The sequence below is a fragment of the Schistocerca serialis genome, chromosome 2, assembly GCF_023864345.2.
Source record: "Schistocerca serialis cubense isolate TAMUIC-IGC-003099 chromosome 2, iqSchSeri2.2, whole genome shotgun sequence".
Classification (NCBI taxonomy): domain Eukaryota; kingdom Metazoa; phylum Arthropoda; class Insecta; order Orthoptera; family Acrididae; genus Schistocerca; species Schistocerca serialis.
Genome location: NC_064639.1, coordinates 388,498,587 through 389,640,290, shown reverse-complemented (window position 1 = coordinate 389,640,290; position 1,141,704 = coordinate 388,498,587). Strand labels below are relative to the sequence as shown.

At 40.4% G+C, this 1,141,704-nt stretch overlaps 4 protein-coding genes, 2 long non-coding RNA genes and 2 pseudogenes across 9 annotated transcripts; 4 read left to right on the top strand and 4 right to left on the bottom strand.

Annotated features, from left to right (window-relative positions):
• The first annotated feature begins 105,212 nt into the window (after positions 1 to 105,212).
• LOC126457216 (transcription initiation factor TFIID subunit 5) lies at positions 105,213 to 185,371 on the top strand. Its single transcript, XM_050093336.1, has 12 exons — positions 105,213 to 105,369; positions 123,478 to 123,666; positions 124,750 to 124,952; positions 141,173 to 141,369; positions 150,868 to 151,066; positions 154,218 to 154,337; positions 158,791 to 158,936; positions 167,562 to 167,699; positions 184,045 to 184,238; positions 184,510 to 184,623; positions 184,719 to 184,896; positions 185,050 to 185,371. The coding sequence occupies exons 1-12, from the start codon at positions 105,307 to 105,309 to the stop codon at positions 185,256 to 185,258; spliced, it is 1,950 nt and encodes a 649-aa protein (XP_049949293.1). The 5' UTR covers positions 105,213 to 105,306; the 3' UTR covers positions 185,259 to 185,371.
• Positions 185,372 to 291,026: 105,655 nt separating this feature from the next.
• Positions 291,027 to 885,873, top strand: LOC126457215 (ATP-binding cassette sub-family A member 7-like). 4 transcript variants are annotated; one of them, XR_007585450.1, is made up of 49 exons: positions 291,027 to 291,177; positions 315,473 to 315,545; positions 321,879 to 321,972; positions 329,419 to 329,557; positions 332,049 to 332,194; positions 356,600 to 356,730; positions 359,112 to 359,309; positions 362,422 to 362,549; positions 378,562 to 378,729; positions 378,811 to 378,969; positions 403,418 to 403,595; positions 432,035 to 432,156; positions 432,240 to 432,312; positions 446,222 to 446,379; positions 479,263 to 479,484; positions 479,594 to 479,816; positions 479,922 to 480,143; positions 496,473 to 496,677; positions 496,785 to 496,907; positions 526,270 to 526,441; positions 549,017 to 549,148; positions 552,675 to 552,866; positions 571,620 to 571,705; positions 601,652 to 601,866; positions 609,447 to 609,483; positions 610,953 to 611,143; positions 611,227 to 611,299; positions 617,098 to 617,199; positions 626,154 to 626,308; positions 626,696 to 626,919; positions 628,924 to 629,068; positions 649,064 to 649,152; positions 666,598 to 666,766; positions 706,892 to 707,067; positions 735,189 to 735,366; positions 754,671 to 754,780; positions 761,189 to 761,333; positions 786,669 to 786,792; positions 802,632 to 802,771; positions 803,027 to 803,074; positions 808,041 to 808,157; positions 825,965 to 826,075; positions 837,333 to 837,530; positions 838,715 to 838,849; positions 841,631 to 841,827; positions 846,607 to 846,844; positions 850,162 to 850,214; positions 854,907 to 855,041; positions 885,417 to 885,873. XR_007585450.1 is itself a non-coding variant. In XM_050093334.1 (48 exons), the coding sequence occupies exons 2-47, from the start codon at positions 315,480 to 315,482 to the stop codon at positions 850,195 to 850,197; spliced, it is 6,678 nt and encodes a 2,225-aa protein (XP_049949291.1). In that variant the 5' UTR covers positions 291,027 to 291,177; positions 315,473 to 315,479; the 3' UTR covers positions 850,198 to 850,214; positions 885,417 to 885,873. The 4 variants fall into 4 exon arrangements, 3 of the variants coding, with proteins under 3 accessions (XP_049949291.1, XP_049949290.1, XP_049949292.1); XM_050093334.1 differs by lacking the exon at positions 854,907 to 855,041 and having other exon boundaries at positions 617,098 to 617,187; XM_050093333.1 differs by lacking the exon at positions 854,907 to 855,041.
• LOC126458783 (5S ribosomal RNA) lies at positions 341,162 to 341,279 on the bottom strand (annotated as a pseudogene).
• A 22,369-nt stretch (positions 885,874 to 908,242) lies between the features above and the next one.
• LOC126456013 (uncharacterized) lies at positions 908,243 to 913,479 on the top strand. The gene is made up of 3 exons (XM_050091768.1): positions 908,243 to 908,345; positions 910,949 to 911,039; positions 913,223 to 913,479. Exons 1-3 carry the CDS (start codon positions 908,247 to 908,249, stop codon positions 913,477 to 913,479), a joined length of 447 nt encoding a protein of 148 aa, XP_049947725.1. The 5' UTR covers positions 908,243 to 908,246.
• A 3,152-nt stretch (positions 913,480 to 916,631) lies between these two features.
• Positions 916,632 to 917,754, top strand: LOC126455562 (uncharacterized). Its single transcript, XR_007585336.1, has 3 exons — positions 916,632 to 917,155; positions 917,261 to 917,386; positions 917,483 to 917,754. It is a non-coding gene; the product is annotated as an uncharacterized LOC126455562 (long non-coding RNA).
• Positions 917,755 to 929,424: 11,670 nt separating this feature from the next.
• On the bottom strand, positions 929,425 to 930,087 carry LOC126455561 (uncharacterized). The gene is made up of 3 exons (XR_007585335.1): positions 930,030 to 930,087; positions 929,765 to 929,875; positions 929,425 to 929,605 (listed from the first exon to the last, which is right to left on the bottom strand). It is a non-coding gene; the product is annotated as an uncharacterized LOC126455561 (long non-coding RNA).
• A 37,771-nt stretch (positions 930,088 to 967,858) lies between these two features.
• Positions 967,859 to 1,098,449, bottom strand: LOC126455560 (U7 snRNA-associated Sm-like protein LSm11). Its single transcript, XM_050091315.1, has 6 exons — positions 1,097,987 to 1,098,449; positions 1,031,693 to 1,031,750; positions 1,021,877 to 1,021,995; positions 980,477 to 980,615; positions 968,113 to 968,279; positions 967,859 to 968,030 (listed from the first exon to the last, which is right to left on the bottom strand). Exons 1-5 carry the CDS (start codon positions 1,098,158 to 1,098,160, stop codon positions 968,128 to 968,130), a joined length of 642 nt encoding a protein of 213 aa, XP_049947272.1. The 5' UTR covers positions 1,098,161 to 1,098,449; the 3' UTR covers positions 967,859 to 968,030; positions 968,113 to 968,127.
• Positions 1,053,229 to 1,053,346, bottom strand: LOC126458906 (5S ribosomal RNA; annotated as a pseudogene).
• Positions 1,098,450 to 1,141,704: the final 43,255 nt, after the last annotated feature.

The window sequence follows — 1,141,704 nt, the reverse complement described above, 5'->3', positions numbered from 1 at the left end:
GGCAACTAGAAACAGTTTTAATATGGTTATGGACACTTAATGCGAGAGTAATTCGTTGAGATTTTAGAGTTGATTTTCTCTCAGATAGTACTGACAGAGGGCATCTAGTATTGTTGATGTCCAGCTTTGGATTGTGATCTAGAGTAAAATTCCCTATGATGACTGAAGGACATAGTGCAAAGCTATTGGAAAATTGTTTTCAATTCCAACAACCTGCAATGGTTTAGCTGTAAAATCAATAGTCGGTGGTCTAACTCATCATGAGTGTCAACTTTAAGAATTAAATATACTAAGGGTACAAATTGTAGAAGAAAAGTTTTTATTTCAGAATCATAAACAATGATTTGATCACAGTGCTTAAAGAGAAATTGTGAGATGAATCCTAGGGAGAAATTCGAAAGCAGATAGCGCTGGAAAATAATTTAACTCCTTCTTAAACTTCTTCATGAAACACTTTGAGCCTTGTTGTTTCCTAACAAATAAAGATGATACTGAACTGAAGAGAGAATGAGGGTAGGATTGTTGTTGTTATTGTGGTCTTCAGTCCTGAAACTGGTTTGATGCAGCTCTCCATGCTACTCTATCCTGTGCAAGCTTCTTCATCTCCCAGTACATACCGCAACCTACATCTTTCCAAATTTGCCTAGTGTATTCATCTCTTGGTCTCCCTCTACGATTTTTACCCTACACGCTGCCCTCCAATACTAAATTGGTGATCCCTTGATGCCTCAGAACATGTCCTAACAACCAATCGCTTCTTCTAGTCAAGTTGTGCCACAAACTCCTCTTCTCCCCAAATCTGTTCAATACCTCCTCATTAGTTATGTGATCTACCCATCTAATCTTCAGGCATTCTTCTGTAGCACCACATTTCGAAAGCTTCTAGTCTCTTCTTGTCCAAACTATTTATCATCCGTGTTTCACTTCCGAAACGCTTTCCTTGCCATTGGCAGTCTTCATTTTATATTGTCTCTACTTCGACCATCATCAGTTATTTTGCTCCCCAAATAGCAAAACTCCTTTACTACTTTAAGTGTCTCATTTCCTAATCTAATTCCCTCAGCATCACCTGACTTCATTCGACTACATTGCATCATCCTCGTTTTGCTTTTGTTGATGTTCATCTTATACCCTCCATTCAAGACACTGTCCATTCCGTTCAACTTTTCTTCCAAGTCCTTTGCTGTCTCTGACAGAATTACAATGTCATCGGCGAACCGCAAAGTTTTTATTTCTTCTCCATGGATTTTAATTCCTACTCCAAATTTTTCTTTTGTTTCCTTTACTGCTTGCTCAATATACAGATTGAATAACATCGGGGAGAGGCTACAAACCTGTCTCACTCCCTTCCCAATCACTGCGTCCCTTTCGTGCCCCTTGACTCTTATAACTGCCATCTGGTTTCTGTACATTTTGTAAATAGCCTTTCATTCCCTGTATTTTACTTCTGCCACCTTTATAATTTGAAAGAGAGTATTCCAATCAACATTGTCAAAAGCTTTCTCTAAGTCTACAAATGCTATAAATGTAGGTTTGCCTTTCCTTAATCTTTCTTCTAAGATAAGTCGTAGGGTCAGTATTGCTTCACATGTTCCAATATTTCTACGGAATCCAAACTGATCTTCCCCGAGGTCAGCTTCTACCAGTTTTTCCATTCGTGTGTAAAGAATTCAAGTTAGTATTTTGCAGCCGTGACTTATTAAACTGGTAGTTCGGTAAATTTCACATCTGCCAGCACCTGTTTTCTTTGGGATTGGAATTATTATATTCTTCTTGAAGACTGAGGGTATTTTGCCTGTCTCATACATTTTGCTCACCTGATGGTTTTGTCAGGACTGGCTCTCCAAAGGCTGTCAGTAGTTCTAATAGAATGTTGTCTACTCCCGGGGCCTTGTTTTGACTTAGGTTTTTCAGTGCTCTGTCAAACTCTTCACGCAGTGTCATATCTCCCATTTCATCTTCATCTACATCCTCTGCCATTTCCATAATATAGCCCTGAAGTACATCACCCTTGTATAGACAGTCTATATACTCCTTCCACCTTTCTGCTTTCCCTTCTTTGCTTAGAACTGGGTTTCCATCTGAGCTCTTGATATCCATGCAAGTGGTTCTCTTTTCTCCAAAGGTCTCTTTAATTTTCCTGTAGGCAGTATCTATCTTACCCCTAGTGAGATAAGCCTCTACATCCTTACATTTGTCCTCTAGCCATGCCTGCTAAGCCATTTTGCACTTCCTGTCAATCTCATTTTTGAGACGTTTGTATTCCTTTTTGCCTGCTTCATTTACTGCATTTTTATATTTTCTTCTTCCATCAATTAAATTCAGTATTTCTTCTGTCACCCAAGGATTTCTACTAGCCCTCGTCTTTTTACCTACTTGATCCTCTGCTGCCTTCACTACTTCATCCCATAAAGCTACCCATTTTTCTTCTACTGCATTCCTTTCCCCCATTCTTGTCAATTGTTCCCTTATGCTCTCCCCGAAACTCAGTACAACCTCTGGTTTAGTCAGTTTATCCAGGTCCCATCTCCTTAAATAAAGGGTAGGATAACTCTTGAGATTAGAGTATCCTGTGCTAGGAAGAGTGAGATCTACCTAACTCAGTGAACAAACTGTAGTCGCAGATTTGAAACTCCATTACCATCATTATTGTAAAATTCTACAGCCTGTCATTAAAAAAGAAAAACTCATGCAATAATGCCAAAAAATTAAACATTCCAAGAATAACACAAAAACTACCTGAAATTTTATTAAATGAAAAACAAACAGAAACAATGGTGCAAATTAAATTGATCAACCCGCTCCTCTCCCCCCCAGCCCCTCACCAGAAAATATTTCTGGCAGAAATGATGGCACTTTTACATCGTTGGAGAACAAATTCAATGATAATTTCCTTACAGTAGCGGTAAACACTGTGTCAGGTAATAAATAAACAAATAAAGATGCTGTTGTGTCCCAGGTTACGAACTACCACATGTGGAAAGTCGGATTTAATTACAACTTAGAAGATTTATTGTAAAAACAAGGTGAAACGTAATTCAGCATAATCACTCGTGTCCAGATCAATAGCCACAGTTCATCTCCCGTACACACTATCACAGCAACAGTGTTGCAACAAAGGGGAGACCTGCCCCATACTTCAGGAGACCCACCAGATGAGTCACCTTCCGGGCCATGACGATGCGACTTAATCGTGTGGGGCTGGATCCTGATTGGCTCAGTTGACTCCAGTGGTATGACTGCTGCATCTCTTGTGGCGCCCCCACTCTGAGCACTTTGAAGTATGCCGTGTTGCTGCCACTGGAGTGTTGGCACACGTTGCTTGAGAAGGCAGTGGCCGCGTCTTATATGTGCTGTGTGAATCGACGGCACAATAGATGCATTAGCTTAACTTGTGCAGGAGTATGCACCAACAACAGATATTAGTTTTAAAAATACATACAGGAATGTAAATGTGCCAGGTCACTAAAAAGTAGTAATTCTGCTGATTACCAAGGTGTTTCTAGCAGAACATTAAAATCTTGTGCTGGATTGATAGGATTACCAGTAAACTATCTTTGTGATCAATCAATGATTTGGGCATATTTTCTGACAGACTTAAATATGCTACAGTAATACTCATCTACACAACAGGAGATATGCATACTGCCTCCAATTGCAAACCTATACTATTCTTCTCAATCTTTCCAAATGTGTTTGAAAAGAAACCTATGATGGAATAGTGACTCGTTTAACTGAGTAGATCTTAATAATTGCCTCTGAGTTTTTCAAAGGATACTCCACAGAGAAAGCTGTAGAAGGTCTCAAAAATAAAGACAGAGACAAACAAGAAAAAATATATAGTTGTTATATTTTTGTCCTTGCCAAAGTCTCTGCTTATGTAGATCAAAATTCTACTTGGCAAATCATAGTGTTATGACCTTAATGGACTCACTCACTTGTGTGGTGTCTTACTTCATAACAAAGAGTATCGAGTCTCAACAGACTTCCACAAGCATGAAATTAATCTCGGAGTGAGGGAACATAATATATGGAGTGCCACTGTTGCTGCTCCTGGTTCTGACCTACATAAATGATTTATCAGTGGCTATAGAGGAATGTTCAGAAACTGTAATGCTTGTTGTTCACACAAGCATACTAATTAAGAATCCAAAATCAACCTTAGTCTTCAACTCTCCAATTTACAGTGTTGTCTGCTCCATATATTCTTCTTGTATACCAATTACTTCTACTTCTGGACCATGTCACTGTGCAATGGTCCCTCCACCTCCTTCTCCAGCTCCCTTTGGAATTGTTGTGCTAAGGCAAATTATGCAAAAATTTCATTGTAATGTAGGGTCTCATACTTTACTGATGAATCAGTTGTTCCTGTTCATGAGGTTACACAAAAGGCAAATTTTCACAGCTCCCTCGACAACACAATAACAACACAAGAGGAGTGTGCAACAATTTTTAATTTTTCTTACTGCTTAGCTTATTTACATGCCAGCATGTGTTCAGCTATGGCTGACTTCTTGGGCTGGAGCAGCTTGGTATGGAACATGTGTTCACCTAGTTTCTGTTCTGCCAATTCTTCTTACTGTCCAACTGGCATATTTCTTTCTGCAGTCACACTGAATGCAATACACTCCTGGTTTTGGGACCAAGAGATTGTTTTTGAATGTGACTACTAGTGCTCATGTTTTAACCAGGTATTCTTCTCCAATATGTGTCTCATTATTCTTCCTATAGGACTGGTGTATAGTAGGAAAGCCATAAAGTGTGATTCTTCCTGTGATGATTGATCTGTTTGCTGCCAGTATCTGGAATTCATCTGATTGCTGAGGCGAGTGTGATGCTTATTATTGAATTCTTGCAGAGGTAAGCTTACAAGGTAGTTTAGGTGGTGCTGTTTACAATTTCATAGTTGCAGAAGTGTATTTACAGCTAGAGCTGTACTCACTTATAGTTTTGCAGGAGATAATTCATATAACAATAAGGAAATGATCGCATAACACATTCCAAGGAAGTGAAGTTCTAGTTTTTCCAGAAACATCAGTATATTTATGCAATTAAATTTTATATCACTTCACTCTTATCAAAATTAATGCAGAAATTCAAAGAAAATTAAACTAATAAAGCAAATGTGGGATGTAATTCTTGGAACATGTATGTGAGACAACAAAAGAAATTGCATACAGGTATACACAACTACATAGCCGCGATGGTTCACTTGAATGTCAGTATAAACATTTCACTTCAACACTTTTCCTAAATGTTTATATTGCTAATAAATTCAGTAATTAAAGCATTTCAGTACCTATTTTAAATATTCAAACCAAACACAGTACTGGTTTGGGGGCGGCCTGCCACGAATTCCTCTCCTGTGCCAATCTCTTCATTTCAGAGTAGCACTTGCACCCTGCATCCTCAATTATTTGTCAGATGTATTCCAACCTCTGTCTTTCTCTACAGTGTTTACCATCTACAGCTGCCACAAGTACCAGACAGGTTACTCCCTGATGTCTTAAGAGATGTACTATTGCCCTGTCCCTTCTTCTTTTCACTGTCTTCCATACACTCCTTTCCTCACTGATTCTGTGGAGAGCCTCCTCATTCCTTGCCTCATCAGTCCACCTTATTTTCGACATTCTTCTGTAGCACCATATCTCAAATACTTTGATTCCCTTTTGTTCCAGTTTTCCCAAAGTCTATGTTTCACTAACATACAATGCCGTAGTCCATTTGTACATTCTCAGAAATTTCTTCCTCAAATTGAGGCCTATGTTAGATACTAGTAGGCTTCTCCTGGCCAGGTATGCCCTCTTTGCCAGTGTTAGTTTGCTTTTTATCTCCATCTTGCTTCATTCATCATGGGTTATTTTGGTGTGTAAGTAGCAGAATTCCTTGACTTTTTTATTTTCACTACATATTCTGTACTCACTAGACTGTGTATTCCATTCAACACATCCTGTAATTCTTTTTCACTTTCAGTGTGGATAGCAGTGTCATCAGTGAATCTTATTATTAATATGCCTTCACCTTGAATTTTAATCCTGTTCTTGAACCTGTCTTTTTCTTCTGTCTTTGCTTGTTCCATGTACAGCCCAAACACCTGGATGAAAGACTACCTCTCTGTCTTACACCCTTTCCAATCTTGGTCTTCTGGTCTTATTGTTGCCTCTTGGTTCTTGCACATATTGTATGTTACCCATCTTACTCTACAGTTTACTTCTATTTTTCTCAGAATTTTGAACATCTCGCACCATTTAACATTGTTGAATGCTTTTTCCTGGTTGACAAATCCTGTCAACGTCTCTTCAGTTTTCTGCAATCTTGCTTCAGTTATCAACTGCAATGTCAGAACTGCCTCTCTGGTGCTTCCTTAACTATATCATTGTTGTTATTATTGTTGTTGTTGCGGTCTTCAGTTCAAAGACTGGTTTGATGCAACTCTCCATACTAATGTGTCCTGTGCAAATCTCTTCATCTTCAAATAACTGCTGCAACCTATGTCCATTTGCAGGACGTCTACCCAAACTTGTAAAAAAATTCCCTGAGAATTCCAGATGTGGTGGGGAAAATGGTGTCAAGAAGCTCCTCATAAATTAATGGTATTATTGGTGGGCAGGTTTGATGGGGGGGGGGGGGGGGGGGAGTGGCAGATTAACACAATAATGACTTTTCTTTCCTCTCAGCCAAGCTATACACCAGGCACAAGCAGTAGTTTAACCACAGTTTTTAAACATCGATAATTTATATGGTATAATATTCATTTAATTAACACACTTTGAGACATTAAGCATTTTAAAATCTGTGATTTATAAAACTCAGTAAAATTGAATATAATGCTAGATTAAAAATGCAGAATCTCCTGAGATTTTATGAAATTTCTGGAGATTTCCCTGATTTTTCCTGCTTACTGCATTCATTTCCTGGTTTCCCTATACAATTTTTACTGCTCCCCTCCCCCCTGACAAACACACACACACACACACACACACACACACACAATTTTCCTCCAGTGCTAAACTGGTGATCCCTTGACGCCTCAGAATGCTTCCTGTCAACTGATCCCTTCTTTTAGTTGAACTGTCCCACAATTTTCTTTTCTCCTCAGTACTATTCAGTATCTTCTCATTAGCTGCATGACCTACATATCTAATCTTCAACATTCTTCTGTAACATGACATTTCAAAATGTTCTGTTCTCTTCTTATCTGAATCAATTATCATCCATGTTTCACTTCCATACAAAGCTACACTTAAATCTATATTTGATGTTAACAAATTTTGTTCTTCAGAAACGTTTTACCAGTCTACATTTTCCTGCATGCAACGGATAGGTCCCTGCAGTTGCACTATTCATCTGTGTCCTCGGTGGCTCAGATGGATATAGCGTCTGCCATGTAAGCAGGAGATCCCGGGTTCGAGTCCCGGTCGGGGCACACATTTTCAGCTGTCCACATCGAGGTATATCAACAACACCTGTCGGCAGCTGAGGTTGTCAGTTAGTCATCATTTATTCCAGGGAAAAGCTGCACGGTCATCAACAGTAACTGTTCTTTCGAGAACAAGTTACTGTCTTCGTATATACAGTTAAAGGCTACCCAGCCATTGACCTTCGTCTGTGCGAATGCGCACAGGTTGCCCAAACTCTTACGGGAATTGCCAAAGCATGCGCGAATAATGAGTGGGTGGGCAAATGTCTGTAAGGTACAATACATATGTAGAATTGTGGACAGTTGGGAATGTGAGTCTCACAGGAAGCATGCAAGGGATAGGTCTTTGCAGTCGCGCTATTCATCTGTGTACTCGGTGGCTCAGATGGATAGAGCGTCTGCCATGTAAGCAGGAGATCCCGGGTTCGAGTCCCGGTCGGGGCACACATTTTCAGCTGTCCACATAGAGGTATACCAACAACACCTGTCGGCAGATGAGGTTGTCAGTTAGTCATCGTTTATTCCAGGGAAAAGCGGTCATCAACAGTAACTGTTCTTTCGAGAACAAGTTACTGTCTTTGTATATACAGTGGTCTATAGGTCATGGAAATACCTGTGAGGCTGTGCGCCATCTGTTCACAGGACTGTATACTACTCTTCTGTGCACTCTCACTAGTCACTAAATTTAGCACAAACAAAATTGGTGTCAAAGCGGTGGCTGATAGGAGTGACCGTAAAGGCATTTCACATGTGGCATCTTTCCCTTAAACCACTGCACTGGTTTTCAACTTAGTTTGGGCGGGTAGTACCAATACAGACCATAACAAATTCGAGTGACTATGGAAATAGTCTGTGGCAGTTACTGTAATCGCTCATAGTTCTTGTTCTCTGAGTGTTAATGGGTTACTGCTACAGGTAACCTGAAAGTTCGTACCTGCATTCCGGACTCCAGTTAAAGCTTGTAGAAGCTGGTGATACTCCCAGAGAGGGTAGTTATTGAAGTGCACATGTATTTTCATACTGCTACGGAACTAACCGACAGCCAGAAATCATACAGTGTAGGAATTTTGTAACAATATACTGTCTTAATTTTGGTCGATATACAAAACTCATGTCAGCAGTAATACAAGATGTTGCCCATCTCAGACTTTCTCAAAAAAATGATCTCAATAATTTTTGGCATTACCTTGAGGAAAAACACTCATTGTGTGTTACCTCGTACATAGTACGGAAACCTATGAAGTATTGTAAAGAGTATGCAACATATTAATAATTTTTAGAGGTTTTACACTTACTGAAATATCTGCGTATTGTGGGTGATGTGAAATGGAAAATAGTTGACTGTCTCATCAAAATACACCATATCTGCAATGCTTAGTGGTCATTATCTTGGAAACATTTTCTACAAAGTATTAAGCACATCAGTTTTATAAAGGAAAATTGTACAATGGAATATTTACACTTTATGCACATTTATGGCAAATTAAGTATTTCATGGAGGCATATTTGGAATGAATACAGGTGTTTACAACATTAATCTAGTCAGATATTTGTCAGTGCTATTTAAATAAAAGCATAGATTTATTTACATTAGGGCCTACTAGTACTTGTGCACACTATATGAACATTTAGAATAATATATACTTTTTTGGTTTCAAAGAGCTCAAGTTAGTTACTTTTCTTATGTAACACTGAAAAACTCATTACCATGTTGAGGTTTTGTTATATACAAAACTTAGCCCTTAACTTGGAGTGGTCATCTGTCTCATTCATGAAGTAGCCTGTAATATATTTAGACAATTAACTGTCATGATACTAAACTGTAAAAAGAAAAAGCAACCGATAACCTATATGTTATTCGCGCCAACTACGTTGACACTCGGTGCGATTGGTGATGGGAGCAACCGTAAAGCCATTTCCCTTTAACGGTTGCTCCCAGCAGCCACGGCAACGAGTGTCAACTTAGTTTGCATGAATAGTACATATAATATGAAACACCAATAATCGTTCAAACATCAACTGAAATGCACTGGACTGTTAATATGCTAAGGTTATCGCTCGACTCATGCAACATTCCTGCCACTTCGTGCTACTCGCAATTTTTGACGAACTGAACTGATAGACTCCACCTAGTTATTTAACTGTAACTCCTTCGGGAGAATTCGGTAGTGAGGAATAACTGACAGTTACTTATAACCGTTAAAAATAACTGTAACTTTGATAACTGGTACTCCAAAACAATCGTTTGGCCCATCTCTATGTAAAGGGCCCATGTAACGCCACTCATGGGAGCCTCTATCATCATTGGCGGACTGCGGTATGGAGCAAAAAATCTTTGGTATGAAAATACATTAGATTGAGTACACTTTCGCACTGCTTAGCTGGGTGGTTATGTGCTTGCCTCCCATGCAGCGGGCCTGGGGATTTTCTCCGCTCGTGGACTGGGTGTTATGTTGTCCTCAACGTATTTCATCCTCATCACCGGTACGCAAGTCACCCAATGTGGCGTAGACTGAAAAATTGTTCAAATGGCTCTGAGCACTATGGGACTTAACATCTGTGGTCATCAGTCCCCTAGAACTTAGAACTACTTAAACCTAACTAACCTAAGGACATCACACACATCCATGCCCGAGGCAGGATTCGAACCTGCGACCGTAGCAGTCACGAGGTTCCGGACTGAGCGCCTAGAACCGCTAGACCACCGCAGCCGGCGCGTAGACTGAAATAAGACTTGCACTCGGTGGCCGAACTTCCCCGGATGGGGCCTCCCGGCCAACAATGCCATATGTTCATTTCATTTCACTACTTTTTGTGGGAACTGACGTATTCTGGCGTAGTGGCGCTGTGAAGACGGCAAGAAACGAGGCTACCGATTGGTGGATTGCTATAGTGCCGAGCTGATGTTTGGGATGTGTTAGTGAGAAGAGGACCGCACATCTGAGCACCAACATTCATATTCTTCCTTGTCGCAAATATTTCCCACCTTGCGCAGCCGCAAACACACTCCTGTAAAGAGTTCTCGTTACAACTTCTCCTCTCACCAAAACATCCATAAACATCAACTCAGCGCTATAGCGACCGACAAATCGATAGCCTTGTTTCTGGTAGTATTCACAGCGCCAGTACGTCACGATTACGTCAGTTCCTGCAAAAAGTAGCGAGAAATGTTCTCGACCCAATGTATTTTAGGTCACAGAAATAAGCACACATTAGAACACGTCGTGATGTCGCTATGTGCGACATTTGTATCGGTATCTTGCAGCCATCATCAGTGTACTAGAGAAGTGGCAGATGTTATGAAGTGTGATCATTCCATCATCATGCAACATTCGCATGCAACGGGGAAGATTAAAAAATCGGGTGTATGGTTATCACATGCTCTAAGCCAAAATAACAAAAACCAGTGGGTCGCCATATGTGCATCTCTGCTTCCTCATCAGTTAGCTCATGAACAACATTGACTATCCCTATCTGTATCGCTACTTGTGACGAGAAATCGTGGCTTTATGCTAACACAAGGAAAAGAAAGGAATGGTTGAGCCCAAAATAAGCAGCAACTTCCCGTACGAAGATTAGATTAGATTAGATTAGATTAATACTAGTTCCATGGATCATGAATACTGCACTGCACTGAGCCACAAAAAATAATGTTATGTATCTAGTGGAACATCAATGATATGGTGTACTATGAAAGGCTTCCCCTAAAGGTAACCATCACTGCTACATTCATTATCAACAACTGAGACGTCTTGTAGACGCAATTAAAGAACAACGACCAGGAAGACTGCTTGAAGTGATGCTACTCAACAATAACCATCGCCTGCATCCTGGTAGACTCACAAAAAAACGGTATATACGATTTGTGTTGAGAAGTCATTCCTCACTCAGCTTATTCAGTTTATTTTGTGCCCTCAGATTTTCACCTTTCCTGCTCTCTGTCGAACAACCTTCAAGGAACTTACTTTCAGGATGAAAATGCGCTCCAAACAGGTTTCGAGAAAATGCGTTCCAAACAAGGTTCGACGTGTTCTTTGCCTCAAAACCATGTTGTTTCTAAAGTCGCGGATTCGGAAAGTTACTCCAGCGTGGGCAGACTGTTGTAAATAGTGAAGGAGACTATATTATTGATAACTAAAGTTTCTGTTAAATGCATCCATTGTGTTTATTAAACTTATGGAGAAACGCTATGAAGTTATGCGTCAACCTGATTTTAATCCATCATTGACATGCTGAGCTGTCATCTATTAGTCCTCTCACTCTTCTCAACAGAACAGGTGAGGATCTGCCTTATTTTCCAGTCCTTGAACTATTGATTCCCTCACCTGATCGATTGCTTTGATTCATATGAACTTTTACGAATCTTGCACATAAATAAATCCCTCAACCTTCTTTAAGGAATCGATTCAAGAAAGCAGATTTTTAACAAGAAGCCCGCTAGTGTCCACAATCAAAATTGCTCAAATTGTATCATATCTAGCAACAGGACTAAATGTTTCAATAATATTTTGTTGGCTAAATCATTGAACTACTAATATGGTTTTATAGCGATCAATTTTACCATCAGCTTTACTCTTAATTGTACTGTATAAACCCAACTGCAGTCATCTTACTGTCTGGCAGCAGATGTTGCAAAGTCTGTGAAACATTTTCCTCCAATGTACCCATTTCTTCCTTCATTGCTTTTTTACTCATCTGCATGGCCTATGGACATAACAGCCTCTGTATAATTCTTGGTGTCCTTCGTTTCAGCAAGCATTATTTCAATATGATTTCATTTCATTCTAATGCTGGACGTACCCTAACACAGTGACATGTGGGAACACATAATACAACCAGGAAAATTGTCAAACATGATTATTGCGGTAGTTCAGGTGTTATGACATGGGGAGGCATAATGTTGCATGGATGTACTGATCGCCAAATGAAACTTCCTAGCAAATTAAAACTGTGTGCCAACACTAGATTCAAACACATGACCTTCGCATATTGCGAGCAAGTGCTCTACTGACTGAGCTACCCAAGCACGACTCATGACCCATCCTGACAGCTTTACTTCTTCCAGTACTTCATCTCCTCATCTGTGAGGCTACGTCGTGAGTTGTGCTTCAGTAACTCAGTTGGTAGAACACTTGCCCACAAAAAGGCTCATAAGGAGGCAAAAAAATAGTCGTTTTTCGGGTCAACAGAAGCGTCCGATCATACCCGTCGGCTTTGACCCGTGACGTAAGCGTGTTGTGGTGTGTGACGTCATTACGGCGCGGAGTTTGATTTGCGATTGTGGCGTGTTTGTAGATGTCTTGTTTTTGTTTGTCGTGCTCTCTGGTGGTGTGTTCATGGTTTTCGTTTGTTTCGTTTGTTTCGTGTGGTGGGGTCAGTTTTCTGTTGCTCAGGTGTTGGATTTGAAGCGGAATTTCTATTAGTGAGTTAATGGTTAATTTAATGCTCATTGCTGTACGTCGGGTGAGTTTGTTATTGAGTGTATTTGGTTGTGGTTTTTTGTTCAGGAATGGATATGAAAGACCGCCTTAACAGTGTTCGGTTGAGGGCGATGATGGGGGAGACAGCTTTAGAGCTGATTAAATTTCTTCAGCTATTTGGCTTAATTGCCGAGGTCGTGAAGTGCGGTGTGTGCGGTGAACCTATGAAATTGGTTAAAGTTCCGGACTGTCGGACCAGGGACGGATACATGTGGTGTTGCCGGAAAGATGGCGTATGGCGTTCTGTAAGGCGTGGTACCTGGTTCGAGAAGTCTAGATTGGCCATGCGTGAGATTGTGCTTATTACGTATTATTTTTGTTATAGTTGCGGGCAGAGTTTTTGCGCGTTTGAGACTGGTGTGAGTGAGAGGACTGTTTTAGACTGGTATTCCTTTTGTCGTGAGGTGTGTTCCGAATTTATTAAGTACAGGGGTAAGTTGGGTGGGCATGGGGTGCTTGTGGAGGTGGATGAGTCGCAGTTTGGTAAAAGGAAGTATGGGAGGGGGAAGTCTGTGGCTGGTCTTTGGGTGTGGGGGGCTGTTGTTCAGGGGGGTGGGGGTACTGAATGTGTTTTTAGGGTTGTGGAGGGGAGGTCGAAGCCTGAATTAGTGGGGTTAATTGAGGAGTATGTAGAGCCGGGGTCCACAGTAGTTTCAGATGCGTTTTCTTCATATAGGGGGTTGGGTGAGAGGGGATTTAATCATTTAGTAGTGAACCACAGTCTAGAGTTTAAGAATTATGATACTGGGGCTTGCACTAACACAATTGAGGGGATGTGGGGAGCGGTTAAGTCAGTTCTTGGGAGGGGGAAGAGGCGCTCTTCCAACCTTCAGTCTCATTTAGATGAGTACTGTTGGCGGAAGAGTGTCTCAGAGGGCTATTGCATTCTTCGGGTTTTTTTAAGGGCTGTGGGTAAAATGTATAGACCGAAAGTGGTTAGTTAGGGTGGGCTGGGTAGGTGGGTGGGTGGTTTATTTTGTTGTATAGTGTTTGTGTGTTGTATTTTGGAGTTGTGGGGGAGGGGGTTGACGTTTGGGTGGGTTGGGTTTTTATTTTAGTTCAGTATTTTTTCGTTGGTGTGTGTGTGTGTGTGTGTTTTTGTATGTGTGTGTGTGTGTGTGTGTGTGTGTGTGTGCGTGCGTGCGTGTGTGCATTTGTGTGTGATTGTGGTGGCCAATCTAGTTTGTGGAGCTGGAACTTTTTTGAGGTAAGTTCCGTTTTTTTTTTTTTGGTTATTTATGTATGTTTTGTGTATTGGGTATAGGTTGGAAACATCCGATCTCACGCGTCGGCTTTGACCCGTGACGTAAGGGACCTACACATTGATCTGTAGCGTAGCCCTGAATACGAGGTTAGGTTGGGAGTTTTTTTTGGAATGCGGCCGCGGCAGCGGCCGACTATGATTCGAAAATATTGATTTGACACTAATGAACATGTATACGTAATATGAAGCAATTTGATGAACATATTGATCTGTAGCGTAGCCCACTTGAGGTTAGGTTGGGAGTTTTTTTTTTGGAATGCGGCCGCGGCAGCGGCCGCCTATGATTCGAAAATATTGATTTGACACTAATGAACATGTATACGTAATATGAAGCAATTTGATGAACATATTGATCTGTAGCGTAGCCCACTTGAGGTTAGGTTGGGAGTTTTTTTTTGGAATGCGGCCGCGGCAGCGGCCGCCTATGATTCGAAAATATTGATTTGACACTAATGAAGCCTGTGGGGGGATGGGGGGGCACTGCAGACTCCCCCCACCGCATAACGACACATGATGATCAAATTTTGAAAAAAAATGAAAAATTTTTTCCGTACCTGCTAAACTGCATAAGTGCCGATGTATGTAGGTGTAAGGGAAGCTTTCGTTTCTTAGTTTTCTATTGGGGGATGTGATCGGTAGGTTCTGTTGAGCTATATAGGTTAAGGGAAGTGTCCGATTATGGATAGGAATGTGTTTTTTGGTATTTGGTCAGTTTTGTGATGTTGATTTATTTCGTTGTTTTGCGTGGTTTTGAATGGCGGTCGGTGGCTACATTTCTGTATATTTAGTTTCTCCGCACCCAAAAACCCCTAATTTCCCACGCTTGTCCCGTTACAGTCATTAGGCTTTTTGTGAAACTTGTGTATTTCAGTGTTTACAATACATATGCGATGTTTTTATATCCGCCATATTGGAATTGTTTATAGTCGTTTCCGCGGTATTTGTGACGTCATGGGTCAAAGCCGACGGGTAAGATCGGACGCTTCTGTATTTCCCGTTTTTCCCTCGCACTTTTTACGAGTGGAGCAGCGAAGGAAATGACTAGTAATGGTACAGGGTGCTCTTCGCCACGCACCGTATGGTAGCTGGCGGTGCGTCTTCATAGATGTACACACAGACGAAAAAGCAAAACTCCCAAGTTCTGCTCTCGGTCTGGCACACAGTTTTAACCTGCCAGGAAGTTTTATATCAGTGCACACTGTAATGCAGAGTGAAAATCTCATATCGACCACCAAATCTTTGAAAGTGGAACACTCACCTATCAGCATTATTGTGATACAGTACTCCTTCGTCACATGTGTCATTTCAGGGGTGTACTTGCCCCTGACTTTATTTTTATGGATGACAATGTACGACCGCATCAGATAGCGCAACTGGAGGAGCTCTTGGAACAATAGGATATTCGGCAAGTGGGCTGGCCTGCTCGTTCTTCTGATTTAAATCCGGTTGAGCACATGTGGTATGTTTTTGGGAGATGTATTGCAGCACTTCCACATGTACCAACGTCGACTCGGCAGTTGTCAAACACACTGATGGTGGAATGGAACGCCCTACAACAAGAACTTCTTAGCATCCTTAGTAGCCAGCATAGGAGTACGTTGCAGAACATGCATTGCCATCCATGGTGATCACAAATCCTATTAAGAAACATGTCCTGGCTTTTGCAATGTCCAGGGAACCACAATAAATCGTTGTGACTTCAGTGTAGTTATTGGCTTTGAATAAAAATGTATTTTCTGTTTGTCTCATCACGTATTCCTTTAGTTATCTTTTGTGCTACACTGCAGCAATTCTTTCTATTTATGGTCCAAGTTTCGTCGAGCTCCGCCACTTGGCAGTGACACATCATATGAAGATTATTTTCATCCTTCAAGTTTTGCACACCAGTGTATCTAGCTATTATATTTGCAAGGTGTGGCTATAAAATAACGCGACTGGTTGTCACAGAATAAGTACACATGCACCAAAGATGAACGACCAATAACTGTGAAGTGCGAAGCCTTCCCAGTAGAATGCGGTCTCTCTGGCGTCTATAGACAAGTCTTTGTGGCTGGGGCCTTCGTTTATGTAAGTTTTTATTTTGTTTTGCTGGAAAAATGTGAATGTAATAATAAAGCAACGAACTGTCGTGTAGTTTCACATGAGACATGCAAAAACTGCGCCGGCCGAAGTGGCCGTGCGGTTAAAGGCGCTGCAGTCTCGAACCGCAGGACCGCTACGGTCGCAGGTTCGAATCCTGCCTCGGGCATGGATGTTTGTGATGTCCTTAGGTTAGTTAGGTTTAACTAGTTCTAAGTTCTAGGGGACTAATGACCTCAGCAGTTGAGTCCCATAGTGCTCAGAGCCATTTTTTTTTGCAAAAACTGCTATTGAAACCTATAGTTTACTGAATGAAGTGTATGGTGAAGGTTGTTTATCATGTACGCGGTTTTTTGACTGGTTGAAGCGTTTCCAAGTTGTCAGAGAAGACGTTGATGATGACACACGCCCGGGACGCCCTTCAAGGTCAGATAAGAATGAAAATATCGAGAAAGTAGGTGATTTGATTCGATCTGACAACTGGTTGAGATTGCTGAAACAGAAGGAATACGCGAGACAATTTTTACATAACAAGTTTACTGTGAGAAAAGTGTGTGCAAAACTGCTGGCAAAAGTTCTCACGATCGAACAAAAAAGAAGTTAGTGAAATTTTTTTACTGATACCTTGAATACAGTTGAAAATTATCCTAATTTCTTCGATAGCATGTGATAAATTTTGGCTTTTCACTTATGATCCAGAAACTAAGCGCCAATTCATGCTTTAGAAGGGCCCAATTTCACCAAGGACGAAAAAATCTCTAATGACTAAGTCAAGATTCAAAGCGATGGTGATTTGTTTTTTCCAGTGTTCATGCAATTGTGTATCTTCGCTGGGTTCCTGAAGGTCAAATTATTAATCAGCTTTACTACATTGAGATCCTTACTCAACTTCATTGTAACTTACCTACAACTAATACGTAACGTGTTCGTCTGTGAAAATGGACTGTATAACCAACCTGCACCATCAGTAATCGGAATCTAACCTGCATAAGACTGTGTGCGCGTTGTATGAGTGTCAGTTTCAAAAGATCGTTACATGAAAAACTTAAAACATTTGGGTAAGCTATTTGATTGCATATTTCAATATGAAAAAATATAGGAACAAATGAACATGTAACAATGAATACCTAAGTTATCTGACTGCGTATTGTGACACAGAATCTGGCTTGTGCGACGGAATTTACTAGATTAGAGTACATGAAATGTTGTGATGTGTCAGTGTCTCCGTTTTGGCCCCGAGTTTTGCACTCACCTCTTTAGATTACTGCCTTTTTCCAGGTGTTTCACAGCAGCAGCGTCTAAAGCTTATTGTTACTAAGAATGAATTTAATAAAAAGGAGTTTGCTTGGGTCCTGTTAACTACTAAATAACTTGTAAGTAGGGATTTCATATGTTAAGTCTATTTAAAAACTTCAGAAATTATCATGACCAATAATAGTTTGACAAGTATTAATAATGGCGAAATGCCTGACAATGACTTAAGTATCAATAATAGATGAGTGCCAGATTAACAAATTATTTCAGTTTCAAAGTTACATTAACATTTAATAACCACAGCATATTTATTTGGAGGATAAGGAGGGTTCTTTAACTGACAAGCAGGTGTGTGTGTCTAGTGAGTGAATTGTTATGAAACAATGTATGTATAGTGTGTGCAGTGACTGATAGTGAGATATAAGTGAACAATGTGGCATTACATTATTTAATGAGTTATTTGTAAAAAAAAGTATTGTATACCAGGAGTAAATCTAATGATTGTCTCTAACAAGAAGTCTGTAAATATATGTGTATACGAATTAGCGTATTTTAAATTGATCTAAATTTGTAAATACTTTGACAAGTCCAATATTCTTGTAAAAAGAGATCTACAGATGCATAAAGCTACTACTACTACTACTACTACTACTAACTTCACTTAACGAAGGTTTATTCAGCACTTGCACGTACAAGAGCACAGAGCGAACTGCCTCTGGCCAGAACACATACAGTATATATACAGCTACAGAATATTCCAGTAAAATGGTTCTTGACATTTGTGGATACTTCTAGAATGTACTCGAACTGAATGTAGGAATTGAAATTATACAGTCCAGGTGAGTTTTGAGCTCTCAACCCGCCATGCAACAGTTTGGTATCATAACCACTACACCACAGTGCTACTCAGCATCATCAGTGTCATTGCTCCCTCCTTCAGAGAACAGCGTCTCAGTGTTACGTCGTCCTAGTTCAGGAACGAGTCATCAGTCCTGCAAACTCCGACTCCTAATGGCTGAATCTCGCCCTGACGGTGTTCTTTTTTGAACTTCTTTTGCCGCTACGCTCTTCGTCACCTTTCCGCTTGTTGCCTGTCGCTGAAACTTCGAATTTACCCTGGGTTGCAGGATCCCTATAGGGCTTCATTCGAAGGACGTGGACCGTATCTCTGATCTTTCATCGTCTTGTGTCGGGGTCGAAATCTTTACCTTCATAAGTAACATCAGACAACTGTCTTACAACCTTATAAGGTCCAAAGTAGCGCCTGAGGGGCTTCTCAGAGAGACCAATCTTCTGAATAGGAGTGAAGATCCAGACGAGGTCACCAAGCTGGTAGACAATAGGGTGGTGGCTTGCGTCATACCTTCGGCGATCGTTTTTTTGAGCCTGCAGCGTGCGCATTCGAGCTAACTGCCGAGTTTCCTCAGCTCTGGTTAACACCTGGCTGATGAAGTCGTCGTCCACGTCATCAGGAAGTAACGGAAACACAATGTCCATCGTCGTTGTCGCCTCACGCCCATGCACCAGGAAAAATGGCGTAAATCCTATGGTGTCTTGTCTGGCGGTGTTGTAGGCAAACGTCACGAAAGGTAGCACCTCATCCCAGTTGCTTTGCTCAACACTGACGAATATTGATAGCATGTCGGCCAAGGCGTTCAGTAAGCCCGTTAGTTTGTGGATGGTAGGCAGTCGTCATGTGAGGGACAAGAAAGGAGCCTCCACGAAGAGTATGTGAATGCAATACACATACTCGGGCATCCCCTGGGCGGTTGTATACCGGCTGATCCTTTCACTCCAGAAGCCACATGACAATCCTACAGAAAAGGACCTTATCAGGCCCAGCACTGACGATTATCTCTGTAAATATTGAAGGCCTGTCTGCATGCAAAGAATTTCTACTACAAGACCTCTGTCAGAAAGAGAAATGTGACGTCCTGTGTCTACAAGAAACTCACAGAGATAGCACACTCAAAAGACCCAAGATAAACGGCATGCGACTAGTAGCTGAAAGGCTACACCGACAGTATGGCAGCGCAATCTTTACCAGGCCAAACATACAGATCCTTTCAAGCAGTATAAACGACATCAATGATACTGAAGTGCTAACCATTGAACTTAGTGACTGCACTGTTACATCAGTGTACAAACCACCAACTGTGGACTTTTCCAGCTCCAACGTAAACAATTTTAATAAAGACAGAATTAATTTTGCAATCGGTGATTTCAACAGCCACAGTACGCAGTGGGGCTACCAAGAAGGCGACGACAATGGCACGGCTGTGATCTGCTGGGCTGAGCTAAACAACCTAAAACTGATACATGACAATAAACTGCCTGCTTCCTACAACAGTGGTAGATGAGGGACAGGTTATAACCCGGACCTCATCTTCGTTAGCCATCAAGTAATGTCCCAATGCTCAAAAGGAGTTTGCTCACCAATACCAAACACCCAGCACCGTCCAATAATGTGCCAGATCACATCTGTTGTTAAACCCCATAGTGTACCTTTTCGCCGTAGGTACAATTTTAAGAAAGCAGAATGGTCAACCTTTCAAAACCTCATGGAAGATTCTGTAAACAACCTACCACCTGAACCAAGATTCTATGACAATTTCGTGAAGGCTGTGCAGTGGTGTTCCAAGCAATCGATCCCTAGAGGATGCAGAAGCAATTATGTTGAAGGCCTTATGCCAGAATTAGAGGATCAGTTGCAGCAATACCTGACACTGTTTGATGCAAACCCTCTATCCGCAGAAACTATCACTGCGGGCGAGCAGCTAACCGAGTCACTAGCTAAAACCAGGAGAGAGAAATGGCTGAGGACAATAGAGGAATTGGACATGAAAAGGAGCAGTCAGAAAGCCTGGACACTCCTTAAACGCCTCAACAATGACCCGACTTTCTCTCCAGGACATGCTCCTGTCACAGCCGACCAAATAGCCCACCAGCTTCTCAAGAATGGGAAACCCGACACCAAAATCAGGAAGTCGGAGACCAAAATAGACAGGATTGAACACCAAGAAAATTCAACTCTGGCCACCCCTCCCACAATGGCAGATCTGGACAAAGCCATAGCGAAATGCAAGCTAAGGAAGGCCCCGGGCCTGGATGGGATTTTTGTTGAACAGATTAAACACTTTGGTCCCAATGTTAAACAATGGCTACTGAAACTGTTTAACAATTGCATGGAAACAGGTCAGATTCCCACAATCTGGAGGAAGGCTAAAGTTATTGCCATTTTAAAACCAGGCAAAAATGCTGATGACCCCAGAAATTTCCGACCCGTATCACTTCTCTGCCATATCTTTAAAATCTTTGAAAGAATACTCCAGGATCGCCTCTCCAGTGCCATAGAACCCTACCTAATCCCCCAACAAGCAGGTTTCCGCCCAGGGAAAAGCACTACATCTCAGGTAATTAACCTCACGCAGCTGATTGAAGATTGCTATGAGAACCGGAAAATAACCGGTGTCGCCTTTATAGACTTGACAGCCGCATATGACACCGTCAACTTACGTCTGCTAATGAAGAAGCTGTATGCCATTACCAGGGACTTTAAATTCACATCCACAGTTAGAAGTCTGTTAGAGAACCGTAGGTTCTCTGTGGATTTCCAAGGGATGCATAGCAGGTGGCGGGCCCAGAAAAATGGTCTCCCTCAGGGCAGCGTACTGGCACCCTCACTTTTTAACATATACACCAACGATCAACCACTGCCAGCTGGTACTGAAAACTATATCTACGCCGATGACCGTGCTATGGCCGTACAGGGTGACTCCTTTGAGGATGTTGAGACGAAGCTCACGGATGCGCTAGACATGCTCTGTCAACTCAAGCCGAACCCTAGCAAAACACAAGTTTGTGCCTTCCATCTCCATAACAAGCAGGCATCCCGTAAGCTGCGTGTCTTCTGGAAGGACACACTCCTCGAACACTGCGTTAACCCCAAATACCTAGGAGTAACCCTAGACAGGGCTCTGACGTATAAACAGCACTGTATTAACACCAAAATGAAGGTGAGCGGCAGAAATAATATTCTTCGGAAAATAACGAACTCCTCCTGTGGCGCAAAGCCAGAGGTAGTGAGGACCACAGCACTAGCAGTTTGCTTCCCAGCAGGCGAATATGCAAGCAGTGTCTGGTACAACTCTACCCACGCTAAACAGATCGACATTGCTCTGAACGAGACCTGCAGGCTCGTCACTGGATGTCTGAAACCGACGCCAACAGACAAGCTCTACCATCTTGCTGGGATTGCACCTCCTGCAGTGCGAAGAGAAGCGGCAGCCTATAGTGAAAGAGCGAGGGCTGAGATGGAAGAGAGCCATCCCCTCCACAAAACTCAGCCAGCCACCAAACGCTTGAAATCTAGATGCAGTTTTCTCAGAGCAACCGAAGATTTTAGCGACCAACCTGGATCTAGGGTGGAGAGATGGAAGTGGTCGGGAGAAGGGCACTGGATGGAACCAACGGAAGAATTGGCACCAGGTTACAATGAGGATTGGGTGGTCTGGAGATCACTAAACAGGCTACACACCAACACTGCACGGTCAAGAGATAACCTTCTGAAGTGGGGATATTCTACTACATCTAATCTCTGCGACTGTGGAGAGGTGCAGACGACCCAGCACATGTATAACTGCCCTGAATGTCCTTCACACTGCACTTTAGAGGATCTGATGTTGGCAACCCCAAATGCTGTCGACGCAGCCCGCTTATGGGCCAAATGCCTATAACATTTTGTTTCTGTGCACACATATTTGTATATATATTTTATATATTTTTTCATATGCCTGTAATTAATTTTTTCTGTGTGCTATTCATTTTTTTTGTATTCCTGTATCCATGGTGCTTCTGACACGAATAAAAAAAGTCGTCATGTGATGAGTAATGTTGAACCGACAGTTTATCTCTGTCACAATATTCGACTGAAAAACTTTACCTCGATTCGTAATTAACGACCTTGGGGCACCGTGTTTTAATACAATGTCTTCCACGATGAATTTGGCTACCTCGGAAGCTTCAGCTGTTTTCACAGTTTTTGTAATGGCATAGTGTGTCAGATAATCAGTGCAAACAATAATCCATTTATTGCCACTAGCAGACGTTGGAAATCGTAAGAGGAGGTCAATCCCAATACACTAGAAAGGCGTTTTGGCTGGTGGAATTGGTATGAGTCGACCAGGTGGTTTCTGAGGAACTGCCTTTCTCCTCAGGCACTCTCGACAGTGCGACACATAGTGACGGACACTCCTAAACAAACCTGGCCAGAAAAATCTCATGATGATTCTAACGTATGTCTTAATAAATCTTAAATGTCTGGCCTCAGGTGTGTCATGGAATTTCTGTAGAACATCTAAGCGCATGTGTTTAGGAACCACTGGTAGCCACCTCTTTCCAAACAGATCAAAGTTTTTCTTGCAAAGTAATCCATTAACTACCTTAAATTGTCCTTTCACATCTTCTGACCGATTTAAGGCAAGCATGATTTGAGATATCTTGGCGTCGTTCTTCTGCTCAGCTCCTGGAGTGCAGCGAGACAGTCACTATCTTCATCAAAGTCTTGATGGTCTTGCACAGGGTTTCTTGAGAGACAGTCGGCATCTTGGTGTTTTCTTCCACTTTTGTACACTATGGTAATGTCATACTCTTGAAGACGTAGTGACCACCTGGCGAGTCGTCCTGATGGATCCTTAAGACGTGTCAACCAACAAAGTAAATGATGGTCTGTAACAACTGTGAATGGCCTTCCATAGAGATACTGTCGAAACTTGCACATGGCCCAGATCACAGAAAGACATTCCCTTTCTGTAGTTGAGTAGCTTCTCTTGGCTTTTGTAAGTGTCCTAGAAAAATGGTTCAAATGTCTCTGAGCACTACGGGACTTAACATCTGAGGTTATCAGTCCCCTAGAACTTAGAACTACTTTAACCTAACTAACCTAAGGACATCACACACATCCATGCCCGAGGCAGGATTCGAACTTGCGACCGTAGCGGTCGCACGGTTCCAGACTGAAACGCCTAGAACCGCTCGGCCACTCCGGCCGGCCTAAGTGGCCTAGAAGCATAGGCTAAAACCTTCTCTTTTCCATCCGAAATTGGCACCAGAACAGCATTGGCCCTGTACCCTCTGGCATCTGTGTGTAGTTCTGTAGGTGCTCTCTGATCATACAGACCAAGTACAGGGTCAGTCGCCAGAGCTTTTCGCAGCACATCAAAAAAATCTTGTTGAGCACCACCCCAGATAAATTTAGCATCAGCTTTTAACAGCTCTTGGAGTGGCCTGACTTTGAAACAAAAGTCTTTGATAAAATAGCAGTAATAAGAACATAATCCGAGGAAGCTTCACACATCTCGAATACTTTTAGGAGTAGGAAATTACGTTATAGATCTCACCTTTTCTGGTTCTGGCCGCACACCTTCGTTTGACATAAGGTGTCCAAGTAGTTTGATTTCTTTTGCTCCAAAGAGACACTTTCTTGGATTAAGTTTCAGTCCGCCTTGTTGGAGACACTTAAGAACGGCCCTCAGCCTTTTTATATGTTCATCAAATGTCTCTGAGAACACTATAATGTCATCTAAATAAAAAAGACACAACGTCCACCTCATGTGCCTTAGAAGATTATCCATCATCCCTTCAAAAGTTGCTGGTGCATTACACAAACCAAACGGCATTACCTTAAACTCATACAGGCCTTCAGGGGTGATGAATGCAGTTTTCTCACGATCAGCATCTACTTTGATTTGCCAGTATCCTGAGTACATGTCCATGGTTGAGAAAAACTAAGCCCTCTTCAGACAATCTAGTGTATCGTGAATTTGTGAAAGAGGGTAAACGTCCTTTTCAGTTATCTTATTAAGCTTCCTGTAATCAACACAAAAGCGTCAACTGCCATCCTTCTTCCTGATGAGGACCACTGGTGACGACGATGGGCTCTGCGAAGGCTGAATGATGTCATTCTTCATCATTTTCTCTACCTCGTCGAGAATTGTTCGACATTCCGTTGCTGACACATGGTATGCTCTCTGGCTTATTGGTTGATGGTCTCCAGTTCTAATCCGGTGCTTCACTATCGATTTGTCTAATTTGCTCTTTACCTGTGGATCGAAGCATTCAGAGAACTGTTGAAGAATGGCAAGTAGCTTCTTCTGTTGTCCCTTAGTGAGATCTGGTGATAGTCGAGCTAGAAGATCTTGTCTCGTAATGGTAGCGCAAATTTCGCCCACAGACTCGGCATGGGAGGTTTCTATGACTCTCAGCTGTTCTTCAATTAACAGCTCAGCATTTGCTATGCACATCCGTCTTGGAAGGATCTGCAGTTCTCAGCGACAGTTAACTATCCACAATTCACCGAATCCATTCTTAAACGAGACGACAGAGGCTGGGATGACCAAGTTATTCTTCAGTGGTATGCTTCTCTTACATTTCACTACAAGATCCATGGGTTGATGCATACCATGACACATGACAGTTACCTTTCTAGCGCTGACTGCAGGAACGATCACTTCATCCAGCACACATAGTCTCCACCCACTTGGATGTGCATCTTCCTGTCCACAGTACCTCATCTAGTCTAGCATTATCTTCGAGCGACCACAATCTATAACTGCCTGAGAAGGTTTCAAAAAGTCCCATCTGAGAATGATCTCATGACTACACACTCGTAAGACTATGAATTCTAAGGGCTGTGTATGGCCACTTATACCCATACGAATGGTACATCTTCCTGTGGGTTTTACATATTTCCCATTTGCCACCTTCAGCAGAGATGTTTTGCTGTCGACGAATACGGTTTTCTGCAACTGGCGATGGTACTTCTCCGAAATGACTGAATATGATGCTCCACAGTCCACAAGAGCTTGGGCTGGTCGGCCAACCATGAGTATATCGACGTAGTTTCCTATCATTTTTATAATGATCGATGGCGGGGGAGTTTTCTCTTTGGCGGCCTCACCTCCAAGGAAGGTCCACCCTGTAGTTTTCCAGGTTTCGACGGCTAGGTAATCGTCTGGAGCTTCTAAACGGCGATGGAGACCTCGATCGACCTTTTGGGGAGCGTCCTCTCCAGCAGCTAGCTTGCGGCGATGGTGACCTACGTCGTCCTGCACCCACATCTTCTTGTTCATATTCGTCATCCCGGAGTTAGCGTCAGCTAAGATCGGTCTGCTGTCTTCTGGCGAGGGCGTCATCAAATTCCGCCACCTTTCTCGATAATAGCGCACCACATGTCCCGGTCGTCCACAGTGGACACGTACTGCTTGGTTATCCTGGGTCCTCCAGACGTCAGTCTTCGTTGGTGACCAGACAGGTTCCTCATGTGGCATTGCAGGAATGTAGCTCCGCCTGGGTCTCGACTTTTTTACCATTTTAAAGGGAAATGAAGGAGGAGAGATTGGGTTCATTGTCTTTTCCACTTCCTCCCTTATGACCTCTTGAAGCGTCTCGGTTTTTTCTCACCGTGCAATCTGAGTGCCTTCTGAACGTCCTCTCTCACTATCTGACGAAGAACACTTGTGAAATCAGTTTCTTTCTCCATCACAGACATCGATACGACGTTTGGAAGCTGTTCAAACTTTTTGTGTAATTCTTTTTTAGTGCATTGTCTCGATATACTGGCACCATTTTATGAATTCGTCTGCTGTCGGAACTTCCTTCAGGAGTAGGGCTTGATACATGTCCTCAGCAACACCCTTACTGAGATGTGCAACCTCATCTTCCTCCTTCATTCTCGGATCCACTATTTTACACAGCTCCAAGACATCTTGAAGGTAGGATGCTGTAGTTTCTCCTGGACGCTGTGCCCTGCAGTTTAATTTATCTTCAGCCTTGCACTTCTGTCGTTGTGTGTCGCCGAAATACTTGTGCAGTTCCACCTGGAATACTTCCCAGCTTGTGAATTGCTCCTCATTGTTCTCATACCATTGCTTGGCAGTGCCCTCTAAGTAGAAAAATACATTAGCCAAACACACAGTTTCATTCCATTCGTTAAATTTGGGTATACGCTCATATTCATTCAGCCACTTGTTTGGATCTTGCCCATCGTCACCAGAGAACCCGGAAGGATGTCTCATGTGGTGGCACATAGTTGCTGTCATTGTAACGTCCTCGTCTTCTTCTGTCTCTGATAGCTTGCGATCTGTTGAATATGGCTCAAACTCGGATTCCTCGCCACTTAAACGGCGGCTGTGTAGTGGCCTGGGGCCCTATTCTATATCGTTCATATCGATTGGTGTAGTTGGTTCGTTTTGGTAGTGACGTCATTTTGGGTTCTTTATCGAAATATCCTATTCAGTAAGCTTCTGAGACCTGTTACCGAACGGTCCTCCCACCGATTTTACGACAATTGTACCGAGAGGTTTTGGATTTCGGTGTGGCCCTGTCGATCGGTGAGCTGTGGTTTATGTACACCTATAATTTGTTATTTTAAACATATTTAGCGGTTTTAGCTTTGGGTTTGGTGATTGTGTTACAAAGAATCACCAGAGGACGCATCCAGTTGGAAAGTGAGTTCATAATAGACTATTCCCCCCCCCCCCCCCCCCATGAACCATAGACCTTGCCGTTGGTGGGGAGGCTTGCGTGCCTCAGCGATACAGATAGCCGTACCGTAGGTACAACCACAACGGAGGGGTATCTGTTGAGAGGCCAGACAAACGTGTGGTTCCTGAAGAGGGGCAGCAGCCTTTTCAGTAGTTGCAAGGGCAACAGTCTGGATGATTGACTGATCTGGCCTTGTAACAATAACCAAAACGGCCTTGCTGTGCTGGTACTGCGAACGGCTGAAAGCAAGGGGAAACTACGGCCGTAATTTTTCCCGAGGGCATGCAGCTTTACTGTAAGATTAAATGATGATGGCGTCCTCTTGGGTAAAATATTCCGGAGGTAAAATAGTCCCCCATTCGGATCTCCGGGCGGGGACTACTCAAGAGGATGTCGTTATCAGGAGAAAGAAAACTGGCGTTCTACGGATCGGAGAGTGGAATGTCAGATCCCTTAATCGGGCAGGTAGGTTAGAAAATTTAAAAAGGGAAATGGATAGGTTAAAGCTAGATATAGTGGGAATTAGTGAAGTTCGGTGGCAGGAGGAACAAGACTTCTGGTCAGGTGACTACAGGGTTATAAACACAAAGTCAAATAGGGGTAATGCAGGAGTAGGTTTAATAATGAATAGGAAAATAGGAACGCGGGTAAGCTACTACAAACAGCTTAGTGAACGCATTATTGTGGCCAAGATAGATACGAAGCCCACACCTACTACAGTAGTACAAGTTTATATGCCAACTAGCTCTGCAGATGACGAAGAAATTGAAGAAATGTATGATGAAATAAAAGAAATTATTCAGATAGTGAAGGGAGACGAAAATTTAATAGTCTTGGGTGACTGGAATTCGAGTGTAGGAAAAGGGAGAGAAGGAAACGTAGTAGGTGAATATGGATTGAGGCTAAGAAATGAAAGAGGAAGCCACCTGGTAGAATTTTGCACAGAGCACAACTTAATCATAGCTAACACTTGGTTTAAGAATCATGATAGAAGGTTGTATACATGGAAGAACCCTGGAGATACTAAAAGGTATCAGATAGATTATATAATGGTAAGACAGAGATTTAGGAACCAGGTTTTAAATTGTAAGACATTTCCAGGGGCAGATGTGGACTCTGACCACAATCTATTGGTTATGACCTGTAGATTAAAACTGAAGAAACTGCAAAAAGATGGGAATTTAAGGAGATGGGATCTGGATAAACTGACTAAACCAGAGGTTGTACAGAGTTTCAGGGAGAGCGTAAGGGAACAATTGACAGGAATGGGGGAAAGAAATACAGTAGAAGAAGAATGGGTAGCTTTGAGGGATGAAGTAGTGAAGGCAGCAGAGGATAAAGTAGGTAAAAAGACGAGGGCTAGTAGAAATCCTTGGGTAACAGAAGAAATATTGAATTTAATTGATGAAAGGAGAAAATATAAAAATGCAATAAATGAAGCAGGCAAAAAGGAATACAAACGTCTCAAAAATGAAATCGACAGGAAGTGCAAAATGGCTAAGCAGGGATGGCTAGAAGACAAATGTAAGGATGTAGAGGCCTATCTCACTAGGGGTAAGATAGATACTGCCTACAGGAAAATTAAAGAGACCTTTGGAGATAAGAGAACCACTTGTATGAGCATCAAGAGCTCAGATAGAAACCCAGCTCTAAGCAAAGAAGGGAAAGCAGAAAGGTGGAAGGAGTATTTAGAGGGTCTATACAAGGGCGATGTACTTGAGGACAATATTATGGAAATGGAAGAGGATCTAGATGAAGATGAAATGGGAGATACGATACTGCGTGAAGAGTTTGACAGAGCACTGAAAGACCTGAGTCGGAACAAGGCCCCCGGAGTAGACAACATTCCATTGGAACTACTGACGGCCTTGGGAGAGCCAGTCCTGACAAAACTCTACCATCTGGTGAGCAAGATGTATGAAACAGGCGAAATACCCTCAGACTTCAAGAAGAATATAATAATTCCAATCCCAAAGAAAGCAGGTGTTGACAGATGTGAGAATTGCCGAACAATCAGTTTAATAAGCCACAGCTGCAAAATACAAACACGAATTCTTTACAGACGAATGGAAAAACTAGTAGAAGCCGACCTCGGGGAAGATCAGTTTGGATTCCGTAGAAATTCTGGAACACGTGAGGCAATACTGACCTTATGACTTATCTTAGAAGAAAGATTAAGGAAAGGCAAACCTACGTTTCTAGCATTTGTAGACTTAGAGAAAGCTTTTGACAATGTTGACTGGAATACTCTCTTTCAAATTCTAAAGGTGGCAGGGGTAAAATACAGGGAGCGAAAGGCTATTTACAATTTGTACAGAAACCAGATGGCAGTTATAAGAGCCAAGGGACATGAAAGGGAAGCAGTGGTTGGGAAGGGAGTAAGACAGGGTTGTAGCCTCTCCCCGATGTTATTCAATCTGTATATTGAGCAAGCAGTAAAGGAAACAAAAGAAAAATTCGGAGTAGGTATTAAAATCCATGGAGAAGAAATAAAAACTTTGAGGTTTGCCGATGACATTGTAATTCTGTCAGAGACAGCAAAGGACTTGGAAGAGCAGTTGAATGGAATGGATGGTGTCTTGAAGGGAGGACATAAGATGAACATCAACAAAAGCAAAACGAGGATAATGGAATGTAGTCGAATTAAGTCGGGTGATGTTGAGGGTATTAGATTAGGAAATGAGACACTTAAAGTAGTAAAGGAGTTTTGCTATTTGGGGAGCAAAATAACTGATCATGGTCGAAGTAGAGAGGATATAAAATGTAGACTGGCAATGGCAAGGAAAGCGTTTCTGAAGAAGAGAAATTTGTTAACATCGAGTATAGATTTAAGTGTCAGGAAGTCATTTCTGAAAGTATATGTATGGAGTGTAGCCATGTATGGAAGTGAAACATGGACGGTAAATAGTTTGGACAAGAAGAGAATAGAAGCTTTCGAAATGTGGTGCTACAGAAGAATGCTGAAGATTAGATGGGTAGATCACATAACTAATGAGGAGGTACTGAATAGGATTGGGGAGAAGAGGAGTTTGTGGCACAACTTGACCAGAAGAAGGGATCGGTTGGTAGGACATGTTCTGAGGCATCAAGGGATCACCAATTTAGTATTGGAGGGCAGCATGGAGGGTAAAAATCGTAAGAGGAGACCAAGAGATGAATACACTAAGCAGATTCAGAAGGATGTAGGTTGCAGTAGGTACTGGGAGATGAAGAAGCTTGCACAGGATAGAGTAGCATGGAGAGCTGCATCAAACCAGTCTCAGGACTGAAGACCACAACAACAACAATAGACTATTTTCCTTTGTTGGAAATATGGTTTGGTTAGGTTAGGTTAGGTTGTTACGGTGAATGATTACATCCAAAAAGAAAACGTTTTCAGTCAATTCGGTGAAAAACTATTACCTATATCTGACTTACGCAGCATCGTGTGGCAACGAAGTCAGCCTGCGTTCCCCCGCAATAGTACAATAATTCAGCCATTCTTGGCTGTTGTTTAGCATAGTGAAGTGGTTAACGTGCGGCATTGCTACACATAAGAACACGGATTCGTGCATGGATGGATGCAAAATTTTTTTTCTGTCTTCATATATGCAACATGTTCTGAGACATTGTTATTCGTGTAAGTTAAGATTTTTCTGCAATATTACTTATATGTAAGAGCGCACAACCTCAGTAATGATTTCGTTATTTCTGTGTGTTTAAAATGCGAAATATGAAATTGTTGGAGATGAAATTTCTGTGAGTGAAACAACTTTATATTTTTTCTTGTCGGAAATAATTCACCATTTTTTCCGAATATGTAGCGATTTACGAGTATGCGGTTAGACAGGAATCTAAGAGCACATCTTAAATTACTGGGAATATAACTAGCAGCAGTCATCTTCATGATCTTGCTTGTCACAAGTCTTTATCTGCGATCGAATCCTCAACAACAGTAAACAGAGATGAAAGATCTCCGCTGTAATATTTTTAGAGTGTAGCACCATATACGAAACATTTTCATTCATGAGATGCATGTTATAAACTTCGATGAACTGCAGGAGCTCTCAAAAACGCGTTTTTTCAGTTTTGTTTTTAAGACCGAAATCGTTGACGTATCATATAGGGAAATGGGCTACTTAATCATTTGGATCTCTAGGAGCGAGTTACAATTCTGTTTGTCTTCTTATTCTTTGAAACTCTCAATCAATTTTTCGGGTGTTTTTATAGATGTATCAGTGCAATGTGGTACTACACACTATTCCTAACTCATTTTCCGAAACGTAAAATCTAAAACACGATGTCGGTGTGAATGAGAATAAGATGACATAATGCGGAATTTACGACAATCTGCGGAATACAATCAAAAACACTATCGTTATTATGCATGCATGGAAACATGCAGTCAGGGAAACTGTAAAAAATTCTATGCATTTCAGCTGAGAATCATTTTCGTCCGACATTTCCGTTGGTATTTTAGCAACACTTCGTACTGCGAAAACTCAAGTTCGACACTGCGAAGAATAGCGCGCCTGTGTCGTCTGCTAGCCGCTTTGTGTTCGTGGCGCTGTGCGCGCTGCAGTGCGTATGTGCGGATCTGCGGCCGCTTGCTTTTGATTGGCTTGCGCGACGCGAACCGACAACAGCGCTTCGGTTCTCTAGACCCGAGCGATATCGCTACCGAAATGCATACTGAATAAAGATGGGACTCTAATTCGAGTACTAGACCGTTCGGTGCTCTTGAGTACCGAAACGATCGCCACAATGGCGGTAAGATACAGAATAGGCACCCTGGGTGTACAGTATGATGTTACATCAATTTCTGTAAATTGAAAATGATTTCTGATAAAGACACCAGCCCCTTTATTTCGCCTCTGCTTTCCACACATTATGTCTGCAGTTACGTATCCATAAGAAACAAAAATATCTATTTGATTTTCTGTTGACCAACGCTCACACACACACACGTATATCATCAAACTCTCAACATCATAGAACTGTTCTAATTTTAGCAGATTATTTATAATACAGCAAATATTAATTTGTAAAAATGTAAGCACTTGATCTGTCTTTTTGGTTTTTCTGTAAGCCATTTTTCTTTGAACCAAAGTTTATATTCTCTCTGTTACCTGGAGGTGGCGAGCTTACCAGATTGATGATACCCACGCCTGACAGGTTGTGCTGGTGCCGATGTTGTCCCACCAAAACTCTTGATTTCTCACAGGCGGTTGCATTCTGGGAGTTGGTCGGCTGCTGCTGGGTTCACTGATGTGTGATGTGGTGCCTGCTGCTGTTTGTTGCTAGTTTTCTTTTCTTTCTTTTACAGCTTTGTTGTCATGTTTCTTGTTAGTGGTCTTCTTTAGATCTGGTTCTGCTGCTTCTTTATTTTCCCTTGACATGTGTCTTGGACTTTCGATGGAGCACCTGAACAAATACTTTACTTCAGTTACTGTTCTAATTGTTGATGTGTTTATTGACAATCAGTCTGTTTTCCTGACTCTGTTGGTGCTGACAGTGTACCTGAACTGAAGTAGTTCGTTTTTTAGCTGAAGTCTTCCTTTGCATTGTTCTGCTGAATGTAAGCATTCCGTGGGTTATTGTCCTATATGGCGATGTAAATGGTAACAATGATTGTGCCTTTCAGATTCTCTTGGTGTAGACGCTGTACCTATAGCAGATGTTGTAGGTTCGCTGTCGTGAGCTTTCCAACCAAGTTATTCTGGTACAGTAGATCTGTGCAGTTTTCCTTTCGCTGCCACACATTCCAACATTATCTTAACTATCAGTTCTTTGCCTTTCCCATTCGGGTGAAGCCCATGTGCTACGTACAATCTCTCTCTTCGGGGACGGCAACGTAGCTCACACTATAATTCTCTTTTACTATGCTCTATAGCTTCTTGTTTGTATGTCTAATTTCTTCGTTTAGATACACCAGTCCTCCAAATCATACCTCCGTGATATTTACATAATAAGAACTTTTATTTTCAGACACGTCAAAATATTTTTTAATGTTTGTAGGACAATGTTGGCCTCATCTTTTCCGACGTCGTCTGCACCAGCACAATTAACAGCATAATCTTCCTTTGTTAGTTTATGCAGATCGTTACAGTTCTGCAGCACTGTTATCGCAGGGGCCACCTGACAGTACCTTCCCTTGGATTTTGTGCTTATCTACTTTATGTTAACAGTATAATTTCTGCCATGACTGTCCGATGAAATACATTCTTTAGGTTTGCACAACACGAGCTGTCTACTTGTGTTTCTGGCTTCTTGTACGAGTGTGAGTGTGCTATTGTATTGTATTGTATGGAACTGGGGAGCTAGAAACGACAGACAGGGTTCGTCCCTGCCGTAGCCCTTAGTGTTTCACAACCCCACAACAGGCTAACAGGCTACAGCAGTCCATACACCGCCGCCCAACACCGAGCCCAGGAACCCAGGGTTATTCTGCGCTTCGGCCCCAGTAGCGGACCCCCCCCCCCCCCTCCCCTGCCCGCCAACACCCCCTCCGGGAACGGCTCACACCATACTAATGTAACCCTAATGTTTGCGTGGTAGAGTAATTATGGTGTACGCGTATGTGAAGAAAGTGTTTGCACAGCAATCGCCGAAATAGTGTAACTGAGGCGGAATAGGGGGAACTAGCCCGCATTCGCCGAGGCAGATGGAAAACGCCTTAAAAATCACCCACAGGCTGGCCAGCACACCGAACCTCGACACTAATCCGCTGGGCGGATTTTTGACAAGGACCGTCAAGCCTTCTCACCCGGAAAGCAGTACGTTAGACCGCACGGCTAACCAAGCGGGCATGAGTGTGCTACTCACCACCCGGTTTTGTCTGTCAGACGTATTGAACCCGTCTGTAGTAATCACCGTTATTAGTTGTGTGGTATTGTTTATACACGTGGAAGCATTATCTTTCCTTCCAGAGGCGACGAAACTGCTGTTTACAATGTGGGTCTCTTGGTCCGCTCGTTGCCTAGACATTTCGCGTCTTTCAAATTCGTTAGTTAATGCGCTTATTACTGTTTCCGTATTATTTAGCTCAATTCGTGCAATTCTGCTCACGGCACAAGGCTTTACAGGGTGTACTTAACGTCTTCAATCGGTGCATTGCAGTTGTACACTTCCAGAAAAAAAATGGTTCAAATGGCTCTGAGCACTATGGGACTCAACTGCTGAGGTCATTAGTCCCCTAGAACTTAGAACTAGTTAAACCTAACTAACCTAAGGACATCACAACATCCATGCCCGAGGCAGGATTCGAACCTGCGACCGTAGCTGTCTTGCGGTTCCAGACTGCAGCGCCTTTAACCGCACGGCCACTTCGGCCGGCCGTACACTTCCAGATTTCATCGCTGGATGTTATATCTACGTACGTGTAGTGAAATTTCCTTCTACGTTATATGCAAATACACCTTCCCCGCCATTTTGTTGCGACAGCATAGGGTATTAATCATTATTTCACTCCCTCTGTACTCACTGTCGGTCTTGTCAACTGACATACTGGCGGAAGAGCGGTTGCTGACCACATGCCCCTACTTATCCGCATCCTGTGAGGCATATGGGCTGAGGATGACACGGCGGCCTGTCGGTGCCGTTGGGTCTTCATGACCTGTTCGGGAGGAATTTAGTTTAGTTTTTGTACTCACTGTGTAGCACTGTACTATTACAAGCGGCCTGTGGCATAATTAACATAGGCATTTTGTTTTTCTCGTTCTTCTTTCTTCCGCTCCTTCAGTACTGTTAGTGTGCGCAGCACATTTAACACCACAATAAACATCAAATTTTCATGCGCAACACATCTATGTCTCACAGTTTATGAATATTTGAAGAGCAGACATCGTCGCGCTTTACACAACCGGTATTAAATTGGCCAACAGTCTCTCACTTGGGTGCGCCTACAATTAAGACCCAGAAATAGATGCAGTATGTTTGTGCAGAACCTACACGCACCAGCAACAAGTACTAGTTTAAAAACTGCCATACCTAATGGGTTTACAAATTACATCGGGTCCCTTAACGGTAGTAAATTCGTTTAACTGAAAGGAACTTGTTAAGGTCTTCTCGATTTGATTTTCGAAACGAATTCTAATCAGGTGGATAGATCAGATAAGAAATAAAGATGTGAAACGTCCCCTTCGAAAAATTATACAGGACTGTGCTTATCCTGACACACAATATTTTGTTAGCGCAACGCAATCTGACTTTCAATAATCCCTACAAAAGAATGGGCCCTGACTAACATTAAACTATACCTTTCGCAAATCACTTACCTCACAAAAGTCTTCGTTACTCGAACTACTGCAATACAGCGAGCGCCACTACTGCCAGCTAAATAAAAGATTCAAACTACGGAAGGCACTAACTACTGATAGGGATAGTTAGCAAATGAAAGATATTAATAGAGAACAAACAATGTATTTACCTTAATAGTCATAATATATATAGCGGTTCATGACAAATTACAAAACTCCGCCATCTCTCTCCCCACATCCACCACTGCTGGCGGCTCACCTCCAACTGCGCAACGCTACGCGCTGTTAACAGCCCAGCTGTCCAACACTACAATGGCGAGTATTACAACAATGCAAAGCAGCCACAGACTGCACACAGCACAGCCAGTGATTTTCATACAGAGGTGGCGTAACCAATAAAAAAACCTAAACAGCCTACTTACAGATGTACTGAATCATACTGTAGAAAAAAAGTTATGGCATAATCTGGCTAAGAAGGTATGTTCAGGGAGAAATTTTTACAAAGGCACAGACGATGTTTAGGAAGGATAGATTGCATGCAACCGGTGGTGGCGTGTTTGTCGCTGTTAGTAGTAGTTTATGCTGTAGTGAAGTAGAAGTGGATAGTTCCTGTGAATTATTATGGGTGGAGGTTACACTCAACAACCAAGCTAGGTTAATAATTGGCTCTTTTTACCGACCTCCCAACTCAGCAGCATTAGTTGCAGAACAACTGACGGTGAGAGGAAATCTGGAATACATTTCACATAAATTTTCTCAGCCTGTTATAGTCTTAGGTGGAGATTTCAATTTACCAGATATAGACTGGGACACTCAGGTGTTTAGAACGGGTGGTAGGGACAGAGCATCGAGTGACATTTTACTGAGTGCACTAACCGAAAATTATCTCGAGCAATTAAACAGAGAACCGACTCGTGGAGATAACATCTTGGACCTACTGATAACAAACAGAGCCGAACTTTTCGACTCCGTAAGCGCAGAACAGGGAATCAGTGATCACAAGGCCGTTGCAGCATCCCTGAATATGGAAGTAAATAGGAATATAAAAAAAGGGAGGAACGTTTATCTGTTTAGCAAGAGTAATAGAAGGCAGATTTCAGACTACCTAACAGATCAAAACGAATATTTCTGTTCCGACACTGACAATGTTATATAAAAAAAAGGGAGGAACGTTTATCTGTTTAGCAAGAGTAATAGAAGGCAGATTTCAGACTACCTAACAGATCAAAACGAATATTTCTGTTCCGACACTGACAATGTTGAGTGTTCATGGAAAAAGTTCAAGACAATCGTGAAATGCGTTTTAGACAGGTACGTGCCGAGTAAAACTGTGAGGTACGGGAAAAACCCACAGTGGTTCAACAACAAAGATAGGAAACTACTGCGAAAGCAAAGAGAGCTTCACTCCAAGTTTAAACGCAGCCAAAACCTCTCAGACAAACAGAAGCTAAACGACGTCAAAATTAACGTAAGGAGGGCTATGCGTGAAGCGTTCAGTGAATTCGAAAGTACCGACTTGACAGAAAATCCTAGGAAGTTCTGGTCTTACGCTAAATCAGTAAGTGGCTCGAAGCAGCATATCCAGACACTCTGGAATGATGATGGCATTGAAACAGAGGATGACACGCGTAAAGCTGAAATACTAAACACCTTTTCCCAAAGCTGTTTCACGGAGGAAGACCGCAATGCAGTTCCTTCTCTAAATCCTCGCACAAACGAAAAAATGGCTGACATCGAAATAGTGTCCAAGGAATAGAAAAGCAACTGAAATCACTCAACAGAGGAAAGTCCACTGGACCTGACGGGATACCAACTCGATTCTACACAGAGTACGCGAAAGACCTTATCCCCCTTCTAACAGCCGTGTACCGCAAGTCTCTAGAGGAACGGAAGTTTCCAAATGATTGGAAAATAGCACAGGTAGCCCCAGTCTTCAAGAAGGGTCGTCGAGCAGATGCGCAAAACTATAAACCTATATCTCTGACATCGATCTGTTGTAGAATTTTAGAACATGTTTTTTGCTCGCGTATCATGTCATTTCTGGAAACCCAGAATCTACTCTGTAGGAATCAACATGGATTCCGGAAACAGCGATCGTGTGAGACCCAACTCGCTTTATTTGTTCATGAGACCCAGAAAATATTAAATACAGGCCCTCAGGTAGATGCCATTTTCCTTGACTTCCGGAAGGCGTTCGATACAGTTCCGCACTGTCGCCTGATAAACAAAGTAAGAGCCTACGGAATATCAGACGAGCTGTGTGGCTGGATTGAAGAGTTTTTATCAAACAGAACACAGCATGTTGTTCTCAATGGAGAGACGTCTACAGACGTTAAAGTAACCTCTGGCGTACCACAGGGGAGTGTTATGGGACCATTGTTTTTCACAATATATATAAATGACCTAGTAGATAGTGTCGGAAGTTCCTTGCGGCTTTTCGCAGATGATGCTGTAGTATACAGAGAAGTTGCAGCATTAGAAAATTGCAGCGAAATGCAGGAAGATCTGCAGCGGATAGGCACTTGGTGCAGGGAGTGACAACTGACCCTTAACATAGACAAATGTAATGTATTGCGAATACATAGAAAGAAGGATCCTTTATTGTATGATTATATGATAGCGGAACAAACACTGGTAGCAGTTACTTCTGTAAAATATCTGGGAGTATTCGTGCGGAACGATTTGAAGTGGAATGATCATATAAAATTGTTGGTAAGGCGGGTGCCAGGTTGAGATTCATTGGGAGAGCCCTTAGAAAATGTCGTCCATCGGCTTACAAAGCGCTCGTTCGACCTATACTTGAGTATTTCTCATCAGTGTGGGATCCGTGCCAGGTCGAGTTGACAGAGGAGATACATAAGATCCAAAGAAGAAGGGCGCGTTTCGTCACAGGGTTATTTGGTAAGCGTGATAGCATTACGGAGATGTTTAGCAAACTCAAGTGGCAGACTCTGCAAGAGAGGCGCTCTGCCTCGCGGTGTAGCTTGCTGTCCAGGTTTCGAGAGGGTGCGTTTCTGGATGAGGTATCGAATATATTGCTTCCCCCTACTTATACTTCCCGAGGAGATCACGAATGTAAAATTAGAGAGATTCGACCGCGCACGGAGGCTTTCCGGAAGTCGTTCTTCCCGCGAACCACACGCGGCTGGAACAGGAAAGGGAGGTAATGACAGTGGCACGTAAAGTGCCCTCCGCCACACACCGTTGGGTGGCTTGCAGAGTATAAATGTAGATGTAGATGTAGATCCTGAAGCACAGATGGAAGTGTAAGAGAGACCAAGGCTTGTCTATACAGTAAATGGATTTAAATGAATGTAGTTTGCAGTAGTTATACAGAGACGAAGCGGTCTACTCGGGATAGAATAGAGCAAGGAGCTACATTAAATCAGTCTTCGAAATGAAGGTCCAAAAAGACACAACATCAAAGAATTTGTTCATGACCGTTTCTGGCAAAACTATCACATACCATAATTAAAGTCCAGTAAATTAATGTTGAGCCAACGCAAATTAACCTCAGGCTAGCAACGAAAGTACAAGTATGATTAAAGTTAATGTCAGAGATTGCCACTTCAAGTTACAATATTTCCATACTAAATTCTTCTTCTGGAAATTTGCTTAACTGGGATTATTATTGATCACAGATTGGTCAAAGGCCACCAGAGCAGGGGGAAATAGCCATGTCCGGTCCTTAGGTGGGCCGCTGTCCTTTTCAAAGGACGAACACTGCCAAAGGGACGAGAAGCACAGCAGTATACTGAGGGAAACTTATTTCCATCCGAGACTCTCCACAGGACGGTTCAGCTGAGAGAGGGACTTCGATTCTGGGCTCCGAGGCAGACCAGATGACTTAGACTTGTCAACCACCACGCCCGCCACTCTTGTAAAATCTTTCTTTTTTCTGGTTTGGAATTATATGTGTTTGAATGCGTACATAGACCCGTCAGAAGAAAAGAAGATCTAGATCTTCACCTATCACGGAATCAAATGTAGATGAAATGCTGATTGCCGAATTGACTGTTAGCGTATCCGCATCTTCCGTGGCTTCCTTGACGACGAAGTTCGCTGCTTTAAAATTTGCCTTCACCATTCCAATGAGACCTTTCTTGTTTGCTTCTTTGCCCATGAATTTATCTTGTAACACAGTTGGGATCATTGTCTCGTCCAACACTACGTATACTGAATCATTTTCATGATTGTAGAGATCGCTTCGCATATTTGGGACTACGGTCTGCTGCATCTTCCGAATATCCATCAATAGGATGATGGCATTGGATGTATAGATATTATAAATCGATGAACACGTTTCATCGCGATGCCAAATGACTTGTTGCAATAAGTATTATCAGTCGATGACATACATAGCACTACAAAATTTGTATCTTCAGAATGTCGTTCAAATGCCTTATACGTAGTTTATTTAACACCCTTGTGAATGTCTTTGTTAATCAAAACAGATAACGGAAATGGAACAAGTTCGTACGTAAGGATCTTTTTAAATTCCTCTTCAGATAACTTTGCAATTCACATCTTTTGAAAAATTGTTAATGGATTAGTTTGGATAATATCTTCTTCTATCTGGATGCCTGCATTTACAACGCCAAATGCGTTTACTCTGTCATTCCGAAAATTTTACGGTGTAGAAACCGGAATGATACTTTTTTAAATTCCAGCATTACCAACTTCTTGAGACATGATGATTTCACTGCTTATTGAGATGAGTTCCCTTACTTCTAGAAAAGGAGAATGTTGGCACAACCAATCCATTAGCTTTTTTCCTTCGTCGTTATCACGATTAATCCGCGAGCTTCTCATTTCGACATGTTGCTCGCTAGTCGAAAAAGCTACGTTGCAAAATTTTTCAGCTTCGCCGCAAACATTGTGCAGGAATACCAGTCCTGAAGTCCACTTCGAGAACATGCTCTCATTGACTCCTCCTCCATGTATAAGGCCGCCAAGTTACTTCATCGTCCTTATCGATGATTGCTGATTCGTCATATCTGACCACGTACCACACCAAATTTTGTCGGAACGTCTAATTGTAAAATATCCTTCAGAAGCAAAATATTCGTATTCTTCAGCTATTACTCTTCCCTTCAAATCAAACATATCTTGCAGATACACTGACAGAAAAAAGTCGCAACACCGAGAAGGAGTTGCGCGACGTAAACGAAAGTTCGTAGGCGTGTTTCTATATCCGAAAGATGATGTCTTCCAGTTTCGCGCCAGTCGCATAAGAGTGGAGTTAGAAGCGCCACTACGAGGATACAAAGTAAGTTTTGCCTTATATACATGCTGTAAGGCTCAGTCTAGTTAGTTTCGATTGAGATTGGACGGGATGAGTTGATATTACACTACTGGCCATTAAAATTGCTACACCTCTGACCGTAATAACGGCCTTGATACGCCTGGGCATTGAGTCAAACAGAGCTTGGATGGTGTGTACAGGTACAACTGCCCATGCAGCTTCAACGCGATGCCACACTTCATCAAGAGTAGTGACTGGCGTATTGTGACGAGCCAGTTGCTCGGCCACCATTGACCAGACGTTTTCAATTGGTGAGAGATCTGGAGAATGTGCTGGCCAGGGCAGCAGTGGAACATTTTCTGTATCCAGAAAGGCCCGTACAGGACCTGCAACATGCGGTCGTGCATTATCCTGCTGAAATATAGTGTTTCGCAGGAATCGAAGGAAGGGTAGAGCCACGAGTCGTAACACATCTGAAATGTAACGTCCACTGTTCAAAGTGCGGTCAAAGCGAACAATAGGTGACAGAGACGTGTAACCAATGGCACCCCGTACCATCACGCCGGGTGTACGACAGTATGGCGATGACGAATACACGCTTCCATTGTGCACGATCCGTTACAGCCATGTGGATAAGATGCATGTCATCTCGACTGCTAGTGATGCGACGCCGTTGGGATCCAGCACGGCGTTCCGTATTACCCTCCTGAACCCACCTATTCCATGTTCTGCTAACAGTCATTGGATCCCGACCAACGCGAGCAGCAATGTCGCGATACGATAAGCCGCAATGGCGATAGGCTACAATCCGACCTTTATCAAAGCCGGAAACGTGATGGTACCCATTTCTCCTCCTTACACGAGGCATCAGAACAACGTTTCACCAGACAAAGCCGTTCAACTGCTGTTTGTGTATGAGAAATCGGTTGGAAACTTTCCTCTCGTCAATATGTTGTAGGCGTCGCCACCGGCGCCAACCTTGTATGAATGCTCTGAAAAGCTAATCATTTGCATATCACAGCATCTTCTTCCTGTCGGTTAAATTCCGCGTCTGTAGCACGTCATCGTGGTGTAGCAATTTTAATGGCCAGTAGTGTAGTTAATAATGCCTTTAAGGCTACAAAGACGCCATTATCAACACCTCACTGAATTTGAACGAGGTCGAGTAATAGGACTACGAGATGCTGGGTGTTCCTTCTGTGATATTTCAGAAAGGCTTGGCAGGAATGTAGTCACTGTACACGATTGCTGGCAGCGGTGGTCACGAGAATGAACAGTCGCAAGATCGGCCACATGGCACTACCGAAAGGGAAGACCACCGTGTTCGGCATGGGGCTATGGCTCATCGTACTGCATCTGCAGCAGCAATCTGAGCAGCGGTTGGCACGACAGTGACACAACGAACTGTTACAGATTTGTTACTTCAAGGACAGCTCCGAGCCAGACGCCCTGTAGCGTGCATTCCACTGACCCCAAACCACTGCCACTGCGACTTCAGTGGTGTCACACAAGAGCTAATTCGAGGGCAGGGTGGAGATCTATTGAGTTTTCTGATGAAAGGCGATTCTGCTGCGGTGCCAGTGATGGCCGAATGTTCGTTAGAAGGAGGCCATTTGAGGGCCTGCAACCAACCTGTCTGCGTGCTAGACACACTGAACCTACACCTGGAGTTATAATTTGAGGTGCAATTCCGTATGACAGCACGAGCACTCTCGTGGTTATCCCACGCACCTGATTGCAAATTTGTTCGGCAGTCTGGTAATTCGACCTGTTGTGCTGTCATTCAAGAACAGCGTTACAGAGGCGTTTTCCAACAGGATAACGCTCACCCACATATCGCTGTTGTAAGCAAAGATGCTCTACAGTGTGTCGGCATGTTGCCTTGGTCTGCTTGACCAACAGTTGTGTCTCCAGTAGAGCACATATGGGACATCTGTGGACGACAACTGTACCTTCATTCACAACCAGCATTAACCGTCCCTGTATTGACCGACAGGTGCAAAAGGCATGGAACTCCGTCCCACAAGCTGACATCCGGTTCCTTTACATCATAACGAATCCACGTTTGCTTTCTGGCGGTTACACCAGTAATTAATGTATCAGCATTTCACATCTGCAATGGCTTATCTCGCGCTTCCACTAACCTTTGGTCTTGCAATGTTAATCACTTAAATATGTTGCCTATAAAAATGTATTCCGGAAATTTCATTACTCTACAGCAGGGCCGGCCAAACGCTGCACAGTGTGCAGACGTGCGGAAGTGCTGTACAGCCGGCCAGGGTGGCCAAGCGGTTAAAGGCGCTACAGTCTGGAACCGCGTGACCGCTACGGTCGCAGGTTCGAATCCTGCCTCGGGCATGGATGTGTGTGATGTCCTTAGGTTAGTTAGGTTTAAGTAGTTCTAAGTTCTAGGGGACTGATGACCTTAGAAGTTAAGTCCCATAGTGCTCAGAGCCAAGTGCTGCACATGTGCGCACGTGTGCGACAGCGAGCGACAGCGACATCTGTTATTAGACATGTGTCCTAAATGAACGGCGGCGGCTCCCCTGCCTTGTTTATGTGGTACAAGCAAGAGCGCAACATAACCAGTCTCGTTTACCCCTGGTAACTGTAACCTTAACAGAGAAGTACTGAGAAATGGCAGGTACTGTGAAAAAGCAAAGGACGGGAGATCTACGTTCTCAGTCGTTTAAAAATGACTGGGAACTGCAATTCTTTTTTGTAGCCGTTGGTGAAAACACACAGTGTTTGCTGTGCCGCCGAATAATAGGCGTCCAGCGTACGTTTTCAATTGAAAAGACATTACAATACATATCACACAGACGAGTGTAGTGTACTCAACAGTGAAGAACGGCAGGCAAAATTAAATGTCCTTCAGAAAATGGATGAGACACATCAACTCGATTTTACTGTACGTCAAAGTAACTGATACTTCTTGAATTCTTAGTTTCTTGTGTTACATTTATAGCTGTTTTACTGTACGCTGTACAATGTACGTTTTCAATTTTCCAGAATGACAACCACACTAAATCTTCACTGCGAGCAAGTTTTAAAATCGCATTACGAATTGCACAATCTGGGAAACCCTTTTCCGAAGGGGAGTTTGTCAAAGGATGTCTGATTGATGCTGCAGAACTTGTGTGTCCCACGAACGTTATCAGGTTTCAAGAAATCAGTCTATCCAAACAAACAGTGACAAGACGTATCCGTGCTATGGCCGGCGATCTGCACAGGCAGCTAATAAATAAGGCTAAACACTTTGTTGCTTTCTCTGTTGCGATCGATGAAGCAACAGATCTTACAGATACAGCCCAGGTTGTGATATACATACGAGGTGTCGATAACGCACTTTGTGTAACAGAGGAGCGACATCTGTGCGTAGAAACATGCACTACATGAACGCTGACGGTTGCGGCGTGCACGCTGTGACCCGGAAGTTGCACATGTGCAAGAGCACCGCACGCGTGTAGAATTTCTGGCCGGCCCTGCTCTACAGTAATTATTTTTCCATCAGTGTGTAACTGACAAGACTTTGCCTATAAGATGCGGCCATTCGCATGAAAATAAGGTAGCATTTTCTGGAGGGTGTCAAGATGTAAATTCCAATCGGCCATTCTTTCTGCCCCAACGAATTGTTTTACAAGCGTCACCTTCCGGAAATATTGCACCCATAATTTCGTTGTACAACTACGCTGTTCAGATTTGACCGGTTGATCCTCAAGTATCTCAACAAGTTCAGTGTAGCATACTTCCTGATCTGCCACGGATACCATTGACCTGTCGAAATTGTGCACTGAGATCGGGAGTAAAAGCTATTGGCTGCATAATAAATTTAGCACTTGAAAGGCGAGTCGACATATTCGCCCTTACTGCACACGTATACACGTGTCTTGCTATAATTTTTTCAATTGAATTCAGCGCTAAAAAGTACTAAAGATCTCTTTCAATCTGCTTTCAGCCATCATGTATCCGACAAATCCCATGAATGATATCAATAAATGGAATCCATGTAGTCTTACAACAACATTACTTAATTTGGAGTGCTAAACGATTTCGCTTGTTTGAAGTACAGGGGCTGATCAAAAGCGAGAAAACAAGTTGCAGACATAATTACTCACATTTTTAGATGTAGTTAACAGAACAGTGAAAATTGTGTCGCGACAATGCGATGGAGCACTAATGGAGGACAAGCATCCTCTATATGGTTTATGGTTCATATGGCTCTGAGCACTATGCGACTCAACTTCTGAGGTCATTAGTCGCCTAGAAATTAGAACTGATTAAACCTAACCAACCTAGGGACATCACATACATCCATGCCCGAGGCAGGATTCGAACCTGCGACCGTAGCGGTCGCCTGGCTCCAGACTGTAGCGCCTAGAATCGCACGGCCACTTCGGCCGGCTATGGTTTATGAAAGGGAAGTTCCACTGTTGCTTGTTCCATAAATCCACTCCATCTGTGTATGTTTAGCAGGCTAACCCATTTTTCATGTATCCGCAATAGAGCGGAGTGAATGGCATAACCGCTTCCGAAACAGCACAAATGCTGTCAAGGTTACGAATCTGTATCGTTTTCACACCCGTAACATTCCTTTTCTCAAATACATTTCATGCATTGGTGCCAAATTTTTTTTGCTCTCCAATCAATAGCATTTCTTGGTGTTATACAATGGATACTGCCCATGCCAACTTATGTCTGGGTATTGAAATCAGCGTTCTCGAAAACAAATTCCGAAAATACTTCATCTTTGATACACAACAGGGAGCGCATTATAGCCGCAACTTCAAAAAACACCGCTTCGGTTTACGAGGAGCAAAATCCGAGAGATGATAATGTTTCTATTAAACGCCGAAATCCATACTTTTGAAACAAATATGATACTATCACGACCAGCATTGGTGACTCGATAAACTTCAACCCTGCTGCGGGAATTATGTAGTTTGGGAGGGCAATTCTTGCACTCGTCTTTTTGCATTTCTCAAGACACTAACATTTGTTCTTCCATTTTACATCATCCAGGAAAACACGTAGAGTGTTGAATCAATTTCTTGAGAAAAACTGTGTGATGGAAGGTAATGTTTTGTCTCTTAGACCTTGAAGTGAATGTCCTCAACAACGATTGCTGCAGCTGCCCTTACAGTACGCCGACGTTCTTCTGTCTTGCGAGTTCTTGGTTGTGCATGACTTCCACCAACAGCTGAAGCAAGGCAAGTATGTGTTTGCAGCTACAAAGCACTGAAATGTATCGTTAACATTGTACACTGAAATATCAATGACTTGCAGATATTCCTAACCGAAAAGTGGACTAGCATCTTTCACCCGCTTAAGATCATGCGATTTATGTTCCATATCTGCTGAATACCACATTAAATAAACCCTAAAATGGAACACTGACCTTATTATTGCATATCCTAGTTTTGGGGCGAAAGAAAAGTGCATTTGATACATTGAATGACTGTTTTTCCAATTTTATGTAGTGACACACAGGAGGTTACAAAATATTACATTTATTATTACTTTTATCTCATTTTTCATGTTGGGAAGAAAGTGTTTAAAACTCCAAATCTAATTCATCCATTTCTCACTCTGCCTACTGATCGTCAGGTCCCAATACACCATTAGGGGGTCAGCAAGTTCTTGTAAAACTGATGCTTTGCAGGAGTAACAAATAGCAGCAGAGACTGAATATCAGTTTTCTTTGAAGCCTTGGTGTGTGACTGATCTGCTTTCTTGGGTGAAGATAGAATGGTTTCCAGTATTGGGGCCAGTATCCGACAGGATTTTTCTCCTGTACCACTGCAGTTTTCCGACACTGAGGCACTTTTATTTATTTTGTATGTTATCTTTACTGCTTCTCAGATCTGGGGATTTTTGGCTTTCTTAATCTTGCCCATCATGGCTGACTTAAATTCGAACAGGATGCCATCTCATGTCCCATCAACCGTTATGAATGGGGATTTCTGCTCGATTCGATCGTCTCCAAATACTCTTGTTCAGATCCATCACCTCCATCCTTCTCAACCTCTGAGAATAGTTCCCAAAGTTCTTGTCGCACTGGGAACATGAGTGCCCCTGCACAGGGAACAGATGCACTTTCTTCACATTCAGAATTCTACATAGCATACTCAGCAAATGGAATAGTGTGTAATTCCTGTTTTGTCCCAAGCAGGCCTCTGACAACAGAATGATTTTCTCATACTTCTTCTCATGAAAGTTCAGTTTTATCACATGATGCAACAAGGAGAACACAGTGTTGGCACTTTTTTTGGAACTCAGCACATTAAATGGGACATGTAGGACACCGGAGTATTTGCATGGTTAATCCATTCGACCGTTTTATATTATAGTTAAAATACAGCCACTGATTAACGTGAATGACGCCATGGTGATACATCAAAATAATTGTCATTATGAGGGTGCAATAATATGACTATGAAGCACTGCAGAACTGCAGGTAGCGACTAAAATTCAGCAAAGTGGGTGAAAGGGAAGGAAAAAATGTAAGGATGGTGCATTGTGGGGCGTTGTTATTAGGGTTGGAAAGAATGTTATATCTTCGGGTGGATTTCATTATTCTGGAGTGGGAGTTGGTTGAAATTCTGGTTGGAGAATATGATAAGGCATCAATGTGCATGGAAGGTGGAACAGATGTTGTGGCACAGTAGGGTACTTGGATTAGTTATTAGTGACTGGGAAATTGGGTGCTGGGACTGAGTTTTGCGATTAATGTACCGGATTTGAAGATGCTCTAGGAAGAGAAGAAGATATGGGAAGTGGATTAGTTGGGACAAGATGCGAGTTGGGGAGGGTAAGAAGATAAAAGGAGAGGCGAAGTGTATGCTTTACCAGGATTTCAATGGACTTATAGAATTTAGGGGAGACAGAGATCCTTCAACATGGCACAGGTGAGGGTGTGGTAGATGAAGTATTTATAGGTGATTAATTTTAATTTTAATAATGAACAGCCTCAGTTGCACCGTTTACTATGCACAAACGATAGATACTGTCATTCTGAAGAAGGTTGTGTTATCCCGACTGAAACCTAGGTAAATTTCTAAGTAAACGGTGCAACTGAGGCTGTTCATTATTAAAATTAAAATTAATATTTATACAGTTGCTGACAGGGCCGCGAAATGTTGAAGATATTTATAGGTGAGATTAATGGTAGGAGGATCTGCGAAGTATGGCCTGTTAGTAGCTTCAGTGGGTTTAGTCGGTTTCAGGCTTTTTGTTGGATAACGAGATGTGAATTCCATGTTTCTGTCAAGAGTTAGTCCTAAATACTTTACTGTTTTAGTCAGCTGGATGGGTTGGTTGTAGATGGAGAGATGGAAATCTGGATGATGGAAACACTGAGTGATGCGACCAAAGATGGTGGCTTGGCATTTCTGTCAATTTATTTGAAGTTTCGACGCATTCCATCACTCAACCAGGAGATTCAAGTGGCTTGGGAGGGAGGCATAGGAAAGTTGAAGGGTGTGGTGAGTGGCTAGGTAGGGTCGTCAGCATATTCAAGATGTATGTTGGGGATGGTGGTTTAGGAATATCTGCAGTGGACAGGATGTAAAGGGGGGGGGGGGGGGGGGTGAAAGGAGAAAGCCTCTTGAGGTACACCTGCAACAGGGTGAAAGATGCAGGAGCAGGTGTGGTTGATTGTGACACATGTAGGACAGTGATGAAGGAAGGATGCTATAACGTGGACATTGTCAAATGGGAGTGCATAGGTTTGGAGCTTGAAGAGCAGTCCAGAATGCTATACCCATGCCTTTTGGATATTAGGGGAGACAACTATGGCGGACTTCCTTTTATTTAATTGGTGGGAGATTAGGTGGAAAGGTAAAGAAGTTGGTCACTGATGGTTTAGTTGGAACAAAAACAACACTGAGTGTTGGGAGTGGGTAGGTGGGGTTTCAAGGTGCTGAAAACTGTCAAGAGGCTGATAGATCGATAGGATGAAGTCTGCGAGTGGTTTATCAGGGTACAGAAAGAGGAGGACTTTGGATGTTTTCCACTGTTCTGGCTAATAGCCTTCGTAAAGGATGGCAAGGTTTTTGTAACAGGCTCTTGAACATTCCTTGAGATGGTACTAGGTAAGTGTTTCATGACAGGGTGCAGCGTTTCGCTTTTTAGCAAATGTTCATATAATGCCATCAGCTGTTATTGGCATGATAAGGCTGCTAGTCCACAACGCTAACTTTATCCCAAAAACTGGCGCAGAGACGCATACACAAAGGCAGTCGCTGTATGAGCGACCTCTGTCGAATTTCACGCCATCTTCGAATGTTGCCTTATCTATGGCGCTCTGGCGCATACGAATCGCGATACCAAACGCTCGCTCTCTACCGTAATAGAGCTTCACGGAGTTAAAATTCAGTCATCAAATTAATAACATATTAATTGTCATTAGAGGTGTCATAATTATAAAAAGTTTTCTTTCCTTTCCTTATCTAATTGGGAGATGTCATCACGATCAATAAGATCTTCCGCCAAATGTATTTCCACCGATTCCTTTATAATTAAATCCGAAAAAAATCTCGTAGAGTCCAGGATTTTATTGGCAGAATAACCCACAGAATGTCCTGTGTAAATACCATGCTTCGCTATGGTTGACTTCCTGGGCAGCAAATGGTGAGTTTGGTGATAATGTTCAATTGACCTTTCATGTACCGTGCGTGTTGTTTGACTAATGTGGGCTTTGCTACATGGCATGGTATTCTGTAGATTCTGACCCCACCCGCAGTCACTGATCGTCCTTTACCGAACTGAGAAGAGCCCAAGTCTTTGTACCTGTAGCTGGCTGGAAGATTACTTTGACATAATGTTTCCTTATGACTTTGCCTAATTTCGATGAAATATTGCGGACATATGGGAGATGGAGCAATATTCAATGAGGGTGTGAAACTCGACAGAGGTTGCTCATGTAGCAACTTACCATCTTACCTTTGCGCTGGGGTCTGCGCGCCAATTTTTGATATAAATTCAGCGCTGTGAACTAGAACTCTTCATTGTAAAACACTCACATAAAGACGACTGAATGGTTGTCAGCCGAAATATCGTGGCAAGCAGTACACGTCTTCCGGCTACAATCCCGAAACTTCATGAAATACTCTTTACGCCAGGGAAATTTCATGAATCACATCAGATACCTCTTCAGGATACAGATGACATCACACAACAAGAGGCTGGACAAGTTATGTAGTGAGCGAACGAGACTGGTAAGTTCCTAGTATTTTTTACTGAATTGTTGGGACAGTGGCCTCATTCCAGAGTTTGCCAGAGTGACATATTTTATCAAGACCGCCACTGCGAAGTTCGTCACACAAAAGACATACCTAGCGCTAGTGAAGTAGAGGATTCGTCTTACTCTCCGTGAACTGGATGCCATTTAAAAACAGCTGTTTTATCTGCACATGGAAATTGCTTCCAATTTCCCATTCCTCTCCTAGGAATGGTTCGACGACATAATCTGGGCCAAGTCAAATCAGTTCCATAAGGAACCAGTCAGCAACGTTACCCAAGAAGACGCTTTTCGACGTTCCGTGCTTAATTTTACGGATAAGATTTTGGGAAACATAACGCTGTCGGTGCTTGGGAAAGACTGGAACTTTGCTCCTATACCTAGAACCTTGCCTTTAACTGATTTTATTAGTGTTGTTGAAGAAGCTGTTAGACCTCTTCCCAGTGACAATGCAGAAGAAATAAAGCGCGAAACACGTCGCTCACTTGTGAGAGCTCCACCTTAAAAGAATAATGCCTTCCCACTACGCAAGTTACGAGGAGATCGTCACACGATGATCCTTCCAACGGATAAGAGAAATGCCACTGCGCTGTTGCCATGCGAGGTCTATGATCAGAAAATTTATAGCTTGCTGAGTGAACCAAAGTACTTGAAGGTTGATGAAGACCTCACAGAGAGAGCAGAAGCAAAAATCAGCGTAATCGAATTCTTCTTCTCTTCCGCGGGATGTTGCGAAAAGATAAAGACCTCACAGCTGTGTTCCACCAAGATTATACGGCCTTCCAAAGATCCACAAAGAAGACCTTGCATTACGTCCTATTGCGAGTAACATCGGCGCTCCGACGTATAACTTAGCTAGACATCTCGCTTCCTTGCTGAGACCTTTTGTGTGGAAATGGTAACATCATATTCGCAACTCTCGTGAATTTGTTGATAGACTGAAGCCACTTCGAACATATTAGTAAGCTTCGATATCGTTTCATTCGTAACTAGCTTCTCTCTCATGGATTCATTGTCACTCATCAGCCGTAAGATCTAAGCTAATATAACACTGCTATTTCATCATGCCCTTTCCTCACTCCACGTTTTATTCAACAATGAATATTTAAAGGTACTGACAGTGTTACCATGGGTAGTCCTCTCTCCCCTACGGTAGCAAACTTTTTTATGGAAGACTTTAACGAGAGGGTACTTGATTCGGCCGAACTTAGACCAAATGTCTATTGGCGTTATATATATGTGTGGCCCCATGGTGAAGAAGAACTGTCACGCTTTTTGCAGCATTTGACTTCAGTCAACGAGAGTATCTAACTTACGATTGGAGTGGAGAAGTACGACTGTCTGCCGTTTCTGTACTTCTTGGTGAGTCGGAAAGTGGATGGACACGTGGGGCATTCCATCTACTCTAAGCCCACTCATGCATACACCAGGACGTCCGAACGTTGGTGTACCAAGTGCATGTTGCGTCTGACAGAGGCAGCCTTTCAAATAAGCTGGAATAGGTATAGTCTGTGTTCAAAGATAATGGATATTCTCCATATCATTTCAACACGGCATTAGGGAGCAAGAAACGTGACCACACACATGAGCAAGAGGAGAAGGAGCGTATCAAATCCAGGGCGTGCCCCCGATATGTCGGCAATATTTCGTCAAAAGTAGGCAAAATGCCAAGGAAATATTATGTCAAAGCAATATTCTGGCTACCTACAAAGACATGTGCTCTTCTCCGTTCGTTAAAGGACAATCTGAGAATCCAGCGGGCTGGAATCTTCAGAATAACGCGCCAGTGTTACAAAATCTATATTGTCAGACAACACGCAGAGTAAGATAAAAGTGCGTCGAACATAATCGCCACACTCGCCTTACGTAGCCCGGTAAGTCAGCCGAGCATAGAATTTCCACAGAACATTCTATGGATTATTCTGTCACAGAAATCGTGGTCTCGACGAGATCCTTCTGGGATTCAATTATTAGGGAATCGATAGAAACACACTTGGTGGAAGATTTTATTAATCCTGATGGCGACTTTCAACTGGATAAGGTGTCAGACGCGGTGATATCTTTAATATCAGAAATTTTTTAAGACTAGTGAATGTATAACGACAGAAATTTTACTAATTTGACATCTAAATTTTATGTCCGCAAACCCGCGTTTCGACACAGAGAGTGCATGTAGTATCACCACAAAGCATTCGTCAACGCGCCCTAGGTGGAGCAATATTCGAAGAGGGTGCAAAACTCGACAAATGTCGCTCATTTAGCGGCTGCCTTTGAGCAAGCGTTTCCGCGTCAATTTTTGGTATAAAGTTAGCGTTGTTAACTAGCAATCTCCAGTGAAGAACATTTATCTGAAGATGGCTGTATGGTTGTCAGCCGAAATATCGCGGCAAGAAATTATATACATATAACTTCAGTCCCCAATCAATGATTCGTTGGTAATAACAATAAATAAGGTTCAAGATCAAAGTCAGGGAGAAAGAAGAGGTGAACAGGAGGAGGAAAGGAAATGGCTATAGAGAGAGTAAGGAGGAGATGGACAGACAGGGGCAGGAGGATGAAGTGGAGAGAGATGGGGGGAGGAGACGGACAGAGAGAGGGAAGAGCAGGTGATGGACAGAGGAGAGAGGAGAGAGGAGATGGACAAGAAAAGAGGGTGAAACAGGAGGTGGACAGAGAGAAGGAGAGAAGAAGATAAGGATGTGTATCTAAATTACACACAAATTTAGCGATTGTGAAGCATTGTCAGGCTTGCTAGTTTATATATAAGAGCGTGCTCTCTCAGGAACGAGTTTCTTCGATTTTTTGACTTAATCCCTAGAGACCTAAAAGTAAACTTCTAAAAAAAGAATTGGAAAGATTGTAATATTTCACTTCTTAGCATCACTAAAAGCCAACAATTTGTAAAAAAGTATTCATCATTCCCTTCATGACCTACAGGTCATTTATCATATGTGACACAGCAGGTCTCTATCCAACAAAAGTAACTGTAGCCCGCATGTCAAATACGATACATCAGGTCTCTATGAAGCTAAAATAGCCAAATGTATAAAATGCTTATTTATTGCTATTTATGGATTTAAAGGAATTTTGGGTTAGGAAACAATAATTGTCAGATGTCAGATCTTGTATACACTATTTGTTTATTCTTTCAAGACTTTTTATGAAACTAAAAAGTACAGTATTTAAAAATATCAAAGATAGAATCATTTCAGAGGCTAATTTTGCAAAACAATGTTCATTACATATTCTTGTATAATAACATACATGCTTAAGCATATATAAAAATTACTGAACTTAGATCCGCCCCGGTAGCTGAGTGGTCAGCGTGACAGACTGTCAATCCTAAGGGCCCGGGTTCGATTCCCGGCTGCGTCGGAAATTTTCTCCGCTCAGGGACTGGGTGTTGTGTTGTCCTAATCATCATCATTTCATCCCCATCGACGCGCAGGTCGCCGAAGTGGCGTCAAATCGCCAGGCGAACGGTCTACCCGATGCGAGGCCCTAGCCACACGACATTTCCATTTACTGAACTTAGGATTTATGTTTCCATACTGTAAGCTGTTTCACATTCTGTGGAAACTTTTGAAGCAGTTCTTTTTGTAGTGAAACCTATGAACAAATTATAAGTTTGGCGTTTTACGAATGTATGACTGGAGCAACCTTGCGGTCTGCATCTAGATCTACACTTTTGTCTCCCAGTGTATATTTCTAGCAAATTCAATGCATTTCTGGATGTTTCGCCTGCTGGTTGGATGTCTTGTATTGGTCTACGCTTCTTTGCTTCATATCTTTCCTTTTCGTATTCTTCTGGGTCTTCTTCCTCTGCAGGTTCGCTGACATTGACATGTTTTCTGTTTTTGATTAATAATACATCATTTTTTCTGAAATGTCATGTTTAAATAAGTACAGGGCGAGTATTTACTTTTTCGCGTGCTTATTTTCGATAGCAGTCTGTTCATATTCAATGTAAGATGCAGCAATCGCAAAGTAAAAAAAAAAAGAAAGAAAAGAAAATGGTGATGTACTCCTACTGTCCATTTATTTGTCCTATTTCTCATTAAATATTTGTTAATAATTCTCGCAACAAGGTCAACACTTCCCATGTGCAAGTTATACATTTTAATTGCAACTGGACTTGGGACTTTTATGTGTTTCCCTTGCTGCTTTGACCATCTCCTACACTTTTCTACTGGATTTATTCCAAACTGCATAGGAGTTAAATGAACAGGGCGGTTATCAAACAACTTCACTATTTTCTCATCGCCACTACCTACTTGGTGTACACTGCCTCTGCCTTCATGTTTTAGTTTATTGTCTTTCTTTAGCTCCAAATGCTTAGGGATTCTTTAAGCCATAATCATCCCACACCCCATATGAGTCTACAGGATGACGAAGCATTAAAAATGATAATGAGGTCAAATAATGATCAAAGAAAATCGTATCAGCAAGTAAATTGTCTGACAACTTCAACACAATCTTGCCACTAAAAGCTATATTTTCTGGAAGGCAATTTTTTTCAGCTACCACTTTTCTTCCACCGCCGTCATACAAAATAAAATCTAACAGTAATCCGCAAAAACTTGAGGTTACAAAATTTTTGAGGCCAACGTGTTGTGGCTCTCCTGCTACATACTGTTTCATTTGCACTTTACAATGAAACGGGATCATTTGCTCGTCTATTGAAACTAATTGTGGCCAGTGACTCAGCAAACAAGCTTTATGAATCATGTGCATGTTCATACACTGAAGCACCAAAGAATCTGGTATAGGCATGCGTACTCAAATACAGAGATATGTAAACAGGCAGAATACGGCGCTGCGGTCGGCAACGCCTATATAAGACAACGAGATCGGTTACTGCTGCTACAGTGGCCAGTTATCAAGATTTAAGTGAGTTTGAACGTGATGTTACAGTCGGCGCACAGGCGATAGGACACAGCATCTCCGAGGTAGCAATGAGGTGGGGTTTTCGCGTACGACCATTTCATTACTGGTGTGACGTTTGCTGTGTTATTCAGTGGTTTGGTGTTTAACTAATTTGTAAATGGAAATGATAATCTTATTTTATTACATTGAGTAGTTACTAAATAATTTTTCTCCCGGCTAAGGATTTGATCAAGTTGCTAAAGAACTCCAAGTTAACGTTGTGTTAAAGTGGTGTCTGTAAGTTGTGTAAGTGTCACTAAATCACAGTTCATACAACAGATTCCTTACAACTATTGATTAAGATGGAAGCAGTTATCTTCAGCAAAATGATCATTAAAACCACCGAATATCAGCCGCGCACAACACTGACGTATGTTACCTGAAACAATATTCTTCGCAACTCGTGCGTAATTAATTTCGGCTCCATACATCAGCTAGAAAAGTTTCTTATAAGGATCGTGCTATGAGCACTGTTTTTAAAGAATCAATCTGATTCGAATCATTTTCATTACAATGAGTTCGGGACCACCGGTGCACATTTATTTTTACACATTTGTATTACCTTCGGCATTTATTCTGCAGAGTTGCGTAATTTAAATTTGAATTTGTCGCTGAGATAATTGTTAAGATGGCGGCAGACAATTGATACAGACTTTCTGTTGTTAGAGCAAATATGTTAATATTTAAAATGCTTATTAAACGCTATAAAATCTACTTTCGTATTGTGCACTATTTAGACTTCATCAAGCAAACATTTGATTTGTTTATAAGGAAAACACAGACAAAAACGCGATACAAATCGCTATCATCAATGGCTGCGCACCTTGCAGCGGAAAGAAATAATTAACACAGATAATGCTTACTGAGAGAGGAACTAAAGTTACAAATAATTATACACTCATATTTATAATAATAATGAACTCTATTTTCAAGTAATAATTAACAAATAATTACAATTTCTTAACAGACCTCAGCTCAATATGCGTCCGCAACCTACAAAAGCCAACCAACAAAAGGTAAAAAAAAAGGAAGACAAACGCAGATCATAAAAGAAATTTACAATTATCATTGTCTTTGTATGATACACATCGATATGTCCAATTACATCATAGAATATTATATAAATAATTAATATTTATCATCGTTTTCATTCGTTTTCACTGATTTTTCATACGTCGAATAGATAATGTTTATAACTGTTAGAGGCATAATTTTCTCTCGTCGCACTGTAGCTAAAATTTATCTCGTTGATGTTACAATGCCCCTTGGGCTGAGAAAAAAAATTAGTTTGTCTATTGTATTTTTTTTTTATCAGTCCACGTAATCCACGTAGATTTGCTACTCTCAAGATGCAAATGTTTGGTTTCAGTGTTGTTTTAGACATGATAAAGTTATAGTTGAATCGAGTACTTTAAATGACTTCAGTGACTATTATCTCGGAAACTGCTGCGGATACTTCCCGGGTTAACTTATCCCCCCCCCCCCCCCCATTTCGGTTCACTGGACTCGGAAAACCGGGAATAAACCGTCCAAGGGTCTTCAAGAAAATACAGACACCTACTTTTAACAGTCAGGCTTGACATGATTGTAATAAAATATGCTGGAAAATGCAAATTTATAGCCGGCCGAAGTGACCGTGCGGTTAAAGGCGCTGCAGTCTGGAACCGCAAGACCGCTATGGTCGCAGGTTCGAATCCTGCCTCGAGCATGGATGTTTGTGATGTCCTTAGGTTAGTTAGGTTTAACTAGTTCTAAGTTCTAGGGGACTAATGACCTCAGCAGTTGAGTCCCATAGTGCTCAGAGCCATTTGAACCATTTTTGCAAATTTATGACTCTGTTTAAGCATCTGAGATAATGAATGTTTTTTCATGGTGGTATATCATAACAATTTCCAAAGTCACTCATTTATCGAATGTCATAAGAATTTGCTGCTGACGTCGTAAGACCGCCCTCGTGTCGAGCCGTTGGACCGCAGACAGGTAGTGGCTGCTGCTGGATCGCTCCCGGCCGAGTCGGTGGGGCGTCGGCTGCCGTCGGCTGCATCGTGGTTTGGATCTGCTGCTGGCTAGAAGTCGCGCTGCACCAGGTCTTGTTTCTCCTTTCCCACGTCCCTCAGTTTAAGACGGGTACATGAAATGTCAAAATATAAGCATCAGTGACAAGATAATTACTATTCTCATCCTGTGGAAAAGTTTATTAGTGTCCATTTCACTTGCATTCACACGGATGGAATTAGACTGTTTTTTGGAGTATGTTCTGTATTTTATTTTGACACTGTTTAACACAATGTAGTGATTCACATGTAAGTTTATCACAACATGCACATTTTGAACACTGCACCGTTAATCATACAAGTGTCCGTAGTGTGCTTCGTTTACTTAAGCGGAATGTAAATATTTTCGCGACGCGCTGCGTAGCCAACGTTCCATTATTGTTTTGCCGCGCGGCTGGCTGTACAGTTTGCCACACTAAATTTGGCACGCGGAGACGCTTCATATCAAACTACTAAAGGTCATCAGTTCAAATTAATTATTAATACAGTCAACAGCACTCAACGTTCATAGCGTTGCTGCTAACTTTGACACTCCAAGAGTGTTCATAAGGTTACGTGATCACAGTTTTATCACTGTTCATCAATATTCACAATGTAAATCACAGTTCTTCACACGTCCACTAGTTCCTGCGAAACACGTTTCACTGTTCTGATTGCTGTCAGTAGTTTTCCACAGTACTTAACAGACAATCTATATGCAAATGACACTTTTCAAGTAATGAGGTCTGGTACTCTTGCACATAAGTTCGTATTACCATGACTGAATAACAAAATTTAAAATTTTACACTGTCACATGAACATGAGACATTATAAAACTTTCAGAATCTGCTACATTATCTTGACCATGAGATCATTACCGAACTGTCCAGATAACAGTACATTTCCATTTTTATTACAGTTATATATATTTATATATTTCTATTTTTTTACTGGGATTGTTATTTACCATGTTTTTGGGACAGATGTCCATGTTCCGTTTATCTAACCGGAATGTTGCTCATAAGAGCATTTTCAATGACTTTGTAATGAAACCGTGTACGTAGATCAGTACACATTCAGATTTCGCTTCACTATTGGTGAAAGCAGTTTATTTTATTGTTTATTTATTTATTTTTTTTCTCAGTCACACAGCTCACACACCACCAACACTTGCTACGTGTGTGGGACTACATGACTTAATCTTATGAAAGTATTTTTGTTACATCCATTCTTACACACGAACAAATATATTATTTAAGCATTTTAATCGTTTCTATGCTACGTATAGAAAGGCAAAATTCCTCACATTTAGTGCAATAACGCTCAAGTGTTTATCAAGTTATTGATCCCTTTTAGAGTAAAAATACATTTACTATGGGGATTCTCTACTCCTTGTTCAAATAATTCAAGAACATTACAGTGTTATACTTGGCATAAAAGCTTATAAACTAATACATACATAATATTATCAAATTATTACTGCTAATTATTTTGCCATAAACATTATATTTACAGTTATGAGGTAGTGCACTTGCACTCCTGATTGGTCCTTTGTATATTCCGACATTAAATTGGTTTTCCTATTGCAAATATTTTTTAAAGTCTTTATGACAATACAGTCCTTTCCTATTTCCTGTATTGACATCCTCTAGTATATAGCACCCCTCATGTGGGATATTAGCTATTTTATATGGTCCTTGATACAGTAATTGCCATTTTTTATTTTTTTTCTTGATTATCGATGCCTTGGGATGCGTCCTCAACAATACTAACTCATCGATACAATATTGTTGTGTCTTAGTAAGTTTTTTATCAAACTTCGCCTTACGGAGCTCTGCTTGGCGATTTATATTCTGTAGAGCTGTATCTAGTTTCTTCTGATAAGTTAATTGTTCCTCTTCAATCTTTGGTGTTGGATTAATCCATTCGCCCACTTCGTTTTTCTGTTCATTGATTAGTTCACTGGGCATGAAACCAGTTGTCATATGTGGTAAATTATTATACGTTTCCATGAAACTATTTAGGTATTCCACCCACTTAGTGTGCCTGTTGTGGGCGTACGTTCGGATGAACCGGTTGAATTCCCTTAAAGTTCTTTCAACCGGGTTAATGCTCGGTGAAAACCTTGAAATTAGAACATATTTGATGTTATATTCATCCATAAGGTTCTTCCACCTGTCTCCAGTAAAATACGTGGCATTATCTGTTATGACAATCGATGGGCGCCCAACAGATTTGAGGTAATCGTTTGTTAATCTTTTTGCAATACTACTGGCAGTCGATGCCCTAAGTGGGTACGTTTTCACGTATTTTGAAAATAAATCGTACACTGCAAGCACGTATGTCACTCCTCCTCTGGCAGTTGGTAGGGGTCCTGCAATGTCGATGGCTGCAATCTGCCGTGGACATTTTGCAATAATAGGGTGTAGTTCAATATCTCTGCAAATATTGCTCGGTTTGACCTTTTGGCATATTTTACAGGTTCGGATAAGTTCTTGAACTCTTCTCTTTAAATTTGGGTAATAACAATACTGGCTTATCTTCATAGTACACTTAATAATGCCGAAGTGCCCCCATGCCCGATGTGTTAACCAAATTAAATCATCCAGCAGGTCTGGTGGAATGCACACTCGCCATCTACTATTAGGAGTGTCAGATTTGTAAAATAAAATGTCATTGTTCAACTGGTAATATTGGTGGAAAGCACTATCATCTTGCTGACACAATGCGTCCCTGATGTTCTTCCATATCGGATCCTTTTCTTCGTCCCTGAGTTCCTGTTGCTGTTTTTCTATAAGATTTTCCTGTCTACGTTTTTCCTTTTCCTGCTGACGTTGTCTTTCATGCTCCTGCTCTTTAAGCTCGCGTTGTTTTTCACGTTCCTGCTCTTTAAGCTCGCGTTGTTTTTCACGCTCCTGTTCTTTGATAGTAAACTTTTCAACTAATGCTGTTAGCATATCCTGTATGGACATAGCTTGAGTATTGCTAACTTCTGCCCCTTGCCCAGAAGAAATATTGTCATTAATTCCTAACTGGTTGAATGCAGGAGTGTCAGTTTGTTTTGGCAACTCCTCGGTTTTACTATCACTCGGGACACCAGTTTCTAAATTATCATTCATAATTAAATTTTCTAATAATTCGACAGAAATATGGGTAGATTGTTCTACCTGAGACCCTGATGTCATCTCTGCATCAGTATGGTCATTCGGTTTATTTTTCTTTTGTTTAACCTTTCTATCACCAATATAGCACAACAAATACATAAATCACTGACAAGCACCAATTGACACAAAATGATCTTATAACTAACACATATACACAAATAACACTCAAAAATATTACTCCTGCAGCCACAATATTCAGTTATTCCTACTTACGGCTGCAGGTACTGATTTTAATTTAAAATTGCACACGCAGCGAATGTTGTTAGTGTGCTGCTATGTAATTACAGAACATTAACATCTGTTCCTACCTGTATTGATTGAGAGTGGTGGAGTGCACTGCTTATATGAAGTTACTGTCGCACCGGCGCACACACAGATTCGTACAGCAGTTCGGGAGGAAGATGTCAATGCTCATGAAACAAGTAAATAAACAATGATTAATAGTTGGTTTTGGTACTCTGTACCTGTAATAGATCACAATTTCAATTATTAAAATGAATAAATATGCATTGGTGGCCCCACGTTGGGCGCCAGTGTGGCGTTTGCTGTGTTATTCAGTGGTTTGGTGTTTAACTAATTTGTAAATGGAAATGATAATCTTATTTTATTACATTGAGTAATTACTAAATAATTTTTCTCCCGCCTAAAGATTTGATCAAGTTGCTAAAGAACTCCAAGTTAACGTTGTGTTAAAGTGGTGTCTGTAAGTTGTGTAAGTGTCACTAAATCACAGTTCATACAACAGATTCCTTACAACTATTGATTAAGATGGAAGCAGTTATCTTCAGCAAAATGATCATTAAAACCACCGAATATCAGCCACACGCAACACTGACGTATGTTACCTTGAAACGTCCCCTTTTTGATCATTTATACATGACTGTCCTTAACCCGACACACAATATTTTTTAGCGCAACGCAATCAGACTTTCAATATTCCCTACAAAAGAATGCCCCTGACTAACATTAAACTATACCTTTCACAAATCACTTACCTCACAAAAATCTTCGCTGCTCAAGCTACTGCAATACAGCGAGTGCCACTACTGCCAGCTAAATAAAAGATTCAAACTATGGAAGGCACTAACTACTGATAGGGATAGTTAGCAAATGAAAGATATTAATAGAGAACAAACAATGTATTTACCTTGATATCATCATATATAAATATAGCAGTTAATGACGAATTTCAAAACTCCGCCATCTCTCTCCCCACATCCACCACTGCTGGCGGCTCACCTCCAACTGCGCAACGCTACGCGCTGTTCACAGCCAGCTGCCTAACACTACAATGGCGAGTATTACAACAATGCAAAGCAGCCACAGACTACACACAGCACAGCCAGTGATTTTTATACAAAGGTGGCGTTACCAATAAAAAAACCTAAACAGCCTATTTACATAGAGAAAACAGAAACAGCCTTATTTACATAGAGAAAACATAAACAGCCTACTTACATAGCCCCCATGCTCCCCACAAAAAATTTTACAAATTTTTTTTTTGGGCAGTGGCCAATAACGATTTTATAAAATTTTTCGTAATTACAGTAAGAAAGATATCAAATGCACACACTTATTAATACAATGTTGGTCAAAAGCTAAAATTTTCTCACAGTCCATAAAGACAGTCCTGATCATTCATCACAGTAACATTGCAGTGTTTTCTCAAAGTCTGAGCAGTAAAAGAAAATGCACACAGAAGTAGTGGATTTCCATGCAATCTTGAAGAAGTAGTGTTGTCCTTCCAACGGAAAGACAGTGCTGACTCTTGACATGCAGACAGGTAACGGGCCACAACAGAGCAAACCCACAGCATAGTCATTCGAAGTTTTGAAGAATATTGGTAGGTAGGTCAGCACAGAGCAGACCCACTGTAGTCCTGGTAGACAGTATGGTATTGGTGGGCCACCAGAGTTGCAGACCCACTGCAGTCCTTGTAGAAATAAGGGTATTGGTGGGTCATGATAGATGCAGACCCACTGTAGTCCTTGTAGAGATAATGGTACTGGTGGCTCATCAAAGATGCAGACCCACTGTAGTCCTTGTAGAGATAATGGTATTGGTGGGCCACCAGAGGTGCAGACCCACTGTAGTCCTTGTAGAGATGACCAGCAGCCATCTGTTGCGATTGTGCAGGTGCACATTTACCATCGAAGAGTCTTGCAGATAATATAGCAAGTCCATAAACCACCACTTGTGCACTCACAAAGTTTTTTGGAATTGTCCTTAGAACGAGCAATGCTGTTATCCAGTCCCTTGCTGAATTATCAACACACGTGCAAACACTAACAGTCCCTACTTCTCACATATTGTCCATATACTATGACCAACAGAAACGTGTGCAGTGAAATGTAACTAACAAGTTAATAATATCATGAACTGGTGACAATTACAATTTTATAACATAAGAATACAATAACAAAGGTACAAAACACATCATTAAAAACATAATAATACAGATAACGTTTGTAGTAATAGGGGCTTTACAAAAGAATAGAAATAAACATATACATCAGTGTTACAGGAATTATGACATAAGTAAATACATAAAAGATCAGAATAACTTTTGAAACATCAACTTTACACATGAGCATTAAAACAAAACAGAATTAATAATGTCTAACATCTTTACAAAGTAAATAACATATTATTAACGCAAATTATATTTGAGGATAACAGTATTCCTCATCATAGTTCATGTAGCTGAGTATGAGAAAAATTCTACAACAAAAGTCTGATGAGGTAAACATATAAAGACAGGAAGAACATATATACACAAGGGTACCCAAACACATAGTGGATAACACAAAAGGAAAGGACAGGGTTTGTTTCATTGCAGTATTTTGCAAACAAAACTTTCTTTGCTTCTTGGAGATCTCCCTTCATTCATCATTATTCCCAAAAGTCCTATCTAAGCCTGCCTTCTGTATTTCGTTCACATCCTCTGTCAAAAATAGTTTTTCTCTCTGCTTTCTGTATTCTGTTCACATCCTCTGTCAATAATAGTTTTTCTCCACTGTACAGTATCCTTTTTATTTTGCCAGACCATTTTCTGATAGCTTCTCAATGCATTTCTTATAAATTTATAATAGTTAGTTTCTTATATAGTCTCCTCTTAAGCTAACTTAAATCTACTGAGCTCAGATACTAAACTAAGGGACGAGGCAATGCAGCAGCACATAACAAATTAACACAAACAGCAATGCAAAAAAAAATGGAAAATTGCAAAGCCAGCTACAGTAAATATAAATTACCAAGCAATGCAACATTACAACTAATATGAGCCAATGTACAGTAACAAGAAAAATAAGTCAGTAGTAAAACTAGCTTAACAGAGTAACACAATTTAAAATTCAGTAGCACTATGCCTGGCAAACAGCAGCAGCAAATATAAAAAATATAAAACTTATATCTATACATGACAAAGCTCAAGCAGAAAAGATATTACAGTAAAAACAACAATGCAGATAAGGGAAATGTATAATCACATCTTAATGTCTATGTAATTAAAGTGGTGCACCACAACAACTGATTGTAAAAGGAAATATTACCATGTACTTGAAAAGAAAATTATGTGTTACTGTTACTATTTCTTTCTTATTGTTCTTTCCTTTCCAAGTGCTCCTTTTTTAAAGAATGTGGATCATAAAATAATTATTTAATAGATCTGTTGACAGAAAGTGTTCACATTAGCAAATGCATTTTATTTTATAAAAGCAATGCTGCAACACAGCTGGAAACCAGATATCAAGTGAAATAAGCAACTACGAAAAGCAAAGCATAAAAATATCATTCAATAGTCATGTGGCATTTCGTAAGTCAGTAGCTCTCAACTCTCATAGAAAGACACTTGTCATAATCAGGTGTGCAGATGTATGAATATTTCCCATCAATTCATAAGCATTGCAGTAATTAGCACAAAGTACAAGTAATCATATGTTTTCAGGTAATGAGCGTGTAATATTTGCGATGCATTCTACAAAGGAATGTCAATAGCAAGGTTAACGGAAGTAATGAGGGTGTCGCATTTGCAATATTTTCTCTAAAGGAATGTCAATGGCGAGGATAAAGGCCTGCCTTTTTTCCCTTTTTTTTTTTCTACCTGTGCTTCCGGAAAGGCACACCCTAATGGCTTGTTCTCCAGGTGTTTGACACAGCTGCGTGCCCACAACGCATTACGTGCAGGTGGTCACTTAACTTTCTTATGGAAATATTTACGACACCAGTTTCCGCTACTGTGACAGTCTCACATAAAAATATTTTACAGGTCAAGAATTAGCGTTGCAAATCTGTAGAAAGAAAATCCTAAAAATATAAGTCTCCAAATAAAATATTCGTCAGCATTGTGATACAGTCACGCATTTACGCACATTTCATAACTCTTAAAGTACGATTCTTGGTTTCCAACAACCTTTTCCACAAATCAGAGTCCCTAAACACTACTCATTATTCCTTACCTCATTATACATATACGTATCCATCGACACTCGTCAATATTTCGTCATTATAAATATGAAGCATAATCAAATAACTCATATAGCCTCAGCCTATTAATCATAAACATACCTCAGCAGCATAATACACATCGTCGTCGTAAAAATAACATCATAACACCTCAGTCAAATCTCAAAATCGTCGTAGCTTCCTCCAATAATTAAAAAAATTCTCTGCTCATGTCAAAAGTGTCATCTGCCTCAAACGTACTTTAAAAATCATGAATCCATACCAAATACATCATTCAAAGCTCTCATAGTATCACAATGGTTCCGAAAAAATATGAGCATTTCACAAAGTACAGACAAAATACAATTTCATAAGTGTGAAGTTACCCAACTGTGTATTGCGTAAACATGTGACACTGATTTAGTAAAAAAATGTTTATCTCTCAGTTAAATGATCAGATAGCTGTGTAATTTGTGTGTTAGAGAAATATGGTACCGATGTGTAAAGTTGTATAAGCAAATACCATATTAGCTAGGGTTCCTTGTGGTTGCCACACACATGGTACACAAAGTAAGCGTGTACCCCCCTGAGGATTAATGTAATTATACCCTCAGGTGTTACAGATTACAGCAATGAAATGAAATGTATCACTGAAAACCTTTGTATCATTGTACTTCAAATATCTTTAAAAATAAATGTTTTAAGTACAAAATTAATCACTCAAATGCGTGTCCTGTAGCGCTAAATGTGCGTCTTGCTGTAAGATAATTCTGTGGAAGTGTCGTACTTATCGTCCTCCAAAAGCTAAGTTCTGCAGAAGTCAATGTAATTACCTCATGATAAACAAAAGTGAAATGCTTTATGTATAAATGTCTTAGTTATTACGCTTATTGCCGTGATGAAGAAAGTACTGTACTGTAACGTATTGTTGTGCTAAGGAAAAGGCAGTCTCATTGTAGCTATACTACAAAAGTTACTACTAAAACATGTTTTACTTTGCAGAATAAAACAGAAAAACTGTGCAGAAATAAAACAGAAACACTACAAAAGCAACATTGTAAATTGTCACTCATTAGAAGCGTCGTGATAAAACTGTGTAGTTGTCACTTAAACTAACCACTGTGTCGTCTGGTATCTCACAGAAAGTACATTAAACCCAGAATGTATTTTCAAGTAAACCAAAATGTTGCATTAAAATCTCATTAGCAGTACCAGTATGTGTCCTAAGTATGTAAGCCTGATAATCGTTACGTAATCGTGCAACTAACAAGCAAGAATGTACAAATACAACACTGTGTCGTCTGTTCACTACAACAATGCATTCGTAATTTCTGTTTAAAAATGTTCCCTAGGTTCTTGACTGGATATTTAACTTCAAACATTGTTGCATGTTAACAGATTCTAAGTCTGACAAGCATACTAGTAATGTAAAGTGAAAAGTTATATGACAAAGACAAAGTTAAAAAGCAGATTATCTTTCAATAAACGGTTTTACATGTGAAACCTGGTGTAAACCTTTACTCTTCATAGTACTCAGAGTTTGAACTTGAATGCAATTGTCATGCGGTATACGTCGGCAAAGAATACTGGAATTTTTCTCAAGGTTAGCGTCTATGTTATTTTTCTCTGAGCCAGCCGGCGCACGTGGGTGCCTGCGGCGCGAGTCATTGTCTGTCTCTTTGTTGGCGCGCGTTGTTATTGGGATTAGGAGACCTAACTTATACAAATTCGCCTTGCCGAGAGGGCCCAGCTCTGTTAGAATCCCGCCAGTTCTGATGAAATTCACGTCTGTCGTTTTGTCGGTAGTTTACATAATTTCTTGTTTGTCGGTCATGTGGTGGAGAATTTCTCCCTGAATCGTAACTGCGCGCTGGTCCGTTGCGTCTAAAGTTATTCTGTCTCCCTTGATAGTATTTGTTTTGGTTCCCATATTGTCTGTTTCTCTGATTGTCTCTGTGATAGTCATTACTACGGAAATGCGATCTTTCTCTGTAACTATTATTACTCTGCCAACGGTTGTCGTACGGGTGGTGTCTATTTTGGTCACGATTTGCGTTGTAAGAATAGACCAGTCGTGTCCGGTTATTGTTTCTGTCGTCACGGAATTGTGACGGATGTGACCTGTAATTGTTGTGTTCCTGGTTTCGCGTTCCGCGATTGTCAGTGTCACTTTCCAGTTCTTGTAACAGTCCCTGAAAAGCTTCAATGTCGTCTTTGCAACGTCCTGCCAAAATAATATGTCGTAAATGTTCAGGTAATTTGATTAAGCAAATGCGGATGAGTTCTGAGGGGCTGTATGGGTTTGTCAGGTACTGATTCTTGTGCAACATGTCTTCAAAATATTTCACAAGACTGGAGAATTCAGATTGTTCGAAATGTTTCATCATTATGATGTCATGTTTTACGCGGTCTTGTGTGGCTTGAGACCAATATGCTGAGAGGAAGGCATGGTAAAATTCTCCTTCACTGTGGCAATCGTGAATGACCGATCGCATTCTTACAGCTGGTTCATTCTCTAAGTAGCCACACATAAATTCTAATCTGTGCTCTAATGACCAGTTGGGAGGAAAACAATGAGAGAATTGATGGAGCCATGCTTGTGGATGAATGTCGTTGCCAGAATTCTTAAATGTTTTGAATTTACGTGTAGTAATGAACAGCTTATAGTCAAAGTCATCATGTCGGCGAGTCGCATATCGGTCATTGTTCCGTCGTTTCGGCGGTTCCATTTCAAAATTCGGTGCACCTTGCCAATTTCTGTCATAACTTCCGAAGTGTCCTGTGTTATTATTTTGTGGTTGTTCCGTATTTCTAAGTCCCTCTTCCCGTATTGGAGCGCGAGTGGCCTCTGAAATACGTAATTCTTGTATTACCTGAGTCAGCTGATCTTGTACTTCCCGGATTTCTCTTTGGTGTTGCGTATTAATTTGATTCTGATTTTGTTTGAATTTCCTAATTTGTTCGCACTCTTCTGTGTCATTAAAGACTACCGGTTTTGTGTCGTTCAGATTATCATCTACATTCGTAGATAAGTTAGTGACCTGATCCGAAAGTTCGGCTACTTTCTCCGATAGTGTACTTATTTCCTCCATGTGTCTTTCTGAACCAATTTTCAGGGTATCTACTGTGTCCTTTAAGTTTTCCTGAGTTCTTGCAAGTTGCGTAACCGAATCGGTAGATGCAACTGAGTCAATTTTAGCTTGCAAGGTCTCATGATTTTCATGAACAATAGTTTGCAGTTCTTTTATGGCTGCTTCGTGATTCTGTAATGCATTTTCATGCCGCGAAAAAATAGGTTGAAAATGCTCACAAATTTGTGTTTTTACGTCATTACAGACTTTTTGACATTTCGATTCAATGTTATGTAACTCAGTAGTTAAATCTTCACGTGTTTGTTCAAGTGTGGTGTCTAACTTTTGAAGATTTTGTTCCATTGTGTCTAACTTTTTAAGATTTTGTTCCATTGTGTCTAACTTTTTAAGATTTTGTTCCACTGTGTCTAACTTTTTAAGATTTTGTTCCACTGTGTCTAACTTTTTAAGATTTTCTCTCACTTGTCTCTGATTTTGTTCCATTTGTTGCATTAATTGCAATAATAATGTATTAGTGTCTGGAATCTGTTTCTCTACGCTTTTCGGCAGTGCATTTGCACCGGCAACATTCACATTTTGACAAGCAGAAAATGTGTCTTGACTTATTTGAGAAAACGGTGATGACCCAAAACCTGAATCTACAGTATTTGCGAAATTGTGTCCTGTCATTTCGGATCCCTGAGGCGAGCTGTTGCCGACCGATCGATCGATAATGCTTCCCTGTTCACTACCTGTTTCAATGTCTACACCATTGTTTGCAGCCCGCTCCATTTCCCTATGCACAATTACCAAATTACTACTTTGAACATCAGTTAATTCATTACTCGGTGGCGCTAACACACTGCTTTCATTTTCACTGTCATTTCTCAGTTTACTTTGGAGCCTAGTATTACGTTTTTCACACGCCATTATTGTCACAGTATTTCACACGACAACACAGAAAAACACAATTTGAAGATCAAAAATAAGAGAACACATTAACATAGCACTGAAAATAATATCTAGTTAATTGCAGCTGCGAAATACTTGGTGCAAATCTACATGCGTGCCACAACTGTTTTACTGTACAACAATGAAAGACTGCAACTACAAAGGAGATTTTCTCTACAATTACGCGCTAGCAATAAACAAAATCTACACTAATTACACGAACTACAACAAAAAATCAGAAGATTCCAGTGAGGTATCCTCGGCTAAGGGTCGACATATGAAACATCCCCTTTTTGATCATTTATACATGACTGTCCTTAACCTGACACACAAATTTTTTAGCGCAACGCAATCTGACTTTCAAAATCCCCTACAAAAGAATGCCCCTGACTAACATTAAACTATACCTTTCACAAATCACTTACCTCACAAAAATCTTCGCTGCTCAAGCTACTGCAATACAGCGAGTGCCACTACTGCCAGCTAAATAAAAGATTCAAACTATGGAAGGCACTAACTACTGATAGGGATAGTTAGCAAATGAAAGATATTAATAGAGAACAAACAATGTATTTACCTTGATATCATCATATATAAATATAGCAGTTCATGACGAATTTCAAAACTCCGCCATCTCTCTCCCCACATCCACCACTGCTGGCGGCTCACCTCCAACTGCGCAATGCTACGCGCTGTTCACAGCCAGCTGCCTAACACTACAATGGCGAGTATTACAACAATGCAAAGCAGCCACAGACTACACACAGCACAGCCAGTGATTTTTATACAAAGGTGGCATACCAATAAAAAAACCTAAACAGCCTATTTACATAGAGAAAACATAAACAGCCTTATTTACATAGAGAAAACATAAACAGCCTACTTACAACCTGAAACAATATTCTTCGCAACTCGTGCGTAATTAATTTCGGCTCCATACATCAGCTAGAAAAGTTTCTTATAAGGATCGTACTATGAGCACTGTTTTTAAAGAATCAATCTGATTCGAATCATTTTCATTACAATGAGTTTGGGACCACCGGTGCACATTTATTTTTATACTTTTGTATTACCTTCGGCATTTATTCTGCAGAGTTGCGTAATTTAAATTTGAATTTGCCGCTGAGATAATTGTTAAGATGGCGGCAGACAATTGATACAGACTTTCTATTGTTAGAGCAAATAAGTAAATATTTAAAATGCTTATTAAACGCTATAAAATCTACTTTCGTATTGTACACTATTTAGACCTCATCAAGCAAACATTTGATTTGTTTCTAAGGAAAACACAGACAAAAGCGCGATACAAATCGCTATCATCAATGGCTGCGCACCTTGCAGCGGAAAGAAATAATTAACACAGATAATGCTTACTGAGAGAGGAATTCAAGTTACAAATAATTATACACTCATAATTATAATAATAATGAACTCTATTATTAAGTAATAATTAACAAATAATTACAATTTCCTAACAGACCTCAGTTCGATATGCTTCCGCAACCTACAAAAGCCAACTAACGAAAGGTAACAAAGAAGGGAAGACAAACGCAGATCATAAAAGGAATTTACAATTATGATTGTCTTTGTATGATACACATCGATATGTCCAATTACATCATAGAATATTATATAAATAATTAATATTTATCATCGTTTTCATTTGTTTTCACTGGTTTTTCATACGTCGAATAGATAATGTTTATAACTGTTAGAGGCATAATTTTCTCTCGTCACACTGTAGCTAAAATTTATCTCGTGGATGTTACATTGTGCAGTGAATATCAGGAATCTGCTAAAACGTCTAATCTGCGATATCGCTGCGTCCGGCAAAAGATCCTTCAAGAATGGTGTAAGTAGGCTGTTTAGGTTTTTATGTAAGTAACGCCACGTAGTGCTCCGTATGAAAAACACCGACTGTGCTGTGTGCAGTCTGTGGCTGGTCGGCATTGTTGGAATATTTGCTATTGTAGTGTTGGGCAGTTGGCTGTGAACAGCGCGTAGCGTTGCACAGTTGGATGTGAGCCGCCAGCATTGGTGGATGTGGGGAGACAGATGGCAGAGTTTTGAGAGTGGACGATCTGGACATGTGTCGTCAGAAAAACGAAATTTGTAAGACCGAATGTCATGAACTGATGTGTATGTATATATATATATATATATATATATATATATATATATATATATATATACACACTCCTGGAAATGGAAAAAAGAACACATTGACACCGGTGTGTCAGACCCACCATACTTGCTCCGGACACTGCGAGAGGGCTGTACAAGCAATGATCACACGCACGGCACAGCGGACACACCAGGAACCGCGGTGTTGGCCGTCGAATGGCGCTAGCTGCGCAGCATTTGTGCACCGCCGCCGTCAGTGTCAGCCAGTTTGCCGTGGCATATGGAGCTCCATCGCAGTCTTTAACACTGGTAGCATGCCGCGACAGCGTGGACGCGAACCGTATGTGCAGTTCACGGACTTTGAGCGAGGGCGTATAGTGGGCATGCGGGAGGCCGGGTGGACGTACCGCCGAATTGCTCAACACGTGGGGCGTGAGGTCTCCACAGTACATCGATGTTGTCGCCAGTGGTCGGCGGAAGGTGCACGTGCCCGTCGACCTGGGACCGTACCGCAGCGACACACGGATGCACGCCAAGACCGTAGGATCCTACGCAGTGCCGTAGGGGACCGCACCGCCACTTCCCAGCAAATTAGGGACACTGTTGCTCCTGGGGTATCGGCGAGGACCATTCGCAACCGTCTCCATGAAGCTGGGCTACGGTCCCGCACACCGTTAGGCCGTCTTCCGCTCACGCCCCAACATCGTGCAGCCCGCCTCCAGTGGTGTCGCGACAGGCGTGAATGGAGGGACGAATGGAGACGTGTCGTCTTCAGCGATGAGAGTCGCTTCTGCCTTGGTGCCAATGATGGTCGTATGCGTGTTTGGCGCTGTGCAGGTGAGCGCCACAATCAGGACTGCATACGACCGAGGCACACAGGGCCAACACCCGGCATCATGGTGTGGGGAGCGATCTCCTACACTGGCCGTACACCACTGGTGATCGTCGAGGGGACACTGAATAGTGCACGGTACATCCAAACCGTCATCGAACTCATCGTTCTACCATTCCTAGACCGGCAAGGGAACTTGCTGTTCCAACAGGACAATGCACGTCCGCATGTATTCCGTGCCACCCAACGTGCTCTAGAAGGTGTAAGTCAACTACCCTGGCCAGCAAGATCTCCGGATCTGTCCCCCATTGAGCATGTTTGGGACTGGATGAAGCGTCGTCTCACGCAGTCTGCACGTCCAGCACGAACGCTGGTCCAACTGAGGCGCCAGGTGGATATGGCATGGCAAGCCGTTCCACAGGACTACATCCAGCATCTCTACGATCGTCTCCATGGGAGAATAGCAGCCTGCATTGCTGCGAAAGGTGGATATACATTGTACTAGTGCCGACATTGTGCATGCTCTGTTGCCTGTGTCTATGTGCCTGTGGTTCTGTCAGTGTGATCATGTGATGTATCTGACGCCAGGAATGTGTCAATAAAGTTTCCCCTTCCTGGGACAATGAATTCACGGTGTTCTTATTTCAATTTCCAGGAGTGTATGTATATTTATATATATATATATATATATATAATGACTTTTGAAGGCTTTTAAGGTAAATACATTGTTTGTTCACCATAAAAAATCTTTCATTTGCTAACTATGCCTATCAGTAGTTAGTGCCTTCAGTAGTTAGAATCTTTTATTTAGCTGGCAGTATTGGCGCACGCTGTATTGCAGTAGTTTGAGTAATGAAGATTTTTGTAAGGTGAGTGAGTCATGAAAGGTATAGGTTATTGTTAGTCAGGACCATTCTTTTGTAGGGATTATTGAAAGTCAGATTGCGCTGCGCTAAAAACAATATTGTGTGCCAGTTTACTGTTGATCAGAATAAGTAAAGAGAGAAATGTCTGAGTATGTTCAGTTTTGCTCAGCTGTTAGAAAATCAAACAACGTAAGAGGTTTACCAGAACTGTCATTGTAAATTTTTCTAAGGGGAAGTTTCAACAGGACCAACAACGACTGAAGAGAATCGTTCAATGTGAGAGAAATGCAGCCCTACCTCAAAGTGTTGCAGATTTCAATGCTGGGCCATAAACAAGTGTCAGCGTGCTAACCATTCAACGAAACATCATGGATATGGGCTTTCGAATCCGAAGACCCACTAGTGTGCCATTGATGACTGCACGACACAAAGCTTTACGACTCGCCTAGGCTTGTCGACATCAACATTGGACTGTTGATGACTGGAAACATGTCGTCTGGCCGGACGAGTCTCGTTTCAAATTGTATTGAGCGGATGGATGTGTGCGGATATGGAGACAACCTCATGAATCCGTGGACCCTGCACGTCAGCAGGAGACTGTTCAAGCTGGTGGAGGCTCTGTAGACCTAATGATGTGAGGCATGTGCAGTTTGAGTGATACGGGACTCCTGATACTCTAGATACGACTCTGACAGGTGACATGTACGTAAGCATCCTGACTGGTCACCTGCATCCATTCATGTCTATTGTGCATTCTGACGGACTTGGGCAATTTCAGGAGGACAATGCGACACCCCATACGCCCAGAATTGCTACATAATGGCTCCAGGAACACTCTTCTGAGTTGAAACACTTCCGCTGGCCACCAGACTCCCCAGACATAAACATTATCGAGCATATCTGGGATGCCTTACAATGTGCTGTTCAAAGAGATCTCCAACCTCTCGTACTCTTACGGGTTTATAGACAGTCCTGCAGGATTCATGGTGTCAGTGCTCTCCATCACTCCTTCAGACATTAGTTGAGTCTTTGCCACTTCGTGTTGCGGAACTTCTACGTGCTCACGGGGGCCATTCACGCTATTAGGCAGCTGTACCAGTTCCTTTGGCTCTTCAGTGTATTTTCGTGGCGCTGTGGCCGTTCCGTAAAATTTCGGGCGCACAGCAGCATGAATTTCACTTCTTGTGATATTTCGGCTATAATCCGTTCAGCCATCTTCAGAACGTGCCGAATAAATGATTCTCCAGCACTTGCTTCGGCTCTTACAACCTAATAACGGCGGTTGCAGAGCACTGTATTAACACTGGGCACTCTGTTGTGTACGATAATGTCGAAATTTTAGCCCCGGCTTCATCCTTCTGAGACTCGCTGGTGAAAGAATCAATTGAAATTCGGAAGGCGCCGAATTTAGTTTAGTTCCTGTAATAAACTCACAAAGACACCGCAAGGGTGCAGCTCGCCGTGATACATCAATATCACTGTGTGGATCGACCGTGCAGAAATAGATCTGATTTCAAGCATATGATGTACCTCTTTGCCGCCAATCAACGGTTCTGGCGCCTTGTGTATCTGTGGCCGCATGCGTAGTGGCGCGGTCCGCGAGTGTAAAAGTATTTAGCAAGTGCTGGAGTGGTAGTCACCTGGCTCACTCTGGCTATGGGTGGACGGTATACAACCGAAATATCAGAAGAAAAAGTGAAATTTAAGTGGCTGCACGTGCGAAATTTTATGGAATTATTATTTCACTGCGGAAGATGCACGTCAAATACCTCTGCAGGGTGTGGATGGTTTTAAGTGTTCGATGATTGGATAAGTTAGCTCACTTGAGAGCGAGGTTACTGAGCGCTTTAAGTTTTTTATTAAGGTGCCAGACCGTGGCATAGTTCCTAAGTACATTTTATAAAACTGCCTGCCATGAATTAGATTTTAAAGAAAGTTGGTGCTGAAATTGTTAAGGAGAGGACCCACTTTACCCAACGAAAGTTGAACCTGGTTTCTGAACAACTTTATTGCCTCCATCTGAAGATATCTGTGGAAATACCCTACAATTCTTGGAACTGGATGGATGCTGTAACGCCGGTCAAGTCAGACTGGGCTTGTGAGATGACCACATCAAGACAGACAGAAAGGTTTAGCTGGCTTGAGAAGTCTTTGCTGCAAGAGACTGTTATTCGATGCTCCATCATTAATATGATGGATAAAGATTTGCATGATGGTTCTATGTAAAGGACTGAATTTTGCACTCACGCCAAAGGTTTTATCGATACCTGCGTTCATCAGTGCCGCTTAAGAAGCTGTTCGACCTCTTTCCATGTATTCAACAGAAGAAATTAGACACGAAATTGGTCGAACAATTATGAAGGCTCACTCATCATGATAAAATGGTCAGTCTACTGAATGATGGCACATACTGGGAGATCAATGAAGACCCTACCAACTAGGTGGTAAGGACGACTGGTTCGTTTCTGAGTGCCACAACCTTTCCACCAGAAGTTGTGCGATAGTTGAAACCGAGTGGTACAGTTCCCCTGAGGATTTGTGGACTTCCAAAGATCCATAAGAAAGATGTTCCTGCGTGTCCAATAGTGAGCAGAGATGGCTCACCAACCTGGGACTGTGCCAAACACATAACGTCGTTAGTAAGGCCTCTTGTGGGGAAATCCGCTCATGACATACATAGCTCTGTGGACTTCACCAGACAGCTAAAATAACTCAAACCGAACTTTTCTGACATATTAGTCAGTTTCACTGTAGTGCCGTTGTTCATAAAGTTTCCTCTTTCATAATTATTGTCTCTCGTTGGCAAACCATTTGATAAAGAGACTTCATCTTTGTTTGAAACGTGTCTTGACCTCGACATATTTTGTATTCAATAACGAATTTTATGAAAAGACTGACGGTTTCGCCATGGATAGTCTCTTGTCGCCGTTGGTGGGCAACTTCTTTGTGGAGGACTTCGAGGAAAAGGCGCTGGAATCTGCTAGCTGAAGCCCATAGCATTTTAGAGGTATGTTGATGACGCGTTTGTAGTGTGTTCGCAGGGGGAAGATAAGTTAAAAGAATTTTTAAATTACCTGAAGTCCATTCATTTCACAATGGAAATCGAAAAAGATATAGGACTTCCATTTTTGGAGGTTTTGGTATGACGCAAAAATAATGGCACCTTGGAGGATGCAGTATATTGGAAACTGGCCCCTACATATTTATATTTACGTGCAAATAGCTGCCACCATCCTTCGCAGACGATGCATACTCTCAGAACTCTGGTACAGAGCGGAAACATCATTGTGGATGAGAGCAGTTTGGAGGATGAGCTTCTACACTTGAGAAGATTTTTTGAAGCCAGCAGGTATTCTCCACAGTAGATACGTAAGACAATACAAATGAAACCAACAGGTGGCATTAGGAATGCAGAAGACGAAAAGGAAGTTTTAAATCCATGGCTTTTCTTCCACACACGGGATGCCTGTCGTAAAAAATAGGACAGATCCTCAGCAAACACAAAGTGAAAGTGATTTTTCACCCTTCGCCAAGAGCAAAAGTACTCATGGGTTATGTTAAAGGTGATTTGGTGCCTCACAAGCCTGGGGTTTGCAAGGTCCCCTGGGAGGGTGGCCATTCATACATCGGAAAGATGTCACATACAGTCCATGAGAGATACACAGAGCAGCACAGGTACACCCAGATCTTATAACCCAATAAATTAGCAGTGGCAGGGCACCATACTGAAATTTGGCACACTATGATGTACGATAACATCGAAGTTTTAGCCTTGGCTTCATCTTTCTGGGACTCAGTGGTGAAAGAAGCAATTGAAATTCGATTGGCAACTAATTTAATTAATGGAGATACCGGCTTCAGCTTGGACAAATCATGGAATCCGGCACTATCTGCAATAAATTCACAAAGACGTCCCAACAGTGCAGTTCTCACGGATACATCGATATCACCATGTGGATCGACCATGCAGCCATAGATCTAATTTCATTCATGCATGAATATTGTACGTCTTTACCGCTGTTCAATGTGTCTGGCGCCTTGTGTATATGTGGCCATATGCCCAGCAGTGCAGTCCACAGGTTTAAAGGGCAGAGCAAATGCTAGAGCTTCAGTCGCCTGGCTCACTCTGAAGATGGCTGGACGATATGCAGCCGAAATAACACAAGAAGAAGTAAAATTTAAGCGGCTGCACGCCCGAAATTTTATGGGACATTTTTTAATTACGTTCAAAATGAGCTTAGCTTTCCAATATCTGTTAGAAAACTTCTCTTCCTCTTTTATATTATTCTCATTGACAACTTTTAAATTTGTTCTAAGGGCAAAGAACCCAGCTCAACTAATTTCGTCAGCTACTAAAGGATACCTACTTCGCTGTTTGCAGCACATCTTACGTTTTGGAAAGTGATACTGCAATGTTAGCAGCCCAATATTTTCTGATTTCTTCATAATCTCTGTCGAACGATTTGCCAGTTGATGAAACATATCTCAGTCAAGTTATTGAAAAATTCTTCTTTTATTTCGCGACTGAAGTACTCAAATGACTTCTTCACTTCAGATTGTGTAAAACCAGACCCAGAAGAATTAACGGAGGGCGAAAATTAAAAAAAAAAGTTAACTGTAATCAGTACGTGTTCACAAAACAAATATTAGCGCTCAGATATTTTCAGAAGGCTGAAATTTCTCAATCCTTTTGTGGTGCCAACGAAGTGGAGGATCTTTGGTTGTCTTTGTTATAGCAAATTATTCGAGGTTGGGTGCACCACTTTCGAGTCTGAATTAATGTACTGAGTACTTTCTATTGATGTTTCATTAACAGCTGTCTCAGAATCATCGTCATCTACTTCAGTATCCGAAATATTTGGGTAGATGGGGTCCAGTATTATCTCCAGATTTTCTGAATCTGTCAGTCCTGAAAACTATGTATACTTAAATACAAACATTGTCAAATTCTTAAATATTTGATCTGTACCCTACACAACGTTTCATTTTCTCGTTTACAGCAAATAAGAAGTAGCAAACGAAGTACAATTGTTTTACATCATTCACACAAAAAAATGGTTCAAATGGCTCTGAGCACTATGGGACTTAACATCTATGGTCATCAGTCCCCTAGAACTTAGAACTACTTAAACTTAACTAACCTAAGGACATCACAAAACACCCAGTCATCACGAGGCAGAGAAAATCGCTGACCCCGCCGGGAATCGAACCCGGGCGCGGGAAGCGAGAATGCTACCGCACGACCACGAGCTGCGGACTCATTCACACATATGTATACATAAATGGCATAATAATGTGCAAAAAGTTGTTATAGCACCAACATGTCACAACACCATCAGACCACACCACCATCCTGTCAGGGTGTATTCACACTTCCCGTCACATCATGGCACACGTTGTCAGTTCAAGTCACGTGATCCCAACTCGGCCACAACTGGTTTTTTCTGCAGGAACTGTGATCTTTGTAAGATGGTTTTCAACTGATCGTGTGTGCAAACTGCACATACACAACGCATATGTGGATGCTGGAATCCACATGAGCATGAAAATAATATTTATTCTATTCAAATGGTTTGCAGCTTGTTAGGATACCTTTTGTATTAGAGAAGGAAGACAGAAGCACAAAAAAAGAAAAAGAAAAAAAAAGAGTGTTTGTCTGAGAATCGTCATTATGTGGTACAGAAACGGAATTGCACACACTATACAAGTAGCTCAAGGAAGAGGAATATGCAGTTTATGTTATAGGAAGTCGAAGCATCAGTTTTTTTTCATTTGTGACATCAAATTGCACCCAAAATTTCTAAAAGGAACACATTGTTACAAGCTGTCATCACATTGCATGAAAAACTGGTTTGTTGAAGGTTAAGCTTACCTGCTAGTCCAGTGCAAATTTTTGTCCAATAGTCATATCTCCCTCAGGTTTCCCTTCAGGATTTATAGGTTCTATTTACATCTTGTATTTGAGCTTTAATAGTTCAAGTGCCTTATTTGTACTGTGGTTAGATAGTGATACAACACAAATATTGACCACTGATGCTTGCAAAACTGTTTCATACATAATGCAGAGCGCTATTTAACAATAAATAAACCTGCCAGAAACATATATTTAAACAAACAAACTGCAATATCTGAAGGTTTCAGTCCATTTCTTTATGAAGCACTACAAATTCCTGACAACATAGACATAAATTTCACCTACTAATCAATATGATCTTACAAAGAGTATTTTATTCACTTCAAGTTGCAATCTTACTGCAGTCCATTTCATGAGAAAATATTAAATAGGGTAATGGTGTGTATAAAAATCCACTTAATAAATGCAGAAGAGGGCAAGTAATTTAGTATCCTCATACACAATTCAAACTTCTGCCTCACTGCTTCAGTTAATGTTTTGCCATTTATCATAAATTTTAACAAAAGAAAGAACGGAACAGAACTATTTACAACAAACAACTGATAGCAACCACAAAAACCTTACATACTGATGTATACAGAGTCCGCCAGAAAAATGTATACACTCTTTGTCAGGCTTTATCGAGATATCTGAAGAAGAGAAATTTGTTAACATCAAGTATAGATTTAAGTGTCAGGAATTCGTTTCTGAAAGTATTTGTATGGAATGTAGCCATGTATGGAAGTGAAACATGGACGATAAAGAAGAGAATAGAAGCTTTCGAAATGTGGTGCTACAGAAGAATGCTGAAGATTAGATGGGTAAATCACATAAATAATGAGGAGGTGTTGAATAGAATTGGAGAGAAGAGAAATTTGTGGCACAACTTGACTAAAGGAAGGGATCGGTTGGTAGTGCATATTATGAGACATAAAGGCATCACCAATTTAGTATTCGGGGGCAGTGTGGAGGGTAAAAATCGTAGAGGGAGACCAAGGGTTGAATACACTAAACAGATTCAGAAGGATGTAGGTTGCAGTAGGTACTGGGAGATGAAGAAGCTTGCACAGGGTAGAGTAGCATGGAGAGCTGCATCAAATCAGTCTCTGGACTGAAGACCACAACAACATCGAGATATCGATATTGTCGTTCGATTTGAGTTATGAGGTTCATGTAGTATGGTCATTGTCTCAATAGATGTTAGTACTTTAATCTCGATATGTAGAAAACAAGATGGCTGGAGCATGCTTGACATTCGAGCAACGAAAATGTATTGTGAAGCGGCTTTTCAAGTTTGATAATGTCGTTAAGTGCAACGTCACTGGAGGTGGGAGCTTGAAATAGAACCACCAACCTGCTTAGCAATTAAAAACATCAATGACAAGTTTGAATTGCGTGGAACGGTTTGTGATATTCGCAAAGGAAGATCAGGAAGACAGAGAACAGTTACAAGTCCTGCTTCTTCAGCTCTCGTGTTGGAAACGTTTGTTAATTATCCACAGAAGTCTGCTAAGCAATGTGCATGTGAAGTGGTGGTTAGCAGTACGTGTACAAAGAATTCTGAAAGCCACAAAGTGGAAAGTTTACATTCCACAATTACTGCACACAATTAATGACGACGATCCTGATCGCTGAATGCAATTTTGCGAATGGTATCTGCAAATACTAAACTGATGACGGACAATTTGTGACGAAGTTAGTGTGGAGTGACAAGGCACAATTTAAACTTAATGGAACCTTGAATCGGCATAACAGTGTGTACTGGGCACCAAAAAATCCGCATATTTATGTGGATAATGTGGTCTATCAACCAGGGGTTCATGTGTGGTGTGGACTGTCATCTAAGGCCTTAGTAGTACTCTTTTCTTTGATGCTATTGTCACTGATGAAGTGTACCTGGAAATATTACGCACATCAATTTTTCCAGGTATACATGTGCTTTATGGAGCTGATGAAGAGGTCTTCTACCAACAGGATGGGGCGCCACCACACTACCACCAAGGGGTACAAGATTTCCTGGATGACAATTTTCCAGGGCATTGAATTGGATAGCCGGCCGAAGTGGCCGTGCGGTTAAAGGCGCTGCAGTCTGGAACCGCAAGACCGCTACGGTCGCAGGTTCGAATCCTGCCTCGGGCATGGATGTTTGTCATGTCCTTAGGTTAGTTAGGTTTAACTAGTTCTAAGTTCTAGGGGACTAATGACCTCAGCAGTTGAGTCTATAAAGGCACATTTGCATGCCGAGCGTGAGTTTCCTCGGAAACGCGAGATATTAATTAAATAAATAATCAGTGACAAATAAATAAAGCCTATGGCACACAACTGCAGCGCTGTGTCGCTGATAAAACAAAAGCACAATTACGTTACTCGTATGTTTGATTAAGAACAGAGAGCTCTGGTTGAAGTGGTGCGAGAAGCACATATTTTAGTTTATTGTCTGGCACACCGCCATATTTCATGTTATAGAAAATTACTGCGAGTTGCAACCATACTAGGCACTCGATTCTGAAAAGAATTTATATTTATAAAAGTAAGTAGGATTATGAACTGTAGGCTTATTCATTGAATATATCTGATTTAACTAACTGTGTAATTTTTTGTTTAGTAGACAATCACCTCTGTACGACGTTTTGGCATGGCTGGCAAATTATTGTAATATTGAGATTTAGATTATGAGTCCGCACCTACCGCAGCAGTCTTTGGAAACGATTTAATTACGAAGTCCGATTATTTCAGTTTTATTTCACGGTCAACTACGAGTAACATTGCCTTTACGAAAAAGCCATTGTCAAGCGTCTGATACCGAATAATTAAAACCTGACGACTCATAGGAGAGACAATCATACAGATAAAATAATTAATATTTTATTTTAATTTAATTTATTTTATTAATTTTATATTGGCGACTGCGTGTCGGACTTGTTATTTTGTCATTTGTTACATTGTTCTCTTTGTTTCATGTGAAAAATCAACTTTCTGGACCTGGACTTGACTATATGAGAAATAACAAAAATCAAAAGATATTTGCCAATTATAAAATTTTGCGGAAAGACGCAAAGAAGCTTCCAGCAAAATAAGGTAAGACGCAGCATCTTTGCATTAGCAGGCTTGACCAGACGTATAATTCAGTGTATTAGCTTTTCAGTAAAATTCTGTAGTGTTTCTTTTCCGCATAACAGTTTCAGTGATAAATTTCATTCTCAGTACTTTTCCCTAAACAATAACGTATGCAACAATACCAATACACGAGTGTACAATATGGCCGACTTCTGTACGATATCATGTAACATGGCCAGCAGCCATTACCAATAATCTCAAATTCAGTTTATATTTTTAAATTAACAGACAGCCATTGTTGCTACGACCGATTCATGCTCAACTGCATTTTATTTTAAAATCAGTGTCAAATATTTTCTTGAAACATATATCACGTGTGGCATGGTAATAACTAGAAAACAATACGCAAAAATGGAACAGCAAAGACGTACTATTCAGACGCAATCCGACTCGGACGAGAGACAAATGTTAGAAAATGACTTTACGACAGCAACCGGTAGTGACGATTCATCAAACATTGACGCAAGTGTTGACGAAAATTTTGACAATAGGCCCTCCACCACAAAAATTTCAAAGTCTCAATCAGAGCCCATGTTAATGCATGACGTCACGTCTAATGACGCGGCGGGGGCAGAGACCTTGCAAACGGTAAACATTGCCGACATGTTACAAATGCTAATGAAACAAAACGCCGAAAACATGGCAACCTTACAGACGCAAAATGAACAGTTAAAGACACAAAATGACGAAATCAAATCTGATCTCATAGCACTCAAGATAGGTAATGATACTTTATGTAAGCGTGTGGAACTTATAGACGCCACACTGACCAAACAGATGACTGAACTCAGTACTAAATTTTCCCAGCTTAATACGAAACAAGAAAAGACTACAACTGACGTAGCGCTTTTACAGACACAAGTAAAAAACCTTAATGTCACGTGTGAAGTTCTTACTGAACAAATTCAAACATATCCTTCAGTACATGACAACCTTGAAAAACGAATTACTGACGTACAGAATAAATTTGACAATGTTGAACAACACCTGACTGACATCTTACAATCTGATGCCACAGCTCATTTTCAAAATATTAATAAAGAATTTCATGATTGGGTAGTCAACAAAGACAAACATTTTGATAGATGCTTACGTGAAAATTTACCAACAATTGTGCACGACTCCGTAGCGCAATACATTACTAATAACAAACAGCTGATCAGTGACGCAGTACAATCCGTCACTGCACCCATGAGACAATTCACCGATCGACCACAGTCTGAATGTAACAAAAATATCAGTCAAAATGTACAGTTCAGAAACCAATATACATTCGAGTATGATACACACATTCCGCACACGACAAATACACAAGAACAAGACACACCACGACTACAACACATACCACGATGTGGAAACACAAACACAAGCTATTATCATGGTAAACCACAGCAACATTATCGTAATTACTCGCCAGCTGAACATACCAGTAATTACGGTGGAATAAATTCATATCACAATGCGAAGGAAGATGAAAGCTTAATGAAACACAGGCAATTTCAGATTTTTATCCCTGGAAAACGAACCATTCATCCGGTGATTTTTCCCAAATCTTTTAGTAACGCATTTCCACGCACTTGGAGTGACCGGAAAAAGATTTCATATATTGTCGGTTACATCCAAGGCGATGCAGCTGTCTGGGCATACAGTCAAGCTGACGTATGTACCACGTACAGTGAGTTTGAGCGTGCTTTTCTGAACAAATTCTGGTCGCAATCCGTTCAGGAGCGACTCAGAAGACAAATTTTAGAACCTGAAACTTTTAACAGTAAAAATGGTAACTTACGCAGATATTTTGAAAAATACTTGAACATGGGACACTTTTTAGACGAACCAGTCGCAACGCGAGATATACTCCGTGCGTTGAAGGCCAAATTGCCTTTCAACATTAAAGAAAAACTCCTACATATCCCGGATGACGATTCAGATTATTTTTTAACAGCTTTAGATTCGGTTGACATGTTACTTGAAGATCAGCGCTTCGCGCGGCAAAACAGCAGCCACAATGTTTACACTAGTGGTATGCAAAACATGCAGGCTTGCCAACACAATTCTGGCGCGCCCACAGTTGGATACGCGGTACAACAAAAACAGCAAACTCACATGCCGTCTCAGTACGGAAATCAAAATCAACACGCGTATTCCAATACAAACAATAGTTACAACAGTAATAACATTTCATGCGGCAATCCATACAAAAGGCACCGCGGTAATAACTACAACGGTAACAACGGATACAAAGGTAATAACAAAAACACAAACAGAAATAGAAATAATAATAACTACGAGCCAAGACAGCATCAAGGTTGGATTCGTAACGATCAGTACTTTCATTCAAACTCTGCTTTACCACAGCAGCCACCACGTCAAAATTGGAGCATACCTTACGACCGACAGGTAAGTTATAATGCGCAACAGCAACAACAACCGCAAAAGTTTGGAGATCATAATAGGCAATATCCGAATGTGAATATAATAGAAATGACACCTGATGCACAACCTCAATCTGTGTCAGTACCTAGTACAAATGCTAATCCAACAAACTAGAAACAGTCACTACTTTGCCCCAGGTCGTGGCTGAAGAATCCTTGGGGGGCGGCTTCAATGTTAATCAGTTATTTGACACCACACTTGAACAACAGAATAATGATATGCCGAGTAATTCTAAACAAAAACTACCTGTTTTATTTATAAGATACAACCACAATAACAATATATCAGATGAACTTTTACAAGACAGTACACAATGTCGTTTAAACACAAATGAAATTGTTTTAGCATCCACTACTGGTGTAGTAGGTGGGATTCCAACTACTATTATCCTAGATACAGGTGCAGCTGTGAGCGTTTTATCTTTTAATTTTTATAAAAAGATGTGTGAATTCGAACCTGTGCCTGAGTTTCCTGCCCAAAACTGTAAAATAACTACTGCACTAGGTAATAAGTCATGTAGGGTTACGAAGCAAGTTTTTGTAAACGTTAAAATAGGTAATGGAACCGTACAATGGCCATTCCTGGTTGTACAAAACCTTGTGACTAATTGCATATTAGGAATAGATATTATGAGCGAGAAGGACTGCATTATAGACTTCTCCAAAGGTAAATGTATTTTAAATGATAAAGGCAGCGTAATTATTATTGATTTGGACAGGAGAACTCTAAAGCATGACAAACACTGTACTGGGTACAAGGTTCAGTTAGTACTTGACAAAGACATTCAAGACATGCAAACACACTCATCTGACGCAGAGCTAATGGACTTGAAAACATTGCTTGATCATAAGATAAGTGAAGCTACAGCTCTCAGTGTACATGAACGTATAAAACTACAGGAAGTGTTATCCAAATATTTACAAGTTTTTACCAAACGATTAGGTGTTATCAACACGTATGTGTACAAGATTGAAGTTAAGCCTCACAAGATCTTCTACCATTAGACATATAACGTACCGTTATCTCAACGACCTACTATGTGGCAAGAACTAAAACAAATGACAACATAGATAATAAGTAGTATAGAAATTTTCATTTCAGCGGTTCCAGTGACGCAGTTGAAGACAGAAGAACTTTTCTTTCAGCGCGCGCCTCCACCTGAAAGACAGAATATTAAAGTAAAATTTATGATTACGTAGCAGTGGATGACATATTAATTTTTCACGGAACATTTGTTACTGAAGGTACCACTGACTTGGTATGACACCTGACGAACCGACAGACGTCATCTGTGAAGCGATCTTTTACTTTGAGAAATAGATTAGACGCACATCTCTCAACACGAAAAGCATCTATCAGTAGTCAAGGCCACACAGACACTCTACACACACGCACAAAACGCGAGGAATCGAACATTTTCTCTCTCTTACTATTTTGAATATTTATTGAGTAGTGAAAACGCCTGGTCTTGCCTACTGATGTAATGAATGTTGTGTCTAACCTATCTTAATTTCAGATGACATCACAAAAAAAAAAAAAACATCGATAATATCCCAGCAAAACCGCTAAAGAGGATGTAAATATCTGCAATTCATGTAATCAAATGTGACACAATGTAATAACCTATAGCGATGTAATAAAGATGTAAACATGTTTATGTGCAACTGTATTATGTTTATGCTAAGAAAATATGTGACGTGTGTATGTATAATTACTTATTTTCTTTTTAACTGATGTATCATGTAAAAATTTGAACAAAACGAGTGCCAAAAAGACATTGCATAGTGAACCTCTGTTCACGGACATTAACGAACATTACTAACTCTGCAACTACGCAGAAACCTATGTGAAGGAAACGGTTAATGCCATTCATTATGCATCGTACCTATGTAAACGCGATGAACGATTTCCTCGATTAATAACTACGAACATTTAGGTGAGCTATATTCAGCAAAAAACTGAAAATGTGAAGTCCATAATTCGTGCATCGTCTAGTGACATTACTACAGTACCTAACTTCAAGATGTTAACTGGATTAAATGGACACAAAGTGCCTGACCAGAAAACAACACGACGGGTGGAAGAATTTTGGTTGGAACTTCAGGGAATGAAATGTTCTCGAAATGTGACGGACACTCTTACCTGGACTGTCCAAGGATCGACGCCAGCTATGTGCCGTCCGAGGTTCTGCAACCAAGCTTCCACGGAATGTAAAAAACGAACTGCACATGGACCAATTACTCGACGGGTCACGTCTGATCTGTAATAAGCAATGCTTTTACTTACAACGAACTGCATCACAACGACTATAATGGAAATGGGAAATGGACATGCTTATGTATTAATCACGTTGTTATACAACGATGTTACTGTGATCAAAAAACTTTACCACGACGATACTAACCTGTAAAAAAAAAAAAAAATTATTGTGCAGCAGATGAATATGAACTGTAATAACGACACGATGTGTATAGGTCAACGCACCTGAAAAATACGGACATTTTTCTTTGAAGTATTTCAAAACAATACTATGTAACTAAGAACATTCAACAATCTAAGTTGTATTGTGTTATAACGAATATTGTAAATTTAAAACTAAGTTACCTGTCATAGAATGTAGTCTTCATATGTAATCTTGGTTGAATATTTTCTTTGTGCAACGACTGAGAAACGCGCGCACACGAACAATATGAACTGCAATACTGTGCCGCGTGATATAACTGTACGACATAACGGCAGTCACACAGACGCTTCTGCGCATGCGCGCACTCTATCTGCCAACATAAGAACTTTTACGGCGCACCCGCGTCATTCAAAGTTTGTATATAATGTGTATAATGTATGTCATGTAAATAGTTGTAGATAACTTAGATTTTCTTGTGCCTTTAGGTGAATTGCTCGCCTGCAGGTGTGTCCTTTCGCCTCGAAATTCAGGGGGCAATATAAAGGCACATTTGCATGCCGAGCGTGAGTTTCCTCGGAAACGCGAGATATTAATTAAATAAATAATCAGTGACAAATAAATAAAGCCTATGGCACACAACTGCAGCGCTGTGTCGCTGATAAAACAAAAGCACAATTACGTTACTCGTATGTTTGATTAAGAACAGAGAGCTCTGGTTGAAGTGGTGCGAGAAGCACGTATTTTAGTTTATTGTCTGGCACACCGCCATATTTCATGTTATAGAAAATTACTGCGAGTTGCAACCATACTAGGCACTCGATTCTGAAAAGAATTTATATTTATAAAAGTAAGTAGGATTATGAACTGTAGGCTTATTCATTGAATATATCTGATTTAACTAACTGTGTAATTTTTTGTTTAGTAGACAATCACCTCTGTACGACGTTTTGGCATGGCTGGCAAATTATTGTAATATTGAGATTTAGATTATGAGTCCGCACCTACCGCAGCAGTCTTTGGAAACGATTTAATTACGAAGTCCGATTATTTCAGTTTTATTTCACGGTCAACTACGAGTAACATTGCCTTTACGAAAAAGCCATTGTCAAGCGTCTGATACCGAATAATTAAAACCTGACGACTCATAGGAGAGACAATCATACAGATAAAATAATTAATATTTTATTTAATTTAATTTATTTTATTAATTTTGTAAGTCCCATAGTGCTCAGAGCCATTTGAACCATTGAATTGGACGAAGAGGGCCCATTGAGTTCCCTCCACGCTCGCCAGATCTAACACCTATGGAGTTTTTCTTGTGGGAAACTGTGAAGGATAAATTCTATCGACATAAGTCACGCATGCTGGAGGAACAGTGCCAGGAGATTACAGTGACATGTGCAGTGATCTCCACTGTAACATTTACTGACGTAGCTACGGCGACTGCTCATCATTTTGTTATGTGTATAGCCACCAATGGTGAACATTTTGAACATTTAAAGTAACCATGTGCTAAACTGAAGGTTTCACAATATGTGTGATCAATTATTAAATGTCAAATAAACACATAAGTAATTTTTTTCGTAACTTAAAGTGTGTATACATATTTCTGCCAGACTCTGTACATTAAGTTTGCCTTCTCTGGCTATATGCAAAAAGATTCAAACACAGATATTGAATAGTATTTATAATACAAACTATATACAACTTTAAAAATTATTTGACATACACAGGGAAAGAAATCAATGTATCATTACAACAAATTGTGTCCATAATGTTTCACATATTATTATTCTGTTTTCGTAATGTCTGCCACAGTACTCACAGAACACGAAAGATAAAAATGTCTAAGCTAGACAGCATACAGACTCATCTGAAACGAAGCAATTCTCCTGGATCTCACTATCCTGAAAAGCAATAGAATATTCTTGTTTCGGGCTGAGGTGTCCATAAAGATAAGTCCCAGAATGCCTCACACTGTCGACTAGTCCACTACTGATGTCACTCAGAGTTCCAGTAACAGTCGATAGAGTGCAGCTGGAGGCAGTTGCTCACAAATGCACCACGCCATGATTGAACCAAAACGCCAATTGCGACCTCCAGGAGGCTTTACAGGTCTAAGGAGTAAGCAAATACACCTAGACCATAAGCATGTAACCCAAACCAGTTTGCCTCATGGGTCCAGGCATAGCGGCCGTTTATATGTTCTTAGTACCAACAAAGGTCAGTATCTTCTCGTTGACAAGGGCTCCAAAATAAGCACAATCACGAGAACAGCTACCAAGCCTCCAACTTCAGGATCTCTTCTGCAACTCCGGGTGGCAAATAATACATCTATTGATATGTATGTTACCACCTTCCACCTTTGCTCCAAAGGAAATTTAACACAGGGAATATTTCACAAGAGAGATACTAGTGATACCATTCTGGTTTTATCGGCAAACCACCAGTTTCTACTAAGTCAGTGTTGACAGATTCCGCCATATCACTGATTAAAGAACTTCAAGACTCATACAGTTCGTTAACTAAACAGATGACTGTGTTGGGGCAGTTGTATACAGACATGAAAACGGAATATCGAAGATTAGTGGACAATAATTTGCTGTTACACAAAACTTTGGATGAAAAATGCATCGAACTAGCTGAAGCCAAGCATCAGCTGTCTCTGTTAAGGATTAATGCAATTTCTGTGACCAAGCATAATCCATCTCCCAATCTTCATCTCCACGCTATCTTACAAAGAATGGAGAAATTAAAGATTATGATAAATAACTTCAGTGGATCCTCAGAAGAAGATAAAGAATATAAATATCTAAACGAGAAACTCATTGAAACATTATTACAGTCGGATGCTGTGAACTCTGGAGATAATGAGGACATAAAGCAGTTACACAAAGAAGTAAACTAATGTAAAGAAGTAAACAAATCTATCAACTGGTTTGAATCATTGGTGAGTACACCTGCTCTCTTGAACCATGCACTTCACACACTAGGCACAGAACATACACAATGAATCTTCTCACACATCTAGTGTTCCTTGCATTTTGTCCAGCATTTCTACAATCTCAACATAATGCGGCATTAGGGCTGGAACCATTCATAGAATAAATGGTTCTGAAGAATCTCCAGTTTCCCAGAAAGTACAATATCTAACTCCACCGAAGTTACATATCGTTAAAGTAACCATCAAAGAACTATTAAATAAGGGTATCATGTGACCATCAGATGGCCCAAAAGCCTTCCCCACCTACTAAGTGCATACGAAAGGTGGCACATATAAGATATGTGAGGACTGTAGGTTACTGAGTGCCAGAATGGTACCAGATATCCAATTTTTAATATGCAGGGCTTTCCTCACTCACTGGTTGGAAATTCGGTGTTCGTGGTTATTGACTATGAAGTAGCGTACCTCTAGGTTCCAGTGGCCATGGAAGACATTTCCAATATCACAGTCTTTACTCCTTTCAAATTATTTGAACTATTAGACATGTCATTTGGGTTAAAAAAAGTTAACCAAACTCAGTAGCATTTTACCTATAGCGTTCTCAGTCACCTGCTGTTCCATTTCCTTCTTCACCCAGTCAACATGAAGAATACTTGCAACTGGTCTTGTGTGCGCTGAATAAATTTGCAATATTGGGAAACAAGGACAAATACCAGAGAAATCCAACTCTGCACTTACTGTCTTGTCAGATAAAATGTAACTTGCTCTCGAAAAGTCACTAGAGGCTTGCATGAAATGGATCATAAACAATCAGTCAGCATATGGTTCTTTGATAGTAGTGACTCACTTCACGACTTTTCAGTAGGAATGATTCTCAGAATTTTGCTCCATAATGTCGGCCATGGGAATTGTTGAAAGACTTGATGTATAAAAAGGAAAGATTATTTTTGAACCCTTTGTATCATCTGGAATTCAACAACAGATACATCAACCCAGGTGAATTTATATATTCGGCCATCAGGTAGTGCAGTTTCTTTGTCACACTTAAGAATGATACAACTGGACACAGGATTGTTTATTTTGTCAGACACAAAACTGAAGCGTTTGATCGATTTCTTGAATTCAGTGCTCCCATGTTGAACAAGTTTGGTCAAAGATTCAAATAATGTGTGGAGAATGTTACTGAGTAGCCTTTATTAATTGAGAGATACAACAATTTCTGAGAAACATGAACTTCAGCTGGAAACGACTGCTCCATACACACCAGAGTATAATGACCAATAGAGCTGAACAATCGAACAATTGTTGAAAGTGCATGCATAATTTTGAAGTAATGACTCTTCCCAAGTTTTCATGGGAAAAAGCAGTTAACACTGCTGCATACAAAGTACATAGGATTCCAATGAAACATAATTTGAAGCAAACTACATGTATGTTGTGGAACGGATGAAAACGCTATGTTGAACATCTTTGTGTCTTTAGATCCATTGCTTTTCCTCATGTGACAAAGCAACTTTGGAGAAATCACAATACCAAAATCCGGAAAGTTACATTCGTTGAATACTACAGATAATTGACAAATCATCGACTTTCTTACCCAATGAATCAGAAAGCTTTTGTATCCCAAGATATCATGTTCAGTGAGATCAGCAGCACAATATCATCTGCAAAACAAGTAGCTGACAACATATACCTGAAGATCAAGAATGACAAAGAATGGGAATTCTTAGATCATGACAAGCAAGCTTATGTCAGGTCAGTTAAAAAACAGAAAGAGGTTCCACAAAATGATAGAAGTGTAGTACAACAGCAAACAGAAGAACAACACAGTCAAGTTCAATCAAAATAGCTATAAGATCATTCCACTACTCGTAAAACAGCAAGATACGAAACTTATTCTATCCAGCATAATGCTTCCAATAGTTTTGAGGAAGCAGTTGCTGGTCTGAGCCCGAAATACTAGAGAAAGGCGTTTCCAGGAAACTAGAATCTCATGAGGACAATAAAACTTGGAAGATTGTTCCCAAAACCAACAGCCAGAAAATTATTGACATGAATCAAGTCTTCAAGGACTTGTCTGACAAAGATGGTAAGATCACTCGGCGCAAAGCACCTTATGCAAGAGCGTTATCTTGTTGAAAGTAGACAGTATGCGAACCTTGGCTGTAGCATTCCTGACAACTGTCCCAAACGAATGTCTAGAGGTGATACAGTTTGACATTCACAATGGATTTCTACATGAAAATATTGAAGAAGAAATGTTTATTGAAATACTTGAGTGGCTGGAGACTTACACAAAGAACTCTGTGGTTTGCACATTTGAGAAATTGCTTTATGAGCTCAAGCAGGATTCTTGAATCAGAAACAAGAAGTTTCTAGATTTTCTTTTGCAGTTTAATTTTCAGGCAAATGGCGTTGATTCATGTTTATTTTTTGGCACAGTCATCAGTGAAATTATTATATTAACATTATTTGTAGACGATGAACTTAATGCATAACAATTGAGGAAAGTGATTCATAAAGCTGTCATGTGACTAGAAGAATTTTTTTCTGTTACAGCTGCTAATAGTCACTGTTTTGTGGGACTGGAAATCAGTTGATATTGTGTGGAAAAGAAAATCTTACTATATCAATGCACATATACAACATAAATATGTGAAAAGTTTGAAATGATAATATAAATGGTTTGAGTGTCCAGCTGATCTTCATGTAAATTTATTGGCCATTGGAAAAGAATGTGTAGTGTGAAGTGGTCAGCTCACTTATGTTTTCATCTTTTACTTCCCTACCATGTACTTCACTTGCAGTGAACAGTCTGAGCAGGCTTTTGAGCGATCATAATAATGCACTTTGGCATTAGGTAAAGAGAATTTTCTGGCAAACATGATGATATGGAGTGTACCATTAGTGTATGTGAAATACAACTAGTATGTTTTCCTGATGCTGGTTATGCAAGTGATCTTGTATTGTGAAAATCAAAAATGGAATTTGTATTTCTTTTGGCAGTCAGCCCAGTAAGCTGGTCTTCCCAAAAACAAAAGATCAGAGCAACCTACCCACCACAATTACTGTGAAAGATGTAATCAGGCTGAGAAAATTAATTGAGGCTCTAAGAATCAAGTCATGTTAATAACTGACTGTCAAAGCATTATCCAGTTACCAAAAAGTCCTGATTAACACAACCATACAAAACATGTTGATGTTTAGTACCATTTTCAGCGCCAAAAGGTTTTGAATAAAGAGATAAAATCTGAATATGTTTGTACCAAAGAATAATTCTCTGATATGTTTACTAGAGCGGTAAGCAAACCAAACAAAAACTTAAAGAAAAAATGGAATCACTAAGACAGCAGGAGAGTGAAAATGTTTTGTGTACTTGGATTTAGATTCAGATTGCTGCAAGGTAAAGTTCCTAATTTTTAGAAATGTGCATTCATTTGCTGTTTGCATTTTATCATTATCTGTTTTCTTAGTCTTACTCAACCATTAGGAATGAAGCTGGTAGTCAATAAACCAGTCACATAGTAGAGACAGAACAATATTTCTCTCTGTAAATCTTCAAATGCCTTACCAAAAAAACTGTTTTCTGGCGTAATAATCTCCAAACGAAAATCTTTCTTATGAAACTGGAAACGGCACTAAAAAAAACAGTGAGAGCAAGAACACTCTTTGTATGTGGTGACTTCAATAAAGGTTTTAGTATACCTAAAATATCATATGAAAAACTGAATTAGAAAAATTGTTTTAATGTACAAAATAGAGAGCGCTAATCCACTCCTTTACTTGTGAAACTCATCTTTCCAGTTTTACTATAGATAAGATATTAATTAGTGCTTATAAGCAAAATCACATATCAATAGTACTAAAATTAGGGCTAGTAGATCATTATGCACAAATTATAGATTTTGATACTCTGAATAACTCACTGTATGACGCAAAGTTACTATCTACTCTTCAAGGTAGAACCTACAGCAAACATAGAATACTAGTGTTCAGAAGCTACTTGGAGGAAAACTCTAGGTAGAGAGTCAATGGGGACAGTGATATAGCAGAAAAATTTCAGATTTCTATAGATGAAGGGAAAACTAACATTGCTTTTACCTTTTTTAGAAAGGAAGTGTTCAAGCATCCGTAACGGGTTGATCATTGTAGGTACATTAAAACTTTGTGCCTGAAAGTATCAACCACAAAATGTTGCAAGGAAAAGGAGTACCACATCTGACTCTGGCAGGTACTTTAAACCCTGCATTTCCATCCTGACGAAAGTAATAAGGCATGTTAAAAGACTAAAGACTGATATGTATATTAGACCTCCTTCTAATATACGAAAATCAATAAGGAAAGTGTTAGAAAGACAATCATAACAATATAACTGTGAAGAAGAAATCTGGTGCTGTTAACAGTCCCATACAAAAGCTGACACTTTTAAACATTGTCCCACAATTATTATGGAAGATCTGTTACAGGAAAGCTCTTCCCATGAGCATCAAATCCATATAGAACAAAACATAAAGCCATCATATAAAACAATGTTTTTACACCCAGCAAATGAGAATGGGTTGCAGGGATCTGATGTCTAAACCTCTGTCTCATTTGACCAATTTCTCTCTTTCTTATAAACTTTCCAGAAATGATACAGCTTTATTTCAGGTCTTTTCAAAAGCATTTGACACAATGAGTCATGAAAAATTGCTTTTAAGTTTAAAAAAAATAGGTGTTGGGGAAGAGCAAATAACTACATTGAATCATACCATATATTGCTGCAAGGAAACAGTTTGTCAAAATCGAGCCAGAGAGAAATGGCTCAGTTGTTAAATGTAACTGAGGCTTATTAGGGGTAAAAAAATGGTGTCCCAGAAGTATCTGCTGTGTATCTAACCTGTTCCTGTTCTGTGAAAATGGCTTAAAAGATAACATGCAAAAGAAGTTTCAGTATACAGATGAGACTCGGATATTTGCTAAAACTATCTCTGGTGGAACACATCCAAAAGCCCACAGAAAGCACCTCAAATTATTTTTCTGCTGACTTTTTATTAATAACACAGAGAAAACACTTGCTATGCAAAATCACACAGTCCATAAAATAACTCCATTTTCTGCTCACATTGAAGTATGAGATCAAACTATCGTAAAGAGAGACTGCATACAGTTTCGGGGATCTTTGGATACAGCAGTATCTTCAACGGAATACATGTTTAAATAGAACAAATTAAATTCAGTTTGTTACTTGATGGGAATATTAAAAGGTTGTACAAGAAGCAAAACACTCACACATTCAAATTCGCATATTTCACATTTGTACACAGTATGGTGTGTTGCTTTGCAACATTAGTGGTGTCAGCCTAAACTCTTTCAGACTAGAAAACAGAATGAGGAATTTCTAACTGGAAGAAAATCTTGCAGAACAGTTTTTTCAGTATGTTTCCTCTTCTTTATATGTACATTTTGAAATATGTGCACAAATCATGGCAGTGATTTGCAATGTATGTACAATCAGTATAACTTGTGTCAATTCTAACTGTAGCCATTAGTAATAATTTTCCCACATCATTATTAACAGGCATAGGATCTTAATCAGTTTGCCTCATAGGGCTTGTCTTCCTGCTCAGCTGACTAGTTGGATGCTGCTATTGCAGTTTTGAATATTTGGTTCCAAAATAACATATGTAATGCAAATATGAGATCAACTCACCCTCTATTATAATTGACCAGTGACAAATAGAACACACTTCTGGATTATCGTCCACTCTACAAGATTGCAAGATTGAGAGAGCAATTTTACTATACTAATTTATTTCTCTTCTATGGATGAAAAGTGAAAACTGCTCAGCACCTGTCATATAATTTGCTCAACGGAGTACATAATCGACTGCAAAATTTATTAAATGAAAAAAATTACTTTGTGCGCAATTCGGCCCCACACCGTAGATTTATCGTGAAAACATTGTCATAAAATCGTTAGAAATGTTTAGTATTAATATGTTATTTAACTATCGATCTTTAACACAGAGATTACACAGAGTGTCTAATAATTGCAGAACAGTCTGGACATTCACTGGTCACTGTATGCCTGATGGGCCACCTACACCATATTATGCCCCATCTCATGACAATTTTGAGAAGAACATAGATTGGGGTGTGTGAATCCCCAGCACAATACCGAAGGGTTAAGTATATTGCAAATTATGTTTTTACCTAAATATTTCGATATATTCCAGACACAAATAATTTATAGCACCTTGTAATAATACATTTTGTGGACCATAATTATAGTACAGTCCTGTCAGTTATGTGAGAGCTCCCCTCTGTTCAAATTTAACTGGGGTCACATGTGTTAGAGGTCAGACAACTGAAATGTGGCAATGTCACAATAAAGCTTGCGCATGGCTGTTGCTGTGTGGCAGTGAACTGAAATGTTTGTTTGTGCTCTTTTGCATCGTTTTGTTTAACCTGATTTTACTGCTAAAATTATGGCATACAGCCGCTGGTACAATCAAAGTTAAGACACAAAAAAGTACATAATTCTGTAATGCTCATAGTGTTTCTACACGTACATTTGCAGCTGTATTATCTAAATGACTTTCACCAACAGAAACAGAAGCAGAAGAAGAATTTAGCATCTGATTCCTCTCACAAGTGATTATGTATTAATACTATGAATATTTCCACGCATTTGCCTCAATTCGTAGACTTAGTTTTGTGATACCCAAGTAGTATAACAGAACAATCTACTGAAATTCTCAGTTGCTATTTATTCATGATTGTAGTTTGACTTAAAGTAGGAACAGTGTATGTATTATTCTTTTGCAGGTGCAACAAAAATGCTGTGTTTCTGGTTGCAAGAGTAATCACAAATCCAGCAAAGAAGAAGGGGAGGGTTTGTATGTCAGTTGGGTTGTTTGGGGGTAGAGACCAAACAATGAGGTCATTAGTCTCACTGGATTAGGGAAGGACGGGGAAGGCAGTCAGCTGTGCCCTTTCAATGGAACCATCCTGGCATCCGATTTAGAGAAATCATGGAAAACCTAAACCAAGATGACCGGATGTGAGACTGAACCAATGTCCTCCCGAATGCGAGTGCAGTGTGCTAGCCACTGCGCCACATCGCTCAGTGTTGTTGTACAACAGTGTTTAGATTTCTGCTGAAGATGAAAACAGAAAACGCTGGATACAAAACATCCCAAAAAGTGACTGGAATCCACCCAACATGAGGAACACGATGTGTCAAGAGTGGAAATTTACAAAAGTACTTATGGGAATTGCCAAGAGATCCCTGGTCAGACTTCACTACTCTCACGAGAAATCATGCAAAATTACTTCCTGCTATTTGAGAAAGGTACAGATTCTAACCAGTCGTGATCCAGAAATCAGAACGAAATGCGCATATGAAGAAGAAACGAAGAACAACTAGGCTTGGTCAAAGAAGGACGATTATACCATATGTTCAATGTTTGTGCACTGAGTACCTACCAAGAAAGAATAAACAGTGTAGGTAAGTGGAATGTAGGTAAGTTGAAGAGAATAATTTTTTTATGTTGTTAACTTTTCTGAAGATATACCTCAAGTCAAAGTGAGTAATTCAAGTCAATAATAAACTCATTTCAAATGTAATGTTACCAAAAGAATGTTTACTTCGTTATTAATCTGTTACTGCAAATGTGTATTCATATTTCTGTAGTGAAAAACAGCAGATGTATGCTAGTGCAACATGCATTTTTGAGCTAGAATACAAAATTTACTCTATTGAGACTAAAATGCCACCAACAGTTGGCATATATTTACTGTGAGCTGTTTGAACCTTCTTATTGTCATGCAGCACATATAAAACACAGTGAAATATGTTTTTGGTGCACTAAATTCCAAACTGTTGACCTATGGTACACAACCTATTTAAGGAAAAATGACATCTAATCCAGTTGATAAATCGACTTCATTGTGGAAGTACTTCAGCTTACGTAACAGATGCAAAATATAATTACCTTACAATATTCCAGAGCCCAAACTGCGGATTAATTGCATTATGTTGTTGTTGTTGTTGTTGTTGCGGTCTTCAGTCCAGAGACTGGTTTGATGCAGCCCTCCATGCTACTCTATCCTGTGCAAGCGTCTGTATCTCTGAATAACTACTGCAGTCTACATCCTTCTGAATCTGCTTAATTTAATCATCTCTCGGTCTCACTCTACGACTTTTATCCTCCACACTTCCCTCCAATACTAAATTGGTGATCCCTTGATGCCTCAGAATGCATCCTACCACCCGATCCATTCTTCTAGTCAAGATGTTCCACAAATTCCTCTTCTCCTCAATTCTATTCAGTACCTCCTCATTAGTTACGTGATCTACCCATCTAATCTTTAGCCTTCTTCTGTAACACCATATTTCGAAAGCTTCTATTCTCTCCTTGTCTACACTGTTTATGTCCACGTTTCACATCCATACATGGCTACAGTCCATACAAATACTTTCAGAAAAGACTTCATGACGGTTAAATATATAATCGATGTTAACAAATTTCTCTTCTTCAAAAACGCTTTCCTTGCCATCACCAGTCTACATTTAATATCCTTTCTACTTGGACCATCATCAGTTATTTTCCTCCCCAAATAGCAAAACTCATTTACTATTTTAAGTGTCTCATTTCTTAATCTATTTCCCTCAGCAACACCTAATTTAGTTCGACTAGATTCCATTTTCCTCGTTTTGCTTTTGTTGATATTCACCTTATATCCTCCTTTTAAGACACTGTCCTTTCCATTCAACTGACCTTCCAGGTCCTTTCCTGTCTCTGACAGAATTACAATATCATCTGAGAACCTCAAAGTTTTTATTTCTTCTCCCTGGATTTTAATTCCTACTCCGAATTTTTCTTTTGTTTCCTTTACTGCTTGCTCAATATACAAATTGAATAACATGAGGAATAGGCTACAACCCTGTCTCACTCCCATCTCAATCATTGCTTCTCTTTTATGGCCCTTGACTCTTATAACTGCCATCAGGTTTCTGCACAAATTGTAAATAGCCTTTTGCTCCCTGGAATTTATACCTGCCACCTTTAGAATTTGAAAGAGAATATTCCTCTCAACATTGTCAAAAGCTGTTCGAAAGTCTACAAATGCTAAAAATGTAGGTTTACCTTTCCTTTACCTGTGTTCTACGATAAGTCGTAGGGTCATTATTGCCTCGCTTGTTCCAACATTTCTACAGAATCAAATCTGATCTTCCTCAAGGTTGGCGTCATTCAGTTTTTCCATTTGTTTGTAAAGAATTCGTATTAGTATTTCGCAACCATGAATTATTAAACTGATAGTTCGGTAATTTTCACACCTATCAACACCTTTGGGATTGGCATTATTATATTCTTCTTGAAGTCTGAAGATATTTCATCTGCCTCATTGATCTAGCTCACCAGATGGAAGAGTTTCGTCATGGCTGGCTCTCCCAAGGCTATCAGAAGTTCTAAAGGAATGTCGTCTACTCCCACGGCCCTGTTTCGACTTAGGACTCTCAGTTCTCTGTCAGACCTTTCACTCTCCCATTTCATCTTCATCTATGTCCTCTATATACTCCTTCCACCTTTCTGTTTTCCCTTCTTTACTTAGGACTGGTTTTCCATCTGAGTTCTTGCTGTTCATACAGGTGGTTCTCTTTTCTCCAAAGACCTCTGTAATTTTCCTGTAGGAGTATCTATCTTATCTCTCTTGATATATGCTTTTGCATCCTTATATTTGTCCTCTAGCCATTCCTGCTTAGCCACTTTTCACTTCATGTCGATCTCATTTCTAAGACGTTTGTACTGCTGCCTTCACTATTTCATTCCTCAAAGCTATCAAATCTCCTTCTGCTGTATTTCTTTCCCGTGTTCTTGCCAATCGTTCCCTAATGCTCTCTCTAAAACTCTCTACAGCCTATGGTCCTTTCAGTTTATCCAGGACCCATCTCCTTAAATTCCTACCTTTTGCAGTTTCTTCAGTTTTAATGAACAGTTCATAACCAATAAATTGTGGCGCAAGTCCACATCTGCCCATGGAAATGTCTTACAGTTTAAAACCTGGTTCCTAAATCTCTGTCTTACCATTATATAATCTGTCTGAAACTTCCAGTGTCTCCAGGCCTCTTCCATGACACAACCTCCTTTCATGATTCTTAAACCAAGTGTTAGCTATGATTAAGTTATGCTGTGTGCAAAATTCTACCAGGCAGCTTCCTCTTGCATTCCTTACCCCCAGTCCGTATTCACCTACTACATTTCTTTCTCTTCCTTTTCCTACAATCGAATTCCACTCCTAAATGGCTATTAAATTTTCGTCTCCCTTAACTATCTGAATAACTTATTTTATCACATTATACACTTCAATCTCTTCGTCATCTGAGGAGCTAGTTGGCATATAAACTTGTACTACTGTAGTACTGCAGTATCTTATACAATCCGAAATTGTGTGTTATGGACTAAAATTAATGGTTTTATAAAGTGACCACAAAACTGTAACCATCATCTTTATGTAGGCCTACTGTGTTGTTGCAAAGCAAAAGGAGGCCTTTTTTTTTTACTCTTGCCCTGAACCTTTCATGTTGAAATTAATAAGTGTTAGAGGTGACCACTATGAAATAATCTATAAAACTTGGATACCTTTCAGTTTAAAAATAATTCATAGTTCATGCTTCACCACATGGAAATCTCCAGTTCACCCTCTCTCAGAAAGATATTTCAATTATTTTAAATAGATATGTATGATCTGAGATGGAAAAAAAACATTCAACATGCTGATGAACAATACAAAAACGTTTATTAAAGTAATTATTAAGTTACACTCATCTATAGAGTTGTGAAAGATATTATGTTGTAGTTCTGAGTAATTTTTATGCTTGTATAATGCCATTTATATAGGAATGAACGTGATTATATATTTCAAGTAACAGTATATTAAAGTAATTGAATACTGTGTGGTTGATGAACTTGTAACTACAAATCTCTGATGAAAAACTGCTTGATCTGCTGTTATGAAGTAGTGGTGAGTTACCAAAAAGTTTCACATAAAATTTTGCGATCATTGCTATGAAATGAGAATAAAATAGGTAATCGCAGCAGAAAGTCGGCGTATTACTGCGAGATATTACTTTTTACTTTGGAAATTAATTTCTTTAACTCATAGCTACAGCCAATTGGGGTAACTTTGTACCACTTTCTACCATTTTTTGAAAATACTGGAAACAAAGTAAATTACACATCACAACAGATATTGTAAATTTTACTTCTGTAGTTAGTGCTTGGAAAAGTGAAAATATATACTAACTATTGGAGTAAAATTCCAGTTTTAATACTGTTACAACGTTACACTGTCGTTCAGGATAACATTAGACCAATCTTTAAAAAAAAAGGATTTTTTCTACATATAATGCCCCTGGTAAATTTAGATCATGCCAGAAGGAAATGAGATGCTAATAAGATGCAAAAACAAACAGTGTTAATTCAGTACTGCAGATTTAATTTGAAATATCAGGGTATTTGTATTGGCCTGGAATTGTTCAACTTAAATCGTTTTCGTCAAATGTTTTCTTCACAGGCAACGCAATTAGCGGATTATCACAAGCCTAAGAGTTTGTAGGAAGTTGGAAAGACATCTGAAATTCTAACTAGAAATCACCGAGGTAATAAAAGTATTACATTTAGTACAAAATAATGCAGGTAGGTGGAGTAGCAGACATTTGAAACAAAAGTCATAAGTGATAAAAAGATACCCTGACAGGTACAAAGTTACCCTGATTGATTGAAAAAAAAAGAAATTGATTACGAATTTAGGGTAACTGTCATTCCGTCTGTACTCGATAAAATCTGATGTGTAATCTCGGTCAAGCGACTAGTGAGCTGGTCCACTAATGTCACAAGATACATCATTGTCAGCTTGACGACTCTGGACTCAATTCCATGGTTTAACCCATAGCATAAGGATATTAGTAATATGTTGCCATTAGAATATTACTCAAGCTCAGTCAGTAAGGAAAGTAATACTATTTTAGATTAGAAGTATGTACCAATAACAACTGCACTGATAATGCCTTACAAAGTAATTGTAAAACAAGGCACCTAGCACATAATACTCAGGAATACAAGCAGAAATTAGGGAATTTTCTATTGAGAAGGATATTTTAAGTGTTTTTCATCTCAATGTATAGTGTCTGAGATACAAAATACATGAGCTAGAGAATTTTCTGGAAGATTTTCCATGTGATATTCTATGTATTAATGAGCACTGGGTTTGAATTAAAAGCAGGTTTTTACAGACAGAGATTTGGTCATGGAGGTGTCTCAATTTTTCTGAGAAGTAATAATCATCTAGACCACCAGTTATTGAATCTAGGAACTTTCTGCTTAGAACAGTCATTTGAAGTAGCAGCTGACCTTTTCTCAGGAATTAAGTTGATTCTGATCTCACTCTATCGAACTCCAGACGCAGACATAAATATATTTATAACCCACTGGGAACAACTGACACAGCATCTATAGAAATACAAGAATTTCAATACAATTTATTTAGGGGACATTTATATTGATGTCTTAACCCAGTCAAATGCTAAGACCAAATTACGTAATATTTTAAGATCATACAACTTCTATCTGATTAATGACCAACCAACAAGAAAGAAGTTTTGCCTGGATAATATTCTCACCAACATGGATAGAAATTCATTTTCATATGGAGTTGAAGATCCACCCATCTCTGACCACAGTGGGATCTGGATTAAATTTCCAATGACAAGAACCGAGCATTATAAAATGGAACAGAAAACGTTCATAATGTTAGGGGAAAGGAACATAGAAAAACTGAGATTCATTTTAAGGGAGAGGGACTGGGAGAATTAAGTTTTAAACTGTAAGAATGTAAATGAGGCCTTTACAAACTTTTTTGTCAACAATTAGCTTTAATATTAATAAATACTGACCAATTATAACAAAGGTACTAAATAACCAAAATTACTTGAAAAGGAAACAGAGTTGCAAATGGTTCACTCCAGAGCTTGCAGCCCTTAGGAAGTTTACAATCATCCTTCATAAAAAAGCCAAACAGGGAAACCAGGCAGATAAAGATAGTATGGTAGATTCTTTTACGGATTTGTCTATTATTTGTTTGTCTGTTGTCGATGTATTATGCTTGCAGTAAAAGGTCGTAACAACGTGATAAAATTGTCTCTGATAGTGCTGTTAAGAGAATTACTGTTTGTTGTGCTTATGAAGAGTCTTGGGAGAGATGGCTGGATATTTTTAGCAACTATTCATACATGAGATTGCACGTTCGAGTGCTGTTGTCCACGTCTCTTTCCGTACACGTCGCATTCAATCTGAAACAATTCTGCTATTTTAATACTTCCAAAAATACTAATAAAGGTCGTGACGCTCACCTTTGTTCTCATGAAATAATAACGGTTTATTGTGTCTCTTGTACAAATCTCCACTTAACATCAAAAGAAGCGAACAGGAAACTCTAGTTACCCTTAGTTACGAGTTAACCACAGAGAGAGTAATATTCCGATTCAACGATATAACTATCATAGAGTCTCTCAGATAACGTCTTTGCCACTTAGCTTTCTCACAGGCGATTCAGTACATTACATATTTATTACACTACAATGGGTATACCAGGGCAAAACAAGTCTATAGAAGCGAAATAAAAGCAGCCAAGAGAAGAGCCAATTAAAATTTTATCAATAATTCTAAAAATACGTGTTAAACTGCCTGGGAGGTTATAAATAAAGAATTAGGAAGAAAAGTAAGAAAGGAATCAGTGCCTATTGCACCTAACATACTTAATGAGTTCTTTGTAAATAGTGTTAAAAATATTACTCCCACTGACAATCTAGAGTTAATATATATACATAGAGTGAGTAACTATACTGCAGATAGAACTAGGGGATTAAACTTTAGTTGGAAACAAGTCACCCCTAGGGAACTGTCTAAAATAATTGCAAAATTGAGTAACTCCAAAACCAAGGATTATTACAGTTTCTCTAATGCGATATTGAAACAAATCTCAGACACAATATTGCTAACGTTCACTTATCTCATAAATTGCATCCTTGAGGAGGGAATCTTTCCAGACTGTCTAAAAATGACTATCACAGTTCCAATCCATAAGAAAGGGGTAGAGAGTGTCCAAATAACTACAAATCAGTTTCGATTTCCTTACTTTATCAAAACTCATTGAATATTGCATGAAAACACAACTATTGAAGTACTTTGAAACGAACAATTTATTTAACAACGCTCAGTTTGGATTTAGGACAGGTGAATCAACCATTAAAGACATAGACAATATCATCAACGAGATTGTTACCAATTTCGAGATACATTTCATTATTTGTATTACACTCTTAGACCTCAGTAAGGCTTTAGACACTATTTCCTATGAGATCCTATTTTCTAAGTTAAAACTGTATCGAATAAAGGACTCACAGTTATCGCTAATAGAATCGTACCTTGATAACAGACAGCAAATGGCCATAATTGAGAACCAACTGTCAGACATACTCAAAATTGGAACCAGAGTTATTCAAGGATCAGTAATTAGCCCATTTCTCTTTCTAGTGTATATCAATTACCTCGCACACAACTTGCCAGACAAATGAATTCTATATGCTGACGACATCGCCTTAATAACATCAGACAGAAATCTGGAAACTTTACAGGACAAAAATACAGACATGGTAGAAAACTCCACCACATGGTTGCAAAGCAATAAATTAGTCTTAAATCGCAATAAAACAGAGACAATATATTTTCATTTGAGTAAGTTGAAACCAGAAGGAACGGAAAACACATCTGTCAAACTGCTAGGAATTTATTTAGACCTGAATTTGAACTGGGGCGAACATATGCGACAGCTATGCAATACACTGTCCAGAGTAATTTTTTTATTGCGCAAACTTAGGACTTGTGTCAGAAAGAGCCAAATGTTAGAGGCATACTATGCCTTTTTCCACTCGCACCTGGGCTATGGCATAATACTTTGGGGGAACTCTTAAGGAGCTCAGGAAGTTTTTAAGTGGCAGAAAAGGGCACCTAGGGGTATAAAGGGCTTACCCAACACTGACATACCAGTATTCAGGGAGCTGAAAATAATGACTCTCTCTGCAGTATTCATATACCACTGTCTGATAGACATCAAAGAAAACCAGAATAATTTCACAGTAAGTGGGTAGGTACATTCACACAACACAAGAAATAAACATTACATTGACATGCCCCAGGTAAGGCTAAAGAAAACCCAAAACTGCCATAACTACACAGGGATTAAGCTATTCAACAAACAGCCTGTAACACTGAGGGAAATGCCAGTACAGGAACTAGCGAAGAAACTAACAAATAGGCTGATTCTGAATACAACCTACAATATTCTGGAATTCGAAGAAAACTTGAAACGCCTCCAGAATGAGTGATGATTATAGCATGTAGTGAAAATATAGGCGGTATCATATTCTGTGACAAATTTGATCCAAGAAGATGTACAACTGTAAATACTTTTCTTTTCTGTATATTTTTTAAAAACTAATTGGTTCCCTTTAAAACAACCTGTATGTATGTATTGTATTGTGTTTTGGTACCTTTCCTTATATTTTTTGACTAACGACAATAAAATTTGATTTGATTTGATTTGAAATCTTCTCAATAACTGGGTCAGACTTTTTCGGAATAATGTGGATGAGATGCATCTTTTTTGAAACTAAGGTTTAGACAGCAACCTCTGAGTATTTTTTTGTGGTAGCTCTACTTCAATGCGCGTGACAAACCGGGGTTATGATCCTTTCTAAATAAATGTAATCACTCTTAACTTTTTTATGTTGTCTTGTTTAACATTTAACGATAATGTGCTGCAGCTTTAGTGAATATAATTTTTTTATAATAGCCTTTATATCTCGATAATTACTATAACCTTTCATTTTCTACCATGTAGAGAGATAGCGAGGTTCCGAGGAACGTATTATATGATTGTCTTCACAAGTCTAAATTTTCACGTTGGTGATAGGAATAATGGAAATGTTTAATTGGTGAGGAATGGACGTCTAATGTCTGCAATCTTCCTATTTCCTAATTGGTAACGCTGAAATCTTGATAATACCAATAAAACGCTTGTGAAATTATGATATAAACCTCATTACAACTGGCGTAAAGAGGTTAGCATGCCATTTCTGACGGCAGTAACTTGCAGACACCTTGCTCCATCGTGAGGACGCTCTTTTAGTTTTAAGAGCTTTGGAATGTGTACAATACTGTTGTTTGTGTGTATACAATTATGAATGTCAGTGTTGACGTATCTACAGAATTTTAATCGTAAGCCAAACAGCTACAGATGGCTTCCGACAAACAGACACTCTTGGCTGTGTTGCAGCTACTACGTCGATATAACTTAAAGGTAACGTGATATTTTTCCTAATAAGTCAGAAGTATTGCTACATCGTACAGTAAAAAAAGCCGAGATTTATACGATGCTGCTGTTGACCCATGGATAACTATGATGTAAACGAGAACCAGTGTAACCTCAAGACAGTATGAAGTAAACTGGTGCATGTCTTGACATCTTCAACTTTTGTAGTCCTGTCTTCCTCAGTTGCGTGTAATATTACGGTATATTGATAATTTTTACTTATGGACAGTCGGCAACAGAAACCAAAATATTGCATTAAAACAAGCGTTCAGTGCATAGTGCTGTGGAATGCGGAAAAAACAGCAAATTGGCGTTCATAGGGAGAAGAACAACACCAAAAATGCAACAGGAGCGTAATATGTAAGAAACTCTCTACGCAACCTGCCACTGATGATGCCTTCCAGAAAATAAAGGCGAAACGCGTATGGCACTAAAATTATGTTTTATTCAGTTGCTGTCAGACGGTCCATAAGTAAAAATTATCAATATACCGTAATGGTGCATGTATTCTTAAGCATTTGATGTTGGACATATGTAGCAACCAACCCCTGCTTGTGGCTTATATATTGAAGATACCTTCGGTGGATGCCAGATATCCCCTTTACAAACTAGTATCTTTATAATTCTCCTTTTTTTTCCTGCTGTAAAAGTACGCCTCATTTTTCCAGCAAGCAATGGTTATAGCATTTACACTCTAAATCTGTGGAGGAGATGTACTGTGGAAGACTGAGTGGTTGGAAATAAAAGGAATGATTGGTTCCAGCAAACAAATGGTTTGGAAGAGGGCAGTGCATTGTCACTTCTCCTCTTCATTGCGGTCTTGGAAGAGAGAATGACTAAAGTGACAGAAAAAACTGAAGAAGACAAGGTGATAGCAATGGTGTTTACAGATGACCATGATCCAAGGAAACAGGGAAGTGGAGATTCAGAAATAGCTGGATGCTTGGGAAGAAACTGTGTAACAGTATGGAATGAAATTTCAGCTCAACAAATGAAGAATCCTGAGGGAAAACCTGATAAGTCACAGTTCTAATTTTTTTCAGGGGACGAAATCTGAAGTTTCAAGGCTCGCAGAATTTTCATTTTTCAAGTTATATTCTTTGAGTTGTTAACACATATTCCAGAGCAATGGTACTGCTGAAATTATACATATCTGATGAAGGTTTACGACTATACGATGCATTTTTATCGTGAATAAAGCCTGTACAGAGGAAAAATTTGACAATCCCATAACATATTGCAGGCAGCTATACACTTATTTAAATTCTCATTATAACTAATTATCTAATGTACTCTTGTAATAATACGCTATTAAACATTCTGTCCTTTTACAGTAGGTGGGAGTAACGGCGAAGACGATCAAAATACACTCGTACTTCACTATGGCAAAATCTTTTCAAGTCCTGCAAGTCTCTATCTTTCTCAGCACAGATGTTTTAAGATAACCTGTGAAGTAATCAGAAACCTAAATTCAAATAGTTATATGGCTAATATAAAAAAAGCTTACTTTAAGAATTAAAAAACTTCAACATATATCGTTGTAAAGTTACCGTATCGAGTAGAAGGGAGGTTGAATTGGCCTTCTTGCAAGTCAGTAACTCGCCATTTCTGTCCTGGAAGAAGTAACGAAGCTTGCTTGTAAGCTCCATTGTAGCTGCTTCTAAACCAAACCAGTGCTGCATTATGTCATATGACTTCCGATTCTCCTATTGACCAGGTTTGGAAAGGTAGTTTCTTCTGGTATATTGTGTTATCGAGATGCGCTGTCAATTTGTTGATCTTTATAGCTGCTCCTCAACATCAGTGACTACAAATGGCGAAGGGTAATGTGTGAAATCTAGAAAACCTGACACCAGTCCATCAGCATATGACATTCTTGAGCTTGACCGATCAAACCAATATTTTTATCACATTCTAGGCACGAATGACTGCTAATGGGGAATGTCATCTTTAGAAAGTCCGATTGTTTTTCTGTGTAGACTAGATGTTGAAGGAATCTCAACACAGTTGCATTCTTGTTTTGCCCTCTACAGGATTCACAAAAGATCTCCAGATGTCTGACTTGTGGATCTAGAAAGTAGTTTACAAAATGAAGAATGAACAGTGAAACTTTGTCTGCTCCTTTTTGGCCTGTGGTCTCTAGATACACGTAAAAATAACTCTCGCCTTCTGCCAAAACATGAACATTGAAAATAAATACCGACAGCTGACATTTGGAATAAACTTCATTTGTCTTTATATTTCGACAAGGGAAATTTTTGCTATAGTCCATCATTATTGCAATGTTTGATGGATTTTTTTTTTACTCTTCTCCTTTGCCTTTTTCTTTCTGTCATACAACACTTTTTGCTTTCTAATATGCAATTTGTGAGTTGGTTTATTGAATCAAAGTTCAGAATGAACTCTTACTTTATGTTCTGCAAATGATGTTAAAGTCAGTGCCTTCTCCAAATTCTTTCCTCTTGGCTTGATACTTGTTGCAGGAACCACAAGTATTAGATCAAAGTGTTATTGAAATATGAACAGAACAATTTTTTTAAATATTCAAAGACTCTATAATTGCTGTTGCAACCTTTAAATGATATAATTTACCCTCTTATTATTTCATGTGTTCATCTATTAAAGCTTGTGCGTGGGTTTTATGTTTGACTCTGCCATCTCGCAGAGATTGGTCTCCAGATTTAAGTTCCATGAGTAAATGATCTACCTTGCTCTTCTTTATTCCATGTAATGATGTGTGAAAGCAAGCATTTATGTAATGACATAAATGCTTGCTAGCACACAAGTATTTCTTGGACAGTTCCAGTAAACGTAATATGAACACAGAATTTATAAGATGCTTCACGGAACTGTGCCTCCTACTATTCTCTTCTAGGATGCCTGTGCTGTACAGGGACCACTGTGATTAAACTACTTAAACAGAGGTTTATTTCATCATGATTTTCAGATTGGTTCTTATTATTAATAAACAATTGTTTTTACACTTATGTGATTCTCTTTTTTCATGTGACCACAGTCTTAAATGTTCTGCTCCTTTTAGGCCCATGGTCTCTGGATACGCATACAAATAACTATCGCCTTAAGCCAAAACAGGAACATTGAAAATAAATACAGACAGCTGACATTTATAATAAACTTCATTTGTCTTTATATTCAGACAAGGGAAATTTTTGCAACTAAACTTCTTCCTTTTCTTAGTCAGCTTCACCAATGACATTCTATATTTTTTCCTTCATGAATAGATGAGTTACTGTCTTCTTTATTTTACATTGATACAACATAATCCCAGGTCAAACTTTCGTCACAATCTCCACAAAACTAACTACAATGGTCAAATTATACACAACAATGACTGTGAGAAAAATGATAATATTAGCGGAAACAGGACCTACACAGGCTTGGAATCTGTTTTGTGTGGACTTGTAAGGTTTTTACCACTGCACATGTTTACAAGATATTGAAATATCCCTCTACTTGCCAGATTTTTGACCAGTTGTGCAACATCATCTAAAACTACACTGGCTGAAATATTAAATTATGAAAAAAAAAAAGACAGAAAATTTGGAATTTTGGACGTATCAGGTTTTTGCTCTGGACGCTTCAAATGTAAGATCCTGTTTACAGCTAGCAGAATAAAGATTGGAGGTGAATAGTTGAAGAATGTGGAGAATGTCAAGCACTTGGGAAGTGTAATAGTGGCAAATAGAAGAAATGAGAGAGAGACTAGTTAACATTGCAGCCAGGCAGAAGCATTCCTGCGAAGTGTAGGGAGTCTGGTTTGGAACAAAGACATCCTACAAAAAAGTAATATGTATATGTTGTACATCACAATACTGACTTGTGTACCTGAAATGTGGGTAAGAAGAGGATGGGGGTAACAAGGAGAAACAGAATAAAGAATGAAAGGGTAAGGGAAATAGTGAAAGTAGAACCCCTGCAGAACATGATAAAAGCATCAAGGCTGAGATGGTATGAGCATTTAAAGGGAATAGAAAACAAGAGAATTCCAAGAAGATACATGAAATGGAGATGCGAAGGAAAGGACCAAGAGGAAGACCAATGGATAGATGGTTGAAAGATGCGGAGGAGTATGTTGAAAAATGAGGCGAGAACTGGACCAGAATGAATACCGAAAGATGGTGGGAAAACAGGACTAGATGGTAAGTCTTATGTTCCCAACAGATCCAGCCTGAGGCTGGAAACTGTTCAAGGTGGTGATGACACACTATATCTAGCTATTCAAATGTCTAGTCAGTCTTCATGTGTAGATTTGATTTATTTATTGTTGGCATCTATCACAAGGTTGTGAAATGCATGTTGTGTCGATCTACAAATGAAATGTCAATAGGTGTGCCAAACCTTTGGTGACATCAGTAATGACCTAAATAGTTAGAACCACATTTCTAACCAAAATCGCCAATTTTCACAACCAGAGAAAAATAATTTGAACTACTGAAGATAGTTAGCTGTTTTCAATTACATTAGCTATTTCGGTTGAATGCAACAATGATTTATACATTCTGCATTATCTTCTTTTATAAATAGGGCTTTGCCAGATCAACATCTACATCCTTACTCAGCAAGTCACCACACAGGGTGTACCTGTCTCATAAACTAGGTCATATCATAGAAAATTTGTAGTAGTATTACTAATTTTATTCATCTGTGGATGACTTTCAGAAGGCTATTGGACATGTCATGATATCACAGTTTCAGAACAAAATCAACTTAATTCATATATACAGGTTTTTACACATACAGTTCTAGCTTGACAAAAGTGAGTCTGGTGCTGTGATTGTATATAGGAACCATCTTGCCATTTGACTGAAGTAATTTAGGGAACTACAGGAAACCTAAATCAGGGTGGTCAGATGTAGATTAGGACCTGTGGCTGCCCAAATACATGGCCAGTCTGTTTAAAACAGAACAATCTTATTCAGTTTTCCCCTAGTGTACAATACTGTCTTGTTTATACATTCTTGAAACGAAGTTACTTAATGATGTAAAAAATTACTGTTAAAACGATTCATCCATTTCTCAAGAACATTGTGAAAGTATATTCCTCCCACCACGAGCCATAGACCTTGCTGAGGTGGTGTGGCCTGTGTACCTCAATGCAGACACCCATATCATATGTTCAACCACAATGGAGGGGTGTCTGTGTAGTGTTCAAAAAAAATGTGTGGTTCCTGAAGAAGCACAGAAATTGCAGGGGCAACAGTCTGGCTTTGTAACATCAGCCAACATGGCCTTACTGTGCTGTTACTGTGAATGGCTAAAAGCTAGGGAAACTACAGCCATTATTTTTTCTGGGGGCATGCATCTCTACTGTATTGTTAAATGATGATGGTATCCTCTAGGGTAAAATATTCTGGAGGTAAAATAGTCCCCCTTTCAGATCTCTGGTCGGGGCTACTCAAGAGGACACCGCTATCAGGAAAAGCAAAACTAGCATTGTATTGGGTGAAGTGTGGAATGTTAGATCCTCAGATTGGGCAGGTACATTAGAAAGTTTAAAAAGAGAAATGGGTACATTGAAGTTAGATATAGTGGGTGTTGTGGCTGTGTCCTCTTGAAATGATTTGTGTCTCCTGACTGGATGAGGAGAGAGTGGTATGATAGGTGGGTGGCCGGGTTCTTCTCACTACAACACAAAATGCATATGTGGTTAAAATACACTTTATTACAAATACAAATTGAGTACTTAACCTCAATGGTATCCAATCTGAGGTTCTGTGGTTAACAGCAATCAAATAATGTGTACTAATTCTTGAATCTTGACTGTTTGTATATCACAACTTTATACAATGACTAACGTTCCCTCACAGGTAGCTAAGGTGCTAGGTGATGACAAACACTGTGGAAGAATAGAGCACAGTGCAATGTATAGAGGTGCAATGCGAACTGAGTCCTGATGCGATGTACAAAGGTACTGAAATTGAGGCTGCTCGGTCGGCAGCCTATATGCACGCTGACATTGGGGCGTTAGCAGCACATAGCTTGGGGCATGTCTTGGCCTTCTCTTGTCATAGGCACATTTAGTTTAGTGCCTGCTATACAGTGTGTCCTAGTGCCGACTGGTGTGCTGGTGAAGGCTTACACCAGCATAGTGGGAATTAGTGAAGTTCGGCGGCAGGAGGAACAGGACTTCTGGTCAGGTGGGTACAGGGTTATAAATGCAAAATCAAATAAGGGTAATCCATGAGTAGGTCTAATAATGAATAAGAAAACAGAAATGTGAGTAAACTCCTATGAACAGCATAGTGAACACATTATTGCTGCCAAGATAAACATGAAGCAAACAGCCACCACAGTAGTACAATATTATATGCCAAATTGCACCACATATGATGAGGAGATTGAAAGAGTGAAAGAGGCATGATAAGACAAAGAAGAAAGAAAGAAAAAGAAATTGTGATGGGAGACTGGAATTCAATAGTAGGAAAAGGAAAATAGTAGAAGAATATGGACTGGGGGAAGGGAATGAAAGAGGGAGCCGCCTGATAGAATTTTGCACAGAGCATAATTTAATCATCACTAACACTTTATTTATAAATCACGGGTGTAAACATGGAAGTGACTAGGAGACACCAAAAGGTTTCATAATCAGATTTTAAAGTGTAAGACATTTCCAGGAGCAAATGTGGACTATGGCCACAACTGATTGGTGAGGAACTATAGATTAAAACAGAAAAAATGTAATAGGGTGGAAATTTAAGTAGATGGGACCTGGATAAGTTGAAAGAATGAGAGGTTGTGGAGAATTTCAGTGGGAGCATTAGGCAACAATTGACAGGAACAGGAGAAAGGAATACAGTAGAAGATGAGTTGGTAGCTTTGAGAGATGAAATAGTGAAGTGAAATGAAACTATATGGTTTCAGACACCTTTTCAAGCCTCAGACATGTATGATGTATATATGCAAACTGAAGTGATGAATGAAAATTTTTACCCAGTTCGGGATTCAAACTTGCTTCTCCTGGTCACCAGGCAGATTGACTAAGCACGACACCACCTTGGTGCAGTGGCTTTGCACAACTGCACAGACTATCGGCACACCTCTCTCCTCAAACCAAATTCACATTCACACCTCAGCCCACTTGGTATTCCCCCTAAATTTGAGCAGCGTTGCAGAAGCTGTCTCATTCATCGCTTCAGTCTGCATACAGGTATATATGTAATAGATGTTTGAGATTTAAAAATGTCTCTGGAATCATATATTTCATTTGAGTAAATTGCCTATGCCTGGGTTTCAGGCATAATCCCCTGTTTTGTTTGATGCTGAGGTGCTATCCCGAGACAGTTGGAGAACCTCTGCATTGCTTTTTGAATTTTAGAGAATACCATGTGGGTAGAGGTATGAATGGGAATTTGGATTGATGAAGGAGCCATGCTAGGGTAGTCCATGCAAAGCCACTGTGCAAGGGTGGCATAATGGTAAGTGGATCTGTCTAGTGAGCAGGAGACCTGGGTTTGAATCTCAACTTTGGTTCAAATTTTCATTCATCCCTTCAGTCTCCATATACATACATCATTATATCTAAAAGATATTTAATATTTATGTCATGAGTTGTTTGTGGTGATGTTCTTTCAGATTAATCTACTATGGTGAAGATATGCTAAATGGGAGTTCCTCAGTCAAAGACTGTTCCATATAGAACACATTGTGCTATTCTTACACTAAAAATTATGGTGGGCCAACTGACTGGGATTGGGGGGGGGGGGGGGGGAGAGGGGAAGGGATTGAGGCTGTTCCACAATCAACCAGTAGACTTAACTGCAAAAGGTCTGAGATGCTATACTATGCAACGGACCATGCACAATCCAAAACAGAACAGTATGAAGATGCTATTTGAAATAGAACAGTGAGATGAAACATCGGAAGATAGGTCTAGATCTACATCTATACTCTGCAAACCACTGTGAGGTGCATGGCAGAGGGTACATCCCAGTGTACCAGTTATTAGGGTATCTTCATATTCCACCCATGTATGGAGCATGGAAAGAGTGATTGTTTGAATGCCTTTGTGTGTGCAGTAATTATTCTAATCTTATCCTCATGATCCCATGCAAGCAATGAGTAGGGGATTGTAGTATATTCCTAGAGTCATCATTTAAAGTCAGTTCTTGAAACTTTGTTAAAGACTTTCTCAGGATAGTTTGTCTGTCTTCAAGAGTCTTCCAATTCAGTTCTTTCAGTATCTCTGTGATACTCTCACATGGACCAAACAAACTTGTGACCATTTGTGCTGCCCTTCTCTGTATATGTTCAATATTTCCTGTGAGACCTATTTGGTATGGGTCCCACACACTCTAGCAATTGTCTAAAACTGGTTGCATGAGAGATTTGTAAGTAGTCTCCTTTATGGACTGATTGCACTTCCCTAATATTCTACCAATAACTTGCCCACAACTGAGCCTATGTGATCATTCCATTTCATATCACTACAAAGTGTTACACCCAGATACATTTCAACAGTGACTCATTGATGTCATAGTCCTAGGATACTATATTTTCTTTTTCATGTTGTGAAGACAAAATTATACATTTCTGAACATTTAAAGCAAGTTGCCAATCTGTGCACCACTTTGAGATCTTATCAAGATGTGACTGAATATTTACGCAACTTCTTCATTATAGACAACTGCACCATCCACAAGTAGCCAGATTTTATTATTAATATTGTCTGCAAGGTCATTAATATACAACATGAACAGCAAGGCTCCCAATACACTTCCCTGTGGCTCACCTGAAGTTATTTCTACACCTGACAATGACTCTCCGTCCAAAACAACATGCTGTGCCCTGCCTACCAAAATGTCTTCAGTCCAGTCACATATTTCCCTTGATACCCCGTATGATTGTCCTTATGACAATAATGGTAGGTGTGGTACTGAGTCAAATGCTTTTCAGAAATAAAGAAATACTGCACCTCCCTGACTGCCTTGATCGAAAGCTTTCGGTATGTGATGTGAGAAAAGTGTGAGTTGGGTTTCACATGATCGATGTTTTTGGAATACATGCTATCTGGCATTGAGGAGGTCGACTGTTCAACATAACTCGGTATGTGTGAGCTCAGACTGTGTTCTAAGATTCTACAACTAACTGATGTCAAGGATATTGGATGATAGTTTTATTTATCGCTTTACTATTCTTCTTGGAGTCAAGTGTGACCTGTGCTTTTTTCCAAGAACTGTGTATGTTTTTTTGTTTAACTGATCTATGATACATTTTGGTTAGAAGGGAGCTAACTCAGTCACAAATTCAGTATAGGAACTGACAGAGATTCCAGACACAATTTCAAAGATTTCATCTATTTCTCAACACCACAGACACTAATACTTATTTCATTCACCTTTTCAGTGATACAAGGATTAAATGGGGGCTATTCTCCTGGGTTTTCCTTTATAAAGAAACATGTGAAAACAGAGTTAAATACTTCAGCTTTCGCTTTGCTAGCCTCAATTTCATTTCCTGTCTCATTCACTAGGTACTGGACACTAACTTTGGTGCCATTAACAGCGTGTACATATGGCCAGAATTTCTTTGTAAAATATCATTTGACAATATTCTGCTATGGTAGTCATTGAAGGCATCATGCATTGCTCTCTTGGTAGCCAAATGTGTTTCATTCTGCATCTCTCTGTGTATAGCCCTATGCTTTGTTTTTCACCGATTATCCAATAATATCTGTTTCTTTAGAAGTTTTTTTATAGTGACTATACAATGGAAGTTCGCTCCCATTATGATCTGTTCTACTGGGTATGTATCCATCCAGTGCATGGTCAACTATTCTGTTAAACTTGAGCCAGAGTCCTTCTACATGTTTCTGCCCTGCACTGAAAATTGTTGCCAATTGATCCAATATATTTCCATCATGAGTGGGGTTACTATCTATCTATTCTAGGTAGTTTTCAGAGAATTAGTAATGTTTTACAGGATGTCTTATCACATCCTCCACTAACAAAACTGTAATTTCCCCAGTTAATTTTTGGATGATTAAAGTCTCCACCAATGGTTACAGTATAATTGGAGGACTTACGTACAAGTGAACTGAGGTTTTCTCTAAAGTTTTTGGTTACATTGGGAGATGAGTCTGGTGGGTGATAGAAGGATCCAGTTATCAGTTTATACCCAGCCCTCATACTGAGTCTTGACCAGACAATCTCACATGCAGATTCAATTTCTATCTCAGTGGATTTGAGTTTCTTGTCTACAGTTACAGATACACCACATCCATTTCCCATTTGCCTATCTTTTCGATAGACACTTAAATTTTCCCAGAAAATCTTACTGCTATCAACTTCAGGTTTCAACCAGCTTCCTGTGCCTAGTATTATGTGAGCTTCACAGCTTTTCATGAGTGCTTCCTACTCTGGCACTTTATTGCGAATGCTTTAGCAGTTTACCATTAGGATTTTAATACTCTCACCTGTAGTAGGCATTTCTTTCGATCTTACACTGATACTTCTGGGTTTCCTACAGCTGTCATTATCTGGATTGGGTGGAGAGTCATGTAGTGTAAGAAACCCTTGTGTGCACCAGACACACAGTCAGGTATCTCAATAGCAGCCTCTGAGGTGTGGTGCACACCTAACCCATTTAAGGGGACCCTAAAGTTCTTGACCCCTATATTTGTCCAGGAAGATGCAGCCTTGCTTCTCACAGAGCCTTTTAAGTCTTGTGTTCAGTCTCTCCACTCAACTCAGGACCAAAGAGTCACAATCATCAATTCTGAAATTAAAAATAAATAAATAAAAATGCATGTTCCAGGTTATGTCAGACTAAACACTTTGTGTTCTTCAGATCTCTACTATATTGCAGCATACAGCTGCTGCACCGCCACAAGAAAGCACTAATAAATTGGATGGCAGGTATTTATGCCTTCCACACCTTTCATATGATGCCAAACACATTTTCAACGACCCCTGTGGGTCCGGAGATTAGAATAGGCCCGAGGTATTCCTGCCTGTTTTAAGAGGCGACTAAAAGGAGTCTCACACATTTTGGCCTATATGTGATGGTCCCTTGTAGGGTTTGACTTCCATTCTTCCAAATTTTTCCAAAGAGCGAGCCAAGTAGGGCAGGGCACCTTACATGGTGCATTTTACCATCATGCACTCAGATCTTTAGCCCTCTTTATTGTCATGGATTTGCAGTTCCGGTCATTCTCCAGCTGTTGGTTGAGGACACCTTCCCGGTTTCCTTTTCCTTCATCCACTGTGCGATGTCTTTTTCTGCATCAATGATGATCATGTAGCCCCCTGACTGCACAGGGATCACTCTGCTGATGCTTGTACCGGTAACTACCCACATATGCCAAGGAGTAAATGCCCATCTCCCTGAGGCATCGGGACTCCTGGCAATGGCCATCCTGCCAGATGGCCTTCACTGAGGCTGGGCGGCGACTGTCGGGAAGGCCCCTGGTCGGATTGGGGTGCATCAGGGCGGATGACATACCATGAAGCATAGTACATAATCTCATACTTGTGGTCCAACACCAGCAGTCTCTAAATGCTAAACGTTAATGTGAAGAAGTATGACCCCAAATCATTCCCGTTCAAAGCCACACCATGGGAGGAATACCAGGCTAAGGATGTCAGCAGACCTTATTCGCCCCAATACTTCGTATGTACAAAAGCTGATGGGGAATCTTTCATGTCAATGAAGCCTCAATTTTTTGTGGAGCATTTAGAGGACAAGTTTGGGAAGATGGAGGGATTGTCCAATACCCACTCTAAGTCAGTCTTGATAAAATAATCATCCTCTACCCAGTCACGGGCATTACTCGCATGTGACAAACTGGGGGATGTTCCTGTTTTCATCACATCCCATAAGAGTTTAAATGTGGTCCAGGGTATTATATACCAGAGGGACCTTCTTTTACAGTCTGATTGGGAGCTGCATGCCAACAGAGGGATGGGGCATTCACTTTGTCCAGCACGTCCTTTCAGGGTCTGAGGCATAATCAGGTTGCCACTGGTGCTCTCATCTTGGCCTTTGAGAGTGACACATTACCCAAAAAGGTCAAGGTGATGGTATACCACTATGATATGAAACCATATATCCCACACCCGATGTGGTGCTTTAAGTGCTGGAAGCTCGGGCATATGTCTTCCGGCTATACTTTCAACATTACCTGTCGAGATTGTGGACGTCCTTCACATCCCAATACTCCATGTGCCCCATTTCCTATCTGTGTCAGCTGCAGAGAGCACCATTCCCTTTGCTTGTCGGACTGCAGGATTTTACAGAAAGAAAGGAAAATCATGGAATATAAGACCCTGGACAGAATGACCTACACTGAGGCTAAGAGGAAATTTCAGAGGCTACATCCTGTGCATATGACATCCACTTAAGCCGCCGCTACGACAACAGTTTAGCACCTTCATTTCCGCCGTGTACCGCTGGCTCTCAGAGCCGTCAGACTCCACTTGCCCCCTTGATGGTTGGTTGGTTGGGGGGGGGGGGGGGGAGGGCGGGGACTTCTATCCCTGTTGCTCCTGCATCACCTCCTTTGGGAGCAACGCCAACCCCACACCCAACCCCCCTGCCACGCCCGAACCATCAGGGACGTCAGGAATTGCTGCAGTTTTTTCCACCACCTGGCTGAGCTAAAGCAACTGTTAAGCTTTACACCTGCTTTCTGCATTGCCTCCAGGAAACCTGGTTCTCGGCAATGCAGACCCCTGCCCTCCATGACTGTAGGGAGGCTTCCCAGCCTCACGATAACGACATCCTCCAGTGGAATTGCTGCAGTTTTTTCCATCACCTAGCTGAGCTAAAGCAACTGTTAAGCTTTACACATGCTTTCTGCATTGCCTCCAGAAAACCTGGTTATCGGAAATGCGGATCCCTGTCCTCCATGGCTATAGGGAAGAACCACAATGAATATAATAGAGTGTCGGGTGGAGTTTGTGTCTATGTCCTGAACTCTATATGTAGTGAACCTGTGCCCCTTCAAACTCCTTATGAAGCAGTGGCTGTCAGGATAAGGACAACGCAGGAAATAACTGTCTGCAATGTATATCTTCCTCCAGATGGTGCAGTATCCCTGAATGTATTGGCTGTACTGATTCATGAACTTGCTTTGGGAGATTTTAATGCCCGTAACTCCTTATGGGGTGACGCCTTGCTTATTGGCCAAGGTAGAGATGTCGAAAATTTACTGTCTCAGCTCAACCTCTGCCTCCTAAATACTGGGGCTGCCACACAGCTCTACAGCGACATAAGTGTCACCCTTCTCTGGAGCACCTAATAGCTTCCAAACACCTCCATGCCTGTGTTCACCAGCTTATAAAAAAACAGAAACAGTAGAGTTGGGAGAGATATGTTGCGACCATTGGGTGCCACACATCACCTTTCCAAGTCTGGGCGAAGATCAGACGTGTTTTTGGGTACCAGACCTCAAAGGTGTCCCTAGCGTTATCTATTGATGCAAATGAAGTTGCCGAGCACTATGCTCGAGCCTCTGTGTCGGAGAATTACCCCCCTGCATTTTGCACACTCCAACGGCGGATGGAAGGGAAAGTCCCCTCGTTCACTACATGCTGCAGTGAATCCTATAACGCCCCATTTACAGAGTGGGAGCTCCTCAGCGCCCTCGCACATTGCCCTGACATAGATTCTGGGCCAGATCGGATTCACGGCCAGATGATTAAACATCTCTCGGCCGACTACAAACGACATTTCCTTGTCGTCTTCAACTGGATCTGGTGTGTTGGCATCTTTCCATTGCAATGGTGGGAGAGCACCATCATTCCTGTGCTCAAACCCGGTAAAAACTTGCTTCATGTGGATAGCTATCGGTCCTTCGGCCTCACCAACATTCTTTCTAAGCTGCCAGAACATATGGTGAGTCAGCCATTGTGTTGGGTCCCAGAGTCATGTGGCTTACTGGCTCCATGCCAGGGTGGTTTCCACCAGGGTCACTCTGCCACTTATAATCTTGTGTCCCTTGAGCCTGCCATCCGTCAGCCTTTTCCAGGCACCAACACCTGGTTGCTGTCTTTTTTTATTTCCGGAAAGCATATGATACAACGTGGCGACATCATATCCTTGCCACTTTATATGAGTGGGGTCTCCATGGACAACTCCTGATTTTTATCCAAAACTTCCTAACACTCTGTACTTTCTGTGTCCAAGTTGGTCCTCCCCTAGTTCCCCCCATATCCAGGATAATGGAGTCCCACAGGGCTCTGTATTGGGTGTGTCTCTATTTTTAGTGGCCATTGACGGTCTAGCAGCAGCTGTAGAGCCATCGGTCTCACCGTCCCTGTATGCGGACAACTTCTGCATTTCATACTACTCCTCTAGTACTGGTGTTGCTGAGCAGCGCCTACGGGGAGCCATACACAAGGCACAGTCATGGGCTCTAGCCCACAGTTTCCAGTATTCAGCTGCGAATTAATGTGTTTGCACTTCTGCCGGCTTCGTACCATTCATCCGGAACCAGAAGTTTACTTTAATGATGATCCACTCACAGTAGTGGATATATATCGATTCTTAGGACTGGTTTTTGACACTCGATTGACTTAGCATCTTCATCAGCTTGAACGGAAGTGCTGGCACCACTTCAGTGCCCTCTGCTGCCTGAGCAAAACCTTCTGGGGTGCAGATTGCTCCACACTGCTGCAGCTCTACAGAGCCCTTGTTCAATCCTGCCTTGACTATGGGAATGTGGTCTATGGTTCGGCGGCACCCTCAGCATTGCATTTACGCACCACTGTGGAGTTCGACTAGCAATAGGAGCTTGACTAGCGACAGGAGTTTTTAGGATGAGTCTGGTGACCAGTGTACTGGTGGAGACTGGAGTCCCTCCATTGCAGATCAGACTTGCACAACTGCTCGCCAGCTACATTGCACATATTTGTAGCTCTCTTGAGCATCCTAATTACCATCTCCTTTTCCCAACCACAGCGGTTCATCTCCTGCATCAGCGGCCCAGGCCCATGCTAGGGCTTATGACTGCGGTTCGCATCCGATCCCTTCTGTCTGAACTGGAGTCCTTCCCCTTACCACCTATACTCGAGGTCCATTCACATACACCTCCATGGTGTAAACATAGTCTGAAGCTTCGTCTGGACCTTTCACATGGCCTTAAGGACTCACTTAACCTTGTGGCTCTCTGCTGTCACTTCCTTTCGATTCTTGATGTGTACCGGGGCCATGAAGTGGTTTACACCAACGGTTCGATGGCTGATGGTCATATTGGCTACGCCTATGTTCACAGAGGGCATATTGAACAGCACTCCTTGCCAGATGGCTGCAGTGTTTTCACTGCATAACTGGTGGCCATTTCTCATGTTCTTGAGCACATCCGCACATGCGAGTCGTTTCTTCACCGTAGTGACTCCTTGAGCAGTCTGCAAGCTATCTACCAGTGCTACCCTCGCCATCCTTTGGTAACGACCATCCAGGAGTCCATCTATGTCCTGGAACTGTCCAGTCATTCAGTGGTGTTTGTCTGGACCCCAGGACACGTCGGTATCCCAGGCAATGAACTTGCTGGCAGGCTGACCATACAGGCTACACGGAAACTGCTTATGGAGATCAGCATTCCTGTAACTGACCTGCATTCCTTATTACGCCAGAAAGTTTTTCGGCTTTGGGAGACAGGATGGCATAATAGTATGCACAAAGAATGAGATTTTCACTCTGCAGCGGAGTGTGCGCTGATATGAAACTTCCTGGCAGATTAAAACTGTGTGCACGACCGAGACTCGAACTCGGGACCTTTGCCTTTCACGGGCAAGTGCTCTACCAACTGAGCTACCGAAGCACGACTCACGCCCAGTACTCACAGCTTTACTTCTGCCAGTACCTCGTCTCCTACCTTCGCAGGAGAGCTTCTGTAAAGTTTGGAAGGTAGGAGACGAGGTACTGGCAGAAGTAAAGCTGTGAGTACTGGGCGTGAGTTGTGCTTCGGTAGCTCAGTGGTAGCGCACTTGCCCGCGAAAGGCAAAGGTCCCAAGTTCGAGTCTCGGTCGGGCACACAGTTTTAATCTGCCAGGGAGTTTCAGTATGCACAAAAACTGCATTTCATTAAGGAGACTACAAATGCGTGGAAGTCTTCCATGCGGCCCTCTTGCAGGACTCTGTGGTTATGTACAGTCTCTGCATTGGACACATTTGGGCGATCCACAGCTATCTTCTGCGCAGTGAAGATGCACCTCAGTGTTGGTGCGGCACCCGGTTGACAGTGGCACATATTCTGTTCGGCTGTCCTACTTTGGCTGCCCTGAGACATCATCTTTGGTTACCGGACTTGTTAACATTAATTTTAGCAGACAATGCCTCATCGGCTGATTTGGTTTTACGTTTTATACATGAGGGTGGGTATTATCTTTTGATCCAAGTTATAGCGCATGTCCTTTGTCCCTCTGTGTCCTCCACCCTAGTGCTTTTAGGCTGGAGGTTTTGATGTGTTGCAGAGTGGCTGGCTTATCATTTTTATTCTCGTGGTATGCCAGCCATGGTAATCTGCTCTAATGCTTGAATCTCTTCCTTCCTGTTTCGTGGTTTTATTGTCCTATTTTGTTCCTTGTAGTCTTTGTTGCCCTTTTGTCGTTCTTGTGTTTTTTCCTTCCTCTCGGTATTGTGCAGTACTACTCATTGTTTTATTCTTTCCCTTGTGGAATTGTTTTAATAGGAACAAGCGACTGATGACCAAGCAGTTTGGTCCCTTTCCCCCCTTTTAAACAAACCAACCAACCAACAATTTCAACCTATGTCAGTAGCATCCTCATTTAGCATTAGTTTCTGAATGCTCGCATCTTGCAGTTTTGTGATACATTACTTCTTCTGTTGTCTTGTTGAAGCAAATTAGCAAGCTGTCATCATATTCATCTCTGTTGATGATGGTCTTGACATCCACTTTCAAAGTGCAATTTCAGACAATCTTAATAGTTATAAAGAGGAGGTTTCAAATATTTGTATTATAGTGTGTGCTTTGTTCATTACAGTCATATGTTTTGTCACCTTCTTTCAAATTACAACTGTTGCCTCTTTTCAGCTTTTGTCCTCTTTTTACCTATCGTAACAGTACAATATTTTGACAAGTTGGGGTGATGCACATTGAATTTTATATTTCCTTAACTAGCATCTCCATTTTTAGTAAACATTACTTTCAGAAAAAGAATTATATGGCAGTAAGCAGGGTTCCTAGCCAAAACTGACAGTCCCTTTATTGCACAAAACATTTTAACAACTAACCTCATTATTTTTTCATATACAGTGAGAACTGGTCTTATATATGGGCTTGTTGCCTGTACTCTGTCACTCCTCAGAATTACATCTAAGAATATTTATTACTATCAGAGAAATTGGAATACTTTGACTTGTTGCTTCGGTTTTTTCTTGAAAGTAGAATTATTGCTTTGTTGGGATTAACCTGTTAGGACCAGTTTTCCAGAAGGCTACATAATAATTAAACACGTTACACAAGATACTAAGAATATTTCTCCAAGCTTGATCATAAAATCCACACATATGGACCTAAGCTTAATTTAGTAGATGTTGTCACAGATTGCCAGTAACATTCACGGAGCTATGTGAATGCTTAGAAGTATTACTTGCAAACCTTAGGTTGTTTAACAGTGTGTTTTGTAAGTACTTGGAAGATTAAAAATTGAATGAATACATTTGCGGTTTATTTTCTGTGACACTCATGTATTTTGTTATGCTGACTATACCTGCTTAATGTAATTGGATAGATAAAAAAGTGTACTCATCAAGCGGTGGCAGGAGAACGTACATATAAAATAAATATTTTTAATCCTTCTCACCCTGTCCAGTAAGTCTCCTTGGCCATTGGTTCTGGGTGACTTTCCCAAACTTGACTCCTGTTCGTAAACCTCTCCGGTTTTTTTTTTTCCTTTCACCCCTCTTCCTTCCCCTTCTACCCTTCCGTTGGAAGAAAGAACCACTGGCCCAACAGCTTGCATAAGTAAAAGCCTGTATTTTATTTTACTTATAAGTATGTTGTTCTGCTGCCACGTGGTGAGTAGATTTTTTAATCTGTCCATTTGTATTCTGTTGTCAAGAATTGATTATTTTCATTGTTATAACTGCGGTACCGTGTCACTGGTATTACAGAGTACAGAAGAACTCTTAAAGAAGGAAGCAAATCTCACTGATGTTGAAACACCAGGTGAGACCCCTCAGACAGATTCTGAGGTCAGCAGTGTTCTGTCAGCATACAAAAGTGAGGGAGATCCAGATGTGTATGAAGATGCTTATGTGGACTTAAAGAAATTTGTGGAGGGTGCACTAGATATTTACAAAGTAAGTCATTTAACTAATAGTTACTAATTACATATATTAGGCCTATAGGTAATTAATCAGGTAAGCCAAATTGTAGATTTAATGAAATTGTTTGCGAAGTTATGAATTTAAGTTCTGCATTCTGCAGGCAATTTATACCTCAGATGCTGCAGCTTAAGTAATTGTAAACTATTATCTTTCTTCTCCCATACTAATTTTGTTGATAAAATGCACTGCTCATGTAAATTTAGTGTTGATGTACAATCAAACATCTCAAGAGGACTGACAAATTTGAAGAAATCTTATACATAGTAACAACACCCAGCTGCAATTGTGAGGATACTATAGACATTTCATTTGTTATCTAGCCTGTGGTATGAAAGAAACTTAACAACAGGATGTATTGCGTTCTCCCTGATATATGGAAGTGGCATTGTTGTCAATTTAAGTAGCACAAAACATCACAATACCTTCATTTGTGCTCTGCATTTGACCACATGGTATCAGGTGCAGGTAACGAAGTATATTAGTATCATTTCATTCCTCTCCCTACTCCATTATCAGAATACATGTGAGAAGAAATGTGATTCACACACCTCTGTATAAGCACAAATTTTTGTGATATTTCCATCATGATTGTTAGGGGAATGTACTTAAGAGGAAATAATATTTTTTTTACATCAAATGCTGTTGGAATTTAAAACTAAGTCTTTCGGTGCTATACAGTGACGTCTATCACTGGAGATTGTCGAGCCTATCTGTGAAGCTCTTGTACTGATAAAAAATATGCAGTACAAACTGCTAATCTGAGTTCATAACAGCTCCACACTGTTGTCACAGAAAACTTGTTTTCCTTGTTTCCAGCTTCAGAAAAATTTCTAAGGTGACCATTCTTTTTCAAGTCTGATTTAGAGTGATGCCGATGATTTATTTTCCACTCTGAAAGTGTTATTGTAGTCTGATTTTTTTGTTGCTGAAGTTTGATGAAGGGTATCTAAGTCCAAAATGCCTTTGTATTTATGTAAACCTTTCTAAACAAGATGTCTGTTTTTTAATCATTGATTATACTTGACATACATTGTAATAAGCTGTTGAAACTTTCAGCACGAGTTGGGCATGATACTTTACCCAGTGTTTGTACACATGTACCTAGAACTTGTTTATAATGGTCATGAGCAGCAAGCAATAAAATTAATGGAGAAATTTGGTCCAGATCAAGAAGAATACTATCAAGATGACCTGAAAAGACTTTCACATGTTACAAAGAAAGACCATATGAAAGGGAATGAACTCACTGACACATTTAAGTAAGTAAACATTATTTCTATATAACTGTAGAGAAACCTATTTGTGTGTTAGTTTTATAAGAATTGCATTGGGTATCTGCACATGTAATCTAGTTGTGTTTTATGTAACATAGTAAAGTCACATTAGTTCTAGCCCAGCAACTTGTACATCCATTTAATCTGAGGTGGCCGGTGAGTCACTACTATGTTAAACAAAATCAAAGCAGTATCATAGATAAAATTGAAAATATGTACGGGGTGGGTGTGATCAGCGGCCATCATTCACACACCTACATTGTTTAGCCACTATTGTTGTTTCACCCACCGCCAGTAGCCAGTGCCTGCTTAGGCTCAGTGTATTGTGTACATGTAGCCATGAAGAAAAGCCAAGAAGAAAAAATTGAACAGTGGCGAGACTATATAAAAAGTAGCAGCAGAGTTGGGCACTGGCCAAGTATCTTTAGGCAACCGGTGATGAAACAGAAACTGGAACAGTGATATTCTATCAAAGCTTCATGTTCTTTTTCTAAAAAGCATGGAAATTCACTTATTGTAAAACCATGAAAACATCATATTACAAAGAGACTAGTGAAGACCTCTACTTGTAGTTTGCACAATAGTGAGCTAAACAAAATCCAATAAGTAGTCTGATGATTCAGGAGAAGACACTTGTATTTCAAAAAGAATTAGAAGAAGGAGAAGAAAGTTTTTCTGCTAGTTTTGACTGGCTAGATAATTGGAGGGGAAGATATTTGGGGCGGGGGGGGGGGGGGGGGCGGCTTGAAATCTGTGGTAAAAAGTTATCCGCTGACAACAGAGCTGCCAAAGTGACCCCCCAAAAAATAAACATTATGATAAATCATGAAAATCTGTCACAGGATCACATTTATAAGTATGATGAGACAGGACTCAATTACAGAGTGCTTCTAGTAATATGAAATACTTAATACATTAACTGATTAAATAACTTTATTTACTGTAATGATACATTGAACATCAAGTTGTGAATCTGTTTGTAAATAAAAGGACTTTAAAATTGTCACCGTCTGTGTAAATTGAGCTCTACTTGGATCCAGTTACCTTGAATTACTAAGATTTTACTGTATATTGTTTTCAGGTTTAATGAACACCTAAGTGAACAATTCCTGCATTTAAATTGGATGTCTTTTCAAGCCTTAGCCGTGATGTGTAACTGATTTTGATAGTTTCACCATTGCTAGTTGTGTCAAGTAATTTGTTCCTTCAGTATACAGGGTGCCATTTAAAAAAGTCATACCGCTGTTCATATCTTTGTAAAAAACAAAGCTACAATGAAGGCAATCTTGCTGATTGATGTCCATCTGATGGCTAAAGAGCATTTGCTTGAAACATTTTGTAATTTGCATCTGGACAAACAGTTATTTAGGTTGGTCAAGATAAATGGGACGCCCTGTAGACCGGCTTTCTCATCATTAGTGCATTGTGACATTTTTGGTACATCATGAATCAAGCCTTTGACCCAGCACACATTGTCACCTGAGATTAGCAATATTTGCAGCTGTGACCTTTATTTATCTCGTACATCTGTTTTGCCTTTATCAAATTCCTGGCTCCAGAACCACACCTGTTTTCATGACATTACACTCAGACTGTAAACTTTAGTTAGTTGGTGATGAATTGCAGCTGGTGATATTTTCTTTAAATTCAAAAATCTTATTACACATTACTCATTGTTTGCAGTACATATACTGAGGGCATTTGGAAGCTCCAATTGTCTCTTATGTTTAGAAATGAAATTAATTTGCATGAGATATTTATGTACATCTACAGGAGCTCTTGTTATCTTACCTATTGAACCACCCTCATATTATTACTTACACAGCTGAAGTAGAAGACATCAAAATAACAGAGAAGCCAGTACTTTGAAGTTGCTTGTTCAGTTTTACTGAGTAGCTGCTGTTTACATGTATATGCTTGTTTAATATGTACAAGGTTCCACTCAGTTTGACAAGGAATAATAATTATCTTGCTGCTTTACAAGTGGAGTCTTGTTTGTATGGAATGTGTTTATACTTGTCATACAGTTTTACAAGAGTCCACCCAGGTAACCATGTGCATTAAAGCACCACCTCAAGGATGGGAATGTGCGCTGGCCCCAGATCGAATCTGTCCAACGGATTAATGGCTAGGGTCAGTCTAGATGTTGTTTTTAGGTGGCTTACTACATCCCACCTCATGAATACTGGGCTGCAAAGTCCCACCTTAGTTACACTATTTGCAAATATTTAGAAAACTTTCACTAACTTTCACATGAATAACACTACACACAGACATTTACAACAATTTTCAGTTTATGAACCCAGATTAATTTGTAGGAGTGGCTAGTAAGTCAGCAGTTTTTTCCCCCCTTCAGAAATTTGCAATTCCTTGCCTTTCGCCTGCTAACATCTAGTAAACACTTTTATACCAGAAAACAGAACCCACCCTCAACCCTAAAAAAGGAGGAAGAGTCTACAAGAAAATTATTTTTATGCTTTGTAATGCCACATGTAAACTGCTGCTGGTTTTAAACTGATCTATTTGTGTTCTGCAATTCCAGAAGATGCGACAGGACACATGCTCACTTTTCCGTCGCGCTGTTGCATGGTGTAGGTGTTCCAGTGATTATTGTCTTACATTTAGTTGATTCTTATTCCAGGATGACATTTTAGTTGTACTGGAGATACCAGTGATAGACAACCACCTTTCCTGGCCTCATAAACATGCTTATATACACTGTGTGATCAAAAGTATCCAGAACCCCCCAAAAACATGCTTTTCATATTAGGCCAGGTACTCCATATCGATGACCTCAGTAGTCATTAGAAATCATGAGATAACAGAATGGAGCACTTCGTGGAACTCACGGACTTTGAACCTGGTTAGGTGATTGGTTGTCACTTGTGTCATACATCTGTACGCGAGATTTCCACACTCCTAAACATCCCTAGGTCCACTGTTTCCAATATGATAGTGAAGTGGAGTGGAAACATGAAGGGACACATACAGCACAAAAGTGTACAGGCTGACCTCGTCTGTTGACTGCCAGAGACCACCGACAGAAATTTCAAACTGTATCAGGATCCAGGATGCCATAAATCGCTCCAGTGACTGAGGAAACTGCAGTGCCATCCAAAGATGGCTAGTGATATTTGCAATTGGTAATTTCATATTGAAATTTTGTGATTATACCAGAAAATAAATTATCTTCAGCTTGCTGTTAATTACTTCAATGAACTCTATAGTCATAGATGTCTGAGTTCATCCTAAAAATCTAGTTTGTGTGTGGTTTTTCCTAAACATTATCCAGCATTGGCTGATTTACTTGAGTCTTCCATGATCTTGGAGTTACAGACATTGAATTTCTCTTCAGTTTGTTTGGGAAATGCATGAAGCCACTCTGACATTAAGTTGTGTAACCCTTGGTTATTCTTAGCAATAGCTGACTTGATAGGACGCTTGAGACACTGGGCATGTCACACATTTGATACTGTATGTCCTGAATATGGAAAAGGTTTCTGGGCAAAATCTTCTTGTGTAAGGAATGTAAGGCCCAAAATTAAAATATTTTATGTTCTGCTTACTTTCCCTCCTGTTCTGCTGGTCAAAGTAATATTGAGTTTAGTGTTAACTTTCGATTTGTGTGGGAACGCTCCTTCAGATGTTACATTTTCGATGACAGACTTTTTTTTTTGACAGATGGAGTAGTGTCTGTACTGACTAGTGACAGTTGCTGCAAATAATCTCACTTTCTTCACACTGACTCGCAAATTGATGCCTTTGGCCAAAAAATAAATATCTGCACTTGATAGGGACATGTCCATCTTCTACAATGTTTCATGGTTAATGTTACATGTGGAAGCTTAGACTAAATGCAGCCCAAATTACTCAATACCAGTATTCTTGTAATGGGAAAAAATTAATTACCATCTCGAAATGTATCTGCCTTGCTTGATTTTCAGAATTGTACTACTATTACATTATGCATATCTGCACCAGTATACGACCAGTTTTGTAACAGCTCAAATAATCATTCCAGCAGATAACATAAATGGCTGGCTGCTTGTTGATATCATAATTTTCCTGTCACTATATGCTGTAAACTGAAGACAGTACAGAAATTACACCATTAAATAAAGAGCAGTTTCATCTGTCCTCGAGAAATTGTTAAATTTTCATGGTGGTTCACTGTTAATTGAGCTTTGTTGCATATTATATACATATTTAATGCAACAAGATTTCATTCACTTGTTTTGCATGATGTGTCCTTCTGATGAAAAAAAGTTAAAAAAATGCTGCTAATTATCACTTAGGCTCCCCACAATAGTTGATAGCGACTGGACTACTGTCAGTCCCTCTTTCCTGAAGAAGCAACCGTTTGTTGCGAAGGCTTGAATTTTGTGTGTGTGTTTGTGTTTGTTTGTGTGTCTATCAGCCTGCCAGCGCTTTTGTTTGGTAGGTCTCAAAAAACAAAGATGATGTGACTTACCAAACGAGAGTGCTGGCAGCTCGATAGACACACAAACAAACACAAACATACACACAAAATTCTAGCTTTCGCAACCAACGGTTGCTTCATCAGGAAAGAGGGAAGGAGAGGGAAATACGAAAGGATGTGGGTTTTAAGGGAGAGGGTAAGGAGTCATTCCAAACCCGGGAGCGGAAAGACTTTCCTTAAGGGGAAAAAAGGACGGGTATACACTCGCACACACACATATCCATCCGCACATACACAGACACAAGCAGACATTTGTAAAGGCAAAGAGTTTGGGCAGAGATGTCAGTCGAGGCGGAAGTACAGAGGCAAAGATGTTGTTGAAAGACAGGTGAGGTATGAGCGGCAGCAAATTGAAATTAGCGGAGATTGAGGCCTGGCGGATAACGAGAAGAGAGGATATACTGAAGGGCAAGTTCCCATCTCTGGAGTTCTGACAGGTTGGTGTTAGTGGGAAGTATCCAGATAACCCGGACGGTGTAACACTGTGCCAAGATGTGCTGGCCGTGCACCAAGGCATGTTTAGCCACAGGGTGATCCTCATTACCAACAAACACTGTCTGCCTGTGTCCATTCATGCGAATGGACAGTTTGTTGCTGGTCATTCCCACGTAGAAAGCGTCACAGTGTAGGCAGGTCAGTTGGTAAATCACGTGGGTGCTTTCACACATGGCTCTGCCTTTGATCGTGTACACCTTCCGGGTTACAGGACTGGAGTAGGTGGTGGTGGGAGGGTGCATGGGACAGGTTTTACATCGGGGGCGGTTACAAGGGTAGGTGCCAGAGGGTAGGGAAGGTGGTTTGGGGATTTCATAGGGATGAACTAAGAGGTTACGAAGGTTAGGTGGACGGCGGAAAGACACTCTTGGTGGAGTGGGGAGGATTTCATGAAGGATGGATCTCATTTCAGGGCAGTATTTGAGGAAGTTGTATCGCTGCTGGAGAGCCACATTCAGAGTCTGATCCAGTCCCAGAAAGTATCCTGTCACAAGTGGGGCACTTTTGGGGTTCTTCTGTGGGAGGTTCTGGGTTTGAGGAGATGAGGAAGTGGCTCTGATTATTTGCTTCTGTACCAGGTCGGGAGGGTAGTTGCGGGATGCGAAAGCTGTTTTCAGGTTGTTGGTGTAATGGTTCAGGGATTCCGGACTGGAGCAGATTCGTTTGCCACGAAGACCTAGGCTGTAGGGAAGGGACTTCAACGTCAAGGAAAGTGGCATGGGATTTGGAGTAGGACCAGGTGAATCTGATGGAACGAAAGGAGTTGAGGTTGGAGAGGAAATTCTGGAGTTCTTCTTCACTGTGAGTCCAGATCATGAAGATGTCATCAAAAAACTGTACCAAACTTTGGGTTGGCAGGCCTGGGTAACCAAGAAGGCTTCCTCTAAGCGACCCATGAATAGGTTGGCATACGAGGGGGCCATCCTGGTACCCATGGGTGTTCCCTTTAATTGTTGGTATGTCTGGCCTTCGAAAGTGAAGAAGTTGTGGGTCAGGGTGAAGCTGGCTAAGGTAATGAGGAAAGAGGTTTTAGGTAGGGTGGCAGGTGATCGGCGTGAAAGGAAGTGCTCCATCGCAGCGAGGCCCTGGACATGCGGAATATTTGTGTATAAGGAAGTGGCATCAATGGTTACAAGGATGGTTTCCGGGGGTAACAGACTGGGTAAGGATTCCAGGCGTTCGAGAAAGTGGTTGGTGTCTTTGATGAAGGATGGGAGACTACATGTAATGGGTTGAAGGTGTTGATCTACATAGGCAGAGATACATTCTGTGGGAGCTTGGCTACCAACTACAATGGGATGGCCGGGATGATTGGGTGTGTGAATTTTAGGAAGGAGGTAGGGGTGCGGGGTGTTGGTGGGGTCAGGAGGTTGATAGAGTCAGGTGAAAGGTTTTGTAGGGGGCCTAAGGTTCTGAGGATTCCTTGAAGCTCTGCCTGGACATCAGGAATGGGATTACCTAGGCAAACTTTGTATGTAGTGTTGTCTGAAAGCTGACGCAGTCCCTCGGCCACATACTCCCGACGATCAAGTACCATGGTTGTGGAACCCTTGTCCGATGGAAGAATGACGATGGATCGGTCAGCCATCAGATCATGGATAGCCTGGGCTTCAGCAGTGGTGATGTTGGGAGTAGGATTAAGGTTTTTTAAGAAGGATTGAGAGGCAAGGCTGGAAGTCAGAAATTCCTGGAAGGTTTGGAGAGGGTGATTTTGATGAAGAGAAGGTGGGTCCCGCTGTGACGGAGGACGGAACTGTTCCAGGCAGGGTTCAATTTTGGATAGTGTCTTGGGGAGTAGGATTAGGATCATTTTTCTTCGTGGCAAAGTGATATTTCCAGCAGAGAGTACGGGCGTAGGACAGTAAATCTTTGACAAGGGCTGTTTGGTTGAATCTGGGAGTGGGGCTGAAGGTGAGGCCTTTGGATAGGACAGAGGTTTCAGATTGGGAGAGAGGTTTGGAGGAAAGGTTAACTACTGAATTAGGGTGTTGTGGTTCCAGATTGTATTGATTGGAATTTTGAGGTTTTGGGGGGAGTGGAGCTGGAAGTGGGAGATTGAGTAGATGGGAGAGACTGGGTCTGTGTGCAATGAGAGGAGGTTGAGGTTTGCTGGAAAGGTTGTGAAGGGTGAGTGAGTTGCCTTTCCGGAGGTGGGAAACCAGGAGATTGGATTGTTTTTTGAGGTGGAGGGTGGCATGCTGTTCTAATTTGCGGTTGGCCTGTAGGAGGATGCTCTGAACAGCCGGTGTGGATGTGGGAGAGGAAAGATTGAGGACTTTTATTAAGGATAGGAGTTGATGGGTGTGTTCATTGGCTGAGTTGATGTGTAGGTGAAGATTAGGTGGGTGAGGGCAATGGATTGTGCAGTTTGAAACTGGTATAGGGACTGATGGAAAGAAGGGTTACTGCCAGAGATGGGAACTTTAAGTGTGAGGCTTTTGGGGGTAATGCCAAATGTCAGACAAGCCTGAGAAAATAAAATATGGGAGTGTAATCTGGCTAGGGCGAAGGCATGTTAGCGGAGGGAATGTAAATAAAACTTAATGGGGTCGTTGTGGGGATGTTGTGAGGGTGACATGGTATTAGAAGGTGGAAAGTGTAACATGAGGCTGAAATTGAAATGAAAATAAAAATATATGGGGAGAGATAAAGGTGAAGTAGAAAGCAACTGAGGATCTGGTGTGAAAAAAGGCAAAAAAGTGTTGGTTATAGCTGGGCTATGTTGATCCTGTGGTGAACTTGTGTTGGTAGACAACGATGTGCACAAAAGTTAGGTGGTTGTGTTGCCGCCAAAACATGTTAAAGGGTGGAGCAATTCGGGAAAATTTTGAAAAAACTGCATTTAAATGTATTAAAAGGAGTGGTTTTGTGGTGGCAGATTGTGAAACTGAGGCTAACAATTGTCTGACGAAGAAATAATGACGTTAAAACCTGTGGGAAGCGGCTAAAAAAGATCAGTGATGTGGGAAAAACGGAAATGGAAAAAAAGCGAAAGTTATTAGAACTAGCCTAAATGGCTGTTTAATAGCTGAAAGGAACTGTTTGTGAACTGGAAACGGTGGATTTTATAGCAGTGGTAGTGTTGAAACCTGAAAAAAATTTTTTGGTTATGGTTTGGAAGTGGGTTACGTATTATAGAGTATATATAGGCGGGATAAAATTGTATGGTAGATTCGCTAAAGAGAAGGTGAGTACAAAGTGAAACTACTTGCAAAAACAGAAAGAGAAAATAAGATGACAGGAAAGATTTCGAAATGCAACAGTGACAATAACAAACGTAATTGTTGGGTTCAAATTGAAGATATGAATATAGTAGAGGGAAACATTCCACGTGGGAAAAATATATCTAAAAACAAAGATGATGTGACTTACCAAACGAAAGTGCTAGCAGGTCGATAGACACACAAACAAACACAAACATACACACAAAATTCTAGCTTTCGCAACCAACGGTTGCTTCATCAGGAAAGAGGGAAGGAGAGGGAAATACGAAAGGATGTGGGTTTTAAGGGAGAGGGTAAGGAGTCATTCCAAACCCGGGAGCGGAAAGACTTTCCTTAAGGGGAAAAAAGGACGGGTATACACTCGCACACACACATATCCATCCGCACATACACAGACACAAGCAGACATTTGTAAAGGCAAAGAGTTTGGGCAGAGATGTCAGTCGAGGCGGAAGTACAGAGGCAAAGATGTTGTTGAAAGACAGGTGAGGTATGAGCGGCAGCAAATTGAAATTAGCGGAGATTGAGGCCTGGCGGATAACGAGAAGAGAGGATATACTGAAGGGCAAGTTCCCATCTCTGGAGTTCTGACAGGTTGGTGTTAGTGGGAAGTATCCAGATAACCCGGACGGTGTAACACTGTGCCAAGATGTGCTGGCCGTGCACCAAGGCATGTTTAGCCACAGGGTGATCCTCATTACCAACAAACACTGTCTGCCTGTGTCCATTCATGCGAATGGACAGTTTGTTGCTGGTCATTCCCACGTAGAAAGCGTCACAGTGTAGGCAGGTCAGTTGGTAAATCACGTGGGTGCTTTCACACATGGCTCTGCCTTTGATCGTGTACACCTTCCGGGTTACAGGACTGGAGTAGGTGGTGGTGGGAGGGTGCATGGGACAGGTTTTACATCGGGGGCGGTTACAAGGGTAGGTGCCAGAGGGTAGGGAAGGTGGTTTGGGGATTTCATAGGGATGAACTAAGAGGTTACGAAGGTTAGGTGGACGGCGGAAAGACACTCTTGGTGGAGTGGGGAGGATTTCATGAAGGATGGATCTCATTTCAGGGCAGTATTTGAGGAAGTTGTATCGCTGCTGGAGAGCCACATTCAGAGTCTGATCCAGTCCCAGAAAGTATCCTGTCACAAGTGGGGCACTTTTGGGGTTCTTCTGTGGGAGGTTCTGGGTTTGAGGAGATGAGGAAGTGGCTCTGATTATTTGCTTCTGTACCAGGTCGGGAGGGTAGTTGCGGGATGCGAAAGCTGTTTTCAGGTTGTTGGTGTAATGGTTCAGGGATTCCGGACTGGAGCAGATTCGTTTGCCACGAAGACCTAGGCTGTAGGGAAGGGACTTCAACGTCAAGGAAAGTGGCATGGGATTTGGAGTAGGACCAGGTGAATCTGATGGAACGAAAGGAGTTGAGGTTGGAGAGGAAATTCTGGAGTTCTTCTTCACTGTGAGTCCAGATCATGAAGATGTCATCAAAAAACTGTACCAAACTTTGGGTTGGCAGGCCTGGGTAACCAAGAAGGCTTCCTCTAAGCGACCCATGAATAGGTTGGCATACGAGGGGGCCATCCTGGTACCCATGGGTGTTCCCTTTAATTGTTGGTATGTCTGGCCTTCGAAAGTGAAGAAGTTGTGGGTCAGGGTGAAGCTGGCTAAGGTAATGAGGAAAGAGGTTTTAGGTAGGGTGGCAGGTGATCGGCGTGAAAGGAAGTGCTCCATCGCAGCGAGGCCCTGGACATGCGGAATATTTGTGTATAAGGAAGTGGCATCAATGGTTACAAGGATGGTTTCCGGGGGTAACAGACTGGGTAAGGATTCCAGGCGTTCGAGAAAGTGGTTGGTGTCTTTGATGAAGGATGGGAGACTACATGTAATGGGTTGAAGGTGTTGATCTACATAGGCAGAGATACATTCTGTGGGAGCTTGGCTACCAACTACAATGGGATGGCCGGGATGATTGGGTGTGTGAATTTTAGGAAGGAGGTAGGGGTGCGGGGTGTTGGTGGGGTCAGGAGGTTGATAGAGTCAGGTGAAAGGTTTTGTAGGGGGCCTAAGGTTCTGAGGATTCCTTGAAGCTCTGCCTGGACATCAGGAATGGGATTACCTAGGCAAACTTTGTATGTAGTGTTGTCTGAAAGCTGACGCAGTCCCTCGGCCACATACTCCCGACGATCAAGTACCATGGTTGTGGAACCCTTGTCCGATGGAAGAATGACGATGGATCGGTCAGCCATCAGATCATGGATAGCCTGGGCTTCAGCAGTGGTGATGTTGGGAGTAGGATTAAGGTTTTTTAAGAAGGATTGAGAGGCAAGGCTGGAAGTCAGAAATTCCTGGAAGGTTTGGAGAGGGTGATTTTGATGAAGAGAAGGTGGGTCCCGCTGTGACGGAGGACGGAACTGTTCCAGGCAGGGTTCAATTTTGGATAGTGTCTTGGGGAGTAGGATTAGGATCATTTTTCTTCGTGGCAAAGTGATATTTCCAGCAGAGAGTACGGGCGTAGGACAGTAAATCTTTGACAAGGGCTGTTTGGTTGAATCTGGGAGTGGGGCTGAAGGTGAGGCCTTTGGATAGGACAGAGGTTTCAGATTGGGAGAGAGGTTTGGAGGAAAGGTTAACTACTGAATTAGGGTGTTGTGGTTCCAGATTGTATTGATTGGAATTTTGAGGTTTTGGGGGGAGTGGAGCTGGAAGTGGGAGATTGAGTAGATGGGAGAGACTGGGTCTGTGTGCAATGAGAGGAGGTTGAGGTTTGCTGGAAAGGTTGTGAAGGGTGAGTGAGTTGCCTTTCCGGAGGTGGGAAACCAGGAGATTGGATTGTTTTTTGAGGTGGAGGGTGGCATGCTGTTCTAATTTGCGGTTGGCCTGTAGGAGGATGCTCTGAACAGCCGGTGTGGATGTGGGAGAGGAAAGATTGAGGACTTTTATTAAGGATAGGAGTTGATGGGTGTGTTCATTGGCTGAGTTGATGTGTAGGTGAAGATTAGGTGGGTGAGGGCAATGGATTGTGCAGTTTGAAACTGGTATAGGGACTGATGGAAAGAAGGGTTACTGCCAGAGATGGGAACTTTAAGTGTGAGGCTTTTGGGGGTAATGCCAAATGTCAGACAAGCCTGAGAAAATAAAATATGGGAGTGTAATCTGGCTAGGGCGAAGGCATGTTAGCGGAGGGAATGTAAATAAAACTTAATGGGGTCGTTGTGGGGATGTTGTGAGGGTGACATGGTATTAGAAGGTGGAAAGTGTAACATGAGGCTGAAATTGAAATGAAAATAAAAATATATGGGGAGAGATAAAGGTGAAGTAGAAAGCAACTGAGGATCTGGTGTGAAAAAAGGCAAAAAAGTGTTGGTTATAGCTGGGCTATGTTGATCCTGTGGTGAACTTGTGTTGGTAGACAACGATGTGCACAAAAGTTAGGTGGTTGTGTTGCCGCCAAAACATGTTAAAGGGTGGAGCAATTCGGGAAAATTTTGAAAAAACTGCATTTAAATGTATTAAAAGGAGTGGTTTTGTGGTGGCAGATTGTGAAACTGAGGCTAACAATTGTCTGACGAAGAAATAATGACGTTAAAACCTGTGGGAAGCGGCTAAAAAAGATCAGTGATGTGGGAAAAACGGAAATGGAAAAAAAGCGAAAGTTATTAGAACTAGCCTAAATGGCTGTTTAATAGCTGAAAGGAACTGTTTGTGAACTGGAAACGGTGGATTTTATAGCAGTGGTAGTGTTGAAACCTGAAAAAAATTTTTTGGTTATGGTTTGGAAGTGGGTTACGTATTATAGAGTATATATAGGCGGGATAAAATTGTATGGTAGATTCGCTAAAGAGAAGGTGAGTACAAAGTGAAACTACTTGCAAAAACAGAAAGAGAAAATAAGATGACAGGAAAGATTTCGAAATGCAACAGTGACAATAACAAACGTAATTGTTGGGTTCAAATTGAAGATATGAATATAGTAGAGGGAAACATTCCACGTGGGAAAAATATATCTAAAAACAAAGATGATGTGACTTACCAAACGAAAGTGCTAGCAGGTCGATAGACACACAAACAAACACAAACATACACACAAAATTCTAGCTTTCGCAACCAATGGTTGCTTCATCAGGAAAGAGGGAAGGAGAGGGAAAGACGAAAGGATGTGGGTTTTAAGGGAGAGGGTAAGGAGTCATTCCAATCCCGGGAGCGGAAAGACTTACCTTAAGGGGAAAAAAGGACAAGTATACACTCGCACACACACACACACACACACATATCCATCCGCACATACACAGACACAAGCAGACATTTCTAAAGGCAAAGAGTTTGGGCTGAGATGTCAGTCGAGGCGGAAGTACAGAGGCAAAGATGTTGTTGAAAGACAGGTGAGGTATGAGCGGCGGCAAATTGAAATTAGCGGAGATTGAGGCCTGGCGGATAACAAGAAGAGAGGATATACTGAAGGGCAAGTTCCCACCTCCGGAGTTCTGACAGGTTGGTGTTCGTGGGAAGTATCCAGATAACCCGGACGGTGTAACACTGTGCCAAGATATGCTGGCCGTGCACCGAGGCATGTTTAGCCACAGGGTGATCCTCATTACCAACAAACACTGTCTGCCTGTGTCCATTCATGCGAATGGACAGTTTGTTGCTGGTCATTCCCACATAGAAAGCGTCACAGTGTAGGCAGGTCAGTTGGTAAATCACGTGGATGCTTTCACACGTGGCTCTGCCTTTGATCGTGTACACCTTCCGGGTTACAGGACTGGAGTAGGTGGTGGTGGGAGGGTGCATGGGACAGGTTTTACACCGGGGGTGGTTACAAGGGTAGGGGCCAGAGGGTAGGGAAGGTGGATTGGGGATTTCATAGGGATGAACTAAGAGGTTACGAAGGTTAGGTGGACGGCGGGAAGACTCTCTTGGTGGAGTGGGGAGGATTTCATGAAGGATGGTTCTCATTTCAGGGCAGGATTTGAGGAAGTCGTATCCCTGCTGGAGAAGCCACATTCAGAGTCTGATCCAGTCCCGGAAAGTATCCTGTCACAAGTGGGGCACTTTTGGGGTTCTTCTGTGGGAGGTACTGGGTTTGAGGAGATGAGGAAGTGGCTCTGATTATTTGCTTCTGTACCAGGTCGAGAGGGCAGTTGTGGGATGTTAAAGCTGTTTTCAGGTTGTTGGTGTAATGGTTCAGGGATTCCGGACTGGAGCAGATTCGTTTGCCACGAAGACCTAGGCTGTAGGGAAGGGACCGTTTGACGTGGAATGGGTGGCAGCTGTCATAATGGAGGTACTGTTGCTTGTTGGTGGGTTTGATGTAGACGGACGTGCCCGCATCTCGTGGTCGTGCGGTAGCATTCTCACTTCCCACGCCCGGGTTCCCGGGTTCGATTCCCGGCGGGGTCAGGGATTTTCTCTGCCTCGTGATGGCTGGGTGTTGTGTGATGTCCTTAGGTTATTTAGGTTTAAGTAGTTCTAAGTTCTAGGGGACTGATGACCATAGATGTTAAGTCCCATAGTGCTCAGAGCCGTAGACGGACGTGTGGAGCTGGCCATTGGACAGGTGGAGGTCAACATCAAGGAAAGTGTCATGGGATTTGGAGTAGGACAAGGTGAATCTGATGGAACCAAAGGAGTTGAGGTTGGAGAGGAAATTCTGGAGTTCTTCTTCACTGTGAGTCCAGATCATGAAGATGTCATCAATAAATCTGTACCAAACTTTGGGTTGGCAGGCCTGGGTAACCAAGAAGGCTTCCTCTAAGTGACCCATGAATCGGTTGGCGTACGAAGGGGCCATCTTGCTACCCATGGCCGTTCCCTTTAATTGTTGGTATGTCTGGCCTTCGAAAGTGAAGAAGTTGTGGGTCAGGATGAAGCTGGCTAAGGTAATGAGGAAAGAGGTTTTAGGTAGGGTGGCAGGTGATCGTCGTGAAAGGAAGTGCTCCATCGCAGCGAGGCCCTGGACGTGCGAAATATTTGTGTATAAGGAACTGGCATCAATGGTTACAAGGATGGTTTCCGGGGGTAACAGACTGGGTAAGGATTCCAGGCGTTCGAGAAATTGGTTGGTGTCTTTGATCGAGGATGGGAGACTGCATGTAATGGGTTGAAGGTGTTGATCTACGTAGGCAGAGATACGTTCTGTGGGAGCTTGGTAACGAGCTACAATGGGACGGCCAGGATGATCGGGTTTGTGAATTTTAGGAAGAAGGTAGAAGGTAGGGGTGCAGGGTGTTGGTGGGGTCAGGAGGTTGATGGAGTCCCTCAACTCCTTTGGTTCCATCAGATTCACCTGGTCCTACTCCAAATCCCATGCCACTTTCCTTGACGTTGACCTCCACCTGTCCAATGGCCAGCTCCACACGTCCGTCCACATCAAACCCACCAACAAGCAACAGTACCTCCATTATGACAGCTGCCACCCATTTCACATCAAACGGTCCCTTCCCTACAGCCTAGGTCTTCGTGTCAAATGAATCTGCTCTAGTCCGGAATCCCTGAACCATTACACCAACAACCTGAAAACAGCTTTCGCATCCCGCAACTACCCTCCCGACCTGGTGCAGAAGCAAATAACCAGAGCCACTTCCTCATCTCCTCAAACCCAGAACCTCCCACAGAAGAACCCCAAAAGTGCACCATTTGTGACAGGATACTTTCCGGGAATGGATCAGACTCTGAATGTGGCTCTCCAGCAGGGATACGACTTCCTCAAATCCTGCTCTGAAATGAGATCCATCCTTCATGAAATCCTCCCCACTCCACCAAGAGAGTCTTCCCGCCGTCCACCTAACCTTCGTAACCTCTTAGTTCATCCCTATGAAATCCCCAATCCACCTTCCCTACCCTCTGGCTCCTACCCTTGTAACCACCCCCGGTGTAAAACCTGTCCCATGCACCCTCCCACCACCACCTACTCCAGTCCTGTAACCCGGAAGGTGTACACGATCAAAGGCAGAGCCACGTGTGAAAGCATCCACGTGATTTACCAACTGACCTGCCTACACTGTGACGCTTTCTATGTGGGAATGACCAGCAACAAACTGTCCATTCGCATGAATGGACACAGGCAGACAGTGTTTGTTGGTAATGAGGATCACCCTGTGGCTAAACATGCCTTGGTGCACGGCCAGCACATCTTGGCACAATGTTGCACTGTCCGGGTTATCTGGATACTTCCCACTAACACCAACCTGTCAGAACTCCGGAGATGGGAACTTGCCCTTCAGTATATCCTCTCTTCTCGTTATCCGCCAGGCCTCAATCTCCGCTAATTTCAATTTGCCGCCGCTCATACCTCACCTGTCTTTCAACAACATCTTTGCCTCTGTACTTTCGCCTCGACCGACATCTCTGCCCAAACTCTTTGCCTTTACAAATGTCTGCTTGTGTCTGTGTATGTGCGAATGGATATGTGTGTGTGTGCGAGTGTATACCTGGGATTGGAATGACTCCTTACCCTCTCCCTTAAAACGCACATCTTTTCGTCTTTCCCTCTCCTTCCCTCTTTCCTGATGAAGCAACCGTTTCCTTCCCTCTTTCCTGATGAAGCAACCGTTTGTTGCGAAAGTCTGAATTTTGTGTGTATGTTTGTGTTTGTTTGTGTGTCTATCGACATGCCAGCGCTTTTGTTTGGTAAGTCTCTTCATCTTTGTTTTTAGATATATTTTTCCCACGTGGAATGATATAAAAAAAATTGAAACAGATGGTTCCGATTTATATATATAAAAAAAAAAAAAAAAAAAAAAAAAAAAAAAAAAAAAAAAAAAGAGAGAGAGAGAGAGAGAGAGAGAGAGAGAGAGAGAGAGAAGAAAAAAACAAGAAGTGAAAAGTGAAAGGATGTGAGTGAAATAGTGGCAGTGATGGAAGCATGCACAATGTGTTTTATTTTTTAGGTGTTGTTCTCTAGTGTGTATTTCAGTCAGTCTGGCTAATAACATATTATAGTCCCTTTTTTCATTATTTCATAAAGAATTATAACCTTGAAAGTTGAGTCTAACAGAACTATTACCGGTTCACAGGTCAAGTGAATTTATTATCAGGATGTCACGTGATACCCTTTCAATCTTGAAAAGACACCTTCAAGAAAAGAAACACAGTGTTGTCCTCAACATCATACAAGAACATTTGTATTTTGATATGTACGAAGGTGTAGCTCGCAATAAGCAACAAATTGAAGCCACATCCGGAGCAGTAGTAGGGGAAGCAACACGGCAAGGTATTTCATTTTAGCTATAAAAACATTTATTTAGGTAACATTGATTACACCATAAAATATTTCTAGTTGAATAGTTCTGAGAGTTATTGCCGAATTATCTTCCATACAAAATTCATGTGATAGCTACATATGATTTTTCAGTTGGCTTCATTAATTTTAATTTAAAACTTGAGTAAAAAACTACCTTAGTCAGCATACATCTCTTTTGTTGAGGTACTCTCTGATATGTTTGTTTGATCATGGCCTATTTGTTATGTATGTAATTTAATGAAAAATTTTCTTAAACCAGTGGAAGGTATTTTATAACATTTAGGCAAGAGTAAGACCCAGTTTCTGCAAATTTTAAAAAACCTATTAGTGTAATATGTTATATACTGTTTTTTGGCAACATGCCTTGTAACCAAGATATGTTTATTTAATGACATCACCTTCACAAACATCACATAGCTGTACCAGTATTTTATGTATTGCATAAGAGAGGAAAAATTATCTTGCAACTACCAAATATGTTTAGTTAGCTTCCTCTGTTGTGGGGTTATTCTCTTAATGTACTTTTGGCAAAGTTCTGTGTTTAGAGATGTGGATTCATAAGTACTGTAGTATTATTAATTTCTTGTCCAGCATATGGAGCATGTTGATGCAGATTCCACTACTGTAGTATTGATTTTGAATAAAATACCAGCACCAGTTATGCTTTTGTTTTTGCTTTGTAAACCATGACCAGTTTTGGTCTCCAAGGTATGTGCAGGTGTTCTGTGTTCCCTCAGAATGCCCGACATATACCACTGGATAATGGCCTTGAAGGGCCAGAACTGATCTGTTTTTTACAATAAACAGTGGAATGGGTGCTGGAGTTTAGTTCTAAAGGAGCAGACCACTCGAAAGTGCCCAGATGGAGGCTGCGGGAGAAGGGTGGAGATTATATAAAGTCGACATCCATCAGAGAGCAATCAGACACCAAGAACACCTGAAGATGGCAAGAAGTCAGCTTGCCAAAATATCGCGCCTTTTGGACGACGCTACCCGGCTGAATACCCGAGATATTTTCAAGATTTCTGTACGCCAGGAAATCCTCAGATCACACTTCAAGTACCTCTATGGGGAGGAGATGCACAGCAAAATCAAGAAGCTGGACAAGCTTCGGAACAGGAAGGAGCGCCTTTTGGCCTCCCTTGTCTTACTACTGAGATGCTGAGAGGACCGAATCATACCATCTTTTGCAAAGGTCACTCATCATATCAGAATCGCAGCCACCAACTGGATCACTGGAAGAGCTACCTGGCCCTGATCAAGGAGAGGATCTGGTACACTTGATGTAGACTCGACGAGACCTCTGGAGAACTCTTCTCACGCCACTTGCAGCTTGCCTCGACACTCTCCCCTGACTCATGGGCGTGGGTAGTTGCAGTTAGTTGGTCTCAAGCCAACAGTGCTTGGGAATCGGCCACCTGCAGCCAAACTGCAAAATACGAACGTCTTGCAGCCAAACCACCGCAAGAAGAACCACAAAGTACTGTCATCAACTGTACAGGGAAATTAATTGACGTTGCTATCCTATCCATACTTAAAAAGGGACTGAATTTCGCACCAACACCGACAACATTACCAACAGAACAATTCATCAGCGCGGTGGAACAGGCCGATCTTGCACTTCCACATGATGCTGCAGAGGAAATACGATGGGAAACATGCCATGTAGTCACCAGGGTGGCTCCTCTGGAGCCAAACATCTTCAAGGAAGAGAGGAAAGCACTGAAGCGGCTCCAAGAAGATGCCTAGACTGTCGTCCTCCTGCCAGATAAAGGGAATTACCCTGTACTGTATACAAGCAAAAAAACGTATGAACTATTAGAAGACAACACCTACCGTAGAGTCAAAGATGATCCTACCAACAGAGTAAAAAGGAAGACTTCTGAGCTTCTCCAGCACACTTTCGAAGATAAGAAGATGATGATGAAACTTCGTCTATAAGCAGCTGCACCTCCTAGACTACACGGACTACCTACAGTCCATAAGGATGGATTGCCTCTCCACCCAATTGTAAGCATCATTGGAGCAGCAACATATGAATTAGCAAAACATCTGATGTTGATACTCAGTCCCTTTGTGGGCAAATGTCAGCACCACATCAGAAACTCCGCGCATTTCGTCCAACAGCTCCAGAACTTCCGATTGAGCCAAGAAGACCTTATGGTTATCTTTGATGTGGTATCCCTCTTTACTAGGGTACCTCTAAGAGACTCCCTAAGCCTCAAAGAAGAAAAAATCAGACCAACAGTAATGAAAGTTTTCGAATTCGTACTTACGTCAACATACTTTCTGTTTGATGGGAACTGCTGCAAACATACAGATAGAGTAGCGATGGGCTGTCCGCTATCACCAGTAGTGGCCAATAGTTTTATGGAGGCTTTTGAAGAAGAAGCTCTCGAGTCAGCAGCCTACAAGCCCTCTTGCTTTTTTTGATATGTAGACGATACATTCGTAATCTGACCTCATGGATGACAACGCTTCCAAGACTTTCTGCAGCATCTGAACCCACTGCACCAGAATATCAAGTTCACGATGGAGGTAGAAGAAAACAATCAGCTTCCATTTCTGGATGTGCTCGTCAAGCGAAGACCAGATGGCACACTAGGACACAGCGTCTATTGTAAGCTGACACTTACAGATTTGTACCTACATGCCTCCAGCTGTCATGCTCCTTCACAGCGAGAGGGTGTTCTAAGCACACTGGTGCACAGACCACATGAAATCTCGGACTGTGACAGCCTAGCAGCTGAATTGCACCACTTACAGGCCGTGTTCCTCATGAACGGTTACAACAACTGGCAGATAAAACGCGCCTTAATACCGAAGAAGACGAGACCGCAGCCTTCCGAGGATGAAGACCAACCGGTTGCGACATTGATCACACCATTTGTCGGGAACACATCGGCAAAGATCGGCAGAATACTCAGAAAATATAATGTCAAGTGTGCGTTTCGCCCTCCATCCAAAACAAGAACATTATTAGGATCAGTCAAGGACAACTTAGGACTCCGGAAACTGGGAGTTTACAGCATCCCTTGCCAGTGTGGGAAAATGTATATAGGCCAGACCATCTGGACAGTACAGGAGAGATGTAGTGAACATAAACACCACACAGACAACACACAGCCGACCAAGTCCACTGTGGCAGAGCACTGCATCTCTCATGGACATGACATGAACTACGATGGCACAAAGGTGTTACAGCAATCGAACACCTTCTGGGATTGTCTCCTCAAAGAGGCAGTGGAGATCCAGCTGCGTGACGAACTAATAAGTAAAGACAGCGGTTTCCAGTTAAGCAAAGCCTGGGGTCCAGCTTTGAGTATGATTAAAACACAACGAAAGTCTACATGGAAATCCGCTCCTGTCAAGACACCCTAAGAAGATGAAGCATTGTCACCATAACAGCAGAGTTTCGCAAGGAGCCGTAGCCACGGAAGGACTGTGGCCCATGATCTGTCGTGGGGCGATGCGCTTCCCCCACCACCCAGTGCCACCCTTCTCCCACCACTGGCCGCAGACCACTCGGAAGTGCCCAGACAGAAGCTGCAGGAGAAGGGTGGAGATTATATAAAGTCGGCATCCATCACAGAGCAATCAGACACCAAGAATGCCTGAAGATGGCAAAAAGTCAGGTTGCCGAAATATCGCGCCTTTTGGACGATGCTACCTGGCTGAATACCTGAGAAATTTTCAAGATTTCTGTATGCTAGGAAAACCTCAGATCACAAAAAAAAGGTGACACACCACAAAGGTCTTAACCAAATGGGGCAAAAATCGGTAGCTGTGATGTATATATAGAGATAAACAAATGATTACTCTTACAGAAATATTGGATGATTTATTCAAGAGAAAGAGCTTCACAAATTGAGCAAGGCAATAACATGTTGGTCCATGTCGGGCACTTATGCAAGCAGTTTCTTGGCTTAGCATTGATTGATAGAGTTGTTGGCTATCTGCTGAGGGATATCATGCCAAATTCTGCCCAGTTGGTGCATTAGTTCATCAAAATCCTGAGCTGGTTAGAAGGTACTGCCCATAATGCTCAAAAAAGTCTTAATTGGGTAGATATCTGGCAACCTTTCTGGTCAAGGTAGGTTTGGCAAGCATGAAGGCAAGCAGTGGAAACTCTCACTGTGTATGGGCAGGCTTATCTTTCTGAAATGTAAGGCCAAGATGGCTTGACACATAGGGCAACAAAATGGAGCGTAGAATATTGTTGACATACCATTCTGCTATGAACGTCAGACCATCACTCCTTGTTATCTTGCCGTATGGCAGACAACAGTCAGGTTGGTACCCCGCCATTGTCTAGGGTGTCTCCAGACATGTCTGTGCTGGTCTTCAGGGCTCAATTCAAAGCAGAACTCATCAGTGAAGACAGTTCTACTCCAGCCAATGATTTCTAGGCTGACGGCATAGACAACCTTGTAGGTGGGCAACTAAAACTGTGAGTATTCATCTTGGGTATTAATAATCACTTCAGTTGATTTGGAGAAGCAAGCCCTATGATACAATTTGTTTTGGATCCATCAACTGTATTGGAATTTGGCAGTTTTTAACCCATGACATACTGTCTTTTAGCAGTATTTTGTATTTGACAGACAACTAATGTTGGGAAAAAGATTCCGAGCTTTTTTGCTCTAATGTTCTAATCATACGTCACCTGAAGATGTGGCTTTAACGCCATGAAACTGGTAGTGGTACAGTAATAAAGGTCCAAACTACAATGGAAGTGATTATTAATACCCAAGATGATGACATAGAATTTAATCCACGTTGTGACATAATCTAATGCTGAGAAAGTATGTGCAACCTTGTTGTCTAGTCTGGCAGTTAAGTATAGATGAAAATGTACTCTCCAACATTAGAATTTGAACAAGCTAAGCGTAGTTATAATACCTTTGCAGAAGAGTGTGAGAATCTCTTTAATTTTCGTGTGTTTTCTGTCAGAGAAATGGAGCACTTCTGTTTTCCTTTTCATTAAATTCCTTTTATTACATAATTGCAAATATCCACAAAGTGGTTTCCATATAATTTATCCTATCTCTAAAATCTGACCAGTAAGCTAACGTAGGGTATTATTTTATTACCCTCCTAATTATTATTGAACTTGGTTTTCTCTTCACTCATAGGTTTATTTTACATTTCATTTTAGAAATTACTCTTCCATAATTATAACCTTCAGTCATGTCAGCACAGTATGATATACACAAGCGCACAAATGGTCTGCCCACTGCAAGATTTTCTACTGGATTACGGTAATGAAGATGTTTCTTCCACAGCCATCAGGGGTGCCATGGTAACATGTAGTCTCAAGTATCACATGGTGCCTCCAGGGATGTTTTTCATTCTTTTAACTCACAAACCAACATGAAAACTGCTACTTGCCTGGTACCTCAACAGCTTCTTGAGATTTTATCTTTCAGTCACAGTATTCTGATTCATCAAAAATACATATGACATTAGCCTTAATTACTGTTGTTATAAGAACAATAGTTTGTGACACTTTTGTATCCTCTGCTTTATAAATAGATGTAATAACAGCATATAGTTGGGTTGTTTTGGGGAAGGAGACCAGGCAGCGAGGTCATCGGTCTCATCGGATTAGGGAAGGACGGGGAAGGAAGTTGGCCATGCCCTTTCAAAGGAACCATCCCAGCATTTGCCTGGAGCGATTTAGGGAAATCACGGAAAACCTAAATCAGGATGGCCGGACGCGGGATTGAACCGACGTCCTCCCAAAATGCGAGTCCAGTGTGCTAACCACTGCGCCACCTCGAACAGCATATAGCATCATGTCTGAAAACTCAATGTAACAAAGAGACATGTTTCAGGTGTGAGCCAATGTATTTGCTTATTTCATTACACCATAATTTCAATAGCTTTACAAAAATATCTCCTATGATAGTAGAGGTTGTATTTTCTATTGAGGATCTTATTTTTTGTTTTTTATTGGCAGTAACGGTTGCAAAAAAAGATTCGGTTAGTTCATGGAAATTATGTTTATGTTTCTCTGCAGCTTGACTTTAGTCACCAGTGCAGTTTATTTCACTATTACAAATAAAATATGGTAGTTAAGAAGTCAACTGTGTTTTGCTAATCAACTCTGTCTATGTTTCATATTGCAATGCTGCAACTGTTCTACTTCACAGGAAAGAAAACTGACAACATGTAAAACAGCTATAGATATGTCTGACTGCTCACCATAGTGTGCTGTATATTCACCTAAATTTTTACCTACTGCAAAGAAAAACCAAGAATCAAGAAAGGGAGCAAGCTGACTATAGAAGTGGGTGCAATACATGGAACACTTACAAGTCTTGAAAGAAATTACTGCATTGAGCAATGTGTATAAATTACTGTGTTGTCTATGATTGTACATTTTAAGAAAGTTTCGACTCAGTTTCAACAAAGTCTGTACTAACAGCCTGTGAGAAATATGGCGTTGATTCAACTTATCATAGTATACTGAAGAACACGAACACTGATGACCCAACACATTATGACCACTGCCCACCACAAGACTGACTGTCTGCCAGTGGCGTTTTGCAGATGTGATGCATTAAGGGAAGTATAGAATCAGAGCAGAGGTGAATGGGGAGAGGTTCTAGCAACGAAAAGGGCTGCAAATGGGGAACTGGGGCAGGTCTGATGAAAGAGTACAGTAGTGATGCAGAGACAGGTGTTTTGGAGCACATCATTCAGCGCACATTGTTGAACATGAGGCTTCACAGTAGACAACCCCTACCTATTCACATGTTGATCTAACAGTATTGTCTATTACAATTGTTATGACCACAGGATAATTGAATGGACCCTGCAGCAAAGGAAATGGGTCACCTGGTCAGACAAATCATGTTTCTTGTTGCACCTGGTTGATGATTGTGTTGGGATACGCCATCATCCAGGCAAACGACTGCCCCGAACATGCACTGTGACATGAACACATGTCAATGGTATCATTATGCTTTGGGGGACATTCCCTTGCACTTCCATGGGGACTGCAGTGATAATCAAAGGCACCATGGCATCTGTGAACTATGTAAATTTTCTTGCAAACTGTTGCAACACTTCATGCTTGATCTTTTCTCCAATAGTGATGGCATCTTCCAGCACCATAACTGTCTATGTCACAAGGCCAGACTCATGCTAAAGTGGTTTGAGGAACACGATAGTGAATTCATGTTGATGTCTTGACCACCAAATTTACCTGCCTGGAACACAATGAAACATCTGGGAAGCTATTGTGTGCCCACAAACTGGCAGCCCATAATTTGTGGAAATTGTGTAATGTGTGCACGGATATCTAGTGCCACTTACCTCCACAAACCTACCAAGGACTTGTCGAATCCTTGTCACTGAGAATTGCTATGTACAGGGTTCTAAAGGTGGACCAAAGCACTATCAAACAAGTGGTCGTAATGTTTTCATTCATCAACGAATGTTACAGCTTCCACTAGACGTACAGAGCAAGAGCAATGTAACACTATGGTACAGTCTGTGAACTCACAGTGTGGAGAAAATCTCTGTCCAGTATTTGGTTTTCTGTAGTTCTCATAAATTCCTCAAAGCAAGTACTGAGATTTTTTGCTTTTAAAAGAAGACCAATTACTTTCTCCACTCTCCCCAATTTTACTTCTTAAACTTGTGTTCGATCTTCTCTAATGATGTCTGCCCCGACAGCTGAGTGTCAGCATGACGGATTGCCGTCCTGCAGGCCCAGGTTCGATTCCCGACTGGGTCAGGGATTTTCTCCGGTCAGGGACTGGGTGTTGTGTTGTCTTCATCATCATTTCATACCCATCTGGCTCGCAGGTCGCCCAATGTGGCGTTGACTGTAATAAGACCTGCACCAAGGTGGCCGGACCTGCCCCGTAAAGGGCCTCCCGGCCAATGATGCCAAATGCTCATTTCCATTTTTTTTCTCTGATGATCCACCAACAGAACATTAAATCCTATTTTTCATATTCCTTCCACTGCACATTGTCAGAATAGTTGGAAATTCAGAATTGAAAGAGAAATCAACAAGTAAATTCCATATCAAATATAATCCTAATCACCAAAATTATTTGCAGTAGTCCTAGAGGAAGTTTTCAAACCCTTAAATTGGAAAAATAAACAATGAATATGAGCTGTTGGTACATATGTGAACTACTTTCTTTTTACTGACAATTTTCTAGTTTTCATCTCTAGTGCAGATAAACTTTAACAAGTAAAGGAATGGTGTAATGGAGCAAGTTTGAAATTAGAATGCAAAATCGTTTGTAATAATCCAAAATTAATGTATAAGCAAAATTACAAAAAGTAGGTAGCAAAAGTTAAATATATTGTCACAAAACCAGCAGATGAGTTTTTGTATTTAGAGCAACAATTGGACAGACAACAAAAGTAAAAACTGAAGAGCAAAAATTGGTTGGAGTATTTTTATAAGCTAGACATAGTTTTCAAAACTAAACTGTCCATGTGCCTGAAAATGAAAAATTACAATCAGTATGCATTACCAGTTTTGACATATGAGAATGGGACAGGGACTTAATGCAAAAAGCATTCGAAGACAAAGGGTTGATCAGTGGGCGTTAGAGACACGCATGTTTGCAATTACAAGGAGAGAAAAATGGACTGGGGAATGAACTGAAGTGGAAGAGAGAATGATGACTGTATTGAAAATGAAATAGAGGTGGATTGGATCGGCAGCCAATGAATGAATGAATGAATGTTAGGTGGACCAAGAAAATCATAGGTTAGATTTTAAGGGATAAGAAAAGTTAGAGAATGGGAGTTGGTGAAAGGTAGCCGGATGACATTAAAGAAACTTGCAGAACAATTATAAATGTCAGTAGCTAAGACCATAAAATACTGAAAAGTATAGATGAGGCTCTTATCTATCTTTAAGAGCAGACACATTAAAATGCCTTATGTCCTGTCAGTTTTGGAATTGGTGGAATTGTTTGAGTGGTGGAGGTTGATTAAAGAATGGCTTGCTCTTGGATGTTCTGCTGAATAGTTGTTTCCATTTTATGCACATCAGTTCACACTGCATGGTGGAGATTGATTTGCAGTAGACACAGTTTTCTTGTTGTTTCTGGCTTAAGCCAAATGTTTTAAGAAAGATACTTTCTTTCGTTAATTTTACATGTGGTGTAAAAAATTATGTTGTATTCAATAGGCATTTTGAAGACTCGTTTTAAAAATTAATTTGTATGTAGGGGTCTTTTCATTGTGCCTGCCTGCAATTCAATTTGCCACCTTCATGGTGATTGGCAACCTATCATTTTTGTTATATGTTGAAATTTGTTTAATAGTATTTAAGATTTTTTTAGTTAGACTTCTGCATATTTATAACATTTATAATTATATGAAGCTGGTCTTTCTGGAATGAAATCAGATTTATATCCAAAGGTGTTTAGTACTTTATGGTGACATTGATGTTGAATATGACAAGTAAATGGTCCTTTAAAATTTCAGATAACAAAGCTAAGGTTTACTATGGATTGCTGAAAGAACCAGACATTCAATATCTACCAGTTGAAGAAGAAGAAGAAGCTGATGCAGATAATGCTGATAAACCAAAGAAGAAGAAACCAAAGAAAGATCCTTTGTTTTCCAAAAAAGCAAAATCAGACCCAAATGCTCCGCCACCTGATAGGATGCCTCTTCCAGACCTGTAAGTACGTTTCTTTGTTAGTGAGCTTATATGCACTTATTGCAGTCATTTATATCTCATTATATATTTTTATGACTTGGAAGATGATTTGATCAGAGTGGATAATGTCCTGAAAAGAGGTTTCATGATATCCAAAATCAAAACACAGAACTAAATATTGTCAGATTAAATCAGCTGATGCTGAAGACTTCATGTTAGGAAACGAGACACTAAAAGAAGAAGACAAATTTTACTGCTGATAATATAAAGTGTAGACTGGAAGGAAGCAGATGAAAAACAAGACCAGATTAATTTGCTTGGTGTTAATGAAACTAAATATTGTGTGATGATTGTCAAGTAAGAAATCCTATGTTTGTCCTTTATATGTAATCTTGAAATGAACTTTGGAAATTGAACGTCAATGAAATTATACATCTCAATCTCATTAGTTTCTCTTCACTCTCAGTGGTGATTTACATCTTTACAGTAAATAAAATATTGAGATATTTGTTCTAGATTAGGCTTAATAAAACCAATTCTTACTAAAAAGGCATTCAATAAATGATACCAAGATTCAGTCACAACTTTGCCATGTTATATATGATATGTTGGTCTTTCTGTCTCATCCTGTCCAATAAGTCTCCCCCAACCTGGGATTTTGGGCGATTTTTCCATAACTCTCCCTATTTCCTGAACCTTGCCAATCCTTTTCCTTCATCCCTCTCTCTTCCTCTTGTACCCTTCTGCCAAAAGAAGAACCACTGGCTCCAAAAGCTTGCACATTTCGATATCCTTTATATGTGTTTTCTCTTGCTGCCACTAGGTAAGTTGATTTTTTTATCTATACATATTATACAATATGATAAATTACATTTGCATTTTTAAACCTCAGTCATCAGGTCTTATCATTTAATGTTTTGGGTTCCTGAGAGAGATTGTTTGCGTTAACCTTCTGTAACAGTATAAACATATTCAACAGCAGTGTTACCATGAAGTACTAAACATTTATGTTTATAAATCTGATTTCATGTCAGAAAGACAATGTTTAGTATAGGTGTCTTACTAGACACTGTATAAATCATAACAAATATATTCAGTCGCTAAGGTTTATAATTCTGTTTGAACAGAGGTATAAACCTTAGTGGCTGAAATCAAAAAATATTAATGGCATTTAGAATTAAAGCATTACAGATATCCTGTGATTTTTTTCCCACCTAGTACTTCAGTTTTTTCAGCCATGTTGAGTAGTATCTGCTAATTCAATTATTTTATACTTGCACCTTCTGACAGGTAAACTCTGAATATTGGATGAAGCCTTTTTCAACTTGAGTGTCTCTCATGGCACTAAAGAACAGAAAGAACTAAGTGTTAAAAATTATGTAGGTGTTCTAGAGAAAGTAAAATGGAGATTTTATATATTTATTTAACGAGATATATGCAAATGAATTGCAGCAGTGTTGCTGACGAGACAAGAAGAAAAGGCAGATAAAAATACCATCTGTACCTAAATTGTAACAATAGAAAACTGTTGGTAGAATGTAATATATTTGAATAAAAGCTCATAAAATTAGTAATTAATTTGGAGAGATCCACTTCAGTTGTACTAATATTTATCCAACCCGTGACTAGTTTTGAGATTTTAAAATCACATCTTCAAGTGTATGAAATTATAGTATTTGGTAATACATAACATGTGGTCAGGCAAGTCAGTGCAAGGGTTCCAATCATTGCAAGATGGCAGAAACTGTCCACTGCTGGGCAGCCATATGGTAGAAACGCCAGACATTACTGTAGCAGCTGGTGTTCCTACCGTGCGACTGCCCAGCGGCAGAGTGTGTCCACCAACATGAAATGATTGGAACTATTGCACTGACTGGCCTGACCTCATGTTGTGTATTACCAAGTACTATAATTTCCTACACCTAAAGATTTGTGTATCAAACAAAATTTATGCCTGGATTGAGGATGTTATCTTGGATGGCAAGTCATCAACAGAAGTAGGAGTAACTTAAGGTATGCCCCAGGAGAGTGTGATGGGATCCTTGGCAACAGCAGTGTTAATAACTTCAGACTTGCAGATAATGCAGTTGTCTATAGCGAGATACTATCTGAAAACAGCTGCACAAATATTCAGGCAGATCTTGAAGAGATTACAAATTGATTCAGTGATTGGCAGCTTTTGTTAAATGTTCATAAATGTAAAATTATGCACTTTGCAAAAAACAATAGTCTGAACAACAACATCAATGCCTCACAATTGGAATCAGTCCAACAAGTACCCGGCATTAACAATTTGTATGGATCTGAAATGGAATGATTACATAGGCTCATTTGTAGGTAAGGTATGTTGCAGACTTCGGTTCATTGGTAGTACTAGGCAAAAGCAATCAGTCTATGAAGAAGATCCATGTGACGCATCCTGAAATACTGCTCAGATGTATGGCACACATAACAAATAGAACTAACAGGTAATACTGAATGTATACAGAGCAGGGCAGGGCGAATGGCCGCAGGATTGTTTGGCTCATGGGAGAGTATCACAAAAATGTTGAAAAACCTCAATTGGCAGATTCTTGAAGATAGGCACCAATTATCCTGTGAAACCCTACTTACAAAGAACTCCAGAATATAAACAAAATATAGTCTTATCAGCTCTTGGACAGCCTTTAGCTAACTTTGCAGCTTTGGCCTTTTATATATGATTCCTGTCTCAATTTTCTATTTACAACAAAACTGTGGAATTTATGTGCAGAAGCTATGGACTTCATACTGGGCTTTGTACATAGCTTTCAACCAAACTACTGAGCAAGGTGGCGCAGTGGTTAGCAAACTAGACTTGCATTTGGGAGGACAAATGGTTCAAACATGCATCCAGCCATCCATATTTAGGTTTCTGTGATTTCCCTGAATCACTCCAGGCAAATACCAGGATGGTCCCTATGAAAGGGCATAGTCAATTTCCTTCCCCGTTCTTGATACCATCCGAGCTTGTGCGCCGTCTCTAATGACCTCATTGTCGATGGGACGTTAAACTCAATCTTCATTCCTTCCTTCTTTCCTTCAATCAAACTACAATTTTCAGGGTTACTTTGTGCTGGACTTTTTCTATTTGTTAAATGAATAAAAATGTGTATATACCATCGTCCTTATGAATTTTTTGTATTATTTCCAGGAAGGATGCAGACAAAGTAGAGAAGGCTAAGGCTATGAGAGAGGCTTCAAAACGGGTAACTTTAGGTCCAGACTCACTTCCATCCATATGTTTCTACACATTACTAAACTCTCATAGTATGTAAGTATCATAATCAAAAGTAAATAGCTGTTCTGCTACCTGTACGTATTGTTTTAAGTTGCTTATTTTCATATTAAGACGTTACTGCAAATAATGCCATTCAGATGGAGGTACGTTACACCCTTCTGTTGTGATATTCAATGTTTAGGAACCAGAACTGTTTCTTTAAGAACTAGACTGAAGAGAATAAAGACCCTAGAAATTTCACAACTTTGACATTGGGAACTCCTCCTATATAATTACTTACAAAAAACAGACCATGTACTATGCACTTAATGTATCTTTTTTTTTACCTCCATCATATCTGGTTGCAAATCACCTGCCCTCGTCAGCTTTTATATTATTTTTATGTTAACCCCCCCCCCCCCCCCCCCGTGCAAATAAATTGTGACAGTGTTTTCACTGATTGAATAACAACTTCGTTTATTAGTGATACTAACAATAGCAGATAACTTTATTATTTTTTGAATCTGAAATGCTTTATTTTTGGCTGTCAGTACTGTAGTTTTTAGTGAGAAATTCGACAATATTTAAGCCTATAAAATCTAACGAAGAACTGTGAAAAGGACTTTTCTAAAGTTGGAACTAGCAATGCTGGTGACACATTAAGTAGTAGTCCATTCATGGCAAAATCTTGCAGCAGATATCAGTGTCACATAATTGACATTTGAAATTTGGAAAAGGAGCCATCCCAAATGTGTGCAATAATCTACAAAGTGCTTGTCTTTCATGCTACAAAATAAAATGATTTAACTTCACAGAAAAGAACGCTACTGATTCACATGATTGTATAGTCTTCAGTGCATAAAACTTACTTCCAGATATTATATGTGGACACAATATTGCCTCTGACGTTCAACACACCTGAGTCAGCATTAACAATCAGAAGTCCAGTAATTAATATTTCTTAGATTCACGTCTCTCAGGATGTCCAGCAAACCTTGCAATCTTGAAAAATTGAAAAGAGCTGGAAATTTTCAAAATTAGGAAAAACCTTTAATTGTATTAAAAAAAACTCAATTTTTTAAAATTTTGTCAGTGTATCCAGTCCATATTATTATTATCCAATCCACATTATTATCAGTTTAAACCATATGCGATGTTTCAAATAGCACTTGAATATTCAAAGGAAAATCTACATGTTGTACACGTACTACCTGTTTGTGATCCAATGTGTACACAAAGATTTATGACTGTTGTATGCCTGTTGAGCTGTCACATGAGGCAGAGATCCAAGGCAGCTTACTGGTACTAGCACGAGGGCTGGGGAGAGTGGGGAATTCATTACTTCCAAGTTGGACACAAAGCTGCTATGATGGAAATAACACACAGAACTTTATAGAGCTGTTTGTGCACAATTTAGTACAATATCTGAAACTAAATTAACCCTGTTGTAACACTTATTTTAACAACTGTTAGATCATTGCTGTGGCAGCAGTCGAAAACAAGATGTCATAGTTATGAAGATTACCAACTTGTACTGATATATATTGAACATACCTATGGGACAGAACGACTGCTCAGTGGTAACAGACTGACATATTATTATGGCTGAAGAAGATAGCCTTTGGTTTACCTTCAGGTTATCCACCATCTTGTGTTGATAAATTGATAGCTTGTGAATCCTTGCATGGTCACCTCACTGAGCAGATGGGTAATAACCTTCAAAGCAGTGGAATGAATGCTTAGGCAGCCGGCAACCACAAGGTGACAAAAGATGCAGGGAAGCAGTGCTATGGTGGAAGTGACACACAGGAATAAAAAGCTTTCATGGAGGCACATATATAGAGATGTTCACAGTAAATGTGATGCTTATTTGTACTAATGGAAATAAATCAAGGCTGTTGTAAGAAAACTGTTCAGGTAGGAGCAGACGAATGACATTTTAAACATTTATGATTGTGTCTAATTTTACAATGTTAATTCAGTTATCAGTTTTAAGTAATTATTCACATCATCAATATGCTCACCTATTTCCATCTTCATTCGTTTGCAGCACTGCATGGCATTTATAATAATATTTTTCACTTCTCCCTTTGTTAATGGAGTTATAGATATGGATGGACCAAGAGTAGCTTCTTCATTCATCATTTTTCCACTCATGCGTCCACACAGATCAGCTTCAAACAAGTGACTGTTTACTGCATAATGACTACTTAATACAATGCCACACACTGTTTGAATTAAACCAAAAAAATGCCTTATTGCTCAAAGATATATAATGTATATATAGACAGATTTGCTACTAGAGTTGATTATTTCAACATCAACAAAAGTCTTTTCACTGATTCCACAATGCACATTCTTTGTACAAAGACAGTATGAAAAATAAGTAGAAGGATGGTGAAAGAGGAAAGGAGAAATGATTACTGAACAAACAAAAGCAAGCTGAAGTCAAAGAATTAGAAACGAAAAGAGTAAGTGTGTTGAACGAAACCTCAGAGATTTTGGCAGATATAGAAAATTTCAAGGAATGATTTATTCATCTCTATTGTGACAAATTTCTAGAGTTTGTTCATTTCAATCAGCAAGTAATAATGTAAGTCCACTGAAGAGCCAAAGAAACTGGTACACCTGCCTAATATTGTGTAGGGTCCCTGTGAGCACACAGAAGTACCGCAACACGATGTAGCATGGACTCGACTAATGTCTGAAGTAGTGCTGGAGGGAACTGACAACATGAGTCCTGCGGGGCTGTCCATAAATCCATAAGAGTAAGAGGGGTGGAGATCTCTTCTGAACAGTGTGTTGCAGAGCATTCCAGATATGCTCAACAGTGTTCATGTGTGGGGAGTTTGGTGGCCAGTGGAAGTGATTAAACTCAGAAGTGTGTTCCTGGAGCCACTCCGTAGCAATTGTGGATGTGTGGGGTGGCAAATTGTCCTGCTGGAATTGCCCAAGTCCATCAGAACTCAAAATGGATATGAATGAATGCAGATGATCAGATAGATCTAGACATGTCAGGGGTCCCCTAACACTGCAACTCCACATGCCCCACACCATTACAGAGCCTCCACCAGCTTGAACAGTCCACTGTTGACATGCAGGGTCCATGGATTCATGAGGTTGTCTCCATACCCTTACATATCCATCCGCTCGATACAATTTGAAATGAGACTCGTATGACAAGGCAACGTGTTTCCAGTCATCAACAATCCAAAGGCGGTGTGGACGGGCCCAGGCAAGGTGTAAAGCTTTGTGTTGTGCAGTCATCGAGGGTACATGAATGGGCCTTCAGCTCTGAAAGCCCATATTGGTGATGTTTCATTGAATGGTTTGCATGCTGATGTTTGTTTATGGCTCAGCATTTAAATCTGCAGGAATTTGTGGAGGGGCTGCATTTCTGACATGTTGAACAATTGTGTTCGTCATCGTTGGTCCTGTTCTTGCAGGATCTTTTTCTGGCTGCAGCGATGCCGGAGATTTGATGTTTTACGGGATTCTTGATAGTCATGGTACACTCGTGAAATGGTTGTACGGGAAAATCCCCATTTCATCACTACCTTGGAGATGCCGTGTTCCATCTCTCATGCACTGACTATAACACCACATTCAGACTCACTTAAATCTTGATAACTTGCCGTTGTAGCAGCAGTAATCAATCTAACAACTGCGCCAGACACTTGTGGTCTCATATAGATGTTGCCGACCGCAGCACCGTATTCTGCCTGTTTTTATATCTCTGTATTTGAATATGCATGCTTATATCAGTTTCTTTGGCACTTCAGTGTATGTGGGTAAAAACAGAATTTGTAATTTGTTATTTGATATTTTCCAGTATCTGTAAATCAAAATATAGTATTTAACATTTTATAAAAATTTAATTCATATCTCTGATTTACATTACTAAAGAAACATTTTGTAATTAGTTATAGATATTCTTATAATTACCAATACATACTTTTGAAAGAAAGGGTGTATTAGTGTCAAATTTAATAAAAAAAAAGGTGACATGGAAAAAATTGCCTTGAAAAAATTGGAAAATTATAATAATAATGAAGATTTTATTGTCTTTAGGCCATTACAGTAATTGACAACATCAAATGAAGTTACAATTTATAATACAGTGTGATAAGGTATTGACTACTGAAATATTTTAGCTTATATTACAATAAATGGACAGTGGGTCATCTTTGGATTACTGCATTTTACAGTTGAAGAATTCATTGATAACATAGAACGGGTGGGCAATAAACCATTCATGCAGTCTCGAATTTGAAAAAAATGACTGATTGCTGGACACCCCATCTCTGTAATTTATGAATAATGATTTGTTGGTGAAGTTATATTTGATGGAAGAGCCATTCGTCTTACAGCAGCGTAATTTCTCGCTTACCACACTGAAGCAGTTTTGAAATAAGTGTTATGTTTGAAACCCACTTTCATTTGAGTTTTGAAAACTTTAGTTTTTTATTTATATATTTGTTTATTTATGTTGTTGTTGTTGGTGCAGGGTCACAAGTGCAGAAATTGCAGAAGACTCAAGTCTCTTGGCAGTTGGATTTGCTGACTCTGTGATAAAAATCTGGACCCTTGTACCTCAAAAACTGAGGGCAATGAAATCAGCAGAGCAACTACAGGACATTGATAGAGAAGCAGGTTTGAAGCAACTATAAGATATTGAAATTCTTGACATACATTTGTTTTTTGAATTAATGGAATTTAATAAGACTTTTGCTTATTTGTGCGCCAAATGAAATTATCAACTTATCCAGAAATCAGAAACGTACCACCAGTAGTTCATACTAAGATAACTTCAAAAATATCGCATTGATAATTATCCCCCTCCCCTCCCCCCAGTTATGGTTTGTAATTACTATTCATTACTTTTACCCCTTCTTTCCACTGCTATCTTCATTTCTTCAAGCCTGTTCTTTTAATTAAATATCCATGTTAATTACTGAACCAAATGGCACCAGTGATTAAGGCAGTGTACTCACATTTAAAGGGAACAGGGTTCAAATCCCCACGTTGACATCCAAATTTAGGTTTTCCATAATTTCACTAAATCACTTACGGCAAAAGCTGGGATAGTTCCTCTGAAAAATCTAAAATGATTTCATTCGTGTCCTATGCTATCTTACATTCCATCTATGATGGTCTCACCATTGGTGGTATGTTAGACCCTAACCAGCCTTCCTTTTTTATCATGTTTATTTACCTTTCCTTTTTCATATTTTATGGGGTTTCACTTCTTATGTTAGTATCATCTCATTTTATGCCCACCTGTATGACATTACCACCAGAGCATTCAGTTATCAGTAGTTCTTAGCTTTCATAATGTGCACAGACCTTTGCCAAAGGTGTGTGTGGTGTTGAGTCAGGAAATGACTTTGACTGTTCAGTTGAACCACGATGCCACACTGTAGTTTGGAAAATTGACTTATTACAATGGAATCGTATGGTGGTGTATTAAGAAGCTGGCAAATAAGAAGCTGCTTCAGAACTTATGAAATGTTGTAGGACATAGGGAGATGGGTGTTTATTCAGCTGTCCATCAATATTAAGTGTGAAATCTGTTACCATAAAATCAGGTTTGTATCTCATTGTAGTTTGCAGTCGTAAATGACAGTGTAGCCTGAGACCAAATAGTTCCAAATGCTCAGTGTTCAAACTTCAAATCATCTTAGGATTTTTTCCCTACAGTTAACATGACTTTCACACATGGCACAGCGTGTGTGTGTGGGTTTGGGGAGAGGTATAGATTCTCTGAGTTTGCTGCTACAATGATATTCCATAGATTACATTTTTCAGCCGACAGATTATTAATGAAATTTTGGTATAAGTTTTGATATCAAAGGTAGGCTTTGTTCATATCTTCGCAAAACTGAAGAGATATGATTATACATATTTAGACTTCGTATCTCTGGCTAAAATTGCTTTTATCTTTGTAAAATCAGTTTTCTGTTCTTTTTGGTCTGTATAAAATAGCTTTTTTAGAGATAGTCAGTCATACTTTTATGATCCTTTCTCCAGTATAATTTTAAAGTTCAGCGACACTTTCCACTATTTAACAACATATATATACATAGTAAAAATAAACCTTGAGATTAAATTTTATTGGATCCTCACAGTAAATCACACACAGTATATTACAAGCAGTGGATCCCCTATGGCTTAGGGAATCCAGGTTGGAATATCAACAATGATGAAGGATGAATTGCTACTCACTGTAAAGAAACCTAATCTCAACATTGAAATCTGCCTCTCCCATTTCATACCACCATCCAATTATGATCCCCCTCCTACCTAACCACACACTGGACACCTTCCAGGAATTCCTTACCTCCACTGCGAGCTCCCCATCCTTCCCCAAGTCCTCTCCTGAGACACCAATCTTTCAGCAGATGAAAGGACAGCTGCACACGGCCTCAGATCCTCACTTAATCATCCTACCTGCAGAGAAGGTTCCACCACTGTTGTTATCAATCGTAGTAACTACCTGGCGAGAAGCCACTCCCAATTTGCGGACTCCCCCACCTATAAACTTTGCCAGAGTTATTCTATTCCAGAAGACAAACATAACTTCCAGTTCCTGCTTAAAGGAACACTTCTGGTGGTCAAAATTCTAGTTTGTGTGCACTCACAGCCATCTGCCAGTATATATTGTCCGCACTCTGCACTAGAGTGATTGAAAAACAAAACCTGTCACAAACTTGGGCAAAGTAGAAATTCTTCTCCGGATAGAGTTGTTATCAGTTCCACTTCTACACTAAGTGTCATGCTGCTTCACTCTGTAGCAGTGTCAAGTATGGGTCTCATGGTTATGAATGCCCCTAAAAGATTGAAATTAATGTTCTCCTGATTTTGTAATCACCAGATTGAGTGGGAAAAGAAAAATAATGTTGAGGAACACCTTAAATAAGAGATGTATTCAGTTCACAGGCAGGAAAATGCTGCTGCTTCTCAACAGAACAATCATGTGTTGAAAGCATAAATAGAGTAAAAAGAATAAAACAAAGACCATTTCAGAAGAAAACGCTTGAAATTTTTGCAAAAGCAAATATTCCTGTCAAAAAGTTTCTCAACCAGCACTTTCTTAGCAGTCAGTTTCAAAACACTGAGACGTTGTCTTCACAGATGTAGCGTGACAGGTGCCTAATCACTTAAAAAAAAAAAATAAAAAAAAATAAAAAAAAAAAAAACTGTGAATTTCAAAGACGGCAAGTCCTTTGGATCCGCCTTTTTTCCATTTTAGTTGTTCAGTCGAGCAGACACAGTTAGGGTACTTTCATTAGGTTGGGAAAGGTCAGTGAAACTATTAACAATGGTTGACAGTGGTTGCAATACTGAAATCAATGGTATCCAGGTGCACAAAGTTATCAGAGGTAGTGGAACTGAGCACATGTTTTGTTGGACAGCCATGACTGTGGCAGGGGATTTTTATTGGCGTCAGTTTGGAGAACACGGCTGGGTGAGAGAGCAGTTAGCAATGAGCAAAGGGAGACACTGTTTGGTGCGTTCTCACAGCAGAAGCCTAAGCCATAGGGGATCCACCAGCCGCAGGAAGCCGTGAGCCCGGAGCGGGCCATGGCGTATTGTCCCAGAAGCCAAAGGTAGAACTTTTTACGACTGCTTTAAGTTAGTTGCAACGGACCGAGGCACTGACAGTTGTTCTCAGATGAGGAGATGTGCATTCTGCCCTTTCTGCTGGGGTCCTCACAGTGTTTCCTGGGAACTGTCCTGTAAGATCGGTATCTGTTTAGACCTATGAAAAGATTCCACAGAAGCGGCCAAAATGGGATGGCACTGCAGGGTGCCCAGAGCTGTGTTGCTGAGAGAGTTGTCACCTTTTTTTTCAAGGCCACATAGGAACACAAGCCATTCTGTGTCCCACATATGCAAAATAACTGTGTGTTGATTGGGTTGCCCACTGTAACGTTAGAAAATGTAACAGTGGACATCTGTTCGACATCCTGAGATGTGTTAAGATTGGAGGCACAGTTTTTTCGCTTCCTATGAAGGGAGGCTGAATGGTGATATGCGATTGGTGCAGGAGAGCAATACCATTTTCAATTTATGGTTTTTAGCTTTTTGGCACATACTCTATGTGGAGTGTTTCGCGGTCTTACATGAAGTGTGAGGAAGGGAGAATTTTGTCTGCTTCATGGATAAGTGAAGGATTCAGTCATGTGCCTTGGAGGAAGGAAGTTGATTTGAGCTTGGGCAGTGAAGTTTGGGCATGAAGTGGACCTGAATGAGTGGTGGAGATGGAGGTCCACTGTTCAACCCAATGCAGAGGCACACTGACCACAACATTCAGGATTTCTTCATGTGCTTGGTGAGCACATCACACCACCAACACTAGGAACCTGTAGAGTGAATTTCTCCACATGCTCACAGCAGGGGCAGTCGCTGTCCAATTTAAGTGCATTGTGGTAGTTTGTTCCAGTGAACAGTTCACAATCACTGTCAGTTGCATTACCTATAGTCAAATCATGTTAATCATTGTAAAGTCATAATTAGAGTCAAATTTCTACCCTCTCTTGGATTTTATGAACATGAGCATAAATGGAATTGATATCATTATGTTGAGCTATGTTCCATATCATTCATGTTTTGTAGAAATAAATACGTTGTGATATTGAATTCTAGTAGGTGTTCAGGTAGACAATGTTCCTTGATCATCTTTATTGATGTTATTTATCTGTGTGGGGAGCATAGGAGTGGTCTTGGAATAAAAAAAAAGACATTATGTGATCTTCAATTTCACTACACAGGGCCAAATATCTTCTCTTTCATGTTTAATTTCCATTGCATATAAATCCTAGAGTAGTGTAACTAAAGGGTGGGTCTGTGCCATAGAGATATTCAGAAGCTGTAGCTCATCAGAGGTACGCACATAACTGCCCATCAGACAGGACATTTTGTAAATTTCAATAAAAATAGATGTGTATTTTGCCAAAAGTAGATGGAAAATTTTGCCACAAATAGATGTTACATTTTCCAGTCCCTGTTTATCAGAAGTGGGCACTATAAAAAATTGTAGACGGGTACATTGAAAGTAACTGACAGGGAGATGTAGAAGAGCCTAATGGGGTGTTTTCTGACAAGCTGTCTGTGTAATAAATATATACACATGAGAAAGAATCGGAGCCATGTGGACTGGATTGACCATATCAGATGAATGGGAGTGGTGCGTAAGTGGTAACCAATGAGAGAAAGCCCATCAACTCAGATTTTGTGTGACATGTTGAGCGACTGTTGGGGATTAGAAACGTAGAGTTGTCATTCCCGGAGAACAGTGGTAGCAATGACAAATTATTTACCTAACACATTTTTATCATTATTATGTTTTATTAATTTTGTTTATTCTTCTTGTTTAATACTAAAAAATTATTAATATAACTGGACTGTTGTGCCACACTAAGTTCATAATACCACCAGAAAGGAGGGAAAATGTGGAAGTAGCTGTGGATGACTTTTGATGCAACAACAAAAATTGAAAAATGTTTATGGTGCCTGTATTACATTTTCAAGAAATTAAAAGACCAGAATAGGACAGGCTGTCATTATTCAAAAGTGAATAAAAATAGATTGTTTTATTTCTTGTTAGCATTTGCATCAGTTTCTACAAATATGTCTGCCCTTTATAGCAGGATAAACAGACACTGTGTCTGCACTTTATCAGTACTGTGGACAAGTACCAAAGCAATCTGAGTACTTATCGGTACCCTCCTAAAACAAACTAATTGCCTTTGATATGGAATACTTAAAACCTGTTACAGTACTACAGTGGAACTCAGGAAAACCACCCCTGCCTGCAACTTGTGCCTTAGCTTACATGCCACCTTCTCCTGCATAAAGGGCTTAGAGGATCCTCAGGGAATCACAGTTTTATCTAAAAAAACTTACTTCATATTTAGTAAACAAAATAGTGTAGCATTGGACCTTAATTGCAATTGGCCTCAGAGGGTGAGTATTGGTCAAGAAAGTGTTTTACACTATTGTGGGTCATGAGGTGTGTCGGTGACAATTGTTCTGTCCTCTACAAAGTTTTGCATCCATTCCATGCACAAAACATTGAGAAAGCAAGAAACATATAGTCACATATAATTGGCAGATTTGTTGATGTATGTTGGGCTGATATTTTGATTAAGTTGCACTAGTAGAATAATGTTTTGTATTGTTGTATGCTTGTATTATTATGCTGCTTGGAAGCATCCACTTAATTTCTACCCTTATTTCTGAAACTGAGTACAGAAAAATTAAACTAGAAAAGATCTCTTCATGAAATAAAAATTAAATTATTCTAAGCCATCCTCACTATCTTCAAAACCACTGAAACCCAATTTGAAGACTTTCAAATCTCCCATTCATTAATTACTTCATTTCAAACAGTGGAAAATCCAGGATGGAATAATGACAATATTATGAAAAAGAGAGGTTGCTACTCAACATATAGCAGAGATGCCGAGTCCCAGGTAGGCACAACAAAAAGACTGTCAAACAAGTAAGCTCTGGAGCAAAAAGGCAACCATTGGAATTAGACAACCCACACACACACACACACACACACACACACACACACACACACACACACACAGTGCGTGCACGCACACAGCACACATACCATCAGATGCAACTCACACACACATGACCACAGTTTCCGGTTTGCTGAGGCCAGACTGCGAGCATCAGCAACGAAGGGAGAAGCAATCTGGGTGGTGGGAGTAAGGAGGAGGCTGGGACAGGGAGGGGGAGGGATAGCAGGGTAGGGGTGGAGGATAGTTAAGTGCTGCTTGTGGGAGCATACATGGATGAGGTGGAGAGAGGGTAGGGCAACTAGGTGTGGTCAGGAAGTTAGACAAAGGGTTGATTGGAGGGGGGGGGGGGGGGGCGGAAAAAGAGAGAATTAAAAAGACTGTGGGTGCGTTGGTGGAATAGAGGGCTGTGTCGTGCTGAAACTGGAACAGGGAAAAGATTAGGTGCGTGAAGGACGATGACTAACAAAGGTTGAGGCCAGGAGGGTTATGGGAAAATAGGATATAACACAGGGAGAGTTCCCACCAGCGAAATTTAGAAAAGCTGGTGTTGGTAGGAAGGATAGAGATGGCACAGGCTGTGAAGCAGTCATTAAAATTAAGAACGTTGTATTGGGCAGTGTGCTCAGCAACTTGGTGGTCCAGCTGTTTCTTGGCCATTCATGCAGACAGCTTGTTGTTTATCATGTCCACATACAACACCGCACAGAGGTTGCAGCTTAGCGTCTAGATCACATGACTGGTTTTACAGGTAGCCCTGTGTCTGATGGGATAGGTGACGCTTGTGACCGGAATGGAGTAGGTGGTGGTGGGAGGATGTATGGGACATGTCTTGCACCTAGGTCTACTACAGACATATGAGCCGTGATGCAAGGGAGTGGCAGCAGGAGTTGTGTGGGGATGGACGAGGATATTGTGGAAGTTTGATGGGTGGTGGAATACCATGCTGGAGGGGTGAAAAGGATAACATCAAGGAAGGTAACTTGTTGGGTTTAGGAGGACCAGATGAAGCAAATGGGCAAAAAGGTGTTTATGTTTTGGAGGACTGTGGATAAGCTGTCTTCACACTCAATCCAGATCACAAAGACGTTAACAGTGAATCTGACCAAGGTAAGGGGTTTGGGATTCTGGGTGGTTAGGAAGGATTCCTCTAGATAACCTATGAATAATTTGGCACGGTCTCACCAGCCAGAGACTGTGGTCATGTGTGTGCATATGTTGTGTAATTCCTATGAAGGACTTTTTGGCTAAAAGTTTACTTGTTTGACAGTCTTTTTGTTGTGCCTACCTGCAACTCAGTGTCTCTGCTATATGGTGAGTAGCAATCTATCCTTTTCATAATAAAGACTTCATTTCTATTGTCTTTTTATGGAAAAAATTTGTTACACAGTAACAAAATTTTCATGTTTTCCTGCTTGACAAATACTCATTCTCTGAGACCAATTGCAATCAAGGTCTAATTAGGTCTAAACTCTTATATGCTACAGTATTTTTTTATGGGATAAGTCTTTTAGAGAAAACTCTGGTTCTATGGGTATCCTCAAAATCCTTTTCTCGGAAGCTACTGATTAGGTGTAGGCACAGTGTCTGGTAATCCTGCAATATAACTTGCTGTAGCACGATTCAACAAGAGTCTAGCTTCAGTATTATAATACTGTTACATTAAATCACCTAGAATGGGAATTCACTGACATTCACTTTCTTTTGGACTGTAAGCAGCAGCAAATGATTGTCCCATAGCTGTTGAAAAGTTTAAACATTTGTTCAATCAGCATCTTACTGAACACTGCTTGCATCAGCATGATTCCTTCTTGTGTGATATTTGTTGCTTCCTCCATTTTTCATCCATCTGTTCTTCAGATAAAATCAAACAGTGGAAACTCCAGGTTGGACTATCAATGATATTAGGAAAAGGATAGATTGCTACTCACCAGAAATTCGACACGAGTTGCAGACAGGCACAACAAAAAGATTATTACACATTTAGCTTTCAGCCAAAGCTTTCTTTAGAAAAGATAACACACACACACACACACACACACACACACACACACACCCAAAGCTTTCTTCAGAAAAGATAACACATGCGCGCGCGCGCACACACACACACACACACACACACACACACACACACACACAGAAGGAAGCAAGCACACCTCAAGCACCATCTCTGGCAGGGCGGACTGGTCAGAGCTGCTGGAGATGGCGTCATGATGTGTGCATGAGGTGTGCTTGCTTGTGTGTGTGTGTGTGTGTGTGTGTGTGTGTGTGTGTGTGTGCGCGTGTGCGTGTGTGTGTGTGTGTATGTATGTGTTTTCTTTTCTGAAGAAAGCTTTGGCTGAAATGTAAATGTGTAACTGTCTTTTTGTTGTGCCTGTCTGCAGCTCTACGTGTCATGTTTATGGTGAGTAGACTCTATCCTTTTCTTAATATTGCTGTACTTAAGGTAATTGATTTGTTATAGCCTTCCCCAGAGGCAATGGGTGTTGTGAACCAATAATGAATATGAGCCATGTATAGTTTGCAATTGTAAGTTTTTCAGTAGTTATCTCATGACAGTGTCATTCAGATGGAATAATACTCTTTTCAGTTATTAATTACTAGTTTTTGATTAATTATTTTTTGAACCTTTAATTAAAAACACAATTTTCTTTGGATCTGAGGAAAAAATGTGCATTTTTAATGTCATTTACTCCAGATTATATCTGAAAATTTTGTTTGTTGTGTTTTATATTTCCAGAGGATGTGTGGGTCCGAATGATGGATGACAGGTCAGCTGAAACATCTCGAGTTTTCCATGGTCACACAGGTCCTGTGTACAGGGTGGCATTTAGTCCAGATAGGAGTCTTCTGCTGTCTTGCTCTGAAGATACAACAGGTATGAATATATTTATCACATCTAATTAGTCTAATTAGTGTAACATGTAGAATTTTAGGCAGTTGTATTGTTTCTCACTCATAAAATCCAAAATGAATGCTACTTCTTTAGTTGTCATAACAAGATCAGTTATTGCAAATTTGCCATGTCCTTGCACAGAACCCTTCTTGAATATTATTCATTTACTACCTGAAGAATAGGTAAAGTTCATTAGCAACAGTAATAAACACATCTCCAACCATAGTTCATTCATTAAGCGGATCAAAGTACAGATCCAAAATGTTTGTTATCATTTGATAACAACAAACTCAAAATAAAACACTGAACTGTTCTGTAATTGGCTGGTGATGGCCTTGACAGCAATGAGCCAGCAATACTTTTCACTGCTAGGCAGTCTGGTGCTAGGGTGTACCCACTGTGCACTCCCTTGTGATGGTTTCAGTAGTGACAACTTACATGTTATCTCTTACCACCACTCCGACATCCATGAGATATACAAGATAACTCGCAACTAAATTTGACGGGTATGGCCAAATATTACCAGGCTTGTTCTATGTGAACTCGTGACTCTTCTGCAGTACAGCTGTAGCCATTAGAGGGTACAGTGGTGCAGCAGGAGCAGTGCATTAGGTGCTAAATAACATGTGAGGGCAGATGTGCGTGTTGTGAAGGTATCACCAAATACCAACAAGGGCACTTGAGGCATAGAGCAGGGTGCAGTTTCTGCAGCTGTCTTTTCCTGAATGGCATTATCACAGCTAGTTTCAGAGAGTGGGGCAAGTTTCTACTGTTGGTGGCTTTAACAAACATTTGAGCTTTGCAATATTTGTGCAAATTGAAAGTTACATACAATTATACATGGCACTGCCCAGGGTAGGATAACCACATTGAGCTGAGAAGGAATTGTAAGCCCAGTTCCATAGAATGTCAAGAACTGGTCATTTAACCCCTTAACTGCTCTGGACGTGTTAACGCGTGTGCCTTTGTACCTGTCCCTGTGTGCTCTGAACGTGTTTACGCGCACCACCAGTCCTTCTACCCGGTACTCTGAACGTGTCTATGTGTAGACAAGTTCAGAGTACCAGGTAAAAGGACTGGTGGCGCACTTAAACACGTTCAGAGCACACAGGGACAGGTACAAAGGCGCGTGCATTAACACGTTCAGAGCAGTTAAAGTGTTAAGGGCTGCAAGGCTAAATAATGGTTGTGCATGCATGCCTGGGAAATAAATGCGATTTCTTATTTGTCAAGCAATCAAAATCAATGGATAGTAGAAGAGATATGCCCTTTTTAGCTTAAGATCATAAACATTACATCCTTGGAAATGCAGTAGCAGCCTGTACTACTGAACTTCCCAGTCATCTTTGGAGGCATCAGAATGTGGCAGAGGATGTGGCAAAGTAGGTGCTGCTAGCTGAGACTGCTCTACCAATGGTTGAAGATGCCACAGCAGACATGGGGTCTGCTTCTGGTAGTGGTTGTCTTACTTCTCTTGAACCTCATGGTGTACTGTAAGTCAGTGGATTGCTGCTGTAATTCCGGCAGTTTCTGCACTGTATGATCCATACTGACTGCTCTCCCAAATGTAGTGAAACTTGCCATGGATCACCTCACTGTCAGTGTAAAGTTCTAGGTAATTTTATTCTGTCAGTCACAAAATTCAAAACCATTTACTTCAAATTTGTCATGAGCTTTAAGAGAGGCCTTCTGGCATATAATCCACTAAGTGCCTGAAGAATAGCTACAGCCCATCAGGAGCAGTGAGACTTACAGCTCTAATTGTAGTCCATTCATTAACCAAATGAACAGTCCAGATGAAAAACTGGTTGAGAACAGCAAGCTCAAAGGAGAACATTGCACTGCTGTGTGCATGTGTGTGGCAGGAGGTGGCTCTTCTTTGTGCCACTGGCATTGCTGTCACTGCTGTTCAATGTGGAGGAGGTGTGGATTCACCAGACACTTTTTTATGTCAGTGTCCATATTGCTGACTCTCATGTTAAACTCTGTCCTCTAAATCAAAGTCTAGTAGAGAAATACAACTTGTAACCTCCCCACCGCAATTTTTTATAAGAAGAAAATATAGCAATACTTAATAGAAATGGGAGCCAAGTGTAACCTCCCACAAAAATTTTAAAAGAAAATAACGATACTAATTAGAAATGCTGATGGACATGGCTCTATGCGTAACCTGCCCACAATCAAATGTACTGACAATGGCAACAAATGTGAAATTCGCAATCTGACTCAATTATAAATCCTTCAAAAAATTAAAGTCCATTCAGTGACAAGAAAATTCAATTAAACCGAAATATCGGTTTTTGGCCCTGTGTAAAAACAATCAGAATTAAAGTCTTACCTCAGAATAAATGGATGTCACATATCTGCTCTTGTTGTTGCGCACCACTTGGAGGAACTACATTGCAAATAATAATATTCTCCTTTTTTTTTTTTTGTAATTCTAGTGAAATTTTTCTTCAAAAAGAAGTGGAATGAAATGGGAAGTGCAACGAGATCTTTAGTTCAAAAAAATTAAACTTTTGAGAAAATGCTTTTGAAATAAAAATTATTATTGGGAGACTTGTTGGAGAATAATTACAATAAATAAAATTTTTCATTATCTAATGATTATATTAATTAACAGTATACCTTATTCCTCATCTTGACCATTGTTGCCGACCGCCTACATCACACAACCGCACTGGGCTGCTACTACTGACCGACCGCTCTGCATGACGACTACAGACTGAGTACTGCTCTCAACTAGACAGAGCTACAGACTCGCAACGACTGACTGACTGCTACTCTGCATAGCGACAACTAACTCGCAAAGACTACTACTGACTGAGAACCGCTCGCAACACTCGCGCGGTCAAGCGCATACTCTCTGGTCACAGATGCTACAATGCCTCGCCATCGCTGCTGCGTTACATACGTGTTTCATAACCCTCCACTCGGGGGGCAAAAATTTGGCAGCGATGGTGAGTCATTTGGACTTGCCAAGCGCGGCAAAATTTTTCTTTAATTAACAAAATCCTACAACTTACAGAATATTTAAATGTTGTGCACACGCACTAAGTACAAAATATATCAGACAAGGACAAAATGTGAATACTAAACATAGTAGCAAATCAGAAAAAAGTATATACAAACTTTTTGACAGATAAAGTGCACAGGCACTGAAAAAATTCTTTAGCATATGCAGAACAAATAAACAGACTGGCAAGAATAATTAGATGTAGTACATAAAGTAAATGTTGTGCACACGCACTAAGTACAAAATATATCAGACAAAGACAAAATGTGAGTACAAAACATAGTAGCAAATCAGAAAAGTATATACAAACTTTTTGACAGATAAAGTGCACAGGCACTGAAAAAATTCTTTAGCATATGCAGAACAAATAAACAGACTGGCAAGAATAATTAGATGTAGTACATAAAGTAAATGTTGTGCACACGCACTAAGTACAAAATATATCAGACAAAGACAAAATGTGAGTACAAAACATAGTAGCAAATCAGAAAAGTATATACAAACTTTTTGACAGATAAAGTGCACAGGCACTGAAAAAATTCTTTAGCATATGCAGAACAAATAAACAGACTGGCAAGAATAATTAGATGTAGTACATAAAGTAAATGTTGTGCACACGCACTAAGTACAAAATATATCAGACAAAGACAAAATGTGAGTACAAAACATAGTAGCAAATCAGAAAAGTATATACAAACTTTTTGACAGATAAAGTGCACAGGCACTGAAAAAATTCTTTAGCATATGCAGAACAAATAAACAGACTGGCAAAAAATATTATGTTGACAAGTGTACATGCACTGAAAAATGTCTTTAGCATTTTCACAACAAATAAACATAATGGCAAAAAAAAAATTCATGTCCAAAGTGCACATGCACTGAAAAATGTCTTTAGTATTTTCACAACAAATAAACATAATGGCAAACATCATGTCGACCAGTGACATAAGTGTACTCACACTGGAGTTTAGCGAATCGAAAAATGTATAACCTATGAACATAAATGATGTTACCAAAAAAAAATTTTTTCTTTATGTGACAAGAATCAGGATAGGAAAGGGAAGGATTGCATCATGGTTGTAGCACTTTAGATTGCACACAGCTGCTCTGAAAGTCCATATCTTTCCACAGTAGTACAACACCAAGTGACACAACTTGAAGTTCTTTTCCCATCAGAATTTATCAGTGTAGCCAAGACACTGAACTGTCGTAGTAATGTTCCATGTTTTCATTTTGGCAGTACATTAGGTACACCAAACAGTGGGACCATAATAATGTCTTCATCGCTCATGGTGGTGGACAGCATGTCGTGTCAACACCACACTCTTACAAGGCACACCAACGTAGAATTAGTGCAAAACCAAATATAGTGCTCCATGATCACTGGGATAAACAGGACAAATGGACATTGCAGTAATTCAGGGTAGTCAGCTTATGAGGTGAAGGACATCAAGTCACATAATATTGACAATTACAGTCTTCATTGATAGTTCGTGGCATTCATAGCCCAGTTATTGAACATTTCTGTACCAAGTATGTAGTATTACAGAAAAATGTTCATTAATTGTTTTACATAGAATCAGTAGCCTTCTTTTCCTGGTTACAAAATATTATGAAATAATCGCATTCTTTTCAGTTACAGAGTATAATCAAGAATAATTAACCTTCTCCTAATTACAGTTAATTAATCATTTGTCTTTAATTAATCATTTGTCTAATTACAGTTAATTAATCATTTGTATAATTACAGTTAATTAATCATTTGTCGTTAATTAATCATTTGTCTAATTACAGGTAATTAATCATTTGTCGTTAATTAATCATTTGTCTAATTACAGTTAATTAATTAATCATTTGTCATTTCAATATACTAAGAATTATTAGCCTTAATTAATTACAAAGCATTATTAAACAGTACCATAGTTAATTAATTATGTGTCATTCCAATCTATTAAGAATCATTAGTCTTTTCCTAATTACAAAGCATTATGAAACAGTCACATTCATTTCCAACAACAAAGTATCAACATTGGAAACAAGAGCTAATCAATGGCATAATTAATAACAATTCGTGGAGTGACATTAATTATTGGCACTCAGTGGCCAGCAAGTATTGAATAAAATCATCATTCAGTATTATTCAGATTATTACGAAGTCATTATTAAAAATCAGTTAATTACAGTCAAATCATTAGTAATCACAGGCATTACAATAAACAGTGGCAGTTATTAGCTAGTGACAAAGCATTATTTTGAATATAGTCTCATTAAGAGGTCATTACTCGAGTGACATGCTATTCAGAGTTGATCAGTATTATTCAGAATTATCATAAACTAGTGACATTATGTGGGACTGGTAATACATTTTTTTTGGTAGCAATGCATTGCGTTGGGATCGATAATTAATTGCTGAGGCATAATACTTTTTGCTTTTGACCTATTGCTGCAAATGAGGATAGGTAACGTCATTCGTCATGAGTCAGCTGTAGCAAGATTATGTAACAAGGCAGTACATGTGATCACATTTATAAATGATAAACACAAATGGGTAAAAAAATATAAAAATGCAAGTACTAGAACAGGTATAATAAGTAACAGGTTTAGTAAGTGTCATGAAAAACTTCTCCTGGAAAAAATACAAAAACGGATTATTGACTTGAAAGAAGAAACGCACACTATGCTGAAAAGTAGTGAACTTCGAATTAACAAGTAGTGAAATGTGTATAAAATGTGTTCCATAGCTGTCCTTTCCAAAACTTTCCGTCATCCTACTATGCAATGTAACACCTGCTGTCAAAGCAAACTGCAACAAATACTTAAATAACTACGTAGCATAAATACATAACTTCAACATTATCCTCATCTGTAAAGAAAAAAACTTCATTATCCATATCATCATAACTTCACCATTATCATCACCTGTAAAGAAAAACTTCATTATTCATAATACCATATCCTTCATCATTATTCATCAGTATTCATTATCATCTGCAAAAAATCACTTCATTACTCATTTCATAACTATTCCTTATCTCTAGCATATTTCATCACTAAAACTAAGATGTGTAGTTCAGTCTGACAGCCTGCATCAATCACCTTGTATTCTGAAAGAAAAAATTAGTTAAGACTGCTATTCTGTGAGGAGTATAGTATATTCTTGTTAATGTTTGTTAATCCTGATCCCTTTACTCTTCCTCATAAAGTTATTGCATCTCCTTTCGTTTATTCCGTAGGTGAAATTCCCATTTATGTTAAATTTATTTCTTAGAATCATCATTCCTTTCTGAAATTGATGAACAAAGATTAATGTCTTGCATTTAAATCCTATACCCACTAAATAATGACTGGTTTATGGTGACACAATTAACCATACAGCATAACATGACAGAAAACGTAATATGTCCAAGACATTGACAGTGTTCGGATGCGAAAAAATGTACACAGAATAATACAATGCAGTAGCAAAAAAAAATGTGAAACAGTCACGATGTTGAGATGTCATAAGGCAAAAAAAAAATGTCAAAGTCGACTGGTGTGTGTTATATCTTAACTATTTCATAGTGCATACAAACAAAACTGGAGTACAGTCATATACACAAAAATGGAAAATGTGCACGGTCTGATGTGTAACGACAAGAAAAGCGACCTGCTAACCTTACCTTGCCGGGCACTTGCCAAGAAAAAAAATACGATAATCATCAATAAGTAGTCACATAAATATAATTGCAGAAATAGTCGTAAATGTGTAAATTCATCTGGAAAAATATGCACGGTCTGATGTGTAACGACAAGAAAAGCGACCTGCTAACCTTACCTTGCCGGGCACTTGCCAAGAAAAAAAATACGATAATCATCAATAATTAGTCAGGTGAATTAATTGCATCAGTAAATGGCATCATAGTGTGTTGAATCATACAGTGGTTTCACTCAATAAACGGTTTAATGTTTGAGATATGGTGATTGCCTTTCGATTTTCTGGTCCTCAAAGTTTCGACGTGTACAACATTGGGGTGAGGGATACTGCGAATCCGATACGGACCTGCGTATAGAAGTTCAAATTTACTGCACTTACCTTTTAATTTGCTGGATAAATAGTGTGTACGTACTAATATCTTCTGTCCAACGTGAAAGTCGCGGCGTGTACAAACCTGTTTTTGCTGTCTTCTCCGGCGCTCTGCGGCACGTTTGATGTTGTTCAGCGCAATGTCAATTATTTCGTGGTGTCGTAGGCGACGATTTTTGGGGAATTCTATTAATTCTTTAATTTTGTTCGGTGGTTCAACGTTTTTCAGTATAACAGTCGGAGATAGCATAGTGGATTCATTTGGAATGGAATTAATTACATCTTGGAATGAGAGTATGTGTGTATCCCAATCAATATGTCTTTTGTGGCAGTATATTCTGCACAGCTTACCAATTTCCTTCATTAATCTTTCACAAGGGTTCGAAGAAGCGTGGTACTTGGATATATAGATCGGAGAAATGTTTCTAGCTCGTAACATGCGTGTCCATACACTACTACGAAATTGAGATCCATTATCAGAAATTACTTTCATTACATGCCCTACATGAAATAGAAAATGTTTTACAAATGCTTTCGAAACAGTTTTAGCAGTAGCTTTGCGTAACGGAGTGAAAGTAACAAATTTTGAAGTGAGCTCAACAGCGACAAAAATGTAGCAAAAACCTCTGTTAGTTCTCGGAATCGGACCAAAAATATCTACTGCGGCCAAGTGTCTTAATTTCACAGGTATAATGGGATATAAAGGAGGAATATGTGAAGTGGTGTCTGATTTAGCTTTCTGGCAAATTTTACAAGACGCTAAAACTCGTCGTATACGTTTTTCCATGTTGGTAAAATAACAGTTCTGTCTCAGTATAAGAAAACATTTTCGTGCTCCGTAATGTGCGTAACTTAAATGAGTGTACCAAATTAGTTTGTTAACCAGTTCGTCAGGAATGCATAATAACCAATTGTTGCTGTCAGGATGAGAGCGGCGAAACAGAATGTCATTGCGTACAGTGTAGTGGTTTCTAATCGTAACATTATTCTTATCTAGCCAAAGGTGTTTAATTTCTTTCCAGACATTGTCTTTGTTTTGTTCTTGTGCTATGTCCTGTAATGACGATGAAATAAAGTTTTCAAATGCAACTTGCTGAATGTACATGACACTGAAATTTGTTTTGCAGAAGTTGGATGCTACGTCTTGCTGATTGTTGCCGAGAGAACGCGATAGTGCGTCTGCTATAACATTTTGCGTGCCGGGAATGTGAACTATTGTAAAATTAAATTCCTGTAAATACAGTTTCCATCTGCTTAATCTGTCGTGAGTAAATTTAGCTGAAAGTAAAAATTGTATCGCTCTGTGGTCTGTGTAGACGGTGGTATGTCTGCCGTAAAGAAAATGCCTAAATCTCGTAAAAGCCCATACAACACATAATGTTTCAAGTTCTGTAACGGAGTAATTTCGTTCAGCGGGTGACAAAATGCGGCTTGCAAATGCGATGTTTTTAATTACTATACAGCCATCTTCTTCTATTTCCTGGAAAATATGTACGCCTAAAGCGGTGTTGGAACTGTCGGTGGCAATGGAAAAATTTCTAGTAAGATCTGGGTGCGATAAAAGTGGAGCATTCAACAGAGCATGTTTCAGGTTCATGAATTCAGAGTGTGCTTGCTTATCCCAAGACCAAATACTGTTTTTACCTGTTAATTGACATAATCTGGGTGTGTCTAAAGCAGAGTGATGAATAAATTTACGAAAAAAATTAATTAAGCCCAAAAAACTGCGTAATTGCTTCTTCGTCGTAGGAACACTAATGTCACGTAGAGCCTGAAGTTTTTCTGGATCAGGCGCAATGCCTTCTGCTGAAATTACGTGTCCAAGAAATTTTATGGAAGTTTTGCCAAAATGCGATTTACTGAGGTTAACTGTAAGTCCTTGTGCATGAAAAGTTTGCAGCAGTTGTTCAAGAATCAGATTGTGTTCATACCAGTTAGCTTCTGCGATAAGAATGTCGTCTACATACGTCGTAATTCTGTCTTTAAGTTCTGTCGGAAGTATAGTGCTCAAACCGCGAATAAAAGCTGCAGAAGAAATAGTTAAGCCGAACGGTAGTTTGCAAAATTGATAACAGTCGCCGAAACAGAGAAAAGCTGTATATTTTCTACAATTCGGATGAAGTTGAATTTGCCAAAATCCCGATTTCAAATCTAATGTGGAATAAATAGCTGTACCGTGAAATTTCTGTAAAAGTTCCTCTAATGTCTGTGGTCGATCTGTTTCATTAATAATAATGTCATTAATGTGACGTGAATCAAGTACAAGGCGAAGTGAGCCATCTTTTTTCTTAACAATATGTAGCGGGTTTATGTACGGACTAACTGCTGGTTCTATAATTCCTTGGTCGAGCATATCCTGCAATTCTTTTTTAACCTGTTCTCTGTGAATGTATGGAATAGGATAATGCTTTGCTTTAAATGTGTCATGCGGTTTGACTTGAAATTCATACATAAAGCCGGACATAGTACCAGGAATGTTGTCAAAAACTGGAGCTTGCTGTAAAAGAATTTTGTGTAATTGCGTTCGTTCGTCGTCTGTAATTGCACTACTCTCTTTAACTTTATCGGAAATCATTTGTATTACGTCGTAGTCCATTTCGTCTGGAGTATTATAGTTGTGTACGTACGTATCCGTTAACAATGTGGGATTACAGTCTATGTCACGTGTTGCGGAAATGACCTCTGTGCGGTTAATTGTTTGTTCTTCCGCAGATAATGAGTGCTGAAATTCTAAAGCAAGTTGTACATTTTCATCCTTTAACATTAAATAAGAATTCTGAAAATCAATGACTGCTTCGTGTTGTACCAGAAAATTCGTGCCTAAAATAACGTCTGTTGTCAATAAAGGAACAATCCAAAAATTAGAGTGAAACGTGTGACCTGCGATACAAAATGATAAATGTGTCTGTAATTTAACGTCTACTCCTTTACTCGATACTGCTCCTTTCACTTTTGTTTTGCCTAAAGGTAATGTCGGATAAGTATTCTCTTTGTTGCACTCATTAAAAGTCTCCTCATTTATTACTGATATAGGTGATCCGGAATCAATTACTGCTGAGAATTTCGATGAACCAATTTTAATTTCGATAACAGGATGTGACATGGTTTTCTGAATAACTGGTCTTTCCTGTAAAAGAGTGTCTCTGATGTCGTCAAAAGTAATTACATTTTCGTGAACAACATTTTGCGTGTCTAAGGTAGTGCTTGTATTATTGCAAGATGCGTCCTGTACATTATCTAGTCAGATTCTATCTGACGTGTTATTATTATTAGGAGGATTCTGTGGCATTTCGACTATTTGAACTGTCCTATTACTTCTTCCAGGCGTGTTACGCTCTGGATGGTACCTACTGTCGGGTTCATTCATGAGAATATGTTCTTGCGTATGATTTTGCTGTTGGTATGACCGACTGTTGTTAGACGTTCGCTGAAAATTGTCTTCATTATTTTTACGTCTGTCGTAATAGTCATTCCTATACGGTGCATTACGATAGGAATTGTAATACTGTCTTCTTTGTACGTAGTTGTTTCCTTGCTGACGTACGTTACTATTTGTTGGACCAGGGACTATGCGTCCACGCGGCGAAACATTAAAGCCTGGTTGACCTTGTGTATTCCATTGTTGGTTAGGTATCCTAATCGGCTGGTTTTGATGTTGTTGTTGTGAAACACCTCTATTGTTACTAAAGTGTCGTTCCTGTTGCTGAAAATTTTGACGGTATTGATAATTAGAATTTTGCCTGTTATTAAATTTCTGGTAGTTATCGTTCCTAAAGCGTCTGTTATCTTTCCGATTGAAATTACGTCCCTGATCATGATTGTAGTACTGTTGTTGACCTTGGTTGTTACACGAAAAGTTTTTGTTTACAAAAGAATAATCGGATTGCTGTACCTCCAAGAGCTGTAAAAGATCTCTGAATGCTGAAATGTTTTCTTTTTGCTGCCCCGTTAGAAGTGACACTCGTAATGACCGTGGTAATTTAGAGATGCATAGTTGTATAAGTGCGGATTCACTGTACGGTTCACTTAGGTACTGGTTTTGTTGTACCATGTGCTCAAAAAATTGCATTACACTGGGAAAATTTGAGTTTTCATAGTTTGGCAAACTAATTAGTTGATCTTTAATTCCGCGCTGTGTCGTCTTCGACCAGTACGCTGACAGAAAAGCATTCTGAAATTCCTCTACCGAGTAACACTGTCTCGCGATCGGTCTCATACGAGTTGCCGGTTCGCCTTCCAAAAAACTGCAAATAAATTCAAGTTTATGTGTTACAGGCCAAGTCGGTGGAAGAGCAAAGCTAAACTGTTGAATCCAATCCAGTGGGTGAATCTGCGTTCTATCGTTTTTAAATATTTTGAACTTTCTTACTGACAGAAAATGTTTATAGTCGAAATTATCATCTCTGTGTAATGAAACAGGTTCAGGATCGTAAGAGAATCTATTGAACTGCGGTTGATCGGAATCTAAGTCCCGTACTCTCTGTAGATTACCCAAATTATACGCGCTGCGTGAGTCTGACACATGTTCATAAAGTGGCGTCTGTTGTCGTATGTTATTAACTGACATGTTTTTCATTTCTGTTACTTCTTGTTGTAAATTTGATAACTTCCGACGTAACGTGTTGTTAGATGAATCGATTTCATTAATTGTCAGCTGTAAATTTTGAAATTCAGGTGTTTGGATAAAAGAAACCGGTGCAGTATCGTCTGATTTATTGTCATTAGTATTTTCGATAACATCAATACGACTGGCCAATTCATCACATTTTTCAGTCAGTACTTTAACCTGATCATCGGTTTTAGAATCAGACGCATTAATCTGTTTTTGCAACTTGCGCGTAGTTTCGCTCAGTTTTTTAACATCAGCTTTGATGACATCGCAATCCTGTGTTAGATCTAGTTGTTCGAATCTATCTGTCACTGTTTGAATATTTACTGTGTGTGTATCCGTTTTTGCTTTAAGATCAGAAATTTCATCCCGTAATTCCGCGTTCAATTGTTCTATGGTATTAATTTTGTCGGACACTGTAGTAATATTATTGTCTACATACGTCTTCGCTTTCGCGAATATTTTACGTTTGTCCTCTTGTCTCTGTGCAGTGATTGTTTCCATGACTTGTCGTTTTACTTTGTTTTGATCTTGAATAAATCTGCGGAAACGCGTATCACTGTTCTGTATGTGCTGACTAAAGCGCTCGTTAATCTGAGTGTTCTGCTGTTCGAATCTCACGTCTATCTTTGCGTCCATAGTGCGCGAAAGTTCTATCGTCATTGCTCTAAACTCGTCCCGTAATTGTGCAGCTTTTTCAGAGCATTGTTTAGCGACTCCGCTAATTTCGTCTCTGAGTGTTTCTGTTGCGGCTATTTGCATTTCTCTTAATTCTTGCGCAACAGACTTAATTTCTTCGCTATTTTTTTGAGAACAAGCCTCAATTTCCACGCGCAACTGTTCCTTAGTGTCATGGCACTGCGCGGCAACGGCTGTAATTTGTTCACTAAGTTGTTTGAAATTTTCGTCATTATTGTCAAGTTTTTCATTTAAGTGTTTGTTATCTTCCCTAAGTTGTTTGACCTGTTCATTGAGTTGTTGTTTGAGATTTTCGTTATCTTGTTTGTTCTGTTCCCTAAGTTGTTTGAAATTCTCTTTAAATTGTTTGTTATCTACACTATTTTCATTAAGTTGTTTACTCATTTGTCGCAACAAAGCCATAATTGGATTCGACTCAAGGTCAGCATTTCTATTCTCTGTACTGTTCAATAGTGGATCTGGAATTGTTTCACTTTCTGTAACCATTTGGTCATTCTGAAATTTACAAAAAGGTTTGTCAGTCAAATGTATACTATCAGTCATTGTTTCGGAATTAAATACATCTGTCCTACTTTGTGTGATCTGTTCATTTTCATTAGACAGATTTGACTGTACATTACTTGAATTTTCCAAATCGGGTGTGTTAAGCTCTACAGCGCTCATTACCATAGAGCATTCTGCGTCATCAATTGTCGTCAAGTTAACAGACGAGACAATTGAGTTCGTTTGTTCATCATTAAGGTGAAAGTCATCATTAGTGGTTGGAATGCACTGATTGTTAGTGAACGCAGGATTGTCATCATTACGTTGCGTATCACAATTACTATCGGTCACGTTGTTTAAGTCGGTAATTTCATTCACAATACTTCGCGATACACTATTCACAGTCTTTCGCGGCATTTTTACAATAGTCAAAATTTTTCACAAAACAAATAAGCACAATGCAAAAGCAACACACAAATACAACAAAGCAGCAAATTGCCGTTGACCTGTAGAAAGAAAGTCACAATATTATTAAAAGCGTTGCGCCAGATCCTAATTATCTAAGCAAATAAGAGCAGATATCTGACTGTCGCTCAAAAGACTCTCAACGAAATACGATCCTGGACTGGGTGTCGCCAAGTGTAACCTCCCCACCGCAATTCTTTTTTTAAAGAAAATATAGCAATACTTAATAGAAATGGGAGCCAAGTGTAACCTCCCACAAAAATTTTAAAAGAAAATAACGATACTAATTAGAAATGCTGATGGACATGGCTCTATGCGTAACCTGCCCACAATCAAATGTACTGACAATGGCAACAAACGTGAAATTCGCAATCTGACTCAATTATAAATCCTTCAAAAAATCAAAGTCCATTCAGTGACAAGAAAATTCAATTAAACCGAAATATCGGTTTTTGGCCCTGTGTAAAAACAATCAGAATTAAAGTCTTACCTCAGAATAAATGGATGTCACATATCTGCTCTTGTTGTTGCGCACCACTTGGAGGAACTACATTGCAAATAATAATATTCTCCTTTTTTTTTTTTGTAATTCTAGTGAAATTTTTCTTCAAAAAGAAGTGGAATGAAATGGGAAGTGCAACGAGATCTTTAGTTCAAAAAAATTAAACTTTTGAGAAAATGCTTTTGAAATAAAAATTATTATTGGGAGACTTGTTGGAGAATAATTACAATAAATAAAATTTTTCATTATCTAATGATTATATTAATTAACAGTATACCTTATTCCTCATCTTGACCATTGTTGCCGACCGCCTACATCACACAACCGCACTGGGCTGCTACTACTGACCGACCGCTCTGCATGACGACTACAGACTGAGTACTGCTCTCAACTAGACAGAGCTACAGACTCGCAACGACTGACTGACTGCTACTCTGCATAGCGACAACTAACTCGCAAAGACTACTACTGACTGAGAACCGCTCGCAACACTCGCGCGGTCAAGCGCATACTCTCTGGTCACAGATGCTACAATGCCTCGCCATCGCTGCTGCGTTACATACGTGTTTCAAACTTTTTTGTGAAATCTAATTAACCATATTGTACTTTGGTGTTCCAGTTTTGATACGGTATATGCACTGCTTAGCATTGTCTTTCTTCACAAAATATAATTTAGATTATGAGATATGGAACATTCGGTATTCCTTTAATGGACAGAGGATTAAAAATGGAAGAAAATAATTGAAACTGATCTGTATAATTACTAGATGAAGTTACTGCTTCCAAATTACACACAAAGGGGGAAAGAAAGAATCAGCTTAACCTTTTTTATTTAATCTAGGGGACAATTTTCCAACCATTGGAAAGTAGTTACTGTGATCCCATTTAGTAACCAAGGGAAGAACTGAAAAAGCAGCAGTAGTTATAATAGGGATATCCTGAGGAAATAAAATGTATGAGTCAGTGATAAAGAGCTTGACTACATGGCTCTGTTCCTGCTTTCAGAGTGGTTTCAGAAGAGAACATCCAACCATTGACAACCTGACCTGCTGAGGGTGGTTGTACAACATTAATTCCTGTACAGACAAGAGCTGTTAGATATATTTTCCAAGCTTAACAACATTCACAATCTGTTTGGAAACAATTCATCATTGGACAACTGGATTAATTGGGCTTCTCATATAGAAGTGCTTCCCCTTCTAACATTATGTTAAATATTGAGTCAGTGATGCCTAATTGGACCACTTCGATCATGGAAATGCTATCTGTCACAGTAGCAATTTTTGTGTCTAACCTTTATGCAATTGCAGTGTTGTAAAACTGTGACAGATGAAAAGTTAATCATCCTAACATCCCCAAGAACAAAGGTACTCTGCTTTCAAAAATAAAGTATTCAGATGGCATTGATCATGTTTTTTGATAACAGGCATGATGAAGTATACCAAGAATTAAAGCAGCAAATGGAGCTCTTGCTAGCCTGAATCCAACCAGTTTGATCAGATTTTTTCAATTGTCCTGATTTTTCTTTGCAGCATAACAAAGTCTTCAGACTATTTTCATCTTCAGACTATTTTCTGAACATGTTCTGAAGGGTGACTCAACTTGATTCAACAGATACAGAGTGCTGTGGCTGACAGATTTGAGATAACTATGAAAGACTTTTTTGAGAGCATGAAGAGAATAAAACTCTCACTGAAAATGTATCATTTCAAGTGAAATCCAATTCAAAAAAAAAACTGAAACTCATACAAATTTGGTTTGGAATTGTTGTCTTACAAAGAAATATCTCCAACTTCACTTCATATTTTAAGGAAGAAAAAGGCACTTGCACAATATCAGCCCCAGCTATCAGTCCTTTGCAAAAATTTGGGCCAAAATTCTGATAATAACCAGTTATGGCCTTGTGAACCAATTTCCCACCCATAGAATTCAGAAATATGATATGGAGGGAGACTTCTAGATTGTACTGATTGTGAAGCAACAGTCCATCTATTTTTTTGGGATCAGCTTGCTTAAACAAGCACTCCAATAAATGTACACAGCAGATAGAATGGTGTGGTACATAGACATTACAAATGTTTGGGAAGACTGTGCCACTACGATAGGTACCCAAAACACTTCGGAATCTAAAGAAATGAGTTATCAGATACAGTTGTCTAGGGGGCTTTCAGAGACTAGAAAGCTGGACAGTGTCCATTGTGGACATTACTCACACATTTGTAACTGAGCTGCTACAAAGTATTTCACTAATCCATTTTTGCTGGCACAATAAGACTTTATAATGAATAGTGATTCCACATTTTGACTTAACACCCAACACTCTCAACTGTGTCTTTTGATGGTATTTCTTCTGCCCAGCAGGGATGCCAAACCTCTTACTTTCCTCTGAGCGGTGAATGTTGTGTGGATATCTACAGTGATTTTGTGTACTTTGAGGATAAGCAGTGAAGATATTTTGTGAAAGTTGCTATACATGGATTTGCTTTTCAGTCAGGCTGTGGAGTCTGCAGACATGGACATGTTTGGTGTGCTACAAAGGACACTGTTTTCCTGTGTGGGATGTACGATTTGCCCCTCACGGTTACTACTTTGCCACAGCAGGACATGATAAAACAGCTCGACTTTGGGCCACAGATCAACATCAGCCTTTAAGAATATTCGCTGGTCATTTTTCAGATGTTGACGTAAGTGAATTTTTGTATTTTTCATGAAATTTGCATTATGAGATAAATTTTTTTAAACTGATAAAGAGAAAAACTAAAAAAAGAAAAAAGAAAATCGGGAGTGTGACACACAGGCCAGTTTGTTAATAAAGAAACTCGACAAATTGTTTGGAAATTCTGGTAGCATGGTATTTCTTATTGTTCTTCTGGCCACCTGCTATAGTTCATGCTGTTGTCCAGATTTTTGTGTCATAACTGTTTAAACTAATAAGTACTGGTTTTGATGTTTCAGTGTGTTCAGTTTCATCCAAACTCAAACTATGTGGCAACTGGATCAAGTGATCGCACAGTTCGTCTTTGGGATTGTGTTACTGGCAGTCATGTTCGTTTGATGACAGGCCATAAGGTACACTTCATTTAACTTTTTTGATGTCCTGTGATGTTGAAGTATTTTTGTGTATATAGTAGACTAATAATAAAATAATTTTATATGCTTGACAGGCGCCCATCTATTCCCTTTCTTTTTCTGTGGAAGGGCGATTCTTAGCATCTGCTGGGTCTGATTACAGAGTATTAATATGGGATTTGGCCCATGGACACCTTCTTGCTGAGCTCAGCAGCCATACTGCACCTATACATAGCCTCGCATTTAGCCGCGATGGACACATTTTAACATCTGGTATGTTCATAAAAAAATGCTTGTGTTCTAACATTTTTTCCTCTTTTGTTCTACCGTGTGGAAAATCACAAGATTTGCAACCCTTTTAGAGTGTATTGAGTTTCACCATACGTAAGACTTAATATTAATTCTGTGTTTCCTTTCTTGTTCCAGGTTCTTTAGATTGTTCAATTAAACTGTGGGATTTTACAAGACTTGTTGAAGAAATGACACTAGAAGATGTAAATGTGTCACATAACCCTGACATAAAGAAGAGCGAAAGTTATTTATTGCGTTCCTATGGAACAAAGAACTCTGGAGTGCTTGGTTTACATTTCACAAGAAGAAATCTACTGCTAGCTGTTGGAATCTATGACTCTTGACATGTCGTAAATGTTGCAAAAAAGTGTAATATTTGGTATTAATATTTGTTATTGAAAAGTGTTGGTATGAATGCAAGCAGATGGAAGAATATACCACTAACTGTAAGACTATATTTATGCAATCTTAAAATCTAACGTCACTAAACATGTCTTTTTAGGTGATCACAGATTAGATACAAATTTTGAAAGGCTTGCTAGTTTTTGAAACTTGGATGCATTTGCTTGGGAAAAATATCATTTAAAGACTCTGTAGCAAAAAGGACCTTTGACATTAAGTTATAGTGGGATGCAAAGTAAAATAGTAAGATTTGCAAATCTAAAAAGTTAAAACTAAACATTTTGGAAATACATTCACAGCATTTAAGGCATGCACTTGGAAGTGACAGAAAACAAAAAGCAAATCAAAAACTCAGGTAAGGGACACTAGGACTCATGTGGAGACATACAGATAGTAGTTTTCCCCTTGCTAGTTTTACAAGTGGAACAGGAAAGGAAATAACTAGTAGTCGTACAAGGTACCCTCCACCATGCACCACACAGTGGCTTGTGGAAAATGTATGCAGATGTAGATATAACCTCAATCAAGTACCTCTGATCCAGATTAATATATTCCTCACAAACTGTGTGCTGAAATCAAATTGGATATCACTTAATCATTGTAAAATTACACAATTCCAAAACAGTCACTTGAAGCAGTCACATTCATGAAATATCTAAGAGGGCACCTATGGGAAAGTTTAAAGTTAAACAACTATATAAAACTAATGGCAGGCAACACACCTGCTAGATAGATTCATTTGAAAAATCCTCAGACAATGTAATCCATTGACAGAGGAGGTAGCTTGCAGAACCCTTGTTTGACCGATGACTGAATACTCCCCGTCAATCTGGGATCCATACCAGATAGGATTGATAAAGAGAATAGAGAAAGTCCATGGAAGAGCAGCACATTTCGTTACAGGTTCATTTTGTAAGTGCAAAAGTGTCTTGAAGGTGCTCTCCAACTCCAATGGCACATGTTGCAGGAGAGGTGTTCTGCATCAGATGTGGTTTATTGTTAAAATTGCAAGCACATATGTTCGTAGGAGAGCCAACCAATATATTAAACTATGTGATGAAATTGAGAAATTGAATTGGATATCACTTAATTGTTATATGGTTATACTTATATCGTGAGAAAAGATTGTGAATGTAAAATTATAGAGATTCAAGGTAAAAAACTGTTCTTCCAGGGAACAAGAAAAGGTGGAAAATGACAGTGTATACAAACGAGTATAAGTGTACATACAAAGGGTACTAGAAAAGTTTTGCAATACTGCTTTATTAGTTTAATTGTTTCAAAGTAATTTCTGCCACGTTGAATACACCTCTTCATCCTCCAAAACCAATCCCTAAACCAGTTCTTCCAACTGTCTGAGGGAGTAAGGCACACTCGTTCCAAGCCCTCAGGAGGTCTTCATCCCTTGAAAACTGCACTCCTTTCAGCCTCTCTTTCACATGCAAGAACAGTGCAAAGTCACAAGGAGCAAGGTCTGGACTGTAAGGAGGGTACTCAAGAAGTTTCAGTCCTGTGTCCTTCACATATTCAATGCTTACTGTGGCCTGGTGAACAGGAGCATTGTCATGATGGAGGAAGCATGTGTCCATTCTTGACTTTGGTTGCATGTTCTTCAAAGATTGGGTGACTTGAGCAGGCACTGCTCAGGGTACCGCTTAGCTGTGACTGTCTTCTGTGTGTCCAAAACAACATGCTCCACAATTCCACTTGATTTGAATAAAAAAACGAGCTATCATTTTCTTCTTTACTGATCGGGATTTTCTGACAGCTACAGGTATATCATTGTCTTCAAGGACCCCAATGTTGTTTTGAGTCATAGTCGGCATGTCATAATAGGACAGCCCAGACTCATCACCCGTCACAATGTTATTCACATACTGAACACCAAGTTACACGTCATGTCATCCACTCTTCCGTCAGTCTATGCGGCACCCAGAGGCAATGAAGTTTCTTTACTTGCAAACGATCATGCAGAGTTGAATGAATTGTTGGTGGTTGAGCCCTAAGGTATCCTCTACCTGCTAATAGGTCACTCACCTGCCTCGTCTAGCATTTTCCTTACAGCAACAATGTTTTTTCTCCCTAACTGATGATCGTGGCTATCTGTTCTCTCAGTGTCCTCCAGAATGAAATTTCCTCTTTGGAATTCTCTGTACCACCTGACTATAGTTGTATGATGTGGACACACATATCGAAGTGCAAGAGTCATTTCTTTGAAGCATGGGTCTGTGTTTAAACCACACATGAAGCTGTACCATAAAACTGCCTGAATCTCACAGTGCCACAGCAAGCACTTCAAACTGACCCTACTAGTGAATGACTGCACCCACAGGTTTGGCACAGCAGCTACAATGCAAGTATGAAGTATTCTCAGAACAAAGCAACACTCAGTCTTGTGTGACTTATTGTTGTGTCATATTGCAAAACTTTCCTAGTACCCTTTGTGTAGATGCAAAAACACATCCATACTCCTATTTACTAATTACAGACAATCATAGATTGAATTAAAGTCATTTTATTTCTCATACATGTGTATAAACTAACCATCTCTATACTCAAGGTCGTTAATGCCTTCTGTGGTTGCTCTCAATTTGAAGGTAAGCTGGTTCAAATCCTGGTGTTAGATGGAATTTTCACTGCCAGTATTTGGTCAGCAAGGGCAGGAGAGTTGTTGAGGTAAAGTTGGAATAAATTCTGAACCTCTCTGCTCTGTTTCATGAAGCGAGATTATGGAGACAATGTTGATGGTGATCCATCTGATGGGACGTTAAGTTTGGCGGCTCCCTTAGTGCTTTTTCAGATGAGTAGGTTATATGCGAGCACCAGGCTTCACCTTCTCCCTTCCATTCACTCATAACAACACAAGCATGACACTATACTGTAGAAGCACTCATTATAGTCATCCACATAACGCAGATACACACTAGACATTTCATCACTGGTCAGAGGAAGACCACAGCAAACCACCTCCATTTGGACCATGCCATGAGTGGCAGTGAAGATTTCTTGCATCTGTTCCTCCTAAGCTCATTCCCTGAGTTGTTGTTGTTGTGGTCTTCAGTCCTGAGACTGGTTTGATGCAGCTCTCCATGCTACCCCATCCTGTGCAAGTTTCTTCATCTCCCAGTACCTACTGCAACCTACATCCTTCTGAATCTGCTTAGTGTATTCATCTCTTGGTCTCCCTCTACGATTTTTACCCTCCATGCTGCCCTCCAATGCTAAATTTGTGATCCCTTGATGCCTCAGAACATGTCCTACCAACCGGTCCCTTCTTCTCGTCAAGTTGTGCCACAAACTCCTCTTCTCCCCAATTCTATTCAATACCTCCTCATTAGTTACGTGATCTACCCATCTAATCTTCAGCATTCTTCTGTAGCAATTCCCTGAGTATTGGACAATAAATTATTATTATTTATAAATTAGTATTCCATAGCTGAATGGTAATGTGTGTGCCATGTGAAAGACTGGGCTGAATATCCGGTCCTACCACGCAGTTTTCCTTGGTGGAAGAACTGTACAGGCCTCATGAGTCTAATTGAGACAATAACTGAATGAGAAGGAGAAGCTCCAAGGTCTAGAAAGCTGACACCATGTGGATGAGGACGACATGGCCGCCAGTTGGCACTGCATGGTCCTCTGGACCCAATTGTAAAGCTACCTTTTTAAAAAAAACTAGTAGCCACTGAGTAAGCTGCTGTGCAACAGGGGAAAGTTTTATGGGTGGCCATATTGGCTGGAGATAAGAGTGGAACACAGTTCTCCATCTCACTGCAGGACAATATTTTGGCTTTTCTTGCATGTGAATGTATGCAAGAAAAGGGATTAATATTTATTATGTAGAAAAACACTTCTGATTGGATACTCTCATCATTCTTATTTTACCCATTATTAAATTTATCTATGTATAGCACTACAACAAATCATCAGCATGTGCCATTAGGGAAACCTGTATTTATGTATGGGATGTTACGTGGGGAAGCAGGCTTTCTCAGTGAACTTCAATGATGAAGTCTTTTCAGGTTATCTGGTGAGTCAAGCTGTTATTATGTGGCAAAATTTTGACGAGTTTCCCATTCATTATCTTCAGTCAGAGTGTTAGGTTCAATCTCACTCTCATCTAATACTTTCCCCTCTCTGGGGAAATGTGTGGGGGAGTTTGTAGTCTTGTGGCTTTTACTCCACTGTGTACTTGCGTGTGTGTTTATTTCTGTGATTTTTTGGGTGTCTGCGTGATGTGATGAATGTTCTGTGTGTGTCTGGTACACGCCTGGGGTTGGCGAGGTGATTGATATTATGGAGGAGGGAGGAGGATCAGGAATTGGATATAGGGATTTTCTCTTCGACTTAGTCATCGAAGATCGTCATTGGGCATTTGTGCTTGTCACGGGACATGTCATACCAACCTAGGGAGTGGATGAGGACGTTTCCTGATCTGCAAGGGCTTTCATAGAAGGCCCTTGCCAGATCTTGGAAACGATCTTTTAGGAGTGGGATTTCAGCTGCGGCGTGTAGGTCATCAGTAGGGAATCCAAGGGGTAGACGCAGTGCCCTCCTGAGGGCGCGGTTCTCCAGCCTCTGGAGTTTGTCCAGGTCCTGCTTCGCCGTGTATCCTCAGACAGGGAATGCATACTCTTATTACTGGCTGTATCAGGGACTGATATACATTCACACCCACAGAGCAGGGAAGGGAGCTGGTTGTGTTGAGGCCTGGGTATAAGATGGACATTGTGGCACAGACATTTCTGTGGACCTCGTCTATGTGGGGTTTCCACATAAGACGAGAGTCCAAGGTTACGCCAAGGTACTTGGCAGTTTTGCGCCAGGGGAGTTGGGTTCTATTTATGTGAAGGTGGAGGGGGTGGGGGGGGGGGGGGGACATTGAACAGGTCCACGCCTTCTGAGCCTCCTGGTGATCAGCATAGCCTGTGTCTTTTCAGAGTTGATGGTAATGCGCCAGCGATGAGCCCAAGTTTCTGTGTCATCTAAAACCCTTTGTAGCCTACAGATGACCAGGTCCTTGTTCGCATTTCATGTGTAGAAGTCTGTGTCATCTGCACACTGCGATGTGTGCACCAGGGGGGCCGTTTGTGTGTCCGCAGTGTACAGACTGTACAAAACACTGCGGACACACCAATGGCCTCCCTGGTATTAGGTTCATGATCCGTTCATATCTTTACAGCCGCTGATCATAGGTTCCTCTGCTTCGTCCGCAACAGCTGGGCCAATTGTATGCCTCCAGAAGGTGTGTCGTGCGTGGTGGTGGGGGCAAGTTGCTTACAAATGTGAGAAGGAACTCCTGGCATGTTGGGGGGCTCTAGCATCACGTGCTGGTTGTGCCTGTCTCTTCCATCTGCCGCTTTCACATCAGAGCACTCTTTACATATTCCTGCTAGCACTACATCCCATGCGAACTTCAGTTGGAAACTTCTATCCTGGTTGACAGGATCATCATGGACCCATATCTGCACTGCCTCTTTGTTAATCGAGTCCCAAAACCCATTTGTCCAACAACACCACTATCTCCTCAAAATGAAATGTATGACTTTCATTGAGGCTGTGCTCCTGCAGATTTGTCAGTTTCGCCGAGGCAAATGCTTCTCACAAGTTCTGTGTGGTGCTGCAAAATACACTGATGCTGTAGGCTCCAGGTGCCCATAGTCATTGTTTGTCTTTCATTGAGCTAAGCATATTTTTTATTTTTGCCATTGAGCGAAAAATATTTTTAATGTTTTGTCCAATACCCTGGCAATTTGAGCTGTGAGCAACCCAGGATATGGTAGGAACTCTAGACACTTTATGATTTCTTCTGGATCTTCTTCTTTCTTCTTCTTCTTGTGCAGCTGGATAGTGCATCTTATCTGTGTCTCTGAGTAGTCCTTTGTGCCAAATGTTTCCCTCAGATACTGCAACTCAGTAGATAGCCTCTTCTTGTCACATCTTATGCTGTGTGCACTCAAGTGGTGAGCACAGACTTGCATTGTGCTGGATGGTGGCAGCTATTGGCATTAAGTACAGGTTAGTGTGTGTCTTTTTTCTATAAACAGAATGTCCCAGTGTGCTATCAATTTTCTTCTTTATCAGGATATCAAGGAAAGGCAGGCATCTGTTCCCATCTACCTCTGTGGTGAGCTTTATAGTGTTTTATATACAGTTAAGGCTTGTATGCCATTATCAAGTACGATGCCAGAAGTTCTTATACCATTAACATATATCTGTAAAGACCTGAACAGATTGACATGTTAATGGTCTAAGAACTTTTAGCATTTTACTCGACAATGGTGTAAAAGCTGAAATAGTACAGAAGATAGAAAGTAATACATAGTCAAATGGTGGTTTATTCTTTCAATAAAAAAGAGTGTACATAAACATTATTCTTAATCGTGTATTCTGGTTGTGTAAATCACAGGTCCTCTGAAAGTGAATTGTACTACTAGTTGCTAATACACTGAAAGAAAAAACACCAAGAAGGAGTTTTGCGATGTAAATGAAAGTTGGTAGGTGGGTTTCTACATCTGAAAGATGATGTTTATTCAGATTTTGCACCAATAAGAGTGTTGCTAGTAATGCCACTGTGAGGATGCAAATCAGGTTTGGTTTAAATACTCACTGTAATGGTCGTGAGTGTTAGTTATCTTTGAGATGGGACATGGTGAGTGTATGCTGGTCGAGTATGCTTTTAAGGTGACAAAGACGCCATTATCAGCAGCTTACTGAACTTGAATGAGGCTATACATCAGGGTTGTGAGAAGCTGGATGTTCCTTCTGCTATATCGCAGAAAGACTTGGCAAGAATGTAACCACTGTACATGACTGATGGTGGCAGTGGTCACAAGAATGTACGGTTGCAAGAAGACCAAGCTCCGGACAGCAACATGACACTACCAAAAGGGAAGACCATCGTGTTCAGCAAACGGCTCTGGCACAACGTACTGCACCTGCAGCAGTAATTTTAGCAGCAGTTGGCACCACAGTGACACAATTAACTGTTACAAATTGATACTTCAAGGACAGCTTCAAGCCATAGCACGCATTCCACTTGGCCCAAACCACCATCATTTGTGACTTCAGTAATATTAAGCAAGAGCTCATTGGGGGGGGGGGGGGGGGGGGGCAGGGAAGATGGAGGTCTGTTGAGTTTTCTGTTGAAAGCTGGTTTTTCTTCAGTGCCAGTAATGGCCTTGTGTTGGTTAGAGGGAGGCCAGTTGGGGGCCTGCAGCCAACCTGTCTGCATGCTTGATTCACTGGGCCTACACATGGAGTTACGAACTGGAGTGCAAGGTCGTATAACAGTTGGAGCTCTCTTGTGGTTATCCAATGCACCCTGACTGCAAATCTGTATGTCAGTCTGGCGATTTGACCTGTTGTGCAGCCATTCATGAGCAGCATTCCAGGAAGTGATTTTCTACCAGGATAATGCTCGCCCAAGTATATAGCTCTTGTAACCCACCATGCTCTACAGAGTGTCGACATGGTGTCCTGGGCTGCTCGATCACCAGATCTGTCTCCAGTTGAGCATGTATGGAACATCATTGGATAATAACTCCATCATCATCCACAAACTGCATTCATTAACCACTCCTGTATTGGCCGACCAAGTGTAACAGGCACAGAAGTCCATTCCGCAAACTAACACAATGCATGCATGTTTGTGTGCTTGCATTCAATATTCTGGCAGTTACACCAGTTATTAATGTACCAGGATTTCACATTTGAAATGGCTTATCTCACACTTACATTAACCTGTGACTTGCAATGTTAATAACTTACACGTCACCTAATACGTAAAATTTCATTACTCTATATTAATTATTTTTTGGTGTTGCAATTTTTTCCGTGAGTGTATAATTAAGGAGTAAATGGAAAGAGAAGTGAGTGTAAGAACTGAAATATCTCTGTGTAGATATGCAGTTATCTACATTAGATAACATTTTCACCGTGTCATCTTTTGGACGTGCAAGTCATTGTTATCTGTCTGAAATTGCATAGTATTAGTTTACTCATGTAGGGTCTTTTTATTTTTTTTTTTAGTGGCCTCTCTTCTGTAGTCACAGTTTTATTATTAGTTTTACAGTTCATTCTTGTAAGATTATAACCAAATTGTTTACCATAAACCAGTTTTAACATTTCCAGGTTTCATGTGAATGAATTTGGATCCTTGATTAAAATGCTTTCGTCACCAACAAACGTTACAGCTTTAGAGGAGTCTCGTAAATCTTTGGCACATCATTTCTGTAGATTAAGAAAAGGAATTGACTGAGCCCAGCAGAGCCCCCATTTTGGCTTGAATTTATTGCTGTGGTGCACTCTGTGAATTTTCCCCTCCGTTTCCGACTATGGAAATAAGACTCTCAAGTAGAGTCAACCGTATGATTTGTTGAGACATGTCTTCTCATGTCAGCACCAGATTTTAACACTGCCCAAAAATCTATCACAGAGTGAAAAGTACTTATTTTCAGCAATCTAATGACTGTTGCAATCTAGTGTGCAAAAGTTAAGCTTACAGGCAAAACAGGAACATGATGCAGAGGAGATGAACCGTCACTGTAAATGATCACAAATATTTACCCACTAACTGAGATGACTGTACTGCCTATACATAACACAAGCATTCTCTCTATGTAGTGGTGCTTCCACCTATGCTGCCACCACAGCTTCAGAGTTCATATGTGGTGCCGCTGGCGAGAGACCAAAAGGAGAGCACCTGCTACACTTGCTCATTTGGTGCCAGTGCCACCCCCAGCTTTGCGAATCCAGCCCTACACTGCCAGCGTAGCCACATTCTCCCTCACATCGTTTTTGCTTTATCAAGGTTCAGCTTGCCGATTATGACTGTTTCTTGATTTTGTTACAAAAAACTTAGCCTTTTACCTGGAATGGCCTGAACTGTTCTTCCTCTGTTTAATGTTCACGGGGACGTATAACTCTGCACTACAGTTGTATTTTACTTTGTAATAAGAACTGTACACAATACAGTTTTTGCCAATGAGGTTGTTTTCGTATTCACTTATGTTTCACAAGAGCGATGGCTGCAACATTGGTTCAGTTGTTACAACTATGAAAGCCATGCAGCCATTGCCAATGGTGGTGCGAAACTTGAAATCCTCAAAGGCAGAACAAAAATTGAAAACTATCACCAACTTATACACGACAAAAAATGTTGAGGCCATCGCTAGAAACTGACGTGAAACTGGATCTCCTTACCAATGGTGCGACACAACATAAAAACTTGGAGTGGTGGCCCTGGAGGAAATGAGACACTGAAAGCCATCACCCAGAAACTGAGCAAATGGAGATCCTCATGTAAGATCTTAGAATGGGACGTTTTAGGCTGGCACCAAGAAGAGGAAAAAATCCTAACAAATTTTTATCATCATCTCGAATTGTTATAGCCCAATGTTCAATTTGACATGGGAAAATTGATGCCGAGGTAGACTGTTAATAAACAGTTTATTGCTGAAAACTAGAAAGCTTCTCTTCTCCTTCTTCAGAGCTTAATTGCACAGACAAAAAATAGTTCTCAATCAAGTCTGGTCTTGAAGTGGGTGAGAGCTGGTAGGTCACTGTACTGTCAGCCATGGAAAACAGAATCACAATTATTGAAGTCATAGTTAATGTCTCACAAGGTGCACTAATTGTCTTTGATTACATGGACACTATGGCACACCATAAATGTCCTGGAAGCTCACAGGGTAGAGGCCATGTCTCAGTGTAGCATGACAAAGACTGCTGTCAGCTCCACATAGCAATGGAGGTGAAGGTCCAAGCTTGGGACATTGGCTGGCATTGGAGAGCCAGCCACTGGGTGTTCCAGGAGAGACTCTGATAGATGGCCTGTAGCAGTGGTCAGCATAAAGCCCAGTGATCTCATCCATGGAGAGCTTGATGTGGACTGCTATTGCTGAATAAAGTGTACACAAGAAAAGTGGGGGACTTGGGCATCAAATGATTAATTGCTTGTGTGGTAAAATGCTCTCAAACTGGCCCTGGTCTTGTAGGTGCATAGGCACAGACACAGCATTGACTGTTACAATGATCAACTGTTTTCTGTTCAAGGCCAATTTATGATCAACATTAAGTATCAGCATGTTTTGCAGATGGTCATGTTTTTGGCCATCAACAGTGTTATGTCCAAAAACTGTTTGGTCTTGATTCAGTCATGGTTTCTGGGTTTTTAATTCAGGGTGCCGTGCATCTCATTTCTGATGCCATCCTCATTTCAGACATTGGACAACCTCTGCCACATGTTTGGGTCTCTTTTTTTAGCTGGGATTGAGTACTGCAAACGACTACAAGGCCCATATCACCCGTACTTTGACAAAAGTTCACAAAGTTGTTGTTATTGACCTATTATATTGCCATGGAAGGACTAGGTAGGTTGCAAGGCTTGGGCATCATTGGACCCATTCCTTGCAGCCAGTGGACTATGCCGCAGGTTGTTATCTGAAAGTCTCTGGGGGCACCTGATTTATGTGGGGATTTTGAGGCCACCATTAATACTGGATTGGTTGTAAATTGCTATCCTATTTTCTGCCCTAAGATAAGCTCACAAAATCCTTGGGAGATGAGCATTTTCCTAACAATGACTTGGTGGAGGCTTACCTGCAGCTTCGGCTGGATTCTGACTCTCAGCAGGTTATGATCATCTTCACATTGTACTGTTATACATGCCTGCTGTTCACCATCACAATTGCTCCTGCCATTTCCCCATGATTTTTATAACAGTTCCTTGTTATGCAAATTATCTTGATGATATTATCGCCATGGCAGAAACATCTTGCTAACCCTTAGATTCTGTTCACTAAATTGCATGAAGTGGGCACATCAAAGTTTTTCCAGACAGATATCAAACACGGGCCACCTTCTTTTAAAGGGCAACATCAAAGCTACAAAGTACCATGCAGCAGCAATTGATAACCTGCCTATACTGTGGAACCTGAAAGAACTCCAATCATTTCTGGGTGAAGTCAATTATTGTTCCGAATTTCACACTAATGAATCAGAATGGGAGACTAATCAAGAATCTTTTGCAAATGGAGAGATCATCATGACACTTTCTCTATGTCCTATGGATTACACACTGTGTGTGTCTAATGCAGTAGTTTCCACTGTCTTCTGAATTTTCATGCTGTTGATCGTTGCTGATTCTTACACCTTTTGGGAGCAATTTTCCATCCCAGACACAAAAAGTTGGCCCAAACCTCTGTCTGCTCCTTCATCTTATTTATTTACATGTCAAGTTCCATAGGACCAAATTGACGAGAAAATCTCCAAGGTCATGGAATGTGCCAGTACATGAAATTACAACATAAAAGTAGTAACAGATAAAAATAAAATGTTTGTGAACCCAAAAAAGTCAAGCCATGGGTTTAAGTAAATCCAATTGAATACTTGTGGTAGCTTATTAAAAACGGATGCAACAATATACTGCACACCTTTATGCACAAGAGTTAAGGAAGTCTGATCCAAATGCAGGTTGGATTTCTGCCAAGTATTAACTGAGTGAAAGATGCTTATTCTTGGGAATAAGCAGATATTGTTAACAACAAATGACATTAAAGAATATATGTATTGTGTGGCCAATGCCAAAATACCCAGACTAGTGGACAGTTGTAGCCAGCAGGTTCGCAAACTTATACCACTTATTGCCCAAACCGCCTGTTTCTGAGCTAAAAATATCCTTATAGAATGGATAGAGTTAGCCCAAAATATAATACCATACAACTTTAGTGAAAGAAAAATAAGCAAAGGAGACAAATTTTCGTGTCAAACGATCACTTACTTCAGATACCATTCCCCAATAGTAAAAATGGCAGCATTAAGTCTTTGAACAAGATCCTGAATGTGTCCTTTCAACGACAGTTTACTATCTACCTGAACACCTAGAAATTTGAACTGTTCAGTTTCACTGATCATATGTCCATTCTGTGAAATTAAAGTATCAGGTTTTCTTGAATTGTGTGTTAGAAACTGTAAAAACGGAGTCTTACTGTGATTTAGCATTAGTTTATTTTCTACAAGCTATGAACTTATGTCGTGAACTTCTGTATTTGAAATCAAGCCAATGTTGCAGACAACTTCCTTTACTACAAAGCTAGTGTCATCAGCAAACAGAAATATTTTAGCGTTACCCATAATACTAGAGGGGATATCATTTATATAAATAAGGAACAGGAGTGGCCCCAACACTGATCCCTGGGGCACCTCCCGTTTGACCATACCCCACTCAGACCCCATATCATAGCCATTATCAACACTGTGAATAATGATATTTTGCTGTCTGTTGTTAAAGAAAGATGTGAACCAATTGTGAGCTACTCCTTGTATTCCACAATGGTCCAATTTCTGGAGCAATATTTTGTGATCAACACAATCAAACGCCTTAGTTAACTCAAAAAATATGTCTAGCATTCGAAATCTTTTGTTTAATCCACCCAGTACCTCACAGAGAAAAGAGAATATAGCATTTTCAGTTGTTAATTGACTTCTAAAGCCGAACTGTACATTTGTCAGCATATTATGTGATATAAAATGATCAATTATCCTTTTCAATAACTTTAGCAAACATTGATGGCACATAAATAGGTCTAAAATAAACTACATTAACCCTGTCTCCCTTTTTATAAAGCGACTTTACTACTGAGTACTTTAATCATTCAGGAAACTGACTACTCCTAAAGGAAAAATTACGAATGTGGCTAATTACAGGGCTAACATGTGCTGCACAGTACTTTAATACAAATACTAACAAAGAGATAGAGGGGCTGGCCAGTACTTACCTCAGCTCAGTACAGCCGATAGATATACATAAAACAGAACCGAAAATTTACGTTCCTAGCTTTCGGAACAAATGTTCCTTCATCGGGGAGGAGAGAGGGGAAAGAAAGGGAAGAAGGGAAAGGAGATTCAGTTACTCACAACCCAGGTTATGAAGCAACAGGGAAAGGAAAATAGGGAGGGTAGCAAGGATGGAGGCATGGTTGTCAGAGGGAAACCAAAGATATTCTACTGTAAGTACTGTGCCAGCTTCAAACCAAAGAGGATGCATACAGAAGTAAAGAGGTATATAGTATAAAGATAAACACAACTATGTAGGATGAAATGATGCGTGAATGGCTAAAGAGGAAAGGGAAAGAGGAGAAGACTGAAGAGTAAATGGGATTGAGGTTGTTTAACGTAGGTTCAGTCCAGGGGGATGGCGGGATGAAAGGATGTGTTGGAGTGCAAGTTCCCATCTGCGCAGTTCAGAGGGACTGGTGTTGGGTGGGAGAAGCCAAATGGCACATACGGTGTAGCAGGTTCTTAGGTCCCTAGAATTATGCTGGAGGGCATGCTCCGCTACTGGGTATTGGGCATCTCCTAGGCGGACAGTTCGTCTGTGTCCGTTCATGTGCTCAGCCAGTTTAGTTGTTGTCATGCCGATGTAAAAGGCTGTGCTGTGCAGTGCAGGCATGTCAGTTGATAAATGACATGTGTAGTTTCACACGTCGCCCTGCCTTGAATTGTGTATGTTTTACCAGTAGCGGGGCTGGAGTAGGTGGTTGTGGGGGGATGCATGGGGCAGGTTTTGCAGTGGGGTCGGTTACAGGGGTAGGAACCGCTGGGTGGAGAAGGTAGTCTGGGAATATTGTAGGGTTTAACAAGGATGTTACGGAGGTTAGGGGGGCGACGAAAGGCAACTCTGGGTGGTGTGGGGAGAATTTTGTCAAGGGATGATCTCATTTCAGGGGTTGACTTGAGAAAGTCATATCCCTGGCGGAGTAATTTGTTGATGTTTTCGAGGCCAGGATAATATTGGGTGACAAGGGGGATGCTTCTGTGTGGTCACCCTTGAGCACTACCTCTCCCAACGCCCACCCGAAGATCTTCCAAAAACCTCGTTCTTTATCACACTTCATCCTCACCCATAATTACTTCACTTTTGAAGGCCAGACCTACAAACAAATCAGGGGAACGGCCATGGGAACCAGGATGGCTCCGTCCTATGCCAACCTCTTTATGGGCCGCATGGAGGAGGCTTTCCTGAAGATCCAACAGCTGCTTCCCCTGGCCTGGTATAGGTTTATAGATGACATCTTCGTGGTCTGGCCTCATGGTGAAGAAACACTCCTTAATTTCCTCCATAACCTCAACTCCTTTTCGAATCTGAATTTCACCTGGTCCTTCTCCAAAACCCAAGCCACCTTCCTGGATGTTGACCTTCATCTTGTTGAAGCTCACATCCACACCTCTGTCCATATCAAACCCACAAACAAACAACAGTACCTTCACTTTGATAGCTGCCATCCTTTCCACATCAAACGCTCCCTTCCCTACAGCCTAGGTATTCGTGGCAAACGTATCTGCTCCAGTGACGAATCCCTCAACAATTACACCAATAACCTGACCAATGCTTTCCTCTCCCGCAACTATCCCGCAGACATTGTCCACAGATTTCCCGAGCAATACATTCCTCCCCATCCAACAACAATGTTCCTACCACGAGACCACACAGAAGCATCCCCCTTGTCACCCAATATTATCCTGGCCTCAAAAACATCAACAAATTACTCCGCCAGGGATATGACTTTCTCAAGTCAACCCCTGAAATGAGATCATCCCTTGACAAAATTCTCCCCACACCACCCAGAGTTGCCTTTCGTCGCCCCCCTAACCTCCGTAACATCCTTGTTAAACCCTACAATATTCCCAGACTACCTTCTCCACCCAGCGGTTCCTACCCCTGTAACCGACCCCACTGCAAAACCTGCCCCATGCATCCCCCCACAACCACCTACTCCAGCCCCGCTACTGGTAAAACATACACAATTCAAGGCAGGGCGACGTGTGAAACTACACATGTCATTTATTAACTGACATGCCTGCACTGCACAGCCTTTTACATCGGCATGACAACAACTAAACTGGCTGAGCACATGAACGGACACAGACGAACTGTCCGCCTAGGAGATGCCCAATGCCCAGTAGCGGAGCATGCCCTCCAGCATAATTCTAGGGACCTAGGAACCTGCTACACCGTATGTGCCATTTGGCTTCTCCCACCCAACACCAGTCCCTCTGAACTGCGCAGATGGGAACTTGCACTCCAACACATCCTTTCATCCCGCCATCCCCCTGGACTGAACCTACGTTAAACAACCTCAATCCCATTTACTCTTCAGTCTTCTCCTCTTTCCCTTTCCTCTTTAGCCATTCACGCATCTTTTCATCCTACATAGTTGTGTTTATCTTTATACTATATACCTCTTTACTTCTGTATGCATCCTCTTTGGTTTGAAGCTGGCACAGTACTTACAGTAGAATATCTTTGGCTTCCCTCTGACAACCATGCCTCCATCCTTGCTACCCTCTCTATTTTCCTTTCCCTGTTGCTTCATAACCTGGGTTGTGAGTAACTGAATCTCCTTTCCCTTCTTCCCTTTCTTTCCCCTCTTTCCTCCCCAATGAAGGAACATTTGTTCCGAAAGCTAGGAACGTAAATTTTCGGTTCTGTTTTATGTGTTTTATGTGTATCTATCGGCTGTACTGAGCTGAGGTAAGTACTGGCCAGCCCCTCTATCTCTTTGTTAGTATTTGTTTCACATCTCATATGAGATTTTCCATTAATCATGTAGATCACCTATATGGTCCACATCCTTCATTTTTTTGTCCCTTTTGTTAGCTATCACCTACGTCTGTCATCTTAACACTTTCTCTTCTTCAGTGTTTTATATTTACATAAATAAATATTTTCGTCACCAACTGTGCTAGTTTCATCTTCCTCCTATTATCTTGTTCCGTTTATAGTCCTGTTCTCTTTTTTATTTATTGATTTTTATTTATTCAACATTCCATAGTTTTAACGTTCGTTATCCGCTGTTTTCCAGCCAACAATCACGGCCAACAATCTCTTCCACACCTACTGGTATCATCCATTTCCGTCGATTTCTTGTTGCTGCCAATATTTTTGTGCCATTGGCTATCTTTCTCTGCCACAAGAAAATTTTATGGACATTTCTGCGCCACCCGCGATCTTTTTTGCGGCACGCGCGATCTCTTTTGCGGCACGCGCGATCTCTTTTGCGGCACGCGCGATCTTTTTTTCGCCACTCGCTATCTCTGTTTTTAAGCAACGTGTTTTCTTTTCCCCCGATCTGGACATACTTGCTTGGTCTGGTCAACTTTTTCCGTATTTTTCTTATTTAGTGGTCTTCCTTTGGTATTGAACGTTACCAACACAATTTCTTTCCTTCTCGTCCTTCCCTCCGCGTTTTATTCCTTCTTATGATTACTATTTCAACTTTAGTTATTTAATTTCCCTACCCACCAGTTACCCACTATGTACCCTAATCCTATACCACATTATTTACATTCATTCCGGAAACATACATTCACCGTAGCCAAACTGCAATCCCACATACTTTTCCTCCGGCCCTGCTTAACCTTTGGAATTACCCCTAAAGGGCTTACCTTAAAAGTTCCCATCTCCGGGTGCAATTCCTCCTTCCACCAGTCTCTCCTGGACTTCCAGAACCTTCAATCCTTAGCCCTTACCCAACTTGTCCTGAATCTCTACACTACTTCATGTAACCACCACTCCCAACAGCTCCTATCTCTCTTCAAAGTCCTCCACCTCTCAAACCCTTGCTTGGAGAACACACTCAGGAACATCATCCTAGAAGTCAGCTGCAAACTTGAGTTCCATTCCACACACCACCTGAAAAAACTATCCACAGTGCTAGTGCAACACCTAAGAAGTGGGGTCCCTCTCCCTATCCCTCACAAACACCAACCACAACAGAACCTTCAACAAACCCCCCTCATAGCCAACAAACCTAGCCTAGCCACCCTACACAATCTCCCCATCCCAGCACGTACCCCACACAGACCAAATCTCAACTATAACCACAGTCAAATGCCACATATCACCAGTCCCAATTCAGTCCTAAACCTCTCATCCAGATCCCTCTCTCCTCCAGAGACATCTGTTCTATCAAAAGGCTTAACCTTTAGCCCCACGCCTAAATTCAACCACACTGCCCTGGTTAAAGATCTCCTCTCATTCACCCGGAACCTCAACTGGAAATATCACTTCACTACCCAAACACAGCCCCCAAATACTAGACCCAGTGTTGAACCCTGTATAGAACAGTTCCGACTGCCTTCTCAAAGGGATCCTCCTCCCCTCCCCCAAAACCATCCCTTGCAGACATTTCAGGAATTCCTCACATCCAGTGTTGCCTCCCAGTCCTTCTTGAAGAACATCCCGACAACCCCCAACATCACCCCAGCTGAATCCCATGCCATTAAGGAGCTGAAAATAGACCGCTCTATTGTCATCCTCCCGGCGGATAAAGGCTCCACAACTGTCGTACTTGACCATGTGGAATATGTGGCAGAAGGACTGCGTCAACTCTCCGACACCTCAACCTACAAAGCTGTTACCCAGGATCCCATTCCCTCCAGCCAGACTGAGCTGCAAAAAATCCTAAAAATCCAAGGTCCCTCACAAGGCCTCACAATGGCTTCCATAGACTTACTCACTCCACCTGAGCCACGTACCCCTACCTTCTACCTATTACCCAAAATCCACAAAGAGAACCATCCTGGCCGTCCCATTGTAGCAGGCTTCAAAGCCCCAACCGAACGTATCTCAGCTCTGGTAGACCAGCACCTCCAATCTATCACCCGCAGACTCCCATCCTACATCAAAGACACAAACCACTTCCTAGAACGCCTCAAATCCATTCCCACTCCTCTCCCACCTGAAACCTTTCTTGTCACCATAGATGCTACATCCCTTTACACAAACATCCCACATACCCATGGTCTCTCTGCCCTTGAGCACTACCTCTCCCAACGCCCACCCGAAGATCTTCCAAAAACCTCGTTCCTTATCACACTTACCAACTTCATCCTCACCCATAATTACTTCACTTTTGAAGGCCAGACCTACAAACAAATCAGGGGAACGGCCATGGTAACCAGGATGGCTCCGTCCTATGCCAACCTCTTTATTGGCCGCATGGAGGAGGCTTTCCTGAAGACCCAACAGCTGCTTCCCCTGGCCTGGTATAGGTTTATAGATGACATCTTTGTGGTCTGGACTCATGGTGAAGAAACACTCCTTAATTTCCTCCATAACCTCAACTCCTTTTCGAATCTGAATTTCACCTGATCCTTCTCCAAAACCCAAGCCACCTTCCTGGATGTTGACCTTCATCTTGTTGAAGCTCACATCCACACCTCTGTCCATATCACACCCACAAACAAACAACAGTACCTTCACTTTGATAGCTGCCATCCTTTCCACATCAAACGCTCCCTTCCCTACAGCCTAGGTATTCGTGGCAAACGTATCTGCTCCAGTGACGAATCCCTCAACAATTACACCAATAACCTGACCAATGCTTTCCTCTCCCGCAACTATCCCGCAGACCTTGTCCACAAACAGATTTCCCGAGCAATACATTCCTCCCCATCCAACAACAATGTTCCTACCACCAGACCACACAGAAGCATCCCCCTTGTCACCCAATATTATCCTGGCCTCAAAAACATCAACAAATTACTCCGCCAGGGATATGACTTTCTCAAGTCAACCCCTGAAATGAGATCATCCCTTGACAAAATTCTCCCCACACCACCCAGAGTTGCCTTTCGTCGCCCCCCTAACCTCCGTAACATCCTTGTTAAACCCTACAATATTCCCAGACTACCTTCTCCACCCAGCGGTTCCTACCCCTGTAACCGACCCCGCTGCAAAACCTGCCCCATACATCCCCCCACAACCACCTACTCCAGCCCCGCTACTGGTAAAACATACACAATTCAAGGCAGGGCCACGTGTGAAACTACACACGTCATTTATCAACTGACATGCCTGCACTGCACAGCCTTTTACATCGGCATGACAACAACTAAACTGGCTGAGCGCATGAACGGACACAGACGAACTGTCCGCCTGTACCTCATTCAGATCTCAGGTGGGGACTACTCTAGAGGAAGTTGTCATCAGGTGTAGGAAAACTGGCATTCTATGGATTGTAACATGCAATGTTGGATACCTTAATGGATAGGTAGGTAAGAGAATTTAAAAAGGCAAATGTGTAAGTTGAAGTTAGATATAGTGGGAAACAGTGAATTGTGATGGCAGGAAGAACAGGACTTCTGGTCAGTTCAGTGTAGGTTATCAACATAAAGTTAAAGTGAGGTAAAGCAAGAGTAGGTCTAATAATCAATAATAATAAAAAAGAGGGAATGCAGGTTGCTATTATGAACAGCATAGTGAATGTGTTACAGTAGCCAAGAAACACAAAAAGCCAACACTGACCACAGTAGTAGAAGTTTATGTGCCTGCTATCTTTACAGATGATTAAATTGAAACAATATATCACGAGATAAAAGAAATAATTCAATTAATTAAGAGAGGCAATTTATAATTTTGATGGGGTACTGGAATTCGATAATCAGGAAAGGTGGAGAAGGAAAAGTAGTTGGAGAACATAGACTGCAGGAGAGAATTAAAAGGGAAACTGCTTGGTAGAATTTTGAACCAAGCACAGTTTAGTCATTGATAACACTTGCTTTAAAAATCATGAAATAAGATTGTATAAGTGGAAGAGTTCTGGAGACATAGGAACATTGCTTAGAGATTACATAATTTTTAGGTTATGAACTGCAGAGTAAACCTGAAGAAATTACTGGAAGACAGAAAATTAGGGAGATGGAACCAGCATAAATTAGAAGAACCAGTTATTGTTGAGAGTTTCAAAGGGAAGATTATGCACTGATTCAGTGAAACTGGAGTAAGGAACAAAATAGAAGAGGAGTGGGTAAACTTTAGAGGTGAAATACTGAAGGCAGGAGAGTATCAAATAGGCAGAAAGATAATATCCAGTATATATTCTTTCATAATACACAAGATTTTTGAATCTCATTTGAAGTGTTCTGGGCTTGGAAAGAAAACATAAGAATAAAGTTCTGTGTTCATTTATCAATGCAATTGTTTTCCATACCTTAACAGAAATGATCTCCTATGATCAATACTGAAGCTCAACACGAAGTGCAAAAGTGTCAGTAACTTGGAAGGAAATCTTGGACTAAATAGAAAGTTCACAGAAAACTTGATTACACAATCATTCTATTATTGGAACATCCAAAGATACTACCTATGATGTGATACAGTCCTCCCACATAACCAAATACTCAGAAATCTCTGTGTTTACACTCCAACTGGGAGACATAGGTCTGAACAGACTGTTATTTAAGGTTCTGACAAGACATGTATAGTTTCAAAGGCCTTTCAGTCTTGCCAGAAGAGTCTGAGAGTAAGAATAATACAACAGTTTCCATAAGTACATCACCAAACTTTGCACTGCCCACTGGAGGTGAAGGCAATATGTGCTGGGTATGCAGCAGAAGACATCAGCTGAATGGCTGTGACAGAACTGCCTAGATCAAGACTGGCATGGTCCTATATATCTGCATGGTGGTGGCATACTTGCCTTCATTCGGCTGTATGTGACACAGTGGAGGCAAAAAAAGATCCACAGCAGGAGTGACCCCTGTTGTGGTTGTGCACACCACATGTTCTCATGTGGATGCAGGACCAATGAGTGGACCCAGAGGACCGTGTAAAATATCTATGGGCCATGGCAGCTTGTGTGCTCTTCCACTTGTAGCAGGCAGCGACCATGTTAGCTATTGTGGCATCTGTGCCCCCCCAGTAGACATGTTGCTGTGCCAGCCACTTAGCTAGGACCACTCCCCAGTGACCATTGTGGATAAGCTCAAAGACTCAGTCATAGAGGGCATGCAGGACATCTGTGCACATCTGGCCATTGTCCTTCTGGATGAGGGGGATGTCTTGCGTTGTAAAAAGTTCCTGTCAACCCACCCTAAACAACTGGAGGTTAGGATGTGGCAGCATCTTGCAGTTCGAAGGCCAACCTCAGTGGATGTATTGTAGGATGTTACGGAGGACAGGATTACTGGCTGTGGATGCCGTACAAAGTTCATGTCATGGGGAGACCAGGCAACTACACCTTCTGCCTCTGTATCAAAGCGGAAGCAAACCTCTGGGTCAGTATTGAAGGCCAGATCTTGTCCTGTGGGCTGCATGGAAAGAAGGTTGGCATTAGCATGATGTGCCGTGGTATCATGGTGCAGAACTGGATCTCATATGTGTAGCTAGAGACGAAGTGAGCTCAGTGTTGCATGCATTTCGCTGTCTTGGTGAGAATGGGGATGGTCGTCTTGAGCAGGGGAAGCAGCGGCTTGTGGTCAGTCAGAAGGGTGAGCTGACAGCCTTAGGCATAGCCATGAAACTTTGTAATCCCATGGATGGTAGTCCGGGCCTCCTTCTCGACCTGACTGTAGTTACACTCCATGGCACTCTTAGAAACAAAAGCGAGTAGTCATTCCAAGCCATCCACAATATGGAAGCGAACCACCCCACACTGTAATCCAATGCATCAGCTGCCAAGACCAGAGCCATGGAAGGGTCATAGGCAATCAGATAGGTATGCTGCAGGAGTGTGTACCATATGGATCGAAATGCTTTGTCACATTGTGGTGACCAAGTCCATGGTAAGTTCTTGTGAAGCAGATGGCGCAAAGGTTCATCCTGCACTGTGATGTGTGGAATGAATCGCTGGTAATAATTGAGTTGTCCAAGTACCAGTTTCAATTGAGATCTGTCTTTGAGCACTGTCATCTTTTGAATAGCCTTGACATACTGAGGGGTGGGGTGAATTCTGGAAGCACTAACCACTTGTCCCAAGCATTTTGCTTGTCGATCAAAGAGGTCACACTTGTCCTTGTTGCACCATGAATAAACCCAATAAAAATGGAAAAGAGAGCATTCAAGTTGCATCCAAGTTTCTAAGTAACTTACCAGAAACCAGGTTTCATCTAAGTAATTAGCCATTCCAGGGAAATTATGGATTAACTGCTCAAGATATTTCTGAAAAATGATAAGCGCACTAGCGATGCAAACATCAGCTGGTTGTATTGAAATAAGCCGAAAGGAGTATTGATCAAGAGCTCTCGCAGCAAGCCTCTACACATGACAGTGGATGCATCTGAGTATAGAATGGGGGCAGTCTTATCCCATGTCATCAATGGGATTGAACATCCTGTTACCTTTGTACCCAAGATGTTATATGTGGCCCAAGCTTGAAAAAGAAGCTCTGGCCATTATTTTTCATCTCTAAAACTTCCATGATTACGTCTGTGGCTGCCACTTTGCCTTCTTCACTGAACACAAGCCCCCTACTTCCTCCATTCAGTGAATCAGTTGCTATTACAATTTGGACGATGTGCTGACTTCAATGTTGGGCCTTGTTTTTGTCCAACTATAGCTATGATGTTCATTTCCAGTCCACCGCTCAGCGTGCAAATGCGGATCTTCTCTCTTGCTTGTCTCTCAGATAGGATCCATCCTTCAACATTGGTCCTGAGGTCTGCTTCCACTTGGACACCACTGTCAAAGAAGTGGTGGCCAACCTGCCTCTCAATACCAAGCTCGTCATACACCACATGTTGGGAGACAAAGTACTCATTGATATTCTTCACCTGGTACATCACACTGCACTTCAGGACTGTTAGCGCCTTCAACATCCCAAGGTCCTGGCGCACTATCACTACCACCACACTCAACAGGATCCTCGTGATCCAAGAGGAAGACAGTCACACAAAGGTCATCATCCTGGCTGCTCTCTAGCAGCGCACTTTGTCCTTACTCCACATTACGCACTGCAGGGGTGGTTCTCACAGAGCACTTGGCCTACCAGAGCAAACCAGCTGCTCCACCGTTGCGCTTCTTCCCATAGCCAGATACAGCCGTGCCTTGGTCCCAGTTACATCTGGACTTTGTAGGAACTTTCCTGGGCTACTCTTGGCTGATGCTCATCAATGCAGACAGCAGTTTTCCGTATGTTTCCCGCATGTTCAACACATTCGCCAACACATCCTTAATTTACCACATATTCTCACTATTGAAGGGCTCCCAGAGACGATAGTTACTGACAGTGGCCCCCGATTAGCATTTGCTGAGTTTAACACCTTCTGTGAATCCGACAGCATCAAACTCATCCACTAGGTCCCCATCCACCCGGCATGTAATGGGCTGGCTGAACATTATGTCCATTCTTTCAAAACTTAATTCTCCAACTCATTCGCCATCGCTCCTTGGAGGAAGCTATCACTTTGTTTCTCACATTGTACTGCTCCAACCCTCAGGAAAGATTGACCTTAGGAGAAAAATTGCATTGCCACTCACATACGTCGCAACTTTTCATTCTTCATACTACTCCTGCCCCATCCTTATCTTCTCGTTTGAAACATCGTGGGTTTTCTGTCCTCAGTCCTGTTTTGGCCCTTGTTTTTTCCAAAAGCCGTCAACATTGGCTTCCAGACATCGTTTCGCAACTTCTGAGCCGCTCTAAGGCGGAAATACAACCGCCTGCGATAAATATGTGAACCACTTGTGGCCTCGCTGTGGTCCACTCACTGAGTCCTCCAATTTACCTCTGTATTTTGTTGGAGATGTGTGACATTTTCAGCTTCCCATCCTGGACGACGTGGCTGCCAGTTTCTCACCAGACCAGAGCACTACCAGATGTGTTGCTATAGGATACTCCGGCATTTCCACCTCCAACACCCATGGTATTTGACATTTCCTCCCCAGCCTTCTCTGCAGTGTGTGCCTGCAAATGGTGCATAGGTTTCCAATCTCTCACATTCAATAGGGTAGGGGGAAGGTGCGCACATTCGTGGGCCTACACCTACTTTGCCTGCAACCTGCATAAAATCCAAGTTACGGGAGCAGCCAGCTTTCTTATGGCTGACATTTGCTGGCTGTCACACTACACGCAGCCACCAGATGGTGACTGAAGTGCCAGCAGAGGCTACTGGCCACACGGACCTCTTTTCTAAGCTGGCCTCGTGACAGGGAGCAAGACCGATGGTATCCTGGCACCGAGGGCCGTACTTAGGCTGGCGCTTAGTCCCTGGGCAGGCAGTTCACTCCTAGTGGGATCCCTGGGCCAGGCACTTAATGATTACGCATTTCTTGAATCAAGTGCTCACTCCAGAGCCGTCACTACGCTGTCACCGCCTTCCAAACCAGCCTTCTCAACCAGGATCCCGCAAAATGGCCATCCAGAGAGAGACACGACCCAGATGAAGTGACCGACCAGTGGGCATGTATTATTTCTGTGTTTGCCCAGAATACTGCAAAGCGGCCCTTCAGAAGAAGACAATGTCAGACAACAGAGACCAACCAGCGGATTCGTAATATTTCAGTGGTTTTTATTTTTTTAAATTCGGTTTTCACAGACTTATAGTATTTTCTCATTGTGAACTCTGACTCAAACTAATCCCTCCCGAACTTTGTTTCCATTTCGTTTTCTCTAATACCAGGCCTTCTGCCTGAAGTAAGGCTTTATGTTCAAACCAAAGGAGTTTATTTTGTCCACGACCATTTCAAGATTTGTTTCCCAGAACAAAATTGTGTTCTCTTAATTAAAAATCTTGGTGTTCATTGTATATCTGGGCCTTTACTTCCTGACTGCCTTCACCGAATACTTTACCCTGAGCCCTTGGTTTTCCTAGTCTGGTACTTCAGTAATGAGATGCATTAGCCCTTATGATCGTACAACATGATCCAAGGACGAATAAATCACATTATTGTTATACACCACCTGTTTGTGCACAACGTGCACCAGTAACTTAAAATATATTTTTAAACTTAAATGTTGTTGGCATGTATGACAGTGCTTTTTTTTTTGTTTCACAGTTGTCAGTCTGTCTGCTATCTGCAGGGAAAAGGAATTATTTATTTGTTTTCACATACGGTAAGCGCGAAAATGATATTAGTATAGTACTTCAAGCTCAGTGGTTTGCGTTATTCATTGTCATTTGACGCTTTTCAGCACTGCAGACTATCAAACATTTCGAAAGCCTGTCTTGAAAATATTGTGACGGGCGATAAATACTCTTTAGAAGCAACCAGTCTTCCAGTGGCAGCCGGTGGTATGTGAAATTGGGTGTTGGTCTGAAGTTTCAATGTTGGATTTTTATATGCGAAGCTTACAAGGCAGAAAATTCTTTATCTCCTGGGTTGGCTTCCTGTCATTCGTGATCCGTGAGGTAATGTCACAGAGATACTAAAGGAACTGAACAGGAAGATTCTTTAAGATAGACATAAACTATCCCGAGAAAGTCTAATAACGAAGTTTCAAGAACCGGCTTTAAATGATGACTCTGGGAATATATTACAATCCCCTATTTATCGCTCACTCGTTTGCAGAGTATAGATGTAGACGTAGATGTTACGATGTTCATGGTGTATGAAGGTCGCAATATTCATTTTGTTAAATTCAGTTTACGATCCTGCGAAAAGTTAGAGACACGTACACTATGTATCCGGACACCTGGCTGAAACTGACTTACAAGTTCATGGCACACTCCATTGGTTAAGCTGGAATTCAGTATGGTGTTGGCCCACCCTTAGCCTTGATGACAGCTTCCATTCTCGCAGGCATATGTTCATTCAGGTGCTAGAAGGATTATTGGGGAATGGTTAGACCGCAATAGACCGGTGATGCTGCATTCTAACATATCACCACGCAGGACTTTCGTCACAGAGTGCTGCACTGAAGAGAGGTATCGGTGTCGGTCGGTGAGGCCTAGCAAGAAGTCGGCATACCTAAACATCCTAAAGGTGCTCTATAGGATTCAGGTCCATTACAGGGATGATACTGTCGTGTAACCAATCCGCCACAGGCTGCGCATTATGAACAGGTGCTCGATCGTGTTGAAAGATACAATCGCCATTCTCGAATTGCTCTTCAACCGTGGGAAGCAAGAAGGTGCTTAAAACATCAATGTAGGCCTGTGCTGTGATAGTGCCAAGCAAAACAACAAGGGGTGCAGGGCCCCCTCCACGAAAAACAAGACCACACCACAACACCACCACCTCCGAATTTTAACGTTGGCACTACACACGCTGGCAGATGACATTCACCGGGCATTCGTCATACCCACACCTTGCCATCGTATCGCCACATTATGTGCCGTGATTTGTCACTCTACTCAACTTTTTTCCACTGTTCAATCATTCAGTGTTTACGATCCTTACACTAATCGAGGCGTCGTTTGGCATTTATCGACATGTGTGTGGCTTATCAGCAGCCGCTCGACCATGAAATCCAAGTTTTCTCACCTCCCGCTTAACGGTCGAAGTACTTGCAGTGGATCCTGATGCAGTCTGAAATTCCTGTGTGATGGTCTGGATAGATGTCTGCCTATTACACATTACGACCCATTACAACCGTCGGCAGTCTCTGTCAGTCAACAGACAAGGTCGGCCTGTACGCTTTTGTGCTGTATGTGTCCCTTCACGGTTCCACTTCACTATCACATCGGAAACAGCGGACCTAGGGATGTTTAGGAGTGTGGAAATCTCGTGTGCAGACGCATGACACAAGTGACACCCAATCACCTGAACACTTTCGAAGTCCGTGAGTTTCGCGGAGTTTCGCGAAGTGCCCCATTCTGCTCTCTCACGATGTGTAATCACTACTGAGGTCGCTATATGGAGTACCTGGCAGTAGGTGGCAGCACGGTTTACCCAATATGAAGAACGTATGTTTTTGGGGGTGTCCGGATACTTTTGATCACATAGTGCATGTCAGAAACACATCTATGGCAAAGGGCATGCTACGATTTATCGATTATCTAGAAAAACTGTTATCATTACGTAATTTGCTACATTTCTAGTAAAAGTGAAATGCGTTTTGAATTGTTTTGTGTGTTCCTTTGAAAATAGTTGCTTCATTCAGATGAACTTTTAGTGCTACATCCAATTCAGCGCGAAAATTGATCAGTCCTCTGGAAACACTACTGTTTGATGACGATTCAGTTTCTTTATGACCCCTTAAGACCAATTCAAAGGAACCACAGAAACGGATACAATTCACTGAAATATTTAACATATACGTACTACGCCGAATTGTTTCATTGTACCCCACGATTTTCCTTCTATATGCATCACTCAATTGTTCAACTGCATGCAAAGTTCCTAAAAAAGTGTTAGTCTTCAACAGTTTTGTATGTGCACAGTGGAAGATTCATCCTTCTTCACTTTGGCACTAAGGCAGTTTATGTCTGTAACTCCCACTTTCTGCCTCGAACGTTCCCCGTAAAAGAACAGGCATGGGAAGCAGAATAAAGCGTTTTTAACTTCACAGCCACATAACCAATCACAGTTTTTGCAAGTATTAATTTTAAACTGTCGGTTTCCAGCAGTAATATTTCGCACACTATTCTAGCAACGGTAGTCCTAGTCGCTTTACAAGCTTCGCCTCCTTAGACAGGTGGGAAAAGTCTACACTTTATAAATTATTTACATTATTCATTTTCAGTCGCACTCCACAAACAAGAAACTACGTGACGCACTGGTTCCCAGCGTCCAGAACGTATCATATACAGCAACGTATGTAAAACTGCGATTGCAAAAACCGAAACACTCAGCTATCTTGAAACACCACATCTATACACAAGGTTCATAGAAATATATTCATAAACGCTATAAATATTACTGCTGCAGAGGGGGGGTCCGACAGCCGATCAGTTCCAGTCATTCCACCAGGAAGGAGGTACACGGCTCGTATTGTCTGTAGTTCAACATTGCCAAGTCGGTCAATACCGCGTTTCAATCGCGTCCGCATTGTTACTTTGTGCCAGGAAGGGCTCTCAACAAGGGAAGTGTCCAGGCGTCTCGGAGTGAACCAAAGCGACGTTGTTCGGACATGGAGGAGATACAGAGAGACAGGAACTGTCTATGACATGTCTCGCTCCGGTCGCACAAAGGCTAATACTGCAGTGGATGACCGCTACCTACGGATTATGGCTAAGAGTAACCCTGACAGCAAAGCGACCATGTTGAATAACACTTTTCGTGCAGCCACAGGACATCGTGTTACGACTCAAACTGTGCGCAATAGGCTGCATGATGCGCAGCTTCACTCCCGACGTCCATGGCGAGGTCCATCTTTGCAACCACCACGCCATGCAGTGCGGTACAGGCTGTGGTCGGAGACGTGTTTGGAGGCAACCCGGTCAGGCTGAACGCCTTAGAGTCGAGTGCAGCAAGATGGAGGTTCCCTGCTGTTTTGGGGTGGCATTGTGTCGGGCCGATGTACGCCGCTGGTGGTCATGGAAGGCGCCGTAGCGGCTGTACGATACGTGAATGCCATCCTCCGACCGACAGAGCAACCATATCGGAGCATATTGGCGAGGCATTCGTCTTCATGGTCTTCATGGACGACAATTCGCGCCCCCATCGTGCACATCTTGTGAATGATTTCCTTCAGGATAACGACATCGCTCTACTAGAATGGCCAGGATGTTCTCCAGACATGAACCCTATCTAACATGCCTGGGATAGATTGAAAAGGGCTGTATATGGATGACGTGACCCACCAACTACTGTGAGGGATCTACGCTCAATCGCCGTTGAGGAGTGGGACAATCTGGATCAACATTGCCTTGATGAAGACAGGCATGCATCAGTGCAAGAGGACGTGCTACTGGATATTAGAGGTACCGGTGTATCCAGCAATCAGGACCATCACCTCTGAAGGTCTCGCTGTATGGTGGTACAACATGCAATGTTTGGTTTTCATAAGCAATAAAAAGAGCGGAAATGATCTTTATGTTGATCTCTATTCTAATTTTCTGTACAGGAGTCTGGAACTCTCGGAACCGAGGTGATGCAAAACTTTTTTTGATATGTGCATATTAAACGCTACCTTACTGCAATCAGATTCTTAATACAAAATCATTTCATTAAATTTGTACAAACTAATAAAGTTGACACAACGATTGAAATGAGGCATTCAGGTACAAAAAATTAAATAAAAAAAGAGTTATATTGGAAGCTACAGTTCGCGTAGTTAAAAATGAAAAGTTTTAAGCTCAATATTTTTTCAATAATGAATATGTCAATGTTTTTTCTAAGTACCAAAAACAGAAAACGTATAAAAAGACTCTTAATTTGGCTTTTTTAGGTACTTGATACTGTGATATGACAAGGTACCAATCATGCTCGATGAGGGGGTCCTCGAGAAAGTTTTGTTGGGAACCCCTGCTATACACAGTCTTCCTCATCGTTGTTCCTGGATTGCGTCTGCAATTGCATAAGTTTTTAGCGTTTCTCTATAAGTTTGACATACACAACATATACACATACAGAGACTTTAGTCATCAATAATACATTCTCCTTTACTATTTACAACAGTATGTACGCTGGGTCGGCCGCGGTGGCCGAGCGGTTCTAGGCGCTTCAGTCCGGAACCGCGCTACTGCTACGGTCGCAGGTTCGAATCCTGCCCCGGGCATGGGTGTGTGATGTCCTTAGGTTAGTTAGGTTTAAGTAGTTCTAAGTTCTACGGGACTGATGACCCCAGATGTTAAGACCCATAGTGCTCAGAGCCATTTAAGCCATGTACGCTGGGGTAATTTTTCGGTACCGCGACTGTAGACAACGTGTGGTTTTGAGGCGAAGAAATCGTCGAGCCATGTTTGGAACGCATTTTCATCTGGAAAGGAAGTTCGTTGAATTGATAGTAAATGTCAGCAACGAATGTTACATCTGGGCGAAGTAAATCGCACTACACCACACTGTCGCTGTTCCACCTGATGCCATTAGTTACTGCGGATGCGCCCAGCTCTTTTGTAAGGCCAGTTGCTGCTTTGTTTGGACTCAACCATTTCTTTCTTTTCTTTATGTCAGTACAAAGACACTATTCTGCGTTACAAGTTTCGAAACAGGATAGGAATGGCCGGTGTTGTTCACGAGCCAATTCATAACGAGCAAGCAGAGATGCATATATGGCCACCCGCTGATATTTGTGATTTTGGATTGGAGCATGCTGCCCTGTACACCTGATTTTTTAACCTTCCCCATTGCATGCCCACAATGGTTCATAACATTTTCCAGTTCTCAAGTACACTGACCGTGATCATTGTGGATTAATGCGTATAAACGATCTTCTTCAAACTCCGAAGGTCCTCCTGAATGTGGAGAGACACTAACGTCAAAACGTTTCTCCTCAAGACGAGAAAACCATTTTCTTGCCACGCTCTGTCCAATGACATTATTCCCATACACGGCGCAAATGCTTCTGGCTGTCTCCGCTGTTGTCATCCCTCTATTGAACTCAAACAGGAGAATACGTGGAAAATATTAAGATTTCTCCACTTGGCACTCCATTTCCTAGAGTCCACAGCTCCACTCACTTTGTGACAATATCTAAACCCAAAAAGCAACAGTGAACTACAAATAAAAAATGACTGTCGGTAAATAAACCATAGCAACCGGAATACCAACATGCAAAACAGAAACCCTACGAATTTATGCATCAACCTAATATTGTAAGAAAGCTATACAGTGCACAAGGAATGAACGTCTGTACTACTAGACTTACAAATACGGTATATATTAATTTATTTCTTATTGATAATCAACAGAACCCAAATTCTAATTAATGGAGTTATTGCAGTTAGCTCAGACAACATTAGGAAATATCCCAGTAAGTGCTGCGGCGTTGTTAACATACTGTAAGGTATGGTCAGCACTCACGTTTAGAAATGAGCTAAACTTGTTACAACTCGTTCTAGAGTTGTGAATGAAATTGCAATGAAATCCAGACCTTTAGCGGCTTACAGGCGTTGATAAATATCAACGAGGACAGTCATTTGTATGCCCCGACCGCGACTCGAACCCCGGATCTCCCGCTTACATGGCAGACGCTCTATCTGTCTGAGCCACCGAGGACACAGAGGATAGTGCGACTGCAGGGACATAACTCTGGCAAGCTCCCCGTAAGACCCACACTCCCAGCATACTGTCCACTCACTATATTTGTAGTGCCCCTGCCCACTACACTCATTACTCGCAGCAGTCCATCTACCGATTCCCGTAAGAGTTCGGGCAATGTGAGTGCATTTGCTCTGAAGAAGATCATTGGCCGGTAAGCCTGGACATCATGGGTAATGGTCTTTCCACTGGATGGTATGTAGAATACCATTCCTGCCTAACCTAAGAGACCTTTATGCGCGGGGGATCTGCCCCCTCACAGTTCTTGCGCCAAACGCATTCTGAGTAAACGTGCCCGCGTCACATGGTGATGACGAAGCAGTTTCATTCAAATCCTCAAGACGCCTTGTAATACGACGTACCAGCTCCTCTCAAGTTTGTTGACTCGATGACGTCACCATCGTCCAAGGCCACACCATGACTTGCAGAGACCTTGGGGCTTTCGTCTCCTGCTACAGACAAGATTTGCCGCTAGCTACAGAACAAGGACGCTGCTTTCCGTCGTACATTGCCAGGCCTACTGCTCACCCGGTACACAATATTCTACCGTTATATCTTGTCCAATGAGCATCGTAATTCTTAAACAGACTCCTACTTACCCATCAACTCAAACTGGGGCCAGAAACAACTCCATTCTTCTCGAAGGCAGTGTTGTAAATATCTTTAGTCCACCGATGACTGATACTAGACGTGCATCAGTCGCTGTATTATAAAAGTAAAGTGTTACAACCTAGCTGCTTCTTTTCAATAGAAATTACACCTGCCGGAACTTACTTTCTAAATGGTATTCATCCCCAAAAGGATCTTCACCATATCTGTACCACAGATTACACGACTACTCAGCAATTCAAATTTAAGTGACTGGCGGAGAGCTCTTCGAACCACCTTCAGACTAATTCCACTTTCTAATAGCACATAGGAAAAATGAACACTTAAATATTTCAGTGTGAGCTCTGATTTCTCCTATTTTATTACGATGATCATTTCTCCCTGTGTAGGTTGGTGACGATAAACTATTTTTGCATTCAGAGGAGAAACTTGGTGATTGTAATTTCATGAAAAGATCTCACCGAAACGAAACACGCCTTTGTTTTCATGATTGCACCCAGATGCTCCTATCATATCCGTGACACTCTCTCTCCTGTTGCGCAATAATGCAAAACGAACAGCCTTTGGACTTTTCCGATGCTCTCAGTCAATCCTGTCAGGTAAGGATCCCTTACCGTACAGCAAAACTCTAGATGAGGACAAAGAAGCGTCGTTGTAGGCAGTCTCTTTAGTAGACCGTTGCCTCTATTAAGTGTTCATCTAATAAAAGCAGTCTTCCCCACAACATTATCTACGTGGTCACTCCAATTTAAGTTGTTCGTAATAGTAAGTCTCAGGTATTTAGTTGACTTGACAGACTAGACTTGTGTGGTTTATGCTGTAATCGAAAGTTAACGGATTTCCTTCAGTACTCATGTGGATGACCTCACACTGTTCCTTATTCAGAGACGCTTGCCACTTTCGCACCATATAGACATTATGTCTAAGTCATTTTGCAATTGGTCTTCTGTTGACTTTACTAGACAGTAAATGACAGCGTCATCTGCAACCAAGAGGGCTGCTCAGATTGTCTCCTAAATCGTTTATATAGATTAGGAACAGCAGAGGGGCTATAACACTTTCTTCGGACAGATAGTACTTCTGCTTTACTCCATGATTTTCCATCCATTAATGCGTACTGTGACCTTACCGACAGGAAATCACGAATCCAGTCGCACGACGGAAACGATATTCCATAGTTGTCGAGAGTAAGAGAGTTTTGAGAAAGACGTCTAACTTCGTTGCTCTGTGGAAGATATTGCCTTACGGCTACATTACGGGGCAAAATAATGCAAATGGGTCCAAATATAAAGCGCTTTCCTCTTCTGAACAGTATATGATATGAATGATTTATAATCAACTTGAATTCAAATTGATTCTTCCAATTTAATGTGCACAGTTTTTCGAAAGAATATATTTTTGATATCGATAGGTATTGTGCTAACATTACCGGTAATTAAAATTCGAAATTGTAAATCTTCTAGCTAAAGAGTCGAATTTACAGTACATCAATACAAGTGTGCATCCTCTACAATGCTGATGATGAAACTTATAAGAAACGCATTTTAGGTGGAAAAAGTCATCACCTAGTGCGACAAAGAACAAAAATCAGCAGACTTTGTCGTTTCTGTGTTGGGCTGGGATGGAATTTTTACTTTGTTTATGGATCCAATCGCAATTAGTTTTCGAACAGTACTAAGTATCTGCTTTGAAATCAGCACATCCTTGTTATATCTCGAGCACTATTGACATCGTTGTCCGTGACCGATCTTGGCAGCAAAACAATAAGGACGATTCATGCGTCCCCAACGTCACGGCTAAATGTTGGCATAAGTTCTTTATAAAATTGGCATTCCTGAGTCATTCATGTTTTCATCTGCTACAGTTCCCCATCTATAACGACATCACATTTAACGAAAAGTAAGGCAAAAAATAAAACAATGTAATTAGCCTGATCCTGTTGAATGCTTGTGCATTATTGTTGAACTGAAATGAATGGATGATAAGGATGAAATTTATGAAAATGCAATGAGATCGAATGATATCAGCGAACATAGATCAGAAATGCTGAATCCGCGATGTACTGAACATATTGTGACTAATGAAACTTTTTTGCCATCTTCTGACTCTGATCAGCCTTTTCTGTCTTTCACGAGCAGTCACTACCTGAGAACAACTGCAGGAATAGCTCAGAGTTTCATCGTCACTGACGCTTTACCATTAACATCTGAACACTATAACCAGAGTCTCTAGGAAGGATCTGGTGAATTTCCGTGGCTGACTAATAGGCCTTGTTATGCAGTTATTCGCGAAAAGCAGGAGCTGTAGGGCAACGTCTTACAAGTAGCTTGATGGAATTTCGATTACGCATAGTTGTAGAAGCATTCAAGCGTGTGCATGCTTGAGCGTTCAGCAATAACACGCAAGTACGAAACAGGATCAGGCTAATTACATTGTTTTCTTTATGTCTTACTTTCCGTTGAATGTGAGGTCGTTATAGATGGGGAACTGTAGTAGTTGAAAACAGAAGTGACTCAGAAATGAAGTTTTATAAAGAATTGATGCCAACATTTACCCGTAATGTTGAAAGGTATGAATCGTCCTTGTTTTGTAACCAAGATTGGTCACGGACAAGGATGTCAATAGTGCTCTGGATATAACAAAAATGTGCCGATTTCAAAGCAGATGCTTAGTATTATTCGGAAACTAACTGCGATTCGATCCATATCCAAAGTAACAATCCCATCTCAGTCCAACATAGAGACGACCAAACCTATTTGATTTTTGTTCTTTTTCGCACTAGGTGACGACTTTTTCCATGTAAAATACGTTTCTTACGAGTTTCATCATCAGCAGTACATCAATACAAGTGTGCTTTCTATAGGATTGATGTACTGCAAATTCAGCTCTTTAAATAGAAGGTTTACAACTTCCAATTTTAATTGCCGGTAAGTTAGCACAATACCTATCGGTATCAAAAATATAGTCTTTCGAAAAACTGCACATTAAATTCGAAGATTCAATTTGAATTCAAATTTATTATAAATCACTCATATCATATACTGTTCAGAAGAGGAAAGCGCTTTATATTTGGACCCATTTGCATGCTTTTGTCACCGCGCGGGATTAGCCGAGCGGTCTGGAGCGCTGCAGTCATGGACTGTGCGGCTGGTCCCGGCGGAGGTTCGAGTCCTCCCTCGGGCATGGATGTCTATGCTTGTCCTTAGGATAATTGAGGTTAAGTAGTGTGTAAGCTTAGGGACTGATGATTTCACACACATGTTTTTGTCCCGCAATGTAGCCGTAAGGCAATATCTTCCACAGAGCAACGAAGTTAGACGTCTTTCTCAAAACTCTCTTTTTAGTTTCTCTCGACAACTATGAAATATCGCTTCCGTTGTGCGACTGGATTCGTGATTTCTTGTCGTTAAGGTCACAGTACGCATTAATGGACGGAAAATCATGGAGTAAAGCAGAAGTACTATCTGTCCGAAGAAAGTGGTATAGCCCCTCTGCTGTTCCTAATCTATATAAACGATTTAGGAGACAATCTGAGCAGCCCTCTTGGTTGCAGATGATGCTGTCATTTACCAAGATTAGGGAGACTTTTTCAAGCATTCGTCAGTGATTTGATTTTTAACTGGGCGAGTTAAATTACATTCTGTACAAAGGCTGTAATGTAATATAGGTCAAGCCCAAGGATACATTATTGCATGGAGAAAATACTTGTACTGGTATACTTGAGCCATCTGAAGGTGTGAGGAATTTGTGCATGCTTGCACAAGCATGCATGCATTGAACAGTTCACTGTTTGCAGCATATTGTTAATAAATAGACTTTAGGACAGTCCTGTTAGGACTGACCACTTGTACGTTAAACGTTAAAATTCTCCAAATTTAATAAGGGTCTCATCAGTGCTAAGCTCAGAATATTAATATTCTACATAATAGAGAACTTTCTCTTAGTTTAACAGCTTTTGGCGAAGGGGCTGATGCTTTTCAAGACTTGTTTTCGTTATGCTTTGGACTACATCCATAAAACACTGATTAGAGGAAGTCTGATTCCGCTGGGGCTGTCTGCTATCTGAATATAGTGTTTTATTTATCTCTATTGGTCACGATCGAATTCAGAGTCCAAGTAAACAAAACAATGCACAGACGCCAGGGTGACGAGTCATGGGATAGCGATATGCACATATTCCATGGCGATAGTATTGCTTACACAAAGTGTAAAGGGGCAGCCGGCCATTGTGGCCGTGCGGTTCTAGGCGCTTCAGTCTGGAACGGCGTGACCGCTGTCATTTGTACTCAGATGATTCAAGTGAAAAGGTTTTCGACGTGTCTTTGAACGCGGAATGGTAGTTGGAGCTAGACGAATGGGACCTTCCGTTTCGAATGTCTTAGGGAAGTCAGTATTCCGAGGTCCGCGTGTCAAGATTGTGGTGAGAATATCAATTTTCAGGTATTACCTCTCATCACGGACAACACACGGGCTTCACTTAACGACCAAGAATTGCGTAGAGTTGTTAGCGTTAATAGACATATAAATAAGAACAAATGTGATTGTTACTGACAATACCAGATTGGCAGGAACCGCGAATTGGTATAACAGTTTTATTGTGTCCTATTAGTCCACAGTGACCGGGAAAGTAACGCAAGAACCACGAAACTACAAGTTATACAAGAATCCATCAACAAGAAAGTAACCTTCACCCTAGACGGTTCATATCAATAAGTATTGGGTTCTTGCGTAAGTTCGTAGCGTTTTTCCGTAAGTTTAACAGATACAACGGATACACATAACAGAGGCTTTAGTCGTGAATAATACAGGGTGTCCGAAAAGTCTCTCCCTGATTACGTAAACTGATAACTCAGGCTAGAAGTAAGATACAAATATGAAACTTGTGTCGAACTGTTTACAGCTATCAACGTTTTTCTTCTGTTTTAGGTTCGCAGTACGTAAGTAGTGGATGAGGTGCAGTGCCCAAGGAGCCATGTTAACCAATCAGGAGTACGCACAGTGTGTCCTGTGGTACCATGAGACACGATCACCAACCACAGTGTAGAGACACTTCCAGACAACATTTGGAAGGAATCCACCTGATGTCAAGAGCATTAAAGCTTGGTATGAGAAGTTCAAGAACACAGGATCGGTTGCTGACCTTCCGAGGTCTGGTCGACCAAGAACCTCAGCAGACAGGGTGGAAGCTGTAAGGCAGTCTTCTCTGCGAAGTCCGAAGAAATTGGTGCGCAGAGCCTCACGTGAATTACAGATACCAAAAAGCTCCCTCCATGACATTTTACACAAACGTTTATTGTTTCGTGCATACAAAGTGCAAATCGTTCAGGTCTTGTTGCCCAATGACAGTACACGTCGATATGACTTTGCGGTCGAAGTGCTATCACGTATTGAGGACGATTATGGTTATCTCAGACGAATTGCCTTTTCCGACGAAGCGACCTTTTTTGACAGTGGAATAGTGAATAGCCATAATGTGCGCATTTGGGGTTCACAACCCCCTGGCGAGGTCATGGAGTGCACCAGAGGCAGTCCAAAGGTGAATGTTTGGTGCGCGCTATTGCACGATCGAATTATCGGGCCATTCTTCTTCGCTGAGGCTACCATCACATCTGCAGTGTATCTGGACATGTTGCAACTGTATGCTGTTCCTCAGCTGCTTCAGTATCACCCCGATGTCTTGTTTCAGCAAGATGGTACACCGCCTCATTGGGGTTTGGACGTCGGTGCCTATCTCGATATGACCTTTCCTGGGCGATGGATTGGCCGTGATGGGCCAACGGTTTGGCCTCCAAGCTCTCCTGACATAACCCAATTAGACTTCTGTTTATGGGGTTATGTCAAGGACGAGGTCTACCGAACACGTGTACCAGATCTTGAAACCCTGCGGCAACGGGTAACCACAGTCGTTGAATCGATCCCTCCAGTGATGTGGGCTAATGTGTGGACGGAAACTGAATATCGCCTAGATGTGCTACGTGCTACCAAGGGTGCTCATGTGGATGTTTACTGATGTGTGAAAAAAACTTCGATAGTTTGTAAACAATTAGACACCAGTTTCATATTTGTATCTTACTTCTAGCCTGAGTTATCAATTTATGTAATCAGGGAAATACTTTTCGGACACCCTGTATATTCTTCTTCACCATTTTCAACAGTCTTCCATCGCTGGGGTAACGTTTCGAGTCCGCGATTGTAGACAACACGTGGTTTTGAGGCGAAGAAATCGTCGAGCCATTTTTGAAAGCATTTTCATCCGGGAAGGAAGTTCGTTGAAGGCTGTTCGATGAAGAGCGGAAAAGGCGAAAATCTGAGGGCGTAAGATCCGGTGAATAAAGTGGATTCGGGATGAATTCCCAACCCATCTCCTGTTTGCGTAGAACAGCGGCGTTTGCGTAGAGTTGTTAGCGTTAATAGACAAGAAATACTGCATGAAATTACCGCAGAAATCAGTGTGGGACGTACGACGAATGTATCCGATAGGACATTGCGGGGGACTTAGGTGTTAATGGGCTATGGCTGCAGACGATCGACGCGAGTGCCTGTAGTAACAACACATCGCCTGCAGCGCCTCTCCTGGTCTCGTGGCCATATTGGTTGGACCCTAGACAACTGGAAAAACGTGGCCTGGTCACACAAGTCCCAGTTTCAGTTGGTAAGAACTGATGATAGGTTCCGAGTGTGGCGCAGACACCACGAAGTCATGGACCCAAGTTTTCAACAAGGCACTGTGTCAGCTGGTGGTGGCTCCGTAATGGTGTAGGCTGTGTTTGCATGGGATGAATAGAGTCCTGTGGTTCAACTGAACAGATCATTGACTGGAAATGGTTATGTTCAGCTACTTGGAGACCATTGGCAGCCATTCAAGGAGTCACGTTCCCAAACAATGATGAAATTATTACGGATGACAGTGCGCCATGTCACCGGGACAGAGTTGTTTGCTATTGGTTTGAAGAACATTCTGGACAACGCGAGCGCATTATTTGGCCACCCAGATCGCCCAACATGAATCCTATCGAACATCTATGGGACATAATCGAGAGGTCATTTCGTGCACAAAATCTTGCACCGGTATCACTTTCGCAATGATGGCTGGCTATAGAGGCAGCATGGCTCAATATTTCTGCAGGGGCCTTCCGACGACTTGTTGAGTCCACGCCACGTCGAGTTGCTGCACTACATTGGACAGAAAGGAAGTTCGACACGATATTAGGAGGTATCCTATGAGTTTTGTCACCTCAGTGTATGAAAACATGAACAGGGAGAATATACACATACAAAGTGCTAACCAACATGGATATACAATAATTGCTATGTATATACACTGATGACCATAAAATTTGCAACAACAGGAATGTGGCAAGCAACAAACGTCAATTTGGCAAAAGTCTACTGTATCTTTGGATATAATAATGACTAGCATTTCACTGCAGCGATACAAAGTAGGTAGTAGTAATGCCATCCACATTATTTACGTAAGGACAGATTACGCAATGGGTTTTTCGTCCAGAAATCACAACTGAATGTTGGCTTTTTATGAGAAGTTCGTGGTGTTCCTCATGGAAGAAGCAGGAACGTCTACCAGCATGTGTTGGAGTTCGACAGCAGCAGAGTCGCAGCTAATCGAGACTGTGGTTTATCCATCCGCGATATGGCTCAAATGGCTCTGGGCACATTGCGACTTAACTTCTGAGGTCATCAGTCGCCTAGAACATAGAACTAATTAAACCTAAATAACCTAAGGACATCACACACATCCATGCCCAAGGCAGGATTCGAACCTGTGTCCGTAGCGGTCGCTCGGCTCCAGACTGTAGCGCGTAGAAACGCACGGCCCATCCGCGATATATCTGCATACAGTGGTTGGAATTCCACGACTGTCGTGCGAATGTGAAGGTGAAACCACTGGCTCAGGGCGGCCAAACTGAACGCCATGCAGGATGTAAACAGCCCCACTCGCATAGCGCTCGAGAGGATAGCCACGCCATATAGTTTGCAGCAAGAGAAGTGTCCACACGGACTGTGCGACAAGGTCTGTAGCACCAATGACTGTCAACACAGTGGCAATTGCAGTTGCTTCCCTGGTGGGATCAGAGACACGACGACAGTGATGCGTCCAGCGAACAACAACTGACACAGGAGTGACATCACGAAGTCTTTGTAGACGACTCTCAGTTCGGCATACAGCATCGTCATGAACACATTCGTGTTTGGAAGCTTCGAAAACGAACGTCATCGGGTTAAATTCTTCATAGTCATAAAAATCCAACACTTACCCTTATGGTTTGGGGTGCCATTGGGTACACAACACGATCACTTCAGGTTCACGTAGTCGGTTATTTTGGACAGCTATTGTTATACTTCTGACGTGTTAACCTTCAGTGTTTCCATGACATTATCTTTCAGCAAGGTAACAGAATACTTCTTGCTGCCCTTGCTGTCCTGACCTACCTCGATAGAGAGGAAGTTCGACTGTTTTCCTGGCCAGCACTTCCTCCAGATACCTCACCCTCTGAGAGCATCAGACCATGGGCTGCCGAGACCGGCACACCACCACTCGCCCAGTGGCTACGACTCAGGAACTCTGGTCTAGTGCTGAAGGATTCGAACCTGCGACCGCAGCGATCGAGCGGTTCCAGACTGTAGCGCCTAGAACCGCTCGGCCACTCCGGCCGGCCTCTAAAAATGGTTCAAATGGCTCTAAGCACTATGGGACTTAACATCTGAGGTCATCAGTCCCCTAGACTTAGAACTACCTAATCCTAACCTAAGCACATCACACACACCCATGCCCGAGGCAGGATTCGAACCTGCGACCGTAGCAGCAGCGCGGTTCCGAACTGAAGACGCTCCCTTTCTAAACGACCGTGATGTCGACAGGACGCAAAACTCTAATCTTTCTTCTTCTATTCTCTTCTTGTCTGAACTGCTTACCACCCACGTTTCACTTCTGTACAAGGTTTCACTCCAGGAAAATATCTTCAGAAAAGATTTTCTAGCACTTTGGTTCATATTAAATGGTATTAGATTACTATTTTTCAAAAATGCTTTTCTTGCTGTTACGAGTCTGCATTCTATATCCTCTCTGCTTCGGACATCAGTTATTTTGTTGCCCAAATAATCAAACTTATCCACCATTTTAGAGTCTCATTGCCTAATCTGAATCTGTCAGCGTCGCCCGATTTAATTCGATTACATTCTACTACCTTTATCTTACGTTTGTTGATACTCATCTTATAACTTCCTTCCAAGATACTAGCCAAGATACTGCTCTTGCAAGTCCTTTGCCCTCTCCGACAAAGTACAATGCCAAGTTTTCATTTATTCTCTGTAAATTAAAATTCCCTTTCCAGATCTATCTTTGTCTTCCTTCAATGCTTGCTCAGCGTACTGATTGAATTATAGAGGACAGGCTACTGTCATGTCTCATTCCCTTCTTAATCACTGCTTCCTTTTCATGTTCTACTGCTGTATGGTCTCTGCACAAGTCGCTTCCCGTACTTTTTCCCTGCTACCTTCAGTTTCAAAGAGTGTGTTAGAGTGCATTGAAATTATTACATTTGGCGTGTTTCAAATATTTTGCACATCATGTGGAATAATTTTGTCATAGCTGATTCTCCCACGTAAAAGAATAATTCTGGGGGATTGTTGTCTACTCCAGGGGTATTTTTTCCACTGACGTCATTCAGCGCTTTGTCAAATTCTTCTTACAGTGTCATATCAACCACCTGATTTTCATTAATTCTTCTTGCCTTCTTATAAAATTGCTTTCTCATTCAATTCCCTTATATGAACCTATATATTTCTTACATCCTCCACGCTCCCTTCTTCGTATATTAATGGCCTGCATCTAAGCTCTGTAAATTCGCACAGCTCCTTCTCTTTTCTTCAAACGTCTCTTTTAATTTTTCTATCGACGAAACCTATATTTCCCCTAATTATGCATGCTTTACAGTCTTGCGTTTATCCTCTAGCCATATTTTCGTACATATTTCGCATTTCTGTCAATCTCACTTTTTAGAAGTATGTATTCCCTTTCACCTGCTTCATTTGATGCGTTTATGCAGTATTTTCTCCTTTCGTCAGTTAAAGTCAATATGTGTTGTGTTATCCAAAGATTTTGTACTAGGTCTTGTCTTGATCCTCTGCTGCTTTAACTATCTTGATCCTCTGCTGCTTTAACTATCTCATATCTCAAAACTACCTATTCGTCTTCTGTTGTATTCATCGTTACGTAACTCTGCTTTTGACGCTCTCAACAATCTCTTGTTCTTATCCACCTTTCCCATCTTTCTACATTTTCACCTCTACTGTGCAGTTCATAAATAGTAAATTATGGTCACGGTCCAATCTGTCTCTGGAAATGTTTTGCAGTTTAAAATCTAGTTTCATAATCCCTGTGTTACCACTATAGAGGGTAGTCAGAAACACACTGAAAAGCTTGTAAGGGTGTTGCAAGGTAAGTTGTGCTGAGAAATAATCGTTACAGAAAAAATTCTATAAGTTGCACCGTCTCCGAGTTAATTATGCATTGAGGTGAATCAACGGGCCATTGCGTGAGCAAGTTCTAGCGGCTCGATACAGACAATATCACCAAACGCGTTTGGTTTCCTAAAGCCGAACAAGAGAGCGATACAAACATTGGACCTGGAACGGTAGTAAGAACTGAGCCCGAGCCAAACGCTGAGCAGACTCGTGCGCTATCAACAGCCTTGGCTGCAATGAAAGACACAGAAGTGTGTTGTATGGGAAACGAGGATCTGTCGAATTGCTCTGTATATTGCTGTTTTAACTTTGACTTGTCGATGCAACGTTCATCTCGTCACTCTCATACTTCTCACTATTTTAGAAAGACTACTTGTTTGTACAGCTGGTACAGGAGACATGCAATAACATTTGCTTATCGAAACCGGTAATAAAGGTTATTTACAAGCTATCTTCGCTAAGACATTTACTTTCTCTCTATTAATCATCACAGATCGCCCCCCCCCCTCCCACCACTCTAGATTAGTAAACTTATACATTTGTAGAATACCTTTTTATTGAAAGACAGCATCCCAACAGCTCTTATTTAACTTGAGAAGTCGTACCTATAATGCATTTTTTTTGAGATTTAAGTCTGGTGGAAGATATGACCGCTTAACTTTATTTCTATAATAATGAGAAGATCTGCATTTATTCTTAAGTATATCTTTTTTCATGGACAGTGTTATCTCCATCCCTTTCCTGCAGCTTGCAAGCTACATTTCCTCGATTCTCCTGAGGTACTATACTTAAGTACAATACGTCTGAGTCTGCCTTCGGACGTTCCTGGAAAATAGAAATGAAATAAATATAAAATGTTTATACAGTTCTTTTCATTTTAGAAACTTTTTGTTTAGGCTATAAATAAACTCATACTTACCTATCACTTTTCTGAATGTTAAGACACATACAGGAATCTGTCGGCCTTCTTCTTCTCTTATACTGAGTTTGACACATATCTTTGTTTACTTTTATCGTCTTCTTTCCCTCTGCTTCTCTTAGGCAAATTCACTCTCATATATTATAACGAGGAGCGTTGAATGAGTAATGCTACACATTTTTTTCCTGAAGTCAGGTTGGTTTTATTCAGGATTCCAGTACACTACACTACTGGCCATTAAAATTGCTACACCAAGAAGAAATGCAGATGATAAACGGGTATTCATTGGACAAATATATTATACTAGAACTGACATGTAATTACATTTTCACGCAATTTTGATGCATAGATTCTGAGAAATCAGTACCCAGAACAACCACCTCTGGCCGTAATAACGGCCTTGATACGCGTGGGCATTGAGTCAAACAGAGCTTGGATGGCGTGTACAGGTACAGCTGCCCATGCAGCTTCAACACGATACCACAGTTCATCAAGAGTAGTGACTGGCGTATTGTGACGAGCCAGTTGCTCGGCCACCATTCACCAGACGTTTTCAATTGGTGAGAGATCTGGAGAATGTGCTGGCCAGGGCAGCAGTCGAACATTTTCTGTGTCCAGAAAGGCCCGTACAGGACCTGCAACATGCGGCCGTGCATTATCCTGCTGAAATGTAGGGTTTCCCAGGGATCGAATGAATGGTAGAGCCACGGGTCGTAACACATCTGAAATGTAACATCCACTGTTCAAAGTGCCGTCTATGTGAACAAGATGTGACCGAGACGTGTTACCAATGGCGCCCCATACCATCACGCCGGGTGATACGCCAGTATGGCGATAACGAATACACGCTTCCAATGTGCGTTCACCGCGATGTCGCCAAACACGGATGCCACCATCATGATGCTGTAAACAGATCCTGGATTCATCCGAAAAAATGACGTTTTGCCATTCGTGCACCCAAGTTCGTCGTTGAGTACACCATCGCAGGCGCTCCTGTCTGTGATGCAGCGTCAAGGGTAACCGCAGCCATGGTCTCCGAGCTGATAGTCCATGCTGCTGCAAACGTCGTCGAACTCTTTGTGCAGATGGTTGTTGTCTCGCAAACGTGCCCATCTGTTGACTCAGGGAACGAGACGTAGCTGCACGATCCGTTGCAGCCATGCGGATAAGATGCCAGTCATCTCGACTGCTAGTGATACGAGTCTGTTGGGATCCAGCACGGCGTTTCGTATTACCCTCCTCAACCCACCGATTCCATATTCTGCTAACAGTCATTGGATCTCGACCAACGCGAGCAGCAACGTCGCGATACAATAAACCACAATCGCGATAGACGACAATCCGACCTTTATCAAAGTCGGAAATGTAATGGTACGCATTTCTCCTACTTACACGAGGCATCACAACAACGTTTCACCAGGCAACGCCGTTCAACTGCTGTTTGTGTATGAAAAATCGGTTGGAAACTTTCCTCATGTCAGCACGTTGTAGGTGTCGCCACCGGCGCCAACATTGTGTGAATGCTCTGAAAAGCTAATCATTTGCATATCACAGCATCTACTTCCTGTCGGTTAAATTTCGCATCTGTAGCACGTCATCTTCGTGGTATAGCAATTTTAATGGCCAGTAGTGTATATTAACTCCACTTTTTTGACTACAAAACCATATTTTTCAACATAATCCCTGTTCAATGTTACAGCCTTACGCCACCTTACTGGGAAGGCCTGCATGCCCGCATTAGTACCACTCTACTGGTTGACGTCAGAGCCGACGTCTTGCTGCATCAGTAACCTCCCCAACGCCCACGCACTGCTTCCCGCGCGGCGCATCCTTCATTGGGCCACACAGACGGAAGTCGGAAAGTGTGAGATCCGGAATGAGGGAGAACAGACCAATGAAATTTTGTGAGCTCCTCTCGGGTGCGCAGACGTGTGTGAGTCTTGTCTTGTCACGGAGAAGGAGATATTCATTTTCATTTCTGTGGGGACGAACACGCTAAAGTCGTTTCTTTAGCTTCCTGAGATAGCACAGTACCATTCAGAGTTGATCATTGCCCGACGAGGGAGGGCATCAAACAGAATAACCCCTTCAGGGTTCCAGAAGACCGTCGCCGTGGCTTTACCTGCTGAGGGTGCGGCTTTGAACTTTTTTTCTTTGGAGAAGAGGTGGTGTGGCGCTGCAATGGCGCTTATCCTTTCTCGTCTATTTTGTAGTGTTGTATTAGATATCTGCTCTATCGTTAATGTTTACTACATAATTTGAAAAGAAACTCTAAAGAACAAGTACCTAATTAGCTTAGTGTGCTATTTACAATGCAAATCTTTCTAATAAAGTTAAGAAAACGGTCGCCTTGCTAATATTTATTTACACACTATACTTTTGTCTGCAAAATACAAAAAAGCCCAGAAAACTCATGTTGTTTGATTCCTGAACAATGACAATAAGGAGATTTAATTTAGCAAAGCACGCAATCACTAACCAAATAATAACTGGACAACTACAGTGCGTCTTGACCGTGACCCATCTAACAGAGGCTATCAATATCCGAAGACCCTACACACTGTACGATGACTGTTGTAATTTCATTCATTTCATACCAGTATCACTTCCTACCTGCTCATTAATTTCTTCTTCAGAGATCTACTTTACTGGGGCAATGTACCAACCACAGCTTACATAGAACAATTACTCACCGTAAGTGTTTCCACCTAGAAACCTGAAACCTCGTCTTTCCAGGTGTTGTTTTTTGTAAAAACGTTCTGCAGTCTCTGAATCTACATTTAGATAGAATCTGGTGTCTGAATCGAGCTCCTTGATAGAAACAGTAGTTTGTTGCACAAAACACAAATAAACTCAAGAGTCTTTCAAGAGCAGTCTTATCTGTACTGAACAAATCATGTCTTACTAATTTCAGCTGTGGGATCAGAAAATTAACCTTGCTTTACTGCGGAGTCTGGTTACTTTATTTCATAGTGACTAGATATTAGCTACCTTGCTGACAGTTTGCTACTGCTGTTATGAATGGTACAGGAAAACTACACAAATCTACATTTAAGTAGTGCTGTTTCTATAATGTACTGTGTAATGATGCTAATGTGAACAACTTTAAGGCTATTTGGATGCGTACATTGACTGTTTGAAATTCTGATACTAAATATTGAGCTGGCATAAATGTAAATTATTTCAGTAATGTTCGGAACAAACTAAAGCTTCTAACTAATGTAATGAACTAAAATCATGCTATGCAAATATTTAATGAAGTAGGTAATAGTTATTCGTTTATTATTGTGACAGTTAATTTCAAATATAATGAAGTATATTATCTGGCAAGTCTAGAAGCTGCTATTCGCCTGCCATTCAGTAATACCAGTTAACTATGAGGCCAGAAATTAATCTAGTTTTACTCACTAAATGTCTCTGTAAAGAATCTATGCAACCAACAGTGCATTTTTATCACCTGGTACACTCTAGTCAACACTAATAGCTGTTTTTCCTGTATCCAAAATTTAGGCTTCATTGCTTAAATATTTCAGGAGATAATGACGTTAATTTTGCCAAGAAACCTTTACACACTTGAAACTGATCCTAATTAAGGTGGCTGCTAAATAACAAAAAAATGTAATCATTTACTTTATATTTTACGAAGAACAATTATGGTCATAATGAAATCCACCTTTACAGATAAAAAAAAAAAAAACTTAAAAGATTCCCTTGCCTGCTCTACACTTCACAGCAGTGCTTACTTAACAATGAAGATTAAACATAGGGCTGCTGGATGTGAAAACTACAGATGTTTTCCTCATATTCCTCTTACTGCACCAGCTTTACCAGTTATATTCCTCTTGAAGTACCCTTATGCAAAGCACCCTTATGCAAGTTCATTTGCAGCTGGTAATTATTATTTACAGAGTAATGAGCTTTTACCATTTCCTTGCTCTCTCGTCGTGTAGTCTTCCGTGCATATAAAACGACGCTACGGCGTAATTACTCTTTACACAACTTCATGCTCTGAATTTCACTTCACCAGCAAAACAGGTACTTTTATCACTTCTCAGGTGTATGCTGGGTCTTTCCATTCAGATTTTTGCTCTTTCAGACTGGTCTTACTACACAGTTCTACTTTAAACTATGAACATACAGAGAAATGATGTTACCCCAACCACGCCATAATAGCAACATTATTCGCCCATCTTTCTACCACAGTAATGCGCGCTTCCCATTTTTGGCGCGCTCCATGTCATTGCTACGCTCATACCAACTGTACAACAATACGTCTGCAACAATGACCACACAAAATTACAATTGTTATAACTTCATAAAATTACATAAAACATTGTTGAAGAAACTTCTTGTAATATTAAGCTAACAAAATCTTTAAAAAACTGTGTTGGCATATAATGCAGAAAATTTTCATATTACTGTTAGAGCTTACAGCGCCACTCCATGGGCTGCCGTTTTGTTTCCGGTTCGAAGTGATGAAACCATGTTTCATCGCCTTTTAGGATGTTCAACAAAAAATTAGCGCTATCAGCTTCGTAACGCGCAAGCAATTCCATAGAGATGGTCCTTCGTTGCTCTGTATGATCTCCTGTCAGGAGCCGAGGGACCCAGCGGGCAGATACGTTCGGTACCCCAACTGGTGGACGACTGTATCAGCACTACCAACAGAGATTTCCAGGTGAGCAGCAGGGTGTTTGACTGTGACCCGCCAGTCACCTCGAATGAGAGTAGCCGCACGTTCCAAAGCTGCAGGAGTCACAGGTGTGACAGACGTCTCACTCAACGACTCAGCGTGCTTTTGTTCATTGGCACGTCTTCGTAGGCATTCTGCAAGTGCCAATGAATATCTGCGATACTCGATTTTCCGCCAAAAGAAAGTCAATGACATCTCTCTGCTTATAATGCACCTCTGTTACAGACGCCATTTTGAAGGCTACTTATAGTGCTGCCACCGATAGGGGTGAAGGGGAAATATTCCACGATGTCCCACAAGAAATTCCGCATTTTTTCAACAGAAATTGGCCGAGGAGAAACAAGCTTTGAATGTACGCTCCTCGTAAATTGTCTTATTCATGTACAGGCTGTCTCTAAAATGAAAAAGATAGTTGAAACACAGACATCCTGCTTTATATGTTATTTCCTTTATTTTTTCAATGTGGCTACAATCTGTACTCAGGCTTTCATGAGACGGTGCAGTAGTCGTGCACTTCTTAAGGTTTTGACGTTGATGGCTCCTACTTTGTTTCACATTTTTCACCTCCTAGTCTGTTACAGAATATTCCGAATATTCTAACGTCTCAATAATGCTGTTCCAATAAGACCGTTATACAACAGTCCTATAGTGAAACAGTAGTTGAACATGAAATAGAATTGCGCGGGGCAATATGCATGTTGTCTAACAGTCGATTGCCCGATGATAAACACATGCGAGTGAAAGGGCTATTATTAAATTTAATTTTTAAATTTTATGTTCTAAGTTTCAACCAATTAGTGTAAAAGAAGCCTTAGTTGATATATGTGTACTATCGAAAGACAGAGATGTTGAGTTCTGTGAAAATTTGCTACATGCAGGAGCCTTTTACAACGGTAAATATTCAATTTTGTCTTATTTTTTGTTAGCCATTCTGTTAAAAGCGCATTTTGGAAAAAATTGCGTTTGTTGAGTTTTTCTTGTTAAAACAGTCTTCTGTTGTATCAGGCGGGCCGCTTGAATTTGCACGCACAGTGGCCTGAGAGTTCTACTAGGCGGCTTCTACTTCATTCCTGATGATGATGTGTCGGGTTGGGCGCACGACAGCAACGTCTGTAGCGTCTTTCATTCCGCTCCCCTAGTTCATATTCAAATGCTGTTTTTCCTTCTCTGTCTTTTCCTACTATCGAATTCTAGGCTCCCATCACGATTAAATTTTCGTCTCCCTTAACTATCTGAATAATTTCTTTTGTCTCATCGTACATCTTTCATTCTCTTCATCGTCTGTAGAGGTAGTTCCTATACTGTATAAGCTTGTACTATTGCGATGGGTGTTGGCTTCATGTTTATCTTGGATCCAATAATGCGTTCGCTACGCTGTTCGTAATAGTTTACGTGCATTCCAATTTTCTTATTCACTGTTAGATCTAAGGCCTTCTCGTGGGTCGCCTCTATTTGATTTAGTGTTTACAGTCCTGTATTCACATGAACAGAAGTCCTGTTCTTCCTCCCACCATACTTCATTAATTCTCATTATATCTAACTTAAACCTCTCCATTTTCCTTTACAAAGTCTCTGACTTACCTACCCTGTTAACGGATCTAACACTCCGCGTTCCAATCCATAGAATGCGAGGTTCTTTTTCTCACGATTACAACTTTCTCCTGAGTAATACCCGCCCAGAGGTCCGCGTCGGAGACTATTTTGACTCCGGGTCATTTATACCCCCAGATGGACTACAAATTTCATAATGTGTGCTCACAAAAAGTAACATTTCGTTATTTGCTCTCCTGTCTGGTTTTCCGCGTTTAATGGCTAGCAATATATGTCTTTCAGCAACGTGCGCGGACAGTCGTTGTGGTAAAAGCGCTATTCCTGGGACGGGGAAGTGCACTGGCACCGGATGGTATTCGTCCGGCGGATGCCGATATGCAATCCAGCCTGGATGTGTGTATTTTTTTCGGTTTCCCACACTTTCACATGAATAATACTACTCACAGTTAGTTGGGGTGCACATATTCCGTCCTGGGGTGGAACGGGGTGGCGACAGGAAAGGGATCGGGCCACCTCGTAAATTATCCATGTCAAATGCGTTAATACTCATATTGACAATGAGCTGAAGCGGAAAAAATGCACAAGAAAAAGAAGAGTGTCTTTGTTCTAGTACATTCCGTCATATGTGCCCGTTGTTATGTTTACTAGAACAGTTTGCCGTGGTGTTAAACAGAAGTATATCCATATCACCACTGGGTAATAATCGCAGTCATGCTAGCTGACAAGGACTAAACCAATAGTATAACGTCGTTGGAAAACTTTTCTGGACGAGATTTACCTGTAAACCCTGCTGTCGAAAATTGTATGATTGTATTCAGCCTGAGTAATTACACTTGTGTCAGGGCCAGTTGGAGAACATTTTTCCTCACAAGCGACTTATCATTTACCCCACTACCCCTCAAATATTAGTTGCCTTTCCTTGGACTCTTTGTAAAACCTTATCAATATATCTAAAAGTAGTGAGTGAGGAAATGGATTGCACCTTTTCTTATAAAATGTAAGGGGGCGTTCTGAAGTTCCCATTTGTGGGCGTTGGTGCAGCGAAAGTAGCGCAATTCTGATTCGGGTTGTAAGCACCGACACGCAGACAAAAGATTAGAGTGCCGTCCGTGTCTTTCCGACATGCTTGCGGTAAATGCAGAAACGTGAACTATGGCGGAGTTATTACCAAATGCGTCCAAACAGGACACCCTGCTGCTACTCTTTTCGTGGATGCTAAAGGACAAATACCGGAAGACACCCATCGGAGAATGAAGAATGTGTCTGGGGCAGCACATCTGTCGAAAACCACGGTTGTGGGTGGTGCTGGTTCATGAAAACGCACGTTACCACATCACAAATGTCGTAACGCAGAAGTTACGCCAACTTCAGTGGGCGACATTCGAGCACCTACTCTATAGTCCTGATCTCTCGCCATGTGATTATCACACCCTCGGTCCCTCAAAAGGGGTCTTGAAGGATCGACGATCCCTGTCCGATGATAATGTGCAGCACGTAGATGCGGACTTCTTCTCGCAGCACAGGGTTTTATCAGTGTTTTATCAAATGGGTATCTTCAGGCTCGTGCGTCGGTGGGTTGATAGCCCGAATGTACTCAGAGCGACTTTGTATGATGGGCATATCGATTCTGGACAATACAGCCTTCAAACGGAAACTTTTTGATCGCTCCTTATACACTGACTAGCCAAAACATGACCTTAACATCGGTTTGTTGCAGGATTCTCGAACATATTCTCAGTTCGAATATAATGAATTTCCTTGAGACAGAGCTGGCCGGAGTGGCCGAGCGGTTCTAAGCGCTACAGTCTGGAGCCGCGCGACCGCTACGATCGCAGATTCGAATCCTGCCTCGGGCATGGATGTGTGTGATGTTCTTAGGTTAGTTAGGTTTAAGTAGTTCTAAGTTCTAGGGGGCTGATGACCTCAGACGTCCCAAGTGCTCAGAGCCATTTGAACCTTGAGACAGGGAAGTTACTGTCCATGCATCAGCACGGCTTTAGAAAGCATCGCTCCTGCGAAACGCAACTCACCCTTTTTTTCACATGATATCTTGCGAACCATGGATGAAGGGTATCAGACGGATGCCATATTCCTTGACTTCCGGAAAGCGTTTGACTCGGTGCCCCACTGCAGACTCCTAACTAAGGTACGAGCATATGGGATTGGTTCCCAAGTATGTGAGTGGCCCGAAGACTTCTTAAGTAGTAGAACCCAGTACGTTGTCCTCGATTGCAAGTGTTCATCGGAGGTGAGGGTATCATCTGGAGTGCCCCAGAGAAGTGTGGTAGGTCTGCTGTTGTTTTTTATCTACATAAAAGATCTTTTGGATAGGGTGGATAGCAATGTGCGGCTGTTTGCTGATGATGCTGTGGTGTGCGGGAAGGTGTCGTCTTTGAGTGACTGTAGGAGGATACAAGATGACTTGGACAGGATTTGTGATTGGTGTAAAGAATGGCAGCTAACTCTAAATATAGATAAATGTAAATTAATGCAGATGAATAGGAAAAAGAATCCTCTAATGTTTGAGTACTCCTTTAGTAGTGTAGTGCTTGACACAGTCACGTCGATTAGATATTTGTGCGTAACATTTCAGAGCGATATGAAGTGGGACAAGCATGTAATGGCAGTTGTGGGGAAGGCGGATAGTCGCCTTCGGTTCATCGGTAGAATTTTGGGAAGATGTGGTTCATCCGTAAAGGAGACCGCTTATAAAACACTAATACGACCTATTCTTGAGTACTGCTCGAGCGTTTGGGATCCCTATCAGGTCGGATTGAGGGAGGACATAGAAGCAATTCAGAGGCGGTCTGCTAGATTTGTTACTGGTAGGTTCGATCATCACGCGAGTGTTACGGAAATGCTTCAGGAACTCGGGTGGGAGTCTCTACAGGAAAGGAGGCGTTCTTTTCGTGAATCGCTACTGAGGAAATTTAGAGAACCAGCATTTGAGGCTGACTGCAGTACAATTTTACTGCCGCTAACTTACATTTCGCGGAAAGACCACAAAGATAAGATAAGAGAGATTGGGGGTCGTACAGAGGCATATAGATAGTCATTTTTCCCTCGTTCTGTTTGGGAGTGGAACAGGGAGAGAAGATGCTAGGTATCCTCCGCCATGCATCGTATGGTGGATTGCGGAGTATGTATGTAGGTGTAGATGTAGACCACCGCCATATGGAATGCTCCATGGTGCCGTTGCGGACACGTGGATCGGTAAGGAAAGAATAGCCTATGAAGCTTGGTTCATACCGAAGCGAGTGGAAGCAAACACAATCGAACGAGCATTCCCAAACAGTTCACCAGTGTTGCATCTGTAAACACGCATTTACCCAGGAGAGAATGCGAGAGAATACAAGAGAACGACCACAGCCTATGATGATTGCGTCATCGTTTTTCGGCGTTAATAACAGGCGTACAGTTTACAAGATTACGTATATAGTTCAAGACTCGATGCAAAACTTTGATATTCAGATAAGATTATTTTGCATGGCGAGCGTTCTGTTTTGTGATGGAGTAAACAAAATGGGCTAGGAAAAGTGGAATTTAGGTGTCTGCATTTGTATATCGGTGGAGGTAGTGCACTGAAAACTGAATTGCAGCTTTCCATCACATTATTCCAAAATTTTGCACACACGTTACTGACGCGTTTTGCTGTCTTCTCATTACAATTGAGGAGCAGATTTAAGACTGCGCGCAAGTCGCCCAATGTGGCGTCGACTGAAATAAGACGCACTCGGCGGTCGAGCTTCCCCGGATGGGGCCTCCCAGCCAACAATGCCATACGCTCATTTCCATTTCCATTTCAATGACTTTATTGAAGTACTATAAGGATACAATGTCAATAAAATATTATTAATAAGATGTAAAATATAGTACTATGACATCTCATATAGGCTTGACAAAATCTACTATTGAGTTTCTTAGAAGAGAGATAGCGCGATCTCAGGCCAGTTCAATCACTTTTGTTTATCATCGAAAATCTGTAACGTAACAGTGATACACCAGACATGTAATTACAGCTACCCATGAAGTTATGCAACGAGAATGATTAGCTCATTCATATATTTTTAATTTTAATCAGTGTAATAAATACATATTTTTTCATTTTTGTTTTTATGCGGCATTTGCAATGTGGATCTCTGGATCCCGGAAGTACCTATGATATCTATAGGGCGTTTCAAAATTCATATTGCACTCGTCGAGAGGTTGTGGAGGCGACTTAGATCAAGTTGTACAAGGAACGCACGTCCGGTAACGTCATCCAACGACGCTACAGATCGTCAAAGTTATAGTCGCCGGCGTCTGTAAATTTATGTACATACATCGTGATTGCGTGATGAAGCTACAGACTTTCTAGGGTGATGGAAAAGGACAAATATATAAATTTGAGGTAAGGTCCTGGTACGAGAAACGAACAAGTCGGAAGTTATAAGTGAAAACCGTTCTGGTAGCTCTAACATATACTGGTAACGTTGTTGCTAAGACAGTAGGGCGGGCAACTTTCGGGGGTGGCAGTATGGACCAAAATAAGACAAAAATATCCAATAAACATGTGCTCTAAAATGCATATCTGAGGAGCTATGAGTGCTTGTCCATGTTCGCTACACTCCTTTATTGAATAAATGCTCATAGCTCCTAAGGTATGCATTTTAGAGCCTTTGTGCACTGGGCTGGCCGGCCGAAGTGGCCGTGCGGTTCTAGGCGCTGCAGCCTGGAACCGCGAGACCGCTACGATCGCAGGTTCGAATCCTGCCTCGGGCATGGATGTGTGTGATGTCCGTAGGTTAGTTAGATTTAACTAGTTCTAAGTTCTAGGGGACTAATGACCTTAGAAGTTGCGTCCCATAGTACTCAGAGCTATTTTTGTTCACTGGGCGTTTTTCCTTGTTTTGGTCCATACCTTTGAAAGTTGCCTACCCTACAATCTTAACAACAAAAGTACCAGTACATGTAATCCACTTTCAAAGGTATCAGAACGGTTTCCACTTATAACTCTCGACTCTTTCATTTCCAGTACAGGGACCCTTACCTAAACTGTTGGTTGAAAGTTGTCTAGCCTTGGTTGAAAGTTGCCTACCCTACAGCCTTAACAACAAAGTACCAGTACATGTAATCCACTTTCAAAGGTATCAGAACGGTTTCCGCTTATATCTTTCGACTCTTTCATTTCCAGTACAGTGACCCTTACCCAAACTGATACGTTTATCTCTTCCCATCACCCTAGAAAGTCTGTAACGTCATCACGGAATCACCCTGTATGTACATACGTTGACAGGCGTCGACGCCTATAACTTTTACTCTCTTTAGCGTCGCTGGATGACGTTTTCGGACATGGATTCCTATTAAAACTTGATCCACTAAGTCCCCTCTACAGCATCTGGAAGTGTGTAACATGAATCGTGAAACATCATGTATATTCTTCTATCAGCAACACTAAATTCTCGTCACACCATTCCATCGCTAATGGAGCTCATGTCAAGGTCAGAAGTAGACATTGCAGACTGAAGATTTTTGTATTGCTAGCTCTGAACCGGAGAGAACGCGACCTTCCTTTGACTGTCCGCAAGCGAGTAGTTGGAAGGGCGAACATAGCATGAGCTAATGCAGTTCACTCGCGCTCGGCTTCCGGTTGGACATGAGAGAATACTTGTTCATCGATGCTAATTCGTCTGCGTCGCTCTGGTGTAAACCAGGCCTAAGCAGAGCAGAAGCGAACGGGTGACCATTCTAGCGCTGCTGCGAGCCGCAAATGGGGAAATCTGTTGATATAAGCGACTGTGATAAAGGGCAGTCCTGAGAACTAGCATCTCGGGAACGGCGAAGCTGGTCAGCTGTTATAATGATAATAACATGAACATCCATGGAAAATGGTTGAACGACGGTGAAAATTCGAGTAGGCGACAGAGTAATGGTCCTCCACTGCTCATCACAGAACGTGGTCAGAAGCTAGACCACTGTATAAAAGAGAATAGGTGGCGATTTGTGGCAGATATGACGACAGAGCACAATGCTGGTGCAGGAACATATGTTTGAAGCACACAGTTCAGCACGCGCTGTTGAATATGGGTCTTCGCAGCACACAATCCCTATATACTCACATGTCCAACCAACGACTGTGCCACGTCGAACGGAATGGTCAGTTCCACCACCGCCATCACCAGAGACTCTTTTCGAGTTGATTGGCACGTAGGGACAGCGGTTATCGCTAAAACAATCGTTTTTTTTCTATACCAGTTTCTCAATGCCAATTTTTTTTCAGTGTCAGGTTCTTCAATGCCAGTTCAATGCTGTCAATGCTCAAAATAATCGGTTTCTCGAATAACTTATTTTCTGTCTTTTATTCATATTATTTCCTGTAATAAACGTAGAAATCGAACACAGACTGAGAAATTTTGACTCCTTCAGTTTCAAGATACATACAATCAAAATATTAAAGTATCCAAATTAAAGAAGACTTAATCCGTCCACTGTTCGGTGCTTTTCTCGAAAAGTGAGAAGTGGTTGAATACTACAAAAAATCACCAACAGTCTCCCCATTAATTACAATTTTTTGAAACTTTGCTCAAAAATAATGTTGTAATCGAGGATAGTACAGTATTAGGGGATTCCAAATTGTCAGCGCTAACAGGAAAACTGGGATTGAAGAATTGTTTTTCACGTCGATTTGTCCGTTTCAAAAGCTACAAGCGGGTAAAGACATATTATGTAAACACAGACAACAGATCACCTACTTTCTATTTTTATTGCAAACTATTAAGTTTCAAGTTTTCTCCTTATATGATTTCGCAAGTTAGTTGCGACTCCTCCCATTCTTAATCTTTCGAAGCAAATGGGTCACTGTTGTTTTGTTGGTACCCCACTTCGTAAAATACTTCCGGACTGGGGATGGTCCCATTCTGTAATACAACTAACACTCGACGCCAACAGGGGGAAACTACCATATAGAAAAGGTTGAGCAAGTCCTACTCACTGCATGTACACAAGTACTATCCAACAAGCAACGCCACAAAGTAACAGATACAGTATTGTCTCAGCAATTCTGTTTGTTGGTCGTTTCTGTTGGCATTGTTATTAAAATTCAATTGTTATTAAAATTAAAATATCACTGATGGCTTTTCCCATTTTCTATAACAACACAATATTTCAAAGCAATGGAAAATTTACGAATAAAACTACTCCTTTTTTTAAAAAACATATTTATTTCAAAACCAAAAATTATAGCACTGCTGCCATCGGTAATTGATACTTCGGTCAGTATAAATTTGAAAACTGAATAAATCACTGAATAATGTAGATAGAGAGGTACAAATTGACACATGCTTGGAATGACGTGGGGTTTTATTAGAACCAAAAAATACAAAAGTTCAAAAAATGTCAAAAAAATACAAAAGTTCAAAAAATATCCGACAGATGACGCTTCATCTGATCAGAATAGCAATAATTAGCATAACAAAGTAAGACAAAGCAAATATGATGTTCTTTACAGGAAATGCTCAATATGTCCACCATCATTCCTCAACAATAGCTGTAGTCGAGGAATAATGTTGTGAACAGCACTGTAAAGCATGTCCGGAGTTACGGTGAGGCATTGGCGTTGGAAGTTGTCTTTCAGCATCCCTAGAGATGTCGGTCGATCACGATACACTTGCGTGCCAATAATCGCACGGACTGAGGTCTGGGGACCTGGGAGGCCAAGCATGACGAAAGTGGCGGCTGAGCACACGATCATCACCAAACGACGCGTGTAAGAGATCTTTCACGCGCTTAACAATATGAGGTGGTTCTAATAAAATCCCATGTCATTCCAAACATGTGTGTCAATTTTTACCTCTCTAACTGCATTATTCCGTGGTTTATGAAGTTTTCAAATTTATACTGACTTTTTGATCACCGGGTATATCACTGTGAATGTAACATGACACCCTTACCACCCTCACGTCGGGGTGTATTCACCTTGGAGATGTAAAAAAAAAAAAAAGGTATGGCGCTATAGATCTACACTATTCGTTTTGAAGCCAGAGTGGGCGGGGCCTTTCGACATTTTAAATGTCCCACAACATTAGCAGACTACTGTTTACGATTGCTTCTTGTTAATCATTTCTGTCGTGAGCACGCAATACTAAAAATTGTAGTGCTTACGAGAATAAAATAGTGCCAGGAAGGTAATTTCGAACGTTTTTCTGTCTTTGAAAGCGCAATTGCTCTAGTAATACGGCACATTTTGTCACCTTAATGTAACTTGTTTTTCGTTGATATATTTCGAATAACCAGGAAGAGAACGACGTGCTGTGAAAATGATACTTTTGTAACTCATTTCATTCCGTTTCTATTGTACTTGTATCGACAAATGGAGCTAAGTTCCAAAACCAATGCTAGTTTGCTTACTGCTGCTGCTTCTTGTTCGTCACATTTTCAGCTTTCAACAAGCACGCACTACATTTTTAATGTTGACGATTGGAAAAAACTTACCTACGCCTTAGTTGTTAACCCATCGTGTGAAATGAGGGAAGAAACAAGGCATGCCATAGTATCTTCTGTATATCAACAAAGTGAACGATTATTAAAATGTCGACGAAACGGAACTGTATAGGGGTTGATACGAAGTGTAAGGTCAAGTGACGGAAATAAAATCACTACAATAAATGTAAACAGCGCAAGCATGATTCGTGTATACAAAAGAAAATATTGCTTGAACAGCTCCACTTGCAAATGAAATGTAAATCTTTTAAACTTTAGATTACGTTCGGGTCGATTATTACACCTGCAAACGAAGCAAGCTTGCATTTTTGATGAACCAACTACTTCTCCACACAATCAATGCACCAGATGCTATTTCGGATACGACTACGAAAGTCAGTAGGTATCTCCAATGGTCGAAACTGGGCACGGACACGTCAGAGTGACGTCATGGAGAAGTACCATCGCGGTGAACCATGGAAGTACAAATGCGGTGAACGTAGTGTTTTGGACTGTATAAGATGGCGGATGTCGCCTTCAAGTTTGTGACATAATGACAACTCCCTTCTTTTTTGCCTCCATGGCATTCACACCGTCAGTCACAGTCTAAACATACAGACACGACAGTCTCTGGTGTGAAAGTTGTTACCGTTTGACGGGTAGAACGACACTATTGTTCGCATCATGTAAGAAGGTGGCCCAAGCTTCAGCCGTTCTGTGAATCCCCCTCCACTAGCCCCTGGTGGCCAATAATATCCTTCTCTTTCCGAGTGTCTATCAGAGAGTTACAGCAAGAGAGCGTGTACCTCGCTCCTACAAGCTGTACTGTTGCCGCACTTCGCGACAAACGAATTATTCAACAGGTTTTTTTATTTATTTCCTTTTTTTTCTTGCAGCAGTATAGCCACGAATGTGTATCTTCTAAATGTTTAAGTGAGATTAAAAAAAACACAGGTGACGGCAATAAACGTGAAGAGCTTCACAAGCAAGCGAGGCGATTTATTTACCACATTTATAACTTTTTCAAAGGTGAATTTAAAAGAAGGTCTCCTACTGTTGACATTGGAAAACACACGAAGGGACTCCAGAACCATGTGGTGTCGGCAAGAGAACTGTAAAGAGAATTGTAAAGGAAAGTGTCAAAGCTGTAGGAACCATAGAAACAGTTGCTTTCGTGTCACGTGGAAAGCATCGAATTCGCAAGAAACCTGTAACACAAATGGATAGTTTTAACACCGATGTTTTAAAGTGCTCCATGTGAATGATGAATGCCCGGCATAACAAAAACGTGTTACAGTTATGCAGGCTTCAATGGTAAGCACTTTGTCAAGGTAGAGAATTTTAAAATAGGTTGGTTCCAGATACATTAAGAAGAGAGTTTTTAGTTCAAAGAAGTGACCTAGGTGCAGCATGAACTATATCCCATATGAAGATTCATGATGCAGAAGAAGGAGGTAGTTCAACAGTGAGTTACCTTGATGAAGTATGATTCAATTAGAATGATTCCAAGAAGATCTGCTGGAAAATGAGTGATGGTACTGGCAGTTTTAAAGTTCTCATAGGGACAGATTCTTGGATAATTATTCTGCATGCTGACTCTTCTGGTTTTATTTCTGAGAATAACCTTGTATTTACGTGCAAGAAAAACAGCAGTGATTAACATTCGGCAATGAATGCTGTCAGTTTCGTGACGAGGCTCACAATTCTTGTCATACCTTGCTTCGAAGTCGGCCGTTGCCAGTTATAAATCAACTGTTACAGGGAAAACACCAAGTATAGACACCAGAAAAGAGGATATTTTTCACCGGCTTAAAAATAAAAATATTAAGAACCGTATAAACCAGACTCATGCCGATCTCCTGCAGCTCGTTAATTTATACTGTACAAGTCACGTGAAAGAATGTACAAACTTGACTTCCTTGCTTGTGAATGGGATCACACAGTTTTGTGTTTACCCACTTGTCACTGTCATTGTAGCCCCATGGAATTAATTTGGGCAAATGGTTTAAGGACATGTGGGAGAAAAAAAAACCATTCAAGATAACACACAGTGAATAGCTTGTGCATGAAGCAATAGACAATGAGGCAACAGACAACATCCTACCTGTAGCGTAGGCACGGACTGTGTGGCTTGCTGAAAAGCTTCAGAAAGAAGAATTTGACAGGGAAGTGATGATGGATATAAGCCTTGAACTTGTCATCGTAAATTTAAAATCCGATTGTTGGGTAACAGACTCAAATAGAAGTGACGATGGTATTACGATGTACACAATGGAACAAAGTAATAATATTTCTTAGTTTTAAAGACTCGTGATTTTTAAAAAAATGTGTTTGGCAACATATCAGTTGCATACATAATAAAAAGAATTTCCTAGTCTTTTTGATTAGGACTTTGTATCCTCTTAATTGTGCAGACCATAATGTTCAACATATTGCTCCTGCCATGTTGTAGACCTTTGTCATTTTCAAGGCATGAACTGGATAAGGCACTAAAATAACAGTAACTGTTGCGAGATATTGGTGGTTTATGACGTTATCGATCAGATTCCCTGGAGTTATTAGCAGATGACAGTTAATTGTTTGCTTGTTCAATGTATGATAAATGCGGCCTCTCACTGTAATATCATACTTGTTAGTTTACACTCATAATGCCTGTTAACAACGAAAAACATAACTAACTGACCATTTTTACGATAGTATTTCACATTACTCTTTTCTACCAATAATTCTTTTTTTACGCGCAGTGATTACACTTAACTATCGACACACACATACGATTACACTTAACTATGTAGCGACACACATACACACACACACACACACACACACACACACACACGCACACCTTACACATTTTAAAAAATTCTATTGAGGAGAAGCAGTTGCCAAGCAAATTACCGATTTCGGCTTGTGCTTGAAGTTAATTTTGTTGTGTAGTAAATTTTTACTTATAATGCAGTTCAAATCGCAATAAATGGTTATTATTGCAAGCAGTTTCAATGTTAATTCTGAGAAAAATTGTAGTTCACATCTTCACGAAGCTGTACCAGCTGTTCTCGCCTCCTGACGTCACACAGAGTAAATCTGTGGAGCAGTGGAAGTGAATTAATGATGTAAATTAATATTTCTCTCATGACGATTGATCGAAATTGGTTTTAATGTTTATTATTCCTCTCATAGATTTGAACATATAATACAATGTACCGTCAACGTGGACATTGTTTGCCCGCTCTCTGCTGCCACGCATGCGCAGTTCTCATCCCCCCCCCCCCCCCCGCCCCGCTTCCTTTCCACTACGCCTCTATTCGAAGAAGCGCCATCCTAGGTGACGCAGGCTTTAGCGCTCCAAGCGGTGAGAAAGCAGACTGTCACATGTATCGTAAGGATAATGTTTTTGTTAATAATTTTCTATTTAATTAGCGAAATAGTTGTTGCATTTTTGCGTTCCATCCCTTAGGAAATTTCTAAGATGAATTATCGTGAAATACATTTAAAAACAGCAGATTAACTTTTATTCAATGACGTAACCTACAACTGTTTCACGAAGAATTACTTTCAAATATGTCGATATTTGCGGCTTATTCCGCTGAAAACGAAAGAATATAAACACATATTTCATGCATACAAGCATATATTTCTGTTAATGTCTGTTGTCATTATCATACCTTGACACTTAGACATTTTTTATGGGTTCTAATGAGTCACCCAGTCTTACACTTAACTCGACTTTCTAATACATGGATACTTCGTGTAAATGTAATTTCTTTTGCTTCAAAAGCGAATCTGCTGTAGGTTTTTGCTGTTTGCGGCTCGGATTAAGCAACAACCGTGGAATTCGTTTGTTCTGTGCTGGGAAACAGATTTATTGCTTTTGACGATTTTATTATGACGTCTGTAATTTTTCCTTAAGTTACAGTTATGATGGTTTCTTTGGTACATCAAATAATGTAGGTCTTACATTCCACATAGGTTTCCTACATAGCACTCACTGATTTGGCAGAAAGCATAGCAAATAAAACTCTTCTTTGTTGGGCAGACTTAGGACATCTTCCTGCCAAAGGTCGCGTCATCTGGTAATTACTAGCAATCTTAAGTTATTAAAGGAAAACGACATTTTTCAGCAAATGTCTTTACGTTACAAAAGAATCGTAAATAAAGTGTCCTGCTATGTAACGCGTCTTACCTCCCACAGTACTCAGGAAACTAAATGATGGCAAATGTGGTATCATTTCTTTTAGTTACTGTAGACTTTTAGGCACCACAAGCAATCCCTATTGTAAAAACTGTGTTACAAATGAATATAAACGTCAATATTCGCACTCATCCGATATCGCATTCGGAAGTGCCGCTTGCTGGCTGCTTGGGGCGCTGCTATCGGTGGATGGCGGGGGGGGGGGGGGGGGGGAGGGGGGGGGGGGAGGGGGGGTAAAAAAAAAAAAAAAAAAAAAAAAAAAAAAACAAGACGGAGTGTCTCGACCGTTATGTTAGACTGTGCTATCCATCACGTCTAGTCAATTCTCTAAACTCGCATGGCTCTCCTAAACGGCTTTTTCGCGTGAATTGCTGTCTTTGCAAGATGATTCTGAACTGTTTTTAAGCCCAAAGTGCACATACACAATGTGGTAGCACACGTACGTGGATGCTAGAGTCTACGTTCGTACAAAAACGAAATTTATTTCACTCAAACAGTTTGTAGCTTGCACGGATAGCTATATAGTGTATTAAACATGGAAGACACAAGTACAAAACAGCGCAAAAAAGAGAGGGGGTCCAAAAAATGTCATTACGTGGTACAAAAAGGGGAATTTGACATGCTTTACAAAAAAAAAAACAAGACGGAGTGTCTCGACCGTTATGTTAGACTGTGCTATCCATCACGTCTAGTCAATTCTCTAAACTCGCATGGCTCTCCTAAACGGCTTTTTCGCGTGAATTGCTGTCTTTGCAAGATGATTCTGAACTGTTTTTAAGCCCAAAGTGCACATACACAATGTGGTAGCACACATACGTGGATGCTAGAGTCTACGTTCGTACAAAAACGAAATTTATTTCACTCAAACAGTTTGTAGCTTGCACGGATAGCTATATAGTGTATTAAACATGGAAGACACAAGTACAAAACAGCGCAAAAAAGAGAGGGGGTCCAAAAAATGTCATTGCGTGGTACAAAAAGGGGAATTTGACATGCTTTACAAGGAGCTCTAGGAAAAGGAATTCGCATTTTACAAATATTTTAGAAAGCTGGACCACCAGTGTGTTACGAGCTTCCATCACAGCCAGTGAAAAACTGATTTGTTTAAGGTTAAGTTTAGTTGCCAACCCAGTGCAAATTTTTGGGCAATAGTCATATATCACTCAATATCGTTCCCTTCAAACTTTATATGTTTTCTTTACCTTTGTGTTTGGGTTTTAATAATTCAAGCGCCTTATTTGAACTGGGGTTAGCTAGTGAAATCACTTAAACATTGACCACTGATGCCTGCAAAACTGTTTCATACACAATCCAGAAAGCCACTTAGCAATAAATAAGCCTGCCCCGGACACATGTTTAAACAAAAACTCTTGCACAGCTCTTGATGTATAGTTAACAAAAAAAAAATTTTGTCGTTGTTGCAGTGTCTGACAACATACAAATAAATTCCACTTACTAATCGCCCATGAGTGTACACAGAGTACTTTTCTCGCTTCAAGTTTCAGCGATACTGCAATCCATTTCATTGTAAAATATTAAATACGGTACTAGTATGTGTAAAATCCACTTTAGTAGAGGGTAAGTAATTTATTATGCTGACGCCGTACAGTTCAGGCTGCTGGCTCACGGTTTCAATTAATATTTCTTCATTAATTATCAAATTATAAATTCAAATGAAACAAATAACGAAACAAAACGATTTACAATAGCTAATGAATAACAAAGATTTCCAGTAACAACTGATATCAACCACAAAAAGCACAATGAAACGAAGTACAGAGATCAGTGCATGGCTGTGTATTAGGAGGAAGTGAGCTATGGAGTCATGAGATCAACTACAGAGGATGACGTCAGCCGTCAAAACTTCCTTCTCGAGAAACCCTGACGGTGCCATGATATGAGATGACGTGACGGCCAGTGTAGATGCCGCCATTTGAAATGCATTGCAGAATGTTTTGATGGGATTGTGACGTGACGTGACGTGACAGCATGAGTGAAATGGTCTTTATTGATGTGAATAAACATGTGGCTCACTCTTGTTGCATTAAGATTTTGTTGATATTACTTTAATGTGAAGGAGCTGTTATATACGTTATTGTATAAAATACTGTACAGATATGAGCTGAGTAGCTTGGTAGTGTTATGGTAGTGGGTATTTTAGTTGTCTGGTAACTGTAGTAATAGTGGGTCAAGAAGTAGTAGATGTTACATTTACCGATCCTAGATAAGGCTAAATATTCTTTGACATCATAAGTTTTACAGTTATTATCTCTGTTTGTGGCCAATTGCTATGAATTTTAAATTGTTACGTTGTTACCTGGTTGTCCATTACAGAGCAATATTGAATTTATTCTGTATCTGATTTTTTTCTGTTATTGTTGTAATTATAATTGTGCTATTTGTTATTTTGGCCCTACTTAAATTTGTGTCAGACTATAAAAATATATATTTAGTTTTTAATTGTAAGTGGTTTACTATTTGGTTATTTGAAGTTTGGATGCTCAATAAAATTATTTTAAATTGAGCCGCACATCTGCACAATCTCTAGGCCGAACCCCACTCTGCCTAAACCCACACCACAGATTGGTAGCAGTCCATGGTTTTGATCCACAAATCTGTGGGTTATGAGCCCAGCGTGGTTCCTGGGTCCCCATACCTAACTTTTTCTACCAATCCTCGAATGCAACTGTTGTAAAATCTTATGCTTGGAGCACCCATACTCACTGGGTATCAAGCAATAGATTTGGGACCTGGATCACACAATACTGCAAAGTGTTAGAATTATGGTTGCAATTCTAAAGGAATTGGATTCATATCCCAGACGAGCTCCCAATTGCGATGGTACCTAACGGTTACTGCAAAGTAGTTGCTCCTCTAAAAGGCAGTGCATACGTACAAACCAGTTGCACCTTTACCTCCAGTTACTTGTACCTTAGGTCCTGGGGCTATGCATAGCTCTCTTTAATAAGAATAGCTCGGTGTAGTCATAGGGTCGAACTGTGCGTGTCTGCTTTCATGTCTCGTGGATAATTCGCTGGAAACAATATCCTGTTTCCGTGGTATTGCAGACAAATAGTCTAGGCATTAGTTAGAATTGTGAATTAACAAAATACACAGATACACAAAAGAAAAAATAGATGGGTAATGTAATAAAAAGGACTCTATTCTAACGTCAGTAATTGATGTAGCTGACAGAGAATTATTTTGAATAATATTTATTCGAGAAAGAACATCTCAAAAAATGGGAAGTGGTCTTACGATATTCAATTGCATTACAGATAGAAACTATCCTCGTCAAATGCAGAAACATATGTTGAGAGCGTTACGAGAATGGTAGCAAAATCCTCAAACTAAATAGCCATGAAAGGTATGTGAAAACGAAGTCCATTTTGTGATCACAATACATGAAATATTTTATCAACTCGAAACAGTTCAGATTTCAACATGATGATGCACAAATTGTCACATGTGACACAAAGAACAGTAACTCAGCCGGCCGAACTGGCCGAGCGGTTAAAGGCGCTGCAGTCTGGAGCCGCAAGACCGCTACGGTCGCAGGTTCGAATCCTGCCTCGGGCATCGATGTTTGTGATGTCCTTAGGTTAGTTAGGTTTAACTAGTTCTAAGTTCTAGGGGACTAATGGCCTCCGAAGTTGAGTCCCATAGTGCTCAAAGCCATTTGAACCACTTGAACCAACAGTAACTCATACTCTGTCTATCCTCAGTTCCTTAGTACAAGCGGACAACGTAAGATACCTACTCTGGAGTACATTCAGATCTGTCAAAATATAAAGTCCTCTCGAAAGTTAGAGTGTTGTAGCGGCCTTACACCACCCAGAATCAATCACCCGTGTGTCTGACAATCATACACGTTACCATAAGCAGGGCTTCCTTCTTCCAGCACTAGACACAAAATGTCCAGAATCGCTCCTTAGAGCTCATCAATCGAAAAGTCCCAGTCTCCACTCGACTCCCGTAGTGTTCCCATACTGTCTGCTTTTCTAGTGGCTGAAAACCAACTCCACCAAAAATACATCGTTATTACATGCTACAGACATGATTTGACTCATCTTGACCACTTTCCAGCACTAAACTAATATATTCCAACTATATTTAAATAAAAGAGATGTTATAACACTCAGCCACTTTCAGACCATGTAAAATAATTACAAATTAAAGATTGTACATAAATAAACAAGTCAGTATGCTTGTGTGAGTGCACCCACAATAAATGACAACAGATCGTCTTTATATAATGTATCAACAGTTATTCATTCTTTCTTGACGGAAGTGTCTTTTGGTTCTCTTTTCAATGGTGGTGTCCACTAACACATGTGATTGACCACTTTTAAATTAGCACAGTTCTTAATGGCACTTGCAATGAACATTTAGATGAAGTTACTGGCAAAATTCTATCTATCTATCTATCACTTGCGCCTTGTCCCGCAGTGATGCAGGGCCGGCCATGGTTAACCGGATTTGGCATGTTAATGTTAGGGGGTAGCCAGATGCCCTTCTTGCCGCCACCCCATACCCCCCAGGACGGAATTAGTGTACCCCAGCTGTCTGCGTCTTGTGGAAATCGTGAAATAGCGTGAATGTATTTCAAACGTCTGCAAGTCGTGTAACTGAGGCGGGACCAGCTCGGTATTCACCTAGTAGGATGTGGAAAACCGCCTAAAAACCACATCCAGGCTGGCCGGCACACCGGCCGTCGTCGTTAATCCGCCGGGCGGATTCGACCCGGGGCCGGTGCGCCCAACCGAGTCCAGGAAGCAGTGCGTTAGCGCTCTCGGCTACACTGGTGGGTAAAGTTACTGGCAAAATAGAAAATGTTTATCAAGTACGAACACAAGTATGGCAAAATATGACGTACTGGTTCTGTGTTCATTTGCTGCGTAATTGCGGAGTATGTAATATTCTGGCAAATACTTGCATAATAAAAAGTATATAAAAGATGTTATAAGTTTATAAATAAAATAGATACTTATGAGTGGTTTTCTGAGGTGAAAGCTATCACGCAATGATATCATCTGAGATATTGTTTGTTGAAATCGTATGAAATGTTTAAAAGTTATTAATTCAGTGGTTCATTGTGAAAATGCTTATTCACTGACAAATATTAACTTCCGTATTTTTAAAGAGATTGAAATTATTGTTGTGTCGTTGGATGCGCCTTATTTTTATGAGAACGGGAATGTATTCAAATTTGCATTAATATCTGCACTAATAACTGCCCCCTCCCCCCCCCCCCAAGCGACCATCTGTCGCCACAATCCCCCGTGCTGGTGTTAATCCACATTTCGTCCTCTGCTGATGCACCTGACTCACCTGGAGCAGCTGCAATGGTCTGCCCCCAGTCCTGGGCCTGCTAGCGCTGAGTCATACCTCAAATGCACCTTACCTCATAGCAATTTTGGATGACTGACTAGCTCACCTAAACATGTGTAACATTCCACTGTCATGTTCTGTTTCAATGCCGTTATGGCCATAGAGTATCTTGACAGATTGTTTCGATCCATTTACTAATTTAACATAAGACCAAAACTTCTTAGGAATTTCTGTCAAGAAGGTAGACTGGATTTTACTTTGGAATTATTTGAACGTTCCAATCTTGGCTCTCGTTGCACTAATTTTGGTTTGTTTCAGTTTTTGTTTGTGAGGATTTTGTTACATTTAAATTTGCAATGACACTCATTGGTTTCATAGTAGCTTTCTAACACAGCTGTCAAATCACGGAGTGTGTTTGCCATCCTTTATAATACATATCAAAGGCGTATTTTACAATCCTCTTGAACTTTCTCCACTGATGCTCAACTTTTTTGATCTTGGAGATGAGTTTTTCATGTTGCCACTCAAGTAATCTGAAATCTGTTTTCTTTCCTTTTTTTGTTTTTGTTCTCGCTAAGCAGAAATATCTTTCTACCTTTCTTTACATTCTTGTTTACAGTTGCATTCAGTGATGCTGCAATGGCCTTATGATCACTGATTCCCTGTTCTACGTTTAGCTGAAAAGTTCGGGCCTCATGGTGATTTATGAGGACTTTATTCACCTGAACTGGAAAAACCCAATAGATTGTAATTTCATCATCTATTATAGGAACACTGTTTTTCTTCTGGGACCTTAACTGGAGTGAGACTGTACTCTGCAAAATTTTATTGTTTCATAATCTCTTGGATAATAAAATAAAGCATTTTGTTGCTCCCTATACTTTGTTATAGCTTGTACTGCTTAATAATGTCTATATATAATTCCAATTAAAATCAACTGACTTTTCATTTAATCTTTGTGTGTAGAGATTAATGATTTTGAGAAAAGTAAAATAGTTAGGAAAAGTACTGTAATATGGTTCATAAAATTGCTATGCAGTACTAATTATGTCATAGGTCACAATCCATGGCCAGCTACAGCTATTTTGGTGATCTAGAGGCTTCCCCCCCCCCCCCCCCCCATGCCCTCCATCTCACACAATGTCTCTTCGTCTTGTATTCAGGCACCTAGGCACCTAAAAAGAAAATTTAAAAAGAAATACTATGCTGTTTCAGCGGATAATATAACAATTACAGTATACTAGAAGTTGGTTTGTTGTTGTTGTTGTTGTCTTCAGTGCTGAGACTGGTTTGATGCAGCTCTCCATGCTACCCTATCCTGTGCAAGCTTCTTCATCTCCCAGTACTTACTGCAGCCTACATCCTTCTGAATCTGCTTAGTGTATTCATCTCTTGGTCTCCCTCTACGATTTTTACCCTCCAACGCTAAATTTGTGATCCCTTGATGCCTCAGAACATGTCCTACCAACCGATCCCTTCTTCTAGTCAAGGTGTGCCACAAACTTCTCTTCTCCCCAATTCTGTTCAATACCTCCTCATTTGTTATGTGATCTACCCATTTAATCTTCTGTAGCACCACATTTCGAAAGCTTCTATTCTCTTCTTGTCCAAACTATTTATCGTCCACGTTTCACTTCCATACATGGCTACACTCCATACAAATACTTTCAGAAACGGCTTGCAGACCACGTACTCTCCTTCGTGGTGACCATTTTTCCCGACGGCAGTGACATTTTTCAACAAGATAATGCGCTATGTCACAAGGCCAGGAATGCGATGGAGTGGTTCAAGGAATACAGTGGCGAGTTCCAGTTGATATGCTGCCCCCCAACTCGCCAGACCTGAACCCGATTTAACACATATGGGATGTGACTTACCGTGGCATCGTAGCTCACTTACCCCTCTCCGGAATTTCTGGGAATTAGGTAACTTATGTGTGCAGATGTGGTGCCATCTCCCTCCAGTGACCTACGAAGACCTCATTGCTTCCTTACTACAACATGCCGCCAGTTATCCGTGCCAAAGGTGGACATACTGGCTGTTAGATAGGTGGTCATAATGTTCTGGCTTATCAGTGTATTCTTATGTAGTGAGCCAAATGTCACATCACCAACCTGCGATAAGCACTCTATTTTGCAACACTTATGCTACTCATGCAAGCTCTAGTTGTGGAAACAAGCTCCCATTACGATTACCTAGCTCTATAAGCAACTGTTTGAGAAAATATTGTAATGTCTGAGTATTAGTAATAAATCAAAATCAAATTAAAGTAAACATAAAGAGATGTCACCATTGAAATTGGTATGAGTGACCATGAGACAGTAGTAACAACAATGATTGCCAGTGTACAATGGCAGTTAAAACGAATAGAAAAATTACATGTTCAGTAAACTACATAAAGCAGCGGTTTCTCAAGGAGAAACTTGAAGCATCGAGTTATGGACGGGAGCATATGGATTAATTGTGGCTCAAATTTGGAAGAATTGTTGGCCTTGTAGAATAGCTCATGATGATAAGGCTCCTCCACAGTATACGGTCTCTGTAAAGAAACTTCTAAAGAAACAGCGACTACTACATAATAAATGTAAGACGAATTATAGGCCTATCGATAGATGCTGGATGAAACGGGTTCGTTCGGCTGTAAAAAAGGCAACGTGTGTAGCCTTCATTACTACCTTGTCGAAAAATCTCCCACAAAACCCAAATAAATTCGAGTCATATTTAAAGACTGTAAATGGCAACAAATTTAATGTCCAGATATTCGTGGATGACACAAGAATCGAATTTGAGGGTATCAAAACAAAAGGGGAAATGCTGAACTCCGTTTTAAAATGTTATTTTGTAAATAAAAATCTAGAATTACTGCCCTAGTTTATTTCTCACATCGCCACAAAGATGTGATGCACACATTAATTAGAGTTAGCGGCGTTGAGAACCAGGTGAAATCGATAAGATTAAATAAATTATAACCCCCTCCCCCCCCCCCCCCCCCCAGTGAAACCCCTGTCAAATTATATAATAAATTGCAGCTGAGTTAGCCCCCTGTAAATATAATACACAGTAGATCCATCGAACAAACAGTTGTACCCAGTAATTGGAAAAAAGGCAGGATCACAACCGTCTGTAAAGTAGAAGAGTAGCAGAAGTGCATCGTCCAATAGCAGTTATATGCATGTTGCGTATTTTGAGCTCAAAAGTATTAACGTATGTCGAAAAGAATGATGTCCTCCGTGCCAGCCAGCCTGAATTCCGAACATATCGGTCGAGGGAACACGAACTTGGGCTTTTCTCGCACGACATCCTGAACGCTATTGAACAGAGCTATCAGGTGGTTACAGTATTACTTGACTTCCAAGAAACATACGACATAGTACCAAACCAATGCTAATTAACGAAAGTACAGCCATATGGGGAATCAAAGACATTTGTGACAAGAATGAGGGTTTTATTGATAGGGAGGACACAGCATGTTATCTAGGATAGTTATCGACGGAAATAAGAGTAATTTTCTGGCGTGTCCGAGAAAGGAGTATTGCGATCATTGCTTTTCTTGTTGTATGATAATGTTTTGACATGTGTAGGTTTCTGTTCTTTCGGACATACTGGTGGACAGGGGGCGCTATGTAAGTAGTGTGCAACAAGATGGGAGTTTGGGTCGGATGGAAAGCGTGCTAGGATAGCCGAAGCAGGCGTTATCTGCCCTTGGTAGGGCAACAGAGCAGACACGTGCGTGTTTTCCGTGTGCGGAGCCAAGCTCGCCTTGTTTACATCCTGACGGCCGTTGCTTAAGTGCCGGCTACCGTCTACGATACATGGCGAACCGTTACTGTAAATCTACACTCTGATTTACTTTCTGCAACGATTATGCCCGACTCAAACCACTCGAGGTGCAGCGTTTTCTGTGAGAGAAAGTGAAGATACCGGCGATCGATATTGTTGTTGTGGTCTTCAGTCCTGAGACTGGTTTGATGCAGCTCTCCATGCTTCTCTATCCTGTGCAAGCTTCTTCATCTCCCAGTACCTACTGCAACCTACATCCTTCTGAATCTGTTTCGTGTATTCATCACTTGGTCTCCCTCTACGATTCTTACCCTCCACGCTGCCCTCCAATACTAAATTGGTGATCCCTTGATACCTCAGAATATGCCCCACCAACCAATCCCTTCTCCTAGTCAAGTTGTGCCACAAATTTCTCTTCTCTCCAGTTCTATTCAACCCCTCCTCATTAGTTATGTGATCTACCCACCTAATTTTCAGCATTCTTCTGTAGCACCATATTTCGAAAGCTTCTATTATCTTCTTGTCTAAACTATTTACCGTCCACGTTTCACATCCATACATGGCTACACTCCATACAAATACTTTCAGAAACGACTTCCTGACACTTAAATCTATACTCGATGTTAACAAATTTCTCTTCTTCAGAAACGCTTTCCTTGCCATTGCCAGTCTACATTTTATATCCTCTCTACTTCGACCATCATCAGTTATATTGCTCCCCAAATAGCAAAACACCTTTACTACGTTAAGAGTCTCATTTCCTAATCCAATTCCCGCAGCATCACCCGATTTAATTCGACTACATTCCATTATCCTCGTTTTGCTTTTGTTGATGTTCATATTATATCCTCCTTTCAAGACACTATCCATTCTGTTCAACTGCTCTTCCAAGTCCTTTGCTGTCTCTGGCAAAATTACAATGTCATCGGCGAACCTCAAAGTTTTTATTTCTTCTCCATGGATTTTAATACCTACTCCGAATTTTTATTTCGTTTCCTTCACTGCTTGCTCAATATACAGATTGAATAGCATTGGGGATAGGCTACAACCCTGTCTCACTCCCTTCCCAATCACTGCTTCCCTTTTATGCCCCTCGACTCTTATAACTGCCATCTGGTTTCTGTAGAAATTGTAAATAGCCTTTCGCTCCCTGTAATTTACCCCTGCCACCTTTAGAATTTGAAAGAGAGTATTCCAGTCAACATTTTCAAAAGCTTTCTCTAAGTCTACAAATGCTAGAAACGTAGGTTTGCCTTTCCTTAATCTTTCTTCTAAGATAAGTCGTAGGGGCATTATTGCCTCACGTGTTCCAACATTTCTACGGAATCCAAACTGATCTTCCCCGAGGTCGACTTCTACCAGTTTTTCCATTCGTCTGCAAAGAATTCGTCTTAGTATTTTGCAGCCGTGGCTTATTAAACTGATATTTCGGTAATTTTCACATCTGTCAACATCTGCTTTCTTTCGGATTAAAATTATTATATTCTTCTTGAAGTCTGATCGATATTATCGGAATACATTTGTCGATCGTCAGCAGCATGGTCTGTGTTACGCAACCTGCATGAGACCAAACAGGGGCTCCGCTTCTGTCATCCCGATGGGAATGTGCGGACGGTAACCGTCGACCACGCGGGCTTAAGTATGTGCACGATACGCGTTTTCGAATTGCCATTCGAACTTCCTGCAGAGGAAGTCGTCGCGGCACTCCGGCCATACGGCACAGTACATGGCCTTACTGCGGAGACGTGGACACAGTTTCGGACACATCCTGTCCTATAAGGCGTCCGACAGGTCACCATTGATCTCCACAGCCATGTCCCGTCCTATTTACAGGTCGGCGGATACCGTGCAATAATTATATATGACGGCCAGCCTCGGACCTGTTCCGAGTGCGGCAAAGAAGGTCACCTTAGATCCGAATGCCTACAACGGCGTTTTACGCAACTTCTAGCTGCCGAAGGACCACCCACGTCGCAACCTACGGTACTACCAGTGACCAATGCCGCTGCTCTTGCTTCTCCTACCGCTTCGCAACGCCACCCGAACGCCACAAACGAATCCGACCGTACCACGACGGACAGCGCCTCGGATGGCCCGCCGCCTCAGCCGGCCATCGACCCCGCTCCGACAGTGCCGACGCTAACGGCCGCAGACCGAACCCTCGGCAAAACGATGGAGATCGACTCACTCATCGTCCCTACGGCGGCCTTCCTGCCAGAGCGACGCGACCCCCTTCCGTCCTCGAACACGGAGGGTCGCATAAGGAAACAATGTTCTCCGAAACGTCGCAAGGTAAGGCGCCGCACCGTTTCCGTCCAAGGAGAGACGTTGCAGGTCGAGGACGACGCCGCCTTCGACCCGCACGACGCCCCCGAATCCGCTACTGCCAACGAAGACGTTATGAGCGTGGAGACATCCACTGGTGTCCCTGCGCCTGTCTCCCCAACACCCCATGCGGACGCTGAACTATTTAATGGACATAGCCCAGCCGAAACTACACAACGACCCACTACATCATCTTCTGAAGACAAAATGGACGATACAACGGTGCCCGCGTTCACGGCGTGGCACGGGGAGGAAGTCGAGGATCAGTGCCCATTATGGGACCCTGCGCCGTCGGGGCCGATCCATTAATCATACTCTTCCCAAAACGCCCTGGGGGCGAGAGGCATAACGTTGCACTGCAACACGACGCCAGAGTGGACCAGACTCCAGCAGTCAGCCACCAGGTCTACCGGATAGCAACCATCAGCTCTGACAACATCCATTCCACTCACTCCGTGAGTGATCCTAGGGGCCGTGGAGTGGCCATCTACGTCCGCCACGAGATTTCTGTCACCGACGTCGCCTTACTTCCATCAGCACAAGGCATGGCACTCACTGCCATGGGGACATGCTTCATTAATATCGACGCTCCTTCAGGCACCGACCAACGACATGAATGGGCCCAGTCTTATTCACAGGAAATGGCCCCCCTGTTTTTAGGGCGATACGACCACTGCCGACTAGGAGGCGATTTTAACTGCGTTCTGGACCCCAAAGATCAGGATGTACACTATACTACATGCCAGGAACCAAGTATAGTGGTGCGTGACCTCCTGCTTCACAATACCTGGTAAGTCGAATATAGCGACCATTCTGGCCATTCCTTTACTACCAGTCATTCCGCAAGCCATCTAGGCAGGATATATGCCTCTTAGATCTGCGGTATGGGGCGCCGAACGCTGGCCACTGGCCTTTTCCGACCTCTGCGCTTACATCTGCATGGTCCTCCTTCCACTCCAATCTGTATGGCGCAGCCGTGAGCCATGGAAACTAAACACTTCTCATCTGCATGACCTGACTTGTCGCCAGCAAGTCACTGAGACATAGGCAGCCTTCTCCCGCTACCGCTCGACATTGACATGGTGGATGGACTGCATCAAACCAGCGATCCTGAGGACACTGATGAGATACAGGAAGGACTTGGCCGATTGGCATCGCCACACTGTCGACTTCTACTATGTGGTTTTCCGAGATCTGGACACTCAGCCGACAGCCCCAGACAACTAGCTGGAATGGAACAGAACTAAAGCGAGGATAATTGTGCTGGTACGCCAAAAATTAGAAGGAGTGGTGATACGAACGCGGCGTCACGATCATGCGGGTTTGGAAATACCATCCAACCACCATATAGTGTCCGACGAACGACGGCGACAAGGGTGTCGTCAACAGCCCAGCATTGACAGCTTATCGACGAGTTTTACCGAGCCTTCCGTGACCTCATAGCACTGCGATGGACGATTGCGTATCAAGAACTGATGACTTCTGGCCAAGCAATACCACCCGCCTTTGTTGAGGGCATCATCATCCCGGTCCACAAACCAACCCATGGTTCAACGGTCATGAATAACAGACCGTTCACCCTACTCAATATCGATGACAAGTTTTTCGCTCGCTTACTGGCAATATTGGTTCAAATGGCTCTGAGCACTATGGAACTTAACAGCGGAGGTCATCAGTCCCCTAGAACTTAGAACTACTTAAACCTAACTAACCTAAGGATATCACACATTCGAAACTGCGACTGTAGCAGTCGCGCAGTTGTGGACTGAAGCGCCTAGCACCGCTCGGCCACCGCGGCCGGCCACCGGCAATGTGTCTCCAAACAATACTCCCTCATATCCTCTCCCCAGAGCAAACGACGTCAGGGGGACAGGTTGACATACAGGCTGCCACAGGGAAATGCCGCGACTTTATTGCAAAGGCGGTGGCCTGCTGACTCTGTGCAGCAGTCGTCGCTATAGCTTTCGATAGCGCCTTCGATAAAGGTCACCACTGTATCCTGTTTTCGATGGCAGCCTGAATGGGCATCCACCCTCCCTCACTGACGTCCTCTGGCGTCTTTACAACAGTGACAGTTCATGAGTCAAGGGACATTTAGCAGGGCCGAGCCATCTGCCGTTCCATACGGCAAGGGTGCTCCCTCTTTACCCTTCTGTATGCCATTGCCCTAGAGCCCTCATTGGGGACCTGACAACCAAGCTCTCTTTCCTCAGCCTTCGCCAACACACTTTTCGCTGTCAGACATATGCTGATGACCTCCTCATCCTCTGAGATTTGAGCAGTCCTTGAATTGATCACACAATATGAGGCTGCCGCTGGAAGTACCATGAATGTCGCCAAGTCTTTTGCAATCACATTGGATGAGGCCTCCAGGAAGGTTAAGTGGCTTCCCTGCCCCTTGTGTGGGCGTTTCGGTACCTGACCATTACCTTTACCACCGCGGTCTCACATGCAGTGGCAACGAATTTTCGTCGCCTGTTACACGTCATCCGTAATGATGCCCGCCAGAAGCTCCTGTGCCACTAGGACACACTTCAACGCATTGGGTCTCTTAATCGTTATGTGTCTTCAAAATTGGTCCACATCGCACAATTTATCCTTCTGTCTGGCATGAGGTCGAATGAATTCGGCGCGGGTGCAAGCTTCGCAGTTCCTCAGTCGCTTTATGGCCCGTTTTGGTGTGGGCCAGTCCATATGAGCGCACCGTAAGGCACGGAGTATCGCACCAGAGTGTATCGCTTCTGGTTGGGTGTGCCGCACCAGGCCTCACAAGGTTAAGTGATGCGCCACACATAGCCTCTCCTTCCTAAGTGGCTCTTTCTGCCTCCCTGTGGTGCCAGTCATCAAGCTCGGCATTTCTCGGGCCTGCCCAGATGTTGCTTTTCGTCAAAAGGGAGAGCTGTGACCCTAACCCGATGTGAAAGCGAAGGGTGCATGGCACAGGGGGAGCTGTGTCAAGTGACTGAAGGTCAGTCCCTTGGGGGGGAGGGTTGAGTGGGGCTGCTAGGCTGTAGGGGGTGTTGCTCACTCTGTGTGCGACCCCTCTGCACTGGGCTGCTGCTGCTCCTCTCCCTCTCTTTTTCGCAGGGCACAGACCAGGAGGTGCTCTGCATGCCGGCGACCTTGTTTGTCAGTGTGGGATCCCGGCGCACGTCGGCAGGGGTGCTTCGCCACGCCCATGGGTAACCGGGGTGTGTTCTGCCGCCGGCCGAAGTGGCCGTGCGGTTAAAGGCGCTGCAGTCTGGAACCGCAAGACCGCTACGGTCGCAGGTTCGAATCCTGCCTCGGGCATGGATGTTTGTGGTGTCCTTAGGTTAGGTTTAACTAGTTCTAAGTTCTAGGGGACTAATGACCTCAGCAGTTGAATCCCATAGTGCTCAGAGCCATTTGAACCATTTTTGTGTTCTGCCAAACCCAGGAGGTGGTGACATCGCCTGGGCCAGGTTAGCTGGGTCCAGACTGCCGAACGACTGGGTGACCACTTGAGTAGGAATGGGTCCTTGGCGGAGAGGTGGAAGCTTGGGCTAGTAGGGGGTGAAGGGCAAGAGGTGCATCCGCCTCTCTGGAGTGCGGGTTGCACTTGCCAAGGAGCTTCGGGTGAAATCGTCAATGACGGGGCCACTGGGGGGGACCAATGTGCTGGCGATGGCGCGTTGAACCTGGCAGCTCAGGAGTGCCCTCCTTGGCCTTGGGGCGAGGTCGGTGGGCGAGCTGCGTTTTGTCCCCCCCCCCCCCCTCCCACATCTGTGGTGTCTGCTCCCTCTCCATTGGCCGAAATGGGACAGGCAGAGGATGAAACTGTCACACAGAGACACGCGAGAATTACACTGCTCTTGGAGCAAAATATTAAAAATACTAAAATCAGTCAAGCGGCTTTGTCTGTTATTAAAAACGAGTTGGCTGCTTGGGCTATAGCCAATGCAAAACTTGAAGGCCGCTTCGTAGAACTGGAGAAAGAGAACGACAGATTAAGGAGCCAACCTACTAAGACCTGCCTAGGTGTGGCTGTGCAAGCGCCAACCAAGCCACAAATGACAAAAGATACGATCGAAAGAGTTACCAAGCGGTCATACACGGCGGTCTTTCTTAGGACCCTGCCTGGCCAAGATACTAGTGTCCGAAAAATTCAAGAATTGTTGACAACTACAATTGATCCTGTCAAAGATAAAATTAAAATTAAAAGGGTTAAACCAAGCAGAAACTCGGTGATTGCAGAAATTGCCACCGAGGAGGATAAAGAAAAATTATTAAACAATCAAAAGTTGAATTAGGTGGTCAAGTGTGAACCACCTAGGAAAAGGAACCCCTTAGTCATTCTGTATGACGTACCAACAGTAATGACGAACTATATGAGACAATAAGTGCACAGAACTTCGATGACATAAGTGATGAGGAATTCAAAAATTCTTTCAAGCTGAGATTTAGAACAGGGCCTCGGGACCGTGTTGTTGTTCATCACGTTGCTGAGGTCACTGCACAAATGTGGAAAAGAATCAGGACAATGGGCAGACTATATGTAGGTTCCCATGCGGTAAATATGATGGATTATATCGTGGTACCTCATTGCCACTACTGTGGTGACCTGGACCACATTCTGAGGCACTGCACTAGGAGGTTGGCATGCTCCAAGTGTGATGAGAGTGGTCACACTCGAAAAGATTGCAGAGCAGCAGGAGTTTGCATCCCATGCAAAAGTCGTGGAAAGAAATCCTGTGGAGCCAATGGACGGAATTGCCCCACCTACCGAATGCTTGAACAAAGATTGATCTCAAGGACTGATTATGGCTGAGCAGGGCACAGTGAACAGGATGCCAAAGCGAAAATCCCTGAGCAAAAGGAGGAGGGATGCCATGAGGGTAAACAAATTTAAAGAATTACTAAGGCCACTTTCGGGCCTTCAAAGTTGAAATTGTGGATAAAGGAATTCAAACAGAGTTCCCCACGATAGACATAGGTATTCAAACAGATCACCACCTGAAGATCACAGCTTCCTCCTCCAAAAACCGGGGAATGAGGCCGATTAAAGACCAGCAGCGGCAAGAGCACCCTGTGGTGGTGGCCCCGCCAGTGGAAATCTCCAAAGACGAACACAGCAAAGTAGAGCGACAGCCACTACAAGAATGCATAGTCACCAGCTCCAGTGCACACTCAACCACACAAGACACCCCTGTAATCAGGTTACCGCCTGCCGACCCGGTTAGGGTGTACCCCAACACTGAATATACTATGCAATTGGCAAGGCTGGAGCAGTCGACTATCCTGACCACTGCCTTATGACATGTGGTCTGGGTGGGACAAGAGAACGGCAGGAAGGTCACCTTTTCGGTAATGGAGGCTGTAGACAGGATACAGCTAAAGTCAGTGAATCTCCCTACCGACTTTGGAGCCATGCGGGATTTACTTAAGAAAGGTTTTGAAAGACGTGGCGAGAAATTTTACCTCAATGACATCTACACTCAGTCAATTCTGGAAAATGGTCATATCGCCTTCGATTGGAGCAAGACCTGGCCTGACGATGGAATATATACTTACTTTCCATAATGACTGAAATAAGCATTGGCCAAGTGAACGCATACAACAGGAAACTGGTGATGCAGGAGCTACAAAGTGAGGTGGAGGGTAGGAGGCTTGATGTGTTCTGCCTACAGGAGCCATACTCTCAAGCTGGGAAACTATCTTTCACAGCCGCTACATGGCAGGTTGTCAGCAGTGGGAATGCCCCCAAAGCGGCAATGGTAGTTACACACAAAGCCCTATGGGTAATGACACTTTCGGAGCACTCCAACAGTCACTGCAACGTCTTGGAGATACAATCTTCTGCAGGGGTTATAACTCTCGTTAACATGTATTTCCAATATGGAAACAACATTGAACAACACTTAGATCACTTGACAAGAGTAGCCACGGCGTTGCAGGGGCGAAAAATGGTCATAACAGCTGATATAAATGCAAAATCCCCCCTACGGTACAGTGGCACAAGAGATGAAAATGGTGGAAAAGTGGAAGAGACGATCATGGCTCTACAACTTGTGGTGACTAACAAGCCTGGCAATCCTCCCACCCATGTGGCCGGAGGAGTTAAGGTACCAACATCGATGAGGCCTTAGTCACGCCGAATGCCGCAAACATGTTGCAAAACTGGAAAGTTGAAGACAATGAGCCGGCTGGTGTGGCCGTGTGGTTCTAGGCGCTTCAGTCTGGAACCGCTGACCGCTACGGTCACAGGTTCGAATCCTGCCTCAGGCATGGATGTGTGTGATGTCCTTAGGTTAGTTAGGTTTAAGTAGTTCTAGGTTCTAGGGGACTGATGACCTCAGATGTTAAGTCCCATAGTGCTCAGAGCCATTTGAACCATTTTTGAAGACAATGCCATCACAAGTGATGACAATCTCATTACTTTCACTTTAGGAGACAGAGAGTGCCACTGGGCCGTGGGGTGGGTGGTGCAAATGAACTAAAAAAGAGCAGATTGGGAGCGCCTAGCGAGAGAGTGCGACATTCCTCCATTGCCAGAAGGTGACGAACATCAGGACCTCGACATAGACAAGAGGGCTGGGGAACTGGTGAGTGCAGTAACCAGAGCGGTGAAGGCATCCATACCAACTAGGAGAAGGGCCATGGCGGCCTCTTCGTCACCATGGTCAGCTGAACTACAGGAATAGCGTCAGTCAGTCAGAAGGCTGAGGAGGCACTATCAGCGCTGTGTCGTCTGGTGTGAAAAGCAAAGATGGTTGTTGCTATACCGGGAGGCGAAAGAAAAGTTTCTAAACGACCTTCGGGCAGTCAGGATACAAAGTTGGGAAAGTTTTGTGCTGAATCAATTAGCTTTGGACCCATGGGGAGTACCCTGTAAGCTAGTTAGGGAAAAGATCCGCTCCCCAATGATGATATCAACGATCATACATGGGGGCAGGATGACGGAATCCTGGCAGGAGACTGCCGAGGTCCTCCTCCGGTCCTTGCTGCCTGATGACGATATGGATGGAGACACTGAAGATCAGCACCAGTTACGAAACGAAGATCTCGACAGGCACGTAAATGATGGGGCCGTCTACCCCATTTCTGAAGTGGATGTGGCTGCCCACATCAAATCTCTAAAGAGAGGGAAAGCCCCGGGCCAGACGGCATTGTGGTGGAGGTGGTGCAGTTCTTAGCCCCCCAGCTGGTAGCTCCACTTACCCACCTAGTGAGAAATCGTACTGTTAGAATTGAGGGCTCACCAGTCCTTAGGCGACGTGAGACACGCTACTTGAGAATTATCATCGATGAAAGGTCGAACTTCGGAAGGCACACTGAATCCGTGACCCAAAGAGCACTCCAAAAGAACAGACACCATATCCATATGAGTATATTATAGTTCTGGCAACACCAGCCATGACCTTCTTCTTCTTCTGTGCGGATGCACACATATTCCCCGAACTCTTATGGGACTTAGTAAGAATGTCGTCCACGAGTAATAAGTGTATTGGGGAAGGTGATAATGTGGGTCTCGCGGGAGGCGTGCAGAAGATAGTCCCCGCAGTTGCGCTATCCTCTGTGCCCTCGGTGACTCAGATCGATAGAGCGTCTTACATGTAAGCAGGAGATCCCGGTTCGAGTCCAGGTCGGGGCACACATTTTCACCTGTCCCCATTGATATATATCAACGCCCGTTAGCAGCTGAAGGTATTAATATAATTCTAACATGTTGGTAAGTTCTGTGGGGGCTTACAGGACATCTCCAGGGGGGGGGGGGGCTATTAGTGATAATGGGGCTCTGTCCTCTGGACATCAAAATCAGAGAACAAGCCACATAGTATTGAGCTAAGAAAGGTGATGAGATGAAAATAGAAGACATTTTGGGAGTTCGGGTTAGGGACAAGGGAGAGATATGAAAAAGAGGCGAAGAACTATGGCAGAAATCATGGGAAACAGACGAATCTGGCAGAAGAACTTCCAGCTCATACCAAATGTAAAGGAAAGGTTAAGTATGGGGTATTTTGAGCCGACACGGGGTTTGATCCATTTTCTCACTGGTCATGGGCCCTATCCGACATATTTATGCCGGTTTGGGAAGAGGGCTACTCCCGCGTGTGACTGTGGCACATAGGTAGGTACTCCCGTCCGTGTGGTTTACGAATGCTCCCTTTTCGATGATGTAGCAGCTTCATTACAACAACAACTACCACACAACGACACATACGACTTGCTGAGACACGAGAAGACATTCCAAACCTTGAATAACCTGGCTAACGAGGTATCACGAAAAGTTCTTACAGCATACTTGAGGGACATTCGTGATCAATAGCAAACTACCGAACGTGTCCTAGTACCCTAATCCTGTACCGCCTGTGCGCGGACAGGTCGACTTGTAAGTTGGAATCCGCCACGTGCAGGGCTAGGGGGAGTGGGCTACATTAACTTCACAACAATGAAATGCACCGAACTTGACGTAGGGGTCATTAGTAGTTAGTATGATTTAAAAATAGAAACCGGAATAGGAACCTGCAGAGATTAGTAATTTTGGCCTGCCTAGTGTCAGGGGCACGCTCATCGGGATTAGCTCGATGAGCAAGGCATTGCAGTAGGTTTATATCCACACTGACGCACCTGTGACGCTGCAGGCAGTTGAAATTAGCTATAAGTAGGTATTAGTGTGTATAGCTTAACACAGAACTTAAGTCTGCCCATTAGCCTGTACTGTCTGTAGTTCACAAGTAAAAATGTAATTAGCTGCAAATAACAACATTGTAACACTTAGGACCCACTAATCATTAAGGTGGTGGGTTACATTTGTATAATTATAATGTATTGTGAATAAAGAATTTTTAAAAAAAGTTATCCCTCTGCCAGAGGCGATAGGGCACAACCTTCAGGCAGCCTTTTGCTGTTATCTCACAGCTGGTTCCATGTTTAATGTCCCTTATGAGACTCATACCCTGCCCCCACGGGATGATGGCCTCGGGCTTGACAATGTCTGTATGCGAGCTGCGGCCTTGTATATGAGCACCATGAGAAGACAGTGGACTGGACGGGGCACATCACTAACACTCAGTTTACTAAAGCTCCCCCTTCCAGCTTTCGCCACTGGTGTCCGTCGGCCACATCGTGCCTCATTTGTCTCACATTTCGACCTTTTTCGTCGACTACAGTGACACACATACCAGTCTTCCAGATACATGCTCGCCCAGGACTAAGGATTTTTACAGCCTACTATTGCGCTGTGTTCCCCGGAATGTGATGGAGACCAAACATCCCTCCATCCAGTGGCCCACAGTGTGGACTACCATCCACCAGCCCTTCCTCCCTACAGATGTCCGGGCACTGTGATAACACATAGTGTACAGGAAATTTGTCACGAAACAGCAACTGCACAACGTTAGTTTGTCGGATCCCCCTCTTTGTCTCCTTTTCCAGAAACTCGACACTGATGGCCACCGTCTGACACGCGTGTCTTCGCAAGATGGCTGGCGCTTCGTCAGCAAATCATTGCCTGCTATCTCTGGGCGCCACCAGACTCCCGCGAATATTTCTATACCCGGAGGACACAGATTTTCCCGCCGCCAAATATCATGCCATTACGTGTGTCAAGGGGTGGGCGGTCGCTTACCTCTGTCTTGAGGGACGTAAATCCCGCCTCGACTTCTGGACCTACTTACGAACAGCCTTTGCAGCTTTCGAAAACATACCACGTTACCGAACACTATTTGCTAATTATCTTCGGGGGGTCTTTGTTAGACCTTTACTAAGTTGGGAGGATGCCTGGAGCTGGGCACCTACCACTGCCCCCCCCCCCCCCCCCACCCGCCGGTGTTGTCTGAGTTTAAGCCGCCCATGATCGGTTCTGCCTCCGGCCTCCGCAGATGGGAGGGAGGGTCCACATAATTGCATAACAATAATGAATATTACGGAAACAAAATGTAAATAAATAAATAACAACAAAGCCTTCCAATTCCGTTGATTCCTACGTCTCCCACTTTCCTGTGCTCCACATGTTCGCTGGTAGTGAGGGGGGCACTGTGGCCAGGCCTCGGTTTTCGACCCCTGCCCACTTTGCCCCTTGAGCCCCCACCAGTCCACAATCCCCTTAAATAAAAAAAAGCGGTTAAGGGGATCAAAAATAGCCGTTAAGGCTATCGCTCGCAAAGTGGGAAATGTGGGTTCGGGTCCCAGTCCAGCACTGAATTCATTACAGTGCCCAGTTGCGATCGATATCAGAATTTAATTCATTTCATCATGTTTAATAATGACCTGACACACAATAGTAATAGCAGGCTTAGATTTTTTGGAGACAATGAAGTTATTTACAATTTTAAATTATCTGAAAAAGTTGCACAAACATTCATTCGGATTTCGATAAGATTTCAAAATGATGTAAAGACTAGGAATTTGATTTGAATGTCCAGCAATGTAAAACTGCTCCTTTCACGAAACAGTGTCAGTGAGTCACAGCTGGAATCAGTTAACTCTCGCAAGTGCAGCACCCTCCCTATTACACGGGTTAATGTGGACCCGAGACTGCACGGATACCAGAAAACACAGATAATCCAAAATACACACGTTTTTACCGGAATCTGCCATTTACTGTATGTACAAAAGTCATATTCAAAAGCCCACTGCATCATTTGAGGTGAGAAGTGACAACTAAAGTTGCGAGCCGCAGAACGCTGCTTGAAATGTCTTCCTATACAGGGTGTTACGAAAAGGTACGGCCAAACTTTCAGGAAACATTCCTCACACACAAATAAAGAAAAGATGTTATGTGGACATGTGTCCGGAAACGCTTAATTTCCATGTTAGAGCTCATTTTAGTTTCGTCAGTATGTACTGTACTTCCTCGATTCACCGCCAGTTGGCCCCATTGAAGGAAGGTAATGTTGACTTCGGTGCTTGTGTTGACATGCGACTCATTGCTCTACAGTACCAGCATCAAGCGCATCAGTACGTAGCATCAACAGGTTAGTGTTCGTCACGAACGTGGTTTTGCAGTCAGTGCAATGTTTACAAATGCGGAGTTGGCAGATGCCCATTTGATGTATGGATTAGCACGGGGCAATAGCCGTGGCGCGGTACGTTTGTATCGAGACAGATTTCCAGAACGAAGGTGTCCCGACAGGAAGACGTTCGAAGCAATTGATCGGCGTCTTAGGGAGCACGGAACATTTCAGCCTATGACTCGCGACTGGGGAAGACCTAGAACGACGAGGACACCTGCAATGGACGAGGCAATTCTTCGTGCAGTTGACGATAACCCTAATGTCAGCGTCAGAGAAGTTGCTGATGTACAAGGTAACGTTGACCACGTCACTGCATGGAGAGTGCTACGGGAGAACCAGTTGTTTCCGTCCCATGTACAGCGTGTGCAGGCACTATCAGCAGCTGATTGGCCTCCACGGGTACACTTCTGCGAATGGTTCATCCAACAATGTCTCAATCCTCATTTCAGTGCAAATGTTCTCTTTACGGATGAGGTTTCGTTCCAACGTGATCAAATTGTAAATTTTCACAATCAAAATGTGTGGGCTGACGAGAATCCGTACGAAATTGTGCAATCACGTCATCAACACAGATTTTCTGTCAACGTTTGGGCAGGCATTGTTGGTGATGTCTTGATTGGGCCCCATGTTCTTCCACCTACACTCAATGGAGCACGTTATCATGATTTCATACGGGATACTCTACCTGTGCTGCTAGAACATGTGCCTTTACAGGTACGACACAACATGTGGTTCATGCACGATGGAGCTCCTGCACATTTCAGTCGAAGTGTTCGTACGCTTCTCAGCAACAGATTAGGTGACCGATGGATTGGTAGAGGCGGACCAATTCCATGGCCTCCGCGCTCTCCTGACCTCAACCCTCTGACTTTCATTTATGGGGGCATTTGAAAGCTCTTGTCTGCGCAACCTCGGTACGAAATGTAGAGACTCTTCGTGCTCGTATTGTGGACTGCTGCGATACAATACGCCATTATCCAGGGCTGCATCAGCGCATCAGGGATTCCATGCGACGGAGGGTGGATGCATGTATCCTCGCTAACGGAGGACATTTTGAACAATTCCTGTAACATAGTGTTTGGAATCACGCTGGTACGTTCTGTTGCTGCGTGTTTCCATTCCATGATTAATGTGATTTGAAGAGAAGTAATAAAATGAGCTCTAACATGGAAAGTAAGCGTTTCCGGACACATGTCCACATAACATATTTTCTTTCTTTGTGTGTGAGTAATGTTTCCTGAAAGTTTGGCCGTACCTTTTTGTAACACCCTATATACGGGGCTGTGTGCCTCAGACCGTAAAAAATGAATATGTCGTTCGTTATAATTCGACAACTGAAGTTAGTAGCGCTATCTCCTGACACCTTTTTGTTTAGTTCTATGACAATTTTGTGCTCTTGAAACAGAGAAATATTTAAGCTTTTAAGAAAAGTTGGTTTCTCACGCTACTCAAGATTTATCACGCCATATCTCCTAAACTCCTCCCCATGAACCATGGACCTTGCCGTTGGTGGGGAGGCTTGCGTGCCTCAGCGATACAGATAGCCGCACCGTAGGTGCAACCACAACGGAGGGGTATCTGTTGAGAGGCCAGACAAACGTGTGGTTCCTGAAGAGGGGCAGCAGCCTTTTCAGTAGTTGCAAGGGCAACAGTCTGGATGATTGACTGATCTGGCCTTGTAACAATAACCAAAACGGCCTTGCTGTGCTGGTACTGCGAACGGCTGAAAGCAAGGGGAAACTACAGCCGTACTTTTTCCCGAGGGCATGCAGCTTTACTGTATGATTACATGATGATGGCGTCCTCTTGGGTAAAATATTCCGGAGGTAAAATAGTCCCCCATTCGGATCTCCGGGAGGGGACTACTCAAGAGGATGTCGTTATCAGGAGAAAGAAAACTGGCGTTCTACGGATCGGAGCGTGGAATGTCAGATCCCTTAATCGGGCAGGCAGGTTAGAAAATTTAAAAAGGGAAATGGATAAGTTGAAGTTAGATATAGTGGGAATTAGTGAAGTTCGGTGGCAGGAGGAACAAGACTTCTGGTCAGGTGACTACAGGGTTATAAACACAAAATCAAATAGGGGTAATGCAGGAGTAGGTTTAATAATGAATAGGAAAATAGGAATGCGGGTAAGCTACTACAAACAGCATAGTGAATGCATTATTGTGGCCAAGATAGATACGAAGCCCACACCTACTACAGTAGTTCAAGTTTATATGCCAACTAGCTCTGCAGATGACGAAGAAATTGAAGAAATGTATGATGAAATAAAAGAAATTATTCAGATTGTGAAGGGAGACGAAAATTTAATAGTCATGGGTGACTGGAATTCGAGTGTAGGAAAAGGGAGAGAAGGAAACATAGTAGGTGAATATGGATTGGGGGACAGAAATGAAAGAGGAAGCCGCCTGGTAGAATTTTGCACAGAGCACAACATAATCATAACTAACACTTGGTTTAAGAATCATGAAAGAAGATTGTATACATGGAAGAACCCTGGAGATACTAAAAGGTATCAGATAGATTATATAATGGTAAGACAGAGATTTAGGAACCAGGTTTTAAATTGTAAGACATTTCCAGGGGCAGATGTGGACTCTGACCACAATCTATTGGTTATGACCTGTAGATTAAAACTGAAGAAACTGCAAAAAGGTGGAAATTTAAGGAGATGGGACCTGGATAAACTAAAAGAACCAGAGGTTGTACAGAGATTCAGGGAGAGCATAAGGGAGCAATTGACAGGAATGGGGGAAATAAATACAGTAGAAGAAGAATGGGTAGCTTTGAGGGATGAAGTAGTGAAGGCAGCAGAGGATCAAGTAGGTAAAAAGACGAGGGATAGTAGAAATCCTTGGGTAACAGAAGAAATATTGAATTTAGTTGATGAAAGGAGAAAATATAAAAATGCAGTAAGTGAAACAGGCAAAAAGGAATACAAACGTCTCAAAAATGAGATCGACAGGAAGTGCAAAATGGCTAAGCAGGGATGGCTAGAGGACAAATGTAAGGATGTAGAGGCCTATCTCACTAGGGGTAAGATAGATACCGCCTACAGGAAAATTAGAGAGACCTTTGGAGATAAGAGAACGACTTGTATGAATATCAAGTGCTCAGATGGAAACCCAGTTCTAAGCAAAGAAGGGAAAGCAGAAAGGTGGAAGGAGTATATAGAGGGTCTATACAAGGGCGATGTACTTGAGGACAATATTATGGAAATGGAAGAGGATGTAGATGAAGATGAAATGGGAGATACGATACTGCGTGAAGAGTTTGACAGAGCACTGAAAGACCTGAGTCGAAACAAGGCCCCCGGAGTAGACAATATTCCATTGGAACTACTGACGGCCGTGGGAGAGCCAGTCCTGACAAAACTCTACCATCTGGTGAGCAAGATGTATGAAACAGGCGAAATACCCTCAGACTTCAAGAAGAATATAATAATTCCAGTCCCAAAGAAAGCAGGTGTTGACAGATGTGAAAATTACCGAACTATCAGCTTAATAAGTCACAGCTGCAAAATACTAACACGAATTCTTTACAGACGAATGGAAAAACTAGTAGAAGCCAACCTCGGGGAAGATCAGTTTGGATTCCGTAGAAATACTGGAACACGTGAGGCAATACTGACCTTACGACTTATCTTAGAAGAAAGATTAAGGAAAGGCAAACCTACGTTTCTAGCATTTGTAGACTTAGAGAAAGCTTTTGACAATGTTGACTGGAATACTCTCTTTCAAATTCTAAAGGTGGCAGGGGTAAAATACAGGGAGCGAAAGGCTATTTACAATTTGTACAGAAACCAGATGGCAGTTGTAAGAGTCGAGGGACATGAAAGGGAAGCAGTGGTTGGGAAGGGAGTAAGACAGGGTTGTAGCCTGTCCCCGATGTTGTTCAATCTGTATATTGAGCAAGCAGTAAAGGAAACAAAAGAAAAATTCGGAGTAGGTATTAAAATTCATGGAGAAGAAATAAAAACTTTGAGGTTCGCCGATGACATTGTAATTCTGTCAGAGACAGCAAAGGACTTGGAACAGCAGTTGAATGGAATGGACAGTGTCTTGAAAGGAGGATATAAGATGAACATCAACAAAAGCAAAACAAGGATAATGGAATGTAGTCGAATTAAGTCGGGTGATGCTGAGGGAATTAGATTAGGAAATGAGGCACTTAAAGTAGTAAAGGAGTTTTGCTATTTGGGGAGCAAAATAACTGATGATGGTAGAAGTAGAGAGGATATAAAATGTAGGCTGGCAATGGCAAGGAAAGCGTTTCTGAAGAAGAGAAATTTGTTAACATCCAGTATTGATTTAAGTGTCAGGAAGTCATTTCTGAAAGTATTCGTATGGAGTGTAGCCATGTATGGAAGTGAAACATGGACGATAAATAGTTTGGACAAGAAGAGAATAGAAGCTTTCGAAATGTGGTGCTACAGAAGAATGCTGAAGATTAGATGGGTAGATCACATAACTAATGAGGAAGTATTGAATAGGGTTGGGGAGAAGAGGAGTTTGTGGCACAACTTGACCAGAAGAAGGGATCGGTTGGTAGGACATGTTCTGAGGCATCAAGGGATCACCAATTTAGTATTGGAGGGCAGCGTGGAGGGTAAAAATCGTAGGAGGAGACCAAGAGATGAATACACTAAGCAGATTCAGAAGGATGTAGGTTGCAGTAGGTACTGGGAGATGAAAAAGCTTGCACAGGATAGAGTAGCATGGAGAGCTGCATCAAACCAGTCTCAGGACTGAAGACCACAACAACAACAACATCTCCTAAACTATGTGACGTACAACTTAACTTTATCGTTTTAAATTAATCAACTGTAGGTTCTTGGTGAAACATTGTAAATTAACTAAACAAACACTGTTAACTTAATTTTATAGTTGGCCTCAGTAGTATATGCCCATAACGTGTGCCAGTTTCCTGGCCAGTAGCCAGTAACAGTGAAATAATACCCTACTGGCCATTAAAACAGCTACACTACGAAGGTGACGTGCTACAGATGCGAAATTTAACCGACAGGAAGAAGATGCTGTGATATACAAATGATTAGCTTTACAGAGCATTCACACAAGGTTGGCGCCGGTGGCGACACCTACAAGGTGCTGACATGAGGAAAGTTTCCAACCGATTTCTTTCAATATGGAACGAACAGAATCCAAGTGAGCAATAACAGTCACGTTCTTGATTCATTTCCTTTGTTTCTAAATGAATATATGCATATGCAATCATGAAAATAAAAGGCAACATAAATGGAATAGCCGGCTGGAGTGGCCGAGGCGACGGTCGCAGGTTCGAATCCTGCCTCGGGCATAGATGTGCGTGATGTCCTTAAGGTTTAAGTAGTTCTAAGTTCTAGGGGACTGATGACCTCAGAAGTTAAGTCCCATAGTGCTCAGAGCCATTTGAACCATAAATGGAATAAATATTATTTTCTTCATATAACACATGGAATTGTTTATTATTTTCTTATGAGGTACTTTTATACAACTCTGCTACAGGTAAAAGACCGCTACGGTCGCAGGTTCGAATCCTGCCTCGGGCATGGATGTTTGTGATGTCCTTAGGTTAGTTAGGTTTAACTAGTTCTAAGTTCTAGGGGACTAATGACCTCAGCAGTTGAGTCCCATAGTGCTCAGAGCCATTTGAGCCATTTGCTACAGGTAAAACAGCTGCACTGTAGTCACAAATACTGAAAAACAAAACAGTTTTAAAATAAGTCATACTGCCAGCAAAGGTAGGTAATGCGTTTTCACCGACACAGTCATTCTAGTACTTCATCAATGAAAGTTTTACTTGCTTCAGAAGTCGTGACATAAGATGAACCTTCTTGAGATCGTCCTGTTTTGTTGATTTGATCGATAGTCACCTTTCCTCATAGGCTTTCCTCAAGTGGTTCGTAAGAGGACCATTTCTTGGTCCAGGCTGAGACAAATGGTCTGTATGATGTGTCATATATTGACAACTTAATGACTTGTGCGTTATTCTCTTAAGGCTGTTGGGAGCCATCAAGTGTACTCCAAGACAGGAAATCAGAAACAAAATGCAGAGTGTAGGCACAAGTGGTAGCGATTTGTTTACCGGAGCTAAAGAGTAACACTAGAGCCCTGCAAATTGTAGACAGTCTAGGCAGCTGTTCCAGGGGAGAAGTTTCACTTCAGGGAATAAACTGGTAACTCCATCCACCGCCTGGACGCTGTTGTAAGGCGTCACTGTAGAAGATGGCCAAGAAAAGGAACGTCTTAGCAGAAGCAGCAGTCTTGATACTTGCTCCTGAGAACTGCAAAGTCACTGGGTTTACACAAGTTGGAGTGCTTCTTCAGCAGTCCCCATCCAAAGACGGACGGAGGGTGCGGTCAAATGACGTAAACCATGGTTGTTGCTGACCATAATAGGACTGGCAGTGATGTTTAGCTTTCAGCTGTTGATACCAAACTTGGAGTTTGTTAATGTAAAGCATCCCTATCCACCGGCAGTAGAGGAGGAATCTAAATGTGGTTGACCAGCGGCGCCCTGGAGATGCAGAGCGACTCGGCAGAATGGCCGGAGCTTGTTAAGTGACGGTGGATTGGTGGGTCGACTATAGGAAGGGAGAAATGGTGCGCATTATATTGAAGCAGTGACGATTGCACGAGAAACAAACAGACAAGTTACCTTGGTAAAACTTTTGTCAGACATCCATTAAGTAATCATAACTTCAATATCAATAATCGTTCGAATCCCTCTTATGGAAGTGAAATGGTTGAACAGATAATAAAGAGGTAAAAACTGTGATTTCCATCAAATCTGCATGGAGGCCCAATACTTTATTGAGTAACTACCTTTCCTGCATATCTTGTATAAGAAGTACCCATTACCCTCGATCGCTCGAACGCTGTCAACGCTATCGCAGTGAGCTAAAGACGTCATATTATGTAAGGTCAGTATCAAAACATGTGGAAATAAGGTCAACGCTGTTGGCAAAAGTCCACCAAGTATGTCATCATAACTTCATAAAAATATTTATCATGATGTCATTAGGATGTAATTCATCATTACGTCATCATGACGTCATTATGACGTCATAGATAGGTTGTGACTGTGACGTCATAATTACATCATTGTGACGTCATCATTACGTCATTGTGACATCATTACGTCATTGTGACGTCAGAGATAGGCTGTGACGTCGCTGGTGCTTGAAGCCCCATTGCCCCACTACGATAGCGTTCTTCTCTGAGCTGACCTGTTTTACTGCCATAACTTCGTTGTCCACGATGAAAATACGTTTATGAGCACAGCAAGAAAACGATTAATAACTTGTACAGCACAACAACCACATAGGATATATCGTCAAAGACAACACTCAATATCCACGTAAACGAAAGTAAGAAGCGTGCCAACCTTGACATCCGAAACATACACTGAAGCACTAAAGAAACTGGCACACTCGCCTAATATCGTGTAGGACTCAATCACGCAGAAGTGCTGCATCATGACGTGGCATGGATTCGACCAATGTCTGAAGTACTACCATGAATCCTGCAGCGCTGTCCATAAATCTGTAAGAGCACGAGGGGGTGGAGATCTCTTCTGAACAGCACGTTGTAAGGCAGCCCAGATTTGCTCAAAAACGTTCATGTCTGGGGAGTTCGGTGGCCAGCGGAAGTGTTTAAACTCAGAAGAGTGTTCGTGGAGCCACTCGGTAGCAATTCTGGATGTGTGGGGCGTCGCATTGTTCTCCTGGAATTGCCCATGTCCGTCGGAATGCACAATGGAAATGAATGAATGGAGGTGATCAGACAGGATGCTTACGCACGTATCACCTGTCAGTCATATCTAGACGTATCAGGTGTCCCATATCACTCCAACTGCAGACGCCCCAGGCCGTTACAGGGTCTCCACCAGTTTGAACAGTCCCCTGTTGACATGCAGGGTCCATGGATTCATGATCTTGCCTCCTTACTTGTACACGTCCATCCGCTCGATACGAACTGAAACGAGACTCGTCCGACCAGGCAACATGTTTGGTCACCAACAGTCCAATGTCAGTGTTGACAGGCTTTGTGTCATGCAGTCATCAAGGGTACACAAGTGGGTCTTCCGCTCCGAAAGCCCATATCGAAGATGTTTCTTTGAATGGTTCGCACGCTGACACTTGTTGATGACCCAGCATTGAAATATGCAGCAATTTGCGGAAGAGTTGCACTTCCGTCACGTTGAAAGATTCTCTTCCGTCGTCGTCGGTCCCGTTCTTGCAGGATCTTTTTCCGGCAGCAGCGATATCGGAGATTTGATGTTTTACCGGATACCTGATATTCACGGTACGCTCGTGAAATGGTCGCACGGAAAAATCCCCACTTCATCGCTGCCTCAGAAATCCTGTGTCCCATCGCTCGTGCGCCGACTATAAATCACGTTCAGATACACTTAAATCTTAATAACCTGCCATTGTAGCAGCCGTAACCGATCTAACAATTGCGCCAGATACTTGTCTTATATAGGTGTTGCCACCGAGCGAGGTGGCGCAGTGGTTAGCACACTGGACTCGCATTCGGGAGGACGACGGTTCAATCCCGTCTCCAGCCATCCTGATTTAGGTTTTCCGTGATTTCCTTAAATCGTTTCAGGCAAATGCCGGGATGGTTCCTTTGAAAGGGCACGGCCGATTTCCTTCCCCATCCTTCCCTAACCCGAGCTTGCGCTCCGTCTCTAATGACCTCGTTGTCGACGGGACGTTAAAACAACACTAACCTAACCTAACCTAGGTGTTGCCGACCGCAGCGCCGTATTCTGCCTATTTACATATCTCTGTATTTGAATACGCATGCCTATACCAGTTCCTTTGGCGCTTAAATGTAGCAGCGCTCTCTGCATGGGTTGGTTGGCGCTGACAGACATTCTGTGTTGAAACAAACCCATTAACTGCAGGACTACGTCCTTATAACACGGAATAACTAACCTGTGGTAATGGCACAAGTGCTGCCAGCTCATGGGTTCTTTCAACACCAAAACACGCACCTATGTCTTAGAACGCAAAATCACGCTAAAACGAATTCGTCAAAAATGTGGACTTAGTGAGTTAGGTACGTGTTTGAAATTAGGCTCAAATTTTCTTTGAACCTTTCAGCAATTGTATCATGAGTTGGGAGCTTGGTAAAGCGTTAGTTACTTCTAACAGCAACAAATACGCCACCGCCATTTATATTTAGCCTACCCTTTCTGAACACCGTTAGGACTTCCGCAAATATTTGGGCTGAACTTATCTTCGGCTTTAGCCAGCTTTCGGTGCCTATAACGATTTAGACATCAGTGTTTTCTATTAGCGCTTCAAGCCCTGGTACTTTACCAACACACTTGCAGCAATTTATGTTATACTGATGGTTCCTAGATCTACATTCTTCCTGTGTTCGACTTACACCCTTTGATACTGAAGCCCTTTTTGTGTTTCCCCGAGACCCTCTAACCTAAAAAAACTGCCCAGTGCAGGCCACACAGCCTCTGCTAGGCGTGTACCCACCTCCTGCGTGTAATGGGCGCCTGAGCTATTTAGCGAAAGCCGAAAGCCCACCACCCTCTGGCGTAAGTCGAGGTATCTGCAGTCAGAACCGTCTGAGCCTCTGATTCACACCCTCACTGCAATCGGTCCAGTCCATTATGCTGCAAATGGTGAGTTCTGCTTTCGTCTCGCAAGTTTGAAGTACTTATGCATTGTACTATAATGTTGTTTCGTAGCAAATAAATAGTACCCATAGCTTATGCGACTTGAGTATTCTCATTCCTCTCTTCTGTCATTCCCATTCGTTTTAAAGGATTGTGACGATAGATCCGCCGGCCGCGGTGGCCGAGCGGTTCTAGGCGCTGCAGCATGGAACCGCGCGACTGCTACGGTCGCAGGTTCGAATCCTGCCTCGGGCATGGATGTGTGTGATGTCCTTAGGTTAGTTAGGTTTAAGTAGTTCTAAGTTCTAGGAGACTCATGACCTCAGATGTTAAGTCCCATAGTGCTCAGAGCCATTTGAACCATTTGAACGATAGATCCCTAGCTGCTTCTTTTTGTGCAAACAACCACTGGAAATGTGAAGTTTCTTCATACCACGAACAAATAGCGAAGGGTAAACAGACCTGTCACAACGATTCTGTCCAACTCCAGAGAGTTGTACCGAACGCCAAATGCAACATCGAAATACTAAATGAAATGTCACGCTGTTCTGGGTACTCCCGAGAAGGACCGAGCAAGGCCGGGTGACAGGCGGGGCCCGGCCACAGACAAAAGATATGTTGCTCTGTGGCCCGGCCCACGCGTGCTGCACACATGAAGTTTGGCGCACCGTGACCGGCCCTGACGTAAGAAGAAATGTGTTTTACGTAAGAAGAAATGTGTTTTATTATGTCCAGTGTAATACATTTGTAAATATATCTGCACTAACCACAGTTATAATGAGTCAGATGCTGTCGTCTTTTGTGGTCAGTACTGTGAACGACGATTAAAATTGGGCCCGTTGAATTAATCAGTGAATCTGCTCCTCTGCTACCAAGAGTATCATTTTGTCCTTGGGCAGTTCATTAATTTCTGATATGTCTGAGTTATGAGGCAGTGGGACCTGGCATTCCTCCACATCGTCGAGCAACTATTTTGTTATTGAAATGTTCACGATGTAATATCATTCGTGTGACTGCTTTGTGCTTCCTGAGTACTCTTCCCAATAACAGTCTTCATCCTTTTCCATAACTTCCATGTACTTTCGGTTTTTAGATCGACCACTGCGCTGCATGTTTTGCCTTCGCTGCCTCCGCTACTACGCTCACGGCGCACTGAACCGCGTCTGTAACGGCAAAATGTTCTCGCCGCGCCGGAATTCGCGTCGCACCAGTGAACCATACAATATTGCTCTCATCTAGGGGAAGCTGTAGCACCTACCGACTTCCAAAAAACTGTAAAAATATATTCAAAGCTCTCAGAAACTTTTTCTCGCTTTCACCACTCCCTCCCCCCTCCATAAAAAGTGTAAAGGGAAAAAGTTTGTCACTTCTCCTACTTTTCGGAAGTTGGTTTCCTAAAAACTCAGCGTCGTACGTACCATTTTAATTTACACTACTGGCCATTAAAATTGCTACACCAAGAAGAAATGCAGATGATAAACGGGTATTCATTGGACAAATATATTATACTAGAACTGACATGTGATTACATTTTCACGCAATTTGGGTGCATAGATCCTGAGAAATCAGTATCCAGAACAACCACCTCTGGCCGTAATAACGGCCTTGATACGCCTGGGCATTGAGTCAAACAGAGCTTGGATGGCGTGTACAGGTACAGCTGCCCATGCGGCTTCAACACGATACCACAGTTCATCAAGAGTAGTGACAGGCGTATTGTGACGAGCCAGTTGCTCGGCCACCATTGACCAGACGTTTTCAATTGGTGAGAGATCTGGAGAATGTGCTGGCCAGGGCAGAAGTCGAACATTTTCTGTATCCAGAAAGGCCCGTATAGGACTTGCATCATGCGGTCGTGCATTATCCTGCTGAAATGTAGGATTTCGCAGGAATCGAATGAAGGGTAGAGCCACGGGTCGTAACACATCTGAAATGTAACGTCCACTGTTCAAACATGGTTCTGAGCACTATCGGACTTAACTTCTGAGGTCATCAGTCCCCTAGAACTTCGAACTAATTAAATCTAATTAACCTAAAGACATCACACACATCTATGCCCGAGGCAGGAATCGAACCTGCGACCGTAGCGCACTGTTCAAAGTGCCGTCAATGCGAACAAGAGGTGACCGAGACGTGTAACCAATGGCACCCTATACCACCACGCTAGCTGATACGCCAGTATGGCGATGACGAATGCACGCTTCCAATGTGCGTTCACCGCGATGTCGCCAAACACGGATGCCACCATCATGATCCTGTAAACAGAACGTGGATTCATCCCAAAAAATGACGTTTTGCCATTCGTACACCCAGGTTCGTCGTTGAGTACACCATCACAGGCGCTCCTGTCTGTGATGCAGCGTCAAGGGTAACCGCAGCCATGGTCTCCGAGCTGATAGTCCATACTGCTGCAAACGTCGTCGAACTGTTCGTGCAGATGGTTGTTGTCTTGCAAACGTCCCCATCTGTTGGCTCAGGGATCGAGACGTGGCTGCACGATCCGTTGCAGCCATGCGTATAAGATGCCTGTCATCTCGACTGCTAGAGATACGAGGCCGTTGGGATCCAGCACGGCGTTCCGTATTACCCTACTGAACCCACCGATTCCATATTCTGCTAACAGTCATTGGATCTCGACCAACACGAGCAGCAAAGTCGCGATACGATAAACCGCAATCGCTATAGGCTACAATCCGACCTTTATCAAAGTCGGAAACGTGATGGTACGCATTTCTCATCCTTACACTAGGCATCACAACAACGTTTCACCAGGCAACGCCGGTCAACTGCCTGTTTGTGTATGAGAAATCGGTTGGAAACTTTCCTCATGTCAGCACGTTGTAGGTGTCGTCACTGGCGCCAACCTTGTGTGAATGCTCTGAAAAGCTAATCATTTGCATATCACAGCATCTACTTCCTGTCGGTTAAATTTCGCATTTGTAGCATGTCATCTTCGGGGTGTAGAAATTTTAATGGCCGGTAGTATACAAGCCCAGGATGGTTTGCCATGAAGGAGAACAAAACGGGGCGTAGAACATCGTCGATGTACCGCTGTGCTGTAAGCGTGCCGTGGGTGACAACTAAAGGTGTCCTGCTATTGAAAAGAAATAACACCCCAGATCATGACTCCTGGTTGGACATATGGTAGGCGACAGTTAGGTTGGTACCCCACAGACGTCCAGAGCGTCTCCAGATAAGTTTTCGCTGGTCATTGGGGCTCAGTTCGAAGCGGGACCCATCTCTGAAGACAGTTCTACTCCAGTCAATGAGACCCCTTAGGAAGAAGCATAATAACTTTATCAATTAATGCCAAACGAATAACTGCTTGCATAAGGACCAGACCAGAGATGGACCAATGCATTATTATTATTGTTTGTGAAGCCTTTTCTCTTGAATAAATCATCTAATTTTTCTGTAATTGTAATCATTTCTTTGTATGTAGTTGCACATTAGATCTACAATTTTCCGTCCCAGTCGGATAAGTCCTTCGTTTTGTGTCTTTTCTTTTTTTGCTTAGAGTGTACTTTGCGATGTCTGACAGTGGGACTAAGAAAAAAAATGGTTCAAATGGCTCTGAGCGCTATGGGACTTAACATCTGAGGTAATCAGTCCCCCAAGAACTTAGAACTACTTAAACCTAACTAACCTAAGAACATCACAAACATCCATGCCCGAGGCAGGATTCGAACCTGCAACCATACTCGTCGCGCGGTTCCAGACTGAAGCGCCCAGAACCGCTCGGCCACACCGGGCGGCTGGGACTGAGACCCGCACCATCTATTGCGGTATTGTATGTGTCATATTTACACTAATGTATTCTAAATGAAAGTATTCTTTCCAATTGTACTGGAACACGTTCCATTTTTAATTCTTTTAAATCAACGAGAAGTACGCAAGGATGATCCACAAGGGTATTCAGGCTTCATTTCTAACTTTTTTAAATCAATGAATTATGGAACGATAAGCCGCAAGCCAGATAATCCGTATGCTGGATGATATACACCCAGATTGTGCGGAGCTTGATGTACCAGAATTTAAGATTTTGCGAGAATCCCCCCATGAACCATGGACCTTGCAGTTGGTGGGGAGGCTTGCGTGCCTCAGTGATACAGATAGCCGTACCGTAGGTGCAACCGCAACGGAGGGGTATCTGTTGAGAGGCCAGACAAACCTGTGGTTCCTGAAGAGGGGCAGCAGCCTTTTCAGTAGTTGCAGGGGCAACAGTCTGATGATTGACTGATCTGGCCTTGTAACACTAACCAAAACGGTCTTGCTGTGCTGGTACTGCGAACGGCTGAAAGCAAGGGGAAACTACAGCCGTAATTTTTCCCGAGGGCATGCAGCTTTACTGTATGGACAAATGATGATGGCGTCCTCTTGGGTAAAATATTCCGGAGGTAAAATAGTCCCCCATTCGGATCTCCGGGCGGGGACTACTCAGGAGGACGTCGTTATCAGGAGAAAGAAAACTGACGTTCTACGGATCGGAGCGTGGAATGTCAGATCCCTTAATCAGGTAGGTAGGTCAGAAAATTTAAAAAGGGAAATGGATAGGTTAAAGTTAGATATAGTGCTAATTAGTGAAGTTTGGTGGAAGGAGGAACAAGACTTCCGGTCAGGTGAATACATGGTTATAAATACAAAATCAAATAGGGGTAATGCAGGAGTAGGTTTAATAATGAATAAAAAATAGGAGTGCAGGTAAGCTACTACAAACAGTATAGTGAACGTATTATTGTGGCCAAGATAGACACGAAGCCCACGCCTACTACAGTAGTACAAGTTTATATGCCCACTAGCTCTGCAGATGATGAAGAAATTGATGAAATGTATGATGAGATAAAAGAAATTACTCAGGTACTGAAGGGAGACGAAAATTTAATAGTCATGGGTGATTGGAATTCAACAGTAGGAAAAGGAAGAGAAGGAAACGTAGTAGGTGAATATGGATTGGGGCTAAGAAATGAAAGAGGAAGCCGCCTGGTAATATCTTGCACAGAGCATAACTTAATCATAGCTAACACTTGGTTCAAGAATCGTGAAAGATGGTTGTATACATGGAAGAACCCTGGAGATACTAGAAGGTTTCAGATAGATTATATAATGGTAAGACAGAGATTTAGGAAACGGGTTTTAAATTGTAAGACATTTCCAGGGGCACATGTGGACTCTGACCACAATCTGTTGTTTATGAACTGTAGATTAAAACTGAAGAAACTGCAAAAAGGTGGGAATTTAAGGAGATGGGACCTGGATAAACTGAAAGAACCAGTGGTTGTACAGAGTTTTATGGAGAGTATAAGGGAAAAATTGATAGGAATGATAGGATAGAATGGGTAGCTCTGAGGGATGAAGTAGTGAAGGCAGCAGAGGATCAAGTAGTTAAAAAGACGAGGGCTAGTAGAAATCCTTGGGTAACAGAAGAAATATTGAATTTAATTGATGAAAGGAGAACATATAAAAATGCAGTAAATTAAGCAGGCAAAAAGGACTACAAACGTCTCAGAATGAGATCGACAGGAAGTGCAAAATGGCTAAGCAGGGATGTCTAGAGGACAAATGTAAGGATGTAGAGGCCTATCTCACTAGGGGTAAGATAGATACTGCCTACAGGAAAATTAAAGAGACCTTTGGAGAAAAGAGAACCACTTGTATGAATATCAAGAGCTCAGATGGAAACCCAGTTCTAAGCAAAGAAGGGAAAGCAGAAAGGTGGAAGGAGTATATAGAGGGTCTCTACAAGGGCGATGTACTTGAGGACAATATTATGAAAATGGGAGAGAATGTAGATGAAGATGAAATGGGAGATACGATACTGCGTGAAGAGTTTGACAGAGCACTGAAAGACCTGAGTCGAAACAAGGTCCCAGGAGTAGACAACATTCCATTAGAACTACTGACGGCCTTGGGAGATCCAATCCTGACAAAACTCTACCAGCTGGTGAGCAAGATGCATGAGACAGGTGAAATACCCTAGGACTTCAAGAAGAATATAATAATTCCAGTCCCAAAGAAAGCAGGTGTTGACAGATGAGAAAATTACTAACACGAAATCTTTACAGACGAATGGAAAAACTGGTAGAAGCGGACCTCGGGGGAGATCAGTTTGGATTCCGTAGAAATATTGGAACACGTGAGGCAATACTGACCTTACGACTTATCTTAGAAGAAAGATTGAGGAAAGGCAAACCCACGTTTTTAGCATTTGTAGACTTAGAGAAAGCTTTTGACAATGTTGACTAGAATACTCGACCGAGCGAGGTGGCGCAGTGGTTAGACACTGGACTCGCATTCGGTAGGACGACGGTTCAATCCCGCGTCCGGCCATCCTGATTTAGGTTTTCTGTGATTTCCCTAAATCGCTCCAGGCAAATGCCAGGATGGTTCCTTTCAAAGGCCACGGCCGACATCCTTCCCGTCCTTGCCTAATCCGATGAGACCTATGACCTCGCTGTCTGGTCTCCTTCCCCAAAAAACAACAACAACTCGAATACTCTCTTTCAAATTCTAAAGCTGGCAGGGGTAACATACAGGGAGCGAAAGGCTATTTACAATTTGTACAGGAATCAGATGGCAGTTATAAGAGTCGAGGGGCATGAAAGGGAAGCAGTGGTTGGGAAAGGAGTGAGACAGGGTTGTAGCCTCTCCCCGATGTTATTCAATCTGTATATTGAGCAAGCAGTAAAGGAAACAAAAGAAAAAATCAGAGTAGGCATTAAAATCCATGGAGAAGAAATAAAAACTTTGAGGTTCGCCGATGACATTGTAATTTTGTCGCCGGCCGTAGTGGCCGTGCGGTTAAAGGCGCTGCAGTCTGGAACCGCAAGACCACTACGGTCGCAGGTTCGAATCCTGCCTCGGGCATGGATGTTTGTGATGTCCTTAGGTTAGTTCGGTTTAACTAGTTCTAAGTTCTAGGGGACTAATGACCTCAGCAGTTGAGTCCCATAGTGCTCAGAGCCATTTTTTTTGTAATTTTGTCAGAGACAGCAAAGGACTTGGAAGAGCAGTTGAACGGAATGGACAGTGTCTTGAAAGGAGGATATAAGATGAACATCAACAAAAGCAAAACAAGGATAATGGAATGTAGTCGAATTAAGTCGGGTGATGCTGAAGGAATTAGATTAGGAAATGAGACGCTTAAAGTAGTAAATGTGTTTTGCTATTTGGGGAGCAAAATAACTGATGATGGTCGAAGTGGAGAACATATAAAATGTAGACTGGCAATGGCAAGGAAAGCGTTTCTGAAGAAGAGAAATTTGTTAACATCGAGTATAGATTTAAGTGTCAGGAAGTTATTTCTGAAAGTATTTGTATGGAGTGTAGCCATGTATGGAAGTGAAACATGGACGATAGTTCAGACAAGAAGAGAGTTGAAGCTTTCGAAATGTGGTGCTACAGAAGAATGCTGAAGATTAGATGGGTAGATCACATAACTAATGAGGAGGTATTGAATAGAACTGGGGAGAAGAGGAGTTTGTGGCACAACTTGACTAGAAGAAGGGACCGGTTGGTAGGACACGTTCTGAGGCATCAAGGGATCACAAATTTAGCATTGGAGGGCAGTGTGGAGGGTAAGAATCGTAGAGGGAGACCAAGAGATGAATACACTAAGCAGATTCAGAAGGATGTAGGTTGCAGTAGGTACTGGGAGATGAAGAAGCTTGCACAGGATAGAGTAGCATGGAGAGCTGCATCAAACCAGTCTCAGGACTGAAGCCTACAACAACAACAACATCATGCAAAGTGATCGTAATAATAGACCCGATGGTAGGTTGATAGACTACAGTTTGTTGATAGAAGATTGGGAAAACGCAATCTACAACATGACGTTCAAGATGTCATGGAGTGGTATGGGGTGGAGGATTGGGTGTGGGTGGGGGTGGAGGGAGGGAGAAGGGGCAAGTGTCTCCTATTTCACCCTCTTTCCCTGGTGATGTGGAGTACTCAGTCTTTATTCACTACTGAATTCTCACACACTTCTAGGAATGAGTAGATAACCATCAGTTCTCTGGGATATAAAAAGTTTTCTGCGTCACCTACAAAATTTAGGTCTTGTGGCGTGACAGATATCGAACCTGATAGTGTCATTTACAAAAAAAAAAAAAAAAAAAAAAAAAAAAAAAAATAAATAAAAAAAAGGCAGTTTTAAAGTCTCCCTTCACCCCATGCAACCAGCATAAATTTCTGAAGAACCCCATACGATTACCCTCGTAATTTTTCATTATTTTCAAATTACTTACAAATGCATTCAGTTTTATCTTTTTTTAAAAAAAGTGAACTCACACTGAAATAATTTCATCGTGTTACGAATTTCTTATTTATCGCCTACAGCTCGATTTAACTTCAGAATCAATCACACACTCATTTCTTTGGTGTCAATGAACTGTCATCCACTATCCCCTCAATCTCAAAAGTATTTCTGTTTGATCTGCAAGTAACTGAAAAGTGCACTGAGAGAAATCACGAAAGAAGTATTAAATGATTAAACTTCCTTTCTATTCAGAGCTGATATTTACCATCGAAATCACTATGAGGTGTGATCTGTGCGGTCACAAATATATTACTGCATTAGTTGTGGCATGAATACAAACTGCCTCCAGACGTCATCTCGAGAAATTTCTTGTCGTGTCTGTAACATATGCTGTGTCAGCCCATGAAGTATGCTGCCGGGAGGCTGTTGTGAAAGCAGACCTGTGTGTCTCCCCATCACATCGCAGACATGCTCTGTGGGTGACAAATCAGGAAACCAGTAGACCAGTCAAGGACCAGTCCATATATCAAGACGTGCATCTTGCATTTTCCTACTGGAATATGCCATTTGGTGCCATAGTCATGGAGGGTACAGCAATGTGATTTACCATTCTTTTCACATACTTAAGAAATTTGCAACTAAATAAACCAGATAAAATAATAGTTTATCTTTCTCCACAAATATTCACACATATCACTTCCTAATAAAAAGCCACATGTCAGATGAACAATGATTTGACTGAGAAAAATAAAGTGCGGCGATGGGGAGGGGCAGAGGGACTGTCAGAATTATATCACTTTTTCACCCTCTATTATGACGTTATTCTAAGTGCTGGGTGGAAACATCTTATTATTTATTGCTTAGTAGCGAGCCATAAGTACAGAGCGCGCAGAATAACGTGACTGGTAGATGTGCAATCGGCATTTGTGTGCTGTCATTTGCCAAAATCTCATTTCGATATCTCAAACCATTTATGAAATGTGATGAATGTTGCAGGTAATTCACTCTCACTTTACCAGTGGTGTGTGTGATCGCAAATGAGTGTGCTATGTCCCACATCAGACCATTTTTCTCGAGATTGATGACAGATAAAGACCTACACCCATGTCTAAAGAAAAATTTAACGTGTTAGCGAAATTATATAATCAGCAACATTTTATGCAATACGCACCAAACGCAAATTCATAGGATACCTATTTTTCATTGCAAACATTTTCGAGTTTCGCGCAGTGCCTTACCTCCATACAAATATCACAATAACTAACGACATTAACGAAATGATGGACACATCATCATGAAGCTGACATATAAAGTTATAAGTAATGCAAAAATGATTTTTTTACCTAGTAGTTTCTGTAAAATAGTTTGAGAAAGACTGCAGGGCGTGCGCCTCGATGTTGTCATCCCCAACCGGCCGAAAGGGGGAAACACTGTCGGCCTCCCCTTACGAATAAACGAACGAATTCGCCCAGCGCTTTGGACGAAAATTGGTCGCTGTGCATCGACCACCGTATCCTACCTGGACTCTAGTACTGTACCAGATAGTGTTACAGCATTATTGATCGGCCTGTTGAGCCTTTATGTTACTACCAGGAGACAAAATCACAGATAATGCAAACTAAAGGAAAAGGAACCTATTGAATTTTCTGTATTCTGGACTTCCGCTCAAAATAAAATATACTACAAACGTTGCGTAAACACTGTGTACAAGACAAATTAGAAACCAATAAAACGTGTATGTTAATAGTAAGTTGGTCAATTGGTGGAGGGGTTTGTAGTGGGTTGGGCGAATAAATAATCAGTTAATGTTGAATATTCTGGTAATAGATTATGGATATATCAATGTTTCTTTTAAGTCAGTTAATTTTACATAATCTATTATACTTACGATTAATCGTTTTAATGTTTCATTTTTTTGTTTTGTTTTAAAGCCGGTTGAGTGTTAACAGGCTGTCTACAGCTTGGCTACGGAAACGTGTCCTACAGTCCTGTAGTACCCTTGGTGTCAGCACAAGTCGGAACATTTCGTGTCGACGGTGTTCTGTTTCCGATTGGTGCCAACATCAGCGATCTAACGGTAGTGGCTCTGCACAGATCGCCGAGCAGTGCAGCGCAGAACTGCGCAGTGTTCGAAGATGTTCCAGTGTGCCAGCGTGTGTCATTAGAAATGGAAAACGAGAAACGCCGTTCAAATAGACTGCTGCACGAACAAACCATTTCCTTGGATGTACCGACACTGCGCAGAGCTTGTTCGTCGTTGGGCAGAGCGACGCGGTTTGACATCCACACAGACCGCGCCGACCTCTTACTTTGGTTTTGAGCGGCGCCCCGCAACTGCTGTGGGCGTGGCTTCAAGTTGCGTGGGTTTCAGAACGTTGAGAACGATTTCAGTTCCTCGTTTCAAGGGGCTCCATTTTCAGGATCCCTTGGCAGCAGTAACTACTGCCGGCGGCACATGAAATGTCAGTTTTCAGAAGTAGCAGACACAGAAAGTAGCCGAAGTCGAAAAATCACAAGTACAGTTACCATCTACTGCAGAAGAACATTTGTGGAGCATTCGTGAAACGTAAGTTTCGGAACAGCCAGGGCCGGCTCCAGGAATTTTGTCGCCTCTTGTGAAAATTTTAAGTGCTCTCCCTTCCATGCATTTTCTGACATAGTCAACCATTTTCCCAGTGTCGTTCATCTATGACGTCTTATTTTAACATAATACACTTACTCGTATGTCTTTTTGACGTGAATACGTCTTTAAGACCAGAGCCAGGAAAGAGTAACTCTTTACAGTGGAGTTATAATTCTAAAATTAATTACGTCACCCAAAATTAAGTCACTCATAGAATATACAACTAAAATCTGTTCATGTTTTTCATTCCCTGAGCACCATGAGCACCGCGGATGGAGTAACAAGAGAATGTTAAAAAAAATAATAAAAAAAAATCCACACCTCCCTGTCTGCTGAGCAACGGAATGCCGCTTCTATACTTACCGCTTCTATAACAACTGTTCGCACACCCTCTGACAACTTATTGTATGACAGCTGAAAAATGTTACCATGTTTAACTACTAACAATACACATTTTTACAACACTTAACACTCAGTTTTTTACTAATATGTTACATCTACGCAGTTTATTCTGTGTTTTCACACTCTCGCATCTTTTAATATCGTTTCAGTGAGAAAATTCGTCTTTACATAGTGATCAGCGGTCGTTGTATGTCTAAGAGAAACCTGTTACCAGACGTATCACACTTTACAACAATTGAAATCAAAACTATCACACATCGAATTTCCCTGAATACAGTACTGCTTCGGTAGTAGGCTGTCTTCATTACATTGCCACTTGTCATGATCGCAACTGGTGTAAAGTCGACTGTACAAATACCCTTAAGGCCTTAACTTTATAAGATAGTTGTTGAGAAAATAATTTAATACTAAACATTTTTATTTATACTATTTTCTATTGAAATTTCTAGTAAAATTTTCATCAGGCTTTTCAGAATGAAAGCAACTTTTTGTTTACGATTGCGTTGTAGTCCTTGTTTCAGATAGTGAAATGTATATGTTACCTATCCTGTAACTGTGTAATACTATTGGCACGTGCGACGAGTGGTGGGGCAGTGTCGAACTCAAATTCCTGTCAGAAACATGCGGATGTTTGAAATAAAATTGTAGATGACACCATACAAGGAAACGTCATTAATGTTCCTATAAAAAATGAAAAATTCTACTTGTCGGACCCTACCCAGCTGAATAAGGCTCTGTACGAGGCACATTCTGTGAGTTAATAGGCTATATTCAATAATCAATAGGGCTCGATGTGTTTTGCTGCAGCTGTCCCTTTCACGAATAGCTACGTAACAAAATATTGACACGGTGTAAGCTTGTGGCTTTTTAAAAGTATTATTATGTATGATTTGTTTCAAGTGTATTACTGTCATTTGGTGGTGCTCTCACTAGGTTGAATGATGCTAATTACTTGCGTGCCCGTCATATGATTTTCCGTGCCGGAATGAACTGTTTCTTTCCTAAATAGTAGTAGGAGTAGAAGCCTGTGACATGTTGTAATCAAAGGAATATTGTGTAGAGAATGACAATTTGCTTTTTGTTCTTGGATGCCCGGTTAGTATTACAGACGTATCAAATTCCGTTGTTAAGTAATGTCACCCTTTTAGATAGCGTGCATCAACTGAGGAAACTGCACATTCTGAAATAACACCAACGGGGAGGTTATGGCTATCGCAGATCATCATATACAAATAAACGGCGAGTTTCAGTATCTCAGTGGTAGTTCAGCATGCACATAGAATTGACATTAGGCCTATATCTTATATTAACGATTTCAGATTGTCTTTTAGAGTTATTTATTTGTACCATTCCTCACTAGATGTTCTCCCCGTATTCGTCAACCTTAATAAGTATTAATAACTCATATTTTGCAGTGAGGTCAAAAGGGAAAAATCACTTATATGACCACTGTGACTTCTTAACTTTGTCTTGTAGTAGCCCATGTGCCGTTATGGCATGATCTAAGTTTTAGAATAGGTTAGCATTCTTGAAATAATGTGTACTAAACAAACCTTCAGTTGAAAATCTCATTCATAATATACTGATCACTCCTGTTATTTGGTGTGGGGTATATAGTCTCTTATAAATTGTGAAAAGTGATTCAGTGCTTCAACAAATGTTTTAGATTACTTAATAAATTTATCTTCTGTATGGATGTGAATTATTTTCGTTATAGTTCTTTCCAAAGATATAAACAATAACTGACACTTGAGCAATACAAACTGTTTTAGCTTTTAAGTTATTGCTGTATTGATTGATAGTAGTTGAAGAACTGACTCTTCCTTGTTGATGGTTACTTGATTGTGACATTTTACTTTGCTCTTGTTGTGGACTTGGTTTTCTTTGTCATGGAGATCATAAACTAGTATTTACTAATATTATTAAACACAAATGTGACATTTCATCATTGCAATTACTATTTTCGCTATTTTTCACATATAAGCAGTTGAGGAAATAGTGTTTCCTTCTAGATCACTACTACTGATTTCATTTATTGCTGTACGGGTTATATATGTGGATTTTCAGAGGATTTAAATTTCTTTGGGTTAGTTCTGTTTGAGATATGTCAAGATTTGTTGTCCTACCATTGTGTACTGACAGTGTTCAACATGAGACTTGTGTAGTGTGTGGAAGAATTAGGAACTTAACAGTATTTTGTTGGTAGGGATGTAGCAGATAATATTGCCCATACAGAAATTATGTAAAGATTACTATATACTCTGCAAGAGGAAAATTCAGAGTATAATAATATTCAGCAATTGCTGAAAAGTTCCCTATGTACTGCAATTGTTTATTCACCTTGCAAAGAATTTTGCGAAAATCCTTAGGGATGTGCAGTAATAAAGTTTAAATACTGTAGCCATTGTGTGTGTCTCAGCACAGTGAGAAAAAGTAATGTAGACCTATAGAAAGTTTAGTATGCTTCATTTGATTCTTCTATAATGTACATCAATTTTATAAGAGCTATTTAGTCACTTCCCATGGCATTTTTTGTTATAGATGATGCAGGCCTACAATATAAGCACCAAAATACTTGAAGAGTTCTCTCTAATGTCCTTCTGTACTTCTGAATTTGTCTTGCAGTATGTTAGGAAAAGAATGACATATATGGAATTTATTTATCCAACATTAGACCATTCAGAACAAAAATATCAAACATGTCCAACACATTACATAAATATTATATACATGTATTTAAAGTGTGAACAAAGTGGGATGGAGTTAGGTGAGAATAGCTCAATAAATCAGAAATACACCTTGGACTATGCTGGGGATCAGTCTGTTACCACAAACTGTGTTTTGTATTTGCTTTCATTGGCTTCACCAACTCCCTGCCAAATTTTCACCTTCTAATCTAACAAAGACCTTCGGCTAGGTTACGTACAAGTTTATTACTAGAAATTATCACATACTAGCAATAAATCGTGTATTAGTGTGTTCATTAGTTGACTGTCGAGGGGCAGCAGCCTTTTCAGTAGTTGCAAGGGCAACAGTCTGGACGATTGACTGATCTGGTCTTGTAACAATAACCAAAACGGCCTTGCTGTGCTGGTACTGCGAACGGCTGAAAGCAAGGGGAAACTACAGCCGTAATTTTGCCCGAGGGCATGCGCCTTTACTGTATGATTAAATGATAATGGCGTCCTCTTGGGTAAAATATTCCGGAGGTAAAATAGTCCCCCACTCGGATCTCCGGGCGGGGACTACTCAGGAGGATGTCATTATCAGGAGAAAGAAAACTAGCGTTCTACGGATCGGAGCGTGGAATGTCAGATTCCTTAATCGGGCAGGTAGGTTAGAAAATTTAAAAAGGGAAATGGATAGGTTAAAGTTAGATATAGTGGGAATTAGTGAAGTTCGGTGGCAGGAGGAACAAGACTTCTGGTCAGGTGACTACAGGGTTATAAACACAAAATCAAATAGGGGTAATGCAGGAGTAGGTTTAATAATGAATAGGAAAATAGGAATGCGGGTAAGCTACTACAAACAGCATAGTGAACGCATTATTGTGGCCAAGATAGACACGAAGCCCACACCTACTACAGTAGTACAAGTTTATATGCCAACTAGCTCTGCAGATGATGAAGAAATTGAAGAAATGTATGATGAAATAAAAGAAATTATTCAGATTGTGAAGGGAGACGAAAATTTAATAGTCATGGGTGACTGGAATTCGAGTGTAGGAAAAGGGAGAGAAGGAAACGTACTAGGTGAATATGGATTGGGGCTAAGAAATGAAAGAGGAAGCCGCCTGGTAGAATTTTGCACAGAGCACAACATAATCATAGCTAACACTTGGTTTAAGAATCGTGAAAGAAGGTTGTATACATGGAAGAACCCTGGAGATACTAAAAGGTATCAGATAGATTATATAATGGTAAGACAGAGATTTAGGAACCAGGTTTTAAATTGTAAGACATTTCCAGGGGCAGATGTGGACTCTGACCACAATCTATTGGTTATGACAAGTAGATTAAAACTGAAGAAACTGCAAAAAGGTGGGAATTTGAGGAGATGGGACCTGGATAAACTGAAAGAACCAGAGTTTCAGGGAGAGCATAAGGGAACAATTGACAGGAATGGGGGAAAGAAATACAGTAGAAGAAGAATGGGCAGCTTTGAGGGATGAAGTAGCGAAGGCAGCAGAGGATCAAGTAGGTAAAAAGACGAAGGCTAGTAGGAATCCTTGGGTAACAGAAGAAATATTGAATTTAATTGATGAAAGGAGAAAATATAAAAATGGAGTAAATGAAGCAGGCAAAAAGGAATACAACCGTCTCAAAAATGAGATCGACAGGAAGTGCAAAATGGCTAAGCAGGGATGGCTAGAGGATAAATGTAAGGATGTAGAGGCCTATCTCACTAGGGGTAAGATAGATACTGCCTACAGGAAAATTAAAGAGACCTTTGGAGATAAGAGAAAGACTTGTATGAATATCAAGAGCTCAGATGGCAACCCAGTTCTAAGCAAAGAAGGGAAAGCAGAAAGGTGGAAGGAGTATATAGAGGGTCTATACAAGGGCGATGTACTTGAGGACAATATTATGGAAATGGAAGAGGATGTAGATGAAGATGAAATGGGAGATATGATATTGCGTGAAGAGTTTGACAGAGCACTGAAAGGCCTGAGTCGAAACAAGACCCCCGGAGTAGACAACATTCCATTGAAACTACTGACGGCCTTGGGAGAGCCAGTCCTGACAAAACTCTACCATCTGGTGAGCAAGATGTATGAAACAGGCGAAATACCCTCAGACTTCAAGAAGAATATAATAATACCAATCCCAAAGAAAGCAGGTGTTGACTGATGTGAAAATTACCGAACTATCAGTTTAATAAGTCACAGCTGCAAAATACTAACACGAATTCTTTACAGACGAATGGAAAAACTAGTAGAAGCCAACCTCGGGGAAGGTCAGTTTGGATTCCGTAGAAACACTGGAACACGTGAGGCAATACTGAGCTTACGACTTATCTTAGAAGAAAGATTAAGGAAAGGCAAACCTACGTTTCTAGCATTTGTAGACTTAGAGAAAGCTTTTGACAATGTTGACAGGAATACTCTCTTTCAAATTCTAAAGGTGGCAGGGGTAAAATACAGGGAGTGAAAGGCTATTTACAATTTGTACAGAAACCAGATGGCAGTTATAAGAGTCGAGGGACATGAAAGGGAAGCAGTGGTTGGGAAGGGAGTAAGACAGGGTTGTAGCCTCTCCCCGATGTTATTCAATCTGTATATTGAGCAAGCAGTAAAGGAAACAAAAGAAAAATTCGGAGTAGGTATTAAAATCCATGGAGAAGAAATAAAAACTTTGAGGTTCGCCGATGACATTGTAATCCTTTCAGAGACAGCAAAGGACTTGGAAGAGCAGTTGAACGGAATGGATGGTGTCTTGAAGGGAGAACATCAACATGAACATCAACAAAAGCAAAACAAGGGTAATGGAATGTAGTCTAATTAAGTTGGGTGATGCTGAGGGAATTAGATTAGGAAATGAGACACTTAAAGTAGTAAAGGAGTTTTGCTGTTTGGGGAGCAAAATAACTGATGATGGTCGAAGTAGAGAGGATATAAAATGTAGACTGGCAATGGCAAGGAAAGCGTTTCTGAAGAAGAGAAATTTGCCAAGATCGAGTATAGATGTAAGTGTCAGGAAGTCATTTCTGAAAGTATTTGTATGGAGTGTAGCCATGTATGGAAGTGAAACGTGGACGATAAATAGTTTGGACAAGAAGAAAATAGAAGCTTTCGAAATGTGGTGCTACAGAAGAATGCTGAAGATTAGATGGGTAGATCACATAACTAATGAGGAGGTATTGAATAGGATTGGGGAGAAGAGAAGTTTGTGGCACAACTTGACCAGAAGAAGGGATCGGTTGGTAGGACATGTTCTGAGGCATCAAGGGGTCACCAATTTAGTATTGGGGGGCAGTGTGGAGGGTAAAAATCATAGAGGGAGACCAAGAGATGAATACACTAAGCAGAATCAGAAGGATGTAGGTTGCAGTAGGTACTGGGAGATGAAAAAGCTTGCTCAGGATAGAGTAGCATGGAGAGCTGCATCAAACCAGTCTCAGGACTGAAGACCACAACAACAACAACAACAACAATAGTTGACTGTCAAGTTTTTTGAGTTACTGAGATTTATGTAGTTGTAATTTTTACATTTATTTAGCAAATGAACCATTAATTTGCACTGGTAACATTTTGTCGAGTAATTGGCTTGGCTGTAGATTTGCGTAATTGTCGTCAATGAATAAATCTATTTTTCATTATTAGGCCATCTCTCATATTTTTGAGGGTGTTACACGATTTGCCGTAAAGACATCTACTTAAGGAAAGTAATACTGATTTCAAACAAAATGTTAATGCGATTTAAAAAAAGAGAGAGTGAGTGAGTTAGTATGAGTGCATTGTTCTACCTACCTTATTGAATCCATATTTGATATTGTGTTAGCCTGAGGTAAATTTGGGGCAGAAAAATCGGAAGTAATTAATAGGCAACCTCAGGAATATGAATTTTTGTCAACTAACTTTTCTTTTCATATAGTTGTATGTATTTTGAATCAAACTATTTTTCTATCATGTTTACAGGAACATTGGTTTAGAAAAGTCTCTAATAATGATGTATATTATTTTGTTTCATCAACTTCTAATTTAATTTCCTGTTGTGCCTGTGCATCAACAATAGCTTAAATTTTCTGCAGATTTACCAGCTGACATTGTTCTTTAAGCAAGAAATAAAATTTCGACACCATTAGAGTGGCAGAGAACGGAATTGTGCCGGCTGGAGTGGCCGAGCGGTTCTAAGCGCTTCAGTCTGGAGCCGAGCGACCACTGCAGTTGCAGGTTTGTATCCTGCCTCGGGCATGAATGTGTGTGATGTCCTTAGGTTAGGTAGGTTTAAGTAGTTCTAAGTGCTAGGGGACTGATGACCTCAGATGTTAAGTCCCCTAGTGCTCAGAGCCAGAACGGAATTGCAACAACATAAAAAAGTTTTCATGTGCTTTGGGGTAGTTTTCAGACAGCATACAAAATAAATTTTATTTATTTCAAGGAGAAAGTGTCAACTGTAAAAAAAAGAAAGGTATTCAGACACAGAGGATCAACTATTATGAGTGAATACAAATGTGATTGGAAGTCCCAACGTATCAGAAATGTTACCAGGAAATATGATCAAAGGACAGACTTATTTCCTTATCTGTAAGTGTAAGGAGATGGAACAGTTGGAAGGAAGCCAGTTATTCGAGATGAAGAAGTGGATATAACAACAGTCACTGAATTGTGTGGCCAAATGGGGTTTTGTACTAACAAAAGATGTGAAAGACACTATAAAAATTCGACGGCCTGCATTTACCAGTAATGAGATTGGGTGTAAAACTTTAAGAAACACTGTAATGTAACATTGAAGAAACGAGAGCTCTCGTAGCAAACTAGAAGACGTGTTCTAAATGATCCATTCATAACTTACAGCTCTTATGGTTTAGTTGAAGATGAAATGGAGGGACGTTGTATAAAAGATGATCCCAGATGTATTTATAATTTGATTAAACCATTTTCTGCCTAGACCCATGTAAAACAAGTGAACGACCTAATGGAAATTGAAATGATGTTTTTAGAGTGGTTAGGAGAGAGTAGATATATGTAGCTGGTCATTAACAGAACAAGTGGAAATTATTACAGAATCTTTCTTGTTGTTTGAGCCAATAAAGATGAAGTTGATTGACCTGTTTAATATTGAAATTAGTGGTGATGTAAAACAACTCTACAGTTATGTCAAAAAGTTTCAGAGGGTGCTCTTCAAAGTTTAGGAACACGAAATTGTGTTGTTTCTGAAATATTATTTGTGTTTTAAACATCCATATTGTTTAACACTTATTATTTCATGGTTGTCTAATAAATACCACATTACATGAGCTAATTTCTATGTGGGTCTCTTTTCCAGTGACAGTTTGACTTTAGACACAGAATTGTTGTCATTTAAAACGGGTTGTAGCATATGCCCAAGGACTATATGACTTTCCTGCAACATGGGTAAAGGTATCATATCTGATTCCACAATATGTAGTATGGAGAAACTAAGCATGTCATATGATTACACTTTGTTTTTGCAAGTAACAGCTGAGTATGGTGGTTCTGTCATTTAAGGCAATGGACTCTGCACTCAGGAGGAGTGGGGTTCAAGTTGCCATCATATTTAGGTTTCCCCCAAGTAATTTAGGACATTGCTAAGATGCTTCCTTTATAAAAGGGCACAGCCTATTTTCTCCTCCATCCTTCTTCAATATTAGCTTATGCTCCGTCTCTAATGAGTTCTTTCTCAATAGGACAATAAACTCTAATATTGCTCCCTCCCTCCCTCCCTCCCTCCCTCTCCCTCCTCCCCATCCATCCCTCCCGCTCTGCCTCCCTCCAAACTACAGGTATGTTCAAAATTTGGCATCAACACATGTTGGAAACCCAGACTCTGCATTAATGAACATAAGTAGAACACATAAAGGTTAACCAACATATATTCCTGGTATGAATGAAGAAGCAATTACTGTATTGCAGGAATATTTGCCTGTAGGTGAAATTGACCCATGCAGTGAGGTAACAGTGGAATTGGATGTTAAATTATCATTCAAAATAGCAAAAAAAAAAAAAAAAAAAAAAAAAAAAAAAAAAAAAAAAATTTCTGGATTGTGATTTGTGCAAATATGTTTTTCTGTAAAAGTAGTCAGCAGGAATGAAGGCCCTTCAATTACCTATTTTGGCAATGGCCGTACTATGGTAAGCACTTGTGCTGTCACTGCAGATAGTAATAGTGTTTCAACTTTTGATAGATGGCGAAGTTGACAAGAAAAAACTAATGACAAAAAAAGATAAAATCAGTCCTCAATGTGCAACATTTATGCTCGGATCCTGCAGTGACTGAAGTGATAATAGCTCCTTTTCTCAACAGTGTAACAGAACAAACCTTTAACCCAACATTGGCTACTTTTCTGTAGTAACTGTCTAATCTCAAAACAAATGCGAAACATCTGGAGGACAACCAAAGTAATTGCAATAGTTAGTGCAAAATGACCCACCTTTTTTTAAAAAAATAATTTTCTCTTCTCTTCTTTGTGCTGCTTGAATAAGATATTTGAAAGAATACTGCTGAACTACTTGAATCCAATAGTTGATCTCAAGGTCCTCTCACATCAGGCAGGTTTCAGAAAGAGTAGAAACTCCATGGCACATTTTACCAAGCTGCTCCCCCATACTGAAGATAACTTTGACAGGCATTTGGTAATGCAGCCAGTATTTTTCAACTTGCAACACATGATGGAGTGCAGCATAACATCATGCATCAGAAACTGTGTTACGTAATCTTGGACTTCAAATTTGCAAGTTTAAAAGGCTCTCTCCTTCAGAATTGAATATTTTTTGTGAATTTACGAGGCAGAAGTAGAATCTTCATAACAATGCTCTGCTGTGAGTAAATATATTGTTACCTACCTTACTCAACATTTATCGTAGTGACAAACTCCAGCTCCCACTGACAAAAGTTCTATATGTCAGATGAGCATAAACTATCTGTGCAGCTGAAGAATTTTGAAAAATTAGAGGAACTTCTTACAAAACAAATTTTGATTTTTTTATTAATGCTATAAGAAAAATACATAGAAACCTAGTCTATACAGAATGCTAATACACACCTTTTGCCTATAATATAAAAAAAAGGTAACAGATATTGTAATTTAAACTACATACTAACACTATGTGTTCATGAAACAGAAAGTAGGTACTCGAAACAGTATTATAAGAAACTTGCAGGCAACACACATGGTTCACACAAAGTAAAATTACATACATCAGCACTTTCCTGTTCACTTGCTTCATCTGTTTGAGATTCTCATTCGCAGGTTTCAGGCTGTTACAATCTGCTGCTTTGTCAAAGAGACGTATGTTAGTGAATTTTCCTACTTGCAGGTTGTATCACTGCTAGAATGATTCTCTAGTCACCTATGGGCCACTCATATACTTTTCTTACTGTGTTGGGCACCTGAAGCCCCAACAGATGGCATTTAGTTTCGTGGTGGGCAATGGTCATAATGTTCTGCCTCGTCAGTATATATGAACATGAAAACATGCGTTACGAGGAGAAAACATAATTTATACAGAACAAGTGCTGTCATGGTCGGGGACGACACTTGAACCCTATGCCCGTTCACAATGGTAACGACACTACTAGCCACACGGAAAATGATTTAAATCCAAATAGAGGTGTTTTGCAGGATATGCTTCCTGCAACCACTCTAGAAGGAAAACAAAGACAGAGGATGAGATGGGCAATTGAAGTTAACCGACACCTCATGTTCTGTTATTACCAAGCAACAAACTTAGGAACCAACACAACTGGATACAGATCACAAGTATACACAAAATTTGTTACCAGATACCCAGAATTAAAATTTTTAACAGAACGATGACTAGCTGATCAGATTCGTGTAATAATAAAAAATAACAGGATACCCCAGTCAGAATTAGAAAACATCAAACAACAAGTACAACAAATACTGGAACAAAATAATGTGCAATCAGAAGAAGAAGAAAATACAGTAATGGACTCAAACACCCCAGAGCAAACAAACAACGAACACCACACATCAATTAAACAATCAGAGGAAAATGAAATCTTAAGGCAGCCACCAGAACAAGCACAAATAGAACACGAAGTGACACACATGTTAGATATAGAAGAAAAAATTTCAGCTGACATATATAGAATACAAAGACACAAATACAGACATTAGACCATTCTTGCATAGACCACCAAATAACCCACAAGTCGAAACAACAATAACAACTATCAACACAATCATACACAAGAAAATAAATGAAAATACAACTATGGAAGAGTTACAACTACTGGTTTATATAGGAGCACTCACTACACTAAATATACACACTAGGCAGAGATCAGAACAAACCAACACACAGAAGAAACCCACAAAACCAGCATGGCAACACAGGCCACAGATCAGAATAGAAAAACTGAGAAAAGACATCAGACAGCTAACACAATTTATAAGAAATTAAATATCAGACAAAAAACGAAAAAGGTTAGGTAAAATCTCACAACAAGAAATGATAGAGCAATTAGATGAAAAGAAGCAGAAATTACAAGCAATGGCCAAATGACTTAGAAGATACAAAAAAAAGTGAAAATAGAAGGAAACAATACCAAACATTCAACACAAACCAAAAGAAATTTTAGCAGACAATAGATAACACACACATTAAAATAGACAACCCACCAAACATAACAGACATGGAACACTTCTGAAGCAACATATGGTCAAATCCGGTACAGCATAACAGGCATGCACGGAGGATACAAGCAGAAACAGACACATACAAGATAATACCACAAATGCCTGAAGTGATGATTTTGCAACATGAAGTTACCGGAGCAATTAATTCTACGCACAATTGGAAAGCCCCTGGAAAAGATAAAATAGCAAACTTCTGGCTAAAGTAGTTCACCTGAACACTATCACATCTAACTAAATTATTTAACAGTTACATTGCAGACCCATACACATTCCCTGATACACTCACACATGGAATAACTTATCTGAAACCTAAAGATCAAGCAGACACAGCAAACCCAGCAAAATATTGCCCGATAACGTGCCTACCACCAATATACTAAATATTAACTTCAGTCATTACACAGAAATTAATGACACATACAACACAGAACAAAATTATAAATGAAGAACAAAAAGGCTGTTGCAAAGGAGCACGAGGATGTAAAGAGCAACTGATAATAGATGCAGAGGTGACATATCAAGCTAAAGCTAAACAAAGGTCGTACACTACGCATACATTGATTACCGAAAAGCTTTTGATAGTGTACCCCACTCATGGTTACTACATATATTGGAAATATACAAAGTAGATCCTAAATTGATACAGTTCCTAAACATAGTAATGAAAAATTGGAAAACCACACTTAATATCCAGACAAATTCAAATAATATCACATCACAGCCAATACAGATTAAGCGTGGAATATACGAAGGAGACTCATTAAGTCCTTTCTGGTTTTGCCTTGCTCTGAACCCACTATCCAACTTGCTAAATAATACAAATTATGGATACAATATTACTGGCACATACCAACACAAAATCACACATTTGCTATACGTGGATGATCTAAAACTATTGGTAGCAACAACTCAACCAATTACTAAAGATAACAGAAGTATTCAGCAATGATATAAATATGGCTTTTGGAATGGACAAATGTAAAAAAAATAGCATAGTCAAGGGAAAACACACTAAACAAGATTACATATTGGATAACCACAGCAACTGCATAGAAGCGATGGAAAAAACAGATGCCTATAAATATCTAGGATACAGACAAAAAATAGGAATAGATAATACAAATATTAAAGAAGAACTAAAAGAAAAATATAGACAAAGACTAACAAAAATATTGAAAACAGAATTGACAGCAAGAAACAGGACAAGAGCTATAAATACCTATGCTATACCAATATTGACCTACTCATTCGGAGTAGTGAAATGGAGTAACACAGAAGTAGAAGCACTCGATACACTTACACGATCACAATGCCACAAATATAGAATACATCACATACATTCAGCAACAGAAAGATTCACATTAAGCAGAAAGGAAGGAGGAAGGGGATTTATCGACATAAAAAACCTACGTTATGGACAGGTAGACAATTTAAGAAAATTCTTTATAGAACGAGCAGAAACTAGCAAAATACACAAAGCAATCATTCATATAAATACGTTGGCTACACCATTGCAATTTCATAACCACTTCTACAACCCTTTAGATCACATAATATCAACAGATACGAAGAAAGAAAAATGGAAAAAGAAAACACTACATGGCAAGCACCCGTATCATCTAACACAGCCACATATCGATCAAAACGCATCCAACACATGGCTAAGAAAAGGCAATATATACAGTGAGATGGAAGGATTCATGATTGCAATACAGCATCAAACAATAAACACCAGATATTACAGCAAGCATATTATTAAAGATCCCAATACCACAACAGATAAATGCAGACTTTGCAAACAACAAATAGAAACAGTAGATCACATCACAAGCGGATGTACAATACTAGCAAATACAGAATACCCCAGAAGACATGACAACGTAGCAAAAATAATACATCAACAACATGCCATACAACATAAACTAATAAAACAACACGTTCCCACATACAAGTATGCACCACAAAATGTACTGGAGAATGATTAATACAAATTATACTGGAACAGAACCATTATAACAGATAAAGCACCACCACATAAAAAACCTGACATCATACTCACCAATAAAAAGAAGAAATTAACACAACTAATTGAAATATCCATACCCAATACAACAAATATACAGAAGAAAACAGGAGAAAAAATTGAAAAATACATCCAACTGGCTGAGGAAGTCAAGGACATGTGGCATCAGGATAAAGTTGACATCATACCAATTATACTATCAACTACAGGAGTCATACCACACAATATCCACCAGTACATAAACGCAATACAGCTACATCCAAACGTATATATACAACTACCGAAATCTGTAATTATTGATACATGTTCAATTACCCGAAAGTTCCTAAATGCAATGTAACATATACGGTACAGTTAAAAGGAAGTCGCACTTGATCAAGGTCCGCGTCACTTTCCATTTTTAACCAGACGTAACGTCTGAGACAGGAAAGAAAAATAATAATAAAGATTATATGTAGGTGTACATACTACTTGTAAAACCTACATGAATAATGAGTTACATATATTTGATCTAAATGATTAATGGAAAATCTCATATAAGATGTGAAACAAATACTAACAAACAGATAGAGGGGCTGGCCAGTACTTACCTCAGCTCAGTACAGCCGATAGATACACATAAAACAGAACTGAAAATTTACATTCCTAGCTTTCGGAACTTTGTTCCTTCATCAGGGAGGAGAGAGGGGAAAAAAGGGAAGAAGGGAAAGTGGATTCAGTTACTCACAACCCAGGTTATGAAGCAACAGGGAAAGGTAAACAGGGAGGGTAGCAAGGATGGAGGCATGGTTGTCAGAGGGAAGCCAAAGATATCCTACTGTAAGTACTGTGCCAGCTTCAAACCAAAGAGGATGCATACAGAAGTAAAGTATAAAGATAAACACAACTATGTAGGATGAAAAGATGCGTGAATGGCTAAAGAGGAAAGGGAAAGAGGAGAAGACTGAAGAGTGAATGGGAGTGAGGTTGTTTAACGTAGGTTCAGTCCAGGGGGATGGCGGGATGAAAGGATGTGTTGGAGTGCAAGTTCCCATCTCCGCAGTTCAGAGGGACTGGTGTTGGGTGGGAGAAGCCAAATGGCACATACGGTGTAGCAGGTTCCTAGGTCCCTAGAATTATGCTGGAGGGCATGCTCCGCTACTGGGTATTGGGCATCTCCTAGGCGGACAGTTCGTCTGTGTCCGTTCATTCGCTCAGCCAGTTTGGTTGTTGTCATGCCGATGTAAAAGGCTGTGCAGTGCAGGCATGTCAGTTGATAAATGACATGTGTAGTTTCACATGTAGCCCTGCCTTGAATTGTGTATGTTTTACCAGTAGCGGGGCTGGAGTAGGTGGTTGTGGGCGGATGCATGGGGCAGGTTTTGCAGCGGGGTCGGTTACAGGGGTAGGAACCGCTGGGTAGAGAAGGTAGTCTGGGAATATTGTAGGGTTTAACAAGGATGTTACGGAGGTTAGGGGGGCGACGAAAGGCAACTCTGGGTGGTGTGGGGAGAATTTTGTCAAGGGATGATCTCATTTCAGGGGTTGACTTGAGAAAGTCATATCCCTGGCGGAGTAATTTGTTGATGTTTGATGTTTTCGAGGCCAGGATAATATTGGGTGACAAGGGGGATGCTTCTGTGTGGTCTGGGGGTAGGAACATTGTTGTTGGACGGGGAGGAATGTATTGCTCGGGAAATCTGTTTGTGGACAAGGTCTGCAGGATAGTTGCGGGAGAGGAAAGCACTGGTCAGGTTATTGGTGTAGTTGTTGAGGGATTCGTCACTGGAGCAGATACGTTTGCCACGAATACCTAGGCTGTAGGGAAGGGAGCGTTTGATGTGGAAAGGATGGCAGCTATCAAAGTGAAGGTACTGTTGTTTGTTTGTGGGTTTGATATGGACAGAGGTGTGGATGTGAGCTTCAACAAGATGAAGGTCAACATCCAGGAAGGTGGCTTGGGTTTTGGAGAAGGACCAGGTGAAATTCAGATTCGAATTCAGATTTCCTCCATAACCAAAAATATACTCTGTGAATATATAAGTGATTAGGATTTCTGTGAGCCAACAGATTCAATTAAATTGTAAAAAAACATTTATCAAATACAACATTATACACAAATATCAATAAACTTAGGATTATAATAATATGTATGCTGTTATCTGGAGATCCTTCAGGCAGGGATATAGTATTCATGTTCAAGAATGTATGAGTAATCACTAAAGAAGCCATTAGTTTAATTCCTCTTACTGATTACTTCATACTCACTGTTTATGTTACATACACACAACCTAATTTTTTGTTCATGCTATTGTACAGGTAACTTTCATGTCTTAACAATGGCATGTCTACTAAACACCATCATATCTGTGCTGTTGTTTCATTCTCCATATTGACATACTTATTGCTCATTGATCAGTGCCAATTAGAGCTGGCCAGTGGAACCACTTGGCCTGTGAACAACAGAAAGTTTTTCAGTAGTCCATTCCCCCTGGTTAACTCCAGTAAGATTGTTGTAGGCAACAAGCAATTAGAGCAGGGAGTCATTTGACCAAAGCAAAGCTGTCTGTCAGGTGCCGAGTTATGGAATAGTGTCTTCTAAATGATTAAATAAAAGTAAAAAAACAAATCATGCATATTTGATGACATAGAATAACACTATATGCAGAGGTACATGGACAACATTTTCTCTGAGAACACTATTACATTTGTAATCATACAATATAATATGCACTGTGGCATGTATTCCATGTTGAACAGAGTCACTTAATTCTAAGGGTGGAAGAGGCATGCCCAGTAAAACACTGTAGGGTTGAAACCAACCTTGAAGATGACACCTTTACTTTTTGTTGTGGACACTAAACATCAGTTATGCAACAGAAGTTTTAAAAATAAGTAAAGCAAAAATAAATTATGTTTGTTTGTGGGAGTTGTTATACACGAGTCCCTCCTGCGGGCCCTGTGGGTTGTAATAGATCCGAGGTATTCCTGCTTGTTGTAAGAGGCAACTAAAAGGAGTCTCTCACATTTCAGCCTTTACGTGATGGTCCCCTATAAAGTTTGACCTGCGTTTTTCAAAATTTTCCTCTTGATGGGGACTCCTTTGTCTCAGTGAAGCCACAGTTCTTTGTAGAGTATTTAGAGGACAAGTTTGAGGAGTGGAGGGATTGTCCAAAATGCGGTCAGGGTCAGTTTTGATAAAAATGGCATCCTCTGCCCAGTCATGGGCATTATTCGCTTGTGATAATCTGGGGAATATTTCCGTTTCCACCTCGCCTCATACGAGCTTAAATATGGTCCGGGGATTATATTCCACAGGGACCTACTTTTTCAGTCTGACAACGAGCTGTGCACCAACTTAGGGCGACGAGGAGTTCATTTCATCTGATGTGTCCATCAGTGTCTGAGGCATAATCAGGTAGCCACCGGTGTCTTCATCTTGGCCTTCAAGGGTGTCACATTACTCGAGAAGGTCAAGGTGATGGTCTGCAGCTGTGATGTTAACCCATACAGCCTTCCCCCAATGTGGTGCTTTAAGTGCTGGGAGTTCAGCCACATGTCTTCCCGATGCACTTCCAGCATCACATGTTGAGATCGTGGACGTCCATCCCATCCCAATACTCCATGTGCCTCGCCTCCCATCTATGTCAACTGCATAGAGCATCATTCCCCTTGCTCACCAAACTGCAGGATTTTACAGCAAGAAATGAGAAGCATGGAATACAAGACGGTGGACCGACTGACCTACACTGGGGCCAACAGGAAATTTGAGCACCTACATCCTGTGGCTATGACCTTATCTTATGCCGCCACTATAAGAACAGTTGTAGCCTCATCGGTTCCACAAGTTCCAGTCGGCTCTCGGAGCCGTGAGACTACACCTGCCCCCTTGATGGTGGGGGGGGCTCCCTTTTGGTCCCGCACGACCTACCTTGGGAGCACTGCCCCCCCCCCCCCCCCCTCTCCACCAATTGGGAACACCAGTCCCCACTTTTCAGCCAGAGAAGCATAAGTATTCTTTGGCTCATCTCGCTAGGGAGTCCCTTGGGTTACTCCCTTGCTAGGCTTCTGCTAATGGGAAAGATGACGCCCACCAGTGGCTGAAGTGCCCAAAAGCAGCTGGTTGTAGGGCTTCAAAACCCTCAGTCCCGGAGACTGAATCAGTGAAGCCCTTCCCTCCCAGCCAAAGAAACCCAAGGATTAGCGAGAATAGTCCAAAACGAAGACCCCTAAGACCAAGGAAATTGTGGTGGCACCCACACCACCGCTACCTACAAGCTTGCGTGTGGGGATAAGGTGGAGATTCTAGCAGCCTCTGAGGATCTAGATCTCACCAGACCCTCAGACCCAATGGATATAGACTGCTCAGGCAATAAGTTGGTGGCAGCATGTGACCCTGAGGTGTAAACTGCCTCATTGAATGTTCCATGCTTTCTCAGTCTCTCGATGACGTCATCCTCCAGTGGAATTGTGGCAGTTTTTTCCACTGCCTGGCTGAGCTACAGCAACTGTTAAGCTTTACGCTTACTTTCTGCATTGCCCTCCAGGAAACCTGTTTCCCGTCAATGCGGACTCCTGCTCTTTGCAGCTACAGGGGATATTACAAGAACTGTAGCGAATGTAATAGTGTTAGGTGGAGTTTGCGTTTGTCTTGAACTCGGTATGTAGTGAACCTGTGGCCCTTCAAACTCCTCTTGAAGGTGTGGCTGTCAGGATACAGATGATGCTGGGAACAACTTTCTGCAATGTAATCTCCCTCCAGATGGTGTGGTACCCCTGAACATATTGACTGCATTGATTGGCAACTCCCTAAACCTTTCCTACTTTTGGGAGATTTTGTTGCCCATAACCCCTTGGGGGGTGGCACCGTGCTTACTGGCCAATGCAGAGATGTTGAAACTTCGCTGTCTCAGTTTGACCTATGCTTCTTAAATACTGGGGCAGCCACACATTTCAGTGTGGCTAATGGTAGTTATTGGCCATTGATTTATCAATTTGCAGCCCAGGACTCCTCTCATCTATCCACTGGAGAGCACATAATGACCTGTGTGGTAGTGACCACTTCTCCATCTTCCTGTCTCTGCCCCAGTGTCAGGCCCACAGATGCCCATCCATATGGGGTTTAAACAAGGCAGACTGGGAAACTTTCACCTCTTTGGTCACCGTTGAGTCTCCCCCACACTAACATTGATGTGATGGTTGAGCAGGTGACTACAACAATTGTTACTGCTGCAGAAAACGTGATCCCTTGCCCTTTAGGATGGTCCCAGCGAAAAGCGGTCCCTTGGTGGTTGCCAGAATTCGCTGAGGCAATTAAAGAGCATTGGTGAGCTCTACAGTGGCATAAGCGGCACCCTTCCTTGGAGCACCTCATAGCTTTTAAGCGGCTCCATGCCTGCATTCACCAGCTTTTCAAAAGGGGGAAGCAGGAGTGTTGGGAGAGAGACGTGTTGACCATTGGGTGCCATATGTCACCTTGCCAAGTCTGGACCAATATCAGATGTCTTTTTCGGTTCCAGACCCCAACAGGTATCCCTGGCATCAACATCAATGCTGTGTTGTCTACCAAAGCAAACTTGATTGCCGAGCACTTTGCTGAGTACTATGCTCGAGCCTCTGCGTCGGAGAACTACCACCCCCCACCCCCACCCCCAGCCTTTCACACCCTCAAACGGTGGATGGAAAGGGAAGTCCTCTTGTTCACTACACGTCACAGTGAACCATATAATGCCCCATTTACAGAGTGGTAGCTCCTCAGCGCTCTTGCACGTTGCCCCGACACAGCTCCCAGGCCAGATCGGATCCAGTCAGATGATTAAACATCTCTCATCTGACTAAAAGTGACATCTCATCATGATCTTCAACCAGATCTGGTGTGATGGTGCCTTGACATCGCAACAACAGGAGAGCACCATCATTCCTGTGCTTAAACCCGTTAAAAACCGGCTTGATGTGGATAGCTATTGGCCCATTAGCCTCACCAACGTTTTTTGTAAGCTGCAGGAATGTATGGTGTGTTGGCGGGTGGGTTGGGTCCTGGAGTCATGTGGCCTACTGGCTCCATATCAAGGTGGCTTCCGCCAGGGTCACTCTACCGCTGATAATCTAGTTTCCCTCGAGTCTGTGATTTTTTTTATTTTTATTTTTTATTTTTACGAAGAGCCTATAACACAACCTGGTGACATAATATCCTTGCCACATTGTACGAGTGGGGTCTCTGAGGCCTGCTCCTGATTTTTATCCACAATTTCCTGACACTTCGTACTTTCCGTGTCCAGGTTGGTGTCTCTCATAGTTTTCCCCCACATCTGGGAGAATGGGGTCCTGCAGGGCTCCATATTGAATGTGTCTCTATTTTTAGTGGCCATTAAGGGTTTAGCAGCAGCAGCTGTAGGGCCGTCCATATCTCTTTCTGTATGCAAACGACTTCAGCAATTCATACTGCTCCACCAGTGCTGGTGTTGTTGAGCTGCGCCTACAGGGAGTTATCAGTCATGGGCTCTAGCCCACGGTTTCCAGTTTTTGGCCGCAAAGTCATGTGTTAAGCACTTCTATCGGCATCATACCGTTCATCCGGAACCAGAACTTTACCTTAATGATGATCCCCCCACTGTAGCGGAGACGTATCGATTCTTAGGACTGGTTTTCGATGCCCTATTGATTTGCCTTCCTCAGCTTCGTCAGCTTAAGCAGAAGTGCTGGGGGCCCTCAATGCCATCTGCTGCCTGAGCAACACCAATTGGGGTGCAAATTGTTGTACGCTGCTGCAGCTCTACAGAGTCTTTATTCAATCCCACCTTGACTATGGGAGTGTGGTTTATGGTTTGGCGGCACCCTCAGCGTTGCGTTTACTCGACCCAGTACACCACTGTGGCGTTTGCCTAGCAATAGGAACTTTTAGGAAGAGTCCGGTGACCAGCGTCCTGTTGGAGGCCGGAGTCAACTCCATTGTGGCTCCGATGTGCACAACTACTTGCCAGTTATGTTGCACACATTTGTAGTTCTCCTGAGCATCCGATTTACTGTCTCCTTTTCCCACCTGCTTCAGTTCATCACCCGCATCGGCAGCCCAATTCAGGGCTCATGATTGTGGTTTGCATGTGATCCCTTCTCTCCAAACTGGTGTCCTTCCCTTTACCACTTCTACTTGAGGTCCATTCATGTACACCTTCATGGTGTACACCTCTGCCAAAGCTTCGTTTGGGCATTTTGCATGGCGCTAAGGACTCCGTTTACCCTGCCGCTCTCCACTGTCACTTCCTCGCGGTTCTTGATGTGTTCTGGGGCTCTGAAGTAGTTTACGCCGATGGCTGATGGTAATGTCGGCTTTGTCTACTCCCACAGAGACCATATTGAACTGCATTCCTTGCGCGCTGGCTGCAATGTATTCACTGCAGAGCTAGTGGCCATATCTCGTGCACTTCAGTACATCTGTTCCTGTTCTGGTGAGTCATTTCTTCTCTGTTCTGACTGCCTGAGGAGCTTACAAGCTATCGACCAGTGCTACTCTTGCGATCCTTTGGTAGCTAAAATCCAAGAGTCCATCTCTGCCGTGGAATGTTCCATTTGTTCAGTGGTGTTTGTGTGGACCCCAGGACACATCAGAATCCCTGGCAATGAACTTTTTGACAGGCTGGACAAACAGGCTACGCGGAAACTGCTCCTGAAGATGGGCGCCTCTGAAACTGACCTGCGTTTTATCTTATGCCGCAAGGTTTTTCGGCTTTGGGAGACGGAGTGGCGGAACAGTATGCACAACAAACTGCATGTCATTAAGGAGACTGTGAATGTGTGGAACTCTTCTCTGTGGGATTCTTGCAGGGAATCAGTTTTCCTTTGTCGTCTCCGCATTGGCCATACGTGGTTACCTCCTCCGTTGCAAGGACCAGCCTCAGTGTTGCTGTCCATTGTAGTGCGCGTTGTCCTTCTGTATTTCTTCTGGTTCTTCCTTTCACCTGTTATTGTGCTGTACGTCTTCTCTGTTTTCTTCTTTCCCTTGGGTAATTGTTCTACTGGGAACAAGGGACTGATGACCTCGCAGTTTCGTCCCTTTTCTCCCCTTTTAAACCAACCAACCAATACAAGAGTCATTAAAAATTAAATCACAATATTCATATTACTTTAAATTCAGTTGGTGACTTCATATCTTTTAATACCATTCTGACAAAATCTATTTGTATCTTATTAAACATAAGATCAGTTTTTGCTTAATTCACTATTATGAACTTAAACATTTTATTCCCCTGCATTCAAAATACAGCAACAGATTCTTAACAATTTTATTCTTCTCTACATTTCTAATTTCTCTGAAGTACACACAAATATAGTAATATCTTCAGAGTTTTGTATCTGAATGTATCAAAAATTTTTGACGAAAACAGAAAGCAGTCAGCTCGAGCCATCTATTTGAATTTCGAGTGCTTTCTGTCCAAGCAAGCAAGCAAGCAAGTCTGTGACCAGCACTAATGCAAAGTATTGGAATCCATCATCTAGTAGTCACTCTTACTGATATTGTTTACTGGAGTAACTTGTGTATCTTGTTCTCACATCAGCATACAGTAGATGATGAAGGACTTAACATAGGTCTACCAATTTTTTCTGTGTGTTGCACATTTTTCAAAGTGCAACTTTTTTCATCACAGTTGGGTACCTTAAAGGGGAAATTGTGTCAAATGTTAGAAGGAATGAAAGGGAGAGCTAAGAGAAAATGACAGGGGCACTAACAAGATGTTATTACTAAGAGGCCCAGAAAGATGGGGAATGTTTACTGGTGCTTGGAGTGACACTGGTAGAAAAACCAATGAGAAGGAAAGTAAAAGTACATGGAAAAAGATTAAGAAATGGAAGAAAAGAGAAATGAAAAGTGACTGAAGTCAAGGCAACAGTTAACAGTATTACAGAGACAGAGTTGGAGAAGAAAGTGAATAGAGACTAAGGGGCTGGGAACTGTATAGACCAAAATTATAGCAATGTCTGCCCCATTTGGAGACAGAAAGAGGAAAGAAAGGTAAACTCATTGAAAGCTGGAAAGGTGTGACAATAAATATATTTCTCTCATATAAGCTGAGAGGAAGAGATATGTAAAAAAAGGAGTAGGAAGATTTCTTTTAACAGTTCATAACTAACTGAAGGAGACAAGGTATTTTGTCAAAGGTGTATAGTAATGCATAATTGACAACAATGATCAAAACAAATTAAAATACATTTTGTGAAGGCTGTGAAGCAAGTCATATTTCAGAAGTGCCAAGAGCTGCTGATGAAAGAAATCTTTATTAACTACTAGTTTTGATCCTCTCATCACCTTCAGGCATCTTAGGATTATTTACTGCAGCCTGCATAGCAGTGTTATTGCTGTGGCATCAAATAAAATAATTATATAAAATGTAATAGTCATCCAACTAGTTGCACACAATAAAAAAATAGTGAGTGAGTGAGTTGTGTGTGACTGGTTGGCTGACTATTACATTTTATATAATGGCATCACGGTTTCTAAGCTCACAGCCACAAAATGTTTAAAATATCAAATAAAATAAAAACCATCTAACATTACTGCCATTAGTAGTAAAATATAGTACAGTACAGACTCAGTAGTGAAACATGATACACAAACAATTGTAAAATGCATTGCTATAGTTAATCTTTGTACACTATCATCAGATTCCATCCTTTTGTGTGGAGTGCACTTTGCATACTGAGACAGAGTGGCCAACGTGCAGAGGGCATTCCATGCAGAAGGGTAGAATTTGGTTATAAGATAGTGCTATATTGGGCTGTTTTGTTCCCTTTGTGGTCTACTGTTATCATCTAGTCATCTTAGCAAACTAATTTTACATTTATGCTGTGCTGGAAGTTCTGTGTGTGCGATCCCAAGATTTGTTCACTTGAATAAATGCTTGCACATATGTACACTCGTGCTCATAAATTAAGGATAATGCTGATACACGATGAAACGACGCTCTGTTGGGCAGTTTATGGGTTTAAATCACCTCAGGGTATGACCGTGCGGTGCATTTGACTTGCGGTCGTCGCACGGTGGCACTGGCAGCAGTCCACATATGCAGAGGTGTGTTGGTGCATGTCAGAGTACGGTGCAGCGAGTAAGTGTGCAGAGGTTTTCAGACATACTAACGGTGACTGTGTGTTGAAAATGGTTCAAAGAACACATGTTGATGACATCATAAGGGGTAGAATACTAGGGCGACTGGAGGTTGGTCAAACACAGCAGGTCATATCATAGGCTGTCCGTGTGCCATAAAGTGTGATCTTAAGATTATGGCAATGATTCCAGCAGACAGTAAATGTGTCCAGGCAATACAGTACAAGACGTCCACAGTGTACACAACCACAAGAAGACCAATATATCACCATCAGTGCCCGCAGACAGCCACGGAGTACTGCAGGTAGCCTTTCTTGGGACCTTACCACAGCCACTGGAACAGTTGTCTCCAGACACACAGTCTACAGATGACTGAACAGACATGGTTTATTTGCCCAGAGACCTGCAAGGTGCAGTCCACTGACCCCTGGTCACAGGAGAGCCTGTAAAGCATGGTGTCAAGAACACAGTACATGGTCATTGCAACAGTGGTCCCAGGTTATGTTTACGGACGAGTCCAGGTATAGTGTGAACAGTGATTCTCGCCAGGTTTTCATCTGGTGTGAACCAGGAACCAGATACCAACCCCTTAATGTCCTTGAAAGGGACCTGTAAGGAGGTCGTGGTTTGATGGTGTGGGGTGGGATTATGATTGATGCATGTACAGCCCTGGATGTCTTTGACAGAGGAACTGTAACAGGTCACGTGTCTCGGGACGTCATTTTGCACCAGTATGTTCGCATTTTCAGGGGTGCAGTGGGTCCCACCTTCCTCCTGATGGATGATAACGCCCCACCGAGCTGCCATCGTAGAGGAGTACCTTGAAACAGAAGATATCAGGCGTATGGAGTGGCCTGCCTGTTCTCCAGACCTGAACCCCATTGAGCACGACTGGGATGCACTTATTGTTGCACGTCTTCAAACCCCTATGACACTTCAGGAGCTCCAACAGACGCTGGTGCAAGAATGGGAGGCTATACCCCAACAGCTGTTCGACCACCAGATCCAGAGTATACCAACCCATTGTGTGGCCTGTGTACGTGTGCATGGTGATCATATCCCATATTGATGTCGGGGTACATGCACAAGAAACTGGTGTTTTGTAGCACATGTATTTTGGGACGGTTTTCTCAACTTATCACCAATACCATGGATTTGCAGATCTGTGTCATGTGTGTTCCCTAAGTGCCCATGCTATTAGTGCCAGTTTTGTGTAGTGCCACCTTGTGTGGTGCCACATTCTGCAGTTATCCTTCATTTATGAGCATGAGTGTAGTTTTATAATGTTTACTGTTGTAACTTACCTAATCGTAGTGTTATATGATTTGTGTTGCATATATTTTCAAATCTACCTCGTTTTGCATCCAAATCTACATTTATCGAACACCTTAAATCTTGATTAGCTACTGAATAATTCTCCTTCCTGTATCTCTTATTTACTCCCAGTGGTTTTAATTTAAACTATTGGTAGTTTTGTGTCAATATAGTTGATTTGCACAACCATTTTATTTGTCTTGTGGCTTCAAACATTATTTTTCATTGTAACTTTATGTACAGTTTCTTATTTTTCATGAACTTAAGTGACTGTTCCTTTCTGTTATAGATGCAGAATGGCATTTTTCAGACAGTTGCAATTATTAATATGGAAAAATTTGATGTTACGAAAGAGGCAAAAGGTAAGTTAAGGAAAAAGAGACATTATGAAAACATTTTATGGAACAAAATTGAAGTGAAAGATAAAACTATTTACAGCAAGCACTATATGAAAATGAAAGTGCATCTGCTGTGGCTCTTACAGTACACATAATAGGCAAAGTAATATACTGTATGTATGGTTCTCGGGCGAGACGTCGGATGTCATAGTGAGAACTCCACAATATTTCGTCAGCGCAACTGGCCGACATCTTCAGGTGCGACGAACACACTGCTAAGGCAGGACCAGGGCTCCCTATTTATGCCAGTTTTAGGCAGGAAGTGCGCATGCATGGAGGCGCCAAATTCGATGGCCAGTAGCGATGATATCAACTAATAGCTGGAAGGACAGTAACGCCACCTACAGGATGAAGGACCAAATACTTCGGCGCACGCGCGGAGGCTGCCGCCACTGCTCTGCGCTGCCATCGGCCGCCCCAGCGACCTCTGTCGGAAGCCGCAAGGGCGGAGGCTGCCGCTGTTACTCTGTGCTGCCATCGGCTGCCCCAGCGACCTCTGTCGGAAGCCGCAAGCAAAACTGCGCGTCCACGTAGGCGCCTTGATTATCCTCCCGTTGTCAACAGAATATTTATGTTGCTGGCGAATCGTTGTCCGTCTTATGGCCAATAGTATTCCTCTCTGCTCGAAGCGACTTCGATATGGCCAGTGCAGGATCCCATGCTGAACTAAGCTGAAAGCCCGTGTCTCTGTTTACAAGATTCGTCGAGCTACGTATTTCCACTGCTTCCTTAATAACACTGTCCCAGTACGAACTCGTATGGAGAAAAGTAGATGGCACATTAGGTCACGCAGTGTACCGTAAACCAACGCACACGGACTTATACTTACAGGCCACCAGCTGTCACCATCCTTTGCAACGAAGTGGCGTACTGAGGACGTTGGTCCACAGAGCACGAGCCATATCAGACTCAGACAGCTTATCCAATGAGCTACTCCATCTGCGTACCATTTTCCAACAAAATGGATACTCCAAACGGGAGATTCACCGTGCTTTACAACCAAAGCGGGTTACCCAACGTGAGGAAGTGGAAGAAGGCGAAGAACAAAGGGGAATGGTCATCTTGCCTTACATCGGCGGTGTCTCTTCAAAAATAGGAAGACTATTGAAGAGGCATAAATTTAAATGTGTTTTTCGTCCGCCGGCAAAACTCGGAGCTCTCTTGGGCTCATCTAAGGACATCCTTGGCCTAAGAAGACCCGGTGTTTACGAGATTCCTTGTAGCTGTGGCATGTCGTACATTGGACAAACTTGCTGCACTGTAGAAGAGGGATGCACTGAACACCGATGCTACACTCGTCTGGAGCAACCAGAAAAGTCTGCAGTGGCCGAGCATTGTCTCAGTACAGGACATTCTATGAATTATCAACATACAAAAATTCTCGCATCGACGAGTTAACAGAGACACGGGCTTTCAGCTTAGTTCAGCATGGGATCCTGCACTGGCCATATTGAAGTCGCTTCGAGCAGAGAGGAATGCTATTGGCCATAAGACGGACGACGATTCGCCAGCAACATAAATATTCTGTTGACAACGGGAGGATAATCAAGGCGCCTACGTGGACGCGCAGTTTTGCTTGCGGCTTCAGACAGAGGTCGCTGGGGCGGCCGATGGCAGCACAGAGTAACAGCGGCAGCCTCCCCCCTTGCGGCTTCCGACAGAGGTTGCTGGGGCGGCCGATGGCAGCGCAGAGCAGCGGCGGCAGCCTCCGTGCGTGCGCCGAAGTATTTGGTCCTTCATCCTGTAGGTGGCGTTACTGTCCTTCCAGCTATCAGTTGATATCGTCGCTATTGGCCATCGAATTTGGCGCCTCCACGCATGCGCACTTCCTGCCTAAAACTGGCATAAATAGGGGGCCCTGGTCCTGCCTTAGCAGTGTGTTCGTCGCACCTGAAGATGTCGGCCAGTTGCGCTGACGAAATATTGTGGAGTTTTCACTATGACATCCGACGTCTCGCCCGAGAACCATACATACAACATGTCCGTCGGGAAAGCCTCAAGCAACACAAAGTAATATACTGGTTGCACTCTATAGCTCAGTGAAATTTGCCTTTATTACAGTCTTGTAAATGTCAGATACTTAGGTGTTCTTTTATTGTGTAACAGAATTAAATAATTAAAAGTTAATATTTGGAGTTATCATGGAGACTTTAAAAAATGATAAACCATAACAAATTCTTCCACTTCTTATCTAATATGAAAGAGGATAAGAATTGGCAGTCAGTTTATTTGGTGGCTTGTGGAATTAACTTCTTTATATCTACAACTGCATTTGTATTCTCAAGACCCCTCCATTTTCATTCGTGAATAGTGTAAAAAAACAGATACTGTTAATAGGCCTCTGTAGAATATTGAGTTGATTCAAAGCACGAAAAAAAAGCTTCCAAAATAAGTTTTATTGCCCAGATTGCAGTTGATACATATCCTGATTGCTAGTTTTGCCAAACTTCAGATTTGTAAGTGTTACAAATATGTTAGAGTTTATAATTATCACACATAATTAAAAAAACAAAAAAAAACAAATAATTCAGGCTTACGTACCACTGAGTGTGTGAATTATAAAGCCAGTACATGTGATACATTGCCATATGGCCATTAAAAACATGGAGGTGAACTGTGAAATAAAAAAAAAAAAAAAATTATGTAAAAGAAAGTGTTCAAAACATTTTATGATGACTCCAACATTATAGACTAAAATAAGGTTTATGTCGTAGAAAAGGTCCTTATTCAATTTTACAGTTGTTGTCATTTGGTGAGGGACATGTATGTACACACATCAAAAAAAGTTTTGCACACCTCAGTTCCAAGAGTTTCGGAACCTGTACAGAAAATTGGAGTAGAGATCAACATAAACACAATTTCCGTAGTTTTTATTGCTCATGAAAACCACACATTGCATGTTGTACCACCATAGAGTGAGACCTTCGGAGGTGGTGGTCCAGATTGCTGTACACATTGGTACCTCTAATACCCAGTAGCACGTCCTCTTGCATTGATGCATGCCTATATTCATTGTGACATACTATCCACAAGTTCATCAAGGCACTGGTGGTCCAGATTGTCCCTCTCCTCAATGGCAATTCGGTAGATCCCTCAGAGTGGTTGGTGGGTCACGTCATCCATTCTATTCCAGGCAAGTTTGATAGGGTTCATGTCTGGTCTGGAGAACATGCTGGCCACTCTAGTCGAGTGATGTCGTCATCCTGAAGGATGTCATTCACAAGATGTGCACGATAGGGGCATGAATTGTCGTCTACGAAGACGAATGCCTTGCCAATATGCTGCTGATATGGTTGCACTATTGGTCGGAAGATGGCATTCATGTATTGTACAGCCGTTACGGTGCCTTCCATGACCACCACCAATGTACATTGGCCCTACATAATGCCACCCCAAAACAGCAGGGAACCTCCACCTTGCTGCACTCACTGGACAGTATGTCTAAGGCGTTCAGCCTGACCGGGTTGCCTTCAAACACGTCTCTGACGATTGTCTGGTTGAAGACATATGCGACATTCATTGGTGAGGAAACCGTGATGCCAATTGTGAGCTGTCCATTCGGCATGTTGTTGGGCCCATCTGTATCATACTGCATGGTGTTGTAGTTGCAATGATGGACCTCGCCAAGGATGTCGGGAGTGAAGTTGTTTGCATCATGCAGCCTATTGTGCACAGTTTGAATTGTAACATGAAGTCCTGTGGCTGTACAAAAAGCATTATTCAACATGGCGGTGTTGCTGTCAGGTTTCCTTTGAGCCATAATCTGCAGGTAGTGGTCATCCACTGCAGTAGTAGCCCTTGGGCAGCCTGAGCGAGTCATGTCATCGACGGTTCCTGCCTGTCTGTATCTCCTCCATGTCTGAACGACATTGCTTTGGTTCACTCAGAGACACCTGAACACTTCCCTTGTTGAGAGCCCTTCCTGTCACAAAGAACAATGCGGACGTGATCGAACTGCGGTATTGGCCTTCTAGGCATGGTTGAACTACAGAAAACACGAGCCGTGTACCTCCTTCCCGGTGGAATGACTGGGACTGATTAGCTGTTGGACTCCCTCCATCTAATAGGTGCTGCTCATGCATGGTTGTTTACATCTTTGGGCGGGTTTACTGACATCCTTGAAAAGTCAAAGGGACTGTGTCTGTGATGCAAGAACCACAGTCAACATCAGTCTTCAGGAGTTCTGGGAACTGGGGTGATGCAAAACATTTTTTGATGTGTGTATATGAGATAGTAATAAGTTGTTTGATTCTCCTTGGGATGTCGGTTCATGGAGTTTTAACTGATTTGTAGCACCCCTTTTGTAGCTTCTGACACTGCATTAAAACATTGTTTACAGCGTGTTTAATATATCCACATTCATTATGATTTTTAGCCACTGGCTTCATCAGATCTGTCATTAAGAGTGAAGTAACAAAATTGAAAAATGTTATTCTGGCTGTTGCAAAAATACTTTGACAGACTTTTGGGACAGGTTCCTTACACCAATAAGAAAAAAAGTATAGTAAGCATGGGCTCTGAAATGCATAGTTTGAAAGCTATGAGCACGTGTTCAATAGAAGGGATGAGTTTCACAGAAGTGAAGATGAACAAGTGCTCATATCTCTTACGTATTTTAGAGCACAGGTCTACTAGACTTTTTTTGCTTTTTTTGGTGTAAAGAACATGTCCCCAAAGTTTGTAAAAGTGTTTTTGAAACACCCTGTATATACAATGTAAAATTCATGCATAGAACATTTTAAGCAAAGTTCAGTGTCTCTTGCGGTAAAAAATGTGCCTAAATTGGCTGCGACCAGCTGACTTGCTTACAAGTTTACAGAAATAAGTGCTACCTAGGAGGTGGCAATATTAATGGAGAAAGTGTTACTTTAGTTTAGCAGGTCAAACTCAATACACAAAATGGAAAAGGGAACAGAATCAGAAAAAATGGACTAACTTGGTCGGTTCTGACTGACACTGCTCACTCAGCGAAGTCTATGGAGTTTGACGTATCTTTAAGGGAATCAACAAATCCATCATTCAAACCCACTGCTGTCATTGTCTCATCTATTTTACAGAAGCCACGAAGCAAAGAACAGCTTCTCTGTTAAAGTGGCTCCCATTCCTAGTGGATCATTAGTATGTTCAGGACTCATGTGAACAAGTCAAGTCCTGTAATACAGGAAAGACTGCCATCAATTTGCATGTAAGAGACTATTTTAAAGAGACTAACAGAACGTGTGACAGTGGAAATAGGGCTAAACTTGGCTTTGCCATAATTAAAAATCATGGATTTAACAATTAATCCCTCTTGTCAGCCGCTTACAGGCAGTTGCTTCTGTAATGCAGTTGTGGTAAAGTGGCAATATGTAGCCATTACCTGTCCACTAATGATGCTGTAGACAATGAGGCTCTCCACAATATTATCACACAAGCATGCCATCCACTTGTCATGTGCTACAGGTTTCCTCTACCAACTGCCCCCATGATTAAGTTGTCAAGAGGCTCCTGGTATTAGGAAAACTGTGCTTTGAGAACACATTGCTGAGAGAACACAGCAGAACTGCTATCAATTTATCCATATGATCTCCAAACCTCCCGTACAGTGTTCAGCAGCAAGTGGTCAATTATCTGACTTCCAGTTGTCACTTCCTAATTTAGATACAAGTAGACTGATTGCTGCCTCAAAGAAAGTCATGGGGATGGATGCAGGTTGAGCAGTACAGCCAGTTGGCAGTGTTTGAAAGTAGACAGTGTTAAGGAACAGATGAATTGCATGCCATGGGGATGGGTGCAGGTTGAGCAGCACAGCCAATTGGCAGTATTTGAAAGTAGACAGTGTTAAGGAACAGATGAATTGCATAACTAGTGTGATCCACCACACCTCTGAAGCATATACACCAAAGTCATTAGAACTGCCATGAAGATGTCTCTTCCTTTGGTGGAGTGATGAATGGTACCTTGTAATCTAGTACAGATGAATTGCTCTGTGGAGGCTACATGATATGCCTTGTGCTCACTGTTGATCACTGCAAATCCTGTCCTACTTCCTATCTCAGCTTTTGTGATGCCATCACACATTTCAAATCATATTTGCTGTTGTAATTCGTATGTACTTACTGATGTTTCTAAGTTCGGACATCAAAAGTTCATTACTTGTAGAATGTGTAGCTCCATAAGACTGGTGTATTTTGAGATAACCAATGATTAAGTTAGTTAGTGAAACAATTCCTTTGTCTTTCAGCACCTTTTTCCCAAAGACACCATTTTAAATTTTTGTTACTTTTGCCACCTGTGTCATCTACCTGTTCTTTTTAGATTCGTTGCACTGTTGAACTGTTATGGCCGTTAGTGCTTTTCCTGATTCTTATGTGGGTTCGCACAAGAGAATTGAAGAAGTATATACCAGAATGTAAGTATTTTCCAGGTAATAAATATGCAGTATAAAAAAAAGAGTCCTATTGGGTGGCATGTTCAGCCACTGGGTGGTCCAGCTGTCTCTCGTCTTTTTCCGCATGGGTGTGACAACTAACAAGCTGTCTGTCTGCACGAATGGCCACTGCCAAACTGTGGCCAAATGGCCACTGCCAAACTGTGGCCAAGAGACTGCCAGACCATCCAGTTGCTGAGTGTACTGACCAACTCGATATGCATCACTTTAATTATTGCCTCACAGCCTGTGCAATGTGGATTTTTCCCACCAACAAAACCTTTTCTGAATTTTGCAGATGGGAGCTCTCCCTGTAACATGTCTTTTGTTCCTGTAACCCTCCTGACGTCAACCTTAGCTAGTCCCTGTCCTCCACCTGCCTATCCCTTCCCTGCTGTCACTCAACGCTACACATGCCTTCTACCCAACCAATGTACATAATGGTACTTTCCCCTTCACTATTTCTCCTCTCTCTCCTTTCCCATCCCCCATCCACCACTCCCACCTCAACCTCCCGATATGCACCTAGCAGCAGCCCTACCTTGTCTCCTAGATGTTCCCATACCTGGCACTATCAATTTCCCTTATGCCTATGCTGCTATCATCTCCCCAGCTGCCATACTCCTCTTTTGTACCCCCACTACCCGCCCCAGTTAGAGTACTGCTCACCTCAGACACATTCACAGTTGGGCCTTAGCTCTGAGAAATGACAATGACCATGTGTGTGTGGTGTGTACTTATGTGAATGTGTGTGTGTTTTTCTCTAGGTCTGAATGACTTATTCCGAAAACTAAATTTGGCTAGTATTATTTTTCACTGTGCCTGTCTGCAACTCGGCACAACATGTATGTGCTGAGTAGCAGCGTATTTTTTTTTTCACATTGCTGTTATTTTGTCCTGGATTTTCCATTGTTTAAACAAACATAACAGCTGCATGTTTATTTACAATGCACAGTTAAGCATGAAGGACATAGGAACTGTCTTGACTAGAAGTAACTCTTTGTAACAAGTTTATACTATTTGTAAATGACTTGTTTCTCTCTAGTTGTGATTGGTTCCTTTTCCGCAAAATGAAGGAAAGCCAGTGGCACAATAATCCTGATATGTTTTTGCGGTTACAACATAGGTTGTTTGAATACTTCTTTGTTCTTTTCTGGATTCGTTATTGAAGGTTTGTTGTAAACCAGCAAAAAAGTCTAAGAGACAAGATGGTTGGCATTTCAGAACAATTGTAGAATAAAACGGTATTTTACAGTGTCACTTTTTGAAACTATTTTTTTCCCATGAAATAGACTCTGAGTATCTTAAAATGCAAATGGATTAATACTCTGCAATGCAGTTGACAACTATATTATTGCTAAACAGTGTTTTAAGTTTCAAACAATGAACCGGACTAATCTCTTTCATTACAATCCTTTTTTAGTTTTTAGTACACTACGTTTCTAGCATTTGTAGACTTAGAGAAAGCTTTTGACAACATTAACTGGAATACTCTCTTTCAAATTCTGAAGGTGGCAGGGGTAAAATACAGGGAGCGAAAGGCTATTTACAATTTGTACAGAAACCAGATAGCAGTTATAAGAGTCGAGGGGCATGAAAGGGAAGCAGTGGTTGGGAAAGGAGTGAGACAGGGTTGTAGCCTCTCCCCGATGTTATTCAATCTGTATATTGAGCAAGCAGTAAAGGAAACAAAAGAAAAATTCGGAGTAGGTATTAAAATTCATGGAGAAGAAGTAAAAACTTTGAGGTTTGCCGATGACCTTGTAATTCTGTCAGAGACAGCAAAGGACTTGGAAGAGCAGTTGAACGGAATGGACAGTGTCTTGAAAGGAGGATATAAGATGAACATCAACAAAAGCAAAACGAGGATAATGGAATGTAGTCAAATTAAATCGGGTGATGCAGAGGGGATTAGATTAGGAAATGAGACACTTAAAGTAGTAAAGGAGTTTTGCTATTTGGGGGAGTAAAATAACTGATGATGGTCGAAGTAGAGAGGATATAAAATGTAGACTGGCAATGGCAAGGAAATCGTTTCTGAAGAAGAGAAATTTGTTAACATTGAGTATAGATTTAAGTGTCAGGAAGTCGTTTCTGAAAGTATTTGTATGGAGTGTAGCCATGTATGGAAGTGAAACATGGACGATAACCAGTTTGGACAAGAAGAGAATAGAAGCTTTCGAAATGTGGTGCTATAGAAGAATGCTGAAGATAAGTTGGGTAGATCACGTAACTAATGATGAGGTATTGAATAGGATTGGGGAGAAGAGAAGTTTGTGGCACAACTTGACTAGTAGAAGGGATCGGTTGGTAGGACATGTTTTGAGGCATCAAGGGATCACAAATTTAGCATTGGAGGGCAGTGTGGAGGGTAAAAATCATAGAGGGAGACCAAGAGATCAATACACTAAGCAGATTCAGAAGGATGTAGGATGCAGTAGGTACTGGGAGATGAAGAAGCGTGCACAGGATAGAGTAGCATGGAGAGCTGCATCAAACCAGTCTCAGGACTGAAGACCACAACAACAACAACAACAACAACATTGCACATGTGTTTAAAGCAGCAAATTTTTACAGCTTTTGGTGAAATTCAATATATGCAGTAAACTTACTTGTGCACGTATCATTGTAATTCAAGGTGAAAATCAAAAAAATGTAAAATCCAGGATGGACTGTAATAATATTCTGAGAAGGAAAGTTGCCACTCACCGTATAGCGGAGATGCTGAGTCGCAGATAGGCACAACAAAAAGATTCTCACACTTCAAGCTTTTGGCCAATAGCCTTTGTCAACAATACACACACATTTGTGCACGTGTGCGCACACCCACCCACGGAAATGCAACTAACACACACTACTGCAGTCTCGGGCAATTGTGTAGTTTCAGTTGCCTGAGACTGTGGTCGTGTGTGTGAATTGCGCGCGCACGTCTGTGTGTGTGTGTGTGTGTGTGTGTGTGTGTGTGTGTGTGTGTGTGTGTGTGTGTGTTGTTGTTGTTGTTGTTGTTGTTGTTACTCAGCATCACCGCTATATGGTGAGTGGCAACTTTCCTTCTCAGAATATTGTGTAAATCAAGGTACTAATAGGATAAACAGAAGACTAAGAAAAAACAATAAATCATTCGGAAGTTAAATGTCACAAAAATAAATGGATTTATTAGTTTAGTGTCTGTTCCAGTTCACTTACACATAGAAATCTAAGAAGTCTCCAAATGAATTCTTCCATCACATTCTTTGATTGTTGCCTTTGCTGTCAGCAGTTTATTTCCATGATGATATGGCAGGATTTTTCACTACATCCTTTCAGCAAGATTGTCAGTTACGTAATCTAGTAAATGCCTTAGAGAGACCTGATATCTTTTTTATCATATTACTTGCTATTTGTTTGACCAGGCTGTGTTGTTGTTGGGCATTAAGGCTCACAAAAGAGCTCTCAATTGGTAAGACTTCTCAGTGCAGACTGTTCTTTCTCTGTCAGTTATTCTTTTAGCTCATTACTTTGTCAGTGATTTTTCTATTAATTTGTGGCCGTTTTTCTATATTGTTTCTGAAAACATAAAAAAATATTAAATAATGGTGAGACAGAATTGCTTATTACTTACCTTCAAGAAATTAAGTGTATAATACTGCTCAGACAACTCGTGGGACCACAGCCCCCTGATGTCTGAGACAGCCACAGATATTTCGGCAAGTGAGCAGCATGTCATTTTCAAGACACAAATGTAATGAGAGAGCTTTTTGCAAGCAACATTAATGATGCATTGGTAAGTGGGGCTACAGTAACCAAGAACTATGTACAGTGTATGCAGGAAGATAACACACAGCAGTTAGTACCAACACACAACAAATGACAAATGTCAGAAGTTATTGATAGTGAATATTAATAACCAATGGATAAACAAGTAGCATTAACTTCATCCCTCTGTTTGACCAGAGAGAGAGAGAGAGAGAGAGAGAGAGAGAGAGAGAGAGAGAGAGAGATACTTGTTTGAACATTTTATACGCTGGGAAAAATGCGCACAAGTTTAGTACCACCAATTGATGCGTATAAAAGTGATAGACTTCCTAGTTTTTGGCTTTAATGGTTCCTTCCTTGGGGAGGAGGGATTGGCAGCTTATGGAATGTTCAAATGAAGGGCAGTTCACTGAGACACAGGGATGAAAGGTATCCACATATAGTGAGGCCTCGGATACGGAAATATCAAGAGAAGGTGTCGGAGATAGTGGGTCAGAGGTAGTACATTATAAGCACTGAGCCAGCTTCAGTACACAGGTTATAAGAACAGAGAGATTAGGGAGAAGATAAATGATTTGTGTGCTTAAGAGTTGGGGTAATACAAAAAGGAAAAAGTCATAATAATGTATACATAGTGGAAGTACAATGAAGAAAGAGAATTTGTAATGAAAGGAGGGGGGATATTTGTTTACTTGAGGTACCAGTAAGGTGGAATTTGAAACAAAATTGTCCTGATTGCCATAATTGTGAAGATCTTTTAGAAGATAATGATTCTTTTCATGATGGAACAGTATTATAGTACTGTGAAAACAGTGTGCTCTGTGGGACAAGTGCCTTTTGACAAAAGGAAATTGTGAAAAATAGTTTAGCAAAAGCCTTTGTTATATGCAAGCATGGACATATTTGGCTGTTGTCCGTTTCAGGAAAATCCCATCTGGATGTGTGGGTGCGTCACTTTGCAATTGTAACCTAATGTTAGTTGATGTTAGAACATGTTATGGTCATACCAAGGATTGTTTTAAAGACTCTTCAGTTCATTTTCAAAATGAATATTTCAGTCAGTAGAGAAGTGTGTGTTATATGGAAACAACTTAATGGATTAAACCTCATGGCCCCAATTTAATACTTCAGTGTGCCTGTACTCTCTCTCTCTCTCTCTCTCTCTCTCTCTCTCTCTCTCTCTCCCTTAAATTCCACAGAGGCTCTCTTATAGTCTTTTCTGTAAGTTATGCATCGATAGCTTTCTCTGGGGTGAATAATGCCTTAAAATAAGAAGGTTCAAATTCCAGTCTGATACATAACCCCTTTCAAGGAAGTTACATTAGAAAAGTAATGAAACTTAATTTTTCAGTGTAGTATTGTTCCACTTCTGGGGACATTGCCATCTTATAGCACTGGCCATGTGGGCAAGGTGTTTTTGTGTTCATATGAAGTTGAGAGCTACAGAAGCATTCGCATACTCACTGGTAAGGTCTCCTACGCTGGACAGGTACCAGTAAATGAACGATATGATGTCCCACCACTGTCATGTCCTATCCTGTGTGCTTTTAACTCTTCACACCATACCACTGTATGACAGTGGCCCAAGCAAATATCATTGCATGCAGACTGACTGAATGACTATCGTTAATAGGATAACCCTTGCTGGCATATGTTTAGCATGTGAACTGGTTGTATGGATTTCCATCCTCGACATTGTATTATTGTGAAATAGGGAAGGGTGTGTCATGGTTATGATATAAGAGCTTGGATGCCAGTCATTGAAACAAAGGTGTTTCTCATTGTGGCGAGATATTGTCACAAACTTTGTCTCCACCACTGTCCTCAGAGTGCGAAAATATTTTGTTGACATCCATCTATGAGGGAAAAATGGTCATTGTAATAAAATTAAAGAAATAGAGATCGTGCACAGAAAGATTTAAGTGTTCATTTTTAGTGTGTGCTGAGAATGGATGGTAGAGAAAAAGTGTGAAAGTAGCTCAATGTGCAGTACTTAAGTATGAATTGCAGAGTAGTAAGATAGATGTAGAAGCAATCAGAAATGGACTGAAACTGCTATGAACTTTGTACTGCCAAGGTTTAGCACTGGACCTATGTCTATCAAACTCTTCAGGCCTTCCAGGTTAGTGCACCATGGACAGCCTTTTCGGAGGCCCTTTTGCCAGATGCAACTTATATAGGGTTATCAGTATCTTGATCTGCATTCAAGCATAATGTGCAGACTCGGGGAAACTCGGGCAGCATGTTTGTGGCACAGAGCCTGTCCATTTACTTCTGTGCCTGCATCTTGCTATATGAAGTAGCAATATTGCGACTCGTAACAACCTGAGTGCTTCTGACATGCTCCATATAGGGACCATGAACTGCAGGATGTTTAGGACTCAAGGTGGACTGCTGGAACTGGAAGCAGAACCAGATAATATCAAGTGGGATATCACTGTGTTATAAAAGGTTTGGGTAGGAGGAGGGCAGGGAACTGACGTGGGAACGACAATATATTCCCCCCTTCCTGAAATCAATCTGACTAGTTTGATGCAGCCCACCAAGGCATCCTTGACTGTGCCAACCTCTTTATCTCAGAGCAGCACTTACACTAAATGTACACAATTATTAGTTGGATGTACTAGCATCCCATATAGTGGACTAATGACGTTCTTTGCTGGATTCCTGCAATAAGAAAAGTCCTAGAGTAGTTGTTCCCAACCTGGGAAGGTTAAAATGAAATTTTCTGAGGGGTAAAAACTAAACAGATTTGATCCTGTTTCTGCCACGAAACTAAATCATTTTTCAAAAATCGTTACTATTTTCACAATTTTGTAATACTCTAATGTTATTTATATAAATGATCAATAATTAATTTTTCTCAGTTAGTAGCAATAATATGCAAGTGGTACAGTGGGGAGGAGTAATGCAGGGGAAGTATGTTTTGTACCAAGCGTCTACTCTTGCTTAGCTTTCTCATCTGAGGAGGAGTTGGGGCAGATTGAATGAAAGAATGAATGAATGAATGATGAATCATTCATACACACACACACACACACAATATCATTCATCTTCCATATCTTTAATCATTTTAAAAATAAGTGTTCCAAAAAAAGTCCTTTAAATTTTAATTAGGTGCTAATGTTGCTGGTAACATGGGGATGCGGAGAGGGGGGGATGGAGGGAGGGGGGGGGGGATACTAGCTAATGTCGGATTTCACTCAGGGATAATGGTCTAAGAAAGGTTGGGAACCACTGACATAGACAATGGCCAGTTTATTGACAACATAAAGTAACAACCACAGCCAACTTAGACACAAAAAGTTGAAGATCTCTAGACTGAAATTCAATGTTTTTAATGTACTATTTATGACCCCCTCTCTCTCTCTCTCTCTCTCTCTGTCTGTCTGTCTGTCTGTCTGTCTGTGTGTGTGTGTGTGTGTGTGTGTGTGTGTGAGTTCTTGTTTGTTGTTGTAGCCCAGTATGTTGTTTTTTTCTTCTAATTGGAGGTTGGTAAGGTGTGTCACAGAGAGTGATATAAATTCAAGATTATTGTTTTAAATACAATTTCTAGCAATAAATTTAACTGGAAGTGCTACATAGACAAGCAGTTGGAGCTTGCAGTTGTATACTGTTTAACACTGTGTGTAGTTTGTTTGTTTTTGGACACTATCTGTAGGAAAGTTGATACCAAACTTTGGATTGTTCCAGGTCATTACCAGGAGAAACCTATGCCATCTGCTGGCTATTACCACTTCCTTTATGGTTTTATATGTGCATTTAATAACACTTGCCATGGATCATTGGGAGACTCATATGGCAGCTTTCAAAGCACAACAAATAAAACAGGGTAAAAAGATAAATATAATGTAGATAAGAAATCAAAATATGAAGGATTAAAGTAAAACTGAAAATTAGGAAATTCTAGTGGATATTCCAAAACATTAGATTTCCTTTTTTGAGAGCTGATGGTGAAAAGTAACATGAGGAAAAGAACCTCTGGTGAAAGTACTATAGTTTTGCAGAAAATTGCGAGTTCTGCAGGAAAAACTGTTTGTTGATATATTGACCATTGTTGATACTAGAGTAAGTGACATGTTTAGTTATTTTCATTACTAGTATTAAAAATGTTAAGATAACAGTCCTTTCACATGGTCAGACAACCAAGAGAGCTAAGTAGTATTTCCATAGGAAAATAGAAACAGGAAAATTTAATTTGTAAATAATTTTAAGAAACATAGGAAAATTCAATTGATAAAACTAGTAAATATGAGACAGAAATGCTGGCCATTACTTACATTCAGGAGATGGAATGTTTAGTATTGGTAACACACACACATGTGAAAGTAAAAGCAGTGACATTACCTCAGCTTTTGGAATTATTACTTCCTTCCTGTAGGAGGAGAGAGGTATGGAGTGGGGAAGGTTAAAATAAGGAAAGGCTGTTTACTTGGACTCCAGGATGAGAGGAGTCATCTGTAGTGAAGATAAAAGTAGACAGAGTGCTTCTTTTAACTTCCTTTGTCCATATCTCTCTCCTCTCCCCAAGGAAAGAAGTAGTAGTTCCAAAAAGTTCGCAAAAGGAAGTCATTGAGAAATGAGCCACATTCTTTCAAAATACAAGCTGTCAACCCCAGACATGATGAGCCGAACATAATGGCCATTGTGAGCTCTGCAGTGATCCTCTAATTGTAGTTCTGCCTACAGACAAGGCTAATGCAGTTGTCATTATGAAAAGAGCTGATTGTGACAATAAGATCTGGTTGATGCTGATGGAGGAGATGTATCAAAAACTATCAAGGGATCCAACATCCAGAATAATGAGGAAGATGTTGGAGCTTCTCAATTGGTCTTCACTGGAAATGAATGTTGCTAGAAAGTTCCTGCCTGCCTACATTGCATGGCCTTCCAATGATTCACAAGAAGAGCACATGTCTATGTCCTATCGTAACCACCATTGGATCGTCAACTTACAGGCTCGCAAAACATCTGGCCAGCCTCCTTATTCCACATATTAGTCATTGTGTGCACAACATCAACAATATAACAGGATTTATAAGTTGAATTAAATGCTTGCCTAGAGGAGGGAGACGTGATGGTCAGCTGTGATGTGGTGTCATTATTCACACATGTTCCCATAAAAGATTCTATAGATCTGCTTTGATGACGCTGTTGTGGATTTATTTAAGCACACCCTATTTCATCATATTTTTTGTATGATGGAGACTATTTTAGCAGATGGATGGCACCACAATGGAAAACCCATTAGCTCGAGTGATAGCTAACCTCCTTATGGAGTATTTTGAGGGCATTGTACTTGACATGGGGACTGCCAAGCCCAGTTGCTTTTATCATTACGTCGATGACATTTTTGTTGCCCACATAGATGTGGAAAGCTAGGAGAATTCTTGGACCACACCAGCAGCACCCATGACAACATGAAGTTTGTCATGGAGGTAGAGACAGGTGGTGCCTTGCCTTCTCTTGATGTCCTCATCTGCTGTAAAGATACTGGGTGTTTCACCCACTAAACCAGTATTTGCATGCTACCAGCTATCATCACCCTTCACAGAGAAGTTCAGTTTTGAGCATCTTGGTGCATCAAGTGAAAGCCATTTCAGATGCTGAATATTTTCTGAAGGAACTGAGCCACTTACAATAAACATTCAAGGAAAATGGCTACTACAAGCCACCTTGCTGAAGAAACATGAATAGAAGGCCCCTGAGGATGACTTTTCTGTATTCTGCCATAATCAGAATCAAAGCTCTCTTGAGTATAAATAATTTTCCATATATTGTTGAATCTTTCAGTGCGTATCACATAGTTACAAGGGGGCCAGCCCATGACTTATCTTCCTCAGCTATTCTCCACAACCCCTTCAGATTCACCCTCCCAACCAACTTTCCAGAAATTACAAAGCCTACAAAGATGTTACATTTCGATAGTACAAAGAGTTTCAGGTGTCGATGCAAGTCAGACTGCGATAACCTATGTCAGAAATATTTGAAATAAAAACAAGTTTTGCAAACAATGAATCATTTTGTAATAATAAATATTATTCCTGTAATGGATTTTTAATAATTTGAGTAATGCCAAAAATAAATTTATTGTCATAATTGGCAGAAGTAACAAATATGAGTACACAGGATTCTTAATGTGTTCAGTGATAAAGTGAAAAATAAACTTGGAATCGTACTCTTTGTTTAATACTGTCCTATTGTGCTACATTGCAATACCTTAATGTGAAATGTCTGATGTTTAAATTTGATTATTTTATTTTATCTAATACATATTCTGTGGTGCATTACTCAAACTATTTCAGTTGTGCTCTTGATTCCAGATTTTCTACAGTATTGGATGATGTACAGAATGTCTTCAGAAATGAAACTATAACACATAAACTCCAGTCACTGAAAGGGATTGCTGATGATGTAGAAGACTTAAGTAAATTTTTTAGAAACCTCTCTCATGGGCAGAAATTGCAGGGTTGGTATTGCATGTAGATTGTGTTTGGCGTTTGGTAAAGCCTCATGTCTTACCTACAGGACTTTTTCTGTAGTTTCTTTAATTCACCTTGTATGTCCCACTATCTCTCTACTAATTTTCAGCCTTGTTAACTGTGTTCTGTTCAACTGTCAAAATTTTCTTGTGGTTGATGCAGTAGTTGAAACAGAGATGTTCTCTGAAACATAGGGTATGGAATCACTAGCTCCAAAGCATTTAAGTTTTTAAGAGAGGAGACAGTTATTACAATACTAATGTGAAGAATTTGAATCAAGCTGTGGGAGAACAGAAGGAAGAACAGGAAGTAAAAAAACAAAGGGATACAATTGGTGTAGAAATGCGTGCTTCTGAGAATTTAAATATTTTTCAAAGTGCAGTAGTACTGAGGAGGAGGTAGAAAACATAGTTGTATAGACTTTCTGGTGATACAGCTGAAAAGTAGATTGACAATGGTAGTATGGAGGCTAGTCAGGCATCAGCATTCACGCCTGAAGCATCAGGAATCTGGCAGGTAGCATATTTAGCTTCATTGTTTGTGTTCTTAGTTTAATTTTTAAATTCTTTGCATTCTTTTTTGAGTTTGCAAAGTTTAATTCTTAAGTTCATTGCTTATTTTTGCCTTTGCGAGGTATAGTAATGTGTTGTAGTAATGGTCACGTGTACATTTGCACAGTTGTTAGTTGTTTATCGAAGGCCAGTAACAGTTGACCACTGCTCAGTCAGCTGCCAGCCTCTGTTGGTGAAGCACCAGGGGCCGTGCGAGTCACATATTTAGTCATTTATGTTAGCGTTCATAGTTAAATTCTCAAGTTCCAAGTAGTAGGAGGATGGAATGGACAGGGTGTGTGTGTGTGTAGCTGGTCACAGTTCATGAACAGATACTGCCATCTGTGCAGGCTGCTGCCTCGTGCTATGGTGGCAGTGGAGAAACTGGTGCATCACATGGGACACCTAGGGTGAGTGACAGCTTCTTATGCTGTCACATCACTTGAGGCAGTGTGTCAGTGTGGAGGCTGCCATACCACAGGCCCATTGACGCAGTGGGTTGACAGGTGGTTATTCCTTCAGCACGGTCTCAGCAGGCACAGAAGGGGAGGGGTTCAATATTTATTGGGAGATCCAGTGTGAGGCACGTTATTGGCACCCTTTGGGAAATAACACCCAGGGCCGGAAAGAATTACAGTGTATACTCAGTGTGTCTGTGAGGGGGCCTCAGCTGATATCTGGAGAAGGTCTTGCCTGTGGCTATCGAGGGTGAAGGATGCGTTGGTCTAAAAGTTATTCTCATGTCTGCACCACTGATGCTTTTCACATGGGTTCTGAGGACATCCTCAGTTTCTGTGGGTGGCTAGTAGAACTGGTGAAGACTGCTGGCCTGCACAGTGCGCAAGCAGAGCTTGCAATTGGTTCTTTGGTTAGGAACCAATTGGAAGGACTCAACCAGGTGCTATGTTGATTCTTTGATGGTCGTGCAGATTTATAGACCTGCATTATAGGGCACAGAGCTATAGGATTCCTCTTGACTAGTCAGGAGTGCCCTACACAAAGGAAGCAGCTACTCAGGCAGTTGAGTACTTGTGGAATGCTCATGGGCCTTTTTGGGCTAGGCGGTAGTTCGAAGTCCTTTGATGAATGCTCGCCAGTCGATATACAGGGAGCAAAATTAGATCGCATACAAAGTGGACATACTTTACTGTCAAGATTTTAACAGTAAATTGTAGAAGTGTTCATACAAAGTTCTCGAATGTACTGGCCTCCAGGAAATTTCTCCAACTGAAATTATTCTGGGGGCCAAGAGCTAGCTGAAACCTGAAGTAGAAAGCTCAGAGATATTTAACATTTCATGGAACATTTTTTTGAGAGGCAGGTTAGATGCCATAGGAGGGGTACGTTCATTGCAGTTGACAAATATATTGTCTCTAGTGAGGTCAAATTTGAGTGTATAACAGGTCTAGATGAAATCAAACAATGGAAACTCCAGATTGGAATATCAACAATGTAGGAAAAGATAAATTGCTACTTATCGTAAAGATGACATGTTGAGTTGCAGACACACACAATTAAGACACTTACACACAAACTTTCAGCCGTAGCGTAAACACATACCATTCATTCATACAAGCAAGCACACCTTATCCATACATGACCACCAACCAACTCCAGCAGCTTGGACTATTACCAAGATCAAGCAGTATTCATTGGAGGTGATTTCAACCTATTGTGTATTAACTGGAATGACTGTGGCTTCACTACAGGCAGTATGGACAGACAGTGTTGTGAAGTACTTCTGAACAGATTTTCCAAAATCTGCCTTTAACAACTAGTTAGACAACCCAAGCACAATGAAAATATTTTAAACCTTATAGCTACAAAGGAGCTAGGCATTAGTGACAATGTCTGTATGGAAACGGGGATTATGATCATGATATCATAGAAACTATCATTACTGAAGTTAATAAATCTATCTAGGACAGTACTGTTCATGCTAGAAAAAGCAGTTGTTAGAATCTCTGTTAGATAATGAATGGTCATCATTTAGCTCCAGTATGAAGAACGTAGAAGGATTATATGCAAAGTTTACAATGACTGTAAATTGTGCTTTAGCGATGTATGCACCAAATAAGTGGATTAAGGATGGAAAGGATTCTCTGTGATTTAATAATGAAATTTGGAAAGTGCTGAGGAAACAGAATTGTTGCTCTCTCACTTCAAAAAAGCGTGTGCATATATTGGCAGGCAAAAGATAATAGAAATACGTAGGTCTGTAAGAAGAGCAATGTGCAAAGCATGCAACTACTTCCACGATTATATCTTAGTGAAAGATCTTGCTGAGAACCCAAGACAATTCTAGTTGTACATAAAATCACTAAGCAGATTTAAGGCTTCTATCCAGCCACTTGTTGACTAGTCGAGGGTGGCAGTAGAAGACAGCAGAAGGAAAGCTGAAGTTGTAAATTTCATGTTTAAGAAATCATTCACACAAGAGGATTGTACAAACATACCATCGCTTGACTGTTGTACAGACTCACGCATGGAAGATCTAGAAATTGACATTCTTGGGGTAAAGAAACAACTGAAAGAGTTGACAACAAATAAATCACCACATCCGAATGGAATGCCAATTTCTTTTTAAGGAAAGTACACTGTGGCAGTGTCTGCTTAATTAGCCTGCGTTTATCACGAATGTCTCGCCCAGTGAAAAGTTCCAAATGAAGGGGAAAAAGTATGTAAGAACTGACCTGCATAATTACTGATCAACATCCTTAACATCAGGTTGGTTTATAATTTTTGGAAACATTGAGTTTGAATATAATAAAATTTCCTTGTGAGGGAAAAGCTTCTGTCCACAAATCGGTACGGATTTAGCAAGCACCACTCGTGCAAAACTTGGCTTGCTCTTTTCTCATGATAGCCTACAAACCATGGATGGATGGCAACAGGTAGATTCCATGTTTCTAGACTTCTGGAAAGCATTTGACACGGCGCCCCACTGCAGATTGTTGACAAGGTCCGAGCGTACCATTTAGGTTTAAAGATGTGCGAGTGTCTCGAAGACTCCTCAAGTAATAGAACCAGGTACATGGTACTCAACTGCGTGTTCATCGACACAAGGATATTGTCAGGAGTGCCCCAGGAAGTGGGATAGGACTGCTTTGATTCTTCATACACATAGATGACCTGATGTACAGGGTCAGCAGCAGTTTATGGATGTTTGCTGAGGCGCTTTGGTGTGTGGGAAGGTCTCATCATCAAGTGACTGTACGAATTTACAAAATGACTTAGGCAAAATTTCTAGTTGGTGTGATGAATGGCAGCTTGCTCTAAATGTAGAAAAATGGAAGTTATGCGGATGAGTAGGAAAAACAGCTCTGTAGTGTTCAAATACAGCAATAATAGCGTGCTGCTTGACACAGTGACTTCGATTAAATATCTAGATATGACATTGCAAAGCGATCTGAAATGGAAAGAATACAGCAGTTTGGTAGTAGGGAACTTCGTTTTAATTGGAGTGTTATGGGAAAGTGTAGCTCATCCATAAAGAAGACAGCTTGTGGGAAACTGGTGTGACCCATTCTTGAGTACTGTTCGAATGTTTGGGATTCCCACCAGGTTGAATTAAAGGAAGACATTGAAGCAGTTGAGAGGCGGGCTGTTAGGTTTATTACCGGTAGGTTTGGTTAGCCTGCAAGTATCAAAGAGATGCTTCGTGAACTCGAATGGGACTCCCTGGAGGGAGCTCTTTACGCTAGGCACTGTTGCACAAATTTAGAGAAGCTGCATTTTGAGGCAGTTTCAGAATGATTCTGCTGCCACAAATGTGTATTTTAAGATAGTATTTTAAGATAATATGTGAGAGATTAGGACTTGTACAGGGACTTTTAGAAGTTGTCTCTTCCTCACTCTGTCTGTGAGTGGAATAGGAGAGGAAATGATTAGTAGTGGTACCTTTACCCTCCACCATGCACTGTGTGATGGTTTGTGGGGTATACATACTCCGCAGAACAGTGCACTGTAGATGTAGAATAAGAGACTCTTGGCTGGGGAACAACAATTTGAAGGCGATAAGTTCCTACAGACATTAAGATTGTGTATTACTCACTGTACAGTCCAATTTACACATAGAGATGTACATTATAGCTTCTTGTGGAATAGTGCTTTTGTTGGCTTTACACATCATTGTAACTACTCTGTTCAATGGGGAACAGTGTAAGACTTTGATCCCTGTCTAACTGGAACACAAAATGTTGATAATTTAATAACTTCATTATCTTGGAAAAAATTGCCTTTTTGTGTAAGATTACAAATTCAGATAATTTTGCTACTGCAGTAACTATTAATTGCAATGTGCTTGCAGTGTGTTTCATTATTTATTGCATATTCTGTGTACCATCAGGTCAATGTTCTTTCTTATCTATTCTCACATTATTGAAGCATTAACTCTAAGTAAAAATATGGCATTTCTCCTTTTTAACTTTCAGTAATCTTCAGTTAATGTTTTCTGTCTAGATATTTTCAAAATATTTCAAATCACATCTTTTTTAATCTTAAACAACAAAGTCAGCTTCCTTTCAGTTTCCCGGGTGTCAATGTATTAATATTAATATTGTAGCTTTGAAGATAATAATAATAATAATAAAGGAAACAAATTCTGTTTATGAATCTGCAGTCTTATTGCATATCAGTTAGTGATTTACACAGAAAACATTTGGTGGACTGCATTATAATTGCAAATTTGTGCAAAGTATTTTTTTCTGTATTTCCAGTACTCTTTGTATAATAAAGTTGTATCATAATCAATAGTAACAACTGATATAAATGGACATACACAAGAAACAAAAACATTCCTGTAAACTAGTGTCTACAAACTAGCCATTTGTGATATGACTACGAATGTGTAGTTATGATCCACCACCGACTTCTGTATTAAATATCCTTCTAGTCAGCACAAATGTATTTGTAATGTATACTTTGCAATTAAATCTCCATCTAATTGGACTCAAATTTCACCCATGAACTACCTTAACGAGAAATACAATACTGCTTCAGCATGTTAAAATTTACTGTGCATTCATACCTGTTAAAGGAGATGTTCCGCTTGTCATCCTTGCACTTGGATGCAGTACTGCACTGATATCTACAATCAGCTTTGATTTTTTTCCCCTCCCCAAACTTTAAAAAATCATCTTGTAAATTTTGACAAGGCTATACAGTTTGCTGCTCCAGTTCTTCAATCATGTCAACAGTAGTGCTGTACACTTCACTTTTAAGGTGACTCAGAACTGAAAAATCACGAGGATTTGATGTTGGGTGAACTTGGGAGGCAAAGGTACAGACCCAGCTCATCACATCAATCTTGGATGATGTTGGTATGTTGGTGCTCTGTCACACTAGCAACAAAACATGCTGGTACCTCATCATGCAGCTACCACATTCCTGTAACATGGACCATAGGTGAACTTGAAACCAATTAGATAAGACTGAATTGTAAAGTTCACATTCCAAATACATTTGTACTGACTAGAATCTGAAGTCAGTGGCAGCTCGGAACCACCCATTCACAAATGACTCGTTTATGTACCTATGTGTAATGGAATAATTTTACTTCTGTTATTGTACAATTTCAACTGTGTCAGTTTTTGCTATTAATTGTGACACATCATTTATTTTCTTGTCTAAGTTCATCTGTAACGTCATGCAGAACACTAGTGGGACTCATTCTTTTAACCACTGTTTGAATGTTTGGGATCCCCACAATGTCAGATTAACAGATCATGATTTATATATTTTGCACAAAAATCAGCATTTTACATTAACCAATACAGTATGTGATTACTTAAGGAGACTGTTCAGTGCTAAATGTCATAACATTTCTTTTGTCTAAAAATTGTTTGAAAAGAAAACATGTTTATAAGTTTCCAACTGTGCATGTAAAAGTTCATCGGAATATCTTCTAGCATGTGCTGCTCATTGCTAAACACATTTTGTTGAGTGGAACAGGAAATGCCATGATGTGTAAGCAAACAGTGAGTAAAAGTAAAATCCGTTGCATTAATTACATGAAACATAACACAGAATACAACTTGAAATTAAAGATTTGTTCATATGAGGTATTAATTATATTATCTTTACTTCATTTATTGTTACTCAGTTTGGTGGATCATAACGATCAGTGAAAAGTCTTGTACCATGAAAATTGTGTTTTATAGTTTTATGTGGGGAATTCCTCTCCAGCAAGTGCTTGCTTCCTGCCATCCATTAGTTGCAACTAAGTTCCTGCTTGGTTTCCAGTATTACCTTACTTCCTTGTCATATTCTTGCCATTATTTATCCCATATTCTGACACATTTTTAATCATTGTCTTCTTTCTTTATTTGTTCACAATCTTCTTTCATTTAAATATTCCACTTTTTTCCCCCTTCCAACTCTCATGTTTAATCTTCCAGACCAGTTCTTTTTCATTATTTTTGTCCTTCCTGTTATATTTCCACTAGTTGTTTCTTAGTATCACTTCTCTGGGCTTTTTAATTTGGTAAGAGTTTTTGCATAGCTTTGCCATAACTCAGTAACTGCACCCTATTTAATCTGTTATCATGTAATTCAATAATCCATTCCTGTATTGTGAGCTTAAACTGTATTTATCCTAAGTGAATACAAGGGAATGCTCATACACTGGCAGTGCCTTTGTTCCTTATCAGTTATTAAAAGAGCAGCCTTTTTACAGTATTGAGAATTCTTCCCTTGTGATAAAACAGTGTCTATATTACTTTCAACTTAGTGCAGTGACTACAACAGCAACTTCGCTGTTTAACTACACTATTTTGTAGTATTGGTTATATAATTGTAAAGTGATCTAGTTCTTAACTTGAATATGTTTTACAGTGTCCTCTTTATTGTCATAGTTTAAATTACAGTATTGCATTCATTTTACTGTGGTTTTAGTATTGTAATCTTGACAAAGTTTGTCCATCAATGGCTGGTTGGTAGCAAGTAATGAAGAAGTCTGATATACACTTTGTTAGAGGGCAGATAGAATGATCAAAGGATAACAATTTGTACTCATTCAGCTATTACTTAAAACCCCTCTAAAATAACAATGATAAATCACCCATGGAATTAGAGCTGCCATGAAACATAAACAATGAGGATGATCAGGTTTTTGGTATGTTTTTAATTTTACAATACTCAGCATAAAAAATATGTATTCATAGTTGTTTAATTTCAAGGAAATTTATTATGCCATTACTTTTTTAATAAAAAGAGATACCTGGCTTTTGTGCTTATTCACTCCATCCTGCCTGCTGGATGCATGTATTGATTTAACCTATTTTGTCATGTGCCCATTGGACCTTTGTGTGCTTTAGTAATTTCTGACAATTGTATTTCTTTTTCTTTGGAATTTGTGCTGCTGATCTTTTGGCTCCCACAAGCAATATCAACAATATTATTCACACAACTCATGTCTGCAACAAGAGTAGTTCACACACAAAACACCAGTTGAGTGTTCTTTGCACTGCTAGTAGCAGAGTAGACAGAACGCGAACTTGCGTTGTTAGTTTGCTAGAAGACCAACAGTGAGTGGGCACCAGGGAATGTGAACTTTAAGCTGGGAGACTTATTGTTATCGGATGCTCGTTCACTCCAGTGGGAACCTCGCTTTACACCCTAGTATCCCAATGTTTTATTTTTGTTAATAAAAATGTTAGTATGAGCAAATTGTAATGAACTTGGACATTGACAGAGCTCACATACTTTTCCATACTAGATTCGCATTTTTTACATATTGGTCGCACTGGTCACTTTCTTACAGTAACATAGGTTGTTTCGCGACTGTATCACATGTTTGTTCATTGGGACTATTAATTTCTTCTGAATTATGTCAGTACATCTACCATTTTATAGGACTGAGCAAAATCTTAGAGGAATGCAAACTGAAAAGGTAAAAATAAGGGTGGCTGCCATCCACAGAAAAGTTACCCTGTATCAGAAAATATTCTGCCAGCAATTACAACTGCAACACTGGAAATGCTAGAAAATAAGTTTTTCCTGTTGTGCTTATGCAGTATAGTAGGAAGAATATGATTAAATTCAAAGTTGATGTAAGGTATATAGGGTGCAAAATTTAGTATGCCGATTGTAATGTAATGTACCCAATGTTGATTCTCATTTTGTAAAGCTATTTGTCCTCTTGAGCTGTAATTGTAGCTCAGTGTTATTAAAAAAAAAAAAAAAAAAAAAAAAAACTCCTCCCAAACAGGCCACGAAGGCCCAACAGTACTGACCGGCCGCTGTGTCATCCTCAGCTCATAGGTGTCACTGGATGTGGATACGGAGGGGCACATGGTCAGCACACTGCTCTCCCGGCTGTATGTCAGTATCCGAGACCAGACCTGCTACTTTTCAATCAAGTAGCTCCTCAGTTTGCCTCACATGGGCTGAGTGCACCCCGCTTGCCAACAGCACTTGGCAGACCGGATGGTCACCCATCCAAGTGCTAGCTCAGTCCGACAGCGCTTAACTTCGGTGATCTGACGGGAACAGGTGTTACCACTGTGGCAAGGCCATTGGCCAGCATTGTTTAGCTTGCCTTTATTCTTGACCATGGATACTAAATGCTTGGACTTAATCTTCTGTAGATGCTGGAATTCAAGAATTTAGCACAATATGGAATTGTGTAAATAAACAAAATGCTTCAGATCTATGTGCCATATATTCAAGAACAATACAATTAACTTTTCATAATGAAGTTCTTCCTACAGGAACATTACCATAACTTTATAACTCAGAATCTCAAAACAAACATCAGAGCAACAGTTTGGAATATCACAGTAGTGAAAACAGTTTACATGCTTCATTTGTATTTTTCCAGTCAATCTCAGTGTTGTGTTTGTGGCTCTTGATCCAGGGCCTGTGTGCTGTTCCTTTTGCGAAGTTACTGCAATTGCCATTCCACTTTGAAGACACCCTTCTTCCTTGACAAGACTTGCCACATGCAAAATACAAAGCAAAACTGCAAAATAGTTGCGCTGTTCTACATATTAAATCATTATAGCATTTCATTGTTCATGGATGTAATTCGTTGAAAAGGTAGTTGTAGGGTTAAACCTCACTCTTTTGGAGCAATAGGAACACTGCAAGTTCTGTCACATTTAGCAGCAACAATGGACATAGTCTAATATAGTTTGGGTGACAGATGGTGTGGTGTCACCGCCAGACACCACACTTGCTAGGTGGTAGCTTAAATCGGCCGCGGTCCGTTTAGTACATGTCGGGCCCACGTGTCGCCACTGTGTGATCGCAGACCGAGCGCCACCACAAGGCAGGTCTCGAGATACGGAATAGCACTCGCCCAAGTTGTACGGACGACATTGCTAGCGACTACAAGGACGAAGCATCGCTCATTAGCCGAGCAGATAGTTAGCATGCATTGCTCATTAGCCGAGCCGACAGTTAGAATAGCCTTCAGCTAAGTCCATGGCTACGACCTAGCAAGGCGCCATTTGTAACATTGCATGTACCTCAAGATAGAGTCTCACTTGTATCACCAAGAACGTTGTAAACCAATGAAGATATAAAAGTTAAGTGTTCTAGTAGCTACATACTTTTCTTTATAACATTAATAAGTATCCTGTTTCAGACCTCTATCTAGCTATTGAGATTACGCGTGCCTTTCGGCTACTTCAGTGTGGCGTAGCTGTCTTGTTACGCCACAACAGATGGAATACTCCTTTCTGTGCTGCTGCAGCTGTATGCCAGGATTCATCACTCATAGTGGATGACTAGTGGTGGCATACTTGTCTCTCAGTAAACCATGGCAGGATGCTTCAGTGGCTGAGAGTTATGGGAAACATGGTGGCCCAGGCAAAAGTGGATTACTCTCTGCGCTGAAGTAGGTCAGAAGAGCATGGTGTAAGACGCCATGTGGTCTTGCTTAACTTCTTGAAAGGTAATATTTTGCAGACCTCAAAGGTAGGCACAGCCATTGGCCTTAACGTGACAGAAATGTGATGACTACTGCCCAAATTACTGGCTGCATGAAGCAGAAGGGGTTCTGCTGTGTACATAGTGGCACTGTATACCATCATACGTTTATGCTGACAACCAATTCCGTATGGCAACTTTCATTCTCATAAGAGCATCCACACTGAAGCTGTGTCCAACATAATGCTAAAACCAGAACTGGGAGAATATGTCCATTGTTGTCATTGGATGTACCACTCTCTCTTCTAGGGAAGCTGCAACGATAGTCAGTGTGTTGATAATCTGTGATGCTCCTGAAGTTGTCATGCCTAGCTGTGGGGGTATTTATCTGTCTACAAATAAAGCCCAGTTCGACATTTTGCTTGACCAAGTGAGCAATTATCTGTCCTCTCTGGCACAAATGATGGGGAGCATTTGATATCCTATGTGGCATTGAGTATTTGAGTATGACTCCTGAACCTATTGATTCCATATTCACGTGACAGTCGTGGGATTCCAAACAGTGTGAGCAGCAATATTGTGGAACAGTAAACCAGTTTTCTTAGGTCTCAGTCCTGCCACTGTTGAATTCAGATGTGTGCTGGTAGACATTTCTCCTTCTCACATAAATCATTCTGACGTGAAAATGCTTATTGTTGCCATATCCAAGCCTGTAGTACAGTTCATGCCAATTTATCATTCGTGGTCTTATTATTTTAATGGACTGCAGTGTATTTGTCTTGAGAGTTGCCTTTGCTTTTACAAATTCTCAGAAATCTCTTCTGGTAAAGAGAGCATTTTGACTAAATGCAAACCAGCACAACTGGGGCCAAGGTAGATGGTTTAGGTTGGCAAGTGACTAACATGTAAAGGTACTTCGGATCTTTCTGAATACCCATTGAAGCATGGGGAAATATCATATTTAAAGAACACCAAGAATTGAATGAATTATGCTGAATATGTGAAGGTTGGAATTTACCAAGTGGACGTACTGCTGTTACTTAAGGCACATACATGTTGTTAAGTTTTGTGTCCTCTGTCCATTTTTAGCCAGGACACCCCTGACTCTTAAACTCTTATTTTTTCCCCTCTCCCATTGCTCCCATAAAAATAATTTTAAGAGATTCATGTCATTATTAGAAAATTGTTTAACATATTAAAAACATTTAAATATCAAACCATGGAAAGTCCAGATTGGAATATCAACAATTATGAAAAGGATAGAGTGCTACTCACTGTAAAGATGACACATTGAGTTGCAGACAGGTACAATAAAAAGATTACTTGATTTTCTAAACTTTCGAATAACACCTATTGCTTTCAAGTATCCATGTCATTTCAAAATTGACATTTTGTGTGATAAGAGTTCAATCTACAGTCAGATGATGGTTTCTACTGATGGCAGTGGAAGTTTTGTTTTAGATTAGCCTACTTTATCCAGTCCAGATAATGATAGCTATAGTAAACCATACACTATCATCATCCAAATAAATGGACCCCACAGATAGGACTTTCTAAGATCTTAGTGAACAACTCAGAAAGCTCTCAAAAGAAAATGCCAGTGGCAGAGTGTGAAGCATTCCTAAGAAGTAGTGGCACTCTCATAGTGCTAGAAATTGACAGTAATGAGATTTTTGGGGTAAGTGTAAACGTTATTGAAAGGATAGTCTAATTGAAATAACTGGTGTTTTGTCTCAGTAGATAAGAAACTGAAATTTACTGACAGAAATTGAAGCTCTTTGTGGGATTGACTAAGGCTCTTACTGACCACTGGATTGCTCTCAGATGCAACCAACTTTAGAGAAAACCTCATCTCATTAGAATATGTGTTTCCCCAATCACACGCCATTGTCTGGAAGAGAGATTAATCATCCAATAGCCAATTCAGATACATGTGGTATTGCAAGTGATGGACCTGTTGAGATATCTGTAAAATAATACTAAATGCTTTTTCCGAAAACTAATTAGAACAGATAGTTTGGATGTTCACTCATAATGGAATGTGGTATGTCTATATTGAAGATGGTATCAGTGACAGTAAGGCAACTGTAGCAACAGTGATTTCCAAAGCACAAAGGACAGGTGAAACAACTAGAAAAATAGGCAATAGGGAATTTCTTGTAGAATGCAAATACTTTAGGATTAAAGGAGACCAGTCACTGAAAAGCAGAAGCATTGATATGTTTGTAGACACACACAAAATAAGGAAAAACTTGTTTTTTTAGACGTTATCCTGTGATGAGCTACTGCATAGTGTGAGTGTTTGTGTGTGTGTGTGTGTGTGTGTGTGTGTGTGTGGGGGGGGGGGGGGGGGGGTGTTTTTTTATGTATTTTACCCTTAGCTTGACCAAGGATAACTTGGAAAGCTATCAAGTTTTCCATCTTTTGTGTTAGCCTATTGACAACTCAATGCTTCTGCCTTATGGTGAGTGGTCTTCTTTAATCCTAAAGGATTTAAAGAAGCAGTAATGTCGTATATCAAGAAGGAACATAAAACATTTAGCTTGAGGCAGAAGCATACAATGCAGTGATAGTGTGCTCTACACAGCACTGCGGCTGCGCAGGGCCTCTGCAGTGGCTCAACCAAAATAATATTAACCTAAAGAACAAAAGACATCAGACATTGTCATACACCAAGAAAAACGACACTTATAGGTATATCATTGTTGGTTTTATAAAAGTTATTTTTTCTCTGAGTGCACAATAGCTGAAAATGAGGTGACTTGACACATAATGAATCTACAATAAGGCCACGTCAAAAACTACAAACAGAAGAATTTAGCTTGTACAAGTAGGTGTATCGCAATTCGATGCTCATCACTTCACAGACATGCAGTGGCCTTGATAATGTGCTCTCGCTCTTGCTACACAGTGTCATCTACACATGCTGCAACACCACACCACAACACACAGCACAGAATACAGTCTTACATGTATTTATGTTTGCAATGTGTAGCCCAGTTTATCACAGGAAATCTACACACCACTCTCGGACTGCAGTATATTCAGTTTGTGTTTGTTATTGACTACAGTTGTAAAATTCAGTACCTTCTGGCAATATTATTCTATGTGTGTGATATTGAAAATTAAACTGTTTGTTTTAAAAGATAGAGTGGAGCGTTGGTTAAAGGTTTTGCAGCAAAATCTTGCAGCAAATGTTCAGAGGTTGTTTGTCCGGAAGATGGAGCATAAACATCAGATTTCTGATGGAGACAGAGATACAAGAAGTGATTTAATGACTTCAGGCTCCACAGTTTCAACGAGTAAGGTATCTAATGACCCACTCAAAGTGAAAAAAAGGAAGTATGACAAATCTTAAATCAGTATTGGGTTTGTTGAGTCCATTGGAACAATTGTATCAGTATTTGTACAGATGGGGCCAAGATGATGCTGCCAAATCTAAAATTGATTTTTGAGGAAGCAGTAAAAATATTTCAGTTATGTTAAATCCTGCCCTCTACAGGTCTGATCATTTTCAATATTGTGTGAAGTTTAACGGAGCAGACAAAACACTACTGCTCCACATTGACATTAGATGGTTGGCTTGGGATGAGACACTAACAAGATTGTTGGTACTAAGAGCTCGATTGCAAGCTTTTACGACTGATATTTCTTTTAAATTAAAAAACCTTATGAGTGACATGACTTAATTGTTTAGATCAACATTTTGGCAGATATATTTGGAAAGTGAATGAATTAAAACTATCTGTAGAAGATAAGGAGAATAGTTTTCAGTACTGATAATAAAATAACCACTTCAAAAAATTAGATTTTTGTATTGTTTGTGTTGGCATGAGAGCTTTTTAACACAATGTGATTGTTGGTGAGACAGCAGAATCACCAAATTAAATATTTGAGTATTGGTACAGTGCCTTTTTAGATATATTTTACCGAAGAGCGGAATACAGAACTGAAAATGAGTCCATGGTTTGAGAATCCTTTTGTACTGAATTTGCAGAAGCCAGAAAATATCAAACAAAACCTATGAGGCCACTTTAGAAATGGCATCTGATTCAACCATGGGATCATTGTTCAAAACAATGTTACTAGATGATTTTTGGTGCAGAGTTTGTGATGAATATCCACAATTTGCCACACAGACTCTAATTGTCCGTCTCCCACTCCAACAACATACTTTTGTCGTATGGGGCTCTCAGCAAATGCAGCTACAACATCAAAATACCGCAGTAGAGTGGATGCTGAACCTGACGTGTCTTCAACTCTCATCTACCAAGCCTGACATTAAATAGTTGGTCGGAATTAAAATACAACTTCTTACTTCCCATTAAATGGAAAGTTTTATCAGTTTCCAGTGGAATCAGCAACATTATTTTGTGGTTGTACACTAATGGGGAAAAAATTGCAACACTAAGAAGGAAATTGGTAGGCATGTTTCTGTCTGAAAGATGATGTATATTTAAATTTCGCACCAGTCAGATAAAAGTGGCACTAGTAGCGCCACTATGAGAATTCAAATCAGTTTCGCTTTAAATTCATGCTGTAATGGCAGTGAGTCTTAGTTACCCTTAAGATTGGTCACGGTGAGTTGATGTTAGTTATGAATGCCTTTAAGGCAGTAAAGACGCCATTATGAGCACCTCAGTGAGTTTGAAAGAGATGGTTTATAGGTTTACAAGAATTTGGATATTCTTTTTGTGATATTGTAGAAAGACTTAACAGGAATATAGCCACTGTACATAATTGCTGGCAGTGGTGATCATAAGATTGTACTGTCGCAAGATGATCGGGCTTCTGATGGCCATGGAGCATTATTGAGATGTAATACCATCGTGTTTCGTTTATGGTCCAGGTGCATTGTATTGCATCTGCAGCGGCAATTTGAACTGTAGTTGCCACCTCAGTGACACAGTGAACTGTTACAAATCAATTACTTCAAGAACAGGTCTGAGCTAGGAACCCTATAGTGTGTGTTCCAGTGACCCAAACCAGTACCATTTGCGACTTCAGTGGTGTCAAGTGAGAGCTTATTGCAGGGTAGGATGGAGGTCTGTTTCATTTTCTGATGAAAGCTGGTTCTGCCTTGGTTCCAGTGAGGTCTGTGTGTTGGTTTGGAGGAGACCACTTTTGGGCTGCAACCAACATATCTGAGTGCTAGACACACTAGACCTATACCTGGAGTTATGTTCCAGAGTGCGGTTTTGCGTGACAGCAGAAGCACACTCATGGTTAATCCCATATGCCCTGACTGTAAATTTGTAAGACAGTCTGGTGATTCAACCTCTTGTGCTGCCACTCATGAACAGCATCCCAGAGGGTGTTCGCCATCAGGGTAACACTTAATTCACATGTTGTATCCCGACATGCTCTACTGAGTGTTGACATGTTGCCTTGGCCTGCTCAATCCCCAGATCTATCTCCTATAGATCATATATGGGGCATATCAGATGACAACTCCAGCTTAATCTACAACCAGCAATAACTGTCCCTGTATTGACCGACTAAGCGCAGTGGATATGGATCTCCATTCCACAAACTGGTATGCGGCACATATGCAACACAATGCAGGCATATTTACATTTACATGCTTGCATTCAACATTCTGGTGGTTACACCAGTTATTAATATACCAGAATTTCACATTTCTGAAGACTTCTCACACTTGTATAACCTAAAATCTTGCAATATTAATCACTTAAATATGTTACCTAGACAAATGTATTCATTACTCTACATTAATTATTTTTTGTTGGTGCAATTTTTCCTCCCTCAATGTATTACTGTGTGTTGTTTTGTATATTGTTGTTGAAGTCTGTAATGTATAATGTACCTACTTTTGTATGATTTTGATTAAATGATTACAATTAAAGAGTGAACATAAAACTAGGTTTCGCTTACTTTAGGGCTCCATAAAAGTTTAGTATTTCAAAAGAGTTCTCTCGCAAAAAAAGTTTGAGAACTGCTGGTATAGAGGAACTGTGACTCAACTTAAATAGAATAATTCACTGAAAAGTGGATAGATATGTACATAATATAACATATTCTGATGGGGTGGACTCCCTGTGGTACACAGTCCCTATAAAGAAGCTGCTAAAGAAACCGAATATTGCACAACAGGTATAAAATGGAACACATGGCTGTAGCTAGAGACAAGTTAAACAGAGACTACCTCTGTCTGTGAAAAGCTTTCGGCGACTTCTGTAACAGAATCTTATCCAAAGAAGTTTGATAAAATCCAAAGAAATTCTGTACATATGTAAAGAGTGTCAGTGACACAAAAGTTAATGCCCAGACACTCATGAATGACACAAGAATCAAACCTTACGATATCAAAGCCGAAGCCGACATTCTAAATACTCTTTAATACAGGAAAATCCAGAGTACTGGCCCTGTTTAGTTCTTGTTCCACTATAGGGATATTAGTGTTGCTGGAATTAAGAAATGGGTGAAATTGCCGAAACTGAACAAAACTGAGTAAGCCCATATTTGACTTATACTGTAACTCCCTGTGTACGGGGGAATGTGTGTAATAGCTGAAAGAAAGCACATGCCATTCTCATTTGCAAGAGTGGTAGCATATGTGACCCACAGAATATTGTCCAATATCTTTGACATCCATCTGTTGTAGAACCTTAGAACGTATACTGAGTTCAAGGTATCTTGAACTGAATGATCTCCATGCCAATCAACAAGGATTCCAGAAAGTTTGGCCAACTCACACTTTCCTCGTATGGCATCCTAACATAGGATATAATTAATTAGAGAGAGAGAGAGAGAGAGAGAGAGAGAGAGAGAGAATAATTTGGTGCATGTGACATTAAAAAGTTGTTGATGAAAATTGTAGTTGAAGGGGTTGTAGAAGGAAAGAATTGCAGATGCATTCTTAAATATGTGTATATCAGCCACATCATCACTGGTGGAGGATGCAGCTGTTTCACTAAAAAGAAGAAGACAGTTGGTAAGTGATGAGAATGTAGAACTGCATCAAACTAACATTATGGAATGTAACAGAATGAGCAGCAGCAGTATGCAATAAATCTAGCCCACATATTGCACAATGCTTCCTCATTGTTAATTCTTGATGTAAAATGTATCGTATACTATCTTGTAATCTGCCTATATCATCAGCTATTCGACACAATATTAGACACCAATAGTCCAATACCATTTGTGCACATAGGCTATTTCTTAATTATTGAAAGTGTAAGAGCAGACTCCTTACTAACCATGACTTTATCCAAACCAAGAATAGGTATAGAAAAATGAGATCTAAAAGCACTTGCATAACATTTTTAGGTTTCAAACAAGAATATGATTCAATTGACAGGAAAATGGTATTCAGTGCCTTAAAAGAGTTTGGAGCTGACATCAAATCAGTGGCAATCATAAAAGACACACTAACAGATACAAAATGCAAAATTAAATTTTTAGGCAAAACCTCCAAGGCTTTTGGGATCAAAACTGGTGTAAGGCAGGGAGATGGACTGTCCTCATTGTTGTTCAATTGTGTGCTGGAAAAGTTAATCAGGGAATGGAGGAAAAGAAGAGAAGAAGAAGAAGGAATTGGAAAATCACAGTTGGGAGAAAAGGGGATAATCTGAGTTTTGATTGCCTGGCTTTAACAGGTGGTGATGCCATCTTTGCTGAATTTGTAGTAAATGCAACAATGCAGATAAATCTCGTGCAAGAGACAACTCCAGAAGCAGGCCTACATATATCTTTTTAAAAAACAGAGTACCAGATATGTTAAGGAGGCACTGAAATATATGGAAACTGATTATCGTAGAAAGAAAAGACTACAAAATTTAAATATCTAGGTGAAATAATATAACCAAATGATTTATACAAAAAAAGCTAACCTAGCAAGGGCAAGGAGAATGGAGGTGGCTTCTCATCTAACAAAAAACCTGAATAATGAGAAATCTGTTTCCATAACTGCAAATCTTCAGCACTACAATACTGTCATTACAACTGAATGCCTTTATGCATCAGAATGCCTTTCATTACATACAGCCAAACAATCAGGTGAAATAGAAAAGAAGGAAAGAAAAATAAACAGGAAAATGGGACCAAAATATGAGAACTGGAAATGGAAATTAAGAAGTAATAAAGAAGTGTGTGAAAAAATAGAGTGAACATCAGACACCATGAGGACGAGAAGAGTTCTATGGACACCAAAAAAGGATAGATGAAAACAGGATACAAAAAGAATTTTTAACTTCTTTGACAGAAATCCCAAAACCTCAGTGGTGTGGGTAAAAGAAGTTAAAGCAGACCAAGGGAAATGGAAATAGTGGAGGAAGAAATAGGAGAAAGAGAGAGGTTCAGAGCAAAAGTAAAAGATGTAGCTGTATACAAGGTGGTTATATTTTTAGAATATTTTTACAAAATATTGGAAGACGTGAAGATGATTTGTGTGTGGTGCTAAGACTGCCAGCTGACTGTGAAATAAATAATTACAATGTAATGTGTATAAATAGATGAAAGATGTAACTTGTATGAATCTGTGATTGATGATTGGCCTCTGGAGTCAGCCAAATATGTAATCGTATCTGATGGGGGTAATCTAAGATGCCGTAGTCACACAAATTTGGTTTTGGGAAAGATGAATCATGGACCTTGCCATTGGTAGGGAGGCATGTGTGCCTCAGCGATACAGATAGCTGTACCATGGGTGCAACCACAAAGGAGGGGTATCTATTGATAGGCCAAACAAACGTGGTTCCTGAAGAGGAGCAGCATCCTTTTCAGTAGTTGGAGGGGCAACAGCCTGGATGATTGACTGATCTGGTCTTATAACATCAACCAAAATGGCCTTGCTATGCTGATACTGCAAACAGCTGAAAGTAAGGTAAAAGTACAGTGCAGTCTACAGTATGGTTACAGTGTGTTCTGGAGATAAAATAGTCTCCCATTTGTATCTCCAGAGTGAATCTCCTCAGGAGGACGTTGTCATAAGGAGAAATAAAACTGGCATTCTACGGATTGGAGTAAGGAATGTTAGATCATTTAATGGAGCTGGTACATTAGAAAAATTAGGAAATTAATAGATTCAAGTTAGATATAGTGGGAATTAGTGAAGTTTGGTGGTAGGAAGGACATAACTTCTGCTCATGTGAATACAGGGTTATAAATACGAAATCAAATAGGGTTAAGTTTAGTAATGAATAAGAAAATAGGACTGCGGGTAAGCTACTATGAACGGCATAGTGGACACACATTGTAGCCAAGACAGAAAGCACCACAGTAGTAAAATTTTATATGCCAAGTAGCTCCACAGATGATGAAGAGATTGAAAAAATGTATGATGAGATAAATGAAATTATTCAGATAGTAAAGGGAGACAAAAATGTGATAGTCATGGGGGACAGGAATTCAACAATAGACAGTGGGAAAAGAACGAGAAGGAAAACTACTAGGTGAATATGGACTAGGAGAAAGGAATGAAAGAGGAAGACACGTGACAGAATTTTGTGCAGAGCATAGTGTAATCACTGCAAGCACTTGGTTTAAGAATCATGAGAGAGGGTTGTATATGTGGGAGAGACCTGGAGACACTGGAAAGTTTCAGACTGATTATATAGTGATAAGACAGAGATTTTGGAACCAGATTTTAAATTGTAAGGCATTTCCAGGTGCATTTGTGGACACTGATCACAATGTACTGGTTATGAAGTATAGATTAAAACTGAAGAAATTACAGAAAGGTAGGAAATTAAGCAGATGGGACTTGGACAAGTTGAAAGAACCAGAGTTTGTTTAGAGGTTCAGAGGAAGCATTAGGCCATAAATGACAAGAAGAGGGGAATGGAATACAGTAGAAGACTAACGGTTAGCTTTGAGAAATGTAGTAGTAATTGAAACAAAGGATGAAATAGGTAAAAAGACAAGGCCTAATAGAAATCTTCGGATAACACAAGAGTTATTGAATTTAACTGATGAAAGGAGGAAATATAAAAATGCAGTAAATGAACCAGGTGAAAGGGAATACAAACATCTAAAAAATGAGTTACAGGGAGTGCAAAATAGCTAAGCCGGAACAGCTAGAGAACAAATGTAACGATATAGAAGCATATATCACTAGGGGAAAGGTAGATATCACCCACAGGAAAATTAAGGAGGCTTTTGAAGAAAAAAGAAGCAGCTGTGTGAATATCAAGAGCTCAGATGGAAAACTAGTCCTAAGCAAAGAAGGGAAAGCTGAAAGGCTGAAAGTATTAAGGAGTATATAGAGGATCTTATAAGGAAGATGTACTTGAAGCAAATGTTATAGAAATGGAAGATGATGTAGATGAAGATGAGATTGTAGATATGGTACAGCAAGAATAATTTGTCAGAGCAGTAAAAGACCTAGGTCAAAACAAGGCCCTGCGAGTAGATGACTTTCCGTCACAACTACTAACTGCCTTAGGAGAGCTAGTCATGACAAAACTCTCTGGTGTGTAAGATGTACGAGACAACCAAAATACCCTCGGACTTCAAGAAGAATGTGATAATTCCAAACGAAGCAGGCACAGACTGTTAATTTAATAAGCCATGGTTTCAAAATGCTAATGGTAATTCTTTACAGAATAATGGAAGATTGGTAGAAGCCACCATCGAGGAAGATCAGTTTGGATTCCAGAGAAATGCAGGAACATGTGAGGCAATACCAACCCTGCAACTTCTCTTGGAGGTTAGGTTAAGGAAAGCCAAACCTGTGTGTACATCATTTGTTGACTTACAGAAAGGTTTTGACAATGCTGACTGAAATACTGTCTTTGAAATTCTAAAGGTAGCAGTGGTAAAATACAAGGAGAAAAAAGCTATTTACAATTTGTACAGAAACCAGACGGGAGTTATAAGATCAAGGGGCTGAAAGGAAAGCAGTGGTTGAGAAGGGAGTGAGACAGGGTTCCACCCTATCCCCGATGTTATTCAATCTGTATATTGAGCAAGCACTGAAGGAAACCAAAGAAAAATTTGGACTAGGAATTAAAATCCAGGGATAAGAAATAAATACTTCATTGTTTGCTGATGACATTGTAATTCTGTGAGAGACGGCAAAGGACTTGGAAGAGCACTTGAATGGAATGGACTGTGTCGTGAGAGAAGGATGTAAGAGACACATAAACAAAAGCAAAACAAGGATAATGTAATGTAGCTGAACTAAATCAGGTGATGCTAAGCGAATAAGATGAGTAAATTAGACACTTAAAGTAGTTGATGAATTTTGTTGTTTGGGCAGCAAATTAGCTGATAGTGGCCAAAGTAAATAGGATATAAAATATAGACTGACAACGGCAAGAAAAGCGTTCCTGAGGAAGAGGCATTTGCTAACAGCAATTATAGATTTAAGTGTTAGGAAGTCTTTTTCTGAAAGTGTTTGTATGGAGTGTAGCCATGTATGGAAGTGAAACACGGACAATAAGCAGTTTAGACAAGAAGATAATAGAGGCTTTTGAAATGTGGTGCTGCAGAAGAATGCTAAAGATACTTCTGTAGATCATATAACTATGAGGTAGTGCTGAATATAACTGATGAGAAAAGAAATTTCTGATACAAACTGACCAGAAGAAGGGATCGGTTGATAGGACACATTCCGAGACATCGAGAAGGGCAGTGTGAAAATTCATAGAGGGTGATCAAAAGATGAATATAGTAAGCATATTCAGAGAGATGAGGGTTGCAGTAGTTATTTGGAGATGAAGAGGCTTGCACAGGAAGAGTAGCATGGAGAGCTGCATCAAATTAGTAGTCAGATTGAAAATAACAACAGCATATAGAATTCCACCATTTGCTGATAGGTGGCGACAGTGGTAAGTAGCAGTTGAAAGAAACAGATGTCAGGCAGTTAGCTGGGACCTCGGCCAACATAACCTCATTCAAACATTAGTTGATTTGTGTCTACATCATAAAGTTGTTCTTGATTGAAAATGTCAGTTTACGAGCCTAATTCTCGTCATTTGCGGGAGGTGTTACTGTTTTCTTTCAGTATGAAGAAAAAAGCAGCCGAGTCTCATTGAATGCTCTCAAGTATGTATGGTAAGGACGCTATTAGTGAAAGAATTTGTTGTGAGTGGTTTTAACACTTCAAAAACAGTGATTTTAACGTCGTAGACTGGCATAATGGTGGAAGAATGTTTTCAAAGATGCAGAATTGGAGACATTGCTGAGTGAAGACTCACGTCAAACTCAAGAAAAATTAGCATGATTAGTGGGGGTGACACAGCAAGCCGTTTCAAAATGTCTCAAGGCTATGGGCATGATTCAGAAAGAGGGAACTTGGGTCTCGTGTGAGCTGAAACCCAGAGATGTTGAACGTAGTTCGTGTGTTTGTGAACAGATGCTTCAGAGGCAAAAATGGAAGGGATTTCTGCATTGCATTGTAACCGGGAACGAAAAATGGGTTCATTATGATAACCCTAAATGCAAAAAATCATGGAATTTCCCGGCCATGCTTTTGTGTCACCGGCCAAACCGAATATTCATGGCTCCAAGATCGTGCTCTACATTTGGTGGGACCAGCTCAGTGTCATGTACTATGAGGTGTTAAAACCAAGTGAAACAATCATAGGTGCTCGTTATTGAATGCAATTAATGTGTCTGAGCAGAGCATTAAAAGACAAATGGCCGCAATACAGCAAGAGGCACGATAAAGTGATTTTACAGCACAAATACAGCAAGAGGCACAATAAAGTGATTTTACAGCACGACAACGCTCGACCCCATGTTGCCAACGCTCGACCCCATGTTGCCAACGCTCGACCCCATGTTGCCAATGCTCGACCCCACATTGCAAAGGAAGTCAAAATGTACTTGGAAACATTAAAATGAGAAGTCCTACCCCACCCACCGTATTCTCCAGACATTGCTCCCTCTGACTGTCACCCGTTTAGATCAATGGCGCATGGCCTGGCTGACCAATACTTCCGATCTCATGAAGAAGTCACAAATTGGATCAATTTGTGGATCGCTTCAAAAGATGAACAATTTTTTTGATGCGGGATTCGTACACTGCCCAAAAGATGGGAGAAAGTAGTGGCCAGCGATAGAAAATACTTTGAATGATACATGTGTAACCAGTTTGTTTCATTAAAGCCTCAAATGTTGTGGAAAAATGGTGGAAGCAAAATTGTACACCTTTTAGATTGATGGGAAGGACCGTTAAGGTATTGTATTTCTCCTATGAAGGATTTACTTACAAAGACCTCATTCAATTGGTTCTTGGGGAATTGTTGGCTGATCAGTGACCCTTACCAAGTTTGACTGATAAGAGAGACAGAAAAGAGTCAAAGAAGAACTATGCAATTTGCCATGAGTTGTTTAGCCACTGGTAGAGAATCACAGAAATTCTCAACCAACTGCCATATGATATGTAAAAAAAAAGGTGTTATGCATCACACTCAGTCTTACTTTCAAAGTTTTGAGAGGTGAGATTCCAGTGCGAATAAATAAGCAATTACTGCCTCCAATATAAGTCTCTTGTGATGACCATGGCAATATAATTAGATAAATTTAGGTTTACATTCCCTTCTGCCATAATTGAACAATGGAGTGTGGAGTACAAATGTAGATGTAGCTAACACATTTAAAATATGTTAATACTTGTTGTAATGTGTGAAACACACTCATATTGAATACTAATAATTTGGAATGAATCAGGATGACAATGTAGTTTTAATATGCACTTCTCTGGTTCAAATTCAAAATTGTCTTCTCCTCTAAATCTTTGGCATCATTTTATGGTACTGATACTGGAGTAGTTTGTTGATTATTACAAGGATTTTAGAGAACACTGAGTGTTACTTGGATGTGTCTTTTCACAGTAATAACTTTGATAAACTCTTGTAATGTTTGTGATTGTGCACATGCATATTATGCAACATAGTCATGTTTAGCCATCGTTTTGAAACTGTTTGCTGCATTCACTTTTTAATCTCTAGTGCTTCATTTTCTTTTTGTATTTTGAAAATGATAATTATTTTATAGGTTTCATCAGCATTAGCAACTTAACTCAAGACGAAAAGAAATTCAGACTGTTGCTCAGAAATGCAGGAATTAGCAGTGATAATATAAATAAATTTGTGAGCTCCAAGATAGCATTGGATCGCATCTCTTTGGTACGTTGTCAATATTAAATGTTTCATATAATTTTTCTGTGATCAGAAGTTACACTCCGAAGCTGCTTCAGTTACTAGAAATCTGTGTGTGTGTGCGTGTGCGTGTGCGTGTGCGTATGCATGCACGCATGTACGCATACCATTCTGGATTTATTGATGTGTTATAGATGTAGATAGATGTAGCTACATTAAGAATTTTTTGGATGTATACAGCCATTTAGTTTGCAACAGCAATAACATAATAGTGGATAATACTAAGCTTCACACTTGACTGTATAGATTTTGAGTGACTGTATAAAGGTAACAGTAAGTGTTCTGTCAGATTCTTAATACTGAGCTCGGCAAATTGTTCTTGTGGTTGGAGCATTATCATGGGCACTTGGACGTGACTGATACATAGCTTCTCACCCATCACAGTACATACACAATAGTCCTCTTCCATTAAAACTACTAAAAGAATTTGATGGTAGCAGAATAGCACTCATGCTATCACTATAAATTAGTTTACAATGTAGATTTTTATTTTATTTTCTTTCTATTTAATTAATTTTAAAAGGGCGAGTAATTGTTATTTTGCAACTCTGTTGTTCACAAAAGACAATGTTAAAAATGATGTCCAACATAATAATTTGAAATACATTATTGCAGCAACGCGATAAATAGATGTGGCAGTGGAAATACAAGAACCCTTGTAAATAAAAAAAATTAAGCAATTTGTCAATATGCCCTTATTTTTTGTAATCTTCACCATTATTTGAAGAATGCTATTATCATTCTACCATTTTAGTTTAGCAAGTGGAGTATTAATTCCACAGAATCCAAACATTGTCATACAAAATTACAAGGTAATTGTTCTTATTTAACTGAGGAAGGTGTAGCCCCATTCATAAAGAATGGGATTAAAATTATGTCCAGCTACCCTGTGGGATATTTTATGTGTTTCCTTAAATCACTTAAGACAAACGCAGGGATGGTTCCTTTAAAAATTCCATGGTTTATTTAGTTCCTCTCCTCGTACAACTTAATCATTTGCTCCATCTCTACTGGCCGTAGGATGTTAAACATTCATTTTTCTTCCATTTCTTGTTTAATTCTGCCGAGACATCCTCTGAAAGGTCATATGTGACTTTACAAAAGCCCTATTGTGAGACCATTAACAAGTTTGGCATAGAAAAATTGGCCATTGTTCTGTTGTTAGCCTCTGTTCTATTGTGAGCCTCTGTCTCAAAAATTTTGTCCTCAAATGAATACAAAGGTCAGTGGTTGTGCTGTGGTTGATACACCAGCTCTCATCAGAACACCGAAGTTAAGCACTGTCAGATATGATCAGCATTTGAGTGGATGACCATCCAGGTTGCCATGCACTATTGACCTACTGGGATACACTCAGCCACTTGATGCCAATAGAGAGGCTGTTTGACAGAGTTGCAGTGGATCCAGCTCAAGAAAACTGACAATGGCTGGGAGAATGGTGTGCTGACCTCACACCCCTTCCATGTCCACATTTGATAATGCTATTAGGCTGAGAATGACATGGCGGTCAGTCAATACCATTGGGCCTTCCAAGGCATGTCAGATGAAGTTTAGTTTATTTTTTTAGAATGGTTACAAAGAATGTCGTATTACACAAGCACAATTTTTGATACTTTGCAAGCAATTACAACTAGAAGAGTTATTAGTTTTACTCACCTTATTTTTTTATCTCCTCCTCTGGGCACTAGTTTTGAAATTCTATATAGGAGGTGTACACAGGGTCCATCGGAGCACCCACCCACCCACCCACACACACACACACACACACACACACACACACACACACACACACACACACAGCTGGGCACCTACATTGTCTCAGTACACAATACTTGGATTGCAGTTCAGCAGATGGGATAGGATGTGTGCACATGCACATGCCCATGGGGATGCACATGCACGTTTTCTGTAGCTCATTACAGGATTTGTCTGAGTGCTATCAAGTTTTCATTCTTTTTTTTGCGTGCACATTGATGACTATATTTCTACTATTCAGTGAGCAGTCTCTTCTACACCTAAATTATTTATTATTTAATTTAGTTTGATCAGATCACAAACTGAAGTAAAGTAGCATTTTCAGAAAAAAGGGGGAGGATATTTGAATAAATTTGTTTTAAGTAAGATCAGTCAGTGCCTTATTTTACTTTATGTTTTAGTTGATCTGATCATCGTATTTACTCTTACGCACCATGTGTTTTTCATCTGGAGATTAATGATTGTTTCCCGTATATGTAATATCCATCTTGGTAGTCGTATTATTATTATGAAACTTATTTATTAAGTGACCTTCTAAATGATGTATTTTTGTGTTAGCTACAAATTTAGAATATTCTAAATTTTTTTTTCAGCAACATTTTCGCATGCTGACGAGTGATCCTGAGATATTTCTATGCAATGAGACAGTATTATCTGAAATATTGATACCAGCAAGACCTGAAGACCTTCACATCATGTCTGAAGCATTCTGTGATAGCTACAACAGAAATATGACAAATCTTGCGTCTGCTATACAGGAGCTGCAGAGTACTCCAGAAGCAGTTAAGCAGGTACATTTGCTGTGGGGAGAGGCAGAGGGAGGAGGGGTAGGGGTTGGGAAGAAGAGATGGGTGGGAGGGGAAGAGAGAGAGAGAGAGAGAGAGAGAGAGAGAGAGAGAGAGAGAGAGAGCGAGCGCTAGGGTAAAGGAAGGGAAGGGGAGGGAGAGGGGGATACAGATGCATACAGTTGTATACGTGTTGTCTATTGTGCAATGAGACAGCCAACTAGAATCCTTTTAATCAATTCTGTCTTCACTTTCTGATGGCGTTTCATACACCAGTGACTTGCTATAACTCCAAGAGAAAAAAATACACCACTGATATATTTTAACAGATAGCTGTATACTGCTTGCATGGTAGTGCTACCAACATCAGTGTGCAATCTCAAGTAGTTTACACACACAACATTCACACGCATAGCTCATTCTAGACCTCATTCCACCTGAAATATTCATTTCAAGCAATTTGTTCTTTATCTTGAAATACACGGTTTAGGATTCTCTACCATATGTATAATTTTTACCTTAAAGATTTGCTTTCATCCAAATTTTGATGTGGTGTAATCAGTTTCATTCATTTTATTTGCAGACAAATGGGCACATCTAGGCTTTTGTAGAAATTAGTAATCTATTTTAACTGGTGATGAAATAGATAGAGATGTGATACAAGTTTAGAAGCTCTGTCCAGTGTTTAAACAACTTTTAGCACCAAATTTTTAATTCTTTTTCCTTAGTGGTGACTGATTCTCTCCCCCTTCCTCACCTTTCTCTCTTTCTTTCTTTGTTTCTTCTCCCAACACATTATTTTTCATTTTGTTTGCTTGGAAAGGTTGATAGGGACTGAAGAATTGTCTCAATGATAGTATGTATAGATTTTTTAATAGAATTGTTTTCTGCAAAGACTGTATGCAAAGGCACAGTGGCAAAGGTGCAGGTGAATCTAAATTAAACTGATTGTGTTTTTTGGATCTGTGATGTGATTATAGTGTTAAAATGTCAAATGAGTCAGATTGTTACAATAAAATCATACATAATCAACTATATGGATTAAAGCGATTTTGGTAGATAAGCATTCACATGAATAGTGAAATTCAAGTTTGCAGATTTTATGTGGTAAAACTTAAAATCCATTTAAATTAAGAAGTATCATATACTGTCAAAAATAGCTCTCGAGGGTACAAAAACTTATTTGAAGATAAAGTTTTGGATGTATTTCAAATATGGTAAGGTCACCAATAACTAATCTTGTGTGATCTGATATTACATCATATAACTTTATGCTTGAATGATATACCTGTTTATACACTGAAGCGCCAAAGAAACTGGTATAGGCATGCGTACTCAAATACAGAGAGATGTAAACAGGCAGAATATGGTGCTGTGTTTGACACCTTTATAAGACAACATGTCTGATGCAGTCGTTAGATCAGTTACTGTTGCTGCAGTGGCACGTTATCAATATTTAAGTGAGTTTGAACATGGTGTTATAGTCAGCACATAAGTGATGGGACACAGCATCTCTGAGGTAGTGCTGAAGTGGGGATTTTCATGTACGACCATTTCATAAGTGTACCGTGAATATCAGGAATCCAGTAAAACAACAAAAGATTCAGCAAGAATGGGACTAACAACAACTGAAGAGAATTGTTCCGCATGACAGAAGCGCAACCATTCCACAAATACCTGCAAATTTCGGTGACGCGCCATCAACAAGTGTCAGCATGCGAACCACTCAATGAAACATCATTGATATGGACTTTTGGTACTTAAGGCCCTTTTGTGTACCCTTGATGGCTGCATGACACAAAACTTTATGCCTTGCCTGGGGTCATCATCACCAACATTGGACTGTTGATGACTGGAAACATGTTGCCTGGTTGAAGAAGTCTCGTTTCAAATTGTATTGAGCGAATGGATGTGTACAGGCATGGACCCATGGACCCTGTATGTTAGCAGGGGAGTGTTCAAGATGGTGGACGCTCTGTAATGGTGTGGGGTGCGTGCAGTTGGAATGATATGGGACCCCTAATGTGTTTCGATAAGACTCTGGCAGATGACACACAAGAAAGCATCCTGTCTGATCTCTACACTCATACATGTCCATTGTGCATTCCGACAGACTTAGATGATTCCAGCAGGACAGTGTGACATCCCACACTTACAGAATTGCTACAGTGTGGCTCCAGGAACACACTTCTGAGTTTAAACACTTCCGCTGACCACCAAACTTCCCAGACATGAACATTATTTAGCATATCCAGGATGCCTTGCAACACGCTGTTCAGAAGAGATCTTCACCCCCTCGTACTCTTATGGATTTATGGACAGCCCTGCAGGATTCATGGTGTCAGTTCCCTCCAGCACTACTTGAGACATTATTCGAGTCCATGCCACATCCTGTTGTGGCACTTCAGTGTGCTCAAGGGGACCTGATCGATATTAGGCAGGTGTACCAGTTTCTTTGGCTCTTCAGTGTGTACCGTCTTCAGTTTATTTTTTATTTTTTATTTATATGTAAATCATGATAATCTCTGTGCTCTTTGAAATTGTGTGTGTGTGTGTGTGTGTGTGTGTGTGTGTGTGTTCGTAATGACCCATTAGAAAAATGTCATAGTAGCGCTCAGTGAGGATCCTCTGTTGTTTGAATAAGTTCCTCATGAGGAAAGGTGAGATTTCTGACAGGGATACAACTAAAACTGCATGCTTAGGCTATTTCCATTCACCCTTGTTACATGCCTTTATATTCTTGAGAAACTTATCATGAGAAAATAATGGAAAATTTGGGAAATTGTTGTCACAAGAAAATAAAGTTTTTATCATCAGGAGACAGTCAACATGATCTCGAATAAAGTCATTCTAGAGGCTCTTGCAGGAACTCATTCAAACAACAGTTTCCAATAGTGCTTTTTGTACTCTTCTTCATTTCGTTCGATTGTGTAACCTCATTTATCTTATTATATTATGAGCATTTATTGCCAGTATTGTTGAATGCTTATTCGGACTCCCGCTATTAAATAATGTTTCACGCACTTGATCATTTTAAAGAGCAGCCATCTCTTGCAGTATATGAATATAAATATAAATATGTCTAATCATTTGTCTAATGTGTGGTATCTACTTTTAGGCCATTAATGTCATTGAAGAAAATTTAGGAAGGAATCTCAGTTGGGGTGATTGGCAACAGTTCAACAGTCTAATACAAAATATTTCAAGAGATTTATCAGAATTAGATTCATTTCAACAATCTTCTAAGTAAGTTTTGCTTTAGTTTGTCGAATTTGATTGAGTGTTAGAGAAATTCGTAACTACCATTTTTTTGTTCATTCATGTAGAATCTAAAGAAGTTTTGTTTTAGAAAAGGTAATTGAAGGGAGGAGACTGTTTTTCTTTTCAGGCCATGTAAGTACTGCCTAGAAATATCTGTGTATCAATATATGTGTTCTAATAGTTACAACAATTGAACTTCTTGTTAAATCTTTCTGTCCACACCCCCCACACAAGTTGTTTGATAGCGCAGTCACTTTTAAGAAGTATGGTATTGCTGTGACTCAGTGCAAGAGCAAATCATTTGTCATCTGTATATGACAGGCAAGATTTTTGTACAATTTTCCATCCAGATGTTAGGTGTCCATTGCATCCAAAGAATCATGAGTTTGGTGCTTCATCAGTCTAAAGCTGGATCAAATTCAAACTGGAATTTACCTTTAAGCAGATACGGGTGGGAATATGCACAGCTGTTGTTTTATTGAATGTTATTTTGTGATCTGTAAGAGCAAACAGAAGCAGCCATAGCTTATCATTGTTTGCTGAGCAGGACTGAAAATATTCTGTATTTTTAAGATGGTACTAAATACAGTTTGCAGAAGAAATACTTTTAGAGACAAAAGTGTATGAATGACAACAAATATATTCAGCAGAACAGGAAAAAGTGGAAAACAAATTGTGCCAGTGATGATTATGGATAGGTATCTGAATAAATCATGGTTGTGAGAACCTCAGCTACAACAAAATGTATGTGTAATGGGTCTCTGTCTCCTTACCATGGAAGTGTAATATATTTATTACTAGACTTTTACTCTCACTGAAGGAGAGATTTGGTGACACATGGCTGAAAATGTGAACTTAATGATGACAAAGAAAATGTGAAATTGTGCCAGTCTTTACTGAAATATATTTGTATTCAATAAAACATTGAATGTTATGTATTTCAGTTTTAGAGATATTTTGTTGATTGACTTATTACAATTTTTTAACTGGAGGGGGGTTGGGAGGGGGGGGGGGGGGGGGGAGGGAGAGTGCTGCTCGTAACTGCCACCCTTCAGTAGAGGTGAACGCTATGTATCCAGTGATTTATATCAGAGGCCAATCCCAAAATTTAATAAACACATGACTTTTTGATCATTGTTCTGGTTTCTTGTCCAGTCTATTATGTTTAAAGATACATTAACGGCAACAGTGATGAGAAATCCAAAGTGGAATGTAATATTATATGAGAATTGGTCACTATTCACCAAACAGAAGAGGTACTGAGCAGAGTGCAAGCACATAGCAAAGATAAAAATTTGTCTTCCTTTGGATCTAATAAACACACACATATCAAAGCGAGCACTTGCAGTGAGTGGAGGGGAAAATGGTAGGAGTGGCAAGGAGGAGGAATGGGACAGGAGGTGGTTAGGGTTATTGTGCTGGTGTGTAACAAGTAGGTGAGTCTAGGGGCTTGTTAGAGGACTACTTGGGGAAATATGTGAAAGAAAGCGGAACTCAGGGATGAGCTGGAAGGCTAACAGCAAGAGAAAGCAATAAGAGAGTGATTCATTATTTTACTAGTGGAGCATATTCTTTATTCCCACAAAACTCCTGACCTTAATCTTTACTAGTACTTTTCTGCAACTGCTTGTTTGAAACCAATTAAGTCACTGTTCTTGCACAACAGTAATTGGGTCTGCAGATCTTGCAGGCAACAGGCTTTCGAGTCAGGGTAATTGTCTTTGCATTTGACATTGTACACTCAGAGGAAGCAAGTGTGTCTTAGGAACTAATGACCAGTTTTTATTACAATATAATCTAATTGGATAGGAAAAAAATCTGCTCACCAGGCAGTGACAGGGAAACACACATATAAAAAAGATTTTACATAACGTGCAAGCTTTCAGAGCCAGTGGCTCCTTTCTCTGGTAGAAGACTTGAGGGGGAAGGAAGATGGGCGAAGGAAAATGACTGAAGAGGTTTAGAAAAATGGCTGGTGTACAGAAAATTCATCCAGAACTGTGGATCAGGGGAGACTACCGGATGGGATGGGAAGGAAGGATTAATTGTTGGGGACTGCACCGGAAGAGATTTGAAAACCTGAGAGCTTAAAGGTAGAAGACAGGGTAATTGCAAGACAGAAATTACTGCTAAAACAATGTGCACAAGTTAATAAGAGTGAAAATCTAAGTGCATTGTATGTAATAGAGGTGGGAGGGGGGCAGCAAAAAATAGACATGTCAGAAAATGGGAGACGTGAAAAATTAAAACACAGTAAAGAAAGTGTAAATGGACATTCAATGGAGTATGACAAAACTTCGATTTTGGCCATAGCAACAACTTTTTGGGACTCCATTATCAAAGAATCCATTGAAATACTCATCGTGGGAAATCTAATTAACCGTGACAGTGGTTACCAATTGAATAATGCGTGGAATCCCGTCGTCTCCAAAATTTGCTCGAGACGAAGAAGCCAGAAGACTTAGATAGCTGTGGCCAGCGACAATACCAATGACAGTTGAGTCTTGCAGTTCCACCAGCGAGGGTGCTGTCACTGGGCGGAGTGGTCCTTATCTCTCCGCGACTGCAACGCATGCTTGGCAGTACCATCAGCGCACTATGTAAGACAGAGTGAAGAACGTCTTCGACAGTCCTCGTTCGGCTCACCTGAAGATGGCTGGCAGTTTTCCAGCTGAAATATCATCCAATGAAGTATACGAAGACCAGCTGCAAGCCCGAAATCATTTTGAACAGGATAGCAACTGTCAAAACAAAAATACTGTAGTTTGTTAGCAGGTTTAGTGTGGACAGCTGGCCTTTGGAGAGGATGGGATCAACATCAAGGAAAGTGCCATGGGATTTGGAATAGAAACAAGTGAAATTTAATTGGGAGAAGGTATTTAGAGATTCCAGGAATTTTAACAGGTCAGCCTCACCACAAGCCCATATGGCAAAGATGTCATCAATTTATCTAAACCAAACCAGGGGCAGAAGTCTTATGGATCCCAGGAAAACCCCTTCCAAGTAACCTATAAAAGGCTGCCACAGGAAGGAGCCATCCTGGTTCCCGTGGCTGTATCCCTCATCTCTTTGTATATCTGTCCCTCAAAGGTCAAGTAGTTGTTGGTAAGTATAAAACTGATTACAGTGAGCAGGACGGATGCCATAGATTTGGAGTCAGATGGGCACTTACTGAGGAAATGTTCAGCAGCAGACAGACCATATATGTAGGGGATGTTGGTATGGAGGGAGGTGGCATCAATGGTGACAAGTTTTTTGCGCAGTAACCCATTCAGCTCCCCTGAAGATGGCTGGCAGTTGTCCAGCCAAAATATTGTGCAATGAAGTTTACAATGACTGGCTGCAAGCCCAAAATCTTTCTAAACAGTTGATTTGCTGGTAAAATTTCAAATTTTACTTGAAGTTGCCATCCTTTCCATGTCAAACATTCCCTCCCATACAGCCTTGGCATTTTAGGCAAACGTATTTGTTCAGATGCAGACTCTTTACAGTAGTACATCACCATTCTCATCTCGGCATTCACTGGATGTAATCAACCCCACAGCCTAATTCAAAAGCAGGTTTCCTGGGCCACAGCACCCAATCCTGGTACTGCTGATTCCTCCGAAAAACAACATTGGAGCTCACTACTTGTCACTCGGTATTATCCTGATGTTGAATGTATTGATCAGCCACTTCAACAAGGCCATGTCTCTTTAAAAGAGTGCCCTGAAATGTGGTCCACTGTGTCTGAGGATTTGCCAACCACACCTAGACTAGCTTTTCGTCACCCTCCCAATCTCTGCAATATCCTTTTTAGGCCCTATGCTCCTCCTGCACCAATCTGTATCCTATTGCACCTACCCCTGTGATCGTCCCTGCTGCAAGACTTGCCCTATGCACCCTCCTACCACCACTTATATCAGCCCTATAACTGACAAAACATGTACTCTGAAAGAGAGAGCCATCTGTGAAACGACACATCATATATCAGCTACCGAGCGAGGTGGCGCAGTGGTTAGCACACTGGACTCGCATTCGGGAGGACGACGGTTCAGTCCCGTCTCCAGCCATCCTGATTTAGGTTTTCCGTGATTTCCCTAAATCGTTTCAGGCAAATGCCAGGATGGTTCCTTTGAGAGGGCACGGCCGATTTCCTTCCCCATCCTTCCCTAACCCCGAGCTTGCGCTCCGTCTCTAATGACCTCGTTGTCGACGGGACGTTAAAAAACACTAACCTAACCTAACCTATATCAGCTCTTACATAAACACGGTTAGACCTTTTGCATTAGCATGACTACTACCAAGTTATCAGTCAGGATGAATGGGCATAGGCAGAGGGTGTATACTTGGCAACAAACAATATATTATTGCAGAGCATGCTCTAAACATGGCAGTTGTGATCTTTGTGCCTGTTTGACCGCATGTGCCAGCTGGATTCTTCCTCCAGACACCAGTTTCTCAGAACTTCACAAATGGGAATTAGTGCTACATGTCCTTGGTTCCTACCACCCACCGAGTGAGGTGGCGCAGTGGTTAGCACACTGGACTCGTATTTGGGAGGATGATGGTTCAATCCCACATCCAGCCATTCTGATTTAGGTTTTCCGTGATTCCCCTAAATTGTTTCAGGCAAATGCTGGGATGGTTCCATTGACAGGGCATGGCCAACTTCCTTCTCCATCCTTCCCTAATCCAATGAGACCGATGACCTCGTTGTTTGCTCTCTTCCCCCAAGTCAATCCAACACTGCCACCTACCTGGCTGTAATTTACATTAATTTCTTCCATCTCAGCTTTTCTTTACAGTAACTACTCCTTTCTCCACTGCATTTTAGTTTTCTACATCTTTCATTTTCTGACCTGTCTATTTTTTGCCTTCCCCGCCCACCTCTATTTCATATAATGCACTTAGCTTTTCACTCTTATTAACTCATGCTCATTGCTGTAGCAGGAATCTCTGTCTTGCATAGAATCCTGTCTGCTACTTTTAAGCTCTCAGATTTTCAAATCTTGTTCAGTGCAGTCCCCAACATTCAGCCTTTCCTTCTCATCCCACCCAGTAAGTTTTTGCTGCCACAGATTTCTAGGTGACTTTTCCAAACTCTACCCCTTTTACTAAACCTCTCCAGTCCTTTTCCATCACCCCTCTTTCTTCCCCTTCAACTCTTCTGCCAGATGAAGGACACACTGGCTCCGAAAGCTTGTAAAAGTTAAATCCTTTTGTGTTTCAATTGCATTATTAGGAGCAAGTGACTGTCTCTGTTAGAATGTGATACAGGGTAGGCAGCTGATTGCAGCCTATTTTTTTATTTTTAAATTTGAAATTTCAAGGAAGTGTAATGCTTTTACCATTTATAATTACACTCTTCTTAATTAGGCCTTATGCTTTTTTAAATTCTGTGTTTATCTGATGTGCATATTGTGGTTATTAACAGAAATGAGGGATTATATTTATGTTAATTTGTCTGTTGTGCATGACATGTTGTACAGCTGTATTAGTTTTGTATGTCTTCATATGTTTATAAAATCTGTAAATACAAATGCATTATTATATGGCTAATAAACACTACCCATCAATTTTACAAACTTAAGAAGTCTTAAGTAATGCTTCAAAATTAAATGATATTTGTGGTGAGAATATTTACTGTGATTTAGGTGGTATAAATCATCAGTTTGGATTCCGTAGAAATGTTGGAACACATGAGGCAATACTGACCCTACGGCTTATCTTAGAAGCTAGATCAAGAAAAGGCAAACCTATGTTTCTAGCATTTGTAGACTTAGAGAAAGCTTTTGGCAATGTTGACTGGAATACTCTCTTTCAAATTCTGAAGGTGGCTGGGGTAAAATACAGGGAGCGAAAGGCTATTTACAATTTGTACAGAAACAAGATGGCAGTTATAAGAGTCGAGGGACATGAAAGGGAAGCAGTGGTTGGGAAGGGAGTAAGACAGGGTTGTAGCCTCTCCCCGATGTTATTCAATCTGTATATTGAGCAAGCAGTAATGGAAACAAAAGAAAAATTTGGAGTATATATTAGAATCCATGGAGATGAAATAAAAAGTTTAAGATTCGCCGATGACATTGTAATTCTGTCAGAGACAGCAAAGGACTTGAAAGACCAGTTGAACAGCATACACAGTGTCTTGAAAGGAGGATATAAGATGAACATCAACAAAAGCAAAACGAGGATAATGGAATGTAGTCGAATTAACTCGGGTGATGCTGAGGGAATTAGATTAGGAAATGATACACTTAAAGTAGTGAAGGAGTTTAGCTATTTGGGGAGCAAAATAACTGATGATGGTCGAAGTAGAGACGATATAAAATGTAGACTGGCAATGGCAAGGAAAGAGTTTCTGAAGAAGAGAAATTTGTTAACATCGAGTATAGAGTTAAGTGTCAGGAAGTCTTTTCTGAAAGTATTTGTATGGAGTGTAGCCATGTATGGAAGTGAAACATGGACGATACATAGTTTGGACAAGAAGAGAATAGAAGCTTTTGAAATGCGGTGCTACAGAAGAATGCTGAAGATTAGCTGGGTAGATCACATAACTAATGAGGAGGTATTGAATAGAATTGGGGAGAAGAGGAGTTTGTGGCACAACTTGATTAGAATAAGGGATCGGTTGGTAGGACATATTCTGAGGCATCAAGGGATCACCAATTTAGTATTGGAGGGCAGCATGGAGGGTAAAAATTGTAGAAGGAGACCAAGAGATGAGTACACTAAGCAGATTCAGAAGGATGTAAGCTGCAGTACGTACTGGGAGATGAAGAAGCTTGCACAGGATAGAGTAGCATGGATAGCTGCATCAAACCAGTCTCAGGACTGAAGACCACAACAACAACAAAAAATCATATTCAAGACAGTACTTCCAAAATTGTTGAAATACGGAGATTTTGGTTAGTCTAGCTTCATTTTCATTTTAACAAAACACACACACACACACACACACACACACACACACACACACACGTCTGTGCACCTACATTGTGCTGACTGAAACAGTGCCCATTGGAGCATAGGCATGGGTGTCAAAATGTTTTCAGCGTGCTTAAATGATTTCTCAGATGGTCAACTGCACTCTCAGATCTTTCACTAACTGTGCTGTTGTGTGTGGTAAAGTGTAGAAGATTATAAGGAAATGTAGAATGATGTAGACAGTATTCCATGTGATGTTCAGATTGATAGCAGTCTTTAAATGTGGGTAAAGGGAAATTCTGCTTCTACAGAGGAGAGGTAAACATATAGTACGTTACTGGTAAACTCCTGGAGCCTGTCTCATTGTTTAAACACCAAAGGGTAACATTAGAAGTAGATGTGGAGTGGAACAAACATATGGAATCAGTAGTTGGGAATGTCTTTGTAAAACTTAGATTGATTGGGAGTTTGTACAATGCATTTGTTAAAGAGAACTTGTATGAGGTCCTAACACCATCTAATCTAAACTATTCAACAGCATGTGGGGTCATTAAGTAGAGCTCATAACAGATAGCAAAGGAATGGGTGATACATACTAGGCAATATCCTTAGAAGGGAGTCAGCAATGTTCTTGCCATATTTAAGGACTATTATTCAAGCTAGACTGTGTACCAGTTCTACTGCATCCATTTTCATTTTATGTAGGGATCATGAGAACAAAATAACCGAGATCAGGGTAGGTACTCAGTCTTAAGGTCAGTCGTAGCTCCCTCGTTACCATGTGAATAGAGATATTCACAATCCACTGTACAGTCACTTTTAGAATATATAGATAAATTTCCAACAATAGTTTTATTTAAAACAAACAATGGAAAAATCCAGGATGGAATGTAACAATATTATGAGAAGGAAAACTGCTGCTCACCATATAGCATTGGTAGTACTGTTTATGTCATTAACACAGCAAAATCTATCCAGATAACTCCTGGCATAAATTTGCTACAATGAAATACATGAAGTTTGCTTTATATGAGGTTCACAAATTAAAACTGATAAAAATTTGGTCTGAAGATCTTGTTTGAGTCCCAACATTTGCTTCTCAGTTTACATGTTACTGCATGTTTAAGTTTGAGCCAGTAGCCTGCAAGACAGACATTTGTAAACACTCCAGTCTAAAGTCTGAAATCTTACTCAAGCAGAATGTTCCACTTTTTGTCCTGTACTTGAGATTCTGTAATGTAACATATCACTTTGATGAAGTGATATGGTGCACAAACATTTACTGAACCGATGAATGATGAATGCCACTGTAAATAGTTTATTTAGGTGATGAATTACTGTAACCTGCTTTTTGGATGTATATTTTAATTGTGTGAATGCAGGAATGGATGGACGCAGACTATCTGCAAGCCGGGACAATGATAGACATCTTATGTTCAAGGATCTTGTGGTTGGGCAGTTTATGCCATGTCTTTGTGTCATCGCTTGGAGATATGAAGTGAGCCGTGGAGGAAGAGTGGATGTGACAATGCCAGTGATGTCATGGAGACGAGAGAAAATAGAACTGAATAGTCAGTTTGAGTTTGTTAACTAAGACAGTCTGTTTCTTGAACATGGTCTGCATCAGTGTGTTTGTGATTTACTGGAAAATGAATTAACTTTGTTATATGTGTTCATTATAAGTGAGAGTATTATGTATGGCACATTGTCTTTGAGAATCATTGTATTTATTTTGAGAATTGGATTTTGCTCTTAACTTCCAGCATTAACTGCAGCACTTTGCATGAAGTCTAATCAGATGATATTGATGAGTGTGAGGAAATAATAAGGCAGAAAAAAGGACGACTGATTGCTTCACTCTATAATTTATAAAATCATATCACAGTTACTTAGTGCACCCATGTTCCAAATGGAAGGTAACCTGATTCTGAAACATCTTGGCCCATTGTATTTCACAGGGAAGTGTTCTACCATCTGGGCTACCCAAGCATGAGCCATGTCCCTTCCTTTCTGCTTTACTTCCGTTATTACCTCATCTCTTATGTTCCAAACTTCACAGAAGTTCTCATGTGAATCTTGTGGGACTAGCAAAGGATCCAGGTTTGAGTCCTGTTGAGTCACTTAGTTTTGATCTGCCAGGAAATTTTATACCAGCGCACACTACACTAAAGAGTGAAAAATTTATTCTGGGTACACCTCCCAGGCTGTGGCAATAACCTTTCTGCCAGGAGTGCTAGTCCTGCTATTTTTGCTGATGAACTTCTGTGAAGTTTGGAAAGCTGGAGATGAGGTACTATTGGAAGTACAGTTGTGAGCCAGGTCTTGAGATGCAGTTTAGTGACATGTTTCACACATGAATATGGATATGTGTAGCCAGAATATGCACTACACCTCTGGCATGTTACTAATGTAAAGACTTACTGTAGGCCTGATCCCATTTGTTTTGCATTGGACTGCACCACATGCTGCAATAAGCCCACCACACAGTGTTTTTAAAGCTTTGACAATGAACATTTACCTGCTGGGATATTTTTATGTGGGGTACTTGATGTACCTGTCATTACCAATTATCAAGCAATCCAAAGATGCCCAAATACAGGTGGTATGTGTTATTAGAAAGTAATAAAAATTTTAACACTGCAACCAAGACTGCTTGTTTCTTCTCATCACACATACTGATTGCTATACCAACCATGAAATGAAATGTAAAAAGTCTTCCAGGAAGTTTTATATCAGCACACATTCCACTGCAGAGTGAAAAATTCATTCTGGTAAAAAACATTATTCATATGAAAAAAAATATCTCTCTCTAGAAATATCCACAATCTCCATTACAGAACAAAATACTCACTGCTCATATGTTATCGTACAGCAGTTCAAACAGAATCCAGGATTATTTGAGCAGTCTCTTCACTCAGGCACATCAGTATACTTGCTCTGTCCGGTGCACTTTTTACATCTCTTCCTAATGATTTGCTGTTTCCCTTCAGCTGGTTCCTGCTTTTGCACAATTTGTGTTTCATTATGTCTGCTTCTCGCATCTCTTCAAATTTCCCTTTATAATTTTTATTCTATAATCATACAGTGTCATTTTACTTCTCAAGTATTTGTTATAAAGATAATGCAGATTGAAAAGTGTCATGTGAGTTAAATGGAAGAATAGCTTTTTAGGCTAGTGGATGGTCTCCTATTCACATACATAATTTGACAGCAGCTGCTCTTGCTTATCAGTCCCAGACATATATACATTGTATTTGACAATTGGCAGTGGTTTTGAGACAGTTTGCTGGTGTGAATTCATAATTTGTACCAACGTGTTCTAAAATTCTGCGGAAAGGTAATTAACATTTTGTTTGCCCTTCTGTTTTCTGAATATCACGCTGTGTAAGTAGCAAGAAATTGTATTTCCTTTACTCAGTTTTGCGGCTGCTACTTCTTTAGGAGTGTTCCTTCTATTTAGCCTTGGTGTCCCAGTCCAGTACATTTTCAGATTCAATAAGATTTTAGCTAACAAAAAGCTATTGTATTAATTGCCCATGTTTGCCCTGCATGAATTCATCCACTGAAGTGTTATTATTCAGTGGATGAATTCATGCGGAACAAACTGGAAATTTAAGCTGGGTACAATGTGTTATCCTTATAGTGTCATTATTCGTTATAGTGCCATTATTTATTAATGTAAAAATCATTGTAATTGTTTTATAAATTTTGACATGTCTCTTGTATGCAAACCAAATGGATTGCAAATGTACATCATGAGATGAATAAAACACAATTCACACAATGAAATTCACAATATGATGGCCAGTATGAAGCTTCCTCCAGCAAGTGTGAAACTGCCTTCTCACCATGAGATTTTCCACCCATATCATCAGGTGTCCCCATGTACACAACACACTTAGTTATAAAAGCATCTAGGTAATTAAGCATGTACTTTTGTGTGCCATATTTATGCCTTTTATTTGATATATATTGTCCAAAGGATGATCTCCCCGTCTCCAAAGAATCCTTGATACATTTAAAGATAGGGTGATACACTTGACACATTCTATTGTTAAAGTAATTTAGTATGGGTCATATTTCGTATTATCAATAATCTGGTTTTGGGTGTCCTGATTGCGGATTTTTAGCAAAATGTAATAAACATAAGATGATCATATATATGTCTCTCCTCATGCTCATTACTATTCCTCTCTTTTGGAACATTGGATCTTTCTTCCAGTAATCTTGTAATTGGGTGGTGTTCTGTGTTACCCATATGTAATGAAATTCTTAGAAGACAAATATTTTGTCTACACCAAAATGTTTCCAGCTACAAATCCTAGACACATCCTTTGTATTATTGCTTAGAAATACAGTCACAGCTCTGCCATTTATTTCATCAGCTATACACTGGAATCTGTCTTCTGTAAGTAGTAACTTAAATAAATCATTGGTGTTTTGCTAGTGGAATAAATTATTAAACATTCTCATTTTTGTCATGAGATTCATCATGCCATTTATCATCTGATTTATTAATGTCTGTCGATGTGGGTTCTCCACCATTAATGACTTCATCACCATCATTGTCTATATCTTTTGATTCCACACATGAAACATCTTTGAAAGCTCTGCTTCCATGCTATCGTTATTATGACACATTTCTGTATTCTTGAGGTTCCAGTTACAGTCCTCAGATCTTCAAACTTGAAATCACATCCTTATAATATGTTCATTTACTATCAGCAGTGCATTTTTTGTTCTTCCTACCTTTTTTAGCATTTGGAAGCCCCATTGTTTTTGTATAAACTGCCATTTGGACAGTCTACCTCACAGACAACTAAACACCTGAAAAAAGAAATGGTAGGCACAAATTTGTTCCCAGAGACTTTGTTGCTTGTACAAACGCATGGTCACAGCTGCAAAATGAAAGTGAACACTACGCCTGTGGATGTGCATGCTTATAAGCGGCTACATCAGTGGTGCGTTGGTTGCAGAAATGCTTATAAGTGTTAACAGCACTGGGCTAATGGCTTGTGTTGACACTAATAAACATCAGCTGCAGCAAATATGTTAATGTCAGTTGTTTCTATGATTAGGGTGCTGCCAATGTGTAAAAATTCTGAGACTTAATAATAAATCTGTCATTGTTACTGATGACTACATTCTGCATGTACCTGTAAAATCAATATAGTGCACTCTGGCATAAAACTGTATGGTGTAAATAGGGTTAAAAGGTTACAATTTTCATATTGCATTTTACAGTAGACTAAGAAAAAAATATCAAAGCATTGTTAATGAAGTTATGTTACTCTTATTATGAAGAATGACTGTACAGTACTCCCTGACAAATTCCAGACAAGCCATTGATGCCTGTCCAAGAGAAATACATTGCAAATAGAAACTGGACTGGACAGTGTTACCTGTAGATCTGATGGAAGAAAAACTAAAGAAAGAAAAATGCTGGCTAAAGCAGAGACTGCTATCTATTGTGGATGTACAAAGACAAATCTTGTGCGTATATGATCTCACCAGAATAGATGATGGCTGAATCAAATGCCTGTGGAAAGTATAGGATTGGACTTGTTGAATAAGAAAAATCTAATATTTTACTAGTTTTTAAACTGATGCAGGTAGCAGTGATGATCTGATATACTGTTATTCTGTTTACCTTAAGATTCTGAAGCAGTGGAAAGAGTATTTTTAGTTAAAAGGGTATGGTGTTTGTCCACAGGTTGTTAAATTCCACTACTGCTGAACTAACTGAGCTGAAATTGTAAATGAATTTAGCTAACATGCTTGGTTGAAACATAACCCTATGTTTTTAATATTAAATTTTCAATTTTTTAAGGGTTTATAGGTGAAACATCTCATATCATGTAATATTTTGTAACATATTCCAGTTCATATGTATTTTTTGTTTCTGTTGGCATTTTATTGCAAATTAAAAAAAAAAAATGGAGGTTAATGTTTTCAAGATTTCTAAAAGTAAGGAAGTGTTATGGCTTACACAGTTGATCATGTGGAACTCAATTTATTCTCAGATAATTTACTATAAGTCATGTATAGTTTTGTGATATTTTTTATAGTTAATGGGTATTTGGGGCGATGGAGAGGACTGAAGGAAGGACACACTTTCATCTGAATGCTGCATTTACTCTTCAGTACTGTCATACCATTTTCCATTCACTTAGCTGACATATTAATCTCTTTTCTATTTGTCAGCATGAAAAAAAGAAAAAAAAGGAAATGATTTTCTTTCTACAGTAATCAGGAGTGCCGTGTGTTTGTTGCTAATTTAAAATGCTTGCTGTGGCTGATACTTCTAAGTGTTAACTTGAGCCATTAGCCCAGTCGGTTAACTAATGCTTATAAGCATTTCTGTAACTAACAAGGGGGAAACAGGAGGAACATCCCCTAAAGATGCTGTATCCATAAAACCTCGAAAAAGAAGTAAAATTGATCAATATTTATGGGGTGTTGTGACTGGAAAATGAAAGGATAGAAATTTCCACAGAATTCTGTAATAAGAGTGTGGCCCGTAATTGTGGAACCATTATTCTGAAACAAAAACGGGTGAATAAACAGAAGTTTAAGCCCAAATAGTATGAGGTGGGATTGAAGGGAAGATATGTTATCAACATGGTGGCCATTTTGGAAGCTGCCACTTGGACAGAACTCGTAATTTTCAAATGGAAAAGGGGTCATGTGCTGTATCAAACAAAGAGTTAAATGAAGAAAAACAAAGGTGTCTTTAATTTGAGTATAGCTTTATTCATTTCTGAGTTAATATCCCATTTTGTATGGACTTCAACCTACTTTGTGCTGGAACACAAACACAAGCACCAACAACCGATTTCCTGATGTGGACAGGATTTCTGCACTTCACCTCATAAACAATTGCCTTCACTTGTCCCCATAGATATAGATCTAATGGACTTTAATGCAGAGAACTTGGCAGCTGCTCTGCCAGACACCTGTGACCTTTTTATCTCTGGCAAAACTGGATATTCGGTTACTTCTGGACAGCTAGGTTGTAGGGATGTGGAACACCATTGTGCTGAAAGAAATTTGGAAATTTCCTGTCTTCAGTCAACAGCAGTGGCAACACACCTTTGTCTAACAACTGGAGATATGGCACTGTTAGTGTATATTAATGAAGAAGAGCCCAGCAATATCAGAGCCATGCATCCCACACTAAACAATCGCTTTTGATGTGCCAACTACCTTCAGTGGATCCATCCGGTGAGGACTAACACCTGAGCAGTATCAGTGATTCTGTTTGTTTGCCTCTTCACCCACTGAGAGACTGGCTTCATCTGTAAACGGTACATCAAAGAGTAAACAGTGATTTTTGTCCGGCTTTTATGTCATCCATTCTACAAATGGAACCCAACGATTTGGATCATCCATGTGAAATGACGTAACGTTTGCGTTTTGTGTGGCCAAACTTCCTGGTATTGATTTACGGCTGAACCCAGTTTATTGTAAGATTGGTGAATGTTGCACTCTGGATTTTTTACTGAATAATGCCAGAAGAATGGTTGGTGTGGCATCATCCATATCTGTTTTTGATTGTACAGCTGTTGATTTGTCTGTGACATAGACAATTTCACAGAATTTCATAAAGTTTCACCATTACACTGTGAGTAATTGGTGGTCTGCCTGGGTGGCATTGGTTGATATTAGGATGATCTCAGTGCATTGGACTTGGGTTAATGCCACCAGCTTTCATATCACCTGTAAGGAAAAAACGTGTCATAACTTGTGAATGAATAAAGCTCTGCTCAAAAGAAAGACACCTTTGTGTTTCTTGTGTAAATCTTTATCTGTTGGACATGTCTAACTTTCCTCTTTCCATTTGAAAATTACGAGTTGGATCCCAGATGGTGACTTTCAGAATGGTTGCTGTGTTGGCAACACTGCCTCACAGGTCCCCCCCCCCCCCCCCTCGTATTTCATAATGCTTAGGTATAACTATAAACGTGTAAACATAGTCTTCCGCAGCCGTCATCACAGTCAATACAATTCTTAAAATTCTTAGCAACAGACCCTGAGCAAGGGATCTTGCAATAGTTGCTGAAACTGCGGAATATTATAGTTGACAATGCGGACACAAATCCAGAGTAATTTTATTGACTTAGCTATAAATGTCTGTTCATGGATCTGTTTTGCTGCGGAAGTGTGGTTCCACAAATGTGAGCCACCCTGTACAATGGTACAAGTGTTGAATTCATGCTAGCATATTATCTCAAAACGATGCCAGTTGTTAAATATAATGGAAATATGGCTGAGACTTATAGGTGGATGCCGTCATATTACTTATGTGCACAGAATAGTGTCTGCTGACTTAAAAAGATTATTATTTATATGACTGACACCTACAACAAATACTTGGGCAGTAAAATAGCATTGGTTGAATGTAGAATAACCATGTCCTCCACTGTAAATTCCAAGAGACATGAGAAGACACCTTGTATGAAGACACACATTGTGCAAAAGCAGGAACCAACAAAAGGCAAATAACAAGCCAACGGGTTGCAAAAAATGCGCAGAATGGAGCGGGTGTTCTAACACAACATATGAGAACAGGGACAATCCAAACAATCTGTGTCTCTGTTTGAATTGCTGTATGACTACATTTGATCAGTGAACATTTTGTTTTTTAATGGATGTTCTTAATATTTCCAGAGACATCCATTTAAAGAAATGAATTTTGTTGTTGTTTCAGTTGTATTTTGTTTGCATTGACAATAAATCAGAGGTGTTATTGAGATTGTTTGAAATAATGCATAGGACATTTATAAGTGTCTGGTGGTATGCAGGTTTCATCTCATGATTTTAGTGCAAACTGATGCTAGCATGTGATTTGCGTCTAGAACCCCCCCTCCCCTCCTGCCCTTACCTGTAATATGCAGACATAATATTAGCTCTCAGTATGACTTAAATACAGAACATGAATTTTGGAATTTTGCTTCAGTATGATTTCAGCTCGAAGCACATGCATCACTACAAGTTTTTCCCTTGTGGGCTAGTGGCTCATACTCATACCCACAGGGTATGTGGTAGTCTTGGTATTTTTCCAAATAATTACAATCCTGTCTTTTCTCAGAGATCTCAAGAAGGCTATGCAGGAATACAGAGAAATTTCTGCAATTCTTGAGCAGCACAATGTATCTAATGAATATGCGGCTTTCCTGATGATTCAGCACTTTTTCTGTGGCAGAAGTACTGAAGCTCTGTTGGGAATGTTAAAATTTCACGAGGACACATCAGACAGGTAACTCATTTGAAATGTTTCCTTGTGTAACTATTTTGTGAAATATTCAGGAAGTTACTATATTCTATGTTGTTTTTCCAGGATTGATGAACTCCAGCAAAAATTCAGTGGGCTGCAGTATTCATATGAAACTTCAGTAAATGATACTGACATTAGCCCCAAATGTAATGAAATGTTCCAGAAGATGAGCAGTAACCCTGCGATTCATCTTGTATGGCGTCAATTGAAGCCATTCTTTCTGTAAGTATGCTCAAAAACTGTTGATAGTCATTGTAACAAGAGGTTTGTTTTGTTTTTGGTTTCAAACACACAGTAACTTGTCACACTTAGACAGTTTTGTAAAAGTCCATAACTTTTTGTAGTATTTACTGTTTGTAATATAATAAATCAATAAAGAGTTGAACCGGTCTCTCTATGACACTTCAGAACTCATTTTCCTGTTTAAGAATGATGTAGTGGTCCAGGTTGCTGACCATTACACAGTCACTCAAGGACAGCAGGATGACCAGCTGGGCATTAGGTTGCCAAGTATGAGTAATCTCATGGAATGGGTAAAACCAGAGCCAGAGAATGATCTCAGAAGATAAACAACTGTTGTTGGTAGCTCATTCTATACAGAAAAGTCGGCCAATGCATATAGTCAAGAACTGCTGAGGTGGCAGAATCTGATGTTTGCTTTGCTGAGTAGGCCGTGTCAGCACAGAGAATTAGCCAGGAGTGAGTGCTATTGGCAGACAGATAGGGAGTAAGTCTGGCACAGCATGGCCAGGGCAAACCCACGAGCTCCATGGATGGAGCGCTAGGTGCTGGTATGCACTGAATGGCTTCTTTGGGGCAGACACAGTTCAATGCCTGAAAGTATCAGGCTATCTGGTGCTAGGAAGCCCCTGACTGTATCTAGGGGGCAGTGCGGTCAGAGGAGAAAACCAGCTAGTGTTGAGACTACATTTGTGTTGAAATCAGGGCTGAAGTTGAAGCGCAGCACTACACCGGTGGTGGTCACATTAGAAGCCCAGTCTGACATCAGTATGGGACTGGTATAATGTTGAGTGACATGAGACAAGTCCTCAGTTCCAGCACTCTTTGGCTTTGCTGGAGGCCCAGATGTACTCATCTTTGCTGCATAGTTCTGACAAAAAGCCCCTTGTTGCACATACACCTGAAAAGTGCTGTGCCAGACATTGTTTGTGAAGCAACCTGGTCCAGCATAAGGCAGCTTGAAGAGTGTAATACTCTGAAATAACAGTACTACAGTGCTTGCCACTGGATTTTAGTAACTGGCTGCTACTTGTAGCCCACTAAAGCCAGTGCCGCGACAGTTCTTCCCCCCTTGGGGAGAATTCAGTCCTCCGTATTATAGTCTGCTGCTGAGCCTGTGATCTTACTAAATTATTTGATTCTGTACCATTTACATTTCCACGTTCCCACACCTATTGTGTATGGTTTATCCTTTATACTCATTATACACAGTCACTACTCGTGGCATAGTTTCTTTTGGTGCATCGCTTCATTTCACATATGGTGGGTGAGCCTTTGTGTAGGCAGCTAATGGACTGAGAGATCAGGGGAGCAGTTCTGCACTGATAATGGACATAGATCATAGATGATACAAGTGGCAACCAAGATTAAGAAAGTTCCTGAGGACAAGATTCCTGTTAGTGTGACCTGATGCTGGTACTTGTTATGCCACTGTTGAATATGGTGAATCTGTTACCCTGCACTAATGTGCCAATTCTGTGCAGCTGTTAACTTGCTGAGAGAATTTAATGTGGTTGTGTCAAAGGTATAATTCAGGTAGAACAGCTTTTTGCTGGAAAGACTCTGAAAGGACTGCCAGGCAGATACTGTAGAGGATATGTTAGATTCAAGGCTGTAGCCCCTGTTATAGCTGCAGGAAGCAGAAAAGTTGGTCACAAAATGTCTCATTGGGTTCCATACAGCAGTAATCCACTGTCCTGTATTTCTGCCCACTCTGCCTTCCGTGGGTGTCCTTGCCCATAGCAACTAGTAATAGCTACAACTGCATCACTCACAGTATGTCCAGTGCGTTCCTACTTCCTGGAGATATGCTCCTGTAAAAACAGCTCCATTTCACATGTGCACGTGGTAGTTTGAACCACTGTGGTTGGGCATATTGAAGCCTGCTCTCTCTGACACCAGCACAGCTCTTCCACTTGATGTTGATGATGAGTCAGTTCTTTCTTTCTTTCTTTCACTCTTATCCTAGAAAGGACATGTGCAAAAATTGCAGCACACCAAAACTGTTCACCTACCACATCCTCTCCAAAATACACTAACCAGCTGTGAGCTACGTTTTCTTCCAATGCTCCATCTAAACCTCCAACCTGAAATACTCATAGCTATACTTCACTTACTCTATATTCATACAACAAAATAAACTAACACAATCTTTTGCTATCTGAAGCCCATTGCAAAATAAAACAAACCCCCAGATTATTACACTAACAAGACATCAGTATCAATTCAAATAAACAACCTGCATGATATCTCCCAATTAACTGTGAACATACCACAAGAATGAAATTCATTCACACATTATAACCTAGAAATTAAGATTGTTCTTTCCACCTGTCGACATCTCCTGAACATCAGTCAGTAACCGTACAGTGGTATAGACACCCCAATGCTTTACATCTTGTTACGTTCTCCTGCAGAATACATATAAATAAAAACAAAATACCTTATCATTTATACATCATTGTTGTTGTTGTGGTCTTCAGTCCTGAGACTGGTTTGATGCAGCTCTCCATGCTACTCTATCCTGTGCAAGCTTTTTCATCTCCCAGTACCTACTGCAACCTACATCCTTCTGAATCTGCTTAGTGTATTCATCTCTTGGTCTCCCTCTACGATTTTTACCCTCCACGCTGCCCTCCAATACTAAATTGGTGATCCCTTGATGCCTCAGAACATGTCCTACCAACCGATCCCTTCTTCTGGTCAAGTTGTGCCACAAACATCTCTTCTCCCCGATCCTATTCAATACTTCCTCATTAGTTATGTGATCTACCCATCTAATCTTCAGCATTCTTCTGTAGCACCACATTTCAAAAGCTTCTATTCTCTTCTTGTCCAAACTATTTATCGTCCATGTTTCACTTCCATACATGGCTACACTCCATACGAATACTTTCAGAAACGACTTCCTGACACTTAAATCAATACTGGATGTTAACAAATTTCTCTTCTTCAGAAACGCTTTCCTTGCCATTGCCAGCCTACATTTTATATCCTCTCTACTTCGACCATCATCAGTTATTTTGCTCCCCAAATAGCAAAACTCCTTTACTACTTTAAGTGCCTCATTTCCTAATCTAATTCCCTCAGCATCACCCGACTTAATTAGACTACATTCCATTATCCTTGTTTTGCTTTTGTTGATGTTCATCTTATATCCTCCTTTCAAGACACTGTCCATTCCATTCAACTGCTCTTCCAAGTCCTTTGCTGTCTCTGACAGAATTACAATGTCATCGGCGAACCTCAAAGTTTTTATTTCTTCTCCATGAATTTTAATACCTACTCCGAATTTTTCTTTTGTTTCCTTTACTGCTTGCTCAATATACAGATTGAACAACATCGGGGAGAGGCTACAACCCTGTCTTACTCCCTTCCCAACCACTGCTTCCCTTTCATGTCCCTCGACTCTTATAACTGCCATCTGGTTTCTGTACAAATTGTAAATAGCCTTTCGCTCCCTGTATTTTACCCCTGCCACCTTCAGAATTTGAAAGAGAGTATTCCAGTCAACACTGTCAAAAGCTTTCTCTAAGTCTACAAATGCTAGAAACGTAGGTTTGCCTTTCCTTAATCTTTCTTCTAAGATAAGTCGTAAGGTCAGTATTGCCTCACGTGTTCCAGTGTTTCTACGGAATCCAAACTGATCTTCCCCGAGGTTGGCTTCTACTAGTTTTTCCATTCGTCTGTAAAGAATTCGTGTTAGTATTTTGCAGCTGTGACTTATTAAGCTGATAGTTCGGTAATTTTCACATCTGTCAACACCTGCTTTCTTTGGGATTGGAATTATTATATTCTTCTTGAAGTCTGAGGGTATTTCGCCTGTTTCATACATCTTGCTCACCAGATGGTAGAGTTTTGTCAGGACTGGCTCTCCCACGGCTGTCAGTAGTTCCAATGGAATATTGTCTACTCCGGGGGCCTTGTTTCGACTCAGGTCTTTCAGTGCTCTGTCAAACTCTTCACGCAGTATCATATCTCCCATTGCATCTTCATCTACATCCTCTTCCATTTCCATAATATTGTCCTCAAGTACATCGCCCTTGTATAGACCCTCTATATACTCCTTCCACCTTTCTGCTTTCCCTTCTTTGCTTAGAACTGGGCTTCCATCTGAGCTCTTGATATTCATACAAGTTGTTCTCTTATCTCCAAAGGTCTCTTTAATTTTCCTGTAGGCGGTATCTATCTTACCCCTAGTGAGATAGGCCTCTACATCCTTACATTTGTCCTCTAGCCATCCCTGCTTAGCCATTTTGCACTTCCTGTCGATCTCATTTTTGAGACGTTTGTATTCCTTTTTGCCTGTTTCACTTACTGCATTTTTATATTTTCTCCTTTCATCAATTAAATTCAATATTTCTTCTGTTACCCAAGGATTTCTACTAGCCCTCGTCTTTTTACCTACTTGATCCTCTGCTGCCTTCACTACTTCATCCCTCAAAGCTACCCATTCTCCTTCTACTGTATTTATTTCCCCCATTCCTGTCAATTGCTCCCTTATGCTCTCCCTGAATCTCTGTACAACCTCTGGTTCTTTTAGTTTATCCAGGTCCCATCTCCTTAAATTCCCACCTTTTTGCAGTTTCTTCAGTTTTAATCTACAGGTCATAACCAATAGATTGTGGTCAGAGTCCACATCTGCCCCTGGAAATGTCTTACAATTTAAAACCTGGTTCCTAAATCTCTGTCTTACCATTATATAATCTATCTGATACCTTTTAGTATCTCCAGGGTTCTTCCACGTATACAACCTTCTTTCATGATTCTTAAACCAAGTGTTAGTTATGATGAGGTTATGCTCTGTGCAAAATTCGACCAGGCGTCTTCCTCTTTCATTTCTGTCCCCCAATCCATATTCACCTACTATGTTTCCTTCTCTCCCTTTTCCTACACTCGAATTCCAGTCACCCATGACTATTAAATTTTCGTCTCCCTTCACAATCTGAATAATTTCTTTTATTTCATCATACATTTCTTCAATTTCTTCGTCATCTGCAGAGCTAGTTGGCATATAAACTTGTACTACTGTAGTAGGCGTGGGCTTCGTATCTATCTTGGCCACAATAATGCGTTCACTATGCTGTTTGTAGTAGCTTACCCGCATTCCTATTTTCCTATTCATTATTAAACCTACTCCTGCATTACCCCTATTTGATTTTGTGTTTATAACCCTGTAGTCACCTGACCAGAAGTCTTGTTCCTCCTGCCACCGAACTTCACTAATTCCCACTATATCTAATTTCAATCTATCCATTTCCCTTTTTAAATTTTCTAACCTACCTGCCCGATTAAGGGATCTGACATTCCACGCTCCGATCCGTAGAACGCCAGTTTTCTTTCTCCTGATAACGACATCCTCTTGAGTAGTCCCCGCCCGGAGATCCGAATGGGGGACTATTTTACCTCCGGAATATTTTACCCAAGAGGACGCCATCATCATGTAATCATACAGTAAAGCTGCATGCCCTCGGGAAAAATTACGGCTGTAGTTTCCCCTTGCTTTCAGCCGTTCGCAGTACCAGCACAGCAAGGCCGTTTTGGTTATTGTTACAAGGCCAGATCAGTCAATCATCCAGACTGTTGCCCTTGCAACTACTGAAAAGGCTGCTGCCCCTCTTCAGGAACCACACGTTTGTCTGGCCTCTCAACAGATACCCCTCCGTTGTGGTTGCACCTACGGTACGGCTATCTGTATCGCTGAGGCACGCAAGCCTCCCCACCAACGGCAAGGTCCATGGTTCATGGGGGGGTTATACATCATTCACTTCACATATTCTCATTACTGTGGTATGTCACATGAGATATACAGAAATTCACCTAATAAACCCCCTCAATAAATTTTAAAACAGTATCCCTTCCTCTTTATGTCACGCTAACCTTAGATCTTAATGTGTATGGCAAAATATGTTCAGAGTTTGTGGGAGTGGCTTGATCAACCTGCTGTGCCATGTTATACTTCTTACTCTTCCCCCCTTTCTTGGGACCAGTGCCGGTAACAGTGACAAAGCTTCTGGTTTGCCCTGAGCGTGTCTCCGATATTATGGTGACTGTTGACATACTGACTCAACATCTTTCCTGTTGTCCAGTGCACCCATTCTGTTTTGTTATTTGCTTGAATGTCTAAACATCTGTTCGTAACTTGCAAATTTGCAGTAAAAAACACAATTGTTTTATTAGTTCTGATATGAGTTTAGTATCTTCGTCCTTAGTTAATAACTCTGGGATTCTGAATTTTAGCAACCAACTGTTGACCCATACTTGTCATACCATATCTTATGGAGTATAAGATGCTACAGACTATTAGACACACCATAATTTTTAAGCAGTTTTTAAAAAAATAACATTTTTACCATTTTTATTGTTAGATTGCAAAGCCAGACTGAAAAAAAAATCTTAGTTTATAAAACTGAACTCACCAGTTAAATGTCTGAAAATCATAATTTGCACTTTCTTCTTCTTCTTCTTCTTGTTCCTCCTCCTCTTCATTGGCATCATTGTCCTCTTCATATATAAGGTGGCCTTCACTGCCATTGAGTGTTACTCATGCCACACTTCATGAAAGATTTAACAATAATATCTTCTCTTACTCTAGGCTGTGACTGTTTCATCCACTGATATACTTGTTTGATTGCAGATTAACCATTTGTTACATTCCTCTCCCATACACACTTTAAATGGTTTATTTACTGAGACATAAATAGGTTGCAGTTGTGAAATAAGCTCTGCCGGAATAACAGCAAGGCTCTGTATTTCCCTGTCTCAGTTTCTCTTTCACAGAATTTTTCAGATGAATACTAAACTGATCTAGCACAAGAAGAGAACTCCTTTTCAGTAAAGCACCTTTCCTTCTCTCCCATACTCTGTTAATCCATAATTTCAGCCTTGTCCATCCAGCCCTTGTCATGTGTGTGAACATCAACGCCTGGCAGTATTTCAGAAGGTTTTGGCATTGTTTTGTGCTTGAAAATGATCATTGGATTACGTTTAGGACCATCAGCACAACATGAAAGGGCAACTTTGTAGTGCATTTTTTCATGTCAACTTGTTTTCATATTTACAATTTTGGCACCTTTCATGGCAACATTTCTTTTACTCGACGTATTAAATATCAGAGGAGTTTCAGCTGTATTCGCTATTTGGCTTAATGACACATTGATTTTCTTTCAGTGTGTATTTTCTCTTCATACTCTTACGGCATTTCTTGAGATAGTTTGGTTTTTGTTTGCATGCTATGTCCATGATGCTTCCTAAACCTGTAACACTGGCCAACTCCACCCTTAAAATCTGTTAAGTTCCACTGTAGTGCTAGCTTATGAGCATGTATTTTAATCTTTTTTATATTAATTCCAGTGCAATTTTGATGGTGTTCTTGAACCCATTTCAAAACATCATCTTCTGGTTTTGGCCATTTTGCATTCAGTCCTCTTTTTGCACATTTAGTCTTCCTCATTTTTTGCATTTCTTCTTTAGTAGCCAGCCAGTCATGATGGTTTCTTCTATTGGTGGAGGGCTGAAATGCCGCTCAGCTGCTGTGTTTCCAAGTTCTTCTGCATATGCTGTGACTTTCAATTTATAGTCCACATCATATGAATACCTTTTATTTTTTTCCATTACAAAAGTAGCTACTAACAAAAATATTATACTATTACCGATAACACAAATCATTTCCAATTCAAGTTCACTGGCACCGTAGCCTGCAATGACACATCATAGGCTAGACAGTGTTCTGGGTTTGTGATGACAGGGAGGGAGGGAGACAGTGTAAGCAAGCTTGCGAATCCCCGCAACTAATGTTCGTCACATTGGTGCACTGCTGCTGACAATTGAATCCTGTGTTACCAAGTAGAGATAGGTTTCCCGCAGCATTGACTACATGGCCATTTTTAAGACAGGTGAGAGTATAAAACACACCTGAATTTTGGAGGCAATTTTTCGAAGAAAGAGGTGCGTCTTATAGTATGTAAAATATGGTACTGTGTCAGCTTGTTGACTTGGAGCAGCTACCATCTCCACATAACATGAAAAATAATGTATTATTATTAACACACAATGATTTCCCTCTGGCGTTTGCCCAGAAGGACCCAAGATGTCCAAACGGATCATCTCAAATGGTTTGCTGGGTTCTGGTAATGTGTGTGATGGAATTCATTGGTGACTTTACTCACCAAATTATGTGCATGGTAAACTGTTTTTTATGTGCCATCCTACGCCCTGTCTCCATGTTTGATACCAACATTGCTATATATCGTTCTGTGGTTCTATGGCCCCCATGGCTAGCTAACATATAATCAAGTACCTCTCTGATTACTTCCTCCTGCAGCATGGCTGGTACAACAACACAAGGTCCAAGTTTGGTTTGGCTCCATAACAGTCCATTGTACATAATGAATCATGTTTCCATTGCAAATAGCTGAGCCTGGGTTTTCTGCCATTCCACAGTTGTGTGGCCCACTCTTTGTAATATACAAATCTTTAGACTGAAGCCATCTGCCTGAAGATCAAATTCATTGAGAGTAAGCAATCAGTGCATTAATCTACCTGATGGGTCTTTTAACCCTAAAGCCACTTCAAGGCCATATGATGTACTATGACTTTTAATTTCCTTACATACAAGTAATACCATAATGCACTCAGCATTTACTTCTTGGTTGTAGAGTAGTTTTTTCCACTTTACTCAGCTGTCATGGTGCATAGGCAACCAGATGTTCTGAGCTGTTCACAACTTGGCCCAGTACGTACTTGAGAGCATTATCACGTGTGTTGTGGGAGAGCACAAATTCCTTCTCATAATTCGGGAAAACCAGTACCAGTCCAGTTTTTACCAATTCCTTCAGTCGACCAAACACTATTTCACAATTTTTTGACCTTTGCAATTTAACCCCTTCTTAACACATGAGTTAGCAACTGTGCAACTTCTGCAAATTTTGGTTCAAATATACGCTAGTGATTTGCTAACCCTAGAAAAGATTGCAGTTCCTTTTCCATCCATGACATTGGAAAATCCTGTGTGGCTTTTATTATCCTGAGGTCCATTCAGACTCCCTCGCAATTAATTACGTGCCCCAAGTACTGCACATCCTCTGTCACAAAGTGACATTTCTCTACACATTAAGTGCACTGGATACAATTGCTCAAACACGTCTTTTCGCCTTAAGACATTCTCCTTCATTATTTTGTGAGGAAGATATGTGATCTAAATACACCATACATTGTGTAGGTTTCAGTCCTCACAGAACTCAGTCTAAGAAATGCTGAAATGTGGCTGGAATGTTCTTTAATACAAATTGTGTACGCCGATGTTAACAATTTTCGAAACTATATTATGGAACGGGGGTAAGGAATGAAAGAGGAAGCCGCCTGGTAGAATTTTGCTCAGAGCATAACTTAATCATAGCTAACACTTGGTTCAAGAATCATAAAAGAAGGTTGTATACATGGAATAAGCCTGGAGATGCTGACAGGTTTCAGGAAGATTATATAATGGTGAGACAGAGATTTAGGAACCAGGGTTTAAATTGTAAGACATTTCCAGGGGCTGATGTGGACTCTGACCACAATCTATTGGTTATGAACTGTAGATTAAAACTAAAGAAACTGCAAAAAGATGGGAATTTAAGGAGATAGTACCTGGATAAACTGAAAGAACGAGAGAGTTTCAGGGAACGATTGACAAGAATGGGGGAAAGAAATACAGTAGAAGGAGAATGGTTAGCTTTGAGAGATGAAATAGTGAAGGCAGCAGAGGATCAAGTAGGTAAAAAGACGAGGGCTAATAGAAATCCTTGGGTAACAGAAGAGATACTGAATTTAATTGATGAAAGGAGAAAATACAAAAATGCATTAAATGAAGCAGGCAAAAGGAATACAAACGTCTCAAAAATGAGATCGACAGGAAGTGAAAAATGGCTAAGAGGACAAATGGAAGGAAGTAGAGGCATATATCACTAGGGATAAGATAGATACTGCCTACAGGAAAATTAGAGAGACCTTTGGAGAAAAGAGAACCACTTGCATGAATATCAAGAGCTCGGATGGAAATCCAGTTCTAAGCAAAGATGGGAAAGCAGAAAGGTGGAAGGAGTATATAGAGGTTCTATACAAGGGCGATGTTCTTGAGGACAATATTATGGAAATGGAAGAGGATGTAGACGAAGATGAAATGGGAGATATGATATTGCTTAAAGAGTTTGACAGAGCACTGAAAGACCTAAGTTGAAACAAGGCCCCGGGAGTAGACAACATTACATTAGAACTACTGATAGCCTTGGGAGAGCCAGTCCTGACAAAACTCTACCATCTGGTGAGCAAGATGTATGAGACAGGCAAAATACCCTCAGACTTCAAGAAGAATATAATAATTCCAATCCCAAAGAAAGCAGGGGTTGACAGATGTGAAAATTACTGTAGTATCAGTTTAATAAGTCACAGCTGCAAAATACTAACGTGAATTCTTTACAGACGAATGGAAAAACTAGTAGAAGCCGACCTTGGGGAAGATCAGTTTGGATTCGTAGAAATGTAGGAACACGTGAGACAATACTGACCCTACGACTTGTCTTAGAAAATAGATTAAGGAAAGGCAAAGCTATGTTTCTACCACTTGTAGACATAGAGAAAGCTTTTGTCAATGTTGACTGGAATACTCTCTTTCAAATTCTGAAGGTGGCAGGGGTAAAATACAAGGAGCGAAAGGCCATTTACAATTTGTACAGAAACCAGATGGCAGTTATAAGAGTTGAGGGACATGAAAGGGAGCAGTGGTTGGGAAGGGAGTGAGACAGGGTTGTAGCCTATCCCCAATATTATTCGATCTGTATATTGAGCATGCAGTAAAGGAAACAAAAGAAAAATTTGGAGTAGGCATTAAAATCCATGGAGAAGAAATTAAACCTTTTTGAGGTTCACCGATGACATTGTAATTCTGTCAGAGACAGCAGAGGACCTGGATGAACAGTTGAATGGAATGGACAGTGTCTTGAAAGGAGGAGATAAGATGAACATCAACAAAAGCAAAACGAGGATAATGGAATGTAGTCGAATTAAATGGGGTGATGCTGAGGGTATTGGATTACGAAATGAGACACTTAAAGTAGTAAAGGAGTTTTGCTATTTGGGGAGCAAAATAACTAATGATGGTCGAAGTAGAGAGGATGTAAAATGTAGACTGGCAATGGCAAGGAAAGCGTTTCTGAAGAAGAGAAATTTGTTAATATCGAGTATAGATTTAAGTGTCAGGAAATCTTTTCTGAAAGTATTTGTATGGAGTGTAGCCATGTATGGAAGTGAAACGTGGATGATAAGTAGTTTGGACAAGAAGAGAATAGAAGCTTTTGAAATGTGGTGCTACAGAAGGATGCTGAGGATTAGATGGGTAGATCACATTACTAATGAGGAGGAGGTACTGAATAGAATTGGGGAGAGGAGAAATTGGTGGGACAACTTGACTAGAAGAAGGGATCGGTTGGTAAGACATATTCTGAGGCATCAAGGAATCACCAATTTAGTATTGGAGAGCAGTGCGGAGGGTAAAAATTGTAGAGGGGACCAAGAGATGAATACACTAAACAGATTCAGAAGGATGTAGGTTGCAGTAGGTACTGTGAGATGAAGAAGCTTGCACAGGATAGAGTAACATACAGAGCTGCTTCAAACCAGTCTCTGGACTGAAGACCACAACAACAACATTACTGCCATTTGACTGTGTAGAGTATATTTACTTCACAATCTAGATTTTGGCCTTAGGCCATTTTCAAGTGCTACAGCATCAAAAAACTTCTGACCTGAGTGAGACACATGAATGTTTTTTGACAATGTGGCACTTGAAAATAGTCTAAGGCTGAAATCTAGATTGTGAAATAAATATACTGTATGCAGTCAAATGGTGGTTATATCAATTCAAAAATTCTACGTTAGTTTGCCCCCACAAAAGAGAAAACAAAATCATTGTATATTGATAATGCTCTGATGAAACTGCAAATGCTGTTTTTGGGCGATCCCCTGGCACTACTTGTAGCTAATGATAGCCACTCTGCAGGGCCGTGGTAGAAAAATATTTGCACTGCCTCACATTGTCCAAAGTTTCCGTTACATTTGGTATCAGATAAGCATCTGGAATCATAAGCATATTAGGACACCTGTAATCCCAGCAAAAACAATAAGCTATGGTTCAATCCATACTCTCCTTTGGGCTGATCCTGTCTGGTGCCTCCCTAGGGGTTTGTCCTTTCCTCAATAATACAATCTCCTAACAGCTCATGAATAAATTTGTCCATCAGTGGTTGGATGTGATGAGGCTTGTGGTATGGTCTACAATACACAGTTGGCTTGTTCCCAGTTGGGTTTGTGTGTTGTGTTGTTGGGGTGTTTGACAGTGGTCCATGAGAATCAAACAAATCTTCAAACTCTGATAACATGCTCCATTGCTAACTTTTCTGATCCTTTCAAGTGCTTCCCTTGTACCGTAAAGCAGCTTGCTTAAATGTAGGGTCCAAATTTGCTGTATCCAAATAATCTTCCTCTGAAATATCCAAATTCGCTACTGCCAACCCTTTAGACAACTCTGTGTCCATGGTCCCAAAGGTACCTGTTGCAACAGGCATAAGCTGATCACAATCTAATTTCCGTACTTGAACCACACTGCTGTGTACGAAACATCGCGCTTTATCTAACTCCCAATTTTCCACACACAACACATTTGCCATCAAATTAGTTCTCACCTCCCCTAGTTGTTTTCCTACACCTTCTTGTACATTATCATGGTAATTGATCCTTAGTTGCTGCGCATGGAGTTTAAATGGTTCCCCTTACACTAGGGATGAACCTTTTGGCTATATGAAGCAAAATTTTCATACAGGCCCAAGAATTCTTTACCACTGAACCTAGCGAGTGTATTGTACATGACCTACATCGTGGTGGACCTACATAGTGGTGGACCTACCCTCTTTTCACCATGAGATCCAAAACTGTCACAGACACCTGCAAACCCATGTACGATAAAAAGTTGTTTTCTTCCATCCACTAAGCTATCTAACCAAAATTCCACCACTGCGCATGTTTTAGTTGTTCTTATATTTAGTGGGGATTTGCCAGTTACCTCATTGGGAATGAAGAAAGCTCGATGGGTATGCTGCCATCAGGGTTGGAGGGTAGTGAGAAAATAAAATATTCATTGTGAAAAAATTACTGGACTAGTCCCCCAGGTTCAGGGTTGGGCACTGGGCTAACAGTGCATCCCATAAAAAAGAATTTTTTGAAATGCCAAGAACATGCCTCGGATGAAACAGGAAACAAAAAATATCAAAAATGGCATACAAACAGGACTTAAGGTTTGGAACATGGAACATTAGAAGTTTGGCAACACCTGGGATTCTCAATAATCTGTGTGAAGGACTTGACAAATATGAAATGGATCCAGTAGCACTGCAAGAAATGAGAAACCTAGGAATAGGAAAATCAGAATGATGCAAACACATTCTATATTACAGTGGATTGGATGATGTAAATTTCCAGAAGGGTGTAGGTTTTGTGGTGAGTACAAGAATAGCAAAGGCAGTAACTGATTTTCAACCAATTGATGACAGAACAGCTTTTAGACTAAGAGGTAGATTCACGAATATAACGATAATTACACTACATGCCCCAAATGAGGTAATGGAGGACGAAAAGACAGACAGTTTCTGTGATATACTTGAAGAGTTAAGTAAGACAGCAGGATGTGATATGAATCTCATTGTTAGAGATGCCAATGCTAATGTCGGAAGGGAGACTACTTGGAAGTAAATAGCAGGTATAGAAAGCTTCCACATTGAAAGTAATGATAATGGCGTGAGACTACATAGTTGTGCAAGTGCAGCCAACCTAAAAATTTATGGGTGCCTACTTTCCAAGGACGGACATTCACAAGACAGTTGAAGCAAGGGCACCTGTACCTGGGGCCAAGAGTGGGCCACTCCTCCCCCCCCCCCCCACCTCCCCTCCCCTCCTCTCACTCCTCCCTAGCTCTCAGGAGCATGAAAAGATGTAGAATATAGTCAGGTGCTTTTCTTTCAAGAAAATGACTTAAAAATTGGTATCATGTAGGTTCTTAACAGGGTCGGAACTGGAACTTTTTTATGACTACTTGAAAGTCACCATTCGTCTTCCAAGTATTAAATATACTATGTATGTCCAGGTCATGCCTCCCCCCCCTCCCCCCTTCCTCTCCCCCCCTCCCCCCCCCCCCCCCCCCCCAAATTATTGTACGGGTGATGGGTGCCCTTGAACTTTGGTATTGCGTGATAGCAAAACAAAAAAAAACAAATATACCATTTCTTGGTAGACCAAAGGCATGAAGCAGTCTAATTGATGTGAAAAATGTAGGAGGAGCCGAGGCAGACTGTCACCAAGGTATGACAACAAATAGTTATAAAAAAGCCAAGGGGATGAAAGAGCATAAAAGAATGGAATTTTTATGTAGACATACTGAAAGATAGTGACAAGGCACAGGAATTTGTCATTAAGCTTCAAAATAGATTTTAACTTCTAACAGTAGAAGACAACTGCAGCATTGAAGGCCAGTGAGAAATGATAAAAACAGATGTGGGAGAGGTAACAGTAGAAGTGTTCAGAAATAGGAAAGAAGAAAGAAAAATCCATGGTTCTCCGAGGAAAAACACATACAGGAAGATTCCAACGAAGGCAAAGAAGCATATGAAAACATTAATAGAGAATCAAAAATTTTCTCAGAGGGAAAAGAGAAACATGTGGAAAAACTAATTAAGAGAATAGAAAAGAATAAAGGTATAGGGAATGTGAGAGATTTTTAAGGGTTAATTATGTTCATCAGAAAAGGGTGCATACCACTACTAATGTATGGCATTAAAGATAAATTCTGGACAAATGCAAGTAGGACTCATGCTCTGAGGGTTCCATATAAACTTAATTATGTATATAGATGAGAATAATAATAATAATGATAATTTTGTGTGGTTCAATGGCCTGGCACAAGCCTTTCTATTGCATATCACTTCAGCAACTTTCATATATGTATCCTACCCCAATTATCCAACTGAGGAAAGGAGACCTATAGTTTAACACAGAATCTGAACCATGTATTGTTTCTGGTGCCTCCTCACATCATAGGGAGGTGAAGGCAAGGTTAAAACATGACTAGCAAACCTGTGACCAAGATACAATCCTATGACCTCTCAGTTTGAAGGCATGCCCTTTACCACTAGACTATCAGGCCAAACATGTATGTAGATAGTTCAGCTATAGGTTATGACAAGTGAGTTTGCAAGTATCAAGATATATGACGTATATGGCCATATCTTTTGATTGCATTGACTTAGAAGCTTGCAGTTTTTACACTGCCAAGTCAAATTTAATGATTCTAAGTTAATGGGAGGTACTCTACAGGTTTTGGTGAGTGAGTTTGTGAGTATCAAAAAGTGTGACATACATGGCTGTATCTTTTGACTGCATTGACTTACAAGCTTGAAGTTTTCACTTGGCCAAGGGACTGTAGGCCTACTTGTACCTGTTATTGAGAAAAAGGGGTCTCAACAGTTGGACAACAAAGTGGTCCTATAAAGGTTTTGTTTTTACCGATTGAGAAACAAAACCCAAAAAGTGGCAATACAGCATTGAAAAGAACAAAAGATATGGAAATTTGGAAAGAATATTTTAAGGAGCTTTTAGATGTTACAGAAATGGAAGAACAACCATAAATGGAAGAACAGTATAAATGTCAAAACATAGAGCCCTTAGTTGCACTGCCGACAATGAAATATACAGTAGACACAATCAGAGTACTATAAAACAACAAAACTCCAGGGAGAGATGTAACACCTGCTGATCTACTTAAAAATGGAGGAGATACATTTGCAAAACAAAAAAATAAACTTTTTACCAACATTTGAAATGAAGAAACGGTGTCAGCTGAGTGTAAAGATGTGATTGTAGTATCAGTCCATAAAAAGGGTATGTAAGCAAGAATGCAGAAACTGTAGAGACATCTCATTAATTAGCCTAGAAAGTGTTCTCCGACATTCTCCAAAAAAGTTTGGAACCACATTTAAAATAAGTAATAGATGATAAATAACTGGATTTCTGAAGATTTGATCTGATAATTGTATTGAAGTCATATCAAAATACTGGGAATACAACAGAATAGTGCAAGTATTGTTTGCAATTTTCAGAAATCCTATGACAGTATAAGCAGAGAAAAGTTGTGGAAGAGAATGTAGAAGTTTGAAATACCAAAGAAGATTACAAATCTGGTAAAGGTTACACTGGAAGACTCAAAAGGGGTTATGAAAGTGGATGGAGAATATTCCACAGCTTTTGACATATAAACAGGTGTCAGACAAGGAGAAGGAATATCACAACTCATGTTCACCAAAGTAACACAGAAAGCACTGGATGCAGTGAGTGAAGCAGATGACCTGAAAATACTGGCAGGAAAGCTATTGGAAAAAACAAAGGAAGTGGGATTAGAGATAAATGACGCCAAAACAAAATTTGTGAGGGTACAAATTAAAACACAAGAAGACAGGAAACCATGCAGATTGATAACCACATGTTTGAAGAACAGATAACTCTGGGGGCTATAGTAAACACCAAAAATGATGTTGTTGTTGTTGTTGTTGTGGTCTTCAGTCCTGAGACTGGTTTGATGCAGCTCTCCATGCTACTCTATCCTGTGCAAGCTTCTTCATCTCCCAGTACCTACTGCAACCTACATCCTTCTGAATCTGCTTAGTGTATTCATCTCTTGGTCTCCCTCTACGATTTTTACACTCCATGCTGCCCTCCAATACTAAATTGGTGATCCCTTGATGCCTCAGAACATGTCCTACCAACCGATCCCTTCTTCTGGTCAAGCTGTGCCACAAACTTCTCTTCTCCCCAATCCTATTCAATACTTCCTCATTAGTTATGTGATCTACCCATCTAATATTCAGCATTCTTCTGTAGCACCACATTTCAAAAGCTTCTATTCTCTTCTTGTCCAAACTATTTATCGTCCATGTTTCACTTCCATACATGGCTACAGTCCATACAAATACTTTCAGAAATGACTTTCTGACACTTAAATCTATACTCGATGTTAACAAATTTCTCTTCTTCAGAAACGCTTTCCTTGCCATTGCCAGTCTACATTTTATATCGTCTCTACTTCGACCATCATCAGTTATTTTGCTCCCCAAATAGCAAAACTCCTTTACTACTTTAAGTGTCTCATTTGCTAATCTAATTCCCTCAGCATCACCCGACTTAATTCGACTACATTCCATTATCCTCGTTTTGCTTTTGTTGATGTTCATCTTATATCCTCCTTTCAAGACACTGTGTATGCTGTTCAACTGCTCTTTCAAGTCCTTTGCTGTCTCTGACAGAATTACAATGTCATCGGCGAACCTTAAACTTTTTATTTCATCTCCATGGATTCTAATATATACTCCAAATTTTTCTTTTGTTTCCATTACTGCTTGCTCAATATACAGATTGAATAACATCGGGGAGAGGCTACAACCCTGTCTTACTCCCTTCCCAACCACTACTTCCCTTTCATGTCCCTCGACTCTTATAACTGCCATCTTGTTTCTGTACAAATTGTAAATAGCCTTTCGCTCCCTGTATTTTACCCCTGCCACCTTTAGAATTTGAAAGAGAGTATTCCAGTCAACATTGTCAATAGCATTCTCTAAGTCTACAAATGCTAGAAACGTAGGTTTGCCTTTCCTTAATCTTTCTTCTAAGATAAGTCGTAAGGTCAGTATTGCCTCACATGTTCCAGTATTTCTATGGAAATGATAAGAAACAAGAAATAGAAATGAGGATCAGTGCATTATCTAGAGCTTCACATTCACTCAGCGCATTTCTATCACCCAAAATTTTTTCAAGAGGAACCAAAATATGGATTTATAAAACTAAAATCAGACCACTATTACTATATGGGGCAGAAAAATGGAAAATAGATAAGTATACAGAGAGGAAGACAAATGGTTTTGAAAATTAAATGCTGTGAAGATGTAGGGAGCAAATAATGGGCCGGCCACATCTGTAGTGCAGCAGAGGGATCAAGATTGAATGAGGTGTCAGAGAAGAAACCCAAAGGCTGCAGACCTCCAGACAGACTGCAAATAAGATGGAGAGACCAGGCAGCCAAGAATCTTCAGATAATTGGAGCAAAGGAAGATGATTCCAAGAACAGAATGCTGTGGAGGAGACAACTTGCTGAGGCCGAAAACCAACTGTGTGTTTATGGGGCGAGGAAAGTGAGAGTAAGGAAGTGAGTACAACTACTGGGAGTTGTGCTCAGTGGTCATGAAGCCCCAATTGCCATTTAATGGTGGGTTACTATTCCCATTCCATGTGTCTCTGTCACGCCTCTTATTAACTTTCTGTCTGTAGTCTCATTCCTGATGCCCTACTTGTCCACATTTCTTATGTGTTGGCCGATGACATCCCTACCTTATATGGCCTGTCTGCCCACAAGGACAACATTGGACTTATGCTGAAAAAATTCCCCTTCTATCTTGACTCAGGTGACTGCGTGTACTTCTTCCAATGCTTTTGCAGTCCCTCCGGCTTCTGTCAAGTCTTTGGGAATTTCGCCCATACTTGATACTGTGTGAGGCATCCTCCCAAAAATGTGTCAAATGATCTCTGTTCTGCCTCTTGCAGAATGACCCTTTAGTGACATTGCTCTCTGTTAACTCCCAAGTCTTGACATTTAATTTCTAAATCCTGTCTACAAAGTTCTGAATACACTCCCCCTGTTTCTGTGACACATTGTTTCATTTATCCCTATAATGATTACAGATGTTCTTCTTTCTGTGTTGTAACTATCCTGCTCTTAGACTCTTGGACACAGGTGCATTCTGTAACTCCTCATTCTACAACATGTATGGCTTAGCATCTCCCACCAGACATAATTGAGACATGTGCAATAAATCTTCCTCTGATCAACATCCCTGCTTAGCAGAAGTTAATAAGATATTCATAAACGCCAACTCATAATCTGCTGTGTTACCAGAAAAAAGGAGAAACTAAGCTAGCAGTATTAACGTTTATGACGGATGTCATTGTAATGAATAAGGATTGTTCTCTTGTGTCTTTCTTCAATGCCTCTAACTGGTTGCGTAGTTCTGTATTGTCTGCCTGCATCTGTACCATTTGATTTAGTTAGGTGTAGAATGGTCAGTGCAGGTGACCTCTACTCACATTTCAGATATTTCAAAGCCTGTGCCTACAATACAAGGAAAATATTCAACAGGAAAGGAACCAAAACCAAACCACAAGGGTGAAAAAATGGTGCAGTGCACTCACAATGTTGAAGTGTCGTCATAGACTGATGCCCCCATGATATCACTCACAGTTTCTGCCAGCACTTCTGATAGCAAAGTGTAGCAGTCCAGGTTGCTGACCTCTACATAGTCACCTGAGGACAGCGGAAAGACCACATCGCTGTCAGGATGCGAGTTTGGGTGACCTCAGGGAATGCGTAATGTCGGGTATGTGGCGATGGAGCAGCCAGAGAATGCTCTCTGATGATGCAGAGCTTTTATTGGTGGCTCATTATATACAGCAAAGTCAGCCATTGCTCATGTTGAGGAACCACTAAGATGGAATGCGATGTTGGCAATGCTGGAACCAGTCAGCTGTGTCAGCCTTGCTGAGTATGCAGTGACAGTACAGCCTACCATGGAGAATCAGTCAGCAGCAAGCACTGTCGGCAGGCTGACAAGAGGCAGCCCATACTTGAAATGGCCCGGGACAAACCCAAGACCTCCAGAGCTGATGGGGTGGTAGGTGTGGGTATGCGCTGAATGGCTCCACGAAAGTGGACTTGGTTCAACGCATAAAAGCATTAGATTAGCTGGCACTAGCAGTGCTGTGACATGTGTAATAGCCAGTGTGGTCAGAGGTGGCAGCTGGCTGGTGCTAGACTACATCGATACTGAACTGAAGTCTAAGTTAGGCCAGAAGTTCATGCACAGTACAGCACTGGGGGTAGTCAGATCCGAAACCAAGTCTGACATCCGGACAGGACATGCCTAATGGTGGGTGATGGGGAGACAAGTCCCCAGTGCAGGTGATCTACGGCTGGGCTGGGGTTCCAGATATACTTATCTGGGCAGTGTTGTGACAAAAATGCCCACTTGTTGTCTCACACACCTGAAAAGTGTTGTCCCAAGCATTGTACATGGAGCAAGTCAATTTGTCATAAAGCAGCTTGCAGATGTAGGACACAGATGTAGCAGTATTACAGTCTTGCCACTGGATTTTCGTAACTGGCAATCTATTTCTAGCTTTTCAAACCAGTCTTACAACAGTGACAAATGTGGAACTGTTCTTGGTATAAAATGTTTGTTTATGTTTCACGCTTTCAGTGTACAATACCTCATAACCAAAAGCTAGGTCACAACATAAACAAAAAAGTACTAGCAGAACATAAACAATTTCATATTTTTATTTTGAGTGTGATGTTATTCTGTGAACAAATGATTCTTTCTGTAGATTAGGCCAGAAAAATAGGGTTGCCATTTTTTCTGATATTTGTCTGTAAACCATCATTGTTGTGTTTACTGCTAATCAATAAACACAGTGGGTTTCCTCTTATTGGACTAGTAATATTTTAAAACGGTAAATATTTCCAGGAGGTGTGGAATCTGCTTATAATATAATGCTTACAAAATATGGACAAACTATAAAGAAATCACGAAAAAAGGATTGGAAATTAAGAAGGTGAGATACGAATAACTTGAAACAACCACAGATTGTTTAAAATTTCAAAGCAAGCATTTGGCAGTTACTTATTGTTGTGAGAAAAGGAATAGTAAGGATAAAAATAAGGCCTAGCTGAAATCCTTCGATAACACAAGTTAAATTTAATTTACAACAGAAGGAAATATAAAAATGCTGGCAGTGAAACAGTTAAAAGGAAATGCAGATTCCTAAAAGAGAGAGAGAAAGAGAGAGAGAGAGAAGGAAAGTGGAATATTGCAAAGTAGGAATGGCTGGAAGAGAAATGTGATGGCACTTATAGGAAAAGTGAAGAAATTGTTGGAGAGAAAAGAGGAGCTCCTGTATGAACATCAAGAGCATCAACAAGCCAGTACATAAAAAAGAAGATAAGGCTGAACCATGGAAGGAATAAATACAGGGGCAATGTAATGGAAAGAAACATAAAGGCTATTTTATGGAAATGAAAGAATTGGATAAAATGGAGATGGGCAATGTGGTACTGTGGGACATATTTGACAGTGCACTGAAACACCTAATTCAAAACAAGGGACTTGGAGTAGACTACATTCCTTAAGAATTATTAAGATCCATGAGAGAAGCAATTATGAAAAAAACTGAAACTTGGTATGCAGGATATATAAGGCACATGAAACATCACCAGAGTTCCAGAAGAGTGTAATAATCTCAGTACCAAAGAAGACAGATGCAGAAATGTGTGAGTCTTACTGAATCGTCAATTTAATAAGTCAGTTTTATAACGTGAACTCTTTTGTTGGTCTGTGTTTGCATAAAACAATGTCAAGCTGGACCCACAATTTCATATTATTAATAAGTTGTTGTTGAAAAGTACTAACATGAATTAGCTACAGGACAGTGTAATTACAGGTAGAAGCTGACCTTGGGGAACATCAATTTGGATTCTGGAGAAATGTCTAAATGGATCATGCAATACTGACTCCACATTTTATCTCAGATGATAGAATGAACAATGGCAAACCCTTATACACTGAGGTGACAAAACTCATGGGATAGTGATATACACATTTACAGAGGGCAGCAGTGTTGCGCACACAGGGTATGAAAGGACAGTGCATTGGTGGAGCTGTCATTTGTACTCAGGTGATTCATGTGAAAAGTTTCCGATATGATTATGGTTGCATGAAGGGAATTAACAGACTCTGAAAGTGTAATGGTGGCTGCAGCTAGACATATGGGACTTCCATTTTGGAAATCATCAGGGAATTCAATATTCCAAGACCCACAGTGCCAAGAGTCTACTGAGAATACCAAATTTCAGGCATTACCTCAGTGCTGACAGACAATCAACAGTGCATGAAATAACCATAGAAATCAATGTGGAACATATGATGAATGTATCCGTTAGGACAGTGTGGTGAAGTGTGGCATTAATGGGCTATGGCAACAGACAGTTAATGCGAGTGCCTTTGCTAACAGCATGATGTCGCCTGCAGCGCCACTCCTAGACACATGACCATATCGGTTGGATCCTAAATGACTAGAAAACTGTGGCCTCGTCATATGCGTCCCAGTTTCAGTTTGTAAGAGCTGAAGGTAGGGTTCTAGTGTGGCACAGACCCCACGAAGCCACGGACAAAAGTTGTCTACAAGGCACTGTGTAAGCTGATGGTAGCTCCATAATAGTGTGGGCTAACACACTATTGTTTGGCTACTAGGAGACCATTCATGGACTTCACGGTCCCAAAGAAAGATGAAATCTGTATAGCTGACATTGCACCACATCACCGAGATGCAGTTATTCATGATTGGTTTGTAAAATGTTCGGGACAATTTCAGCGAATGATGTGGCCACCCAGATCACTCGACATGAATCCCATTGAACATTTATGGGACATAATCGAGAAGTCTGTTCATGCCAAACTCCTGCACCAGCAACACTTTCACAATTATGGACACCTATGGAGGCAGCATGGCTCAATATTTCTGCAGGGGACTTACAACAAATTGTTGAGTCCAGGCACTACACTGACCAAAAGGAGGTCTGACACGATATTAAGAGGTATCCCATGACTGTTGCCACTTAAGTGTACATAGCATTTATAGATCATGAAAAGTGTTTAGACAGTATTGACTGCAATACACTTTTTGGAATTCTGATGTTATCAGGAATAAAACAGAGGGAGTGAAAGGTTATTTATGACTTGTATGGAAACCAGACTGCAGTTATGTGAGTTGGAGAGCATAGCAATTGCTGAGACGAGAATGAGTCTGGGTATAGCCTATCTCCCAAGTGATTCAGTCTGTATAGAAAGGAAACAGTGGAGAAATTTGAAAAAGAAATTGAAGTTCAGAGAGAAGAAACAAGAGCTTAGAAGGTTTGCTAATGATGCAGTAATTCTGCCAGTGATGGCATGGCAAAGGACTGGGAATGCAATGAATAATGTTGTGAAAAGAAGTTATAAGATTAACACCAATCAAAGCAAAACAATGGCAATGGAGTGCAGTCAAAATAATTCAGGTAATGTAGGGGGAAGTAGGTTAAGAAATGAGATGATAAAAGTAGTGAACAGATTCTGCTATTTGCTCAACAAAATAACAGATAATGACAGACATAAAAAGGATATAAAATACAGACTAGCAACATTAAGGGAAACGTTTTTGAACAAGAGGAATATATTAACGTCAAATATAAATTTAAATGTTAGGAAATCTTTTCAGGGAGTATTTTTTATGGATTGTAGCTTTATATGGAAGTGGAATATGGATGATAAACAGCACAGACAGGAGGAGAATAGAAATTTTTGAAATATTATGTTACAGAATAATGCTGAAGAGTAAATGGGTAAGTTGGGTAACAAATAAAGAGGTTAGAAAAGAGCTTTATGGTAACACCTGTCTATTTTAAAAAGTTGAGGTAGCAGCAATAACAACAAATACAAAACTGTGGCATTCAAAATAATTTTTTTTCTTTTTGTAAAGAAATCACCTTTCAGTATTAATTTATGTATGCGCAATTGTAACATTTAAAGGTACTGCAAATACATAATGACAGCTGCTTTATTACAGTTTTTCCCCAAATTAAAGGGATTTGACAGGTAATATTTGCTACTGATGAGGAATGCTATATATATAATGTTACAGGTTCTTTGGTTCCTCCTCTTTCTATTTAAGATTTTGTTATTTGTGTCAGCTAAGACTTTATTGTTTGTGGATTAGATATGCAAGTTTCATTCTGTCTTTGCTGTAATTTTTTTTTGGTAAAATTATTGCACAACTGGTAAAGTTATTTTCTACTTCCATGACCTCACCTCTCATTTTTATGACTCCGTGTGTGTATTTGTATTTCTCCTCTCCATTTTATTTGTTCTATATTTCTTGACAAAAGTGAAACGTAGTCAAACACAAGCTAGTCATCCTCTGATATACTGTATGGCATAGGCATGGTTAATCTCCAGAGTAGTTCTATAAATCAGTGGTACCCGTTTCTTATTTTTCTTTTGTGTTCTCCTTTTTTTCACATCTAATCATGTTAGCAGCTAAAATCATATACCTTATCCAAACTTGTTAGTTTTGTACAGGTGGTTAGCCCAGCTGTCGTACCTAGAGTGAGTAGAGGTTATTAGTTCAACTCATGAAATAATAAGATTTTTGTATTTGTGATTGCTGTGTAGGTTACTAATGTGTTGGTGATATTACATGATCAACTTTATTTCAGAGGGAAAATCCTGTTCACTCCACGTACTCCTGCTGTAGAGAGGGTGATACAAAAATTGAATGAATCTTTTGAGGTTGTAGTTCAATTTAGGGAGCTGTTGCACTTTTGGAACAATGTCTCCTTTCCTATTATTAAGAAAAATTATCATAATATTACCTCTAATATGCAGTTCATTAAGGTGAGTGGTTTTTCACACTTTCGTTAACATAGTATGAAATGATAACTGTTGACAAGCTGAAATACTTCTTCAATATTACATACAGTTATTAATGTGATTTTGTCCACTTCTCACCTCTGTAGTCTCTCAACAATACAGTAGGACACTGAATCCTTAATTTACAAGATCATGATTCAGATTATTGTCCACAGTTTCTGGGATTTTCCAATAATCCCCGAAGTAAATTCGGAGACTGCTGGGATTATTCCCTCAGAAGGGTTCTCCATCCTTCTCTAACTAACCAACCAAGCTAGCCCTCCATCTCTAATGATAGACTGCTAATCTCTAAGCTTCCTTCCTTTTCTTAACAACATCATAAAGTGTGCATGTTTTAGGCAGATATGAACTACTGAATCCATATAATGTAAGGAATCTTTGGATGCACATAATTGTCAGACTTTATTGGATTAGATTCATTATTCATCCAAAAAACTTTGAGGTTCCCATGATAATGAGAGCTATCTCATACTGGTTGGAGGTCATAAATCAGCTACAGTAAAACTGACTCAATCCATATCAAAGCAAATGCTCGCAGTTATGATCCACAGAGCATGCAAATAAGAAAGTGGCAGCCAAGCATGGAAATGGTTGACCACCACAACAGAGTGACAACACTGTCGTCCAAGAACCTCTGAAAAGTGCTCATAAAGTGGAGACTTTGTGTGGGAGTTTTGAATCTATGGTAATTGATCCTGAGGGATCATCCTGGCAGTCTCTGAATTTGCTTAGGGGATCAAAGGAAAATAATTTTGTGATCTCAAAATCTGTAGTGAGGATATCCTGCTTCTTGTGGAATTTGCTAATGATTTATTGCCACTTTGCTACTAAGAAATTAACTTTGCAGTAATAAATACTGTGATTTGAGGTGGGAAGTATTTTGTGATACAATTTTCGCTTTTGCCTCATTAAAAATTTCCTGTGTGAAACTATGAGTCAAGATATGCTAAACCTTTAAGGTCATAATTATGCAGGTGGTAAAGGATCCACAACTTTGTATTTTGAGATAAGAAACTAATGACTGGAAAGGATTTTTGTTGTTGTTGTTGTTGTTGTTGACATAAATAACTTACATCATAAAAATTACAGCTTCATTTGCAGTACCTATTCAGAGTGACGACTGCCGGTCTCAATGCATGAATTACAATGTTGTGTACAATTTTGCTGTGCTCTCTCAGGTATTCCTGTTGCATGTTGTACCATAAGACAAGCAGTTAGGTTACGCCTAACCACACCACTTCTTCGATTTGTTCTGTGGTCTCATTACTATGTAGCCCTACAGGGAAAAAATCTATAGTAGTGGGATCTGGTGATTGTCCAGGCCATAGGATAAGATCTTGTCTCCTTGTCCAACAATGAAGATAATCTGTGTTTATGGGCAAGTACACTGTATGTTGGACAACATGTTACTGTAATGGCGGGCAGACTCATTGTCAAAGTTCTGGTTTACAGTGTCTGACCACCGCAAGAAAGCATCACCACATAGTGCACCAACTGTATTGTCACACATTTACATCTGTAGCTGCCATCCAAGAACAAGTAATAGACTCCCTCCAACATTGTATGTTATCCCACACCATCAGTCGGAGACCAGCAGCAGCCGAACTACGGAATTACTACCTCATGCGTAGGCTGCTGTTAACGCCACAACAAAAATAGCCTAATTTGGAGTGGTACTGTGACCAGGAAGCATGGAGTGCTGATGAATGCCATTGCTTTGTGTTTGGAGATTAATCATGGCTCTGCACTAACCCTGAAGACCAGTGTTGGTAGGTATAGTGGCGACCTAGAGAGAAGCTCCATTCTTCCAGTGTTTTGGAAAGGCACAGCAATGTTACTCCCAATGTCATGGCAGGAGAGCGATAGGGTCATGGTTGGTAGAGGATTCTGACGGCTTAACAGTACCTCGTGGATATGCTGTGGTTTTACATTTTACCTTTAATGTGACGGTATCATGGTGCCATTTTTCAACAGTACAACACTCGTTCACCCATGGTACATGTCTGTAAGAACTGTCTTCGTGATGTCGAGGCACTCCCTTTGCAGCAAGATTCCCAGATCTGTCCACAATAGAATATGTATGGGACCATCTTTTACATCAACTCCGTCCCAGTGCCAGTGCCAGGAAATCAAGGATCAATCAACAACAGTTATGGGCCACCTTGCCTCAGGAGAGTATACAATGCCCTTATGAGACCCTTCCCAACCAAATAGTGCACGCATCCCGGCCAGAGGCGATGTAATGTTATATTGGTAAGTGGGCTCACATTGCCAAGTTCTGTGATAACCGAAGTACGATCACATACCTTCTCAAACCATGAAGTTTCATTTCATTACTTCCTAACCTTCTGGGTACTTCATTTATTTTTTTTTTTTTGTCAGGCAGTGTGTATTGAAGTGGTATGGCACACTTTTGTGTTGAAACCACATCCTCTTGTAAAAAGTAGGGGACAGTCTCCAAAATATTTGGAAGCACTTCTCAAGGGAACACCATGTAACATGCAGCAATCAATGGAGGTGGCAGTAAATGAAGTCATGTTAGCTGATCTTGCATAATTGGAGCCCCTAAATTGACAGACAGTTACTGATGATAGTGTGAGACAAATAGGCCATTATGATTTTCATCACTGCAGATGTGGCTATTGCAGCAGTTGGAGAGACCATAACAGCTGAAAGCTGCCTTAGACATGGACAACAAAAACTGTAGGAAGTTAGGCACTAAAGAACAGTGGCGGATAATCCAGTCACATTCAGCATTATCTGGTGCCATTGGCTGCATGTTGTATTTATGATATGGGTGTAATTGCTGCTCCACCAATACTCTTCATACTATATTCTTCGAATGGAACACTGCACAGGGAACATGATGACTACTTGATTATGTATCTTTTTCCACAGGATCCAACATCATCTCTAATTCTTTCACACAAATGATTGTCAAGAACTGTGGGTTGTGGGTTGAATGACTCAGTTCTTGTATGTGTCTATACATGGTGATAAATTTCTTCAAATAAGAATCATGCCTCTTGTAAAACTTTGATCTGTACATTTCAATTATGTAGACACTAAATTATTCTGCATCAGATATTAAATGCATGTTGATGAGTTCCTTATGTCAGTAATATTACATCTTTGTTAACCAGTCATCAACTATAAACAGTAGCAAACTCCACCATTCATTCCTACTGCAAAAAAAGGGCCATTAGGGTCATAATTGGATGCAAACCTAGAGACTCATAAACTTACAGAAATTTCTCCTCTACTATGTATCTAGTTTATGGTAAGGCATTCCTCCTTTACCGTCTATCTACATTATGGAAGCCTTATATTCTTCAAAGTAAATGCCATAGATAAGAACAGTAGATTGGAGAGGGGGGGGGGGGGGGGGGGGGAGAGGCACAACAACACACTGTGATATTCATGATAACTTTATGAGACGGAACAAAAACTTACATATGACCCAAATCAACACATCCCTCCACAGAAACTGTACTATGCACTTGGGAGTTAAACTTTATAACAAACTTCCCAGAAACACAGAAGCAAATACTGAGGTCTAAACCTCTAGAAGATTTTTAAACCTATATTTGCAGCATCAGTGCTTTTGCTTCATCAAAGAATGTTTAACATATGAAGTATACTATATAAATGTTTAAATTTATGAAGTTTGTTATTTACAATTTTAAACATGTATCCATGGACATCAACTTCGCCTGTATGCATATAAACTGACTTGTCCAATATTGTATGCATAAGCTGCTTTTGTAGACAACAGGACCAATAAAAAGACAACACAATACACACCACACACAAATATGTCTTGTTTTATTCATGGTAGTGACACTACATCATTGTGTTATGTGGTTATATGTTATGAAACATAAATCATCTTACAAACACATTTCTCACACATACATTCCTCATTTAAAACCCCCACACGATCTGAAATATTCATTTTACATCATTGTTTCCTTATCTTAAAATACTTTGTTTAGAATCTTCTATCATCTGTATAATTGTGACTCTGAAGATTTGGGACATGCTGCATTATCAGTGAATATGTTGTATTCCATGGGGCAATTTTAAGGGCAAGCCTTTTTGACTCTTACTTTACAAAATTAAGTTTGTTTCAAGGGTAAGCCTTTTTGACTATTACTTTACAAAATTAAGTTTGTTCTTGTGTCAACATCAGTATTAGCTATAACATTGACATGGTGGGTGATGAGTGCAAGTCAGTTGATATTAGTTCTCCCCGTTTTCGTATTGGTGTCAAAGGTATTGACTAGCATTTTATTTTGTACTACTATTCAGTGGAACAGCTCATTTTTCATATTACTAAATAGTTAAAACAGTGCATGACATGGGACTCTATTTGCAAGTTACCTATCTAATAGCTTCCAAGGACAACAAAATGTAATTTTCAAACAATGGAAAATCCAGGATGGAATGTAACAATACCAGAGAAGAAAAGTTGCCACTCACCATACAGCAGTGATGGTGAGTCGCGATAGGCACAATAAAAAGATTCACACAACCATAGCTTTCGGCCATTAAGGCCTTTACCGAGCGAGGTGGCGCAGTGGTTAGACACTGGACTCGCATTTGGGAGGACGACGGTTCAATCCCGCGTCCGGCCATCCTGATTTAGGTTTTCCGTGATTTCCCTAAATCGCATCAGGCAAATGCCGGGATGGTTCCTTTGAAAGGTCACGGCCGACTCCCTTCCCCGTCCTTCCCTAATCCGATGAGACCGATGACCTCGCTGTCTGGTCTCCTTCCCCAAAGAACCCAACCCATTAAGGCCTTTGGCAGCAGTGGCCTCCCCATGAACCATGGACCTTGCCGTTGGTGGGGAGAGTTGCGTGCCTCAGTGATACAGATGGCCGTACCGTAGGTGCAACCACAACGGAGGGGTATCTGTTGAGAGGCCATACAAACATGTGGTTCCTGAAGAGGGGCAGCAGCCTTTTCAGTAGTTGCAGGGGCAACAGTCTGGATGATTGACTGATCTGGCCTTGTAACATTAACCAAAACGGCCTTGCTGTGCTGGTACTGCGAACGGCTGAAAGCAAGGGGAAACTACAGCCATAGTTTTTCCCAAGGACATGCAGCTTTACTGTATGATTAAATGATGATGGCGTCCTCTTGGGTAAAATATTCCGGAGGTAAAATAGTCCCCCATTCGGATCTCCGGGAGGGGACTACTCAAGAGGACGTCGTTATCAGGAGAAAGAAAACTGGCGTTCTACGGATCGGAGCGTGGAATGTCAGATCCCTTAATCGGGCAGGTAGGTTAGAAAATTTAAAAAGGGAAATGGATAGGTTAAAGTTAGATATAGTGGGAATTAGTGAAGTTCGGTGGCAGGAGGAACAAGACTTTTGGTCAGGTGATTACAGGGTTATAAATACAAAATCAAATAGAGGTAATGCAGGAGTAGGTTTAATAATGAATAAAAAATTAGGACTGCGGGTTACCTACTACAAACAGCATAGTGAATGCATTATTGTGGCCAAGATAGACACAAAGCCCATGCCTACTACAGTAGTACAAGTTTATATGCCAACTAGCTCTGCAGATGATGAAGAAATTGATGAAATGTATGACGAGATAAAAGAAATTATTCAGGTAGTGAAGGGGGGCGAAAATTTAATAGTCATGAGTGACTGGAATTCGTCAGTAGGAAAAGGGAGAGAAGGAAACATAGTAGGTGAATATGGATTGGGGGGAAGAAATGAAAGAGGAAGCCGCCTTGTAGAATTTTGCACAGAGCATAACTTAATCATAGCTAACACTTGGTTCAAGAATCATAAAAGAAGGTTGTATACCTGGAAGAATCCTGGAGATACTAAAAGATGTCAGATAGATTATATAATGGTAAGACAGATTTAGGAACCAGGTTTTAAATTGTAAGACATTTCCAGGGGCAGATATGGATTCTGACCACAATCTCTTGGTTATGAACTGCAGATTGAAACTGAAGAAACTGCAAAAAGGTGGGAATTTATGGAGATGGGACCTGGATAAACTGAAAGAACGAGAGGTTGTAGAGAGTTTCAGGGAGAGCATAAGGGAACAATTGACAGGAATGGGGGAAAGAAATACAGTAGAAGAAGAATGGGTAGCTCTGAGGGATGAAGTAGTGAAAGCAGCAGACGATCAAGTAGGTAAAAAGACGAGGGCTAATAGAAATCCTTGTGTAACAGAAGAAATATTGAATTTAATTGATGAAAGGAGAAAATACAAAAATGCAGTAAATGAAGCAGGCAAAAAGGAATACAAACGTCTGAAAAATGAGATCGACAGGAAGTGCAAAATGGCTAAGCAGGGATGACTAGAGGACAAATGTAAGGATGTAGAGGCTTGTCTCACTAGGGGTAAGATAGATACTGCCTACAAGAAAATTAAAGAGACCTTTGGAGAGAAGAGAACCACTTGTATGAATATCAAGAGCTCAGATGGCAACCCAGTTCTAAGCAAAGAAGGGAAGGCAGAAAGGTGGAAGGAGTATATAGAGGGTTTATACAAGGGCGATGTATTTGAGGACAATATTATGGAAATGGAAGAGGATTTAGATGAAGATGAAATGGGTGATACGATACTGCATGAAGAGTTTGACAGAGCACTGAAAGACCTGAGTCGAAACAAGGCCCCGGGAGTAGACAACATTCCATTAGAACTACTGACGGCCTTGGGAGAGCCAGTCCTGACAAAACTCTACCATCTGGTGAGCAAGATGTATGAGACAGGTGAAATACCCTCAGACTTCAAGAAGAATATAATAATTCCAATCCCAAAGAAAGCAGGTGTTGACAGATGTGAAAATTACCGAACTATCAGTTTAATGTCACAGCTGCAAAATACTAGCGTGAATTCTTTACAGACGAATGGAAAAAATGGTAGAAGCGGACCTCGGGGAAGATCAGTTTGGATTCTGTAGAAATGTTGGAACACTTGAGGCAATACTAACCTTACGACTTATCTTAGAAGAATGATTAAGAAAAGACAAACCTACGTTTCTAGCATTTGTAGACTTAGAGAATGCTTTTGACAATGTTGACTGGTATACTCTCTTTCACATTCTGAAGGTGGCTGGGGTAAAATACAGGGAGTGAAAGGCTATTTACAATTTGTACAGAAACCAGATGGCAGTTATAAGAGTCGAGGGGCATGAAAGGGAAGCAGTGGTTGGGAAAGGAGTGAGACAGGGTTGTAGCCTCTCCCCGATGTTATTCAATCTGTATATTGAGCAAGCAGTAAAGGAAACAAAAGAAAAATTCGGAGTAGGTATTAAAATTCATGGAGAAGAAGTAGAAACTTTGAGGTTTGCCGATGACATTGTAATTCTGTCAGAGACAGCAAAGGACTTGGAAGATCAGTTGAACGGAATGGACAGTGTCTTGAAAGGAGGATATAAGATGAACATCAACAAAAGCAAAATGAGGATAATGGAATGTAGTCAAATTAAGTCGGGTGATGCTGAGGGAATCAGATTAGGAAATGAGACACTTAAAGTAGTAAAGGAGTTTTGCTATTTAGGGAGTAAAATAACTGATGATGGTCGAAGTAGAGAGGATATAAAATGTAGACTGGCAATGGCAAGGAAAGCGTTTCTGAAGAAGAGAAATTTGTTAACATCGAGTATAGATTTAAGTGTCAGGAAGTCGTTTCTGAAAGTTTTTGTATGGAGTGTAGCCATGTATGGAAGTGAAACATGGACGATAACTAGTATGGACAAGAAGAGAATAGAAGCTTTCGAAATGTGGTGCTACAGAAGAATGCTGAAGATAAGTTGGGTAGATCATGTAACTAATGAGGAGGTATTGAATAGGATTGGGGAGAATAGAAGTTTGTGGCACAACTTGACTAGAAGAAGGGATCGGTTGGTGGGACATGTTTTGAGGCATCAAGGGATCACAAATTTAGCATTGGAGGGCAGCGTGGAGGGTAAAAATCGTAGAGGGAGACCAAGAGATGAATACACCAAGCAGATTCAGAAGGATGTAGGTTGCAGTAGGTACTGGTAGATGAAGAAGCTTGCACAGGATAGAGTAGCATGGAGAGCTGCATCAAACCAATCTCAGGACTGAAGACCACAACAAAGACACACACACATACACACACATTCACACAAACACAACTTGCACACACATCTGCAGTCTCAGAGAGCTGAAACTACACTGCAAGCAGCAGCACCAGTGCATGATGGGAGTGGCAACAGGGTGGGGGTAAGGAGGAGGCTGGGGTGGGGAAGGGGAGGGATAGTATAGTGGGAGTGGTGGACAGTGAAGTGTTGCAGTTTAGATGGAGGGCAGGAGAGAAGGTGCGGAGGGGGGAAGGGTTAAGTAATGGAAAGGAGAGAAATAAAAATAATTTAAAAGACTGGGTGTGGTGGTGAAATGACTGCTGTGTAATGCTGGAATGGGAACAAGGGAGGGGGGGGGGGGCGAGCTGGATGGGTGAGGACAGGAGGGTTACGGGAACGTAGGATGTATTGCAGGGAAAGCTCCCACCTGCGCAATTCAGAAAGGATACATATGGCACAAGCTGTGAAGCAGTCATTGAGATGAGGGGTATCATATTTGGTAGCGTGTTCAGCAACAGGGTAGTCCACTTGTTTTTTTGGCCACAGTTTGTTGGTGGCCATACGTGCGGACAGACAGCTTGTTGGTTGTCATGCCTACATAGAATGCAGCACAGTGGTTGCAGCTTAGCTTGTAAATCACATGACTGGTTTCACAGGTAGCCCTGCCTTTGATGGGATAGGTGATGTTAGTGACCGGACTGGAGTAGGTGGTGGTAGAAGCATGTGTGGGACAGGTCTTGCATCTAGGTCTATTACAGGGGTATGAGCCATGAGCTAAGGGATTGGGATCAGGGTTGTGTAAGGATGGACGAGTATATTGTGTAGGTTCGGTGTATGGCGGAATACCACTGTAGGAGGGGTGGGAAGGATAGTGGGTAGGACATTCCTCATTTCAGGGCGCGACGAGAGGTAATTGAAACCCTGGCAGAAAATGTAATTCAGTTGCTCCAGTCCCAGATGGTACTGAGTTACAAGGGGAATGCTCCTCTGTGGCAGGACTGTGGGACTTTGGTAGGTGGTGGGAGACTGGAAAAATAAGGTGCGAGAATTTGTTTTTGTACAAGGATGGGAGGAGAATTACGGTCAGTGAAGGCTTCAGTGAGACCCTCAGTATATTTAGAGAAGGGCTGCTCGCCACTGCAGATGCGACGACCACGGGTGGCTAGGCTGTATGGAAGGGACTTCTTGGTATGGAATGGGTGACAGCTGTCGAAGTGGAGGTATTGCTGGTGGTTAGTAGGTTTGATATGGATGGAGGTACTGATATAGCCATCTCTGAGGTGGAGGTCAACATCTAGGAAGGAGGCTTGTTGGGTTGAGTAGGACCAGGTGAAGCAAGTAGGGGAGAAGTTGTTGAGGTTCTGGATGAATGTGAATAAGGTGTCCTCACCTTCAATCCAGATAGCAAAGATGTCATCAATGAATGTGAACCACGTGAGGGGTTTAGGATTCTGGGTTTTTAGGAAGGATTCCTCTAGATGGCCCATGAATAGGTTAGCATAGGATGGTGCCTTGTGGGTGCCCATAGCCGTACCACGGATTGGTTTGTAGGTAATCCCTTCGAAGGAGAGGTAATTGTGGGTGGGGATATAGTTGGTCATGGAGACTAGGAAAGAGGATGTTGGTTTGGAATCCATAGGGCCTCTGGAAGGGTAGTGTTCGATAGCAGTAAGGCCGAGGGCATTTTGAATATTAGTGTACTGGGAGGTGGCATTAATAGTGATGAGCAGAGCACCGTGTGGTAAAGGGAAAGGAACTGTGGTGAGTTGGCCGAGGAAATGGTTGGTATCTTTTATGTAGACCCCTTTGAGATGTTGAATACTAACACTAGCAGTAGTACCGCTGCTAGCAATTAACGTAATAGGTTGAAGGTGTTGGTCTACGAGAGCAGAGATTCTCTCAGTGGGGGGGTATATATATATAAGTGCTGGCAGGTCGACAGACACACAAACAAACACAAACATACACACAAAATTCAAGCTTTCACAACAAACTGTTGCCTCATCAGGAAAGAGGGAAGGAGAGGGAAAGACGAAAGGATGTGGGTTTTAAGGGAGATGGTAAGGAGTCATTCCAATCCCGGGAGCGGAAAGACTTACCTTAGGGGGAAAAAAGGACGGGTATACACTTGCGCGCACACACACACACATATCCATCCACACATATACAGACACAAGCAGACATATTGAAATATGAAATTGGACAAGGGAGAATTCAACTGGAAGGAAAACATTAATTTAGCAGGAGAAAATTTATGCGCTTCGTGGTGAGCAGTATTAAAAGCAAAAGATAACCAGTTGAGAGAGAAATCCCACCGTTATTGTGACCCAGAATGGTACGCGATGAGTGCGGACTTTAAATTCCTATTGATTCTTGCAGTGAAGGACGATTGTGTATTATAAAGTGCAGTGGTAATATGAGAAATCCCCTGGTCAAAACAGAATTGTTTAAACTCTTTAGAAACAAAAGTGGGGGCGTTATCGCTCACTAGCATCTTTCGCGGGCCAAAGCTAGCAAAAACCCCTTTGAGATGTTGAATACTAACACTAACAGTAGTACCGCTGCTAGCAATTAACCACACAAACCTGGTGAAGGCGTCCACCATGACGAACACGAAGCGATTGCCTCTCTGGGTATGCAGTAAGGGACCCAAATAGTCAATATAGATTTTGTCTAAGGGTCGAGATTCTCGTGTAGATTTCAAGAATCCTTTCTTGGGCCCAGTATCCAGCTTCACCATCTTACAAGACTCTCACCCTGTAACAAGCCTTCTTACATCGCAGACCAATCCCTTCCAAGTTAACCTTTTGCTCACCTTGAGCCGGGTTTTATGAAAACCTAAATGTCCCCCGCACAAGGACTGGTGAAAATATTTGAAAATTCCAGGCACTAAACTCCGGGGTACGCATAATTTAGGGACCTTATCGCGGTTAGTGTGAAGGCAGAGAAACCCCTGTTCCAAGGAGTAACCCGGAACAGTTTCCCGGGCTCTAAGTCTATCTATCACGGTTCGCAATTCGGGGTCCTGTTGTTCCTCCTCCTCAACGTTACTGAATAGAGATGGAATATCAGTTAACACCGCGATATTACAAGTGGCTAGCTCCAAATGATCGTCCCCTTCCTCGACTTGAAACATGCGACTCAAAATGTCCGCCACTTGATTCTGTCTCCCTTTAATATGACAAACATCGAACTGGAATGCCGAGATTGTCACGGCCTAATGCGCTATTCTTCCTGTCTTGCATGGCCGAGCAAGCACCCAACTCAGGGCCTGATTGTCAGTTCCTAAACGAAACCGACAATATTCTGAGTAGAATTTATATTTTTCCAAGGTGAATATGACCGCCAAAGCCTCTAATTCCTACACTGAGTACTTAGTCTCAGCTGGTGACAAAGCTCGTGATGCGTAAGCAAGAGGACGCCTTTCGCCGTCCTGCTCCTGCAGCAAAACAGTCACCACCCCTACGTTCGACGCGTCAGTTTGAACAATGAATGTACGATTGAAATCAGGGATCCCTAATACTGGAAAGGTGCTTATTGCAACTTTCAAGGCGACCAAGGCTGCCTGTTGAGAGTTGCCCCACACAATCCTTTCGCCTTTCCTGCGCAATTGGTTAATAGGTGCGGCCAGTTGATCAAAATTCAGTACGAACTTCCTAAAAATATTCACCATTTCAATGACACGCGCGACAGCCCTTTTATCTTTAGGAATCGGAATGGCATGAATAGCATGAGTCCTGCTATGATAAGTAGTTACTCCCTTGCACGACACAATATGTCCGAAAAAGGATATTTCGTTCCGGGCGACAGTTACCTTGGACGATTTAACAGTTAGACCTGCCTCTTTCAATCGTCCAAAAACCTGATGTAGATGTTCAAGATGTTCATCGAAGTTCGCGCTATATATATGACAACATCGTCCAAATAATTGAACACAAACTTGAATTTAAAGTTGCCTAACACCGAGTCTAACAGGCGTGATAAGACCAACACACCTGTTGCTAGTCCGAAGGGCACTCTATTAAACTCAGAAAGATTGTAATCGGTACTAAATGCCATTATCGGCTTTGATTTGTCAGCCAGCGGTACATGATAGTACGTTTGGTTCAAGTCCAGGACAGTGAAAACTTTGGCTCCCGTGAACCAAGCAAAACAACTGTGCAAATCCGGGAGAGGAATAGACTCCAGGACAACCTTCTGCTTTAAAGCACGATTGTCAGCCATGGGTCTAAACCCTTCCCCATGGGGCTTGTGCACAAGAAATATAGGTGCTGCGTAAGGTGATAGAGAAGGGCGAATGACACCATCCTCCAGTAGCTGGTTAATGATTTTATGGAGTTCCTGCATTTTGGGTGGAGATTAACGATACAGAGTTTGCCGCACCGGTATCTGATCAGTAAGCTGAATGCGATATTCGATCTTATTAGTGACCCCAAGCCGGTTGGTCAACACCTCCGGAAATTCATCCAACACCTCTAATAATAACCTAGCCTGTTCTTGAGTAAGATGGTCAACATTAACCTTGGCCGGCTGTGGCTCGACTGTACACACACCAGCCCCCAACCCATGAGCACAGAAATGAAAACTAAGCTCTGGTCTAAACTTGAAGTAAAAACTTTTGTTCACATAGTCTATTACACACTGAGTTAAATGCAAGAATTCACACCCCAAAATAAACCTCACAGATAAATTTTTAACCACCAAACAGACAAGTGGCCAAGAGAACCTTTGAATGCCAAGCTTAAAAGGTGCCTTGCCGACCAATTCAAGGGTTTGCCCACCAGCCGAATAACACACATGATTAACAGTGCTTAATTTTGGCAACTTAGCCAAGCCTTTGTAACGTTCGTACTAATCATGATCAATCAATGAAATATTACTGCCACAATCTAACAAGGTGCAAATAGGTTCACCTCCTAGGCTAGCGCAAGCATATGGAAGCCGCCCGCCTTTCACCGCACATACTCTACGACATCCAGGAGGGAATTTCCTGACCAAGGCAGCACACTCCCATTTCTGCTGGCGTCAGCTGTTCGTATGTCAGCGCTTCGGTACGGCACATTGCTTAACAAAATGACCAGACTTCCCACAACGGTAACACAAGGCCTTGCCCGCAGAAGTTACTTGCGTGTCATTACCGACGGACACATCATCGTTCAATCTTAAGTCTCCCCTCTTACCATCAGCGTAACACACACTTTCAATAACAACCTGCAATTTATCTAAATCAGAAAACAATGTTGGTGTTTTTGCAAACATGATTCTAGATCTATCCGCAGGCTTCAAACCCTCCAAAATGTGCGCCACTGCCTTCTCTTCAGATATTTCTACACACAATGCAAGTATACTAAGCCGTACCTCTCTGACGTAATTGGCAAACGTTTCGTGTTCAGCCTGCACACGGTACACATGTTGATCCACTAAATCCTTCACCTTACGACTGCCCAAACATGTAGCCAGTAACAACTTCCTAAAATCCCACAGTGAATAACCGCCTTCCAGAGCTTCCACAGTTATTCTACCCAGACGCCCTACCGCCAGCAGATAAATCAACTGCAAAATTACCTCACAATCAACCTGTAATACATTAGCTTGCTCATGGAGTTTTACTAACAGCCACAATAGATATACCAAATTTCCGGTACTGTCTACTAACAAACTAATTACACCTTTAAGGATAGCCATAAGGGGATTTGGTAATTTGCTAAAAGGACTACTAAATTGTTGATCCTGTCTTTCTTCATTAGTATTACGTCCCCCATCTTGCTCATCGTCACGCCAACTCAAACATAACATTTGTTGCTGTAACCCCACAACCTCGTCTTGCAACCTTTGTATATTGGACAAGACTTTAGTGTCGTGACAAACATTTCTAATATCACAGACTCTGTTTGCCAAATGATACAACGCCGCCTGCATACGACAGATTTGACTACGAGATGTGTAGGCAACTTCACAGGCTGATACATCGTCCTGAAGCTCACTACGTAACTGAGTACAAAATGCAACAGCTTGACTCACCTCACCCACGATCTCACTAGTAATAATTACCGGTGCAGTCAAGGCGGCACTTAGGCACTGGCAAAGTTCCGCCACAGTCCCTTCTATCTCTTGTCCTCTTATAGCCAGCTCATACTGCAGACATGGTTTCCTGAGACTTGCCACACCAATGACCTTTCTAACTGCTGGAGCGGCCATACTGAAACAAGATACACCGCCAACAGTACCCACACTAAGGATTTTAAATACAACAGCAAAATAACTGTATGACTATATTAGTACCAGTGCAAGCCGTACCCTCTCCCCCCGTGAGAAAAAAAAAACGAAACCACGCTCTGCTACCAGAGATACGTCGTGGTATGGGAAAACTTAACCAAAGCGTAAGGTAATCAGAGCTCAAAGGCCGCAGGGAGTGAAAGCGTAGATCCAGATGAGGTTACAGTTTCAAAGAATTTAATTTTATTAAATGTTAAAAAAACACTTGTTCACTGGTACATATATATACATATATATATCACAAAACGCAATAAAATTTTTTAAACTCCAGGCCTGAAGGGCTGCTGAACATTCACAACTGTAATGTCAGAATGACAACCTTAAGATTCGAGCATAAGAGATAATCACGGTCTGAAGGACCCAACACTTTTGATTAGTTATTGACCAATACAATAAGTTACTGAAAAGAATGACTTTAATCATTTGGCCAGAAGGGCCAATCGAATATAACCACAAATGCTGTTTTGATAATGCTACAAGGATGCAAAACCAACAGTTAATTTACTTCGTCCAAAGGAACAATGAAGACCAAAAGGCAAATTCATATGTCAAAGTTTTTTTTTAAAACAAGCTTACATGATAGAATTAATAACTGAAAAGTGGCAGTGACGTCGCCACTCGCCCTGAAGGGTCTGATTATCAGTAGTAATAAATATTTGAGAATGGTTAAAGTTAGTGAGTTAACACTTAAAACCAGCCCATGCTCCTCACCACTAGGAAAAATTTACAATCAGCTTTGCTAGGACTGCCTGCTTTAACAGTGTGGCACAGACCAGCAGAACAACTAGAAGCTTCACCAACGTGGCAAATCGTCCACAAAAGGCATAACAGCAACTCTCTATAACACATAAAATAAAAATTACTAAACATTGAAACACATGGTTCAAAATATAATGCCTGTCTAGGCAGGAACTGTTAATGACGCCCTCTGGCCTTCGTAAATCTTTGACTTAGTATATGTGACGGCCATTACTAAATAATAATAATAATAATAATAATAATAATAATAATACTCAACAAATTGCAAAATACAAGATCGTTATTGCACTTGGGTCAGAATAAAATTTCAACCACAGATAATATTTTAGGTTCAGTTATTAAGGCACAGAGAGTTAACACTCTCTTCTAGTGATAGTTACACTTGACAATGTAACAGCAGATCATTGAATCGGGATTTCGGGCATGCCTGAGCCTACTAAAATTGAGAAACACCATAGCACACACCCTTAGAGCATAAAACACCCGACGACACGGGCAGAAATTGAGTGACACACATCAAGTCAAGAAATTCTCACTGTTAGTCCAGAAGGCAGACAAGCATTCAGCGACAGGTTGCAACCAGCACCAACTCGAGTTATGTCAATCGCCCCAGTTCCGCCATAGCAACGCGGACACGCCGCATCAACAGTTGCCACGCCGAGCTTCCTTATCACACAGCCCGTCCAGAACTACTGCCGCCGTCCCAAGTACACACACTCGTAGCAATCACGTGCATTCACAGGAAGTTATACCACCTTTTCTGCAACATTGCGCTGCCACACAACCGGAAACTAAACTCCGCTTCTCACTCCGGCAGCAGCACGCAATACTCTCGTCGTCAGCGGGTCTCTCCCCAGAACACAGCACCCTCTGAAATTTAAAAGCAAACGGACCAATCGCTGCAGAGCAAAGCCCAGGCTCCGGAAGACGACATACCACACCTATGCAAAGATGAAGATGATACAGTTCAGATTCCTCTAGATGGCCCATGAATTGGTAAGCATAGGATGGTTCCATGCGGGTTCCCGTTGCCATACTGTACAAATATAATAGCCACAAACAAAAATTCTAAAACAACAAACCACGTAAAAATTCTTTAACCCTGTAACATAAAAGTTACAGGTCCTAAATTGCATTTGGGGGTAAGGGGTGGTAAATAAGTGTACTAGCTCCCAGAGTATGAAAAATGAAAATTTAACACTTACTGAACTATGGGTAAATAATCATCTCATGAAATAAGGAGCCAAATGCATAAAATTATACCCAGGAAGGAATGGACCAAGTGCACGTATAATGTAAAAATACAGAACAATGCCAAAAATGTTGGCAATTTGTACCTAAAACAAGAATGACATTAGGTTGTATACAAGATTATTAGCAATAGCCTTAAAAGAGACACAGGCAAAAGCCTCCCTTGTGAAGGTTTACAGTAATGTGGTAACATGCCACAAGCCAGTAATGGTAATAAAGAACAACTCTCATATGCTAAGATCAAATGTGACTTTTTAAAAGTGCAGGCTCTGTCAATACCATAAAATATCATCTGGAGAAGAAAAACAACACTGTTAAAATATGCAAACCATGGCTTTATACAACAGGAGGAAGCAAATTGTCTGCATGCCAAAAGAGCCAAGACACAAACATTAATTGACTTACCATATGGAGATATACTTCGATTATAGATTTAAGTGTCAGGAAGTTATTTCTGAAAGTATTTGTATGGAGAGTAGCCATGTGTGGAAGTGAAATATGGACGATAAATAGTTTGGACAAGAAGAGAATAGAAGCTTTTGAAATGTGATGCTACAGAAGAATGCTGAAGATTAGATGGGTAGATCACATAACTAATGAGGAAATATTGAATAGGATTGGGGAAAAGAGAAGTTTGTGGCACATTTTGACTAGAAAAAGAGATCGGTTGGTAGGACATGTTCTGAGGCATCAAGGGATCACCAATTTAGTATTGGAGGGCTGCGTGGAGGGTAAAAATCATAGAGGGAGACCAAGAGATGAATACACTAAGCAGATTCAGAAGGATGTAGGTTGCGCTAGGTACTGGGGGATGAAGAGGCTTGTACAGGATAGAGTAGCATGGAGAGCTGTATCAAACCAGTCTCAGGACTGAAGACCACAACAACAAACAACAATGGAGACAACTCAAAAAATGGGGCCTGTTTACATCTGCCATATAAGCGCAACCTTACGTGCTAGTACTGGTCTGACTAGATGAAAACTAAGGTCTGTGGTGTTGAAGTACCGGGAAGCTCGCCAGGTCGCGACGCTACAATTTCTAACAATGGAAGACCCTGTGTAAATAGTCGGGAAGAGTGCCCAATGTCTGAAGTAGTTTAAATTCATAATCCATTTGAGGATGCATATCATAGCATCATAAAATGTATGATTTTTTGACAATAGCTGTTCATTTGAAATCCTCGGATATTTGAAGTGAACATGTTTTGATTTACGCACTTTATTTTCTATGTGCAGGATCATAAGGTTTTTCATACTAAGGGTCTGATGGCCTGAAACTTTTAGATGTTCAGTGAAGAAGGAAATTTTTTTAATTTGCCCTTTTTTCATTAGCAAGTTTCACTGAATCTAACAGTAAATTACCTCCCCGTCTGTCTGAATATTCAGTCAGACATTCTGGGCACCTAATTTTATAAACCCCTGATTTCAAAAATATATGATTATTGTGTTACTCATGGGGGGGAGCAAACTGAATCAAGCTACCCTAAGAAAGCAATCTGGAAGTTATTCTGTTTAAATAACTTTGATAAAGTATAAGAAAAAGGGCCTAAAAATGGAATCGCTATTTGTGTAACTTCACATAACTTAGATGTGGAGAGAGTAGGAGTGGCCCGGTTTTGCAAGGCATTTTTGCATGTGGAATGTAACCGGTGCACCAATGATGGGCTGTATGCATTTTTCTGTGCTACATAACAAAGATTGTTCAATTCTTGCCTAATAGCATTGTCAGAAAGGGGGAGCTCACAAATTCTTACAACAGCAGCTTGTAGCACCTCGGATGATTGGAGGTAATTCTTACAACAGCAGCTTGTAGCACCTCGGATGATTGAAGGTGGAATGTATAGCAGACACACACACTAGTGGAAGGTTTCCTAAAGATATTGAAGGAAATCTTATTTTCCATGAGTTGCAAAGTTTAAGATCTCCACGGAGTTCTGGACTTCATGCATAAAAGTCAGTTTTGGATATAGGCTGTTAAACTCTTGAGTGAGGAGGTTTATATCACCTTCATTACCCTTGAGGATAATTACAATACCATCAACATATCTCTTTTATATAGGATAATCTGCTTGCTAATAGGGGACCTCCATTTGAAAATCTCAGATTTTATGTGATTCACAGAAATATCAGCCAGGAAGCTGGAATGGCAACTCCCCATTGCCAAATTGTGTTGTTAAATGAAAAGTAATTGTGGTTGATGAGCACGTCTAAGATAGTAATAATCTCATTAATTTCTTCCTTTAGGAGCGATCCGTCCTCAGACAAGAATCTTCGAATAGTACATATAGTTTCCCTTAGGGGGCATTTGTGTACAGGTTTTTAATATCAAGGGAAATGAGATGGCAACCTTCTTGAAAATCTCTATCATGCAAATAAACAACCAACTCCTTACGATTCCATGTCATGTAATCTACTTGAAAAGTTACATTATCCCTTAAAATCTGAAGTAGTAGTCTAGATACATAATAAGTGGGGCTGCTGATACCATTGACAGTTAATCTTGCTAAGTTAGCTTCTTTATGAGTTTTTATCTGTACTTGTAACATAGGGGTCTAGGGTTCATTACTTTCAAACCATACAACTGCTGTGGAGGAATAATATGCAGACAACTATCAAGGTGATTTCTTAAAAGCTTGTCCAATGCAACAGTGAGATCTGAGTCAATTCGATGAATCCCATTTTCAGCCAAAAAATTTTCAACCTTGCATACATAATCATGTTTGTAAATCACAATGCCTGTATTGGTCTTGTCAGACTTTACTACAGTCACCTCTTCTTCATCTAATTTTTGTTTTGTTGTCTTCAGGATTCGTCATGAAAGAAATGCTTGGTGGCTGCTCTCTGAATAATTTTAGTGGCTTGAACTGTCTTTTTCGATCACAGCACTGTCTAAGGCCATTTTTACGTGTGTGACAATGGAAGTAATTACCCTGTTATTTAACTGTAGTGTTAATTGGCATTTTAGGCCTTTATTCAAGAGTGCTATTTGCTGTTAGCTGAATGAAATATTAATGAGATTAATTATTGGGTCAGCGAATGGAAAGCTGTGCTTCTCTGCACTACATGACTTATTGTTAATGTGCTTGAGCTTAACTAACTTCCTATTTTGGTCGTCACTAATGAGTTGAGCTTCCTCCCATACACATAAAATAGCAAGAAATATTATATTGTCAAAACAATGCACATCAAATGTATTAACAGCCTTAAAGTAAGCACTGTATGTTAGGGCATTAAGCCTATCTTTAACAATATGCTACCTCCTAATTTCATTCAAAATTATAACCTTGGCACATTTGAACATACCAGGAGATACTTTATCAAAATGCTTAATTTTGAGGTACCTGTGCACATATACAAGAATAACCTTATCATTTAAACAATTCTTATTGAAGGTAATATTCAAGCAAGCCTTCACTATTTTGTAATTTAGTTTGTAATATTCCAAATCCCCCTTTTTTTTGCCTGACTAGGCAATTTGTAACGAAAGTCCTTCCACTCCATTCACAAAATCTGTGGCACTGATACAGAAACAGTGGTAATGTGATAGAGAGAATTCAGTTGTGGTTGCAATAAAGATGGATTTATTAGTTCTTCATTTGTGACGTGTTTCACCTGTGCTGAAAGACATCTTCAGACAATCTAGAAAAATTAGAAAATCCAGTACAAATATGATGGTCATATACAAAAATTATAAAACACCAAACCACGTAAATTCATAAACTCATTTGAAGATGCACATCATAGCATCAAAAAACATCTGATTTTTCAACAATAACTGTTCATTTAAAATCTTTGAAGATTTGAAGGGAATATGTTTTGAAATTCCAAATTCCTCAAGCAAATTTAATTTTTGCCCTTTATTTTCTATGTGCAGGATTGTAAGATTTTTGAAACTAGGGGACTGATGGCCTAAAACTTTCAGATGTTCAGTGAAGAACGAATATTTTTTAATTTGCCCTTATCTCATAAGGAAGTGTTCACTGAGTCTAACAGTAAATGACCTCTCGGCTGTCCGATGTGTTTCGAAACATAGTTGCTCAAAATTTCTGAGGCTTTTAAAGGAACAGTCCCTGTTGAAAAATCAGGCATTTCTCTATGCTATGTTGCACATCTTCAAATGAGTTTATGAATTTATGTTAGTTCAGACACTGGGTGTTCTTGCTAATTATTTACACAGAGCCTTCCATTATTAGAAGCCATAGTGTCACCACCTGGTGAGCTTCTGACTATTACGACACCATAGACCTTAGTTTTCATCTAGTCAGACCAGTACTAGTATTTAAGGTTGTGCATACATGACAGTTATTGACAGAACCTGCATTTTTAAAAAGTCACATTTGATCTTACCGTATGAGAGTTCTTCTTTATTACCATTATTGGCTTGTGATGTGTTACCACAGTACTGTAAACCTTCACAAGGGAAGCTTTTACCTGTTTCTCTTTTATGGTTATTGCTAATAATCTTGATTTGACCTTATGTCATTCTTGTTTTAAGTAGAAATTGCCACCATTTTTTTCATTGTTCCATATTTTTGCATTATGCATGCACTTGGTCCATTCTTTCCTGGGTGTACTTTTATATGTTTGACTCCTCATTTCATGAGATGATTGTTTACCCATAGTTTAGTAAGTGTTAAATTTTTGTATTTCATGATCTGGGAGCTAGTACACTCTTTAGTTACCCCCACTCCACCCAAATGTAATTTAGGACCTGTAACTTTTATGATGTAGGATTAAAGGATGTTTTCATGATTTAGAATTTTTGTGTAAGGGCATTATATTTGTACTGGGTTTTATAATTTTTGTACATTGTCTGAAGACGCCTTTATCAGAGGCAAACACATCGCAAATCAACTAATAAAGCTGAAAGAAGTGACAATGTTTCATTTAAACATATGAATCATGCACATAAATGACTCTGTATACTGTATTTGAAGTAGCATGAGGTCTGTTCAGATGCCAATCTCTGTCATGCTTATGAGAGGCTGTTCTTGACTTAACTTGTCTCTAAAGAATCTGTAATCATCACTGGTCAATAGAAAAAATATAAAATAAAGTCTTTTACTGAGCTTCTTTTGCATGGACTTAGTATGTGGTTGTGAGAATCACCTGTCTCCAAGAACTTGCATCAGTTTTCCCTTTCTTCTGTCCATCTGACTCATTTACTTCCATGCACTTCAGTGAAAATAAAGACTGTTCATTTTTATTTATTCAGTCAAAAAGTAAGCGAGAACTACAACCTAATGTTAATGGTTGAGATAATTTCACGCTTTTTGAATCCAGTGTTCAATAGTCAAAACAGCAAAGTCAAATCACAGAGTTTGCTCAGATTAGTGTAAACCAAGGTGTTCAGTGTCCTGCCATGCTGCACATTCATAAAATTCGTTGTCACACCCCACTTCTTCAAATTAATTTTACACATTGTCACTCCTCTTCTGAATCCATTGAGTGTCTTGGCAAGTCCCACAAGGGAGATGGTAACTTCTCTTTTGCTGCCCATAGTCCTCTGAGGGTTTGTTCTCCATAGCTCAGTGTGGTGGTCTGCTGCTGAAGTAGAAATTTGTACCGTTGTATTAGGAAGCTTTTCTTGTATTTCAGTCATGATGGATGAGTGTGAGTTCCAAACAGTGGGTGCCTTGAAACTGTTTCTTGCTTCTTTTGTTCAATTTCTGCTGCTGTCTTTCTTATTACATCTGGAGGTGCTACTCCAATGAATGGAAAGACCTTTTTGACTGGATTTTGTCTTAGGCACCCTGTGACTATGTGGCCAGTCTCATGAAGAGTCTCTGCAACGTGATTAGCATATGCAAAATTCCTCCAGACTGAAGTGGCATTTGTTAGTTGTGGATGAGATTGTTTTAGTGCATGCCTTCTGTTAGGTGTCTGTACAGTGTTGTTTGTAAGTTAAGAAATGATCCAACTTTAACCCCTAGTACTTGTTGTGAACAAAGCGATTTAAATTTTATCCTTTGCGGGTGATGTTCACCTTTCTTCTTGCCTTATTATTGCATAAGTGAAATGCGCAAAAACTTAGTTTTATCTGGGTTGGGTTTCAAGTACTTATTATCATAGCAGACAGCAGGTTCTTCGAAGGCAATTGTTAGGTTTGATTCTACTTCTTCAAGTGTTGCTTCTTGAACAATGCCAGATGTGTCATCTGTGTAAATAATGGACTGGTTTTGAGAGTTGAGTGGCTGATCATGGATCCTTTTGTCAGAATATGGTGTTCTCAGTACACCCAAACTTGACTTCGAGGTTTATGCCTTTATGGACACCTGTAAAGCAGTCATTCTCACTACACACTTGATCCTGAGAAGAAAAATGAAGTAAGATTTCCACCAAGTTTTGAAACATGCAAGTTGTTTGATTCATTTTCATGCACATGGATAATAAGCTAACATCGTCTTATACTATGTGTCACTATCAACCCTATAAATGTTCACTTTGTTGATGTTTATTTTATTATGTTGTCTATTAACATTATTTTCAAGTTAATGGACTACATATCTATCTTTAGATATATCTAGTCTGTATTCTTTACAAGGTGAATAAGGAATCCATTGCATTATACAAATTGCTTATACAAAGAGCTGCATTACAAAGCTTGTACATAGTGTTGTTCCACTCAACTTTCTCAGAGGTTTTTTTGTTGGGAGCAAATTCTCTTTTCTCTGTATACACTCAAAGCGAGAGTCCCAGAGCTTTTTCCCTTCTATTGTCTTTCCTCTAGTTAAATTAATTTTCCTTTTTCATGCGTCTAGCATTTTTGCTGTATACAGTAGTGGTCTAGCAAACAACATGCAAAACACTTGAGTGTGATCACTTTTAATGCTGTGCCTGGACAGGTACTGTGAGAACTATTACGACTAGCATAACAGAATTTTGTTGTAAGTAGTTGTATACGACCAAAAGTCCAACATCAGATAAAATGAGTCAAACATTGTATTAGTATGCACGCTCCATATGAAAAACAACACAGAGAGAATAAAACTGCTTCATTGCATTGCAAGATTATTCAGTAAAGTAGTAAAAAGGTGTCAGTTTAATTAAGTATTTTTTTTAGCTGACAGTTACAAGTATCAATTTTAATGACGAACCAATTTGTTTTCTGACTCTTTAATGAGCAGAACTCACTGTATACAGTAAACAATCCCGTTTAATCATGTATAGTACAATAGGCATTTCTTTTCTTTCACATTTCTTTTCTTTCAAATTAAGTCATATGATTCTTCTTCAGATGAAAGAAGAGCTGGAAATTAACATATCTAAAATGCTATAATAATATCGTGTGACTAGGGCCTTCCGTCAGGTAGACCGTTCGCTGGGTGCAAGTCTTTAGATATGATGCCACTTCAGTGACTTGCGCGTCGATGGGGATGAAATTCACACTTCATCCTACAATTGTCTCCTTTTTCTGTTTTTGTCTTGTGATAGATAGAATGTTTCTTGTATGCATGACAGTGCAGGTGTCCCCTAAATAAAAAAGATGTATCAAGCAATTTGTGATTTTAACACTATAATTTGTATAGTGTTCACTAATTTTCATCTGCGGTTACAATATGTTTCAAACAACTGGATGTCTGGCATGAACATAACTTTTTCATAGATTCTATAAATATCCTCTGATGATTAGTGTTTATGCAGATTTACACAGGGTGTCCCACATAAAACTGGTACGCCTCATGTCTGAGATAGATTCAAGTAACAATGAACTAACTAAAAATAATACATAGTAGTAACATTAAGAAACATTTAATTACCTGTTAATTAAGATGCTGGCCATGGGCATCCAGGAATCACTGACTTTGTGTGATGACGTTACCAGCAACACACTATAATTCTGCAGGTGTGGTGTTGCTAATTTCTCTAGTAATGTTCCATTTAAAATCATCTGTTGTATGAGGATTGTTGACATACACTTTGCTTTTTAGTGTGTCCCATGAATAAAAGTTACACTATGGGAAGTCCAGGGACCTTGGGGGCCAGAGGCCTCTACTGACAAGTCTGTCTTCAGGAAACATGTTGGTGATGTGGTCTGTACTTTGGTTGGATGTGTGAGCTGTTGCTTCATCTTGTAGGAATACTGCGTACAGCTTTTCTGCATCTCTTAATTGTTCATAGACAGTGTCAAAGATCTTTAGATATTTGGCACTGTTTAAGGTGTAACTGAAAAATATGGGGCCAATAATGTGCATGCCGGACATGCATACCGAACACCTCTGTGAGTGGAGAGGCTCTTCATGCAGAATATGTGGATTGTCCTGTGACCAGTATCTCGTATTGTGGGAGTTTACATTACGTGACAAATGAAACCAGGCCTCATCTGACATGAAGTAAAGCAAGGGATCCAAGTAACTGTTAGCAATTGATGTTAACAGCCAGTTATGATAATGAACTCTTGTTTTTTCCCCGATTCTCAAATTTCAACTCTTGCACCACACTAACACAACAGTATTTTAATTTTATATTTTTTAGTACAAGATACACCAACCTGCTGTGATAACCTCCTTACTGACATGCAGCAACTTCTTGAAATTTCTATGCGAATTCTGTGGCCGATTTCTGCTACAACTCAACAACATGAGCTTCTCACAACGACTGATGCACGAACACACAGCTGCACTCAACTTTTCAATAAAATGAATTGTAGTCAACTTTCTAGCCTGTTTTGCCACTTCACAAGCGATTCGACTAGAGATGATCATCCGATACGTGAGGCATACTGGTTCTATGTGGAACACCCTGTATATTTATTTTACTAATTGCAAACTCATTCTAGTTATGAATCTGTGAAATTAGGAGCATTGGCCGTTACTCATTACAGTATGTAAACATTTTTAAAAACAGTCACGTCCAAAAATTTTGACCTGAAATGGAAATAAAAGTATTGTACACATTTGGGACCAACAGCATCCTCTGTTCTGTGTCTAGAAGAGTCTGTGATATGCAAAGTTGAGACAGTGAAGAATTTTCATAGAAAATGGAAACATTGAGGCAAGTGCCATATTGATGTCAAAAGGTGCAATATCTGCTAGTGAATCAGTTCATATGGGCTGAATGATTGGATCTGGGAATCAAGTTTCTGTGAAGTTTCAGCTTGTTATGGGCATGTTGTTATAGCAGTGTTATTTATTTAGGAATTTTGGATAGAAGGAATTCAGATGCAGCAATAAGTGGGTAATGGCCATGAAATGTAACCAGAGCATGTATTGAGCTTCAATATGTCTACTTCGCCATGACAGATCATACAGATTTGTACACATTTTGCCTTGATATTGGAATGCTGAAAATACTGTGAATCAGTCTACATCAACTGCTGTCAATTAATACTGGTGGCATGCATGCCACAAATACTCAAGACTGCAATGTACACATGAATGACATCACTGTTGTGCTGAATGTCATAAAATATAGTGTTTTTAGATGAATTGTGCTTCAACTTGTTCTACAGTGATGGCTGCATGTGTATTGAATGCTATCTTGGCAGTTGCAGTTTTGTAGGCTGTGTAGTAGAGTGGCAAAGGAAACAAATATCAGGTATGATTGTTTGGGGCAACATTCAGTGTGATCTTGACTCCTACATATTGGAGGCAATCTGAACAGTAGCCACTACATCATGGATGCTTAGGAATGTGAGTTTCTACCTCTCCTTCAGGGGACTCCACATATCATGTTTTGGCTGGACACTGTGTGCCCACATGATGGGAGAAATGTGCAAGCTTTCTTCAAAGATTCGCAAGCTGTGACATCGTCGTGAAAAACACAGTGACCCGTATATGTAATAAGTTTCCTTTAATTTATGCCTATGGTCACAATCTTTTTTGTTTAACAGATTACCGGTTTTGGTCTTTAATGACCATCATCAGATCTGTTTCATAAAAACAAAATCCTAATGTACTGCAGCCATAGTGGCATCGTCAAATGTTAAATGCGGAATCAGCACCAGCGTGCATGTGATGTGATTTATGTGTATTTGACGATGCTGGTGCTGATTCCACATTTAACATTTGATGATGCCACTATGGCTGCAGTGCATTAGGACTTTGTTTTTATGAAACAGATCTGATGATGGTCATTAAAGACCAAAACCAGTAATCTGTTAAACAAAAAAGATTGTGACCATAGACGTAAATTAAAGGAAACTTATTACTTCTTCAAAGAATCATGAGTTCTGTGACCTATATGATTACACTACACATAGACCTTTGAACATGTCTGGGATACTTTGTTGGCCATATACAGATTGAAATATGGTATTTCAGTTACCTAATCTGTTATGTAATGTTCATTTAAGTCATATGTATCCTTCTTGGTGTTGCATTTTCAGAAATATTAGAGAAGTGAAACATTTGATCATAATCAGGAGCTACAGTTCAGTAGAGCCACATCAAAAAGTTGTTCATAGGTAGTACACTTATGCAATGAATCTGCAATGGTTTACTGCAAAAAGAAATAGAAAAGTCAAATTTGTTAATGACATTTCTATCATGAACTCAAGCAATTAAGTACTATTGCATAATAAATAATGTTCCAGCCATTCACATGTTCACAGCAAGACATAAAGGAAACACCCTTAGAAATAGGTAACTTTGTAACTGACTTTCAGTTCTTCTCAGTGTTACCCAAGAAAAGAAGTGGCTTCAGCAGTTACTATTTAGTTTTGTTGTCTTGCAGTTATTATAACAGGAATGATTTTTTATTCAAACTTTTCAGACTTTCATTAATTCAAAATCTGGCCAGTTGTTGATAAAGAATCTTTTAAAGATGACTGGTTTACCTAACAGATCAATGACTTATGAACAAGATATGCAGCTTATGAACAGTCTCACAGACAGTGGCAAAGGAAACAAATATCAGGTATGATTGTTTGGGGCAACATTCAGTGTGATCTTGACTCCTACATATTGGAGGCAATCTGAACAGTAGCCACTACATCATGGATGCTTAGGAATGTGAGTTTCTACCTCTCCTTCAGGGGACTCCACATATCATGTTTTGGCTGGACACTGTGTGCCCACATGATGGGAGAAATGTGCAAGCTTTCTTCAAAGATTCGCAAGCTGTGACATCGTCGTGAAAAACACAGTGACCCGTATATGTAATAAGTTTCCTTTAATTTATGCCTATGGTCACAATCTTTTTTGTTTAACAGATTACCGGTTTTGGTCTTTAATGACCATCATCAGATCTGTTTCATAAAAACAAAATCCTAATGTACTGCAGCCATAGTGGCATCGTCAAATGTTAAATGCGGAATCAGCACCAGCGTGCATGTGATGTGATTTATGTGTATTTGACGATGCTGGTGCTGATTCCACATTTAACATTTGATGATGCCACTATGGCTGCAGTGCATTAGGACTTTGTTTTTATGAAACAGATCTGATGATGGTCATTAAAGACCAAAACCAGTAATCTGTTAAACAAAAAAGATTGTGACCATAGACGTAAATTAAAGGAAACTTATTACTTCTTCAAAGAATCATGAGTTCTGTGACCTATATGATTACACTACACATAGACCTTTGAACATGTCTGGGATACTTTGTTGGCCATATACAGATTGAAATATGGTATTTCAGTTACCTAATCTGTTATGTAATGTTCATTTAAGTCATATGTATCCTTCTTGGTGTTGCATTTTCAGAAATATTAGAGAAGTGAAACATTTGATCATAATCAGGAGCTACAGTTCAGTAGAGCCACATCAAAAAGTTGTTCATAGGTAGTACACTTATGCAATGAATCTGCAATGGTTTACTGCAAAAAGAAATAGAAAAGTCAAATTTGTTAATGACATTTCTATCATGAACTCAAGCAATTAAGTACTATTGCATAATAAATAATGTTCCAGCCATTCACATGTTCACAGCAAGACATAAAGGAAACGCCCTTAGAAATAGGTAACTTTGTAACTGACTTTCAGTTCTTCTCAGTGTTACCCAAGAAAAGAAGTGGCTTCAGCAGTTACTATTTAGTTTTGTTGTCTTGCAGTTATTATAACAGGAATGATTTTTTATTCAAACTTTTCAGACTTTCATTAATTCAAAATCTGGCCAGTTGTTGATAAAGAATCTTTTAAAGATGACTGGTTTACCTAACAGATCAATGACTTATGAACAAGATATGCAGCTTATGAACAGTCTCACAGACAGGTATGAAATTAATTATATTTTATTGCACTAGTCTTATTTATTTGTTTGTCAGCCAGTTATCATATTTTCTCTTCTAATTACAGGCTTTTTAATGTAACTGACGCAGATTTTGAGACTATAGAAAGTATACAAACCAATTTCAGTCTTTTCTTAGAGGTAAGGGATCAGTAATGTAATAATAGTCACTAGATCTTATAGTAAATTTCTGCATAAAGTGAACATTAATATTTCTTTGTGTAAAAACAGTTGAGAAAGAATTCTTTTTCCAGCAGTTATCTTTTGCTTCATCATTAATTTGTAAAATAACTCCAATGATAGTATAAAAATCTTAATTGGACTGACTTTTGACTAATTTTTAGATAGTATTCATTGTAAATAATGTGAAATGAAGTGATCCCAAAGTTGTTGGTTGTGTGTATTTGGACTTAAATGTATTCACTATAATGATTTATATGCAAGGGATAGTCAGAAAATTTTAACTAGCACCTTGAAAAATTAAGTTCAGTAAATAAATTTTTGTTGTTTGAAAGTAAGTATCGTCAATCTTGGTACACAGTACTGTAGCACACCACTGGAGGAGCCAGAACATAAAGGCACAGCCAATCTCTAATTTACCAATGGGCTCTGCCATTTTGTTTTGGATCCCATAGCAGTGGGCATGCGCAATATGGATTTCAGTGTGTACGAAGACTAAAGACATACGCCTGCAAACAAACAAAATACTAACTACATATAAAAAATCTACTTGTGGCAGTGACAGGAGAACACACATATAAAGATATTTAAATCTGCAATCTTCTGGAACCAGTGGCTTCTCCTTCTGGCAGTAGAGAAGGAAGAGGTGTGACGTAAAACAACTGAGGAGTTTAGGAAATGGGGAGAGTTTGGAAAAGTCACCGACAATCCCGGGTCAGGGGAGACTTAGCTTATGGGGTAAAAAACCATAAGAAGTGAAATGCAATTAACATGGTTCATAAGCATCCGACTGAAAATCTCCACAGTCAATCTTTCAATTACTACAAACACTTAACAGTACCTCCAAAGTTCAGTTGTGGACTCTACCCGAGTGTCAAATTACTCGTTATAACTGTAGATAACAGAGTTTAACAAGCTGGGGGCCAGTTTAGGTTTTTTAATAAGACCAGCGATGATCTGGCCCCTCGCTTGGATCCACCTTCGATCCAAAATAATCATTTACTTTAAAGCAGCTTAATAGATGGCAATGCCGATATCAACACTCTTTCCCAAGCAGCACTCTAACTGGAGACTGTAGTACTGAAGTAAAGCTTACACCACTCACAAGTGTGATATACGTGCCACCAACATGCACGTTTTTAGAATTCTTATTGTTCACCTCATACACTAAACTTGCCGTAATTCTTTGTCGGAATCCAAGGGCAGAACCAAGAAATCGCTTCTCAGCCCTCGACTGACCACACGATGACGGGCAACACCACCCCTCCACACTAGGTTCTTCGATCCCACAGCATTCTCTCCCCAACCGACTGCTTCCGCGGGGCCCACCGACCAAGCGGCCATGCCCTCTGACACCGGTGTTGCTCCTCACCCACTATCGAGAGCTAACTCACTGCAACCCCCTTCTTCCTTGTTCTGTCACCTCGTGGCACGCGGGAAGCCAGCTCACCAAAAATGTGGTGACCAGAGGCTCCAGTCCAATCTCGATATTGACTATTGACATTGTGGCGATTACTGAGAAGTTGGGTGATTCCAAAACAAACAAAAAATTTAAATAGTTAGCCGTACTGGCTCAGACAGGAATAGGATATGCATGACAAAAATTAGGCCAAGCCATGTATTTCAAAGGAATATGAGCAGAAAAATTTGTAGGGCACACTGTACCCTCTGGAAACAAATCTGAAAACTCCTCCCACTGTGTTTCCAATTGAGAATACAAAACCTGATTGGACACAAGGTGAACTGCATCAGTGATAGAAAATCCAAATGCCTGGAATGCACCCATACCAGATACGTTCTCAACACCGGCATCAGCAACCACCAAAAATGTAACGGAATGAATCACTGATTTCTAAGAGGCAGATTGTGTAAATTGTCCCACTGGCACACTGTCCTGTTAGTTATAGTGGACCAGCTTCTGCATGACCTGTGTCAATGTGGTGAGCCTGAACTCTCATAGGTATGAGAATTCAGTAACATCACTGCAGCACCTGTGTTGACTTATAGCCGGGCTACTTGGTGCAAGACACTTAACTCAATAAACAACTTGGGAGAAGCCACAAGCATTAGAGTTACACAGTTTATGTCCATGTCCATCTCCTGAGCAATCTTCGGTGAACGACTGGCAAGCGAACTTCTGGCAAGTAGCCCAGTGCTAAGGGCACTCTGAATGTTTGTGCTGGACAAAACAGAAAGAATAAGATGGAAACAGAGAACACTGACACTGACACTGTGGTGTTTGTGGCTGCTTGGGCCAGTCTTGCTCTATTCGGCACTGAGCCTGCCTGTTTACTGCCACCACTGCCACTTCCTCATGCAAGCTGTCTATCGTCCTAATGGGAACATCTTGTGATACTATTGCCACATCAGCCCATGCTTCATTGATCACCTGCTGCCCAGGGAATTTCAAAAGATTGTGCTATTTGCAAAACTTCTGCCAAGAGGGGTTTTCACAGAGTGAAGCCTTCTGGTGCCCTTCTTTGTCCAAAGCTAAACAGATAACTGTGCTGCACACCATAGAGTATTGACAATTAAGGCTAAGGCCATGAAGTTCCACTGCCCAGGCTCTGTATGACTGCTATGGTTTCTTGTGGCATTGGTATAATTCAACTCACACTGTTATGACATGTGTTCATTTGCAGTGATAGTTGGACAATAAACTGCACATGTGTATCAAAAGTAATAGTTGCTGGTTCTTGTAAAAGGGCAAGTTGACACAGTAATTGATGCACCTTAGGCTTTGCATAAGTTCGAGTCCTTCACACTGAAAGCCAAAAAATGCTGTCTGACTCTTTTTTTGTGAGCTTCCCAGTCCTTGGCTGAATCATCATATGGCAGAAAAGTGGGTAGACAGACTGGTCAAATGGTATCCTGTCTGTTAATGGAAGCCAACAAAGTGGTCAGTGCCAGAGCAAACTGTTCAATCAGGGTTGGGAGCATAGCATCCACAGTGACTAAACCCGTTGAGACCACACTCAAAGACTGCACATGCGGAAACCATTCCAATCTCGTTGCCAATCATGTAGGAACCAAGTAATACATGAGACCAATCCAATTAAAACAAATATATGACTTTACTGTAAATCTCTGAACAATAATGGAAATAAGTCTCTCATGACTCTTCATGTAACAATGTAAAAGAATCATACAGGGGTGCAACATAAGTGATACACACAACTGATGTGAGCATTACAAACAAGAATGTAGTGATGTTAAGTCAGTGCTGTTCCACATGTATATAAGCCTGAGTTACTGGTAGATGGTGCAGCAGAGACTGTGGCATGTACACACTTCCTACGGTTGGCCTCTATTGGCCAGCCCATGCTGATATAGTTGGCAGTTGATTTAAATACACACTCATTACAACGCTGTGCTTGGTGCACTTACACTCACATGCACGGATAGCGGGATGCAGCCAGTGTCACTTGCATAATTTAGGGAATCTCTGACATCTATTCTGTGGAGATTACTGGGGAAGTTTCCTTGATAGAAGCACATTATTATGATGAACACTAAGTACCAACTACTACATGTGCAATGCAAAAACCACAATTTTTTGGGAGCAGGAGGTCACAGTTTATGGTACTGTCAATTACCCTGCTGTTTAGTTTCTCTTCACTCTTCTTTCCATGTGTTAGATGCCATCAGTTTCATTTCAGGGTTGCAGTTAGAAACATTGAAATTGGACATAAGTAGCAATTGTGTGTGCAATCCTGTGGGAGGAGGGCCACATAATCAGTTTGTTGAATACTTTGGTGTCCAGCTATTCATAAAATGTTACTAAAGTTCCATACCTTTGTAACTCAAGCATTATGTTCATATGATGATGATGATGTTGTTTGCCTGTCTGTATTCCTGAGTTGTTGAGAGCTAGTTGTTGTTGTTGTGGTGGTCTTCAGTCCAAAGATTGATTTGAGGCAGTTTTCCACACTAGTCTGTCCTGTGCAAGTCTGTCATGATCACTCTCTACAATTTTTACCCGCACTCACCCCTCCCCCATTCCCCCCTCCCCCCCCCCCCTCTCTCTCTCTCTCTCTCTCTCTTTTTCTTTTTCTGTGACATCACTACTGTTGTTGTTGTTGTTGTTGTTGTTGTTCTGAGCACCATTCTTCCATGCCCATAACACACCTTCAAGCCGTGACATCTAAGAACATGCAGCCCACAGCAAGTGGGGGCCCTGGACTCATTGTCCCATGTTGTAGATAAGCTGCACCCATGTACCCTGCATGTAATAATAAACCATTTCTCTAACAAAATGCTGCATGAAAACTTAACTGGTAATAAAATATAAGATGTGATTATCTTTCACTATTTAGAAGGATCAAGAGTGTAACTCTCACCACAGAGATAAAAGATGTTGTGAAAGTCATTTCTTTAAATACCTAATAACAACTTTTAATTCTTTTCATTCCATTTAACAGAGCAAATAAATGTTGGTGCTTTTTCCCTAAAAATTCTAAAATATTTTCAATCAAAAAGAAAAAATTCCATTAGAATAGAAAAGAAAAGAACAAAAGCATAGCTCTTCTTTTAGTTAACAACTTCTGTTGATTTCTGTTCCTCTCTCCAGTTTGATGACTGGCTCTACAGAGCACATATATATGGTTAACCTTACTGTAACCTCCATTAATTGTAGTATTTCTTTCATAAGTTTAATTTTATTTATATTTGGGACTTATTATTAATTATTTGTAAGAAATTCCACATTACTTTACAACTCGTGGTAATATGAATCATTTGTCTTCACGTATTTAAATAATCAATAGGTACCAATTAGACTTCGTAAACTAATTGTTCCAGCAGTCCTGCTGCAATGCACTAGAGTACACATGTATGAAAAAAATTAAGTAATCTTTGTTTTAGTTCTCCACCTCGAATTATCTGTTGCTGCTTTATGCTTAATGAGGTAATTACCAAATTGATGGTGTGATTTACCCTAGCTTGTACATAGCCATTTCTTTTCTTTAACAAACCTTGCTCCATCATATTTGAGGAGGTACTTGCTCTGACACCTGCTCTTTACGTTCTTGCATGTATGGTCACATCTCTTTCACTAATCTGAACAATCAAGGTAAGTCTTTCTGTACTTTACTAATTTTGAGAACTCTTCCCAAATGGGAAACAGAATTAACTAATGTTTCTTACCTCTGTAAGAACTGTGTAGACATAGTCTTCTGTAGGATGATACTTCTCAACCCTTTACATTCATTACAGTGCTAGTGTTCCCCTCAGAATCTATCTCCTTAACATGGTGCATGTCCTCCCTTTCCTGGTTCTACATAACTCAGAACCTGGTGGTCATCAATCAGCCAAATCTGCAAAGATTCCAGATTCTCCTGAGAGTCTGAATCTTTTTTTTCCCCTCATATCAATGTTATATAAACCTTTCTCCTGACCATCCTGGGATTTACAATAAACAAAGCTGTAGGAATGGGAGTGCCAAACATTTTATATGGTCCATTGTAACCTGTAAAGAACTTACTGGTTTCTTTCTTCAAGTTTGTCAGTAAATAAATAAATCTGTCATAAGGCTAATATGCCTCGGATAAGAAAATAAAATTACAAATGTGTAAAGTTATGAACTCTTTCCAGTTTTGCCACCGGTTATATTAGGAATATCACATTTGCAAGGATTACGTGTGCCCTCGGCATAAAATAACAAAACCACGATCTGGGTTTCGAGAATAGGTATGTTTTAAATCTTTACCTCCAATCAACGCCTTAAACGACATACTTCTTACTAGCCAGTGCATTACCTCTACGTAATGTAGAATGTCTGTGATTACACAGAATCTACTACTTGCTAACCTTCCTTTCACAGACAGTGATTCTCATAACAGCTTATGTAATATGCATACGTGGTTTGTACCTACCCGTGCATATCTATGAATGTTACAATAGTCGTACACTTTAGTACACTCACTAGGACACCTCATATTGCTATTCACTGACTGTGTGTTAAATACAGATCTAAAATAAATACAAGTATTTTCTGACTGGTGTAACATATCAGATAGGGTTTCGACTGATTTGTGTCCCCAGACTAGTAAGAGGGTAAAAGTAGGTTGGGCACTAATAATTATATTTGAATCCTTAGTCTGCTCTAATATGTTCAACATCAAATGTCTTCAGAGTTGGAATATGTTGTCATTGTAAAAATAACTGTTACTTGATTGACTGCATGTCAGTTCTTCAAAAACTGTGCTTCTTGCTAGCAGACTACTTCTCCTTTGCAGTGTCTTCAGTTCTAGAGGCGGAAAGAAAGCTGGAATCGTTCTCAGTTTTACCTAATGACCAACAATATTCCTTCTTTCAACACCAATGTATTTAAGCTTCTTTAACCAATGTGCAAATTGTCATCAGATATGTATATTAGAATTGTATCACAAATATTTGAGTACAAATATGTTCTACAATGAGAATACTTTTTGACAAGTAAGATGACGAAGAACATAAGACTGAATGAATGTTTTAAAACTTCTCTTGTTCTTCTTCTATGACATCACTATTGTTGTTTTTGTGAACGGCATTCTTCCATGGTCATAATACACCTTCAAGCTGTGACATCTTTAGAACAAGTGGCCCACAGCAGGGTGACGTGCTAAATTCATTGTCTCATGTTGCAGATGTGCTGTGCCCATGTACCTTGCATTACCTGCTCATCACAGTAAACCGTTTCTCTGATCATATGCTGCACGAAAACTTAACTACTAATAAAAACAGTTATTATATGTCACAATCATCTTTCATCATTTAGAAGAACCGAGAGTGTAAGTCATCATTTTTCCTAAAATGTTGTGTTACACCTCATATGGTACATTCTGATCACCTTGATACCCAATAACAAACTTGCTCATCTCTCTTTTACCAAGGTAAGGCTGTGCCAACAGCTACATGGCACATATATCAATGCCCTACCAGCCACATCAAAATTTTGTTTGGACGGCCTATTCTAATGGTTTTATGTGATGACCTAAAGAAAGAAGCCAGTGGATTTTAACTCCCATAAAATCTATTCTGTGGGCTACCCATTTCGGAGTCCTTCAGTAACAAAATGGCAGACTACATATTTATTTTGATTTGAAGTCATCTGAATGCTAACAGCCCCACTTTTGTTTCATGTCTTGAGGAACTGATGGCAAAACTGGCAGTTGGCCGTAACTTTTCCAAAACTGACTTTGCAGACATGGGTCTGAAACTTCTGGTGGATCTGAAATTGTATGCTATGATGGCCATTAACATGCCATTTGGACTCAGATCAATACAGACTCAGATGTCACAGGTGAATAAAAACCTTCAGAACCACTAGCAACATTGAAAGCTGTGGCTGTGAGATCTTATTTTCTGTACAACAGCCAGTATTACAATTAGACAAACAACATTAAAATGGGAAGCCCATTAACTGTTGTGAATCTCTTCACAGAGAATTTGAGGATATTTCTGTAGACATGATGCTGTTAAAGCAAATATCTTTCTTTCAATATGTTGATGCTAAGTTGATCACTTGGCCCGATGGTTGTGAGAAGCTTGACGAGTTCTTGGAACATCTCAACAACATTAACAGTAATAAATCGATCTTCAGGGCTCTGACGGTATTCTAGCAACTACTGAGCAAGTCTCAGAACACCCGAGGTCTAGAACATACGTGGTGAGTGTAGTGTCTTATATTGCATTGTACAACAAGGCAGAAGGAAGCATGAGAAGTTTTATCGTGTATTTATCATGTACACTACCCCAAGAAATCCATTTTAGCTTAGAATGCTTTAGAAAATGGTTACTAGTCAAATTTGATAAAGCATTTGTTGTGACTCACACTGCTGACTACTGTGACTGTGTAATTGAAGAAGCCATTGGCACAAAAATCACAGATAACACAAGTTTATAGAGAAGGTGGCCTGCAGCTCACTGTGGTATGGGATCGAGCAGTTGCATAGTTGAAGTGAGCATACTGAACCCTTGAGTCAATGTATGCCCATATATGGTGATACCATGAGCACCACTGATGTGTATAAGGGCTTACCAGCAGCCCACTGGCAGTCATATCACTTAATAATGGCCAAGGAGTGCTTGGCTAAAAGCTCATGTAATTTTAATTGCTTGACGCTGCTGAAAACTTGAGAACTTATTATTCAATGTTACCACTCTGAGACTCTGCATTCTTACATCATTTGATATGATTGATATTGGTGGACACCGAAGTGTCATGATTGTAAATGAACCACCTAATAGTTTCATATGAGCTGCATTAGTAACTGTAACATATGGAGTACCATTAATTGCTAATATGTGAGATTTTCCAGTAAGAATAGTGTTGTGTCTCCTTTTTCATCAATCTGATCTTCTTAAATTATGTTTTATTCGAGAATCAAACATTATAGGAGTTAAGGTTGGACCATGTACCTGCAATTGCCAAATTGTATGAAGGGTGTGCATCACTCGAAACTGGCTTCCTCTGTTAGATCTCATTGATAGTGCATACCATTTGACAGCTGGAAATCTTATTCATTGACTTAGAATTATCTGTATAATTCTGAAGTATTACAGCTCTAACATAGTTACAAATGCTACCTGTCTGGACTTGGGCATTATTTGGACCCAGAGTGTTGTCCTTAATCAGCTCTAGACACAATTGTTATGGTACAGTTGGGTATCTTGTCTCCTGTCTGACTAGGAAATATGTTTTGGATAATCAGAGACAGTGGAAATTCCGATGCCTCATAAGTTATGTTAGAGACATCTTTGTCTCTGCCTTGCAATCTATTCCTAACAGTAGTTCACGGTGATTTCAAATATACACCTCTGCCATTGCATGCGGTACACATAAAAGCAAGCTGTGGTGGCTGTACTGCTGTAAACTGTTGTTGGTTTTGTATATCTGGCACGACAGATTGTATTTGGATACTGATCATGATGGTCATAGAGGGCAAGCAATGTTGACCACTCATACCTGCCTTAATGTGTGGAAAAATCTGCCATTAATAGACTTCATGTAATTCCTGTGCCATTCTCCTTTTGTGTTACTGTATGCATGATATGTCTATAGCAAAATGCTTGCCATTGCAGCTTTAACATTTAACACAAGGGTTGTTAGAAGACTCAACTGCATGAAAACTACCACATTTGGAATACCTGCTTTAACTCTTGCATTGTTTACTAATGTGTTCAGAGAGGAGGCACTTGAAACTCTGCTTCATAATGGGGATATATTCATTTCTGTGCAGCTGACATTACCTTAGTGCCACCAGTGCTGGTATCTCATTCCATGAATAATAACAGAGGTTGGTAAATCTGAAGCATCATATGAAAGCAAGTTATGTCTTAAGTTCAATAACAAGGGTTTAACTGTTATAAGCAACCCTCCTGGTAAATTTTTTGATGCTGGCAGCACGTTCCACAGTTTTAATTTCATCAACAGCCTTGCTTTTGATTGGAACCTTTCCAGGCACCATGTTAGGGGTGTCATGGAAATTACACAATATTCCAATGAGGCAGCTGTTCATCATCTTCAGGTGCTGCTGAGTGGAGCTACAGTGGCTCATTAATGTATATGTTGGTTCGCTAGAAAATTGCAGACATGAGGAGGTGGGGCAATACCATTTTCGTATGAGTTCTTGACGTCCAGAGCTTCCTGCCAAGAGAAATGAACCGTGGACTCCAAATGTAGTTGCAAGCAGTGCATCCCAGCATATACATGTGTCAGTGTTGGTGCCTGGCATAGCTGTCATGGCTTCAAACCCACATTGGTTTGAGCTTGTTAAATGAGTTTCTGTGTGGCTGACAATGTCTTACTGCCACCAGTGCTGGTTCTCACTCTGTATTATGCTGAAATCCTGGATTTCTGTTCATTAATTAATTTGCTATACTTATTTTCACCAGTTCTTGAAAGGCAGAATAACAGTAGGTCGAGGCAGAGGAGAGGATGTGGGTCTCTCTGTAATTAACACCATGTTCAGTATCGAGAAAGTTCGTGCCGTTTTTCCAGCAGGGTGTTCTGGATGTCATTTTCCCACGCGATGCTGCGTAGTCCTGTCTCCTGGTTATTGCAGTTTCCTAGTAAACCAACAGATAAATTGGTGACCCACTACAGCTCTCTACAATCACATCTGAAGGTGATGAACAGCTACCTTGATGAAATATTATGCATTGTCCACGCTACTTATGACACAGTATTCAAGTAGTTATTATATCTGGAAAAACCTCAAAGAGCAAAGTTCCACTTTCATCAAAATTTTGTATGGCTCCTTAGCAGTGAGCCAAATGCTTGGGAATATAGGTATTTAATTTTTTTTTCCCTGCCACATGCTTGAATTTACAATTATATTTTCGCTTACAGTTGAGTTCAGTTGTGTTTGTATCTTGTATTGTGTTTCTCCCATTATTCAAAATGTTAACAATATTGCCCACGAATGATGATGTTGAGTCATAAAATAGTTTCCCCAATAGCCACAGTGTGAAGGTTTTTAGTCTCTCATCCTAGTAAATGAAGCAGGCAAAAAGGAATACAAACGTCTCAAAAATGATATCGACAGGAAGTGCAAAATGGCTAAGCAGGGATGGCTAGAGGACAAACGTAAGGATGTAGAGGCTTGTCTCACTAGGGGTAAGATAGATACTGCCTACAGGAAAATTAAAGAGACCTTTGGAGAGAAGAGAACCACTTGTATGAATATCAAGAGCTCAGATGGCAACCCAGTTCTAAGCAAAGAAGGGAAGGCAGAAAGGTGGAAGGAGTATATAGATGGTTTATACAAGGGTGATGTACTTGAGGACAATATTATGGAAATGGAAGAGGATGTAGATGAAGACGAAATGGGAGATAAGATACTGCATGAAGAGTTTGATAGAGCACTGAAAGACCTGAGTCGAAACAAGGTTGCGGGAGTAGACAACATTCCATTAGAACTACTGATGGCCTCGGGAGAGCCAGTCATGACAAAACTCTACCATCTGGTGAGCACGATGTATGAGTCAGGCGAAATACCCTCAGACTTCAAGAAGAATATAATAATTCCAATCCCAAAGAAAGCAGGTGTTGACAGATGTGAAAATTACTGAACTATCAGTTTAATAAGTCACAGCTGCAAAATACTAACGCAAGTTCTTTACAGACGAATGGAAAAACTGATAGAAGCCAACCTCGGGGAAGATCAATTTGGATTCCGTAGAAATGTTGGAACACGTGAGGCAATACTGACCTTACGACTTATCTTAGAAGAAAGATTAAGAAAAGGCAAACCTACGTTTCTAGCATTTGTAGACTTAGAGAAAGCTTTTGACAATGTTAACTGGAATACTCTCTTTCGAATTCTGAAGGTGGCAGGGGTAAAATACAGGGAGCGAAAGGCTATTTACAATTTGTACAGAAACCAGATGGCAGCTATAAGAGTTGAGGGGCATGAAAGGGAAGCAGTGGTTGGGAAGGGAGTGAGACAGGGTTGTAGCCTCTCCCCGATGTTATTCAATCTGTATATTGAGCAAGCAGTAAAGGAAACAAAAGAAAAATTCGGAGTAGGTATTAAAATTCATGGAGAAGAAGTAAAAACTTTGAGGTTCGCCGATGACATTGTTATTCTGTCAGAGACAGCAAAGGACTTGGAAGAGCAGTTGAACGGAATGGACAGTGTCTTGAAAGGAGGATATAAGATGAACATCAACAAAAGCAAAATGAGGATAATAGAATGTAGTCAAATTAAGTCGTGTGATGCTGAGGAATTAGATTAGGAAATGCGACCATTAAAGTAGTAAAGGAGTTTTGCTATTTAGGGAGTAAAATAACCGATGATGGTCGAAGTAGAGAGGATATAAAATGTAGACTGGCAATGGCAATGAAAGCGTTTCTGAAGAAGAGAAATTTGTTAACATCGAGTATAGATTTAAGTGTCAGGAAGTCGTTTCTGAAAGTATTTGTATGGAGTGTAGCCATGTATGGAAGTGAAACATGGATGATAAATAGTTTGGACAAGAATAGAATAGAAGCTTTCGAAATGTGGTGCTATAGAAGAATGCTGAAGATAAGGTGCGTAGATCACGTAACTAATGAGGAGGTATTGAATAGGATTGGGGAGAAGTTTGTGGCACAACTTGACTAGAAGAAGGGATCGGTTGGTAGGACATGTTTTGAGGCATCGAGGGATCACAAATTTAGCATTGGTGGGCACCGTGGAGGGTAAAAATCATAGAGGGAGACCAAGAGATGAATACAGTAGTCAGATTCAGAAGGATGTAGGTTGCAGTAGGTACTGGGAGATGAAGAAGCTTGCACAGGATAGAGTAGCTTGGAGAGCTGCATCAAACCAATCTCAGGACTGAAGACCACAACAACAACATCCTTTCCTTTCACAAACACCTTAAACTGCTCAAGGTCCACGTTAGAAAATACATTTTTGAACAATTTTACTGGATCAGTACCAGCTCTGGAGTTAAGTGCACTGTCCACCATCATGTCGTGATTACAGGGTGAGATATTGCTGAGAACAGTTCATGAGCTCTCTTATACCACCAAGTTTTTGGATTTTTTGCTACATTGGCCAACAAACTCCTCATTCTAACACTTTTGGCACTGCCGTTCTTGGCTTGGGTTGGTCATGGTTTCCTTAGTATCTCATAAAGTGACATTGTGTTATCTAATGCATTCCAGTTGGTTGACAACCTTACAGGTTTTGTATAATTCTTCTGCTAGACAAGTTTGGAGAGTTACTATGATCAACTGCCATGGTAGTTTAGATGAGTTCAAAGAGAGTTGGAGTCCAGTTTTAAAGTTTCCACCTTTCCATACATCCCACAAGACATGGTGGCTTGGTGATAGAATGGAAACACTAAGTTAATGATGTAGTATCATGAAAACTTGTCTTATGAATGCCACAGTGACACTTAGTGAGGCAAGACCACATACGTTCTGCAATTTGAAGGAGACTTGCCAACAGATCATGCTCACAAATAATCACACTTGACAACTTATTGAATTGATCTAAGTAACTGCAAACAATTGAGTAGTGATCTTCAACAGCAACTTCTGTACAGTGTCTGTTACTAAGCCACTTCTCAGAGGTGTTAACTTACAAAGTGAGACCTTGATTTAAATTTATTACATGTATACTGTTAAACTTAATGTATGAGGAGGTATAGTCTAACAAAAATGCTGATCAACAATTAATAATTAATTATTGCCAGGCATTTATGCTGTTGCCATCTCTCTCTCTCTCTCTCTCTCTCTCTCTCTCTCTCTCTCTCTGTGTGTGTGTGTGTGTGTGTGTGTGTGTGTGTGTGTGTGTGAGAGAGAGAGAGAGAGAGAGAGAGAGAGAGAGAGAGAGAGAGAGAGAGAGAGAGAGAGGGGGGGGGGATATATTGGTGCTGCCACTCTAGCTGCAATTTCAGCTCGGGTAATAATTGGTCACTGTCAAAGTTGAGGATATTTTAAAGAATATCCTCCATCCCCAGCGATATGCCTGAATTAGACTCTTCTTACGTATACTGCATGTAAAATTACTTGGTATAAATCATATGATTAGTTTGTTTACTTAATATTTTAGTTAATACAGAACTAAACACACACACATACACACACTGTAATGTTCTTTTAGTAAACTATAGTTTTGTCTCTGAAAAGTTACCTCTCTTATACCACACTACAGTGGTATAGAACAATATATGTAAAATGGCATAAGTGCTGTCTGTTTTGTGATAATCAGGTTTATTATCTAAAAGACTTTGTGATCAATGAGAGGAAAAAAAGTTGATAACATACTCTTTCATGTACAAAATGTGTGTGCTTGGTTTGTCCCTCTGTATTATTTAAGTTTGATTCAGTCTGAGAATTCCTATTGTTGTGTAAATTTGTGATGTTAAAGACTAATTTATTTGAAAATTACAGTGTTTTGAAACACACAAAATTGAAGGATTTGACAGTGAAGAATCAGCTGCTGTGAGAGGAATGGAATTAGTTAACAAACAGAAACTTTGGGCCTTGGTGAGCTTCCTGGAACTGGACTCAAATTTTTCTTTACCTACTTTTGTGAAATACAAAATCAGGTATGTTAAATCATTGTCACTATTTCTTTTTGTGATTCACTTGAACATCTTCAAAATAAGTTCTCCTAAAATATTGTTTTTTTTTTTTTTTTTATTTTTTTTTTTTTTTTTTTTTTTTTTTTTTTTTTTTTTTTTTTTTTTGGCAAATGAATCTAGATTCACAATAAATTGAAATCTATATTGGTCCTCTTTTACCATAGAAAATAATATCCAATGATTGTAATGTCAATGAAATTATGCAGCTCATACAAATACCTGAGTGTAACGATTTGTGGGCATATGAAATGGAATGATCATATTGCCTCAGTCATTGGTAAAGTAAGTTCATTGTTGGAACAGTAGGGAACTGCAGTCAGTTTACAAAGGAGACTGCATATAAAACACTCATGCAATCCATTCTGGAATGTTGCTCAAGTGTGTGGGACCTATACCAAATAGGACTAACGGGGGATATTGTATACGTAGGGGCAGCACAGTTGGTCACATATTTATTCTACCCACCGGTAAATGTCACGAAAATGTTGAAAGAATAGAGCTGTCAAGCACTTTAAGGTAGACGCAAACTATCCCATGACAATCTAATTAGAAAATTTCTAGAACCAACTTTAATTGATGAATCAAGGAATATATTACTCCTTCTTACATGTCACTCCCATAAAGATTCAGAAGACCAGATTAGGCTAATTACAGTGTGTACAGAGGGATTTAAGCAGTTATTCTTCCCATGCTCCGTATGTTAATGCAAAAGTAAAAAGCCCTAATAACTGATACAATGGGATGTATCCTCTGCCATGCATTTGACAGTGGTTTGTGGAGTAAGGATATAGATGTAGATATACATACCTCATTTTATATCTGTCTTGTGATTTCTTTTTGGCACCGTCCGTATTTCCAAGTTATTTAGTTCTTCAGTAACTGCAGTGCTACTCTTTTATGCTTGTAGTAATGTCATTGTACTATCAGTTTTGGTATTATACTGTAACACAACACTATGTCTCTACTTTCGCCAACTTTTTTATTGCTTATAACAAGTTCATGACTTATACTAAAAAAAAAAATTATTTTAAGTACTTTTTTATTTATTTTATTGTAGGTTCCATAGATCCCAATAATATTAGAGTTGTTAGTGTTTTTACAATATTTACAATCATGAAAATTGTATAAAATTTACAATAATGGATACAATAAGGTGCAATACTACAAATTCATGACAGCACTCATATCAACTAATGTTACATCATAATACAATGAAATAAATAAGGTACATATAACAACAAGACATCAGAATTACCATTAATGCATACTTTACGAGATATTCATATTAGTAATATCTCAACACACATAAAAGCGATGTATCTTTTAAGACAAAAATATTTTATGTTAATACTTGCACTAAAGGGACATACCAGTTATACAACAAAACTACACGTATGCACACTCATTTATGCTAAAACATTCACAAATTGCGTAGAATGAGTTTTATGGCAAGTACTCTTTCAGTGCACTCTTATTTGAAAAGAGAATGGTTGTTGTTAATGAAACATACAAGGGAGAAGATGTACTGAGATGTTATTGTAAAAATCTTTTGTTTCTGTAACAGATATCTGGAAGGGTGTTTTGGCTGAACTCCAGTCATAATGTGTGTAATTCTCTTCTCAACAGTGGAGTGGGTGGGGGGTGGGGGGTGAATTCCTCAGGCTGTTCACCCCAAAAAAACGAGGTAATAAGACAACAATGTGATTGAAGTTCCTCATATTGAGTAATGAGAAAGAGCGATTTGTATGTACTTTAAAGAAATTTTGCATGGTCAACATCATCAGCTTCCGATCTTTAAACTGTTTTGGTTGTATATCATATTCCATTCTGCATTCATTACTCATGCCATGTTAACATTTCAGTGGAGAGTATATTGCACATACCTCAAGGGTTTGTGAAAAATAAAATTACAAAAACGTTGGTCACACGTAAAAATATGTACAGCTAAAATGCGCATTATGGAGCTTGGAGTGTCTGTAATAAGTAGCATCCTTTTAATGCTTGTCAGTTGTTAAAATCCAAAATGTGTAGTAAAAGTGCATACTTATGCAAATTTTTATTTACATGATGAGTGAAGCACATTTAGAACCTCACTCGAAGGTGGAGACCAGGCCACTTATGAAAGCAGTCATGTCACTTATCAGCTATCTACCAAGATGAGAGGGTGGGTGGGGGATGGGGTCTTCAGCTCATCCCACATCTCAGCCTCCAGGATAACCTATTTTGTGTGCCCTCAATGGTCAAGTTTCTGTTGGTTACTCCCTCTCTGTCCCTTGAATCCATTTAAGTTGCGGTCTTCCTCTGTGCCTTCTGTTTGTTGGTCTATATTAAAATATATTCTTGCAACAATGTTACGAAAAGGATAGCTGCTACTCACCATATAGTGGAGATGCTGGCTCAGCATCTCCACTATTTGGTGAGTAGCAAATATCCTTTTCATAATATTGTTACATTCGATTCTGGATTTTCCATTGTTGAAAATATATTCTTGGATATTCTTTCTTGTCCCTTTCTCATTAAATCTCCAAACTAGAAAAGTTGTCTGTGTTCTATTCCATCCAACATAGTACTTTTCTTGTGTGTTATTTCTCATGCATCTTTATTTGTTCTATGTTCCAAATTGCAGAGTCTTGATGCTTGTCTTAGATAGTCCATTTCTACAGCTTTGATCTTCTTGCAGTTCTCCATAATCATCCAGCACTGAACTGTAGGTGGTAGTTGGCTTTCTACATGTTAAGGTTTCTTTTAAATCTCAATTTTGTGGACCATAAAAGGGAGTTCAATTTTAATACTGCTCCCCTTCCTGAGCTCAGTTTGTTTCTTAAGTCCTCTTCACGTGTTCCATATTTATTGATTATGTTCCCTAGGTATTTATATCTTTCACAATTGACAGTGCTTACAGTGTCTGATATTTCAAATTGACAAATGTGTCTCCAAATTTCTTTCAGATCTGTTTTTTGTCAACTGGTGTAGGGAGAATATATTATCAACTAACATTATGTTATACAGCCAGCTGAGTACCTGGTGGTGCCCTTGTACATATTTATTCCAATTTTCTATTAGACCATCTCCTCCTTCACCTCCCCCCCCCCCCCCCCCCCCCCCCCCCCCGCCGCCACTCTCTGTCCATCTCCTCCACCCCTTCTGTCATCTCCTCCACCCATTCTCACTGTCATCTCCTCCATCTCTCACTCTGTGTGCATAACATCACGCCCCTGTCTCTGTCCATCTCCTCCTCCCCACCACTCTGTCCATCTGCTCCTCTCCCCTGCCCTCTCTGTCCATTTGCTCCTCCCCCTCTGTCCATCTCCTCCTTCCCTTTCTGTCCATCTCCTCTTGTCTCCATCTAATTCCACCTCCTCCTTCCCCTCTCTTTGTCCATCTTCTCCTCCCCATCTCTCTTTCTGTTGCTTTGTCCCCCATCTCCCTGTTCATCTTCATCTCTTCTGTTCTCTGCTCATTCCCTAAACTTTCCTTTCTATGTCCATTTCCTCCTCTTTCTCTCCCTGTTCATCTCCTCCTCGCACTCTCTTTGCTTGTCTCTTTGTCCCTCTGTGCATCTGCTCCTTCCTGCTGTGACCCTCTAATCCACCTCTTCCTCACCCTCTCTTGGTCCATCTCCTTCTCCCCCTTTCTCTGTCCATCTCCTCCTCCCCCCTCTCTCTTTCTGTCTCCTCATTCCCTTCTCCCTGCTCGTCTCCACCTCTTCCTTTCTCTGTCCATTTCCTCGTCTTTCCTTTCTGGTTCAGTTTCCTCCTCCCCCCCTCTCTGTTTCATCTTCTCCCCCCCCCCCCCTGCCATTCTGTTCCTACCCCTGTCTCTGCCCTTCTTCTTTTTCCTTTCTCTGTCCATATCCTCCTCTCCCTTCCCCATCTTTCTGTCCTTCTCATCCTCCCCCTAGCTGTGTCCATCTACCACAGCCCTTTCTTTCTCCATATTTACACATTCACTCCAATGAGTGTTGGTGATCCTTGAGCCTACAGTATTTCTTTCCATATCAGAATTCACATGTGTACCAAATTTCATTGAAATCGTTCCAGGACTTTATAATGAGTGATTATACTCATTGCTTTGTCCATGTATACACATGTCATATATGTTTCACATATATTTAACATACTTCACATATTTGTAGATATATTTCATCTATATCTCTAACGCATTTCACCCTGCAGTTTCATTTTTGCACAGCTCATTGTTTATAATGTTGTATCTCCTTAATTGTGTATCTTGCAGTGATATAATTTTGCTGGTACATTCATTGGTTTGTGTGAATACTATCTGCAAAATTTGTTGCAAATACAATTAACATTAAAGAAGTTATAAATAAAATGTCATGCTTCATGCAGCAGTTTTACCTTGTGAATAGTGAAAATGTAGTTAGTGACAAACTTTTTTTCCTTCCACCATTTTGTGGGGGTTGTCAACAAAAAAAAAGTTTCATAAATGTATGAAATTATGTGTAACGTGTGTTGAAAGTCACTAAGTGCTATCATTCTCAAATACTGGATGACTAAAGTAAGGGAATTTGTGTGTCATGGGCTACACTGCCTTTTCACTCTCACCCACACCCCTTTGAAAGGAGGGTAGTTCTTACTCCTGCTGTGATTCTTTCCAGACAGTAAGTGAAATGTGTACTATGTCTGATTGAAATTGGTCCAGTAGTTGAGGAGGACATGTGAAACATATATGCATTTATATGTCCATCCATTTTTGCAACATGTATGGATATATTATCAATACAATGAACTATTAGTTCATATCATAACTGTAACAGCCTGAGGAGAATTGATATTCACTATGATCTGACAGAACGGGGGGAAAAAAAGATGGTGTAGAAGGGGGTTCTGTGCAATAGCACCAATATTTTTAATGTCCTCTCATAAAGATCTGGTTGGGAACATGCACAAGTTTAAAGATAAACTAAAACTTTTTCTTTTACATGGATTTTATTGTAGTGTACATGTAGTATAGATGAATTTCTTAGCCACAATATAATGTCTTAATGTACCTGTAATTGTAACAGGTGACTAAAACAATAATGATGATCATAAAATGTTATATATGAAGTCTCCTATGAAAGTAAGTTTGTAAAATTAATCATAATTTGAAACTCCTGGTATATGCAGTTGGTAACTTCAAACTAAGGGACTTAAATGTATGTTATGTTATTAAGTTGTCTGAAATTTTAAGAAATGAGATGAGAGGAAAAATGTATGTATGTAGCCATAAAAAAAATCTAATTTGCCTTTGGAGAGGTGTATGTTGCATAAATTCACTTAATTATTTTAAGCACATTTTAGCTGCTTGGTGTGCATAAACCAGCTTTTATGGTCCATATGGTGGATTCACCATTCACTGTTAATGTGTAACATAACACAAATTTATAATAGAGGGAAACATTCCACGTAGGAAATATATATCTAAAAACAAAGATGATGTGACTTACCAAATGAAAGTGCTGGCAGGTCGACAGACACACAAACAAACACAAACATACACACAAAATTCAAGCTTTCGCAACAAACTGTTGCCTCATCAGGAAAGAGGGAAGGAGAGGGGAAGACGAAAGGAAGTGGGTTTTAAAGGAGAGGGTAAGGAGTCATTCCAATCCCGGGAGCGGAAAGACTTACCTTAGGGGGAAAAAAGGACAGGTATACACTCGCACACACGCACATATCCATCCACACATACAGACACAAGCAGACATATTTAAAGACAAAGAGTTTGGGCAGAGATGTCAGTCGAGGCAGAAGTGTAGAGGCAAAGAAGTTGTTGAAAGACAGGTGAGGTATGAGTGGCGGCAGCTTGAAATTAGCGGAGATTGAGGCCTGGCGGATGACGAGAAGAGAGGATATACTGAAGGGCAAGTTCCCATCTCCGGAGTTCGGATAGGTTGGTGTTGGTGGGAAGTATCCAGATAACCCGGACGGTGTAACACTGTGCCAAGATGTGCTGGCCGTGCACCAAGGCATGTTTAGCCACAGGGTGATCCTCATTACCAACAAACACTGTCTGCCTGTGTCCATTCATGCGAATGGACAGTTTGTTGCTGGTCATTCCCACATAGAATGCGTCACAGTGTAGGCAGGTCAGTTGGTAGATCACGTGGGTGCTTTCACACGTGGCTCTGCCTTTGATCGTGTACACCTTCCGGGTTACAGGACTGGAGTAGGTGGTGGTGGGAGGGTGCATGGGACAGGTTTTACACCGGGGGCGGTTACAAGGGTAGGAGCCAGAGGGTAGGGAAGGTGGTTTGGGGATTTCATAGGGATGAACTAAGAGGTTACGAAGGTTAGGTGGACGGCGGAAAGACACTCTTGGTGGAGTGGGGAGGATTTCATGAAGGATGGATCTCATTTCTGGGCAGGATTTTAGGAAGTCGTATCCCTGCTGGAGAGCCACATTCAAAATCTGATCCAGTCCCGGAAAGTATCCTGTCACAAGTGGGGCACTTTTGTGGTTCTTCTGTGGGAGGTTCTGGGTTTGAGAGGATGAGGAAGTTGCTCTGGTTATTTGCTTCTGTACCAGGTCGGAAGGGTAGTTGCGGGATGCGAAAGCTGTTGTCAGGTTGTTGGTGTAATGCTTCAGGGATTCCGGACTGGAGCAGATTCGTTTGCCACGAAGACCTAGGCTGTAGGGAAGGGACCGTTTGATGTGGAATGGGTGGCAGCTGTCGTAATGGAGGTACTGTTGCTTGTTGGTGGGTTTGATGTGGACGGACGTGTGAAGCTGGCCATTGGACAGGTGGAGGTCAAGTTATATGAATCACTAAGGATATCTGATGATCCCATAAAAAATTCATATAACTTGACCTCCACCTGTCCAATGGCCAGCTTCACACGTCCGTCCACATCAAACCCACCAACAAGCAACAGTACCTCCATTACGACAGCTGCCACCCATTCCACATCAAACGGTCCCTTCCCTACAGCCTAGGTCTTCGTGGCAAACGAATCTGCTCCAGTCCGGAATCCCTGAAGCATTACACCAACAACCTGACAACAGCTTTCGCATCCCGCAACTACCCTTCCGACCTGGTACAGAAGCAAATAACCAGAGCAACTTCCTCATCCTCTCAAACCCAGAACCTCCCACAGAAGAACCACAAAAGTGCCCCACTTGTGACAGGATACTTTCCGGGACTGGATCAGATTTTGAATGTGGCTCTCCAGCAGGGATACGACTTCCTAAAATCCTGCCCAGAAATGAGATCCATCCTTCATGAAATCCTCCCCACTCCACCAAGAGTGTCTTTCCGCCGTCCACCTAACCTTCGTAACCTCTTAGTTCATCCCTATGAAATCCCCAAACCACCTTCCCTACCCTCTGGCTCCTACCCTTGTAACCGCCCCCGGTGTAAAACCTGTCCCATGCACCCTCCCACCACCACCTACTCCAGTCCTGTAACCCGGAAGGTGTACACGATCAAAGGCAGAGCCACGTGTGAAAGCACCCACGTGATCTACCAACTGACCTGCCTACACTGTGACGCATTCTATGTGGGAATGACCAGCAACAAACTGTCCATTCGCATGAATGGACACAGGCAGACAGTGTTTGTTGGTAATGAGGATCACCCTGTGGCTAAACATGCCTTGGTGCACGGCCAGCACATCTTGGCACAGTGTTACACCGTCCGGGTTATCTGGATACTTCCCACCAACACCAACCTATCCGAACTCCGGAGATGGGAACTTGCCCTTCAGTATATCCTCTCTTCTCGTCATCCGCCAGGCCTCAATCTCCGCTAATTTCAAGCTGCCGCCACTCATACCTCACCTGTCTTTCAACAACTTCTTTGCCTCTACACTTCTGCCTCGACTGACATCTCTGCCCAAACTCTTTGTCTTTAAATATGTCTGCTTGTGTCTGTATGTGTGGATGGATATGTGCGTGTGTGCGAGTGTATACCTGTCCTTTTTTCCCCCTAAGGTAAGTCTTTCCGCTCCCGGGATTGGAATGACTCCTTACCCTCTCCTTTAAAACCCACTTCCTTTCGTCTTCCCCTCTCCTTCCCTCTTTCCTGATGAGGCAACAGTTTGTTGCGAAAGCTTGAATTTTGTGTGTATGTTTGTGTTTGTTTGTGTGTCTGTCGACCTGCCAGCACTTTCATTTGGTAAGTCACATCATCTTTGTTTTTAGATATAACACAAATTTAAATTTATGTAGTTCATTGTGTTCTGAAGTTGAATGTACTTAAACAATAATTTGTAATAACTGACTCAGTTCAGTAGCCAGAGACCGTTCACATACAGATATAAGAACACAAAATACAGTTCTCATTTTTTATGGGATCATCAGATATCCTTAGTGATTCATATAACTTTATTTTTACTGTAGCCAACACACTCGTCTTGGGAAAATTCTTAAAAAAAATATGTATAATTTATTTTTCCCTGTCTTCCCCCGCCCCCCCCCCCCCCCCTTTGTTAGAGTGTGATCAAAAGTAGTGATATAGTAAAAAATATATATAACTGTGATGAAAATGATACTGTATATACAAGTTTTCAAACTTTCCTTTTGTTCTACAGGGAATTCTGCTCTTTCTAGTAATCCAGGGTTTCCTTTTATAGCCTCAGGCTTGGTTCTTATGATTTTTTGGGGAACACAGCTTCAAATAATGACATGAACTCATTAGAGAACAAGCTAAATGTGTTAGTAACATTCCTTTTCCTATACATGGTGTTCCAGGAGGAATCGTAAGTATTCAGGGATATGACAGGAACAATTATTCGAAGCAAAAAACTCTAGTAAATGTGGGCTCCAAAATGCCTACCATTGTGTTCATTACTGTGAAACTCATCTCGTCTACGGAATAAGTGCTCATAGCTTTTAAGTTATGCACTTTTACCTTTTTGCTTTGATGATCGTTCATGTCATATTACTAATCTGCTGCAAGTAAAGAGTGAATGTTTCTGCAGTATCATTACTGACTGACCTGAAATTTTGAAGGAAAGTTCAGCTTTATCACACAGTTTGATGTAATTTACTGTAAGCAGTTTTTCGTCAGGACCTGACAGTCTGTGGAGGATTTGACTTAGAGATTGGATGTAACGCACCTACCGTGGTTCAGGTGTGTTATGGAGGTGGATTATGTAGGCTACAAGTTTTGGTGGTTGCTGTTACTGTTGACTGGACTGTGTTACTCTGTCTTGCGCAGCAACTCTGTTCTTGAAGATGCCAAGTCCAAGCCAGCTGGAAAACTCAAACACCAATCACTACAAAATAAATTCACGTGCTGCTGCTTTTTCCCACATGTGTTTCACTTCTGTCATTACATTCCATCTTAGAGTTAACTAACAACGCTCACAATACATAGATGCCTTTGTCATTTAGCTCTGTATGTTTTCTATGATCTTCCACTGACAAGTGATGTCATGACCATTGTCTTGCACTGTGAGGTTCTGTGGTCTGCAGCGAATCTACAAAGTGCGACGACATTCTTGTGGAATAACTTTACCGATGAGCAGATGTCTTCATGCGCAGGAAGCCAGGTGCCCATTGCCCCTGCCTGGCAGATGCTGTGTCCCTTTTGCTCTCATGACAGGCACAAAAGAAACAAAATTTCCCAACAATATGTGCAGCCCAAAACAAACACTTACTTATTAAAATAACAAAAATGCTTTCTTGAGGTCGCTATTATTCTTTGTTGGTTAGAGAGATATTGGGAATAACACGTTACTTTCCTGAAAGTGATATGTTACCCCCTCATACCCCCCCACTTAAATGAAGGATGTCATAACAATTCATTCTTCCAAACAACTAAAAATGTTATTCTTCAGGCTTTCCCAGCGAGGTGTGTCATGTTGATTAATCAGCTTTCTGCCAGTTATTCACATTTTTCCTGCACGATATTTAACTGCGTGATTCTCACGACAACCGCAAACCAGCATGGGCCTGTGGGTATCATAATACATGCCTTCACTTACACTGAACATTGTACCTTCCTCAGCCCCACTTAATCCATTTTTGTGCATTGGTCTGATGACCACCATGAGTCTGGAGAAAATGATTCAGAAATTCGAAAAGACGGGTTCTTTTGGTGTGCAGTCTGGTAGAGGGAGGAAACAAATTAAGTCGACGTCAGTGGAAGCAGTGGCCATAGCAATGCAGGAGGAGACGAGTGGTGGAGTGTGAATGTGTAGTGCCTGGAGAAACGCCCGAGCATTTGACATACCTGTGAACACAGTGTGTAAAATCCTATTAAACATCCTTCTTTGCTATCCATTCAAAATTACCCATGAGCACAAGTTGCTTCCTGTTGGCCTACCAGCAAGAGAGACCTTTGCTTTAGATTTTCTTGCTTGCACAGAAGCGGAAAATGATTGGCTGTGGAAGATTTTGTGGACAGACGAAGCCCACTTCCATCTGGAAGGATATGTCAATATACAGAATTGCCGAATATGGGCAACGGAAAATCCACATGCAAATCAACCAGTACCACTTCATTCTGAAAAGGTTACTGTGTGGTGTGGGTTTACGGCATCATTTATCATAGAGCCATATTTTTTCAGAGAGACAGGTGCTTCCGGTCCTGTTACCTGTACCATCACTGGTAAGCGCTATGAGTGTCTTCACGCAACCATGTCATTCCAGCTCTCCAAAAGTGTGGATGTGTAGATGGTATCATTTTTATGCAAGATTGTGCACCTCCACACATTGCAAATCCAGTTAAGCAGCTGCTGAAGTGCCATTTCGGAAATCCTAGAATTATCAGCCCCCATTTCCATACAGCCTGGACATTCCGATCACGTGATCTTAATCTGTGTGACTTATGGATGTGGGGCTATCCGAAATATTATGTGTTTAGTGATCCGATTGGAAACTTAGCTGCATTGAAGGCACACATTGTGCAACATGACCTCAGAAACACTGCGATCAATTGTGGTACATGCTGTTTCTCAATTACAACTTGTCGCAGATAATGGTGGACGGCATATTGGACATGTTTTGCACCAGTCACATGGAAATTAATAGTCCAATTTGATTTTGACTGATGCTTTTTATGTGGTTTTTGGCCTCAGGACAATTAAAAACTGTTGTGATTGATACTTTTTATGCGGTATTTGGCCTCAGGACAATTAAAAATCAATTGAGTGGTTGTTTTTATGCAGTTTTTGGCCTCAGAACAATTAAAAACTGATTTTTCCCATCCAGTGTGATATGACCTTGCCATGGTGGATGGACTTGTGTAACTAACCTGTCCACCCATGCACACTAAGTAGTACAGTTTGTTTAACATCAAACGTACACCGTAGGCATTGTTGTAGGATTCATATGTCATTTGTAGTCGACCACTATTAAATTATGGTCCTTACAGCGCCATCTATCGCTACATTTTGTAACTATTTATTTTTCTTCTGCTATACATTTTCCTCCTCCTCCAATAATATTCCATTGCAACTTGACGTCATTCTGACCAGTGGTGTTATTTCTAAAGCGGTTTGAAAGTTTAACTTTAATTATAATCACCCTGTACATTACTTGTTTGAGCCTGCCTAACACTTCTACCATTTTATTTGATATCAGTAACACTCACTTTTTTTTACTCTCCTTATGAACATATAGACATAAATAAATATATTTTTAACAGTGCATCTGAGGTACAGTAGCAGGATTAAAATTTGCATAATATTGAAATATTTAGAAATCATTTAAAAAAGGAAACATGGGAGCAAATTTGTGGTGCTGGGAATATATCTGACAAATTTAATATCTTTATGAATATAATAGGGAAAGATTCCACGCGGGAAAAATATATTTAAAAACAAAGATGATGAGACTTACCATACGAAAGCGCTGGCAGGTCGATAGAAACACATACAGACACATACATACACACAAAATTCTAGCTTTCGCAACCAACGGTTGCTTCGTCAGGAAAGAGGGAAGGAGAGGGAAAGACGAAAGGATGTGGGTTTTAAAGGAGAGGGTAAGGAGTCATTCCAATCCCGGGAGCGGAAAGACTTACCTTAGGGGGAAAAAAAGGACGGGAATACACTCGCGCGCACACACACACACACACATATCCATCCACACATATACAGACACAAGCACACATATTAAAAGGCAAAGAGTTTGGGCAGAGATGTCAGTCGAGGCGGAAGTACAGAGGCAAAGATGTTGTTGAATGACAGGTGAGGTATGAGTGGCGGCAACTTGAAATTAGCGGAGATTGAGGCCTGGTGGATAACGGGAAGAGAGGATATATTGAAGAGCAAGTTCGCATCTCCGGAGTTCAGGTAGGTTGGTGTTAGTGGGAAGTATCCAGATAACCCGGACAGTGTAACACTGCGCCAAGACGTGCTGGCCGTGCACCAAGGCATGTTTAGCGACAGGGTGATCCTCATTACCAACAAACACTGTCTGCCTGTGTCCATTCATGCGAATGGACAGTTTGTTGCTGGTCATTCCCATATAGAATGCGTCACAGTGTAGGCAGGTCAGTTGGTAAATCATGTGGGTGCTTTCACACGTGGCTCTGCCTTTGATCGTGTACACCTTCCGGGTTACAGGACTGGAGTAGGTGGTGGTGGGAGGGTGCATGGGACAGGTTTTACACCGGGGGCGGTTACAAGGGTAGGAGCCAGATGGTAGGGAAGAAGGTTTGGGGATTTCATAGGGATGAACTAAGAGGTTACGAAGGTTAGGTGGACGGTGGAAAGACACTCTTGGTGGAGTGGGGAGGATTTCATGAGGGATGGATCTCATTTCATGGCAGGATTTGAGGAAGTCGTATCCCTGCTGGAGAGCCACATTCAGAGTCTGATCCAGTCCCGGAAAGTATCCTGTCACAAGTGGGGCACTTTTGTGGTTCTTCTGTGGGAGTTTCTGGGTTTGAGAGGATGAGGAAGTGGCTCTGGTTATTTGCTTCTGTACCAGGTCGGGAGGGTAGTTGCGGGATGCGAAAGCTGTTGTCAGGTTGTTGGTGTAATATTTCAGGGATTCCGGACTGGAGCAGATTCGTTTGCCACGAAGACCTAGGCTGTAGGGAAGGGACCGTTTGATGTGGAATGGGTGGCAGCTGTCATAATGGAGGTACTGTTGCTTGTTGGTGGGTTTGATGTGGACGGACGTGTGAAGCTGGCCATTGGACAGGTGGAGGTCAACGTCAAGGAAAGTGGCATGGGATTTGGAGTAGGACCAGGTGAATCTGATGGAACCAAAGGAGTTGAGGTTGGAGAGGAAATTCTGGAGTTCTTCTTCACTGTGAGTCCAGATCATGAAGATGTCATCAATAAATCTGTACCAAACTTTGGGTTGGCAGGCCTGGGTAACCAAGAAGGCTTCCTCTAAGCGACCCATGAATAGGTTGGCGTACGAGGGGGCCATCCTGGTACCCATGGCTGTTCCCTTTAATTGTTGGTATGTCTGGCCTTCAAAAGTGAAGAAGTTGTGGGTCAGGATGAAGCTGGCTAAGGTAATGAGGAAAGAGGTTTTAGGTAGGGTGGCAGGTGATCAGCGTGAAAGGAAGTGCTCCATCGCAGCGAGGCCCTGGACAAGCGGGATATTTGTGTATAAGGAAGTGGCATCAATGGTTACAAGGATGGTTTCCGGGGGTAACAAATTGGGTAAGGATTCCAGGCGTTCGAGAAAGTGGTTGGTGTCTTTGATGAAGGATGGGAGACTGCATGTAATGGGTTGAAGGTGTTGATCTACGTAGGCAGAGATACGTTCTGTGGGGGCTTGGTAACCAGCTACAACGGGGCGGCCGGGATGATTGGGTTTGTGAATTTTAGGAAGAAGGTAGAAGGTAGGGGTGTGGGGTGTCAATGGGATTAGGAGGTTGATGGAGTCAGGTGAAAGGTTTTGTAGGGAGGGGGCCTAAGGTTCTGAGGATTCCTTGAAGCTCCGCCTGGACATCAGGAATGGGATTACCTTGGCAAACTTTGTATGTGGTGTTGTCTGAAAGCTGACGCAGTCCCTCAGCCACATACTCCCAACGATCAAGTACCACGGTCGTGGAACCCTTGTCTGCCGGGAGAATGACGATGGATCGGTCAGCCTTCAGATCACGGATAGCCTGGGCTTCAGCAGTGGTGATGTTGGGAGTAGGATTAAGATTTTTTAAGAAGGATTGAGAGGCAAGGCTGGAAGTCAAATTCCTGGAAGGTTTGGAAAGGGTGATTTTGAGGAAGAGGAGGTGGGTCCCGCTGTGACGGAGGACGGAACTGTTCCAGGCAGGGTTCAATTTGGATAGTGTCTTGGGGAGTTGGATCATTAGGAGTAGGATTACGATCATTTTTCTTCGTGGCAGAGAGTATGAGCGTAGGACAGTAAATCTTTGACGAGGGCTGGTTGGTTGAATCTGGGAGTGGGCCTGAAGGTGAGGCCTTTGGATAGGACAGAGGTTTCGGATTGGGAGAGAGGTTTGGAGGAAAAGTTAACTACTGAATTAGGGTGTTGTGGTTCCAGATTGTATTGATTGGAATTTTGAGGTTTTGGGGGGAGTGGAGCTTGAAGTGGGAGATTGAGTAGATGGGAGAGACTGGGTTTGTGTGCAATGAGAGGAGGTTGAGGTTTGCTGGAAAGCTTGTGAAGGGTGAGTGAGTTGCCTTTCCGGAGGTGGGAAACCAGGAGATTGGATAATCTTTTGAGGTGGAGGGTGGCATGCTGTTCTAATTTGCGGTTGGCCTGTAGGAGGATGCTTTGAACAGCTGGCGTGGATGGGGGAGAGGAAAGATTGAGGACTTTTATTAAGGATAGGAGTTGATGTGTGTGTTCATTGGCTGAGTTGATGTGTAGGTGAAGGATTAGGTGGGTGAGGGCAATGGATTGTTCAGTTTGGAACTGGTATAGGGACTGATGGAAAGAAGGGTTGCAGCCAGAGATGGGAACTTTAAGTGTGAGGCCTTTGGGGGTAATGCCAAATGTCAGACAAGCCTATTTTATTTTCTCAGACTTATCTGGCATTTGGCATTACCCCCAAAGGCCTCACACTTAAAGTTCCCATCTCTGGCTGCAACCCTTCTTTCCATCAGTCCCTATACCAGTTCCAAACTGCACAATCCATTGCCCTCACCCACCTAATCCTTCACCTACACATCAACTCAGCCAATGAACACACACATCAACTCCTATCCTTAATAAAAGTCCTCAATCTTTCCTCTCCCGCATCCACGCCAGCTGTTCAAAGCATCCTCCTACAGGCCAATCGCAAATTAGAACAGCATGTCACCCTCCACCTCAAAAAATTATCCAATCTCCTGGTTTCCCACCTCCGGAAAGGCAACTCACTCACCCTTCACAAGCTTTCCAGCAAACCTCAACCTCCTCTCATTGCACACAAACCCAGTCTCTCCCATCTACTCAATCTCCCACTTCCAGCTCCATTCCCCCCAAAACCTCAAAATTCCAATCAACACAATCTGGAACCACAACACCCTAATTCAGTAGTTAACCTTTCTTCCAAACCTCTCTCCCAATCCGAAACCTCTGTCCTATCCAAAGGCCTCACCTTAAGCCCCACTCACAGATTCAACCAAACAGCCCTCGTCAAAGATTTACTATCCTACACTCGTACTCTCTGCTGGAAATATCACTTTGCCACGAAGAAAAATGATCCTAATCCTACTCCTAATGATCCAACTCCCCAAGACACTATCCAAATTGAACCCTGCCTGGAACAGTTCCGTCCTCCGTCACAGCGGGACCCACCTCCTCTTCCTCAAAATCACCCTCTCCAAACCTTCCAGGAATTTCTGACTTCCAGACTTACCTCTCAATCCCTCTTAAAAAACCTTAATCCTACTCCCAACATCACCACTGCTGAAGCCCAGGCTATTCGTGATCTGAAGGCTGACCGATCCATCGTCACTCTTCTGGCGGACAAGGGTTCCACGACCGTGGTACTTGATCGTCGGGAATATGTGGCTGAGGGACTGCGTCAGCTTTCAGACAACACCACATACAAAGTTTGCCAAGGTAATCCCATTCCTGATGTCCAGGCGGAGCTTCAAGGAATCCTCAGAACCTTAGGCCCCCTCCCTACAAAATCTTTCACCTGACTCCATCAACTTCCTAACCCCACTGACACCCCGCACCCCTACCTTCTACCTTCCTCCTAAACTTCACAAACCCAATCATCCCGGCCGCCCCATTGTAGCTGGTTACCAAGCCCCCACAGAACGTATCTCTGCCTACGTAGATCTACACCTTCAACCCATTACATGCAGTCTCCCATCCTTCATCAAAGACACCAACTACTTTCTCGAACGGCTGGAATCCTTACCCAATTTGTTACCCCCGGAAACCACCCTTGTAACCATTGATGCCACTTCCTTATACACAAATATCCCGCTTGTCCAGGGCCTCGCTACGATGGAGCACTAACTTTCACGCCGATCACCTGCCGCCCTACCTAAAACCTCTTTCCTCATTACCTTAGCCAGCATCATCCTGACCCACAACTTCTTCACTTTTGAAGGCCAGACAAACCAACAATTAAAGGGAACAGCCATGGGTACCAGGATGGCCCCCTCGTACGCCAACCTATTCATGGGTCGCTTAGAGGAAGCCTTCTTGGTTACCCAGGCCTGCCAACCCAAAGTTTGGTACAGATTTATTGATGACATCTTCATGATCTGGACTCACAGTGAAGAAGAACTCCAGAATTTCCTCTCCAACCTCAACTCCTTTGGTTCCATCAGATTCACCTGGTCCTACTCCAAATCCCATGCCACTTTCCTTGACGTTGACCTCCACCTGTCCAATGGCCAGCTTCACACGTCCGTCCACATCAAACCCACCAACAAGCAACAGTACCTCCATTATGACAGCTGCCACCCATTCCACATCAAACGGTCCCTTCCCTACAGCCTAGGTCTTCGTGGCAAACGAATCTGCTCCAGTCCGGAATCCCTGAACCATTACACCAACAACCTGACAACAGCTTTTGCATCCTGCAACTACCCTCCCGACCTGGTACAGAAGCAAATAACCAGAGCCACTTCCTCATCCTCTCAAACCCAGAAACTCCCACAGAAGAACCACAAAAGTGCCCCACTTGTGACAGGATACTTTCCGGGACTGGATCAGACTCTAAATGTGGCTCTCCAGCAGGGATACGACTTCCTCAAATCCTGCCCTGAAATGAGATCCATCCTTCATGAAATCCTCCCCACTCCACCAAGAGTGTCTTTCCACCGTCCACCTAACCTTCGTAACCTCTTAGTTCATCCCTATGAAATCCCCAAACCTTCTTCCCTACCATCTGGCTGGTGTAAAACCTGTCCCATGCACCCTCCCACCACCACCTACTCCAGTCCTGTAACCCGGAAGGTGTACACGATCAAAGGCAGAGCCACGTGTGAAAGCACCCACGTGATTTACCAACTGACCTGCCTACACTGTGACGCATTCTATATGGGAATGACCAGCAACAAACTGTCCATTCGCATGAATGGACACAGGCAGACAGTGTTTGTTGGTAATGAGGATCACCCTGTGGCTAAACATGCCTTGGTGCACGGCCAGCACGTCTTGGCGCAGTGTTACACTGTCCGGATTATCTGGATACTTCCCACTAACACCAACCTACCTGAACTCCGGAGATGCGAACTTGCTCTTCAATATATCCTCTCTTCCCGTTATCCACCAGGCCTCAATCTCCGCTAATTTCAAGTTGCCTCCACTCATACCTCACCTGTCATTCAACAACATCTTTGCCTCTGTACTTCCGCCTCGACTGACATCTCTGCCCAAACTCTTTGCCTTTTAATATGTGTGCTTGTGTCTGTATATGTGTGGATGGATATGTGTGTGTGTGTGTGCGCGAGTGTATTCCCGTCCTTTTTTTCCCCCTAAGGTAAGTCTTTCTGCTCCCAGGATTGGAATGACTCCTTACCCTCTCCTTTAAAACCCACATCCTTTCGTCTTTCCCTCTCCTTCCCTCTTTCCTGACGAAGCAACCGTTGGTTGCGAAAGCTAGAATTTTGTGTGTATGTATGTGTGTTTCTATCGACCTGCCAGCGCTTTCGTATGGTAAGTCACATCATCTTTGTTTTTAAATTTAATATCTTTATGGATACAATTAAATATCATTTTGATGTAGCATTTCCACTTAAAATTAGGCGGTTAAAGCTCACTCATACCAGCAAATGAATCACTAAAGGTATCAGAAAATGATGTGCAGAGAAACGGTCTACGGAGTTACAAAAACATGTCACACAACACCAGAATTTGATAGGTATTTTAAAAACTATAAAATAATTCTCAGGAAAGTAATAAAGAGTGCCAAAGTTATGGAAAATGACACACATAAGAAATGTATCCAATTAAATGAAAGCTGTTTGGAATATTGTAAAGGAAGAAACAGGAAGCAACAAAACAAAAACTAATAATATACAGTTGAATGAAAATTCTCACACTATCTGCAAACCAAAGGAGTTAGCTAATACATTTAACAGTTATTGTGTAAATGTAGCAGAAAAACTTATTGAGCAAAAGGTACCCAAAAACATCCCTCACAAATAACATCAAAAATTGAACAGGTAGAAAAAACAATATTTCTCATACCGACTAATACACAAGAAGTACAGCAAGACATCAAGCTTCTAAAATCAAAACATTCATCAGGAATAGATAACATACCAGTTTTTGTTGTAAAAAAATGTGTAGATGTAATTTCTGAACCACTGACATGTTGTAAACCTGGCTTCTCAACAGGCAGCTTTCCAACATGTTTAAAAATTGATAAAGCAAAACCGCTACACAAAAAAAAAGAAACCACAAACAGGTGTCAAACTATAGACCAGTTTCTCTACAGAAACTCTTTTACAAGAGAGTGTCAAATTTCATAAATAAATATAATATACTAACGGCATCTCAGCATGATTTTGGGAGAAATCACTCTACTGAAACAACAATCTTTTCTTTTCTGTATGAAACTCTACAGGCCCTAGATAGGTGGGAACATACATCAAGTGAATTCATAGGTTTGTCAAAAGTGTTTGATACCATCAGTAATGATAAATTAGTAAGTAAGATCGAGATCTGGGGCATTAGGGGGGGCAGGGCATAACTGGATTAAATAATACCTTCATGAAAGAAAACAGCTCATAGAGATAACACATGAAATAAATGGGACAGTCAAACCTCATCAGTCAGATTTATTAGTGGTCAAACATGGAGTTCCCCAAGGTTCCATTTTGGGTCCAATTCTGTTCTTACTATATGTAAACAATTTACATATAAACAGTAAAAACAGTAAGCTATATGAATTTGCAGAGGTCACCAGCATCTTTAAGTACAGGAAGTAGCAAAGAAAACTTTGAAAATGACATTAAGACTGTCACAGAGAAGATAGTACAGTACTTGGATGCAAACAATTTAATTATAAATCTGGAAAAAACTGTTGCAATGGATATTTTCACCACCCAGAATAGGACACCAGCTAATCCTCATGTAGAAATACGTGGACAAAAAATTGAAAAACCAGGGAATACAAAATTTCTCAGTATGTGGATTCAACAGAACATGAAATAGGATACACACGTGGACTATGTGAACAAAAAACTGAGCAAAGCATGTTTCGTAATGACAGTAATAAGAAATTGTATATCACATGATAATCTCAGAGCCATATACATTGCCTTATGTTCATTCAATACTGAAATATGGTTTAGTGTTCTGGGGAAATTGTGGAGCTAGTCAGAAATCATTTAGATTGCAGGAAAAGGTTATCAGATTAATGGAAGGATTAGATCAATGATCATCAAGTAAGCCACTATTTAGGAAAAATAAAATACTACCATTTCATGTATTTATATACTTGAAAATGTAATTATTATAAAAGAAAAACTAAACAGCGGCAGTCCAAGCATCATCCGTAATGAATCTGTACATAGCTGCCACACAAGGCAAATAAATGATGTACATGTACAACAGACCAACACAGCGCTATTACAGAAAAGCTTGCTCCAACCTGGCATCAAACTATACAATGCACTATCCAAATCCACAATAATAATGATGGACTAAAACAAGTTCAAATCAACTGTGGAGGATTACTTGGTTGAGCACAGCTGCTATACAGTAATGGAATACCTAGAAAAACAAAACTGCCTCACCGATTAAGACTGTTTTTATAAAATTTGTGGACTAAGAAAATATTGTATAATTTTATCTGTTGTTAAAATGATGTCTGAAAATAAGAAAAAAGAATCAAGGAATGTGTATTGTAATTAATGAATGGTCCAATATCTTTTGTACACTGTACAGTCCTAGATTCACAGGACCAATAAATAAATAAATAATAGTCAAACTTTGATATCAGATACTTTTGTAATGTAACTTATTCAGATAATCATATCGTGACCGAATAATTAGGTTCTCACAGTCCCCTAATTACTCATGCCAGTACTTAATTGTGGCAAATTCCAAGTACATTAAAAAATCATGCTAAAAGGGCCCACCCGGATCATTTTAACGGACGCTTATGCATGGTTGTACCAGTCCATCAAGTGCACACTCCCTAATAGCATTCAGCAACAGCTGACAGAACTGAACATCAATAACATCTCTTAATTTTACTCATTCAGTATTAAATCCCAACCAAATAATTACATGATTTAACATGCAGTAATGCTTTGGCACATGTAAAGATTTAATTTAGTACTGAACTTAAACTCTATCTCTGTCCATATCTGTTTATATCCTGTGCCATATGGATCCTTCCCACCAACACCAGCTTTTTTGAATTGCGCAGGTGGGAACTTTCCCTGCAATACATCCTATGTTCCGTTAACCCTCCTGGCCTCAGCCTTCGTTAGTCACTGTCCTCGCCCATCCAGACCCCTCCCTGTTCCCATTCCAGCACTACACAGCCGTCATTTCACCGCCGCACCCAGCTTTTAATTTCTTCTTATTTCTCTCCTTTTCGCTACTTACCGCCCCCCGCCCCCCTCACCGCACCTTCTCTCCTGCCCTCCGTCTAAACTGCAACATATTCACTGTCCACCACTCCCACCATACTATCCCTCCCCCTCCTCCTCCCCGCCCCAGCCTCCTCCTTACCCCCACTCAGTGGCCACTAACATCATACACTGGTGCTGCTGCTCGCAGTGTGGATTCAGCTCTCTAAGATTGCAGACGTGTCTGCAAGTTGAGTTTGCTTGTGTGTGTGTGTGTGTGTGTGTGTGTGTGTGTGTGTGTGTGTGTGTGTGTTTGTGTGCCTACTGCTGACAAAGGCCTTAATGGCCAAAAGCTTTAATTGAGTGAATCTTTTTGTTGTGCCTATTACGACTCAGCATCTCCGCTATATGGTGAATAGCAACTTTCCTTCTCTGGTATTGTTACATTCTATCCTGGATTTTCCATTGTTTGATTTTTCTTTATATCCTATTTAATATTTAAATTTTCTGCTGCAGTGGAGCCAACAGATTTGCTTGCATCATGCAGGGACAGACATTTCTCTCCACGCTATTCTTCTCCTTCTGCAATAAACAGCTAACTGTATAAATAAGGGTGCTGTCCTACATTAAGCAAATAAATACAAAGAGCTCTCATGGTATAATATCTGCTAGTGAAGCTTCAACGTAACTGAAAATCTCTCCAGCCCTCTGACTGGCAATATGAGGCACACACATCTTTCATAATCTCCAGTACACTCAACACGACGCAACATACCCACCACCAGGATTTGGCAGTAGACACATCTCAAGTCTTTACTTCCTACCATGCTGTTTAACAATTCTTCACTTAGCAGTAAATAAATCACAACTATAGAGTGTAGATTGTATGACACGTTACAGATAATTCTTCTTGAATAGTCACAAAATTTAGCCAGTGACCTACAAACACCGTCAAAAAATACTCAGATTTTCTTGTCCTCTGGTTTTAACTTTGAACATTGCTTGGAAAAAACTTGTTACATTTCCTAGTTGCAGTTTTTCAATTAAATTGAAATTTTACTCTCCTTACAGTCCACTGCTGTCCATTAGTTGTCGTGTTTTTATCTTCTCATTTGTTTTCGTGAGCTCATCCCAGGTTTTCAGTACTTCCTCCCCGTGCCTTTATGAGAGTGCTTCGTACTGTGCTGTATTGACAGTTGCTTTGATTTTCTTTTGTACATTCTGCTCTATTAAGTCGGTTACTCAGTCATCCAAATTATCAAGTGTGGATCTGGGAATAACCATTAAATCTGATTCTTTGATTTGTTTTAATACAGTCAATCTCGACTGTGTGGCTGAGATTAGTTGCTTTACTGCTGTAACTTGTATTTCTGTAAATTCTTGCAATTTTTTACATCATTGTTTACCTCGTGAAATTGTCCATTGACCTCCTTCCTTCCTAGATCGAGTTGTATATGTACCTCATCACATAACTCCACAGTTAATGTCCTTATTGCAGTTTGCAACTCTGTAATTTTAGCATTTATTTCTTTTTTCTCTCGTCAATATTCCCTAATGTGTGTTTCTAAACTTGTTTTTGTCAAAGGCAATTTGATTCTTTAGTCAGTAATACAAGAAGCTTGAGTTTTTATGGTTAATATTTCATTCTTTGAATCAACTATACTTTTATTCAAAGCCTGTAACCACTCAGTGACATTTGTTGCATGGCTCTAGTACCTGCTGGCATGCACTAACAAAATCAGTATCACAAGATTCTAATTTGATGTCTACTTCTGCAGCACTACAGACTCGGTACAAACCGAACATAAGAAAACTTTGGTCGCTCAGTTGTGATCCCACTAGCACACATGCACATGCGCGCGCGCACACACACACACACACACACACACACACACACACACACACACACACACACACCACAACTACCACATGAAAAAGTTTCAAATACAGCTCACCAAAGATTGAGAGCAGCACACATCACCTTGGGACGTCAGTGAGGAGTAAATTCACCTGATGAAGCAGACTTTGTTGCTGACAATTAGTTGTCTTCAACTGCGACTGATGCTAGAATAAGCAGCAGTACCAATGCAGCTTTGTCGACTGCAGATGTGTTAAAACCATGCCGAGTAGATGAGTTAGCAGCTTAATGCCTACTTGCATGTTGCTCTTCCCACTTGTGCACTTATTTGCTTCTTTAATGGAATTGCTGTTGAGGGATTCAGGAATTTCCCTTCAACATACTTACTTTTTGTAGAATTTGTGCATTTGCAGAGCAAATAACAGCTTAAACACTGCTGCAAATGCAAGTTGTTGCTTCTGTTGCTAGGGGCGACAATGTCATTTTCTGACAAAAGTTATTTGCATTTTAAATCAAACTTATTTCTTTTCCTCAACAAAATCTTCTTATTCACTGACACAAACCCATCCAGATGTCCTGTCATCGTTGCCAGAATGGAATGTAACGTGAGTACCATTGTTCAGGCATCATATGGAGGTGGACTATGTAGGCTACATGTTTTGGTGGTCGCCTTTACTTATCACTGTTCACTGTTTGACTGGACTGTGTTGCTCTATCTTGAGGCAGCAGACTCTGTTCTCAGAGATGCTCAGTTCTTGCCAGCTGGAAATCTCAAACACTAGTCACTACAAAATAAATTCACATGCTGTTTCTTTGTTCATCTCTGGTATTTCATTCCCTGTTAGATTTTACTATGTCAAAGCATTAACAGTGCCCACAATACATAGATGTCTATGTCATTTAGCTCTGTTTGTCTTCTATGAGCTTCTGTTGACAAATGATGCCATGATGATTGTCTCTCATGGTGAGGTTCTGTGCTTTGCAGCAAATCACTGACATGGCACGATGTTCTCATGGAATAACTTTCCCAATAAGCAATTGTCTTCCTGCACAGGAAGCCAGGTGTCCATCAGCCCTGCCTTGCAGATACACTGCATCCCCTTTTGCTCTCATGACAAGTGCAAAAGAAACAAAATTTCCCACACAATAAGCAGCTCAAAACAAACACTTACTTACTAAAGTAACAAAAATACTTGTTCAAGGTCATGATTGTCAGTCATCAGTTAGAGAGACAGGAGGAACAATACATTGCTTTCGCCAAAGTGATATGTTACCCTCCCAAGATACAGCTGCTTTCACCTCTGTCAGTACCAGTTAACTTTGATGGTTACTTGTTACTCTAAAGGGGAAGTTAGCTACAGCAATTGAGTTGAATGATTCCATCAGGTGATCTAGTTCCCCACCCTGCTATCTCTGTCCCTTCCTTGCCTCACCCCAAATTGCTATTCATGTGACAATCACATCCTGGTTAGAGCTGGTGGTGGTAGCAGTCATGTGTGTGAGGTGTGTTGCTTGTGTGAATGTGTGTGTGTTTAGTTTGCTGAAGAAGGCTTTGGCCAAAAGCTATAATATGTAAGTCTTTTCATTGTGTCTGTCTGCAACTCAGCAAGTCTTCTTTGTGGTGAGTAGCAATCTATCCTGTTACTAATAGTTCAAAATGAAAATAATCAAGTAGTGATAATACAATATCAACAGACAGATAAAAGATCTACTCACCAAGCAGTGGCAGGGGAACATACACAAAAAAAGAATTAACTATGACAAGCTTTGAGAGCCAGTGCTTCCTTCTTCTAGCAGAAGACTTGAAGGGGAAAGAAGAGGGGTGAACGTAAAGGACTGGAGAAGTTTAGGGAAAGGGGTACAGTTCAGAAAAGTCACCCAGAATCCCAGGTCAGGGGCGACTTGCCAGATGGGATGAGAAGGAAAGACTGATTGTTAAGGACTGCACTAGATGAGATTTGCAAACCTGAGAGCTTAAAGGTGGAAGACAGGGTAATATGCAAAACAGAGGTTACTACTAAAACATTGTTCATGAGTTAATAAGAGTGAAAAGCTAAGTGCATTGTATGTAACAGAGATGGAAGGGGGGGGGGGGGGAGGCGAAAATAGACCGGCCAGAAAATGAAAGGTGTAGGAAACTAAAATGGAATGAAGAAAGAAGTAGTTACTATGAATAAATGCTGAGATGGAAGGAATGAATGTAAATGAAGACCAGATGGGTGGCAAGAACCAAGGATATGTTGTAGTGCTAGTTCCCACCTGTGGAGTTCTGAGATACTGGTGTCTGGGGGAAGAATCCAGATGGTGCGTGTGGTGAAACAGGCACCGAGGTCATGACTGTCATGTTGTACAGCATGCTCTGCAACATGATATGGTGTGTTGCCTGTATACACCCTCTGCCTATGCCCATTCATTCCGACTAACAAATGGTTGGTAATCATGCTGATGTAAAAGGCCAAACTGTGTTTACATAACAGCTGGTATATGATGTGTTGTTTTGCAGGTTTCTCTCCTTTTGATAGTATGTGTTTTGTCAGTTACAGGGCTGGAATAGGTGGTGGTAGGAGGTTGCATAGGGCAAGTCTTGCAGTGGGGACGGTCACAGGGGTACGAGCCATAGGGTAGGGAGATGGGTGCAGAAGGAGCATAGGGTTTGACAAGGATGTTGCGGAGATTGGGAGGACATCAAAGAGCTATTCAAGGTATGATGGGCAAAATCTCAGACAGAATGGATCTCATTTCAGGACATGATTTTAGGAAGTCTTGGCCTTGTCAAAGCAGCTGATTGATACATTCAAGACCAGGATAATATTGGGTGACAAGTGGTGTGCTCTGAAGTTGTTATTTGGAGGGATCAGCAGTACCATGATTGGATGTGATGGCCAGGGAAATCCGCTTTATAACTAGTTTATTGGGATAATTACGTCCAGTGAAGGCTGAAGTGAGAGTGGTGGTGTATTGCTGTAAAGAGTCTGTATCTCAACAAATACATTTGCCTCAAATGCCAAGGCTGTATGTGAGGGAATGTTTGATATTGAAAAGATGGTAACTGTCAAAATGTAAGTACTGTTGTTTGTTGGTAGGTTTGATATGGATGAGAGTGTGCAGCTGTCCCCTTGGTGAGGATGAAATCAACATCAAGGAAAGTGGCATGGGAATTGGAATAGGACCATGTGAAATTTAATTAGGATAAGGTATTTAGAGATTTCAGAAATTTTAACAGGTCAGCCTCACCATGAGTCCATACGGCAAAGATGTCATCAATGTATCTAAACCAAAGCAGGGGCTGATGGCTTATGGATCCCAGGAAAGTACTCTCCAAGTGACCCATGAAAAGGTTGCCATAGGAAGGAGCCATCCTGGTTCCCATGGCTGTATCCCTGATCTGTTTGTACGTGTGCCCCTCAAAGGTGAGGTAACTGTTGGTAAGTGTAAAGTTGATGAAGATGAGGAACAAGGGTCTCATAGGCTTGGAATCAAGTGGGTGTTGACGAGGAAATGTTCAGCAGCAGACAGACCATGTACATGGGGGACGTTGGTATAGAGAGAGATGGGATCAATGGTGACAAGCAAGTTGTGTGGTTGGTGTGGGGTGGACACGGATTTTAGACAGTCTAGGAAATGGTTGGTATCTTTAATGTAGGAGGGAAGTCTTTGTACTATGGGTTGCAGGTGTTGATCAACTAGGCAGATATACGTTCGGTGGGTGCTTTGAAGCCAGCAACTGTAGGACAGCCAGGATGATTGGGTTTGTGCATCTTAGGAAAAAGGTAAAAGGAGGAGGTGCATGGTTTGTGTGGGGTAAGAAGTTCTACGGATTGAGGTGTAAGTCCTTGTAAGGGGCCTGAGGTTTTTGAATTGTGGGGATGGGATCTTGATGGCAGATGCTGTAAGTAGAGGTGCCGGACAGCTAACGTAGACCTTCAAAGAGATAATCCTGTCAGTCAAGTACCACAGTGGTAGATCCTTTGTCTGCTAGGAGGATAATGATGGAGTGATCAGTTTTTAGGGAACATAGAGCCTGGAGTTCTGCAGAGGACAGGTCAGGGTCATGTTGTAGGGACCTGAGGAAAGCTTGTGAAGCAATGCTTCATGTGAGGAACTCTTAGAAGGCTTGTAAGGGATGGTTCTGAGGTAGTGGTGGTGGATCATGTTGGGGTCGTGGTCGGAACTGTTTAAGGCAGGATTAAATGTCAGGTTTGCTGCTAGATAGGTTTTGGGATTGTGTTGCGAAGTGATATTTCCAGTTGACATTATGTGTAAAGGAAGTAGGTCCTTCACCAAAGCAGCATGGTTAAATGCAGGTTTAGAGCTGAAAGTGAGCCCCCTGAATAATACAGATAATTCGGGGGAGTGAGAGTGCTTTGGATGAGAGGTTGAGAACACTGTACTGTTGTGGTTATTTCTTGTGGTTATGAGTTATTACAGGTCTGGGAGGCAGTGGTGAATGTTGTGGATTGTTAAGGAGGTTGGCCAAGCTCAGTTTGTAGGAGAGGAGTGGTGGTTGATGGTGTGGCACGTTCAATGTTAGGCCTTTGGGAGTAACTCCAAGGGACAAGCAGACTTCCAGAAAAGAATGTGGGACCTTAATTTTGATAATGCAAAAAAATGTTTTTGAAAATAACTGGTATAATATATGATGGGATTCATCATGGCAAGAGAGGATGGTGTGGAGTGTTAGAAATGGTGGGAGTGGCAAAACCAAGACTCAGAGGGTGGAAAAAGATAGAAAAAGGGAAGAAAAGCAGGGAAAAAATTCGGAAAGATCAGAAAACTTTATACGAAAATCGTGAGAATAGACAGTGGTTAGCAATAGGCAATGACTGGGCAAGAACTTCTTGCCACAAGAGTGGTCTATACGATCCAAAAAAATGATTGGAAAAAAAACCCCGATAGCAAAGTCGTGAAAGGAGATGAAATTTTAAGAACTGGCCAGATCGAAAGAGAAAGTCACAGGAGATAATGTAAACTACTTTGCTTGGTAAATAAAGTAATGTAGGAGATGGCAGTAAAAGTTGATCATCGTGGGTTGGCAGAAAACAAATGCACAAAAACATGAAAGAATTGCTTATAAACTGGGTAAGTGGAGGGAAGGAAAGAAAATAGCTGTCAAATTTGAAAATAAATCCGCGAGAAACAATCGGGAGAATGCCCTGCAGTGTAGTAAACTGTAGGCAAATTCATAAATAATGGTGAAATTCTTATATGCAAATTTCAAATAACAATATCCTGTCTACGTGCATGAAAATCGGTACTGGAAAATATGTAGGGGCAAAGTGTTGATTAATCTGGGTGGTGTAGATAAGTATATGATTGGAATACTAGCACAAAAGATAGAAAACTGACAATAGTTTCAACAAAGATGACAACAAAGACTGACTAGAGGGTTACATAATAAGGAATGATGGCCACATGGGCTAATATAACAACAAAAATAATCAATTATTATTGATATAAAATAAATGTATAGATGAAAAATCAAGTCACGAAGTGGCAGCAGGGGAACACACACACACACACACACACACCAAAGAATTCAACTATAACAGGCTTTTGGAGCCAGTGGCTTCTTCTTCTGGCAGAAGAGTTGAAGGGGGAAAAATAGGGGTAAAGGAAAAGGACTGAAGAGGTATTGGGAAAGGGGTGCAGTTCAGAAAAGTCACCTAGAATCCCCATATCATTTGGAGTGATTTCAGTTCCATAAGCTTCAAAGTGGAACACTACCCAGTGATAACTTTCATGTCTGTATTTCAAGATACTTTGTGTATAAGCTCCATTTACAAACTTCAGGTTACTTTTTTATGTGAGAAGATAACGATAGGGGAGTTTCTGTCTTGGAGGTCCCAAAACCTATTGTTACATTAATTTCTCAACATTAGAAGTAAATTTTGAATTAAAAACAGTGTTGGTTGCAAGACATACAGACATACATACATACATACAGTTGCTGTACCAGATGGCCTAATGGAGTGGAAGATATTATATGTAACTAATTTTTCAACCTTACTTACTGTGGTGAGAGGGATTATTTGCTGTTATAAATAAATATATGCTAGTTTAATTTCACCACCAGACTAACAATTATTTTTTGCTCAAAAGTAAATATATCAGTGTGCTAGCAAATATAGCGTGATTAATTTCTGAGATGACAACTAATTTATCATCCAAGTGGCAAACAGAAAGCAAATTTCTGATATGAGTATGTTCTAGCTTCTTTTTCATATCTTTTTTGTGCTATGAGTTACTGGTTTGGTCTGTTTTATTTATTTCTGCTCACCTCCCTCATCCTCCCTTCTCTCCCCCTCCCCCTCCCCCTCTACCCCTGCCCCTTCCCCCATCTCTGTCCAATGCAACAAAGAAAAAAATCCTTTCTGTAATTCATTCCATTCTGGGCCCATTAATATCAAATTTTGCCTTTAAGGGACAGTTTTGCTTCCTGATGTTGCTTAATGATTTCTGCTGCTGTGTTGAAATGGTAATGACATTTCCATTTTCAGTTTAGCAATCATCTTAAGTACAACAGCTGATGAACTTTTATGAGGATCCTGAATATAGGTTTTCCATTTTAAGTTCTTATCAGTAACAATGCTCAGAAATTGGGAACATTTCATTTTACATATTGATTGACTCTCATGTTAATGTATACTGGGGGAACCAGTTCAAAGCCCAATCCATGCACTTTCACCATTGTTATTGTTGATGTGTGGGATGGTGCATTATGATGGTGAAAGAGCACTTTCTTGCATGCCAATCTTTGTCTTTTTTTTCTACCAACGCAAGTTTTAAACAATTCAACAATGGACCATAATTGGATCCAGTTATGGTTCTGCTTTTTTTCAAGTAATCAATGAAGACTCTTCTATGGGAATCCCAAAAAAGTGGCCATCACCTTGCTAGCTGAGAAAATGGTTTTTGCCTCCTTCGATTCACTGTCACCAGCCTTTATCTATTGTTTTGACTTCCATTTTGACTCTGGTGCATATTAATGGATCCAGGTTCCTTCAACAGTCACAAATTGGTGCAAAATGTCTAGTGGATTGTCATAAAACACAGCCAGACATTGTTTTGAAATGTTATGTCAAATGCACTTTTGGTCGATTGTGAACATTTGTGACACCCACTTCGCACACAGCTGCTTCATAGCCAATTCTCAATGCAGGATATTATGCACTTGCTTAGTTGAGAAGCCTACAGTCTCAGCAATCTCATGAATATTTGTTTGGCAGTCTTGCATTACCATATCATGGACATTGTCAGTGGTTTCCTTAGTGGAGACTTCAGCTGCATAGCCGGAGTGCACTTTTACTTCGGTACCTGTCCGACCATGTGTAAATTCATTAATCTAAAAGTAAATGGTCTTAGTGATAGTGGAGAGTCCATGTGAACTTCATCCAATTCTTTTTTGATTTGTGCGACAGTCCAACCCTTCAGGTGAAGATGTTTAATAGCAGCGCAAAACTTGGTGTTCTCCATTTTCAATCACAGTCAACACATTGACCAATCCAGATGGCTGTCAGTAATGAACAGTGCACTGTATATTGTTGTAATTCTTTATATGATAGAATAAGCAAGCTTACCAACCATGAAGACACAGCAAAAATATTTTGTTCTTTCACGGAATTTACCACAATTTTCAAACCACCCTCATAGTAGTTATGGTTTGTGTCTAGCCACAGTCTGGAGTACTTGCTGTGATTGTCTACCATCTAGCCACAGTCTGCAGTACTTGCTGTGATTGCCTACATCTAGTTACGTAAAATTGAAGTTATGAATGTAATGACATGAAATTTATATTCCTTGAAAGAATGTTGTCTTTTATATAATGACACATTTAACATGAGTCACTAAAATTCCCCCTGGTAATGTATTGTTAGTTAAATATTTGATTATGTTGTTGGTGAATTAGTAAGTGATACATTGAATGACAAAGTGTAACTAAATTGTGATTCACCAATTACCTTTTCAAGAAGGTACATCATTTATGGCTTTATTTAACAGTGGCAGTGACAAAGTAAACGTTACCTCACAAACAGTGACTTGCGACATATCATATAATATTAGGGTTGTTTCAACTCTGAGGCTTTGTTCCAAATGATTCAGCAGTTGATCTCTAGGATTTTAATTGTTTCATCTGTGGAAGGTATTTGTTTGAGCCTTACATTAAGAATTAAGCATCGTCTACAACAATCACTGTCTGTATTGGAGGGAAAGTTGCCTGAGCTTAAAAAACAAGCTTGTGTGCACTCACAAAACAGTCAGTCACCTTGATAGCAGTCTCTGATGTGTAGTGCACCTCATTGAACCTTTTAAGGTGGATTTACATTTCTTGGCCCTATGGCACAAGTCAAAGAAATTATGGCCTAGCCTGTCGCAGAACCTTTGAAGTATCTGCTTAAATTCTTCTAATCAGCTCAGAACCAGAATGTCCCAATCAGTTCTGGGGATAATGCTGCATAATATGGGCATCCTTGAAACTGTGTGGGCAAGGGTAGCCTTCTCAACCTTTCTGCCAGTTACTGGAATGAATCATTTGGAGTATACATCAACCTAAACATGTAAGTGTTGATCCTAGCAAGAAAATAAGTAACTTTTCTGGTTTCTTGATTGGTCATTGGTGCTGGCAACAAAACTGAATTTTTTAATAAATTTAGACATTGTGTTTCACAGTTGTGTGCTAATAATGAGCATACATATTGTGGAGTTCTTAACCACACAAATGCCACTGAAAGTGTAATGTTTTCTACATCTACTCTGCAAGCCACCATAAGGTGCCTGGCCTGCTTTCTTTTCTGTTCGCTTCACAAATAGAGCAAGGGAAAAATGACTGCCTATATGCCTCCATGTGAGCCCTAATTTCTCTTATTGTATGTTCGTAGCCATTATGTGAAAGATACATTGGTTGCAGTAGAATCATTCTGAAATCAGCTTCAAATGCAGGTTTTCTAAATTTTCTCAATACAATTTCAAAGTCCCCTTCCCTCCAGGAATTTCCATTTGAGTTTCCAAAGCATTGCCATAATACTTGCATGCTGACCGAACCTACTGGTGACAAATCTAGCAGCCCACCTCTGAATTGCTTCGACATCTTTCTTTAATACGACATGGTGGGGATCCCAAACACTCAGAAGTACTCAAGAATGGGTTGTGATACTGTTCTACATGTGGTCTCCTTCACAAATGAACCATGCTTTCCTAAAACTCTTCCAATAAAATGAAGTCAACTATTCATCATCCGTACTACATTCCTTACATGCCCGTTCCATTTCAGATTATTTTGCAATATTACACCTTGATATTTTATTGACCTGACTGCGTCAAGTAGCACACTGCTAATGCGGCATTCAAACATTACAGGATTGTTTTCTTACTCATTTGCATTAATGTGCATTTTTCTACTCTTAGGGCTAGCTGTCATTCATCACATCAATTGGAAATTTTGTGACCAAGTGAGGTAGCGCAGTAATTAGCACACTGACCTGGCACCCACATTTGGGAAGATGACAGTTCAGACCTGCATCCATCTATCCTGATTTAGGTTTTTCCTGATTCCCCCAAATTGCTTAAGGCAAATACTGGGATGGTTTGTGCGGCATGCATGTTTCCTTCTCCATCCTTCCCTAATCTGAGCTTATGCTCTGTCTGTAATGACCTTGTTGTCGTTGAGATGTTAAACAATAATTTTGTCCTCCATAGAAATTTTGTCTATGTCATCTTGTGCCCTCCTGTATCTCCTTGTATACTTGTAGCAGCTCATGAACATATCATTGTCCATTAAGTTGTCTATTCTCTCTGACATACTGAAGTCTGTGAATCCTAATGATAGTTTCTTTAGCTATTAAAAATACTGTTGTTTCCACCTTTTATTTATAATTATTATCTAGTTTCTAATGGCAAACAAGTGTTCTTTGAGAGATTTACTAAAGGAAGTATGTCTGACAAATTCCTACTGAAGTACCTAACAGTATTTTAAAAATGCTCTACAAGTTAATTAAATAATGTGTCTGCATTTTATTTTTCTTAGTTTTGTGTAAGAAATTAATGATAGACATTTTCACAGCTTCATCTTTCATTACTGGTGTTAAGTTTTATGTTTTATTTCTATTTGTTACTTAATATCAGTCTCATATTCCACAGGATGGATGCCAGTAGAGTGGATAACACATTTCAGATTGAAGACAGACTACCGAGACCTGGACCTAGAAGTAATCCTAATATTGATTTAAAATATATATCATATGGTTTTGCATACCTACAAGATATCATAGAACATAGTATTATAAGTGAACAAACTGGCTCAAATAGAACAATTGGCATTGTGCTTCAGCAGTTCCCATATCCATGCTATGTGATTGACAGGTATGGAGTAAATGTATAATTTATGTTAATCAATGTAAATACGTACAGAATTAAGTGAATGGTGATGAGCAAATTTAAAGTATCTTAACCATAAACATTTTGCTTGCAGATTTATTCTGGCGATCTCGCGCCAACTTCCTATGTTTATGACCCTCTCATGGGTGTACAGCTGTGCAATGATAACTAAATCAGTGGTGTATGAAAAGGAACATCGTCTCAAAGAAACCATGAAAATAATGGGCCTTGGAAATAGTGTTCATTGGTTAGGCTGGTTCATTGACAGTATTATACCAATGCTTTTAACTATTATATTGCTAACTCTTATTCTTGTTGTAAGTACAGCTCAGTGCAGAATTCTGTAGCATTATTTCATGATTACATACTTCTTGTTGTTAAGACTGGATTAATGCACTAATTTCTTATTGCTTTTTTTATAGTATGGAAAAATTCTTGAACACTCAGATCCATCTGTAGTGTTTTTGTTTCTCCTACTAAACTGTGTTGCAACCATCAGTTTGAGCTTCCTCATATCAACATTTTTTTCAAGAGCAAATTTGGCTGCTGCAGCTGGAGGAATAATTTTTTTTGTCTTTTATTTACCATATCCAACTATGGTCATATGGGAGCAGGATCTCACTTCAACTCCAAAGATAATAGCAGTGAGTATATCATATTTCTGTTGCCAAGTTTGAATATTTCTTAATAAAAATATGAAAATTATTAAAATAAAATGTGATAATACTAAAATGTCCATGTGTGTGTGTGTGTGTGTGTGTGTGGTTTTTTTTTTTAAATGGCTGAAATGATAGAAAATTTCTGGACTTGACGGACTAAAGTTGCATATAATTAGTGTGAAGTGGCAGGAAAAAATTGAAAAACAACTAAAAGGCAAAGGAAATGGACATGGAATTAGCAGGAAAGGATGGAAGAGAGAGCTTGCAAGTGGCAGCTAGGAAATTGATTGAGAGACTGTTGATTGTATTATTGAACATTTTGTGTGATTAAAGTCAGGAAGGCAACTTTGGGAAAATTTCATATGATATAGGTGTTTTCTATAAAGAAAGATATTACTTCAAAGCAATGTTAATTTTTTCTCCAGTGTACCATACTACGTACCATGTTTACCTTAGTACAGAGAGAAAAAGTTAAGTACATTAATGAACACAATTGGGGCAATAGATAAGATATCATACATTCTGTGAAGATAATCATTTCATTCAAACTGACACAATAAAGGTGAGTATGGAAAGAAAAGCCATTACCTGCATCATTGTGATCGTGATGAGACTGACTATGGTGGCCAGTCTGAACATTCACACTATGCAGCTGCTAATATCAATAAAGTATCCACCTTTAGGGATTATTGTGTGACGAACATGTATTCTAACGTTCTGATGACTTAAAGTGTGAGTGTGGATCTGGGTTATATCAACTTATTCCCCCAAATCACCTTCCACTTCTTTACGAGGTGACTTTCTTGGAATTTGCAGCCACTCTTCTTTACTGAATAGCTGGCTGCTGGAAACCCTCTTGACTTCTTCTCCATCGAATAACGCTTGGTACAGGAAATTTTAGACTCTTTCTACATATGAAATAAGTAGATGTACAAACTTCACTTTTCGTCAACTAACAATGTGTTTGACCTCCATACACAATAAAAATTTCACTTTCCACATGAATATGTAACTTCGTGCAAGTATCTTGTACAGTCGGACGTTAGAAACAAATTTAATTACAGTTAAAAGAAAGTTGGCTTGGATACCATGATCTTTCTTAACATGAATCATAAAATGAGTCTTGCCTCTAACAATGTTGCATCACGTCTACAAGACTACTTTTTTCAACTGTTCTTGTTTTAATAACAATAGTCAGTGACCCAATAAGCACAGAGCTGCGTATAAACTCCATGGTTCTTCCTTACACACTCACTAAAACATCTATAGATAGCCAGACAGATGCCTGTCAGTGCCGTCTGACCGCAATGTCTACTTTCTTCTCGTGACTGCTTTTAAACCTGCGTACACAAGCATGTGACGCACAGTAGGTAGGATTCTACCATCCCACACTCATATCCAGAATATTGTGTGTTCAAGACAGTAGAAGGCTGAGTGGTTCTAGAATTTACACAGAAATTCTCGAATCACTACAGTATGGAATGTTAGCATGAAATCTTTTTGGGTGTGGGGTCACATGATATTGCAAATAACTATTACTGATGTAAGCAACATTTCGGCCACAGTTATAGTGGCTTTCTTCGGAGTCTAATGCAGTATTTTTGTTTTCCCGTCACTTCTGTTTTGCCATGAATGCTTGGCTGAGCATGAAATTGCATCACAGTTGAGAAACAAAAATATTATTGGTTACTGGGTGTGGAAGAAGGAGGAAACATTATTGTAATAAGCCCTTGCTGCTGATTCTGATACCAGATGACAGATTCGCTATAAGGCCCTGTGATGCCATGGAGCAACATAGGGTTTGTGAGTACACTAGAAGACAGAGTAGAGTGGAAGCCAACATACAGGGTGTTACAAAAAAGTATGGCCAAACTTTCAGGAAACATTCCTCACACACAAAGAAAGAAAATATGTTATGTGGACATGTGTCCAGAAACACTTATGTTCCATGTTAGAGCTCATTTTATTACTTCTCTTCAAATCACATTAATCATGGAATGGAAACACACAGCAACAGAACGTACCAGCGTGACTTCAAATGCTTTGTTACAGGAAATGTTCAAAATGTCCTCCGTTACATGCATCCACCCTCTGTCGCATGGAATCCCTGATGCGCTGATGCAGCCCTGAAGAATGGCGTATTGTATCACAGCCGTCCACAATACGAGCATGAAGAGTCTCTAAATTTGGTACCGGGGCTGCATGGACAAGAGCTTTCAAATGCCCCCATAAATGAAAGCCAAGAGGATTGAAGTCAGGAGAGTGTGGAGGCCATGGATTTGGTCCACCTCTACCAATCCATCGGTCACCAAATCTGTTGTTGAGAAGCATATGAACACTTCAACTGAAATGTGCAGGAGCTCCATCATGCATGAAGCACATATTGTGTCGTACTTGTAAAGGCACATGTTCTAGCAGCACAGATAGAGTATCCCGTATACAATCATGATAACGTGCTCCATTGAGCGTAGGTGGAAGAACATGGGGCCCAATCAAGACATCACCAACAATGCCTGCCCAAAATCTGTGTTGATGACGTGATTGCACAATTGCGTGCGGATTCTCGTTAGCTCACACATGTTGATCGTGAAAATTTACAATTTGATCATGTTGGAATGAAGCCTCATCTGTAAAGAGAACATTTGCACTGAAATGAAGATTGACACATTGTTGGATGAACCATTCGCAGAAGTGTACCCGTGGAGGCCAATCAGCTGCTGATAGTGCCTGCACACGCTGTACATGGTACGGAAACAACTGGTTCTCCCGTAGCACTCTCCATACAGTGACGTGGTCAACGTTACCTTGTACAGCAGCAACTTCTCTGACGCTGACATTAGGGTTATCGTCAACTGCACGAAGAATTGCCTCGTCCATTGCAGGTGTCCTCGTTGTTCTAGGTCTTCCCCAGTCACGAGTCATACGCTGGAATGTTCTGCACTCCCTAAGACGCCGATCAATTGCTTCGAACGTCTTCCTGTCGGGACACCTTCGTTCTGGAAATCTGTCTCGTTACAAACGTACCGCGCCATGGCTATTGCCCCGTGCTAATCCATACATCAAATGGGCATCTGCCAACTCCGAATTTGTAAACATTGCACTGACTGCAAAACCACGTTCATGATGAACACTAACCTGTTGATGCTACGTACTGATGTGCTTGATGCTAGTACTGTAGAGTAATGAGTCTTATGTAAACACAAGCACCGAAGTCAACATTACCTTCCTTCAATTGGGCCAACTGGCGGTGAATCGAGGATGTACAGTACATACTGACGAAACTAAAATGAGCTCTAACATGGAAATTAAGCATTTCCGACACATGTCCACATAACATCATTTCTTTATTTGTGTGTGAGGAATGTTTCCTGAAAGTTTGGGCGTACCTTTTTGTAACACCCTGTATATGGGCATGTACTTACACACCCATTCCCACCACCACCAGGCTCAGAAGAACTCAATCATCCTTTCCCTGACTATTTGTGCACAGTGCCTAAGTGATGCTCTCAGTGTATGATCTGAACTTGAAAAGCTATGAACAATGTTCTTGGCCAATGGTTACAACCCCAAATTGATCCTCACTGCCATGAGAATGAATAAAAGAATCCAAGATGGGCAGGACATAAACAAATAGCAGCCTGCAGAGTGCTTACCTTACGTGAATAATGTCACTGACAGAAATAGTAAACACCTTCACTGGGCAGATCTCCAGCCCACCTTCTGTGTCACCCACAAAATCCAGGATGTTCTAGGCTCCACCAGGGACAAGACAGATTCTCTGCATGCTGCAGGCATGGACAGAGTGACTGTGAATATGGAGGTTTCATCATGAAAATTGGCAAGCCAGTAGCAACATGTATACGGGGGCCATGAATGGTACATTCGGCTTGTGCAGCACAACAAATCTACAATGGCTGAACACCAGGAACATTGCGGCAAGAAAATGAAATTCAGTGAAACTTGAATACTTGCCAAGCTAAGAGGGATGATGAAATGCAAGATCAGAGAGGCCACTGAAATATTAAAAACACCCTAACGACATGAATGTAGAGGGTCGACTTACACTTGCATCATCCTGGCTGCCAACTATCAGAGTCCAACAAGCTGCACTTCCAACAAGAGATGCGCACATTGCCACCGGGTAAATGCCACAACATGGCCTAAAATCTTCATTCCTTCCACGACAGGAAACATATTACAATAAAGCTTGCTACTCCTTCCACCATCAGTGACCAATAAAATTGTTTCTCACTTCTGATGCGATCTCATGCATAGTAGAGCAGTCATGACAAAATATAAGTGACTTAGGAAAACAAAAATACACCATTAGTCCCAGAAGTAGGCCACTGTCATGGCCAAATGTTCATTTCATCAATGATAATTAATTACAATATGATGTAGTTCCATGCCCAGTAAACTTCTATGTTAACTGTCTCTGGCTGTAGAAGCCAACACAAAATATGGAATGACTGCTCACCAACTAGCACTGCAGACAATATGGCAAGTCAGAGTTGGGAACCCTCTAAACTTGAATGCATACATCTTGCAGTAAATAACTACTTAATGGCCATTTTGATTTGAGGGTACTGCTAGCATGTGAATATGTGTGAACTGGTTGTGTTGAGTCAAGGTTATGACATTTAGAAACATTCCACCCTGAGCTGAGACAGCAGAATACATTGGCCTGCCAAAGTTTATTACTGTTCATATAACCTGCCAAACTCATCGGGCCCTTGCATACTTATGCAAGGTGTGTTTGTCATAGGGCCTACTGCCACATGCGAATTCCTTGAACATCAGCCTTCTGGTCTGGCTGAAAAACAGTGGTAGTAGTGGATTGTGGGAACTCGGAATGGGGCATGCGTCGCTGTTTCTGCACTCATAAGTTTTTGCATGGAGTTTGGCTAAATACATAATAATAGAGACCTTAAAACTACTATTACTACCTTTTTTAGTGGCAGTAAAATGCAGAATTTAGGATCCACAGATTGGTTAGTGGAGTTGTAAAAGGAGTTAAATTGAGGTCAAAAAGGGTTCACTAGGGATGTGATTAAATGGGATTAAAATTAGATCAGATGTTTTACTTTAGAGAAACATAGCATGGAGAAAAATTGAGTGTAATCTTTATTTTAAATTTGAAAATTAAAAAGTGTGACAGATATTGAAATAATCTCAAACAGAATAGCAAGAACAGTTTTAAAAATAAACCAAAAATTTTGCATGGAAATAATTAAAGTCTTTGCACCAACATACTCGCATTCTGATGAGAAAGTAAAGGAGCTCTACGAAGAGTTACACATAATGATAAATGACAGGAAGTCTCCATATGATATGGTGATGGGATATTTGAATTCAATACTGACTACTGTAGATGATGTAGCCGACAGTTGCACAGTTGCGTTTAACTGTTCTTTACCTTCACTGTTAAGCATCATTACCAGGTTGCAGGCAAACATCAGCATACTGCTACAATAGTTTGCTGTTGAACATCTATGAGAAGTAAATACCCAAGCATACAATTCACAGTTCTTGAGGATAATAAGGTACACTTGACACTATTTCTCAAATAAATTGAATAGACATTGTCATTGTTCCAATCCATGACATATTTATGTTAGACTAATTCCACTGTTAAGTTGATACATTGTTGCTACTTGAAACAGTACATAATTTCCTTCTGAAAATTGGCTATGGACTGGCTGACTCGGGACCAAAAACCGGGCCTTTATATATATCCTCACAATAATAGGCACTGAAACTATACATTGTTCAGTATTTAAGTTACAAAAATTACAGTTAAAACATAAAGCATTCAATTAACTGTGTACATCAAAAAATTCCTTCTTTTTAACAGTTCCTTATATCACAAAGGTTAGGCTGAATTAAAATTATTTGTTTAAACAATGAAATTAACAGACAGAGTTCCACAAACATTGCTTTTGACAAATCTGGTAATTATTTTGGAATTGAATAAAGGCTGGCTTTGCTAACATGTTTTCGAATAGAGCCCAATAAGTACTTTAAGAATCCTAGTAGTTCTTCTTCAAAACGTTTATAATTATTGCAGAATTTATCTTTGTTTGCAAGTTAACAATAGAATCTAAGTCACAATACAATTACTGGTTTCACCCTATGTTGTTGTTGTGGTCTTCAGTCCTGAGACTGGTTTTATGCAGCTCTCCATGCTACTCCATCCTGTGCAAGCTTCATCTTCTCCCAGTACCTACTGCAGCCGACATCCTTCTGAATCTGCTTAATGTATTCATCTCTTGGTCTCCCTCTACGATTTTTACCCTCCACGCCGCCCTCCAATACTAAATTGGTGATCCCTTGATGCCTCAGAATATGCCCTAACAACTGATCCCTTCTTCTAGTCAAGTTGTGCCACTAACCCCTCTTCTCCCCAATTCCATGCAATACCTCCTCATTAGTTACGTGATCTACCCATCTAATCTTGAGCATTCTTCAGTAGCACCACATTTTGAAAGCTTCTGTTCTCTTCTTGTCTAAATTATTTATCATCCATGTTTCACTTCTGTACATGGGCACACTCCATACAAATACTTTCAGAAACGACTTCCTGACACTTAAATCAATACTCGATGTTAACAAATTTCTCTTCTTCAAAAATGCTTTCCTTGCCTTTGCCAGTCTACATTTTATATCCTGTCTACTTTGACCATCATCAGTTATTTTGCTCCCCAAATAGCAGAAATCCTTTACTACTTTAAGTGTCTCATCTGCTAATCTAATTCCCCTCAACATCACCTGACTTAATTCGACTACATTCCATTATCCTTGTTTTGCTTTTGTTGATGTTCATCTTATACCCTCCTTTCAAGACACTGTCCATTCTGTTCAACTGCTCTTCCAGGTCCTTTGCTGTCTCTGACAGAATTACAATGTCATCGGCGAACCTCAAAGTTTTTATTTCTTCTCCATGGATTTTAATGCCTACTCCGAACTTTTCTTTTGTTTCCTTTACTGCTTGCTCAATATACAGATTGAATAGCATTGGGGATAGGCTACAACCCTGTCTCACTCCCTTCCCAACCACTGCTTCCCTTTCATGCCCCTCAACTCTTATAGCTGCCATCTGGTTTCTGTACAAATTGTAAATAGCCTTTCGCTCCCTGTATTTTACTCCTGCCACCTTCAGAATTTGAAAGAGAGTATTCCAGTCAACATTGTCAAAAGCTTTCTCTATGTCTACAAATGCTAGAAACGTAGGTTTGCCTTTCCTTAATCTTTCTTCTAAGATAAGTCGTAGGGTCAGTATTGCCGCACGTGTTCCGACAATTTTACGGAATCCAAACTGATCTTCCCCGAGGTCAGCTTCTACCATTTTTTCCATTCGTTTGTGAAGAATTTGCGTTAGTATTTTGCAGCTGTGACTTATTAAACTGATAGTTCGGTAATTTTCACATCTGTCAACACCTGCTTTCTTTAGGATTGGAATTATTATATTCTTCTTGAAGTCTGAGGGTATTTTACCTGTCTCATACATCTTGCTCACCAGATGGTAGAGTTTTGTCAGGACTGGCTCTCCCAAGGCCGTCAGTAGTTTCAATGGAATGTTGTCTACTCCGGGGGTCTTGTTTCGACTCAGGCCTTTCAGTGCTCTGTCAAACTCTTCATGCAGTATCATATCTCCCATTCCATCTTCATCAACATCCTCTTCCATTTCCATAATATTGTCCTCAAGAACATCACCCCTGTATAGACCCTCTATATACTCCTTCCACCTTTCTGCTTTCCCTTTCACCCTATAACAAAAGATATTAACTAGGAATAGTCAAAATAAATTAAAAAACTAAGCACAAAATTAGAACTGGTGCTATATTCTTTAAGACTGAGGGCCAACCTTTCTCTTTCATGGGAATGCAGATTATAGTCCTGTATGTCAATGGTAATTAGGCAAAAATGAAAATAAAATGAATTTATGGAGGCTGACGGCAAAAAAGAGAGGAAGTAAAAGGATCCCACCTTGCTTCATCACACATTGAGTCTCTTGAACTGTCACTGGTTAGTACAAATGACAATTTTTTTTTTGCAACTGGTAGCCAGGAATTCAATGGGACTGATATGTTCAGCAGTTGCAGGACATGACAGTATTACAATAAATGTGATCTGTTTCCTCATCGGTCCATTACTGCCCATAATATTTTTAACCATTCTCTCACCTCCAGTATTTTCCCAATAGCCTGGAAAGGAAGACTCATAAAACCTCTATCGACAAAGGAATCTGACAAAAGACGGGCCCATTTGCATTCTACATTATATAAGGCTTTAGAATACATTGTTCATGATCACCTTACCAAATACTTAACATCAGATAACCTTCTGGATGAATACCAATCTGTTTACCAGAAAACCTGCTGCACAATGAGTGCTCTTATAAAACTTATGGACGAAATGAATCAATCTATAGACAAACAAGATGCAACTGTTGTGTGCTTTTTGGATATCAACAAAGCTTTCGACATTGTTGACTTTGATATTCTTCTTGTTAAACTCAAGAATCAAATTTTCTTCAAGTGGTGTACAGAAGTTCCAGTCATTCCTTACATACTGGGTCTAATTATTGGAACAGAGAGGCCACAATCGAAGAATGTGGTATCAGAGGTCCCACAGGGATCAGTATTGGGCACACAACTTTTCTAATTTGTAAATGATGTGTCGACTGTTATCTCCCATTGCAAATTTCGTTTATATGCCGATGATCTTCAGTTATACTTAAGTGCATGCATAACAAATTTGTGCACAGCCATCCAGAATGTAAATGCTGACTTACTTGCTTTGTCAGAATGGGCGCAGAATGTAGGTCTGAAACTTAACCCATCTAAAACCCAAGCTGTCTGAATTGCTCACAAAAGAATTATTGCTCCACTGTTCAGAGAATCTCTTCCACCCTAAATCCTGAACAGCACAGAAATAATATTTTCTTCCTCTGCAAAGAATTTGGGGATAGTCCTGGACCATCACTAGACTAGACAGAACACATACCTGCTGTCTGTAAGAAGGTGTCAGCACCACTTCATCCGAGGCAGGATTCGAACCTGCGACCATAGCGGTCACACGGTTCCAGACTGTAGCGCCTAGAACTGCTCGGCCACCCCGGCCGGCGTGATCCCATTCTCCTAGGGTTTTGATATGAGAGATCATATCAGCTGGAACTGGTGATGAATGCTTGTGTGCGATACATTTGTGATGTTCGTTATTTCAACTATATCACTCATGCCTATGAACAGTTATCATGGCTACATGCCGGTAAGTGCAGAGGTTAAATCAAACAATGGAAAATCCAGGATGGAATGTAACAATATAATGAGAAAGAAAGTTGCTACTCACCATATAGCGGAGATATTGAGTCGCAGATAGGTACAACAAAAAGACTCTCACAATTATAGCTTTTGGCCATTAAGGCCTTCGTCAGCAATACAGACGTGTGCACTTGCGCGCGGGTGCATGCACACGCACACGAACACACACACACACACACACACACACACACACACACACACGCGCGCGGACACACACAACTGCAGTCTCAGGCAACTGAAACCACACTGACTGCCTGAGACAGCAATCATGTGTGTGATTTGCATTTGTGTGTGTGTGTGTGTGTGTGTGTGTGTGTGTGTGTGTGTGTGTGTGTCTGTGTCTGTGTCTGTGTGTCTGTTGTTGACGAAAGCCTTAATGGCCGAAAGCTATAATTGTGACAGTTTTTCTGTTGTGCCTATCTGCGACTTAGCATCTCTGCTATATGGTGAGTAGCAACTTTCTTTCTCATAATAAGTGTTGAGATTATCATACCCTGTGTTTGCTGTATTGTCTTCTCAATCACTGCCCACCTCCCTCTTTATCTTCAACCATAACACTATTATCTTAACAACGCAGCAGAAATACTCATTCTCAGAAAAGCAAAATCCTCTCTGAACAGCTACACAACATTGGCATGTTTTCTAAATCATTTTCTGTATCAGGAACCTGACTTAGGAAAAATCCCCCTCAAATATTAGAGAAACTAAAATCCTTTAAATCTTCAAAAGAAAGCAAATCACCCACCTTCTATCACAATAGCTATCTTTTCTGCAGCCTGCTCCTGTTAACCCTCTCCTCCACCACTTTTCCCTCCACTTCTCTACAGAGTTCTCTGTTGAAATTATCTTCTTTCCTAGCAGCCATTTTCACTTTAATTTCTATCTTCTCCTCATTCATTATCCCTTCCACAACCCCTAATACCAAACAAGGCTTTAAAAATGCTAAACTAGTGAACATCATTCTTTAATGCCTCCATTATTTTATTATCATTATTATTATTATTATTATCAATTATTACTTTTCATTAATAATGCAAATTATTATTATTGAGACTCTTACATAAAAACTAATCAGTATCATTATTCATTTGTCCATTATTTTATCAAACCCATGGGAGACAGTGTGTTCAAAAAGCATGCGGAGCGTCTTTATGGATCAGAGCTCACAATCCGGCCTAACAGCCAGTCATACTACAAACTCTATCAAGAAAGCCTACTTACACAGTTTTTGACAATTAATGTTATTTTCTTCCATAAAGGAGTAGTATTTCAAAAAGGTATGTTACTCGTGTTCCAAAAATTATTTTCATACAGAAAAGAAGATCTCTATGAAAGTTTGATGTCATGTATAAGAAAGATGTAAAAAATTAGACGCGCATAATTGTGGTTATCTGTAGCTTTATACAACTGAATATCAAAACCACAATTACCTTTGAGTTTTTCAACCAATTGATAATTAAGTCTTCAGCCTTATCAAGTATTCAACAAGTAACAGTGTTGTCTGACAAAAGCACTCCTGCCACTTGCTTGGAGGCTAATTCACCTATCATAGTAGATACCATGTATAAAACAGCTGGTAAAATAAGATCTTCCATTATGGTGTGGGCTTTCTTGCTCTGTGTTACACGGTAGGCTACTTTGTAACCTGAAAGAAGGGTCTTTGCAGGAATCATAGTTTGTTTCGTGACAATTCTTTTAACTTGTGGGGAAAAGTATTTTCATGATTTGACCCCAAATGTCATTTCATTTTATTAAGAAGCATACTTTCAGCAGCTAGGACTTTGAAACAAATGATGTGCTGTGGTCATTCTTCACTTCCAGCAGGAGTACATGTAAAACTAAAATTCTAGAGTTTTCATCTATTCATGTTGTTAGAACTACGTGATACATTTGAAATATCAAGTTTTTTATTTACATGTAAAAATTTGTCCATCTTGGCAAATAAACGCAAATCACTGAAGAGAAACAACCAATAAAAATGACCTGCATTGGGCAAACCTAATTTTTACTGAATAAATCAAATGAGTCATTGTATGATTTGACTGACAACTTCCACGCCGACATAGTAACAACACTTACTTGCCAGCACACTGGGTGTCACTACTAACTTGCATGTTGTTCCTTTTCACAAGAGGAGCATAAACCAAACTCTCTCTCTTTCTCTTTCTCTTTCTCTCTCTCCTCACTCCCTCCCTTTCTCTTTCTTTCTTTTGAGTTGCTTCTGCTATACTATTTCCTTTTTTAACATAGCTGCAAAACTTATTTATTTTCTTTTTCTTTACTTCATGGTTTGGGCTGCTTCCTGTTCTGGCTCACATTTTAGTCCACCTCCTATGTAGGCTCCCTACAAGCCAATTCGTTGCTGTATGGTATCTTATTACTTGTTTAGGAAACGTATAAATACAAAATCAAATAGGGGTAATGCAGGAGTAGGTTTAATAATGAATAAAAAAATAGGAGTGCGGGTAAGCTACTACAAACAGCATAGTGAACGCATTATTGTGGCCAAGATAGACATGAAGCCCATGCCTACTACAGTAGTACAAGTTTATATGCCAACTAGCTCTGCAGATGATGAAGAAATTGATGAAATGTATGATGAGATAAAAGAAATTATTCAGGTAGTGAAGGGAGACGAAAATTTAATAGTCATGGGTGACTGGAATTCAAGAGTAGGAAAAGGGAAAGAAGGAAACATAGTAGGTGAATATGGACTGGGGGTAAGAAATGAAAGAGGAAGCCGTCTGGTAGAATTTTGCACAGAGCATAACTTAATCATAGCTAACACTTGGTTCAAGAATCATGAAAGAAGGTTGTATACCTGGAAGAATCCTGGAGATACTAAAAGGTATCAGATAGATTACATAATGGTAAGACAGAGATTTAGGAACCAGGTTTTAAATTGTAAGACATTTCCAGGGGCAGATGTGGACTCTGACCACAATCTATTGGTTATGAACTGTAGATTAAAACTGAAGAAACTGCAAAAAGGTGGGAATTTATGGAGATGGAACCTGGATAAACTGAAAGAACCAGAGGTTGTAGAGAGTTTCAGGGAGAGCGTAAGGGAACAATTGACAGGAATGGGGGAAAGAAATACAGTAGAAGAAGAATGGATAGCTCTGAGGAATGAAGTAGTGAAGGCAGCAGAGGATCAAGTTGGTAAAAAGATGAGGGCTAGTAGAAATCCTCAGGTAACAGAAGAAATATTGAATTTAATTGATGACAGGAGAGAATGCAGTAAATGAAGCAGGCAAAAAGGAATACAAACATCTCAAAAATGAGATCGACAGGAAATGAAAATTGGCTCAGCAGGGATGGCTAGAGGACAAATGTTAGGATGTAGAGGCTTATCTTACTAGGGGCAAGACAGATACTGCCTACACGAAAATTAAAGAGACCTTTGGAGAAAAGAGAGAGACTTGTATGAATATTAAGAGCTCAGATGGAAACCCAGTTCTAAGCAAAGAAGGGAAAGCAGAAAGGTGGAAGGAGTATATAGAGGGTCTATACAAGGGCGATGTACTTGAGGACAATATTATGGAAATGGAAGAGGATGTAGATGAAGATGAATGGGAGATACGATACTGCGTGAAGAGTTTGACAGAGCACTGAAAGACCTGAGTCGAAACAAGGCCCCCGGAGTAGACAACATTCCATTAGAATTACTGACAGCCTTGGGAGAGCCAGTCATGACAAAACTCTACCATCTGGTGAGCAAGATGTATGAGACAGGCGAAATACCCCCAGACTTCAAGAAGAATATAATAATTCCAATCCCAAAGAAAGCAGATGTTGACAGATGTGGAAATTACAGAACTATCAGTTTAATAAGTGACAGCTGCAAAATACTAATGCGAATTCTTTACAGACAAATAGAAAAACTGGTAGAAGCCGACCTCAGGGAAGATCAGTTTGGATTCCATAGAAATGTTAGAACATGGGAGGCAATACTGACCCTACGACTTATCTTAGAAAATAGACTAAGGAAAAGCAAACCTATGTTTCTAGTATTTGTAGAATTAGAGAAAGCTTTTGACAGTGTTGACTGGAATACTCTCTTTCAAATTCTGAAGGTGGCAGGTGTAAAATACAGGGAGTGAAAGGGTATTTACAATTTGTACAGAAACCATATGGTAGTTATAAAGAGTCAAGGGGCACGAAAGGGAAGCAGTGGTTGGGAAGGGAGTGAGACAGGGTTGTAGCCTATCCCCGATGTTATTCAATCTGTGTATTGAGCAAGCAGTAAAGGAAACAAAAGAAAAAGTCTGAGTTGGAATTAAAATTCATGGAGAAGAAATAAAAACTTTTTGAGGTTCGCTGATGACATTGCAATTCTATCAGAGACAGCAAAGGACCTGGAAGAGCAGTTGAACGGAATGGACAGTGTCTTGAAAGGAGGGTATAAGATGAACATCAACAAAAGCAAAACAAGAATAATGGAATGTAGTTGAATTAAATCGGGTGATGCTGCGGGAATTAGATTAGGAAATGAGATGCTTAAAGTAGTAAAGGAGTTTTGCTATTTGGGGAGCAAAATAACTGATGATGGTCGAAGTAGAGAGGATATAAAATGTAGACTGGCAATAGCAAGGAAAGTGTTTCTGAAGAAGAGAAATTTGTTAGTATTGAGTATAGATTTGAGTGTCAGGATGTCATTTCTGAAAGTATTTGTATGGAGTGTAGTCTTGTATGGAAGTGAAACATGGATGATAAATAGTCTGGACAAGAAGAGAATAGAAGCTTTTGAAATGTGGTGCTACAGAAGAATGCTGGAGATTAGATGGGCAGATCACATAACTATTGAGGAGGTATTGAATAGAATTGGGGAGAAGAGGAGTTTGTGGCACAACTTGACAAGAAGAAGGGTCCAGTTGGTAGGACATGTTCTGAGGCATCAGGGGATCACAAATTTAGCATTGGAGGGCATCGTGGAGGGTAAAAATCGTAGAGGGAGACCAAGAGATGAATACACTAAGCAGATTCAGAAGGATGTAGGTTGCAGTAGGTACTGGGAGATGAAGAAGCTTGCACAGGATAGAGTAGCATGGAGAGCTGCATCAAACCAGTCTCAGGACTGAAAACCACAACAACAACAGCAGGAAAAGTTTCTTCTTTCATTTACTTCAAATGCTTTTTGCAGTTTCTCTTACTTGCAAGGTGTTCCATCTTACATGCCCACTTGTAGGCAACTTGATGCCTTGGAACCTAGTTGGGCAGGGGTGGGTAAACAGCACATGTGTGGACAGGCAGAGAGCTGGGCCGCAGCATATGTAACTGTTTGCTTAAGCCAAGTGTCTACAGGCAGGCATGGGCAAAAGGCAGAACAGGGTATAAATGCAATGCAAACATTGCTCATGCTGTATTTATATTTCTAAGGTAATTTTCATAAATTAGAATTTGATTAGTATGTCGGTGAGAAGGGTGTTGAGTTTCACAGCTGTAGATAATTGGTGACAATAATAGCAAATCCAATTGGAAAATAGCTTTTTCAATTTTTTTTTTTTTTTTTTATAAAAACCACTACTGTTGCTGCTGTCTTTGCCACCCAGTAATTTGATTATTAGCAAATGGCAGGGTGGTGATTCAATTTTAATGCTCTTTCTTACCTTATATTTCCATTACCTGAGAATATCATCAGTATAAAGTTAAATAATATTGAAGGAAGATTACAACTTTACTACAGACCCTGATTTGTTTTTAGTGGGTTTAAATGGTATGTTCAGCTTTATTGTTAGTATTTCTACATAGACTTCTGGTTGTGCCTGAAGTGCTTTGGAAAGCCTCTTACTTTCATGTAGACCATAGGTTTTTTGTATCTACCCAGTCAAAGGCCTTTTAAAAATTGGTAATGACTATGCAAGTCTCATTAAACTGTATTCTCATTTTTACTCTTTAATTCGGTATAAAAATATTGTTTTTAATAAAATGTTATGTTCTGTAACCATTGTGTTCATATGTTTAAATGATGGCAGCGATTAGTTTCAACTCATATCAATAAGCATTCAAAATCTTTATATTATCTAGTGTGAAAGCGACCTGACTGCAGTTTTCGCAGTTATTTTAATATCTTTTTTTCAAACATAGCCATTACTTAAGCTCTTTGGCATTCTTCGGGGATTATACACTTTTAGTAGCGTGTGTTGTGCTGATGTTGGAATCTCATCGGAGGTAGTATATCTGTATTTTAGAAGTTTCGTATTGGCACTGTTGGCATCTTTCATAGTTAACTGGTTCCACATAATTATTTCGGTGTTATTCTTTTTCCTTATGTAGGACTTCCTATAAATTCGTATAGTGTTCTAGCCACTTATTTGATTATCATGTGCCGTTACCTTGTAAATTGGTTATAATCATTCTTGTGCATCATTCTCAGTTTTGTTGATGAAATTTCTGTGTTAATGTCAGTTTATTTTACAAATAGGCTTTTTGGTTCCATTCTTTTTATAGTTACACTATTTTTGTCCTTGTCAGTTTGACTTTGGGGACATGTACAGCACACTGTTGGGTTCTCCCATGTTACTTGTTGACATTGTTCATTCCGTTAGCTATCTCCATTCCTTTTTCTGATTTTCTTTTTTCCTTGTTTCCCTTGGATTCAAAGACTGCTTTTTCGCTACCAGAATAAATCTATTCTATTAATCCTTGGCACTATTACCTGCTGGCATGTTTGATACATAACCATTTAAGTCTTTCTCTGTGCTTTCATCTTGTAAAAAGCATACTCTAGATCAGTCTTTTGTGTTGTTTCTATTCCTAGAGCATAGTTGACCCAGGTAGGTAGCGGTTTGAGTATATATGTTCGCCCTTGTAAACATGGGTATCTCAGATTAGAGATGATAATTTATCCTTAACTATGATATAATTTGTGTGTTATCTTAAATCTGTGGGACTCCAAGTGGATTTGTGGATGTCTTTATGTTTCTTGCAGTACTAGTGCAATTACCTTAGTTTGAGCTCATGTAACAAGTCAACTTTGTTCTTGTTTCAGAGCCTGATATCTAATGTAGCCTTTGGATTTGGCTGCTCCTACTTTGCTCAGTATGAGGAATCAGGAATAGGAATACAGTGGCATAATTATAATAGAAGTCCACTTCTACAGGATTCCTATAACTTGCGTTATGTGATGGTTATGTTGGTATTTGACTCCATTGTATACTTTCTTCTTGCTACCTACATAGAAGCAATTCATCCAGGCAAGCCATTCATTATGAAATTTTTCCATAATATAAGAAAACTTGTGACAAATGTATAAGCCTTTTTGTTTCTGAAATTAAAATATATTATGTTTTATTGATCACAGGCATGTATGGTGTACCAAAACCTTGGTATTTTCCATTTTCAAGATCATTTTGGTGTGGTACTTCATCAGTAGATGTACTGGAAATTGGCCTGGAAAATGGTTCAGCACTGAAGAGTGACAACAGTATGTATATGTAAAACAAAGACTTTAAGTGATTTTTGATTTCTTATATCGTTTTGGAATAGTTAAAAAATGTGAACTTTTTTGAACTGAAGCCTATAGATAGAGTTTATATTCAGTGTAAAACCTTAAACAATGTGTATGCTTAATTTGTTTGCAAATTGTAAGCATCAGGAAAGAAGACTTTCTGACAGGTCCCCATATTGTCAAAATGATGCAACAATAACCATGGACAAAAGTGTAGGGTTGAGTGCAGCAGCACCCAGCAGGTTGAGTGGTGCTGGTAACAGGCCAGAGGGCCCAGTAGACTGACTGAAAGAAATGCTTTATTCAACTTTAAATACACATTGCATCATTAACTAGGTGAGGCAAACATGCCTCTCTCCCACGAGCCTGGCTGGCAGTGTCTTGTGGACAGCTGTTTTCTTCTGGGAGATGAGTTGCATGTGTAAGTGCCCTGCGATGCTACGAAAGGCTGACCAATGGCTTGTCACTAGGTCACAGCCCCAAGCTTCCCCAGTGCACTCCTTCTGTTGTGACCCCTCCTGGCGACTCAGCCCCACGTGTATTCACTGCAGTGGCCCATGGAAATTGCTATACATGGGATGTGCCCTGCTGCCATCCGGCTGGTGTCAGACATTGGAAGTAGTGAACAGCATGTCAGCAGCTCTGTGGTACCATGTCCCACAAGTAGCTCAGTGCTGGCAGCAGCTGGCCCTATCCTTTCACAAACCCGTGGCTGCAGCTGGTGATGCCCAGTCATCCCAGTCTCTGGCATATCCATGGTGTCATGGTAGTACTGCTAACCTCCAAAATAAACTGCCTCAAAATCCAGACCTATTTAAACAGATCTGGGACACTTTTGTTACCCTGTAACCTAGCCCCCAGTCATGTCGCTCCAACTAGAGTCTTGCGACAGTGTGGTGATATTGTTGTGCCTTCTCTGACTATTACCAGTGTGCAGTGCGGTTTTCCTTTGAATGCAATTAGCCTTACAAGCAGTCCTTTTGTGTATATGTTATTGTGACCCACATGTCGCCATACTGGGCTACCCACCTGTGCTTGCTACTGCAATACATTGCATGGCTTTCTTACCACTTTTTACTAATTTCACTAAAACTGCATGGGAACACTATATTACCCCCTTCCCCTCTCCCTCCACAGGGAAGACCCAGTTTCCCATCGTAGACTCTGCTTGACTGACTATTGTTAAACACTCTACATTTACTACACTATTACTTATGACTGATCTCCACCTTCTTCACACTCCGTATATGTACTTTTCATCTCTTGCTCAGAAAATCCAGTCTTTGGGAACTGGAACTACCCACTGACTAGGTTCTGAATGGCTAATTATCTCAGATAAACAAAATTTATACACAGCAAAATCAGAGTCATTATGACACTAGGAACTGCAACACTCAAGATCATAGTGTACCCAATGTCTACCTTCCTGATACTGTTTCACACGCTGCATTAATTTCTCTGCAGTGATTCACCCCTCCTGCGTGGCTATCATCTGACTGGATAAGGCGTGGCTTCCAGGTGTCATTTAAGGTTAGGTTTCATTTAGACAACATCCCAGAGGTTTGTCTAGCTGCATTAGCATTACCTTTAACAGAGTAATTCCCATCATTGTAGCTGGTAAATGAAATATTGGTCCCATAATATCACACATATTTCTGTTGATTAAACAAACCATTGTGTCTCAACTCCAAGTGCCTTGCTCCCTTGAGCAGCTAGCAACAACTAGAATGTTGTTATACACTGAGTTTGTAAACCAGCTTTCTGAAAGTATTGCTTCGTTTTCAAGGCCTTTTTATGGCCCTGAACAGTTGTGAGATGCACGAGTTGCCACTGATCTGGACCTCGTATGTAGGGCACATGGTGACCACAACTTTGGCATTGCTGTAGCTCACCCACAGTCACACCACATGCCAATCCCCATCTTCCACCACTGGTGACATCCCATCCTCTTTCACTATCCAACTATCTCTAGCCATATTGAAAAACTGTGCACTGTGTAACACTTAAGCAATGTGTGCTTGTCTGCTACCTGCATCTTTACTGACATGTACAGTACAATGATCTGTTGTTACATCCACAGTCGCTCCATGGTAGTTGAAAGGAAAGTTCTGTCTAACAGGCTCTGGTGACAGTAGAATTGTAGTTCTGGCGGAAATTCTCCCCACGCTTTTCTCAACCCAAACGTAACTGCCCATGTAGTGCCTGATAAATGGTGTCCTGCAACCTCATCAACTCAACTTTTGCATTCCAGATACTATCCCTTACTGACTGCAGTAGTCTTGCCAGAGTTATTCTTGCATCTAATATTTGCGTCCGTGCTTGAACTGTTTCTAAATCCCAGTTTAGAGTTCTGACTGATACCCAGGCATAATCCATTACTTCCCTAGTAGGCTGTTGTAGCATGCATGTGTTGTTCAATGTGCCACTCTCCAAAATCACACTTTGTGTGGAATGTCCCTCCATATCCACCCTATTCTCTTTTGCTAATTTTCATGTGGCTTCCATCATCATTTTCAGCTCACTTATGTCACTTGTGTCCACTATCTCAAATATGGTCCTCAGGAACTTGCCTCCAGCATCTGTCCATCTCCTTTTTATTTACCCTTCGTGAGTCATGCAACACTACTCCGACCACTTCCTGCATCTACTCCTTCAAGCATGCATATGCCAGGAGCAACTTCATTTGTTCTTTTGGTCCTCCCCAAGCACTCTATTATTTCTTGCTAATTGCTGCAAACCTGAAAACACTTCCTCCGATCTCCTTATCTCTTTTTGCAGCTCCCGTACATGGAATACAAAACTTAAAGACCATTGATGGCTAGATATACCATACCCTGCTGCCTGGAAAACAAAACTCCTCTGAGAACATCTAGCAAGCTGGAATAATTGTAGATTAGCAACTTCTGTTAATCAGTACAACAAAAGCAATTTTTTTTATTTACATTATGACTAGTTTTGGTCTGGGACACATTTTCAAATCATCGTAACAGACAGTCAAAATAGTATTTCCGAAGATGCAAGGACCATGTCAAAAATGTGCAAACAGACAGTTATAGTGCATACAGACCTGTCCAGGCAATGATCTCACAATGCCCCTACTCCTCTCCAGGTGAAGAGGTACAGCAGTACCAAAATTAGCATTCTTCTTCCCTTCCCTTCCCTTCCCTTCCCTTCTCTTCCCTTCCCTTCCCTTCCCTTCCCTTCCCTTCCCTTCCCTTCCCTTCCCTTCCCCTTCCTTGCCACATGGCAACATTGACTAATTCCTCAGCTTTAATACCTGTGGTACATGAGGTACATGGACCTCCTTTCCCTGCTGCTTATTCTTCCACTTCTTCGTCTTTGCTTCCTTTCTTTATTCCACTAATATTCCCCCTGGAATCACTTCTGGCACACCTTTGATCTGTCACGTATGCCTGATATGTACAATCGGTGACTTATTAGGCAATTCTAGCTTCACATTCACAGGTGATGTGGTTGCAGTCACTTGTTACGGGCCCTGGTACTGTGACTTTCATCTTCACTTTCAGAGTATACGGACTCGACAACAAAGCCCACTGATCCACTTTGTACTGTGGTAACATCCCCACATGTTTACTGTCTACTCTTGCTGTTCAGATGCCTTAGTGTTTTCTTGCTGGACCTTCTTCCACACTTCTCTTTCCATACTCATAAATTCTCAAACTGTTTCTCCAATCCTGTTTCCTTCCTGCTTGATCATAGTCAGTGGTGATGGCATCTTCTTATCATACACCAAACAAATGGTGGAAACTCTGTGCTAATGTGTAGTTTTGAATTATATGCACTGGCTACAAAAGATAGACATATGATGGGAGTTCATGTAATAACTAAGCATCCTCCCAATCATCCAGTGAGCGGCACTGATATTCCATTTGGTTGAGTATGGAGTGAAGTAGTTCTTAACATCTTCACTTTCAGCAACTGATACAATTCCTTCATCGGATCTGACATAAAGTTCATTTCTCGGTCCATAATTATTGCCTCTGGCCCCCAAACTTCAACACTCATCCATTCACCAACGGTTGCACAACTGTGACTGCATGGGCATCATCTCAATGTGTCAAGAAAAATTATCTTTGACGGTTGACTTAAAACAATTTTCTGCTGGTGTTCGGCTGAATGGTCTTAACACATTCACCCCAATAAAACTAAATAGTTCAGCTGCTTCTGGCAGCTTCTGCAATAGTACTTGTTTCCGATTCAAAATCTGCCCATTGTACTCACTGTACACAATTACTGACATGCTGATTGGCATCACTTTTCCTTCCTCTCCACCACTGTTTTTGTGCCACCCTCCAACTCATTGCCCCACATCCCTCATGGTGAGATAAAACATAGTCATGCATTTACCCCAGCACCACTTGCTTGCACTTCACTGGTACAACCACCAATTGTCTTATTTAGTATTCCTACACAATAATCCATCATACATACCAAACTGCTGTTGCTTGCTACATTGTTTACACTCTCCATGGGCACTCTGTGTTGTTTGCCACTCAACAAGGTCTTGACCTAGTGCTTGAATCACTGCTATTACTGCTTAATGTGTCCACATTTCTGTTCTTCCTCTGTGGATTGTGGTTTACTTCATACACAAATTCTCTGAGTTTTACTGCCCATCTCATCAGTCTACTGTATGGTTCCTTCAGACCTAGTAACTACTTGAAAGCAGCACACACTGTCACTATCTTAAACTTGCTTCCATCAGGCTAACACTGGAAATATGTTACTCTGTCCATGAGACTATGCATCTCACTCTCCTTTCTAAAATAATTCCTCTCAGCTCCATTCAATTGTTTTGACATAAAAGCAATAGGGCTTTCCTCTCCAGTGACCTCCTGACTCAAAACACGCCCTATAGCATGGTTGGACGCATCACATGATAATGTAAATTCCTTCTGAAAATCTGGGAATGCTAACACTGGACTTGACCTTGATACCTAATTTAATTTGACAAACACACTCTAAACTTCCTCAGACCAGACCGTGCAAATGTGATACCTTTCTTTAATAACTGTGTAGGAGGCTGTGCCATATCTGCAGATCCCTTTACAAATTTTCTATAGTAGTTTACGAGACCCAGAAAAGACTGTAACCTTATAGCAAAAAAATCTGTTCTAGATTGTTCTTGGTACTGGATAATCTTACCCCAACTGTATCAATCTTGGATCAGCCCTCCCGCCATACTTACTAATTATGTGGCTTAAGTAATTCACTTCTTCCAATGCAAAGTGACATTTCTCAGTACTTGGTGTTAAATGGGCTGCTGTAACCTCTTGAATACCTCCCTGTTGTTGCTTCTGTTCATGCATATTTCTCAAAAAGCTGGTTATGTCAACCAGATATACCAGACACTGATGATGCTTTACTCCTTTCAGCACTCCGCCAACATCCAGTGAAATGTTGCCGATGATTTTTTTAAACCAAATGGCATTTGTCTATACTGATAATGTCCCCAAGGTGCTGAAAACAGTGTCTCAATCTATCCTCTGGAGCCACCTTATAGCAAAAAAAAATGTACACTTGAGTTTTGGTTGTGTAAGTTGGTTTAGTTCAGTTTGGTATTGCTCAGTAATATTTTATTTGTATCCTGTACTGTACATCACAATGTTCTGTTGAAGGATTACCTTCTTTTGATGAATCTAGCTTCTATGCAATTCTGGTCACCACCGTGTAGAATTTTTTGGACCAGCTATTGTGTACTACTGCCATGTGGACTTCTCTGAAGCATCTCCTGTGCTGTAGAATATTGCTAAAGCTTTCTGAATAATGACTTATATCAAATTATCAAATGACGACTGAACACGTATTTTCACTTTCAACCATCTGTTTCCAGATGTCTGTATGATAACTGCATTTACAATTCAGTCTATTAACATGACACTAATACGTTCTTTCTCCATGAGAATGTGAGACGTAGGTTTACAAACAAATTTAAGACATTTCTTTAAGTATTAAGTGAAAAATTTAGGTTGTTTTCTTTACACATATATTTAGTAGTACCGTATCTACTCGAGGAATTAAAGATTTTAAGTTCTATCTTTTATTTCCTTTCAAAACGCGTAAAGTACGTATCACACATACACTATCTTAGGCCTAATTTTTTGGGTATACAAGTTTTGATTTTTAACGTTAGTTTAACTGCATTACGTTACTATATTAATACATAATAATAATGAAAATAGCATCTGCAATGAATCATACAAATGTTGGCTTGGTTCCTGCTTTCATGTGGTATGACCAGCCCCAATTGAACTGGTCTGTCAGGAGGGACAATATGGAGCTAGATCAGTTGCTTCGGGCAGCTGCTTTGTCAAACATAGGTTTGGTTCCTGTTGATGGTATTGGTAGGTGGGACTTAACAAGTCATGGCCTGCATCTCAATAGAAAAGGGAAGGGTAAACTGGCTGGGATGATAGCCAAATCTTCAAGAGGGGGGGGGGGGGGGGGCACTGAAACTCATGCAAGTACTTTTTTTGGGCTAAGATCAGTATCCAATCATCCTACATTGATTGAAATTAAGTTTAATGAAAAGTTCAGACAGGCAGGTACTATTGATGTGAAAATATCACAAGATTCCCATAACAGTACAGTGAAAAATAATGTTAGCGTGTCACAAGATTCACATAAAAGCACAGTAAAAAATAAGGTTAATGTATTGCATCAGAATATCAGGGGATTAAAAAACAAAGTAGATGAGCTCTTTGTTTGTATAGAAGATTTGGAAACTGAGGGTGGAATAGATGTATGATGCCTGTCTGAACATCATATAGTCACAGGTATGGAAATGGTAAATGTAGGTGGATAGCTTTCAGCACATGTAAGTAGAGACACTATGGAGAGAGGAGGAGTTACCATACATGTTAAAATCAGTCATAGTGTGAAAAATTTGGAAACTAAAAAATTTTGCGTAGAGCAACACATAGAAGCATGTGCATGTGAGTTAAAACTAAATAAAGCCACTTTTATAATTGTAGCCATGTATAGGTCCCCATTAGGAAATTTTAACTATCTTTGAAAAACTTGGATTCTTTGTTGTGCTACCTGTCAGACAAAGGAAAGCAAATTATTGTTTGTGGAGATTTCAACATAGATTTTGTGAAAGAGTCAGATAGAAAGCTTGATCTTGAAGTGCTACTTGATTCTTTCTATCAGACATCGGTTATTGATTTTCCTACTCAGGAAAGCAGCACACTGATAGATAACGTTTTCATAGACCAAGATAAATTCAATCAAATAAAAACTTTTCCTATTAAGAATGATCTGTCTGATCACGATGCACAGCTAGTTACAGTATATGATATAGCTTCATACAGTAATGCAAAACAGTCCTCCAAAATGGTTCGTCCCATTAATAATTTAACACTTCAAAATTTTAGGGAAAGCTTGCAACAGTTAGACTGGGATGAGGTGTACAGGGAACATGATGCTAATTTAAAATTTAACCTATTTCATGATACATTTGTGAGTATATTTGAAAACAGTTTCCCTAAGAAAACAGTGAAACATAATTGTAAGAAATCACGTAAATTTCCATAGCTTACTAAAGGGATAAAAATATCCTGTAAACAGAAAAAGGAAATGTATCTTATAGCTAGGAGGAGTAATGATCCCAAAACAATGAAACATTATTAAAACTGATGCACTGTATTAAGAAAAGTTATTAAAAAGTCCAGAAGTATGTGCAATATGTTTGAGATTAGCACATCTGATAGTAAAATTAAAACAGTTTGGAATATTGTGAAAAGGGAAACAGGGCAACCGAGAGCACAGGAAGACTGTATTTCTATCAAACACAATGAAAAGTTTGTTAACAAGAAGTCAGAAGTAGAAAATATTTTTAATAATCCTTTTTTATGTGTTGTAGAGAAAATAGGTTCCAGCTATTCAATAAAAATTGCAAGGCAGTGTATGGAAGAGGCAGTACCTACGCAATTTGATAAACTTGAAATTCAACCCACCTCTCCTACTAAAATCAGGAAAATAATAAATTCACTCAAAAGTAAAAGCTCACATGGAATTGATGGCATTTCCAACAGAGTACTAAAAGCTTGTTCTCAACAAATAAGTAGGATTCTCAGCCACATGTGTAGTAGCTCACTGAAACAGGGAATTTTTGCAGATAGACTGAAATATGCTATTGTTAAACCATTGCATAAGGGGATGGATCTGACGCTAACAACTACCGCCCATTCTCACTTCTGACAGCTTTATCCAAAATTCTTGAAAAAGTAATGTATTCAAAAGTAGCATCACAAGTTTGTAAGCATGAAGTACTAACAAAATGTCAGTTTGGTTTTCAGAAAGGCTTTTCAACAGAAAATGCTATATATGCTTTCACTGATCAAATATTAAATGCAATGAATAACCAAATATCACCCATTGGGCTATTTTGTGATCTCTCAAAGGCTTTTGATTGTGTGAATCATGAAATTCTTCTAGATAAGCTTAAGTACTGTGGTATGAGTGGGACAGTGAGCAAATGGTTTGATTCATACTTAACTGGAAGAATGCAGAAGGTTGAAATTAGCAGTACAGATAGTCTACAAAAATCAGCAGAGTCTTCTAACTGGGTAGGTATCAAGAATGGTGTCCCACAGGGTTCAGTCTTGGGTCTCTTATTGTTATGCTGACATGTTGATAGACACACAAACAAACACAAACATACACACAAAATTCAAGCTTTTGCAACCAACGGTTGCTTCATCAGGAAAGAGGGAAGGAGAGGGAAAGACAAAAGGATGTGGGTTTTAAGGGAGAGGGTAAGGAGTCATTCCAATCCCGGGAGCGGAAAGACTTACCTTAGGGGGAAAAAAGGACAGCTATACAGTCGCGCACACACACACAATCCACCCGCCCAAACTCTTTGCTTTTACAAATGTCTGCTTGTGTTTGTGTATGTGCAGATGGATATGTGTGTGTGTGCGCGCGAGTGTATACCTGTCCTTTTTCCCCCTAAGGTAAGTCTTTCTGCTTCCGGGATTGGAATGACTCCTTACCCTCTCCCTTAAAACCCACATCCTTTCGTCTTTCTCTCTTCTTCCCTCTTTCCTGATGAAGCAACCGTTGGTTGCAAAAGCTAGAATTTTGTGTGTATGTTTGTGTGTCTATCGACCTGCCAGCACTTTCGTTTGGTAAGTCACATCATCTTTGTTTTTAATATAATAGAGGAAAACATTCCACGTGGCAAAAATTTATCAAAAATCAAAGATGATGTGACTTACCAAACGAAAGCACTGGCAGGTCAAAAGACACACAAGCAAACACAAACATACACACAAAATTCAAGCTTTCGCAACAAACTGTTGCCTCATCAGGAAAGAGGGAAGGAGAGGGAAAGACGAAAGGATGTGGGTTTTAAGGGAGAGGGTAACGAGTCATTCCAATCCCGGGAGCGGAGAGATTTACCTTAGGGGGAAAAAGGTTGGGTATACACTCGCACACACACACATATCCATCCACACATATACAGACACAAGCAGACATATTTAAGGACCAAATATGTCTGCTTGTGTCTGTATATGTGTGGATGGATATGTGTGTGTGTGTGCGAGTGTATACCCGTCCTTTTTTCCCCCTAAGGTAACTCTTTCCGCTCCCGGGATTGGAATGACTCCTTACACTCTCCCTTAAAACCCACATCCTTTCGTCTTTCCCTCTCCTTCCCTCTTTCCTGATGAGGCAACAGTTTGTTGCGAAAGCTTGAATTTTGTGAGTATGTTTGTGTTTGTTTGTGTGTCTATCGACGTGCCAGCGCTTTCGTTTGGTAAGTCACATCATCTTTGTTTTTTTTTATATAGTGATGAAGATGCAAAGTTAGTTCTTTTTGCTGATGATGTAAATGTAGTAATTATATCCAAGAAGCAAGAATCAGCTGAGGAAATTGCAAATAATGTCTTTCAGAAAATTATTAAGAGATTCTCTGCAAATGAACTCTCACTAAATTTTGAGAAAACACAGTTTATACAATTCTGTACAGTAAATGGCATAACACCATTGATGAATGTAGGCTCTGAACGGAAGTCTGTTGCTAAGTTAGAATACTCAGAATTTCTGGGTGTGTGCATTGATGAGAAATTGAATTGGAAGAAACACGTCAATGATCTGCTGAAACGGTTAGGTTCAGCTACTTATGCTATTAGGGTTATTGCCAATTTTGGTGATAAACATATCAGTAAATTAACCTACTATGCCTATTTTCATTCACTGCTTTCATATGGCATCATATTTTGGGGCAATTCGTCATTAAGAGAGAAAGTATTCATTGCACAAAAGTGTGTAATCAGAATAATAGCTGGGGCACACCCAAGACCACCTTGCAGACATTTATGTAAGGAACTCGGGATATTCACAGTAGCTTCACAATACATATATTCACTTATGAAATTTGTCATTAATTACCCATCCCAATTCAAAAATAACAGTGAAGTGAAGTGCATAGCTACAACACTAGAAGAAAGATTGATATTCACTATTCTGGATTAAACCTCACTTTGCCACAGAAGGGGATGAATTATGATGCCACAAAAATCTTTGGTCATTTGCCAAATAGTATTAAAAGTCTGACAAACAGCCAACCAACATTTAAAAGTAAATTTAAAGAATTTCTGAATGACAACTCCTGCTACTCAATAGATGAATTCTTAAATATGAAGTAGTAACTGAAAAAAAAGTTCATTATTTTGTGTAAAGACAACTTATGTTAAAGTGACACGTTCCACATCATTATGAAATGTTGTATTCATGATCTATGGAACAAGGATTAATGTATGTATGTATGTAAGAACTCAAACAAGAGTGCACTCAATCTAACAGTAATACAAAAACGTTAATACATTACATTAAATAAAAAAAATCATTTCTTTTTCTCCTAAGAGATTCCATAATAATGTCATAATCTCATGTATTCTGTGTACATCTTCTGGATCCATGGAATGCATACCAGATGCCCAGCAAGTAGTTAGCATTCTCCTGGCTTCCATGCAGTGCATGCTACATCTTTCCTCATATGTTCTCTCTGTAGTAACAGATATGATATACACAGCACATCTGTCGATATTTGACCCCTCCCTCACTTTACTTAATCATTGTGAACATCTTTAGCTGATGTGACAGATCTTCATACAGCGGAACAGGACTTGATTCACAATGTCCTGTTATGCTACATGTCTCCATACTCAAGGTAAAGATGTCGCTTTGTCATTTTCTTTTATAATATACAATTTGGTGTTATTACATGGCACATAATTGCCTTCTTATTAAATTTCCTTTTGACGTTCACCTTATTCCTCATTGCATTGTTGCATATGTTAGTATCTTTTCTTGTATCTCATTTCCTAGGTTGTCACTTAGTACCCATTATACGTAATTTTTGTATTATTTTCTTACACCATTAATAAGTATTCCTTAAACACTATAACATTTAGATTAATTTGAATTATTGATACTACACATTGGTTGATTGTGACCCTTGTAACTTTACACACACATTTATTCCTTTAGGACAAGCTTCATGTTTTCTTTTATTTCTGTATAACACACAAAGGTTTGTAATATTTAAGAACAAGAATATCAGTTAGTTTTATTTTGTGTTTCATCAACAACAGAGTACTTGTTGAAATTTTGAGCTACATCTGGGGATATATAAATCTCCTTAGTCATCTTTTCTAGTTATGTTTGCTATTTTCTTCGTTAGTGTGATCACTTGTCACATTAACACCTTATAAGTAAATTCTTTTTAATTGCATCATAGCTAAACCTCCCCATTTTTGGGTGAGTACAGCACAACCTACTTTTATTTGTATGTGAAAGTGACCTACCCCCAACTATTTCATAAAAGTGATACGAGTCATTTATCTTGTGAATGGACCCGACCTATGGTATAGATCAGTCACTCCATGATCTGTCTACCTGTATAATATCCAATCCTTCGTGAGCCCACGTTCTTGGTGCAGCTTATTTCTGTCAGAGAGTACTGGACCGGCCACGGTGGCCGAGCGGTTGTGAGCGCTTCAGTCTGGAACCACGCGACTTCTACGGTCGCAGGTTTGAATCTTGCCTCGGGCATGGATGTGTATGATGTCCTTAGGTTAGTTAGGTTTAAGTAGTTCTAAGTTCGAGGGGACTGATGACCTCAGATGTTAAGTCCCATAGCGCTCGGAGCCATTTAGACAGTACTGGTCAGCATCTTTGACAAACTTATAGAATAAGAACGAAGAGGTTCGTTAATTCTTCTCCTCAGTTTTTACTCTATTGTGATTTCAGCACCTTCTTTCTTCTCTCTATACATATTATTTGTCCTACTCACCATCCTGTAGTATCAATAACCATTATCATTTGTACTTCTCTCATGCAAGTTTTTCAACGTGCATCATGTACCAAGTGTACCCCCTTTATATATCTCAAAATATAACTTACTACTATCATTATTCCTGCACTATGTGTAGATTTTATCTGTTCATTGATAATACTTCCTATTTTAACCCACCAGGTTCTTTTATCATAATTTATAAGGGTCATTTTGCATGTCATACATTATTTCATTGATGTATTCTTTATTCCTCTCGAAAATGTGATGCGAATAAATTGTGTCATTTCATCAATCTCCTCATATTCCTGTTCCAGCCTAACTGTTGCAAGGAGATCCTTAGGTGCACCAGTGTGCACCCTCCTAGACATTTCTGATGCTAAACCCCCTCAGAAAAGCATAAAGTGCCCATTGCTTGACTTCCTGTAGCAATACTTTGTTTACCTCCTCACTACATGTTAACTCATATGTATGTACATTTAGTTTTCTAATCCAATCTGCAAATTCCTCTATTGCTTCATCATTTCTCTTTGGAATTATGCTCAACTGTTCCTATATCTCTGTTCCTCTCCCTATGCGAGTCATTCAAAAGTTTTCACCTTGCGCAGTCCCTCTGTGCACTGCACAAATGACTTTGCCACTACTGACACACACACCCTTGCTATCTGTAACAACTGTTTATCCAACTTACCGCTATGTCAACTGTTGACAAGAGGACATCTACAAACGCGTAAATGTCCTCAGATGACCTACAGGAAAAGATACAAAAAAGGTCTGCAACAGATGGATCTAACCTTAAACTCTGTGACTTCAGTATCCCCAACTCTTTCTCCTTCTTTGCTAGCTCATTACTCATCACTGTCTCCTCCATACTTAACTGTGCTACATGATTAATTAATGACTGTGTTGCCTGTCACCTTGTTTCTGCATCATCCTTACTCATTTTTATGAACTTAGCAATAACAGTTCAGTAATAACAAGGGCAGAACCCTCCATAGCTACTCCTACTACCATAATCACGTCTTCTGTCTAATAATGAGCCACATGGATTCCCATACTGTCTAGATATTTGACCAAAATGCTGACAAGTAAAGTGAACATCTACCACAGACTCAGCACAAGGGACAGAATGCCCACGTAAACTGCACTGTGTACATCACTCACGCTCTAGCCATGCATCCAAAGAATTACCCTTAAAATGAGATATATACACTGATCCTGACAGCCTCACAAAAGTAACACTGAAGTTATCATACCCCATAATTTTGAACCCCATAACTGTCACCAGAACAAAAATAGCTGTCTCATACCACCCCTACTACTCCATGTCTGGCAGCACTGCCTCTGCACATGCACCATATGCCAACTATTAAAACATCTTGTATTTGATGCAGATACTTTTCTCCAATCTCGTACCCCTGTCTAAACATCAATCCCCACATATTCCAATTCCACAGGCTGTAATTCAGACACCATGCTGCAAGGGGTCCACTGTGGACATTAGCTCTCCTGAAATAACTCTGTTGAGTGCAGCAGCATCCAATGGTGGAGATGAAGGGCAAGAAGGACCAGGGGATACACTGCTGACTGAAAGAATTGTTTTATTCACCTTTAAACAAACATTGTGTTATTTGGATGTGAGGCAAACATGCCTCACTCCTGTGACCCTGGCTGGTGGTGGCTTCCAGACAACTGCTTCTGTCCGGACAAGGAGTTGCATGCATAGTCACTTTGTGATACTGACGTCAGCCCGACCAATGGCCAGTGGCCTGTCACTAGGCCATGAGCCCCAATGTCAACAGCGTGCTCCTTTTGCTGAATGGTGTCCCCCTGTAATGACAGCTCCTGGTGACTCAGCCCCGCACGCATTCACTGCGGTGGTGCATGGAGACTGCTGTGCATGGGACATGACCTGCTGCCCTCTGGCAGGAGTCTGATTATGACAGATACCAATGGCAGGTCAGCAGTGCTGTGGCACAGGGACCTCAGTGCTGGTGGCAGCAGACCTGACCTGGTCTCGAAAACTTGGCTTCAGATGGTGATGGCCAGTTGTCCTGTCTCTGACATGGAGTCAGTTTCACTGTGGTGCTACTGGATTCTGAATGAATCTGCCTCAAATTCAGACCTATTTATGTGGCTCAGAGGCGCATCTGTTACACTAAAACCTGGCCCCAGTCACATAACTTGCAACGAGAGTCTTGCCCTGGTGTGATGACGTTGTCCTGCTTGCTCTGTGTATTACTGCTGCATGATGCAGTTTTCCACTGAGTGCAGCTAGCCCTACATGCATGTATCCAACTTATGTGTGGTCTAATGAAGACTTATGTTTGTAGTTTAGCTATACTGCAATTGTTTAACAAATTTTCCCCTTAAATACACTTCACATATTAAATTAAGAATGGAAAACAAGAATAATCTTTACCAGAGCTCAGAACATTTGAAAGAAAAACAAACCAGACCATAATATAAAATAGAAGCTTGTGATACAGCAGTTACAAGGGCTATCCACAAAGTACATTATGTTTTGGAATTAAAAATAAATAAAGTTTTGGAAATTTTTTTTATTATATACAGATGAAAGCCACACTTAAATACTACTTTTCTACGTAGTTTCCATTTAAATTAAGGCACTTATCGTAGCGATGGACGAGCATGGAAATTCCTTCATCGTAAAATTCGGCCGCCTGCGCCTTCAACCACGTGGTTACCTCTTCTTGAAGCTGTGGGTTGTCATCAAAACGCTGCATAGCCAACCACTTCTTCATTGCTGGGAATAAGTGGAAGTCGCTAGGTGCCAGGTCTGGACTGTACGGCGGATGAGGAAACAGCTCCCACTTAAAAGATTCGAGAACTTCACGAGTGGGATTTGCCGTGTGGGCCCAGGCGTTGTCGTGAATCAGCAAGATCTTTGAGCCCAACTTTCCCCTGCGCTTGTTTTGTATTGCTCGTCTGAGGTTGTGCAGAGTTTGGCAATACCTTTGAGAGTTTATTGTAGTGCCTCTTTCCAGGAAATCCACAAAAATCACATCTTTTTCTGTCCCAAAAGAGGTAACCACGTGGTTGAAGGTGCAGGTGGCCGAATTTTACGACGAAGGAATTTCCAAGCTCGTCCATCGCTACGATAAGTGCCTTAATTTAAATGGCAACTATGTAGAAAAGTAGTATTTAAGTGTGGCTTTCATCTGTATATAATAAAAAAAAATTTCCAATACTTTATTTATTTTTAATTCCAAAATGTAATGTACTTTGTGGATAGCCCTCGTATAATGGTGCTGTCAGATTGGATGTTCTGGTAGTATTTTATAAGCTGCGTAACATTGTATTTATTGACATTCTGCTGTTAGCACCACAGTTGTTTCTGTGGCGTGGAGTCAGTGGCAGTTTCCGTGAAAAGAAAGTGTGTTGGAATTCCCTGACATATAGTGATGAAAGTTTGGCTCGCTTCTCACAGCATGGAGTGGCATGAGAAGTTAGAAGATTTATTTGAGAAGTAAAAAGGCAGTTATTTAATGGTGTGTGTACCCATGTGCCATACAATAGTGCAAATTGTTCATTTTATGCACAATTTAAGATGATTTGTACATCTTATAAACATATATTTGTAATCTCTGCTGTATTACATTTACTGACCTGGCAGGATCATGGTAATACTTATGAGGAAGCTCTCAGTAGACTTGTATGATGTAGATGTGGAAGTGATTCAGGTTATGTGATAGAACACTGTGTGAATAGTTCAACCCTGAGAAATAACAAATTTCAGAATAGTTGCAGGCTATCTAACTTCAGAATAATTTAATTTTCAGTATATTGCATAACTACTGACTGAATTTATAAATTTTAAGTAGTCATAATCTACGCATTGCGAGATAACATCTTATGTTAAATGTTTAACCCTTTGTTGCCTGACGGTACTTAAAAGTACCAGTAAGTTTTGACTTTCATTATTTTCTCGTGGTGCAGTTTCGTGATCTGAGAGCCTGTCGGTACGTAACAGTAACTCTGCTCTACTGTTTCATAGATGTTATTGTGCAATACATAGACCTCTCTGGCGGTCAGAGCTTGAAATTTGTTTTCGCGCGCTGCTGTGAAAGCAGAAGATTGTATGTGCTTGTTTCCATGGTGTTGCCTGAATTTGTGCGCAATTTATTGAAACTTCAGTTGAGTTTTCCATTGTACGTACTTACCTTCTTTGTTTTTTTATAATAGTTTGAAGCATTACGTTACATGTGAATGAGATAAAGTGGAAAATATAAGGCGGACTTATTAGTACCGTCAGGTTGTGTGAACACTTTATTGTAGCAACAATGCATTACCTCTCACTAGTTGTTCTGTCCACTTTTTCTCACACAGAAATCGGTAAATACATTTGCCTGTGGAACAATTAGAACAAACAGGAAAGGTTTGCCAGGGAATTTACCTAAAGAAAAATGTCTAAATCAAATCACAGAGAGTCATCTTTAGACCTAACAGTATTTCAATGGAAGGAAAATAAAGTAGTGTATTTTGCGTCAAACTTCCATGGCACTGAACAGAGCGTAGTGACAAAAAATCAGAAAGATGGAACTAAGATGACTATACCATGTCCAGTTATTGTATGTGATTACAATAAAAACATGGGTGGTGTGGATCATGCAGACAGATTACGTTCAACTTATGGTCTTGACAAGCGATGAAAGAAATGGTGGCACCGTCTCTTCTGTGGAGCAATAGAAATTGCTTTTGTCAATGCTTACGTCATTTTCAGTGATCTACATGGGGCACTGCCACTGCTGGAATTAAGGCGTGCAGTGGCACTAGGGCTAATGAATGAACAGCAAGTGCCAAATCTCTAACAGAGAAACTCTGGTAAAGATGAAATAACTCTCCCAAAGAGAACGAAGGATAACTTTTCTGTTCCGAAGGATGTACGTCTTGGCAACCGAGGAAACCATTTTGTAGTGTTCAGTTGTAAAAGAGGACGATGCGAAATGTGTGCGAGAAATAAAATTCAGTCGAGACCACATTCACAATGTAGTACATGTAAAGTATATTTGTGCTGCAATGAAAAAAAGAACTGTTTCCTACGATTTCATGAGCTATCACTAAATATGTGATATGTATACACTGTCAAAAATGTATAGCTAAGTTACTATGCATTGTGAAGTTGCTCTAGAATAAATTTATGCGAAATTTAAAAAAAAAAATTCAGAAATATCATATTTCTGTTAATTAATTTTCTAATGTAAAAATATTTGATATTTACGTGGAATAAAGTACAAGTTATAAAAATTGGAGCATTTTTCTGCGCATGTTGTGATTCTGTCCATGGAGTCTGACGGTACTTCTGAGTACCAGGAGAGAAAAAAGTTGTGTAAAATAAAATAAAATTTTACAAAAAATTCTACCGTCATTTGAGGCCACAATAGCATAAATTCTGCAAAGAAAATGTTAAAAAGCAAATTTTTTCTTATGTCAGGAAACAAAGGGTTAACACAATAAGACAAGTATTATAGTTAGAAACTGTGTGGTTTCCTTGAGGCAGCATAATTGACAGCATGCAAATACATGGACTTATGCATCCAGTATTTAAGAATGAGAGAACTTAGCAACTTCCAGTAAACTTTGCACTAATTTCAAATCTTTATAAAACTTTTTCTTGTCAATGCCCCCCACAAAATGACGAAAGGAAAAGAGTTTATCTCTGACTACATTTTTACTTTTCTGGCAGTAAGACTTCAGCATCATTATGTTTTAATTCACTACTTATTTTCTACCAGCTCTATTTGCAACTCAGTTCAGATGGTAACCACGTATATCATTGAATGTACATGGTAATTTATATCATTGTGTGACTCATAGTTAAGGAAATAAGGCATCATAAACATTTACACACATGAAAAACTAGCTTTCGTTTAAAATGTTGCACAGTAGAACTTCAACGTCAGACATGACACTTCAATTTATTGCATCTGGACTACTTGTTTGCAACACAATTTGCAGTTAGTATCTGCACACTGAATGTACCTGTAAAATTATGTCTTTGTATGACACAGAGTTCAGGAGGTATAACATCATAAACATTTAGATGCACTAAGAACTTGGTTTTGCTTAAAATGGAATGCAAATTTCCCATATTGTGTACACCCATTGTTTCATTATGAGAGCCCTTAGTGACTTCCAATAAACTTAAAGCATAATTTCAAACCTTTTCTCACTTGCATGCTTAACATCAAACATTTAACATGTTAACTCAGTTGTAAAGTAATCAGACATTTGAAGCTGTTTTATACATGGGAGTTTGGTTCTTTAAAGACTCTGAGACTTCCCGAGTTTTACTGGTTACAGCCTAACAATTCAGTTGTTGCAGACTACTGTATAGTGTACCATGACTCTGCACACAGTGACTCTGGTATTGAAGCAGAGAATTAGGCAATAATGAGAGAAAAAGTGAATGGGAGAGCAGGACATTAAACTGCAGTCAACGAAATTGATCGCCAAACTGTGGCATATTTCCTCCTTATCACTATTCCTATGAGGTTTTCATGACCTAACCTGGAATTGGACATTGTCTGGTGACACAGGTATTATTTATCTGGCAATAGGACTCTTTGTGCAGTGAAATTAGTCTACTAATTTTAATGTGCCAAATTTTTAAGTGACTTCAATTTATATTATGTCAGAAGAGCAATTGTTGATCTACCACTGGATCTGTCCTTTATTTTTATGAAAAAAGAGAGAAATGTAACAGCAGTTTCAAGGTTTTGTGTGATGTCTTTCTAGGAAGAGGATTTTTTTTGATGAGTGCCTGACTCATCTGGTTATGTTATGTGTTTTGTGTTATTGGCCAGTAAATATTTTTTGCCCTTTTTCTGTATAAAATTTTTGTGTAATAAATATCAAATTTAACATCAGCATTTTTTGTAGTCCCCAGTGTAGATCAATGAAAACAATTGTAACCAATACAGTTACAGGTAGTAGAAAGTGCTCATGGGCAAGACTGAAGTCAGTCACTTGGCTGAATTGTATCACAGTTTGACAAGATATAACTTAATACTGGAAGGTGGAATAGCACTTATTTCAGAACTTGAGCAGGCTCAATTGTAACATGAGCAGTCCAATAAATAACTGGTGTAGTGCAGACATCTTGTTAATACTTCAGTCATCTGTGGAGAGGAACATATTTACTTTCATACAGAATTGAGAGTGAACTGCATCTGCCTGACTTTACATTGGCCAGCCTGAGATGCTGTCTGCTCAGCACTCACAACTGCCTGCTGGACATAAGAGTAGTGAGGCTTCTCAATGGTATGACATTATCCATTAACATGTCCAGCAGAATTACGAGAATCATAATCATCATCATCTCCATCATCATAATTTTTTTCATTGTCAGAAAGGTGAAAACTTGAGCTAATCTACTATACTGCAGCTTTCCCTCATGATCTGCTACTTCATATCGGAGGGTGTACCCTGAGCATTTATTTGGGAAGGAAATACGAGGGCGGTTCAATAAGTAATGCAACACATTTTTTTTCTGAAACAGGGGTTGTTTTATTCAGCATTGGAATACACCAGGTTATTCCCCAATCTTTTAGCTACACAACACTATTTTTCAAGGTAATCTCCATTCAATGCTACGGCCTTACACCACCTTGAAATGAGGGCCTGTATGCCTGCACGGTACCATTCCACTGGTCGATGTCGGAGCCAACGTCGTACTGCATCAATAACTTCTTCATCATCCGCGTAGTGCCTCCCACGGATTGCGTCCTTCATTGGGCCAAACCTATGGAAATCCGACGGTGCGAGATCGGGGCTGTAGGGTGCATGAGGAAGAACAGTCCACTGAAGTTTTGTGAGCTCCTCTCGGGTGCAAAGACTTGTGTGAGGTCTTGCGTTGTCATGAAGAAGGAGAAATTCATTCAGATTTTTGTGCCTACGAACAAGCTGAAGTCGTTTCTTCAATTTCTGAAGAGTAGCACAATACACTTCAGAGTTGATCGTTTGAGCATGGGGAAGGACATCGAACAGAATAACCCCTTCAGCGTCCCAGAAGACTGTAACCATGACTTTACCGGCTGAGGGTATGGCTTTAAACTTTTTCTTGGTAGGGGAGTGGGTGTGGCGCCACTCCATTGATTGTCATTTTGTTTCAGGTTCGAAGTGATGAACCCATGTTTCATCGCCTGTAACAATCTTTGACAAGAAATTGTCACCCTCAGCCACATGACGAGCAAGCAATTCTGCACAGATGGTTCTCCTTTGCTCTTTATGGTGTTCTGTTAGACAACGAGGGACCCAGCGGGAACAAACCTTTGAATATCCCAACTGGTGAACAATTGTGACAGCAATACCAACAGAGATGTCAAGTTGAGCACTGTGTTGTTTGATGGTGATCCGTCGATCATCTCGAACGAGTGTGTTCGCACGCTCCGCCATTGCAGGAGTCACAGCTGTGCACGGCCGGCCCGCACGCGGGAGATCAGACAGTCTTGCTTGACCTTGCGGCGATGATGACACACGCTTTGCCCAACGACTCACCGTGCTTTTGTCCACTGCCAGATCACCGTAGACATTCTGCAAGCGCCTATGAATATCTGAGATGCCCTGGTTTTCCGCCAAAAGAAACTCGATCACTGCCCGTTGTTTGCAACGCACATCCGTTACAGACGCCATTTTAACAGCTCCGTACAGCGCTACCACCTGTCGGAAGTCAATGAAACTATACGAGACGAAGCGGGAATGTTTGAAAATATTCCACAAGAAATTTTCGGTTTTTTCAACCAAAATTTGCCGAGAAAAAAAATGTGTTGCATTACTTATTGAACTGCCCTCGTATGAATTATTTAGTGCTTCTAGTTTTGTTGAAATTATACAGCTCAGAGGGTAATATGCTCCAAAACTTTACCACACTAAGAAGATTCTATGACAACTGGGAACAGACTGAGAGCTCAAAGGAACCATCACAGTGTGAAAAGAAAGGTCTTAGGGTTACAACTACAACCAATACACAGTTATTTTTCATGTGGGTACTAGAGGTACACCATGTGATCAAAAGCATCCGCACATCCCCAAAAACATATATTGTACGTATTAGGTGCATTGTGCTGTCAGCTACTGCCAGGTACTTCATATCAGCGACCTCAGTAGTCATTAAACATCGTGAGAGAGCAGAATGGGGTACTCCACGGAACTCACAAACTTCGAGTGTGGTGAGGTGGTTGGATGCCACTTGTGTCATATGTCTGTACGTGAGATTTCCACACACCTAAACATCCCTAGGTCCACTGTTCCGATGTGATAGTGAAGTGGAAAAATGAAGGGACATGTGCAGCACAAAACCGGACAGGCCGACCTTGTCTGTTGACTGACAGAGACCGCCGACAATTGATGAGGGTCATAATGTGTACTAGGCAGACGTCTGTCTCACAGGAATTCCAAACTGCATCATGATCCACTGCTAGTACTATGACAGTTAGGCGGGAGGTGAGAGAGGCCACACATCATGCCAGTAAATGCCAAACGACGCCTCGCTTGGTTTAAGGAGTGTAAACATTGGATGATTGAACAGTGGAAAAACATTGTGTGGAGTGACGAATCACAGCACACAATGTGGTGATCTGATGGCAGGGTGTGGGTATGGCGAGTGCCCAGTGAACATCATCTGCCATTGTATGTGGTGCCAACAGTAAAATTTGGATGCAGTGGTGTTATGGTGTGGTCGTGTTTTTCATGGAGGGGGCTTGCACCCCTTGTTGTTTTGCATGGCACTATCACAGCACAGGCCTACATTGATGTTTTAAGCACCTTCTTGCTTTCCACTGTTGAAGAATAATTCGGGGATGGTGATTGTATCTTTCAACACGATCGAGCACCTCTTCATAATGCACGGCCTGAGGCGGAGTGGTTACATGACAAAACATCCCTGTAATGGACTGGCCTGCACAGAGTTCTGACCTGAATCCTATAGAACACTTTTGGGATGTTTTGGAATGCCGACTTCGTGCCAGGCCTCACAGACTGACATCGGTACCTCTTCTCAGTGCAGCTCTCGGTGAAGAATGGGCTGCCATTCCCCAAGAAACCTTCAGCATCTGGTTGAACATGTGCCTGCCAGAGTGGAAGCTCTCATCAAGGCTAAGGGTGGGCCAACACCGTATTGAATTCCAACATTACCGATGGAGGGTGCCACGAACTTTTAAGTCATTTTCAGTCAGGTGTCCGGATACTTTTGGTCACATAGTGTCGAATGTAAAATGGCATTATCTGTTCAGCAGTCCAAAATTGACATGAAGAATGAAAAAAGTTCATTGAAGTTCTGAATCTTCAAACAATTGTATAAAAACAAGACTTTAACGGTTTCTAAGAGGATTGACTAACTAAGATGTCTTATTTTTAACCCCTACGTGTTACACCTTACCTCAAAAAATTCTAATGCATACATGACTCCTATTCTTAGCATTTTAAGAGGAATTCCAATAATTCACATATTATAATACACCTTAGCCTGGACTGTCCAATTAATTCTTATAGTTCCTAATCAGTAATTTACAAAGTAATGTGATACTTTGTTGTTGTTCTAAATTCTGCTTAGTCCAAAATTCTTATTCTGTATGAGTTAATTAAGTTCTACAAACAGCAACAAACATAAAATGATTGGAAAAAACTGCTCTTCTTTTTAAAAAATTGTCTCCTTCAGAAGAAGCAATGCAGCCTAAAAATTACATTAGTAGTTACTATAGTATTTTAAACAAAACAAAGATGTGAGAACTGTAGACAAACATTGTATGGTAAGTGTACTCATTTGTTACATCACATGCTCATAAGGTACACTGAATAAAGCCAAATGGCTCTTGTCATATGAAACATTTGTCCTTAGGAAACAAGTAATCACAAGCCATAGCTTAAGAACTGTAGCAACGTCTTGTCTCAAGGGTGAATATTAAATGCCAAGTTTGGTGATCCATTGATATAAGGCTGTTGTCAGTATAAAAGTTGACTTATACAAAATCAAACATAATGATGATATCTGGATTACAACAGTATGCATCTGGGAAATGGCAAAGGTCAACTCCTCAACTGTACAGGCTCCAGCATGAAGGAAAGCTACATACAGAGGATGCAAAATGTGTGCTTGTGAGAAGTGTGCCTTGACAGCATTGAGTAGCTTTTGTAAATTAAAGCAGAAAAAGGAAATTGTGTCTTTCGTAAGGCCACTGTTATCCTAAAATTATATAAAATCAAACAAATATAAAACTGTGTTTAAAAATGGAAACTGAAAACATCCTTATAACAGAGTAACAACGCAATGACATTTCACTGTGCATGTAATGAAATGTCCCATTAAAAGTAATAAATACTGTAAAGAAGGGAGGAAGGGGAATATGAACTAAAATTATTGAAATCTAATTGCTAAATGGGAGAAACCTCCATTTAGCATTAACAAAGTTTATAAACTGTAACTTATGACAAAGTAACATTGCACCTTCATTTTGCAGTGCATATGGTAAACAGTTCTATTAAAAGTAATAAATACTGCAAAGGAGGAGGAACATGAACTAAAATTTATTAAAACATAGTTACTAAAATGGAGAATCTTCAAATTTTCCGCTTAGCATTAAAGAAGTTTACAAACAGTAGATAAAGGAGATTAGCCAACAAATTCCATATTCACATTAGGCTCAAAAAAATTACAAGATTGTTTTGAAAAGGTATAAGAATAACACTATGTTAAGTAAAAATTGGTATACAAATGTAAGACGGTATTAAATTACTGCACAGAGATAGACTTTTGAGGAAAGTGACATGCTTGCCAAAGCTAGAGGGTACTGGTAACTGCATTGCTATGCAGCAGTGAGCAGCAGCTTAAAGCCACCAAGCAAGTTCTTACTTGCCATCTGCACGTGAGCATTCAAGATGTTACCATCCCTATTAGCTAAATGGTAATCTGCTTGGAATTATCCATACAGAATAACAATGGTGACTTTGATATTTGTCATACGCCAACTTACTCTGACAATATTATTCCAGCAGACTCCTTTTACCCACAGGTTAAAAAAAGAAGCCTTTTTCCATTCAGTAATAATCAAACTTGAAGAACATCACCTTTCCTCGACAATTTTCAGAAAGAAATTAATTTGATTAATCCGTTGAAAGCAATAATGACTATGAATGGCATATACACTCCTGGAAATGGAAAAAAGAACACATTGACACCGGTGTGTCAGACCCACCATACTTGCTCCGGACACTGCGAGAGGGCTGTACAAGCAATGATCACACGCACGGCACAGAGGACACACCAGGAACCGCGGTGTTGGCCGTCGAATGGCGCTAGCTGCGCAGCATTTGTGCACCGCCGCCGTCAGTGTCAGCCAGTTTGCCGTGGCATACGGAGCTCCATCGCAGTCTTTAGCACTGGTAGCATGCCGCGACAGCGTGGACGTGAACCGTATGTGCAGTTGACGGACTTTGAGCGAGGGCGTATAGTGGGCATGCGGGAGGCCAGGTGGACGTACCGCCGAATTGCTCAACACGTGGGGCGTGAGGTCTCCACAGTACATCGATGTTGTCGCCAGTGGTCGGTGGAAGGTGCACGTGCCCGTCGACCTGGGAACGGACCGCAGCGACGCACGGATGCACGCCAAGACCGTAGGATCCTACGCAGTGCCGTAGGGGACCGCACCGCCACTTCCCAGCAAATTAGGGACACTGTTGCTCCTGGGGTATCGGCGAGGACCATTCGCAACCGTCTCCATGAAGCTGGGCTACGGTCCCGCACACCGTTAGGCCGTCTTCCGCTCACGCCCCAACATCGTGCAGCCCGCCTCCAGTGGTGTCGCGACAGGCGTGAATGGAGGGACGAATGGAGACGTGTCGTCTTCAGCGATGAGAGTCGCTTCTGCCTTGGTGCCAATGATGGTCGTATGCGTGTTTGGCGCCGTGCAGGTGAGCGCCACAATCAGGACTGCATACGACCGAGGCACACAGGGCCAACACCCGGCATCATGGTGTGGGGAGCAATCTCCTACACTGGCCGTACAACACTGGTGATCGTCGAGGGGACACTGAATAGTGCACGGTACATCCAAACCGTCATCGAACCCATCGTTCTACCATTCCTAGACCGGCAAGGGAACTTGATGTTCCAACAGGACAATGCACGTCCGCATGTATCCCGTGCCACCCAACGTGCTCTAGAAGGTGTAAGTCAACTACCCTGGCCAGCAAGATCTCCGGATCTGTCCCCCATTGAGCATGTTTGGGACTGGATGAAGCGTCGTCTCACGCGGTCTGCACGTCCAGCACGAACGCTGGTCCAACTGAGGCGCCAGGTGGAAATGGCATGGCAAGCCGTTCCACAGGACTACATCCAGCATCTCTACGATCGTCTCCATGGGAGAATAGCAGCCTGCATTGCTGCGAAAGGTGGATATACACTGTACTAGTGCCGACATTGTGCATGCTCTGTTGCCTGTGTCTATGTGCCTGTGGTTCTGTCAGTGTGATCATGTGATGTATCTGACCCCAGGAATGTGTCAATAAAGTTTCCCCTTCCTGGGACAATGAATTCACGGTGTTCTTATTTCAATTTCCAGGAGTGTAGTTGACCCTGTCCTTAGTACTAAAGTGACCAAAAAATGTTTGACTTACATGATTAGCTGCCTCTTGACTAAAAAATATGACTGTAAGGTTACTTTCTGCACCAACAAAAGTTCGGAGAAAAATTTGGTGCTCATGTTAAACACTGTAGAAGATTAATGTACAAACTGGCATTTTCAAAATGTTATGGAATAATTGTTCTGATTGTTATATAGGACAGACTGGAAGAGGTATTAAAGGCAGGTACAAGGAGCATCCACCTGAAAAGAAAGCTGGCGATCTATATAATTATTCTTCTGCAGAACATTTCTTAGAAGAACTTGAAATATTCAAGCAGGTAGCTAATAGAGATGGTAACATCTTGAATGATCGAGTGTAACTGGCAAGTAAGAACTTGCTTGATGGCTTTAAGCCACTGCCCACTGCCTCATAACAATGTGTCTGTAGTCTTGGCTAGCTTCGGCAGGCATGTTGTTTTCCTCAAAACACTTCCTCTGTAACGTAATTTAATACCATTTTCCATTTGTATGCCAATTTCTACTTGCATGTAGGTTATCTTCATGCCTTTTTGACACATTCTTGTAATGATTTTGAGCCTAATCTGAATCTGGAATTTGGTTTGCTGTTCTACTTCATTGAGTATCCATGAACTTCTTTGATGCCAAGCAGAAAATTCTCCATTTTAATAATTATGCTTTAATCAATTTTAGTTCATGTTCTCCTCCCCCCTCCCCGCCTCCTTATTTACATTATTTATTACTTCTAATAGCACTTTTTATTATATGCAGGGCGAAATGTCAGTGCAGCGTTATGTTTTTATAAGGATGTTTTCAGAAGCCTTTTTACAGACACTTTTTGTATTTGGTTAATTTTATATCATTTTAGATTAACAGTAGCCTTCACAAGAGACAATTTTGTTTTCCTACTTTAATTTACGTAAGCTACTCAAGGCAGTCTAAGTGCATTTCTTACATGCACACATTTAGCACACTCCACATGTAGCTTTCATTAGCACTAGAATCTGTACATTTGGGCAGTTCACCTTTGCTGTTTGCCTCAAGCATGCTGTTTTAATCTAGATACAGTCATTGTGTTTCATTGTGTATAAGTCAACTCATACATCAACAAGAGTTTTATGTCAATGGACCACCACACTTGACATTTGATCTTCAAACCTGAAATATGATTTTGCTGCAGTCTTAAGCTATGGCTTGTGATTATTTGTGTCATTAAGATGAATTTTTCATGTGACAAGAGCTGTTTGGCTTTATTCAATACAGTTTATCAGCTTGTGATGTAACCAGAAAGTACACTTATCTTACAATTTTTGTCTGCAGTTGCTGCATCTTTGTTTTGTTTAAAATAATATTGTGACTACTAATGTAATTTTTAATGTCTGTTATGCATTCTGAATAAGACAGTTTTTAAAAGAATTGTCAAAACCTTGGTCAAGAGTTTCAGTAAACCTTTATTTGCAGCAGGTTGGCTGATTTTTTTCAAATTGTCCGAGTTTACTGAAAGATGTTTTGCTGTATTCTATTTACTTTGTTATAATGATTTCTGCGAGAGTTCAAATTTTTACGCATACCTTCGCAAAATGCTGATTGTGATGTGGAATGATTTAAAAAGTCTGAATGTACAGCCATGCTGTACAGTATAGTTGTCTAACAAGCAACAAGTAAGGAAAAAATGGAAGGTGGTTTTCATCAAGGAAGGCATTCAAGTTGGAGAAATTAAGTATTGTGGAAATTCCAGTTACTAATTTCCTATGAAGAGTTAGAGCTTCAACCAGAAATTTATGGAGTAAAGAGTGGCAAAAGAATACCAGAAAATAGCAAAGGACTTATACACAAATACATCATTTGTTACCAGTTCAACTGTAGTATGACAACTACCAGAGCTCAAGGAACTTGACAGCCACTTGCACATCCCAGACCTTCAGTAATGGTTTCTTAATTATATATGTGCATTGGTTGTACACCATCCCTGCTGAGTTCATGTGGTGAATAGGGGGATGCCAACCATAAATTCTTCAGTTCTGTGAGTTTGTCTTGGTCCACAAATGCTCTATTGCAAAATCTACTAAAACTGAACTTCCCCTATTGACTTCAGAGACATTTTTATTATTGGAGAAAACCTACGAAGTCTTCTGATTCATATTAGTTGCTTTGACCAACATGGAAATCAGTCTCCAACAGTGTAATATACTCAACACTGCATGAAAATGATAAGTTTTGAACTGATTTTGTGATTACATTTAGTGTAAGTTATCAAGGTAATAATTTTGGCTGTAAGGAGACTCTCCCACTTGCCAAAAATTATAAATGGAAAAAATTACATGTGTATATGAGAAATCTTCCACCGAGTCTAAACTGGATGACCAGGGAAACAATCTTTTCTACATCTACATCGAAACTCCGCAAGCCGCCATACAGTGCATGGCGGAGTGTACTTTGTTACTGTTTTTGTGACCTTGTCATAGTATGAAATTCAATGTGTTTGCTGACATGAAAAGCATAATACTTTATAATTCACACAATAATACTTTCAGTTATGCTGACTTAGGAGGAAATATGACCAAGCCATATAATTTTGAGTTTCCCGTCGTAACACTCCTCACAGCACAAAAAATCTGTTTCACACATTTGTAAATCAAGATACGGTATAAGTCTGCCAAATTGTAGTGCGGGGAAAATATCTGAAATTTTCAGCAAATGACATAACCATTCCATATGCAGCCACAAGCTGTATATCTGGATGCAAGTGACTGTGACGTCATACAAGCAAACTAAATAACTAAAATTTTATTGACGTTTGTTTCTCATGAAAATCTGTTCACTTTCTCAGTTTGTCGAAGTCTTGAAGTGGTAGTAGGAGCTTATTTGTTTATTTCTTCCCTTATTTTGGCGAGAGACAGTGTTACTATTGGCATGATAGAATGGAGAGTCATTGGGTATGACTTCGGGCCATGGCTGGCAGTGATTGAGGGAATCTGACAGCACCATAATATGTCACAGGCATCCAGGATCCTCATGTGACAGTAATGAGGTGCCATTTTTCGACAGAACAAAGCATGTCCAAATGTGACATGTGTGTCTATAAAGTGGGTGCGTAGTTTGGCGGTACTCCTATGTTGAGGAAGATCCCGATATCTTTTAGATACCTGATAGAACATGCGTGGGGTGAGCTTAAATGTCAACTCCACCCAATACAGTTATGGGCCAGCTTGCCTCAGTAACACTAGGCACTGTCATTCAATTGATGGCCATTCTACAACTTCCATGTAGTGTTTGTGTCCCTATTTCTGTAGACAACATTAAGAATCTTATTTTCAGATATTGTCTTTCTTTTCTTTTTACTGTTTTTACACATTTTTACATATTTAATAATATAAATTTTCAAATAAATGACAGAAAGACTTTTTTGTTGCAGGTGATAACTTTGAACCTGATCCATTACATCTCAGACAAGGAATTTCTGTTCACAACTTGACAAAAGTTTACAGCAATGGAAAAGTTGCAATAAACAATTTGACATTAAATTTTTATGAAGACCAGATTACTTCATTCTTGGGTCACAATGGTGCTGGGAAGACTACAACCATGTGAGTCATTTTTGTCGCTTTTGTCATCAGTTTTGTGTTACATCTTCATATTAATTTGCCATAATACCTAATTAATTTGTTTCCTTCAGGAGTAAAATTTGAACCCTTATGAAAAAGACTGCTTCAGTTGTATGATAAATAATTATTTGTGATCCAACTAGTTCTGTTTTGTTATAGCCACTTCTTCAGGGAAACATATTTATTTCATAATTTATTTCAAACTATAACCAATAGATGACCCAACATTCTTTGTCCAATTGTGATAAAAATATTCAACTATCAGTTGGTCAGTAGTCCAATTTAAAACATGGCAGAATGCAAGAAAGCAGCAGGGAATGCAGGAAAATTTGAAGTTAAATTTACTTTCTTTTCACTATAATTTCTTTTGTGAATTTTTCTGATTGATACGTTTCCATAAGTACATTTCATAATGCAGATGTTCCATATTTCTGCTCTCTCTTTCAGTGTGTATTTTTGACAACTTTCAATTTATAGTAACTTATCATTGAATTTGTTTGAGATTTTATCTAAAATAAGTTGTGAGGCCATTAGTTTTCTTTTTAACAATGAATAATAAACATAGCTGTAGTGATACAAACTATTAGCAGGCAATGTGCATTGCCAGAAAAAGTACATAAATTCAAAGACAACCAAGATTATTTCTTATAATGTTTTTTTCCCCCTTTTTCCGCCTTTTGTGTCTACCCTCTACAATTTACTAATCATTGTTCGGGTAATACGAAGGTTGAATGAAAAGTAATGCCTCCACCTTCATTAATTGGGTTTGGATGGGAATATTTTAATAAATCAAACACAGAAATAATCCTTAGAATGTGATCTTTAATTACCAATATTCACTTTTCGACATAATCACCAGCCAAATGGATACATTTTTTCCAACAATGAACAAGTTTTCTGAAGCTGTCACGGGAGAAGTCGACACTCTGTTTCCACAACCACAGTCTCACAGTTCTCTCAACATCTTCATCAGAAGCATAATGGTGTCCCCGCAGATTGTCTTTCATTATCAGGAACAGATGGAAGTCAGACGGTGCTATGTCTGGACTGTATGGAGGATGCCGTACAGTGGTGAGATTCAGTCTTTGAAGTTCCGCTGTGGTGGCACATGAAGTGTGTGGTTTGGCATTGTCATGCTGCAGGAAAACATTTCCCTTTTCCTTTCAAACCCTGTTAGCTGTCATTTCAGAGTTCAAAGCGTTGTGATGTAACGATCTGAATTTATTGTTGTTCCACAATCAAGGAAATCAACACGGATAACACCATCTGCGTCCCAGAACACTGTGGCCATGATTTTTCCAGATGAGGGATGTGTCTTGAATTTCTTTTTCTGGTGTGAGTCTTTGTGTCGATATTCCATAGACTGACGGTCATAATGTTGTGCCCACGTTTCGTCTTGTCACAATTGAATGGAGAAAGGTGTCACCTTCATTCTTGTAACGCGCTTTCATTTCAGGAGTCAGCATCTGGGGTACCCATCGTGCACAGATCTTTCGATAGCCAAGCAAAGCAATAATGTGACCCACATGTTCTTGTGAAATTGCCAATTGTGCTTGCAATTTCTCTCTGAGTGGTACAATGATCATCCTGCTCGTGAAACTCAGTGGTTGCTGTCACAGGACATCCAACTCTTTGTTTGTCATGCGGCTCAGAGGTTCCCGCCTTAACATCTTTAAACTTACTCGCCAATGACATACAGTACTCACATCAACACAATCACCATAAACTGCTTTCATTCTCTGATGAATCTCCTTTGGGGTGACACCTTCTGCTGTCAAGAATTCAATGACTGAATATTTGCTTAAATTGCATGGACCTACCTTCTGTGCAGGGTTCCATACCTTTCCACCGTAACAACACAACCATTCGATGTTATGGCTTCCTGCCAACTGGAGCTGTAGGTATCAAGGTCAAATTATACATGTAGTTACATAGTAAGCACTTACTATGTACCTACATGTATAATTTGATGTTGATACATACATCAGGCAGTAGCCAAAACCGGTAATAGTGAAGTGTAAAAGTCTTGGTGATAAAGACAGGCCTGTGAAACAAATTAAACTTTTTGCTTGGGACAGAGTGCTACTGTTAGCTACAGTGGATACCGCTCCTCTGGTTGTAGCCTGTCCGCCCTTGTGTGTGAGGTTATGTGTTTATTACGCATGGGCCACTGGAGTGTTTCAGGTACAAAAATGTTAGCACGCAGACATGTTTTTTGGCCAGGCATTGATGAGGAAATAGTGCGAGTTGCTGCAGCCTGCCCACTGTGTGCCAGCCATCAGGTGACTCCCCATGCTTCTTTGCCACCAAGGCCAGATCCACAGCAACCTTGGGAATGAATTCATGTAGATTTTGTGGGACCTTCTTGAATTTCTTCTGGTTATTTGTAATTGATGGGTATTCTAGGTTTCTGTATGTGGCTTATTGTCTGTCTACTTATACAGAAGCAACAATTTCCTGTTTGTCAAACATCTTTGCAATGGGAGTTCTTCCATATACTTTAGTTGTTGACAGTGCTTCCAGTTCACGTCTCAGGAATTTGAAGATTTTTGTAAAAAAAAAAAGAAAGAAAGAAAGAAAGAAAGAGAAAGAAAGAAAGAAGCAATGTTTGCCACGTCACGGCTCCTCCTTTTCACCCTCAATTGAACGGGGAAGCAGAATGACTAGTAGGAACATTTAATACTCAGATGAAAAAACATGTTTTGGATGTGACACCAGAAGTAGCTCCTGAGTGGTTCCTAGTTCTTCATGGTTCACCACTGTTGGTGATAAGAGTATGGCAGAATTGTTGCACAGTCATCAGCCCTTGACTCTGCTACATCTGCTTTGGCTGATGCTAGGCTCTTCACCGAAAGTGGTGCTGCAGTGGTTCCAGCCTGGCACAGCCATTTGGGCTCATGGGTTTGGCTGCCGGCCAAAATGGGTACTGGCAATAATCGAGAGTACTCAAGGCTGACTTCTCTGTGTTATCTGCATGGCTGAGGGGCAGGCATTGTGACACATTGACCAGCTATAACCTCATGTGGGCAGCTGTGCAGCAGTGCACCTCTGCTGCCCCTGCGCCCTCTACCTGACCGTCTACTACATTGTGGCCAGTGCCGTCACCTTCTATGCCATCACTGCCAATGTTGTCATGATTGTGTCTTCTCTGCTGTGGGTTCCACTTTCAGCTGTTAGGGCCAAGGCAGTACTGCCAGCTCCGGCACTGTCACAGCTGACACCTCTGCCACTGTCACCTCTACTGCACCTGGTGTCGCTTGTTCTGCTACCTTCACAGCAACTTCCTTCCCTGCGATTGCACCCAGATGTGGAAATGGGCGCTGCGTCAGTGTTGTCTGTCTTACTATTTGGCCTCTCATAGTGGTTTGGCACCACAGGTGTCCACAATTGGGCCTCTTCCAATCCTACACCCCGGTGGTAGTGCGTTGCATGACTCGGCAAACTATGTCGACCACAGAAGAAATGGGTGTGAGCACAGTGCTCACTTCTTCGCAAAGGAAGACGAGTGCTATAACTACCAGTTTTGTGTGTACACCATTTCATAGTTTGTATGTAATGTTTGTGTTTGATTCGGCCACTGAAGGCCACCCAACCTGCTAATACAACAGAAGTTGCATGCGCAGCCTGCTGGCTGCACCCCCTATTGGTCCTAATGGATACTTAAGCTGGAGCGCAAGGCTTTGCCAGTCACTTGTGTATTGCTAGTTGTATTATACTTTATCTTCCATGTATTTGTACTGTTAGTACAATAAATTACAGTGTTCTTGGGTTAGTAGACCTAAAGATGTTCAACAGATCATTGTCAATTTTCCACAGCAATTAGTATCAGCGAGTCTTTCAGTGAGATACATTGCACCTCAGTTTTCAGCTTAACCCTTTCAGTCCCTCTGGCTATAATTGTGTAGATTAGATTAGGTTAGATTTACTTTCACTCCAATTGATCCGTAGTGAGGAGGTCCTCCAGGATGTAGAACAGGTCAGAAAAACAATAATACATGACAAATATTTACCAGTCAAACAAATAAGCTAATGTACCATTCCACAGGTCCAAAATAGCATGGTCATCATTTTTTAATGAACACTATATGAAAGAATCATTTTACAAATACTAATGCACAGAATATAAAAAAAAAACATTTTTTATTTATTTATAAGGTAATAAGTGTGTAATACAACTACTAAATACTTATTTACAATGAACACATTACTGCACTGAACTGGTGCAGAAGTTAGATTGTACTTACACACACACACACACACACACACACACACACACACACACACTTATTTACAATGAACACATTACTGCACTGAAATTGAGCAGAAGTTTTATATATATATGGAAACATTCCACGCGGGAAAAATATATTTAAAAACAAAGATGATGTGACTTACCATACGAAAGCACTGGCAGGTCGATAGAAACACAAACAGACACATACATACACACAAAATTCAAGCTTTCGCAACAAACTGTTGCCCCTAAAACCCACTTCCTTTCGTCTTTCCCTCTCCTTCCCTCTTTCCTGATGAGGCAACAGTTTGTTGTGAAAGCTTGAATTTTGTGTGTATGTATGTGTCTGTTTGTGTTTCTGTCGACATGCTAGCGCTTTCGTATGGTATATATATATATATATATATATATGAATATATATATATATATATATGAAATAATAGAGGGAAACATTCCACATGGGAAAAATATATCTAAAAACAAAGATGATGTGACTTACCAAATGAAAGCGCTGGCACGTCGATAGACACACAAACATACACACAAAATTCAAGCTTTCGCAACAAACTGTTGCCTCATCAGTAAAGAGGGAAGGAGAGGGAAAGACGAAAGGAAGTGGGTTTTAAGGGAGAGGGTAAGGAGTCATTCCAATCCCGGGAGCAGAAAGACTTACCTTAGGGGGAAAAAAGGACGGGTATACACTTGCGCACACACACATATCCATGATGGATATACCCTTCCAATGGTTACAAGAATGGTTTCCGGGGGTAACAGATTGGGTAAGGATTCCAGGCATTCGACAAAGTGGTTGGTGTCTTTGATGACGGATGGGAGACTGCATGTAATGGGTTGAAGGTGTTGATCTACGTAGGCAGAGATACGTTCTGTGGGGGCTTGGTAACCAGCTACAATGGGGCGGCCGGGATGATTGAGTTTGTGGATAAAAGTCCTTAATCTTTCCTCTCCCACATCCACACCGGCTGTTCAGAGCATCCTCCTACAGGCCAACCGTAAATTAGAACAGCATGCCACCCTCCACCTCAAAAAACTATCCAATCTCCTGGTTTCCCACCTCCGGAAAGGCAACTCACTCACCCTTCACAACCTTTCCAGCAAACCTCAACCTCCTCTCATTGCACACAAACCCAGTCTCTCCCATCTACTCAATCTCCCACTTCCAGCTCCACTCCCTCCAAAACCTCAAAATTCCAATCAACACAATCTGGAACCACAACACACTAATTCAGTAGTTAACCTTTCCTCCAAACCTCTCTCCCAATCCGAAACCTCTGTCCTATCCAAAGGCCTCACCTTCAGCCCCACTCCCAGATTCAACCAAACAGCCTTCGTCAAAGATTTACTGTCCTACACTCGTACTCTCTGCTGGAAATATCACTTTGCCACGAAGAAAAATGATCCTAATCCTACTCCTAATGATCCAACTCCCCAAGACACCATCCAAATTGAACCCTGCCTAGAACAGTTCTGTCCTCCGTTGCAGCGCGACCCACCTCCTCTTCCTCAAAATCACCCTTTCCAAACCATCCAGGAATTTCTGACTTCCAGCCTTGCATCTCAATCCTTCTTAAAAAAACCTTAATCCTACTCCCAACATCACCACTGCTGAAGCCCAGGCTATCCGTGATCTGGAGGCTGACCGATCCATCGTCATTCTTCTGGCGGACAAGTGTTCCACGACCGTGGTACTTAATCGTCGGGAGTGTGTGGCTGAGGGACTGCGTCATCTTTCAGACAACACCACATACAAAGTTTGCCAAGGTAACCCCATTCCCGATGTCCAGGCGGAGCTTCAAGGAATCCTCAGAACCTTAGGCCCCCTGCAAAACCTTTCACCTGACTCCATCAATCTCCTGACCCCACCGACACCCCGCACCACTACGTTCTACCAAAATCCACAAACCCAATCATCCCGGCCTCCTCATTGTAGCTGGTTACCAAGCCCCTACAGAACGTATCTCTGCCTACGTAGATCAACACCTTCAACCCATTACATGCAGTCTCCCATCCTTCATCAAAGACACCAACCACTTTCTCGAATGCCTGGAATCCTTACCCAATCTGTTACCCCCGGAAACCATCCTTGTAACCATTGATGCCACTTCCTTATACACAAATATTCCGCACGTCCAGGACCTCGCTGCGATGGAGCATTTCCTTTCACGCCGATCACCTGCCACCGTACCTAAAACCTCTTTCCTCATCACCTTAGCCAGCTTCATCCTGACCCACAACTTCTTCACTTTTGAAGGCCAGACATACCAACAATTAAAGGGAGCAGCCATGGGTACCCAAGCCTGCCATCACAAAATTCTAGCTTTCGCAACAAACTGTTGCCTCATCAGGAAAGAGGGAAAGACGAAAGGATGTGAGTTTTAAGGGAGAGGGTAAGGAGTCATTCGAATCCCGGGAGTGGAAAGACTTACCTTAGGGGGAAAAAAGGACAGGTATACACTCGCACACACACACATCCGCACATACACAGCCACAAGCAGATATATATATACATATATCTCGGGGCGGTTAGTATACCCGCAACCGAGCACCTCCCCAGGTGGCGGATAGGGGAATGCCTCCTAGATATAGGTGGTACCGAGGAAATGAAATACTCGGGGCGGACCAAAACTATTAGTAGCGTCTGTTCCCACAGTGGGTGGCTACAAAAGGCGTCTGCTCCACATGTCAGTGGCGGCCTCAACCAACTTCCTGATCTGGAAAGTCAGGTTGTAGTCGGCAGCATGCCATACATCCAACTACTAAACATCATGATGGTACAACGAGAAAAATCTCATTACCTCCGGGCCCCAGACTGGGATCGTTGTGAGCATCGGATGCCGGGGACTCACAGACATCATGAGAAGAATCGGAGCTTCTCAAACTCCCTCAAGACCAAACGCAAACACTACATCGGCACACTCAATGTGAATACACTGATGAAGACAGGAAAGATGAAACAACTCACAGACACTCTCGAAAAATTTTGAATCAAAATATGTGCACTGCAAGAAACACGATTCACAGACAAAGACCATTTCAACACGGAGAATTTCAGAATATACAAAGGAAAACCATCGATACAACTGAAAAACCTAAGGCTTTTTGGCACAGGATTTGCAGTACACAGGTCCATCACGGACAGCAGAATCGACTTTTCGTCACCAAACGAAAGAATCAGCACCATCACAGTGAAATCAGCCAATAAATCCTACACAATAATCAGCGCACATGCACCGACTAATGACTACAACAGGAAAAACCCGGACGAAATTGATGACTTCTGGACGACAATGGAAGAAACTATCAGAAAAATTCCTGCACATAGAGTCAAAATAATACTGGGAGACTTCAACGCTAAACTCGGAAAAGAAAAGATATACAGACATATCACAGGAAAACATACTCCACACAAGGACACCAACAAAAACGGAAAACATCTGATAGACTTTTGCAAAAGCCACGACCTCGTCATTATGTCAACAAAAGTCAAGAAACCAACACGAAAACTTACCACATGGAAATTCCCCAGCGGAAAGCAAGAACTACAAATCGACCATGTAATAGTCCAGAAAGACTCACAAAAAGAAATTTTGAACTTAGACACCCGTAAAGGCTACTTCGACTCAGACCACCAATTACTACAGATCAGGATTCGTCTTTTGCCCAAGAAAAAGCTACAGAAGAACAAAATTGTTAGACCAGATCCAGAATACGTTACTTTAAACCAGACACAAATATTACACAAAATTAAAATGGAGAAAACGACAGACTGGACACAACTTTCACGAAGAATCCGAGAGGCCATGAAACTAGCACAAGCACCACGCACACGGAAACACCGTTGGTGGAACCACACATGTGACCAAGTTATTGACCAACGAATCAGTGCATGGAAAAAATTTAGTAGCCATCAATCCCAAGAGAATTGGATGAACTTCTTGAAAACACAGAAGCAATCAAGCAAAATCATTCGCAGTGAAAGACGACAGTATGACAAACGGCGACTGACAGAGATCGAATCGGGGACTTCATGAAGAACAATACAAGAAACTTCTACAGAACGTTCAGAGAAAATATGACTGGATATCAACCACCCAACTTGTGCTTCAGAAGACCGGATGGAACCCTAGAAACCAATACCAAAAACAATTGTGACATTCTGGCAAAGTACTTTGAAAAACTCCTCAACACAGACCCCCCTATGGAAGAAATGATTACAGAAACGAGCACATACAATCCAGATAGTGAACCTCCAACTCTAGAAGAAGTTAAAGAAATAATCAAGTCACTCAAGAATCGTAGAGCACCAGGAGAAGATGGCATCATCGCGGAAATGTGGAAGTTACAAGACCCAGAACTCACCAAAGACATCCACAGGATCTTGGAAGACATCTGGAAGACCATGAAAATTCCTGACGACTGGAAAACTGTCCTGATACACCCACTACACAAAAAAGGTGACAAGACTGACCCGAACAACTACAGAGGAATATCCCTACTACCGGTCACATACAAGATCCTCTCTAAAGCTTTACTGAACAGACTAGAATGTCAGACCGACCACTTGATTGGGGAATACCAAGCAGGCTTCCGTAAAGGGCGGTCTTGTGCGGAACAAATTTGGAACCTGAAAATGATTTTACAACACAAACAGAACCTGATCGTTACCTTTGTTGACTTCAAAAAGGCGTACGACTCTATCGACCGGAAAACTCTCTTCGAAATTCTAGCAGAATACAAAGTAGACAACAAAACACGGGCTATAATAGAGCAAGCTTTAACCAACTCGACCTCCAAAGTAAAGTTCGGTGGGGAACTATCAGAGCCCTTTGAAATTCGCACAGGTGTCCGACAAGGCGATGGCCTCTCACCTCTCCTTTTCAATCTGGTGTTAGATAAGGTCATAAAAGAATGGGAAGCATCACAACAGGGGATAAACTTAGGAAACCTACAGATTTAATGCCTGGCTTTTGCAGACAATTTGGTGATTGTCACGAAAGGTGTAAAGGAACAAAAGACGCTATTGAAAAACTGCACGAAATCGCTTCCAAAACTGGACTACAGATCTCTTACGAAAAGACACGGTTTATGAGCACAAAGAAACTCTCATCTCTGAACACAAAGTATGGCACGATTTACAAAACGGCAAACTTCAAATACCTCGTTGAAACACTACAAATGAGTGGACATAACAGAGACTCAAACGAAGAAAGAAAGACGAAACTGGACAAGGCATACAAAGTAGTGTGGAATCATTACAACAAGAAGTCTATCTCACAAAAAGCCAAATTACGCCATTACGACACGGTGGTGCTCCCCGAGGCACTATATGCAGCAGATACCACACTAATCCTAGGGCATACACGTATCAGACAATTAGAAAAAGTAGAAGGGAAAATACTTAGGAAAATATTTGGCGCAACTACCAACAATGTGAGACAGGGTTGTAGCCTCTCCCCGATGTTATTCAATCTGTATATTGAGCAAGCAGTAAAGGAAACAAAAGAAAAATTTGGAGTAGGTATTAAAATTCATGGAGAAGTAGTAAAAACTTTGAGGTTCGCCGATGACATTGTAATTCTGTCAGAGACAGCAAAGGACTTGGAAGAGCAGTTGAACGGAATGGACAGTGTCTTGAAAGGAGGATATAAGATGAACATCAACAAAAGCAAAACGAGGATAATGGAATGTAGTCAAATTAAATCGGGTGATGCTGAGGGGATTAGATTAGGAAATGAGACACTTAAAGTAGTAAAGGAGTTTTGCTATTTAGGGAGTAAAATAACTGATGATGGTCGAAGTAGAGAGGATATAAAATGTAGACTGGCAATGGCAATGAAAGCGTTTCTGAAGAAGAGAAATTTGTTAACATCGAGTATAGATTGAAGTGTCAGGAAGTCGTTTCTGAAAGTATTTATATGGAGTGTAGCCATGTATGGAAGTGAAACATGGACAATAACCAGTTTGGACAAGAAGAGAATAGAAGCTTTCGAAATGTGGTGCTACAGAAGAATGCTGAAGATAAGGTGGGTAGATCACGTAACTAATGAGGAGGTATTGAATAGAACCGGGGAGAAGAGGAGTTTGTGGCACAACTTGACTAGAAGAAGGGATCGGTTGGTAGGACATGTTTTGAGGGATCACAAATTTAGCATTGGAGGGCAGCGTGGAGGGTAAAAATCGTAGAGGGAGACCAAGAGATGAATACACTAAGCAGATTCAGAAGGATGTAGGTTGCAGTAGGTACTGGGAGATGAAGAAGCTTGCACAGGATAGAGTAGCATGGAGAGCTGCATCAAACCAGTCTCAGGACTGAAGACCACAACAACAACAACAACAATGGAATATGGATCAAGAAACCTACAGAGGAACTGTACAAACGTACGGAGACAATCACAGAAAAGACTAGAAAACGCAGACTACAATTCTATGGACACCTATACAGAATGCCATCACACAGGCTGACCAAACAGATCTTTGACTGGGTAACCACTAGAAACAACAAATGGGTGGCAGAGGTAGAAAACGACCTGAACCAACTCAACATAACACCAGGCACAATAAACGACAGAATAAAATTCAGAAACATCATTAAGAAAAGTAAACTACATGAGGTACAATGTGACAAACGAACAGGCATGAAGAACACAAGCAAGATCACAGCCAGAAGATGAAAGAAATATGGGCAACCAAAAAGGCAATCAAGATGAAGCCGAAGACACAAAGCCGACAAGGAGCATGGACAGAGGACCGGAAACAGAAACACAGCGAGCGAATGAGGGAAGTTTGGGCAGCAAGGAAGGCAGCAAAAGGAACTGGCCATGTAGTTTAGTCCAAATGCGCTCTTTAAGGGCAAAACACCAATAATCGAACGAAAGTGCTGGCAGGTTGATAGACACACAAACAAACACAAACATACACACAAAATTCAAGCTTTCGCAACAAACTGTTGCCTCATCAGGAAAGAGGGAAGGAGAGGGAAAGACGAAAGGATGTGGGTTTTAAGGGAGAGGGTAAGGAGTCATTCGAATCCCGGGAGCGGAAAGACTTATCTTAGGGGGAAAAAAGGACGGGTATACACTCGCACACACACACACATATCCATCCACACATATACAGACACAGGCAGACATATACAGAGGCAAAAAGTTTGGGCAGAGATGTCAGTCGAGGCGGAAGTGCAGAGGCAAAGATGATGTTGAATGACAGGTGAGGTATGAGTGGCAGCAACTTGAAATTAGCGGAGATTGAGGCCTGGTGGATAATGGGAAGAGAGGATATATTGAAGTGCAAGTTCCCATCTCCGGAGTTCGGATAGGTTGGTGTTAGTGGGAAGTATCCAGATAACCCGGATGGTGTAACACTGTGCCAAGATGTGCTGGCCGTGCACCAAGGCACGTTTAGTCACAGGGTGATCCTCATTACCAACAAACACTGTCTGCCTGTGTCCATTCATGCGAATGGACAGTTTGTTGCTGGTCATTCCCTCATAGAATGCATCACAGTGTAGGCAGGTCAGTTGGTAAATCACGTGGGTGGTTTCACACGTGGCTCTGCCTTTGATCGTGTACACCTTCCGGGTTACAGGACTGGAGTAGGTGGTGGTGAGAGGGTGCATGGGACAGGTTTTACACCGGGGGCGGTTACAAGGGTAGGAGCCAGAGGGTAGGGAAGGTGGTTTGGGGATTTGATAGGGATGAACCAAGAGGTTACGAAGGTTAGGTGGATGGCGGAAAGACACTCTTGGTGGAGTGGGGAGGATTTCATGAAGGATGGATCTCATTTCAGGGCAGGATTTGAGGAAGTCGTATCCCTGCTGGAGAGCCACATTCGGAGTCTGATCCAGCCCCGGAAAGTATCCTGTCACAAGTGGGGCACTTTTGTGTTTCTTCTGTGGGAGGTTCTGGGTTTGAGGGGATGAGGAAGTGGCTCTGGTTATTTGCTTCTGTACCAGGTCGGGAGTGTAGTTGCGGGATGCGAAAGCTGTTTTCAGTTTGTTGGTGTAATGGTTCAGGGATTCCGGACTGGAGCAGATTTGTTTGCCACGAAGACCTAGGCTGTAGGGAAGGGACCGTTTGCTATGGAATGGGTGGCGCGGACTTGTAAATTTAAATTGTGCATTTGGGAGATTTGGGAGGAAGTAAATTTACAATAATTACAATAGTTCTTAACAGATGACATATTTAATTACTCTAAAACCAGAAAATAAAAATATAACTTCCAACAGAAGAGAAAGAACAAGAGATAATTTTTCCCTACTCTATTCTTTTTCAGTGAGAGGACATTTCAATATCACCAATCATCCATAAATCTCTACTGCGGTTTTACAGAGTACAATTATTGTTACACACAGGAATTATGAAAGAAAAGACATACATACTGGAGACTGGCTCTTTACGAACATTAAAAAAAAATATGATTCCTCCAATAAGTAACACTTTATCGCCCCCTCTAAAGCTTGAAGCTATTCTATTGGATGTATAGACCTCAAGCCTTTGACTAAAAACAATCAGGGGACAGGATAAACTTGAATTCTATTAGAAATCAAATTGGTGGCTATAAATCTCAGTAGTAAAAGCATAGGCTATGCTCGTTAGCTCATTACATAAGCACATAGTTGTCTTCCTTTTAACAGTGACACAAGTACACATAGGAAAAGAAAAATGGTATGTCCACAAGATTACATGTAGTTAAGTAGAGTATCAAGTATTTTTTTTTATTTATTTTTACTTTTTTTTATTTTTTTCCCTTAAGAAATGTCAAATTGTGAAACTGCAGCAAGCAATGATTGAGGATAAGGCGGCTTCTTTTTTGTTTGATTCTCTCAACAGTGCTTTAAAACAGCTATTTACTGAACTGTGTTATGCATCAAAGTAAGTAATTATCAATGACAAAGTATTTTTCATTAACTTTAGTTGTTTCTCCAAGTATGGGGTTATTAATTTAGCTTATAGTTCCTTGCATTATGATTAAATAGCTTTGAGAAATTTCTCACTTATGTTAATATGAAATTTAACTATTGATTATATACAGTGTGAAGCAGCCTTGATGTCTTTAAATGAGTAGGGAATGGCAGTTAAATTGAGAAATACACTTGAATCTCGCTCATAAGGCCCTCAGTAGTCCGGCCTCTCTGTAATCCAGCACACATATAAAGACACGTGCACAATGAATTATCTTGTGCAGCAATGCTTAGTTAAACAACACTTGATATACTGTATTTGATATTGTAGCTATATTTACAGCTCGAAATCATATCTTCTAAAAGGGAACACGTAACGCTAGACCTCAAACAGAAACTCAAAATTTTAGATAAGTTAAATCATGGTCCTTCGCAAAAAGCCATTACTGTTGACTTCGATGTTGGACGAGCAATTATTTATGACAACAAAAAGAAAGAAGGTGTTATTCACCAGTATTCAAGACAAATGGATAGTTAATTGGGAAAATGGAAGGTTATGCGAAAGAGTGAGGATGAAGAACTGGACGTAGCTATTTATAGATGGTTCATACAACAACGCAGTAAAAGAATTCCAGTTAGTGGCCCGGTGATAAAGGAAAAAGCAGCTGCATTTAACAAACTACTTGGCAGTAGTAACTTGCTTGCAGCAAGTGAAGGCTGGTTATCAAACTGGAAAAAAACGACATGGCATTCAGCAGCTGACAGTCACCGGAGAAAGTTGCTCAGCTAACATTAAGGATGCTGATGAGTTTGTAAGCAAGATACGGAAGATAGTAAAGGAAGAAGATTTAACTGCTGATGTCTCATATAATGCTGATGAAACAGGACTCTTTTACAAGATGCTTCCTTCAAAAACATTAGCTGCCATGAACGAGAAGGAAACTCATGGTTACAAGCAACAGAAACAGCACATAACATTAATGGCATATTGTAATGCAAATGGGAATCATAAACTACTGCTTATGACAATTTAAAATCCCAACATCCACTGACATGAATACTCTACCAGTGCAGTACTGCACTCAGAAGAAAGCGGGGATGGACAGACAAATATTCTCTCGGTGGTTCCATGAAACATGTGTACCAGCAGTGAGAAAAGAGCTAAAAAAGAAAAAGCTTCCTTGTAATTGACAATGCTCCCAGTCATCCTTCAGATGTTTCTCTAAAGTCCAGTGGTATACAAGCATTCTTTTTCCCACCCGATGTGACAGCCCTAATTCAGCCAATGGACCAGGGAATTTTGGAAACAATTAAACGTCATTATTGACATTCAATTCTCGTCTCCTTGCTTAACAAAAGTGAAAACAACTCTATCGTGACTATGATGAAGGCGTGGAAAGCAATTAACGTACGTAATGTTGTTTTCCAAGCAGCTAAAGCACTGAATAAAGTGGAGAGCATTACCATAATGAAGAGCTGGAGAAAATTGTAGTCATCCATTGATGCCAAGTTGGACCCAGTAGTGAGTCATAGTGATGAGCCAGTCAATTCGGAATTATCAATTACTTTGTACACTGACGTGTTCCACAACCTTCCAGGAGGAGAAGAAATTGATGATGAAGATGTTACTAAGTGGCTAAATGAGGAAAACTGTGATATGGACCGGACTTTAACAGATGAAGAAATAATGAAAAGTGTGCAAGAAAGTAATGATGAAAGCGATGGAGAAGAGGACACAGGAGGAGAGAGCATGAAGATTTCTCACACTGCTGGTGCTGAAGCTGCCAAGGTCTTCCTGGAGTACATTATGCAACAACCAGATACATGCAGTACTGATGTAATGCTTGTAAAGCGGTTGTATAATAAAGCATGCCACTGTCACGTATCATCATTGCGACAGTTAAAAATTAGGGACATGTTTCATAGTGAGTGATACGACTGTATAATTATGTACAGTATACACTCGAGGTCTAAGTTTTCTTTGAAAATTAATGTATTTTTGGGTTTAATAAAGTACAGCCTCTATTTCTTTTAAATTGTATCCTTCAGTTTAATAAAGTGCAGTAGACTATGTTGCCTATGATTTCAAAATAATAATAATAATAATAATAATAATAATAAACAAAATAAATGAATAAAATAAATTTCAGACACTCAAAAATCTGGCACTTCTTCTAATCCTGCACCCATATGTGCCAGGAATGGCCAGAGTAGTGAGAGGCTAGTGTATTTGACTGAATGTAACGCTAAGTAGACTTGATGTCTTGTGATGTCCAAGTGGTACTAGATGAGCTGAGACAATTTTTACTGAATACAAAGCAAAGTAGACTCGATGACTTCAGATGGACAGGTGACAAGTATATGAATTTAGAAAATTTTTACTGAATACAAAGCAAAGTAGACTTGATGACTTAAGGTGGTCATGCAACTGCAGACCAGTTCAAAAATTTTTTACTGAATATAGAGCAAAGTAAACTCATTCTCTTCATGTACTCTTTGTCATCAGGATCAGTGTGGGAAAGGAGGCTGGTCCTCTGGTGTTGATGTCAGATAGGCACCATCAAGTGATCAATTCATTTGCAGCAGCCTCTGTAGACAGCTGGCGATCATGTACAGACAGCTGGACTGGCGGGATGGTGCCAGCGTTCCTCACCAGCATGCAGTAGTCATTATGAAACAAAGTCAGAAGGCAGTATCAATGTGATGTAGAGGCTGGAAAGTGCAAAGCTGCCATTATTTAAATCCCCTGATCAAATTGCCTATTGTTGTGAATCAAAGCTTCCAGTTACTTCATGTGATCATGATCCGCATCTACAGGGCTAGTGTTATTCACTGGTTTTATGTTGGCACTAGTATTTATATTTACTGGCTTTGCAAACTAATTATACTAGAGATATTCTGATTTATTCCTGGACCTACTGGAGTTCATGGTTAGTGTTCTTTTATTTACTCTGAATACTTCACCATGTGTACCGTGAGAGCGTCCTTCTATGGCAGATAGATGTAACCTATGCACAGTGGGAAGTTAAAACTTGTCTGCACACTCAACACAACACAGCTACAACTAGATCCGTAGCAGAGCGCAATATTATCAGCTGCTACCTTACACAGAGGACTCTTCATGGGAATACTACACAGAGCTGTGGCACATCTGCTTTTCAAAAGTGTCTGTGTTACTAGTGTTGTACATATTCTCAGGAATTTGTGTTTTCAACAAAGTCATGCCTCATCTCTGCCGTACTTACTGCTTAGCAGTACCTCTTCACTGTGCACATTTATATAAAGTACAGGGTTCATGCATTTATGCACCCATTGTATTCATCACTAAAACTAGCATTTCTTTCATTCCAGTCCACTGATAATGATAATCTCTATGTACAAAGTACTTTCATGTTATTCGTGTTTTTCTTTCGTGAAGTATAATGATATGGTTCACATAGATTTTTAAGTATGGATACAATTACTTATTGACTGTGTTTCCAACTGTGGAACATACTGGTCAGACATTTAAATCTTGGCCCGCACTCTAAACAAAAGAAATAAAATCATGGAAAGGATCATGATACCAGGCTTTCTAGACCCAAACGTTATGTGGTTTGCATAAAAGCAAATCACAAAAAACATGAGACACACAAATGGTCAAAGCATAAAAGAAATTCCCTAATTTCTTCATAAGCTCAAACTTTTACAAAAGCAACCCCTGGCTCAGTTTGCCTTTTCATATCATGCAACTTTAGTGCAAAGAAAATAATGGAAACAACATTACAGGGAGAAGACAAGTCATTACCAAAATCATTAGCAGATTAGTAAAAACACAATATAATGGTTTACCATCTAAGCAATCATTTCCTCTGGCTTGCTACATAAGCTAGGGAATGTCAATGTGCGTAATTTATCGCATGGTCATTTCAGTGTACACACAATAGTCTGCTACGGGCAGAAGATTTTCAATTCTAGCTGATGTTTAGTACTAGGTCTGTGTATAATGAATGTTTTTTATTTTTTTATTTTCTCCCAAGTTAAGGCATTTGCTAATCATATATTATTGCTGCTAAGTAATAAAATAAACCTAAATTCTAAATAAATGTTTACAAAATAGAGAAACGTTCAAAAACAGCACTAGATGGTCTACTAGCTATGTGTATTTCTCATTAGGACATGGCTTAGATTCTGCTACTGTAGTTATGACCTTTCAGCCTAACAGAGTAATGAGCAATCTTCATTTTAGCATACAGCGTTTTGGAATTAAAGGATGGTTTCATCTTGCAGTAAATTCACGTGTCACATTTGTCTATTTGTTACATTTCCGTGGAGTTCATGAGCTTTCACATAGGGAAGTGCCCCATTATGGATCATACATACAATCCTGCAATAAAACCTACAAGACATCATCCTAGGTGCTTCCTTCGTCTCTGCATCCCTTTTTGCCCACGGAAAAAAAGGTATCATGGGGAGTGACATTCATGTGATGTGCATAAACTCTTATCACTCCAGATTTACTGGAGAAAACATGAATAAATGACAGCAATAACTCCACCATTCAGTCTTTTGATGCTCGCTAAGGCACCCAGATTCTTGCACCTTGGTGTCAATCTTACTGATTATATCAGGCAAATCACTTTTTACTTTTGTTGATACAGGCTCGTCACATGTGTGATCAACAAGGTCACTTTCTGCCCACAGCACCTTACTACTACCTGCTAGTTTTAACTTAAGATTCTGGCAGAATCTTCCCTGAGACGGTCTAGTACAAATTAAATTTAACACTTTCCTTTTCCCTGAATTTTGTAGGGAAGTTTTACTTCAGAGGTAGGCTCTTGCATCCTCTGTTACAAGAATTTCATTCCCAGTAAGCATGGAATAGAGAACTCTTTCACAATGAAAAACCTGCACTCAGTGGCTCCATTCTCAAATTTTAACTCTACCTGAGCCTACTCTTGTGCCCTCTGTTTATGGGCACCTATAGCCTCTGACATAATACAGTGGTTTACTGGCAATGTCAGAGTCCTAGAAGTTTCATAGAGATAATTGGTGAAAGAACTTGGTGTCCAAACTGTTCTGTAAATATATGATTATCATGTACCTCATCATTTATATCCTTTCCATCCTTATAACGTAACACATGCATTGCTGCATTACAACATGTGCCTCCATACCATTCCGCAGTCGATGCCTGGGAGCATGGTAAGACTGCCTCTAGGGTGAAACTTCCTGGCAGATTAAAACTGTGTGCCTGACCGAGACTCAAACTCGGGACCTTTGCCTTTTGCGGGCAAGTGCTCTACCATTTGAGCTACCGAAGCACGACTCACGCCCGGTCCTCACAGCCTTACTTCTGCCAGTATCTCGTCTCCTACCTTCCAGACTTTACAGAAGCTCTCCTGCGAACCTTTTTAATCTGCCAGGAAGTTTCATATCAGCGCACACTCCGCTGCAGAGTGAAAATCTCATTCTGGAAACATCCCCCAGGCTGTGGCTAAGCCATGTCTCCACAGTATCCTTTATTTCAAGAGTGCTAGTTCTGCAAGGTTCGCAGGAGAGCTTCTGTAAAGTTTGGAATGTAGGAGACAAGATACTGGCAGAAGTAATGCTGTGAGGACCGGGCGTGAGTTGTGCTTCGGTAGCTCAGATGGTAGAGCACTTGCCCGCGAAAGGCAAAGGTCCCGAGTTCGAGTCTCGCTCGGGTACACAGTTTTAATCTGCCAGGAAGTTTCATATCAGCGCACACTCCGCTGCAGAGCGAAAATCTCATTCTGCCTCTACTTTGTTGACTGCTTAGAGGTGGGAGGCCATTCTTCAGTGACTTCAACCACTCTTATGGGTTCTGAATGTTGCTGTGGCTAGTCAGGAATTGGTTTAGAATAATTTGCTGACCTATTGTAGCTACCATTAGCATCTTGTACTGGTGGTGGTCCCTGAAAATTCTGTTGCTGCTGGTTCCTGTTTTTGAAGGAGCCCAGTACCTCTGATTTGGCATATTCCTTCACATCTGGTATCCATGATGGTACTGATGCTGACTATCTTTATTTTGCCTTGAAAACTGTTTCTTGTGCCAGGTGTAGGTGGGACACCATTGCTGCAAGCGATGGGTTTCTGACCATTGTTATTGTAGTTAATTAAATGATGAGTTGCCGCCCAAGCATTTCCATTAATATGCTTGGCATCCTGGATCGACAGTGTTGTCATTGTCAACATGGACTTGTTTTTCTGTATCAAATTCCAGTTCCATCTTTTCTGGTTTCCCAAATTTTGTCATAATTTCAGTCTCCCAGGATATCGTAATAATTAAAAAACAGAATTAATCCCACAGTTTGGGTTGTGTGTCATACTGGTTTGGTGGGTACCTGTGAAGCACTATGTTTAAAAGAACATCCATCTGTCTTCATGCAGATCGATGTATGGTGCACTCCTCAGCCAGGACTGTTGTCCTCCTCTGCAAAAGGCTTTCTGTCCATCCTAGAACTGAACAGGATATTTTCTTGCACTCATGCACCATGATGCAATACTTTAACATATTTTAACCTATTTTAATCTTAGTTCTGCACCCTTGTGAATTTACATTGTAAAATGCTCCTAAAGATGGGACACATGTCATGAAACTGGGTAGTGATTTCCCTGTTTAGAAATAAATAATTAGTTGTGAATGTTCTGTGAATAGAAATGTGTGACATTCATAATATGCCAAGTATTTTTTACAGTAAATTATGTGAATAATATGTGTTTTTGAAAAGTTTAAAGCTAGTTTTGAGTGCAAAACAATTAATAACAGTAACAAAAAAGTTGCTATATTCCCTGTTGTCGCTTCTTTGATCAACTTGATGATAAGGGTTGTGTCATCTGTAAAAAGGACTAATTTTTCCTCCTTATTCAAATAAAATAGTAGAGCAAGAGTAGTAACAGGCCATTGCTCGAACTCTACAGACTGCTTCTTGTGATTTCTTCTCATGAAGTGATTTGGTGTCTCTGTTTGTATGACTCAAATACCATTTTGTAACAAGGTAATCTGCTTACTGTTATAGGATTAAATTAGGCATGTGCTGAACCGTGTATTCCATAATAACTTAATTGTACTAATAGAATATTGTGATTGATACAGTCAAATGTCTTTAGCAAGTCACAGAAGATACCAGCTAGAGATATTTTAATATTTAAAATTTTTGTTATGTGCTGATTGCGTGTATAAACAGGTTCTGTGATAGAGCATGCATTTTGAAATCCAAACTTTGATTCAAAGAGTATCCCATTGTGATAGAGGTTGGTGACAACCTAGGCATATAATACCTTCTGACGCATTTTAGAAAATAATGTAAGAAGTGAGACTGGCCAGGTTACTGACATCTGTGAAGTCACTTTATAAAGAGACTAACAGTGGCATACTTTGATATTTACAGTATAAAACTTTTAACTAATAATGTATTACACGTATGACTGAGCACATAACTTATAAAACCATAAATTTATAGTGTGTTATTGAATATTTCTTTAACTCAATACAAACTTTTAGTTTCGAGGGTCATTATGATCTTTCTTATTTCAGATGGAAATGTGTGACAGAGTTTCATTTCACTAAATAATCTCTGTATTGTTAAGTTGACAGTTATTACTTTGGATATGTCTAATTACAACTGAACAAAACAAATTTTTTGTGCCATATGTGTTTCACCTGTAATTTTTGAAAGGCATCTTCAGTGGCCTGAAATATATAGAGATTTGTGTTTATACTATTTTGTATTATAAGTTGGTAGGATAGGGTGCCATGAATTTGCCAATAATTGACCTGAATGTGTGAAGTTGTCTTCAAAGGAACTATGAACTTAAAAACCACCAAAAAAATTAAATGCAAACATAACACAATTTAATTTTAATTTGTGTAACCATTTATTTAATTGATGATATAAATAAAATAGAACCTCAACTCCTTTGGTTCCATCAGATTGACCTGGTCCTACTCCAAATCCCATGCCACTTTCCTTGACGTTGACCTCCATCTGTCCAATGGCCAGCTTCACACATACGTCCACATCAAACCCACCAACAAACAACAGTACCTCCATTATGACAGCTGCCACCCATTCCATAGCAAACGGTCCCTTCCCTACAGCCTAGGCCTTCATGGCAAACTAAACTGCTCCAGTCCTGAATCCCTGAACCATTACACCAACAACCTGAAAACAGCTTTCGCATCCCACTACTACCCTCCCGACCTGGTACAGAAGCAAATAACCAGAGGCACTTCCTCATCCCCTCAAACCCAGAACCTCTCACAGAAGAACCCCAAAAGTGCCCCACTTGTGACAGGATACTTCCCGGGACTGGATCAGACTCTGAATGTGGCTCTCCAGCAGGGATACGACTTCCTCAAATCCTACCCCGAAATGAGATCTATCCTTCATGAAATCCTCCCCACTCCACCAAGAGTGTCTTTCCGCCTTCCACCTAACCTTCGTAACCTCTTGGTTCATCCCTATGAAATCCCCAAACCACCTTCCCTACCCTCTGGCTCCTACCCTTGTAACCGCCCCCGGTGTAAAACCTGTCCCATGCACCCTCCCACCACCACCTACTCCAGTCCTGTAACCCGGAAGGTGTACACGATCAAAGGCAGAGTCACGTGTGAAAGCACCCACGTGACTTACCAACTGACCTGCCTACACTGTGACGCTTTCTATGTGGGAATGACCAGCAATAAACTGTCCATTCGCATGAATGGACACAGGCAGACAGTGTTTGTTGGTAATGAGGATCACCCTGTGGCTAAACATGGCTTGGTGCACGGCCAGCACGTCTTGGCACAGTGTTACACCGTCCGGGTTATCTGGATACTTCCCACTAACACCAACCTATCCGAACTCCAGAGATGGGAACTTGCCCTTCAATACATCCTCTCTTCCCGTTATCCACCAGGCCTCAATCTCCACTAATTTCAAGTTGCCGCCACTCATACCTCACCTGTCATTCAACAACATCTTTGCCTCTGCGCTTCCGCCTCGACCGACATCTCTGCCCAAACTCTTTGCCTTTAATATGTCTGCTTGTGTTTGTATATATGTGTGTGTGTGTGTGTGTGTGTGTGTGTGTGTGTGTGTGTGTATACCTGTCCTTTTTCCCCCCTAAGGTAAGTCTTTCTGTTCCCAGGATTGGAATGACTCCTTACCCTCACCCTTAAAACCTACATCCTTTCATCTTTCCCTCTCCTTCCCTCTTTCCTGACGAAGCAACCGTTGGTTGCGAAAGCTTGAAATTTTGTGTGTGTGTTTGTATGTTTTTTCTTATTGTGGCTATCTACCAGCGCTTTCCCGTTTGGTAAGTCATGGAACCTTTGTTTTTAATACATTTATTTAATTGTAGTGAAATCAGCCTTAGTACTTTTTCGAATTTTCTGTTATCACTGTTTTCTTGGTTTCAGATCTATTCTCACAGGCCTATTTCCTCCAACTTCTGGAAGTGCAACTATATATGGTTTAGACATTAATCGTGAAATGGACAGTATCCGCAAAAGTTTGGGAGTTTGTCCACAGCATAATGTTCTTTTTGATAAGTAAGTTTTAATTATTTTCTTGTATAATCAAACAATGAAAAATCCAGGATGAAATAAAGATATGAATAGTAGGATTGATTTCCACTCATAATTCGAAACTTTTCACCAGTTGTGATTCATTGGTGCCATCATAATCTGGATCAAGGCTGAAAATATTGTATTTACATTCCTCCAGAAGCCCAACACCTTCAGTGCATCAAACTAGATAGCTGCCATCCATTCTGCGTACGCCCTTGGCACCTGTGGTTGTTGCATCTGCTGTAGCGAGTAGTCCTTCTTCAAATCTGCCAAGGGCCTTGATGAGGCATTCACAGGTCAAAATTACCCTCCACACTTTTTCCAGACGCAGTTATCCTATGTTTTGTCTCCTCCGTAACCTATCATACCCATTGACTGGCCACAACCACAAAGGAGAGCACCCCTCATGACTCAGTACCATTCAGACTGGAGTGACTGAATCACATTCTTTGCCCTGGTTTAGCTTATTTCTTGTCATGACCAGAAATGAGAAATAACCTTTCCACTATTGTCCTTACCTCTCTCACAGTGACATTCCACTACCCATCAAATCTATGCAACATATTTGTCTGTCCCTACTCTGCCTCTGTTCCCAGTTTTCTGACAGTCTTTTTTTTAACCCATCATTGATGTGGCCAATTGTAAAAACAGTCAACTTAGCTGCATCCAATGTGTGGTTTTCTGAATGAGTATGACCATTAACAAGTGGTCTGCTTGCATGAGTGGCCATTGCCAAACTGTGGCCAAAAGACATCTGGATCCCCAGTTTCTGAGCATGGTGTGCAACACAGTGTGCTTGATTTCAGTGACTACTGAAAAGCATTTCAGAATTACACTGGTGAGAACTCTCATTGCAACATATTCTTCATTCCCCAAAACCTCTTGGCCTCAACCTTCATGAGTCCCCCTGTCTCAGCTTGCCTCTATCCCGTTCTCTGCTCCTACTCCAGTTTCACAAATGCCTTTTATTTTTTCCTACAAAAGCTGGTAGCTGTCTTAAAAATTTCAGTTTTATTTAAGATTTTTATTGTACCTTCTGTAAGCCGGTTTTATTTAAACAATTTGCTTTAACATTTCTAAATTCAGACAAAAAAATTTGAAGCTCATTTATTTTAGAGCTTTCGTCACCCGAGTATTATGCTTTTAATCCATTTGCGTTACAGTGCACGATATATGTAAGCTCTAGTTATAATTTTAGGTTTACTATTGGTTGGTAGTCATTTATGTTGCTTAACATCGCCATTAACATTTATTAGTGTCCCTTATGATATGACAAGTATCAACGAACGTTTTGCTAAGGTGTTCAATGTATAAAGTTTTGTAAATTTTGCATGGAAAAATCTGTCATTGTGTCACTATGTATGTAAAGATATTGCTGTTTTAGGCACATATTCACAAGTTCAAAATTTGTGTATTAGAGCAAGAGAAAAGATCATGCCCTGTCACAGAGAGAACGACATTCTTATCAATTAATCTTGTTTTTAGCATTGATACATACTTCACAGTGATGAAAGTTCCAGCTTTATCTAAATAAAGGCTTGAATGTAAGATTTCTTACACTAAAGAAGGAAGACTGTGTGGAGTTTAATGGCCTGCTGCTAATGAGGTCATTAGAGATTGAGCTGGATATCAGATTGGGAAAGAATGGGGAACAAGATTAGTTTTGTCCTTTACAATTGAATCATGCTGGAAATTGCCTTTAGCAATCTAGATAAACTATGGAAATCTAAATCTAAATCTGAAATGGGGGATTTGAACCCATTATCCTCCTAAATAAGAGCCCAACATATCACTTGCTCAGTGCTTTTCAAAATAAATGTGTTTAAGTGCATTTTGTTCAAACGGTTAAAAATATTTGTTTTGGGTTATTTATTGTTAGTTGCAATCCTTACAAGGATGGTGGAAGTTTCATATTGGAGAAGAGTAGAGAACAAAATTAGTTTTGTCCTTCACAATTGAATCATGCTGGAATTTGCCTTTGGCAATATAGATAAACCATGGAAATCTAAATCTGAAATGGGGGATTTGAACTACTAACCTCCTAAATAAGAGCCCAATGTGTTATCACCGCACAATCTTGCTCAGTGCTTTTTTGAAATAGATGTGTCATTGTGCATTTTGTTCAAATGGTTAGAAATATTTGTTTTGGATTATTTATCATAAGTTGTAATCCTTACACGACTGGTGAAAGTTTATAAAAGGCTCAATCCTTCATTTTTAACACTTAAATAGGGAAGTAGCTGTGTCAGTCTACCAAGCTCTGTATTTGACTGACAAGCCAAAACTGCAACCACAGATGAAAACAATAATGGACAATCAGGAGAAGAAAAAGTACAATAAGTGATTCATGGAGAAGAGACTGAGAATGTTTTCCTCAAGATGAATACAACATTTGCCGAGTCCTGGTCAAAAACAAAACCAAAAAACAATTTCTAAGTGAGATTGATGAGTTAGAGCAAGAGTCATCTTCAGTATAAGCAATTCAGGTGCAGGATTGGAAAGAATACATTGGTTGAAACTGTTTCAGGTGAATTCTGGGACTGTTCTGTCAACAAGGCCACAGCTGATATCCTCTGATATTCCTGTCCAACTAAAGTAGTGCTCTGTAACAACAAAAATTAATATAATGTAAATGGACAGATAAAAAAATCTACTCACCAAGTGGTGGCAGGGGAACACACACACAAAAGCATTTAATTTTCACAAGCTTTTGGAGCCAGTGGTTCCTTCTGGTGGAGGAGTTGAAGGGAAAAGAAGAGGGATGAAGAAAATGGATTGGAGAGGTTTAGGGAAAGGGTTACAGTTTAGAAAAGTCACTCAGAACTCGGGTCAGGGGAGACTTCCAGACAGGATAATGAAAGACCAGTTTCATTTGACCTCAGTGTCACTAATTCTTTAAACTTTTAACTTCCTTTAATTTCATTACTTATCCCTGTAAAACTGGTGTATGTTAAAAATAATTTTGCTACATATATAATATAAAATGAATAATTAAAACAATATTATCACAACCAATACTGTTTTATTAAAAAATATACTGAGAGCACATGAGATGCCCGTCATGTTGAATTTGCAAGGGGCTTGAGGGTGCTCAAATCGGGTGAATTGAATGGTTATTTGAGCTGTGACAGTGAACTGTATGCTGTTACATACTAAAAAAAATCTGCATGTTACTCATTCAACTGGAAAATTTCAAAAATAGAAAATGAATGCATACATTCTAATCTTCTTCAGCCACATACCTATTGCTATCATAAAAATAAGATCTATAATTGTTTCATTGAGCTCAGAGGCATATAAGCATATGTTCTTCATATGGCCCATGTATTAATCGAATATAAAAAAACTGTACTATATACTGTGTTAGACACCATCAAATGACAGTTATAATATAGATGTAGAAGTGAAATATTTAATGATAACATCTGTTGAAACAGGAACTCTTAATTGCTGTTAATCTTTAGTTGCCTTTGATTAACTTTATTGCTTTATTTTTCTTTTTGAATAGACTGAGTGTTGAAGATCACTTGTGGTTCTTTGCCCAATTGAAAGAATATCCAAAGTATCAAACTTTGCATGAAATAGGGCAAATGCTTGAAGACTTGAAACTTTCTGATAAGAGGACAGCACTTGCATCTGAATTATCTGGAGGAATGCAGAGAAAGTTGTCAATTGCTGCAGCATTCATTGGTGGCTCCAGGTAAGAACTTATCTGTATATATAAAAGGCAATGTCCTCATTGACTCATCATCACCAAACTAAGGCTAGAAACCTGAAATCTGGTGAGGATGTTGATCTTGTACTCCTCGAATTGTTTAAGAAGGGACTGTTCAAAATTCCACTCGTAAGGGAGTGATATAGGAATGAAAAGCTTTTTGAAAATGTCTTTATTAAGGCAATTTTGAAGCTAGAAGTATGAAAATTGATATTTGCTTTCTCAGTCAAAAATAAAAAAATTACTATTATCAACATTTTTTGTAATTCAACCATTTGGGGGGGGGGGGGATAATGGGTGAAATTCTTTTTTTAAAATAAATCATTATTAAATAATCAGTTTTAAAGCTAAATCTGTGAACATTGGTATTTGACTTTATGTTTGGAGATAAAGAACACGTGTTTCAGTGTTTTTGGAAATACAGCCCTCTAGTAGATGAAATAGGAGACAAAAAGTGTTATGAAAGTATTTTTAAAGCTAAATCTATGAAAATTTGAGTTTGGTTTTTCCTTAGAAATAAAAAAATGTGTGTTTTACTGTTTCTGGGAATTGAGCCCATAAGGGGATGAAATAGATGATGACAATTTTAAAGAAAATTTTTCGTTATATTAAACAATTTTTGAACCTAAATCTACGGAAATAGGTCTTGCCCTTCTACGTTAGATATACATAAATATCTGTTGAGGGATGTAAGTTTCTATGGAAATATCACCTCGAGAACACAAAAGGCATGATTAACAAAAAAGTCGGACTCCAGCTATCAGAACTGCTTTTTGGTCAGAAGTACATTTGGAAAAGACCATGTTTCCATGTCCTTAATTAGAGGGAAAAGTTTAGAAAGTGTTGAAATTTGTGAACAACATAAAAATTTGAGTAAAGAAAAATAAAAAGATAAAATAAAATGACCTGTACAGATCGCATAGTCTACATGATCCAAACAGCAGGCATAAAACTAGTCAATATCGTAGGGGAAACACCCCTTAATTCATGCCATAAAATGTTTAATTAAAATTAGATTACATACACTGTTTGTTCTCCAAATCCATGCTCAGAAGTTACTAAAGAATGTCGTTGGTACATATTTACAAAAGAACTAGTATGCTAATTCTCCTTCCACAAATTCGATGTGAAATCATTAATTGATTTTGATATTTTGAAATCATCAATTGATTTTGATATTTAGATTCTTTTCATTTTCAAGATTTTATGGCAGACATTCCAACATATTTGTATTAGTCAGGTTATTTGAAAATGGTAATTTAAGGTGTTTTAAGCCAGCATTTGCTGAGCCTTAAAACTCCATCTTGTCACTAACAGACACAAAATGTTTGTCAAATATTTTGTGCAATACAATTAAATGACTTAACAATTTGAAATGTTATGGTACTACAGAGGTAATATTATTTGTGGTATAACCTAATAGATTAATTTTTAGAGTTTTCCTGAAGATATTCTTCAGTGGCATAGAAGAAAGTGATCAAGTGAGATATTGTATTCGGTCTTAAACTGCACAAATTACCCAAAAATACACACAGAATGCTTTGGCAGGTTTTGAATACAAGTGTGTCCACATATCTGACTCCTTTCTGTACTAATTTTTTGACCCGAAGGTCTTTGGAGAGGTGGTTTTTGGTCCTAGTATTATGTTAATGATATTCACTATGATTCTGAGTAATGAAAGATAGATAGCAACAAATGCATGTTTGTGTTCTGAAACAGTTGTCAGAATTCCAATTTTTTTGAAGAAGTCTCTTCAGAATGTTTTAGAACTAACACCAGATATAATTCTTGTACAGGCTTCTTTATTCTAAAAATATTATCCTCAAATTTGAGTTACTCCAAAAAACGATTCCATAACTCAATAATACCTAAATGAAAATATGTGGAATAAAGTTCTCTGTTTTAAAATCACTTGTAACAGTAATAATGCATGCTGCAAATGTAACTGAACTAAGGCACTTCATTTATTCTTGCGTGTGAGTCATCCAATTAAGGCTGTTATTTCTGTTGTCACAAAAACAAAACACTGTGTACTTGAAGAATTTCTTTATTTGAGTAGACTATGTATATAGCATGTGGAATTCTATGAGAAGTACTGAATTGTGTGTACTGAGTCTTGTCAAAATTTAAAGGTAATCCATTTGCTGTAAACCATCTGTTGATGTTTTCAACTATTTCATTAGCCTTTTCAGGGAGAGAACCGGCACTACTTTTTAGTCATATGCCCATATCATCTGGAGAAACAACGAAATTTTCTTCTTCTGACAATGTAAAAGAAACATCATTTATGTATACAAGAAATAATAGAAAACACAAACTAGAACTCTGTGCTACACCATGTGTGATAGCTTGAAGTTCTGAGTATCTACTACTGTTGCCAACCTATTTTTGTTATGCAGATAGAAAACATGAAGCTGTTATTATCTTTTGCATTAGAACATCATAATTCTCAATCAAAAGCCTCACCTGAGTCATAAAACATATTCAGTGGCAGTAATGTATGATTTATTGATTCAAATACACTACTGGCCATTAAAATTGCTACACCAAGAAGAAATGTGGATGATAAATGGGTATTCATTGGACAAATATATTATACTAGAACTGACATGTGATTACATTTTCACGCAATTTGGGTGCATAGATCCTGAGAAATCAATAACCAGAACAACCACCTCTGGTCGTAATAACAGCTTTGATACGCCTGGGCGTTGAGTCAAACAGAGCTTGGATGGCGTGTATGGGTACAGCTGGCCATGCAGCTTCAACACGATACCACAGTTCAACAAGACTAGTGACTTGTGTATTGTGACGAGCCAGTTGCTTGGCCACTATTGACCAGACGTTTTCAATTGGTGAGAGATCTGGAGAATGCGCTGACCAGGGCAGCAGTCGAACATTTTCTGTATCCAGAAAGCCCTGTACAGGACCTGCAACATGTGGTCGTACATTATCCTGCTGAAATGTAGGGTTTTGCAGGGATCGAATGAAGGGTAGAGCAACGGGTCGTAACACATCTGAAATGTAACGTCCACTGTTCAAAGTGCTGTCAATGCGAACAAGAGGTGACCGAGATATGTAACCAATGGCACCCCATACCATCACGCCAGGTGAGACACCAGTATGGCAATGATGAATACACGCTTCCAATGTGCATTCACCGTGATGTTGCCAAACACGGATGCGACCATTATGATGCTGTAAACAGAACCTGGATTCATCCGAAAAAATGACGTTTTGCCATTCGTGCACCCAGGTTCATCGTTGAATACGCCATCACAGGCACTCCTGTCTGTGATGCAGCATCAAGGGTAACCACAGCCATGGTTTCCAAGCTGATAGTCCATGCTGCTGCAAACATTGTCGAACTGTTCGTGCAGATGGTTGTTGTCTTGCAAACGTCCCCATCTGTTGACTCAGGGATTGAGACATAGCTGCACAATCCGTTACAGCCATGCGAATAAGATGCCTGTCATCTCAACTTCTATTGATACGAGGCCATTGGGATCCAGCATGGCGTTCCGTATTACCCTCCTGAACCCACCGATTCCATGTTCTGCTAACAGTCAGTGGATCTCGACCAACGCGAGCAGCAATGTCGTGATATGATAAACCGCAATCGTGATAGGCTACAATCCGACCTTTATCAAAGTCGGAAATCTGATGGTATGCATTTCTCCTCCTTACATGAGGCATCACAACAACATTTCACCAGGCAATACTGGTCAACTGCTGTTTGTGTATGAGAAATCGGTTGGAAAATTTCCTCATGTCAGCATGTTGTAGGTGTCGCGACCAGTGCCAACCTTGTGTGAATGCTCTGAAAAGCTAATCATTTGCATATCACAGCATCTTGTTCCTGTCGGTTAAATTTTGTGTCTGTAGCACGTCATCTTCATGGTGTAGCAATTTTAATGCCCAGTAGTGTATACCATCAGCCTAGGTAAACAGCCAGTTCGGTTGAGACCCTTTCTGATTGCAAATCATTTGTTATTAAGAGTATTTTTCTATATAAGTGTTAGTAAATTTTATGGTGCATGATCTCGTAAAGAATTTTTGAAAATACGGACAAAATGAGATGGATTGATCATTTGTCATTGTTGTTTTATGTCTGGATTCCTTTCTTCATTGTTCTTTAGTATCCTTTGTATTGAGCTACTGTATCAACACTGGGGTTGACTGACAGATAAAGATTCCTTTCCAAAATGGAAAATCCATTTATTCCCTGCTTTAATTTTTGTTATTGTGGGTATTGGCCTAAATTAAGATGTATTTGTGGAAAAATAATTTTCGTGTAATGCAAACACTTACCTTGTTGTTGCTCTTCTCAGTCGAGACTGGTGTGATGCACTTCTTCTCCACACTACCCTATTCTGTGCAAGACTCTTCATTTCTGAATAACTGCTGCATCATACAGCCTTTTGGCTCTGCTTACTGTATTCAGCTCTTGGTTTCGCTGTACAATTTTTACACCCCACTCTCCCCTCCAACATTAATCTGGTGATCGATAGATGTCTCAGCCTGTACTCTCAACAGGTCCCTCCTTCTAGTTATGCTGTGCCACGACTTTCTTTCCTGCCCAATTCTATTCAGTGCCTCTTCATTAGTTACGTGATCTGCCCATCTAATATCCAGCATTCTTCTGTAGCACCACATTTCAAAAGCTGCTATTCTCTTCTCATCTTCTCTGTTTATTGTCCATGTTTCCCTTTTCCATACATGGCTACACTCCATACAAATACTTTCAGAAAAGACTCCCTAATACATAAACCTATATTCAATGTTAACACATTTCTTTTCTTTGGGAACGCTTTCCTTGCCATTGCCAGTCTGCATTTTGTATCCTCTCTACCTCAATCATCATCAGTTATTTTGCTGCTCAAATAACAAAACTCATCTACTACTTCAGGTGTCTCATTTCCTACTCTAATTCCCTCAGCATCACCTTGTTTTGCTTTTGTTGATGTTAATATTATATCCTCCTTCCAAGACACCGTCCATTCGTTTCAACTGCTCTTCCAAATCCTTTGCTGTCTCTGATAGAAGTACAGTGCAGTCAGCAAACCTCAAAGTTTTTGTTTCTTCTCCCTGAATTTGAACTCCTACTCCAAAGTTTTCTTTTGTTACATTTAATGCTTGCTCAATGTACAGATTGAATAACATCAGCAATAGGCTACAACCTTGTCTCATTCCCCTCTGAACCACTGCATCCCTTTCGTGTTCCTTGACTCTTATAACTGTCATCTGCTTTCTGTATGAGTCGTAAATAGCCTTTTGCTCTCTGTATTTCACACCTGCTACCTTCAGAATTTCAAGGTCAACATTATCAATAGCTTTCACTACATCTGCAAATGCTATGAATATAGGTCTGCCTTTCCTTAGCCTATCTCCCAGGACAAGTTGTATGGTCAGTATTTCCTCGCATGTTCCTACATTTCTCCAGAATCAAAACTGATCTTCCCTAAGGTTGGCATCTGTCGGTTCTTCCATTCTTCTGTAAATAATTTGTGTTAATAATACTTTGCCACACTATGATTTGTTGAAAGTCTTGTCCGCTTGACGCAGCAAGATCAGCCTCACTGTAAACTCTCAAATTTCATTCTCTGTCATACCAGAATATGTGTTTCACTCGATTTCATCCCAGTAGTTGCTTTTTCCATAGCTCAAGCAACTTTATTTACTGCTAAAGTCTGCTTCATCTTGATGATTCTCTTCATATCCAACAGGAGTTGAAATTATGTCAGTTTCTGCCCTTCGAAACTGTCCAATATTTGTTTTGTTTATTTGCCTTGACTTCCGGTAATTGTTCTGTCTCCATTTTGCTTCATGTTTATTCCAAGGAAACTGTCAATGACCCCAGTTGTTATATCAGATTTACATTAAAAAGTGTTCAGAAAAGCTGTAATTTCTTCTTTATCACTGCCAACAATTAGACCATCATCAAAATTCATTGCTACATAAAGTCTGTTTTCATTGTATTTGCAATCAAACGAAGTACAATCTGTAGCACTGTTGTGAAAACTTGATGTCTTTGTGACTCCCATAAAACATTTGTTCCAGCAGGGTGGTGCTTGTTGAACTCCATAGGCACTCTGTTTCAGGAGACACACTCGAAGAGTATTATCTTTGAAGCCTTCCGGTTATTCCATGTACACTTCATCATGAAGTAGTTGATTCATTTCTTTGAAGCAGCTATCACTAGCAAAACTCAAATGGTGTTATAACATGCAATAGGACTATATGCCTTTTCATAATCAGTTCCTGCTTGCTGAATACACCCATTAGCAACTAATTGGGCTTTGAAGTGAGTGCTTCCATCAGCTGCAGCTTTTCAATGTAGAATCTAGCGATTCTGCAATACTTTGGCATTTGTTGGTCATCCAGCTGACACCCAAGTATTGTTTCTCTTAAGTGCTTTTATTTTTTCAATAATAGCTTGCATCAATCTCACTTGACTGCAGTACTTCAGAAAAACTGTTTGGATCTTTATGTTAGCAAGCACTAATTTTTGTTAGCATCAAGAAGTCATCACTTTCTACTCACACTCATTTTCTTCATTGTCATCTGTTCTTATAAGTTTCAGAGGCTCTGGCTTTCAGGAATTCTGTTAATTCTACGTTATTGTTATCTGATACTTGACTTACTCCAGAGTCAAGTGTGTTAAATATTTCTTTGCATTGATTTGCTCTGGAAGCAGACTGCAAAGGAATGTAAAATTTTATATGATCACTACAGAAACTACAAACATTTCTGGCTTAAATTTTACATCATAACCAGTTTCTTTTTGGTGGGTATCCAGACTCTAAATCCAACAAGTTGTCCAAAAACAGCCTTGTCATCATACTTTGAGCAGAAATATTTGTTTCTGTGAACATAGCAGCCTGTGCAAAAATTCTGAGGTGATAAACTTTTCCTACTGGTTGGTAGTACAACAGAAAATTCATCTCAAACCAAAAACTTCCAATATGATTTAAAATTACTGCCCACAATCCTCTTGGTAGTTAACTTACATTCAGCATCGTATATGCAGCTTCAAGAATTGTTTTATTTTCACATTTGGCTACGCTGTTTTGTACAGAAGTATAGGTGGAGGAATAAGTAATTGTTTTCCCTTATCTCTGAGCAATACCTTAACTCTGTTGTTATTAAATTCTTTGCCTCCATCACTTCTAAATTGTTTAACAGCATGTCCTTTGCTTTGATCTTCATTTAAAAATTGTTGAATCATGTCATACATTTTACTGTTATACTTCAGAAAGAAAATTCAACAAAATTTACTGAAATCATCTTTAAAATATTGATTGGTCCACTGACAACCGTGTGGATTAATTCACCAGTACCTTGGAATGGTTTGCTCATTGTTTGAATCACATTATTTCGCTGACCGAATCTTTCATGGTATGTTTATAATGTTTCGCAAGATGTCACTAAGTGCACTTGACTATTCTTTTGTGGTCTGACAACATGTATATTTAACACGTACAACTCATTTTCCACATTGCCTGTCATGATGAAGTCATCGGTGGCTTCTTTCCGAATCCTAATGCGTTTACAATTGGACTTTATAATGTAGCTGTTAAATGCAGCTGCTCTGGCTGAGAACAAAGGAGCACTCTCATCGGGCACATATAAAACATTTTCCATTCTGGCACTGTACCATTCATTGTTTCATCTTATTTCAATATTAACTGTTCCTTGACCTAACATGTGCATATTAATATCTTGTCCTAATGATACCACTTCAGGAACACCAGATTCACTGTACAGAATGAATTATTGTTTATTGAGAGTGATATGCTTCATAACACCACTATCACAATACCATTTATTTATGTCAATATAATTTCTAGTTGATGAACCTATGGCGCATGAAGTAAATACAGCATTCCACTCATCTTCTCTTCTTGCCACACACTAGTGCAGTCAAGAACATTCAGTGGAAACTTCGTTGACTGATGACCTATTTGTTTACATTTATAGTATGGGAATTTTGGTTTGCTCACTCTTTCAGCATTATCTTTTTCCATGCATTAGAAATGTCAAATACAGTTCTTGTCAAATACAGATCTGTCTATTGTATTTTGCTCATGTAATTTAATGACATGAAGTTTTACAATAAGTTAATTCATACTATTGCTTTCTGCTGGTATTGTGTCCAAGATATCTTTAAAGTTATTGTGTGAAAAAATTCGACTATTTAATATTCTTTTGGATGATGTTTTCTAGTCATGTTTGTTTAATTCATCATTTGGAGCTGCAAAAATGTTTTGCTGCTTTGCTACATGTGTGCTAATATCTTCTGTTTCATCATATTTGACCCCAAAAAATATTCCAATTTTCAAGTTTAGCATGCTGCTGTGTTTAAATTGTGCACATTGTTTGTTCCATATTTCTTTACTTTTTTGCATGTCAGCCCAAGTTCAGTAACTGGTTTGCTTAGAGCGCTTGCTATCAGACATGCTACTTTCATGTCGTTAATTTGCTATTCTGGATATGCTGCCTTGTATTCAGTTGTTACTTTCAAAGGTAATGCTACAGGTTGTAATGTCTTAGAGTTCATATGGAAAAGGATTTAGAAGCATATTTCGCTAGGTTGGTTGGTTGGTTGGTTGGTTTGGGGGAAGAGACCAAACAGCGAGGTCATCGGTCTCATCGGATTAGGGAAGGACGGAGAAGGAAGTCGGCCATGCCCTTTCAAAGGAACCATCCCGGCATTTGCCTGGAGTGATTTAGGGAAATCACGGAAAACCTAAATCAGGATGGCCGGACACGGGATTGAACCGTCATCCTCCCGAATGCAAGTTTCTCTAGGGGAAAGATAGATACGGCCTATGGAAAAATTAAAGAGGCTTTTGGAGGAAAGAGAAGCAGATGTGTGAATATCAAGAGCTGGATGGAGATGAAAAACTAGTCCTAAGCCAAGAAGGGAAAGCTGAATGGTGGAGGGAGTATGTAGAGGATACATACAAGGGAGATAAACTTGAAGGAAATGTTATAGAAATGGAAGAGAAAGTAGATGGAGAGGAGATGGGTGATATGATACTGCAAGAAGAATTTTACAGTGCACTGAAAGACCTAAATCGAAACAAGGCTCCAGGATCAGAACTACTAACAGCTTTGAGAGATCCATCCATGACAAAACTCTTCCACCTGGTGTGAGATTTATGAGACAGTTGATATACCCTCAGATTTCAAGAAGAATGTAATCATTCCATTTCCAAAGAAAGCAGGTACTGACAACTGTGAATATTACCAATAAGTCATGGTTGCAAAATACTAACATGAATTCTTTATAGGAGAATGGAAGAACTGGTAGAAGCCGACCTTAGGGGAGATCAGTTTGGATTCTACATCTACATCTACATCCATACTCCGCAAGCCACCTGACGGTGTGTGGCGGAGGGTACCCTGAGTACCTCCATCGGTTCTCCCTTCTATTCCGTTAGACACTGGACTCGCATTCGGGAGGACGACGGTTCAATCCCGCGTCCGGCCATCCTGATTTAGGTTTTCCGTGATTTTCCTAAATCGCTCCAGGCAAATGCCGGGATGGTTTCTTTGAAAGGGCATGGCCGACTTCCTCCCCCATCCTTCCCTAATCCGATGAGAGCGATGACCTCGCTGTCTGGTCTCCTTCCCCAAACAACCCAACCCCTTCTATTCCAGTCTCGTATTGTTCGTGGAAAGGAGGATTGTCGGTATGCTTCTGTGTGGGCTCTAATCTCTCTGATTTTATCCTCATGGTCTCTTCGCAAGATATACGTAGTAGGGAGCAATATACTGCTTGACTCTTCGGTGAAGGTATGTTCTCGAAACTTTAACAAAAGCCCGTACCGAGCTACTGAGCATCTCTCCTGCAGAGTCTTCCACTGGAGTTTACATATCATCTCCGTAATGCTTTCGCGATTACTAAATGATCCTGTAACGAAGCACGCTGCTCTCCGTTGGATCTTCTCTATCTCTTCTATCAACCGTATCTGGTACGGATCCCACACTGCTGAGCATTATTCAAGCAGTGGGCGAACAAGCGTACTGTACCCTACTTCCTTTGTTTTTGGATTGCATTTCCTTAGGATTCTTCCAATGAATCTCAGTCTGGCATCTGCTTTACCGACGATCAACTTTATATGATCATTCCATTTTTAATCACTCCTAATGCGTACTCCTAGATAATTTATGGAATTAACTGCTTCCAGTTACTGACCTTCTATTTTGTAGCTAAATGATAAGGGATCTATCTTTCTATGTATTCGCAGCACATTACACTTCTCTACATTGAGATTCAATTGCCATTCCCTGCACCATCCATCAATTCGCTGCAGATCCTCCTGCATTTTAGTACAATTTTCCATTGTTACAACCTCTCGATACACCACAGCATCATCTGCAAAAAGCCTCAGTGAACTTCCGATGTCATCCACCAGTTCATTTATGTATATTGTGAATAGCAACGGTCCTATGACACTCCCCTGCGGCACACATGAAATCACTCTTACTTCGGAACACTTCTCTCCATTGAGAATGACATGCTGCGTTCTGTTATCTAGGAACTCCTCAATCCAATCACACAATTGGTCTGATAGTCCATATGCTCTTACTTTGTTCATTAAATGACTGGGGGGAACTGTATCGAACGCCTTGCGGAAGTCAAGAAACACGGCATCTACCTGTGAACCCGTGTCTACGGCCCTCTGAGTCTCGTGGACGAATAGCTTGAGCTGGGTTTCACACGACCGTCTTTTTTGAAACCCATGCTGATCCCTACAGAGTAGATTTCTAGTCTCCAGAAAAGTCATTATACTCGAACGTAATACGTGTTCCAAAATTCTACAACTGATCGACGTTAGAGATATAGGTCTATAGTTTTGCACATCTGTTCGACGTCCCTTCTTGAAAACGGGGATGACCTGTGCCCTTTTCCAATCCTTTGGAACGCTACGCTCTTCTAGAGACCTAAAGTACACCGCTGCAAGAAGGGGGGCAAGTTCCTTCGTGTACTCTGTGTAAAATTGAACTGGTATCCCATCAGGTCCAGCGGCCTTTCCTCTTTTGAGCGATTTTAATTGTTTCTCTATCCCTCTGTCGTCTATTTTGATATCTACCATTTTGTCATCTGTGCGACAATCTAGAGAAGGAACTGCAGTGCAGTCTTCCTCTGTGAAACAGCTTTGGAAAAAGACATTTAGTATTTCGGCATTTAGTCTGTCATCCTCTGTTTCAGTACCATTTTGGTCACAGAGTGTCTGGACATTTTGTTTTGATCCACCTACCGCTTTGACGTAAGACCAAAATTTCTTAGGGTTTTCTGCCAAGTCAGTACATAGAACTTTACTTTCGAATTCATTGAACGCCTCTCCTCACACTACATTTCGCTTCGCGTAATTTTTGTTTGTCTGCAAGGATTTGGCTATGTTTATGTTTGCTGTGAAGTTCCCTTTGCTTCCGCAGCAGTTTTCTAACTGGGTTGTTGTACCAGGGTGGCTCTTTTCCACCTCTTACGATCTTGCTTGGCACATACTCATCTAACGCATATTGTACGATGGTTTTGAACTTTGTCCACTGATACTCAACACTATCTGTACTTGAGACAAAACTTTTGTGTTGAGCCATCAGGTACTCTGAAATCTGCTTTTTGTCACTTTTGCTAAACAGAAAAATCTTCCTACCTTTTTTAATATTTCTATTTACGGCTGAAATCATCGATGCCGTAACCGCTTTATGATCGCTGATTCCCTGTTCTGCGTTAACTGTTTCAAATAGTTCGGGTCTGTTTGTCACCAGAAGGTCTAATATGTTATCGTCACGAGTCGGTTCTCTGTTTAACTGCTCAAGGTAGTTTTCAGATAAAGCACTTAAAAAAATTTCACTGGATTCTTTGTCCCTGCCACCCGTTATGAACGTTTGAGTCTCCCAGTCTATATCCGGCAAATTAAAATCTCCACCCAGAACTATAACATGGTGGGGAAATCTACTCAAAATATTTTCCAAATTATCCTTCAGGTGCTCAGCCAAAACAGCTGCTGAGCCAGGGGGCCTATGGAGACATCCAATTACCATGTCTGAGCCTGCTGTAACCGTGACCTTCACCCAAATCATTTCACATTTCGGATCTCCGTCAATTTCCTTCGATACTATTGCACTTCTTATCGCTATAAACACGCCTCCCCCTTCACTGTCCAGTCTGTCTCTGCGGTATACATTCCAATCTGAGTTTAGGATTTCATTACTGTTTGTGTCTGGTTTCAGCCAACTTTCTGTCCCTAGTACTATATGGGCGTTGTGACCGTTTATTAATGAGAGCAGTTCTGGGACCTTTCTATAGACGCTCCTGCAGTTTACTGGAGAAATGCAAGAAAGTGCATCGCCATACTTACCCTACGACTCATCTTAGAAAGGCAAACCTACATTTATAACATTTGTAGACTTGGGGAAAACTTTTGAGAATGTTGATGGAATAGTGTCTTTGAATTTCTGAATGTAGCAGGGAGCACAAGGCTGTTTACAACTTGTACTGAAACAGGACAGCAGTTATTAAGTGTCAAGGGGCATGAAAGGGAAGCAGTGGTTGAGAAGGGAGTGAGACAGTGTTCTAGCTGTAAGGAAACCAAAGAAAAATTAGGAGTAGGAATTAAAGTTCAGGGGAAGAAATGATAACTTTGAGGTTTGCCTATGACATTGCAATTCTGTCAGAGACACCAAAGGTCTTGGAATAGCAGTTGAATGGAATGACTTGTGTCTTGAAAGGAGGATATAATATGAACAACAACAAAAGCAAAACAAGGGTAATAGAATGTAGTCAAATTAGGTGATGCTGAGGGAATTACAGTAGGAAACGAGAACACTTAAAGTAGTAGATGAGTTATGCTACTTGGGGAGCAAAATAACTGATGATGGCCAAAAACCTTTTCTGGTTGAGAGAGGATATAAAATGTAGACTGGGAATGGTAAGGAAAGCATTCTTGAAGAAGAGAAATTGGTTAACATTGAATATTGATTTAAGTGTTAGGAAACCTTTTCTAAAAGTATATTGTATAGAGTGTAGCCACATAAGGAAGTAAAACATGGGTGGTAAACAGTTTAGACAAGAACATAATTGAAGCTATCAAAATTTAGTGCTACACAAGAATGCTGAAGATTAGATGGGTAGATCACGTAACTAATGAGGAGTTACTGAATATAATTGGGGAGAAAAGAAATTTGTGGCACAACCTGACTAGAAAAAGGGAATGGTTGATAGGACACATTCTGAGACTGGAAGGGATCACATGCTTAGTATTGGAGGAAAGTGTACGGTGTTAAAATTGTAGAGGGAGACCAAGAAATGAATTCAGTAAGCAGATTCTGAAAGATGTAAGTTGCAGTAGTTATTCAGAGAAGAAGAGGTTTGCACAGGACAACTACATATGGAAAACAATGATATTTCAAAAATTACCAAGGAATAACACTTTAAAGTGAATGTAAAAACATTTTTTTTTTATTTTATCACAACAGTTTGGACACTATAATCTGTAACCATTGGGACAGTACCCATCCGTGAAGTGTTTTACTGACCTGTTGTCAGACTTATTGTCAATAATTCTTTAGAATGTGTTACTGGAATTTCTCCATCTAGTGCTGAAGTAGGACCAGCATTAATGATAAAGACAGCTGCCGATACCACTTTTGATCAAAACTGCTTCTCAAGTTTGCATCCAAGGAACCATGCAGTGAGCCTTTTCAGTGATAGTACCTTTTAGTCATACTGCCACTTCATTTTGCAGAGGTATGTACTTTATCATAACTTGAACTGCAATCCCTTTGCTTCAAAGAACTTGACCATCTCATTTGTAAAATATTCATGGCCATTGTTACATATAAATTTGCTGAGTTTCATGTTTAAATGAGCAACAGATATGCCATAGTATGATTTAAAATAATAAAACAAATAATGAAACACCTGAAATTTTGATTGAAATAATCTATATTAGCTGAAAGGCAACCACTCTCCTATAGCCAATTGATGTGTGGAGAACAGAAACGTGTAACAGAAAACAGCATTCACACTAGTTTTCGCAAAAGTACACACAGCCACAGAAACACACACTCCTGTTGCCTTTCCTGTATTTTATATGTTGCTCCACCCAGGAATTTCCATTATGGTTATAAAATAAAACTTTTATGTCTTTACTGATTTTTCTACATTTTTGTTTTTCAGATTCTTATTGAAAGCTTAATGTTCTATGTCTACACTTACACATGTCAGAGGCTACCTTCTTTCTAATTGAAGTTAGCAGATCAAACCTATTTCTACAGCAGTTAACACAAATCTGCCTGAAACTGTCCTACGTCAGTGTCCTCTGTTTTCTGTTCCACTTCCCACCTCTCTTAACTCCTCTCTATCTGTAACAATCCAAATTTTTTTCTACCTTTATCGAATTCAGCCTAAAGAGCAATAGTCTTCCCCTCTTCTTCCACTATCTGTCTATCTCTATTTGACATTCCGCATGACCACTGGTGGGTCTCATTTACTTCCCCAATGCCCACGCCACCCCATTGGAGAAAACAACCACCACTGCAAAGCGAAACCCAAAGGTAACAATCTTACAGGAGGTCAAAACTTTATGTTCATTGTATTTAACAGCAATTTGGCAAGAATAATTTAATAGTTTATGGAGCAAACGGGAAAACACATTTAGAAAATTTGGGCCCATGTGCCAGTAACTGCAAACAGACAAGGACATGTTCAGATCGTTGAACCAAAACACTTATGACTTAAACTATCTTCCATGAACTTGCCTAGGTAATAAACAAGTAATACAGTAGAACTTAATCAAAGCCGAACATGTGTAACTTGGAAATCTGGCCAAACCATACAAATGTTTCAGCCCCAATGCATTCAATACACTTTTATATACTAATTTCTTTGCATAAACCAGAGTGTGCCTAAAGTGGAAATTGAATGAAAATTTTAAACCCAATTGATAATTTATTGTATAATATGGAAAAAAAGCTTATATAGTACTAATGCCTTACTGTATACCTTAGTTATTCATTTTTATACAAGGATGCTACTTTTTACACAAAGACTGTACAACCTTGACAATGCTGTTATTTGAAAGAGATGACTGTTGTTCCATTAAATAATGTTTTACCAGGTAAGGTCAAGTACTCCAAAGCTATGCACTACCTGCATTATTTCCTGACAATCTCAGCTGACTTGTAGGACTTTTAAGAGACTACACGATAAAGGAAGAAAAACTAAAACTCTGCTCAAACAGGCCATGAAGGCCCAACAGTACCGATTGGCCACCATGTCATCCTTCGCCCACAGGCATCACTAGATGTGGATATGGATGCGTATGTGGTCAGCACACTGCTCTTCCAGCTGTACGTTAGTTTAAAAGACCAGAGCCGCTACTTCTCCATCAAGTAGCTCCTCAATGAGTGACAACACAATGTCAAACAAAAAGTATTTCCTGCTAAAACATACTAAGATTAAGGTAATCAACATGAGTGAGAAGGACAAATGCTCTGTGCAGGAAATAATGCTGCATTTCAGATGTGATAAAATACAAATTTATGAAACTTAACAAATAAGGATAAGATATGGGATGAATGGATGAAAAGGAAGGGGCAAATGAAAAGAAAGGCAAAGAAGATGGAGAGTGAAGACCTCAACAAGATAATGTGGGAAGGGTTTGTAAGTGTGTGGGCCAAAACATTATCTTTCTCTGGACCTGTGTTGCACAGGGAAGCTCTGAAAGTCACTAAAGGGCTTGGGAATGTGGAGTTTAAGGCATTCCAGACGTAGGCCTAACATCTTTTGCAATTAAGTGTGTGGGGAAGCTAAGAATGTGCACAAAAACACAGCAACAGTGTGGATGGCAATACTGCACAACTTAATTGCGAATAATGACCAGAAAGACGTTATCAGTGTCAATGAGGTGTGTCTATTTTACTACACACTTCCTTCAAAATCTCAAGCAACTCAGGGTGAAAAGTGTATAAGTGGATAAATATCCAAGGAAAGACTCAATATACTGCTGTGTGGAAACATGTTAGGTGAAATGGATAAGCCAGTGATGATTGGGAAGGTGGCAAAACCCTGTTGTTTCAATAAGCTTCCAATCACAAGGCGAAACAATAAAATGGCATGGATGGTGAGTGTTTTTATGGAGGAGTCATTGGGTGCTTTGAATGCTAAAACGAAGAAAGGACACCACCAAGTTCTTGTTTTCCTAAACAGTGCTACCTCCCATCAGAAATTAAAGTTATCAAATGTGAAATTGGCTTGGTTCCTGCAAGATTCAATCAGCTACACACAACCAATGGACCAGTGGTCTTCATATTTCTAGTCCCATTATCGGTGATTATTGATGCCGTCTCTTATTCTTTGTGTTGAAGAAGCTGAATGTGCATTTTCTCTTGCACAGTTAGTTTTTTGTCCTGGATCCAGTACACTGGACTGGTTTTGCAGTAATGGAAATAAAGCCTGAAACTTTCACTAAATGCTTCAATAAAACAGGGTCTGGAGGTGATGAATGAGATGCTTCCATACTCATAGAAGCTCAAGAAAATGCAGCAGAAATTGCTGAATTAATTCAAGCCCAAAAACATAACTTTTGTAGTCCAGATGACTATATTCTAAGTGATGACTTTTAGCCATCACATTCCTCTTTTACTTCAGCAACAGATCTAACAGAAATCTGTAACACAGAAGATTATGAGGAGGAAACAACACAAGAAAAGAGGAGAAAATGATGTGTCTAAAAAAATCAACACGCTTGAAGAAGCTATTGCATTCATAAACAATATTATGCAGTTTGCAGCACACACAAATTCTCCCAACTATTGGAACTATTATATAGTGGAAAAAATTGTTTGAAAAAGAAACAATTTTGAATAAAATATTCAAACAAGTTTACCTCCTTGATATTTGGCAAAAAGGGCCCTTTTTGTAGCAAGGACATTATTTACTTAAAGCAGATGCTCAAACTGGTGTCCCTCTGATGTGACACATGCTTGGTAATGTCATACAGTGCTGCAACCACATGCATAGCTGTATGTCCATGGGAACACCTTCCAGCAGTCCGGGTAGCGTTTCTTGCAGAAAGTGAAGGTAGTTTGCCCTGGTAAGTTGGGGAGGTAGTCGACCCAGTCCTATCAGATGGTCACCCACAGTGCCTGCCTAAGTGTTAAGTGAAAATCGTTCTTGGTGTCCACGGACATATGTGATATGAGGATTTCCCCTTCCCCAGTAATGAACATTTAAAGTGTTGTAAAGGCCATCCCAATGGAGGGTGCACTCATTGGTAAACAACATAATGGCGGGAAAGTCGGGATCTCGTTCAACATGTCGCAGAAACAACCAGCAAAACCCGAGCATGTGTTCGCAGTCCACCACAGGATTTAGGATTTAGACAAGGTGGAAACCAAATGGATGGTGGCTGTCATGCCTCAAAACCTACCAGACTAACCAAGGAGGGATCCTCACATCATGTCCAACCACTCAAGAACTTGTCGTAGGTGCTTCCTCGAGAACAGTCTCTTCAAATGCAGCATCCCATTGTGTTTGTGGTCTTCCACCATCACCATGATGTCCTGCTAATGAGCCTGTTTCACTAAGTCGCCAGTGAATTGCTGTATCAGTTTGTGGGTGTGGGTGGCATCTTGTTAGGTACTGTTCCTCATACAACCGTCGAGCTTCATGCACGTTACCGTCGGCTAGTCCATAAACAAAAACCAATATCTCATTGTTCTTCAAATGAATACTGTGCTGCCATGCTTACTGTATGACTAAATTGCAGGTGATGTGTGTATGCTCCGAAGCAAAGCTTACACGTGAATGCCTCTGACATGAGGTGGAGACACATAGCAAGACTTTTGACATGTGTGCCTACCACATTGGGGTAGTGATGGGGTGAGGGACGTTTGTGTGTATGAACTGACAACCATAGCACTGCCTGTCAACTGATGACCGCCAACAGGGCAATCCCATGGCCAATCGGAGTGTGTGGCACCAAGTTTCTGTAGTTCAAAAATGGTGTGTTGTTGACCTACACAACATTAGTTCCTACTGGCATCAGCTATTCAGGATTAAAATTTTGAGACAATTTTTCTCCACCCTGTATATGTACAACAATAAATTAATTTAAAGTTATAGAAAAAAATAAAGACATGCTGTGTTATTTATCAGCTGGTGTAACAGCCTAGTGATATATTGTACAATATGCAGTATGTCAGCATTAACTGTACAGGAGTAAAGCCATCCAACATTTATAATGGTATGCTTTGGGGTGTGCCTGCTACTTGAGAAGCTTTATGTAGCCTTGTTTGTTTTGTGTGCTGCGGAAACTTGTCCAATTTGGAAAATTATTGTAGTCCCATGAGATTCTGTTCTGAGTAAGTTTTACTGTACCAACTTAGTTAATTTGCAATGAAAACTAATTAAACAAAATTATCCCTGTTTTTTGTGCTAAAAATATAAACAAAATTAATGGCTACAATGTTATTTAGAAACTTTCCCTATTTTTTCAAATTCATATCAAAAGGAGTGAGACTTCCAGTAGAAAGCTTAGAACAGACACACATGAATACATGAATTTAAAATTTACAGTTGTTATAATGAGTTAAATAACTTGTCTTCATGGGAGCACATAAACTGGAGTTACTGTTAACTATTCTTGAATTTGGATGCATTAAGGTTACAGGAACTATTTGAAAGTAAAAATAAAATAAAATGTTTCTTTGCATGTACAGGACAGTTATACTCGACGAACCAACAGCTGGTGTGGATCCATATTCGAGGAGAGCAATCTGGGAAGTGCTTGTTAAATACAAAACAGGTAACATTAACTTAAAAGTGTTCTCTTTGTTTTGTGTACATGATCGCACTTGTTATGTGCCCTACATATTTTTGCCGTGTATCATATTGATCGCAACACTACACAGGTGACTTTCCTTCTGGCAGCTTGATTATTGCTTGCTATTCTGTGTTGTGTGCACATTTATCTTAGCATGTCTTTCACATGGTCTTCTCTGTCAAATTTGTAGTTATTGTTCATTTCTTATGTTCTGTGGTTGATCCTATCTTCTGATTTATTCAGCTCTTTGTTTACATACCTTCATACAGCTACAGCAATAGAAAGATAATGATGACACCTGTTTGTAACCACACTATCTCCATTATTGTGGTGTACTGACTAGGATGGTAATGTGAACTATATTGACGATGAGTAACTGAAGCAGAACTTTTATGTAGTTTTTCAGTATACTATAGCATAAAAAATTACCATGGGAAAATGTGTTGCAAATAAAACTTTACTTGCAGTCTTTATCTTCAAAAGAATTCTGTAGTCTTGAATGAATTTAATAACTTTACTTTGCAGATGTTAAAAGCTTACTTCTCTGATTTTGTCGTGGATTCATTTTTACATCACGTTCTTTGATGAAGCGAGGCCTTCAATGACCGCTGTAGCAGAATATTATGAAAGAATCTTTCACAAAACCTAAAGAAATTTTGGTCAAATGTAATGGCTGTTAGAGGCACCTAAGATAGTGTCCAGTAACTGACGAATGAGGCAGGAACTGGAACTGAGCATAGTAAAGCAAGGGCAGAAATGCTTAACTTTGTTTTAAGATATTCTTTTACAAAGGAAACACAGGAGAATTTCTCCAATTTAATCCTCGTACCACTGTAAATATGAAACAAGTGTTAGTGTCAGTTGTGTTGAGAAACATCTGAAACTGTTAAAACTAAGCAAAGCCCCAGGGACCAATGGAATTCCTGTCAGGTTCTATACTGACTTTGTGTCTGAGTTAGCGCCTCTTTGAACTATAATGTATCGTAAGGCCTGGAACCAAAAACCATGCCCAGTAGTTTGAAGAAAGCACAGGTCACATCTGTTTATAAGAAGGGTGTTAGAAATTATCCACAGAACTACTGTGTCCAATATCCTCGGTATCAATTTTGTGTAGAATCTTAGAACACTTTCTGAGCTCAAACAGAATGAGGTATCTGGAACAGGATGACCCCTTCCTGGATAACCAGCATGTCTTCCATAAACACTGATCACATGAAACCCAACTCACACTTTTCTGACATGACATACTGAAAACTTTTAATCAAGGTACTCAGGTAGATACAATCTTTCTTGATTTTCAAAAAGCGTTTGACTCAGTACCACAACTATGCTTATTGTCAAAAGGACGATCATATGGGGTATCAGTTTTTACTTGTGACTGAGGATATTTTTGGTAGGGAGGAAGCAGCATGTTATCTAGGATGGAGAGTCATTTTCAGATGTAGAAGTAACTTTGGGTGTGCCCCAGGAAAGTGTGTTGCGGCCCTTGCTGTTCACAATGTATTATTAATGCCCTTGTGGACAATGTTATTAGTAACCTCAGACTTTTTACAGATGATGCATCTGTAATGAAGTACTGTCTGAATGAAGTTGCATAAATATTCAGTCAGATCTTTATAAGATTTCAAACTGGTGCAAACGCTGGATATGTGCTTTAAATGTCCATAATTGTAAAAATGTGCGCTTCATAAAATGAAAAAAGATAGCATCCTATAATATCAATAAATCATAGTTGAAATTGACCAACTCATACAAATACCTGGGTATAAAGCTTTGTTGGCATATGAAATGATTTGATCAGTCTACAAAGGAGACTGCGTACAAATCACTCATGCAAGTCATTGTGGAATATTGCTCAAGTGTGTGGGACTGTACCAAATAGGACTAGCAGGAGATATTGAATGTATACAGAGAAGCATGAATAGTCACAGATTTGTTTGACCTGTGTGAGTTTGTTATGGAGATGCTGAAAAAACTGGACTGGCAGCCTCTTGAAGATAGATGTAATCAGTCCTGGGAAAGACTACTTAAAAAGATTCATGAACCAGCTTTAAATGGTAACCTTAAGAATATACTGCAACCCTAGGAATTGTGAGGGCAAGGTTAGATTAATTACAGCACACACAGAGTCATTTAAACAATCATTCTTTCTGCACTTCAAATGTGAATGGTACAGGAAGAAACTCTAATAATTGGTACAATGGGATGTACCCTTTGCCACACATTTCACAGTGGCTTGCAGAGTATAGAAGTAGATAGTTTGTAGGACATCTCTTGCCTTCTTCTCATTTGTTGTAAATGTCTTAAACATCTTAAATTAAATGAGACATTTCGACAAGTGTAGGGAAAATCACAAAAAAAAAATTGTAGTAATAAAGACTGAAATAACAGTGATAGCATGAAAGCATTATAATACTAGGGTCATTCAGTAACTAAAGGGACAAACATACGTAGTAAGGGCAGTGCCTAATACACGTAATTGGAACTTATGTAAGTGTTAGCTGGCGACCTTACTGTGAATGTTAGTCTTTTTTTTTTTATTAATATTTACAGAAACATAGCAACTAAGGTCTTACTTACAATGGTATGTGTGCCAGAAGAAAGTACGTTTGGGGAACAGAAATCTACAACCCAGTTTTTACTTTTGGAAACTGTATAACCATCAGAAATATTCTCTTGGATGAAACAAACACTGCATGAACTGTGTTCGTTTTATATGTGGGTGAAAAAGTTTAAAAATGATCACGAAAGTTTAACCAACAAGCATGATTCCAGGTGCCTGGTAACAGTATCGACCTCACTGTAGAAAGCTCATAATGATTCAGTTATCCAAAAAGATTGTTGAATTGCAGTGGAACAAACTGCTGAAAAAATGTTGAGCAAGTATTGGCACAACTCATTCCACTTTTCAAAATAACCTAAGCTACTGTAAGACTTGTGCAAAGTGGGTTCTCAGAGACTTTTCAGGTCACCACAAGGAACAGAGACTTCACGTTTACACTGAGCTCAAAAATCATTATGTGCTGAAGGTGTCACATTTTTGACATTATTTTAAGTGATTGTGAAATTTGTATACAGCATTTTGAGCCAGAATTCAAGCATCAAAGCATGCAGTGGAAACACCATGAATTGCAGGTCCATAAGGAATACAGAATGTAACCACCAGCTAGTAAGGTCATATTAACCATCATTTGGAGTGCCCATGATCTGGTTTTCTGAGATTTTTTTGGATAAATGACAGAATACCTATAACCTATATTGCTTGGGCATGGTTGAGAAAAAAGTAAAGTCGGACCGAAGAGGAAATATCCAGGATGGCAGAAGAAAGGCATGCTGTTCCTTCAAAACAATGCTCGACCTCATACAACACAATTGTTTCAAAGCTTCTGCTTCATCTCCCTTCGAGCTCTGGCCTTGATGCTCCAGATTTTTGTTTGTTTGGTCTAATGTAGGAAGCTTTGCATGGCATAAAGTTCAGTGGCAACAAAGAGGTAAAAAAAAGGTACAAAACTGGCTTTGAGATCAAATTAAATAAGTATGCCCTGAAGAGAAAAGAAGACTCATAAGAAGATAGGATAAGTGAATAGAAATTTTGGGTATTACATGGAAAAATTGGCAAAAAGTTGTATTGATTTAATAAACCTCTTTTGCTGTGCAGTTATTTGTCTGTTTAATTATTAAATGACCCTTGCATGTAATGAAAATATTAAACAGAAATTAAAGTTGTGAGCTGACTGATCTGGAAATCAAACGTATCACTACCCAGCAAACAGAAAAGATGTTGAGCAGCAGACAGGATTGTTGACAAGTTGGCAAGTTACGCTTATATCAAAGTTCCTCTTCAGAGTGAATGAGAAAATGGGAAAGAAAAAAGTATGTAGAGAAAGAGAATGGCTGGAAGACGAAAACAAATAATTTGTGTGAGAGATAATGGATTTTAAATATTTTCTGCATGCCTGCCTATTGCTCAGTGTCTCTACCATATGGCGAACACTGATCTGTCATTATATACCATATAGGATGGGCAAAATAAACTGATCCAAAAAATATTTATAAGACTGACACAGAATAGCCCTCATTATTGAAGAGGAGAACTGCTCATCGCAGAAAATCGTGGAAGTCTCGACTTTGATGCACCAATCAGTTGCTATCACATTTCTGTGCATGCATTTCTCTCTCATGCTGTTCATGCTGTGTCCCGAGTGCTTCATTGTGTCGTTATGTTTGTTTGAGTGAGAGTAGCAGACATGTGTGGTGACCAATTGAATGCAACACAAAACGGTGCTCAATGATAGGATGGTGCGTCTTCCTCGCTGAGTGTTACACAAAACACAGTTCATGCAAAATATGTGTGAAACCATTCATGCAGTACTGTAGAACTGGTAGTGTTTTGGCATAATTTGTGGCAAAATGACGTGAAATGTCATAAAAATTATAACTATCTGATAATAGTACAGACACCAGAAAACATTTTTAAGTGAAGGGAGGCCTGGAATAAAGTCCAAAGAAATCTTAATGTTGTTTATTTGTGTAACTGAGGCTTAAGAGCTCGTTGCATCAAAACTTCATCAGTACCCATTGAAGCAATAAATAACATTTGAAAAAGTTCTCTTTGAAAAATTATCCTTGATTATTGAATGAAGTTATCTACTTAACTAATTCAGAAGGAAAAACTTATAAACTAAATACTGAAAGAAAAAAATTTACATTTGTTAAACATATATCATGAAGTCTATATACAGATTAGATTAGATTAGATTAGATTAATACTAGTTCCATGGATCATGAATACGATATTTCGCAATGATGTGGAACGAGTCGAATTTTCCAATACATGACATAATTAGGTTAATTTAACAACATACTTAAGTTAATATAACAACTTTATTTTTTGTGTTTTTTTGTTTTTCTTTATTTTTTATTTTATTTTTATTTTTTTTATTTTTTATTTTTTTTTAATATTTTTGTTTTTTTTTTCTTTTTTTCTTAATTTATATCTAAAAATTCCTCTATGGAGTAGAAGGAGTTGTCATTCAGAAATTCTTTTAATTTCTTCTTAAATACTTGTTGGTTATCTGTCAGACTTTTGATACTATTTGGTAAGTGACCAAAGACTTTAGTGCCAGTATAATTCACCCCTTTCTGTGCCAAAGTTAGATTTAATCTTGAATAGTGAAGATCGTCCTTTCCCCTAGTATTGTCGTTATGCACACTGCTATTACTTTTGAATTGGGTTTGGTTGTTAATAACAAATTTCATAAGAGAGTATATATACTGAGAAGCTACTGTGAATATCCCTAGATCCTTAAATAAATGTCTGCAGGATGATCTTGGGTGGACTCCAGCTATTATTCTGATTACACGCTTTTGTGCAATAAATACTTTATTCCTCAGTGATGAATTACCCCAAAATATGATGCCATATGAAAGCAATGAGTGAAAATAGGCATAGTAAGCTAATTTACTAAGATGTTTATCACCAAAATTTGCAATGACCCTTATTGCATAAGTAGCTGAACTCAAACGTTTCAGCAGATCATCAATGTGTTTCTTCCAATTTAATCTCTCATCAATGGACATACCTAAAAATTTGGAATATTGTACCTTAGCTATATGCTTCTGATTAAGGTCTATATTTATTAATGGCGTCATACCATTCACTGTACGGAACTGTATGTACTGTGTCTTATCAAAATTCAGTGAGAGTCCGTTTACAAGGAACCACTTAGTAATTTTCTGAAAGACAGTATTGACAATTTCATCAGTTAATTCTTGTTTCTCAGGTGTGATTACTATACTTGTATCATCAGCGAAGAGAACTAACTTTGCCTCTTCATGAATATAGAATGGCAAGTCATTAATATATAATAAGAACAACAATGGACCCAAGACTGACCCATGTGGAACCCCATTCTTGATAGTTCCCCAGTTTGAGGAATGTGCTGATCTTTGCATGTTACGAGAACAACTTATTTCAACTTTCTGCACTCTTCCAGTTAGGTACGAATTAAACCATTTGTGCACTGTCCCACTCATGCCACAATACTTGAGCTTCTCTAGCAGAATTTCATGATTTACACAATCAAAAGCCTTTGAGAGATCACAAAAAATCCCAATGGGTGGTGTTCGGTTATTCAGATCATTCAAAATTTGACTGGTGAAAGCATATATGGCATTTTCTGTTGAAAAACCTTTCTGGAAACCAAACTGACATTTTGTTAGTACTTCATTTTTACAGATATGTGAAGCTACTCTTGAATACATTACTTTCTCAAAAATTTTGGATAAAGCTGTTAGAAGGGAGATTGGACGGTAATTGTTGACATCAGATCGATCCCCCTTTTTATGCAAAGGTATAACAATAGCATATTTCAGTCTATCAGGGAAAATGCCCTGTTCCAGAGAGCTATTACACAGGTGGCTGAGAATCTTACTTATCTGTTGAGAACAAGCTTTTAGTATTTTGCTGGAAATGCCATCAATTCCATGTGAGTTTTTGCTTTTAAGCAAGTTTATTATTTTCCTAATTTCAGAGGGAGAAGTGGGTGAGATTTCAATTGTATCAAATTGCATAGGTATGGCCTCTTCCATTAACAGCCTAGCATCTTCTAATGAACACTTGGATCCTACTATATCCACAACATTTAGAAAATGATTATTAAAAATATTTTCAACTTCTGACTTTTTGTTCGTAAAGTTTTCATTTAATTTGATGGTAATACTGTCTTCCTCTGCTCTTGGTTGACCTGTTTCTCTTTTAATAATATTCCAAATTGTTTTAATTTTATTATCAGAGTTGCTGATTTCAGACATGATACACATACTCCTGGATTTTTTAATAACTTTTCTTAATATAACACAGTAGTTTTTATAATTTTTGATAGTTTCCGGGTCACTACTCTTTCTTGCTGTCAGATACATTTCCCTTTTCCGGTTACAAGATATTTTTATACCCTTAGTAAGCCATGGTTTGTTACAAGGTTTCTTACGAGTATATTTAACTATTTTCTTGGGGAAGCAGTTTTCAAATGCATTTACAAAAATGTCATGAAATAAATTATATTTTAAATTGGCATCAGGTTCACGGTACACCTCATCCCAGTCTAACTGCTGTAAGCTTTCCCTGAAATTTGCAATTGTTAAATTGTTGACTGAACGTACTACTTTGGAGGACTGTTTAGTATTGCTGAATGGAGCTATGTCATATATTGTAACTAGCTGTGCACCATGATCAGAAAGACCATTCTCAACAGGCTGAGCATTTATCTGGTTAAACTTATCTTGGTCTATAAAGAAGTTATCTATCAGTGAGCTGCTATCCTTTACCACCCGAGTAGGAAAATCAATAACGGGTGTCAAATTGAAAGAACCGAGTAATACTTCAAGGTCATTTTTCCTATTACCCTCTTTCAGAGAATCTACATTGAAGTCCCCACAAATAATAATTTCCTTCCCCCTGTCTGACAGATAGCACAACAAGGAGTCCAAATTTTTCAGAAATAGATGAAAATTTCCTGATGGGGACCTATATACAGTTACAATTATAAATGTGCCTTTATTTAATTTAAGCTCACAGGCACATGCTTCTATATGTTTCTCTACACAAAACTTTTTTGTTTCTATACTTTTTGCACAATGATAACTTTTGACATATATGGCAACTCCTCCTTGCTCCATATTTTCTCTCATTACATGTGCAGAGAGCTTATAACCACTTACGTTTACCTTATCCATATCAGTAACAATGTGATGCTCAGACAGGCATAGTATATCTATTTCATTCTCAGCTTCTAAATCTTCCAAACAAACCAGAAGCTCATCTACTTTATTCTTTAAACTCCCAATATTTTGATGAAATATACTTACATTATTTTTAATTATACTTTTATGAGAACCTTTCCTTATTCTAACATTTGCAGTACTCTCCTGTCTGAGTTTCTCATTGTGCTTAGGCCTAGTTCCTATACCAGTGGTCACATGGTGTTCAGAGAGGCAGATTATGTCAATTGGGTTGGGTGACTTTAGTTCATCAATGCAATTACCTAGGACTGAGATACAACTTGGTGGAGATAAAATTTCTGGTGATTGGTGAAAATTTATAATTGATAGCTGTGATTGGTGATCCAATGTGCTAGAATTGTGCTGTTGAATTTCTTTCCTAAACTGAAGATTTGTTTCAATCCTGACCTCTCGTAGAACTTGACATCTTTCTGTCTTACCTATCCTAAAAAAGGTGCTGCTCCAACACCTGTAACCACTGGTATTTTACCATTCATGGCAGTGCCTCCCCCCCTTAAATTTCCTGCTATTACCCCAGCCAGTTTCCCCTTCCCTTTCCTGTTGAGATGTAGGCCGTGCCTGGTATAGTCCCACCTACTGAGATAATCAACAGGAACCACACCAATATGAGCCCCCGCACCCGACACAAGCAGCCGTTCCAACTCCAAATTAACTCTCCCAACAGAAGAGTTCAAATGAGGCCGGTCATGGCATCTCAGGACAGATACAAATTCAACATTGGTGTGTCTCGATGCCGACGCAATCTTTACCAGGTCACACTCTATGCTGTACCCAGGATCTCTGTCGATGCTGTTCCCTGGCCCTCCCACAATAACCACGGTGTCTTCCCTGGTAAATCCTTTACAGAGTGAACCTAAATCCTCTGTCACCTGATCCAGACTAGCACTTGGTTTGAAAAAATTTGTGACCTGGTATTCTGGTCCTAATTCCTCCTGCAGAAGGTCACATATATGGTAAGATTGTTCACATAAAAATACTTGTACTCCATAAGTAAAGGTCATTACTTCAAGTGGGTAAGTAGCAATTTGTCTACTAACGTTTGATCATACATAATAAATTTTTTAATCTATTTGGTTGCATAGTCCCATAACTTTGTTACTGAACGGTATTTTCAATAAATAGCTTCCTTTTTACTCCACAACACAACATATGATGTCCTACAAAAAGTTTCATGTGGGGCAACCTCCATATTAAACACAAAATTCTTTGTGATTCCAGGTTTATTAGCAAATACTGACATAATTTTCAATGAGATTTGCGAGTCCTATCTTCTGTGTTTGGTCCCGATAGGTTGACTCTGATACTTTTGCTGCAATTGATGTGACGTAAGATTGTTTTCTGTGTGAAGATAGAGAACACAAAATGGCTGATTTGGCCACACAATGATAAAAGAACATCGTAGCCAGAAATTTTTTTTATTGTATTAACATTATTTATTGTTATTTATATATGTGTGTTACTGTTAAATATTAACATTCGTATGACGAATTTTTCCCAATTTTTCGAAACTTCATATTATGGTCAAAGTTGGTAAAAAAGAGAATTTACCAATTGAAACCATGTCTTCACCATAAGATTTCGAAAATGAAGCATTAAATCTAAACGAATCACTCATAGATTTAATGGGATGATGGAAGACAGTATTGCCCTTGGCCTGCTTGCTACCTTCCTGAAAAAGTTGGAATTATGCGACTGCGAATGTGATCAGTGGGAAAAAGAGACGGAAGCTTTACGCAATCGCGAACATGGGAAAAGAAACAGGAACAAAGAGATAAAAAATTAAAAAATGAAATAAAAACCAAATTAGTCAACATCAGGTCCAAGCAAATGAATATGAAGCAAGCATATGCACCAATATTGAGCCAAGTCAATAAACTGGACAGTGATGTTGAAAACCTAAAAACTTTGCATTCTGCAATAAAGTCGGATGTGGAAGGCTTAACATCTTCCGTTACGAATCTCAAAAAAATAACCAAGAGATTTTGGATGAAGAGCTAGAATCTCACAAAAGACAAATAAATATTGGAATATCCAATTGGATAACCACTAAAAATACGGAACTTGACGCAAGAATTAATGTACCCATCGATAATACTGTGCAGTGCGTGTGGGAAGAAATATGTTCTGCCATCATCGGATCAACTCCTCAAGACACCATCCAAATTGAACCCTGCCTGGAACAGTTCCGTCCTCCGTCACAGCGGGACCCACCTCCTCTTCCTCAAAATCACCCTCTCCAAACCTTCCAGGAATTTCTGACTTCCAGCCTTGCATCTCAATCCTTCTTAAAAAACCTTAATCCTACACCCAACATCACCACTGCTGAAGCCCAGGCTATCCGTGATCTGAAGGCTGACCGATCCATCGTCATTCTTCCGGCGGACAAGGGTTCCACGACCGTGGTACTTGATCGTCGGGAGTATGTGGCTGAGGGACTGCGTCAGCTTTCAGACAACACCACATACAAAGTTTGCCAAGGTAACCCCATTCCCGATGTCCAGGCGGAGCTTCAAGGAATCCTCAGAACCTTAGGCCCCCTGCAAAACCTTTCACCTGACTCCATCAACCTCCTGACCCCACCGACACCCCGCACCCCTACCTTCTACCTTCTTCCTAAAATCCACAAACCCAATCATCCCGGCCGCCCCATTGTAGCTGGTTACCAAGCCCCCACTGAACGTATCTCTGCCTACGTAGATCAACACCTTCAACCCATTACATGCAGTCTCCCATCCTTCATCAAGGACACCAACCACTTCCTTGAACGCCTGGAATCCTTACCCAATCTGTTACCCCCGGAAACCATCCTTGTAACCATTGATGCCACGTCCTTATACACAAATATTCCGCACGTCCAGGGCCTCGCTGCGATGGAGCATTTCCTTTCACGCCGATCACCTGCCACCCTACCTAAAACCTCTTTCCTCATCACCTTAGCCAGCTTCATCCTGACCCACAACTTCTTCACTTTTGAGGGCCAGACATACCAACAATTAAAGGGAACAGCCATGGGCACCAGGATGGCCCCCTCGTACGCCAACCTATTCATGGGTCGCTTAGAGGAAGCCTTCTTGGTTACCCAAGTCTGCCAACCCAAAGTTTGGTACAGATTTATTGATGACATCTTCATGATCTGGACTCACAGTGAAGAAGAACTCCAGAATTTCCTCTTCAACCTCAACTCCTTTGGTTCCATCAGTTTCACCTGGTCCTACTCCAAATCCCATGCCACTTTCCTTGACGTTGACCTCCACCTGTCCAATGGCCAACTTCACACGTCCGTCCACATCAAACCCACCAACAAGCAACAGTACCTCCATTATGACAGCTGCCACCCATTCCACATCAAACGGTCCCTTCCCTACAGCCTAGGTCTTCGTGGCAAACGAATCTGCTCCAGTCCGGAATCCCTGAATCATTACACCAACAACCTGAAAACAGCTTTCGCATCCCGCAACTACCCTCCCGACCTGGTACAGAAGCAAATAACCAGAGCCACTTCCTCGTCCCCTCAAACCCAGAATCCCCCACAGAAGAACCACAAAAGTGCCCCACTTGTGACAGGATACTTTCCGGGACTGGACCAGACTCTGAATGTGGCTCTCCAGCAGGGATACGATTTCCTCAAATCCTGCCCTGAAATGAGATCCATCCTTCATGAAATCCTCCCCACTCCGCCAAGAGTGTCTTTCCGCCGTCCACCTAACCTTCGTAACCTGTTAGTTCATCCCTATGAAATCCCCAAACCACCTTCCCTACCCTCTGGCTCCTATCCTTGTAACCGCCCCCGATGCAAAACCTGTCCCATGCACCCTCCCACCACCACCTACTCCAGTCCTGTAACCCGGAAGGTGTACACGATCAGAGGCAGAGCCACGTGTGAAAGCACCCACGTGATTTACCAACTGACCTGCCTACACTGTGATGCATTCTATGTGGGAATGACCAGCAACAAACTGTCCATTCGCATGAATGGACACAGGCAGACAGTGTTTGTTGGTAATGAGGATCACCCTGTGGCTAAACATGCCTTGGTGCACAGCCAGCACATCTTGGCTCAGTGTTACACCGTCCGGGTTATCTGGATACTTCCCACCAACACCAACCTATCCGAACTCCGGAGATGGGAACTTGCCCTTCAGTATATCCTCTCTTCTCGTCATCCGCCAGGCCTCAATCTCCGCTAATTTTAGTTGCCGCCACTCATACCTCACCTGTCTTTCAACAACTTCTTTGCCTCTACACTTCTGCCTCGACTGACATCTCTGCCCAAACTCTTTGTCTTTAAATATGTCTGCTTGTGTCTGTATGTGTGGATGGATATGTGCGTGTGTGCGAGTGTATACCTGTCCTTTTTTCCCCCTAAGGTAAGTCTTTCCGCTCCCGGGATTGGAATGACTCCTTACCCTCTCCCTTAAAACCCACTTCCTTTCGTCTTCCCCTCTCCTTCCCTCTTTCCTGATGAGGCAACAGTTTGTTGCGAAAGCTTGAATTTTGTGTGTATGTTTGTGTTTGTTTGTGTGTCTATCGACCTGCCAGCGCTTTTGTTCGGTAAGTCACCTCATCTTTGTTTTTATATATAATTTTTCCCACGTGGAATGTTTCCTTCCATTATATAAATACAATTGGATGAATGGACTTCTTGTACTTGGGAAATGTTTGAAAATGGCGATGCTTGAGTAGACTTTGCTCAATTTTCACTGAATTCATTATACGTTTGTCTTCGTAATTATGTTTCGCTGGCGACAAGTCGGGTGTTTGGAAAATTCTATCATTCCCAAATGCCGTCTTTCGTGCACTTTCCTCGTTTGGCTGTTGCATAGGAAAGTTCATTTCCGTTCTGCTGTCTGTCAAAATAGCTTTCTCCAAATTTCAAATGCGAGCGTTCATTTCCTGTCTCCACATAGGCATTTCTTCGTTTGGTTCTTTTTCTTCATCTCACACATTGTGCGCGGTGCATGATTTCACTTTAATGGCAGAATATATTTCTTCCCACACGCACTGCACAGCGTTATCGATGGCAACATTAATTCTTGCGTCAAGTTCCGTATTTTTAGTGGTTATCCAGTTGGATATTCCAATATTTATTTGTCTTTTGTGAGATTCTAGCTCTTCATCCAAAATCTCTTGGTTATTTATTTTGAGGTTCGTAACGGAAGATGTTAAGCCTTCCACACCCGACTTTACTGCGGAATGCAAAGTTTTTAGGTTTTGAACATCGCTGTCCAGTTTATTGACTTGGCCCAGTATTGGTGCATATGCTTGCTTCATATTCATTAGCTTGGACCTGATATTGGCTAATTCAGTTTTTATTTCATTTTTTAATTCTTTATCTCTTTGTTCTTGTTTCCTTTCCCATGTTCGCTTTTGCGTAAAGCTTCTGTCTCTTTTTCCCGCTGATCGCATTCGTGGTTGCGTAACTCCAACTTTTTCAGGAAAGCAGTAAGCGGGTCAAGTGCAATACTGTCTTCCGTCATCCCATTAAATTGATCCGTACCCACTTTAGTTTCATTAATTGCAGTGGCTGTCCAACCTTTTTCGTTACTTTTTGCGATCTCCGAATTTGCGGCGGACATATTCAAGTCCGCGTTTTGATTTTCTAACTCAATTGCAGTGAAATCTGTGGGTGATTCATTTAGATTTACTGCTTCATTTTTTAAATCTGATGGTGAAGCCATGGTTTCAATTGGGAAATTCTCTTTTTTACCGATATTGACTATAATATGAAATTTCGAAAGATTGGGAAAAATTCGTCACACGAATGTTAATATTTAACAGTAACACACATATATAAATAACAATAAATAATGTTAATACAATAAATAATTTTCCTGCCTACGATGCTCTTTTATCATTGTGTGGCTAAATCAGCCATTTTGTGTTCTCTACCTTTACACACAAAACAATCTTAAGTCGATTTTTGCAAAATTGGATTTTTCTAAATACACACTTCCAAAATCACAGAGCTAAACTACAACTAACTACAATTTTACTTTTTGTAGAGAATCAAAGAAAAAAATGCTGTAGAAGTAAGTTACGATCTTGACAGAGCAAAATTTCATTTGAATTAGTTTTTGCCATAGAGATGTACAATTTGTCATAAACAGGATTGGTTGACCTTTTTGCATGTTGTGGTACAGTACATCAGATGGATTTAGGATGGTCCATTGATAGTGACCAGGCCAAATATCTCACGAAATAACCATCAAACGAAGAAACTACAAAGAACGAAACTCATCTAGCTTGAAAGGGGAAACCAGATGGCGCTATGGTTGGCCCACTAGATGGCGCTGCCATAGGTCAAACGGAAATCAACTGCATTTTTTTTAATAGGAACCTCCATTTTTTTATTACATATTTGTGTAGTACGTAAAGAAATATGAATGTTTTAATTGGACCACTTTTTTCACATTGTGATAGATGGCGTTGTAATAGTCACAAACGTATAAGTACGTGGTATCACGTAACATTCCACCAGTGCGGATGGTATTTGCTTCGTGATAAATTACCCATGTTAAAATGGACCATTTACCAATTGCGGAAAAGGTCGATATCATGTTGATGTATGGCTATTGTGATCAAAATGCCCAATGGGGGTGTGCTATGTATGCTGCTCGGTATCCTGGATGACATCATCCAAGTGTCTGGACAGTTACGTTATTTAAGGAAACAGGAAACAGGAAGTGTTGAGCCACATGTGAAATGTCAACCACGGCCTGCAACAAATGATGATGCCCAAGTAGGTGTTTTAGCTGCTGTTGCGGCTAATCCGCACATCAGTAGCAGACAAATTGCGCGAGAATTGAGAATCTCAAAAATGCTGGTGTTGAGAATGCTACATCAGCATCGATTGCACCCGTACCATATTTCTATGCACCAGGAATTGCATTGCGATGACTTTAAATGTCGTGTACAGTTCTGCCACTGGCCACAAGAGAAATTATGGGACGATGACAGATTTTTTGCACGGGTTCTATTTAGCGACGAAGCGTCACTCACCAACAGCGGTATCGTAAACTTGCATAATATGCGCTATTGGGCAACGTAAAATCCACAATGGCTGCGACAAGTGGAACATCAGCGACCTTGGCGGGTTAATGTATGGTGCGGCATTACGGGAGGAAGGATAATAGGCCCCCATTTTATCGATGGCAATCTCAATGGTGCATTGTATGCTGATTTCCTACGTAATTTTCTACCAATGTTACTACAAGATATTTCACTGCATGACAGAATGGCGATGTACTTCTAACATGATGGATGTCCGGCACATACCTCGCTTGCGGTTGAAGCGGTATTGAATAGCATATTTCATGACAGGTGGATTGGTCGTTGAAGCACCATACCATGGCCCACACGTTCTCCAGATCTGACGTCCCTGGATTTCTTTCTGTGGGGAAAGTTGAAGGATATTTGCTATCGTGATCCACCGATAACGCCTGATAACATGCGTCAGCGCATTGTCAATGCATGTGCGAACATTATGGAAGGCGAACTACTCGCTGTTGAGAGGAATGTCATTACACGTATTGCCAAATGCGTTGAGGATGACAGACATCATTTTGAGCATTTATTGCATTAATGTGGTATTTACAGGTAATCACACTGTAACAGCATGTGTTCTCAGAAATGATAAGTTCACAAAGGTACATGAATCACATTGGAACAACCGAAATAAAATGTTCAAATGTACCTACGTTCTGTACTTCAATTTAAAGAAGCTACCTGTTACCAACTGTTCGTCTAAAATTGTGGGCCATATGTTGGTGACTATTACAGCACCATCTATCACAAAGCGAAGAAAGTGGTCCAACTAAAACATTCATATTTCTATACATACTACACGAATATTTAATAAAAAATGCGGGTTCCTATTTTAAAAAATGCAGTTGATATTTGTTTGACCTATGGCAGCTCCATCTAGCGGGCCAACCAAAGCGCCATCTGGTTTCCCCCTTCAAACTACACGAGTTTCGTTCTTTGTAGTTCTTTTGTTTGACACTTATTTCGTGAGATATTTGGCACAGTCACGATCATTGGACCACCCTGTATATGAAATAGAAACACATATTTTATATTAGAAATTGGAATTTTAATTGCTTCGGCTAGCGTAAATTATGATGAATGTAACCTAAGCTTATAGTATATTCATATATTGGCAATAGTTGAGTAATTGAATGACTGTTAAGCAAAGTTTCTTCAAACTTAATGTATCCCAATTAATTTTGCTGTTCTACTATTATTTAAATATACGCATTGGACTGGTTACTTTTAATACTTAAATATTCACACACAACTATTAGTATGTGGAATAATTAGTGGTATCACTTCTTATCCTTAATTAAAAGTAAATGAATTAGATATTTCACACACATGCCACCGTTTTTGACTTTATAATAAAAATTAGTTTTATCAGAAAATTCACACAATACTATAGAACACATAATATTATCACTTCACTTCTTAATTTATTTTACTCTTTTTACATTTTTTGCTTGAAGTGAAGATCAGTAGGAATGCAGCGTGCCGAAAAATGGTTAATTTGTGTTTTTCGTAATCTCAGGGACATTTCTAACTGTCTTCTCACCTTGCGAGAAATTCAGTGTAATTTTATTTAATCTGGTGAGTATAACGTTGGCACCATAAGAAAAAATGTACTATAGAAATATCTATAACATTTATAAATTGGAAATTTGGGACTGCTATTACATTATGGAAATGGAAGAGGATGTGGATGAAGATTAAATGAGAGATACGATAGTGCGTGAAGAGTTTGACAGAGCCCTGAAAGACCTGAGTCGAAACAAGGCCCCGGGAGTAGACAACATTCCATTAGAACTACTGATGGCCTTGGGAGAGTTGGTTCTGTCAAAACTCTACCATCTGGTGAGCAATATGTACGAGATAGGCCAAGATGTACGAGACAGGCGAAATACCCTCAGACTTCCAGAAGAATATAATAATTCCAACCCCAAAGAAAGCAGGTGTTGACAGATGTGAAAATGACCGAACTATCAGTTTAATAAGTCACAGCTGCAAAATACTAACGTGAATTCTTTACAGGCGAATGGAAAAACTGGTAGAAGCCGACCTCGGGGAAGATCAGTTTGGATTCCGTAGAAATATTGGAACACGTGAGGCAATACTGACCTTACAACTTATCTTAGAAGAAAGATTAACCCTTAACTACTATCGACCGTCTCTCAGACTGCTGCCAATTTTTGTGTCGAGATATTTCTCACACCCCTGCAAAGCCAAATGGACTCTTCCATGTACCTTCCTATAGGCTGTCAAGCTACACGTGCCAGCATTCTTGCATTGTTGCTGCTCTTTGTTTCGTAATTATTAGCCTTGAGAGGTCTCACAGACGTACCATAGTGTTTGCGTGCCGCGTTTTTATTGCATGCTATTGTTTCTCCATGGCAGGGAAAGCTGGGACTTTTGTGCATCGTGTGGTATGTGAGACAGGTGTCTTCACTTGCAGGATGAGCCTCAGACACCGAAAGAAGATTTCGAAAATCGAAAAACGTGCACCTCGTCCCTCCTCGTCTGAAGAGGAAAACAAGGTATCCATGTCAACAGCGTGGTGTTCCGATTTGTTTGGAGTGTTCCAGGAAGGTCTGCGTGAAGTGTTTGCGGATAGAAATTGACTAAAGTATGATTCAGTGGCACAAGAGAACAAGTATTTAGTTTTTACTTTTAATTTTAGAAGTAAAATGGTGGCAAAGTTTCTCCATTCATAGACTTATGGACTGAAATATTCGCTCTACATTGCAAAGTGAGTCGTAAACTGAAAGCTGACTTCGCACACAATTTATCGTAAGTCATGTCGGATTTTTCCACCTAGTTATGTTGCCAATTTGTAATATAATCCCTCTGATGAAAATCTATATGTGAGTAGAGAGCTAACAATTTGCTGTTATTTTCCTAACACATAAAATAAAAATATATTCCAGATTTCACTTTGTTTTAATTGTTGAAGTGTTTAAAATACCGCAGTGTTTAAAAAAAATCAAATATCTACAAAAGCCACCTCTAAGAAGTGTAATGAATGACTGGAAGTCAAGAAACTATATATATTCAGCAAAATTCTGGTTTGATATATAAAACAGAAAAATGCGGTTTGTGAGACCCCTCCGTAGTAATTGTGTTCCTGTGAATGACCATAGTAGTTAAGGGTTAAGGAAAGGCAAACCTATGTTTCTAGCATTTGTAGATTTAGAGAAAGCCTTTTGACAATGTTGACTGGAATGCTCTCTTTCAAATTCTAAAGGTGGCAGGGGTAAAATACAGGGAGCGAAAGGCTATTTACAATTTGTACAGAAACCAGATGGCAGTTATAAGAGTCGAGGGGCATGCAAGGGAAGCAGTGGTTGGGAAGGGAGTGAGACAGGGTTGTATTCTCTCCCCAATGTTATTCAATCTGTATATTGAGCAAGCAGTAAAGGAAACAAAAGAAAAAATTGGAGTAGGAATTAAGATCCATGGAGAAGAAATAAAATTTTGAGGTTCACCGATGACATTGTAATTCTGTCAGAGACAGCAAAGGACTTGGAAGAGCAATTGAACGGAATGGACAGTGTCTTGAAAGGAGGATATGAGATGAACATCAACAAAAGCAAAACGAGGATAATGGAATGTAGTCTAATTAAATCAGGTGATGCTGAGGGAATTAGATTAGCAAATGAGACACTTAAAGTAGTAAATGAGTTTTGCTATTTGGGGAGCAAAATAACAGATGATGGTCGAAGCAGAGATGACATAAAATGTTGACTGGCAACTGCAAAGAAAGCGTTTCTGAAGAAGAGAAATTTGTTAACATCGAGTATAGATTTAAGTGTCGGGAAGTCATTCTGAAAGTATTTGTATTGAGTGTAGCCATGTATGGAAGTGAAACCTGGATGATAAATAGTTTGGACAAGAAGAGAATAGAAGGTTTCAAAATGTGGTGCTACAGAAGAGTGCTGAAGATAAGGTGGGTAGATCACATAACTAATGAGGAGGTATTGAATAGAATTGGGGAGAAGAGGAGTTTGTGGCACAACTTGACAAGAAGAAGGAACCGGTTGGTAGGACATGTTCTGAGGCATCAAGGGATCACAAATTTAGCATTGGAGGGCAGCGTGGAGTGTAAAAATAGTAGAGGGAGACGAAGAGATGAATACACTAAGCAGATTCAGAAGGATGTAGGTTGCAGTAAGTACCGGGAGATGAAGAAGATTGCACAGGATAGAGTAGCATGGAGAGCTGCATCAAACCAGTCTCAGGACTGAGGACCACAACAACAACAACATTACAAAATGAAAGCAGAAATGTTAAATTAAACAATTATTATTTTAGAAGTTCTTCCAATCCATATATTTCTATATGTGGCATATGCATTTCAGAGTGAATTTTTTATCTGTTTTTGCTATTTTATATTTTTAGTTTTTACTGAGTTTAATGAAGGCAATGTTGGCCTGATATATTCGACGATGCCCTTTGGCTACACTGTCTAAAGGATCCTTCTAAGAAATACCAAATTGAGGTATTTGCTCTTTCAGTATTTGATCTGTTTATACATGCTTTTAGGTTATCCAAGTCTGCACAATGCGATCACAATTCTTAAATAGATGTATTTGTTCTCTGTTTTCTATGTAGATAACATGAAGATGCCTAAATAAGGCGAAACACACAGTTGAACAATAAAAAACTAAAATTGCAACTAAGACTATTTTTAACCAATACAATTATTATTTAATAAAGTAAATAATTTGTACAGAAATCTAACATTTTGTGAATAATTCTCACAATTTTGAACATGACAAAGAATTCTGCCATATTTTGGCGAAATACTTGGAAATTACAATAATCTTAGCTCAGCTCAGGAGCAATTGGCGATAATAATAAAATGATTAAATAAATTCCCGCAGGAATACAAGTTTAGTTCATTCAAACAAAAAGGAAGAAAACAGAGGTCTGATAGCGTAAGATGCTGTCGGAAAGGAACACGATTAAAGAAGAGAGAGAAAAGATGAGCGCACATTCTTATATAGAACAAAATACAGATGATGTCGATACACCACTCTCATTATTCTGGGCATACATATTCACTGACTGGCAGAGTAGTTCATTGACTCAGTGGTTAAATTATATCTTTAAACCTTAATGTTGTGATAGAGAAAGAAACTAGTATGTTGTTACATCACAGGCAGGACACAATATTATAAGGTGCTCATCATTGAGTGTAACACAAAACACAGTTCATGCAAAATATGTGTGAAACCTTTTGTGCAGTACTGTAGAACTGGTAGTGTTTTGGCATAACTTCTGGCAAAATGACGTGAAATGTCAAAAAAACGATACCTATCTGATAATAGTTCAGACACTAGAAAACATTGTTAAGTGAAGGGAAGCCTGGAACAAAGTCGGAATAAACGTTAAAGCCATTTATTTGTGTAAGTGGGGCTTAAGAGCTTGTTGTGTCAAAACATTACCAATAGGGACGTCCATCTGTATTCTTACAAATTTATTGCTGTGCACAGGTTAAAGAAACCAGATAAACTTTTGCATGCTGATTTCTGCCACTGGTCTCTGAGTGAAGTGGAATCATGAATTTTTGACCCTCAGCTTTTCATTTCTTCAGGGGAGGCCATGTTCTGTCTGTTAGGGAGTGTGAACTCACAGAACATGCACCATTATGCATCAAAAATCCTCCTCTGTGCCTTGAAGGTTCTTGTGTAATCCTAAGATTGGTGTATGGTGCATAATGTCAGGTGTTCACATCATAACACAATTATTTTGCCCAACCATTAATGCAATCCAGTGTGCCCAGAAACTATTTAACCCATGCGTGAATCAGCTCACTGAAGATAATCATCTGTATGGATATTTTCACAGAGATGGAGCAGCAGCACACTGTGTCTTGATAACCTTGGCACAAATGCATTAGGTGTTCAGTGAAGAGAGGACAAATTGAAGGGTCATGTGTACTCAAATAATCTCATATACTGGAAGAGGTACAGGAGATCATTGAAAATAAAATTATGTTAGAAAAATAGTTACCAATCACGAGTGTAAGGACATTTTTGTTCAGCGTATTTTATTTATCTCTGCTATTACTGGTTTTTAACGTTTGTTCATTGTCAGATGGTTGCATTATAGGATGAACTACTGATCATACACTGATTGTTTTGCTTGCCATGTTGCCAGTAAACGTGTCCTGATACCTTTGAAGGTTGGGCCGAAATGCTTCGCGTTTCTCACAGTTTGACGAATTGAGCACAGTGCTTAATTGACATTGACAGTTGCCACTTCTAGCATCTTCTTTGATGTTCATTAACAAGGGCCAATCCCTCATCAGTTACATTGTAAATAGTTTCTAAATCTGTTTCATTTCGGCCATCCTGTACATATTATGTTGCACTGTGCATTTTTCATCAGTGTAAATATCTAACATTGATGTTAAATGGCAGCTGCACCAGTAATAAATCATCTTTATTATAGAGAGGCCTGAAATGATTATTTGCCTTTTTGGTTTATCAGTAAATGACATGTACTGTAGTTTCAGTGGTCACCTATGTGCTGAATTCATTATGATTCTGACCTGCTAATTAGATCCAAATAACTGTGTCTTCAATGGTGGAGGATGAAAGAAAGCTTGTATTCTTGTCCAGTCTACGTATCGATGAAGAAAATTTCTTTTTTCAGTTGCCAATCTTCTTTTAACATCAACAAATAACTCCCATCAGACAAGTATAATACAATCACATTACAAGTGCTTGGATTACTTAAGTCACGTCTCATTAGACTCCACATCATGAATACGCATTGACAAAGGAAAACCAGAGAATGAATATTATCAGAATGACAGCATAAAAAAATTCTTTTGTTTTTGCTGTTACAGTAACACTGTTGTTGTCATGAGCACCATTCCCCGGGATGCGACACACCTTCACGCTGCAATTTGTAAGAATAAACAGCCCACAGCAGTTGGAGATGCTAAGCTCTTTGTCCCATCTATGTACCTCACATTACCTTCACTTATTATGAGACCATTTTTCCCAAAATAGCTGTCTGAAACATAACTATTAATGCAAAAAAATGTTAAATATCACGATCATCTTTTATTGTTTAGAACAGGCACGTCCAAACTGTGTGCCTGGGGCGCTAGTGCCCGTGATTGCCTGAGGCCAGCACCGTGAGTGAATTCGTGGCTGAGCTGTGTTGCTTAGCTAACTGTGCAGTCCGCCCACCGTGCCTCGCCATGCAGCTATATGTGCACTTTATACGGAAGACAGCTGTCAAAAGCATTGATACATGATACAACACACAAAGCCATTAGTCAACAGACTTAAAAAAAGGAACATTTCGTTTTGGATAATTTTTATATTTGGGTTGCATTACATCGCTTCGCACAGACGTAAGAAAAAGTTTCAGGTGCGTTATTTTTTGCCACTTTCTGAAAAACCATCACAAATGCTCTATTGGACAGCAAACTGTCATTGAGAGTCATTCTTTGTTCTTGTGTATTTGTATTTTGATGGATGGGAACACACATGTTGTATTTTGATCTATGTTTTCAATAAATTAAAATGCAAATATTCCAATAGATAAAAATTTATTTTGCGAACACATTTTGCTGTCCTTGCTAGCATCTACGACCGCTTTTCAGAGGAACTTGGGGAAAATGCACATAAAACCAATCTTTTTTTTGTTAGTTTTTTATGTGGGTTTCAATGAATGAAACAATTAATTGTTAAAGTGATAGAAGTGTTTAAAAAACAGGATTGTGCAAAATTAATTGTAAGGTTTTTTTTGCCATTTTAGGAGCACGAAACAGATTGGCATAGTTTGAGTACAAGTACAAATGCTTGCTGAGAATTGCGAAAGCAGGGAAACCCTTTGCAGGTGAGAATCTCATGAAGGGCTGCCTGATTGACATGGCGCCTTGTATTTGTCCAGAAAATCTCACGGAAAAATTTGAAAAAATAACTCTTTTGCCTCAGACTGTTGCTCACCGAGTCAAAGATATGGTCTCAGATATGGAGCAGCAATTAGTCGAGAGAGCAGCAAACTTTGTTTCATTTTCTATTGCTCTTTATGAGTCCTCGGACACTGTGGACATATCTCAGCTCGTCATATTCGTTCGGGGTGTCAATGACAATCTGCCTGTCACCAAAAAATTTCTCGACCTTATGCCATTATAAGACATAACCGTGGGTTTGGATATTTTTCTAGCTGTGGAAAATGTGTTTGAGTCAGTGGGTTTAAAATGGGAACGCCTGACCAGTGTAACAACAGATGGAGCCCCTGCGCTACGAGGGATACGCACTGGATTTCTAGGTTACGTCAGGTCAAAAACGGCTGAAGTCAGCTGTTCCTTATCATGGCAGTCCATTGTCTCACACACCAGGAGGCACTTGGTGCGAAGGTTGTCGGTTGTCAGCATAAAAAATGTCACAGATGCAGTTGTTCGAACAGTTAATTAACTCACTCACATGGACTCGCACATCACCAATTCAAAGAATTTCTGGCTGATATCGAAGAGGAATACCTGGAGATCCCCCACCATGCTGAAGTAAGATGAATGACCAGAGGGAAGGTGCTTCACCATTTTTTCATCTTGAGCAACAAAATCAATACCTTTTTGGAAATGAAAGGATATCCAAAAGAATTGGGTGAATATTGGTGAATTTGGCTTTTTTGAATGCTCTAACTGGTCATTTAAATATTTTGAACCTTTCACTCCAAGGCAAAAATCACTCTCTTGTTGATTTAGTGCAGACAATTCCAGCATTTCAAAAAAACTTATTTTGTTGGAAAAACAGTTGAGCGAGGAGCATTGTATACCCTTCCCTGCATTAGGCAGCATTAAAGATGATGTGGATTTTTCAGATTATGTTCTAATCATTTGCAAATTCCAAGAAGAGTGTGAAAACAGACTTTAGGACATAAGTGAGCTTCAGCCGGCCTTAGATATAGTTGTTTGCGTGTTTTCCCTTCTGGCAGAGGATGTCTCACAAGTGTTTCAACTAGAACTGATTGACCTGCAGTGCAATGTCCGCCTGAAGGACCGCTTTCTTATGTATAAAACTTTGGATGACTTTTACAGCTCTTTTCCACGAGGAAGTATCCTCTTTGGCACAAGCATGTGGCCAATGTTCTTTCAATGTGGTTTGCTAAAACTAAGAACCGTTCACTACTTAGCGAAAAAAATTTGACTATTTCTTTGAGATTAGCAGTCTCCCACAATATTTTGCCAAACCTAGACAAAATCGTTTCCTCGAAAAAGAAAAACATGTAAAATGTTAATTGCCTTCTTTAACAATTTTGACTGTAAGGATTAAAGGTCTTTATAACCTTAATTCTATTTTTTAAATAAATTTTCAAACTTGGTCAATTAAAATTATTGTGTACAAAACAGGAAACCCAGGATCTGGTGTCTAAACTCTGAAAAGGGATGCAGAAAGCTGTTTACTTGTAACTACTAATAGTAAGAATCAGACACTATATCCTTTACATAAAATTATTTCTAAATTAGAATATTTATGACACTAGTTCATTTAAGAAATTAATATATCTTTCAGAAGGCATCTACTGTACAGATAAGTGTGCATGTGCAATGCTAATAGAATCAACCTGTGGGTCAGGAAACTACTAAGATGTTGTTCGATTCTTGTTTTGGATATTGTTTTTTAAAGCTTTGCGTAGTAATTCTGCCACACGAACACTAATTGTTTCATAAACAGTAAATGATTTGCTTGTTTAACCGTTCATTGACCACTTTTACAGAGCTGCACTTCCACTGTTATTTTGTTTTTGTTGGATCTTACCGTGGGACAGTCCTGTACAGAGCAGTGCTGTGACAGCTATCTCTCTCCCTCCTATGCAGACACTAGCAACACAAAGTCATGGACGTGGCGCTGAACTACAGTGCCTCGTGCCCGCGGAGTGTGGTCGCGCTTGCCAGGCGCAATTCTTGGATGGGCCTGGTTTAGAAGGACAGATAATGTACTCCATCATTTTTTCTAAAATAATTTGTCACACCGAAAATCATAATTACTACTTTTTTCACAGCATGGAGCTCAATTTATGATTCTTAGCACCCCCTTTTAGGCCTTTTGCAAGAATGAGCACTGGTAATAATTTGAAACTGTCAGAATTGAACAATGGAATGCGACACTGTTTTCCATCAACATCAGTGTTTTAAAAAAATGAGGAAGCAATATAATATAGTCGGGAATGATAATTTTGAGTAAAAATGTGTTGTGTTAAGAAACCAGATCTTGTAAATGGAAATTGAAGATATTGATCATTACAAGAATGACTCATTGAAGCTTCAGTGTAGTATGTTTAAGAGAGAGAGAGAACAGTGCAATTAATGTAATTATCTAGAAGCATAGATTTTTGTGTGGCCCATGTCTCAATCAAGACAATAAGAGACACCAGAAAACACTTAAAAATTATGAAAGAAGTAGAAGAATATAGTTGAAACTTAATGAAATTTAGTTGAAACTTAATGATCTTATTTTCCTTTGTGTGACCATTGCTCTATCAGATTACTTTTACAACATCGCTGTAATTACTTTAATATCCAGAATCAAAATCTTCGCTACATCACATCTTTATAAATAACTCACCATATTACTTAGCGTTAACAAATTATACAAAACTTCCTGGCAGATTATACAACCTCTTCTTTGTCATATACTTCTACATGAGCTACATTATTTGACCATCTTCATCATTCCACGTACAGTATCTTGGTAAATTTCAAAGTTCACATTCTTTCTCACACAATAAGGGTTCATTGTTGATAAAACTGTGCTTTGATAGTCTGCACATCTCCAGGACAAGGCGGTGAGCCATAGAATACTTATTTGTGTGTCTGAGCGGATCTTTCCTCTCACTAGGACACAGTGGTGGCTGTCACTTGCAGAGGATTTGTGTCATCGCTCAATACAGCTCACCACATGCAAAATAAAAATAAAACTGTCACAAAAGACATGTGTCTTTATCTATGGCTTGTTATTTTATAATTTTTAGTTGTGAGCATCATTTGTCAGTAAGAAGACGTAACATAGGGAAGCACATCTCTTGTATGGAGTGGTATGTATCACTGAAACAAATTCCTGTAACATATGCATATTGTTGATGAGTGTGGAGCACACCAGTCCCTTTAAACGTTCTCAAACCAAAAATCTAATGGGTTAATGACAGGTGAAGGAAGCATTGGCCATAGATTGGGGAGGGGGGGGGGGGGGGGAAATCAGTCGGCAATGAGATGCTGTATGGAAGGATGTAGGGTCAGCACACCACTGTCATGGCTATTGCTGAGTTAACAGCCCTGGCATCATTACTACTTAGACAGGTAGTTCCTCAGTGTCACAAGGCAAAGTGCACCTCATTCCAGTCCTCCCACCAAGGAAATAACCCTGATAACACCCTGAATTGAACCCAGGTCCCCTGCACAGCAGTTAGCCGTGCTGATCACTGAGCTACAGAATTGAACCAAATTCAGATGTTTTTATCTTAACTACTGTTGTCACAGACAGAGAAAAGAATATGGTGCCTCACAGTACGTAAACTACATCTGTTGTCTTTCTTCAAGCATAATCGTCCCTTCTCTTGCTCCTCCACATCTTATAGGTGAACTGTGCAAGGTCTACCATGTACCTTATCCTCTTTGCAAAGAGTCCCTTGTCTGCAAGTTGCTGTAACAACCTGCTGAATTTTTTTCAGATGTAATATGGCATAGAGAATGTTGTGTGTCATTCATGGTGGGTGTCTGTTGATTAATGTTGTTGGCTGAACCATAGCAGAGTATCATGTATGCCATTTTCCCTGTGGAATAACAGGAATCCATTTTACTGTTAATGTTGTTCACAATACGCAGCACCACTAATTGTATTCTGACGTGAGCACATTATCAGAATGATACATAGTGTGTGGCTGATGTTATAAGCCTATGTCTGACTACAGTATCACAGTAGGAGGACTAAGTACAGATATAAACACAACCAATGAGCAGTGAATGTCAATGGGAATACTGCCTACTACAGTGAGTATTTTTTCCGAACATGTGTGTACAAGACCTTTTTTTCTAGTTTTTATTAGTGTTATCTCATTTAAGAGGAAGGGACACTCTTTATAAACACCTTGTACACTGCAGTGTTACTTCTTACTGGTGGAACATCCTGGCATTTCTGAAAAACTGAAATGAAATGAAGTGATCATGTGGCATTGTTGGCTTTGAGGCACTGTCCGGGGAATTTTGGGCACCGGGTTGCAAGTCTTATTTCAGGTGATGCCACATTGGGCGACTTGTGTGTCAGTGGTGGTGATGGTGATGATGTTGATGATGATGATGATGATGACGACGACGACAACGTTAATACAACACTCAGTCCACGGGTGAAGAAAATCTCCAGCCTGCCCAGGAATCGAACCCAGGCCCACAGCATGGAAGACAAACATGTTATCACTCAGTTAAGCAGTGTATTGGTAAAAATATTGCACTATAGTCAATTTTTTTGTTATTGCAGTATTTCATGAGATACTAAATGGGGGCATTACTTCATAATTGTCAATTGTAATTTATTTTTATGTACTCTAGTTTAATAGGAAAAATGAATGTAACATGTCATTTTCAAAAGGTGTTCTTACTTTGTTACTCACTTTCTCATTTTTAATTGCATTCAAATTCCAGAATGAATGTTTTCCTGTGTGGTGGGGAATACATTTGAAGGATTCTTTCTAACATATTAAAATTATGTGCTGTACTGGGAACTTTACATTGTTCAAGATGGTGATGATTTGTAGTTTAGAGTGCTGAACAGCAAGGTGCCCTATGTTGTTCAAGCCATGTTTTTATCAAGTGACTATTCAAGCATGCTTTACAGCTCAGTTCAAATCTTCAGTCTTCAAGTGTTTCTCTGCATATTTTGTCAGACTGGCACACATAAGAAGGAGGAGGAGGAAGAGGAGAGAAAGGCAGAGGATGACTTAGCCACAATTTAAGAGACATTCTCAGACTTTGCAGCAATGTGTTCACTATCAAAGTAAAACTATTTGCCTTTCATCAAAATAAAGCTGTTAGCCTTTCATGGGCAATGATCGTACCTACTTCACCATTCAGGCATGCCACATGACCTGATTTGAAACTTTGGAAAGTTGAATAGAGTGCTGTCTAATTTTAGCTCTGTGTTAGAATGTGAGAGAATTTGAGTAGCTTAATTTACAAAAGTAATACCAACAAAAGCTAAAAGACCAGGTTTGATTTGCAGTCCAGGATACAGTTTTGCTATGTTAAGATATTTATTTGAAAATGTTCATAGCACTTCCTACAGTTCCTTTAAGCATTTGTGGCAATTAAACTGCCTAAGCAGCAACCAGGGGAAGAGGATGAAGCAAAATGAAACTTCATGGTTTTAGAGGGAGAGGGTATGTGAGGTCATTTCAGTGATTACAAAGTAGAGTCAAATTTATGAAGAACTTGACTTATTAGCCTGTTTATTAGTGTGATTTTGCACTGTCATATGACCTGGATCCAGCACTGATTTCATTGGCAAGTTGGCCCACAGTTGCTGTTTCCAGGATACCGTCACTGAGAGAGCATTGACATCTGAGCTGGTCCCACACATGCTCTGTAGGGGACAGATCTGGGGATTTTCCTGACAATGTGAACACCTCAACATATGCAGACAGTTCATAGAGACATGTACTGTGCATGGATGAGCATTGTCATGAGTACTGAAAAATGGCACCATGATACTGTCACATGAGAGGTAACACATGAGGGGACAGGATCTCTCTGACGTACCATTGTGCCATCAGAGTTCCCTCAATCATTACCGACCATGACCTGAAGTCGTACTCAATGGCTTGCCACACCATTACACCAGAGCTGACACCACTATGACACTCCAAAACATTGGAAGAATCTGATCTCATGCCAGTTTGCTGCCGTACTCATTGACGATGATTGTTTGGTGTTGTGCAGAGCCACAATTCATTGCTAAGCAAAATGTGATGCCATCATCAGCAGTCCATGTTGCCCGGTCACAGCACCACTCCACACACAGTCTTTGGTGTTATCATGGCAATGGCAGCCTATGCATAGGACCCTGATTCCCTAGCATGACTGCAGCTAGTCCCTGACCAATGGTGCAGGATGACAGTGAATGTTGCAGGGAGTCCATTACTTGTTCTTAGATGGCAAGAGAAGATGTGAAGGACTTAAGATGTGATTGTTTCACGCTGCACCAATCTTCCCTTGTGGTGGTTGACAGGAACCTTGACAATGCATATGCCTTCCCTTGTATCCCCATGCAGTCCAGAATCAGGCCATTGCCACATCTGTATGCACCACATATCTGGATATTGCTCAATTTGACCAGCCTCACAAATGGAGATACACAGGGAGGCTCATTTCAAACTCTGTCATGTGTTAATAATGCTGTCTCATACGAGTGTGAGTTATTTCCATGTCCTTCACAGTGCTCACTTAACATCTGATCTCATGGCCTAATGGTGGGTAGCTTTGCTGCCTCTGGATCACAGGGTCCCGGGTCCAACTCCACTGCACGGTTGGGGATTTTCTCTGGCTGGGGACTGGTGTTTGTGTTGTCCTAATCATTTCATCACCATTTGGGAAAATGGTGAAACTGAACAGTGAAACAATTGGGAATTTGTATGGACGCTGATAACCGTGCGGTTGAGCGCTCCTTAAATGAAAAATCATCATCGTCATCTGATGTTGTTCACTCCTTTTATGTACTCCATGAAGTCTGGTAACAACACTAAACATGAACAATACAAACACATCGTGGCAGCTGTTTTATCTGTAACAGAATTGAAACTGTAGTTGTTTACATGCTCACATATGATGTGTGCATGTAAGAAGCTACATTGACACCCACATATGTCTTGTGAGTGCTTCAGTTTTTTTGTCAAGCAGTATTTTTTACCTTTTGTAATTTAATTAATAGCATAAATTGCAATTAACCAGTATTGTGTTTAGGTAGCAGGAAATGAGTTTTTATTCAGGCAATTTTCAAATGCAAACAATCAGTGGAGGGATAGACAATTCATTCTAATTACAGTAATAAGTTATTGATTTGGTGATATTATTGTCTTGTGTTTTAGGTCGAACTATTATTCTGACAACACATTTTCTGGATGAAGCAGATATTCTTGGTGATCGTATTGCTATCATTTGTGAAGGAACACTGCGCTGTTGTGGATCTAGTCTGTTCTTGAAATCTAGATTTGGAAAAGGTTATTATTTAACTGTGGAAACTGTCTCTTCAAGTATAAGAGATCATGGTAATAATTTTGGTTCACACAATTCAAGTGATGTGGTATGTATCTTTAATTATGCGGTACATTAATTTTTCTTGTACTATCATGATTGTATTTCAGCGCATGTATAAATATATTTTTGAAATAAGTTATGGTCACTGGTGTATACTACACCCATGTTCAGAAAAAACGGAACACCTTGAATGACTAGAGTTTTTTATTTTATTTATTTATTTTTTGAGTCATCAGTCTTCTGACTAGTTTGATGCGGCCCGCCATGAATTCCTCTCCTGTGCCAAACTCTTCATCTCAGAGTAGCACTGGCAACCTACGTCCTCAGTTATTTGCTGACTGTATTCCAATCTGTGCCTTCCTCTACAGTTTTTGTCCTTTAAAGGTCCCTCTAGTACTATGGAAATCACTCCCTTATGTTTTAACAGATGTTCTAGCATCCTGTCCTTTCTCCTTTTCCAGTGTTTTCCACATATTCCTTTTCTCTCCAATTCTGCACAGAACCTCCTCATTCCTTACCTTATAAGTCCACCTAATTTTCAACATTCGCCTATAACACCATATCTCAGATGCTTCGTTTCTCTTCTGTTCTGGTTTTCTGACAGCCCATATTTCACTACCATACAATGCTGTGCTCCAAAAGTACATTCTCAGAAATTTTTTTCTCAAATTAAGGTCTATGTTTGGTACTAGTAGATATCTGTTGGTCAGGAGTGCCCTTTTTGCCAGTGATAGTCTGCTTTTGATGTCCTCTTTGCTCCATCCGTCATTGATTACTTTTCTGCTTAGGTAGTAGAATTAGTTTACTTCATCTACTTCATGACCATCAGTCCTAATGTAAGTTTCTCGCTGTTCTCATTTCTGCTACTTCTCATTACTTTTGTCTTTCTTTGATTTGCTCTCAATCCATATTCTGTACTCATTAGACTGTTCATCCCATTCAGCAGATCATGTAATTCTTCTTCACTTTCTCTCAGGCTAGCAATGTCATCAGCAAATCGTATCATTGATATCCTTTCACCTTGAATTTTAATTCCACTCCTGAACCTTCCTTTTATTTCTATCATTGCTTCTTTGATGTAAAGATTGAACAGTAAAGGTGAAAGACTGCATCCCTGCCTTACATCCTTTTTAATCCAAGCACTTTGTTCTTATTGTTCACTTGTATTATTCCCTCTTGCCTTTTGTTCATATTTTATATTAACCATCTCTCCCTCTAGCTTACCCCTATTTTTCTCATAATTTCAACAATCTTGCACCATTTTACATTGTCCAATGCTTTTTCTGGGTCGACAAATCCTATGAACGGGTCTTGATTTTTCTTTAGCCTTGCTTCCAATATCAACCACAACATCAGAATTGCCTCTCTGGTGCCTTTACCTTTCCTAAAGCAAACTGATTGTCACCTAACGCATCCTAAATTTTGTTTTCTATTCTTCTGTATGTTATTCATGTCAGCAACTTGGAAGTATGAGCTGTTAAGCTGATTGTGCAAAATTTTTACATTTGTCAGCTCTTGCAGTCTTCGTAATTCTGTAGATGATATTTTAAAGTCAGTTGGTATGTCGCCTGACTCGTACATTCTACACACGAACATGAATAGTCATTTTGTTGCCACTTCCCCAAATGATTTTAGAAATTCTGATGGAATGTTATCTACCCCATCTGCCTTATTTGATCTTAAGTCCTCCAAAGTTCTCTTAAATTCTGATTGTAATACTGGATCCCCCAACTCTTCTAAATCGATCCTTGTTTCATCTTCTATCATTCAAGGTGCTATTTCCACCTATCCACTCTCTCCTCTGCATTTAACAGTGGAATTCCCGTTGCACTCTTAATGTTACCATCCTTGCATTTAATTTCACTGAAGGTTGTTTTGACTTTCCTATATGCAGAGTAAGTCCTACTGCCAATCATTTCTTTTTCGATTTCTTCGCATTTTTCATGCAGCCATTTCATCTTAGCTTCCCTGCACTTCCTATTTATTTCATTCCTCAGTGACTTGTATTTCTGTATTCCTGAACTTCCCTGAACATTTTTGTCCTTCCTTCTTTCATCGATTATTTGAAGTATTTCTTCTGTTATCCTCAGTTTCTTCGCAGATACCTTCTTTGTACCCGACTTCTGTGATTGCCCTTTTTAGAGATGTTCATTCCTCTTCTACTGTACTGTCTACTGAGCTATACCGAATTGCTGTGTCTATAGCCTTAGTGAACTTCAAACGTATCTCATCATTCCTGAGTACTTCTGTATCCCACTTCTTTGCATATTGATTCTTCCTGGCTAATCTCCGAGACTTCAGCCTACTCCTCATCACTACTACATTGTGATCTGAGTCTACATCTGCTCCTGGGTACGCTTTACAATCGAGTCCCTGATATCGAAATCTCTGTCGACCATGATGAAATCTAACTGAAATCTTCCAGTATTACCCAGCCTTTTCCAAGTATACATTCTCCTCTTGTGATTCTTGAACAGAGTATTCACTATTACCAGCTGAAATTTATTGCAGAGCTCAGTTAGTCTTTCTCCTCTCGCATTCCTTGTCCCAAGCCCATATTCTTATGTAACCTTTTTTCTACTGCATTCCAGTCCTCCATGACTATTAGATTTTCATCTCCCTTTACTTATTGTATTACCCTTTCAGTATCCTCATACACTAGCTCTATTACTTCATCTTCAGCTTGCAACATTGTCAGGTATACCTGAACTATCATTGTTGGTGTAAGTTTGCTGTTGATTCTGATAAGAACAACCCTGTCACTGAACTGTTCACAGTCACACTCTCTTTGCCCTACCTTCCTATTCATAATGAATCCTACACCCATTATACAACTTTCTGCTGCTGTTGATATTAGCCAATACTCATCTGACCAGAAATCCTTGTCTCCTTTCCATTTCAATTTACTGGCCCCTGCTACATCTAGATTGAGGCTTTGCATTTCCCATTTCAGATTTTTTAGCTTCCCTACCACATTCAAGCTTCTGATATTCCACACTCCAACTCATAGAATGTTATCTTTTTGTTGGTTATTCAATCTTTTTCTCATGTTCACCTCCCCCTTGGCAGTCCCCTCCCAGAGATGCCAATGGGGAGATCATCATGTCACTTTTTCAATTCCAGGAGACATGTGCTGTGGATAAACATTATGTACAGTGGTTTCCATTGCCTTCTGCATCATCATGCTATTGATCATTGCTGGTTCTCCTACCTTTAGGGACAGTTACCCACTCTAAGGATGATGGTGTGCCCTGAACCTCCGTCTGCTCCTCTGCCCTCCTTGTCAAGCCCATTGGTACAATGAGGGTGACTTCTTATGACGGAAGTTTTCAGCTGGCAGTGCTGATTTTTAATCAAAATTTAAGTGGTGCCAGGTTTCGAACCAGGGACCAAGGACATTTGAATTACTAATCAAAGACAACATTTTAACTACTAATCAAAGATGACATTTTAATTACTAATCAAAGACACTACCCATAGACGATGGGTGCAACTAGAGTTAGAAAGTTCATGTTCACAGGACATGTACATTAGTATGTTCTGCCAAAAAATTTAGCATTTCAGGCACCTCAGTTCAGTATGTGTCCAGTTGCCTAGTAGGCACAGGGTTTGCCACGAGCCCCAATAATTTGTTCCGTCACGATGGCATTGATGCATATAAGGCGTGAATGGCATCCTGTGGTATAGCCATCTAGGCTGCATTCACCTGGTTCCGGAGTCCATCTGTGGTGGTCAGCTTTGGGTCACAGTGCTGCACTCATCATTTCACCATATCTCTCACATTTTTGACTGGCGACAAGTCTGGTGATTCAATTTCATTCAGGTGACAAGTCTAGTGATCTGGTGGGCTTGGGCAAAAGGCTGACTTCCTGTGACACCAAGAAGGCATGTGTTCATTCAGGGTGACATATTGTCGTGCTGAAAGATGGCGTCTGGTGTTTTTTGCAGAAAGAGTATAGCTACAGGTTGCTGGTGTCATTAACTTACATTGCACTGGTCACATTACCATGGACATGCACCAACTGTGATTTGTGGTTGTAGCCAATATCACCCCACACCATGAGGCACTGAGGTGGTGCTGTGATGCCACTGCCCATGTCTGCTGTGAACCAAAATATGGCCATGATTTTCAAACAAGCAGAACCTAGATTCATCCGGAAACACTATCTGTTGCCAATCCTGTCATAGAAAATATCACTCCATACATCATTGACATCTAGCATGTTTCTGTACATTCATCAAAGGCAGGTGGAGAAGTGGACAACGCACATGTAACCCATGCCATAATAAATGGCAATGGACTGTCATCTCCAATAATGTATGATGTATTACTCTGTTCCACTGCTGTGCTAGAGACAAGGAGGATGCAGATCTGTCCTGCAACGCCATTCGGTTGAGGTGTTGATCTTCTCGGGGCCGGTCTAGGTGGTTTGACCTGTCCCATCTCGTCATGTTCAGTATCCTTCTGTGAATGATTCTGCTGATGCCTGTTGCACTGCTGAAATACTTTGTCCCACGAGTAGCAATTTCCTTGCGTCCTCTTTCAAACTCACTGATTTGAAGGTATGGTTTGCATATATGTCTGCGAGGCATCCTATACATCTGCTCAAGTCACACTGATCCATTATCTTCAGTTTATAGTAACAATAAGAGTCACAGGCACATTTTACCTGCAAGTGGTGTTGTGCTGTGATATTGACCTTAAACCTGCTGGTTCAAATGCTAATCGTTTCTGTAGAATGTACTAATTTACATGTCCTGTGAATATGAATGTCCTATCTCTAGCCATTCAAGGTGTTCTGTTTTGTATATGGCAGATAACTTGAAAGAACAGGATTACTGAATTATTTATGAACTAAAAGTTAATATGCTCCATGTCCCTATCTTCTCACTCTGTTTCTTTGTTTGCAGTTGGTATGTTATTGAAGTATGTAATTGATTTCAGTGGTCATACACATCATATAGAATGTTTTAGTTCTGTCTCAGCTCAATGTTCATGTTGATCATGTCATTAAAAATGCACACACTACAAACTTACTCATCATAATACATTTTTATATCAAATGGATTCATGAGTTGTCGAAAGCGTTCCTGTTTTCAGAACACATTCGTTGAAACGGACATATTTTTTCAATTTCTAAAATACATGGGAAAATTGGAATGAGGAAGACAGCTTGTACTCTGCAAAGTCTAGAAGTGCTGCATCTCAGATTCTATTTAAGCCCTAATGGATATACTAAAATTCCTTTAATTAGTTTGGAAAGACTGCTGTGGGGGCTGTGAGTGTACTCTGAGGGTGGGCAACTCCCTCTGAAATTTATTGTTATGGTCCTACAGTATGGACACTAGTATCATTTACCATTGTTTATTGATTGTGATTAGATTTCTCATATGCTGACATCATATCCGTAATTTGCTTGTGACGTTCTTATTATCTTCTTTCCACATCTCTCCATTTCATCATATCCTCTTCCCTCACCTAGTGGAATATGCCACTATTTACAGAGAACTTTGCTTTGAGAACTTATAATTCCATACCAATTAATGATCACTCACACTGGTGGGATTGATACAATGTCTGTGGGGTTTACCTGTGCATTTTTCTTCCTTGTCATACTGTACATCATGTCTCTTGAAAAATCAGCTAGTCCAGTATTTATAAATTTGTTTTATTCCCAGCAGTATGCATGGTGTTTGAACTATTTGTTTACATTCTGGCAAATCCAGTTTTTTCTTTCCCTTTAATTTCTGTACATTTTTTTGTATTGATCTAATTCCATCTAACATTTAGTTGTAGTTTACAAATTCTATAATCTCCTCTCTCTTCATAGCTTTTATATAACAAATGAACTGACATTAGGTTGTTATTGTACTCAAAACTTCTCCATGGTTTCTTCTCTCTTCGTCCTACAGAATTATCAATGTCATTTTGACTGAGTATTCAGTTTAAGCATAAATGAGACCACTCACGAGATAGTAGAAGCATTGAGTCATCACAAGACCCACAGAAGAGAATGAAAATTTGCTAGCTTCCAAATAAACACTTTAACAAGCTGGAGAGCACATATAAAGGGTGACTGTTAATAAAACATACGAACTGGAGGGACAGATTACGGACTCTAATGGAGGAAAAAAGATTCTATGAACGTGTCTGGAAATGGATTGTTGCCATGGTAGATGGTGCTGATGAGTAAAAGTTTCTCTGACAACTTGCCATGTGTTTCTTATGTGTTGCAGGCAGTGTAATTGACAGAGCATACTGTAAGCAGCAGAATGGTCCAGTACTCATGTCAGAAAGAAGCCGAGATGATGTTTGTATACAGCCAAGTGATGGAAACGGCAGTTGAGAGGCAGCACAGCTATACTAAAACAAATACCCTCACAGACACCAACAACATCACACAACATTTCAAGCTCTTTTTGGGTGTTTGTGTGATCATGGGTCGTTTCAGACAGACGAACGTGCAGGGAGTCAGCCTACTCTGCGTACACCAGATTTGGAGGACTAGGTTCTGCCTCTCGGCTGTTTCCATCTGCTTGGCTGTACACAAACACCATCTTGACTTGTTCCCAACATTAATACTGTACCATTCTGCTGCTTACACTGTGCTGTGTTAATGTAAATGAGTAGAGAAAAAAATCTGCTCACCAAGTGGCGGCAGGAGAACACACACACTGGAAGGTTTAACTTTTAAAAGCTTTTGGAGCCAGTGGCTCCTTCTTCTGGTAGAGGAGTTGAAGGGCAAGGAAGAGGAGTGAAGGAAAAGTACTGGAGAGGTTTAGCAAAAGGGGTACAGTTCAGAAAAGTCACCCAAATCCCCAGGTCAGGGGAGACTTTCAAGACGGGATCAGAAGGAAAAACTGATTGTTGAGGACATACCAACAATCAGGCCCCACTCAACAATCAGTTCCCAACAATAAGTCTTGCCTCCTCATCCTGTCTGGTAAGGCTCCCATGACCTGGGGTTTTGGGTGACTTTTATGAACTGTACCCCTTTCCCTAAACCTCTCCTGTCTTTCTCCTTCACCCCTCTTCCTTCCCCTTTAACACTTCTGCCAGAAGAAGGAACCACTTGCTCCAAAAGCGTGAAAAAGTTAAACCTTTCTGTGTGTGTGAGTTTTCTGATGTCCTCACTTGGTGAGTAGATTTTTTTATAAAAAAATGAGATTGTGTACAGAGTGTGAACGATCCTTCTAAGGTAAAGAGCATTCTATGCAGCTGATCAGTTAACTGAGAAGTAAGAAGGAAGCTAGACATCAGGTAGAAGGTAGAATAGGCTGGCTGTCTTCATTAAAGGCAGGGTACTGTGACGCAAATTTTTATTTTTGCTATTTTCAAGAAATAATCAATTGGTTTGTGCGGTGAAACAATTGGAAATTGCTAGAAAAATTGTTTTTAGTGGTGGTCTCCACTGGCTTCAAGTCTTCAGAAGATGACTTTGTAGTCTTCAGAAGAAGACTTTGAGAAGATTATCAGCACTTAATTAAATACTATTTCTTGTTCAGTTGTTCACAAAATGTACAGATAATTGTTTTAATTTTATCTTAGTTTTAAAGAATTGTTTTGAGATTGCTTTTGATTGCATCTGTTTTTTCTGACTTTTTGTCTCTCTATCTTATTTCAAGGAAACTATGGAAGCTGGAACAGAAGTTGCTCATGCAAGTAAGTATCTATGCTTATGATTATAGTCTACCAACTTATTTTACAGATGAATAAAAAAGAATATTACTAGGAAGTGGTGGGAAGCTTAAAAATATTTTGAATTTTAATATGCCACTTTTGAGGATTAACATTCTCGATATCCTCTCATTAATTCACTGCTGTACAGTATTTGTGCTTACACAGACAGATATTAACATAATAAGAAAAGGCAAAGTGCTACTTAAAAGTGGGGTGTTGCTTCATTAGTAATAGTAACTCAGTGCTGCTTACACTACCGATTGCTTCCTTGCATTACTATGCTGGTTTTCTTAAGTAATAACAGTTACCTGCACAATGTAAACGTAGAGGTTTGTTTGCGATGAAAAACATTACTTATCACGCTATTAGCAAGAATTTTCAGTCCTTGAATCCAGATACTCATGTAACTTGTAAAAGCAATGGCTGATTAGAGCCATTATAAGGGTGCTAGCAGACAACTATATAGCCTGTTGCTGTAGAACTCTGCATTTCAATAATGGATGAAAAAAAAATGATTGTGTGGCATTATTGGCAATATTACACCTTAAAACAGTATGTACGCAGTTGCAATCCATCCCCTTCCCCTCTACATAAATAATATACATTTACATTTGTTCCCATAATTTTAACTGTGTTAAATATTATGTGAGCTGCGTCTGTATGAAAGTGACCTGTCAGTGCACTTTTTCACATTGTGGCTTAGTATTAACAATTGCTCTTTACATACAGATGTACCAGTTAAACTGTCACTGGTTTTGACATGGATAACATGTTCCTTGAAACCCTTACCAGTTTCTTAAGAAAGTCGTCAGATCTTTCCAGCATCTTGCATAATGTTACATTTCCTTGTGTTGATGTATAATATTGGTGTACTGGTACACACAGTGTCATAAGGTGCCTCCTTGCTCATATCAGACAATATATTTACAATGAAAGTAAGGAGAGAGTTCATAGAAACAGCTTAGTGTTGGCTACCAGTAAATGAATAATTGGGTGTGTGATTAATTTCCCATTTTTTCTCCTAAGATACTTCCTTTGAAGCTGCATGATAATCATATTAACGCCTGATAATTATTGTTAAATGTTTATGCAGTGCTTAGTTTTAATAATCCGAAAGTTTGCTGTACATCCCTAAGACAATCTTCACATTGGTTATAATAATAAGATTAGCTTCTTACCTTGAAAAATGTATTTTATTACTTTCCAGACACATCTAAAATTGGGTTCCACAGATTTTTTACACTGAAATATTAGGCATAATGGGAAATGTCCTGAAAAAAATATGCTAATGTGAAACAAAATAATAGAGTGTGCAGAATAGTTTGCCCTGTGACAATGTCTAAAAGTGGAAAATAGTAACATGTAATCCTTCCACACTGATTTCTTTTGTTTTATTTTCTTATATCTTTCAATTTTTATTGTATAATTAAATTTTTGATGTGTTCTTACAGCCATAACTGAATTCATAAAAAGTAAAATAGAGTCAGCACACTTGGTTCAGAGCTTAGGATCAAGTTTTGTTTATATATTGCCTCAGCGATATGCCACAGATAAATTTGAAGAATTGTTAAGAAGTCTGGACGAAATGTCGGAACAACTAAAAATCTGTTCTTATGGAATAAGAGATACATCACTTGAAGAAGTATGTAGAATTTTTGTGATCAAATGTCTTACAGTTCTTCAATAAATTTGCTTTAAAATTCATTCTGAACTTCTATTTTACAGATTTTTCTGAATGTTTGCACAGATGAGGATTTTGATTCATTCACTGAACCTGAGGACAGTGTGTACATGAAAGGCAAGTTTTGTTTGTTTCATATTTTACTTCATTACTGAAGAACAAAAACTACTCTATGCACAATTGGCGTGATGGTTGTGGGAGTAGCAGTATGAGTCACAAGGTGATGTGCTACTTTGGACTGATATTCACTTGTTTGAGATGCCTACGAACCTTAGCCTAATATACAGTGTTCTGTACAATGGCACTGTTGTTTCCATTCTACATTTTTTTTTAATTGTGCAAAGTTTTGTTCTATGTTGTGTGAGAAATTACTGTTTATGGAGTATTCAAAGTTGAGTGGTAAGGCACCACAAGCAATTGCTAGCTTCACATGTCACATATGCTTTCACATGGAAAAGTAAATAATGCACTAAACTCAGTGCTATCTGCTGATGAAGGGAGGCATGGTAGGAAGTTAATGGTGAGCTATTCATGCTGCTCGAGATCCTTTGCTGTGTATCAGTTCAGCTACATCCATCAATCACTGTGCTGAGTGTCTTTATGGAGCACACATCTAGTACATCAGCACTGATAGTGTAAAAATGTGGTAATGTCAAAACAAATTTTCCACTCTTCTTTACTTTTATGTACTATTTTGAGAACCTTCAGATTTCGAAAAACAATAAGTAACTCCTCAGTTAATATTCCCCGTGATATTATTATACTGGTATGCATTGTACCACAAGTCCTGTGCTGAATTCTGGAACTGGTTGGTTTATCACCACTGAAAATGCATGTAATTTGTTTTACAGGTCGCTGGACATTCATTAAATTCATGTTTCATTTGAAATATTTCTATTTTACATCTCCTCATTCTGCATCACTTTTAGAAAGTTTGTTGTCAGCCGTGACTCACAATCATTGTGATAGTATCATCCAGACTTCAGAAAACTTAGTATAATATTTGGAGTACAGGATATAGGCATTCATTCATCTTGTGAGTACCGATGTTTCCCTGAATTTTTGTAGTTTGGGTTGTGCTCAATATAATTTTTACTGTCCAGGGCATGTTGAAATGACAATCTTATGTAGTTTATGATCTTATGTGGCATAAAAAACTACATTTGTACGATTGTGGCAAATATAAGAGCAGCAATCATGTGAGTCTTTCAATCATGCAGATTCCATGTCAACAGCCTACTTTGCAGTTTTATACCTCTCTGTACTCCCAAATGAGGTTGTAGTACATCTGAGAGACATAGCAGAGTTACATTTTTTGAGCATGCACTAAAGGTAGTCTAGGTTTCTGCTAAGTTACATAGGTGTGTTTTGCATCATGCTAGTTAGTTACATGTCCCGTAGATCACAATAAGAATTATAATGTGAAACACACACACAGATATATATATATATATATAAAAACAAAGATGAGGTGACTTACCGAACAAAAGCGCTGGCAGGTCGATAGACACACAAACATACACACAAAATTCAAGCTTTCGCAACAAACTGTTGCCTCATCAGGAAAGAGGGAAGGAGAGGGGAAGACGAAAGGAAGTGGGTTTTAAGGGAGAGGGTAAGGAGTCATTCCAATCCCGGGAGCGGAAAGACTTACCTTAGGGGGAAAAAAGGACAGGTATACACTCGCACACACGCACATATCCATCCACACATACAGACACAAGCAGACATATTTAAAGTGGCAGGTCTTTAAATATGTCTGCTTGTGTCTGTATGTGTGGATGGATATGTGCGTGTGTGCGAGTGTATACCTGTCCTTTTTTCCCCCTAAGGTAAGTCTTTCCGCTCCCGGGATTGGAATGACTCCTTACCCTCTCCCTTAAAACCCACTTCCTTTCGTCTTCCCCTCTCCTTCCCTCTTTCCTGATGAGGCAACAGTTTGTTGCGAAAGCTTGAATTTTGTGTGTATGTTTGTGTTTGTTTGTGTGTCTATCGACCTGCCAGCGCTTTTGTTCGGTAAGTCACCTCATCTTTGTTTTTATATATAATTTTTCCCACGTGGAATGTTTCCTTCCATTATATATATATATATATATATATATATATATATATATATATATATATATATATATATATATAGAGAGAGAGAGAGAGAGAGAGAGAGAGAGAGAGAGAGAGAGAGAGGAGGATATAAGATGAAAAAATACGTATGTGGCTGCATGCGAGCCATTTACAGTTTTTTTCCTGTTCAGATAACTAATTATTTCTGTTCAAAAACTACTGTAATTTGTGATATAGAAGGATAGAAGAAATTGTTAATAAGTAATGTCTTTAATATATATTCACAATAGCAAAGATGAATAAGTGACTGTAGTTCTTAAGGTATGCATTTGAGAACCCATGTCAACTGGACATGTTTTTCTTGTTTTAGTCCATACTGTCATCTCTGAAAGTTGTGTGCCCTACAACCTTAGCAACAACAGTAGTGGTAAATATATTCCACTGTCAGAGACATCAGAACAATTTTCACTTATAACTTTCAACTCTTGTCATTTCTAGACCACTTTCCCTCACCTCAAATTGCTACATTTACATTTCACCATCTTCCCTGAAAGTTTGTAGCATCAGCATGGAATCACTCCCGTATAAAATTATGGCTAATGAGACAGAGTAGTACTCATAAATTAATAATTTTATCTCATAAGAAGGAACAGTTGTACACAGCTGGCCATTAAATTACAACACCATGAAGGTGGCATGCAACAAATGTCAAATTGGCATGAAGTGTACTGCATGCTTGTCTGCAAATGATTAGCACTTCAGCAGAACCATACAAAGTAGATAGGAGTAGAGATGACTATGTTCTGTAGTCAGGGAAAATTACACGCCATGTTTCTCATTCAGAAGTTACATTTGAATGTTGCTTGTTAGGGAGATCACATTATGGGTTGTGTGAAGCAGAAACATCTCCCAGTGCATGTCAGATTTTAACATTGACAAGATCTTGGCTTGTTGAGACTGCAGTTTATCGTCCAATGATATTGGTGCTTGCATTTGTCAGGATCTCATGACTGTCATGTGAATATCAGATTGATAGGGTTGCCACTTTAATGCCATGCAGGTTCTCAATTGCCCATATAACTTATGCCCAAGGAGGATAGATCTACTGTTCACTGGGCTGTGCAGGATTGTATAGCTATGCCATGTGCCTTGAGTCAAGAAGTAGGCTTGTTTCGAACAAGACTGAATTACTAAGCACGAGCAACTGTCAGCACAGTGACCATTGTTGTGACTTCCTTTCATAAAGCAGCACTATATTGTTGTGTGTCCTATCCCCATCAGCTGACACGGTTAGGACACACAGTATTGTGCTTACCACATTTTGCGAAATGGAAAGGTGTTTGTAAAACTGAAATTACACAAAGTACATCAGTATTTGTGTGCAGTGCCCTCAGAACGCAAAAGGAGGAGGATCAGTCATAACAAAACATGACAAGCTGTCAGTGCAGGATGACAGACAGATGATCCTGCAAACCCATGTAACGTAAACTCACATTTTCAATAAACAAAACCCATTGATGATGCCACAGAGGTGCAAAAACATGTTTGGGTAACAAGAGAAAAAACTGTGTTTTTGTGTAAAAGGCAGAACCTACATCAAATAATATTTTTGACACTTTGTGCAATTCTGTCAGATAGCTCATTTTCAGCTAGAACTGATGTATCATTGGCAAATAAAAATGAGTGAACATCAGTAGCAAGTGGTAGAACGTGTACATAGAAGAGGAACAGTTAGGGACCAAATATTGAACCTTTTGGGATTCCTTGGGAAACTGTTTGCTAGTTTGTTTTTAATTGCTTGAATTTGTAGTTAATGTTACTTTTTGTTTTCTGTCTGTTAAGTAAGAGTTGACCTACTGTAAAGCAGTATCCCAGATTCCATGTATCTGTAATTTGTGGAAACGGAAAGGGTGTTTTACTCAATCAAATGCTTTAGTCAGATTACAGAATATTCCTGTGACCTTTAAATCCTTAACTAATTGAAGCTTATCTTTTTAGTAAATTCATTGATGGCATTTACATTTGAACTGGAACTGGTTTTTAAAAATTATGTTATTTGTAATAAGAAATTTCTGAATTTTTTTCTGCAATCTTTTCAGATACTTTATAGAAGACAAGCAGAAAAGGGAGAGGACATTTATTCTTCATATCTTTTGTCCATCTTTTTTGTAGATAATGGTTTTATCTCAGGGCATTACAGTACATTTGGAAAGATCCCTTTTCAAATGATTAGTTTATAATAATCAATAGTGGTTGTGATATGATACCATACGCACCTTTGATTATAGATGTGGGTATATCATATCACCTAGTTAAGGCTTTGTTTTTTAAAGAAAGTATTTCATTTTCAACATACCTTAGGACAATTTTTTTAAACATCCTTTAAAAAGTGTCCCGGTGCTGTTACGAGCTTACGAAATTAGCCTTTCTTGATTGGCTGATCTTGCTACATTTAAGAAAAATTCATTGAAACAACTGGACATTTGGGAAGGGTTTACTACAATATAGCTTTCAAAATCTCTTGACTTTTAACTTTGACTCCTAACCCTGGATGAAGAAATGATCATAATGGATAAAGAAATGATCATAATTTATATTTTGGAAGATGAATGTTATTATTCCCCTTTTTTAGCTGGTGGTACAAATTTTCTGAATACAGCTTTATAGTTTTTAACATACATAATAAAATCAGGGTTTCTGTTTGGTTTTGGCTCATTGTAGAGCTGTCTCTTCCTGACCCTAGCGATTTTTATTCCTTTTGTAATCTATTTAAGTTTATTGCTTACTTCCTTTTGCCAAGTTCTGGGAGGAAAAGATTCACTGAATACATCTAATAAATAATTTATAAACTTGTCATAGCTTTTGGTGCTGGAAATGTAGTGGTCTACAGGCCAACATACAACACTTAGTTTACTGCAGAAAACATCTGTATTACTTTTGCAGTATTTTATTATTATATACATTTTGAGAGGCTTAAGCTTTCCACATTTGGGAGGTACATAAGCAGAGCTGAATGATTAGAAATCCCTAGATCTAAACACTTCTTATTTGCATTTTCGAACTGGTATTTGTAATAATACTATCAGTGCAGATCACTGATGTTACTTTGTAAGGCTAAGCTTTTGTTGATCTGGTCTGAATTTCATCCTAACATTTCCTCAAATTGAAGGAAGGCTAGGACTTACCACATGCAATTGGACCATAATACTCCACTGTCAACTTCAAGCCACCCTTTAAAGGATGGTTTTAATCAGACAAGAATCATTTGTCCAAGTAATTTGTGTATTAAAATCATAGCACCAATACCATTTCAATTTTGTTTCAGCCTGATCTGTTTATCTTGTCTAACATGATGAATGAATTTCTGGTATTTCCATAACTCTTTTCTTGGCATTTCTCGCACTGTATGAAGCACTTTTAGTTACAATTTTATGCACTGAATTGTGCAATAATTATTTTTCAGTAATCTGTTTTCCAAAATTGGGCATTGATAACTTTAAAGCCAGTCTCACTTGTATTCAAGGTAACATGAGTACCTGTTACAAGTGGATGTCTGAATAATCTGTCAATCCAGGAAAATCATTTTTGGGCCATATATATGATAGAAGCCCCCTCTTTTCACACAGAATCACAGCCAGTGCCGTCAATATTTACTTGCCTCTAATGAAATGATGATAAGAAATCGACTTTCCGTAACCTCCATTTAATAATGAGATAATTAATTTAATAATGAGATAATTACTTGCATATGTCATGGCTTCATTACGTCCATAGTTACTTGTTTGATGGCTTGGACATTTTTGTAACATTTATTTCTGTAGTCTGCACAGTCAAAGATTTGTATATGATTGCAGGTTTTAAAAGAGCGAAAGTCCATTATAAGAAACATAAAGATTTGAGTGAGCCCACAGTAACAATTAGTGAGCAGTCAACAATATCTGCAGGTAATGAACAAGGTACGTTACATTTGTATTTGAAAATATATTTAATAATTTTTTGGGTAATGTGCAAATAATGTGCACATGAACGAAAACTCTCTTTATTAAAATTTGTACATAATATTTATTAGTCAGTACAGTATGCATAAATGTGTGGTATTTCATCAGACAATACGACTGACAGTTCATATTCTGGTATATCTCTGTGTATTTTGCCTGATGATTTTTGTTATGTGGGCTTGAGCCCATGGTCAAAGGTGTATGTTTTGGTGTCTTTCACATTGTCTTTTAATGCTAGAGACATAATCATCTGATGATCACCAAAGATGAAAGACTGCATTGTATGATCATTATTTTTGTATTAAAGAATTATTAACTTCGTAATATTATGTGTGAAAATATCCTTACTGCTGATAGATTGCGCAAATGAAATGCATTTAGATGGTTCATTTGTGTAATGTTCCAACAGCTATACTGTGAAGTGAAATGTAGGATAATGGATTAAGACACTTGAATGGACAATTAGTATTGCTGATAGCTTGACAGAACTGCTGTAAGTGCTTCTTCATAATAATGGAAAAACAGCTTTGTTGAAACTTATCAATCCAACAGATGCATAGAATGAGTTAGAATACTTTCAAACTGTGGTGCCCATCAACAGTGGTAGGACTGTGGCAGATGATTGGATTGAGGTTGAGTCTTTGAAATTGGCAAAGCCACAGCTACTCATAGATGGCTGATAGCTTTAGTCTTCTTAGGGACTATGAACAAAATTGTACATATGACCCAACGAGATAACAAGAAGTCTGAAAAGTTCACAAGAGTGCAAGTGCCTCTTATGTCAAAGATAGCCAGTATCCAATATTTCAGCAGACAGTCCCACCCCCCCCCCCCCCCCCCCCCCCCCCTCCCCCTCCCTGCTACACTAGGAAATAGAAGGTAACTTCTGTAAGTGAGGCTGTCAATGCTACACAACTTAAACCAATACCATGGAAGATGAAATATACATTAACCACTTACCAGTGACTAAAATCAGAGCTTACTGCAGCACATGTCTTTCTTATGACAACAATTCATTGTGTAGCATAATAAACGGTGCCAGGTCGTGCAAAATACAAAGAAAATCATATGTCTCTGTTTGCAAGGTCATGTACTAATTTTATCTCAGTTGATTCCATTAGAACATTGTCTCATTGGTTTGAAGTAAATGCAAAACTGTTATTGAAATATTGCAATCGGTGGTTAATAGCAAGGTAGTACTCTGGAACTGCAAGGTTTATAACAGTCCTCTTCTCTCCTCTTCTCCTTAACTGCCCCAAGTAGTGTGAAGTACATAATGTGCTATGGTTGAAGCACACCAGCACTTTTTGGAGTACACAATCCTTCTACATGACATAATTGCCATTTTTTATGGTAGTGATCAGAATTAACAGAAACCCACATGTCAATTTTTTGCCAAAATTGAGTTACCTGTGTCTTTCGACTTTAAGCATATAAGCCGATCATTATGTAGAGAAACTCCGTGTGTTCTGGCATTTGCTGTGTTGTTTAGCAGCCATTGTATCACCTAAATGAAAGAGAAACCCCACATGTACTAAAGACATGGCCTTTCTCAAAATGCCATGTTGTCAGCAGTGTTTTAAACATAGAGAATAAGCTATATTCCCTCTTACTCTTTGGTGTATTTGATTTCTACTGTTATTGGTGCTAACATGTCAGACAGTGGCAATGCTCCTGACAAATATCAGGAAACAATGATGAAAAGGAAGAATGCAGTTTCTGAAGCATACAGCCATAAAAGGTGGATGAGTAAAAAATGAAGTGTATAATAATTGGAAAGAAGATAGAGTTCAACCAAAACCTCATTGTTATGACTGCAGGTGAGCTCTAATCTGAAATTTAGTACTGATTCAAAATTAAGGTGTAATTATCCGTGCAGTTAAAGAGGAAACAGAAAGAGATTATACCAATGCAGGCCTTTCATTTGATTTTATGCATAATGTGCAAATGCCTCATATACCAATATGAGACATGTTTTACTTCAGTCTGCTTTCAGAAAGTGTCTTTAATGTGCATGACATACGGAGTGAGTGAGGCAGGTTTTACCTCTACCAAGAAAGAATAGCACGAAGTAACCCTGATGAAATATCTTCATTTATTTTTGATGTGGACAACATGTTAAACACCTTCACTGGTTCTGTGATCCTTGTGGAGGCCAAAATAAAAGCCATGCAATTGTGAGATTTTGTTGAATGCTTTTGGCATAGGGAAGATTTCAGTTAAGCACCCATTACCCTCCAATAAGAGGCCACTCTTATCTTCTGTGTGATAGAGATTTTAGCATAGTAAAAAGGAAAATTAGAAAGATGAATAGGATGTATGTGCTGAAAGGATGTGCAGAATTAATAATAGAGTCCAGTACAAAGATGAAATTTTCAAATACTAAAAACAGAAGAGATACTAAATTTTAATGGTGACAAAAGTTGTGGCTTCACAAAGAGATAAACAGCACTTTCATATAACACAAATCATACAGTTGTCAAACAATGGAAAATCCAAGATGGAATGTAACAATATTGTGAGAAGGAAAGTTGCTACTCACAATATAGCGAAGATGCTGAGTCACAGATAAGCACAACAAAAAGAATTTCACACTTAAAGCTTTAGGCCAGTAGCCTTTGTTAACATTACACACACTCTCTCTCTCTCCCCTCACACCGCAACTCACACACACACACACACACACACACACACACACACACACATGCACACACGACTGCAGTCTCAGGCAACTGAAACTACACTGCGAGCAGCAGCACCAGTGCATGATGGGAGTGTGACAACTGGGTGAGGGGTAAGGAGGAGGCTGGGGCAGGGAGGGGGAGGGATAGTGTGGTGGGGATGGTGGACAGTGAAGTGCTGCAGGTTAGGCGGGCGGAGGGAAGGGGGAGATGGTGGTGATGATGATGATGATTGGGGGGGGGGGGGGGGGAGTAGTGCAAAAGAGAGAAATAGAGTGTTTCTCTTGTCACCTTACAAACCGCACTTGTTGGTGCGGCATCTTGTGTCCCACATTACTCCCGCTGATATAATTAATCCTGTACTTTAAAATTGGTGACATTCCCTGCATCATTCCCCATATTTTTGCATGTTTGCTCCCACACCTTTCTGGTGCCATACGATATTGCATCTCATCCTACGAACCCCTCCTCAGCCCTGACACTTTCTCTGTTCTATCCCAGTTGTGACTTCTTGCCAGTTTTAGTGATTTTTCACATTTTGCTATTGTCGACTCCCGCAGATTTCATCTTGTTTCCCCCTTTTGCATCCATTTTATCCTTTTCGTATATTTTCACACGTATTTGGGTGTATTTTTGCGAAATTTTTTGGATGTTATTCTACATTATTTACTTAATTTTTTGCATTTTTCCACCACCGTGGATCCTTGCTCCTTCCATCTGCATCAATACACAAAAGTCTCCTTATTGCTAGCCAGATCCCAGTCCCTCATACTGTTCCTGCATTGTTCCTTGGCTCATGGAATTGCCCCTAATCACCTTACCATCAAATTACCCATCTCTGGCTGCCACTCCTCCTTCCACAATGACCTCCACCTGTTCAAATTCCGCTAATCCTTAGCACTCACCAGCATAGTCCTGCAAAACCTTATCAACCAAGCCCAAATCTCCTTACAGTACCTTCTCTCCATCCACAAGATTCTCCTGCTTTGCAATCCCAAATTCCTGTAATCCATAACACACATTGAATCTCTTGCCCTGCAGGACCTTGAGCAACATGCAAAATGCTTCCTCAAAAAGCTCTCCATCCTGCTCACTTTCTACTCCCACCTTGGAGTAGCACTGTCCACCACCTCTGCAACAACCTCCAAACCTCCCCCACACCCCCTCATAGCTGACAAACCCTGTCTCACAGACCTATTACACTTACCCCACCCTGCAAAACTTCCTCCGATCACAACACAGAATCCAGAACCTAAACAGACCCACAACATAGTCATGAACCTTTCCTCCAGAAGGCTTGATGATGATGATGAGTCCCATACTTCTTTACCGAGCATAGGGGAGCGACGCAGGAGACCCGCGCTGCCTTACTAGGCAAGGTCCTAGTGGAGGTGGTTTGCCATTGCCTTCCTCCGACCGTAATGGGGATGAATGATGATGATGACACAACAACACCCAGTCATCTCGAGGCAGGAAAAATCCCTGACCCCGCTGGGAATCGAACCCGGGACCCCATGCTTGGGAAGCGAGAACGCTACCGCGAGACCACGAGCTGCGGACCCAGAAGCCTTAGTCCCATGGAAATGTCGATCCTTTCCAAAGGCCTCACCTTTTGCCCCACTCCCAAATTCAGTCATGCAGGACTTGTTAAAGACCTTCTCTCCTTCTCCTAGTCCCTACAGTGGAAACGCTTTTTTGCCACCAGCTGTACCAATCAGACTCAACCAAAGACCAATATTGAACCTTGCCTAACTCAGTTCACTCCTCTATCCAACAGTGATCCACCCTCATTGCCCTTAGACCACCCTTTGTTAACTTTCCAGAATTTCTTAACCTCAAACCTTGTGTCACCATCATTCCCCAAGTCTTTCAACATGCAGACTAACCTTACAGCTGCAGAAAGAACTGCAGTCCACCATCTAAAAACTGATCCCGACCTTATAATCCTACCTGCGGACAAAGGTCCCATCACTGTTGTTCTGAAGCGCAAGAATTACCTGGCGGAAGGACTGTGCTAGCTATCAGATACTTCCACCCACAAGCCTTGCCACAGTGACCCCATTCCAGTAATCCAGCAGGATCCCCAGTCACTACTCAAATCCTTAGACCCATCCCAGAACCTCTCCCCGGAGTCCATCTCTCTACTCACCTCTACCATTTCCTGCACTCCTACCTTCTACAATCTTCCTAAAGTCCATAAGCCTAACCACACAGGACGCCCCATTGTGGCCGGTTACTGTGCCCCTACTGAGAGAATCTCTGCTCTCGTAGACCAACACCTTCAGCCTATTACCCAGAACTTACCCTTCTATACAAAAGATACCAATCATTCCCTCCACCTACTCCATACAGTTCCTGTCCCTTTACCACACAGTGCCCTGCTCATCACTATTTATGCCATCTTCCTGTACACTACCATTCCTAATTCCCATCGCCTTACTGCTATTGAGCACTACCTTTCCCAATGCCCAATGGATTCCAAACCAACAACCTCCTCCCTAGTCGCCATGACCAACTATATCATCACCCACAATTACTTCTCCTTTGAAGGCATTACCTACAAACAAACCCAGGGTATGGTTATGGGCACCCCCATGCCACCATCCTATGCCAACCTGTTCATGAGCCATCTAGTGGAATCCTTCCTACAAACCCAGAATCCTAAACGCCTCACCTGGTTCAGATTCATTGATGACATCTTTGCTATCTGGATCGAAGGTTAGGACACCCTATCCAGATTCCTCCAGAACCTCAACAACAACTCCCCCATTTGCTTCACCTGTTCCTACTAAACCCAACAAGCCGTCTTCCTAGATGTTGTCCACCTCGAAGATGGCTACGTCAGTACTTCTGTCCGTATCAAACCTACTAACCATCAGCAGTACCTCCAATTTGACAGCTGTCTCCCATTCCATACCAAGAAGTCCCTTTTGTACAGCCTAGCCACCCATGGTTGTCGCATCTGCAGTGACATGCAGTCCCTCTCGAAATATACCAAGGGTCTCACTGAAGCCTTCACTTACTGTAATTATCCTCCCAAAGTTATACAAAGACAGATCTCCTGTGCCTTATCTTTCCAGTTTCCCACCACCTCCCAAAATAATACAGTGTGGCTCGTAAGTAGAGCGTGCAGTGCAGCTTGTAAGGTGACAAGAGAAACACTCTATTTCTTTCCTTTTCTGCTACTCCCCCTCCCCCCTCCTCCTCCCCGCCTCACCCCTGCCCTCCACCTAACCTGCAGCTCTTCACTGTCTGCCATCCCCACCATACTATCCCTCCTCCTCCCCGCCCCAGCCTCCTCCTTATCCCCACCCAGTCGCCACTCCCATCATCCACTGGTGCTGCTGCTCACAGTGTGGTTTCAGTTGCCTGAGACTGCAGTTGTTTGTGTAAATTTCATTTACGTGAGTGTATTTGTGTGCATATGTGTGTCTGTTGTTGACAAAGGCCGTTGGCTGAAAGCTTTAAGTGTGAAAATATTTTTGTTGTGCCTATCTGCGACTCAGCATCTCCGCTATATGGTGAGTAGAAACTTCCCTTCTCATGATTCATCGAGTTTTGCTATTCACATGAAAGTGTTGGTGTTGTTTTAGTTTGGTCATTTGTTGATGGAGTAGAAGAGCACATATTCTGGCTGACTGAGCCATCCGTAATTCCATCAAGAACTTTAAATCAGGCTTATCAATATCATTGCCCATAAACGAGAAGAAAATACATGATACAAGGCAATTTCTGCCATTCCCACCAATTCATCCAAAACTTCTACTCTGATATATGCAATTGTCCAAGATGTGTTAAAGAATGAATCATGTGCGGAGCTAATGCCAAAGAGAATGGAAAATAGATGTAATTTGTTTGATTTTTGTCTCTATTAGTGATAAAGTAGGAGTTAAGTAATAATTTATGCTTATTTATTACAAAATATCGAGGAAGCCCACGTGTCTGCTACAGAAAGTTTAATTTAACATCAAGAAAATTTATCCAGACCGTCTACAGCGCATTGGTGTTCCTCCATCTACATTCATTTTAACAAAAAATAGGAAGAAAAATGGAATTGCAGCTTAATTTTAAGATCTGGAAGTTTTATGTATCTCCTGAAAAATTAAGTTTCTTGGATTTGTAGAGTTTCTCAATATTCCCATTCAATTGCTCTTACTGAAATTCTACTATGTGAATACTGGACTGTAAACACAGAACACTGAGAATCCCTCTTTAAAGTGCTGTACCAACTGAGTTACCCAAGCGCGACTCACGCCCCGTCCTCACAGCTTTACTTCTGCCAGTACCTCGTCTCCTACCTTCCAAACTTTACAGAAGCTCTCCTGCGAACCCTGCAGAACTAGCACTCCTGAAAGAAAGGAAAACTGTGAGGGCAGGGCATGAGTCGTGTTTCGGTAACTCAGTTGGTAGAGCACTTGCCTGCAAAAGGCAAAGGTCCCGAGTTCGAGTCTCGGTCCGGCACACAGTTTTGATCTGCCAGGAAGTTTCATCATCACAGTGTTTGTGGATATTCTCACCAAAGGTATCCATCACAGCTAAAATTTTTTGCTAGAAGTAGGCACCCAGCTCTCTTGATTCTGTACTTGGTAGTCGCGTTATATGAAGTACAAGCTGACTTTTGATACTAATATATACTGCTCATCGCACAAAAGAACTAAATGAGCTAAAACCAGTCAGTTAATTGTTATAAAAGCACAAAAGTTCGTGCATAGCCTGCACCAGGCAAATCCTCCCAGACTACAATATGTACATTTCAGACAAAGCACTGGAGAAAGTACTTCTTTTTCCAATAAGGGAGTATGTTTCCAAATGATGATATGTGCATACATGATGCAGAGAAGACTTTTGAGTACCAGTATGGCTCATATTGGCTTCAGTAGACTATCACATTGTCTCTTCATAAACTAAGATCGTGAAGTGTACAACAAACTTATAATGTATCAAGGTGTTGCTATTTCTTCATTATTAAATAGCTGGTCACTATATTGTTGTAATATCAAAAAACTTTAGAGCTCCCACCAGAAAAACTTAAGAACATTTCTGAATGTTGTAGGGGAGGGCCTCGTCACAATCACCAAACTCCTAAAAAGATCTCTTGTCAATAGCATAGAAGTCATCATCATCCACCATTAGTGAAAATGGATGAAATATGTCCACCATGTGAATGAGAGCAGACTTTCCTGCCAAGTCTCTTACAGCAAAATTGTATGTGGAGTGTCTGTGCTTTGAGGCCATACAACAGGAAGGCTGCAGACTCAAGCTTCATTCCTCTACATCCACCATAAAAAGATTGTTTACTATTCAGGATAAAGCTTGCCTCACAGTGAAACAATTTCTATTCAAAGACCTGGCCATGGAAAGAAAAATATGTGAAACTGCGGTCACAACTGTCAGAGGAACTGGACTAAGAACAGACACCACATCAAATATGCCTAAAATATCATAATCTCTTGGACAAAGCCCATGCATGTGATGTAACATATACATTAATTTCTTGATATGGTGTTCATGCTGGTCTAGCAGAGGGCTTAATAGTTTAGTGAAGTGGTCAGCTACATGATATATTACAGCACCCATTTTACTCATAATAGACTGAAGAGTAGTGGATAGTCTTCATGATCAGGTAGCACAGACATCTCAGAATCTTCCTTAATGCCAAACCGTGAGCACAAATAATGCCATTGCTTGAAGGAACTGGAGAAATATTGTGTGAAAAATAGAATTGTTTAAGGGTACCGATAAGGCAAATGGTGAAAAACACCTGCGTTGTGAGGCAAAATTCCCTTTCTGAGAGCACATACATAGAAAATTTCCTTTTGTTTTGCAATGACATTAACCACTGAACACTGAGACAATGTTTTTTGGTATTAATGGTGAAGAAGTTGTTCAAGTTTCAACACTTACAAACTAGTGGTGTGAAAATATAGCTAGCTATATTGCTGGTTTTGACACTTTTAGAAACTATTACTTCACTGACAGAAAAATGACAAAACATGAGAGAAAAATACAAAGCAGATACAGTTTCAAAATACAGTACAATAAGTATGTGTTGTGCTTAGAAACCATGTGTCCTTACTTTAATGTATAACAATTGAATTTACTTTGCATCACTGGCATATGAATGTGTAAGATTACAACCCTTGCTCAATCCATTGTATAAGTTCCCATTTCTTTAGGAATCGTAGTATTTATAAACTATAGTTTGCAGTTGTATCTGTCGTACACTTGCAGGTCTTCCTTTTCCTGGAAACAATACCACTCTTCATCATGTTGAATCACAAAGCAAACACAAGATAGAAGACAGGCATCCACTGAAACAGTTCTCAGCACTTCATATTAAACATTATAACCATGCAAAAAGAAATATCAAAGGATTATTTTGTGAGGTATGTTGCTTTTCCAAAAAATGATGTGCAGTATCTCAGAATGATTGTTGTGGTAAGAACAAGACGTAGCCTCATAATAGTAGTTGTAAATAACGTTAAAAGTAATTTTATCACAAAGTTGTGAATGTGAAGTACTTTGCAGTATCATTACTCATTATTCAAATTCCTCTATTAAACATATATTTCTGCTAAGACATTTAAGTTCTTTAATTCTGTTAATATATAATTAAGTTCTGTAATAGTCTTAAGAGTAACAGATTACTCTTGGCAACTGTTCATAACAGTCAGAACTTCTTGAATATATACAATTATTAATACTGTGGCCTTTTTCTCTTAATCTTATAGTGTAATCTTGCTAATTTGTACAATATCTTTCTCTCTTTTCAGCTTATTTTCCCAGCCGTTTTTGTGTTTTTGTCCCTGCTTTTTACATTTGTATTTCCGGACTTGACACAGCAACCAGCATTGGTTATTGACCCATGGGTTTACGGATTCCCAAATTATGTTTTTTTCTCCTCTCAAAATTCCTCGTATACATCACAAAGGCTTGAGAAAGAGCTTACTGGACCCATTGGGATGGGAACAAGATGCATCAGTAAATATAATGAAATGTAAGTTCATGTCTTGAAGATAAGTGTGTTTATTACAATCATCATAATCATTATTATTATTATTATTATTATTATTATTATACTATATATGGAGCACATTTCACGCTGAATATGTGTTAGTAGTGAGTACATCCAGAAGAAACATATGAATGGTCTAAATTGTAGGAACATGTAGTTTCCTCCTTCATTTCAGTTTCTCGTCACATAGACATAAGAACTGATTAAAAGATGCAAACATAAAAATATTATTTAGCATAATAGGGGCATTTATCAGGACAGTGCTGAAAGCTGAGTAAAATAAATCACATCCTTCAGAGATATGAGACCAAAACAAATGCTGTATGCGCTCACTAAATGTTGTTGTTGTTGTTGTTGTTGACTTGGATAACCTAAAAGCATGTATAAACAGATCAAATACTGAAAGAGCAAATACCTCAATTTGGTATTTCTTAGAAGGATCCTTTAGACAGTGTAGCCAAAGGGCATCGTCGAATATATCAGGCCAACATTGCCTTCATTAAACTCAGTAAAAACTAGAAATATAAAATAGCAAAAACAGATAAAAAATTCACTCAGAAATGCATATGCCACATATAGGAATATATGGATTGGAAGAACTTCTAAAATAATAATTGTTTAATTTAACATTTCTGCTTTCATTTTGTAATGTTGTTGTTGTTGTTGTGGTCTTCAGTCCTGAGACTGGTTTGATGCAGCTCTCCATGCTACTCTATCCTGTGCAAGCTTCTTCATCTCCCAGTACCTACTGCAACCTACATCCTTCTGAATCTGCTTAGTGTATTCATCTCTTGGTCTCCCTCCACAATTTTTACCCTCCACGCTGCCCTCCAATGCTAAATTTGTGATCCCTTGATGCCTCAAAACATGTCCTACCAACCGGTCCCTTCTTTTTGTCAAGTTGTGCCACAAACTCCTCTTCTCCCCAGTTCTATTCAATACCTCCTCATTAGTTATGTGATCTACCCATCTAATCTTCAGCATTCTTCTGTAGCACCACATTTCGAAAGCTTCTATTCTCTTCTTGTCCAAACTATTTATCGTCCATTTGTCACTTCCATACATGGCTACACTCCATACAAATACTTTCAGAAACGACTTCCTGACACTTAAATCTATACTCGATGTTAACAAATTTCTCTTCTTCAGAAACGCTTTCTTTGCCATTGCCAGTCTACGTTTTATATCCTCTCTAATTCGACCATCATCAGTTATTTTACTCCCTAAATAGCAAAACTCCTTTACTACTTTAATGGTCTCATTTCCTAATCTAATTCCCTCAGCATCACACGACTTAATTTGACTACATTCCATTATCCTCGTTTTGCTTTTGTTGATGTTCATCTTATATCCTCCTTTCAAGACACTGTCCATTCCGTTCAACTGCTCTTCCAAGTCCTTTGCTGTCTCTGACAGAATTACAATGTCATCGGCGAACCTCAAAGTTTTTATTTCATCTCCGTGGATTTTAATACCTACTCCGAATTTTTCTTTTGTTTCCTCTACTGCTTGCTCAATATACAGATTGAATAACATCGGGGAGAGGGTACAACCATGTCTCACTCCCTTCCCAACCACTGCTTCCCTTTCATGCCCCTCCACTCTTATACCTGCCATCTGGTTTCTGTACAAATTGTAAATAGCCTTTCGCTCCCTGTATTTTACCCCTGCCACCTTCAGAATTTGAAAGAGAGTATTCCAGTTAACATTGTCAAAAGCTTTCTCTAAGTCTACAAATGCTAGAAATGTAGGTTTGCCTTTTCTTATTCTTTCTTCTAAGATAAGTCGTAAGGTTAGTATTGCCTCACGTATTCCAACATTTCTGCGGAATCCAAACTGATCTTCCCCGAGGTCCGCTTCTACCAGTTTTTCCATTCCTCACTAAATAATAATATTATGTAAAGGACCACTTCTAAGTTTAACTGTTTCAAATTCATTGCATTTTTGAACAGCTCCCATTATCATTCTTCATCTTCTCATTTTCAGTGAAAACCATTGTACAGCTAAAAGCATTAATATGTCTTATGAGTATGATATTATCTTAACACCAGTGAAGGAGCAATGCTCTTGCTCTGGTGGCACTCCGCAGTGTGCAAAGACAAACAAGTGGCAAGAACTACCAAGTGCAAAAGTAAGTTTTTTATGATTATTTTTTTCTGTATTTTTGAGTATTATGAGTGTGTCACAGTGAAGAGAACCCTTATATGAGAAATTTTATTGTTTTATGCAGGTCAAAAACTGCTCATGAAAATAATTGCTAACCAAAAGTGTGGTAAAAATTACAGGGGAATACTCATGATTACAATAAATGTGAAATGAAGCAGTTAATGCAGTGTGAATGCTTTATTTGTAGCCTGTTAGCCAGAACTGGTTGGTGTTATCAGACTAGCAGAATGTCTTAACCAAGAGGCACCACCACTTCTTTCATGGTCTCAGATTGGATATCTTGACCTATTGACACTGCCATTAATATGCTTAAATGATATATCAGGCATGTACTACAAACAAGGAGCAGCAGGACAGCCACTTAGTTAGCAGACTACATGCATTATCCACATAATAGTTTGTTATTTCAATTGATGTGTTTGGTAATTCTAATCAGTATTATTCTTTACATTACTTCTGTAAGAAAATTCAATATTCAAGTTGTTCCAGTCATAAAAAGCTGCATAGTACACTGTAAACATTATCCTGGAAAGTTACTGAAATATTTGTGTTCAGATTCCAAAGAATTATCAATAACAGTCACAGCCATACATAATGGCAGGAGAAAAATATTTTCAGCTAGGCACTAAAGATGGTATTATGTTGAAAAGGCATTTACTTTTTGACATAGTCTTTTTTTGGTTAACTTTGGTCATTATTTTCTAGCAAGTACAGCCTTGAAGTAAATTTCTGGAAGGTTTGCGATATTCCCAAGTACTGTTAACAGGCATCATAATAAAATTCAGTATGTTTGCCTGATACAAATTTGGAGATAAGTGGTAGTCAGGTGGTGCCAAGTCGTGTGAATAGCGTGGATGCTCAGACTACTTGTACTTGGGATGTATTTGTGGCATTTGGATTGTACCAGATGATGAACACTGCAGGAAACTCAGTCCCCGTGTCCTAGATATGGGCTGGGTGAACCCATGGTTCCCAAGCTGGTGACTAGTGAGCATCACCAATCATCTGTAACTATAGACTTTGTGCATCCTTCAGCAAGCAACATGCAGCATTGCAGTGGAATGTAGAGAGTCACAGGGAACAAGGACCTTAACTGAACTGCCTGCACCATGAGGTCACTGTGAACATCTATACAATAATTAAAAATAAATAAACAAATAAACCTCTATCTCAAGGTGTGCTACATCTTGATGGTGTTGATGACTGTTGAGCAGAAACAATCATTAGTAATTCAACCCCTGAGGTACTTGCCAAACTCCATTTGTATCAGGCTTACCCAAGCAAGAAAGGCTGTGTCATCTTTTATGTGCAAAATAGATTGCAGTGTAGCAGGAGCTCTGAAATCTCTTGAGAACTTAAAAAATAGAATATTTCTGACGGAAACAGCTACCTCACACCAAGCTGAATGGATACAGGAAGCAAAGCTAGAATTGTGAGTGAACTGTACATCATCCTAAATTGTAGCAAGGGAGTCTAGTCTTATCCTGCTGAGACATAATGCATAAAGATGTGATGGAAGAGTAAGGAGGTGTTGCTGTGACAGAAGTAAAAATAAAATAAAAACCACTTTGTCTGACAACATTACAGCAGAGTTCATCTGCCTGAAAGTGAGACCATATGACCTAACCCACAGGGTGTATACGACCCGGGACAACCGGGAAATCCGGGAAAAACCCGGGAATTTTTTCATCCGGGAGAAAACCGGGAAAAACCCGGGAATTTTTCGGAATTCCGGGAATTTTTCATTCTTTTAGCTTTTGGTTAAATTTTTTTTAAATTTTGGCTGCAGAATTGATTCTCTAGCAAAGAATGTTATTGTACCCTGCTGCTGGAGAATGATACTGCAGCAATAAAATATAAACGAGAGGGGGAAAAAATAAAACTTTAGTGACAAAGGAAATGTGCAATTTACAACAACAATAAACCGTGCACGCACAAGCGTTTGCAAATAGCAAAAATATGTCAAAGGCCGTAGGGCGCAGACTGTAATTCTTCATAACAATAAACTGCTTGCTATGAGCATGACGTCACAACTGTTCACATTAGGCTCGTTTGACCAATTGCCAGCGGTCTGTTGCTCATGCGCATTTGACTCGCGTATAAGCAGTACCTTCTCCCGCTACTTGAAGTTTGGCTGTTAGCTGTATCGGTAGCAGCAGCAAGCAGCCAGATGCAAACGATAAAAAATTTTCTCGCGCGCCCTAGTGCCAGATTCACGCTTGCACAGAGTTGTAGTGGGGAGGGGGTTAACTTCCACGTGAAACGTGTTTACGTTAAGTGATTTCCCTGCTTCTCTTCGTGTACAGCTCCCAAGTCAAATGAAAACAAAACGGATTTCTGTGGCCGGGAGCTATCAAGTGAATTAAAAATACATTCACATAATTACGGAGGGCAAAAATATATTAGTAATTTCAGTTTTCTGATTTTATTTTATTTCCAAGGTAGTAGCAGTCAAGCGTTAATTGCCTTGCAGAACAGTGAAGTTATTTTTGCAAGTTTGCTAAAGAAATTTAGCTTTATTAATCTTTCCGCTGAGGCAGTCATTTTATTTGAAACGAAGTGTTTCATTCTACAGTATTGGCTAGCTCCAACTTTTCGCTGAATTTCAAGTGCACGTTATCATCTTCTGCCATATATGGCATTATGTCATAATAAAGAACCATAAATGAGATCGTAGAGTACTGGTACTCCAAGAAAATTTACATCCCAAAAACCTCACTGAAAAGCTTAATATCAGATGGGACCTACTTCACTGTTAATCTGGAAAAAGCCAATTCGCACTTCAAGCCGAATTACGCATTTTAGTATGGTTTACGAAATTCCGATGCTCTTTGGAGTATCCTCTGATGCCCTGTTTCTTTTATGGTGTAATGTAAGCTCTTTTAGTGCTTTATACAAACGAACAAACGGGCTTCCTACACCACTGCAGTTGCACACGCACAATAATGCCTGTTTACTGGCGCTCTCTGGAAACGTAAATCGAACCTATTTCTAACAGTCTTCGGATAGTATTGCGAACGGTGGTTAGAAAAGCGTTACTTTCAAAGTAAATTTCTTTTTACGGAAGATGAATTATGTTACGTGTGAGAAATTGGGATGGATATCTAAATCACAGAGCGTTCGAAACTGAACAGTTTGAGAACCAGCCACTTACAAGAATTTCGAGCCGAGACATTTATGTCATAATTTTAAATTTACTGGCATATTTGTGTGATGTATCTTAAAATATAACACACGCAAAAAAGATCGATATTACATGTGAAAGCTTAGCTTCTGTTGTAGCGTGTTAATCTTGGAGACTAATATTATATGTGAAAGCTTAGCTTTTCTTGTAGATATACGATACTGTGTACACTAGTGTAAACCGTTAACTTTTCCTCTTGCGTGTTCGCGCTATGTAACCAGTGATCTTGCTATTGGCTGACTATAACCAACTATAACACGTGTCCTATGCTCTGAATAGCTGCTGCCATCGGCTGACGAGATCTCGTGGCTTGAGATATGACTCGCTTACAAAAGGACATCGCAACCTCGGTTTCAACGGTCCGCAAACTAACGCGCTTTGTTTGGTGCAATTCGAATTTGTACTTTCGTAATACGAAAATAGGGAACGTATATGTTGCTGCAAATCAAAGGTCTTTCCAACACTTCTCTCCTTTTTTTAAAATTAAAAGTCTCTCCAAAACTTCTCTGCCCGTCTTTTCTTTTTTTTTCCGGGAAGTTATACACGATTGTATAAAACGTTAAACATTCAAAGAATTAATAAGTTTTACAGTTTCGACGGAAAATCTACGGAAACCTACTGTCACTTAGTACAGAAAAAGTGCATTTTCGCCCGGGAAAAAGCGTATTTTTTAAACGGGATATCCGGCAATAATCCGGGAATTTTTTTTCCTTGTCCCCGTATACACCCTGAACCCAGTACACTGCTTCAAATGTCAGCACTGAGGGTACACTAAGCATAGCAAGCATTGGGAGTACAAAATGTGGCCAAGCTGCACATGAAGTAGTTTACTTCCTCTATGCTATATGAAATGTAAAGAGAATGATGTTGTTCACAGCTGTGACTGTTGAATATCATTGGATGAAAGGAAAATTTATGTGATAAAAGAAAATACCTCTTTACCAATCTTTGTACCATCATTTGCTTCATTGACAAATAACAACTCACAGTCAAATATCTCTTCAAGTTTGAAGTTCATCCCTATATGCAGACATACAGAAGTTGAACAAGTGTGTTTGCAATGATGGAGTAACTGCTGCATCCATCAGAGAAGTAAGCTATAGTGAAGAGACCTTGAACTAAATGAAATAGTCATAAGCCTTCAGACCACATTGAACTAGTCATGTGTGCAATCTGCAATCTGATGAAGAGGAATGAACAAACGAGAATATACAAAATCTCACCATTCAGATACGTCCCATTTTATAGTGGGATGTTATGAGATTCAAGACACGTAGATGAGGTAAGAGTTCCAGCATAGGATAGTTCTTTGTACTTATGTTTACAAGGGACACATTTTAAATTATCTGACTACATATGTTACAGAGCTGTGTGCCATCACTGTGGAGATGAGTGAATCAGGGAGATTGCAAGAGAAGTGTGTTAAGTAGATTTCCGTTTTATTCCCTGTCAACACTAACCAAAACAATGGCTTTTACAGTATGCATGCAGCATAGATTTATTGTATACAGTATTTCCTCTGTTTCTCCTACTTACTAGTTTTTCTCTTTTGTGGGGTAAAATAGATACTGCCTACAGGAAAGTTAGAGAGACCTTTGGAGAGAAGAGAGCCACTTGTATGAATATCAAGAGCTCCAATGGAAACCCCTAAGCAAAGAAGGGAAAGCAGATAGGTGGAAGGAGTATGTAGAGGGTCTATACAAGGGCGATGTATTTGAGGACAATATTATGGAAATGGAAGAGGACATAGATGAAGATGAAATGGGAGATACGATACTGCGTGAAGAGTTTGACAGAGCACTGAAAGACCTGAGTCGAAACAAGGCCCCGGGAGGAGACAACATTCCCTTAGAACTACTGACGGCCTTGGGAGAGCCAGTCCTGACAAAACCCTACCATCTGGTGAGCAAGATGTATGAGACAGGCGAAATACCCTCAGACTTCAAGAAGAATATAATAATTCCAATCCCAAAGAAAGCAGGTGTTGACAGATGTGAAAATTACAGAACTATCAGTTTAATAGGTCACAGCTGCAAAATACTAACGTGAATTCTTTACAGACGAATGGAAAAACTGATTGAGGCTGAGCTCGGGGAAGATCAGTTTGGATTCCGTAGAAATGTTGGAACACGGGAGGCAATACTGAACCCACAACTTATCTTAGAAGGAAGATTAAGGAAAGGTAAACCTACGTTTCTAGCATTTGTAGACTTAGAGAAAGGTTTTGACAATGTTGATTGGAATACTCTCTTTCAAATTCTAAAGGTGGCAGGGGTAAAATACAGGGAGCAAAAGGCTATTTACAATTTGTGCAGAAAGAAGATGGCAGTTATAAGGGTCGAGGGGCATGAAAGGGAAGCAGTGGTTGGGAAGGGAGTGAGACGGGGTTGTAGCCTATCCCCGATGTTATTCAATCTGTATATTGAGCAAGCAATAAAGGAAACAAAAGAAAAATTCGGAGTAGGTATTAAAATCCATGGAGAAGAAATAAAAACTTTGAGGTTCGCCGATGACATTGTAATGCTGTCAGAGACAGCAAAGGACTTGGAAGAGCAGTTGAACGGAATGGACAGTGTCTTGAAAGGAGCGTATAAGATGAACATCAACAAAAGCAAAACGAGCATAATGGAATGTAGACGAATTAAGTCGGGTGATGCTGAGGGAATTAGGTTAGGAAATGAGACACTTAAAGTAGTAAAGGAGTTTTGCTATTTGGGGAGCAAAATAACTGATGATGGTCGAATTAGAGAGGATATAAAATGTAGACTGGCAATGGCAAAGAAAGCGTTTCTGAAGAAGAAAAATTTGTTAACATCGAGTATAGATTTAAATGTCAGGAAGTCGTTTCTGAAAGTATTTGTATGGAGTGTAGCCATGTATGGAAGCGAAACATGGACGATAAATAGTTTAGACAAAAAGAGAATAGAAGCTTTTGAAATGTGGAGCTACAGAAGAATACTGAAGATTAGATGGGTAGATCACGTAACTCATGAGGAGGTATTGAATAGAATTGGGGAGAAGAGGAGCTTGTGGCACAACTTGACTAGAAGAAGGGATCGGTTGGTAGGACATGTTCTGAGACATCGAGGGATCACCAATTTAGTATTGGAGGGCAGTGTGGAGGGTAAAATCGTAGAGGGAGACCAAGAGATGAATACACTAAGCAGATTCAGAAGGATGTAGGTTGCAGTAGGTACTGGGAGATGAAGAAGCTTGCACAGGATAGAGTAGCATGGAGAGCTGCATCAAACCAGTCTCCGGACTGAAGACCACAACGACAACAACGGGGTTTTTAATGAAAACCATATCTTATGGGGCTCTTCTATTTCACCCAGAGTCAAGTTGTTGAGAATCTCTGACTTTTGCTTGCAGAAGTTATGTCTTCTGAAGATGGGACAGAGAACACACAGTTTAGAACTGCAGTAAGATCATCCTGTGTCATCAAACCTTCTTATGCTCTCCATCTCATAAACAAATTGTAGGGGGAATGCTGCAGGTATAAATACTGAACCCTTTCCACTCGAGGAGTATGAAGATAAAGAAAACAAGCTATGTTATAGAAATATCATGCAAAAACAACCCAGATATCTGGCAGAGTCCCTAACACCTCAAAGAAAATGTTTTTTATTCCTGGGGTGTTCAAACATTTACTGTAATGACCAGCTTTTACAACACGAAAAATAATTAGTGCATGTTTACTGACCAGCATGTGCAATCACAGTGGTGAAGCTATCAAAGGTGGCACAAAATAGACAAAACATATTTATCAGGTGAACACGCGAAACCAAGGAACATATTTATAGAATAAAAATCCACTTCATTTGACAGTAATTCTCTTAAATTTATTCCACGATCAGTTTTGAAGCTTAAAGCTTTATCTTCAGCCACTACCAACTGCAAAGAAAGAGGAGGGGCTACCAACATACAGGAACTATGGGGTTATCATACTAAAATGAAAGCTACAACTGTGGAAAGGGCTGTACCCACATAATTATGGGAATAAAATGTGTGGCGGTCGGGCTTGTCAATCATGTGGGATCGTACCAACTTAAAGCACACACATGAGACTGGAACAAAAGCGCTAACTTTGAGAAGGGTTCCGGACAGAAATAAACTCAATAGTAATGTAAATAAATAAGTACCTGTACTCACATGTAGGGTTAGGAAGCACAGCACCTGCCTGGACTGTATGACGTGGAAGTGACTAGTGCAGGCAGCCCAGAAACCAGCTTACTGCAGTGGCAGTAACTGGCATAGGAGCCATTGAGGTGGGGAACTGAAGTAAATAGCTGCAAAAGAGCAGGACATGGGAGTTGACTGGTCTGTCTGCTTAGATAAGTGTGATTCACAAGATTGATACAAAATAGAACTGCAAATAAAAGAATAATATAACAACATACAAATGCGGAGAATCGGCAAAAATACCTAAAAGCCAGTGCAACAGAGTGCGTTAGATTAAAAAGATATAAGATAAAAATACAACTAAAACTGTGGATATGGATGATATATCAAAATATATCATGAAATTGAGCAACAAGAGAGAGAGAGGTGAGGTGTGGTAGGAGAATTATGCTATTAGGATTGGTATCCACATGTAGGCTCATCTTGCAGAGCAAAAACATCTTAGTATAAAGAGCTTAATTAGGATTAAAATGATAAATGCAACAGGAATAGCAACGCACACATATAAGACAACACTTTTCAGACACACAGTAACAGACATAATAAAATTAAATGAGGTGTAAAAGTGGCTATAAACTAGGATGAAGGAAAGTGAGTAAAGAAATTAAGCCTATGTGTACAGAATGGGATTACTGTCGTTGGAGTAAAATAGAATCAGTGCAATGGTAGAGACATTGAAAAGAAATAATGTAAACTAACTTAGATACATGGGAGAATCACCTTTAAGACACTAAATGTAGTAATGCATAAACATAAGTATTCTAGCAAATGCCTAAAAGTCAATATGACACATTGCACAACAATAAAAAGATAAAAATGGGGCAAAAACAAGGGGGTACTGATGGTATACATAGGGTGTATTCAAAAATTGGGCAGTAAGATGACGGCAGCTGAAGGATGGCAAGAAAAAGATGTCAACCACTGAGATCGGTCATCATGTAGAAGATGAAGCTTTAAGCATTAAAACCAGTTGTGGAATAAGTTTAAGAAAATTCCTGCAACTGTAGTGGACTTTTTATGCTATAAACAAATAGATAGTTGACATTTATCTAACAAATGACACAGTTCACATTTAGCACATTGTTGTAACCAAAACCAACTGCAAGAACACCTTGGGCTGTGGATCGGAGCCACCAGGCGGGGGAGCCGCAAGGCGGGGAAGCCGCCGGCGGTGAAGCACGCATCACCGGGTAAACACAAGGACGAGTTAGACGACAGACCAACGACAACTGACAACAACCGACCACGACCGACTATGACCGACACAACAAGATAAACAACGGAGGCTTATGGAAACCACAACACCAAACACCAACAGTAAATCCGCTTGGAACCAGAGCCAGGCAAATGTCAACAACAAGAAACGACCAGAACGCAGTACTGTCAAGATAGAAATGAAATGCAGAGCGAGTACCAGACTGACTGGACTAGGGCAGAACGGGTCCCTATATACAAAACTGGAGGGAGCGGCTATTGGCTGCTGTCTGCACGTGGCGTAGTGGTGGCGCCCTTGCTGCGCGAGAGCCGCTGCGCGGAATAGCCGCCGCAGAGGCGGAGCCCTCTATGGGCTGAGCACGTCCATTTGTTCTGGCGCATGTTCAACTTCCGCGGCGGAAGGTACTAGATTCCCCACCCCCCCGAAATTGGTGCATAGGGGCGGAAATGCCCCGGACGATGCCGAGGCGGGTGGAATGAGGGCACGGGTTGTGAGACGTCCGGAGGGACCACTGGGGGAGGGGAGGGCAGACTGTCTGCGGCGTCCATTAAGGTGTCACCAGAGGGCAGGGGGTCAGAGGGTGTGTCTATACCCTGGCGAGGCGGAAGAGGTGTCTGCAGAGCCATCGAGGAGATGGAGGTTGGAGGGAAGGGCTCCACCTCAAGGGATGTGTCTGCACCAGGAAGCAGGGAAGGCGGTGGGGGAGGAATCAAGGCAGGAGCCCGAGGGCAGCGTTGGCTATGGTGGCGACGCTCGAGCCCTCTGTGTGTCTGTATGGTCGTCACTCGTCGCCGTCACCGTAGCAGGCGTCCATGCAGGTGTGCTGCTATAGGAGCGGGCCCACACAGCCATGCCCGGGTCGTAGTGCAGGGAGGGGCGAGAGTGGGGCCCCAGAAGAGGATGGTGTCAGCAGGTGGAGGAGGGTCCGAGGTTGTCGCCCGTGAAGGAGTTCGGCAGGGCTATGACCGGCCACCGGCGTAGGTCGGTAGGTGCTGAGAAACAACGTGAGGGCTGAGGTGGTGGCCAACGGCTCCACTGATTTCATCAGCTGCTGTTTGAAAGTGCGGGCCAGGCGTTCCGCCGTGACATTGGATGAAGGATGGAAGGGGGGAGAGCGAATGTGTTTGATACCGTTAGCGGACCGGAAGGTCTGGATCGAGGACGCCATGAATTGGGGCCCGTTTTCTGTGACCAACGTCTGAGGAAGGCCTTCAATGGCCAACACCTGGGCCAAGGTGGTGAGGGTTGCATCAGTGGTGATGGACGCCATGCGGACCACATATGGGTATTTGGAATAGGCATCAATGATGAGGAACTACACGGAGACTAAGGAGGGGCCCACAAAATCTAGATGGATCCTGTCCCAGGGTTGGCTGGGTGTTGGCCGCGGAGCGAAAGATTGTGGAGGACTAGCCTGATGACGCGCACACACTGTGCACCCACGGACCAGGTGCTCAATGTCTCGATTGATCTCTGGCCAATAGACATGTCATTGAGCCAACACCTTCATGCGAGACATCCGCAAGTGCCCGCGGTGTAATAAGTGCAGGACGCGGTGGCGTAAGTCTGGAGGTATGACCACCTGATGGGCGTCCGAGTCAGTGGACAACAGGGGGACGTCCTCCATCACCGAAAGTCTGTGTGAGACGTGATGCCACGGGCTGACGTCAGTTTTCAAACGTCGGGTAAGGTAGGGAGGCCAACCATGGGTCACATAGCGGAGGACTTGCCACAGAATGGGGTCCCTGCATGTGGAAGCGGCGATTTGCGTAGCCGTCAGAGGAAATCCATCGAGGGTCTTCCGGTGGGCAGAGTCGATGTGGAAGCACAGGACTTCCTGCTGGTCAAACGCCGGATCGGGTCCTGCTGGGAGACGTGACAAGGCATCTGCATTAGTGTGTTGACTGGTGGGCTTACAGCGGATGGTGTAAGTGTAATTATGCAAGAACAACGCCCAGCGCTGAAGATGCTGAGCCGTCCGTTCTGGGAGGTGCGAAAGGGGCCCAAAAAGCGACACTAAGGGCTTGTGATCCGTGAGGAGGGTGAACTGCGCCCAAAACAGGTAAATGTGAAATTTCTGAGCTGCAAAAATAATGGCAAGAACCTCCTTTTCGATCTGGGAGTAATTCCTTTGCGCTGGGGTTAACGTCGTGGATGCATATGCCACAGGTTGTTCCGACCCGTCCTCATTCCTGTGTGCCAGGACTGCCCCAATCCCGTACGCTGAGGCATCGGCCGCCACCACCAAGGGACGATCCAGAGAGAAAGGCGTAAGGCAAGGGGCAGATATCAGCATCGTCTTCAGGCAGGTGAAAGCCTGATCGTAGGCAGAAGTCCACGTGTAAGGTACCCCTTTGCGAAGCAGGCGATTAGGGGGATGCGCGATGTGGGCGGCTTGGGGTAAGAACTTTAAGTATTAATTGACTTTCCCCAAAAATACCTGGAGTTCGGATAAGTTTTGTGGCCGGGGAAGGGCATCGATGGCTGCGACATTGTGGTCCGAAGGGCGAATGCTATCTTTGCTGAGCCAATGTCCTAAGTACTCCACTTCCGGTTGAAAAAAACTGCACTTATCCAGCCGACAACGTAAACCCACAGCCTGCAGGGCGTGAAATAAGGTACTGAGGTTGCCCAGATGTTCCTGGTGCGTGCGCCCCATGACTGAGATATCATTGAGATAATTGACACAAGCCGGTATTGGTTGCGTAAGTTGCTCAAGATACCGTTGGAAAATCACAGGGGCAGAGGAAATGCCAAACGAAAGACGCTTGTATGTATAGAGACTGAAAGGTGTGTTGATGACGACAATGGCCTGCAATTCCTCATCCAACGGCAGTTGGTGATAGGCTTCTGCTAGATCAATCTTAGAAAGGTACTCGCCACCTGCCAGTTTAGCGAGAAGGTCTTCCATTCGAGGAATGGGATAAGTTTCGACCAAAGACTGAGCGTTGACCGTAGCCCCAAAATCCCCACAAAGACGAAGTGATCCATTCGGTTTCTTGATGACCACCTAGGGCGTTGCCCAGGCACTCGATTGTACTGGCTCGATAACCCCCGCAGCCTGGAGCCGATCGAGTTCCTGCTTGACGGCCGCACGCAAAGCTACTGGAATAGGCCGAGCCCAACAAAAGTGAGGCCGTGCATTCAGCAGTAAAGTTATGTGTGCCTGGAAATCGGAAGCGCAGCCCAGGTCTGCTGAAAACAGGGAGGAAAAAGACGCGCACAGATTGTCTAGGTCCTGAAATGGAACCGTAGTTGAAACGAACTGCACTTCGTCTTGAATGGAAAAGCCAAACCGTGTAAACGCATCGAGTCCAAAAATGTCCGAAGCTGACGGGTGGTCCACCACAAATAGGGTAAGGGGCCAGGGAACGTTTTTGTAGATGGCCATAACAGAAAACTGCCCACAGAGAGGGATGGAACTATCGCCATAGGTGACCAACCTCCGAGAGGGTGGGGACAATTCAGGGGACCCGAGACGTGCATACGTCGTCAGATTGACCAAAGAAACTGTGGCCCCCGTATCGACCTGGAAACGGACGTCCTCATTAAAGATGCGTAGGGTGAGGAATAACTTTTGAGCCAATGTGTCGGTCTGAGGGGAAACTGTGTGTAAAGCATGGATGGCGTCCTGTTGGCCTTCAGGGGCGGGTCGAGCGGCTACGGCAGACAGATCGAAGGTGGCCCTCTTTCTCACAGAGCGAACAGGTCTTCCAGCGATGGGGTCAGTCAGCTCGAGTGTGGGCTGAGAAGCACTGGGGAGCACAATGGGAGGGGGTCACGTGGCCGACGTCGATGGGCGACCAGCGGTTCGGACGCCATAGAAACGTCAGACAGCGAGGAATCTCGACGGTGGTGCCCGTCGACGGCGGGAAGGAGTGGATCGGGAAGTGGACTCGACCGCTGCCACCTGGGGCCACGCCATGAGACGTTCGTTCGCCGCCTGAGCAATTTTGAAGGAATGGGCAATACGCAGAATGTCTTCCAACGAGGGGTCGTCCAACTTTAACGCCGCAGTGCGGACCTCTGGATCAGGCGCCAGTTGAACGAACACATCCTGAATTAACGAATCTGCATATGACACCTTGCGCTGCTGATTGGTGCACCTGAAGTTGCATTTGCGGCTGAGGGCTTGCAAATCCGTCACCCAGGAACGGTGGGACTGACCCGGCTGCTTGTGGTATTGATGGAATTCCAAGTGAGACGCACCCACGTGGTATCACTGGGAGTAATAGTTAGTTAGCAACACACAGATCTCGTGAAAGGAGAGAGCCACGGGGTCGGCCAACGGTGCCAACTTGCGGAGCAAGAAAACCGTGTCTGGTGAGGCCCAAGACAAGAATAACGACCTGTGCAGAGAGTCATCCGACACCTGAAAGGCCGTGAAATGTTGCTTCAGACGATGCAGGTACGTGTCCCAATCCTCTTTCGCGTCGTTGAATGGTGGGAACGACGGTTGACGTGGGAACGTGTCTGAAAGTGGGGCACCTGGGAGAAGAGGTGGGAGGGAATCCCGCTTATTGACCCTGTCCAAGAGCAACTGCACAGACGTCTGTAAGACCTCCAACTGCTGCTGCTGCTGTCGCATGAGCTGCTGCTGTTGCTCTGAGAGAGTGATTAATTTCTCTTCCATACTCCTATGTTCCGTTTACCTCGTCGCCAATGTTGTAACCAAAACCAACTGCGGGAACGCCTTGGGCTGCGGATCGCAGCCGCCAAGCAGGGAAGCCGCCGGCGGAGGAGCACGCACCACCGGGTAAACACAAGGACGAGTCTGACGACAGACCAACGACAACTGACAACAACCAACCACGACCGACTATGACCGACACAACAAGATAAACAACGGACACTTGTGGAAACCACAACACCAAACACCAAAAGTTAATCCACTCAGAACCAGAGCCAGGCAAATGTCAACAACGAGAAACGACCAGAACGCAGTACGGCCGAGATAGAAACGAAATCCAGAGCGAGTACCAGACTGACTGGACTAGGGCAGAGCGGGTCCCTATATACGAAACAGGAGGGAGTGGCTAATGGCCGCTGTCTGCACGTGGCATAGTGGTGGCACCCTCGCTGCGTGAGAGCCGCTGCACGGAATAGCCGCCGCAGAGGCGTAGCCCTCTATGGGCTGACCACATCCATTTGTTCTGGCGCGTGTTCGGCTTCCGCTGCAGAAGGTACTAGACACAGCCCCTTTCCGACTCATGAAATATAATTACACTTCACTGGCCAATTTACATGAATCCATCACATGGATTACTGAGCTCAACAATAGTTAGTTTCAATGACAACAACATTATGTACTCTTGGCAAACCCAACACATTTAATTCACAGTGTTCGTTAATTAGATGTTCTGTAATCAACCAAAAGCTTTTTGCATTAAAGTCATTGAGTTTTGTGGCGAATCAAATGCATAGTCTTGCACACTGAATACACAGCCGGCCGTAGTGGCCGTGCGGTTCTGGACGCTACAGTCTGGAGCCGAGCGACCGCTACGGTCGCAGGTTCGAATCTTGCCTCGGGCATGGATGTTTGTGATGTCCTTAGGTTAGTTAGGTTTAATTAGTTCTAAGTTCTAGGCGACTGATGACCTCAGAAGTTAAGTCGCATAGTGCTCAGAGCCATTTGAACCATTTGAACTGAATACACATAATTGTGGTTCAAGTCAAACAGTGAGAGCATTTACAACCTAGCTATTAACTGTTCACTTTCAAACCATGAAATGACTATTCAGGGTGACATCTGACTATTTTTAAAGGTGCATAAGAGCAAACTATTATTTTAAAAACTAATGCTCGGTTGTAATTTACTGTTTTTGATTCCAGAAATTGTTACTTGTTATAAATTTATAAAAAATACATATAAACTATTTTTCTTCTGCATTGTGACTCCCTTCATTTATATGAATGAGCACTAAATTGCAACTTAAATTTAAATACATAAATCTTTAGTTAGTAATTAAGGTAACAAAAGTAGAAAGTACGCAATGTAACGGTGGTTTTAACAAAATCTGCAATGGAAAATGGTAATGCTCCAGAACTTCAAGTTCAATTATTGCAGAAGATGATTAGTTTTAGGTAATTTACAGTATTTTACTGGCAAGGGCAAAGGCTTAATTTTCAAATGGAGTAGGTAACTTTCCTCATGGATTTTGTATATAGTGAACTATTGTGCTAACTTTAATTAACAGTGCCCTGATGAAAATTAACACACAGATGGGATCGGAACAGTTAAAATAGAACCTGAATAATAAATTCCAGTGCAATTTTGTCTAAATAAGAACTTGGAGATTTTCAAGTAAGTGTCATGTCACTCAATAAATGTATTGAAAATCAAACAAAAATCAGCGAAAATATTTGGTTATTTTTGGGAGTAGAAAAACATAACAGATGGTATCCACATTTACATGCATATACTACGGTAACTTCACATTTAATGCACCTGTGTCAGCCTTGTGATTGCAGGAGCCCATGCTCTGCTAAGTTGTAGGCACCATCTCTATTAAGGCTGTTGTCACTGATTTTTATGTCAATGGCTTCTTTAATTATGCTTTCCCAGAAGAATTTAGTGTGAGCAATGACAGAGGTTTCCTCAAAGTTGATCTGGTGAACATTCTCCGTTAAAGTGAATTTTTCAAGTCAGCATTGACGATAAAACCTATGTTGACCCTTCCTGCATTGTTCTACAATGTGCTTTGTTTGTCTGGTATAAGACTAACCATACTCACAAGGTATTTTGTAGACTCCAGTTGTTCTGAAATTTGTTGCATTTTTAATTGGCCTCACAAGGTAACATCATCAACTTAACATTATATTTTATAGGGGAAAGAAAGTGCACTTGCATGATATTGGTCTCAGCAATCAACCCAATGTGACAATTTGGACCATAGTTCTGATAGTACACAGTTACAGTCTTCCGAAACTACAGCTTGGGTTGTCACTTGCTCCACACCACTCTCTCTTTACAAGCATGTATCCCAACTTGCGGGGTCTGCTTTGTAAATACTAATTTGGCATGGTTAACTTTGAAGGGGTGGCTGGATGCTCTTTCTGTCACCACACTTGCTCCACCCCACTGCAGATACTTAATGCCCAAGTGCAAAGTACTGTACAGTGGAGTAACAGATTTGTGAAATACTGATTTGTTATTGGTAACATGCTTTGTTCACAATGTTCAAGTGTGTCGTTTCTAACCCGTAGCTGGTGTCTGAGATCTCTTTGCTTTGAACACTTTTATGTTCAGATTCACAAGCCTATTGTAAATGAATGAAACAAATGAGAGTGTCATCAAAGAAGTAACTTAGTGCTGTTTGATTATAAATTTCACTGTTGCGCAATATTTTTGTCGGGTTTTAAAGCTGACACTGTTCATGTGAAGTACATTTGCAGAAGGTACACTGTTCTTCAGTGTAACTGGCATGATTAAATTGTAAATCTAAAATTATTAACATCATTTCATCACAATTCTGCATTTCCTTAGGTTTCTTCATTTTGATTTTGAGACATATATAGCAGCAGAATATCAATATGAGAATATTGTTAAAATGATATTGAATGTATATGTGTGTGAAGTTGATGCAGTATGTACTCATATTACTCGCCTATCTTTCAAAACAACTCTGGCAGCTCCTTTATGAAATAATATGTAAAATAAAGGGTAGGCAACCATTCACCTATAGCTGACTGATCTATGGCACATAGAAACACACAACAGTAAACAGTATTTACACTAACTTACAAGCTCTTGCTCTTTCCCCCAAGTCACACATGAACAGGTACACAGACATCCAAATGCACACACTTGTAGCCATAGTGAGACTGACTGTTCAGTCAAGTTGGGCTTGTTAAAGGTGTCCTCTCCTTCTCCCATTCTGCAGTGGAAACACATTTTTGCCACCAACTCTATGAATTGGAGCCAACCCAGAACCAATACTGAACCCTGACTGAAGCAGTTCACACCTCCATCCAACCGTGATCCACTCCAGCTGCCCTCAGATCACCCACTCTTAACTTTCTAAAATTTCTCAATCTCAAATAATGCCTCATAGTCATTCCCAAAATCCCTCATCATGGAAACCAACCTTACATCCACAGAAAGAACCACAATCCACCACATAAAAACTGTTCTTGACTTATAGTCCTAACCACTGATAAAGGCTCCATCAAGGTGGTTATGAAGCACCCTCCCTGGTGGAGGGACTATGCCTGTGTCATATACGTCCCTCTACGAACCCTGCAACAGTGAACCCATTCCACAAATACAGCAGGATCTCCATTCCGTCTTCAAATCCTTAGGTCCATCCCATGCTTTCTGTAGTCCGTAAACTCGACCACTCAGGACGTATCATTGAGGCTAGTTACTTTGCTCATGAAATATAATTACACTTCACTGGCCCATATAAATGAATCCCTTGCATTAATTACTAAGCCCAACAGTAGTTAGTTTTCAAGAAAATAACGTTATGTACTCTTGACAAACCCAACACATTTCATTCACAGTATGATGCTGAGGGAATCCCAATCCCCTCACCTGGTTCAGTTTCACTGATGACATCTTTGTGCTCTGGACCCAGGGTGGGGGCACTCTACTCACATTCCTCCAGAATCTCAACACTTTTACCCCCATTTGCTGCACCTAGTCCTCCTCAATCCAACAAGCCACTTTCCTTGATGTTGACCTCCATCTTGAGAATGGCTACATCAGTACCTCTGTCTGCATCAGACCTACCAACCACCAACAGTATCTCCACTTCGACAGCTGCCAGTCATTCCATACCAAGAAGTCCCTTCCATACAGCCTAGACACCCATGATCATCACATTTTAGAGGTAAGCAGTCCCTCCCAAAATATGCCAGTGGTATCACTGACACCATCATAGACTGAAATAACGCTCCTAACATTGTCCAGAAACAGATTCTTATGCCTTGCCTCTCCAGTCATCTACCACTGCCCACATACCCACTGTCCAGTCACAAAGGAGCATTCCTCCTGTGACTCAGTACCACCCAGCTTTTCACAGCTGAAAACATTCTCTGCCAGGGTCAGGACTACTCATTATCATGCCCTGAAATGAGGAATATTCTCTCCACCCCTCCCATAGTAATTTTCCGATGCCCACTGAACCTATGCAACATACTTGTCTGTCCCTGCTCCATCCCTGCTCACAACCCCTTGTCTCATGGTTCACATTCCTGCAATAGCCCTAGATGCAAAACTTGTTCTGTACATCTTTCCATTACCATCTACTGCAGTCCTGTCAGACATCTTCTACTCCATCAAAGGCAAGACTACCTATGACAACAGTCATATGACCCACAAACTTAAGTTGCAACTACTGTGCCCCACTGTCTGTGTGGGCATGACAACCAACAAGCTCGGCGTTCCACCTGGGCAGCAGTGTTAAAATACAGTGACATTTAGAGAAGTGTCATAGTCATCATCTTCTGAGAAAGTGTTGAGATGTGCGACCACTGCAATATTTACACTAGTGGTGTCTCCTACCCATCAGGCTGTTGGCAGCCAGGTACTGCCCAACTAGAGGATGGGGAGGTGGTGGGGCAGCAGTGGTGTCTGTAGTAGGTATGTCATTTGCACCTCTGTGTGGGCATTCTGGCTGCTTCGTGCAAGTTAGATGATGCTGAGTGCAATCTCATTGTATTGCCACTAACACAAGATTCCATGCTGCACTTAGTTGGTATCCTCTATCTGTGTGGAATGAATTCTCATGAAACTGTATTTCAATGGATTCTTTTATGATACTGTCCCTGTAGCACATTGCTCCAAAAGCACTTTCACATTCTGAAAGTATGATGCTATGCTCTGCTGTCACAAATTCCTCTGTTAGTCCCAGTAAAACATGCCTGATGTGCTCCTCGCAGCATTCCAAAATACAGCACTGTGTCTGCTTAATATGCTGCTGTCTTAAAATTTTAAGGCCCAAATAGTTAAACTCTTTGAGCATGCGCTTACAACCACCTATGTCAAGTGCAATGGGAAGTCTATGAACGGATGAGTGGAGAAGCAATGGGATCCCTGGCACCAAGGATTGCAAATCTCTACATGGAATACTTTGAAGAGATGGCCCTTCAAAGTGCTCACCAGGAGCCCAGTTACTTCTTCTGATATATTGACAGTGCTTTTGTGGTATGGGAGCATGAAAGACAGGCACTGGATGAGTTCATGGATCACCTTAACAGCATCCATCAAAACATTGCCTTCACTTGGTAATAGAGGAGAATGGTTGTCTCCCTTTCCTTTACATACTAATAAGATACAAGGCAGATAGTACACCAGGCCATTCAGTATATAGGAAGAAGACCCACATGGACCTGTACCTGCCTACAACAAGCTGCCACCATCCAGTGCAATGGCGTATAGTGCTGTATGTCTGGTGCATAAGGCTCACATTGTCTGCGATAAAGAAAGCATCGCAGATGAACTAAATGCTCATTTGATTGTAACCCAGAGTCAAAATCAACCTATGCAGACACAAAGTGAGTATGACTTGGTGATTGTAATTCAGCGGTTTAAACTGAACTTTCTATCTGATGATTTGAGCTCTGCATACCATCAGATGATTCGAGCTCTGCTTGCCATCACATGGTTGGAGTTCAGCAACCTATCAGGTGCTTGGAGCTCAGCTTGCCATCAGATGGTCCGAGCTGGAGTATCTAAGTGAAATAAAACAAATTTGGATCATCTCACCAAAACAGTAAATGTAATTTTGATAGATTCCAGCCAAAATATTTGAATCCTTTATAGTCTCTAGAAGAAATGTTAGTGAATATGGGCATGTGCTCATACCATACATACTACACACATTTCCTGATGACATATACAAGAACGAATTAATGCACATGAATTACAAGCAATTGTCAGAAGGCAGCATTTTGAAGTTAATGGACTTTCTGTACAAGGAAGTGTACCATCAAAGAAGGAAGATGTTTGCTGATTATCTCCTGTATTAGTAAGTAATGTTTCTGATAAAACATTTTTAAGTGATGAGCAGTAATTTGATAGGAATCAAAGGCAATGGATTTAACATTTATAAATGAAAACTGATTTTTAGTAGAAATCAAATATATTTGATAATGTAGTCAATGTCAGTCTTATTGACCTGAACTAGTAACCTTCCTTATTTCATGCTTTTTGTTTTTTCTGCCTACCATCTTTTTTTTATCTCATTACTGAACATTTTTGAAAGTGTATTTTATGCTAATTTTTTATACTAAAACTGTTTTTTTACTTCAAGGAACTTTCTTCATTTGAGAAGATCATTATATTTACCTCATCATAAGATGAAGTATGTGATTTGATTCCAGATGATGTGTGATAACTGTAATGACAACAGTAACATAATTTTTCTCTTTAGGTTTCAACTGGTGATACAGTGATCAACATGACAGGTCATAATGTGTCGGATTGGCTTGTGAAAACCAATAGAGAGTACTGGCGCAAGAGGTATAGTGAACACACTTAATTGTAATTTTATAGGTTCCTTATTAATTTTTATATAAATAAGAAAGTATTGAAAAAAGTGTGTGGAACATAGTTAACATTTGTTCCAATAACTAGCATCTCCATTGTGTGTATCAGGCACCAATTTCATGATAACTGCTGTGATGTGGAAGCTGTTGCTGTTTGTTCAAAATCAGACCTGAACTGATAACCTTTCTTCTTTAATGCAAGACTGCCTGATGTCAGCCATTTGCCAATCCCTGCCCATATGTGTCCATTCCACCTGGCAGCACACCAGTGGATACACAAGCTGGAACAGCGTAATCCAGAGGGCGTGTTTCTCTGAGACTAAAATAAGAGGTATAAGCCGTGATGCAAATGAACCCCTATGCACCACTATTTTGTGGTTCGATTAGACTTTATACAGACAACAGTCCAACTGTACCAGTGTGTGCAGCATTTCAAGCCCCAGTGTACAATGTAGCTATGATTTCGCTTTTCTGAAGCTTCAGTACCCATCTTGCCAGTCATCCTAATTTAATCTTCTGGCTTGTCAGTATAAAGAGAGATGGTCAGTCATAACAATGAATGATCTAACATATAAATGAGGTCAGAACTTACTGATCGCCCAAACAAATGCAAGGCCCTCTTTCTCAGTTTATTAGTGTTGGACTTGGAGAGAACTCAGGAGGCATAAGTGATCACTATTTCAGTACCTTCCTAGATTTGCACTGAAACTGCACACATCCCATAACCACTAAAATCAGTGTGTCTTGCCAGCCTGGCATTCTAGTTAAAAATTTCAAGGACTTGTAGAGCGATCATCACCTCCTTACGGATACAGCAAGATTTTTCTCAATCATAATTCCAAGAAAATTTGGAGTCTCTCTGCAGCAATTCTTTTAGTTTATGTGTTTAGCAACCGAAATCTCTTCCGAAGTGTCTGTAAGTAAGAGCTCATTCCAAGCAAACCTTTTGCATCACATGTGTGCTGAGCAGCTTGAAAATCTTTTCTGGGTCTTATTTGTTTTCTGGATCAGGGTGGACTCTGTTTCCATTAATTCCTTCTGAATTATCAGTTGTTCAGTTGGAGACAGCCTATTTGACTGCTGACTGATGGGACAGTATTCCCTATCATTGATATTTTGTATCACTTTAAGCTGTGCAGTCTGCCTTGCGCCCACTCCGACGTGAATGCACCCAGATCAAGCCAGGACCTATTTGCAGCAGAATAGTAGTGTCATGTGGTGTGTAGTTGAAAATGGTTATGTTAAATGTTTATACCACTGAGAGATCTCAGATGATGTTCCTAAACCAATTCTTATGCCCATATGCACATAGCAATAGTGGCCATTCATGGCAATTTGTGACCCAGAACTTTCCTTGTCCATTTTTGATGCTTATGATCTTAAGTGACAAATACATTTCTTTTGTGAAGCCAAGTACTGTTTTTTTTACTTTACTAGAGCATCACAGTTTGAGACATAGCATGGTGGGCATAACTCCACTTGCTAAAGTTATACTCCTTAAATACAGAATTTTCTTTTTTTCTGTTTTGTGTGTAAATGCACTATAGTTGTGTGTGCGAGCTACTATGGATGAGAAATACCCATTTGCGAGCTTCACTGGGTCGAGAAAACCATTTGTGATGTGCTACAGTTTCTCTCTATGTGCGGGATCGGGAGAAACACACTGGTTGATCACAAAAATTTTAGTTCAAAGTCAGTTATCTAGTAAAACTAGATGGCTCGAGCCCCCACTTGCTTTCGCATGAGGGGGGGGGGGGGGGGATATTATCACCCCAGCACCTACATAGCATGCCTCCCCTTGGGGTTCCGTAAAATGTGGTTGGACTTATTAAGTAAATTGACTACTTTAGGTCTGAGGGGTGCCAACCACATCCACTTGACTATCCCCAGTAATTTTAAATTAATGTCAAGTTTATAAAAAACAAATGTTAACAGGCAGAAATAATTTTTAGTGAACACAACACAGTTTTAACTAGCTGGAGTTTAACTTGTTCAGGACAGATTTGACTGAAGTACTGTTAAAAGTTCTTGATTTGACTTCAGATATTTACCAAGTTAGTTCAACAGTGCCACTCAATTATTAATCACAATCATTCAGCAGTTATTCACTTGATGTTTCTTTTAAAATAGCTGAAACCCCAAGATGAACAAAGTTAGAAGTCGATCCGAAAATATTCGAAGTCCAATTCATGTATGGACTTTTGCTAGTCACACATGCTATCCCTTTCAACTCAAATGAATGAATGTCCCTATCACAGAAAATGGCCACCCTTAAAAGTCCTTGGTTTGAACACACTGAAATCAAATCAAGTTTGTTTGCACATAAAATTTACTTTTACACTTAATACAGATACAGTAAAATGCACGTAACACTTCTATTCAGACGGAAATTTTCCACTGAATTCAGATTCATCATCAGAATTTCGGTACGGGATCTTATTCTCATTATATTAAAGTTTGTGTGTTCTTCATATAGAACTTTCATTATTTAAAATACTTTCAATGCATAAATAACTGATATTATTTTTGTATTACCTATTTTTTATGTCTACTTTTCCGTAATGCCACTATCTTTATAGTTCCTATTTTTTATTTATCAAAATTCTGCATTTTTAATCATGAAAACAGCATTCCGGCTCCTCATTTGAATTTTTAAAACATGTAATAAAAGCTACGTAGATATATCCAAAAACACAGGTGATGTGACTTACCGAACGAAAGTGCTGGCAGGTCGATAGACACACAAACAAATGCAAACATACACATGAAATTCAAGCTTTCGCAACAAACTGTTGCCTTATCAGGAAGGAGGGAAGGAGAGGGAAAGACAAAAGGATGTGGGTTTTAAGGGAGAGGGTAAGGAGTCATTCCAATCTCGGGAGCGGAAAGACTTACCTTAGGGGGAAAGATGGGGTATACACTCGTGCACGCACACACACACACTGACTCCTTACCCTCTCCCTTAAACCCCACATCCTTTCGTCTTTCCCTCTCCTTCCCTCTTTCCTGATGAGGCAACAGTTTGTTGCGAAAGCTTGAATTTCATGTGTATGTTTGTGTTTGTTTGTGTGTCTATCGACCTGCCAGCACTTTCGTTCGGTAAGTCACATCATCTGTGTTTTTGGATATATTTTTCCCGCGTGGAATGTTTCCCTCTATTATATTCAAGCTACATAGATATCTTAATACTACTCATTCAGATCTTTCATTTGACACCTTGTTCGTAAAATTTTGTGAAAGTGTCTCCAATATGTCCAATTTATAATCTTATTTAGTTATTAATAGATTAAATTTATTGTAATTCATAAACTACCAAGGCAAGTGGAGGCGCGTTTATAAGAGCACAACTGGCTAATTTTCTGCTTTAAAATGAGCCTATAAGCTCCTTTGTGCCACATTGGGGTCTGTTTTTATTTATTTCTACATCAGACATTCACTTTAGCTCTGTCCTAAAAGCGGCCCGGAGAAAGCCCGCCATGAGCCAGCGTGCCGGCTGTTGAGTTTCCCTGTCACGATGTCAAACTGACCATACTCATTTTAAAGTACCACCATCTGTCGGTCAGTGCTGAAACTAGGATGATTCTGCTGCTGTCAAGATGGCTGACACACACCCATCTTAGATGTAAACACGCCCGATTCTCGACTGCCACTTTGCCGCGATTTTTACTACAGAAACTGCGGTCTTCACATCTGCGCCCCCCCCCCCCCCCCCCCCCCCCAAAGCCTGTCACCTCATATGTGAAATGACTAACTTCTTAATCAAGCCAATGTTCACAAATTTTTATAGTTCTGTGAGTATTTTCATGGTATCTAACAACAATAAAATAAACAATTGTTAAGGATTTCGTGGCCACTTGTTGACAAGTTGTCTGTTGTCACCTGTCTCACCTGACATTTGTTTGATGATTTTTCTGGCGTTTTGCCAGTATGAGTGGCTGGCATTGTCAAATCTTCTCTTCATTGTTGGTGCCACAGAGGATATGTCCTGTGTGCCAATTTCCAAGAGCTTTTCCATGGTCATTACCACTGCATTTGTCCCCTTATTGCCTGCAGTGGTCATTTGCTGCAGCACAGACTTCTTTCTTGTTGAAACTATTGTCATGTTTGTGCATTTCTATAGCTTTCCTGTACAAGTGGATGTGATATCTTTTCTCAACAACGATAACTTCCATGTTGGTGAATTGTTTTCCACGTTGGTGAATTTTACTATGTGGTCAATCTCACACAGCACTTGCTTTGCCATGGCTGATTTCTCCACCTGCAATGCCACTTACGATCAGTGATCCTGGCGGTGACTGATTGTCCAGTCATTCCAACACAGACTTTTTCACATGTCACTGATATGCAATATATTGCTGACATTGACATTGAAAGTGGGTCCGTTTTCTCCTATGCCTATGTGAGACCCTCTTTGATCTTCCTTGTCGGTTTGTATATAGTCTACGTTGTGTTTGCACAATATATGGGTGATGCTATTTGTCACACTGGGAACATATGGCAGAAAGGCCATACCTGACATTTCATTTTCTGATGTGTCGCAAGTGTTTGATTGTGTGACACTTCTTATGTAACTGGTGGAGTACCTCTTATTCCTCAAAATGGTTTCCAGTCATTGCATCTCACAGCTGAGGTGCTGCAGTTGACATATTTGCATTGCTCATGTTATGAGCATATTAATCATGCCTCTTTTTTGGCTTGGATGGTGATTTGACAGTTTGTCGATGTATCATTTCATGTGTATCAGTTTTTTATACAAGCTGTGTCCCAGGTTTTCACCATCCCTCATGACCAGCACTTCAAGAAAGGGTAGCTGTTGGTACTTTTCCACCTGCATGGTAAATTTTATGTTGTCATGGAGACCATTCGGGTGTATTAGGAAGTCATTGAGCTGTTCCTCCACACAATTAAGGCATCATCGACATATCTATACCTCACCTCAGGTTTGCAAGGTGCCGAATCTAGTGCCTGTACTGAGCGATGCCTTCCAGCTCTTAATAGAAATTGCCTTTCCACAAGAAGTAGCTCATGGTGAGACATGCACGAAAGAACTTGGTGATGTTTTATGGGGAAATGGAACCGATGTGCTCCAGAGAATCATTGAATGGCACATTGGTAAACAAAGAAAAAACATCAAAGCTGACCAGGATGTTGTTTGATCAAAGTTTTAGTTTCTTCAGCTTCTCAGTGAAACGTCCTGAGTCCTTTATGTATGTGTCAGCCCTTCCCACGTGCAACTAGAGCAGAGAGGCTAAGTGTTTCACCAGTTCATGCATCAGAGAACCAGGAGTGCTAACAGCTAGTCTTAATGAAACATTATTCTTATGGATCTTTGGTAATTAATACAGCCGAGGTGGCAGGGCTTCTGTATGTCGGCCGAGAGAAAGGACGCCTCGATTAACTGATTTGTATTCAATGTGATCTGCTGGATAGAATCTGTGTTTAGGTTAGGTTAGGTTAGTGTTTAACGTCCCGTCGACAACGAGGTCATTGGAGACGGAGCGCAAGCTCGGGTTACGGAAGGATTGGGAAGGAAATCGGCCGTGCCCTTTCAAAGGAACCATCCCGGCATTTGCCTGAAATGATTTAGGGAAATCACGGAAAACCTAAATCAGGATGGCTGGAGACGGGATTGAACCGTCGTCCTCCCGAATGCGAATCTGTGTTTAGTTTTCAGTACATTGTCAGGTCTAATAGGTCCTGGATCTTCTTGTCATAATCTTCATTCTTCATTATGATGATCACATTTCTCTTATCGGCAGGCAGTATCATTACATCTATGTTAGCATTAAGACTCTTGATAGTTTATAAGTCTCCTCTACTCAGGTTGGAAGCTGGTGGTTTTGCTTTTCACAGCATCCTGACAGTTTCAGTTTGTATTTCCTTAGCTCTTTCACAAGGAAGGGTACAAATGACTACTTTGTTATTAGCAATGATTTCCTCCACAGGTATAGTTCCTGAGATGATAGAGAATTTAGTTCTTGAGATGATAGTGAATTTCCCTCCTTTTTGAAGGACAGACTGTTCCTCTTTGGCCAGTTGTTATCCACTGAAGTTGACGACTGTGTGTTACATATTGGAAATAACTTCGTGAATTTGCTTCCCGCATCTTGCAAATTTTTCCTTCTGTTGCTCGACGCACCGGTTGAGTTTGTTCTGCACGCTCCTACAAGTGATGCTGTTGATCTTGCCCCAATTGTCCGATGATGCTGCTACTTAGTTGATAGAAAATACCCAAAAGTTCCTCATGTATTTTTGCCAAGTATCTCTTTGTTGCACAGATAAGCTCGCAAACAAAAGTTCGTTCCATTCTGTCGTGGTGACTAGGTGCTTACATTTCAAGATAGTCGGTGTGGCCCCTTCAATCTGACACCACAACAGAAAGGTTACAGAGGATGACAGTCACACTTTCTTGTGGACGAAAATCACAGTATCTTATACTGTTGTTGTTGTTGTTGAAGGCATTGGTACCCTCTGCAAATCTCCTCTCCATAGAAGCGTAGCACAAAATTGTTAAGGCTTTTGTGTCCAAGCTGTTTTCATCTCTGTGCAGTTTTATAGCCTCCCTGAACAAGCAGGTGTGATAGCTCTTCTCTACAGCAAGATCTTCCATGTCAGCAAATTTTACTATATTCTCGGTCCCACACATCATGTGCTCCAACACAGCCAATTCTGCACCTGCCCCAACCTGCCAATACCTCCACAAACTGTCAAATCACTGCCTGAGCCAGAGGAAAGGTATTATTGCTCGTAATGTGAGCAAGATGAATATGTGAGCTGCGGCACCTCAGATATGAGACGCAATGTCTGGGAAGTGTTCTGCGGAGAAATGGATACTCCACCAGTCATGTAAGAAGTGTCACAGAATCTAACCCTTGACAAAGTGACACATCAGAAAAAGAAATGTCAGGTACAGCCTTTGTGCTGTACATTTCCAGAGTGACAGGCAAAATCACCCATATATTGCACAAACATGGCATAAAGATTATTTATAAACTGATAAAGAAGAATGAAAAATGTCACAGTTCAGTAAAGGAGAAAAGTGACCCATTTGCAATGTTAGGAATATACTGCATACCATGTAGATGCGAAAAAGTTTATTTTGAAATGACTGGATGATCAATCAACACCAGGATCGCTGAACATAAGTGGCATTGCAGGTTGGGGCAGCTGGAGAAATTGGCCATGGCAGAGCACGCCCTGTACAAAACAGACCACATAATAAAATTTGCCAACACAGTACTTCTGGCTGTAGAGAAGAGTTATTCCATCTGCTTGTTCAGGATTTCTTTAAAAATACACAAACATGACAATAGTTTCAACAAGAAAGAAGCCCCAAGATGAACAGATCCTGGATTCCCGTGCTACAGCAAACAAGTGTTACATGTAGGAAGGGGAGAACTGCAGTGTTCATGGCCACAGAAAAGCCCTTGGATGTTGGCGTGCCAAGCACATATAATCTTCAGCACTCCACACCACTACCAGCAATGGAGTGTGAAGCTCTGACAATGCCAGCCACTCCCGCTGGTGAAATGTTAGGGAAAAAGTCAAACAAAAGTCCGCCAAAGAACCCAAGACAGAAGTCAACAGGCTATTTGTCAATAATAAAATAATTAATTTACCTGGGTACTGTTTATTTAAGGAATTATTCATGATTTTTTTTATTCCTATAGATCTTGTGGAAATGAGCAAATAACTGGTTATTTATGAAATGATGTACTATGGTCTAAAGCCCTCAGGCCCCTCATATCTGTAAACATCTCACTTTCTTAAATTTCAGTAGTTATTCATAATAACAGTTGTTGTCTTCCATAATATTCCAGTGTTTATTTGTATTTCAAAAATTCAGTACAGTAGTTTTGTAGTCCCGATTTATCTGATTCTGAAAATGCCCATTTCTACCAATAAAACTTTTTAGTTTGAAATTTATTTGTTTTAGAAAATTTTATATCTTTGGCAGGATTTGTAAATACTCATTGGAGTATAATAATATTCATGATGTACTTCCTATACGGTTGTCAGTTTCCCCATTATACAACTCATAGTTAAACAGGTTTTTTCTTTTGCCCATTATAATTTCATGTCCACTAATTTGGGTCTCTTTCATGTTATAAATAAAAACATAATATCAAATTTTAATTGTTATTCACATGCACTTGTATAAACAATTACAGAGAAGAATAATTCAGTTAGTTGGCACCTAATAGCGTAACTGTTGTTAACACCTGCATCTTGCTAGCTGGTATGTCAGTCATCACCTGGTAGATACACTGACAATGTCAGTATGTAAAAATGTTTGTGAAACTTGTCTTTTGAGTGGTTATGCAGTAGCCATTCACGAAGTCAACATTATGCAGTCAGCTGCATGTTCAAGTGTGTAGTCTTGGCTCTTCTATCAAACTATGACGTCTCTCTGTTGTTAGGAACAGCCATACAAAAAGTGAACATTTCTCTTTAAGCTATTGTGTTGATAGTATACAGTCAGTCATTAATATAACTTGAATATCTGTTATGGACAATGGTGATATAAACAAACCCAATTTCACGTTATGTGACAGTCAGAACTGTAGAGTGAAAGTATACTGAAAATATGAAAATATTTTGCAAGTGTCAAATTCTTCGTAGTGTTGTGGAAGTGGCAATCTGCAATGAATTTTCTGTATAAACTATTGAATACAAGCTGATCATCATCATAATATTGTGAGTGTCAATAAATGTGAAAAGGTGTCAAATAATTAATAGATCATTGCATCCATCATTTCAAACTTGTCATTAAAGTAGATTACAGCAAGAAAACTGACTGTGGGGAGTAGCACTTACACCACAGAGGAAAACTCCAGGTTGTCACCTTCTAAGTTGAATTTAGTGTGCAGACTGTTGACTAGAACTCATCTCATTAATGAACTAGTTGGGATCAGTTTGCCACTCATGAAATCCAGTCTTCCACAGTTTATGTCTGTGATGCAAGAGGTCCCATCCAAGGACAGTATGACTTCATTCTGGTAAAATGAGAAATTCAGAGGGTTTTGTTCCGTTGTTGATAGTTATTCTCACAAGAGAGATTCATTTTGGGCTGTGTTTATTTTCCATTTACAACCTTCAGAACAGTACCATTTGGATCTCCGAACATATTTTCCTAGGTCATCAGCTTCTGTAGTTTTCCTGATTTCAGCAGCTGGGTAAGCAATTGAAGTTTCTGTGTGGCAATGGAGAATGCCTGTAACACAGTGAGTGATGTTGACCATGGTATGACAACAGGCGTTGTCTCACAGGTCAGCTGCAGTCATCTGCAGTTGCCTGGCATGCATAGAATTGCCCATTGTTTGACACTATGTGGTATAATGGTAATCAAACACTCTTCTTCTTTCTTTATAATAGTGCACAACATGCCCAGGGTGACCAGACAAGGAAACCTACTGGAGTGTTGGCCTCCATTCCTCAAATCTCCGGTTTTCTGCTAAGTGATCGAACCAGTAAGGGAACCAGCTGTTTGTTTTGTTGAGAAACTTTGATGTTGTCTGATGACTGCAGCGGAAGTTTTAGGTTTCTGAATACATTTTTCATTGTAGGTTTGCCCTCTAAAGATTGGTGCCAATGATCAAAGAACCTCTACCTGAGCTATCAGCTTCCTGCAAACTGGGTTCAACATTCAACACTGCTGCTTTTGGCCATCTTTGTTTGAGATTAACAGGCAACATAAATCTCATGTCTCTTCTCTTACTATTCATCATATTAATGAAGCAAGGTCCTGATGGTCTCGCATGAGTGCCATTGATAAAGGATATGGAAGTTTGTCAAACATCATTAAGCATTCTCTTTACCTGTGCATTACCATGATATCCTGGCACCACTTGATGAAGTTTCTGTTATGGTGATATCTTTTACACTAAGTGTTTGATAAGTATCTTCTGCCAGGTTCTTCATTACTTTCTCTGCTTCTGTTGTATCTAAGATCTCTGTGTACACCCTGTATATATTATGGCGTGCTGAAAAGTAATGCTCCAAATTATTTACATGAAAACTTTAAAGCTTTTTAAATAAAACAATCTTTATTAGCATTCTACATCTTTATTCCTCATGTCTGCATATTTATTTCTCATCGTAGTCACCCTGACGACGAACACATTTCTCCCAATGAGAGCTGATATTACAAGTAAAGTAACCAAAGAAATTGTGTATGGACTGTGGCCATACATTTTAGTGTGATCACTGATATAAAATAAGCAAAACAAACAGTGAGTAACCAAGCAGAGCAGTAGGCAATGTTCCCTGCACTATCTGTTGTCAAAGTTCATAATGCAAATAAGTGACTATGGTAATCACCAGCTATCTATGAAAAGTTCTATCCACATTCACCAACACTGTTGCCACTAATGAAAATTCTAAAGTTCACAATGGTGTCTTTAAAAGTCCAGTGTGATTACAGAAATTTATGCAAAGTCCGAAATACGCATTCTATACATGAGTGGCACTATGCCCAAAATCTCACCAAGCCATGAACATAAAGGCTCAGGAATCATCAGCAAAAAAGCCCCAAGCTCAGCCTGTTCACTTAATCCTTCCTTATGCCAAAGTATCACAATATTTACAATTCCATCAAATTTCATTTTTTATATATACATATATTCACAGTTTCTTATGTATTATACCACACTCATTAATCAAATAGCTTTCAACATAAAATGTATAAATTACATGAATCAATAAAATCAGAAACTCTTTATGTCCAGTGCCAAAAATTTTTCAGAAGCAAAAATGTGGTTATCAGAAGGAATTCTTGTACTGAACTTATAGCCCAGCTCAAGTCAAACGCATGACTGACTTCCGCATGCTGTAGCAGCATTGTTCTTGTCAGTCCAAACGCAGTCAACATTAACGATCATAATAACCTGTATTTGCACTAATAATTACTACATTGTACTTATTTCGAGTGGAAAATGCTTCTGCAAATAATTTGTCTTCATGCAGAGGACTCTGTTTTGGCCAATGTTTTAAGAAAATAAATAATAATTTGCTTAATAATTTATATGTGCATTAATTGCATCCCCACACTGTCTCACCATGTAGCTGAAGTTAGTACCTTTTCTTTGGCATGCCATATGTTTCCTTAACTTGTCTGTACACAGTTATAATGTAATTATAAATGATAAATGTTTAAACAATAATACTTTCTAAACCATACGTCATACAACTTTGGTGATAATTTTGTTGGAGTCAATAGCTCCTGCCAGTATTAAAGGTGTCTTTGGATTTCTTTACCACACTTGCAAGTAATTGTAACAGTTTGCGTGAACATACAATATTTTCAGCATAATATTTCAGTTGTTGGCCCATGATGGGTTCCGTTCCTTGCTCACAAAGCCCCCCCCCCCCCTCCTGCCAAGACGTTGCCTGGGAAACCATGCAGCTGCTTATTGGCTGGTTGCTTGCCACCTCATGTTAGTCATGTCTTCGCCATGACTCACATCAGTATGTGGCCCAACCGTACACAACAGTCTGCTGGCACTTGAGCCTAGTGATGACATCGTAAAAATAATCCAGCCAAACTTCTTGAATGCAACAAACTTCATATTCAAACTGCCACTTCCTACAGTGTTGGCAGCTTGTGCATATTGCCAAACTTAGAATTACAAGGTGAATTGTCACTTTGGCAGTTGGGTCAGATCAACCACTGTGCTAACTAGTCAAAAATTTGTGGTGTTGTTTTTACAGTAGATTCAGCATGGTGTTGGATAGAAGAGGCTCACTTCTTTTGGCATAGATGATAAAAATGGCTCCAACTGAGAAAGACATTTGTAGAATTTTCTGCCATTAGCTCACCAGTGTGGGTCAATTTTATTTAAAAACAGGCTTAATCGCATCCGATATCAACTTCTGCCCAGTTTCAGCCTTTTAATTATGAGCCATAATCAGAGTTTGCATTGTAATAACAAAAGTAAAAGTGCTATATTACATAGAGAAGCCAATGATGTAAAATTTTATTTGAAATGATGCATCATTACCCGTCTGGATGATGACGATGATGGCTGACCCACTGTGGAGGCCTCAGTCACTGTAACTGATGCTGATGGCTAAGCAGCCATGTGTTACGTAGGGTAGAAAGGGGGGGGGGGGGATGCTCCACAGCCTGAGGCATCCCTGTCAGCCAATGAGGGACAACATACATATCATTTTGGTTCTTCATTTTTAAATATTTATCTTTTAAATTTAACTAATCAAGAAACAAGTTTATATTCATTTATGGTTCATACTCTATGTTATAGCCAGCCTCATAAAATACATTAAAATTTTGTTAAATTCGTTAACTGAGGTCCAGAGTGTCATCTGGAGGAAGTAATCAGCACTATAAGATCATTAATTCTATAGCTAATGCTGTTTATTCATAATAAAACCAAATGTACAGTGTATTAATAAGAAAATTATACATACTGACTAATTTGTGTTATTAGTCAGTTATTTAAAGTCTTAAAAAACACGAGTAAAACTAAATGCATCATTATACATGTATGCCATCTCTTCATGCCTGTAATAACATATTAGGAAGCAATTTCCATGCAAACATCCAGGTTGATATGTATGTCAGCTGTCAAAGATGTACTTGACACTTGTATAACACTGGAGGTCGATAGCACTCAGCAGAGATAAAAGAGGCGTTGTTCACAGATTATTCACAATAACATAATGTAGCTCAACTGGTGCCATTTCTGTGAACAAATAAAATGGTTACCTCCATGACTATTAATTACTGTCACAGAAACTTCAGCTTGGTTTGTTAGCCACTAGAGATTACAGTACAATAAAAACTTTCACTCATATAATAAAATGGAATGTGACTCAGTTGTGACCAGAAAATAAAAAATAAACTGTTCACATAGGGCGTCTACAGGTCATGAAAGGAATGAAAATGAATAAATGGCTGCAACATTTGCCTGCTTTATTTCTTTGTTGATAGTCCTCGGTGTCGGCATACTTTGTTGCTCGGTGTCAACATATTTTGTTGCTTTACTGACTAAACAATAGGGGGGGAGGGGGGGGGGGGTGAAAGTTCAACACTGGCTACTTTAAATGATGTAGCTGACAGTCATACAATTGCGTTTCACAGTTCTTTACTTTGACTGTTCACAAACCCCCCCCCCCAGTATTACACAGTTAATATTGCCAGTGCACTATTGCCTAACTTTTGATAAGCCTTATTAATAGTTTGTAGACAAACATCAGCATACTGCTACAATAGTTTACTGTTGAATATCTATGAGCAGTAAAAACTTAACCACACAGTTCTTGCAGAATAATACGTTACATATTGAACAGACACTGTCATTGTTTTTGGCCGTGGACTGACTGTCTCGGGACAAAAAATCGGGCCTTTATATATCATCACAATAATAAGTACTGAAGCTATACATTGTCTGATGGTTAATTTACAGAAATTACAATCAAAACATAACTCATTAAATTAACTGAATACATCGAAAAATTGGTTCTTTTTAACAGTTTCTTGTACCACGATGGTTAAGCCAAATTATGAGTATAAATGATGAAATTAACAGATATAGCTATACAGACAATACTTTTGACAAACCTGGCAATTACTTTGGAATTAATTAAGGGCTGGCTTTGCTAACATGTTTTCGAACAGAGCCAAATAAACACTTAAAGAATGCTATTGGTTGTTCCTCCAAATTTTTATAATTATTATAGAATTTATATTTGTTTATAAGTCAACAATAGAATTTAAGAAACAATTACTGATTTTTTTATATATATATCAAAATAAATTAGGAAATTGATGACATACACAAAATTAGATCTGGTATTATAAAAAAGAATTTAAGGAGTCGCATGGCAAAACAAGAGAGGAAGTAAAAAGATCCTAGTTTGCTTTGTCACATGGTCATGAAAGTAATGAAACTGTAATTGAGTGGGTGATCGTGAATTAAGTGTCTCAGTCAGGTGGAGCTGCAGAAGGGAGTAGCAAGTTAGTACCACCCCCAAAAGTGTATCCAGCAGTCTACGTAATAAAAAATTTTATATCTTAAAAGTCTTTGTTATCTGTTGGGAACTTTTATGTCTATCTGTGCAAGCCCCAATAGCAAAGCCTCTAATACTGCGGTTTCAACTACAACCTTGATGGGCAGGTGCAGATGGAGAAATTTGAAGGTGTGGCTTTGTTGTCTATATGTGGTGCATACACCTAGTGGAAATGACATATAAATTATAGCTCCACCCATGACTTTGCTGCCATCTTGGGCATTGCTGGAAGAGTGTCACTTAGAACAGCTGTTTCTTTAACTCTGTCCACTTCCACTTCCGTTTAAATCTATTTAATACGTATATGTTTTTGGGAAGACATTTCCTTACAGATTTTTAATAATTAGTACAAAACTGTTGTAATTTTAACCTTGTTTTAAAGATGTTAAGGACTATCAGAGTAAAATCAATTTCTCATCAGCCATAACGTTTCCCACACCATTTTAGTACTACTCACCAACTATAAGTCGCACCTGTTGAGTGTCTTATAACATTTTCAATCAAATTTGAGGAGCTTTTAACTATGTATCAGTCAAATGACTCTCTCTTCCCCTTTTCGTTCAAAGACTTGTTTAATCTAATGTGTAGAATCACTTCTCCATTCATAAAAAAACTGTTTTGGAAATGGTGACAAATTCCAGCAAATTATTTGTTATTGATGTTACCAAAGCATGTAATTATAAAACAAGTCATTATGTAGATATTGGATTTGGTGCCACTGCTGCTAGCAAGAACTATACGGGAAAAAAATCCTTATTTTCGGAAATGAGTGCACAGGTATTTTACAAAGTCTATATCTAAAAATTGCTGAGAAGAGTTCTTCGAAGTTAGCAACAGTCGAAAGTGGCTCATGTTTAGGCAGAGATCTGTTTTGAGAAAATTTCGAGTGACAATTGCATTGGAATAATTTGTGTCAAAAAAATATGACTCCACCAATAGCAGACGTAGCGAAGAGGGGTTATTTAAAGTTTTTTGAATATTCTGAAAAACAACTGAAACAATTCACTTATAAAGAGAACAAACTTTATCACTTTTTGATGAATTTACTGAAAAATGTGAATAATGGCTTCATCAAGTTCACGCAGAAGCTGTTATGCATTTTTCATGGAAATGCTTGACTTTCCTATCAACAAAAAAGTTTTAGTTGAAAACTTAGAAAAAATACATTTTTTACTTAATAGTGGCAAACAACTGAATGTAGACATTGTAAAATCAATTATACTATCTGTATAGAATGCCCCATCAAAGAGAGTAGAAGCCTTAACAAAGAAGAAATCTGATGAAGCGACCAATTTTAAAAGAAGAACTGTTGTAGGAATAAGATAGCTCAAAAATAAAATAAAGAATGATTAAAGAAAAGGCAAAAGAATAAGCTGAAATTTTAGATGGGAAAATTTCAAGTTTAGCTAAGAAAGTTAAACACTGAATCTTGTACTGTGAAGTTTAACTTTGACTTTAATTTTGTTCCTTCAAAATTGTTATATTGTCTTAAGCAAAATTGTACAGTGTTAAAAAAATTTCTATTTTAACTGATGTGATTCAGTCATACTCCATCCTATGTGTGAGTTTAGTGCTTCTGTAGCATTTGATGAATGGTATACTACAAGTGATACATGTTTACATTATTCATGTTGACATACAGTTTAAGTGATATAGGAATTATTACATTTGACTTTCAATTTGTTCAGCTTTCAGGTTCGTAAAAAAGTGTTTTTGTCATTGTACCATGCACATTTTTGAGAGTGAGAGTTACATGAATGTAATTAAAGAGGTAATGGGAAAGTCATGAAAAGGTAATGAATTTGATCCTCTGAAAATATGTAGATAGCCTTTCACAACTTTCAATACATTTCTTATAATTCACTTCTTTTCATTGTACAATCATAATGGACACAAGAGGTGTGAATAGCTTCAGGCTTCTTGTTGTGCTGAATGACTGTCAACCATGTGAGTATTGAATCTGGCAACACGATGATCCTATTCTGTGCAAATAAATGCCTTCAGCGCTCACCAGATCTCAACAACACGAATAGTACAAAAGAAAAAATAAACAACCAGACAATTTGTAGTTTTTACTAAGTAAATATTATTATCACAAAATCATTAAATTAACAATATACCATACCATATATCATACCATTTTGTGTATTGTGTAGGTGGCAAAGCTCTTTGTGGATCAGAATTAGACTTTGGTATGCATGTTAGCAATGATGCAGGAGTGATATGCAGGACAGAATAAGAATTGTCTTCTCTACTCACCTCATCCTGCACCAGATTCAACCCCATAGAAAATGTATGGACGTTGACTAAACAGACTGTAGAAGAAAACTGGCCTGACCATAAGCCAAGACCCCGTAATGACATCTGATACACCACCCTTTCTGCCTAGGAGATGTAGACTCCCTTCCTCACATACAACAGATAGTAATTGAAGTTGGAGGCATGTGGGTTAGATATCACATGTTAAAGACACCACATGCTGTGCCGTAAGTTTCTCACAAAGAAAGGTGAACTGTTCATTCCCTTAGTTTTAAATATCCTACAAATTAAAATAGTAACTAAGAAATGTGAGATTTGAACTGAACTCTGTATTGGAAGGTCGCCTTCCAGCCTGTCAGCTATTTTACCAAACTACAAAGATATTGTAGCAACAACTGCAGCATGGAGTACTTTTAGTGCTATTCAGCTTTGGTTCCACCTCTCTTCCTGGGGCTGTAACTCTGCAAAATGACTGGTGTAGTTTTTTCGTGTGTCTCTATTGAAGGCATCAAGGCAGTGTTAATCTTTCAATTGAATTCACTATCAGAAGTGTTCTGTATGTTTATAATGTAATCGGCACTGGTTTAATGTGATGGTTAGTTCAAATTTTAGCTCCGCCATTTTTTGTGCTGTCAAGTTTACCAAATGTACAGTGTAAGCACGAGATATGCAAGTGCACTGTGTGTGTTTGTTGTGTGTTTCTGTGTCTCATAGAACCCATAACTGTGTTAAAATTTTTATGTTATTATTTTGTATGACATGCACGTTTTTCTGCTTAGTCTTCAGCAGTTCTGATGTTTACTGTCAACAGTGTAATTCTTCCAGATTTTTTTCCCAAGCATATAAATAAATTTGGGAAAATTTTGTAAAGATTCTTATGAAATAAAAGAAAAAAATTCATTCCTATAATTGGTGTTCCTAAAACATGTTTTGAGACATAATATCTTTCTACTGGAGTTCTTAATTTTCTCACGAGCATTAACTGTTTGTTCAGCAGCATTCTGGTTTGTGACTGTCGAGTCTGTTTGAAATTTTTTTAAATGTATGCTGCCTTAGCATTTTGGCTTTCTGACAGCATCTTCAGGTCTGTATTACTATAAAACTCACATAATAAACAACTCCATCTTTTTAGGTATGGAGGTTTCACATTTGGAATTTCTGATGATGTCCATAACTACAAGTTTGATAATGGACTTTCATTTACAAATAATACATTCAACAAGATCATATTCGAAAACAACAGCATTATAAATGGAGGGCATAATACTGATGATACTATGAAATCACAAGAAATAATAAAGGTAATGTTTCTGCTTTTTCCATTGTTTTATAATGTTTCACATTTTGCGCCAAGTTTTTCACATGTGTCATATGTATCAACCTTAGCTGATAAATTGAATATAATAGAGGGAAACATTCCACATGGGAAAAATATATCTAAAAACAAAGATGATGTGACTTACCAAACGAAAGCGTTGGCAGGTTGATAGACACACAAACAAACACAAACATACACACAGAATTCAAGCTTTTGCAACCAATGGTTGCTTCATCAGGAAAGAGGGAAGGAGAGAGAAAGACGAAAGGATGTGGGTTTTAAGGGAGAGGGTAAGGAGTCATTCCAATCCCGGGAGCGGAAAGACTTACCTTGGGGGAAAAAAGGACAGGTATACACTCGCACACACACACATATCCATCCACACATATACAGACACAAGCAGACATATTAAAGGCAAAGAGTTCGGGCAGAGATGTCAGTCGAGGCGGAAGTGCAGAGGCAAAGATGTTGTTGAATGACAGGTGAGGTGTGAGTGGCGGCAACTTGAAATTAGCAGAGATTGAGGCCTGGTGGATAACGGGAAGAGAGGATATACTGAAGGGCAAGTTCCCATCTCCGGAGTTCGGATAGGTTGGTGTTAGTGGGAAGTATCCAGATAACCCGGACGGTGTAACACTGTGCCAAGATGTGCTGGCCGTGCACCAAGGCATATTTAGCCAAAGGGTGATCCTCATTACCAACAAACACTGTCTGTCTGTGTCCATTCATGCGAATGGACAGTTTGTTGCTGGTCATTCCCACATAGAAAGCGTCACAGTGTAGGCAGGTCAGTTGGTAAATCACGTGGGTGCTTTCACACGTGGCTCTGCCTTTGATCGTGTACACTTCCGGGTTACAGGACTGGAGTAGGTGGTGGTGGGAGGGTGCATGGGACAGGTTTTACACCGGGGGTGGTTACAAGGGTAGGAGCCAGAGGGTAGGGAAGGTGGTTTGGGGATTTCATAGGGATGAACTAAGAGGTTACGAAGGTTAGGTGGATGGCGGAAAGACACTCTTGGTGGAGTGGGGAGGATTTCATGAAGGTTGGATCCCATTTCAGGGCAGGATTTGAGGAAGTTGTATCCATGCTGGAGAGCCACGTTCAGAGTCTGATCCAGTCCTGGAAAGTATCCTGTCACAAGTGGGGCACTTTTGGGGTTCTTCTGTGGGAGGTTCTTGGTTTGAGGGCATGAGGAAGTGACTCTGGTTATTTGCTTCTGTACCAGGTCGGGAGGGTAGTTGCGGGATGCGAAAGTTTTTTTTTAAGTTTGTTGGTGTAATGGTTCAGGGATTCCGGACTGGAGCAGATTCGTTTGCCACAAAGACCTAGGCTGTAGGGAAGGGACCGTTTTCAGTGTTAGCACTGTCCAGGTTATCTGGATACTTCCCACTAACACCAACCTGTCAGAACTCCGGAGATGGGAACTTGCCCTTCAGTATATCCTCTCTTCTCGTTACCCGCCAGGCCTCAATCTCCGCTAATTTCAAGTTACCGCCACTCATACCTCACCTGTCATTCAACAACATCTTTGCCTCTGTACTTCCACCTCGACTGACATCTCTGCCCAAACTCTTTGCCTTTACAAATGTCTGCTTGTGTCTGTGTATATGCGTATGGATATGTGTGTGTGTGCGAGTGTATACCTGTCCATTTTTTCCCCCTAAGGTAAGTCTTTCCGCTCCCGGGATTGGAATGACTCCTTACCCTCTCCCTTAAAACCCACATCCTTTCGTCTTTCCCTCTCCTTCCCTCTTTCCTGGTAAAGCAACCGTTGGTTGTGAAAGCTTGAATTTTGTGTGTATGTTTGTGTGTCTATCAACCTGACAGCGCTTTCGTTTGGTAAGTCACATCATATTTGTTTTTAGATATATTAGCTGATAAATTGTATGATACTTATTGGGTTTTGTGTGCATCATACTAAACAGAATTGGAAGTTTAGGTGTTGTAGCTATTTTTTAAAACAGAAGAATGTGCTTACTGTGTCAAGATATATTTTCTGTTTAATGCTGTAGGTACGTATTGGCAGCAAAATAAAACCTTACCTTTGTGTAATCTGTTTCTTCCAAAGTATTGTTAAATGGCAAATAACATAAGCTAAAAAAAATCACCATTGAAGTACATATTATATTCTATCCTCACCACGCCACAACACTGTGTGTTACAGTTATTTAAAGGTGTTTATTATCCATTTTATGTCCGCCTCTGTAGCGCAGCAGTAGCGTTACCACCTACCACGCAAGGGGGCCCGGGTTTGATTCCTGGCAGAGGACTGGGTGTTGTGTGCCCTTCATTATCATTTACATCATCGACACGCAAGTCGCTGAAGTGGTGTCAAATCAAAAGACTTGCAATACTGCGACCGAATCCCAAAGGGGATATCATGGCCAATAAATGCCACACGATCATTTCATTTCATCCATTTTATTATTTGGTATAGCGAAACTGGAAGCCGCATTTGCTGAAATAAAGAAAATAATTGCATCTAAAAAGGTTAAAAATCTTTCTGATGTAGACTGTTCACACTTCTTGGAGGCTCAAGCAATGTGTACAAAAATGAAACTACCAGTGCTACACACAATCCTGAACAGTGTCTGAAAAGCCTTACACATACTGAAGTTCTAATTGTGAATATTCCATGTCACCATGATCTTGGGAGACAATCATGTGAATGCAGAAGTACTATGTGCCAGCAATCAGTTTTCCAAAATCATCAGACATTTTTAAAATGTGAACTAAATAGTGTGTACATTTCACACAATATAGTCTATGCTTTAGTGGTTGCAGAGAGAATATCGGTGAATCTGGGAAAAGAGATAAAATAATAATAATAATAATAATAATTTCAGAACCAAAACAATAGTACCAATTACATTGTCAGCCGTAGCATCTACAGCATACACATTGTAAGCTGATATGAAACTTCCGGGCATATTAAACCTGTGTGCCTGACCGAGACTCGAACTCAGGACCTTAGCCTTTCGCGGGCAAGTGCTCTACCATCTGAGCTACCGAAGCACGACTCACACCCGGTACTCGCAGCTTCACTTCTGCCAGTATCTCGTCTCCTACCTTCCAAACAGTTTGGCTCATCACAATATGCCAGTCACTACTGTAGTTGAACTGTGGTATTGTGTTGAAGCTGCATGGGTATCTGTACCTGTACTTGCCATCCAAGCTCTTTTTGACTCAATGCCCTGGTGCATCAAGGCCGTTATTATGGCCAGAGGTGGTTGTCCTGGGTACTAATTTGTCAGCATCTATGCACCCAAATTGCGTGAAAATGTAATCACATGTCAGTTCTAGCATAATATATTTGTCCAATGAATACTCGTATGTCATCTGCATTTCTTCTTGGTGTAGCAATTTTAATGGCCAGTAGTGTATTTGAAGTATTCAATAACCACTTCATAAACAATGGCAACAAACTTTCTTTTCAAATTGATGTTCCAGTCCTTTCTTTCTGTTCAGAGCTAGAGTTATTTCCAAAACATTGTTTCTTGATTAAATCACACCAGGTGAATTCTGCAATATTATAAAACCAAAACCAAACTCACGCACTTGTGATTTTGATGCCATATACGATTACCTTCTGAGACAAACCTGCCATCATTTGTCTTTTCCATTGTCAGAGATAATAAACTGCTTTTTGCTGTCAGACAAATCACTCAGAATTTTCAAGGCAAAGTGTTTCCTATCTACATAAAAGGTGAAAGGAGTGATGTCAATAACAACAGACCCGTCTCAATCCTATCAAGGATATCAAAGGTTCTTCAGAAAGCAGTGTATGACCAGTTTATTAAGTTCCTGAAAAGCAGCTGTTTGCCGAACCCCCATTGGTTTGGATTTCAAAAAGAGAGATTAATAAACAGGTCGTTATATTCATTATGAGATGAAATTTATAGTGTACTAAATGAAAGAAAGGATACAAAAGTGGTTTTCATTCATCTCACAAAAGTCTTAACTCTCATAAACCATGAATTACTTATTGACATGAAGTGTGGCCATAAAATAATGGAACTGATGCAGTCACAGAGCAAGTACACATGTACCAAAGACAAAACAAGTAATGGCTGTGAAGCATGAAGCCTTTTCAGTTGACTCTGGTGTCTGTAGACAGATCAGTGTGGCTGTGGCCTTTTATCGTGTAATTTTGTTTTTCCAGAAAAATGATAATTGTAATACAAGAGCAACGAATCCTTCTGAAGCTGTGCACGTGAAACTTAAAAAACTGCTACTGAAATCTACCTTTTACTAAAAGAAATGTATGGTGAAGACTGTTTGTGATGTACACGAGTTTTTCAGTCAAGCATTTCCAAAATGGCCAAGTAGATGGTGATGGTGACCCTTGCCCAGGATGCCCTTCAACATCAAAAACTGATGAAAATATCAAGAAAGTAAGCAATCTGATTCGATTTGACAATTGGTTGAGTATCTGATCGATTGCTGAAGCTGTAGGAATTGACAAAGAGTGCGTAACGCAAATTTTACTTAACCAATTTCACATGAGAAAAATGTGAGTGAAACTGGTGCCGGACATTATTGCAATCAAATAAAATAAAGCTCTTGAAAATGTCTGTACTCACACTTTGAATACCATTGAAAAGAACATAATTTCTTGAAAAGAATAACGACATGATGAATCTTGGTTTTTCGCTTATGATCCAGAAATTATTTGCCACTCTGTGCACTGGAAGTGTCCAACAACACTAAGAGCAAAAATAGCTGGACAAGATCTCAGTCAGTTGAAGCAGTGAAAGAAAAATCGGCACATGTTATCACGGCGCTCACAAAGACACACCTCCAGCACTGTTTTCATCAATGGAAAATTTGTGTGGAGCATTTCAGGGATAGAGGAGGGGAGTATATTGAGAGTGACAATAAATAAATGTGTATGTTTTTTTAAATAAAGTGCTGTACAGCAATAGTCCTGTTATTTTACAGCCACATCTTGAAAACTGCTATAATATGGAACTTTATGAAAAGTCAATGAGTGGTTTGGAGCATATTTCTCAGAGAGAATACAAGAAGTTTTAACCACCACAAAAAATGCTGGAAGTACACATCAAAGGAGCAAGTTGTAAGATGCGACGTTCTTCAAAGTTTCATTTGCTTGGTGCATTTCTGTACACACACACACACACACACACACACACACACACACACACACACACATGGGAATTTCCAAATTTGGCCAGTCCAGAGCATTTGGAGTCACTTGGTGTAGAATCCTCAGATCCTCATCAAATGCTCGAAGTAGGCACTCCTTAACAATGAAATCTACTGTTTGCACCTCCACTTCACAGTTGCTGTCAACTATGGATGTAAAGCCCACTTCTTCAAAGTGGACATCTCCCTTGGCCAATCCTAATGCAGTTCAGCTTCGACCAGGTTTGGTGTGGTACTTGGAATCTCTCAAGCTTCCTTGTTGGATCTTGTACCAGGTGGGCATTACTGAGTGGATGTTTGTCCCAGCATTGCTCCACTTGGAGGTCATGTTGAAAGAACTGATACTTAATTAATAATTTGTGAGTTCAGATAAGTTGTTGGTGGATCTTGTAGGGGATCGTACAAGGGAGAGTTCTCATGAGAAGTGGCCTTCTTGAACAGTTTTACCTTAGCTGCTTTCCTCCTCAGATCTTGCAGAGTGATATTAGCTAGGGCAGGTAACTACTGAAGAGGAGTAGATCTAAAAAGAACAGTGCTAATTCTCATGACTTCATTAAGCTGCACATCAACATTTGTTGTATGGGCACTGCTTTCCTACATAGGTGCGAAATATTCACCAGCAGACTATACAAGAGCGAGTGCAACAAAGCATAAAGCATCGGCATCCACACCCCAACTGCTTCAGGCAATCCTGCTAAGTAGATTTACAGTTGAGCCAAGTTTCTTAGATAGCTTGGTGCACTTTTGTTTGAATGTCAGGGACCAATCCAATGTGATTCCTAGATATATTGGATTGTAATTATGGGGTACTTTCATTTTGTCAAAAGTCACACGCAGTTTCCTTTGAACTTCTTTATAGCACAGTAATCTCTTATTATTTGGGTTAAGCTGAAGTCTCTATTATGGAAGTAATACTCAATTTTGTCAGCTCATTGGCAGCACAGGCTTACAGTGTATAAGATCTGAACTATGGAAGACTTATGCAAGTAACCTGCACTGGATTTTCACACAGTCTGTCTTGGCCTGTCATGGATATATGGGTTAAACAGAATGGGACCAGAACTGATCACTGAGGTACGCCATTAGTTAGTCTCCCATCTGCTAGCTTATCCATTCAGGAACACTGTAAAATGCATGGCAAAAAGCATTTTGCTCACTAGAAATGCCAGCTTTTGACAGGGGGTGATTTCAGTAATCATCAAAATCAACCTTTCCTGTGTCATAATCTGTCTTAAGAGCCATAAAAACTGCTGCTGATTTGAGACCTCTCAAAATCCAGCTTCTCAATATTAAAACCTGAGCACAGCAGCTCCAATGTTTCCTAATGCCACCTTGTTCAACAGGGATGATTTTATGAATGGCATCTTGAATGCAATTTAGAATAATCCTTTCTAGTAACTTATAGTAGGTCAGAGCCACATTTTTGTTTTAGGTCTGATGGCTTTAAGAAACTGTGCATATATGCCATAAAATCCAACAGCTTTGTTTACCTTTTAGTGTATTCAAGGTTATATCAAATTCCTCAATGCAGAAGTCACGTGAGTAGTCTGGATGTGGTTTTAGATGAGACCTGTATATGTACAATTCATTTTTCACAGTTTGTGTTCGTGGTGAGTTTTCAAAATCCCCATTGCTCTGGTTCCAACAACATTGGCATTCACATATGTTACTGTGTGACATCCTTGGATCTGTGAAGAGTTTTCTTATAAGGTGCCAGCTTTGTAATTAGAATGTGTAAAGTTGAGTCCTGCTGTTGTTTTGTGCCATTTTACGCTTCTGTTCTTATTGATAGCTCTCAAAAGGTCATCAGCTGTTGTGTCTTTGTAAGATTCTTGATATTTAGCATACTACTCATCACACTCTTGAGGCCCTCCAGGGATGTGCTCCTTCCAAAACTTGTGACACTAACAGTAAAATCGATGTGTGGCTCCTTGTCTAATGTGGGGATGATTGTTCTCTCCAGTTATTATCACTTCAAATTAAGAAATAAAAATAATAAAGTTGTCTCTGATGCTCATTAGCAACATACTAACATTACAATGATCATATGTGCACCAAGCCTAAATAATATATCCCACCTACAACTGATTAAGTTTAACAAATAAAGTTAATTGTTCATAAAGTCATACTAAACTTGTTTGCTGGTGATTGGTGTTGTTGTTGTGGTCTTCAGTCCTGAGACTAGTTTGATGCAGCTCTCCATGCTACTCTATCCTGTGCAAGCTTCTTCATCTCCCAGTACCTACTGCAACCTACATCCTTCTGAATCTGCTCGGTGTATTCATCTCTTGGTCTTCCTCTACGATTTTTACCCTCCAACTTGCCCCACAATACTAAAGTGGTGATTCCTTGATGCCTCAGAACATGTCCTACCAACCGATCCCTTCTTCTAGTCAAGTTGTGCCACAAACTACTCTTCTCTCCAATTCTATTCAATACCTCCTCATTAGTTTTGTGATGTACCCATCTAATCTTCAGCATTCTTCTGTAGCACCACATTTTGAAAGCTTCTACTCTCTTCTTGTCCAAACTACTTATCGTCCATGTTTCACTTCCGTACTTGGCTACACTCCATACAAATACTTTCAGAAACGACTTCCTGACACTTAAATCTATACTCGATGTTAACAAATTTCTCTTCTTCAGAAATGCTTTTCTTTCCTTGCCATTGCCAGTCTACATTTTATATCCTCTCTACTTTGACCATCATCATTTATTTTGCTCCCCAAATAGCAAAATCATTTGCTACTTTAAGTGTCTCATTCCCTAGTCTAATTCCCTCCGCATCACCTGACTTAATTCGACTACATTCCATTATCCTTGTTTTGCTTTTGTTGATGTTCATCTTATATCCTCCTTTCAAGACACTGTCCATTCTGTTCAACTGCTCTTCCAGGTCCTTTGCTGTCTCTGACAGAATTACGATGTCATCGGCGAACCTCAAAGTTTTTATTTCTTCTCCATGGATTTTAATTCTTACTCCAAATTTTTCTTTTGTTTCCTTTACTTCTTGCTCAATATACAGGTTGAATAACATTGGGGAGAGGCTACAACCCTGTCTTACTCCCTTCCCAACCACTGCTTCCCTTTCATGCCCCTCGACTCTTATAACTGCCATCTGGTTTCTGTACAAATTGTAAATAGCCTTTCACTCCCTGTATTTTACCCCTGCCACCTTTAGAATTTGAAAGAGAGTATTCCAGTCAACATTGTCAAAAGCTTTCTCTAAGTCCACAAATGCTAGAAATGTAGGTTTGCCTTTCCTTAATCTTTCTTCTAAGATAAGTCATAAGGTCAGTATTGCCTCACATGTTCCATCATTTCTACAGAATCCAAACTGATCTTCCCCGAGGTCGGCTTCTACCAGTTTTTCCATTTGTCTGTAAAGAATTCGCGTTAGTATTTTGCAGCTGTGACCTATTAAACTGATAGTTCAGTAATTTTCACATCTGTCAACACATGCTTCCCTTGGGATTGGAATTATTATATCCTTCTTGAAGTATGAGAGTTTTTCGCCTGTCTCATACATCTTGCTCACCAGATGGTAGAGTTTTGTCAGCACTGGCTCTCCCAAGGCCATCAGTAGTTCTAATGGAATGTTGTCTACTCCCGGGGCCTTGTTTCAACTCAGGTCTTTCAGTACTCCGTCAAACTCTTCATGCAGTATCGTATCTCCCATTCATCTACATCCTCTTCCATTTCCATAATATTGTCCTCAAGTACATCGCCCTTGTATAGACCCTCTATATACTCCTTCCACCTTTCTGCTTTCCCTTCTTTGCTTAGAACTGGGTTTCCATCTAAGCTCTTGATATTCGTACAAGTGGCTCTCTTTTCTCCAAAGGTCTCTTTAATTTTCCTGTAGGCAATATCTGTCTTGCCCCTAGTAAGGTAAGCCTCTACTTCCTTACATTTGTCCTCTAGCCATCCCTACTTAGCCATTTTGCACTTCCTGTCGATCTCATTTTTGAGACGTTTGTATTCCTTTCTGCCTGATTCATTTACTGCATTTTATATTTTCTCCTTTCATCAATTAAGTTCAATATTTCTTCTGTTACCCAAGGAGTTCTACTAGCTCTCGTCTTTTTACCTACTTGATCCTCTGCTGCCTTCACTACTTCATCCCTCAGAGCTACCCATTCTTCTTCTAATGTATTTCTTTCCCCTATTCCTGTCAATTGTTCCCTTATGCTCTCCCTGAAACTCTGGTTTAGTCAGTTTATCCAGGTCCCATCTCCTTAAATTCCCACCTTTTTGCAGTTTCTTCAGTTTTAATCTACAGTTCATAACCAATAGATTGTGGTCAGAGTTCACATCCGCCCCCGGAAATGTCTTACAATTTAAAACCTGATTCCTATATCTCTGTCTTACCATTATATAATCTATCTCAGGCTCGTCCAAACTGTGCCCCTGGGGCGCTAGCGCACGCGATCGCCCGCGGCCAGTGCCCCAGGTGAATTCGTATGTTGTCGCAGTGGCCAAGCCGTGTCGCTTAGCTGGCCGTGCAGACTGCCCACTGAGCCACGCCATGCCGCTGTTCGCAAATATTGCAATAGAAAAAAATTTATTTTGCGACCACACATCACTGTCCTTCTCAGCGGAACTGGGGGAAAATGCATCTAAAACCAATCTTTTTTGTTAGTTTTTTATTTGAGTTTCAATGAATGAAAAAATTAATTGTTAAAGTGATGAAAGTGTTTTAAAAACAAGATTGTACAAAATTATTTGTATGTTCTTTTTTGGTGTGGTACGAGCAGGAAACAGGTGGGCAAAGTTTGTGCACATGTTACAAATGATCGCTGAGAATTGGGAAAGCAGGGAAACCCGTTGCTGCTGGGAATCTCGTCAAGGATTGCGTGGTCGACTCGGCGGCTTGTATTTGTCCACCAGACCTCACAGAAAAATTTGAAAACATAGCTCTTTCGCCTCAAACTGTTGCTCACAGAGTCAAATATATGGTCTCAGATATGGAGCAGCAATTAATGGAGAGAGCGGCAAACTTCATTTCACTTTCTATCGCTCTTGACGAGTCCACGGACGTTGCGGACATATCTCATCTCATCATATTCATTCGAGGTGTCGACGACAATCTGCGTGTCACCTAAGAATTTCTCGATCTTATACCATTAAAAGACACAACCATGGGTTTGGATATTTTTCTAGCTGTGGAAAACGCGTTAGAGTCAATGGGTTTAAAATGGGAATGCCTGAGCAGTGTAACAAGGGATGGAGCCCCTGTGCTACGAGGGATGCGCACTGGATTTATGAGTTACGTGAGGTCAAAAATGGCTGAAGTCAGCTGTTCCTTATTCGCGACAGTCCATTGTCTGATACACCAGGAGGCACTTTGTGCGAAGATTGTCAACATAAAAAAATTTTATGGACAAAGTTTTTTGAACGGTTAATTATCTTCGCTCGCATGGACTCACACATTGCCAATTTAAAGAATTTCTGGCTGAGCAGAGGAAAGGTGCTTCATCAGTTTTTCTCCTTGAGGGGCAAAATAAATACATTTTTGGAAATGAAAGGACATACAGAAGAATTACTTTGTGATCCTAAGTGGGTGGCGAATTTGGCTTTTTTGAGTCACCTTACTGTTTATTTAAATACTTTGAACATTTCACTCCAACGCAAAAATTACAATGTCGTTGATTTAGTGCAGACGATTCAAGTGTTTGTGAATTATAAGAATGGTTTGAAAACGGATTTTTGGAAATAAGTGAGCTTCAATCAGCCTTGGATATATTTGTTCACCCGTTTTCCCTTCGACATAGGACGTCTCACAAGAGCTTCAACTAGAGCTGATTGACCTGCAGTGCGATATCCGCCTGAAGGACCGCTTTCTCATGTGTAAAACTTTGGATGACTTTTACAGCTGTCTTCCACAAGAGAAATATCCTCTTTTGCACAAGCACGTGGCCTAAGTTCTCTCAATGTTTGGTTCCATGTATATCTGTGAGCGCTTTTTCTCTCTTTTAAAGCTTGCTAAAACTAAGAACCGTTCATTACTTGGTGATAAAAATTTGACTAATTCTTTGAGGTTATCAGTCTCAGGGGAAATTGTACCAAACATTGACAAAACCGTTTCCTCGAAAAAGAAAAAAAGTGTAAAATGTTAATTGTCTTCTTTAACAAAGTTGACTGTAAGAATTAAAGAGCTTTATAACCTTAATTCTATTTTTAATAAGTTTTCAAACTTGGTCGGTTAAAATTATTACGTACAAAACAGCAAACTAAGGATCTGATTTCTAAACTCTGAAAAGGGGTACAAAGAGATGTAGCCCAAAGTATAACAAAAAATATTTACTTGTAACTGCTAACAGTAAGAATGAGACTCTATATCCCTTACATAAAGTTATTTCTAAAATAGAATATTTATGACTAGTTCATTTAAGAAACTGATATATTTTTCAGAAGACGCCTATTGTACATATGATGAGTGTGCATGTGCAGTACTAATAGAATGAACCTGTGGGTCAGAAAACAACAAAGATGTTCTTCGATTCTTGTTTTGGATATTGTTGTCTAAAGCTTTGCGTAGTAATGCTGCCACACAAATACTAGTTGTTACCTAAACGGTAAATGGTTTGCTCGTTTTACCGCTCATCGGCCTCTTTTACAGAGGTGCGCTTCCTCTGTTATTTTGTTTGCGTTGGATCTGATTGCGGGACAGTCCACCACAGAGCAGTGGTGTGTGGTCTCACTCGCTCCGCAGCTCTCTCTCTCTCGCTCCTATGACGACACTAGCCACACACAGTCATGGACGGGGCGCTGAACTACACTGCTTGGCACCCGTGGGGTGCGGGCGCACCCGTCGGGTGCAATTCTTGGATGAGCCTGATCTATCTGATACCATCTAGTACCTCCAGGATTCTTCCATGTACACAACCTTCTTTTATGATTCTTGTGTTAGCTATGATTAAGTTATGCTCTGTTAAAATTCTACCAGATGGCTTCCTCTTTCATTTCTTACCCCCAATCCAAACCCGTCGGGTGCAATTCTTGGATGAGCCTGATCTATCTGATACCATCTAGTATCTCCAGGATTCTTCCATGTACACAACCTTCTTTTATGATTCTTGTGTTGGTTGGTTGGTTGGTTTGGGGAAGGAGACCAGACAGCGTGGTCATCGGTCTCATCGGATTAGGGAAGGATCGGGAAGGAAGTCGGCCGTGCCCTTTCAGAGGAACCATCCCGACATTTGCCTGGAGTGATTTAGGGAAATCACGGAAAACCTAAATCAGGATGGCCGGACGCGGGATTGAACCGTCGTCCTCCCGAATGCGAGTCCAGTGTCTAACCACTGCGCCACCCCGCTCGGTGATTCTTGTGTTAGCTATGATTAAGTTATGCTCTGTGCAAAATTCTACCAGATGGCTTCCTCTTTCATTTCTTACCCCCAATCCATATTTACCTACTATGTTTCCTTCTTTCCCTTTTCCTTCTCTCGAATTCCAGTCACCCATGACTATTAAATTTTTGTCTCCCTTCACTATCTGAATAATTTCTTTTATCTCATCATACATTTTATCAATTTCTTCATCATCTGCAGAGCTAGTTGGCATATAAACTTGTACTACTGTAGTAAGCATGGGCGTCGTGTCTATCTTGGCCACAATAATGCGTTCACTATGTTTTTGTAGTAGCTTACCCACACTCCTATTTTTTATTCATTATTAAACCTACTCCTGCATTACCCCTATTTGATTTTGTATTTATAACCCTGTATTCACCTGATCAAAAGTCTTGTTCCTCCTGCCACTGAACTTCACTACTTAAAGGGTCTGACATTCCATGGTCCGATCCGTAGAACGCCAGTTTTCTTTCTCCTCATAACAACATCCTCTTGATTAGTCCCTACCCGGAGACCCGAATGGGGGACTATTTTACCTCCAGAATATTTTACCCAAGAGGACGCCATCATCATTTAACCATACAGTAAAGCTGCATGCCCTCGGGAAAAAATTCCATCTGTAGTTTCCCCTTGCTTTCAGCTGTTTGCAGTTCCAGCACAGCAAGGCCGCTTTGGTTAGTGTTACAAGGCCAGATCAGTCAATCATCCAGACTGTTGCCCCTGCAACTACTGAAAAAGGCTGCTGCCCCTCTTCAGGAACCACACGTTTGTCTTGCCTCTCAACATATACACCCCTCCATTGTGGTTGCACCTACGATACGGGCATCTGTATCGCTGAGGCACGCAAACCTCCCCACCAACGACAAGGTCCATGGTTCATGGGAGGGAGTTTCTGGTGATACTATGTAATTAAGTGAAACAAAGTTAGTTCGAGCCCCTAATACAGTGGTTATGAAATGCACTATATAAATAAAATAACAATAGCTGAAAAAGTCAAGCAGTGTTCAAGGCTAAAATTAGTCTAAGTCAGACTCCGCACTAAGACTAATAAATGGTATTCTACTCATTACATGATGTATTAATTGTAAGTGTTGGTCAATAACAAAAAATAATTTAAGTCCCCACTGGCAAAGTGAGTTAAAAATCACTCAGCACAACTAATTCAAGAGCCCAACTTGGCTTCATATGCAAAAATGTAAGTTCTGGTGAACAACTGGTAGAAACAGATCAGTCCTAACTGCTACAAAATCCCTACGCAATACATATCAGAGTATCACCACTAATGGTGTGAAAAATTTATATCACCTAAAAGCGTACAACTGGACCACTACTCAGACAAGCAAAGGTCTTTTTACTCCAGTTCAGTGGTTAGCACACAGGATTTGCATTTGGGAAGATGACGGTTTAAACACACATCCAGCCATTCAGATTTATTTTTTCCATAATTCCCCTAAAATCACTCCAGGCAAATGCTTGCATGTTTCCTTTGAAAGGCCACATCTGATTTCCTTCCCAATCCTTGACACAATCCAAGCTGTGCTTGATCTCTAATGACCTTAATTTTGATGGGACATTAAACCTAATCTACTTTCCTACCTTCTTTCCTTATATTAAGCCCTCGGCTCACTGTTCCACATAAAATCCACGTCTGTACATCACTTAATGACTCATGCTATCACCAGTCCCTCTTACAGCTTTTTACATATTAATTCAGTTAAGTATATAAGTGTGCCATTATAGGTGCACTAAAATTCTAAACAAGATTGATACCTCAATCAAATTAATTTTAACCAGTTACAAATGGAAGCTAAGTTTGATCGCACCGATAAAATGTTCATAATTGGATAAAATTTGGGAATACACTGAAACGTATTATCAAGACCTTTCTGCAACGGTTCCTAGTTTGTAGGATGAAAATTCCATTGAGATTGAGGGTTGGTGGTAACTATTGGAACTTCAGTACTGTAATGAATCATGATTGCCGTGTGCTGTCTCTGTGGAAAAGATCAGATGGCCTTCTGTTGTGTCATGTTGTTGTTTCCAGATTTAGATATGATGCACAAATTTGGCAAATAATTCTTTAGTCATCTACCAGATGGGAATGTTCCTGGATCTTTCCATATTGTACACCATCCATTGCTGCTGATAGCCCCAGACATGACTGTTGAAGTCACCAACATACACAACTGTGTGACTGAATGATCTTACAGGTTGATTTGGCCAATTGACTTGTTGTGGTTTGTAAACATTTACAACAGTGATGTCAGCAATTCTACAGCAAAGACAGACAATTGCTGTTTTATAAGTTGTTTTGTAATCAGTGATATGGAATATGGTGTGTGTTACAGTACTTTATTGTTCATCATTTATGGCCCAAACCAGAACAGATCCATGTATTCTTCCTCTCACGTAAAGCTCTGTGTTATCATTAGTGTGAGTCCCCTATATTGGTATAAGTCTATAGCATTAGGATTGAGAGATATCGACTCTTAGCAGATGAAATCGATTCAACATTCAAGTGATATATCCTTAAGTTGTTACCAATGGGGACTGATGAGTGTTCCTCACTTGGATGCTCCTGAAAAGAACTGTTCATAGATAAGTTCTTGTGTGTGCTTGTTTCTGTGTAGCAGTACCTCCTTGGAAGAATTAGCCAGAATTAAACTGTTACCCAGGGATCACTCAATTGCAGTGACCACAATTTTTGGGGAAATATCTTTGTTTATGTACTGTTATTATGTTTATGTACTGTATTCAAAACACTGTGCTACTACAATTTCTAATACAAACTCTAAGTGGGTTAATTGAAGAAGCACGAACAGGCTGTTACTAAATAAGTACAAAACTTTGCATGTAAATTTTTGGCAGTCACATGTAATTTCATCAAGGATAGATGATATCTGATTTGAAAATATACCTATAAACCAGGAGGTAACAACTACATTGCTCAAAGTGTGGACTTACATAAAAAAGTTAGTAAATAGACTAAACAGTTTGTGCTATGCAATTAACATTCTGAGTAAAATCTATGACAATGAAACACTAAAATGTGTATATTTTGCTCTTGTACACTCAGTACTTCATATTTCTTTCCATTTTAGGGCATCTCACACTAAGAAACATGAGTATTTGTTATGCAGAAGGGAATAATTAAGATAATGGAACAAATGATTGTTTCCTCCAGCACTAAACATATATTTCTGGAACTCGGTATCCTGCCAGTGTTTTGTATTTATGTTCATGAAACAGTGTATTTTATTCATGAAAATTGTGTATTTTCACAAAAAATAAAGACATCCACCATCATCAGACATGTTATTCCATTGATGTGTGTATAATTAGTCGATGGCTACATAAACGAAACAGCAGTGTGAGGAACATGAGAGTTGTTTATACAACAGGCTACCCAATAGCTTAAAGTTACTAAATTTTTCTTTCCTTCCAGTGCCCTTTATTCAGCCAGTGCTGGGTTGGGACAGGTCTCCAGTTTTGTGGAGAACCAACCATATTCATAATAGGCTGTTATTATAATAGGGTAGCCACTCCCAAAAGCATTTTAAAATCACTGCTATCATCTACCTCTCTCCCGAATCCCCATGGAGGACTTTGTGTACCCTTTCTGTCTACATTGCACAGTTAAATGTGACATCATTTTTGAGAATGCTCACACATCATGTATCTGAGGTAGTGATCACAATCCAGTCCAATAAGTAGATAAGGAAAACTGGCTAAAAAGGCACGTCTAATGTGGCTGGCACACAGTCCTGGTCATATTGAGTCTGGGACTGGTGCAGCTCCCCATGTCCCAGAAGCAGGCACTTAAATATGCTTGGTTATTTGTGTGGGCCTCTGAGTTTATTGTACTGAAATTGTAATTATGACTTGTCCCATATCCACGTATAGCAACGCCCAAGAAAATCACTGGGATCAATTAAAATCAAATCAAAGTATCATCTCTATCTGGTGCCTTTTCTGAGATATTGCACTTGAAAGCTCTGGCTTAGTGTCTGTCTTAGTGACTTGTTGTAGGAAGTTCTTTTGGAATAAATACATACACCCTTATGCCCCTACGTGATGCCAGCTGGATTAAAATTATCTATGCTGTTTTTCGTTAGGAGGACATTTGTGGTGGTGTGGATAGATGGTGAGTAGGGCAGGAGGTAGTGAGCGGGATTAGGGGTGGGTGGCTAATGACTTAGAGAGAGGCGTGCAGTTTGCTGGCTAGGGATGCGGGAGGGAGGGGTGGCAGGTATACTGACTGGTATTATTGAAGAGACAAATGCTGAAAGTGATGTGGGAACATCAGTGGGGAGGGGTGACGGGATGAAGGAAGGGGAAACTATTGGTTGGAGGATGTGGGGGCTGTGCATTACCTGAGATTGAAGCCAGAATGATTACGGGAGCAGAGGATGTGTTGTAAGAAAGATGGTGGTGGAGGGAAGGCTCCAGGTGGCTCAGGTTGTGAAGCAGCCATTGAAATTGAGCATGTTGTGCTCAGCTGCATGTTGTGCCACTGGGTGTCAACTTTGTTCTTGACAACAGTTTGGCAGTGGCCATTCAACCTGGCAGACAGCAGGTTGGTAGTCATACCATCATAAAAAGCTGTGCAGTGTTTGCAGCAGATCATCAGTGACCCTGATCCAGCCCAAGGGTTGGGAGTTTTGGGAGGCTGGTGAGGTTTCCTTTAGATGGCCCTTAAATTTGTTGGCATATCCCATCTGAGTGCCCGTGACTGTGCCGCAGTGTGTTTGTAAATCTTCCCTACAAAAGAAAAGTAGATGTGGGTTAGGATGTAGTGGATAAGGTGTGTAAGGAATGAAGTGGTGGGTTTGGAGGCTGAAGGATGTTGGGAGAGCTAGTGTTTGATAGGGGCAAGGCTATGGGCATGAGGGATGTTGGTGCATAGAGAGCTGGCACCAACAGTGATGATTAGGGATCCAGGAGGTAAATGGTTGGTGATGATGGAAAGTCGGTTAGTATCTTTGATATGGGAGGCTAGGTTGCAGATATTTGGTTGGAAGTGTTGGTCAATCAGAGCAGAAAATCTCTCAATGGTAGCACAATACCAGCTACAACGTGATGTCCAGGATTATTGTGTTTGCAGGTTTCTTGGAGAGTGTAGTGGGTGGATGACCGATATATTTTGTTGGGGTGATTAGGGAGATTGACTCAGGTTCTGGGAAGAGTCTATGGATATCAGTAGGGACTCAAGGTTACGTTAGACTTCTGAGGTGGGTGCACTCTGGCTGAGCTTGTAGGTGGAGGAGTCAGATGTTTGGTGGAGGCCTTCAATCAGGTAGTCACTGAAACTCACTACGACAGTGCTGGAGCCTTTGTCTGCAGGGATGATGATTAGGTCTGAATCTGTTTTCATATTGTGTATGTATGTCTTATCTTCTGACAAAAGGCTAGTATTCTTAGGAAGGGGCCTGAGGAAGGATGGCAAGGCCAAGTTGGACCTAAGGAATTCCTGGAAGCTGACTAGGAGGTGGTTAGGTGCAAGGGTCACAGTTGGATGGTGATATGAACTGGGAGAGGCAAAGTTAAATGTTGGAATTAGGTTGGCTTTGGATTGAGGGACTGTTGGCAAAGAAGTGTATCCACAGTAGGGATCAGAAGAGGGAGAGCTGGTCTTTGACAAGTCCAACATGGTTAAAATTGGGTGTAGGGCTGAAGGTTAAGCCTTTGGATTGGACTGAAACTTCTGTGAGGCTGAGGTTTTTGGTGGTTGCCTTTACAACAGTATTTTCTGTTTCCTTGGGTTCTGGGTTTTGTGAGTTGTTGGTAGGGAGTTTTGGAGGATATGTTATACTGAAGAGGTCAACTAGGGAGGGTCTGGTTACTTTGGGGGTTAACGAGATATTTCACTGTGAGTAGGATGAGTGTTGATGGGTAGTGGTGTCCCATGGTGGGAGTAGGATGTCAGCAGGTTGGATAGTTTATGGAAGTGGTGGCTGGAGCGTTCCTCCAGTTTGTGTTCCTATTGCGGAGATGCTATGTATGTAGTCATGAAAGCACAGTAACAGTATCATGTAGAGGGAATAGAGGTGATTCTGGGATGCCTGTACCATGGAGCTGCTTTTTTAGTAGCGGGTTCATGAGCAAAAGGGACTGACAGAATATGAAAAAATGTGAAGGTGGTTGTGAAAGGAGGGGAGGCATCCACAGAAGTGGATTTTTACGATTAGATCATTGGGAGGGGGGAGTTTCCATTGTTTTTCCAGCTTCCAGGAACTCCTTACCTCCAACTTGGCCTTATCATCCTACCTCAAGTCCCTTCATAAGAACACTAACCTTTAGTCAGAACAAAAGAGCCTTACATAACTTAAGAGCACATCCTACCTGACAAAGACTCTACCACTGTCATTGTGAATCTTGCTGACTACCTGGTGGAAACCCTCTGCCAGCTGTCTGACTCTTTGCTGGATGGCGAGTGTTCATCAGAGACAAGGGTATCGTCAGGAGTGTTCGAATAAAGTGTGATAGGTCCGTTGTTTTTCTCTGTATACATAAACAATCTAATGGGTAGGGTGAGCACCAACCTGTGACTATTTGGCAATGACAATCTTGTGCACAGGAAAGTTGAGAGGATACAGGATGATTTACTATTTGGTATGATGAATGGCAGTTTGTTCTAAATGTAGAAAAAAATGGAAGTTAATGCAAATGAGTAGGAAAAACAATCCCTTGATGTTCAAATACAGTATTAATGGTGTGCCACTTGAAACAATCATGTCAATTAAATATTTAGGTGTAATATTACAAAAAATATGAAATGAAATGAGCATGTTAGTTTCATAGTTGGGTGGATGTATGTTTGATATCAGTTCATTGGAAGGACTCTAGGAAAGAGTAGCTCATTTATAAAGGAGACTGCATATAGAACATTGGTGTTACCCCTTGTTGAGTACTGCTTTGAGTGTTTGGGATCCCAATCTGGTGACAGTAATCGAAGAAGTTGAAACAATTCAGAGGTTTGCTGCTACAAATTCTAATTTGAGCCCATGGAGGGAAGACAACACTTCTTTTAGCAAACACCATTGAGAAAATTGGATAAGTTGCATTTGTGTTTGACTAGAACGTTTCCCATGCCTCCAATATACATTTCATATAAAAACTATGAAGACATGATAAGAGGAATCAGAGGTATATAGACAGTTGTTTATCTGTCACTCAATTTGGCAGTGGAATAGGAAAGGGAAAAATTGATAGTGATATAAGCTACCTTCTGCCATGCACCATATGGCAGCATGTGGAGTATACACGAGGACTGCCCAGAAAGTAATACACACATTTTTTTTCTTCAACAGTTCTTTATTGAACATGAGAATTACACGTGCGAAAGAATGGTGTTTTATCTACACACCATAATTTTCCATGTAATCTCCATCTCATTCTGTGGCCTTCCTCCAGTGCAAAACTAGAACATGTATGCCCTGTTCGTACCAGTCCTTGTCATGGTGGCAGAGCCTGTGCTTCACTGTGTGAATTGCCTCCTCATTGTTCTCAAAATTTCTTCCACGAATGGCAGAATTTAATGGCCCAAACAAGTGGAAGACCAAGGGGGCTAGGTCAGGGCTGTCAGGTGAGACAGCTGGGGATGGCCTCCCCGACTGCTGCAAATTGTGGAGCTCCACTGAACTGCGTTCTGATTACCACACCCTCCGTGCCCAGTGACTAACTACTGTACTTCTGTCAACAGCAGATGCTCCACAGACTTTGCGCAAGTGTTCGTGAATATTCCCCGCAGTTTCTTTCTCTGCAGCTCCTTGTAATGAACATCACCTACAGACCCCATTTTGAAACTGTCCTACAGCTACGCTATCCATTGGAAGTGATGGAAGCTTGGTACACTCACTCAAGAGATTTCAAATAATACATACATAACGTTTCACTTTCATAGCATTGTTTTCGGCTAACAAAAAAAATGTGGTGCATTACTTTCTGGGCAGCCCTAGAATGTAGATATAGAATATCCAGGATGATTTCTAAAAGATTGGTCAATAGTGGAAAAAATACTAATATTTGAAGAAGTTACTAAGATATTTTACACTGAGAGAAAACCCGTGTTTGTATTTGTAATTTTAAAAAGGCTGATATTAACATTTTATTTGTCTGATAGGCAATGACAAATGACACACCCTGTAATTAATTGAGAATAATTCTCTTCCATTTCTGAAACCAGAATGTAAATTATATGGCCTGTGGATAAATTTCCCTATTAAAAAGGCTAGTAGCTGCTTTCTGTGTGCAGTTCATGCCTGACCTATTAAGATGAATTCAACAATTGTTCACATGACATTGGAGGTTGAGAAATCTGCATCGAACATGGAACCCCTTGAGCGCTAGGTCACAAAATGCCAATGACGTTTACAGCATTTGACACCCCACATACTCTCTACCATACAATCACACTACTGGCTGCTAATGGCGATGGGAGGCAGAAGTGGAGGTATCTAATGGTGATAACAGCATGAGGTTATGGAGCCTAGTTGAACTGCTTAGTTGACGATTAACTCACAACAATGCTACAGTGCTAGTGGTGTTGAGACAAAGCAGAGCAATGGCAACAATAAACAGGCAACTTTGCATTATATCTACAACAGCACTTGCCAAAGTTGACATTTTGTCAAAAAAGAACACAATGAATTTTGCAGAGCGAGAAAGAAGTGGTAGATGAAATATTGGTATTTCTGCAAGATGAGTGAGTGGAACATATTGTGTCATTTACGCTTCACTGTGCAGATGATGTACATGAAGAATTCAATGATGACCGTATGTGCTTAACAAGTGAAAGTGATACTGAAACATTTGTCAAACCATGTAGTCCATCATAAGACAAGAAGCCACAAATCCTGTCAACAGTGAAACGTAATAAGGACAATCATTGTCCAAGGTGTGGGTACTAAACATAATTATATACATGGGAGATCATCTGCAGCATAGTAAAGCATAGTAAATAAACAATTATGAATGGATTTCAAATAAATCTGAAGCAATATGACCGTTAATGCATAAGGAGAACTACAGATATTCAAGGAAGGAGAAGGCTCACTTGTTACAAAAACTGATGTTTGCACATTTCAAGGATGCATGATACAATTTATAGGATACACATGATACTGACCTACTACATTATGCCCATCAAATTATGTGCTACATAAATTACAGTGATTTCAAGGGAAGCAATGGATGGCTGCACAACTTCAAACAGTGCTACAGAATGGGAAGGCTTAAAATAATGAAATTTCAAACAAAATATCAACTTGACAATGCACAACAAATTGCAGAATTGGCCGAAAAATGTACAGACAAGATAAACAAACTTACCCCATTGTTCAATGAGGAATTTGTTTTCAGCTTTGACCATGTCTGGGGATAATGTTGCAAAACGTTATGAAATAGAATGAGCATGTGAAGATTGTGGTATGCAAGGTGGATGGTTGACTTAATTTTATTGGAAGAATTTTGGGAACAAGTGGTTCATTTGTAAAGGAGACCACATTTAGGGCACTAGTGCAACATGTTCTTGAGTACTGCTCAAGTGTTTGGGATCCTCACCAGGTCGGATTAAAGGCAGGTATGAAATCAAGTCAGAGACAGGCTGCTATATTTGTTGTTAGAGCAAAATGCAGGTATTATTCAGATGCTTCAGGAATCCAAATGGAGTTCCTGGAGGGAAGGAGATGTCGATTTTGAGGAACACTGTAGAGAAAATTTAGAAAACCGACATTTGAAGCCAACAGCAGAATGATTGTATTGTTCTCAACATACATTTCAACAAATCAGGACTCATATGTAGGTATATTGGCAGTCATTTTTCCATGACTCTTTGTGAGTAGAACAGGAAAGGAAATGACCAATAGCATTACAGGGTACCCTCCGCTGTGCACCATACGCTAGCTTGTAGAGGATGTATGTAAATATAGATGTAATGCAGTACTGCAACTCATCATGAACGCTATGCAATGCCATTCATGAGTAGTTTCTGCTTCCTGGTCATGGCACCACTCCAAATGCAACCATATTTGTTGTGGTGTTAATGGGAGGCTATAAAGAGAACGACAATTCCCTAGTTCAGTTGCTGCTAGTCTCCGACCAATGGTACAGGATGACACAGAACATTGTAGGGAATCCATTACTTGTCCTTGGATGGTAGGCTCAGATCTGAAGTGTTACAATGTGCTTGGTGCCCAGTATGGTTATCCTCTCTTGTGGTATACCGAGCGGGTTGGCGCAGTGGTTAGACACTGGACTCGCATTCGGGAGGACGACGGTTCAATCCCGCGTCCGGCCATCCTGATTTAGGTTTTCCGTGATTTCCCTAAATCGCTCCAGGCAAATGCCGGGATGGTTCCTCTGAAAGGGCACGGCCGACTTCCTTCCCAATCCTTCCCTAATCCGATGAGACCGATGACCACGCTGTCTGGTCTCCTTCCCCAAAACCAACCAACCAACTCTCTTGTGGTACTCCGATGTGGTTGACCGGGACATTGGAGATGACTACACCTGCTTTCACATTCCCATGCAGTCCAACATGGGGCAACAGTCACATCTGAATGCCTCACAAATCTTAATATTGTAAATTTCAACCAGATGGCCAAATGGAGATCCACAATGATGCCCCTTTCAAACTCTGACAGGTGCTGATAACACTGTGTCACACAAGTACACAGCATCGCCATGTCCTTCAAGGTCCTCACTCTACAAATTACACTGTTCATGCCCCTTATACACCCCACCAGACTTGGTAACAACACTAAACACAAACAGCGTGAATGAACTCTGGTGGCCATTCTGCCTGCAAAGAGAATTGCAACTCTATAAGATTTTCATACCTGTCAAAGGTGTCTTCTTGTCTAAAGTTACACTGACATCTCAGTGCTTCACCTTTTTATGAGGCAGTGTATTTCACAAAACAAAGGTTGTTCAGATATAGTACCTTAACATATATTCCATCTTCTTGCTTTTTCCAGTTTATTCAAGAAGTTCTCATATATTGTGTGTGTGTGTGTGTGTGTGTGTGTGTGTGTGTGTGTGTGTGTGTGTGTGTTTTTTTTTTTTTTTTTTTTTCCTTTAAACCATGTGTTTTTCATTAATTCACTGCATCTGCCTTGGTGCTCATTACAACATTTGGCACAAGTTATCGGTCTCTCAGCTCAGAAAATCCTAAATGTCAGGATAGCTGTTACAGTTTTGTGTGTTTTGTCTCTCTGCCCATTTCATCTAATCTTTTTTAGCATTCATGTACTATGGCATTCATGTTAATGATTTGGATGAAAGATGTTGAAGATGTGTTTCCACCATTTGAAATCATTCAGTCTTTGTGTAAACCAAGCTTCATGTTTGTGAGGTTTTTTTTATTGTGATATATATTTCACATTTTTTTTAAACAAGTGTCTCATTTTTATAATTCAAACACATTGTATCATGTAAGAATTTTTTCTCCTTTTGTCCTAATTCTGTTAGTAAGACTCTCTGATGTATGTAAACACACTGGCTTTATGATAGAGTTGTAATACCTAATTTTGATATTTACAGAAGAGCACTTTTTGCTGTTAATGTTTTCTGTCATTTAGAAACAGTTTTCAAAGAAACCTTGGATTAGTACAGGTATTAAAGTGTTTTCAGAAAGAATTAGTAAAGACCCAGAAGTAATTTTGCACTATAAAAAGTATTGTAACATGTTGAGAAAATTTGTCAGAAAATCAAGAAATATGTGTGCTAAAGATGAAATTAAGAACTCTCGCAATAAAATAAAATCAATATGGAATGTTGTTAGACAGGAGACAGGAAAAGTAACTACTGGGGTAGGTATTATTACTACTAAAGAGAATGAAACCATCTTAACCAACAGTGCACAAGTAGCTAATGTGTTTAATAACCATTTCTCAAGTATAGGTGAAAAAATTGGTGAAAACAGTTCAAAAGAAAACGCCAAGCACTACATGGAAGAGGCAGTTTTGATAAATCTCAGTCAGATTAATTTTCGCCTAACAACCTGTTGTGAAATCATTAAATCTTTGGAAAATAAATGTTCTGTTGGAGTAGATGACATCTCTAATAAGATATTTAAACATTGTGGGGCAGGTACAGCTGATGTTCTGAGTCACATACATAATGCATCACTAACCGAGGTATTTTCCCAGAAAGGTTAAAATAGGCCATTGTCAAGCCTCTCTGCAAAAAAGGGGACATCAAAGATGTCAGTAATTGCTGGACAGTATCGTTGCTTACAGCATTTTCGGAAATTGTCAAGAAAGTAATGTACTCAAGATTGGGTAGCCATCTCAACAGTAATGGGGTACTTATTAAATCACAGCTGGGATTTCAAAAATGCTATTCCGTGGAGACAGCAATATATTATTTCACTGCCCACATAATGGTCTTTGAATAGTAAAATGTCACCAATAGGAATTTTCTGTGACTTATATTAAGCATTTGATTATGTGAACCATGACATTATGTTATACAAGGTCCGGCAGAAAAACCTCCCCTTTAAGGAAAGCTAATAAAAACAAAACCAAATAAGGTAGAACAATTTTATTTATACTAAATAAAAGTACATATTATGCCATTTTAGAAAATACTCTTATGGTCTTACTTTTTAAATAAAACATCCCTTAAATGGCTTCCTGCACTGTCGACACACTGTTTGAGTCTTTCCCTGAAGTTATTCATTACTCTTTGAGTCATTTCAGGTGGAATAGCTTCAACCTCTTGTGTAATTGCTTCTTTCAGGGCTCGTAAAGATTGTGGACGTTGTTCATAAACTTTTGCTTTTAAATAGCCCCAAAGAAAGAAATCACAGGGCGTTAAGTCCGGCGATCGTGGGGGCCAGCCAATGTCTCCACGCAACGAGATCACATGTCCAGGAAACATTTCCTTCACCAATGCCAGTGACTGCCGCGCTGTGTGGGCAGTAGCACCATCTTGCTGGAACCACACGTTCTCTATTTCACCAAAAAGCTCCCTTAGTTGCGGTTGGAGAAAGTCGCGGAGCATGGCACAATAGCGTTCACTGTTGACGGTTAAATTCCTGTCATTTTCTTCGAAAAAGTAAGGACCGATCACTCCGGAATTGTAAACAGCACACCATACTATTACTTTAGGGCTATGAAGTGGTCGTTGATGAAGTTCTTGGGGATTGTGTTCACACCAGTACCTGCAATTTTGGCTGTTCACTGTTTCGGCAAGGTGAAAGTGTGCTTCATCAGAAAAAATCACAATATCGTTGGGACGAATGTTCCGAAGAAGGTCTTGGCACAAACTTACACGGACACCACAGTCTCGTTCACTCAGTTCCTGCGTAGTTACAATTTTGTAAGGATGCATTTTAAGATCTCGATGCAAGATTCTTCTCACACTTCGATCAGATATCCGTAATGCTGCCGCATGCTTTTTAGCGGATCGTCGAGGAGATTGTTGAACTGAAGCTCTAACTGCATCAACATTTCCGGGGCCTGTTGCAGTCCGTGGTCGTCCAGGTGGTTTCCTTTTTAATGCAGAACCTGTCTCACGAAAGTTAGCAACCCAAGAATAAATTGTTTTCTTATCGGGAACAGGGCCCCATCGTCCGAGCGCAAAGCGAACGCGCAAAAGCACGTTGAGTATTAATAAGCGATTCGCCATTTTGAATAAAATCTTCCACTACGAAGGCACGATGTTCACCAGACCACGCCATGGCGTACACTGAAAACGGCACGTAGGCAGCTACTTAACGACGCGCCCCCCACCACTCTGCTCCTTTACTGTCCGCTGCACGTTACTTTGTAATCGGGGAGTTTTTTATGCCGGACCCTGTAGAAATTACAATTCTGTGGTATAAATGGAACAGTGTATGAGTGGTTTAAAGTCATGTCTACAGAACAGGAAGCAAAACATTTCTTTATATGATCAATAAAATTTTTCTGTGTTTGTGACTGCATTGTCAATATGTAAAACTACTGACATTTTGGTCACTGTTGCAAGTGACCTCCTTCAGGTGGTTTTGTTTATTGTTGAATGAAAAAACTTTGTTTCCTATATACCTGCAGACATGGCTGTTATCTAATTCTGATGAGCTGTTAAGAATGGAGGGGAAGGATTTTTGAAGTTCTTTATTGGTGTTTTTATTATTTCTTTTCGTTGTTGGTAACCTGACATTTTCATTGGCATTTGCATTACTGCTTGTGATTGGTGTGATCCGGCGAATGGAAAATCAAGTGGCAGTTGTGACATGGCACTGTTTTCTTGCTTTCTAGCACCGGCTGAGGTGTGCCAGTACTCTATGTGCCTGCGGCCGCTGCGGTCTCCCGCATGCCTGCGTGTATTGCTTCATGCGAGCTGTTGTCCCGCAACACTGTTATGGCTGTCAGCCAAGACATCATAAGGCAGTATCTGTGTTCTCTGTTCATGTTTGTGGGTCGCTTGGCTATTTCTATTGCCTCTCTACTCTTTCTCCTGAAAATAAGAGGCTGTTTTGCCAGTATGTGAGCTTCACCAAAATCAATCTGTTTGCTGCTGTCATCCTAGTGTTCTGCCACTGCCGACTTGGTGTGTTGTCTTAGTCAGATACAGCATTCGGGTTCAGATTCTGTGCGCTGATGAGTCCATCTTGCCTACATACACCAGTTCACATTCACACCTGATTTTGTAAACTCCAGCAGCATGTAGTTTGTTGTGCGAAGAACACCTTTTATTCTGTTACTGCTATGGAAAATTGCCTTGATGCCTGCTAGGAGGAGAATTTTGTCTGCATACTCAGTGACATCTTGAACATATGGTAATAGAGCGATATTTTGTGCTTCCTTCTTCTCTCCTCTATTGTCTTCATTCTTTGTCGCCATAGTTTTATCTATTAGTTTTATCTATTAGTTTCATCTATTAGTGTCATCTATTAGTGTCATCTATTGGTTTCATCTCATGGACTTGAGATTTTGTATTTCACCCTTTAGATGATCCTTACTGCTGATCCTGTGAGCCCTCTTGGTTAAAGTGTGCAGGGCAGAATTTCTTCTGCGTAGGGTGGTGATGAGAGGAGGCATGTAGGTACCTGTCAGTACTGGTTGGCTTTCTATATACGCTATGGCACAGTTTACCATCAGGCTTTCTGTAAACTCCCATGTCAAGGAATTGCAGTACTCCATTCTTTCCTGTCTCCATACTGAGTGGGATTCTGCTGTGCTGCTGGTTGAGGTGTTGGTGGAAATTTTGTAGAGCTTCCTCTCCACGTCGCCAGATAATGAAGGTGCCATCAACATAGCAGAGACAATGTTCTGGGCATAATGGTGTGGACTGGAATGCTGTTTCTTCAAATGCTTCCATGAAGATGTCTGCAGCAATAGGCGAGAGAGGGGAGCCCAAACTAAACTATCTGTGTGTTCATATGAATTGCCCTTACCCCCTGAAATAGGTGGTCGTTAAACAGAGGTGCACTATCTCACAGGTAACGGGTGCCATGCATTCCTTAACGTACGAATTTGTGTGGCTCACCAAATTTTGGAGCTATGGAGCCAGTTCCTTTGCTAGACTGTACATCAGTGAATTAATGGTACTCACAATTGGTCATAAAGGTAAGGCCTCTTTATGGACCTTCAGTGCACCATATATCTTGATGCATGTGGGGATGAGTCTTCTGGCCGTGTCAAAAATCATTCTAGTTTGCTTTAGCAGTGCTTGCCTCAGTTTGATTATCTTGGCAATAGGAACTCCCTTAAGCTTCTTCTAAATGGGTTCACTCAGAAGATCCTCCATTTGTTTGTTAAAATCTTATGTGTCACATTTCCCTTGTCTGCTCATGCTATTACTAAATGAGAGCTGTTCTCCAATTCCATGATAGCGTGATGTTCTTCCTTGCTGATGTTTTGTTTCAGAGGCTTTGCGTGAGTCAGGACCCATACTGTTTTTTGTCTAATCTTCTCCACCTCAGCTTGTGGTAGATGACGAATCAAAGCCTCGACATATTTGATAATGTCTTCTTTCAGAACTCATTTTGGTGTGACTGCAAAATTCATCCCTTTAGCCAAAATCTGTGTGGCTGCATCACTTAAGATGTGGCTTGGAAGGTTAACCACCATCCATCAAGTGTCCAGCATCAGTCCTTCCTCTATGGTTTTCTGCTGCAGTTTGTTGAACTTCCTCATCTTATGGATGGCAGTACTATCGCTTGATCTTGTGGCCTGCTGAAAGGTTAACATGTCAATCTTCTGCCAGTCATCCATGTCCAGCTTTTCAGCAAGGAAGAGGTACAGTTGACAAAGTTTCCCGTTGTTTGTGTTGAGACTTACTCGAATGTGGCGGATCCTTTCCCATAACAAAGCCTTGCTGGTTTGTTCATAGATATTCTTCACCTTGTTCGATTTTATATGGGACATCAGCCATAAGAATTTTGGCACTACACAAGTGTCCCTGCAACTCTTCAAAAAAGTCAAGATCATTCAGCATTTACCTCTTCTTAGCAGCAGCATTTCCAGATGCCGATTTTTCCATAGACTTCCTGCCCATACAGGTTGGTTAAATATAAATGTAGACTTCAGTAGCCATTGTCACAGTCATTAAATGTTTTATGGGTTTATGACCGCTTTGTCAATATGTAAAACTACCGATGTTTCGGTCACTATCGCAAGTGACCTTATCAGCGTGCTTTTGTTTACTGCTGAATGAAAAAACCTTGTTTTCTATATGACTGCAGATATGGTTATTATCTAATTCTGATAGGCTATTAAGTATGGAGGAGAGGGATGTTAGAAGTTCTTTATTGGTGTTTTCATTATTTCTTTCCATTGGTGGAAACCCGGAATTTTGATTGATGTTTGCATTACTGCTTGTGAATGGTGTGAATTGGCGAATGGAAAATTAGGTGGCAGTTGTGATGTGGCATTATTTTACTGCTTTCTAGTGCTGGCTGATGCGTGGCAGTACTCTATGTACCTGCAGCTGCTGTGGTCTCCTGCGTGCCTGTATGTGTTGCTTCATGCAAGCTGTTGTCCAAGAACACTGTTATTGCTGGCACCAAGATGTCAGAAGTCAGTACCTGTCTTCTCTGTTTGTTGATGGGTCACTTGGCTATTTCTGTTGCCTCTCTAATCTTCCTCCTGAAAGTAAGTGGCTGTTTTGCCAGTACACGAGCTTCATCAAACTCAATCTGTTTGCTGCACTCATCCTGGTGTTCTGCCACTGCTGACTTGGTGTGTTTCCACCAACACCTCAACCAGCAGCACAACAGAATCCCATTCACTATGGAGACAGAAAAGAATGGAGTGCTGCCTTTCCTCGACGTGGGAGTTTACAGAAAGCTTGATGATAAACTGTACCATAGAGTGTATAGGAAACCAACCAGTACTGACAGGCACCTACATGCCTCCTCCCATCATCATATGCAGAAGAAATCCACCCTGCACATTTTAACCAAGAGGGCTCACAGGATCAGCTATAAGGAGCATGTGAAGGGTGAAGTACAAAACCTCAAGTCCATTTTTGGTGGCAGTGGTTATGGGATGAAAGGCAATAGAGGAGAGAAGAAGGAAGCACAAAACATCACCCTATTTCCAAGATGGGTACCGACTTCCACCGACTTGGCCGCCAGCAATAACAGCATTACGGTACAACAGCTCACGTGAAGCAATACATGCAGGCACATGGGAGACTGTAGTGGTCACTGGTACACAGAGTCCTGGTGTGCCTGAGCCGGTGCTAGAAATCAGCAAAACAATGCCACATCATTACTGCCACTTGATTTTCCATTTGCCAATTCACACCAATCACAAGCAGTAATGTAATGCGAACACCAGTCAAAATGTCAGGTTTCTGCCAATGAAAAGAAATAATAAAAACACAAATAAAGAACTTCTAACATACCTCCCCTCTATCCGTAAGAGCCTATCAGAATATAATAACAGCAGGAAACAAAAGCACCCTGAAGAAGGTCACTTGCAATAGTGATCGATAAGTCGATAGTTTTGCATATTGACTATGCAGTCACAAACCCAGAAAAGTTTTATTGACTATAGCAATGGATGTGGAATCCTACATTTATATTTCTTTTTATGATTTAAGTGATTTCAGAAGTTTGCCACTACATCTAACTGGGATGAAATTACATTAGGTGTTCCGCAGGGTTCGATCATGTTTCCCCTTCTGTTCTTGAAATATGTGAATGACTTCCCTTCTTATCTGAAACAAGAAGCTAAGCTGGCACTATTTGCTGATGATACAAGCATCATTATTAATCCAGTAAAAGTAACTCCAAGTAATGTCTTCAAAAAATTATTAATTGGTTTTCTGCAAATAGGCTTGCTCTGAACCTTGAAAAAACACAGTACATCCAATTTTCTGCTGCAAGGAGTACAGTTCCTTCAATATATATAACAAATAGACAGAAGTCAGTAGCCAGGGTAGAGCATATTAAGTTTTTGGGTGTATGTATAGATGAGAATCTTAATTGGAAAATTCATATTTTGGATCTCCTAAAGCGACTAGGTTCAGCAACTTGTGCAAACAGAATGATTGCCAATTATGAGGATATAGAAATTAGTAAGCTAACATACTTTCACTCTCTGATGTCACACGGAATAATATTTTGGGGTAAGTCAACATTTAGGTAAAAAGTATTCACTACTCAGAAGAAAGTGGTTAGAATAATATGTGGGGCTCATAACTACACATCTTGTAGGCATATTTTTAAAAGGTTAGGAATTCTTGAAACAGCCTCACAGTACATTTACTCAATAATGAAATTTGTTCTCAACTCCATGAACCAATTTAAAAACAATAGTGACATTCATGATTATAATACCAGAAGAAAGAAAGACTTATGCTATCCTCTACTTAACCTGCCTTTGGGACAGAAAGGGGTAAAATATGCTGCTGTAAAACTTTTCAATAAATTACCAGGTGAAATAAAATGTCCGACAGACAGCAGTAATAGTTTAAAAAATAAATTGAAATCATATCTCCTTGACAACTCCTTCTATACCATAGATGATTTCTTGAATGGGAATAAATAAATCTATAGGTATAAAACTTGCATTTTCTGCAACTTAAGAGAAAGAGTAGGTAACAAAAGTTTTAAGCTTTTTTTAAGGGGAACCCTGATTCATGTGTGCATAACTATTACCATGAGATTTATCATTGAAACACATAACTAGCTAACTAACTATCAAAACTGTTTCACTTGTCCTAAAGCATATTTGTAAGTTAAAAAGAAAAGACTGTCATAGGACATAAATAACTTGAAAAATATCAAAATGTGGAGATTCTAAACATACAAACAACTTCCAGTATCAGCAGTCAGTTGTAAAACACTAGCAAGGAGCTAAAATGTTATAAATACACTATGTCTGTCAGCACATCTTTCACAAAGCATATGTTACCTTCAGAGCAGATGTCAAAACAACCTTCCTGGATCTCCAAGCCTTTAGTGACTTGTTGGGTCTTACTTCTCTGTACACTTTGCAACATCCCTAGTTACAAGAGCAGCATGGAAGTGCATTACCTATTCTTCCACATTCTTTGGTTAAGTAGAATAAACAGGATCGTGCAAGTGTCCCCAAAGGAAGAAATGCAGGAGATTTTGATCAGACAAAAGCAGAGTCCATGAAACTGTACTACCACTTCTGATCCATTTCCCAGGAAAGGCTCTACTTTAGCACGAATGGAAAACTTGGAGGGATGTTGTGTGTAGTAAGAGAACAAAGTGAATGTCTAGAGACAAAACATGTCTTTAAAATTGGGATGATGATGATGATTCTCTTATTTTCATATTATAATATGCATCACATTGCAAGGCAGCTCCATGCAGAGAGAGAGAGTGATAGGAAAGCGTGTAGGGGATGAGGCTGAAGTAGCTGCGATGGTAGAGAGTTGGCAAACAAAATCCATGTTGGATAAAAGTTCCCAGTAAATTTACCATGTCAGATTCGGCTAAAAGCGCATAAATTTCATGTTTGCCTTTTTCATCATCATCACGTGCTAAGTGAAACTGGTGAGGTCTCTGCTTAAAAGCGGGTCCCCTCAAAAGCAGACAGCATCTGATTGGCTAGATTACATCCTGACTGTAAGACTTAGCTCTTCATCATGAAGATGATGATGATGATGATGATGATGATGATAGCAATCAGCAAAAGCTGGGGATTTTATCTGAATTTGTTACAGCAAGTTAACCAAGAATTTTTGATCCAAGGACTCCATTGCGAAAGGCTTCTTAGCCATAGTCCACATTGTCCAACTGTTTTGTTGCACACAACAATCAGGCTTATTTGGCTACAGTACATAGTATCATACATTCAAATCTATGAAGAGACTAACAAATGTTGTAACTGATTTTGAACAGTCATGTACATAAGAGAAATCTTATTTCACTTTGTGACGAGACTGCATGAACTGAGTGAAAATTCACACATTACAAGCCTTAAGTGTCCAAGCTCTGCAACTTTTCCATTACCGATGAAAATATCAAAAAGCTCATTTACCTTTTCTACATTCATTCAATAATTTGTTATGGCGTCATATTCTTTGACAACTTTTCTTGGAGGAAAAAAATGTTCATCTCTCGTAAGTGTGTGACAAGAATAACATGTGATGTCTACTCTTGAATCTCTCGAGGACAGCTCATTAAACAGTTAGGTGTATAGGCAACAGTCTGACAGTACATTTGCTACTGTATGAAGTTTGTTTTCAACAATCTGTTGCAGTTTTAAAAATAACAGTAACATTCATCATTACAATAATAGAAAATGAGATTCTTTACACTAATCACCCATCATCCATAATGTGGGACAGAAGTGAATGAAGTATTTAGCCCCAAAAGTCTTTGGCTATTAACCCATTCAAGTGAAGAATCTCATCATCATATTACGAATATCCTACAGCTGGGGTAGCTTCTTGCTTCCTGTATTTCACTTCCTTTGATCATGGCAGTCTCCTCCTTGTAGTCCTCTGTCATCCATTGCATACCAGACCCCTCGACTCCAGCTCTTTGTAGGTCACATACACTTTCTTTTTACTGCTGGGTTTCACTACGACACTTTCTTTGGCCATCAGCTATCATCAATCATTTTTCGATGTCCTTAGCATTTAAGAAGTTTCATCGCTATGGTGTCTATTACTGATTCATCAATACCCTTAGCCTTATTCAGTACATGGTCCAGCATTGAGATCCCACAACTTTTCCTTCTTAATGTACATCTCTAGTGCATGCAACTTGTTTCTTGGACACTTGTTTATTACCCATTTTTCTGCTCCATATGTAGCGATATTTCAACAACTGAATGCTATATCACCTGTTTCATCCTTTTTTGTTATTCCAAAGGGCTGAGTTCAGTTGTCGTATGACCATCCTGTCCTTCCCTATTTTATTATTTGTGTCATCTTCACTTTTTTTGTGATGATATCATAACCCCCAAGACACTTAAAAGATGTACAGCCCTTGATTTACTGGCTCCAACTTCCGGATCTTTTATGGCACTGTCACCAGACTTCAGGTTTTTTTTCCAAGCTAATTGTGAGGCCCCTTCATTCATACCCCTTTTTTAACTTCTGAAGCAGGTACTCAACATCATCCTGGTCTCCTGCTATGATGACCTGTTCATCAGCAATGAAAAGTGTCTACAAGATCCCCCCACACACACACAGGGATTCCTATGCCTCCACATTTGTTCCTCCATGCTTTAAGTGCTTTCTCCACATAGATTTTAAATGTTGTGCCCTTGATGTAGACTTTTGTAACAGGAAACTCTGGTGATACTGAATGTCCTACTTTGCTGGCATTCACACAGCCTGTATAGAATTGTTTAACTGCTTCAATTTAAATAGCTGACACATCACTATTCTTCATACTTGTCCACACATTGTTTTGTGGTACTGTGCGTCCACAAAGATTAAATAGGTCTCTATTTGTGTGGCAATTCTCTTCTGTGTTATATCCCGTAATGGGAATATTCCTGCAATACATGGGCATCTTGGTCTAAAAACCACACTGTTCTTCAGACATTATAGCTCTCTTTTCTATTCTTTCTTTTAAGATTTTCCTGTATAATAGTACTGGTGATGGACTGATAATTTCCACAGTCCTGCCTATTCCCCTTCTTATAGACCGAGACGTAAGAGCAGAACTTTTTCATTCCTTGGGTATCTGCTTTACAGATTTTTTTTGAGGTTATCTGTCGTGCACTTGGATGTTTGTCTTCTTCAGTCAGATTTAACATTACTTGTATTGACTGTATGATAACACAGCAGAAAAAATGCTGTTTGTTAAGGATGTGGGAGTTTTATGGGGCCCCAAATGTGGGTCATAGCATTACATGTTGGTTTCAGGGATCTACTTTCGCTTTATATGGAAACTGGTGGTTGATGAAGAGTTTGCAATATAAAGTCTTCAGAAGTCATTATTATCTGTTAAGTTTGCAGGAGGACTCAGCATGCTTCCTCTGTGGACTTAAACTATCAACCATGGCCTTACATATGAAAGACATTATTGTAGAGAATACTGTCTGTCAAAGCGATGATACATGAGGCAGCCTTTGAAGCTTTGGTGGAGGAAACAAAATTTGGATTAGAGAGGAGGAATCCATGACAGAATGGAAAAGTAGGGAAATTGGTGAAGATAAAAAAGGAAGCCTATAATGAATGACTGAGCACTCAAATTGATGAAGACCATAAGATACATAGAGCTAAACAAAAAGAAGCACAAAGAGTCATTACCAAAATTAAAAATTAGGTGTGTCAGAAAGTGGAATATCCAAAGGATAATAAAATTAACTTCAAACATAAACTGAAATCATTATAATTGCTTGACAACTTTTTCTACTCTTTAGAATGTAATTTTCTAATGTGTATTTGTGGGTGTGTTTGAATGTGGTTAAGTGTAAATCAGTGTGTGCAAAAATTAACAGTTTGCAAAGATTATCACAAAAGACTATCATGTAAATGGTCAGTATTTTGTCATATTTTTTGTGGAGAAAGAGCATTATGAGTATAAACTAAATCATCCACAATACAGTGAAAGCGCCGGCCGCGGTGATCTCGTGGTTGTAGGCGCGCAGTCCGGAACTGCGCGACTGCTACATTCGCAGGTTCGAATCCTGCCTCGGGCATGGATGTGTGTGATGTCCTTAGGTTAGTTAGGTTTAAGTAGTTCTAAGTTCTAGGGGACTGATGACCACAGCTGTTAAGTCCCATAGTGCTCAGAGCCATTTGAACCATACAGTGAAAACAACATTATGATCCATGGAACAAGTAAATAAGTAACTGTCTTCTGTTCCAAAAGGTAGGCCTCCCTGTCATTTTAAGGCATTGCCCAGTTTGTGCCTTGAAACTGACAAGTGAATTAGCTATCGAAGTATTGGAGTTTTTGACAGATTTTTCCCATGAGTTATTAAAGCATAGTACACACTAGGAAGATTTAAAATTCACAACTAGCTGGCTAGTTGCTTGTATGTGGGCAATATGTTGAAAATTATAATTATGCCACTCACAACAAGTGAATGTCTGCATACTACATAGGATACAAATTCCCAGTCAATTAAAGATAGCAAGTTCTCCTATCCTATTTAGGTAGATGATATTCTGACAGAGAATAGCATGATTTCAAACCCTGACTCTTTAAAACCAAAAACTATTATTACCTTACTTTGTTTCACAGTCTATAACATAATACTATTGTCGCTGCTGTCTGAGTCTGTGTCCAAACCATTTGATTGTAAATTTAAGATGACTTGTTCAAGACTTTTATATCCATCTACATCTCACAGTAAATCCTCTTCCTGGTCAAACTGCTGCAGAACAAATCAGTTTACAGGATATGTATACATGATTAGTGTTAATGTTAATGAGCGTATTATTTTTCAGTCCTACTCATGTTCTCACTACACTTGAAAAAACTAGCATGTCTTCCCCCTTCTACTTCCCCCCCCCCCCCCCCCCAAACTCAAATTCGTCCACGGAATATTTTTCTTTTTATCCCAGGGCATAATTCCCACTTTTCTGTTGTTTGTGCTTTATGTTTTTTCTGTAACAGCTGAATGATAACTGGCAGTGTCAATTACAGTGACCAATTTCAGAGCAAGGTATCATAAGAACTGTTCTGTGGATCACTTCTTAAAAGTGGCAACATACATTTCTGAATGGTAGTCTCTGCTGTTTTTTTTACACCTGAATACAAGTTTGCTTTCAAGAGCAAAACCAGAGGAAGAACCATTATCCAACAACTTTTTCCTGCGGGAACTTTAAAATTGTCAGTACTATCACTCATTTTCCAGCACATTTTCCCAGAATGATTCTGCTTCACCCACATTTCATTAAGGTAATACACTGTTGAACTACCTCTCTTACTTCAGGCATCTTTCTCAGGAATATGACTCGTGTTGCAGGTATGTCACTTTTTTACATTTAAAGCTTTCTTCTATTGTGTAATGGAACATCCGCCTCTAGCATTGCTTTTCCTCAATGGTAATTGTCAATATCAATATTATTTTTTGAATTTTGGACAGGTCAAAATTATCTCAGTTGCTTTTTTGAAAACTTTCATGTAATTTCATGCACAGTATGCTATATTTCAAGCTAAAATTTATGGAAAGGAATTATTTAATAAAAACTATTAGTCTTGATGTTACAGTTGATAAGTACTAGCTCTGAATGTACAGTTTCTCCCCCCCCCCCCCTCTCCCTCTCCCTCTCTCTCTCTCTCTCTCTCTCTCTCTCTCTCTCTCTCTCTCTCTCTCTCTCTCTCACACACACACACACACACACACACACACACTTAAAATTTCTGTTACTAATTATGTAATCCTGCACTGTTTACTATGTTTATTTCTGGATTCATTTACAAAATAATAATTGAAAATAATAATGTAATAAAAACTAGTAGAAATTCATTTATTAGGAAAAATTGTAAACCCTTTGAAATACTGTTATATCTGCAGAGTGTGAGAGTAGTAAGCATGCCTATGATGTGATCGGACATATTTTTGTGTGAACAATGTAATTTTGGTTTTGTTAATGTGAAAAATCAAAATACTGTATAATATACTAAAATGTGAGAAAATATATTTACGCAAAAAAATGCTGCAACAACAATCTTCAGATTTATTTAGTTCAAACCAACCATGAGGACCTGATGTGTCATTTTTCAGCTTCAAAAATCAGACCCTTAGACAAGAAGAACTGGTGCCAAGCCATACATGACAAGTTAAGTAAATTAGAAAGTTTATTGTAATCTTCGCTCCTCTCAAATCTTCATAAAAGACATCTGTAATGTGGACTGTAGATGGAAGTTGGAAGGAAGGGTGGATTACAGTTGTTACTTTTAATGTATTTAACACCAGTATCTTTTAAAATTCCTCGCATTGACCACTGCATTTGAACCCAATTTTCTCATGCTGGAATGATTGCTTTCATCAAGGTAATGCACTGTTAAACTACCTTCTTCTCTTATTTCAGGCCTCTTTCTCAGGAATATGACTCATGTTGCAGGTTTGTCACTCCTCTACATGGAAACTGTCTTTTCATTGTTACTTTTAATGTACCTAATATCAGTATATTTCAAAATTCTTTGCACTGACTCACCACTAGATTTGAAGTCAATTTTCTCATGCTTAGTTAGGATGGAGAGTCACCATTTATATATATTTCAAACTTGGGGTGCCTTAAAACATCCTTGTCAGAGCTACCCAGCTGTGTTATATGTTTCATGCAATTTCAGGGCATTCCAGGCAAAACAAAATCAACTTTTCCTGATGTTTTCACAGCTGTAACACTTTCCAGTTAGGTGTACTGTTCTCTTGCAGGTACCACATGCTTCTGCAATCTGTTCCTGTCTTCAAAATGTCAACATAGGATTCCCACTAGAAAAAATGATAAACATGGTAAACAGTCCACCTTGCCTGCTTGTGAAGCACTTCTCATTTATTGCCCCCACCTAACATATTTAGTTAAAATCACACTAAAACATTTTAGACACACATTCACAGCTATAATGCTAAAAGAAAGTACCAACAGTTGAATTTGGTTGCTTTGTGGATGAAGTTGTATTATGAATGAAATTGAATGACGATGTATGGCAACAGTGCTGCCTGCAGGAGAGAGATTCTCACCATCTTACTAGGTGCTCGGAAAGAGCAGCATCTAATGGCAGGTGATGTGTCTAACAGCTGAAAATTGGGTCACCTTCCTACATCATTCAGATTACAGTATTAAGTAATTCCTGAATTTTGTGTAAGACATTTTATAATTACTGTGTAATGGCTGAAAATCCAGGTTCCATACTATGCAATCTAAAATTATTAAATAAAAAAATTATATACTGGTACATCTAGATCTAGAATCAAATTCTCCGCCTTCTGTATTCTACTCTACTCGGTGCCCTAACTGGCAGCATTGCTGTACTATGTTGAATGAAGTAAATGTCATATGTGTGTTTATAGTGTTGCCGAATTGTAATTTTTTGATGTCTCTGGTGTAGAGACAATATGCATGGGACAAAATTGTGTTAGAGACATATCTGTAAGGCCTGTGTATTTACTTACTTTTAAATATTAATAATTCTGTCTTGTTATCAAAGCTTTTGTAGCACAGATTAATGAATTTAATAAAAATTCATTTTTATATATATATTTTTTATTTTTCTATTTTTTATTTGTATTTATTTATTTTGCAATGTAAAAATTGAGTTTTCTTTTTATGAGGGGACTTCAAATGCAAGCTACACATTATTATGGCAGGCCAAGTAAATTCTACTGAACACTGCACTATGTTTCAAAGGGACAGAGATACATATCACTATTTTCCAAAATATTCACCGAGTTTCTGTAAACAACAGTCAGAACATTCTACTATTTGTTCAATTCCTTGATGCTAGAATTCCACTCATTTGTCACAGAGCCATTAGAGAACTGCCATGTGAACATGCTCATCTTTGTAAAAACTCTTTTCTCCCACACGTTCTTTCAGCTTGCCGAAAAGCTGGAATGGTACACGATATGGACTGTATGGCAGATGTTGCCAGGACTCCCATTAAAAACAATGAAGCAAACCTTGCCTTGTGTACACCATGCTAAGTGTTGCATTATCATGCAGGAGAATAGTGCATTGTCATGCAGAACAGTGCCTTTGCTTAATTTTCCACTCATCTTGTTCTCTGTGTTTTGCCCACAAGAATAGAACCATCCCATGTACTTCAACTTTGGAGTAAGCTTCCAGGTGTTGCACACCATTTCACTTGCACCCTGTGATGCGCCTGTTATCCTTACTGCAGCAGAACTGTGTCTTTAGGAAACTCAGAACATATTCTCTGTCCTGACAGTGCACTAATCATGTCATGCAGTGCTCTTATGGGACAACGTGTGTCATTTAGTTTTGGAAGTCCTTAGTTATAATATTTTCATGTGTTTTAGTTTTTTTTCTTTCTAGCTGTGTGAGATTTAACCTGTGCTCTGAAAGCTGAAGATGGTTTTAAAAATTTTTATTGTGATGGTCTAAGTCACAAATGGCAATTTTAAATTGAGACTGTTACAACAAATATATTTAAAAATATATAGTTGCAACATTTCTCATGGCAATATGTCATCCATTATCAAGATTGTTTCTCTGAAAGTTATTTACGTTATTACAGGTTTGGTTTAACAACAAAGGATGGATTTCGTCTGTAGCATATATGAATGCCATAAATAATGTTATACTAAGAATGCTACTGCCAGAAAATAAAAGTGAAGTTACACATAACTTTGGAATTCAGGTCATTAATCATCCAATGAATTTTACTTTGAACCAGATGACTGAAGTTTTAAAGTAAGTGTCTTTATTAAATGTGGTTTCTGTTGTGTTTAGTATACATTTTACACTGTAAAGAATTGACCATATTATTTATTGTTATTGTTTTTCAAGAATTATGTTACAGTCACATCGTATGCCTGCAATGCAGTCTAAAATGACTCACAATGTTCAATGTCTTTCTCTCAAGGATCGTAAATTGCTTTTTAAGTGTGTAGTTAGATATATTAAATTTTTTTTCCATAAACTACTAAAAAAAATTTTGATACCACTCTTAAGACTCGTATCTTTTGATTGGAAACCTCTTTCTCAATATTCTACAGGAAATTGCTATGTACAGGTAGCCAAAGTGGTGGAGAGAAGAGTAATTCTGCATTTTCAGTGCAGTGCAGTAGTATGTGTGATATTTCCCATCTTCAGTGGGACAGTGTGGCTTGGGTGCACTACTCAGTCTGTCAACAGGCCTCAAAGGTTCATTTCAAGGCTTACCCATCTGCATACCATCACTTCGCTTCACAGCGACAGGGGTGCACACCATCACTGCACAGCGACAGGGGTAACTAGCATGAGAAGTTGCCTGGAGAATTGGTGTGCACCACAGCTACTTCATTTGAACATTCAGCCATTGTTATGAGACTCAGAACATTGAATACCTGCCTCGTGAGGGTTGCCCATGATCAACAATATCCATCTAATAACTACTACTTTCAGATTATTTCTTGTTAGTACCCCAAGGAAAATGCAGCGCAACTTAACCCAGGCAGTATGCGACTTTTTTCACATGCTCAGTTTGACCTCTAGGTGTCCTTTATAATCAACAGTAGAAAACCTCGCACACTATGGGTCAATGGTATGGGTTTCCTTCACCAATTGTAGGATTTGTCTGACACCTGATGCTAGTCTTAGAAGAATGCCAGGGACCAATGTATGTTGCAGGTACGTAGTTCCTTGGTTTCAGCAGGTAGTTCAGCCAGTTTCATGTATGGTTACTGCATGCTGCTCATTGCTATCAAGAATCATTTTAGCATTGTAAAGCATCTGGAAGAGATCCTCTAACCTATTGTCTATTTAATAATTCAGCATTTGAGCACTGGGTTCACCTTTCAAGATGATAATGTGTGAGCACACCAAGCCCACCTCACAGACACCTTCCTGCATCAGGCGAGAATCAGCCTATTTGAATGATGTGTGGTATCTGTTGACATCAACCAAACTGAGCATAAACATCTTCCAAACAGGCCTTGGAAGGCCCAATGATACCGACCGGCCACCATGTCATCCTCAGCCCACAGGCACCACTGGATGGGATATGGAGGAGCATGTTATCAGCACACCAACCTCCCAGCCGTATGTCAGTTTATGAGACCAGAGCCACTACTTCTCAATCAAGTAGCTCCTCAGTTTGCCTCACTAGGGCTGAGTGCACCCAGCTTGCCAACAGCGCGACAAGGCCACTGGCAAATTGAGAATGCTTGGGTCATATTGAAACTTAAGTGCGTAGTCACAGGAATACTCCACACACTGGAAAGTCATCGTCAAAAAGTAGGACAGGCTTAAGCAGCAATGTCTCAAACCCTGTGTGGACAGCATATGAAGTTTTTACAATACATGAAGTGTAGCAACAGGGTATTGAATGTGATCTGTGTCTTTCCCATTGTATGTGCTGCTTCCTAGGATCTCAAGTGTACTGCAGGATCCAGTCGTTGAAGGTCCACAATATTTTGGTGATCAACTATTCTGTTATCAATAGTTGCTACTGACAGAATTAAGTGCCTGTGGCTTACTGGCAGTATTTATACCTGCGCCAGTTCAGAGTTTTGCCCTTGCTTGCCCTGTGCTGTCCTCATTGGTGGGGGTACAATGATGAGTGGAGGGGGTAGGGAGCCTCAGTTACCTTCCCCCCACTGTTTCTGTCACATCTACCATCTGGATGTCACATTCTTCTTTGATGGAGCTAAGTATCAGCTCCCATACCTTGCTTAGTTGAAAGCCTGTGTCCCTGTTGATTAAATATCAGTTGCATGGACTTCAGTTCTTTGAAAATGCAGTCCCAAGTTTTATCAGTGATAGCCAGGACCTTCGTCTGCTGGTTATTCATTTTATGTCCATCTTCAATGCAGTGTTCTGTTATTGCTGAATTGTTGGACTGCAGTAATCTGGTGTGGCACTCATGTTCTGCGCATCAGTCTTCAATTGTGCGGATCATTTGTCAACATAAGTTTTTTAGGATCACACAGAACATGATACACCCTCTCTTTTTTCAGGCTCTGGTCATCTTTAACTGTCCCTAATAAAGCTTGTATTTTTGATAGTGGGTGGAAAGTTGGCACTACATGGTGTTTTCACGGTAGTGTTCCATTTTTTGACAATATTTTGCCATCAAATGTTATGAAAGTGGTCTTCTTATCGTGCTCTTCTGTTTTTTCATCATCCACGTGATTCTTGTAGCTAATGAGTCACAGGGCTGCCCGAATCTATCGGTTTCTGTATTGATTTTTGTGGAAGACTGATTTCAGGTGACACAACTCTGCCTTCAGACTTGGTTTGTCGGAAACGGAGTGTGCCTTGCTTAGTAGAGTCTTGAGGATTCTGTACTTCTGTGAGTGGATGGTGGCAGCTGGAGGCATGGAGATATAAATCTGAATGCATTGTTTTTTTGTTTATTTATTTATTTACATGTCAAGTTCCATAGGACCAAATTGATGAGCAAATCTCCAAGGTCATGGAACATCACAGTACACGAAATTACAACATGAAAGGAACAACAGGTAAAAATAAAACGCTTATGAACCCAAAAAAGTCAATTCATAAGTTTAAGTAAATGCAGTCAGCAGTACAACAAGAATCAGCTTAATTTTTCAAGGAACTCCTCAACGGGATAGAAGGGGTGACCCATGAGGAAACTCTTCAGTTTTGATTTGAAAGTGCCTGAATTACTGCTAAGATTTTTGAATTTGAGTGGTAGCTCATTGAAAACGGATGCAGCAGTATATTGCATACCTTTCTGCACAAAAGTCAAAGAAGTGCGATCCAAATGCATATTGGATTTCTGCCTAGTATTAACTGAGTGAAAGCTGCTAATTCTTGGGGATAAGCTAATTTGTTAACAAGAAATGACAGTAAGGAACATACATATTGAGAGGCCAATGCCAAAATACCCAGACTCATGAACAGGGGTCGACATGAGATTCGTGAACTTACACCACTTATTGTCCGAACCGCCCGTTTCTGAACCAAAAAGATCCTTTTATAATGGGGAGAGTTACCTCAAATTATAATGCCAGATGACATAAGAATGAAAATAACCAAAGTACACTAATTTTTGTGTCAAATGATCACTCGCTCAAGATACCGTTTGAATAGTAAAAATGTCAGCATTAAGTCTTTGAACAAGATCCTGAACATGGGCTTCCCATGACAGTTTACTATCTATCTGAACACCTAGAAATTTGAACTGTTCAGTTTCACTAATCAAATGCTCATTCTGTGAAATCAAAACGTCAGGTTTTGTTGAATTGTGTGTTAGATACTATAAAAACTAAGTCTTACTGTGATTTAGCATTAGTTTATTTTCTACAAGCCATGAATTTAGGTCATGAACAACACTACTTGAAACCGGGCCAATGTTGCACACAACATCATTTACATCATCATCATCAGCAGCAGCAGCAGCAAACAGAGATATTTTAGAGTTACCCGTAATACTAGAGGGCATGTTGTTGTTGTGGTCTTCAGTCCTGAAACTGGCTCGATGCAGCTCTCCATGCTACTCTATCCTGTGCAAGCTTCTTCATCTCCCAGTACCTATTGCAACCTACATCCTTCTGAATTTGCTTAGTGTATTGATCTCTTGGTCTCCCTTTACGATTTTTACCCTCCACGCTGCCCTCCAATACTAAATTGGTGATCCCTTGATGCCTCAGAATAAGCCCTACCAACCGATCCCTTCTTCTAGTCAAGTTGTGCCACAAATTTCTCTTCTCTCCAATTCTATTCAATACTTCCTCATTAGTTATGTGATCTACCCATCTAATCTTCAGCATTCTTCTGTAGCACCACATTTCGAAAGCTTCTGTTCTCTTCGTGTCTAAACTATTTATCGTCCACGTTTCATTTCTATACATGGCTACACTCTAGAGGGGGCATATCATTTATATAAATAAGGAACAGTAGTAGCCCCAACACTGATCCCTGGGGCACCCCCATTTGGCTGTACCCCACTCAGACCCCATACCAAAACCATACTCAACCTCCACCCTGTTGCCACTCCCATCATGCACTGCTGCTGTTGCTTGCAGTGTGGCTTCAGCTGTCAGAGGCTGCAGTCTTGTGTATGTGTGTGTGTGTGTGAGTTGTGATTGAGTGTGTGAGTGCTTGTGTGTCTGTCATCTATTTTTGACAAAGGCCTTGATGGCCAAAAGCTTACATTGTGACAGTCTTTTTGTTGTGCCTATCTGTGACTCAGCATCTCTGTTATATGGTGAGTAGCAACTTTCCTCTTCATAATATTGTTACACTCCATCCTGGATTTTCCATTGTTTGATTTCATTTTAGTGTAAAGATCATCATACAAGGTAGAAGCTCCATGAAGTAATATGTTTCTTGACTCACTTTGGACATGTTCTCTTCAAACTGATGTAGTAAGGCTGCTAGCAGTGCACATCTTCCTTCTTGTAATGTGTCCTACAGCAGTTCATTGAGCAGTTCCATGACACTCTCAAACTGAGTGCACAACTCATGAATCGTACAGCTTTTCTTTGACTATTTTCTGTCTCTTCCATTAATATGGGCAGATAATCAATACTCAAGAATTTGCAGAACAAGATTTTTGTAAATTTTTTCTTTCATGTGTAAATTACACATTGTTAGAATTCTACCAATAAATCTGATCCACCATAAGTAACTTCAGACACATATTCTAATATACCTGAAGGTTGTGAGTAATTCTAGAAATTTATCGCTGATCATCTAATCAGTGCTATCAGTTCATTTTGTGCATTAAGTTACATTTGTTCATGTCAAGGATCAGCTGCTAATCTTTACTCCAGGCACTGATCATCTCCAAGTTTCTGCACATTTCACAACAAATTTCTGAGGATCTCACATCCCTGTGCTCAGCTTAATTTGCTAGCAGTCTCACAGGTCTACAGACTTTCTCTACAACATGGTTTATCTATACTATTGGCCATTAAAATTGTGGTATATGAAGATCGTATACAAGAAACATAAAATTGGCATAAAGTGCAGTACATGCTTGGATATGCAAATTATCAGCATTTCAGTACCACTACACAAAGTAGCAGCATTTACATTCTGTACATAAGCAGGGCTTAAGCAGTGGGTTCTCATTCAGAAATCACATTTGAATGCTGGCTGTCTGTGAGAAGATCATGTTAGATTTCATGTAAAATGGAGATATGTCTACCAGCTCATGTCGGAATTTAACAGCAACAGGATCGTGGCTTATTGTGGGAGGACATTCAACACAGGAAATAAAGAACACATCAGAGCACTTAAATACAGTACGAATCATTCAACATTTGCGGATCATCCAACAGAACAACACCATAGACCAAGCAATATTGAAAACGATGTGAGTATCATAAAAATCAGTGAAGACAGGCACCTTCTCCCTTTCCAAGAAACTTTCCACATACAGAAAGTAACACAAAATAAACAGTTGCTCAATGACCAAATAAATATTGGAAACCAGACATACTATGGAATAATTGATGAAATTACATGGAAAAGGAAAGAGCCTTTTCCATCCTTCAGCCCCTCCACTCTCCCACAATCCCTCTCCCCAGTCACCATTTCTTTTCACTTCTCACTCCTCACCTTCTCCTTTAAGTCACACCCCATCACACTGCTGTATACTTATGTCCACTCATCATGGTGTCGTTCCCCCCCCCCCCCCCCCCCCCCCAAAAAAAAAAAAAGGGAAAAAGAACTGCCACCCAACAATAACCACCACCTTCACTATTCATTTTCTGCTCTTACACAGAAACATGATTAAAAAGAATTACAAACATTCAATAATTTAATTTTAAAGAAATGTTGTAGGTCAAAGACAAAATAGTGGAAAGGTTATTTTGGCAACACTACAAAACACAAACAACAACACATATTTGAAGTACAAAAATGAACAGAATACAGTGGTGTGCATAAAGTGTGTTGTGAAAAACTTAAGAAATGCATAGTGCTGCAGAACACCTAAAAATGAGACCAAAATTATCAGTGTCTAGCACAGAAAAACAGCGATGTGTTAGCAGACAGCATTTCCCGATGTAAGTGAGAAATCAGCCGAAAAATCACTGTTAGTACAAATCAACCTATTGTTAATGAACTGTTTTTGTATCTTAAAGCAAATAAAAATGTAAATAACTTAATTACAGACCACTGATGATGCTTTACCTCAATAAAGCGAAATGCGTCTGGTGAAAATATCGTGCATTTTGTAGTTGCAACGACAGAACAAAAATACCCTCAAGAGCATACAATCATTGCGACATACTATTTCAGTGGTCTATTTGGCCACCACATTCAGATGAGAACGCTGTTTGCTCACTGAGAGAAAGTAGTTTTGAGTAAGGATGAACTTGGTTAGAGCAACAATAACTGACATTTTAGGAAGAATTTCAGTTGGCCATTGGGAGGGGTAGTGTTCTTAGGTAGAGAGAACATGATATATTGTGGGAAGTTGGTGTAAAATGAGTGGTGAGAATGGATTTGAGATGTTCCAGGAAGCAGTTGGTATCTTTTACGTAGGATGGAAGCCTCTGTGTGATGGGTTGCAGGTACTGGTCAACCAAGTGTGAGGTGTGTTCTGTGGGAGCCTGAAGCCAATAACTATTTCGGATCAGGATGGTCGTTTTACTGTACTTTGGGGTGAAGACAGAAAGTGGGGATGTATGGATCACAGGTGGTAAGGTGTTCTAATGAAACATTTGAGAATACTTGTAAGGGGCCTAGGGTTCCAAGAATTTTCTATAGTTCATTCTATATATGGAAAGGATGTGGAGTCATTAGGAAACAGTTCTGTGTGTGAAATTATCTGACAGCTGACAATGTCTATTTTCTGCATACTCCTCTCAGTCACAGGGCTGGAGAACATCTTTCTCCATAAGCAACTTATCATTTGGCACCCCCGTGTCCCTCTTTTCCCTGGTACACTCACCCATGTCAGTTTTCGCTATGAATTGTATTATTCACTGTGTATAAATTTTGCATTTGGGGACTCCTGACAACCCTCTCAGAGTGGTGCCCCGAGCGTCTGCTACTAATTTTGAAACATCCTGTACAGAAATTTTTCAGTTGTGGCACCTCTGGCTCCCTTATCCACTTTGTTCTCCAAGTAGGGATGTATGTCGCTTGGATCTTAAATTGACCCTGCACAGTCAAGTACAACAGTAATGGAGACTGTGTCTGCAGAAAGGTTGATAATAAGAGTGTTCTGCCCTCCGATCATGCAAAGCTAATGGCTCAGCTTCAGCAAGCTCTTGTTGTGGATGGTGGGAGGTAGAGGGACACTACATTTGAAATATTTGATCAGCAAGCTGGACAGTATCATTAAATGGTGTGAAGTATTTTGTTCAAGTTTATGGCTGGCTTCGCAGAGAGTCATATAAAGTTTTCTGGCACATCCAGTGACTGAAAGATGTACAATCTTGAATGGAGGCAGCATCTGTTGGAAATGGTGGTTGACAGAGGCAATGTATAGGTCAAGGACAAGGTGAGTAAGGGCTAAGGACTGATCAGTCTGAAATTTAAGGAGGGATTAGTAGAAGGAAGGGTTGCAGTCAGAACTGAGGACATAAGTTTATTTGACTACTGCTTTTCTGTATTTATCAATCTTCTCACATTTCCTTGTCATCTTTTTGCTGTTCAGCAGTATTCACTGCATATTTAATGTCTGCCTGTTACCTGTTATTTTCTGCACCCTCTTTCAGTGTACAGTTTTCCTGTGTATAGCTACCCCTTTTCTTGTTCTACTTTCTTCCCCTTTCCAGTGTTACTGTGATCAACCCAATTAATTAATTCACAATCTCATTATGTTTACTAACTCTATACCTCATGCCATTTATATGTTTGTTTATTTTGTCTCACAATTTCGTTTTTGCTTTTACTTTATCACCTTCCTTCTATGTCATCGTCGTCGTCCCCTCCCCCTCTCTCTGGTTCATAACTGTGCTATTCATTTCTCGTCATCTCTGGATTGAAACTGGCACAGTACTTACCAGTGTACTGTCTTTACTCCCTACTCCCTCTGATAAGCTGCCCCCTCTCCCGTTCCGCTCCCAATTCGTCTCTCTCCCCCCCTGTTCTTACATTGATGGCGGTATTATAAATCCTAATATTCCTTCTCCTTTGTTTTTGTTGTCACGACTGCTGGGTCCCTGTCATGCTGAGACTGAGTGACATATCCTTTATTTCTAACCTTCCCCAATTTGTCCCTCTATCCTCCCTAAGAAAACAACTGTTAGTTCCGAAAGGTAGAATGTGCATCTTTTATATCATGTTCACTCCTTTCCATGCTAAATAAGACACCGTGAGGGAGTCATGTCAACTTTTTTTTAATCATTGTATTTGTGAATACCTCTATTACTCCCAAGTTCTTATGGATTGTTAACAATAGACATATCAATTAAGGTACTTTGAGAGCACAGTTACGATTCTAACACTGCACTCAGATGCCTACACTATGTAGTGTGTGAATCGCCCACATAAATTAAATTAATTTTGTTTCCCAAGGAAGTAGTTGCCACTATATGTTATCCCATAAGACTTCAATTAATGAAAATGTGAAACTTACTTATTTCTCTCTTTCTGTAGATGGCACTTTTAGTTTTGGTAAAACTAGCTGAACATAAATATTTTAGCAAAGTTAGTTTATGTTTTAAGTTTTCATCACTGTGTGCGCTGAGAATGCAGAACTTTCCACTCTGTTTATTATTTCTTGTTGGCACACTTCACTAATAAAACTAGTATGCTTTTTACACTGCATAAGTAGAAAAGCTGAAGAAATAATCAAGAATGCTGTATATCGACCAGACCTTATTTTTGTCTACAATGGATGACATTAAATATACTGATTGTTAATGCATAATTAACTTACAATATTCTGTATCAATCACAACTCTGAAAAAGCAGTCAATTATGAGCATACTAAATAGCTGTTGGCATTCATGGATCCATGATACCTGCTCTCTTCACCTCCACTGCGTGCCATCATGTTGTTTTATATGGTCACATTTTGACTCAAAGCGCTTACCATTTTTAAAATATTTTATTGGGACCTTTGATTGTCCCCATGTGCAATGTTCTCAAAAAGTAATAATAATATTGGATGTACTTTGATTATTGTAGTTTAAAGCTACCTCATTTTTGCAAAATTTATTAATTGAATCCACAAAATACCCTTAGCTACTTTCTCCATTTATCTTTATGTTCTTGACTGCGAAATAATCATATTTAGTCTGTCTTGAGTCAAACAACATGGTAGATTATTAACATAGAGCAAGAACAGTAATGAGGACATAATTTGCCACTTTGTTTTTCCCACTGTACTTTCTCCCCATGCAAGTGATATGGTTCTTTTCTTCTTCTTCTTCTTCTTCTTCTTCTTCTTCTTTTTGTTTGCCTTCATTTTCTATTGCTCTGCACTTCATTGTGAACCTGTTGCTCTTCACCTATTCTCTAGCAGTTAATATGAGCCACTGCCCAAGCTTTCCATCACTTACAGTCCATTTTTTGCTGAATCTCCATGTCTCTGTCCTTCCATTCATGCATCCATCTTATTCTTGGTTGAACCAGTACTGATTGTCCCTTTGAATTTCCAACTAATATTCTTTTATCTACTTCTGTGTCATGTGCCCCACCCATCTCAATCTGGCTAATTCCACTGTTCTTCTAATAGGTGGATCTTTGTGTACAGTGCACAGCTCATGATTGTACCACTACCTCCTCCACCTTCCTCTTTTTCTGGTTAGTCCAACGATTGTACGATTTGCCTGTACCTCAGAGGCGTCTAGCATTCCAATATCTTTTGATGTTAGTAACCAAGTTTCAAAGTCTTATATAAGCACTGGTCTAATAAGTGTCTGATAAATGATTTGAGCAAATAGTGGAGTCTAGCATGGAATAACAACAATATGAAAAAGATAGATTACTACTCATTAAATACAGGAGGCATTGGCTCGCAGAAAGGAGCTATGAAGAGTACTGTTAAAAACTTAAGTTTTATCCTGAATTAGAAAATACACACACACACACACACACACACACACACACACACAGACTAACACAAACACACAGATATATGGCTTCTGTCTCTGGATGTGGGGACCCAGCGTTCCCCTGACCATCCCTATGTCACCACATCCATTATATAATTGTAGAATAAGGAAAACCTAAAGGTTTTCAGTGTTTTACAGTTTTTAATCTGTACACTCCTGCTGCAGCTCCCATTGTTACCCAAACATATAATGTTGTCCACCATCATTTCCAACCCATCAGTGGGAGTGTTGCTAATTCTGCCCGTTATGGTTAGGCAGACCAATCTCTCCATCTTTTTGCGTTCCGTAGCAGCCACCTTCTTTTCACTTTATTTCATCAAACTGTAGTCCCATAAACTATCTCATGGTCTTATTACAAAGATATTAATCCAGTGCATGTTCTTGAAACCAACACTCCAGTTTTCTCCAGAGCCCCTCCTAGAGCACATTTTGCCTTGGAACATATATTCTTTATCTGAGGGGTCCATGTTAGTTTCACATCCAGGTCACCCCTAGATACTTCTCATAACCCCCTCTGCTGATAAAATTGTGTGAAAGGGCTTAAGATTTCAGTGTGTCATATGTGTCCTCATGAACAGCACATCGGTTTTCCTGGGTGTAACCCTTAGATCTTGTTTCCTATAGCAATTTTGCACATTGTTCCAAGTGCATTGTGAAGTCAAACAGCACTTGCAAGGTTGTGAAGTATTGGTATGACTAAATAATCTGTGTATCCTTGATAAAAACAGTTTTTAGTATTTACCTCCTTAATGAGCTCATTCAACACTAGGTTCCACAATAGGGGGGATGAGACCCCACCTCGTGGTCACTCTCTGATCGTGTTGATCACCATTTTCATAGCCATCATGGTGGCTTCTGCCTTTCATCTACTCGTAATAGTATTAATCCACCTATATATACTGGTCCTGAAGACATGCAGATCTTCAGCTTTAACCATTGGGGTTTAAACGTTGTATTGTTGAAAGCCCCCCCCCCCCCCTCAACGTCCAGGAAGATACAGAGCTCAGTTTCCTGAAAGTGTAGGTCTTTTTCTACTGTCCTAATAAGTTGGTGAAGTGCAATTTTGCATGATTTGCTTGAGTGTTAGTTTTGATTCAGAGGAACCTTAGTTAACCAGTTTCTCTAATGTATTTAGAAGGAAGGATGCCAACTGATGTCTTATGTCCTTAGTCTTGTTATGATCAGTGCTCCCCGATTTCAAAATGAAAAGAACCTTCACTTTCCTTTAAGCGTTTTGAATGACTGCTGCAACTAAAGTGACTGCATAGAAGTTTGATTAATCCCTCTCCTGCTTGTTGCAGCATAGCCGGACAAATATTATCTGGACTTGGTGACTTGAACAGCTGAAACATCCCCATATTCCACTGGATTTTATTGAAACTCACACATTCCTTGGCTGATTCCCAGGTCTCGCATTGTTTACTTGTAAACCAGTAACTCACAGGGACTGTATCTCAGTCTGAATCATCTGCCGGAAAGCATTGGAGGTAGTGAGTCTTGAGCTCTTCCAGCATCTCATCCACTATCCTTGTATACTCAACATCCTCCCTTCTTAATGTGCCTTCCGGATTACTTAGTATCCTTGTGAGAGTTTTGTGAAATCTGACTCTGGCAGTTACACCTTCTACATCCTCACAGAATACTTTCAGGATGATTGCTTTGCTTGCTTAAAACAACACTGTGCATAGCCAGGGCATTTCGACATTTTGCCCATTGTCCTTTTGTTCTTGCAAAGTTCCACAGTCTTCTTACTTCCTTTGTGCAGTTCCAAATTGTTGTTACACCAAGGTCAGTTTTCTAAATATGGGCTCATGACAGCAGGTATTATTTTGTCTGCCATTTCCTCTAAGTCTATTGGTTTTCTTATCAAAGTTTTAACTTCAAACAGATATAAGTTCAGGTCTTTCTCATACAAATATCAGTCTGTTGTTGTAGGATTCGTATAGGCTGTGGTCTGTTTAATACTCATTTACACCTTAAGCTGAATATACGATGTCTGTTCAAAAAATTCTGGAAATTTGTCCACAAATTTTTTCTATGTTTGCCTTTTACTTATTGAGCTTGGTCTCCTGTGAAATACGCTCCTCCACAATTTTTGCAACATTCCAAATGTCATTTCTACTTCTGGAAGCAGTCTTGGTACAACTCTTGCTGTATCATAAAAAAAAAAATTTCGTTTTTTGTGCAATAGTTATGCACTAACAGGGATGAATGTGCAGCAAGAGATGTGATGCAAGAGCCATTAATTGTGCCGTCATATTTCATGCCATTTTCTTCTCACATTTTTTTCACAGGTGTCACAACACATCTGGAAGTACCATCAATTAACAGTTTGTTCCTGTCACACTAATTCATGATGAACTAATCCATCAACGTCAAAGACTACTATCAGCATAGCTTTGACATTTGACGTGGCCTGGTGAGCTTTTTTTGCTTATGGAGAACCTTTCCCACCCACTGTGAAGATTGAACCTTGACAACATCATAACCATAGACCTATGTCTCATCACCAGTTACGATTCTCTTAAGAAACATCTCATTCTTATTTGCATGACCCAAAAGCTCTTCACAGATTGTGAGGCAAAGGTCTTTCTGGTCTTGTCTCATGAGCCGTGGGACAAACTTGGTGGCAATACAGCCAAGATGCTGTCTCAGGTTTTCATGACATGATCAGTCACAACATGATCCAACTGAAATGTTATATTATTCTACACTCTCTCAGACAGCAGTCTTCAATTGGCACACACAATTTTGTTGACTTTGCTGACATCAGTGTCATTGGCAGACGTCAACGGGCCTCCTGAATGTGGGTCATCTTTAACTTCCACCCTGCCATTTTTAAACTATGTGCACCATTTGTAACACTGAGTATGGATTAATTGCTCATCAGCATAGGCTTCCTGCATCATTTGGTGTATCTCTGTAAATGTTTTCTTGAGTTTCATGCAAAATTTAATGCTGACGCGTTGTCCTCTACCTCTGCCATCTCGAAATTCACAAACTGTGCAACAACTTTCTACTCAATAAATACTGAACAATACCTAACAGATGTACAAGAAGGAAACTATAGGCAGTTACACATTAAACACAGGCTTGTGTAAGGATGCCAACTGCATTTCACTTTAACATACCATTGGTGTAAAATCACAAATGTTCTGGCATTTTTTGAACAGACGTACATGTGGTCAGATAACGATGGCTCCATTGCCATGTGGCATTGTTTGATATAACTTCCCTCCAATATTGTCCCAGAAGTAACAACAGTTACTCCTTCCCTTTCAGTATCGCTGAAGGTAGCTTCCTTACCCTTATTCCAGATCTCTGGATTACTCCTTAATAGGTATTCAAGTAGATACTCACTTCTGCTCTTGGTGGCACTACTTTCCTGCACCAGGTTATGGGCATTGGCCTCACAAACAACCAGCAGTTGTTCTTTCAGCTGCAAGCAGCTGACTATCAATGTCCCCACTTTCTGGGATCTGGGATTGAGGAGCACTATCCTCATGAGGAAGATATGCTGACGCCAACACCTCATGTGCTCTCTTCCTTACATTGTTTCATTCAGAAGGTCACTAAGCCTCTGGAACAGAAGTTTGCCATCAGCATGCCTGAAATTTTATTCTAACATTGATGCGTGTTTTGGAGGTTTTTAGATTCCTTGCATAAACCAGCTTGCCTCCAGTTCCTCTGAGGTCAGATACATCCCCTTTATACAATTAGGGTGCTTGAATCAAGGCCATCGCCAGCTTTATCTGCAACACTTCCAGCTGCCAGCTCGCTTCCATTGTCATTTTTTATGTCTTTAATCACCCTGACAGTCACCTGCAGAAATCCTAAACACAGTTTTAAATCTCGCATTGTATCCAGGAATTTGTCTCTGACTTTCACCACAAGGATTTGGTTGTCAGTTACAACAGTGTGATTAATTATGTTCCAGTCCTCTGTCAAGAATTTTCTGGTTGTGAACTTATCCTTTCTCTGACGGGTTTCCTGTGGGAAAATCCTGAAATATTTTTGTACCCAGATTGATATTTTAGCAGTCTTAAATAGTTCCTCTGCTGTCTTGACCAGCAGCTTCACCTCATTACATGGAGGTTTCTTGGGTGCCATCTCTTTCAGCCAAACCACTGTGCTGATCCCTTCATACTTAACGATCAGATCCACCTTATCCAAATAGATTCTCCTGAATTTTGGGGCTTGACTTATGTCCTCACAATTTTTTCAAGAAGAACCATCTGTACTAGCTCCTCCTGCTGTTTGGTTATGTTAATAAGAGGGTAGCCTAGTTGGATAACTGCCTTTCTAAAAACTGAGACTGCAATACTATAGGTCCTGCCTTTGTTTATTCTGTTGCATTTCTCTTGTGAGCATGGGAGTATCAGATTTCTCTCCAGCGTAATACCTTGATAGTTATTACAGCCCAGCAACATATCCCCACTCTTGTAAACAGAGCCTACAATTCCTTCTCTCCACCACTGGGACATTTTTTCCTCATCCCATACTGGAATGATAGCTTTAGGAGAATCTGTTCAGTCTGACTGCCATCTTACTTGAACAGTTCTTCTGGAATACTTCAAAGTATTCCCCACATCTTCCAGAGTTGCTGGGCCAGAATTTTCAGCAGAATCATTTACTCCTTGTATATCTAAGCGTCCTCTTGGTAACATTCTATAGTTGAGGAGTTTATGAAAATGTTGGTGCCTTCTTTCACTTATCTGTTTCCCCTCACTTATATTTTCTAGCCTTCATTCATGCCCATATGCCAAAGTAATCTGAATCTAGATTTGGGACTCTGAGGTCCCTCACAATGAAGAGGTACAATTAGTGTCTTTTATCTACCAACACATCTATCTTTCATATATCTTGCATGGCCCTCTGTGTGTGTCTTTGTGTGGGAACAGGGAGAAACCCACAACACATCCTGAAGTATTGTGCGTAAGATGAGCCTTATTCCATTAGTATTGCTTGTCGCATGTTTGTTTTGAGGGAAGCTATTGTTCATTTAAACATCTGTTCCCTTCCATCCTGGGCATCAACATAAGCTGTTATTTACATTGTGGTCTGTGTTTCTTTCCAAGAGTTTGTAGAACAAGTCCTTTTCTTCCTTCTAATCTTCTTTAGCTGGTGCATGAGCACTAATTATAGAATAATTGGAAAAATTTTCCTCTTATCCTTAGTGCTGAAAGTCTTAGACTAATATATGTGAATCCAACTGCAAGGTGCTTAAGCTGGTGGAGTACCACTTATCCTGTATCAAATGGAATTGATCTTTTGCATCAATTGCATGATTGACTCATAGTTGCAGTCAGATGGCAATTCTTGAGTGTGTACATTCACCATCATCATCATCCATTTGATATGTATAGCTCAATAAAGGTATGTGTCTCTTCATTTCTCATTAAGTGACCATCAATTTTGAACGTTTTTCACATGGATAGATCAAATCTCACTGTCATACAGACAACACTATAAATACAGACTGATTGTAAACTTAGCTTTTCAGGCACATTGTGTAATGCTTGACTACTTGACTACTGTTCTCCCTTATGCATTCCAAGTACAGTAGAAATTGTATCACAATAGGCATATCGCAATATTTAAGAAATTGAGATTAGTAAGCTCAGTATATTTTTACTTACCTTTTGTGTCACTGGTTCATTGATGGCACAAGATCTGCAGCTTCCGTTATTGTCCCAGGTTCATCGTGATTTTTGTATGCTGCAAGTAGATCTGATATTTCTTGTTACCTTGTAACTTATTTTGTTCCTTTTTTGGCAGAGACATTAATTTTTTTTTCTTTATTACAAAATGTTACTTTTGGCCACAGACGTAAAATGTAAACCTGAATCAAGCCAATACCAGAGCTGAAGTGGAATACATATGATTACCAAAGATATTAGAGTTATCAGGAATAATTCTACAATGAAAAGACTTTACATAGAATGTTTAGAAATATTAATCATGTTGAATAATTATTTGTAATTTAAGTTTCTGTGTATTAACAATAGTTGTTAGATGTACGTAAATAAAGTGGGACTGACTTTTTGAGACATTTTAATTTTATACTGTAACTGAAAAAAAGTATATTAATACACACACATGGATTATTACAAAACTGTTACTTCAAAAATGAATCTAATTCCCACATAACAAAAATAACGAAATGGATTGAACAAAACCTCCTCCGTGAAGTAATGAAGAGACCGATACCTGGCAAAACTGCATCCCGTACCCTTAAAAACATTGCAATTTTAAGATTGGTCTTGAAAACCCTGTTTAGTTTATCAAAAGCGCTTCATGCTATTTCAGTCCTCTCTCTATTGCTTTTGATATTTGCACATTTAATTTCTTCGATTGTCCTAAATACAGAAACACATCAAATGTTCCTTTTCACTATGTTAATTATATGTCATTTTAGTCATATTGTAATTGATTTCCAGACCTGGTTTATTTCCACGCATCTGTTATTAAGTTCTCCCATTTGTTGTTTATGTTGGTCTGCACTAGAGACAAAGCATCTGACATTATCTTTTAATCTGAAGTCCACACTATCCTGCTAAAGTATATAATGGAAGCAGTTTCATTTATGCATGTACTCCTCGTTATACTGGGTGTTTATAATTAAAGTACATCTACTCACAGAAGTCCATTGTGGGCTGTAATTATAGCAAAACTTGGTAGATGTTCCAATGCATTAATGCAAAACCAATTTACGCTGGGGAAAAAAATTAGTTCTAGTTTTAACCACCAGGTTAAATCTGGTTCTGTGAATACAAGAAAGACATATAGAAATGTTTCCATATGTATTGGATCAGGAACAAGATGTGGGCAGAAGAGGTCATACAAGTAACAAAGGCATTTTATTATTAACTGTCGCTTATCCAGTTTGTTCAATACGAGCACCAGAGATGTCGACGAGAGGTTACATTGATAAAACAATGTGATCAACATATGCTCACAGGAGTTCTGGTAGAATCTGAGCAACCTGTTCCTATATGCTGGACATGTCCCTGGTAAACATGTTCTTTTAGACATCCCCAGGGCCAAAAGTCACATGGATTCAGTACAGGTTATCTTGCAAGTCATGCATCTGGACGACTTCTGGAGATAACATGTTCATGAAAGGATGCATTAAGCAGGTCTTTCACTGGGCAAACAACATGAGCTGTTACCCCATCTTTCATTAAAAGAGTCATTTCTATGTAGTTGCACTCTTCCAAATCAGGAATTACATACTTTACAAGGAGGTCTTGATAAAGTGCAGACATCATGATACACCTGACTGAGAATGAAGGTGCTTGTGAATTCACGCGTCACGGTCACACACAGCATCTGCAGTGGCGCCTTGTGCATGACACATAATATAACAGTACCCCAAATTTGGTAGTTTTGTGTATTCACTGCCCCCTGTAGTGTAAAATGTGCCTTGTCACTCTATAGAATACTGCTCAGCCACATGTCATCAACTTTGATCCATGCCAGAAACCAAAGAGCAAATTCAGAACATTTCTGCACATCATGACATTTCAGTTGCTGCAACATCTGCATCCTGTGTGGGTACCAGTGTAATATAGACTGCAAACTTTCCATACTGTTCACCATGGGATGCACAATTCACCTGACACTGCATGAGCACTGGGGTATGTGTTGCATTGTAAGTTGCAACCTCGTCAATAACTTTCGCTAGGATAAGACACCTTCCTCTTCCAGGTGCCACACCAAGCTCACCCGTGTTTTTGAATTTCATTACCATCATCTTTAAACCATGTAATGACAGTGGGCTTCTTGTCAGACCTTTCAGCAGGCAATACCCTCACAGTGCAGCAGTATAATTGCTGCTACTCAGTAAAACAGTTTCATTAACAGCACACAGTCTGTCTTCTCAATACTCAATAGCCATATCATTCAATCATGTTATGGCTTGCCAGATAAGAGTGTGGAAGTCATACTGTCACAGAAACAGTGTACAGCACCATATTTGCAGGTAGTGGCCAAAACTCGAACTACTTTTTTTCAGCGTTCATTGGTTATGCATTAACTCCTTAGCATACCTACCAAGTTTTGAGCTACATGATAATTACAGCCCGCACTGGACCTCTGTGAGTAGCTGCACATTAATTATAGCCATCCATTACAGGCGTGGTTTGATGATGCAGTTCATGTTAGTGTACTTGTTTTTGAAGACAACTTGGTTATGGCTTCATGGTGTCTGCACCACATTCGAACCCTACCATCAGCTCTTACCAACTGAAATCGTGACTCGTCTGACCATGCCACAGTTTTCCAGTCGGCTAGGGTCCAAGTGATATGGTCATGAGACCAGGAGAGGCACTGCAGGCAAAGTCATGCTGTTAGTGAAGGAACTTGCATCAGTTGTGTGCAGCCATAGCCCATTACCACCAAATTTTGTCACACTATCCAAACGAATATGCTCGTCGTATGTTCCATCTTATTTCTACATTTATGTCATGCCTGCCTGTTTCTTTTTTTGCCTTTTTTTCTGTTTCCTTGTCTAAACTTCATTTGTGTCCAAAATTAAAGCAACAAAACGAAATTTTGCAAGACTGTGTTTATTTTGCCACAAAACAATATAAACGGGCAATAATAAAGTAGAAACAAGGTAAAGTACACATAAGGCAAACAACTACAACATGCATAATGGTGGACAAAAATGTTCTTTGTTTTTTTCCAACTTAAAAGATTTGCACACATACATTCTGACAACTGGTTAATGAGCTCAGTTTAGGATGTAACCACCTCTGGCAGCAATACAGGCCTGACAGCGGTGGGGCATTCTGTCAATGATGTCATTAAGGGGAGCCGAAAGAATCCATCTTCTCCATGTTAATTTTAGCAAATAGAAGAAACATTTTTTCTAAAACCATTAAACATATTGCTCTGAAATTTGGACTACATGTTCACTGAATATTTCTCTACAAAGTTATAATGCCATGTTAAAAAATATTTATTGGTTTTTGTTTTACATTTTTTTTAAACAGATGCTACATTTTTCCATAAAATTTTGCACTTTTCCTTCTATAACTCTTGAATTATACAATATTTTTTTACATTTGATTATAAAAATGAAGGAAAAGAAGTAAACAATATTTTGTATAAATTTCATTGACATACTGTTAACAGTTTTCAAGAAAATGTTCCTCAAAGATGAAAATTTTAAAGTTACTGGAAATGGCTTCCTAAGTTTTTTAATACATTCCTGCCCCCATATGATATATTATCAGCATCCTCTTCTTTTTCCAGTGTTAGTTTCCTTCTCACTGGTCTTTCCTTCCCTTTTGCTGCATGTTGTAGGCTTTTGCTTCTTCCTCCGGCACCTCTTAGTCTTTCTTCATCAATTAGGTGCATTGTGGAAATGGTGGTGTGTCCTGGTTGGAAACCTAAATGTTTCAGAACATCACATTTGATAACAACTCCTTCATTGTATGTTGCCACTGTATCATACACTCCAAATGCAATGTTTTTATTTGTACAAACACTCTTTCGGGATCCTAATCCAAATTAAATTATTTACACTTTCATTTGGATTTTGTGTTTTCCCTTGTAAACACTTTTGCAATAAACTTGGTTGTGATAAATCTCTGAATATGGGCTAGGTTACATCAATCACTGCATTTGGCAAACTGTTTTAATGGGCATATTCCTTTCCTGATTGGTACTTACACCATGAGTCATCACCTGTGGGGCACAGTGCATGTTGTGGGTGCTCATTTGTTGATGCAGTATGAAAAAATAATGCCCATACTGCTCTCCTCATATGCTCATTGCTTCTTGTATTATGCCTAATTGCACACCCATAATACCTCTGCAATCTATCAATTGCTTCATCTGTCAATCTTCCTTTTCCTCCAAGGGTCTTACCATCACTAAGCTTCTAGGATCCTAATGTCTACTTTAGTTTGTGCAAGCGAGCCCCCATGTGCTTCTGCACATGTCCAGTGCACTCCTGTTTCTTAATGTGAATTTAATTGCCATAAGGTTTGAGTTCCTCTACAGCTTTATATCCTTTAGAATCACCATCTCCTAGATAGTTAATATATCGTACATTATACCACTCCTGTGATCTGGAAAAAATTGCTTTCATTCCCTCTGCTTCCATCGCTCCACTCATGCAGTGAAAATTTGCTTAAAACTTTCACTATGTTCATCCTTGGTATTGCCCTTGCATCTACAATGTTTTGCGAGGATAGCAACATCTATTACTTTGCAACTGTCTCCACTGGTAGCTGTCACAACTCCATTTAGAGATTTATGACCTCTACGTTGCCATGATCCATCTAAAGCAACAGTTAAATCTCTAGAATTCCCATTATTCGTCACAGCTTCTTCAACTGCTTTCTTCATTGTTGCTTGAGCAATATCTTCAGCAGAAGATCCCACCAATTCATTATAAAATTCAAACTTGGTTGTTGGTTTTGGCAAGTTCATAATTCCACATAACATTGTCCCTGCAGCACTGCCCTTGCCATTGCAATGCAAGCCATACACTAGCCTAACATTTATATCATACACTTTCTTTCCACTATTACCACTATGAGGAATACTGTTAGAATTAGAAAACTAAACTTCTGCAGCACATTTGTTACAATTCAACAACATTTTACATGCTAAACCAATGGGTGAAGTTATTTTCAATTCCAGTCCTCTTTCTTTGCAAACTTGGCATAATACGTTATGTTTCAAAATATTAGAGAGCAAGGAAATGTTAATTATTTCATTCACATAATTACTGTCACTTTCATAGTTTTCAAATTTTTCTTTGCTGTCACAAAGTTTTTTGCTGGAAGAAGTTCTATCACATTCATTTGGAGTAGTCGGTGAAGCAGTCTGAACAGCATCTCCCTTCAAAACAACAAAAGATTTCTCCTTCCACTCATTGTGCCATTTCTTAAACACTTGATTGCAGGAACGGGGCATATTGATATCCACAAACCAAATACGTAAAACAAGTACGAGCAAAATTCGTCAAATACGCAAAATTAAACAGCTAAACAACACAAAGCAAACTCCACAAGTCAACACACATGGTATAGCATTTATGTTTACCGATATGAACAGTCACTTGTCACAGAGATAAAGCCATACAATGTTAGAAAATGAAACACTGTCTAATTCCACAAAGATACCCTGCTTGCAGCCAGCGAGCAGCACCATCAGAGGTGACACATCAAGTCGCTACAACCATTTAAGCGGCACGTCAACTTTGCAGCGATAAAAAGCACACTTGGAATTCACTTAGAAGGGTGAAACTTGATTTGTTTTATTTAGAAAACTCCGAATAATTTTATAATGAAAAAAAAAAAATGTTAATTTTGTCATTTTCATCCTTCCGGCAACCCTTAATCTCATGTTGAGGCGATAACAATCATTCTTCCTGCTAGAGCTGTTCGCAAGTCTTGAAGAGTGGTTCGTGGATGCTAACAAGATGCAACCCATCCCGCTAGTGCATCCCAGACAAGCTCTATGGGATTCAAACTGGAGGGGTGAACAGGCCACACTTGGCATACAACATCTTCCGTTACCAAGAAAACATCAACCACGCGTGCTCTATGAGGTCAACACAAAGTATGGGCACACAGCACCATGCAGCAACCACACATAAGGTCCCAAGATCTCATCACAGTACCTTACAGCAGTTAAGCCTTGGTGATTTGCCCATACAGTTTCATGAAGAGGTGTTCAAATGGTCAACATAATCCCCGCCCACACCATTAGCGATCGTCCTCGATATCAGTTCCTGAAATCGTGTTCCATGTTCTCCACAGATGAGAATCCATTGAGAATCACTCTCCAGACCAAATCGGGACCATTGGCCCACTGTTTTACTGTCCAGGTGACATGTTGATAACTCCACTTTAGGCGTTCCCTTCTGTGAAAATGCGCAGAAGTACATATACAGTAATTTTCTGCTAATTAAGGCCACTCTGCCAAAGCCTTCTGTACATCGTTTGTCTTGGTACAACACGTCATGTGGATACCAGTTGTCGTGCAGTACTAAGGCGGTACCATCATGCCCTTACAGCCAAATAACAGTCCTGCCCTGGTCTTTGGGATACAGTTTAGGTCTCTATAAACTGTCGCTACATCTTAGAAACAACAGAAAGATTCACATTAGGCCATCCTGCTTCCATTCTTCATATGGCCTTCCACCACAGAGGTTTTGGTAGGCGTCTTGTCTGTGCCATACTGTCTTTGACTGTATACACAGCAATTGTGGATGTGGGGCTACCCAGCAAACACCACCCCATTTGATAGGTGCCCTGATGTCATCGTTGGTGTGGTTGTCTGTTGAACATAATGACATCATCTGTGCAGAACATGATAGTACATACATCTGTTGACCACCTGTATGATTACATAATAAATTAGGATGGGAAAATAGTGGTTTGTTGATCTAATTTTGGACACCAATGTACTTGTAGCAATTTTCTTGCTTTGTTTCTACAAGTGATTATTACACATATAAACTGTATTTGAATTACCTGTGTTGTTGTTGGTTGTTGTTGTTGTTGTTGTTTTTATATTCTCTCTCCGCTACCAAATTGATGATTTCTTGATGCCTCAGGCTGTATCCTATCAACAACGCCTCATTTTAGTAAATTTATGCTCAAAATTTTTCCCTCTTTCATTCAGTTTAGTATCTTTTCATTTGTTAAGTGATATACCCGCCAAATCTTCAGCATTCATCTATAGAACTGCTTTCCGAAAGATTCTACTCTCTTCTTGCTTGTCCATACTTCACTTTTGTACAAGGCTAAGGCTACACTCTAGACAGAAATCTTCAGAACTTCGTAACATTTAATTTTTTATTCACTATTGACGCATTTCTTTTTTTCAATAATGCTTTTCTTTTTGTAACCAGTGTGCATTTCATATCCTCTTTACTTTGGCCATTGTCAGCCGTTTTCTGCACAAATACCAAAACTTTTCTACTGCTTTTGGTATCTCATCTCCTAATCCAATGCCCTCAATGTCATCTGATTTCATTCAACTGCACTGCATTACCCTTGTTTTACTTCATAATTTCAAGGAGAGTATCCAATCAGATTTGTCAAAAGCTATAAACATAGGTTTGCTTTCCTTAATCTATCTTAGATAGTCATAGGGTCAGTATTGCCTCGCATGTTCCTACATTTCTTCGGAATCCAAACTGATCTTCCCTGATGATAGCTTCTACCAATTTTCCCTTTCTTCTGTAAAGAATTGGTATTAGTATTTTGCAACCGTGTCTCATTAAACTGATAGTTTGGTAATTTTCACAACTGTCAGCACCTGCTTTGTTTAGAATTGAAATTATTATATTGTTCTTGAAGTCTGAGGATATTTTACCTATCTTGTACATCTTGCACACCAGATGGAAGAGTTTTGTCATAGGTTGTTCTCCCAAGGCTGTCAGTAGTTCTGATGGAAGGTTGTCCACACTCGGGGCCTTGTTTCAACTTAAGGTCAGATTTGACATGATCTTTTTCAAAGTACTCTTCTCCTACTTGAATGCACTCTTCACAGCATCTCTGCCAGTCCTTGAACATTTGGTGCTGATCATTCTTTGTAAGGTCTTTGAGAAATACCTCACTTTTCTCAAGCTCTGCTTCAGAGTTCTTAAATCGAATGCCCTGAAGCTTTGCGTGTAGTGATGGGAATTTAAAAAAGTCACAGGTTGCAAGATTGGGGATATGAGGTGCATACAGTACACAGATTATGTTGAATTTAGCCAGAAATTTACGACTTGATTTGTGACGTGAGAGTGCACATTGTCATGATGAAGTCGCCACCCAATCCAAGAAAGTTGTGGTTGTTTCCCTGCAAAGTGCTTCCTGAGTTTAGGCAATACTGATGTGTAGTGTGCTGCTGTAACAGTAGTGTGAAGGGAACTGCACGCTATTGACTTCAATCACAGCGGAAGCCAAAACACCAGGTTCACTTTGCTTAACAATTACAAGCTGATCTTCTTTGAAGTTCTTAAACCACCTAAATACTGATGCATGAGGTAGTGAATTTTCACTGTACACTTGCTGCAGCTTTTCATAAGTGCCTGTATAGTTTAAACAAACAGCCGCATCGAGTGGCCACGTGGTTTGAGGCGTCATGTCACAGATTGCACGGCCCCTCCCGCCGGAGGTTCGAGTCCTACCTCAGGCATGGGCGTGTGTGTTGTTCTTAGAATAAGTTAGTTTAAGTAGTGTGTAAGTCCAGGGACCAATGACCTCAGCAGTTTGGTCCCTTAGGAATTCACACACATTTGAACATTTTAAACGAACACAGATTTGTACTGTGTAATATTGCTCCTCCAGCATGGTCTCCATTGTTTGGTATGTGAAATGCAAAGAGCGTCTACCAAATAGAGCATTACTACCAACTTATGGATATGAGAGTGGTGCTGCATATGGGCATTAAACATAAAAACCAACTCTTTTCAAATGTTCGTGGTACAGACAGAAAACCATCATGGAAGCTATAAGAAAAAACCAGTCTCACTCTGTTTTGTTCAGCCTTCATAGTACTTACTAAAGCCACAGTATTTCCTGTCATACTTGGCGATACTAAACCTGCATTTTAGACAGTCATTTCTAGAATTGCATGAAAATTCTGTAATGAATCAAAAGTGTACACCCCAGATAACAGGTTGGCACAAGTGCCCCTCTTGGGTCCCATTACAGATGACAATGTCTACAAAATATTTGTTCAACCAATGATTGAGTATTGCTCATCAGTGTGGAACCCTTGGCAGATAGAAGATACAGAGGAGATCCAATGAAGAATGGCAGGTTTACTCACAGGATCTTTTGGTCAGCACAAGAGTGTTAAGGAGATTACTGACAAACTCAAGCAGCAGATGCCACAAGAGAGGCACTGTGCATCATGGAGAGATTTACTGTTGAAACCCCAAGAGCAAATGTTCTAAGAATTGTGAGGCAACACATTACCTCCACCACGATACAGATTGAGATAGATATAGGCCTACAAAAATCTTTATTTTTACAAATGCCATTGATCTTGCAGTAATCTACATTCTTTGTCACAGGTGGTCTTACATGAGACTGATTTTATTAATTTAATATTTTTTCTTGCTTGCTGTGATACTTCTGGTGAGGAGTACTTGCAATTGTGGTAGGTACCACAATTTAAAGTCTGCAGCTGTAGATTTTGCCATAGCTGCAAAATCATTGTTAATTAGTCCTTTTTTTATTATTAACTGTTAGTTTCTGAGACTTATAGAACAAACACAGCAGTTTCAAACAGTGGAAAGTTCAGGATGAATAACAACAATGTGGAAACAACATGGAAGGAATAGAGTGCAACTCACCATATAGATGAAGCAATAAGTCTCATATAGGCACAATGGAAAAAAAAAAAAAAAAAAAAAAAAAAAAAAAAAAAAAAAAAAAAAAAAAAAAAAAAAAGGCTAGAAATACGTTGGTGTGCAAAAGATAAGTACTAAAGTAACTTTTTCACGTAAGTGTCACTGTCAAATAATACTTGATGAAACATGAAGCATGGAACATATATAGAAAGAATTGCTGCAGTATAATAAGCGATGAGATGAACAGAAATGACACTTTTGCTCAAAAACAACAATTATACTGAAGTCATCACAATTCTTGATGGTCCCCTCGACATTACAAAAGACAGGACTTGGCTCTTAATAGGGTGTGTGATCACCATGGATGACAGGGAATGTTCCCATGCTAGCCACACGTATGGTAAGGAGCTGTTGTAGGACATTCCATTCCTCCAGCCGCACAATTGACAGCTGTTAGATGGTCGTTAGTGCCTGTCGATGAGCTGCAGTTCATCTCCCACATGTATCCCACATGCGCTCCATGAGATTTAAGTCAAGGGAATGGACAGTTCAGCCCATTTGCGAACATCCTCTTGTTCCAAGAGCTCCTTTCCCTGTGCTGTTTGATGCAGTCACAAATTGTCATCCATAAAAATGAAGTCACGGCCTAATGCACCCATGAAGAGAATGCACATGGGAAATGAGTGTACTGTCACAATAATGTTGACCAGTTACTGTCCATAACACCGGGACCACAAAAGAGATCATGTTCAACAATGCTGGAGATACCCACATCTGATAAGAGGTGGAAACACACCAGGAACATTGTCAACCTTGATCATTTTAGGGTCCAGGTGTTATGGTGTGAGGAAACACAATGTTGCATGGACATGCTGACATCCAAATCTTTGAACTAGCACATTCACCAGTCAATGTTGTTGTGCACGTTTTCAGGGGGTGCATTTGACCCTGCGTAATTTTTATGGATGACCATCCAAATTTGCATTGGAGATCGCAGATGGAGGAGCTCTGGGAACTAGATAGTGTTTATTGAATGGACAGGCCTGCTGTTTCCCCAACTTAAATTCCATCCAGCATGTGTGGGTTGCGTTGGTGAGACATGTTGCAGAACATCCACATGCTCCAACAACCATCAAGCCATGTCAACTGTGCTGTGGACAAATGGAAGACCCTACCAACCTTGTGGCCAGCATAGGAGCATGTTACAGAGCATGCATTGCTATCTATGGTGATCACACACCCTGTTAAGAACCATAGCCCCCCCCCCCCTCCCAACACCCCCTTTCCATTTTTATTGCTCAGGGTACTGTCATAAATGTTGGTGATTTAAGTGTAATTATTGTTTTTGAATAAAAGTGTCATTTCTGCTCATCTCATTAAGGACACCTTTCAGTTACTTTTGATACTGTACCGTGATAGTTTTTGCTATGTCTGATCCAAGTTTCAGCAATTAGTAAGTTAACAATAATATCTTTTGTTGATGATACTGACATGAATTGATTAAAAGCTGAGCTACAAACCCTCATGGGATATTACTGGAATTAACCAAATAATATCCCTTACAGAAACATAAGCTTTCACAACAAACATATCTGGTGTTAAAATATTTCTGGTTAAAATAAGGCATCATGATTTTAATGTACCTCCTGCTTTTGAGTGCACTGACTTACTTCCTCACGTCTTCTTCTTTGTAATAGCTTTAATACCTTTTGGTCATCTCAGTATCTACCATTGGCAGCAATAATACCATGGCCAGGCTGCCGATCTCCTTAACCAGACTATGTGGTTCATATCTCATTGAGGTACAATAGAAGCTAGTTGCACCTTCAGCTAAGTGATGGGAGAAAAAATATGAACAACCCATTATACCTTCGTAGTATTTTCAAGACTGAAGGGAATATTTAACATAGCATGGTGGAATAAGATGTCTGAAATCCTTAGAAAAATGTGGAAAGATGAAGAGGCAGACTAGTTATCTGCATTACCTATAAACACCAAGTAGTAATAATAAAGATGAAGGTTTGTGAAATACAAGATCATCCTAATATATCTGTAAGGCAGAACTGTAGTTTACCACCACCATTGTGTAACTTACTGTCAAAGAATCAGCAATAGAAGTTAAAATAACTTTCGAAACATGAATAAAGCGCAAGAGACTCAAATGGCAGAACTGTTGTTCATAGGTTTGTGGCAAGTATGTAAATGGAAAACCATTGAATGTCAGAGAAACTTGTTTGCAATACGTGTTAACAGTAAACAAAGCAAAGACAAAAGGTGACTAAAGAATTTGAATATGAAGTTCAGTGTAGTTTGATGCTGAAATAACTGCGACTAAAAATAAACATATGTACAAAAGTTACTTACTGCTTCCTTTATCATATTGTCAGACTTATTACACTCCTATCTCTCTCTTTGAATGAAACTAATTTGATACAGAACTGCATTTTTGTGTTAATGTTCCTGATACATTGTGGATATTTCGTGCTGTATCATAAATTACCGTTGTATCATTTCATCTTTTTCAGCATAAAGTCTGCTTTGAGTCTCATCCGTGCAGTGTCAGTCATATTTGCTCTGAGTTTTGTCCCAGCATCATTTGTTGTGTTCCTGGTAGAAGAACGAGTCAGCAAATTCAAACATTTACAGCTGGTATCGGGAGTGAATCGCCTGGTCTACTGGCTTTCTGCATTCACTTGGGATATGGTGAGTGTATGATCCATCTGGTTTTGTAGATAGTTTTAAATTAGAGTGTACCTGCCAAATAAGAAAGAAAATATTGATTTCCAGTCATTTATTTCAGAGGTAACACATTTTTCCTTCACAGTGTAGGAACATAAACAGTACAGTTGCCAAGTCTTGGCACCCGATAGCATATACTAACTTCTAACAGTTCTTGTTTCATTTGCCCAGAATATTATTCCATTAGGAAAATGGCAGTGAAAGTATGCAAAATATTCTTGCATTTTTCTCTGAACAAAGAAAATGAGGTACATGCAAAAACAAAACAAGCTACACTAAGCTTTTGATCAGTTTATCCCTACGTTGATTTTGTTCTGATTTGTTGGATAATGTGTAACATTACTGCATGGTTGTGTTGAAAAAGGATTCAAGACCCCACTATGCCTCTTCTGATTCTTACCAAGCAGTAAATGTCTCAAAACTTTTTGCTTGTTAAGATTGTGACAATAAGTTAGCAATTATACTTTGTTTTGGTTGTGAGATTGTGCCAGATTCAGCAGTAACATATCTTTTCCACTTCATAACCAAAAAATTATTGACAAGAGGAATGCGCATTTAGTTCGTAGTCTGCAGACATTTATTAAGTGGTTGCTATCATTCGAGGTCACGAAGTTGTAGCCCACAGATATCCTCCCTACTTGGCAATGGACAGACTACAGCACCCTCAGTTTCATTTTACACACACACACACACACACACACACACACACACACACACACACACACTTACATCATGCTGGCTGGATTGCATTTTGGCAAGTGGACTAGGATGGGGGGGGGGGGGGTTTGTCGGGTGTGAAGGATAAAGGAAGAGAGTGGTGAGGGCGTGAAAAGTGTTTGGGAGTGGGTATTAGTGGCTCGGAGAGCGGAAGTAGATTTGCTGGTTAGGAATGCAGGTATGAGGGGTGCCAGGTGGATGGCCTAGGCATGTGATACATGGGTACTGGAGCCAGTGGGGTTCAGAACACAATGAAGGTGATGTGGATTGGGATTGGCTGGCAGGACAGTGGAAGGGGAAACTGTGAAGTGAAGGGTGTATGGACTGTGCGTTAACAGAGACTGTGGCCAGGGGCTTTACAGGAGGGAGGGATGTGTTACAAGTAGAACTCCCATCTTTGTAGTTGAGAAAATCTGATGGAGGATGGAAGGGCCCAAATGGCTATAGACCATGGAGCAGCTATTGAAATCAAGCAGGTCGTGTTCAGGTGCATATATGCCATTGGGTGGTCAACTTTGTTCTTGGCCACATTTGATAGTGGCCTTCATTGGATAGGATAAGCCTGTGACAGAGTTGGGGTAAGGAGTTGGACAGCTCTTGCACCTGGATCTTCCATAGGTATATGATACATGTGGCAATGGGTAGGGAGTAGGAGTGACTGTTGTGAGGTTTGGAGGGTGATGGAATACCACTTCAGGACTGACGAGGAAAGATCTTGGGTAGGATGACTCTCATGACCCCCCCCCCCCCCCCCCCAATCCCATGGACCTTGATATTTGTGGGGAGGATTGCGTGCCTCAGCGGTACAGATAGACATACCGTGCAACTACAATGGAGGGCTATCTGTTGAGAGGCCAGACAAATGTGTGGTTCCTGTAGAGGGGCAGTAGCCTTTTCAGTAGTTGCAGCAGCAACAGTCTGGATGATTGACTGATCTGGCCTTGTAACATTAACCAAAACGGCCTTGCTGTGCTGGTACTGCGAATGGCTGAAAGCAGGGGGAAGCTACAGCTGTAATTTTTTCCGAGGGCATGCACCTTTACTGTATGGTTAAATGATGATGGAATCCTCTTGGGTAAAATATTCAGAAGGTAAAATAGTCCCCCATTCTGATCTCCAGGCGGGGACTACTCAGGAGGATGTTGTTATCAGAAGAAAGAAAACTGGCATTCTGTGGATTGGTGCATGGAATGTCAGATCCCTTAATCGGACAGGTAGGTTAGAAAATTTAAAAAGGTAAATGGATAGGTTAAAGCTAGATATAGTGAGAATTAGTGAAGTTCGGTGGCAGGAGGAACAAGACTTTTGGTCAGGTGAATACAGGGTTATAAATACAAAATCAAGTAGGAGTAATGCAGGAGTAGCTTTAATAATGAATAAAAAAAAATAGGAGTTTGGGTAAGCTACTACAAACAGCATAGTGAATGCATTATTGTGGCCAAGATAGACACAAAACCCATGCCCACTACAGTAGTACAAGTTTATATGCCAACTAGCTCTGCAGATGACGAAGAGATTGATGAAATGTATGATGGGAGAAAATAAATTATTCAGATAGTGAAGGGAGATGAAAATTTATTATTTATGGGTGACTGGAATTAGATAGTAGGAAAAGGAAAAGAAAAATAAGTAGTAGGTGAATATGGATTGGGGCTAAGGTATGAAAGAGGAAGCCGTCTGGTAGAATTTTGCACAGAGCATAAATTAATCACAGCTAACACTTGGTTCAAGAATCGTTAAACAAGGTTGTACGCTTGTAAGAGGCCTGGAGACACTGCAAGGTTTCAGATAGATTATATGATGGTAAGACAGAGATTTAGGAACCAGGTTTTAAATTGTAAGACATTTCCAGGGGCATATGTGGACTCCGACCACATTCTATTGGTTATGAACTGTAGATTAAAACTGAAGAAACTGCAAAAAGGTGGGAATTTAAGGAGATTGGACCTGGATAAACTGAAAGAACCAGAGGTTGTAGAGAGTTTCAGAGAGAGCATTTGGGAATGACTGACAAGAACAGGGGAAAGAAATACAGTAGAAGAAGAATTGGTAGCTTTTAGAGATGAAATAGTGAAGGCAGCAGAGGATCAGGTAGGTAAAAAGCTGAGGGCTAATACAAATCCTTGGGTAACAGAAGAGATATTGAATTAAATTGATGAAAGGAGAAAATATAAAAATGGAGTAAATGAAGCAGGCAAAAAGGAATACAAAGTCTCAAAAATGAGATCGACACGAAGTGCAAAATGGCTAAGCAGGGATGGCTAGAGGACAAATGTAAGGATGTAGAGGCGCATTTCACTAGGGGTAAGATAGATACTGCCTACAGGAAAATTAGAGAGACCTTTGGAGAAAAGAGAACCACTTGCATGAATATCAAGAGCTCAGATGGAAGCCCAGTTCTAAGCAAAGAAGGGAAAGCAGAAAGGTGGACGGAGTATATAGAGGGTCTATACAAGGGCGAAGTTCTTGAGGACAATATTATACAAATGGAAGAGAATGTAGACGAAGATGAAATAGGAGATATGATACTGCGTGAAGAGTTTGACAGAGCACTGAAAGACCTAAGTCGAGACAAGGCCCAGGGAGTAGACAACATTCCATTAGAACTACTGACAGCCTTGGGAGAGCCAGGCCTAACAAAACTCTACCAACTAGTGAGCAAGATGTATGAGACAGGCGAAATACCCTCAGACTTAAAGAAGAATGTAATAATCCCAATCCCAAAGAAAGCAGGTGTTGACAGATGTGAAAATTACTGAACTATTAGTTTAATAAGCCATGGCTGCAAAATACTAACATGAATTGTGTACAGATGAATGGAAAAACTGGTAAAAGCCGACCTTGGGGAAGATCAGTTAGCATTCTGTAGAAATGTTGGAACATGTGAGGCAATACCGACCCTACGACTTATCTTAGAAGATAGATTAAGGAAAGGCAAATATACATTTCTAGCATTTGTAGACTTGGAGAAAGCTTTTGACAATGTTGAATGGAATACTCTCTTTCAAGTTCTGAAGGTGGCAGGGGTCAAATACAGGGAGCAGAAGGCTATTTACAATTTGTACAGAAACCAGATGGCAGTTATAAGAGTCGAGGGGCATGAGAGGGAAGCAGTGGTTGGGGAGGGAGTGAGACAGGGTTGTAGCCTATCCCCATTGTTATTCAACAAAAGCAAAATGAGGATAGTGAAATGTAGTCGAATTAAATTGGGTGATGCTGAGGGAATTAGGTTAAGAAATGAGACACTTAAAGTGGTAGATGAGTTTTGTTATTTGGGGAGCAAAATAACTGATGATGGTTGAAGTAGAGAGGATATAAAATGTAGACTGGCAGTGGCAAGGAAAGTGTTTCTAACGAAGAGAAATTTGTCAACATCGAGTATAGATTTAAGTGTCAGTAAGTCGTTCGTGAAAGTATTTGCGTGAAGTGTAGCCATGTATGGAAGTGAAACGTGGACGATAAATAGCTTAGACAAGAAGAGAATAGAAGCTTTCAAAATGTGGTGCTACAGAAGAATGCTGAAGATTAGATCGGATGATCACATAACTAATTAGGAGTTTCCGAATAGAATTGGGGAGAAGAGAAATTTGTGGCACAACTTGACTAGGAGAAGTGACCGGTTGGTAGGACATGTTCTGAGGCATCAAGGGATCACCAATTTGGTACTGGAGATCAGCTTGGAGGGTAAAAATTGTAGAGGTAGACCGAGAGATGAATACACTAAGCAGATGCAGAAGGATGTAGGTTGCAGTAGGTACTGGAAGATGGAGAAGCTTGCACAGGATAGAGTAGCATGGAGAGCTGCATCAAACCAGCCTCTGGACTGAAGACCACAGCAACAACAACAACAGCAACAACGACTCTCATTTCTGGACATGATGATAGATAGAGTCCTGGTGATGGATATGGCTTAGTTTGTCCAGTCCAATGTGATATTGTGTGATCAGAGGTGGGTGCTCCGTTGTAGTTGATTCTTGGGGTGGTGGGAGGATTGAAGATATAAACCATAAATGTGTTTGCAAACTAGATTTGGTATGGGGGAAGGGGGGGGGGAGGGGGGGTAGTGTCTGTCTGTGAATACTGTCATGAGACCTTCAGCATACAGGGCATGGGAGTTCTTGTCACTACAGATATGCCGTGCATGGGTGGGCTGGCTGAATAGCAGTGAACGCAAATAGCAGACAGAGTTGCTGGAGCACAAGGTTTCAACCAAAGACAGATAGTATGATAAAAGTTGTTTGAATATAGTGCCAAAGAAAAGATATGATTCGACAAAGTGATGAGGGAGCAGTATTTTGTAAGGATGAAATCATATCTAAAGTAAGATTAAAAGTATGTAGTATTGATCCATGATAAAGATAGAGCTGCCATGGGCAGAAGATTAACTAACTTAATTGGAGGAACAGAAAGCAAAAATAGGTTAGGACATCATGCAGTAGCAATTGAGATTAAGATATTTATTATCTCCCCCAATCCTTTCCACTTCTTTACCTCAATATGACCACCACATTCTTTTTGTTTTGCAGGAATTCTGTACTCCCACGACATAAATATGTGTGATGGTGAACATAGGAATGAATTGATATAATGTGCTAGTATTCTGTTTGCTTATGACTGGATTTCAGTCATTGGTGTAGATACTGTGTACTATTTAGTCCATAATTGCAGGTCATTACAAATGGAGGCATTACAAGATGAAGTCTGAAATTTCATGTTGGCTGTTCATTAGCAGATAGCTTGACATAACCCTCTGGAGTCTAGGGCATACATTTGGGCACAGGAAATGTTGGTATCTGAAAAAGATTGAGATGGGGGAAACAAATATATCAAAGATGCCACTAGAAAATGGTGAGTCAAAGATGAACTTGCCTGTCCTACGGAGAACTTTCTTGGACCAGAATCATGGGGTAGGAAAATGTGGGAATCCTATCAAAACACCTTTCTGGTGAATTTGTTTAACAGATGGGCAGTGTAACACCAAGATGACCTCATGCAAGCCAAGAGTTTTATATGGCACACAGTAAAAGAATAAATGGAGCTGAGCAATTTAAATATATAGTTCTGTTTGATTGGAGCCTTCAAGGAGGACACTTGTCATGCAGTTCACTGTTCTTCTGGATGCCTGAGAAAATAAAGATGCCTCAATAACCACTGCTGCTTTGAGATTGTAGTTCGGCCAGTGTCTGCCACTCTCACCATGCCCACTCTTTGCTGCTGATTGCACTGCAGGTTTTTCTTTTGTGGTTTGAGATTCATCACACCTAGCAGAAGATAAGAGCTGCACTGGCCATCTCAAAGCTCACTACCTCCTGCATCTAGACAGCAATCTGTTAACCAAAGTTCGAGGCTCTACTACTTGACCTTTTCTAAACCTCTTCCTGCTCTATGCAAGAACTTTTGATCCTGTATAACATGGCTGTCTAGTGGAGTAGAGAGACTTGAGGATTGAGGAAGGATTTTATCCTGAAGGGTAAAATTAAATTTCCTGAGGGGTAAAAATCAGAAGAATTTGACTGTGTTTGAGTCATGAGACTAAATTAGTTTTAGAAGATCATCACTATTATCACAATCTTTTAAGATATAATATTGATTATATAAGTTCTCAGTAATTATGTTTTTCTCACTTACTAGCACTCTGCAGTGGGGATACAGGTTTCTCCCATATTCCACCCATTACACACATACTTTCCACTTTGTACAATACATCAGTAATGATAAAAGTGATATACAGGGTGAGTCAGGAGGAAAGGTACATGGTTTGATGGGTTATACTACAGGTGATTCTGAACAAAAAACTTCTAATAAACATGTTGTTGTTGTGGTCTACAGTCCTGAGACTGGTTTGATGCAGCTCTCCATGCTACTCTATCCTGTGCAAGCTTCTTCATCTCCCAGTACCTACTGCAACCTACATCCTTCTGAATCTGCTTAGTGTATTGATCTCTTGGTCTCCCTCTACGATTTTTACCCTCCACGCTGCCCTCCAATGCTAAATTTGTGATCCCTTGATGCCTCAAAACATGTCCTACCTACCGATCCCTTCTTCTAGTCAAGTTGTGCTACAAACTTCTCTTCTCCCCAATCCTATTCAATACCTCCTCATTAGTTACGTGATCTACCCACCTTATCTTCAGCATTCTTCTGTAGCACCACATTTCGAAAGCTTCTATTCTCTTCTTGTCCAAACTGGTTATCGTCCATGTTTCACTTCCATACATGGCTACACTCCATACAAATACTTTCAGAAACGACTTCCTGACACTTAAATCTATACTCGATGTTAACAAATTTCTCTTCTTCAGAAACGATTTCCTTGCCATTGCCAGTCTACATTTTATATCCTCTCTACTTTGACCATCATCAGTTATTTTACTCCCTAAATAGCAAAACTCCTTTACTACTTTAAGTGTCTCATTTCCTAATCTAATCCCCTCAGCATCACCCGATTTAATTTCACTACATTCCATTATCCTTGTTTTGCTTTTGTTGATGTTCAGCTTATATCCTCCTTTCAAGACACTGTCCATTCCGTTCAACTGCTCTTCCAAGTCCTTTGCTGTCTCTGACAGAATTACAATGTCATCGGCGAACCTCAAAGTTTTTACTTCTTCTCCATGAATTTTAATACCTACTCCGAATTTTTCTTTTGTTTCCTTTACTGCTTGCTCAATATACAGATTGAATAACATCGGGGAGAGGCTACAACCTTGCCTCACTCCTTTCCCAACCACTGCTTCTCTTTCATGCCCCTCAACTCTTATAAGTGCCATCTGGTTTCTGTACAAATTGTAAATAGCCTTTCGCTCCCTGTATTTTACCCCTGCCGCCTTCAGAATTTGAAAGAGAGTATTCCAGTTAACGTTGTCAAAACCTTTCTCTAAGTCTACAAATGCTAGAAATGTAGGTTTGCCTTTTCTTAATCTTTCTTCTAAGATAAGTCGTAAGGTTAGTATTGCCCCACGTGTTCCAACATTTCTACGGAATCCAAACTGATCTTCCCCAAGGTCCTCTTCTACCAGTTTTTCCATTCGTCTGTAAAGAATTAGCGTTAGTATTTTGCAGCTGTGACTTATTAAACTGATAGTTCAGTAATTTTCACATCTGTCAACACCTACTTTCTTTGGGATTGGAATTATTATATTCTTCTTGAAGTCTGTGGGTATTTCGCCTGTCTCATACATCTTGCTCACCAGATGGTAGAGTTTTGTCAAGACTGGCTGTCCCAAGGCCATCAGTAGTTCTAATGGAATGTTGTCTACTCCCGGGGCCTTGTTTCGACTCAGGTCTTTCAGTGCTCTGTCAAACTCTTCACGCAGTATCTTATCTCGCATTTCATCTTCATCTACATCCTCTTCCATTTCCATAATATTGTCCTCAAGTACATCGCCCTTGTATAAACCCTCTATATACTCCTTCCACATTTCTGCCTTCCCTTCTTTGCTTAGAACTGGGTTGCCATCTGAGCTCTTGATATTCATACAAGTGGTTCTCTTCTCTCCAAAGGTCTCTTTAATTTTCCTGTAGGCAGTATCTATCTTACCCCTAGTGAGACAAGCCTCTACATCCTTACATTTGTCCTCTAGCCATCCCTGCTTAGCCATTTTGCACTTCCTGTCGATCTCATTTTTGAGACTTTGTATTCCTTTTTGCCTGTTTCATTTACTGCATTTTTATATTTTCTCCTTTCATCAATTAAATTCAATATTTCTTCTGTTACCCAAGGATTTCTATTAGCCCTCGTCTTTTAACCTACTTGATCCTCTGCTGCCTTCACTACTTCATCCCTCAGAGCTACCCATTCTTCTTCTACTGTATTTCTTTCCCCCATTCCTGTCAATTGTTCCCTTATGCTCTCCGTGAAACTCTCTACAACCTCTGGTTCTTTCAGTTTATCCAGGTCCCATCTCCTTAAATTCCCGCCTTTTTGCAGTTTCTTCAGTTTCAATCTGCAGCTCATAACCTATAGATTGTGGTCAGAATCCACATCTGCCCCTGGAAATGTCTTACAATTTAAAACCTGGTTCCTAAACCTCTGTCTTACCATTATGTAATCTATCTGATACCTTTTAGTATCTCCAGGATTCTTCCAGGTATACAACCTTCTTTCATGATTCTTGAACCAAGTGTTAGCTATGATTAAGTTATGCTCTGTGCAAAATTCTACAAGGCGGCTTCCTCTTTCATTCCTTCCCCCCAATCCATATCCACCTACTATGTTTCCTTCTCTCCCTTTTCCTACTGACGAATTCCAGTCACCCATGACTATTAAATTTTCGTCTCCCTTCACTACCTGAATAATTTGTTTTATCTCGTCATACATTTCATCAATTTCTTCATCATCTGCAGAGCTAGTTGGCATATAAACTTGTACTACTGTAGTAGGCATGGGCTTTGTGTCTATCTTGGCCACAATAATGCGTTCACTATGCTGTTTGTAGTAGCTAACCCGCACTCCTATTTTTTTATTCATTATTAAACCTACTCCTGCATTACCCCTCTTTGATTTTGTATTTATAACCCTGTAATCACCTGACCAAAAGTCTTGTTCCTCCTGCCACCGAACTTCACTAATTCCCACTATATCTAACTTTAACCTATCCATTTCCCTTTTTAAATTTTCTAACCTACCTGCCCGATTAAGGGATCTGACATTCCACGCTCCAATCCATAGAATGCCAGTTTTCGTTCTCCTGATAACGACATCCTCTTGAGTAGTCCCCGCCCGGAGATCAGAATGGGGGACTATTTTACCTTCTGAATATTTTACCCAAGAGGATTCCATCATCATTTAACCATACAGTAAAGGTGCATGCCCTCGGGAAAAATTACAGCTGTAGTTTCCCCCCTGCTTTCAGCCATTCGCAGTACCAGCACAGCCAGGCCGTTTTGGTTAATGTTACAAAGCCAGATCAGTCAATCATCCAGACTGTTGCCCCTGCAACTACTGAAAAGGCTGCTGCCCCTCTTCAGGAACCACATGTTTGTCTGGCCGGCCTCTCAACAGATACCCCTCCGTTGCGGTTGCACCTACGGTACAGCCCTCTGTATCGCTGAGGCACGCAAGCCTCCCCACCAACGGCAAGGTCCATGGTTCATGGGGGGAGGCTAATAAACATATACCCTTTTATTAACCGTTGCTGGGTAAACCAATGAAAGCAGCTAGGAATGGGAATGGTGCAGGTGACGGTAAATTAACATATTGTTTTGGTATGGTTTGTTTAATTGTGTACATTTCCTCACAGAAGATGTTCAAACAGTTCACCGTCAACTTCAATGCATGTTGCAGCTCTTGTAGACAGGCATTGTGGTGTGATTGGAGCTCAGTTTTGCATTCCTTTACCTGGGCACAAGCATGTAAAATATGAATGAGAAGTTCCTCACTTGTGTTCACTGTGCACTTGTAGATGTCGCTCTTCAGCCACTCCCACAAACAGTAATCCAATGGGGAGAGATCAGGTGGCCTCGGTGGCTAAGCAGTGACTCCATGGCGACCGATCCAACGACCAGGAAACGTTTGTTGAGATACTGTGTCACTGGCCGTATGGAATGTGTAGGAGCTCCGTCATGCTGAAAGTACATATGAGCTTGTGTTGCCAAAGGGATACCCTCCACATAGTCTGGTAACACATTTTGAAGAAACTCAAGATACTGTGTCTCAGTGAGAGTTGGTCACCAATAATACCGCACCACTCATTGACTGAGAAACGTCGTTGGAAATTCGTTTCCACAGTAGCGTGAACATTTTCATTTGCCCATACATGAGAGTTGCTCGTGTTGTTGATTCCGTTGTAGGTAAATGTTGACTCATCAGTGTACAGAATACATGGAATTAATCGCTCATTGGCAATGATCTATTGACAAAACTCTTGCCAAGCGGCAGCATCTCCTTCATGCAGATGTTGACACTCTGCCGATGAAAGGGATACAGATCATGCTCTTGTACTGTATCACTCGTGTTTGTTGAATACCAAGCTGGGCAGCAATTCTTCTAGAGCTAGTACAGGGTAGCGTTCCACTACTTGAAGAATGTTCTCAACTTCATTAAGAGTTTGTTGTACGGACATTCAGAGACAACATTTACACTGGGAAGCGTACCACAGTCACGTAATCCATGAAACACCCTGCTAAACATCCTGCTATGTGGCACTTTGCGCTTCCGAAATAGTTCTTGGTATTCTTGCACAGCAGTTCTGGAATCCCCATTGGACAAACCATAGACAAACACCATGTCACCATACTCTGCACGTGTTGAGATTCGTGGCATTTTCACTACACAAAACTGTATTCATTGTTCATGTAGCAACACTGTAATACCGTGCACTATGACAAGCACTGTTGGACTGAGACTTGAAGTAAACAACTGCACCATGCACAAATGAACTGCGTACTGACACGTTTAGTATGGATGATGCTACACGTTTCTCGTTCCTAGTTGTTTTCATTGGTTTACCCGGAAACGGTTAAGAAATGGACATATGTTTATTAGGAGTTTTTTGTTCAGAATCACCACTAGTATCACCCCTCAAAGCATATACCTTTCCTCCTGACTCACCCTGTACACATAAAACACTTACACTTACAATCTCTTGAAAATCAATTCTCGAACTTGTAAACAGTTCCTGCAATAGACCAGGAATTGCTTCATTATTTACCTCAAAACAGATAAATGTACTAATTGACAGCACTACACAACAGTAACTACATAACGTCTACTATAGTTCTGTTATTATTATTATTATTATTAGACAGAAAAATAGCATTGGCAGCCTGAACTCTTCTAACTTCTCCCAGTTCAGATTAAGGAGTCCAACAGTCGGTTTACAGACAGTAAGTGTAGGGCACACATTTTAACTTGATTGGTTTTAAATTGGAGGGCAAAATGTGGGTGAAGCTAGTGTCCCTAGGGAGAGGAGTGGTGCAGATGGAGCATATTTTGTAACAAGTGTCAACCTTCAATGTGGATAGTCAACTTTCTTTTCTGAGAATTAGTTGTAGGTAGGACTCATGATGCACCGGTAATTTCTCATCATCATTCATTCTAACACACACACACACACACACACACACACACACACATACACACATACACAAACTGAAGACAACACCTGAAAAAGAAATGTGGTTAGATTTATAGATGTGAAAGTTAGTTTTTGACTGTAATAACAGTGAAAATAAAAACAAGGAAATGTGTGGACTTGGAGCATGCTTTGTTATGTACATTGACTGCGAAAACTTAAACATAAAGAAGGTTGTTAAATGTAAGCAGTACTAATTGTCTCATTAACCATTAGCTCATGACCCAATAAAACACTCACTAAAACTAAATATCATTCACCTTTCATCATTTTAAAAATGTAAGTGTTCAAGGAAAATTCATTTTCTATTCTAGAGTGTAGTTAGGTACTGTAGTTGGTGATGGTGGGGTTCAGTTTAGTGAGAGGAGTGGTAGAGGGAGGAGGGGGGGGGGGGGGGTTGGGTATACTAGCTAATATCTGATTACACTCAAGGGTACTGGTTTAAGAAAGGTTGGGAATTCCTACTCTTGTGCTACCCTGGCAAAATGCTGTGGGAGAAATTTGCTCCTGAGCATCTTGTTCGAATTTTATTTCCTCAGGTAGTCATCTTATTGAACACATATACAACATTATTATTTCATTACCTTTTACCCTCATCCTAAAGTTCCATGTCACATTTCTAACATCTCTTATTTTGTGATTGTGTGCACATAGTAGCATGTTTTAATTGGCTTCTAGTAATCAGCCTTTTGCTCTTATTGTTGAATTAAATGAACGCCTTAATCATTAAATAACTCCACATGAATTAATATCCTTGAGGTTGCGCATTTCGGCCATAACATGTGGCACTCAGAATAGGCCGATATGCTGTGTGTTCCACTTAACTGTGCCGCCTCAAATATTTCTGAAATGAAACAAAATGTGTAAAAAATCAATTGGCCAGGGATGCACATATGTCAGGGTGTGTATCCCCCCCCCCTTTTTTTTTACAGAAATGAAAACTAGATGTACAATTTAGTGACAAGATGTGTTTCTAGTGTCTTAAACAATTATTAGTGGCATATAGCCCACAAAAACTTCAAGTTTTGCATGGCATTCAGCATGGAAAATGCACTCAAAAATTACCAGTAATGTCACATCCTTGCGTTTGTGTCACCTTAACAGATGTTCAGAGTGCCCAACATTTGCATCAGCATGCTTGTGGAGATGGAGGATTGGGCTGGCCAGCTCACAGGACCTCACCATCCTATCCATCTATTTGGAAACATTATATCCACAATGTCCCTGGAAACACATGTGTTATGTGTAGGGTATTCATCATCCTGGAACTGCATTGATAGGTGCATTTCCAATCCTGTGTCCTCCATGAGAAGGAGGTAGAGTGTCTTGCAGAAATGATGCATATTGCCATCAAGTTAATGTTACCTTATAAAAATGGGGACCTACAAAACTGGTACCAGTCATGCTGCATCAAACTTAGACCCTTACTGTCACCGATGAGCAACCGTGCCAAGCTAATATGGATTTTGCAGGGACCCATAGTGCATGTTTTGAAAATTCACATGACCATGATTTGTGAAGGAAGCTTCATCCATAGACAGTGTATTACATAGGAAATCAGGATGATCTTGCAACTATTGAAGTGGAAAATGACGGAATTCAGTGCGGAATTCAAAGATATTCCCATGCAGTTCTTGGTGGAGTGATATATGATATGGATGAATCATGTACCTATGCAAAAATTCTCCACCCATTATTCTGGCTTATTCCAGAACTGGGTGCAAGGTGTCATATACTCACCTCAGGACTGTGTGCTACAGCAGTCAGAACAGTAGTTTTGTTGTCATTGTTAGTTGCTGTGTTTGTACGTTGATGCTTTCTGAGTGTCTAGCTGCATGTTGCCATGAAATTTTTGCAGATGGAGGAAACGGTATGATGTGAACTATGCCGTCAATCTGGGTAGCGATCATCATACACTGCCACAGCTTTGGTTGGACTTCCGTGACATTCGCCATACATTTCCTCTTGAATGGGCACCCTTTTTGTAAAAGTGTCAACCACGGATAACATTCTCTTGTAACATTCCATTGTTGTTTTGCAACTGTGAGATGGTATCTATTCCTTCAGTATTGCTTCAGCTAACAATGTGACAACTTGTGCTGTCATGTGTTCAAGAGAACAGCAGAAATATAAAATAAACAGTAAGCCAGGCTAGAAAAAATTACTATCTGTGCAAGAAAATGATCCAAATTCCAAGCTAGCAGCTCAATCTCACAATGTTTGTGAGATAATTAGCAATCAAATAACCAGTCAGCTGAGATCTGATGCAACTGCACTGCTCACTGCTTCAAGTGGGTCATCATTGTGGGGTAACACCTGTACGCTCAACAGAGTGATATAATGGAACTTTATTTTATTATTGTTTAATTAAATATTGATTTAGTTGTTATATTGTAAGATTATTGTATCATTGTTGAGTTAAACTAAGATTAAACTACAATATTGCTCATAGATGCTTACCTTGGTAACATAAAAACAGCTGTTCTTTACATGTGTACAAAGTATGACGTGCACCCACTCTTGTTATAAATAATGGCATCCTTGCTCTAGGATTAACGTCTTATCTAGTTTTTCTTCATTACTGAAGCCTGCCAGATGAACAAGATGACCATAAATGTCACAAGCCACACGAACACAGGAAAAGCACTGTCCAAAATGTACATAAAATGCTTCATAGTGCAATTTCTTTTGACACTGACAGCAATACAACAACGCCGAGCAGGAGACACAAATAGAATGAAAAGTGTAGGTTGAATGTTCATACTGATAGTGGCCAGTTTACAGCAGGCTGCAGGACAGTGCAGGCAAACCTCGCCCTGTGCATTATGGTAGAAATCACAGTGCCGTGCACTCCTTCAAAGTCTAATATTTCAGAATGAGCAAGCTTTAGAACAGTGAAACCAAGTCTGCCATCACTAATTGAATTACTAAAACAGGGCAAGCTCTGAAACTTCCTGGCAGATTAAAACTGTGTGCCCGACCGAGACTTGAACTCGGGACCTTTGCCTTTCGTGGGCAAGTGCTCTACCATCTGAGCTACCGAAGCACGACTCACGCCCGGTACTCACAGCTTTACTTCTGCCAGTATCTCGTCTCCTACCTTCCAAACTTTACAGAAGCTCTCTTCATATCAGCGGACACTCCGCTGCAGAGTGAAAATCTCATTCTGGAAACATCCCCCAGGCTGTAGCTAAGCCATGTCTCCGCAGTATCCTTTCTTTCAGGAGTGCTAGTTCTGCCAGGTTCGCAGGAGAGCTTCTGTAAAGTCTGGAAGGTAGGATACGAGATACTGGCAGAAGTAAAGCTGTGAGTACCGGGCGTGAGCCGTGCTTTGGTAGCTCAGATGGTAGAGCACTTGCCCGCGAAAGGCAAAGATCCCGAGTTCGAGTCTCGGTCGGGCACACAGTTTTAATCTGCCAGGAAGTTTCATATCAGCGCACACTCCGCTGCATAGTGAAAATCTCATTCAGGAGAAGCTCTGTTTCAAGGTGGAATTTGTTTTGGTAAAAACCATACAGATCCAAAGAAATATCCTTTTGAAAATTTTGCTCTTCTCCAAAAAGCAGACCAGTCCTTATTATTTCTACAATAGCCAGACATGCAGCTGCACCTTCCTACAAGTTGGGAATTGAAAGCAGGAGTATTCCAATCTGTACAGTAGCATTGCTTTGCTTTCTTGGAGTAAGCAACCACATATTGTACAGAATCCAGAACAGTACTGTAATGTATGGGCAGTCTCCAAAAGAGAAAGGAATTTACCGTAAAAAACAGACCAAAAAAAAAATATGCCAGAGGCAGTTCTTCAGTTGACTGAATGTCATGTAAGACCCTTTAAAGCAAGACAATCACAATACTGTCCACATGATAACCCAAATCAAAAATACTTACCAGAAGATTTGACCATAAGTGATACGTGTCTTGAATTTTTACCCAAGTACATATCATTCTTCCTTGTAAAAGCCACTGGACAGAGCATAAAACTTTAAATGTACATTTTGGATATCCCAGGTCTGATACATGTACTATATGTGATTCATTGAAGAGCAGAATAAAAGCTGAGCAAAAAGATAGTGTGAAAAGTCAATTTGTAATACACTGCACACGAGAACAGCAGAAGCTTTTGTAAGCATGAAATAAAACTTTATTCTGAAAGTGAAACAAGGGCTCATTAACTGTATTTCATTTGATTATATGCTAAACTTCCCCCTGCTACATATTCAGTCAAATTCCATTGACTATATGCAAGGCAATTATGGTACAAATTGTTCGCAGTTCACAATCTGCAAATGTCTCAGTTTCAATTTACCACTCTCTTCAATGTGAAGGAAGGAAGGGTCTTAATGAAGTCACATCTGTGAACTACATAAATAAGACTCAGTTAGAAAATCAAAGAGATGAATTTCTCCGGCTTAGTGATGGGTGTCCTTGGCAGGAAAAAAAAATTGTAGTTCAGTCCTTGTACAGTGAAGTGCACATCTTCCAAGGTCTACAAAAGGGTCATATATTTGTTGTCAGTGTGAGGACACAGCTATTTACCAAATGATCAAGACACATAAGTGATAGGGCATGCAAAGCAGAAGACGAAGAGTGCAGAAATTCCTGCAACCTGGGTCAGGAGAATTGTTGAAGCCTGTGCATTACCTCTCCTATTCGAGCTGAAAAATAATGAATTTCATAGACATTAAACATACTACTGAGCCATTTTGTTTGAAAATGCCTAAACCTCCACCCAGACTGCAGCAGGTACAAATGATTCTCAGCGATGTAGAAGGCAGGTTTTGTGTCTCATTGCGAAACTCTTACTTTGGCCAGTAGAATAGGCATATCATTTTTGAGAGATATCCTACTATAGAATATACTACTGTGGATATACATCAGTTGTACAACAAGAATGCAGGTATTCAGCTAGCTGAAACTAGAGATTTTTGTAATTTGATGCAGTTCCTGGAAGGAAAAAAAGGAGCCATCTACAAAAACTCTGTTTATGATACCCCAGATGAAAGCTGGGATGAAGAGGAGGAGATGTAAGTTGACAATGATAATAACATTGATGAGTGTGAGGATGAATAACAACTAATAATGGGAGCAATGGAATAGCTAAACACAATAAATTAGCCAAGTGAAAAATATTGCAGCTTGTTTTTGTTAATTTTCAACAAATACCAGACAAGTCCAAAGAAAAAATGCTCCTTAAGAATTAACTATAGACTGTAAACTTCAAAACAAATATCTATGAAAAAGGTGTTCCTGTTTAACATGCTATGAATAACATTTGGACACTTTTTATCCTTCAGTTGAAATGGTGGAAAGGCCTTTTTTGGAAAAATGTGGTTATCTGTAAGTAAGTAGCAATGCCAGAAGACAGTATTGATTTGCAGAATGACGCGCAGAGGAGTGATGAATGGTGCAGGCTCTGGTAGCTAACACTGAACATAAATAAATGTAACATATTGAGCATACTTAGGAAAAGGTTGGTTATTTGGTTGGTTGATTTGGGGGAGGGGACCAATAAGTTCATCAGTCCCCTCGAATTAGGGAAGGATGCGGGAGGAAGTCAGTGATGCCCTTTCAAAGGAACCATACTAGTATTTGCCAAAAGCGGCTTAGGGAAATCACGGAATACCTAAATAAGGATGGCTGGATACAGGTTTCGACCATCATCCTTCAGAATCAAAGTCCAGTGTGGTAACCACTGCACCATCTCACTTGGTATGGGGAAAGAAATCTACTACTGTACAACTATACTATTGATGACAAATTTCTGGAATGGTATCTACTGTAAACTATCTAGGAGTATGCATACAGAATGATCTTAAGTGGAAGGACCATATAAAACAAACAGTAATAAAAGCAGATGCCGTACTCAGATTGATAGGAAGAATCCTAATTAAATGTGTTTCATCCATGAAGGAAATGGCTTAAAAAGCATTTGTTTGACTGATTATTGAGTACTGTTTATCAATCTGGAAATCCTATCAGGTAGGACTGATAGAAAAATAGCAAAGGTTCAACGAAGAATGGCATGTTTCAGCATATGATCATTTAGTTGACATGACAGCATTACAGAGATGCTCAACAAACTCCAGTGGCATATGATACAATAGAGGCATTGTGCATCATGGAGAGGATTACTATTTAAAATTTGAGAGAAATTAGAACTAAATTAGAGGCTAACTGACAGTCATTCTTCCCACGCATCATTTTCGAATGGAACAGGGAGGGGGGGGATCACTTAGAGGTACCAGAACTATCCTCCAACACATATTACATATTAGAGTCTTGTGTAGATGTAGATCAAGATCATAACAGCATTTGTACGTGTTTATTTCACTCGTACTACTCATTTCCTTACTTCAGTATTTCCTTACTTTAGGTTTGGCTCTCATCTTTTTTGACATGTTTCTATCTTTTAAATTTATCCCTTGTCTTTCAATTTCTGTTAGGAATATTCTGAAATTTGAAAGTGAGCTGTTAGCCCATTATTACTTCATAATCATTTCCTGCAACCTGTTATTCTCTTGATCTAGTTGCAACATTTGTCCACATTTTATTTCCTTTTCCTGCTTCCCATTTTCATCTTGATGATTAAATGTTAGGAAATTATTTAAGATATAATTACTTTTAAATTAGCATTTATATCAGTTTTGCACATGTTGATTCCCCTTTGGGAGTTTTTAATTAATGCTGCTTTCTGCCGGGAATACTGTTATCATTGAAATGTAACATTTATTTCAAAATAATAAATATTCAGAATATAACATTTCATTAATCAGTTTTGAGTTTAATTTTCTTCCTATGCTTTGTATTAGCATCCATCTGTCTTTCTACTATAAATAACTCAATTGTAGAATCCCCACAATCAGACCACCAAACTGTAGAAAATATTAAACATACATAAACATGGGTAGATCACATAACTAATGATGAAGTATTGAATAGAATTGGGGAAAAGAGGAGTTTCTGGCACAACCTGATAAAAAGAAGGGACCGGTTAGTAGGACATGTTCTGAGGCATCAAGGGATCACAAATTTAGCATTGGAGGGCAGCGTGGAGGGCAAAAATCGTAGAGGGAGACCAAGCGATGAATACACTAAGCAGATTCAGAAGAATGTGGGTTGCAGTAAGTACTGGGAGATGAAGAAGCTTGCAAGGATAGGGTAGCTTCGAGAGCTGCATCAAACCAGTCTCAGGACTGAAGACCACAACAACAACAACAACTACTACTACTACTACTACTACTTCTACTACTTGTCCCCTTTTCAATTACTTTGTGTATCATCTGTTATTTATTTAACTCAACTCTGCACTTGAAGAAAATGTTATCCCTTAACAGCTATAACAATCTTACCTAGTATTACACCACTTATCGTTCTAATGGGTCATTGTATTAAATCTTGTATATCTCCTTTGATATTAACTCTTTTAAAATAGTATTTATTGTACTAATCATTGTTTTAATTTTTTTCTCTTCAAAGGCCAATTACATGCTGTCCGCATTACTCTGCTTCCTCATATTTGTGAGCTTCAAAGAGGAGGCTTATATCTCAAATGCGTCGGCTCTTATTCTCTTGCTGTTTCTTTATGGGTAAGTAAATTTGATGATATATTCAGTGAATTTTCATCAAATTGTCCTGCATCTTATACTGGAAATTAATGACACTTTTTAATTAAAATTATTTATGACTGTGGGAACAAAAGAAACGTAAAATTTGTTGTTATAGCAGATAAAGTGTGGCATATAAAGACAACCACTCACCTATAGCAGACTGGTTTATGGTGCAAATGTAACAGAAGACAGTGTTCACTAGCTTTCAGGAACTGCTAATTTTTCTAGTATAAAATACAGACTCGCCACACGCAGCCAGAAGACACCAAAATGCACACTACTACATCCTCGGTGACACTGATTATTGTACTGAGAGCGATGGCCTGGGCTGGTGGATGTGATGAGGGGGTAGGGAAGGAGGCGTGAAACAAGGAGGGGGTAGCAGGGTAGTGGGAGACAGGATTGGAAGATGTACATCACTTAGCAGCTGCACAATAAGATGAAAGGAATTCTGAGGTGGTAGAACATCCACGATACAGTCACATTAATGTGACCACTGTCTGTGTTCAATGTCACCATGCAATAACCACTCACAGACGGAAGGTGGCAGCACTATCCAGGCAGGGCAGGGGCAGGCATATAAAGTGTGTGAGGGGGACATGTAAAGCAGTGCAGACATTGTCGTAATATGGTAACTGAGTGATTTATCTGATGTCCAAAAGGGCACGTTCATTGGGTTCCGAGCCAAGGGTGGAAGCACTTCAGAAAGGCTAAGTTTGTAAACAGTTCTTGTGCTGCCGTGCTTAAAGTAAACTGTGCATGGCAAAATGGCTCTATCCAAAACCGTCGCCAAGGCAACTTTAGTGCATCACAGGCCATGGATGACAGGGGTGAATGATGGGTGTGGAGCTGTGTATAGGTGAACAGACCAGCAGCTGTTGAGCAACTGACTGCCCAGCTGAACCAAGGGACTACAAACAGTGTCTCCTCAATGACAGTTCAGAAAATGTTGCTGCATATGGTCCTCCATAGCAAGCAGCACATTCATGCACACATGCTGACTGCTGTTCATTGGTGACAAAGGCTAGAATTTGCATACCAGTACCGCAACTGGATGTCCCCTGGTTGGTGACACTTGGCCTTTCCAGGTGAATCACATTTCATGCTACATTGGACAGATAGCCATTGGCATGTACAGCATGAAGCGTCTGAAAGCGAACAACAGTCATCAGAATTGTCCAGACTAGAGAAGAGATCCTTATGATCTGAAGAATGTTTTCATGACATTCCCAGGGTGATCTCACCATTCTGAAAGATAGAATGGATCAACACAAGTATGCATCTATCCCCTACATGCAGTATGCGCCCTCGACATAATGGAAACTACCAGGACAATGTAATTTTGTCACACAGTTTCCAGTGTGTATGTGTGTGGCCCAAAGAGCACCAGGGTGTGTTTACTGTACACCCCTCACCACCAAACTCTTAGGAGCTACGTGGCTCCTCATATCTGTTGATACCTTCCAGAGCCTCAGTGACACTCTTCCTCGATGTCTCATAGCAGCCTGTGCTGCAAAAGGTGGTAATTGAGGCTTTTGACAGGTGGTTACATTAATGTGACTGGACAGTGTATAAGAGATATAGAAGAGGGATGGGGGAGAGAGGGTGGAGAGGAGGAAGGAGGGAGAGATGGGAGGGGGGGGGGGGCTATACCTGCATTGGGGGGGGGGGGCGGGGAGAATGTTAGGAGAAGGCAGCAAAAGTGTTCATTGAGCCTGTACTTCCCACCTGGGACCATAGCCATGATTGCCGGGCGAGCCTTCTACTCCTGCTAATTGTAATTGGCAAATCCATTTAGTGTTACATTCACATGAAAAACCTCTGTAGTTGAAGAAACAGTGACAATGGTTAATTTATTTTAAGGTTGTCCCTCTAATTATTGAATTTTTACAATAGTGTGTGAGGACACACATGAGAGTCAGTTGTTTATCTTGCAACTATTCTCAGATGTTATGAAATTTCCTCCTCCTCCACCCACAACACAGAAACACACTCGCATGTTTTAAGGGATCAATGCAGAGGCTTTGTCCTCTGAGATTCTGCAAACATGCCGACATGGTGGATAAATATTTTATATTGTGTAGCTGCTAATAAGCTTGGTACAGTGTTCACAAAACGAGCCACCGACCAGCACTTCTCTGTCACCTAGTGTCAACCAGGCCACAAAAAGCAAAGCTCAACCATATCCTTCATCAGGTTTTTGACTACCTCTCATTGAGCCCTGCGATAGGGGATATCCCACCCAAATCCCACACACATCACCCAAAGCAGTGTTCCAACACATACCTACCCTACAGAACATCATATTCCAGTCCTGCAGCCAATGCTGGACCACAAGGGTCATTCCCTTGTGGAGAACCCAGATGCAAGTCATGTCCCATATACCCACCCATCACCTCCTGCTGCAGACCAGTCACAGACATTTCTCACTCTACAAAAGCCAGGGCCACGTGGGAAAGAAGCAATGTTGTATATCAGCTATGCTGCAATTACTGTGCAGAATTATATGTGCTTGTGACAGGTAACCACTTTCTACATGCATGAATGAATGCATGAATGACTACTGTCATACTATGGCCAACCACAAACTTGACCATCCAGTTGCCGAACATGCTGCGCATCACAACACAAATGACATGAACAGCTGCTTCACTATGCATGACATTTGGATACTCCCTTCCCACACAAGTGTCTCTGAACTACTCAGGTGGAAATCGTTTCTCTATCACATTCTGCTTTCTCAAATTCTCCCTGGCCGAAACCTCTGCTTATCTCTTTCTCACCCACACCAGTTGATTCCACCACTCTTCCTCCCCCTCCTATGTGGACATCTCTCCCTCTCCCTCTGCCCTCTCTCTTTTTCCCTCCCCCTCCCCCCCCCCCCCCACCTCCCCCCTCCCATTCTCCCTTTCAAACCCTCTTTTCAGTCTCTCCTCCCTGTCTCCATATCCATATTCTTTTCTTTTCCTCCATTCCCTCTTCCCTCTCCCTCTTTGTATGCCTTTTATATCTTCACCCCCCCCCCTTCCCCTTCCTAACTCATTTCGTCTTGTTGTACAGCTGCTTAGTCATCTATCTTTCCCATTCGTGTCTCACATTATCCCACTATCCCACCCTTGCCTTGTGCAACCTTCTCTACCACCTAGTCCCTCCCTACATCTATAGGCCCAAGCAACAGCTCTAAACAATCAGTGTTGCCACAAATGCTGCAGCCTGTGTTTGAGTGTCTGTGTGGTTGTGTGTGTGTGTGTGTGTGTGTGTGTGTGTGTGTGTGTGTGTGTGAATGTACACATTTTTATTTTGTTAATAGGTGTAATTTTCAGCAACTGTAGTACATATTTTTTAGAATGAAATTCAGTCATCAGTTGCAAATATATTTTTACTGTGCTTTATACTAACTAATTTTTTGTGGTATACTTCTTACACTTCACATAAATGTATAGTAAAGGTCTAAAGATTTATAATATCCATAATTTTATAATATTCTGAAGATGACAAATTAATTTGTCAAAACTGGTAAAGGGTAAGAAAAATATATTTACAACTGACTGAAAAAGGTGTGTATTTTTTTACTAGAAACTGAAGCCATATCTCGATAGCTCGAAAGCTAGTGAAGACTGCCATCATTCTGTTTCACTGTCAGTTGTGAGTGAGATGGTGACTGTGAGCACAAGGTTTTCTGCGTTCTTGAGTTTGCTGTTGTGTGTGTGGGATGAGTTTGGCTACCAAGATGGTGTTTGCCATGCAGCCAACGGTGGCCACATTGAACATTTATGACATTTACCACATTTCTAGTTATTAAAAACTAATTAATTACGAATTATTAAATGTATTAAAATGATATCAAACATTATGGCGAACAAACACTTTGGAGCTTCCTCTTTTCATTAGTATAAAGCTTGTTCAGTTCGGACTTGTACTTGAATAAATATGAAGTTTTGAAAAGTGGTCCATCATTTAGAATAACCCTGTGTATTAAGATGTACTATACCTGCTGCAGAGATCATAGAACTGAGTGGTAAGTTAAGATGGAGTGAGAGAAATGAGAAGTGACTGAATACTGCAGTTATGAGGTAAGAGAAATGTGGAAAAGAGGAAGGGGTAAAACCAAGGAGGCAGAGAGAGAGAGGGGTGAGGGGGGTGAGGGAGACCAGGGGTGAGAGGGGGTATACAATGTGGTTATTCGAAAGCAGAGAGAATGTATTGAGCAATGCATGAGCTGTTTGTAGGTACATGTTTGAAGTCTCGGTACACGTTGAAGTCGTGCAGTACCTTAGCACATTGTTAGAGGAGCTTAAAAGAAATGGTGGTGATTCAGTTTCTTCATGTGAAAGGTATCGAAGCTGCACAGTTTTAAAATTCTAAAATGTGTAGAGTTGATGGAAAGTGTATGTCACCAATGGATTTATCATGGGGCACAGTGGTTAGAGGGCACAGATGCTTCTGTTTTGTCCAAGAAGTTTGAATGATGAAAAATGAAATGGCAGACCATTGGTGTGTATAGCATTAGAAATGGACGTTTTGGCATGCAAGGCATTTAGCGGAAAAAATGAAAATCGCCCATGACAGGATTTCAACATTTTGAACATGACGAAGGTTACTGCCCGCTGGCTTCCACCACTGCTTACACTCACTCAGAAAGCTCAGCAGAATGAGGCTGCAGCAGAAATAATGTGGCTGTGTCAGGCTAATCTGGGTGATTTCTTTAGGTGTGTAATCATCATGAATGAGTGCTGTGTGTGTCACTATGACCTCAGGTACAAAGCATGCAGTTCACGAGTGCTGAAAAAGGCAGAGGCTGTACCAGCATCAGAAGAGGTTATGCTATATAGTTTTTGGGACTGCCATGGTTTGTTGCTAGCAGTTTATACTTATAAGGGACAAATGGTCACATGAAAATACTACTGAAATCTTCTGTAGAAGTTGTGGGAGGTTGTCAGAAGGGTTTTGATTCATGACAACACACCAGCTTTTTTTGTAGAAAACAAAGTCAGAGATGTTGTGCCTTTGAATTATCAAATTTTCCTCACTTCGCATATTCTCCTGACATGGCACCCAATAATTTCCTCTTTCCCTAGCTGAAGAAACTTTTGCGTGGCAGGAATTTCCAGAATGATGGCAGAGTGTACCCACTGAGTATTGATACACGCCTTTCCAGTTTCAACCTATTTATGTTCTGAGAATGGGTAAGTGTAAATAGTTCTTTGACTTCTACAAGAACAACATGTACTATTTGTATTAATTTGTATAATTAATACTATGAATGTAGTCACAAATGTACAATCTGTGGGAGCAATGAGACAAATAAAGTAATTTAGTTTTTTTTACCTACAAGATTACTGAACAAGTCTTGATTAATTAAAAAAGTATCCACAAGAATCTCGCTAATCTGGCCATTCCTTGCACCTGTGTGTGCCAGATTAGTGGAAGTGCCGCATTATTGAGAATGTCTGAAATTTAATTTAGGCACATAGGGACTATACCTTATAAAATCCAAAGCTACATTCATTTTCATAGAAAACTTAGTTCATGAATGTGAATGTGTACAGTAGTATCACTCACTATGAAACACATCCCGAATTTTTAGTTGTCGCAACAATGATACACAATGCCGGCATTCAACCACTTTACAAGCATCACATCAGTGCTGCATGTATGTGGTTGATGAATGATGTATTCGAGGAAGATGCAGCATCAGCAGTCTGCGAAATCTTCATCCTATCTCTTCCTGTGACCTCTCCTTCATCACTTTGATCATTACTTTTCTACACACTTTTGATTATGTCTCCATGTGTTAAAATTTTTCTATTTCCCAGTTTTCCTCATTCAGTCACTTAGCAACATATTCTTTATCAATTTCTCCTCCTCCTGGAATGTACAACATTGCTTAACATTGTAATTAACTGACAACATTGTCACACTCAATAATTCGTTGTTGTGTGCATAATTTCTGCTTGACTGCCCAGAGGCCGGACTGCTGAGGGTCAGATTAGTGAGAGTTTAGTATATTAGTAAATTTCTGTTCAGCATATTATTTTCATCCCTTCTCAGCCTTTTGTTTCTCACGTAAAGGTTTTAGATATTAATGCGATGTACAATAATACATCTTTTAAATTCCAAGTAAATGACTGTTGCTGTAAATCTATATGCTATAAATCAGATGTACACAGTAACAAGCACACTGTCTGTTATATGACCAAGGCTACAAATGGATATAAATCTTCCATACTGGATGCATCTACAGTAATGCCTGCATATTGTGATAGTATGTGATAGTATATTTAAACATATTAGTTGTACTGTAACCTCTCCATGAGTGCAGTAAGCTTGTATTATATTGATGATTACTGAATTTGCCTGATTTTTATACAAAGACTTGTATTTCAGATGGGCAAGCATACCTCTTTCATACCCAGTCAGCTTTCTTTTTTCTATTCCAAGTACAGCATTTGTGACTTTGGGCTGTGTCAACTTATTTCTTGGTGTTATCACAACAGTTGCTACATTTATGTTGGAGTTAATGGATGATGAGGTACGTACAGTATATTGTGCTGTCCAGGCTGCAGTGTGACATTTTCTGTATTTTTCAGTTCTTCTAATTTACTGGACAATTTAGTAATTAAAAAAGCAGACTTATACTAACAAAAACAATGGTTAATATAAATCAGTTTTCTTGGTCAATTTCAGTTGGATTTGCAGTGAGATGTTACCATTCTTGAATAGGCTAATTGGATTTAATCTGTTATGAATTTATTTTTCATCAAAATCTTCAGTCAGGAAAATTTAACACATTGAAGTAGTATATTGTATGACTGATATTTACTAATCTTCACAGTAAGGACAACTGATTTATACTCTGCGTATGTTTTAATCTTCAGTGTGATTTGTTATTGCTCAACAGTAGTATTGCAAATAGACAAAAAACAAAAATAAAAGTATGAAAAAAATATTATAGTTCCTTTCTCAGGGAGGAAACAGAAAAAGGTTCCATTGCCATGACCAGAACTGTCTCATCTTGAGATATGAGTGACAAATTCCTCCTTTCTTATCTTCCCCAATCCCTCTCCATTTCTCCGTGAAGAGGGAACTAATATTTCCAGAAATGAGGATAGTTTCTTGTCCATTTATGTGTGTGTATGAGCATTGCTGGAATTTTGCTTCCTGCAGGTAAGTACTGGCCAATGATTCTGCCTCCTTGTAATTTTTTTTTAGTATTCTCAAGTGAATCACACACACACACACACACTGTTGTTCTGTATGAACTTGTTCTGAAACAGTCTACAATATTGTTATATCTGAGAACTGTGTTGATGTGTTGTGCCCAGCTTGGTACATTCATCATAATGAACAGTCCTTCCACTTTTTGCTCATGAACATGTTTCCACGAAGAAACACAAATGTAATAAACGTCTTGAATAGTGCTAAATTAGTTTTAAAAATTAATTAGACAGGTTTGCACTTTGTGAAAAATCACAAGGGCATTTTTAATTTCTTTTACTTTTTTTATTGTTATGTACATTTATAGCTCATACAAACAGAAACAGAGTAAAGCTAATTCATGAATTATATTTTGAATAAAGCTTAATTACTTGATGCTAACTCATTTTATCTTTTAACTGTGTCATCCATTTGACATCCACTGCTGGATAAAGATGTACTCTTGGTTATTCGGTGTATTATTGACTTCAGATATATCGTTCCATGTTGCTGTCGCATATTTTTCAATGTCATTTATCCCTCTTCTTTAAAATCATCATCTCAGTCTTTTCTTACATCTTAAACCTACCAAAGAATATCCATGGTCCATTAACCACTCACCTGACTATGTATGCTTCCCAGCTGCATTTCACTCATAATTACATCTGTAACACCCGTTTTTGGTGTAACAAAATGGTGTTATTGGACTGTTCTTAAGAGGATGCAAAATATGTTGATAGTTTGGAAAACCAAGAAGTGCCTTGACATCACAGTGATGATAGTCAGTCAGTTTGAGTATTCAACAAGAAAGTCTGTAATAACACCAGAGTTCAGTCAGCTGCCCTCTACATCTACAGCTACATGACTACTCTGCAATTCAGTTCCCACTATGTCTGTACCATTCCACAATGAAACAGTGAGTGGGAAAAACAAACACTTAAAATTTTCCATATGAGCTCTTGCTTCCCTTATTTTGTTATGTTTATCATTTCTGCCTATGTAAGTGGGCATAAACAAAACATTTTCACATTCAAATGAGAAAGTTGATGATTGAAATTTCATGAAAAGGTTTTGTTGCAGTGTTGTTTTAACTCTCCAGCCACAAGCAGCTCGGACGTGTTCGTTCAAACTTTCCAGACATTTTTGCAGGCTGTGCGCTTATCGCTTTGGACATAATTTATGAGCTGTTTGTGTGTCTGAAGCCACTATTTTCTGTAGAATCTTTTTCTGTTGCTCTGAAATTGAGAGTTGTATCTTACATGTTCTCAAGTCTCATGGCTGATGGAAGCGGACCTGTTTGATGGCATCATACAATATATACCAGGTACCACACAGTTATAAGCAACAAACTTTGCTAATAGTTTATGGTAATATTATGAAAGTCATGTCTAAGCTGCAACAAAAATCTGTAAATGTGATTTTCCACTAAGCCCTGATGAATCTTCTCATCAAATAAAACTGCAATTACACCACTAATTGCATCAAATATGTTATGCTACTTCACTTACTGTATAACTAATGTCAGCATTTTTTACTACTGAATGTCACTTGAAAATGGACATGATTGTCTGAAACTGCTAATGGCAATAGAATAATGCAGTTGTGTCAAATTCATTCCTTCAGTTATCACTCAGTGCCTGCACACTGACCGAGCTTGGTGGCGCAGTGGTTAACACCCTAGACTCACATTTGGGACGATGACAGTTCAAACCTTCCTCTGGCATTCTGATTTAGGTTTTCCATGATTTCCATGAATCGCTTCAGGCAAATGCTAGAATGATTCCTTTGAAAGGGCTCGGCCAATTTCCTTCACCATCCTTTCCTCATCTGATGGGACCGATGACGCACTGTTTGGCCCCTCCCCCAAACCAACCAACCAACAATCGGACTGTCAACAGTAGAAAAGATTGTAACAATTTACATTCAGTTGTGAACTAGCAGGCTTGACAGAGAGCCTATGTTCTCAATATGTCAAAACGAGCAGTGATATCTGGTGACGAGACTGATGGTATTGAATACTGATGGTATTGAATCCACTGATGGTTCTGTAGATTTTGGAAGTGAGAAAGGCAGTTCTGAGGAAAGCTTAAGAGACAGCAGTGAAGAACTGGAGGAAGATGATGAGTTTGTCATTTATGGAATGAAACTGATGTGAATAATTTTCCTCCTGCTCCACCAGCCTTCCCTTTTACTTCAACCCTGGGAATACACACAGATTTAGAAACAAAACAATTTAGAAATATTTCTTGATGATATGCTGATTTGTGTTACAATAACTGAAACAATATTATAAGTATGAATACCACGAAATTTCCTAATCGTCCAAAAATATGAGTTGTAGTACAAAGAAATGGGTGGATGCTAATGAAGATGAAATGAAAGTTTTCGTTGATATTTTGTTACTGCAAAGTACAGTCACTTCACTTGAACTAGAATGAACTGATCCAAATCCAAAACAATTCGTATCCCGAGATTTTCTTAAGTCATGCCACAAGATTGAGAGATGCACCCAATTCCAAAATTATGAGTTTTGAAGTTACTGAATATGTACAAAACATGTCCAGCTCAGCTTTAGTTCCACAAAGGAATGCTAGCATGGATGAAAGGTTATTATTATTCACAGGAAGGCTTCACTGGAAACAGCATATACCAAAGTAAAGATCTCACTTTGGTATAAAATTATTTGTTTGGTGTTAATCACAATGAGATTACTTTAGAACTTAATACTTTATGTAGGTAAAAGTAAACCATACTTGGATAAATATGAGAGATATTGTATGTCTACCAAAATTGTTTTAAATATAATTGATTCTCTATCAGACAAAGGCTATTGTGTAACAAACTGGCAATTTTAACACACCACCTGAACATGCCAATTATTTGGTAAAATGCAGAACAGATGTCTATGGAACTCTTCAAGCAAATAGAAAGGCTCTACCAACTGTGTTTGCAGCCCTAAAATTTAAGAGAGAAATCAGAGCTCACCAAAGAGACAGAGTCGTGGTCCTAAAATAACAAGACAAAAAAATTTGCACTTTGAGCACTGTACACATCATCACACACAATAGAAACAAAAAGAGGTGATAAAATCAGTAAGCCTCAACTGATATTCAACTATCACAATACAATGGGCACCATTGACAGAGCTGATCAATAACTTTCATATTTTGAGACCACATGGAAACAGCAGAAGAAGTATTACAAGGAAATAGTTTGGCATCTTATTGATCACACTTTACTCTATGCATTTATTATATTAAAAAAATAAATCAGTAGAGTCCAATAAAACAGGAAACTTGGAGAAGGTATGCTGTATGCTGTTCCAGAAGAAATGCTGATGGGGAAAAAAAATACAGACAGAACAAGAACTTTGTGTGAAGATTGCACCATGGGCTTGTGTATGGAACCTCGCTTCAAGCTTTACCACAGTCACAAAATTTTTTAATAAGTTTCTCCTGTGTTCATAATGTTAAATGCGATTTTCACATTTCCCCCATTATTTAAGTTAAATGCCAATTAAAACTCACTTCTAAATTCTGTTCTTGATTTTTTGTTACATTCCTTTAATACTGTCCTTACAACTATTCTAACTATTCACAAAAAATTCCCCACGACCTCAAACAGAAAAATCGGAGAATCACCCACATTTGGAGGACTAATGCCTGCCACCCCAACTCATGTATCACATCTGTGATGCTCTCCCCTATTTTCAGTAACACAGAACTAGCTGCCCTTCTTTGAACTTTTTCATTCTTCTCCAGCAATCCTATTTGACAAGGATCCCATGTCGCACAGCAGTACTCTACCAGAAAATGGACAAGCATATTGTAGGCAATCTCTTTAGTGGATTTGTTGCAGCTTCTAAGTGTTCTGCCAATAAAATGCAGTCTTTGGTTTTACTTTCCCCACAACATTATCTATGTGATCAGTCCAGTTTAAGTTGTTCCTAACTGTAGTTCCTAGGTATTTGTCTGAAGTGGTAGCCTTTAGAGTTGTGTGATTTATCATGTAACTGAAGTGTAAGAGACTTCTTTTAGTACATACGCAGATGACCTCACACTTTTTCTTGTTTTGAGTCAATTACCACTTTTTGCACCATATGGATTCCAGATAACAGTCCAATGAATTAACTTCATTTTTGATTTGTAGTATTTTGTTTTTGAAGTGATGTTTGCTGATTTGATTTCCAAGTCTACTTCCTTTTGTTATATGTGTTATAGTATCTGTGATAAGATAAAAGAAATTATTCAAATAGAAAAAAGTTTAATTATGATGGGGACTGAATTCAATAGTAGGAAAAGGAAGAGAAGAAAAAAGTGTAGGTGAATATCGACTGGGGGAAAGGAATGAAAAAGGAATCGACCTGGTAGAATCTTGCACAGAGCATAATTTAATCATCCCTGACTCTTGATTTAAGAATCATGAAAGAAGGTTGTATATGTGAAGAGGTCTGGACACACCGGAAGGTTTCAGAATGATTATATAATGGTAAGCTTTTAAACTGTAAGGCATTTCCAGGGGCACATATAGACTATGACCACAATTTATTTGTTGTGAACAGTAGACTAAAACTGAAGAAATTGCAAAAAGATAGGAAATTAAGGAGATGGGGCCTGCAAAGACTGAAATAACCTGAGGTTGTTGACAGTTTCTGAGGGAGCATTAGGCAACTATTAGGACATGGGAAAGGAATACGGTAGAAGACTGGGTAGTTTTGAAAGATGAAATAGTGAAGGCAGCAGAGGATCAAATAGGTAAAAAGACAAGGGCTAGTAGAAATCCTTCCATAACACAGGAAATATTGAATTTAACTGATGAAAGGAGAAAATATAAAACTGCAGCAAATGAAGCAGGTGAAAGGGAATATAAATGCCGAGAAAATGAAATTGACAGGAAGTGCAGAATGGCTAAGCAGGAATGGCTAGACGACAAATGTAGGGATTTAGAAGCATATTTCACAAGGGGTAAGATAGATACTGCCTACAGGAAAATTAAAAATGCCTTTGGAGAAAAGAGAAGCAGCTGTATGAATATCAAGAGCTCAGATGGAAAACCAGTCCTAAACAAAGAAGGGAAAGCTGGAAGGTGGGTGGAGTATATAATGTGTCTGTACAAGGAAGATGAACTCGAAGGCGATATTACAGAAATGAAAGAGGAAGTAGTTAAGGATAAGATGGGAGATATGATACTGTGAGAAGAATTTGACAGAGCACTGAAAGACCTAAGTTGAAACCAGGTACCGAGAGTAGACACCATTCCGTCAGAACTATTAACGACCTTGGGAGACCCAGTCATGACAAAATTCTTCCATTTGGTGTGCAAGATGTATGAGGCAGGTGAAATACCCATGTACTTTGAAAAGAATGTAATAATCTCAGTTCCAAAAAAGCAGGTACAAACAGTTGTGAATATTACAGAACTATCAGTTTAATAAGTAATGGTTGCAAAACACTAACTAGATTTCTTTTCACAAGAATGGAAGAACTGACAGAAGCTGACCTTGGGGAAGATCAGTTTGGATTCAGGAGAAATATAGGGACACACGAGACAGTACTGACCCTACGACTTGTCTTGGAAGATGGTTAAGGAAAGGCAAACCTATGTTTATGGCATTTGTAGACTTACAGAAAATTTTGACAATGTTAACTGGAATACTCTCTTTGAAATTCTGAAGGAAGCAGGGGTGAAATACAGGGGGTGAAAGGCTATTTACAACTCTTACAGAAACCAGGTGGCTGTTATAAGAGTCGAGGGGCACAGAAGGTACCGGTAAGCAGTGGGTCAGAAGGTAGTGAGACAGGGTTGTAGCCTATCATTGATGTTATTCAATCTGTGCATTGAACAAGCAGTAAAGGATTCACAAGGGGACAAGAAACTACCTACAGGAAAATTAAAAATGCCTTTGGAGAAAAGAGAAGCAGCTGTATGAATATCAAGAGCTCAGATGGAAAACCAGTCCTAAACAAAGAAGGGAAAGCTGAAAGGTGGGTGGAGTATATAATGTGTCTGTACAAGGGAGATGAACTCAAAGGCGATATTACAGAAATGAAAGAGGTCACAGATGAGGATCAAATGGGAGATACTGTGAGAAGAATTTGACAGAGCACTGAAAAACCAAAGTTGCAACCAGGTCCCAGGAGTAGACACCATTCCGTCAGAACTACTAACGGCCTTGGGAGACCCAGTCATGACAAAATTTTTGCATCTCGTGTGCAAGATGTATGAGACAGGCGAAATACCCTCATACTTCGAAGAGAATGTAATAATCCCAGTTCCAAAAAAGCAGGTACAAACAGTTGCGAATATTACAGAACTATCAGTTTAATAAGTAATGGTTGCAAAACACTAACCAGATTTCTTTTCAGAAGAATGGAAGAACTGATAGAAGATCAGTTTGGATTCTGGAGAAATATAGGGACACGTGAGACAGTACTGATCCTATGACTTGTCTTGGAAGATAGGTTAAGGAAAGGCAAACCTGTGTTTATGGCATTTGTAGACTTAGAGAAAACTTTTGACAGTGTTGACGGGAATACTCTCTTTGAAGTTCTGAAGGTAGCAGGGGTGAAACATAGGGTTTGAAAGGCTATTTATAACTCTTGCAGAAACAAGGCAGCTGATATAAGAGTCGAGGGGCACAGAAGGTAAGCAGTGGGTCAGAAGGTAGTGTGACAGGGTTATAGCCTATCACTGATGTTATTCAATCTGAGCATTGAACAAGCAGTACAGAAAGAAAAACCAAATTTGCAGAAGGAATTAAAGTTCAGGGAGAAGAAATGGAAAATCTGAGGTTGCTGATGACATTCTACTTTTGCCAGCAACAGCAAAGAATTTGAAGAGCAGTTGAACAGAAAGGAGATTGTCATGAAAGGAGGACATTAGATGAACATCAACAAAATTAGGACAATCGTAATGGAACATTGTTGAATTAAATCAGATGATTCTGAGGGAATTAGAGTAGGAAACAAGACACTTAAAGTAGTAGATGGGTTTTGTTATTTGGGCAGCTCAACTGATGATGGCTGAAGTAGAGAGGATATAAAAGTAGACTGACAAAGGTAAGAAAAATGTTTCTGTAGAAAAGAAATTTTTAAACATCGAATATTGATTTAAGTGTTAGGAAGTCTTTTCTGAAAGTATTTGTGTGGGGTGTAGTCATGTATGGAAGTGAAACATGAATGATAAATGCTTTAGACAAAAAGAAAATAGAAGCTTTTGAAATGTGGTGCTACAGAGAGTGATGAAGATTAAATGGGTAGATCCTGAAGCTAATGAGGAGTTACTGAATAAAACTGGGGAGGAAAGAAATTTATTACGCAAGCTAACAAGAAGAAGGGATCGGGTGATAGGACGAAATTGAGGGATCACCAGTTTAGTACTGGAGGGATGTGTGAGGGGTAAAAATTGTAGAGGGAGACAGAGAGGGAGATTCAGAGGAGTGCTAAGTTGTTGTAGTTATTCAATAACAACAGCAGCAACAACAACAACAACAACAACAACATGCTCTAGAGGAAAACAGTGTAGTTTTGCCATCAAAATGAAAGTGGTTCAAATATGTTTCATTAATCTGTATTCCTTTTTTTTTTCAAGTTTATAAACCTGATATGTCCTCTAATATTGCTGAGAAGAACTTTGATAATATGTTATCTGCTCACCAAACTCCGCTTTCAACTTTGAATTTCATCTTAAAGAAGTCTACTGAAGGCTGCAACATATTTGTATTGTGTTCTTCAGTATATTAATACAGCTGAGAGCTTTGTTTCTTAAGAGTTATTAATGCAGATTTTATGGAAACTTTATTGAAAATTTTCTCAGAAATCTGCAAATTTCAGACAAAAGTGGTAAAAAGTTCTTATTGCTTTGCCTCATATTTTCATCCAAGACTTACAACTGGTTCATTGTTCTTATCCACTTCTAAAGCCAGCTTGTTATATTGTTTGATTAAAACCCAGTGCTTTTCCATTTTCTATATGGCTGATGATAATTTCAGTGACTATCTTGTACCTTATAGAGAGAAGAATGCTGTGTCTTTAGTCCTTGTTTTGGCTCGCTTGTCTTTTTTCTTGTGCAAGGTGCAAAAATTAGAGACTATCTAGGATGAGACAAGTGCGATGAACAAGATAGAAGCTACTGATCACCATCTGGAAATTTTGAACTTTTCTTAAATAAATTTGAATCATTGCTAAACAAAGCAAATAAAATGGAATATGATTTGATAATCTGTAGAGACGGTAACATTGATTTTCTTACACAAAGTAGGTAGAAAAAGACCCTTTTGAACCTTGCTACATCATACAGTTTAAATCAGGGCTGGCCAAACACTGCACAGTGTGCAGACGTGCGGAAGTGCTGCACATGTGTGCACGTATGCAACAGCGACATCTGTTATTAGACATGTGTCCTGAATCAACGGCAGTAGCCCCACTTACCTGTTTATGTGGTACAAGCAAGAGCACATCATACCCTGTCTCGTTTACCCCTGGTGACCGTAACTTTAACAGAGAAGTACTGAGAAATGGCAGGTACTGAGAAATGGCAGGTACTGTGAAAAATGGGAGATCTATGTTCTCAGTCATTTAAAAATGACTGGGAACTGCAATCCTTTTTTGTAGTCGTTGGTGAAAACCACAGTGTTTGCTGTGCCGCCAAATAATAGGTGGTCAGTGTAAGTTTTCAATTGAAAGACACTACAATACATGTCAAAAGATGAGTGTAGTGTACTCAACAGTGAAGAACGGCAAGCAAAATTAAATGACCTTAAGAAAACGGATGAGACACATCAACTCGATTTTACTGTACGTCAAAGTAACTGATACTTCTTGAACTCTTAGTTTCTTGTGTTACATTTATGTCTATTTTACTGTGCGCTGTACAATGTACTGTTTTCAATTTTCCAGAATGACAACCACACTAAATCTTCATTGCGAGCAAGTTTTAAAATCGCATTAAGAATTGCACAATCTGGGAAACCCTTTTCCAAAAGGGAGTTTTTGAAAAGGTGTCTGATTGATGCTGCAGAACTCGTGTGTCCCACGAACGTTAGCAGGTTTCAAGAAATTAGTCTATCCAAACAAACAGTGACAAGACATATCAGTGCTATGGCCGGCGATGTGCACAGGCAGCTAATAAATAAGGCTAAAGACTTTGTTGCTTTCTCTGTTGCGCTTGATGAAGCAACAGATCTTACAGATACAGCCCAGGTTGTGATATACATACGAGGTGTCGATAACGCACTTTGTGTAACAGAGGACGTTTTGGACTTTTGAAAGGGACTACTACAGGTGCGGACTTACTCCGAACTGTCGAGCAAGGGATTGATGGTGTTGGTATGGACTGGAATCGGTTAGTCACAGTGACCACACATGGAGCACCATCAATGCAAGGCCATCAGAGAGGACTCATAGCACGGATGCACAAAAAGCTAGGGCGCACAGACAAGATGTTGTATGGAATTCACTGCATTCTGCATCAAGAGGCGCTTTGTGCAAAATCAGTAACAGCAAACGTCATGCACATTGTTGTGCGTACTGTAAACTATCTGAAGACACATGGGCTTACGCATCGCCAGTTTCGGTGGTTCTTGGAGGAATTAGGAGCGGAGTACGGTGACATACCTTACTATACCGAAGTACACTGGCTCAGTCGAGGTAAAATGCTGAAAATATTTTTTTATTTACATTTGGTCATAGTAACATTCTTACATGAGAAGGGAAAAAGTGAACCCATGTTGAAGGACCCTTGTTGGATATCAGACCTTGCATTTCTCGTGGACATTACGTCTCACATGAACAGCCTGAACGTCAGTTTTTAAGGTGAAAATAATTTAATTTCTGACATGTTTGAAAAAGTAAATGCCTTTGAAAGGAAGCTTGCACTTTGGGAGAGCCAGCTATTGACAGAAAACACTGCACATTTCCCGACTCTTGGACTGGTCCATGAAAATGCTGGATTTCAAGAATATGTGTCCTTAATTGTAAAAATTAAGGAACATTTTCGAGCGTGATTTGCAGATTTACGAGTTTGTCTCCTGTCATTCGCCTCTTTGCTCGACCGTTCTCTTCGTCAGTTGAAGATGCTCCGAATGATCCACAGATGGAACTGATAGACCTACAGTGCAGTACAAGACTGAAGGACAAGTTCTTTGCAGTGCAAAATACAAAAGAATTCTACAAAAATTTTTCACAACAAGAATTTCCACGCCTGCACCGAGAAGCCGCAAGAGTTAAGTCCATGTTCGGGTCGACATATGTTTGTGAAAGATTTTTCTCGCTGATGAAAATGCATAAATCAAGGTTTCAATCAAGCATAAGTGATGAAAATCTTCGCAACTACTTGCGTTTGTCAATGAGCCGTGCTTTTGTTCTCGATATTAACTATATCATTTATGATGACCAGTGATAAACATGTTTGGATTTATTCCTTTCATAATTAAAAATTATTGTTTACTAACTGTGCATTATTGCCTCATTCTGCTCCATGTTACATTATTATCAGGAAAATTGGTCATTAAACTGATTGTTCCAATGTATGCTTACATTTAGGGTTTTTTTAATGTGTGAAGGGCTACGCTCAGCTGAAGTCGATAAAATATAAGATTCATCTAATTGTCGGTTATTATGCAGATTTCAGAAGGAACTGATGAAAGATATAGCAATAGTGGTATTGAAATAACAGGTGATCATTGAGAGGTCTGCGGTTATCATTCTGTTCAGAGATCAGTGAGAGAAAAATTATGTGGGTGTAACTGAGGGCACCAAGAATTAGTTATAGGAAACCTTGCATTAGTTTAATGTTATTTGAAATCATGAATAAGGTTCGTTGGAAGTCGCCAAGTGCTCTCTTTCTTAAATACTACATCAAAAACATTTCGCGTATTTACGTGCTGTCATTCAAGCTGCCTTAATAAAAACCCACGGTTGTTAACTGTATTACTTGTCTTACTGGGTTAAACTGTTAACATAAAAGTAGACATCTCAATGAATAGACTGTGACAGTATTTTAAATGTTTAATACGTGAAATACCTTCCCATGGTTGGCTTGAAAGCTGTGGAAAGAGCACTAGAATGCGCCAGTACAGAGTATCCCAGCAAGTGGATAAAGCGACATCTGTGCGTAGAAACATGCACTACGTGAACGCTGACAGCTGCGGCGTGCACGCTGTGACCCGGAAGTTGCACATGTGCAGCAGCACCGCACGCGTGCAGAATTTCTGGCTGGCCCCGGTTTAAATGCTGAAATAAATGCTGCTATTTAAGTAATAGACATTTGTGAAACAACTTTAGAACAGTTTCTAGTCAAGAAGAGTTAGCACAGCACTTCACCAAAAGTTTTCAATCCAGGCTTTAGTCTCCATCTGGCTCAAAAACTAAGCTTTATAATAAAAGGAAGTTTTGAGAACACATCTTTATGAACCACAAGCGAATGCTACAGTTAGGATAGCATAAACTATTTCAACAGCTTACTAACCATGGAAAAAATGATCACAGATTTATAATATTAATGTCCTGAATGAAAAATGTAAAACCTTCGTTGATGTATAGGAGCAGTCGAATGAAACGAGATATACTATATAATGAGCATGGCACAGATGTTGGTAACGCAGGTAGGTGTATGTGTATATAGAACTGCCCTCTATTGGGAATCAGGAAGGAAATGCGCAAATGTTCACAGCTGCACCATTTGTCTGTTAAACATGCTCAACATTATGTCAGTGAGTCATGTTTGAGTCTGACTTCACCGTGGAGGCTGGCAAGAGGAGCATTGAGATATAGTGTGGTTTGTGACAGTAGAGGGAGAGTCAAGATGTGAAACTCAGATTTGAAAACCTTGTCCGATGCAGTCCCCAACAATCGGTAAGTCTCCCCTGACCCACAGTTCTGGGTGACTTTCCCCAAAATCTACCTCTTTTCCTAGACATCTCCAGTCCTTTTCCTTCATCCTTCTTCCTTCCATTTCAGCCCTTCTTCCTGAAGAAGGAGCCACTGGCTCTGAAAGCTTGCCAATCACAACAGTCTTTTATGTGTGTATTATGCCACCATTTGGTGACTAGATTTTTTATCTATCCAATTAAATAAATATGGTTATAATAGAGGGAAACATTCCACGTAGGAAATATATATCTAAAAACAAAGATGATGTGACTTACCAAATGAAAGTGCTGGCAGGTCGACAGACACACAAACATACACACAAAATTCAAGCTTTCGCAACAAACTGTTGCCTCACCAGGAAAGAGGGAAAGACGAAAGGATGTGGGTTTTGAGGGAGAGGGTAAGGAGTCATTCCAATCCCGGGAGCGGAAAGACTTACCTTAGGGGGAAAAAAGGACGGGTATACACTCGCACACACACACACATATCCATCAACACATATACAGACACAAGCCAGCAATTAAATAAATAAATCAATAACTGTAACATTTATTCTGTTTCTCTGTCTCCCTTGCATTGAATACTAAAAATCTCATTCACAAAACAGAATTCACGTTTTTGGCGCTTTCCAGTGGCTATACAGTAAACATTATGAATAGGCAACATGTTGTTTGATCATTGTACACTTTGAAAATATTTTTCATTAGAATGTTGTCATTACCACTATCCCCAAAACAGAGGAACACAATGCAGTATTGACATCAAAACATGAATATCCACAGAGATAATTTGTGTGCTATGAACAACACAGGGTTTCAAATAAAGTTGTCTACTGTGCACAGAAAACATGTGCCACGTCTGAAAAAGTGGTCTCCAAAATGAGAGGAGAAAATTAAACTAGCTATCATGAAAGAAGAAGGAGTTGTCACCAGAATGTGGGACAAGAAACACCGAACACTGACAGTTATGTCTAGAATAAGTCATCCTTAAGTGAAACCACCATTAAGTCTACAAATACCAAAAGATTGACAAAAATAATCTACTTACAATGATTACAATATTACCACTTCTAACACTTTGTCAATAAAAGTGAAAAGCGCCTATATTGAAGAGCTTTTCAACTTGCAGTACACTTAAGACAGAGAGAACCCAAAATAAAAACTCACTCACCAAGTTGTGTGTGGTGCTGAGATTCTATGAAGTGTCTGTGCAGACCATTATTATTAATTTACCCCCTGTTGTTTTCACATGAATGGCACGTCTATGCCACTATCACATTCAGGTGTGAATTATCAAGTTGTAAGGGAATGGCATAGAAGGGCAGACAGTTGTATAAGTTGCTGAGACTATCCATATGCTGCTGATTCATAATGCCAAACTGCCACTATGTTAGATTATAGCGCAGACTTAATTTCTGCCTCTGAAGGAATTGCTCAACACTGGGTAAATAGCATCAACACCCCTGCACCCACACATAACAGACTAATTACATGCCAGTTAATTGTAGCAAAATGCTCTGTTTCTTTTGCTGCAGCCTGTTACTCCATTGTGGAGGCGAGAAACAGGTGTTACAGTCTACCACACCATTGTTCATGCACCTCTTCCTGTCCAGCGCACCTACTGCGGATGTCTCATAACATATGATAATGGATGTACATAATTCTGTGATCATGGTACAAATTTTCAGGTTGATGAAGAAATGTAATTGTATGAATTTGAAGTGAGGGACCCTAGTCCAAAAACTATGGAACTGAAAGTTATAAGCGAAAATCATTCTGACACTTGTGACATGGCCCCCTCCTACTGCAATGTATAGTCTCGGCAAATTCTACCACCATCTGCCCATCTGTGCCATCACATTACAACTTGGCAATTCTCTTACAGATGTTGTTGTAGCCTAGACCCATCTTTAATATGAAAACATCAGGGGCTAAATTAATAAAACTCAGTGCAGGTACCGCACAGAATCTCAGCACCACACTCAATTTAGTGAACCTGTCATTATTTTGGGTGTGCTCAGTCTAAAGTGAATTGCCAATTGAAAAGTTTTTCACCATAGGCACTTTTCACTTTTATTGACAACACGTCAGCAGCGGATATATGCTGGGGTAACAAAAGTCATGGAATAGCAATATGCACACATACAAATGGCACTAGTATCACACACGCAAGGTGTAAAAGGGCATTGTGTTGGTGGAGCTATTATTTGGATCCATTCATGTGAAAATTTTTATGATGTGATTACATCCGCATGATGGGAATTAACAGACTTCGAACATGAAATGGCAATTGGAGCTAGAAGAACAGGACATTCCATTTTCGAAATCATTACAGAAGTCAGTATTCTGAGATCTGAAATGTGAAGAGCTTGCCGAGAATGTCAAATTTCAAGCATTGCCTGTCTCCTTGGACCAAGCAGTGGCTGATGGCCTTCACTCAGTGACCTTACGCAGAATTGCGTAGAGTTATCAGTGCTAACAGACAAGCAGCATTGTGTGAAACAACCACAAAAACCAATGTGGAAGTGCAACAAATGTGTCCATTCAGACAGTTCAGCAAAATTTGGCATTAATGGTTTATGGCAGCAGATGACCGATGCGAGTGCCTTTGCTAAAAGCATGACCTCGCCTGAAGTGCCTCTTGTGGCTTATCACCGTATCAGTTGGACCCTAGATGACTGGAAAACCATGGCCTGATCAGGTGAGTAGCAATTGCTAAGAGCTGTTGGTAGTGTTCGAGTGTGGTGCAGGCCCCACGAAGTCGTGGATCCAGATTGTCAACAAAAAAAGCACTGTGTCCATAATGGTGTGGGCTGTGTTTATGTGGAATGGACTGGTTCGTCTGGCCCAGCTGAACTAATCATTGACTGGAAATGGTAATGTTCAGCTTCTTGGAGACCATTTGCAGCCATTCACGGACTTCACGTTTCCAAGTAACGATGGAATTTTTATGGATCACTAAGCACCATGTCAAAACATTCTGGACAATTTGAGAGAATGACTTAGCCACCCAGATGGCCTGACATGAATCCTCTCAAACATTTATGGGACATAATCAAAAGATACCCTGCCTACTCATGATGTTTACAATATAACCTCTGGAGATGCTCCAAAAATGTTAATCACATCTGGTAAATGACCTTTTTAGTTTTCAATAGGCTTAAGACTGACAAGCACAAATAATTGTGACATTTATTGATTTATTGTGTTTAATTTGCAGTCAGTGCATCTGAGTTATTAGTAACTACACTCTATTTGTTAAAACTAGTTAGCAAAATGTGAGTAAGACTCATTGACATATCTTTTGGGGATTGTGGCCCTCAGTACCTGTCTTCGAGACACCAGCTGTGGTCACTTCCCAAGCCATTACAGGAACGCATCAGCTAGTATTCTTTCTGCTAGCATTATAAGTGAATATTGTTAACAATGCAGGATGTGTTTGGCAACTCTGTGAGGAAAGAGTTACTTCCTGGATAAGCATAGAATTATCCTTCCAAATTCATTTGTATCATTTCCATTGAATAATCTGAGTGATATTCACATAAGGTGTGAAATAAGGTTATCAATTTATGGTTTTACATCCAGGAAAGTTATTCCATGTGAAAATTGCAACTATATCATCTTTTACATTGTGATTTATCCATCCTGTCCACCAATGGGGCACTAATGGAGAGGGAAATACCACAAGGCTTTGCTAGCTCTGAGATAACTTAAAATGAAGTCTGCTTTGGATTGTGGTTCCAGTTTTGCCATTTTGTGACAGACCTACAGGCAGTCAGACTGAAAATGCAACATTTTCATTCTAGTTGGGAGTGACCTAGGACAGCAAGTACACATAGACTGTTTCAAAGTCCACTAATTCATCCCAAGTTACAGATACCATACGTATTATTAAAATAGACTTTCATTGTAAGGTTATTGTGGTACGTTGTATTTCATTTGTATTAGTACAATGCACATTTTAATACTGTTTTACATTAGTTTGTTGAAAACATCAGTAAATGTCAGAGAGGAATGAATCATCAACATTACATTCTCTCACATTATCTAAAATAGTCTGACAGTTCTCAGATAGTTTACCCATTCCACACATTTAAAAACTGACTGGTTCTGAGGTAAAGATGACTCTGCAATGTTTCTGGATCTTTCAAAAGCATTTGACACCATTGACCATGACATACTGATACAAAAATTAGGCAACTATGGCATTCGAGGGCAACCAGGTGAATGGGTAAAATCATACTTGTGCAACTGCAAGCAGTATGTATCATTAGGAAACTCATACCAATCAGAAACCAAACCCATCAAGTATGGAGTGCAGGGTTCGGTAATGGGGCAATTGTTACTTATTGCGTTTGTTAATGATATAGGTGTTGAGGAGGAAGAAAAGAAAATGTTGTATGCTGATGACATGACAATACTAAATAGTGACCAAAATATGGAACAGCTTGAGAGAAGAGCATACATATCTGCAAATGTCACAGCTCAATGGCTGTTGGAAAATGAACTAGTTATAAATCTAAAAAAGACTATGTATGCAGTGTTTAAACACAAGGAGAAGGCTGTAGACATGGATTTAGAGGTTAATGGAACAAGGCTGGAAGAAGTAGAATCTGCTAGATTCTTAGGTATTCTTGTGCATAATGAACTGAAATGGAAAAAACATATTAATAATGTCTGTAAGAAACTGAGCTCTGTCATATTCTTAATGGTGCAGCTATCACAGTGTTCAGACAAGTACCTTTTGTGTACAGTGTATCATGGACTTTTCGAACCATACTTAGAGTATGGAGTGACTGTGTGGGGAAACCCAAAAAAACAAGAGACAAAATGAGTGTTCACATAAAAAAAAGCAATTAGGACCATTGTAAGAAGAAAGACCTCTGAAATGTGCAGAAACCATTTCAAGAGTTAGGTATCAACTTCGTCATCATTGTATATATACAAAACCATTAATGTACATCACAAAAGGTAGTGAGGACTGGATTACAAATGCTAGTGTACACACCCACGATACAAGAAGGAAGAATGAAGTACGGAGCATACCCTACCGACTGGCAATGCTAAAAAAAGGACCCCAGTACTCTGGTATCAGGCTACTAAGAAGTCTGCCTAAAAACCTGCAAGATAGCGTACTTGACAATGACTTTCCAAAGAAACTTAAAGACTATCTCATTGAAAAAGAGTTTCACAGTGTTGCAGAATACTTACGCCATTAAATTAGTATATATTGCTATTCATTACCAATTATGTAAAAATGTAAGCTAAAGGGGTAGAAAAATAAGTGATAATGAATATTACTACTTTGACATGTCCTATGTTACACGTACATTTACTGTACACAATGTAATCTTACAGGACCAAATAAAATTCAAATCAAAAAGAGTAAAGAGTGAATTTCATGCCTACTTCCACTCTCACCTTGGATCTTCGGTCATGTGAGGAAACTGTAACTTTGGTATTTGTCCTTTACTGTGTATCTGTCTGTTGTATACATATAAGTTAAATAGTCCACTGTCATTGATAAACTGTTTTTGTAGACAACAGGATCAGTAAAAATCCAATAATACAATAAAATACAACAGAAAAAGGGAGCATGACAGCAAGGGGACAGGATAGGGACGAAAGAAAGCTTACACAGATTAAATTGAATCATGTTAACAACAAGGATATGGACAGAGGGGGTGTGTGGGGAGATGGTAGAGTGCAAGACAAAGGGATACCACTGAGGATAAAAGCTGACCAAAAGATATATTGAAGGGATAGTTCACACCTGCCCATTGCAGGGAAGTTTGTTTAACACAATACAGAACAATTTCAGTCCAAAATAACAATAAATTGCCATGTCATTCCCTTTTTGCCCATAAAACAATAAGAAGTGAAAAATTTTCTGTACTGAAATAGTTTATTGTCAAAGAAAAGTGATTTTCTGCATGCCTTCTTCGCATCAAGTCCACTGCAACACTTTCATGATCATGTTGCATCTGCGTTTTCATCAACAGAGATCCATGTGCTTCCATGCTTCAGATAATCCTGAATGTTACAAATTAGACCTTCAAGACTCTATTGCAGATAATTTTGTGAAATTCAGACTCCGCAGCAATTTCTTGAGTGTTTATGTTTATAAAATTACTTAAAGCTGTGCAATATTTGGTTTCTGTGTTGATTGATTGATTGAATAAATGAGTTTCACAGGGAGACAAAACAATAGTGGTACTAGCCCTCTATTGGCTGCACTAAGACTGAGTTTATTGTGTAGTTTCTTTCCCTGTAATTTTATTAAAATGAGCCAGTACTCTTAAAGAATAGTAAGAGACCATTTACTAGTTCTTTATGACACACAATTTCTTAAGGAGTTAATTACCTGAATATTCTGTGTCTTTTGACTTCCAGTGTGAACCATTAGAAGATGAATGTGGTGTTGCTTCATTCCCCTCACAACATAGTCTGCACTTAAGGGCTTCTTTCTTGATACCCATTGTGTGAAGGTCTTTCTTAAAATTCCTGCAGCCAGACATCAGACATCAGGCTTACCAGTCTCCTCTTAAAGCCTTGGATTACAGAACTTCTCCTGAAATATGGCTTTAGCTTTAAAACAGGATACAGGATGGATGGATGACGGCAGTAATTCTCTGAGATCAAGTGCCACCACCATGGTTGCTGGATAAGGGGAAGGGTTTGCTTTTGCTGGCCCATGTTGCACTGACCAGGCATAGCTACTCTGCACTGAAAATATTACGCAGTGCCACACCCACTGGTGTAGGACACGGAAGTTCCTCGTTGATACTTAGGTGGGCACTGATGGCTGGGCCCCCACTCCTTAGTCCTGAGAAGACAGTAGAGTGCCAGAGCACCTGTATACTCAGGCAATGGGCAGAAGTTCAGAGCCTAGTGATGGTAGAGATCACAGTGACATTGATATCTGAACAACACTGGCTGCTTGTCACATTGCTGCCCAGCTTTTGAACCATGTCGAGCTGGTTTGATCAGGTTTAAATACTTTTGCCGCTGCTGCTTGATTGCTGATTGTGGGACAGTGGCTGGGCTGGTGTGTCACACTGAATGATCTGGAACAGAGGCAGTGACTGGTTGTCGCAACCAGCTGTGGGTTGGGCTGTAGTACTTTGTGGAGACTGGCTCAGGCATCAGCATGTGAGGTCTGAGAATACAGGTGTTTTGGGATTTCTGATTACGCAGTTCAGTGATCTACATTGGCTGATTGTGGCTGTGGCACTCAATAGTTGGCTCTAAATAGTGTGACAATTTATCTTGTTAGAATCCCCCCTCCCCATCCTAAAATCTGTCCTTGAATTTCTGTTGAAAATCTTGCTGTAAATGGGCAATAATTTGTTTACAAGTATTTACACATTACATTTGTTACATCACTTAGTCCTTTTTCACTATCTACACTTCTTTTTGTGACCACACTAGCCTTGGCTTCAAAGATTTTTTTTGTGGTTAATTCTGTCTTTGTGAGGTTGTTTCTCATTGCTGAGCGGTTTTTTACTCCACTATGTGGGAAGGAGCAGGTTTAGGATGGCTTCCTAGCATTACAATCTGATTTGCTCATCTGTTCCTCCCTGTATTACCTTTTACAAGTTGATGCTAACAGCTTACTAGTTATCATTAATAACTACAAGGAGAATACATGTACTGTGACTGTGGGCTAATCACTATGGGCAACAGAACTGACCTGTGCATATAGAACGGTTCATACACTGCCCCACTGTTTGGCGATAGTGGCCTGCATGAACTGTGACCTGCCGTTAGTGTACCATCCTTTTGCTCTCCATTCTTATATTTTACCAATTCAGAAAAGTTTATTTATAACAGTAGGAGATCCATGGTAACCTTGCTTTGGTCATGGTCTCAAGACATCATGACTGGGGAATCTATCCAAACTCCTGTAACCTATTGCTCTTTTCGCTCTTTATTAATTCTCTGTTAATTCCTCTTAAGCTGAGAGATTTATCCAACAGTAACACTGATCTAGCTATAGGCACTATACCAGCCCCACTCATGCTGTGCAGTAACACTGTAATTTTCCAAGCTACAGGTGCTATACGAGCCCCACCTGTGCTGTCTTTAATTCTTCCCCAACTACAGACCCTAGATCAGCCCCATCTGTGTCTCATATAACAAAAGAATCACTTTAATTCCTCTATTTTCACATACCTTGCAGCATATACTAGTGTTTCCCACTATGTAGCTTCTTTTGCTTGGTTGGCTATTGTTGGTGGGTGTACTGCTATCATGGACATTGCTTCTTGAGGGATCTGGAACAGTTTAATTGATGGCATCACTTCTGATAACCATCTTGCATCCTTGTAGTATTTCAGTGCTTTTCCTGCTTTGAGTAAATGCTGTGTGATGTCAAGACAGTGAAACCTAACCAAGCAATAACAATGTCACAGTTTATTCATATTCTAATTTATCAGCACTGTACCATAGCTTAAACCAGCCTTAATGGGTAAACCTTAACTTCATTCTGTAGGGTCACATTTTCCAGTTTACCTCTCCAAAATTTTTTGTATTAGCTGTAAACTTAAATCCTACATGATACCTATCATTAATTAATAATATACATGTTACTGTATTGTCCTTGCTCATCCTAAAGCATTTAATCTAGGCAATTCATATGTACAATGAAAACCTTATGCATATTCCAGCATAATCCTTAAGAAATTACTGAAGGTTTCCCATGCCTGAGCCAGGCATGCTCTCTGTACTGGCTGGTGTAATGCTCTTTCCATCAACATACCCAACAAACTATGAGATGTGACCCAGTGCACGGAAACATTCAACCTTGAAGCTGATCAAAATAAATATGTCATTCAGCATCATGCAGTGTGCCGACCTCCGACACGGTATGTAGGTATTAGCACTGATCGGGGACCACTGCCACAGATGTGTAATGGAACTGTTTCATGTTTCCCGGCCCATGTAGTGCCAACCAGGTGCAGTTGCTGTGCATTGAACATGTGATGCTCCACCATATCCAGTGGTGTAGGGTCTAAAAATTCCTCATTGATACCTTGGCATGGGTGGGAATGGATTGACTCCCATACCATAGTCCCAAGAAGACAATAGAGTATCCCAGTGCTTGGATGCTCAGGCAGCAGACCAAGGTTCAGAGCCTGTTGATGGTAGAGATGGCCATGATATTGACCTGATACTGAACAACAGAGGCTGCATGTCACTTGCTATCCAACTGTTTTCGGGCGCTGATAACCTCGCTGTTGTGCGCCCTAAAACACTAATCATCATCATCATCATCATCATCATCATCCAACTGTTTTAACACAATGGGCTGGTTTGGTGTGGTTTAAATGCTGCTGCTGCTTGCTGACTTGGGGTAGTGGTTGGGTTTCTAATCAAGCCAATTAATTTGTAACAAAGGAAAGATGAGCTGTTGCAAGGCCTGGGTGCTGGTACATGAGGCCTATGATCATACAGTTCAGTGACCAACACTGGCTGGCTGTGACTGTGGCTCTGGCCTGATTATCGCTGTGGGCTCCATCCTCAGTTATCCCATTACAGCCTCCTTAGTTTGTCATATTTTTGTTTTCAATCTTAGTCCAGTATTCTGTGTGCTGCCTTCTAATTCAGCCACATAGTTTTGCTTTCAACACCACCTTGGTGACCATGACATGTTTCAGTCCAACAACTGAAGTCATTGCACCTGTCCTGGTCAGCCTATCAGCTTATTCATTGTCAGGGACCAACAGGAGTTTTACCCTGTTGGTTTGCTCTAGCCTCACAAGGGCATCATGGCATTCTGCATTGATCTTTGATCTAGTTGTAGGGGCTGATAGAGATTTCAGAGCTGTTTGGCTGTCTGAATGAAAGTAGATGCCATTATCCTTCTATCACCTATGGAGTTTCTCCTCTGTGCACAACCCTGTCAGTAAGCCAGACTATGTTTCCTGAATGGTATTGTGATTTGTTCTTTCACTGCTTCCCTACTTCCAATTGTTACCTTGAAAGGTTTAATGGAGCAGCTGGAAGTTATTCCTTAGTCAGTCAGAATTTTCCCTACCATTTCTGTGTTTACCATGATCACTGTATTACTGTTGTATTCTGGATATCACTTCTAGTTTTTAACCTGTATTCCTCTGCTGCGATCTACATTGTAGTCCAAAGGTATAATGGTGTCACATCCAGTGCAGTCTTCAGCGTAACAGTGAGTGTGCCACTTTCCGTTCTATCATTCCAACCATACTGTAACCCCATAAATTATCATAGGTCTGACTAGAGTGGTACACTGAGGTGACAAAAGTAATGAGATAGTGATATGCATCTATACAGATGGTATTAGTATCATGTATGCAAGGTATAAAAGGGCAGTGTATTGGCAAAACACTCATTTGTACTCAGGTGATTCATTTGGAAAGGTTTCTAACTGGGTTATGGCCACACAGCAGGAATTAACAGACTTTGAATGCAGAACGACAGTTTGAGCTATAAGTATGGGGCATTCCATTTCAGAAATCATTAAGGAATTCAGTATTCTGAGATCCACAGTGTCAAGAGTGTGCTGAGAATATCAAATTTCAGGACTTACCTCTTACCACGGACAACGCAGTGACTGACTGTCATCACTTAGTAACTGAGAGAAGAGTTGCATAGAATTTTCAGTGGTAACAGACAAGCAACACTGCACTGAATAGCCATAGCAATCAATGTGGGATGTACGACGAATGTATCTGTTAGGAGAATTTAGCAAAATTTGGCATGAATGGGTTATGGCAGCAGATGACCAACGGGTGCCTTTGCTAACAGCATGACATCACCTGAAGTGCCTCTCATGACTAATGACCATATCAGGTGGACCCTAGATGACTGGAAAACCATGGCTTGATCAGATGAGTTCCAGCATCACTCGGTAAAAACTGATGGTACAGTCCCCTCAAAGCCTTGGACCCAAGTTGTCAACAAGGCACCATGCAGGCTGGTGGTGGCTCCATAATGGTGTGGAATGGAGTGGGTCCTCTAATCCAATTGACTGGAAATGGTTGTGTTCAGCTACTTGGAGACTTTTTTCAGCCATTCATGGCTCATGTTCCTAATCAGTGGTGGTATTTGTTCAGATGACAATGTGCCTTGTCACCAACGCACAATTGTTTGCAATTGATTTGAAGAACATTCAGGACAATTTGAGGGAATGATTTGGCCACCCAGATTGCCTGACATGTGTCCCATCGAATATTTATTGGACATAATTGAGAGGTCACTTCATGTACAAATACCTGAGCAGGCAATACTTTTGCAATTATGGACAGCTCGAGACAGTATGGCTCATTATTTCTGCAGGGGACTTCCAGCAACTTGTTGAGTCCATGCCCCATCAAGTTGCTGCAATACACCAGGCAAAAGGAGGTCTGACACAATATTAGGGGTTATACCATGACTTTTGTTTCCTCACTGTATACATCCAGTACATACTCCTGGGGATTAGACCCCAGTTATTGCCACAGTCCCTTCTAGTGCACATCAAAACACCTTTTACCTTGGGACATATATTCTATATGAGGGGTCAACAATAGTTTATATCCAGGTTTATGCCTTACGCCACAATACGGCCTGTATCCCCGCATGAGACCTCTCTGCTGGTCAACACTGGAGCCAGTGTCTTGTATCAGTAACCTCCCCATCATCCACATACTGCTTCCTGTAGAATGCATCCTTCATTAGGCCACGCAGATGGAAGTCAGAAGGTGCAAGATCCACACGTAGGCTGGCTGAAGAAGGAGAGTCCAATGAAATTTTGTGAACTCCTCCTGGGCGCAGACTTGTGTGAAGCCTTGTACTGTCATGGAAAAGCAGAAGTTCATTTGCATTTTTGTAGTGAAGAATAACCTGTTCAGCATTCCAGAAGACTGTCACCCTGGCTTTACCATCTGAGTTTGAGTCTTTGAACTTTTTCTGTGGAGGAGAGGTGGTGTGACACCACTCCATGGATTGATGTTTTGTTTCTGGTTTGAAGTGATAAACCCATGTTTCATTGCCTGCTACAATGTTCAACAAAAAATTATTACATTCAGCCTTTTAACGTGCAAGCAATTGACCGCAGATAGTCCTTCATTGTTCTTTATGGTCTTCTATTAGGCAGTGAGGAACTCAGGGGGCACACACCTCTGAGTATCCCAACTGGTGGATGAGTGTGTCAGCAATGCCTCCAGGGACATCAAGTTATGCAGTGAGGCGTTTGATTGTTATCTGTCAGTCACCTTGAATGAGTGATTCTACATTATCCAACATTGGAGGAGACACAGCTGTGTGCGGCTAACCAGCGTGTAAGAGGTCAGACAGGTTTGTGCAACCTTGTTGCGATGATGACAGACACCTCACCCAACAACTCACCATGTTTTTGTTCACTGCCAGGTCCCCATAGACATTCTGCAGGTACCTATGAATGTCTGCGGTGCTCTGGTTTTTCACAAAAAGGCATTTCATGGCACCTCTCTGCTCGGAACGCACCTCCATTACAGATGCTGCTCGGAACGTACCTCCATTACAGATGCAATTTTGAAGGCCACATGAAGTGCTGCCACCTATCAGAACTGAATGAAACAATATGTGCTGAAGCAGGCCTAGTCCACAATGTCCCACCATAAAATACACATTTTTTCTACAGAAATTGTCTGGGAGAAAAGAATGTGTTACACTACTTATTGAAAATGTATATTGCTACATTTAAGAAACATATTGATGGATGATGTCTGGCAAACTCTCTTACTTAAAATACCTATTCTATTTTAGTCACATTCATGGCATGTGGTTTGTTTTTCTTACTTTCAGGAACTGCAATATATTGGATCCATAACAGGAAAAGTATTTTTAATATTCCCTCAATTTTGCTTGGGCCAAGGCCTTATGAACATGGCAACACAGCATTTCAGTAGAAAAATATTATCTGCATATGGTATGTATTCTAAAGTAGGCATTTCTTTATTTTTGTTGTTATGAGGTAAATCAGTGAATTTATGTCATTTATGAATATTGTACAGAGGAAGACATTAAGTCTGCTAACAATCTAGATTATTACCTGCACCCCTAAAAATCACAATATGATCCTGTTGATCAAGATCTTTTTGTAATGACCATAAATCATTTTAAAGCCTGCACTTGATTTAAGAAATACTATAATCTTATTAAAATTACTTGTCATTTGACACTTCATGCCTTGGACCTTAGTTCTTCAATCATAGCTTGCAATGTCACAAGTGAACTGTCTGCCATTGTCAGTGTGCTACAAAAAGCATCATTTTCCTGTGTTTGACCATCTGTCAGCAAATTTCTCTTCTTATTCTTACACACTGCTCTTTTAGGTCTGTGTTCAACAATTCTTATAACTTTTTTCAAAATTTTCTACTTTCTTATTCATATTCTTCATCCAAGTCCTTTATCTTTCTCCTTATATCTTTCCTTTTTTTCCTCCTGAACATGCTTCCAGGCTCTATCCTTCTTTCATTGTACAATGTCCAGTTGGCGCATGTATTCCATTGTAAACACCCTGATTTAGATTCCTTTGTATGTTCCAGTCTTAAGTTCCATTTATTATTGTTTCCCTAGTATTTCATGTGCTTTTGTCAGAAGAGGATTTTAATTGAGTTCTGTTCTATATCTTTATGTGTACTGTTCTCTGTTTGTAACTTCTGTTTCAGCATGTTCTGATACTTTTTAAATGTGGATCCAACATTTTGGTTTTCTTTGTTCCATTTCCTTACTTTAACAATGTTTCCTTTAACAGGCATTTCAAATTTTGTACTCATTTTAGTTTTTCACTAAGTAAAGATCAGAATGAAAAATAGCTCATCTGAAATAGCACAAATTTTTCATATCATATGCACATGTTTTTGATACCAATATATGTTCTGGTTAGTTTACTTCCTTTTTTTCTGACGTTTTCCATCCCCTTTACTTTTTTTCCTTACTGGGAAGATTTGTAAATGCTGCTTTCTTGTCCAGTTTGACAGTATAGTCGGTATTATTTTGCAGTAATATCTAGGTATTTAATTAAAAGCATCCTATAAGTGATAATAGAAACAGTCTAAATCATCATCATCTGGTTCTTCTCTTTGGGTATACACATTCACAAGATCACATTAAGAATTTTCCCTTTCACACAGAGTACAAATTCTAGAAGTGTCGAGTAATCAACAGACACACAAAAAGAAAGAAAAACTATATTAGCTTTTGGACAAATCCTTTAATGTGTTGGAGTACATATACATGCAAACATACATACCCCACTCTCTCTCTCTCTCTCTCTCTCTCTCTCTCTCTCTCTCTCTCTCACACACACACACACACACACACACACACACACACACACAAACATTTGTACAGTTATGTTGTGCTGGCTAAACATTTACTGTGGCCACTTGTGTATGGTGTATCTCCAGTGATGAAAATTCCCTTGCCGAGTATGCTCAAGGTAAAATGAAGGCCTTCACAGATAGACATCACCCCCAAATATAGTCCCCAAACAAATTTTCCACACGATATCCTCACACACCCCTAATCATCCCACCACCCCCAAATAACAGATGCAAAGAAGCACACCCTCATTGTCGAATATCAGCACAGACTGTGTGGAAGACCACAGTGCAAGGCCTACCTAAATCATCTACTCGACAGGTCCTACTCTAGTTCTGTCACAGGCTTATCCTGTCGCATTAGAGGCTGGGCCAACTGTGAAAGTAGTCATGTTGTATACCAGTTCTGCTGCAATTTCTGCACAGCATTTTGTATGGGCATGACTACCAGGCAGCTGTCTACCAGAATGAATGTACACCAAACTGAGAACAAGAGCAGTGTAAATTTGGAAATTTGTGGTAAGTTCCTATGGGACCAAACAGCTGTGGTCATCGGTCCCTAGGCTTACAAACTAGTTAATCTAACTTAAATTAACTTATGCCAAGGACAACACAAACCCCCATGCCCCAAGAGCAGTGTAGACGACTCACCGCCAGAATATGCTGCTGAACACAACATGCTTGAGTTCAATGGCTGCTTCACTTCTCCTGCCATCAGAATCTTTTTACCCCAGCGCCAGCTTTTCTTAACTGTGCAGGTGCAAGTTATCTTTGCAACTTCTGTAATTCTCCTGGGCTCAATCTCTACTAACCTATTGTAGCCACACTCTCTACCCCACAGTCTCACCATCCTCTGTCCTGTCACCACCTTCCAATCCATGCATCTAGATCATCTGAACTGTGCACCACACAAACACACCGGTTCCACTACCCATGTGTTGTTTCTTTCCTGTCCTGTGCACCTGCTTCCCCTACCTACCTAAATTCCTGTCCCACACACCTGCTGCCTCTCCCTCCTGAATTCTTGTCCTGTACACTGGCTGCCTGCCTCCGAGCTGCCAGCTATACTCCTGAACCCCTCTTCCCACTTTCCACCTCTTTATCCCTCTATCCACCCCACCTGACACAACCCCTTACCCCAGTGTACCGGCCGAACTGCAGTCACAGCACTGTATGTTCAGATGGCACACTGTACCTGCCCAAGTGCTCCACAGGGGTGTGTTTCTAAGATTCTACAGGTTTTTATCCCTGGAGTGAGTGTGGAGCCAAATGCTTTTCAGTACACAACCAGCTAGAGCTTATTAACTTTCCACTGTTATTGAATAACTCTGGATAAAATGCATGGCAGAGAGCTAGGCTACTTATTTGTATTGTCTTCCAGTGTCCTTTGTGCAAAAGTGACTGTATCTGGGTTCATAGCGCTTCCCATTTACCACTTCATGTTGGTCCACTGGTGTACCTGTGACAAGGACCACTTCTGTTATTGGTAATAAATGTCACTGAAGGAAGAAAACACACATGCAGGGTTGGATATTTTTGAGTGACTCTTTTTGGATGTACAGTATGACTTCTGTCAGCAGCGTGTTGCATTCCATAACTCTTTTAATAAGTTTTGCTATGTTGGAATCTCATGAGTGATCATCTTTAGATTCTGAACAAGTCAAAAAAAAGACCCTTTTAAACAAAATTATATATTTTTTAAAATTATGATTTGTTAATCTCATAACATACTTGCACACAATCTAAGTAATTTGATTCAATTACAGCAAGTGTGGCAAAACTGTAGTAATATTTCACTATAAACATGGAACAACTGAAATTAATAAGAGTGTCCTAACAATAATACAATTCTGCTACACACACACATAAAGTAAAAAATCTTATACCAAGTTGTCTCTTACTCAAATTATCATTTCATCCTGCATGAACTTTTCTACTAAGTAGGTAGCATTTCTCCTACATTATCTGCAGTAGCCTTATTTTTAGAGTCTCTGGTTATATATTATATATGCTTTTGCCTCTTAATTTATTATACAGGTTGTTTCAAAAATTCTTTTACAAACTCTGAGGACAGGTTCATATAAACATTCGTCCAAAGAACCTTCATTTTTGAGTTATTACTGAAAGTTTACAGTTTACATGATGGGAGCTCGTCACCACATAAAGTCATAATAAATGCTCTAAATATCCTCCTTGTGATTCTAAACACATAGGCGCTCATCAAATGATGGACTGTCGCACCCTTTCAGATACTCACTGATGATTTCAAATGATTTTATAAACCGACATGACATGTCAATGGGGGGTTTCTTCATCTGGGTGATGTGCTGCATAAACCTTTTGTTGGAGGTGTCTCTCCAGAGATAATAATACAAAGGAGAGAGGTCGACAGAATGTGCAGCCCATGAAACTGGTCCTCCTCTACCTGTACATCTGTCACAGTAGATATCGGACAGTGAATCTTAACCAGTGAGACTGAAATTTGCTGGAGATCCATCATGTTTTCCTTATTTGCTGTATCACATATTTGATTAGGTCTTGGGGGGCGTTCTGAGCATGTAGACTGTGATGGGCCCAAATGTGTTGGTTATGGATATTTGTTATTCCATCTTTTCAAAACATTGCCTTGTGTCTAAACCAAACAAACAATGGATTGGCAGTTTGTGCAAAAAACCATCAGGAAAAGTTGTCTTCTGGTGGGGGATCAACAGGTATAAGACACTGCAGATGTTGATATGGGCACATGAGTTTCTCGTGAAATATTCTCCATGCTGAACCTGGAGATGCACCACGTCAGGGGCACTGATCTAGTGCTGATACTTGGTTCTTCTTCAACAGCTCTTCCTGGTCAGGCATACAAGCAACACATGATCTTCCTCAACAAAAGTCTGTGGCACTTTGGATCCTGTATCAACAACACAACAATACATTGTTATTGTTATTTATTGAGCATCCATTTTATCATATACAATGATGTAGGAGTTGTCATGTTACATTATATGAGTTTGTAAGTATACAGTAATTTAATAACGTAGGCCTACAGTGGTAAAACATATATAAATATATATCTCGTGAAGTGTATAGTAGAGAATAACAAAACAAACAATAATTAATTATTTATAGTGCATACTATTTTCATACATTTGTTTTTCAGATATGACTTATCATTATCATTGACCCCTATAGTAGAGAATAACAGAACAAACACTAATTAATTAATTACAATGGGTACAGGCAGATTATTTTCATACATTTGTTCAAATATGAATTATCATTATCATTGACCACTATGTTCTGAAAATCCATATACTCTGTAACACTGTAAAAACATTCTGACTGGCAATGGCAAGGAAAGTGTTTCTGAAGAAGAGAAATTTGTTAACATTGAGTATAGATTTAAGTGTCAGGAAGTCGTTTCTGAAAATATTCGTATGGAGTGTAGCCATGTATGGAAGTGAAACATGGACGATAAACAGTTTGGACAAGAAGAGAATAGAAGCTTTCGAAATGTGGTGCTACAGAAGAATGCTGAAGATTAGATGGGTAGATCACATAACTAATGAGGAGGTATTGAATAGGATTGGGGAGAAGAGGAGTTTGTGGCACAACTTGACTAGAAGAAGGGATCGGTTGGTAGGACATGTTCTGAGGCATCAAGGGATCACCAATTTAGTATTGGAGACCAGCGTTGAGGGTAAAAATCGTAGAGGGAGACCAAGAGATGAATACATTAAGCAGATTCAGAAGGATGTAGGCTGCAGTATGTACTGGGCGATGAAGAAGCTTGCACAGGATAGAGTAGCATGGAGAGCTGCATCAAACCAGTCTCAGGACTGAAGACCACAACAACAACAACAACAAGCTCATTTTTAAAAATGTAAAACTTTTCTATCTTTTTGAAGCTCAAGGGAAGAGCACTAAAAAGGTTGGATGACTCGGCTGTCTTTGGTTTGGAAATGCATCTGATATAATGGTGCAGCCTGGTGTCCACTACCATGCCCATAGCCACACATTAAAATTATGTCTGTCTGCTCAGGAAATGAATAATGTTGCATGTTTGAATGGAGCACTTTCAGTTAGCTCACTACCTGTAGTACATGTGCACAACTGATATATTGCAAACAGGCAAATGATGAATGTAAAGTCCCCCTGCCAACACATTACCATCTAGGATACAATGAGGCAAAATTCCTGCTTAGATAAATGAAATTAATGGGTAATTTCTGGATAGTTGTTGAACGTCAAATTTCATTAATAGCACAAAAATGAAGGATTTTTGGATATATGTTTATCCAAACTACTCTCCTCCTCCTTTTTTTGTGTGTGTGTGTGTGTGTGTGTGTGTGTGTGTGTGTGTGTGTGTGTAAGGAACCGTTCCCCAAGGTTTGAAGAAATAGATGCATAATAAAGGAAAACAAAAACTGAAGGAAAAAAGAACAGGAAAATAATGAACAAACTTAAAAACAACAGGGCTCTGAGCATGAGATCAGACAAGGGTAACACCATGCTAGTAATAAAACAGGAGGAATACAAAAACAAAACTTTAAACAACAAGATAAAAAAGCTAACCAGTATCCCATCACAAAGATATCAGAAAAATACTCAAACACTTCTAAAAACTATCTTACAAGTATTCACAAAACCGGAAGTTGAATGGCTAAAACAAAAGAACCCCAAGCCACCTAGACTGAAGAGCCTGCTAAAGCTCAACATGGAAGACACTCTGATATGTCTGGTGTAAATTTCATAAGTGCACCCACATATCACCTAGCCAGAGAAATACACAGATCCTTATGGAAACTTTATATGTATACACAATCGACAGAAGCATACGCAACACTGAAGAGCTGATACAAAAAATCAAAGACATCAACATACCCACAAGAGCCGTCCTCACATCATTTGACATCACGTCCATCTACATGACTATCCCTACTGCTGGAGCCACCAACATCATCAAACAGCAATTAGAACTACTGAATGTCATTCCTAAACTCCACATAATAGAAATATCTAACATTCTAAAACTGATCACAGAGAAAAATTATTTCCGATTTGACAACCAATTCTGAAACTTCCTGGCAGATTAAAACTGTGTGCCGGACCGAGACTCGAACTTGGGACCAGGGAGTTTGATCTCAGTGCACACTCCACTGCAGAGTGAAAATCTCATTCTGGCAACATCCCCCAGGCTGTGGCTAAGCCATGTCTTCGCAATATCCTTTCTTCCAGGAGTGCTAGTTCTGCAAGGTTCGCAGGAGAACTTCTGTGAAGTTTGGAAGGTAGGAGAAGAGGTACTGGCAGAATTAAAGCTGTGAGAACAGGGTGTGTGTCATGCTTGCATAGCTCAGATGGTAGAGCACTTGCCCGCGAAAGGCAAAGGTCCTGAGTTCGAGTCTTGATCTGGCACACAATTTTAATCTGCCAGGAAGTTTCATATCAGCACACACTCCGCTGCAGTGAAACTCTCATTCTGACAACCAATTCTACTCACAACAGGATGGACATCCCATGGAGTCACCAGTCAGTGGACTCCTAGCCAACATCTCCCTCAGTCAGTTTGCAAGCAAAATGTTTGGAACAATAGTAAGGTCCTAACCGTATACTGGTATCGCTATGTAGATGACATCATATGTCTTCTAGATGAAACACCCAGTTGCATCCAACAACTCCCCAATGATATATACACAGTTCGCCCCAAAATAAAATTCACTATAGAAACAGAAAATGAAAAAATGTTAAATTTCCTTGACCTCACAATACACAGAGACAACAACCATCAACTAATCTCCATATTTAGGAAAGTCACTCCCACCAGCACAGCCATACACAAATACTTTAATCATTCGATTGTGCACCAACTAGCCAGTTTCCAATACATACTGCGCAAACTGAACAAAACTCCACTCAGTGAAGAAAACTACAAAAGTGAAATACAGACAATCAACTGCTATACACACGTACTTAAGATCACTATCTATTGGGGACAGAGGAGAAGAGGATGTTACTACGACAGCAACTGTGTGCCACCACATGAGACATCCTTCCGGGTTTTCTGGTGACGATGGCCAGGATCCAAACAAGTGGCTGGAGGTATATGAGCTTATAGCCAAATTTAACAAATGGGATGACACTGTGTGTTTGGCTAATGTATTTTTCTACATGGAGGGCGTTATGAATACGAGGAGAAGTTCACAAGCTGGGAAATATTCCAGGCGGAACTGCACAAGTATTTCGGTGACACACAATCACAGGAGTGCAAGGCTGAAGATAAATTAAGGTGCAGGGCACAGTGTCCAGGAGAAACGACAGCATTCAAAACATCTTGGAGCTGTATAAAATAGTGGATCCTAGAATGAAAGAGGAAGGTTGCACATCTCAGGAAGGGTGTTGCTGAGGACACGTGTCAAGCCCTACTCCTGAAGGAGGTTTTGACAGCAGACGACTTCATAAAATGGTGCCAGTATATTGAGACAATGCATCAAAAAAGAATTACACGCAAGAAGTTTGAATGGCTTCCAAACATCATACCGATGTCTGTGATGGAGGAATAAACTGATTTCACGAGTGTTCTTTGTCAGATAGTGCGAGAGGAAGTTCAGAAGGCACTTGGATTGCACGGCGAGCAAAAAAACCGAGACGCTTCAAGAGATCGTAAGGGAGAAAGTGGAACAGACATTGAACCCACTCTCTCGTCTTTCATTTCCCTTTAAAACGGTGAAAAATTTGAGACCCAGGCGAAGTTATGTTCCTACAATGTCGCATGAGGAGCCTGTTTGGGCACCAAGGAAGACTGACGTCTGAAGGTCCCAGGATAACCAACCAGTCAACCAGTATATTTCCACTGCTTGACGATTGGGATATGTGGTGTGCTGTTGTTGAGAAAGGTGGCAGATATTTGATGATGCCCATGACAGAAGACACCAGACCAATCTTAGCCGATGCCGACTCCGGGACAACAAAGATGAACAAGAAGATGTGGGTGCAGGACGATGTAGGTCACCATCGCTGCAAGCTAGCCACTGGGGAGGATGCTCCGTAACATGCCGATCCAGGTCTCTATCACCGTTTAGAAGCTTCAGCCAATCACCTAGCCGCTGCAACATGGAAAACTAAATGGTGCATTCTTCCTTGGAGGTGAGGCCACTGAAGAGAAAAATCCTCTGCCGTTGATCACTACAAAAATGATAGGAAACTACATCGATATCCTCATGGATGGCTGACCAGCCCAAGCTCTTATGGACTGTGGAGCATCATATTCAGTCATTTCGGAGAAGTACCATCATCAGTTGCAGAAAACCGATTCATTGACAGCAAAACATCTCTGCTGAAAGTGGCTAATGGAAAATATGTAAAACCTACAGGAAGATGTATCATTCGTGTGGGTATAAGTGGCCATACTCAGCCCTTAGAATTCATAATCTTGCAAGAGTGTAGTCACGACATTCATTCTCAGATTCAGTGAATTGTGGATAGTTAACTGTCGCCGAGGACTGCAGATCCTTCCAAGACGCATGTACATATCCCTAAGGAACAACAGAAGGAGCTACTTGCCATTCTTCAAGAGTTCTCTGAATGCTTCAATCCTCAGGTGAAGAGCAAATTAGACAAATTGACGGTGAAGCACCAGATTACCACTGGAGACCATCAACCAATAAGCCAGAGAGCATACCGTGTGTCAGCAACGGAACCTTGAATAATTCACAACGAGGTGGAGAAAATGATGAAGAATGACATCATTGCAGTGGTTGGACACTGGACTCGCATTCGGGAGGACGACGGTTCAATCCCGCGTCCGGCCATCCTGATTTAGGTTTTCCGTGATTTCCCTAAATCACTCCAGGCAAATGCCGGGATGGTTCCTCTGAAAGGGCACGGCCGACTTCCTTCCCCATCCTTCCCTGATCCGATGAGACCGATGACCACGCTGTCTGGTCTCCTTCCCCAAACCAACCAACCAACCAATGACATCTTTCAGCCTTCGCAGAGCCCACGGTTGTCACCAGTGGTCCTCGTCAGAAAGAAGGATGACAGTTGGCACCTTTGTGTTGATTACAGGAAGCTTAATAAGATAACTAAAAAGTATGTTTACCCTCTTCCACAAATTGATGATACACTGGATTGTCTGGTGGGGGTTAAGTTTTTCTCAACCATGGCATGTACTCAGGATACTGGCAAATCAAAGTAGATATGGCTGATCGTGAGAAAACTGCATTCATCACCCCTGAGGGCCTGTATGATTTTAAGCCAATTCTGTTCAGTTTGTGTAATGCACCACCAACATTTGACCAGATGATGGATAATCTTTTAAGTCACCTGAAGTGGATGATGTGTCTTTTTTATTTAGATGACATTATAGTGTTCTCAGAGAAATTTGACGAACACATAAAAATACTGAGGGCCGTTCTTAAGTGTCTCCAACAAGGCGGACTGAAACTTAATACAAGAAAGTGTCTCTTTGGAGCAAAAGAAATCAAAATACTTGGACACCATGTGTCAAATGAAGGTGTGTGGCCAGACCCAGGAAAAGTGAGATCTATAACGGAATTTCTTATGCTTAAAAGTATTAGAGATGTGAGAAGCTTTCTCAGATTATGTTTTTACCATCATTTTATCAAAGACTTATTGTATCAAAGCCAGTCCACTCCAAGAGTTGTTAAAAGCCGATGCTGAATTTATCTGGGGTGATGCCCAACAAGATTCTTTCGATGTGCTGCAAAAAGTTCTGATGACTGACGCTGTACATGATCTGTATGATGAGAGAGCACCTACAGAACTACACACAGATGCCAGCGGGTATGGGATCGGTGCTGTTCTGATGCAAATTTCAGATGGAAAAGAGAAGGTTATACGCCTATGCTTCTAGGACACTTACCAAAGCCGAGAGAAACTACTCAACTACAGAAAGAGAATGTCTTGCTGGGCCACATGCAAATTTTGACAGTATCTCTATGGAAGGCCATTCACAGTTGTTACAGACCATCATTCACTTTGTTGGTTGACAGGTCTTAAGGATCCAACAGGACGACTCGCCAGGTGGGCACTACGTCTTCAAGAGTATGACATTACCATAATGTACAAAAGTGGAAGAAAACTCCAAGAAGCTGACAGTCTCTCAAGAAACCCTGTGCAAGACCATCTAGACTTTGATGAAGATAGTGACTGTCTCGCTGCACTCCAGGATCTCTCTGCTGAGCAGGAGGAGGATGCCAAGATATCTCAAATTATGTGTACCTTAAATCTGTTGGAGGATGTGAAAGGACAATTTAAGGTAGTTAATGGATTACTTTGCAAGAAAAACTCTGATCCGTTTGGAAAGAGGTGGCTACTAGTGATTCCTAAACACATGCGCTTAGATGTTCTACAGAAATTCCATGACACACCTGAGACCCGACATTTAGTATTTATTAAGACATATGATAGGATCCCCAAGAGATTTTTCTGGCCATGTTTATTTAGTAGGGTCCGTCACAATGTGTCACACTGTCGAGAGTGCCAGAGGAGAAAGGCAGTTCCTCAGAAACAACCTGGCCAACTCATACCAATTCCACCAGCCGAAACGCCTTGGTGGGATTGACGTCCTCGGACGATGTCCAACGTCTGCTAGTGGGAATAGAGGGATCATTGTTTGCACTGATTATCTGACATGCTATGCTATTACAAAAGCTGTGAAAACAGCTGAAGCTTTCGAGGTAGCCAAATTCCTCATAGAAGATATTGTATTAAAACACGGTGCCAGGGAAAGTTTTTCAATCGAATCTTGTGACAGAGATAAACTGTCAGTGCAACATTACTCATAACATGACAACTGCCTACCATCCTCAAACTAATGGGCTTACTGAATGGCTTAATAAGACCTTGGCCGACATGCTATCAAAGTTCGTCAGTGTTGAGCAGAGCAACTAGGATGAGGTGCTACCTTCCATGACGTTTGCCTACAACACCGCCAAACGAGACACCACAGCATTTATGCCATTTTGCCTGGTGCATGGGCGTGAGGTGATGATGGACACTGTGTTTCCGTTACATCCTGATGGCGTGAACGACGACTATACGGGACAGGTGTTAACCAGAAGTGAGGAATCCCGGCAGTTAGAATAATGTCACGTAGAAGAGGGTGTAAGTAGATGAATGACGAACAACTGAATCACAACATTAAAGCAAAAATAAAGGGGATACTCAGCACACAAAAACAATCAACCAGTCACCGACTTAGAAACATAGACACACAGAATGTAAATAGAAACACAAGAACACACGAACAAGAAACACCCATGACAACAAGCAAATGGTACACTCCCACTTACAACGACAGAACAGTCCATATATACAATACAGCCTACAGGACAGGCAACTCAATACAGGGAAAACTAAGAGCAACCATCACAAGCACAGACAAATGCAACACACGTGGTACATACCAACTAACATGCCAAGACTGCAAATCAATCTATATAGGGCAGACAAGCGGAAACTTTAATACCAAACATACAAAACACAGAAGAGCATTAAAAACGAACAGCTGTCATTGTACATTTGCTGAACACCTTATGGACATGAAACACAGCTCAACAAGCATCAACACTGACCTGAAAATTCTCAAATACAGCAACAGCCCCCCCCCCCCCCCACACACACACACACACTCAGTTGTTGTTTGTAAACAGCGACATGAAAAGTTACTTAGTGTAGGCCTTCACAGTGAAAGTAATGGGGAAACTGGCAGAAGTAATTGAAAATAACTGCTCTACATTAAGTTTTATATGGTTGCAGATGAGAAACTATGAAACAAAACAACTACATTGAATTACAGAAAATCTACAGCATGTGGTAACAAGGTATATAAACAAAATTTTATCTGTTTTCTTTAAATATGTAAATATGTATGTGTAAACTCAAATTTTCTGTGTGTACTAGTAGTAAAAAGCATTTTTTATGTTTTGTAGAAGGTAACATAATACCCACTGATGATGCTGTAACTTCAGCGAAACATGTCTGTGGGATAAAAGAAAAAATAAGTAATTGTGTGAAATCGCGTGGCAGGTTAAAACTGTGTGTTGAACCGAGATTCAAGCTCAGGATCTTTGCCTTTCGCGAGCAACCGCTCTACCGACTGAGCTACCCAAGCACGACTGAAGACCCATCCACGCAGCTTTAATTCCACCAGAATTTCATCTGGAAACATGATGTGGCTAAGCCGAGTCTCCAAAGTATCCTTTCTTCCAGGAGTTCTAGTTCTGCAAGTTGTGCAGGAGAGCTTCTGTGTTTGAAAGGCAGGAGACTAGGTAGTGGCAGAATTAAATCTGTGAGGAGAGGTTTTGATTCGTGCTTGGGTGTCTCAGTTGGCAGAGCACTTGCCTGCGAAAGGCAAAGCTCCCGAGTTCAAGTCTCGGTCTGGCACACAGTTTTGTGCACACTCCACTGCAGGGTGAAAATTTCATTCTAAGAAATTCTTTTTTCTCAAGGTGGACCCTCTCCAAAAAAAAATCTGTTTGAAGAAGTATTTTTGAGACAGATTGTGTTTTTTCATCCTCGTATACTGTGGAATCTTTGCATATAATTTTGATTTTTGTGTGTGTGTGTGTGTGTGTGTGTGTTTTGCATAAAATTCTCTTTGTGTCTCATGTTGTATGTGTTTTTCTTAAATAAATTTTCTCTGGTACATAAGAAGATTACAATTTCATAAATGTATACAGAGGGAGGAGTTAGGGTTTTTAGTTTCCAAAATAATGGCCAGAATGATTTTTTTCTGTGCAGTACACATGTGTCTGACAATTTTCTTCTGTAGTTTCAGTATTCGAGGTTTGCTATTTGAGCTTCCCCAGGAAACTATACCATACCTAATGTCGGGTTAAACAACTGTGATATGATATTTTTTGTGTACCATGCCAATAGAATTGGTTAGTATTTACATTGCAAACACAATTTAGTTAATTCATTTAATAGGAAGTCAATGTAAAGATGACATGTTGAGTGGCAGACAGGCACAACAAAAAGACACTTATGCTTTAGCTTTTGGCCAAAGCATTCATCAGAAAAGGAAACACGCACACATTCATTGAAGCAAGCACACATCACACACATGTGACTGACATCTCTGGCAGCTCGGCAGACCAAAATTCAGCTATTACTACAGCCTAACAATATAAAAATATAGGTTGCTACTTACTGTAAAGATGACATGTTGAGTGGCAGACAGGCACAACAAAAAGACACTTATGCTTTAGCTTTTGGCCAAAGCATTCATCAGAAAAGGAAACACACTCACATTCATTGAAGCAAGCACGCATCACACACATGTGACTGACATCTCTGGCAGCTCGGCAGACCAAAATGCAGCTATCACATAGAACGGAAGCAGCAATTTGGAAGGGGCGATGGTGCAGAAGATGAAGGGATAGCAAGGTACAGGTGGAGTGAGAGAAGAACACTGTCTCGCAGAGCACGCAGGGATTAGGCTTCCAGGATGTGCACTGTAAGTGGGGGAGGGGGGCAAAAACGGTAAGGAGTGGGGAAGGGGAAAGGTGGGCAGGTATGTTAGCCAGAGGACGGCACAAGAATAGGGAGGAGGTGACAGAACAGAGGTGGTGAAAACTGTTGGGTGAAGGGCGTGAGGCAGAATGCTACAGCAGGTCGAGACCAGGAGAATTTCATGAGTGGAGAGTCTGTTAAGGATAACTCCCATTTGTGCTGTTCAGACAAGATGGTGCTGGAGGAGAGGGTCTGGACAGCTCAGATGGTGAAGCAGCCAGTGAAATCAAGTATGTTGTGTTCAGCTGCTTGTTGTGTCACAGGGTAGCCTACTTTGCACACTGCTACAGTTTGATGGTGACGATTTATTCTGGCAGACATCTGCTTGGTAGTCATACAAATACAAACAACTGTGCAACGATTGCAGCAGAGCTGGTATATGACATGCCTGTTCTCATAGGTAGCCCGGCATCTGATGACATAGCGTAAGCCTGTGATGGGACTGAAACAGGAAATGTTGGGTGGATAGATTGGGCAGGTCTTGCACCAGGATTTTCCACTGTGATATGATTCCTGTGGCAAGGAGTCGGGGTTGGGAGTGGCTTAAGGATGGCCTAGGATGTTGTGGAGGTTGGATGGGCAATGGAATACCACTTTAGCAGGATCAGGAAGGATCTTGGATAGGATGTACCTCATATCAGGGCATGATGAAAGGTAATCAAAGCCATGGCAAAGGACTTGGTTCAATTGATCCAGTCAGGGGTGAATTGGGTGATGAAGGGGCCACTCCTCCATAGCTGGTTCTTGGGGCTGTTGGGAGTATTGAGTGTGTGGGAGGAAATGGTATGGGATATCTGTTTGTGGATTAGGTCTGGGGGTAGTGCCTGTCTGTGAAGTGCTTGGTGAGACCCCCAGCATATTGGGCAATAGAGTTCTTGTCACTCCAGATACACAGACCTTAGGAGGCCAGGCTCTATGGGAGAGATTTTTTTGAGTGTAAGGGATTACAGCTGTCAAAAAACAGGTACTATTGGTAATTGATGGGTTTAATGTGGACAAAGGTGTGGGTAGAGCCATCTACGGTGCTGCTTATTGTAATCAGTGTTGCTGCATGATCCAGTTCAGTAGCACCATTTGCTGATAACATTTGTCTTGATGCTCCTGGAGTCATAATTGTAGTACAAGTTGCTGCTGTTACTGTAGTGGATTATTCCTGACTGTGCTCTGTTTCTCTGTATTTCGCATTCAGATTACTTGAGTCTTCACCACCAGTGTATGTTCACACAAATGACAGTACTGAACAAATTATCTGAATTCAAAGAGCAAGCACTACATTAAGATGATTGTCTAGTGGAAAGATCACTAAAGGGAGCTGTGTCTGGAGAAAGTAGATTGGTATAATCACAGTGTAATATAATTCTGAAGAGCAAGATCCACTGTATAGAGTTCCAGTAATGGATACAGCATGGGAATACCATAAAAGTTATTTTCCACAAATCTACCCTGCCTAAACATTGTACTTGCATCCCCCCTATCGCCCCCTCCATTTCTTTCTTTGTTGCTCAGTTTTGTGATGTCACCTTGTCATTCTCTTCAGTCTCATTTTGACAATGTTACTGAGAGACACCTGGTTCCATTTGAGTCATGCTTCATATTACCTCCTCATTCCCTCCTTTCCCCATAAGCCTTAAGCCCTTCTAGTTGTCAAATGCATTTCCTACACCCCATTGCCCAGCCACATCACTCAAACTGAGCCAGTGTTTCTGCAGCCTCCTGTATTTGTGTGCTTTAGTGAATGTAATTAAATATCAAAATGAAAGGTGGAATGGAAGCTGCTATCTCCCCACACTGTTACATATTACTAAGCATCATACATCAATCAGTTACAGACAACTGATTACCTTATCTTTGTTTATTATTTACTTCTTGGAATTTCTGTTAGTTTTCTGATAGGACTGTTAATTATTTTCAGGTATCAGTACGCAGTTGAATGTGTTCTCATGGGATTTCTTAGGAAGAAATTTCTTTTGCTTATTTATGGAAGGAATACTATTTTTCTTAGCAACGCTGCTAATTGAATACAAATACAAAGTGTTGAGATCAGTAAGAAATGTAAGTTCTATAAATAGTATTTTATTTGAGTCACATCATCTTAATTTCCTTAGGTCATACCTCATTCAGTTTTTTTTCACTTAATGTGCATTCTATTTGGTCGATTTTAATATATGGCTCTTATCCTTATTGATTAAATTCATATGTTGTTGCTGAAAGATAGATGTCACAATAACTAAAAATGTGGGATATTTGCATGTCCTTTTCTAATTTCTTTGATTGGTGTATTGGCTAAAGTTCTTATATCTTTTCCAGGTAATCTCAAAGCTTTCTCCAGGGCATTCAAACAAGTTATATAATAAGGTAATTTCCTTCTTATGGTGCCATACAGAAATATCCTACCAGACATCACATTAAGAACAGAGATTTATTAAAATACAAAGTAGGATGTTTGAAACTACAGAAGACAGAAAATGAGTCTATACTTCAGAGTTCACAAGAACAAGAGCAAATGCATGTACATGCATGAGCAAGCGTGCATGCATGTGAGAGAGAGAGAGAGAGAGAGAGAGAGAGAGAGTGCTCAGTTGATAACTGGTGATATCCCGAAGACTGGCTCTGAGATAGAATTGACATTGTTTCTACTGGGGACAGATCTGGCATTCTTGCTTGCCACAGGAGTATCTCAACATCATGTAGACAGTTCATAGACACATATGCTGAGTGTGAATGAGCATTGTCCAGCTGAAAAATGGTGCCAGATACCATTGCATGAGAGATGGCACATGAGGGTTCAGGATGTCCATGTCTACCATTGTGGCATAAGAGTTCTCTCAATCACTGTCAGCCATGGCCTGAAGTTGTACCCAATGCTCCCCCTGCTGTGACACTAGGAGTAACATCAATGTGCCTCTTCAAAACACTAGAAGAATGGATCCTCTTCCTCAGTCAACATCATACTCGCTGACAATGGTCACGAGAACTAGTGCAGAAGTGCTAATCATTGCTGAACAGTATGTGACCCCATTCTTCAGCACTCCAAATGCAACCATTTGTGTTGTGATGTTAATGTCAGCCCTTGCATGGAAAGGTAATTCCCTCTTCTGGCTGGTGCTAATCTCCAACCAATGGTGTGGGTTGGCACAGAATTTTGCAGGGAGTCCTGTACTTGATCCGAGATGGCAGGCATGATCTGAAGGGATTATGATGTGCTTGGTGCACAATATGGCAATCATGCCTTGTGGGAGTCAGACGTGGTTGAACAGAACCTTAACACTGAATACACCTGCGTTTGCACTCCCGTTCAGTCCAACATTGGACAGCTGTCACATCCTCTGTGTCCTTAACAATTATCATTCACCATCTGACACAGTTTGCCTCCCCCAGCCCCCTCCCCTCTGTCCTACGTACCCTGCCAGGCTTGGTAACAGCATTAAACATGATCAAGAGTAATACACGCTGGTGGTTGTTCTGCCTGTCACAGAGAATTAAAAGTCAAATCATGTGCATACTCATCAATTGTGTGTTACATTGCCATCTGACTATATCTTCTAGATGCTTCACTTATTTTGACAGGCAGTGTATTATCAAATTTCCAGCTTGCTAATACTGAACTGCTGGAAATTAGTAGCACATAATTCGAAGCAATCCTTGAATCTAGCAACAAAGAATACATACATACATAAAAAATCATTTAAACAGCAAAAGATGTTGGGGGAGGGGGGGGGGGGATGAGTAAGGCAACTACTAAAGACAAGATAGAAATTTTAAATGAATAATAATAGGAACTCAGAAGACAAATGAGGAATTTATGTTTTATGGACATCACATTCCAACGTTTGAGAAGGTAATTGTCACAGTAGCTAACAATGAGGAGACAACACTGAGCATCAAAATTTATGCTCAGTACCTGTCAGCTAGGGAAGTAGTTGAAACCAAAATGACAGCATGGCTACAACCCCAAAAACTTGTAAACCATCATTTTGCTGAGAAGGCCAGAAGGATCACAATGCTACAGTGGGTCTATTTTGCAATAAAGAAAAGAAAAGAAAAGAAAAGAGAAAACCGGGGACCTATTCTGTATACTGTACAAGTTATTCCCTAAAATTATCATTAGATGCATAGGAAAATTTGATTTCAGTCAGGCAAAGGAACGTGCTACTTTTAAAGTAGTTACAGCCAAATACACTATTTGCAAGTCATGAGCAAAATTTTACACCTGGGAAATGATTATGACTTGACCCTGTGTGTGCTAATCAGAGCTTTTGAGAATGACTTTGAGTTAGTTTTAATGAAATCTGTTCTAACAGCCCTTTAGAAGCAGGGCACAGAGTCTAAATATATTGCTATACTGAAGAATTAGTGCCAGTACTGCAGCTTCTGTTAGACTTAATCACAATATGAGTAATTCAAAATTAAATGAGTAGTCACACAAAGAGATTACACATCAGTTAAACTATTCTTAGCAGTCCTAGAAGTAGTGTTCAGATCTTTAAACTGGGCTTCTGAAGAAGGAATATGTCTATGAAATGTATCTGAATCACCTTACATACAAACATTAATCCTTGTTCCATAGATCATGAATACAACATTTCATAATGATGCGGAAAGTGTCACTTTAACATAATTTTTCTTTACGCAAAATAGTTAATTAGTTTCTTTTTCTTTTTATTTATTTAGTTATTTATTTTTTTTACAGTCATATGTAAGAACTCATTTATTGAGTAGGAGTTATCATTCAGAAATTCTCCTAATTTCCTTTTGAATTTTGGTTGGCTATTTGTCAGACCTTTAATATTATTTGGCAAATGACCAAAGATTTTTGTGGCAGCATAATTCACCCCTTTCTGTGCCAAAGTGAGATTTAATCCAGAATAGTGAAGTCTATCCTTTCTTCTAGTGTAGTAGCTATCACTTCGCTGTTGTTTTTGAATTGGGATGGGTTATCAATGACAAATTTCGTAAGTGAATATATGTATCATGAAGGTACTGTGAATATCCCAAGTTCCTTAAATAAATGTCTGCAAGGTGACCTTGGGTGGGCTACAGCTATTATTCCTTCTACATGCTTTTGTGCAATGAATACTTTCTCTCTTAATGACGAATTGCCCCAAAATATGATGCCATGTGAAAGCAGTGAATTAAAATAGGCAGTGTAGGCTAATTTACTGATATATTTATCACCAAAATTTACAATAACCCTAATAGCATAAGTAGTTGAACCTAACCGTTTCAGCATATCATCAATGTGTTTCTTCCAATTCAATTTCTCGTCAATGCACTCACCCAGAAATTTGGAGTATTCTGCATTAGCAACAGACTTCTGGTTATAGTCTATATTTATCAATGGTCTTATGGCATTTACTGTACAGAATTGTATAAACTGTGTTTTCTCAAAATTTAGTGAGAGTCCATTTCAGAGAACCACTTAATAATTTTCTGAAAGACATTATTTATATTTCCTCAGCTGATTCTTGCTTCTTGGGTGTGATTACTATACTTGTATCATCATGAAAAAGAACTAACTTTGCATCTTCACAGATATATAGTGGCAAGTCGTTAATATATATTAAGAACAATAAGGGACCAAAGACTGAACCCTGTGGGACACCATTCTTGATACCTCCCCAGTTAGAAGACTCTGCTGACTTTTGCAGACTATGTGTACTGTTAATTTCAACCTTTTGCATTCTTCCAGTTAAGTATGAATTAAAACATTTGTCCACTGTTCCACTCATACCACGATTTTTGCTTATTTAGAAGAATTTCATGATTCACACAATCAAAAGCCTTTGAGTGATCAGAAAATATCCCAGTGGGTGATGTTCAGTTATTCAATGCATTTATTATTTGATCAGTGAAAGCATTTTCTGTTGAAAAGCCTTTCTGAAAACCAAATTGACATTTTGTTAGTATTTCATTTTTATAAATATGTGATGCTAATCTTGAATACATTACTTTTTCAAGAATTTTAGATAAAGCTGTCGGAAGTAAGAGTGGGCAGTAGTTGTTAGCATCAGACGTATCCCCTTTTTTATGCAATGGCTGAACAATAGTGTATTTTCAGTCTGTCTGGAAAAATGCCCTGTTTCAGTGAGCTACTACATAAGTGGCTGAGAATCCTACTTATTTGCTTTGATGATGACATTATACTGTTTGCCACTAATGAACAGAAGCTTCAACATTGGAAGAACTTAGTAGAGTAAATTTGAAAGCAGGTGTGAAAATCAGTTATAATAAGACTAAATAATTGCCCATAAATTTGGTGACAAGGGAATAGTGCAAATTTACAATGAACACCCAGTACCATTTGATACGTTTTCCTGTTTATGACAGTTGTAGACAGCTGCTGTAGAAATAAACACAAGAGTAAAAATGGCATGGAATGCTTTTAGTAAACTGTATAGTGTTTACAAAACTAAGCTTCCAACATATGCAGAAATGAAAGGTAAATAGATGACATTTGAACACATTCGGGAATGAAGTGTGTGTGTATAGCTGAAGACGTGATGTCTGGATGTGTGTGAAGGAGGCCAATACTCAGCAGTAGATGTCAAATGTCATGATGGTGGATGGTGGCAGGTGTAATTGAGAGCAGAAGAAGGGGGCAAAATAAGTTTAAATCTGAATCATAAACAGATAGATGAACAGAGAGCAAATGTTAACTGAAAATAAAGAAATAAAAGGAAAATTGTGGAGAGAGAAAGTGTAAGTGGGGAGGGACTACTTAAATTAACAAAACTTTTGTTGGAGTCTTTACCTATGTCTAGAATCTGAAAGCTTTGCTAGTGGAAGGGAAAACAGCATGTAAGAGCAAGTGTTTATTAGTGAAAATAAATTGATTTATGCAGAAATTAGCTTATGAGGTTTGCTGGTTTAAGTTATATGGGTTACAGATTTAAATTCATCCTTCCCCCCTCCTCTGATAGCCATTCACACTTGCATGTTTTGTTAAAAGTGGCATTTATATGTAATGGAGTTCTAGAATTTAAATATTTTTTATGGCCTGAACTTGAATATCCAGTTACTGCTCTAAAACTTTCAAATAATGCTATTTTTAATTTGTTTGTTTCTTCAAGAAACAAATAGTAAATAAGCAACAAAATAATAAGAAATATAAACATCTGGCAGATAAAAGCTATGTGCCTGACCAGAATTAAATCCTAGATTTTTGAGTTCCATGATGTATATGAGGTGGTGCAGTGCAGTTCAAATCCTAGTTATGCACACAGTTTTAATTTGCAGCATGGTTCATTGTGGTGCAGACATTGATGCAGAGTGAACTATTGATATTAATAAGAACCAATTAGTAAATTGTTCATTATTTCAGGAATTTCCAGAGCCAACTGGCAAGAGGAAGGGAGATGACGATGTTGCTGAAGAGCAATCCAGAATTTCTAAGGGCAATACTAGAAATGATATTTTACTGTTGCGTGATGTTTCAAAGGTAAGTGCTATAAACTGAAGTACAATCTAATTTCATTAGCAATTTTGTGTGATATAAGAAACAGAAACAGTTTGCAGATGGGAATCAGTTTAGGAACAGTGAGCTTAGGAAAGATAAGCTTCCAAACTTCTGGGGAGATTTGAATGAATCCTGCTTTCGAATTTGTCAAGTGTATTTTATGCTTGTATATGACACGGAATAAGTTAACCAGGCTTTTTTGGTAATGCAAAATTTCAGCAGCAAAAAGTCTGCTCTTACACCAGAAAACAGAATCATCCAGAGAATAGGCAAATTGTAGAACAATAAGATCAACATTAGATGACACTTTGAAATCAAGGAAAGATATGAGGAAATAACAAATTAGATTACAAATCACACAAAATGAAAGACAAACAAATGGGGGGCTCCAAATCAAGATCAACAAACAAACAAACAATGAGAAGAATGATTGTGGATTAAGAAAAAAGTTTAGATTGAAAAGAATGAAGAAGTAGTGGGAAAAGCCATGACAGAATTATCTGAATGAGACAGATATTGGTAGATGTGATGTACATTTACAGACAAAAAATGATAACAATTTCAGAAAAAAACTGAATGATTTATTCAAGAGAACGAGCTTCACAAATTGAGCAAGTCTATAATTTGTTGGTCCATCTGTGGTCCTTATATATGCAAGTAATTATTTGGTGTGGCATTGATTGATAGAGTTGTTGGATGTCCTACTGAGCAGGATCGTGCCAGACGCTGTACAGTGGGTGTGTTACACTGTCAAAGTCACGAAATGATTGGAGGGTCATACTCATAATGCTCCAAACATTCTCAATTGGGAGAGATCTGGCTATTTTGGTGGCCCAGGTGGCATTTGACAAGCATGAAGACAAGCAGTAGAAACTCTTGTGTGTGGGTGGACATTATCTTGCTGAAATGAAAGCCCTGGATGGCTTGCCATGAAGGGCAACAAAACCAGGCGTAGAATATCATTGACATACCACTGTGCTGTAAGGATACTGTAGATGACAACCAAAGAGACGTGATAGAAAATGAAATGCACCCCATACCATCACTCCCGGATGTCTGGTCATACATTGGGTGACAATGAGATTGGTATCCCATCGCTGTCTGGGGCATCTCCAGACACACCTTCACTCGTCATGGGGGCTCAATTTGAAGCAGGACTCTTCAGCGAACAATCCATGCCAAGGTCCAGAGGTGGACTAATGCATTATTGTTTTGCTCAGTTTGTGAAATTTGTTCTCTTGAATCCAATATTTCTCAAATTATTACCATTTGTTTGTCTGTAAATGTATATCACATATAGCGCTTTCCATCCCTTTGGGTAATTCATTTGTGATGTGTTATTTGTTCTTGGCTTAGAGTGTACAAATAAATTTAATTGAAGATCCTGTATTAATGATTCTTCAGTTCTGGATAATATACCCAGATAATGTTCTAGATAAATACATCACAGTTAATGGATACATTCCATATACAAGTACATAGAGGTTGATACTATATTATAATTAATGTCTTCCCAAATTTAATACTGTCATTCTTGTACTACCTTTTGGTGTCTGTATGGTGTTTGGTGACAAAGAATACACATCCCTAATATTTTCAACATACAACAAATTCTACTTGTTTATAGGCTATGAAATGATGTAAACTGGTTATTGTAGGCTCTGTGAGAACAAGTGTTATCTGTTACTGAATGGCAACAGTTATGTTGTAGCAAAGTAGTAGCAGATGAAACTGCATAACTTTTTGATACATCAGCGTATGGCTCTATTCTCTACAATTTAAAGCATCCAAACTATCCTAGAGGATGTGGGTGTTCTCTAGTGGAGGTGGGTCAGAGTGAATCAAATCCACTCGAAGACAGTAAAGTCCCTTTATTACTTTTCAGTAGTTTGTATTAGTAACTTATGGCTACATGTGATGGACACTGAAGGTGGGCACTAACTCACAGACCTCAGCAGCGAAGCACTGTTGTGAAGACCACTGCACCTGCTATGCCAAACACAAGCCAGGCACGGTGTGACCTTGCGTAGTAAGCATTCTCGACTGGTGACTGAGCTGTGTTGGGAGCTGACGTAACAGACTTGCACAGCTAGGCCGATTGTGGGATGGGGTGGCAATTGGAGCCAGACAATGACGCTGATGGGAGCTTAAAGTCTGGCGAGCAAACGCTGGTCTCCCTGGTCTAGTGTCTAGCTGGTGGCATCTGGCTTTGGCAGACAGTTGCTCAGTAACTATAGTGGTCTCCGCTCAACCCCAGGCTCATCAATGCTGTGGCTGGACCTCTTGGCAGGTTTTGTGTTATGACGACAATGGTGTGGTAGCGACCGCATGGTCCAAGCTGACACTTTGAAAACATCAACTCAATTACTTGCTGATTCAATGACCTACTTGGCCAGATGGCCAGTATTTATGTGGTGTCACCGCCAGACACCACACTTGCTAGGTGGTAGCCTTTTAAATCGGCCGCAGTCCGCTAGTATACGACGGACCCGCGTGTCGCCACTATCAGTGATTGCAGACCGAGCGCCGCCACACGGCAGGTCTGGAGAGACTTACTAGCACTCGCCCCAGTTGTACAGCCGACGTTGCTAGGAAAGGTTCACTGAGAATTACGCTCTCATTTGCCGAGACGATAGTTAGCATAGCCTTCAGCTAAGTCAATTACTACGACCTAGCAAGGCGCCATTTATCCTCTGCTATGTATCTAATGAAGCATGTACAGTAACAAGACCAATGTTCACCAATTGAGGATTAAAGTTAAGTATTCCAGCAGCTACGTACTTTTCTTTATAGCATTCATTACGTATCCTGTTTCAGACCTCATGCCAGCCTGCGTGAGTTAAACGCTTGCCTTTCGGTTACCCGTCACTGTGGACTGGCTGTCTTGTCAGTCCACAACAATTTATATACAGCAAAGTGGGTTTGTTTTAGTGTTAATGCTAGAAATGTCATGTCACCATGTTCCGAAGTGTCCCTGGTTTCAGTAACTATCAAGTCACTGACTGACTGGCAGGCTGGTGGCAGTGCCCAGTGGGTGTCATGGCATAGTGCTGTGCTGGTGTATTGTGGCAAGTGTCCTTTTATGACATTGGGCTCTCTTGCCTAGCTCTCTGCTTTTATACAATTAACACTCACCATTAAGTTGGCAGTGTGTTAGTGAGGCAGTTGTCATGACATCAGCTTAAGTAAATCATCAGAGCCGGCCAAGGAGCATGCAGGCCAGTCACCTGAGATAAGTAATGCTGTAATAGTGGCTTAGCATTCTGCAGCACAATATTCTAAGGCCAGCAGTGGCCTAACACAGTTTCTGCAGCCATCTACATGTTGTTAGCCTAGCTCTAGTCATAATACCTTCGACTGGAGCAAGTACGTATATTCCCAGCTCAGCCAGTAGCAACATTCCAATAGCGCCACACATTAGTCATCATTCGAATGTGTAGCTGAGCTTCTACAGCCTCATTGAGGAGGAGATACCACTCAGGGCTGGAAAGAAAGCCTATGTGCACTCTGCTTGTGTGCCAGGGGGGTCTCGTGCTAAATGTGGAGGCGACCTTGCCTGCTGTTATCAAGTATGCAGGGTGCAGTTGTTTGCAAGTTCTGGCACACATCAGCACCAACAACTCCTTTTGCATGAGTTCTGTGGCCATCCTCAGTTTATACAGGTGGCCGGCAGAAGCGTTGAAGGCTGCAGCGTTGGTGAAGGCTGCAGCCTCAAACATTGGGTGCAAGCAGAACTCACAATTTGCAGCTGAGTGGAGGGTCTCAACCAAAGGATTCATTGACTCTGTGACGGTCTTGGGTGCAGATTCTAGACTCGTGTTATCAGTTTGTGGGTTTGTAGACTCCCCTTAACAGATTAAGGGTGCACTACCTAAAGGGGACAGCTACTCGGGTAGCAGAGTACTGCTGGAATGCACATGAGGTTTTTTTTTTAGCTAGGCAGTAGTTTGGGGTACTCTGATGAACACTTGCCAGTCGACAAGCAAGAGAAGGCAGACAACATTCAAAATAAAGACACTTTGACTGTCAAAATATCATCAGTAAATTGTTGAAGTACTCATAACAAAGTTCTTGAATTTACTGCCCTCCAGGAAAGTTCTCGCGCTCAGATTACTCTCGGGACCAAGAGCTAGCTGACCCCAAACTGGAAAGCTCTGAGATATGTAGCAAGTCATGGAATGTATATTGGAAAGACAGATTGGAGACCATAGGAGGAGAAGTGTTCTTTGCAGTTGACATAAAATTGTCTCTACTGATGTCGAAATTTAGTGTGACAGTGAAGTTATCTGGTCACGTATAACGTGTCTGGGTGAAACCCAGCTAAATGTTGTATTTTTCTCTGGCCACCTGATTCTGCTGTGACAGTCCTAGAGTTATTCAAAGAACGTCTGTTATCAGTAGCACGCAACTACTCAGGTCAAATATTACTAGTTGGAGGCGTCTTTAACCTACCGAGTATAGACTGGGATGTCTATGGATTCAGTGCAGGGGGTAAAGACACACACTAAAGTCAAGTACTTTTGAACATGTTTTCTGAAAACTGTCTTGAGAGCTAGTTTGGCAACCCACACGCAATGGAAGTATCTTCGACCTTGTAGCTACAAATAGATCAGATCTGATCGACAACGTCAGTATAGAAATAGGAATTAGTGATCATGATGTCCTTATAGTAACTATTGTTATGAAAGTTAATAAATCTGTTGAAAAGAGCAGCTAAGCAGTTTTTAGCATCTCACTTAGACAGTGAATTGACATCACTTAGTTTCAGTATGATGACATAGATTGTAAATCTTGGTCTGGAGAATCATGTGCCTAATAAGTGGATTAGGGACACAAAAGATCCACCATGGTTTAATAACGAGATTTGGAAAATGCTGAGGAAGCAGAAGCTGTTGCACTCTAGGTTCAAAAGAGAATGCACAAAAGATGAACTATGCACAGTGCATACTACTGCAACTGTCATATCTTTGCAAAAGACCTGGCAGAGAACCCAAGAAGATTTTGGTCCTATGTAAAATTGGTAATTGGGTCTAAGGCTTCCATCCAGTCACTTGTTGACCAGTCTGGTGTAGCAGTTGAAGTCAGTGAAACGAAAGCTGAAGTTTTAAATTTCATGTTCAAGAAATCATTCATGCAGGAGAAACATATAAACATAATGTCATTTGAGCATTGAACAGATTCCCGTATGAAAGACATAGTAATAAGCATTCCTGGCATAGAGGAACAACTGAAAGTGTTGAAAAGAAATAAGTCTGGATGGAATCCCAGTTTTCAAATTGTTCTCTAAGGCATTGGACCCTTACTTAGCTTGCATTTATCATGAATCACCCAGGGCAAAGTCTCAAGTGCCTGGAAAAAAGTGCAGGTGACTCCTGTGTATAAAAAGGGTAAAAGAACGTGCCTGCAAAATTACAGACCAGCATCCTTAACACTGGGTTGGTGCAGAGCCGTTGAATGTATTCCGTGTTTAAATATAATAAATTTTCTTGAGACTAAGAAGCTTATGTGATTGAATCAGCATGGTTTTACAAAGCATCACTCATACAAAACTAAGTTTGCCCTTTTCTCACATGATATACCATGAACTATGGATGAAATGCCAGAAGCACATTCCGTATTTCTGGATTTCTGGAAAGCGTTTGACATAGTGTCCCATTGAAGGCTGTTAAAGAAGGTACAAGCATATGGAATAGGATCACAGTTATGTGAGTGACTCAAAGACTTCTGAAGTTATAGAACCCAGTATGATGTCCTCGATGGCAAGTGTTCATCAGAGACAAGGGTATCATTGGGGGTGCTCCAGGGAAGTGTGAAGGGACCACTATTATTCTCTACTTACATAAATGACTTGGCAGGCAGGGTGGGCAGCAAGCTTTGGTTGCTTGCTAATGATGCTGCGACATACAATAAGGTGTCAAAGTTGAGTGACTGTAGGAGAATACAAGACGGCTTGAACAAAATTTCTAGTTGATGTGACGAATGACGACTCTAAATGTAGAAAAAAAAGTTAGTTAATGTGGATGAGTGGGAAAAACAAACCTGTAATGTTCAGTCACAGTGTCAGTAGTGTTGTGCTCGACACAGTCACATCAAATTATAAAGAATGTAGCAACCAGTAGTGGAAACGTAATTTATTTATCTTATTGCAAATCACTTTCAACTGACATCAGTCATCATCGGTGTTAAAACAAATACATGAGACAGGGCATAAACAACAACTGCTTTAACAAATGAAAAAATTGACAATAAAACATAGTTACATAAATTACAACATATACAGATGTCTGAAAATTAAAATTCAAAGTCATAACATACCATTTTTCTAACCAATACATGCTATAAGTAGAAGTACTGTCCTTGGCGGATTTATATTATGAAGTGACACATCATAGGTCAACACTACAACAAGACAACATGAGATGGCACCACCTTGCAGTAAGTGCCCTCTATGTAAAATACAAAAGTAATGTGAAATACAAACAATAGAGAATATGTCACATTACAAAAAATTACGCAGTGAAGGTAATTGATAATACCAATTTAGATAATCACACCAAGTGAAAATGTCCGAAACATTGTTTGTTAGATGACAGTAACAAATTAAATATATACGTCAAAACTATGATCATCAAAATTGTAAGAACAGAAAACTCACTAAAATACGATTCCATTCACACAGATTTAGAAAAAGAAAGTTATTTGTGATAATAACGAAACCGATTAGTGGTATCAATGGCCATCTGCCATTCTACATACGAACTACAAGTGCATCAAAAGGCATGTTTATATTACTTCCAATAGATGACACTACATTACTGAATGCACAAATCCAAACTTGACAGTCAGGTAAAACTTACAGTACAAGATAAACAATCGTATTACTTAAATAATGTGGTTAACAAAGTGTTGCTCGTATAAAAAACCATATGTGGATAACAACTTTAAATCTACTATGCGAACTATAGCCTCATAAACAAATGTACTATGCGCTCTTGTATTTCTCTTGAGTATGGTGGTAAACAATACAAGGATTTCCATGTCACTGCCAACCACCGGTGATAAAATAGGTGCTCAAAAGTCAATCACAAAACAACACAAGCAGCCCGCTCAAAATATGTAAAACCAACTCTAAACACCAAAAACCACTTACCATTTGACAACCACATTTTTGAATATAAATGGCTCAGTTTAGGTGCGAAAATTGGCAATTGCATCAGCTGTCACAAAATACATATTTTCTTTAAAAGTTAATACATATAAGGAGATACAAAACCATTTATAAAACCAAAAGTTAAAATTGTACACTACTGACCATTAAAATTGCTACACCAAGAAGAAATGCAGATGATAAACGGGTATTCATTGGACAAATATATTGTACTAGAACTGACGTGTGATTACATTTTCACGCAATTTGGGTGCATAGCTCCTGAGAAATCAGTATCCAGAACAATCACGTCTGGCCGTAATAATGGCCTTGATACATCTGGGCATTGAGTCAAACAGCGCTTGGATGGCGTGTACAGGTACAGCTGCCCATGCAGCTTCAACACGATACCACAGTTCGTCAAGAGTAGTGACTGACGTATTGTGATGAGGCAGTTACTCAGCCACCACTGACCAGATGTTTTCAATTGGTGAGAGATCTGGAGAATGCGCTGACCAGGGCAGCAGTCAAACATTTTCTGTATCCAGAAAGGCCCGTACAGGACCTGCAACGTGCGGTCGTGCATTATCCTGCTGAAATGTAGGGTTTAGCAGGGATCGAATGAAGGGTAGAGCCACAGATCATAACACATCTGAAATGTAACGTCGACTGTTCAAAGTGCAGTCAATGCGAACAAGAGGTGGCCGAGATGTGTAACCAGTGGCACTCCATACCATCACGCCAGGTGAAATGCCAGTATGGTGATGACGAATACATGCTTCCAATGTGCGTTCACCACAATGTCACCAAACATGGATGCGACCATCATGATGCTGTAAACAGAACCTGAAGCCATCCAAAAAAAATGCCGTTTTGCCATTTGTGCACCCAGGTTTGTCGTTGAGTGCACCATCGCAGGCTGTGATGCAGCGTAAAGGGTAACCGCAGCCATGGCCTCAGAGCTGATAGTCCATGCTGCTGCAAACGTCGTCGAACTGTTCGTGCACATGGTTGTTGTCTTGCAGACGTCCCCAGGTGTTGACTAAACATGGCTGCATGATCTGTTAGAGCCATGTGGATAAGATGCCTGTCATCTCGACTGCTAGTGATATGAGGCCGTTGGGATCCAGCACGGCGTTCCGTATTACTCTCCTGAACCCACCAATTCCATATTCTGCTAACAGTCATTGGATCTCGACCAACGCGAGCAGCAATGTCACGATACAATAAACCACAATCGCGATTGGCTACAATCCGACCTTTATCAAAGTCGGAAACGTGATGGTACGCATTTCTCCTCCTTACATGAGGCATCACAACAACGTTTCACCAGGCAACGCCAGTCAACTGCTGTTTGTGTATGAGAAATCGGTTGGAAACTTTCGTCATGTCAGCACGTTGTAGGTGTCACCACTGGCGCCAACCTTGTGTGAATGCTCTGGAAAGCTAATCATTTGCATATCACAGCATCTTCTTCATGTCGGTTAAATTTAGCGTCTGTAGCACATCATCTTCGTGGTGTAACAATTTTAATGGCCAGTAGTGTAGAATAAATAGTCACTCAATGTAAGGTGACATAAATAATCATCAGGAAGAGAACAACACAACATATTGTATTATATTGTTCTTATGTGAAAAAATATGAACAATCTTGTGATCACAGATCATCTGCTCAATACAGCAGAACTTATATTCCAAGGCCTAAAATATTCGTTGAAACAACAATTAGCTACGTAAGTTTGCCCAAAAAATATAAAGGCCGCTATATATCGAGTAAGATGATACTGATAACAACATGTTAGCCATTAGAAAATGGAAAAACAGTTACGACATAATCTGTTAATCTACTCCTTCAGCGAACTACATAGAACCACTGAGGCCATCTACAGGGAAAAAGCATAGTTATTGATGAGCACACATCATTTCCATGACAGTAGATGGCACTGCAAGGGACTAGAACGATCAAGTATGGTGTGCATTTTTTACCTAGCTAAATGGATGAAAAGCTATTATTTATTTTTCATTGCTGGTAGAATGGGTAAAATCATGCTTGATTAATACGCTCGATAAACGAACATGCCCAGTTCCCTCAGCAAACTATTAGCAACACAGAATGGCCACATTAGCATAGAACAGTTGTTCCAGCATATTCAACAATACCACAGAGGTTATCTGTGCCAAGTCACATTAGTGGGAATTTCATCCTTGGAAACTTTCTTAATCCTGGTCATCACTTGTGTGGCCTATGACCAACGACCCCACCAATCTCCAAGCCCACCATCTACCAACCCAGTGGATCAACCACAAGATTTGAACAAAGGGACAGAACATTGTGGATTTACCTCTCATAACACACAATGTGATGGAATGCGTAGGGAAGAATAACAGACAATTTATGAAGAGTGAATAGTGGTGTGAGAGGGAATGCTCTATAGGTGCAGGGGAAAATGTAAACTAGTAGTACCATGTTGTTTAAGTATTTCGCAGGATCAGCAACACGCTGGAGTTTGGAAGACTAAAGTCTCCCAAGGAGGAGGACATTTTTTGGTCTTGGCCTCAGGCAGGCCATCACAACCAGCCAAGTGGTATGGCAGGCTGTGGCACTTTGCAACATCCTATGGTCAGTGGTGCACTATAATGTAGCACAATGCTGCATTTCTGCAGCCAGCTCTTTGAAGGGAAACTAGCTCATCATAAAAACGTCAACTGGAGTGAGTATATATACTCCCAGCTTAGCTATTAGCAGCATTCCATTTGCCGTGCGTTTGACCAGCACAGCCTCTGAATCAGTCATTGTTCGAATGTGTGGCTCAGCACATACAGCCTCTCTGAGCACCATCATTAACTAGGTACAGCCACTGGTCTACAAGATGACAGCTAGCCCCGATGACATTTAATTGTCTCCGCTGCAGCAGGGCCACCCATTGTGTCTCATCACCTGACGTACCAGCCTCCATGAGTTCTGGGTTCGAGTCAGAACATCTGTGTGTCCCCACCAGACACTTTGGTCTGCGTGCAGTGTTTTCAGCTCAAAAACAGAATGTTGTACTGTGGAGCTGTCACTTTAAGTTGTCAACAAGGCCACTGTCACTGCCAGCCACTGTTACGGTACCACAGTACCCCACTGCCTTGTGTATTTGGTCGTTGCCCACTAGCAGTGGCCAGCGCCAGGGCCACAGTCATCAACGTCTTCTATGTAAGCATTGATTAATAAAGAATGTTGTTGTTAGTAAGTGGTCTCGACTCTGCATTTACGCAGCGCTTGTGATCCTACCCCACAGCTCCTCACACATTCCACTTTGGAGGCAGAAGGGATCATACTGCAGCCTTAAGCGTCAGTGTAGCAGTCATAACACTGTGGCCACTACAGTGTAGAATAGTGCTATTGCATGTGTTCTCGGAGTCTTTCGCAGCAGCATTCATGAATAAAACGTTCTCGGTTTTCAAGCCGCGTCAATTCGAATAAAATCCTCCAGCTTTCGATAACCATCTCTGCCATCGTTGTCAGGAGTTCACTGACTGCCAGGTTTGCTACAGTTTCTCACTTATAGAGGCATGATGACATCATCAGCTGGTGGAGCTATCGCCCATGGCAGCACTGGTGGCGCCAGGGGCAGGCGCCGCGTTTGAAACTGCCGCTCCTGCGTCGTGCATCTGTCTTTGCTTTCTTTCGATGTCCAATGCCCACCCCCTTGCCCTGCTGAGTGTATATCCCCAGTATCTGTTGAAATTGTTGTTGTTTAAACAAATCTCGGCCGCTTCCTTTATAATGGAGTCCCAATACGTAGATGCGTGAGCCAACACTGTTGTATTTTCGAACTGTATTTTATGTCCAAGCGAACACTTTGGTATTTTTGAACTGTATTTTATGTCCATTTTCTAGGCAATGCTCCGCTATGGCTGACTTGTCAAGCTCCCTTTGTTTTATATGGTGCTTGTGCTCAGTACTACGCAGTGCAACTGTGCAAATTGTTTGTCTGATATACATGCTGCCACATTCACAGGGTACACCGGACACTGGAAGAGCAATGTCGTCTTTAACACGGTGCAACATATCTCGTAACTTAGGTGCGGTCTGGAACCCTGGTCTTAGCCCATGTTTCTGCAGCAGACATCCTAACTTGCTGTTAGTTGCTCCACATTATGGCAGAAATGCAGTCCGTTTGGCCTCTTCTACTGATTCACCAGGTGTCTTTTGTCGGCGGCCCTTGAAAGCGTTTCCGATGTTTCTTTTGCTGTATTCATTTTCCCCGAAAACACATTTTAAGTTTTGCAATTCGAATAGACGGCTTGAAAACCGAGAACGTTTTATTCATTAGTGCTATTGCATAATGTGGTGCTAAATTGACACCCTCAGACACTGGATAATTACTTCTGCTCTTCACTCAGTCAATTTATACAGGCGCTGCACTTTTCTCCATTCTGTGCAAGAAAGGAGAATTGTCACATAATCAGTTAGTTGATCATTTTAGTACTTTTCACTCATTTAGGTCTGGAGAATCTGTATTTTCTAGTGAGAGTACTTTAGATTGTAAAGGATAACAATAATGAAAATTTCTGGATGGAAACATACGTAAAACAAGGGAAAGGCAACCACTTACCAATGGAGGATTGGTGTGGCAGACACCCAAACATCGGTGGTCACAGTAGCAACAAGACTACTACTGCTACGAGCATGGATTTTGCGTGTGTGTGTGTGTGTGTGTGTGTGTGTGTGTGTGTGTGTGATGAAAAGTTCTGAGAATGATTTTATTCCTAGTGTATAAGCGATGTCAGTGCAGTAACTAAGGTAGCAGCTTGAACTAACAACAGTAATCAACAGCTGTACATATTCTACTGGTAACTTATGAGCAAGCTGTGTTAAGTAGTTGCCACACAGCCATGATGTGTCAGTGTTTTTGTGTCACAAATCTCAGTATCACATCATCTCTGAATCAAGTGTACAACATGTTCTCCAGAACATTTTGAACAAGAGAAAAGTGTGTGCAAAGTTTTTCCTGCACCCCTTGACTCCTGAACAAAAACAACGGGTGGATGCCTCCTGTGACTTGACTGAAATGCAAAATGCAGACAATTCTCTTATGGAAAAAATCTTCAGGGTTAATGAGACTCAGTGTTATCGATACAAACCTACCACAAAATGACAAAGTGCAGATAACTGCAAAAAAGACCACTGTTTGGATGACATAACCAATTTTGAAACCAATATCAAGTGCGAGTTGGACAACATCCCAAAGAAGGATTCTTCTGTTAGTTTCACCTGATTACATGAACCTGCTGTGCATTGTACTTAAGCAGGGAGGGGATGAAGGTCTCTGTAATACATCTAATGTATTAAAACCACCATCTTATCTTTTCTCTATTTTTGATTTGCCCAGTCTCAAAACTACTTGGGTTTTGGGGTACATTGAAATAAAAACAATGTTCTCTTTAAACTGATACCTAAACTGATAGCTCCCACAGTTCTAGAAGTATGGTGAGAATTAAAAGCAATGTTCCCCCTTGAGGAAAACTGTTCACCTTGGAGATGTCCGCATCTTCATTGGAAGGGGACGACTGCTGAAGCAGGTGTCATGCTGTCAAGGGAGAATACGGTCTGAAATGGTGCAGCCATGGACAGGTGCAGTTCCCATTCCCCTGCCAGAGACCATAAAGAAGCAGCAGTGATGGAGGAGCTGTATCCATGTCCACCTCTGGGCAGGCACTCGGCAACGTAGGCAGAAGAGAAGACAGAGACAGCAGCAGCAGCAGCAGCAGCAGCAACAGCGGCCACGGAGATGGAGGTGGGTTGGCACTAACTATTCCCTCTAGCGGTAGTGGCACCCATAAAAAAGACACCACGGGAGCCAGAGGGAGCCTGGATCACTCCACAGTGGCTGGCATGGATGGTGGAGGTGGCTGTGGTGTGGTGGATCTCCAGTTCTTGGTTAGTCATGTGTAGGCAGAGCTGGCCGTAGTGTCAGGACACCGACCCATTGAGGTGCACACAAAACACAGGCAGCGTATGCTGCAGTGATGGACGACTGCCACTATCCACTTAAGGTGCCAGCCAAACCCACATTCCCAGTCAGTGGAGCCCAGATGGAACTGCAGTGGGGTAGGTGCCAGAGGATGGCTAGGGGCCCTGGTGACGAAGAAGCAGCTCTGTCAGGCTGTGGTCGCCAACTAGAGTTAACCTATAGGGGCTCAAGAACCTATCAAGGGCTTCTTTGGGAGAAGATTGCATGACATATTTTTTCATCTGAGTTTTGAAAGTATGAACCATGCAGTCCAACTCACCATTTGGCTGAAGGTGAAATGGAAGAGCTGTAACATGCCAAATGCCACTCTTTGTACAAAATGCTTCAAAATCTTGAGACACAAGTTGCAGGCTGTCGTCCACCACAAAAATGTATGGTAATCCTTCCAAGGAAAAAAATCTTTGTGAAGGCCGTGGCTGTAGCCATCATGGATGTGGAAGAACAATGAACCACATAAGGAAATTTTGAGAAAGCATCAACTACAACACACAAATAACAGTTAAGGCGCCAATAACAGTTAAGGAAGGGATGCACAAAATCAGCACAAATATGTTCACAGGGGTGCTGGGGGTGGGCCACAAGGGTTAATAGAGATAGGCTGACACAACACTTGTGATTTCACTGTCAATACCCAGCCAAAACACGTGATGACATGGTCAGCAAACTTGTACGAGAAACACCCCAATGGTCCAGGTGGAGAAGGCGTACGATGTCCCGCCACATTGCGCATGGGATCACAACCCTATCTGCTGACTCTTCATTAGCCACTGCCAAGTACCCCACACTCAACCCGGCGATTTATCTGGCCAGCTGTGGTGGACAAATCAAACAACCTGACATAAGACAGGATTGGCCACAACAGCCACCGAAATCATACAGTGTTTTGGGCTTCAACATCTAAATGGAAATGTGACAGTTCATTCTGATTAAATGCAGGATCAAGGCCAATCAGCAACTGATATTGTGCTGTGGGGCATAAATGCATCCATAGGTATAGCTTGACAAAAACACATCTCAGTATTGCAGGCAATGGGCTGCTTTGTCCAGAAGAGACAACAAATGATGGAAAAGTAAAACCAGAGGTTTATGATCAGTAATCAAATGAAATTCAGTACGCAGAGGAAAACATGAAATTTTTAGAAAGGGCTTCTTTTTCTGTCTAGGAGTAGTGCTGTTGTGTTTGATTCAGGGATTTGGAAGCATATGCATAGGACGTTTGGAACCATCCGCATAGTTGTGCACAAGAATGACCCCAGGGCCATATTGTGTGGTGTCTGTGGCCAAAACAAGTTGTTGACCTGGGTGGGAGGTAGCTAAGCAAGGTGTTGAGTGTAATTTTGACTTCAACAGGGTAAAATCATGGTTGCAGGTGGGCGACCAGTGCAAATTAACACCTTTACTTATGGCAGTACGAAATCTTTCCAAGAAAAGCCTGCAACCCTTTGACATTGGTAGAATGCAGAAAAGCTGCAATGCCATTGACATGCTGGCATAAAGGCTTGATGCAAGTATGCATGACTACAAAACTGAGGCAGATGATGGATGATGATGATGATGATGATGATGATGAGGTCCGAGGAGTGTAGGGGACATTGCGGGAGACTCGCACCGCTTTACTAGGCAAAGTCCTATTGGAGGTGGTTTGCCATCGCCTTCCTCCGACCGTAATGGGGATGAATGATGATGATGAAGATGATAGATAACTGAAAAAATTGCAATTTGTCTAACTTATATTTCAACTCAGTGGCCTGCAGCACTGTGAACAAGGCTGCATAAGTGTTCATCTGTAGAGGAACTGGAGACCACAATATCATCCAGGTAGTTAATGCACCCCAGCACAGAGGCTGAGTTGCACCAAAGATGTTTGGAAAATAGCAGAGGCACAAACTCTGTTATAACCGGAAGTGAGTATTCACTTCAAAGATACATTTGGAATCATCGTCCAGAGGCAGCTGCAACTATATTTCAGACAAGTCTGTTTGGGAACAGTATTGACCCCCAGTAAGCTGAGCTAAGAGTTCATCCTGATGGGGTAAGGGATAGATATCAATAACAGGCAGTGAATTTACAGACTATTTTTTAAAATCAGCACTGAGCCGAAGGTGGTTGTTAGGTTTTGCGACAATTATCAATGGAGTGGACCATTCTCTAGACGAGACATGGATTACAACACCCAAAGTTGTAAGTTGATCAAATTCCACTTTCAATTGTTCCTGTAAAGCAATGGGCATTTGGTGGGCATGAAAAAAATGGGGGCACGCCGTCAGTTTCTTTGTGATGTGAGCCTTGAAATCAGTAGCACACCCTAAACCTTTCAAAAACAGTGAGGAGAATTCTGAGCATAGCACAGTCAGTTGTTGGTAAAGAACTTATCTGATACCAGATGCTCTTCATCAGAAATAGAGAATCCAAAAATTTTGAAGACGTCTAACCCAAGTAAGTTTTCAATATCAGCATCTTATTCCACTAGAAAGGTCAAAAGCTGAATAACTGCTTTACACAAGATGGGAGTAGAAAACTGTCCCAGTATGGATATTTGTTGTTGTAACTCACCAACAACAAGAGAGAGGGGATAAAGCCAGTTATCTGAGATCCACATAGGTTTGAGAATTTCACGAAGTCACTGCTGCACCTGTGTCTACTTGCATTTGTAACATCTTGCCCATAACAAACACTTCAATATAAAGTTTTTTTGGGGCTACAATCACTTGGAAAACACTGTTCACATCCACGTTAATATATAGTGAATGAGACTGAGAGCTGCTCACGGATTACAAAAGTTGCAAGTCACTCAGTGCTTTGGGGGCTTGGCCTGTTCTTGTTGAACAAGGCAATGAGGGCGCAATGGGGGAGGAGCACATGAGAGCTGTTGTGAGAGAGCTGTTTTTGTGTAGCATGGCACTGCCCCAAGTGATGTGGAGACCATGATTGCACAGCCACAATGTCATCTGCCCCCAATGAGCTAATCAGTACTATCTGACGAGGAGAGGCAATGGCAGCTACCTCACAACAAGCTTCTATCTGATTTCCTGTTTCCCTAGATACATTGGTATAAAAGTTAATATAGTGAAGATCTCGAACTTACAGTATGCCGATGATACAACTTTGTTTGTGCCATCCATAGCCAAGCTACAGAAAATACTTACAGAAATAGATAATGCTGATTATCATTTTGGAGTCAGAATAAATGCCAAGAAAACTAAATGGATGTCAATTGAAAGAACTCCTGGTCAAAACAAGTCCCTAGTCATTAATGGTAGTAAAATCGAGAAAGTGACCAAATTTAAATATCTCGGATCTGTGATAAATTCATAACTTGATTATGATGAGGAAATTAAGATTATGTGGGACTGCCAAAGAAACATTCCGAAAGCTACGAAATGTGCTGATATACACAGACATGCTGCTCCAACTGAGAATAAGGGTGATACAGTGCTATGTTATCCCCGCTCTACTCTATGGAGTGGAAACTTGGTCAATTAAAGCAGCTTCTGTAAAGAGATTACAAGCAACAGAAATGTGGTTCTTGTGCCGATTACTAAAAATACCATGGATTGAGAAAGTGAGCAATGCTGAAGTGCTATGTAGAGCCGGGGTGGATAGAGAACTAATGGGGACAATTAAAAGAAGACTTTGTACCTGGGGCACATTATGAGAGGAAAGAAATATGAACTTCTGCAATTAATTCTAGAAGGCAGTATAGAAGGAAAGTGCCCACCAGGTAGAAGGAAGCAATCATGGTCACAGAATATCAAGACATGGACTGGCATCAAAAACTTTGAAGAGCTGGTTCAAGAAGCAAGGGAACGCCGCCTGTTAGCAGCCGATGCACTACAAGTGTATGGCACCAAGAAGAAGAAGAAGCAGAAACACAATATTCAAATTCCCACCAACCAACTTATAATTTGCTTCCACATAAAGGAAAATACAGACAAACTGAATGAAGTTGTAATAAGTACAACACACTAAATCAGGGGTTACATTAATGCACAGTATAACAGTAATGTGTTCCAGAGTGCTTGCTGTGCCAATTGTGCCAATGCGAGGCAGCCTCTTTAAGCCAGCCGTGGATGCGTGTGATATTTAATTTTGCACAGTCCCTCTATAGGGCTACAACAATCTCTTTCATGGATGTATCAGGCTTCCTTGAGTTGAGATTCTTCCAGTGGATCTCAACCTGCCATACATTTTCCCAACAATATTTATCTGCTTGTACCACCTTAATTTTCTGCAAATGGAACCTCTATATAGATAAAGGCTGTGAATGACACCAACGTCTTGTGCATTACAGGTCATCTGGTTATACAGCGTGTCTGTTACATCTTTGCATAATGCGCTAATCTGGATCTGGAGTTTATGTTAAATTTAGTAAAAAGCAGATAGCTTGGTGTGAAGTACACACATTCCACCAGTTTCCTTATCATCCATTACTGTTTCCTGTTCTCTGGCATCTTTCTCTCTCACCATCTTCCAACACTCTCTCTCTCCCTGACAAACTGAAATCCGTATTACTTGGTATGATGCAAAATTTGTGGCACACAAATGCATCTCAGTTTTATTCGAAGAGTAAGTAATTATTGTTTCTTATGTCATAGTTAAAGAAGCATAATTTTCACTTGCAGGTGTATAGAGGAAATACTACTGCTGTTAATCAATTATCATTTGGTGTACAACCTGGTGAATGTTTCGGTTTGCTTGGTCTTAATGGTGCAGGAAAAACAACTACTTTTAAGGTAAGCTGTGATGTGTATTAAAATAGTCAATTAACATCTGAATGTTGCATATGCATTGAATATTACCTCTAACATTTCTTTATACTTGTGATCTTAAGATATAAATTGTCTTATAATTGTGGCATCTACATAGATCACCTTTTAGGGTAGCATGTAGCCCAGATACTGGGAAAACTTGTTCCATGGGACAACATAACTGAATGTTGTGAGTGATTTAACACAGAAACTTCTTTTTAAAAAAATTCCAAAATTAGATTTTTGTACAAGGTGCTAAATGATTGGTGGAGTATTGATTTAATATTTGCAAATCGATTTCCCTTATTACAAATGGACGGGAAACACAGTGATACAAATATCCCTTTCTAAGCTTTAGAACTAAATGCTTTATGTTAGGAAATATCTATATAATTTTCTGAGTTTGTTATTGCTTAATGTGTATGAACACAACAAAAACAAAATTCGATTGATATTAATGCACCTAATCCTTATATTTCTTTTGCTGTGGTAATAACAGTTCTTATAAAATAGCTCAAGAATCTTGATTTACAAGTGTTCATTCTTCAGCTCTGTTAGCAATAAGACTCTAAAGTTACCCAACCTGTACTTCAATTGAAATGTTTACTTAAAATAACCCATACTGCCCTGAGGGGTCTTCCGTAACATCTCTGGAGCTGTCTAATAAACTGGGACAGGTCTCCATTAGTTTTGTGTGCAGACCACTTTTACAAAAGTGGCAATGGCTTAGGACCTGTGATACATGCAAAACCAAACTTTGAACATCTTAAGATTAGGCAGATTTGTGGATTTTTTCCCATGGAGGAAATGCAGTGACTCCTAACACAAACCATGCATAGTTATTAAGTGCTAACAGCAGCCAAGTCACAGGCAGTGCTAGTATTAACAAATGTAACAAATATGTATTTCTGAGCCACCAGCGTTGAAGGATTTTCCTCCCTTTAATGTGCAAAGTGAAGAATGGGGTGGTCACCAGATGACTGCAGTTACATTTTGCAGCTTCCGAAATTTCAGACATGACAAGAGAAAGACACGTTCTTGCCTTGAAATCTTGAACTGTGTTAACTAAAATCAAAACTAGAGCCACTAACAAATCTGGTAAATTTTGAGTTGCCTATAACATTTTCTTTGTTTCAAGAACATTTTTCAATGAAGAAACATTACTACAGCTGGGTTAGACCTTTTGTTACACAAATAGAGCCCCAGACAATTTTATGCAGACTGGGCCACTGACCAAATCAATGTAATTCTAATTTTGAATGTTAAATTTTGCAAAAGTACACTGAATCTGTAATGTTATAGTTGTTTTACCTGTGATTTGGAGGTGAAAAACTACACAGGATGTAATAGGATCTGTGCCTGGTTGAAAAGTTTTGTAGATTAAATGACTCTCCATCCAGTCCAGATAACGATGACTGTAGGAGACCTGGAAATATTAATGATAGATCCAAATCAATGTCCCCCACAGGTGAGAGTATTAAAATCCTAGTAGATAACTGCAGAAGCATTTGCAACAAAAGCGCCAGAGTTTGAAGTGCTCCTGAAAAGCAGTGAAGCTTGCATAGTAATAGGTACAGAGAGCTGGTTGAAACCTGAAGGTAACAGCATCGAGATTTTTAGGGTAAGTTCCTACTACCCATCACTTCCTGATGCTACCGAAAACTTCAGAGAAAACTGTGTTCACTTGTAAAAATGTTCCCCAATCATACTGTAATCACTGGTGCAGACTTTAATTATCCAACAATCAATTGGGAAAATTGTAGTTTTGTTAGTTGTGGACATAACAAGACATCCTGTGAAACATCAATAAATGCCTTCTCTGAAAACTACTTAGAACAGATAGTTTGGATCTCCACTCATGATGGAAGTATACCGGGTGCGGCACTTAAATCCAGATAAATTTCAGTTTGAATTTCCCTCCATATTGCAGCTCTGACAGAGGTTGTGACTAGCATTCTTGAAAGCAGTAAGAACCTCAAAATGGCCAAGATGTAATGAACAAATGCGTAGTACAACTGAAGAGTCACGATTATATTACTGGTTACAATAGTGTGGCCAAGTATAATGTTTTGGAGAAGGCACCGCTAACCCGGCTAGGAAACCTCATTCGAGGAAGCACGAGTCACGAACTGCAGCAGACATTGAAAAGGCTCAGGTGCTGATTTCAGAGGACCTGACATCAAAGGAGTTTTGGCCCCCAAATAGCATGGATTTGAACCTCCTTGACTACAATGTTTGGAGCATAGTTGAAAGAGTTACCAATAAGATGAGGAACCCTAATTTCACATCTCTGCTATTGAAGCAGCATTTGCGAATAGTGACAGCACTATATTAAAGAGTGTGTACAATCTCTTCAGGATAATATTGGAGACAGTAATTCTGCCTGATAGAGGTTACATCGAATAATGTTACCACTACTTATATGTAAAAGGATTTTCATTTGTATTTTGTTTTAATAAGTTTGCTTTTAATTATTAGATCTAATGGCAAGCAATAGACCTGACCTCTTTGAGGATGTCCACATCAAAACTGGTATCAGTGACCATGAGGCAGTTGTAGCAACGATGATCACAAAAGTACAAAAGGCAACTGAAAGAAGTAGAAAGAGAGAAATGTTCAGTAAAGTAGATAAATAAACAGTAGTGTCACATCTCAGTAGGGAACTTGAAACTTTAAGCACAGGACAGGAGCATGTATAGGCTTTATGGCTCAAGTTCAGAAGAGTAGTTGACCATGCATTGGATAGATATGCACCCAATAGAACAGTTCATAATGGGAAGGACCATCCGTGGCATACAGTTGCTGTAAGGAAACTTTCAAAGAAACATGGACTACTGCTTAACAGTGTAAAACAAAGCATAAGGCTGTAGACAGAGAGATGCTGAATAAAACGTGTTTGGCTGTCAAGACAATAATGCATGAAGCCTTCAACGAATACCATCACAGGATATTGTCAGACGATAGTGGCACCATAGTTAGTGTCCAGTGATTCATGATGAGACAGGAACTGAAATTGAGGGTAGCAAAGACAAAGTATAAAAGCTTAACTCCATTTGTAATGTTCCTTTGCAAAGAAAAAACCAGAAGAACTGCCCCAATTTAATCCTTGTACCACAGAAGAGATAAGTGAATTAAGTTTTAGTGTCAGTAGTGTTGAGAAACAGCTGAAATCGTTTATATTGAACAAAGCTCCAGGGCGTGGAATCCCTATCAGATTCTATACTGAATTTTCAGCTGAGTTAGCTCCTCTTCTATCTATAATCTATCATAGATCTGTTGACCCAAAAACTATTCACAGTAGATGGAAGAAAGTACAGGACACACTCTTTGACAAGAATGGTAGTACAAGTGATCCACAAAACTATCATCCAGTATCCTTGAAGTTGATCTGTTGCAGAATCTTAGAATATATTTTGAGATGAAACATAGTGAGGTACCTTGAAGAGAATGACCTCAATTTCAGCTAGCATGGATTTCAAGAACATCAGTCATGTGAAATCCAACTTGGACTTTTCTAGCATGACATGCTGAAAGCTTTGGATCAAGGCAGTTAGGTAGACACAATATTTCTTGATTTCTGCAAAGCATTTGACTCAGCACCACATAAATGCTTATTATCAAAAGTATGATCGTATGGAGTATCAAGTAAAATTTGTGACTGGATTGTGGATTTTTGGTAGGGTGGATGTAGCAAGTTAACATGGATGGAAAGTTGTTGACAGATGCAGAAGTTACTTTAGGTGTCACCATGAGAGCGTGTTGGGACCCTTGCTGCTCATATTGTATATTAGTGACCTGAAGGACAATAGTAAGCTCAAGACCTGCCCCCCCTCCACTTGCAGGGCCATCCGCACTGCCACCCACGCCAACCCCCAGCCCGCACGCTGTTCGTTCATTTTGTTCGTCAGCAGTCAACTCGACTCAGTCGAGTTATCGAGTAGTTGTACTATCCCATGTAGCACGCATGTCCGCGTCATTTTATTTTATTTGTTTCTGTGTGACACATAGATATCTAACACATACGTATGAGAAAAGTCGCAGCCATTATAGTGGTCTCGATACGTTATTCTGTCTGACATTTGTTCGAGAAAAGTAGCGAATATTATACTGTTGTCTTGTACAGAGAACCTTCGATACATAGCATTATAAACCTGGACTATTCGCCGAATAGGAAGCAGCTTTACATTCAGAAGCAGAAATATTAAGACTGAAGAATGAATGTAAGCAAAAACTCTTAGTTGTAGCAAGTGCGAGTGTGAAGGTTAGTCAAGAGTGAGAGTGATCAGCTGATTGTGAAGTATTAATGATAGTAGTTCATAGTAATTTCTCAGTAAAAATATTGTCTTGTATATGTGTAATCAGTTTGAATAAAACTTTGTATTGTCTTGTATATGTGTAATCAGTTTGAATAAAACTTCCTTAAACTTTGTATGTGACTTGACTATTCTTTATTACGGTAAAAGTAAAGGTAGCTCAAGATATCATTAGCACTCCCTCCTTGAGGTTTTTCTGTATCTGGCACTGCTTCATGGTTGCTTGCAGAGTATAGATGTAGATGTAGAAGTAACGTGAATAACTCAAGCCTCTGAATCTGCTCGTACAGACCAGAGTTTACTTATGACAGATGGAGACGTTGCAGCAGTTATTTCACCCGCTTCTGATCTTACAAAATGTCATGCTACATCCTGTGGGGCTTCCATTTCTCCATGGCCCAGACACTACTGTAAACAATCAGATGAGCAGCAACAGGTCACATCTGTGGTAGTGCCATTGCCCGGCTGCAAGCACTGCTTCCTACACCATGAGCAAAGCATAAGCCCCCATCAATGCACTACATATGACAGATCAGCAATGGAACCCCAAGAATTAAGTGCAGTCGATTTAGCTGTGGTCAGTAGGGGTGAATATTGGAGACAGGAGACATAGCTGCATGTTATGCACAAAGTGAGTGAGGCTGTGTATTGTCAGATCATTGCAAGTGAGAGCCACTACGTCACGTAACATTAAGTGGAAAGCTGAAACAGTCGAATCCATATCCAAGTCAGGTGGGAAACACACCAATTCATGTTGGTCAAAGGTGGGTCATGTTGCATGAGGAATTGGGACAGCGCAACTGCACTAGTGTGTAATGTAGTGACATTGTGTATGGAATAGTAAAAATTAGACAAGTATGGCACACAGGGCTGGAGGCAATGGATGGTCTGGTAAGCGACGCTTCGGACCAAAGACGGCGAGTGGCGATGTGTGGAATGTGACAAGATTAAATTTCTGTCCATAAAGGAATAATTTAAATTTCTGAACTGCGTAGGTGATGACTTCCATTCAATTTGAGAGTAGTAGATAAGGTCTTAAAATCATTATGTGCTCTATATTTATGGGTCATGTACTGTGGGGGGAAGCATTCGTCACTGCCACCAGCGGCAGGCAAGGGATGTATATTGTCGAGCACGTTGCTCACCTAAGGCAATCTTTCAAACCATTGGAAGTTTGTTGACAGCTAGGTGACCATTTGAAATGTGCGCCTTGGTATTGTAGTTGGTTCAGTAGGTAAGAATGTTCCGCTAGTTTTGCAATGAAGAGGCCATAATAGCTGATTTTACTCAGAAACACTTGTAACTCTTTTACATTCGTTGTTGGCTCCATATTTCCATATTGTTAATCACTACTTCATACCCTCCATCATTGAATTGAGTCTATTGGCTGAGAGTTTGATTCACAAATATGTTGAGGCAAATTGCAAGAAAGAACACTTGGGCAAGTTGAATTTGAGTCCTTCTGCTGCCAGCCTATAAAATGAGAGCTCGAGATTGGGACAGTTGCAAGATGTATGTTTTAGCAGCTCCACCACAAACATGTCTCAACCTGCAGGAATGAACCAAGTGAGTGATAAAGTGCAGTCTTCTCAGAACACAGTTCAGCAAAAACCTGTGTTTGGTGGCAAACACACAGTGAAGTTACTGCTGCTTAACACTAGAGCTGCTGTGACCTTGCTAAACCAACCAACTCACGTACTTACATTTAGGGTCACCATCCTTGCAGGCAGCAAAGACAAGCCTTTGGGCTTACCGTCATGTGCACCTGCAAGGGGAAACTAAATTATAATTACGTCACTCATCCAGTAACCTTCCTTGTGGTAGCTAACACCAAAGTGGGCGACATTTTTGGGTAAACTCTTTCCACCCTTTTAGTGTTTACAGTTCATGACATTAAATGGCACATGCCATGCAATCCAAAGAGCTCTGCACCACCATAAAGACTTTTGTGACAGACATTCTCAAATCTTCTCACTGGGATGTTAGGAAATGGTTTTGAAGCTCTTAAAGTGATGGCTAGCGTATACTCTTTTAAAGCTCACCCAGTACCCCTGGCTGTAAACAATGTACTCAAAATGGAGCTTGACAGACTCACTTACAAATATTTGTTAAAGCCTGTTCTGCATAGTCAGTGGACCACTCCACTGGTAACCTTACACAAGCTCAACAGTGCTTTGAGACTTTGTAGTAGCTTCAGGTGACAATAAATGCACAGGCTGAAGTGCAAACTCTTACCATTTCTGGGTGAACTCTTTGTAAAATTAGGCCATGACACCTTTTTCAATAAAATTTACCTTGCAGAGCTTTGTTTAGAGATTCCCTTGTCTACAGCATCATAAGCTTACATAGTGCTCAGTACACCTAAAGGCCTCTATCGTTGTAGTCGGTTATCTTTTGGAATCTCATTAGCTCAACCCACCATAATCCAACATTTTATAGGTCAACTATTACAAGGTATTCCTAACTGGCAGATACCTTGATGTCTTGGTTACAGGAGTGACTCCATATCCAGAGGACCACCTTCAAAAAATTCAAACTCTTGGTTTTTAAAGGCTGGCAGCAAAACGACTCAAATGCAACCTGCTTAAATGTCCTTTTTTGCAATTGCCCTTGGCATGTTTGGAGATCAAACTCTCAGCCAGTGGACTCAAACCAACAGTAGAGTATGTTGCAGCATTTGACAATACACAGTCACCCATGAATGTAAAAGAGTAAATGAGTTTCTGGGTAAGATCAACTATTATGGCCTCTTGATTGCAAGCCTAGCTGAATTATCTTACCCACTGAACCAGCTACAATCCCAAAGTGTGTATTTCAAATCGTCACCTTGTTATTAATAAACTTTCCATGCTTTGAAAGATTGCCTTAAGCAGACATCGCACTTGAAAACATGTACACTTGTTCGCCATTGGTAGCAGTGACCGATGTGTCCCACCAGCCATAGCGTATGTGCAATCCTGTCCCATAAATACTTCGATGGCACGTAGTGCACTATGCTTCTACAACCTTATCTGTGTCCCAGCAATGCTAATCTCAGATTGAATGGGAGGCTCTCATTATCATCTGTGCAGTTCAAAACTTTAAATTATTCCTTTATAGAAAGAAATTTCATTTTGTCACGGACCATTGACATTCGCCTGCCATCTTTGTTCCTAAGCATCGCATACCAGACAAGACCACCCACTGGCCACCCGCTGGCCACAGCACTGGGCATTGTACATGTCTAATTTTCACTATTCTATCCAATATTGTGTAGCTCCAGTACACAGCAATGCAGCTGCACTGTCCCACTTCCCCATGGGACTTGATCCAGCTTTTGACCAACGTGAATTGGTGTGTTTTCAACTTTATCTGAATCTGGATTCAGCCATTTCAGCTTTCCCCTTAACATTATGCGATGTAATAGCCACCAATTGCCGAGGTCCAATATTATGCTGCCTCACTCACTTTGAGCACAGTTCTGTTGCATATCTTGGTCAAGGACTGCTGCAGTATCCTAATTCCCCCTCTCTTCAGCCACAAATACTGTGCCTCCTACACCTGCCCACTGAGCAGTGTTCTGCCTGTGGGTCACATAAAGCTGAGCATCCCCAGTTGTCCTCTTCCTGGCTCAATAATGTGGAGCCTAGGGAGCATATTTACCTAGATTTTGTGGGCCACTCACTTAGATTTTGCTGGGCCATTTTTGGACTCCATGGGGTTAACTGTGACTGACTCCTTTTCTTGCTTCCCCTTTGTGTTCCTCAGATCCCAGGATACTTCTGCCACTACTGTCGTGGGCTTGGAAAAACTTGCTTGTGCAAATTTGTGTGTGTGTCTTCTATTTCAGAAGAAGGCCTTTTGGACATAGCTTAAATGTATAACAGTCATTTTGTTGTGCCTTGTCCGCAACTCAGTGTCTCCTCTATAAGGTGAGCAACACTCTATCCTTTTCATAATATTGTTGTTATTCATGTTGTATTTTCCGTTGTTTGGTCATAGTTAGTTAAATAGGGATAAAAAGGTATTAACAGCAGTGTCTTACAAAACTCAGTTCATGTTCAAAGGAATCCTCTATATCACATTTAATCCATTAACTTCTGGGATTGTGGTCTCTCGTTACAATGATATTTTAAGCCTGGATAACAATGAGCGAACTAACATCAGGATAAACAGCATTCTCTTAGGAGTAAATGGTAGACAAATATGAGCAAACAGCATCCGGTCATGTTTGGTTCACAAATATTCAGTCACTTTTCACCGTGGCTCTGACATTTCTGTGAAAGTTCAAAAACACAAATTTTCTGTCTTCTTCTATGTGACTTTATTTGCTTTCTGAATAAAACAAATCCTGTCTGTTATTATTAATTTGTTTGCTCTATAGTGCATAGAATTTTTGTAGGGAGAAACAGTCTAGAAACAAACATATAATCTCAGTGTGTGCAAGCTTTTGCCCAAAATTCTCATTCTGTCAAGTTTCCATCCATTCCCCTTGGTTTAAATGCTCATGGAAGACACAAAGTAATAGAAGTGATTGGCAGAGAGTGACAGCAAATTGTTCACTTATGCTCATTCACTCATTTTGCTTCCATTCACTCTAGTGTAGCCAGGCTTTAGAACACAAAAATGAACTAAAGTACTTCCTGTGCAGGAAGCGCATTGGCACACAATATCTGCATGTAAAAGCAACAAAGTTTAGGGAGGAATGAGTGCTAAGTGCTTTTACTTGTACCTGATGTGTTCAATCAGCTTAATTCGAAACACAACTCCGTAATCTTTTTTCTTCCTTGATGGGAAATCTAAACAGTTTCAGTACAGGATTTATCCATCATCTTCTTATACAGTCGTAGTTGCAGACACTTAGCATGATGACTCAATTTACTTGCAATGCTAGCTGAGAAACAGCTGCACTTCACACGAAGTGGTAAGCCACTTGGGGCTGCTTGTGCTTGAGGAAGATATGCCACAGATTCCAGCAGCTACACTATGTGATCAAAAGTATCTGGACATCTGGCTGAAAATGACTTACAAGTTCATGGCGCCCTCCATCGGTAGTGCTGGAATTCAATGTGGTGTTGGCCCACCCTATCCTTGATGATAGCTTCCACTCTCGCAGGTATATGTTCAGTCAGGTGCTGGAAGGTTTCTTCGGAAATGGCAGCCCATTCTTCATGGGGTGCTGCACTGAGGTGAGGTATTGATGTCAGTCTGTGAGGCCTGGCACAGAGTCGGCATTCCAAAATATCCCAAAGGTGTTCTATAGGATTCAGGTCAGGACTCTGTGCAAGCCAGTCCATTACAGGGATGTTATTGTCATGTAACAACTCCGCCACAGGCTGTGCATTATGAACAGGACTCAATCTTGTTGAAAGATGCAGTCGCCGTCTCCGAACTGCTTTTCAACAGTGGGAAGCAAGAAGGTGCTTAAAACATCGATGTAGTGATAGCGCCACGCAAAACAATAATGGGTGCAAGCCCCCTCCATGAAAACCACAACCACACCATAATACCACTGCCTCTGAATTTTACTGTTGGCATTACACACACTGGCAGATGATCTTCACCGGGCATTTGCCATACCCACACCTTGCCATTGGATCACCACATTGTGTACCGTTATTCTTCACGCCACATGTTTTTCCACTGTTCAGTCGTCCAATGTTTACGCATCTTACACCATGCGAGGAGACATTTGGCATTTACCAATGTGATGTGTGGGTTATGAGCAGCTGCTCAACCATGAAACCCAAGTTTTCTCACCTCGCACCTAACTGTCATACTACTTGCAGTGGATCAGCTTGGAATTCCTGTGTGATATTCTGGATAGATGTCTGCCTATTACACATTACAACCCTCTTCAGCTGTCGGTGGTCTCTGTCAGCCAACAGACGAGGTCGGCTTGTAAGCTTTTGTGCTGTACATGTCCCTTCATGTTTCCACTTCACTATCACATCAGAAACAGTGGACCTAGGGATGTTAAAGAGTGTGAAAATCTCATGTACAGATGTATGACACATCACCTGACCACGTTCGAAGTCCATGAGTTCCACGGAGTGCCCCATTCTACTCTCTCACGATGTCTAATGACTACTGAGGTCATTGATACAGAATACCTGGCAGTAAGTGACAGCACAATGCACCTAATATGAAAAAGTATGTTTTTGGGAGTGTCCAGATACTTGTGATCACCTAGTATGTGTTGTAATTTATTGGTTCTTGACATGTGTAGGAGTGTAATGCTGTTGGCACCTGGTGATTGTTGCCAGATGAGGTTTGTCCACCAGAGCTGTTGTTTGACCAGTCCAGTTCTTACATGATGCCAACGGCCTTGCTGCAATGGTAACACTGGTTCCTGTCAGATCACCGAAGTTAAGTGCTGCAGGGCTGGGCTAGCACTTGGAAGGGTGACCATCCGGTCAGCCGAGCACTGTTGGCTCAAGCGGGGTGCACTCAGCCCTTGTGAGGCAAACTGAGCTGCTACTTTATTGATAAGTAGTGGCTCTGGTCTCGTAAACTGACATATGGCCGGGAAAATGGTGTGCTGACCACATGCCCCTCCATATCCACATTCAGTGGTGCCTGTAGGCTCAGGATGACATGGCAGCTGGTCGGTGCTGTTGGGCCTTCTGAGGCCTGTTCATATGGAGTCTAGTTAGTTTATTTAGTTCTTACGTGATCTGCAGTTTAACTCACCCTCGCCAAAATTGAGACATTGTTTGAAGACATCTAGTGATTGCTTTAAGACTTACATTTCCGAGTTATGAAATAAAAACAAAATATTTCCTTGTTTGAAAGGTGTATACTCCAATATATTAAGGACCTGAAGGTCCCGTACTAATATTTTGACTGTGCATAATTTTTAAAACATTACTTCGTGTACTTTTTATAGTAATATGAGTAAGAAGCAGTTGAACTGTGCAATCTTATAAATAATACATTTCAATTTCTAGATTCTGACTGGCGACATAGAAATGACTTCTGGAGAAGTGTTTATTTGTGGCATTAATATTGACAGTGGTATGGCTCAAGCTCAGAAGCATATTGGTTACTGCCCTCAGTTTGATGCACTTGATCCTCTACTAACACCAAGGGAACATCTGGATTTGTACAACCGTTTGCGTGGTACACCTGACAGACTGCAAAAACAGGTTCGTGTCTGTATATCTGTGGTACTTTTATACATATTAATTCTACTTCTCAGTTGACAGACCACAAGCACAAAAAATGTGATTGATATGAAGGGGGCTGAAGTATATTTCTAGATTCTTCATTTAATACTGGTTCTTGAAATTTTGTGAGTAGAAATGACAGCATTTCCACCTTGCACTGTAATTATTATTTATTTTCCGTTATTGGCCAGTTTTGGCGATCATGTCATTTTAAGGCGATAGTTGACATGCATAAGGACAAACCATCCAGCCAATAGCATATTGCTGGCAAACCTAAAACTTATGACAATTATTCCTGTATATAACTGATATAGAAACAGTTTAAAAGTAGTAGTAATAGTAGGAACAATAGCACTCCCCGTTTATGTCAAATATAATAAAATAAACCAATATTGTACTGGCAATCATCAAACAAGAATCAGATCAGCAACTAAATGCACAGTGAGACATTGTTATCATTCATGTCAATAATTTGATATAGTCCTTATCTAATGGTCTTAGGTAGAATTTTATATTAGCTAAAATATGCACAACCTTCCAACAAAACTCTTCTTCCTCTACTGGAAAACACACCAGATACTTAGAAATAGAACCTGTTATATGTGTTAGCCTGTGAACAATTGCCAACAGCAGTGTGTACACACAGGAACTATCACCTACTCAGGCATGATAAACAGTTGTAGCAGTAGAGATATTATCATTGCTATCCTGTATCCTATAAAAAGAAGAGCTGTGAATTACTGGCAAGTTTTGAAATCTGCAAGGTTGTAAATACTCGGAAATAGATTTCAGAAGGGGAGCATTAAGGTAGTTACCGAATCTCGAAAGTGTTCAAATAATAAATGTCATAGGGAGCATGTGCCCTTGTGAAGAATTGCTTACCTCTACTGATTTAATTTGCTTTGCCACTGGCACTTCTCACATTTTTTTCCTGTTTGCTTACCTAGACATGTTTTACCTACATCAAGTTATTTTGATTTTCTTATATTTACTTATGTATTTTCTTCGTGGTTGTTTCCACATAATCTCTCTTATGTACTGATATTAGCTGACATGGCCAATGCAATTTTATCTTTGTTTATCATAGTTAGTTTTCAATTTGTAAGGCTATATTGGATATTAAATTCTTTAACTGCTGAGAAACTGATTATTTATGTTTGCAGATGGTGAATATCGGACTTCAAGAACTAGAACTATCCGCTTACCAAGATAGACTTGTGGGAACATTATCAGGAGGCAACAAACGAAAACTTGCTACAGCAATAGCATTAGTTGGTGAGCCAGCCCTTATTTTTCTGGTAAGATCCATATATTTTTTTATCAGTTTTTACATTAGGACAAGAGTCCTCATGAACTGTAAATGCCCTAGGAAGAAAGATTAAAGTTAAATGTCTAATCCATGATTAGGACATTTGAGACAGACCATAAGCTCAGTTTGGCCAATTATAGAGGTTAAAACTGGATGTTCTCTTTCCGAGAAATCACCTTGGCATTTAGCTTAAGTAATTTAGGGAAATCACATAAAAACCTTAAAATGATTTTAATGTAATCAGATAGATTAAAATCTACTCACCAAGTGGCAGCAGCAGAACACTGATATAAGAAGGTGTTGAAATTTGCAAGCTTTCAAGCAGTGGCTCTTTCTTCTGGCAGAAGTGTTGAAGAGGAAGCAAGAGGGGTGAAGGGAAAGGACTGGTGAGGCTTAGGACATGGGGAGAGTCAGAGATCAGAGGAGACTTACCAGATGGGATGAGACTCCCATCTGATAAGTCTTCCCTGACACTGGGTTCAGGGTGACTTTTCTGAACTCTCTGTTTTGTGAGTAGATTTTTTTATCTAACCAATTACATAACATATTTTCAAAAATTGGTTATTTACTTTCTGTCTGCTTGTACTTGAATCTCAGTGGAATATTTCGAACAAAAGAGAAAAACAAGTAGAACGGATATTCAAAAAGTTGATTTGTTATGAGCTAATGGGTATGTTCTGGAAGAAAAACACTCATCTAGAACTCATTGTTATATAGACACACTCTGTTGTAGTGTTTATAGCCACTACAGTTTCAATACAAACTGAGTGTGACAGGCTTGGTTATCAAACCACACCAATTTTAAAGAAAATGATGCCACTATTCTGTAGTGAGTGGTGATGTGATGAAATGGAAGCACTGTGGTTCTAGCAAAGAATTGACATGTAGTCACAGTTGGTACCTTCTGAGTATGGCTAAGGCACTGTGCCAACAGTTAAAAAAATGAATGTTTTCAACTTCAACATGACAGCACTCTTGTGCCTTAATTTCAGGCTGTAATTGAATGAGGCTGCAATAAAATGGTTTCAAGAAATGGAATTGTGTGTATAAAATCAAATAGTTACTCCAGGTCCTTTGAGTTGTATGAAATTATCAATTCTATAGTGCTTTACATTTCCAGCTGAAAACCTTGCAAGACGCCTTAACATCCCTAAAGACCTGTTGTCGATGCTGTAATATTAATGCAAGGAAAAATATTTGCAGACGATCACTTTTTATTAGTGAAAAATTTAGTGTATGATAGAGAGCTACATCGCTTCTAAGACAACTCATGTCACATGTTGTTCCACTTGAGGGTAACACTTAAATTACTAGGCCACAATATTATGAAAAGGAAAGATGCTACTCACCATATAGCGAAGATGCTGACTTGCAGATAGACACAACAAAAAGACTATCACAAATATAGCTTTCGGCCAGTAAGGCCTCCATCAAAATTAGACAACAAACACATACATACACACTCATGCAAATGCAACTCACACACACGCATGACTGCAGTCTCAGGCAGCTGAGGCCACACTCATCTGTGACTCAGCATCTCCACTTTATGGTGAGCATTAACTTTCCTTTTCGCAATATTGTTACATTCCATCCTGGATTTTCCATTGTTTGTAATTACTGGGGCAGGAACATAAGTGAGGTGTAGAGGAAAAAAGATACAGGCAAACAAGAGCACTAATTTCTAAACATAACAAAAAGCTCATTGCTGGTTGTATGCCTCATAAATACGTATAATGTTGATGAAATGCAAACAAGGAAGATCAGAATCAAAGACAGCTCCATACACTGGAGACGAGTGCTGGAGGTAGATGCTAGTTGGAGGTAGCTGCCAAAAATCCCATATTTTGCTCTCTGGGCACAATCACCTAATGGAAGTGATGTACTGTTTCCTTCCTCTGACATGTTAATAGTATGTCTGTGTTGTGTGGATGATTATGATAAGTGATTGTTTGGTGTGGTATTGTGCCTGTGTTGTTAAGTATGAAGGGGAGGAAGAGAGTGAGACCCAGTGCTGGCAAATAGCATACTCCTCTTGAAAAGCACCAAGGGACTTGCTGAACTTAATATCCCTTCCGATGGACAGATCACTACCAATATAGCATATCTTCATTCCATGAGACACTGAAAAGAGGTTTGGAATTTAATCCAGGAAATTAGTGCAAAGTATAATTGTGATGAACTGTACCAGCACTTCTTTTCCTCTTACTGGCCAAAAACAAGCAATGAAAATTTCTTGTGCCACCCAAATTTGAAATGGCTACCTCTGAGACAAATGCCACAGCCAAGCACTAGCAATCTTAACTACAGAGATGTGTCTCAAGAATTATAGCATAGTTGTTTCTCTTCTTTGTATCCTCTGAGTAAACTAAAAATGTTATGCAGATTCAGTACCAAAATATAATTTTTTTTTTGGGGGGGGGGGGCACTCTTCACACTCTTCATTAAGTTTGTCATTTTTATTCTTACATGTGATATGCTCAAGCAAGATTTTCAGTGAATATAAATATTTGGAAATTACAGGGCATACAAACCTACAGGCCAAGATGAATTCTACTTACACTCTCTTTACAGTCTGATGTTAGTAGTGCATTTCAGTGAATAGGCATCCAAATAGGCTGTGCGTCATTTGCTACATCCCATTGGATTTTCAAAAATTTTATTGATTGTGACCTCTATTGTCTCTCTTTATGTTACCAGTTTTTATTATGATGAGAACTCAATTGCAGAGGATGTTCTGATTTTTTTTGATTTTTTTCAATATTTTAAGGATGAGCCAACAACAGGAATGGATGTAAAAGCTCGCCGTTTTCTGTGGACATGTATACAGCGAGTGGTTCAAAAGGGCCAGTCTGTTGTCTTGACATCACACAGTATGGAGGAGTGTGAAGCATTGTGCACTAGACTTGCCATAATGGCAGATGGACAGTTCACTTGTTTAGGGAGCCCACAACACTTAAAAAATAAGTAAGTTCCTTCTCATTTTGCTGTAATAGATAAATATTCATTTATTCCTGTAAATACAGTGCTTTGAACCAAAGCGTTGATACCATTTTAAGTGAAGTATATTATTCATAAAAAACTGAAACTTACAAATGCTATCGGGAAATAAGTTGTGCAGATAATATATGTTGTGCACTTTGAATGTGCACAACCTCAAATGTTGCACTGTGTGAAAAGCAGTCAATATTTCACAATCGGTATGTACACAAGCCGGATTTGGAAATTCCTTATTCACTGAGACTTAGATTTCAGAAAGTTTATTAGAAAGCTATACCTTTTTTTAAAACATGTCTATCAAGAAATACACAGCTCAGCATATTACAACACTGTATTTACTTTGATGACTATTTAGTGTTAATTAATCATAAATGAGATAGGATACCTTCTAAATTCCTTTTCTTTCTGTAAACAACTTTCCAATGAAACTGCAGTCAGATAACAATAAAACTATCTAATAATCAATCCTAAACAGACTTATCATCCATACTCATTTTGATTGCTTGGAAACCAATTTTAAATTATTGCAAGGCTTGGACCACACCCATTCCTCTACCCCAACTCAAGCTATGTCCCCCCCCCCCTCTCTCTCTCTCTCTCTCTCTCTCTCTCACTCTCACACACACACACACACACACACACACACACACACACTCACGTCATTTTCTTCTTCTTTTTTTCATATATAATGTGATACACAACTCTGATACAGATCTGTTCATGTAAAATGTCAATGTTTCATCATTGCTTAGGTTTATGTTTCATAGGAGACAGAATGGACATACCCTTTGTTATAGAACTATACTTAAAAAGTCAATCTGATGTCCAAATCAGACTTTGTATTCACCACTGGATAGTTAGATAACAGTATTCTTCACAAGCTTAAAAATAGTTTCAGCAACACTATTTTGATACTATATTCATGCTACCTAATTACTTTCTGTAGCATCACAGCACTCGAATTTGTATGGATATGAACTTTCTGGTGTGTAACATCACAACAGTAGAATATGTGTGGAAATGTACGTGCCCAGACTACGGCAGCGTATTTTGCCACAGTTACTGCAACAACCAGTCAGAATCCAGGTTTCCAGCGCCATAGAGCCGTTGCTGAGAGATGTCGTCTGGACTTCCAGTCCACTTCTCATGAAGTTTACAACTGCCCATTTTCTATGTGGGAGCTGGATTCTGCATTGTCTGGAGCTCGTGACACATCCCCTGGTCACGACAGGATCCATTACAGTATGCTATGGCACCTCACAATGGGCAACAAAGAAATCCTCCTCGCACTTTTTAATGCCATTTGGGCGTCGGGTCACTTTCCTGACGCGTGGCGTGAGGCTATTTTAATCCCTTTTTTAAAACCTGGGAAAGACCGCACGAGCCCAAGTAGCTACCGTAGTGTTGCCCTCACTAGTTGCATAGGGAAGACCTTGGAGCGGATGGTCAACCGCTGCCTTGTCTGGATGTTAGAATCCCGGCAACTCCTCAGTCGCTTTCAGTGTGGGTTCAGGAGGTTTCGTTCCAACTTCGATAACCTTGCCCTCCTGGAGGCGGCTATAAAACAAGCTTTCCTACGCTGTCATCACCTTCTAGGTGTATTTTTCGACATCGAAAAGGCCTACGATACCACTTGAAGGCGTCTCATCCTGGAGCAGCTTCACGAATGGGGTTTTCGTGGTTGTCTTCCTCTATTTATTCAGTCTTTCCTCTCGCCACGATATTTTAGGTACCGAATTGGTGACGTCCTTTCTGATCGCTTTGCGCAGGAGAACGGTGTCCCTCAGGGTAGCGTTTTAAGTTTGACTCTCTTTTCCATCGCTATTAATAGCATTACGTCCATAGTGAAAAGTCCTGTCCAGTGTTCTTTGTTTGTGGATGATTTCTCTTTGTTTTGCTCTTCTTCAAGCCTTGCAACGACAACTCGTCAGTTGCAACTTACGATTAGGCGTTTGGATGACTGGGCGCAGAAGAGTGGTTTTAAGTTTTCCACCGAGAAGTCTGTATGTGTTCTTTTTAACCATTCTCGTTCGATTTTAACCTTTCCTGAGTTGCGGCTGAGGGACACTATTCTTACTTTTAAAGACACGGTGAGATTTCTGGGGCTCATTTTTGACTCAAAGCTCACGTGGTTACCTCATCTTAAAGACCTGAAATGGCAGTCCCTTAAGGTTTTAAGTATTTTAAAATGTCTTAGCCACAGTACATGGGGAGCTGACAGGACTTGTCTGCTCCAGTTTTACAGGGCATTTGTGCGATCTCGGCTCGATTATGGGTGCACGGTGTATGGGTCTGCGAGGCCTTCTTACTTAAGGATGTTGGACGTTGTGCACCATGAAGGGCTTCGGTTGGCCACTGGGGCATTCTGAACTAGCCCCATACCAAGCCTCTGTGCAGAGGCTGATGAACCGCCACTTCATATGCGGCGACGGCTACTTACAGTGCGCCAGGCATATAAAACTTTGTCCACACCATACACCCCTGCATACCATACCGTTGCTCAGCCTCCTTTGGCACGATTGTTTCATAACCGGCAACATGCGACGCAGCCCTATGGGATTCGCGCACAGGATTGCCTCAGTGCGATGTCTATAGCTGGTCTTCGTGTTTTACTTCGCGGTTGGAGCAGATCTCCACCTTGGCTCCTCCGGAGGCCCAAACTTATTTTAGATTTGACTAATTTTAAGAAAAATGGCACACCAGATTTTACATTCCAATCTCTGTTTTTTAACATTTTAGATATGCATCATGGTTTTACTGTCGTTTACACTGATGGCTCCAAACAGGAGAATTTCCTTGGCTGTTCTGTGGTGTTCCCTGATCATGTTACCCAGATTCGCCTCCCTGCTGAATATACCGTTTTCGCAGTGGAGCTCCACGCGATCCTGAAGGCACTGGAGCAGATGAGTCGTGTTCGGGGCGATCGATTTCTTCTCTGCTCCGATTCTCTTAGTGCCTTACAATCACTGCAGAACCTGTACCCGACTGAGGAGATGGTCCAGCTGATACATGACCAACTGTACTTGCTCCAACGGTGGGGTAAAGAGGTATCCTTCTGCTGGGTGCCTGGTCATGTCGGAATATGGGGCAATGAACAGGCCGATTGGGCTGCCAAGGAGGCCTGCAGAGAGCAGGATGTGGTCCAGTGTCCTATCCCCTTGCAGTCAGTCATTGCTGCACTCCACAGGAAGTGCATGGCGTTGTGGGAGGACGAATGGCTGGCGGTGACGGCCAATAAACTGCGGTTGGTAAAGTCGACCACTCGGCCGTGGCATTCCTCCTGCCGGTTGCTCAGGCGGGAAGAGGTGGCCCTCACACGTCTTCGGATCGGGCACTGTCCTCTCACACATAGCTTTTTATTATGGCGGGAGGATCCTCCGTTTTGTGATGCTTCTGGTGTGCACATCTCTGTCCAGCATATTTTAATAGACTGCATTTTATACCGTGATGCAAGGGCGGAAGCACAAGTTGATGGAGATCTGCCTTCTGTTTTAGCTAATGATGAGATGTGTGTGTCTAGGGTTTTTAAGTTTTGTGATGTGTCTGGACTCTGGCCTAAACTCTTAGGCTGGAGGTTTTAGTGTATTGCAGAGTGGCTGACTCCTCCCCCTTTTTCCTTGCGGTCAGCCAGCCACTTCCGTCTGCTACATTGTTTTAGCTACCTTTATCATTTGTTGTCCATGTTTTACTGCTGACACCCAGCTTCATTCCACGCTTTGGTGTGGGTGAGCACATATTTTTCAATGATTGTTCCCCGTGTTTTATGTTCCGTTTTCTATTCCTGTTCTGGGATTTTTCTTGACACCTGTCTCACTATGTTACTGAACGGGCGCTGAAGACCTTGCTGTCGTGCGCCCAAAAAAACCCCTCTACCCTCTCTACTGGAAATGTATGGTCCATAGCTTGCCAGAATATCATACAATGTAAGCTTTTATGCTGGTACTGACATCACTTAAAACTTGCGGGTTATTAGGCTGTGGTCAATGTAAAAAACTTTCTCCTAACATTTCCTCTCTGACTGCAAGAGACATCTTTAGAGGTAAAATGGCTGAATGGCACTGCAGTCAACCATGGCCTAATAGCCTGGAAGTTTCAAGTGTTGCCAGAATATGTTGGGACAAAATGTGCGTACTTGGTAAGAAAGAGAGAGAGAATTCTGTTAAAATAGACGAAGTATCTGAACAATCTTACTAATAAAAAACAATAAATAAAAAAAGGAGTGCAAGAGAAATTTAGCTTTACTGCAAAGGTCTCCAACTCCTGAATTCATTTTGACAAATCCACTGTACAATTCCAATATGCTCCAGTCAGCACTTGTTTTCTGTATATTGCATTTATGAACAAGGACATGTGGTTGGTATGGGGTCAGACACAGTCCTAGTAATTGCTGAGATATACAATATACAGAATACTCGAAGGCAAAAGCCCTTGCATCAGATCAACTCATATAAGTGTTTCATGTGGAACGATCACTCCTCTAAAAAGATGTTATATGATAGTTTATTTTCTTTTATTAATTTATATTCCGTAGCAATTTTTGTGTGTTACGCATTTATGAAGAACATCAGCTTTATCCTGTTGCAGTTGAACCAGAAAAAATTATGCATAATTTAATTAATGAGAGCTGACTGCTGCTAGCCATTGTGAGAAAGGTATCATAAATGGACAGATAGGTACTTAGCTCTGTTAGGTAACTGTATTAATTTGAAATGGAATCTGTTAATGCATGTAACTTTTTCATTGCAGATATGGAGAAGGTTACATCCTGCTGGTGCGCGGAGAAACTGGAGTATTTGATTCTGCATTGGAATTTGTGAAACAGTATTTACCTGAGGCAGCACTGAGGGAAATACATTGTAACCAAGCTAAATATCAGATTCCTCAAAACACAGTGAACTTGGCCAAAATTTTTCATGAAATGGAAGTATGTCGAAAGTCTGGTTTTATACAGGATTATTCTGTTTCACAGACTCAACTGGAAGAGGTATTTTCTTACTGGTCTTTTATTGACATTTGTATATAAATGGTAGCTCTATATTTGGTTAAATTTTTGCAAAGCATAGTTTTGTTTACAATATTTTTCACTACACAGAACAAAATGTTTGCTAACAAGAAAAATACAATATTTTTCACTACACAGAACAAAATGTTTGCTAACAAGAAAATGAATGCTTGTTTGTTCATTCGCCCAGAGAACCATCTGTTACACATATCAGCTTAACGCAATACTGAAACACAGTTAAAATTTAACAAATGTTCAGGTGTGTAATTACTTACAGTCTTAGTTAATTCCAATAGTTACACTATCGATTCAAATCTTATCGCAGTCACACTCTGAAAGTATATTCTGTGTTGAAATATTGTATTTTTTTATCATTTACCAATCTTTAATTTATATTGTTTCAACAACCTTTACTGTGTAGTATATATCATTTAAGATGATATGCTTTAACTGCCTTTTTAGACTTGTTAGTTTTAGGTGTGTTTTCTGTTTGCGTGGGCGATACAATGTAGTTTGATTCACTGACTTCAAAGGCTAGTTCCCCCTAGTTCCCCCTTCCCTCACCACTGGCATGTGTAAGCAAAGCCGAGCTCTTGTTCAAAGATCATGAATAGAGCTGCTTTTTATGCACCAAATGGATTAATATATATGTAAACATATGGCACAAATAGAATCTCCAACTCTCAACACACTTTTACAACTTACTGATTATTGCTATTCATTTATAATTCTCATAGCCCTACATTATGTGCTTGATCCCCAAAAAGTGTGTAGCATAGCTAAGGATTGAGAGTACACAGAAACATTATATAAACTTGTGGTACTTGTGATGAAGTGAGCTGGGATCTTTTTACTTCCTCTCTTTTTTTTTACCATCTGCCTCCTTAAATTTATTTTTTCATTTTAAATTAATACCATTAACATATATGAGTATAATGTGCATTTCCATAAAAGAGAAAGATTGTCCCTCAGTCTGAAAGAAATATAGCACCAGACCTAATTTTGTGCTTAGTTTTGTGCATGTAATTAATTTCCTAATTTATTTTGACTATTCCTAGTTAATATATTTTGTTATAGGGTGAAATCCGTAATTGTTTTGTGACTTAAATGCTATTGATGACTTATAAACAAATATAAATTTTGTACTAATTATTATCATTTGGAAGGAGAACTACTAGGATTCTTAAAGTATTTATTTGGCTCCATTTGAAAACATGTTAGCAAAACCAGCCCTTAATTAATTCCAAAATAAGTACCAGGTTTGTCAAAAGCATTGTTTATGTAACTATATCTGTTAATTTCATTATTTAAACAAATAATTCGGCCTAGCCTTAATGGTAGAAGAAATTGTTAAAAAGAGGGGATTTTTCTATATATTCAGTTAATTGATGAATTATGTCTTAATTGTAATTTCTGTAAATTGAACAGTGAACAATGTATAGTTTCAGTGCCTATTATTGTGAGGATATGTAAAGGCCCTAATTTTGGTCCTGAGACTGTCAGTCCATGGCCAATGTTCAGACAGGAAATCTGTATCAGTTTCAAGTTACAATAATGCATTAATGTAACAGTGGAATTAGTGTAACATAAATAGGACGTGTCTTAAAGCAACAATAGTGTATGTTCAATTTATTTGAGAAATAGTGAACTGGGTGGTTAGGTATTTACTGCTCATAGATGTTCAACAGCAAACTATTGTAGCTGTATGCCGATGTTTGCCTGCAAACTATTAATGAGGCTTATCAAAAGTTAACCAGTAGTGGACTGGCCACATAACTGTGTAATATTGGGGGTCGTGAACTGAAAGTAAAAAAACTGTGCAACTGTCAGTTACATCATTTACAGTAGTCAGTGTTGAATTTCCATCCCCCATTTTTCAGCCAGTAACAATGCAGTATGTCAACACTGAGGGCTATCTTTGAAGAAATAAAGCAGGAGAATGTCACAAACTCCAATAATACAACATTCTGATCTCATTCTTTGTACTAGTATCTTTGTGCACCCCATTCCATTGCAAGCAACAGTCAGTATTCATCTGTGAAAAGGTGTTTCTTACATTACTTAGGAAATTTTCATCTACATTTAATGTGTTAGTATTGTTTTCCCTCTTCAAACTCAAATGCTTGCTGATTGTCTCCTCTATGTTCAGAAGTAATTTCATAACCAATTGTAAACATTGCTGAGGGTTTAATTTGCTTTCTCTACGTGAGTTCTGATATTTTACTCGTAATTATAATGTTGCAGTTATCCTCAAAGAGAGTATTTCCTTGTGAATCATATTGTCTGCAAAGCTTGACTCAGGTTTATTTACATCTATCTTCAAGAGCCTGCCAGTTCATTTCTTTCAACACCTCGGTGACACTGTCCTGTGGGTCAAACGAACCTTTGACCATTCATGTTGCCCTTCTCTGTATACGTTGAATATTTCCTGCAATTCCTACTTGGTTGAGCTGCACACACGTGAGCGGTATGCTAGGATGCATTGTACAAGTGATTTGTAACAATGTGATTTGTAGACTGATTGCATTTCCCTGGTGTTCTACCAATAAACTGAAGTCCACTACCTGCTTCACCTATGACTGAGCCTTTGTGATGGTACCTTTCATGTCCCTACAAAGTGCTACACTTGGGTATCTCTATGAGTTGATTAATTCCAACTTTGACCTTCTGGTATTATGGTCACAGGATGTGACACTTTTTTTGTTTTGGGAATGAATGATTTTACATTTAAAGCAAACCTACAATCTTTGCGCCACTTTGAAATCTGACTGAATACTGTGCAGCTTCTTTCAGACTGTACTTCACTACAGATAACTGCATCATCTGCACAGAGCCTGAAGTTACTGTTAATATTGTCAACCAAGTCTAAGGATACTTTTGGAATATCTACTAAAAATTCAGTTTCAGAATTTTGCATATGCTTACACTTCATCTCAGCTGTGGTTTCAGTAACACCTGTGATACATATTATATTTTGAAAAATGTCTTTTGTAGGCTTGCAGATTGATTGGCTTTTCCAAACCACCTTTTACTCTTTTTATTTGGGCACAATATTATTTACGTACTGAAAAGATCACACTACTTACTTTGGTGTGCTGTAGGCATTGTAGAACAAGTACTAGGGGGCACATGGCCCACCAGGGAATGTTGCTCCTTTCTTTAAAAAAGTGCCGCTGCATTGATAGTTTTAGTGATAAACTGTTGATTTTATCCAATAACGCAATTTTATTTTCATATGGTACACAATTCTTGAAAAATCACCAATAAAACAATCACTTTCTATTTTCATTGTGTTGCAGGTGTTCTTGCACTTTGCAATGGAGAATATGGGTTGAGAACGAAGCTCACTAAGGTAATTAGTACAAGATTTCCTGAAATTTCAGTAACGTACATTATCAATAAAGTGTAAGAATATTTGCATGAACAATCTGTGGTACACACAGGATAGAGTCTGTGTCTTTATTGTGATAAAATATGAATATGGTTCTGCTGCTCTGTTTTATAATATGCACTTATGTACCAACTTTCACTTGTAATATATAGCTGCATTGTGTCATAAAAAATATCAGATCTTGAGAATTAATGTAACATAGTACAAAATCCCTTACCATTTAATGGAACAATAGGGTAGTGTGTGATAAAAATTTTCTGTGAATATGTTGTACATAATTACCAGAACTGATTGTGTCAAATGGCAGTTATGAGATCAGAATGAAAATGTCTCAACCTGGCATTGTAAGACTGTATTTACACCTAAATGCACCTATTTTTTTACTTTATGTTCTTTTAGGTGCTGATCAGGGTGCGATGGCTTGTGAAGTGCTCAAAAGTGTATGTAATAGGTTGGATATTTAACAATTTGTACTGCAAATCCCTCAATTTTCTCATTTCCAAAGTACAGGGTGTATGTAAAATTCAGGAACACTTTCAATTATTTCTTGCACAAGAACTAAACATTGTACAGATGTCATACATATTGCATTTTGAAGAAAAACTCTGAAAGTTTTTTTCTTACACACATTCGATATGCTAAACATGAGTGACCCGGCCAATGGCAATACAGTGATCAAATTCTTGCTGTACCCGTCCCAGCATGGCATTGTCTCCTGTGGCAGTCGCTTCCCGTATTCTCTCCTGGAGCTCTGCTACATCACGTCGTAGAGGCAGTACATACACCAGATCTTTGATGTGTCCCCACATAAAAAAGAAATCACACGAAGTGAGATCTGGTGATTGGGGAGGCCATTTCATAAAAGAGCTGTCCCCTTCTCTAGCACGGCACTTGAACTCACCATGTTTGCAACTAGCGCTGACTATCGGAAAATGACCAAACTACACTGTGGTGGTATACATAAATAAAAAAAAAAACTTTCAGGGTTTCTCTTCTAAATGACATATGTGAGATATCTGTACAATGTTTGGTTCTTGTGCAATAAATAATTGAAAGTGTTCCCGGACTTTATGCACACCCTGCATATTTTTGTGCATGTACTTTGCCTTTATGAAACGTATCTCTTTATCTTCCAGAATCAAGACCCCTCCTCAGATAGGTTATCATCCATTTCATTGAGAAGACTGACAGTTGCTGTCACTTATTATTTTACTCTTGAAAGGCAATCAACAAGAAACTGTCCATTTGCATCTCCTAGAGCACCACCCATAACATTTGCAACCTCTGTTTTTTGTGCAGAGATGTCAATTGAATTCTTTCTAATCGTGTTTAAACATTGCTGAGGAATTATTTTCACATTTGTTCTTGTGGTTAATTCTTAATGTAAACTTTATTACACTTTCTTCTGATACGTCTCTGGAGTGTATTGTCTTATGCATCTTTAAATGTCAGTCATTTTGTTTGATATTATGCCCCTTTGGAATGTGCTCCATGCGGATCTTCATGGCTTTATTTGATTTCATTTACCTATTTCTTTAACTGATGAAAATTAAGAAGCAGACTCTCTACGAACCTATATTATATGAGGATAAATGTCCGTAGCCATATCTCCTAAACAAAGAATTGGTTATGTCTGGGAGACTGTGTAGAGTAGGTGTTAACCACAAATGAAAACTGTGGATAGTAATCCACTAGACTCTTGCTAATCCGGCCATTCGCGGAAGTGCCAGATTATTGAGTGCCTGAAATTTAATTTATTTTATTTTATTATTTTATTCATTTATTTTGAAAACATAGGGGATATAGAGTACTATACTTTATTAAATGGAAGGATACAGTTTTAAAACATACATCATATACTTTATTAAATAAAAAAATACATTAATTTTCAAAGGAGTGTATACTGTAAATAATTATACAGTCGTATCACTCACTATGAAACATGTCCCCAGTTTTTAACTGTCGTAATGATGATACATGACTGCGGCATGCTTTATCACACAACTGCTTTACAAGCATTACATTGGTACTGCAAGTATCTGGTTGTTGCATAATGTACTCCAGGAAGACCTTGGCAGCTTCAGCACCAGCAATTGGAGAAATCTTCATCCTCACTCGTCCTGTGTCCTCTTCTTTATCACTTTCATCATTACTTTCTTGCACACTTTTGATTATTTCTTCATCTGTTAAAGTTTGGTCCTTATCACAGTTTCCTCATTCAGCCACTTAGTAACATCTTCATCATCATGCTCTTCACTTTATCCCATGCTTCGGCTGCTGGGAAAACATCACCACATATGTTAATTGCTTTCCACACCTTCAGCATAGTCTCGATAGAGTCGTTTTAACTTTCGTTCAGCAAGGAGACAAGAAGTGAATGTCGATAATGGTGTTTAATTGATTCCAAAACTCCCTGGTCCATGGGCTGAATTAGGGCTGTCACATTGGGTGGGAGAAAGAGTGCGTGTACATGTAGACCATCGGACTTTAGAGAAACTGGGAGCATTGTCAGTTATAAGGATAGCTTTCAGTGGAAGCTTTTTCTTCTTTAGGTCTTTTCTCACTGCTGGTACAAACGTTTCGTGGAACCACAGAGAGAATATTTGTCTGTCCATCCACGCTTTCTTCTGAGTGCAATACTGCACTGGTAGAGTATTTATGTCAGTTTGTTGAAAACAACATGGATGTTGAGATTTTCCAATTACCATAAGCGGTAGTTTATGACTCCCGTTTGCATTACAACACACCATTAATGTTACATGCTGTATCTGTTGCTCGTAACCATGGGCTTCCTTCTCATTCTTGGCAGGTAATGTTTTTGAAGAAAGCATCTGGTAAAAGAGCCCTGTTTCACCAGCATTATACAAGGCAACAGCAGTTAAATCTTCTTCCTCTATTATCTCCTGTATCTTGCTTACAAACTCATCAGCATCCTTATCGTTAACTGAGCGACTTTCCCTGGTGACTGTCAGCTGCCAAATGCTGCTGTGTCTTAAACAAAGATGATGAGACTTACCAAACAAAAGTGCTGGCAGGTCGATAGACACACAAACAAACACAAACGTACACACAAAATTCTAGCTTTCGCACCAATGGTTGCTTCATCAGGAAAGAGGGAAGGAGAGGGAAAGACGAAAGGATGTGGGTTTTAAGGGAGAGGGTAAGGAGTCATTCCAATCCCGGGAGCGGAAAGACTTACCTTAGGGGGGAAAAAAGGACGGGTATACACTCGCGCACACACACACACACACACACACATATCCACACACATATCCAGCAACAAACTGTCCATTCGCATGAATGGACACAGGCAGACAGCGTTTGTTGGTAATGAGGATCACCCTGTGGCTAAACATGCCTTGGTGCACGGCCAGCACATCTTGGCACAGTGTTACACCGTCCGGGTTATCTGGATACTCCCCACTAACACCAACCTGTCAGAACTCCGGAGATGGGAACTTGCCCTTCAGTATATCCTCTCTTCTCGTTATCCGACAGGCCTCAACCTCCGCTAATTTCAAGTTGCCGCCGCTCATACCTCACCTGTCTTTCAACAACATCTTTGGCTCTTTACTTCCGCCTCGACTGACATCTCTGCCCAAACTCTTTGCCTTTACAAATGTCTGCTTGTGTCTGTGTATGTGCGAATGGATATGTGTGTGTGTGTGTGTGTGTGTGTGTGTGTGTGTGTGTGTGTGTGTGCGCGAGTGTATACCTGTCCGTTTTTCCCCCTAAGGTAAGTCTTTCCGCTCCCGGGATTGGAATGACTCCTTACCCTCTCCCTTAAAACCCACATCCTTTCGTCTTTCCCTCTCCTTCCATCTTTCCTGATGAGACAACAGTTTGTTGCGAAAGCTTGAATTTCGTTTGTATGTTTGTGTTTGTTTGTGTGTCTATCGGCCTGCCAGCACTTTCATTCGGTAAGTCACATCATCTGTGTTTTTAGACACACACAGTTTGATAGCCAACCTTCGCTAACTGCAAACAAGTTAATACCACCAAGTTGTATGTTAAATGCAGCTGCTTTTTTCCTTTATAATTGGGCCACTGACTGGAATTCCTTTACTGCATTGTTGTATGAACCATCTGTAAACAGCTATGTCCAGTTCTTCATTCTCACTCTTTCGCATAACCTTCCATTTTCCCAACTCACTATCCATTTGTGTTGAGTACTGTCGAATAACATCTTTCTTTTTGATGTCATAAATAATTGCTCGCGCAGCATTGGACTGCACATCAATGGCTTCCTGTGAAGAACCTCGATTTAACTTATCTAAAATTTTGAGTTGCTGCTTGAGGTCTAGTGTAATGTGTTTCTTTTTAGAAGACATGATTCTGAACTGTAAACAAAGCTACAATTTCAAATACAGTATATAAAACATTGTTTAACTAAGCACAGTGAACATGTTTTTGGATGAGCGCTGGATTACTGAAAGGCCGGACTACTGAGAGCCGGATTAACGAGAGTCTAGTGTGTATATAATTATAATTTGGTGAACATTGCAATTTTCTTTGGATTCAACCCATTTATCACCAGGAACTACCTTAAATCTAAAATTGTGAGTTTTAAATTGATAATATGTTTTTCCATCTAAAATAAAAAGAAACTAAAGTATGAGTAATGCCACTATATAATTTTATATTTTCCAACAGGTGTCCATGTGACAAAAGAAGATATTGCAAGGCTTTGAGACTCTCCAGTGGATAAAAAATATTCTACTTAGAAATTTGATCTGATAAGCTGTCACGTGGACAATACGAGTTCTTCAGAGCAACCCAAAATCATTGGTATGCATTGTGATTTGGTGGTGATCACAGTTATAAAACTTATCCTGTTGATAAAGATGGAGACAAATTCTACTTACCAGGTGGCAGCAAGTCACTTACAGTAACACACACACACTTTTGGACTGGTGATTTCTCTTATCCTATAGAAGAGGTTTACGTTGGAATAAATGACTAAATCAAAAGACAACAAGATAGGACAAGGGAGAAATTGACAATTCAATAAAAACAGATGAGCAACCAGAGAAATCCAGACCAGGAAGAGCTATAAAGTGGGAATGAATAATCCTGGAGACACTGGAGGTCAGTAACAAGCCTGATTTGTTAAGCTAGATTGTTTTGGTTAGGGGTGGGCAAACAGCTGATGAATGGGCAGTCATTGAACTAGGCCACAGCATACGTGATTGCACTGCCCTGGCCATGTGGGCAGTGGTGGCCAAGTAGTTCACACCCATGTGAAATGTGAGCATTAGGACTGCCCTGAAAGTAGCCTATGCTTGTGCCTGTCCACAGGCAAGCTGATAGGCAATCATGGGCGCCCATGCCCCTGGGATAATGTAGGGACAGCAAAATTTAGAGGAACTAGCTTAAACTGTAGAGTGTGCTCCCACTTGTGAAATCCCAGGCACAGAGAAGCAGGCTCCACCATCAACATGCAAATATTATATTACATATTGTGGTCTGTGACACAGGCTGTCACTTATTGCCAGTTGAGACTGTGTTTCTGTTTAACTAAAAGCTCAGTGGTGGTTATTCCAATACAGAAAACTGAACAGTGGTTCCATATCAGGCACTGTAGGGCAATTTAATATCTCCATTTAATGGAACCGAATATGGTTGCACATTGGTTATGACACTAGAATTTTGAGCAGAAATAGTGGGTTCAAAATCCTGTCCTGCTACTCAAATTTAGATTGTTTGTATGTCTTATTACTGACAAGAACATGGTTTGTGGACGTTAAGTGGTGACAACAATTTTCTCTGGGATAAATTTGAAGAACACTGGGTATGCTGGGTCAGAAAATACTAACTGTGGTGTAATGTCAGTCAATATATTGTGCACGCTTGCCCTGGAGGTCCATTAAACAGGAGTGTCAGGAAGCCTCAACCACAAACATACACTAATATTTTTCTCTTCTTGCTGTAAACTGTGAGTGTTCATTCCAGAGGAGTCTTCACACACTGCCATGGAGGATCAAGAACAGCTTCATAATTCATTCCAGAACAAACTATTCAAACACAGCACAAAGAAACAAAACTGAACATAGCAAATACAGTGGTAATGGGTGGTTTCTTTGCCAAAGAAGTTTTGCAGAGAGAGGGGAAAAAGTGCTAATGACCAAAGCTTTTGGAAATATTAGGGAACTGAGAGCTACAGGAAAATGGCATGCACAAAACAACCCCTTGTTGCTCTTGACAGATATCAGTAATATTGGGGGATAGGTGATGAGGCACAGAAAATTGCCTTGTAACCATGTGGTGCAGTAACAACTAAAAGTTAAGACAGTGACAAGATGATTTATACCTGTGCAACAAATCTTATCCAAAGAGATACATTTTCTGGGAATGGAAAGTTGCAGAGGAGGAAGCATTTCCCTAGAAATAATAGAAACTTTGAAAGCACAAGTAAATTTTGTTTGTTGGTAAGCTTAACAGATACTGAACAATTAAGTGTGATGAATACCAGTACTGAAGAAATTCATCATTCAGAACAGAACCACAGGACTTCTCTGCGAAAATATTGTGTTACAGAATCAGAACATTATATGGAAAGCACTCTCTAGATAAACAATGCACAGGTTGAATATCCTAGTTCTCATGTTTACCAGAATTAGAGCATCATATGGAAAGCTCCCTCGAGATAAACAATGCACAAGTTGAATATTCTAGTTCTTATGTTTGGTTGCAAAAGATAAAATAATTATGGGTAAGTCTAACAAAATGAGAGTGACAGAAAGTGCAAAATGGTTGATCAGAAATGGTTGGAGGACAAATGCAAGGGTGTGGAAGCATGCATAATTAGGGGAAAGTTAGGTGCCACCTATAGAAAAATTAGAGATAACTTTGGAGAAAAGAGAAGCAACTGCATGAATATCAAGAGTTTAGATGGCATGCCAGTACTAAGCAAAGAATGAAAAGCTGAAAGGTGGAAGGGCTATGTAGAAGTTCTACATAAGGGAAACAAACTTGACGACAATGTAATAGAAAGAAAAAGAACAGGAGATAGCTGAGAATGAGATGGGAGTAATGATACTACCAGAAGAATTTGACAGGCCATTGCAAGCCGTAATTCAAGACAAGGCCCCTGGATCAGACAACATTCCCTTAGAATTATTGAGATCCTTGAGAGAACAAGCCATGGCAAAATCATTCCACCTGGTGCACAAGATATATGAGACAGTATGTTACCCATATTTTGGGGGCTGGGATAATTAGGGAGCAGAGACTGTGTTGTAAGAGTAAATCCCATCTGTGCAGTTTAGAAAAACTGTTGGTGGAGGGGAGGATGAAGATGGCTTGGGTAGTGAAGCAACCATTGACATCAAGCACGTTATGCTCAGCTGCATGTTGTTCCATAGGGTGGCAGTGGCCGTTCATCCTGGTGGACAGCTGGTTGGTCATCATCCCAGTATAAAAAGCTGTGCAATGATTGCAGCAGAGCTGGTAAATGAGGTGGCTGCTTTCACAAGTGGCACAGCTCCTGATGGGATAGGGTAGACCTGTGAGAGGACTGGAATAGGAAGTGCTGTGTGTGTGTGTGTGTGTGTGTGTGTGTGTGTGTGTTTAGATTGTGCAGGTCTTGCACCTAGGTCTTCCACAGGGATATGATCCTTGCAGCAAGGGGTTAGCATTGGGAGTAGCATAGGGATGGACTAGGATGTTGTAGAGGTTGGGTGGGCAACGGATCACCACTTTAGGAGTGGTGGGAAGGATCTCAGGTAGGATGTCCCTTGTTTAGGGGATGATGATAGATAATCAAAGCCCTGGCAAAGGAAGTGGTTCAGTTGTCCCTGTCCGGGATTGTACTCAGTGATGAAGTGTCCCCCCCCCCCCCCTCCCCTTTGTGGCTGGTTTTTAGGGGTGGTGGGAGGGGTAATAGCACAGCAGATCTGTTTGTGGATAGTGCCTGTTTGTGAAGTCCTTCATGAGGATCTCAGCACACTAAGCAAAGGAGTTCTCAATATTCCATCTAGGAAACCATGATTGCTATCAGATGAAAGAGTATTGAGAGAGCTGCATCAAGCCATTCTTCTAACTGAAGAAGAACACCACCACCACCACTATCAACAACAACAACATTGAAATTAATGTTAGGTGAAATGTCCTACATTGGTTGTCAGTTAGTCATCAATGATGACTACATAATTTGTGTAAGACAGGAGACAAACAGATTTCCAGGGTCCAGAAAATGTTTAGGGTCTTCTATAATTAAATGAAACCCCTGGGCAATAAATGACAGATGATTAGAACTCAAAGCAAGAATATGTTCATTTGTTTGTTTTTGGTACCTGGAGCTCCTGGTGACTATGGAGATCAGGTTTGTGTATGATGATAGGATGCAGAAGTGCAAAATTCACGTGTAATAAGAATCTCTATAGGTCAGGTGTGAGGTCTTGTAATACGGCACTGGTTTATGGGAACACTATTGTAATCACCTCACAAATGATAGGAAAGTTATCTGAATCTCTGAGTTGCTTCCTCCTCTCCAACCATTTTCTGGCTTTTGCCTGATGGAGGAATCCTTGCTCCAGAAAAGTAACATTAACTTTGGATTTTTTGTGATTCCTGTGCCACCTTTTAAGTTTAATTTGTTCTATATTTATCAACTGTAATTCCAGTTTTGATATAGTTTATTTAGAAAATCATTTATGTATTCTGCAATATCTTATATTTACCAGGTACATAATTATGAAAAGTCCATCAACAATACTATGAAAAGGATAGATTGCTACTCACTGTAAATATGACATGGTGGGTTGTAGACAGACACAACAAAAAGTCTGTTATACATCAAGCTTTCAACCAAAGTCTTCTTCAGAAAAGAAAACACACCCACACACTCACACAAGCAAGCACACCTGCTTCACACAACTGCTGTCTCCAGCTGCTATGGCCATAATGCAACTGTCACATCGAATGAAAGCAGCATTCCAGGGTGGGACTAAGAATGGGAAGAGAAGAATGCCAGGGGCAGTGTTGGGAGGCTGTGATGGGGCAGGGGAAGGCAGTGAGCACAAAAGGGGAGGAGCAGAAATGACCAGTGGGTGAATTGGAAAGAAGGACTGGGGAATGTGTTGTAAGGATAACTCCCAACCTTGAGTTCAGAAATCCGAAGGTGGAGGGGAGGATGTCCCAGGCTGTGAAGCAGCCATTGAAAACAAGCATGTTATGTTCAACTGCTGTTGTGTGACAGGGTGGCCCACTTTGTTTCTGGACAGAGATTGGTGGAGGCCATTCATCCTGGTCGACTGCTGGTTGGTAGTCACACCAGCATAAAAGGCTGTTCAACGATTGCTGCAGAGCTGGTATATGACTTGGATCCTCCCCTCCACCACCAGATTTTCTGAGCTGCATCGATGGGAGTTATCCATTCTCTGGATCTGAAATTATCCCAGCCTCAACCTACGGTAACTTACTATCCCCACAATCTCCATCCAACTGTTTACTGAGTGAGGTGGCACAGTGGTTAGCACACTGGACTTGCATTTGGGAGGACAGTGGTTCAAATCCTCATACAGCCATCCAAATTTAAGTTTTCTGTGATTTTCTTAAATTGCTTCACACAAATGCTCCTGGCAAATCCTTCGATAAGGACATGGCCAATTTTCTTCCCATCCTTCCATAATCCAAGCTTCTGATACATTTCTAATGTCCTCTTTATCAACAGGTTCCACCCCTTCTGTTCAATCAACTGCTCCGAATTCATGTCCCTTTACTGTCTTTGTGCGCCACTCTCAGCCAATGCACCCACAGGTCTTTTCCCATTTCTCTGTTCCTCTCCTCACTTCCCCCCCCCCCCTCCCTTCCCTGTAGCCTCCCAACATTGTGCCTGGAAGCCTTGTCCTGCCACCTCCTTGCATGCTCTGCCAGACGGCACTCTTCTCTCCCCCCACCAATACCAAGCTATCCCTCTCACTGCCCCATCCCACTACAAATTGCTGCTTTTGTTCAATGTGACAGTTGCACTCTGGCTGCAATAGCCAGAGATAGTGGTCATGTGTCCATGGGGTTTGCTTGTGTGTGTGAGTGTGTATGTGTTTTCTTTCCTAAAGCAGGCTTTGGCTGAATGCCCAATGTGTAAGTCTTTTTCTAGTGCGTGTCTGCATCTCAAAGTGTCATCTTTATGGTGATTAGCAATCTGTCCTTTCCATAATATTGTTAGCTTTGTAATTAATAGACATCTCTTAAAACTATGGTTGCTCTTCAATGTATGGCACTCTGTGGCTGTGCTCTGCATAGTAGACTCGTTATAATTTTTTTATTTATTTTATTTATTTATTTATTGTTCCGTGGGACCAAATTAAGGAGAAGTCTCCATGGTCATGGAACGAGTCAATCCATGAAATTATAACACAATATTAGAAACAGATAAAATGAACTATAAAAAAAAAAAAATATTCAGGTGACAAGTCGTAAGTTTAAATGAAGAAAATCAACAATGTAACACTGGAATTTGCTTAATTTTTTAGCTCTTCCAGGAGCTCCTCGACAGAATAGAAGGAGTGAGTCATGAGGAAACTCTTCAGTTTAGACTTAAAAGAGTTTGGGCTACTGCTAAGATTTTTGAGTTCTTGTGGTAGCTTATTGAAAATGGATGCAGCAGAATACTGCACTCCTTTCTGCACAAGAGTCAAGGAAGTGCATTCTACATGCAGATTTGATTTCTGCCTAGTATTAACTGAATGAAAGCTGCTAACTCTTGGGAATAGGCTAATATTGCTAACAACAAACGACATTAAAGAAAATATATACTGTGAGGGCAATGTCAGAATTCCCAGATTTTTGAATAGGGGTCGACAAGAGGTTCTCGAACTTACACCACATATAGCTCAAACAGCCCGTTTTTGAGCCAAAAACACCCTTTTCGAATCAGAAGAATTACCCCAAAAAATAATACCATACGACATAAACGTATGAAAATATGCGAAGTAGACTACTTTTTGTGTTGAAGTGTCACTTACTTCAGATACTGTTCTAATGGCAAATAAAGCAGCATTTAGTTTCTGAACAAGATCCTGGACATGGGCTTTCCACAACAGCTTACTATCTATCCGAACGCCTAGGAACTTGAACTGTTCCGTCTTGCTTATAATATGCCCATTCTGTCTGATCAAAATATCGGTTCTTGTTGAATTGTGAGTTAGAAACTGTAAAAACTGAGTTTTACTGTGATTTAGCATCAAATTATTTTCCACAAGCCATGAACTTATTTCATGAACTACATTATTTGTTACTGTTTCAATATTACACACAAGATCCTTCACTATCAAGCTGGTGTCATCAGCAAACATAAATATTTTTGAATCACCTGTAATACTAGAAGGCATATCATTTATATAAATAAGAAACACCAGTGGCCCCAGCACCGAACCTTGGGGAACGCCCCACTTAACAGTGCCCCATTGGGACTGAACATCACTACCACTCTCAATATTGCGGAGAATTACCCTCTGCTTTCTGTTCTTAAAGTAAGAGGCGAACCAATTGTAAGCTACTCCCCCTTACTCCATAATGGTCCAACTTCTGCAGTAATATTTTGTGGTCAACACAGTCAAAAGCCTTCATTAAATCAAAGAAAACACCTAGCATTCGCAACCTTTTATTTAATCCGTCCAAAACCTCACAGAGAAAAGAGAATATAGCATTTTCAGTTGTTAAACCATTTCTAAAACCAAACTGAACATTTGACAGCAAATTATGTGAATTTAAATGCTCCAGTAACCTTGTATATACAACCTTCTCGATAACTTTAGCAAACACCGATGGCATAGAAATAGGTCTAAAATTGTCAACATTATCAATGTCTCCCTTTTTATAAAGTGGCTTCACTACCGAGTACTTTAATTGGTCAGGAAACCGACCACTCCTAAAGGAAAAGTTACAGATATGGCTGAGTACTGGGCTAACATACATAGAACAATACTTCAGTATTCTGCTAGATACCCCGTCATATCCATGAGAGTTCTTGTTCTTTAGTGATTTAATTATTAACTCAATCTCCCTCTTGTCAGTATCATGAAGGAGCATTTCAGGTAACAGTCTCGGAACACTTTTTTCTAAGAGCGCTATATGATTCCCTGTTGGGACTAGGTTTCTATTTTGTTCACCTGCTGTATTCAGAAAGTGATTATTAAATACTGTACATATATGCGACTTATCAGTAACACGGACATTCCCACTACGCACTGATTCTATATCCTCGACCTGTCTCTGCAGACCAGCAACTTCCTTTACGACTGACCATATGGTTTTAATTTTATACTGAGACTTAGCTATTCTATCTGCATACCACATACTTTTTGCCTTCCTAATAACATTTTTAAGCACCTTACAATACTGTTTGTAATGGGCTGCTGCATTTAGATTTTGACTGTTTCTAACGTTTTGATATAATTGCCACTTTGTTCTACAAGATATTCTTATCCCTCTAGTCAGCCACCCAGGCTGCCTGTTTGTGCTAGTACCCTGTTTTAAACGTTCTAACGGAAAGCAACTTTCAAAGAGCATGAGAAAAGTCTTGAGAAAAGCATTATATTTATCGTCTACTGTATCAGCGCTATGAACATCTTGCCACTCTTGTTCCTTGATAAGATTTACAAAGGTCACTACAGCAACTGGATCAGCTTTCCTGAACAGCTGATGACCATATTTAACACGTGTTGCAGCACAAAAATCTTTTAAAGTTAAAATTTGTGCATCATGATCTGAAAGGCCATTCACCTTTTTGGTAACAGAATGCCCTTCTAGTAATGAGGAATGAACAAAAATGTTGTCTATGGTTGTTCTACTGTTCCCTTGCACTCTCGTTGGAAAGAATACGGTTTGCATAAGATTATATGAATTAAAGAGGTCTACCAGCATCCTCTTTCTTGCACAATCACTTATACAATTAATATTGAAGTCACCACATATAACTAACTTTTTGTATTTTCTATAAAGTGAACCAAGAACCTCCTCTAGCTTTAGCAAAAATGTTGTGAAATCGGAGTCTGGGGATCTATAAATAACAAAGTTAGAAGTTTATTGATTTTGTTTATGATAATGATAGAATGTTGTACACTATGTAAACTAACACCTTTGCAGTGTCAAAATCTTATGTGGAATAATCTACCACTTTGATCTAATTATTAGTAGTCCTAGTTACTCATATGGAGGCACTGGCTCAGCTTCCAGTGATCTCAATTTTTTTTCCATAGTGGTAAAGTCTGTAACAGGGTCCACTCAGCATTGTCCGGCCAATATAAGAAGGTTTGGACACCAATATATGCAGGTTAACACTAGGTATTATCAATGGATAATAATTATAGTGTGATCCGTGAGCCTCCCAGTGACCTTCCCAATTTTCTCCTGTAGTGGTAAAATCAGTAATAGGGTCTGCTCAGCATCATCAAGCCAATATGAGAATATGTGACACCAATATATGGAGGTTAACATTGAGTTATCAATGCATGATGATTATAGTGTGACCCCCAAGCAATGTAATGGTAGGCTCCATACACACCAATACCTATAGTTAAAGATTTGATGACTGTATGCCACTTTGAGCATGGTTGCAAAACTTCAGTCACTTGTTGCCAATTTAGTAGTGGTGATTAACCTTCATATAGTATCTGGAATGAATTTTTATGTTGGGTCTTATATCCATATGCTACAATTCAGTAGCTGTGGAAGCAAAGAGAATTCAAAAACAAAGTCAAATTGATGTTGACAGCTAAGAGCAAGGAGAGCAGTATGATGAGTGTTCAGTGAATTCTAAACTAAAATTGCTGTTTTGTGTTCTGAAGAGACAGTAAATCAACTATTCAGTCACTTAGTGATCACACTGACATAAAAATTTACCAAATTCAAAATTGTGAAAGTGTTTCACTGCTGAAGATCACATAACACAGTTTCTCCTTTCATTAACTACATTAATGCTTAAGTGACAGATATCGAGATAAACAAAAAAATCGATTAACTTAGCTTAAGAGTGATAACTGATGAGAACTGTATAGATTGTGTAAGAAGGACCTCTCTCATTCTAGCAGCAGTTCATTGGACATGCATGAGCAGTGAAAGGTTCCAATTGATTTGATATCAGTAAGAATTGACACATATTTTGCCAACAATGATCCTGTGAAACTCAACTAAAAAAACGAACATTTGAGTCTGACAACAGTAAGTTGCCGTGCCAAGCAACTGGATATTGGAAGAGTGTTATAAAGTAATCCACAGAAATAATGATCCACAAGAACTTTGTAAATAAGGATAAAAGTTACTGCTAAATTTAGCTTGAAATTCCATATAGCATCTATACTTCAGGAGCCATGAACAGCACACGAGGCAGATCAAGAATGCCCATGGAGAAATTCGAGCACAGCCTCTGACCCTCACTTACCCCCTCCTTTCCCCCTGGCAGGCAGCACAAGACTTAAGTGCCCACAGCCAAGTAAAGGGGTGGCTGCCTCACTAGTATAAATATGAGGAAATCTGCAATATCTCGACATTTAAACAGAATTTGTTACGTACACCACAAGTGGAAACATCGCAGCATCTCAACACTGTCAACCAACTGAAAACTAGAGAGATTGTCAACTGTAGTATGTGCTAAGAAAGCCTACATTCACACACACAGCAGCTCTACGGGGAGGATGTACTCTGCTGCTTCAAATTGCTGCAGACAGAATTCACCAGCAAGGCAGAACTTCTCAGCACATTGGCCTTCCGCCAGCAGTGCTGAATTGAGAAAATCTTAATGTTTTTCAGAACTGCAGCATCCAGTGAAATCTATGGAAACCACTCAGATAATATGATGGATGGGCATGGCCGTTGAAACGAAGCTCAATTGCTTCACACAGAGCTGGACAAAAATGAATGAATCCTGTTCCCATGCCACCACATACCAGGATTTACAGGGACTGCAGCTCATATGTCAGTAGGGAGGTACAGAAACAGCACACTTCCACAATGCAACTTGGGATAATGGCAGACTGCTGGGAGCACAGACTGCAAACTAGGAGACAAACAATATTAGAACAAGTAGAAAGAACAGTGTTCTGTCACAACTTTGGCCCTCTCTAAAGGGATGAACTTTTAACGTGTCCCAAGAACCATAATGAAACGAGACATTATTAGTGGCTTGGAAGAAACAAAGTAAGGCTTGTCAAGCAAAGATGAATGGTGAAACAGAAGGCTCTGTGAGCACTATGGAAGATGTTGACACACTTTTCCTACCTGCAGACAGAGGGAATCCAGTGGTATCAACATGTACCGAAAGTTACGCTGGACTTGTTTTCAAGAGGGGCAAACCCACGTCCGGCCATTCTGATTTAGGTTTTCTGCAATTTCCCTAAATCACTTAAGGCAAAAACCAGAATGGTTCCTTTGAAAGGGTATGACCACTTTCTTTCTCCATCCCTCCCCAATCTGAGTCTGTGCATTGTCTCTAAATACCTCATTGGCAATGAGATGTTAAACAATAATCTACAATAATCTCCTCTTCCTCCTCCTCCAAGGACCCAAGAACAGTGATTGTTAGGATAACAACTGTTCTGCTGATTAGCTCAAATCTGCCAAAAGCAGTGAAAAAGTAGCTGTATTCTAGGGCACCAGGCACACCACACCTGTATGGATTTCCAAAATCCACAAGGAAAAAGTGACGATGGTTAACAGTGAACACCACCAACTCACTGATGTATAGACTGTCCTAGTACTTAGTTATGCTACAAAAACCCCATGTGGGACACTGCAGTCACAATGTGAAGAATTTGGCTTATTTGTGAACTTCTGCTTGAGACTATTCTAAGTCTCTGAGGCATTCCTGGCTCATTGCTTTGAGGTTTACACAGTAAAACTATATTTGCCATTGGTTCCCCACTGGCCTCTAGGATTGCAAATACCTGCATCAACACTCTGAGGAGGTGGCACTTCAACCCAAGAACTACTACTGTCACATCAGTGAAATATTTGTGGTGTGAAAGCACAGCAGACAGGTGCTCGATGGGTTGCTGGATCATTTAAATGGCATTCGCATCCTAATAATGGAGAAGGCCCATGGAGACCTGTGCCTGCGTGAAATGAGCTGCTACCGTCTGGCACAGAGGCATACAGTGTTAATCACCTTGGTGCATAGAGTGCATTTCATATGTGACAAAGAAAACCATCTAACCAAGTTACAACACAGTAAGGAAGTCAGTGGCTCTGATAAGGCACATAGACCAGTTCCCATCAGATTACAAAAGTTAAGCACCATCGGGTGTAGCCTGTACTTGGATGTGGAACCATTCAGGTATGCCATGCCCTGTTGACAATTTTCTCTTTGCCTTTACAGCAGAGAGGGCAGGAGGGTTGATGACGTAATGTCTCTGACGACCCGTCTTTGCACTAAGGTCCTGAATTCAATTTCAAATCTCTCAACAGTGTCTCATGGTACGATGGTGTGTGACACTGATGATGGTAATGTGTCCCTCAGATGTGGACATTCTTAAGTTCAGTGGCCCCTAGGTGCTCTTTGAGACAATTAGGCAATATGACAGCACCAGGTTTCACTCTCTGCCTTCTCTCATCGTCCCCAACATGAACATGGCATAATACACACACAATTACAGTCACCTACACTTAACACATACACCTATAAACACAGCTCATATTTCATGAAGGGAAGATGCCGCCAGGCATGAAGGATAAGGAAACCTTTCCAATTAGGCGGCTGAACCTGCCCTTCTGGGTCTGCCAGCCATTCATACCATATGACTTTACCTTTTAGCTTAAGGAAATGAAAAGGTATGCAGTGCAGTCCAGTTTGGATTGGTGTTCAAAGGAAGAAAAGATGTTCGAAGAAGAGAGAACAGACAAGAGACTCATTTTTCTTCATAATTCTTCAGTTCGGAACCACACTGCTGCTATGGTTGCAGGTTCGAATCCTGCCTCGGGCATGGATGTGTGTGATGTCCTTAGGTTAGTTAGGTTTAAGTAGTTCTAAGTCTAGGGGACTGATGACCTCAAATGTTAAATCCCATAGTGCTTAGAGCCATTTGAACCATCTTCATAATTTTGGGCACTCTCAGCCAAGCTCATGATCCTGCTTGAAAAATGTGACATCGAAAGCATATTCCAATAACTCCACTGGGAAGAAACCACCAGAACTTAATAACCCAGGAATTTATAGCATGCCATGTAAATGTAGTCTTCATTACATTGTGAAAATGTGAGGAAGACTTCAGATTTGCAGGTTTAGGTAACAAAGAGAAATCAGCAGGGGAGTAGCACAGAGATTTGAGTGCAGCCTCTAGTGACTCCCACCCTCACCCACGGGCCTTACAAGACTCTTGCATCCACAGCCTTGTGTACGGGTGGCGACCTCATCAGCATAAATATAGAACATCCACAATATCTTGACATATGACACAGGGTGAAATGTCACAGTATCTTGACACCACAACTTGTTTGGACACTCGACAGATTTTCATCACTTATTAAGAGCTGGCTGAAAACTTGTGCAGCTTTTCAAGAGTAGAACTTCATTATAGATAACTGCATAATTTGTGAAAACTTTGAGGTTTTTACTAATACTGACTGCCAGTTCATTAACATACAACATAAACAGCAAGGGGCCAAACACATTTTCTTTGGGCAAGACCTGATATTACTTCTACATTTGTCACTGACTCTCCAACCAAACTAACATGCAGCATCCACCCTACCAAGAAATCCTCACTTCATTCATAAATTTCACTTGCTACTCTATATTATCATACTTTTATTAATAATTGGTGATGCTGTATGGAGCTAATTTTTTTCAAAAGTCTAGAAATACTGCATCTAGCTGATTGCCTTGAGCCAAACATCTGAAAGTAAAGTCTGGGTTGAGTTTCACATCACCTATGTTTTTAGCATTAGTACCAGTTGGCATGAAGGTGATCTCTTCACGATACCTCTTTATGTTTGAGTTGGGAATATGTACTAAGATCCTGTAACATTTGGATAGCAATGACATTGGACAACTGCTTTGTGGATCACTTTGTGGAGATGGATGTGACCTCTGCCTTCTTGAAGTATTGGGTACAGTGTTTGTTAGAGGGATCTACAGAATATTATGATTAAAAGAGAGGCCACCAGTTCTGTATAGAATCTGACAGGGATTCCCTTTGTCCTGGGACATCATAAGCACCATTGTCCAATTTAGGGTTGGAACCTTAGTATGATTCTGCTGAACTATGCTGAGAATACAAGTTTACTTTTATTTCCGTTATGCAGATGGCTGTACTTAGCATTTCCTCTTGTCAAAAAGAGTATAGAAGGTGTTGCAGAAGTTTGTTTATTATTACTGCAAGATAATCATCAAGTAAGATCCTTTTTTATATCTCAGAGAACACTAACCAGAGACTTTCTAGTACATAAAAAAAAACTTTTCCTTTTTTTATGCCAGTCCTCATGCTTTGACCAACTCATTTGGTTGCTATTTTCTTTATGGTACGAAGTGATGGACTCATGCCTGAAAAATACATACAAAACCAACTGGACTCGAGTGACCAAACATTGCAGAAATTTGGCATGCCTGTGGCTATTTCACACACTTTTAATAATCATTTGCCCAATACCATAATATACACTTTCTCAAAATTTCAGTCTCTGATTGCAGTTTTTGGATGTCAGGCTTCTGAATTCACAGGAGAAGGCTAACACCTTTCAATTCAGCAGCTTTCTTCTTAACTGTTGGAAATGAAAATTATCCATTTTATAAAACATTCATCAAGTATTGATGACATTCTTTTGGGGATAAACCACCCAAAACAATTTTATCAACACACAGTATTAAAATTTATCCATTTGGGCGAAACAAATGATCACTTTATTTACGGCATATTTTGTTTACATCATGTTTTCAAAGTTGATACTTAATTTACATTGTCTTGCAACATAGCTCAGCATGACAAAAATAAAAATTTATTTACATTAGTACTGGCTCTGTCATAGGTCCATAAATTTTTATTGCCTTTTACCAAATCGTAAATGAACACTCAGTGTAAGGAAAAACACAAATTGCCATTTTTCTGGAAGTATCTAGATTGCTACATTAAGATTGCATTTTACATGACACACACACACACACACTCTCTCTCTCTCTCTCTCTCTCTCTCTCTCTCTCTCTCTCTCTCTCCAAAGTGAAAAGTGATTAATTCACCGACATATTTATTCCATAAATCTCAGCGTGCATGAAGAAGCAGTCACTGTATACTGTTTCTGTAAGGTATTGTAACAACACATTATCACTAGTCCGTATCTACACACAATGACGTAGATGTAGAAATACAGGGTGTATAAAAAGAATCATACAGTTGGGCACATCTTTATTTCTGAAACTAATAAACATGTACAGTGAGTTTTGTTTTTTGATGAACAGGAAACTCAAAAAGCTTTCTTTCATACATTTTCATAGGTGTTCAATATGCCCCCCTTGAGATCCATGGCATATGTCAGTGCAGTATTCAAATTTTTCCCACACTGCAGCAAGCATGTCTTGAGTTACAGCTTCCATAGCTGCTGTTATGTGATGTCTCAGGTCATTTATTGTTGTTGGTAATGGAGGCACATAAGCAGAGTATTTTATAAACCCCCACAAGAAATAATCACATACAGTCAGTTCTGGTGACCTTGGAGGCCAGTAATGTAAGGCTTAATCATTTGGTCCAATGCAACCGATCCATCATTGAGTAATCCTTTGATTTAAAAATTCCCACACTTCCAGATGCCAGTGCCCCATACTGCTGGTAAAAAATGAAGTCAATTGAATTAGTCTCCAACTGTGGGAAAAGAAAGTTCTCAAGTATATTGAGATATGTGCTTCCTGTAGCAATGTTGTCGGCAAAGAAAAATGGACCGTACACCTTTTCCCGTGAAGCTGCACAAAAACCATTAAATTTTGGAGAGTCCGTATCATGTTGTACAACTTCATGTGGTTGTTCCATACCCCTTATTCTCACGTTATGACAGTTCAGCTTTCCATATAAATGAAATCTTGCTTGTCATTAAACACTAAGCGTGGGTGAAAACTGTCATCCTCCATCTTGCCAAGAAAGAAATTACAGAACTTCACATGTTTTTGTTTATCAACTTTATGAAGAGCTTGCAGTAGCTGAATTTTGTACGGTTTCATGTGTAAACATCAACGCAGTACACACCAGACGGACACAGATGACATGTTAAGCTGGCGAGCTACATGGAAAATGGATTTCTGCGGACTCCTTGTGAAACTATGGTGGGTACAATCGACATCTGTCAAAGACACACGGGGATGGCATGGCGATTTGCCTTTACACAAACAACCTGTTTCTCAAAATTATTCATGCCCATCTAATGCTCTGTGTTGTAGGAGGATCCACACCATACCTAATACAAAAGTCGCGTTGAACAGCTATTACTGACCCACACTGCTGCTACCTAGCAGTAACCATGTAAAATTCGAGTGTTTGCTCTTTCCAACAGTATTCATGCACATATCTCAAATAACATACAAAAAAATAACTGTTAAGTCAGATGGTTCTTTTTGATACACCCTGTATAATATGAGGACAGTACAAAAAGTGAGTTACATTTATTATGACAGGCCAATCAACTTTTATTGAATGCCACACTGCACTTCACTCCAAAGATATACACAGATGTATGACACCATTTTTCAACAGTCTTCAAGACTATGTAAACAATGTTCCGAATGTTCTACCAATCCTCAACATCCATTTCTTGTAGAATCTTAGGAAGTATTTTGCCTTCAACATAATGGGGTATCTCAAACAGAATGATCATCTCCATGGCAACCTGCATGCATTCCAAAAAACATCCCACTTTTCTCATATGACATCCTGAAAGCCGTGGATCAAGGTAGGCAGGTAGATGCTATATTTCTCAATTTCCAAAAAATATTTGACTCTGTGCTACATCCGTGCTCATTATCAAAAGTAAGATCTACAGGTTATCAACTGAAGTATGCGACAGGATTGAGATGTTTTTGGTAGGGAGGATGCTTCATGTTGACTTGGATAGAGTGTCAACAACTTTTGGTTTGTCCCGAGGAACTGTATTGGGACCCTTACTGTTCGGTTGTTTATCACTGACCATGCAGATAACATTAATAGCAACCTCAGACCTGTCGCAGGTGATATATAACGTACTGTCTGCAAATATTCAGTTAGTTCTTCAAGTGGTGCAAAGATTGATAGCTTGCCTTAAATGTTCAAAAATGTAAAACTGTACACTTCTCAAAATGAGAGAATGGAGTATCCTATGACTACAATAGCAATGACACCCATTGGGAATCTGTCAACTCATACAAATATGTGAGTGTAACATTTTGCAGCGATATGAATCGAACGATCACAGTCTGAGGCATAGGGAAAGCAGGTAGCAGGCTTCAGTTCATTGTTAGAATACTAGGAAAATGCAATCAGTCTAAAGGGAGATTGCTTTTCAATCACTTGTGCAACCCATTCTAAAATACTATGTTTGGGACCCATACCAAATAGGACTAATGGCGGCTATTGAATGTATACAGACAATGGCAGTATGAATGGTCACAGTCTGTTTGACCAGTGGGAGAGTGTCATAGAGATATTGAAGAAACTGAACTGGCAGACCCTTGAAGTTAAGAAGCAAATTATCTCAAAAAAGCCTACTTAAAATGTTTAAAGAACCGGCTTTAAATTATGACTCCAGGAATGCACTACAATTCCATGCTCATTGCTCCCAAAGCAATTGTGAGATCAAGATTAGATTAATTATAGTGTAGGCAGAGATATTTAAACAGTCACTCTTCCTGCACTCCATACGTGAAGGGAGTGGGAAGAAGCCCTAATAACTGGCACAATTAGAAGTACCCTCTACCATGCATTTCATAGAGGTTTGGAGAGTACTGTTGTAGATGCAGAATGATAATTATAGGAATTATTTATAGATTACTCCATATGTGTGCAGTAAGAGGCAAAAAACATCTACTTTGAAGAAAGCTGCTGCTCTCCTCTTAACTTTTTATGTAATAATAAAGGATTCTTGACATCTGTATTCTATTAAGTTCGTGGCACAGTTACACTATTTTCAGCTGTCATAATGAAAAATGCAGTGAGTGTTTGGCAGAGGCTTTGCAAACTATGTGGAATGTTTGGCCAACATAATGCTCTGAATAAGTCGACTGTGATTAGACTGATTGCTGTATGTGAGAAAACCAGTTCAGTTGTGAGCTTTGAACCTCAGGGCATCCTCATGTTAGTCTTTCTGTGAAATACATCATCATTGTCAGTAATAACATTGATTTAAGTCCAATGAAGTCTATTTGCTGAAATTCATAGCAATTGGATATTGCCAGCACCAGCAGGCAATGAATTCTGAAAAGATATCAGCACTTTTGGGCCTGTAAAACAGACAACAATTTTATCAAGAAAACAGTCTTCACTGACGAGGTTCACCCTCTGAAGAATGACTTCATGAACAAGTAAAACTGCAGGATTTGGCAGAGAGAAAACCCTGGAATAATTATGGAGAAGCTATTACATTCATAACTATTGACCGTGTGGTGTGGAGTTTGGGCTGAGGGTTTAACTGGGTCTTACTTCTCCGAAGACATTGTTAGAAACGCATTAACAGTGGATGGCGAATGCTACCGCTATATGTTAAAGAGTTTTTGTGGTCTGAACTGAACTGAATCATAGGAATGCTGAAGAGGTTTGGTTTCAGTAAGATGTCTCTACTTGTCACACATTGATTTCAACAATGGACTTATTAAAAGGGGTTCCCTGGCTGGGTGACTTTTCACAGTGGTGACATGAATTTGCCACCAAGAGTTTGCAATTTGAGTTGATTTGGTTTCTTTCTGTGCAGATACTGTAAGTACGCTGTTAAACCGTGCTCACTTCCAGAGCTCAAGATCAAGATTAAGGGTGTACTTTCAGAACTAGAGGTGCAAGTATGCTGCAAAGTCATGAAGGACATTCGAGTAATATCATACACTGCATGACAGAAAAATTTATGCACCCAGAAGACATGGTCAGGTCTAAATGGACTTTCATATGCATACACACCATCGGCGGGAATACAAATGATTAATGTTGTAATTCTCTGTGACAGTTAGAACACCCACCTGACTGCATTAGGCTGGTAGGAGTGTGGGCAGTGTCAGGTGTTGAGTGATCACCATGAAAGACATAGATGCGCCACATACTGGTGCAAGATGACAATATCAACACACCTGTCAGAGTTTTAAAGTGGCATCATTGTGGATCTTCATTTGGGCGGCTGGTCAGATCTTGAAATATCCAGATTTATGGGGCACTCGGATCTGACAGTTGCCCAATGCTGGACTGCATCATAACATGACAGTAGGCATACTTGCTTGTCATTGATGTTCAGATTGATTACCACAAGGGAGGATTGCAGTTTTGTGCACCAAGCACATTGTAAACCTTCACATCTTCCCTACCATGTGAGAACAGTTAGTGGGCTCCCAGCAACATTCAGTCATCCGTAAGGCAGTAGTCAGACTAAGAAATCGCTGTCCCATGAGCCGGCTGATATTAACACCACAACACAAACAGCTGTGACTGGACTATGCTGTGAAGAGGGAATTGCTAATTAAATATTTTTTTCCTTTGTATTTGAATATCTGGGGATTTTCATTTCCTGCTTGATGTGAGTCAGTAATCTGTTATGGATTTTTTCAGCAGAGTGTAAAACTCCATAGTTTATACTTTTATTTTAGTATTGTGGTTATGAATTGCACAGTTTACCTTAACTCTTATAAACCTTGAATACTATTAGGAATATGGGTAAGCTACTATGAACAGCATAGTGAACGCATTATTATCGTAGCAAAGATAGGCACAAAACCCAAGCCTACTGCTGTAGTATATGTTTGTATTCCAACTAGAGCCACAGCTGATGAAGAGACAGAAGAAATGTTAATGAGATAAAAGAAATTATTCAGATAAAAATCAAACAATGGAAAATCCAGGATGAAATGTAACAATATTATGAAAAGGAAAGTTGCTACTCACCATATAATGGAAATACTGAGTCGCAGAAGGCACAATAAAAAGACTGACACAAATTAAAGTTTTTGGCCCATAAGTTCTTCGTCAAAAATAGACCCCCCCCCCCCCCCCCACACACACACACACACACACACACACACGACTGCAGTTTCAGGCAACTGTGGCCACACTGCAAGCAGCAGCACCAGGAGGAGGCTAGGGATAGTAGGGTAAGGATGGGACAGCGCAGTACTGCTGGGGAGCACACAGGGACAAGGTGGAGAGGGTAGGGCGGCTCTGTGCAGTAGGGTGGTTAGACGTAGGGGAGGGGAGAGGGGGTAGCGAAAAAGGAGAGAAGTAAAATGACTTGCATGGTGGAATGAGGGCTGCATAATGCTGGAATGGGAACGGAGGCTGGATGGGTGAGGACAATGACTAATGAAGGTTGAGGCCAGGAGGGTTACGTGAATTTAGTATATATTGCAGGGAAGTTCACCCCTGTGCACTTCAGAAAAGGTGGTGGTGGGAAGGATCCATATGGCACAGGGTGTGAAGCAGTCGTTGAAATGAAAGATGTCATGTTTGGCAGCGTGCTCAGCAACCGGGTGGTCCACTTGTTTCTTGGCCTCAGATTTTTGGTGGCCATTCATGCAGAAGACAGCTTGTTGGTTGTCATGCTCACATAGAATATAGAACAGTGATGGCAGCTTAGCTTGTAGATCACATGACTGGTTTCACAGGTGGCCCTGCCTTTGATGGGATAGGTAATTTTTGTGACCGGACTGGAATAGGTGTTGACGGGATGAAGTATGGGGCTGGTCTTACATTTAGGTATATTACAGCTATGAGGTAAGGGGTTGGGAGCAGAGGTTGTGTAGGGATGGACAAGAGGTTGTGTAGGAATGGACAATTATATTGTGTAGATTCAGTGGATGGTGGAATACCAATGTGGGAGATGTGGGAAGGAAAGTGCGAAGGCCATTTCTCATTTCAGGGTACAGCAAGAGGTAGTCGAAAGCCTGACAGAGAATGTAATTCAGTTGCTCTAGTCCTGGGTGGTACCGAGTTATGAGGGGAATGCTCATCTGTGGCCGGATGGTGGGACTTTGGGAGGTGGTAGGAGACTGTAAGGATAAGGCATGGGAGATTTCTTTCTGTACAAGGTTGGGAGGATAGTTACAGTCTGTGAAGGCTTCAGTGAGACCCTGAGTATATTTCAAGAGGGACTGCTTGTTGCTGCAGATGCAACAACCACAGGAGGCTAGGCATAGGGATTTCTTGGTATCGAACAGGTGGCAGCTGTCAAAGTGGAGGTATTGCTGGTGGTTAGTAGGTTTCATATGGACGGAGGTACTGATATAACCATCGCTGAGGTGGGTGTCAACATCTAGGAAGGTGGTTTGTTGGGTTGAGTAGGACCAAGTGAAACAAATGGGGGAGAAGTTGTTGAGGTTCTGCAGGAGCGACGATTGGGTGTCCTCACCCTCGATCCAGATTGCAATGATGTCATCAATGAACCTGAACCAAGTGAGGGGTTTAGGAAGAATTCCTTTAGATGGCCCATGAATAGGTTGGCATAGGATGGTGCCATGCAGGTGCCTATAGCCATCCTTCAAATTTGTTTGTAGGTAATGCCTTCAAAGGAGAAGTAATTGTGGGTGAGGATATAGTTGTCATGGTCACTAGGAAGGAGGTTGTTGGTTTGGAGTCCGTCGGGCATTGGGGAAGGTAGTGTTCAGTAGTGGTTAGGCCATGGGCATTAGGAATATTAGTGTAAAGGGAGGTCGTATCAATAGTGACGAGCAGGGCACCGTGTGGTAAAGGGACAGGAATTGGGGAGAGTCGGTGGAGGAAAAGAAAGGAATATAGCAGAAGACCAAGCAGTTCTTCAAGAGATGAAATAGTAAAGGCAGCAGAGGATCAAATACGTAAAAATACAAGACTTAATAGAAATCCTTGGGTAATGCAAGAGATATTGAATTTAATTTATGAAAGGAGAAAATATAAAAATGCAGCAAATGAAACAGGTGAAAGGGAATGCACATGTTTAAAAAATGAGTTTGACAGGAAGGGCAAAATGGCTAAGCAAGACTGGCTAGAGGACAAATGTAAGGACTTAGAAACATATTCCACTAGGGGAAAGATATATACCACTGAAAGGAGTATTAAAGAGGCCTTTGGGGAAAAGAAGAGCAGCTGTATGAATATCAAAGGCTCAGAGGAAAACCAGTCCAAAGCAAAGGGAAAGCTCAACAGTGGAAGGAGTGTATAGAGTGTCTATACAAGGGAGACAAACTTAAAGGCAATATGATGTAATGGGAGATGTGACGAGAATAATTGAGAGAGCTCTGGAAGATCTACGTTAAAAAAAGGCACCAAAGTAAACAACATTCTATCAGAACTACTGATTGCCTTGGGAGAACCAGCCATGACGACTCTCTCCCATGTGGTGTGCAAGATGTATGAAACAGGTGAAATACCCTGAGATTTCAAAGAAAAATATAATAATTCCAATTCCAAAGAAAGCAGGTGATGACAGGTGTGAAAACTACCAAACTAACAATGTAATAAGTCATGATTGGAAATACTAACACAAATTCTTTCCAGAAAGAGGGAAAAACTAGTAGAAGCTGACCTCGAGGAAGATCAGTTTGGATTTTAGAGAAATATAGGAAGTGGAGAAAATGGTCAATAGATTGCGTGCGATAAAGCAGCTGGGGTGGATGAAATTAAGTCGGAACTCATCAGATACAGTGGAATGTCAGGTCTTAAATGGCTACATAGGATAATTGAAATGGCGTGGGAGTCGGGACGGGTTCCATCAGACTGGACGAAAGCAGTAATCACACCAATCTTTAAACATGGAAACAGAAAAGATTGTAACAACTGCAGAGGTATCTCTTTAATCAGCGTTGTGGGTAAAATCTTCTCAGGTATTGTTGAAAGGAAAGTGCGAGTATTAGTTGAGGACAAATTGGATGAAAATCAGTGTGGGTTTAGGCCTCTTAGAGATTGTCAGGACCAGATCTTTAGCTTATGGCAAATAATGGAGAAGTGGAACAGGGAATTTTATCTATGTTTTATAGATCTAGAAAAGGTATATGACCAGGTTCCTAGGAGGAAGTTATTGTCTGTTGGACGAGATTATGGAATAGGAGGCAATTAAAGGTATTTACATAGATAGTCACGTAGCAGTTAGAGTTGACGGTAAATTGAGTTCATGGTTCAGAGTAGTTTCAGGGGTAAGACAAGTCTGCAACCTGTCTCCACTGTTGTTCATATTATTTATGGCTCATATGTTGAAAACAATAGACTGGCTGGGTGAGATTAAGATATGTGAACACAAAATAAGCAGTCTCGCATATGCGGATGACTTAGTTGTGATGGCAGATTCGATTGAAAGTTTGCAAAGTAATGTTTCAGAGCTAGATCAGAAATGTAAGGACTTTGGTATGAAGATTAGCATCTCTAAAACGAAAGTAATGTCAGTGGGAAAGAGATATAAATGGACTGAGTGCCAAATAGAAGGAACAAAATTAGAACAGGTGGACGGTTTCAAGTACTTAGGATGCATATTCTCACAGGATGGCAACATAGTGAAAGAACTGGAAGCGAGGTGTAGCAAAGCCAATGCAGTGAGCGCTCAGCTACAATCTACTCTCTTCTGCAAGAAGGAAGTCAGTAGCAAGACTAAGTTATCTGTGCACCGTTCAGTCTTTCGACCAACTTTGTTGTACGGGAGTGAAAGCTGGGTGGATTCAGGTTACCTTATCAATACGGTTGAGGTTACGGATATAAAAGCAGCTAGGATGATTGCAAGTACTAGTAGATGGAAACAATGGCAGAGGGTGTCCACAATGAGGAAATCAAAGGAAAACTGGGAAGGAACCCTATAGATGTAGCAGTCAGGGCAAACAGGCTTAGATGGTGGGGTCATGTTACACGCATGGGAGAAGCAAGGTTACCCAAGAGAATCATGGGTTCAGCAGTAGAGGGTAGGAGGAGTCGGGGCAGACCAAGGAGAAGGTACCTGGATGTGGTTAAGAATGATTTTGAAGTAATAGGCTTAACATCAGAAGAGGCACCAATGTTAGCACTGAATATGGGATCATGAAGGAATTTTATAAGGGGGACTATGCGCCAGACTGAACGCTGAAAGGCGTAATCAGTCTTAAATGAAGATGATGATGATGTAGATGTAGGAACATGCAAGGCAATATTGACCCTAAGACTTATGTTAGAAAGACAGGTTAAGGAAATGCAAACCTACATTTACAGACTTAGAGAAAGGTTTTGAAAATGTTGATTGGAATACTGTCTCGGAAATTCTGAAGACAGCAGGAATATAGAGTTAAGCGTTAGGAAGCCTTTCCTGAAAGTATTTATCTGGAATGTAGCCAGTATGGAAATCACACATGGACAATAAACAGTTTAGACAAGAAGAGAATAGAAGCTTTTGAAACATGGTGGCACAGAAGAGTGTTGAAGATTAGATGGGTAGATCACTTAACAAATAAGGAAGTACTTAATGGAATTGGGAAGACGAGAAACTTTGGCACAACTTGACCAGAAGGAGGGATCGGTTGATAGAACACATTCTGAGACATCGAGAGATCACCAATTTAGTGTTAGAGGGAAGTGTGATGTATAAAAATCATAGAGGGAGACAAAGAGATGAAACGGTAAGCAGATTCAGAAGGCTGTAGGTTGTGGTAGTTATTTGGGTTGTGGTAGTTATTTGGAGATAAAGAGGCTTGCACAGGATAGAGTATGTGGAGGGCTGCATCAAGCCAGTCTTCAGACTGAATTCCATAATAACATTATTTATGAAATACACACGAGTGTAAGAACTCCTTGGTCTTTCAAGAAGCTACTGCAAGATGTGTGATTGCATGGTGGACTCTTTACATGCTTCTGTAGAATAAATACTTTTTTTACCTTAACCACAGTGCCCCAGAACATTATACTAGCAACCCTATCTACAGGTCAACACAATGCAAGAGGTTTCTAATTGCAAAGGAGTAGTTTTTGGTTGATTTATCCAGTTGCTGTTGCCATCTTTGTTTATCACACAGTTTGAATCCTATGAAGTGATCTTTGTGATACCTTCATCTGGTATCCGTAATAAATCAGTTAAAAACTTAGAATTTTGTTCAAGAACTACACTGATTTACTAGCCAAGCTATTTTGTTCCTGTGCCTCCTATAGTCAGCCATGTCTGATATACCTACATTTGTGTTTACTCCATGGTGCACATGGCAGAGGATATTTCTAGTACCATAAACATTTCCTCTTATGGTAAGTGGGCAGAATAAGTGTTAAAAATCTTCTGCATGAGCTCAGTTTCTGTGCTTTGACAGTCAAGATCATTTGATAACATGTATGAGGAGGAAGTAATACAGTACATTTTTTCCTCTTTTTGGAACATGCATTCTTGGTATTTTGATAGGAAACTTCTCTGAGATGTAAACCTCTCTCTGGTAGAATCTGCCATTGGGTCTGGATGAGATACCCCTTGGCATTCTTGCACTTACAAAATGAACCCGTGATAAAATACACTGCTTTCTGTTGGATATTTTCTATCTCTCATATTGGTGGCAAGGGTCTCCACTACTACCATTTAGCTTTTTTCTTTTTTTTTTATCTCCCTTCCTACTTGGTAAGGCTCTCATACTGATTGAGAAACTATCTGTAACTCAACTCCTGTGGTTGCAGTATATTTTTTGAGGACTTCTTCCAATGAATCTCAGTTACACCTCTGCCTTTCCCAAAACTAATTATACACTCCTGGAAATTGAAATAAGAACACCGTGAATTCATTGTCCCAGGAAGGGGAAACTTTATTGACACATTCCTGGGGTCAGATACATCACATGATAACACTGACAGAACCACAGGCACATAGACACAGGCAACAGAGCATGCACAATGTCGGCACTAGTACAGTGTATATCCACCTTTCGCAGCAATGCAGGCTGCTATTCTCCCATGGAGACGATCGTAGAGATGCTGGATGTAGTCCTGTGGAACGGCTTGCCATGCCATTTCCACCTGGCACCTCAGTTGGACCAGCGTTCGTGCTGGACGTGCAGACCGCGTGAGACGACGCTTCATCCAGTCACAAACATGCTCAATGGGGGACAGATCCGGAGATCTTGCTGGCCAGGGTAGTTGACTTACACCTTCTAGAGCACGTTGGGTGGCATGGGATACATGCGGACGTGCATTGTCCTGTTGGAACAGCAAATTCCCTTGCCGGTCTAGGAATGGTAGAACGATGGGTTCGATGACGGTTTGGATGTACCGTGCACTATTCAGTGTCCCCTCGACGATCACCAGTGGTGTACGGCCAGTGTAGGAGATCGCTCCCCACACCATGATGCCGGGTGTTGGCCCTGTGTGCCTCGGTCGTATGCAGTCCTGATTGTGGCGCTCACCTGCACGGCGCCAAACACGCATACGACCATCATTGGCACCAAGCCAGAAGCGACTCTCATCGCTGAAGACGACACGTCTCCATTCGTCCCTCCATTCACGCCTGTCGCGACACCACTGGAGGCGGGCTGCACGATGTTGGGGCGTGAGCGGAATACGGCCTAACGGTGTGCGGGACCGTATCCCAGCTTCATGGAGACGGTTGCGATTGGTCCTCGCCGATACCCCAGGAGCAACAGTGTCCCTAATTTGCTGGGAAGTGGCGGTGCGGTCCCCTACGGCACTGCGTAGGATCCTACGGTCTTGGCGTGCATCCGTGCGTCGCTGCGGTCCGGTCCCAGGTCGACGGGCACGTGCACCTTCCGCCGACCACTGGCGACAACATCGATGTACTGTGGAGACCTCACGCCCCACGTGTTGAGCAATTCGGCGGTATGTCCACCCGGGCTCCCGCATGCCCACTATACGCCCTCGCTCAAAGTCCGTCAACTGCACATACGGTTCACGTCCACGCTGTCGCGGCATGGTACCAGTGTTAAAGACTGCGATGGAGCTCCGTATGCCACGGCAAACTGGCTGACACTGACGGCGGCGGTGCACAAATGCTGCGCAGCTAGCGCCATTCGACGGCCAACACCGCGGTTCCTGGTGTGTCCGCTGTGCCGTGCGTGTGATCATTGCTTGTACAGCCCTCTCGCAGTGTCCGGAGCAAGTATGGTGGGTCTGACACACCGGTGTCAATGTGTTCTTTTTTCCATTTCCAGGAGTGTATATGGTAATTCAACTTTAAATCGCTATAGATGCATACTCCAAGATCCTTAATAGTTGAGACTGCTCCTGGTGACATTGCAAACAATAATGGATCTTTCTGTCTGCTCATGTGCAGTAAGTTATTTATTTATTTTGAGGGTCGTTTGCTAGTCTACACACTTAGTGTCTATTGATACAATTTTCTTCCATTTCAGCTTCCCTTTTACACCACCATAACTCATGAACTGCCTCACAGATCTTCTCCTATTATCCACCAATATCATTTAGAGGACTGCATGTTTAACAAGACATGTAACACACTGTTGGGTATTGAGGAATTGTGGTTTATTCATCTCATAATGTACATTTGCAATCCATTTGGTTTCCACACTGACAGGAGACATAGAAATTTATAATACAGTTACAGTTATTTTTACACTGATAAGTAATAGTAGTAAAATAATTGATAACACTGTAATGATATTTCTTGGGATATTAACACATTGTATCCAGCTCAAATTTCCAGTTCGTCTTACGTGAAGTCATCGTCTGAGTAATAATATAACAGTGTCAGTGCCTCATATGAGTAATAATATTACAGTATGAATTCCTCATATAGATATCTTTTAAGTGGATCTGAATTCATGTGCATTAACTTGTCCCCTTTTAATTTATAATAATTTTCATTCCCATGTATTGATGCCCCTGGGCATACAATTTGAGGTGGTGTGCTCAAAGTTACTTACATTTTTGAGAGCTTCTCCTTGTTAAAAGCTATCCACTCATTTCTATTTCCCAGAAAGAATTCACAGTCCAAACAAAAAACTGGTCCATTATTCCATAAGCAAGTATTCACTATTCAGCAGCAGATAATTGTATTGAATGCCTTCTGGAAGTCAAAGAACATGACATCAATTTGGGTACTACTGACAAACTGTGATTGTGATTATCTAGGGGTGCGGCCTGAAGCCGTGTCCTAAAAAGATGGTAGGAGTGAAAAAATTGCTATTTAATGTGCTAACTGATTTTCAATAGAACACTGTTGGTATAATCCAAGTTGATTCCTACAATGAGATTCTCAGGCTTCAGAAAGGCAATAAAATGTGTTCCATAATTCTGCAACTGACTGACATTAGTTATATACCCTATAGTTATACATTTGTCTGATGTCCAGTCTTAGAAACAGCAATTACTTGTGCCTTTTTCCAGTCACTTGGAACACTTTATTATTTCAATGAGTTGCTCTAAACTGCTGCTAGGGGGGGAGCATGTTCTCTTGCATGATTTGTATGTAATCCTATTATGTACACTCTTTAAGTTGATCCTACATTCTGTCATCACACTTCTGTCATTTCAGTGCCCATGTGACGACTAAAAGGGGGACAGTAGTGTGACTTCCCTCAGTAAATCATTTTTGAATGACTGAAGTCAGTATATCTGTCTCTTTGTTTCAATGCAAGTCACTCAGTGACTTGATGGATCCGTTTATTGAGTTTATGTAAGACCAGAACTTATTACAATATTTTTGCTCATTGGTAAGCAAAATTTTACTTTTGAGTTCAATGAATGCTTCTTACATTCATTTTAGCTTCATTCAGCTTTTGTTTGTTTACTAGGGACGAAGCTCTCTGCTTTCATAGCAGTTGTACAGTATGGGTACTTAACCAGGGCAGATCTTTTCCATCCCTCACAACTTTGTCAACAGTTACATATCTGTGCCATACTGTAATACTTTTGAATTTTCTGTATACACATCGTCACCCTCAGAGATAAATTCTTGGTGTATATTTCTCAAACAATCTGCATACTGGCAGAAAAATTTCTGTACCTTGTTCAAAATATTTTAAATTGCAGTAGTTATTGATTCCCTCCCCTACATTAACCAATTTTGAAAGTTTAGATCTGTTAATCATATGAAGTCCTGTCCCTGTTACTCACAAGGTGTGAGAGAAAAGTATTGAGACTGACAACACTGCAAGCGATCTGGCAATGCACTGTTGCTCTACTTGTGTAGGCCAATGTGTTCATCCCTTCCAAATGCTCAGTCCAAGTTTCAGCTTCATACAGCCATCATGTGACATTTTAGAGTGCCATCACTGAAGTTGTGCTTCGGTTGTGTAGAGCAGTGTTACGCCATTAAGTTTTGAACTTGAGGAATCTGTGAGTGTGACCTTTGAAAAGATGAAACACACCTATGGGAAAGATTCCGTATCAAGAGCACAAGTTTTTCGCTTGCAAGAATCATTTTTGGAAGGCAGAGAACAGACAACAGACAAGTGACAAACCTCGCTCATGAAGACCTTAAACTTAAAAAACCAACAAAAATGTGAAACATGTGCATACTCTTGTGAGATCATACCGACATTTAACAACAAGGATGATGGGTGACCTGTTAAACACTTTCACCATACATCAAATTTAGACAGAAGTTGTGCACATGTGAAAGGTTTGTGCCAAAATGGGAACAAAACTGAGCATAAGGATAATCAAAGAAGTGTGTGCATTTATTTTAGAGGATTACCAATGACTATGAACAGTTCAGTCATGTGATCAATGAATCCTGCATTTTTAGTACAATCCTGAAACAAATCAACAAAGTGAGAAGTGACACACTGAGACATCTCCTCGACCGAAAACAGCTTGAATAAGCAAATCAAAGATCAAAACAAAGTTGATTTGCTTTCTTGACAGTAGGGATATTGTGCATAAAGAATTTGTTCCTCCAGAACAAACTGTCAACCAAGAGTTTTACAAAGAAGTTCCTGAAAGCGTCAGGAAAAGTGTGAACTGAGTGAGACCAGACATTGTAGACAGGTGGATGCTGCATCATGACAATGCCCCATGTCACACAGCCACTTCCATCACAAAATTTTTGATCTCAAAAGGCATTCCCATTGTTCCAAGCACCCCTATTCACCTGATCTGAGTCCTTGTGACTTTTTTCTTTCCCAGAAATTGAAAAATGTCTTGTAAGGACTTACTTGGGAGTCTGGAGAATATTCAAAAGAATGTGACCGACATGGTAAATGCTCTACCAGTTGAAGCCTTTCAGTGCTGCTACCAAGACTGGGAACAATGACTCTGCTAATGTGTAGCTTCCATAGGGAATGACTTTGAAGGAGAAATATTGCTGTTTGAAAAAAATAAATGAAAACTATGGTCGATAAAAAAATCAGTCTCATTACTTTTCTCACACACCACATGTTTCTCCCATTCTATAACTGGAAAGCTTACCACAATCTGGAAATTTACACACATTATTATAAAACTTCTTCAGTTCACATAAGTCTGTAGAGGCATCTGATTACCACGTTTGATGCCAAAATTCACTTAAATAATTCACGTATGGCATCTTTAGCCCACAAAAGATGTAATCAATATAATTGACTTCTGTACTGCCAGAAATATGACACCGCTATTGACATCCAGCCTGTTTTAGCAATATAAAAATTTATTTTCGTAACACTAACTGGGTTTACTACCATTAATTAATGAGTCTAATTTTAGGAGCTTACCATACACACTCTGCAATTAACTATGACTATATTAACATTTGCCCCACAATAACTGTGTCCTCTGTATTTAACATGCATGGTTATCTATATTCTCCATATATGCCTACACAGGTCTGACGTTCAATTATGTTAATTGATCATCAGACCTGTGTAGGTATTTAACCTGAAAGACGCTCAGGAGCCCACCAAATATATTCTGCTACCCAGGTAGCACCTTCCTGTGTGTAATGCATGCTTGAGTGGGATAAAAGGAACTCTAAAATTCTCTTTCCAGTCATCAGAGACTAGCCTGAGACTCTGATCTGTTCTGGGAGTAATGCTGCAAATACTAATAGTGGTGAGAGTATCTCAAGAAAATTTAAACTAACAAGAAGTAAAGTTTCACGAGCAAAGTTTGTCATTACGTTTTTGCAAGTCTTGTTGGTATTGACAGTTCTTAATGTGTTTATTTTTCTTTGCAGGTCTCTTGCAGCTGAACATGAACCTATATTAGCCACCTGTGGAGTTACACAAGTATCGTTTGTCTGAAAGATCTCACTAACTTATGACTTATTATGCAACTATTTATTCAGAAACATTACGGTTGAAGCTTTCAGAAAGCTTTGGTGCTGTCTAAATATGCACTTCTTCAGACAATTTTGATTTTTTTTTTAAATGTAATATTTTTTTTTGGTGCTCACTATCATAATGTGCCTTAACAGTATTCGTCAAAGAAATGTGTCAGTATTTTTTATATACGTGTTGCTGCACTTTATTTTTGGCATGTGATATTGTGCATTATGTGCGCATTTACAGTATTCATTGTTAGAGATTGATCTGAAAACTTGTATTAAGGTACTTAATATTTGTGTTTTTGCACTATTGTGTGTTCTGTTGGCACAAACTGTTAATTAAATAAAATTTTACTCCACGTTTTAACTTATTTTGTTTTATAGGATCATCATAAAAGTCATGTCTTGAAAACATAAAAAGCACCAAGAACATGAAACAGTTCAAACATCTCAAAACTTGTGAAGTGAAACGCTTTTCAGAACCAGTGCTGTGTTGTTTAGTAAACAGTAGCAAGAGAGGAAAATCTACATGCAGGCTCTTATGTCTACTTAAATATGAAGAGTGCAGAACTGATTGCAGGAGATTAATATCCTACTTAGAGAAATAATCATAATAAAAAGTTTGTTAGAAATAGCTCCTAATTCATGGCTGACCAATCAAGGATGAGTCATCCATTCTGAGAACATGTTTCCCCCAAAATTTTAAAGTACATATTAAGCAAGTTCTTTTTCTGCTGAAGTTGAACCATAGCTCCAAATAAACTCACTATTGACCTCTTGTCAGTACATAAAATGCTGTCTGTTGAAAAAGTTGTACACAACCAACATCATTCACTGGATAGTATTCTCACCAGAAAAAATTAACTGTTGTCCTGCTCAACTTGAGGTAATAGCATGCACAAGGTCATCAAAATTCTCAGAGCACAACGGTTGTGTGGTGGTCGAGTATCCATCAGACCGTGCATGTCAACCGTATGCACTTATCTTGTTTTGATTATGTTCCCAGTACACATGTAGTTACTCATTACTGATTTGCAGCAGTAATTCCACAAAATTTATCCAGTCAGTCCAAATAACATTTCACAATTGCCCAGTTTCAATTATCTCTTTGATGTTGGCACAACAGCTTCTGTCTTGCCCTACAAATTTTTAACACTGGAAGTCCTATATTTACTGGTTCAAAAATGGTTCAAATGGCTCTGAACACTATGCGACTTAACTTCTTAGGTCATCAGTCGCCTAGAATTTAGAACTAATTAAACCTAACTAACCTAAGGACATCACACACATCCATGCCCGAGGCAGGATTCGAACCTGCGACCGCAGCGGTGACGCGGTTCCAGACTGAAGCGCCTTTAACCGCACGGCCACACCGGCCGGCTATATTTACTGGATCAGGGGCACAGACTAATGTAATACCATTAATGAAGAATATTCTTGTTGTAATGGACAACAGAAAAACACACTGTCACTTCTAGAATAAGTATTTCTGTTCACAAGTACAAGGTCTCACAACAAGTGCAGTGTTCAGGTTGCCACATGATGAGATAGTTAGAAACAGTTCAATAACAAAATGAACTGCACATGGAGCCAGAGCTGAATGAGGGCAAGTGCCAGCCGGTATCGCCTACCCAGATGCATGTGGCAGGTGGCACTGAATGCACCTGTGCAGTCATCATGCACTGTCACTTGCCCACCATGTCTCCTTCAGTGCCCAATACCTAGCTGGTAATCTAGTAGATTACCACACCCCTTCGGCCATGAGAGTCTCGAGCTGCATCTCAGCATGGTGACCCAAAACTGGCCAGGGGTCTGGCAGTGCAAACCAGGCCAATGTCATCAGGGGTGTTGGATGGCCTCTCTGGCTTCAGCAGCTCCTGTTCAGTGCAGATAGGAGCCCATGGCCAGAGAGCCCCTGCCCAGCATCATGATTGGCATTGCTGAATCTCTGCCAAAGGTAGCAGAGGCCACACAATGTCCATGTTGGGTCCCAGGATGGAAGAGAAGTGTAGTGGCTGGGGTGGCACAGTCAGGACTGGTACCACAGCCTGGTTGTCTGCCAACATCCAGTCCACCTCAGGTGGCATACAAACAGAAGAAGATGAGAACAGGACTGTGGTGCAGTGGGGCAGGTTATAAGTTCTCAGCTTTAATATTTCAGGCCACCTGTCTCAGTAAGCTTCTCGATGCCAGTCCACTTCACCATGCGTTGGTAGACCCTTGTCCAGCCAATAAAAATATTTATGAAGAAAATGCGTCTAAATACTTAACAAGCAAAGGGCAGATAACTCAAGCTTGGAGGCAGAATCTGTAAGTTCGTAAAAATATTGGGCATTAGGGGTTCTAATTAACTTCCTTAAAAATGTTTTAAAGCTCAACTAATTAGGCTTTACTGCCTCCAGAGCATATTTTTAATGGCGGTCAAGTCTGTATTTACTGACCAGTTAATACTGATGCCAGTTAATGACAGTTTTACTACAAGTTCTCCACACAAAAGCAGCCAGAAGTTCACCATCCGATTTTCATGCTCTACACAGTCACTGACCTATAGCTATTTGTGAGTTACTATGTCAATTCGTTCACTGAGGTTCTTAAAAAGAAGTGCTCACCATAATGTATCGTAATGTTCACAAAATGTGCCACATAAAGTTGTAAGTACGACAAAGTTTACACACAAGTAACTTCCAAATCAAAGCTTTCACTGAAATGTTTGAACATGTAGTCACTTTATAATTACAAAACAAGAACCAACAAAATGCAAGATTTCCTTCCTCTTGGTACAAATTTGCGTATCATGGTTTACCACTGATTTACAATAAGGCGGTCCTTGAGCAACTCCCAGAGATATAGAACTGTAGCAGAAAACACTACACAAAGTGCAGGAAATGCTTAACTTCTATTGGCTAATGATTTAAGCAGCCAATCTGAACAGCTCCAGCTTTTATATATTCATGGTAATTCCCAAGTCAACCTATAGAATCACAGAAACAGTTTATAAAAGAAATTCTGTATTTGCAAAACTAAATTTATTTTAAATAAAAGAAATGACAGTTGGTTTGTCACCAGAAATGAAATGCTAATTGATTTAACACCTAATTTCTCTTTTGGCTGCTTTTATATAAAAGCGTACACAAAATATCCACACTCTCACAGTCTCTTCACAATGCTCACATAACAAAATATAGTTAAATAATAATTTCTGAAAGTGGTGACTGTTGCAACAGAAATCTTTTGTAATAAAAGTAAATAAAAGTCTAGAAAAATAACATCTATGAACTGAATCTTTTTAGTTATAGTTCAGCTTATATTATAGATGAATACAGTGCAGTCCCTAGCTCTGTTTTGTAATGCCAGAGAATTTATTTTGGGCTTTAGGTAACAGTTTATATCTCAAAAAGTAGTGAAGATATTGAACTGTGATTTTTACAGTACAGGTGTATTGTCAATATAAGGCTGTATACAGAGTACAAAAAAAGACCAAATAAAATTTAATACTACTACATCAGATTCAGAGGATGTGCACATAACATATTGTAGGCATGCAGTAGCCAAGCACCTTACACCATGACAGCTGAGCTGATGTAAGATTGAAAAAAAAAGCTGGTCTCTCTCTAGCTACAAAATGAGACACACATCAATATCACTTACTTTGCTGTGTGAGGTGGGAAGACTTGGAATAATTTGCTATGTTACAGTGGGTGTTACATAGGTCAGAGAGTCCGAAGGCAGAAGAGCCCAGGACCAGGAGGGAAGGAAGCAGAGGCTGTGACAGAGGAGAAATGAAGGCCAGTGATGTCATCACAATGGCTGAGTACTGGAGGCACTGGAGGAGGAGATGACCAGGTCCACAGGCACAGCTGAGTTCAATGGCACATCACTGTCCTTTTCCCCATGGCCAGGGTAAACATGCAGTGGCCCCAGTGCTGCCGGAAGGCTGCCATAATCTACCTGCCTGGCACCCAAATTCCTATGCGTTCATGCAAGTGCCCAGTCAGAAACAGGGAGATGGCACTGTGGACAGCCCCACAGGCAACAGTAATATGAGTTGGAGAAGTGTGCAGGGCTCATCTGGAGAAATATCAACCACGTACTCCCGTATCTGTGACCTGAATGTGTGCATGAGACTTTCAGCCTCGCCATTCAACTGAGGACAGAAAAGCACTGAAAATCTTGGAAGAGAATTAAGGTCCATTGTCTGACAACAGCATTAGAGGAAGATGACCTTCAATAGTGAAGATTCTGCAAAGCACAGTGACTGTAGCTTCCACAATTGTGGACTGACAGTTGATCACAGATGGAAAGTTTGAGTACGCATCAATAATAATCAGCCAGGTATTATAAAAGAAGGGTCCTGCGAAACTGACATGAAACCCCACTTCCACAGGCAGGAGGGCATAGGCCAGGAAGGGAACATGGGATGCGACCTGCTATTCTTCACACTGTGAACAGCTGGAAATAAGATACTTTACCTGCTATTCTGTGCCCAGCCAGTACAAAGTGCCAGTCAGGGCGAGCAGTTAAGTGTGCGAGACTCCCCAGCCAACTTTGTGCCGGAGACACAGTATTGTCAGACACATAGGTTCCGGCAGTACCACATAGGGAGACTGTTGGCCGGTAGTGAGAAGGATAACACCATCCACGAGGATGAGCTGACACCAAAGGTAAAAATGATGCAACAGGTTTAAGTTCCCAACAGGAATATGGTCAGGCCAGATCTGTGGGATGTACAGCTGCACCTGTTGTAAGATAGTGCCTTTCACCATCGCTGCAGCCACACGGGTTGCATGACAGACAAGGCATCCATTGCCAGTTGAGCCTCTTTGTCCAACTGGAAGCACAAGATCTGACACTGGTCAAACTCTGGATTGTGACCCACTGAGGGGGGAGGGGGGGATGGGTGGGGGGGGCAGGAGAGGGTGTTCACGTGATGTATTATTGCTAAAGTGAATTTTGTTGTGGTAGCTGCTGAGAAAAAGTGCCCAGCAATGGAGCCACTGGGCAACCCTCTCAGGTAGCTCCACTGCTGGCCAAAAGAATGAGATTAACAGCTTATGATCCATAATATGGTAAGACTTACAAGGGGAGTGCCATGGGACGGTGCGTGTTTGCAGCACTACCCCATAGAGTTACAATGCCCCAACCGTACAGCCAGATGGCCAGCCATTCACGAGAAAAACGCTCCGAAACTTTCAGTCCTACAGTATATAATACCCATGCGTCCGCTCACTGAACCGAATGCCACGGTGGCCGATGCAATATTGGTAACAATTCGTGCTTCGCATTTTCAAAGTATCTATTTGCTTTTCCTTATTGAAGGAAAAAAAAATTTGAAAACTTTTGTTCTTTCAACATTTTCAACTTTTCCAACCAAATTATTTCCTTAAAATATTTGTTTGTATTGTATATTGAAAACTGTGTGCATGGGAGAATAATACTCATATTGTGAAGACTATGAATAATGATATGTTTATTCGTTGAATTCCGAAATTGCACAAGAGCCAGAATGATATTTGTCACAAATACTCAAAACAAAAGATGTGTCTTTCTGCGGTTAGTTTCAACGCGAACCATGTGTATTGGAGCATATTGTGGAAAACAGGAGATCATCACTGATGGTGAACGATCGAGTGAATTTTAATACAACATTCTCGTGAATTAATCTCTTGTTCCTGTTAAATCAACGTGGCGCAATTTTGTAGGCATTTAATGAAATTTTTCACCTGTCTGTAAAAATAAACATCACAGGGCTGCACTAGTGGTGTACACTTCGGTGGAATAACTTTGGAGGATACAGGTGGGACGTAGTGCGTCGTCCTGGAAAACCTTGTCAAACAGTTCTGGTTGTGTTTGCCCTCCCCAGGAGTTGACGATGAGGAGAAACCTTTTGTTCCCAACATATGGCTTCAAAGATGTTTTAAGAAACTCGTTGTACGTGTTTGTAGTCAGCTTTCCAGATTTTGATGACGTCATAATGATGTCCTTGTATGTTTTGGTGTATTCATCGATCCTCTTCTGGACTCGGGGTCCAAATGCACCTGTTGTCTCCTACAGGCATACGAAAACACTCGGCAGGACACGTCCAGAAAAAGTAATTGTGCTGTATATAAATGGGTAACTTTCTTCATGTCCACTCTCTTCACAAGTACGGTCTTGCTTCCTTTGTGGGTGAGCGTCTGGTTGAAAGTAGACTGGCGCTGACAACCTGGAAGGAAATGAAACAGCGTGATATTTAATGATGGAAACGATTGTACAATTACATTATAATATAAGAGAATTATTCAAATGGGTATTTGTTGTTTGAAATACCATTTATAGAATGTGATTCCATTTTGTGTCACATACCTGTTTGATCCTTGTTGATAATATAGTCCTTGTCAAAAGTGGGTATTAAATCTCAAGTTTCTAGCCGGAAAGTTTCTCCAACAGCCAATGTTTCTTCCAGTGTCACTGTTTCCTTTCGTGATACGAATTTTGTTACTTTCAGTTGACGAATTCTGTGCTGTTGTTTAAATCTCACCACCCATTGACTAGAAGCTTTCAATTCAAAGTTAACTTATTGTGCGGCCACTGCTAAAGCCCATTGTTGCCGATTTTGAGTGGTAACTTGCTGATAATTGTGCCTAGCTTCGACAAAATAATCGTAAGTCCACGAATCTATCGCTGTGTATTTGTCAAATACAGATCCACCCTCTTTAATTTCGTCTTCCCATCATGTTAAAGATTCCCATCCTTTACTTTTCAGCACCTGCAGACTCCACCAAGGAAGTGCTTTCACAATGTTGACGCATTATATTTTGTATTTTAGTGGAATATATGTAGGCTCTTTGGATTTTTTCCCTGGGGGGTCATACTCGTCCGAAGAATCGTCTATTGTAACTCTTCGAATTCTACATCTTCACCACCTTCATTCTCGTGAAGTAACTCGTCAACCACGATAGTGTTTTCACTCAAGAAATCTATCACAGTGTTGTACAACTTCTGTGCCATCAGCATAGCTTTGTGTGGAATTGACGGCGAACCTTCTGACGCTAGTAAATCATTTTCAACCAGCAGTGCATTGGAATGGGTAACTGCATCTTTAATCAGCAACTTCGATTTCCCACTGTGTAGAGAATCGTCGGTAATATCTTCTACAAGTCCCTCAGAACTCGCGATGTGTTTACTTTGAGGCACTGTAACAACAAAATGTTAGCAACAGGAAAAACTTTCACACAAGTATATTCGTTCTAAGCGCGTAAAAGCAACTGCTAGGTTCTTCTCCCCTGTTTGTAGTGCAGGGAGTGCTATGCGCGGCTATCCCTTCGCTCTCCAAGTATGCCAAATGCTCCTTTGTGGGGACCCTCATTTAAAGCGGTCTCATGACATTGAAGTCGATCGTGTACCTGAACTAGTCAGACAGAAGCTGTACACTCCTGTTTGACGGATGTTATGTATAATATATATGACAGAAATGACATATTGTCAGTATACAATACGAACGAATATCTGAAGGAAATAATTTGGTTGGAAAAGTTGAAAACATTGAAAATGTCGAAAGAACAAAAGTTTTCAATTTGAACGTCATTGTATTTCTTTTTCTTTTTTTTTTCTTTCAGTAAGGAAAAGCAAATAGATACTTTGAAAATACGAAGCACGAATTGTTACCAATATTGCATCGGCCACCACGCTATTCGGTTCAGTGAGCGAATGCATGGGTATTATATATTGTAGGACTGAAAGTTTCAGAGCGTTTTTCTCGTGAATGGCTGGCCGATGGCCATATGGCTGGGGCATTGTAACACTATGGGGTAGTGCTGCAAACGCGCCGTCCCACTCGGAACTTCATTTCCCAACCCTGGCACTCCCCTTGTTAGTCTGTTTGAAATTTCTTCAGGGTGAAGATAATTGAAAGGGTCTCCTTTTTAGTTTGTAAATACCCCTTTTGCGCGGAATTGTGTGATGTTAAAGTGATCAGACATTCTAACCCATCCACATCTGTATGAGCCAGGATGGCTCCAGGCCCTGTTCAGAGACGTACGCCAACACCACCTACTGTTTACAGGCTGAAATGTGGCAAGATATGGGGCTGGTATGAAGTGTGCTTCAGAGTCTTGAAAGCCCTCTCAAACGCTTCTTATCGGACAAAGGTACGCTTTTCTGCGGATTGTTTAGCAGGTGCAAAATCAATGCCACACCCAGGATGAATTTTCCATAATTTGTGATCTTCTGTATTGGTACGTAAGAAAAGCACTGACAAAAAACATTAGTGCAACTGCTGCAAGCGTCCGCAAAAGATAAAGTTTTCTTTTCTTCTGCGCATCATCTCAATGTCAGGTCAACAAGCGGGCTGCATCGAAAGAAGCAGCACGATTAAGAATTAAGAACTGTTATACACACGGTCAAGAGATAAATAATTATGGTGGAAGAAGATGAATATAACCAAGGATACCAGATTTGACGTAAGTTCACGACACCACTGGCTCACAATTTACGAAATTTGTGAATTAAAGGAAAAGACAGTTTATTCCCTGCAAAAATCATAAAAAATCAAATATGTCAATAGCATACAATCAATTTGTTTAATTTTATATAAAAATATGCACAACTGGTGAGCGTGACAGGACATTGAGAAAACAATGAAACCAGTTGTGTAAACTATTCAAAATTATTTATGACATTGTATGAGATTTTTTATGCATGTACTAATTATTTTCAAATTTTCATGTGCAACATCACGACTGGGAGCTAAATAACCAGAACCAAAAATTCTCATGGATAAAGTAACCAAATCAAAAGTGAAACCAGAATTTACGAAGATTTTGGAAATACGCTGTTTGTAATAATTAGAAGTACCTTCCAAGTTAAAAGTTTCTGTGTCATAGCATTTTGTGTGTCATAAAAGTAGCTAAATAATGCTTGACGATAGATAAATAATTAATTTAAATTCACAAAAATTCAATTTTCTGTTTTACAAAAATTTTAATTGTAATATTCAAACAAAATGGCACAAAAATCAGTTTCCATTATTGTTGACAATGGCAAAAACCCAATGAGCCAAGATGGCATACAATTGCAGGATAGAACATCTGAAGTACCACGGCTGGACATGGCGAATAACACAAGAAATGCGATCGTACACAAGACGCCAACAGCCTCATACATAGTCAATACTTGCGATCCCACCCCTCCTTCCCTTGTCCTAAGTCCACTCCTGCTTGCCAACGCCACCAACAACCTACCAGGCTACATCACTTCCCTAAATAAAGGCAAGCAGGCGACCTGTCTACCGATTGAAATCCTCCCCAAACCCACCTCCTCGTCCCTGCCCTCCACCCGATCCAAATACCTTAAACCCCCCCACCACACAAGCCCACCTCATCTAAACAGCGGCGTGCAAAGAAGGACTGGAAGGAGAAGCACTCCAAGGGAAAGAAGCCCTCCACCACCCCAGCCCCAACCACTCCGTCGCCCCCTGAGGAACCTGCACCCCCGACAGCACCTGTCATCGCCCTGAGAGGGGACCAAGAAACAACTGCCCTGGAAGGGAACCATGTAACTGGGCAGGACTCGGATGGTTTCATGTTGGCGAAGATAATCTTTCGTCAGTTGAAGATTCCGTCAGCTCAGAGACTGGAACCCACCCCGAACATGTTCCAGGCGGTGGCTCATGAACCAGAGACCTCCCGAGACGACTGTCCCCCCCAGGCGATCAAAACAGTCTTGACTGCCCAGGGGTACGTCATCAAGGCGGTCCAGCAGATGGGTAACATAGGAAGCAAATGGCCCCTTATACCAGGTCACACTGCCAGATATCCCGCAAAACAAAAGGGAAATAAAAATGATCCTGGCTGTGCCTGTGACCACTGTGCCACAAGAACAAGATGGTGCAGTGCTTCAGGTGTCAGGGCCTGAATCACATTGCAGCACACTGCACTATGGCGTAAGGTGCAGAAAATGTGCCGAGGCACATGACACAAGGACCTGCACACTAAAACACACGGACCCACAATTAAGGTGCGTGCTGTGTGGCAAAAACCACACAGTGGGTTACCGAGGTTGAGAGGTCCACAAAAGACACTCACAGCAGGCAAAGGGCGCTAAGGCCACCCCCCACACACGCAAACAAAACACCACCAATCCATCCAGTCACACAAAGAAACAAAACACGACAACACACACGGACAAGGCCTGGGTAAAACCAAGATTGGACACACCAAGGGCAACATACGCGGAAGTGGTTTCTCCTTCGAGAAGCCATGGAAACGTAGTCCTATCACCACAACACCAGACACAGTCACAAGACCAACACCGGGAAACACACAGAAACAATGACCAGATCCACCAAGATAGAGAAAGCCCTAGGGAACCCCACACACAGTCCACACCCTCGGATCAGTTGTTAGGCATGATAGTGCAGACCATGAACCTCATCATGGAAATGATGATGGAATTCAGGCAGGCCCAGAGGCAGAACACACAGATCCTTGTTGCCCTTCAGGCAACAGTCCAGCAGTCGCTCCCCTCTGCGACTTCCTCAGTAGTTTCAAAACCCCATCATGGATAGATGACCGAACATCCGAGGCCTGACAATGTGCGTCTTTAACGCAGATGGCGTTGTTAATCAAGAGGTCGAGTTCAGAGAACTCATGAAGAAGTTCTCCATCAACATATGCATGATGGGGGAAACCCACCTCAAACCAGGAACAAAATCGACAGTTCCCAACTACGTTAGTTACCGTAAAGACAGGCCAACCCAAAACGGAGGAGTGGCCATATACATGAAAAGAGGGATCCCCCGCCACCAGGTATTTTTACCAGCTATAATAATAATAATGGCGTGTGACGAGGGCCTCCCGTCAGGTAGGCCGCTCGCCTGGTGCAAGTCCTTCGATTTGACGCCACTTCGGCGACTTGCGTTTCAATGGGGATGAAATGATGATGATTAGGACAACACAACACCCAGTCCCTGAGCGAAGAAAATCTCCGACCCAGCCAGGAATCGAACCCGGGCCCTTAGGATTGACATTCTGTCGCGCTGACCACTCAGCTACTGGGGGCTATCAATAAAATTGAAGCAGTGGCGGTGGAAGTAACCACTGCCACTGGACCCCTAACAATCGTGGCAATCTACCAACCCCCACAAGACCAGATAGATAGGACGACATAGCTGCTCTAGGGCAAATTGAAGGCAAACTCATAATAAGGGGTGACTTCAATGCCAAAAACCCTGATTGGAATTCTAGAGTAACCTCCAGAGCAGGCACCAAACTGCAACAACTAGCACACATCCACCACTTCGAAACATGGGGCCTGGTCGAGCCCACGCATTTTCCAAAAAATGGAGGCAGGCCTGACGTGTTAGACATAGCTCTCACTAGGAGAATCACAGGGTTTGTGGCCGCAAGAACAATCAACAGAATGTCCTCCGACTACAACCCAGTGATTCTAGAGGTCGATGTGGGAGAACGGGTAGCACTCCCACAGTACCAGACGTTTTACAAACGTACAGACTGGAAGCGATACCGAGAAACTGTCACCTCCAATATCACTCACGCTCCGCCACCTACTGCCGAAACAGTAGAACAAGCGCCCACCTACTGCCGAAACAGTAGAACAAGCGCTACAAGACTTAACAGGCACCATCTTGCATGCAGCGGAAGAGGCCACCCCTCCACAAAGGGATGGCCCACTGCTACAAATACAGCTCCCCGAACACTTGCTAGCTCAAATTCGACATAAGAACAGAGTGGCAAAAGAGTGGAAGATCACCAGAAATCAGGCCACCAGGAGGCTGCTCAATCGTCTACAGAGAGAACTGAAGGTAGCTCTCAATGAGCACAGAAACCAGCAATGGCAAAACCACCTCACAGCTCTCAAAGTAGACGATCATACAGAATGGCAAGCAAGCAAACAGTTCACAAAAAGCCATGCTAGAATGCCTCCACTGCACAGGGAGCGAGGTCTGGTCTACAGCCATGCTGAGAAGGCCAACGTCCTTGCCGACTCCTTCAAGAAGCAGTTTCAAGTGGCAGAACCCCAGGATGAAGAGCATGAATAGGTAGTCATTCGTCAACTGGCCGTCTTCTTCAATGCTGAGGAGAACCCAGAGGATGAACCCACACTTTTCGCTCCTGAGGATGTGGCAAAAGTAATTAGGCGCCAGGAAATGACAGTGTCACCAATCAGTTAGTCAAAATCTCCCACCCACAGGCGATCACACACCTCGCGAACATCCTCAACGGGATTACTCGATCCCGCAAGTTCCCAGCTTGCTGGAAACATGTGGAAGTGGTCACGATACACAAACCAGGGAAAGACCCTCCATTCCCGCAGCACTACAGGCCAATTAGCCTCTTGCCAACTCTCAGCAAGATCTATGAGTGCCTCCTGCTAAGACCCATACAGGAACATATTACCAGAGAGCAACTTCTGCCAGATTTCCAATTTCGGATTCTGGCAGAACCATTCTGCCCCACAACAAATCATGAGAGCAGTTGAAGCAGCCACAGAGAGCTTCAACCACAGAGGCTACTGCGGGATAGTGCTACTAGATGTAGCCAAAGCCTTTGACTCAGTATGGCATAGACGGCTATTCTACAAGTTGTACACACAAGGATTCCCCAGGAGCACAGTTAAGCAGATCAAAAGCTATCTCATGAATAGAACTTTCTCTGTCAAAGTAGAAACTACCACCTCCACCAAAAGGCGTATTCGTGCCAGGATGCCACAGGGGTTGGTCCTGAGGCCCGTTTTGTACAGCCTGTACACTGCGGACACACCAACGGCCCCCCTGGTGCACACCGCACAGTACGCGGACGACACAGCCTTCTACACGAGAAATGCGAACAAGCACCTGGTCATCCGTAGGCTACAAATGGTTTTAGATGACACAGAAACTTGGACCCGTCGCTGGCGTATCACCATCAACTCGGAAAAGACAGGCTATGCTGATTACCTGCAGGCTCGGAAGGTGCGAAACTCCTCAACGACCCCCCCTCCATCTTCACCTAAACGGAACCCAACTCCCCTGACGCAGAACCGCCAAGTACCTTGGCGTAACCTTGGACTCTCGTCTTACGTGGAAACCCCACATAGACGAGGTCCACAGGAAGGTCTGCGCCAGAATGTCCATCCTATACCCAATCGTGAACTCAACCAGCTCCTGCGCAGTAGGAGTAAATGTGTAACAGGCCCTTATCCAGCCAGTAATGGAATATGCATGCCCCGCCTGGGAATACGCGGCAAAGCAGCATCTGGACAAATTCCAGAGGCTGCAAAACCGCACCCTCAGGAGGGCACTGCACCTACCCCTTGGATTCCCCACTGATGATCTGCAAGCCGCTACCAAAATCCCACTCCTCAAAGAAAGATTCCAAGATCTGGCAAGGGCTTTCTACGAGAGCTCTTCCAGATCTGGAAATAACCTTATAGACTCCTTATAATGAATTCTACTCTGCTTTTGTAAATGATGAAAGTCTATGTGAATGCAGCTTGCCGCTAACTTGGTGTAATGTTTTGTCTGTACAGAAGTGTATCTGTCGCCTTTATCGCTCTTTCCCTCTCACACATAAATCGGTACAATAAAGTCAGGGTTTCGTGTTTTCTAGTTAGGCTGATCCGTGAAAAGACAGAGAAACAATTATGCTAATGGAGGATTCTCTCACTCTCTCTCTCTCTCTCTCTCTCTCTCTCTCTCTCCTTTATCTGTGTACAGTTTAAATATATTATTTGCGTGAAATCAGCCTAGTAGAATCTCTGGTGGAGCCCTTCGTCTTAATATTCAGCGGCTGGCTTGCTAAAAAAGATCTTTACATTTGTTATTATTATTAAGCGCTGCATTCAGTTGGGAAAATCGATCGTTTGAACAATTCGTTCAGTTTACGACAGATCTAAAATTTCAGATGTGGACGAAGCCTTTTTGGACGATTTCAAAAAACTCAGAGATTGCAGGCTCTCTTCGTCACAGCTGAAACTTCCCAATTAGTTACAGGGCCCAGACAATCATCAATGGTTCAGACAGAGAACTCATTCGTCATTCACTCTAGAATAAAATGGTCACAAACCTTATTTCTGAGGAAAATTGTATATTGAATCCATTTCCGTACATGTTCCGTTTTCTATTGGTTCCAAGTCTCATGTAATTTTCTTTTACAGGTTTTTCTTTCCCTTTATCTATCACGCTAGCGGCACAAACTTTCCTAGCTCGCTTTAGCGCGAAGAAAAGTAAATAAATCTCCTTTAGCAATCCGACAATCTTCCAACAGATACTTCCGAAGCTGTTCCTCTCTCTCTCTATAATAACCATGGAGCATACATTTCTGTACCTCTGTTGTTCCAAAGAATAAACGTACTAGAAAAATACCTTGGCGTCGACGAGCTGTCGGCGCATATATTACTAGAAAATCTGATCAGATACTTTTCAAACGTAAATACATGTGGATGATTTGGTTGACCATTATTAATTATTGCGTGGTAGAGGGTAATTTTCCGTGGGGAGATTACATCCTTAGGTCGGTATGACATGTCCCGCGACAAGCACAAACACCCTATGACGATCTACGATCTTCGACGACTAAGTCGAACAGAACATCCCTACATCCAAATCCCAATCCTCCTCCCGTCCTCAAAATAACAATCATCTCGTCAACCTCAGGCAAGTACCAGACACATACAGAACATTCATCACATTTCACAGACACCATAAAATCACAGATAAACTCACACACACAAGTACACAGAGGAGTAAAGGCGACAAACTCCCCCGCACACTTCCCCAAAGAGGGGAAAGTACTAGATGAGAGTGAGTGCAACTTCCCGACACTTCGCCAGAAGATGATGGGTACGAAACTCATTGAAACATTGCAACAAGACGACGCCACCACTCGGCTGATAACCCGAGAAGAATTCATCAGAAGGTCTATTAAGATACATCTACATCTACATCTATACTCCGCGAGCCACCTTACGGTGTGTGGCGGAGGGTACTTATTGTACCACTATCTGATCCCCCCTTCCCTGTTCCATTCACGAATTGTGCGTGGGAAGAACGACTGCTTGTAAGTCTCCGTATTTGCTCTAATTTCTCGGATCTTTTCGTTGTGATCATTACGCGAGATATATGTGGGCGGTAGTAATATGTTGCCCATCTCTTCCCGGAATGTGCTCTCTCGTAATTTCGATAATAAACCTCTCCGTATTGCGTAACGCCTTTCTTGAAGTGTCCGCCACTGGAGCTTGTTCAGCATCTCCGTAACGCTCTCGCGCTGACTAAATGTCCCCATGACGAATCGCGCTGCTTTTCGCTGGATCATGTCTATCTCTTCTATTAATCCAACCTGGTAAGGGTCCCATACTGATGAGCAATACTCAAGAATCGGACGAACAAGCGTTTTGTAAGCTACTTCTTTCGTCGATGAGTCACATTTTCTTAGAATTCTTCCTGTGAATCTCAACCTGGCGCCTGCTTTTCCCACTATTTGTTTTATGTTATCATTCCACTTCAGATCGCTCCGGATAGTAACTCCTAAGTATTTTACGGTCGTTACCGCTTCCAATGATTTACCACCTATGGCATAATCGTACTGGAATGGATTTCTGCCCCTATGTATGCGCATTATATTACATTTATCTACGTTTAGGGAAAGCTGCCAGCTGTCGCACCATGCATTAATCCTCTGCAGGTCCTCCTGGAGTACGTACGAGTCTTCTGATGTTGCTACTTTCTTGTAGACAACCGTGTCATCTGCAAATAGCCTCACGGAGCTACCGATGTTGTCAACTAAGTCATTTATGTATATTGTAAACAATATAGGTCCTATCACGCTTCCCTGCGGTACTCCCGAAATTACCTCTACATCTGCAGATTTTGAACCGTTAAGAATGACATGTTGTGTTCTTTCTTCTAGGAAATCCTGAATCCAATCACAAACCTGGTCCGATATTCCGTAAGCTCGTATTTTTTTCACTAAACGTAAGTGCGGAACCGTATCAAATGCCTTCCTGAAGTCCATCAATCTGCTCGCCAGTGTCTACGGCACTGTGAATTTCTTGGGCAAATAGGGCGAGCTGAGTTTCACATGATCTCTGTTTGCGGAATCCATGTTGGTTATGATGAAGGAGATTTGTATTATCTAAGAACGTCATAATACGAGAACACAAAACATGTTCCATTATTCTACAACAGATTGACGTAAGCGAAATAGGCCTATAATTATTCGCATCTGATTTATGACCCTTCTTGAAAATGGGAACGACCTGCGCTTTCTTCCAGTCGCTAGGTACTTTACGTTCTTCCAGCGATCTACGATAAATTGCTGATAGAAAGGGGGCAAGTTCTTTAGCATAATCACTGTAGAATCTTAAGGGTATCTCGTCTGGTCCGGATGCTTTTCCGCTACTAAGTGATAGCAGTTGTTTTTCAATTCCGATATCGTTTATTTCAATATTTTCCATTTTGGCGTCCGTGCGACGGCTGAAGTCAGGGACCGTGTTACGATTTTCCGCAGTGAAACAGTTTCGGAACACTGAATTCAGTATTTCTGCCTTTCTTCGGTCGTCCTCTGTTTCGGTGCCAACATTTACAAGTGAAGGTAAGAAGATGAATACTGTTGTGTTTATTAGTGCTTTAAGACACGTGTTTCCTAGAAATTGGACAGAAGCACAGAAGATCAGGTTTGTTTTTGGGTACACGCAAGGCGATGCACTTCTGTGGGCGACCGAGGTAGCTGAGCGTTGTACCACATACACTCCTGGAAATTGAAATAAGAACACCGTGAATTCATTGTCCCAGGAAGGGGAAACTTTATTGACACATTCCTGGGGTCAGATACATCACATGATCACACTGACAGAACCACAGGCACATAGACACAGGCAACAGAGCATGCACAATGTCGGCACTAGTACACTGTATATCCACCTTTCGCAGCAATGCAGGCTGCTATTCTCCCATGGAGACGATCGTAGAGATGCTGGATGTAGTCCTGTGGAACGGCTTGCCATGCCATTTCCACCTGGCGCCTCAGTTGGACCAGCGTTCGTGCTGGACGTGCAGACCGCGTGAGACGACGCTTCATCCAGTCACAAACATGCTCAATGGGGGACAGATCCGGAGATCTTGCTGGCCAGGGTAGTTGACTTACACCTTCTAGAGCACGTTGGGTGGCACGGGATACATGCGGACGTGCATTGTCCTGTTGGAACAGCAAGTTCCCTTGCCGGTCTAGGAATGGTAGAACGATGGGTTCGATGACGGTTTGGATGTACCGTGCACTATTCAGTGTCCCCTCGACGATCACCAGTGGTGTACGGCCAGTGTAGGAGATCGCTCCCCACACCATGATGCCGGGTGTTGGCCCTGTGTGCCTCGGTCGTATGCAGTCCTGATTGTGGCGCTCACCTGCACGGCGCCAAACACGCATACGACCATCACTGGCACCAAGGCAGAAGCGACTCTCATCGTTGAAGACGACACGTCTCCATTCGTCCCTCCATTCACGCCTGTCGTGACACCACTGGAGGCGGGCTGCACGATGTTGGGGCGTGAGCGGAAGACGGCCTAACGGTGTGCGGGACCGTAGCCCAGCTTCATGGAGACGGTTGCGAATGGTCCTCGCCGATACCCCAGGAGCAACAGTGTCCCTAATTTGCTGGGAAGTGGCGGTGCGGTCCCCTACGGCACTGCGTAGGATCCTACGGTCTTGGCGTGCATCCCTGCGTCGCTGCAGTCCGGTCCCAGGTCGACGGGCACGTGCACCTTCCGCCGACCACTGGCGACAACATCGATGTACTGTGGAGACCTCACGCCCCACGTGTTGAGCAATTCGGCGGTATGTCCACCCGGGCTCCCGCATGCCCACTATACGCCCTCGCTCAAAGTCCGTCAACTGCACATACGGTTCACGCCCACGCTGTCGCGGCATGCTACCAGTGTTAAAGACTGCGATGGAGCTCCGTATGCCACGGCAAACTGGCTGACACTGACGGCGGCGGTGCACAAATGCTGCGCAGCTAGCGCCATTCGACGGCCAACACCGCGGTTCCTGGTGTGTCCGCTGTGCCGTGCGTGTGATCATTGCTTGTACAGCCCTCTCGCAGTGTCCGGAGCAAGTATGGTGGGTCTGACACACCGGTGTCAATGTGTTCTTTTTTCCATTTCCAGGAGTGTATTTGCAATTTGAACGGGCATTTATGACAAATACTGGTCAGAAGACGTACAGGAGAGACTTAAGCGAGAGGTTTTTAACCCCAACCATTTTAATAGCAAATATGGTAACTTGCGAAAATATTTTGAGAAGTATCTCAACAAAACAAGTCATTGTACGAATCTTATTTCTGATGTGGATGTTTTAAAAATTTTAAAAAGTTGTTTGCTATCACACATTTGTGAAAAATTAATTACTACACCTGAGCACGACACAGAATATTTTGTATCCATTTTAGATTCAATCGACCTAATATATAAAGAGAAAGGAGTAACAACTAGGGCATCAGACAGCCAAACACCACAACAACGTAATTTGAATGGTCAATACAAAAATGCCAGACACAAACACAGCAAAGCTGGTACGCGCAACCGCAAGGATACATTAACCATGGTAATGGATACGGGAATGGAAATCGTAGGAACAAGAGATTTAAACAAAACTTTCCGTATAACAGGAACGATTACCATCCACAACCCAATTTCAGACCCTCTCTGAAAATCATGCACCGCTTGTAAATGAAAACAGTCAGCCACAAGCCGCATCGGTGGCCGGCACACGGCTACAACAATAACATACAACACGCCATACCGCAGACATCCTTTGCGCAGCAAAATCACAATACGGCAACATTTCACAACAGCCATATGAACACACGAGAAAGCATGTTGTGAACTGGAAATGATACACACTGGAGAAAGAATCGCACAGTACAACTGACAGAAGTTGTCCCGTGTACCGAAGTAGTTCTGACATGTTCCACATCCTGGAGGACCTCCTCACTATGGATCAATTGGAATGAAAGTAAATCTAATCTAATCTAAAAGATCAGATTACACCGCAGGAAAATCCGAATCGGTCGTAGTTGAGCCCCATACTATATACCTTATAAGCGATGGGGGCAAGCCAGATTTACAAACATGTTTCATACCATTCGATGAACAAGGAGACATAAAAGACGGTCTATACCAACATCAACTAAAATCAGCGAAAAATACACTGGAAGAACAAGTGCAAGCAATAACCAGAATGAAAATTTTTGGTATAGACACACAGTTAATACTTTATACAGGGTCCACGACTAATTTAATGCCTGAAGCATTTTTCACTGAATTAAAAAGATGGAATAAATTCCCTGTTCTGCCAGTACAAAACTGTGAAGTACAAATCGCTACTGGCGGCAAAACCAAGTTAGTAAAACACCAACCTCTTATCACTGTGGACACTGAATAATTTCCTGTGCAGTGTAATTTTTTAATAGTAGATAAACTTATAGTCAACTGCTTGATAGGTATGGACACATTTAGAACTTACAAAACTCAAATAGACATAGGTAATGGTAAGTGCCATTTCTTTGTGAAGGACCAAAGACTTTCTATTAGCCTGATTACCACACTGGAGAGGTATGTCAAAGAAAACCCACAATCCCATGTCACTGTACAGTATTCATATCCCACTGTGTATTTTATGAACAAATGTGATAACAGACACGAGACCGACGTTGAAGTTAACCAGGAATTAGTAGAACAAAAATTGAATGAATCAAATATTCTAGACGCTACACAACAAGAGCTTTCTGACTTACTTTTTAAATATCCAGAAGTTATCAACGATTATGAACAGAAACTTAATGTCCATCCTCACGAAACATTTTGTGTTATGTCTTACCCTATACCGTGGGCAAGCAGGAAATCGGTAGAATGTGCTAATGGGGGATCATACAGCGATCATTTTCACCATATTGCAGCCCAATACTACAAGTTAGCAAACCTGATGTATCAGTATGACTAGTTTTAGATGCTAGAGGCATAAACAAAATCCTAGTACCAGTAAGGACAAAACCAGATAATTTAAATGAACAATTGCTAAAATTTCACGACACCAAATATTTCAGCACCCTTGACCTGAAAAAATCCTACTGGCAAATAAAGTTGCATGAGGAGAGCAGAAAATACACAGTATTTTTCTGCAATGGCAGGAGTTATGAATTTCAAGTTCTACACTTTGGCTTAAACATTAGTGCAGGCGTATTTATATCAGCCTTGGACAGGGTCTTAGGAGCAGAATTGCTCAGTAAGGTTACCATTTATATTGACGATATGTTAATAGCCACATCAACTTGGGCAGAACACATTAGTATAACAGAAAAGGTATTTCAGAGATTTACAAAATACGGAGTGACAGCAAATCTAAAGAAATCTAACTTTGGCAAAGAACAAGTGAAATTTTTAGGACATTCGTATCAGAACAGGGTACATTACCAGACCCAAAGAAACTAGATGCCATACGTAATTGCTCACCCCCAAGGAAGAGAAAACAATTGAAAGCATATCTAGGACTAACTTCCTTCTTTCGAAAATTTATACCACAGCAGCTTATGAATAGTGATGCACTACTTAACCTGTTGAGAAAGAATATGCCTTGGTTATGGGATGAGGGATGCAAGGAGGACTTCACCAAAAGTAAAAATGCATTAATATAAGCAAACATTCTGAGTCATCCTGACATGTCCAAAGACTTCTGTTTAAACATGGATGCCTCGTCTCAGGGGCTGGGGGCATGGTCGTTCGTGATACAAGAAGAAGAAAGAAAAACCATACCCAAAGTCATCAGCTTTGCCAGCAGAATTTTATCAGAGGCAGAAAGATCATATTCCATATCAGGACTGGAAAGTTTAGCAGTAATTTGGGCGTTTAGGAAATTTGAGTATTTTCTTTGGGGTAAAAACACTAAAGTTTACTGTGACCACCAATCGTTATCTTTTCTATTAACTTGTTAACTGTTACACCGAAGACTAGCGAGGTGGTGTTTGTACCCGCAGGAATTCAATTTTGAAATAATATACATAAAGGGCAGTCAGAATGTTACTGCAGATGCATTATCCAGGGAATGCAAACTACAAGGTAAGTAAATAGTCAGCTTCAACCATAGTATCTATGGTCGAAGATAGTCAGTTATACAAAGGCATTTTGCTCCACCGGAAGCACAAAAGAGCTAACCATTAGTGTGTATGCCTTCCAGAGGAATACACCGATGAATTTATCGAATACAAACACAAACAGTATGGGGGCATTACGGAGTAACAAAACGTACAGACAAGATTTCCAAACTTTGTTACTTTCCTAATTTACGACATGTTTCACAAATATTAAAAAAGTGTGCTATTTGTCAAAGAACAAAACCATCCAGTATGTCAAAGTTTACAGAACTACATCCCATACTAACCAAAGCTCCACTGGAAATGGTTTCTCTGGATATCGCAGGGCCATATCCTAGAGCAAAAGGTGGTGTCAAATACACAATAGCTCTTTATGATATTTTCACAAAATACATCAAACTTTATGCTATCTAAACCACTACAGCCAGTAGCATCATAAGGAGAATTGAAGAGGATTATTTACGAAGAGTAGGGAAACCCAAAGCCATATTAACAGACAAGGCAGCCTATTTCGTAGGAAGAAAATTGAAACAATTCATGAGTACACAGGGCATTAAACACATCTTGGTACGTTTTTTTCCACCCAGAAGCAAGTCCCGTGGAGAGGGATTTTAAGGAATTCAATAGATTTATAGGGACATACGCTCATAATAAGCATTCACAATGGATTGAATACATGACTCCATTTATGCAAATAGTAAAATCTCCCCCACTCTTCTACAGGTTTCACTCCTAATGAACTTACGTTCAACACAAAGCAAACTGAAGACTGGGAATCACCCATACCAAAATTACATACTAAAGATTTAACTTTACAGGATAAAATCAAACTAGCAGTAATTACGCTAGAGAATGGAGCAGAATACAGGAAGAGAATATACAACAAAACGTTAAAAACGAGTAACACATTGTTTCGAAGGGCAATGAGTTCTCTTGAGAAAACATCCCACATCGGTAAGCTGAACAAAAAATGGCAATTACTGTACTCAGGGCCATTTATTATTGCAAAAATACCTTATCCTGGAACTTATAGTTTGGTATATGAAAGAACGGGGAGAGACAGAGGTTCCCACCCTCACAAAGAATTAAAATCTTTTCACGAGTAGTGACACAGAATCACAGCAGTTTTCTAGTCATAAAATGTATTTATAAGTAATGTCATAGTTTTATAAGTAAGAAATTTTATTATGTGTATTTTAAATGAAATGTGTATAAACTCAAGTAATTTTCTTGTTTTGTAAGCAAAGAAGTGAAAAAACAGCTTCACGCGAAGCGAAATGCAAACTGGAGCAGCGTACAACTCAGCCGTGCGCACTCAACAATGCATGTTTACGACAGTACTAGTCCAGATCACGTGGTACTAGGGAGGAGGCGTTGAACCTGCGCAAGCGCAACAGGCTAACTCGCGGCGGGGAAGCCTAAAAAGACACATCATTGTGGTCTAAAACCACTCGGAAGTGACGTCAAAATGACGTATACGCAAACGCGCTGCACACTTGTCGACTGATCGAGATCTGTGGTTGAATCGAGTTAGCAGGAAAAGTGTCTGCTTTGTTCATTACTGTCATACTGACCATGTATCTTGAGTGGTTGTGTTTTCGCTATCGACTATCGAGCAAAATGTCTCAGGTGTATGAAAACATCTTTCGTGACGCTCTGAAAGATTTCAGAGTTTCGGAGGAAGGCCTGATTTCAGGCTATTGTAGTTCGTTGGAGGAGGTAATAACAATTTTATGTTAGTATTGGCTGGCAAAAATATGCGCCTTTAGAGACCTTAGGAACTCTAGAAAATAACTTTTTTTCTGCTGCCAGTTAAGATTTCATTTTAATAAATTTTATATGTCGCTTTCAGCGATCTGATTCCAATTTTTAAGTGAGTGTTTATGTATTATGCAGTTTTTTTCTTTGTTTTCGTTGTGAGGTGCTGTATTGTTACATTACCTTTACTGTAACATATACAGCTGGAATATTGTAATTAATGATCGCTGTTTAGGAAGTCAATGGCAACTTTGTTTCAAAATTCGCCGTTTGTGAGTTCGTCATCTATGTATTACAGAAAGAGAAACTGAACATTGCAGCAGCTCACGCGCAAACGTCGTCTCGAGTAAATGGCGTAATTTAGAAGACACACACATGAAAATGGGACTCAGGGCCTGGGAATAGTCATGCAAAAGGAAAATAAAAAGCTGTATATTTGCAGCTAATGTCATTGCCAGAGCGTGGGCTCTGTATTCCACATAAATGTATCCTGCATTTTCCCAGGAATTTTACGTAGTTCTTTCTAATTGCAGTATCAGCTCCAGTGCATAATTGCACAAATCTATTACTGCTGTTTTCTTTGTGCTGGCACTGAGCTGAATTTCATTGAGGTACTGAATTCAGAGATTAGCTAGAAAACTGTCTGTCTGTAATTCAAATGACTGTAAGATCCTTAGTTTCTCACCAAAGTTTCAGCAAGGTCAGCGACATCAACTATGAAACAACTTTTTTCATCAATAGCACTGTAATGAATGCCACTTTATGCAAATGTTGCAACACGGCCACGTTTGGCTTCCTTACTGAATTCTGAGCAAAGGTGTATTGTTGATGGATGCTGAGTGAGAGTTTTTTGTTCAGGATACCGTTGCTCAGTAATAACTGTCCGCTTAATTAATACATGTTATGATGTTTCAGTTATTACCACTGCTTAGGTGGCTGCTTTGTGTGGATAATGTTGGAACTCTATTGGGATTGCTGGATTATATTGGTAGACAAAGTCTGTCAGGATCTAAAATTTTCTCAGCACCACACTGAAATTTTGATGATAATGTAAGCTGTTTTAGTCTTTAGAAATGCTCGTTGGTGAATATGGGTCCTCATAGGGTATAGAAGCTTATGACACTTTGAAGCCCTCAAAGTTAAACTTCTCTTACAGGTGTTCTTTCACATCTACACTCTTTTCTTATTGCCCTGCTAGATTTTATTTTAATTTCTTCTATTGATCTGGCTTTTACTGGAGATGATGTTGATGGGAGTGAGTTATTAAGTCATTTATTTATTTTTCTTAGTTTTTCCTCTCACAACATAGGACTTGGGATGAGGCAAAATGTCTTCTGGAGATATTATCTCAGTTCTTCTACTGGATAGTCTTGACTTCTCGAGGAGGAGAAATGTTGAAGTCTGCATCTATAACCTTGTCAGGAATACCAATAGTAGAAATAGATGGCAAATTATTTTTAAGTTTGGAGTGTATCAGTCAAATAAGCCTTAAAAGTGCTGTATTACTTCTGTTGGTGATAAGGAGGAATTCTGGCTAACCAGCCCAGATCATGATTGATTTTGCTCTATTTGTCATTAGATAATTTCCTGTGTCATACAATAACTTAAGTAAGACTTCAAGACAAGAAGTCATAGCTTATGGCTTGTATGATGTGGCAGAGTATGCAAAATTATGCTGTTTTATTTTCATATGATGATTATGCAGAATCATAAGTTGTGGTCCTTGAGGGGAGTGTCTTATGTATGTAATGGAAGTTTCACAAATTCTGTGAGCAATTCGTCATATCATGCTCTCTTTCCTAGGTCTTTGTTACAGATTTCAATCCCTTTGCAAATTAATGTGCCAAGATGCTTGCAGATTTTGTGATTAAGCTTAATGGATGTTGTATTGAAGTAATGTAGTCAGAGGACTTTCTTCCACTTTTGTTAAGAGTTTGACAGCCGAAATCTGATATTCGTCAATTGTAGGAGAGAAATCTTTTTGTAATTTTTACGAAAACTTTTTCATGGATGTATTACCCAGTTTCAACTTTCATCAGTTGTACTGGATAGTTTTGATTGGTGATTGTCTTATTCTTAGTATATAAAACCTGGAATTCATAGTATGCATAATTATTATACTTAATAAACCTTTTGTTGACGTAAGGCAAGGCGTGCTTGTAATGAGGTTAACTGAAGCACTGGTCAGTTAACCCTAAAACTAGGTCATTAACCTTCATGTGCACTTGGAAAATATTTTTCATCATCATAATTACAACTGAAAGAACATTTTATGATCACAATTTTAACTGAAGTCAACGGTAACATAATTTGTGGTCAGTGAATAACAATGGAATAAAAGCAAAAGAGCAAACAAATGAACTCCCAATTTTGTCAATGCATCCATGGTTAATAACATAACACTTACTTACTTTAGCTGTCAAAAACATCAGATGTGATGAAAGGCTGTGTACATTAAATAACTGAATTTTGTAAAGCCTAAAATTTCCCTCTGCATTCATGTTTCCCAGTTAACCTTCAGTGTAGTTACCCTCAGTTTATGCTACTGGTCACTTTATTCTCAGGTGGAAACACTGCTCGGTCAGCTGAAAACTGTGGGGTTTTCACACTGTGTGAGAAGTCGTTTTAAAGAGCCATCTTCAGATGTTATGAAAAGTAAGTGAACTGCTGCATTAATTACTATCTGTGGTTTACCATTTTAGTTCATATATGTATACTTGAAGGAAGAACTTAGTTTGCTGGAATTATGGATAGTATATATACTTTAAATGGACATTTCTTTCTAAGCTGCACTAACAATTGATGGAATTGACTCTTTTTTTGTTATTGTTAATAGTTGTTGTGATATGCAAGGCAGAATTGTATTAATTATTTTCCTCTGTGTTGTTGACTTGTTTGTCATTTATCCATTTTCACAGCCATACACTCAGTAATTTTTACACACTTGCATTTGATAATAGGCTGATTAAAATTATTTGTTGGTTGACAATTCCTGTCGGAGCTGGTTTCCTCCAATCAGAGTGCTGTATACGTCAGGTCCAAACTATCTCTGTTCGCCATTTCCTTACTGCCACAACAGCTGATCAATCCACTTCCATTTTCTTGTCTGACTTCCTTTCTTGATGTGTTTGAACGCCATGCAATCATTTGCTGCCTTCAACCAGATTGGCCTTAAACAACATTTTAAGACAGTAGGCATAACTACGTATCCTTACAATATCTTTGCTAGAGCTAGCTTTAGCATCGTAACATAATGTGAAAGGCTGCTCTGGTTGAAGGCAGCACATGATTGTTGGGACCAAATAATCTTACATGAGTGTAATGTAGAGTGGTGGCATAGTGTAACGGATAAGAGACATTCCTGATCCATATAAAGTTGTGGATTTGAGTCTTGACAGATTCTTTGATATTTTTTATACCAAAATATTATCAAAATTACTTCATTATTTTTATTCAGTTAATAGGTTTGGATGCAGTTTTATTTCTAACACTCTGCTGTGTCATTTTCGACATTGTATTTACTTTTTAATTCCTTATATTTCTTCTTCATATCATTATTTCATTTGAAATCAGCTTTTCACCTATAACCTGTAACTGAATGCAAACCAGGACTGCTCATCAGTTGGTAATTTGGCAGTCCATGCAGCTTGTGTGAGGACAGTTTCAGGTGCCATAATTAATGAAAGGAAGAAATTAGTTTGCTTTTAGCACTGAAATACAATTTTTTTTGTCTTGAGTTTGCTTATAGAGATTAGCTTCAGCTAGTTTCCTGTCATTTGCTTAGTGTTGGATGTTTCACCATCAAGCCAGGCCAGGCAACAGCATTAAGTGTGAGGCTATGCTGCGACTGCCCGTGGTCACACAGCATTAAATGTATTAATTGTTGTGAACAAAGTACGATTAACAGTTCTTCTGTAGAATGCTGACAGCCATTTTCTAGGATATATTGCACATCATGTTATCAAATGAGTTTAAATTCTGGGCTATAAAATGTCGTATCTGCCACAGTTATGCCATTGGTCACTCCAAAACCAGTTGTCAGCAGAGCATGTCATATTCATGTTATTTCATAATGGCCACTTCCAACACTGCACAGAGTTACATGTATACGTTTCCCATCCTTTCGTAATCCCAACCTGTGCTCTGCCTCTACTGAGCTAAACCTACTTTTTTTTAACATGAAAATTAAATTGAACAGCACTTGCTGAGTGACCTGCTCTGTTTGTTGCCTATAATACAGCAGCAGCCGGTGTGCTAACACTTTAGCAAAAAGTGACAGATGCCAACTAACAAATAATTTTAATGAAGCTACACTGCTGTGTTCATGTTTAAATGGTTTCTATGGCTTTCGATAATTGTGGTGTTGATATGTAAAACAGTAGTCAGCTCATTGAACCTATTGACAGGCATGTTTAGCTTTATTGTCTTCCTAGTTAAGTTTATTTTTTGTAATTCCACATTTATAGTAATTACATTTTTCTACATAAGTGTTCTTCACATCTCCTTTGTTCACAAAGAATATTAATTCCACATTTATTGTAACCACAATAAAGCACTTCAGTTGCCCAAAATCAGTATGGTATCCTCATTGCACATGGCAGACAGTTCCATTTCTTTGCTAGATACAAAAGGTGTGACATCCCGTAAAATTTTGCTCCAGTACTATGTAAAGTAGATAGACAATCTGCTTCCATCAGTTCAGAACTTTGACAATACATGTCAAATGAATGAAATGTTTTCTCACATTGTATTTAGTTAATTAGCAATAACATATGTGAATTATTTAACAATAACAATGTTTGTGTTTTTGTCTGTGAGAAATATATTAACTGTTCCAGGTAAAACAAAACATTGCTTCAAGCAAATGCAGGGACATGTCCCTATCCCCTTTTTTGGTTGTGCATTTGCAGTGGAGAGTGTGTGGCCAAAATACTATAAAAGTAGAGTGTCTAGTGTACCTGAGCACTTGGTAATATCATGCTGTGTTAAGATAGACTTACTTTCCATAAAACAAGTTAGTTACAGGGAAAGTTTATTAAATAAATTTTATAGTAGTTCTTTACCCTCTTTAGGAAGACCATGTGACTCCTCGTAAGAGATTGAGGATCATGGATACTAGAAAATCCAACTGCCCAGCGACTTTAAATATGAAGTGTATAAGGGTGTATTCTGATTACAGTATGCACTCAGCAACTGAACACAGGGATACCAAGGCAAAAGTAAGAATCCAGTTTGGGTTCTGCTTGGAGAAAATTTTACATGATCAGTTGACAGTATACTTTAAAATCTATTGTTTTTAATGCTCTTAATTAAATAATTGATACATTTTTGTCTTACAGGTTCTTGCAAGTCTACAGAAAGATTTGGCATTGCCATGCCCGCCTAAGAGCTACCTACGTTATTATTTGACTGCTTCCCCAGCAAATGCACACACACATGCTACTGAAAGTGTTGAAGCAAGTGGGTACATACATCCTTCACTTGTAAAGGAAATCAAAAACTTAGTACTCAGTGGAATGACATTTCTCAAATTCATTAAGTTGGCTCTAGATAGATTTGATGAAATCAATTTCACTGGGACACACATACCAGGTCAAATGAATAGTACCTTTTACCCCACAGGGAAAACTATTTACAGTCACATTTATTGGACCCTTTATGGTACAAATAAAGTATTGTTTGACGAGACTAGACTGCAGAATCAGGCTGATGAGTGGCACAAAGACTCGAGCAATCACATGATTTTAGACATTGTACGGGAGCCAATGGAGAAGTGAAACCATTACTTTTTTGCTATCAGAGCAGTTGGCAGAGAGATCTTTTGAAGAAGTATGGGGGTAGTTGTTTGTTAGATGCAACATATGATATTCCTTTATTTTTTATAGCTGTGAAGAGTAATGTGGGCTATTTGGTTGTCGGGGTTTTTTTTTTTTTCATTCAGATTGAAAATGCAAGATCCATTCATGAAGCACTAGACATTTTCAAGGACTGGAACAAGGATTGGAATCCCCTCTATTGGGTTACTGATTTCTCGGAGTCGGAGATAAATGCAATTGAGCAAGCATTCCCTCAGACAAAAGTTTACTTGTGCCTTTTCCATCGAAAACAGGCATGGGGAAGATGGTAGGAGAAAAAAAAAAAAAAAAAAAAAAAAAGGATAATCTACGTGTACCAAATGACATGAAGACGTTTCTGGATATGTGGCAAGAAATTTCAGAATCACCAACAGAGAGAGAATTTAGAGATCGCGTAGAAGAGTTGCGAACGCATGAGGTTTCTCGGAGAAACGAGTGTGCATGGCCATACTTTAAACAGCAATGGCTAACGGTATGTGAAAGATGGGTGAAAGCGTATGAGGACAAGGGCAGATTTGCAACTATTGACACTACAAATGGAGTTGAAGCCATGAACAAGGTTGTAAAACATTTTTTCCATAAACACAATTCAGACAGGAGTTTAACAGGGGTTACTAAGGTTATAATAAACCAGTTTCTTCCAAGCCTAATTAGAAACTACTGTCTGCAGAATTCTGCCATCAAAGCTTATAACAAAGATGTTCCACTGTTTTTGCATAAAAAAACAAACAAGTTTTTGAAACATGTCATGCAGCGATATGCATCAGCAAAAGTTGAGTTAACTGCACGATCAGTGAGTAGGAGATCGGATGGTTCATTTTGTGTGGAGAGTGCAAAGTCCAGAAACTGTAATTATGTTGTAAACTTTGATATACCAGATTGCACATGTGAAGATTTTCGGAGATATAAATACCCATGCAAGTATTTCTATGCAATCTTTATTTTTTACCCAGAGTGGGGTTTTGATAAAATGCCAGAAAGTTATAAGACTAGTCCATTAATCTGTCTTTATGAAATGTATGGGGTGGGCTTTAGAAGTGGCTCTTCAGTAATTTCATATGAAGGCAGTAGTAGTGACGAAGCTGTTGAGGAGGCAGTTGAAGCAGCTGAGGTTGAGGAGGCTGTCGAGGCAGCAAATACAGATGGTCTTGTTCAAATCCAGAATATTCCTTTGCATCAGTTTGCAGCAAGGTGTAAACAGATTTATAATCTCACATACAACTGCAGCAACAGTGAAACATTACAAAAAGTACTTGAATCACTGAGCAACTGTGTGCAAGATTTGCAATTAGCAAATCCTGAAGTTGGTGGTCTCCCATTAGCAGTGCCATCAACTTCCAAACAATAGCGAAGAATGATGTCAAAAGCCTTACAAGATCTGTCTTAAACACATTATAACTTTCCATTTGAAGGGTAAGAAATGACTGTTTATTTGAATTTTAGATAGCTCTTTGTCTATGTAAAATACAAGTAAGCTCCGTCATTTCTGATCCTCAAGATGGAATGCTATGAGGTCTTTATGTTGGTCTCTGATTTTAAACTTTGTTGCACATTTGAATTTCGAAGTAGCAATAGATAAAATACAGGGTGATTCAAAAAGAATACCACAACTTTAGGAATTTAAAACTCTGCAACGACAAAAGGCAGAGCTAAGCACTATCTGTCGGCGAATTAAGGGAGTTATAAAGTTTCATTTAGTTGTACATTTGTTCGCTTGAGGCGCTGTTGACTAGGCGTCAGCGTCAGTTGATGCTAAGATGGCGACCGCTCAACAGAAAGCTTTTTGTGTTATTGAGTACGGCAGAAGTGAATCGACGAAAGTTGTTCAGCGTGCATATCGAACGAAGTATGGTGTTAAACCTCCTGATAGGTGGTGTATTAAACGTTGGTATAAACAGTTTACAGAGAATGGGTGTTTGTGCAAAGGGAAAAGTTCTGGACGGCCTCCAAGAAGCCCTGATCTTACCCCCTGCGATTTTTTCTTATGGGGGTATGTTAAGGATATGGTGTTTCGGCCACCTCTCCCAGCCACCATTGATGATTTGAAACGAGAAATAACAGCAGCTATCCAAACTGTTACGCCTGATATGCTACAGAGAGTGTGGAACGAGTTGGAGTATTGGGTTGATTTTGCTCGAGTGTCTGGAGGGGGCCATATTGAACATCTCTGAACTTGTTTTTGAGTGAAAATAAAACCTTTTTAAATACTCTTTGCAATGATGTATAACAGAAGGTTATATTATGTTTCTTTCATTAAATACACATTTTTAAAGTTGTGGTATTCTTTTTGAATCACCCTGTATTATAAAAAGGATAGTTGCTACATTTGTGTGTGTGTGTGTGTGTGTTTGTGAGTGAGTGGGCGCGTGCGCACTTTTGAAAAGGCCCTTGTTGCCCGAGAGATAAGTCCGACAGTCTTTTTGTTGTGCCTTTCTGTGACTCAGCATCTTCACTATTTGGTGAGCAGCAACAACTATCCTTTTCATAATATTATTACATTCCATCCTGGATTTTTCATTGTTCATCAGAGAAAAGATTTTTCTGAGGAATTAAACTAGATGGTAGTGTAGAACTTGTGAACTTTTAAAAATATGAAGTAAAAGATTTTAACTTTAAATTAGGTTAATTCAAATATGGGACAATGTTGAGAGTTGAAAAGTTGGAAAAAATAAATAAGATATATATTGAGATGTCGTATGACTGATGGAGGAAAGATTTTGCATTTCTTTTTCCAAGTAAGAATGCACTTGCTCTCACTTGCTTCAATACATGTCTAGCGATTCACGTGAAACAGAGAAAAAGATAAAGACTGCCATGTTAATGAACAAGTGAGATTGCCCAGTATCACTCTGACAGAAGAGTATAGTGTTTCCTTGATATGGTACCTGGTCAGCAATGTCATTGGGACCAAATGAAGTAAGTATTGAGTTTTTTTATTTGCTTTGGAAGCTTAATGTGTATCAGTTACCTACATATTGGATATCTACCACCTTGGTTCTAATGTTCTTAATAACTTTGCAGAGTTTCTGCAGATACCACACAGAAGCAATTACTGTTACTGGAATACCAGTAATGTTTATTAAATTCAGTTATAAAGTAGTTATGGGCATTGCAGCTAGTGAGCAATGTCATCGGGCACCAAAAGAAGTGAGTACTAAATTTTGGAATTCTGCCTTGAAAACATGTGTATCAGTTGTCTTCATGTTGCATAACTCAATTACTTGTTGTTAATTTATTTGTTAGGTTCAGTTATGATGGATTTCTGGCCTTCAGTCCATGGGAAAATTCACACCAGATTGCATCAAGACTGTTATATTCCAAGGATATCTTGGAAGATTGATAGTATTCCTGAAGGAAAACAATCCATATAGTGTTTCACGTGTGTATCAAACTGCCATTTGTTGTGGCACATAAATGTTTGCAACTTGATTGTAATTTTTGAACAGTTTCTCAACAATCCAAGAATTTCTTGTAATGAGAAGTAGACATTGTTGCTTGGTTAAAGGAAATACAAATCACGGTCAATACAACTACCTTATTAACTTTCCACATAGAAATATTTTTCACTACTGCTACTTAAAAATTAAAATGTGTGACAAAGTTTGCTTACAGAACTTGGCATAAAGATCTCCCTTATTTTTATTTTTTAGATAGCTCTTATTGGTTGATCCTTCAAATGGAATGCTATGACCTCCATGTGATCTATTCCTTAGTAGTTAATTATCCATTAAGGCACAAATATATGAACATTACAATGAGAGGGGTCTTTATGCCAGGCCCTGTAAAAGTAATGGCACCTTACTTAATATTATTGTTGGGAATTTGATGGCACAGCTGTGGGGAGACCACAAATTTCAGGGTTAGCTAACTGCAAATCTGGCACACAGCTGCTGAGTGATTCAAGTACTTTTCATAATGTTTCACTGTTGATACAGTTGTATGTGAGATTATAAACCTGTTTGAACAACACCTTCACTTCAAATTGCTGCAAAGAAATGGTTAAGGTATCAGTGTGATGCTCTATATGTGTTTCCTCAACTGTGTCCTCATTGCTACTGTCTTCATGTGAAATTACTGCAGACACATTTCTGAAACCAAACCTGTACATCTCGTGAAGACAGATTAATGGGCTATTCCTGCAGCTTTCTGGTATTTTATCAAAACCCCACTCTGGATAGAAAACAAAGATTGCACAGAAATGCTTGCATAGGTATTTATACATCTCAAAATCTTCACATGTGCAGTTTGGTAGAGCAAAGCATACAACATAATTACAGTCTTTGAACATTGTACTCTCCATACAAAACATTGTCCAACTTCACATCCGCTAATCTTGCAGTTAACTCAACTTTCCCTGGTGCATATCACTGCATGACATGTTTCACAAACTTGCTTTAAAAATAAATAAATAAATGAAAAAACAGTGGAACATCTCTGTTATGATTTGATGGCAGAATTCTGCAGACAGTAATTTCTAATTAGGCTTGGAAGAAATTTATTTCTTATATCCCTAGTAGCCCCATTCAAGGTCCCATCTGTATTCCATTTTAGGAAAAAAAAAGTTTACAATCTTGTCATGGCTTCAACTCCACTTGTAATGTCAATGGTATCAAAACTGCCCTTGTCCTCATAAGCTTCCACTCTCTTTTCATGTACCAATAGCCACTGCTGTTTAACGTACAGTGATGCATATTTGTTTCTCTGAGAAGCCTCACTATCTCTTCTGTATGATCTGTTAATTCTCTGTTGGTGATTCTGAAATTTCTTGCCACATGCCCAGAAATCTCTTTGTCATTTGGTATATATTCAGCCATCTTCCTCAAACCTGTTTCAGACTGAAAAGGCACAAGTAAATTTTTGTCTGAGGAAATGCTTGATCAGTTGCGTTTATCTCAGACTATAAGAAATCAGTAACCCAGTAGATGGGATTCCAATCCTTGAAAATGGCTAGTGCTTCATGAATGGATCTCGCATTTTCAACTTGAATGATAAAGAAAACCAAATAACCCACATTACTCTTTACGGCTATAAAAAAATAAAGGCACATCATTTGTTTTGTATGTTGCATATAACAACTATCCCTGTACTTCTTCAAAACATCTCTTTGCTAACAGCTCTGATAGAAAAAAGTGATGGTTTCACTCCTCCATTGGCACCTATACCATGTTTGTAATAAATCATGTGATTGCTTTATTCCTTGTGCCACTCGTCAGCACGATTCTGCAATCTAGTCTCGTCAAACAATGCTTTATTTGTACATTACAAGGTCCAATATGTGTGAATATAATTTTTTTCAGTGGGGTAAAACGTAGTATTCATTAGACCTGGTATGTGTGTCCCAGTGAAATTATCAATAAATGTATCTAGAGCCAAATTATTGGCTGTGTGATGTCATTCCATCGTGCACCTGAATTTGTATTTCCTTTACAAGCTATTGTTAGCATGTGTGTGTGTGTGCTGATTTGCTGGAGAAGCAGAAAGATAGTCTTTCAGCTATCTTTGAGTCCGCCCCCGGTAGCTGAGTGGTCAGCGCAACAGACTGTCAATCCTAAGGGCCCAGGTTTGATTCTCGGCCGGGTCGGAGATTTTCTCCGCTCAGCGACTGGGTGTTGTGTTGTCCTAATCATCATCATTTCATCCCCATCGACGCGCAAGTCGCCGAAGTGGCGTCAAATCGGAAGACTTGCACCAGGCGAGCGGTCTACCCGACGGGAGCCCCTTGTCACACGACATCATCATCAGCTATCTTTGAGACAGTTGAAGGAGGTGCTTTAGAAATGAGTGCCCTGATTGATAAGAAAAACAGTTTTCAAATTTTCTGTACAAACTGTAAACAGTTCCTCAGTTGGTGATTGTGGAAGAGATTGCCATAGCCACAGTATTGATCCACTGTCAGGTGGTAAACCTAGGATTTCCTTCCAGTGTGAGCCAAGTGAAGTAAAACTGTAGTTGGAGAAATGTTTTCTATTCTTAAACTGAGTATTTGTAACCCATTATGTTGGATTGCAGTTCATGTGTCAACACTTAAAAATGTTTAGTTCTTCACTGATGACACTTGATAAAATTTCAATTTTTTAAGGCTATTCTGTGTCAAGTTAAATTTTGAATTATCCATTTAAGCTTATTTTTTGCTGTGTGGCAGATGGATTTATGTTCATGTAATATTTTTAACATTGATTGTGGTAAGGTGAACTCATATGTAAATGCCCAATAAAATAGATCGATATTTATATTATTTGTTTCTGTATAATAATCCTGTAGCTTGGTGACCTGAGTTGTGTGTGTGTGTGTGTGTGTGTGTGTGTGTGTGTGTGTGTGTGTGTAAGATATTATCATTTCATGGGAAATGTGGCAATAACAGATCAGAAATTGTGTGCAGAATATACCTAATTATCAACACCTGTAAGCGGCTAAAGGTCTGGATTTCATTATAATTTCATTCTTCGAGAGCTGCAAGATCACCAATGGTATCTGTACAGATACCAGCTTCATATAAATTAGTAAGGTTTTTACTGACTATTATTCACCAAAGCCGACAAAACAGGCTGCATTCAGTAGTAGTACTACATAATGGTGATACTTCAGTACAACTTTGAGCCCTTTAACTGGTTTAGTTCAGCAGGAGCAAAGTATATTCTTCAAGGTATGTTTCACATGCAACTAAGAAACCTTTGCCTTGAATGTCATGTGATTTTGCACTCTGCTGCTAAGTTTTCCTTTTAGATTTATTAAATTTCTTAAAGAGGCTTCTGTTACAAACACTAGCAATCCACATAGGTAACATGTGTGACTGATATTCCTTATGTATCACAACCTTACTTCAGTTTCACTCTGTTGTTGCTGGTAACTGTTATGATGGAAGAGTTGATTAGTGCCACATTAAGGAAGATTAAGAAAAAAGTCATTTACAAACTCGTGAAAAGGAGGCAGGGTTCCCCGAAAGTATAAAGGTTGCCATAAGCAGTCACTTTCGTTGGATTAAGTTCTTTCCATATCCTTTCTGGATGTTTCAGCCAGTTGCATCCTATTGTAGAGATAGACTAACCAAAAACCTTAGTGTTATATGAACAGAGCAGAAAAAACTTTATTAAATGCACAAAGGACTGGTAACTACTTTCATGTATGGACCACTTTCCAAAAAGTACACTGTGTCAAGGCATTCAGATTGTACATATTCTTTCTGAATATTTTTTTTGTAGCAGGAAGAATGGTGATTGTTTAACTTACCTTTAACCTAAGGTACATCAGATCGTGTATAAAATTCATCGAAAGAGTAAAGTTGGAATACGGGCTCTTACTTCAACTGTTTACTATAACAAGAGAAATTAGAGTACAATATTATAAGAGACAGATGAAGACTAGGTGGAAGATAGACTAAGAGAATAATTTCACATGGTGATGAAAGACCTGCACCCAAACAAGGCACCTGGAGTAGCCATTCCCTCACATTTGTGGAGATCTTTCAGACAGACAGCCAAGTCGAACTATTCCATGTGGTACGCAAGATTAGAGACAAGTGAAAAACCTTCACATTTCAGAAGGAAGTAATAATTCATATTCCAAGAAAACCAGGCACTGAAAGTTGGAAATATTACAGAACTATCAGTGTGGCAAGTCATGGTTGTAGTTTGACACAAATTAAGTAAAGAATAGTGGACAAGCTGGTTGGTGCCAACTGACTCCAGGAAACATTACTTTGGTATCTGGGAAAAAGTAGCAACACATGAGGCAGTATTGGTGCTACGAAAAATCTTACAAGAGGATATAGAGAAAGCTTTTGACACTGTTGGCTGGACAATACACTAGGAAATTCTGAAGGTAGCAAGGATAAAATACAAAGACTAAAATTTGCACACTGATGTAACAGTAATGTGTAAAGACATGAAAGTGTACAGTCCTTGGGAAGGGAGTGAGACCGGGAGTGAAGTATTGTAGAAGGCGAAACCACAACTTGCAGATGTATGTTTAAAGGGGTCTTGTTCCTGTTGCAGAGGAATTAATTTAGTGTACAATCCTTACTGTGATTTGTATTACCAATGTTTTGAGGGGAATGGAAATATTAAAGTAACGGTATACAAATTCAACAAAGGTTTTTAACTAATCAATATCATCTTCAAGCTCTGATTCAACATGCATTTAAAATGCTTGGCTGTATATCATGGCACTGTCTGTAGCTCTTGCCAGTTCATTACACACAATTCGAAGATTCAACAGTGGAACGAAAGACCTGACATAAAAGTAGTGTACATTGAGCGATTGGATATGAGAATTGTTCTATCCTGACAATATTTTACATATAAATTATAGCCATATGAGTTGCTTATCAATTGAATTGGGTGTACACAGGTATGGTCAACATAATAAACCCATAATAAATATCACTGGTATCTTTAAGTACTGATCTTAGCAACTGAAATGGCTACACATCTATGCTGATAACTGAAGCCATGTTTAACATCCTCAGATGGATTTTACTACATTAGATTCAGTTCTCATTCTATAGACCCAAAAATGGGATGGGTTTCTTGGATATGGAATATATCAAAGTACAACATAAACAAAGACCATCTGAATATAACACTTCCATGTTCACATGTCAGGAGACTTTTAAAGATATGTGAATACATAACAGATAAACTGGGACTGCCAATGTTTACAGAATTAATACACTCAGAATGAAACAGTTATGCACTTTTAACAAATTTATCACACACACAGCTCCTAATCTTAACTGTTGTAAAACCAAATCGAAGACATTTTTACTTAAGCTGGTCTAACAGTCCCTGTTAAGATATTCATTTATAGAGGAGCTGCCTGCCTAAAAATCTTTCAAGCTCTGTTTAAACTGTGCTGTTTCTGAAACAAACTTTTTAATGGGCTGGCAATTTATTGAAAATGTGTGTTCCCGTAAACTGGACTCCTCTTTGGACCAAGGTAAGCAATTATAGGTCTTATTGTTCCTAGTATTTTACTATGTGCTGAGCTATTGTTCGGAAATAAACATGTTATTTGCAACCAATTTCTTTAAGGGATAAATATACTGAAGCATTGGTTAGAATACCCACTTCCTTGCTTATATTTGTACATGATTATATGGAATTTACAACACAACTGAGTCTTATTACATGCTTCTGCAGTCTAAAAACTTTTGCTCGGTTTGACGAGGTACCTCAAAATATGAAAGCAAATGAAGTAAGCAAGTTTTCTTTCTATCTCCTACATCATTCCCATTGCAAATACAAACTTGTTTGGGTGCTTCAGCAATTTTGTGGTTCACACCCTTCCTAACTGAATTTATTACTGAGTTGTAACCCGAGAAATTTAACACTGTCAACTGCTTCTATCTGCATGCTTTGTACATTATACACATCCTGGAAACAAATTTCTTACAGGTTCTTATCTGCATATATTGGGTCTTTCCAAAGTTTAATGACAGTAAATTACTTCTAAACCATTTATTGTCAGTGAAAATTTGATTAGTAGCAATTTCTAAATCTGTACTTGACTTGCTATTTGTTGCAATGTTTGGGTCATGTGCCAACAAAACAAACTTAGCATCTGGCAATTTAACAGATGAGAGGTCATTACTGTAGACAGGAATAAACAACAGATTCAAGATGGAACCTTGAGGAGCACCACATGTAATTACTTCCCAATCAGATGAAGACTATTTGCTTACTCTGCATGTATTTGCAGTGACACCCGTGTTTCCTTTTAGTTAGGTCAGACTCTAACCATTTTGCAGCACTGCCAGTGACATCACAATATTCTAATTCTCTTGAGAGAAAGCTGTGATTCACAGTCAAGGGCTTTTGACAGGTCACAGAGAATGCCAGTAGCCTCTAACTTGTTTTCTTATGAATTATTCCCACTGTATGTGCAAATACCCTTCTCTATATCAGTAAACATAAGGAACCCAAACTGTGACTTGGATGATATATTGTTTGCAGTCGGATGCTTAAGAAGATGGTAGACACAACCTTTTCAAATATTTTTGAAGACGCCAGCAAAAGTGAAAATGATCAATAATTTGATAGTATCTCTTTAATGCTCTTCTTGTACAGAGGCTTAACTTAGGCATATTTTAGCCAGTCTGGAAATGTTCCACTGATAAGAGATTGATTACACAAATAATTTGAGGTCCAACTCAACTCACATGAATACACTTTGAAAAACTTCACTAGAATACTTTAAGGATTTTATGATGGATGCTGCTACTTGGGGAGAAGTGAGTGTCATTTCCATTTTACTGAAGTTATTTGTAGGGAGTGGTCTCAGATGTTCAATTGCACTGTTAACTGAACCTGATAACTTCAAGCTGTCAGTAACAGATACAAAGTACCGTACCTATTTAAGAAGTTTGCAACACTACATGCATTTGTTACCAATGTCTCATTTACTTTAATTTGAAGTGTTACTGGAATTTTCAAAATTCAGAACCTGTATGTATCACAGCATCAACATCAAGTTTAAATAACATATGGATTTATCTCAATAGGAAGTCAGACTGCTACTTAATTTACGGATGGCAGCAGAAATGATTTTCCTTCACCGTTATCTGTAAGGCAAACAGTAGCCTGTCTTCCTAATCACAGTTAATGTAACATAGCTGTTACTGTAGTCTCTTTAAATTTGGTCATCTTGTCAGACTGTAGTGTATCAGACTATCTTGTCATTATTTAAAGGATACCAGATGCATTAGCATTAGTAAAACAAGTGTTTTCTGGAGACAATTTCTTAATCAAAACTGTGTAGCACAATAAATACCTTACATCTCTCATTATTTGAACATCTGAATCAAACCTACAGTTACTCTGCATTATATGGTACAAAATGTAGATGTACTGTGATACTGGAGGGGTGCAGAACAAATTTTTATATGCTCTCACAGTAAGAATGTTTACAAGAATGCTTTATGGAAAGCTTCATAGCGTTCTGTTGTTTGTAAATTTTTCCAAAACTGAAGTAACAGCCATATGAGAAGAAAGTCCGCATGAGCTGGATTCATATACAAAATGAAATATTTCATTCAGCTGTGAAGTGTGCATAGTTAAATTGCCAGGAAAATGGAAATAATGTGAAAGGTTTAAGACAACACTCTTTGCAACACAGCCTGTCATTTACTCTTCTTTCTTGCGGAGTGAACTATGCACCCCATAGCAAACTGCCTTGTTTCTTATACAGTCAAGTTATTTACCCATTCTTCTTAAATCATATACAGTTTTTGTGCGACACTGCATGGCACAACACACATTTAACTGTGGTATAATGAACACAGGAAGTAGTTTTTTAAAGAATTTCATGTTGCCCTTGGAGGTTTCTTACAGGATCCTTTAAGGCCGCTTTTGCGTGATCAAAATTCATTTGTATGATCATAGAAACTGTTATTAATATAAAAGATTAGCTGTCCTATATGTAGCCAAACAACTACCCCTTAAATGTACACTCCTGGAAATTGAAATAAGAACACCGTGAATTCATTGTCCCAGGAAGGGGAAACTTTATTGACACATTCCTGGGGTCAGATACATCACATGATCACACTGACAGAACCACAGGCACATAGACACAGACAACAGAGCATGCACAATGTCGGCACTAGTACAGTGTATATCCACCTTTCGCAGCAATGCAGGCTGCTATTCTCCCATGGAGACGATCGTAGAGATGCTGGATGTAGTCCTGTGGAACGGCTTGCCATGCCATTTCCACCTGGCGCCTCAGTTGGACCAGCGTTCGTGCTGGACGTGCAGACCGCGTGAGACGACGCTTCATCCAGTCCCAAATATGCTCAATGGGGGACAGATCCGGAGATCTTGCTGGCCAGGGTAGTTGACTTACACCTTCTAGAGCACGTTGGGTGGCACGGGATACATGCGGACGTGCATTGTCCTGTTGGAACAGCAAGTTCCCTTGCCGGTCTAGGAATGGTAGAACGATGGGTTCGATGACGGTTTGGATGTACCGTGCACTATTCAGTGTCCCCTCGACAGTGTAGGAGATCGCTCCCCACACCATGATGCCGGGTGTTGGCCCTGTGTGCCTCGGTCGTATGCAGTCCTGATTGTGGCGCTCACCTGCACGGCGCCAAACACGCATACGACCATCATTGGCACCAAGCCAGAAGCGACTCTCAACGCTGAAGACGACACGTCTCCATTCGTCCCTCCATTCACGCCTGTCGCGACACCACTGGAGGCGGGCTGCACGATGTTGGGGCGTGAGCGGAAGACTGCCTAACGGTGTGCGGGACCGTAGCCCAGCTTCATGGAGACGGTTGCGAATGGTCCTCGCCGATACCCCAGGAGCAACAGTGTCCCTAATTTGCTGGGAAGTGGCGGTGCGGTCCCCTACGGCACTGCGTAGGATCCTACGGTCTTGGCGTGCATCTGTGCGTCGCTGCCGTCCGGTCCCAGGTCGACGGGCACGTGCACCTTCCGCCGACCACTGGCGACAACATCGATGTACTGTGAAGACCTCACGCCCCACGTGTTGAGCAATTCAGCGGTACGTCCACCCGACCTCCCGCATGCCCACTATACGCCCTCGCTCAAAGTCCGTCAACTGCACATACGGTTCACGTCCACGCTGTCGCGGCATGCTACCAGTGTTAAAGACTGCGATGGAGCTCCGTATGCCACGGCAAACTGGCTGACACTGACGGCGGCGGTGCACAAATGCTGCGCAGCTAGCGCCATTCGACGGCCAACACCGCGGTTCCTGGTGTGTCCGCTGTGCCATGCGTGTGATCATTGCTTGTACAGCCCTCTCGCAGTGTCCGGAGCAAGTATGGTGGGTCTAACACACCGGTGTCAATGTGTTCTTTTTTCCATTTCCAGGAGTGTATAACAAAGCCGGCTTCTTCTGAAAAGTTGTATTAACAATTAACTGAGAAGACGGCAAAAGGTATTAACTTCCTGTGAGGCATAAATTTAGAAAACATATATATTTTTTTAACAAAAGTAACAGCTCTTGGTAAACCAATATTTCATTATAACTGCACTGGAATCTTACGTATCCCAGGAAATGAAAATTTATAGTCTTATCACGCCACTATTCTTAACAGTTTGTTTTTTCCCCCAGTATGAGCTGCGTACTCGACAACAAATGCTATTTCTCGTAAGCAATGGCAATGTTTAGCTTCTCTCAACGGTTATACATGATGGTTTATGGAATGTGTAATGGAAATACTGCATTTATTATTTTACCTATTTGGTCCTCAACAGAATAAGCAGATCAATCACAACATGGTCAAGAAACAGGTAAAATCCGATAAGCTGAGAATCCCTACGATTTATTTACTTCTACGTAATTTATGACTACATTTCCATTTCTCCGCTACGGTGTACGTGCGATAACAGCCACATTTCTTTCACAATACGGTCACATATCAGCGGATCACACTCGTTTCAGGACGACTCAGCAGACACGTACCAACTGACCAACGTTTTAACATGCTTTATGGAAAGCTTCATAGCGTAGCAACTTTACAGAATCTAACTGCGATTTCAGTCACAGTTAGCAGTCGCAAGTAGTATTTCACATTCAAAGACGTGAGCCATCTATTGGTCGAATTTAGCACTGCTTTCTGCGATTTCCGTGACAAGTCGCAACTAACAAGGGAACCTCCCCATCGCAGCCCCCTCAGTTTTAGTTATAAGTTGGCACAGTGGAGTGGTTAGCGCGACCAGCCGCAGAACGAGGGGTCCTCGGTTCAAGTCCTCCCTTGAGTGAAAAATTTAACTGTTTATTTTCAGTTTATGTGACATACTCTTTATGTTTTCATCACTTTTTGGGAGTGATTATCACATCCACAAGAAACCTAAATCGGGCAAGGTAGAAGAATCGTTTTACCCATTCTCCAAGTGTACTAGTTAGGTGGGTCGACAACATATTCCTGTCATGTGACGCACATGCTGTCACCAGTGTCGTATAGAATATATCAGACGTGTTTTCCTGTGGAGGAATCGGTTGACCTATGACAATGCGATCAAATGTTTTCGGTTGCCATTGGAGAGGCACGTCCTTTCGTCAACTAAACGCACGGTTTTGCGGTGCGGTCGCAAAACACAGACACTAAACTTATTACAGTGGACAGAGACGTCAATGAACGAACGGACAGATCATAACTTTGCGAAAATAAAGAAAGTAAAATTTTCAGTCGAGGGAAGATTTGAACTCCTCTCGTTCCGCAGCTGCTCACGCTAACCACGGGACCACGGCGCCCCCGAGCTCGCATAGCCCCTAATATTGGCTATCTTGCGCATGGACTACTCAGTTTGTATATTTTGTTTATTTTTTTCATAGTTCCACACAACTTCTTCCTGTTTTCTCGATTGATCTGTGTTCAGTTTTTCAAGGCCTATCCACTGTGCCAACTTATAACTAAATCTGAGGGGGGTGCGATGGGGATGTTCCCTTGTAAGAGTCGCAAGTAGCAACTAAAAAGCGCAGTTAACAGTGCCATCTGTTGGCCGAAGTTCTTACTACGTCCATCTCTGCGATACGGTATCGAGTCTAACTGCGATTTCCGTGACAAGTCGCAACTAAGAGTCGCAAGTAGCAACTAAAAAGCGCAGTTAGCACTGCCATCCGTTGAGCAAAGTTCATACTACGCTATTCGCTACCGAGTCAAACTGCGATTTCTGTGACAAATCGCAACTAAGAGTCGCAAGTAGCAACTAAAAACCGCAGTTACTTTTCCTAGTGTTATCTGTTGACCGACGTACGTACTTCGTTATGAGAGCCTTGGGCCTCACGAGATCGGTGTGCTGTGTCTGCATATGAAGGACTTATTTCATTAGTGGTACAAGTCCATTTTTGTTCATTTTGAGACACAGAGTCGTAAAGTTAAATGAGCGCTGAAAAATCTGGTTGAGATACCAGAAATATTCAAGCATATGGCTTCTTGCTAGAGATGAACCTTTATTTATGTTTGTTTGGATCACTAATTTCAGAAGCAGTATAGACAGAAAAGTGGAGGTAATGGACTTGTACCACTATTGAAATAAGCCCTTCATATTATATGACGACATGCACATTCAGCATCAGTTATGGTTGGTCAAGTACTGCTGTGACTCTAAATGTATTATATTAATAAGAAGCAACATTGCCTTTTTCTCCTGAAAATATCAAGTAACAAGATTTTCATTATTCACTCACTGTATTTGACATTTATTATTCCTTTAAAATCGCACAGCAATTTCAATAAAACACAGTTTAAACATTCACACACTTATTTCACAATTATTTCACTTTTAAACTGCAAATCCTCTAAGAGCTGTCTTGAATCTTCACGAGTCTCTCTCAACAGCCTTGATGTGGATAGATACGTACAGCAACCAGTAATCAGAGTCAGAACTGTGTCTGCAAATACACAAGGATTATTAAACAATTTTTGCTGTCGTTAATTACTAGCAATATAATTGACAGAGTAGATTGATAATATTTGCTATAATGAATATCACATTTGCAAGAACGATCTCACTGAAGTAATGAAGTCCATCGAAACGCTTAGAAACTAACCTCTCGTCTGACGAAAACGGTCTATAGACGCAGTGGCAATTTCTTCAGATCTGTTGACAATGATATTTTGATTTATCACTTTACTGAGTGACTGAAATGTAGTTCAGGTACCTGTGAACATAACAGTATGTTAGAATTCATTTTCTAAATACGAACTATTACGGTACTGTACGGCTACTTACATATTAATTACACTATTAATATTTTCACAGTTGTTTCTTTAATACAAAATTAAAGCCAACGGAAGAAAAAACGTAAAACATACTTGCCAATGACAGGTTTGTTGAGATGCAATTTTCTGTGTTGACAGGTGTAACTTTTTCATACGGTGGTAGGTCGCAGAAATCGCAGTGGCGGAGGGATACACGACCTATGGTCCTTAACTGCGACTCTTAACTGTGACAAATCACAGTTAAGAATAACAGATACTGAAAAGTAGCATTCACAGAAATCACTGATATCGGAAAATCGCAGTTTAGCCCATACACTCCAGTGTGGTCCGAAAACTTTCACGGTTCACCTAACTCGACTCGACCACGGATCTCGATACTTGACAAGCGTGCAGCGCGTTTGCGTATACGGCATTTTGACGTCAATTCCGAGTGGTTTTGGACCACAATGATGTGTCTGTTTAGGCTTATCCTCGCGGCGCAACCACATAGAAACGCGAAGCTGCACGAGTATTAAGCCCATTTTCAAAATAAATAATAACACTTAACAACTATATTTACTATCAGGGAACGAAGGAATATAATATTACATTTATATCAACATGCGAAGTTGCGTCAATACTAAAACAGGCTATATACATAGTAACTAGAATTAAAAGAAATCATTACAACGAAACATACAGGACGTGTCAGCTAACAAAAGGATACTATACCGTAGGAGATATCAAAGTAACTTTCTTTGCAGGGTAAATGAATAAAAGGAATACAAATGCAAGTAAATAAATACGTGTATAAACAAATATGAATGAAATATGAGAAACGTCTGCAAGCGAATGTGATGACCGTGTATATGCGTGGCCTATAAGCTACGAAACACAATTAGTTTTTAAGTTAGTTATAAATTTTTTTTTGTGTTGCAGCGACCAGTGCATCGACACGGCGCAGAAGAAGAGATTTACGACGGGTGTTACAGGTACCAAATGAAAAAACGGGCCGCACCTCAAAGAAATGATTTAGTTATTAGTATGTCTATGTGTATATTTAGTCATCAAGAAAATGAAGAGTAAGAATATACATCGTCGCAGTGCAACTACAAAACATTTACCCGTACCTACTGACTACAAAGTGCATATAAACACGGAGGCATGTGACCTAAAACAAAACTAATCAATTCATATCGCGTCACATGCGAATATAAACTACATTTCCACATGATCGTAAAGAGGTAGGCATGACGTAAAGCAAAAACTTTTGCGTTACGAACACAAAGCTACACGTAAACAATTACAAGCAACACAATGGCATATAGTACATTAGTCGTTAATACGTTTCTGTTCCGTGAAAAGGGAGTTCCCTGACAAGTGATTTAAGAAAGGACGAATAGCGTTTCCTTAGTAATCCATAAACCAGTAGAATAGGATTCCTTATTCCCTCCCCCAGGAGGCGGCGCCAAAGCATAGTTAAGTCAGCAAGCGTAAAATAAAATCCTGATGCAAATGCTTTTCTCTGTTTCTCCCTAGGAAAATATTAATCTCTCATAACTGATGTATGCATGACTGTAAAATAAAATGCGGATGCATTAAATGCACATATAGTAACACGATGTAAAGGAATGTAAATAAGTTACTTGTATTTATGTACAAAGGAATTTTTTTTAAGTTAACAAATTGTACTAATCAGTAACTGTAATTGAAGAAGGAATTTTGTAATGTTTTAGTACTTAAGAATTTTCTACGTTTGATGCAAATAATGGGCGGAGTGTCAGCCTTAGACGTAAGCCATTGTAATGCGCATTATGTCAAAATGTTTATGCGAATTTTTGTATACATCGAGTCATATGTAAATGATGAACTTGAACTATGTTAGAGGGAAAAAAACCTCAAGGATTAAAAGCAATTCTCACAACAAACTGAACGACGAAACAGATGGTGGTATCCAAATGCGAATAGTGCAACGAATCAATTATGGTAATGTCATGCTACGCAACGTCTGATATAGGCCTATTAATGAGCAAACTACAATTGTGCAGTCATCATTTACCTTGACGTCGGGTGTTGATGTGTAGTGTTCACCTCAGTGGAAAACGTGGATACGACGGAGACGATCCTTCCTGGGCCGTATCAAAGGTGAATTATCTGCCGCAGCATCAGTTCTTGGAGAATAAACGCACATGCACCGCACTCACAATGGAAAACCAGGCCACAACGAGCTATTCGACGGGCAGTATTGCCAAAAAGGGACAAGTAACCACTCTTGGAGCGCCCTCATGTAAATACTTGGTAAATTATCATTCCACATGTAGGTTGTGTATTTTCGTATAAGATAATATAATCAAAACAATCTGACATATCCAACCCAAAAATGCAAATAGAAATACGCCCACAAATAAAGGTCATTGTACCCCCTTCGGCACAAACTTAAATTTAAGCTAAACGAATATATACAAAATACTGTGCGCTTCCATTGCATGTCACCGCACAGTCTGGGGGCAATTGTACTGGTACCGGTTACGTAAGAAAAGCACTGACAAAAAACATTAGCGCGACCGCTGTACGCGTCAGCGAAAGATGTATTTTACCATGACGAAAGGCGGTAACAAATGAGGGTAACCTCTTTTTTTTTTGTCAATTAATAGAGAGGCTCTGTCTTTAGTTCTCGTGGTGAGAAGACGTTTTTCTTGTGAATCAATGTGTTGTCTGAATAATAATCCTATGAAAATACTAAGTCTCAAAGTTCGTTTTTGTGCAAAACCACGAAAGTTTTCTTTTCTTCCGCGCATCATCAGACGGCCTGCATTGGAAGAAGCAGCCCGATTAAGACCTGTTATACACACGGTTAAGAGATAAATACTTATGGCGGAAGAGGACGAATATAACCAAGGATACCAGATTCGACGTATTTCACGGCACCACTGGCTCACAATGTACGAAATTTGTGAGTTAAAGGAAAAGAGAATTTATGCCCTGCAAAAATCATAAAAAATCAAATACGTCAATAGTACACAACATGCACACTTCCCCAAAAAGACTGTAGCTCCTTTAGATTTCGAGGCGAGGAACTGCTATGGTGGCTTCGACCAGCATCTGTGTGGGTTGAATACCGTCACAGGAGATAATGTGCCGTAGGTACTCACTCCGATGCTTAAAAAGAAAAAGAGAGAGAGAAACTGAATTCTCACATTTGTGGCCCACAAACTGGAGAACGTGAAAGAGAGGTCGCAAGTTTGCTAAGTGTTGTTCCGTTGTGAACTCCATCACCCCTATGTTGTCGATGTAATTTATGCAGAATGCTTCTCAGGACACCCTGCAGCAGTTGTTCATGGATTCTCTGAAAAATGGGTGGAGCACTGACCACCCTGAAAACTAAACCTTTGAACCCATACAACCCATGCAGTGTGTTTATTAAGAGGACCTTCTGATTCTTCATCCAGAGGTAGTTGGGGGATACGTATCACTCTCTGACTGAGAATTGATTGTATCCTTAAAATATCCACACAAGCACAGTTTTCCCAATGGCTTTTTGATTATAACTAACAGTGTCGCTCACTCAGTTGCAGACAAAGATTGAATGCTGTCCAAAGTTGTCAACCTGTCTAGTACAGTCTTGACGTCATCCAGAAATTTGAGAGACATGGGATGCACATGGAAGCAGGAGAGATGTGCTGACTTCTTTGGGGTGATGTGCGCCACAAATTATGCACTTTGCCACGACTCCCATAGAAGATTTGAGAGTAGTCCTCACTGAGGTCATAGAATTCTTGAAATGGTATTTGTCCCAAGACTATTCCTGTAAACCACAAGGGTGGTGATGTCGCATATGACCTGCTTGTATGGTGCCACGATTGTAATTTGCCCTTTAAGTGGAATGTTTTGCTTGTTATATGCCACCAAGCAGTGAGCTGTGGATTTCAGGGGAGGTGATCCCAGGTGGAGATATGTTTGAAAGTTTAACGGATGCACAGGCACCTATGTCAAACTGTAGCTCAGCTTGTCCCACAATGAGAGTGTGATGAACAGTTTCTGAGGGGACACACTCAGGTTTGAGGATTCTGATGAAATCACATTAACATCCAGTCAGTCCTGAAGAGGCCCATGCCATTTATCACGAGTGTGACAGAGTGTCCTTTCTTCCGGCACACCTCAAACAATGCCAACCATCAGGGCAGCCAAGATCACTTCCCTTGTTTATGAGACTTCCCTGGAAATTGGAGTTGTTTTCTCTCTGTAGTTGCTGCCTTTGCTACATCAGTTAGGTCTGACTCCTCTTCTGGGTCTGAAATGACAGCCACTACCCCCCCCCCCCCCCCCCCCCCCAAAATCCAATTGACTGCCACGGCCCAGGAAACTTCGAAGGATTGGACAAATTTTAATACATCCTCCACAGAAGGATTTTCAGGTTGTAGAACTTTCTGACATACTTCCTTATCCAGAGGATTATTGCATCCTGAATCATCACTTTGGCATATGATTCCTTATCTACATGAGTCACAAAACAGTTTTTTCTACTGAGACCCTGCAGTACATCCGCCCTTGCACAGTGTGATGGGTTAGGTTGTTACAACACTGATAAAACAAGGGATGCAATGACGTGGCAATGGCGGTGAATGTAGGTAGATAACAAAGCACACATTTCATCAAAGGCCAGATGTGCTGGTCCTGTGAGAGGGGCCAGTTTGCACAAAGGCTAGTATGTATTAGGAAAGATACACGACAAGAAAAAGGGTTTGATCATGGCTAGATCTATACCAGGAATGCAATGAAATTCTGTCCTGGGTGTTTCTCATATGCCTCCCACCCCTCCACTGATTCATCATATGGTGGAAATGGGAGTAGAGTCACAGCCAACAGCTGCGAGAGCAACATAGACATCAAGGCCTCCTGATGTTCCTGTCCTGCTGTTGGAGAAATTGCTGGAGCACAACTTCCATTGACACCCAGTGTGGTGCAGGGTACATAGTTACAGAAGGAACATGAAAAATTCCCATGATCATCACCAAATCTGTTGTAACTTAACATAAAAAACACACTGTCTCTTCTAAACAGGTATATTTTCTGATCACAAGTATAAGGTCTCATAACTGAATTACACGCGGAGCCAGAACTGAATGAGAGTGAGCGCCAGATAGTGATCAACTACACAGCTATATAAATGCATGTAGCAGTTACGCTGAATGTGCCTTCAGAGTCATTGTACACTGAAACTTCCTGGCAGATTAAAACTGTGTGCCCGACCGAGACTCGAACTCGGGACCTTTGCCTTTCGCGGGCAAGTGCTCTACCATCTGAGCTACCGAAGCACGACTCACGCCCAGTACTCACAGCTTTACTTCTGCCAGTATCTCGTCTCCTACCTTCCAAACTTTACAGAAGCTCTCCTGCGAACCTTGCAGAACTAGCACTCCTGAAAGAAAGGATATTGCGAAGACATGGCTTAGCCACAGCCTGGGGGAGGTCTCCAGAATGAGATTTTCACTCTGCAGCGGAGTGTGCGCTGATATGAAGCTTCCTGGCAGATTAAAACTGTGCGCCCGACCGAGACTCGAACTCGGGACCTTTGCCTTTCGCGGGCAAGTGCTCTATTTCCGATTTGACAACCAATTCTGAAACTTCCTGGCAGATTAAAACTGTGTGCCGGACCGAGACTCGAACTTGGGACCAGGGAGTTTGATCTCAGTGCACACTCCACTGCAGAGTGAAAATCTCATTCTGGAAACATCCCCCAGGCTGTGGCTAAGCCATGTCTTCGCAATATCCTATCTTTCAGGAGTGCTAGTTCTGCAAGGTTCGCAGGAGAGCTTCTGTAAAGTTTGGAAGGTAGGAGACGAGATACTGGCAGAAGTAAAGCTGTGAGTACCGGGCGTGAGTCGTGCTTCGGTAGCTCAGATGGTAGAGCACTTGCCCATGAAAGGCAAAGGTCCCGAGTTCGAGTCTCGGTCGGGCACACAGTTTTAATCCGCTAGGAAGTTTCATATCAGCGCACACTCCGCTGCAGAGTGAAAATCTCATTCTTATTGTACACTGTTGCTCGGCTGCCATGCCTCCTCCTAAGCTGTTGGAACATCATCTGATGCCGGACACCTAGGTGTTAATCTGGTGGGTTACCACAGTTCTTTTAGTATCTTGCGTGAATTTTAGGTGATCTGTCGATGTTAGCCATTGCTATGCTATCCACAGATCATACATCAAAAATCGATAAAGATCACAACAGCCATTGTAAACTTGCGGGTTAATACATAAAATTAGAATATTTTCAAATATATTTCATCTGAATGAGGTGAGTATTTACAACAACTATTCTTCACTACATAGTTTAAAGATTCTGCCTCACATATCTTCACCTCACAAATAGCATAATATTGCACATAAACTTTCAATGTATTGTCTATTATTTTCAGACATACAACAATTCATTGTAGTTTACTACAGTCAAAGTATCATTCAGGCTTCTCTTTCCGATAATACATCTCTCTAGAACAATCCAGCACTTTCATTAAAACACAATCTTGGAAACAACTCCCCACACAACAGGTCTCTCACATTATTTTATTGAATATCAGTCATGTGGTTTTACATATGAACACTGATATACATAATTACTGTATTCATGTCAAGCTACCAACATGAATTGACTTTAATAAGCTATATGCAACATTATCTCGTTTAACAAAAAGAACATCAATTCTTATTTGAATAACAGTCACAGAAGACAGCCACAGTGTTGACCACTTCCTTTCCTGCTGCATAGCTACTGGTTGCATAACAATGACGACCAGCTTATAAGCTTGCAGTGCCTGTGCCAGGAATTCTGTCACCTACATGTATGCCTCCTTGCAATGATGAAACAAACACAGTATTTCATAACAAACAGTGTAATGTTAACATCACCGACCATACCCTGTATTATAGCATGCATGAGTCAGGATGTGCTCATCAGTTTGAATAAATATCAGCACAGCTGCAAGCCTCCCTTCACATGAAATAAGCTGCTTTCGATGTATTATGTGTTTTGGTTTCTGGCAGAATAACACTGTCTGATTTTTCAGAATTTGAACAGCACCCTGAATGCTTTGATCAGTTCTTTCTACTGAGTACACTTGCTGCATTATTTATAGATCACTGAAGGAATCTGGTCAATTGAACTTCATCTCCGCAAGTCAGCCTATTTATTCCTGCACCTTCATAATCGTATCACTGCTTTATTTCAAACTCAATGCCTCACGTGTGAAATGTGAGGGCACTATCGGGGAAACCAATGGATCATCTGAGTGTACCCTCACTTTTTGCAATAAAGTAGTATTAGTTTAATATTGAGGGAAATGCAGAGAGATGAAAAATGCGAAAGAAGACCAAGTTTTTGCAGAAATGTGGAAATATGCCAGTGATACAGTTCGAACATCTTTACACAAAGCCCTAACAAAAATCTGGATAACAGAAAAATTTCCCAAACATTGGACCACAAAAAAGGAGATAAATGCAACCCAGGTAATTACAGAGGTATCTCTCTCTTAGGCTGCACATTTACAAGATTTTCTCCAGAATCCTATACAAGAGGATCAAAGAGCAACTAGAGGAAGAAATAGGTGAATACAACTAGAGGAAGAATTAGGTGAATACCAAAGGGGCTTCAGACCTTGGAGAAGCTGTGCAGAACAGATCATCACTTTAAAATTAGTCATAGCATATAACAAGAAACGAAATTAACCTCTTTTAATAACCTTCATGGACTTTAACAAAGCATATGACTGGGCTCCATACAAAATTAATCAAATTGCTAGAACTCACCTGACCCATCACTCACAAACAAAATTGCCATAGGAAACCAAGAAATCAAAATTGTACATAAATTTAAGCATCTGAGAGAAAGCATAACATATAACCTCAATGAAAAGCCAACATGGCATAACAGAATAAACAAACTGACTAGAGCACAATTAAGACCTACAACGAAAAGAGCCGGTCAATAGCAACAAAATTAAAACAGTCACTCAACCAGAAATAACATATAACGTACACAAGTGAAACCATCTCCAAACAACTAATACTGTACAAATAGACAAAATACTCAAAATAGAGAGAAGAATCATCAGAATGTGCATCAAAAATTGTACCAGAAAGACAGACATTGGAGAGTAGCTACAAATGAAACAGTCTACAAGGCAATAGAACCAGTAATGAGTACAATCAGGAAGAAACACATTTCATTTTTCGGACATCTAATCGGAACACCAGAGAACAGGATCATCAGGAGAATAATAGAAAAATTGTGGAACAGTCAGTGCAACATTAAGTGGATTACAGAAATCAAGGAAGATGTGGATGAGCTACAGATTACATTGGAAGAACTAAGAAACAAAACTGACAAAATCAGGAAACTCATGGACAAACAAACCAGATTGCAAACAAAAATCAACAGACAGACAATAGGAAGGGTGATTTTCGATTAAGAAAGAAGAATGAGATCCGAGCGAATGAAGAAGTACTGGACTGACAATCCAATGAAGGCCATAAAATGTAAATAATAATAATAATAATAATAGAGGGAAATGCGTTTTTATTTTTTTTTATCTGCTATGGCCACTTCCACGAGGAATTCTTCAGGATATATCCCAAACTGTGTCAATCACAGCACTTATGTCATATACTGCACAGTGAGGAGGTCTCCTACATTGCAAAAAGTGGTTCTACAGTCTCATCACAAAGACTGGTTACAGTACTTGTTCAAGTAGTACCTGTCACCTAACCAATGTTTGCCTCTCTCTCTCTCTCTCTCTCTCTCTCTCTCTCTCTCTCTCTCTCTTTCCCCTTCATTTTCTCATTTTAAAAATATATAGACACAAGAGCAAAGCACTACTAATGAAACAGAATGTAGAAAAGGATAATTACTGAGCTTTCTGACAAGGTCACAAAGAAGGGCCAAGTACTGAATTCACTGCTCCAATACCGCATTCAGTCTTCCAATACTATTTCACAGTAGAACATTGTAACGCAGTTTCCCCTGTCAATCACCAAAACAATGTCAAAATGACAGATTTCAAGAAGAGTGATTCCAGAACAGAAATCCAATGCAAAGGAAATTATCCTCTTATATTAGTGGTTCACAATCTGTTACCTTGAACACGCGCTTTTGGAGGTAGTCCATGTTAATACATTTGTGATGTTCTGAATTACGAGTAAGCTTTGTTATGCCCAATCATTGTAAATGAGAGTACAATGTATGACACATTGTTTCTGACAAGCATCACATTTATTTCGAGAAGCTGGGTAATGGACTGTAGTCTTAATTTCCAGCAATAACTGCAGCTTTTTGAGAAATGAAGTCTGACCAAGAGAAATTGGGGAGTGCAAAGAAATAACAAGTTGGGCAAGTGACTAATAGGAAATCTTAGCTTGTGAACGAACTTCACATTACCACTTAATGTAACGATAACAAGCACGAAACATCACAAATGGAATCGGTGGCAACAGCCCCAGACAAATACTGCTGGAAATGAATAAAATTGATGAAGAGTAAGAATAATGGCCAGAAATTTAAATGATTGAAGAAGATTGATAATTTTCCTATGAATATTTTCTGGAGTTGATGGCTGTTGTTCTAAGCAACAGAAGTAAACAGCCAAGATCACATTGCAGTGCAAAATCAATCGACAGCATTGCAACTTAAGGATTCTGAGGAGATTTGAGTAGTTGATGAACTATTATTAAATCCTTTGACTACAATTACAACAAAGAAGGAACTAATTAGTCTATGAGTTGGAAGGTCTTCAACTACGACTTCAGCAGGCTTCAGTTGTATCTTAGTCCCCTGACCAGAATACAACAGCCATTGCGGGTCGCAGCTACGACTCGTCAGCTAACAGCAGTGGCAGTGTCAGCTGCACATTGACTTTTGACAGTAAAGTCTGCCCATCACATTGATCTAGCTTGCCATCAGCATCTCAACATGGCAGGTTATGATAGAAAAGTGGGTGAGCTGTATAAGATCGAAGTTGGTTAGTTTCAAATTCTTTTCAGTGGTGTCACTTGTGTTGTGGGGTAAACTGCAATAATAAGCTATGCTCATGGTAAAAAGAGGTATGGTGGCAGAGATGCCACAATGGTTTAAAACTTTTAGTGAGCAACTAAGTATTGACACGGAGAAGTCAACTGCTAGTATAGATGTAATTTAACAGTGTGATTTAGTTCACAATTAAGTGAATGAGCAATTTAGAGATGTGTACAAGGACTTAAAACAATTAACAAATCTCACACAAACAAGTAATTTTAAGAGAATTGGCATCTTGGAAAATAGAGAACTGCTTCTGTTGTATGACAATCCTTTTTATTGGACTCAAGCATGTTTTGTGGCATTACAACTACATCTTCAAGGAAGCACCTAGGTAAAAGGTAAAAGCACACAACTACTATACTTACTCTATAGTATAACTCATCAATCTTAAAACATAGCTGTAATAGCAGGTACTCACATGTCTCAGGGCTTAAGATGAGTAAAACTGGCGGATTAGAACTGTGCGCTGGACAGATTCGAACTCGGGACCTTTGCCTTTCGTGGATAAGTGCTCTACCAACCGAGCTACACAAGCATGATTCACAACCAGTTCTCACAGCATTATTTCCCCCAATACATCGTACCTGTCTTCCAAACTTCACAGAAGCTTTCCCGCAAAATTTGCAAGACTAGTACTCCTGAAAGAATTAACACGACAGAGACATGGTTAAGCCACATCCTAGGGGATGTTTCCAGAATGACATTTTCTCTGTAGCGGAAACACTGGGATAATATGGAAGACTGAATGTTAGTCATCAATTTAGAGTATGGTATGTAAAAAATAAAAGCAGCATGCAGCCATCAGTCCCAGATTAATTGGTAAGACACATTAAATATAATAAAATGCTGTGTGACAACGGATGAAACCACGTGAATATTATGTAGTTCAATAGCTGGTTAAAATAGAGGGTCAAATAGAAACAACACACTGAAAGTTATAATCTGATGGTACAACTCGCATATAGTTCAGCCAGGTCCAATGCCGAATTTCCATTGTAGAAAAAACAGTACCTTGAAATAAAATAACTGTGTGACAGCATTAAAAGTGCACGCACCATAGGCAAGAGTGAGATGGAACACACAGCAACCTGAAATTGGCCAGGTTAAATTTAATAATTAAAGTTGGGTAAATGCTTTACAATTTTTAATATAAGAACCTGAATGGGAATAATGAACACAGGAAAATTAAGACATCAGTGTGCATATGTAATAATCTAATGATAAAAAGTAAAAGTATATTAAAATGATTAAAAAAAGAGCAGGGCAAGCCCAGCAGCATGACCATAAGATGCATTCCATGACAATCAGTATGCAAGGAAGTGTGACAGCCAAAACATCCTAAAAAAGAAAATAAGATGGGAGAGCATTATAGGGGGAATTTCTTTTTTTGGCCAGAAATAAAGGATGTAACTAATGGTGATTCACAAGAAAAGGTGAAGAGGTGTCAAGCTACAAACACAATGTCGTGTGCGAGAACATAATTTTAAAGCAATTGCTCTGAATTTTAAATTGAATGACATGGTGCTAGTGAAATCTTTTCATCCCAGTTCACAATTAAAGAGAGAAACAAGCAAGTTTTTTCCATCTATTAATTAATTATTCTACATTTTACAACTGAGACAGTAAAATAACTAATTCATACACAATGGGTTAATTGTGTGTAATGAATGATACAGGGTCACATTCATATCTGGCGAACAACAGAAATTAGCAAATGCTGGTCGCATATGGGCTATGAAACGCAGAGAACTTATTTCTTCTAAGTGGCACTGTATGTTAGTGCCATCACTTTTGACATGGGAATCATGGGGGATTTACCCATACCTATTAAGTACAAATGTGATGGACTATCATCCAGAAATGGTTGCTGAAACATATAATAGGAGGGCACTCAGAGTTACACTAGCATATAGGTAAGTAATGAGCGATTATGCACAGAGGAGTATTACAATGAATACAGCACAAAAGGCAGATTAGAAACCAGGTATGAACTGAGGATACAGTAAGGGTATGTTACCTGGATAGAGTAGGTATCAAAATTCATGGAGAAGAAATAAAAACTTAGAGGTTCACCGATGACATTGTAATTCTGTCAGAGACAGCAAAGGACTTGGAAGAGCAGTTGAATGGAATGGACAGTGTCTTGAAAGGAGGATATAAGATGAACATCAACAAAAGCAAAACAAGGATAATGGAATGTGTGGTGTCACCGCCAGACACCACGCTTGCTAGGTGGTAGCTTAAATCGGCCGCGGTCCATTTAGTACATGTCGGACCCACGTGTCGCCACTGGGTGATCGCAGACCGAGCGCCACCACAAGGCAGGTCTCGAGATACGGACGAGCACTCGCCCCAGTTGTACGCCGACTTTGCTAGCGACTACACTGACGAAGCCTTTCTCTCATTTGCCGAGAGACAGTTAGAATAGCCTTCAGCTAAGTCCATGGCTACGACCTAGCAAGGCGCCATTAACCGTATCTGAAGATAGTCTTATTTGTATTATCAAGAGCGATGTACCACAAGGATGGAATAAAGATAAGTATTCGAGGAGCTGCATACTTTTCTTGTTAGAATTCACTACTTATCCTGTTCCAGAATTCACGCCCGTCTGCATAGATAGCGTGCATTTAGGCCTCCTCTATCTACAAGGTGTTGGCACATTTACCAACACATCATTGGCGACGAGGATGGGATTCGAACTCACGCGTGCAAAGCACCGCCTTTTAGGCACTACGATCCAGCGCACGAATCATGGACTGAGTGGTCACGCCAGTTTGGATTCCATCTCGCCGCCTACAGAATTCAAGGTAATGAGCGGCAGCCGTTTTTGCTTTCCTGTGTAGGTGTGTCCACCTACCGTGTGATAGTGAAATTGTTTCCCCGACGCGACGTAGCAACTCTGTCATACGAAGAAATTTTGTCGGCATTGGACGCCTATTTCAAAGAAACAGTTAATGTAGTTGCAAAAAGGTATACTTTCTTTCGTACAAAACGTACGGCCGGTCAAACTAATAGGGAGTGGGTTGCAACTTTGCAAGGCCTTACTAGGGATTGTGCGTTTGAATGTGACTGTGGCCTTCCTTATTCAGATACAATGGTACGGGATGCAATTGCACAGAACGTTTCTGATGTTCGCATACGGGAACAGATTTTGAAACTAGTTAATCCCTCCCTTCAGCAAGTGATAGACATATTGGATAGACAAGACACACTTGACTGTGCTCAGGAATCTTTTGAAACTTCGCCAGCCGTGTGTAACATTAACCGGCCCACCAGGCGCGCTAAGCGGCCCGGTAAACTGCCCTCGCACACGTCCGCACAGCTGCCGCCACGCTTTAAACCAGGTGTGCTGCGCCAGCATATAAATGCAGTGAAATCATGCCCGCGGTGTGCAACTAGACATTCGCGTGACAATTGCCCGTCACGCCAAGCTATTTGCTTTTTCTGTAATAAGGAAGGACATGTTCAAAGTGTTTGCCAGAAAAAGCTCAGATCAGACAATCACAACCATTCCAGGCCTTTTGCTTCGCGCTGGAATCGAACCAAGGACACTCAGGCTCGTGGACCTTCACCCATGGACATTCATGTAGTTAATTCCACTTCGTCCAGTGCCACTTTCTCTAACAGTGACTGTGTTCGTCCCACAAAAAGTGTGCGTCGACGTCGCCGGAAATCACGTCAATTAGCAAGTGATTCTGTACCAGTGTCTGTTCAAATTGCACAAAACAGTCGCTCTTGTCGTCAGCAGGACAATAAACTTTTTGTAGATTTGGACTTTAATGGCAAAGTGATCCCATTCCAGCTCGATACCGGAGCTGCAGTTTCATTGCTCAATCACGACACGTACAAACAACTCGGCAAACCTCCGTTGCGTGCCGCAAATGTTCAGTTAAAAAGTTATTCAGGACAGCAGATCCCTGTGTTAGGACGGTGCACTCTTCTTGCAACATACAAGGGACAAACAAAACTTGTGTCATTTTACGTTCTTCTACTGCAGTGAACTTGTTTGGTTTAGATTTATTTCAATTGTTTAACATGTCTATTGTCAATCAGGTCCTATCAGTGAATCAGACTGTGCCTTCAGACAGTGTTTCTCGTCTGTGTGAAGAATTTGCAGACATTTTTGCACCGGGCCTTGGTTGCGCTAAGAACTATGAAGCACATTTGGAACTGAAAGTAAACGCGCAACCGAAATTTTTCCGAGCGGGCAATGTCCCCCACGCATTGCGTGATCAGGTCGCTAGAACATTAAACGATTTCGAATCACAAGGTGTGAGTGAATGTGCGCAATGCCTCTTCCCTTTCAGCTCCGCTTCATCGCTTACGCCGTATAGGTGTTCCGTTTCTCTGGACGACAGTATGCGAACGCGCCTTTCGCCAGTTGAAATCGGCGTTGCTTTCTAATACTTGCCTTACGCCATTCGATCCCCAGAAACCCCTTTTGTTGATGGTAAATGCATCGGATTTCGGGATCGGTGCTGTGCTTGCGCACAAAGTTGGCTCACATGATCGCCCTATTGCCTCTGCGTCAAAATTGCTCTCGTCTGCGCAAAGAAATTATTCACAGTTAGAGAAAGAACTTTGGCTCTCGTCTTTGGTGTTACTAAGTTCCATGATTTCTTGTATGGTCGTCACTTTACCATCATCACAGACCACAAACCTTTGACATCGCTTTTTCATCCGAACAAGCCTGTACCTCCGCGTACAGCGCAGAAATTCATTCGCTGGTCTATTTTCCTCTCGCAGTACCGCTACGATATCTTGTATCGGTCCACTGCTAAGCACGGAAACGCCGATGCGTTGTCCCGTTTGCCTGTTACTGAGAATAAAGCATTCGATTCTTCCGAACTTGCTTGCATGTTCATTGATGCGGAAACCGATGAAGTGGTCGAATCGTTTCCAATTGATTTTCGTCGTGTAGCTACAGCCACAGCTGCTGACCCTGTCCTTGCTACCGTTTTGCGTTTTGTTGCTACGCAATGGCCTTTGTCAAAGTCTCGGATCGAGGATCCGTTGGTTCGCCGATTTTTTGCTCACAAGGAGAGACTTTTTGTTCGACGTGGTGTTTTGTTGTTGCGTTCTGATAATGATCAGTCCAGAGTCGTGGTCCCACGTTCGTTACAGTCCTCTGTCTTACGGCTTCTTCACCAAGGACATTGGGGTATAGTGCGAACGAAACACCTTGCTCATCAGCACTGTACTTGGTTCGGAATCGATGCTGCGATTACGAATATGTGTTCTTCTTGCATGGCGTGTGCCGAACAACAATCCGCACCGCCGCGGAAAGTCTTTGCATGGCCACAAGCCACTTCCCCTTGGCAACGCTTGCACATCGACTTTGCTGGTCCATTCTGGAATGCTCGATGGTTGGTTCTGGTAGATGCCTTCAGTAATTTTCCTTTTGTTGTCCGGATGTCTTCCACAACGTCCTCCGCCACCATCCAACCGTTGTCTGCTATCTTTTGCATTGAAGGTCTTCCGCAGACTATTGTTTCCGATAATGGCCCACAATTCATCTCCGCAGAATTTCAGTCATTCTGCCAGGCCAATGGTATTCAACATCTGACATCCGCGCCGTTTTCGCCTCAGTCAAACGGTGCCGCTGAACGATTGGTCCGGACTTTCAAGTCACAGATGTTGAAGTTGAAAGAGTCGCATTCACGGGAGGACGCGTTGTTGCTCTTTTTGTCATCGTATCGCTCTCAGCCCCGGGATGGTCGCTCGCCGGCTGAGTTGCTCCATGGTCGTCCTCATCGAACCTTGATGTCTTTGCTGCATCCGGTTCCTGTGCAGCGGCAGACTCCTGCTTTTGCTCCATGCGACGTTGTATTTTATCGCAACTATCGAGGTTCACGGCGTTGGCTCGCAGGGCGCATTCTTCACTGCCTCGGCCGCGCGATGTATTTGGTTTTGGGGGCCTCTGGTGAGGTGCGTCGGCATCTCAATCAGCTGCGCCTCTGTCGTCGCACAGGTTCTGCCGCTCCCCGTCTGCTTTCAGCGACGGTGCCGTCCGGTCAGTGCCCTGGGGACCCATCTACTGGCTCGCCTCATCCCCAGGTGTTACCGACGATGCCTTCCATTTTGCCCCATGGCGACGCGCCGCCGCAGCCGCTGCCGCCGCCTGTTCTCCCGCCGGCGCCGACCGCATTCGATGCTTCGCTGCACCCGCCAAGCGCCTCCCTGGGTCACGCGCCGCCAATCGCTTTCCGTGACCAGCTGTCCTCCGCCATGGAACTCTTGCCCGCTCCGGGCCACATGGCATCTTCGCGCGTCGGATACCCCGACGCAATGGAGGTCGACCCTTCGGCCCCTCCTGTCTCTTTACGGGCGCATATACCGCATGTTGACGTGCACCCTGGACTAGGTTTTCAGGCGTTTCCTAGCTCCCCTCGGACCGAATGGCCAGGTGCGGGTGGCACAGCCTCGCCTGTTGTTAGGCTCCCCACCTCATCGCATACGTCAACATGGGGTCCTCCCCACGGCGGGCGGAAGCCTTATAACACGACCGTTCGCCGATTTGCGGGGGAGGAATGTGGTGTCACCGCCAGACACCACGCTTGCTAGGTGGTAGCTTAAATCGGCCGCGGTCCATTTAGTACATGTCGGACCCGCGTGTCGCCACTGGGTGATCGCAGACCGAGCGCCACCACAAGGCAGGTCTCGAGATACGGACGAGCACTCACCCCAGTTGTACGACGACTTTGCTAGCGACTACACTGACGAAGCCTTTCTCTCATTTGCCGAGAGACAGTTAGAATAGCCTTCAGCTAAGTTCATGGCTACGACCTAGCAAGGCGCCATTAACCGTATCTGAAGATAGTCTTATTTGTATTATCAAGAGCGATGTACCACAAGGATGGAATAAAGATAAGTATTCGAGGAGCTGCATACTTTTCTTGTTAGAACTCACTACTTATCCTGTTCCAGAATTCACGCCCATCTGCATAGATAGCGTGCATTTAGGCCTCCTCTATCTACAAGGTGTTGGCACATTTACCAACACATCAGAATGTAGTCTAATTAAGTAGGGTGATGCTGAGGGAATTAGATAAGGAAATGAGGCACTTAAAGTAGTAAAGGAGTTTTGCTATTTGGGGAGCAAAATAACTGATGATGGTCGAAGTAGAGAGGATATAAAATGTAGGCTGGCAATGGTAAGGAAAGCGTTTCTGAAGAAGAGAAATTTGTTAACATCCAGTATTGATTTAAGTGTCAGGAAGTCATTTCTGAAAGTATTCGTATGGAGTGTAGCCATGTATGGAAGTGAAACATGGACGATAACCAGTTTGGACAAGAAGAATATAGAAGCTTTCGAAATGTGGTGCTACAGAAGAATGCTGAAGATGGGTAGATCACATAACTAATGAGGAAGTATTGAATAGGATTGGGGAGAAGAGAAGTTTGTGGCACAACTTGACCAGAAGAAGGGATCGGTTGGTAGGACATGTTCTGAGGCATCAAGGGATCACCAATTTAGTACTGGAGGGCAGCGTGGAAGGTAAACATCGTAGAGGGAGACCAAGAGATGAATACACTAAGCAGATTCAGAAGGATGTAGGTTGCAGTAGGTACTGGGAGATGAAAAAGCTTGCACAGGATAGAGTAGCATGGAGAGCTGCATCAAACCAGTCTCAGGACTGAAGACCACAACAACAACACCTGGATAGAAGGTGTAGGATAGAGTTGTTGGTGATATTAATAGGATATTGTACCCAAATCTGTATGTATGGAGACATTTGTTGGAAAGGATAGGTGAACCAACAGCTAGAGGATGACACCTGAGGGAGAGAAGAGAGGATTCAACAGTCGGGACTCTATTGCCTCAAATGGCTCTGAGCACTATGGGACTTAACATCTGAGGTCATCAGTCCCCTAGAACTCAGAACTACTTAAACCTAACTAACCTAAGGACATCACACACATCCACGCCCAAGGCAGGATTTGAACCTGCGACCATAGCGGTCGCACGGTTCCAGACTGTAGCATCTAGAACTGCTCAACCACTGCAGCCGGCTCAGGACACTATTATTGTGGAGAGTTAAATGAATGTGTAGAGGTAATCTCTTTTAGCAGAAAGAGGTGTATCTTGACAATTACTACAAAAAGGTAGATACCAATAGTTTCGAGGTTCCTCCAAGTAGCTAAGTAGATGAACTTCTCTGAGTTTGTTAAGCTGCTACATTAAAGATGGAATAATAAAGATGCAAGTGTCTGAGTTTTGTATGCTATTCTCCAGGATTGGAACAAGAGGTAATTAATTACACAATGCCTGACAGTAAAGGGTTGTAACTGTTCAGAATATGACTCCTCTGATTTGGTGGTACTCTCATAAATACTAAAAGTATTACCTCTACATGCTCTAATGTCTCTTATAAGTGTTTGATGTGGAAACTAGTCTTGTAACAATGGATGTCGTGTTTCCTACAATAGCCTTCATAGGACAATATGCCATTATAGCTTTGTAAGTTTTGTATAGTTTCATATGCTCTTTCTAGGCGAAGTGGAAATTTAGTTTGCTAAGAGTTTGTATCAGAATAATTTCTATCTTTTTTCACTGAAGATCAGTAACATAGTTTAGCTTACAGAATTTTTTGCTATGTGGGGTTCAGTTAATTTAGTCCATTGAATTGGTTTAATGTGACTGTTGTGTTTACTGATTAAAAGGTGATTACTGCATTGTGTAGCTACCCTCTCCACTAAGTGTCAATTGTAAGGTGTTAGAATCACTTTTTAGGGCCCGGTGCGGAAAAGCCAATGGAGTTCGTTCTGCAGAATTGGTGAAGATCTTCATTCTCCAACCCATTGGTGAAAAACCTCGAAGAGAGGGATCCTTGAGATGGGTATCAGTCTTTAAGATATATCTTTTTTCTTTCTTATGTTCTAACATCCTTAGGATTTTTTTTCCACCTGGAGTACCAGGGTTGCCAAAAGTGTCCCGAGTGAAATTCCCTGGTATGTCCCTGATTTCCAGACAAGTTTTAGCATGTTTCCCTGACAAATTTTGAGATCTCAAGGGTAAATTAAGACCTAAGTTGACAATCTATCTTTGCAGCTACAGTACAAGAAACAATAGCAAACAAAGAAGTATCTAATAAAAACTTGCAAGCAGATGGTGTTTCCTCATGTGAGCAAAACTCTTTAAGTATTAACATAAAATATTTTGTGATGAACTGGAGAAAGCAAGCCAAATGGTATATGTGTTTCGTTAAGACCGCCGATATTTTATTTCAATAAAATGAAACACACTTGGTGACAAAAATATGCGTTCCTTTGGAGTCACAACGAGGATTTAAAATACCTTCACTTATTTCAGAAATGGCCTCAGAAAAAATTATGCCCCTTGAGAGAAGTGTATAAGGCACAGAAGAATTGTGTAAACCAACACTGCAGGTGGCCATCAATAAAATGTTGGTTCTACTATGTTCGTTATTATCAGTTATTTCCCAGTGTGCTCTATCTATTATTTTACAGGTATTGTGTGATTTTTCTTTCGAGAAATATATCCAAACAAACTACTCTTAATGCCTCCCGTGAGCAGCTGCTGGGCTAGTGGCAAGAAGTGGTGGCAGTGCTGACTGCAAGCTGAGGCGAGTGGTTGGAATGGGAGAAGGAAAGAGGCAGTAGGGAGGTGGTGCACAAACTCCGCTGCACCCAGCCAGCAATGATGCAGGACACCCCAGTAAACAACCCATTTCATCTACTGAGACAAAAATGAGATATTTCCAGTGTTTCTCTCTCTCTCTCTCTCTTTCTCTGATGTGTTTGAAATTCCCTGATTTCCAGAACCTGTGGCAACCTTGAGTACTATGGCTATCCTCCCTCTTTTCAATTGCGGAACCCTCCTCATATCTGTTCATTAAAAATTGTATTGACAGGCTTGCCAGATGTGTAACACATGTCCGTCAATTTCCAAAGGTAATAAGTATGGCTAATAAAGCCGGAGTTCTGCAGGAAATATAATTTGTTAAATGAAATATGGATGATTAGACTGAAACGGCTACTGGACTACAGGTCCTAGTAACGGGTAGTCCACACTTATAAAATAGAGAGATATTGTAAAACTCTTTAACAATATGTTCTGATAATACATATTTTTTATCTCAGAATTCATAGTATAAGAATGATTGCCTGGTAGAGGTGTAAAGGGGCTTAAAGTGACCTAAGGTCAAATACACGCATATAGTTAATGACACAATTCACTGTGCAGCATTCCATCTGTTTTTCATGGGTTCTGAAAGGCATTTTATAACAATTCCACACTGTCACCTAGTAAACAGAATATGAGCTTATGAAATTTTTAATCAGCTTTCTGAATGCATTCAGGATTTCCTAGCATGTAGCACTCACCCCTTTGTTCTTTAAGAATTGAAATAAGTTGATTTGAGGGTTCTCAAAGAGTTTTATAGGGCTACTCCTGTTCATTATATTTATAAATGACACAGCTGACAGCACAGGTGACCCTCAAAGTAAATATATGTACTGTTTTACATAGGTAGAGAGACGCATTATTGTTGGATTACACAACTAGTAATCAATCACTGGAAATTATTACCAGAGTGAAATTGGCATACATGACAACTTCATTGGAATAATCATACATAAATGTCATTCAGCCATGAAAGAGGTAGTTTATGAAACCCTAGGTAGACTGATACATAAGTAGAGGTTGTCAATATGTGACATTCACCATGTGAGATTACTAGAGAAATGGAAAAAATTCAGATAACATCAATACATTCTTCACAGTTCATTTAGCAAGTGTATGAGTGTCAGAATATTTCTGTAGCTTCAGTGTTAACTGCTGTAAGAGATGTGTACTGTATCAGAGAGCTGAAGTCTTAAAATTTTGCGAGTGAATGTTCCAAGAAGAGCCTGGTAACCTTATGGACTTCAGGAAGTAATTCAAATGTGCCATCCCATGCTAAGACCATTACGCAATACGAGTGGTGCATTGTCAGAAGAGAATGCATGTTTTTGGTTTCCTGCAGACACATTTCTACTGTGGCACAAATAACAGGTGCATCATAGTGTATGAACAAAAGTCACAGCAACAGGAAATGTACTACAAAGTTGAATTACATGGGACAGTATTATTCTTGTGTGCACAACGTCTAAACTGTGTACAGGTTACTGAGAAATTCTGGTAGCATGTAGCCTTAAAGCAACATTATGTCGAGCTGTAGAGAAGTGACCCATCAATTTGACCAAGGCCACACAGACATGAGATATGCTGATCAGGAAGGAAGGCCATCAACATTGATCACATACAATGATGAGGCAATTGAGAAACTAATTTGCTGCAATCACAAATTGACTACTGCAGACACTGTTCAGCAGATGCATGTCTCAATAGGCAGTGCTCATTGCATTATCCAAGATCGCTGGCACTTTTGAAAATTGTAAAAAAATGGTTCAAATGGCTCTGAGCACTATGGGACTTAACATCTTAGGTCATCAGTCCCCTAGACTTAGAACTACTTAAACCTAACCTGAGGACATCACACACATCCATGCCCGAGGCAGGATTCGAACCTGCGACCGTAGCAGGAGCGCAGTTCCAGACTGAATCGCCTAGAACCGCTCGGCCACAACGGCCAGCTGAAAATTGTACTTGTGGTGTGTGCTGTGATCACTGTCACCTGCACATAAAATTGCAAGGTTTATAGTGTCTCTGGACTTCCTCCTGTGCTACTCCATGGAAAGCAATTATTTCCTATATAAGTCACATCATTATAGACAAGCGTCCATCATTTCAGACCTCCGCAGAATAAATGCAAATTTGCACCTTCAACAGCAGAGGTCATGTTCATAGTTTGCTTTGACTGTGAAGGCGTTGTGTACACTCAGTTTTGGCAAAGGGCACAAGTGTTGTACTGTGGAACACTGACATCACTGGGCAATGCCATAAAGAAAAAGAGACAAGGAAAATTAGGCAAAGGCATTGTTCTTCTGCACGACAATGTAATTTCGCACAAGGTATACACACCATAAGCAGTGTTTCTGATGGGAGCTTTGGAAGCATCTATCATACAATCCTGGTTTTGCACCATACAATTTCCCCCTTTTCAGCAAGCTGAAAGATCATCTGGTGGAGAGATATTTTCCAACAATAAGGATTTTCACAGATTGGTTCTTGAATAGCTTTGTGAGCAAAGAGTGGATTTCTAGCATTTAGGAAATGAACAACTGGTAGAATCTTCTGACTGTTGGTTACAGAGACTTGGTGACTGTTGAAAAATAGTGTCAAGCATCTGGGTCACTTTGAAGTGTAGTGCAAGCAGCATTCAGCATTCAGTAAAAGTTACTTCACCTGCCTCAATCATGTGAAACTCCCATATTGAGGTCCTCTCATACTTCCTCTCACATGCATTACAACATGACCACAACTAAGAAATCAGGGAAATTCAAATACATACAGAGGCTTACTGACAGTCATCCTTCCTGCACATATAGCTTCTTAAGTACCCTCAACTACACTGCATAAAATGGCTTGCAGTAGACTCAGACTCCTCCTCCTCCTCCTCCTCCTCCTCCTCCTGAGTGCTGAACACCTCTCTCCATTACACAATGTCGTCCTTAGCTCTAATAGCTTAACTACATATTTTGCCACAGCTTCAACTGCCTTTCATTGTATGATATTGCAGTGTCTGTGTTGCTCAGAAGGACTATGCAAAGTTCTTTTGGACATGGATGTGAATACACGTCACGTATTTCATAATGGCCGCAGTCGCTGCAGTGCCTGTTCCTTCTGGCATGCATGCTTGACTAAAAGAAATAACATCATCCTTCTGAACAACACAGATACTGCAATATCATATTCAACCGCCGAAACCGGGCAAGCCGCTTTCAATTAAAATGTCTCCCCTGTACAAGATTATACATAAAGAATGCACAAGTGCAGGTTGTAGACACATGGTCGACAACGTATGGAAGTTTGGGTCTGGCCATGAGCTGTGTTTGGATAGCCCAATGGTAAGACGACTGCTTGTGATAAGTGACAAATCTGAGTTCAAGTTGTCACTGCAGTGCCTGTTCCTTCCGACATGCATGCATATCTGAATGAACTTTGCATCATATTTATCTGCCAACACCAAGCAAGCATCTTTGACTTAAAATGTCTCCCCTGTATGGGGATATGGGTAATGAATGTACGAGTGTTTGGGTCTGGCTGCGAGTCACGCTCAAATGGCCTAATAATAAGGCGACTGCTCATGATAAGTGGGAAATCTGGGCTTGAGTCCTGGTCCAGCACAAATTTTCATTGTGATCATTCCATTATACAGCTGATTGTTGTCTATATAAACAAATGCGAATACATTTCATGTACCTTTCATTGTGTGCCTGAAGTAAAGAATAGCATCCCCAGCTCTTCCAAAGTGGTATTCTGCCGAATACCCAACATACAAAATATCATGCTCAATCATTATGCCACACTCAATCTCAACCCCTCGCCACATGAATCCCACTCCGACGGCACACCAAGGGAGCCTGTACCCAGCTCTCAGGAACAGGAAAAAGATATAGTGTATTCAGGTGTTTGTCTTGCAAGAAAATGATTTGAAAGTCAGTATTACACACTTTTTAACATGATAAGATCTGAATTATTTATTTATTTATTTATTTAAGTGGTTAAAAAACAGCATTGTGTCAGGAAATGGTGAACTGTCAAAGGTTGATGACAATGAGCATAAAGTGGTGGGGGATTACCACTTATCAAATGGCAATGGCTAAAAAGACAGTGCCCTTACACAATCTAGCTAAAATGATGTCATGACAAGAGGCTGAGAGGAGGTCAGCCAAGCTGTTCGGAGAGGTTTAATTTCCTGGAGCTTGTTCCCGTGAAGAGAAGACCAGTGGTGGAGCCACCACACGAAGCCACTGCTGTGAAGGGTTAACACCAATCAAGAACATGCCAGGTAGCATGAAGTTAAGCTGCCAACGCAGTAGCCAAAAGTGGGAGGTAACAGAGAGAACTGCACACTCCATATTAACAGTCAAAAGTGTCAGTGAAAAAGGGGGAATACGGTGGATGGCCAGGCATGGAAGACAAAAGGCTTGCATATCCACTGAAGGGGACATCACACTGGTATGACAGTGGTAGTTCAACTGCTTCTGCATAGAGACTCTCAACTGGGCTAGTGTAAAAGGTGCAACTGGCCAAATGTATTCCATGATGGCGGATTGTGTTAAGACGGCATAAAATGGATGGAAGTGCAGATGAATTTTAAACACCCACAGTCTAGTTTCGAACAGACAAGGGATCGGTATAGATAGAGCAACGTGGTCTGATCTGCTCCCCAGAAAGTATCACTTAGGTAAAATAGGACAATGAGGTATCGGTTACAGTGTGGGGCCAGGTAAGATACATGGGAGGACCAAGTAAGTTTTCTATCAAGCATGAGCCACAGGAATTTTGTAGTTTCAGTGAACAGAAGAGCAACAGCCCCAAGATGTGAAGATGGTGGGAGGAATGCATTGAGCCACAAAAATTTCAAACAAACGGTTTTTTCAGTGGAAAAGCTAAAGCCATTGTCGATGCTCCACAAGTAAAGACATCCGAGACATTGCTGATGGCACCACTCAAGGAGAAATTCAATAGGTCACAAAATCGTCAATGAAAAGGGAGCCAGAGGTACCTGGTGGGGGACAGTCCATAATAGGGTTACTGGCTACAGCAAAGTGGATGATACTCAGGCTGGAGCCTTGAGCCACCCCATTCTCCTGGATAAAGGTGTCCAACAAGGCTGAACTCACACGTACCTTGAAAACTCGGTCTTTTAAAAATTCCTGATGGAAATGGGGCAGATGGCCATGGAAGTCCCACTTGTACAGAGTACGGAGGTTACCAGCCCTCAAGTAGGTGTCAAAGGCTTTCTCCAAATCAACAAACATGACCACAGTCTGGTATTTTCACAGGAAACCACGTTGTGCAGCAGATAGAAGATTGTGAGACTTGATCACCACACCAGCTGGCCATGAATAATACATTCCACCACTATGCAACTACAACTAATGAGAGAAATGGGGAAGTAGCTAGAAGAAAGGCGTTTACCCTTACTGGGAGTTAGGTATGAGTTTGACAGTGGCTTCATGCCAGTATCTGGGAAATGTGTTATCTGCCCAAATGCAATTGTATGTACAAAGGAGAAAGTGCTTGCCCACAAGAGAAAGGTGCTGCACCATCCAAATGGGAATATCGTCCAGCCTTGAGGTGGAAGACTAGGGTGAGGTCAGAGCATTGTCAAGCACCCTCAAAGTAAGGGCGGCACTGTAGCATTCATGATTCTGAGAGGAGAAGAATATTACCCGAACCTCCTCCACTTGTTTCCAATGGAGGAAGGCGGGATGATAGTGGTTGGACCTCAAAATCTCCGCAAAATAGCTGTCCAAGGTGTTGGAGATAGCAATAGGATCCACAATGACATCACATGACACAGTCAGGCCAGAAATCAGGGAATGAACCATGGTCTCAGAGAGCCAATGGAGGTTGCCTCCACGTGATGGAAGATGGAGTAAAACTGTTAAAAGAACTAGCGAAACTGTTATATGAACTAGTAAAGGAAATCCAGCTAGTTTTTTTGCTGTCCCAAAGACTGCAACCACAATGTGCATGCAGTTGTTTATAACAAATACAATTCGCCGTCATAGGATGATGGTTAAAAATGGGGAAGCATGTCTCCTTGCACGAATTGCATTACGGGACGTCTCAGTCCACCAGTGGCCCAGGACATGGCTTGATAAAGAAGTGCTAGGTATGGAACATTCTGCAGCGGAAAGGGTAACATTCGTAAGGTACTCTACCTGATCATCACAACTGGGGAAATGCTGTTTGTCGAAGGTCACCAGGGAGGAGTAAAACCTCCCGTTATCCTTAGAAAGCTGCCAGTGGGGTTACACGCAGTTGGAGTACAAGTCAGCAAACAGATAGGGCATGGGAAATGGTTGCTTGAGTATGTGTCGGAGATAATGGACCACTTGAGGCGACTGATAAACTGGACAGGGCAGAATGAGAGGTCCAAATGGAAACAGGTTTGTGTGGGATCTGAAAGGAATATGGGTACTCCAGTGTTAAGACGTATGAGGCTGAGTCGATTGAGGTGGTCAGCTAAGAGGGAACCTCTCAGATAGGTTCCCAGAGAGCCTCAAAAGGGTTGGTCGGCATTAAAATCACTGAGCAGCAGAAAGGGGTGAGGGATCTGACCAATAAGCTGGAGTAAATCTGTCCAGGTAACTGTGAATGATAAAGGGATGTAAACATTACAAAATGAAAAGGTGAAACGAGGAAGGAAAAAGCTGAATGCAACAGCTTGCAGCTAGGTGTTCAATGAGATGGTTAGACTATGGACGTCATCTCAAATGAACAGCATGACTCCCCCACCAGATGGAATGCTCTCCTTATGGGGGAAAGTTAAAGTGGACCAGAAGGAACGCGAGAGGTCAAAGTGGCTGCAAGGATGCAATTTCGTTTCCTGAAGGCAGAAAACAACCAGATGCTGTGATTCCAAGAGCAGTCATAATTCCTCCTTGTTGAACCTAATGCCACAAACATTCTATTGTGGAAGAATCGCAAAAGGGAATGGGGAAGAGGGAACAAATGAAGGGCGGTCTCCTTGGTGGCTGCCACTTGGTGGCTGCCACTTGCCAGCCTTGAAAGACTCATTGCTGCAAGGCGCAGAGGCTGGAGGATTCTGTTCCATGAAATCTATGGAGGTGTCAGCACTCTCCCTGGATTGGCCTGTAGACTCCAGGGCACAAAACGGCAGGTGGTGTGAATCAGTGAAATAGAGGTCGGCCAGGTGAGGGTATCACACAGTAACAATGTTGAAGAGAATCCCCGAGTCGTTGAAGGAGAAGACCAATTGTCCTTGTTTGATTTTTTAGAGCCTTTATGGTTGGCACACAGACTCAGACATTTGTTGGCTGGAGTGACATAAAAAGTCTTTGTGGGGGTGTTTCTTTTGTCCTTTCTGGCTTGCCAGTTGTGTAGGAGGTGATTTTGCCGCAGGGGGCAAAGATTTGGTGGATTGTTGTGCAGCTTTAGGAGAAGGAGACATGGATCCTACAGAGATACTGCGCGATTTCACAATGGCAGTACCAAATTGTAGGTTGCAAGTATGCATCGCCATGTCCTTTCTGGAGTGAAGTGTAGCAAGAATGGTACTATAACTGCTGGATGGTAAAATGCAGGGCTTTCAACTAGCCAACTTGTGAGGGTACTTTTTCCTCCACTCGGATCTCCTGGATGGCCTGTTCATCGAGATACACAGGACACTCAGGAGATGAGGCGGCATGGCCACCATTACAATTGATACTATGGGGAGGAGGAGGTGGGCAAGCGACCCCTCATAAGCATCTCTACCACAAGTAACACATTGGGCCGTGTTTTGACAGGATGCTCAAGTGTGGTTATAACAGTGACACTGGTAGCAATGAATCAGTTTTGTAACGTATTGTTGGACCGTGATGACTTCATAACCTGCCTTACTCTTTGATAGAAGCATTACTCGATCAAATGTGAGAAAAAGAGTGCATGTAGGCACTAAGTTTGCACCAAACTTTTTCTTTACCCGATGGACCGCTGTGACACCTTGGTAAGAGAGATAGTTTTGTATTTCCCTCCTGGTCTGACTGTCAAGCAGCCAAGTGTAAATAACACCACATGAAGAATTCAGTGTATGATGTGCCTCAATATGAACAGGGTAGCCATGGAGGAGTGAAGCTGTAAGCAGTTGTTGGTGAAGCTGTAAGTAGTTGTTGGGCTTGAAAATCACAACTAGTCTCCAGAAGCAAAATACCATTACGTAAGCGAGAGCAGGATTTCATGGGGTCTGCAATTGCATCAAACCTTTCTGAATAATAAATGGACTACATACAGGCCAGGAATATGAAATAAATGCACCTATCCGGGAGCTGACGTTCCCTCATACTATGCCCCACTAGCAGCAGAAATAAAAATAAAGATTACAAATGACAAGAGAGATATTCAACAGCGAAAAATAGAATACGATTGACTTAAAGACAAAGGTGTAAAAAGAAAAAAAAAAAAAAAGGTAATCACAAAAATCAGGGAAAGAATTACAGGTACGGATTACAGCTGCAACTAGAAGAGGGAACTGACATAAGCAGCATATGAGAGGAAATGGAAAAAATTATGACAGATGTTGCAGAGAGTGAAATATGTTCCAAGCAGAAAACACCAAAGAAACATTGGATGACAGAAGAAAATATAAAAACAAAAGAAACCTGGTCACATGTAGGGATACGCAGAAAGTCGAGAAATGAGATAAGAGCAGAAAAAAATAACTGGTTGAAACAACAACATGAAGAGTTGGAACGACTGCAGCAAATACACGATGACTTCAGATTACACAAGAAAGTAAAGGAAACAGCTGGTACATTTCATTAAAAAAAACCTTCTGAAATATAGAAAATGACCAAGGAGGAACAGCACAGGATGATTAGCAAAAGAAAACTTTCTGGGAGGACTACATTAACAATCTTTTTGAAGATGAAAGACCTGAAATAGAAAATAAAGTTGAGGAGGGTCTATCAGGTCTTGCCATCAAAACTGTCGAAATCAGAACAGCAATAGGAAAGGCAAAGGATAGGAAAGCCGTCGGTCCAGATCAGATACCAGTTGAAATGCTGTGAGTATTAGATGATAACAGGATCTTAGTTCTCCAAAAAGTATTTAATCACATTTATAATATGAGTAAATTTCCTGACAAATGGCTGACGTCCCTTTGCCCAAGAGGAGTAAAGCACAGGGTATATGTGCGGACCAAAAAAAAAAAAAATATCCCCAGGTTTTTCCCAGTTAAAAGTACACTTTCTCCCGGGTGAAAATATACTTTTTCCTTGTTAAGTGACAGTATACTCTTCCTTGGAACTGTAAAAGTTAATCCTTTGAATGGTTATGATTTTATACACTGGTGCAGAATTTCCCAGCACTTTAGAAAACAGAACTCAGCAGGAAAAAAAAAAAAAACCTCATTTTGGAAAGATGTTTGATGTGCAGCAACATGTACACAGCATATTTTACTATTACAAAAGTATAAATTCAAATTCCACCAAACATCACATGTTACTTTCCGAAGCATTCAAATCAAGATTCCGATGCGGTTTTGTAAACCAGTCATAGCTCATGTCACATGAGCTGCCAGTTGATGATGGTGGATGATCAGAGCATAGGACACGTGTTGTAGTCAGCCAAGAGCAACATCACTGTCAAGTTGCGCGAACTCACAAATAGGAAAAGTTAATGGTTTAAATTAATAAACACAGTGCTGCTACAAGAAAAGAAATGCTTTCACATATAATACTGGTCTCGAATATTAATAAGCTGTAAGAGAAGCTGAGCTTTCACTATAATGTTGATCTCTTTAGCGCGTGTTACACTTAATGATACATCACACAAATGTGCCAGTAAAATTTTTAACAACAACATAAATCTCTTAATCTTTTGGGCTCAAAATTCTTCTAAATGGTCATCCTCAAAGAGTTAATTTTTAAATGAGAGTCAAACGCTCTGTGATTTAAGAAATTCATCGTACATTCTCACAAACAGTTCATCTTGCATAAAAGGAAATTTACTTTGAAAGTAATCCTTTTCAACCAACCATTCGTAATATTTTCCAGTGACCTGTTAGAAATAAGTTTGTTTCAGCAGTTTCCAGAGAGTGCCAGATAACAAGCGTCACCGCACTTGCTCAGCTTCAATGACAAAGGAAGCCCTTATGATTGTACGTGTAAAACGTTAAAAGATCTGACATTACGTAGTAAAAGAAACAAGACATTAGAGGATATTCCTAGAGCATCATAATTTTGTGAACCATACTAAAATGTATAATTCGGTTTAAAGTGCACACTCCTCTGTCCAGAGTTCGATGTAAATTTTCTTGGAGTACCAGTACTATATTATCTCGTGTTTGGTTCTTTAATATGGCATGACAGCATGCACTTGAAATGCAGAAAACAGTTGGAACTAGCCCATAGTGTGGAATTAAACACTTCGTTTCAAATAAATTGACTGCCTCAGCAGTAAAGATTAATGAAAGCCACATTTCTTTAGCAAACTGAAAAAAATAATTTCATTGTTCTGCAAGGCAATTAATGCCTGACTGTCAGAAAAGTGGAAATAAAATAAAGTCTGAAACTGATAACATATTTTAGCCCTCCATAGTTATGTGAATGTACTTTAATTCACCTGATAGCTCCCTGCCACTGAAATCCACTTTGTTTTCATTTGACATGAGAGCAATAACCGAATAGGAAACACCAAAATCACTAAACGTAAACACGGGTCACGTGGAGACCACCCACCTTCCCATTACAACTCAGACTGCTCTGTGCATCAGCCCCGTATCTACAATATTTCCAACCCAGGGCAATACTAGATAGCCCCCCCCCCCCCCTTGATCGTTTGAAGTAGACGCCAAAAATATAAAAAAAATCAACTTTTCAAACATATGTTCATTTTGTAGCGCACATCTTTCTGAAGAGTGTGGTACATAAGACAAGTGTTCAAGACATGTTATTTGGTCTTTTTTTTTTTTTTTTAAAGAAAAAGAAAACCTCCCAATTAATACTGGATGGGATTATTTGTAACAGGGAGAACCAGAACTCTTCAAAAAATTTGCACTCTTTATTGCCTATTAGCTAATAACCTGCTGTTTTGTGTGACATAAAATTAAATATAGGATACATAAAACCAATAAAGACAAGAGTCATGCAAGGAAGTACATCCTTAAGTTCTAGCATTTTTTTCTCTCTCTAATCTTGCTACACCTTTACATAGCGTTCGTCACACGTTTTGCTACATGAAAAAAACATAATGTCGATGCCTGATACTGAAAATGCTGTTAATACGAATAGTACCCAAGACTGGTGTGGTTTCTTGATCTGATTATGTGTATTTTGTCATTTTCTGCTATATAAAATGAAATAGGCTCGCCTAATATTGCAGCAATTCTAACACACACCAAATAAACAAGACTGTTTTGGCACAAATGGTCATTTTCATAACACAACAGAATATAATTCACGAAGTACCAGCATCAATTGCCTACTAGGCCTACTACAAGCAAAAAGTTTTATGTTAGGAAATAGTTTCACATTTCATTTATACACTGCAGCTTCTGAAGCATGAGATCAAATAGCAGTAGTTAGAAATTTTTATATAAATTTGGAATCATCATATTCTTCCATAACTTGTGTGATGTCCCCATTTTTTTCCTTCCTCGTTCAAACAAACAATCTTGTCATCACTAATTCTGTAACTATTCCTGCCAGTGTCAAAACTTATTCGCTAGTTACCTTCACTAACCCTGCCACAATCACCAGTTCAGTTATCCTGCATTTATTCTCCAGTTAGGCATTATTATGTGTTCATACAACACGTTTTCCATGCTACCTCCAGAATAGAACTTCAGCAGCTGCTTGCTGGGGACTGTACAACTGGCCAAAAATTTTCTGTCAAAATTTCATTTTCTTGGATACACCAAGAAGATAATACGTAATCTTTCTTACCTGTTAGTCTGAACCTAAGGATTTCACTAGTAATTATAACAACACTGATAATTAGCAAGCCCAGTCAACCACAAAAACATCAACTGGCATTCACCGTTCAGCTTTATTCTGCTCAGATCTTATAGCCCCACCCCCTTTTGTCAGTAGGACAGTTTATTTCTAGATGCGACAGGCATTCCCCTGGCAGAGACATCATGTACACTATGCATGCATTCAAAAATCAACTTATGATTCATTCAGAAATCAACTTAGAATGTGTTCAAAAACCAACAGGGATGGACTTAAAAAATCATATGAATAATTGATAGATCAACTTGCGCTGGATGCTAGGTGCTTTGTGAAACAAGGTTTACTTCCTCAAAATTATAAATTTGGCACCCTATGCCTCCCCCCCCCCCCCCCCCCCACCACCTCCCCTCGATCCGGGCCTGTTGCTCTTGCATGAATGTGGCAGCTTAGGTGCGCCATAGAAGTTTTCCAGGTAGCATCTGGCTGCTTGCTGCTATTACTTATACAGCTAACTGCCACACTTCTGTAGCCAAAAGTGGGAGAAGGTACTAATAACATGCGACTCAACTGCGCAAGTGCATGAGCTCGCTCGCAACTACTCAGTCAAATCTAACAGTTGTGATGCACACTCATCGGAGGCAATTTGTTATTATGAAGCATTGCGTAGTCTTACTAAAGCCTTTGACACATTTTGCTGTTGGCAGTTGTTTGTATGAGCACTGAGTTTTGTTTTTGTATATGGCGCATTTCCTTTGCAACTTTTATTTTATTTTCATTTTTTTTCCTCTCATTCATGTTTTATTGCTGCAGTATTATCCTGCAGTAGTGAGATACATTAATATACTTTCTTAGAGTATTGGTTCTTAACAAAGTCACAAAAATTTAATTGAAAACGAAAACAATAAAAAATTCCCGGCATTCTAAAAAATTCCCCAGGTTTTTCCCAGCTTTCTCCCAGATGAAAAAATTCCTGTGTTTTTCCCAGATCTCCCAGTTGTCCCAGGTCATATACACCCTGAATGCAACAGAATGCAGAAATTACAGAGTAATCAGCTTAATAAGCGATATCCTACAGATATTTTTCAAGATCATTCAATACAGAATCATTGCAAAGTGTGAAAGAGATGTGGGATTCTCACAGTCTGGATTTAGAGTGGGTCTAGGTATGAAGGAAGTCTTAGTCACAATTCAAATATTGTCAGCCACTGTAGCTGAGTGGACAGCACACCCGCTTGTCATGCTGGGGGGCCCGGGTTCGATTTCCTGCTGGGTCAGGGTGTTTGTGTCGTCTTCATCATTTCATCCTCATCAACGTGCAAGTCACTGAAGTGGCATCACCTCAAAAGGCTTTCACCAGGCGATCAGGTCTACCCGCCGGGAGGCCCTCGCTACATGACATTTCATTTCAGTTTAAGTATTGGTTCAGAAGTGCTACCATCAGAGGAAGGATGTAATCCTATGCTTCACAGATTAGGAAAAAGCATTTGACAGAATGCAACACTATAAACTTGCACAAATTCTGAGAAGACTTGATGGAGATAGAAAAGATATTCACTGTAGGCCTATAGAAAATCTCCATTGCTATACACAGCTGATGTTAAAATTGGCAGTCAAGTGACAGATGCACAAAAAATCTGCAAACGAGTTAGAGAAGTATGTGTACTCTCACCACTCCTCTCTAATCTGTACTTACAACAGATAATACAGGAGATGTTTGAAGACCGTGAGATAGGTATCAAAGTGAATGGGGTATGGATTAACAACATAAGATGTGTGGATGACACAGTCTTAATTGCTGATAATATGAATGATCTACAAGACCTTCTTACTGCAGCAGGAGAACACAGTAGGAATATGGGTCTTAGTATCAACACCAAAAAGTTAAAACTTATGATAGTCACTCACAGTTCAAACAAACATCACAACGTAGAACTAATGCATAGTAATCAAACTGGAGTACATTCATGAAATTTGACAAAGTGTTTACAAGTGTTGACTTTGATCTTAATCTCAAAATCAGATTCATAAAGATCTACATGAAATCAGCACTTTTGCATGGTGTGGACAGTTGGATGCTGAAAGTAAACACTATGAACAAGTTGGAAGTATTCAAGATGTGGTTATATCAACGAATCCTCAAATTCCACGGACAGCATGGAAAAAAATATGAAGAGATCTTGAGAATAGTAAAAAAAGACTGAGAACTGCTAACGACAATCAAAATTAACAAAACTGCTTACTTTAGAGATTTTTTATGGCTACTTACACTTTGTCACTGGTCTTCCAAAATATTAAAAATACACCATAACCTCATGTCTAGCCCCCTCCCCACCCTCCACCATCATGCAAACTATCATATGGGCACCCTTGTAGCAGACCCAGGGCACAGCCTGCCCTTAGCCTGCACACATCACATACTACCATATTCTAGTCCTGCCACAAGCATATCCTACCCCATAAGAGGCATGGTCACCTGTGAAAGTAATGTAATTGAAAGAATTTTCAGAAAAAGCAATAAATCTGTGAAAAGTGACTTGCAAAATCTTCATTCTGCTAATTCCTTAGAAATGTTAATCAGTTTGGGACTGTCAGACCAGGTTAGATTACTAGAAGAGGTGGGTAAGAACCAACAAAGAGCATTGTTCTTCATTACAGCCCATTTAGTAAGTGTAACAGCATTATGGAGATGTTCATCAAACTTCCACTGACTGATGTGACGGGAGTTGTTTTTGCATCGTGAGAAAGACCACAGTTAAAATTCCAAGAGCTTACTTTGCAAGAAGAGTCCGGCAATTTGTTACTTTTTCCTCAAATACATCTGGCACAGTGACCATAAGGAGAAAATGGAGAAGTAGGAGCATGACAGAGTCTTATAAATAAAGTTCTTTCCAAGCACCATTCATGTACAGACCACAAAAGTATCCTCACCATATGGAATAAGATGTCGATGTAGACACAGCCTTTTGTGTTGGCATGGCCACAAACCAGGTGTCCACCAGAATGTATTGCCACTGTAAAATTGCTGTCAAGAAATAATGAACTTCCAGTGGCAGAACATCCTTGGATACCACATGCTAATGACCCCCCCCCCCCCCCCCACCTGTCCTTTCCCCTGTTTCTGTACCCAAAAAGAAATTACCTATCAATTTACTAAGTTGGTCCAGTTAAGATAGTGGAAAAGAAAAGATACCCTATCAAAAGGGGGAAAAGAAAAGTCAGCAGTTTTTACATCAGACACAACAGTACAAGCAAAAATCTGAAAATAATTCCAACATTGGTCATTATTTCTGGAGTAATAACATGTGAAATTAATTAGTAGCATTATTTTAGACATGAGAGGAGTGTCTACATATAACAAATGTTGAACAGGAATTACTGAAGCTGTGTCTGTCCATCATAAATACCATCTTTTCTTTTTTTTAAATTTACTGTGTCTCCACCTCTGGGTTTTCACTTGCATATTTTCTATGACAACAGAAACACCTGGGTGGAATACAAACAATGGAAGAAGTGATTAAAAGGTGTAATATGTTTGAGGACAAGATAAAATGGCAGACATGAAAGTATGCAAAAGAGTGTTGGAAATGAAATCGTGTGTGCTCAAATGCACCATTAATGTGCGGACCTGCTTCTGTAAATAGTGTAAATTGTGATATTCCTGACTGTTGGACAGGGGAACAGAAAGAAGATTTCTGTAAGAGGAATGAGTGGTTGATAGGGAGAAATAAGAAACTGGAGTGCAAAAGTTGCACGAAAGTTGGGATGTAGGGGCCAGAAAGATGTAAAGGAATGAATATTTCGTAATAGTGGTCAACAATTTCAGTATATTGCTTTGGAGAAATCAAGACAGGCCAGATGACATCTTTCCAAAAGAAATTCTTTAAACACAAAGAAAGTTAAACACATAAAGCTGTTTTGAAAATAGTAGCTGCAGCAAGTGAAAAACCTTTGGAATCTGACTGTATTGAAGCACTGGAGAATGACAAGTCAGAAATAACTAATGTTTTCGGAACTGTCAACAAAGTTGCCAAAAGGAATCAACCATTAAATGACTTTGAGTTGGAAATTAATGTTTTAGTAGTGCTATGAGTGAGATGACCAGAGGCAACACTGATAGAAAATCACCAGTATTGACTTTATTTTGGAGGAGGAGGAGGTAGAGGAGACAATGATGCAGTTCAAGGGGCTATCTCTTCAGAAAGGTAATGAAAAGATGTATACTGCTAGGTGTAGTTCCAGTGATCCAACATCATTTTATGAAAGGTTACACAAACAAATGTAAGTAAGACTTTTAAGTGATGTACATGCTTTTTCTTCACTGACTAAAGCAATGGCTCCATCTTACTGGCCTGCCACAGCACTAACTTTCGGTGAGGAAGAAATAAAAAAAATATGTCAAAGACTAAGATTTCCTGAAAGACAAGTAATCAGAGGGTTTCCAAAGTTCCTTGAAGAAAAGAAATCTCCATCTTCTCTACTTCCTCTGATGAACACAAATAACTGCATACCAATACCCACTATGAATGTGAGAGGGAGTTATTACAAATTAACCTTGTTTTAATTCCATTACGAGCATCTCTGCATCTGAAAACTATTGCCAACTTGATGTTCAACAAACTAGCAGGACATCCTTTACAACTATTCCATTCCAACTCTTTATGTGGAGATCTGGTTCCTGAAAGAGACACAACTGGCTACAGACAGCAAAAGTAAGGAGCAAAAGCAGGAGAAATATGACAGTAATATTCTGAAGTCCATTTGGAACCGGCTTTAAATAACCAGGTTCATCTGTACGGAACATCTTTTAACCTTAATTGTAGATATCATACGTAAATCTGGATGATTTGCTTATTTTAAGGTAACAATATTACTCACCATATAGCAGGTGTGTGTGTGTGTGAACTGTTTTTGACAAAGGCCTTGTTGGCTGAAAGCTTATTTTGTGGCAGTCTTTCTGTTGTGCCTAACTGCAATTCAGCATTTCCGCTATATGGTGAGTAGCAACTATCCTTTTCATTATATTGTTACATTACATCCTGGATTTTCCATTGTTTACTTTAAGGTAAGCATTAAGAGCTTGTTATAATTTTGTGCAGCAATAATTTGTATACATTAGACATTAGCAACAGATCACTCAGAGTAACACTTAACTTTTTTCCAGAAAAATCAGCACAGTATACAGCCATATTACACCATGCATTCATATAGCTGATTCACTTTGATGGGCAATGAATCCACCAAAAATGGTTCAAATGGCTCTGAGCACTCTGGGACTCAACTGCTGTGGTCATCAGTCCCCTAGAACTTAGAACTACTTAAACCTAACTAACCTAAGGACATCACACACATCCATGCCCGAGGCAGGATTCGAACCTGCGACCGTAGCAGTCACACGGTTCCGGACTGCGCGCCTAGAACCGCGAGACCACTGCGGCCGGCTGAGTCCACCACTTTCAGTGCAGATCCAGAAGTTTGTTCAACCTCCAGCGGGAATCTCAAAGTAGCGTGGAGGACACGGACAAGGACTGTGGACAGGTGAAGTTTGGTGAGAATGTGGGGCAGCCGAGAGACGTGCCAAGATAATCTGTGAAATTGTGATAAATACTGTGTCCAGGTGATGCTGTGGTTAATGCAACTGCCTAGTAAGCAGGAGATCCGGGGTTTGAATCCCGGTCCAGCATACATTTTCACTCGTTGCCACTGACATCAACAGTTCCTTTCGTTTCCTTTCTCCCCCCGTCCAGCTTTAATTTACATAATACAATTACAGTCCACTTACTTTATAGAATGCATTCCACTAAACATAGCTGCTTGCCTTAGAAAAATATAAACAAATAATACCTCTAAAACACCAATGAAAATAATTATTTAAACTCTACACCAAATTACTCATTGTGGACTAAGGGGAATCTTGAAAAACAGAGCTGTGCATTTTCGGAACAGGATTTCTTCAAGGACTGTAAGTTGTCGTATTCTGCCTTGTAGAATGGAATTAAACTCTGATACCAGGGTTTTGGTTGCTTTTCAGTCTGTGCATGAAACTTTTTATCTACAATAATATAGAACTCTCAGGAGTCACTGTAAGTGGTGCAACTGTTGATAATTCTAGAACTAGTTCTAAACTGACATTTCCCGTATTTGCCTCATCTCCATTGAACATTTCTTTCTGTATTCTTTACAGAGAGATGTATGAAGCTGTTAGAACATAATACTATACATACAGAATCCATTGGTATCAGAATCTCAAACTACCGGAAGTGGGCTTTGACTGTTTTTCCCTGTATGCTTTAAACAATATGGGCATCCATTTTGAAAGTCACTGCAAAAACATGACATTAAATCATTTGACATGGACAAGCACAAAATATAATTTTCTTTATTGTCAAATACTATATTTTTGGGTATCATACAGCTGTCGAGTCATCTGTTTGCCATGAGTCATCTGTTTGCCAAAGTCAAGTAGTGTCTTTGCAGACATTCTTTGTGCAGTCTTGAGGGCAGGAGCTGCATGAAACCTGTACAGATAGATCAAAAGTGTTTCAGCCTCTTTAGTTTTTTAATCTAACTGTACAAAATTATTAATGTAAATAGACTTACGTAAATTATGCTCAATCAGCGTAGAACAGAAATAATGGCAACATGTTCACCCCTCAAGAGCAACTGCGGAAGATGTCGCTCAAGGAGTTCCTCTTTTTTGCCAGATTTCAGAACCAGTACAGTCCGACCCGTTGCAGGTGTGCTTTCTACCAGTGTACCACAAGAACCTTACAAAGAGTGCAATTGAAAGATGTAATACCACTTTAGAAATGTTTAGTTTACTTAATATTCATGATTGTTTCCTTGATATTACACTGGAGCACCAAAGAAACTGGAACAGGCATGCGTATTCAAACGCAGATTTATGTAAGCAGGCAGAATATGGCGCTGCTGTTTGCAACAGCTATATAAGACAACAAGTGTCTGGCGCAGTTGTTATATTGGTTACTGCTGCTACAATGGCAGGTTATCAAGAATTGAGTGAGTTTGAACATGGTGTTATAATCAGCGCACGAGCGATGGGACACAGCCCCGCTGAGGTAGTGATGAAGTGGGGATTTTCCCGTATGACCATTTCACGAGTGTACTGTGAATATCAAGAATCCGGTAAAACATCAAATCTCTGACATCGCTGCACCTGGAAAAAGAGCTTGCAAGAATGGAACCAACGATGACAGAAGACAATCAGTCAACATGACAGAAGTGCAACCCTTCTGCAATTTGCTGCAGGTTTCAGTGCTGAGCCATCAACAAGTGTCAGCATGCAAACCGTTCAACGAAACATCATCGATAAGAGCTTTTGGAGCTGAAGGTCCACTTGTGTACCCTTGATGGCTGCATGACACAAAGATTCACGCATCACCTGGGTCTGTCAATACCAACATTGGGCTGTTGATGACTGGAAACATGTTGCCTGGTTGGATGAGACTCATTTCGAATTTTATTGAGTGGATGGATGTGTATGCGTGTGGAGACAATCTCATGAATCCATGGACTCTGCTAGTCAACAGGGGACTGTTCAAGCTGGTGGAGGCTCTCTAATGGTGTGCAGTGTGTGCAGTTGGAGTGATACGGGACGCCTGATAAGTCTAGATACAATTCTGACAGGTGATGTCAACATAAGCATCCTGTCTGGTCCTGTCGCATTCATGCCCATTGTGCATTCCGACAGAGTTGGGGAATTCCAGCAGGACACTGCAACACCTCACACATCCAGAATTGCCAGGGTGGCTCCAAGAACATACTTCTGAGTTTAAACACTGCCACTGGCCACCAAACTCCCCAGACATGAACATTATTGAGCATATCTGGGAAGCCTAGCAACATGCTGTTCAGAAGAGATCTCCACCCCTCGTACTCTTACGGATTTATGGACAGCCCTATGGGGTTCATAGTGTCAATTCCCTCCAGCACTACTTCAGGCATTAGTCGAGTCCATTACACGTCATGTTGCAGCACTTCTGCGTGCTCATGGGGGCCCTACATGATACTAGGCAGGTGTACCAGTTGCTTTGGCTTTTCAGTGTATATGCGCTGCATTTTCTGTTCATTTACTTACTGTCACTATTGGCTGGAAGGAAGAGAATAAGAGGGAAACAAAATTTAAACAGATTAATAGTGTGAGGTATATTTTTGTTACAATATTTATGACAATTTGATGAATAATTAAAGTTTCGCTGGACTTTGGTTAAACTGTGCAGTATCTGTGCTCTGCTCCACTCAAATTATTTTTGTTTTACGGTATTAAACATTTTAATTATTGGATCCTAATTACTTTTTGGAGCCACACTCAATTTATTAATTCAAGTTTCCTTAAATTTATAAGCTTTAGGAATTCTGATTATAAAACATGAAATAACTGCATTGACTGTTCCCACAGATACACTTGGAAAACCCAGCTCCACTTTCAGAGTTCATAGTATACTGGAAAAATGATGAAAAGTGTCACACACTTCAGAGGAGCCACCTTAATATATTATACAAAATTTAATATTTATATGCATCAATTTCATTGTTATTGTTCTTAAGATGTTGATATAAATGCATCACTATAATATTGCCTTAGTGAGAGAGAGAGACTGCTAACAAAGTATTTTAATTTATGGTGTGCTTCCAAGTGTTTTGCTGAGTAGTTGTTTCCATTTTATGCACACTATTTCTATGACCAACCCAGTCATTTTCTTCAGGTGTTGTGATTTTGCTGTTATGTGTACTCCCTGCTTGGTCTCCAACCAGACTGTGAACTATCTACATTTACATCTACACAAATACTCCACAAGCCACCATACGGTGCGCACTGAAGGCTACCCCATATCATTATTAGTCATTTTCTATCCTGTTCTACTCACAAATGGAACAAGGGAAAAACGACTATCTACATGCCTCACTACTTCTCGTATCTTATCTTCGTGGTCCTTGCGAGCAATATATGTTGGTGGTAGTAGAATCGTTCTGCTATTGTTGGCCTTGCACCACTATTTATAGCAGAGTTCGATTCCCGATGCTTCCTACACTCTTTGATGTTGTTCTGTTTTTCGGAGCTCACACTGATATTCTGTGAAATGCGAATTCTCTCAGCATTTCCCTGTCCTGGTCAATATGATGAAAGACAACATTTAAGTAAAATTAGTGCCGATCAACAAGTGTTGTTTAAATTGCAACTGCCATCCCTGCTATTAGGTTTTGTGATGACTTTATTTTGGTAGACTCCTTAAATATACTGTTTCAGGAACCTGTCATTTGCACCCAGGAGCAGATATAAACTCAGTACACAATTTATTAATTATGAAGGGTACGCTGAAGTTTAAGAGACTAGTCAGGAAGATTCACTGTTCAAGGAAGTGAGATTTGGAAGAGCTAGCGAATGAAGAGACACACTAGAAATTTTCTGAGGTTAGAGATACTGTGATAAGAAATAGCTCAGTAGGCAGTTCAGTTCAAGAGAAATGGACATATTTAAAAAGGACAGTCACAGAAGCTGGAACAAAAACAGTAGGTACAAGGAATACAACCACAAAGAAACAGTGGATAACAGAAGAAATACTTCAGTTGAGCGACAAAAGAAGAATATACAAAACGTTTTCGGGAAATAATGAAGGCCTCTATGAGGAGGAAGACTTACCTGATGACGTGATAGAAGAAGAAATAGGAGTCGACGGGGCAAAGATGGGGCATTCAGTATTAGAATCAGAATTTAAAATAGGTTTGGGTGACTTAAGATCAAATAAGGCAGAAGTGATAGATACCATTCCATCGGAATTTCTAAAATCATTGGTGGAAGTAGTAATAAAATGACAATTCACACTGGTGTGTAGAACGTATGAGTCTGGCAATATACCACCTGATTTCTGGAAAAATATAAGCCACTGACAAGCATTCACTTGTGATCGCTGAAATCTCCTAGTGTGACGAATTCTTGGTTGCCTCAGTTACAGAGATGAGTCAAAGTGTTGCATACAAGTGGCTCATTTGGTGGCAGATAGATATGCAGAGCAGAGGTTGTAGAGAGCTTCAGGGAGAGCATTAGGGAATGACTAACAAGAATGGGGGAAAGAAATACAGTAGAAGGAGAATGGGTATCTTTGAGAGACAAAATAGTGAAGGTAGCAGAGGATCAAGTAGATAAACAGACGAGGGCTAATAGAAATCCTTGGGTAACAGAAGAGATAAAAAATTTAATTGATGAAAGGAGAACATATAAAAATGCAGTAAATGAAGCAGGCAAAAAGGAATACAAACGTCTAAAAAATGATATCGACAGGAAGTGCAAAATGACTAAGCAGGGATGGCTAGAGGACAATTGTATGGATATAGAGGCGCATATCACTAGGGATAAGATAGATACTGCCTACAGGAAAATTAAAGAGATCAATGGAGAAAAGAGAAGCACTTGTATGAATAAAAGAGCTCAGATGCAAAACCAGTTCTAATCAAAGAAGGGAATGCAGAAAGGTGGTCTATACAAGGGTGATGTTCTTGAGGACAATATTATAGAAATGGAAGAATGTAGATCAAGATGAAATAGGAGATATGATACTGCGTGAAGAGTTTGACAGAGCACTGAAAGACCTAAGTCGAAACAAGGCCCCGAGAGTAGACAACATTGCATTACAACTACTGACAGCCTTGGGAGAGCCAGTCCTAACAAAACTCTACCATCTGGTGAGCAAGACAGGCAAAATACCCTCAGACTTCAAGAAGAATATAATAATTCCAATCCCAATGAAAGCAGGTGTTGACAGATGTGAAAATTACCGAACTATCAGTTTAATAAGCCATGGCTGCAAAATACTAAAACAGATGAATGGAAAAACTGCTAGAAGCCGACCTCGGGGAAGATCAGTTTGGATTCCGTAAAAATGTTGGAACACGGGAGACAATACTGACCCTACGACTTATCTTCGAAAATAGACTAAGGAAAAACAAATCTATGTTTCTAGCATTTGTAGACTTAGAGAAAGCTTTTGACAATGTTGACTGGAATACTCTCTTTCAAATTCTGAAGGTGGCAGGGGTAAAGTACAGGGAGCGAAAGGCTATTTACAATTTATACAGAAACCAGATGGCAGTTATAAGAGTCGAGGGACACGAAAGGGAAGCAGTGGTTGGGAAGGGAGTGAGACAGGGTTGTAGCCTCTCCGTGATGTTATTCAATTTGTATATCGAGCAAGCAGTAAAGGAAACAAAAGAAAAAGTCTGAGTTGGAATTAAAATCCATGGAGAAGAAATAAAAACTTTGAGGTTTGCCGATGACATTGTAATTCTGTCAGAGACAGCAAAGGACCTGGAAGAGCAGTTGAACGGAATGGACCGTGACTTGAAAGGAGGATATAAGATGAACTTCAACAAAAGCAAAATGAGAATAATGGAATGTAGTCGAATTAAATCGGGTGGTGCTGCGGGAATTAGATTAGGAAATGAGATGCTTAAAGTAGTAAATGAGTTTTGCTATTTGGGGAGCAAAATAACTGATGATGGTCAAAGTAGAGAGGATATAAAATGCAGACTGGCAATGGCAAGGAAAGCGTTTCTGAAGACGAGAAATTTGTTAACATCAATTATAAATTTAAGTGTTAGGAAGTTGTTTCTGAAAGTATTTGTATGGAGTGTAGCCACGTATGGAAGTGAAACATGGACGATAAATAATTTAGACAAGAAGAGAATAGAAGCTTTCGAAATGTGGTGCTACAGAAAAATGCTGAAGATTAGATGGGTAGATCACATAACTAATGAGGAGGTATTGAATAGAACTGGAGGGGAGAAAAACTTGTGGCACAACTTGACTAGAAGAAGGGATCGGTTGGTGGGGCATATTCTGAGGCATCAAGGGATCACCAATTTAGTATTGGAGGGCAGCGTGGAGGGTAGAAATCGTAGAGGGAGACCAAGAGATGAATACACTAAACAGATTCAGAAGGATATAAGTTGCAGTAGGTACTGAGAGATGAAGAATATTGCACAGGATAGAGTAGCATGGAGAGCTGCATCAAACCAGTCTCTGGACTGAAGACCACAACAACAACAACATACAGAGCAGACTGACTTTGCAATTCATTTTATCGTTACAATTGAGTGGTTAGAGCCACAGACAAGGAGTGTTATCTCTCATAAATAAAGAACATAACTTTTCCCTTCATCTTTCTCCACTATGATTGCCACCACCACCACGATTTTTATTTTACAACACTCAATACTGAAGTCATTAATGCCTCTGCTGAACATGATTGGATACATTTAGTGAAATAAATGAAGTCATTTTTCACCAGTCTCAATGTGACAATGATCCATGGATTTGTATTAACAGTTTTTTTATCTTGTTTTCTAACAGTCATATTGCAGTGCCAACATTTGGGAGGAAGAGCACTGAAATAACTGCCAACACCAATGTCTAATGCTGTTACAAGTTGCCACTGCCTCACAGCACTTCCTTTCATCACTGGAGGAAAGACTGATATGAATAACAAAGAGCAAATAAACAGTATGTTACTATGAGGATAATTATGTATTACCCTTTTTAAGAAGAAAGTCTACTACTAATAGTTAAAATTATAACAAGTATATGTAGACTGTTGCTCCTAAAGTCAGATTAATAACTATTACTTTAAACGTTACATACAGAGTCAGCCAAAAGAATGTATACACTCTTTGTCTTAATGTATCACGATATCAATATTATCAACTGATCTGAATTATGAGTATGTTGTAGTAAGGCCTTTGGCTCAACAGATGTCAGTACTTTCATCACAATAGTGAGAAAATAAAATGGCTGAAAACAGGCTTGATGGGTGAGCAGTAAAAATGCATTCTGAAGTTTTTTTATCAAGTCTGATGATGCCTTTAAAGTGCAATGTCACTGAAGTTGGGTGTTTGAAACAGAATCCCCAACCTGCCTAACAATTAAACACATTACTGATATAACTGAGGCAAATGGAGTGTTTTGTGATATTCACAAAAGGAAGATCTGGAAGACTGTGTACAGTTACAAGTCCTGCTTCGTTGGCTCTCGTATTGAAAAACTTTGTTGCTTATGCCCATAATTCTGCTATGTAATGTGCATATGAAGTGAGGATTAGTAGTAGAAGTGTATGGCAAATTCTAAAAGCTGCTAAGTGGAAAGTTTCCACCCCACAATTAAGGCATGCAATTAATGACGACAACTGTGACAAATCAACTGTGACTGTTGAAGACAGTTTTCAAATAGTATCAATTAATGCTAATTGTAAATGAACAATTTGGAGGAGGCATAGTTTAAACTTAATGCAACATTGAATTGGCATAACTGTACTACTGGGCACTGAAAAATCTGCATGTTAATGTAGATAAGGCAGGCAGTCTACCAGGAGCTCATGTGTGGTTTGGAGTATCATCTAGGAGGCTAGTAGGGCCATTTTTCTTTTGTGATACTGACACCAGAGAATTGTAACTGGCAATTTTATGTGAATTAATTTTACCAGGTGTAAGTGTACTTTCTGGAGCTGACGATGAGGTCTTCTACCAGCAGGATAGGGCATCACCACACTACCATCCAGCCATATGAGCTTTCCTGAATGACAATCTACAGGGACATTAGATTTGATGAAGATGGCCCAATGAGTCCCCCCCTCCCCCTCCCCCCAGTCTCCAGATCAAACCTCTATGGAGTTTTTATTTGTGGGGAACTGTGAAAGTTCAAATCTATCGATTTAAGCAACAAATGTTGGAGGACTTTTGCCAAAACGTTACAGCAGCATGTTCAGAAATTTCCATTAAAATATTGACCACTGTAGGTGCAGCGACTGCTTGTCATTCCAATACTTGTCTGGCTGCCAATGGCAGACATTGTGAACATCTAACCTAACCTTTTCCTTCACTGAAGATAGTATTACATGTGTGATCAGTATCTAAATGTAAATCAGACACACAGCAAACTGTTTTCACTCCTTACAGTATGAACACATTTTTTGACGGACTCTGTACATTTGACAGAATTTTAAAATAGATGCTAATAAATAAAATTTGTAGTGAAAAACAGGTAAAGCTAAAAAGGGATGAAAGATAAAATGACACTGTAGATGAAAACAACTGACTGATAAAAAATGAATGAGGTAGACTGTTACACATTGCCCGACAGCAGTTTAAGGAGGAGACCCACCTTGATGTAGAATTTTAAATTTTAGCAACACTGGTGTTATCATACAATAAACTTGATGGCAATTTCTTGGGAAATACAAAGGCTGCCCTCTTGTTAACTAGTAAAACATAACAGTTTGAAATATGGTGAGCAGAGAGTATCAGATTGCAAGCTTACTTAATGGCGAGTCCTCTTCCCTAAAAAAGTAGCTGTGGCTCATGGAGCAGTGCCTTGTTTTAAGTCTGCTGAACACAGCTTCCTGCCATCTCTGTGGTTGAGAGGACAAGTACTTTGGTCGAATGTTAGCTTTGTTGGTTGTAGCTTCTTCTTTGTAACATCAAAGCAACTCTTATTTCCACTGTCTCATAATTTTTCTTCCTATCATCAATTAAAGAGCATGTACTCTGCTGTCCCTAAATGAGTATTTGGCTGCCTCGTGTACAATGCTGTTGCTCTTAATTCCCACATGCCCTGACATCCAACAGAAAGATACTGCCTTCCTTCACTTTTAAATGTTCAGGCAGTGTCTTTAATGCTCTGGATCATTTTCTTTATTGGATACATTTCCACTATAGATTGGAGGACACAAAGAGTCTGAGCACATGACAAATTTCTTGCTAGGATGACCTCAGCCTCTCAAGGGTCTTCTGTGCAGGATGAAGTCTGGCATCATACCTGGTACGCACATCAAGATCAAGGAACTGTTAAGTTGTGTACGGAAGAATAACAAAGCAACCAAGAGAAAAATAACAATGTTTACTTAAAATAAAGATCAAAAGATTGTTGAAAATGTTATGAGAACCAGTCTTAGTGCAACCATGTTCAGGATGGGACTGGACAAATGCCCCTTAAGCCTACAGTAGTCCATACCTGTCAGATCCCTATGTTTAGTGGCCATGATACTTCAGGGTGATAACTGTATTTTGACATCTGACTCAGCCAAGGCAATTTACTACCAAAAAATAGAGCCAAACATCTAACTGAATTTCCATAATTTGCAATGAAGTGTGTTTCAGAGCTTCCCATTTAGCTGATGGGATCTCAAACTGTAACCGGGTCATTTGTGGGTGCTGCTCTTACTGAATTAGCTATCTGGCATGACTCATGACTCATCCCTGAAAAGCAGTATTCCAAGTATGAGTCATAGTTCAGCAGATATATTTCTTTATATTCTGGAAACAATCCCCAAGGCCATGGGTAAGCCATTTCTCTTTCATTTTTTTTCTTCTAATCCTTCCTTCTATCCAGCAAGGTACATAGAAGAACTTCTGTGAAGTCTGGAAAATAGGAGCATGGTACTGATAGAACTATAAGGACAAGTCGAGAGTCATTTCTGCATAGCTCATTTGGTATGAGCACAGTCCACAAAAAGGCAAGATTCTGGGCTCGAGTGCACAGGACAGAGTTTTAAATTATACCATTCATGTGGAACTCAGTAAGTTAAAAAGAATGATTAAAATCCATACAAATGGTTTATTTCTGATGAAAGTTTAAAATTTATTTTTTCTTCAACTCATTGTTCCAACCTTTTACTCATCAACTAAGTTATTATGGTATCAGGATGAGATTATATGAAGAAAAGAATTGAAAGCAACAATGGAGATACTTTATATTGAGGTAAGGAAAATATAGGAACAAAAACGGCCCACATTGTACACACAAACTTCAAAGTCCATACAGAATTTAAGAATACAAAAGCAACAGTAAATTCTTGGAAGCCAACAAGAAATAATTACCACATTTGCATATATACCAAGCACTTCAACAGGAAAGGAATGTCTAAATAAAATTAAAACCCTGTGTAAAAGGGAAAAGTTCAAACAACCGTCGCCGGCCGCGGTGGTCTCGCGGTTAAGGCGCTCAGTCCGGACCCGCGCGACTGCTACGGTCGCAGGTTCGAATCCTGCCTCGGGCATGGATGTGTGTGATGTCCTTAGGTTAGTTAGGTTTAATTAGTTCTAAGTTCTAGGGGACTGATGACCACAGAAGTTAAGTCCCATAGTGCTCAGAGCCATTTGAACCATTCAAACAACCGTCAGGCAACAGAACACTAGTTCTATCCAATGGAGGCTGTTCCTTCACATGACATTAACTACTTGCAAGTAATGAATGAAAGCACAGAACACAGTGAATGAATTTGTATGTGATATGTATGCTTTTGCTATAGTTAAATACAATACAACCCTACAAAGAATTTATATAATTCACTGCTAAATGCAGGCCTGCCTATCGATAGGGGCTACTCTGAACTACAAGTAGCCATTTCGAGAAGCACATTGTGTTTTACTTTACTTTGATTCGAAAAACAGATTTAAATTTGAATATGGTTTCATGATAAAAATTGATGCATCTTGAATGGTGATAATAACCAAATTCTCATATTGGTCTACATTGTTGACACAAACAACAGTTTTTACAGTAAGCCAGTTAGAAGAAATAAAGAATACCACAACCAAATACACACACACACACACACACACACACACACACACACACACACACACACACACACACACAAAATCAATGTTTCTGGCTACCGAGAGCCTTTTATGGGCAAGTGCTCTACCAACTGAACTACTCAAGCATGACTCATGACCCAGCCACACAGCTTTACTGCTGCCAATACCTCATCTCCTACCTTCCAAACTTCATATGCGTAACTTGCAGAACTACTGGTTCAAATGGTTCAAATGGCTCTGAGCACTATGGGACTTAACTGCTGTGGTCATCAGTCCCCTAGAACTTAGAACTACTTAAACCTAACTAACCTCAGGACATCACACACACCCATGCCCGATGCAGGATTCGAACCTGCGACCGTAGCAGTCGTGCAGAGAACTACTGGTGGTGGAGATGGTGATAAGGGCGCCTGACGGCAAGGTCTTTAGCGCCCACACAAAAACAGATTGAGATGAGTGTCAGTAAAATACTCAGTACAGAAAGATAAAACAGCAAGTAAAACACATGTAACAAAGGGTGGAAAACCATACGGACCCACACTGAAGCATGGGACGAAGCATGGCGTCAGCAGTAAAACGTGAACGACACAGGAAGAAAGTGGTAGAAGGTCCTAAAACAATATGGCAGATGGATGTGGCTGGGGGACGGCATGGAAAAAAAAGGAGGTGGCAGCCACTCCGCAACACCCTAAAACCTCCAGCCTAAAAGTTTAGGCCAGAAACCGGACACATTACAAAACTTTAAAACCCTAACTACACTCGTATCACCTGTTAAAATGTGGCAGATAGAGATGTGCTCACCACAGGCATCACAAAACTGGGGATCCTCTCGCCATAATAAAAAGCCATGTGTGAGAAGACAGTCCAAATCCTAAGATGAGTGAGTGTGACTTCATCCCACCTGGGCAACTGGCAGCAGGAATGCCATGGCAGGGTTGTGGACTTCACCAATCACAGCTTATTGATGGCACTGCCAGCCATTCCTCTTCCCACAACTGCATGCACTTCCTATGTAGGACAGGAATGACATACTGCAAGGGAATAGAACACTGTGTCACGTCCTGTCCTATTCAGGCCTCCTTGGCAGCCTGAGCGGCCTGTTCATTGCCCCATATCCTGACATGACCGGGCACCTAGCAGAATGACACCTGCTTACCCCGCTGGTGGAGCAAGTACAGTTGGTCAATTATGAGCCAGACCAACTCCTCAGCTGGGTACAGGCTCTGCAATGATTGTAGGGCACTAAGGGAATCGGAGCCGATGAGAAAACGTCTGCCCGGAAGACGATGCACCTGCTGCAGTGCCTTCAGGATTGCGTGGAGCTCTGCTGAAAAAACAGTATACTCGGCAGGAAGGCAAATCCTGGTGACACGGTCTGCGAACACTACAGAGCAGCCAAGGGAATTCCCGTATTTGGAGCCGTCAGTGTAAACGATCATGAAACCGTGATGCATATCTAAAATGTTTGCAGAACTAGTACTCCTGGAATAAAGGGTATTGCGAGACACCAGAGACATGGCTTAGTCACAGCCTGGAGGCATCTTCCAGGATGAATTTTCACATTGTGTCAGAGTGTATGCTGATATGAAACTTTCTGACAGATTACAACCGTGTGTCGGACCAGGTCTCAAATGTCGAACCTTCACCTTTCGAGGGCAAGTGGTCTATCAACTGAGCTACCCAGTAGTCATGCAAGAGTGACTTGTGTTTGTGTGAATGCGTGTGTTTGCTACTTTAGAAGAAGGCCTTTTGGCCAAAAGCTCAAATGTACAACAGTCTTTTTGTTGTGCCTGTCTGTGAGTCAGTGCCTCCTCTATATGGTGAGGCACAACCTATCCTTTTCATAATATTGTTATTTCATCCTTGATTTTCCATGGTTTTCTTTTGTAATAAACGTTTGTTTTAAGCAAAACAAGATGAAATATTAAGAAGGTTGAGACTTCCTGCAGTGAAAGCACTCAGATATTAATTTGTAAAACATTACAGATCATTTGCCATTCTTGAGCCACCACATTAAATTTGTACTGTATGGGAGTATAATACTGACTGTTGACAATTTCATAGAAGCATACAGAGTTCCAGCTGAATCCAGTAATGAGAAGTAATATAAACACTGATCATAAATTTGCAAATACATGAAATTGGTGACTTTTTTTAGGTAAAAAGTGGTAGAGGGAGAACACTGATGATGCCTGATGCAATCAGTTGTAACTACTGTTACACTACCTTGGAGAAGAATCAATATAAAATGATATCATTATTTATAACTGTCTCATAGCATCCCAAATTTGATAACATTGGAAGTAAATTACATACAAAGTATAAATCATCATAACTTGTACTCGTATATATTTACCAATAGAAGGTACTTTAGCCTTCTTCTTTCTTGTCCAAACTTCACGTATATCCTTCAGTGCCAGATTCCAGTGCCTGTCGAAGGCAACAACAAAGGCCTCACAGTAACCCCTGATACCATTCATACTTCTCGTAACTACCTGGAAAAAAAGGAAAAAAAAATTAGAAAAATGGTTTTAAAAATGGGACTATACAACCTGATTAGCAGCAGAATTTATGGAACCTGTCTGAACTTGTATCAAAATTGAATGATCATAGTAATCATTCTGAAATTATTAACTATTAAACAGTGTGCACAACTCAATGTTCCTTCATTTCAAAGCTTTTGCCTTCCAATTCAGCAATTTTCATACTTCTGGCAATTCTTCAACAATGTGTTAGAGAATTTAATGTTACAATAATGATAGTTACATGGCATTTCTGCATGAAGAAGGAAGAATTTATCACAGAGGCCACATATAAGGGCACCTGGCTATGAATTGTTGCTGCAATTCATTATTTGCTGCATTACCAAAGCAAGGTATTAATGGTCTTCCATGGCTGTTGTTGGTACAACACTGGAAAGTATGTTTTGGTATACTCTTTTCTGGTGTATTGACTCAATGTTTGGCACCAGCTGATTATGATCTATGTGTAGTGCCACCCTTCAAAAAAAAAAGAGGTGCTTGATGGATGTTCTCTACCAGGCACTTCATTACCATGTAACATAGCCCCAAAAGAGTCTGTATATATGATTGTGTTGTCTGGCATTGATGCTGGCTTCTGTTATTCAATTATTCTTTGGCTATACTGACCTGCTGCTCATTGGCCAATGTCTTTGGGTCATTCCATATCAAGTCATCCAGGCTATGATATCCTCTATCTACCAGAGAAATGAGATTTTGTATAGAGCTTTTGTAATTAATTTCATGAACTGTTACCAGTTTTTATCACTTTACATGCATTCTGTTGGTAGTGATTGCCAAAGTTTGATGCAATGTGTTACTTCAAACCAAACTGCGAAAATTTAAAAATTGGCAGCAGTTTTTAAATGCAAAAAAGTAGGCTGCCAATTTTTTCCTTAATATTCTTTCTGAAATCTAGTTTATGAAAATATGAAAGAACTGGTCATACAAACTTCTGTAGATTTATTTTATTTTATTTTGTTAAATTAGAAAAAAATGGCCACTTCCCTCACCCCACCCCACCCCACCCTCCCACCTCAGAAAATCATAGGAAATATTAGGCAATGATCTACAAATAGTACAGTTTCATCACAAAAATCTTTTTTTATGTGGATTTTGAAAACATTTCCACTCAGCCATTAGCATTCCCACAGTATCCTCGAGAGAAATACTGTTAGCTATCAAAGGAGCATAACAACATAAGTGAGCCTAAAATATACAAGTATAACAAAAACTGCAGTATAAAACAGAAGTACAAAGTATAAAATGTTCATATACATTGCACAATATATGAACATTATAATGGTAATTTCTGTGTCATAAATGGATTAATTCAATGCAGTGACACCTAGGGTTTTGTTTACAGTACTTGAGCACTTTCTCAAAAGTCACTATCATGTCAACACAAAATGCTGATGCCGCAATCTGCATTCAAGTTCATTTAGAAGTATACATGTGACAAGTCACTCTAATATTTCACATTTAATAGTTCTTTGTATAAGGACCACTTTTCTCCTGCCAACCTTGAAGAGTTTTTGCTTAGAGAATGAGTATGGCCTTTTGCTTTGGTGATATCAACTTCACACACACTATGAGAGAATGGAATGTCACAAACATCACTATCAGGCCAACACAAGGACAAGAATGGTACATACGGATGCACGATCTTCCTGTAACATCTCCTTCACCGTCATTCACTTTCTCAACAATCCCCAAATACCAAGAAGAGCCATACACACATGCAAAATAGCAACTGGGCTGCACAGAGCATTCTGGCGTTAGTGACAGAAGCATAGAGAAATCACACATCCACATCTTAGCCTTTATGCTCCAATCTTGGTTGGTGACATTGGTATAATGTGATGCATGGATTGTGTTCCATAATCTGTTTTTGTACTTTCACCTGTTGAAAAAAGAATTTGTAACTTGTTTCCCTTGAACAAAAAGCTGTGTCCAGTAGCTAGAAGAAACCATAGATCACACCTGTCTACAAGAAGGATGGAAGAAATGATCCACAAAACTACTGTCCAATGTCCTTGACATCCATTTGTTGTAGAATATTAGAACATAATCTGAGCTCAAACATAATGAGGTATCTTGAAAATAATGATGTCATCCATGCCAATCAGCATGGATTTCGAAAACATAGATCAAGTGAAACCTAGTTCGCACTTTTCTCACATGACACCCTGAAAGCCGCAGATCAAGACAGTCTGATAGAGGCCATATTTCTTGATTTTCGAAAAACATTACACTCAGTACCACATCCATGTAATCATGTACCATGTACCATCAGAAATACAATCGTATGGAATATCAGACAAAATATGTGCTGGGCTTAGGATTTCTCAGTGGGGAGGATGCACCACATTATCATGGATGGAGAATAATTGACAGATGTAGAAATAACTTAAGGTGTACCCCAAGGACGTGTGTTGGGCCTGTTGCTGTTCATGTTGTGTATTAATGATATAGTGGACAATATTAAAAGTAACCTCAGACTTTTCACAGATGATGTAGTCCCTACAATGAAGTACAGTCTGAACCAAGCTGTACAAATATTCAGTCAGACTTTTATAAGATTGCAAAGTGGTGCAATGATTGGCAACATGCTTTAAATGTTGAAAATGTAAAAATTTGCACATCACAAAATGAAAGAAACATAGTATCCTATAACTATAATATTAGTGAGTCACAGTTGGAATCTGCAAACTCTTACAAATACCTGGATGTAACACTCAGTAGGACATGTAGTGGAACAATCACACAGGCTCAGTCGTGGGCAAAGCATGTACCACACTTTGGTGTACTGGTACAATAGTAGGAAAATGCAATTAGTCTACAAAGGAGACTGGTTACAAATCACTCATGCAACCCATTCTAAAATATTGCTCTTGTGCGTAGGATCCATACCAAACAGGATTAGCAAGGGATATTGTATGTACACAGAGAGTGGCATCATGAATGGTCACAGGTTTGTCTGACCCACACGAGAGTGTCACAGAAATGATGAAAGAACCAAACTACCAGACTCTTGAAGACAGACGGAAACTATCCTGAGAGACCCCACAGACAAAGTTTCATGTACTGGCTTTAAATAATGAATCTAGAAATATACTGAAACCCCCAATGTACAGCTCATATAAAGGTAGTGAGTATAGAGCCATCTAAATAATCATTTTTCCTTCACTTCGTATGTGAATAGAATGGGAAAAATGCTCTAATTACTGGTACAATGAGACATATCCTATATCATGCACTTCACAGTGGTTCACAGAATACAGATGTAGATGTAGATTTCATTTTTTGAAACAGAGAACTGAAATTCCTTGCAGACTCTCCTGGCAGAATTCAAATAGCAGCAATGCTGCAAGTTTTTATCTTTATACAGTATCTGCAAACTTCTTTCTGTGACAGGTCTTTTAACAGTGCGACCAATACCACTGCAAGCAGATTTGCCATGCCTGGTTGCAAAAAAAGACCAGCTGCACTTAACATTGAAATCACATTCACAGACGCAGATACATTTTGTACTGTGCAGCACATCCATCAGGGAAATATTAAGCAGAAGCAACAGGAATTTCAGGAAATTCACCTAAAAAAATTTAGCACAGACTTCTGAGTCTGATACATCAGGGCCACATTGTATTTTAGATCATCAGAAATAATACAAAAACACGTGCATGTAACTGTGTCTATTTTGTACAAAAAAACAAAACTGTGAAGAGGGCAGCTACTACTGTTTCCTTCTTAATTTTTAGGTAATCAGACTGTGATTGAGAAATGAAAGAGTGCGGAGTAAGTTTTATGCCTTCTTACTTAGTGTGTCACAGAATTCCAACATAATGGCGATTTGAACAATTGAAGTCAATCTATCAGTTGATACACATTACAGTATTGAACCATATCATCAGGGTCTTCTATTTCATTTTGCTCCTGTAACCGTGGTATAGGGGTAGCATCTTTCATTAGTAATCAAAATGTCCTCGGTCCCGGGTTGGAGCCCATCACTGCTGAAATTTTGAATAAAAATAAGTGGCACTGGCAGCTAACTTCTGGCATAAAAATGGCGAAGGACTTCCTGCATAAGAAGTCAACCTCATTCTGCCAATGGCCACGTCAAATAGAGCGGAGAAGAGAGGACAGAGGTTCAGGGCACTCTCTTGCCCTTGGGGTGGGAAACTGCCTCTAAAAGCAGAAGAATCAGCAATGATCAACGGTGTGAGAACACAGAAGGCAATGTAAACCACTGCATTAAAGGACATGTGGCATTTAATAGGAAAAATGACATGATGATTCTCCTTTGCAGAAGATTCTGGACTAGTCACACATTCTGATCTCCAGAACAGGACTGCCAAGGAGGAGATGACCATGAGAAAAAGATTGAATAACCAATGAAAGAGTAAGGTTCTACAAGTCGGGGCTTGTATGTCAGAAGTCTGAAAGTGGTGGGGATGCTAGAAAATCTGAAAATGGATATGCTAACACTCAATCTGGATGTAATGTGGGTCAGGAAAGTGAGATGGAAAGAGTGCAAAGATTTCTGGTCATATAAGTACAGAGCAATATCAACAGCAACAGAAAATGGTATAACAGGACTAGGACTTGTTACGAACAGGAAGTTAGAGTAGAGTGTGTGTCACTGTGAACAGTTCAGTGATAGCATTATTCTCAACAGAATCAACAGCAAACCAACACCAACAATGACAGTTCAGGTATATATACCAACATCACAAGCTGAAGCTAAAGAGACAGCCAAAGTATATGAGGATATTGAATGGATAATTCAGTATGTAAAGGGAAATGGAATGCGGTCTTAGGGGAAGGAGAAGAAGAAAGGGTTATGGGAGAATATGGGGTTGGTACTACAAATGAGAGAGAAGAAACACTAATTGAGTTCTGCAATAAATATCAGTCAGTAATATTGAATAACCTGTTCAAGAATCACAAGAGGGGGACATATACTTGAAAAAAGCTGGGAGATACGGGAAGATTTCAGTTAAATTACATCATGGACAGGCGGAGATTCCAAAATCAGGTATTGGATTGTAAGAGTTACCCAGGAGCAGATATACACTCAGATCACAATTTAGTAATTATGAAGAGTAAGCTGAAGTTTAAGAGACTAGTCAGGAAGAATCAATGTATGAGGACGTGGGATACAGAAGTGCTTACGAATGAAGAGACATGCTTGAAATGCTCTGATGCTATTGATACTGCAATAAGAAACAGCTCAATGGCCAGTTCAGTTGAAGAGGAATGGACATCTCTAAAAAGCACAATCACAGAAGTTGGAAAGAACAACATAAGTAAAAAGAAGATAAATATGAAGAAAACATGAGTAACAGAAGAAATAATTCAGTTGATAACAGCTCCATGAAAAAAAAAAAAAAAAAAAAAAAAAAAAAAAAAAAAAAAAAATATATATATTGTCGGAAGGTCAGACTCAGCATATAGAAAGGTCAAAACAACCTTTGGTGAAATTAAAAGCAAGGATGGTGACATTACAAGCGCAACAGGAATTCCACTGTTAAATGCTAAGGAGAGAACGGAGAGGTGGAAATAAAGGTCCCTATGAGTGGAGAAGATTTGTCTTATGTTATAGAAGAAGAAACAGGAGTCGATTTAGAAGAGGTAGGGGATCCAGTGTCAGAATCAGAATTTAAGAGAGCTTTGGAAGACTTAAGATCAAATAAGGCAGAAGGGATAGGTAACATTCCATCAGAATTTCTAAAATCATTGGGGGAAGTGGTAACAAAATGACTATTCATGTGGGTGTGCAGAATGTACAAATCTGGTGATATACCATCTGACTTCTGGAAAAACACTATCCACACAGTTCTGAAGACTGCAAGAGCTGACAACTGAGAGAATTATTGCACAATCAGCTTAACAACTCATGCACCAAGTTGCTGACAAAAATAATATACAGAGAACTGAAAAGAAAATTGAGGATTTGTTAGATGAGGATCACCTTTCAGAAAGTTAAAGGCACCAGAGAGGCAATTCTGACGTCGTGGTTGATAATGGGAGCAAGACGAAAGAAAAATCAAGACATATTCATAGGATTTGTCGGACTGGAAAAAGCATTTGACAATGTAAATGCTGCAAGATATTCTAAATTCTCAGAAAAATAGGGGTAAGCTATAGGGAAAGATGGGTAATATACCGAAGAACACATACATAGCCAACAGGGAATAATAAAAGTGGAAGACCAAGAACAAAGTGCTCAGATTGGAAAGAATGTAAGACAGGGATGTAGTCTTTTGCCCCTACTGTTCACTCTATACTTTCAAGAACCAATGGCAGAAATAAAAGAAAGGTTTGAGAGCGGTTTTAAAATTCAAGGTGAAAGTATATCAGTGACAAGATTCACTCACAACAGTTGAATGTATTGAACAATCTAATGAGTACAGAATATGGATTGAGAATAAAGTGAAGAGAGATGAAAGCAATAAGAAGTAACAGAAATGAAAACAGCAAGAAACTTTACTTCAGAATTGGTGACCACGAAGAAGATGAAGTTATGGAATTCTGCTACCTTGGCAGCAAAATAACACGTGGTGGATGGAACAAGAAGGACATCCTAAGCAGATTAGTACTGGAAAAAAGGGCCAAGACAAGTTTACTAGAATGAAACTTAGGCCTTAATTTGAGGAAGAAATTTCTGAGAATGCACATTTGGAGCACAACATTGTATGACAGTTAAACATGGACTGCAGGAAACCCAGAAAAGAAAAGCAAAGCATTTGACATGTGGTGCTACAAAAGAATGTTGAAAATTAGGTGGACTTATAAAGTAAGGAATGAGGGGGTTCTGTGCAGAATCAAAAAGGGAGAAGTACACACATCAAAAAAAGTTTTGCATCACCTCAGTTCCCAGACCTCCTGAAGATATACATTGATTGTGGATATTGTATCACAGACACAGCCCCTTTGACTGTTCAGAGATGTCACTAAACCCACCCAAAGGTGTAAACAACCATGCATGAGCAGTGCCTATTAGGCGGAGGAGGTCCGACAGCTGATCAGTTCCAGTTATTCCACCAGGAAGGAGGTACACAGCTCGTGTTGTCTGCAGTTCAACCATGCCTAAATGGTCAATACCACAACTTGACCGCGTCCGCATTGTTACTTTGTGCCAGGAAGGGCTCTCAACAAGGGAAGTGTCCAGATGTCTCAGAGTGAACCAAAGAGATGTTCTTCGGATATGTAGGAGATGCAGAGAGGCAGGAACTGTCGATGACATACCTCGCTCAGGCCGCCGAAGGGCTACTACAGCAGTGGATGACTGCTAAGTACAGATTATGGCTCGGAGAAACTCCGACAGCAACGCCACCATGGTGAATAATGCCACATAATGTTATGACTCAAACTGTGCACAATATGCCGCATGATGCACAACTTCACTCCTGACATCCGTGGCAAGATCCATCTTTGCAACCACCACACCATGCAGTGCAGTACAGATGGGCCCAACAACATGCTAAATGGACTGCTCAGGATTGGCATCAAGTTCTCTTCATCGACGAGTGTCACATATGCCTTTAACCAGACAATCGTCGGAGACATGTTTGGAGGCAACCCGGTCAGATTGAATGCCTTAGACACACTGTCCAGCGTGTGCAGCAAGGTGGGGGTTCCCTGCTGTTTTGGGGTGGCATTATGTGGGGCCGATGTACGCCACTGGTGGTCACGTAAGACACCATAATGGCTGTATGATATGTGAATGCCATCCTGCGACTGATAGTGCAACCATATCGGCAGCATATTGGCGAGGCATTCGTCATCATGGATGACAATTCGCGCCCCCATCATGCCCATTTTGTGAATGACTTCCTTCAGGATAACGACATCGCTTGACTAGAGTGGCCAGCATGTTCTCCAGACATGAACCCTATCGAACATGCCTGGGATAGATTAAAAAGGGCTGTTTATGGACAACATGACCCACAAACCACACTGAGGGATCTATGCCGAATCAAAGTTGAGGAGTGGGACAATCTGGACTAACGGTGCCTTGATGAACTTGTGAATAGTATACCATGACGAATACAGGCATGCATCAATGCAACAGGACATGCTACTGGGTATTAGAGGTACCGGTGAGTACAACAGTCTGGACCAACACCTCTGAAGGTCTTGCTGCATGGTGGTACAACATCCAATGTGTGGTTTTCATGAGCAATAAAAAGGGTGGAAATGATTTGTATGTTGATCTCTATTCCAATTTTCTGTACAGGTTCCGGAACTCTCGGAACCGATGTGATGCAAAGCTTTTTTTGATGTGTGTATATAAAAAACACTGACAAGAAGGGACAGGATATTTTACCTTTTCTGCAAGTATTGTTAAAATATTGTCAGGATTATTACTCGGATCAATAGCTAGCTCCACTCGATATACATATGAAATTTTAAGTTTCAATACCCCAGTTGCTGATTCTAATTTACACTTGGCTGCTGCATACTGACTATCAAGAGCCAGTGAATGCAGCTTTTCAAGAGATGTTCCCAGGCTAGTTCAAACAGTAGTGAGCAAAGCTTTCTCAGGAGTCTGCAGCTTCACATTTATATCATCAAATGACAAGTCGTCACTTCCTTGCTTTCCAGCAATAAGTATGCTACAGGTTGGGCACATTTTTTCTCCACTAAATCCTCTTAATTCTGAAGTTCTTTGCCAGGTCTACACTAACTTCACATGATCCAGATGACACAGGTCATTTATGATGCATAAAGGGACCATAGCAAATTTTCTTATGTAGGGAGAAGCTGCACAGATATATATGTCTTTATGTTTAACAAACACTTATGAAACAGATACACAGTAATAATGACTGTTGCTTCTCCCTAATACAAGTTCTTGTTCTTCATCAGTCAGTTCATTCACGTATGTGAGATCTGTCTTTATGTTTAATACACACTTATGAAACAGATACACAGTAAGAATGACTGTTGCTTCTCCCTAATAGAAGTTCTTGTTCTTCATCAGTCAATTCAGTCATGTAAGTGCGGGCACCATCACATGAATCTTGAAAGTACTGTGCAAGAATACACCACTTACTTGTACTTTCCATATTGCCTAATACATAAAACCACCATTTGTCATAAATAATAGAAAAGATGTTGAACTAATCTAAAAAGTGATTAAATAATGACAAAAGCATTTTGTTCAATTGTTTCATCACAAAAGTATTTCAAATTTTTATTTTAATATTATTGTTACTATTTTCAATAGATAGTAATCTAAAAAGTGATTAAATAATGACAAAAGCATTTTGTTCAATTGTTTCATCACAAAAGTATTTCAAATTTTTATTTTAATATTATTGTTACTATTTTCAATAGATAGATAGATAGATAGTAGTTCAGAAGTGAATAGCTGAAAAATTTCCACAAATAAATTCTTGACCAACAATGAACTATAGAAATCTTTTCATTGTGCCTGTCTGCAAATCAACTTTTCCTCTGTATAATGAGGAACAACCTATCATTTTCATAACATTTTTATTCCATCTTTGGCTTCCCATTGTTTGATTTCAACAATGAACTGTGTGATGCAACTTAGTACCAAGAGCTCCAGATTGGATGCTCAGTGAACACACGACTCAAAACAAAGATGTGCATTATGTAGCACATTTAGTGGTAATTAATTTAAATTTTTTCCTTAAATATGATTTGTCCCTAGGAAAACCCAGTGTGGCCTCCTCCCCCTTTAAGCAGTTTGAAAGAGTGACTTGGTAGCCATACATTACTAATTTAAGTAAACTTTTTTCTGTTTTTTAAAAAAAGTGTTTTTCCACACTTTCCATCATATCTACAGACTGATTCTTTTTGTGTGAAAAAATGAAACATTATTATAAATATTGTAAAACTCCCACAGAAATCTATGAGGGAGGAATACCTTTAAAAAATTAGACTGTCCATGTATTGGGTTTGCTTAAAAGAAATTATTTACAACTTTTTCTAAGGTATAGATTATATTCAATACAAGCAGCTTGAACATAAAAATATTAACCTTTCTCTTTAATTTGAAAAAAAAAAAAACTGAAGGAACTATTGCACTTTTAAATTACAAAGGTGCATTACTATGAAAGCCTGAGTTCTTGTATCCATATTACTTCTTTGTATCACTACTGAAGAAGTACTTGACCTGCAACACTTAAATATTGGAAATGTTGATCTATCTAGGTAAACTTCTATTAGACAAGATTTCAAGGTTTTGTGTGAGGATATGTGCCATAACCTAATATTTCTGCATGATTTGATGTAGAATGACTCATTCTCAATTTCTGCTTGTAATTTGTTCCAACTCTTGAGCTTATCCTTGTTGTTCGTGAAGCATCAGTTGTCTGTGTTGTCAAAGTAAAAGTACAGACTAACTGCTTGGTATGATGTCAAATTTGAACAGCATATTACTGACGCAGAGGAAATGTCAATGTCACTGGGGGAAGTGTTAAAAAACAAGAGTTCAACAAATAGATGGTGCTATAAGTATCAGAATATGCTCACCAACAGACAGGCAGCTATTCTTTAGTTTGCAGCCAAGATGCCCAACATGACTGTCTCCTTGAAGGCTCACGCACTGCTGGCAAAAGTGCAATGTGGCGGAGGGAGGAAATCAGTTGATCCAACGTCTGTCGAAGACGTGGCCAAAGCACTGGAGGAGGGGTCAAGTGGTGGGCGCAAACACATAGTGCATGAGTAATTGCTCAAATCTAGACATGCCTGCATGCATGGTGCATAAAATCCTAAGAAACATCATGCACTGTTATCCATACAATATCACCACGTTCAGGAGTTGCTTCTTGCTGACCTGCCAGCAAGACAAATGTTCACTCTGTAATTTCTTGCTCTCATGGAAGTTGTAACGTCCCAATGACCACCTTAAAGTCGATTAAGAAAGAACATGAAGTAGGGAAAGTTATCTTGGCAGTCACGACAAGCTAACACGAAAGAGTTTTGTCAACAACTACATTGTACACCACTGAGCATATTTGTTAGCGAAAGAGAAAGAAGAAACATCGTATTTCAGCAATGGACAAATATCCATGTGACAAATGTGAAATTAATATCTCAAAAGTTAAGTCCAAAGGAATGTCATCAGAGATAACTTTTATGTGGAAGAGAGTTGTAAGGGCAACGAAGAAATTCAATGCGCCTACAATGCTTTTCCACAGAAGGAGTCACTTGCTAGAACTCATCCAGTGCAGACGTACGAGAGCAGCTCTGATCTGAATTATTGAGGTTGTGAATCATGACGAGATTGTTTTCGAGTTTAGAAGTGTTTGTTGCATGATGGGATTCACGGCTTAAGAAACTGATTTTATGAACTGAGACAGGAACAGATAGACTCATTTAACCATGCACTATGGGTTAATTGAAATTTAATAACGGAATTAGTGAACATTGGACTTGACTTTAGATTAGTTGGACCTTAAGGAGAAGTGAACATTCTATGAAAGAATACATGGAATTAGTCTTGAGTAGGACCCAAGTACGCGACATCATGAAGATAAAACAATTACGCTAAAGTGTTGAGTTGTAGTAGTTGCCAAGAAACTATAACTCAGTCGGACTGACTTAACTAAACTCTTCCGTGTGCGTGTGGTGCGGGAGTTATAAGTATTTAGTGATAAAATAACAATAAACTGATCGTTACTAGTAAAATACCCGGTGTGGACTACATCATTAAATAGTTTGATAAATGACTAAATCAACAACTACTCATGAAAGACTATTTCATTGAAGTGCAAATATTCATGTCATTAGTTGAGAAGTGAACTTCAAAATATTTTCGTATTACGACGCAATCTTACAAAGACTGAATCAAAGAGTATCTCTGGATCTCACTGCTTATCAGCTCAACAATTCCATAGCAACAAGACAACAGCATAAGAAAAAACTGTTAACTAAAATATTTCCTCGCAACCAGTGGTGTGTGCTATGCAAACAAGAGAAGAATTAATAACTACTGCAAATCCAGGCAATTAACAATACAATATTAATAATAAAAAGCATCAATTATACGAGTTTGCATAAGTGGAAATGCTGCGGACTTGTAATGGAGATACAACGACTACGCGAGGAATGCCTTTTCGGAAATTTTTAATGGTTTTTTCCTCCCGTTAATCTACGGGGACTAACGTTATATCACATCGTGTGTCTACTCTGCCGTGAGAGCTGTGGCAGTAGCAGCTCTACGGCGTCGACTACATCAGCACGTGGTTGGAGTCCAGGGGCACGCGCCACAAAGTGGACAATGAATGGCCAGGGAACATCCTGTGGACAAAAGATGCCCATTTTCATCTCCAGGGATGTGCAAGTAAGGCACGCAGAATGCAGAATACAGGCAATGGAAAATCTGCATGCATACCAACCAGTACAACTTCATTCAGCGAAGATGATTGTGTGGTGCAGGATGAGAGAATCTTTTGTCACAGAGCCGTATTTTTTTTGAGGAAATGAGTCCTGCAGGTCCTGTTACCTGCACCATCACTGGTAAACGCCATGAGAGTCCTTTGTGCACCACTGTCATTCCAATCCTTCAACAGCATGGATGCATGGGTGGGATCCTTTTTATGCATGATGGTGTTCCTCCAAACATTGCACAGCCAGTGAATGGGCTGCTGCAGAAGCATTTCTGAAATGCTAGAATTATCAGCCATCATTTTCCTACAGGTTGGCTGTCCATATCACCTGATACTAGTCTATTTGGACTTCTGGCTGTGGGGTTATGTAAAGGGTGTTGCGTCCAGTGTTCCAATTATGAACATAGCTGAATTGAAGACATGCACTGACACACTTCGATCTGTATGGAACATGCCGTTCCTCAATTTCAACCTGTGGCAGAAAATGGCGGACAGCATTCTGAACATGTCTTGCAATAGTCTCATGACAATTAGAAACCAATGTCATTTGGATTTTTATGAGCTTTTTGGCCTGAGGACACTTAAAAACCAATTTTTTTGATCAGATGTGGTGCGACCTTGCCATGGTGGCTGGGCTTACGCAACTAACAGTGGCACAGCTGTTGACTTTCAAAATTGTGCAGTGATGGAATTGATCAGTACGGATTGTGTAATGAGCAACTCAAATCAAACCATGACTGCCTTGTTGCGATTCATGTCATTTGTAGCTGACCCCATTTATGTTAAGATGCTTACTGGTAAAATTATCTTTAATTTTTTTGTTAAGTGATGTTTTCCCCCTGCATTAATAATATGATAATTAAATTTGACATCATTCTATGCAGTGTTTCTCCTTCTACAGAATTTTGAAGCTGTAACTTTGATTATGGGCACCCTGCATATGTTGGCAAGAAACATTATGTCATCAAATCTGGTTCATTTAGTAACACAGTCAAATCCCTTAATGTATTTTATCAGATACTGTCCCACACCTCATAAAAACACTGCTAGATGTCTGATATTAGCAGTAAATTTTCAGAGTGTTTGGAATAAAGTTCCTGAATTTACTGCCCTCCAGGAAGCGTGTGGCGCGCAAATTATTCTCGGGACTGAAACCTGGCTGAACCCTGAGATAGGAAGTTGCGAAATATTTAGTGAGGGTTGGAACGTGTATCGGAAAGGCAGATTAGACACCGTAGGAGGTGGTATCTTCATTGCAGTTGACAAAAATATTGTGTCTACTGAGGTCAAAGTAGAGTGTGATTGTGAAGTTACCTGGACACATTTAACAGGGCTAGGGGAAATAAAGTTAATTGTGGGGTGTTATTACCAGCCACCAGGTAATACTGTGACAATTCTAGAATCATTCAAAGGGAGTCTACATTCTGTATCGCAGAAGTACCCGGATCATGCTATATTAGTCGCAGGCGACTTCAACCTGCCTAGTATAGACTGGGATGTCTATGGATTCATTACAGGTGGTACAGACAAGCCGTAGTGTGAATTACTTTTGAACACATTATACGAAAACTGTCTTGAGCAGCTAAATCGACAGCCAACGCATAATGGAAATATTTTAGATCTGGTAGCCATGAACAGACCAGACCTCAACGACAGTGTCAGTGTTGAGACAGGGATTAGTGATCATGATGTTGTCATTACGACTATGGTTACGAAAGTTAAAAAGTCGGTCAAGAAGGCTAGGAGAATATTCTTACTAGAAAGAGCAGATAAGCAGTTGTTAGCATCCCACTTAGTATATGAATCGACTTCATTTACTTCCAGTACGATGGACGTGGAAGAATTATGGGCAAATTTTAAACACATTGTAAATCACGCATTGGACAAGTATGTGCCGAAAAATTGGGTTACGAACGGAAAAGACCCACCGTGGTTTAACAGTGCAATTCGGAGAATGCTCAGGAAGCAAAGGCAGTTGCACTCGCGGTACAAGAAAGATCGGGAGAATGAGGACAGGCAAAAGTTAGTAGAGATTCGTGCTGCTGTAAAAAGAGCGATGCGCGAAGCATTCAGCCATTGCCACCTTTATACCTTAGCAAAAGATCTTTCTGAAAACCCAAGGAAATTCTGGTCTTACGTAAAATCGGTAAGCAGGTCGAAGGCTTCCATCCAGTCACTCACTGATCAGTCTGGCCTGGCAACGGAAGTCAGCAAAACGAAAGCTGAAATTTTAAACTTAGCATTTGAGAAATCTTTCATGAAGGAGGATCATACAAACATACCGCTGTTTGAGTCTCATACAGATTCCCATATGGAGGACATAATGATGGACATCCCTGGGGTTGTGAAGCAGCTGCATGGGTTGAAAATAAATAAATCGCCAGGTCCTGATGGGATTCCAGTTCGGTTTTACAGAGAGTACTCTACTGCATTGGCTCCTTACTTGCTTGATTAGCTTCCATTTATTGTGAATCTCTTGCCCAACGTAAAGTCCCGAGCGACTGGAAAAAAGCACTGGTGACGCCTGTATCTAAGAAGGGTAGACGGACGGATCCGCAAAATTACAGACCAATATCCTTAACATCGGTTTGTTGCAGGATTCTTGAATATATTCTCAGTTCAAATATAATGAATTTCCTTGAGACAGAGAAGTTGCTGTCCATGCATCAGCACGGCTTTAGAAAGCATCGCTCCTGCAAAACGCAACTCGCCCTTTTTTCACATGATATCTTGCGAACCATGGATAAAGGGTATCAGACGGATGCCATATTCCTTGACTTCCGGAAAGCGCTGGACTCGGTTCCCCTTCTTAAGTAATAGAACCCAGTACGTTGTCCTCGATGGTGGGTGTTCATCGGAGGTGAGGGTATCATCTGGAGTGCCCCAGCGAAGTATGGCAGGTCCGCTGTTGTTTTCTATCTACATAAATGATCTTTTGGATAGGGTGGATAGCAATGTGCGGCTGATTGCTGATGATGCTGTGGTGTACGGGAAGGTGTCGTCGTTGAGTGACTGTAGGAGGATACAAGACGACTTGGACAGGATTTGTGATGGGTGTAAAGAATGGCAGCTGACTCTAAATATAGATAAATGTAAATTAATGCAGATGAATAGGAAAAAGAATCCTGTAATGTTTAAATACTCCATTAGCAGTGGAGCGCTTGACTCAGTCACGTTGATTAAATATTTGGGTGTAACATTGCAGAGCGATATGAAGTGGCACAAGCATGTAATGGCAGTTGTGGGGAAGGCAGATTGTCATCTTCGATTCATTGATAGAATTTTGGGAAGATGTGGTTCATCTGTAAAGGAGACCGCTTATAAAACACTAATACGACCTATTCTTGAGTACTGCTCAAGCGTTTGGGATCCCTATCAGGTCGGATTGAGGGAGGACATAGAAGCAATTCAGAAGCAGGCCGCTAGATTTGTTACTGGTAGGTTTGATCATCACGTGAGTGTTACGGAAATGCTTCAGGAACTTGGGTGGGAGTCTCCAGAGGAAAGGAGGTGTTCACTTCGTGAGTCGCTACTGAGGAAATTTAGAAAACCAGCATTTGAGGCTGACTGCAGTACAATTTTACTGCCGACAACTTACATTTTGCGGAAAGACCACAAAGATAAGATAAGATAAGATAAGAGAGATTAGGGCTCATACAGAGGCACATAGGTAGTCATTTTTCCCTCGTTGTTTGGGAGTGGAACAGGGAGAGAAGATGCTAGTTGTGGTATGAGGTAACCTCCGCCACGCACCGTACGGTGGATTGCGGAGGATGTATGTAGATGTAGATGTAGATGTAGAAGTTTGTCTGACTCATGAACATGTTTATTTACATTGGTCCTAATCCCAACCAACTGACATATGGGTCATAGCTGTGTGAAAGATCAAGATGCAAGACGTGGGCACATGGGACAATCAGTACACCTTATTTCAGTCCTTTGAAAAGTTGCTAAGTAATATATCAGCTCCACTGTAACTTCTGCATAGCCTTTTAACTGTACATAACCACCAAACAGTTGTCCATTAGGAATGGTTACTGCCAAACTATGAGCAAGAGCACAGTTGACCAAAGTGGCAAAACATGCTGCTGAGCCAAATATGCTTTATTTCAATGGCTGCTTCATAAAAGACTACATGAATCCCGAAATGGGTAGATGGGAACTGTGACTGCAACACTTACTTTGATACAGCAGCCCCTTGGAGCTGAATCTCAGGTAGCCCATTTCTCATACCAATCTCCTTCCACTACCGTAAACATCAACCACCACCCCTCAACAGCTCCACACCAATCTTCTTCCACTACCGTAAACATCAACCACCACCCCTCAACAGCTCCCCACTATCTCATCAGCTTAGTTGAATTCAACCATCTATCACTCTACACCCTCTCCAGTCCTTTTCCTTCGCCCTCTTCCTTCCCTGCCGCTTGGTGAGTGCATTTTTTATCTGTCCAATTACATTATATTGCCAAAAACTGATTATTTTCATTGTTATAAATATTGTTTATGTACCTCCCATCCAGTCAGTCACCCCAATAGATAGTAGGGCTTGAAAAAAAGGGAGAGAAGAGGCAAGGAGAGTGAGAGGGAACAAGGGAACTCTTCCTACATTTTCACTCTGTCATACAACCTTTTATTGCTCCTTATTTGTCTATCAAGTCATAATTATGCCTGCCCACTTGTTTTTGTTCAAATTATTTTTACACAGTGGTGAGTGGTTATCATGTGCTAATGTGCTACAGCACACTGTAAATATTACATTAAAATTGTACCATTTGTCTTAGAGTGTGAGACAGAAATCGCACTAAAATTACGCCATTTCTGTGCAAGTGACAAGACGAAAAATCACATTACAAATAGGCCATTTCTCTTTGAATGCATGCTAGTATGCAAATAATGTGAACAAAAACATGTTTTACAGCAATCTCTCTGCGATAACTAGAAACGGTTGTCGGATGCTGAAATGATGGTCATCCGTATTAAGATCATCCAAGAGATGGGGGGCAACTATCTTTTTCAACTGCACATGCTCTGATGTGACATCAACCCTTCTGGCATTATGAGTGCTACGTTACTCATAGCATCAGGTCAGTATTTTTCTTTGAAAGTGAGTAATAAATCCCCCCTCAATAAATAAACAGGATATTCATTATGTGAGTCACTTTTGTTATCTTTCCACTTTGAAATAATATATCAATTGCTCTCTCTTCCTCTTCTAAAATTAAAAAATTAACACTAAATCACAAGAGCCTCTTTCACGAATTGCCTGATTTCATTCCTCACCTGCTTCATTTCAAATAAATCTGTTTGGTATTCACACAACTTTATTTCTTCTATCTGCAGCTTCCTCACATTCTTCAGTAACCACAGTAAGAAGTACCCTCTCGAATACACTTCACAGTGGTTTGCAAAGTATGCATGTAGACGTAGATATAGATAGGTCAGAGTAGCAACATTTGTTAATTCTATACAATCATTTCTTCGTTCTGTTTCTCTGCTGTCCACAACCTCCACATAAACCTTCTGACAGTGTCTAAGTAATTTACACATAACTCTAACGTTTCTTCTGTTGTACTTCTCAAATTCTTGAAACAATCATCTAGGGAGGTCGTCTCAAGGTGTGGCAGGGGGTGAAAGACATTCCGGAGGGCTGAACGGAAGGCCTCTCCAGTTTGTCTGATGAACCAGTTTCAGGCTCTGTCTCAGGCTGATACTGATCTTCGGCCTGACATGGCTGCTTGTCCTGTTCCAGAGGTTGCCCCTCAGTCTGCAAGATTCGGGCGGTCGCAGAGGGTGGGCTTACTGGTAGTTGGGAGCTCCAACGTCAGGCACGTAATGGGCCCCCTTAGGGATATGGCAGCAAGAGAGGGGAAGAAAACCAATGTGCACTCCGTGTGCATACCTTGGGGAGTCATTCCAGATGTGGAAAGGGTCCTTCCGGATGCCATGAAGGGTACAGGGTGCACCCATCTGCAGGTGGTCGCTCATGTCGGCACCAATGATGTGTGTCGCTATGGATCCGAGGAAATCCTCTCTGGCTTCCGGCGGCTATCTGATTTGGTGAAGACTGCCAGTCTCACTAGCGGGATGAAAGCAGAGCTCACCATCTGCAGCATCGTCGACAGGACTGACTGCGGACCTTTGGTACAGAGCCGAGTGGAGGGTCTGAATCAGAGGCTGAGACGGTTCTGCGACCGTGTGGGCTGCAGATCCCTCGACTTGCGCCATAGGGTGGTGGGGTTTCGGGTTCCGCTGGATAGGTCAGGAGTCCACTACACGCAACAAGCGGCTACACGGGTAGCAGGGGTTGTGTGGCGTGTGGCGTGGGCTGGGCGGTTTTTTAGGTTAGATGGCCTTGGGCAAGTACAGAAAGGGCAACAGCCTCAACGGGTGCGGGGCAAAGTCAGGACATGCGGGGACCAAGCAGCAATCGATATTGTAATTGTAAACTGTCGAAGCTGCGTTGGGAAAGTACCCGAACTTCAAGCGCTGATAGAAAGCACCGAAGCTGAAATCGTTATAGGTACAGAAAGCTGGCTGAAGCCAGAGATAAATTCTGCCGAAATTTTGACAAAGGTACAGACGGTGTTTAGAAAGGATAGATTGCATGCAACCGGTGGTGGAGTGTTCGTCGCTGTTAGTAGTAGCTTATCCTGTAGTGAAGTAGAAGTGGATAGTTCCTGTGAATTATTATGGGTGGAGGTTACACTCAACAACCGACCTAGGTTAATAATTGGCTCCTTTTACCGACCTCCCGACTCAGCAGCATTAGTGGCAGAACAACTGAGAGAAAATTTGGAATACATTTCACATAAATTTTCTCAGCATGTTATAGTCTTAGGTGGAGATTTCAATTTACCAGATATAGACTGGGACACTCAGATGTTTAGGACGGGTGGTAGGGACAGAGCATCGAGTGACATTATACTGAGTGCACTATCCGAAAATTACCTCGAGCAATTAAACAGAGAACAGACTCGTGGAGATAACATCTTGGACCTACTGATAACAAACAGACCCGAACTTTTCGACTCTGTATGTACAGAACAGGGAATCAGTGATCATAAGGCCGTTGCAGCATCCCTGAATATGGAAGTTAGTAGGAATATAAAAAAAGGGAGGAAGGTTTATCTGTTTAGCAAGAGAAATAGAAGGCAGATTTCAGACTACCTAACAGATCAAAACGAAAATTTCTGTTCCGACACTGACAATCTTGAGTGTTTATGGAAAAAGTTCAAGGCAATCGTAAAATGCGTTTTAGATAGGTATGTGCCGAGTAAAACTGTGAGGGACGGGAAAAACCCACCGTGGTACAACAACAAAGTTAGGAAACTACTGCGAAAGCAAAGAGAGCTTCACTCTAAGTTTAAATGCAGCCAAAACCTCTCAGACAAACAGAAGCTAAACGATGTCAAAGTTAGCGTAAGGAGGGCTATGCGTGAAGCGTTCAGTGAACTCGAAAGTAAAATTCTATGTACCGACTTGACAGAAAATCCTGGGAAGTTCTGGTCTTACGTTAAATCAGTAAGTGGCTCGAAACAGCATATGCAGACACTCCAGGATGATGATGGCATTGAAGCAGAGGATGACATGCGTAAAGTTGAAATACTAAACACCTTTTTCCAAAGCTGTTTCACAGAGGAAGACCGCACTGCAGTTCCTTCTCTAAATCCTCGCACAAACGAAAAAATGGCTCTCATCGAAATAAGTGTCCAAGGAATAGAAAAGCAACTGGAATCACTCAACAGAGGAAAGTCCACTGGACCTGACGGGATACCAATTCGATTCTACACAGAGTACGTGAAAGAACTTGCCCCCCTTCTAACAGCCGTGTACCGCAAGTCTCTAGAGGAATTGAAGGTTCCAAATGATTGGAAAAGAGCACAGGTAGTCCCAGTCTTCAAGAAGGGTCGTCGAGCAGATGCGCAAAACTATAGACCTATATCTCTGACGTCGATCTGTTGTAGAATTTTAGAACATGTTTCTTGCTCGAGTATCATGTCGTTTATGGAAACCCAGAATCTACTATGTAGGAATCAACATGGATTCCGGAAACAGCGATCGTGTGAGATCCAACTCGCTTTATTTGCTCATGAGACCCAGAAAATATTAGATACAGGCTCCCAGGTAGATGCTATTTTTCTTGACTTCCGGAAGGCGGTCGATACAGTTCCGCACTGTCGCCTGATAAACAAAGTAAGAGCCTACGGAATATCAGACCAGCTGTGTGGCTGGATTGAAGAGTTTTTAGCAAACAGAACACAGCATGTTGTTATCAATGGAGAGACGTCTACAGACGTTAAAGTAACCTCTGGCGTGCCACAGGGGAGAGTTATGGGACCATTGCTTTTCACAATATATTTAATGACCTAGTAGATAGTGTCGGAAGTCCCATGCGGCTTTTCGCGGATGATGCTGTAGTATACAGAGAAGTTGCAGCATTAGAAAATTGTAGCGACATGCAGGAAGATCTGCAGCGGATAGGCACTTGGTGCAGGGAGTGGCAACTGACCCTTAACATAGACAAATGTAATGTATTGCGAATACATAGAAAGAAGAATCCTTTATTGTATGATTATATGATAGCGGAACAAACACTGGTAGCAGTTACTTCTGTAAAATATCTGGGAGTATGCGTGCGGAACGATTTGAAGTGGAATGATCATAAAAATTAATTGTTGGTAAGGCGGGTACCAGGTTGAGATTCATTGGGAGAGTCCTTAGAAAATGTAGTCCATCAACAAAGGAGGTGGCTTACAAAACACTCGTTCGACCTATACTTGAGTATTGCTCATCAGTGTGGGATCCGTACCAGATCGGGTTGACGGAGGAGATAGAGAAGATCCAAAGAAGAGCGGCACGTTTCGTCACAGGGTTATTTGGTAACCGTGATAGCGTTACGGAGATGCATAATAAACTCAAGTGGCAGACTCTGCAAGAGAGGCACTCTGCATCGCGGTGTAGATTGCTCGCCAGGTTTCGAGAGGGTGCGTTTCTGGATGAGGTATCGAATATATTGCTTCCCCCTACTTATACCTCCCGAGGAGATCACGAATGTAAAATTAGAGAGATTAGAGCACGCACGGAGGCTTTAAGACAGTCGTTCTTCCCGCGAACCATACGCGACTGGAACAGGAAAGGGAGGTAATGACAGTGGCACGTAAAGTGCCCTCCACCACAAACCGTTGGGTGGCTTGCAGAGTATAAATGTAGATGTAGATGTAGATGTAGATGTACATGGAATTGCTAAAAGCATAATGGCCACTCCAACATAGGCTTTCAGAGAATGGTTACTTCATCTGAGGTAAGACATAACTTCTGTGGGAGGGACAGGGTGAGTAGAGGCAGCCACTGCCAGATGCAGAAGGCATGGCAGGGAAGAGGGGTATAGCCGTAATACAAGAGGTGTCAGGTGGAGCAGAGACGAGAGGGGAGGGTAACCAGTGCACTACAGTGTGTATGCACTCACAAAAACAACCTTGGAGACCGCGTATGTTTTAATAACATCGGGCAGCATGTACCAGCTACATGGCAGGAGCTATGCATAAGGCAGAGTAAGACAATGTTATTTGACAGAAAACAAGCACCAACAGCAACTTGTAGAGGTGTACTCAAAACTAGAATAACTGTTAGTTGGGATGAAATAGTAAGCACAATAAAATTTTGTCTTTACAATAAGGCAAAGAATAGCATCTCTAACAGGCAAAACAAAGAACAGGACAACTTACTTCAGAGCGACAGCACATAATCTGTATACATCCAAAACAGCAGAGTAAGACAATGTTATTTGACAGAAAACAAGCACCAACAGCAACTTGTAGAGGTGTACTCAAAACTAGAATAACTGTTAGTTGGGATGAAATAGTAAGCACAATAAAATTTTGTCTTTACAATAAGGCAAAGAATAGCATCTCTAACAGGCAAAACAAAGAACAGGACAACTTACTTCAGAGCGACAGCACATAATCTGTATAAATCCAAAACAGCAGATGACAGAAAAATGACAATGTATTGCTCACAGTTTAATGTGTGTGTGTGTGTGTGTGTGTGTGTGTGTAATGGACAATTCTTTTGGTATCAATATTGTAGTGATGACATGATGACGACTATAAACGTTTTAAGGTGTTCAACAGCTGCGTTATCAGCATCTTTGCTGGCAAGAAAAATGTGTGTGTAGCATACCATACAAACCTCATTCCTGTCAGACATATTAAGGGCTTAAGTCCACGAACACATTAGTAACTCTTTGAGAAAGTTTGGCTATGTAAATGTTTAATAGGATGAAGGATGTCATCCCCCTGGGACAAACCTTCAGAGAGAGCCTCACAATGCTAACATTTCCTATTCTACTTTCATAAGACGTGAGGTGTAACATCTCATTTTAAGGAAAGTGATAAGTTACTAAGCCCTTCTAAACAATGAAAGATGATCATGACATTTAAGAGAGAAGTTTCAAACAGTATATTGTCAGAGAAATGGTTTGTTATTATGTGCACATAATTCAAGCTATGTGAGCACAGCATATCTGCAAGATGGGATGACAAGTTTATTATGTCCGCCTGCTGTGGCCCACTTGTTTTTAGAGGTCGCGGCTTGGGGATGAGTTGTGGCCATGGAAGAATGACACTCATAATAACAGTAGTTGCATTGTAGAAGAGGAATAAAAGAATTTTTAAAAACTGTTATGCTCTGTTACATTCTCAGTTGTTTTGCTTGTAAAAATTTAACCTCGTTGTGCACAACATCTGTATCCAGAAAGTTTCGACATAACTGTAATATATGAGGGCAGCCAGAAAAGTTCTCAGCCTGATAGTGAAAACAACAAATTATGCTTTCAAAGAAGTTTTATTGTTCAGCACAATCTTCTCTAATATAAATACATTTCATCCAGTGGTGTCCCAGTGCCACTATTTCACCTCTGCAGTATTCCTCCCGAAGTGCTGCAATGCTCAATTTCCCCATTACCAAAACACTTTTGTGGGCATGTGCATTGTCCTCAAGGAAGAGGATCCCCCCCCCCCCCCCCCCCCCCTTCTTTAAGCCAGGTTTGTCTATGCGAATGCTTGTGTCCAGTTCCGTTATAAGTTGAGAGTAGCATTCTATAGTTATGGTCTTATTTTCTTCATGTTAATCAATAAACAAAAATTCCTCTAGCTTCACTAAACACCGACACCTCGACCTTCGCTGCCAGTGGCACTGTCCCCGCCTTCTTTGCAGCTGCAGTTTATTTATTTACACATCAAGTTCCGTAGCACCAAACTGAGGAGCAAATCTCCTAGGTCATGGAACGTGTCAGTACATGAAATTACAACATAAAAGTAATAACAGATAAAAATAAATATTTATGAACCTGAAAAAAGTAAGTCCATAGGTTTAAGTAAACGCAATCAACAATGCAACAAGAATCAGCTTAATTTTTCAAGGAACTCCTCGACAGGAAACTCTTCAGTTTCAATTTGACAGCCTGTGGATTACTGCTAAGAATTTTGAATCAAAGTGGTAGCTTACTGAAAATGGATGCTGTAGTACACTGCACACCTTTCTGCATAAGAATTAAGAAAGTCCGATCCAAATGCAGGATTGATTTCTGCCAAGTGAAAACTGCTTATTCTTGGGAATAAGCTAGCATTTTTAACAAGAAATGACAGGAAGTAATATATATATTGAAAAGCCAATGTCAAAATACCCAGACCCGTGAACAGGGGTTGACAACAGGTTCGTGAACTTACACTACTTATTGCCTGAGCTACCTGTTTCTGAGACAAAAATATCCTTTTAGAATGGGAAGAGTTAACCAAAAATATAATACCATACAACATAAGTGAATGAAAAAAAGCAAAGTAGACTAATTTTTGCGTCGAACGATCACTCACTTCAGATACGGTTTGAATAGTAAAAATGGCAGTATTAAGTCTTTAAATAAGAGCTTACCATCTACGAGGGCAGTTCAATAAGTAATGCAACACATTTTTTTTCTGAAACAGGGGTTGTTTTATTCAGCATTGAAATACACCAGGTTATTCCCCAATCTTTTAGCTACACAACACTATTTTTCAACGTAATCTCCATTCAATGCTACGGCCTTACGCCACTTTGAAATGAGGGCCTGTATGCCTGCACGGTACCATTCCACTGGTAGATGTCGGAGCCAACATCGTACTGCATCAATAACTTCTTCATCATCCGCGTAGTGCCTCCCACGGATTGCGTCCTTCATTGGGCCAAACATATGGAAATCCGACGGTGCGAGATCGGGGCTGTAGGGTGCATGAGGAAGAACAGTCCACTGAAGTTTTGTGAGCTCCTCTCGGGTGCGAAGACTTGTGTGAGGTCTTGCGTCGTCATGAAGAAGGGGAAGTTCGTTCAGATTTTTGTGCCTACGAACACGCTGAAGTCGTTTCTTCAATTTCTGAAGAGTAGCACAATACACTTCAGAGTTGATCGTTTGACCATGGGGAAGGACATTGAACAGAATAACCCCTTCAGCGTCCCAGAAGACTGTAACCATGACTTTAACGGCTGAGGGTATGGCTTTAAACTTTTTCTTGGTAGGGGAGTGGGTGTGGCGTCACTCCATTGATTGCCGTTTTGTTTCAGGTTCGAAGTGATGAACCCATGTTTCATCGCCTGTAACAATCTTTGTCACCCTCAGCCACATGACGAGCAACCAATTCTGCACAGATGGTTCTCCTTTGCTCTTTATGGTGTTCGGTTAGACAACGAGGGATCCAGCGGGAACAAACCTTTGAATATCCCAACTGGTGAACAATTGTGACAGCACTACCAACAGAGATGTCAAGTTGAGCACTGAGTTGTTTGATGGTGATCCGTCGATCATCTCGAACGAGTGTGTTGGCATGCTCCGCCATTGCAGGAGTCACAGCTGTGCACGGCCGGCCCGCACGCGGGAGATCAGACAGTCTTGCTTGACCTTGCGGCGATGATGACACACGCTTTGCCCAACGACTCACCGTGCTTTTGTCCACTGCCAGATCACCGTAGACATTCTGCAAGCACCTATGAACACCTGAGATGCCCTGGTTTTCCGCCAAAAGAAACTCGATCACTGCCCGTTGTTTGCAACGCACATCAGTTACAGACGCCATTTTAACAGCTCCGTACAGCGCTGCCACCTGTCGGAAGTCAATGAAACTATACGAGACGAAGCGGGAATGTTTGAAAATATTCCACAAGAAATTCCCGGTTTTTTCAACCAAAATTGGCCGAGAAAAAAAATGTGTTGCATTACTTATTGAACTGCCCTCGTGTTGCATTACTTATTGAACTGCCCTCGTATATGAACACTTAGAAATTTGAACTTCTCAATTTCACTAATCATATGCCCATTCTGTGAAATTAAAACGTCAGGTTTTGTTGAATTGCGTGTTAGAAACTTTAACTTAGTCTTACTGTGATTTAGCATTAGTTTATTTTCTACAAGCCATGAACTCAGGTCATGAACTGCACTATTTGAAACCAAGCCAATACTGCACACAACATCTTTTACTACCAAGCTAGAGTCATCAGCAAACAGAAATATTTTAGAGTTACCCGTAATACTATAGAGCATATCATTTACATAAATAAAGGAATAGGAGTGGCCCCAACACTGATCCCTGGGGCACCCCCCACTTGACAATACGCCACTCAGACCCATCACAGCCCTTCTCAACATTGTGAATAATGACCTTTTGCTATCTGTTGCTAAAGTAAGAGGTGAACCAATTGTGAGCTACTCCTCGTATTTTGTAATGGTCCAACTTATGGGACAATATTTTGTGATCAACACAATCAAATGCCTTAGTTAAATCAAAAAATATACCCAGCGTTCAAAACCTTTTGTTTAACCCATCCAGTACCTCACAGAGAAAAGAGAATATAGCACTTTCAGGTGTTAAACCACTTCTAAAGCCGAACTGTACATTTGATAGCAAATTGTGTGATATAAAATGATCAATTATTCTTACATACACAGCCTTTTCAATAACTTTTGCAAACATAGACGGCATAGAAATAGATCTAAAGTTATCTATATTATCCCTTTCCCTCTTTTAACACAGCGGCTTTACTGCTGAGTACTTTAATGGTTCAGGAAACTGACCATTCCTGAAGAAAAAATTCCAAATATGGCTAAATACAGGGCTAACACGTGCAGCACAGTACTTTAATATTCTGCTAGGCACTCCAACATAACCATGAGAGTCCTTAGTCGTCAGTGATTTAATTGTTGATTCAATCTCCCTCTTGTCTGTATCACTGAGGAGTATTTCACACATCAATCTCATAAAGTCATTTGCCAATAAAGTAATACGGTTCCCTATAGGAACCAAATTTTCATTTAATTGACCAGCAATGCTCCAAAAATGATTGTTAAATACTGTACATATATCTGATTTATCAGTAACAGAAATATTTTTACTGTAAACTGACTTTATACAGTCAAGCTTGTACTGCTGCCCAGGCACTTCCTTCACAATTGACTACATGGTTTTAATTTTACCCTGTGAATTAGCTACTCTATTTGCAAACCACATACTCTTTGCCTTCCTAATAACTTTTTTAAGCACCTTACAATACTGTTTGTAATGGGCTACTGTAGCTTGATTGTGACTACTTCTAACACTTTGATATAATTCTCACTTTGTTCTACAAGATATCCTTATCCCACTAGTCAGCCATCGAGGTTGCCTATTACTGCTGGTACCCCATTTAAAACATTCTAATGGAAAGCAACTCTCAAAGAGCACGAGAAATGTGTTAAGGAAAGCATTATATTTGCCAGCTATGTTATCGGTACTATAAACATCCTGCCACTCTTGTTCCTTGACAAGGTTTAGAAAACTCTCTATTGCTGTTGGATTAAATGTGACATTTGTTTGAGTACTATGCATTTTAGTGTTAAGACTTGTGCATCATGGTCTGAAAGGCCATCACCCTTTTACTAACAGAATGCCCATCCAGTAATGAAGAATGAATAAAAATATTGTCTATTGCTGTGCTACTGTTCCCCTGCACCCTCGTTGAAACCAACACAATCTGCACCAGATCATATGAATTCATGAGATCTACCAACATCCTTTTTCTTGCACCATCATATACACAATTTATACTGAAGTCACCGCATGTAACTAATTTCTGGTACTTCCTACAAAGGAATCAACAACCCTCTCTAGCTTGAGCAGAAATGCTCTGACGTCAGAGTTTGTGGACCTATAAACAACTACAATTAGAAGTTTAGTTTCACTAAATTCAACTACCCCTGCACAACATTCAAATATCCGTTCAGTGCAGTGCTGTGATACGCCTATGGACTCAAATGGAATACCGTTTTTTACGTACATAGCCACTCCCCCACCTTGTAAGGAACTCCTTGAAAAACACCCAGCTAATCTGTATCCTGGTAAAGGAAGCCTGTGAATCGTCAAATGATTTAAGTGGTACTCTGATATACCAATAAATTCAGAGTCAACATCTATAAGCAGTTCACTAACTTTATCCCTACTACCTCTTCTGTTTTGATGAAATATGCTAATTCCTTCTCTACTTGGAAACATTACATCCTCAGAAGGTAAGCACTTAGTTAGAGGGACTTCCTTTAAGCAGGTATGCCTATAAGCTGACTTCAATCTAAAAAAGGTTCAGCTCTAACACCAACTACTACAGGAATTTTTGTATGAGTGATTCCACCACCACCACCCATTACACTGTCACCTACAAACTTTGCCAGCCTCCCCTTCCCATACCTATTGAAGCGCAGGCGATACCTAGTGAATCCCAATCTACTGATACCAACTTCTATCCACTACATAAATAGCTGCTTGGATTCGGATGTGTAGTGGTGAATCCATGTTTCATCTATTGCTATATGTATTGATGCAAAAAGTCACTTTCATTTTTCTTAAAACACACCAAGCATTTTTTGGAAAGTGTCGTGTGAATATGTTTGTGGTCTGCAGTGAGTCCATGTGGCACCCATCTTGTGCAAAGCTTGCTCATGTTTAATTCTTGTTGCAAGATATGGGCTTCATTCCTTTGATATTCCTAGAGCATTAGCAATTTCATGCACCTTCATACACTAGTCTTCCAAAATCATAGCATGCACTTTGTCAACGATTTCCGGTGTGCTTGCACTTTTTGGATGACCTCCATGTGGGCCATCTTGGATGCTTGGACGCTTTCACATCCACATTTAAACTTGGTCACCCCTTTGTTCATGGTGGAAATTGGAGGTGAAGAGCTGCCATATATGTTTACAAGCCGCAAATGAATTTCAGTCAGTGTTAAACCTTCTTTTAAGTCGAATTTAATCACTGCACGATACTCTTTTTTTCTTCTAATTTCAAAACCACGTGCACCACAACTGCTTCAAATGGCTGCCTATAGTAAACTGCTACCTGGGATGACTTGTAATTTTATGTGGCGTCTACCAACACGTGTACCAATATGAGTAGTACTGCAATCTCCGGGTGAGGCCAAGAACTTTTCAGACCCCCCTCATATATATCAGAGGACAATTAACTCAATGTATAAAAAGGAACTTAAACATATTGGTGTTGAAAGAAGATATATTGTTGGTAAATTCGTAAAACTGAGCAATATTCCAGCTTTCCTTCAGACTCTGGCACTGAAGACACTGCAAAGGAGTAGTAGTCCATTGGCAAGAAAATAAGATCTAGAGGAAGTACACCACTTAATGGTACAGTATGTCATACTGAATTACATAATTGGCTGCAAGAGGATAATCAATGCTCATACAGTTACATAATTTTTAAGATTTAAGCCACACAGTACTATCAAATTTAATTACCCCCAATAGGAGCCAGCATCATAAGTCACAAATGCTCTCCACATACACCAAATCCATTTATGCTGCACTGCTATTTGGAGACCATGTTAAAGATCAAGTATTTTCCTTACTCCTTACAATTTCTTTTTGTCTGATGGGACATCCCACAATGATTGGTGAAAGGGTGTTGGACTTATTTGGTACTTCAAACAATTTTGAAATCCATAATAGACATTTAACCATTGGGAATCTCAGAATTTGTGAGGTCACCAGTCTTAGACCCCACTTTTCATTACATTTCTCTTATTTTAGCCGCAACATTCACTATCTTTATGTAAGACAGTACTGGTTTTGAAGAAGTGTTATTTGATTTGTCTTTTGAAGTAATGTAGTGGGACAGGTGGAATTTGTGTCAGATACCACCGCCACCGCTTTCGTGAAGGTACCTGGCTTCGTTAAAGTTACAAAATTACAATCACATTTGCAAATACAGGTGTTAGTGCCACCCATGTTTACGGTGATGCTCTGGCCCAGAAATGAAATGTTTTCAGAGTAGAAGCAAATGAAGTCGGCAAACTGGTAGTTGTAAGGCTTACAGGTCTTCTTTGGCTCATTGTAAGGTATTCATCTCATCATCTAGATATCCTGTGTCTCTCTCTCTTTTTGTGAAACAGTAAGGAGATCTTATTTAAACAGAAAGGTATTCTGAAAAGTTCATACAGATGAAAATTCTGCCGCCAAGTATGTTTGGTCCATGTTGTCTGACTGTTGCCTGCAGCAGTGGTGTAACTATATTACTAAGGTTTACACAACACATACCACCAAGGATGTAAAGCCAATATTATGAAAAACTACTACTCACCTATAACGAAGATGTCAAAGCAGCCAGGGACTGTGGCCATGTGAGTGTGAGTGGCGTGAGTTGCATTTGCTTTTGTGTGTGTGTGTGTGTGTGTGTGTGTGTGTGTGTGTGATCTGATTCTCATGAAGCCTGTTCTGGGCAAAAGCTTAATTTGTTTGACAGTCTTTTTCTTATGCCTCTCTGCAACTCCCCCTCCCCATGAACCATGGGCCTTGCCCTTGGTGGGGAGGCTTGCATGCCTCAGCGATACAGATGGCTGTACCGTAGGTGCAACCACAATGGAGGGGTATCTGTTGAGAGGCCAGACGAACGTGTGGTTCCTGAAGAGGGGCAGCAGCCTTTTCAGTAGTTGCAGGGGCAACAGTCTGGATGATTGACTGATCTGGCCTTGTAACACGAACCAAAACAGCCTTGCTGTGCTGGTACTGCAAACGGCTGAAAGCAAGGGGAAACTCAGCCGTAATTTTTCCCAAGGGCGTGCAGCTTTACTGTATGGTTAAGTGATGATGGCTTCCTCTTGGGTAAAATATTCCGGAGGTAAAATAGTCCCCCATTCGGATCTCCGGGTGGGGACTACTCAAGAGGACGTCATTATCAGGAGAAAGAAAACTGGCGTTCTACGGATCGGAGCGTGGAATGTCAGATCCCTTAATCGGGCATGTAGGTTAGAAAATTTAAAAAGGGAAATGGATAGGTTTAGAGTTAGATATAGTGGGAATTAGTGAAGTTCGGTGGCAGGAGGAACAAGACTTTTGGTCAGGTGAATACAGGGTTATAAATACAAAATCAAATAGGGGTAATGCAGGAATAGGTTTAATAATGAATTAAAAAATAGGAATGCAGGTAAGCTACTACAAACAGCATAGTGAACACATTATTCTGGCCAAGATAGACACAAAGCCCATGCCTGCTACAGTAGTACAAGTTTATATGCCAACTAGCTGTGCAGATGACGAAGAAATTGATGAAATGTATGACGAGATAAAAGAAATTATTCAGGTAGTGAAGGGAGACGAAAATTTAATAGTCATGGGTGACTGGAATTCGTCAGTAGGAAAAGGGAGAGAAGGAAACATAGTAGGTGAATATGGATTGGGGGGAAGAAATGAAAGAGGAAGTCGTCTGGTAGAATTTTGCAAAGAGCGGAGCTCGTCCGGTCCCAAGTGAGTGCAGTGCTGCACAGTAAAGACATGCTAGACATAATCGGGCAATCCATCACGGACTCTGTGACGGCCGCGGTCATGGACAAACTGCAAGAGTCTGTCGGGTGCAACAGCACCAAAATCCAGTCTCTTAAAAAGTCCCTGGCCGCACAAGAGAAAAAAGTCGCCGACCTAGAAGCTAAACTGTCTGCGGCCACCGATGAAATTGAGCAGTATCAGCGAAGGAACAGCTTGCGCTTGTTCGGGGTAGCTGAAAATGATCGTGAAAACACCGACGACCTGGCCATTAGCCTCGTGCGTGAGAAACTTGGCGTGCAGATCGAGGTGGCCGATATTGACAGAAGCCACCGTGTTGGGCGCAGGATACCAGGTGCCATGAAACCCAGACCCATTATAATTAAATTTGTGTCATACCGGAAAAGAGCTGAAGTGTTTGCTCAGAAAAGAAAACTCGCCAAGAGTGGGGTTACCCTGAGGGAAGACCTGACGCACGAAAGACTAAAAGTTTTGAACACTGCGATCACACAGTTCGGCCTTCAGAATGTATGGACCCAGGATGGCAGGATCGTAGTCAAGACGGAAGGAGGGAGGAAAGCGGTGACGAACATGTCCGAACTGAAAGACTGAGCGAAATCTCGCGAGACACAAAGTCTCATATTGTACTCTGTCTAATATAAGTTAATTTTTATTCTTTCTTTTCATTTTTTTACATAAATATTGCTTTGTTATTTCTCTAAGTACCATAAGTACTCTATTTAAAATCAGTCAATTGTTTCACATAAATATTGCTTCTTTATTTGTCTATCATAAGTGCTCATGTATATTCATATTGTCAGTCAAACGGGAATTAACATTCTCCATTAACAGGAATCTATTTAAGACCGCCTTTCTATATCTGTTATTTTCATCCTCGTCACTACCACTACTACTACTATTATCTTTTTCGTAAACCACTACTGCCACTTTCCATCTTTCTTTCGCTCCCTTCTCCGATACCCAAGCTTGTCTTTCACCTTTAGCCCACAGACGCTTGAGTCAGTCACGACCTTGGACACACCTGTAAATATGTCTTCCCTCACGAAATCCAGCTTTTGTCCCTCTTCCGGCCAGCAGGTAGACGGAGCGCGCTCGGTCCTACAGGCGGCCACAATGGGACGGACCGGTTCCGGCGGCGGGCTCTTTGTGGCCCACGCGAACGCTCAGTCGCTAACGGCTCACTCCGACGAGTTCTGTGACCTGTTCTGCCAATCGCTGTCCATATTATCCTCGTCTCTGAAACTTGGTTGAAACCAAATATTTCTTCCGACGCTATCCGAATCACTGGTTACTCTCTCCTAAGTGCAGATCGTGAAACATGACGCGGGGATGGTGTGGGTACCTATGTTCATTCTGATCTGAGACCTACTATACTATGCACATCGGATGCAAAGGGCGAAGGAGAAGCAGAGTTCTTGTTTTTCGAAATAAATACATCAAATCAGAAACTGCTAATTGGAGTAATCTATAAACCTCCAAACGTCGGTGCTATGTCCTCCTTTCAGTCTGCCCTGTCCTCGCTCATGACACTGTATGAACACATAATCATTATGGGCGACACAAACATCGACTTGCAGTTAAAATCTCCCTCTGCAGAAAAACTAAGGAGGCTGTTCCACTCCAATGATATGAGTTTAACACCGCTGGACCCAACTCATCACACACCACACAGCCATACACTCATAGATACAACAGCAACAAAGCGACCAGATAAAATAATTCGCGCCAATCAGACATCCGCTCCAGGACTCTCTGCTCATGACATGATACTCTTAAATTACTCAGTGCATACTACCAAAGAAAAATCTCACCTGGTAACCTACAGAAACATAAAAAATGTTAACCATGATGCTCTTCAAAAGGATTGCTCAGACATCCCTTGGCATGATATAAGCAATAAACCGACTTTAGACGGAAAAATTCGGGAATTATGTCGCAAAATTATTGCACTGTATGATAAACATGCTCCTCAACGCACTGTCAAGGTAAAGAGAGCTCCCGCTCCGTGGCTCACCACTGCATTACGCCAATTAATGAATAAACGTGATGCTGCACATAGGGCCTTCAAGCGTAACCCAACTCCCGAGGCGTACGAAGCTTATAGGAAACTCTGAAATAGAACCAAGCAAAGCGTGAGGAATGCCAAAATCAGACATGCCCGCTCTGTCGTATGCGGCATATCAAAACCTGCTGCACTGTGGAAAAAGCTGCGCAGTTTTGGTATAGGGAAGCGAAGATCTGACGCTGTTTATCAAGCGTCTGCAGAAGAATTAATCGATTTCTTTCAACAGCTGTAAACTGCCACGCAGCGACAAATTACCAGCGCCAAGATATCAATCTCTCGAGAGACAAGTTTTTCCTAAAACATGTCACTACCGGCACAGTACACAAGGCAATTATGAGAATCTCTTCCGAGGCAGTGGGAAATGATGGAGTGAGCATCGGCATGATTAAGAACGTCGTAGACACTATTACTCCAGTTATCACAGACATCTTCAACTTGTCTCTTGTCAGTAGTACATATCCTACTGAGTGGAAGCAAAGTTTAATTCAACCTATACCCAAAACTGACAACCCTAAGTCGCCAGGTGACTACAGGCCGATCAGCATACTACCTGCAATATCTAAAGCCCTAGAATACAACGTCCATGAACAGCTGATGGATTGCCTCAAAACTCATAACATCCACGACAAATACCAGTCAGGCTTTCGAAAGCACCATAGTACAGCAACTGCATTAATCAAAGTAATTGATGACATTAAACATGCTATGGACAGACGTGAAGCTACCATCCTAACACTGCTTGACTTCAGCAAGGCTTTTGATACAGTTGACGTTGATATATTACTAATTAAAATGAAGCAACTGAATTTCTCAAAGAGCGCAATACACTGGTTCGACAGCTACCTCAAAAACAGAAGTCAACAAGTCATTTGTGGGTCGGAAAAGTCATCATGGAAAAACGTGCGCTCTGGAGTTCCCCAAGGCTCCGTCCTTGGTCCATTACTCTTCTCACTGTACATTAATGATATTTCTTCAGTGATTCACTCCTGCAACTACCATCTATATGCCGACGACATCCAACTGTACATAAGTGCAAGCCCCAAGAACACTGCTGACGCAGTAGCGAGTATGAACGCAGATCTTTGCTCTGTTTCTCGATGGGCACAGGAACTAGGTCTGAAACTAAACCCCAAGAAATCCCAGGTCATACTTATATCTCATCCAAAGTTAATCAGTCGGTACTTTCGCGAAACAGTCCCTCAAATACTCCTCAATGGTACCCAACTAACATACCAAAAAACAGTAAAAGACCTTGGAATAATCCTGAATGAACACCTAAACTGGGAAGAACAAACAGTCACAGCTTGCCGGAAATCGCTCTCCTCCCTACATGCAATTCAAAAATTTAGAAATATATTTCCAACCCATGTTAAACAAAAATTAGTCCAAACACTAGTCTTGCCTAATCTTTACTACTGTGATGTAGTTCAACACGGCACAAATAGTGAAAATTCGAGATGCCTCGAGCTAGTGATGAATGCTTGCGTTAGATACATATGCAATATATGGTTGTATGATCATATCAGTCCTTCATACTCCCAGCTAGGTTGGATACGCCCACATAAGGCACGCGATCTCCACACAATGTGCTTACTTCATCGATTTCTTAGCCACTGGTGCCCCCAATACTTATCTTCTCACATTAAACACCTATCATCATTCCACAACTGCAATAACAGATCGGATACGTCTAGCATCTTGGCTGTACCTTTACATAACACGAAATCTTTCTCCGTGTCATTCTCCATCTCAGCCATACGACTATGGAACGCGCTCCCCTGTGATCTGCGTCTTATCCAGAACCACTCAACATTCAAGAGGGAACTCAAGACTTACATATTAGGGACAGTATAGCCACCATTGTTGTGCCCCTCTCATCTTTTTCTTTCTCCTCTCCATCATAGCTTCGAATTTTACCATTCTATTTCTCTTCCTCTAACCTATCTACCTCTTTTATATCTCTTTCACCCCATTCTATCGTCTTATGTCTCTGCTTGATGAGAATAACTCACAAGCTGCAAGAATATAACGAGTAAATTCCCAACTAGCAATAGGACTGACATTCATAAAAGAAAAATATGTTTACTTTCATATACATAGTCATTACTATTATTATTATTATTGTTCTTGATTGTTATAATTATTTTGTGATTGTTATAATTATCATTGTACTACTTTCATAATCTCTATTTTTTTTTCTTTAACAATAATACTGTATAACATGTTATATGTCCTTAATGTTCTGTAGAAACTGAAATTTGTTGAATCTGAGTATGCCTGGTTAGGTGTAAGAGAGGGCCTGAACGCCCTAATCTTGCCAGGTAAAATAAATGCATAAATAAATAAAATAAATAAATAACTTAATCATAGCTAACACTTGGTTCAAGAATCATAAAAGAAGGTTGTATACATGGAAGAAGCCTGGAGATACAGGTTTCAGATAGATTATATAAATGGTAAGACAGAGATTTAGGAACCAGGTTTTAAATTGTAAGACATTTCCAGGGGCAGATGAGGACTCTGACCACAATCTATTGGTTATGAACTGTAGATTAAAACTGAAGAAACTGCAAAAAGGTGGGAATTTAAGGAGATGGGACCTGGATAAACTGACTAAACAAAAGGTTGTACAGAGTTTCAGGGAGAGCATAAGGGAATAATTGACAGGAATGGGGGAAAGAAATACAGTAGAAGAAGAATGGGTAGCTCTGAGGGATGAAGTAGTAAAGGCAGTAGAGGATCAATTAGGTAAAAATATGAGGGCTAGTAGAAATCCTTGGGTAACAGAAGAAATATTGAATTGAATTGATGAAAGGAGAAAATATAAAAATGCAGTAAATGAAGCAGGCAAAAAGGAATACAAATGTTTCAAAAACGAGATCGACAGGAAGTGCAAAATGGCTAAGCAGGCATGGCTAGAGGACAAATGTAAGGATGTAGAGGATTATCTCACTAGGGGGTAAGATAGATACTGCCTACAGGAAAATTAAAGAGACCTTTGGAGAAAAGAGAACCACTTTTATGAATATCAAGAGCTCAGATGGAAACCCAGTTCTAAGCAAAGAAGGGAATGCAGGAAGGTGGAAGGAGTATATAGAGGGTCTATACAGGGGTGATGTACTTGAGGATAATATTATGGAAATGGAAGAGGATGTAGATGAAGATGAAATGGGAGATACAACATTCCATTAGAACTACTGATGGCCTTGGGAGAGCCAGTCCTGACAAAATTCTACCATCTGGTGAGCAAGCGGTATGGGACAGGCGAAATACCCTCAGACTTAACAAAGAATATAAAAATTCCAATCCCAAAGAAAGCAGGTGTTGACAGATGTGAAAATTACCGAACTATCAGTTTAATAAGTCACAGCTGCAAAATACTAACGCAAATTCTTTACAGACGAATGGAAAAACTGGTAGAAGCTGAGATCGGGGAAGATCAGTTTGGATTCCATAGAAATGTTGGAACACGTGAGGCAATACTGACCTTACGACTTATCTTAGAAGAAAGATTAAGGAAAGGCAAACATACGTTTCTAGCATTTGTAGACTTAGAGAAAGCTTTTGACAATGCTGACTGGAATACTATCTTTCAAATTCTAAAGGTGGCAGAGGTAAAATACAGGGAGCGAAAGGCTATTTACAATTTGTACAGAAACCAGATGGCATTTATAAGAGTCGAGGGACACGAAAGGAAAGCAGTGTTATTCAATCTGTATATTAAGCAAGCAGTAAAGGAAACAAAAGAAAAATTTGGAGTAGGTATTAAAATCCATGGAGAAAAAATAAAAACTTTGAGGTTTGCCTATGACATTGTAATTCTGTCATAGACAGCAAAGGACTTGGAAGAGCAGTTGAATGTAATGGAGAGTGTCTTGAAAGGAGGGTATAAGATGAACATCAACAAAAGCAAAACGAGGATAATGGAATGTAGTCAAATTAAGTCAGGTGATGCTGAGGGAATTAGATTAGGAAATGAGACACTTAAAGTAGTAAAGGAGTTTTGCTATTTGGGGAGCAAAATAACTGATGATGGTCGAAGTAGAGAGGATATCAAATGTAGACTGGCAATGTCAAGAAAAGCGTTTCTGAAGAAGAGAAATTTGTTAACATCTAGTATAGATTTAAAAGTCAGGAAGTTGTTTCTGAAAGTATTTGTATGGAGTGTAGCCATGTATGGAAGTGAAACATGGACGATACATAGTTTGGACAGGAAGAGAATAGAAGCTTTCGAAATGTGGTGCTACAGAAGAATGCTGAAGATTAGATGGGTAGATCACATGTAGGACATGTTCTGAGGCATCAAGGGATCACCAATTTAGTATTGGAGGGCAGCGTGGAGGGTAAAAATTGTAGAGGGAGACCTAGAGATGAATACACTAAGCAGATTCAGAAGGATGTAGGCTGAAGTACGTACTGGGAGATGAAGAAGCTTGCACAGGATAGAGTAGCATGGAGAGCTGCATCAAACCAGTCCCAGGATTGAAGACCACAACAACAACAACAACAACAACAACAACATCTGCAACTCAGCATCTCCATTATATGGTGAGTAGTAATTTATCCTTTTCATAACATTGTAATTTTTCATCCTGGCTTTTTCATTCTTCAAGTGTGTAAAACCTCACTTTAAAATCCTGCCTCAATGTATTCTGGCAGCATTGTTGAATAAAATTTTGAGAATACAAAAGTTGTGGTTTTCCATGGTATGCTATTTACCTCTGTCAAATCATCTTTGTCCTCCTCTGTCTGCAGATCTTTCATACCATTTCAATGGTTTCCTTGCAAGATACACAACACCCTTGTTAAAGTTGCGAACATTATGGTGTTTGATTGTAATTTCATAATCTTTTAGTTTTTAGCTAAGCTGGGGTGCTTGGAGGTATCTGGAAATCTATCAGAAGAGTGCTATAATTGTATACACTTGAAAATGATAATCTCACGACCTGGTTCATACATCATCTTTTTTTTATCTTTCTTACAATGAACACATTTTGACAATTTGAGCAACCATTCACAGAACCACTCATTTTCTATAATTTGTTAGGACTTTGATAGGTGGATCCCTTAATTACATAAAAAGCTAATAAACAGGCCTGAGGAATCCAAATAGAACTGGGGTGCAGCAGGTGGTCCTGTGATTGTCTACTATCAAATCAGAATCCTTGTTTTCTGAAACTCAGAGAATTCCATTGTAACGCACAATGGCGACACTGAAGCATGACAACAACTTCTGGTAACAGAGTAGCAGCTTCTGCTAGAAGTGGTGTTGACCAGCCCCATACTGAGGAATCCAGATACAACAGTGTGTTGCCACAGCTGTGGCATATAGCGAATGTCACTCATTTTGGACAGATGAGCAGCACTCACTTGTTCTCTTTCTATTGTACTACTTCAGTATACTCAGCTCATTTAGTTGTCTTCCATTTTCAGAGGGCCCCTACAACTATGACATTCTTCACTTCTTCTGTTACCAAATATTTAAATGATGACTTACTTCCCACAGCATAATGCCACAGTTATTTAACTCAATGTAACTCTACAGTGCTTTCCAGTCTGTTGAGTGTTGAGGGTGTGTGTGTGTGTGTGGGGGGGGGGCTCACAAACACAGTGAGACAGCTATGTTTGTCCTTATGTGTGTTCTGTTACTACTTGTCAGAAGGTTGTGCGCTGAGAGTTGCATTCATGCAACACCATTCCATTCAAACTGTTATCAATACTAAAACATCATGACAGTTCATCACTAACATTTGATAGAGCTTAATTGTCATACACTGTAATCTTTTGCAAATGGACATTTGTGTACTTGGCGGATTTGTTTCATGGGCATTAGGGCTTGGTCTAATGTACTTTCTGTGCTTAACACCACACCTCTCGATGCTGGAGACATCATGAAAAACTCTAAAGTTTCAAACTTAAACAAGCTCAACAAGCTGAACAGTTCGGCTTACTGAGTTTGTTTAAGTTTGAAACTGCTCTGTGAATATTTATAGCCTCTGATGATGTTTCCAGCATCAGGTGATGAAATGTTAGGCACAGATATAGGCCTTGGACTAACATGCACAAAAAATTTACTTACAGCATAGTAATGTTTGGCAAAAAGTTAAATGAATATAAAACTCTATGCACAGGATATATGCCATTTCTTCCTGATAACTATTCCACTTGAGGTTGCTAAAAACTACACTTACAATGTAATAAACACGCAACCAACAACACATTCCATGTCACCTCAGTTTTGTTATGCTTTAGTTCTTACACCCAAACCTCCAGGTGTCAGACATGCAGATCGGTACCAAATGTTATATGTCAACAGAGTATCAACCAAAACTCCAATTTAGTTCATACTATGTGCTGTCATCCAGCAGAATGGGCATAAACTTCAATTAAAAGTAACACCAGAACTATGGAGCATAGGAAAAACATAACCGTGATTAACTAAACCATATAGCTTTTGAGGGGAAGTTGGTAGAGCATTAGATCTTCATACCAGTGAACCTGGGTTCATAGCCCAATGATCACAATTTTTTTATTCTATTGTATGTTATGCATGAAAGTGTTATATGAGACTAATAATATTTCTGCACATGTGATGCCATTGTTTTTTTTTTTTTTTTTTTTTTTTTAATCCTACTGTTCCAATTGTTTGTATTTACTCTGTGAAACTGTAACTGCACTAGCTGCTCCATCATGAGCGCTGTCTGTTTTGTTGCACTTCCGACAGAACACTACACCTGTCTATACACATGTACTCTATAGCTTCACTACTTTCAACTAATGAAGCGAAAGCAGACTGCCAACAGAACATTGCTACAAACACCAAAACATCCTTTCACATGTCAGGAAAATGTTCTCCCATATGACAGTTTCACGCATAAACAGTTAAAAAATATTGTCATCAGTGGGATTCAAACACAGGACCTTTGGTACAATCATATCATGCTCTACCAACTCACCCACTTGACTTCTATAAAGCAATGAAACACAAATACACTTTTCCTATCCTCTGTCATTCTGGTGTTACTTTTAATTACCATTTACGCATGTACTATTGGACAACAGCACATAGCATGAACTAAATCAGTGCTTCGGTTGATACTTTATCGAATATACAACGTTTGGTACTGAGCTGAGTATCTGACATCAGGAGGTTTGGGTGTTATGACAATCATAAGCAACACAGTATGAATACACAAATAGTTTCCCAGGAAAAATGAGTTCTTGATATAAGGCATTTCTCTTAATGTTTACAGGTATATTATCTCTTTATGTTTTAGCAGTTATTTACAATTCCACTTTTACAATGTATAGGTAGGGTCAGAGCAAACAAACACTGCTCATCACCTGCCTCAAGTGATGCCCAATGTCAATGGAAAATATTGCTTTGCTTTTTAATACAAATGAAACTTCTTTTCTTAAGTTAAATTTTATGTATCCATCCAACAGAGTGCTCTCAAATTAATCTAGTGCTATATATGGTTTAACAATATGTCTCTAGCACATATTAACATATCTGTACACATTTGCTTTGCTAGTCTTCCTTGCCCAACATCCTCTGTCTTGCATGTGTGCCAGTCCATATTGTTTGTCTGCTCCTGTCAGATAGGAGCACTACACACTCGCTGCTGGAGTACTAATTATTATTATTGTTTTTCTGTTCATTTTAATCCACACTGTTAAAGCGAGTACTGTACTTCTCTAGTCTGGAATCACTCTGTCATACATGATCACAAAATTCTAATTTAAAAAGCATTTTGTTTGTAATAAGAAACAAACTACCATTTTCTGTTCACTCTGGTTATTATTCGAAATACATATTAACAACATTTCTTTGGCTGACTGCATTTATACATTGCAACAACAAAGTCATAAAAATCTGGAAAAAAAAGGTTAGTTGTGTTTTACTATAAGTAATTCCGCATTTATGAATTAGATACAAAACAACATTTCAGCTTACCTTAATCCTTATTTGAGAATTAACGCACTCTCTCAACACAGCCAGAGGCCCTTTCACAGACTCCATTCGTGTTAACACAGTCCGCCCTGGTCGTTTAAATCTTGGTGCTGACACTGGCACTGAAAATATCCTATGTTTAATTTTTATTTTATACTTTAAAACAAATGAGTTTAATGATACCCACAAACTTTTCAATATGATGCCTGCTCTATTCTCACTTTGTATGCAATTAATGTTTTATACACTCCTGGAAATGGAAAAAAGAACACATTGACACCGGTGTGTCAGACCCACCATACTTGCTCTGGACACTGCGAGAGGGCTGTACAAGCAATGATCACACGCACGGCACACCGGACACACCAGGAACCGTGGTGTTGGCCGTCGAATGGCGCTAGCTGCGCAGCATTTGTGCACCGCCACCGTCAGTGTCAGCCAGTTTGCCGTGGCATACGGAGCTCCATCGCAGTCTTTAACACTGGTAGCATGCCGCGACAGCGTGGACGTGAACCGTATGTGCAGTTGACGGACTTTGAGCGAGGGCGTATAGTGGGCATGCGGGAGGCCGGGTGGATGTACCGCCGAATTGCTCAACACGTGGGGCGTGAGGTCTCCACAGTACATCGATGTTGTCGCCAGTGGTCGGCGGAAGGTGCACGTGCCCGTCGACCTGGGACCGGACCGCAGCGACGCACGGATGCACGCCAAGACCGTAGGATCCTACGCAGTGCCGTAGGGGACCGCACCGCCACTTCCCAGCAAATTAGGGACACTGTTGCTCCTGGGGTATCGGCGAGGACCATTCGCAACCGTCTCCATGAAGCTGGGCTACGGTCCCGCACACCGTTAGGCCGTCTTCCGCTCACGCCCCAACATCGTGCAGCCCGCCTCCAGTGGTGTCGCGACAGGCGTGAATGGTGGGACGAATGGAGATGTGTCGTCTTCAGCGATGAGAGTCGCTTCTGCCTTGGTGCCAATGATGGTCGTATGCGTGTTTGGCGCCGTGCAGGTGAGCGCCACAATCAGGACTGCATACGACCGAGGCACACAGGGCCAACACCCGGCATCATGGTGTGGGGAGCGATCTCCTACACTGGCCGTACACCACTGGTGATCGTCGAGGGGACACTGAATAGTGCACGGTACATCCAAACCGTCATCGAACCCATCGTTCTACCATTCCTAGACCGGCAAGGGAACTTGCTGTTCCAACAGGACAATGCACGTCCGCATGTATCCCGTGCCACCCAACGTGCTCTAGAAGGTGTAAGTCAACTACCCTGGCCAGCAAGATCTCCGGATCTGTCCCCCATTGAGCATGTTTGGGACTGGATGAAGCGTCGTCTCACGCGGTCTGCACGTCCAGCACGAACGCTGGTCCAACTGAGGCGCCAGGTGGAAATGGCATGGCAAGCCGTTCCACAGGACTACATCCAGCATCTCTACAATCGTCTCCATGGGAGAATAGCAGCCTGCATTGCTGCGAAAGGTGGATATACACTGTACTAGTGCCGACATTGTGCATGCTCTGTTGCCTGTGTCTATGTGCCTGTGGTTCTGTCAGTGTGATCATGTGATGTATCTGACCCCAGGAATGTGTCAATAAAGTTTCCCCTTCCTGGGACAATTAATTCACGGTGTTCTTATTTCAATTTCCAGGAGTGTATATTGATGGATTTAATTTTATCAATATAATAGAGGGAAACATTCCATGCGGGAAAAATATATTTAAAAACAAAGATGATGTGACTTACCATACGAAAGTGCTGGCAGGTCGATAGAAACACAAACAGACACATACATACACACAAAATTCAAGCTTTCGCAACAAACTGTTGCCTCATCAGGAAAGAGGGAAGGAGAGGGAAAGACGAAAGGATGTGGGTTTTAAGGGAGAGGGTAAGGAGTCATTCCAATCCCAGGAGCGGAAAGACTTACCTTAGGGGGGAAAAAGGATGGGTATACACTCGCACACACACACATATCCATCCACACATATACAGACACAAGCAGACATATTTAAAGACAAAGAGTTTGGGCAGAGATGTCAGTCGAGGCGGAAGTGCAGAGGCAAAGATGATGTTGAATGACAGGTGAGGTATGAGTGGCGGCAACTTGAAATTAGCGGAGATTGAGGCCTGGTGGGTAACGGGAAGAGGCCTCAATCTCCGCTAATTTCAAGTTGCCGCCACTCATACCTCACCTGTCATTCAACATCATCTTTGCCTCTGCACTTCCGCCTCAACTGACATCTCTGCCCGAACTCTTTGTCTTTAAATATGTCTGCTTGTGTCTGTATATGTGTGGATGGATATGTGTGTGTGTGTGCGCGAGTGTATACCCGTCCTTTTTCCCCCCTAAGGTAAGTCTTTCCGCTCCTGGGATTGGAATGACTCCTTACCCTCTCCCTTAAAACCCACATCCTTTCGTCTTTCCCTCTCCTTCCCTCTTTCCTGATGAGGCAACAGTTTGTTGCGAAAGCTTGAATTTTGTGTGTATGTATGTGTCTGTTCGTGTTTCTATCGACCTGCCAGCGCTTTCGTATGGTAAGTCACATCATCTTTGTTTTTAGATGGATTTAATTTCATTTATATGAACATAAAAGTTCTAGGAAATGAAAATTTGATGAACTGCTTCTATAAATAAGTCATGTTAGAGCAAATCAGTATAATTTCATTTGGTTCTAGTAGGTTCTCAATGTTTAATGAGCACTTTATTTCACCACAATACTTCCTGGCATCTGGTGAAATACCTGTTAAATATTGTTATTTATATCATCTTTTACAATCAATGTTACTTTTAACTAAGCATATACATTTAACTTCCTTGTTTCAACAATACAACAGGGCTTTCCTTTTTTTCATTACTTTTTCACATGTGGAAGTGTTCCACTATATCCCATAATATTACCTGCTAAATATGAGCACACTTCTAACACCTGGGACAACCAAGTGAAACATGTGTGATTAATAAAATGAGAGTAGTAGTTCCAAAATGCAGTTAATAATTGGTATTGCCAAAAAGATCATTATTTGTACTGCAACTGAGGAAATATTCCAAATCATATGACTGTTAAAAGTTTAAACTGACAATTCAACTTTTGCAGCAGAGTCTTAATCAGATTTTAAATTATGTATAGTTTTTCTCCAAAACAGTGTTATGCTATGTAGCCACATGGCTCCACACCACCATTGCTGTTCATTTCAAACATGTCAGCCATGGAATCAGTTGTGTTGCCACTGTTCCAGTGTTTAACTTCTGGAGAATGTTTTCCATTAAGTTCTGGTACACTGAAGATGGAATTTCTTCCCATTTAACTGAAGCATGGCTCCTGAGTTTTTGAACAAAATGGTTTGGCATGCAGTAATGCTCTAGTTCATGTCCAAAATGTTTGACAGGGATCAAGTCACACTTTGAACGGTCCAGTCTTGAAGGTCTGGCCTCCACCCCTCCCCATCCCCCAATTTCCTTTTAACAAAGATACAATAAAAATTACTTCTTGGAGAAGCTTATCTAATGTGTCAAGGATTAACACAGCATGGAAAGCGTGCTATATGTTAATTTCTATTCTTAAATACGTGCATTCAGTTTATGATAACTCACACAAATGGTACATAGCCAAACCATGAAACTTCTCGATTTTAGCTGCGGCAAATTTATTCTCTAATAAAGGAAAACGATATCTGTATTGTGAAAATTGAAATTACACTTTAAAAGTGTGGTGGTCAATATCAGTTAATTACTTAGGGATAGCAAAGCGATATAGGAATCAGCTTTCCTGATGTTTTCATTTCCCTTTAGCACCTCTATGATTGTTATGGCATAAAGTCAGTGCCAGCACACCAGTTGGGAACAGGAGAGAAGAGAAGGCTGTGAGAAGAGGTCAGCCAATGACATGCTGACCGACCCACTTCCAGGACAACAACACGACAGCAGCGGCCCCTATGTGAAGAGGACATAAGTGCCGCACCCGACTGGTGGCACGGCCCACTTCAATAGCAGCTTCAATATTAGCAACTTGAATAGCAGCTTCTACATTAGGCACTTCGATAGCAGCGTCAACGATAGCCACTTAATTAGGAATCTCTATGTAGCATAGACTTGTGTTTCTGTATTATGAAGATGACTGTAGGATTGTAATTTTCTTGTTGTGATAAAACTCATAAATATGAGTTGTTTGTTTGTCTAGCGAACCGAGTATGCAGGCTTCCTAGGCACTACAACATTGACGCCAAGAACGGACAAACAACACTGGCGGTGAGATGAACGAATAACATAGAGACAATCTGTTAACGTACGGGCCCCGAGCAACCACCTGCCACAGATTTTGTTTTCTCATGAGCTTTTGTGTTTTGCTTGTGCCTTAATTCTACCTTGTCTTTTCTTTGCAGGGGTGTGTATACATGTTTTAACAGTGTGTTTTATAGTGCTTTTTCTATTCAATGTTTTCAGATGGGCGTTGCAGAAATTTTCTTAGCTTGTGTACTTATTTTTATTGCTTGCATTGTCTGTTTATTGCATTTGCCTATTCCAAAATGAGCAACCCACCTCTCTCACACCCTGCACAGGTGCCTCAGTTGCAAGCAATAGATGCAACGCAGCTAACACAGAAGTCTCAGTTTCAGGCGCAGCTTATTGCAACCCTTCTCAATGCGTTAGAGCAGTTACTCACAAACCAGCAAAGAACGCTGCACAGCATGTAACAACTGTAGCTCCAAGTGCCATACCGCCTTTTCGCCAGTTTAACAAAAAATAAGAGGAATGGCTCAAGTGGTTGCAACAGTAGGAAGCCCACACCATTGCTCACAGAGTGTCAGGTACTGTGAAACTGCATTACTTTTTGTCAATGGTAGGAAGTGCAGTCTTTTGCCTCATTCAGAAATTATTCCTAAATGCCACTTCCAGTAAACTTTCTTATGATCAGGTTGTAGGTTCACTAACTAACTATTATGAGCAACAAGTGAATGGAGTGGCAGCTAGGTACCAATTCTTTCATTGCAAGAAAAGGTCAGAACAAACTTATCACGAGTGGGTACCGATTTCCATTATATTCAGACATTATGTTGCATGACGCGATCATGTATAATGCAACTGATGTCAAACTTACAGAACACATTTTGCAATAGTCAGATCCATCATTTCAACATGTAGTGCAAATTCTAGATCAGTCTGATTCAGGTGCTGTAGCAGCCGATAAATCTGAGCAGCCACCAATTTGTCAGGAGGAGTTGTCCCTTGCTCACGACCAGCCCAGTAGACAGCAACAGCATGCGCATGCCAAGCCATGTAAATACTTCTCTAAACAGGTGGCTACATCAGTGAATAGAATTAAGTCATGCCCTCAGTGCTATTCACAGCACAAATGCCAAGATTGCCTGTCCAAGCAAGCACAGTGTTACGCTTGTGGCAAGAAAGGTCACACAAATATTCATACTTTTGCAACGGAACAAACATAAGAATTCTGCACACTCTCAAAAATCTAGTCACAAGGCCCATGTAATCAATGCAGTGTATTCAAAGACTGCAGGTAGCATTAGCAAACCTAGCAAGCAAACAGTTTTTTCAGTGGTACGCCAGTCCAACAAACTTTTTGTTCATTTGCATCTTAGTGAAAAACGTGTGAAATTTCAGTTGGACATGGGTGCCTCTGTTACATTGCTGAATCGTAACACATATGAACTGCTAGGCTCCCCACTCCTGTCTAAAACTTGCATGCACCTGATGGCTTATAATGGACAAGACATTCCCGTTCTCGGAAAATGTACTTTGCCTGCTATGTATCACTCACATACATGAACTGTAACTTTCACTGTGCTTCAATCATGTGATTGTGAGAATATATTTGGCCTTGATTTGTTTGGCTTTCAAATTCAGGACAATGTCTTGTCAGTGACTGCGTTAAATGCCAAAGACAGAGTAGCTAGCTTGCTGAAAGAATTCCCTAAACTCTTTTCTGAAGGTTTAGGCAAGGCTAACAATTATGTTGCATATACTACTATGAAAGACAATGATCAGCCGAAATTTTGCCGAGCCAGAACTGTTCCCATTGCATTATGGGAAAAAGTGGCTGCTGAACTTTAAGAATTGCAGGATAACAAAGCTATTCCACCCATACAAGCCAGTCAATAGGCAAGTGCATTGGTTTTGCTCCCTAAACCTTCAGGTTGCATTCACCTCTGTGTTTACATTAAGCCTACAGTCACCCCACAGACTGTGATTGATACTTCTCCATTGCCTCGCCCAGTGGATCTCATGGACAGATTAGGCACTGGTCGCTACTTTTCAAAAATTGATTTGTGCAACACATATCTTCAAATACCACTAGACGAAGAATCTCAAAACATGTGTGTTGTGCACACTCATTTGGGCTTGCTTAAATATTTGTGTTTGCCTTTTGGCAGTGCTTCCTCACCCACCATTTTCCACTGATATATGGAACAGCTGACTGCTCAAATACCGAACTGTTCAAACTATTTGGACGAGATTGTCGTAGGAAGTCGTACACCTGAAGAACACTATGCAAATTTGCCTGCTTTGTTTTGTGTGTTATCTGATGCAGGACTAACATATAGACTGGACAAGTGTGATTTTTTTAAACCTGAGTTGCAGTATCTTGGTCATGTCATAACAGTCAAGGTGTACATCCTCTTCAGTCACATTTGTTAGCCATACGTGACAGTTCCTCACAATGTCACAGAATTGCAGTCAGTCTTAGGGAAAATTAACTATTGTATTCGGTTCATACCAAATGCTGCACGAATTGCAGTTCCATTGCATTGCTCGTGTCACAAGAACGACCCCTTTGTTTGAACAGATAGGTGCCAAGAATCTTTTCAAAAACTTAAATATGCATTGCTCAGTGATTGCTGCTTGGTTCACTTTTATCCTGACAAAGTAGTTGTGTTGCAAGTTGCCGCTTACTCTTACAGAATCGGTGCAGTGCTTTCACATAAATTTGGTGATAAAGACAGGCCTATTGCTTTCGCATCAAAAGTGTTGTCCAAAGCTCAGTGTAACTATTCACAAATAGAGAAAGATGCCTTGGCTATTGTGTATGGTGTCACCAAATTCCACTACTATTTGTACAGCAGAAAATTCTACTTAGTAACGGATCACAAGCCATTGCAGTCCTTGTTTCATCCGATGAAGCCGGTTCCTATACGAACTGCTCAAAAATTGCAGAGATGGGTTTGGTCTTGTCTCAATACCAGTACAAGATTGTGTATTGTCCGACAGCTCACCATGGTAATGTGGATGCACTTCCCCGTCTTCTGATTGCCCCTGATACAGACTTTGACGCTTCTGCTGCATCTTGTTGTCACATCGATGCACATGATTCTTAATTGCTTCAATCTTTTCCACTGAACTATAAGATTTGGCCCCACTCATTGCCTAGAATAAAGAACTCTGTAGTGCGCCAATACTTTGTATGTCAACATAGCCTCACGATGCAGTAAGGTGCGATTCTTGTTCAAAATGACAGTGGACAGTCACGTGTGTTGATTTCCACAGCTTTGCAAAAAAGAAGTGTTGCAGTTACATCACCTAGGACAACTGGAGGATTGTTCATACAAAACAGTTAGTGTGTCGACACTGTATTTGGCAAGGTAAGGACACCCACATAGAACAGATGACGTCACAATACTGAACATGTGCGGACAACCAAGTCCGCTCGTCACAAAAATCCTCTGCTTGACCTAAGTCACAATCGCCATGGCAAAGTGTGCACACAGACTTTGTGGGACTTTTTTGGAACATCTGTTGGTTAATTGTGGTAGACTCTTATAGCAAGTTTCATTTTGCTGTGCCACTGAACTTGACAAGGTCACGTAGTATGGTTCAGGTGTTGTCCTCGAAGGTTTGCCTGAAGTCATAGTGTCAGACAACAGTCCTCAGTTCACGGTACAAGAATTGGGAACATTCTGTGACTGCAATGGCATACAGCATCTAAGTGGTGCACATTCCATCCACAGTGAAATGGCAAAGTGGAACATTTTGTCAGAACCTTCAAGCAGCAAATGGTCAAACTTTGGACCACACACACACCATGGATCAGGCATTGCAATTGTTTCTCACCTCCTATCGTTCACATCCACGAGATGGACCATCGCCAGTGGAATTGCTACACGGCCGACGCCATCAGACGGACGCTGCTCCACCCCCGCCCCCCGGGCATCTGGAGCCGAAGGAAGGCCACAAGCATCACTTCACGCTAAATGATATTGTGTTTTTCAGGGTTTTAACGGCAGCTGACAGTGGGTATGAGGTGAGATCCTTCGTCAACTTGATGCACGCATGTATCTCATTTCAGGCCCAGGTGGATTTCAGTGCCACCATCACAATCAAATTCGCCACTGTCATGTGCACAGTGATCCTTCTGTATCTCTTCCCCCAGATTCATGCATCCCGAGGACAGTGTGGTCACAGCAGCTGCTAGAGGGTGTCATCACGACACTGTGGGGTGACCTCATGGAAACTGAGCCTTCGCCTCCTCTGTCTCCTCTCATCCTACCGATGGACCTGGACCCATCCACGCTGCAGCAGCCAATGCCTTCTACATATTGGTATGGGCCTCAGGAGGCGGATGCATACCCTTCTGGGCATTTTCCAGGGGTGTTTCCACCAGAGCGAAGGCTGGATGGCACAGTATGACTGGAAGTCTGACATCCCCTGCAGACACAGCTTCCAGCCCATCAAAGTGTCCACACTCCTCCTTCCCCCTCCCCCCCCCCCCTCCCCCCCTCATGCTCCATATATGACGACGGTCCGTCACTTTGGGGATGGAGGAATGTTATGATGTAAAGTCAGCACTGGCACGCCAGTACAGAATGAAAGAGAAGAGAAGGCTGTGAGAAGAGGTCAACCAATCGCACGCTGACTGGCCCCCTTCCAGGACAACAATGCAACAGCAGCAGCCCCTATGTGAAGAAGACACAAGCTGTGTGCCTAACTGGTGGTGGCCCACTTCAATAGCAGCTTCAAGATTAGCAACTTCGATAGCAGCTTCTACGTTCGTAGGCACTTCAGTAGTAGCGTCAACGATAGCCACTTTGTTAGGTATCTCTACGCAGCACAGACTTGTGTTTCTCTATTCTGAGGAAGACTTTATTTTGTATGTCGCCCTTTGATTGTGACACATTTACCAAAGTTAAGTATTGTAATTTTCTTGTTGTAATAAAACTCATGAATATGAGTTGTTTGTTTGATTGATTGTCTAGCGAACTGAGTATGCAGGCTTCCTAGACACAACACTGATGTAAAGCCCTAGCTTGTGGGCTACTATAATCATGTCACAATTGGACAAATTACATTCTCCCCATTGATTCTTTACAACAGAAAATATGACCCTAGTACACTGATCTGTGATACCTTATTTAAATATCCTCATGTGTGTACCCTGACATCACATACAATGCACAGTTCATAATTTCTCCTCTCTTCCTGCTCCATTCTATTTCTCTCTTTAATGAAAAGTTAAAAGTTAACTATTTTTATGTATCAAAGCAATTTTTATTAAATCTGGGCAAACTGTTTTATGAGTCAGTTAACTTGGGAAGTAAAACATTGATTTTCTTGTTTGGGTGTTACACCATCAACTTCAGCTCACAGAAATGAATCTGTCAACTGTCTTTTCAACAAATATTCCTCTGTTTTCAACTGCACTGAGTCGAATAAGATGAAAACAAGTGAATAAGTTAACACAAATGACAAACTAAGCAAATTGTTACCAAATGCAAAACAATAATTGCCAATATTTTCTCAAAAACAGGTACTGCGTACATGTAATAAGTTTAGAAATTACATATATTAACTTACTCTGATGAGGTAAAAATTTCCGTTCCCCTGATGTAGAAGGCTCTGTTTCTTTTGGTACCTGAAAGAATTCACAATGCCAAGTAGCGTATATTAAGTTTTGGCATGTCAAATTTTGCTTATGAACTTTTGCAAACTCCGATCTGGTCCTCACTCAACTACATTAAAGTTCAGTAACTTACAAAAAGGTTACTTTATGTGTATACCATAAGTAAGTAAAAATTAACATATATAAACTATACAAAAGGTGAATTACCTTCTCCTTCAGCTTTCATCAAGTACAGGATATGGTCTAATATGCAACAGGATTAATATTTCCTGGTCAATGGGGAGGGATGGAGATCGGTACCCATAGCAAGATGGATGGAGGGGTATGCCATGATGAGCTTGAAAAGCATGCTCAGTTGACTCTCAGCTTCTGGAATGTGTGCATCACATGTGAAGTGAAAGTACATTTAACACTTGCATTGGCAGCCAAGACACAGCAGACCATCAAATCAGGTGTTAAACTAAACAAATCTCCCATGGAGACTTTGAGTATGATCCACAAGGTTTACAAGAATGTTGACACATTCAGAACACTTGTTTCTGAGTGCATAAAAGACTCAATGGTAGCTAGAAAGATGCCAGAGAAAAGTAATGAAATGGATGTTCTACACTGACTCAAAAGAATGAAAATTTGGGCACTAAGTGAGACTTTTTGAACCGTATTTTTTCATAATCATAGGAGCAAACTCAGTGAAATTCATTCTGCATTCAATAGCAACAGATGCTTTGCAAAAGTGGAGGGTTGGTGCTGGTTTTGTTAAATGAGCACAAGGAACATTCTCTGACAATTTGTTGCCAACTGTTGGAATGTTCAGAGACTAATCCAAATCTTTTAGAGAGAATGGTAACTGGTGATAAATTAAAATTTTCAAGTATGCTCCACAGACAAAGGTAAAACGCTGAGTGGGATACAAATGTTTGTCATAGATCAAATAGGCCACATGACCAAATCAATAACTGAGATGATGATCACTGGCTTCTTTGACATAAAAAGTGTCATCCACAAAAAATGTGATTTTTGAAAATCACTGATACCTGAATGCTGGAACATGACAAGGCACCCAATCACACATAGTTAACTGTGAGAGAGGCAGTGGTTTAACACAGTATGTTAATACGGCCACAACAATGTGAAAATCCAACTTTGGCTTTTTCCCACCAACATCTTTTTGCTCCTTGGACCAAAATGAGCCTGAAAGGACACTGTGTCTGGAGTAATTGAGGTGGTCAAAACAATTTTGATACAGTGCCTGAGCCGCTTTGTGGTTACTGACACCGAGGAGATGGATGAAGACCCAGAAAGGTTCTACAGCAGTGTACTGATGCTGGAAATTCATGCATGGAGAACATTAAAGCATTGTACAAACATCTTCAATTAATTAATTTTTACTTCAGTATCGTTATATCTGGACCAAACCTGAACAACATTAATATCATCCTTATTTTATCAGACTAGCAATGTAAAGTTGCATACAATCTTATCCACAGAGTGTGATGAAGCAAGCTGGGATATTTTTACTTCCACTCTTGTTCTGCCATCAGCCTCCTTAAAATTTATTTTTTCATTTTTGAATTAATTACCATTAACATACGTGAGTATAATCTGCATTTTCATAAAAGAGAAAGGGTGGCCCTCAGTTTTAAATAATATAGCACCAGATCTAATTTTGTGCTTAATTTAATGAATGTAATTGATTTTTTAATTTATTTTGACTATTACTAGTTAATATTTTTGTTATAGGGTGAAATCAGTAATTGCCTCGTACCTTAATTTCTATTGTTGACTTATATACAAATACAAATTCTGTCTAATTATAAACATTTGCAGGAACAACTAATAGTATTATTAAAGGATCTATTTGGCTATATTCAAACACATGTTAGCAAAGCCAGCCATTAATTAATTCCAAAGTAATTAACAGTTTTGTCAGAATTATTGTTTGTGTAATGTTATCTGTTAATTTCATCATTTAAACAAATAATTCAGCCTAACTCTTGTAGTAGAAGAAACTTAAAAAGACGGAATTTTTTGATGTATTCAGTTAATTTAACAAGTTAAGTTTTAATCGTAATTTCTGTAAATTTAACTTTGAACAATGTGTAGTTTCAGCACCTATTATTGTTAGGATATATAAAGGCACAATTTTTGGTCCTGAAACAGTCAGTCCACAGCCATGTTTCAGAGGAGACCTGTGTTGGTTAGAACAACAATGCTTCAACTTAACTGTGAAATAACTGTTACAAAATTAGGCCGTGTGTTAAAACAATGACAGTGTCTGCTCCATCTGTACCTTTCTATTCTTCAAGAAGTGTGAACTTTGTGGTTGGGGTTTTAATGCTCATAGATGTTCAATAGTACACTATTGTAGCAGTGCGTGGAGGTTTGCCTGCACTCTATTAATGAGGCTTATAGAAAGTTAAAACAATAGTGCACTGGCCATATATAACTGTGTATTATTGAGAGGTTGTGAACTGTGAAAGTAAACTACTGTGAAATGCAACTGTGCATCTGTCGGCTACATCATTTACAGTAGACAGTACTGCACTTCCACCCCCTATTTTTTCAGCCAGTATCACAACGAAGTATGTCGACACCGAGGACAATCAACGAAGAAATAAAGTAGGCAAACCGTCACAAGAGTTTATTACAACATACCAAATTTTCTGTATCTTCCAGTTTTGACAAGCCACATCAATATTATCACTGTACTGACAAATTTATTAAGTTTGAAAAAAGTTAAATTTGCCAAAAGTGTATAAGTGAACAGGAATCTGCATATTTCATCATACTCCTCAAGTAGTACAAGAGAACCAGAAAATACAATACAGACTTTTACAGACAGTATTTACAACATTCATGATTTTAATTATATGGGCACAAAAAAGTGTCTTAGACTATATACTAATGTCCGCATAGCTAAAATCGCCTATGTAATACTAGAAAAATAAATTTAAATCGCCTATGTAATACTAGAAAAATAAATTTATTTGTAGAAACAACAGAACACCTGAATTTGATATGTCAAGTCCATTTATATTTGATATGTGGAGGTACATAATTTTGTGTTTTAGAAACTTAATGAATTAAGATAAAATACAAGTAACTGAAAATGGGGAAAGTAAAAATTCAATTTCTTCTTAAAATTAGCAAATTCTAAAAATCACTGTTGCTGTGTCATATTTGCTACACATAGTGCAATGTTTTGCACTTTCATTGTTGTTGTCGTCTTACAGTCCAAAGATCGATTTGATGTAACTCTCAATATTAGTCTATCCTACGCAAACCTCTTCATCTTTGCCTAACTACTCCAATATTCATCCTTTTGAAATTGCTCACTGTAATCAAGCCTTGGGATCTCTCTTTACAATGTTTACCTCCACCCTCACCCCCTCACCTCCCTTCATTCCCGAACTGGCCATTTCCACAATGTCTCAAATGTGTCCTACCAACTCAAGCCTACTTATAGCCAAAATGTAGCATAAAACTCTTTCCTCCTCAATTTGATTTAGTGTCTCTTTATTAGTTATCCAATCGACCCATACATTCATCAGCATACTTCTACAGCACTACATTTCAAAAGCCCCTGGCTTTCTCCTTGTCAGAACTGTTCACTGCCCATGATTGATTTCCATACACGGCTATACTCCAGACAAATGCCTCCAGAGAAGACTTTCTAACAACTAAGTTTATATTTGATGTTAACAAATTCTCCTTTTCAGAATTGCTTTTTGTGATATTGTTAGTTTGTGTTTTATGTCCTGTCTACTTTAGCCGTCATCATTTATTTTTCTACCCAAGTAATAAAATTCATCTACTATTTTTAGTCTCTCATTTCTTAATCTAATTTCCTTCCCACTACCTCATTTAATTTGATTACATTCAATTATCCTTGTTTTACTTTTCTTGATATTTAACATGTAACTGCTTTTCAAGATACTATCCATTGTGTTCAAATGTTCTTTCAGTTCCTTTGCCTTCTCTGACATTCGGTCAGGGGCCAATCTCAAGCTTTTTATTTCTCCTTGGTTACTTGTAACTGCAGTCTGGTTTCTGTAGAAATTGTGAATAACCTTTCATTCTCTTTGTTTTATCCCAGCCACCTCAGAATTCTGAAGAGTGCTTTCCAGTCAACATTGTCAAAAGCAAGTCAGCAAATTTGCCTTTCTTCACTCTATCTTCTAAGACAAGTCATAACATCAGTATGTGTTTTTATGTTTCTCTAGAAACTAAGTAGATCTCTACCGAAGGTCAGTTTCTACAGGTTTCTCCATTCTTCTATAATAATTTATGTCAGTATTTTGCAACCATAATTTATATTCCTTCCACCTTTCAGCTTATACTTCCTGCTTAGTACTGGATTTCCATAAGAACTCTTAGTATTCATACATGTGCTTCTTTAATCTCCAAAGACTTCTTTAATTTTCCTATACGCAGTACCTAGCTTTCCCACATGCTTCTACAGCTGTGTATTTCTCCTCTAGCCATTCCTGCTTTGCCATTTTGCACTTTCTGGTAGTCTCATTTTTAGACTCATATATTCCCTTTTGCCTGCCTCACTTTGGATTACATAAATCTATGTGTAGGTACAGATATTTTCTTTTTATTTGCAACTTTAATCCTAAACAATAACTGAATGTTACATTCAAGAGTAGTAGATACCTACCAGCTGCTGTGGCCGAGCGGTTCTAGGCACTTCAGTCCAGAACCGTGCTGCTGCTACAGTCGCAGGTTCGAATCCTGCCTTGGGCGTGGATATGTGTGATGTCCTTAGGTTAGTTACGGTAGGTTTAAGTACTTCTAAGTCTAGGGGACTGATGACCTCAGATGTTAAGTCCCATAGTGCTCAGAGCCGTTTGAACCATTTGAAGTAGACACCTGTGAAACTAGATGCTCACAATCAATGTAATAATGTCACGTAGAAGAAGGTGTAATTAGATGAATGACGAACACTAACTTCACTTAAAAAAGGTTTATTCAGCACTTGCACATACAAGAGTGCAGAACAAACTGCCTCCAGCCATAACAAATACAGTATATATACAGCTACAGAACATTCCAGCACAAAGATTCTTGACATTTGTGGATACTTCTAGAATGTACTCGAAACAAATATAGAAATTAAAATGATGAATGAGGTTTTCTCACGATCAGCCTCATCTACTTCGATTTGCCAGTATCCCGAGTACATGTTCATGGCTGAGAAAAACTTAGCCCCCTTCAGACAATCTAGTGTATCATCAATTTGTGGAAGAGGGTAAACGTCCTTTATAGTTATCCTATTAAGCTTCCTGTAATCAACAAAAAACCACCAATTGCCATCCTTCTTCCTGACGAGGACCACTCGTGACGACCATGGGCTCTGCAAAATCTGATTGATGTCATTCTTCATCATTTTCTCTACCTCATTGCGAATTATTCGACATTCCGTTGCTGGCAAAGCTCTCTGTATTATTGGTTGATGGTCTCCAGTGCTGATCCAGAGCTTCACCATTGATTTGTCGAATTTGCTCTTGACCTGTGGACTGAAGCATTCAGAGAACTCTTGAAGAATGGCAAGTAGCTTCTTCTGTTGTTCCTTAGTGATGTCTGGTGAGACCAACCTAGAAGATCTTGTCTCATAGTGGTAGCGCTAATTTCGCCCACAGACTCAGCATGGGAGGTTTCTATGACGCTCAGGTGTTCTTCAATTAACGGCTCAGCATTTGCTACGCACATGCGTCTTGGAAGGATCTGTGGTTCTTGGCGACACAATTCAACGAATCCGTTCTTAAACGAGATGACAGAGGCTGGCATGACCAAGCTATTCTTCAGTGGTATGCTTCTCTTACATTCCACTACAAGATCCATGGGCTGATGCATGGCATGACACATGAAAGGTACCTTTCTACAGCTGACCGCAGGAATGATCACTTCATCCAGCACACATAGTCTCGGATGCGCATCTTCCTGTCCACAGTATCTCACCTCATCTAGCATAATCTTCAAGTGATCACAATCTATAATTGCCTGAGAAGCTTTCAAACAGTCCCATAATGCCATGACTACACTCTCGGAAGACGATGAATTCTAAGGCCTGTGTATGGCCACTTATACCCACACGAATGGTACATCTTCCTGTAGGTTTTATATATTTCCCATTAGCCACCTTCAGCAGAGATGTTTCGCTGTCAACGAATACGGTTTTCTGTGACTGGCGATGGTACTTCTCCGAAATGACTGAATATGATGCTTCAGAGTCCACAAGGGCTTGGGCTGGTCGGCCATCCATGAGGATATCGATGTAGTTTCCTATCATTTTTGTAGTGATCAACGGCGGAGGATTTTTCTCTTCAGCAGCCTCACCTCCAAGGAAAGGTCGCACCCTTTAGTTTTCCATGTTGCAGTGGCTAGGTGATGGGCTGGAGCTCCTAAATGGCGATGGAGACCTCGATCGGCCTTTTGGGGAGTGTCCTCTCCAGCGGTTAGCTTGCGGCAATGGTGACCTACGTCGTCCTGTACCCACATCTTCTTGTTCATCTTCATCGTCCCGGAGTTGGCGTCAGCTAAGATCGGTCTGCTGTCTTCTGGTGCGGGCATCACCAAATATCCGCCACCTTTCTTGACTACAGTGCACCACATGTCCTGGTCGTCCACAGTGGAAACACACTGGTTGGTTATCCTGGGTCCTCCAGACGTCAGTCTTCCTTGGTGCCCAAACAGGTTCCTCATGTAGCATTGTAGGAAGGTAACTCCGCCTGAGTCTCAAGTTTTTCACCATTTTAAAGGGAAATGAAAGATGAGAGATTGGCTTCAATGTGGGTTCCACTTCCTCCCTTATGACCTCTTGAAGTGTCTCGGTTTTTTGCTCGCCTTGCAATCCAAGTGCTTTCTGAACTTCCTCTCTCACTATATGATGAATTACACTTGTGAAATCTGTTGCTTCCTCCATCACAGACATCGATACGATGTTTGGAAGCCGTTCAAACTTCTTGCATGAAATTCGTTTTTGATGCATTGTCTTGATATACTGGCACCATTTTATGAAGTCGTCTGCTGTCGGAACCTCCTTCAGGAGTAGGGCCTGATACATGTTCTCAGCAACACTCTTTTTATTATCTATGATAATGATCAAAGCAGACGAAATGAATGCTGGGGTGATTGCCAATATCGGAGACCCCTGGCAGTAGTGACAATATGAGGGGGAAAAATGAATTGAAGTTTGTGTTGGGGAGGGCACTCAGCTTAGGTACTTTGTGCAGCAATGTCGATCATACTGTGGTGGGGTAATGGTTAGCATTTCTACCTAGAAAGTAAGAGTCCCGGCCGCAGCACAAATTTTAATTCATTTCGTGTGCTTCGATCATTATCGTAGATAATAAAAAGAGACTTAAATGTCTCAGGGAAACATTTAATTATAAGATCTATTTGAGTGAGATTGTTTAAAGTATTTGAGAATGGAGATGTTTACATGTCACAATGGATAACCGGGATGGTGAGTTAGAATAGTCTCTGTGTGACACAACATAGTCATCACTTGGTAATCGGATGCTCACCATAATTTCTTGCAGCTCAAAGCATAAGTTAACTGCTTGACCAAAGATTGCCATGAAATAGGTGTTACGGTGAGTTTGCTAAGCATCTGGAACCACTGGATGCTATTCACCAAACGCCCGTACACCCAATTCTTGAAACTGACAGACAGGAACTCAGCCTTGCACCACAGTGGACACAAGCTTCTTGCAAATTCAAATGCCGAGATCAAATCGGGTTCTGTGCATCGTGCAGAGATAACTTTTTCAATGAGAAGTCTTCAAGCCTAAAACTCAATCCCACAGGATCCGCAGTGACCAAAAACACAATGTCACAGTGTCCACTCAAGTGTTCACACTGCTCAACTGTCCATTACTTTGAGAGCACTTCCTGATTGTGACAGTGCTTAAAAATGCTGGCCCACAGACCTGCCCACTGCAGGCAACAAACTGCCTGAGAAGCTATTGCAGCCAGCACGGCTAATAGTGAGCGGGAACCATTGCTATCAACACATGCCTGCACGGCCCGAAAGTGAGCCAGAAAGGGACTCCATTTTGGATTTCTGTCATTCATTATAATGTTGCTTAATAAAATCAATCAAAAAATAAACTTTCTGATGAAATGTTGGTGCTGTACCAGGATACAAATCTGGAAATGTGCTTGCTGTATGCAACTGTTACCAACTGAGCTATCCAGCTCACACCTACAGCTTCCATCTGTCATTATCCTCACCTAACTTTTCAAACTCAGCAGAGACTCTCCTGTTTATCTGGAAGGAAAGATGTGGGAAAACAGATAAGCAACAGCCATTGCCAGCTTTAGGAAAAGTCTGGAAGTGAAACGAATGTGGCACACAAATGTAATCTTACAGAGTTTTAATATTGTCACAGAAGAAGCTGAGTAGCACGATGGTATAGTGGTAATGATACTAAACTGTTGCATGGAGGGCCGTGAGTTCAAAACTCACCTGGACTGTACATTTTTTATTTCTATATTCGGTTCAAGTACATTCTACAAGTATCCATAAATGTCAAGAATCATTGTACTGGAATGTTCTGTAGCTGTATATATACTGTATGTGTTCTGGCCAGAGGCAGTTCGCTCCGCGCTCTTGTATGTGCAAGTGCTGAATAAACCTTCGTTAAGTGAAGTTAGTGTTTGTCATTCATCTAATTACACCTTCTTCTATGTGACATTATTCTGGTGGAGGCACTGGTTATTGGAACATGTGATAGCGCACATTATCGACAACCCAGGCCAAGACAGAGCCACCATTTACGTGGCGAGAAACCCGAGTTCGAGCCATATTCAACAGATCGCAATCTATCAGAGACAGAAGAAGAAGAGGATATTATGATTACAGCAACTGTGTGCTGCCACATGAGACATCCTTCTGGGTTTTCTGGTGATGATGGCCAAGATCCAAACAAGTGGCTGAAGGTATATGAGTGTATAGCCAAATTTAACAAATGTGATGACACCGTGTGTTTGACTAACTTATTTTTCTATCTGGAGGGCACTGCTAAGCAATGGTATGAGAACAAAGAGGAGAAGTTCACAAGCTGGGAAATATTACAGGCAGAACTGCGCAAGTATTTCGGCGACACAGAATGACAAAAGTGCAAGGCTGAAGATAAATTAAATTGCAGGTCATAGCGTCCACAAAAAACTACAGCATACTACATTCAAGACATCTTGGAGCTGTGTAAAATAATGGATCCTAGAATGAAGCATTCCTACCTAGCAAACAAGAAGACCCAGGTTCGAGTCCCAGCTGCAGCACAAATTTTAATTCACTTTGTCTGCTTCGATCATTATCGTAGATAATAAAGAGACTTAAATGTCTCAGGGAAACATTTAATTATAAGCTCTATAAGATCACCAAATGGTACAAGGATGTCCCATTACGTCCAATGCTGGGGTGCTTGCCAATATCAGAGAACCCTGGCAGTAGTGACAATATGTAAGGGAAAAATGAATTGAAGTCTGTGTTGGGGAAGGCATTCAGCTTAGGTACTTCGTGCAGCAATGTTGACCTACACCTATAGCACCGCCATTAATAAGTTTTTTATGTGGTGTTGAAGAAGCTGTACGAAGTCTTCCTTTGGATGCTGCAAATGAAATAAGAAGGGAAACTTGCCGTGCTCTGTTGAAGGCTCCTACTCAACGCAGTAATTTAACCTCTGCAGAAAGGTTATGAAATCTGAGAGAGGACCCTGACGTAGTGGTATTGAAAGCTGACAAATGTAATGCAACTGCTTTGTTACCTATAAGAGGATTGATTACGATCCTACAGGATGTGTACAATGGAAAACTTCAGCACTATTAAATTCCTCATCGTTACCGCAAGAGCCCATCAAGAGGTTAAAACTACATGGTTGTGTACCTCCAAGACTGTATGGCCTTCCAAAGGTTCATAAAGAGGGTCTTCCTCTGCGACCAATAGTGAGCAACACTGGAGATCCTACATATGATTTAGCTAAACATCTCGCTTCCTTACTAAGACCTTTTGTGGGCAAGTGCTCACATTACATACGAAACTCAGCTGATTTTATCGATAGACTGAGGGCTCTTCATCTTAGCAGTGTAGACCTTCTAGTAAGTTTTGATGTGGTCTCACTTTTTACAAAAGTGCCTCTTGCAGTTTCTTTGACACTGATCGGTAACATGTTTCCTATTGATATCACTGCTTCGTTCAGGCATGCTCTTTCCTCAACTTATTTTATGTTTAATCAAAAATTTTTTGAACAGACTGACGGTGTCGCCATGTGTAGCCCCCTGTCTCCTTTGGTGGCAAACCTTTTTATGGAGGATTTTGAGGCGAGAGCGCTTGAATCAGCTGCCCTGAAACCAACAGTTTTTTGGAGGTATGTGGATGACACTTTCATAGTGCGGCCTCATGGAGAAGATAAATTAATGGAGTTTCTTCATCACCTTAACTCCATTCATAGCAACATCCGGCTCACAATGGAAATAGAGAAAGACGGTTGTTTGCCTTTCTTGGATGTCCTAGTTTGAAGGAAGAATGATTGTTCTCTAGGGCATTCAGTTTACTGGAAACCCACTCATACTGATTTATACCTGCAAGCATCGAGTTGCCAACACCCATTGCAAACCATGAGTTTGCTTAAAACACTTGTTCATAGAGCTCATACTGCCTCGGATCTAGATAGCTTACCTCAAGAACTCGACCATCTAAAGACAGTATTCAGTGAAAATGGGTATTCCATCCAGCAGATTAACAGGGCACTAACAGTTAAAACCAAGGAGCAGGAAGTGAATAAAGAGGAGAACATACCGGAACAATCTTTAGCTTATCTTCCTTTTGTTGGCGGCACTTCATTTAAAATAGTAAGAATCCTCGGAAAATTTCAGGTAAAATTGGTTTTCCGCCCACCATCGAAGACTGGGGACCTTGTGGGATCAGTTAAGGACAATCTGTTACTACGAAAGGCCGGAATTTACAAGATAACGTGCCAATGTGGTAAGGCTTACATAGGACAAACCACACGCACCGTGAAAGAACGCTGCACTGAACATCAACGTTACACCCGCCTTTTGCAGCCAAACAAGTCCGCTATTGCTGAACATTGTATTTCTACTGGACATTCAATGGAGTATGAGAAAACAATGATTTTGTCCACAGCAACATCTTTCTAGGACTCCATTATTAAAGAATCCATAGAAATACGACTGGCAGAAAATCTGTTAAACTGTGACAGTGGCTACCAGCTGGACAGTGCATGGAATCCCATCATTTGCTCTAATCAAAGACGACAGAGTGCGCCGACGGCCGTGGCAAACAGCAATGCAGAGGGTAACTGAGTTCCGCTATTCCACCAGTGAGGGTGCTGCCGGTGGGCAGTGTGGTTCATCTATCAAGTTTTCGAAGCATGCGCAGAATAGTTACAGTACGCTATATATTGTGGAACGGAGGACGTTTTCGCCAGTCTGCGACGGCTCACCTGAAGATGACTGTCAGGTGCCCAGTTGAAATATCGTGCAAAGTATTGAACGACGACTGGCTGCAAGCCCGAAATTTGTTTGAACAATGTTGACCATCATACTGCAGTGGTGTAATGGTTAGCATTTCTGCCTAGCAAGCAAGAAGACCCGAGTTGGAGTCCCGGCCGCAGCACAAATTTTAATTCATTTCGTCTGCTTCGATCATTATCGTAGATCTCACTCAAGTTATGTTTCTGTGAATGTGTGTGACTAAAACTAGTGGTGCTTGAGTAGTTTGACTAAGTCTGTCATTTTGTTCGGAACCAGTGCTTCATGCGCAATGTTCGCTTTTTTCGAAGATATTTACAGTGTGTATTTGTGTTGTAAATGCAACTTGTTAGTCAGTGGTTCATATATTATAGGATAGCTTGATGTATCTGTTGTTTATCTTGTGGGTGCAACTAATAAGGCCTTGGTACGATAAATACCTTTGCTGAGAATGTCTGTCTCTCTAGTGGCTATCGCCATCCACAGTTAGATGAAAAAAGAGAAATTGCTTGGCTCTGCAACTCCAGCTTGTATCATATTTTGAATTTAATGTTATTCTGCTTACTTAGAATCAGTGGTCTTACTTCTAATTATCTGCAAACAGCCATTTTATAATGGATGGCTGATGTTAATGACCTGTGAGCTACCTTCAATATGCTTTTGAAACTTGTAATGTGGAATATGCAGGTTAATTTTATAGATTTGTGATTTGATTAGACCTCTGTGCTAAGCATCTATCTTTTTTTTCCAATTAATGTTGTTCTCAAAAAAAAAAATTGTTTTTAAATTTCATTCAGTCATTTTTGAAAGTTATGTAATATCTGCCAACAGTTGTGTTGGAAATTTAATTAATTCTGGGGGCAGCTGCTCAGATTATCTTGGCTCATTTTCTTTGTTTTAATAAATTGGTTTGTTTTTTTAATAAGTATGTTAATAAATTTGCGGCCCAGTATCATTATACTTAAGACCAGTTCCCTACCACATTCCAACTTTTACCATCAAATTCAACCACTTTTTCTATTTTTCTGAGTATTTATCTCGTCGAACAGGATTTGTGGTTTTTCATGGTTTGAAACTTGGCAATTTTACTTTACTTTAAATTTTTGGCAGGACGCCATTTCTGCTGCTACAGTCATCAACTAACCTCAGGGAGCTGAGCTGTACACAGTATTTATCTGTGAGTCGTGTAAACTTTGTTCTGTGTGTTAAAACACAATAACTGTTTGTATACATCTTTGGGGTTCTGACTGGGAACCAGCTCAGCATTTGCCTAAGTGGGAGTGGTAAATGGCCTAAAAACCAAACTTACACTGGCCAGCCTACCTTACTAATGACCATTAATCTGCAAAACAGATTCGATCCTTGTCTGGCTCACCACCTCATTTTGCAAGCTTGTACACTGTTGTTAAGATATATGAATCGATCCATCAGAATTGAACCAATAAATGTGGTAAATATGTGCTCAACCTATTTTTCTATTTAAAAATAAATGTAGATTATATTAATGAGTTTAAACTGGACTAACTGTAAGCAAAAAGGAAGGAAGGAAGGAAGGAAGGAAAGAGAAGGTGATGTAGAAATTCAGTCATGTCCTACTCAAATTCACTATAGCAGGTATTCACACTAAGTGAAGGAAACTACGGAAAGCCTAGCTCTGAATGTCCAGATAGGGATTTGAACCACCAAGCCAGAAATGAAAGGAATTATATGTTTTCTGCACTTTGATGTGACTAAAGCAGCAGAGATTGTTCACTGTAAGCAACTGCAGAGTGGTGATAGCTGTCCTAGTGAATGAAAAATTGACTGGCCATGTATCTTTCTGCTATGAAGAGAGTTCAAGAAGCCCACCCATTTCAAAACTACACAGCAAAACCAAGAAAACTGAGCAAATGATTAACCATGATCATCCTGTCAGAATTACGATACTGTGAACAAGTTGAACAGTCACAGCTCAGCATTTGCAAACGTCAATGAATCTCTGCACTTTTGAAAAATTTGTGCCTTTTGGGTACCATATCAACTGACAAACATTAACCAGTGGGAACACTTAGAAATATCTAAATCACATATTAAGCACTCTGAAGTGGAAGGAGAAGATTTTCTCAGCTGCACAGTAACCACTGATGAGAAACTGGACAATCACTACAAACTACAGAGTATAGTGCAGAAATTTACATCTTCACCTACAGCAAATAAGATCAAAGAGCAAGCTTTGGCAAGAAACATGGTTAGACATTGTTTTGAGATATGAATTTTCACTCCTGATCAATTGCAATCCTAAAGGGCAAACAGTGAATAGTAGCAGATACTGTGAGATCTGAAAGCGAAAACAAAAACGAAAAATATGGAAGCTTCGGAAAGGTGTAATTTTTGCAGCATAAAGAATACCCTCACAAACAGCTGGGAAAACAATCCAGTGCATTTAAGAGCTGGAGTCTGAGTTTCTGTGGCACTCATCATAGAGTATTGATCTAGCTACAAGTGAGTTTCACATTTTTGGTCCAATGAAGAAGAAGCATCTGCATAAATCCCAGTTTTTGCTAGAGGATGAGGTTGTCAAGTCGGTTCAAGAGTGCATGTAGATGGTGCCACAAAGCTTCGTCCAGGATAGAATTAGGAAGCTTTTCAAGAGATGGACAACAAACATACAGAGTGAGGGAGATTCTGTAGACAGATAACATTGCTTGCAACTTTATTATCTCAATAAAAAGTGTTGTTATAAAGACTGTCTTTTCTTTTTGGCTTATCCATGTACAGTCGGAGCTGAGTGGTTGGTATGGCTGACTTCCGTGCGGAGAACCCAGATTCATTTCCTGGGACTGCCAGAGATTTTCCTTGGTAGGAGGACTGGAACGGGGTGCATTCAGGTTCATATGCCAATTGAGGAGCTACTTGACAACTTAGTAGTGGCTCCAGGTCATAAAAATTAACTATTGAAAGAGCAGTATGTTGACACCACACCCCACTGCATCTGATGACTCCAATGGCAGAGGATGATGCAGCAGTAAGTTGGTACTGGTGGGCCTGTTAGGGCATGTGGACAGAGTTTGTACATTGTACTATACTCATTTCTTCGCTGTTTGTCATTTTCCTTCATTCCCAACACATTATTGTACATAGCAGAATGGTCAAGTTTTTCTGACATCTCATACAAGAGTGCATTTTCATCAAGCATTATCTTGTACATCTAAGATACACACTGAGTAGTTTACATGACATTTATGGGGTTGGACCACGAGAGCTATACTGACTCGAACGTCACCATATCGACTCTATATCAAAGACTGAAAATTCATTTAGACTGCATCTCTTGCAGTTCCAAAAGGAGAAAATAACGAACAAATTAAAGCAACACAGCTTAGAGCATCACTGAAAAACAACTGCAAAACAATGTGTTGCCTGCTGACACTCAATGTATTTATGTTTTAATAACTGAATCAATAATGAGTGAGGGTGTGAATCAGACAGCCACAGAAGCTAGAATATATCCTCTGCGGATAGGGATGAAACAGTTTTCTGCAAGAAATAAATTGAAGCCTAGCAAAATAGACCAGATTATTTTAACAAGTGTATTCACACATTTGGCTCCCAGAACTGGACTTGAAACACCAACGAAGAAACTCTGATAAAATTGTTGTGTGTTTGGTAGTTTGTTTTAAAAGATGCTAAACTAAACAAGTTGACAGTTTCCAAAAAGGCATACATATATAATTAAGTATCAGAATTAAAGCAGACAGTTGTTTATTCAGAGCAAACAAGGATTCATAACATTACACAGTGAATAATGCTGCAAAGCGTACAGGAGTATTTTCAAACAATAGTGCTGCTCAACATTTAATTGTTGTGTTATGCAGGGCATTGGCATATAGATATGTAGTATGTGGCAGTGCTCCACTTGTAATGATACTGGAGCATACGCTCTTTCTTGGACACAAACATGACAGTGCTGTTACCCTGGCCAGGTATTCAGTTTGCTGGGTAGTAGCTTAATAACACGAAAAATAATATTGCATTGTTCACTTAACTTCTCAACACTTTTCACTTCTCCTACCACACAAACTTGTAGATTGCTTTAGGACCAAACCATGCTGCCATGCTTTTTTGACATCCCCAGGCCGTGCCATCTGTCTGTCTGAAGAACTGATTAGCGAAATGAGCCTAGAAAATTGGTGAGACTTTAGTGTTAAGCACTAGTGTCTAGTGTGTTATGATCTTCTCATGAAAAGTGTACCGTATATACAGGATGTCTCTGCTAAGAGTCGTCAGGCACATTCTCTGGCATTTTGGCAGATCTCTACAGTTTCAAGTTTCCAATGTCCAGCTGGAATCAGCCCAAATAAACACCACTAATAATATCATTCCTGCGGTGCCCAGTGTCAAAGGAAAGTGAAGGTTTGCTTCCTGTTACAAATAAAATTATTTTTGAAGCAGAATTTTATGTGCCCATTTAATAGAAAGAGCCCAGTTTACTCTATTGTGATGTGTGTTTTACCAATATACAGAGTGTATCAAAAAGAATCAATCAATTTCTTAAAAAAAATCATAACTTTTATATTAGTTGAGATATGTATGTGAACTATGTACTGTTGGAAAGAGCAAACTCTCAAGTTTTACACAGTGCCCGCTAGGTAGCAGCAGTGTGTGCCCACTTCAGTTCTAATAAAAATTGCATAGTATGGATCAGCATAAACTGTTCAGCATTATTTTTGTGCTAGTCATGGTGTGGTATGAACACTTCCGAGAAACACGTTGTTTGTGTAAAGGCAAATCGCCAGGCCATCCCTAAGTGTCTGACACAGACATAGAATGCATCCACCATAGTTTCACAAAGAGTCTGCAGAAATCCATTCATCATGCAGCTTGACACGTTAACATGTCCCCATGTCCATCTGGCATATGTTGCATTGGCGTTTACACATGAATCCATACAAAACTCAGCTTCAGCAAACTCTCTGTGAAGGTCATACACGACGACATGTAGAGTTCTGTAATTTCGTTCTTGGCAAGATGGAGGATGACAGTTTTCTTCCACACTTCGTGTTTAGTGATGAGGCAATACTCCATTTAAATGGAAAGGTGAAGTGTCACAATGTCAGAATACAGGGTGCGGAACAACCACATGAAGCTGTACATCTTGGGAGGGATTCTCCAAAATTTAATATCTTTTATGCAGTTTCATGTGAGAAGATGTATAGTCCATTTTTCTTTGTCGAGAACACTGTTACAGGAAGCACATATCTCGATATGCATCAGAATTTTCTTTTCCCACAGTTGGAGACTGATTCAAACAACTTCATTTACCAACAGGATGGGGCACCGCCAGACTGGCATCTGGAAGTGCAGGAATTTTTAAATCAAAGGATTACTGAACAATGAATCTGTTGCACTGGACCAAATGATTCAGCCTTACATTACTGGCCTCCAAGGTCACTGGACCTGACTGTATGAGATTATTTCTTGTGGTGGTTTATAAAAGACTCTGTTTATGTGCCTCTGTTACCAACAACAATGGCTGAACTGGTACATCGCGTAACAGCAGCTGTGGAAACTATAACTCAAGACATGCTCGCTGCAATGTGGGAACAATTTTAATACCAATTTGACATATGCCATGCATCCCAAGGGGGGGCATATTGAACACCTATGGAAAAGAAACTTTTTGAGTGTCCCGTTCATCAAAAAACAAAATTCACTGTATATGTTTATTAGTTTCAGAAGTACAGACATGCCAAATTGAATAATTCTTTTTGATACACCCTGTATATTAGCAGGGACACTAAAAACTGAATAATAACCAACACTCCAGCAACAATGGCACTGTTCTGGTCTGCAATGACTGCTACCACCAAACATGTAGCAGTACTGAGTAGTAGCTGGATTGCCATTTATTCTCCGTCTTTTACTGTTCCTTTTAATATGAATAAATGAAGCAGATATTGATCTAGACTACTTTGGGAGCATCCATCAAATGGGCATGTAAGGCTCTGATTTAAAAATAATTTTGCTTGTGATGGGAAACAAACTGATGCTTTCTGTTGCCAGTAGGTGTCCCATGAACGATATAATGAGCAGTAATTGTTTGAGCTAACTCCAACTTCACAATGCAAAAATGACAAATGAAAAATGAAGTCACCAATAACTGCCAAAACACCAGAAAAAATGTGCTTGATGACTCTTAGGAAAGACAAATGATATAATGTGATAGATGTGTGTCAGTTGTCACTTTTTTTTTTTTTTTTTTAACTCATCCATTCTCTAAGTACTTTTTCAGTGCCTATTACACATAATTTAATATTTTACTTTGACTGTGCAACTTGTATTGTTAAATATTTTGAAATAAAAGTTGTTTGGCTCTGTCTCTGCTTTGTCTTAGGGGATTCTGTTCACTGTACCTGTGTGCTTTTCTTAAATAAAATAATACATCATTCCTGATGTATGAATCAGATTAAGCAATGTTAGGTCGAATATAAGTGCAGTAACCTAAATAATGTTCCCCACATACAATTTTTAAAGTTGAATAATAACAGTTTATTCTGATTTGTCACACGCTGAATGCAGGTGGGTGATTAATCTCATAACTGGAGTTAAGTGGATTTAAATAGCTCGAGCCCCAAACATACTGTGTATTAAACTCACTGTATAATTAAGATAACCAATAAACAACATGCATCCACAACCCAAAATTGTTCAGTGTTTGGATTGACACTATACACAAAATATACAAGTTTGATTGTCACACAATAGAGTGATTCTATATGTCGATCAGTGCTGAAATAAACACAAAAGCATGTATCTCGATCACCACCCCGATCAGCATAGTTTCTTCGACTCTGCCCAAGCAATTGTGAATAAGCAAGAAGGCTGCAATCTTTTTATAAGTTCAGACCACCCTACCACGGAAAAGCCATGCATCTCCATCACTTAGCAACTGAGCTGTCACCAGGCTTAATTACAAGTTTTTCACAATAATCCAATCTTAAAACTAGATGTGTCATCAAAAGTGCACAGAAAAGTGAATAAAATAACACATTACACTTTACTCTACATTAAGTACCTTGCCCACAAAAAAAAAAGCAGAATAAATATATATTTTAGTTGCAGCGATCAATTTCAGTCTTTGCTCTCTGTGCCTTGTATAATTATTTCACACACATGATGGCACCTCTTCCTTACAGAAACGATCTGCTCCTTTCACTGCTGCAATCAGAGTTCACAACTATCTAACCATATTTGTATTATGTCCAAAATTACACAAAATGTTGAATAATCAATTAAAGTTGACAATGAAACACACAATTCTTATAACCTAAATGTTGTAGGTGAGGCTTTCATACATTTGCCAAATTTACTGTCATGTTGATTGTGAATTGTTTTGGCTTATTAATTAAACTGACTCTAATTAAGTGTCCAATTAGACTGCCTCTCACTGGTTAGTTACATATGCAGGACATGTATCTGTACGTATACGTATATTTATGCAGGGTGTCCCAGGAGGAATGATCAATATTCAGGGATTTGACAGGGACGATCATTTGAAGCAGAAAACCTCATATGGACATATGCCCTATTCCATGTGGTTTCTGAGATTTAATGTACATTGTTATTTATTTTCTACATTATTCAATACATTGTCAGGTTTACACATGTATCGCACTTAGTAAATATTACAACATATGGTTTACAAAGTAGCTACTGCAAAATATGTATTTTTAACAAATTTATCTCTAAGCATTATTGTACACATCACATTACGGCTGTTGTTTAGTCCCCAAAAAATCAGTGTCAACTTCAGTGCATTTGTGCACTCTTGGGAGAACGTGCTGTGTTGCTTATCTGAGTGCTTCTGCACATTCCCTAACGAAAGGAGCAGCATCCATTATGCGACCAAGCAGTTCATTTCACATATTCACCTTTCATTGTACACCTCAAACTTCATTCAACCACATAAACAAAAATCTAATGGCATATGGTCTGTTGACCTTGGTGGCCAGTTAATTGTACTACCAGAACCGATCCAGCAATTAGGGTAAGTGTGGTTGAGCTGTTCTCTCAGATATCTGGTAAAATGTGGAGGGGTTCCACCACGCTAGAAGTACATCGCAAGCCATGTGACCAAAGGAATGTCCTAAGTTTTTCAACAAACAAATTTTCCAAAAAATGCAAGTGATTGTGTCCTATCACCCATTCTTGTAAAACGACTGGACCTAGCTACATTAAATGTGTTCCACCTCGGAAAGCATTCACAATAGGGTGTATGCCTATAGGAAGTCTTTTTGTTTCAACTGAGCATCCTGTCAGGCCTCTGAATATTGACCCTTCCTTCTGGGACACCCTGTATAGATCAATCGACATCTATCATTGAGCACTGCAGACTGACAGGTCAATCTCTTTTGGATATAAAATTACAATTTTATGCATTGCTTATTGAAAATCCGTTACAGAAACTTACTTCACTCTACACCTAGCCATACACATCACTTTCAGAGAATGTCCAAGGTTGCCCCAAGTGAAATTCCCTGATATTTCCCTGATTTCTAAACAAGTTTTAGCATTTTTTCCTGAGACATTTTGAGATCTCAAGGTTGAATAAAGACATAAGTTGACAAAAAAATTTAGGGACTACTGTATTTCTAAATGTATGTGCAAAAATCTTAAGTACTAACATCAACATCTTTTAAATAAACTTTTTTTTCGGTGGAGAAAGCAAGCCAAATGGTATGTGTGCTTCATTAAGAACACTGATGATATTTTATTTCAATAAAACGAAAGACATTTGATGACAAAAATACACATTTCCTTGGAGTTGCAAGACATATTTAAAATTCCTTCATTTATTTCAGAAATAACTTTAAAAAAAAAGTGGACCCCTTGAAAGAAGGGCATAAGGCAGAGAAGAGTTGTGTAAACCACTTGTGTGACTGGCAATAAAATGTTCATTCTACTATGTTCATTGTTAACAGTTACTATTCACTATGTTACATCTATTACTCGTATTTTAGCGGAATTGTATGTTTGCGTGTTTAGCTGAGTGGTAACATTTTTGCCTACCATGCAGGAGGCCCGGGTTCGATTCCCGGCTGGCTTGGAGATTTTTCTCTGCTCGTGGACTGGGTGTTGTGTCGTCCTCTTCATCATTTCATGAAAACCTACACGTATGTCACCCAAAGTGGTGTCACCTGATCAAAGACTTGCAACCAGGCGGAAGAACGTGCCCAGATGGGGCCTCCCGGTCATCAGTGCCACATGATCATTTCATTTTACATGTATTGTGTGATTTTTTTATTGAAAAACATATGAGTACATAGCGTACAAACTGCCAGCGACTGCCACAATTTTCTTCTGCTTATTATTTTCAATACTTTCTAATATATGTACTACTTTCAAAGTGCCAAATGCACTAGAATAAATAAAATGACTATAAAATGCCACACTGGACAATGTACTTCGGGGTGAGACAGTCGAAATTCCTGAAATCCACCACCCATGCCTTCTGGCACGCTGAGGAGCACCGTAGTCCTGGGTCCATGGATAAACCATGAAAATGCACTCATTATGTCACACACAAACAGACCTGGCCTGTGGGCAGATCAGTGAGACTAGATCCGACGAGTAGAGCCTGCACATTAGTGGGAAACAATGGGCTTCAGACTGGCAGGCCCAATCCATTACACACACCCAGAAATGGCCTGTGGCTTTGGCTTGTCATGGAAGTCCACTCGTGTCACAGACATCATGTTGATGAAATCAGACCGTGGTGACCCACCCATGCAACAGATAAAAAAAACTAAACTCCTCCCGAACAGGCCGTGAAGGGCCAACGGTACCGATCGGCCGCTGTCTCATCTTCAGCTCATAGGCGTCACTGGAAGCGGATGTAGAGGGGTATGTGGTCACCACACCGCTCTCCCGGTCGTATGTCAATTTCCGAGACTGGAGCTCAATCAAGTAACTCCTCAGTTTGCTTCACAAGTGCTGAGTGCACCCTGCTTGCCAACAGCACTCGGCAGACCGGATGGTCACCCACCCAAGTGCTAGCCCAGCTCGACAGCGCTTAACTTCGGTGATCTGACGAGAACCAATGTTACCACTGTGGCAAGGCCGTTGGCCATCCAACAGGTAACTTGTGTGAATACTCTGACAATCAGTACTAATGAGGATAGGTAACAACTCATCATGAAGATGATTGCTGAGTCGCAGACAGACACGTAGAAAAGACAGTCACACTTTCATAACTAAATTTTTGGCTTTAGCTTTTGTCAGAAAACAAGAGCATACTCAGACACAGCTCATGCACACATGACAGCCATCTCCAGCCTCTGCGTCAACAGTTTCTGAGCATCAAATCCAAACAAACCACTCCTCACGTCTCCCTGCCTCTCGTTGGCAGCTGCTAGGCAAGCCGCAAGAAGTGGTGGCAACACTGACTGTAAGCTGAGGGGAATGGTAGGAAGGGAAGAAGCAGTAAGAATGATGGAGTAGGGAAGCAGTGCACGTACTCAGCTGTGCCCAGTCTACGACAATGCATGACATCTCAGTAAACAAACCATTTCATCTACTGAGGCAGAAACGAGATTTTTCCAGTTTATTTTTCCCAAATTTCCCTGATATTGCCTTGATTTCCCTGACACATTTGATATTCCCTGATTTCCAGAACTTGTGGTAAACCTGATATCTATATATCCATTGAATCATCTCTTTCTCCTCTTAAAGATGTTACACTGTGTTTTACTGTCAATAATACGGTTTGCACTTCACATATGTGAACGTGTACAGTGCTAAAGTTTTCTTTGTGAGGACTACTGGGCAGGCACAACATCACATTTGGACAGCGTGTGTAGCTCAACAGTTCTGCATGCTCCCAGGCTCGCTGTGTGGAGCCACCAAAACCCTTCTGCTAGCCATCAGTACAGTGCCAACTGGCCTCTGCGCACCTAAACCAAACAATGCCAATGATCAAAATCAGGCACTTCTGCTCTCTACAGTATGTTGTGTTATAATACCTTCACTTACCTTCATCTATCACACAGTGAATACAATAAGGGAAGTAGCACCAAAATAAACCATTGCACTATTAGAGAGCCATACAGTAGTAAGCAAAACTACATAAAAATGAAAGTGTAGTATTCTAGGCATTGGCAAAGTCAGCATCCATGGCACTTTTTTGACACCTTACAAACAACACATGTATAAATTTGTGGAAGTAACACTCTTAAAAGCAAATCAAACAACATGTTTTATTGTACACTACAAAAAATCCATGTATTTAGATAACACTACCCATCATTGCTTTGCTCTTAACTGGTCTACTGTAGCTCCCAACTGTCATTTTCACACTAGTTACAGGGAGGGTAGACTACAACATCACTGCTACTAACACGGTTAAAGAAAGATTCAGAGACATGACACGACATTCCCTGTGTTGACTAGGTGATCAAATACACCACTATTAAATGAAACACTTATTACTGGCTGAATTTTCACCACTGATTCCTTCTTCAATTCTGTTTCAACTAGCAAGTCATTCTTCACCTCCTCCACATTCCTAGAGTAGAAATCTTTGTAAGAGTGCCCCACAGTTTACCTAAATGCACTAGCTTCTGCAGTTCAGCCTGGCAAAAGTCGCACATACTCTCATGATTACTACTATGGTAATGCCCATTCAAGAAAGCGTTCTACAACTGCAGATGCTTTCCTACCCCAGTAATAATGTGGCATATAAGTAAGAAATATTTGGTGTAGGAATTAAAATCCATGGAGAAGAAATAAAAAGTCTGAGGTTTGCCGACGACATTGTAATTCTGTCAGAGACAGCAAAGGACCTGGAAGAGCAGTTGAGCAGAATGGACAGTGTCTTGAAAGGAGGGTATAAGATTAACATCAACAAAAACAAAACAAGTATAATGGAATATAGTCGAATTAAATAAGGTGATGCTGAGGGTGTTAGATGAGGAAATGAGGCACTTAAAGCAGTAAAGGAATTTTTCTATTAGGGGAGTGAAATAACTGATGATGATTGAAGTAGAGAGAATATAAAATGTAGACTGGCAATGGCAAGGAAAGCATTTCTGAAGAAGAGAAATTTGTTAACATCGACTATAAATTTAAGTGTCAGGGAGTATTTTCTGAAAGTATTTGTATGGACTGTAACCATGTATGGAAGTGAAACATGGATGATAAACAGTGTAGACAAGAAGAGAATAGAAGCTCTCGAAATGTGGTGTTATAGAAGAATGCTGAAGATTAGATGGGTAAATCACATGACTAATGAGGAGGTATTGAACAGAATCAGGGAGAAGGGGAATTTATGGCACAACTTGACTAGAAGAAGGGATCATTTGGTGGGACAACATTCTGAGGCATCAAGGGATCACCAATTTAGTATTGGAGGGAAGTGTGGAGGGTAAAAATCATAGAAGGAGACCAAGAGATGAATACACTAAGCAGATTCAGAAGGATGTAGGCTGCAGTAGTTATTTGGAGGTGAAGAGGCTTGCACAGAATAGAGCAGCATGGAGAGCTGCAGCAAACCAGTATCTGAACTGAAGACCACAACAACAACATAAGTGAATGGGGGTCAAGTGCCAAAAACTGATTTATAGATAATCAACAAAATGTGTACAGCACTTATACAAAAGCAATATAAAATTTGGGGCTCACTACGTAAACACAAAAACCATATAGGTTTCTTGCCAAGTAAGTATTTTTATTCTATGTTAAGAACAAAATGACACAAAATTTGAAGAAAATGAGACATTCTGTATGCAATGACTAAGATAAATAACCATACATGTGCCATCATACCCATTTTCACTCATTTCACACAGTTCTCGTAAAACCACTTATTATGCTCTTTCTCAAATGGAATCTCTTTACCTAAATCCCTTCTCCTTTCTTCAGGCACTCTAGGTTCACAGTGTAGTGTCTCCAGCTGCATCTGTTGAAGTTTAGACGGCTTCACATTCCTCCTCAAGCTGTAATGTTCCTTGAACTCTTCAATTGCATTGAGAGTTCACCAAACTTGCATTACCCTTAGCCTTTAAGCAGTCAGTTTGATCCACTGTGCTTCTGAAATATGTCGTTGCTGGAATTCACATATTTTTCAGCAGCTGACTTTAATTGGTAAAAATACATCACTGGCCTTGGTGTTTACAATGGGATTTCACCAATAACTCACATTATCATTTTTTGGGGCTTTACCCATTATTTACTTACATTCAACATTTGTTTAACAGAAGTTTTTCAAACAAGGTGTAATCAAAAAACAACGGCACATTTTGGTTTGCTCATGACTGTGCACTTCCAAGAAGATGGCACTTAATAAACTTAATTTTAGCATAGTCTGTCATACCCTTGACGAAGTTGTCTTTGTATGAAGCTAAAAAGTCCTCGACATGATATTTGTCCTCACAACTGAAATATTTCAACTTTGGGTTCACCATAAATATGTAGCCACTCCTCACCCTCCACTTCATTACAACATTACTTAATATAGTTTTAATGAAACAGTCTTTTTCTCCCTAATTTCTGCCTCCAAAGTGACAGCAGCATACAGTTCTGTCGTAATCCCTGTCTACCTCTGTATTAACTCATCTACACTCTCTGAAATTGCTTTAAGTGCTGTCACAGTGGCGTGCAGTTGTGTTCTAATCCCTGCCTGGCTCTGTATTAACTCATCTCCATGCTCTGTCTCTGCTTTATGTGCAGACTCCATTTTGTTGCCCTGCTCTTACATCCCATCTGCACGGCATCCATCCATCCTCCAAACTCCTTCTCCATCACAGTTATTCAGTCTGCCAGCTTCTTTTCACTAGACCAACCTGAGTTTTAATCTCCTCTAACATAGATTGGGTTTTTACATCCTGATCACTGAAATGCTTTCTAAGTCTCTAATTTTATCTTTCTATCCCTTTTATCTCACTTTCCCTTCTTATTTCCTTTTCTATCCCATTAAAATGACAATTTACCACCTCAAATTGATTATCAAGTTGACCATTTTACTGTCACATTTCTGCCAGTTCCAACCCTATGCTTCCATAGTGCTTGTCCACCTTACCCTCTAATATATCCATTTTCTTCCCTCAAAGATTTATTTGGACTTCCCATATCACCTCCTATTTGATCGGACTCACACTCACTAGATACCATATTTTATGGACTGTTAAGACACTCCTTAACTTTTAAATAATTTCTTTACAATATAACATTTTTATCATTTTTATTATTAGACTCCAAAGCCACGCAAAAAAAAATTCTCAGCTAATAGAACTGAACCGATATTTAAAATCCCTGAAAATTGCCATCTGAACTTTCTTCTTCCTCTTCTTGCTCACGAGTGTTGTCCTCCTCATATATAACATGGTCTTTAGTGCCACCGAGAGCATTACTTATGTCGCACTTTTTGAAATATCTAACAACAATGTATTCTCTCACCCTTGACCATGACTGCTTCATCATTGACACACTTGTTTAATTACAAGTCATTTTTAAAGCTCCCTTCAGTGTGAATTCATGTTGGGTTTCATCCATCATCCGTTTTTTCCATTCCTCTCGCATATACACTTTAAATGATTTATTTATTGAGACATCAAGAGGCTGCAAGTGTGAAGTAAGTCCTCCTGACATACAAGCAAGCTCTATATTTGCCTGTTTCAATTTCTCTTTCACAGAATTTTTCAAATGACTACTAAGCTGATCTAGCGCAAGATGAGAACTCTTCAACTAAGCTCCTTTCCTTCTCTCCTACACTCTGTTAATCCATAATTTCATACTAGCCTCGTCCATCCATCCCTTGTCACGCATGTGAACAATAACACCTGGTGGTATTTCAGAAGGTTTTAGCATTGTTTTGCACTTGTAACTTATCATTGAATTAAGTTGATTACCATCAGCACAACATGAAAGGACAACAGTGTCGTGGATTTTTTCATATCTACTTGTCTTTATAGGTACAGTTTTAGCATCTTTCATGGCAACGGTTGTGTTACTTGGCACATCGAATGTCAGAGGGATTCCATCCATATTCACTATTTGGCTTGGTTTCATATCGGTTTTCTTTCTATGTTGAATAACAAAGTAATGAAAAGATAATATTTTCTCTTCATAGGCTACTCTTGTGGCATTTTCAGAGATATTTTGGCTTTGGTTTGCATGATAAATCCATGATGCTTCATAAACCTGTAGCACCAACCAACTCCACCCTTAAAGTCTGGTTAAGTTCCACTGTAGACCTAGCTTACGAGTGTGTATTTGATCATTTTTGTATTAATTCTGATGCCATTTTGACGGTGTCCTCGAGTCCATTTCAGTGTGTCATCATCTAGTTTTGACCATTTTTCATTCAGTCCTATATCTGCATATTTAGTCCTCCTCATTTTTATCAGTTCTTCTTTACCAGCCCACCAACTAGGAATGGTTTTTTCTGCTGGTGGAGGGTGAAAATGCCCCTCTGCTGCTCTGTTTCCATGTTTTTCTGCATATGCTATTACTTGCAATTCATAGCATGTGTAATATGAGTAACTTTTATTTTTTCCATTACAAAACCAGCTACCACTGGTAACAAAAATACTGCACTGTTACCGATAACACAAATCACTTTCAATTCAAGTTCACTGGCAGTACAGACTGAAATGGCACATCACAGGTTAGATAGTGTTCTGAGTTTGTGATATCAGGTTAGGGAGGGAGACAGTGTTAGCAAGCTTGTGAATCCACAAAACTCATGTTTGTTGCTTCAGTGCACTGCTGCTGCCAGCTGAATCTAATCTTACCAGATAGGGATAGGTTTCCAGCAGCATCGAACATTATGGCTATTTTTAAGACTGGCAGGAATTTTAAATCAAACGCTGGACATTTTTATATTAATTTCGAGTATAAGACACATCTGAACTTTTGAGGCAATTTTTCAAAGAAAAAAGTGAATCTTATAGTGTCCTTGTGTGTTGCGTGGCCATTGCTGCTATGCGATGCACGTTGCTGCTTGTGCATGGACTGCACTGCACTGCAATGGAAACTGCCTCACTACTGCTGTGCTGATGACATTCACGTATCCACAGCAAAAGGATTGAACTTTTGGCTCCTTCTCAAATAACTGGCTTTCCGCACCTACTCAACCTAACACTTGGGTCTAGCTGCCTAGCAAACTAAATCTTGGATGAGCCCCCAATTGTGTCTTCTACAGTTAAATACTTTGAAATAAAAGTTGTTTAGCTGTGTCTGTTCATTGTCTTAGACAATGCTGTCAACTGTACCAGTGCACTTTTCTTAAATAAGATAATAAATTGTTCCTGATGCATGAATCAGATTAAACAATGTTAGATTGAATATAGGTGCAGTAATCTAAATATCATTCCCCAATTTTAATTTTTACAGTTCAACAATAACAGTCTATTCTGCTTTGCCACACAGTTAATGCAGACTGGTGATTAGTCTCATCGGTAAAGTTAAGCAGATTTAAATAGCTCAGTTCCCCAATATGGTGAGTAATAAACTCACTACATACCATTACTAAAATAAGCAGAAATGCAGCACGTGTTCACAACTCAAAATTGTTCAAAGTTTGGATTGGCACTATATACAACAAATACAAGTCTGACTGTCACACAATGAAGTGATTCTTAATGTCGATCAGTGCTGGAATAAACAGAGACCCCACTAAACAGCCTGAGTCAGTGAGCGACTCAGAGTGAGATCATTAACTCTGAACCAGCTTAACAAGTAAAAATTGCAGTTACATTGAACTACTGGAGTATAAATCAGAATGCTAATCACTACAGATTTTTCCAGCTCCCCACCAAGCTACCATGCAGAATATATCCAAATCTCACAACCATCATCACAAAAAAGTGCAAGCAAGAGCAAACAAGCATGAAGGCTTCCTCCTTTTTATACGTTCAGACTAAACTACAGTAGAAAATCCAAGCATCTACCATCACATTACCAATCCCATTTACAAATCTTTTTTACAATAATTCAATCTTAAATGTAGATGCATCATCAGAAGTGCACAAATAATCTGAATAAAATAATACGAGGAGGGACCCAAAAATAACTGGAATCTAACTGTCATACAAGCACACTTTGTAGTTACACATTGTGCCACTAGATAGTGTTAGTTTGGAGTCTCCCACGTCACTCACTATGCTGGCATCAGCTGGAGTTAAGTGGTTTGTTTGTGGTGCTCTGTTGTTCACATTCCCATTTCAACCCCTCAGCGATTAATACCATGTCCAGCAAGACAGAGCACAGAGTCTGTGTGACATTTTGTTTTCTGTTTGGGAAGCTGCAGCCGAGACTATTGGGATGCTTTGGCAGGCCTTTTATTTGATGCTTTGGGGGAATCACAAGTTCTAGGAGTCGTTTTCTTGTTTCAAATCTGGCAACATGTCAATTGAAGATATGCCTTGCTCCGGTCATCCTTCAACAGGAAGAAATGATGAAAGCATTACCACAATCAAATGTGCAACTGATGAAGATCATCGAAGGACCATTGACCAAGATTCTGAGGAAACAAAAGTGGCATGGAGGATGGTCCAGCAAATTTTAACTGAATATCTGCACATTAGACAAGTGTCTGCAAATTTGTTCCTCGCTTGCTCACAGATGATCAAAGTGTCAATGTTTGCTGCAACTTGAAGGGTGAAGTCAGAACAATCCAAATTTTCTTAAAAGAATTGTTGCTGGGTATGAGAGTTGGTGTTACAGGTACAATCTAGAGTCAAACTAAGTGTTAAGCCAGACGAAAACTCAAATGTCACCACAACACAAAAAAGCACGAAAAGTACAATCCAATCTGAAAAAAATGTTGATCTGCTTTTTAAGTCAATGACATTATCCTCAAGGAGTCTGCTCCTCCAGGACAGTGTACCAACATCTTTATCTGGATGTGTTACAGAGATTACGAAAGAGTGTGCAATGAAAACGGCCAGAATAGTGGAGAAATTGGAACTGGTTGCTCCAGCATAACAATGCTCCACCCCACACAGCTCTGATGGTCCAACAGTTCATGGGAAAAAAACAACATCGTACTTGTGCCTTATCCATCCTACTTGCCCGATCTGGCTCCAGCTGCCATTTTTTTTGTTTCCATGGCCGAAGCAAACTTTGAAATGAGAAGTAATTCAATGTTGTGGATGGCATCGAAGAAAACATGTTAACAGCTTTGAACAGTATTCTGCCACACAATTCTAGAACTATTTTCAGCAGTAGCTAAAGCACTGGGACAAGTGCATTAATGAACACAGGCAATACTTAAAAGGGGGCTAAAGTACTGTGAATGTAGAGTTCAATAAAAATACAAAATAACAAAAATTCCAGTCAATTATTGCACGATGGGCATGCATTGATGCAGGTGATCAGACAGGATGCTCACGTACATGTCACCAGTCAGAGTCATATCTAGACATATCAGGGGTCCCATATCACTGCAACTGCACATGCCCCAAACCGTTACAGAGCCTCCACCAGCTCTTGAACAATACACTGCTGACATACAGGGTCCATGGATTCATGAGGTTTTCTCCATATCTATGCACATCAGTCTGCTCCAAACAACATGAAACGAGATTCGTCCAACCAGGTAACATGTTTCTAGTCGTCAACAGTCCAATATCAGTGTTGATGGGCCCAGACGAGGCGTAAAGCTTTGTGTCATGCAGTCATCAAGGGTACACAAATGGGCCTTCGGCTCCAAAAGTCCTTATCGATGATGTTTCATTGAATGGTTTGCACGCTGACACTTGCTGATAGCCCAGCATTGAAATCTGCAGCAATATGCGGAAAGGTTGCACTTCTCTCACACTGAACGATTTTCTTCAGTCACCGTTGGTCCCATTCTTGCAGGATCTTTTTACGACCGCAGTGATGTCGGAGATTTTATGTTTTACCGGATTCCTGATATTCATGGTACACTCGTGAGATGGTCGTGCAGGAAAATCCCCACTTCATCGCTACCTTGGAGATGTTGTGTCCCATTGCTCATGTGCCAACTATAACACCACATTCAAACTCACTTAGATCTTGATAACCTGCAATTGTAGCAGCAGTAGCCAATCTAACAACTGTGCCAGACACTTGTTATCTTATATAGGCTTTGCCGACCGCACCACCGTATTCTGCCTGTTACATATCTCTGTACTTGAATACACACGCCTCTACCAGTTTCTTTGGAACTTCAGTGTATGTATCCATCAAATCATCTCTGTCTCCTCTTTAAGATGGTGCATCAAGATTTACTGTAAATACTGGTTTGTGCTACACATACACTAACATGTCCAATGCTATACAGTTCTGTCAGGCAGATGTGACATGTCCGGATAGCATGCAGAGTCTCACAGTTGCATGTGCTCCCAGCTTCACTGTGCAGGTCCTCCATGCTCCTCCAGTGCACCATCAATGCAGTGTCTGCTGGTCTCTGTGCTACTGCCCACATAAACCGAATGACTTCTACAACCAAAATCAGTCACCTCTGTTCCCCCTACAGTAAGTCACATCACAAGTGCCTTTTTTAAATAAATGTGTTTTAGTTATTCCTTTCATAACCTTGGGTAAATTATAATAGAATTTTAATCACTTATAAGAAATGTGTTTTAAGGTTTTTCATTCATTTTTCCTCAGCAGATGTAAGCCCAAACTGGCTCTTGTTCCATGATTGCGTGTACAAGTATTTGCTACATACTTACTGATGTTTCTCCAGATGTGCACAACAAGTTGATAGATGAACTCACTGGGCACTGTGTCCGCCCCCGGTAGCTGAGTGGTCAGCGCGGCAGAATGTCAATCATACGGGCCCGGGTTCGATTCCCAGCTGGGTCGGAGATTTTTTCCGCTCAAGGACTGGGTGTTGTGTTGTCCTAAACATCATCAATTCATCCCCATCAATGTGCAAGTCGCCGAAGTGGTATCAAATCAAAAGATTTGCACCCCGTGAATGGTCTACCCGACGGGAGGCCCTAGTCACAAGACATTTACATTTACTGGGCATTGTAATGATACACAGTATATTGCCTTACAATGAGCCTAACTATTGCTTTTACTTACTATTGTTATGGCCCTTTTCTGCTGTTAGAAAACTGAGTCCATTTTTTGTGATCTGATTCCCAGAAAAGAATCCCACAACCAAGAATTAAGTGTACAAAGTGTAAATCACAGGGCTGCTACACCTTTTGACGAATGTTGCAAACCATCGATGCAACCGCCTCCTCTGCCAGCCGCAGTTTCAACCAGTCTGTTCTCAGCCCCGCACCTCAAGGCCATCATGTGCCCTGTGCCTCTATGGCTGCAGCCATGGCAGTGAGCACAGTGTAACATGAAGGCTCGCCGATCCATTTGGGATGCTCATCCTGGGGCCTATCTGCCAGAGAGTGGCACCACAAATCTGCCACACATGATATCTGGGCTGACACCTGTTGCCGGGCCGATCTAAGACCATCTAATAATATTGAAGTTGCAAGCTGCTCAACCACTTCTTCTCTCCCAGTCTACCTACTGTCTCTCCATATGAAATTACTCAGGCTGTTATTCTGGACTACTGTGTCAGTTTTGCTCTTCGAAAGTCTTCATTACCCCTGTGAAAGTTTGTGCCATACTTGTGCTTTTAAATATAACTGTTGACTCTCATCCCGTACTTTTATTTATGTTGTGTGTCACATGGACCCAATGCAGCTGCATCCACTGCCATTCTTGCCAATGGAGGTTATTTTTCAACAATTCTTGCGTAGTTGCTAGGACAGAAGTGCCAGGAGGTCCTCTTGGCAAAATTGCAATCAAATGAGACAGCAACACACATAATGCCGTTCCAAACATATGATGAAACAGATCAATACTGGACTGTGCATGAGAAGCAACTCCAACAGCAGTTCACCATGTCCAAGTTAAGAGACACCAAAGTTGTTAGATCTCTTTTTGTCTTGGATTGAGCCCCAAATGTACAAATCATTCTACAAGATTGTCACTCAAACTGAACTGGTATAAGTTGAATTTGATGAAGTGTGTGCTTATTAAAAACTTATTTCCATTGGCGTTGTTATCTTATATTGTCTCAAGTGGAATTCTATCAACGTCAAAAACAGCCTGACCACCCATATCGTGCCTGGACAGCTGAACTACAGTGCCATTTCATTATATGATTTGAGATGCTATTATTCCCATGGGCCCCAATAAGAAAGTGCATCAAAAGGCCTCACAATTCAACATCTCCATCATGGAGGAGGAATTGAACTTGACTCAGTCGTTCAGAGTTTCCCAGTTCATGATCTGTCAACACGTTAAATGAGACCTCTTTCTTCCCAAGATTATTCAGCGGGTTGTTATTTATTTATTACAAATAAATGTTCAGTGAGTATGCTAGACTCTGCAGCTTTGGGAATGAATTTGGTATCCAAGTGTTTTTACTGAGTGAAGATTGTAGTTCCTTCAAATTACAGTTCCTTCAAGTGGGAGAGCTGTGATTGCTTCCACTGGCTTCATCACAGGCTTAATTCTGTTTTGGGAAATGATGTGGGTATTCCACTGATGGCTCAAAGAATTTGGATTTGTTAGGATTACGGTTTAGGCTGGTGGCTTGTAGAATGTGAAATAGTTGCCACAGGTTCTGTAGATGTCCCTTTGTTGTGGTCCCAGTGTCAACAGTATCACCTAAATAACTGATGCATCCATAAATACCTTTAATTTTTCGAGGAGCCGCTGGCATCGCGAGCTGCTCAAGCTAACTGTCTCTGCATATGAAATTGCTCACACTGTTATTGTGGACTACTCTGAAAAAACCCTGGTGACAGCTTCAATTATATGGAGGTTTTAAGGCCACAGTAAACTTAGTCTGAAATCGACACTTATCCAATTTAAAAGCCAAATAACTCTTCATCATACTACCTGGTGTGTAGTATTTTTCAAAAAGAGATCTTTCTGAGGCTTATTTGCAACATCTTTTCAAAGAATGATTACAAGATATTAGTTGTCAACACCCAGATGGAAGCCCAAGAAGATTTCATCAACAGTACACGCCAGTAAGCCTACATTTCACATATTATACTACCTCTGTTAGTTACTGTGTCCTGCCAACCAAGAAATCTCTCATCCACTCAAAAAACTTTGTTTCATACCCCATGTGACTATACTTTCATTAATAAGTACTGGAGTAGTACTGGGTCAACTTCTTTTCTGAAGTTACAAAATACTTCAAAATTCTGATTGCCTTGATCCATGTCTTTCAGAATGTGATGAGAAAAGAGCGAGTTGGGTTTTGCAAGGCAGATATTTTCCAAGTCCTTGTTGGTTAGTGTGGAGGAGGTAATTTTGTTCGAAATATCTTACTGTGTTTGAGCTCAGAATGTGCTCTAATACCCTACAACAGGTGTATGTCAAAAATATTTGACAGTTTTGTAGATCACTTCTGCTACATTTCTTGTAAACAAGTATGCCTGCACTTTCTTCCAACTACTGACACAGTTTTTCGTTTGAGGGGTATGCTGTATATTATAGTTAAAAGAGGGGCTAACTCTGCAGGAAATTATATACAGAATCTCATAGATTCTATAGGGCCCTGGGACCTTGATCATTCTAACCAGTTCAGCTGATCCTCAATGCTGCTGATGATGATGTTTGGTTTGTGGGGCACTCACTCAACTGCACGGTTATCAGCACCCATACAAATTCCCAACCTTTGCTCAGTCCAAACTCGCCACTTTCAGGAATGATGATGAAATGATGATGACAACACAAACACCCAGTCATCTCAGGGCAGGTGAAAATCCCTGACCCTGCCGGTAATCGAACCTGGGACCCTGTGCTCAGGAAGTGAGAACGTGACCGCAAGACCACGAGCTGCGGACTCAATGCTGCTGACACCAATATAAGGGCAATCAAAAAGTTTATCTTTGAAGAACATATGGTACAGAATTGGTATGCCAATCAGTCAAAATCACTATGGGCACAGAGGCAATTAGCCCACTGATACACCAAGTTGAAGAAACTCATTTCATAAAACAGCATTTCCTGCTGCATGAATTACTCTCTAACTGCCTCTTGCAGTTCCTTGTCCAATAGGAAACTTCAATCCTTCAAGGCTTTTTTTAAGGTACCGAAGGCATGATAATTGCATGGAGAGAGATCATGACCATAGGGTATGTGCTCAAATGTCTCCCACTTGAATTGGCATAACTTGTGGATTATGAGATTTGCGACATGGGGCATGCATTATCATTGAAGCAGCAGCTCCCCCTGTCACAGTTTTCTCAGACTTCTCACCTTAACTGCATGCTGTAATTTCTCCATGTTGCACAATACTGTTTCCTAGTGATGCAGACACCACATTCCTTGAAATCAATATGAAATGGGCCCCGGAAATCAATCCACCAGCATCTTGTGTCGAATCACGACAAGCACAGAACTTGGTGCACCATTCCACAATGGTGGTTTTCGGTAGACATGCTGCCCCATTCAAAGTCTTCATTCTCTGATGGATATCTACTGGTACTTGCCCTTCAGAAGCCAAAAAGAGAATAACAGCATGGTGATCCTGTTTGGATACATTTGGTAACAACATCACCATGGTTCACGTTTCTGCATTTACTGCAAGCACATAGGAAAGACATGAATGCCACACTAATCCCTTGCCTACATGTCAGTGCTTACAGATCGGCATCAGAGTCGCGCTATGTTGTATATACGCTGCAGCAACATCCTCAAACGAAAACTTTTTGATGTGTCCTTGTACATATATCACTCATATTTACAGAAGTGTGAGAATTAACCTGGACCCTCCTTTGCAAAGAAACATCAATAAACCGAATTCAGCTTTTCTGCTTATGCTTTGCTACCCACAGTTTCAGCTCCTCTCTCACATGAGTGTATGGGCATTCTGTTTTTGCCCCACTGACAGTCATTACAAAGAGTAGAATTTCTATGAGTTTTGTGAGACGCCTCTCTCAATATGATTCTGCTAAGGTAGTTATTTATTTTGACGGTAATAACACATTTATTTATCTATCATCTACCTACCAATGATCCTATGCAGTGTTTTACACCTATTGTGCAGTAGTTACCATTTCTGCAGAAGTTTCTTTACACAAACCATATACTGTGGGCAGTCTCTCTCTCCATGAACTGTTCTACTAGGTACACATCTGTCCAGTACTTTGTCAACTATTCCTTTCTTCTACACTTGAGATGCAGTTCCTGTACATGCGGATACCCAGAGCTAATTGTTTCAAGTTCCTCCTATAGATGTGACACTAATGCCACTATCTAGTTTGTGAATATCTGAATCTACTTGCTTTAGTTTCCTATTGTACACTGATAATCTTTGTGTTGTAACTGTCTCATAGTCAATGATAGCAATTTCAATGTGGATATCCTCAATGAGTCAAGTCTATTTCTTGTCATGAAATCTAATATATTTCTGTCATGAGTAGGCTTCTATTCTATCAATTCTAAGTAGCTTTCAAAGAAATCATGTAATGCTGTTTTACGGGAAGTGCTATCATAACAATCACTTAAACTGTATTTATCACAATCAATTCTTGGACCACTGAAGTCTCCTCAATGATGAGAAACGATTAGGGAACATATGTACTAGTAACCTGAAGTTCTCTCTAAACTTTTATGTCACATCTGAGGGCAAGTCTGTTTGTTATGTTTTAGCCAGCTTTCTGTATCTAGTATTATGTGATATATGCAGCTCTTTAGGAGTGCCACAAACTCTTAGAAATTTGTTGTAACTGCTTCAGCAGTTGATCACTAGGATTTCAATAGTCTTTTGTGTGTGTGTGTGTGTGTGTGTGTGTGTGTGTGTGTGTGTGTGTGTGGCGGGGAGGAGGGGGGGGGGGGGGGGCCACACACGCACATGTGTGGCCGTAGAAACGTGCACTCATATGCATGTCAGGCAATTTCTTTAAGACTAGACGAAACTACTTAAACTACAGAATACTCCCAAGACACAGTCAGCTACTTGGGCAGCAGCCTGATTTGTGTAATGCACCCCTCTACATCTACATCTACATGATTACTCTGCAATTCACATTTAAGTGCTTGGCAGAGGGTTCATCGAACCACAATCATACTATCTCTCTACCATTCCACTCCCAAACAGTGTGCGGGAAAAACGAACACCTAAACCTTTCTGTTCGAGCTCTGATTTCTCTTATTTTATTTTGATGATCATTCCTACCTATGTAGGTTGGGCTCAACAAAATATTTTCGCATTCGGAAGAGAAAGTTGGTGACTGAAATTTCATAAATAGATCTCGCCGCGATGAAAAACGTCTTTGCTTTAATGACTTCCATCCCAACTCTCGTTTCATATCTGCCACACTCTCTCCCCTATTACATGATAATACAAAATGAATTGCCCTTTTTTGCACCTTTCAATGTCCTCCGTCAATCCTACCTAGTAAGGATCCCACACCGCCCAGCAATATTCTAACAGACGACGAACGAGTGTAGTGTAAGCTGTCTCTTTAGTGGACTTGTTGCATCTTCTAAGTGTCCTGCCAATGAAACGCAACCTTTGGCTCACCTTCCCCACAATATTATCTATGTGGTCTTTCCAACTGAAGTTGTTCGTAATTTTAACAACCAGGTACTTAGTTGAATTGACAGCCTTGAGAATTGTACTATTTATCGAGTAATCGAATTCCAACGGATTTCTTTTGGAACTCATGTGGATCACCTCACACTTTTCGTTATTTAGTGTCAACTGCCACCTGCCACACCATACAGCAATCTTTTCTAAATCACTTTGCAACTGATAATGGTCTTCGGATGACCTTACTAGACGGTAAATTACAGCATCATCTGCAAACAACCTAAGAGAACTGCTCAGATTGTCACCCAGGTCATTTATATAGATCAGGAACAGCAGAGGCCCCAGGACACTTCCCTGGGGAACACCTGATATCACTTCAGTTTTACTCGATGATTTGCCATCTATTACTACGAACTGCGACCTTCCTGACAGGACATCACGAATCCAGTCGCACAACTGAGACGATACCCCATAGGCCCGCAGCTTGATTAGAATTCGCTTGTGAGGAATGGTGTCAAAAGCTATCCGGAAATCTAGAAACATGGAATCAACTTGAGATCCCCTGTTGATAGCGGCCATTACTTCGTGCGAATAAAGAGCTAGTTGCGTTGCACAAGAACGATGTTTTCTGAAACCATGCTGATTACATATCAATAGATCATTCCCTTCGAGGTGATTCATAATGTTTGAATACAGTATATGCTCCAAAACCCTACTGTAAACCGACGTCAATGATATAGGTCTGTAGTTCGATGGATTACTCCTACTATCCTTCTTAAACACTGGTGCGACCTGCGCAATTTTCCAATCTGTAGGTACAGATCTATCGGTGAGCAAGTGGTTGTATATGATTGCTAAGTAGGGAGCTATTGTATCAGCGTAATCTGAAAGGAACCTAATCGGTATACAATCTGGACCTGAAGACTTGCCCGTATCAAGCGATTTGAGTTGCTTCGCAACCCCTAAGGTATCTACTTCTAAGAAACTCATGCTAGCAGCTGTTCGTGTTTCAAATTCTGGAATATTCCATTCTTCTTCCCTGGTGAAGGAATTTCGGAAAACTGCATTTAATAACTCCGGTTTAGCGGCACAGTCGTCGGTAACAGTACTATCGGCACTGCGCAGCGAAGGTATTGACTGCGTCTTGTCGCTTGTGTACTTTACATACGACCAGAATTTGTTCGGATTTTCTGCCAAATTTCGAGACAATGTTTCGTTGTGGAACCTATTAAAGGCATCTCGCATTGAAGTACGTGCCAAATTTCGCACCAATCTTCGAGATTTCGTGTTCTTCTGAACTTCGCATGCTTTTTCCGTTGCCTCTGCAACAGCGTTCGGACCAGTTTTGTGTACCATGGGGGATCAGTTCCATCTCTTACCAATTTATGAGGTATGAATCTCTCAATTGCTGTTGCTACTATATCTTTGAATTTGAGCCACATCTCATCTACATTTGCATAGTCAGTTCGGAAGGAATGGAGATTGTCTCTTAGGAAGGCTTCTAGTGACATTTATCCACTTTTTTAAATAAAATTATTTTGCATTTGTTTCTGGTGGATTTGGAAGAAACAGTATTGAGCCTAGCTACAACGACCATGTGGTCACTAATCCCTGTATCAGTCATGATGCTCTCTATTAGCTCTGAACTCATTTTGTGTGTTGTCGTCTGCTGGATCCCTTCCACTCAACGAGCAGTTTCAGGTAGCACCTGATGAAGGTAATAAGTCACAGTGTAAAAGTATCATGCAAGAACAATGCTGATAAGCAGCAGAATACCAGACACTTCAAGTCATCCTCTGCTTTCTGCTACAAAATCCGTGAGAGAGGAATCCCATGAACACTGGACCTGTGTAGTTTCTTTAGTACAATTTCTGGTCTATATAACCAAAGTTGACAAATTTAAAGACTATACTGACAGAATAACTTTTCAGTAACACTTTGAAGGCTTAGTCATAGGTACCTTTCTTTGTAAAGAATCATTTAAGAAAGTAGGTCTGAGCAGCAGTTAAGGAGTTCCACTCCGACATTATTTTAGACAGATGCCACTACTGCCTACGTAAACCTTTAAGGAAACATGTCAAGAATAGGCTAATTGATTAGAAAGATCAACAAGGGGTGATCCTAACAAGATTAAATAAGATTTTAACTCTCGACTAGAGAAACTATTGTAGGCAGAAATATTAGCACTTTTAATGACTAATTTAGAAGTAAAGGTAAAAACTCACTGAATAGTACAGGCACTGAGTTGTCGATAGGCACATTAACAAGACATACAACTTTGCCAGCATTGGATGAATTCTTTTTGAGCCAGGATACACAATGGATGGATGGGTTGATGAAGTTAAAGGGACCAAACTACAAGGTCATTGGTCCCCTAATCATCTGTGTGTCAAGCCAGGAATAGTCCCCAGAGAGAAAGGACACAAAAGACGAATCACAATTGTGGCTGAGACAAGAAAATCTGGAGACACAAGCAAGTAGACATGATAGTGAGGTAAAAGGGTGAAGGAGGGAGACTTGCTGTGTCCAGGAAGCAGTTGGACGTCCCTGGGACACATTATGTGACCAGAGACACACACTCTGCACCTGACCAGTGTTTCCGCACCCTCCATTACCACAAGAAAACTAGTTACATGGATGATATGAAATCTTAGAAAAAAGAACGACGACGATGAGTTTGTCAACCAACAACAGATGTAATATGAAGATTTAAAAGGTGGGAAGGGCAGGAGCTGAGCCAGGCCAGACCATCAAACGAAGGCAACAATGGGCCCCTTGGGTCTGAGCAGGCAACCGGGCACCCTCCAATCCTTCAAGTAGCCAACAATGCTAATGTGCCCTATGTCACAGAGAGATGTAAAATCCACTTTTACAGGTATAAGATAAAACCAAATCTGCTGCATTGGCGACATAAACTAGCACCAGAGGCAATGTCAACAAGTTGAAGGTTTCGCCTCAAGGTGGCCAAATTAGGGCAGCCCAGCAGGATAGGAACTGCCATGAGACAGGCACCACACTGACATGCTGGAGGATGTGGTCATGGGTCAGACAAGTATGGCAAACGCGAAGTTAACAGACGACAGTACATTCCCTGTGAGAAGCACAAAGGGAAGTTTGCCACATGGTTGTGGTCTCCTTTGTGGTTATCCAGGTGTCAGTCAGGTACCAAGTGGCTGCTACGGTCGCAGGTTCAAATCCTGCCTCAGGCATGGATGTCCTTAGGTTAGTTAGGTTTACGTAGTTCTAAGACTAGGGGTCTGATGTCCTCAGATGTTAAGTCCCGTAGTGCTTAGATACATTTGAACCATTTGGTTATCCAGAGAAACCAGTGTACACCAATCCACACTCCAAGCTTCCAATAATTGTCAGCATAGAGTCGACTGATGGTCTGGTTCTGGGACCCCCCACCTCCTGAGTCGGCATCCTATTAGCCAACTTGGCCAGCCAGTCAGCAATTTCGTTCCTTAGAATCTCAATGTGACCAGGGGTCCAAACAAAGGTGACCAATCATCCAGCATAGTGGGGAACATGTAGTAGATGCCAGGTAGTCACATCCAACAGGTGTCAAGGATAGCAATGGCCAACAGCCTTAAGCCTACTCAAGGAGTCACTGCCCATGATGAATGACTTGCCAGTGCAAGAACTAAGCAGGCCGAGGGCTTGTGCAATGGCCACAAATTCCACAGTGAATACACTGCATCAGTTTGATAGGGAGTATAGTTCACTACATCTGGAATGTGTTTACACAATACTGGTTTGTCCATCGACCGTAGAGACACCAATATACACCACAACTGAGCCCTGAAATGTGCCGACATCCAGAAACAGGTGGCAGAAAACTATATGGTCTATTGGTTCACAGAGGACGTTAAAGCAGATCCGAGGATTTAGTACACACCATGGGGCTGCACACAATTTCTCCCTGACAAGAGGCAACGGTCAGGAAAGCTGGAGTTCAGAGCAGAGATTCTCTATGCGAACTGCAATAGTGACTCCACACCTTGACCTCTGCTGTGGGAGGTGCATCTCCCTACCAGCAAAAAGGATGTGGTAGTTCAGATGCTCCGGAGAGCACCTAATATGTATTGCATATTAAGCATTAATTGTTGGTGCCTGATCTGTAGGGGAGGGACACCAGCCTCTATGAGTCAGCTGTTCACAGGGCTGCTCTGAAAGGTGCCTGCCACATGTTGAACCTCATAATGGTGTACCGTGTCCTGCATCCATGATCCTGAAGGGTATGCTGGGCCAGATACCGGGCTCCCATAATCAAGGCACAACAGCATCAGAGAGGATCAGAGCACTGTACAGCCGTAAAAATGTAGAGCAGTCTGTAGTCAAGCTGATGTTACTGAGACAGCAAAGAGTATTAAGGTTTGATTGACTAGCACATTCACATATGTTGGCGAAGATGGGAAGCTATGTCAACCAGGTGTCGAAGATCAATCTCAGAAAATGATAAGACTCCACCACACAGAATTTGGTCATCAAGGTAGAGTTCTGGTTGGGGTGGACAATACGACGACAATAGAAGTGCATGACACATGTCTTGTGATGGAAAACCAGAAGCCATGGGTGAGAACCCAGGAATGCACCTTTTGTATTACACCCTGCACTCAGTGTTCAGTAACATCCACGGTTAAGGAGCAAAAGTCATCTGCAAACAGGGAGGTGCAAGGTGATATTTTTAGACTTCACAGCTGCAGTGAGACCACTCATAGCCACTAGAAAAAGGGGCATGCTCGATACAGAGCCCTTTGGGACCCTATTCTCTTGTACATGGGGAGTACTGTGAGAAGCACCAACTTGAACCTGGAAAATATGGCGAGATAATACGTTCCAGACAAAAATCAGGAGTAGGCCCCAGAAACCCCACTCAAGGAGGGTAATGCCATGTGGTGTTGTAAGTCCTATGCAAGTCGAAGGAGGCAGCAATAAGATTTACACCAGGCAAAATCTGACTGAATAGCAGACTCCAAGCAGACCAAATTGTCAGCTGTAAAATGGCCCTGGGATGGAGCCAAAAGAACCTGAGACTCAAAGTAGCAAAACACAGCCACTGGCTCGCCAAACATTTGAGCAACTTGCAGAGAACATTATTGAGGCTAACTGGGAAGTAGCTGTCCATCTCAATGGAGAGTTTACCAGGTTTCAGTACTGGGACAATCACGCTTTCCCTCCACTGACACAGGAACTCACACTCACTCCAGAAATGGCAATAATGTGACATTGGCAATCCACTGATATGTGTTTGAGCACTTGGCTGTGAATGCAGTCTGACCCTGGAGCTGTGTCAGGGCAAAGGGCTAGGACACTGACATTTAGTAAATGGTAAAGTAGGTTGCTCCAACTCCTGTTTGAGGACACGAAATGCAGGCTGTTAGTGCTCAGATATAGGGGCTTGAGCACAATGAAAAGCAAAATGTTTGGCAACAGCATCTGGATCAGTGTAGACATCATCACTCAGAGATACCAGGTACACCCATGGGATACTAATGTCCACAAAGGAGTCGAATCTTCACCCAAACCTGCAAAGGAGGGGTACATGATCCAATGGTAGCAACAAACTGCTCCCAGCATTCTCATTTCGTCATTTTATGAGGTTGCTGACCAGGGTACAAAGTTGTTTGAGTATGTGGGAACACTACCAGTTTTCAACAGCTTTACCATGACCAGTGGCTGTAGTTCTACCCCACCCCACAAAGGTTTTCAGGCATTGAAGTAACCCAATATTAGGAAGGGTGGAGAAAACAATGCAGACAACACATTCTGAGAATGTTGTTGGGAGAGATATACACATTACAGATGGTAAATTTCAGAGATGTCTTCACATGAACAAGCGTCCAAAGTCGCACTGAATGGCATATGTTTGCAGTAGATGGAGTCCAGAACGTACATGCAAACCACACCAAACACTCTTTCACAGTCAGTGCAATTCTTAAAATAGCCCAGGCAGCCACAGAGGGTATGGATCCGCATTGCTGGGATACAAGTTTCCTGGAAGGCAATGCAAAAAAATAGGGGAAGTGCACAAAATGTGTCATAGCTCAGCCAAATGACAGAAAAGACTGCTACAGTTCCAATAGAGGATTACTCTATTAGTATACTGTGGAGGGCGTGAAGAGACTGAGGAGGCAGGTCATATCTCAGTGCCACCTGCTGCCACTGGTTGTGAAGATATACCATCAATTCACATTTGTTACGAATCAGGGTGCATGTGGGGGCCAGAGCCATAGGGTCACCCAGGAACACTGCCTTGGATACAGACGAGAAATGTGTGTGGTCTGGCAACACAAGGGCCATCAAAACCTCCCTCTTTATGCGGGACTTCACCCTTAGATGATTTAGACTTCTGAGAGGGCTTGTCTGACCCAGATTCTGGGATAGAGCAAGAATACAAAGTTCTATGATCTGTGGTGCCTTCAGCTACCAGCTGGCATCCAATTGCAGGTCTCAGTAGAGTAGAGTCCTGGGAAAGGAGTGTCCCAAGGGACCCCTTCCTGGTAAGAAATACCAGAGGTTGGTGTTGCTTCTCCAGCTGGTTGTTGGACACTGACATCCCAGCAGACAGGGAGTTGACACTCCCAAAGTTGGTGTGTGGGAAGCAGTAAGGGGAGGAACCCAACCACCAGGGATGTGATTGTAGTCAAGTAGCCCCAAGGGCCAGACATAGAAGACACAGAAAGCAATGGCACAATAACTAAAGAGGATGTAGCCATCACAACAGTAGCATATGTCATCATCATATGTGTAGGATGTAGGTGATCATATTTATTCTTGGCCGCTTGATGTGTGAGGTGGTCAAGGGTCTAGTACTCCTGGATTTTCTTTTCTCATTTCAAAATGGTGCAGCCTGGTGAACAGGGGCAATGGTGCTCCTCACAGTTTGCATGGATGGGGAGAGGGGCACAAGGAGCGTTCCTGTACAACCGATGGCCACAACCCCTACAGGCAGATCTGGCATTGCAACACGACGACATGTGTCCAAATCACATGCATTTGTAACATCACATGGGAGGAGCAATATACAGATTGACATCACAGCAATTTTCCATCATCTTTTACCTTCTCAGACAACGAATCACCTTGAAAGGCCAAGATGAAGGCTCCAGTATCCATTCTGTTGTCTTTTGGTCCTCACTGGTCACAATGGACATAATGCAAGCCTTGTTGCTCCAAATCGGCACGCAACTCGTCATCAGTCTGTAGAATAAGATCTATGTGGAAAATGATACCCTGTAGCATATTCAGACTTTTATGGGGGCTGTAGTGATGGGAATGTCACCCAGCTTGTCACAGGCTAGCAGCACCTGTAACTGAGCAGGGAGGCTGTTTTAAGCACAAGAGAGCCAATTTTCATTTTTGAAATTGCTACCACTTCCCCAAATCTTCCTTGAGGTGTTCAACGAAGAGCTACGGCTTTGTAGTCAGAAAGGAATTCTTATCCATCCTAGAAGAAACCAAGTATTGCGGGGAGTATTTGTCGCCTGTCTGAGCCCCATGGTGTATCCAGGTAAAAGAACATTTTGGGGTCCTGCTTCTCTGCATTGTAAACTGTATTATCTTCCAAAGAGACTGCTCGGGCCATGTGCGGAAGAAAGTTTAATTTGCTCTGTGATGATGCATCCATGCAATCTGCCACTGTAGCATTTGTATATGGTGCCAGTGGCAGCCGGGCAAAGCAAACGCTGCACTGTCGCATACAGCCAGTGCCCTGGTCAACAAATACAAACACGTAGATTTGCCTTGCCAGTGTGCATTTAGTTGTCAGTGAGAGGATTCTGTACTTGCAGAGTTAGTAGTTGCGTTAAATATTTCTCTAACCTCATCATTATTTGGTGTACAGTTATCAGTCCATATAATTTTTGTGTCTGTACTGGTTGTCAATAAAGAATGTAGATACATCATGTTTCACATGTGAATCTTCTGCCATGATACCACTCTCTCCGAACAGGGGCTATCCCCAGGGGTGCCACCCAGCAACAGCAATGGTTACCTGGCCAGTTAACATTTGAACAGAGTCTCCGTGCCCCAGTCGTGATGGGCACATACTCCTTGGCTTGTGTGGGTAGTTTCCAGCTCAGACACCAACAGCACGATCCCTGCATGGTCAGAGGGCTACCACTGTACAGGTACTTGATGAATCAACCTCCCACCCCCCTCCCCCCTACAGAATGGCTACTTGCTGGGTTTTGGGTGTAGGGTCATTGCAAGAAAGAAAGGCATAAAGGTGGAATATACACTATGATGGGTGACGTTCCCTGCACAATCTGCACTTCTGTAACATTTAGAAAAGAAGTAGCATGTCAAACCCAACAGGAGGACCATATAATTAAAAATGAAAAGTTGTAGGAGTTGTGGTAAGAAAGTGAGCGTCCAAAACACAAATCAGACCCAAGCACAATCAACACCACGAAAACTATTCAGTGGACAAGTAGTGACAAAAAAAGAATAGTAGAAAGATAGATATGCAGCGCAGAAAGGTATGTAGTGCTGCAAGGGCAGGGACCCTTGGTGATCAAGCACATGCTCACCTAAGAGATGTGAGCTGCCTCCTGGAGACTGGGGGAGAAAAACACACTACCACTTTTAGTGACTGTTTTGCAATTTTCTTGGGGACTGATTTCTTCTACACTACCAGCATTGGTGCTGTAAAGAATGTCTGCTAGAGGTAACCTAATGCATCTTTATTGGTTGTTTATTAGTAGGCACAATGTTTGCTACCAGTGCAAAAAAGTAAGTCATTCAGTAATTAATGACTCAGTGACAATGACTGAAACCTGAGATAATTATTGCCTGGCAACCAAATTCGTTCATCTCAGTCACCTTATTTATTCGTTGTTTGATAAGTCTTGAGATTTTTTTTCATTTAGTTCTTTATTTTTTGTGTGCAAAAAGTGTTTGCTGTGTTTTTTGTAACATTTAGAGGATTTTATGTTGCTGGTGCTCATATATCCTTAACTCTTACTTGCAGCCTGTCTGAATTAGATAGCTCTCACTCTTTCAGGCACAAGCTGTATTAATCTTTTGTCACTGCTTTATCAATTCTGCCTTTGTTTGTAGGTGGTAAAGGAAAGATACACACGAGACAAGAGCGGGAACAAAAATATTGGTCACGTAAAATCCAACTCATGCTTTTCCCACTTGATACCCTGAAATGGATCAAGAGAGTCTGATAGTTGCAGTATTTCCTGATTTCCGAAAAGTTTTTGACTAAGTACTGCACCTATGTTTGTTATCAAATTTGATCATGTGTGGTATCAGGCAAAGGTGGTGGGTGGACTGAAATTTCTTGTAGGGAGGATTCGACACTTTACCTAGGATGAAGAGCCACCAACAGAAGCAGAAATATCATGTGTGCCTCAGGAATGTGTTTTGAGATTCTTTCTGTTCATCCCTTTTTTTTATGCAGCCCACCATGAATTCCTCTCTTGTACCATTCTTTTTACCTAAGAGTCAAAATTGCACTCTCAATTATTTGTTGACTGTATTCTAGTCTCTGTCTTCCCTTACAGTTTGTACCCTCTACAAGTCCCATAGTGCTCAGAGCCATTTGTACCCTCTACAGCTCCCTCTAGCACCATAGAAGGTATGCCCTGATGTCTTAACACATGTCCTCTCACCCTGTCCCATCTTCCTGTCAATGTTCTCCATATGTTCTTTTCTTTGCTGATCCTGCAGAGAACATCCTCATTCCTTATCAGTCCACCTCCTTCTCAACATCCTTCTATAGCACCACATCTCAAATGCCATAATTCTCTTCTTTTCTGGTTCTTCCACAGCTGATGATTCACTACCATGCAATACTGTGCTCCAAACTTACCTTCTTAGAAATTTCTTTCTCAAATCAACATCAATGTTTGATACTAGCAGATTTCTCTTAGTCAGGAATACCCTCTTTGGCTGTGCTAGCCTGCTTTTGATCTCCTCTTTGTTTTGTCTGTCATGTATTATGTTGCTTCCAAAGTAGTAAAATACATTTACTTTATAGTCACCAACTTTGATGTCACGTCGTATTATCTACAGAGACTGCCTTATTTGATTGCAAGTATACCAAAGCTCTGTTAAACTCTGACTCTAATATTAGATATCCTATGTCTCCCGTATTGATTCCCATTTCTTCTTCTATCCTAGTACATGTTGAGAATCGAGAGGAAGTGGCAGTGGAGAGCCGTGGGGTTAACTGAGACCTTAGGGCCATGTGAAAGGTCCAGGCAATGCCAGGGCCTACCTGTACACCACGGAGGTGTACGTGAATCGACCTCAAGTATAGGTGGTAGAGGCAAGGACTCCAGTTGGGAAAGAAGGGATCGGACATGAACTGCAATTGGAAGCCCTGACCTGGGCCACCATAATGCGGGAGATGAACCACCGTGGATGGGAAAAGGAGACAGTAATTCGAATGCACAGGAGAACTGCAAACGTGTGCAACACAACTGGCCAGTAGTTGTGGGTGCCTAACCTGCAATGGAGGAACTCCAGACTCCACCAGGACACTGGTCACCGGACTTGTTCTAAAAGCTCCTGTCGCTAGGCGAATGCCACAGTGGTGCACTGGGTCGAGTAAACGCAATGCTGAGGGCACCGCTGAACCATAAACCAGACCCCCAAGATCAATGCGGTATTGAACAAGGGCTCTGTAGAGATGCAGCAGTGTAGAGCGATCTGCACCCCAGTCAGTGTTGCTCAGGCAGCGGAGGGCATTGAGGTGCTGCCAGCACTTCCGCTTAAGCTGACAAAGGTGAGGTAGCCAAGTCAATCACGCATCGAAAACCAGTCCTAAGAATTGGTATGTCTCCACTGCAGTGAGTGGATTGTCATTAAGGTAAAGTTCTGATTCCGGATGAACGGTACGATGTCGACAGAAGTGCCTAACACACAACTTTGCAGCCGAAAACTGGAAACTGTGGGCTAGATCCCATAACTGCACCTTGTGGATGGATCCCTGTAGGTGTCGCTCAGCAACACCAGTACTCGTGGAGCAGTACAAAATGCAGAAGGCTTCTGCATACAGAGAAGGTGAGACGGACGGTCCTACAGCTGCTGCTAGAACATTAATGGCCACTAAAAACAGAGATACACTCAATACAGAGCCCTGCAGGGACCCATTCTCCTGGATATGAGGGGAACTATAGGAGGCACCAACTTGGACACTGAAAGTACTAAGCGACAGGAAATTTTGGATAAAAATCAGGAGTGGGCCTCGGAGACACCGCTCATCGCAAGGTCATGTCATATGCTTTTCGTAAACCATAAAAGATGGCAACCAGGTGTTGGCGTCTGGAAAAGGCTGTTCAGATGGGAGACTTGAGAGACACAAGATTATCAGTGGGAGAGCGACCCTGGCGGAAGCCGCCCTGACATGGAGCCAGTAGGTCACGTGACTCCAGGACCCAACCCAACTGCCGACACACCATACGTTCCCGAAGCTTACAAAGAATGTTGGTGAGGTTGGTGGGCCAATAGCTATCCTCATCAAGTGGGTTTTCACCAGGTTTGAGCACCAGAATGGAAAGACACCGTCACACCAGGTCCGGTTGAAGATGATGAGGAGATGTCGCTTGTAATCAGATGAGAGATGTCTAATCATCTGACTGTGGGTCCGATCTGGCCCAAGAGCTGTGTCAGGGCAATGTGCTAGGGCACTGAGGAGATCCTACTCTGTAAATGGGGTGTTATAGGATTCAATGTGGCGTGTTTGAGAGTACTTTCCCTTCTAGCCACTGTCTGAGAGTGCGAAAGGCTGGGGGGTAGTTCTCCAATGCAGAATCACGAGCATAGTGCTCAGCAATTGCGTTTGTGTCAGTACATAGCATGCCATTTATGTTAACACCGGGAACACCTGTTGGAATCCGGTATCCGAAAACACGTCTGATCTTCGCCCAGACTTGGGAAGGTGATGTATGACACCCAATAGTCGAGACGTATCCCTCCCAACACTACGGCTTCCATCGTTTGATAAGTCGGTGAACACGGGCACGGAGCTGTTTAAAGGCTATGAGGTGCTACAGGGAAGGGTGCTGCTCATGCCACTGTAGAGCTTTCCAACGCTCCTTAATTGCTTCAGCGACGTCCAGCAACCTCCAAGGGACCGGCTTTCACCAGGGGCACCCTAAAGAGCGAGGGATTGCTTTTTCTGCTGCAGAAACATTTGTTGTAGTCACCCGCTGCCATAGCTCAGCCAAGTGGGGGAAAAAACCACCGCAATTCCACTGGAGCATCACATGATTGTGAGACTGGGAAGGCATGGGGCAATTAATGAGGCAGTTTACACCTCAGGGTCACCTGCTGCCACCAACTTATTACCTGGGCAGTCTATATCCCTTGTGCCTGAGGGTTCGGCGAGATCTAGGTCCTCAGTGGATGCCAGGATCTCCACCTGATCCACAGACACAGATCTTGGTTGGTTGGTTTGTGGGATTAAAGGGACCAGATTGCAAGTCATCGGTCCCTCGTTCCAAAACATAAAAACACCCACACAGACTAAAAAACGGATAATAGAGACAACAGACGACACAGGACAAGAAAAACTCAGACAAAGAACAGACAAAACAAAGTAAAATCACACGGAGTGTGGCGGTGGTTGGCTGACCATAGAGAAAAAAAAAGGGAAAAGCCAACCACCAAGAAACACTTTAAAAACCCAGTCTAAAATCGTAGGCCAAAGGCCAGAATCAACAAAATAACAAACACTCAGATTAAACGATAAAAACCCCCTGCCCGAATAAAATGTAAAACTAAGCCAGCCATAGCAGGGTCATCAGTTAAAAGGGCAGGGAGCGTATCAGGCAGCGCAAATGTCTGCATGACCACAGCTAAAAGGGGGCAGGCCAACAAAATGTGCACCACTGTCAAAGCCACCCCGCAGGACATAGAGGAGGGTCCTCCCGGCGCAGTAAATAACTGTGTGTCAGCTGGGAGTGCCCAATGCGGAGCCGGCAAAGGAGTACTGAGTCCCTGCGAGTGGCTCGCAGAGATGACCACCACACAGCTGTCGTCTCCTTGACAGCACGGAGTTTATTACGTGTGGTCAGTTCGCGCCATTCATCGTCCCACAGCGCAAAAACTTTGCGGCGTAAGACTGCCCTCAAATCAGTCTCCGGGAGGCCAACGTCCAGAGATGGTTTACTGGTGGCTTCTTTCGCCAGGCGGTCAACATTTTCATTGCCGGGTATCCCAACATGGCCTGGGGTCCAAACAAAGACCACAGAGCGGCCGCAAAGGGCAAGAGTATGCAGGGACTCCTGGATAGCCATCACCAGATGAGAACGAGGGAAACACTGGTCGAGAGCTCGTAAACCGCTCAGGGAATCGCTACAGATCACGAAGGACTCACCTGAGCAGGAGCGGATATACTCTAGGGTACGAAAGATGGCGACCAGCTCAGCAGTGTAAATGCTGCAGCCAGCCGGCAATGAACGTTGTTCGGAATGGTCCCCTAGAGTTACAGCATAACCGACACGACCAGCAACCATCGAGCCGTCAGTGTAAACACTGCCAGAGCCCTGATACATTGCGAGGATGGAAAGAAAGCGGCAGCGGAAGGCCTCCGAAGGGACTGAGTCCTTCGGGCCCTGTGCCAATTCCAGCTGAAGGCGAGGGCGAGGCACACACCACGGGGGTGTACGCAGAGGTGCCCGGAAAGGAGGCGGAAGAGGTAAAGCCCCAAGCCCGGAGAGAAGCTCTCGGACACAGACCACGATCGTACATCCAGCCCTGGGCCGACGTTCTGGAAGCTGGACGTGTGACTGTGGGAATAGTAGACGATAGTTAGGATGCCCGGGGAAGCTGAAAACATGGGCAGCATAAGCGGCCAGCAAACGTTGGCGCCGGAACCGCAGTGGAGGGACACCAGCCTCCACAAGTATGCTGTCCACTGGGCTGGTCCGGAAAGCACCAGTGGCAAGGTGTATCCCACTGTGGAGGATTGGGTCCAGCACCCGCAACGCAGACGGAGAAGCTGAGCCATAATCCAGGCTCCCATAATCCAGACGAGACTGGATTAACGCCTGGTAGAGCCGTAAGAGTGTAGATCGGTCAGCGCCCCAGCTGGTGTGGCTCAAGCATCGCAGAGCATTAAGATGCCGCCAACACTTCTGTTCAAGCTGCCGAATATGAGGCAGCCAAGTCAACCGGGCATCAAAAACCACACCCAAAAACCTATGTGACTCTACCACAGCAAGAAGTTCGCCGTCAAGATAAAGCCGCGGCTCTGGGTGAACACTGCGTCGCCGGCAGAAATGCATACAGCAGGTCTTGTCTGCCGAAAACTGGAACCCATGAGCGACAGCCCAAGAATGCGCCTTACGGATAGCGCCCTGTAGCTGATGTTCAGCAGTTGCAATGCCAATAGAGCTATAGTAAAGGCAGAAGTCGTCAGCATACAGGGAAGCGGAGACAGAATTTCCCACCGCTGCAGCGAGCCCATTGATTGCAATTAAAAACAGGCAGACACTGAGGACGGATCCCTGTGGTACCCTGTTCTCCAGGTCTCAAGAGGAACTATGGGAGGCCGCGACTTGCACGCAGAAGGTACGATACGACTGAAAATTTCAGATAAAGATCGGCAGAGAGCCCCGAAGACTCCATCCATGAAGCGTAGAAAGGATGTGATGACGCCATGTCATATCGTACGCCTTCCGCATGTCGAAAAAGACAGTGACCAGGTGTTGACGGCGGGCAAAGACAGTACGGATGGCAGACTCCAGGCTCACCAGATTGTCGGTGGTGGAGCGGCCTTTACGGAACCCACCCTGAGACGGAGCCAGAAGGCCCCGAGACTCCAGTACCCAATTCAACCGCCGGCTCCCCATCCGTTCAAGCAACTTGCAAAGAACGTTGCTGAGGCTAATGGGACGGTAGCTGTCCACCTCCAAAGGGTTCTTGCTTGGTTTCAGAATGGGGATAACAATACTTTCCACCATTGCGATGGAAACTCACCCTCGACCCAAATACGGTTGTAAAGGTCGAGGAGCCGTTGCTGGCAGTCCACTGAAAGGTGTTTCAGCATCTGACAGTGGATGCTATCTGGCCCAGGAGCGGTATCAGGACAAGCGGAGAGGGCACTGTGAAATTCCCACTCACTGAATGGAACATTGTAGGATTCAGGATGGTGGGTGCGAAAAGAAAGGTGCCGACGTTCCATCCGCTCTTTAATGGAGCGGAAGGCCAGTGGGTAATTGGAAGAAGCGGAACTCAGAGCAAAATGCTCTGCCAAGCTGTTGGCAATTTCGTCGGAGTCTGTACAAACTGCTCCATTCAGTGAGAGCGCAGGGACGGTGACAGGGGTCCGATAGCCATAGAGGCATCGGATCTTGGCCCAGACCTGCGATGGAGAGACATGGAGGCCGATGGTGGACACATACCACTTCCAGCACTCCTGCTTGCGTTGACGAATAAGGCGGCGGGCCCGGGCACGCAGCTGTTTGAAGGTGATGAGGTGTTCAATGGAGGGATGTCACTTGTGACGCTGTAGTGCCCGCCGGCGATCTTTAGTCGCCTCAGCGATCTCAGGCGACCACCAAGGCCCAGTCCTCCTCCGAGGGGACCCTGGAGAATGGGGAATGGAAGATTCTGCGGCAGTAACGATGCCGGTGGTGACCAAGTGAACCACCGCATCCATGGCGTCATTAGAGAGAGGCTCAATAGCGGCAATGGAGGAGAACAAGTCCCAGTCAGCCTTATTCATAGCCCATCTGCTAGGGTGCCCAGAAAAGTGACGCTGTGGCAGTGACAGAAAGATCGGAAAGTGATCACTACCACACAGGTCGTCATGCACTCTCCATTGGACAGAAGGTAAGAGGCTAGGGCTGCAGATCGAAAGGTCGATGGCGGAGTACGTGCCATGCGCCACGCTGAAGTGAGTGACGGCACCATCATTTAAAATGGAAAGATCAAGCTGTACCAATAAATGCTCAATTGTGGCGCCTCAACCTGTTGCCAATGACCCACCCCATAGAGGATTATGGGTGTTGAAGTCGCCCAGTAACAAGAAAGGTGGCAGCAATTGGGCTATAAGCGCAGCCAGGACATGCTGTGGGACATCACCATCTGGTGAAAGGTAAAGACTGCAGACGGTAACAGCCTGTGGTGCCCACACCCGAACAGCGACAGCCTCTAAAGGTGTTTGTAGAGGGACAGACTCGCTGTGCAGAGAGTGAAGAACATAGAGGCAGACGCCACCAGACACCCTTTCATAAGCTGCCCGGTTCTTATAATAACCCAGATAGCCACGGAGCGCGGGGGTTCGCATTGCGGGAAACCAAGTTTCCTGAAGAGCAATGCAGAAGAAAGGGTGAAGGCTGATAAGTTGTCGGAGCTCAGCTAGATGGTGGAAGAAACTGCTGCAGTTCCACTGGAGGGTGATATTTTCCATGGCTGAGAAAGGCGTGAAGGGACTGGGAAGGCAATTTACGCCACTTGTTCACTCGCTGCCACCGATTCAGTACCTGCGCGAGTGACATCCATGGGGTCTGAGGGACCGGCGCGATCCAGGTCTTCAGCAGACGCCAGAATCTCGACCTTGTCCTCAGACGCTGAGCTTGTAGGAAGCGGTAGGATGGGTGCCACCGCAATGTCGGGATTCTTGGGTACCTTTTTCTTTTTTGGCTTATCTCGCTGTGCCTTCGGTGGTTCAGGCTGGGAGGGCTTCACTGGGTCAGTCTCAGGGACGGACGACGACCGTGAGGCCCTACGACCAGAGACCGGTGGTTGTTTGAGTCACTTGCGGGTGTCCGCTTGTGTACCAGTCGGAACTTGCGAACGGAGGTCCCCAAGGGACCCCATCCTGGCGAGAGGAGCCGAAGAAGTCTTACGCTTCTCCGGCTGGGAAGGGGCAACTGATGTCCCCGATGGTTGCGGGAGGGGGGGGGGGGGGGGGGCCTTGCTCCCGAAGTAGATGGAGCAGGAGCAACAGGGAGTTTAGTGCCCCCCACCATCAAGGGGGCAGGTGTGGTCCTTTGACTCTGAGAGCTGACTGGAGCTGATGGAACTGTAGCAGGAGTGACAGTTGCGGCATAAGATGATGTCATACGCACTGGATGAAACCGATCATATTTCCGCTTGGCCTCAGTGTACGTCAGTCGGTCCAGGGTCTTGATTTCCATTATTTTCCATTCCTTCTGCAGAATCGGACAGTCCGGCGAGCAAGGCGGATGGTGCTCTTCGCAGTTGACACAGATGGGAGGCGGGGCACAGGGAGTATCAGGATGGAATGGTCGACCACAATCGCGACATACGAGGCTGGAAGCACAGCATGAAGACATATGGCCGAACTTCCAACACTTGAAGCACCGCATCGGGGGAGGTCTATATGACTTGACATCACAACGGTACACCCTCACCTGGACCTTCTCAGGTAATGTGTCACCCTCGAAGGCCAAGATGAAGGCACCGGTAGCAACTTTATGCTCCCTCGGACCCTGGTGGACGCGCCAGACGAAATGGACACCTCGTCGCTCTAAGTTGGCGCGCAGCTCGTCATCGGACTGTAAAAGGAGATCCCTGTGGAAAATAATGCCCTGGACCATATTCAAACTTTTATGGGGCGTGATAGTAACGGAGACAGCCACCAGCTTATTACAAGCGAGCAAGGCCCGCGACTGGGCAGTGGATGCCATTTTTATCAATACCGAACCGGACCGCATTTTGGACAAGCCCTCCACCTCCCCAAACTTGTCCTCTAAATGCTCTACAAAGAACTGAGGCTTCACAGATATAAAGGATTCCCCATCAGCTCTGGTACAGACGAGATACCTGGGCGAATACGTCTCACTTTCATTCATTGCCTTTCGTTCCTCCCATGGTGTGGCCAGGGAGGGGAACGATTTGGGGTCATAAACGTTACCTCTAAAACGAGCCCTCGAACGCTTAGAGACTGCTGGTGGCTGGCCACCAGCAAGAGAAGAAGATGTGTCACGCTTCATTGCATGTCATCCACCCTGATGCCACCTACTCCGACCAAGGGCCCTCCCCACCGGCGCCACCCAGCCACAGCAAAGGCCACCTGGCAGGATGGCCATTGCCGGGAGTCCCGATTCCCCAGGGAGATGGGCATCTACTCCTTGGCATACGTGGGGAGTTAACAGCGCACGCATCAGTAGGGCTATCCCTGTGTTGTCAGGGGGCTACAACCAACAGGGTACATGGCAGCCCCACCACAACGGACTGGCTCATGAGCTGGATTTTAGGTGACGTGTCGTCCATGGTTTTCATCCATGCAGAAACTGGCACTGCTCATCACATGGCGGAAAGTGCACGCAGGAACGGATCCATACCCAAGAGATGGAGAGCGGGTAGGACTGCAATGCAACGACGAATAAGCTGGCGAAAGTTCTCAACGCAAGATGGACACAATGCACCAAGTAAGGCGCCCTTCCCCAATCGGCTCGCTCTTCGGAAAAATTTTGAGATATGGAGGTCAAACCTGACAGGGGACCATCACATAAGGCCGAAAGGTGTGAGACTCCTTTTAGTCACCTCTTACAACAGGCAGGAATACCGCGGGCCTATTCTTACCCCCGAACCCGCAAGGGGGCGCAGATCTTGCAGGTAACGGTGTTGTGGGTGCCACCGCAAGTCCTTTGGTCTTGGGGATCTTCTTTTTTGATTTCTCTCGCTGTTCCTTGGGTTTCCCTGCCTGGGAGCACTTCATGATTCAGTCTCTGACACTGAAGATGAGTGTGAAGTCCTACGACCAGCTTCTTTTGGGCTCTTCAGCCACTGGTGGGTGTCATCTTTCCCACTAACAGAAACCCGCAAAGGGAGTGACCCAAGGGACCCCCCCCCCTAGTGAGAGGAGCTGAAGAAGTTGTACACTTCTCGGGCTTTGAAGTGGAGACAGACGACTGGGGTTGGCAGAGCTGATGGGGCTAGAACTGTTGTAGCATCAGCGTAAGATGATGCCATGCATACAGGATGTAGGCATTCAAATTTCCTCTTAGCCTCAGTGTGGGTCAGTCGGTCCAGGGTCTACTCCATGACTTTTCTTTCTTTCTGAAGAATCCTGCAGTCTGGCGAGCAAGGCGAATGGTGCTCTCCACAGTCGACACAGATGGGAGGCGGTTGGATTAAAAGAGGGGGAAAGGGACCAAACTATGAGGTCATCAGTCCCTTGTTCTGAATAAAACAATGCCACAAGTGTGAGAATAAAACAAACGAGACTGACAACTCAAAACAGAATGAAAGGAAAAATCACAAGTACGATGAAGGGCAATAAACAAGTAAATGGACAAAAGTGGACAGGAAAACCACAGAAACCCATAAACGGGATGAAGAGATTAAAAGAACAAAGCAGATTACCATCGCCAGCTGACCTTGAGAAAAATGGGAAGACAGCCACTCTGCAACACATTAAAACCTCCATCCTACAAACACTAGGGTGGAGGCCACGGAGGGACAAAGGACATGCACTAAAACTTAGATCAAATGATGAAACCCACCCTCATGAATAAAATGTAAAACCAAATCAGCCAATGAGGCATTGTCAGACAAAATTAGCAGCAATGAGTCCGGTAACCCAAAATTTCGTCGCTGAGTAGTCAAAGTGGGACAGTGTACCAGAATATGGGGCACTGTCAACCGGGCGCAGCACCGACACACTAGCAGGTCTTCATGGCGCAGGAGGTAACCGTGATTCGCCCAAGCATGATCAATGCAGAACCGGCAAAGGACAACTGATTCCCTGAGAGATGCCAATATGGAAGACTTACACACATTCGTAGTCTCCTGAATGACACATTGTTTGTTGCATGTACTGTTATGCCATTCCGTTTCTGAAAGCCAAAAACCCTACAGTGTAAGTCAGAACGCAGGTCAGGTTCAGAGATGCCCATCTCCAGAAGGAGTTTCCCCGTAGCCTGTTTGGCTAGCCTGTGGGCAAGTTCATTGCCTGGGATGTAGACGTGTTGTGGGGTCCACACAAACACCACTGAACGACGGGACTGGTTCAGGGCATAGATGGACTCCTGGATGGACACTACTAAAGGATGGCGAGGGTAGCACTGGTCGATAGCTTGTCGGCTGCTCAAGAAGTCAGTACACAAGAAATAATTCCCTGGGGCCTGAACAGATACACTGCAGTGCATGAGAGATGGCCACCAGCTCTGCAGTGAACACACTACAGCCATCGGGCAAGGAATGGTGTTCAAAACGGCCTCTGTGGACACAGGCAAAGCCAACTTGACCATCAGCCATCAAGCCGTCAGTGTAAACCACTTCAGAGCCACGGAACACATCAAGAATCGAGAGGAAGTGACAGCGGAGAGCGGGATGAGTAACTGAGTCCTGAGGGTCATGTGAAAGGTCCAGACGAACCTGCGGCCTAGGTATACACCGTGGAGGTGTGTGCAGACGGACCTGGATGGGAGGTGGTAAAGGGAAGGACTCCAGTACAAACAGAAGGGATTGCATGTGAACCGCAATTGTTAGCTCTGACCTAGGCCACCGATGCAGGAGATCAACTTCCGCAGGTGGAAAAAGGAGATGGCAATTCAGATGCTCAGGACAACTACGAATGTGTGCAACGTAACTGGCAAGCAGTTGTGCGTGTCGGATCTGCAATGGAGGAACTCTGGCCTCCACCAGGACACTGGTCACCCGACTCATTCTAATAGCTCCCGTGGCTAGGCGAACGCCACAGTTGTGTACTGGGTCGAGCACATGCAACGCTGAGGGCGGCAGCGAACCACAAACGAGACTCCCACTGTCAAGGCGGGATTGAACACGGGCTTTGTAGAGATGCAGCAGAGTAGAGCGATCTGCACTCCAGTTGGTGTTGCTCAGTCAGCGGAGGGCATTGAGGTTGCTGCTAGCACTTCCGGAAGCTGATGAAGGTGAGGTAGTCAAGGCAATCGGGCGTCGAAAACCGGTCCTAAGAATCGATATGTGTCCACTGCACTGAGTGGATTGTCATGAAGGTAAAGTTCTGGTTCCAGATGAACGGTACGATGTCGACAGAAGTGCGTGACACACAACTTAGCGGCCTAAAACTGGAAGCTGTGAGCGAGAGCCCATGACTGCGCCTTGTGGATGGCTCCCTGTAGGCACCACTCAGCAACACCAGTACTGGTGGAGCAGTAGGAAATGCAGAAGTCATCTGCATAAAGAGAGGGTGAGACTGACGCCCCTACAGCTGCTGCTAGACCGTTATGGCAACTAAAAATAGCAATACACTCAATACAGAGCCCTGTGGGATCCCATTCTCCTGGATATGGGGGCGAACTATGGAAGGCACCAACTTGGACACTAGTACGGAGCGACAGGAAATTGTGGACAAAAATCGCAAGTGGGCCTCGGAGACCCCACCCATACATTGTGGCAAGGATATGATGTCGCCAGGTGGTGTCATACGCTTTGACGGCAACAAGGTGTTGGGGTCTGGAAAAGGCTGTTCGGATGGCAGACTACAGGGACACAAGATTACCGGTGGTAGAGCACCCCTGTCGGAAGCCGCCCTGAGATGGAGCCAGTAGGCCACGTGACTCGAGGCCCCAACCCAACTGCCAACACACCATACGTTCCAACAGCTTACAAAGAATGTTAGTGAGGCTGATGGACCATTGGCTATCCACATCAAGTGGGTTTATACCGAGTTTGAGCACCAGAATGATGGTGCTCTCCCGTCATTGTGAAGGAAAGACACCATCACACTAGATTCAGTTGAAGACAATGAGGAGATGGTGCTTGTAGTCAGATGATAAATGTTTAATCATCTGACAGTGGTTTTGATCCGGTCCAGTAGCAGTGTCGGGGCAATGTACAACTGCGTTGGGGAGCTCCCACTCCATAAATGGGGCATTTTAGAGTTGACTGTGGTGTGTAGCAAATGAGAGGACTTTCCTTTCCATCCGTCGTTTGAGGGTGCGAAAGGCTGGTGCTTAGTTCTCCGATGCAGAGGCTCGAACATAGTGATCAGCAAAGTGCTCGGCAATTGTGTTTACATCTGTACATAACACGCCATTGATGGTAATGCCAGGGACACCTGTTGGGATCTGGTACCCAAAAAGACATTTGATCTTCGTCCAGACTTGGGAAGGTGACGTATGGCACTCAATGGTCGACACGTACCTCTCCCAACACTCCTGTTTCCATCATTTTATAAGCTGGTGTACACGGGCACAGAGCTGCTTCATGTTTATCAGATGCTCTAGGGAAGAGTGTCGCCGTAGGGCTCACCGAAGCTCTGTAATTGCTTCAGCGACCACCAAGGGACTGACTTTCACTGGGGGCACCCTAAGAAGCGTGGGATTGTGTTTTCTGCTGCAGAAACGATTGTTGTAGTCACCTGCTCAACCATCACTTCGATGTTACCATGTGGGAGAGAGTCAATGGTGACATCAGAGGTGAAAGTTTACCAGTCCGCCTTGTTTAAAGCCCATCTGGGCAGGCGTCCGTGGGCCCGATGCCAGGGCAGTGACAGGAAGATGGGGAAGTGGCCACTACCACACAGGTTGTCATGTGCTCTCCAGCGGATAGATGGGAGAGGTCCTGGGCTGCAAATTGATAAATCAATGGCCGAGTAACTACCTCAAGCCACACCGAAATGTGTGGCGCCCCAGTATTTAAGAGGCAGAGTCAAACTGGGACAGTAAAGCTTCGACATCTCTGCCTCTGCCAGTAAGCATGGTGCCACCCCACAAGAGGCTATGGGGGTTAAAATCTCCCAAAAGTAGGAAAGGTTTAGGGAATTGATCAATCAGTGCAGCTAATACATTCAGGGGTACTACACCATCTGGAGGAAGATATACATTGCAGACAGTTATTTCCTGTGTCATCCATAGTCTGACAGCCACAGCTTCAAGAGGGGTTTGAATGGGTACAGTTTCATTACATACTGAATTTAGGTCATAAATGCAAACTCCACCCGACATTCGATTATAGTCACTAAGGTTCCTGTAAAATCCCTTATAGCCACAGAGGCCAGGTTTCCTGGAGGGCAATGCACAAAGCAGGTGGAAAGCTTAACGGTTGCCGTAGCGCAGACAGGCGGTGGAGAAAACTGCCGCAATTCCACTGGAGGATGACATCATCGTGACACTGGGAAGGCATAAAACATTCATTGAAGCAGTTTACACCTCAAGGTCACCTTGTGCAAATGACTTTTTGCCTGAGCAGTCTATATCCATTGTGTCTGAGGCCCTGGTAGACGCCAGAATCTCCACCCCATCCCCAGATGCAGAGCTTGTAGGTAGCGGTGGTGTGGGTGCCACCACAAGTTCCTTATTCTTGGGGGTCTTCTTTTTCAATTTCTCGCACTGTGTCCTTGGGTTTCCCTGGCTGGGAGGACTTTACTGAATCAGTCTGCGGGACTGAGGATGAGCATGAAGCCCTACGACCAGCTGCTTATGGGCTCTTCAGACACTGGTGGATGTCATCTTTCCCACTAGCAGAAACCTGGGAAGGGAGTGATCCAAGGGACCCGGCCAGAGGATGCTATTTTTATCAAAACAGACCCAGAATGCATTTTGGACATGCCCTCCACCTCCCCAAACTTGTCCTCCATATGCTCCACAAAGAACTGAGGCTTCATGGACATGAAAGATTCCTCATCAACACTCATACATACGAGGTACCAGGGCAAATAAGCTTCACTGCCATCCTTAGCCTGGTGTTCCTCCTATGGTGTGGCCAGGGAGAGGAACGACTTGGGGTCATATTTCTCAGCAATGAAGTTAGACTTTGCCCGCTTAGAGACTGCTGGTGGTGGACCACCGGCAAGAGATGACATACTACGCTTCATAGCATGTCATCCGCCCTGATGCCACCCACTCCAACCAGGAGTCCTTCCCACAGGCACCACTCAGCCTCAGCAAAGGCCACCTGGTAGGACGGCCATTGCCGGGAGTTCTGATGCCCCAGGGTGACGGGCATCTATTCCTGGGCATACGTGGGGAGTTAACAGCGCAGGCATCAGTGGAGCAATCCCTGTGTTGTCAGGGGGATACAACCAACAGCATGCATGGTGGCCCCACCACAACGGACTGGCTACCATACTGGTTATGGGGTGCAAAGAAGTCCATGGTCATTGTCAGCACAGATAGTCACTGCATAGTGCATGGTGGAAAACACATCCAGGAAGCTGTCCTCACCCAAGAGATGGAGAATGGGCAGGACTGCAATGTGACGACGAGAAAGTGGGCTGAAGATCTCAATGCACAATGGACATCATGCACCATGTAAGGTGCCCTTCCCCAACTGGCTCGCTCTTTGGGAAAATTTAGAAATATGGAGGTCAAACCCAACAGGGGACCATCACATAAAGGCCAAAAGGTGTGAGACTGCTTTTAGTCACCTCTTACAACAGGCAGGAATACCTCGGGCCTATTCTATCCCCTGGGCCCACGGGGAGGGGCGGGGGCTACAGACTGGAGTGTGAAATGTTACATCCCTGTATCACGCAGGTAGGTTAGAAAATTTAAAAAAGGAAATTGATTGGTTACAATTAGATATTGTGGGAATTAGTGAAGTTCAGTGGCAGGTGGAACAAGACTTCTGATCAGGTGAGTAAAGAGTGGTAATTAGAAAATCAAATAGGGATTATGCAGGGCTAGGTTTAATAATGAATAAGAAAGTAGGAATGCAGGTAAGCTACAATGAATGCATCACTGTAGCCAAGACAGACGCAAAGCCCACACCTACCACAACAGTACTAGTTTATATGCCAACTAGCTCCATTCATGATTAAGAGATTGATGAAATGTACGATGAAATAAAAGAAATCATACATATAGATCAAGGGGTGGGGATGAAAATTTAATAGTGATGGGTGACTGGAATTCATAGTAGGAAAAGGAAGAGAAGGAAATATAGTAAGATGAATATGGACTTGGGGAAAGGAATGAAAGAGGAAGCTGCCTGGTAGAACTTTGCACAGAGCACAGTTTAATTATGACTAACACCGGTTTAAAAATCACGAAGACGGCTGTATACGTGGAAGAGACCTGGAGACACCGGATGGTTTCAGACAGAATATAATGATAACACAGATATTTAGGAACCAGATTTTAAATTGTAAGACATTTCCAGGGGGCAGATGTGGACTGTGGCCATAATTTATTGGGTATGAACTGTAAGGTAATACTGAAGAAACTAGGTACAAAAAAGTTAGGAAATTAAGGAGATGGGACCGGGATAAGTTGAAAGAGACAGATAATGCTGAGAATTTCAGAGTGAGTATTAGGCAACATTTGATGAGAACATGGGAAAGGAATAGAGTTGAAGAAGAATAAGCAGCTTTAAGAGATGAAATTGTGAAGACAGCAGAGGATCAAATAGGTAAAAACACAAGGCCAAGCATAAATCCCAGGATAACACAGGATATACTGAACTTAACTGATGAAAAGAGAAAATATAAAAATGCAGTACATGAGGCAGGCCAAAGGGAATACAAACATCTAAAAAATCTGACTGACAGGAAGTGCAAAATGGCTAAGTAGGAATGGCTGGAGGACTAATGTAAGGATTTAGAAGTATTTATCACTAGGGCAAAGACACTAACTACAGGAAAATTAAAGAGAGCTTTGGAGAAAAGAGAAGCAGCTGTGTGAACATCAAGAGCACAGATGGAAAACCATTCCTCAGCAAAGAAGGGAAAGCTGAAAGGTGGAAGGAGTATATAGAGGGTCTATACAAGAGAGATGAACTTGCAGACACTATAATAAAAACAGAAGAGGACGTAGATGAAGATGAGATGGGAGACATGATGCTGCAAGAAGAGTTTGATAGAGCACTGAAAGACTTAAGTCAAAACAAGGCCCCTGGAGCAGATGACATACTGTCAGAACTGCTAACAGTCTTGGGAGACCCAGCCATGAGAAAACTCTTCCATCTGGTGTGCAACATGTATGAAACAGTGAAATACCCTCAGACTCCAAAAAGAATACAATAGTTCCAATTCCAAAGAGAGCAGTTGCTGACAGGTCTGAATTTTACTGGACTATTAGTTGATACTAACAAGAATTATTTGCAGAAGAATGGAAAAATTGGTAGAAACCAACCTCGGGAAAGATCAGTTTGGATTCTAGAGAACTGTAGGAACCCACAAGGCAATACTGACCCTACAATTTCTCTTAGATGACAGGTTAAGGAATGCCAAACCTACGTTTATAGTGTTTGTAGACTTAAAGAAAGCTTTTGAGAATGTTGACTGAAATAATCTTTGAAATTCTGAAGGTAGCACGGGTAAAACACAGGGAGCAAACAGCTGTTTAAAACTTGTACAGAAAGCAAACGACAGTTGTAAGAGTCTAGTGGCATGAAAGGGAAGCAGTGGTTGAGAAGGGAATGAGATAGGGTAGTAGCCTATCCCTAATGTTATTCAATCTGTACATTGAAGAAGCAGCAAAGGAAACCACAGAAAAATTTGGAGTAGGAACTAAAGTTCAGCAAAAAGAAATAAAAACTTTGAGGTTTGCCGATGACATTGTATATCTATCAGAAACAGCAAAGGACTTGGAAGAGCAGTTGAATGGAATGGACAGTGTATTGAATGGAAGATATAGGATGAACATCAACGAAACTAAAACAAGGATAATTGACTGTCGTCAAATTAAATCCAATGATGCTAAGGGAATTAGATTAGGAAACGAGAGACTTGAAGTAGTAGATGAATTCTGCTACGTACGCAGCAAAATAACTGATGACGGCCGAAGTAGAGAGGATATAAAATGTCGACTGGCAATGGCAAAAAAAAAGGATTTCTGAAGAAGAGAAATTTGTTAGCATCGAATATAGATTTAGGAAGTCTTGTCTGAATGTATTTGTATGGAGTGTGTAGTCATGTATGGAAGGGAAACATGGACAATAAATAGTTTAGACAAAAAAAGAATAGGAGCTTTTGAAATGTGGTGCTGCAGAAGAATGCTAAAGATTAGATGGATAGGTCACGTAACTAATGTAACTAGGGAGAAAATAAATTATGGTTCAACCTGACTACTGACTAGAAGAAGAGATAGGTTGATAGGACACATTCTGTGACATGAAGCGGTCACCAATTTAGTACTGAAGGGAACTGTAGAGGGAGCCCAAGAGATGTAGGTAGTGGTAGTTATTTGGAGATGAAGAGGCTTGCACAGCACAGAGTAGCACAGCTCTGCTTCAAACCAGTCTTGGAACTGAAGACAACAACAACAACATGAACTGACTTATAGGGTTGTATTCCTGCCTTTCCCTGAACATTTTTGTACTTCCATCTTTCATTGATTAATTGAGACATTTCTTCTGTTGCCCATGGTTTCTTTGCTATTAGCTTTCTCTTACCTATATTTACCTGTCCAACTTCAGTGACTGTCCTTTTAGGAGATGTTCATTCTTTTTCAATTTAAATTTCTATCCTAAGAACCACTACTGCAGCATCTACAGCCTTGAAAAACTTCAAAAACGCCTAATCATTCCTTAGTACTTCAGTATCCCGATTCTTTCCACGCTGTTTTTTCTGGACAATTCTCTTAAACTACCATCATCACTACTAGATTATGATCAAAACACACATCTGCTCACAGGTATGCTTTACACTCTAGCTGGGATCTCCCCACATCTCCATGCCTTTTCCTAGAATACCATCTCTACTTATTTTTGAACAGTGTATTCATTATTACTAGCTGAAATTTATTGAAAAACTCACTTTTTCTCCCCTCTCACTCTTACAACCATGCCCATATTCTCCCACATCTCATTATATTGGTGCATTCAAATCCGCCCCAAGCTTATTAGATCATCATCTCCCTTTAAATAGTGAGTTATCCATTGAATATCCTCATATACTTTCTCTATCTCTTCATCTTCTGCTTTTGACATTGGCATGTATACCCAAACTATTGTTATTGGTGTACGTTTGCTGTCAACCCACATAAGAATAATGGTATCACCGAAATGTTCACAGTAGCTCATTTTCCTGTCTCCTTATTCAACCTACACCCCTCTTATACCATTTTCTGCTACTGTTGGTATCACCCATGTCCACCTGACTAGAAACCCCTGGTTTCCCCCCCCCCCCCCCTACTTAAATTCACTGATCCCCCCTATATCTAGACTGAGTTTTGCATTTCCCTTTTCAGGTATTATACCTTCCTTCCACATCCAAACTTCTGACATCCATGCTCTAACTTGTAGAACGTTGCTCTTTCATTGTTTACTCAATCTTTTTCTGATGATTTCTACCCCTTCACATCAGAGATATGAAAGAGAGAGTAATCGGGAATCTTCTGCATATGGAGAGATCATCATGATAATTCTTCATTCACAGGCCACATGTTCTGTGGATACACAATGTGTGTGTTTATTGCAGTGGTTTCCATTGCCATCTGCATCCTCAAGCCATTGATTATTGCTGATTATTTTGCTTTTTAAGGTCATTTTCCCACCCCAAGGCCATGAAGGATCCCCAAACCTCTGTCTGCTCCTCAGCACTATTTGACAAGGCTGTTAGATAACTGCATCATCTGTGACAAGTCTGAGGCTACTATTGTCTACAAGGTCATTAATATACAACATGAACACATGAGTCCCAACACATTTCCTGAGGCATGTCCAAAAGTTACTTTTATGTCTGTTGCTGACTCTCCATCTCAGGTTACATGTTGTATCCTCCCTATGCAATCCTGTCACAAATTTCACTTAATACCCCATACAACAAGATGATAAGCGTTCATACGACATGGGCCAAATGCTTTACAGAAATAGCAACATACTGCATCTACCTGACTGCCTTGATCAGAGGCTATCACAATACCTATTACGAACAGTGCAAGCTGTGTTTCAAATGAATGATGTTTTCAGAGCCCACAATGGTTGTCATTGTGGAGGTCATTCTCTTCGAGATACCTCATACTGTTGCAGCTGACAAAATGTTCTAAGATTCTAAAAACTGGAAAGTTCAAGGAGGTCACACCAACAATATCAACAAATTCTGTAGAATGTATGTGAAATGTGTGCGAAGATTCGAAATTACGGGTGTGAGATTTGTTCGGGAATTTACTGAAACAATAAGTCAATGGCAAATTCTCACTGCATTTTAGGCAGTGGTGAATAATGAACAAATAAAGAGAATCACATTACTGTGTAATATTGATGATGATAGCAAGTAATGTAAAATTTATTGATATTTGCGCAATTTTTTACATACAGGTCATTATTACCCCTTCCAGCCAATACAGAAATATCTGAATCTTCTCCGCTCTAGTGCTGAATCAGATCTGCTATTAATCCTCAAACAATTACAAAGTTTTAATCTTACCTTCTTCCTTGATGGCTCTCTCTTTGGGGCAAGTTTCGTCGAATAAAATTTAGAGACATTGTCGTATATAGGTGCATTTGGCACAGTGAGTGGCAACTTCGGAGCGTACAGGGCTTTTAAAGGATCAAATTTACTTGATGTAACGTCCAAACTTTCGTCATCCGTGTCCGACATACTCTAATGCTCATATACGACGTCGCCGAACAAGGCGATTCGTAAATGTCACATAAATTTTAGAAATCACACATGTAACACGCTGGTATTTTTAACAAGAGAGAATATTATAAAGATGTCAATAGTGTTGAAAAAAAAGTAATTTCCCGAAAATTTGGTTTTAATTCACCACCAACAAATCACTTTCCAAAATAGAAAACGTACGACCACATTTACAAAACTATCATCGAATATCATCTTTCGTAACTGGCGCCTACAACCAATTATTTGTTTGTGTATTGTGACCAACACAAAGTTTATAAGAAGTGGTACAGACATGACATTCTACTTACACCAAGTAAATTTACTTACAGCGTCGTCCAAAGATAACTAGTGCAAGTGTGCCACCATACTCTACCATAACAGTCGCGACACTTCACCTAGATTTTGTTGTCTACTGGGCCAGCAGCGTGCCAAGCGGCTAGTAAGTTAAACTGTTGAGATAGATGCGATCGTGAAAGCGAATAGTAGTTGTTTATTTTGTTTGTACAATGGCTTCTACAAATGAGAGCGTAGCATAAAGCAATAGATTGCAGCAACAATAAGAAGGAGATACTTCGTCTGCCTTTTTTTACGTTTCCTAAGGACCCTGTGAAGTATACACCATCATGTTACTAAACTGTATCGTCAGGCTTTGCTTGCAAACTACATGTATGTGGATGATTAATGTTTCGTTTTAGGAGCAGAAAATGGCAAGTGAATAGCAGACGAGAAGATCTTACGAAAAAAGACCCTTTTTACCTTTATAATAATGTTAACTTTTGTCCTCTACACATCGAACAAAACGAGTTCATGAATGCAGACAATAATAAACTCGCGTGGAAATAAGATGGCGGCTAGTGTAAAAATTCGTTGTGCGTGTCCGAGAAAAAGTGTGAATTTTGCCGTGAAAAAGAAAAATTGTGACAGTTGTAAGGATGAAATTACAAAGCTCAGCGAACGGGTGTCAAGTTTACAATTTATTATCAGTTCCTTGAAGATGGATATCAAGAAACTTAAAGAAGAAAAAAGTGAACTGAACATGAAAAACTCGCGCCATGAAAGTTCGAATATGTCGGAGAATTGGACGGAAGTGAAGTACAAAAGACGCAAACAGATAATACAAGATACAGAAAACGGCGAAAGAAACATAAATATAGTGAACGAAAATTACTTTCAAGCTCTTTCGACTACGGATTGTGAAAGTGAAGTTAACAGTGCGAGTGTACCATGTGGAAAACCAAACGACTTTGTGAATAAGGTAAAACATGGAATATTTCAGCAGCAGTTAAGTAAAAGATCATATGCGAAAGTGCTCACGAAAAATCTTCCACCGCTAAGCTGCTCTACTGAAACAATATCGACATGTGTTAGCAAAAAAGACACAATAAATAGGGCCAAACAAGACTTTGCTTACTGCAAAGATAGGCAGGAAACAGGCAATCTCGGAACAGCAAGTACCGGTAAAATTGAACTGTATGCCGACAGCCAAGGACGAAATACAGCCGCTGAATTTCGGCGTGCAAGTAGTCAGAATTTTAGTTTTAACTGTACAATAACACCAGGAGCAAAATTCAGTGCTGCTACGTCAATGAGTCAAGAAAAAATTTCCTCATTGAGCAAAAAGGACTTTTCCATCTTCCTGGCGGGATCAAATGATATAGCTAGGAACGAAAAAAATGATCTCTTAATCTCGCTAAAAAGAAAACTGTATGAGCTGAGAGGAACAAATGTTATTGTTTTTTCAGTGCCACACCGTTACGACTTGATAGAATGGTCCTGTGTAAATAAAGAAATTGAAACAGCAAGTAAAGAGATGCAAAATATTTTCAAGCGGTTTGAAAATGTAACATTTGTGAACATCAGCAATTTAGGGAAAAGATTTCACACAACACATGGTTCCCATCTAAATGTACTTGGAAAAAACGTAATAGTAACCAAAATTTTAGAACTTGTAAATAAAATCTCAAATGTGCAGTGTGATGATAGAAAAGTCATACCTCTCATGGACAGGAAGTGTGTGTATCCTGTAGAATCCAATGTGAAATCTGCTATCAGTGAAGCTACACCTCTCCAAGACAAATGTGAAATTTTATTAATGCAAGTGATCACTCCAAATGTTAATAATTCACAGAAAGGCACAGCAGTTATGGAACAACAAACGCCAGAAATAAGTGAAACAGCAGCAGCACCATCATTATCAGCAGTAGCAGCAGCAGTAACAGAACCAACAACGACTGGAGCAGCAACACAGCAATGCTTAAGGAGGAGCCAAAGGAAAAATACATCTGTGTCATTCAGTGATAATTTTTTATGGTTTCAAGCCAAGAAGAAAATAAAAATGTGAAAAACCAGCCTGCTAACTCACAGATAAGTCATAATAACATCCTATTTTTAAACATTCAGGGTCTTGAAAATAAAGTTGAAATTCTGGATGAGTCATTGCCACAGAATAAGTATTCTTTCTTATGTCTATCAGAACATTGGCTTAAACCAGAACAAATACAATACTATGTACCAGAAGGTTATAAACATGGAAACAGTTTTTGCAGATCTCAGTACTGTAATGGTGGTACTGTTATCTATGTTTTGAATGAAATAGAGTGTAGAGAACTAGATCTTAGTTGGGCATGTGTAGAGAAAGACTTTGAAATTACCGGGGTCATATGTGATGTAATGAAACTTATCATAGTATGTATCTACCATTCCCCTGACTCAGATGATAAAACTTTTTTAGATAATTTAGACAGTGTACTCTGCTACATAACGAAATGGAAACAGTATGTAACTGTAATTGGGGGAGACTTTAATTCAAGCTTTGATGTAACATGTAACAAACCCAGTGTAAATAAGTTACTGAATATGCTAAGGCAACACAACTTCCATCATGTAAATTCAGAACCAACAAGACTACAAGCGTGCTTGGATAATGCTTTTGTCAACTGTGCTCGTGATATGTACTCCACCAAGGCAAAGGAGTTTGTTTTCTCAGACCACTCCATGTTAACAGTAAAGTTAAGACATTTTATAAAAGGGGATGAGAGCAAGGCTGGACAAAAGTTAACAAAATCTAATACCTTAATATTAACAAAACACAATCTCATAAAACTAACACACCAGTTGAGCATAACAAACTGGGACAAATTATTTCAAAACTGTGATTCCAGTGCCCAAACAGTTTATGAAACATTCCACAATTACTTAACAGGTATTTTAAAAGCCCATCTTGTTCAAAAGAAATACCATAAAACAAGAAAAGGTAAATTTTGGTACACCAAAGAACTGGAGAATCTAAAATATAAGCTACTGCTGTTGAAGCGCCTTGCCAAAGTAAACAAGTCTAATGAAATTAAGGATCTCGAAAAAATCACTAAGAAACTGTATAAGAAAGAGTTGCAATTAGCAAAACTAAGATACAACACAAATTACATAAAAAATAGTAAAAACCAATGCAAAACAGCCTGGTCAGTAATTAATACTGTTAAAGGTGAAGTCAGAAACTTCGACAAGACAGTCCCAATACAAGCAGATACATTCAATAAATATTTTGTAAGCTGTGCTGATGATATCAAAAAGCTGATGAGTAAACCCAATGTAATATGTATAGATTATCTGAAGAGAGCAAACCTAAATCATAATAGGGCCGGATCATCATTGAAACACTTCAAAGAGGTATGCCAACATGAAGTTCTTAAAATAGTCAAAGAAATGAAAAATTCATACAGTACAGATATTTTTAATATTTCAAACAATCTATTGAAAGAAATCATACATTACATTGCAGCACCATTAACATATTCTATAAACCTGTGTCTCATAGAAGGGTTTTTTCCTGATCCTCTCAAACTATCCAAGGTAACTCCAGTCTTTAAGAAGGGTGTCAAATCAGATCCTGCAAACTACAGACCAATTTCACTAATTCCAGTACTAGGAAAAGCCTTTGAAGGCATAATATATAAGCAGATGTATGAGTACCTAGAACTAAATGGTATGTTAAGTGCATCACAGTTTGGTTACAGAAAAGGGAGGTCAGCTATACATGCCATAGAGCTCTTACTCAGAAACATTCTAAGAGCATTTGAGGACCATGCGCACGCACAGGTAACCTTATGTGATCTGAGCAAAGCTTTTGACTGTGTTGACCACTCACTTCTGCTCTCTAAACTTGAGTACTATGGAATATGTGATAAAAGTTTAAAACTCATCAAATCATACCTCAATAAAAGGAACCAGGTGGTGAGTTCAGGAAGTCATCTGTCAAACATACTCGAGGTTCAACATGGAGTGCCACAGGGATCTAAATTGGGACCCCTTCTTTTCCTTGTACACGTAAATGACTTACCAGGAAATATAGATGTAAAGACATATATGTATGCAGATGACACAACTTTTTTATCTGTAAACCATGTACTTGATAACCTTGTAAGTGATATGAAATTGGCAAAAGAAAATGCAACATCATGGTTTAATGCCAATGGTCTGCTATTAAATGAGGAAAAGACCCAGAATATGTGGTTCAGTCTATCAAAGACTAAAAAAATAGAGAAACAAAAGGCAAAGTTTTTAGGTATTATACTTGACAACAGTCTAACATGGAACTCTCATGTTGATCACATAGTGGTTAGGTTGTCAAGAGTTATATATTTGTTGAAGAGACTGATGTGTTGTGTGACATTTGAGTACGTAAGGACAGCGTACTTTGCCTTTTTTCAATCTGTTTTAGGGTATGGGTTAATACTCTGGGGAAACAGCAGAAAAATAAATGAAATTATGGTGATCCAGAAGAAAGCAATCAGAGTAATGGCTAAGGTAGATAATAGAACACATTGTAAACCATTGTTCACTAAATTTAGAATTTTAACAGTAATTAATTTATATATTCTTGACAGTGTTAACTACATACTTGCTGAACTACCTAATTTAAGTGTAACAAATGAAAGACATGGCTACTATACAAGAACGTGTACTTCTCTGCTGTTGCCACAAAATAGATTAGCTAAAACTAACAATAGTCATAAGTATATGGCAATTAAAATATATAACAAATTGTCTAAAAATGGGTCAATCAAGCCCGACAAATTATTTAAAGACAATGTTCATAACTTCTTGTTAACTAATCCATTCTATTCATTAGAAGAATTTTTAGAAATGCGCAATATCAACTTAAATATGTAAAAAAAATTTTGTAAAATTAATAAGTTAAGTGATCTGACGAAGTCTATTGCATGTAACAATGCTGAATGACTAATAAAGAATCTGAATTCCAAATAAGCCACCTCAACTAACGATGAAGGGGAAACTGCCACAAAGGTTCGACAAACCGTCTAATGCTGTAAAACATGCCTATGGCACAGAAGCAACTAGTTTAACTCTCCATACATCAGTGCCAGATTCATCTGAATCGTCAACATCGATCTGCTTTGCCGATGAAGTGGTAAAATTAGTGCAGTTATTTGTGTCAAAAAAGCGTGTGGGGTATCAGAATGTGCAGATCGCTGGACTTCGTGCAATATTGTTACAGGACAAGGAAAGTGCCTATCATTTTAAGTACAGACAGCAACAGTTGCTGTATCAGAAGGATCAAGTGAAGTAGGACAAACAAATTTTGAAGACTATAGGATCTCGAAAGTTAAATAAAGAGGCCATTGACTTATTGGTAAGCCAGATTAGCATGCCATCTGCAAAGTGGAAAGACAAAAATAAACTGTTTGTTCTAATTTATTGTATTACAGCACTCAGGCATACAGGTTTTGTCAGAACGTTTTGTGTTTCCTACAGTGTGTACATTAGAGGTATGTGGAGGGCATAAAAATAAAATGTGGGATAAGTGACAATATGTTCCACCTTTTAAAGCAGAAGCTTCAGCATTTCTCCGATACTGATAACTAGTGCAAATGTCATTGGATGAAAGGTCTCTAATTGCAAATTTAACATATGGCAACACTTCTGACAGTGTTATTGGCCTTGAGGACTTGGGTTTACACTCAAAGTACATTTCTCCTACTATTTGGCAGTTGCTTGTCTCACTTGGAATAATATAAAGATGAAGGCCGTACTTGTGGAAACAGGCGACAATGACTAAAAACACAGTAGGCCTAAGGAACGACAAATGGGATGTCGATCCCTTTTGTATGTGGAGGTACATGCCTGTGCTTCTTATGTGTGAATCTATGTGTTTATATTTCGTTGATATCAACATGCTAAGCTGCAGTTCTATCCAACTTCTCAAGTGTTTCTTCACGAATGTGTCTCAACTTGTCACTGGATTCATGATTTTTATCCCTACTTGCGCGTATTTTAGAATCATTTTTGGAAACATCTATGTCTTCTGATATCACACAAACTCTTGAAGGCAAAAAATAATTTAAATATTTCGTAAATCACGTACGGATGCAAATCAAACATTATGCTTACGACGCATCTGAGGTTCTCCTTTCTCGCCGCTTGGAGCACTAGTGTCTTTCCAGCTGTCAAACGATAACAACTTTTGCAGCAGTGAGTGTCGCGACTGTTATGTTAGACTGCGGGGCTACCAAGAAACATTCCCACGTGAAAATAAACGAGCTTGGTGAAATATGGCAAGGATGTAGAGAGATCAAAATAATGCAACATTTTTTTTCATTTTTGACCAATTTTACTTTTAAGGGGTAAAACACACACCCAGCGATAACCTGGTGTATTACGTTTAGTGGGAGTATTTTCAGAACTATGAAATATAAAAAATGTTATTAATATAAAAGTTGAAATCTAATTAACATTCTTGAAAACTGTATAATCAATCATAATGCGAAATTCTGCAACTACTCCATCAACATAAATCAATTTTGAAAAAAGAAAACTTTTGTTACAACAAAAATTGACGTATCGTTCATGTCACATCCACCCACGTGTAATAAAGCTGGTTGGTGAAATGATGTTTCTGGGAAATAAGCTGTACACAATTTGTTGCCAGAGTATTTTGGACTTAACCAATTAAAATATCTAAATTTTCATTACTACCCCAATTATTTGTTTGACTTATTTTTGTTTAATTTTTTAAAATGTTATTTGGCGTTTAATTTTTGTTTGTTTACGTTTACCTTTTCACATATGTATGTTTCGTTAACTGAAAATCATAGCCGGCCGGCGTGGCCGAGCGGTTCTAGGCGCTACAGTCTGGAACCGCACGACCGCTACGGTCGCAGGTTCGAATCCTGCCTCGGGCATGGATGTGTGTGATGTCCTTAGGTTAGTTAGGTTTAAGTAGTTCTAAGTTCTAGGGGACTGATGACGTCAGATGTTGAGTCCCATAGTGCTCAGAGCCATTTGAATTTGAAAATCATAAATAACTCATTATTATGGTGCAAAATTATTACAATAATGGTAATCTGTAAGGGAATGCTTATAACATTACCATTTTAGACCATGTGTATAAAATGAACGAAATACCTCACATAATGCACCCAATGGACAATAAATACAATATAAAACAAAATTTAACAGGATTCTCATACTGTGATAGGTGATCCTTTAAACATTCTGATTCGTACAAAGCATATTTAAGTATATTCAAAAACCTAGAAAAGAAAGCTGATAATGTACTAGTATCTGCACCTTGATTATACTATTTATCAGTGGAAGACAGGCATCAGAATCATTCAGCAGAACTAGATCTGGAAATCTTCTCACAAAGTTCTTTCAGCATCGAAAGCTATATATATGAAACAGCTGCACCTGTCCCATCAAGTCTTTTGGGACCACCAGATCAACCAGTTCCTGATCCTCAGGTACAATGCTCAAAACGGTTCTTTCACAAGGACCACCTGAAGAATCTAATCATAATCCATTTCTTTCTCCTGCACTGGGAAAGAAAATTTCTGTCATATAGCTTTAGATGTGGTCATACAGTAGTTTACCAGATTTCGATGCTGTCACAAGAACATTTGGAGCTCCAAAAGAGATTCTCGAACTCTTGGTCCAACTCTCCATTAGTTTCTTTTAAAACTATGAAAATGGAGCGTGGTTGGTGTGGAAAAAAAGTCTTGAGTATCATACCTGAGGGCAAGGAACTTCTTCATCTGGTGATCCCAAAAGGCTCCACTGAATAGGTAAAGTCACTGGAGAAACTGGTTTTCGATGTTCAAAGGACTTAGTGAGAAGATTTTCAAACCTAGTACTGCTGAGTCATTACGATGTGTGTCCACTTGAGAATCAATATAATCGTGCTGCAGGCACCAGTACATAATGAATTCTCTTTGCCAAGGGTTTCCACGTAGTGAAATATTTCGATGTTGGTAAAAGTGTGTGAGCAGATTTTCAAATCCACTTCTGTTGAATCACTATGATGGCAATCTCCACTTGAGAAGCAATATAATCACACTGCAGTCACTAGTGCATAAAGACAGCCACACACGTAACTGCACTGCTTGAGTAAGCATGCACGAAGTCCTGGCGCCTACATACAGTTCATGTGTGGTTGTACAAACATTGGTTTGATTACCAGAAAATGTCGAGTTCAGACAATGATGAGTTGACTTTGGTAACCTTTTCGCTTGTTTTGCGAAGAAAAAACAAAAGATGAAATATGATACGTGGAGTAAGGAGTGGTTCAAGAAATGGAAACATTATTTCCATGTTAACTATTTGGGGTAGACACGCTATGGAAACTATCTCACACTACTGTTGATTTTCTTCTATTTTTTTCTATGAAATATTGTGTTTTTTAACCTGACCTACAATGCAGGACAACTGTTGTAAAGAATGTAATTAAAAAGAAACAAATTAAAAAACCGAGCGAGGTGGCGCACTGGTTAGCACACTGGACTCGCTTTCGGGAGGACGATGGTTGAATCCCGCGTCCGGCAATCCTGATTTAGGTTTTCCGTGATTTCCCTAAATCGCTCCAGGCAAATTCTGGAATGGTTCCTTTGAAAGGGCACGGCTGACTTCCTTCCATAATCTGATGAGTCCGATGACCTCACTGTCTGGTCTCCTCCCCGCAAAACAACCCCCAACCTCCAAATTAAAATTAAAACCAGCCAGATCACTGACAAATGCTTGCATAAGCCTTCCTTTTCTTGATACACACCATCAAGCCTACATATGCTTGAACGCTTGCACAAGTATGCATAATCGAAATTCGATCAAGTATCAAGCTCCTTGTACAGTCCTGACACTTGCATGCATTTATCCTAAACACTCTCAAGCACACTTGAGCAAGGTCGCTTGTGCAAGTGTGCTTGTCAAGCAAACAGTTATGTGTGGGGCAATCTTAACCAGTTCCCTTTGCCCTTGTTTCCAATGTACTGAAATATGCCTTGTAGAAATCATTAAATTTGCAGCATCACCCATTAAAATTTGAATTATTGATGAATTTTGTTTTAAAATGTGTTGCCTGTTGCTTGCATTATGTGAAAAATTTTGTTAACTCAACGTGCAGGGTGTGAAAAGAACATCTTGTTTTAATCGTTAAGTTAAAAACTATCATTATCATAATGATTTTATATCATCGTCATACCATGAGAAGACATAATAAAGTCGAATATCAGTTCTGTCAAAAGCTGCTAACATACTGTTCTCCATCATATGCCAGAAAGTGCAAAAAATGGATGTGCACAAAAATAAAGTAGAATACGAGCAGTATACTTAAAATGCTGGACCTCTTAGCGATTTTGATCAGGGAGATAAACTCACACAGAAGTGTTCTTCTTTGACATGCCAGTGTAGAAGAGTGAACATAATAAGCTGAGTGAAAAATCCGTGCATTATGCCCTTTGTTATATGTATATAAAAGTCGATTTAGAAGTTTTCCTTCATGCGAGACCACATGTACTAGATGTTGTGCCGATTTATAGTTCTAGATTCGCGTATTTCACTGTTGATGTTGCTTCTGTGTAATTTTTAAGTAAATGAATCAATAACTATTTGTATTGCGATACGCTGTGAAATTTTGAACATTTGTGAGTGCAGCGACAAACTCCTACTGTTATTGTCAATTCTAGGATTAAACTAAACTGTGCTCTTTTAAACTTTTTGAAAACAGTTGGTCTATCCTCGTTCAAAATATTCTTTTTCTAAGTTCATTACACAATTACATGAGAAATATGTTAGTTTGAAAGTTTTTGGACGCTTACAAAACTAAATGTTCGTAAGTACCAGTACCTATGTTTTGAATATGTAATTTATTTCATAGCAAATCAGTGTTTACTGTTCATAGTTCAGCCAAGGATATATCACCCCTGAATTTCATTGTATATCAATCCAGATAAACGTTCGTTTCTGAGAATGTTCGAAAGCTACCTTTGTCCTTTGCATAATTTACGAATAATTTATATCAAATTGATGTTTGTAATTCAGTTACTGTAGCAGATCTGACTAGCGTATTGTGTTAAATCTAGTTTACCCTGAAAGAGGAATAGAGCTATATATTATCTGAATTGATCGTAAATTAACCCTGTTTTAGAATTTGCTAACAACTATAATTAACATCGAAACGTTTTAAGAAACTAGTAATTTTTACCACAGGTTTTTGTGTTGCCTTAGTAGAAATGTCGTTTTGTGTATTTGCTTCAATTCTTATACGGAATTAGCAACGTTTTACTGCAACAGACTAAAAGATAATCAGTGGGCTCAATTTAAAGTTATTTGTTCACTGTAATACGTTGCACCAGCCAAAATGCGGCCCCACTGTGAGTGCTGTTCTCAAACACCAGATGAGTTGGTTGAATTTCGAAAGCAGCTTGAAATCACCCTGACAACTGTCAAACGATTGCAGCTGCTGTGAATCTGTGTGTTGGAAGAGATCCTGAGAGTCGTGTTCCTGTGATGCCTGTAGCAGAGGTACCTCTAGTACTATCCCCTCCTGTGGATCCTGTCTCTTCTGCAGAAACGTGAGGATCTATCACTACATGTGTTTACAAATGTACTCGTCTTTGGAATATGCGAGTAAAAATTCATTTAATAATATTAACTGATCATAATAGGCACATTTGTATCCTCTTGTGCAACTCTTTAAGAAGTCTATTCTAGTGCTTCCAGGAAAATAGTTTTTCTTTCTTTCACACTGATAATTTCGCTTATTAGAATATTGTATTAAGTGTAGTGGTGGATGGCATAACTGTTTGTATTGTCGTTATATTCTAGGTATAGATACAGACCATCCTGACAGCAAACTACTTACATACATAGCAATATGTAGTATTTATAAGTAAATATAGATTTCACTGATTGAATTTTGCTATGGAAGCGAATAAAATTACAAAAAAAGCTGAAATAATGCAGTCTGGAGAAATGAATTACCAGCAACTGTTAACGAGTCGTCAATGGAAACTGCTGTGACACAAGACAACACCGAAAGTAGGACAGAGGATAACAGTATTTTAAACTCAATACAAACAACAAGCAACCGTTTGTCGAAAATAGATGATACAGTGATAAGTCAGGACAAGGGGCCATCTCGATCGATGCCCACAAGTGCGTTCTTGCGGGATACTTTTTATAGTAATGATTTACATGAATCACATATATTTTGCAGTCCACAAGCAGCAGAACAGGTAATACACACTGAAAAGGAACAACAACAAAGAGTAGGAAATCCTATCTTACTGACATCTGGGGGTGACAGTTTTATCCTAGGATATCTTGAGCAGAAGTCTAAGCAATTTGAATAAATATCCTCTAAGCAGTTGAAACAAATGAGAAATAGATTTTACTAGAAATTCCCAAGCTTAAAAAATATAATTTTCCAGTTAAAAAAGATTTTTCGAGTTTTGAGGAAAAGTTAGAACACAAGTTTAATGAAAAATTTTCCAAACTAGTAAGTGAAGAGGAGAAAAACACTCACCAGTTTGATAAGTGTACCTTAAAACAAAATAGTTTACAGACAGTACATGATAGCTTAGGAAGGGCGGTATCTGAGGTGCAAACTAGAATGTTAGATTTATACAACACATACAGTGATTTACAGGATCAAGTACAAAAATATTGGAGGATAAGAGATTTCTCACATTAGAACAGAAACGCATCAGTAAAGCCATACAATAATTACGAGTACACAATCGTGCTGATTTTGAGTTATTTGATAGCGATACTACACTTGCAGAAAAATTGTAGGGGAACATCGCACTCACCTTGCAGAAGTTGAAAGGATAGTAACTGAAAGGGAGGATAAAATTGTTAACAAACTCTATACCGATTTGAAAACGCTATTTAACAAATACATAATGAAATAGGCATAGGAAGCTTGGGTTCAAGTGAATGTCATTAATAACAAAAGAAGAAGTGGTAAAACATTAAACAAACAAAAACAGTTTTTCACCTAGCACTATACATAATGCAAGCGAAGGATAGTGTAGGGCATGTGAGCAATTATCAGTACCTTATTGCAGTAAGGGAATTATACATACATGATACTGGCAATTGTATGACGTGGACATGATAATACATCTTGACTGTCAACGACCTTGACTGATGGAAGCCTATTAAAATATAGACAGTTCCAGCTAAGTTCTACAGAAACAAAGGAGGTATGTGTTGTAGTATTCATTAGATCTTTTCGACATATTCTACCATGTAGCTGGAATGAACAGCAAAAGTTTCGCTATGTAGTAGGATATAGAAAAGGGGATACTCTGCTATGGACTATGAATATAGCTGAGCATTGTGAAACCCATGATGAATTTGAATGGGCTTTTCTAACTACGTTTTGGTCACATGAAATGCAAGAACGACGCAGAAGAGCAGTTTTTGACCCAGAACCTTTTAATAATAGACAAGTTGGACTACGGAAATAATTTGCAGAATATCTAAATAAGACTTGCTATCAGAATAAACCTGTCATATGTAGATGTTCTTAAAGTTTTAAAGGATAGACTACCTGTATGCATTAAGGAGAGATTAGCCACCACACCACTAAATGATTTAGAGTACTTTCTATCCCTAGTTGATGCCACAGACCTCATATATGAGAATGAATGTACACAAACAGGAAATACAAACTTGACACATAGATTTCGTAGTAGTACTATGGCTGGTAAACAATAACACTAACCATAGTGGTAACAGCCAGTAACACTAGACGAAAAAGACCTGATTAGCTGTAATATTAAAGCAAATGGAAAAGCAGAAAAATGGAGAGAGGATTGTTATAATCCTGGATGCTACAACATGCAAGGTAATGGTAATAACCAGAACAGACAAACCTGGTATGGTACACCCTACAACGACAATCCCAACAATAGCAATGGTTATCACAGAAACTCAAAAAGGCACATGAACCCTGTCTTAAGTAATAATGTCAGACAAGGGGAAACAACTTTTCATAGTAATCAAAATAATAATTAGTGTGCTCATGTACATCCAATTCAAATAGCTGAGGTGGTTAATACTAATGAGAGTATTCTGATGGCACTACTGGAAAATGCTAGTCTGCTAGTTCTTGGATTTAGGGTGGTGCAGTCAGCAACTATTTATTTTGTGACGTATGATGAGGAACACGATTTGAGACACAAGTTATGTTTTGACAAGACAAAGAACTGATTACAAAAGAATGGATTACAAAAAATATTTTTTGTTCTAGTCTTCTCGATAAGTAAGAGCCTTACTTACTAGAGGTACAAATTATTGGCTGGTATTATTAACTAAACAAATTTTTCTAAATTTAGTCAAGAGAACAACGTTACATATACGGACTATACACAAAAACAATTTGCTGTTGCAATACATAAATTAAGAAATTTACAGTTGAGGGTTGAGTAACACTTAGGCAGTATTTGTTCTACTGATTTTTATTTGTATTAACTAGTTTTCAGCTTATTAGGCCATCTTCATAAAACTAGTTACCTGAGGATGGTCTAATAAGGCGAAAACTAGTTCATACCAATAAAAATCAGTAGAACAAAAAACCGCCTAAGTGTTAAACTTCCTGGCAGATTAAAACTGTGTGCTGGACCGAGACTCGAACTCGGGACCTTTGCCTTTTGCAGGCAAGAGGTAGACCACTTGCCCGCAAAAGGCAAAGGTCCCGAGTTCGAGTCTCAGTCTGGCACACGGTTTTAATCTTCCAGGAAGTTTCATATCAGCACACACTCCACTGCAGAGTGAAAATCTCATTCTGGAGACATCCCCTAGTCTGTGGCTAAGCCATGTCTCCGCAATATCCTTTCTTTCAGGAGTGCTAGTTCTGCAAGGTTCGCAGGAGAACTTCTGTAAAGTTTGGAAGGTAGGAAACGAGGTACTGGCAGAAGAAAAGCTGTGAGGATGGAGCGTGAGTTGTGCTTGGGTAGCTCAGTTGGTAGAGCACTTGCCCGTGAAAGGCAAAGGTCCCGAGTTCGAGTCTCGGTCGGGCACACAGTTTTAATCTGCCAGGAAGTTTCATATCAGCGCACATTCCGCTGCAGAGTGAAAATCTCATTCTCGCCTAAGTGTTATTCAACCCTCAATATGGAATTGTTCTAAGAAGAAGTAACGGAAGAATCCATAAATAAAATTTACAGTTTGTGGCACAGTCTTCAGATCTGAAATTCATACATTTACTCTTTCTGACACAGTGTAAGATCTGAAATTCATATATTTTTAGAAAAAGGGTCTTCCATCATACAGGTGTACTAAATCTTGGAACTCATGCATCGAATACACAGGATTGTTTAGGAGCTATAATTTTAATTTCTTTTAGTTCTGCAATGGGCAATTTGGAGATATTAGCGTGGAAGCATCTCAGTAGTTGTATGATTGCATAGTGAGGGCTTTTCTCATTAAGTGTCGTTCTGTGAGAGATATTGTGTGGTCTCTCTCTACCTCTAGGGTTGTGGTCATGTATTTCTTTATTAAGTGTTTTGTTACTGTTTACTGCTATAATGATTATCTTAAGTTATAAACAGTAAGTATTTTGAATTCTTTAAACAAATTTCCACAGGATTCCCTGGAAAATTTCTTTTCCATAATTCTAAGTGCCTTCTTCTGTAGGATAACTACTCTTTCCATATTACCTTTACTACTGGATCCCCATATCTCTATCTGATAGCTCAGATGGGATTCCAATAACGCAAAATATATCTGCCTCAGAGTGGTATTGTTACTGAAAAGGTGTCAGTTCTCTTAGGACATATGTGGTAGTAGATAGCTTTTTGCAAATATCAATTACATGATCAGACCAATTTAGCTGTGAATGAAGTGTCAGGTCAAGTTACTTGGTCGAGTATTTTTTTAATGTATTCATCAGCCTTTTTTGTTTGTCATTAGTTTTTTGCGTTATAAGATCAAACTCAATATAGACTGATTTATTTGCATTTAATCTTAGTTTGTTTTCATTAAAATACTGTAGAATTATGACTGCTTCAATACTGGATTCCACTTCACTTTTCGAATAGCTAGGATTGGGGCATATTAATGTGATATCATCTGCATATAAGATAACTGTAGCAGTATGCACTGAATATCATTAACATAAATAATAAAAGAGTGGACCTAATTTTGACCACTATGGAATACAAAAATTAATGTCGGTGGTGTTTGATTTACATGCTCCCTCTGTAGTGCTAATAGATATGAACTGCTTCCCATTTGTCAAATAGGATCTAATCAGATTACGGATCATGTCTCAAATGCCATAGTTCCACAGTTTGTCCAGGAATATGGTCAAACGCTTTTTGTAAGTCTAGAAAGATGCCACATTTATTATCTGTTGCTTGAGTGACATCTTGGGTTCAATTGGATGCTGCTGTAATGAGGGATAGATGGCCCCTTGACAAACCCATACTGCCCCTTAGATATCACTTTTTGATTACCAGGAAGTTCCAGATTTTTATGGATGTTTCTTTTTTAAAGATTTTGGATATTATTGGAAGAATAGACATGGGCTACAAGTTTTCTGCTAGATTTCTGATTCTTTTTTTAAAACTAGGTACAAGTCTAGAAATTTTCAACTCATCTGAAAACACACTATCTTCCATATGGAAGTTGATAACTGCTGATAAAGGTGATGTAATTTTATAAATACATTTCTTAATCACTATTTTAATCACTTCTTCTTCACTTGTTGGTGCCAAAATTATACTTCCTGACACTGGTGTTCCTCTGAATTTGTATTTGTGATTTTTAAACCGATTGTTATGCTGGAGCCAACAAAGCAAAATAATTGTTAAGTAGATCTGCTACCTTATTTTGATCATTTTCTGATGTACCATTTATCAGCAAGTGATTTTCTTTTGTATATTTCCCAGATTTGCCTATTTCTCTATTTACTAGTGACCATTAAGTTTTGGAAATATTATATGAGCTCTGAATGACACTTTCAAAACGTTTCTGTTTTTCAGAATTTAGGAGGTCTACATAGTATTTCTGATATTTTTTGAACTCTTCTTTTACCTTTTTTTTCTCAAGTCATTTAACACAGCCTACTTATACCATCTTAATTTTTTTTCTTGTTTCAGTGGCTGAACTTGTTATCCAGTTTTGGTTTACAGAATGTCACTGCATTCTCTTTTTTATTAATAGGCAGAATTGGTTGAGAATGTAGTATAGTTCACTTGTGAATTTGCCTTAAATGTAATGTGTTGTTAGAATATTGTTCCAATCTATACTCCTTAGCACATTAAAATTATTCATATTTTGGTCTGTACTTATCCTAACATATCCGCAGCAACTGTGTGTAGGAGCCTTTCTTGTGGTCTCACCTAGTTCTACTGCATGATAGTCTGACAAAGCACTTATAAAAACAGAAGATGTAAGATCATAAAGATGAATGTCAGTGATAATGTTATCTTTTGTAGACTGGCATGTTTCACTCACCCTGCTTGCGATGTTTCTGGGGCATCTTACATTATACTCAAGTGGAGTATACTTGAATATTAAAGTGTGTAACTTATTTGCTACTACCGTTATGTTGAAATATCCTACAATTACTAACTTGTTCAGGTGTGACATAAAACCATTCTCTATCAAGTCACAAACTCTGTTAAAAAACATCAAAGTTTCCACTTCGAGATGTATATAAACATATAACATAATTATCATCACTTGGTATCTTTATACATGTGGAACATAATTCAATTGTCCCTACTAATGAATAGTTACTGACATTTACAGAATTAAAATCAAATGTGCTTTTTATGTATCTTGACACACCCTTCCTCCAATGGAAAATCTACAAAACTTACTGACTAGTACCATGTTTAGAGGTTAAAAAATTCTAATTTGGCAACAGATAACCCGTTTTCACTAATATCAAGTTCATCAGGCTTAGTTTCATTTGCAAGCACATCTAATTATAATACTGTTGTAATTACCATGTTGTAGATTCCTCTGCTTTTCCAACTTAAATAAGGTCATATCTCTGTTTATCTCCTGGGCTTCCTCTTCTTCCTGGTCACTAAAAATCATTTAGATGGGATGGAAGTACTGACTTCCATCTGCTGTCGGAAGTTCTTTTAGTTGGCAGTGCTGTTTCTGCTAACGTTAGAGTTGGTTCTGCTGCTGTTATGGATGGTTCTGGTGTTGCCAATGGTGGTTCTGTTGCTCTTACTGTTGATTTTGCTGCTGGTATTAGAGCTGTTTCTGCAGTTGACGAAGCTGTTACTGCATTTGTTGTTGTTTCTGTAACTGTTCTGGATTTTTTTCTACTTTTGGTGGAGACAGTGCTGCAAGAGTTGGTCCTGCGATTGTTGATTCTGCTGCTGCAGCAGCAGGTATCAGAGCTGTCTCAGCTGCTGATGGAGCCGCTGCTGCTATTCTTGTTGGAGTTTCTGTAATTGTTTCTGTTGCTTTTACTATTTTTGGTGGAAATACTTCCACAGGTGCTTGCTTTAAAGCTAGTGGGATTATGTTGCTCATCACAGTTTAATCCTCTTCACATAAGACGTCTGGCTGTGTTTATTTTGTTTATTTAATGGAAGGAGTATTTGCTGAGTGTTTATGCTTGAAAGAATGGGCTCTTGGAGCTGCTGGTAATGGCATGTTGTCATTATGTTTGTTGAGTCGCTCCAACATTTCACTGATCTTCCCACACAAAATAAGGATCAAGAGGAAGTGATAAACACAGTAATAAATGTAAATGTAGGCAATATACCCATACACATAATTCTGGGTCTGGTGTGAATGCAAACATTTTGTCCAAGAGTTTGTTTGACATGATAACCTAGGACACATATTTACTTACTTTCCCTACACAAAATTGGAAAATTGAAAATTGAATGGGCGAGACAGTTTTCATAACATGAGCAGCTGCACAACCTATTTTGTACACTTGTAGATAATACATATCTTTATGTTTCCAAGGTAAACAGGTATGAGGAAAATCGCAGTTTAATCTTACTTTCATTAAACGCTGATAAAATAAACCCACATTATATGAGGTAAATCACTGTCGAAACGTTTATACGATTGCTAATTATCGATCAGACAACTGCCTTAGTGTGGGACTGTGCTGCTAGCTTGGAACCTGTGCCAGTTTCTTGCACGGGTCGTAGATTTTTCTCACCTGGCTCATTGTTGTTTTATATTACTGTTGCTCACTTGCAGTATGACATTATTATTTACACTTAATATTATTAACACTTTCGTATCTGAGCCCAATGCTAACCTGTGTGTCCAGATAACTGTGTATTTTTCATGATTTATAGTATTCAATAAGTTTTTAAGCCGTAATGCTAGACATAAAAACGTTTTATGTTTTTGCAGACTGATGTCATCTTTTTGAAGAAATGGGTTGTGGCAGTTGAAAGAAAGAAACAAATTTTTGATAAAAAAATATTACTATATATTTTCAGATTTTGAAAATAGTCAAACATTGAATGTAAGTTATGTAATTTGTTTTTGTGTAGAACCCCCTGAAACATTCTGGTATACATAAAGTGACATTCACCATCATGTCTCTTTCTTTCCTGATCTACCAGTCTGCGCTTTGCTCTTTTCTGAACTAACCTTACAAACCCGTGTGGGGTTTAATTTCTTATCTGTCGCTGGGATCTTTGTACAAAATGCCTTCCCTTCAGTCTGTCATTGATTGAACTGTTTACAGGTTCAGTTTCCCTGTGTGCTCATTTCACAGGAGACTCACCAACCCGACAAAGAAATATCTTCAGACTACATTTTTTCCTTCTTCAGAATTTCTTGTCTCCTTGTAAAGTACATATGCATTTGTGAGACACATCACAAGCATGTGAAAATACAACTTTTTCCATCATCTGAACTGCTTCCTGCCAAATGGATAGTAAGTAACCATCTGATCAGAACGACCCACTCCTGTTTTATAAGTATTGTAGTCCAACACTACACACCGAGCAAGGTGGCGCAGTGGTTAGCACACTGGACTCACATTCGGGAGGACGGCGGTTCAATCCCGTCTCCGGCCATCCTGATTTAGGTTTTCCGTGATTTCCCTAAATCGCTTCAGATAAATGCCGGGAAGGTTCCTTTGAAAGGGCACAGTCGATTTCCTTCCCCATCCTTCCCTCACCCGAGCTTGCGCTCCGTCTCTAATGACCTCGTTGTCGACGGGACGTTAAACACTAATCTCCTCCTCCTCCAACACTACATCTGATTCCATTTTGTTGATGTGGCCCTGTCAAGTACGCACCAGCACTTCCGACATCGTGGCATTGTGACAAGTTGAAAGCATCAACATATCTCATGTATCTTTCCACTTCAAGCAAAGTAAGTGTTCTCGGCTCATAAAAATCATTTCCCCTCTCTTTATATTCTTTTTCACAGCAGTATCTTTGGGCAGGTCTCTCCTGTTAGGCATGCATGTCCCCACTGCAGTGATATTCTTGTTCTACAGGTGGTCAAATACTACAGGAGTAGTATCTGTCCATGAAGACAGAACGACCTTTACCGAAATATTTTGAAAGTAGTCTGTTTAAGTGTGGTATAACATCACTCTCTTCGGATCCTTTTCCCATGCACACTTCTAAGTTCAAGCAATAGTCAGTCTTTGCATCACATACCATAAATAATTTCATACCATATTATTCAGGTTTATTTTTCATATAAACTCTGAAGTGAATTCTTCCTCTGAACCCATACATGCCTTCATCTGCAGTCAATTGTTGGGAGGGAGCATATGATAACTGACATGATCGAAGCATACTGTCATAAAACGTTCTAATTTTGAGAAGTGGGTCATAATTCTGTTGCCCTTTAGGTTTGTAATTTTCACTATCTTTCAGGTGCAAGTTTGACAGAATTGCTTTGAACCTGTCCCTGCTCATTATGACAGGAGCAAAGGACGAAGAAAACATGTAATTTGTCGACCAATAATCATGCATTGACGAATTTTTCACAAGACACGTGTGTAAAATAATAGCAAGAAAAGAATAAATGTAGCTCAGCTTTACAGGCTGCCACTTAGCAAACAAATTGTTTGTGTTTAGAGAGTTATTCCTTCTCATTTTATTGATGACACTTGCTACATATCTATTAGTTTCAGTTTTGTTTTCATAATTTCGTCTGTCATAAAAACACTGAAACTATCGTAAGCACTTGAGTTTCCATCTATTTGTGCAGTAACTCCACTATGTTCCCCAAAAAACAGGAACATCCGGCAAAACATCGTCTTCTGTCCACACTGTACCTTTGTCTTCATTTCGAGAGCGCCATACCTTTTTTGGTGGCGGAGGAGCTTCAAATTCGGCATAAATCTTACGGCGTTCCTCTTTTTCACTATTCTTTGCAAATTACGATATATTTATCTTAGCAATATTTCCTTTTGTATATATGCAAAGAGAAAATCAAATAAAACCTCAGTACATATATATTTTTCACATCGGTAACTTACCAACAGTAAATGTTTCATTATCATCTGAAACACTTTCCCATTCTTCAATACCTCTTTCAGAACCAGAATGGTCTACAACTTCTTCTTCTAGCCCATGATGTAGCTAATTCGTTTAGAAAACGATCATGCACACTTGCTGTCACTAGATACACATGCGAAAATCGCGGGAATTTTCGTAGTTGGAATTCACGCTACACACATGCAAAAAGTGGGAGAAACACTCAACAGACGGCAGCACATGATGCAGGAAGCTCGACGGACAAAATAACATGCGACAGAAACTACCAACTTAGAAGGCAGTGAAAAATCCGCAGCTGACTGCCGCCCGAGTCACACTCGGACTCAGGCCACTCGGCAATACCAGTCAGCCTTAGTCATACTCGGACACCGCCACGAAAGTGTTAATTGAAGCAATGATGAAGGAACATGTATGGGGTCACATTTGTAAAACAACTATGGAATGATACAAGACAATGTTATACGTGGCTGGCGGACTTTATACATAGGCGCGCCCACTCGAGGGTAAACAGCCTTAAGAAATAAGACACAATATGCCAAGCCCACACCTACTACAGTAGGACAAGTTTATATGCCAACTAGCTCTACAGATGACGAAGAAATTGAAGAAATGTATGATGAGATAAAAGAAATTACTCAGGTAGTGAAGGGAGACGAAAATTTAATAGTCATGGGTGACTGGAATTCGACAGAAGGAAAAGGGAGAGAAGGAAACATAGTACGTGAATATGGATTGGGGCTAAGAAATGAAAGAGGAAGCCGTCTGGTAGAATTTTGCACAGAGCATAACTTAATCATAGCTAACACTTGGTCCAAGAATCATAAAAGAAGCTTGTATACATGGAAGAATCCTGGAGATACTAAAGGGTATCAGATAGATTATATAATGGTAAGACAGAGATTTAGGAACCAGGTTTTAAATTGTAGGACATTTCCAGAGGAAGATGTGGACTCTGACCACAATCTATTGGTTATGAACTGTAGATTAAAACTGAAGAAATTGCAAAAAGGTGGGTATTTAAGGAGATGGGACCTGGATAAACTGACTAAACCAGAAGTTGTACAGAGTTTCAGGGAGAGCATAAGGGAACAATTGACAGGAATGGGGGAAAGAAATACAGTAGAAGACGAATGGGTAGCTCTGAGGGATGAAGTAGTGAAGGCAGCAGAGGATCAAGTAGGTAAAAAGACGAGGTCTAGTAGAAATCCTTGGGTAAAAGAAGAAATATTGAATTTAATTGGTGAAAGGAGAAAACATAAAAATGCAGTAAATGAAGCAGGCAAAAAGGAATACAAACGTCTCAAAAATGAGATCGACAGGAAGTGCAAAATGGCTAAGCAGGCTTGGCTAGAGGACAAATGTAAGGATGTGGAGGCTTATCTCACTAGGGGTGAGATAGATACAGCCTACAGGAAAATTAAAGAGACCTTTGGAAAAAAGAGAGCCACTTGTATGAATATCAAGAGCTCAGATGGAAACCCAGTTCTAAGCAAAGAAGGGAAAAGCAGAAAGGTGGAAGGAGTATATAGAGGGTTTATACAAGGGCGATGTACTTGAGGACAATATTATGGAAATGGACAAGGATGTAGATGAAGATGAAATTGGAGATACGATACTGCGTGAAGAGTTTGACAGAGCACTGAAAGACCTGAGTCGAAACAAGGCTCTGGGAGTAGACAATATTCCATTAGAACTACTGATGGCCTTGGGAGAGCCAGTCTCGACAAAATTCTACCATCTGGTGAGCAAGATGTACGAGGCAGGCGAAATACCCTCAGACTTCAAGAAGAATATAATAATTCCAGTCCCAAAGAAAGCAGGTGTTGACAGATGTGAAAATTACCGAACTATCAGTTTAATAAGTCACAGCTGCAAAATACTAACACGAATTATTTACAGACGAATGGAAAAACTGGTAGAATCCGACCTCGGGGAAGATCAGTTTGGATTACGTAGAAATGCTGGAACACGTGAGGCAATACTGACCTTACGACTTATCTTAGAAGAAAGATTAAGGAAAGGCAAACCTACGTTTCTAGCATTTGTAGACTTAGAGAAAGCTTTTGACAATGTTGACTGGAATACTCTCTTTCAAATTCTAAAGGTGGCAGGGGTAAAATACAGGGAGCAAAAGGCTATTTACAATTTGTACAGAAACCAGATGGCAGTTATAAGAGTCGAGGGGCATTAAAGGGAAGCAGTGGTTGGGAAGGGAATGAGACAGGGTTGTAGCCTCTCCCCGATGTTATTTAATCTGTATATTGAGCAAGCAGTAAAGGAAACAAAAGAAAAATTCGGAGTAGGTATTAAAACCCAGGGAGAAGCAATAAAAACTTTGAGGTTCGCCGATGACATTGTAATTCTGTCACAGACAGCAAAGGACTTGGAAGAGCAGTTGAATGTAATGGAGAGTGTCTTGAAAGGAGGATATAAGATGAACATCAACGAAAGCAAAACAAGGATAATGGAATGTAGTCGAATTAAGTCGGGTGATGCTGAGGAAATTAGATTAGGAAATGAGACACTTAAAGTAGTAAAGGAGTTTTGCTATTTGAGGAGCAAAATAACTGATGATGGTCGAAGTAGAGAGGATATAAAATGTAGACTGGCAATGGCAAGGAAAGCGTTTCTGAAGAAGAGAAATTTGTTAACATCGAGTATAGATTTAAGTGTCAGGAAGTCGTTTCTGAAAGTATTTGTATGGAGTGTAGCCATGTGTGGAAGTGAAACATGGACACTAAATAGTTTGGACAAGAAGAGAATAGAAGCTTTCGAAATGTGGTGCTACAGAAGAACGTTGAAGATTAGGTGGGTAGATCACGTAACTAATGAGGAGGTTGCAGTAGGTACTGGGAGATGAAGGAGCTTGCACAGGATAGATTGGCATGGAGAGCCGCATCAAACCAGTCTCAGGACTGAAGACGACAACAAGAACAACAACAACATGTCAAGCTGCAAAGCATGCATTCCTGTTACCTTAGGAAATACTACGATCAATTGCAATCTTCTTGTTGTCGAGAAATTAATAGTAAATTGTTTTCTAGGGATGGAGGCTTTCAGACAGTGTAAGGCAAACTTCGACATGGATAGTCGTAAATGCTGCTTGCAGGCTGATAAAGTGATTGTATGAATTAATTTGGTTATGACAAAGGAAAATCGCACTCGAAATAGCAATAAGGTAAAATTTCAACTTATCTATCCTGAAATACTTTTAATAAATGAACAATGCAGTGAAGAAGGGTTGGATATGCAGGTAGCACATCATGTTATCAGTGAAAAGTTGAGGAGTCTGGTTCTTTAGATGAGACACACAAAAAGCAGTTATTTAAATTACTCATACAATATGAACAGGCGTTTTGTAAAAAAAAAAACAAGTAGTATAAAAGAGTTCAGTTACAAGGTGATCATATAACCACATCAAAATTTTTAGTATAATTATTACCCAATCCCTTGGCTGAAGGAAGAGATTTTGAGTAAGGAAATAGAAAGACTGTTAAGTTGACAAGTAATAGAACTTTCGAATTCTCCATATTGCAGCCCATTGATGGCTGTCAGTAGGGCAAATAGTATTATTCGATTAGTCATTGATGTACAAGCCATTAACAAAATCATTGTTCCTGTAAGGACGAAATCTGAAAATATCATTGAACAACTCTTAAAATTTCATTGTGTTATGTATTTAACTTCCTTGGATTTCCACTTGTTATACTGGCAGGTGTCATTGCATCAGGAAAGTAGGAAATACACCGCATTTGTATGTTCTACTACCAGTTGCCATTTTTGGGTATTACCTTTCAGACTCAATGCTTGTGCTAGTATCTTTATAGCAGCATTGGACACTGTATTGGGACCAGTGCTGCGCAAGGCAGTCACCCTAAATGTCGACAACATATTGATTGCAACGAGTTCACTGACAGAACATTTAGATTTGTTAGAGGATGTACTTAAGAAATTTCTTGAATATAGTGTTACAGGCACAGTCACACAGTATATTGACAGTAGGGGGACAACGGCACCATCAGCGTAATTTCTTAGTGCAGGTTGCCTACATGCAGGGGCAATCATGCAATCAGGGGCAAACCTATTGTTATGTTTTGATTGACCTGTCCTTAACCTGTTGTTCTGTTAAGAGGATTATGACCTACTGGAGATAATCCTTCATTTTGATTGATAGGTCCTTAACATATTGTTCCCCAACCCCTCCCCCCTCCTCCTCACAACTCTTCAGGAAACCTCTGACAATCCCCCTCCCCCTTGCTGGTACACATACACTGTCAGGCATGAGTTATTCGAATAGCCCACTCTCACTCTATGAATTTGATTGACTGCTTAGTTAAATTGATCAATTAATTTATTCCTCCCTCTCTGATAAACCCCCAACTCTCTCCTCCCCTCTCCCCTTTCCCTACCTAGAAATTCACCGCTCCATACTAGACAGGAATGATCTCAAGACGGGAAATTCAATTACATAGCAGAAGGTATATTGTTTTTTTATAAAACATTCAGTTTTCAGGGGTCGAATCCCTCTTGCTCATCGTTCTCTACTGTTTGGGATGATGCAGGTCTTGTAAAATATACCGAAAAAAAGGAATTAAATCGATCGCTTTTTTATCCCGAATGTGGAAGGAATACTGTCATGATACGGCCATCACATGTAATTAGACTGTTAAAAATCTTTCGATGGTGAAGGTCGCACTGTCCACCATCCCACACCCAATGCCGGCTCACACCAGCCATGCAGGCTGCTCAGAGTCGGGGTGCATCAAAGGTTCCGTGGAATGACATGCCTGTCAGCAGCTGTGTCAAGCACCAGTGTCCAATAGATGTCTGCTCGTTCCCACAACTGACAGAGTGGATGTATGTCACACTAATCCCTGAACAAAAGCATCAGGTGGTGGCAACCCTTTGGCACTTGATACCCAAGAAATTCCTGTCAAAACATGTGCGCTCTCTCTCTCTTTCTTTTCCTGTAGCTTACCACTGTCAGCTCTGCACGCACCGTCGGTCGTGGTCGGATGGAACTGCAAACAAAGCAGTGTCTACTGGTAAACCCCCAGCAAATTACCGAAACACATGAGAACTCCTTCCAAGGCAGAAACCTGATTGAGAATAGGTTCTTCCATGTGCTCTAAGCTGCCATCTGTGCTGGAGAGGAAGAATCTAATGATAGGAAATTAAATTATATAGCATGGGACATACTGTTTATTTATAAAATTCAGTGTGCAGGGGCTGGATATCACTTTTATTTGGCGGGAAAAGCTCACATTGATCAACTACATATCCTAATAATATAATTATACTGATGCAGATTGGAGGTGTCGTTTTATTGGAAAATTTTCATGTGTGCACTCACCTTAACATGCAGGGATCGACTGAGCTAGTGCATAGTGCCACCACCAGAGGACATCCCACAAACACTACCTCACGTCCCCTCCTTCCCCACTCATTCCAGAAAAAATTGGTAGAAAAAAGACTCACTTTGTTCTGGAGAGAAAGGATCTCACAACGCAAAATTCGAATCAAAGTCGATAATATATTGATACATATTCTTTATTTACTCGGTCTGCAGGAGACATGGTTCCACCACTTGAGCAGATATCTTGACTGCATCCCCCCCCCCCCTCACCCTCGCTCCCCATGACACAATAACTGTAATCAGCAACAAACGGAATGAAGTGCAGTATAGTAGCCACTGTAGGGGGTCTCCCGCATGTGTGTCTACTGTCAGGGCGCCACCCCGATGGTCAAAACAGCCCAGTGTCCTCATTGCAGATCACGTTACTAAATACCACTGACCATGTATCAGATATCAGCCTCCTTTGATCTAGTGTCCCCAAACAATGCTTCAAGCGGTGGCATTCTGTTGATTGGCAGATTACAGACTCACTTCATGTCTGTTTGTCAATGTCAACCAAAGGCTCCAAACATGAAGATGGATGTTTTCATCTCTCCTTAGAATAATGTATTCTTCTTGGCTAATGTTGGAGACAAAGGGGAAGCTGACGCAATTTCGATATCAAAAATAGAGTGAAATAATACATTTGCATTACAATATCAAAATAGTTGTTTAATAATTTACAGTAGTCAAACAAATCGCTTAAAACACTACTTCCACCTTACAATGATCCTTCTTCATAATAAAACATTATTTTCAATGTTAGAGTATCACATGCAAATATTATGCAAGTCAAGTAACGAAATTTCTATCACAAATATATCATAACACTAAATATATCCAAGGTATGCACCAACGTTTGAGTACATAAACACTCTCCTCCACCACAACGTTTCCACTAAACATATCTGGTGAAAAAAAATTTTGACGATCACACAAACTCGCGATCATGACGAGCGCCATCCGCCGACCGCAGGATAGACCAGTTCGCGCCATGTGGGAGAATGAGACCCAAATCAGGGTCAGCCACGCCCGTCCATACCGAATGCATGCATGCACACAATACAACTATTGGAAACAATAAACTGATCAACCGGGAATTTGACATAGCGATTGGGTTTTTCCCATACTATAGAATTCCTAAACTGATTTTCACCGCTACATTAGGAAGAAGGAAGAGGAGGAAGGTTCTACTGCATGATAGAATAAAGACATCAGGAAATACCACTGCAAGACAGAGTCCACTGCGATGTATGGAGAAGCACTAAACACAACATACTCAAGCCACAATACAATCCATAGTGGTTAGCAGTTGTCATGGCTAGATATCGAAGATCATTATCAGTCAGGAAATTGGCGTCGCAACTAGGTATTAAAGCACCATAGAATTCCTAAATTGGTTCTCTCCACTACTTTCGGAAGAAGGAAAGCCCTTACTGTGTTACATGATAGAGACAACAGAAAATACCACTGCAACACAAAGTCCACTACAATGTATTAAGAAGTGCTAAACACGACACACTTTAAGCACGACTCAGTACGTAGCGGTAGCTGCCTTGAGTAGACATCGGATATCGCTGAAAAATTTGCACATCCCGTGCACTCACCTCCCAGACGTCCATAACACCGCGCCCGCCTCTTGTACACCACTAGCGCTGACTTTCGGGGACTGTAGGGAACGGCGTCCACAGCCACTGTCGTGGACATGCATGTATTCCAGAGTGCACCACCACTGGCCATGGAGGGCATCTAGGGATGATTGGAGTGGAAGGAATTCGGATGATATCAATATGTCCAGTGCAAACTGGAAGCTTCTCTCACGCAACACACACACACGTCCGCCTCTGTCGCCCTCACCCAGCACACTGGTCACTTCGCCAGTCCTTGCTGCCGTGGGCGAGATCAGACAGGTCGGCGCATTCTTTGTACCCGGCGCAGGCTGAGCTAATCTGTTCGTTCTGGTTCCCAACTACTCGTGACTGCCGCTTCAGCCAGCTGAGGTGCAACGCGAAACAAGCGGCTGCAGTTTGGATGTATGAAGTAGTTCTAAACGATTCCACCCAGACATAGACCCATCAGTTTAAAAAATCCATTTTACCCAACCAGAGGAAGGGATGTTGTTGACCACACACCTCTAATTTCCCACACGAAATGTAGATTTCTCCTTTTTATACGAGTTACTTTCGAAGATAGAAGAAATCGAACCATACACGCGTTTTCACATCGCTAAAGCATCTTTAGTTGTTGTGAAAATCCTGTACAGGAGTATGGCATAAGCTATATTCCCTCTAAGTATTCTCTCATCATGTAGAAAAATATCTCTTCTTCTCTGTCATGTCCAACATCAGAGGACGAGAATACTGAACTCATTTTTGGCACAAGATGGAGTGCTCTCTCTTAAGGTAACAACAGAGAGAAGTTGTAAATATAAGGTTTATGCTATGTATATCTTTCGCGGATACATCTGATTTTATTACGATGGTCGTCTCTCCCTATGTAGGTGAGAAATTCAAATATCGTTGAAAGATATCGGCGCAACGAAAAAAAATGCCAAGTCAAGAACCATATCTGTGGTGTCCTGGCCATCACCTCCACCCACCAGGCGGCATGTCACTGTAATCAAATTGATAGGCTAATTAATTAAATTGATCATGAGAGGCACTTTGCAAGACGAGCTTTTTTTTGTCAGTAGTCGTATTACATTCACCACTTAGTTGAAACAGGAATCCCTGGAGGAAAGTCGTTCTTTTTGAGGAACACTATTGAGATCCAACACTTGAAACTGACCACAGAAGGATTATGTCGCAAGCGACATAGATTTCGCGTAAAGATAGCGCTATTAAAAACACGATCACAACGACTATATTACCGTTACCCAGAATAAAAAGCGGCCTTCGTTCTCCAGGCACACACAAGAGTCGTTGATAGTGTTACGCTTTCTGGTAGAAATGCTGTCGGCGATTTGGAATCAAGTCTCTCCATTCAACCACATACTTGCGTTGGATCGTATAAAGGCGTCTTTTAATGATTACAGCCACTAGTGAATCATATTCCTACCACTCTCATACCTAAAAATGAGTCAACTTTTCCGAACCTATCTGGTACAGTAAACCTCCAACATGGTTTATTAGGCAGCCCCTATGCATCTCGTAACTGCTCTTCAGTTTCTGCCTCGCCCTCCCTGCAGCTTTGTGAATGTGATCGTTCCAATTTAAGTTCAAACTGAGCAGACATCAGAGAGTACTATAGCTACCACCTTCTGCATCCCATGTTGAAACAGGATGAGCTGAGTTAATGCAACAAGACCATGTTTTGACCATATATATAAAATCAAAAAACTTTAATAAGAAGTGCAGAAACACGAAATGCGCTATGTAATGAAGCGCAGATGTGAGAATGTGATTGGCTTAACTCAGCAGAGTACAAAAAGCTGAAGATATTAAAACAGTTACCCGAAACTGTTGAACCATTGAATCTAAGAGATGCTTTTTATGGTGGTCGAATAAATGCAACAAAATTAAGAGCTAAACCAGATGGTGTTAGCACAAAAGTAAGATTTGATAATGTCTGCAGTCTTTATCCAACTGTACTATATTATGATTGTTATCCTGAACAACACTACAGGAAAATATATACACCAAGGTATTATTTTAAAAATTGGTATGGTTTGGTAAAATGTAAAGTAGTGGCACCTAAAGGATAGTATCATCCTGTTCTACCAGTATGAATAAATGAAAAACTATTGTTTCCCTTGTGTGTCAAATGTGCAGAAGAAAAAAATAAGTAAATGCAGTCACAACAAGGCAGTAAGAAGTGTTATTGGAACTTCGGTAAGTGATGAAGTAAAGTTGGCTGTAGAAATGGGATCTAAAATTTTAGATGTCTATGAAGTGTGGGATTTTAGAAATAAAAGCAATGTGTTGTTTAAAAATTATGTGAAAGATCTTATGAAAATAAAATTCGATACAAGTCCACATGATTTTGAAACTGATGAAGAGTATATAAAACTGTTAAAGAGAAATTAGATATTGACTTAGGTCCTGATAGAATAATGGAAAATCCAGGAAAACGAGCTGTTGGTAAGATATGTCTTAATTCATTATGGAGGAAATTTGGGCAAAGGCAAAATATGAGTCAAATAGAATATGTTACAGATTTACAGTGATTTTATTAGATACTATCGGCCGACCGATTAGATACCATAGATGTAAATTTTATTAATGCCAATATGGTTCAGATAAAGTACAATTTCAAGGATTGTTATGTGGAAAATAATACAGCTACAAATATTTTTATATCAGCATTCACTACAGCGAATGCTAGCCTTAGATTGTACGACAGGCTAGATAAATCAGGGAAAAAATGTTATATATTTTGATATCGATTCTGTAGCATAAATTGATGATGGCAAAGTCAATTTAGAAAAGGGTTGTATGTTGGGTGAATGGACAGATGAGTTAGGATATAATAAATGAATAAGTTGGGCTTCAACTAGACCTAAATGTTATTATTATGGGAAAAATTATAAAACCACTGTGATGGAGGTAAAGGGCTTTACTTTAAACTATAAATATATTTAAAGCTGAATGGCGAATCTATGATAAGATTAATTGAGAGTGAAGGAAAAGATACAATTAGAATACAGTCAAATGACTAGTGTGTTGATACTAAAAATCTAGTCAACAAACAGGCTAAGAAATAATTCTAATTTCAGTGTGACAAAAGGATAGTTCTAGAAAATTATGATACAGTGCCTCATGGATACTAAAAATAATTTATTATTGTATAAATTTAATAAGATTAACATATAATTTTTCTGTATCTTCTAATTTAAGAGTAATATTCATACCACATTTGTTGTACCAATGGTATAAAAATTTAGTTGATTTTTATTGTATTCTCTGTCTTCTAAATCTCTAATTATTCAGCGAGAAACTATTAAAAATAATGAATAGGCTTTAATATAATTTTGTGATATTTTTGACTTTTTTTTACAGTCATGAAAAAGAGAATCTGAGTTTTCTATTTCTTCCCATGTTTCTATGTCAGTTTCATCATAATTATTAAATATCATTTTGTATTCTTCTTTATAAATTTGCTTTAATACATTAGTACTGCCAGTATGGTTATGACTTCTCAAATGTTCTATAATTAAAGGTGATTTAAAGTATTCTTTGGAAATCTTACATTCAACTTGTTTCTCTCTTGGTTTATTATTTTCGTCAACAAAAATTCATCCAACAAATTAGTCATATTTATATAGATAAAAAAATTAATAGGTATTTCAAAATAGCGATTTAAAATCCCTGTCTTGCAAGATAAATAAATGTTTATATTTATTGATTTAATTTTTATATTTTATTTTTGTGGGTTTCATGACTAAAGAATCTCTTAGTGTGCTGAAATTGCCCACTTACTACTAAGTTATGAAGTATTAAAAACTTATCTGTTTATTTCACACAGGTTCGAATCTTACCTCGGGCAGGGATGTGTGTGATGTCCTTAGGTTAGTTAGGTTTAAGTAGTTCTAAGTTCTAGGGGGCTGATGACCTCAGAAGTTAAGTCCCATAGTAATCAGAGCCATTTTTTTTTTTTGTTTGTTTCAGTTGTCTCTGACCACAACCAATCAAGCAGCACATTCCCCTGTTCCTTGCCTTTCTCTGGCGAAGTCAAAGGCGATCCCCAGAATAAGAGTCACACTATACTGTGAATGGAATCCCGTCTTTTCGTCTTACTTTCACGTTCCTTACAGAGGACACACTACAATATGCCCACTCCATTTGCCATCAATTGTTTTAAAATATCTGATTGCCAATATTGAGCAATAATAAAGAATAATACGAGATACAAAGAACCCATTTGTTACAGACTACCTCAATAGTTATTTTTTTTAACATTACCAGAGGTATGGTTTAAGATTTAAGGGAAATTGTTTTCATATAGTCTGTATTATTATCGTTTTGTTTGTTGAGACAATGGTTTTGAAGCATACAGGAGCGTTTTAAAATGTTGCGCAAATGTAGGATGTCTGTGGATAGCTGATACACAATGTTTAGTATTGCTTCTATACATAGTTCCGAATTCGAAAAGTTTCCTAGTCGCTATGGATGAATTCGTCATATATTGGTAGTCATCATCATGGATGGATATTGCTAACACCAACAATAGCGAACAGCATGTCCAACCAAAAAGTAAGGAACCCAGGTATGTCTTTTGCCAGTTCCTGTAGTACTTCAGCAAGAAGTGTCAAGAAACCGCCAGGCAGGTCATACCATGAAGGTTGGAAAACACATTTCCTTGTACTTATTACGACATATAACTGGACAAAGTGCTCTGTAGTGTGTGTAAAAACGCTTTTGATTCCAGATTAGTGCTTCTATTGGTAACTACTTCTGCATACAGGGATTCGCGTAATGCATTTGTTCAAAATTAATTTTGCAAGTGGCAAAAGGCCATTGAACATATCAGAGCTCATAAAAAACAAGGCACCAATGTGGCATCGCTTATCTCAACACATAAATTATCGCATATGAAAAATGCATGCATAGCAATTTTAGAGACATTAACAGCCTTGCAGTTTTTAAGTCAGCAAGGAACAGCAGTTCGTGGTCACACAAACAAAGCATCAGATATTCATCAGTTGCTGCTATTTAGAGCAGAGGATACTCCTGACTTGGAATCTTGGCTGCAGCCAACTTCATATAAGTAGGTGTCTTCCGATATATTGACTGATATTGTCTCATTAGTATCCAGTGACATACAGCAAAACATTATGAAATCTATTAAGGAGGCACTATATTTTTCTCTTATTGTAGATGAGACGTCTGACATATCAGTGAAGGAATAACAGTCCACAAGTTTCAGATATGTCGATAAAAATCTGTCAGTTGAAGACGTTTTTTTGTCTTGTATGAAGTAGCTTCAGCAATTTCTAGGACATTGTTTGAAGCTGTTGAGGATGTCTTAAGACGTTTCTCCCTCATCAGAAAATACAGTCATGTAAATTTTATGATGACGCGAGCACTTACACTGTCACTGGTCATTTAACAGGAATACAAAGTAGGATTACTTAGTTGGAGCCGAGAGTTGTATTTGTCTATTGATTGCCAGTGGACATTTAACAGAATTACAAAGTAGGATTACTCAGTTGGAGCTGAGAGCCATATTTGTTCTTTGTTCAGTGCATAACTTCAATTTGGTAGTATAAGACGCGATGCAAGTTATTAGTTATGTGTGAACCTTTCTGGTGATGCTTTGTGAATTAATATCATTTGTAAAACATTCGTAAAAGAGGCTAACAATGTCTCAACCACTACAAGAAGACAAGGAAGATGATGTTGTAAAAAGACTTTCACAGAATGTTCAAAAATGGTTCAAATGGCTCTGAGCACTATGGGACTTAACTGCAGAGGTCATCAGTTCCCTAGAACTTAGAACTACTTAAAACTAACTAACCTAAAGACGTCACACACATCCATGCCCGAGGCAGGATTCGAACCTGCGACCGTAGCGGTCGCACGGTTCCAGACTGTAGCGCCTAGAACTTTCACAGAACGACTTTGTGACTTGTCTGTCCTATGAGGTAGTGTGTCAGGGTACAATGACTAAAATCGTTGGAAAGTAATTATGATGTTCTCTTGAAATTATTGAATGGTCTGTCAAAAGGGAAAACTGAAGTCCATGGGAAGGTTAGTAGATATTTTCCAGAACTGAGTCAAATGAGATTTCTTATTTCCCTAAAAATGTTAATTTCAGTTTTTGGCAGGGATGAGCAACTTCATTCTTCTTTTCAGAAGAAATCATTCTGATATCAAGAAAAATAACAATGATGGAAACTTTGTCTGCAAGTCTGGCTTCACAAAGGGAGCCAGCCAGTGTGGCCATGCGGTTCTAGGCGCTTCAGTCTGGTACTGCATGCCCACAATGGTCGCAGGTTCGAATCCTGCCTCGGGCATGGATGTGTGTGATGTCCTTAGGTTAGTTAGGTTTAAGTAGTTCTAAGTTCAAGGGGACTGATGACCTCAGATGTTGAGTCCCATAGTGCTCAGAGCCATTTGAACCATTTCTTTCACAAAGGCTAATGTTTTTTGAGTTGTGGAATCAAACCATTAGTGAAGTGGAGGAACTTAACTTTGATGAACCAGTTTTTACTAGATAAAGGAAGATGCCAAAATGCTGTGATGAAGGAGTGATCCTGATAAGTATCAAATGCCAGAGGAAATGTACAGTCAAATACTTTTTGAAATAATTGATGTGGTTATGGTTTCACTAAATTGTAGATTTGACTGAATAGTTCTGAAACTTATTTCGCAACTTGAAGCTTTTGCTATCATTCAATTGGTGCTGATCGAATCCTACAGTTCTATGGGGCAGACTTTGATAAAGATAAGCTAACAGTGCATAGAGACATATTTCTAGATCTGTGCAGAACGAGGAAATAGAAAGTGGCCAACTTCTGTGACATTACAAATATTTTAAGTAGAGACAACAGTGGTCCCACCCGTGACATGCTAATAGAATTTGTGACGTTTGTTTGGTACCTGTAACTTCTTTTACCTCCGAACATTCGTTTTCAGCACTTAGACGATTGAAAACGTTTTTATTGTCAACAATAACACAAAAAATATTTAATGATTTGGAAATTCCGCATGTTTATAAAGAAATGACTAAAATACTGATATTAACAAAATTGTAAACATATTCATATGTGGATATGACATAAGAAGGAAAGTGTTTTATACTGAAATTTAGTATGTGATGATTATTATTTGGTACATAAAGTGAGATATTTTGTAACTCTATTCACAAATAAATCTTTGCATATTTCTTTCCCAATAATTTAAAACTAACTGATTTATGAAGGTTTTTCATTTTAATTCATATGAATAAGTTACTTTCTTTTAGTCCACAGTATCGAAAGTGATCTATTGATGCCAGTAAAATAATCACTACCTTCCACCATAGAATGTACGCCACACGGTCCAATTTCACAAGAGGTCAAGGTGAGTACAGTGAGGTTTTATAAGTACAAATCAATCAAACAAAAGATAGAACCATAGGCCTAAGAATGTTGATATTGACTCTGAATCACTATATTGTGTTCAGTTTTCAATAACATTTATTGGTATCAATAATTTTTGTTTATTACTTCAAAAATAGTAAACGAATGCTCTCTTTGTTTAAATTACATGGGATTTCACAATACACTCAATTAAATTTCTATTTGTACCTGCTGTAATGAAAGTTACATTAGTTTATGATAGGTTATAGATTTTAGGATTGAGGGTCAGTATTTTTATTGTTTCAGGTGGGAAGTATTGTGTATATCACACCTCTTCATCTGTGAGTTCGTCCAAGTACATTTGAAACTGAGTTTGATCTCATTTCTGTTGCTGTTAAGTCAGCTGTGTTACCGTGTGAGCTGGGGCTGTCTCAACATATGCTTGTAGTAGCAGTTTATTTTACTTTATGACAGCACAGATCTTAATGTCATGTCCATAAGAGATTATAAATGGAAGGTAGTCATTTTAAAAAATATCGAGACCCCCCACAAAACATATACTACATTCTGCCATTGACATGCACCCACAGAACTTTTGGAAAGACAGCGCCCTTGGTCATGACAAATGAACATCCCATAGCCCACCACTGTTTTGCACAATAGGAGAAACGTCTCTAGTGTTTGTACACATTGCTGTGGATGCAGATGGTTGTCACTCTGAGCAATATTAGTAACCTGTAGATTAAACATGGCAGCCCACTAACGAATGTTACCCTCTCAAATGGAAATTAAAATGTGTTTTTACCCTCTCAAGTGGAAATTAGAATGTGTTCCTTGCAATGGTTATCTGTTCCATGAGTCCTTACAAATGTTTCCACAAAGTTTCAATCATATTTAATGGGGGACCTCCCAAACAGCGAAAGTTTAACAACCATAGTAACTCAGTAGTTTTTGCTTTGGATCATGTATCTATAACAGTAAAGTAATGATAAATACATCACATGTGCTTAAATATCTGATATATTAATATATGTTAATAGTTGTCATCATGACCACATAATGGGCATATCTTGCTAATAAGTAAAAAGTATTTTATAATGTGGGAGATTGTATTTAAATCTTCAGGGGTGCAATAGATATCTCGTTCTAGCATTCATCAGTTCCTAATAGTCACATGTTTGAAAAAAAGCAACACAGAATCGTTTGAAGTGATCTACAGTTTCAAAAAATATTGTAAGATTGTATGATTCTGAGAGTCATACTACTGCAGAACAGTCAAAACTGTAAACATATCTTTAATTTCAGTATAATGGTGGATGTAGATATCATAGTGGAATGGAAATTTATCTGTGGCTTTAGAGTTTTAAAACTAATCTTGACTTTCCTTAAAACCGCATGTAAGAATAATAGTGTCTATATCGGTGCTGTCATTGAGTAATGACTGTTCTGCACAGTATTACAAATTTTGGTTACAAAATTAAGAACTGTAGTAGTAAAAAAACTATATTTACAGCGCATGTGACCTATCTGAATCTTGACCAACCAAGTTGATTTTACTCAATCAAAAATGATGTTCGTTCTCGGCAGATAGCTGCCTTATTAGCGCATTGGATGTCTCCAAACATTTCCTTTGAGATACCCATTTCCATACCCAGCATTTGTGGATCTATCTTTTCTTTGTCAATATCGCTATAAGTTCTTTCACTAAAACCCGCATGTACATTGTAACTCCAGTAAGAATAACTAAACTTGTTTCCATTTCAAAAGTTGTGTGGGTAGTCTTTCCAGCTACTGCTTGTGAAAATGCTGATTTGTTTACAAGTGTAGTGGAGTGGGATGCAAGTTTAAATAATTCACCATTTCTCACATGAGTATTCCTCCACCACTTTACTTACACGTAAGTTAGCTTTTCCATATGTCAAAGGTTCTGGGTCACTGCAGCTTGATCTTTCTGCCTTTTTCTGTTTAAATATTTTCAAAACTTACCTCACAATGAAACTCAACTTCACTTGCATTCTGGGCCTGAAGTGAAATTATATAAAAAGTTCTATATATAGTGCATGGAGAATGCATCAGCCTATTTTAACATACAAGAAAAAATAGATATACATAACAGTTTTTATAACTCCACCACAGAACTATTTTACATTTTCCAATATATCTATAACAACTTTCCTGGAATACTGGGCCAAGTTATTCTCTTTAGAATTGTTATCCAAAGTACATCACAACCCATATATCAGTGGTCAAATGTGGGGTAACAGAGTACCTTAATTCTTAAGAGCACAGGTTGAAAATATCATTGTAGGAAGTTTAAGTCATTCTTAATAAGTAGGAGGGTGTTCAATAAGTAATTCAATATATTTTCTTCTGAAAGCAGGTTGGATTTATTCAAGATTCCAATACGCCACATTATTCCCCTCTCCTTTGACTACAAAATGCTGTTTTTCAATATAATCTCTGTTCAATGCGATGGCTTTACACCACCTTACTGGGGAGGTCCTGTATTCCTGCGTGGTACCACTCTACTGGTCGACGTCAGAGTCAGCGTCTTGCTGCATCAGTACTCTGCCCACCACCCCTATACAGCATCCCATAGAGTGCACTCTGCATTGGGCCAAAAATATGGAAACTCTGTATGATCTTCTGTGTGTCAGCACTAAAAAATAAAGAAATCCAGTGGAGCAGCGAGGTGTTTGATTGTTATCCATCGATGACTTTGAATGAGAGTGTCTGTAAGGTATAACATTGCAGGAGTAACGAATGTTTGTAGCCAAATGGCATGCAAGGGATTGGACAGGCTTGTGAAGCCCTGTTGCAATGCTGACACACGCCTCGCCCAACTACTGACCACGCATTTGTTCACTGCCATGTCTCCACAGGCATTCTGCAACCGCCTCTGAATATCATTGGTGCTCTCGTTTTCAGCCAAAAGAAGTTAAGTCACAGCTCTCTGCTTGGAACACACCATCATTACAAACAATATTTTGAAGACTATGAATGGCACTGTAGCCTATCGGAACTTCACGAAACTACAGGGACTGAAGCGTGAATGATCCATGCTGCCCCCAAAAAATAACGCATTTCTTCAATCGAAATTGGCTGAGGAAAAATGTGTTACATCACTTACTGAATGCCCCTCGTAATTGTCAATATTCACTAGGTGAATGCTAAGCTGAGAGTGCATGGGCTTATAGATTTAATTATAAATCTAATAGATATAAAATTAATAATAGGGTAGACACATGCCTACTCTTGTCCGTCAGTTTAAAACAAGTCCTTTACAGCAATGAAAAACTACAATGACGTCTGTGCAAGTTATCATCTGACGACTCCATACAAAAAAGATAAATAAAATACATATCTTACACTAGTGACAGTTGCTCTGAGCACTTTTGCAAACTATCTGGTATCTTTCTTAGTAACGTCTATGATTTTTGTAACAGTTGATTGCTTGTTATACTAACAAAGTTGTACCCTAGTGCTAGGTTTCATTAACACGTTATCTATCAATTATCCATGTGAAAATAAAGGAAAAAGACTACAAATATCACTTGTACACATCTGGAGAAATTTTTGAAACCGAATGTACTTTAACCAAAAATAAGAATAATACGATAATGTCATGGAACATTTCTGACACCCAATGGGAAACACAAGACCTGCACAAATACTTTAAATCTTAGGTTTCTAAATGACCGTCCGTGTATTTCCATGTCATGTACCTTCACGTTTAACACACTAGTTAGTTCTGCATGTATCACTTGACAGTTTTTCTTGTGAGGTGCATTTTTTCAAAATCTTTAATGTATGTAAAAACGTGGCACCAGGTAACTCATTAGAAACAGTGTACTTTAGCGATCCGGCACATTCAGGACCGTTACATGACAGGATGGGTGAGAGAAATGGTGTGAAAGAGTGCTGATTGACGCCAAGGCGGGTAGTGAAACAGTAGTTGCACTAGCAAGCATTTACTTGTAGCAGCAATTTATAGTGTGGAGGCTGTGCTCTAAGCCACCAGCGCACACGCGTCTGGCCATCCTGATTTAGGTTTTCCGGGATTTCCCTAAATCATTTCAGGTAAATGCTAGGATGGTTGATTTGAAAGGGCAGTTCCGACTTTCTTCCCCACACTTTCCTAATCGGGTGGAACTCATCAGTCCGAAAGGTGCACGTCAGTCTTATAAAGTATGTGCGTGTGTTACGATATGTGCAAAGCAGATGAGTATGTCCTGTCGTAAGGGAAGGTGTGGATTTGACGTGGAATACTGGGATAGCCGTGAAGGGAATGAAAGTTTTTTTTTTACTTGGAAAATTATGTCAAGTCATAAGAATGGTACAGATATTTCAATTTCCAGAGTTACAGATGTCAGCAGGGATATTTCCGAACTTCGTTTACTGTCGAATGTCTTCCGATTGAGGCTGCCATCATAATATTTAATTGTAAGTACAGTGATTAAATATATATGTGGCCCATTTCCTAGGACGATTCTGTCTGGGGGTGCGTGGTGCGCGGCGGCGGTGGCCTGTGGCGGGAACGATTCGCGTTTCTGGCTTACGGCAGGACTGATCCAAATGTAAAGGCAGGTTGGGGTACAGGAATATAGCTGACCTAACCATGTCGCCCTCTAGACGGCTGAATAGTGAACTAATACTCAGTTTGTGTTGGGCAGCCTTCGCGATCGCGTGTGTTCTACGCGCAAATTTGAGACGATTCAATATGGACGAGTGTTTGCGATGGAGCATTATTGCCTCCCACGTAAATTGTCCAGTTGACTGCTTCTGCACATTTCCTGTCTTTATATGGTTGAGAGAACATCGCTTTCAGTGTGTTTTGTATGCATCTAGGAGGCGAAAGACGGATGGAAGACACGTTTGCTGGTTCTCTAGACATGGAAACATCTCAGCTGACTTTGTAAATTATAAGGATGATTTGGAATCTGTTATATCAACGACATCGGTATTTATGAGTGGAATTACAATTTCCTCTATTTTGCTTCGAGTTTTCACATAAAGGTCTTCGCTGGCGAGATAAGTTTCTCTTTCTCTGTGGTTTACAGCACGTTTCACTTCGCTGCACCTCGCTAAAGTTTCGGGCTTCTAGAGAATTAATTTCCAGTCTATATCTTTGGAATTAAACCACGCAAGGGATACTGCTACGCTAGCGATATTGATATGTGCTTGATATCGAGAAGTATTGCGTAAATGTGATATTCTGGTAAACACGTGAAAACATATATGTCCTTGTAATCCCAGAGTCTGGAGATGGGTGTAGGAAGCAAGCAGGCAAGCATGTCAGGCTCAGAAACAGCAACGCGTTTGTGCCGAGGGGAACCGACCCAGTCTTTGGTTCAAATGGTTCTGAGCGCTATGGGACTTAACATCTATGGTCATCGGTCCCCTAGAACTTAGAACTACTTAAAACTAACTAACCTAAGGACAGCTCACAACACCCAGTCATCACAAGGCAGAGAAAATCCCTGACCCCGCCGGGAATCGAACCCGAGAACCCGGGCACGTGAAGCGCGACCCAGCCTTTGTAAAACCGTTCGGAGAGTGACCTCGGTCCACTGATGGTGGACTGGTCATGCATTGGGCCAGTGTGTGTGCAGGGGCAGATGACTTGTGACCGTTGGCTGCGGTGGATGACTGCCTTACCTCTCGGGAAATATCTAGTTCTCTGAGGAGTATATATGGTGCACGTGCTTATGCTGTCTGTCTTCTTGGCATATGTACTAGTGTCTTGTGGTCGATAGCCATACACGGGATGCAGCAGTGTTGATTTTGTATGGCGCAGGATACGAATTGTGTGTTTACTACATCGATATGATATGTGGTGATATGGCCGGGTTGGAGATTGGCTTCACGCTGAAATATTCAAGCTTTTCTCGACAGTAGCAGGGCAATGTAATTGAAGAAGTGTCTTTCATATTTCAGGATCTGTAGACCAATTTTGCAAGGTTTAACTGTCGGTGCAATATGCCGATCTGTGCAAAATAGTTTTGCCACTGAATGTCTCGTCTGCAGAAAATGTCGGACAGTGCTCCCACACCAGCTGTAGTAGTTTGGGGGGTTTCAGAGCGAAAAATTCAAGCTTTTCTCAACAGTAGCAGAGCAGTGTAACTGAGGATGTGTGTTTCCGTATTTGACGATCTGTAGACCACTTTTGAAGGGTTTAACTGTCAGTGCAATATGGTCATCTGTGGAGAATAGGTTTGCTGCTGAAAGTCTCGTCTGCATAAAAAAATGGTGGACAGTGCCCCCACACCAGCAGCAGCAGCAGTTTGGTGGGTACATTCAGTAAGAGCCAATCAGAATGCTCCATTCGTTCACAAGACACCCTTTGTGCTGGGGCACAGGAGCCTCTACAGACTGGTTCAAAGAAGATGGGAGCAAGGCATCTACAGAAAGTTCTGGGACTAATGTGATGTCCTCTTTGTTCAAGTGTCCGAAGACATATTAAAGCAGACCATCCATCTATGGTGGGATGCTGTGCCTCATATGCCTTTGTGGCATTAGGACATCTCCAGACCAGCAGCTGTAGGACACTGAAAATTCCAGCCATTTTTCTCTTTTGTAGGACTGTGCTTCGAATTCTGTTTGCTTGATTATTCTGATTTTCCCGTCTGTGTTTAGACAGTGCTCTTCTCTAAACAACAAGAATATCTTTATTATTAATGGTGTTTTCGCACAGACATGATGAAGGCCTTTAGTGGTGAGAATATGAGTGAACGTTTACCGCTTCTGAGACATATGTTGAAAGCAGGACATTACGATTTCTGGGAAGTGTAACATGTGTTGGATGGGGTGTCTCGTTTAGGACCATCAGGAAGAATGCGTTTGGTGTTGTTCTGGGATCTTTTCGTATACAGTTTCTGAAAGCATTGCAAAAGATTTCTATAGCGTGTCCAGAGAGAGACTTACATAGACAGGAGACGTCGGTATAACATTGAAATCTTTTAGCTGTGCCTGAGAGGGTGGGTCACCTGATGCAAACATCTCTCTCGGCAGTTAGGCTGGGGCTGGACCCACAGGACCTAAGGCGATGCATCAGTGCTCTAGTAATGCTGGGCAGGTAAAAACGTGCGCACCCAGACGTGTCTCACATGTAGGGACAGGCTGGATCGGTGTGCACCTGCCGCACCGGCGTGCTCGCCTTAGACATCTGTAGGAGACAAATTGCTGGCCATGGTCAAATTTCATAACGATAGTTCGAAAGTGTTTTACATGCAATTAGTGTTTGTGCACTGCATTATATCGTCTGTTTAAGCGTTGTGAGAGTGTTTGCAAAGCGTTTTACATACATTATTTTGGTAATTTTATGCATAGTGAACGTATCTGTACATCAGAGTACTGCATTATTTTTCGGACATTCATTACTTCGACAGTTTACAATTAGTGAACGTGTTTGCAGAGCGTTTATTTATATTATTTTGACAATTTACAAGTTGTTTGCATTGTCTGTACATCAGTGTAATGCATTATTTTGGTAATTTATAGGTAGTTTGCAGGTCTGTAGGCTTTTTATTGTGACACCAAGCACATCAGAGCGAGTGTTTTGTATCAGCATAATAAATAAACGGAGTGAAATCCATCCCTGAATAAATTGTTTCAACTTCTCACTGAAAATAAATACTCTCCTTCCTCTCCTGCAGCTGGACACAGACTTAGTCCTTTACCTGCTATTTTTTTCCCCGGACCACCTTCATGTATTACATCGTAGGGAGGAGAGAAGGGTAGGGATGACAGCGCCCTCTGGTTGTGGTACTGTGTACTAGGTCAGTTGGACTCAGGAACTCATGGTGAACACACTGGATGGAGATACTGCCTATGACAACTCAAATTGTTTAAATAAGCAATGCATGTAAAATAAAAACTTACATCCATCCCATCCAGCAATCCCAGCACAGACAGTCTTTTTCCCACCAATTCCAGGGAAGAGGTGGTGGTTGGATGACTTAGGTTAGTGGAGATAGTCCAATTGACCCTTTTCCGCCAAAATTCTCCAGACATTTTCTTGGGGTGGGGTGAGGGGGAGGGGAGGCTTTCCCCTGTATGTAGGCCACACGCACTGACACCTTGCTCTGATGCAACCCTTGTCGCCCTACTGTCAAGGATATATTGATCACAAGTTCATGGAGGGAACATTTAGGTTTGTTTGAGGAGTTACTTCAGAAATTTCTTGAATGTGGTGTTACATTTAATTTATAAATTTCAAATTTAGAAGAGAAGAAATAAAATTTTTTGGTCACATTAGCTCTGCCACAGGAAATTTATCTGATCCTGGAGATATTACAGCTATCACTTTTCTACACCACACAACAGAAAGCAATTGAAAGCTTTTCTAGGACTAACTTCAGTC

Bases quoted from the DNA above. Each gene is read 5' to 3' on its own strand.
- LOC126457215 (XM_050093333.1), top strand. From the start codon at position 315,480: ATGGCATTTTTCAGACAGTTGCAATTATTAATATGGAAAAATTTGATG. The intron at 496,678-496,784 runs GCAAGCCATTCA...TATTGATCACAG, and splicing joins CATAGAAGCAATTCATCCAG to GCATGTATGGTGTACCAAAA. The intron at 802,772-803,026 runs GTAAGTTCTATA...TATCTTTTCCAG, and splicing joins TGTTGAGATCAGTAAGAAAT to GTAATCTCAAAGCTTTCTCC.
- LOC126457216 (XM_050093336.1), top strand. From the start codon at position 105,307: ATGGCTTCCGACAAACAGACACTCTTGGCTGTGTTGCAGCTACTACGT. The intron at 123,667-124,749 runs GTAAGTCATTTA...TGAAACTTTCAG, and splicing joins GTGCACTAGATATTTACAAA to CACGAGTTGGGCATGATACT. The intron at 184,239-184,509 runs GTAAGTGAATTT...TTGATGTTTCAG, and splicing joins GTCATTTTTCAGATGTTGAC to TGTGTTCAGTTTCATCCAAA.
- LOC126455560 (XM_050091315.1), bottom strand. From the start codon at position 1,098,160: ATGTCGGACACGGATGACGAAAGTTTGGACGTTACATCAAGTAAATTT. The intron at 1,031,751-1,097,986 runs GTAAGATTAAAA...GAATTCTTTCAG, and splicing joins GAGAGCCATCAAGGAAGAAG to GTACCAAAAGAAACAGAGCC. The intron at 968,280-980,476 runs GTAAATATATAC...ACTCTTTGTAAG, and splicing joins GGCTAAAGTACCTTCTATTG to GTTCTTGTGGTACACTGGTA.
- LOC126456013 (XM_050091768.1), top strand. From the start codon at position 908,247: ATGTCTCAGGTGTATGAAAACATCTTTCGTGACGCTCTGAAAGATTTC. The intron at 908,346-910,948 runs GTAATAACAATT...CTTTATTCTCAG, and splicing joins ATTGTAGTTCGTTGGAGGAG to GTGGAAACACTGCTCGGTCA. The intron at 911,040-913,222 runs GTAAGTGAACTG...TAACTGTTCCAG, and splicing joins ATCTTCAGATGTTATGAAAA to GTAAAACAAAACATTGCTTC.